General features: G+C 43.0%; 7 protein-coding genes across 14 annotated transcripts; 3 read left to right on the top strand and 4 right to left on the bottom strand.

The window, feature by feature from the left end:
• Positions 1 to 1,146: 1,146 nt before the first annotated feature.
• nipsnap2 (nipsnap homolog 2) lies at positions 1,147 to 36,468 on the bottom strand. Its single transcript, XM_068008141.1, has 10 exons — positions 36,307 to 36,468; positions 32,093 to 32,232; positions 31,957 to 32,002; positions 30,019 to 30,113; positions 29,280 to 29,350; positions 23,720 to 23,860; positions 20,179 to 20,210; positions 15,199 to 15,293; positions 3,597 to 3,680; positions 1,147 to 2,217 (listed from the first exon to the last, which is right to left on the bottom strand). Exons 1-10 carry the CDS (start codon positions 36,423 to 36,425, stop codon positions 2,153 to 2,155), a joined length of 888 nt encoding a protein of 295 aa, XP_067864242.1. The 5' UTR covers positions 36,426 to 36,468; the 3' UTR covers positions 1,147 to 2,152.
• A 5,220-nt stretch (positions 36,469 to 41,688) lies between these two features.
• Positions 41,689 to 46,919, bottom strand: mrps17 (mitochondrial ribosomal protein S17). 4 transcript variants are annotated; one of them, XM_068008138.1, is made up of 3 exons: positions 46,855 to 46,919; positions 43,282 to 43,412; positions 41,689 to 42,212 (listed from the first exon to the last, which is right to left on the bottom strand). In XM_068008138.1, exons 1-3 carry the CDS (start codon positions 46,859 to 46,861, stop codon positions 41,907 to 41,909), a joined length of 444 nt encoding a protein of 147 aa, XP_067864239.1. In that variant the 5' UTR covers positions 46,862 to 46,919; the 3' UTR covers positions 41,689 to 41,906. The 4 variants fall into 4 exon arrangements, with proteins under 4 accessions (XP_067864239.1, XP_067864240.1, XP_067864238.1 ...); XM_068008139.1 differs by lacking the exon at positions 46,855 to 46,919 and adding an exon at positions 46,504 to 46,580; XM_068008137.1 differs by lacking the exon at positions 46,855 to 46,919 and adding an exon at positions 46,439 to 46,542.
• Positions 46,920 to 56,320: 9,401 nt separating this feature from the next.
• Positions 56,321 to 135,477, top strand: LOC137344888 (merlin-like). Of its 3 annotated transcripts, XM_068008144.1 has the most exons (18): positions 56,321 to 56,642; positions 68,387 to 68,515; positions 74,590 to 74,715; positions 77,968 to 78,090; positions 82,136 to 82,219; positions 85,478 to 85,546; positions 89,665 to 89,747; positions 93,838 to 93,913; positions 98,979 to 99,116; positions 100,534 to 100,608; positions 101,957 to 102,070; positions 102,184 to 102,306; positions 104,282 to 104,499; positions 107,095 to 107,197; positions 107,985 to 108,112; positions 111,929 to 112,088; positions 126,117 to 126,157; positions 131,811 to 135,477. In XM_068008144.1, exons 2-17 carry the CDS (start codon positions 68,426 to 68,428, stop codon positions 126,126 to 126,128), a joined length of 1,722 nt encoding a protein of 573 aa, XP_067864245.1. In that variant the 5' UTR covers positions 56,321 to 56,642; positions 68,387 to 68,425; the 3' UTR covers positions 126,129 to 126,157; positions 131,811 to 135,477. The 3 variants fall into 3 exon arrangements, with proteins under 3 accessions (XP_067864245.1, XP_067864243.1, XP_067864244.1); XM_068008142.1 differs by lacking the exon at positions 126,117 to 126,157; XM_068008143.1 differs by lacking the exons at positions 126,117 to 126,157; positions 131,811 to 135,477 and adding an exon at positions 122,940 to 124,392.
• A 2,904-nt stretch (positions 135,478 to 138,381) lies between these two features.
• Positions 138,382 to 148,042, bottom strand: sbds (SBDS ribosome maturation factor). Its single transcript, XM_068008145.1, has 5 exons — positions 147,215 to 148,042; positions 144,782 to 144,911; positions 141,663 to 141,863; positions 140,291 to 140,455; positions 138,382 to 138,778 (listed from the first exon to the last, which is right to left on the bottom strand). Exons 1-5 carry the CDS (start codon positions 147,340 to 147,342, stop codon positions 138,650 to 138,652), a joined length of 753 nt encoding a protein of 250 aa, XP_067864246.1. The 5' UTR covers positions 147,343 to 148,042; the 3' UTR covers positions 138,382 to 138,649.
• Positions 148,043 to 157,660: 9,618 nt separating this feature from the next.
• tyw1 (tRNA-yW synthesizing protein 1 homolog (S. cerevisiae)) lies at positions 157,661 to 318,523 on the top strand. Of its 2 annotated transcripts, none has more exons than XM_068008146.1 (16): positions 157,661 to 157,854; positions 160,666 to 160,805; positions 161,343 to 161,483; positions 161,921 to 162,022; positions 164,992 to 165,186; positions 166,450 to 166,743; positions 170,540 to 170,659; positions 178,436 to 178,562; positions 217,286 to 217,338; positions 220,604 to 220,722; positions 224,667 to 224,776; positions 240,199 to 240,376; positions 242,617 to 242,752; positions 292,555 to 292,665; positions 301,132 to 301,299; positions 317,239 to 318,523. In XM_068008146.1, exons 1-16 carry the CDS (start codon positions 157,785 to 157,787, stop codon positions 317,455 to 317,457), a joined length of 2,283 nt encoding a protein of 760 aa, XP_067864247.1. In that variant the 5' UTR covers positions 157,661 to 157,784; the 3' UTR covers positions 317,458 to 318,523. The 2 variants fall into 2 exon arrangements, with proteins under 2 accessions (XP_067864247.1, XP_067864248.1); XM_068008147.1 differs by having other exon boundaries at positions 161,346 to 161,483.
• A 45,608-nt stretch (positions 318,524 to 364,131) lies between these two features.
• caln1 (calneuron 1) lies at positions 364,132 to 586,147 on the top strand. 2 transcript variants are annotated; one of them, XM_067967919.1, is made up of 7 exons: positions 364,132 to 364,146; positions 365,735 to 365,852; positions 394,127 to 394,270; positions 421,078 to 421,190; positions 575,938 to 576,091; positions 576,507 to 576,509; positions 586,020 to 586,147. In XM_067967919.1, the coding sequence occupies exons 2-7, from the start codon at positions 365,735 to 365,737 to the stop codon at positions 586,145 to 586,147; spliced, it is 660 nt and encodes a 219-aa protein (XP_067824020.1). In that variant the 5' UTR covers positions 364,132 to 364,146. The 2 variants fall into 2 exon arrangements, with proteins under 2 accessions (XP_067824020.1, XP_067824019.1); XM_067967918.1 differs by lacking the exons at positions 364,132 to 364,146; positions 576,507 to 576,509.
• Positions 586,148 to 610,529: 24,382 nt separating this feature from the next.
• On the bottom strand, positions 610,530 to 916,072 carry galnt17 (polypeptide N-acetylgalactosaminyltransferase 17). Its single transcript, XM_068008148.1, has 11 exons — positions 914,901 to 916,072; positions 876,257 to 876,440; positions 843,118 to 843,284; positions 841,835 to 842,009; positions 792,842 to 793,039; positions 726,580 to 726,697; positions 643,715 to 643,900; positions 639,258 to 639,395; positions 636,175 to 636,270; positions 615,732 to 615,899; positions 610,530 to 611,770 (listed from the first exon to the last, which is right to left on the bottom strand). The coding sequence occupies exons 1-11, from the start codon at positions 915,133 to 915,135 to the stop codon at positions 611,627 to 611,629; spliced, it is 1,809 nt and encodes a 602-aa protein (XP_067864249.1). The 5' UTR covers positions 915,136 to 916,072; the 3' UTR covers positions 610,530 to 611,626.
• Between the last annotated feature and the right edge of the window lie 30,259 nt (positions 916,073 to 946,331).

Consider the following 946,331-nt stretch of genomic DNA (forward strand, 5'->3'; position numbering starts at 1 on the left):
GATTCAGTTCTACTCTGTCAAAAGCATTGAACTCCTATTTTGGGCAAATTGACTCCATTTCCCTTCTCTCAGCAAAAACTTAAGTCAGCATCTCACCTAATTACCCGCTTGCAACTCAAGAAGCCTCTGATATCTGGAAGACTACATGTTGTCATAGGGATTCACATGGTTCTCTAAGCCACTCATTCAATTCAAACAGTACAAAGTTAACTTTGCAGTTAATCTGCTAGCAGCAAGGGGTCATCAATTTAAAATAGTCAGTCAGGAGGGTGGTTTTAAATAACTTCTTCACACAAAGTTGTTGGAGAATGGAATACCTTGTCACAACGAGTAGATGAGGTAGAAACCATTGCATCCTTTAAAGTGCAGATTCACATTTGAAACAGGAGAACATACAGAGTCTATGGGGAAAGATCAGGGCAGTAGGATGAGTTTAGAATTTCTCTAACAAAGAGACAGCACATTCATGATGGGCCAAAAGGCCTCCTTCTATGTAAACTTCTATTTTTCATTTAAAAAACAATTCTTACATAGCCACTACCACCAACCTTTTTTGTGTAAATATCTATGGCTCCTCACTTGGTGAGAAAGATGGGCTCAGTAAGGCACTGAGAATGTTCACACAGGCTATGTTCCACCTGCTGTCAGACCACAAACCTAACACCTACTCTACCCCTATCAGCCCATTAAGTGAATACCATTACTTTCAACTTACTAGTTTTGGCAGGCTGCAGGACTTTTTGGAATTCAGACAACAAATTATACAGAACATGGCTCTTTTTTCAGGCAACCTTATTTGAATCATGTTCCTCAGTTAGCTCAGTCTTCCATGTATCAGCTGTTAACATACTTTTTGCACATGGATAGCTATATCTTGAACCTGTTCATTTTAGTTTGTTCCTTCTATTCCACATTTAATCTTTCTGATAAAGTCATCATCTTCCACTTTATATGTAAGTGGATTCACAGATTCAATAATTGAAAAAAAGATAATCTTACTTATCTTGGAAGGATTTGAGTTTCCTACTCCCCCACCTTAAACGATTGTGACTGGTTTACTACCAAATATTAGAGTTCAAACAGATTTGCTAAACTCTACTTTATGTTTCCTTGTCTTACAAAATACACAGGCAATATAAACACAAATGTTGCAAATCAAGTTTATTACAGCCTTCAGACTGTACCGGGTATTATAGCCTGACTGTTGACCAATGACTTAGAAACAGATTTCTTTCATTTATTAGATTTACTGAATTATTGTAAATCCTAGAAACTATACATAACGGTGCCATTTTAAAAATAAGCACACGACAAAACCGGTTTAAAAAAATGACATTGTAAGCGTACAATTTTGTACAGTGATTACACATGCATCACCTACAGCAGTATAAAGCATCCAAAGAAAATCACAAATAACCTATTATTGTATCATACACCGTTGAATCCCTAATATCAGAGAAACAGCACAAGAGTACTATTTGTTTTTCCACAAAAACTAATAATAATATTGTTTTAAAAAGTAATTCCCTGACTAACCACATTAAAAATTGTGACAACTGATGAGTTCCTTATTAAATGGGGATCATCAATGTTTTGGAGGGAATCCTGATTGCTAAGGATTTGAGTTTCCTACTCCCCCACCTTAATGATTGTGACTGGTTTACTATCAAATATTAGCGTTCAAACAGATTTGCAAGTACCAGGCATAAATTGTCATGATGCTGCACAGTGGGACACAAAAAAAAAACTGAATTTATACCTTAAATTTACTGCCTTCAAAAACCATTGCACTGGGTAATATGAGTGGAACAGATGAAGTAAGAAACATGCCACCATTAATGGAACAGTCCAGAGGTGGAGGAGGGGAGTGCAACAGAAATAGGACAATAAAATTGAAGGCAAACATTCAGGATTTTAAACATCTAATATTGTAATTTTAACTTAGGGCTTCAGAAAGAAAATATTGTTATTAGTAATTGACATTTAGCTTCAGAAGTGTTTCTGTAAATTTGATAAAACGTTTTGAAGTTAAAATACTTATTTAAATCATGACAAGGACGGACTCATGTCAGTAACCCGTTAACTTTTTCCTCATGTATTAAGACAAAACACAAGTCATTCACTTTCTTTGAAAGGTGTTCCAAGTTGAGCTCTACTGAAGTGGAGAAATCTTCAGTGGAATCATAATCCTGGAATCCATGCGCTGAATGAGTGGCACTGTACAAAAGAAGACCGTCTGTAACTAATTTATGTAGATACTTGAACACACACACTTGCCTAGATATTGTGCATCCTGTTGTACATCAACAGGTAAATATTGCAGGCTGGTGTTCACTGAAGATTATTTCTCATTAACAATTGATCTAAAGTTATTTTTTTTAAATCAAAACTTGTTTGACTATTTGGAATCCAGATTCAATGGGCAAACATTTAAAATATGTTGACTTCATGTAAAAATGCAACCCTAATCATCAAAGGGTCAAGCAACCAATTCCGATCAAATTTTAACAAATTTCAATTCCAAACTAGTGTTGCACAGGTGCAGCTGCACTCAGTATTGCTATTTTTCAGTACCATTGTGCTTCATTTGAAAGCTTTAAATGAATGCATATTTGAAAATGATTTGAACACCATAAAAGCGTGCTATTCAAGTCATTCCTTTTATCACCAAGGAAAACACATAGATGCTGCATAATGTGGACTTAATAATTTGTTAAGATCAATGCAGAAGTTTCTCTTGCTGAGACAGGAGACTAAATTATACTATTTATTGTTGCTGTGATATAACAGCTCCTAAATCATAAGTAAAATATTCTTCTAATCACTCCGTATATATAGTTCTTTACTGTGCTATCCATAACCATCTATAATTCCTATCCTACTGAATCATAACCACATATTGCTTTGTCTCCAATCAATAAAGTTTTAGGTGCGTTTTCTTCTGGGTGTTAATTTTCACAAAAAAATGGATGCAAGTAAACAGATGAGAAAGAATAATAGAAAGTGTCAAAGTTTTCGGCCATCATTACTACTCTTCTTGAGTCTTCCACACAGCTCAAAGTGTATAATGAAAAACAAATCAGTATTGTGAAGGCCTTGTTAATTGCTTTTCATAATAAAGCAATGGTGTTTATATCCTGAATTTCCATTCAAAATGCGGGCTAACAAAAGGAAGGTCAAGGTCAGTCATTGTTTAAAAATAATCAATGTCAGATTTATGGGGAATGCAGCTGCAGACTCTGACTGGCAGTCATGAGGGACATTAACCACTCAGAAATGCATTCATTTGTCAGAAGTAAGCATCTATAGGGGGATGACGGGGCGGGGGGGGGGGGGGGGGGGAAAGAGTTGCTGAATGACACTGATACATGGGTCTGCAGGAGAGGAAATGAGGGCAGAAAGGATGGCTACATATTCTGAATGCTAATAACAAAAGAATATACACAGGGTGCTGAAGCTAACTGCAGCACTGCGATTGCAGTCCTGGCTTAGATCAGCAGTGTAGGGACTGAACCTAGGATCTTTTTGGCCTATTCTTCTGGTCACTGGTTTAGCTTTAAAGAGTCTGCGGAACATTAATTATGCAATGAAAGTACCTGTGTAATATACGCATTCATCCCAGCCAGGCTTCTGCCATGCTGAATTTCGAGTTTCATCTCTTGACTGCAAGTCCTTGTAAGCTTTAAAAAAAGTTGAAATAAATAGTTACACTTGTAACTAATATTTATTATCCATTTGATATAAATTAGAAGCCATTTGAAGTTTCTACAAATATCAAATTTTACAATACAGAACTATAACATTAGTGATATTACTTTATAAGTTGTCATTGTTATTCATATTTTGCTATCATTTAAGCTTAATATTTCTAAAATATTCCACGTAGTAAATTATTTACAATTCCAACTGCTACCACAGAGGCCCACAATATAAATGAGATACAGCACTGATCTTTCTTGCTTAATCATTTGTCTGTATGTAAACCAGATTACTCTAGCTAGACACATCACTGCCTGTCCAGTAACATGTATACCTTCCTGTGGGTAACCCTTCATTATAACAGGTTCCTATGTTTTAGCTTCCGGAAATTTCAATTAAGAGTTGCCATTTCTTTCCCCCCAAATTAATAACATTGCTCGCCCCTTTTTCTCCCCTCGTGTCCTCCATTTCTGAGGACACTGACTTCTTGCTGGTTCTATGGGAGCAAGTTGTACGCTAGTTCCTTGCACAACTGGCTATTTTTCACATGTGAAGCTACACAAAGAGTGTTGACAATCTATTCAATCTGGAGGGGAAGAGATAGCAGCCAAGCTCATTCCTGTCTTCACCCGACATCGGCATACACATATAGCAAGGGCTGTTGTATAATCATCAGTAGTAATTCTAGTTCATTTTCTCTCCTTAACCAAGGAATACTGAGGCAAATTGTAATAGCAAGACTATCCCCCTGGCTGAGATCAACAAGGTGAGTACAAATCTGTGACCATCTTGGTCTGTATGGCTCAGCTTCTTAATGCATTAGCCATCATTCTTCCCCTCTTTATACATTTCTGTGAATAGGTTTCTGGAGCTTATTCTCAGCACCTCTCTTGACCGCTGACTGCTCAAGGGAAGACACCAGTGAAGGCTAGGATTCTACTTAGCTGTTTGTTTATTCAAAATAAGTTTAAAATTTTTAAAAATCCAGGAAAAAAAAATCAGTGTTATAGTGCAGAAAGAAGCCATTCAGCCCACCAAGTTTGCACCAGTGTTTTTCTCCATGAGTACTCAGTTTGATCCCTTTCTCCCGTTCACACCTTGTAATATTCCTCGTTTTCAAGCAACTATCTAATTCCCTTTTGAAACTACTTATGGACTCTAATTCAATAATGGTTTGTGCCAGCAGAGGATTATACATTCTAACTACCTTCCATGTAAAGAATTTTTTCTAACCTCCATATTAATTCTTTTTGTGATTATCTTTGATATGTGCTCTCTTGTCTTCATCTCACTGGCCAATGGAGACAATCCATCAATATTTATCACATTATAACTCTTCATAATCTTGAAGATCTCTCTCAGGTCACCGTTCAATCTTCTTAACTCCAGTGAAAATGCCCCAATAACTAAGTATTTACAGTCTCTAGATGCTAAGAGCCTGTTATAGATGCTGAGATGCTCCTTCCCCTGGCTGGAGAGTCTAGAACCAGAGGGCACAGTCTTAGGATATGGGGTCAGACATTTAGTCTGAAATAAGGAGAAATTTCTTCACTCAAAGGGTTGTGAATCTTTGGAATTCTCTACCCCAGAGGGCTGTGGATGCTTACTCGTTGAGTATATTCAAGGCTGAGATCGATAGATTTTTGGACTCTATGGGAATCAAGGGATATGGAGATCGTGCAGGAAAGTGGTGTTAAGATTGAAGATCAGCCTTGATCTTATTGACCGGCGGAGCAGGCTCGAGGGGCCGTATGGACTACTTCTGCTCCTATTTCTTATGTTCTAAGTAACCCTTCATTCCTGGTTAAGTCCTATTGAATCTAATTTACCTTTTCCATGACTTAAAAAAAATCCTTCCTACAACGGGGTGCCTAAAACTACACACTCTACATGACTGCAGCCTAATTAAGGTCTTGTAAAAGTTCAACAACATTACTTATTTGCTTTTGTATTGTTTGTCAGGGCAGTGTCCTTGGCCCAACCATCTTCAGCTGCTTCATCAATGACCTTCCCTCCATCATAAGGTCAGAAATGGGGATGTTCGCTGATGATTGCACAGTGCTCAGTTCCATTCGCAACCCCTCAGATAATGAAACAGTCCGTACTCCCGCAAGTAGCAAGACCTGGATAACATCCAGGCTTGAGCTGATAAATGGCAAGTAACATTCGTGCCAGACAAGTGCCAGGCAATGACCATCTCCAACTAGAGAGAGTCTAACCCCCTCCCCTTGACATTCAACGGCATTACCATCGCCGAATCCCCCATCTTCAACATGCTGGAGGTCACCATTGACCGGAAACTTAACTGGACCAGCCACATAAATACAGTGGCTACAAGAGCAGGTCAGAGGCTGGGAATTCTGTGGCAAGTGACTCACCTCCAGACTCCGCAAAGCCTTTCCACCATCTACAAGGCACAGGTCAGAAGTGTGATGGAATACTCTCCACTTGCCTGGATGAGTGCAGCTTCAACAACACTCAAGAAGCTCAACACCATCCAGGACAAAGCAGCCCGCTTGATTGGCACCCTATCCACCATCCTAAACATTCACTCCCTTTACCACCGGCGCACTGTGGCTGCAATGTGTACCATCCACAGGATGCACTGCAGCAACTCGCCAAGGCTTTTTCGACAGCACCTCCCAAACCCGTGACCTCTACCACCTAGAAGGATAAGGGCAGCAGGTATATGGGAACAACACCACCTGCACGTTCCCCTCCAAGTCTCACACCGTTCTGACTTGGAAATATGTCGCCGTTCCTTCATCGTCGCTGGGTCAAAATCCTGGAACTCCCTTCCTAACAGCACTGTGGGAGAACCTTCACCACACGGACTGCAGCGGTTCAAGAAGGCGGCTCACCTCCACCTTCTCAAGGGCAATTAGGGATGGGCAATAAATGCTGGCCTTGCCAGCGACGCCCACATCCCATGAACGAATAAAAAAAAGTCTCAAGATACAAAACCAAGGATACTGTTTGCACTGCCACTTTAAATGACTTGTGTCTCTGCACACCAAGGTCCCTCTACTCCATTAAAATCTTACCATTCAAGATGCTCCTTTATTTTACCACCAAAATGTATTACTTCACATTTGTCTACTTGGAACTGCATCTGCGTATCTCATTAGCCTACCTATCTCCTTCTGCAGTCTTTCATAGTCCTAGTCACAATTTGCCAATAGCCCGATTAAATGTTATCAGCAAATTTTGATTCGGTTCTTTCAATTCCCAAGTCCAAGTTATTTACGTATACAGTAAATAAGAACAACTCCAATGCCCCCGTGGGAAACCACTCACTACATCTTTCCAATCCTATAACTTAACCTTATTCCTTTGTTTTCTATTCTCTAATCATTTCTGTCCGTATGGCTATATTTCCCATAATTCCATGCACTATTATCTTTGCCATATGTCTCTTATGTGGTACTTTATCAAACTACTTCTTCAAAATTCACATAAACCACATCCACGCATTTCTTTTATCTAACTGCTCTCATTTCTTCAAAGATTTCTACAAGGCTGGATCCAATTAAATTATGTCCCTCCAAGTGCTTAGTAATTTCAACTCTTAATATAGATTCTTTTAGTTTACCAACAACTGGCCTATAATTTCCGAACAAGCTTCCCTAAACCCTTTTCTGAAGAGCAGAGTCACACTTTCCACCCTCCATTCCTCTGGTAAAATTTTACTTTCCACGGATTTTAGGAAAATTATCCTATGCTATTTCTTCCTTGAACCAGTAGGCTCCTGTGATCTGCCTACTTAACGTTTGAATAACTTCTTTACTGCAATTTATCTTTAAATAATAACCTCCACTAACAGTTCTACACCCATCCAAGGTGGTTCTATATGAATATCCCCTTCCTCTGTGAAAGCTAAGGCGAAGTATTTACTTACTTTCTCCGTCATTTCCTACAAGTCTGCCTTCTTCAGTGCTTAGCAACCCTATCTTGAGTATCCTCTTACTACTAATGTACCTATAGAAAGCTTCATTAACCATGAGAAAAAATGAAGTATTTTTGTCTAGCTTTAGCTTGGAACCAATTTCTTTCATTTAGTTACAAGAGATTTGAAAACCAGCTGCATTCAAAATTCATGTGGCAGCCAAATTCAGTATAAATGCTCTGTTCGATTGTCAGCTCATTTTGAATTTAGGGGACATTTAATTGAATCAATGATGCCTCATCAATAGCTTTCTGCGGTATTTAATGGGGGGGGGGGGGGGGGGGGGAGGGTGTCGGGTCGAAGAGATGTACTAAAGAATTGATAAAAAAGTTAGAAATACAAATCAGACTTTCTGCGTGGAAGGTCAAACAGACAATGAGAGATAGCACCATCATACTTTTGAACTAAGAAACATATCGTCAACTGTTTGCTAAGTGAAAGTAAAATTCACTCCATCGAGAATAATTTCATTACAAACAATTTGATACCAAATTTGAAAGAGGCAGACAATGTTGCTAAAATTAAAAGAGGAAAAGTACAAATGCTGGAAAAGTAAAATAAGAACAGAAAATGCTGGAAATACACAACAGGCAGCATCTATAAAGAGAAAAGAGGGGTTATGATATTTCAGGTGTGTACACTTCATCAGAACTAAAGACAAATAAATATGGATATTAGTAAAGTTGGACAGAGAGAAAAGGTTGGGGGGGGGGGCGGGAAGGCACCTGATGAGACATAGGTGCAGGGGGGTTGGGACTGGACAAAGGAAAAAAAAAAGAGAATCTAGATAAGAGGAAATTAGTTCCAGAAACCAGTGGTTTGCAGGGACAGTCCTATTTGCATCTGGGGAAGAGGTAGTAAGGTCCCGAATGGGGTTGGAGATCAAGATTGGAAGCTGTGGAAGGAAAATGTCAAGAAGAGATGCGATCAACAGTCTGGGAAACGATAGCTTGGTGTTCAGTAGTAGGATCGTGGTAGTAGTCACAAGAAAGTTGGCGTTCAGTCTCGGCCAGGTAAAAGGACCTTCCACCATACAACAGCACCATCTTTGACAGCAGTATTAATGATGATGTCAGAGTAGGAGCAGGGGACATTGGTTAACAGATCATAAGATACATAAGAAATAGGAACAGGAGTAGGCCATACGGTCCCTTGAGCCTGCCCTGCCATTCAATAAGATCATGGTTGATCTTCTACCTCAACTTCACTTTCCCACTCGATCCCCATATCCCTTGATTCCCTTAGAGTCCAAAAATCTATCAGAACGGTTACACCACGGAAAGAGGCCATTCGGTCCATCAATTCTGTGCCAGCTCTATGCAAGAGCAATCCAGCTAGTCCCATTCCCCTGCCTTATCCCCGTAGCCCTGCAATTCTTTTCCTTTCAAGTACTTATCCAGTTCCCTTTTGAAGGCCATGATTGAATCTGCCTCCACCACCCCCTCAGGCAATCCATTCCAGATCCTAACCACTCATTGTGTAAAAAAGTATTTCCTCATATCACCCTTGGTCTTTTGCCAATCACCTTAAATCTATGTCTTCTGGTTCTTGACCCTTCCGCCAATGGGAACAGTTTCTCTCTATCTAGACCCTCCATGATTTTGAATACCTCAATCAATTCTCCTCTCAACCTTCTCTGATCTAAGGAGAACAACCCCAGCTTCTCCAGTCTATCCACGTAACTAAAGTCGCTCATCCCTGGAATCATTCTAGTAAATCTCTTCTGCACATCTTTCTTCAAGTGCGGTGCCCAGAACTGGACACAATACTCCAGTTGTGGCCGAACCAGTGTTTTATAAAGGTTCATCATGACTTCTTTGCTTTTGTACTCTATGTCTCTATATATAAAGTCCAGGTTCCCGTATGCTTTTTTAACCGCTTTCTCTACCTGCCCTGCCACCTACAATGATTTGTGTACATATACCCCCAGATCTCTCAGTTCCTGTACCCCTTTTAGAGTTGTGCTCTCTAGTTTATATTGCCTCTCCTCATTCTTCCGACCGAAATGTAACACCTCGCATTTTTCTGCGTTAAATTTCATCTGCCACATGTCCATCCATGCCACCAGCCTGTCTATATCCTCTTGAAGTCCATCACTATCCTCCTCACTGTTCACTACACTTTCAAGTTTTGCGTCATACGCAAATTTGGAAATTGTGCCCTGTACACCCAAGTCCAAGTCAAAGTCATTAATGTGTATCAAGAAAAGCAGTGGTCCTAGTACCGACCCCTGGAGAACACCACTGTACACGTCCCTCCAGTCCAAAAAATAACTGTTCACCACTACTCTCTGTTTCCTGTTACTTAGCCAATTCTGTATCCACGCTGCTACTGCCCCCTTCATTCCATTGGCTTCAATCTTGGATGACAAGCCTATTATGCGGCACTTTATCAAATGCCTTTTGAAAGTCCATATACACCAGGTCAAGATGCATTGCCCTCATCTACCCTCTCTGTTACCTCATCAAAAGTCACTATCAAGTCGGTTAAACACAATTTGCCTTTATCAAATCCGTGCTGGCTTTCCCTAATCAATCCACACTTGTCCAAGTAACTGCTAATTCTGTCCCAGATTATCGTTTCTAAAAGTTTCCCCACCACCAAGGTTAAATTGACTGGTCTATAGTTGCTGGGTTTATCCTTACACCCTGTTTTGAACAAGGGCATAACATTTGCAATTCTCCATTCCTCTGGCATCACCTCTGTATCTAAGGATGTTTGGAAGATTATGACCAGTACTTCCTCAATTTCTACCCATAGTTCCCTCAGCAACCTAGGATGCATCCCATCCGGACCAGGTGACTTATCTACTTTAAGTACAGCTAGCCTTTCTAGTACCTCCTCTATCAATTTTTAGCCCATCCAATATCTCAACTACACCTTTCTTTACTGACACTCTAGTAGCATCTTCTTCTTTGGTAAAGACAGATGCAAAGTACTCATTTGGTACCTCGGCCACGCCCTCTGCCTCCATGAGTAGATCTCCTTTTTGGTTCCTACTCAGTCCCACCCCTTACTACCCATTTACATGCCTATAAGGGGAATTTTGGATTCCCTTTTGTGTTAACCGTCAGTCTATTCTCATACTCTCTCTTTGTCCCTCCTATTTCCTTTCCCCTCTGAACTTTCTATATTCTGCCTATTTCTCACTTGTGTTATCAACCAGACATCTGTTATACGCCCCTTTTTTCTGCTTTATCTTATTCTCTATCTCTTTTGTCATCGAGGGAGCTCTGGCTTTAGTTGCCCTATCTTTCTCCCTTGTGGGAATGTACCTAGACTGTACCTGAACCATCTCCTCCTTAAAGGCCGCCCATTGTTCAATTACAGTTCTGCCTGCCTATCTTTGATTCCAATTTACCCGGGCCAGATCTGTTCTCATCCCACTGAAACTGGCCCTCCTCCATTTGAGTATTTTTTTTTTATAAAAGAGTGGTCCATATCCTTTTCCATAGCTATTCTAAACCATTTGATACTATGATCACTGTTCCCTAAACGTTCCCCCACTGACACTTGCTCCACTTGGCCCATCTCATTCCCCAAAACCAAATCCAGCAATGCCTCCTTCCCGTTGGGCTGGAAACGTACTGGTCAAGGTCTCTGAAAATGCTTCAAAAATTCCACCCCCTCTTTGCCCCTTATATTATTAATACCCTAGTCTATGTTAGGTTAGTTGAAGTCCCCCATTATCACTATCCTATGGCTTTTGCACCTCTCTTTAATTTCACTGCAAATTTGTTCCTCTATATCCTGCCCATTAGTTGGTGGCCTATAGAATACACCCAGTAGTGTAATGGCACCTGTACTGTTTCTTAACTCTAACCAAATAGATTCTATCCTTGACCCCTCCAGGACATCCTTTCTCTTCATCACTGCAATATTCTCCTTAATCAATACTGCCAACCCCGCTCCTTTCTTTCCTTCCCTATCTTTCCTGAACACCTTGTATCCAGGAATATTTAGTACTCAATCCTGCCCTTTTTTGAGCCAGGTCTCCATTATCGTCACATCATCATATTCCCATGTGGCTGTTTGCACCTGCAACTCACCAACCTTGTTTACCACACTTTGTGCATGGGCTGTAAACCAATCTTAGACTTTCTGGTACTCTCTCGTAGTCTGATCACACCTAATACCGTACTATTTCTTATTCTGGTGTTATCTTTCTCTCCCAATCCTTCATGTACCTTGTTTCTCCTTTCCAATGCTACATCCTGGTGCCCATGCTCCTGCCGAATTAGTTTTAACCCCCCCACCCCCACCCCACAGCACTATCTATCTCAATCTTGAATATACTCAACGACTGAGCATCCACCGCCCTCTGGGGTAGAGAATTCCAAATATTCATGAACCTCCGAGGGAAGAAATTCCTCCACATCACAGTCCTAAATGTCTGACCCTTTATCCTGAGACTATATCCCCTAGTTCTAGACTCTCCAGCCAGGGAAAACATCCTCTCAGCATCAAACCTGTCAAGCCCTCTTAGAATCTTATATGTTTCAATGAGATCACCTCTCATTCTTCTAATCTCCAGAGGGTATGGGCCCATTCTCCTCAATCTTTTCACATAGGACAACCCTCTCATCCCAGGAATCAATCTAGTGAACCTTCGTTGCACCACCTCTAAAGCAAGTATATTCCTCCTCAGATAAGTAGACCAAAATTGCACACAGTACTCTAGATGTGGCCTCACCAAAGCCCTGTACAATTGCAGCAAGACTTCCTTACTCTTGTACTCACAAACTCCTTGCAATAAAGGCCAACATACCATTTGTCTTCCTAATTGCTTGCTGCACCTGCATGTTAACTTTCTGTGTTTCTTGTACAAGGACAACCAAATTCCTCTGAACACCAACATTTAATAGTTTCTCACCATTTAAAAAAATTCCATATTTCTATTTTTCCTACCAAAGTGAATAACCTCACATTTCCGCACATTATACTCCATCTGCCACCTTCTTGCCCACTCACTTAACCTGTCTATATCCCTTTGTAGACTCTTCGCGTCCTCCTCACAGCTTACTTTCCCACCTAGCTTTCTATCGTCAGCAAACCTGGATATATTACACTCGGTCCCTTCATCTAAGTCATTAATATAGATTGTAAATAGTTGAGGCCCAATCACTGATCCTTGCGGCACCCCACTAGTTACAGCCTGCCGGCCCGAAAATCACCCATTTATTCCTACTCTCTGTGTTCTGTCTGTTAGTCAATCCTCAATCCATGCTAATATATTACCCCCAATCCCATGAGCCCTAATCTTGTGTAACAAACTCTTAAATGGCACCTTATCGAATGCCTTATGAAAGTCCAAATATACTACATCCACTCATTCCCCCTTATCTACCCTGCTAGTTACATCCTCAAAAAACTCTAATAAATTTGTCAAACACAATTTCCCCTTCATAAAACCGTGTTGACTCTATCTAATCATATTATGATTTTCTAAGAGCCCTGTTACCACTTTCTTAATAATGGATTCTAGCAATTTCCCGATGACTGATGTCAGGCTAATTGGTCTGTAGTTCCCTGTTTTCTCTCTCCCTCCTTTCTTGAATAGCGGGGTTACATTTGCTACCTTCCAATTCATGGGGATTATTCTAGAATTTAGTGAATTCTGGAACATCAAAACCAATGCATCTACTATCTCTGCAGCCACCTCTTTTAAAACACTAGGGTGTAGACCATCAGGTCCAGAGGATTTGTCAGCTTTTAGTCCCATTAATTTTTCTAAAACGTTTTCTTTACTAATCCTAATTACTTTAAGTTCTTCCCTCTCATTAGACCCTTGATTCCCCACCATATCCGGTATGTTTTTTGTGTCTACTACTGTGAAGACAGATATGAAATATTTTGTTTAATATCTCTGCCGTTTCCTTATTCCCCATTATAATTTCTCCTGTCTCTGCCTCTAAGGGACCCACGTTTACTTTCACTAATCTCTTTCTTTTTATGTTCCTTTAGAAGCTCTTACAATCTATTTTATATTTCTTGCTAGTTTGCTCTCATATTCAATTTTCTCCCTCTATCAATTTTTTGGTTATCCTTTGCTGATTTCTAAAATCCTCCCAAGCATTGAAATCATCTGCACAGTATGCAGCAACGGTAAATAAGGCTATTGGATCATGAATTTATTGTACATGGAATAGAATACAAATCACAGGACATAACACTGAGGCTATACAGGACATTGGTTCATCCCCATCTGTCTCAGTCTGGTCACCGTATTACAGGAAGATCATGCCACTGGAAGAGTTGCAAGGGCTACCCCCTTTGATACCTGGCATCAGACAGCTGACCTACAAGGACAGACTGTAGAGGCTGAGTTGTACACACTACAAGAGAGAAGTCAGAGGAGATCCTATTGAAGTATTCAAGATCCTTAATGGTATCAATAAGTTGAACCCTGAAAAGCATTCATCATGGACATGAAAACAATGAGAGAGCATGGGTTGCAACTCAGAAGAGGGACAGAGAATGGACAGGTTAGCTATAACTACTTAACACAGACAGTGGTGAACATTTGTAATGGACTACCTAGGGAAGCGATCAAGGGGTTGTTCTCCTTGGAACAGAGAAGGTTGCGAGGAGATTTGATAGAGGTATTCAAAATCATGAAGGGTCTAGACAGAGTGGATAGAGAGAAACTGTTCCCATTGGCAGAAGGGTCAAGAACCAGAGGGCGTAGATTTAAGATAATTGGCAAAAGATCCAAAGGTGACATGAGGAAAAACTTTTTTTTTTTTACACACAGCGAATGGTTAGGATCTGGAATGCACTGCCTGAGGGGGTGGTGGAGGCAGATCCAATCATGGCCTTCTAAAGGGAACTGGATAAGGACTTGAAAGTAGAATATTTGCAGGGCTACGAGGATAGGGCAGGGCAGTGGGACTAGCTGGATTGCTCTTGCGTAGAGCCAGCACGGACTCGATGGGCCGAAAGGCCTCCTTCTGTGCTGTAACCTTTCTATGATTCTAAGGCTGATAACATCAGTAATATTAAGGAATTGGATGGGCATTTGGCAAGAAAATCATAGGCAATTGTATATATTTTTTTTGAATCCTGTGGCTGGCATGATGGAACAAAATGGCCTTTTCTGGTCCCATACATTCCTGTGATATATCGAACGACTATTCTGAAGACACTATAACAATTATTCTGTTTGGTAGAGTTCTTGATCAGAGTGGATTGCATGCGCATTATGAAGTAAGTGTCCATTTTCCAAAGTCTCTTAACTGAAGACTTAACTTGGGGCAATTGCCCAATTTCATAGGTGTTATACAAGGGTTACTTTTACCTTTTTGTAAGCGGCCAATGGTCAGTAAATTTCTCACAAGTCACTTTTATAACATTATATTATGTTATTGCAGTGTAATATTGATGTAATCATTCTTTAATGCTACACATATGAAACAAATCTTTTTCATTTTTAGATTTTTCTTCTTCTTCAGTAAGACTGAATATATTCAACATCCAATTAGGACTAAGCACTACTGGGCAGAAAAAGTGCAAAGAAATATGAAATTGGTAATTGACTGATTAAACTTTTTTACCCCATAGGTGATGCACCATATACAGCTCGCCAATCTGAGAGAAGAAGCCACCAACTGCTTCATTGTTTTCTTGTCGATATCGAATAGCACGAGCCCTGTGAAAAATTAAGTGAATCAAAACTAAATAACATTAAAAAGTCAAAATATGGATAATTCACTGATTGCAAGCAATTATGGGATTAGAACATTCATTTATTGCATGATTCTTTCTTTATTTCAATTTTGTTGAAAATGACCTCTGAAATTTGAAGTTTGATTCACAAAATAAAGATTAATATCTTAAATAGCTTTCCCAAAATTCAAGTGTGAAAACCGATCACATGAAATTTCAAGTTATTCAACACGTAGTTTTCATAATCCAGTTTAGTTCTGCACAAATTAAAATTCAAATCTGATTCCTTTACAGTAACAACACTTTACACAAACACTTACAGTATTTTAAATTCTGAATGGAGACTGGCTCAAAAACCTCAATGATCTTTCACCCAACCAAAATCCTCAAACAAAAAAGCAGCTGTAACATTAAATTTTTAAACAGTTAAAACAGGATTTTCAACTTTGAAGCATATTTCCACTCACGTCCTTGTACACTAAGTTAAATGGGCACAAATATTTAGGGTTTATTTATAAGAGCTGAAGGTATAAGGCATTATGGTCAACTGGAATAAAATTGCACTAGATTACATTTATAGTTATGTCAGTATTTTAACAACTTCTGGTTAGTTAAATGATAGAATTAGTTAGTTTGTTGTTTTTGGTAGCCAATCCTATTGGCTCTCAAAATGTCCATTTTAAACTTTTATACAAAGCAAATAAGAGAGGTACAGTTGTATTGTGTTTATAGAACTGAACCCTAGCAACCCAAAAATCATGAGTTCAAATCCCACCATGGCAAGTCATGAAACTGAATTGAAAAATGACCAGAAAAGCTGCTGGAGTGTCATAAAAACCCAACTGGTCCTTCAGGGCAGAAGTCGGCCTATACATAAATCCAGTACCATACTACATGGTTGTCTCTTCGTGCCATTATGTTGTTCAAACAATTGTTATCAGGGCAACTAGGGATGGGCAATAAATGCACACATTTATTTGAGCTACGTGTACAAAAATGCTACATCTAAGAATTTTAAAAGATCAACGTATATTATTTCCCTCTCTGGACCTTTTTAGCTCACTCCATAACACGCACCACTACCTTAGCCAATGCATAGGAAAATGCAGTAATTAGTTGCCAGCATGAGTGACAGGTCACCCATGTTCTAATTGCATGGTTCAAGAGGCTCAAGGGGCTGAATGGCCTACTCTTGTTTCTATGACACTTATGATTTATCCTCTAAAATGCTTCCTTCCTCTCAGTTGGGAAGTACTTGCCTTGATTGCTGGTTCTACTGAATGACTCAACTATGATTGGGAAATCACTATATGGGGAATCATACATGTGAACTACGGCATTCTGCACAGTACTAGTAAATCCAGCCTCTACACTAGGGTCAGTTTTGTTCAGTGGTAGCACTCTTGCCTCAGAGTCAGAAGGTTGTAGTTTCAAGCCTCAGTCCAGATACTTGAGCACATGATCTAATTTCAGTGCAGTACTGAGGAAGTGCTGTATTGTTGGAGATGCCTGTTCAGGTGGATGTATAGGATCCCACGGCACATTTTCAAAGATGAGCAGGGAGTTCTACGGTATCTTATCAACACCACAAAAACATATTAACTGGTCATCTCAATGCTGTTTGTTGGACCTTGCTATGTGCAAACTGGCTGCTCAGTTTGCCTACATAACAACAGTGACTAAACTGCAAAAGCAACTCACTGACTGTGTTACACTTTGGGATGTTCTCAGAACATGAAAGCCACTATATAAATCCAAGTTTTTGTTTAACATTATTGAGTTGTCATTTAAGAAACAATTTGAGTGTATCTATGCTGGTGCTAAAAACTGTTGTTAATTCAAGATTAGCAAATTCCTGCTGGAGGCAATTTTTCAGTAGTTTTGGGTGTTTTTTCTCAATATAAAAGTGCATACAACAGAAAATTCCTGCCCACAATTATCTAAAATATCTGAACAGGAAATATGGTCTTATCCTAATTTTAAAAGAGAAATGACAATGTCAATACGTAGCTAATGCCACTTAAGAAAAAAAATTGAAATTCAAGAACTATTTAGTATATCACTTGCATTAACCCCAGTTAAGAAAATTGTACCTATAGTCCAATTATTAAATACTTATTATTTTCCTTAGATTATATAAACTGCTTTTATATAAGAGGTTTTCTAGAAAATGGAACATACTTATCAAATGAATAGTTTTGCAGCAAGCTACCCTGTTCACTTTACAGAGGTAGACTGTGCAACTTTACCGTGCATGTGCAATGGATTTCTCCATTAAATTTATTTGTTTTAATAGAATCCCTCCATAAACGCATAACCCAAAAAAGGATTTACAGGAACAACATAGTCTGGATTTTTAAAAAAAATTATCACTTGCATTGTGATCTTGGTGAATTACATCACCTTTAAGTGCTGAATTTGTCAGAATTTAAATTATTTTCTTTTATGCTGTATATGCAAACATATTTTGTTGTACATTTAGAATTAATTATTCCAATAGTCAAATATTAAAATGAACTATTCCAAAGGGGTACTGAGAAATGTATAGAACCAAAGCACATTTTTTTGGGGTAGCAATATTTCTCAATTAACATGTTTATTCATTTTACAATTCCACTACAATTTAAACACATTTAATACACAAAGCATTGTGATATTCCTTTGAATTAAATTTTGTTAGTCTCATAGCTAATACATCACAAACATAATGCCTCAGTGAGGACATTGCCAAGAAACAACTGAATGGAGCATCTGTGCTGAAATTCTCACTAAAACACATTGGACCAGAATTTGCTGGAGTGAGGCATCTCGCGGCGTGTCCCGTTAGTTACTTTTCCCCTCACCCTTCGGCTTGAAAATTTTTGCACCATAGATTGCTGGAAGTGCGAGCTGATAGCGAGGTTAATGGGGTATCTGGGACCTTGGTGAACGAAGGGACCAACGGTCTATCCCCTTAACCAATGAGATTTAAGGATAAAGATAGAAGAAAATAGGGTGAACTAGAGTCAAATTAGATGAAGAGAGAGAAATAAGGAGGGAAAGAGAGATTGGATTGAGAGAGAGAGAGAGAGAAAAAAAAGAGAAAGCTAGGAAAAGTAAGGAAAGACTTTTAAAAATATAAATTTAAAAAGTCTCTAAGAACAAGTTACTACCTGCAGGAATGAGACTCCACAGTTTCAGTTGTTCCCTTTCTGGGCCATAGAGGTTGAGTAGCATTGTGGGAACATAAATCTCATCATTAAAAGGGTCCTTGTGCTGTTAAGTACCAGCACTAACATTCTGCGACGAGTTTAATTCGTATTTACTGTGCAAATGCAGCAATTTCTTGAAACTCACGGAGGATAATGGCGAACTCCCGTTTTTGCGAGGCTAACGATGGAGCAGCACAAATAGTCTTGCAATTTGTGGCGATTCGCAACTCATGGGGTATCTCTTCCTCGCCACAAACTGCTGGGCAATTTACACAATAATAAAGGCGTGCGCATTAAATTCACTGGTATTTTACCAGCAAATTCGGGGCCGTTATCTCTATACTCTCACAAAAATGAAAATGGAACAAACTGTCACACTAACTTCACTACATAATTTATTAAATAAAGAGCTATCCAATTAGTTCCACTCCCCCGCTGTTTTCCCATAGCCCTGCAAAATTTTCCTTTTCAAGTGTATAACCAATTCCTGTTGAAAGTTACTATTGAATCTAAGGGTTTTCAGTAGGGGTGGGGATTGAAGTAAGGGCAGAGTCAGGTAAAACTGCAGAGATGGAAGTAAGCAGCCTTGGTGATAGATGGATAGGATATGGAGTTTGAAACTCATCCCAGGATTGAACAAGTTACTGAGGTTGTGCACGGTTGGTTTTGCCTGAGGCAAGAGCCAGGGGAGGGATTGGAGTCAAAGCCAAGGGTACAGAGTTTTTAATAGCAGTTAAACAGGATAACTTTAGTCTTGACAATGGCTTTACGTCAAATAGGCAGTCCAACAGCAGATAGTCAGCAGCCAGATATAGCAGATGGTCGTGGAGTCACTGGTAGCGACAGAGAAGTAGAGATGCTTGTTGTCAGTATATATGTGGAAGTTGACCACACAACTATAATGTTGCTGACGGGTAAGATATAAACCAGGAAAAGGAGGAGCCAAGGATGGAGCCTCAAGGTGTTCCTGAGTTCACCATGCTGAGGTGGCAGGAGAAGCTACTGCTAGAGATGTGGTAGCTACTTTGGGTGAATTAGGAGTGGAACCAAGAAAGGGCAGCCCCATGGCAGTGGACAATGGATAGGTGGTGGAGCAGAATAGAACGGTTGAAAAGGACATGGATGGAGAGCATACCACAGCTACAGTCTCTTAGGGTGGGAAAGGTGAGCACAGAACTGGCTGATAAGAATGTGTTCATAAACCTTAGAGACAAAAATGAGGATAGACATTGGGCATCAGGTGGAGAAGATGCAGGAGTCGAGGATAGGCTTTTTCAAGAAGAAATTATAATAGTTTTGAAGGTCAGGGGAAATGTAAAGGAACTAGTTAACAGCTTTTCTGCAGGATACGGTAGGTTAGGATATGGGCTCAAAGGGCTGAATGGCCTACACCTGTTCTTATGTTCCATATCCTACAGTGACTGCAAATATCAAAGGATTAAAAGAACCATACTTTCAATCCATCACGATGTTTACAATATACTTCTTATAAAGCCTCGTACGACTGACAGGAGCAGTTAAATCCCTCAAAACCTTAAAGTCCCATTCTATCTCTACAAGGATTGATAAAATATTGCAAAAACACAGTACTGGCAAATAACCTTGCAATGCAAATGTCACATTGTATTTACAGTACAAGACGGGTAAATTGTACAGGAGCATTAGTATGCCACTCACCAGTTATTACCCCATTCAATCATTGTTCCTGGCTGGAAAAATGATACCAATATTAAACAACAATCATATCAAAACAGAATTTATAAATATTATGCAACAGGATCTCAGTATTTCAGTGATGATATAATTTTTTAGACAAGTAAATGTCACAACTTCTGAGGTGGAAACTGCTTATGCACTTATGTAAACCGAAGATTTTTTGTTTAAACATACAAAAAGTATGAATTGCTTTGTTGAGATATAAACTTTTACTTTTCCTAATTTTTCTCATATTTCTGCCCCTTAAAACTCATTTGGCCTATGCATCCTTGCTCTAAGTATGACACTAGGGGTATGCTATCTAGTGGCTTGGTCCAGAACTTCAATTCCTACCCTTAAATGACCACTTTCATGCACATCATTTTAACTTATTTAAAATTAGGAGGCGGATAATATGATCCTTGGTGCTGTAGCACTGAAGTGCATTGGGCGCAAGTGACCTGCACAACTGAGCGTTGAGGCTGGGGGCTCACTGTTATGTGCGCCTCTGCACATAGTATGGGGAAGTACATGTGCATTCAGTACCTAAACAGCATTATTACCGTCCCTTAAGTTGACAAGGTTGGGTGGCACATAAAAATTCTGACAAGGATCTTTACTTGCAAAATTAATCTATCTTCTCTTTCTCCAGATGCTGACAGACCTGCCATGTATTCCCAGCATTTTCTGCTTTTATTTCAAATTTCAAGCATTTGGATATTTTTCCTCTTTTTATGTCTAATAAATCAACTTTCATTTCCTCACAATCAGAAGGTAAAAAAAATAGCTCATCAGATCCACTGTCTCATATTCATTTGATTATTTTCCCACATTGCCATTTCCTTCACGGTGCAGTTTCTGTCACAGCTGTCCTGCTGAACTTGCTGTAAACCATTACAATCAGTGACATAGCCAAATACAAAATAATTTTACATTCCTACTTAAATGTCTTGACCTTGAAACCAGTTACAGAAAATTCCTCTCCTGGCTAAATTCTAATCTTGCATGACTGTGCATGTGTCAGATGGCACTACTTGGTGAAGTTGAAGATAATAACACTTATCCAGAGCTTAACAATTCAGAACTGAGAGCAGTGTATTTGGCAAGGATGGAAAATACCATGTATCAACTTGTCGAGGTGCTGTTTCAAGCTGTGGATAGATGAAAAATCAATGTACCCAACTTTGCTCTGCCTTTTAAAAAAAATCTCAGCCTTGATGCATGTTGCGCAAAGATTACTGTATGAATGCTTATGCATTCATACTAAATTCCTTCGTCCATTATTTAATCAGAAGCATTGACCACAATATTCTGTAATTAATTTCAAAGTCAAAGCATTTGGAAAAGAATATAAAAACACATTCTACTTGGATATGTAGATGATGCCAAAATTGTCAGCTACTCTGCAGGAGTAAGTGGACAACAGTATGCAACAGTTGCCTTAAAAGGATGAAACAGATCAGGAGGAAAGATCCGTCATCAACCTGGCTTTGAAAGGAAATGATAGGTCAGGGATGTCCAAACTACATATAGCCCTCAAACACATGCAATCCGGCCCTTGAGTCCAGCCGACTCGGTCTTATTTGTGTTTATTTCTTATCTCCAGATTTGTCCTGTTTGAATTTCATGGAACTGGAGGTTTAGAAAGAGCTGATTTTAAACTGTTGTCTCAATGATGGATAAATCCTATTATCCTATTTAACTTGAGACGTATTCAAATTAACAGGAACATGGATTTAAACTATATTTGACCCCAAGGCTCCATGGTATGTACCTATGCAGCCCATGAAATTAAAAGTTTGGACCCCCCAGATTAGAATCACAGAATATTACAGTACAGGAACAGGCCATTTGGTCCCTCAAGTTTTTCTCCACATCAGTCACCGAATCTAATCGCATTTTCCTGCTTGCTGCCACACCTTTTAATATTACTCTTTTTCAAGCAATTATCCAATTCCATTTTACAAGAATTTATGGACTCTGCTTCAACAATGGTCTGTGGCAGAGAATTCCACATTCTCTCACACTCCATCTAAAGAAACTTTTTCTAATCTTCCCTTTAATTCTTTTTGCAATATCTTAACTTTGTGCCTTCTTGTCACCATCTCGCCAACCAGTGGAATTATTAGCCTCATCATAATCTTGAAGAGCTCTAGCAGATCCCCCATATTAGGTGTATGTCAGTGATTCCAATAAGGATTTTCTTTTGCCTTCCAGTTTTATGGGTAAGAAAGTTAATTTGTTAAGAGTTAAAAGGAAATTTCAACGCCATCTAATCTTTTGTAACATGTTGCAAATCCTCTCCCCTTCCCCCATTGATGATAAAAGGCACATTTTATTCCTTTTTCCTTTTAAATTTTTCAGTTGATGTTCAACTGTTTTTTCTTGAGTGGAAAATTAACTTAAAACTGCCATTATATTGTGCCTAACAGTTTAAATAAAAAATGTCATTTTGAAAGAATATGCAAGGGCGAATTCTTTTTGAAGTAATGTGGTATGAAGTGTGACCTCTAAGTTTCGTTAACACAGGACGTAATGGTTCAGTTGTAGAGGAAACTGTTTACGATCAACTTAAATATGGTCAACTTTACATGTCACTATAACATTTGGTAAGTACAGTGTACTAAGACTTAATGTTTCCCAGTGGTTTATTAGGTAAATGCTCAATGTAGTACTGAGCCACATAGACAGGGACACAGATTCAATCCCAGGTTTGCCCCTCTTTCTATCCCTGATCTGCTTCATCTTTCCTCATTCCTAATATCAGTCTTTGTCTCTGTACCTAATTTCCCTTTCTTTGTTCTGATCTGTCTCGTGTATGCAATCTCTTCCGCCTACATGTCTACCCCTGATCTGGTGGTCCCATGTCTAGCCCTCTCTGTGCCTCTCTTATAGAATCTTATAGCACAGAAGGAGGCCATTCGACCCATCATGCCTTTGCTGGCTGTTTTTGAAAGAGCTATCCAATTAGTCCCACTCCCCAGCTCTTGCGCCATAGTTCTGCAAATTTTTCCTTTTCAAGCATATGTAGATCTCCTACATAGATAATTAAATTCTATAGTTAGAAATGAATGTAGACCAGCAGCCAGCTCCAAGGAGCAGAGCAGAAGTGGGCATGTGCCCAAGCATGAGGAAAGGAACAGATTTAAGTGCTAGCTTGAAGCAGAGTGGAGGAGGACCTAGGGAGCAGAGCACAGATAACACAAAGTCCACCCAACTTACTATAAGTGGTAGGTTTTGCTTCGTTAGTCATTTAATGGCTGCAATTGGGAAATTATTATTCTATTCTCAAATTAGGCACAAGCCCAAAATACTGGTGTATTTCAGTATGGGTTTATCCACCATTACACCTCAAAATTAATTTGAGTCTATACATACTCTGTCAAAACCAACTAATGCAGAGGGTGCATCTTGCACAATACCAGCCAATTATAATCTTCTTTAATGACTGAGGTTCTATTGCAAGAAGTTATATCAAAAAAGCAAGAAAAATATTTTAAAGTAGGCAGCACATGTTCCTTACCCTGAGCTGGTAGGATCTGAGTTCATAAATATTAGGTCCTGACCTAGGTACCGGCTCATTCCAGAAACTGAACTCCAAAAGCAGTTGGTTTTTTCGAGATAGCAGCATTTTCCCCCTCTCCTGCCTAAACTCCATGAACTCCTGTAAAGTAAAGGTATAAATTTCACTAGCGGGAAAGTCAAATTTTCACACTTGGCTAGCAATGTAATCATTGTCAAGAAAAGTTTCCTGCTATTAATATGATGCAGAATACAGTAGAACCCCACTGCACCCACTTTATTTTCCTACAGTAATACCAGCTGCTCTAATTAATATACAGAAACAAAAGACACTGCTGCTAACAATGCCATAAGCAGCCTTAGAAAAAGTCAGCTCCAATATTCAAGAATTTCCACTCATTAAACAGTTACTGCCAAATCTGACATCTTACGATACTAAAGGATCGTTTGTAAACTAATTTAATGGAGATACTGCCTTCATTTACCTAGATTATTATTTAATGTTTAATTTGTTAATGTAGATTAAAAGCAATTAATTCATCAAGTTACTAGTTCCTGCAGATATTCAGATACGCAAGTTCTAACAGTAAACAACAAAAGCTAATTCTGAGGGTATGAAATCAGTCAGTTTTCTCCCCAGACCACAATGCAAATGCCACAAAAGGGACAAGCAGTGCCCAGGCTTCTGCCTATGCCACTTGCCAATAGAAGATTCAGGACAGTAACCTGACCACTGATTTCCCCCACCAATTTTTTCCTCCCTCCCAGGTACCTGGCTTCCACTTGGCATATCCTCACAGCAGTGTAGCAGAGATTACGAAACCAGTCAAGTAGTTGGGGGGAGAATTGAAAAAAAATAGGAACCCACATAGTTTTATGACATCAAATATTGACATTCCAACAAATTCTTAAGTGAGCAATCATTTATCCAATTTTAAGAACATATAGTGACTCGATGTTATTAGGGTGTATTCATTCCAGTAATGTTAAAGCTTTTTAAACGAGGCTGTGTATATAACTGCGTGTACTATGGCAATAAATCAGCTCAACCAGTCTTAGGCTGCTTAGGATGTAAGCCAAACTACACTCATACTGTTTACTTTACCAGAATCTACTATATACAAACTAAACAATTTACCAGAAATCCAGGGTGGAAAAATTCTTTAAAACTGTCATTTGTTGTCACATACTTTTTGATGCTACATCACTATTGACTTTGCTACCTTAATTATCAACCCTCAAGACTTACATCGAGTTACATCAAATCTATAGCACAGAAACAGGCCATTCGGCCCAACTGGTCTATGCCGGCGTTTATGCTCCACACAAGCCTGCTCCCACCCCTCTTCGTCTAACCCTACCAGCATATCCTTCTATTCCTTTCTCCCTCATGTGCTTATCTAGCTTCCCCTTAAGTGCATCTATGCTATTTGCCTCAACTACTCCTTGTGGTAGCGCATTCCACATTCTTACCACTCTGAGTAAAGACGTTTCTTTTGAATACCCTATTGGATTTATTAGTGACTATCTTGTATTTATGACCTCTAGTTTTAGATTCCCCCACAAGTGGAAACATTTTCTCTACATACCCAACAAACCTTTTCATTATCTTGAAGGCCTCTATCAGTTCACCCTCAGCCTTCCCTTTTCTAGGGCAGTCACAGCCTGTTCAGCCTTTCCTGATAAGTACATCCTCAGTTCTAGTATCGTCCTTGTGAATCTTTTTTGCACCTTCTCCAATGCCTCTATATCCTTTTTATAAATAGACACCAGAACGGTGCACAGTGCTCCAAGTGTGGTCTAACCAAGGTTCTATACAAGTTTAACATAACTGCTCTGCTTTTCAATTCTAACCCTCTAGAAATGAATACCTGTGCTTGGTTTGCTTTTTTTTAAAAATGGCCTTATTAACCTGTGTTGCTACTTTTAGTGATTTGTGAATATGTACCCCTAGATCTCTGAGCTCCTCTACCCCATTTAGACTCTTATTATCCAAGCAGTATGTGGCCTCTTTATTCTTCCCACCAAAATACACCACCTCACACTTATCTATATTGAAATTCATTTGCCAATTAGATTCCCATTCTGCAAGTTTATTAATGTCGTCTTATATTTTGTCGCATTCTTCCTTTGTGTTAGCTACATCCCCAAATTTGGCGTCGTCTGCAAATTTTGAAATTGTACTTCTGATTCCTGCGTCCAAATTGTTAGCGTAAGTTGTGAACAATGGTGGTCCCAGCACCAATCCCTGTGGAACACCACTTCCCACCTTTTACCAGTCTGAGTAGCTACCCTTAACCCCTACTCTGTGCCTTCTGTTTTGTAGCCAGCTTGCTATCCATTCTGCTACCTGTCCCTTGACCCAATATGCTCAGACCTTAGCCATGAGTCTATAATGCGGTACCTTATCGAAGGCCTTTTGGAAATCCAAATATATTACATCTACAGCGTTATCCTGTCTACTCTTTTTGTCAATTCTTCAAAGATTTCAATAAGGTCGGTCAAGCATGCCCGTCCCTTTTGAAATCCATGCTGACTACTCTATTATATTTTTGGTTTCTAGGTTTTTTTCTATTACATCTTTGAGTAAAGATTCCATTATCTTTCCTACCACCGATGTTACACTAACTGGTCAATAGTTCCCTGGACTTGTCCTATCTTGCTTTTTAAATACAGGAATCATGTTAGCTGTCCACCAGTCCTCTGGCACTATTCCCATTTCTAATGATTCTTTTATATATGTAATAATGCCTCTGCCATCTCTTCCCTACCTTCTTTTAATATGCGTGGATGCAATCAGGGGTGTTATCTTCTCTAACTTTAATCAGTTTATCAATTATCTCCCCCCTTTCTATCTTAAATGTCTCTATATCATTTTTGTTCTCTTTTTCTAATGTCATGCCCACCTTGTCAGTCTCCCTTGTAAATACTAAGGCAAAGTAACAATTCAATATTTCTGCCATTTTGTTGTTATTTCCTGTGAGTTTATCTTGTGCATCCCTTAGGGACCTATCCCTAACCTGATTTTTCTTTTGTTATTTGTGTGTCTGTAGAATACTTTACTATTTCTTTTTATATTCCTTGATAATTTAATTTTGTAATTCCTCTTTGCTTTCTTAATTGTTTTTTTGAGCTCTTTCCTAACTTCCTCATATTTCCTTTTACCATCCTCTCCTTTATTGTCTATGTACTTAGAGTGTGCCTTTTTCTTTAGTTTCAATTTTACCCATATCTCTTTATTCATCCATGGTGTTTCATTATTGACTAGTTTGTTCTTGTTTTTTAGTGAGATATATTTCTCCTGAACTCTATTGATCACCGTTTTAAGTATTTCCCACTGCTGTTCTAACTCTGTCTGTCAAAATTTTCTTCCAATTTACCTTCCCTAGTTCCATTCTCAGACCCTCAAAATTAGCTTTTTTCCCAATCTACTACTTTGGTTTTAGTCTTCCTTATGTCTTTCTCAATCATTATTTTAAACCTTATTATGTTATCATCGCTATTGCCTAGATGTTCCCCTACTTACTTCTCTTATCTGCTGTGATTCATTTCCCATTATTAGATCCAGCAGTGATTCCTCTCTGGTTGGGCTCCTTGTGTACTGGGTAAGAAAGGAGTCCTGTACACATTTTTAAAAATCCATTCCCTGTTCCCCACTTCTTCTTGCCAGTTCATCTGGGGGTAGTTGAAATCTCCCATGATTATTATTTGATGTCTTTTACTTATTTCATAGATTGACCCACATATTTCTTCCTCCACTTCCCTTCCACTATTAGGTGGTCTCTAGAATATACCTATTAACATGATCAATCCCTTCTTATCCTTTGTCTCAAATCCATATGGATTCTGTTACTATCTTAACGTTATTTATGGCCCTTTTTTCTACTGCCATTATGATGTCTTTATTTAGTACAGCTACCACCCGCCTGCCCTCTTCCTTCCCTATCCTTACTAAATACGTTATATCCTGCAATATTTAATTGCCAGTCCTGTTCATTATTAAGCCATGTTTCAGTTATCCCTACTACATCTGGCTCCTCGTTACGAATGATTGCCTCCAATTTCCACGTTTTGTTTTGGATGCTGTGCACATTGCTGTACAGGCAATTTAATTTGTTTTTAATAATTGTTCCTCATTTTATTTTTTAACAGTCATTTTATACTTCTGCTCTGTAACTGTATTTGCTCCCTGACCGTCTATGTTACCTTTATTCGTTTCCTTGGTCTGACCTTTAATCTCACCTTCTTTTATCTTCAGACATATTTTCACCAGATCTCTCTCCTCGCTTTACTAGTTTAAAGTCCTATCCACAGCCCTATTCATCCTTTCACTAGGACACTGGTCCCATTCTAGTTTAGGTGGAGCCCATCCAAGCAGTACAGCTCCTTTCTGTCCCAGTACTGGTGCCAGTGTCCCATGAAATGCAGTATTAACAGATTATTCAATTCCACGCTAATGGTTTATAAGAACTCAACCAATTGAACAATTGCCTTGTAAACCACTGCTAGACATATATTATCGCAGAAATAATTTACTAATGATGTCTAGCCTTAGTTGCTGGGCTAAGATCATGAGCACGATTTTTACTCCGAGCAGGTACCCCACATGTCCGCAGATATTCCCACGGGGAACACGGAAGCAAATTGAGTGAGTCACGATCTGTGATCGCAACTCAATTGGAGGTAAATATTTGAGCTTCCAGGTTTTCCACGCGCCAAGCAGCCAGAAGTGAAAGGAGCTGCAAATCAGAGAGGGGGATGGGACGGGGAGAGAGAGATCATCGGGCTTGGAAAAAAAATCGGAGACGAGGACGGGGGTGGGGGGGGGGTCAGCCAGCAACGGGGATCAGGGCAGGGGGGTGTCAGCCATCAATGGAGATCAGGGGGTCAGGCAGCGACGGCATCATGGGCTCCAGCCAGCAACGGGGGTGGGGGGGGGCCTCGGCCAATTGCCGGGTTCATGTCTGCCAGGTGAGCTTGTTGGGCCTGGATGAAGCACTCCTGCTCCTCTGGGCCCACAAGCATCGCAGTAAAGGCACTCACTTCATGGATCCGGTCCTTTCCGCTTGCTTTCACCTGACGTGATTCGGAAAAAATTAACACGGCTACAGGGAAAGAGTAGGGGAGTGGGACTAATTGGATAGCTCTAGCAAAGAGCTAGCACTGGCACGCTAGGCCAAATGGCCTCCTCCTGTGCTGTATCATTCGAAGATTTATAGAAGCCTGGGTAATCTGTTTTAGTCTGGGTACAGTCTGCAGTGTAAGAAACCTTGGACAGCAAATAAATAAAACAAGAGTATTATTCCAGATATATCACCTCCTGGCATTTTACATTTGCCTTTTCAATTTCACTTTAAAACAGGAAGAATCAAGTGCGTAAAAACAGGAAAAATGATTACATAAAAACAAAGCTAAAATCTATAAGCTTTCATTCTAACTATCATTTGTCTATTCCGGTAAATATACTGGTAACTTAAAAAGGTATTATGCAAGTGTTACTATAAAGTGACAGTCTTCCATCACTTTGTTAGAACTAAAATACACCCTTTTAACTGCGTTACCTTATTTTGTCTGAGCTTACTCATCACTTCGGTAAGCGTGGGGTAACCTCCACTATACTTCCAGAGGTGGACTGAAAAAGACAGAAATAGGATAATAGAATAGCAAATCTTCTCTATTTCATGTTGAGAATTACTGTCTGCTATCCCTGTGTCCTGGTGGTGGGCTAATGGAAATACTAGATGGACACTGAATGTGGTTTTTAAGTACTGGTTAGTAGCATAATTGACAGTTATAACTAACTACCTCCTAGACCGGTACCATGTTCAAGAGTCTGATTTTTTATCAAGTTTTTAAAGTTAAGATAGTTGGTGATGTATGTATGTATACCATTTACGGATCTACGATCAAACAAAGTTGGTTCTGAGCACATTGATTTTTTGAAAGAAGTCAGAAGTGGACTTGTTGAATTTCACAAAACACAAGCTGGCATAAAAATTTTGAAAACTGGCTTTAAGTTTCCGTAATGAGCAACAAATGACATCAGAGTGGAATATATTAGTATGTAAAATAAAGGGTTCAAAATCAAAGCTACAGAATGGTTTCTGCATCTAAAATAAAATGCCATTCATATTACAGGTATAAATTTAAATTTAATAGGCTTCAACTATAAGAAAATAAATTCAACCACGTTTTCATTTAAATACAGAAAATGTGCTTTATGCACCATCCATCTATATAAAAAAACTATTTCTAACATCTACAAATAAATTATTATTCAGCTTATAGTAATACACATACCAGCTTGATCCTGCTCTCCGTACCACGTGTTCCATGTCCCCACAAGTTCACATGGGTAGTTTGGGTCTGTGTGAATCTTTGGTAGTATCTCTGTGCTGCAAAGAACAAGCAGATGGTAATTTCAAGCATTTTACATCCTATGCAATTATCTAATTTGTTGTACCTCAGGCCAATGGGCTGATAACAACTTTACATCATACACAAAAAAAATTTAAGGATTAGCGATCAGTTTAGTGAGGGCCATGTGCAGCACTTGGGAGGGTATTTGGGCATTTGAAACACACCAGGTTATACACTTAAATGCAATTAGATTATATCCGCACACTGCTGCACCATTTTGTGTGCTCATCAACTCCTCTGCTTTCCCTGTAAACAGTTCACTTCAATAACTGACTTGGGATAATACCTGTGAGGTGGTTACATTTTGATATACATGTGTTCAGAATGCAACTACTGTTGGGTTACTGATTGTGGGCTCAATTTGTACAAATGTACATCAGAATTTTAGCTAACTGGTACTGCATCCAAGATAACAAGGACTAGGGGGAGGGGGGGAAAAGAGAAGGGGGAGGAAGGAAAATACCAGTGAATTGTTTTGTCAGTGTTCCCATTGTTAAAGGACAATGGCCGTTATTAATTCCAATTTTCAATGTGCTTAACTATACATAAAGTTAAAACAGTAACTTACAGTAAGTTGATGTAGAAGGTTTTGACTGATTTAATGAGTTGCATAATTAATTAATTTCTAATGTAATACTGCAAACATGACCTCAGCTGTTCTGTATAATCAAAGTACAAATATACCATAAATACCCTCAAGTTTCTTGTCTACTTAATGTATCTATTGTCCTGCCTACATCCACACCCCCACATCCATCTCTATTTTCTGCATTTATGTTCAAGCCCACAAACCATACCAGTGAAACTGCTTGACTGACCCATAAAAATGCAGTGTGGAAAGGGGCCAATTTTCTCTTTAAAGAAATCTGACAAAATAGCCCTTCCATGGTATCACGCTTCAGGATTTTTGACTATTTAGCATAGGGGGATTTCAATAGAATCTCAATAGAAATTTATATAGAGGCACCCAGGATGCGCACATATAAAGTACAATTATTTGGACTGTAACCAAACAAACAAGTAAACATAAAAAATAAAATATCGCAGATGCTGCAAATCTGAAACAAAAACAGAAAATACTGGAGACACTCAGCAGGGCAGGCAGCATCATGGAGAAAACACCAGTCAGCTGAAGGGTTCGGAGGAAGGGTTTATACCTGAAATGTCAACAGACTTGTGTTTTCTCAATAGATGTTGCCTGACCTGCTAAGTGCCGTCAGCATTCTATTTTTGAAACAAGTAAATATTCTTGCTGCAGGTAAAAATGTGCGATTGACAAGAAGTAGGTTTCTCAGTTTACTATGTAACAAAGGTACCATTGTATTCTCTTTCTAAAATTAGCATGACTTAAATAATGTATCTTAGGTTAGTACATGGCCATTGCATTACTTTTACCAAAATAAAGTGTAATGTTTATCTAAATTCTAAGTATGGGACTGTTAAACTTAAAACAGATTACACACATGGTCAAGCTTTTCTCATTCAAAAATATCAGTAAAAAGTTACTAGATGTTTTACATGCCATCTGGTACTTATGTGTTTCTCATCTTTATAGCTAATTATAAAACAATTTCAAAATTACTGCTAGAGAGGGAAAAAAATGCTGCAGATTGTCATTTAAGGAGTTTTTTTAAAAAAAAATCTTGTATTATGGGGCTGTATTATGAAACTCATTATACAGTTTAATATGGTATAGGGTGAAGCCAAATCTTTAGATAGGAGAAATCTAAAATGAGTAGTAAGCGTCCAGATAAATCAGTTTAGTTTCCGTTGGCCAAAAGAGCTGAATAAGAGATCAGACTTTTTTCTTAATCTTACCAAAGTTTGTTGTAAGCCTCCAGGGATTCTGGCTTTACGCTGTGAACTGGAAAGAAAATTTTTAAAATTATACTCCGAAATAATTTGAAAATCATACGTATTCCTTAACAGTCTTTAAAATACTGTAGATACTTACATTGAATTTTGTATAGGCTGCTGGTTTCCTTTTTGGATAGCAAGTTTGAATGAGCATCTTTGCGTGGATCCACCTTTCTAACAAACAGCGATTTAAACCAGCTATCCTCCCTGTTGTTGTAAGAAGTAGCAGACAATGCCCTGCACAGAAACATGAATAATTACAATAGTAGAGCAGACCACAGAGCATCGTGGCAACAGTGACCACAATCCTGGTGGCTTTTAAGGTTAGGCTTATGATGGAAAAGAGGATGAATACAATAGAAAAATTCAAGTTTAGCAAGATACACTTTGAGGGGATGAGTGCCCTGAGGACACTGAGCTGGACAAAGCTGTTAGAAGGAAAAACAAGAAAGAATAGCATATCATGTTTAGAAATGCTACAGAGACTCAGAACAGATACTGATAGAGAAAAGGCCGGTATGGGCAATGATGGAAGGAATGCAGAGGATAACAACAAATAAGAGAGGTTATTCCTAAAGTATAAAGCTATGGGCAGCACAATGGTTTGCGATGAATATAAAGATCAGATAAAAGAGGTTAAGAATCTAGTTAGGAGCGCTCAGATAGAAAATTAGGTTAGAAAGAACTGTCAAATAATTCATTATATTAATAAAAATCTGTGCATGTGATCAGTTCCCAACCACAAACCATACTTTCTGCATCAACATTTTATGCAAAAATTTACAATGGAAGAATACCTAAACATGTTGACATTTATAATGTAAAATATATCAACATTTCATCATAGTTTATTGATGAATCAATCAAATCACTCAAAATGCTTTTTGAAAGCAATTTCATGCACTTTTTTCCCTTTAGGAACTCAAATTTCGAATGAGGTCTAGCCAGAGTAACATTGAGTTCCTGAGGGGATCAACTGTAGAGCTGGAGGAGGTTACAGAAATATGGAGGGAATTAAAGGCAAGGACAAGAATTTTAAAATGTTGGTCAAGACACCTGAGGGGGTGTCCTGGCCAACATTTATCACCATAACCAAAATCACAACAGATTACCTAGTCATTTATCTCATTGTTGTTTGTGGGACCTTGTGCGCAAACAGGCTGATGCATTTCACTTCATTACAACAGTAACTACACTTCTAAAGTACCTCAAAGGCTGCAAAGTGCTTTGAGACATCCTGAAGTCATGAAAGGCACTAAATTATTTGCAAATTTGTTCTTTTTGTGGAAGCAGGATTGGAAGGACACGGAGGTGGTAGGTGACAATATGTTCAAGGGCCTTGGAGAGGAAAGGACATTTAGAGATGGGGTGATAGTTAGCGAGGGGTCAAGGATAGGTTTTTGAAGAGAGGGATGATGGTAGTTTTGAAAGAGAGGGGGTTAGCGCATGAAGAGAGAAAACCAGAGAAAACCAGAAAAAAATGTAAGACAGCATGGGGGCCGGGGAGAAATGCTGAGTGGTCAAGATTTTAGCGAGATTGAAGTCAAGGGTGTAAGAGGTAGGTCTCATGGACGAGGTGATCCGAGTGTGGAGGAAACAGAAATCATAGGGAGTGACAGAGTTCAGTGCTAAAGTGGGAAGGGGCTGGGGGCTTAGAAGGCAAGGGAGGTGTGGGATTTGGCTTGGGGAAACAAGAGGCAGGAGGAAAGCAGTAGAGGCAGTTGAAGACTATGTTTGATGATGAAGAAATCAATGTACTCCTCATATCTGTTGTCAGAGATGAGGGTGAATGGGGCAGTGGAGAGGGACTTAACAAGGCAGCCGGTACTACAGAACAAAAGGCTGGGTTATTTTTACACTCCAAGATGGCCCTACTGTAGTTTTGATAGAGGCACAGTCGAGCTACATGTGGTCGAACCAAATTTGGCAATGGATAGCTAAGGCAGCTGTGCACCGGGTAAATTTCTTTTATGAAGAGGGAGTCACTAGCCACAATTTTCCTTTCCATGGGATTTTGGAAAGTTATAGTCAGACCTGTCTTATTGCTTCCCTGAGGACCTCTGAATGTAAACCATTAACTCCCAGTGATTTATTTACCTTATGGCTGAGTAATTTCTTTCGTACCATCTCTCCTTGAAAAATAATTTGTATATACATCGCTGGTTGTTCTACAATCTCAATATTAACCTCTTCTGTGAAAACAGTGACTGATTTACTATCTCTGCAATTCCTTCACTCCAAGCTTGCCGCCTTCATCTCTTAGTGGCACGGCACCTACCGTGACTATCATCTTCTCACTAATATGCCTATAGAAAGCTTTTTTTATTGCCCTTTATGTTTTTTGCTAATTTTCTCTCATATTCCGATAGCCTCTCTAACTTCTGTTTTTGTAGCTTTCTATTTATCCTGGCTTTCTTTGAGTGCTAAATGCTTTTTCTTTTCAAGTTTCAAATGTGATCTTTTCTCCCTATACATCCACAGAAGTCCAGCCATTGACATAATCCTTTTTTTCCTTATTCAAATGTACTTCCATCCCCTGTTTAAATATTTCCCACTGTTGCTCGACCATTCTGTTTTCAATTTGGCTCCTTTTTTAATTTTGCTAGAATTTGCTTTTTCCAGCAAGGCTTCCTTTTCAACTTTTCTTTTCCTAGGCTGGATGTATGTGGATCTGGTTTGGCATGGAAGGGGTAACTAGTGGGGTGCGTCAGGGATTGGTGCTAGGGCCATTGCGATTTACAATGTACATAAATGACTAATAAGGGGGTACAGAAACAAAACTCACCAAGTTTAAAAATGATACTCAACTTGGGGTTGGGGGAAACTGCAAACAACAGGAAATAGGCTGAACAAATACAAAAGGACCTCTATAGACTGGTGAGCTAGGCTAATGAGTAACACATCATTTAATGTGGACAAGTGCAAAGCCATGAGATTGGGAAAGGATCATGAACAGTGGCAATTTAAGCTAAATTGAGGGTACTCGCAGATGGACAATTGAAGCCATTAGCACAATATAGGGCAGCAGTAAAGATAGAAAATAGGATATTGGCATGTTTAGCCAGAGTAATAGAGCATACATTTCTGGAAGTGATTCTGTTTGTATAGAGCACTGATCTGCTGCCACACTTGAGGGCGAGGGCTGTTTGCATCATCAAGTTCAAGAGAGAATTATGTACCCCACAGAAGAAATAATTGAAGAGTAGGAGAGGTATCATGGAATACAATATATCCTAGCCAATGCTAACACCCAGATAGACTACAACGGTCTTTTCTAGTCCTGTGAATTTCTATGTTCCTATTCTCACATGGAGCCTAATTGCATTGTGGTCACTGTTTCCAATGCTCCCCTATTTTAAGATGCTTAATTGCTCTATTTTATTACCAAGAACCAGATACGATTGTGCTTCCTTCTTTGTTGTAACAGCAACACCATTAGTTGAAAAACACACTGCTAAACAAATTTCCCCATTCCTCACCAGTAACATTTTTCCTATCCCATATTTAGAATGTTAACATGACACTGCACAATCCACCTTTACCTGCTGGAACAATCAACAGCTGTCATATAGTCCAGAGCTTTTGTTGTGGTCACAAACTGAACTCCATACAATGATTCAGTTTTGAAAATATACACAATACACCTTTTTTGTTGAAGATTTTGATGTAAGGTTTAATGTTAGTAATTGTCTTACTGCTTCTACCCTGATACCAACATAATAATGCCATTTTGCTCACCATACACTAAAATCAATATCTGTAATGTTTTTTTTCTTACTGGGAGTGAACAAATACATGACATGTTAAAATATTTTAGCCAACCAATGGTACACTTACCCAATTAATAAGTGGGCAATAACACTGAATAATAAGTGGACAAAAACTAATTGTTTTTCTTTAAACAGAATGCCAAAACGAACACAATCCCCTAGCAATACTTTGTGATTATATAAAATATTATATAAAATGATTTTTTTAATTTCCACAGATAATGACCTTGACAAAATACAGATCCACAAGCGCGAGTCTTTTTAAAAAAAAACTTCGAGCTAAGGCTTAAAACAATCATCAGCTAGTTGCCAGCCGTTTAGTTAGTTACCTATTAAACTGAACGTTAAATTAACTTTGTTCTGCTGACAACTTTGTTGGCGAACAGTAGTTTTTAACAAAGAAGCACAGTGACACACCTGACAATTTTGACGGTGAGGGAAGGGCCTGCTGACATAAACTTTACCTCAGTTTGCGAGCTCCTGCAACACTGAACCACGACCGGCAAATCGATGGAAGATGCGGGGTTTTACGCACACTGACCTGGTTATTGTTGTCGTGGTGGTGCCAACAGCAACAGACAAGGCACGGCCCTCGCCCCGAGTCCGGGCTGTGGCCCTCCTCGCACCGGTTATCACGTTCAAAATAACTCTAGCCGCCATCTTGCTGTGGAGGTGACATTCACCCCGGCGATGATTGCATATGCGCATGCGCCGCAGGCCGCTCGGCCCCCTAGCAACAGCGATCGTGCAGCCCGAGGGCACAGAGGTTCGGCAGGTTTAGATGTTCGGTGAAAATACTTTACTCCAGGGATGGGTAAGGTTGTGTATTAGTGACCACACGAAGCCACATATAAAGAGTGTTATAATTAATTTGCATATATCTCAAGTTGCTAATATTTGGTCTTGATGCTCTGATTTAGCATTTATGCTCCAATGAACCAACCAAGTAAGCACTGCCCTTTCCAAAATTCAAACAGAACAAACCAGCTAAGATCACGCAGGCATGAGATGCCTTTGCTTTGCTTTGACAGGCAGATTGCTAAGACTCAGAGATGCAGGTTGGACACCCCTAAACTACAGGACTGTAAAGACATTCATTTTGGTTCAATTTGGCACTTTTTGCCAAATCTAAAACTAGAGAGGGCAAGGGGCAGAGAGGGGATTAAGATCTGCTGTTTCCTTTGCTGCTGATGAAAATCAAAACCTAACTATCGAATGTCATCGCATCATAAGACACAGATGTAAACGGGATACATTGATTTATAGATTTTTTAAAATTAGTGTTTGCTTTACATGTTAAACATTTTCAGTCATCGCATTCCAAAAACAGAGTACTCTGTGCAAAATTGGATAAGAGGGAACCCTATTTTTGTTTGAAAATGCAACCCATATTGATGTGTGGCACATTGAAAAGATGCACGGCTTCACATGTTTGTGTGTTTACAATCTAGCTAATGAAGGATCCTACCCAAAATCTTAATCCATCTTTCTTCAGATGCTGACTGGTTTGCCATGTATTGCCAGAAGTTTCTGTTTCTATTTCAGATTTTCAGCATGTATATTTATTTTTATTTTTACAATCTCTTTTTGATCATAAATCTCAAACCTCGTATATATATATATATATAGCTGATGTTGACAGATCCTATATCCAAGAGTCAAAAACTATTTAAATCCTTTTTGCTATAATTATTAAAGTGACATATATTTCCTTTCCCTGTCATCAAACAAACACATTTTATTCGCACTTAGAGACAGTAGTTCAGGTCTGAGCTGTAAGAACTATGGCAAAACTGACACTAGGGTTAACATCTTTGCATAGGACAAGATGGTACTTAAGCTGAGTTTGAATCCTTCTCTATCAAAAATAACCAATGCCTTGGTGGCTTTTACGGACATGTTTGGGCAGCTTTAACATGAAGATAGAAATTCATAACTTTAACGAAGTATGGTGCGTCTATGCAAGCTTTAATTAAAATCTTATCCCTGAGGAAGCCTGATTGGCTGAAAAATGCAAATATTTTATTTCAGTGAGAAAAAGTACTTGAAGGGAAGGTTTTTGCATAAGATCATCTGAGAAAGAAGTGAGGAGAGCGTTTAACAGTTTATTTGAAAAGTTTGAATAGCGGAGAAGCATGAAGAATGTTTAGATCAAAGTAAAAGTGTGTAATGTAACAGATTTTTAAACTCAGTAGCACAAGTTTATAAAAGTATAAGAGAAAATAGTGTAACAGTTCAAGTAGATGCAACAGGTTAGTTGGAAAAAATGGAAAGAAGATTTGACTGAGTAGATTTAGATCTCAGCTAATTAGTGATTTACCTCTTATTACCCAGAAACCAGTTGCTTCTTTTTAACAATGCAGTTAGAAGAGCTAATTTGTAATTACCAATGTTCTCAAAGATGTATTATTCGCTTTGTTTGTTGGCAAGACAAAGGAACTATTGACAGTTGCAGCAGCCATTGCTTCCACTTTAAACATTCCAATGCCTAGGCCAAGCTACAGATTCATATAAGAAGATAACATGTAAAATTTCAGATGAATTGGAACTTTACATCCACCTGAAAAGGCCTTGAAATTTCATCTGAAGGACAGCATCTCCAGCAATACATCATTCCCTCAGTTCTGCACTAAAGTGTCAGTCTAGATTATGCACTTAAATCCTGGAGTGGGGCTTGAGCCCAAAGCCTTCTGACTCAGATGTGAGAATAGTGATACTGCTGTATGAACTGAAAAGAACTAACTTGGCCAATAGTATACTGTAATCCAAATAGTTGAAACTTATAGTTATCCTATGTTAAATTGAACCCAGCTAAGGCTGTGCTATTGTGATGAAACTGAGTTAAGTCATGTTAAGTTCAACAAAGCTAACTGTTGTTCTGTTTGTAATGGCTATGTTCAGAATTGTATTATCCTTGCCTATAAAGAGGTGGTGAAGTAAAGTAGTTAATATAGCTTTGTGTCCTATAGTCCTTGATAATTCTGAGGTAACCTGAGAGTTAAATGGTGACCGTTGTAATGTTTTCATGTTGAGGCGAGCTATGGCTAAATGAATGTTAATTTAGTCTATTTATGTTGTATGTTTGAATAGCCAAATATTATGTAAATCCTGATACATTTTTTGTGCAGAGCTTTCAAAGGCAACACAAAGGAAGTTTTGTAAAGGAAGGGGAATGGCAGATAAATCAAGTATCTGTTTTCCTGGTGCTTTGTGAAACTTACCATTTATACCACGGAGTGGTTTCACAAGTTAGGAATTAGAAATGGCTAGCCACCTTTCCCAAAATTGGCTTTCCATTCCTCAATTGTGATTTTCCTATGTCTACCTTGTCCACTGAGAAATAAACCCAAAAATCCTCTGCACGAGCACAGCATATGTCTGTATGTACACACAAACTTAAACTCAATACTTGTAAAGAATTTATTGCTTTAGTGGGATGACTAATGGTGGCTTTTTTCCTCTTCACATGGTCATGAAACTTGACCACTGTATAAACAGGAAAGTTTCATAAATTAGAAGGTGGTAATGTGAATCCTGAGGCTAGAGCGCAGCTCCAGATTTTTACTCTCCTCCAATTTTCTTCCCTCCTCCAGAAGGTGCTCTTATTGGAATGTGGTTCCACTTGTGCTGGCCGGTTTGCACTACCCTGTCTTCATATCTGATTGTTAGCAGGCTTTTCAACCATAAAGACTCACCTAATATTTCACTCAGATTTACTTTTAAGCAAAGCAAATTTTAGTGATACTAAAAGTGCTACATAATTCCTCAAACCATGTCAACAATTGAGTTTTGAGGGAGATGCTTCTTTGTTGCTAATTTCCAAGTTATACTGATTATAAAGAGATATATTAGGCAACATCATGATACAGTATTTCAGAGCTCCAAAGTGTGAACAAGGCTTATTTTCACAAATTGTCACTCTTCTGAACTGACAATTTTCAGTGTTGTTGCAGGAGGCCAATCGCTTCCCCATGATGTAGGAAAAATTCAATCAACCCTCTCTCATGTACCTCCTCCCTAGTAGTGAACTCGAGACCTGCATTGATTAAGGCCCAGGAAGATCTTGAAGGGGAAAAATAACCTTTAAAAGTTATGTATACCTTTGCCTACACTTGGTAAATCTGCTTTTATTCAATGAAACTCCTGGTTAGTCAAACATCCCCAACGTCATGATGTTCTGCAGTGATTTAACCATGAACCATGACCTTTGGAGAATACTTCATATTCACAATATCACAGGAGCAAAACATGAGTGGTTTGCTAGTTATCTGAACTCTGAGATTAAATTGCGTGTAATTTTCAGCCGTCCATCCAATTTTATATATGCGATATAATTTTAAAACAATGTTGGATAGACGTGGTTATCCATTTAATTTCCAACCCCAAATAATTAGTGACTTGGAGCTGGTAATATTGCAACTGTAGTCCTATCTAGTTTCTAGGAGGATTTAAAGTCTATAAATGGGCTTTTAAAAATATTTTATGAAAGGTGAATTATACTTCCAAATCTGAAGTGAAATTTTGCTTCATAGGAGTAGGCCATTCAGCCTCTCAAGCCTCTTCCGCCATTCAATTAGATCATGGCTGATCTGTATCATAACTCCATTCAATTGCTTCGATTCCGTATCCCTTAATACCTTTGCCTATCTATCAATCTCATTTTTTTAATTTTCAACTGACCTAGCCTCAATAATTTTTTTTTGGGGGGGGGGTGGTGGGGGAAAGAGTTCCAGATTTCCACTAACCTTTGTAAGAAGGTTTCCTGACATCAGCCCTGAATGGCCTAGTTCTAATTTTAAGGTTACCCTCCTTGTTCTGGACTCCCCACAATGGTTTTTATCTACTCTATCAACTCCTTTAATCATCTTAAACACCTCAATTATATTACCCTTTAATCTTCTATACTCAAGGGAATACAAGCCTAGTCTATGGAACCTGTCCTCCTAATTTAATCCTGATGTGGAGATGCCAGTGATGGACTGGGGTGGACAAATGTAAAGAATCTTACAACACCAGGTTATAGTCCAACAATTTTATTTTAAAATCACAAGCTTTCGGAGATTATCCCCTTCGTCAGGTGACTCACTCACTCACCTGACGAAGGGGATAATCTCCGAAAGCTTGTGATTTTAAAATAAAATTGTTGGACTATAACCTGGTGTTGTAAGATTCCTTACATCTAATTTAATCCATTAGGCCTTGGTATCATTCTGGTGAATCTGCGCTGTATCCCTTCCACGGTCAATATATCTTTCCTGAAGTTCGGTACCTGAAACTGAACGAAGTACTCCAGATGGGGTCTGACCAAGGCTCAGTACAACTGAAGCATCACTTCCTCACTTTTGAATTCCAATGCTCTTGAGGTAAAAGTCAACATTCCATTAGCCTTTTTGATTATTTTTTGTGACTATGTACTAGTTTTTTTGTGATCTGTATATGGACACCTAATTCTCTTTGCTCCTCCACAGCTCCTAGACTTTCATCATTAAGAAAATATTCCAATTTGTCTTCCTCAGATCCAAAGTGGCTGATCTCACACAGCCCCATGTTGCAATAGTTTTGTCCATTCACTTAATCTGTCTATGTCCCGTGTAACTTCCTGCTCCCAAGACTCCCAGACTCATTGTGAGCAGCATCATTTAACATCCAGTAGTTTATTATTAAATGCTGTAAAGGGAGATAGCTGTGTTCATTTGGACATTTTATTACCTTGAAGGCATTCTATAAATGCAAGTTGTTCATTTGGAGTCTTTTGTTATCATGTTCTATGCTGGCATGTTACATGGCATAACAATCGTGTTGCTATATAGCTATGTACCCTTTGACAATCATGAGCAATTCCATGGGAAAAAGCAGACTTTTATCTATTTATATCATATGGGATTGAATGTGGAAATATAAAAAGAAATTAAGAGCTCAGATGTTGAAGATATATGCAACAATCTTTTGCATTTATTTTTACTAAGATTTCAGAAAATCCAAGCTCTCCCAAGTAAGGGAAAGGATGGATACACGATGGGAGAATTATCATTGCACATCTCTTTTCCTTAAAAAAGTTTGCATTGTCTAATGAAGAAAAACATTTGTAGTATGAATATTCATTAGCAAATATATTCAAATTTACAAACATTTATTTATAGTTCAATTTGCATTGGTTTTATGTTCTGAATGACTCTGCACAGCAGTGATTTCTAAATTCTTCAGATGGTCATTCAGAGATCCCACATCCGAATCAGAGTCTGTCAGAGGCTCATGTATTCTGCTTCCACTACAGCGTTTCTTTGTCACAGGATCAATGATATTTCCAACTTTGAATACAATTTCTGCCAGTTCATGTTTAACATGATTGGTCCTTCGTTCAGACAAAGCCTTCAGAAGCACAATATCACCCACAGTGCACTGTTCTTTTGGATCATGAGCAAAATAAGTCTTCCTCTTATTATAAAACTGTGGAAGAAGGAACATTATTTTAAAACACCTTTTTAAAAAAGTACATACAGCATGCATTTACCACTTAACCTCCAACAGCATTCCTGTCTAAGAGCAGACAGTCAACCCTGGTCTTTAGAACCATAGATTAATCTTCTGGCAGGTGTCTGCTTAACATGTTGGATAAATTTTTTTTAAATTCATTCTTGGGATGTGGGCGTTGCTAACAAGGCTGGCAGTTATTGCCCATCCCTAGGTGCCCTAATACAACTGAGTGGCTCACTAGGCCACTTCAGAGGACAGTTAAGAGTCAACCACATAGGTGTGGGACTAGAGTTACATAGAGGCCAGACCGGGTAAGGACGGAAGGGTTTCTTCCTTAAAGGGCATTAGTGAACCAGTTGGATTTTCACTTTATTACTGATACCAGCTATTATCTTATTGCTGTCCAATGGTCGAGACTTGCCATATGTGAAATTGTGGGTGGAAAACTCATAACCTTTTATGACATGACAGCACATAAGTAAAAACATGCTAGAATACCAAACTGAGCATTACTTAAAACATGTGTAGACATTGGCTCTAAACACACATACATAAAATTGAATTGAGAATATGCAAAGAAATTTTTCTATATTTTTATATGAACAATATTTCTACAATTAAAACAATTTGTATAGTTCAAGACAGTGAAAGTAATTAATAGTTCCAAAGGAAAAAAATAAGTAAATATTTAGTGATGTGAAGAATTACTTGTGTGTCACGTCTCCAAATCACTAAAATTATGAAGTATAAATCTTGGACGTACTGCCTGGAGTATTTAATATTGCTCACTGCACAGTAAAGATGATAAACAAAGTTCTGATCGGAAACTAATAAAGCTTTATACACAAAGATTTTAGAAATAATAGAAGCGTTAGAAAAAGTTAATTGAGAAAAAGAATCCTTAAACCATAATCTGATTATTAAAATCGTGAGTTCATTGTGAACAAACAAGATTTTTTTAAAATGGCTTCAGAATGAACAAATGGAGACCCTTTCCTTAATCTGCATAACACTTTATACACCCCAAAATAATCCACCTTACCTTTAACAGATATGGATTCAGGACAAGTCTAGTTACTCTGACTTTAGCAGTCTTCTGCATTTTTGTCCCAATCACTTTTCCTATAATCCACTTGGCATGGACAGAAGCAGTTCTTGCTGACATTTTATTACCTGCATTAAAGTGAATGAGATTTTGTAATATCAAAAAATAGCTCCAAAATATTTGCTCAAATAGAACTTCCATTTATATAGTACCTTTTACATCCCCAAGATGTCCCAAAGCATTTCACAGCCAACAAAATTACTTTGTTGAAGTGTAGTCACTGTTGTTATGTAGGCAAATGGGATAACCAACTTGCAGACAGAAGTTCCCCCAAACAGCAATAAGATAAATGACCAAATGGTGGTGTTGAATGAGGGATGAATGTTCACCAGCACTCAGACAGCACTTTCTTCTCTTCATCAATAAAGTACCATGCAATGCACCTACACGGGGAGACTCAGTTTAACATCTCATCCAAGCACTTCCGGTAATGTAGCACTCCCTCAGTACTTCACTGGAGGTTTATCTTAGGTTATGTCCTCAAATCCTGGAGTGGAACTTGAACCAATAATGTTCTGACTTAAGAGTTGAGAATGAGCCATGCTTGGCACTTAAAAGGCTTATTTCCTGTCAATGCTAGAAAGATTTGGATCAATTCTCATAAAATACATAAGTCCAATGATGCCAAAGATTTTATTTGTAGAATTTTATTTTAATAACTAGATAGTTCATTCCAAAATCCACTTGGGCCCAGCCTGTGACCATGAGGCCAGCTGGAGGAACATGATCTCCCACTGACTTCACGCACCCTTGGAAATATAACACACAACTGTAGTACATTTGACTCACCTGTGTACAATATTGTAGCCGTGGCAAATTAGCAAGAGTGCTAACCCACTTTCATTTTTTGAAAAAGTTATCTTTGGGAAATGGCTGGTAACAGAATCAGATTTAACAATTAGTCTTGACTCTTAGTCCGTAACCTAAGTGTACTCTTTAGGCGCAACGAGGTTAGAGGGTGACTGATAATTGGGCCAGCATGCACACGCACAATTCAATTCCCATTTTAAAGTCACTTATTCTGTTCTTATTTTTATGATATTTTTGATTTGATAATATTAATTATAGTTAAATTGCAAACCTTAAGTAAATTTGGGAAATGGAGCAGTAGAATTGATTGGAGCATGAGTTTCTCTGCAGTACAGGCTGAGGAGCTGGGAGATGCAAACCTGAGGTGTTACCAGTGGCAGGCATGCAATTACTGTGTAACAAGTTTACATAGGTCATTTACATTATAAATGCAGACAAAGGAATTTATAATGAAACAAGTTGACAGGAACTGCACACAATGTAAGCTTTTTCAAACATTATTAATAGATATAGATTTATTGAAGGAAGAGGAATTACAATGGAGGCTACCGAATTAATTCCAGAACTACTGTGACAGAGCTGTGAGGAAAGGTCAGCTACCCGAGACTTTTTTTCTCATGAAAGACTGAGGGGTAATTTGATGAAGTATTTGATATATTGGAGCACGTGCTGAGCTATACTGTTCCCAAGGAGGCTACAGTGGGGATGAGACCATCACCCATCTCCTTCTGGAACGTGCCTTTGCAAAGAAGGTCTGGAGAGAGATGCAGTGGTATCTGTCCAGGTTCGTCCCTGTGCTCTATGGGCTGATCCCGGGGACACACACCGAGACAGACAAAAACTGCTGCTGGAAGACCATCAACTTGGTGAAAGACGCCCTTTGGTCTGCCCGAAACTTGCTGGTCTTCCAGCGCAAGGAGCTGTCCTCATCCGAGTGTTGCAGACTGGCACATTCCAAGGTCCAGGACTAAGTGCTCATGGACGCCACGAAGCTGGGTGCGGCCGCCGCAAAGACTCTATGAGGAAAGGCTATCGATTAGAGCCGTCCCGCCATTGTATACCGAGGGGCTGCAATTGGGGAAATCCCACCTCGGGCAGAATGTAAAATACAAATTGATGTAATGAATCTGTAATCAATAAGCTATCTTGATTGTAATGCAATGAGGCACCCTAGAGTGTCATGAACTGTAATTACATACGAGGTGTAACTGTATTGTTGGAATCATATTTGAACTGTACTTTGTGTCTTGCAAATTGTATACATTTGAAATGTGATGACAATTGTATTGTATGTATTGTTGCAAATTTTATGAATAAAGTATATTTTTTTGTAAAAAAAGTGCTGAGCTATACTGCTAGTTTCACACAGAGTTCTGGTCAGGCCAGCACAGCTATACACATGTGCTTAGCTCACCAGCATAATAAGTGGTGAGTGTGTTAGACACCAGTAAGTGTGCTGTTACTGCCTGAAAAATTAAAAAATTTGACTTTGCACCTGTTGGAGTTTTGCTGCAGGCGGTATGAGGCTGAGGCAACGTGAGCTAATGTCACACCACTTGTTAACGTAATATGCTGAGAATTCATTCCTCCACTCCTGAGCTAATGCAGGTGTCAAACTTGGCTCAGTGGTAGCCATATCACCTGAGTCAGAAAGTTGTGGGTTCAAGTTCCACTCCAGAGACTTCAGCATATAATCTAGGCAGACACTTCAGTGCTGGATGGTCGGAGGTGTCGTCTTTTGGATGGGATGTTAAACCAAAGCCCCGTTGCCCTCTTAAAGATGGACATAAAAGATCCCACGCCACGTTTCGAAGAGCAGGGCAGTTCTCCTAGTGCGGTTGGCCAATATTTATCCTCCAACATCACCAGTCATTTATCTCATTGCTCTTTATGCGACCTTGCTGTGTGCTAATTGGCTGCCAGTTTCCCCTACATTACAACAGTGTACCACACTACCGAAATAATTCATTGCTTTGTTAGGACGTCTTGAGGTCACGAAAGGCACTGTATAAATGCAAGTTCATTCTTTCATCAATAAATTTAAATTAAAGCCAACAGTTCTTTTCAACACCAGTAACTTTGATTAAATCTTCATCATACAATAAAAATACTCCTCTCATTTTCTTCCACTTCGCATGATTTTGCGGACAGATGTGACCTACATTGGTTCACTCGAATAACATGAAAAGACTGGTAGCAAAACCTGGTCATACGAGACACGACAGTAAATGCATTAAAAGGGTCTAGAAACAGAATGGGGGAAATAAGCAAGATTATCTGGTACTTATTTGCTCCTCCCAGCGCAGTTTGTTGCATCTCAGCTCGGCATTCCACGTCCTATAAACACACCTTACAATTCCCTCTTCCCTCTTGCAGATGCCTAGGGGGACTGCTAAGAGCGACGGGCGCATTTCCGATACGCCACCCACGCACGCGCATTACCACTTCTCTCCCGGTGGATTGTTCTTACTGCACATGCGCACAAAAAGCCCGCTCCCAGTTTCAGTGTTAGGTGCTGCGGCCCCAGGATTGGAGGAAGTTGCTGCTGAAAGTTCAGGCGGCCAAATATCACGTGTTCAATGGTGTTCCTAAACAAAAGGTTTTATTTTATAATCTGACCCCGACCCCGCTTTGCATTTAAGGCCTTCATTCCGTGATTGCACCTTTCAATGGGGGATGGAGACTTTTATTACCCGTTACCTGGCATTCAGTGACCATGAGCCTGTGCACCACGTGTTCCAGCCTCATTCGTAACAAAGGACGACGTCACAATGCGACGAGTAACGGAGGGCAGAATAAAACTAAAGAATACCGTCCCTAGTGGGCACCGATGGCATTACAAGCAGTACCATTATTATTTAGATAACTGACACAGCACTTCTGTAGCATATATTTTCTGGGTCAAGTCCTTTAGTTCTACCCAATATACATATATTTTCAGTACTGTACAATTCAAAAGATTTAACGTGATTCAACTAGGAAATAGAGATTATCCATCTGTTATAGAATCTACATCTTCTAAGGAAGCTTCACATAACTGGAGTGAGCTGGCACCAGGTCACATTTTCTGTCGGTCAAGCCAATGGGAAAAAATCCTTGCTGTTCATTGAAAAGGGTACGGGATCTTTAACCTGGACAGACAGATGCGGCCTCAGCTTAATGCCTCATCCAAGAGATGGCAACTGACAATTCATCATTGATTCAGTTGTTCACAGAAGTGTCATCTTAGATTATGTACTCAAGTCCTGTACTGAAGATGGGACCAAAAGCAGGAGGGGGTCAGTCCTGGCCTGTAGCAGCACTTAGCAGCGACAAAAGCATGGGATAAAAAGAGAGAGCTAGTGTTGACCAGGAAGAATCAGGGTAGTAGCAAGAGAGATTTAAACCAGATGTGCTATTGGCACCTGGTCAGTATTGATCAAATTCTTCTTCCTTTTTTGAAAGCAAATCAGCAGCAAGAGTGGAAGAGGTAAAAGTAACATTATGTTTCTTATGCTTTTTTCTATGTCTTTCAGATGAGACGTTAAACTAAGGCAGAGTCTGCCCTCATAGGTGGATGTGAAAGATCCCATGGTACTATTTTGAAGAAGAACGGGGAAGTTCTCCCCGGTGTCCTGGCCAATATCCCTCAACCAACATCTTAAAAAAACAGATTATCGGGTTATTATCTCATTGCTGTTTGTGGGACCTTGCTATGTTCAAATTCACATTTCCTACATTACAACAATGACTTACACTTCAAAAGAATGTCATTGGCTGTAAAGTGTTTTGGGAGGTCCTGAGGTCATGAAAGGTGCTATCTAAATGCAAGGCTTTTTTCTTCTGGGATTTTACAGTGGACAAATCAGTCAAAGAACCTGTGGGTACCGAAGGGAAGCCTTCAAATGTCAGGGAAGAGATGGATGTTCCAAGTTTTTTTTCCCGATTTTGCCAGGCTCAAAGATGATCTTTTTGTGTACTGTGAGAAAGAGAGGCAACGGTAGCATAGTGGTTATGTTACTGAACTAGTTATCGTGAGGACTAGACTAATAATCCAGAGTCATAAGTTCAAATCCTACCATGGCAGCTGGGGAATTTAAATTCAATTAATTAGATTAAAAATCTGGAATTAAAATACTAGTATCGGTAATAGTGGCCATGAACCTACTGGATTGTCATAAAAACCCATCTGGTTCACTAATGCCCTTTAGGGAAGGAAACCTGCTGTCCTTACCCGGTCTAGCCTATATGTGACTCCAAACCCACAGCAATGTGGTTGATTCTGAAATGGCCTAGCAAGCCACTCAGTTGTACAATCTCGCCTTAAAAAAAAGTCATCAGACGGACCACTAGGCACCGGACACGACAAAGGCAAACCAAGCCCAATCAACCCTGCACAGTCCTCCTTACTAACATCTGGGGACTTGTGCCAAAATTGGGAGAGCTGTCCCACAGACTAGTCAAGCAACAGCCTGATGTAGCCATACTAACAGAATCATACCTTTCAACCAACATCCCAGTTTCTTCCATCACCGTTCCTGGGAATGTCCTATCCCACTGGCAGGACAGACTGACCAGAGGTGGCGGTACAGTGATATATAATCAGGAGGGAGTGGCCCTGGGAGTCCTCAACATTGACTCTGGACCTCATGGCACCAGGCCAAACAGTGGCAAGGAAACCTCCTGCTGATCACCACCTACCGCCCTCCCTCAGTTGATGAATCAGTCCTCCTCCATGTTGAACACCACTTGGAGGATGCACTGAGGGTAGCAAGGGCACAGAATATACTCTGGGTGGGGGGACTTCAATGTCCATCACCAAGAGTGGCTCGGTGGCACCACTACTAACCGAGTCCTAAAGGACATAGCTGCGAGACTGGGCCTGCGGCAGGTAGTGAGCGAACCAACACGAGGGAAAAACTTACTTGACCTCGTCTTCACCAATCTATCTGTCCATGACCGTATTGGTAGGAGTGACCACCGCACAGTCCCATCTTCGCACTGAGGATACCATCCAACGTGGTGTGTGGCACTACCACTAACTGGGATAGATCTAGCAGCTCAAAATTGGGCATCCATGAGGTGCTGTGGGCCATCAGCAGCAGAATTGCATTCCAGCACAATCTGTAACCTCATGGCCTGGCAAATTCCTCACTCTACCATTACCAACAAGCCAGGGGATCAACCCTGGTTCAATGAGAACTGTAGAAGAGCATGCCAGGAGCAGCACCAAGGTGTACCTAAAAATGAGGTGCCAACCTGGTGAAGCTACAACTCAGGACTACATGCATGCTAAACAGCGGAAGCAACATGCTATAGACAGAGCTAAGCGATTCCACAATCAACGGATCAGATCCAAGCTCTGCAGTCGTGAATGGTGGTGGACAATTAAACAACTAACGGGAGGAGGTGGCTCTGTAAACATCCCTCATCCTCAATGATGGTGGAGTCCAACACGTGAGTGCAAAAGACAAGGCTGAAGCGTTTGCAACCATCTTCAGCCAGAAGTGCCGAGTGGATGATCCATCTCGGCCTCCTCCCGATATCCCCACCATCACAGAAGCCAGTCTTCAGCCAATTCGATTCACTCCACGTGATACCAAGGAACAGCTGAGTGCACTGGATACAGCAAAGGCTATGGGCCCCGAAAACATCCCGGCTGTAGTGCTGAAGACTTGTGCTCCAGAACTAGCAGCGCCTCTAGCCAAGCTGTTCCAGTACAGTTACTACACTGGCTTCTACCCGACAATGTGGAAAATTGCCCAGGTATGTCCTGTCCACAAAAAGCAGGACAAATCCAATCTGGCCAATTACTACCCCATCAGTCCACTCTCAATATCAGCAAAGCGATGGAAGGTGTTGTCGACAGTGCTATCAAGCGGCACCTGCTCACCGATGCTCAGTTTGGGTTCCGCCAGGACCACTCGGCTCCAGACCTCATTACAGCCTTGGTCCAAACATGGACAAAAGAGCTGAATTCCAGAGGTGAGGTGAGAGTGACTGCCCTTGACATCAAGGCAGCATTTGACCGAGTGTGGCAGCAAGGAGCCCTAGTAAAACTGAAGTCAATGGGAATCAGGGCGAAAACTCTCCAGTGGCTGGAGTCATACCTAGCACAAAGGAAGATGGTGGTGGTTGTTGGAGGCCAATCATCTCAGCCCCAGGACATTGCTGCAGGAGTTCCTCAGGGCAGTGTCCAAGGCCCAACCATCTTCAGCTGCTTCATCAATGACATTCCCTCCATCATAAGGTCAGAAATAGGGATGTTCGCTGATGATTGCACAGTGTTGAGTTCCATTCGCAACCCCTCAAATAATGAAGCAGTCCGAGCCCGCATGCAGCAAGACCTGGATAACATCCAGGCTTGGGCTGATAAGTGGCAAGTAACATTCGCGCTAGACAAGTGCCAGGCAATGACCATCTCCAACAAGAGAGAGTCTAACCACCTCTCCTTGACATTCAACGGCATTGCCATTGCTGAATCCCCCACCATCAACATCCTGGGGTCACCAATGACTAGAAACTTAACTGGATCAGCCATATAAATACTGTGGCTACAAGAGCAAGTCAGAGGCTGGGTATTCTGCAGCGAGTGACTCACCTCCTGACTCCCCAAAGCCTTTCTACCATCTACAAGGCACAAGGCGACCATGTACACGAAGTTTGTCCAGCTGCAGCTACTGGCTAACCGCATTTTGGAGCTGGAGCTGCGGGTGGATTCGCTGTGGAGCATCCGTGGATAGCACGTTCAGTGAGGTGGTCACACCGCAGGTAAAGATTACACAGACAGAAAGGAAATGGGTGACCGCCAGGCAAAGTAAAAGGACTAGGCAGGTAGAGCAGGAGTCCCCTGGGGCCATCTCCCTCTCAAACAGATATACCGCTTTGGATACTGTTGGGGGAGATGGCTTATCAGGGGAAAGCAGCAAGAGCCAAGTTTGTGGCACCACGGGTGGCTCTGCTGCACAGGAGGGGAGGAAGAAGAGTGGCAGGGCTATAGTGATAGGGGATTCAATTGTAAGGGGAACAGATAGGCGTTTCTGTGGCCGCAAACGTGACTCCAGGATGGTATGTTGCCTCCCTGGTGCTAGGGTCAAGGATGTTGCGGAGCGGCTGCAGGACATTCTGGAGGGGGAGGGTGAACAGCCAGTAGTCATGGTCCATTTCGGTACCAACGACATAGGTAAAAAAAAAAGGGATGAGGTCCTGCAAGGTGAATTTAAGGAGTTAGGAGATAAATTAAAAAGCAGGACTTCAAAGGTAGTGATCTCAGGATTACTACCAGTGCCATGAGATAGTGAGTATAGGAACAGGAGAATAGACAGGATGAATGCGTGGCTGCAGGGTTGGTGTAGGAGGGAGTGATTTAGATTCCTGGGACATTGGGACCGGTTCTGGGGAAGGTGGGACCTGTACAAGGGGGACAGGTTAGACCCGAGCAGGACCGGGACCAATGACCTCACGGGGGTATTTGCTAGTGCTGTTGGGAAGGTTTAAACTAGAGTGGCAGGGGGATGGGAACCTGAGTGGGGAGTCAGAAGGGAGTAAAGTTGAGAGCAGCAAGAGAGGGGAAATTTACAATACAAATAGTACAAACAGTTGTTCAAGAACATGTGAAAGGGAACAGCGTAGAGCAGCAGAAAGAAAGTGTACTTTAGACACTACAGATAAAGTGAAAACTAGAAAGCGTAAGGTGATTAACCCAACATCAAAGCTGAAGGTCAGGCTAAGGCGTGTGGCCCAACTAAGAGTTCTATATACAAATGCACGGAGTATAAGGAATAAATTAAATGAACTACAGGTTCAAATTTAAATTGGAGGGTACGACATGATAGCTATTACAGAGACATGGCTGCAGGATTGGGAACTGAATATACCGGGTTATAAGGTCTACAGGAGAGACAGGGAAAATGGAAGAGGGGGAGGAGTAGCCTTAATGATTAGAGATGAAATCACTTCAATGATAAAGGAGGATTTAAAGAGAGGTGAGCAGCCAACAGAGACCTTATAGGTTGAATTGAGAAATAGGAAAGGATCTAAGACTATAGTGGGAATTGTGTATAGGACCCCTGGCAGCAGCTCTGAAGTGCTAGATTGTATAAATGCAGAGATTAGACAAGTGTGTAAGAAAGGCACAGTGGTCTTAATGGGGGACTTTAAACTTCACATAGATTGGGAAAAGCAGACTAGCAACTGTCAGAAAGATAGTGAATTTCTTGAGTGTGTCCGAGATAGTTTTCTACAGCAGTATGTCCTAGAGGCAACAAGGGGGCAAGCCATACTAGATTTAGTAATGAACCAGATTTAGTTAACGGCTTAACTGTACGCAAACATCTATCCAATAGCGATCATAACATGATCGAGTTGAATGTAGTGTTTGAAAGGGAAAAAAGTGAATCAGCTGCTAAGATTCTAGACTTGGGTAAGGCCGACTTCAATGGGATGAGACAGAGACTGTCCACAGTAAACTGGGCAAATCTGTTCATGGGTAAAACGACTGATGATCAGTGGGAACTGTTTAAAGAAACATTTAACGTGATACAGAATCGGTTTATACCCCTGAGGGGCAAGAACTCTACTTGCCAAAAAAAACAGCCATGGACAACTAAAGAGGTAAGGGACAGTATGAGACATAAGGAAAGGGCATACAAAAAGACAAAAAATGGCACAGATCCTGGCGAATGGGAAAGATACAAAGATCAACAAAGGGTCACAAAACAGATAGTAAGAGCTATAAAAAGAGAGTATGAAAAGAAACTTGCAAGGGATATCAAAACCAATACGAAGAACTTTTATAGTTATATTAGGAAAAAGAGGGTGGTCAGGAGCAGTGTTGGCCCTTTAAAAACTGAAAGTGGGGATATTGTCATTGACAATGGGGAAATGGCGGACATGTTGAACGATTACTTTGCGTCAGTATTTACAGTAGAAAAAGAGGATAGCATGCCGGAAATCCCAAGAAAACTAATATTGAATCGGGGACAGGGACTCGATAAAATTAATATAAGTAAAGCAACAGTAATGAAGAAAATAATAGCACTAAAGAGTGACAAATCCCCAGGACCAGATGGTTTCCATCCCAGAGTTTTAAAGGAAGTAGGTGAGCACATTGCAGATACCCTAACTATAATTTTTCAAAGTTCTCTAGATTCAGGAACTGTCCCTCTAGATCGGAAAATTGCACGTCACTCCGCTTTTTAAAAAAGGAGAGAGGGAAATCTGGGAATTATAGACCAGTTAGCCTGACATCTGTTGTGGGGAAAATGCTGGAGTCTATAATGAAGGATAGGGTGACTGAACACCTTGAGAATTTTCAGTTAATCAGAGAGAGCCAGCATAGATTTGTGAAAGGTAGGTCGTGCCTGACAAACCTGATTGAATTTTTTGAAGAGGTGACTAAAGTAGCAGACAGGGGAATGTCATGGATATTATTTATATGGACTTCCAGAAGGCATATGATAAGGTCCCACATAAGAGACTGTTAGCTAAGATAGAAGCCCATGGAATCGAGGGAGAAGTACAGGAAGTTGGCTGAGCGAAAGGCGACAGAGAGTAGGGATAATGGGTAGGTACTCACATTGGCAGGATGTGACTAGTGGAGTCCCGCAGGGATCTGTCTTGGGACCTCAATTATTCACAATATTTATTAACGACTTAGATGAAGGCATAGAAAGTCTCATATCTAAGTTTAGCGATGACACAAAGATTGGCGGCATTGTAAGCAGTGTAGATGAAAACATAAAATTACAAAGCGATATTGATAGATTAGGTGAATGGGCAAAACTGTGGCAAATGGAATTCAATGTAGACAAATATGAGGTCATCCACTTTGGATCAAAAAAGGATAGAACAGGGTACTTTCTAAATGGTAAAAAGTTAAAAACAGCGGATGTCCAAAGGGACTTAGGGGTTCAGGTACATAGATCATTGAAGTGTCATGAACAGGTGCAGAAAATAATCAATAAGGCTAATGGAATGCTGGCCTTTATATCTAGAGGACTACAGTACAAGGGGCAGAAATTATGCTGCAGCTATACAAAACCCTGGTTAGACCGCACCTGGAGTACTGTGAGCAGTTCTGGGCACCGCACCTTCAGAAGGTCATATTGGCCTTGGAGGGAGTGCAGCGTAGGTTTACTAGAATGATACCCAGACTTCAAGGGTTAAGTTACGAGGAGAGATTACACAAATTGCGGTTGTATTCTCTGGAGTTTCGAAGATTAAGGGGTGATCTGATCGAAGTTTATAAGATATTAAGGGGAACGGATAGGGTGGATAGAGAGAAACTATTTCCGCTGGTTGGGGATTTTAGGAATAGGGGGCACAGTCTAAAAAATTAGAGCCAGACCTTTCAGGAGCGAGATTAGAAAATATTTCTACACACAAAGGGTGGTAGAAGTTTGGAACTCTCTTCCGCAAACGGCAATTGATACTAGCTCAATTGCTAAATTTAAATCTAAGATAGATAGCTTTTTGGCAATCAAAGGTATTAAGGGATATGGGCCAAAGGCAGGTATATGGAGTTAGATCACAGATCAGCCATGATCTTATCAAATGGTGGAGCAGGCACGAGAGGCTGAATGGCCTACTCCTGTTCCTATGTAAGTCAGGAGTGTGATGGAATACTCTCCACTTGCCTAGATGAGCGCAGCTCCAACAACACTCAAGAAGCTCAACACCATCCAGGACAAAGCAGCCCGCTTGATTGGCACCCTATCCACCACCCTAAACATTCACTCCCTTCACCACCGGCGCACAGTGGCTGCAGTGTGTACCATCCACAGGATGCACTGCAACAACTTGCCAAGGCTTCTTCAACAGCACCTCCCAAACCCGCGAATTCTACCACCTAGAAGGACAAGAGCAGCAGGCACATGGGAACAACACCACCTGCACGTTCCCCTCCAAGTTACACACCATCCCGACTTGGAAATATATCGCCGTTCCTTCATCGTCGCTGGGTCAAAATCCTGGAACTCCCTTCCTAACAGCACTGTGGGAGAACCTTCACCACACAGACTGCAGCGGTTCAAGAAGGTGGCTCACCACCATCTTCTCAAGGGCAATTAGGGATTGGCAATAAATGCCGGCCTCGCCAGCGATACCCACATCCCATGAACGAATAAAAAATAAGATGCAACATTGCTGGGATTAGAGGATTTGCGGGAGCTGCTTGGCTGGAGTTGGGGACTGTGAAGGAACAGTTCCTGAGAGCATGGGCTATAGATAGCTGCATTTCTGGAATGAAAACTGTGTAGGTAGCTGCTATGCTGGGCGTGTGCAGTAGCTGAATTGTTGGGGTGAGAGCAGTTTGGTTGAGCATGGGTGCTGTGCAAGATCAGTTTAGATGGGAGTGCGGAAGAAGGGTTACCATGTTTGGGGTTATGTTGCTTTTAGTGGGACTAGGCAAGGCTGCATTGCTAGGGCCAAGGGCAGCTGCATTGTTGGGGGGGTGGTTGAGGGCTGTGTGAGAGCAGTTTGGTTGGGGTGAGTGCTGTGCAAGAGCAGTTTAGTTGGGGTGGAGTTTTGTGTTGCTTGTACAGCGACTATGCAGGAGCTGGGTTGCTAGGGTTGAGGGAAGCCGCGTTGTTGCAGGGGGCCTCATTATGGGGAGACTGAGATTCAGAGGGGAGCCGCATTACGGGGGGGGGGGGGGGTTGTGGGGAGCTGCGTTGCGTGAGGGGCGCCGCGTTGCTGGAGGGGGAGGGGGAGGGGAGTCGCCTTGCTGGAGGGGGAGGGGGAGGGGGAGTCGCCTTGCTGGAGGGGGAGGGGGAGTCGCCTTGCTGGAGGGGGAGGGGGAGTCGCCTTGCTGGAGGGGGAGGGGGAGTCGCCTTGCTGGAGGGGGAGTCGCCTTGCTGGAGGGGGAGGGGGAGGGGGTGGGGGGGAGGGGGAGGGGGTGGGGGGGAGGGGAGTCGCGTTGCTGGAGGGGGGGGGGTGAGGGGAGTCGCGTTGCTGGAGGGGGTGGGTGAGGGGAGTCGCGTTGCTGGAGGGGGGGTGAGGGGAGTCGCGTTGCTGAAGGGGGAGGGGTAGCCCCGCTGCTCGGGTGAGGGGTGAGGGGAGAGGGGAGCCGCGCTGCTGGGCTGGGGGGTGAGGGGAGCCCCGCTGCTGGGGTGGGGGGCGCGAGGGGAGCGGCGTTGCGGGGGGGGGGGGGGTGAGGGGAGTTGCGTTGCTGGGGGCAGGGCTGCACATCCCACCCGGTGGGCGTGCTGAGCATCTCCGAGGTTGGCCGTGCTCTGCTGCTGTTTGCCGCTTAGTGGAGCCGTGGGTTTACCGCAGGCCTGGGGAGGGAGCAGCAGAGCCGGAAGGTCGGCAGCAGTGTCGGTGTCTGGGGTGTTGCAGTCGATCACCGCCGCCGGTTTGAATCCACGTTCGCCAGGCCATGGCCGGGCCCCACTGCGGTTCACAGCTGGTCTAAGGCTGGTGTTGGAAAGCGCTCGGGGCTCTTGGTGCTGCCTCAGTCGGGACTCGCTGCAACTCCAACCCGGGGCTCAGGCCATCCTTGGTGTGAGGTGAGTATTTGGGGCACAATTTAAAGTGGCTGAAGCTTGGAGCCAGAGTTTAAAGATTAAATTATTCAAATAAATAACTTTTAAAAATCCATTGCTGGGGAATATTCTGGAAGTTGCTGTGACAGTTTCGGCAATGGGTGTCTTGTACTTGGCAACGTTACTTTTTAGGCCTCCAGAAATGTTCTGACCCTTTATTTGATGGATTTTGGTATTTTCCTTTTTTATATGTGTATTTCTAACGTCAGTATTACTTCATATCAAAGGGTGTATCTCTCCAACCGGGACAGATATTAACCATAATGGTGAATTATGTGTATTGTGGATGTAATCTGCGAGTAACTTTAGTTGCTTCTTGACTCGTCTTTGAGTATGTTTTTGTTGCACTATTATGCTTTTTTGTTTAAAGTGAATGACTGAGCAGATGCTCCCCCCTCCCATCAGACAATAAATCAGGCACAACTGAAATTTTCTTTCCTCCATTTTATCCTCAAATCAGTTCAAAGACAACAAATAACAAACACATCTACAGTACACTATGAGAACCTTGTTCATCTGCTACCAGGACACAGAAACACGGCTTTCAAAAAGAATTATAGCCCCTCATTACTTCCAGAGGACTGTTTCACACTATAGATACGGATTAGGAAGGCCATTAGGTCCACTTTTATTTATCCATCCAGAAAGTTCCTAAAGCCCCCCTGTTACAGCATCCACTTCTTTCTTCAATGATTCCAAGGGGTTTTGCCTCCATTACTTTATCTGGGAGTCTATTCCAAGTGTCTGTGTGTGAAGCTCTTTCTGCTATCAGACCTAAATTTAACCTTTTACTGCTTTGAACCTGTGTCCCCTTGTCTTACTCTCCCAACTTAATTTCAAGTAATTCTGGATTTACCTTTTGCATTGGGTTAACCATCTTGCACACCTCTATAAAATTAATTCTCAGCATCTTCTTTCCAGGCTGAAAAGTCCAAATTTCTCCAGTCATTCCCCATTATTCAGACTTTTGACATAAGGGATCAAGCTTGCAATTCTTCTCTTCACTGCTTCCAGCACTTGAGTGTCTCCCTTGTGTCTTGGTTTCTAGACTGGATACAGTGTTAAAGATGCGGCCTGACCAGAGCAACTAATCAGCTGTTTTGTGGGACTCTGGGGATATTAATCCCTTACTTGCTGAATAGAGCAGCACAGAACTATTCTGTTAAAAGTTCAACGCAGGCAAAAATTCATCTTGTTACACTCACAATCCATTGATGGCCCATGGTGGCAAACCAAACCTAGTTTCTTATCAAGGCGGATGAAAGAGAAGAAAGAACTTAATAGGGATGCAACTTAAGTTGCACCCCTATTAAATTCTTTCTTCCCTTCCATTAAAATCAGTGGGAATCGGGGGGTGGGAAATTCCCATGGCTGGAGTCATAACTAGCATAAAGGAAGATGGTAGTGGTTGTTGGAGGCCAATCATCTCAGCCCCAGGACATTGCTGCAGGAGTTCCTCAGGGCCGTGTCCTAGGCCCAGCCATCTTCAGCTGCTTCATCAATGACCTTCCCTCCATCATAAGGTCAGAAATGGGGATGTTCGCTGATGATTGCACAGTGTTCAGTTCCATTCGCCACCCCTCAGATAATGAAGCAGACCATGCCCGCATGCAGCAAGACCTGGACAACATCCAGGCTTGGGCAGATAAGTGGCAAGTAACATTTGTGCCAGACAAGTGCCAGGCAATGACCATCTCCAACAAGAGAGAATCTAACCACCTCCCCATGACATTCAACGGCATTACCATCGCCGAATCCCCCACCATCAACATTCTGGGGGTCACCATTGACCAGAAACTTAACTGGACCAGCCGCATAAATACCTCCTGACTCCCCAAAGCCTTTCCACCGTCTACAAGGCACAAGTCAGGAGTGTGATGGAATACTCTCCACTTGCCTGGATGAGTGCAGCTCCAACAACACTCAAGAAGCTCGACACCATCCAGGACAAAGCAGCCCGCTTGATTGGCACCCCATCCACCACCAAACATTCACTCCCTCCAACATTGGGGCACAGTGACTGCAATGTGTACCATCCACAGGATGCACTGCAGCAATTTGCCAAGACTTCTTCGACAGCACCTCCCAAACCCACGACCTCTATCACCTGGAAGGACAAGGACAGCAGGCACATGGGAACAACACCACCTGCACGTTCCCCTCCAAGTCACACACCATCCCGACTTGGAAATATGTCGCCGTTCCTTCATCGTCGCTGGGTCAAAATCCTGGAACTCCCTACCTAACAGCACTGTGGGAGAACCTTCACCACACGGACTGCAGCGGTTCAAGAAGGCGGCTCATCACCACCTTCTCAAGGGCAATTAGGGATGGGCAATAAATGCTGGCCTTGCCAGCGACGCCCACATCCCATGAACGAATAAAAAAAAGTACAATAAGAGCAATTACCCACCATTGATGGAACAACCCACTTCTTCTTTACTAGACATCATGGCTCCAAATTTCCTCTATTCAAATTTTGGGGTGAGGGGGTTGTAATTACAGTGTGACAATTTATAATTGAAAAATAAAAAAACGGACAGAATGAACATGATTTTAAAATGGGGACTAATAACATCTGGACCTTGTACCAATTCTCCCCTGCACTCTAACCCTGATTCACCTAAACATTACACTTGGTCTTGTCTTCTCTGTGTGCAGGTGGTCAACTAGTAATAGTCTGACTCCAGCCTAACCAATGGTATGTGGAGGATTGCCATAGCCTCTGCTTTTGTACTCTGCATCACTAATTATAAAACCTAGGAACCTATTTCTTTTTATAACAGCTTTAGAAATGGGAGGAAAGCTGATAAAGATTCAAATATCTAAACCTGCAAGTCTCTGCTCTTTTACTCTTTTTGAAGTTTTATCACTTATTGTGTATTTCCTCTCATTCTTGCCAAAGTGTATCACCCATTAAATTTCAACAGACATCAATCTGCCCAATTTGCTAACCTGTCTAAGTTATACTAACGACATTTACATTCCACATCAGTATCCCTGCTTCCTATTTTTATGTCTGTGAATTTTGATATTGTGCCCCTCTATACCCAAGTATGAAAACAGCGGTCTCATCACTGATCCTTCTGGCACCCAGCCAGTGATTCCTTGCCAGGCCGATGCAGCTCCATTCATTACTAACTTTTGCTTTTTCTGGTTTAGTCAATCCACCTCAGAAGCTTATGTCCTATTTCATAATGTTCTATCTTGTATACCAAAGCCTAGCTGAAATCTAAATGTATCAAATCCACAGAATTTCTGTTGTCATGAGTCCCATAATTTCCTCCAAGAACTTCAGTAAATTTGTTAATACAAGACCTCCCTTCTATGAATCCATTGTGATTCCCTCTTACTATACTATTCCTGCTTCATTGGTTCAATATCCCCTCTTTCAGGATGTCAGCCTTGGCTCAGTGGTAGCACTCTCCCCTCTGGTTTGGAAGGCTGTAGGTTCAAGCTCCGCTCCAGAACTTGAGCACGTAATCGAGGCTTACACTTCAGTGAAGTACTGAGGGAGTGTTGCACTGTCAGAGGTGCTGTCTTTTGGATGAGATGTTAAACCAAGTCTGTTCTCTCAGATGGACTCAAAAGATCCCATGGCACTATTTGAAGGAACATGGGAGTTCTCCTGGTGTCCTGGCCAACATTTATCCCTCAACCAATATTACCAAATTGTAAACAATTTTACAACACCAAGTTATAGTCCAACAAATTTATTTTAAATTCCACAAGCTTTCGGAGGCTTCCTCCTTCGTCAGGTGAATGGTGTGGAAATGAAATTTTCGAATCCTTCGCATTTGAAAATCACAGAACAATGCCTGGTGATTACTGCCCGTTGCCAAGGCAATCACAGTGAGCAGACAGAAAGGTGTCACCTAAAAGGCCACCGAATATACAAACCCCCCAAAAAAAAGAGAGAGAGAGAAGGAAGACAGTCAATGACCCGTTATATTAAAAACAGATAACATTTGTTCGCTGGTGGGGTTACGTGTAGTGTGACATGAACCCAAGATCCCGGTTGAGGCCGTCCTCATGGGTGCGGAACTTGGCTATCAATTTCTGCTCGACGATTTTGCGTTGTGTGTCTCGAAGGCCGCCTTGGAGTATGCTTACCCGAAGGTCGGTGGCTGAATGTCCATGACTGCTGAAGTGTTCCCCGACAGGGAGAGAACCCTCCTGTTTGGCGATTGTTGCAGCGTCTGCATGGTCTCGCCAATGTACCATGCTCTGGGGCATCCTTTCCTGCAACGTATGAGGTAGACAACGTTGGCCGAGTCACAGGAGTATGAACCGTGCACCTGGTGGGTGGTGTCCTCTCGTGTGATGGTGGTATCTGTGTCGATGATCTGGCATGTCTTGCAGAGGTTACTGTGGCAGGGTTGTGTGGTGTCGTGGACGCTGTTCTCCTGAAAGCTGGGTAATTTGCTGCAAACGATGGTTTGTTTGAGGTTGGGTGGCTGTTTAACGGCGAGTAGTGGAGGTGTGGGGATGGCCATAGCGAGGTGTTCGTCATCATTGATGACATGTTGAAGGCTGCGGAGAACATGGCGTAGTTTCTCCGCTCCAGGGAAGTACTGGACGACGAAGGGTACTCTGTTGGTTGCGTCCCGTGTTAGTCTTCTGAGGAGGTCTACGCGATTTTTCGCTGTGGCCCGTCGGAACTGTCGATCGATGAGTCGAGCATCATATCCCGTTCTTACTAGGGCGTCTTTCAGCGTCTGTAGGTGTCCATCGCGTTCCTCCTCGTCTGAGCAGACCCTGTGTATTCGCAGGGCCTGTCCATAGGGGATGGCCTCTTTGACGTGGTTAGGGTGGAAGCTGGAAAAGTGGAGCATCGTGAGGTTGTCCGTGGGCTTGCGGTAGAGTGAGGTGCTGAGGTGCCCGTCTTTGATGGAGATTCGTGTGTCCAAGAAAGAAACTGATTCTGAGGAGTAGTCCATGGTGAGCTTGATGGTGGGATGGAACTTGTTGATGTTATCGTGTAGTCTCTTTAGTGATTCCTCACCGTGGGTCCATAGAAAGAAAATGTCGTCGATGTATCTGGTGTATAGTGTTGGTTGGAGGTCCTGTGCAGTGAAGAAGTCCTGCTCGAACTTGTGCATGAAAATGTTGGCGTATTGGGGTGCGAATTTGGTCCCCATGGCTGTTCCGTGTGTTTGGGTAAAGAACTGGTTATTGAAGGTGAAGACACTGTGATCCAGGATGAAGCGGATGAGTTGTAGGATGGCGTCTGGAGATTGGCTGTTGTTGGTGTTGAGTATTGATGCTGTCGCAGCGATGCCGACATCGTGGGGGATACTGGTGTAGAGTGCCGAGACGTCCATCGTGGTGAGAAGTGTTCCTGGTTCAACAGGTCCGTGGGTACTGAGTTTTTGTAGAAAGTCTGTAGTGTCGCGACAGAAGCTGGGGGTTCCCTGCACGATGGGTTTCAGGATGCCCTCGATGTATCCAGAGAGGTTCTCACACAGGGTTCCGTTGCCTGATACGATAGGACGTCCGGGTGTGTTGGCTTTGTGTATCTTTGGGAGGCAGTAGAAGTCTCCCACGCGGGGAGTACGTGGGATGAGAGTGTGTAGGATGTTTTGAAGGTCTGGATCGAAGGTCTTGATCAGTTTGTTGAGCTGATGGGTGTGTTCTTTGGTCGGGTCTGTAGGTAACCGTCTGTAGTGTTCCTGGTTGTCCAGTTGTCGGTATGCTTCTTTGCAATAGTCCGTTCTGTTCTGTATGACGTTGGCTCCTCCTTTGTCCGCTGGTTTGATGACGATGTTGCGGTTGGTCTTGAGAGCTTTGATGGCGTTGCGTTGTGCTCGGGTGACATTCTGGACTGTCTTCCGAGTGCGGCTGATGAATCTGGCATAGGCGCATTTCCTGACAGCTTGAGCATACATGTCAAGCTGAGGGCAGCGACCCTCTGGAGGAGTCCAGTGAGACTCTTTCCTCTTCGGTTGCTGTACCGTGGATCCCTCTGTCTGCTGTTCCGTGGATCCCTCTGTCTGCTGTTCCGGATCGTTGATTGTCTCATTGGGTTCGCTGCTGAAATCTTGGGGTTTGTGGTAGAATTCCCGGAGCCTCATTCTCCTGATGAATTCCTCTGTGTCTGCCGCGAGACTAGTGGGGTCCGTTTTGGTAGTGGGGCAGAAATTGAGCCCTCGGCTGAGAACTTCGATTTCGTCTGGTTGAAGGGTGTGGTCGGACAAATTGACGATAGACTTCCCTGTGGTTGCAACCGTGGTACCAGGGGAAGCTTGGTCGATGCTGGTGGTGATGCCGAGTTTCTCAAGCTTCCTGCTCTTGGTTTTCATGTAGGCAGCGTAGTTCCGTTGCCTCGTCTGTTTGGCGGTATATCGTAGCTGGTCTGCTGTGTCCTGAGTACAGGTTGAGAGTATGGACTCTATCTTAGTTTCGAGGTTGCGGCGTCTGCTATAGAGTTGGTGTACGAGATGGTTGCGGAGTGTGCGAGAGGTACGACGGCAGAGTCTCTCAGCGTAATCCGAGTTGTATGTGGACTTGAGTGGGTTCGTGATCTGTAGTCCTTTTAGGATCTTGTCTGCTTTCTTGCAGCTCTGTAAAAACTTGATGTCTGTGTCTAAATGCGCGATCTTCTTGGATATCCTTTCAACTGTGAGCCGGCAGTTTGTGGTGTCGATGGTAGCCATGATGTGGAGATGCCGGTGATGGACTGGGGTTGACAATTGTAAACAAGTTATAGTCCAACAAATTTATTTTAAATTCCACAAGCTTTCGGCGGCTTCCTCCTTCGTCAGGTGAATGGTGTGGAAATGAAATTTTCGAAACCTTCGCATTTGAAAATCACAGAACAATGCCTGGTGATTACTGCCCGTTGCCAAGGCAATCACAGTGAGCAGACAGAAAGGTGTCACCTAAAAGGCCACCGAATATACAAATCCCCAAAAAAAAAGAGAGAGAGAGAAGGAAGACAGTCAATGACCCGTTATATTAAAAACAGCTAACATTTGTTCGCTGGTGGGGTTACGTGTCGTGTGACATGAACCCAAGATCCCGGTTGGGGCCGTCCTCATGGGTGCGGAACTTGGCTATCAATTTCTGCTCGACGATTTTGCGTTGTCGTGTGTCTCGAAGGCCGCCTTGCTTACCCGAAGGTCGGTGGCTGAATGTCCATGACTGCTGAAGTGTTCCCCGACAGGGAGAGAACCCTCCTGTTTGGCGATTGTTGCGCGGTGTCCGTTCATCCGTTGTCACAAGTTCGAGCAGGACTTCTTCACTGCACAGGACCTCCAACCAACACTATACACCAGATACATCGACGACATTTTCTTTCTATGGACCCACGGTGAGGAATCACTAAAGAGACTACACGATAACATCAACAAGTTCCATCCCACCATCAAGCTCACCATGGACTACTCCTCGGAATCAGTTTCTTTCTTGGACACACGAATCTCCATCAAAGACGGGCACCTCAGCACCTCACTCTACCGCAAGCCTACGGACAACCTCACGATGCTCCACTTTTCCAGCTTCCACCCTAACCACGTCAAAGAGGCCATCCCCTATGGACAGGCCCTGCGAATACACAGGGTCTGCTCAGACGAGGAGGAACGCGATGGACACCTACAGACGCTGAAAGACGCCCTAGTAAGAACGGGATATGATGCTCGACTCATCGATCGACAGTTCCGACGGGCCACAGCGAAAAATCGCGTAGACCTCCTCAGAAGACTAACACGGGACGCAACCAACAGAGTACCCTTCGTCGACTGCCTCAACCGGGATCTTGGGTTCATGTCACACTACACGTAACCCCACCAGCGAACAATTGTTATCTGTTTTTAATATAACGGGTCATTGACTGTCTTCCTTCTCTCTCTCTCTCTTTTTTTAGGGGTTTGTATATTCGGTGGCCTTTTAGGTGACACCTTTCTGTCTGCTCACTGTGATTGCCTTGGCAACGGGCAGTAATCACCAGGCATTGTTCTGTGATTTTCAAATGCGAAGGATTCGAAAATTTCATTTCCACACCATTCACCTGACGAAGGAGGAAGCCTCCGAAAGCTTGTGGAATTTAAAATAAATTTGTTGGACTATAACTTGGTGTTGTAAAATTGTTTACAATTGTCAACCCCAGTCCATCACCGGCATCTCCACATCAATATTACCAAAAACAGATCACAAAGTAATTTATCTCTTTGCTGTTTGTGGCATCTTACAGTGCACAGCTTGGCTACTGTATTTACCTCCATTACAACAGTGACTACCTTTAAAAGTAATTCATTGGATGTGAAACGCTTTTGGACTCGGTCGTAATAGGCGCTATATAAATGCAAGTTCTTTCTTTATATGTTCTAATACGTTACTCACAACAGCTGTTAGGCTGACTGGCATATCTAAGGTCATCTCTAAGCCCTGTTTTCAAGATTGATGTTATATTAGCTCTTTTCATCTTGGTCCATCTGCTACCCAATTGCTTTATATTTTCTTTGCCCTCGTTCCCGACATTGTACTTAAATTGGTCTTTCCATCTATTACCCATCTTTTTTAGTGGCCTGTATCTCCTCTGTGCTCTGTGTATAATGTTTCTAAAAATGATTCACTTTTCTATCATGATTTTTCCCACTGCTATCCAGTCCAGTTTCCTGAACTCACTCCTCATCCATTCAAAATCTGCTTTTCTAAAGTTGAATTGCCTGGATTTTCTGAGGGGTTCTTCCAATCTCCCACCTTAACTTTAGCAGAAGATCGACAGAAAGGCAGGAGAAATAGCGTAAACAGCAATAAGAATCTGCCCGATAACTCACTCAATAATTCACTGACCCCTCCTAGCCTCTCTCTTAATTCAAATTATACAGTCAACAATTGGGTTAATCAAGGACAGTCAGCATGGATTTGTTAAGGGAAGGTCATGCCTGACTAACTTGATTGAATTTTTTGAGGCGGTAACAAGGAGGGTCAATGAGGGTAACACGTTTCGTGTCATGTGTATAGATTTTAGCAAAGCTTTTGACAAGATCCCACGTGGCAGACTGGTCAAAAAAGTAAAAGCCCATGGGATCCAAGGGAAAGTAGCTAGTTGGATCCAAAATTGGCTCAGTAGCAGGAAGCAAAGGGTAATGGTTTATGGGTGTTTTTGCAACTGGAAGGCTAATTCCAGTGGGGTTCCGCAAGGCTCAGTACTAGGTCCCCTGCTTTTTGTGGTATATATCAATGATTTGGACTTGAATGTTGGGGGTTTGATCAAGAAGTTTGAGGATGATACAAAAATTGGCTGATAGTGAGGAGGAAAAATATCAATGGACTAGTCAGGTGGGCAGAAAAGTGGCAATGAAATTCAAACCAGAGAAATGTGAGGTAATGCATTTGGGGAGGGCAAACAAAGCAAGCAGTACACAATAAATGGAAGGATACTGAGAGTGTAGAGGAACAAAGGGACCTTGGAGTGCATGTCCACAGATCCCTGAAGGTAGCAGGACAGGTAGATAAGGTGGTTAAAAAGCCATACGGGATACTTTCCTTTATTAGCTGAGGCATAGAATATAAGAGCAGGGAGGTTATGCTAGAACTGTATAAAACATTGGTTAGTAGCATAGCTTGAGTACTATGTACAGTTCTGGTCACTACAGGAAAGATGTGGTTGCACTAGAGAGAGTACAGAGGGGATTTACGAGGATGTTGCCAGGGCTGGAGAATTTTAGCTATGAGAAAAGGTTGGATAGGCTGGGGTTATTTTCTTTCGAACAAAGGAGGCTGAGGGGAGATTTAATTGAGGTATATAAAATTATGACGGGACTAGATAGAGTGAAGAGGGAGGTCCTATTTCCCTTAGTGGAGGGGTCAGTGACCAGGGGGCATAGATTTAAAGTAATTGGTAGAAGGATTAGAGGGGAGCTGAGGAGAAATCTTTTCACCCAGAGGGTGGTGGGGGTTTGGAACTCACTGCCTGAAAGGGTAGTAGAGGCAGAAACCCTCAACTCATTTAAAAAGTACTTGTATATGCACTTGAAGTGCCGTAACCTACAGGGCTATGGACCAAGTGCTGGAAAGTGGGATTAAGTTGGATAGCTCTTTTTCGGCTGGCATGGACACGATGGGCCGAATGGCGGCCTCCTGTGCTGTAACTTTCTATGATTCTATGAACCCACAATACTGTATCTTAATTAACTTTGCAAGGTAGGATTGGGCTTGACTGTGATGTCCCACCCCCATGCATTCCAATAGCCTGCCAACACATTGTGTATAGGTGCTCTTTGGTAATGATGGATTCTATCTAGATGCTTTATTTTCCCCTTTTTCAGGATATCTTTAAATATTTAAAGCAAAGCCCCAAAACCATGCCAGTTGGAACAGTCCTGCCCCTTTCCCTCCTTGTTGCTATGATTAATTTCAATGAAGAAAATTTCTTCCCCAGCATTGTGCAGGAGAGTTTATCTGTTATTGGCGAGCCGTAGAAGCAGTCCCACCGTCGGCGTGATGGGATTGCATAATCAGCCCCATTGTTACTAATGTGCTCTTGTTACAAAAAGGCACCGAGTCAGAGAGTGAAAACCTAACTAAACATGTCGACATTTCACTGTCATGGTTTGATGATGAACCAGTTGAATTACTCAAAGTACTATTAGGAAATTTATTAATCTACCGTTTTTTTCTAAGTAATTAGAAGTTCCAATATCCAAAGTAAAATTTTAAACAAAAAAATGACATATTCCACAATAACAATTAAACGTATCATTTGAGGTTTTTTTGTATATTTTAAAACCTTCTTCAAAGTTTTTACTTGGAGGAGATATTTTTGCTGAAAGTGGTGGCTCTTACTAGCTGAAAGTAGGTCCTGCAGTCTGATCATTTGCAGTGTGCACAATTATCCAGGATACATTGGTCGCATTTAAAGTAGCCAAACAAGAGATTGAGAGGGAAGTATTCTAAGGAAATCTATTTGGCTGTTTTTCAAAATTATATGAAGAAAAACTGAAGGACAAATTTCAAACCCAGTTATTCAGCTAAAATTTTGATTACATTTTTTTCTAAACAGAGAGGCTGTATTTGTGCGAATATAAGAACATGAAAGAAAAAAATGAAAATGACTATACTGATTACACATGTTGTAGCTTAAAATTGACCAGTGAAATTGGGTGTACTGTAAAGCTATTGTTTATTGTTACTACAGATTTCTCGTCAGATCAGACAACACAATGTTGCGGTAGCAGCTGATATGCTGCACGTTCACTCTTGCAACACCTTACAGGTTTATTTTTTGGTCAGCTGGGTTTCTGGTTAAAGATCTCTGCTACTGGGAAATCTACACCTGTAGAATTTCCATTCGCCCCTTACGGAGGGCATACTCTCTTCCCATAGGGAAATGCCCAATTTACCTAATCCCTGAGAGCTTAGGCACAGGTTGGTAGAGTCAAGACTTGGGGACCGCCAAGTGTGCGCAGGGCAAGATTTGTTGGAGAGGGACTAGGTAAAAGTGCAATGATGAAAGAGTTGAAACAAAAAGGTGGATGCTCGTGTACCTCCTGGTGGTTAGTTACAGAGCAACATTGGCAAAAGACTTGTGAAGGGAAGCCACTGTATATAAATATGTATTGAGGAGGTGGATTGTCAGAAAAGTCTAGAGGATTTTGCTGTATTATAAATTGCCTTTATTAACTTTACTTTTGTGGTTAATGTAAATGACTATGTTTACACATGTGTTACGATTGTGGCATTAATACTGTGCTTTCAATTGTCAGGTTTAATTATAGGAGACAGTCAAAGGATTTAGAAGCAAAATGTCGATAATGGGCTTAAAGAAGAAACAACCTAAAACCTTCAAAGTTAAGGTTATTACCATGGATGCAGAGATGGAATTCAGCTGTGAGGTAGGAGAGATAGTAGTTTGTTTTGGACTTGTAAAAAAGAAAAAAACTTTAATTTATATAACATCTTGTTGTGTCCTTAGGATGTCTCAATGCTTTGAAGTGTAGTCACTGTTATATAGGCAAATGTGGCAACCAATTTGTGTACAGCAAGATCCTATGGCAAATGAGATGACTGACCAGTTACTCTTTTTTTTGACAGTGGTAATTGTAGAAGGAATGTTGAATGATACACTGGGTGAACTTTTTTTTAAGATAGTGCCAGGGAATCTTTTACGTGCAGCTGAACAGACAGAGCGTCTGTTTAATGTCTCACCTGAAAGATGGCACTTCTGACAATGCAGCACTTTCTCAGTACTGCGTTGAAGTGTCAACCCAGAGTTTGTGCTCAAATTTCTGGAGTGGAACTTGAACCAACAGTCTTCTGACTCAGGTGAGAGTGTTACTAACTAACTTAAATAACATGTTGTAGTTACAAAAATAGGCTGAAATGAAGACAGCTGAGGAAAGTCACTGGTCTCCTAACGTGCAAAAAGCTAAAAAGAATTAAGTTTGAGCAACAATAATGAAACCATACATTATGTCAGAATGCATTAGCCAGTTTCTTGGCTAATACCTGCATTGTCAATGATCCATTGCAAAATTTATTGGTCACGGGTCTAGAAGACTTGGGATATATTTTACTCCATTTGCTAATGTTGGTTTAAAAAAAGTGGACAAATATTAAGCAGAATGGAGGAAAATATACCTTTTGATGTCAGTTCTGAGCCTTAGATGTGATTTTATTAGTAAAAAGAACAGACTCTAAATGCTGGAAGTGTGAAACTAAAACAGAAGGTGTTTGAAATATTCATCTTCTGACAGGGTTACATTTGAAGCATTAACTTGCCTGTCTCTTTACAAATGTGCTCTGTATTTCCATCATTTTCTGTTTTTGTCTGCCTACATAGCAACTGTGACTACACTTCAAAAGTAATTCATTGGCTGTGAAACACTTTGGGACATTTTGGGAATGTGATTGGTGCTATATAAATGCAAGTTCTTTCATTACTTCAATTTAGTCTTATCTTTTATACTTCACCTATTAAATATAGGGCTAAGAGATATCCCATGATGTTGCTCACCGGCACCAGCCAACGTTGGACATGGGGCAGAGCTCCAGGAAACAAATTGAACATTTCAATTAACTTGAACTGGAATGGTGAACTGCAAGGGTGGCATTTTGCTAGTCACTGAGCATGCACAGTGGCCTGAAATGCTTCTATTTCTGTTTAGCAGCGACTTTTTTAAGCATGTTTGTGTCTCTGTCTCTGTCTCTCTCTCTCTGGCATGGGAATCAGCGGAGTGTCATGAAAACAATTTCTTTATTCAGTCTTTAAGATAATTTACTTGAGAGCAGACCAGCAGATAATGGATATTTTCTTAGGAGTTCAAAAATTGCACATAGCTCTAATATATTAAGAATCTTGCATTGCATACTTCCTGTTGACTTTTCCATTATCTATCTATATTATATTTAAAATTTTACATCTGCACTCACTTCCTGTCTGCACCACTTGATTTTTATCACACTTTTTGTGTCTTATCACACTTTTTGTGCCAACTTTATCGATTCATTATAAATTCTTATGTCCACATTTATTATGTAAACTTGTTACTCTGATTGCACAATTTGGCTAGTGGTTGATCTGTATTTTAAAATTCTCATGCTTGTTTTCAAATCTTTCCATGGCCTCTCCCCTCCCTATCTCTCTAACCTCCTCCAGTCCTACAACCCTCCGAGATCTCTGCGCTCCTCCAATTCTGGCCTCTTGTGCATCCCCGATTTTTATCACTCCATCGTTGGCGGCCGTGCCTTCAGCTGCCTAGGCCCTAAGCTCTGGAATTCTCTCCCTAAGCCTCTCCTTTAAGACGCTCCTTAAAACCTACTTCTTTGACCAAGCTTTTGGTCACCTGTCTTAATATCTCCTAATGTGGCTCGGTATCAAATTTTGTTTGATAACACTCTTGTGAAGCGCCTTGGGATATTTTACTACAAAATGCAAGTAGTTGTTATATAAGCTGGCCACCGAGATACCACAATTTTTTGAAAATGCATTCTCATTTTCTTTCATGCCCCATTTTTCCCTCAGTAACTGAAATTTCTATTTTCCAAAATAAGAGTTTAAACAAAATTTAAATATTATTAAAAATATATTTCATAATAACATGATTAAATTGATCACTTGAATTGTCTTTTGTGTTTTTTAATGCTTTCATTAAAGTTGTCACTTGAAGGCGTTCGCCTCTCCCAAAGGCATGGCCGTGAAGTTGTTTTTTTGCCCAGACCTGTGACTCTGTGACTTGAATTTGGGTTGTGCTGTCTGAGCATTTGGGTCATAGGAACAGGAGTGTAGGCTATTCAGTCCCTCGAGCTTGTACCACTATTCAATTAGATCATGGCTGATCTGTAGGCTGATCTGTATCTTAATTCTATTTACCTGCCTTGGTTAACAAAAATCTTATCTATCTCAGTTTTGAAGTTTTCAGTTGACCTAACCTCAACAACTTTTTGGGGGAGGGAGTTCCAGATTTCCAATACCCTTTGTGTGAAGAAGTGCTTCCTGACATCACCCCTGAACGGCCTAGCTCTAATTTTAAAGTTATGCCCCCTTGTTCTGGACTCCCCCACCAGAGGAAATAGTTTCTCTCCATCAACCCTATCAATTCCTTTAATCATCTTAAACACCTCAATTAGATCACCCCTTAATCTTTTATACTCAATGGAATACAATCCTAATTTATGCAACCTGTCCTCATAATTTAATCCTTTTAGCTCCGGTATCATTCTGGTGAATTTGTGCTGCAAGGTAAGGACAATATATCCTTCCTGTGGTGCAGTGCCCAAAACTGAACACAGTACTCTAAATGGGGTCTAACCAGAGCTTTATATAACTAAAGTAACTTCCACCCCTTTGTATACCAGCCCCCTTGAGATAAAGACCAACATTCCATTAGCCTATTAAATTATTTTTTGTACCTGTTCACTAGCTTTTCGTGATTTTTGTATATCGACCTCTAAATCTCTCTGTTCCTCCACAGCTCCTAGCTTCTCCCCGTTTACAAAATACTCTGATCTATCTTTCTTAGGTTCAAAGTGGATGACCTCACACTTTCCCTCATTGAACACTCACTTAATTTATCAACGTCCCTTTGCAACTTTCTGCTCTCAGCTGCACTGTTTAAACTGTGCCACCTAACTTGGTGTCGTCATAGTGAAAAGCTGAGGCCCCAGTACAGATCCCTGGGAGACACCACTAGTCAAGTCCTGCCAATTTGAGTACATACCCTTTATCCTTACTCTCTGTCTCCTACCTCCGAATCAATTCCCTACCCATGTCAAAAGATTTGCCTCCAATCCCATGAGCTCTCATTTTTGTTAACCTTCTCTTGTGTGGAACCTTATCGAATGCCTTCTGGAAGTCCATATAAATAACATCCATAGACAATGCCTTATCTACCACATTATTTACCTCCTCAAATTCAACGAGGTTTGTTAGACATGACTTACCTGTTACAAATCTATGCTGGCTCTCTCCCTGATTAGTTCATGTTTATCCGAGTGCTCAGTCACTCTGTCCCTAACAACAGATTTGACCTGTACCTAATTTCCCAGGATGCATCAGACAGCTGAACAACTGCAATATTCTTCAGCTGCTTCAAATTTCTGCTTAGTAGCTTTTTTCAAATAACTTTGAAAAGCTAGAGGAAAAATTTTAAAAGCTTATTTGGGGTATAATTCCAATTGAGCATTTTTTAAAAAGAGATTGTCTATGTGTGTCTGTGTGACAAAAAATGACAGTGTAATAATTGTAGACCTGTTGCAGCTTTTGTTTTGTGTTCTATAAATTTCAGAACATGAATTAAGCTGAGAGAAATAGCGAGAGAGTGTCTGTTTAAGCCAGCGTTCAACTGTCAAAAAGAACAGTTGAATTTTGAAGCCAACTAATTATCTCCACCTGCTTTTGTTGATAGTTAGAAAAGGTCAATGCTAATAGCTTACACCTATGACACAGAGTTACTTATTTTTAACATCTGTTTGACACGGAGATAAAGGCATACAATTTCTTTCCTCATTCTAATTTGATTTTTTAAAAATTGCATTTTGAAAGCTAACAAAACTTCTTTGAGGGAGGTAGGAAGGAAGGGAGGGGTGGAGGGAAGCTGTTGAGGGTGAGGGTGCATCTGGCCTCTCGCCACCGACCTTTGGGTCGAACAAGTGGGAGTGGATGGAGGGTTAAGGGTGAGCTGCATTACAGTGGGGCAAGGGGAGGGACAAATTTGGGGTTGATTGGGGAGTTTAAATGGGGAGGTAGGGGTAATCATTAGAGTAAGGGGATGGTCACCAGGGGTTGGGGTAGGTGAAGCAATGGGAGTGAGGGATGTTGGGGGAGAGTATGAGAAGGGAGCCACTGAACCATAATTTTCCAGCAACACTCACACCAAATATAGTCTGCAGCTGTTGGTAGTTTCTTTTGTCATCATACCACGCTATACCCCCTGTCACCTCCCACCTAAAAGGAAAGAAGAAAAAGAAAGAGAGACAGAAGCAGGAGAGGAGAAACAGCAAAGCAAAAACATCAGAAACAGGAAAAAGAGTGACCGTATTCTCCAACTTACTGTATGCCACACCACAGGAGATCGACGAGTAAGATATTAAAAATCTTAAGTCTGTGCGCACTTCCTATTAACCTATGTCCACATTTATAATGAAAAATGCCAATATAAACTGTCATGCCATAATTACACCCTCCCTCCAGTGGAGGCACTGTTGGTGTAATTACAGCATGACAAATTTACATAGACAGTTTCCATTATAAATGTGGACGTAGGAATTTGTAATGGAAACATAAAATAAGTACAGATCACAGGTACTCCTTACCTAATATATTAAATAGGCAGACTGTCCCATTTGTTTACAATCTGATTTTTTTTATGATTAATACCAAGAAATATAAAACTTCAGAAGATTAAGTTGATTTGTATTATTTCCTGTTTTCAGAATATATCTGCAACAGTACTAATTGTAACTAAATGGTTCTGTTTAAACATGTTTAAATTTAGCACTATTATTCTGAACATCCTTCCAAAATAACTTAATAGCATGGTTCTTTCAGAATATATGTTCTTTTCTTCCTGGTTACTTTTGAGTTTTCTTTCAGATACTCCTATATAAAAGGGCTGCAGCTGCCCTAGCTGTTTACAGTGCTGTGACAAAAGCCAGTTTGAACCAACTTTGCAACATATGTACGTCAATAGAAGCTTGGTACAGGGATCTGAACTCCAGTCACTTTTTTGAATTGCTTCAAAAGTGCTACATTTTTGGAAAAGTTTCTGCATTTATATATAAACATGTCTCTTTTGAACAAAATCCAGCCAGTTACTATATTGTTAGTCCTATCCATCCCCCCAATTTTCTTATCTTTTTATCCCTCATTTCTGGAGGCACTGAGATTCATGCTGAGATATGGTTTCACAGTGCTGGCAACTCATAGTAATTTATTAATGGCTTCCAATGATGATTGTCAAGGCATTTCGACAGTCGGTGGGGGGGGGGGGGGTCATCATGACCAAGACCGAGCTTGTCCTTATCGAACACCCAAACACTACACATTCCAGCTGGGATTGCTGGATAATGGTAGCCACAGTTGGCTACTGGATAGTGGGAACCCTGATTGGTTAATGTATCAGTGCTTTGTTATTGGATAGTGGTGACTGTGGTTAGGTTCCTTCCCCCCCAATCTCCTTTTACACCCAGGGACAACCGAGGCTGTACATGCTTTTACTGTCGCTCTGGGTGAGATCAGCTAAGTCAACTCAGAACAGGGGACCGCCCTGATTGCTAAAAGTCCAGATCCACACTGGTCAGCACCTTTGTCCACTGAGCTATTGGGGGAGTCTCAGTCATTTCATCTTTATATAGTGTAGCCCAAGACTAGATTGTCTGGGCTAAGAAATTAATGTCTTATTTAGTATCGAGAAGTAAGATAAATTGTTACAAACTTATACTTTTATTATTTTTGTTTTACACTTTTTAGGTGAAATGGAAAGGGAAGGATTTATTTGACTTGGTCTGTCGTACAATTGGATTGAGAGAAACTTGGTTCTTTGGGCTACGATATATTGTGAAAGATACATACGCATGGCTAAAAATGGAGAAAAGGGTTTGTATGAGATTTTCATTTGGTTTTAAAAAAAATAAGTGCTGTTTGCATAAATCAGGAAAAAAGTTTCTTCTCAAATCTGAAAATGCTTTAAGCTTAGAAGTTGTAAGTTTAATAATTTCTAAAACTATAGAATAATGTATCCATAAGTTCCACATTTTTTAAAGTGTTGATTTAAGAAAAAGCTTTCTTGTTTTATGATGGGTTGAATTCAGTGTGAGCAGACTTCAGAGTTTTTTTATACAGATGAATAGGAATTATTAAAAACCACTGTAAAATCTTGTGTACGGCGGAATGAGGCTCGTGTGGAGCATAAACACCGGAATGGACCAATTGGGTTAAATTACCTGTTTCTGTGCTGTAAATTCTGTGTAATTCTATGAAATATTTTGTAGAGAATAAAAAATGGCTTAGTGTTTTCAAAAACTTCAGGAGAGTTGACTGCTTTGGACAGTGCCATAAACTGTGAAGCACGTGTGGTTTATAAATATTGGGCCAGAAATCGCTCTGAGCGACAAGGCAACTTTAAAACTTTAAAAAGTTTTGAACTTCAAAAAAAATTGTGCGCTATCAACCTAGCCACTGAGCAGCGTGAGTTGCTGCTTTGATGGAAAAGTCTGCGAGGAGAAAACGCGCCCACAAAATCTGTCAGGAAGAGAGGTCATGCCCACAGATTCTGGCTGCATTGCTCAAGCAGGCAAGCAGACTTCATTCATTTAAAGTTAGTATTCTGCATGTCATTGTAAATAAAAAATGTTAACTTTTTAAAATAAAATGCCAAAGAAATAATTGAATTAAATTAAAGAGATAGAAGGGAAAAGTAAAATAAAATGTAATTTTTTAATTAAAATTTTTTTTTTAATGACCAAAAATTTAAAATAAGGAGTGAAATGAGACTTCAATTAATTTTTAGTTGTTTGGCAGTCATTAAGACTCACCGCACTGTTAAAATTTAGTTTAGCCTGTATTTTTAAGCGTACCTGTTTGGTGGCGTAGTTAGTTACTTTCCAGCTGGGCAGATAAGCAAGTTGGCACTTTTTCAATGATTTCTCTGATTGCAGAGTGCGATAGCCCTTTAATTCAAAGCTGTCATTTTGCCGGTGAACCACTAGGAGCAAGTTCCAGATTTCCACGTTTCACTGCACATGTTCAAATGCAGGAACTTGCTCCTTCAATTTGCCACTAACAACGGAGAGCGCTGTTGAGCTCCTCCATTATTTTGGGAGCGATTTCTGCCTCAATATCTGAACAATAAGTGTATGTTACAGACTTGAATGAACTCCAGCTTTTTTTATTGCAATAGGCAGAATAGCAACTATTGTAATCAAATGCCACGAGGCTGTGTCGCTTGACTACTGGTGTCCATGATGACATATAGGCAGAATAGCAACTATTGTAATCAAATGCCACGAGGCTGTGTCGCTTGATTACTGGTGTCCATAATGACATATAGGCAGAATAGCAACTATTGTAATCACATGCCATGAGGCTGTGTTGCTTGACTACTGGTGTCCATTATAAAACAATCGGTAGCAGCAATGTAAATTATAAATTTAAATAATAAAACTTAGATGGGAAAGTTGTGAAACTGTAATATAAACAGAAAATTCTAGAAATGCTCAGCAGGTCAGGCCGCATCTGTGGAGAGAGGAAGGTAGGGTTAACGTTTCAGGCCGATGACCTCTAGTCAGATCCCAGTCACAAGCTGCTACTCTAGCTGATTACACCATTTAAAAGCCTGTATAAAAAGTCTTCGAAAACTCATTAAATAAATCCTTTTTTAAAAAAAAATCTTACTAAAAAAGACCTAACGACTTTCAAAAAGTTTTCTTCGCCTGAAATGGAAATGCTGCCAAATCCAATGAAAATACCCAAGCCCAGGTGAAGATGCTGCTCCAGTGCTTTCTCTGCAGTCACCTCTTCACCGTCACTGATTTAACTGGCCTCCCAGTTGAACTGGTGGTGGTGGAGAGGTGACAGCAGAGTAAGTAAGATAAGTATTAGAGCCTTGCTAGTTGGATATTCTATTCTAAGACACGCTGATAGTGAGATGTGCAGACAGAAGAGTTTCAATTGGGAAGTTATGTGTTTTCCAGTGGCTAGAACATAAATCATAGGCCAGGTGATTTGATGACAGGAGAAATGGAACTTTACTTGCTTTAGATGTTGGTACGTGTGATGAAATTGAAAGTAAGTCTGCCTCCTTAAAATACAATTACCAGAGAATGGTAACCAAATTTAAGAACAAGGATGCTCACTCCCTCTTGCCCTTACCCTCACACGTGAAAGGTTTTTGTCTCACCTACTTGGTTGAGTACTCCTCTGTTGGTGAACTAATTTAAACTGAAAATATTGTGAACCTGCATCTGCAGGTGATGTTTCATAAACTTTTGTGCTTGCTTTATTTTCAGTTTTCTGTTAGAAAGCAGTGGATGATACAGGTTAGATAAAACCTACTGAATAAGAGGATGTTTCATTCGCTGAATGATGAGAGCAGCTGGGGTATGAATGGCCATTTGCTTGAACTGCATCAGGAATGTAGACGCCTGTTTATTTATTGCAGTCAGACTCCAAGTTACCCAAGATTTATGTTGGATCTTATTGATCCAGAGCTGACTCTGAAAAGACTTGTTTGGTTTGAAAAAGAAGTTGACTTCTCAGCACATTTAACTATAAAAGGAGTATTTGTGCCATTTCAATAGTGGTGCATGTTAATTCAGCACCATCACAGTACTGCTCATCACACTTGAGGCTCTACAATTTAATCAGCTTATTGTTTAAACAAAATATGTTCCACAAAATCCCAAAAAGAGCATTAAATATTTTGACTTTTCTGTTTATAAATTATTTTTCTCCTCTCCATTGAAGTCCACCAGTACTTCAAGATAGAAGATAGGCTGGAGACCCACTGCCACTTGATATTCAGCTGCTTGGATGCATGTATGAGAGGGGTCCAGAATGATTGCCTATTTCACTTTTTTGTTTCCCTTTCCTGTGAGAGGAATACTTGACTGCAATTTGGCACCTCCACAAGCTGGCATGGTTGAGATATGGAATTCACAGTGTTCCAGATTGCGCTGAATTTCCGTCACAAAGCTATATCATCCAAGCTACAAAGAAATAGTGCCGCTTATTTAGAAAACATAATTTTAATTCTTCATAGTAGTTTGACTTTGAGATGAATATTGATGGTAAGACTTTCTCTTTAAGTGAATAAGGGGAATTTGTTTATTGTTGTATTTCTGTAAACAGGTGTTGGATCAAGAGGTTCCTAAGGAGGATCCAATCACATTTCATTTTCTGGCCAAGTTTTATCCTGAGAAAGTAGAAGAAGAGCTTGTCCAAGAAATCACACAGCATCTTTTCTTCCTACAGGTGTGTGTCCATAAAATCGCACGATATTCTTCTGCAGGTTTGATTTATAAAGATGTTTTAATTGAAAGAGTTTGGATGTGTTTTTGCTGTATGTACCTGTAATGTTCTCACTTAGTCCTTATCAATGAAATGGATGCTGTAAGGTGTTGCAACCTCTGGCATTTACATTTTCAGCTCCTAAGAACCTCCAAATCTGATTTGTATCATACAATTAAAAATTTAGTTGCATGATTGTACTTGTTTTTATGTCCTTTGAATCTAGAGGTGCAACATATATACTGATGAAACATACTTACTTTTTTTCACTCATGTACCACTTAAGACAAGTTACAATTTTTACATAAATGAGGAAGCTGGTTAGTGTATTGTTTTTCTTTCTTTTGCCAGTCCTCTTAAGCGCCACGTTTTTTTGGCAATGAATTAGGTGGCACCATCGATAAAGGTGCTAGACTTAAGTTGCTCTTTACAAAAAATGTTGATTTGAACTCAACCAAGGAAGGGTAGTAAGTATCACAGGTGTGCATGCTGACTGTGCTCTTGTGATAGGATTTAACTAGATTGTACAAGCAAGAGGCAATCATCTTGTGAGAGGCTAGCAGAGTGAGAAGGCAGCAGAGTGAATACAGGAGTTCGGCACTGAAGTGTAGTCGACTTGAAACTGCTTTGTTATTAGAATTTCAGAGTCCTTTCAGCCTGTTTATTATGGCAGGATGGTGACAGTCTGAGTTATGCGGAACTTTTCATGATGTGGGACTTTCTGGAAACCGAGTGTCCAGGACAATCACATGTATAGCAAGTGCCACCAGGTCCGAGGTCAAAGTTACTGAGCTTGAGAAACAATTGGAGGCAAACTGCACTATACTGTAGGAGGAAGTGATTACCCAAAGCAAGAGAGAGGAAAGTGTATGAGCACAGTGGTAGTGGGAGATTCAGTAGTGAGAGCAGTAGACAATTGCATTTGGAACTGAACATGTCTTCGGCATGGTATCAAGTTAAGGAATGTAAAAGAGTAGAAGCATAAGCTCTTGGAGAGGAAGGAGGATCAGCTGGAGATTGTGGTTCATATTGGAAGCAATAATGTAGAGGAGAATAAGCCCTACAAAAAGAGTTCCATTTGTTGGAAGATGTATTAAGAAGCAGGACCTCAAAGATAGTAATCTTGGGTTTACTGCCAGTGCCACACACGAGTAAGTAGAAGAACAACATGATTAGGAAAGTAAATGGGTGGCTAAAGGCCAGGTGTAGGATGGAAAAGTTCAGATTCCTGAGGCATTGAGACCAGTTTTGATATAGAAGTAAGCTATATTGATGGGACAGCTTAGACTGGAACAGAGCTGGGGCAGGTTAACTAGAGCTTTGGCGAAGGGTTTAAACTAATATGTCAGGGGTAAAGGAGAAGAGTAAAGTAGTCTGCTTGGAAAGGAAAGCAAGCTTTAGGTATAGGAATAAGGTAGTAGAAAGGCTAAAAACTGTTAAATAGAATAAGATAATGAAAAAGAAATCAAGATCTGGGAAGGCAAATAAGGAAAAATTGCCAAAGCAGGATAATCCAAAGTGAAATGTCTAATAATACACACTGTGAGAAACAAAATTGGGAATTGGAGTAATTGATTAAAATAGAATATCATGAGACAGTAGCAATAACTGAAAGTGGGTGCAGTTCGGTCAGGATTGGCAATTAAATGTACCTGGGTATAAAACTTTCAGGGGGGATAGAGATGGAACAAAGCGGGGAAAGGTAGCAGTACTAATTATAGAAAATATCATATCACTGAAGTAAAGGATTTGAATAGAAAATTGGTCCAAACAGAGTCCCTTTGGATTGCGCTGAGTAATAGCAATAAATCGATCACACTTTTGGAAGTATGTTATAGACTTAACAATAGAAAGGAATTGAGGATATTTGACAAATTTAATACAGTTTGAAGTGACTGATTTGATAGATAACGGTAATGTAGTAGATGGAGTGTATATAGATTTTCAGAAGGGGTTTGTTAAGGTTTGTTGCACAAATTCAGGTGATGACTTAAGAGAAAATGTACCAGCATGAATTCAAAGTTGGTTGAAAGAAAAGAAGAGCTAGGGTTAATAAACATTGCTTAGATTAAAGAAGGGTTGACAGTGGTGTACCTCAAGGGTCAGTGCTTAGTCCACTTTTGTTCTCTATAGTTAGATGATTTGGCTTTGGACATAGGATATGAAATTTGATGATGACACAAAAGTGGGGTTTTGGCAAACAGTGAGGTAGAGTATAAAAGACTTCAGGTGGATTTAGGTAAGTAGAATGGGCAGACAGGTGGGAAATGCAGTGTAATGCAGAGAATTGTGGGTAATTCACTTTGGGAGGAAAAACAGAAAGTTGCCATAACACTCAATGGAAAGATATAGATGTGGATGAAGAGAAGAGTACTGAAGGATCCAATCCATAATTCCATGAAGGTGTGAGTGCAGGTAGATCAAGCCATAAAGAAAGCCCATTGTGTTTTGTTTTTTTATAAATAAGGGCATAATGGGCAATAGCAGAGTGAACGATAAATATGTGGAAGGTAATGGTTAGGCCACAATTAGAGCATTGTGTGCATTTTTGGGTGCCCCAATGCACAAATTACATTAAAATTATGGAGATTGCACAGCGCAATTTGACCAGGATGAGATACTAGTTCTGAGGAGAGACATGAGATACTGGGAATATTTTCACAAACAGAGAAGGCTAAAAGGCGATTTAATACAGGATTTTAAAATTATGAAGGGTTTTGAATAGGGAAAGACTATTTCTTCTGTTTGGGGAGCCAATGACATAAGGTCATCAATTTAAAATGGTTATTAAGCGATTGAGAAGAGACAGATCAGAAAATGGGTAGGAAGATAGAGAGAAATAACAAGAGGGGAATGAAAGAACCATGCTTCAGAGGAGGGGGTGATAGGGGCTAAGAAAGAGTAGCATGAGTGGGGTAGAACAGGCAGGTTGTTGGAGCGTAAAATATTTTGCCATAAGGAATAGTTGAAACAGAGACAATTAACAACTAAAACAGCATGGGAAGTGGGAGAGAATGTTTCAGCACTTTAAATTTGCCAGGCCTGAGGGATGAACAAAGGCTCCCCTGATTGATCAATATCCACCAACCAGGGAAAAGCCTTTTCCAGCCATCCAAGTCTGTGAACTTTAAACAGCTGTAGTCGGCTTTGCGCAGAAATGCAAAGAAGAAGGAAACTGCAGGGGGCCCCGAGCTGGATCATTGAAATTTGTGGGCCACCTCTTCGACATCATTAGTGTAGGATAACACAGAAAGGAAGGAACAGGAGAATGAATGCTGTAATTTTTTTTTAAACTTTGAAGGAGCAGAAGAATTATGCATGCGCATCAGCAATAATTTAGACAGTGACGTTGTATGCCAATGCTCAGTCCATGGATGATAGAAAGATGCAGATATGTTCAGTTTCCGATCAGGGAGGCTCTAAGCTGGGGCTGTGGTGTCTCCTAGTGAGAGGGACAGTGGTAAGGGAAATAGGAGCAGAGAGTCACAGCTGGCTGAGCAGCTGGTTGCAGGGGCATTGATGGTGGCTGAGAGCAGGTTGTACATCCGTCTCTTAACTGAAAAGGTGCAGGGCCAGGTGGAAGAAGGTAATAAAATTATAGAAAATAAAAGGCAAATAAAGCTTGGCCTTGCCAGAAATCTGAAAATTCAAGGCATGAATATCTACTACAAGTGAAACTTGCTTAAATTAAGTAACTTCAACTGGTTTAAAACTACCTTGAAATAATTACGAGTAATGTTGTTTCAGTGCTAGATGCTGTCAGTGTGCCAATTAAATATGTGAATATGGATTTTTCTAATTGACTTTTGCAAATTGAGCTATAATACCGAATTATACATTGGGTTTAAGTGCCATCTCACACTAGACTCCTTCTTCCAGTATAATAATGAACCATTTTTGTACTAATACATTTGGCTGACTCGTGCAATTAAAAACGCTCATGAGATTGCCAAATACTTTCATTATGGATTCTTAATTTAGAACTAAATTGCTGTTTTCTTTGTTGTAGGTTAAGAAGCAGATTTTAGATGAGGAAATTTACTGTTCCCCTGAGGCTTCGGTTTTGTTGGCCTCCTACGCCGTTCAAGCTAAGGTTTGTGCAAGACAAACAATTTGGAAGGTTCCACTTCAGAATTTGAAAGTACAGCATGAAAATGTATATTTTACACCAGCCTTCGAACTACTTTTGTTTTTCCTCAAAGGATAGAAATGGCATTTTTCTATATAATTTATTTTATAGAAGGCGTTTGCATGCTTTCAGGATGTGGTTTCATACTGAATAGTATACACTTCACAATAACTGCAGGTAAATGCAGTGAGCATCATAAATAGTTCTATACATTATGTTATGGGGCACTCGATGACTGAGCTGGGCCATTCCTGCTCACGGGTTGTTGTGGCCTTGCCGTATTCACTAATTTGGGGGAGGTGGGGAGTCTTCCATCGGGATTTAAGATTTTCAGGATATAATTTTTCTGTATTTCACGGTTTTGCTCCAGAGAGATGTTTTGATGCCATCAAAGGCCTTGTGTGAGTTGTGTTGTGGGCACTGTGAGCATGTTGTTTATTTTTCTGATCTTGGCTGGCAAGCTTGCATAGCTGGGCAGGTATTGCCTGGAGACTCTCCTGGGTCCTGTGGGTATAGTTAATCTTTAGAAAGAAGGCAATCAAGTGACATAGGTTGCTCAGTACTTTTAGTTGGAGACAGCATATCAACCTTTGACTATGTCCTGTCGTGTCCACCATTTTGCATTTGGTGGGATTTCACTAGAAATTCCAGTCTATGGTTGGTGGTTTTCTGTTGTGGGTGCTTTCTATTTAGGATGATGGACTTGCAAGGGGAGGACAGAGGCCTGTAATGCTTGTTGCAGGCGGGAGGTGAGGGAAATAGCCTGAGTGTACAACAGCTTCAGTGGAAGGAGAGCTACTGCTGTGTCACTTTGGACAGGATGGGGAGAAAGGGGATAATTTTTCCTCCAGCGGTGAGTAGAGGGGTTAGAGAACAGAGGGAGGAGTGTGTCTGGGGATAGAAGTGTTGATTCCCACGACAGTGACTGTGAATCCATGAGGCGAGTGCTCCCTGTTGCCACATAGGACCTAATTTTGCGTTCATTTGTCTTTTTGACATTTCTACTGGGGGATCAGCTTAGATAATGCATGCCGATCTTACTGGCTTGATTTTTAAAAAATGTTAGTGTTTTCCCGCTTTGGGATCCTGAGTGGGTATGTGGGCAGCATTTTCTTTTTTTGGGCTGGACCTGATTCCACACTTGGATTTCCATCATGAGTGTCTCAGTGGGGGAAGGGAGACCCGACTTTTGATTGTAGATCTTCTTGTTGAGCCTTCAGCACCCATTTTCTTTAGGTGGTATGTATCTGGTTGATATTTTGCTAGATTTTTCTGGTTCTGGTGCAGATTATGGAGAAACGGCCAGCAACTGGAAAGAACCCTCTTCTCAAGCTGCAGCACTCGTCAGGTCCCCAGAAATAAAATATTTTTAACAATGTTCCCTGTCTGCATTATGGAGTTGAAAATATACCTTGCTTAAGTGACCATTCTCTTAGGGAGTCCAGACAGTGTTAGCAAGCTAATTGGTTTTGTGGGTTTGGGGGGGGGTGGGGGGTGCAAGCCTGTTCTTGTCCTCATCAAATTACACACGTGCACTTTCCAGGAGTCACTGGATCATGATCAGGAGCATGAGGCCAGGCTCTTTTTTGCCCCCTCCATAATCTAGGGTGCAGTGATCAATTGTAGAATCTCTATAAAAATGTAAGTAAGTGGTCAGATTAATGACTATGACATGAAGTCATAGGGACTCACAAGCTTTCTATGATAATGGATTACACAATCAATCATACTTCCCTGATGACTCAGTTACTCAGTGCAATGTTGCTGAATCAAATAAACTAGAAGGACCAAGGTTCAATTCTTGGTTAGTGCTGAATTCGCAGGGATGCCAGAGGAGCTGTTACTATTGGTCTGAGTGTCTTAAACTAAGGAAGTGGATATAACATAGGTTCCCGTTGCTGGTTTCAATTCAGTTACTCCTGCTGGAAGGTGCATGTGTGTGAACATCAAGTGCAGACATGAATGAGTTCGGCTGTTGGGCTGGAATACTCTGCCATGTCTTGCTGTTTAGACTGTGTGAAGAGTGGACACTTAGATAAGATACTGGAGGCTGCTGTTGGTAGAGGAACTATTACCAGCAGTTGATGCAATTTGGAGAGGAAAAAAGACTGGTTACTTCCATGCACGATTTGGTTGCATGCAAGGTAAATTCCTTTATACCATGTAGACATCCTATGATTCATTTTAGTACCACTGGTCTAAAGATCACCCATGAGAGGTGGGGCCTGAAATAAAGACCCTGGGCACATCACCAGTGCAACTGTAGGAGAGGGGGGGGGGGGGCAGTAAAAAGGGAAAAGACCCGGTTCTGCCAAAATTTCACCCCATGGAGAGGAGGCCAGGAAATTCTGTTGGGGGGAGGGGGGAGAGGGTGGATTCCCACCCCTCCCCTGTCAAAGGGGCATGTCTGGGGAAGATCCTGGGCTTTCTTGGGAAATTCCACCTGGTAAGCCACCTAATAGGCCCAATGGAACCCAAACCTGCTGAGTAAGTTCCTTGTGGGCCTCATAAAGACCCCAGAAAACTACAGGAAAAAGATAATTAGCCTTTCCCAGGGATGGTCTTTGGGAGCTGATTAATTGTACTGCAATATTTCTGTGAGGCCCATCCCGGGTCTCCTATGCTGCAGTGGAGTGGCATGGTGCTATTCGACTTTCTGGCCCTTCGTCAAGGTGGGGGCCATTGATGCGTCCACCCCAACCATGCTAATGACCCTGTCCCTGCAATTTTGGATGAGGTTGGCATCCCTTGGAGTCGTGGACTTAGGCCCTCTGCTGTCATACTTCATCTGGTGGAGTGAGGCCATTGGATTTTCGGCCCTATTATTTTTACTCACAATTGGCCGTGTCTAATCAAATCGCAGGTGAGCGTCAGATTCTGCTGAAGTGAATACGTGCTTTAAAAACGCGAGTTTTATTTTATTTAGCAACACAGAAAAACACAGTGAATACTGTAAATATTCAAATTAAACCAGCTATGACAGCAACACTGACACATCAACACAGTTAGGTTATTTAGGTTATTCAGTGATTTGATTTTTAGTACCTGCACACCACTGTCCTATCAAGTCTTAGTTGTGTATGAGAATACCTAAGATACATGTGGTGAAATGACACAGTATGATATTTGTGTACCTACACTGAACATGTGAAATGTTTTTGACTGCTACTTTAACAGAAGTGGTAACACTTTTTTATTGCATCTGTGTTTTCTCCTTTATAGTATGGGGACTATGATCCTAATTTTCATAAACCTGGTTTCTTGGCTCAGGATGAACTACTACCTAAAAGAGTAAGTTCTGCAACTTTCAAGGAAGCTTTTTTTATTTTTGTTGTATATTATTACACAGCAAAAACTTTAAAACATTATTATAAGTCAAAGGTAGAACATTCAGTGTACTTCAGTGAAAAAGGTGGGTTTTAGTAAGAGATGAAACTTGCAACAGAAATGGCCTTGAATGTGAAAGGAAGAATAGAAAACTTCAAATTATTAAGCCACCCCTAACAAATTGAGCCAAAACCACCTCGTATTGCAAAGAAACTGGGGGCGCTAAATTGGGCTGTGTAGCGCCCATTGTTTCGGCGCTGCGCGGCCTCTCAAACATCCAGGATGGCGTCTTGGCTGCGCATGCACGTTTCCTTGGTATAGGAGTTAGCGCATGCGCAAATACCGAACGCCGGAAGCATTTAAAGTAGGGAGAAAATACACCATTTTGGACCTTAACGCTCAACTCAACGCACAGTCTTAACAGTCTGAAATTGTTTGAGTGCCTGGAGGACCGCCCCCAATCACTGCTATTTAAAGGGACCATGCAGGATTTATAGGTTAGTTGCTGGATTATTGCTTCTGGCTGCTGGTGGAATAGGATGTGTTTTTTGAAGCTCCCTATACTTACTGAGAGTTCCTAGAGTGCATTTGAGAGTGGTTTGGCAGGTACTACCTTACGGTTTGGAAAGTTACAACCGCGGTTGAACAACATTTCTGGCATCCATGGGTGGTCTGCTAGGGCTCCCGCTGGGCATTGAGCACAACTGGGAGCATGCAGAAAGGCCATGCACAGCAGGTTAAGCTGCGAGGAGGCACAGGGCACTGAGCAGGAGGCTGTATCCAATGAGGGCCTTCCGGGACCAATTCTCTCTCAACACCATGACTGAAGAGGATTGCATCCGACGCCTGAGGTTCACCAAGGAAGCCGTGACCGAGATCTGTCAACTGGTGTGGCCACAACTACAGCCTCAGAGCAGGGCAAGGACAGCATTGCCTGTGGCTGTGAAGGTCACCGTGGCGCTGAATTTTTACGTTTCAGGATCATTTCAGGCCTCTGCTGGCGACATGTTCAACATCTTGCAGTATGCAGTGCACTGCTGCATAAGGGAGGTCACAGAAGCACAGTACGAGATGAGGAACAGGTTCATCACCTTCCCTCTTGACCGAGACAAGCAGAACGAGCGAGCACAGGGATTCGCACAGATTGCTGGCTTCCCCATGGTGCAGGGTGCCATTGACTGCACACACATTGCCCTGCGTGCCCCGCATATCAACTTAGCCATCTTTGTCAACCGAAAGGGCTTCCGCTCCTTGAATGTGCAGCTGGTGTGCAACCACATGCATCGAATCATGGACTGCTGCATGACGAAGTCGTCAATGTGCCAGCTATCTTTCACCCAGCTCAGCAGGTCAAAGGCTGGCTACTGGGTGACGAGGGCTATCCCCTCACATCATGGCTTATGACTCCGGTCGGGAACCCACGCACACGTGCACAGCAGGCCTATAATGAGAGCCACGCTGCCACATGCAACATCGTGGAGCACACCATAGGCCTCCTCAAACAATGCTTCCGCTGCCTGGACCAGTCTGGGGGAGCCCTGCAGTACTCCGCTGAGCGGTTGCGCAGATTCGTAGTGGTATGCTGCACAACCTCGCCGTTATGAGGGACCAGCCTTTGCCACCAATGATCGGAGAAGACCCTCAGCCAAAGGTGGAGGAGGAGGAGGATGCTGAGGAGGAGCCAAAAGAGGAGGTGGAGGAAGACGCAAGGGTGCAACAGGAACCACACGCCTTGATTACAAGGGCTCTGCGTGCTCGCCTGATTCGTTCCCTCTATCAATAATGTGAACTACATCCCCCAACTCACCAACAGTCCTACATTCCCCACCTTTCCGCTCCCACGAGACAATCAAATCGCCCTCCATCTGATTACACATTGATTTCCCCCTCAGCTCATTGCATAAATAAAAACCACCACCAAATGCAAATTCAAAGTCACATTTATCAATGAATAAACAAGATTATGGAAACAGAACAGAACTATTCACACTTGTGCATTGCCTTAGTGCCTATTGTTTGTGTGCCTTTACTATACTAGTGCTCCTACGAGGTGCTTCCCCAATGGCTGGAGTATGGGTGGTGGGAGGCTGCTGGCCTTCGGTGGAAGAGTGTGCAGATGGCCTTGGAGGTCGACCTCGAGCAGCTCTGGGCCACAAGCGCCCGGCTTCAGACTGCACCATCTCAGCATGAGCTGCAGCAGTCTGGCCTGGCTGGCTGATAGACAACAACAAGGGCACTGATGGAGTGGCAGGGGTGGGAGCAGGAATGTTGTCGTCCTGAGAGAGGTCAGCAGGTCCAACTGTTTTGGCGCCACTGCCACTTTCCCGGGGTGGCGCCTCAGCAATCCTGGTGATCTGCTGGAGAACGGATTGTTGGAATGCTGTGACGCCCTGGAAGCCCCGTTCTACAGTGGTCCCCAGAGCCACAATAGCAGCAGTCTGAGCTTCCATTGCAGCAGTCCGAGCTGCAACTGTAGCTTGCAGACCTTTGATGACATTGGTTTGTGCTGCAATGGAAGCTGCGATATCGGTCATCAGATGCTGCATCATGGTGGGTTCCACAGGTGTGCTGATGGAGGTGACCTCCCGTTCCATGTTGGAAAGGATGGGCTCCAAGCTCTGCGCAAAGCCCTGCACCAAGTTGGAGCTGGATTCCTCCATGCCCTTTGTCATTGTGCGCAGACTTTCCAGTGCCCCAACCATTTGTTGGTGTACGCCCATCAGCCGTCTTCTGTAACCTGGCCCATCGACGTCCTCATCTGACTCCTCTGCAGCAGAACTAGTGAGCGACCTCGCCCTCCGGCAAGCTGGTACCTGCGGTATCTGTTCCCCCCACCCCGGCTCCTGTGCCCGGTGGCCCACGATGTGCAGATCCCTCCTCTAAACTCGCCTCTAAAGAACGCGCATTGTCAGTCTCTGAGTTGGTGGAAGTGAGTGTCGGATGGAGTGACGGTGTGGCTTCAGTGTCCCCCTCCTCCTTCTCCTCGGATGGTGCCGCCACGTCTTCTTGGCTATCTGCAATGATAAAGTGAAACCGGTTGAGTTGTGGAGCGGGGAGAGGAGCAAGTAAGACGTGCGTGCCAACAGCATCTGCAGCACGTGAGTCAAAAAAGATTATGGGGGGACGGAGATGTGGGAAACAAGAAGGAGCATTAGATATGCTGTGATTCCCCTTCATCGGGACCTCCAGCGTGGCATGTTGTTCACGGCTGCTGTGACGGCCTGCCCGATGATCCAAAGCACTGTCTCCTCTTGGTGGGGTGAGGACGTGTAAGCGTCCCCGTCTACCCTAAGGTCTCTCCTGCTGCCGGCTGTTATGCGCCACCTTCTCCTGCAAGACAGAGGACAGTGTGTCAGTGAGTATCCTGCAAGGTGTGTGGGTGATGTGCCTGTCATGGTCGAATAGCTGCCAGTGTGTGTGACCTGTGAGTGGTGGTTGTGTGGCACAATCTGCGGGTCAGTTGCAGCATGCCGAGTGCAGCATTGCATATGGATAGGCTCTGTTTGTCAGTGGGTGGGTGACGGGGAGTTTGATGCGTGGAGCAGTGGTGCAGTTGGTAGGTTGTGCCACTTGACACTTGCATTCACTCACCTTGACCACTTGTCAAATCATTGAATTTCTTTCGGCACTGCACTTGAAAGGTTGCTACAGAATCTTGAGTCAGTGGGTTCTCCTAGTTAACATTTGGAGGTGTATCAGTAATTGGCTGTCGCAGAGGAAGCAGTGGATATTAGTTAGGAGAGTAATGTTGGGCTGGGGAGATTTACTGAGTGGAATGCGCCAGGGACTGGTGCTGGGACCCATACAGTTTCTGACCAAGGAACGTGTGCAAAAGTGCTCTGTGCAAGCTTATCCTGTGCCATTAGCCTAGTCGAAGGGGAAGGGGGACTTATAAAACAAAATTCAGCATGTCTCACTCTCTGAATTACAGGTGCTTACGTGCCTGCAAATTGGGCCGTTTTTGCCAGAATCACAAAATTGGGGCTGACAGTTTACAGTGACTTTTTAAATACTGTGCACGAATGCTAATCTTTCAAAGGATATTGCTTTTTGAATGTTTACTTTTATATTGCATGTTTTAGGTTCTTAAGCAATATCAGATGACAGCAGATATGTGGGAAGAAAAAATAACAGCTTGGTATGCTGAACACAGGGGAATCACCAGGTAAGCATCACTACAACTAACTGAGGATTTTTTTAGGAACATAGGAACAGGAGTAGGCCATTAGACCGTCGAGCCTGTTCTGCCTTTCAGTGAGATCTTGGCTGATCTGTGACCTAACTCTGTCTTAGCCACATATCCCTTAATACCTTTGGTTAACAAAAATCTCAGATTTAAAATTAACACTTGAGCTAGCCTCGACTGCCGTTTGCGGAAGAGAGTTCCAAACTTCTACCACCCTTTGTGTTTGAAGTGTTTCCTAGCTTCACTCCTGAAAGTCATGGCTTTAATTTTTAGGCTATGCCCCCTAGTCCTAGACTTCCCAACCAGCGGAAATAGTTTTTCTCTATCTACCCCATCTCTCTATCTGCCCTTAATATCTTGAACAGTTTGATCAAATCATTCCTTAATCTTCTACATTCCAGGGAATACAACCCTAGTTTGTGTAATCTCTCCTCGTAATTTAACCCTTGGAGTCCAGGTATCAGTCTAGTAAATCTACATTGCACTCCCTCCAAGGCCAATATATCCTTCCTAAGGTGCAGTGCCCAGAACTGAACACAGTACTCCAGGTGTGGTCTAACCAGGGCTTTGTATGGCGGTAGCATAACTTCTACCCCTTGTATTCTAGTCCTCTAGATATAAAGGCCAGCATTCCATTAGCCTTTTTGATTATTTTCGGTACCTGTCCATGACGTTTTGATGATCTATGTACATGCACCCCTAAGTATCTTTGGACCTCCACTGTTTCAAGCTTTTCACCAAATAGAAAGTACTCTGATCTATCCTTTTAAGGTCCAGTGTGGATGACCTCACAATTGCCTACTTTGAAATCCATTTGCCACAGTTTGCCCATTCACTTAAACTGTTAATATCTCTGTAATTTTATGCTTCCATGTACACTGCTTTAATGGATTTTTATGTAATTTATACATTTATTTGGCCTCTGGAATAATAGGATAATATTCAGCATTCAAAAAGCATCCCTACAAGCCCCATTTAGGTGTTTGCTACTCATATCACATTTGCTTCTTCATCACCATTGCCCAAACTGCCACAACATGATGCTCAGCCCTCATTTCCTTCTAATCTTAGCATCATAGAAAGGTTACAGCACAGAAGGAGGCCATTCGGCTTTATGCAAGAGCAATCCAGCTAGTCCGACTCCCCCGCCCTACCCCGGTAGACCTGCAAATTTTTTCCTTTCGAGTACTTATCCAGTTACCTTTTGAAAGCCATGATTGAATCTGCCTCCACCACCCCCTCTGGCAGTCCATTCCAGAGCTTAACCACTCGCTGTGTTTAAAAAAAAAAGTTTTTCCTCATGTCACCTTTGGTTTTTTTGCCAATCATCTTAAATCTATGTCCTCTGGTTCTTGACCCTTCCGCCAATTGGAACAGTTTCTCTATCTACTCTGTCTAGACCTTTCATGATTTTGAATACCTCTATCAAATCTCCTCTCAACCTTCTCTGTTCCAAAGAGAACAACCCCAGCTTCTCCAGTCTATCCATGTAACTAAAGTGTCTCATCCCTGGAATCATTCTAGTAAATCTCTTCTGCACCCTCTCTATGGCCTTCACACCTTTCCTAAAGTGCGTTGGCCAGAACTGGACACAATACTCCAGTTGTGGCAGAACCAGTATTTTATAAAGGTTCATCGTGACTTCCTTGCTTTTGTACTCCATGCCTCTATTTATAAAGCCCAGGATCCCGTATGCTTTTTTAACTGCTTTCTCAACCTGCCCTGCTACTTTCAGTGATTTGTGTACATATACCCCCAGATCTCCCTGTTCCTGTACCACTTTTAGAATTGTGCCCTTGAGTTTATATTGCCTCTCCTCATTCTTCCTACCGATATGTATCACTGCATTTTTCTGCGTTAAATGTCATCTGCCACGTGTCCGCCCATGCCACCAGCCTGTCTATATCCTCTTGAAGTCTATCACTATCCTCCTCACTGTTCACTACACTTCCAAGTTTTGTGTCATCTACAAATTTGGAAATTGTGCCCTGTACACCCAAGTCCAAGTCATTAATATATATTAAGAAAAGCAGTGGTCCGAGTACCGACCCCTGAGGAACATCACTCTACACTTCCCTCCAGTCCGAAAAACAGCCGTTCACCATTACGCTCTGCTTTCTGTTACTTAGCCAATTCTGTATCCATGCTGCTACCGCCCCTTTTATTCTACAGGCTTCAATCTTGATGACAAGCCTATTATCCGGCACTTTATCAAATGCCATTTGAAAGTCCACGTACACCACATCAGCTGCATTGCCCTCATCTACCCTCTTTGTTACCTCATCAAAAAACTATCAAGTTGGTTAAACATGATTTGCCTTTAACAAATCCGTGCTGGCTTTCCCTAATCAATTCACACTTGTCCAAGTGTCTGCTAATTCTGTCCCGGATTATAGTTTCTAAAAGTTTCCCCACTCACCGAGGTTAAACTAACTGGCCTATAGTTGCTGGGTTTAACCGTACACCCTTTTTTGAACAAGGGTGTAACATTTGCCATTCTCCAGTCTTCTAGCACCACCCCTGTATCTAAGGACGTTTGGAAGATTATGGCCAGTACCTCCGCAATTTCCACCCTTACTTCCCTCAGCAACCTAGGATGCATCCCATCCGGACCGGGTGACTTATCTACTTTAAGTACAGCTAGCCTTTCAAGTACCTCCTTTTTATCAATTTTTAGCCCATCCATTATCTCAACTATATCTTCCTTTACTGAGACTCTGGTGGCAGCAGCTTCTTCCTTGGTAAAGACAGGTGCAAAGTACTCATTTAGTACCTTGGCCATGCTATGTCTTGTATATCTGTTGATATTGAAATGCAAGTTTGTTACCACAATTTATTAAAACTTACTTGCTTAGCACTGAAGTGAAAAATAAATGACATAATTGTCGTATGCACAATAACTAGCCTGATCCCGAAGCAAGGAGGGAAAAAGCGATTCCTTTGATAGACTTGTAATCCTGTAATCTGAAAAAAAACCCTTAAAATAATAAATTTCAGGCACTATGTTTATTTTCCAATTTCCAGTTCTAACAAATGAACCTCAGCTAGACCTTTAAGAAAAGCAAACAAATTTGAAAGATAATACCAAACAAAAATACAGTTGGATACCTTGAAAATTTGGACACTCTGGCCATTTTCAATCCTAACAGTTAACCTGTTTTAATATGCAACCACGTTTACAGTGATGAAATTCATTGAACAGTTTATGATCAATTTATAGTCCCATCCAATCAACATGTGCACTTGGGATGTTAACCTAATTAATTAAGCTAGTTTCCCAAGAACTAAAGCAAGCAACCCAAAGAGAAACACAGCTACCTGCTTCGAAACCGGTTTGGAGAATTCTGCTGGCATATATAAGCATATATTTCAGAACAGGTCTTTCTTGACATGTTCCCTCCATGTTGCCAATGTCTCAATGGAAATGACTACTGGTTTTTAACAATGACTGTATCACTTCATTTTCCCTCTCCTCATTCAACACCATTTCTTATGTTTTCAACATAAGCTTTAGCCTGGTCAATGTGCTATACTGATTTGTGACCTCTGCGGAGCGAATAGGCTATGTACTTGCTGTAAAGAAAGGTGATCTCGAGCTCATTTTTCCTCCTTTCAAAGTGGAATACCATTTCAGTTGTTAGCCATGTCTCAATGAAGCGAATCAGACTCTGGCTAGCATTTGATTTATTGATGTTGGAATTTGAGTATCATCAATGTACACAGTTTTACCGCAATGCTAGTTGGTTGCTTTTTATAATTATTTCTATTTCTGTCTGTTTTTGTAGTTACTTACCTGACTTCTTCAGTTAAAAGAGCTCTCCTGGTTCCCTTTTTGGTCTGTAATATTAACACTAGATATATTGATTTGTTATTAGATAGTTCAAATCTAATCCCAAAATAAAATCTGGTATGAAGTAACCTAAAGTAAGCAATCCAATAAATGTGGTGCTCCTCACACTAGTTAATCAAGGTGGAAACAGTATTACTGTAATGCTGTAAAGCAAATACTCTAATTGCCCTACTCTCTTTTATATCATCATTACATTTTTACTATAACCATTTTTGACAGAGATGAAGCGGAAATGGAATACTTAAAGATTGCACAAGACCTAGAAATGTACGGAGTCAACTATTTCCCAATCACAGTAAGTATTTTTTGTAATACTGACATATACATGAGCTGGGGCCAAACCCACTTGAAAAGCACAAAAGGTTAATCCTGATCTCAATGTGGACCTTCCTTTTGTTAAGAAGTTAGATGCTGTGTTTTTAAAGTTTGTTTTTGTCAACCTGTATTTCTATGGAATGTCTTTTGTGCACCAAGTGCTATTATATGCTCAGTGAAGGAAAAATAGCACTGGCCTGAAGAGAGGGTTAAAAACTGTATTAATGCAAAAACAGTCTTTTAAAGATTTCCCTCATAAGAATGTTGTGTTATATAGCAATTGTTACTTTATGATGTACTAAAAGGAAGCCCTTTGCAAATTCCGTTCTTTATGCTGATCGAAGTGTGAATTTTTTTTGATCAGTTTTCATTACGTTTGCTTAACACGATCAATATTTTCCTGCTTTAAAAAAACGTGGATTTGTTGCAGGAGTTACTGTCCATAACCATTGGTCAATCTCTAGTACCTCACCCAAGTGACTATTATTCATACGTCATACTTGACAGTATGTGTCTACTGACTGATTGAGTGGGAGATTTCTATATCACAGCCAAACCTAATCCTATCTTCAAACGATGTCCACATCTGCGTTTCTAGCAGGGCTCACTAGATAGCGATTAGGAGTGAGAACCCGAGTTGTTTTTCTTCCTTTGCCCTAATCCAGAGGTGTTGAGGGCCTGTTGTGCGCCTGCTGCCAAACCATCTGAAATCACTAACTCAGTACAGACTGGAATTAGAACCTGGATCCTTCCTACTCTGTATGGCTCAGCTACTCACTGTATAAGTGCTAAGCCTTTGGAAGAGCCGATTTTCATGTTTTGCCAGCATTTTGTCAAGACCCACATAAGCACTGGATAATATGGTGTTCAGCTCCAAATGGGTATGTATACAGGACAAAGAGTATTCAATAATAACAGGTAACAATAATACAAGTCAGCAATTGCAGCGGCACTTCTTCTCTATTTGTTTATTTCTCCCATCATAGAACCTTCTGGATTTTGCCTTATTTTTTTTTATTCGTTCAGGGATGTGGGCGTCGCTGGCAAAGCCAGCATTTATTGCCCTTGAGAAGGTGGTGGTGAGCCGTCGCCTTGAACCGCTGCAGTCTGTGTGGTGAAGGTACTCCCACAGTGCTGTTAGGTAGGAAGTTCCAGGATTTTGAACCAGCGACGATGAAGGAACGGCGATATATTTCCAAGTCAGGATGGTGTTTGACTTGGAGGGGAACGTGCAGGTGGTGGTGTTCCCATGTGCCTGCTGCCCTTGTCCTTCTAGGTGGTAAACGCAGTGGGTTTGGAAGATGCTGGCGAAGAAGCCTTGGCGAGTTGCTGCAGTGCATCCTGTGGATGGTACACACTGCAGCCACGGTGTTCTGGTGGTGGAGGGAGTGAATGTTTACGGTGGTGGATGAGGTGCCAATCAAGTGGGCTGCATTGTCCTAGATGGTGTTGAACTTCTTGAGTGTTGTTGGAGCTTCACTCATCCAGGCAAGTGGAGAGTATTCCATCACACTCTTGACTTGTGCCTTGTAGATGGTGGGAAGGCAGTGGGGGTTCAGGAGGTGAGTCACTCGCCACAGAATACTCAGCCTCCGACCTGCTCTTGTAGCCACAGTATTTATGTGGCTGGTCCAGTTAAGTTTCTGGTCAATGGTGACCCCCAGGATGTTGATGGTGGGGGATTCGGCGATGGTAATACCGTTGAATGTCAAGGAGAGGTGGTTAGATTCTCTCTTGTTGGGGATGGTCATTGCCTGGCACTTGTCTGGTGCAAATGTTATTTGCCACTTATCAGCCCAAGCCTGAATGTTGTCCAGATCTTGCTGCATGCGGGCACTGAGGGGTTGCGAATGGAACTGAACTCTGTGCAGTCATCAGCGAACATCCCCACTTCTGACCTTATGATAAATCAGCTGAAGGTGGTTGGGCCTAGGACACAGCCCTGAGGAACTCCTGCAGCAATGTCCTGGGGCTGAGATGATTAGCCTCCAACAACCACTATCCCCTATCGTCTTCCTTTGTGCTAGGTATGACTCCAGCCACTGGAGAGTTTTCCCCATGATTCCCATTGACTTCAATTTTACTAGGGCTCCTTGGTGCCACATTCGATCAAATGTTGCCTTGATGTCAAGGGCAGTCACTCTCACCTCACCTCTGGAATTCAACTCTTTTGTCCATGTTTGGACCAAGGCTGTAATGAGGTCCAGAACCGAGTGGTCCTGGTAGAACCTAAACTGAGCATCGGTAAGCAGGTTATTGGTGAGTAAGTGCCTCTTGATAGCACTATCGATGACACCTTCCATCACTTTGCTGATGATTGAGAGTGGACTGATGGGGTGGTAATTGGCCGGATTGGATTTGTCCTGCTTTTTGGTGGACAGGACATACCTTTGCAATTTTCCACTTTGTCGGGTAGATGCCAGTATTGTAGCTGTACTGGAACAGCTTGGCTAGAGGTGCGGCTAGCTCTGAAGCACAAGTCTTCAGCACTGCGGCTGGGATGTTGTCGGGGCCCATTGTCTTTGCTGTATCCAGTGCACTGAGCAAGGTGGATGACAGGTGATGACACTTGATGTCAGGTGGAGTGAATCAAATTAGCTGAAGACTGGCTTCTGTGATGGTGGAGATCTCGGGAGGAGGCTGAGATGGATCATCCTCTCGACACTTCTGGCTGAAGATGGTTGCAGATGCTTCAGCTTTGTCTTTTGCATTCATGTGCTGGGCTCTGCCATCATTGAGGATGGGGATGTTCATGGAGCCTCCTCCTCCTGTTAGTTGTTTAATTGTCCACCACCATTCACGACTGGATGTGGCAGGACTGCAGAGCTTTGATCTGACCCGTTGGTTGTGGGATCGCTTAGCTCTGCCTATAGCATGCTGCTTCTGCTGTTTAATGTGCATGTAGTCCTGTGTTGTAGTTTCACCAGGTTGGCACCTCATTTTTAGGTACGCCTGGTGCTGCTCCTGGCATGCTCTTCTACACTCCCCATTGAACCAGGGTTGATCCCCTGGCTTGTTGGTAATGGTAGAGTGAAGGATATGCTGGGCCATGAGGTTACAGATTATGGTGGAATACAGTTCTGGCCCACAATGCCTCATGGATGCCCAGTTTTGAGCTGCTAGATCTGTTGTGAATCTATCCCATTTAGCACGGTGATAGTGCCACACCACATAATTGGATGGTGTCCTCAGTGTGAAGACGGGACTTCGTCGCCACAAGGACTGTGCGGTGGTCACTCCTACCAATACTGTCATGGACAGATGCATCTGCGACAGGTAGATTGATGAGGACGAGGTCAAGTAGGTTTTTCCTTTGTGCTGGTTCTCTCACCACCTGCCGTAGGCCCAGTCTGGCAGCTATGTCCGTCAGGACTCGGCCAGCTCGGTCAGTAGTGGTGCCACCGAACCACTCTTGGTGATGGACATTGAAGTCCCCTATTCAAAGTATAGTTATATATGCAACCTTCCCCAGGGATGCGAGGAACCAGAACTCTACCTTCCCACAGCTCAGCATCTCGGGATCATTATATTCCCCACTGCTCAGTCTGTGACATCCCGTCAGTATATAACTCACCAGACATCCACATGACAACCGTGTCAAACAAATGAACAGAACACTGGAGAAATACCTATATATAGAACACTACAATTATAACTAAACTGATTGTGTGGCAGTTACATTGAACAGTTTTGCACTTACTCACTCTCCCTTAGTAACTTTAGAGGTTAACCAAGGTTACACCCATCACCTAAGTGCTGGATGGGATGAGCCAATATCTATTTACTGCCTATAGAGATTGAGCTCTCCACCAGTATTTACACTCTAATTGCTATACATGGAGAGCAAGTGGATCATAATAGATTCCCCCTCTATTCAGCAGGCAATTTACAGCAACAGGTTATCAACAAATTTATATCCGATATTAAATGAGAAATTTGGCTTTTAGGGTTATCTGAACCTGAGTGGGAAGAATCTCAACCCCCAGTGACAGATCAATCCCTCCAGATCCCATTAATGTGCCCAAGCCAGCTAGCCTTACACCAAAAATGCTTTGGAGTTCTGAGGACCTGCACTGGGGTGAAAGTTAAGAAAACTAAAACCTTGTTGAGGAGCATTCAGGTGAAAACAGACTTAATTTGGTACGGCACTGCAAGAATTGATGCTATAAGTTAGTTTGGATATGGGAGCATCAAGTCTGCTCAGGTGTAAAGATTTAAAGATGATAAAAGTAAGAAATAGAAGAAATAAAATAAGATGGTGAAATTAAAATGACTTGCAGTATTGAGTAAAATGTTAAACAATATGTGAAAATATAACAAACAAGATAAAATGTGAATGGAATAAATAAATAGAAATAGCATTGTAAAGGAAATAACAAAACTACATTTGTTATTATTTGCTAGCATATGGTTCTGTAGTGTGGGCTACAGGAGCAAGTCAGGCTAATTTTAATAAATAAAATGGATACTGTTAAATTTCAGTTTGATTTGAAAAATGAAAGTGGGGAAAAAAAGTTTATCACTGAATTTACCAGTCAATCTTGGTATGCGGAATACCTCTACAGTCAGATTTTGAATGGTGTGTGCCTTCATCAGTTGACACTGTGACAATGGTTTTGTCGTAGAGTAAGTTGTGATTAGAAGTTTGATTTCAAGTAACATTTCTTTAATGCGTGACTCCTCAATCTGGTTGGGAAGGGGGTGCACCTGCATGACTTTTGCGAGTAGAATTCTGAGCCACTTTCATCAGAATTGCATGAACAAAACAAGAACATTTAGTTTGTTTTGGGAAGTTAGATGTTGATAAGTTCCCTGCATAATAACTAAAAACCAGCACCAATAATGCCCAAATCATGGGGTAGATATTGGTGTCTGAATTAACTTTTCCAGTGGCAATTATTTCTTGATCTGTCTTCAGTGTTTAAATATTTTGAATGTACATTGCATTTTATTTTTAATTTGACTATTATGAAAAATTGGCTGTAATAACATGAAAGTAAATGCACCACTGCTTATAACCATGTGTTGCTGAACATTTGTAACAGCAAAACAAAAAGGATACAGACTTGCTGCTTGGAGTTGATGCACTTGGCCTTCATATCTACATCCCTGACAACAAACTCTCATCTAAGAAGTCATTTGCATGGAGTGGGATCAGAAACATTTCCTACAGTGAGAAAGAGGTAGGTAAAACATTCAAGTCTTTTTGTAGTTTAATAAAGGAAAGCACAAAAAGTTTAAAATCTCATTGAATATACACTCCATCTTTACACATTATGACAATCCTGCTCTATGGGCATTCAAATCGTGTATATTTTCTTACATCTGTTAACTTTAACTAACCATTTGGGGAGTAGCCTTGGGAAAAGCCTGAATCCTTTTGTCAGTCACAATTGGGATTTGAACTTTCTTCTACTGGGGCCAAGGGTTGAGTGCTTGTTTTGTGACTACTTAGGGTTTTATTTTACTTGTGGATCTTGTATTATTGGTAATCTGGAGCACCATTGTGGTATTTAGCTACTAATTGCTTGTTTGTTTAGGGTGACTTCTTTGGGATGTGGGTCAAAAAGTGGGAGATGCTATTTAATGTAAAGAAAGGTAAATTTGTGAAGATGGGGAAGAGAAACAAATGGTTAAAGTGGGAAACAATTGGCAACAGCCTATACGAAGTGACACACAAGGAATCAGAGTTTTAGTGGAAAATGCCAATAAACAGTCAGCACAACGTGCAGTGGTGAAAGAAACAGATACACCTTAGGTTCAATAACTCGAGGGATAGAGCACAAGTTCGAGAAATAATTATTAATTTGTACAGAGTCTTATGTGTATTATGTACAGTTCCTGTGCTGCAAGGGGGGGAAGTCCTAGCCCCGGAGGGAGTACAAAGGGCAATTAAGTTGATGAATAGGATTGGACACCTGTGCTTTGAGGAACAATCAGGTGTACTATGGACATTCACACTAGAAAAAAGGCTATCTGAAGGTGATGGAGCATCGTTCAAACTAATTTGGCACATGGAGTCTTCTGTTACCCTTCATCTGGTCCTCTCTGTCTCTCTTCTGTTTCTCTTTCTTTCTCTTTTTGGCTTCTCTCCATCAGAAATTAAGTGACTATGGCTTGCCACATTTTCCTACTTATAAATGGCAGTTAAAATTTGTTCTTGCAGCTTAATTTGGAAGCTCTAGGCCATGTTTTGAAGGTAGTTAAGTATCAAACCTAACTTCCATTTTCAAACAAGCTGTGAAATAGCTTAAGCAACCACTTGCACATAAATAATGTTAAACAGAATAAAGCGGTACCTTCCTTGAAATCTGATTATAAGTGGGTAAAATGCTATTACATTGGAAAAGTGTTATGCATAAGATTTAACACAGATTTTGGAATACAATTTTACCTCCTTGGTGGCTTCAAGCAAAGACACAATGTTAACCTGGAGCAAAGATTTTCAAATATTGTTAAGCACTTTTGCAATAAACTATACCGAAGTTTTCTAGAGATCAGAAGGAAGCCTATATGTCCTCTTCCCCCTATGCAATAGTTCATTTGAAAATAATAACCAACTTTAAAGCAAACTTACTGCAAATTCTTTTGCTTTTACAGTTTACCATCAAGCCCTTGGACAAAAAGGCCGAGGTTTTCAAGTTCTACTCATCACAGCTCCGAGTAAATAAGTTGGTGAGTTTATTTACGTGTGATAGATTAAATTCACAGCTTTTGCACCAAACTTATTGGTGTTTATGTTGCTTATTTCACATTTTTACTTATGCTCAGTTCCCGTTTATAGTAGCTTGGCTGAGATTAGCAAATCGGTGATGTGGGGATTATGTCTGCTTTCCTACTGTTGCACAATGCATTGGGCACTAGTATGCTCTGCCATTGTAATATGTACGCATTGTGCTTCTAAAGGTTTGGATTACATAATCTTATCAATTTAACATGTATTGTAAACTTACAGTAAGTGTAGGTGAGAGTTGTCTCAATTGGTTGTGGTATGGATGACCAGTCTCCTGAGAAGTTATTTTATATTGCGATATCTGCACGGTAGCTAGTCCGCTGTAATATGATGAAATAAAACATAAAACCAAGTTGAAGTCATGGGATGCAGTCAGAGAAGCCTAATGTCTGTTGCCGTCTGCTAAAGGGATCAAGGGTTATGGGGAAAAAGCGGGAACAGGGTACTGAGTTAGACGATCAGCCATGATTATTTTGAATGGCGGAGCAGGCCCGAAGGGCCGAATGGCCTACTCTTGCTCCTATTTTCTATGTTTCTATGTCTCTGGTGTCTGTTCTTGCTTACCATGGCAACCATCAGTGGCAAAATAAAGCACATTTCAAGGAGTGGTAATTCAGATCTTGTTTGTGCCTTGTATCTTACCTCATTCTGTGTGTTGTCTGCATGTGTGGCTCTCAACAATCAATATTTCAACCGTATGACAATCATTCAGTTGGGCCCAGTTGTGCCTTAAGAGTAGAGCCAACCTGGTTTACCTCTGTACCAGCTGAGGTGGGGGAGATTAAAGGATCTTTAGGCATAATGTTCATTTAAAAATTATTGGTAAGCATAATAGATTTGTAACTTATTTAAATCTTCACAGGGATTGAAAATGCATTTTTAAGATTTGAATTTTAAAGAAATATATTTTAAGATGTGGAATTAAGGTAACCTACAAATTACTGTGTCAACCTTACACTGGTTCTTTTCATGTCATACAGAATGCTGTGGAAATCAAGGTGAGAGGTAGACATTTTTAGATCAGAATTTGCACTGAGCATGGAAACATTTTACCAGATGTTCAATTTACTTTGGTACGGAGTGGCCTGTTTCACCTTGTGTTGACACAAGTAATCAGATTGCTCATCGTGGCTGCCCTGTTATAATTCCTCAATTCCCATAGCACTTTCTGTGAAGTTAAAGGAAAACAGTTTATAGAAAAATAGTCATCTATGTGCACTCCGTATTGCTGGAACGGTAAGTGACTTCATTCCGCTAGGTTAATGTAAATTCACTTGTGCCTATTTTCAGATTTTGCAGTTGTGCATTGGAAATCATGACCTGTTCATGAGGAGAAGAAAAGTGGATTCAATTGAAGTCCAGCAGATGAAAGCTCAAGCCAGAGAAGAAAAGGCTAGAAAAAAGGTTACTCAGTTCTGTCTTAACATACATAAATTATGTACAGAATACTTTATTTAATGCCGATCCATTGGTGTGACAGAATTATTTTTTCTAAAACATGGATTGCTCTGTTTCAGATGGAACGCCAAAGATTGGCCAGAGAGAAAAAGTTGAGGGAGGAGGCTGAAAGAGGAAAAGAAGATCTGGAGAGACGCCTTTATCAGTTACAGGATGAGTCTAGGCTAGCGAATGAAGCACTGGTGGGTTCACTGTTTCAGACTTCTTGTGCTCTGCAATATAGTCTGTATCCATTAAGTTGAAATTTGAAAACTAAGGTGATATTAGTCTGGGATGTGTTCATTGCAGAAAGGTTATGTTGATACTATGAATTGTTGACATTTCTCAAAATCTATTAACTGTACTATATGAACTTAAGCAGCCCAAGTGCAAAATCTTAATGGAATCAACGTAACATAACTGTGGTAATCACCAAATCTGTTGATGTAGTATACTGTCGGAGACAGGATAAATAACTCTAAGAGCAGGTATTTATGGGAGGGAGAGCTTGCCAAAAATTTTGCAGGAGTTCTTTAAGGAAATAATGGACCTTGGACAAAGGAAATTCTGTGGATGTGATATATTTAGACTTCTTCAAAGTTTTTAATACAATGCCACACAAGGTAGGATGGCATGGAACTGGGGGCAAGTTTCTGAGGTGGATTGGAAATTGGCTAAACTGGAGAAAGCAAAGGCTGGTTGCGAATCGAGCTGTATCGACGTGGCAAGGGATCATAGAGGGGTGCCTCAAGGATCAGTGCAGAGCAATTGCTATTTACATCATCTGTAAATCATTTGGAGATGGGAACAGAAACAAAACTTTCTAAATTTGCAGATGATAACAAATTGGGAGGGAGTTAACCAATAAGGAAGAGACAAACCAAATACCAAAGGATCTGGATAGGTTGGGAATTTGGGTTGATAGTGGCAAGAGGCATTTAATGTGGACAAATGCAAGATAATGAGACTAATAAAGGGAAGTAATCAATGGGAATGTAAACTAAATGGCTCTAGGCTGTTAGACACAACATAGGAAATGGATCTGGGGCTATTGGATAGCTCACCGAAACCAACACTGCAGTATGCGGTAGCAATAGGGGAGCAAACTGGATCTTGGAATACATAGCCAGAGGAATGAAGCACAAATCCCAGGAGGTGACATGATGTGTAGAATATGCCCTCATGTGAAATACTGTGTGTAACTCTGGTTGCCATACTACAACAAGGATATCCAGGCATCGAAGGGAGTACAGAACAGTGTAACCAAACTTATACCTAGTTTAAGGAATCTGAGCTATCAGGAGGAGCTGAAGAGCCTGGAATTATTTACTCTGGAGAAGATAAGGCTCAGGGGAGATATACAAGTTTTCAAGGTCTCAAGACAGTCGATACATTGAGCCCTGGTAATATGTCCAAGATTGCTGCAAACTCTGGAACCAAGGAACACGGACGCAAGATGAGAAGAGGGAAAGTGAGACAGTTTAGATTTAATTACTTTATACAGAGTTTGGAGGATGCATGGAACAAACTGCCCAAGGAGTAGGTGCAGGCAGATGATGTGAAAAATGTTCAGGGAGAACTGGATAGATATACAAGGGAATGGGCAATTGAGAGGTATTAGGTCTTGGAACTGGCAAGATGGACTGCAGTCTTTTCCAGTCCTGCACTTTCCTAATTGTTTCTTTTCAAACCCTTTTTTAAAAATTCTCCTCAGAGTAGTTTGGAATAGGTTAAAAAAAATACTAAGTGCAAACAGTAATTACAAATTTTTACTAATCTCCTTAATGTCAAAAATAACAACGATGCTTTTCCTGTGCTAACTCGCAACTTAAGATTGACCCTGACCCACTCAGAAACTTGACTCAAGATACAGCTTTCAGTAAAACCTATCACAATAAAATTCCCAAAATGTCAGCCACATGTGATGTTTGAATTAAATGAAATGGTTAGACCCATTAATCAGTTGTAAACACTAAATGATCTATGAGATGGTTTCCCATCCAAAGACAATGGTGGCATTCAACTAATGCAAAACAAGGCCTTACAGCTAGAAATGACCAGTTTTAATCATGCATGTAGTACGACCAAGAAAAAGAAGAAAATAAAACCTTAAACAAGAAGGTTTAATTTTTGTCACAAGTACTGATACCCATTCAGGAAATTAATGCTTTTTATTAGATCCGATCAGAGGAGACAGCTGATTTACTTGCTGAGAAGGCACAGATTGCAGAGGAAGAAGCCAAGCTGCTTGCTCAGAAAGCCGCAGAGGCAGAGCAGGAGAGACAAAGGTTGGAGGTCACAGCCCTGAAGACTAAAGAGGAGAAGCGTCTAATGGAACAGAAGATGCGAGAAGCTGAGCTGATAGCTGTCAAGCTAGTGGAGGAGTCAGAGAGGAGGTTGGTTAAATTAAATTTCCAAGTAAGTCATTTTGCCTAAAGGATAAACGGCAAATGCAATTTAGATTTTATTAAAGCCAATGTCATCAGATTGGGGGAGTACCATATCTAAAGTTGAACGAGTTAGCGTTAAATGTGATAATTATGTGACACTTCCTATAACTGTCAGTCTTTCTCTTATTCACACTTTTACCATCACTTTTTTATCATCACACTTTGCTGATTAGCTCAATGTAAGACAAATCAGAACCGCAGAGATAGGGAATGTATCAATCAAATATGAAGAAAGTGGCTAGAAAACTACAAAATTTAAAAACTATAAAGGACTTATGAAAACAATCAATCCTGAATGGCCTGTCAGGAGAACCATGGTGACTATGTAGCCACTAAACTGCTGCCTGCACTGTCCCACCAATCTTGGCCTCTCCCACGAGTAGAAATTAGTGCCTCCATGATCTGCCCATCCATGTGTGAGCTTTCTGATGTGGGGAATGCCCCCTCTGGTTCTCTGCCTGTCATGGGTCTTGTATGCAAGTTTCTCCTGCTACAAGATTGGGTGAATTAGGTGAAGGTTAGTAATTGAGGTATGTGTCCCAGGTGGCATCAGACAGCTGATGTAATTGATCTGCTGGTATCAACCTGGTGAAGTGGAGAAAGGGGTTTTAAAGTTGTATGTGCAATTAATTGCTGTCAGGGAGATGGTGACACATACTGTAAGATCCCGAGTTAGTGCCCACCTTAGCTTACAGTGCAGTGCGAAGAGTTACTTGTGCAGCTATTAATTTTAGAAGATACGTTGATGCCCAAGGAAGAAAAGGGAGAGTGGCTGGCCTGTTATCTTGCCAGCACTCGTCATGTCATTAAACTTTTTACGGCACTGGTCTGTAGTTCCGGGGCTGAGAGGTGGCATGTAGTGTCACTGCCACATCCCTCCCCTTGGCATGCGAGACACCTTTTTTGTGGCTTCCTTCTACGGAGATTCAGTAGCTTTTCTCTCCTATAGTGCATCTCATTCACGAGGGTTTGTAGGTCATTCTCATTAAAATTGTGTGCTCTTCTTTTCTGCCTCCTTGCAATGCCCTTCTGCCTTCTTGGGCAGCCTCTGCCAGACCCTCGAGTGGAAGACATGTTTTGAAAGTGGCACAAAATCACATATGAGCCATCCTGTCAAGCTACCTGACAGTCATCTCACTGAGCTAAACACATTCTTTCTTCCCTGCTTCTTCCCCAGCCTGCCATTGCTCTCTTTTGCTAGTCTTGGCTTTTTAAAGGCTGCTCTCTAATTTCCAACCTCCTCCAGTGCATTACTCCCATTTATATGGGATTTGTGCTACTGAACCGCCAGTGGATATTTAGATGAGCTGCCCCTTTCAGCGCTGCGGAGAATTAGCAGGTGCAAGTCCCGACTCAGCAGTACAAAACTGTAGTTGGCCATGTGTTTGGAGCACAGCAGCCAGAAGGCCCTGAGGCTGATGGCTGGTTTTGCAGCTGCAACTATTGTTCTGCTTCTGCCTCCATTTTCTGGCACAAGACCCTGGAAGGTCATGGGCCTGCTCTGGGAGTATAACCAAACCATGCTGATAATCTGGTCCATCAACTTCGGATGCTTTGAGGCCTGGAGAGGTGGAACACACTGTTTGGGTGCACTCCACCTGTCAAACACCCAGACGAGCTCGGGGGAAGGAATATTGATGCCGTTAAGTCATAGACAGCATAGAGTGTGGATTCACCTATATGGAAAACAAGGTGATGAGGAGAGACTTAAGATGCTGGGACTATTTCCAGCAGTGCAGAATGGCCGCCTTCTGTGCTGGAAACTTTTATAATTCTATGGGCCTGCAAAGATCAGAAGCTCGCTGTGTGGGGAATTAAGCGCTGAGCCCACATGCTGCTATTCTGTGACACTACATTAGTATACTAAAGTGCTCTGCTACTAATCTGACAGCAAGTGGATTTAAATTTCCGTCACCAAAATAGCTAAAGGTAATCAAAGAGCATGTAGTTTATTTTTTGCTGGTAACTGTTTTGTTAATTTAAACTGCCTTTCCTGCAAACTAGGGCACTCCAGTGTAACGTTCAGATTCAGTCTGTACATCCCACTAGTTTCAGTTCTGGTTCGAGGCTACAGATTTGCGATCTTAAATATGACATGTTGGAATGTAATCATAAGTATAATTTTAAAAACGGACTATTTTAAACCTATTTTTTCCCCCAGCACCTCTCCCCATATGGGTGCCCTGTGCCACACTATTCCCAACCAAAAGGGCAGGCAGCCGAGATCGGACTTTCCCCAGACCTCTCCTGAATTTGTTCTTCAGCTGTCCTTGCAGGAAGTTCATGAGAGTGGCTTAGACCGACTTGCTTGATGTTTAAATGTTTTTTTTCCTCTTTTGTGGATTTGTCTGAAGTCTGTATAATGCCTTCTTGATGGCATGCCAGCATCAGGAGCTTGCTGCATGGGAAATCGTAGGCATAAGCTCTTGTTCTGTCATTCTCTGAAGCAGCACATTGGTGCTCTTCTGCACTGCCCATCAAATGAAGTTATTGTTTTTATGTGTTTCTTGGATTCTTGGATTTTAAATTTTCTTATTTTAGGTCCAAGGAAGCAGAACAGCTAAAACAGGATCTAAATGAAGCTAGAGAGGCAGAGAGAAGAGCCAAGCACAGACTGTTGGAGATTACAAAACCCAGTTATCCAGTATGTGTCAAAACATTCATATAAACTGTGTAAAATTCTGATAAGATTGGCCAGCTCCAGTTTGTTCTGAATGTCTAGAAAAAAATTGTCACTATTGGAAAAACATGTTCTTAAACACCCTTTCATCATCCCTCGTTGCACTGGATGCAAGAGAATTGAAATGTACTCTCTCTGGGGAGATCATTAGTTAAACTAACAACTGTTTTTTTTCTGAATGCATTAGTGAGGCTCAAATTTTTTCCCCACCCATTGTAATTGGTAACATTTTGTCTACCCAATGCTCATGATTTTAGTATTCAGTTTCCATTCCATTGTCTAGATGATCACTCTCACTTTCAGTCTTATGCAATTTCCCATGGAAAAGAAAATTTGCTCAAGTGAAGAAAAAAATTGAAAGCTTTTAGCTAGTTTTCTGTCAGTAGATTTTTGGAGTACAGTCCAATGACATGGAACTATTTACTTTTGTATGCGTGATTCATAGTGTTCTTTACATACGCGCAAACCTTTTAGCAAAAATACTTTGGTATATATATTATGATTATTTTTATTGAAACTCTGCATAAGCAGTTATAAACAAATATATTCGCACTGAGTGAAGTGACATAGTTTAAAGTTTACCTATGAAGTTAAGATAGTGACGACACTTCAGAAGTAATTCATTGGCCATAAAGCACTCTGGGACACCCTGAGCTCATGAAAGGTGCTATATAAATGTAAGTTCTTCTTCAAGGTCAGTTAATGTGTCAAACTATTTCTGATATCTCAATTTTCAATCTGCTTTACTTAGCTTATCGCTTCATATTCTGCTCATCCCCCTGCTGATGTTGGTGATCTGAACCTAGAATCTGGATCTTTTAAATTTGACTTTAAGGACACGGATATGAAGAGACTCTCCATGGAGATTGAACGAGAACGGTATGTTGGTGTATTTCCTCCTCCCATGTGTCTCGCTCTTGAGAAGTATAGTTACCAGACACAGTGTAGGTGTATTGCATCTCAACTATATATGATCAACTTAATGGTAGCTGATCTTCATGTGTCCTGTTCATGTGGAATGTAGATATGTTCATCTAACTCTATCATTGTAGAAGGATATGCTGATAGGGTTAGATGAAGAGGCTTACATGGAGTATAAACACTGGTATGGACCAGTTGTGCCAAATAACCTGTTTCTGTGCTGTGGACCCTGTGGTGAGAGCCTTGTTGGTTTTACATTCTTTATATTTCCATTTTCAGCATCAACTCCCCAGTGTAGGCACCCCCTGGTACCATCTATCCTGAGTATCATATCATAGAATCATAGAAGTTACAACATGGAAACAGGCCCTTCGGCCCAACATGTCCATGTCGCCCAGTTTATACCACTAAGCTAGTCCCAATTGCCTGCACTTGGCCCATATCCCTCTATACCCATCTTACCCATGTAACTGTCCAAATGCTTTTTAAAAGACAAAATTGTACCCGCCTCTACTACTGCCTCTGGCAGCTCGTTCCAGACACTCACCACCCTTTGAGTGAAAAAATTGCCCCTCTGGACCCTTTTGTATCTCTCCCCTCTCACCTTAAATCTATGCCCCCTCGTTATAGACTCCCCTACCTTTGGGAAAAGATTTTGACTATCTACCTTATCTATGCCTCTCATTATTTTATAGACTTCTATAAGATCAACCCTTAACCTCCTACTCTCCAGGGAAAAAAGTCCCAGTCTGTCTAACCTCTCCCTATAAGTCAAACCATCAAGTCCCGGTAGCATCCTAGTAAATCTTTCCTGCACTCTTTCTAGTTTAATAATATCCTTTCTATAATAGGGTGACCAGAACTGTACACAGTACTCCAAGTGTGGCCTCACCAATGCCCTGTACAACTTCAACAAGACATCCCAACTCCTGCATTCAATGTTCTGACCAATGAAACCAAGCATGCCGAATGCCTTCTTCACCACCCTATCCACCTGTGACTCCACTTTCAAGGAGCTATGAACCTGTACTCCTAGATCTCTTTGTTCTATAACTCTCCCCAACGCCCTACCATTAATGGAGTAGGTCCTGGCCCGATTCGATCTACCAAAATGCATCACCTCACATTTATCTAAATTAAACTCCATCTGCCATTCATCGGCCCACTGGCCCAATTTATCAAGATCCCGTTGCAATCCTAGATAACCTTCTTCACTGTCCACAATGCCACCAATCTTGGTGTCATCTGCAAACTTACTAACCATGCCTCCTAAATTCTCATCCAAATCATTAATATAAATAACAAATAACAGCGGACCCAGCACCGATCCCTGAGGCACACCGCTGGACACAGGCATCCAGTTTGAAAAACAACCCTCTACAACCACCCTCTGTCTTCTGTCGTCAAGCCAATTTTGTATCCAATTGGCTACCTCACCTTGGATCCCATGAGATTTAATGATAGATGCCATAACCTTTTCCCAATGCTTCTGAACACTGATTTCTTCTTCTTCTCTCCCTTCCCCCCCCCCCACCCCAGTGTTCCTGGATCATGGAAACCTACTCCAGTGCTGCCAAATTCCAATACCTTCCACCATGCAACCAAACTGCTCAGTGCTGCTTGACCTGAGACCTCTCGCCAATGCAGGTTGACCCCAGCACCCTCTCATCATATAATAATAATCAAGACAACTCATTTATTATTTAATATTTATTATTTAGTCTTTAAAATTATGAAGTGGTTTGATAGGGTAGGCATAGAGATGATATTTCCGCTTGTGCAGAATCCAAAACCAGGGGTCATAAATATAAGATAGTCACTAATAAATCCAATAAAGAATTCAGGAGAAACTTCTTTACCCAAAGAGTGGTTAGAATGTGGAACTTGCTACCACATAGAGTAGTTGAGGTGAATAGCAAAGATGCATTTAAGGGGAAGCTAGATAAACACACGAGGGAGAAAGGAATGGAAGGATACGCTGATAGGGTTAGATGAAGTCGGGTGGTGGGAGGTTCGTATGGAGCATAAACTCCGGCATAGTCCTTTTGGGCTGAATGGCCTGTTTCTGTGCTGTAAATTCCATGTAATTTATGGTTATCATGAAAAATGCAAAGTGTTGCGGAATTTATTGCCCAAAATATTGTTTAAATCTCATGGTACCATGTAATAAAAATGGAATTAGAGGTATTTTGTCACTGTTGATCAATGGCCTTGATAATGCATCGCACATTACCGGGCAGAACACTACTATTGTTATAAAACAGACAGACAGAGGGCGAGAGACAGAGAGGAAGAAGAGCGAGGGCATGACAAAGAGCGTGTGCAAAAGTGAATGTGTGTGCATGCAACAGAGCCAGAAACAGACATTATGATATGCAGTGACTTACTCAGGAATGTCAGCCCCTATCACCAGTATGTCAGATTTACTGTCAGCAATGACTTAGCAGATCCACGAATAATATTTTTAAAACAGTGCACTAGCAAACCTATTTTGTCTCACAATCCCTGTAACACTTCAGTAGCACACTGGTCATAGTTATGTGTAGCACTTAATCACAGTCAAATTTGTATACGGTTTTTGCAGCTGATTGTTTTCCACCTCAGGCACATTTCTTCTTGTTGATTGATACGCAAATTTGATAATTTGGATTCACTTGTGTATTAATTTGTTGAAAAAATGAAGGAAAGCAATGAATTCGTGCAGAAAAATGAAATATCTTTTTCTTTTTTATGTCCTGGAATGCACTAATTAATGTTTTTTTTCCTCCTAAAACTGTAGTTTTCCCATGAATGGGCTCTTTCAGATTAATTCCTGGGCTTGTAAACCTGAATTTCTTCCTCCCGATTAGCTTTATCTGCTCCCGATTTAGCTTTTCCCCCTCCCGATAGTGTGCATGCAAAACTGTTTGTTCCATGTGTGCTTCCCTCTTCCCCCTCCCCTCATGACTTTTACTGGCCTCCTGCTACTGATCTGACCTGCCTGCCTGCCTGCCAATATCTTGTCCTGCTGAACTCCTACTGGCCCAGCCCATCCACAGCCTGACAAACTTCTCTTTCACCCAGTCTCTAGCGCCATCCCTGAGTTGCTCCCTCCACTTCCTAATCAGAGTGCGGTCCTCCTGGTGAGTTCCCAGCCAGGAGCCAGCTCTAAGTTGCTTCAACTGTTTATTGACTGTACAGTTGGCAAACAGAGTAAAATGTAGTAAGCACTTTGAGTGGCTTAAAGCCAGTTCTTGGATGGTGGCCAAGAACGCAGTGAGAGAGCATCTATTTGAGTTTGGGGAATGGGTGATATGATGGGCTACCTTCTGCAGGGCCATCCTCCCCCTTAATATACCCAGACCCTGTTTAATTAACTGATCTATTCCACCTCCGGCAAATTTCCTCCTGTTTTGGGGAATGTACAAGGTTGTAGGTAGGAACCAGGCATATCGTAGCATTGGGGAGTGTGGGGTTGGCCTTGGGTTTGGTGGAACTGGAATGAAGGTACTGCAACTTGGCAGCATTGTGGTAGGGATGCTGAGATTTTGCAGTGTATTTAAAAATGATTGACTTATTGACATGATTTCAAGACTGTGATTTCAGTGTTTGGCTATAAACCATTTGGAGCTTTGTTCTTTGTATTTATAATGTTATCTGTGGTCATTGATGAGGCTACTAACTTGCAATCAATACAAGATATCAGATATTTTCTGTAATCCAACCAGGCAGTCTTGTAGAGACAAGTGACATTTACACAATGTTCTTAGCTTCCATTGTTTGTGGATTCCTTAGTGTGGAGTACATGGAGAAAAGCAAACACCTGCAAGAACAGCTGAAGGAGCTAAAAACTGAAATTGAAGCTCTGAAACTGGAGGAACGACATGCTAACATGGGCATCCCTACCAGTGAGACTATGGAATTTGCTGAAAATACTTACACGCCACTCAGTAATGTGAGTTTTCTTTAGAGTGAGTGTGTGTGTGTGTGTGTGTGTGTGTGTCTTAATCTTATACATGCATGGCTTCAAATTCAGTTCAGATTGTAATGGGGAATTCAGATCAGTGGAGGAATTTAAGCATGGAGCCGCCAGCCATTGGGGGAGAACAAATACAGCCAGTAAGTGTTCTGGATAGGAAATTAAGTTGGCTAGGAGGTTACTGTAAAAGGGAAATGAAGCAGAGTAAGGGTAGTCTGTGAGGGACAGCTTACAGCCTTTTTTTTTATTCGTTCATGGGATGTGGGTGTCACTGGCAAGGCCGGCATTTATTGCCCATCCCTAATTGCCCATGAGAAGGTGGTGGTGAGCCGCCTTCTTGAACCGCTGCAGTCCATGTGGTGAAGATTCTCCCACAGTGCTGTTAGGAAGGGAGTTCCAGGATTTTGACCCAGCGACGATGAAGGAACGGCGATATATTTCCAAGTCGGGATGCTGTGTGACTTGGAGGGGGACGTGCAGGTGGTGTTCCCATGTACCTGCTGCTCTTGTCCTTCTAGGTGGTAGAGGTCGCGGGTTTGGGAGGTGCTGTCGAGGAAGCCTTGGCGAGTTGCTGCAGTGCATCCTGTGGATGGTACACACTGCAGCCACAGAATACCCAGCCTCTGACCTGCTCTTGTAGCCACGGTTTTTATATGGCTGGTCCAATTAAGTTTCTGGTCAACGGTGACCCCCAGGATGTTGATGGTGGGGGATTCGGCGATGGTAATGCCGTTGAGGATGGGAATGTTTGCAGAGCCTCCTCCTCCCGTTAGTTGTTCAATTGTCCACCACCATTCACGACTGGATGTGGCAGGACTGTAGAGCTTTGATCTGATCCGTTGGTTGTGGAATCGCTTAGCTCTGTCTATAGCATGTTGCTTCCGCTGTTTAGCATGCATGTAGTCCTGAGTTGTAGCTTCACCAGGTTGGCACCTCATTTTTAGGTACGCCTGGTGCTGCTCCTGGCATGCTTTTCTACACTCCTCATTGAACCAGGGTTGATCCCGTGGCTTATTGATAATGGTAGAGTGAGGAATATGCCAGGCCATGAGGTTACAGATTGTGCTGGAATACAATTCTGCTGCTGCTGATGGCCCACAGCGCCTCATGGAATGCCCAGTTTTGAGCTGCTAGATCTGTTCTGAATCTATCCCATTTAGCACGGTGGTAGTGCCACACAACATGTTGGATGGTGTCCTCAGTGCGAAGACGGGACTTTGTCTCCACGAGAACTGTGCAGTGGTCACTCCTACCAATACTGTCATGGACAGATGCATTTGCGACAGGTAGATTGGTGAGGACGAGGTCAAGTAAGTTTTTCCCTCGTGTTGGTTCGCTCGCCACCTGCCGCAGGCCCAGTTTGGCAGCTATGTCCTTCAGGTCTTGGCCAGGTCGGTCAGTAGTGGTGCTACCAAGCTACTCTTGGTGATGGATATTGAAGTCCCCCACCCAGAGTACATTCTGTGCCCTTGCTACCTCCAAGTGGTGTTGAACATGGAGGAGGACTGATCCATCTAGCGGATTGTGGGGTGGTAGTGGGTGGATTTTGCTCTGTGGGGTGTGCAGGGTTCAGAGTTGAACACTTACTCGCTGTTGGTTTATGGTGAAATTCAGCCAAGTATGGAGTGCGGATTAACGGCTGAAATCTTGTTCAGTGCATGGGGATGGGGGGATTTGAGGCTGAACACTTGCCCTGTGGAGAGGGATAGGTTTATATCCTCCAGTTTAAACGTTGTTGTTCCTTTGTACTCGTCTTGTACTGTTGGGTCCAACCGCATTGTACTCAAATGGCTACATGATGATATGCTTGCATCGTCACCTTCAGGTGCACTACCTTTACAATCGTTTATCAGATATTATGTGCTTACTTAGACCATTAGCAACACCACTGAAGGTTCACTCTAATACGTTAAAAGTCTTGTGTATAGCACATACTTCCCATATACATAAATCTTGCCTCTTGTCACACCTCACATTTCAGATGTAATATTTTAAGTAGTATCCTTTAACTATCCATGAGCTACACCACAGGAGATCTGTTTGCATGTGTGTGTATGAATACATGTGTGTGATGTAAATTATTTGATATATGTGATCTATCTACTGTATATTCTTTGTCCGTGCTGTTCTGTTTCTTGCTTTTCCTGCCATCACTTTTTTCTCAGCTGCTATTTGCTTATGTTCCTTTATATATCTGTAGCTGAACCTACCATTTATCAATCTATTTTCCTAATCTTATGCATTCTTCCTAGCAGTTTGCTGTTCCTCCCAACTTGGTATCATCAGAAAACTCTGATATCCACCCCTTTATGTCTAGTGCATATATATCAAAAGTAATCCCGCTAGCCACTGCCTGCCAGACTGAGAAACGTCCATTTACAACAGCTCTTTGTTGTCTACCTTTCAGCTATCTTTCTATATATGCTGCTCGTTTTGTCTTACGCCTTGGGCTATAAACCAATTTCTCATGTGACAATTCATCAAATGCTTTTTAATGTTTTAATTTTCAAATATTTATCCACTTTCCTTTTAAAAGCTATTATGGACTTTACTTTCCACCACTTTTCTGATGGGGCATTCTATATCTGAACAACTCCCTGCGTTAAAAAGAGCTCTCCTAACCTCTCGTCGTTCTGCTGATGATTTTAAACTTATTAAACTAGTTACTGACTCATGGACCAGTTGAAATTGTTTTTCCCAATTTATCTTGTTAAAACTCTTCATAATTTTGAACATAAGATCTCCACTTTCTCCTGTGCCTCCTCATTAAAGTCTCCCATTTCTGCTATCCTCCTAGTGAATGTCTTCTGCACCCTCTCCAAGAATTTGACATCATTCCTAAAGTAAAGTTGCTCAAAACTGTGCACTATATTCTAGTTTCAACCTAACCAGTGATTTGTAAGTCTCTCTGCTCCTCTACTCCTTTTAAAATTTTACCATTCAGTGTGTATGTCCTCTCATTATTCCTTCCAAAATGTAACACCTCACATTTCTCTGGATTAAATTTAATCTCACATCTTTCTACAAATCTATTAACCTGTCTATGACCTCCTAAATTGTTTACAGTCTCTTGAAGATAATTATGCTCTCTTTTTATGGCATCTGCAAATTTTGCAGTGCCCCGTATATCATGTTTACAACCCTCCAGTCTGAAAAACATCCCATAACCACTGCTCTCTTCTGTTCCTTAACCAATTTCCTATTAATGCTGCGACACTCCCTTTAATACCACAAACCTTAATTTTATCAATGAGCCTCCTATGGCATCTTATCAAATGCCTTTTGAAAATCCATCTACAGAACATTCTCTGCATTTCCTTTATCACTACACTATTATTTCCTCAAAGAGCTTGAGCAACAACTTGCGTCACTACAGTGCATCCATGAGGCTGAGAGCTACATGGATAGCACATTTCTGGAGGTGGTCACCCCGCAGCTTAAGAGAGCGCAGGCAGAGAGGGAATGGGTGACCGCCAGACAGACAAGGAGGACTAGGCAGATAGTGCAGGAGTCCCCTGAGGGCATCTCTCCCTCTAACCAGTATTCAGCTCTGAATACTGGCGAGGAACAGCCTGACATAGCCATACTCACAGAATCATATCTTTCAGCCAACGTCCCAGACTCTTCCATCACCATCCCTGGGTATGTCCTGTCCCACCGGCAGGACAGACCCACCAGAGGTGGCGGTACAGTGATATACAGTCAGGAGGGAGTGGCCCTGGGAGTCCTCAACATTGACTCCGGACCCCATGAAATCTCATGGCATCAGGTCAAACATGGGCAAGGAAACCTCCTGCTGATTACCACCTACCGTCCTCCCTCAGCTGATGAATCAGTCCTCCTCCATGTTGAGCACCACTTGGAGGAAGCACTGAGGGTAGCAAGGGCACAAAATGTACTCTGGGTGGGGGACTTCAATGTCCATCACCAAGAGTGGCTCGGTAGCACCACTACTGACCGAGCTGGCCGAGTCCTGAAGGACATAGCTGCTAGATTGGGCCTGCGGCAGGTGGTGCGCGAACCAACACGAGGGAAAAACTTACTTGACCTCGTCCTCACCAATCTACCTGTCGCAAATGCATCTGTCCATGACAGTATTGGTAGGAGTGACCACCACACAGTCCTCGTGGAGATGAAGTCCCGTCTTCGCACTGAGGACACCATCCAACGTGTTGTGTGGCACTATCACCGTGCTAAATGGGATAGATTCAGAACAGATCTAGCAGCTCAAAACTGGGCATCCATGAGGCGCTGTGGGCCATCAGCAGCAGCAGAATTGTATTCCAGTACAATCTGTAACCTCATGGCCCGGCATATTCCTCACTCTACCATTACCAACAAGCCAGGGGATCAACCCTGGTTCAATGAGGAGTGTAGAAGAGCATGCCAGGAGCAGCACCAGGCGTACCTAAAAATGAGGTGCCAACCTGGTGAAGCTACAACTCAGGACTACATGCATGCTAAACAGCGGAAGCAACATGCTATAGACAGAGCTAAGCGATTCCACAACCAACAGATCAGATCAAAGCTCTGCAGTCCTGCCACATCCAGTCGTGAATGGTGGTGGACAATTAAACAACTAACGGGAGGAGGAGGCTCTGCGAACATCCCCATTCTCAATGATGGCGGAGTCCAGCACGTGAGTGCAAAATACAAGGCTGAAGCGTTTGCAACCATCTTCAGCCAGAAGTGCCGAGTGGATGATCCATCTCAGCCTCCTCCCGATATCCCCACCATCACGGAAGCCAGTCTTCGGCCAATTCGATTCACTCCACGTGATGTCAAGAAACGGCTGAGTGCACTGGATACAGCAAAGGCTATGGGCCCCGACAACATCCCAGCTGTAGTGCTGAAGACTTGTGCTCCAGAACTAGCTGCGCCTCTAGCCAAGCTGTTCCAGTACAGCTACAACACTGGCATCTACCCGACAATGTGGAAAATTGCCCAGGTATGTCCTGTCCACAAAAAGCAGGACAAATCCAATCCGGCCAATTACCGCCCCATCAGTCTACTCTCAATCATCAGTCAATCTACTCTCAATCATCAGCAAAGTGATGGAAGGTGTCGTCGACAGTGCTATCAAGCGGCACTTACTCACCAATAACCTGCTCACCGATGCTCAGTTTGGGTTCCGCCAGGACCACTCGGCTCCAGACCTCATTACAGCCTTGGTCCAAACATGGACAAAAGAGCTGAATTCCAGAGGTGAGGTGAGAGTGACTGCCCTTGACATCAAGGCAGCATTTGACCGAGTGTGGCACCAAGGAGCCCTAGTAAAATTGAAGTCAATGGGAATCAGGGGGAAAACTCTCCAGTGGCTGGAGTCATACCTAGCACAAAGGAAGATGGTAGTGGTTGTTGGAGGACAATCATCTCAGCCCCAGGGCATTGCTGCAGGAGTTCCTCAGGGCAGTGTCCTCGGCCCAACCATCTTCAGCTGCTTCATCAATGACCTTCCCTCCATCATAAGGTCAGAAATGGGGATGTTCGCTGATGACTGCACAGTGTTCAGTTCCATTCGCAACCCCTCAGATAATGAAGCAGTCCGAGTCCGCATGCAGCAAGACCTGGACAACATCCAGGCTTGGGCTCATAAGTGGCAAGTAACATTCGCGCCAGATAAGTGCCAGGCAATGACCATCTCCAACAAGAGAGAGTCTAACCACCTCCACCTGACATTCAACGGCTTTACCATCGCCAAATCCCCCACCATCAACATCCTGGGGGTCACCATTGACCAGAAACTTAACTGGACCAGCCACAACTGTGGCTACGAGAGCAGGTCAGAGGCTGGGTATTCTGCGGCGAGTGACTCACCTCCTGACTCCCCAGAGCCTTTCCACCATCTACAAGGCACAAGTCAGGAGTGTGATGGAATACTCTCCACTTGCCTGGATGAGTGCAGCTCCAACAACACTCAAGAAGCTTGACACCATCCAAGATAAAGCAGCCCGCTTGATTGGCACCCCATCCACCACCCTAAACATTCACTCCCTTCACCACCGGCGCACTGTGGCTGTAGTGTGCACCATCCACAGGATGCACTGCAGCAACTCGCCAAGGCTTCTTCAACAGCACCTCCCAAACCCGCGACCTCTACCACCTAGAAGGACAAGAGCAGCAGGCGCATGGGAACAACACCACCTGCACATTCCCCTCCAAGTCACACACCATCCCGACTTGGAAATATATCGCCGTTCCTTTGTCGCTGGGTCAAAATCCTGGAACTCCCTTCCTAACAGCACTGTGGGAGAACCGTCACCACACGGACTGCAGCGGTTCAAGAAGGCGGCTCACCACCACCTTCTTGAGGGCAATTAGGGATGGGCAATAAATGCCGGCCTTGCCAGCGACGCCCACATCCCGTGAACGAATTTAAAAAAAGAGGGTTCCCCTAGGGAGCGCAGCCAGAGCCAAGACCATAGCTTGGCTTAATGGATGGCTCAGCTTTACAGGGGGGGAGGAGAAAGGTCAGGAGAGCAACAATGAATAGGGGATTCTATAGTTAGGGGAACAGACAGGCATTTCTGTGGCTGCAGATGTGATTCCAGGATGGTACGTTGCCTCCCTGGTGCCAGGGTCAAGGATGTCACTGAGCGGCTGCAGAACATTCTGGAGAAGGAGGGTAAACAGCCAGAGGTCCTGGTCCATATCGGTACCAACGACATAGATAGAAAGAGGAATGAGATCCTGCAAGCAGATCTTAAGGAGTTAGGAAAGAGATTAATAAGTAGGACCTCAAAGGTAGTATTCTCCGGATTACTCCTGGCGCCATGTGCTAGCAAGTATAGAAATAGGAGGATAGAGCAAATGAATATGTGGCTGGACTGATGGTGCAGGAGGAAGGGCTTCAGATTCCTGGAGGAGGTGGGACCTATACAGGCTGGATGGGTTACACCTCAACGGAGCTGGGACCAATGTCCTCGTGGAGAGGTTCGCTGGTGCTGTGGTGGGGGGTGGGGTTTAAGCTAATTTGGCAGGGGGATGTAGCATTGGAAAGGAGAAACAAGGTGCACAACGGATTGGGAGAGAAAGATAGCACTAGAATTAAAAATAGTACAGTATTAGGTGGGAATCAGTCCGAGAGTACAAGAAAGTCTAAGATTGTTTTACAGTGCATGTGTGTAAATGCACAAAGCATGGTAAATAAGGTTGGAGAGCTGCAGGCGTAGTTAGCCACATGGGAATATGATGTTGTGGCGATAGAGGAGACCTGGCTCAAAAAAGGGCAGGATTGGGCACTAAATATTCCTGGATACAAGGTGGTCAGGAAAGATAGGGAAGGAAAGAAAGGAAAGGAGGGTGGCAGTATTGATTAAGGAGAATATTGCCGTGCTGGAGAGAAAGGATGTCCTGGAGGGGTCAAGGACAGAATCTATTTGGTAAGAAACAACAGAGGTGTCATTACACTGGATGTATTCTATAGGCCACCAACTAGTGGGAAGGATATAGAGGAGCAAATTTGCAGGGAAATTACAGAGAGGTGCAAAAGCCATTGGGTAGTGATAACGGGGGATTTCAACTATCCTAATATAGACTGGGATAGTAATATAAGGAGCAAAGAGGAGGAGGAATTTTTGAAGTGTGATCAGGAGAACTTTCTTGACCAGTATGTTTCCGACCCAATGGGAAAGGAGTCATTGCTGGATTTGGTTTTGGGGAATTAGGCGGGCCAAGTGGAGCAAGTGTCAGTGGAGGAACATTTAGGGAACAGTGATCATTGTATCATAAAGTTTAGAATAGCTGTGGAAAAGGACATGGACCACTCTAAGGTAAAAATACTCAATTGGAGGGGGGCCAATTTCAGTGGGATGAGAACAGATCTGGACTGGATAAATTGGAACCAAAGATTGGCAGTTAAAACTGTAATTGAACAATGGGCGGCCTTTAAGGAGGAGATGGTTCGGGTACAGTCGAGGTACATTCCCACGAGGGAGAAAGGTAGGGCAACTAAAGCCAGAGCTCCCTGGATGACAAAAGAGATAGAAAGTAAGATGAAGCAGAAAAAAGGGGCGTATGACAGAAGTCAGGTTGATAACACAAGTAAGAACCAGACTGAATATAGAAAGTTCAGAGGGGAAGTAAAAAAGGAAATGAGGGGCAAAGAGAGAGTTTGAGAATATACTGGCAGCTAACATAAAAAGGAATCCAAAAGTCTTCTATAGGCATGTAGACAGTAAATGGGTAGTAAGAGGAGGGGTGGGATTGATTAGGGACCAAAAAGGAGATCTACTCATGGAGGCAGAGGGCATGACCGAGATACTAAATGAGTACTTTGCATCTGTCTTTACTAAGGAAGAAGATGCTGCCAGAGTCGCAGTAAAGGAAGATGTAGTTGAGATACTGGATGGGCTAAGAATTGCTAAGGAGGAGGTACTAGAAAGGCTAGCTGTACTTCAAGTAGATAAGTCACCCGGTCCGGATGGGATGCATCCTAGTTGCTGAGGGAAGTAAGGGTGGAAATTGCGGAGGTACTGGCCATAATCTTCCAAACGTCCTTAGATACAGGGGTGGTGCTAGAAGACTGGAGAATGGCAAATGTTACACCCTTGTTCAAAAAAGGGTGTAAGGTTAAACCCAGCAACTATAGGCCAGTTAGTTTAACCTCGGTGTGTGGGGAAACTTTTAGAAACGATAATCCGGGACAGAATTAGCAGACACTTGGACAAGTGTGAATTGATTAGGGAAAGCCAGCACGGATTTGTTAAAGGTAAATCATGTTTAACCAACTTGATAGTTTTTTGATGAGGTAACAAAGAGGGTAGATGAGGGCAATGCAGCTGATGTGGTGTACGTGGACTTTCAAATGGCATTTGATAAAGTGCCGGATAATAGGCTTGTCATCAAGATTGAAGCCTGTAGAATAAAAGGGGCGGTAGCAGCATGGATACAGAATTGGCTAAGTAACAGAAAGCAGAGCGTAATGGTGAACGGCTGTTTTTCGGACTGGAGGGAAGTGTAGAGTGATGTTCCTCAGGGGTCGGTACTCGGACCACTGCTTTTCTTAATATATATTAATGACTTGGACTTGGGTGTACAGGGCACAATTTCCAAATTTGCAGATGACACAAAACTTGGAAGTGTAGTGAACAGTGAGGAGGATAGTGATAGACTTCAAGAGGATATAGACAGGCTGGTGGCATGGGCGGACACGTGGCAGATGACATTTAACGCAGAAAAATGCAGTGATACATATCGGTAGGAAGAATGAGGAGAGGCAATATAAACTCAAGGGCACAATTCTAAAAGTGGTACAGGAACAGGGAGATCTGGGGGTATATGTACACAAATCACTGAAAGTAGCAGGGCAGGTTGAGAAAGCGGTTAAAAATGCATACGGGATCTTGAGCTTTATAAATAGAGGCATAGGGTACAAAAGCAAGGAAATCATGATGAACCTTTATAAAACACTGGTTTGGTCACAACTGGAGTATTGTGTCTAGTTCTGAGAACTGCATTTTAGGAAAGATGTGAAGGCCATAGAGAGGATGCAGAAAAGATTTACTAGAATGATTGCAGGGATGAGGGACTTTAGTTATGTGGATAGACTGGAGAAGCTGGGGTTGCTCTCCTTGGAACAGAGAAGGTTGAGAGGAGATTTGATAGAGGTATTCAAAATCATGACAGAGTAGATAGAGAGAAACTGTTCCCATTGGCAGAAGGGTCAAGAACCAGAGGACATAGATTTAAGGTGATTGGCAAAAGAACCAAAGGTGACATTAGGAAAAACTTTTTTACGCAGCGAGTAGTTAGGATCTGGAATGCACTGCCCGAGGGGGTGGTGGAGGCAGATTCAATCATGACTTTCAAAAGATAACTGGATAAGTACTTGAAAGGAGAAAATTTGCAGAGCTACGGGGATAGGGCAAGGGAGTGGGACTAGCTGGATTGCTCGTGCGTAGAGCCGGCACAGACTTGATGGGCCGAATGGCCTCCTTCCGTGCTGTAACCTTTCTATAATTCTATAACTGCATTGAATTTGTCAGACTCAGCTTGCCTTTTACAAATCTGGACTGGCTTCCATTAATTAATGCATGTCTATTTCGGTGAGTACTGATTTTATCCTGTATTGTAGTGTCCAGAAGCTTTCCCAACACCAATGTTAGGCTGACTGGTCTACAGTGTCCTGGTTTTTCCCTTTCTCCTTTTTTCGAATGGAAATGTTAAATTGGTAACTCCAGTTCTCTACCACAACTTCTACATCTAAGGATGTTTGAAAGATTGTGGTTAGACTCTCTGCTATTTATTCTCTGCTTTCGTTCAGCATCCTAGGATGCTTGCACGTTGAGTTCCACCATTTTTCCAGTACCACTTCCTTATCTATAGTTATAATATATAATGTTTTATATCCTCCTCTTGCACCCTTTCATTCCCACCACCATAATCTTCTGTGTAAACCAATGCAAAGTATTCATTTCATATCTCCACCGTACCTTCATTCTCCATTAGATCTCAAATTTTGGCAGTTTTCTTTATTTTAAAGAATAAACTGTAGCGTTGAACTTACTATTTGAAATTTGCACCATATGGAACCTCTCCACCACCATCAAGTTTTGTCATATTGTCACTTAGCTGGTGGTAAGATATCATTGTGTGTCTGTGTAATTATTTTGTTAGTTCTCTGATTTTAAAATGTCAAAAGCTACAGCACCGCATTATTTAATAAAATAATACCTTTAGGATAAGGTTGAAGATTTCATCATTTGGGTTGCTGTAGAAAAAACATAGAATATTAAAGCTATTTAAGTTATTTTTAATTTAAATGTATTCATGCAGAGGCTTGCTTCCTGATTGTAGCTGCCATCTTTCCTCTGTTTCATTGACCAGGGAGCTAAAACATGACATCTTGGTGTTTGGCCTGTTCCTACCATCCTGTGCAGCTTATTGCTTTCTGTGGAACAGAAGCGGGTGCAGGGAGCTGAGGCTGAGCACAAAGTCCTGCGGATGGCTGCTGTGCTCGGAGGACAATCACCGCATGAACTTTTGACTTTGAACTTAGCTTTTTATTGGAACAAACTTTTTAGGAACCCCTGTCAAACTAAACCGCAGAGCCAAGATGAAAGTAATTGCCATGGTCCTATAATGCACCTTGTCCCCAGGGTACACAGCCAGGCTAATAAGCTGGTGTACTGTTGTGTTTTCCTGCATGCACTGTGTAATCAAAATGTATAGTGATTGTAAAGAAATTATATTTATTAATGTAAAATTATGAAATTATGTTAATCTATTGTAATGAGTTTTTGTTTTGTGAATACTCAAGGAAAAAGGCACTACTGTACTGAAGAGTTTCCGGGACATAGGTTTACTATGAGAATAATGCCTTAAAACCTGGTTATTGCTTTAAAGTTCCCAAATATTATAGAGTGTAGTTATACTTTGCCTAATGTAATCATTGCAAAATAAGTTTCTTTTAAATTTTGAATTAGTTTTATTCATTTTACAGATCTTTTAGAAAAAGAATATTTTGAAGATGGGCTGCTGGTGAGGAATGGGTTGGGTTCATGCCTCTGATTTCCCCACATAGTGATTTCCAGACTTTAGTTATGCCATTGTTGGAAGGGTCTGAGTGGAGATCAGTTGTTTTCTCCTTGGAGAAGGATAATTAAGGGGAGCAGAGGAGAGAAGTCACCTTGGGCTATGCTTGTGCGCTTTGTAGTAGCCAGTTTTAAAACAATATTGCCAGACACATGAAAGCAGATCTACAATTCATTGCCTTGGTTGGCAAAGATGCATAATATATAGAAATGTAAAGAAGGAAAAGAATATAGGGAAGTACTGGTCCTGAAAAGGCCCTTCACTTACAAAAGAACTTCCCAGCTCATTTTTGGTGTATTTGTTGCTGAATCAATGATTGTCAGGCAATTGCCTGAGGGAAGAGTCAAACCATTCAGTTATAATGCAAACATCTTATGTGATTTGTTCAAATATATTTTTGATTGGCAGCTCCTTTTGAGTTTAGTGCACAAGTTATTTAAATACCGGATCCTGGTTACTGTTTTGAAGGTATTCATCAGCCTACCTTTTTCAAATCAGAGAGTCCATCTGGCATTTTCAAAGAGAGTTAGTCAAACTAGAAAGCTTTCATAGGTGGTCGAAAAAAAGAAAGGAAACAATGACATGAGGAAATTGTAACTTTTGTAGTTTAGCACGGCAGTTGCTAGCTATTTATTACTTTTTACAATATTAGAAACCAGCTATGTTTACCAACTAATATAAAATTATATATTGTGTTATTGCTATTATTCACATGTTCTTTTACTGTTTAATAAATTTGTTTGACAATTACAGCCTAATTCAAGGTGCCTGCTTCAGATATATTTAGAGAAGTGCCTGAAACTTTTTTAATGTTCCCTGCTATCCGGACCTCATTTTATATTTTACATTTCCTGACTAGTTTCTTAATCTTGGTTTTTATATTTGTCTTGATCCACCGTGCCACAGGTAGCGGGAAAAAGTAGCTTAATTTTTTTTTAATGTATTCAAGGCATAATTGAAGTTGTAGTTTTTCTGTCGCCTCCTTCATTCCCGCTTCTTCAAAAATTTCTGTGTGTTGTTTATATTTCTGGGAAGGTAGGCCACCTTCTCCAAACCTGTAGCATTGCTGCTGAGTGACTGGTTGTTATACAGCAGCATTACTACAGGCATGGAGCAAGTGAGAGTAGTCTCAGTTGACATAATCTCTGATTTTTGTTTTATTTTCAAAAAGAAGAAAATAATTTCTCCCTGTGGGAAAACTTCTATTATTTGTTTGATGCCTGAGATGAGATCAGAAACACATCAACAGCCACACTTCTGCAGGATTTTGTGGGATTGTGTGTGAAACCTCACTGGGCTTGTCACACGTTGCCATTTTAATTTTGATGTGGAGATGCCGGTGATGGACTGGGGTGGACAAATGTAAGGAGTCTTACAACACCGGGTTATAGTCCAACAGCTTTATTGGAGTCACAAGCTTTCGGAGCTTTCCTCCTCCATCAGGTGAGTTCACCTGATGAAGGAGGAAAGCTCCGAAAGCTTGTGATTCCAATAAAGCTGTTGGACTATAACCTGGTGTTGTAAGACTCCTTACATTTTAATTTTGCACAGTGAGAATGAAGAGTGCACTTGTGCTGACAAACATAAATCAAAGTGAGAAACCTAAGCACAGCAGATGGAACTATTATGGCATAATAGTGGGCAATGTGGATAGATGCCTGCTGACTTGCCAGCTTGCTGCTGCTTCCATGCTTACCAAGATTAGTTTTGCTTCATTTGCAGCCTAATTCAAGGAGCTGCTTACTTCAGATATATTTAGAGAAGTCCCTGAAACTTAAAGCAAAGAATTAACTTTTGGCATGTCTATAAAATAAAATTACATATTATGAAGAGATGGTATCACTTTTGAAATGTATACATGTATGCCCAAACTAATAAATGAAGGTTGTTACTGTGTTAATATTATAATCTGTTATAACCTTGCAGCCTTTGCAAAAAAGGTTCAAAATACCATCGTTGACTTTAATGAGATACTAGTACTAATAATGAATAATTACTGAAAATTTTGGGCATCATTGCAGCATTGTAATAGGCATATTACATTGTCAGAAAGCCTGAAAATGAATAAAAACAGGATTTTGGATAGTACTATACAAATGCACCAATTCCATTGAGTTAGCACATCAAAGGTTAAAAGTATCCTATTGTATTGATAATTGTAATACTGTGAAACACCTATTTGTCATTTTAACATGAAAATGTAAGTGTCTTTGAGAAATAGAAAAGGCTGCATTATGGTTCAGGAAGTGAAGCACATTTAATGCAGTGTTTGTGGTGAAGTTATTATGTATGAATACCATTATATCTAAGTTACAACAAAGCTTACCATCCATTGAGTCAGTTTTCTTTGTAGATCTTAAATTAGTTTTAGAATCAGAGAAATCCCAGATTGTAAAAGAAACTAGGGGGTACCTTAGATAAATGATAAATTTAACACTGGTATTGTAATCTTTCATTTTTGCATTGCAGATCAGAATTTAAGTAGCTGTTTGGTCACTTCAGATTATTTGGTAAGAGCCACAATATTCTGTTGGTATTGTAGACAGTTTTGTTTAATATACAAGAGAAATTACAAGAAGATATGGGAAAATGGTGATAAATTTGGTAGAAATATATTCTGGGAATTAAAATCCCTGTTAAAGAACAGTTTGTTTTATAAAATACAAAAATAAGAAATTGACAGCAGGAAAAGACGTCAAGTCTGTCCCAAATATGTGGCTGTGTTTTCTGAAGTCCATTAACCTCTTCAAACTGTAATGTATAATAGTAATTGCTAAATGTTCAAATATGATAGAATAGTAGAACTGTTTTACTCCATTGGTTTATTGTAAGATTTTAATACACAGGTAACATAAGAACTGAACAGGAGTGAATTAGAGATGGGCCTGGATTCAGTTTGAACATCACTTGTGCATTTAAAAACCCTTTACCAAGGAGCCCACTGCACTCATTAATTCATGCTTTCATATTTTTCTCATATGCATAAGGTTTACTTTCTCCCTTGACTGGCTCTCTTTGGAAAAAAAAATGGCTAGTGTTCTGTGTCTTGGTGAATTGTTTACAGAGATGTGTAAGCCATTGGCCATGGATAATAATGGGTGAATGATGTCAGAGAAACCATATTCTAACAACAGGATGGACAAGGTGCAAATTAAGTTAATCTGCATATGGATTACAAGGGTATAACTTCCAGGAAATTCAGGGTGATAAATGTTTATTTATTATGCAGATATTGATGGAGTTTTCTGATCATCTTCACTTTGTTATAGTTTTGGAATTATGGGAATGACTCAATGCTTAATACCCGTGGTGCTGATGCACATCTGGCGTAAGCAACTCATCAGACAGCTGAAGTCTGATGTGTTCAATTTTTGCCCCCTAATAGGCTAAATATATATTGGGTTTTTACAGGATAATCCGTTACCAGACCCCTTTAAACAAGCTGGAGAACTAGGAAACACTGAAACATCTGATTAATGTTTTTTTATTCACATTACCCACTACACACAGTGACCATAAGATTACTGGTACCGACAATTACGTGGCGACTCATTCAGGAAAAGTCGCAAGTGCGTAGTTCCAATCTGCTTACGCTGGTTGAAGCTAGACCAGGTCAAGTCCTACTGAGCTTTTGTGTGTTGTACCTTCTACAGTCTTAACGACTTGCTAAAGTTATGATAACATGTCAACACGTTCTGGTTATTTTTAATTAATACGTAACACATTAACCCATTAAGTCATTTTGTAAATTATGTAATTCTCTTTAGTGAGTCTGCACGACGTTATCTATTCTTTGTCCATTGTTCTTTTCACGGTTTGTACCTCACTATCTTATCTTTTTCTGATACCCTCTCTATTAGCCTTTGTATTCAGTTCATCTCCTGACCATTTGGCTTGGTGCCTAGAACATACCATGTCTGTCCTTGCAGATTAATAGTTTATTAATGTTTGTCCATTATGTCCTAATTTTATCCTGAATGTGACTTCTCAGAATTTGCATATACTGCAGATTCTTAGTTTTAATATGTGTAGGTGTCTTTAATATTGAGAAATGTTTAATAAAGTTATTAGAATTATTAGGGTCTTCTCCAACTGGCCTACCTCTGTCTACATGATGTGTGCCCATCGTGCACAATATAATGTGGTGGGGAAATATAATGCACTGAGGGCTTGCACTAGGTTTAATGAGGCCTTTGAACAAATGTTAAACGCATTTGCCCATAATGTGTTCTCAGTAAAACAGGATGGTTGGCCCTTGCAAACATGTTGATTTTTGTTCCTTAAAAGGAAGTCTGCTTGGTAGCCATATCAATCACCTGCATGTTGACCCAACAACTTTATTGTTTATTTCATGGTGTCCCAACTGCAGCTATTCAAAGCTTCTCAAACATTGCACCTGCTATTTGTTAGCTAAGGGAATGGTGATTGAGCTTTGCCTAAATAGGAACTGTGGATATCCCCATAGCCACCCTTTGTTATCTGCTTTTTCTAGAGGTGGAAGGGCAGGATCAGAAGTTGTTTACCCAGCCATGATGTTTCTAAGTTATTGTTGCCTTACTGAATTTTGCCCTGCAAAGGGACCTTGCTATGTGGCACACAGGAGAAGATGGGCAGCAGGGGCCATTGTCAGAGGACAACCAAGAGATACCAGACTTTATGCACAGGGAACTGGTCACACAGCAATAGTCATAAGGAAAGCTGGAATAGATAACAGATATAGTTCAGTGCCTAAAACATCCAAGGCATAACAGTCATCTATGCATGTGCCCAATAACCTTGCCTGATAAAGCTTCACTCCCCTTGGCCCCAGACATACCCCAAACCCATAAATATAACAGAATTTCACCCCAACTACCTCAATTTTCCTCATTCCAAAAGAACTGTCAAAATGCAACTCAGTTTTTATTAAACATTACAGTATCTGGTGCAGGTGTATTCAGTTTTGCCCTGATGTTGCCATTTAGTAAATAAGTATGGTGTGTCTTCAGCTTCCTGTGTGCTCTTTGTAAGTGTTTTCTTCCGTGGGAGGAGGAAGTGAGCTGGATGGCTGATAGGTGATGTTTTCCTGTAGGGATGGAGGTGGTCTATTACCTACATGTGTTGGGTCAGTAGATTGACAGACACCATGGATGTTGATGTGATGACTACCTGAGCCTCTATGCAATGTGAGACATCTGTGGTCATTTGCACAGGGTAGCTGAGTGATACAAGTGCGGCTTTGGAGACAGCAGCTTCATCTACGTCGACTCCTTCCATTCCCCTTCTGTTGGACAGTTCCTGAGCATGGCCAAAGATCTGTGTGAGAGCAGACCACTTGACAGCTGTGAGGTTGTTGAACTCTGCGTTATCTACCTCTCCAGCAGGGTGAATGCAGAGACTGCTGTAAATTGGAGATCCAAGTTTCCTGAGTCCCAGTCACAGCATTCACAGAGACTATAGATACGGGTGGCCTCCCCTGCAGAGGGCATTGGATTGGCCGTTCTTTCCAAGACGGTTCGTAGCTCAGTCTTGCAGCACTGCACAGATATGGGTTGTGAACTGTTCCATAGATCTTCCCAAACTGTACAATCTGATTGGCATGGCTTTAACTGACTGCATTAACTGCTGATGCTGAGCTGCAAAACTGTTTGTAGGCAGGCCCTGTGAGGTCTGAATACCTGTGTAATGCCTGCCACCGTAGGGGTAAGTGAAGCAGGGATGCTATGAAGTGCTTAGTTGAAGGTGCATATTGGGCTCTGCCATCTTTTCCTCTTGGGAACCTGCAGAAGCAGAAGAATAGATTTAAGAATGCTGATATTCCTTGACTATCAGCTTATATGGCAAGACATTGCCATGTGTTCTGCTGCAGTGTATGCCTGCGTGTGAGGGAGTGAATAAGCGAATACAAAGATAAGAAATTTATTAAAAACAAAGGATTGTACTTGTCCATGAGCTTGAGGAAGGCTTCTGTTATAAATTCAGGTCTATCGTGGATACCTTGTCAGGTTCAGTGGTGTCAATCACTCCCTTAAGTGGTCTGAGTATCTTATTTTTATGGGAGCTGACTCACATTGCCCTGTAATCTACTTGTACCAGTACCGAACCTTGCGGGAGTAACAATAAAATTGCCTAGAAATCTGGACTACATGCGCATGTCTTGCACCTGTATTTCTTCAATTCTCCGACAGCAGCTCAAGTTAACATTAAATGAACCGTTGGTTTGATTTGTAAATTGTTTTGCTCCACTTTTTTTAATTCTTGGGATGTGGGCATCGCTGGCAAGGCTGGCATTTATAGCCCATCCATAGTTACCCAGAGAAGGTAGTGGTTGGTCTACTTTTTGAACCACTTGTAGCAGTTTGATACAACTGAGTGGCTTGCTAGGCTACTTCAGAAGGCAGTTAAGAGTCAACCACATACATTGATGTGGGACTGGAGTCATATACAGGCCAGATCAGATAAGGATTGTGGCGTGTTCCACAGATCTCCCCAAACTGTACAGGCTGTTTGGCATAATAATGGACATTAGTGAATCAGTTGGGTTTTTCTGTCAGTCCAACAGCTTCATGGTCACTTTTGCTAATGCCAGTTTTTTTATTTATAGATTTTTTTTTTTCTAACTGAATTCAAATTCTCAAACTACAAAATACAGTGGGATTTGAACTCGTGTCCTCTGGATTATAAGTCCAGGCCTCTGGTAACTAGTCCAGTAACATAACCACTGCACTACCATACCACATTAAGGTAAAATATAGAGAGTAATAGATATGATCAGAGTTTCTCAGTTCAATCAGTACACCTTGTGTTCACATAATGAAAGAAATTAAAGAACACACACTATTGTCTCACTTTGGTGGCACGTATTACTTAGCTGAAACACAATAATCCCTCTGCATCCTGTCCTGTAGCCCAGGGTAGAACCATTCTCCCTCCAGCCTGCTGTCCTTTTTAACCTTGCAACACACTGCTGCCTAACTGACTTTCTCGTGTCTGTGTATCTTTTTTGAAAACCTTACTCTGGTGCCAACTTTTTGTGAAAACTGACTAGCCCCCCCCCCCTCAAAGAGTGGAGATCATCAGCCAAATTTGGCAATGACCCCCACTAAGTTGATAAGAATAGGGTTATTACAACAGCAATGAGTGTGAACAGTTCCTGGAATGTCAAATTATCTTTCACTGTCTCCAGGATGTTAGGTTCAAACACCCCATCTGAAATCTAATACACGCTTACCAGGACTGCTGGCCTGTGAATTTAACCTCTTTAAAGCTGGTTTTAACTTAAAAGCACACTTTAAAATGACTCTTATCTAGATCTTTTCTATGGAAAAATGGTCAAAAATCCAGAAATGTGACTGCCTCCAACTGCTCTTCCCAACTTCCTCAATTGTCTCCATGCCTATGACCCTCTTCTGTTAAGAGGTAGGTCTGTATGTGCTGGTCTCTGTTATGTGCAATCTTCTCCTGAAAGCAGGTAGAAAGGTGACATGTGTTGGAAAGAAGAACCTGAGAGGAGATGTGACTACCCAACTGCCCAGTTCAGCAGCCACCTTCTATGAATCTGTGAGCATGCAGCATGCAGGTGTTAAGTGCCAACTTGGCTCTGTAATAGTACTTGTGCTTCTGAGTCAGAAGGTTGTGGGTTCAAGTCTCATTCCAGGACTCGGCTAACACTTAAGTGTAGTCCTGAGTGGGTGCTGCATTGTCGGAGGCACTGTCTTTAAGACGAGACATTAAACTGAGGCCTCAACTGCCTGTTCAGGTGGATGTAAAAGATCCCATTGCACTAATAGAAGAAGAGCAGGGGATTTTCTTCCAGTGTCCTGGCCAACAATTTCCTCTCAATCAATACCATTAAAACAGATTAACATTTATCACAATGCTGTTTGTTGGACTGTGATGTGCACAAATTGACTGCAAGGACTATATAAGTGCAAGTTCATTCATTCAATTGTTCTGTCTTGTGTTGGCAGTATGCTTGTTATTTGTTACTTGCCATATATACTGGGCCACAGACCAAACACATTGCCGTATAACAATGCACAGTGCTGAGGTAAAACTTGGGCATATGTGCACATTTGGAAAGTATATGAACAGTTGCCAGAGTGCACAAATTTGAACATCAATTTAAAAGTATCTCATTTAATTTTTCAGCAATATTTTTCCTGTTTCCCTTTCATTCTGCAGCTTAACCTACAGAGTGTAACTGCTAAGACACAATTGGCCTTTCTGGAAGAACTCTAACACCTCCAACACTGGACTGTCTGGTCCGAGAAATCAGTTTGATGATGACCTTTCTGCATTCCAGAGCCATCACACAAAAGAAGTTGGATTTAGCAAAGCATTCTTAATGAACTTCAGCTACTAGTTTTGTAAGGGAGATTGATACTGCTTCAGAATATGCAAATATTTACCATTTGAACACTGGCAAAGACTGTCATATTTTAGTCGCTCAATAAACATGACACTAAATGGGAAATTTTGCTGATGATTCCCAGTTATAACTCTAAATGTTAGTCCCTTTGCTGTTTATTTTAAAAACAGCAACTATAGGCTGATGGAACCCCATTAGACTTTGAAATGGGATGATAGTTAGCTGTTCATAAATACTATTGATTGTTATTTATTTATAAATTGTCAAAAATATGTGGACCCATTCACCAATTAAGCAATCCACCCAATTGACACATATCAGTGTCCTATCGTTATTTTCACTGCTCACATGATAATTTGCAGTAGTGAAAATTAAGATATTTCACATTTATTATTTCAGTGTCCAGCATTTTATTTCAAAGATGTTCATCAGTTTACACATTGTTATGGATGGTTGTTCTTTCACACTCCTATGATTGTACTGTATTAATGATATTCATACAATATCTTGACTTACTAATCTATCTGATTCATACAATTTGTTGCAAATATATAATCTTTAAAAATTTAAATCTACATTTTTAGCTACATTAATATTAGTGATAAACAATTAGCAGTCCAATCCTAATGATCACTGCACAAATACATAGACATATAAAAGATATTCATACCCAAGCCATTTTGATTAAATTAAATTCTTTATAGCATGCAGTGAAATATTGAACACGTGACCAAATCTATAAACTTAAGACTATTTGAGAAGTATTGGATTGATGGTTACACAACTGCTTTGGCCTACAATCCAACCTCAAAGTCTCATATAAAATTATAAAATCTGAATCCATCTTTCCTGTACCTGGATTTACTTTGTTTATTGAATTAACTTAATTATGGGGCTGATGGATGTGCAACTATTTTTTAAATCCTTTTTTCCTTCTAAAACACTACATCTTATTCCTATCTAAAGTTCTATTATTGGATAAAGAGGTATATAAGAAGGAATCCTCAAACCGAAATTGTATCACAAAACAGGAAAAGGATTCAAGTTGGACTTTGCATAAATGACATTCATATTTGGGCATCACAAGACAAGAATTCGTTAGTCCCTGTTGGATTGTCTAATGGAAAGAAGAGAAACAGCTTGGGAGGTGGTCCTTTCCCACATTCTGTATGTGCAACTTCTGCATGATCCATTAAGGAATGTGTATCTTTGCAGAGGTTCAGTGGTGGGAATGTCCAACCTTAACCAAGAAGGATCATATTTTTGTGGGGAGGAGAGGGAAATTATAAAATACCCCCAAAAAACTCAAACTATTGAAAATCCAGGATTTTTTTTAGGGGAGGAACCCATATTTAAATAACGAGAAGAAACAAATGACTGCTCATTGATCACATCACAGATAGAGTAGATGTGAATTTTCTTCTGGGGAAGTATGTGGTGCTTTTAGAAAATCCATGCTAATTGCTGCTTTACAATAAACGTTAGCAGTAATAAGCCAGAAATTAATTAAAGGCCTGTTTAAATCTCACCTGAACTTTATTTTTTTGTATATATCAGTATTCTGTTTTGTACAAGTTACAATAAAAAGTTAACTTTCACAGTGACGAAGAAATATGGGAGGACTAAAGTACATGCAGTTTAATTGTAACTTTGGCTCAATTCTTTTGTTGATGAAAGAAAATGTTTGTTTTGAAAATTCTAAGCATGTAAACATGCTGACTGGAGTTCTCTGCGGCATTACTGTGCATTCTTTCAGTGTTGCTTGTTTTTTGATGAATAACATAACTGGGTGAAGGGAGAACAAATGATTGCTTGATCTCTACATTCTATTGAATTGTTCCAAGCAAATTAATGTAATTGAAACTGCCATGAAAGTCACTTTCAACTAGGGAGAATCCATTCCTGTGACAACCCTTCAGCAGCATTTATTTTCCCCAAAGACTCAGAAGTTAAATATCTAACTTTATTTCTAAAGTTATATTTTCCACAACCAATTGATAAGAATGTTGTGCTCCCCTAATGGTTCAGTGAGTAAATGCAATGTATGATGTACTGAGCCATTCAGGAGGTTTCACTCCTGGTTTGTGGTGTTAGCTAATTTCTGCTTGAGTGATGAAGGATGCAACAGTTAGCTTCAGTGCGCCAAGGCTGGAGATTAACCAGGAATCTGCCAATAGCCTAAACAAAACAGACAGTGCTGGAATTATGCAACATCTGTACAATCACATCAACATCTGTAAAGTGAAAAGACAGGTGTGTATGTTAATGTTATGTGAAAACAGGTTTGTGCTTGGCTGTGCTGGATCTCAAACAGGCCACTGGCACATACAGAATTAATTATTTGGATGGGGCACTGGAGGACTGCTGATCTGGGGGAGCTGCAAGGTGTGAAAATTGAGGGAAAATGATAGAAGACACAAAAACAATGGGAGTGCCCAGTTTTTTCCAACATGCCAGTAATATGAAGCCAATGGAATGCTATTCTAGAGCATGCAAGGGATTCCCACAAATGTATTCTCAATACCACTGAATGCCATCGTAAAATTATAGAACACATTGCAGAGATTGTGTTTTGATTTTTTTTGTGGAATGCAGCATCTGTCATATTTTGAACCATATGATCAATTACACTCAAAACTAGTTTGTGGTCCTTCCAGTGCGTTAAGAACTGGACAGTACTTTCAGCATTGTGAATACTATATTCATACTTGAGGAAACAAGGTCAGAAGAGTGATCAGTTTAGAAAGGGGAAAGAACAAAACAGTAAACACTGACCTGTTAAAATATAAAGTAAGAACTGCCACCCCCTTAAATTGTTTACTATTAACCTTTTGATTGATGAAACAGTGATGTCTTGAAAGCACTCTATTAAATAATAATGTAACCTATTATAGCTTGTCATATTGCTCTGGCTGATAATGCCTTAAATTACCAATAACACTAATATTTACATTATTGGATGGATGGTTGGTGCATTTGAGATTCCTTGAATTAAATATTAAAAGCCATTCACTCCTTTTGATAAGCGGTTATTTAAAAAGTGTATATTATTGAATATCACTCCACAACGCATAAATGAATCTTTCAGTTTTTTCCTTACACCTTTGTGAAGCGCCTTGGGACTTTTTAATATTAAAGATGCTTTATAATGTAGGTTGTTTGACAGTTGACTTTCATTTCATAGCCAGATTAACACTTGCTTTATCCTTAAAATCAACTTTATTTTTTGCTTAATTTGCTGCCTTTTTGGCATAGTATTATTGGGAGTATCTGGGTTTATACACATTTATTTATTTGGTGTTTCATTTGGTTAGGAAGCAGTCGCATCTATATTTTTATGCATTTTGTGTTGTTTTGAGGATTTATGCAAACTTCCTTACACCTGTATCAGGAAATAAGGGAGACTGTACTGTAAATTTATAATATGATTTGTATATTCCTAGACTATTAATGCTCAAAATAAACTTCTTATCTCAATTATTTGATTGCATATTAAATATATTATATTTTCTCCCATCTACTGGAATGAAATGCAATGACTTAATTTTTATGTGCCATTTAAATTTCAAATGTGATATTTTATATATGCCCATGGAATTTCCTATTTTAAATGGGTTCACACCTCCCTGTTAAGTTTGTATGTAGTCTTTTTCCTGTAGTACCTGTCAGATTTATAATAGGATTTGCTGGAATAGTTTTTTAAAAAACTGCAGTTGCAGGCACTGGCTATTGGATGACAATGTAGAGCACTTTTCTCTCTTAGTTTTGACTCTACCATGTTGGATTTTCTACTGTGTGAGGTGAGTAGCCAGGTATGTTTAGTATAACTATTATTTAAATGTAATCAAAAGCAAAATACTGTTGATGCTGGAAAATGTTGGAGAAGCTCAGCAAGTGAGGCAGCATCTGTGGAGAAAGAAACAGAATTAACGTTTCAGGTCAAAGACCTTTCTTCAGAACTGGAAGATGTTAAGGTTTTTAAGCAAGTACAGAGCCAGGGAAAAGGAGGTGGGAGAAGGAGGGGAGGAAAGAACAAAAGGGAAGGTCTGTGATAGGGTAGATGACAAAAGGGATGATGGTACAAGGCAAGGAGGGTGGTAATGGGACAGGTTAAGAAACAAAAGATGGGTCTGGAGTAGCTGTGAATGGCAACAGCAGAACCATTACCAGCATTTGCTGTCGAGAAAATGGGAGCAGTGGTTATGGTCTGAAGTTATTGAAGTCAGTGTTGAGTCCGGAGGATTGTAATGTGTTCCAATGGAGCTCGAGGAACAGCATCTCATCTTTAGTTTAGACATTTTACAACCCTCTAGAGTTGTGGATGTGCCTGAAGCTGCCACACAATCCAGTGCAGGGTGCAATGAGGACAAAACATCCCTGATGTTGGCACATAGGATGACAGTGGACTCAACCAGGACTCCTGCAGAGCCTGGAAGATCATCCTCAGTCTCTGAAAATAGGTGTGGTGCTTGCTAACCATGCTTTTCAGAGCAAGATCTGTTCTGCCAAGGGCTGTCATCTCTGTGATAGGCAGACTCCACTTGCACTTCCCACTGATCTGGCTCCCTCATGGTCTGTAACTTATCCAGTACCAAACTGTCATCTTCACCATCTTACTCCAGTGGATGAATCTCTCTAGGTTGGTGACTGGGAGAATAGGAAGAAAGATGGCATGGCTGAAACTGGGCCCATGTCGTAATGCAAAGGGACAAAACAATTTCTTCCTCCTCTAATTCTTGTGATTGATCTTCAGAAGAGAGGTTAGATGGTTAGCACACATCCACAGAAAGGCAGAATTGTAGGAGTAACAAGAAGTTGTGTGATGAAAATTAGCGTGTGCTGCTGCAGCAAGAGATGGAAAAGCAAGAGCGTGAGAAGATGCAGCTATAGCTAGCAGAGGCCCACTGATTTCTTTGTTGCAGATTGCCTCCCCACGAAAACTGAGCAATGCTCCTCATAGTGAGTCAACTGCCTGATGTTAGGGGACTTCCCCACCACCAGTGGCCTGCCTTTCCCAGGCATTGTATGCCATCTCCCCCTACAAGGATAAAACAGACAGTACGGAAGGGTTGTTCTTCAAGACATTCAATCCCTGGTGTCAACAGGATGGAATGTTACAGGGAAGACGAGAGTTGCAAGGGGTTACATGCATGACCTTCATCAGGACCCTGAACTTTTTCTGGCACAGGTGTGCTGATCTGGGGGCAAGGTACCAGTGCGATTAACACCTCCCTCCCCGTGCCACACAAGATACTTTTCTGAGGTTTCCTCCCATGGATATGCAACAGTAGTTCATGAAGTTGGTCTCATTAAAATTTTGTGCTGTGTTTTTCTGCCTCATTCCAACATCCTGCTCCCTTTGGCCATCTCTGCCAGGTGCCCCACATGTGAATGTATTGCTTTAGAAATTCCAAAGAATCTCATGATCTATTACATGTATCCAAGTTTAAACATAAAAATTTACACATAATTAATATTTTCTTGCAACACACTAAGGTAAGCTAAAATTTATAAAACAATAGTTAATGCTGTAAACAATTCCCATTATCTACCACAAAGATGAATTAATTACAATACATGGGTACCCAATATTCATTTTAGCATCCAACTGTTCAAAGTGGCTGATAAGGTTTTGGAAAGATAAGATTTTAATTATTTTTGTGGAGCCAGGAGGGGCTCAGTTGCCAAATAGTTAAAATGAACCCCAAATTGTCTTAGATGCATCTTTGAAGCCTTAACAAAATACAGAGACCCATTAACACCACTTTATGAACAGAAACTTATCCCTTCAAGTCCTGAACGTCATGTATGGCTTGTTTCTGATAGCTTTAATAAAGCCACTTGTTCTGTGTATTTTTCTAATTCTTTAGTCAGCATTAGAAACCCTGGTGGTGGTTGAAGACTTAAAGAAACATAAAAGATAAAGGAATTTCTTAACTTGAGATACTCAAGTTTTAGATATAGCATTGCTATTTTAATACTGTACTCCAGCCCTCAAGAGGGCTGCTATAAAAGGAAGGTAATGATGGCAAATACCTTAATATGGGCAAATACACTTTTAGCTGACTTCCTATTTAACCCCATCACTGGAACAAATCAGAATACAAACATCCCTAAAGGACTATATTATCTTATACAGTGAGTGTTTTATTTAAACATAGGCTTGCTCCATTCTAATTCTTGTACTGCTGCATCCTACCATTACACCTAAAACCTTTTAGTCAAGTTGGACATTCTGATAAATGGTCCTCTGCAATTGACTGACCAAAGATGGGTCTTTGCTGGGTATGAATGGTTTGGCAGCTGTTCCTGGTCTCCCCTCCACACACCAGCACTGCCATATGAATGCAAACTAGTGGAAAAAAGAGTCAGTGCATGAGACTATTTCACAAGGCTTCAATATATATTTTATTTAAATATTTATAAGGGAAAAAAAACTCAGAACAGAACACTCCTTTGTAAAGAATATCAATTAAAGTAGTTAAGGATTAAAAACTAACTGACAATTTATTCATTAATTGTGGGCTTCCATTAAAGACAATATGGTTCCCTTGTACAAGTTAAATGAATACTTAATGGTACAAGTGTGATTTACAACATGCTTGCGTGGCTTAAGTAGTTTATTGTTTCTGCAAGACCAAAGCTCTCAAACTTATTCAAGTTTCTCATCTCCTTCTTCCACCTCCTTTAAGCTGAGAACTTCCAGGGAAGCCTTTCCCTTTGTTTCACGTCGGATTAGTTCATCAATTTCTCTGAAGCAGCCAGGGTCAATCAAACACACCTGAAGTAAAAACAGAAATAAGGTTAACCACCACTACAGAAGTGAGAAATAAGAGCACAGCAAATAGGTATTTGGCCCATCACATCTGGCTCTTCATCTGGAGCTATCTAAAAGCATTAAACTGCTGTTCCCCAAATCCTTATCCAATATCTGTTTTAAATTATGTTGAGTCTGCCTCAATAGCTGCTTGTAAAGCATTCCATATTCTAAAAATCTTCTATGTAAAAATAACTTATTCTAACATCCCCTTGTTTTTCTAGGATAATTTTCAGACCTTGAATCTCACTGACAGATCTCCCCCCACTGATATTTCAATCCAATGCACCCAACCCTGGTGTGCCCAGATTTTCAGTTCTGTCCACAACTGAGTTTTACCCCCCACCCCAGCTGACAGTCTTTCTCCACTCTTTTCCCCATCTCCTCGTGTCTCAAGCATGAGGTGGCCTATCTTCATCGATAAATGGTCCCATCCCTTCTATGATTATAAAATTCCCTATTTCCTTTTGTGTTGACTATCTGTATTTCATATTCCCCTTAGCCTTCCTATTCTTCCTTGCTTCCTTTCTGTATCTTTTATAGCTCCCATAGGTATTATCACCTATCATATGCCTTGTCTTTAAACCTCATTTTGCTTTAACCTTTCATTTTGGAATTGCTGCCTTTGACACCCTCAAAATAAAATTCATGCTAATGGTCCACCTTCAGAGGTTTCATCTCTGCAGGTCTCACATGGATCACAGCTAAAACTATTAAACTCATGTAAGGTTGTTTTGGAAAAATATATTGAAGTTACAAAAGAGAACTTTTAAAAGGTACTGCATTTCTTTCCCATGCCATCCTCTATTTAAGGCACCATCTCTTGCAGAAGTTGGTTTTCACAGGCAATGGCACACCTCTAGTAACGCACCCAAGGGACTATTTCCTATGATCCTATACCCTGAATATTACCAGGCCGGGGAGGGGGAGAACCAAAGCTAAGCCCAACATGTTATCACTAGACATCCACACAGATACATTTCCCAGCAAAAGTCACGAGACAGCAATGCAGCAATCAATCTGACCTTCTCGCCAGCCTCGAGCAGCTTGAGGACCCTGTTTGCTGCCCCAGCTGCAATCTGCTAATTCAGTTCAGACAAGGCATTAAACAGAGACCTTCTGGTCTGTGTGGCTTAAGCTGCAAATAATTTAATTTTTTCCCTCTCCTTTGTAGGCTTTTAGCTCCAGGAATCAGTATTTCCCAAATTTTATCAGGGCCCTTGTTTTATGATGATTGACTAAGTCAAATTTTGTTTTTATTACATGGCGTTAAAGGATTTTGATCAGTAGTTTTAAAATTGTTTTGTGACTCAGCCCATTTATATTTAGGCCCATTGCTTTATGATTTTAATTACATGGAAATACAAGATTATTACCAATGTTTGATGATAAAATTCTGTGATTGTCTGTTTGTCCGTAAAAAACACAAATCAATGGCCTTGATTATGAAACATCAGTAAACTAGGTGGAACTTACAATATCTAAATCTTCAGCAAATTCTTCACTTTCCATCACTTTAATCAGTGGTTTCAACTTTTCCTTAAGCCGCTTTCCATCCTTTACTGGAAGCCTGAGTCGGAGTCTCATGTGGGCACGTTCAATCTGCATACTCTCCTTTAGCAGTCTTATTACTTCTAGAGCCTTTATATATGGAGGAATAAAAATACATTATTTCTAGTCTAAACAGTGGACCATATTACCTGGTAGAATTTATGGCAATATCAATACATCTGCTAGAGGAAGCCATGAAGAAACCAGTTCAAAACAATTAAGTTTTGTTTTGATTACCATATTGACATTTTTGAAAGTTGTAATGTCAATCTAAAAATGTAACTTGTGCATGTTTGACTTCTATCTATTGGATCCCCATCCCCAATAAATGCAGTTGTTACCTTTATAAATACATTTTTTTTTTAAAAAGTAGTTGCATTTATATAGCACATTATGTTCTCAAAATGTCCCAGTGTGCTTTATAATCAGTGGATTACTTTTGAAGTGCATTCAAATACTGTAGTCAAACTTGGCAGCTAATCTGCACATAGCAAAGTCCCACAAACAGCAAATGAATGATTGATCGGATACTCTGTTTTTCATGGTGTTGGATGAGGGAAAAATGTTGCTAGGACACTGGTAAGAACTCCACTTCAAATAGCGCCATGGAATTTTATATGTCCAACTGAGCAGGCAGACTCAGTTTAACATTTCATCTGAAAGACAGCATCTCCAACAATGCAGCACTCCCTCAGCATTGCACTGAGCTGTCAACCTACATTATGTGCTTACACCTGCAGTTCAAGGGCCTACCACGACCTTATCAGGGCAACTAGGGATGGGCAATAAATGCCAGCCTTGCCAGCAACACCCACATCCCAAGAATGATTTTTTTTTTTTTAAATGTCTGTAGTGGGGCCTGAATCTATAACTTTCTGAAGCAAGAGTGCTATCAACTGAGTCAAGCATATACATCTTTCCAAAGTTTAACTAGAAATGTGAGCAACTTATAAAAATTCCTCAATGAACCGTTTCTTACATTTTATATCAAAACCCATCAAAAGCAGTCAAATGGTATAAAATAGCAAGTCAAATAAATAATGTTGTACGGTAAAAAAGTGATTTACAAAACATAGAAACAAACTAGTCTAATCGTGTAAAATAAATGTATTGCTGGATATTGCATGTTATATATAGCTGAAGTGGTTCTGCCTTAACAGGACAACCACTTCAATACCTTTTGGAAGTCTGAGTCTCACTACTGGGAACCGTGAATATCAAAACAGATATACTGGCTTGGTGACAGCTGTTAATTCATGCACCATTCTTCACTAGTCAGTGCCTCATGTTAAACTACCTGCTGTTTTGTGCTTTTGTTGGCTTTCACAGAATAGTGGATGTCCTTCATGGCTCGCTCAATCAGGTTCACAGTGTAAGGTCTCTTAGTTTCAGGGTTAACGCATTTCTCTACTACTATAGTCGCTATGTCTCTGAACATCTGTTCCAGCTGTGCGTGCCGCTCCTTATCAGATACTTGCAATTCACCCTTCGCCAGAATCTGGGAAAGAAAAAATTTAGAACTGTATTTGAAATTTAATTTTGATATATAAAATGGAACTAAGTCCACTAAACTGACACAATCCTGAATGTTATGAAGAAAGGCATCAGAATTTATTCTCAACAGCATCTCTCACCATTACTGCTTATTACACTTTAATATTACTGGTTAGAGGCAGCTTGGGAACCGACATGTCTGGAATATCCCTGATTCAACATTATGAAGTTTTACTCCAGTTCCATTCATTTTGTTACTGCAATATAACCCCACAATATCTCAATATCTGTTCCCCCTGTGGCATCACAGCCAAGGTAAAATCTCTTCTCCATTTTCAGTGTGCTAACTGAAATTAATCTGAATCACTTCCATTCATTTCTCAGTGAACATGCCATCCAGAATAGTACAGTATAGTTCCAATAAGGAAGGAGGGACAAAATAAGACAAAATTATCCAAATGCACCAAACCCAGCCGGTTCAGGACTGTGAGGTAATTATTTTTTTATTTGTGTAATAATCTGATACCAATGATAAACCATTTTGAAATCTGGTTTATAATCCAAGAAAAACAGTACAATGAGACTCATCTCACACAAATAATGTTTGCTGAGGTAATTTATGAAAGTCTAAAGCAAGACTGGCATTCACAGATGTAGGCTAGTGCAAGTCCCACCCCCATTCTCCAAATTTTCCAGAAAGTAAAAATAAATTGTTTTGGAGGGGCACAGACAAAGGAAAATCTGTATTTATGCCGTTTGATTATTTCTTTATCTAAGGAAAACTCTTTTTCTAAGAACCAATCACAAAACAATTTAACGTTTGCAGATATCTCTTAGGTGCTTACAAAACCAGTACTGCTGGACAGAGGGAATCCCAACCCCTTCTTTGACAGATGACAGACCCCAGGAATCCAGTGAGCTAAAACCAACATTTCAACCCTGAGTTTTGCCAAACCCCAGATTTCCCTTCCAGTGTTGCCAAACCCTAGCATCTCTAACCTCAGCGCTACACTCCTGTTCTGCCAAACGTCAGGACCATCCTCCCAGTGCTACCAAACCTCAGGACTGCTACACCCCCACCCCCCCGCAATTCTGCTAAACACTAGTAAATCGTGCATATCATCTTGCTGTATATCCTTGGATTTAAGAAAAATAATGGATATGGATTAAATACAGAAGTAAAAGAATTTTATATTTAACCTTCATCCCTTATCTTTAAGAACCTTCTTTTTCAAGCAACTATTTAATTCCCTTTTAAAATAATTAAGACTCAGCAACGGTTTGTGATAAATAAATGACAACTTCCCCTTCTGGCCAGGTCCAGACTCCCCCTCCACAGTGCTGCCAAACGGCCCATCCCAGTGCCACCAAATCAGAGGACTTTAATGATGCCCAACCAAACAAAACTTACCCCTTGCTGCTACAACCGAGGGACACCCCCCCCAGTGGTGTGTGTGTGTGTGTAAAAAATACACACACACACACACACGAGGTTTAATGCTTTTAGGATAATGTTGTCCTATGATGAGAGATTGAATGAAATAGGTCTATATTCTCTAGAGTTTAGAAGAATGAGAGGTGATCTCATTGAAACATAAGATTCTGAGGGGGCTTGACAGGGTAGATGCCGAGAGGTTGTTTCCCCTGGCTGGAGAGTCTAGAAATAGGAGACATCTCAGTATAAGGGGTCAGCCATTTAAGGCTGAGATGAGGAGGAATTTCTTCACTCAGAAGGTTGTGAATCTTTGGAATTCTCTACCCCAGAGGGTTGTGGCTGCTGAGTCGTTGAGTATATTCAAGGCTGAGATAGATAGATTTTTGGACACTAGGCGAATCAAGGGATATGGGGATCAGGCGGGAAAGTGAAGTTGAGGTCAAAGATCAGCCATGAACTTATTGAATGGCGGAGCAAGCTCGAGGGGCCATATGGCCTACTCCTGCTATTATTTCTTATGTCCATCCCTTACTTGCGAGGTCTTCTCCTGTATGGCTTGCTCCACTGTCAGTTCTCGCAGTAGGACTAATTTACAGGCGAAGATGCAAGTTGACTGCTCCAAAAATTGAAAAGCTGTTTTTTCCAGCTCAATGGGGAAACCAGCAAAGAGCAACCGGGAGGGAACGCTTGGTTGGCAGTCTGATGCAGGTCCAGCCTGGATGGGTAAAAGCGCTAGAGAGGTCTGGGAGCAGGGGTACGACGGATCAAACTGAGCTAGGAAAAACTGGCTTCACTGTTTAAAACACTTAGCCCCATTCTGTGCTGCCAAGTCTCAGGGTTCCCACTCAACGATCAAAACACACTTACACACTCTGCTTTTTGTCTTACCATTTTACCAACAATGCACAAAAAAGTTAAAGTATAAATGCATACGCTGTGTGAATATGAGCATTGAGATCACATGCCCAATGATGATGTCTATTACTCATTTTTAATTTACTAATCAGGAATGAAATTAGCCACATCTGGAATCCCAAAATATATATATATATATATATATATATATATTTACACACACACACACACGAACTATAAAGAAAATATACCGTAGTTATATAAATTTCTCCATTTACAATATAAAATGTTAATTCTATTTTATAATTCTTACATTTAAATACATTTAATCATATTTACCTATACAATTGTGTCAAATTACATTTATACATAATTACACGCATATTTTTCAATACGGGCTAATAAATGAGCCAGCAGAGGCATGATGGGCCAAATGGCCTCCTCCTGTGCTGCACCTACTTTGATACTGCGAGTAACATCACAGGAGATTCATTAGTATAAATCCAATTCATTGTCAATTTAAAAAAAATAATTCTATCAACAAATTCATTCAAAATTTGAGTTTATGCTCAATATTTAAAGTTATATTTTGCAAGGCATTCATTTCTTTTGTACAGTTTCTCAAAACAGACCTGTTTACATATGTCAGTCAAGTCGTCAGTCTGAAATGCTGCAACATAATCCTCTTTCTTTGCCACCTGTCCTTTTGAAACATTTGTAAATACTGTGTGAGTTTGAAGAACCTCATCTAGATCCTTTTCACTGGAAATACATAAAAGTAATGTTGAGAAAGAGAGCTATGTTCGCTAATACATACAGAATTAAACCACACAGATCTTTCCCTTACTAGATAACTTCACTATAATAGAATATCCAACATAATATTACTTAGAAGGTTTTTAATCACCATATACTCTCTTCCTTCCCCAGACGCAGAATGAAAGCCAGACGATTATACTGGACTTTCTCCCCTGTTCCAATTGGAAATCAAACTTTTAGTAAACAAAATCCTACGTAAATTTGAAGCGTTTGATCCACATCTTACAGAACAATGCACCATTAACAGACATGGACCTTTTCCTACATGTGCCTTTCTGAATCAAAGGATTGAACATTGCATTATGCCGAGTTGCATCAACACAAGACTACAGTCGCACTGTTATACATGATAAAATATGCTCCTAATGATTTGACTTAAAACTGCAAAGTAATTCTATTATAAAGTTAAATATAAATTCCCAGTAACTCACTGCATGATTGGTTTTAAAGTGATATTAGAAATGTAACTTTTTTCATTGCAGATGTTACCATTTATTAACTACTACAGCATCCTGGCTGTTACTTGTGGAGAAGGGAAAAACTATTTCCACTAGGAAACAGATCAGACATTAAAAACATGTAAAGCACCCCCCCCCCTACCCCATACAATTCTGTCATTTGTCAGTGAGCAGCTCCTTACGAAATCTCTCAAATCTCCATCTTTTCTGGCGGTGGTGCTGAACACTGCTAAGTATTCCAATTTCTAAGCTTAAATATCTTTCAATATGCATTCCAGCATTGAAGAACTGATGAGGACCTAAACAAAATGTTAGGACTCCTTAAAGAGAGAAAAGAGGGCTTAAATTATTTGTCCAGGCTTGGTTAGATGTTATCTAGGATATTTTGGGGTGGGGGGGGGGGGGGAAACTATTTTAATCATTGCACCCCTGCACACTTTTTTCTTAAATTATAGACTGAAATGTTATGAATATATATATGTAGGAATGATCACGATGAAAAGAGTCTCATTTCAAGATTCAATTGACAATAGATGTTATTTCGACCACTTCAACAATATTTTCGTCTAATCGCTCATACCCAATATTCTGGATAAAGCAAACTGTATGGGGGTGATTTTAAACCCCAAGAACGGGTGGGTTGGGGGCGGGTGGGAGTTGAAAATTGTTGTTTTTTGGGTTGCGACCGCAACCCGGCTTTATTTCTGGGTTTAACGTCGGCGCGGAAAAGTACAGGCTTCCCACTGGGAATACAAAGTCCGAAAATTTTGCGGTTGCGACCCCAAAAAACAACTCATTTCAACTCCCACCCGCCCCAACCCACCTGTTCTCGGGGTTTAAAATCACCCCCTATGTGTGTATATATGCTCTAAGCATGCCCTTCAGCTAATGGAGAGTGTATCTACAGCGTGACAAGTTAACATAGGCTGTTTCCATTATAAATGTGGATATAGGAACTTACCGTGGAAAAATTTGGCAGGAAGTGCACGCAGATGTAAGATTATTAACAATAGTTAAATTTAAATAGTAAAACTCATAGCAATTTGGGAAGCAGAGAAGTGGCGTTGGATGGAGTACTGGAGTTTCTCTGCAGTGCAGGTCTTGGAGCTAGGAGACAAAACTGAAGCGTCAGCACTGGTGAGAATGTGTAATTACAGTATGGCTTGTTTACTTTGGCAGATTCCATTATACTGTGTGTGTAGATATTGGAATTAATAATGGCGGACGTTGACAGCAAGTGCACACAAGACACGATTTTTAAAATATATTATAGATATGAGAAGGGGGGAGAAGAAAGAGATAGATGCGCGAAATAAACTAAATGTATAAGTGAGAATGAATGGGATAATTATATGCCACTCAACAGAAAACTCTTTAAACTTGGTAACACATAGTTGCTTGGCCAGTGGTACTTAGGAATAAACAGCACCAGCCTCCACGGTAGTTGGGAGGTGAAGCAGCTATTTCAATCCGAAACCCAAGCCTAACACCTAGAAAGTACTAATCCTCAATTTTAAATATTTAACAGGCCAGATTTGTGAATGCCCAGTCACGATTCTTCCAGTACAAACCAGAATCAAAAACGACTGCAGACACCTCCTGAGAAATCTGGTGAAAATGGGAAACGCCGGTAACAGCAGCTTCCTTTTTAATGTCAGAATCAGTCCAAAAAAAGCCATCTTGTGACAGGACAGTGATGACCAGGAATATTTATTAAAGCTGTAAGTGGGGGGGGGGGTGTGTGTGGGGGGAGAGTTTAGGGGCTGGATGGATCCCCCGGATACTCACACTCCGCTCCTCCAACTCATCACTTTGTTCTTGTAACAGGCGAGTTCAAAGCGTTTCCCCGCTCTCTTCATGCGGACAATCGCCACGTTGGTCAGGCGGATCTGGTTGGTGGGGGTGAAGATCGACATTGCGGCGTGAACCCCGGCTCAGCCCGCGGTGAACAGGCTCGACACTGACCGGAGCGGCCTCTCACTAACACCGCCGCCCGAGCCTCAAGCCCTTTCACTGGAAGTCGGCGGCTCGCCTGGTTTCTCAATCCCGAGTGGCCTGTATCGGAGTCCCTGCCCCCGGTCTCCTCGCTCCCTCTGCGGCCTGTATCGGAGTCTCTACACCCCGGTCTCCTCTCTCCCTCTGCGGCCTGTATCGGAGTCTCTACCCCCGGTCTCCTCTCTCCCTCTGCGGCCTGTATCGGAGTCTCTACCCCCGGTCTCCTCTCTCCCTCTGCGGCCTGTATCGGAGTCTCTACACCCCGGTCTCCTCTCTCCCTCTGCGGCCTGTATCGGAGTCTCTACACCCCGGTCTCCTCTCTCCCTCTGCGGCCTGTATCGGAGTCTCTACACCCCGGTCTCCTCTCTCCCTCTGCGGCCTGTATCGGAGTCTCTGTTCTCCGCCTCTTCACCTCACGGTTTCTCCTACGCAGTGAGCCCGAACACTCGCTCCAGTCCAACTCCGGTCCGGCTGGAACCGCAGGTCCCGCTCTCACCGTCCACCTCCAAAAATAATCCCTTCCGCAGACCGACAAGCGAGCGACAGCTGCTGTCCCGCTTTTTTTCTATTATTAGGAAATTTATTTTTATTTTTAAAAATTCGGTGAAGTTATATTTATTTTTACTCCGGGGAATCAGGAGTACCGGGCGGATGTTGTTCGGGGGCGATGTTATCCAGGAGCTCATTGTTGCGTAATTTGGGGGCGGGGTTTAAGTGTTCAGGTTAAGGGAAAGGGGGATGGGTGGGTTGTGTCTAGATTAAGGGGTGGTGGGTTAATTGTCCAGGTTGGGTGGTGGGTTAATTGTCTAGGTTAAGGGAGGGTGGGGTGGGGTGGGGTGATGGTTAATGGGTAGGGGAGTTAGGTTAAGGGGAAAGGGGGGTGTGTGGGTTAAATGTCCAGGTTAAGGGGTAGGTGTGGGGTGCGCGGGGGGGCGTGTTATGTGGGAGAACCTTCACCACACGGACTGTAGCGGTTCAACAAGGCAGCTCACCACCACCTTCTCAAGGGCAATTAGGGATGGGCAATAAATGCCGGCCTCGCCAGCGACGTCCATATCCCATGAATGAATAAAAAAAAGTGCCCAGGTTAAGGGGAAGGGGGTGCTGGGTTCAGTGTACAGGTTAGGGGGAAGGGGGCGAGATGGAGCCAGGGAGGGGGGTGGATAAAGGGGAACCAGTGGACGTAGTGTATTTGGACTTCCAGAAGGCATTCGACAAGGAATATAAAAGATTATTGCTCAAGATAAAGAATCACTGGATTGGGGGTAATATTCTGGCATGGGTGGAGGATTGGTTTATCTAACAGGAAGCAGGGAGTTGGGATAAATGGTTCATTCTCGGACTGGCAACCAGTAGCCAGTGGTGTTCCGCAGGGGTCGGTGCTGGGTCCCCAACTCTTTACAATCTATATTAACGATTTGGAGGAGGGGACCGAGTGTAACATATCAAAGTTTGCAGATGATACAAAGATTGGAGGGAAAGTAGAGAGTGAGGAGGACATAAAAAACCTACAAGGGGATATAGACAGGCTGGGTGAGTGGGCAGAGATTTGGCAGATGCAATACAATATTGGAAAATGTGAGGTTATGCACTTTGGCAGGAAAAATCAGAGAGCAAGTTATTATCTTAATTGCGAGAAACTGGAAAGTACTTCAGTACAAAGGGATCTGGGGGTCCTAGTGCAAGAAAATCAAAAAGTTAGTATGCAGGTGCAGCAGGTGATCAAGAAAGCCAACGGAATGTTGGCTTTTATTGCTAGGGGGATAGAATATAAAAACAGGAAGGTATTGCTGCAGTTATATAAGGTATTGGTGAGACCGCACCTGGAATACTGCATACAGTTTTGGTGCCCATACTTAAGAAAAGACATACTTGCTCTTGAGGCAGCACAAAGAAGGTTCACTCGGTTAATCCCGGGGATGAGGGGGTGGACATATGACGAGAGGTTGAGTTGATTGGGACTCTACTCATTGGAGTTCAGAAGAATGAGAGGCGATCTTATTGAAACATATAAGATTGTGAAGGGGCTTGATCGGGTGGATGCGGTAAGGATGTTCCCAAGGATGGGTGAAACTAGAACTAGGGGGCATAATCTTCGAATAAGGGGCTGCTCTTTCAAAACTGAGATGAGGAGAAACTTATACAGTTCATGGCACTCTAGGGTGCCTCATTGCATTACAGTCGTTACAGGTTCAGTGTCTAGGGTGGGTGGGGGGGGGGTGCTGTGGTTTTGAAGAGTTCCCAAATAATGGCTTCTTTGTTAGCAATGTCTAGTCAATCAGGAGACATCTAGCATCTTGATGGTGACAAATTTAATTGAGCTCTGCTAGTCTTTGAAGGGAGGGCTTTTTACAAATCAACACAGACACTTGACAGTCGGAAAAAGACAACAGAAATACTGCTAGAGAGAAAAAATACTCTACTGTCGGCAGGACAGATTGCAGAGCGAATCTATCTTTCTACCTTAAGTAAAAATCCCAAGTGAGCTAGTGCACGCATGTTCTTTATTTTTGTAACAATATGGGAACAGAAGTTGAACTGATTATACCGAGTAACTTTAATCGTACTCAGAGCCCTCTATGTGGAATAAAGCAATATATGAAACAAACCAAAAGACAGCTTGCCGAGTGTTAACTTGGCTCACCTTCGGAGAGATCAAAAGTGTACACAACAACTTGCATTTATATAGTGCCTTTAACGTAGTAAAACATCCCAAGGCATTTCACAGGAGCGTTATCAAACGAAATTTGACTCAGCCACAAAAGGAGATATTAGGACAGGTGACCAAAAGCTTGGTCAAACAGGTAGGTTTTAAGAAATGTCTTAAAGGAGGAGAGAGGTAGAGAGGTGAAGAGGTTCAGGGAGGGAATCCAAAGCTTAGGGCCGAGGTAGTTGAAGGCACAACCACCAATGGCGGATTGTTGAAAATCAGGGATGCACAAGAGGCCAGAATTGGAGGAGCGCAGAGATCTCAGAGGATTGTAGGGTTGGAGGAGGTTACAGAGATAGGGAGGGGGCGAGACCATGGAGGGATTTGAAAACAAAGATCTTAAAATCGAGGCATTGCCAAAGCAGGAACCAATGCAGGTCAGCGAGCACAGGGGCGATGGGTGAACGGGACTTGGCACAAGCTTAAAGACATGGAGATCAGGTCCAGATCACCAAGGGAGTTTAATTGTCACACCCCATGCTAGCAGATACAGAGCATGGGAGTCGACTTCCATAAAAAGCAGGCAACCAGATGGCTTAAAGGAGCGACTGACTCCATTTAACAGTAGATACCTGCAGCAGACCTGAATTCGTAACAATCCTTCATCTTCACTGATGACCCAGCACCCGCTAGGAATAGGTGTTAAATTCCTAGCTGTAGCACTAGAAATGTTTCAACAAATTGCCAGATCCCAGCTCGGTGTTGGGAAACTGGCTTTGGGGTCAGTCTGGTGGAGAGCATATGGGATGACACTGGGCTTGGGCTTGAGCTTGGGGGATGGGGAATGGGGATGGACAGGGAGAAAATGACATGTGAGGAGAATGAATGGGGAAGAGAAGAGAGCATGGGGTGAGGAGAAATGAATTAGGCACTGGTGGAGGGGGATGAGAAAAGATGGGAGGGGAGGGATGAAGGGGTAGGGAAGGAGAGTGGATCTGGTGTAAACAAGCAGGCAAACAAGGTTGCATCTGACTCAATAGCATATTAAGAGAACATTTACAATGCAGAATGTTTGGCTGTATGGATGAATACAATGGCTTAATTAAATCTGCAGTTCCCAAGCTGAGCTATTTTTAAGAGAATCTATCTTAAACCTGAAGATACCATAAAGAAAAGAGAAATAATACACCATGAATAAATTTTTGTCAGATCACTCGTCCCATTCAGATAGGTACTCCGCTGGCAGCTCACTCGTAGGGACCGCGCACACAGCACTTGTCATGGGGAATGGCTGCCAAGTTTCATGGCCTCAGTCTTCCACGGAGTATGTGGAATTCTGCCTAAAAGACATGCCAACCCTGCGCTAACCAGGTCGGCATCTTGTTTATTCCTTGTTGTTGTGCACTGTGCCATGGGCACTACTTGGTTGGCATCAATCAGCCCACATTTGCCCTCCAGATAAACGGCCTTGCCCAACCAGCTCTGTCCGATGACAGTAGCTATGACTGTGATATGTAGCACAGGCATCGCCTCCGGCTGTTCCATCTTATATCACAGCCAAACTGAAGCAAGCATAAAGTTCACTCTGCTCCACTCGAATGCACCAATTATGTGACCCCTCGCATCTTTTCTTTGAGCAGGGTGGACACCTCATCATAGTCGGAGTGTGGTGTTAAACTGTTATTGTGGCATGCCATCTCTGAGGGACCAATAATGTCCCCTGAATAAAATGACTCTTCAAATCTGGACTCTACTTGGAATGCACCCTCTGCATGCCTCTCCATGGTTTCTCATACAGGGTCAGAAAGCTGAATTTGTTTTGAGTTCCGCTTAATTTGCATTACCCTGGTTCCCCTCAACAGCTGGATACTGAGTGATGTCCAGTGAGCGATTTGAAACTCTGCATGTTGGTTCCTTTGTGACCTATCCTGTCACATTAGTCTCTAGCATGATCCTTCTGTGATCTGCTCGACTGCGCCAGCAGAATCTCATGGCCTGGTTATCTGGCTCAGCGAGCTCCTCAATGGATGGAAGGTGTGGGATACCTGGCTTATCACCCACTTGTCAGTTTCACAGAGCTGCAAGGCCACAAAGTAAATGGCATTCTCAACCTATTCATTTGAAGTTTTGTATTTGTGGTCCGGTGATCACATGTAGAAATTGTCATGGACAATCCCTAGAAATTGGTCTCTCAATGCGAACTCACTTATTTGTGCTGCCAACAATGTTTCTTCCTCTTCCAACCGTTGCTTTCACACCACACATCTCTAGAAGTAATTCTTTGTATATATAGTTAGGTTCTGTGTGTGCCATCTTACACCTATGCCTGGTGTGAGATCAGAACAGCCAAGGATACACGGTATTGTAGCCCATACAGATTTGAGGTTCCATGTGTAATAACAACTTGCATTCATATAGCACCTTCAACATAGAAAAATATCCCAAGGCATTTCACAAAGAAGTACTCAGACAAAAATGGACGCCAAGCCACGGAAGGAGAGATTAGGAGGAGTGACAAAAAACTTGGTCAAAGAAGTGGGTTTTAAGGAAGGTTGTAAAGGAGGAGAGGGAGCTGTAGAGGTTTAGGGGAGTGAATTCTAGAATGTGTGATCTAGACAACTGAATGTAAGGAATCTTACAACACCAGGTTATAGTCCAACAGTTTTATTTGAAAATCACAAGCTTTCGGAGGCTTTCTCCTTCGTCAGGTGTGTGTGGGATTCCTTGAAATTTACCGCATATATAGACAGAGAACAATGCCTGGCGATTACAGATAATCTTTCCAACTGCCCGTTATCAAGGCAATCAAAGGAATTGAATAGTGTTCAGACAGAGAGACATTAGATACAAGACTACTGAATATACAAATGGCCAGAACCAAAGAAAGAGAGAGAGAGAGAGAGAAACATTCGAAAGGAAGAGAAAGAGAGAGAATGACCAGTTGTATTAAAAACAGATAACTTTTTTTTCGCTGGTGGGGTTACGTGTAGCGTGACATGAACCCAAGATCCCGGTTGAGGCCGTCCTCATGGGTGCTGAACTTGGCTATCAATTTCTGCTCGACGATTTTGCGTTGTCGTGTGTCTCGAAGGCCGCCTTGGAGAACACTTACCCGAAGATCGGTGGCCGAATGTCCTTGACTGCTGAAGTGTTCCCCGACTGGGAGGGAACCCTCCTGTCTGGCGATTGTTGTGCGGTGTCCGTTCATCCGTTGTCGCAGTGTCTGCATGGTCTCGCCAATGTACCATGCTCCGGGGCATCCTTTCCTGCAACGTATGAGGTAGACAACGTTGGCCGAGTCACAGGAGTATGAACCATGTACCTGGTGGGTGGTGTCCTCTCGTGTGATGGTGGTATCTGTGTCGATGATCTGTCATAGATGACGACGAACACCTCGCTAAGGCCATCCCCACGCTTCCACTACTCGCCTTCAAACAGCCACTCAACCTCAAACAGACCATCGTTCGCAGCAAATTACCCAGCTTTCAGGAGAACAGCGTCCACGGCACCACACAACCCTGCCACGGCAACCTCTGCAAGACATGCCAGATCATCGACACAGATACCACCATCACACGAGAGGACACCACCCACCAGGTACATGGTTCATACTCCTGTGACTTGGCCAACGTTGTCTACCTCATACGTTGCAGGAAAGGATGCCCCGGAGCATGGTACATTGGCGAGACCATGCAGACACTGCGACAACGGATGAACGGACACCGCACAACAATCGCCAGACAGAAGGGTTCCCTCCCAGTCGGGGAACACTTCAGCAGTCAAGGACATTCAGCCACCGATCTTCGGGTAAGCGTTCTCCAAGGCGGCCTTCGAGACACACGACAACGCAAAATCATCGAGCAGAAATTGATAGCCAAGTTCCGCACCCATGAGGATGGCCTCAACCGGGATCTTGGGTTCATGTCACGCTACACGTAACCCCACCAGCGAAAAAAAAAATCTGTTTTTAATACAACTGGTCATTCTCTCTCTTTCTCTTCCTTTCTGATGTTTCTCTTTCTCTCTCTCTCTCTCTGTCTTTGGTTCTGGCCGTTTGTATATTCAGTAGTCTTGTATCTAATGTCTCTCTGTCTGAACACTATTCAATTCCTTTGATTGCCTTGAAAGATTATCTGTAATCACCAGGCATTGTTCTCTGTCTATATATGCGGTAAATTTCAAGGACTCCCACACACACCTGACGAAGGAGAAAGCCTCCGAAAGCTTGTGATTTTCAAATAAAACTGTTGGACTATAACCTGGTGTTGTAAGATTCCTTACATTTGTACACCCCAGTCCATCACCGGCATCTCCACATCATAGACAACTGAAGGCATGGCCACCAATGGTGTGGTGAAGAAGAAGTGGATGCACAAGATGTAAGAGTCAGAAATGCAGAGTTCGGGGTAAGGGCTATAGGACTGGAGGAGGTTACAGAAATAGGGAGAAATGAACCCGTGAAGGGATTTAATCATGAGGATGAGAATTTTAAATTGGAGGTGTTGGGGGACCGAGAGCTAATGTAGGTCAGCGAGGACAGGAGTGGTGGGTAAGTGGGACGAGGTGCTGAATAGGATATGGGCAGAAGAGTTTTGAATGAGCTTCGGTTTACGAAGGGTGGAGAATGGGAGACTGGCCAGAAAAGCATTGGAGGTAACAAAGGCATGTACGAGGGTTTCAGCAGCAGATGGGTGGAGGCAGTGGCAGAGGCAGGTAATGTTATAGAGGTGTATGTAGGTGGTCTTTGTGATGGAGAGAATATGGGGTCGGAAGCTCAGCTTGAAGTCGAGGTTGTAAACACTCTGGTTCAACCTGAGATGGGGGATGGATTCGGTAGTTGAGGTACGGAGTTTGTGGCGGATGCCGGAGGACAATGGCTTCAGTCTTCCCAATGTTTAGCTGGAGGACATTGCGACTCATCTCAGAATGGATGTTGGACAAGTAATCTGACAACAAAGGCAATGGAAGGGTCAAGAGAGGTGGTGGAGAGGTAAAGCCGGGTGTTGTACATGTGGCAGATGACCCCATGTCTTCGCATGATGTCGGCAAGGAGTAGCATGTAGATGAGGAAGAGGAGGAGGCCCAGGATAGATCCTTGGAGGACTCCAGAGGTAATGGTGTGAGAATGGAATGAGAACCCATTGATAGAGATGCTCTGGCTACAATTGGATAGGTAAGTGTGGAACCAAATTAGGACAATCACACTGAGCTGGACAACAGCGGAGAGGCGTTGGTGGAGAATGATGGCCATGTCAAAGGCTGCAGGGAGGACGAGGAGGGATAATACACCATGGTTACAGTCACAGAGGATGTAATTTGTGACTTTGATTATGGCCATTTCGGTGCTGTGGCAGGGGCGGAAACCTGATTGGAGGTTGAAACCTGAAACCTCTGTAACATTGCTCCTCTCCATCCCTACCTATCTTCATCATCCTTATCTATGCTTTTATTACCTTAAGACTCGAATTTTCCAATATTGTTCTTGCTACCATCCCAAACTCCAACTCGTTGAAAGTCCCTGTCACTTGCACTATTCACCCATCACCCCCATCCTTTCCAATCTCCACTGGCTTCATGTCCTCCGTTGCACCAAAATCCTTGTACTTGCTTACAAATCACTCCATGGCCTTGCTCCTTCAACCTGCGGTAGCCCTATACCCCACCAAGTGCCTTAGCACCTGACTCTGATTCTCTGTGCACCTTGTCCTAGTGCTTGGTCCTACCTTCTGGTACTCCCTTTTTATATCTTGCCACTTCTCTCCCAAAAGCAATTCTTCTCAAAACCAATCTTTTGGACTGTGCATTCGAGCAGCTTTCCTAATCGTTCTACTACTACATGACCTCTGCTCTCCTATATGAAGCACTTTGGGACATTTATTATATTAAAGATGCTATAGAAATGCAAATTATTATTGTTTACTTCTCTTTCATATCTTTAATATCACATCATTTTTGTATCATTTTAAAGTACTGCAAAGTACTGTGTTCAATGGATTTTTTTTTAGTTAAGCCCCTTGTAAAGGCGGAGGGTTAGGCACAAATCTGCCCCTCCACTGATGACACTGGGCTTTAAGCCATGTCATCTTGACTAATCAATAATAAATCAAACAAAACCAAATTAAATCATAATTTTATTTTCGGTGTTGATGATGCCCTCCAGTCCCTGCAGTGCCCACCAATCGCGGAAAGCCTCAAGCACACCAGCAGGCGATAGGTTTTTTTTACTTTAAGCTCCTTAAAAAAAAGAGTGGGGGGGGGGGATTAGGTGTGATCGTGTCCCTCCACCTATGACACTGGCCGAACCCATGTCACCTTGACTGATCAAATACTAAAACCAATTAAAAATTGTATTCTCAGTGTCGATGATGCACTCCAGTCCCTGCGGTGCCCACCGGTCGCGGAAAGCCTCGAGCCTACCAGCAGACACCGTGTGCTCCTTCTCCAGGGCCACCTGGGTGTGGAGAATGCCGCAGAAGAGAGTTTTTTTTTGTTTAAGCCCCTTAAGAGAAGGGTGGGGGGGGGGGGAGGGGGTGGTGGGGGTAGGTGTGATCCTGTCCCATTTTTCTTATCACATTGGGCCACCCATGTCATCCCGACTGGTCAATTAAAAGAACCAAATTAAATCATAATTTTATTTTCCTGGTTGATTATGCACTCCAGTCCACGCACTGCCCACCGGTCGCGGAAAATCTCAAGCACACCAGCAGAAAGGTGGTTTTTTTCAGAGTGTCTATTGACACTACTGTGTCAGCCAATAGGGTGGAGGTGGGGTGGGACTTACAGCAGGACTCACAGCAAACAGTCTATTTTACAGCAAAGTCTATTTAAACAGCGCACCGCAGCAAACCGTCTACAGAGTCTATTTAAAAAGTGTCTCTACAAACTACAGCAATGTCTCCTGATAAAAGCAGAGCGATTTCTCCAGCAAAATGCAATGAGTGGAGGATAGTTACATAATACAAATTGATTATTTGCACTTTTCTGGAGAAATAATCAATTTGTATTATGTAACTATCCTCATAGACTGTTTGCTGTGAGTCCTGCTGTAAGTCCTGCCCCACCTCCAACCGATTTTTTTTTGTTTTTTTTTGTGTTTTTAGGCCCCCCCTTTTTTAAGAAGGGGGGGTTAGGGTGTGTTTTAATGTGCAGTAAATGAATAAACCCAAAATAAGTGTCAAATTAAATTTTGATTACATCGATCCAGGATGCACTCCAGTCCCTGCGGTGCCCACCCGTCGCGGAAAGCCTCAAGCTACTGGCAGACACCGCGTGCTCCCTCCCCAGGCGCGGAGAATACCGCGGAAGAGAGGCAGACAGTCGGAGCGACCGCCCCCACGGGCCGCGTCTAACCTGGACCTGTGGATAGCCACTTTGGACAGACCCACGAGGACGTCCACCGACCTGCCCGCCCCCCCCCACCGGGCGGCCAAAGACCTCCAACCCACTGGCTGACACAGTGGTGTCAATAGACACTCTGAATGTTATTATTGGTGTAGATGATGCACTCCAGTCCCTGCTGAGAGTTTGGTCTCCAATGGATCTGTTAATTTCTGGGAGTTTGAATAAAGTTGGTTGACTCCCAGCATGCCCCGCAGAGGTTAATGGCGGCGCTGGGAGACGAGTGAGGATCTGAATCTCGTCTCTTCACCTTGTCTGAAGATTCCTGTTTAAAGCCCGGGCGGGAGATTGTCCGACGCTTCGGGTCGAGCCGCCATGTGGGGATTTATTGTTGTGATTGTGCTGTCAGCCTGTCGGCCCGTGTGTGGGGAGCAGCGCGATGAGGGTGAGGCCCCGGCGTTTATTGATTGTCACTTTTGAGGGAATCGTTTCCATCGCGGTTGATCCGAGGAGCCGCCGGACCGAAGCGCCACGTGTTTAAAATTATTTGTAAAACGTTATATTGTCCCCGTTGAAGTGATGGGTCAATTTCGATCTTTTGCTTTCTGCCTAAACCTTCTCCCTTGCAGTAAACAACTGCATCCAGCGTCTTTCACCTGGACACAGTCTCTGGGGTCCTTGGTTTGATTGTTGAATCAGACAATCATGGAAAGGTTACAGCATGGAAGGAGGCCATTCGGCCCAACGAGTCCGTGCCGGCTCTATGCAAGAGGAATCCAGATAGTCCCACTCCCCCACCCTATACCCGTAGCCCTACAAATTTTTTCCTTTCAATTACTTATCCAGTTCCCTTTTGAAAGCCACGGTTGAATCTGCCTCCACCACCTCCGGCATTGCATTCCAGATCCTAACCACTCGCTGTGTGAAAAAGTTTTTCCTCCTGTCACCTTTGGTTCTTTTGCCATTCACCTTAAATCTATGCCTCTGGTCCTTGACCCTTCTACCAAGGGAACAGTTTCTCTATCTACTCTGTCTAGACTCTTCATGATTTGATTACCTCTATCAAATCTCCTCTCAACTTTCTCTGTTTCTAGGATAACAACCCCAGCTTCTCCAGTCTATCCACGTAGCTAAAGTCCATCATCCCTGCATTCATTCTAGTAAATCTCTTCTGCATCTTCTCTAAGGCCTTCACATCTTTCCTAAAGAGCTCAGAACTGGACATGATACTCCAGTGGCCGAACCAGTGTTTTATAAAGGTTCATCATGACTTCCTTGCTTTTGTACTCTATGCCTCTATTTATAAAGCCCAGGATCCCGTATACTTTTTTAACTGCTTTCTCAACCTGCCTTACCACCTTCAACAATTTGTGTACATGTACTCCCAGATCTCTCTTCATGTACCCCTTTTAGAATTGTGCCCTTGAGTTTACAGTATCTCTCCTCATTCTTCTTACCGAAATGTATCACTTCACATTTTTCTGTGTTAAATTTCATCTGCCACGTGTCCGCCCATGCCACCAGCCTGTCTATAGCCTCTTGAAGTCTATCACTAACCTCTGCACTAATCACTACACTTCCAAGTATTGTCATTTGCAAATTTGGAAATTGTGCCCTGTACACCCAAGTCCAAGTCATTAATATATACCAAGAAAAGCAGTGTTCCTAGTACCGACCCCTGGGGAACACCACTGTACATCTCCCTCCAGTCCGAAAAACAACCGTTCACCGTTACTTTCTGTATCCATGCTGCTACTGCCCCTTTTATTCCATGGGCTTCAATCTTGGATGACAAGCCTATTATGCGGCACTCTAACACCCTTTGAAAGTCCATATACACGATGTGAACTTCATTGCCCTCATTGACCTCCTCTCTTACCTCATCAAAAGACTCTTATCAAATTAGTTAAACACGATTTACCTTTAACAAATCCGTGCTGGCTTTCCCTAATCAATCCACACTTGTCCAAGTGATTGCTAATTCTGTCCCGGGTTATCGTTTCTAAAAGTTTCCCCACCACCAAGGTTAAACTGACGGGCCTGTAGTTGCTGGGTTTATCCTTGCACCCTTTTTTGAACAATTCTGCAGTCCCCTGGCACCACCTCCGTATCTAAGGATGTTTGGAAGATTATGGCCAAGGGGGGGGGGATTAAAAAAATTAGAAGGATTGCAAGATGGATATAGATTTTTAAAAATGTCATTCAGCTCATCCACCCAAACAGAATCTCCCTTCCCCCATCATTCAGTCCAACAAGCTCTTGAATGACTCTTCTCCCTCTGCTCTTCCTGGAAGCTAGTCCAAGTGTTGATTATTCTTTTAGGACTAATGTCAGAAAATTTAGTTCACAATTTGCCCATCACTGGTGTGAAATTATGCCCTTTTTCCTACTGTCATGCTTTACTTTGAGGTAGTTTTCAGAGTTCGTCTTTCCTATACCATTTAATATTTTCTATTGGTCTGTAAGATATTGCCTCACTTGCTACCCTTCGACAACAACTTGCATTTATATAGCACCTTTAATGTAGAGAAACATCCCAAGGCGCTTCACGAGGCATAAGGTCGAACCAGAGAGATTTGGAATGGTGACCAAAAGCTTGGTCAAAGAGGTGGGTTTTAAGAGGGTCTTAAAGGTGGGGAGGGAAGTGGAGAAGCTGGGGGTTCAGGGAGGGAATTCCAGAGAGTGGGACCTAGAAAGCTGAAGGCATGGCCATCAATGATGAGTGAACGAGGCCAGAGTCAGAGGACTGGTGAGTCTGTGGGGTGGGTTGTAAAGAAAGAAAGAACATTATATGGTGCATCAGGATGTTCCAAAGTGCTTCACAGCCAATTAAATACATTTTGAAGTGTTGTCACTGTTGCAATGTAGGGAAACATGACAACCAATATGACCACAGCAAGATCTCAAACAGCAATGAAATAATGACTAGATAATCTGTTTTGTTAGAGGGATACGTGTTGGACAGGACACTGTAGAATTCTCCTGCCATTTGAATAGTGGCATGGGGTTTTTATGTCCACCTGAGAGAGCAGATGGGGCCTTGGTTTAACACCTAATCTGAAAGACAGCACCTCCGACAATGCGGCACTCCCTCAGTACTGCACTAGAGGTGAGATTATAGAGGGATTTTAATTTGAGCCAACATAGGTCAGTGAGGGCAGGGGTGATTGACAATTGGGACTTGGTGCATGGTAGGATTTGGGTATCAGAGTTTTGGATGAGCTGATATTTACAGAGGTTTTTTTTTCCTTTCTAGTTCGCATCTTTGATACCTGGACCTCTTTGCAGAATTACGTGTTATCATTATGGCATATTAGACACTATATCTGCTCTACTATTGTCGTTGCCATAGGAGTTTGGGCAGCTGTTGAGTTCTTAAGCAACAGCCACAACAAGGTAATAAATCAGTACAGAGCCCTGTATCTGCACTACTGGTAATAGAGACAACAAAGTATTGAGACATGAGTTTCTGTCTGTCACTCTGCTGAGGATATCAATCTTAGTTATGTGAGGTGTTGTGTGAAAGTTTGATATTTCCTCATGGGGATGGGGAGCGAGCGAGTTGAGGGAAAATCAGAGTGACGGTCATCTCTTGGTCGCTGTAATGCATGAGACTTGGAAACCATAGTTGATGCATGGAGATCTGAAAAAATAGAAGGGTCAACATTTGAACAGCTTATTGTTACAATAGTAAATCTTTAAAGTGTTGATATTTGTATCTAGAAGTTAAGTCGCTTTGAAAATGGTTGCTTTGTACTGCCACTTCTCTGTATTATAATCGCTGAAGAATACCAAATTGTTTTGACTGTCTACAGAATAAATGCCTGCCCTTGTCTATGTATGTACATATCTACATGAGAAGTGCATTGGTTGTTATCAAAGGTTCGATGATAATATGGAAATTGACTATATACTGAAAAATGTTTTGCACAGCAGAAAGAAGAGGTAAAGGACATCAATGTACCAAAAGTAGCCAAAGAAGTGATTGAAAATGGGCATTTGGTTCAAGAAGAAAAGGAAGTTCATGTTGCTGGGGTGAAGATTTTCTTTGGCTCTCAGACTGGTACTGCGGAGGTATATGCTTGAGCAATGATTGTGCATTTTGTGTTGTCGTATTAAGGATAAAGTTTAATAAAGTTTCACCAATCTGCTTTCAGCTACTCACATGTGGTTGGGTATAACGTGAAGAATTACACATGTTTCCCTTCATATCATGGAAACAACAGTTAACATTCTAACTATTTACTGTTACAGTATATATCCTGCAGGGGGGGATATGGCGGTGAGGGGGTGGGTGGGGTGGGTGGGGTGGGGGCTGAGCGTGTGCGGGGGGGTGAGAATGTAAATTAGAACACCGCTCACACACAATGCTGGAACTTGGATTTGAACTGAGGTTGCTGTGGCTACAATGTATGGAACTAATACTAGTTCCAGACAGAACTTTTGTGCAACACATCTTTAACATTTTCATTTCCTAAGGGTTATTTGTTTTTTTAAATCTTGTACTCTAGAGGTTTGCCAAAACTCTTGCAGATGTCGTACAAAAACTTGGATTACCTGTGGAAGTTGTTGATCTGAAGGAGTATGACCCAGATGACAACCTGGTGGATGAGGTTAGTTATTTTACATTGATTAGTTTCTATGCTGTTATATAAAACCCTGGTAATATTTGAAAGTAGATAACTTACTAATAATATCAGAGCATTGCATACGTTAAGTCAGATGATTTGTTATTTTATAAGTGCAGGAGTGTTTGCTCATCAAGGCGGTGGGTTTCTATGTGTATCAGACACCCATTGTCAGCAGCAAGCCCCAATCTCAGAGACCATTCTATACTTCATTAGTGTGACATTTTTTTCGTTTCCTACACCTGCAATTCTGTGCCCCGTCTGAGTGAATTTGCGAGTTAGTCCTGAATTAAGTGCCATTTTGTGTAATAGAGACAAACCCACCAGGAACTGGATTGAAACTATTCAAACTCATTTCACATAGGACCTTTAGAGCAAGCAGACAGAGTAGACTTTCATCCCATTTGAATCCAGGTCCCAGAGGAGAAAGGTTGATTGAACCCACTGGACCATCCAGCTCCCGTACAGAAATGTTATACTATGAAATGAAAAATGTATTCTGCTAAGGTGTAGTTTTAACCCCTTGGGGCCACACAGTCTAATTGTGAAGTAAACAGAAGTTCACTTAGTGCAGAGTCTAATTGTTGTTTGATTAGAAAAGTTTGCAGGATGGAATGTGCTCATCACTTTCAGGCTGGAGGTTTGAAGTGCAGGTCTGAAGCACCCAGCATTTCTCAGGCTGTAGGGAGTGAGAATTTGCCTAAGGGAGTAGTCTTAGATGCTGAACCTGAGGAAAAATATCTGGAGTAAAATCCCAAAAACATGACAGTCGCATCTTCAAAAAAGTCAAGGTGGTTGGTCAGGCAGGATTGTTGCCCCTCTAAATCCAGTTTGGCTGCTGTTGTTATTGTACAGATATTCCTCAAGTTAACTATTGACTTTTCGTTATTTAACCCAGTATTGAAGTATAATGAATGGATCTGTAGTCACTTGCATCTGCTTTATCACTTTTTTGAAAATAGGCACAGCATTAACCTGCTTTCAATTCACTGGGATCTCATCCACTGTTAACTCCTTCATAATGATCATATAAAATAATGAGGGGCATAGATAAGGTAGATAGTCAAAATCTTTTCCCAAAGGTAGGGGAGTCTATAACGAGGGGGCATAGATTTAAGGTGAGAGGGGAGAGATACAAAAGGGTCCAGAGGGGCAATTTTTTCACTCAAAGGGTGGTGAGTGTCTGGAACGAGCTGCCAGAGGCAGTAGTAGAGGCGGGTACAATTTTGTCTTTTAAAAAGCATTTGGACAGTTACATGGGTAAGATGGGTATAGAGGGATATGGGCCAAGTGCAGGCAATTGGGACTAGCTTAGTGGTATAAACTGGGCGACATGGACATGTTGGGCCGAAGGGCCTGTTTCCATGTTGTAAACTTCTATGATTCTATTATTGCGTCTGAAACCTCCCACTTTGTGTCTCTTAATATTCTGGGATAAATACAATGTAACTATAAAAATAATTATCTGTATATTAAATAACCACTGCACCATTTGTCGAATACTAACTTTTTTTATACAGAATACCTATGCACGTTTTTTTGCATTTCCTGCTTCTATTTCCAACTATTGATAATGTAAGAGCAATTGAACACTTTGTTTTGTACTTGCCAAATACAGTATTCATTTAACAGTTCTTAGGGTGACACTTTAAATTCAATACAATTTAGCTCTGGGTGATTTTTTTATCCTGAGCTCTTAAGGTCTGTTAATGATTTCAATTTCGTTCATGTCAACGTTGTTAATTCTGCCTCGATTATTAAAATTGAGAGACGGCATGTTGATTTTGTTTTTCCTAGTGATTAATTGGAAATAATTATTTTAATATTAACTATATCTTGTGCTCATCTTCAGTTTTGGCCTTGTTTGCATCTTTTAGGGTTTTCACCTCTCTTTTCTGACTTACCTCTTACTATTACAGTATTGAAAAATATTCTAACCTACTTTCTGACCAACATCCCTTAATTACACTCCTGTGCTGTTGCATTAAGTACATTATAGCATTTAAAATGTTTAAGACTATTACTATTCACTAACATCAGATCTGAATTTTGATCACTCCATAACTAGATCATTTGCGTAATTGTTTTTTCTTGCTCCTCAATAATGTTCTGTGCCTTTCAAAGTTAATCAGTTGCAATACACAGACACTTCTTCAGAAGGCACCACAATCATTCTTCCTTATGTACACTATTTATTATTAAGTCAAATGAGAATCTACTTGCTGTTCAGGCACCATTATTGCCCATTTCCCATTGTTAGAATAATCTTAACGAAATCAGGAAAAAGGCACATCAGCTTGTAATTAGTCAATGAAAGCTATGTACAGTTCTGTGAGTGAAAGAAAGGGAGAGAGTCAGACATATGAACATATTTTATAGGGAATCTTTTAAATGTGTATTGTAGAGTAAGCTGTGGTTTAGTGCAAAGAAGGACGTTGAAATTCAAAAGTATTGTGAACATTTGTTATGCAAACTAATAACACCGTGGCTGATTTGCACTTTTTCAAAAGCAGATCCTTAGATTGAATTAGAGAGCTTACCCTCACCCAAAAAAAAATGGAATTCTGTCAGTGTAATAGTTGTACTAATGTAGCTTGTGTTAGTATTGTTAATATTCCTCATACAAGCTATATCAAAACTATAAAAGTACAATCATCAGCACCCTAGTTCCAGAAGCTGTATCTTTAAGGTATTCTTTGCACTTCTAATAAATAAACATATTTGCATGTGAACTTGATCATTGTAAGCTCTTAAAGAAGAACTGATGGTTATTTGTGTAGTTGCCATCTCCACTACTATTTAATTCAGTGGCAAGTTTGTGATTTGATCTTCAGCCTATTTCTTCTGCAGTTACTTTTCATGAGTGAAATAGTGGGCTGAAGGTATACCACAGAAATATGCTTTATGCTCTAATCTGCTTATTTAAAAAAAATACTTTTTTTTTGTTTGTGCAGGTTTTCAGTAAAACTATCTGTGTATTCATAGTTTCCACTTATACTGATGGACAACCGAGTGAGAATGCAGCCTGGTTCTGTAAGTGGTTGGAAGAGGCAACACATGACTTTAGATATGGCAAAACCTACCTCCGAGGCTTGAGATATGCAGTATTTGGCTTGGGCAATTCTGTTTATGTACATCATTACAACACTGTAAGTATCTGGTCTTTGCTTCTGTAGAATTGATTGCTCAGGGTTATACTGTATGGCTACAATCTTTTAAAAATACATTCAAAATATTTTAACTAACGTGATAAGACCCAACTGCCTTCTGCGATTTTATTGCAACTTGACCAATGTCAATGACTGATGGGGTGGGAGGAAGCTCATGTGGAGCATAAACGCCGGCACATACCAGTTGGGCTGAATGGCTTGTTTCTGTGCTGTCGATTCTATGTAACTCGATGTTGTACATTGATCAAAATTCTGATCTAGGTTGCATACTTTGTTAGTCTGTGTGATTTTTATTTTTTAGTTTCTTTTTACTTTGTTAAAACCGATTAGTGCAGGGTACATTACTACAGCACCTACGGGTGGTAAAACGGTGCCAGTAATACGGTCGTATTTTTAAAGATTGCAGCCGTCCTGATGGGTACTTGTTACTACCTTTCTGCTCTAGAGTTATGTATTGCCTATTTACTTGTATATATTACATTTCACCATATTTTAATATCTGTTATATAATAGATGCGGTAGGGTAGTGGTTATGTCACTGAACTAGTAATTCAGCGGCCTGGACTAATAATCCAGAGAATGAGAGTTGAAATCTCACCATGGAAGTTTGAGAATTTGAATTCAGTTTTTTTTTAAAAAACTGGTAATATAAAGCTGGTAAAAGTAAAAGTGACCGTGAAGCTGTCGGATTGTCGTAAAAACCCAACTGGTTCACTAATGTCCTTTAGGGAAGAAAACCTGCCCTCTTTACCCAGTCTGGCCTGTATGTGACTCCAGTCCTACACCAATGTGGTTGACTCTGAAGTGGCCCATTCAGTTGTATCAAACTGCTACAAAGTGGTTCAAGAAGGCAGCCCACCACCATCTTCTTAAGAGCAATTGGGGTTGGGCAATAAATTGCAAACTTTGCCAGTGATGCCCACATCCCAAAAATGAATAAAAAACTCAATGGGTATATCATTTACAATGATCACCGAATGGTGCATGTTACAGGGGCATGGAGGGAAACCTATTCCTTTGGAGTTACAAATACTGCTTTCCTGACCTAAGAATTCTTTCTTTCATGATTGCCCATGTAGAATAAATATTCCATTTTTAAAAAAAAGATTTATTTTTACAAGGATTAAAATATTCTTTCTGCTGATGCTTTTTTTGTATACTCCATTTCATATTCACAACTTTACTGTGAACAGCAAAATAAACGATTGTACTTTTAACATGTACTGTGCACATCCTTTTCAGGTTGGTAAAAATATTGACAAGTGGCTGTGGATGTTGAGTGCCAGTCGTGTTATGACCCGTGGAGAGGGTGACTGCAACGTGGTGAAGAGTAAACATGGCAGCATTGAGGCTGACTTCATTGGATGGCAAGCCAAGTTCTTGAGCAGACTACAGGCACTCTACAGTGGGGAAAAGAAAGAGTGTGATGGTAACTGCAAAAAGGGGAAATGCAAGTCCAAAGAGAAGATGCATAAAGAGGATTCCAGTCATAAGGATGAAGTGCCAGAAGAGACGAAGAATCACAGTAGTGGAGAGGTAGATTTGAGCACATTAGAGATACTCTAGTGGATGTACAGAATTGTAATAAATGCTCACCTCATATCTGTCCTCAATCATCTTAAGTTTGGTGAGGATGGATTCAGCTTGCACCAATAAATGCTGAGTGGTTTTCTCATTTTCACAGTCACTGCTAAATGTCTAATTTGGGTTTGGGTAACTTGAGTTCTAAAGCTAGTTCATCCTTAGCACAGCTTGTGGATGTACAAGACCTCTTTTCCCCCCCCTTCCCTCCCTCCCCCCCACCTCACAAATGTTGGAAAACATGACCTCTCCCAAAATGTCTTGTGATTACGGTACTGTATAAAAGACCGTATAACCACTAGTCACTTGTGCAGTGAGTGTTATATTACAGTGGGAGTTCACTATGCTCCTAAATTTTCTCTGTAATCTGAGGACACTGGGGATAGGGAATAAATATTTCTAGTACAATGTTTTATGACAGCTGTCCCCTGCAACATTGTTCAACCTATTACCATTCCCACTTGTTAGTTAAACAATGATATTGAGTAGTTTTCCAAAAATAATTAGAGGAAGGGAGGGAAGGGGGAGACTCCTGGAATGGATCTCCAATCCACTACCATCTAGTTGCCTAAATTGTTTTTCCACCTTCCTTTCTCACCCATTAAGCTCTGTTTCAGACTCTTTTCCTTCCTGCCAATAGTTGTCAATGGAATCACTTTTAAAGTTAGCTTTATCGTTTGTAAGTGCTGACTTTCTACTTGGCATAATTGAGTGCCTGATTGTGCCACCGTTTAGTGGTGCCATCAAGTGAGGCTCCAGCAATAGTGGAGAACGGGAAACTCTCTTGTCCACTGAAGCACTCCCTTTCATGCGTGTGACTCCGAGAGGACTGACGTTACTCATTGCCGCAGAAACTAGCTAAGGGCAGTCTCTGAACCCTAACCTTCTGTCCGATAGACTATGGGAGTGTCCCAGGCCGTCTGCAGCCAGGCAGCTGTGGCCCACCAACAGCGAGGCAGTGCCAAACCACTATTAACCTAGTAGCTCTGGACCTGGAACTCTCAGCAGTCCCAGACCATAGACACTCTGACAGGCTTGAACCAACGACCTGGCTCAGGGCAGTGCCCAGATTTTGATCACTGGACAGTGCCTTAGTTCTTTTACCACAGCTAACAAGGACTACGGCCATCAGGTAGATCACATCTTCTTTGGCCCCTAAGTGAGCCCAATTCTTCCCATGTTCCCTGACAACTCTGGATTCCTGGCTGAAAGAATGACTTAGCCCCACTCGCTGGGCAGCCACTGCACTTTTTCCTTTGGCCATCAGTTAGACCACAGGACTTTATCTGACTTTTAGCAGTTTTCTTCAAAATGATATTTCCTTCAACTATGTATAGCTTAGGCTTGTACATGTAACTTCAAGTATATCTTCTTTGTCCACTTGCATTAACATATATTGGCTCCTGGTCCCCCCACGCCTCCCATTTAAAATTCTCATCCTCATGTTTAATTTGCTTCATAGCCTCACCCACCCGTCCTTATCTTTGTAACCTCCTCCAGCCCTACACCACCACCCCCCCCCCCCCCCACCCCGTTCTTTTGACCCTGGTCTCTTGCATCCCCCCTCCCGTTGCCCCATACTGGCGGCTGTGCTTCAGCCACCTGGGCTCCTATGCTTTGGAAAGCCTTGCATGTACTCCTCTGCTTCTCCCATGTGTGGACCCAATACAAATGCTTGTGGTATTGACCTTTTCAGTAGGGAAGCAATGCAATAGGCCACAAAGCATGACAAGCAGCAATAATCTCTCTGCCATTGCAACAGCTTGCTTATATGTAGCACCTTATCATGTCCTCAGGAAGTCCGAAAGCACCTTACAATTTTTTGGTTGCAGTCACCATTGCTGTGTTCACAAATGTCCTGCTCACCCATCACTCCTGTCCTTGTTGAGAGTTTGGGGTCCAGGGCTACTAGACTAATAGTGCTTTGACGCTGTCTCGTGTTGTTGATTATTGCTGCATCTCATCCTTTTGTGACTTGTTGCAATTCTTCGCTACCACACTGGTCAATACCACGAGTATTTTCAAATTCCCCTTTGGTAGGGCATTAAAAATGAAACTTAGCCAGCATCACCAACACGCTGAGAATGAATTATAAAAACATTAATTTCAATTTCCAATTCAAGTGGTGGTTTTTTGGGAGTGAAAAGTTATTTAAAGAAAATGTAAGTTGAGCATTTATCAAATCTCTTATTTCTTTTCTTTACCCCAGGACTGATCAGGTCTAATCTCTTTTTTTAAAAAAGGACAAATAAATTCAGGCCATTACTATAGCCAGTGCACTGTAAAAATATAATTAATTGTCTGGAGCACTTTGAGACATTTTAACATGATAACACTTATATTTATATAGTGCTTTATCACTTTTAGCTTAGCTGAATTAAATCTCACTCTTTTGTTTGCTGAATCAATGCACACCATTGACTCCTGTCAGAGACACATTGGATCAGCATATGCATCATTGACCATTGTAAATACACACCATCAATTTAAGACTAGGTGAGTACTTACGGGTTTGTGTTCCTTGTTAGCAAATCTGCTGGTGGTTGAAATAGGCTAACTCGCTGACAAATCTGTCTAACTGAACTCTGGCATTCAACTTTTGTTGTGTGGTGAATATGTTGCATTGCAGTTTGCTGTCTGTGTTCATTGTTCTCTCTGTGTATCTGCTTAGGATTTGTTTCATGCAGATGGCTGCTTCAGGTCTAGTGTTTACAAGCTATCAGTCAAAGCAACAATAAACAATTGGGGTGATTTCTTGATCCGAAATTGTAGGTGCACAGTTTGTGATCTTCTACCTTGTTTATGTTTTTAAAAAAAAATTTGAAGGCACAAATGATGCATTTTGTTGAGATATTTTCATTACATATAAGGCTATACAGAATGGGATCTCGATCAGCGGTATAGAGAGAAGTTCTTAACTGAGAGGTATGTAATCAGTGAGTTAGAACATGTGCTCTTGAAACTGATCTGAACAGGAATGGAGATAAAAAGAGTGGCTTCTCTTTCAGTTTTATTAGAACCCAGTTCACCACACACATATTGAGAGTTCTCTGCCATGTGGGAAAGGGAATGCCGCACTGTTACCAATGAGCAAGACGTAAACTAACCGTGGTCACATCCATGACCATAATGGAAGCAATGATTTTATTTTTGCTGTGAGAAAACATCGCACATCTATGATGTTATTATGTGCCACATCACATAAACCGGTCAAATCCATGCAAATCCTGACTTATTCTAAGCTTAAAATACATTTATTATTGGTTTTAGTTTTGGTAACAACAGAAAACTTGTTAGATGTGATATCTATATACCATGGGTAGATCCTAGATCATAATACATTTGTGACTTGTGTGTGGTGTTATTTAGTCAGGTTCCTCCCTTGGATAAATTCTGTGTCTAGTAAGTGCCCTGATTTATATCTTCTTTGTTTTTTTCTAGGAAGTTACTTCTTCCACATATTTAACAATAGTTTTGAGGGTTGTAAACATTCCTCTGATTTTAATACCAATTCTGTAGCTGATCAATTGCATGTTTTCTGTGGGGTTTTGTGGACAAATTGGAAGTATCATAATTTGGTAAAGTGGAATGCATGAAATGAGATTTTATTGAAAGTTGCTGTAGGTGAGGCGAGTCTTGTGGATGGCAATCACTGCTAGTTTATTTGTTTGTATGTATGGTCCACAGTTAACTTTGGTTGATTTTGGAGTCTCTTATTCTCATGTTTTGATTTGTTCTTATTTTCTTTCAGGAAGAACTGTTTGAGACGACAAGTGAAGAAGAATCTGGAGTGGAAGATGAAACTGGCGCTGCGTCTGTCATTGATGTAGAGGACCTGGGCAATGTTATGAACAATATGAAACGAGCAAAGGTATGGGCTCATTTATCATGGTGATAGGTACTGATACAATCAAGCAAGGTTGTCCTCAATCAATCAGAGCCCTGACATAAAACTAAACTGAAGTTCAGAAAGACTGGATTTAATTAATTGCTTTCGGCACAAGATGTAGATTGCCTTCATTTTTGTGATAACATTTTCTTTTTTTTGTGGTGAAAAATGTCCCTGGCATAATTTTTCATTTATGATTTTTGAAGTCCAGAGATCTGTTTTATTGATTGTTGGATGAGACATATGATAGAAAGCTGTCATTTAAAAAGAATTGTTCCAGTAAAGTGAAAGGAATTTTCAAAAGATAAGCTTCGTAATGACCTTATCCATGAGTTTTTCCTTTGAAAGTCCCAAGTAAAAATCTTCCTGTGGATGTTTCCATTTTAAATGTGTCCACAACCACCTGTTGGGCTTGCCTGTAACCTTTGTCTTTGACGCCATCACTGTAAGAGGAATTCCAACGTTAATCTGAGCCTTGAGGTGTAACACTGGACCTGTCACACACAACTATAGAAAGGCTGCTTAGAGACGTGCAGTTGCAAGCTCTGGCCAGCAGCTGGCATAGAACAGTCTTGTTTATTTTTGAAGTCAGCCTTTCTCTGCTGTGTGAGGTAAGACATTGTGAGGTTGAAGATGGTCTCTAAATTTTAAATATATTCTGCTGGCTTTATTTTTATTACAAGCAGTATATAAGGCGGTGGACATGGGGGGATTCACGCCTCAGGAACTTCAAGGGATATTTATCGCAATCCTTTATTCAAGGATTCAGGTTTCCAATTTAATAAAACTCAGCTGCTTGATTTGTCCTATGAAGTTTCTTGCAGAATTGAGTGAGCTGCTTTCTTCCATGGGAGAAATGTTTAACAACCTTATCATGCAGGCTTTGCCAAAAAATAAAACGATTTTGTGTATCCCTGTTGAGTCTGTTTTCCTTTGTTCCCCTCTTTCCCCCCCCCCCCATATCAATATTTGCTCATCCATTAAGCCCATTTGTTCTTGGGTCTATTTTAATTATTGCCTCTTGGAATTCTATGCCAATCCTCTTTATTTTTCATGTATTGGTTAAGTAACTTTACAGATTGGAATGTGCTTGTCAGTTTGCAGCTCAGATTAGGACTGACCCATGTAGGTGATCTTAGATCGGAGTGCTGAAATAATATGGGATAAGAAATAAAAAGAGGCAAAAATGCAGCACATGGTATAATATGCCTTTTGTTCTAAAACAGTTCATCCTTCGACTCATAGTGACCCATGCCAGGGAGCTCTGCTGGTATGTTTAAATAAATGTCTTGTGCCCATCTTCATACGTCACAGTTCAAAGTGTCACAGGTCAGAGGCTGGGTATTCTGCGGTGAGTGACTCCCCTCCTGACTCCCCAAAGGCTTTCCACCATCTACAAGGCACAAGTCAGGAGTGTGAAGGAATACTCTCCACTTGCCTGGATGAGTGCAGCTCCAACAACACTCAAGAAGCTCGACACCATCCAGGACAAAGCAGCCCGCTTGATTGGCACCCCATCCACCACCCTAAACATTCACTCCCTTCACCACCGGTGCACAGTGGCTGCAGTGTGTACCATCCACAGGATGCACTGCAGCAACTCGCCAAGGCTTCTTCGACAGCACCTCCCAAACCCACAACCTCTACCACCTAGAAGGACAAGAGCAGCAGGTACATGGGAACAACACCACCTGCACGTTCCCCTCCAAGTCACACACCATCCCGACTTGGAAATATGTCGCCGTTCCTTCTTTGTTGCTGGTTCAAAATCCTGGAACTCCCTTCCTAACAGCACTGTGGGAGAACCTTCACCACACGGACTGCAGCGGTTCAAGAAGGCGGCTCACCACCACCTTCTCATGGGCAATAAATGCCGGCCTCGCCAGCGACGCCCACGTCCCATGAATGAATTAAAAAAAAGATTCAAAAGCAATCTTTTTTGGGTGGAAAATAATCACCAGCATTTTATATGATCAGAACTAAATTTGCAGTTTTAGTTTCAAACAAGTTCTGCTCCATATCATTCCACATATTGTAAATAGCAGATGTCCAAGAACAGATTCCGGTTACTGGTTACTTTATGCCCAGATAGTGCATTTTGCACCCTTTTGTCTCAATCTGTCAAAGTAATTTATCAACTATTCCATGAGTCTTACATTTCCTTGTCAAAAAGTCCAGATAACTAGCTTTACTATATTATTCTTGTCCACTTCTTTAGTTATTCCCTGAAATCCAGTAGGCTTGTCGGTATGATCTATTACTTCTAAAACCCACACTTTCGATAGCTGTGCTCTTTAATTGTTCATTTATAGAGTATCGTAGAATACCGTTAAGCATTTCCCCTCTGTTGATGTTAAGCTAACTGGCCTGTGATTACTAGGTTAAAGCCGTATTCCTGTTTTGATCATTGTAACTACATTCGCCATCTTCCAGTCCTCAGATATTTCTCCAGTATTTATTGAACTCCAAAAAATATTCTCCTTTAATTCCTTGAGGATTCTAGGATATCATTTGCCCCAAGAGTTTTGTGGTTATTAATCCTTCCAGTTTCTGCGTGACACAATTTTTATCCACTTCTGTATGTTATGGCTCACTTCGCCCCATTTATCGTGTCTGGAATATGTCCACAGTCGTCTTTTGTGAAAACTGATGTGAAGAATCCATTTGATCATTTAATAGATAAAATCATTGATCTGCCATATCCTGATCGTTTAATGGACCTACCTGTTTTTTTTTATCTTACTTCTACTATTAACATTGCCTTCAGTGATTTGTTTCACTACATCTGTTACTTTTTCTTTAGGTATCCTCAGTTGATTTTTCGAAGAATTGCAACCCTCTGTATTTTTTTGTTTCCATGCACCTTTTAAAGTAAAAGTAAAGTAAACTTGCTGGTGTTGGCTTGAGAGAATGTTTGCTTTTGATCAGTGCAATGAAAACTATGGAAATACTTGAGTATTTTAGGCGTAAGAAAGGTTTTCTGCTTCTTGTATGATTTTTATTCTCCCCTGGTCCCTCCAAAAATGGAAGAAAATATAAATGCAAAACTTGAAGCAGTTCCTGGTGCAAAAATTGTTATATTAAAACTTAGGCAATTGAACAAAGTCAGTAAATAGTGTATTTGCAGTTTCAGAACTAGTAAAATTTGTAGCTTGTTTAATAAATTCCATAAACTTTTTCTGGTGGGTGCTTGATAACCTGTCTGGAAAAAATCCGAATCAAATCCCAGACTGACATTTCTCCATTGATTCATAGTGCTGACAGAGAGGCAGTAAGAGACCCAGATTTGTGTCACGGAGATAGAAGACCATGTCACTTGTCAAATATGGACAGTAGTCTGCTTACCTTGTGTTTTTCTTAGGTGCTTAAATTTAGACCTTCATTGGTAGATCATTGGTCACTTGGTGGCTGTGTTCAGTTGCATCCTGATAACTCTATAAGCGTGCACCTTTTAGTTGCTATGAGCAAAGTTACTGTGCTAATAAACATGTTTACAACAATTTTCTGAGTTCTGTTCTCATCCAACCTGTGTCATGAATTTGTCATACCTGGAGATTTTAACTAAAAAAATCCTTTTCACTGGAGGATGCTTCTAGCTTATAAATTTGGAAATTAGCAAATGTTGGTAAAGTTCTCTATGCAGTTTTACTAAATGGATTGAAGATTGAGATTTGATTTTTGTACCATGTCAAATCAATGCTCTCCCAAGGTACTAGGTGGTGCTGTTACTCCTGCAAACTCCTGTTTCCCAGCTTGATTTCTCCTGAAGCCAGGTGGCGCTGCTGATCCTTTCCCAGGCCTGTTTTTGACTCTCAAGGAATTTTTAAGCAGGATTTAGGAAGAATTAAATGTGGATAAAATGTAAATTTTACTAACTTTTATTTCTTCTTTTGTGTTTTTCCCACCCCTGCTCACCTCGGTTGCCTTTGCAGGTCATGGGCTCCCCTCTTTTTGCTGACATAAGAACATAAGAAATAGGAGCAAGAGTCGGCCCTCTGGCCTCTTGAGGCTGCTCCGCCATTCAATAAGATCATGGCTGATCTTCAACCTCTACTCCACTTTCCCGCCCTATCCCCATATCCCTTTGCAGACTACATGTGTCCTCCTTACAGCTTACTTTCCCACCTAGCTTTGTATCGTCAGCAACCTTGGATACATTACACTTGGTCCCTTCATCTGAGTCATTAATATAGATTGTAAACAGCTGAGGCCCCAGCATTGTTCCTTGTGGCACCCCACTAGTAACAGTTTGCCAATCCTAAAATGACCAGTTCATTCCTACTTTCTGTTTTCTGTCCATTAACCAATCCTCTATTTATGCTAATATATTACCCTCAACCTCATGAGTTCTTAGCTTATGTAACAACCTTTCGTGTGGCACCTTATTGAATGCCTTTTGAAAATCCAAATATACTACATCCACTAGTTCCCCTTTAACTGCCCTGCTAGTTACAGCCCCAAAAAACTCTAATAAATTTATCAAACACGATTTCCCTTTCATAAAACCGTGTTGACTCTGCCTAATCATAGTATGATTTTCTAAGTGTCCTGTTACTACGTCCTTAATAATGGATTCTAGCATTTTCCCGGTGACTGATGTCAGGCTAACTGGCCTGTAATTCCCTGTTTTCTCTCTCCTTCCTTTCTTGAATAGTGGTGTTACATTTGCTACCTTCCAATCCACTGGGGCCATTCTAGATCTAGGGAATTTTGGAAGATCACAACCAATGCATCCACTATCTCTGCAGCTACCTCTTTTAGAACCGTAGGATATAGGCCATCAGGTTCAGGGGATTAGTTGGCTTTTACTCCCAATAATTTCTCCAGTACCTTCTCTTTACTGGTCATAATTACTTTAAGTTCCTCACTTTCATTAGACCCTTGGTTCCCCACTATTTCTGCTATTTTTTATGTCTTCAACTGTGAAGACAGATACAAATATTTGGTTAACGTATCTGCCATTTCCTTATTTCCCGTTATAATTTCTCCTGTCTCAGCCACGTTTACTTTTACTACTCTCTTCCTTTTTACATACTTGTAGAATCTCTTACAAATCCGTTTTTATATTTCTTGCTAGTTTACTATCATATTCTATTTTCTCCCTTTTTATCAATTTTTTGGTCATCCTTTGGTTTCTAAAACTCTCCCAATCCTTAGGCTTACTAGTCTTCTTGGCAACGTTATAGGCCTCTTCTTTTAATCTAATACTATCCTTAACTTCTTTAGTTAGCTACGGATGAATCACTTTTCCCGAGGAGTTTTTATTTCTCAATGGAATGTATATTTGTTGAGAATTATGAAATATTTCTTTAAATGTTCGCCATTGCTTATCTACCTTCATATCCTTTAATCTAGTTTCCCAATCTATCTTGGCTAACTCACCCCTCATATGTAATTGGCTCTGTTTAAGTTTAAGATTCTAGTTTTGGACTTAAGTACGACGCTCTTGAACTCAATGTGAAATTCTATAATATTATGATCACTTTTCCCCAGAGGATCCCTTACTATGAGATTACTAATTAACCCTGCAAGACAAGATCTAAAACAGACTGTTCCCTGGTTGGTTCCATGAGATATTGTTCTAGGAAACTATCTGGAATGCATTCCATGAACTTGTCCTCCAAACTACTTTTGCCAATTTGATTTACCAGTCAATATGAAAATTAAAGTCCCCCACGATTATTGCATTACCTTTGATACAAGCTCCTCTTATTTCTTGATTAATACTCTGTCCAACAGTATAACTACTGTTAGGGGGCCCTTAAACTACTCCCACTAGTGTTTTCTGCCCCTTGTTATTTCTTATCTCCGCCCATACTGATTCTACTTCCTGATCTTCCGAGCCAAGATCCTTTCTGACTACTGGGTGGGTTTTTTTTTTACAACATATTTGAAGAAAAGCTAGAGGACACATTTCAAAATTCAGATAAAGTTTGTGTTGAATTTTTTTTAATAGAGAAGTTATCTGTTGAGAGAGGAGCAGAAGCAGAAAGAGACTCACTTCTAACATGACTGATAATATCAATTGTGTGCCAGTCGTGTTTCATTTTTTTTCTCTATATAATAAGTTTGTGTGTTTTTTGAAAATGATTTGGAATCAAACTGGATGATGATTTTGAGTAGATTTTTATCTAAATTTTTAAACGAACCTGTTAGCTTTATATTTTACTTGTGTTTGGAGCTGAGAGAGAGAGAATATCCTATTGTTTAAATTTACAGTTTGGAAGAAAAAAATCCCTGAGCCAGAATGTCTCCAATCTCACTGATCTTCTCAATAATTTTTTGCTTTAAATTAGGGTTCTGACCTGTAACCTGAAAAGTCATTAAAGTCTGACCTCACCCATTGTTTAACAGCATGTTAAATTTTGTGGCCATAAAGAGACATGGGGGTAATTTTAACCCCCAAGAATGGGTGGGTTGTGGGCGGGTGGGATGTTAAGATATCAGCTTTTTGGAACAGGACCGTATCCTGGCTCCAATGTACCCACTTCTGGGTTTAACCCAGGCATGTTTGTATGCATGTGCATGGCAGACACCAGGAACTCTCACCCCTACTTAAAGCCAGCGGGCTGATACTTAAAGGGTCAATGTACCTGATTGAAATAATTGAGGATATTAATATTTTGTGTATTACAAAAGTAAAATGAATTTAACCTTACCTGTTCTGATTTCCCATCACTTACGATTCATGTCAGGTGAAAGCAGGTGGGAAGGGCCGGATCCAGGAAGTGAGTGCCTTTATTGCACTGCTTGTGAGCCTGGAGGAGCAGGAGTGCTTCATCCAGGCCCAACAAGCTCACTGGTTGACAAGACGCCAGCGATCACCACCGCCCCCCCCCCCCCCGCCCCCGGATAGCGGATATTCCCCCTTGATGCTGGCTGCACTGACCCGATTTCGTCCATGTTTCATCCCCCGATTTTTTTTTTCCAGGGGCACACGATCTCTCCCCTCCCATCCCCCTCTCTGATTCACCATTCCTTTCCCTTCCGACAGGCAGCCAGCCTGTCAATCTGTCTGCTTGGTGCATGGGAAACCTGGAAGCTCAAATACTTATCTTCAATTGAGTTGCAATCGCAGATTGTGACGGCGCAATTCGCTTCCGGGTTCCCCATGCGAATATCTGCAGACGTGTTTAATGCTCGAACTCTTATATAAGAGCATATCAGCTGATTTACTGTGAACAACGCCACAGAAGATCCACCAGTATTTAAAAAAGATTACGATAACATCACAAAATGATTTGTATATTTATACCACTGTAGTATGCCATTGTCTCTTTGTGTTAGGCCTATGCTACCATGTACAGTAGTTAGATCCTTACTTGGTTCCTTGCTATTGAAGCTCCACTTTTAATCAGGGAGGAAAACAGAATGCTACAGTTCGTACGTTGGACTAAATTTTAGTGCTGAAATTATTCTGACTGGCACAGCAGCCAGATAAGAGACTGCTTTGTTTGGAAATAATTTTTAAAGGGACGTCCGACTCACTGGAATTAACCAACGTGAGCAGCATTTGGAGAGAAAAATAAGCAGCTCAGTGACTTTCCCTCATTGTCAGATGTTGGTACTGGTGGAAATCTTTGAGGCTGAGAAATTATTTTTTTAAAATAGCATATAAGACAGTTCATAGATGCTGTAATTTAATTTTAAAAAATAAATATACCCCTTTTCTCAATCTTTAAATTGCGCATCGTTTGTATGACAGAACCGTTGTATAACCTGTGGTAATTGTTACTTCTGTTTCCTGTGTTCTTTTAGAAAGAAAGAGAAGCGGACAAAGAATCAGTGAAACTCAAAACATCAAAACAGACCATTGGAAAAAATGAAATAGCAGAACCAAGAGAAATGATCACTCCAGCACTTAGGGATGCGCTCACAAAGCAAGGTATGATTGTTAAAAATGTTACTCTGGTTGATCAGTTTGTATTTTTGATTTTCCACATTGGGAATTCCCAGTTTGTTTGTTCAAAACCCAAAAAGGAAATACCTTTTTTATACCAAAAAGTAGATCATCTGTGGCATTTGTCATGGTCGGTCCTCTGCTCTCGATTGTGCCTTTCATTTTGATCTCTGTCAGCGCTCTCTCTCTCCGTGCATCGCTCTTGCACGCGTGCTCGCTCTCTCTCTCTCTCTCTCCCTCTCTCCCTCTCTCCATCCCTGTTCCTGTCTCTCTTGGTCTTGCTTTATATCTCGGTCTCTGTTTCCTGTTATCCTAAATGGATCATTATTCATTATTTCTGATGTGTTTAAACTATAGAATAAAGTTGAGAATCCCACAAGACTCGTTGAAGTAATGCCATTTTTGTCTCTAATTATGTAGATAAGTATAAATTAAAGTGTGTAAAGTGTTGTGTCTTATTATGAGAAAGTTCTCAAAGCCTAGGGCAGTGTGGACCTTTAGTATCTAGCTACAAGCCTTCTTGCAGCATTGAGTTTAGGATTGTGTTGAGAATCAAAGTTAGGCTTGTGCTCAACAATGAAAAACAATTTTGCATCATCAAATCACATTTAATCAGTTGACTGGTTGCTAAAATTGAGCTTCCTGTTAAATGTGTTATTCAATACTCATCTGACAGTACAGTATTGGTATTTCTGTTTCTTGAATGATTTAATAGTTTAATAAACCCTTGTATGATTTCATTTAGCCATTAACCTTTTTCACAAAGGTAAGTACAGATGAAGGGGGCCATTCACTCCATTTAGCTCATCCTTCTATTAAAATCTATGAATTCCCTATCACAGCATGTTTCTTGAATTATTCCATAGATGTTACCTACACTACTCTTATTTATCACTCTGTGTGAATATGAGCTTCCTGACATTAGTCCTGACCTTGTCTTTTAGCAGTTTGTACCCATGTTCCTTGTCCTGCAGTTGTGGTTTAACTTGAAAAAATGCTCATGATTTTTTTTCTCTATTAATTATCCTAAATAGCTATATAAGATCCCCTCTTATTCATTTCATTACAAAGGTGAAGAGTCCTAGTTTTTCTAAACTTTCCTGATAGCTCAGTCCTCTGAGACCAGGGAACAGCCTCTGCAGCACTTCTAGGGCCTGGATGTTTCCCTTTGGCCTTGGTAACCAAAGCTGAAGCAGTATTAAAGGTGTGGCCTGACCAGAGCACTGAATAGCTTTAGCCTCTATTATTTTGTCAATGTAGCTTCGCATTCTGTTTGCTTTGTTGATTGCCGCTCTACAGTGACTGGACATAGTCACTCTCAGATCCTTTATCAACCTCTCACCTCACACGATTCATTCGTAAGTATGTTCCCAATTTTTTTTTCAATGTGCAAGACCTTGCGCTTATTTCTGTATTGAATGTCATCTGCCATCATTCTGCCAATTTTCAAATATTGCCTAGGTCACAAGATACTTGGAGATGAGGAAGGCCATCTTAATACATCTATCCAGAACAACCCCACACTTCCTCCCCTCTTCCCCCCTGTTCCTACATCTAGTTGTTTCTTAAATGATTCCACAGTTTTTCCTCCACCACTCTGCCTGGATGTCCATTCCAAGTATTAATCATTCTCTGCGTGAAGAAGAATCTCCTGATGTCAGTCCTAAAGTTACCTTTTTACTGGTTGAATCTGTGTCCCCTTCTTCAACTCTCACTGTTTAAATTGAAGTAATATTCTGATTAACTGTTTCCATACCACTTACTACCCTCTATACCTCTTTAAGATCAATTCTCAGACAACTTTGTTCTAAGCTGTTAAACCTATTTCTCTCCAGTCTTTCCTCATGAATCAGACCCCTGGCACTAGGAATCCGCCTTGTGGCTCTTCTCTATAATACTTCCAGTGCTTCATTAGCTCCCTTGTTTCTTAGCGACCAGAACTGGACACAGTACTCAAGGTGTGGTCTGACCAGAGCATGATACAGCTTGATCACATCTTCCTGCAATTTGTAGTCTACTGTTTCGGCTATTTACTTAAATATTATTTTGACTTTGTAGTTTGCTCCTCTGCATTGGCTGAACATGTTGAGCTTGGAGTCTACTAAGATCCTAGTTTTCTTTCAACTTCAACCGCAGTTATTTCAACATCATATGTAGGTGGTGGATGGGCTGATCCATACCCAAGTATGAATGCATTATTTAAAATGGAATTGAAGTAAGACTAATGGGTCTGTAATTGCCATTGTCTGTTTTGTTGCCATTTTTGAATACAGGCACCACGTTTCCAATGTGCAAGTATCTCCCCAGTGTCCATGGATTCCTTCATAATGATTGTACGTGCCTTGCAAATCTACTTGTTGGCATCTCTCAACACTCTGGGATAGATAACATCTAATCCTGCGGATTTATTTGTTTACTGCTCTTTCATCATGTCTAGGGCTTCCATCTCATTTATATCTAAGCCTTGAATTATGCCTAGGTATGTTTTTTTGAGGGAGGGCTTGGTGTTCATGTCTTCCCTTGTGAATACTTTGAGTAATCATTAAAAATATTTACTATCTCGTGCCCATTGTCAGTTTCAAGGCAATTTGCATCTTTTAATGTGCTCACCTCCTCTCTGACAGTCCTCTTACTATTGCAAAAAATATGGCATTTTTTACTGTTATATTTTGCCTCCGCAGTTATGCTTTTACTAGATTTCTCTTAGCCCATCTGATCACCTTTTTAACTTGTTTCAGTATGATTTTATGTTTGTCCCAGTGAGCCCTTTCTCCTTGTAAGATTTGTAGAGGGAATTTTTCCTCTTTATCTCTCTTTTTAATTTGTTTTGGGTCATACTTGTTTAGTTTGAGCTTGTTGAACTTAGCTTTTTGTACAGCATTATTCTTTTAAAGCTGTTCAGTTTGTCCTCTATTGGAATGTTGGTAAGCATCCACCTCCAAACTGTTTGTTTTGATTCTTCCTTCATCTCTTTGAATTTAGCGTTTTTAAAGTTATAAGCTTACCTCTTGGTTTTTGGTATAATTGGGACTCAATTCAAGTTAGACTTGATCATTCTGTGGTCATGGTCCCCCTAGAGTGCTACAAGTTCCATTTTTTGTACATTATCTGGGTAATTCGCGAAGAATACCAGGTCAAGATGAGCACTGCCTCTCAGGGCTTCCCATGTGCAGAATCATGAAGCAATCTTGCATTATATTTACCAACTCTGACTCCAAACCACTTGAGCTTTCACAACTTATATTGCCTTGATTGAAGTTTCCCATTAAAGTAACTTTCCTGTTCTCAAAGACCCCCTTCTGTAACTATTTGGCTGCTTCAGATTATACTGTTTTTTCCCCATAGCTTGGTTTTGTCTGCAGACTTGACCAACTTATAACTATGTTTCTGAACCTAAGTTGTTTATGTGGATTGAAAACAGTAGAGGCCCCAGCACTGAGCCCCTGGCCTTCCACTCAATACACCTCCACAGCCCAACATCAGTCAACCAGGACTAATGCCGAGAGAATATCAGTTTCACTGCTTAGTAATGGCTAGTATCTAGAGAAATTTGTGCATTTAATGTTGTAATCTAGGATTGGAACCCAGAGGCATCCTCTTTACATCAATTATCCACCTTAATTGAAGAACAAATTTGTTTTAAAAAATATTTTTGCCACCTCTGCCTTTCTACCTCTATACTGTTCTTGTTTTTAAAACTTTCACAGGGCTATTTTGATTGTTCCATATTTTAATTTTGCTGCATGCAGACTTTAAGCTTTCACACTGGCTAGTTGAGATTTTTGTCTGAAAGATGATCGAAGAATTGATTGTTTTTCATCTGTACCCATGCACCAGTTTACAGGAAATCACTGACGCACTTACGGCTACTCTCTACTCTGTATGGACAGTCTATGCCCTGTTTGTGTACGTGAGAAAAAAATCCCAAGGCAATTGAGAAAAAAAGTCCATTTGGAAAAATGGGAGTGGAAAGAGTGTGACAGGTGATAATGCAAATAAGACTTTAGCAGGGAACATCGTGGTGTAGAAAATAGAATTGAGAGACAAAGGCAAACAGACATAAACAGTATGGAAAGGAAATACATGTCAATAGACATACACTTACTTCAATACTTGAGTAACTTAATCAGATTTGTAACAGTGCTACTATATAGTTACTGTGGCATCCTTAGCATTGAAGTTTTCCTTTGAAGTACTAAGAAAATAAACAGCAGGAGAAAAATATTAGGAAGGAGCAGAGAGAGCCCTGAAAAGGATAGAAACAAATCACAAATTAAGTTAGTAGAGTAGGGTTAGCGTCCTATTAATGGGTAAGAGCTGCTTGTATCAGATTGCTGATTCTGACTTAGTTGATTTATAAAACTTGTAAAATTCTTGTTGCTTGAACCTGTTTAATGATGTTACTATAAATGATGTACTAATGGTATTGTATTAAACTACTTTAGTTCTGTAGCTGTTACAACGCAAAGCTGATGCAAACTTTGTATATGAACACACCTTGTATTGCTATCATATATTAGTATATTAACTCCCCTCTGAAATCATAACTTTCCTTCTTGTTTGATATTGGCATCCGAATAGTGTAATTAATTCTGGTGTGAAACTGTAGGGTGCCTTTGATCTAAGGCGCATATATCCAGGTAACAATGCAAGTCTTGAAATTCATCGTTATTTGTTGCTAAACTACTGAACATTTGTACAACTAAGTTTTTAAAAGGTCAGAGTTTCTCAGCTAAGTATCAAGGTTGAGCCCTTTGAAGCTATTCTCTGCTAAGAATGTGTTGCGTTATATATTTCTTGACATGTTTAATATTCCATGTATGTGGCACCATAAAGCGTGCAATTATGTAGTAAAGTAGCTTTGACATGAAATAGAATAAATTCAAGTTCAGTTGCTTCACTCACTGTACAGTTAGAGACTAATTAAATTACACATCAGAGATTATGCTTTACTGAGTCCCATGGCATATACAGCACTATCGTAGCACACCTACAATTAGTCAATCCTTGATTAAATTTTCGACGTTCAGACACACTATAAAGAAACATTAGTATTACGGTGAAACCTGTAAATTACAGACACCTTAGGAACTGGCATCAGCTGTACTTTTTTTATTGTCTTTATTTTCAAAATGGTCATTGTACGTAACAGTTTCGGTAGAATGGGTAGTTCTTTACTCAGCATCCATAGCGGCAGAGAAACCGCACTATCACAGGGATGGAGCAGTGCAAGCATTCAATTCCAGAGACAGAGAGCAGTTTCTTTGCTATTATGGATGCTGGGTAATGATCTCCCCATTCCACAAAAGCCGTTTCACAAAACCCACTGCTGCCTCGCGCTGATCGGCATACACTGATCTCATGAGAATTTGGAGGCAGAAAGGAAGCAAGCTGCAAGGGGAAGCGCTGGTGATCCTGACTCAGTGAAAGTTCCAGATACAGCAGCTTTGCAACAGGCTATGTCCCGTGTTTTATGTTGTAAAAGGGCTTGGTGCATTGAAGGCTATTCGGAATTTGTGAGTGTCTGTGGTTTCAGAGTGCCTCTTGTATATTTTGCCATGTAAAATATTTGGGTCTCTCAATAAGTGTCTGTTTTTTGAAGGTGTCTTTTTTTGGAAGTGTCCATTTGTACAGGTTTCACTGTATGTACATTCTCCAAGATTTATAATTACATTGATTCTGAATTTGTCTTTCAGTAGATTTATATTGCACATGTATGCAAATTCATATATGTTGAGTTTGACTATCCTTCAGTTTTATGAAAGTTGAATTAAACTCTAACTAGAATTATGAGTATGAACAAAAGAAGGTTCTGAATGCTCAACATTGTTGAAAACCCACTGATACACAGTTTGTTGTGTATTGTCCGGAGTAAGAGTCAATGCTCTAAAGCCAGAGTCAGACAACAATGGAGAATAAATTCAGGAATCTTAAAAATGCAATCACTCAGAACCTGATGGTGGAACTGAGATGTGCTTATATTCAGGTTGTAGTGTGCTCTTTATCCCACAATGAGCTCCATTGTACTAGAACTTGCTATAAGTAGCACACCTAAATTGCTGCAAATTGCAAGTGTGGATAACAGGACAACCTGCTGATGCCAGGAAATGCATCCTACCAAAACTGTAAGGGATGCACATGAAAGGGGGTATTAAGTAACTCAATTCCAGGTAAAATATAAATCTATAGCCTTGAAAAAGAAGAAAGACTTGCATTTATGTAGTGCCTTTCATGACCTCAGGACATCCCAAAGTGTTTTAAAGCCAATGAAATACTTTTGAAGTGTAGTCACTGTTGTGCTTCACAGTCCACTGGTCATTACCAGTTGATATGGAGTTTAGCCTCAGCTGGAGTTTGAGCATTTGATGGAGTTACCCTTTGCGGTATAGTTGGCTTAAAATTATATTTGAAGGGTTAAGTCGCTTAAGTGGTTGGTGTTAGATTTTAAATTTTTAAGAGAAAACTGAAGCTCTTGTTGTGCAGGGCCAGCTTGATGTGGGAGGTCCTCAATTCTTTGTGAGAGTCGGAAGTGTCTCTGCTGCTTGAACTTGAGCTCAAAATTTCTCAGCTTGAGAAGCAGAGCGAGTTAATGAGAAAATAAAGTGGGTGATCTTCTATGGTGGTAGGAAGTGGAAGTGCAGGGATCCCCCAAGGTTGTTGAATTGACAGAGATATTCAGTAATCAGTATCTGTGACAATGATGTCTATGCGCATTGCCACTACACTGTGAAGCAAGTGGTTGTATAAAGGGAGGAATGGAAGTGCAGAAACACAGTAGTGATGCAGGATTCTATATTCAGGCAATAGAAGGCACTTTGTAGCCGTAGCCAATGGTCCTGAATGGTGTGTTGTCTCCCAGTTGTCAGGGATGTAATGGGTGGTTGCAAAAGATTTTGGAAAGGGAAAGAAACAGCCAGAAGTCGTGGAACTAAGTAGGATAAAGAGAAAGATTCTGGAGTAGTAATTTCAGGATTATACCATGTACTTGTCAGTATAAGAATAGTAAGATAAAGGAGTTAAATGCGTGGCTGGACAGACGTTATATCGAGTCTACAGCACAGAAACAGGCCATTTGGCCCAACTGGTCTATGCAGGAATATGTGTTCCACATGAGCCTCCACCCCCCTACTTCTTCTAACCCTATTCCTTTCTCTCACATAATTATCTAGCTTCCCTTTAAATTCATCAGTGCTATTTGCCTCAACTACTCCTTGTGGTAGCGCGTTCCACTTTCTTACCACTCTTTGGGTGAAGAAGTTTCTCCTGAATTCCCTATTGGATTTATTAGTGACTATCTTATATTTATGACCTCTAGTTTTGGACTCCCCCATAAGTGGAAACATTTTCTCCATGCCTACCCTATCAAACCCTTTCATTATCTTAAAGACCTCTATCAGGTCACCCCTTACTTTCTCTTTTCTAGAGAAAGGATCCTCAGCCTGTTCAGCCTTTCCTGATAAGTATATCCTCTCAGTTCTGGTATCATCATTGTGAATCTTTTTTGCACTTTCTCCAATGCTTCTATATCCTTTTTATAATATGGAGACCAGAACTGTGCACAGTGCTCCAAGTGTGGTCTAAAAAAGGTTCTATACAAGTTTAACATAACTTCCCTGCTTTACATTTCTATCCCTTTAGCAATGAACCCCAATGATTGGTTTGTCTTTTTTTGGACTTATTAACCTGCATCGCTACTTTTAGTGATTTGTGTGTCTGTACCTCGAGATCCATTTGCTTCTCTACCCCATTTAGACTCTTAATACCCAAGCAGTATGTGGCCTCTTTAGTCTTCCTACCAAAATGCACCACCTCATAATTATCTATATTGAAATTCATTTGCTGATTACACACCCATTCTGCAAGTTTATTAATGTCTTCTTGCATTTTGACGCACTCTTCCTTTGTACTAACTACACCCCCCAATTTGGTGTTGTCCGCAAATTTTGAAATTGTATTTCATTGTAATAGGAGGGAACAGTTCAGATTCCTGGGACATTGGGACTAATCTTGAATTAGGAGTGGCATAAACAGCAAAGTGCAACTATGATACTGGCATCTACCCAACAATGTGGATAATTTTCCAGGTATGTCCTATCTACAAGAAACAGGGATAGTTTCAGTCTGCCAATTACCACCCTATCAGCCAAGTGGTGGAAGGAGTCATCAACGACATCTCCTCACCAAAACCTGCTTACCAATGCTCAATTTAGGTTCTGCTAAAAAATACTTGGCTCCAGACTTCTTCACCACCTTGATCTAGACATGGACACAAGAGGTGAATGTCAGAGGGGAAGTGAAGGTAACTGTCCTAGGCATCAACTAAGTATGGCAAAACTGAGGTTAATGGGAAAACCCTCTTGTGGCTTGATTCATAGCTGAAACACAGATGAAGATGGTTACAGTTCCCAGAGCCAATCATTACAGCTCCAGGACATTGTTATTGGAGTTCCTCATTGCAACTAATCTTTTCTCAAACTCTTTTCTTGCTTGGTGGATTCCTGCTCTATGGGCTTTTACTATTCACTTCGGTTCTTCAATAGGGAAAAAAAAGCTCTTCATCGGAGAAAGGCATGACTCCTGGCAGTTTAATCCTCACCCTGCTAAATAAACATGGAGATGCCCACGAACATAAAACAGCTGGACCATGCATGTTAGAATTTAGGCTGTGTGTACTTCCATGAAAATACGTTGGGTAACAACAGTTAACACTGTACCTGAAGGATTTACAATCTGAATCAATGCTGTAGACCTCCTTCCCCTCCCACACAAATGATTGGAACTATTACTGAAACAGTATTGAAATGATGTTTTGATGGGACTGGGAAGTGTTGTCACTAGGCTCATTCAGTCATTCAGTGTTGTTAATTCATAATCTCACAGATTGTTTCCACCATTGGTTACAGCAGATCTATAACCTTCAGCAATTCACCCTAGTGTTAAACACCTCCTAAGTGTTCTCGCCAGACATCTCCCCATTTTGAAGGGCAGAATCTATCATTGTACTGCTGGGTGTTTCACAGTTCAAGTGGACAGTTTATAATATAAGTCCACTATTACACTTTAATGAAACCCTGCATTAAAGGCACTATGTTGTTGATGACAGAAATTTGAAGAAATTCTGGCTATAGCTTTACCCTGCAATTATGGCTTTAGCCCACATTATTAGTGACTGTTACTGACAGAGCATTGCTCTAAGGGCCAGTGGGATTATTATAATCTTCCTCTCTTGAAGGTGCTGACTCTTTGCTGGGGTACAGTTCTGCAGGTACCAGCAGCCCTCCAGTATTCCACCTAAATGGCCATTCTTCAGGCAACAAGTGCTAGCAGAGTATTCAACCATTCTCTGAACCCGTTGTCACCATTCAGCCACACGTACACTTTCTAGCAGGAGCTGCTGGATAGTAATCAGGAGTGAGAACCCTGGATGATTTTTGCATTCCCTATTCCTGGAATGCTGAGGCCAATTGTAGTGTTCCTGCTGCCGTTCCAGGTGAGTTCAGTTAACTCAGCACAGACTGAGGATGCAACTTGGGACCTTTTGGTCTGTATGGCTCAGCATTTACCCACTGAGCCATCTGAGGTGCTCTTAGCCAAAACGTTTTATCAAAGTCAGTAACTATCCAGTAATCTTATCCCAAATAACTGCACAGACAAACTCTAGGACGTTGTGACATTTCACAACAGTGCACAGTAGTGAACTGCTGTATTAATAAATCTGGAAAAAATACTTAATAATATTCTATAGATTTAACTTTGCTTGTCTCATTTTCCTTTTGCTGCATAGATTGCCTACATAAACATACTATAGTTAATATGTTATATAAGGTTATTCCTTTATATTTTCCCACTTTGAGTTGCACCAATTTTGTTTTTCAGTCCTTATCTACTTATCCTATTTATTGGTTCCACATCCTCCTCTTGCATGCCAACTAGTACTACTCTTCTGTGACAATGGAGGCAAAGTATGCATTTAGTATACCCACCATCCATTTGTCCTCCATAAGAGTTTCTTTTACATCTCTAATTGGCTCTACCCTTTCTGAACTATTTTACTTTTTATGTGTTTGTACATTCCTTGACTATTTCCTTTTGTTAGCTGCCAGTCTTTCTTCATACCCTCTCTTAGCTTTTCAAACCATTTTTGCTTCCCCTCTATTTCCTATATTCTGCTTGATTTTATTTTATATTATTGTATTAGCCCTAGATTTTACATATGGCTCTTGTTAATTTTTCTAGCCAGCTGAGGAACTCCAGCTTCAGCTGCATTATCTCTTTTTCTTGGAATATTCTGAACCCATATCATCTGCTGTATGAACATTTCCCATTCTTTGTTCATTGTCTTATTTTTATTTTCAATTTATCTATGCTAATTACCATTTTATTTAATTGGAATTGACTTCTTTCCAGTCAAGTACTTTTTTGACTGTTCCTCCTTTTCAATTTTCCCACTCCTTTTCAATTTTTGTATGAAGCCTAATGCTGTTTCCTATATATCAACCATACCTGCTGGCCTCATTTAATTTCCTAGAACTAGATTCAACACTATCTCTTTCCATGTTGGACTAAAAACTTAATGATATTACATGCTATTGGTCTTTTTTGTGTCTTTATCTTTCTAGGAATTATATATCGGCACTCATAGGTTTCCCTGTTTCTCCACACACTTCAGCTTCTTCCTGTTGAGTTTATACTTCCATTTGTTATTTCTTGCTTCCATAATCCTTGTCACAATTTGCCATTCTCCCCTTTTTGGTGTCCTCTGCAAATTTCAGTATTACTCTTTCAATTCCTGAGTCTAGATCATTTATATATGGCAAATCTACAAAGGGTCAAAGTAATAAGAAAAAGAAATGAAGAAAAAATGACTTATAAACATTAATTTTATGGCAAGAAAAAAACATTAAAACTAGTGCTGAAGTTTCACACTGCACACATTTTAAATGTTTTGGGGTAAGCATGAAGTTGACTCCATCAGAAATGTGAACAGCAAAGAAATTACTGGAGAGTAAATGTGGTATAATCAGCAATGAGAAGACTAAGAACAGTAAATTGATGCAGTGACAAAATGTTAATTCTCAATGTCTGCATTTGTCATCTGGCTTACTGTATTGCAGTCACCTGATTGGGGTTAGATAATGGTTCTTCTGTGTGTGTGTGTGGTTACTGGTACTGAATTATGTATTGATTCTTCTTTTGTAGAGGGCATGATTGGATTCGTGAGTTGAAATGCTTTGCAGGCTCTCCTGTTTGCTGAGTGAGCCTATCCAATGAGTTACTAAGCTATGCTCTCCCAGGTTTGAGTCCCTCTTTGTGCTAAGTTAGTTCATCTTAGCTGGAACATCTTGCCGTAGATGTAAGATGGAAAAAAATGGCCAGGGTTTCTACTCCAAATCTTTATCTAGCTGGCAGTCTGCACACCTGGATACCCTGTGAGTTGAAGATTTTGTTTGGCTGTAATGCCCCATGTGGTTGAATATCCTGTTGACGGTCACTGTCACGACACACACATGAATGAAGCACTGGGGACTGCTGGGCATCCATGGAACTGTACCCTAGTAAAGAGTCACTGTCGTTACGGGAAGAAGGAAGCAGAGAAAATTGGTTTAAAGAATTCCTGTTGTTTTGGAGGTTGCTTATTAACTGCGTGCCATGTAATCATAGGTTCCGGCATTTCTAGTTGAATGAAGGTCCTTGCATGCATTGAACTGATATAATCACAGATTCCATCAGCCAACGAATCTGTCATCCAGAGCATCCCCAGATTAAATAACTGTATACTGACTGAGTTCTACTGCTTGTTTGCAGACAGCTAAGGTTATCTAAGTGTGCTTATGATATTTCTCTGTATTTCCAGTTCTCAGGACAGAACCCAGTTCTGCTCTGATGTTTTCTGTTGCTGAATTGTCTGCCAACATTTGCTATCAAGGTGAGCATATGAGCAGTGGCCACTTGGGTGAGTTATAGGGATGTGACTGGTATCTTCGGAACTGTTTCTCAACGAGGAGTCAAATGCCTTAAGGAGAGGAAGAGAATGGAGAAAATTGGCAGCAAAATAAAAGAAAGTACTAGACATATTTCCACAAAATATTCAAATATAAGGCAGAAATCTAATTAGTGCTATATAATTTTCAATCTGAGAAGAAGCTTTTTACCTACTGTTAATTAATATATAACAAGAGAAGTTTTATACACTACTTGGGCACTATAACATTACAGTTAATCCTTTCCAGTATTACTGAAGTTCACTTTATTATAGATAATTTTAGCATCTTGGATTGTCAAACTATTGACTACTGATAGACTGATAATCTAAAATGGTGGATTGAAATGGCTTGAAGAAGTATACTTTCAGTACCATAGAAGACAGAAGCAAGCTTGAAATTATATATATCACTAATAATCCAAAATTTTGTTCTGTCCATAAACTTCAACAAAATAAAAATGAGGACCAGTCTGTAAAAATATTAAACTCCCATGTTTGAATAGTGTAATGGCACACTGCATGAAGATTCAGTTTCCCTGCATTCTCTGCATTCCTCATCCAGGATTTGTTTTATGTAGTGATGTGCCTGGTCTCTGTTGGGCATTTCCCATCCTAGTGGTGAAGGGGAAGAAATCTAAAGAGCAGTCATTGGCATCCCCTTGTCATTTAAACCTCTGACCACCCAACTTCACATCCTGGACCCCATGCTACCTGATACTGTAAACAGATCCTTCTCCTCAGGTACTGTCTCCCTCTCCTTCAGCCAGAAATGCCGAGTGGGTGACACATCTCGGCCTCCTCCCGAGATCCCCACCATCACAAGCCAGTCTTCAAACAATTCGATTCACTCCACATGATATCAAGAAATGGCTGAGTGCACCGGATAGCAAAGGCAATGGAGCCCAACAACATCTCGGCTGTCGTGCTGAATATGTCTTCCAGAACCAGCTGTGCCTCTAGCTAAACTGTTCCAATACAGCTATAACATTGGCATCTACCCGACAAAGTGGAAAATTGCCCAGGTAAGTCCTGTCCACAAAAAGGACAAATCCAATCCGGCCAATTTCTGCCCCATCAGTCTACTCTCAATCATCAGCAAAGTGATGGAAGTTGTCGTCGACAATGCTATCAAGCAGCACTTACCAATAACCTGCTGACCGATGCTCAGTTTGGGTTCCGCCAGGACCACTCGACTCCAGACCTCATTACAGCCTTGGTCCAAACATGGACAAAAGAGCTGAATTTCAGAGGTGAGGTGAGAGTGACTGCCCCTGACATCAAGGCAGCATTTGACCGAGTGTGGCATCAAGGAGCCCTAGTAAAATTGAAGTCAATAGGAATCAGCGGGAAAACTCTGCAGTGGCTGGAGTCATACCTAGCACAAAGGAAGATGGTTGTAGTTATTGGAGGCCAATCATCTCAGTCCCAGGTCATTGCTACAGGAGTTCCTCAGGGCAGTGTCCTAGGCCCAACCATCTTTAGCTGCTTCATCAATGACCTTCTCTCCATCATAAGGTCAGAAGTGGGGGTTATTGCAACCGTTGATGATTGCACAGAGTTCAGCTCCATTCGCAACCCCTCTGATAATGAAGCAGTCCGTGCCCGCATGCAGCAAGACCTGGGCAACATCCAGGCTTGGGCTGATAAGTGGCAAGTAACATTCGCGCCAGACAAGTGCCAGGCAATGACCATCTCCAGCAATGGAAGTCTAACCACCTCCCCATGACATTCAACGGCCTCACCATAGCCGAATCCCCCATCATCAACATCCTGGGGGTCACCATTGATCCGAAACTTAACTGGACCAGCCACATAAATACTGTGGCTACGAGAGCAGGTCAGAGGCTGGGTATTCTGTGGCACAAGTCAGGAGTGTGATGGAATACTCTCCACTTCCCTGGATAAGTGCAGCTCCAACAACACTCAAGAAACTCGACACCATCCAGGACTAAGCAGCCCACTTGATTGGCACCCCATCCACCACTCTAAACATTCACTCCCTCCTCCACCGGCGCACCGTAGCTGCAGTGTGTACAATCTACAAGATGCACTGCAGCAACTCGCCAAGGCTTCTTCGCCAGCACCTCCCAAACCCGCGACCTCTACCACCTAGAAGGACAAGGGCGGCAGGCGCATGGAAACACCATGACCTGCATGTTCCCCTCTAAGTCACACACCATCCTGACTTGGAAATGTAACGTCGTTCCTTCATCGTCACTGGGTCAAAATCTTGGAACTCCCTACCTAACAGTACTGTGGGAGAACCTTCACCACACGGATTGCAGTGGTCCAAGGCAGCGGCTCACCACCACCTTCTCAAGGTCAATTAGGGATGGACAATAAATGCTGGCCTTGCCAGCGAGACCCATATCCCATGAACGATTAAAAAAAATCAGCCGCCATCAATCCTCTCCTCAAAAAAAACACCCTTGACCTCTCCGTCTTTCCAAACCACCGCCTCATCTTCAACTTCTCTTTCCTCTCCAAAGTCCTTGTGTTGTCGCCTCCCAAATCCATGTCCATCTTTTTCACAACTCCATTTGAACCTCTCCAATCAGGTTTCTGCCACAGCACTAAAACGGCCCTAATCAAAGTCACAAATGACATTCTATGTGACTGTGACCGTGGTGCACTATCCCACCTCATCCTTCTCGACCTGATTGTAGCCTGTGACATGGTTGACCATACCATTCTCCTCTGCTGTCTAGCTGAGTGAGACTGCACTCCCCTGGTTCCAGTATGAAGGGTGAGATTTCATTCCATCCAGAAGAAAATCCATAAAATATTCTCATTTTTATTAATTCCTGCAGCTCTGTCATTTTTCCTCTAAAGTGTCTGTTAGAGTTGAGAGTATGTGAATGGTCAGAAAAATTGAAAATAATGGTCTATGACCTTGTTAATACCTTTACAAAAATAAATAAACACCAAGTTATGCATCTGCTTCTACCTCACTTTTTCTTGATTTTGGTTCACACAACAATGTACTCACAGTTCTTTTCTCAACTCATAATATCCAAATCAACTTCATTTCCACTGGTAAAATAACAGGTAAGATATATATGGGAGTTTAAAAAGGCATGGGGCTTCTCCCAACAGTTTAGTGCGTAAATACACTGGTTTGAGACTCAACCACACAGACTACGGTAGTCCTCTGCATGACCTCTGATTTATGCTGAGTAATCTGGGAGGTCAGCAGTGGGTGTACTCAATTACCTCCTGCATCCATAAGCTAAGCAGAGGAAAAATTTATCAGGTTTCTCCGCTCCCGATTGCTTTCAAGGAACCTCTTCTAAGTGTGCGAATGTGAGGTGAACTCAGTTTTGGGTTAGGCTCTTATAGTCTCCATAATCAAATCCCCTGCCAACACTCAAATGTCCCAGCACATACGGCAAATTGTCAGAAGACTATATCCATTGCCTGCGCTACTGCCTTCAGGAGAGAAATGGTAAATTGAGGAGAAAAAGTAAATTATACCTTTTTTTAAAAAAAATGGACCGAGAATAACTTTAATACATGATTGCTATCATTAAATAATAATTGACACGTTGTCAGGCCAACATTCATTCTCTTCAGTAATTGGTGCAGCAGTTTATTTGTTGTGCTGCTTTTCATCTACCATCTGAGTAAAATGTTTGATGAGACAATCTGTAGTTTTGTCACACAGAGATTCAGCAAGTTGTGTTATCTTTGAAGGACAAAGTCACTAGGTTAATTGGCCAGAATTTTAAAGCAGCATTATTTCAGATTAAGCCTTTTCATTCACTTTGAATACTATTTCAAGTATTTAGTATATGCTGGTTAATACTATTTCAAGGATTTAATATTAGTTTTAATCTTGTAATCTTGTACAATCCTGTCCTGCTAGGCTGTAAAGGTAAAGCATAATTCTTTTTTATTTGTTTATGGGATGTGGGCGTCGCTGACAAGGCCAGCATTTATTGCCCGTCCCTAATTGCCCTTGAGAAGGTGGTGGTGAGCCGCCTTCTTGAACGCAGTCCGTGTTGTGAAGGTTCCCCCACAGTGCTGTTAGGAAGGGAGTTCCAGGATTTTGACCCAGCGACGATGAAGGAACGGCGATATATTTCCAAGTAGGGATCGTGTGTGACTTGGAGGGGAATGTACAGGTGGTGTTGTTCCCATGTGTCTGCTGCTCTTGTCCTTCTAGGTGGTAGAGGTTGCGAGTTTTGGAGGTGCTGCATTGTATCCTGTGAATGGTACACACTGCAGCCACAGTGCACTGGTGGTGAAGGGAGTGAATATTTAGGGTGGTGGATGGGGTGCCAATCAAGCGGGCTGCTTTGTCCTGGATGGTGTCGAGCTTCTTGAGTGTTGTTGGAGCTGTACTCATCCAGGTGAGTGGAGAGTATTCCATCACACTCCTGACTTGTGCCTTGTAGATGGAGGAAAGGCTTTGGGGAGTCAGGAGGTGAGTCACTCGCCACAGAATACCCAGCCTCTGACCTGCTCTTGTAGCCGCAGTATTTATGTGGCTGGTCCAGTTAAGTTTCTGGTCACTGGTGACCCCCAGGATGTTGATGGGGGGGATTCGGCGATAGTAATGCCGTTGAGTGTCAAGGGGAGGTGGTTAGACTCTCGTTGGAGATGGTCATTGCCTGGCACTTGTCTGGCATGAATGTTACTTGCCACTTAACGGCCCAAGCCTGGATATTGTCCAGGTCTTGCTGCATGCGGGCACGGACTGCTTCATAATCTTCTCCTTTAAACATTTTTTAGCCATCTGTTTCATTGTCTGAAGTTTCCTCATTTTCTTAATTAAAACAAAATGTCTTGAGTTCCCAATAGTTCTGCTATAAGTAGCTGCCTTGTATGGATCAGGAAGATCCAGGGTTTCATCTCTTGTCTGTGCTGATCTCAGCTAGATCGTTAAAATGGAGAATAAGAAAGAAAAACGATTCAAATCCAAATTGTTTAAAACTCTGTTGCGTGTATGTTGTTCTGCCACTCACTCATTATCCATGTCCTTCCTGATATACATTGGCTTCCCTTCTCCCCAGTGCATTAAATTTTAAATCCTCCGCCTCCTCATATCCCTTGCCCCATCCCATTGCTGCAATCTCCTTCTGCCCTGTATCCTCCCCCCCCCCCCGACCCCTCCCCCCCCCCCCCGCCCCACCTCCCCCCAGAATACCCTGGGGGTAATTTTAGCCCGGAGCCTGGAAGGGGGCGGGGGTTCGAATTGCGGACTGGAAACCCGTAAGTACGGATTTCCCGGACGACGCCCTTATGATTTTGGCGTAAGGACGTCTTTTATTTTTTTTTGACAGTTTCCCGCCCAACAGGCCTGCCTGATTGACAGGCTGGTTTCAGTCAGACGGCAGAAGAGCAAGGAAGAGTTAAGTGTTCAGGTAAGTCTTAGATTGGATGGGGGGGGGATGGCGGGGAGGAGGGTGGGCATGAGGTTCACTGGGGTTGGTGGGAATTAGTCATCGGAGGGGTCGGTCATCGGAGGTCAGTCATCGGTGATGGGGGTCAGCCACCCGGAAAGGCGGGGGGGGGGGCAGGATTGTTTGGGTGGGGGGTTTGCGATCGTTTGGTGGGTGGGCGCTCGATCATTGTGGGGTGGCTGCAAGCTGTGCTATAAAGGAACTTACCTGCAATTTCGGGCCTTCTCGCCTCCTCTCACACGACGTGAAGAAGGAGGCCCAGGAATCCCTGCCCGCAGGAGCTAAAATCACAAGACCTGAAAAAATGGAGGCCTACGGCCTCCTTGAAAGGTTTTAGTGCCCACCCCACCTCCTGAGAGCGGGTTAGTTGCCCGACCCTCATCCCGCCCCAGTGAAAACTGGAAATGGGCGAGTTGGGGGCCGGTTTTTAAATTGTTGCAATTTTCATTTTTTACCAAATAAAAGAGGAAGTGTTATGACGGATGATTGTAATAATGACCTGCAGAGGAAGAAAAGTGGGTTATATGGGTAGAACTGAAAAATAAGAAGGGAGAGATCACTTTGATAGGATTGTACTACAGACCCCCAAATAGTCAACGGGAAATTGAGGAGCAAATATGTAAGGAGATTACAGACAGCTGCAAGAAAAATAGGGTGGTAATAGTAGGGGACTTTAACTTTCCCAACATTGACTGGGACAGCCATAGCATTAGGGGCTTGGATGGAGAGAAATTTGTTGAGTGTATTCAGGAGGAATTTCTCATTCAGTATGTGGATGGCCCGACTAGAGAGGGGGCAAAACTTGACCTCCTCTTGGGAAATAAGGAAGGGCAGGTGACAGAAGTGTTAGTGAGGGATCACTTTGGGACCAGTGATCATAATTCCATTAGTTTTAAGATAGCTATGGAGAAGGATAGGTCTGGCCCAAAAGTTAAAATTCTAAATTGGGGAAAGGCCAATTTTGATGGTATTAGACAGGAACTTTCAGAAGTTGATTGGGAGAGTCTGTTGGCAGGCAAAGGGACGTCTGGTAAGTGGGAGGCTTTCAAAAGTGTGTTAACCAGGGTTCAGTGTAAGCACATTCCTTATAAAGTGAAGGGCAAGGCTGGTAGAAGTAGGGAACCTTGGATGACTCGGGAGATTGAGGCACTAGTCAAAAATAAGAAGGAGGCATATGACATGCATAGGCAGCTGGGATCAAGTGGATCCCTTGAAGAGTATAGAGATTGCCGGAGTAGAGTTAAGAGAGAAATCAGGAGGGCAAAAAGGGGATATGAGATTGCTTTGGCAGATCAGGCAAAGGTGAATCCAAAGAGCTTCTACAAATACATAAAGGGCAAAAGGGTAACTAGGGAGAGAGTAGGGCCTCTTAAGGATCAACAAGGTCATCTATGTGCGGAACCACAAGAGATGGGTGAGATCCTGAATGAATATTTCACATCGGTATTTACGGTTGAGAAAGGCATGGATGTTAGGGAACTTGGGGAAATAAATAGTGATGTCTTGAGGAGTGTACATATTACAGAGAGGGAGGTGCTGGAAGTCTTAACGCGCATCAAGGTAGATAAATCTCCGGGACCTGATGAAATGTATCCCAGGACGTTATGGGAGGTTAGGGAGGAAATTGCGGGTCCCCTAGCAGAGATATTTGAATCATCCACCGCTACAGGTGAGGTGCCTGAAGATTGGAGGGTAGCAAATGTTGTGCCTTTGTTTAAGAAGGGCGGCAGGGAAAAGCCTGGGAACTACAGACCAGTGAGCCTGACATCTGTAGTGGGTAAGTTGTTAGAGGGTATTCTGAGGGACAGAATCTACAGGCATTTGGAGAGGCAGGGACTAATTAGGAACAGTCAGCATGGTTTTGTGAGAGGAAAATCATGTCTCACGAATTTGATTGAGTTTTTTGAAGGGGTAACCAAGAAGATAGATGAGGGCTGTGCAGTAGACGTGGTCTACATGGACTTCAGCAAAGCATTTGACAAGGTACCGCATGGTAGGTTGTTACATAAGGTTAAATCTCATGGGATCCAAGGTGAGGTAGCCAATTGGATACAAAATTGGCTTGACGACAGAAGACAGAGGGTGGTTGTCGAGGGTTGTTTTTCAAACTGGATGCCTGTGTCCAGCGGTGTGCCTCAGGGATCGGTGCTGGGTCCGCTGTTATTTGTTATTTATATTAATGATTTGGATGAGAATTTAGGAGGCATGGTTAGTAAGTTTGCAGATGACACCAAGATTGGTGGCATTGTGGACAGTGAAGAAGGTTATCTAGGATTGCAACGGGATCTTGATAAATTGGGCCAGTGGGCCGATGAATGGCAGATGGAGTTTAATTTAGATAAATGTGAGGTGATGCATTTTGGTAGATCGAATCAGGCCAGGACCTACTCCGTTAATGGTAGGGCGTTGGGGAGAGTTATAGAACAAAGAGATCTAGGAGTACAGATTCATAGCTCCTTGAAAGTGGAGTCACAGGTGGATAGGGTGGTGAAGAAGGCATTCAGCATGCTTGGTTTCATTGGTCAGAACATTGAATGCAGGAGTTGGGATGTCTTGTTGAAGTTGTACAGGGCATTGGTGAGGCCACACTTGGAGTACTGTGTACAGTTCTGGTCACCCTATTATAGAAAGGATATTATTAAACTAGAAAGAGTGCAGAAAAGATTTACTAGGATGCTACCGGGACTTGATGGTTTGACTTACAGGGAGAGGTTAGACATACTGGGACTTTATTCCCTGGAGAGTAGGAGGTTAAGGGGTGATCTTATAGAAGTCTATAAAATAATGAGGGGCATAGATAAGGTCGATAGTCAAAATCTTTTCCCAAAGGTAGGGGAGTCTATAACGAGGGGGCACAGATTTAAGGTGAGAGGGGAGAGATACAAAAGGATCCAGAGGGGCAATTTTTTCACTCAAAGGGTGGTGAGTGTCTGGAACGAGCTGCCAGAGGCAGTAGTAGAGGCGGGTACAATTTTGTCTTTTAAAAAGCATTTGGACAGTTACATGGGGAAGATGGGTATCGAGGGATATGGGCCAAGTGCAGGCAATTGGGACTAGCTTAGTGGTATAAACTGGGCGACATGGACATGTTGGGCCGAAGGGCCTGTTTCCATGTTGTAACTTCTATGATTCTATGATTCTATATACTTTTTTTATTCGTTCATGGGACGTGGCCAGCATTTATTGTCCATTCCTAATTGCCCTCGAGAAGGTGGTGGTGAGCCGCCTGCTTGAACTGTTGCAGTCCGTGTGGTGAAGGTTCTCCCACAGTGCTGTTAGGAAGGGAGTTCCAGGATTTTGACCCAGTGACGATGAAGGAACGGCGATACATTTCCAAGTCGGGATGGTGTGTGAATTGGAGGGGAACGTGCAGGTGGTGTTGTTCCCATGTGCCTGCTGCCCTTGTCCTTCTAGGTGGTAGGGGCCGCGGGTTTGGGAGGTGCTGTCAAAGAAACCTTGGCGAGTTGCTGCAGTGCATCCTGTGGATGGTACACACTGCGCCAGTGGTGAAGGGAGTGAATGTTTAGGGTGGTGGATGAGGTGCCAATCAAGCGGGCTGCTTTGTCCTGGATGGTGTCGAGCTTCTCGAGTGTTGTTGGAGCTGCACTCATCCGGGCAAGTGGAGAGTATTCCATCACACTCCTGACTTGTGCCTTGTAGATGGCGGAAAGGCTTTGGAGAGTCAGGAGGTGAGTCACTCACGGCAGAATAACCAGCCTCTGACCTGCTCTTGTAGCCACAGTATTTATGTGGCTGGTCCAGTTAAGTTTCTGGTCAATGGCGACCCCCAGGATGTTGATGGTGGAGGATTCGGCGATGGTAATGCCGTTGAATGTCAAGGGGAGGTGGTTAGACTCTCTCTTGTTGGAGATGGTCATTGCCTGGCACTTGTCTGGCACGAATGTTACTTGCCACTTATGAGCCCAAGCCTGGATGTTGCCCAGGTCTTGCTGCATGCGGGCTCGTACTGCTTCATTATTTGAGGGGTTGCGAATGGAACTGAACACTGTGCAATCATCAGCGAACATCCCCATTTCTGACCTTATGATGGAGGGAAGGTCATTGTTGAAGCAGCTGAAGATGGTTGGGCCGAGGACACTGCCCTGAGGAACTCCTGCAGCAATGCCTAAGACACTGATTATATATGGTATTCTTTTCCTCCTTCTGTGGCTCCTCACTCCTTTACTGAAGATGAATTACTTTTAGTTCTCCCAGGCTTTCTCGCTTCCCACATGAAACATAATCTTGCTACTCCATTGCATTAAAATGATACAAGCTCAACAGTCATGCATTGAAATTCAAAAATTCCATACTATACTTATGAAAACTGTAGTGTATCAATCACCATTTAGTATTCCTTCAGGAGTTCCAAATGCAATGCAAAATTGAGATGAGGAAGGGCATTATTTGAGATGCCAACAAATGCAGCTGGAAAACCCTGAGGCATTTTGCCCACACCTGCGTTAATGGGTCCCTCCGTACATAGCTGGTCCTGTCTTTGCCACCTCTGCCGCTACAGAGTTGTGTCATTTGCATAATGACCTGCTGCAAATAACCATTGCAGCCTGAGATGGATAATGGTATACATCACTTTCTGTCATTAAGTGGAAGAGTCCAGCTTTGTCCACACCTTTTTGCCGCACAATTTGATGGAGGGGGACAGAACTTTGTTTCCTGATATATTGCTTTACACAACAATCTCTTTCCAAATAATGTGATATTTTAGGCAGCTATGTAATAAATTATTCACTTCCCATTTCCCTCAACTTCTCAATGATTTAAAAATATTTGGCAATTCTTATCCAGGAGGTATAAAATTGATATTGTTCAGGTTGTGGCACAGCCGAAAATGCATTTTGTACCTGGGCACGTGCTGTATCTGACATAGTGATTGATGCGTTCCATTTTCTGGCACTAACATCCCTCATGATGATCGCAAAAATTCATCAGTAGTATAAATTTACAGTGAAAATATTTGCACTGACCTCTCAGCCTTCTTAATGATAGAAAAAGGACCTCCGATTGCAAATTGGATAAGTTTTCCAGCATTTGTGGGCTCTTTATCTCTCTCATGATGGTGAATTCAAATGAGCTGAGATTGATATGAGAACAAATGAGTTATGATAGTTGTTTGCATGATTGAAGGCGCACCTGGAACTTATCATTGCTGATCAGATATTCTTTTTTGCTCCTGCGAGAACATTTTGCATGTTTATGCCAACTCTAAAATACCACAAGCTGCTAACAGCTGTTAAGTGTTGTTTTATAATGTATCCCTTTCAAGGCTTGCAATCATGCCTTTAGAATATAGTGTGATGTTTTCTTTTGCATGGTGCAATGATTGATTCTTAAAAGTTTTTTTGTACTTTTGTCATTAATATCATTAGGCTCCATCTTCCAAAGGGTCATAGAGTCATAGAGTTATACAGCACAGATAGAGGCCCTTCGGCCCATCGTGTCCGCGCCGGCCATCAGCCCTGTCTACTCTAATCCCATATTCCAGCATTTGGTCCGTAGCCTTGTATGCTATGGCATTTCAAGTGCTCATCCAAATGCTTCTTGAATGTTGTGAGGGTTCCTGCCTCCACAACCCTTTCAGGCAGTGAGTTCCAGACTCCAACCACCCTCTGGGTGAAAAAGTTCTTTCTCAAATCCCCTCTAAACCTCCCGCCTTTCACCTTGAATCTATGTCCCCTTGTTATAGAACCCTCAACGAAGGGAAAAAGCTCCTTAGTATCCATCCTATCTGTGCCCCTCATAATTTTGTACACCTCAATCATGTCCCCCCTCAGCCTCCTCTGCTCCAAGGAAAACAAACCCAATCTTCCCAGTCTCTCTTCATAGCTGAAGCGCTCCAGCCCTGGTAACATCCTGGTGAATCTCCTCTGCACCCTCTCCAAAGCGATCACATCCTTCCTGTAGTGTGGCGACCAGAACTGCACACAGTACTCCAGCTGTGGCCTAACCAGTGTTTTATACAGCTCCATCATAACCTCCTTGCTCTTATATTCTATGCCTCGGCTAATAAAGGCAAGTATCCCATATGCCTTCTTTACCACCTTATCTACCTGTTCCGCCGCCTTCAGGGATCTGTGAACTTGCACACCAAGATCCCTCTGACCCTCTGTCTTGCCTAGGGTCCTCCCATTCATTGTGTATTCCCTTGCCTTGTTAGTCCCTCCAAAGTGCATCACCTCGCACTTTTCCGGGTTAAATTCCATTTGCCACTGTTCCGCCCATCTGACCAACCCATCTATATCGTCCTGCAGACTGAGGCTATCCTCCTCGCTATTTACCACCCTACCAATTTTTGTATCATCAGCGAACTTACTGATCATACCTTTTACATTCATATCCAAGTCATTAATGTAGACCACAAACAGCAAGGGACCCAGCACCGATCCCTGTGGTACCCCACTGGCCACAGGCTTCCAGTCACAAAAACAACCTTCGACCATCACCCTCTGCCTTCTGCCACTAAGCCAGTTTTGTATCCAAAGTGCCAAGGCACCCTGGATTCCATGGGCTCGTACCTTCTTGACCAGTCTCCTGTGGGGGACTTTATCGAAGGCCTTACTGAAATCCATGTATACCACATCCACTGCGTTACCCTCATCCACACGCCTAGTCACCCCCTCAAAAAATTCAATCAAATTAGTCAGACATGATCTTCCCTTGACAAAGCCATGTTGACTATCCCTGATTAATCCTTGCTTCTCCAAGTGGAGACTAATTTTGTCCTTCAGAATTTTTTCCAATAATTTTCCTACCACTGATGTTAGGCTCACTGGCCTGTAGTTCCCCGGTTTTTCCCTACTCCCCTTCTTGAATAATGGTATTACATTAGCGGTTCTCCAGTCCTCTGGCACATCCCCTGTGGCCAGAGAGGTTCTGAATATATGTGTCAGAGCCCCCGCAATCTCCTCCTTTGCCTCACACAGTAGCCTGGGATACATTTCGTCCGGGCCTGGGGATTTATCCATTTTTAGGTCTGCTAAAACCGCCAATACCTCCTCCCGCTTGATGTTAATATGTTCGAGTATATCACAGTCCCCCTGCCGTATTTCTATGTCTACATCGTCCTTCTCCATAGTGAAAACAGATGCAAAAAATTCATTTAGAACCCCTCCTACATCTGCCGGCTCCACACACAGATTGCCATTTTTGTCCCTAATGGGCCCTATTTTTTCCCTAGTCATCCTCTTACCCTTAATATACTTATAAAACATCTTAGGATTTTCCTTTATTTTGCTCGCCAGTGTTATTTCATGGCCCCTCCTTGATCTCCTAATTTCTTTTTTAAGTATCCCCCTGCACTTTTTGTACTCCTCTAGGGCTTCCTCCGTCTTTAGCCTTTTGTATCTGCCAAAAGCCCTCCTTTTTTTCCTAATCCATTCTCTTATATCCCCTGACATCCAAGGTTCCCTGGAGTTCTTGGAACCATCCTTGACCTTTACGGGAACATGTTGCCATTGTATGGTCTCAATCTCCCTTCTGAAAGACTCCCATTGCTCCGATGCGGATTTTCCTACAAGCAGCTGATCCCAGTCCATTTTGGCCAGATCCTGCCTTATCCTATTAAAATCGGCCTTCCCCCAATTTAGAACCTTTATTTCCGGCCCCTCCCTGTCCTTTTCCATGACCACCTTAAATCTCACCAAATTATGGTCACTGTCACCAAAGTGCTCACCTACTAGCACTTCTTCCACTTGGCCGGCCACATTCCCTAGAATTAGGTCCAGTACCGCCCCCTCTCTTGTACGACTTTCTACATGCTGGCTCAAAAAGCTCTCCTGGATGCACGTTAAGAATTTTGTACCCTCTAAGCCTTTTACACTCTGAGTATCCCAGTTAATATTGGGGAAGTTGAAATCCCCCACTATTATTACCCTATTATTTGCACAATTTTCTGAGATTTGCCTACATATCTGTTCCTCTATCTCCCCCTGACTGTTTGGGGGCCTATAGTACACTCCCATCAAAGTGCTTGCCCCCTTTTTGTTTTTAAGCTCCACCCATATGGCCTCATTAGAGGAACCTGCTAATATATCATCCCTCCTTATGGCAGTAATTGATTCTTTAATTAATATTGCGACCCCCCCTCCTCTTATACCTCCCCCTCTGTCTCGCCTGAAGATTCTGTACCCCGGAATATTGAGCTGCCAGTCTTGCCCCTCCCTCAACCATGTCTCTGTGACAGCAACAATATCATACTCCCATGTGTTTATCAACACCTTCAGTTCATCCACCTTATTCGCAAGACTCCTTGCATTAAAATAGATGCCATCCAGCCTTGCCCTCACATATTTGCCCTGTCTTCCAAGCTGACTTGTTTTTTTCTCTATATTTGGCTGCACATCACCCCCTATTGTAGCTCCACTCTGTATCCCATCCCCCTGCCAAGGTTCACTAATCTCTTGCTTTGTGATAAAAACAGAAAATGCTGGAAAAGCTCAGCAAGTGAGGCAGCATTTGTGGAGAAAGAAAGAGTTAACATTTCAGGTCAAAGACCTTTCGTCAGAACTGGAAGATGTTAAAGAGTTAAAGTTTTTAAGCAAGTATAGAGCCAGAGAAAGAGGGGAGGGGAGGAAAGAACAAAAGGGAAGGTCTGTGATAGGGTAGTCGGCAAGAGTGATTAAATGACAAAAGGGATGATGCGGCCACAGACGTGATTCCAGGATGGTGTGTTGCCTCCCTGGCGCCAGGGTCAAGGATGTCATTGAGCGGCTACACAACATTCTGAGGGGGGATGGTGAACAGCCAGAGGTTGTGGTCCACATCGGTACCAACGACATAGTAGAAAGAGGGATGAGGTCCTGCAGGCAGATTTTAGGGAGCCAGGAAAAAGATCGAAGAACAGGACCTCAAGGGTAGTAATCTCAGGATTACACCTGGTGCCATGTGCTAGTAAGTATAGAAATAGGAGGATAGAGCAGATGAATGTGTGGCTGGAGGGATGGTGTAGGATGGAGGGCTTTAGATTCCTGGGGAGTTGGGATCTGTGCAAGCTGGATGGGTTACACCTCAACAGAGCTGGGACCAGTGTCCTTGCGGGGAGGTTCACTAATGCTGTGTGGGAGGGTTTAAACTAATTTGGCAGGGGGACGGGCACCAGGATGCAGCATTGGAAGGAGAAACAAGGTGCACAAAGGATTGGGAGAGACAGATAGCACTAGAGTAAGAAATAGTATAGTATTAGTGGGGTCAGACTAAGGGAGAATACGAGAAGGTCTAAGATAGGCTTACAGTGCATGGTAAATAAGGTTGATGAGCTGCAGGTGCAAATATTCACATGGGAATATGATCCAGTGGTGATAACAGAGACCTAGCTCAAAAAAGGGCAGGATTGGTACTAAATATCCCTGGATACAAGGTGTTCAGGAAAGATAGGGAAGGAAAGAAAGGAGGGGTGAGGGTGGCAGTATTGATTAAGGAGAATATTACATTGCTGGAGAGAGAAGATGCTCCTGAGCGGTCAAGGACAGAATCTATTTGGTTAGAGTTAAGAAACAGTAGAGGTGTCATTACATTGTTGTGTGTATTCTATAGGCCGCCAACTAGTGGGAAGGATATAGAGGAGCAAATATGTAGGGAAATTAGAGAGGTGCAAGAACCATAGAGTAGTGATAAGGGAGGACTTCAACTACCCTCATATAGATTGGGGACAGTAATAACTTAAACGGCAAAGAGGGGGAGGAATTTGAGAAGTGTGTTCAGGAGAACTTTCTTGATCAGTATGTTTCCGGCCCAACGAAGAAGGAGGCATTGCTGGATCTGGTTCTGGGAGATGAGGTGGGTCAAGTGGAGTAAGTGTCAGTGTTGGAACATTTATAGAACCGTGATCATAGTATCATAAGGTCTAGATTAGCTATGGAAAAGGACACCGAGCAATCTAGAGTAAAAATACTTAATTGGAGGAGAGCCAATTTCAGTGGGTTGAGAATGGATCTGGCCCGAGTAAATTGGACTCAAAGATTGGCAGGCAAAACTGTAATTGAACAATGGGTGTCCTTTAAAGAAGAGATGGTTCGGGTACAGTTTAGAAACATTCCCACGAGGGGGAAAGATAGGACAACCAAACCCAGACCTCCCTGGATGACGAAAGAGATAGTGAATAAGATGAAGCAGAAAAAGGGGGCATATGACAGATATCAGGTTGTTAATACAAGTGAGAACCAGGATGAGTATAGAAAGTTCAGAGGGGAAGTAAAAAAGGAAATAAGAGGGGCAAGAGAGTATGAGAATAGACTGGCAGCTAACATAAAAGGGAATCCAAAAGTCTTCTATAGGCATATAAATAGTAAACGGGTAGTAAGAGGAGGGGTGGGGCCGATTACGGACCAAAAAGTGGATATACGCATGGAGGCCGAGGGCATGGCTGAGGTGCTAAATGAGTACTTTGCAGCTGTCTTTACCAAGAAAGAAGATACAGCCAAAACCACAGTAAAAGAGGAGGTAGTTGAGAAACCGTATGGGATAAAAATTGATAAAGAGGAGGTATTAGAAAGGCTGGCTGTACTTAAAATAGATAAGTCACCAGGTCCGGATGGGATGCTTCCTAGGTTGCTGAGGGAAGTAAGGGTGGCGATTGAGGATGTACTGGCCGTAATCTTCCAATCCTTCTGAGACACGGGTGGTGCCAGAGGACTGGAGAATTGCAAATGTTACACCCTTGTTCAAAAAAGAATGTAAAGATAAACCCAGCAACTACAGGCCAGTCAGTTTAACCTCGGTGGTGGGGAAACAATAACCCGGTACAAAATTAATAGTCACTTGGACAATTGTGGATTAATAAGGGAAAGCCAGCACGGATTTGCTGAAGGCAAATTGTGTTTGACTAACTTGATTGAGTTTTTTGATGAGGTAACAGAGAGGGTTAATGAGGGCAACGCGGTTGATGTGTAAATGGACTTCCAAAAGGCTTTTGATAAAGTGCCACATAATAGGCTTGTCAATAAAATTGAAGCCCACGGAATAAAAGGGGCAGTGGCAACATGGATACGAAATTGGCTAAGTAATAGGAAACAGAGGGTAGTGGTGAATGGTTGTTTTTCAGACTGGAGGAAGGTATGCAGTGGTGTTCCGCAGGGGCAGGTACCAGCACCACTGCTTTTGTTGTTATATATAAATAATTTGGACTCGGGAGTACAGGGCACAATTTCCAAATTTGTAGATGACACAAAACTTGGAAGTGTAGTAAACAGTGAGGAGGATAGTGATAGACTTCAAGAGGACATAGACAGGCTGGTGGAATGGACGGACACGTGGCAGATGACATTTAATGCTGAGAAGTGTGAAATGATACATTTTGGTAGGAAGAACGAGGAGAGGTAGTATAAACTAAAGGGTACAACCCTAAAGAGGGTGCAGGAACAGAGAGACCTGGGGGCATATGTACATAGGTCGTTGAAAGCAGGACTGGTTGAGAAAGCGGTTATCAAAGCATACGGATCCTGGACTTTATAAATAGAGACATAAAGAACAAAAGCGAGGATGTTATGTTGAACCTTTATAAGACAGTGGTTCGGCCACAACTGGAGTATTGTGTCCAATTTTGGGCACCGCACTTTAGGAAGGATGTGAAAGCCTTAGAGAGGGTGCAGAAAAGATTTACTAGAATGGTTCCAGGGATGAGGGACCTCCGTTACGTGTACAGACTGGAAAAGCTGGGATTGTTCTTCTTAGACAGAGACGGTTGAGAGGAGATTTGATAGAGGTATTCAAAATCATGAAGGGTCTAGGCAAAGTAAATAAAGAAAAACTGTTCCCACTGGCGGAAAGTTTGCGAACCAGAGGACATAGGTTTAAGGTGATTGGCGACACGAGAAAAAACGTTTTTACGCAGCGCGTGGTTAAGATCTGGAATGCATGGCCTGAAAGGTGGTGAAGCACGGTCAATTGTGGCTTTTAAAAAGTAATTAGGTACCTGAAGGAGAAAAAATTGCAGGGCTACGGGGAAAGAGCAGGGGAGTAGGACGAGCTGGATTGCTCTTGCAGATACCCCGGGAGGCTCGATGGGCCGAATGGCCTCCCTCTGTGCCATAACCATTCTATGATTCTATGATGGTCCAAGGCAATGAGGGTGGTGATGGGACAAGTTAAGAAACAAAAGATCAGTCTATGGTAGCTGTGACTGTTTTAACATCTTCCAGTTCTGACGAAAGATCTTTGACTTGAAACGTTAACTCTTTCTTTTTCCACAGATGCTGCCTCACTTGCTGAGCTTTTCCAGCATTTTCTGTTTCTATTTCAAATTTCCAGCATTTTTTTTTATTCGTTCATGGGATGTGGGCGTCGTTGGTGAGGCCAGCATTTATTGCCCATCCCTAATTGCCCTTGAGAAGGTGGTGGTGAGCCGCTTTCTTGAACCGCTGCATCTGCAGTATTTTGCCCTTGCTTTGTGATTATTGATCCTTTACTGAGTGTTTCCAGTCAGTGTGAAGCTGTTCACAATAAAGTTGAAGAAATACTGGGTTATATTTCGAGGGCAGTTGGCTATAAATCAAAATAATTTATTCTAACCTTGATAAATTATTAGTGAGACCATGTTGGAGTACCATGTCCAGTTTTGGCACTCTTACCTTCAGAAGAACATTGTGTGTTGAAAGAGTTTAGAGAAGAGCAGCAAGAAAGATTCTGGACATGGGACTCCAAGATCTAAGGAGAGACTTACTGAGCTGAATTTGTGGAAAAGAAGGTTGAGGGGAGATATGATGCAGGTCTTTAAAAGGTTGAGACATGCAGATATTGTATATCTAAGCAAACTTTGTGACAGACTGAACACATAACTAGAGATCACAGATTTAAAATGAACAAACTTTAAGTGTGATTAGAGATTAGGACAACTTTTTTGAGTTTCTACCATTTAACTCATTCAGAAACAAGCTGGATAAATATTTGGTGTGGAATATACAGGGATATATATAGACTGAGATGATCAACTACTCCAAGGACTATGATGGCTCTTGTGCTTAGCAGTTTTAAAGCTGAGAAAGAAAGAACTTTTATTTATATAGCATTTATATATTGTCTTCATTAACTATCTTTGTTTTCTTTTCTAACTGCCAACAAAGAAACCCGTGGCCCAGCATGAGCTTCTCAATGTTAGAGTGCAGATACCCGTCTGGAAACTGTAGACTTAAGCTTAGAAGAGGGAAGTTTTGATTCAACTACGTTATGTAGAAGGTAGTGAATATGTGGAATGGATTGTCCAGGGAAGCAGTGGAGGTGGATAGTGCGGAAAAATTGAAGGAAGAATTGGATAGGTACTTGAGGGAATGGGTGATTGAATGGATATTTTGGGACTGGCCAACTGGACTGCAGAGTCTTTTCCGGTCCTATGCTTTCCAATGTTACTATCGCTTCCTAAAACACCAAATGTCTCTTTGACATTATGCCTGACTGCTGGGTTTCCCCTCTGTCATCTTGACACGTTTGTTCATTGTCTCTTCATCCTCCACCTCTTCCTTGTTGTTAACACCATCTGTCAAAATCTACTAATATGAAGTAGTGTGTGCATGGCTACTTCATCCAACACCAAGCTCTCTTGCTGCTTGCCCCTGTTTTCCTTCCGTCTATAAAATAAATTTGCTAATCTATCTATCTAATTAAAAGTTTTGCATCTGCCAAATAGCCATAGGATATGGGAAATGTCTGTGGTGTGCAAAGCATGCCAATTAGCTCAATTGTCATGTTGACTAAAAATCCGCTAGTCAAAAACGACTGTTTATCAAGTGAAGCATGATGATTGATTTAAAAGTCCGAATCAAAAACCACTAACTGTACAGAGAAAAAGATCACGAAACCTATTTAGAAAATAAAATCATTCAGCAAAGAAACAATCCAAATGAATAACCAGCAATCATCACAGAAGCGTCCTATTAAATATCTGGAAAAAAAATGATGTCTTTTTGAATAGCCATATTGGTACCCTACCACCCTACAATATGCCACTAAAAATAACATTTATAACACAATAAACACAAAAGAAAAGCAGTGATTGTGAAAAAATGAACCAAACTTGCCACTAAACTTACCCAAATAAAAAGAACAACTGCAATGCTGGAAATCTGAAATAAAACCTGAACATGCTGGAAATACTTGGCAGGTCTGTAAAGAGAAACAGTAGGTTATGATGTTTCAATAGTGTACCCGTCATCAAAATAAATAAACTCACCCATCCCATCTTACAGTACCTAAAACAACATTTGCCTGCACAGCCCTTCCCTTACACACAGGCCTGCCCCGGCTTGCCTTCTGCTCGGTTCCTGGGCATTTTGCATTTCTTGCTTCCCATCCTCCTCATCCTCCATGCATGTACTTTGTAGGAACGTTCCCCCCCACCTTTTCTGAAATATGGCTACTTTACCTCAGTGCAGGAAGCTGCAGAAACCATGCTACCATCACTATTAACTGTGCCATAACGCAGTAGACGTAGTATCTGCTGTTTGAGTGTATGTGTGGTTATGGAGTCAGAGCTCCTACCGATGTAATCTGTATTGGTTTAGGGCACTCACTAACATTTGGTTTTGAGATACATATTTTGGTGGCAAGCAACTGCAATTTAGTTTCAAATTGGGTCTCGGTAGGTTCACCAATTTTAGGTTTTCATCCAGCTTTCCTCAGATAGAAATACATAATTTCCATGTTTTTTTTAAAGCAATAATGCCAATCTTGGAGCATAAATATGCATGTTCTGAACCATGTTAACATTAATGTTCAAAGAATGTCATAGTAATGCATTTTTCTAGCTTAATGATTGGATTTTACCCACAACTAGGTACTTATCGTAAAAAGAAACAAGCAGCCATAGTGACTTAGAGCCAAATCCCTTTTAAAATAGACTTGAGTATGTGAGACACAAATGATGCACAGGTAGTTGAACATCAGTAATAGTAAGAATTAGATCTTATATCGAGAATTTTTTTTTTACAGCATCCATTGTTTAAGCCAAGGTTGATGATGGAGAAAATTACACAGAATAAAAACATTGACTGCTTAGTTTTTCCTTCCAGCATGTGTAGTGACATGTTTCCTAGTCTCCTATATCAGTTGATAGCCATTTCAGCGTGGTGAAAATTACGTTTTCTTGTTCGTCTAGTGTACTTATGTTTAACGGTTAAAATTCAATATGCCTAAATGAGCTTCACTAAAATGTCTTACATTTTGGTAGGAAGAATAAGGAGGCCACATACTGCTTGGTTAATAAGAGTCTAAATGGGGTAAAGGAGCAGGGGAATCTGGGAGTACAGATACACAAATCACTAGCGACACAGGTTAATAAGGCCATAGAAAAAACAATCCAAGCATTGGGGTTCATTTCTAGAGGGATAGAATTGAAAAGCAGAGAAGTTATATCAAATGTGTATAGAACCTTGTTTAGATCACACTTGGAGTACTGTGCACAGTTCTGGACTCCATATTATAAAAAGGATATAGAGGCACCAGAAAAGGTGCAAAAAATATTTACTAGGATGATACCAGAACTAAAAGGTTATATCTATCAGGAAAGATTGAGCAGGCTGGGGCTCTTTTCTCTAGAAAAGAGAAGACTGAGGGGTGACCTGATCGAGGTCTTTAAGATTATGAAAGGGTTTGATAGTGTAGATGTAGAGAAGATGTTTCCACTTGCGGGGAAGACCAGAATTAGGGGCCATAACTATAAGATAGTCATGAATAAATCCAATAGGGAATTCAGGAGAAACTTTTTTACCCAGAAAGTGATTACAATGTGGAACTCTCTACCACAAGGAGTCGTTGAGCCAACCAGCATGGATGCATTTAAGGGGAAGCTAGATTAGCACGTCAGGGAGAAAGGAATAGAAGGTGTATAAAATTATGAGAGGCCTAGATAGAGTGGATAGGGAGGACCTATTTCCCTTAGCAGAAGGATCTGTGACTGGGGGCATAGATTTAAAGTAATTGGTAGAAGGATTAGAGGGGAGCTGAGGAGAAATGTTTTCATCCAGAGGGTGGTAGGGGTCTGAAACTCGCTGCCTGAAAGGGTAGAGGCAGAAACCCTCAACTCATTTTAAAAAGTACATGGATGTGCACTTAAAGTGCCATAACCTTCAGAGCCACCGCCCAAGTGCTGGAAATTGGGATTAAGCTGGATAGCTCTTTTTGACCGGCACAGACACGATGGGCGTAACTTTCTATGATTCTATGAAGGATATGCTGATAGGGTTAGATGAAGTAGGGAGGGATGAGGCTTGTGTGGAGCATAAACACTGACATGGACCTGTTGGGCCGAATGGCCTGTTTCTGTGTTATACATTCTATGCAATTCTGTCTTTGTTTGTAAGAAAAATTGCCTTCCATTGAACTGCTATTGTTAATGTTTCTTACAAGAAATATGAGAAATTATTTGAGATTTCCAGCATCTGTAGCTTTTGAGAAATTATTTTGTTACTGTTTTAAACATAATTTTAGTGTTTCTTAAATTTTACTGTTATTGACAGTTATTCTAAATGCCTGCACTGACTGTTATTGAGCCATGCTGTGTCTGTTTGGGATTGTTACCAAACACACTGCTTTCAGCTTCACCTCCATTATCCTGCTGAAGTGAAGTTTGTCCTAAGAGGCAGCACCACATGTTAGCCACTCATTAGCCTGGTTAAGTATTAGTTGGCACCACTATTATGCTCCTTTAAGCGGTCATCATCCATCCTAAACAGATTTGACTAGGTTAATATATTTGGAAGCATTAGTCAGCATAATGTGACAACGATAAATTACTCTCTTGTTTAATTGGCAGGACTATAACAACACAGAATTTTAGTACACTCATGCAATGCTGCTTATGGTGGGCCCACTCACTAGTGTAAACAGTCTCTTAGGAAATGGCTGAATTGCCATTAAATTAACTGTTTGTCACAGGTTGTGTATTGTAGTATAGCCCTGTACTGAACCATCCGTTTACTGTGTTATGTTTTCCTCAAAGCACTATCCTTTGTGCTACTTGATTTGTCAAACTCCTCAACAGCAAATTGTTGCAATAGCTATTTTCTCCCTTTAGAGCATCAAGTGGAGGACGAGTGATTCTACTTACAATTGCTCCAGTTTCTACCCTGTCATTGGCTGGAAAGTGCTTGGTTGCTGTTGTGTTATTTGCCAGAAAATTCCAAAAGTAAGTCTAGATTAAGACTTAACTATACTTATTTTTCAAACTTCAATTTTACTACTCTGGAGCATTTTAGAAGGTATTATTTTGGAGTCATTCAGAATGGAAATTATATCCAGGGTATCTTAAAACCAGGGCCGCTAAATTGGGCCGTGTAGCGCCTGTTGTTTCGGCACTACACGGCCTCTCCGACATCTAAGATGGCGTCTTGGATGTGCATGCATGTTTCCAGTGTGACGTGCACTGGACACCATCTTGATATAGGAGTTAACGCAGGCGCAGATAACGAACGCTGGAATCATGTAAAGTAGAGAGAAAATGGCTTCAATCAGTGTGCAACGCTGATTTAAAGTGATAGACACCATATTGGGACTTAAATCTCAACTCAATGCACAGTCTTGACCCCGACCATCTGACGTGTCTTAGAGTGCCTGGAGGACCCCCATCAGCGCTATTTAAAGGGACCATGCAGGATTTATAGGTTAGTGGTTGGATTATTGCTTCTGGCTGCCGAGACATTTGTAACTGTTTTTGGAGGTCTCCTAGACTTGAATACTAGGATGCGAGGACATATCCTAACAAATAGAGCCAGGAGTGAAGTTAGGAAATGCTTCTACATGCAATGGGTGGGAGTCGTTTGGAACCCTCTTCTGCAGACGGCAGTTGATGCTAGCTCACTGGTGAATGTTAAATCTGAGATTGATAGATTTCTGTGAACCAAGGGTATTAAGGGATATGGGGCTAAGGCGGGTATATGGAGTTAGGTCACAGGTCCACCATGATCTCATTAAATGGTGGAACAGGCTCGAGGGGCTAAATGCCACTGCCACTTGCTGCCTCCTGATATGCGCCACCTTTTCCTGCAAGAAAGCAGGACATGTGTCTGGGTGATGTGCCTGTCATGGTTGAATAGCTTGTGTGTGTGGCCTGTGAGTTGTGGGTTGGTGGCTTGAAACTGTGGTAATGTGTAAGGGTGAGACGAAGCATCTGGTTGGAAGAGTTGAATACTGATGGAAAGAGTTTGTTGGTATGTGGGTGATGAGGAGGGTAGTGGGTGGTGCAGTTGGTATGAGATGCCACTTGACAGTTGACCTCACTCACCTTGACTACTTATGTCAAAGCATTGAACTTCTTCCTGCACTGCATCCATGTTCATGATGCTGTGCGCCTGACATTGACTTTGTCCCCTGCTGCCCCCCACTGCCTTTTGGATATATGTCTGGAGGGCCTCTTGCGCCCCACACCCCCCCCCTTGCGGATATAGGATGTCCCTCCTTCTGTCCATCTCTTGCACCAAGGTCTCTAATGCATCAGCAGAGAACCTTGGTGCACGCACTCTCACAGGCCTGGTACCAACTCAGATCAGCAGATTGGTGAGGTCTGGCATGCAGATTGTTGGATGTGGGATTTAGCAGTGCGCAACCTTTATTCAATGTTTTAACATAACTCATCTGTGTGTAAACATAGGGATGGGACCTGCATCTGTGTTTTACGTGTGCGATGTCTGATCTCCGTTCAGACTCCGTGCAGACAGTAGACTGTGTTATTTTCAGCAAATAACAGGTATCAGCTACCTTTAACAGATTTTTAAGAAACATCCTCCCTTTAAAAGATTGAGCTTCCCTTGCTGGTGGAAAGTGCGAATTCAATTGATTCCACGTGCAAGGCCCGGAATAGAATGCTGATTGCAGGTTAATACTCGGACCAGCCGAAACTTGCGGGGTACTAGCACATTACGCTACCTGCGCCCAAAAATGGCCCTTATCCAATTTTTTTTCTCCCTCTAGGTGTTTTGAGTCTACAATTAGTAAGGAACCATAATCTGCCCTTAGCTTCTACTTTTTCCTCTCTTCTAACTAGTTTTCAATTCAATTTGCCACCCTTCCCCTAATTCCATAATCCCTTAATCTCCTGCGTGATACCTTGTCAAAAGCTTTCTGAATAGTCCATGTACAGCACATCCATTGCTTTTCCCCATCCGTCATATCTCAAAGAACTCTATCCATTGTTTGATGTTAAGACCGTAAGCAGGAGTGAGAGGCCATCAAGAGCATGCCGTGGATAGAAACATAACTGGACCAGCCACATAAATACTGTGGCTACAACAGCAGGTCAGAGGCTGGGTATTCTGTGACGAGTGACTCACCTCCTGACTCAAAAGCCTTTCTACCGTCTACAAGGCACAAGTCAAGAGTGTGATGGAATACTCTCCACTTGCCTGGATGAGTGCAGCTCCAACAACACTCAAGAAGCTCAACACCATCCAGGACAAAGCAGCCCGCTTGATTGGTACCACATCCACCACCCTAAAGATTCACTCCCTTCAACACCGGCGCGCTGTGGCTGCAGTGTGTACCATCTACAGGATGCACTGCAGCAACTTGCCAAGGCTTCTTCGACAGCACGTCCGAAACCCGCGACCTCTATCACCTAGAAGGACAAGGGCAGCAGGCACATGGGAAAAACACCACCTGCACATTCCCCTCCAAGTCACACACCATCCTGACTTGGAAATATATTGCCGTTCCTTCATCGTTGCTGGATAAAAATCCTGGAACTCCCTACCTAACAGCACTGTGGGACAATCTTCACCACACGCACTGCAGCAATTCAAGAAGGCGGCTCACCACCACCTTCTCAAGGGCAATTAGGGATGGGCAATAAATGCTGGCCTTGCCAGCGATGCCCACATCCCATGAACGAATAAAAAAAATAGCAACTTTTACAAAAAGTATAAAATTAGTTGAGGTGAGAGAAGATAAAAGGAGTTTGAGCTAAGAAGGAGGGTAGACCTCAATTTACAACAGTAGTTTCGGTAAGCAACAAATTTGTTCTAGAGTTAGCATTTGTGAGTAGCATTGCAACCGAGAGCATGGAAATGATGGGATCAGGAGCCAGACTTGTGAAATGTGCCCTTCAAGCAAATCTTCTGCCGCGATGGGACAACCCCTCTCGATTGCCGGTCCGAGCCCCCCCATCACACCAATCAACGATGTTTCTCAGCTGCCAGGACCGTTCCCAACGGCTGCGGCCTTTTACTGCTGGCTTTCCTGCCCGGCTGGCTGCCGGTGGGAAACATAGTAAACAGAAAATAATGCGAATGAGATGTTGCCCCCCGCACCCCCACCCCCGTCTACCGCGCTCCTCCTACCCCCGTAAATATTGGGGCCATTGTGTTAGGAATGGTGTGAGAGATAATTAGTATCTCGATCTGGTAGTGACAAGTAGTCCAGATAGCATTTTCGGAAGGGAAGCAGTGGCGATCCTCAGTGACCGGTTGATTTGGAAGTGGTGCTTGAGAAAATTTCAGTTGAAGACAAATATAGTTAAAAGACATATTACTTGGCATGCAAGATAAGTACATACCAAGGACTAGTATAAAGAAATGTGACCCTTTTGCAGTGACCTCAAATAATGTAAGAAGGTGGAGAGGGGGCAAAGAGGGAAGTGGCAATGAGGCAAGCTATTAAAAACCAAATGCAACAGAAAGAAATTCTTGCAATATTATAACAGCAAGAGTTTATTGTAGAAGAAGTGAAATCCTTTCAGGACACATATGGGATTGAAACTGAGGAACAAAAAATTACTAGCATAGTAAATGATTACTTCCTAGGAGTATCCATTAAAAGGACACTACAAGTGTGCCTTTTGTTGTGATTCGGTTTGGAAACCCAGTATGCAGAGCACAGTACAGCTGCAAAACACAGCAGAATTATTTCTCAGTTTTTGTGTGTTAAGTATAATGTTCTTTGGAGATGCAAAATTGTTTATTTTTCAACAAGTTTGTAAAGCTTTCAACTGCAGCTGTTCTAATGCCCTTTAGAAGGTAACAGTAAATGAGGCAACTAAAATATACGCTTCATTTCCTATGCTTTCATGATGTTGATTGCTTGTACAGAAGTGCGTTGCAAGTGAAACGCAAAACATTGTAACCATAAGATTTCAATTATTTTACTCACTTTGATGTATAATTGAAAGATTTCCATAAATTGATGCTATTAGAATTGTGTGTGTGGGGTGAGATGGGGGAGGGGGTTATGCAAGTAGATGATTTTTTCCTCTTGCTTAAATAATGTTTGAGATTTAATTGAACTGAAGAAAGATAAAAATGCCAAGAAAATGGATTGAACCTGTGAACAATTTATTGGAGCCAAGAGCAGATTTGAAAAGTAATGGAGTGAACCATTTTATTTTCCAGGATACCGGCTGATAGGAAGTCATTCAGGTGTGAAGCTCTGCAGATGGACCAAGGTTGCTGATCTTATGATGACAAAAATACATCCCTGAATTTTTGTCCCTCTGATTTCTTCATATAGTCTGTATAAAAATTGGTCAACAGGGATAACTTCTTCTTTTGTTAAAAATAAGTGTAGAAAGAGCATGCAAGACACTGCAGTCAGTCAAGAGTTTTTTTTCACAGGAATAGAAAAACATACTGCGGGTCACTGAACCGAACATCAACATGCACCTCTTTTATTATAGTTACTTCATTTGATAATCAACAAAGTTTGTTGGTGCAATGAATAGTTAATTAGAGTCAGCAATATCTGCATATATCAATTCATGAATGTTGGAATTAAAATTTTGATAATCGTAAAGATAAAAACATTTAAAACTAAAAATCATTCGATCAATAATTGTATCATGAATTACAAGCACCATAATTGGACATATTTTTCATATTACGTTTCCTAATTCATTATTCTGATATGTGCGGAACTCAAGAATATATTGTGCTTCAACACAGCACGGTACTAACACTCGGGCCGGACTTGAGCGTCGTCACGTGCATGCGCGTCATCGGCCTGGCGGCAGTGTCATTGTTCTCTCCGATTCTTTATTCTTATTCTTGTTCATGTTCCCCTCATTTCACTGCAAAGTTGTTGGTCCAGTCCCTTCTTGACTTGGTTTCCTTCCCCTCATGTCTCTCATCTCTATCCACAAGGTTTCCACGTTATTCATATTCAGACCAGATAGGCCCATCTGCATTGCAATCAAGTTCCCTTTGACTTAAAGGCTACATCTCCTAGTTTGTCTTTTCTATTTATATGAAATGATTTGTATCTCTGTAGGTTAACCTAATCAATTGTAAACAATTTTACAACACCAAGTTATAGTCCAGCAATTTTATTTTAAATTCACAAGCTTTCGGAGATTTTCTCCTTCCTCAGGCAAATGTTTCAAGAGCTCCTTGAAGCCTACGCATTTATACATATTGAACAATACATGGTGTTTACAGACTGCCCCTGCAACTGCCCGTTGCCAAGGCAATCACCGTGTTCAGACAGAGAGGTGTTACCTGCAGAACCCCCGAATACACATTCAACAAAAAAACAAACAGGGAAAAAAAACAGAGAAAAAAAAACACAGAGAGAGGCAGAAACATCCGGAAGGCAGAGAGAGCCAGCAAATGACCCATTATATTAAAAACAGATAACATTTGTTCGCTGGTGGGGTAACGTGTAGCGTGACATGAACCCAAGATCCCGGTTGAGGCCGTCCTCATGGGTGCGGAACTTGGCTATCAATTTCTGCTCGACGATTTTGCGTTGTCGTGTGTCTCGAAGGCCGCCTTGGAGTACGCTTACCCGAAGGTCGGTGGATGAATGTCCATGACTGCTGAAGTGTTCCCCGACTGGGAGGGAACCCTCCTGTTTGGCGATTGTTGCGCGGTGTCCGTTCATCCGTTGTCGCAGCGTCTGCATGGTCTCGCCAATGTACCATGCTCTGGGGCATCCTTTCCTGCAACGTATGAGGTAGACAACGTTGGCCGAGTCACAGGAGTATGAACCATGCACCTGGTGGGTGGTGTCATCTCGTGTGATGGTGGTATCTGTGTCGATGATCTGGCATGTCTTGCAGAGGTTACCGTGGCAGGGTTGTGTGGCGTCGTGGACGCTGTTCTCTTGAAAGCTAGGTAGTTTGCTGCGAACGATGGTCTGTTTGAGGTTGGGTGGCTGTTTAAAGGCGAGTAGTGGAGGTGTGGGGATGGCCATAGCGAGGTGTTTGTCCTCATTGATGACATGTTGAAGGCTGCGGAGAACATGGCGTAGTTTCTCCGCTCCGGGGAAGTACTGGACGACAAAGGGTACTCTGTTGGTTGCGTCCCGTGTTAGTCTCCTGAGGAGGTCTATGCGATTTTTTGCTGTGGCCCGTCGGAACTGTCGATCGATGAGTCGAGCGTCATATCCCGTTCTTACTAGGGCGTCTTTCAGCGTCTGTAGGTGTCCATCGCGTTCCTCCTCGTCTGAGCAGACCCTGTGTATTCGCAGGGCCTGTCCATAGGGGATGGCCTCTTTGACGTGGTTAGGGTGGAAGCTGGAAAAGTGGAGCATGGTGAGGTTGTCCGTGGGCTTGCGGTAGAGTGAGGTGCTGAGGTGCCCGTCTTTGATGGAGATTCGTGTGTCCAAGAAAGAAACTGATTCTGAGGAGTAGTCCATGGTGAGCTTGATGGTGGGATGGAACTTGTTGATGTTATCGTGTAGTCTCTTTAGTGATTCCTTGCCGTGGGTCCATAGAAAGAAAATGTCGTCGATGTATCTGGTGTATAGTGTTGGTTGGAGGTCTTGTGCAGTGAAGAAGTCCTGCTCGAACTTGTGCATGAAAATGTTGGCGTATTGGGGTGCGAATTTGGTCCCCATGGCTGTTCCGTGTGTTTGGGTAAAGAACTGGTTATCGAAGGTGAAGACATTGTGATCCAGGATGAAGCGGATGAGTTGTAGGATGGCTTCCGGAGATTGGCTGTTGTTGGTGTTGAGTATTGATGCTGTCGCAGCGATGCCGTCATCGTGGGGGATACTGGTGTATAGTGCCGAGACGTCCATCGTGGTGAGAAGTGTTCCTGGTTCAACTGGTCCGTGGGTACTGAGTTTTTGTAGGAAGTCTGTAGTGTCACGACAGAAGCTGGGGGTTCCCTGTACGATGGGTTTCAGGATGCCCTCGATGTATCCAGAGAGGTTCTCACACAGGGTTCCGTTGCCTGATACGATGGGACGTCCGGGTGTGTTGGCTTTGTGTATCTTTGGGAGGCAGTAGAAGTCTCCCACGCGGGGATTACGTGGGATGAGAATGCGTAGGATGCTTTGAAGGTCTGGATCGAAGGTCTTGATCAGTTTGTTGAGCTGGTGGGTGTGTTCTTTGGTCGGATCTGCGGGTAACCGTCTGTAGTGTTCCTGGTTGTCCAGTTGTCGGTATGCTTCTTTGCAATAGTCTGTCCGTGGGGGATACTGGTGTATAGTGCCGAGACGCTGGGTTTATTTCGTTACTTCCCCATCTGGTCCTATCTTGTACTCCACACACTTACTTGATATATCAGTGTCTGCATTTGAACTATCATCTACCAGCCCCTGTTCTGTATCATAACATCTAGCTTCTGTATCTTTTCTACCTCCATCATATCTATATCTGCCTTGTTTGGTCCTGCTCTTTCTTTGATTTTTAAATATCTGTATAAATAGTCAGGGGCTACATTGATTGACACGTAACATTTGTTGCGTTCATTTCTGTATTTCCACAGTCCATGCTCCGAGGCAGAGGTGGCTGTTACAAACACACATTCTATGGGATTGAAAGCCATCGCTGTATGGAGAGCACCCCTAGTCTAGCTTGTGCCAACAAATGCATCTTTTGCTGGAGGTAAGACACTGATGATTGGGCATAATTAATTTAGTTGATTTTTTAAAGTTTTAGTTGCTTATAAATTTTGTGGATTAAACTAAATGCCATAAATTAACATAGACAGCTCAATGAGAAATTGTCTTATCTAGTTTCTGAGACACAAAAATATCATTGTTAAGGTGTCTAATTTATTAGGAAACCTGTTTGCCCATTATAGTGATGATACTGCAGTATTTGCTGACCCAGAGTATTATGAGAATTCAGTACTTGTATTTCTGTTATGGTGAAGTTCATTTTGTAGGACTTGGTGATCTTTAAAGAATTGATTGGTTCGCATTGAGAAGGATCTAAAAGCTAAGCACGGTCTGGTTAAAGTCATTTAGTCCTGCTAATAATGAATGTTATGTATACCTAAGCTTAAGTTGCAAAGCCCTTGTAGCTACTTGCTTTCACTTGCCATAGGTTTGTACTCTGAGCCATTATTGAGTTGTCCGCTTTTGTGAAGCTGTTAGTCAGCTTTTGCTAGCATGTATGCTAATATCAAAACTGGACAAGAAAACCAGCAGAGGCTGATATTTTAGGGGAAAAAAAACGTATTGTTAAAATGTACGGTAACTGATTACTTTTATCTCCGCTAAACATAAGGGACTAATTTGTACATCAAATCTGGAGATTGTTCAGTGGTGAATTTTAACCATTCAATGACAACACAAATATTCTAAATTGGACTGAAAAGTAATTTTATTGGAAAATTTTGTATGTTTCAAGATTTTAATTAGCTAACCACCCCTAATGCCTCAACCTTATGCAGTAGTATCTTTTGACTTGTGGAAACACCGTCTGTTTTATAGTGAAGGAACAATTTGGGCCAAAATATTAATGGTTTTAAAGTATTGAATGCCATCTTAAAACTAGTGCTGTGTTAGCCAATGGTTAGAATTCTAAATATTAGTAAGGAGGGGACTGAGGCTTAAAGAGGGATTATTGTGGTTGGGTGAGTTTTAGGGAAAGCTCTGTTCCTTGAGCATCCAAAAACATCCAGCTCCAAAAACTTTGTTTCATAACTACTGGAGAAAGTTTATGTTCTGCACTGTTGTGTTACATTATTTGTGTGATGCTAATTTTGAAATATTTAATAACAGAGTAGAATTATAGAATCATAGAAAATTTACGGCACAGAAGGGGCCATTCGGCCCATCGTGTCCGCGCAGGTCGAAAATGAGCCCCCCCCAGCCTAATCCCACTTTCCAGCACTTGGTCTGTAGCCTTGTAGGTCACGACACTTCAGGTGCACATCCAGGGACTTTTTTAATGAGTTGAGGGTTTCTGCCTCTACCACCCTTTCAGGCAGTGAGTTACAGACCCCTACCATCTCCTGGGTGAAATTTTTTTTTTGTCAGCCTCCCTCTAATCCTTCTACCAATCACTTTAAATCTATGCCCCCTGGTTATTGACCTCTTTGCTAAGGGAAATAGGCCCTTCCTATCCATTGTATCTAGGCCTCTCATAATTTTGTACACCTCAATTAAATCACCCCTCAGCCTTCTCTGTTCCAAAGAGAACAACCCCAGCCTATCCAATCTTTCCTCACAACTAAAGTTCTCCAGTCCTGGCAATATCCTTGTAAATCTCCTCTGTACCCTCTCTAATGCAATCACATCCTTGAACTGCACACAGTACTGAAGTTGTGGGCTAACCAGTGTTTTATACCGTTCCAGCATAACTTCCCTGCCCTTATATTCTATGCCTCTGCTAATAAAGGAAAGTATTCCATACACCTTATCTATCTGTCCTGCTACCTTCAGGGATCTGTGACATGCACTCCAAGGTCACTCACTTCCTCTACACCTTTCAGTATCCTCTCATTTATTGTGTACTCCCATGCCTTGTTTGCCCTCCCCAAATGCATTACCTCACACTTCTCTGGATTGAATTCCATTTGCCACTTTTCTGCCCACTTGACCAGTCCATTGATATCTTCCTGCAGTCTACAGCTTTCCTCCTCACTATCAACCACATGGCCAATTTTTGTATCATCTGCAAACTTCATGATCAAGCCCCCCACATTCAAGTTCAAATCATTAATACATACCACAAAAAGCAAGGGTCCTATTACTGAGACCTGTGGAACCTTACTGGAAACATCCTTCCAGTCACAAAAACACCCGTCGACCATTACCCTTTGCTTCTTGCCACTGAGCCAATTTTGGATCCAACTTGCCACTTTCCCTTGGATCCCATGGGCTTGTACTGTTTTGACCAGTCTGCCATGTGAGACCTTGTCGAAAGTCTTGCTAAAATCCATGTAGACTACATCAAATGCACTACCCTCTACTATGAGGGTAGTGTCACCAGTTACATAATTGTACACTTTTAGTTCCAAACCTTGTAAAATGACCTGTCAATCCTTTTACCAGGATAATGCCTCTAATGGAAAAGTTGTGGACTAGATATAATTACTTTCTACTGGTGTGAAATTTTAAGTTGTTTCATTGTGTTTTTTAAGGTTTGTCCGTAGCTAGTTAAAGCGTTATAATTTATATTTATAATTAATTTATAATTATTTTGTAATCCTGCTGTAGACAAAATGGTGACCATGTTTGTCTACATATCAACCACCAGGGCTCTTCAAAGTAATTCATTGTATGTAAAACACTGAGATGTTCTTAAGAAATGCGTAAGATGCTATATCAATGTGAATCTTTTTTTTCTACTGTATTAATCTCCTATATTTGGACAGGAATCAAGCACTCTATTTATCTATTTCTCAAATTCATTTCTCATGACTAACCATTATCTGGAATAAAGTTGGGATCAGAACCCAGAACAAGTCTAAAGGCTAGTTGCCTTCTACTTGACTACAGTCCAGTTGACTGTTCTACCATCCCTGTATAATGAGCGGATGGGAGTGTAACAAAAATGAAGCATATTTGTCTATTAGTTTATCAATTGTTTTCTTTATTGTTGGCCACAGTATGTACCAGGTGAATTTTGGTTTCTGTTGATTATTTCTGCAATACACACTATTGTCAGGCAGGCTGAAAGTCAATGTATATGCATGAGTTCTGATTCCCTTCAGACAATAGAGAGGCTAACATGTTAATTGTTTGAATGGTTGAATGGCCAAACTCTTCGTTTTGAAGGTTCTGAACCATGGGGGAGAAGGGAGGTTTTAGGCTTGTTCGTCAAACATTTTCTGTGTTTGAATACTGCAAAATGGCAGCCTATCTATGTAATTAAAAAAGCCTGTCTACGTAATTAGAAATGTCTTTTACTGTGACATGCCATCACAGCATCTTGAAGCATGTTGGTGAAAGTCTCTGACATAGATCAAAGCAACTGTATCTGAGTCCTGTGAGAAGGGGCAGGGTCAGCAATTGCATGTGGTCCGTTGATGGCCAGCTTTGTGGCCAGAAGGTTCCGATTTGGGGGAAGGAGTGAGCAGCTATTACAGAGACCTAGTTATGTTGAAAGGTAACTTGAGGGAAGTATTTCTATTGTTTTGATATATTGTGAACAATAGTAAGGTCTGTCAGTTACTGTAGATGCACACGTTTACAGAGTACTGTTCGTTTACATATTATTTGTTAACTAAATCATTTGTTGATGTATGGCCTCAGTCTCGATCGGATCAGAGTGTATGTTAAATCCAACTATTGAAGACAAAGAGAATCACATGATGCATTTCAGGAAGCTGGTGTGCAGTGATCGGGATTCTCTGTTCAGTGCATGGACCTGAGTATCATTTATCTAGACTTCGAACAGGTAAAGGCACACTCTGGATTGTAGGGAGATTGCTTACGAAAATGGTCGGTGACGCTGAACCTGAGTAGAATATCTACTTTAAAACCCAAAAACTTAACAAGGAGTATCTCAAAAATAAGGGAATTGAGAAAAAAGAAACAGTACAGATGTTGTAAATAAATATCTGCGGCTTACATTGAATGTGTTTGTTGTGACAGACATCATACCAACCCTGTTGGAACTGAATGGCGATGGAAAATGGATGAAGCAGATATGATCATAAAAGAAGCAATCGAGAACCATCAGAACCTGATCAAACAGTTCAAAGGTAAATAGTTGTCAAACAATATCAGGAAACTTCCAAACAAGATATTGCAAATTATAGGACAAATTTTTTGTTCCACATTGTTAAAGGTGGTGGAGTGGATTGGCAAGTGAGGCTGGGAAAGGAATGGGAACTTTAGGCTTAGAGAGTCCCCAACCCTGGCTCTGCCTTCTTTCCATCATTTACCTTGAATTACAGTTCAGCCCAAGCAGTCTATGGTGTTTATCCTCCACATGAGCAGTAGTCCTAATCCCATGTGCCCAATTTTTTCCATATGCCCTTATTCCCCTTTCCTTCGACCACCTTTCCGCCCTAAGTGTAACATGGTCTATATTTCAGTCACGAAATCTCGTAATGCATTCCACAGCCGTACAGCCCTCTGTATATTAAAAAAAGTTTCTTCTGCCGTTTGTTCTAAATCTCTTGTATTTAATTTCATATCTGTGACCCCTCATTCAGTGGAAACAATCTGCACTATCCCATCCCTTCCTAATTTTAAACACCTCTTTCAGATCACCTCTTAATCTCGTCTGTTCTAACAAAAATAGCCCCAGTTTGTCCAGCCTTTCTTTGTATTTGTATTTCCTCATACCAGGCATGATCCTAGTGAACCTTGAACTATACACTTTCAATTGCCTCAACATCCGTCCTATGGTGCATTTTTTTCTTTATTCATTCTCGGGATGTGTGATGTCACTGGCAAGGCTGGTAATTGTTGCCCTGAGAAGGTGATGATGAGCCTCTTTCTTGAAATCCTGTAGTCTATGTGGTGAAGATGCTCCTATAATGCTGTTAGGTAGGAAGTTCCAAGTCTTTGACTCAGCGGCAATGAAGGTATGCCAATATATGTCCAAGTCGGGATGGTGCGTGACTTGGAGGTCATGGTATTCCCACCGCACCTGCTGCCCTTGTCCTTCTAGGTGGTGGAGGTTGTGAGCCCAAAATTGCACACAGTACTGTGGTCTTCGTAGAATCATAGAATGATACAGCACAGAAGGAGGCCATTGAGCCCATCATACCTGTGCCAGCTCTTTGAAAGAGCTATTAAATTAGTCCCATTACCCTGATCTTTCCCCATAGCCCTGTAAATGTTTCCACTTCAAGTATTTATCTAATTCTCTGCTCTAAGGAGAACAACCCCAGATTATCTAGTCTCTCCATGTAACTGAAGTCTTTCATCGCTGGTACCATTCTATTAAATCTCCTCTGCACCCTCTCCAAGGCCCTGACATCCTTCCTAAAGTGTGGTGCCCAGAATTAGACACAATACTCCAAGCTGGAGCCTAAACAGTGTAATATGAAGGTTTAGAATAGCTTCCTTGCTTTGGTACTTAGTGCCTCTATTTATAAAGCCAAGGATCCCGTATGCCTTTTTAACAGCCTTCTCAACTTGTCCTGCCAACTTCAAAGTCTTGTGTACATACACCTCAGGTCTCTCTGTTTCTGCATCACCTTTAAATTTGTACCGTTTAGTTTATATTGCCTCTCCTCATTCTTCCTATCAAAATGAATCACGTCACACTTCTCTGCATTAAATTTCATCTGCCATGTGTCTGCCCATTTCATCAGTCTGTCTATGTCCTCCTGAAGACTGATACTATCCTCCCCACTGCTTACTACATTTCCGAGTTTTGTGTCATCTGCAAACTTTGAAATTGTGCCCTGTATATCCAAGTCCAGGTCATTAATATATATCAAAAAGAGCAGTGGTCCCAACACCGACCCCTGGAGGATACCACTGTATACTTCCTTCCAATCTTAAAAACAACCATTCACCACTACTCTCTGCTTTCTGTCCCTTAGCCAATTTGGTACCCTTGCTGCAACTACCTCTTTAATCCTATGAGCGTCAATTTTGCTAACAAGGCTATTATGTAGTACTTTATCAAACGCCTTTTGAAAGTTATACACAACATTAACCGCACTACCCTCATCAACCTTCTCCGTTACTTCATCAAAGAACTCAATCAAGTTAGTCAAACACGATTTGCCTTTAACAAATCTGTGCTGGCTTTCATTTATTAACCCATATTTTTCCAAGTTCCAATTAATTTTGTCCTGGATTAATGGGCATGATTTTCACTCTGAGCCGGGTGCCCCGTCGCATCCGCAGATATTCGTGTGGGGACCGCGGAAGCGAATTGAGTGCGTTGCAATCTGCGAACGCAACTCAATTGAAGGTGAGTACTTGAGCTTCTGGGTTTCCCATGCGCCAGGCAGCCAGATTGACCGGCTGGCTGCCTGTCGGCATTGAAAGGAGCTGCAAATCAGAGGGGGGGACGGAAGGGAGAGAGAGATCAGCGATACTTCAAAAAATCGAAGTGGGGAGGTGGGGGGAGGAGGACGACATTGGGGGGGGTCCAGCCAGCATCAGAGATTAGGGGTCCAGCATTGGAGGGGTGGTCTGCCATCGGGAGGGTGAGGTGGGGGTTGGCCGATCATGGGGGTCCTGTCGGCCAGGTGAGCTTGTTCGGCCTGGATGAAGCACTCCTGCTCCTCCGGGCCCAGAGGCAGTGCAATAAAGGCACTCACCTCCTGGATCTGGCCCTTCCCGCCTGCATTCATGTGAAGTGAATCGGAAGCGATGGGAAACCCAAACAGTTAAATTCATTTAAGTTTTCCAATACACAAAATATTAAGTACCTCAAGTATTTGAATCAGGTACATTGTCCCTTTAAATATCAGCCCGCCGGCTTTAAGTAGGGGCGGGACTTCCTGGTGTTTGCTGTGCACATGCATACAAACCTGCCTGGGTTAAACCCAGAAGTGGGTGTGTTGGAGCTGGATGTGGTCCTGCTCCAAATAGTTATTATTTTAACCTCCCACCCAGCCCCAACCAACCCGGTCCCTCTGCTCTTTCACATCACCCAGCTAACCCCCAGTATAATTATTACTTTTTCTTTAAAGCAAAATGTGCCACTGTACACATACTGACATTGAATTCCAATTGTCACTTTTGTAGTTAAATCTAAACTGTCTTTTCACCCGATCTTCTAAGTTTAAATCTGTACTCTCCTTTTAATGTTTTATTGCTGAGTTTTTCTTTCTTTGATGCTGTGATGCATGCACTGGAGTATATGCTTCCAGCTGTGTTCTAACTAAATGCCACTGGCAGAAGGCTTGGCTGTTTTGGATCTTACCTCTAAAGCAACACCACCAAAAACAGATTGGTCATTTACCTCATTGCTGTTTGTGGGGCCTTGCTGTGCACAAATTGGTGCCATGTTTGCCTACATTACAACAGTGACTACATTTCAAAGGAACTTAATTGGCTGTGAAGCACTTTGGGACGTCGTGAGGATGTGAAATATGCTATATGAATGCAAGTCCATCGGTCCGTCCGTCCTTCCTTCCCTCCCTCCCTCACTATATAAACTGCATAAACTGATTTTTCCTAGATATATAAATAATTGCAAATAAATTCTGACTATTAATCAACTGACCATTGAGGGGAGGTGTTGTGAGATTACCAATTCCACATTAAGTTGCTGAAGTATATATTGATAAAAGTTCAATTATTTATTGAAATCAACAGTTGAACTTCTTGACTGTCATCAAACATTTTATAGCATGAGTGAACATCAATAAATAATTGGGTGCTCTGAATAACTAGTTTCAGCAGTCAGGTTTTACTTTAGTTGATCTCCAAATACTCAGTGGTGAAGCAGAATTGATTACATTGAACAGAGTAATTCATTGAGTACTTCACCTGTCCTGAATTCATATTTTGATTATTCTTCCTGGCACAATCTCAACTCCCTTCTCACTACCTGCTGTTCTAAGACCCCACTATTCTTACCCTGCATCTTGACTTTACAAAGTGCACTGTTTACCTCTCAGTCTGGGCATCACCCTTTATAGTCTTCTAATTTACTCTTCTAATCCAGAACTCTCCAGTATTCTCCATCCCCCTCCCCCCACAACAACTGGTAAATAAAATGATACCTGTATTAAAAGGATATGAAGGAAGGAAGAAACAACTTGGAGACCAGAAATATTTCCTCACTGATCTCCCAGGTCATTCTATATTATTGATTGTTAAAGCTTGAGGGAAAATTTTAATTAGAGCAACTTTGTTAATGCAGTTCTTCCTCATTCAGTGAAAGTTTGAAGAACTTTCACGAGATGAAGTTACTTTTTTGCTGTTAGTAGACCTAAAACTTCAATAACTAGTATTTAAAATTGTAGTGGAAGTTCCTAGTTGGGTTCCAGTTTGAGCAGTTGATGAAATAATCTAGCCAATTCTCAAGGTCATGATGTTGTTTGAGTCAGCAGGATATTAATGGAAATTATTGAACATTTAGGACCTTGCTGTCCTCCCGAGCATTGCAATCACTGAATTAGTTCTACTGTTGCTTGAATGTTAAATTTGATAGATGCACTTGTGATGATCCTTACCAGTGGTCTAAGGTGGCAGGATGCTTCGTAACAGGAGAGTGTTGCACCTAAGGGACGGAATAACTGACGTTTATCCCTATAGCAAGATAATTCATGTGGTTGTGCACTGAGCAGCAGAAATGTCCATGTTATTGTGTGCAAATTGCTTATTCTTCTTTCTAGCTAAAAGAGACTGCATCATAACAACACTAAAAGAAAAATTCAGAAAGTCAGATTTCACTTTTACAAACCTATGGGAATTGAACCCTACCCAATTCATGCATCTGCTGGCCACAATGAAGCTTCAGTCAAGATAAGCAAGAGAGAGACTGTTGTAATATACACTTGGCACAGAATTTTGCTGTAATAAGTGCAGATTGTTTTTCTGTAATGCCAACTTCATCATCTCCAGTGCCCTCTGCAACAGGTTGCTTCCTCTTCAAAGGGGTCAATCCTTGAAGATTTGCCACACCAACCCCTGGCACTGTGCACAGTGTTTTCCTGAAAGACAAATGCAGACTGAAGCATAGCAGGCCTCCTGAAATTATGCAAGTTAGCTGACCCTGAAAAATCTGCCTGGTCTTTGCTTTGAATTTGACAGCCATTTCTGGTACCTTCTAGTACTTCTGAGGCTGGGTCTTGAGCTGCTGTTTGGCAGCTGCCATCCCAAGGGTCCAAGCTATGCCTGGGCAAGAGACACCTGATGCTTCCTTGAAAACAGGAATAGGAACAGCAGAAAATTCAGCACGAAGACTGAGAAAGACCTAGAATGGCGACCAGGAAAGCAGTAGGTCTGGTGGGGCTAGGTATAAGGAGAGTTTGGGTAGAGTCCAGAGCCATCTGGGGAGTCCCACAGAGAGGCTGGCTTCAGAGTGGGAGCATGGGATTTGATTGCTGTAACCACATGATTGATAATACTGACAGTCACATGGTTATCAAGAACTGCCAAATTGCTAGAAGAGGACACATTTGCTCACTTGGCCAGTTAGATTAATACAAGAGAATAGCTCACTCAGTTTTTTTTTTGCAATATATGTAGATAACGTGGGTGTTTTATATTGAGGAAAGCATTGAATAAGTCGGGCGTCACTATTCAACTTAGGAGAGAACCAGTTACAAATATTGAAGCACTGCTAGTGTTACATTCAATACTGGAGATTTAGGCGAACAAGATTTACGCACTTTGGTGCGTAATCTTGTTTGCCGTGGTGCAAACCCAGTAGAGTTTCATTGGATGGAAATCATGAAGTCCAAATAAGGGAAATACAGAGTACAGGATAAAATGTCCTGATCGGAAATCGATCAGCCACTGTTATCATTAATACGTGACTATAATTTTGTACCGAATGGCATTCTGCATTTAGTTTTGTGTCTATCAGCACACATGGCTGTTACTTTTTGTGTGTTTTCAAATCAAGTGGAAGGGAGTTGTGTGAAAGTAAAGCAGGAAGCTACTTTGTCCTTTAAAGACAACCTTGTCTCACCCTGTACCATTTAAGAAATGCAGAGTACAGTAATGCATTCATTACAAATGATATAAGGCTGTGCCAGGTAATAAATTCAGTGTTGACATGGAACTTCTTCACGCAAAGTGTGGTGCATTCTGTAGCTACGATGGGGACTGCAAATAAAATAAAGTAGTACTCTAAATATATTGTAGCTGAGACAAGTTGGATGGATTTATTGATAAGGCCCTCTTTTTAGGTATTAAGTGTTAAATATGATTGTCCTTGACAAGAATGTGCATTAATAAGTATGCAGTAATCTGAAACCTGATAATATTTACAGAGGTATTCATGAAATTCAATAAACAGGTTGTTTAATCTGATTGCAATGTTTGATAGAAAATAAGTTCTATCCATATACATTTTACAATATGTACAATTGTACATTGGGTGTCACACTTTATTATCCAATTTGATATTTTTATAAAACAGCAATAAATGAGAATGAAGTAGTTGAGTAATGAACAACTGAAAAGCAGACAAAGTGGTTGTAAATCTACCAATGAGGAGGCACTAAGTATGCGTACAAGCAAAGAGTTAAGGATGAGCAGCCAGGAAAATCTATCATTAAAACAAATTGGAAGTTGAACCAATCAAATCACTCCAAAAAAAAATTGTTAAGTTAGTTTGAACCTCCATGTTGAATTTCCACAGAGAAATTTTACACATAATAACGTAAGGAACCAATTTTAAAAAAAGAGAACACTTCTGAACAAAATTCTTATTCCTACCCCATGGAGTTAGTTGTACAGTGTTGTCAATCCCTGGAAAACATTTTCTTGGAGAGGCATTCTGCTGGGTCTGTAGCTTAAGGCTCAATATCTGTCTGTGGCTGCTTTTTATGCTGCTCACAGCCACTGTCTCTTTATACTGCCTATACGTTGTCTGTTTTCCATGCAACCATAGATGCTTTTTAATCCTGTCTGCTGCCTCAGCCAGTTCTGCTCCCAAGAGCCTGCTTTCGCTACCCCTACAGCGGTGACTTCTACTGCCGACATAGCAGTATTGACCATTGAATACTCTCCCCTCTCCTACCCCCCACGAACTAGCTTTCTCTCCTCATTCCTGGCAAACATCACAACTCTCCTCCTACCGTGCTGTCAAACCCTATGCCCTGCTCAGAAGCAAAATACTGCAGATGCTGGAAATCTGAAATAAAAACAGAAAATGCTGGAAATACTCAGCAAGTCAGGCAGCAACTGTGGCGAAAGAAACAGTTAACGGGCTCGATATTAGCAGGGCAGCGGGGGGTCGACTGGGCGCGTGGGTAACGCGCCCGGTGAAATCAGTGTGCTTCGCACAGAATCGCAGGCTAATTGGAGCCACTTACCTGTGTTTCCGGGTTTCCCGCTGGTAAGCTGCACGGCGGGCTGACTGCGCAGCAAGGTCTGTCAGCTGGAGGCGCCCTATTTAAAGGGGCAGTCCTCCACTGACTGATGCTGCAGAAGTTAGGAAAAATTACAGCATGGAGCAGCCCAGGGGGAAGACTGCTCCCAGGTTTAATGATGCCTCACTGCAGGTATCATTGGATGGGGTGAGGAGGAGGGGGAGGACAGAGATCTTCCCTCCGGCGGGCAGGAGGAAGCAGCCTGTCTCTGCCACCAAGAAGGCCTGGCTCGAGGTGGCAGAGGAGGTCACCAGCACCACCAACATATCGTGCACCTGCATACAGTGCAGGAGGCGCTTCAATGACCTAAGTAGGTCAGCCGAAGTGAGTACACTTACTCATTCCCCTTCCCTCCGTCTGCCACATCACCACCCCCACCCCACACCTCCTTCTGCACTGCCAATGCTACTTTATCATGTCACCCCTCACACCCACTCAAAGCTCATCCTCATCGTACCTGCACTTACTCACCTCGCCGGTACTCATCCCACCACTACCACTCAACCCAATCCTCATACAGTCTCATGGCTCTATCTCATACTCACCTTCTCATGCATCTCTTTCACGGTCAGCCTCACCCAACCTGCCACTACCTGTGCTGCAGCCATAGGGCATGCATGACATGTGCAGTAGGAAGTGTAAGGCAAACGTGTCGTGAGCATGAAGGGGATGCACAAGGGTGTTTGAGGGTTTGTCATGGTGTTTACCTATATTTAATTTCTGATCAACTCACATAACATATTTTATTGTCACCACTACTGCCACGTCTTTGCGAATCTTGTCTGGTTTGTGCAATAATGCCCTTTCCTGAGGATCACTATGAAGACCCACAACTGATGCCACCCATTTTGTCACTGCAGAGTGGGTGTAGGTGTATTTGCAGGGCTCTTTTGTGAAGACGACTGAGAGATGTTGGCAATGTCCCCGGTGGCACCCTGTAAGGATGCGGAGGAGAAGTTGTTGAGGGCAGTGGTGACTTTGACAGCAACAGGTAAGAAGATGGTGCTCGGGCCAGCCGGGAGCAGCTCGGCATGAAGGAGGCTGCATATGTCCACGACTACATGTCGAGTGACTCAGCCTCAGTATGCACTGCTGCTCAGAGAGGTCCAGGAAGCTGAGCCTCGGTCTGTAGACCCTGTGGCGAGGGTAGTGCCTTCTGCGACGCATCTCTCTGTGCGGTTGCCCTCCCTCCTGCTGTGCAGGTGGATGTGTCACAGCACTGTGTTGTGGGGCTCCACATGTCAGAGGTGGACAGCGAGGCTGATGACGCTGTTCGTCCTCCGAGGAGGTCATGACTGCAGCCACGTTGGCCCCCATCCAGAAGATGTACATTTGAAGGGGTCAGCAAGGTAGGTACATGTGTCTGGACACCGGGGTGGAAGTTTGTGAATTTTATTGTTAGGAGGAGGGTGGTGGAGGCCAAACTTTGTCCAAAGTGACAGAGTGGCCTCCTGCAATGAGTGAGGGTCTCCTCTTCCCCCTCCCCCCCCCTGTCAAATGGACCTTTGCAGCTGCCACAGGCTGATGGCTGCAACACGTCCATTTGAACTGGGAGTATTTCCCCCAGTACGGGAAACAGTCTCAGTTCATTTCAAAATCCCAGCCCTCCTAAAGTATCAGGTCTGTAAACGACCTGAAGTACCTGTTTAAGTACTTTAAGTGCCACCCCGCTGGCTTTAATTGCCAGTGGGAGTCCCACATGCAGGGGCTGCGTGCGCATGTGAGCGCGTCACTGGGGAACCCGGAAGTGGGCGGATTTTCGCAACCTCCCCGCCACGAACACACCCGATCGCGGGTGCGAAAATCGAGCCCAATGTTTCAGGTCGATAACCCTTCGTCAGAACTGGGAGAGGTTAAAGATTTAACTGTATTTAAGCAAGTACAGAGCCAGGGAGAGGGGAGGAGAGGAAATAACAAAAGTGAAGGTCTGTGATAGGGTGGAGGACAAGAGTGATTAAATGGCAAAAGGGAAAATGATGTAAGGCAAGAAGGGTGGTAATGGGACAAGTTAAGAAACAAAAGATGGGTCGAGGTAAATGGCAACAGCAGAACCATTACCAGCACCTGCTGTCCACAAAAAAACAATGGGAGCAGTGGTTATGATCTGAAGTTATTGAAATCGATTTTGAGTCCGGAAGGTTGTAAAGTGCCTAATTGAAAGATGAGGTGCTGTTCCTCGAGCTTTCGTTGGGCTTCATTGGAACAGTGTAAAAGGACAGAGAGATCAGGGTGGGATTGGGACGGAAAATTAAAATGACAAGTGACCGGAAGCACAGAGATATGCTTGCTGACTGAACGGAGATGTTCAGCAAAGCGATCACCCAATCTGCATTTGGTCTCCCCGATGTAGGGGAGACCGCATCGTGAGCAGCGAGTACAGTGTACTAAATTGAAAGAAATATAAGTAAATCGCTGTTTCGCTAGGAAGGAGTGTTTGGGGCCCTGGACAGTGGGAAGGGAGGAGATGAAAGGGCAGGGGTTGCATCTCCTGCGCTTGCACGGGAAGGTGCCGTGGGAAGGAGAGCGGATGTTGGGGCTGATAGTGAGAATCCTTAGGCTTAGGGACCCTAAAAGAATGCTGACCTTACCCCTTGCTAAATAGTTCACGACCACTGTATTGCAACATGCTGAGGGTCGAACAATAGCATTCATTATAAAGTATCCTGTTATGTCCTAACAGTGCAGGTGACTTGATAAGACATTGTGCAACTGGAACATTCTGTGGTTTGGAGATGATTGTCTGGTTGAATTGTTTACTGGACATTGTGCAGCTGGAACAGGTTAATGATTACCTTGACCTTTAAGTGTTTTGAACCAGGGCATGACTACCAGAATGTGTACATGTACCACTTATGATTGGCTCCTGATAATCTGCTGTTATGCTAATGTTCTAGCTGTAAATGTATAAGAATGCAACACATTGAATGTAACTTTGCCTTTCTCTACTGGATTCGACGGACTCCGGTAGGAGTCACTGGGGTGCACGAGAGTAAAGCCCCGCGGAAAATAAAGATGTGTTTAATTCTGAAGGTGTGTTCGAGTCAGTGTTTGCTGAACCAGACTGAGGGAAAAGAATCCAGATCAACAATAGAAGAATGGACCAGGGTGTTGGGGGGGGGGGGGAATGGTCCCTGTGGAATGCTGAAAGGGGAGGAGAGGGGAAGATGTGTTTGGTGGTGGCGGAAATAGCGGAGGATGATACGTTGAATGTAGACGCTGGTGGGGTGGAAGGTGATGTCAAGGGGGACGCCATCTTAGTTATGGGAGGGAGGGGAAGGGGTGAAGGCAGATGTGGGGGAAATGGGACGGACATGGTCAAGGGCCCTGTCGAGGGCCTATGCTTTGCTCCTCAATGTTGCCAGATCCAGTGACCCCTTCATAGTAATGCTAGACCTTGTAGCCTACTCTGCCATAGTATGAAACGCTGTGGACCCCTCTCTAATACTGCCTGATCCTGTGGCCCCCTTCATGTTAGTGCCAGATCCTTTACCCACTCCCCAGTGCTGACTAACCTTGTGGCCTCTTTGTAGTGTCAGTGTGGAAAGATTATTATGGTAGATAAAGAAATTACAGAGTTGCTTAATTAATACTTTGCTTCAATATTTACAGTTTAAACAAATATTCAAAGGCTTGTGCATGAGGAAGCAAAAGGGCAATCAATAAATATATGCATTAATAAAAAAACAGTTCTTAAGATGCCAAGTAAACTAAAAATTGTTGTCAGGACCAGAAGATATACACTCCAGAATTCAAAAGGAGGTTAGTGAGGAAATAGCAGAGCTGGTAGCAAAGGATACATCTCTGTTTAAAAACGGGAACAGGGATAAACCAGACAACTATCTTCTGGTTAACAGTAGAAAAATTTCCAGGGACCAAAATTAGAGAAAAAATAAATGTGATCAATAAGGATATGTGAAGGGTGGATCATGTTTGACTAACCTGGCTATTGAGAGAACAATAGAAAGTATTTACAGGTGGGATATAGTAGATCCAGTTTCTTTGGACTTCTAGAAATCATGTAATAAAGTGCCACTTGAGAAATTGGTTGAGTAAATTAGCGCTCATAATATAAAAGGGAAAATGTTGGTGTGGATAGATTGACGGTTAGGGGCATAGGACCAGGAGTAAACCATTCAGCTCCTTGAGCCTGTTCTGCCATTCAGTTAGATCATGGCTGATCTGTATCTTAAGGCAGGAGCAAAGGGTTGTGGTAAATGTGTAATGCTCAGGCTAGCAGAGGGGTATCCCAGAGATTGGTGTTGGGTTTGCTTTTGTTCTCTACCTATCCCTCTCCACCTTCCCTTTCCCTCCCTCTCTCTCCTCCCCACTATCTCTCTCTTTTACCCCACCCTCGCCCTCTCCTTCTCTTCCCTCACCCTTCCTTCCTCATATACATGCATCTTCATGTTAAAAAATCACAGAGCTACTCAGTTTATAAAATACACACTAAATATAATCTTTACTGAAATTTGTTCTCCAGCTTTTGAAAAATCCAAAAATGGTAGAAGCTAAAGAATATCTTGCTGCATTTCAGCTACTAAATGGTACTGATGCATCCTAGGGAATTGGATGCAATGCACATCTCGGACTGCACGTTCTAAATTCAGCTAAAAACATCACCGCTCTGGGCAATAATATCAAGCCCTAGACCAGGTTTTTGGTAAAGTCTGAGGCCTTTAAGTAATGAGCTTCAATGAAGGCATTAAAAGGCACAAAAGACAATTCAGTTCATAAATCATCCATGCAATATGTAATTTTAATTTTTAAAATGTTATTTAAAACCATATTTTGTATCATAGGAATTTCAAAGACTAAAAAATGGTGGGTCATTGTTGACTTTTTTCTTCGGTCTTTCATTTTAACTGCTATGCGATGCTTTTCTCAGTGCATAAATCTTATGCTTATAACACTTTGCACTCTAGACCTTTCTGTATTCAGGAAGGAAAAAAAGGACAGATCAGGCCTAGTCAGAAAAGGTAGAAGAAAGCAAGATTTAACTTTGAAGGCAGTGTTCTTTGCCACCACCTTTATCCTTACATAACCTTTCATCATCAGAGCTTAATTATAACACAATCTCATTTTAAATACCTCAATCTGACATATAAAGTAGCCCACTTTCAAGTGGCTTAACCAATTAAAGGTAATTTAGTTACATATACCCCATGCCAAGGTGCCACTCAAGCACACCAACATTTCTTTGAAAGTTGTAACTGCCAATCGGTGGGAGCTTTGGTAAGATAGCATACTATGCTTTTCCATGTAGGAAGAACAAGGGGGTCACATACTGCTTGGATAATAAGAGTCTAAATGGGGTAGAGGAGCAGAGGGATCTGGAGGTACAGTTAAACAAATCACTAAAAGTAGCGACGCAGATTAATCAGGCCATAGAAAAAGGAAACCAAGCACTGGGGTTCATTTCTAAAGGGATAAAATTGAAAACAGAGAAGTTATGTTAACCTTGTATAGAACCTTGTTTAGATCACACTTGGAGTACTGTGAACAGTTCTGGTCTCCATATTATAGAAAGGATATAAACGTACCAGAGAAGGTGCAAAAAAGATTTACTAGGATGATACCAGAAGTGAGAGGTTATACCTCTCAGGAAAGATTGAGTAGGCTCATTTCTCCAGAAAAGAGAAGACTGAGGGGGTGACCTGATAGAGGTCTTTATGATTATGAAAGGGTTTGATAGAGTAGACGTGGAGAAGATGTTTCCATTTGCGGGAGAGACCAGAACTAGGAGCCTTAAATATAAGATAGTCACTAATAAATCCGATAGCGAATTCAGGAAAAACTTCCTTACCCAGATAGTGTTTAGAATGTGGAGCTCTCTACCACAAGGAGTAGTTGAGGCGACCAGCATGGATGCATTTAAGGGGAAGCTAGATAAACACATCAGGAAGAAAGGAATAGAAGGATATGCTGAAAGGGTTAGATGAAGTAGGAAGTAAAGAGGCTCATGTGGAGCATAAACTCCAGCATGGACTTGTTGGGCCGAATGGCCTGTTTCTGTGCTGTACATTCTACGTAATTCTATGCTGATAACAGAATCACAGTGACATCTAAACAATGTCTTCACTCGCAAACTGTTTTGATAACTTTTATCCAAGGTACAATGCTGTTTGATCAAGGAAAAGAATCTTTGTTGGTGTCATCAATTTCTATAAACGGTGAACGGCCATTTTATATGAATACTGGAATCACATAAGGGAATGAATTAACCTCTTTTTGAACATAGCTATATTACAACCCTTGATAAATATTAGCAGTTACAAAGAAAATTAAAATGTAGACCTAGTTTACTTCTTGTTTTACTGTGTATAACAAGCGTAAGACTTTTTGATTTCAGCTGGTTATTAAAAATTAAGGTGATTATATTTTTACAACTGGAATTTGTAGTGATGAACATCAGAAATAGGAGCAGGAGTAGGCCATCCGGCCCCTCGAGCCTGCTCCACCATTCAACAAGATCACGGCTGATCATCTACCTCAATGCCATATCCCCATATCCCTTGATGCCTTTAATATATAGAAATCTATCGATCTCTGTTTTGGATGTACTCAATGACTGAACCTCCACAGCCCTCTGGGGTAGAGAATTCCAAAGATTCACCACCTGCTGAGTAAAGAAATTTCTCCTAATCTCAGTCCTAAATGGCCGACCCCTTATCCTGAGACTGTGACCCCTGGTTCTAGACTCCCCAGCCAGGGGAAACATCCTCCCTGCATCAACCCTGTCGAGCCCTGTAAGAATTTTGTATATTTCAATGAGATCACCTCTCATTCTTCTAAACTCTAGAGAATACAGGCCTAGTCTACTCAATCTCTCCTCATACGACAATCCCGCCATCCCAGGAATCAGTCTGGTGAACCTTTGTTGCACTCCCTCTATGGTAAGTATATCCTTTCTTAGGTATGGAGACCAAAATCATACACAATACTCCAGATGCGATCTCACCAAGGCCCTATATAATTGCAGTAAGACATCTTTACTCCTGTACTCAAATCCTTTTGTAATAAAGGCCAACATACCATTTGCCTTCCTAATTGCTTGCTGCACCAGCATGTTAGCTTTCAGTGACTCATGTACAAGGACACCCAGGTCCCTTTGAACATCAACATTTCCCAATCTCTCACCATTTAAAAAATACTCTGCATTTCTGTTTTTCCTACCAAAGTGGATAACTTCACATTTTTCCGCATTATATTCCATCTGCCATGTTCTTGCCCACTCATTTAGCGTGTCTGTATCCCCTTGAAGCCTTTTTGCATTCTCCTCACAACTCACATTCCCACCTAGTTTTGCGTCATCAGCAAACTTGGAAATATTACATTTGGTCTCCTCATCCAACTCCTTGATATAGATTGTGAATAGCTGGGGCCCAAGCACCGATCACTGCGGTACTCCACTAGTCACAGTCCGCCAACCTGAAAAAGACTTGTTTATTCCTATTCTCTGTTTTCTGTCTGTTAACCAATTCTCAATCCATGCCAGTATATTACCCTCAATTCCATGTGCTCCAACTTTGTTCACCAACCTCCTGTGTGGGATCTTATCGAAAGCCTTCTGAAAATCCAAATACACCACATCCACTGGTTCCCCCTTATCTATTCTACTAGTTACATCCTCAAAGCACTCCAATAGGTTTGTCAAACATGATTTCCCTTTCATAAATCCATGTTGACTCTGCCAAATCCTATTATTATTTTCTAAGTGTCCTGTTATCACATCCTTTATAATAGATTCTAGCATTTTCCCTACTACTGAAGTCAGGCTAACAGGTCTGTAGTTCCCTGTTTTCTCTCTTCCCTCCTTTCTTAAATAATGGGGTTACATTTGCTACCCTCCAATCTGCAGGAACCATTCCAGAATCTATAGAATTTTGGAAGATGACAAGTAAAGCATCCACTATCACTATAGCCACCTCTTTCAAAACCCTGGGATGTAGATCATCAGGTCCTTGGGATTTATTGACTTTCAGTCCCATTAATTTCTCTAGTACTACTTTTTTACTAATACAAGCAGGAGGTCAAAGAAATTAGTTTGTTTTTAATGTCAAGAAAGTTATCTTAGGCAAAATAATTCCGATCCAAAAGTTCAAACCTACCACAAATGTGTTAAATTAAAGTCTTACAAATATCTGTTGTTTTTGCAGGTGTACCCGGAGTAAAGGCTGAACGCTTTGCGGAGGGCATGGTGGTGAAACACTGTGCATTGTCATTAGTAGGAGAGCCCATCATGTACCCAAAAATCAACCAACTTCTAAAACTTCTGCACCATCAAAAAATTTCCAGTTTCCTAGTAACAAATGCTCAATTCCCTGAAGAAATCAGGTGAGGATGATCTATTAAATTGGCAGCCTTTAATAGATGAAGTTCTGATACATCCAAGAAAATGAACTTGAAAAAGAACTATTTTTATTTTTTAATTACGGAACTTTGTAGGAAAGGGATTGTTAGTTACTGGGTTTTAACTTTTTAGAAAATTGTACAGTGAAGAGGAGAAAAGATCTCTTGCAATGCAAGTTTATTTATCGAGCATTTATTTTGTTTTCAGTTAATTAGATTAGCATATTTAAACAACCTAACACCTCCTTCAGGAAAAAAATGTTAGCAGTTACTAAGAAAATTAAAATGTAGACCCAATTTACCTCTTGTTTTACTGTGTATAAGAAGTGTAAGACATTTTGATTTTTGATTTCAACTGGATATTAGAAATTAAGGTGATTATATTTTTACACCTAATTTTATAGTATTGCCGACCACCTGGTTTTTGTTTTTAATGTTAATACAATTGTGCAGAACTGTTAATTTACAGAAATGTAAACAATATAAGCACAAATGTAAAAGGTAGCTAGTAGATTTACGAGTTTTCTGCTTTGCGTACCCGCTGAGACACTGCCAATTTGGGTACAGAAATCAGGAGGCAAATTTTCATCGCACCCAATATAGTCACACTGATAGCATAAAATGCTAATTTAAAGTGAAAATCAATGAGGAATAGCGTAATAGAAGGAAACTTTGGATTTAGACCAAAAGTATCTCTCTTTAATGTTTATTACAGGCATTGAATAAAATCTGTTCAGATACTATTCTGATCTTTGCTCTTTCGAGGTTAAAAAAATACATTTTTTATTGGTCTTAATATGTAGAATTGGTTAGAATCCAATCATATGGGGCATGATTTTTACTCTGAGCCGGATACCCCACATGACCGCAGATATTAGTGTGGGGAACCGGACGCGAATTGAATGCGTCGCAATCTCTGATCACAACTCAATTGAAGGTGAGTATTTGAACTTCCAGGTTTCCCACGCGCCAGGCAGCCAGATTGACAGGCTGGCTGCCTGTGGGCAGTGAAAGGAGCTACAAATCAGTGATGGGGGCGGGAGGGAGAGAGACATCATCGGTACTGCAAAAAATTGTGGGGGGAGGGGGTGTGAGAGGTCAGCCAGCATTGGAGATTGGGGTGGGGGGAGGGACAGCATCGGAGGGGGCATCGGCTGATTGCGGGGGTCCTGTCAGCAGGATGAGCTTGTTGAGCCTGGATGAAACACTCCTGCTCCTCCGGGCCCACAAGCAGCGCAATAAAAGCGTTCACCTCATGGATCCGGCCCTTCCCGCCTGCTTTCACCTGACATGAATCGGAAGCGATGGGAAACCCGAACAGGTAAGGTTAAATTCATTTAATTTTTGTAATACACAAAATATTAAGTACGTCAACTATTTCAACGAGGTACATTGCCCCTTTAAGTATCAGCCCGCTAGCTTTAAGTGGGGGCGAGACTTCCTGGTGTCTGTGGTACACACACATGCAAACCTGCCTGGGTTAAACCCAGAAGTGGCCGCGTTGGAGCTGGGAAATGGTCCCGCTCCAAATTCTACTATTTTTACTGCCCACCCGTCCCCAACCCACCTGTTCCTGGGGGTTAAAATTACCCCCATGGTCTCTGAGGCTTAGATTCGAATCTAGTTCAGAATCAGTCTTCTCTAAGGACCCTATGTGAAATAATCTTGGACAGTCAACCAACTTTAGAGACAGCTGCGAATTTAATGGTAAAGGCTGGGGTTAAGTGAGTGGCAGGTAGGTGTACCTCTCTGGTTGGTTTCCTGCTCTAAATAGAATGGGAAGTACTAGCCTACCGTTCCTGAGTGGAGAGGAAGAAGAGACACTCTTGTAGCCATGGTGTTGATATGGATGGTTCAGTTAAGTTTCTTGTTCAAGATGGTCATTGCTTGGCACTTGCATGGCATGAATGTTACCTACCTCTTGTTAGCCCAAGCCTAGATGTTGTCCAGGTCCTGCTACAGCGGACATGAACTGCTTCATTATTGGAGGAGTTGTGAATGAACACTGGAATCATCAGTGAACAGTCCCACTCCTGACTTTATAACAGAGAGAGGATCATTGATGAAGCAGCTGAAATGATTGGACGGAGAGTGCTTCCTTGAGGAACTCCAGTGATGCCCTGGGACTGTGATGATTAGCCTCCGACAAGCAAAAAACTCTCCTCTGTTTGAAGAAAAAGCTATGAATGAAATAATTTGCTCAAATTTTATTTTTCTTTATTCAGAAAACTTGATCCAGTTACTCAGCTTTATGTCAGTGTGGATGCAAGTACTAAGGATAGCCTGAAGAAAATTGATCGTCCTCTCTTCAAGGATTTTTGGCCACGGTTTCTTGAGTCCCTGAAGGCCTTGGCAGACAAGGTATAGAGATTATTGATTCAATTTTACAAGTTTGTATTGCAACTTCTGAATATATCAGTGTGTCATCTTGCTATTTAAATACTGGAGAACTGGAAAAATATCTTTGACCTTTTTTGCAAAAGGAACTTGAAATTGATTTTTCAAGGGAGTTGAATACTAAGCCAAAGGGCCCGGTAGTCAGTTTTTATACATTAATGCATTTAGAAGCATTGTTTTTATTGGCATGTTGTAGTGTTCTTCAGACTTTTTTGACCACCTCATTTTCACTGCCACTTTCTCCAAAAAGTCTATATATCCACACAAAATTTAAACCTTCACAGCTCCTGGTCTGTTATCTCAAACCAGTACAAACAATTGATGGTGCTCTGTATGCTAATATCTGCTGATAAATCTAACTGACTAAGAGCTTCAATTGTTTTCATAACTAGTTGGCATCTGCCTGATGGATGGATTATAGTAAGCCAGAAAATAGTTCAGATCTTGCCATCAGTTAGATATACAAATGTTATGTGCCAAAATACAGTCAACAGTCTGTTCTATTAATATTTACTTGCTATGTGTAATCTCACTAGATTATACTCAATATAAATGATTGCAGTGGAGGAAGATTGAGCAGGCAACACGGTTTAATATGAAGCCACAATCCTGTAAACAATCCTGTTCAATAGCCCTGTTCAATATATAGATTGGAAAATAGATCTCAAGGTTTCATGTCAGAAATATTTTTCAACGAGGCTTTTTAGCCTGAACAGTGTGACTGACAGGGTGGTGGTTTCTGCCTATCAAAGATATCAAGAACACCCATTGGACATCTTGCTTTATTCTTGTGCAAAATATTACAGTAAAATGGTAATTGTTAACCCGGCTGTACGCTAACCTATTCACTGCATGCCTTATTGTGTAACTATTGGGAGAAAGCCCGAATTGTAACACTGAGCTTGCTACACGTGCACATGACTCATCTGCCTCAAGTTTATCAAGGAAACACCCTTAGTTTCTTTATGCAAGGCATGAGCTAGTTACATCTAAATTGTCCCCACCTAATCCCTAATTGTGTCCTAAGTTTTGTTCTAACCAGGCTAATGTCTTCCCTTTCCTCAACTGGTAAACTGCTCTTCTAATAGCTTTGGTTTTGGCTACAACGGTGAGTGAAACTCCAGCTTTGGTGACAGACAATACTGTTTTGTCTCAGTTAATGATAGTGTGATCCTTTGGGCCCAAGGTAACATCATGATTACATCATGAGATAGTCACCTCTCTTCCTTATATGGGAGTGAGAACATTATATGGAAGTGAGAACACTACAGTCTGGACCATGCCAGGGATGCTACCTCTTTTAGATGGTTTGTCTTTGAGATTGGACTCCTTTCCTGCCTATAAGAGTCCCCCTTCTAGTCCAACACTCCTTGGCGAGTCTCCAACATGTGGACTTTGCACACTGAAGAAGAACGCAATTGCCTAGCTCCATTACCATTTTCATCTTTTTTCTAAGGGAGTATTCTTGACACACCTTCCCAACCTTACCCTCGGTCCTTGCAAGCCACTGTCTTCGATTTTTCATCTTGCAAAAGTGAACTGAAGTCTCAAAGGTGGAATTTGGAGTATGAGAGTGGGAATTGGTCATATGAGGTACAAATCTGATGACAGTAATGTGATATCACAAACTGCTTAAAAGAGAGGTTATCTCTCGCAACTTTTTTTCCCACCCTCAGGAACATGATCTGATCCTGGTTCACTCCAGCAGTGTGTGTGGAGGTTTCTTCCTTAGAAGAAAGATCAGAGGTAGATATTGTGCTCATTGCTCAACTCTTAACTGCATCTTTAACAGTTAATGTGTACTGCAACCTTTGAGAAGTGTTATCAACATTCAAGAATTACTTGTTTTGGTTTTTGTGCACTGGTGAATAAGTCAGTGTTCTAAAATGATTTATTTTCCCTTGCATTCCATAACCCATTTGCTTTTGATTTGGTTGTAATTATTACTCACAGGTTTGATTGATTTTTTTCTCCAAAATCACTGTTTCTGGGTCTGATAGGTTTGCGATTTCTTTGTTTATTTGATTGTCTTGCTTTAAAATGCAGCTGCTCTGCATATCAAGATGTGAATGATTCAGTGTAGTAATGATATATGGGTTTATTTCCAGCTGTTCTTGAGATTGAATACGTGTTTATGACTGTGACAAATCTTGTGTTGTTTTGCCAGTATCAGCTTAGCATTCAGGTGGGCTATAAATTAATAAATTAGAATCAACAGTAGTGATGTAGTTTATTGTAGTGATCTGCACTCTTCATAATAGTTTATACTGAGTATGATAACAGTGCTTAAGGGAAATTGGAAGGTGGCAATTTTACAAATTAATGGCAAATGACTCACATGGTAAATGAATTTGGACTTAAGTAACTTCAAGCATACCTCCTGCAATAAATGGTCCTTAGTCAAATAATAAAAAAGCAATGTGTTGAAGTTGTTTAATGCTCTTTTCATAAATCTAGCATAAAATAATGAGAAACAGTCTAACACAGGTATATTGGAAAGGAAAGTAATTATTTCTCAGATTCATCATATTTAGTCTCCTGTATTTATGTCTCCATTTTACTTTACTGAGTACATTTATCTAAATAATTTACTGTGTTCTGAAGACGTTTCTAATGAAAGTGCTGTTGAGTTTTAAATCATTTTATATTATTACTTGTATTCACTTTGTTCTGTTACATTTATTAATATTTCCCATAGTTCCTTCAAATACTCTCAAAGGAAACATTTTGATCTGGTGATTAGAAATTAAATATTGTCATTTAATCATTATTCTTGTACTTGTCCATTTAAAACTTTTTTTGTATTGCATAAAAGTTTTCAAAAAATTCTACTAATACAAAAAAATAATAAACTTTTGCAACCCAGTTTTCAAAGTATGTGCATAACTTCTCGCGTGGCATTGACAAAATTGTAATGCAGTAGCTTTTGAATTATGAATTGGAAGAACATGGAACTTTTGAATTATATGTGTCAAATTTGCAGACTAGTTTTATTTGGAGCAAAAACACTGCCCCCAATTTTCTAAAACCTAACGATGCTGTACTCCGTCATTTTCTCAGCCTGAATAGTGTGACTGATAGGGTGGTGGTTTCTGCATATCAAAGATGTCAGGAACACCCAGTGGACATCTCGCATTATTCTTGTGCAAAATATTTCAGTAAAATGGTAATTGTTAACCTGGCAGAAATCACTTAGTAAAATGCACTTAATGCCTAAAATAGAACATAGATAAACTTAAAAGACCAGAAAAATTTATTTTTGCAGTATTATCTCGCTTGCACACTTTGGCTGCCACTCCAACCTGAGTCCCTTATCTCCCCATCCTTTTTCCAGTTATTCTGGGCCCTGCTCTCTCCTCTATTTCCCATCCAGCTATGTCCCCTGTTGTTCTCCATTTATACAGCATCTTCCTTGACTGCCCCTCTCATTTGTCACTATTCCTCAGCCTAACTTCTCTTCTGCTACTATCCTAGGCTTGAATCCCTCCTGGATGAGCCTACAGTTGACCTCTGTGCCTCCTTTGAAGACTTCTACCACACATCCCATGGCACCTGGAAATGCCTCTCTTTGAGCAGCAACCCCAACTGCCTCATCCTCTGCTCACAGCCATTCCCGTTTCTCAGCGATTAATCTTTCTAACCTCCTCCCTATCCCACTTATGACCTCATTCTGCATTTCCTCCAAAAATGTTGACTCTTGCAAATAAGGCCTTTGCCATCTGTCTGTATCAGCATTCTAGCATTAGCAGACATGGTTGACAAGTGGCGATTCTTTTCCCCTCACTGCAGCTTCCCACCTGATTATACTTACCATTATTTGTCCCACCCAAATTGCAGTGGCTGTAGTGTGGCCCTAATCATCAAATCATACCTTGGCCTCATCCTCCACTCCTGAAGCACTTTCTTCTTTGAGCACCTCATCTTGTTCCCTCACTCCCACCTCTTCTCAAAACCCTTGCTGCTTACTGATCTCTCAGGCTTCGTGTTGACTTCTTTACTGGGATATACTTCTTTCTCTTCTCCCTTTGCCTTAACACCAAGCGATTCTTTATCCTTGGTAACTTCAATTTATGCCTCATCTTCTCCCACCCTTCTCTCCTCCAACTTTTTGGCCATTTTAGCCTTGTTAAATCTCCACCTTCACATAAATTCCCCAACCTAAACCCATAGCCATGGTTGTGACCTTGACATCTCTTGTGGACACTCCCTGAATTTCTGATCGCTGATAAAGCTATCCCTTATCACTTACATACCCCTGCCCTGCCCAATCCCAAACCCATGGAAAAAACTTCTCACTAGCTCCTTCACAATTTCTCTCTGTAACTCCCAACTCCCTGTCCTTTGGCCCTCCACCTACTACGACACCTGTGTTGCTGTCAACCTATTAAATTATTCCTTCTCCTACACCTGCGACACTCTTGTTCCCAACAAAACAATTACTGTCTCCAACTCTTGTTGCTTCTCAACGTTCCCCTCATCTTCACTCTCCTAAACTTGAGCATACCTTGTGCTCAACGGGCTTCCTCATCAATCGCCAGATCTCGACCATAGAAAGCTAATGAATCTCACTCTACTCCTACCAAAACCATCTATTATCCTAAAATTATTCCGGCAAGAAGAACCTTGGGGTTCCTCTTCACCGGAAATAATTGTCCTCAAATCCCCTTCTGCCTCCTCCATCCTTGCCTTCACACCCAACTGTGAGGAGTTCATGAAATTTTTCCTGAGATTCTCCATTCTAGAGATCTCTGCCCAGCTTCCAAACATTCCAATCCTGATCACTTTCCAATTCCACCCCCCCCCCCCCCCACCCACCTTGCACTCTCCTAACCCATTTATTCTATCAGACCCACCTCCAGCTCCCTAGGTCCCCTTCGCATCTACCCCTGATCATCGAGCTACCACTCGTAGAAGGTATCTCAGTGAGGAAGTCAATATAGGGCTTGGGAGGGAAGTAAACAGGAAGGATTTTGAATGAGGGATAGAACAGGGTGAGGTGCTCAAAGGAAAAGATGCCAGAGAAGTAGGAGAAGAAACCCAGATGATTAGTGCCACAGTTCCCTTTCCACAGGCACCATCTCTCACCCTTTCAAAACTACTGTCATCACCCACTTGCTCAAAATGCCCATCCATCCTCTCCAGCTATGGTTGCATCTTACCTCATTTTCCTCTTTAAGGCCCTGGAGTGTGCTGTCACCTTCCATGACAGAGCCCATCCCTCCAGAAATTGCTTTGCTTGAATCCCTTCAGCGTATCTTCCGTCCATGCCACAGCATTAAGACCACACTGGCCGAAATCATAAATTAAATCTTCTATGACATTGACAGTTGTGCGCTAATCCACTTTATTTTTCTTGTTCATTTGGCGCTGTTGTCCATCACTGCCTCCCCTTCATTATCCAGCATCTTGCATGGTTCTACTCATACCTAATGGAATACAGCTAATGTATTTCTAGTAATGGCTTCTCATCCCTGTCCTGTACTGGCACCTCAGAGTTCCCCAAAGACCTACCCGTGGTGTCCTTCTTTCCATCATCTATATTTTGCCCCTTCATCTGCAGGGAGGGTGAGCTTCTATCTGTATGTTGATGATACCCACTCTACCACTCCACCACTTCTCTTGACCCCACAGCCATTGCCTTGGATGCGTTACAGTCTCTTTCAGTTAAGATCGGGATGGTTGAAGCCATGTTTTGGGTGCTTACAGAAAATCTGCTCCTTGACACTGACTCCATCGCCCTCCCTGGCCTCATTCACTTTCATTGAGATTGCGGGTTATCTTGGCATCCTGTTCAACCCTGAGTTGTACTTCAAACCCCACATTCTCTCCATCAATAAGGCCACTTATTTCCACCTCTGCTCCTACCGTAGCCCCATCACTACTGAAACCTTTATTTATGCTCGATTATTTGAAAGCTTTCCTCACTAACAATCCATCACCACCATAAATTCCAACACGTCCAAAATGCAGCCGCTTATATCCTGTGTCACAGTAAGTCCCATTAATCTATTAACATAAGAAATAGGAGCAGGAGTAGGCCATAACGACCCTCGGGCCTGCTGCGCCATTCAATCAGATCACGGCTGATCTTCGACCTCATCTCCACACTCCTGCCAGATCCCCATATCCCTTGATTCCCCTAGAGTCCAAAAATCTATCCGTCTCAGCCTTGAATATATTCAATAACTCAGCATCCACAGCCCTCTGGGATAGAGAATTCCAAAGATTTGCAACCCTCTGCATGAAGAAATTCCTCCTCATCTCAGTCTTGAATGGCCGACCCCATATCCTGCGATTATGCCCCTAGTTCTAGACTCTCTAGCCAGGGGAAACAATCTCTCAGCATCGACCCTGTCAAGCCCCCTCATAATCTTATATGTTTCAATGAGATCACCTCTCTTTCTTTTGAACTCCAGAGAGTATAGGCCCATTCTACTCACCCTCTCTTCATAGGACACCCCTCTCATCCCAGGAATTAATCTAGTGAACCTTCATTGCACCGCCTCTAAGGCAAGTATATCCTTCCTTAGAAAAGGAGACCAAAACTGTACACAGTACTCCAGGTGAGATATAACCAAAGCCCTGTACAACTGTAGTAAGACTTCCTTACTCTTGTACTCCAAACCCCTTGGGCCAACATGCCATTTGCCTTCCTAATTGCTTACTGTACCTGCATACTAACTTTTTATGTTTCTTGTACGAGGACACCCAAGTCTCTCTGAACACCAACATTTAATAGTTTCTCACCATTTAGAAAATATTCTGTTTTTTTGTCTTCTACCAAAAGTGAATAACCTTACATTTCCCCACATTATACCCCATCTGCCACCTTCTTCCCTACTCATTTAACCTGCCTATATCCCTTTGCAGACTCTTTGTGTCCTCCTCACAGCCTACTTTCCCACCTAGCTTTGTATCGTCAGCAAACTTGGATACATTACACTTAGTCCCTTCATCTAAGTCATTAATGTTGATTGTAAAGAGCTGAGGCCCAAGCACCGACCCTTGTGGCACCCCACTAGTTACAGCCTGCCAATCTGAAAATGACCCGTTTATCCCTACTCTCTGTTTTCTGTCCTTTAACCAATCCTCTATCCATGTTAATATATTACCCCCCCACCCCAACCCCATGAGCTGTTACCTTGTGTAACAATCTTTTATGTGGCACCTTTTGAAAATCCAAATATACTACATCCACTGGTTCTCCTTTATCTACCCTGCTAGTTACATCCTCAAAAAACTGTCAAACATGATTTCCCTTTCATAAATCCATGTTGACTCTGCCTAATCATATTACGATTTTCTAAGTGCCCTGTATCACTTCCTTAATAATGGATTCCAGCATTTTCCTGATGACCGATGTCAGGTTAACTGGCCTGTAGTTCCCTGTTTTCTCTCTCCCTGCCTTCTTGAATAGTGGGGTAACATTTGCTACCTTCTGGATTATTTTGGAAGATCATAACCAATGCATCCACCTCTTTTAGAACCCTAGGATGTAGGCCATCAGGTCCAGGGGATTTGTCGGCTTTTAGTCCCATTAGTTTGACTAGTACTTCTTCTCTAGTAATATTAATTGTTTTAAATTCCTCACTCTCATTTACCCCTTGGTTCCCCACTATTTTTGGTATGCTTTTTGTGTCTTCTACTGTGAAGACAGGTACAAAATATTTGTTTAATGCATCTGCCATTTCCTGAGTCCCCATTATAATTTCTCCTGTTTCAGCCACTAAGAGACCAACGTTTACTTTTGCTTGCTACATAGTTGTAGAAGCTTTTACACTCCGTCCGTTTTTATATTTCTTGCTAGTTTACTTTCATATTCTATTTTCTTCCTTTTTATCAATTTTTTGGTCATCCTTTGTTGGTTTCTAAAACTCTCCCAATCCCCAGGCTTATTACTCTCCTTGGCAACATTATAGGCCTCTTCTTTCAATTTAATACTCTCTTTAATTTTTTAGTTAGCCAGGGGTGGATCACTGTTCCCGTGGAGTTTTTATTTCTCAATGGAATATATATTTGTTGAGAATATTGAAATATTTCTTTAAATTTTTGCCATTGCTTTTCAACTGTCAAACCCTTTAATTTCATTTCCTAATCTACCTTTGACAACTCGCCCCTCATACCTATGTAATTGGCTTTATTTAAGTTTAAGACTCTAGTTTCTGACTTAAGTACATTACTTTCAAACTCAGTGTGAAATTCTATCATATCATGATTGCTCTTCTCCAGAGGTTCTTTTACACAATACAAGATCTAAAATCGCCTGTTCCCTGGTTGATTCCATGACATATTGCTTTAGGAAGCAGTCTCGAATACATAGGAACAAGAGTAGGCCATTCAGTCCCTCGTGCCTGCTCCGCCATTTGATAAGATCATGGCTGATCTGTGATCTAACTCCATATACCTGCCTTTGGCCCATATCCCTTAATACCTTTGGTTGACAAAAAGCTATCGATCTCAGATTTAAATTTAGCAATTGAGCTAGTATCAATTGCCATTTGCGGAAGAAAGTTCAAAACTTCTACCACCCTTTGTGTGTAGAAATGTTTTCTAATCTCACTCCTGAAAGGTCTGGCCCTAATTTTTAGACTGTGCCCTCTACTCCTAGAATTCCCAACCAGCGGAAATAGTTTCTCTCTATCCACCCTATCTGTTCCCCTTAATATCTTATAAACTTCAATCAGATCACCCCTTAACCTTCTAAACTCCAGAGAATACAACCCCAATTTGTGTAATCTCTCCTCGTAACTTAACCCTTGAAGTCTGGGTATCATTCTAGTAAACCTACGCTGCATTCCCTCCAAGGCCAATATGACCTTCTGAAGGTGCGGTGCCAAGAACTGCTCACAGTACTCCAGGTGCGGTCTAACCAGGGTTTTGTATAGTTGCAGCATAACTTCTGCTCCCTTGTACTCTAGTCCTCTAGATATAAAGGCCAGCATTCCATTAGCGTTATTGATAATTTTCTGCACCTGTTCATGACACTTCAATGATCTATGTACCTGAACCCCTGAGTCCCTTTGGACATCCACTGTTTTTAACTTTTTAACATTTAGAAAGTACCCTGTTCTATCCATTTTTGATCCAAAGTGGATGACCTCACATTTGTCTACATTGAATTCCGTTTGCATTTGAATACATTCCATGAACTCGTCTTCCAAACAACCTTTGCCAATTTGATTTGCCAGTTCTATATGCAGATTAAAGTCCCCCATGATTACTGCATTACCTTTGACACAAGCTCCTATTATTTCATGATTAATACTCTGTCCAATGGTGTAGCTACTATTAGGGGACCTATAAACTACTCCCACCAGTGTTTTCTGCCCCTTGTTATTTCTTATTTCCACCCATACTGATTCTACTTCTTGATCCTCCAAGCCAAGATCCTTTCTCACCACTGTCCTTATGTCATCCTTTATTATTAGAGTTACACTCCTCCTTTTCCATTCTGCCTCTCTTTTCTAAATGTCATGTACCCTGGAATATTTAGTTCCCAATCTTGGTCATTTTGCAACCACGTCTCTGTAATGGCTATTAGGTCAAACCCATTTATCTCTGTGCAATTAATTCATCTACCTTGTTATGAATGCTCTGTGCATTCAGATAAAGAGCCTTTAATTTTGACTTTTTACCATTTTTTTCCTGCTTTGACCTTACCTGTTGTTGCATTATTATTGGTAAACTCTCTGTGGCATAGAGCAGTTGGATCCAACCGCAGATTCCCCCCCCCCCCCAATCCCATTTTCGAGAGCACGTCCGTCATGTACTTGTGGGATACTCTGTTGAAGGCCATCTCCTGGTCAAGGCTGATGAGGCAGGTGTTTACCCCTCTGTCCTGCACGTAGGCGATCGTATCTCTGAGCAATGCAAGGCTATCAGACATCTTCCTGCCGTGTACAGTACTGGTCTGATCTGGGTGGATCACCCGCTCCAGAGCAGACTTGAGCCTGTTGGCGATGACCTTAGACAGAATCTTGTAGTCGACTGGCTTCCTGTCCCCCAGAGCATTAAATTTAAAATCCGCATCTTCAAGTCACTCTATGGCCTTGCTCCATCCTACCCTCAACCTGTACAGCGTGAAATGAAATGCTGTATAAGTACAAATCTGCTTATCAATAATTAATATGAAATCACTCTTTCAGAAAGCTGGGAAATTATGTTACAATTTTGTGACCAGGCTGAAGATTACTTGGTGAAGGCTATTTCTATAGGGGGAACATTTCCAGTCACTTAGAGGGATTTAAAATTAATAAAAAGGGGAGTCTGTGGAAGTTAAATTATGTTAGTAGAATGTAAAGTTGACCTTTTGTGCATTTTTACATAATGCCAGCCATAAATCTGAATCAGGATAAAGAAATAATTTATAAATAGAGGATCCACAGCTTAGCACTGTGAAAGGCGGAATGTACTTCATTAAGCAAAGTCATAACAAAGTCATCAAAGTCTTCCTTCAGAATTGAATAAATGTTTACTTTATATAGTTCCTCATTGATTATTCAGATCAAACAATACACCAAATTGCTTGCCATCCTTGTCTACAAAATAACAGTGATTACAATTCAAAAAAGTATGTCGTCGGTTGTTAAGTATTTGAGGTCGTCATCAAACCATGGAAGGTATAAGAATGCATGTCTTTCTTTATATTTAAATAAATACATTTTTCAAACAGTTCATTATTTTGTATTTATGTGCAAATGATGCCCAGAGTGCCCTTGAGTTATTCTTTGTGCTTCTGAAATAAGTGGATCATTCTGTGGGAGTGAAGAATTAAACTTCAGGCACTATCTGGCCCTGAGGAGCATCTGTTGAAGCATTTAATCCTTAAGCTAAAAGATTTTATTTTTGTGACTCGGTATGAAAATAATGAAATAGAAAATGCTTTTAAATATTTGAGATTGGCCACTATATAGAGTTAAATTGCCAGTACCTTTACGAGTCCATTTATGTTGCAGCTACCAGCCTCAGACAAGTTGTAATTCAAGGTATAGCCAGGCAAATCCCTGTTTATGTTGCTTGGGAGAAATTGAAAGAAGCTTTTTCATGCATAGAATTATTGGATTGTGGAATGCTTTGCCACAAGTAGCATTGATGGTAAATTATTACAGCATTCAGCAATGTACTGAATACATGCTGTTACAAATTTAGGGTATTGCCTTAGATGTTCCCTGTGGTACAGTGGTATTAGCTACTCCAATAAGTGGTCTGAGCATGTTACATTTAAAGATATGTCTATACTGCTAAATATCTACCTATATGATAATGTAATCAAGGGATGTAAAAATAATAGCCGCCTTGCGATCTGAAACAGATATTTGTGTTCTTTGCACATGCCCATGCATTTCACACCAATTTTCTCAAAGGCAAAGTGAGAAAACAGTTGGTGAGACAAGTCTAGATCCAGATCATTAAGCTCCTTTACTTCACTGCAAGCGAACATACAGAGCAACAATTATGATCAGACTCACTTAATTCAATCAGTACAACTTGTCTTCACATAACAATACAAAAATCATGAAAGCACTATGCTTCCTCCATTAGTTGATCATCTTGCTTGACTTAAAATAGCTTCTAACTACCCTCCTGCATTCATCTGAGCCTGGCGAAAGCTTGCCCTCGCAGCATTGTGTTTAAAACCCAGATTGACTTTGCAGCCTTTGCTGGACCTGATATGTCTTTTCAGCTCCCATTGTTCACGCATGAAAGGAGGGCCTATGCCACATAACCCCTGCCAACTGCCTGGTTTTCTAAATAGGGACACAGAGTACAAAAACAAAGAGGTGATGCTAAAGATAGAACTTGCATTTATATAGCAGCTTTTATGATCTCGGGACATCCCAATGTGCTTTACCAATTAATTATTTTTGAAATGTAGTCAAAGTTATTTTGTAGACAACACAGCTGCCATTTTGTGCACAGCAAGGTCCCACAAAGAGCAGTGAGATAAATGACCTGTTGATGTGTTGGTTGAGGGCTAAATGTTGGCTTGGACACCGGGAAAACGCCTGCTCTTCTTCACATATTACTGGGCCTTGGTTTAACATCTGATCTGAATGAGAGCACCTTTGTCAATGCAGCACCCCAATCACCACCGCACTGGAGTGTTAGCCTAGATTATGTGCTCAAGTCCTGCAGTGAGGCTTGAACTCATGATATTCTGACTCCAGGGTTGAGAGTGCTGCCACTGTGCTGCGCTGCCACTGAGAGAAGTTTTTTTGTATGTAGAGGGTTGTTAGAACATGGAATGCCCTGCCGGAAATAAAGGTGGAAGCAGAATCCATAATTGCTTTTAAAAGGGAAGAGGGTAAACATCTGAAAAAAGACATAATTAAAAAGGTATGGGAAAAAGGCAGGGAAATGGTCGAAGTTATGAGGGAAGATGGGAAACTCATGCTTTTCTGCCTAGAAAAGAGGTGACAGAGGATCTTCTAGAGGTAAATTAAACAAGAGTATGGAAAAGGTAATTCCAGAATATTCATTTAAATTAAATTACGAGAATAGGAGAACAAGTAAAAGTTAAATTTAAGACTAATATTAAGAAGCTCTTGATCAAACAAAGAGTGATTAGAATATGGAATGGGCTTCGAGGTATAGTGGAAAGACAAACCCTGGAATCATTTAAGAAACACCTAGAAGCAGCAATGGAGGGGAATATAGGATCTTTCTAAACTTTGCCGAATGACCTTCATCATTCGTAATTATTTTGTGAATGGGACTTAGTGGATGCCTCTTTGAGAGCCAGCACAGGAGTGATGGGTTGAATGGCCTCCTTCTGAGCTGTTAAATTCTATGATATTTGTGGGAGTTGGCTCATGAGAAATGTTAGTTTTTGGGATTGACCAAATTGACTGTACGGTCGTTTTGGGTCCTGTACTTTCCAATGTATAACCAGCCTGTCGTTCACTGGTTTCCAGCTTGAAGGGCGTCCATTACTGATCAGTTCAGAAGCATTCTAGAATGGTGGTTTTGATGACTGCTTCATCAGTATTACTCCTTTCTACGCCATTCTACCTAGATTTACTTGCAGCCGATACATCCAATCGGTGCTCTCTAATGATTGAGAGCTGCTTCAATCTTGATACTTTCCCATACTGTGATTCTCGTTATTGCTTTGGCCTTTAGGAAAGGAAACATTTAAACATCAGTTTGCACAAATAGATGTTCAGTTATGCACTTCATAAAACTATTGCCTGTGTCTGCATCTATATTTCAGTAAGTTTATTTCTGTAGACCATGAAAGCTGGTTGCTAATGAGGAACTGTCAGTATTTAGGGGTGCCACGGAAAGAAGTGTGATCTTTCATTTATCTTGTAAGCAAAATAACAGCTGATGGAGAATTCAAAAGGAAGTGAAAGCAAGAATCTGGTGCTGGTGCTTTCTAAGATTTGGAATCTGTGGAATATTAACAAGTGACAGGTAATAACCCTCTCAAACAACAGAAAGCCCAGTCATCTCCCCTTAACCACCATCGATAAGTCCTTCACCATCAACATCTTGGGATCATGATTGACCAGAAGCTGAACTGGACCAGCCATGTTAACACTGTGGCTACAAGACCAGAGAAGAGGCTGGGTATTCTGTGATATGTGGCTCATCTTCTGACCCCTCAGCCTATCCACCATGTACAAGGCACAAGTCAGGACTGTAATGGAACGCTCATCACTCGCCTATAGCTGCAACAACACTCGAAGCCCGACGCCATCCAGGACTGAACAGTTAGTTTCATTTAGGTCCTTGCTGTGGTTGCAGTACGTACAATGTACAGGATGCACTGCAGCAACTCACCAAGGTTACTTCAACAGCACCTCCTTCACCTGTGACCTCTGCCATTGAAGAGAACAAGAGCAGCAATAATGTGGGAATGCCATCATCTCAAGCCATCCTGACTTAGACATATCTCACCATTCCTTCACTGTTGTTGTGAATATCCTGGAATCCCTTACCATTATGGCAGCATCATAAACACAAAAATTACAGTGATTCAAGGAGAAGGCCCACCACCACCTTCTCAAGGCAGCAATGCTCCCGGGAACAAAAAAAAAGCATTAGCACTAAGCTTAATATCTACAATCATTTGGTACTGTTTGCTTTTATGTACATGGATGAAACCTGACAGCTCAAGAAGCATGATGAGAAAAGTTGAGATCGTTCACATTTTTTGTTTGAGAAGATAAAATGACAAGACTAGATTAGGAATATCAATATTGTGCAGGACAAGGAGAGGGACAATCTACAATTTGAGGAAGATCAAGAAAGATGCAGAGTTAATAGCTACCATCTGGAATAAGTTTACAGGCTTAGTGGGGAACATGAATATCTGGCATGAGTGGATGAACTTGGGTGTTTCTTGATATGAGATTTGAGTTTAAGTAAACCTAAAAGGGAACGTGACAATGGATAGAGAGTTGGCTGAAAGGCACATAGCAAAGGTTTGTGGTATATGATGTTTATCAAACTGGCAAGTAGTGCTTAGTGGGGATCGATTTTGGGATTGAGGTGGATTTGATGGAGATGTTCAAAATAATAAAAAGAAAACAAATATAGATTATTTCTATTGTTGGGTAAATTGAAGACAAGAGCCTATGCTCTCAACTAAGCACTAGATATAAAGAAAAAAGGGGAGATTAGAAGATACTGTTTCATGCAATGTGTTCATATATCCACATCATTATCGATATGAGGTAGGGTTTGATCTGGTAATGCATCAGTGATTATCAATATCAAACTTGATGATTTTAGGGTCCTTGATGCATGCATCTGGAGGAATGATGGATGGTTGAAAACTAGCCATCCACGGTTGTCTTGCTTTCATATTTCCTCTCTTAAAAGGAAGGAAACACATTTCCATTCGTGGCATGGACTGACAATATCTGGGACAGCATCCTGAAGCTCTTGTGTATCAGAACTATATCTGATTTAAGCCATTACTATTGATTGTGCAAGTTGTTCCACAATAGGTTGAGGACCATCACAATCATGATTCCAGAAACCAACTTCCTTTTCTGTAATTATGGAGAGCGACCTAGTCCCATGAACACTGTCTTGAGTTATAACTGTATTCCAGGTGCATGAGGAGGTAGCTGTGAATAGGGTTTTGCAGATTTGCATTTCTTTGTTAGTCACAGGTATCCCTCTTACAAAGCATTTATCTTGAAGATAATTAATAAAAAGAAAAATAGATTACTCCACATTTTTGAATGCAGTTTTCTGTAAATAAAGCTGAATAACTCTTAGCACATTACTAGAGCTGTCAAATGATGCCAAGGCACAGAGATATGATTAAAAAAAAGCTCTGAAAATACATGAAAAATAACTTTTATAAAGAAAAAAAATCACTTTAATTTCATGCTGGAAAAGAGTAATAACTCACAGACAAAACATGGAACAGGTGGTACAAGATGAATTACAGATGTGTATGGAGTTCTTCGTTGATTTTGAGCTACTGGCTCAAAACCATTTCAAGCCCCTGTACACATCTATAATTTATCCCCGACCATCTGTTCTATTTGTTCATTAATGTCCACAAGAAATAGTCATTCATACTTTTATTTGTAAGCTATTGCCGACATACAAATTGGAGTATCTTTAAACATTTGAAAATAAGAAAAACCTGTCTTTTTGGAGTCCTCCAAAAATGAGCTTTCTAGTAAATACATCTTTTGTACCTGTTCCAGCTTATTTTTTTCAGTATGGGATTTCAATGATATAAAATAAATTTAAAAAAATTTACAAAGGAGAGATACTCTATTCCTCTTTAAATGTGCTGTGCAATTTTACACCTCTTGTCACAATGACTCTTCATTTCTGTTTTTATAGTATGGTAGTATGGATCCTCAAACCATTTTCAAGATAAAATTAAGTGGGAGAATGAGTTATGTAATTTTTAATAATACTCGAGCACAGACCTGTCGCCATTGAGTTATACAGGGAAACACATTTTTAGTTACATCAGTTGTCTGTTCAGAAAACAGAACACTCATCAAGCACTATATACTTGGGCATATCTTTCCATTCCAGTGCTGTTTCCATTACTTCAGATTTGTGGGTTTAGAGGGTCTGTAGGTTTCCTAAGAGACTCAAGAAATAAATATAAGATTTCATGGATGACAGGAATTTTAAAAGTTGTGTTTTTACAAGGAGTAAACTTTTGGTCGGATTCCTTAAAAGTGGAAATTTTGTCAAATTTTAGTATAATATAGCGATAACGGTGAGCTGCCTATCAGCGCTGCAAATATGCCGACAGCTCTCCAGGTCAGTTCAAATGAAGCCCGACCATCAAAAAGATCTGGGTCTCTTGCTGACGACTTCGGGCATGTGTTCCAATTGCTCTGCCCAAGCCCGCCTGATATACGCCAAAGTTGAAAATTGACCTCAGAATGTCTTCCTTGTCTTAATTTTAGTTTCTTTCCTTTAAAAAATGTTGAATTTTCAAGCAAACAGAAAGCCTCCAAGTATCTCACCTGTGTTGTTTTGACAGAAAATGTAAATATTTTAACTGCTGACACCTGTGAAATGGAGAGAGAGAGAGGGACAGGCAAATGTTGTCTTTTCTCAGCTTAATTAGATTTTTTTTTTGAAGCAAACAAGTTGGGCGTTGAAAGCAACAAAGTCTTTTTGAAGGAAATGGAGAGAGGGGAGTTAGAGAGGAGGAAAACAGGTGGCGGGCAAAGGGACCTATTCTTGCCACCTGATTTTGGCGGAGTGAGGGCTGAGTGGATGGAAGGTAAGGATGAGGTGAGTGACAGTGAAGCAAGCGGAAGGGGCAGATACATGGGCCGTTGGATAGATTAAAGGGGAAGTGGTAGGAATTGCCATGGGAGTGAGGGGTTGGTAGGCATGGGAGGGGTAGTGAGAAAGCAAAGGGGTACAGGATACGATGGGATCAGGGGTAGGGCAAAGAATGAGTGATGGGCGGGAGAGAAGGGAACCGCTGAGGGCAAAACTTTCCTGGCCATTTCACCAGAAAATACGGTCTTCACCAGAAAATACTTATGTATTAACTATAGCTTCTATTGCTCTAGGTTATATCCCTGGAGAGCTGCTGTCTATGGTCATTGTCTTTCTTCTCTTCGTGATTTTGGCTAATCTCACACAAACTTTTATCTGTTAGCTGTTATATTGTACTTTACTTTCTCTGTGCTTAGGAATGGAAACTATTATTAGAACTCTCTTTACATACTCTACTTCTACTCCTATATTAGCATATAATCTCTTTTGAAACCATCTAAGTAATATCTGGAACTTTTCTTCTTTACACCGTTAAGTCTTTTAACTCTTCAAAACTTTATAACTTAGGTGACTGATGTTTGACTGTAGTAGTTTAAACTGCAATAAAAAGAATCCCATTTGATTTAAAGAAGAGACGTTCTCCTTTGTACAGTGTGTCTGAACACTGAAATCACACAAGGGAATTAACCCTAGAGTTGGACTCTGTGCAATTTTTCCACAGTATATAACATATGGATGTAAAGCCAATAGAACAAAAACAACCAGGATTAAGGTATATTTTAATCAAAAAGTACAGTAAATTCTTTATTTAAGCCATTTATAGTAGCACTGTTTGTTATTGTCTATGATCAATGAAGTTAACGCTCCAGTATTCAGTTAATCATTGTTAATGTGCTTGATATTCAAGCAAAAGAACCTTGACAAATTGACTTGTATTGCCTAGTTTAGACCTGTAATCTTTCATAGAACAGTGACAAGTTAAGAAGATGAATTTTAGAATTGTGTGTTAGATAGGAAAATACATGAAATTCCATTTTCATTGTGCTAGTTCAATGCATTTTATGACTGTGCAGCAGACAGAGCTCATATTTATAATATAACTTGAGTGCATTCAAAGAGGGTTATAAGGAAAGGTTTATAAAACAGTTGAAAGAAACTGATTCTTCACCCTAATTTAGTTTCTCTGCAATATATAATTCATCAACTTGTGAACTATAAAGACAATCAATAATTTTATTTATTATTCCAATGTATATAGATGTTATCAACTCATGTATTAACTGTTGAGTCTATCTTGGAAGGGTAGGACATCAAGTCTCAGATTGTACAGAACTGTGCAGCAATTACATACCCACTTGCATCCTGACCTTACTGGATAAGGTGTTTTTTATTAGGTCAGCTGCTATAGATTAGTTGAGTACCTGATGTAGTGTGTTCTAAGCGTGTAACTGGTTTCCCACAATTGCAAGATTTATCCGAGTCATACACTTGGGATGTTTGCACTCGTACAAAGAATAACAGTTCTTTGCTGGCACTGTGCATTGTGGGGCTCCGGGCCAATCTGATTTGGAAAGCATGGAGTGGGTGGGAGTATGGCCTGCAGAAAGGGACCGCCTATCTCCTTATGTTTCTCCAATTCCACATGCAGTTGTGCATTACCTGCTCCGACTGGCAGATGTCCCACATGTGCTTAGACCACAAGTTTACAAAAGAACATAGAAATAGGAGCAGGAGTAGGCCATACGGTCTCGTGAGCCTGCTCTGCCATTCGGTAAGATCATGGCTGATCTTCTACCTCAACTCCACTTTCCCGTCCTATCCCCATATCCCTTGATTCCCTTAGAGTCCAAATATCCATCGAAATCAGTCTTGAATATAATCAAAGACTGAGCATTCACAGCCCTCTGGGGTAGAGAATTCCAAAGATTCACAACCGTCTGAGTGAAGAAATTTTTCCTCATCTCGGTCGTAAATGGCCGACCCGTTATCTTGAGACTATGGGCCCGATTTTAGCACCCGCTATCGGGTGCGTTCTCGGCGGGGGGGCCTCGAAAATCGGAAAATCCAGGATCCCGAACGGATCCCGCCCACTTCCGGGTTCCCCGCTGATGCGCCGGCTTGCGCGCGCAGCCCCCGCTGGTGGGAATCCCGCAGGCAATTAAAGCCAACGGGATGCCACTTGAGAGTATTTATTTAGCTATTTCAGGTCATTGACTGACCTGATTAAGGGACTGTGTGTGATTTTGGATCAACATGGGACTGTTTCCCACACTGGGGGAAACACTCCCAGATCGAATGGACGTGTTGCAGCTGTCAGCCTGTGGCAGCTGCAAAGGTCCATTTGACAGGTGGGGGGGTGGGGGGGAGACCCTCACCCATTGCAGGAGGCCACTCTGTCACTTGGGACAAAGTTTGGCCTCCACCACCCTCCTCCTGATGGTCAAAGTCACCAACCTGCACACTTACCCCGGGGTCCGGAGACATGTACCTACCTTGTGGACCCCCTCAGATGTACATCTTGCGGATGGGGGCCGCCGTAGCTGCAGTCATGACCTCCTCGGAGGGCGAACAGCATCACCAGCCTCGCCATCCACGCCGTCCACCTCTGACACGTGGTGCTCCACAACACAGTGCTGTGACACATCCACCTGTACACCAGGAGGGAGGGCTACCGCAGAGAGAGATGCGTCGCAGAGGGCACTACCCTCGCCACAGGGTCCACAGACCGAGGCTCAGCCGCCTGGACCTCTCTGAACAGCAGTGCACACGGAGGCTCAGAGTTACTCGACATGTAGCCGTGGACATCTGCAGCCTCTTTCATGCCGAGCTGCTCCTGGCTGGCCCGAGCACCATCTTCCTACCTGTCGCTGTCAAAGTCACCACTGCCCTCCCGAACTTCTCCTCCACAGCCTTCTAGGGTGCAACCGGGGACCTCACCGATGTCTCTCAGTCGTCTGCGCAGAAGAGCCCTGCAAATACACCTACACCCACTCTGCAGTGACACAATGGGTGGCATCAGTGGTGGGTCCTCATAGTGATACCCAGGAGCGGGCATTATTGCACAAACCGGACAGGATTGGCGAAGACATGGCAGTAGTGGTGCCAATATAATGTGTGATGTGAGTTGTTCTGAAATTCAATATAAGTAACAACCATGACAAACCCTCAAACACCCTTGTGCTTCCCCTTCATGCTCACGACACGTTTGCCTTACGCTGCCTACTGCACACATGTGATGCATGCCCTGTGGCTGCAGCACAGGTGGTGGCAGGTTGAGTGAGGCTGGCCGTGAGAGAGATGCACGAGAGGGTGAGTATGGGATAGAGCCATGAGATTGTATGAGGATTGGGTTGCGTGGTAGTGGCGGGGTGAGTACTGGCGAGGTGAGTAGGTGCAGGTAAGATGAGGATGGGCTTTGAGTGGGTATGAGGGGTGATGTGACAGAGTAGTGTTGGCAGTGCCGAAGGAGATGTGGGGTGGGGGCAGTGATGTGGCAGACGGAGTGTAGGGGAAAGACTACGTGTACTCACTGTGGCTGACCTACTGAGGTCATTGGGCCTTCTCCTGCACTGTGTGCAGGTGGGTGATATGTTGGTGGCGCGGGTGACCCCCTCTGCCACCTCGAGCCAGGCCTTCCTGGTGGCGGAGGCGGGCCGCTTCCTCCTGCCCGCCGGGTGGACGATCTCTGTCCTCCCCCTCTTCCTCATCCTATGTATTGATACCTGGGGTGAGGCATCATTAAACTGGGAGCAGCCTTCCCCCTGGGCTGTTCCGTGCAGTCATCTTTGCTATTGGTTGCAGCATCTGTCAGTGGAGGACTGCCCCTTTAAATAGAGCGCCTCCAGCTGACAGATCTTACTGCGCATGCGCAGCCCGCCCGACGCGCAGATCAGCAGCGGGGAACCCAGAGGAGCAGGTAAGTGAATCCAATTAGTGGGTTGCCTGCTGCGATCGCGCGGGAAACCCACTAATTTCACCGGGCGCGTTACCAACGAGCCCGCTTGCCCATCCGCCGGGAACCCGCACCCCTGGTAAAATCGGGCCCTATGACTTCCAGTCCTAGACTCTCAGCATCCACCTCGTCAAGCCCTTTAAGAATTTTATACGTTTCAATGAGATCACCTCTCATTCTTCTAAACTCCAGAGAATATAGGCCCATTCTACTCAATCTCTCCTCAAAAGACAATCCTTTCATTCCAGGAATCAATCTAGTGAACCTTCATTGCACCCCCTGTAAGGCAAGTATATCCTTCCTTAGGTAAGGAGACCAAAACTGTAAACATTACTCCAGGTGTGGTCTCACCAGAGCCCTATATAATTGCAGCAAGAATTCCTTACTCTTATACTCCAACCCCCTTGCAGTAAAAGCTAACATACCTTTTGCCTTCCTAATTGCATGGTGTACCTGCATGTTAACTTTCTGTGATTCATGTGCAAGGACACCCAGGGGGTGCTGGATTGTGCCACAGCAGGAGGATACAACAACTTGTTGCAAGGTGCTAGAGCTTGGGAAGAGTAGGGGGTTCCTTGCCCTGTTGGTAGGCTTGAGTTCGGTGGATGGTCATTGCTTCATTGGCTTCCATCATTTCTGTCATCCGGCTGGAGGCCGAGGTCGGCCTCGAATGTGTGTGGTAGTGCGCTTTTATGGCTACAGTTCCACCAGCATTAGGTTGGGTGCAATTTTCCAAGTTTGTGTAGGATGTGGTATCTGCAGTGGAGAATTATGAGTTGGCCTGTCTCAGGCAGAGGTTGTTGGGGCAATCCCAGCATCTCCTTCCTGAGCAAGGACCAGTCAAGCTGTTCATTTTTGCTTTCAATCATCAGGCAGTCATTGTAGCCAGAGATGCCATTCACTATTACCATTATGGTCTCCCAGCTCCTGCAGCTTGTGTATTTATTGTCATTTTGCCATTCAAATCATCTGTTACACAATTCTGACGCCTCAACTTCGATCTTCTGTGTGAGCTTATTGCCCAGCTGGCACTGGTTCCACTATTTTCCTGGTTTACTAATCTTCAGCTCTGCCTGTCACAATATTCTTGCTGTAACACATACCGTTGCTAAACACAGGCTATTCCTCATTACTTCAGAGTTGGTCACTTTATCCTCCGAGCTGATACTCAAACCCTCCTGTACAGATATTCCAAAAGCATTCAGCCACTATTTCTGAGACTTTGTCGAGGTTCAACTCTCAGCATCGTACATAAGCATCAAAGTGTCATAAACACCAGTTTCATACACTTACCTTTTCATTTGTGTAAGATAATAGTTAGGCTGCGGTTGGAATATTATGTACAATTTTGAGCACTCCAATTACAGGAGGAAACAAAAGCAATGGAAAAAGTGCAGTGCAGATTCACGAGGATGTTACCAAGGACGAGGGTAACAGTTATAAAGAAAAACTTGAGTAGGTGTTTTTTTAAACTAGAGCCGAGAAGTTTAAGGAATGACCTGAAAAAAGATCTTTAAGATTATGGCCCGGAATTTCCTTTGAGTTGTTCCCGTTGCACTGACGTAACAAACAAAAATGAAATAAATGACCAGATATTGTTTTAAGTGGTATAGGTTGAGAGATAAATATTGGCTAGTACACAGCAAAAACTTCCCTGCACTTATCATAGTAGGTACAGCACAGGAGGAAGCCATTCGGCCCATCGTGCCTATGCTGGCTCTTTGAAAGAGCTATCCAATTAGTCCCATTCCCCAGCTCTTTTCCCATAGCCCTTTTTTTCCCTTCAAGTATTTATCCAATACCCTTTTGAAAGTTATTATTAAATCTGTTTCCACCAACCTTTCAGGCAGTGCATTCCAGACCGTTACAACTCGCTACGTTTTTTTTTATTCGTTCATGGGATGTGGGCGTCACTGGCGAGGCCAGTATTTATTGCCCATCCCTAATTGCCCTTGAGAAGGTGGTGGTGATACAATGTTTCCTCATGTCGCCTCTGACTCTTTTGCCGATCGCTTTAAATCTGTGTCCTCTGGTTTCCGGCCCATCTGCCATTGGAAACCGTTTCTCCTTGTTTACTCTGTCAAAACCGTTCAAGATTTGAACACCTCTTTCAAATCTCCCCTTAACCTTCTCTGTTCTAAGGAGAACAACCCCAGCTTCTCCAGTCTCTCCACATAACTGAAGTCCCTCATGCCTGGCACCATTCCAGTAAATGTCTTCTGCACCCTCTCTAAGGCCTTGACATACTTCCTAAAACGTTGGACCCAGAATTGAACACAATACTTCAGCTGAGGCCTAACCAGCGTTTTATAGTGTCATGGAATCTTTTACTTACATCTGAGAGGGTAGATGGGGTCACAGTTTAATATTTCATCTGAAAAGCAGCACCTCTGACAGTGCAGCACCCCTTTAATACTCCACTGAAGTGTCAGCCTAGATTATTTGCTCAAATCTATGGAGAGGGGCTTGAACCCACAACCTTTTGACTTAGAGGCGAGAGTACTACTATTAAGCCAAGGCTGACACCATAACATGAAAATCAGTAGATATTTATACACCATATTTCCATACACAAACATTTATTCCAAACACTGTAGTTATACAGGGTGGTAACACAGGAACAGGAGTAGGCCATTCAGCCCCTCATGCCTGCTCCTCCATTTGATAAGATCATGTCTGATCTGTGATCTAGCTCCGTATACCTGCCTTTGGTCCATATCTCTTAATACCTTTGGTTGCCAAAAAGCTATCCATCTCCTGCTGCAGTCGATGGGGATCGATGTCGGGGAGGAACTCAGAGAGGTGAAGGACCAGCAAGCCTCGCTCTTTGCCTCCGAGGCCTCCAAGATCATCTTCCGGTCCAGAGTCCGCTCCGTGGAGCAGGACGAGACTTGCTCGCGCTTCTTCTTCCAAAAGGTGCACAGAGAGAGCTCTGTGATCAGCAGCCTGAAGGAAGAGAACGGCTCGGTCACGTCCTCGCAGCCCGACATACTGAGGATCTGCAAATCCTTTTATGCCGGACTGTACGACGCGAAGCCCACAGACAGCGCGGCCTCCCATTCCTTCTTGTCGTCTATCACGGAGGTTCTAGACGACAGCAAGCGGGAGAGTCTGGATCACCCGCTAACTCTGGACGAACTGACAAAGGCCGTCCGATCCTTCGAGAAGAGTAAGACTCCCGGAAGCGACGGCTTACCGATGGAGTTGTACTCGGCTCTGTGGGACTGGATAGGCCCAGACCTGCTGGAAGTGTACGGGGGTATGCTTCTGGCAGGCAGCATGTCAGACTCCATGAGGAAAGGCATCATCACCCTCATCTACAAACGGAAGGGGGAGAGGGAAGAAATCAAAAATTGGCGACCCATCTCACTACTTAACGTGGACTACAAAATTCTGTCCAAGGTCATCGCCAATCGGGTCAAGTCAGCCCTGGAGGTGGTGATCCACCCCGATCAGACCTGCACCGTACCCGGCAGGAAGATCTCTGATAGCCTGGCGCTACTCAGGGATACGATTGCCTACGTACAGGACAGGGGGGTGAACACCTGCCTGATCAGCCTGGACCAGGAGAAGGCCTTTGATAGAATATCCCACACGTACATGATGGACGTGCTCTCCAAAATGGGGTTTGGGGAGGGAATCCGCAATTGGATCCAACTGCTCTACACAAACATCAGTAGCGCAGTTTCAATCAACGGGTGGGAATCAGAAAGCTTTCCGATCAAATCTGGAGTCAGGCAGGGCTGTCCTCTCTCCTCCGTCTTGTTCGTGTGTTGCATCGAACCCTTTGCCGAGTCCATCAGGAGGGATGCGGGCATAAGAGGGGTGACGATCCCAGGCAGCGGAGGCACTCAGGTCAAGGCCTCCCTGTACATGGATGACGTCGCCGTCTTTTGCTCGGATCAGCTGTCGGTCCGCAGATTGATGAGCATCTGCGACCGTTTCGAACTGGCCTTGGGGGCCAGGGTAAATCGTAGCAAGAGCGAGGCCATGTTCTTTGGGAACTGGACCGACCGATCCTTTGTCCCCTTCACCGTCAGGTCGGATTACCTGAAGGTGCTGGGGATCTGGTTCGGGGGGGCCGGGGCGTGCACCAAAAACTGGGAGGAGCGTATCTCCAAGGTTAAGCAGAAACTGGGACTGTGGCATCAACGATCCCTCTCGATCGTGGGCAAGAACCTGGTCATCAGGTGCGAGGTGCTCTCGGTGTTGCTGTACGTGGCGCAGGTCTGGCCCATACCTCGCCCAGCATTTAAATGGTGAAAAAAAAATCAGTCTTTTAATGAAATAGAAGACTTCAGCAGTGGGGCATTACTTTCCCCTTAATATTGATTCATTGGTTGCAATGTGCTGTTCACACTTGAAAAAACATTCAGGGACAAAGAATGTCATTCTGAAATGGCAACTATAATTTTTGGATTACGGAGAGGTAGCACATCAACAGCTTTTTATTCAGGTATTTTTATTACACACTACACAAAATAAGAGCTCATGGTGTAGGGGGTAACATATTAGCATGGATAGGGGATTGGTTAGCTAACAGGAAACAGAGAGTAGGCATAAATGGGTCATTTTCAAGTTGGCAAGATGTAACAAATGGAGTGCCACAGGGATCAATGCTTGAGCCTCAACTATTTACAATCTATATCAATGACTTGGATGAAGCGACCAAATGTATGGTTGCTAAATTTGCTGATGCCACAAAGGTAGGTAGGAAAGTAAGTTGTGAAGAGGACATAAGGAGTCTGCCAAGGGATATAGATAGGTTAAGTGAGTGGGCAAAAAATTGGCAGATGCAATATAATCTGGGAAAATGTGAACTTCTCCACTTTGGCAGGAGGAATAGAAAAGCAGTATATTATTTAAATGGAGAGAGATTGCAGAACTCTGAGGTACAGAGGGATCTGGGTATCCTAGTACATGAATCACAAAAAGTTAGTATGCAGGTACAGCAAGTGATTAGGAAGACAAATGGAATGTTGTCATTTTTTTGCAAGGGGAATGTAATATAAAAGTAGAGACGTTTTGCTACAGTTGTACAGGGCATTGGTGAGACCACATCGAGAATACTGTGTGCAGTTTTGGTCTCCTTATTTAAGAAAGGACATAATTGCTTTAGAGGCAGTTCAGAGAAGGTTCACTCAACTGATTCCTGGGATGAGGGTGTTGTCTTATGAGGAAAGATTGGACAAGTTGGGCGTGTATACACTGGAGTTTAGGAGAATGAGAGGTGATCTCATTGAAACATATAAAATCCTGAGGGGACTAGAAGGGGTAGATGCTGAGAGGGTGTTTCTCCTTGTGGGAGAGACTAGAACTGGGGGCCACAGTTTAAAAATAAGAGTTCTCCCATTTAAGACGGAGATGAGGAGAAATTTTTTCTCTGAGGGTCGTGAGTCTGTGGAACCCCCTTCCCCAGAGAACGGTGGAGGCAGGGTCGTTGAATATTTTTAAGGCTGAGTTAGATAGATTCCTGATTAACAAGGGAATCAAAGGTTTTAGTAGGTAGACGGGAAAGTAGGGTTGAGGTCACAATCAGATCAGCCATGATCTTATTACATGGCAGAGCAGGCTCGAGGGGCCGAATGGCTTACTCTTGCTCTTAATTCGTATGTTCGTATTTATCTGTCAAGCTTAAATCTAGTGGAGAAGTAGGTATCTGACCAATGTTTGTGTCTTCAAACAAAAATGTAAAAACTTTATGCTTTGTGATGGATGTGCAGACATATTGCTTAAAGGTGAATTAGAACAGTAAGTATTTTGCTGACAAACACTTGGGACATTTACTTCCCGTGACCCATGTTTGTATATTAATAAATATAGCTTAAAACTGGAAACGTGCGAATGCTTAAAACGGACCAGTTCTCTGTTGTCTGCATATCCCAAAAGGGCAAAAGCAAATTATATTTTAGCTTTTAACTATTCTCAATAGTATGTAGAACTGTTGAGATCAGTGTGTATGAGTTAAGTAGCTGAACAAAATCGTCTCAAATATTCAGTCAGTTTGCTTGAAATGTACTGGAAATTCATGCTGGAATTTATTAATACTGTCACAATACTAGCTGCAAATACTCTCAACCTCACACTCGGTAAATGGAGCTATTACCCTTTTTCAACATTAGAGACATAGGGCTCGATATTACCAGGGCGGCGGGTTCGCGGCGGGGGGGGGGTCTATTGGGTGCGTGGGTAACGCGCCCGGTGAAATCAGTCTGCACTGCGCGCAATCGCAGGCTAATTGGATCCACTTACCCGGTCTTCCGGGTTCCCGGCTGCTGAGCTGCCCGTCGGGCGGACTGCGCATGCTCAGTAAGGTCTGTCAGCTGGAGGAGCTCTATTTAAAGGGGCAGTCCTCCACTGACTGATGCTGCAAGAAATAGGAAAAATTACAGCATGTAGCAGCCCAGGGGGAAGGCTGCTCCCAGGTTTAATGATGCCTCACTCCAGGTATCAATGGATGGGATGAGGAGGAGGGGGAGGACAGAGATCTTCCCCCCAGCGGGCGGGAAGAAGCGGCCTGCCTCTGCCACCAAGAAGGCCTGGCTCAAGGTGGCAGAGGAGGTCACCTGCACCACCAACATATCGCCCACCTGCATACAGTGCAGGAGGCGCTGCAATGACCTAAGTAGGTCAGCCAAAGTGAGTACACTTACTCATTCCCCTACACTCCGTCTGCCACATCACCGCCCCCACCCCACACCACCTTCTGCACTGCCAACACTACTCTGTCACATCACCCCTCATACCCACTCAAAGCTCATCCTCATCTTACCTGCACTTACTCACCTCGCCAGTACTCATCCCGCCACTACCACTCAACCCAATCCTCATACAATCTCATGGCTCTATCTCATACTCACCCTCTCATGCATCTCTTTCACGGTCAGCCTCACTCAACCTGCCACTACCTGTGCTGCAGCCACAGGGCATGCATGACATATGTGCAGTAGGAAGCGTAAGGCAAACGTGTCATGAGCATGAAGGGGAAGCACAAGGGTGTTTGAGGGTTTGTCATGGTTTTTAATTATATTTAATTTCTGAACAACTCACATCATATATTATATTGGCACCACTACTGCCACGTCTTTGCGAATCTTGTCTGGTTTGTGCAATAATGCCCTTTCCTGAGGATCACAATGAAGACCCACACCTGATGCCACCCATTGTGTCACTGCAGAGTGGGTGTAGGTGTATTTGCGGGGCTCTTTTGTGCAGGCGACTGAGAGACGTCAGCGATGTCCCCGGTGGCACCCTGGAAGGATGTGGAGGAGAAGTTGTTAAGGGCAGTGGTGACTTTGACAGCGACAGGTAAGAAGATTGTGCTCGGGCCAGCCGGGAGCAGCTCGGCATGAAAGAGGCTGCGGATGTTCATGACTACATGACGAGTGACTCTGAGCCTCCGTGTGCACTGCTGCTCAGAGAGGTCCAGGAAGCTGAGCCTCGGTCTGTGGACCCTGTGGCGAGGGTAGTGCCCTCTGCGACGCATCTCTCTCTGCCTATGCCCTCCTTCCTGCTGTACAGGTGGATGTGTCACAGCACTGTGTTGTGGAGCTCCATGTGTCAGAGGTGGACGGCGTGGCCGGCGAGGCTGGTGATGCTGTTTGCCCTCCGAGGAGGTCATGACTGCAGCTACGGCGGCCCCCATCCAGAAGATGTACATCTGAGGGGGTCCGCAAGGTAGGTACATGTGTCTGGACACTGGGGTAAGTGTGCAATTTTGTGAATTTTATTGTTAGGGGGAGGTGGTGGAGGCCAAACTTTGTCCAAAGTGACAGAGTGGCCTCCTGCAATGAGTGAGGGTCTCCTCTCCCCCCACACCCCCCACACCTGTCAAATGGACCTTTGCAGCTGCCACAGGCTGATGGCTGCAACACGCCCATTTGAACTGGGAGTGTTTTCCCCAGTATGGGAAACATTCCCAGTTGTTTGCAAAATCCCACCCCATGTAAAATATCTCCTTAATCAGGTCTCTAAATGACCTGAAATACCTAAATAAATAGCTTAAGTGGTACCCCGCCGGCTTTAATTGCCGGCGGGTGTCCCGCATGCGGGGGCTGCGCGTGCACGTCAGCGCGTCAGTGGGAAACCCGGAAGTGGGCGGGTTGGAGCTGGGTTCCAGACCCGCCCCGGGAATCCCCGATTTTCGGAGCCCCCCCGCCAGGAACGCACCCGATAGCGGGTGCTAAAATCGACCCCATAGTTTTTAATCTGTTGAACAGTTACTTAGTAGTTACACTTGCGTATGCCAGTCCGGTCCTTTTTTATAGTCACGACAATGTCTCTTTAAACTGTGTGTGTGTGTGTGTGTGTGTGTGTGTCAACATAAGACATAGGAGAGGAGTAGGCCATCCGGCCCCTCGCCTGCTCTGCCATTCAACAAGATTATGACTGATCTTCCACCTCAACGCCATTTTCCTGCACCATCCCCATATCCCTTGATGCCTTTAATGTTTAGAAATCTTATTGATCTCTGTTTTGAATGTACTCAATGACTGAGCTTCCACAGCCCTCTGGGGTAGAGAATTCTAAAGATTCACGACCCTCTGAGTGAAGAAATTTCTCCTCGTCTCAGTCCTAAATGGCCTACCCTTTATTCTGAGACTGTGACCCCTGGTTCTAGATTCCCCAGCCAGGGGAAACATCCTTCTTGCATCTACCCTATCGAGCCCTGTAAGAATTTTGTATGTTTCAATAAGATCACCTCTCATTCTTCTAAACTCTAGAGAATACAGGCCTAGTCTACTCAGTTTCTCCTCATACGACAATCCTGCCATCCCAGGAATCAGTCTTGTGAACCTTCGTTGCACTCCCTCTATGGCAAGGAGACCAAAATTGTACATAATACTCCAGGTGCGGTCTAACCAAGGCCCTATATAATTGCAGTAAGACATCTTTACTCCTGTACTCAAATCCTCTTTTAATAAAGGCCAACATACCATTTGCCTTCCTAATTGCTTGCTGCACCTGCATGTTAGCTTTCAGTGACTCATGTACAAGGACAGGCAGGTCCCTTTGAATATCAACATTTCCCAATCTCTCACCATTTTAAAAAATACTCTACATTTCTGTTTTTCCTACCAAAGTGGATAACTTCACATTTTTCACATTATATTCCATCTGCCATGTTCTTGCCCACTCACTTAGCGTGTCTATATCCCCATGAAGCCCCTTTGCATTCTCCTCACAGCTCACATTCCCGCCTAGTTTGTGTCATCAGCAAACTTGGAAATAATACATTTGGTCCCCTCATTGATATAGATTGTGAATAGCTGGGGTCCAAGCACCGATCCCTGCAGCACGCAACTAGTCACAGTCTGCCAACCTGAAAAAGACTCGTTTATTCCTACTCTCTGTTTTCTGTCTGTTAACCAATTCTCAATCCATGCCAGTATGTTGCCCCCAATTCCACGTGCTCCAACTTTGTTCACCAACCTCCTGTGTGGGACCTTATCAAAAGCTTTCTGAAAATCCAAATACACCACATCCACTGGTTCCCCTTTATCTATTCTACTAGTTACATCCTCAAAGAACTCCAGTAGGTTTGTCAAACATGATTTCCCTTTCATAAATCCATGTTGACTGTGAAATCCTATTATTATTTTCTAAGTCCTGTTATCACATCCTTTATAATAGATTCTAGCATTTTTCCCTACTACTGATGTCAGGCTGACAGGTCTGTAGTTCCCTGTTTTCTCTCTCCCTCCTTTCTTAAATAGTGGGGTTACATTTGCTACCCTCCAATCCGCAGGAACCATTCCAAAATCTATAGAATTTTGGAAGATGACAACCATGCATCCACTATCTCTATAGCCTCCTCTTTCAAAACCCTTGGATGTAGATCATCAGGTCCTTGGGATTTATTGACTTTCAGTCCCATTAATTTCTCTAGTACTGTTTTTTTACTTAATACTAATTTCCTTCAGTTCCTCTTTCTCGCCAGACCCTTGGTTCTCTAATGTTTCTGGGAGGTTTTTTGTGTTTTCTTCCGTGAAGACAGACACAAAATATTTAATTTCTCTGACATTTCCTTATTTCCCATTATAAATTCTCCTGTCTCTGTCTGTAAGGGACCCACATTTGCCTTCGCCAGTCTTTTCCTTTTTACATACCTATAGAAGCTTTTACAGGTCGTTTTTATGTTTCTCGCTAGTTTACTCTCATGTTCTATTTTCCCTTTCTTTATCAATTTCTTGGTCCTCCTTTGCTGAAATCTAAAATGCTCCCAATCCTCAGGCTTACTGCTTTTTCTGGCAACTTTATATGCCTCTTTCTTTGATTTAATACTATCTTTAATTTCTCTTGGTAGCCACAGTTGGACCACTTTTCCTGTTGGGTTTTTGTGCCTTAAAGGAATATATATTTGTTGCAAATTATGGATTAATTCTTTAAATGCTAGCCATTGCCTGTCTACCATCATACCTTTTAATGTAGTTCCCCAATCAACCATAGCCAACTTGCGCCTTATGCCTTCGTAGTTTTCTTTGTTTAGATTTAAGACCCTAGTTTCGGATTGAACTACATCACTTTCAAACTTAATGAAGAATTCTATCATATTATGGTCACTCTTCTAAGGCTTCTTTACAACAAGATTATTAATTAACCCTTTCTCATTGCACAATACTAGATCTAAAACAGCCTGTTCCCTAGTTGGTTCCTCAACATACTGATCTAGAAAACCATCTTGTATACATTCTAGGATTTCGTCCTCCATTAGCACAGTATTAGTGCTAATTTGGTTTGCCCAGTCTATATGTGGATTAAAGTTCCCCATGATTATTGTATTATCCTTGTTACATGCACTTCTAATTTCCTGCTTTATACCGTACCCTACATTACTACTGCTGTTTGGTGGTGTATAAACAACTCCCACCAATATTTTCTGCCCCTTGCTGTTTCTAAGCTCCACCCAAACTGATTCTACATCTTGATCTTCTGAGCCAAGATCCCTTCTCACTATTGTACTGATCTCATCCTTTATTAACAGAGCTACTCCACCTCCTTTTCCTTTTTGCCTGTCCTTCCTAAATGTCGAATATCCTTGAATATTCAGTTCCCAGTCTTGGTCACCCTGCAGCCATGTCTCAGTAATGGCAATTAGATCTTACCCATTTACTTCTATTTGTGCTGTCATTTCATCTATCTTGTTGCGAATGCTGTGTGCATTCAGATAAAGTGCCTTTAATTTTGTCTTTTTAACATTTTTTCCTATTTTGACCTTATTTGCTGCTGGCCTTCGTTTCCGCTGCCTTGCAATTTCACTTACTACTTTTCTGCCTTCCACTTTCAGCTTTGTTACTCTCCCTTCTGAATCTGCTCTCCGGTTCCCATTCCCCTGCCAAGTTAGTTTAAACCCTCTCCAACAGCACTAGCAAACCTCCCCGCAAGGATATTGGTCCTGGCCCTGTTGAGATGCAACCCGTCTGCTTGTACAGGTCCCACCTCCCCCAGATCCAGCCCCAATGCCCCAGGAATCTAAAGCCCTCCCTTTTGCACCATCTCTCCAGCCACGCATTCATCTGCTCTATCCTCCTATTTCTATACTCACTAGCGCGTGGTGCTGGGCGTAATCCGGAGACTCTGCCTGCAGGACCTCATCCCTCTTTCTACCTATGTCGTTGGTACCAAAACAGACCATGACCTCTGGCTGTTCACCTTCTTCCCCCCCACCCTCAGAATGCTCTGCAGCCGCTCATTGATATCCATGACCCTGGCACCAGGGAGGCAACATACCATCCTGGAATCACGTTTGTGGCTGCAGAAATGCCTGTCTGCTCCCCTAACTATGAAATCCCCTAACACTATTGCTCTCCTGATCTTTCTCCCCCCCCCCCCCCCAATACAGGTGAGCCACCCATGATGCTGTGGACTTGGCTCTAGCTGCACTCCCCAGAGGAACTCTCTCCCCCACCAGTATTCAGAACTGAATACTGGTTGGAGAGTGAAATACTCTCAGGGGACTCCTGCAGTACCTGCCTGGTCCTCCTTGTCTGTCTGGCAGTCACCCAGCCTCTCTCTGCCTGCACTTTCTTAAGCTGCAGGGTGACCACCTCCTGAAATGTGCTATCCACATAGTTCTCAACCTCGCGGTTGCACTGCAATGATACCAGCTGCTGCTTAAGCTCCGAAATCCGGAGCTTGAGCTCCTCCAGCTGACGACACTTCCTGCACGTGTGTATGTGTGTGTGTGTGTGTGTGTGTGTGTGTGTGTCAAAGGATATGCTGTCTTTTCAGCTGGTGTTATGCCATGTAACACACAATGCATTTATTACCTGAGCTACTGATTTTGGACATTTTCCCTACATTGGTTGCAGAATAATCATGCAGAGGGATAAAATAGACAGTGGCATATTAAGCACTCAAAAGGAATATGTGTTAAAATAAGAATGTTTCACAAAAGACAGTTATTTGTGAAATGTAGCCTTGAGTAGTTTATTCAACAGGAGGGCTCTAACTATGTAAAAGCAAGTTCTAATTGTGTTTATAAGAGGGTAATTTAAAGACTAATTAGTTAAGATAAATTTAATATATCTATAACACTATTGGTGCTATGAATATTGAGCCCTGCTCCTTATTATAGTACATTATTTAGTAGCATTTTAACAAGTAACACGTCTCCATGTGGGGACAGCAGATGTTCTTAATTAAATTTAGCTCCTTTAGTGTGCCTATGTTTAATTGTAATTAAAGCAATGGTTCTGTAGGTAGTATTTCCCTTTGCTTTGTGGTTTAAAAAAAATTTTGAGCAAAATTTGATTGTAAGAAAATGTTTATTATATTGTTAGAGCGATGATGCAATTACAGGATGTTATTCTCTTCAACTTAAAAGCCAGCTTACAAAACCTAGTGTAAAGGGACAATAAGAATCTTTGCTTAAATCATTGAAACTTATTCACTACTCCAATGGATACACAAATGTGCTGACCCTGGAAATTCTGCTGTAAATACCTCTCCAGACCATTGGGAGGCATAACTTTTTCTATTGGCATAAATGCAATGCAACTCGCTGAGTGGAAATTCAGGGCAAGTATTTTCTCAGTTCATGAAAATAGAACCCCAGTTGCTCCAGCCTTTCTTCGTGACTTAGACCCTCATCCCTGGAATCATCTTGGCAAATCTGCATCGCACTTTCTGCAGGGCTAGTTCCAGATGTGGCCTAACCATTGATTTGTACTGAGTCATCGTGACCTTTTTGTTTTTGTATACAGTCCTTCTTGATTTAAACCTCAAAATCCAATTTGCCTTCTTAATAGCTTTTTTTAACCCATTCATTAATTTTTATGTACCTGCACAACTAGATACTTTTGCTCCTACTACTTAAAATTATATTTTCATTCTTTATTCTTGTTTCCAAAAAGTATTACCCACCATTTTTCTGCATTTAACTGCATCTGTCTCATACCCCCCACGCCACCCATTCTCCTATCCTGTTTATGCCCTCCTGCATTGTTCCTTATAACATCATAAGATAAATACAGATGAAAACAACCGTTTAGCCCATTTTATTTCATCCATCCAGAAAAACTCTAAAGCCGCCCCCAATTCAGCATCTGATAGTTCTTAAATGAGGTTTTCATCTCTACTACTTTATCCAGGTGTCTGTTCTATATATTGATCAACTTTGTGTGAAGAAGACGACCTGAAGTGAATGCTAAATTTGCCTTTTACATGTTTGAACCTATGTCTCCTTGTCCTACTCTCACAATTTAGTTTAAAATAATTTTCTAGGTTTATCTTTTTCAAACCATTGATTATCTTGTATACCATCTTATCTTTTCACTTAAAGCAATTATATTATATTTTTACACTTTAATTATAGCTTCTAGTTCCCCAAATTTTCTTTCTTGCATTAGAGCACATATATTTCAACTCTTTTCCCTTGTTGCTAATGGTAAACTTTGCTTGTTCAATACTTTTCTTCTTTTTCTTATTGCCGTATTTTTGTATATCCCTCTTTTGTCTTCTCTAAGGTAAGAAGTACCCCTTCCTCCTAATCCCACTGTTACCTGTTCCTGCTATTTTTCCCCTCCCTTTTGTTACTTTTGAAGCCCTTGTAGTTAAATGTTGGGATTCCCAATAGTCATCAATTTTTGATTTATAGTCTGACTTTCTTCCTGCCATACAAGTTTAAATTGCCCGGTCCAGTTAGTCCATTCTGCAAGGACATTGATGCCATTTCAGTTCAGATGAAGATTGTCCTCACTGTACAGCTTCTGCCTCTCCTCCGTGCCCCAGAAATCTGAAACCCTTCCATCTGCACCGTTTCTTAATCTACGTATTGATGCTTGTCTTCTTCTTTTCCCTAAGTAGCCTAGTCTATAGCACTGGGAGTAATCGTGACATTGAGACCTTTGAGGTGTCTTGCTGTTTAGCATAAATCCTCTATTGTACTCTTATGTAAGGAATCTTACAACACCAAGTTATAGTCCAACATTTTTATTTGAAAATCACAAGCTTTCGGAGGCTTTCTCCTTCGCCAGGTGAACATCATCGTACTCTTATGTGTTACTAGTTTGAACATGAACAAGACAACCACTGTTTCAGGTCTATCCTAGCTATTCTCTTGGGTTAGTATCAACAATCTCTCATATAAGTACGTCCTTCACAATCAGTAGTTTACTTTCGCTACTCAATTTCTAAATGTATGTTAGTGTGACCTGTAGAATGTAACAATGAGACCCCCTTGCTACGTGGACAGAATTCTGCACTCTTAAGCATGTGTCCTTCTGCACTACTTCAATCTTCTGATAGATGAACTGATTACCACTTTAGAGACATGCGGCCAGATACGAATTTAAGCTGCTTTATTTTATGTCAGTATGTGATGTACAAAGTAACAATTGTACCAACTCTCACCTTACTTCAGCGTAACTTCAGTTCCTCCGCTTAAATAAGAAAAATAATAGACTCTGCTGTCCTGGTTAGCAGGTTAAATAACACTTGCTTTTCATCAGCCCTGTTACTGAATCAAACCAAGGCCTTGTTTAAAACCATGAAGGGTTTAGATAAAGTAAATAAAGAGAAACTGTTCCCATTGGCGGAAGGGTCGAGAACTGGAGGACACAGAATTAAGGTGATTGGCAAAAGAACCAAAGGCGACATGAGGAAACGCTTTATTACGCAGCGAGTAGTTATGATCTGGAATGCGCTTCCTGAAAGGGTGGTGGAAGCAGATTCAATCGTGGCTTTCAAAAAGGAATTGGATAAATACTTGAAGGGAAAAAATTTGCAGGGCTATGGGGAAAGAGCGGAGAAATGGGACTAACTGGATTGCTCTTGCAAAGGGCCGGCACGGGCTCGATGGGCTGAATGGCCTCCTTCTGTGCTGTAACCATTCTATGATTCTACGCCTTGCTCTAGGTTAGGTTGGCTCTCTTCTTTAGATAGACTGGCCTAGGCCTTACCTGCCTCTTTCAGCAGAACTTATCAACTGATCTTGAACATGTAGGTCTTTGTTCTTTTGTATCCTCTGTGGATAGGAGCTTGGCAGTTTGATTCTCTCCCTGCCCGTGTGTTGGCCTGTAGGGCTTCCAATTAATTTGGCTACTCCCTGCCAAGAATGAATTCCTACAAGACAACTCCATGCTATATACATAGAAACACAGTTTGTCCTGCCATGTCTAATGCAAGTGTCCAAAATGAGGAAATAAAAAACCTTTTGTTCCAGATTGTTATGGATAGCACTTTCAATGGCTGGCTTGTTAATTCCTGGGTGAGCTCATTAACGTACCAATCCCTTTCTTGTATCAATAGCACCTCTTTGTAAAGGTGACAGAATGGATATTGGACCTTTGGGAACTAACCCGTAAAAATACTGAACCTGAGTTCACATCAGGAGCAAATACCATAAACCAAAAATCCCTACTTGGTCAAATAACCAATAATCACTAGTTGTGACACATTTGCTTTCCAAAAGCTTCAGCTAAAGAAACCCACAAATCCTCAAGACAAGGACAGACTTCAACTCATAGGCTCTTACTGATGCCCCTTGAGAAATTCTGCAAACTGTATATACTCAGAACGCATAGATAAACTTGGTAATTCCCTTCGATTGTTTTGGAGAAAAAAATATCCATTGAAAAGCAAGGCTTCTGAGGCAGGCTTGGCCTTGCATTAAAAACTTTAAGGAAGGTATTAAAAGACACGAAAGATAATTCTGTGAGTGAATCTAATCATATTATTGTGAATTTTGAGTTGAAGGATGTGCTGTTTGGACAATGTATTATCTGGACCACTGATTTACAGTGACTGAATAAGTCAAATTCTACTTTTATTGCATGGTATTCTGGGATTTTTATTGGTGTTTTGGGAATCAAATTCCATGATTCTGTCCATTATTCTGTGAAAACCATAAATGACTGATTATTCTTTTCTATAGATTTTTAAAATCTTTATAGCCCTTTCTATTTTTAAAGATTGTGTGCAAGGTGTACCAGCTTATGTGTCTGTTTTTCTGTATCTCTTTTTTTCTCTGTCTCTATTTATTTGCCTCTCTTTTTGCATCATGAATATTGACATAAAAGCATCACTCAATATTTATGACTTAGGAAGCAAGAGTAACATGCACAAGAAATATATGTCATATGCAAGACCTTCAATGTATTATAGATGGATTTAATAATTACTGTTACAACAATGCAGAAAACTAGAGAAATAGCAAATTACATTTGTACTGAAAATGTGCCACCAAGTAAATTTGTTTCCTGTCTAGCAAGATCACCATTACTAATCTGATGAATCTTTTTGGATATAGCTTGAAAATAATAATCTGATTGGAAACCTAAAAGATGCAAAAGAAAACTACAGGGTGCACAGTACAGGATTTAAAAACTGAATTGTCACCGATATTTAGGAAATGATGAACTTTATCAGCCTTACTAAATGATCATAATGCTCAAACAACTTGATCACAACTGTCAGTGTACAAGTATGTGGTCTTACTTTAGTATGTTTCATCGATATGAATACTGATGTTCTATCGTACATTAATGTTTCTATCAAATATCTTGGTAGTCTTGTGTTAAATCGCTAGATCTTATAAAGTCTATTGTCTCCATTTTTAGGGTCAGGTTGGAGCTGAGATTGGCTGAAATATGGGTGCTGAAATGGAGCACTTTGGGCCAATTTATGAGGCCCCAAATTAGTGTTGTCAGTGCAAACAAAACCCATTTTAAGGGTTGGTTCCAAATTGGTGTTGATTGGAAAGTCTGCCAGTATAATGCAGCAGTGGGCTTCAGATCTATTTAGCACCCATTTTTGCAACCACTGAATCCTTCAGTTGCAACTGATACAGCAGTTTCATTTAGTCCAACAACCACAGTTATGCTTAATATATATTTACAAAATAAAACTGTGCATGCAAACATAGGCAATGCAGCCACTTACAAATACATAAAAAGGAGGGGAAAAAAACCTCTTAAGATTATAGAAAGTAACCTGGGCTGCTCAACTCAATTTACCATTGTGAGTTTGAACATGCCTTTGAGTCTTAGTATAACTGTGATGTAAGTCAGTGAAATATGAGAATGCTCGACTATGGTTACATTTTTGTAAATAATTATTTGGAAGCAAAAGCAATCATTGTTGGGCAGATGGCTTTATGAGATGTTTAAAATAGAGATTCATTTATTTTTCTCATTGCTTTGCAATTGATGTTTTTCACAATTTCTAATTATTAAATGGATAGGCTTATTGGTAATTGTAGTAACTCACATCCTTGTTAATGTTTTTTATTCAAATGTGTTTAGAGTTGATTTCTGCAAATTGCATAGTTTGCAGTTCCTGGGAAATAGAGCAGATTTAGATAAAACACATATATATAATATATATAATTATTTGCTTTGTGGCCGTTACAATATAATAATTTGTAGTTATAGCAAGAATACTATATGAGGCTTACAGATGTACATTTCAATTGTTACAATTTGGGCTTCTTCCAACAGTCTTTATTTTTGTTCACAGTAAACAAGGTAGTTTCCCTAAGTAGGCCCCCACTTCCTATATACTGAAACTTATTCACCTTGTTCTTGGAGTGAATGGTTTAGTGTGCTGTACAAATAACAAGTTAGACACCTGAAAATATATAGGACTATAAATTGGGCCCTGTAGCGCCTGTTTTATAGGCACTACACGGTCTCAAAGGATCCAAAATGGCATCCAGAATGCACGCGTGTGCTTCTAGCTTGATGTGCGCCAGACGCCATCCAATGCATCATCATAGAACCTTGGCGCACGTTCTGCCGCAGGCCCCGGTACAATCTCAGATTGGCGGATTGGTGAGGTCTGGTATGCAGATTTAGTAGTGCACAACCGTTATTCAATGTTTTAACATAACTCAACAGTTTGTAAACATAGTGATGGGACCTGCATCTGTGTTTTACGTGTGCGATGTCTGATTTCCGTATGGATCCGTATCTTATATTTAGCAAATAAGAGGCGCAGTCTGCCTTGAAGTGGTGCGAGCCACTCGCACGATATCAGGGCCCCCCTACTGGTGAGCAGCCACTCAGCAGCATAGCTAGGCTTTGTTGCTCGCAGATATCAGGTAAATGACCAGGCAGCACGAATCTGATATGCTGCCTACATCTCAATGACCGGGCGCAGGTTAATCGCGCACCACGACCCCCGCGCCCGGATTCGAGAGTTATCGAATTTAACCTCCACAGGGTCTTACTCATTTCAACAGGCAGATAAAACATCATCCTGACAGATAATATGTTTGAGTCTAAATTATAGATTAAATATATTACAGGATGTAAATTTATACAGAAGCAAAGTACATCAGGTAAAAAGCAATACAGTACTTGACTTTCATTAATACTTTAAATCATTTGCTCTGACTTGGATGACATTAACATGGGCACTTCACTTCACTTTCTCCCACACCACTGCATAGATAGAATATATAACGAAAGACTGCAGTAGTTATGCTGATGCGGGCAGTTCTGACCCCTCAGATCAAAAATCAGACCTTTTACATTAGGCAATTGCCTTAATAATTCTGAAACTCTTTCTCAACAGGCTGGTAATCAGTGTTTGTATCAACTGGGTGGCTGGCAAGTGAAAAATAAAACATCTCTCACCATCTGGTGAATTTATTTATTATATCTGCCATGCCACTCCCTTTATGAAACAAAATGCGTTACCAAGCCATAGAATGCCATCAAATCGCTCACAGATCTAAGAGAAGTACTGTCCCATTAACAAATAATGCCTGGAGATAGAATTCATATTCACTGTACCCGCTAGGCCTTAAGACAAAAGGACAAAACAGTGGCCACTGCTCCCATCTTAAAATTCCAGTTGGTCTAACTAAAATTCGTATGAAAAAACATTACAGAAATATTTTATAACATGATTCAAGGATCCGTCTGTGTACATCACAACTACATCCAGGATAATAAATGGACAGGTCCGTATATAAGATAGTTACACACTGATGGGCTAAATGATATCATAGACTGCAGGAGCAAAGTTTGAGTGGTTCCTCAGAACCCTGAGGTTTTATACACTCTTGAAACTCCAGTCTGTATAATTGTTCCTAATCCAGTGACTGACATTATAGCAAACAGTGATACGTAGGAAGCTTCCATGAACAAATCCTGTGAAGTGCTTCTCTGTTATTGGAACTGAAATAATACCAATTTTTATATTGTCATGTTCTAATGGCGAATTGCATATTCTGTACGAATCATAAAACATTTAAAATTTGCTTTAATTGCTGAAATAGTCCCAGCATTCTGGACTCAACTTTCAGTAGATAAATTCTAAATACCATCTAGTTCACTTACATGCAGTAGTCCTTCTAACTATGTGCTGCTTTAAAACTCCAAATTTTTCTCCCCATCTATTGTTAAAAGAGTCTGTTCTGTTAAATGTACACAATTCCAAAATCTTGCCACTCATAACTCTAACTACTCACATCATTTCAAATGCTGCTGTATCAGCTGTTCATTTCTCTAGTGTAAATGTTATTATATGTTAAGATCTTTAACTCACCCCACAATGTCCTATATTAAATATAAGCCAACATTTTTCATTAATAACTTCCATGCACAGTTCCATGCGACAGACAGAGAGAGAGAATATTGCTATCAGTAACGAGGTGAGCTACATCATTCTTATTGAGTACACTGATGATATGATTGTACATCATTTGACTGTTATATTTGGCAAGCTTCTAATTTCAGTCAGATCTCAGGCCCAGAACACTCATTGAGTCTAGTTTATCCCATCAGTTTGACCCTTCCAATTTACCAGTTTGATCCTAAACAAAATGACAAACTGTATTGATGACAAACTTAATGTGTAGGAGTAGTTGACTTCTTTCAATGTGACTGAACAGTGTGGCGTTTATACTAAGATTAAAATCTTGATTAGAATGGCCTACTTAATGAACATATAATTGGACTCTCAAAATCAGATATTGATGGAGATGGACTGCTGGCAAGGAAGATATCTACGTCCGTGAGCATCGTTGAAGATCCAATATTGATTGAAAGGGATTGTTGCACTGGGAAATGTCTGGGCTTAGACGCAGTGCAGCGAATCATATGTTGATGAGAAAGGACTGCTGGAAGAATCGGTGCTGCTCAAGCACAACAGCAGTCAAACCCTTTATTGAAGTGGACCGTTGGATGACAAGATTCAGCAGCATTAATCAGCATAGTGCTAAGACCTTCTTCACATTTGTGCGCAAAATTTTTGAGTTAGCGTAGAATTTTTTACGCAATGAGTTAATCAGATCTATTTAATAATTTTTCTGAAGAAGTGGAGAATTTGGTCTACGTTACGAATCTGGTACTTCACAGGTTGGATTTGAAAATAATTAAACCACAGGAGTGGCAGCCTTCATTTCATGATTGCTCACTCCTCTCTAAATGCAGTGAATGTTTCTCCGCTCTCTTATTATATAGATTTACGTTGATTATCGGCACATTTTAAAAAATTTCTGGCTAAGAATAAATTATGCTACTGTGTACTTAATTCTTGCATCTTTGTCCTACATCTCCATTTAAAGCAATAAAACTAATGCCTGGAGAAGGCGTCATACTGGAACAGTCTATGCATAACTTTCAGCAAGATAAAAAAGTCATGACAGCTTAGATGGCATAAACAAGTAAGAAACAGCACTGCAATTAAATGGAGACAAAACCAAGTATTGTATTGAAAGAAATAAGATCACTGAGGTTTGGTTTACCCTCTGAAACAAGCCTGTAACCATATTTCTTTCTCTGCAGTTCTGTTGAAAGATCATCGACCTTAAACATTAACTCTGTTTCTCTCTCCACAGATGCTGCTTGACCTGCTGAGTATTTCCAGCATTTTCTGTTTTTATTTCAGATTTCCAGCATCCGCAGTATTTTGTTTCTTTCTCTATCTTGGCTTCCTCAGTTGTTTGATGTACAGTGTGTAAACCAATAAGAAAAGTGGTAATCTCAGCTTCTGCCTTTATGAATTAATTAATTTATTTGAAAAAATACAGCATATTTTTCATGTATTTAGAGCACACAAATTGGGAAATTTTGAATGGTATGTGGAAGAACTTTAGATACTTAATTGTTTGGGTAGGCATACAGGTAATTTAATTTTTACACGGAAACCATGGAGCTAGCTTCTAGATCCACGTTCACCATTAGTGTGCTGTCTGTTCTGCAATAAGGCCAAGCTCATGAATGGATTTATGTCCTCAGATTTTAACTTCTCCACAAACGCTAGATTCTTACGCAACAGTGCGCTGGCCTATTTTATAGCTTTTGATAGGATATTATTAACGAAAGCTAATGTTAGCAAGTCTGAACAATTACCTATTTTAGGACTTTGAAAATCGAACGTGTTGGAGCAGTTAACATGAGCTCCTGCTGAGTCTAGCTGCATTTCTAATGTGTTCACGTTGATCATTGATGATAAGATAGCTATGCTTAAGGAAAGTCATTTGGCTCATCTTAGCTTATCCAACCAGAAGAATATATTTGTCCCATCACAGTTTCTTAAATGATTTGAGACAAGGTTTTTGAGACCATTCCACTTGTTGATCACTCTCACTTCTTGTGTAAAGAACTATTTCCTGGTAGTCCTATATCTGCCTTTTGTTAGTCAAAAACGTGTATCTGCTTGTCCTGCTGTCACAATTGCATTTGATGTAATGCTGTGGATTTATCTTTTCCATACTTATATTTGTTTATCGTCCTTGGGTGGAGTGGTGGGTAAGCAGTCTTTTGGGATTGAATTGGCCACATGATGACACCTGGCAAAGAAAATTTGGAACCAAATGAACTCTCTATGGCAGACTCCATTATGTAATACTTGGGCCAGGCAAGTTTACTTTATTCCACGGCACTGTTGCTGATTGAACAGTCAACCTAACTTATTAATAACACCAGGCTGAGTAGTCTGTGGAGCTGAGATTTCTCCCATTCGGTTCCAGGCAAGCCTGAAACCAATACCCTATCAAGTAGGGTGTTTCTGGCTGGAAAAGCAGCCTGAAGCTCTATGAAGGTAGGCTGTGAGATTTTTACCTAGCTAAAATCCAACACTACTCCTATGCATACATGAGGTTCCTAAACCTTGGTTGAGCCACTTAAACCTAAGCTTTCTTGACTTGGGTAACTAGGGTATGTCCTTAAGGGGGAGCATGCATTCCATATTGGGTAGTCAAAACTCTACCTGGGTGGGTTTCTCAATAGTTTGGTTTGGGGTGTCTTAAAATTCAGAACTGCACTGAATATTCTGTCAGGCTCGTCATCACTGGTCAGCATCTTGTAAGCGGTCCTTATATCCCCCATGTACTAGAGGGAACCTTTACTGCCCATTATTAAATTAAAGGATAGCATGATCCTGGGCCATAAGAATAGGACCCCTTGTTTTGTGTATTGAGTACTGTGATTTTTGCACTTGCTGCCACAAGCATTTCTCCTAATTCTCGGAAGACAGACTGAAAAGCTGTCTTGTAAGATAAGGCCAATTGTAAACCAACATGTAATATATGAATGGACAGAACACAGTTTTCACCAGATTCAATCAATTTCCTATCATTTTTCCTGTCATGAAACACAACTAAATACATTTAAAATTTTCCTTTTTTAAAAAAAATATTTATCCACTTCTCTTTTAAAAGCTGTTATCCACTCTGCTTCTCCCCCCCCCCCCCCCCGATTCTGGTAGGGCACATAATGTCCTAACAACCTGCTGCGTACACAAATTTCTTTTAACCTTATCATTTGTTGTTTTGGTGATGCTCTTAAATTTATGCCCTCTAATTATCAACTCATTTACCAGTGGCAATAGTTTTTCTCAATTTGCCTTATCAAAGCCCCTCATAATTTTGAACACCTCTATTAGAAAACTTGTTGAGCATTGTTGTTCTAATGAAAAGAGCCCAAGTTTTTCTACTGTTCGTTACTAAAACCTCTTAGCCCTGATATCATCTTATCCTCTTCTGCACACTCCATGGCCTTGACGTCCTTCCTAAAATAAGACATCAAAAATTGGACATGATATTCTACCTGCAGCCTAAGCAATAATTTGCGAAGATTTAGCATTAGCTCTTTGTTTTTGCCTCTGTTTATAAAGCCTAGGATCCCATATGCATTTTTAACAGCTTTACCAACTTTTCTTCCCACTTTTAAAGATACATGTATCTGAAACCTTACTTCTGTCGGCTTCTCTACTCGTTTTAAAATTTTACTAGTTAGTGTGTATTTTTCTTCTTCTTCCTCCCAAGATGTGTCAGTTCACATTTCCCACAATTCATTTAATATGACATCAATCTGCTAACGTTCTCCTGAATTCATCTGCAAATTTTGATATTGTGTTTCCTATATTAAAGTCCAGAAAATTTATATTTTTATATATAATTTTTTTTCTGCCCTTTTACCAACCTATCCATGCCGCCCCAGTTCCTTTTTAATAATGTCACATTGGGCTAGAAGATATTGCAGAGGTGGGTAGGACAAGGCTGAGGATGGACTTGAAAATTAAGAAGATTTTGAATTCGATGTGTTGGGGAATAGGGAGCAATGGGAAATCAACGAGAATAGGGGTGTTAGGTGAGCAGGACTTAGTGTAGAATGGAATGAATCAAGTACTACTGGGATAGGAACTTTGGACGAGTTGGAGTTGATGTGGGAAATGAGAAAGTTAGGCCTAAAACTCATCAAATATCTCTAATGGAATACTCTAGTTCTTTAAAAATTTACGACTCTGCTTAATATGGAAATTTCAGCTGTGAGTTATAGCATAGCTTAAGAGCCTGTATGTAAAAATGCTTTTTGTAGTAGCTAATTTGATTACTTGCAAGGGACAATAAAAATCCATCTCAACTCTTGTCAAGCTTTCTGGTCTTTTGAATGAGTGATGTAGTAATCATAACCGAGTATTGATTGCCTGTTGCTTTTTGAACTTATGACATATCCTGAATGTGTGTTACTTAGAAATGTATAGATTTTAGCACAGAAGCCCTTCTTGCTTTCATTGAACGTAGACCCCTCTTGGGACAGATTCACATTGTCCCATTTTCCTGCTTTCTCCCCATAGCCTTTTTAATTTTTCTTCTTTAAGTAATTATCCAGTATCTTTTTGAAGTCTGTGATCACTTTAGCATCAATCACAACTGCAGCAAACATTTCACATTCCAATAACTCTGCATGAAAAAGTTTTTTTTCTGAACTCCCCTTTTCTGTATCTGGTGCCTATGTTCAGACAAGCTATTTGCCTTTGATTTACCTACTGATGAAAATTATTTCTGTTTACCTTGTTTATTCTTTTTATCATTTTGGACACATTTATCAAATCCCCCTCAAGCTTCAGTTTGAGAATATAGCCCTAGTTGCTCTAGCCTTTCCTTGTAACTCAGACCCCCTAATCCCTGATATCATCCTGTTAAATTTGCAATGTACTTTCTCCAGAGCTTTAATATCTCTTGTGTAATGGGAAACCCAAAACTGCACATAATATTTCAGATCTCACTTTCCCATTGTGTGCAAAATCATTATGAGCTATTGGTTCTTGTATTCATTCCCCCTTGATATAATCCCCAAAATCCATTTAGCCCAAATTTAGTCCCTGCATGGCCACCTTGGGGATATCCCAAAGTTTTTTTGGCTATTTCTCCTTTTCTGTTTGCTGACCCTCCGCAACATTATCTACAGGCATGGGATCTGCCTCCGTATGTGTTCTGACAACACCCACTTCTATCTTCTCAGCACCACCCTTGACTTCATAACTGCCACTGTGCTATCTGATGGCTTGTCCAACATCAATTTGTGGATAAGTCAAATATTTCTTCAACTCAATATAAACAAGACCGATGCCATCTCATTCAGCCCCTGCCAAAAGCTCTGCATCCTAGTTCCTGGATTCCATCCCCCTCCTGAAGGCTAGCTCAACTAAATCAACCTTAGATGTGCTAATTGAGTCTGAACTGAGCTACAAACCTCATATCCTATCCATTATCAAGAGCATCTGTTTGCACCACTGCAACATCACCTCCTTCTGCCCTTGCATGACTAACACTGAAACCCTCATCCATACTTTTAATCACCTCCAGGTTTGACTTCTGATGCTCTCCTTTCTGTCCTCCTGAGTTACACCCTACATAAATTCTAACTCATTCAAAACTCTGTTATCCACATCCTATCGCAAACTAAGTCCCACTCACTAACACCCATAATCTTGTCAATCTCCATTGGCATGCTGATCCCAATGCATTGAATTCAAATTTCTAATCATTTACAAATCCCTCCTTGATCTTGTCCCACTTGCTCTGCAACATCTTCCACTTCTATATGCCAGCATGTGCTCTCCGCTCTTCCAACGCTAGCCTCCTATTTATCCCTTCCTCCCTCCACTCCACATTTGGTGGCAAAAGTCTTCAGCCACTTACCCTCAGGACCTTACTTGCCAAACTCTTCCATCTTACTACCTCCTATCTCTTTGACCATGACTTCAACAATGTTTAGTATACGAAAGGTGCTATACATACAAATTGTTGAAATATTCAAGCTCACAGAATAGCCTGTTGCTACTGCTATTCTTGCAATTGCTAGCTTCTAAGTATTCACCATTAGATGTGTGTATCAGACACCAAGGGCTCGATTTTTGCACCCCCGAGCAGGTGCATTTGTGGCGGGGAGGCTGCAAAAATCGGGGATTCCTGGGGCAGGTCCGGAGCCCGGCTCCAACCAGCCCACTTCCGGGTTCCCCAGTGATGCGCTGACATGCGCGCGCAGCCCCCGCATGCGGGACTCCCGCCGGCAATTAAAGCCGGCGGGATGCCACTTGAGGTAATGATTTAGGTACTTCAGGTCGTTTACAGACCTGATTAACATGATATTTTAGGAGGGCTGGGATTTTCAAGTCAACTGGGACTGTTTCCCGTACTGGGGGAAACACTCCCAGTTGAAATGTACGTGTTGCAGCCATCAGCCTGTGGCAGCTGCAAAGGTCCATTTGACAGTTGGGGGTGGGAGACCCTCACTCATTGCAGGAGGCCACTCTGTCACTTTGGACAAAGTTTGGCCTCCACCACCCTCCTCCTAACAATAAAATTCACAAACTTGCACAAATGTCCAGACACATTTACCTACCTTGCGGACCCCCTCAAACGTACATCTTCTGGATGGGGGCAGCCATAGCTGCAGTCATGACCTCCTCGGAGGACGAGCAGCCTCGCCGGCCACGCCGTCCACCTCTGACACGTGGAGCTCCACAACACAGTGCTGTGACACATCCACCTGCACAGCAGGAGGGAGGGCAATGGCAGAGAGAGATGCGTCGCAGAAGGGACTACCCTCGCCACGGTCTACAGACCGAAGCTCAGCTTCCTGGACCTCTCTGAGCAGCAGTGCACACGGAGGCTCAGAGTCACATGACATGTAGTCGTGGATATCTGCAGCCTCCTTCATGCCGAGCTGCTCCCGGCTGGCCCGAGCACCATCTTCTTACCTGTCGCTGTCAAAGTCACCACTGCCCTCAACAACTTCTCCTTTGCATCCTTCCGGGGTGCCACCAGGGACATCGCCAACGTCTCTCAGTCATCTGCACAAAAGAGCCCTGTAAATACACCTACACCCACTCTGCAGTGACACAATGGGTGGCATCAGTTGTGGGTCTTCATAGTGATCCTCAGGAAAGGGCATTATTGCACAAACCAGACAAGATTCGCAAAGACATGGCAGTAGTGGTGACAATATAATATGTAATGTGAGTTGATCAGAAATCAATATAAGTAAAAACCATGACAAACCCTCAAACACCCTTGTGCATCCCTTCATGCTCATGACACGTTTGCCTTACGCTTCCTACTGCACATATGTCATGCATGCCCTGTGGCTGCAGCACAGGTAGTGGCAAGTTGAGTAAGGCTGACTGTGAGAGAGATGCATGAGAGGGTGAGTATGAGATAGAGCCATGAGATTGTATGAGGATTGGGTTGAGTGGTGGTGGGATGAGTACCGGCGAGGTGAGTAAGTGCAAGTAAGATGAGGATGAGCTTTGAGTGGGTGTGAGGAGTGATGTGATAGAGTAGTGTTGGTAGTGCAGAAGGAGATGTGGGGTGGGGGCGGTGATGTGGCAGATGGAGTGTAGGGGAATGAGTAAGTGTACTCTCTTTGGCTGACCTACTTAGGTCATTGAAGCGCCTCCTGCACTGTATGCAGGTGCGCGATATGTTGGTGGTGCTGGTGACCTCCTCTGCCACCTCGAGCCAGGCCTTCTTGGTGGCAGAGGCAGGCCACTTCCTCCCGCCTGCCGGGGAGAAGATCTCTGTCCTCCCCCTCCTCCTCACCCCATCCAATAATACCTGGAGTGAGGCATCATTAAACCTGGGAGCAGCCTTCCCCCTGGGCTGCTCCATGCTGTAATTTTTCCTATTTCCTGCAGCATCAGTCAGTGGAGGACTGCCCCTTTAAATAGGGCTCCTCCAGCTGATAGCCTATGCTGCGCATGCGCAGTCCGCCTGCTGCGCAGCTTTCCAGCGCAAAACCCGGAAGCAAAGGTAAGTGGCTGCAATTAGCCTGCGATTGCATGCCAAACCCACCGATTTCACTGGGCGTGTTACCCACGTGCCCAGTCGACCCCCCGCTGTGAACCTGCTGCCCTCCTAATATCGGGCCCCAAGTCAATATCAATATCTTATTTTGCATTACCTACACAGAAGTAAGTTTTAAATCTAATTGTTATTATAAAAATGATTTGAAAATCATAGATACTGTGACGAAAAAACAAGCAGTTTAATAGTGAGCCCATTCAGGACTCACTGAAAATGCAGGTAATAGAAAGACAATCTGTTTAGCATTATATTCAACTGTAACTCATGAAAGTACTTCAGATTGCTATCTTATTTTCTTCTGACTTCCTGTTAAGGGTTCTTTATTTCTTTGAGGACTGCAGAAGAATTTTATGCAAATACATAAAACTGACCCTTTTTAGATTCTTTGGAAAGTATTGCTGATGTCGCAATACATCTAGTGTATTGTATACACAACCCAAAATTATGATGCTTTTCTGTGCCCTATTTTAATCATCATAAACAGTGATTTTACTATATAACTAAATAAGTAAAATGACATTTATTTTATAGATTGCAGAGATTTATTTACAGGTATTTTGGGCCTCGCTTTCTCTGATTCTGTCCATTTTTCCATGAAATCTGCATTTTTGGTGGTCTTAGTAATGATCAAGCAGTTGAGCACTTGATTCTGATTCTGACGGTCACAGTGCCCAGAACTAAAAGCCCTTTGGCATTTGAACTTGCATGTTTCAGTAAAGCAAGTATTGTGGTTAGTTTGCCAAATGGAACATCTTACAGAACTAAGGAGTTCTGTCACAGAGCATAGAAGTCAGAACGGAGAGACCATCGCTCCGCACTGGCATAGAACATCCTTTTACCAATCACAGATTAGCGTACTAATATAGACACAGATTTATTTGACACATTAGGGCATTACAAAAACAAAAATTATGCAGACTAAACCATAAAATATAGAGACGAAACGCAGGATTCTGGTAGACACGCAGGATTCTGGTAGACGATATAGTGAATTACAGGATGAAAAATTTTAAATTATACTCTTGATCTGTTCTCTTTCAGAAGCAACGCACAGTATACAGACTGACTCTGGTAAAGGCCTGGAATGTGGATGAACTTCGATCTTATGCTGATCTGATTGAGATTGGGAAACCTGACTTCATTGAGGTTAAAGTAAGTCAGAATATTCGTATGGTGACAGCAAAGTATGCCATTGTTGCATGAAGTTTCAATTTTTTAAATTAAAAATATAAAATAAGGGCCTGTTTATAGAATAATGGCCAAAGTACTTCTTCACAATTGGGTGAGTGAGCTCTGTCTGTATCTCTTCAAAGAGCATGAACTTCTTCCTCCTCCTTTGCCAGCATCAGGTTTGATATGGTGACTGCAGAATGTTCAACCTAGGCATGGAGGAATACCTTCTCATTTCTCCAGCTCCTCTGGTTGAGGATTCTTTTTCAGTTCAGGAAAAAAATACTTCCAGGGAAGAGTTTTCTTACTTCAACTCAAATGAATGGTAACAGAACACAATATTTAAAAGGCAGAAAACTGCAGATACTGGAAATATGAAACAAAAACAGAAAATGCTGGAAACATTCAGAGGTTAGGCAGCATCTTCCTATAACATTTTCTCCATCACATTTTGCTGACAACATCCCTATTGTTATAAAACTGTATCTCTGTCTCACCATTACCAATGCCATGGGAGATTCTACTAGTTCTTTACTATTTATATAAAGTCATAGGAAGTGTTCACAGCGCTTGCAGATTGATATCCTTGACATACATTGGCGCCTTGCCTGCACACAGCAACACACTTTTTGCAATCCAAATTTTTTGACTTTTTAACTTTTTTTAAATGTAGTGAAGTCTAAATTAATGAAATGTAGGATAATAGATAAATGTGACAGATTTGGAAACTGATACCTAATGATGTGGTTCAGATTTTCAAGCTGTAACGATAAAAGACTGGTTCAGGTTCACATGGAAGACCGGCCAAAAAAGTAAAAGCCCATGGGATCCAAGGGAAAGTGGCTGGTTGGATCCAAAATTGGCTCAGTGGCAGGAAGCAAACGGTAATGGTTGACGGGTGTTTTTGCGACTGGAAGGCTGTTTCCATTGGGGTCCCACAAGGCTCAGTACTAGGTCCCTTGCTTTTTGCGGTATATATTAATAATTTGGACTTGAATGTGGGGGGCTTGATCAAGAAGTTTGCAGATGATACAAAAATTGTCTGTGTGGTTGATAGTGAGGAGGAAAGCTGTAGACTGCAAGAAGATATCATTGGATTGGTCAGGTGGACAGAAAAGTTGCAAATGGAATTCAATCCAGCGAAGTGTGAGGTAATGCATTTGGGGAGGGCAAACAAGGCAATGGAGCACACAATGGACTGGAGGATATTGAGAGGTGTAGAGGAACAAAGGGACCTTGGAGTGCATGTCCACAGATCCCTGAAGATAGCAGGACAGGTGGATAAGGTGGTTAAAAAGGCATATGGGATACTTTCCTTTATTAGCTGAGGCATAGAGTACAAGAGCAGGGAGGTTATGCTAGAACTGTATAAAACATTAGTTAGGCCACAGCTTGAGTACTGCATACAGTTCTATCTTGGCAAACAGTGTCACTATGAAAGAGTCTATTGTAAATACAAATTTGATTTTTATTGATGTAGGCTTTGAATTCCCAGAGACTTAATGCACTGATTTCTGTGCTGTCTCAATCAAGATTTTCCATGTTGCACACATACAATTGTAAAGTATGGTATTTCATAGAATCACAGAAAGTTACAGAACAGAAGGAGGCCATTTGGCCCATTGTGGCCTTGCCGGCCGACAAAGAGTTATCCAGCTTAACCCACTTACCAGCACTTGGTCCGTAGCCCTGTTGGTTACGGCACTTCAAGTGCACATCCAAGTACTTTTTAAATGAGTTAAGGGTTTCTGCCTCTACCATCCTTTCAGGAAGTGAGTTCCTACTCCTACCAACCTCTGGGTGAAAAAAATTCTTCTCAGCTCCCCTCTAATCCTTTTACCAATTACTTTAAATCTATGCCGCCTGGTCACTGACCCCTCTGCTAAGGGAAATAGGTCCTCCCTATCCACTCTATCTAGTCCCGTGATAATTTTATATACCTCAATTAAATCTCCCCTCAGCATCCTTTGTTCCAAAGAAAACAACCCCAGCCTATCCAATCTTTTCTCATAGCTAAAATTCTCCAGCCCTGGCAACATCCTCGTAAATCTCCTCTGTACCCTGTCTAGTGCAATCACATCTTTCCTGTAAGGTGGTGACCAGAACTGTACGCAGTACTCAAGCTGTGGCCTAACCAATGTTTTATGCAGTTCTAGCATAACCCCCCTCCTCTTGTACTCTATGCCTCGGCTAATAAAGGAAAGTATCCTGTATGCCTTTTTAACCACCTTATCTACCTGTCCTGCTACCTTCAGGGATCAGTGGACATGCACTCCAAGGTCCCCTTGTTCCTCTACACCTCTCAGTATCCTCCCATTTATTGTGTACTCACTTGCCTTGTTGGCCCTCCCCAAATACATTACCTCACACTTCTCTGGATTGAATTCTATTTGCCACTTGTTTGCCCACCTGACCAGTCCATTGATATCTTCCTGCAGCCTACAGCTTTCCTCCTCACTATCCATGATGTGGAGATGCCGGTGATGGACTGGGGTTGACAATTGTAAAGAATCTTACAACACCAGGTTATAGTCCAACAATTGTTGGACTATAACCTGGTGCTGTAAGATTTTTTACAACACTCCTCACTATCAACCACGCGGCCAATTTTTGTATTACCTGCAAACTTCTTGATCAAGCCCCCCAACGTTCAAGTCCAAAATATTAATATCTACCACAAAAAGCAAGGGACCCCACTGGAAACAGCCTTCCAGTCACAAAAACACCCGTCAACCATCAACCTTTGCTTCCTGCCACTGTGCCAACTTTGGATCCAACTAGCCACTTTCCCTTGGATCCCATGAGGATTTACTTTTTTGAGGGTATAAATTCCGATTTGTAAAGTTTACATATACATGCTTAATGTGCTGATAGTTCCTTTGTGCCCTACTTTTATACAAGTCTAAACTCACTGAAAATAAATGAGTTAAAGAATGCTTAAAAATAGTGCGGTACAAGTGCGTTAAACATTTGCATTTTAACTTGCTGATCAGAATTTCAGGTCAACCCACTTTGAAATTTCTGAGCCTTGATTTCAGTTAAAATGAAGAAAATGTTAAAATCTTTAAATTGTTCTTAAAATCTTTTAAAAGTTCTGATTAAAACATTCTTACACTGCCAAATGCCTCTATGTTAAAGAGTCTAAAATAACAGTGTGAAATATAATTTGTAGCCGTAAGTACAAAGAGTGCACATTGAGAAATTTGCCATTTTTCACTGTCACTTTCATGTATTCATTCATTTCAATGGGGGTGGGGAAACAACTGATTCTATAAAATTGAGAGCAGATAGGAAGCAAAGTAATTTAAAAATCACATTACCTGCGATTTGAGCTCGTTCGGTGATGAGACTTTTAAACTTTTGGGAACAGTTCCAAAAGCAACACTGTAACCTTAACGCAATTGCAACCTCTATTTAATTTATTTCCATAAACCTAATATTTAGCTAGCCATTTTAAGAACATAAGAACATAAGAAATTGGAGCAGGAGTAGGCCAATCGGCCCCTCGAGCCTGCTCCGCCATTCAATAAGATCATGGCTGATCTGATCCCAACCACAAATCTAAAGAACACAAGAAGTCGGAGCAGGACCCGGCCACATAGCCCCTGGGCCCTCTCCGCCACCCACAGGGCATTGACCGATCCGAACTCAGCTTCATGTCCAATTTCCTGCCCGCTCCCCATAACCCCTAATTCCCTTTACTTCGAGGAAACTGTCTATTTCTGTTTTAAATTTATCTAATGATGTAGCTTCCACAGCTTCCTGGGGCAGCAAATTCCACAGACCTACCACCCTCTGAGTGAAGAAGTTTCTCCTCATCTCAGTTTTGAAAGAGCAGCCCCTTATTCTAAGATTATGCCCCCTAGTTCTAGTTTCACCCATCTTTGGGAACATCCTCACTGCATCCACCCGATCAAGACCCTTCACAATCTTATATGTTTCAATAAGATCGCCTCTCATTCTTCTGAACTCCAATGAGTAGAGTCCCAATCTACTCAACCTCTCCTCATATGTCCGCCCCCTCATCCCCGGGATTAACCGAGTGAACCTTCTTTGTACTGCCTCGAGAGCAAGTATGTCTTTTCTTAAGTATGGAGACCAAAACTGTATGCAGTATTCCAGGTGCGGTCTCACCAATACCTTATATAACTGCAGCAATACCTCCTTGTTTTTATATTCTATCCCCCTAGCAATAAAAGCCAACATTCCGTTGGCTTTCTTGATCACCTGCTGCACCTGCATACCAACTTTTTGATTTTCTTGCACTAGGACCCCCAGATCCCTTTGTACTGCAGTACTTTCCAGTCTCTCGCCATTAAGAAAATAACTTGCTCTCTGATTTTTCCTGCCAAAGTGCATAACCTCACATTTTCCAATATTATATTGCATCTGCCAAATCTCCGCCCACTCACCCAGCCTGTCTATATCCCCTTGCAGGTTTTTTATGTCCTCCTCACTCTCTACTTTCCCTCCCATCTTTGTATCATCTGCAAATTTTGATATGTTGCACTCGGTCCCCTCCTCCAAATCGTTAATATAGATTGTAAAGAGTTGGGGACCCAGCACCGACCCCTGTGGAACACCACTGGTTACTGGTTGCCAGTCCGAAAATGAACCATTTATCCCAACTCTCTGCTTCCTGTTCGATAACCAATCCTCCACCCATGCCAGAATATTACCCCCAATCCCGTGATTTTTTATCTTAAGTAATAATCTTTTATGTGGCACCTTGTCGAATGCCTTCTGGAAGTCTAAATACACTATGTCCACTGGTTCCCCTTTATCCACCCTGTACGTTATATCCTCGAAGAACTCAAGCAAATTTGTCAGACATGACTTCCCCTTCATAAAGCCATGCTGACTTTGTCCTATTAAATTATGCTTATCTAAATGTTCCGATTTTGGGTCACTTCAGTAATCTGTGGTGTTGTCCCAGTAGCCTCCAAGGCTAAATGTAATAGATTAATGAAACTGATTGTGCTAAGTTGTGAAATTGTAGCCAACTAGAAAAAAATGTGAACATATGTATTTATTTTCTGATCCTCAATTTACTTGGATTTTAATATGAATATTAAGACAGAATAGCAGAATACAAATAATGTTAATTGTCATTATCATGTCTGGTCGTGTTATCCTGGTATCTGATGCAATGTAACTCACACTACTTTTGTTATTGAACATACGCATTAACAAACAATCATTAATCTGCCTTTTGCAGTGCTTCTTTACAATGCTGTTCTGTGATTACTTTCCCGAACTGTTGCGACACAAACGATTTCTGTGATTTATATCATCTTTAGAAGCACGACTCTATTGATCACTATTATTCTTAAACATGTTACAGTTGTGCTGTTTTGCAATTAGGAATCTAATAATCAACTAATATTTTATATATTAATAAATGTAACATGCAGCATTAGTTACCACAGAACTTTTATATGATTCATAGAATCATAGAATTGAGATTGATTTTTAAAGGCTGGCATTTAACTAATCATCGGCCTTATCCACTCCAAACCACAATGATAAGATCTGTAGTAATCTAGATGTTACCAGTATTATCAGCACTTAAAATCAGAGTATCTTTTAAGCAGGCTCATAATAATCTACATATTACTGACCCCTGCATTGTTTCCCCCTTTTCTCTCAGTGAGATTTTTCTGTGGTTGTGAGTGTTATTTCTGTAAATGTTTTCTTTCTGTACTGAATCATTCACAATCTTATTCGCAGCCAGTCTTGTGCTATCTATCAACCACTACAAAATGCAAAATTAACACTAATGTTGCTGCTGTTTCATCTATTTACTGACTAAGGCTGTCAGTAACGAAAACTATTGCTGTGTGCGTGATTCTTTTCTGTTCTGGCTAAAAGCTTTAAAGAACCAAGAGCTAATCTCCTTTTCTAATAATTGAAATTGTACACCCATGTCTGCATTCAAGGGCACTTCATGTTAAATACGTAAAGCAATAAAGATGAATGTTAGCAAAAAAAATTGACACTTAAAACAGTTGAGCATCTGTCATATAATTCACATGCTCAGAAAATAACATATTTTGATCAGTTAGTGAGAATACTATTGCCATCTCAATAAATGTGATTCATCAATTTGGGAGTCTCGCGAGCTACTACCATTCAACTAAAGATACTGGGAAAAGTTATAGGACACAAATTTTATCGAGAGGTTCAGATAATGTCTAGGGACAAATAGATCAGAGAGTTAAATGCGTGGCTCAAAGAGTGGTGTGGGAGTCAGGGGTTTCGATTCATGGGGCACTGGCACCAGTACTGGAGAAAGAGGGAGCTGTTCCGTTGGGACAGGCTCCACTTAAACCGGTCTTGGACCAGTGTCCTGGCGAATCGAATAACTAGGGCTGTCGATAGGGCTTTAAACTAAGAAGGAGGGGGGAGGGGTCAAGTGAGGAGAAATTTAGAAATCTAATGAGAAAAGTCAAGGCAACAGAGCAGTATAGTGATTTGGGTAATGATAAGCAGAGTGTGGCAGGAAGGGACAGTGAGTTTAACGGTAATAGAGCATCAGCAAATAAGGTCAAAGCAGAGAAAAATGGTAAAAAGTTAAAATTAAAGACCCTTTATCTGAATGCACGGAGCATTTGTAATAAGATAGATGAATTAGTTGCACAAATAGAGATAAATGGGTTTGATATAATAGCCATTACAGAGACATGGTTGCAAGGTCACCAAGGTTGGGAACTAAATATTCCAGGGTACTTGACTTTCCGAAAAGACAGGCAGAGTGGAAAAGGAGGGGGTGTAGCCCTGATAATAAAGGATGATGTTCTTATGTCAAACTGCTTGAAACTCAAGTGCCTTTTCTAAACACTAAAACTGGATAACTTGATTTTAGCTCACTAATTGGCACTTTTTATATATTATATAATTCTTATTTGGCCATTTCCCATGTTAGGCAATTTTTTTCGCATCAATTCCAAGTAGTTTTAGACCCCATGAATGCAAATGTGGCAGTGGCCAACATTCTGAGTTTTGAATGTGCAAAACTCAAGTGACGTGAGGTCAGTTCCAGTAAGTATTCTCTCCACGTTTCTTTCACACCAGTTATAGTGTAGCAAAGCCATGTTTTAATAGACTACGATGGAACATTTTAAAACATAGTTTTTGATATAGGGAGAGAATCCACACTCCTGCCAGCTTTCTTCTGACATGAAAATGTGTTTGTCAGAATGCAGTGTTCTGTGTATTACTTTTGTGTGCATGTGGAGAGCTCTAGTGCCGCTAGGCAGTGAGAGACTCTCAGCCAACAGTCTAACTCCAGTCTGCTGGTTGTGCATTGAGCTCCACAGGTACCAGTCTAACACTGTAATACACCTTCAGTGTAATGAGACCCTTAAGATTGTTGTTATGCCATTGGGAGTTAGCACCCTAGTGCAAACTACCTCAACAGGAATGTAATATAGTCGTGCAAATATTTAACCCATCGATTGTCAATGGTGGTAGATATTTATATTCCAAAATCAGAGGTATCCAAGGATGCACCTTTTTACCATAAGAACCAACTATTAAGTATTTTTAAACTCCAGGAAACAGAGATGACAAAGCATTTTCTCTTGTCCATATTCTGGTAGAGAAAATTTCTGTATCTTTATCTCTTTTCGCTCATATCTTCAAAGTTATTATAAAGGGAAAGGGGACTAAGTGGTACAGAGGGTCAGACACTGGCCTTTCACAACTACTAAGCTATTAAGCAAAGGGTGAAGGTACATTTTGAGGTGTACTGCTCTTTTGATTACTCCGGCAGTGCACATTATTTGTGTGCTTAAGCTTTGCCTCCAGCATCCCTATAAAGTCCTTCCTGTGGTCTGTCTCTAGTTCATCTTTTACCTCTTCCCATCCTCTTCTCTCTTGATATACATTGTGCTGTGGATTATTAATCAAAATAGTGGACAAAAGACAGTTAAGCATTTAACAGCAATTGTGCATCTAAGTTTAGTCATTTTCAAATTTATTGGAGAATAATGAATAAATGCAGAAATATCCTTTTTCTCATGAAATCATTCATTTTTGTAGTTTAAATTATTTTCACTTCTTTTGCTTTCTTGACTTATCTTGTGCTACATACCTTCCCTAGCCAGGAGGACAGACAGGAGTGCTGCTTCCAAATCTCTACCATTCCTACTCTATATAGATAGGTATAGGAAGATATACAAGAGGAGCCTGGAATGCTTGGCCCTTCAATCCCCCCCTCCACCCTCACCCCTTTCCTGTAGGGAAGAACTTGGACTTTTCTTGCCACCCCTCATGGCACGGCCTGGAAACTCATTGTTTGGAGAATCAAATCTGCATCCCATTGTACTGTTGGACAAAGTGTTGGAGCTTAAATGAAACCCTGATTAAAACAGATGGCTCTAATGTGCAATATTAGGTCATGTAAGAAGAATGGTATCCTGACCATGGTTTTAATTATTTTTTTAGGGGGTGACGTATTGCGGTGAAAGCCCGGCAAGTAATCTGACAATGGCTAATGTTCCATGGCATGAGGAAGTTGTATACTTCGTCCAGCAGTTGGCTGATCTTTTGACAGACTATGAAATTGCTTGTGAACATGAGCATTCAAACTGCCTCCTCATAGCACACAAAAAGGTGAGTGGCATTTAAGTTTTAATATTTAATTTGCAAACATCCACTATTCTGTTACTTTCCAATCTGGAATTTTGATTATATCTGTAGACCAGTTTTAAATACTTGCACAATAGATGATGATATGATGACTAATGAACCAAGTGCTTTTAAATGAATATTACATTATAATATCAAACATTTTATGGGAGTTTTTTTCTCTTGTGCTTTGGTATTCAGTGTTTGTTAATGTACGCTTCCTAATACAAGTTATTGAACAATGGTGCTAGTTCTGAAAGACTGAGATGCTAAGCAATGTGTAAGCAGTTGCAAATAAATAACATAAAATGCTGATTCAAATTATTGTTTTCTGTTGACACTGTACACCAGGGGCAATCTGAAGCCTGAGAGGGAAAAAAGATTTCCAATTTTGAGGTCCTGGAAAAGAATGAGTTAGTGTAATGTGATCAGTTCAATTTCAAACCATTGTTGCTAATTGTATTTGTGTTTGTGTTGAATTTTTTAACTTGTATTTTTTGTAAGGGGTTGAATCAGTATCACCCAGGGTACTTCTCAAAGGGAAAGATATTAGTTCAGTTTCAGACATACAGATTGCAGTGTTCTTCATGAATGCAAATTGATAATCTGAGAAAATTCATTAACCAGTTCATTAATAGAGATTGGCTTCTTTCAATATTAGTGAACGGCTATTTAGTTTAATTAAATCTCAAGAGATGATTCGCTTGCTGCCTTTGTTTCAAGATATGCAGTCGGTGGTTACAGTTCAACGGTTAGGCCCCAACTGGGGGATTGACTTTGATTGACAACTGTCTCTGAGACCAGTCGGAGAAGTGCTGGGCCTTGACTGGCTGGAGCCCTCTGTTATTGGCAGCTCAGTAGGCAGAGACTTCATCTCACAGATTTATACTACCAGCCCAAGTTCAGGTAGATAGAGCAGTCAGAGTGTTTAAACATGTAGTCATCAGCTTTAAGGCTGAGTGGGTTTCAAGGCAGCCCGATTGGCACCTGCACCTTGCTGCAATTATGATGGTGATTTAGGACGGTGCTTGGGCCTCTTTGTTCTGATGTGCCATAACAGTTTCAGGCGCTAATGAATTTAGGCCCCCATGTTTTGGGAGAAAGCTAGATGCGTCCTTGTTGGTTTGTAAACTGAGGCGCGTACTGCAAAATAGATCTCACTGTTTTAAACTGTGTATTCTTTTATTATATGTAAACAAAACCACTTATTGGTTCAAAGCCTGTACCTCAATTCATTAAGAGGGTTGATCCAGTCCACCGTTCTTTCATATTAAAAAAAAATTACATGACGGCAGGTGATACATTCCAGGAGCTGGTTTACAGAATAAGGGTTTTCTGTTATCCCTGGGTCATGCTATTGTTTATCTAGATATTGAACAGGAAAAGGTGCACTGCAGACAGTAGAATATGCAAGATCTGCTTACGAGAGTGGCTGGTGACCCAAAAATGTGACAACCATACTGAGCTATTTTATTAGTTTCCTTAATTTAGACCTGTAATAAGGCTTCATTAAGGAAAATAGATTACCTTTCTGCAATACAGGCTTTTTTTTATCTGTTTGCAAGTACATAATGTAGTTTGGAATTTATTGATGAGAAGTAAATAAATACAGATCTGAAGGAACACTCATCTCACCAAGAAGCTCAGCATAATTCACCAAATTCTTTGCAAAATTCCACTAACTTATAATTTAAAGAAACATGAGCGGAGACTTTTCATTACTAGCACTATTGAGGATTTGTGCCCATGCCTGGAGTAACGCTAGCCAGCAGTACAGAGAACTGACTGCCCCCAATTTTCCACTATCAGCTAATTTGAATGATTATTCATAGATGGCTATGCAGCTTTGGCTTTTTGCAAAGAGCAAGCCTAATGGAGGAATTGGAAAATCTGGCCAGCAGGTCCAAATTAAAGGAATATCTGCGCTTAAAGATAAATGACTATATGAGGAAAAATTCAATTTCAGCTTTTAATCAAGCTTCAAAATTAATTCTAGATATCTTTCAGCCTTGGCCAGGGAGGGGTGGGTTGGGAGGGGAGAAGGTCAAACATAAATGAAGTGACAGGATCCTTGATGCGGAAGCACAAACCCAATTCTGTGGGCAAGTGACAGACTGGTATAGTATCTACATACCTGTTTGATGGATGGCATGTAGTGAATGAGAAGTTGTTTCTCCACTTGGCATCTCTGTACCCTCTCCAGAGGACAGATGGTAACCAGACTCTGCAATGTGTACTTTAGCATCTGGGAACAGTTGCCTAAGAATGGTGCATACTTAAAGGAATCTGGCACGGTGAGACTACCCAACAGTATCATGTATCTCATAGACGGCCCAAGATTGCATGCTACAAAATATTGCCTGTTATACCGTATAGCTTTTTCAGTGCATTTGGTGCAAACCGTACCCAAGTAGATCACACTTTCAAGATTCAACGTACAGTTGCAAACCTTGCCAGATTCAATTTTCCCAACGCCATAACACCTCATGTCTTTGTGAAACAACCTAGCTGCATTGCATGACGTACAGTCATTTACTGATGCCCCGGGTTGGCGTGCAGGTTGTGCACAAGACTAATTTTATTGTGCCTGTATAACAAGATGGTATCTCAAGGGAATAGTCTGACCCTAAAGAGAGGCCTTCAAGGTCAAAAGTAATTGCAAAGGCATAGGTCCTGTTATATTCCCAAATAGCTCTGGGAGGGTCTGTGAGGCTGCAAATCACAGTAAAACTCCACTGAGAGGTAAGTGGGTAAAGAATGGCCAAATTGAACCAGTAATAGAAAAAATGAGTATCTGAATAAATGAAACAAAAGGAAACCAAAAAAACAAATTTGCCAATCACTCACAAAATCAATGGGCACTCGGCTTTAAGTTAACCAGGAAATCACTATTTTGGCACACAGCAGTAATGTGCCAGTGAAGTAAACCACTGGAAAATATAGAGCAGAGAGGCTCTGCCTTCACGTGCATATTCTGTGAAGGACCAATGAGGCTCGTGCATTCCAGGACCGTAAGAGCCTCTGCAGCGCTGTCAGAAAATACCAGGTAGCGTGCTCCTGCCACCGTCTCAGTGCCAGATTTTCTTCCTGGCACTGTTTGACCCATCAGAATGTGGGAATGGAAAATTTCCCCTATTCTTACGCTACTTTTTAGTCCTACATGGACTGAAGGTTGGAGGTTTCACTTGGCTAGCTGCATGTAAATAAGATCCATAATCATCCTCAATTACTACAATATCACAATGGCATCTAATGTATTTTAAGTACAATTCATCACGATTCCAAATGTTTCATACTTTGTAAAGAAACAGAATGTGAGACATTGAGCCAGTTAAAACCAGACCCTCCATCTGTGGATTCCTGCACCATATTATCTGTTTTTCTTTTCAAAAACATTAAAATGATATTCTCATATGGTTATTGTGAGTTAGATAATTTACATAAATGGATATCAAAGAACAAGTTGATCAATGCTGGACATAATAGCCAGTTGTGGACTGAATTCCGGAAAGGAGAATCTGACATAATTGGGCAGGAAATGGAGCAGAAAATGATTTTCATTCAAGTTCTGCCACGATCTATATAACCTCTGCTGTTGTACCATTCGGCAGTCAGACTCTCAATTAATACGCTCATTAACAGATACGCGTAAACAGATTCACGTGACATAATTGAATCTTAATAGAACATATTTTATTTCTGTTACCAAAAAAACAAAAAGATGTACTTCAGAAATTCATGCTCTACAGAATTCATCCCATTTGGGATAAATAATATATCATTCATCCCAAAATGTTCTATTTATAATTCATTCATGCACCGATGTAACGCATTGGCCCAGATTTTGCTGTCAAAATAACGGTGAGACTAATGGCGCTCGCTGTTATTTATGTGCAAATGGTACAGCAACTTCAGGCGAGGGGCAGAATGCGCGGTTAAACTCAAATATCCAAAAGTTGCTGTCTGAGTTGCGCCGCTCCGCTGTTTGCTTTGCAAGAATCACATCTCGCTATCTGGCTTACCATGAATTGCATTGAATGGCGTGACGTATTCGCGCGGTAGATACGAATTAAACTCACCATAGGAAGTTAAATCTTGTCCCATTCCAGTCTAAGTACCCTTTTAAAGATGTGATAATTGCCAATTACTGCCAAACAACCTCTCTGGTGCTGAAAGTTAACTGTTACAAGTGCGGAGTCTCATTCCTTCAGATTTTAATTGTTGTTGGAGATTTTAAAAATGTCACATTTAAAATTTTAATTTTTTTAAACTTCCTTTCTGTCTCTTTTCTTCTCTCTCTCTCTTAATCCAATCTTTCTTTCCCTCTCTTAATTTCTCTTTCTGTGCCTGAGTTGATTTGACATTGAATTCACCCACTCTAATTTACACTTCCTTCTCAGTCTTTGCACTGTTAATTTCACAATCCTTCAATCTGATTGGTTAAGGAGATCCACAGTCACTTGCCCTGGTCACTCAGGCCCCAGATGCCTGGTGTCCCTCGCTGCGGTATTATCACCTTGCACTTCCAGCAACTTGCCACACAAAAAATTTTAAAACCTAAACGTGCAAGGGCAAGTCTAACTAACGGCAGACGCTGTTAGATGTCCAAATGCAAATAGAAGTTTTGCGCATAATTTTCTGAGGTCACCTCATTATCACAATTTGCAGAGCACCAGATGCAGATTTGGACGTGCACAGGAAGCACACTAGTGGTGGGAGTGGAAGATTGCATATAAGTGAAATTTAAAGGGGTGAGGACAATTGAAAGGAAGTTTCACAATAGGTAACAAAAATTCTGAAACGGCATCTAAATCCATTACCTAAGCTGAAGGCAGAGACCACTGAGAAATGACAGGCAAAAATGAAGGGAAAGGAAGCCCAAGAGTGTAGTTGAGCTGTATACCCACTTCAATTTTTTTTAGAGGCGAATACGTACCTCCACATCGGTTCATAAAAAAATGGCTGGCATAGATTTGGTAAAGTCAGTCATGTTTACCAAATTTAATAGAGCTTTTTGAAGAAGTGGATGGTTGGATAGATAAAGGCAATGCAGTAGATTTATATCAGTTTTCAGAAGGCATTCAAATAGGCGTTGCATGGGATGTTTGTTACAAATATTCAGGCATATGGTATAATTTCAGTTTGTACAATGCACTGTCATTGATTCAGTTTAATTCTGACTGACTGACAAGTTCCTTTTTGAATTGAGTATCTAGTTTTTAAACCACAAAGTCTGGTAATTTCTCTGGGACAAAAAAAAAGAGCAATTCTGGTCAAAAGAGCAGTTAGTAGTTCTAAATTCCCATGTGATGGACAGTTTTGTAATCTCAAGAAATGAAGAGGATGTTTGAAAATCTCGGACGAGACAGATTGATGTTCCTGAAACCTGGTGAAACATGATATTTACAAAGGATTAGTTTACTTCTTGGAGTATTATTTTGTCTACTTGTGTAATTAGATAAAAGATGTTCTACTATAGTTATATACCTTGTATCATTGTTAGATTATCTTTAAAAGTGATAAAGCTGTGTTTTTTAAAAAAGCATATGGGATCCTAGGTTTTATAAGAAGGGCATAGAGTTCAAGAGCAAAGAGGCAATGCTAAATCTATACAAATCATTGGTTAGGCCGCAGTTAGAGTATTGGGGTCGATTTTCATATTTGGTGTATGTTGGGTGGGCAGATCAATTGTAATGCCTGTCGGATGCCGGGCTGTAAGATCAAACTTAATTTCAAGGAAGGGATTCAAACTTATTTTTTACACTTAACTGCGAAATGCTGCACACTGACTATTGTGCTCTCTAATTTCTGCATACAAAGTTATGGCAAGCATTATACTTACCAACATTCTTTGTTCTGCCTGTTACATATATTTTTGCTGTTTCACAAAATAAATCTGTGGTAGAAAAAGCTCTGAATTCAATCCAGCAGATTTTCCACATGCTTAGATGCTAAATGATTGTGATTTGTGCTTGGATATTTGATGATACACTAGTGTCTATCAGATTTGTGAATTCATGACATGCATTGAAAGTGGTTACACACAATCTAGAAAAATCAAGTAACCATGCATTTCAACACATCCCTTCACAACACATTTACTAATCTGTTTAATGCTGCATTTCGTAATGTTTATGAATTATTACCTTATTTATTACCACTGGTTTCTGCTTCATGTTTGATTTCTGCACTAAGATTTCATTATTAGAGGGGACTATAGTGTAGAAATTAATCTTCTATTTAACCTGACAGCGTGCTGCAATGAAAAACGATGATTGTAAATTGAAAATTTCTTAAGGAATTGGAATAAAGTCCTCCAGGTGAAACTAGTACCCACAAAGTTAAGATAACTAGATTGTAGACTTAAATAGGATGCAAGAAGCCGTATTAATGGTGTGTAGTTTGGATTCTAGTGCACCATCCCATATAGTTCACAGCAATGACGTCAATGCAGCAATATCAGATCTTCATATTGACATCCTTGTGCATTTTCTGCAATTAATTGTCCTTCAGGTTGGGGCCTGAGTGACTTATACCTTCAGATTTGGAGTCAAACAAGCAGCAAGAGAAATTAGCGTTAGCTCTTGGGTATACTTGAGTTAGGAAATTATGTATCGTTTTTATGGATCTATTTCTTCTGTATCAGAATTCATTTTGAAGTTAAAAGTGGCACAGAATTGAGGAAATGTTGGTGTGGCATGTTCAAATCTCCATTGTGAGTTATATTTGAATATAAGACAGATTAAAGTCTCCTTCCTTTAATAGCTATGTCTTGTTTAAGGATTATTCCTTGACCATTTTTACACAGAACATCTTGGAAAAGAGTTAAAAAAGAGAAAAATGGTGGGTTTTTAAAGCATAGTGTGTGCACACAAGTTAGAAAAAAGGGCCTAAGATGATAGCTGATTAAAATACAAATAGGTTAAGCTTTGATGTTGCTTCCCCGTACACTATAAATAATAACCAATAGGTTAGACTGTCTTGGCAATTGATAAACACCTCATGCCAATTGTGTTGGGATGTCTCTAGTCCTTTCAGGCTATGAACAGAGGGTGAACACAGAGACAAAGACACAGGCTGTCAGCTGGTATGCAAACAGAAATCTATGAGAGCAAGCTTTGGCCAGGCTCAAAAGGACAATGCAGGAGGTTAGTTAGGAATTAATTTGTTTAAGCCAAGCAAGACAGCTCACTGATGCGGGGAAGCATAGAAAGAAAGAATGACTTGCATTTATATAGCACCTTTCACGACCTTAGGACGTCCCAAAGGGCTTTACTGTCAATGAAGTACTTTTTGAAGTGTAGTCACTGTTGTAATGTAGGAAACGCAGCAGCCAATTTGCACGCAGCAAGCTTCCACGAACAGCAATGTGATAATGACCAGATAATCTGTTTTGGTGATGTTGGTTGAGGGATAAATGTTGGCCAGGCCACCGGGGAGAACTCCCCTGCTCTTCTTCAAAATAGTGGAATGGGATCATTAATATCCACCTGAGAGGGCAGACAGAGCCTCAGTTTAACGGCACATCCAAAAGACGGCACCTCCAACAGTGCAGCATTCCATCAGTACTGCACTGAAATATCAGCCTGGATTTTATGCTCAAGTCGCTGGAGTGGGATTTGAACTCATCTTCTGACTCAGAGGCGAGAGTGCTACCAACTGAGCCAGAGTTCACACGAATAGTGTGTTCATTATTTTATATTATCATGCAATGGCCAACTGTCCTGTTTGCACTAACTGAATCCAATTATAACTGTTGCTCTGTAAGTTTACTCATCGTGAAATAAAGCAGCTTAATGATTTCATTTCTGGCCTCGCTCACTGTTGAAGAGATTGAAGAAGCCCATTTACGAAAGACATGAATATCCAGTTCAGATTACCAGGGTTACTATTGTTACACCCCTGGGTTATACTGTTGTGCAGTTAAAGGTTGGGCAGTATGCCCGCTTGATTGCAGCAAGACCTGGACAACATCCAGGCTTGGGCTCATAAGTGGCAAGTAACATTCGCGCCAGATAAGTGCCAGGCAATGACCATCTCCAACAAGAGAGAGTCTAACCACCTCCCCCTGACATTCAACGGCATTACCATCACCGAATCCCCCACCATCAACATCCTGGGGGTCACCATTGACCAGAAACTTAACTGGACCAGCCATATAAATGGCTACGAGAGCAGGTCAGAGGCTGGGTATTCTGCGGCGAGTGACTCACCTCCTGACTCCCCAAAGCCTTTCCACCATCTACAAGGCACAAGTCAGGAGTGTGATGGAATACTCTCCACTTGCTTGGATGAGTGCAGCTCCAACAACACTCAAGAAGCTCGACACCATCCAAGATAAAGCAGCCCGCTTGATTGGCACCCCATCCACCACACTTAAACATTCACTCCCTTCACCACCGGCGCACTGTGGCTGCAGTGTGTACCATCCACAGGATGCACTGCAGCAACTCGCCAAGGCTTTTTCGACAGCACCTCCCAAACCCGCGACCTCTACCACCTAGCAGGACAAGAGCAGCAGGCACATGGGAACAACACCACCTGCACGTTCCCCTCCAAGTCACACACCATCCCGACTTGGAAATATATCGCCGTTCCTTCATTGTCGCTGGGTCAAAATCCTGGAACTTCCTTCCTAACAGCACTGTGGGAGAACCGTCACCACATGGACTGCAGCGGTTCAAGAAGGTGGCTCACCACCACCTTCTTGAGGGCAATTAGGGATGGGCAATAAATGCTGGCCTCGCCAGCGACGCCAACATCCCGTGAACGAATAAAAAAAAGTATGGGCACACACCTGTGCACCAGAGAGAATATTTAAGACAAGGTCCAAATTTGTAACAAACTATTAATCTCCAAAATCATTTCACTTTAGACCATTATCAACTGATGCTTCATTTGTAGTAATAAACTGGAACAAAATAAAAGTATTATTAAGCTCTTGTTTGCTACAGTCAACATGATTGGAAAAACATTGATTTAAACTAAGTCCATATTTATGCTGTTTTCCACAATGGCAAAAGACTATGGTAAAAGAAAAATAAATGATGGCCAAAAATAAACAAGCCCGATTGCTTTTCATTTATTGCTGTCCTCCATAAGGGTGGCTCCTATGGGAATAGAATCATAAAATTCTACAGCACAGAAGTAGGTCATTCAGCCCATCATTACTACACTAGCTCTGAGCTACCCCGTTCCTTATTGCAACTTCTATATATCTGGACACAATACTCTAAACTGCAGCCTAACCAATGATTTAAATATGTAGTGTCGGCCTTCGCTCAGTGCTAGCACTCTCGCCTTTGAGTCAGAAGGTCATGGGTTCAAGTTCCATTCTAGGACTTGAGCACATGTGCAGTACTGCATTGTCAGAGGTGCTGTCTTTTGGATGAGGCGTTAAGCTGAAGCTCCATCTGCCGATTCAGGTGGATATAAAAAGATCCCATAGCACTATTCGAAGAAATGCAGGGGAATTCTCTTGATGTCCTGGTCAACATTTATGTCTCAACCAGCACCACCAAAAATAGATGCACTTGTTATTTATCTCATTCTTATGGGACCTTGCAGTGGACAAACTAGCTGCTGTATTTGCCTATAGAATAAACGATGACACTTCAAAAAGTAATTAATTGGCTTTGGGATGTCCTTAGAATGTGAAAGGTTCTACATAAATGCATCTTCCTTCTTTCTTGTAGGTTTAGTATATCTGAATTCCTAAGTCTGCCTATTCCTCTTCCTCCCAAAATATATCACCTCACATTTCTCCACATTAAATTTCTTCTGACATCTATCTGTCCAGTTTGTTAACCTGTCTATGTCCTCCTGAAAATGCTTACAATCCTCTTTACAGTTAACTATACTCCCTATTTTTGTGTTGCCTGCAAATTTTGCCATTGGGCTCTCTATTCCCAAGAGCAAAACATTTATCTATGTAGAAAGAAGATCAATGGTCTCAACTCTGACCCCTCGGAGACATTTCTCCAGGCCAAAAAGCATCCATTAATGATTGCTCTTCATTTACTGTCCTATAACCAACTTCCTTTTTAATGATAGAATAAAAATAAGGTCAGAATATATGACTTTTAAAATTGGGATTGAATTATGCCTGTGCAGCCTGGTACAATTATCATCATCCTCTAACCCCACTTCACCTGAAGAACCCCACTGCACTTGGTCTTGACTCACCAGGGGTAATGTTGACCTTGTGCGATAGTGTAAAATGGACGCTGTCGATTCAGCCACCCGTTACACATCTCTCCTGATTTTCATTTACATTGACGTCAATATCGATACTGCTTGTTTTGGACTATCGCCCAAAGTCAAAATTACTCCCACCATGTGCAGTGCTACCCAAGCGATCAACTAATTTTTTAAAAAACGTGTTTCAAAGAATTAGGAGGATGTAGTCCATTGGAATTGTGACAGATGTTTGAACAGCCATTTCACAGCTGTGCCTTGAGGCTGGGACAGCAATAACATTTAATGCAATTAACAAATTCCTTACTGAATAGATGTAATAGCATTGACAATTATGTTTGATAGTCAGAAAGATTTTATTAAGCTGCATACCTCTCATTAAATTGCCTTTTTTAAAGACAATGGGCTCGAATTTAGCAGGCCTGCGGGTTCCCAGCGGGTGGTCCTCCGGGAGCGTCGAAAACGCGAACGGCGAAATTAGTGGGTTGCCCACGCGATCGTAGCAGGCAATCCACTAATAGGATCCAATTACCTGCTCCTCCGGGGTCCACGGCGCTGGCCTGCGCGTCGGGCGGGCTGCGCAAGCGCAGTACGATCTGTCAGCTGGAGGCTCTCTAGTTAAAGGGGCAGTCCTCCACTGACAGATGCTGCAACCAATGGGACAAATTGCAGCATGGAGCAGCCCAGGGGGAAGGCTGCTCCCAGTTTAATGATGACTCACCCCAGGTATCATCAGATGGGGTGAGGAGGAGGGGGAGGACACAGATCTTCCCCCCGGCGGGCGGGAGGAAGCGGCCTGCCTCTGCCACCAAGAAGGCCTGGCTCGAGGTGGCAGAGGGGGTCACCTGCGCCACCAACATATCGCCCACCTGCATACAGTGCAGGAGGCGCTGCAATGACCGCAGTAGGTCAGCCACAGTGAGAACACGAAGTCTTTCCCCTACACTCCGTCTGCCACAACACTGCCCCCACCCCAAATCTCCTTCGGCACCGCCAACACTATTCTGTCACATCACCCTTCATGCCCACTCACACCCCATCCTCATCTTACCTCCACCTACTCACCTCGCCAGTACTCATCCTGCCACTAACACGCGACCCAATCCTCATACAATCTCATGGCTCCATCCCATACTCACCCTCTCGTGCATCTCCCTCACGGCCAGCCTCACTCAACCTGCCACCACCTGTGCTGCAGCCACAGGGCATGCATCACATATGTGCAGTAGGCAGGGTAAGGCAAACGTCTCGTCAGCATGAAGGGGGTGCACAAGGGTGTCTGAGGGTTTGTCATGGGTGTTACCCATATTGAATTTCAGAGCCACAAACAGCACACATTATATTGACACCACCACTGCCATGTCTCCGCGAATCCTGTCCATTGTGTCCAATAATGCCCGCTCCTGGGTATCACTATGAGGACCCACCACTGATGCCACCCATCGTGTTACTGCAGAGTAGGTGCAGGTGTATTTGCAGGGCTCGTCCGCGCAGACAACTGAGAGACATCGGCGGTGTTGCCGGCTGCACCCTGGAAGGATGCGGAGGAGAAGGTGTGGAGGACAGTGGTGACTTTGCCAGCGACAGGTAAGCAGTTGGTGCTGGGGCCAGCCAGGAGCAGCTCGGCATGAAAGAGGCTGCAGATCTCCACGACTACATGTCGAGCGAATCTGCGCCTCCCTGTGCACTGCTGCTCGGAGAGGTCCGGGGAGCTGCGCCTCGGTCTGTGGACCCTGTGGCGAGGGTAGTGCACTCTGCGACGCGTCTCTCTCTGCGGTAGCCCTCCCTCCTGCTGTGCAGGTGGGCATGCAACCACACCGTGTTGGGGGGATCCACGTCTCTGCGGCGGACGGCGTGGACTGCGAGGCTGCTGGTGCTGGTCATGCTCTTCGTCCTCCGAGGGTGTCCACACACCACCCAACTGGCAGGTGTTGATCCAAGGGGTTGTGCAGGGTAGGTGTGTGGGTCCTCGGACTGGGGCTGCGGTTTCGTGTCGGTCTGTCCTCTGGCTTGGCCGGGGGGTGGTGGGGGGCAGGGGTTGCCCTATGTGACGCGGTGGCCTCCTGCGTGGGTGAGGGCGCTCCCCCGTGGAGCGCACCTTGGCACCTGCCACAGGCTGCTGGCTGCAACACGCCTGGTTTGAAGGGTCCTGTTTCCCCCAGTGTGGGAAACTGACTGCTTTGAACGTAAAATCCCACACTTCCTCTTTTGACAGCTGCTTCAGCTCATTAACTGACCACAACGAGCAAGTTAAGTACTCTCAAGTGGAACCCCGCTGGCTTTAATTGCCTGCGGGATTCCCACCAGCGGGGCTTGCGCGCGCAGCCCCGCACGTCAGCGCGGTACCCGGAAGTGGCCGGGATTTCGTCCGAATCCGGTCACGTGATCGGAGATCGGGATTTTCGGGGCCCCCCCGCTGGAAACCCGCAGGTAACCCGACCCTAAAATCGAGCCCAATAAAATTGAATTCCACATTTAATAAGAGCTACTCCCATGATAAGTGTTGATGGATGGCATCTTTTATTTATTGAGGTTGAGAAAAGGCATGAGAAAAGATATATCTTGGGGTTTATGATCTGTAGAATTATATAACTATACAAAATAAAATATGTACTGTACCCAAAACAGTAGTAACATACCTGAACTAACATGTATTCGCATTGGCAGGTGTGTCTGTGCAGACAGCAAAAAAAGACCAGCACACTTTCCCGCTCCATTGATCTCATTCTGATCATGTTTGATGTTGCAGCATTCATAAAATTTGTCCTGAGATGACAATGCAAAATGGAAAGGTGGCTAGATGCAGAGTACTATGGATTTTCTGATGAGGTGACAGTAACAAAACAAGTGGAACCCATATTATTGGCTCAGAATTTGCAGTCAAAATAATGGTGAAACTAACGCGCTCACCGTTATTTATGTGAAAATCGCACAGCAACTTCAGGTGAGGGCAGATGCGCAGTTAAACGCAGAAATCCGGAAGTTGCTGTCCGAGATGTGACGCTCTGCTGTTAGCTTCATGAAAAGGGCATCTTGCTGTCCAGCTCACCTTGCAAATGCATTGAATGGTGTGAAATTTCTATACTTGCACAGCAGATACGAACTAAACTCGCCACAGAAAGTTAGGGATTGACCATTTCAGTCTAAGTACTCTTTTTAACGGTGTGAGTAGTGTTAATTACTGCCAAACAACCTCTCTGGCACTGAAAATGAACTATTACAAGTGTGAAGTCTCATTCCTTCAGGTTTTAATTGTTGTTTGAAATTTTTCTATAAAAAATTAAATCGTTGACCAGCTGCAGCAAATTCTGGGCCATTATGATTGAAACAAGTGAACTCCCGGATAATAATTCAAAGGAGCAAAATTAATAAAAATAAATGAAAATATAGCATGTTGTTCCCCTCTCCCTGATGATTCTGGATGATCTGTATTCAAGTTCTATTTAAAATAAATAAATACGTCTGGCATATGTTTGAAGACAGAAAATCCATTGACACAACCCTTCCACAAATGACAATGATTTGCCAGAACTGCATGTAGGTCTGTTTTTGTTGACCAGTTGTTAAAAATTAGTTGACAGCAAAACTGACATTGAACACCAAACTGGTGAAACTTATTGAAAACAAATTTATTGTTGAACGCCGACATCATGTTTATCTGATTAATAAGTGTAGCAGTACATTAATCGTGATGTCACCACTCAAGCTGTTCCCACTCCTCAACCTTGGCATGTCTGCCATTTTAGATCATCACTATTATTCAACTTTGACAATTCAGCTCAAGAACCATCAGGTTGCAGAGTATTAGATCATTTCTATCTGTTCTCATCCATATAACCTTCAGTCTTGATCCCAATCTTATAATTCTCCAGAGTGTTTTTTTTAAAGGAGTTAATCAATATAGCATAAAGGTAGCCTGTAAACATCTGGTGGATTTTTTTTTCATGTCTGTTCTCATTTGAGGCTTATTACTTATTTTTTGCCTGTGTCCTTTTGGAATGTACTTGAAGATTAAGTCGTCTGCTTGCCTCAAAAAATGCCTCTCACCATTTCAAGATCCTATCCCCTTTTCAATGAATGAAAGTCCATAAGAAAATCTCTCCCTAATTTAGAGCATTCAGTCCTGTAATCATTTTTGGTTTTCAGTGGTCCTGCCTTAATGCATTAGTATCCTTTGGATAGAGAAAATTGCAAATGTGAGTTCACCATTGATCTCTACAAGGTTTAAATACCTTGATGTAATTTAGTCAGATGTCTTTGAGATGCATCCCATTCTTTATTAGCCTTTTTGATTATAGTTTCATATTGACTGGGTACTTCAGTATTGAGTAAATTGTGTGTGTGGCATTGTACTCAAGGAAAGTATTTCATTGTCACCCACATCATTCTCCTTTTTCTCTACTGCACTTCTTTCCAAGTGTTACATAGTTACTTTGTATTGACAACGATGTGTTGCTCAAAGTCTTCCACTTTTCCCCTGTACTTCTCCCTTTAAAAACTTTGGTCCAGTCTACCTCTCTCGGCTGGCCCTTCATTCCCTCTAAATCTACTTTCTGAAAATGAAGAGTTTCTTTAGTATGCCTCTTCTCTAGTGTAGGTCTGATGCTGAACTCCACCAGATTGTGGTCACTATTTCCAAGGTGCTCTCTCACTGTCACCTGCACCAACATCACTTGGGCACTATAACAATATTGATTATAATGTCACCTCTCACCCCCCCCCCCAACTCCTTAATCATTTGGGTCTTGTAACTGACCATTAATATGTCAGCCTTGGCTCAGTGATAGCACTCTTGCCTCTGAGTCAGAAGGTCGTGTGTTCAAGCTCCATTCCAGAGAATTGATCATATAATTTAGGCAGAAGTTCCCAAACTCCTGTGCCCCTCTCTCGGAGATTCATGTGCCATCTCTAAGAAACAATATTTTTTTCTATGCTTTGGAGCTAGGGGGCGCTGACATGGCGTAAGCACATTTGATCATTGATGTTTTGATACTATGCACCAGTAATCCCAGGATTTGAGAGACAAAGCCCAGGTGTCCTTGTGCTCCCCTGATAGTCTTGTCACAGCCCCCCAGTTTGAAAATTTATGCTGTCACTTCAGTACAGTACTACTGGAGATGCTGTCTTTCGGGTGAGACGTTAAACCACGGCCCCAACTGCCATTTCAGGTGGATGTAAAAGATCCATGGCACTATTTGAAGAAGTGCAGGTGAGTTCTCCCTGTGTCCTAGCCAATATTTATCCCTCAACCTACATCATTATAGCAGATTATCTGTCTGTTTATCTCATTGCTGTTTGTGGGACCTTGCTGTTTGCAAATTGGCTGCCACATTTGCCTACATTACAACAGTGACTATACTTCAAAAATACTTCATTGCCTGTCATGCACTTTCGGACATCCTCAGGATATGAAATACATTATATGAATACAAGTTCTTATTTCTTTATCATGTCCAGAAACAGGTTTTCTTTCCTTTGCTCCAATTATTCCTGATAAGTTGAAATCTCCCTGAACAGTGGTGTTTGATCCTCACTTACTTCCTTTATTTGAGACTAAAGTTTTAGGTCTAATATTACTTCTCGGCCTGGTATAACAAATTCCAGTCATTAGTTGACATCATTTAACTCGAGCCACAACACTTCGAAATGGAGTTTTACTGCAGATTTGTACAATCTCTTTTTCATTTGAGTAGTTTTATTAATAGGGTTTTCTGTTATTTATTTTAGTTCAAAGTGAATGGAGAATGGTGGACTTGGATAGACTATGACCACTTTCAGCACCTCATCAAAGATTATGAGGAGAACAACGGCACCAAGATATTCTCTGCAGAAGATTACATGGCCAAGACACCGCCCTGGGCACTCTTTGGAGCTAAGCAGAGGGGTTTTGATCCTGCTGATATTCGCTTCCTAAGGAAAAATAAGAAGGACATCTCGGGTTGCTAAAACTATTCAGTTGGGCTCATGAATGCTACCACAGGAATTTAAAAGACATTGTGTACAGTTCTTACTGTTTTTTAGAGCGGCTGTGTATTAGAGTTGTAATGGATTTTAGTTTTGCAAATTACTAAATACACACATACAGAATAGGAAACTACATACATCACAATCAGGTGATGCATTGCATCCTTACCCCAAAGAGCTGTCAATATATAAAGATACATGAAAATGTAATCTACATAACTGTCTAAACCTTAACTAATGTTACACTCATTGGGTGTCATTTTATTCCGTTTTCCAATTTTTACTCTTTGTGGTCAGTTGCCCACAAAATTATCTTCATCTGGGCGGGCGGGCAGTCCCTGTTGCTTATTTCTTTACAGCCACCTCCAGCGCAGCTTTGTAACCTAACTTCAGTTTTGTAGGATCAGAATCGGAGGGATAGTGTCTGATTTTTCTCTTCACTATTGCGATACAAAGCTGAGGACAGGAGGGTATTCCACATATTTGATGGTGGCAGATTTGCTTGTCAGGCAGTGTTGGACCTTGAATCTGTGGAATACCCGTGGTGGTAAAATGCAACATATTCTTTGATTTCCCCCTCCTCCACAAGCTGCCTTCTTACATCAGCCTGAAGGATGGCAACGTCCGAGCCACAGGATTTTCCACGGCTGCTGTCAGTCCGCTTACATAGCTGTCGACAAGGAGCAAACTTCGCAGGCCAGAATAAGTCTTGTTGCCATTTATTTACTTTTTGTTTTTCTCTTTCACTTGCTACGCTCAACAAACTAACCCACAGAGTTCACATTAAATGGTAATCAAGCCTAGAATTTGAAAACTACTCCAATGCTCTAACCAGAGCTTTTAACATGGCACATGTAAAAGTCTACTTTCATTGTTGGAATTTCATCTTCTCTGTCAATGCAGGGACAGTAAATAATGTTTTGGGTTTTCTCCATCGTTATAACATGACCTGTTACATTTTTTCCTAAACAACATTACATTTTAAACTTTATAATTATGATTGTAATAACTTGTATACAGAATGTGATAATAAATTTTGTTACTCTAATTTCTATGCTTTTCTATATTGCTGATAATGGTAAATCATCGACCAGATGGAATTCATAGAATTATATAGTGCAGAAGGAAGCCATTTGGCTCATGTTCCCGTGCTGGCTCTTCGAAAGAGCTATCCAATTAGTCCCACTCCCCTGCTCTTTCTCCAAAGCCCTGCAAATTTTCCCTTTTTTAGTATATGTACAATTCCCTTGTTATATCTAATGTTCCTTAGTTAATTGTTAGCACAGTGAAACCCATGCAAAACCACCAATAACAACTTTGTGTCTGGTTACCTTGGGCTACCGATATACAGGGTCTTCCACGTCATTGGAGGCGTTCTGTGAACACAGCAGGATGTGGGCTGCGTACACCTCACCTGTTGGTTTATTTAAGTTTATTGCTGCTTTAGATTTTTGCTGCCCCTCAGTATTAGTTAGGGCAAACTTCTGAAAGGTTCTTGTTTTTTGTTCTCCACCCAATCTCACCAGTCATCGATCTGAGGCAAATAGATATTTCACAAAACAGTCCCAAAATTGTTTCAGGTCGATGACCTTTCGTCGATGACCATTTGTCTTCCAGTTCTGACGAAAGGTCATCGACCTAAAACGTTAACTCTTTCTCCACAGATGCTGCCTGACTTGCTGAGTATTTCCAACATTTTCTATTTATGTTTCAGGTTTCCAGCATCCGCTGTATTTTGCTTTTGAATCCTAAAATTGTACCCACTTTGAGAAAACAAAGTTTCATTTTCACATGACTGTAGTCACATAGTGCAACACTTAATTGTTGTTATTTGAATTTAGTGCCCTTTGTATGTGTTGTGATGCAATAACTACATATCTGTGACCTTTGCAAGTACCATGTGGAGTCCAGTGTTGTATTTAGCCCTCTAATGCAATACGAAATGTCTAGAAACCACAACAAAAAATAAACTGCAAATACTGGAAATATGAAATAAAATGAAAAATGCTGGAAGTACAGAGCATCTATAAAAGAGAAAAGAAAGGTTAATGCTCTAGGAGTGGAACCATTGTCAGCATCAGGTTAGTATAGGAATTTAGGCAGCAGCCTACGGTCTAAGCACATATTTACCAGGAAATGCAAGGAACTCCTGCATTCCATATACAATGCTTTTGGTTTCATACTGATTGCCAGAGGATCAGTTCGGTTCAGGACAGTCATATCATTTGTACCCCCGTACAAAATTATAGTTAGTAACAACATATTTCTGTTTCTCTAGTGATTTAAATATATTTTTGTTTGAACAGCAAGAGTGAACAATATCCTTGAGGAAAGTGGCTGGGAGGAGCTATACTACGCCTGGCAGTGTGGAGTGGCTGAATAATTATTCATGATTGAAGCTCATTAACATTTAGCCCTAGGTTAATATAATTAACCATCTCTACTAAATTCAGCATACCTCTTGTAGTTGGACTCTGTAACTCTTCACAGCCAGAGCTCCTAACGATATCATTAACACTCATTGGGCCCGAATTTAGCAGGCCTGCGGGTTCCCAGCGGGTGGTCCTCCGGGAGCGTGGCCAACACGCTCGGCGAAATTAGTGGGTTGCCCGCGCGATCGTAGCAGGCAACCCACTAATAGGAATCAATTACCTGCTCCTCCGGGGTCCACAGCGCTGGCCTGCGCGTCGGTCGGGCTGCGCATGCGCAGTACGATCTGTCAGCTGGAGGCTCTCTAGTTAAAGGGGCAGTCCTCCACTGACAGATGCTGCAACCAATGGGACAAATTGCAGCATGGAGCAGCCCAGGGGGAAGGCTGCTCCCAGTTTAATGATGCCTCACCCCAGGTATCATCAGATGGGGTGAGGAGGAGGGGGAGGACACAGATCTTCCCCCCGGCGGGCGGGAGGAAGCGGTCTGCCGCTGCCACCAAGAAGGCCTGGCTCGAGGTGGCAGAGGGGGTCACCTGCGCCACCAACATATCGCCCACCTGCATACAGTGCAGGCGGCGCTGCAATGACCTAAGTAGGTCAGCCGCAGTGAGAACACGAAGTCTTTCCCCTACACTCCGTCTGCCACAACACTGCCCCCACCCCACATCTCCTTCGGCACCGCCAACACTATTCTGTCACAACACCCTTCATACCCACTCACACCCCATCCTCATCTTACCTCCACCTACTCACCTCGCCAGTACTCACCCTGCCACTAACACGCAACCCAATCCTCATACAATCTCATTGCTCCATCCCATACTCACCCTCTCGTGCATCTCCCTCACGGCCAGCCTCACTCAACCTGCCACCACCTGTGCTGCAGCCACAGGGCATGCATCACATATGTGCAGTAGGCAGCGTAAGGCAAACGTCTCGTCAGCATAAAGGGGGTGCACAAGGGTGTCTGAGGGTTTGTCATGGGTGTTACCCATATTGAATTTCAGAGCAACAAACAGCACACATTATATTGACACCACCACTGCCATGTCTCCGAGAATCCTGTCAGTTGTGTCCAATAATGCCCGCTCCTGGGTATCACTATGAGGACCCACCACTGATGCCACCCAGCGTGTTACTGCAGAGTAGGTGCAGGTGTATTTGCAGGGCTCGTCCGCGCAGACGACTGAGAGACATCGGCGGTGTAGCCGGCTGCACCCTGGAAGGATGCGGAGGAGAAGGTGTGGAGGGCAGTGGTGACTTTGCCAACGACAGGTAAGCAGTTGGTGCTGGGGCCAGCCAGGAGCAGCTCGGCATGAAAGACGCTGCAGATCTCCACGACTACATGTCGAGCGAATCTGCGCCTCCCTGTGCACTGCTGCTCGGAGAGGTCCGGGGAGCTGCGCCTCGGTCTGTGGACCCTGTGGCGAGGGTAGTGCCCTCTGCGATGCGTCTCTCTCTGCGGTAACCCTCCCTCCTGCTGTGCAGGTGGGCGTCCAACAACACCGTGTTGGGGGGATCCACGTCTCTGCGGCGGACGGCGTGGACTGCGAGGCTGCTGGTGCTGGTCATGCTCTTCGTCCTCCGAGGGTCTCCACACACCACCCAACTGGCAGGTGTTGGTCTGAGGGGTTGTGCAGGGTAGGTGTGTGGTTCCTCGGACTGGGGCTGCGGTTTCGTGTCGGTCTGTCCTCTGGCTTGGCGGGGGGTGGTGGAGGGCAGGGCTTGCCCTATGTGACGCGGTGGCCTCCTGCGTGGGTGACGGCTCTCCCCCGTGGAGCGCACCTTGGCACCTGCCACAGGCTGCTGGCTGCAACACGCCTGGTTGGAGGGAGACTGTTTCCCCCAGTGTGGGAAACTCACTGCCTTGAACCGATAATCCCACACTTCCTCTTTTGACAGCTGCTTCAGCTCATTAACTGACCACAACGAGCAAGGTAAGTACTCTCAAGTGGAACCCCGCTGGCTTTAATTGCCTGCGGGATTCCCACCAGCGGGGCTTGCGCGCGCAGCCCCGCACGTCAGCGCGGTACCCGGAAGTGGCCGGGATTTCGGCGCGATCCGGTCACGTGACCGGATATCGGGATTTTTGGGGCCACCCCGCTGGGAACCCGCCGGAAACATGATCCTAAAATCGAGCCCATTGTGTCTGAGTGTTTTTAAGGTGCAAAAAAAATAAATGTTCAGAGCATCAGTAAAGTAAAATATGCAAAATGTTAATTTACTTAGATTGGGAGAGAGATTTTACAACATGCAGTATATGACTACCTAATGACTACAACATGACTACCTGTGGTATTGACAGCTGTAACTTATTTTGTTTTTTCAATAACATGTCTTTGCATTGGGTAGGAACCTAACTAATATAAAAAGATGTGGAGATGCCGGTGATGGACTGGGGTTGACAATTGTAAACAATTTTACAACACCAAGTTATAGTCCAGCAATTTTATTTTAAATTCACAAGCTTTCGGAGACTTCCTCCTTCCTCAGGTAAATGGAAACATTTACCTGAGGAAGGAGGAAGTCTCCGAAAGCTTGTGAATTTAAAATAAAATTGCTGGACTATAACTTGGTGTTGTAAAATTGTTTACAAATATAAAAAGACTCATATTTTCAGGGAAAAAAGAAAAAGAGAGCCTCGAGTTAATTCTGTGTAAGTGAGTATGTGAGGTCTTTTAAGAGATCAAGTAAACACAATCAATATCATAGAATCATACAGCAGAAAAGGACGCTATTCAGCCCATTGAATCTGTGCTGGTTTTTTGAAAGAGATATCCAATTAGTCCCACTCCCCTGCTCTTTGCCCATCACCCGGCAAATTTCTCCTTTTCAGCTTTATATCCAATTCCCTTTTGAAATTATTATTGAATCTGCTTCCATCACCTTTTCAGGCAGTCCATCCCAGATCATAACAACTCACTGCGTTTTAAAAAAAATCTCCTCTCATCCCCCCTGGATTTTTTGCCATTTATCTTAAATTTGTGACCTCTGGTTACCAAGCCTCCTGCTGGTCTGGTCCAGTTTCCTTCCTGATAACCATTTGTCTCAGTTGATAATAAAACCAAAGCATTCTCTGTGGTGTATTCATGAATACAAAGTCAGGAAGCTATTTATTAGATGGCCAATGGTATGAGAATTACTATTTACTCATTTTTAAAGTTTAATCCATAAAAGACTTCAATAAAATGCACGTCTGCTCATTAGTGTGACTAGATTGTGGAAGACACTTGTGTATTAGTGCAGTCACTCTTTTCCTGTAACACATTCAGGTCAGTAGAAAGGCTAGTTCACATCTGTGCATTGGGTTCAATACCATGACTGATAGATTGAAAGTCTGCTCTGCCTGTTTGCATTAAGTATCCTTTGCAAAATCAGTTTGGGCCAATTCTTAGCTTCTGTGGGTCCACAGCTCAACAAATGCCTCTAATTTAGCAGTAACTGGCAGAAGCTTATTAATTTCAGTCAGAACCATTGGGATGGTAGTTGTGAGAAATAGAAAATATCACTGGTGCAGTTGAGGTTGCTTTTCTAAGTTTCTGACTGAGATATTGTTCAGACACAGTAAATTGAGCTGTTTTTGCCACTCTTTTTCTTTCTAATGCCTGTGTGTTATCCAGCACTATTTTACCTTTATACAAAAAATAATTAAAAGGCTATTCATTCCATTAATTGATTTGTGATAGTCAGCATTCAGGACTCTTGACTTTTACCTGTTTCCCCCATTCCCCATTTTGTTTTGTTCAGTCCTGAAAGGGGCTTGTTTATAGTTCAGTTTTCAGTTCTGATAACGGGTCCACAGTCGAACCTCAACCTGTCCTTTCCCTTTGCAGATTCTGGTGAACCTGATGTCTATTTCCAGCATTTCTGTTTTTGTTTGTTTGAATCAGATGATACATAGGAAAGTATAGCGCCAGAAAGGATTCTATAGTCCAACTGGCCAGTCCTAACATACTCTCAAATATCTACTAAGTGTCATCTAGTCCTTCAGTCAGAACGTTGTGGGAACAGACTTTAGTACACAATCTGGGGTGATGCAACACTACTGCGGAAGAGTGCTACATTGTTGGAGGTGCTGTCTTTAAGATGAAACATTGAGACTTCCTGCTCGGGTGGCATTATTCGAAGAAAAGCAGGGAGTTCTCCGGGTGTCCTGGCCAACATTCCTCCCTCAAATAACACCACTAAAATTATCTGACCATTCATTCATTTGATGTTTTTGGGATTTTGAGCTTGCTGTGTGTAAATTGGCTGCTGCATTTGCTTATCAACAGTGACTACACTTCAAAAAGTAATCCACTTGTTCTTTTTTGTACCCAATTCTCCCGTACATTTTTTCGCCCTGTCCTTCACTCTATTCCATATGTTCACTACTTTGTGTAAAGTAGTCAAGCCTAAATTTTGCACCTTTCCTTTTTCAAACTTAAGTCTTTGTACCCTTGCTCTAGAGTTTGTGACAGTCTTGAACATATTAATAGGATTCAATTATCTATACTTTTTAGAATCCTGAGTAATATCTCCCCTGAACCTTAGTGAGTAATCTCAGGCTCTTCAGCGTCTCTTGATAGCTCAGATGCCTTCATTGCCCATTTGTGATTTTGTTGTGATACTGTCCCTACATTTCTAAAATTTTTGTGTAAGTACTTAGATTTTGTGTGCAGATATGAGGACTCCCTAATGGTCCAGCAAGTTTATTCAGTTAGTGCTAAGGTCCCAGATTCAATCTTCAGTCTATGTTGAGTTAGCTAATCTCAGCAGGGGAAGCAGTAAATGCACTACAATTGGCCTCACACCTCTGAATTAGGGAGGGCATATGAGTTAGGCTCGACTATAATGACTACTGTGTTTGAATAGCCTGCCAATACTTATTGATCCAGGCTCAGATGAAGAAATTCTGCTTAAGTGATGTACTGGAGGCAATAGGCTGCCTGTACAATAGAATGACTGTATAGCTCACGAGTGATGAAGTTACGAGTGGGTTGTGGAAAGGCACCCCAGCAAAGAGTCGATGTCTTCAGGAGAGGAAGGAAGAGAGGAAACTTGACAAGTGAAATACATTTTTAAAACAGTACATAGGGGAAAATACCAGCAGACATAAATTCATAAAAGTCTAACAAAAAAGTGGCATCATAAAGCAGTATGAAATGATTCTTTTGGGCTACAACATACTGTTTAAAATTTAAGTATTATAGACTACATCCCAATCAAACATATGATGAATAGTCCCACTTTTGAGATGACTATAACCCACTTGCAACCTCATCACTCATGAGTTATGCAGTCACCTCCTTGTGGAGTTATTCAGCACATGACTTACTACAGTTCATTTCTGTTACATCACTGACTGATCGGTCAATCTACTAAGAGCCTCGTTATAACAGGCGTGACGGTTGTTACCAACCAAGTGACGAGTCACAGCTGTAGCTGTTGGAATTTTGAGATTAAGTGATCTAAAAGAGATCATTGTTAAACCGACCTTCACCAGAGGGATGCTAGAATGTTCTAGCCTCTCTTGTAGAAATACAAGCAATATGCTCAGAGTTGCCTCTGAATATTTTGGTAATTGTGCTAATTGTTGGAATAAAGTTATAGGTGCTTCAATTATTATATTTGGTGTGATAGCCATCTTCTGTCACACTGCTGATCTTCTGCATGGAAAAGGCTGTAAAATTTGTACTAAAGTGATATAAAAACTGGGAAGAAAAAGTGGCCTGAGATGCAATTTTTAAAATATAATCAGTTAAGTCATAAACCATACTGAGTACTGCGTTTGAACAATGTGTTATTTTATGATGGTGTTTGCCTTGCCAGTTAATGTATTGTTCATTTTCATTTAGCCCAGTTATTTGTTGGGTACCACAAGTTTGGAGGGGAGTGGGGGTCAGGAAAGAAACATCAAAATATAGGCTCCGGTATAGTAATGCAGCAACAAAAATATGAAGCCAAATGTTTATTATCCTGCTTTTTGAGGTGATGCGTTCATAGCATTATTGGGGGGGGGGGTGGGGAGAGGAGATGGATCACTCAACATTTTCACCATTTTACACAAGAAAAGTTGATGCAGTCTATTTTCTGTTTTCATCCTGATGAATGAATGTTTATTTCTTGTCAATAAAAGAAAAGAAAGTACTTGCATTTATATAGTGCCTTTCACTGCTTCAGGACACCCCAAAATGCTTTATACCAATAAAGTACTTTTAAAGTCTAGTCACTGTTTTAATGTAGGCAAACATGGCAGCCAATCTGAGCACAGCAAGGTCCCACAAACTTCAGTGAAATAAATTACCACATAATCTATTTTGGTGGTGTTGGTTGAGGGATATATGTTGTCCAGGTCACTGGGAGAACTCACCTAATCTTCTTTGAATAGTGCCATTTTACAGGCCTTGGTTTAATGTCTCATGCAAAAGACGGCACCTCTGGCAGTGCAGCACTGCCTAAGAACTCCACCGAAGTGTCAGCCTAGATTATGTGCTCAAGCCTTGAGCTGGGCTTGAATCCATGACCTTCAGAGGCCAGAGTACTACCACTGAGCTAAGACTGACATAATGATTAACAGAAGCTCATAGGAACTTGGGAAGTGTTTTGGTTTCTTACAACATTTCTGAGTATAGTCAGTGAAAAACTGTTATGTTCAGCAGATGGGACAGATAAAAAGGTTCTTCTATCCAGTCATGCAAGTGACAAAAATTACACTATCAATCCTAAAGCCAAAATAAATTGAGACGTAGTTGAACCATTTTCTAAATCAGATTTGCATACAAATGGGTTTCTTTTTTTAAAAATGATTTCTTGTAACTATCTTGTTTTTATATTTTCTCTAGTGCCGTCTTACTTTTAACCTTTCCTCTCCAAGGTCACTTGTCTCCGTGCATCTTCCTATAACCATTGGATCACTGATAGTAATGCTTCATGCTTTGATAATGGGAGCAGTGCTTGTTGCAGTATGATATGAAGATAGGGATGACTCTGCTTTCACAAGGGGGCCGATGATGCAGTGGCAGGCACTCAAAGTTCTGCAGTCCATACATAGCAGTTTCAATGCTGTGCATATGAATTTTAATATATTATACATATTTCAAAATTATGCAGAGAAAGGTAGAAAAGATATCGGGCTGGAACTTGCTCCGACCGACGTGGCAAGGCTGTCCACACATCCTGCAGACAAAGACTACGCAAATACTTACCTCATGGTCTCCGATGTCCACTTGCTCCCTTTTCAATTTTTTTTTCAGTTCACACTGTGATTTCAGCGCAGTTCCCTTCCTATCGATAGAGACTGTGGGAATGGAAACCACGCCCACAGAATCTGTCAAGAAGTCCCGCCCATAAGCAGGCAAGTAAAACTCATTCATTTAAAGTTAACTTCTGTATGTTAGTTTAAATAAAAAATTAACATATCTTATTAGAAAAAGCCAAGCAAATGATTTAATTTAATGAAACTTACAGAAGTTAAAAGTAAAAAAATTAAATTTTTAATTTAAAAAGAAAATTTTTAATGATCAAAAAAATATTAAAAGAATAATTAGTCCACAATTTTAAAATTTAATTTTTTGTTGTTTCACAGTCATTAAGTAGTGTGTGGCTGGTATTTTCCAGCATACCTTTTGGTGACCCAAGTATTCGTTCCAGCTAGGCGGATGGGTAAGTTTATGAATGTTTAATGATTTCTATGATTTTAGTGTACCATGTCACTTTAATTTGGAACTGTCAAGCCGCCAGCGAACCAATGGGAGCAAGTTTGCGATTTCAGGGTTTCACTGCGCATTCGTAAACTTGCACATTCGATTCGCCGGCGGTCGGAGAGGACGTCATTCAGGGACGGTGTCCCGAGGTGAGTCATTTCTGGGCCATCGTGTCTGTTCACACTTGTGGTTCCAGAGAGGTTGGTTACTCAGCAACAGATTTATATTATTGCACAAGGCCTAATGGTATGTGCATTACAACTACATAGTGTATTAGTTCCTTAGGATTGTGAATGCTTTGGTTTTATTAGAGACTGAGATGAGTGGCCATTTGGAAGGAGGGAGATTGAACCAGACTTGCGTGTTGATCAATATATTTATGTGGTGTAGAGGATCTTTTGAAGACCTGTCATGTACTTTATTCACTGACATGAAATTATCTTGAGGTCTTTTTCTTTTTTTCAATATTCTTGGACTGGGGACCGACTGAAATGTAAAAATAACCTGCATTTTGTGTAAAAATACAAAGCGTTATTAATTGCTTTTGTTCAGGGCAGAAAAAAGAAAGTTACAGTTGAATCCGTAGAATTGGAAAAATATGCTGTTTAAACCCACATCACATGGAAATTATATGTCTAACCCAAGCAGTGTGAACAAATCACTGACGTAAGAGTGGCCGTATAACTGAACCCTTGAACTTCTGCATGTAGTAAGCTTCCAAACTCGGCCCATTGGGGAAGCCCTTTAATACTTGCCGAGTGGGAATTATTGTAGCTGAGCCAACCTAGGCTGCTCTCAGTTACCTCCTGGTGGCTACTTTCAGAACAACACCAGCAGGAGTTTGGAACCACCTTATTTTCCTGCTTTTTCCACCAAGGTAATGTACAGACAGGGACCTAAAGAGGGAGAGCATTTTTAAATAGACTTCGGACTGTTACAAAAAAATCTAATTATGATGTATATGCATTATTTAGTATTTCACTTAATTTTTAAAAGGCAATATATCAATAAAAATGTGCTTCAGAAGTCATAAAAGTAAGGAAAATTTAGATTGGCCGCTAGTAGCATTCTATGAGCTGACATTCCAGTGAGTACCGAATGAAGCTTTTTGTACATTCTTTGCTTACGTTGGACAAGGTGCCCTCTAAGTCCTTACAGTGCCACTACAGGGAATCATATCAAGCCTGAGTGATTGAACAGCTCTTGATTTAAGGCTGCTGTTAACAGATAACTTTAATCATGCAGCTTTAGCCTCTGACCTCAGTGAAATAACTATTTCTGAAAGCAGCAGATGTGTATCACAACCTAAGTTTTTGAGGGCTGAATGATGTTGGCTATTAACCACAATCAAAGCATAAGTGAGCTGAGTGTTAAAATCATGCTCTGCCCATACCCACAAACCAGGCTTGGAAGGCATTATCAACCTTTTTTTACCCTTTATAGTTTCATTTAGGTTTACAGTTTAAATGTAATTTAATATATGGTATCTCTCCATATACTGCCCTGGATTGGTACTAGAATCTTCAAGTGCAAATAATATAATCATTATCCACACTCTTCAGTACTGGGAATCAAGCTGGAAAACATCTCAATAATGCGTTCAAATTATGTTCTAAAAGGTGTTGACTTATCCAGCACAGATATCTGGAAGTAATATCTCATTAGATATAAGATGCTGCGGAAAGGATACAGGGCAGATTCACTAGGATGATGTTGGGGATGACACATTATAATTATAAAGAAAGGCTTGAAAAATTGGTTTTGCTTGAAAGGTCATCGTCCTGAAACGTTAACTCTGTTTCTCTCTCTACAGATGTTGCCAGTCCTGCTGAGTGTTTTTATTTCTTGGAAAATTGGGGCTTTTTTTTACTGGAACAGAGAAGGTTAAGAGGGAATTAATAGAGATTTTCAAAGTCAAGAAAGATTTTGAGAGGAAAAATGGTGAAAGATTGTTTCCACTCATGGATAAGTCAGTAATAAGGGGCATAGACTAAGGATTATCACTGGAAGAATGAAGGGGATGTTAGGAGACATGTTTTTACACAGAGGATTTTTTGGAACATGGAATGCTTTACTAGAAGTAATTGAGCAGAGACTATAGCATCATATAAAATGGAATTGGATAAGTATTTGAGATGGAAGAATATAAAAGGATATGGGCAAAGGGCAGGGAAATTGGACTACAGTAGACAGCTGCACGTGAGGGGCCAGCACCAGCGTAGGCACGGTTAGGCAATTGGCCTCCTTCTATGCTGTGATTTTCTGACACAAAGAACCATACTTGTGCTAATTGTGAAACTTCACTGTTGCACCATTTGTAAAGCAGGGGTTAGTCAACGATAGTTCAGAGCAGTTCTTCCCAAATTAGATCCTAATGATAAGCCTCGTTGATTTGGGAATTAGTCAGCATTATTTATTTTTGTGGAATACCATTTCTGCACAGAGAGTCGAACACTTGCACTGTCTAAACTCTGGGCATAGTGACACTGTAACATTTCAGGATGTTTTGACCACTTTTCCACAGAAATGATTTAAAAAATGAGTTATTTTAAGTGTTTGGTTTTAAAACACAGTGGATTTGCACAACTTTAAAAAGGAAGGCCAAAGGCTGCAGACATTTGCAGAATGTTTATTGAAGCAAGATGTTGATACTGTTAGCCAGGACAATTGGGAACAATTGAGGAGTTGTCATCTCATTCCAGGGCCTTTCAACGAACACTCACACCCACACTATGAGGAGATGGAACGTCCCTTCTGGCTGAGCCTTGCATGAAGCCAATTTCAAAGGGAGGGGCCCTAGGTTACCTAAGAATGCGAGTGGATATAAGGTGGGGCCAGTCAAATCCCATAAAAGTAGGACGCTCAGACCGCTTACGGGAGTGACTAGCGTTACTGAACTCGAGACGGTATCTATGGTGGACCCGAATTTGTATTAGGCAATAAAAGATGAATGGCAGGTGATTGGGAAACCTTGCTTTGTCTATCTTGTTTATATGTCCATGGAATGGTGGATCCCTTTTGACATAAAAACACAGTTATGCAACTGCACATCATCTCTGCAATGTTTATAATGTTGGTTAAGACCAACATTTGCCTAAATTGTCTTGTTCAACCCCCTTTCCCCCGCCCCCCCCCCCCCCGTTAATGAACTGAGGACCAATTGCCCAGTAATTGAATTAACAAATAATCTATGGCTCAGTATATTTATCTAATTCTTCAGTATGATAATAATTTAGATGTTTTTATTATTAAAGTAGCTATTTGGAAGACATCTGTGAGGTGCTCAAGGAATAGGGATGAGCAATAGTTTAGCTTAATTCAGCCCTTAACAGCAATGTGAAAACCTTGGTGTCTTTCTGCCAGCTTATGTTTCTTTTTCACATAATAAGGAGAAACAGATTCCAACTGTAACCCAAAGTGATTGCTTGACATTATTACACTAGCCAAATTCCAGGAGAGATGGGACGAAAACACAAGTCTCTGGCATAATGGGGAGTGAAGCTTATCCCCATTGTGAGGTTCAGCCAGCTTCCCCATTGATTGTCCAACCACCAACCTGCCAAAACCTATCCTTTCTTGAACTACATATTTAATTTAGACCCGCATCCAACATCCATCGTCCACCTCTTGTCTTTTTCCCCAATCTGCTCGGTTTTCACAGTGAGGGGCCTCCATCAGACAGCATGACCTGAAATTCTCAATCAAGTTGCCTTTGGAGCAGGTGCCAATTGTGCCTTTCAGCAAAGCTGTGTGTGGTGTCACATGAATGGAAGATAGATTTTTTTATGTCTTAACTTCCCCAAACACTCTTGCCAAAAAACTAAATATAATGTCACTAAAATGTAATTTTTTCAATGAAGCATAAATGGATGTTTCTTGACAATACAACGCACAACAAAGATGCATGTCCATTTAGGGTTTTAGTACATTGAATTGTTGATTCTCAAAATATATTTAGGTGTGCATAGATTAGTTAATGAAACTGTGGTTTATGGCTTATCAATTATGATCCTCCTGACTTCACGATATAAGTTCCGATATAAGTTGGCATTTGGTCGAATGAAAATCCCCCACCAATGCATAATCTAGAGAATTTTATTACAGACTAAGAAAGCAATTTATGTTTAAAGTGATGTGGGGAGATCAAGCGGTTTGTGCGAAGTGACTGTGAATAGTGTACATAATATTGATTGTATATTATAATGACAGAAATACGCACATATACTTACAATGAAGGTTTCGTGATGCTATATACAAATAAATGAGAGGAAATAGAGATGTAGAAAACTGATATCTACATTTTTATTGACAACTAATCATATACTGTTTCCAGTATATTGCCCTATGATCTCTCCATTTTTTCTACTTTTATACCAGTTCCTTCATTTGTGTTTTCTGATTCATTTTTACTTGCACTTCCCGTTTTCATTTAATTCTCAGTTTTATAGTTTTCAGTTCTTTTAAACTTTCATTTCTCTGCATTCTTCCATTCTTCATCCTCTCTTTCTGTTATGTACATAATTTTCCTCCATTTTTGTCTCTTTTATTTCTTTTGTTGTTGTTATTATTCCCTCCTCACCAATAAGCAACTCAAACTGGCAGTGACAGTCCTGGTACCTTGACCAAGATGCCTGTGGGCGCCTGGGTGGTGTAATTCGACATACAGGTTTATACAGAGTATTTATTGTGTAATTTGTTTGCAGTAACACTCAATTACTTCAGCTGAAACTCAGTTTAAAGATGTGTCTGCCGATTGAAAACCCATTACTTTCACTGAATTGAAAGTCAGAACTACTTTCCAAATGTCCCAACAGGAAACATTATTTGATCACTGATGGAATGTTTACCACAATGCCATGTATAGTTAGCTACACAACCAGCCTTGCCAGTATTTGTAAGGGCAATAGAAAGGACAAGTACACATTAAAAAAAATCTAAATCATGATATAAAAGAAGTGTTAAGGTCGGAAAGTCTAGTAGATACTTCAATTCAAAGATGTTGTCACATCCTCATTACATAGAATGTACAGCACAGAAACAGGCCATTCAGCCCAACAGGTCCATGGCAGTGTTTATGCTCCACACAAGCCTCCTCCCTCCCTACTTCATCTAACCCGATCAGCATATCCTTCTATTCCTTTCTCTCTCGTGTTTATCTAGCTTCCCCTTAAATGCATCTATGCTATTTGCCTCAACTACACCTTGCGATAGCGCGTTCCACATTCTAACCACTCCCTGGATAAAGAAGTTTCTCCTGAATTCTCTATTGGATTTATTAATGACTACCTTATATTTATGGCCCCTAGTTCTGGTCTGCCCTGCAAGTGGAAACATCTTCTCTACATTTACCCTGTCAAACCCTTTCATAATCTTAAAGACCTCTATCAAGTCACCCCTCAGTCTTCTCTTTTCTAGAGAAAAGACTCCCAGCCTGCTCAATCTTTTCTGATAGGTATAAGCCCTCAGATCTGGTATCATTCTAGTAATGCAAAACAATCTGGCAATAAGAGAAAATTATCATTGGATGGAGTGTCACTATAAGACCTTTCTCTTTGTGTAATCTCATGAGCCATGTGATTTTTCTCCTACTCTTGTGCTGTATAAGATCCTCGAACATGAACCACACTGTTCTTTAAGGGCTTTGCATTGACAGAAGGTGAGGGAGTTGCAGTTTATTGCAGTACCACAGCATCTGTCTTAAAATCCTATGGGGCAAGGGGACAGCTGCCCTGTCAGGCTGTATTGAGTACTTTGCTCAGAGTGTTTGCTCTGAACGTGTGCTTCTGATTTGGGACCTTTGGCTGCATAACCAATACCCAATGTTCCAAACATGAACTGCCAGCCAATGTGCCTGCTTCATTTGATATGTGAGCCCAGAAGCATTTATAAAGGCCATAAATATGTTTTCAAATGCTTCTGGCCTGAGGAATTTCCATGTTGAAGCACTGGTTGATACAAAAGCTTCAAGATACTAGAGTTGCAGTCAGCTCTGGGAATTTCCTGGATGAGGTCCCTAGTTATATCCTTTATTATCAAAACACTTGCCTTGACTTCCACACCTACCAAGAGCCCAACTAACCATATAATGTATTGGCATAACCAGTATAAACCTTGGCTTTGGCCTTAGCCTTGATAGGCTCAATGGAGTGTGCTGTAGCTACTGTCATAATGAAATCTTCCACATGGATTGTGGGGATTTGTAAGCAGGATGTTGTATGTTCAAGGGATTCTACAAACAATGCCTGCAGTGGACTGGGAAAAATGTATCCATTAGCAAAGTGCCACAGGATGGTACAGTCTATAGCCAGAAGGTTTCAAGTTCAGTAATAGTCCGATGTCTTGAAATAAGAGTGCAGACTCACAGAATCCTCTGAATTTCAGAGAAGCAGTGCTAATCTTAAAAAGGTTCATGATTTTTATAAAACATTTACACATAGTTTTATTGCACTACTAGCACATCTCCCGTGGCATTGCTCATTGCTTTATTTCCTTTTTAACTATTGTTTTTCATCTGTAATTACCCACCTTGTGTTTGCACTAGAAATGAAAATTGGATGTGTTCTATAACGGGCGAGTGAAGGTGAAAATCTACCTCCCAGACCTTTATATTTCTGCCTCACACTTTATGTAAGTGGCCCCTCCCCTTTATCTCAGAACTGTGGAACGTTACGGCGCAGATATAGGCCACACAGCCCACCAAATCTGCGATGATATTTTTCTCCACGTGAGACACCTCGTCTAATCCCACTTCCTGCAACTATCTAATTCCTTTTTAATAGTTTGTGGCAGAGAATTTCACATTCTAACCACTTTTTGTGTAGAGAATTTATTTTCTCCCCTTTAATTGTTTTTGTGATTAACCTAAATTTATATCTTCTTGTTACTCTATCACTGATCGGTGGAGACAATCTATCACTATTTACTTTATAACCTTCATAATCTTGAAGTCCTATCAGGTCACTGTTTCCAGCTCCAGTGAAAAAAAACCCTAACTTCTCAAGTCTTTCTTCATAACTATAACCCCTCATCCCTTGTTGCATCCTAGTGAATTTACACTGCCATTGTGTTTATGTCCTTCTTATAACGGGGTTCACAAAACTGCACACAATACCCCAACTGCAGCTTAATTAAGGTCTTGCACAAGTTCAATATTACCTCCTTGCCTTTTAGGCAAAACATGACAAGCAGATCCAGGAGACTAACGTAAGTTGAACTATTTTATTTGTGGGGGATTCCATAGTTAATTTACTTATGGGAAACTCTGTAGAAAGAAGGAACTAAATGCTCCTGTTTTATGTTTTACAGGAGCCAAGATAGCTGAATGAGGTTGTAGGATTGAGGGCTGTTCATGTGGAGACAAATAAGCAATAGTTAAGTGCAAGACTGGGTGCAGATAACAGGAGAGTTGAACAATTACTTTGCATCTGTTTTCAGACTAAAAGGTTGGGTCTGCCCTTTGCCTAGCACTTCTGACTAAAAGCCAGCTAGGTTGTTCATTGATCACAAGGAGAAGGGTGATAGCTAAATTAAAAGAGCTCAAGGTAGAAAAAGCACCAGGGCCAAACTTATTTGATCCTAGGGTACTGAAAAAAATGGCAGAAGTCTTGTGTAACTCCCTTGTAGATATTTTCAAAGCTTACTGAGATCTGGGAGTGTGCCAGAGGATTGGAGACCAAGCACATGTGGTCTCTTTATTCAAAAAGGGATGAAAGTCTGATCTAGGTAACTATAGACCAGTGAGTCCAACCTCTGTGATGGGACAGATAATGGAAAGTATTATAAGGGATACTGTATATGAGCATTAAGAACATACAGGTATTATAGGGGATACCCAATCAGCAGCTCATCTGCAGAGCTGAGCTGGCAATTCACCCTTAAAGGAAAGAGCCATGATAATTGGCATGCGGCAGCTGAAGGTCGGGCGATAGCCAGTAGGGTTTTTGTGGAGGCACAGGAAAAGCATTCATGTTTCTCCTGCCTCCCAAAAATCCACCGCAAACCTGTTTTTTTTTGCCTTGTCTGAGTGGCCTCCAGTGATCCCTTTAAGGGAAGCTGGTTTGGCCAAGCTCTGTTCTCTGGGAGTGGGCGGGGCTTTTATAACACGGTCACCACACGTTTGGACATCAAGATTCTGTCAGGATCGTTTGTACATCACGGGGCCCCGATTTAAATGTATTAATGGGCCCCCCACTGCTTTCCTGGGGGAGACCTGGCCACCGATTTTAAGGCCCCCTCCAAAGGGTCATGAAGATGGCAGGAAATTTTTGTTTTGCTATTTTTGTCTCTCTGTTGCCCCATGCCCACCAGAAAATGGGGCAGTAGTGAGCTGAAAATCAGCCCACATATGCCTGCAATACCCCACAAAAAGTTTGATATCATACATCCTTTAGATGAACAAAATAAAAGACATTGGACTTACGGTTCATTCACATTTGCTACTGAGAAGTTTCATGCTAAGTTAATATTGTAAATCACTGCCCATCATTTATCCATGGCTTTTCTATCTTTTGAGATAATAATTTGGATCTCTCCTCATTAATTCATGAAAACATTACTAAATTGTCGTTTAACTGCAGTTAATTTTTTTTGTCCCTTTTTTTAATGTAATTTTTCTCTTGATTTCTTTCATGCCATCCACCATCCTTCAACTGAGGAGGTGACAGATGAGCTGCTCCCAGGCAATTGACAATGCTTCTGTTGAGCCAGCAGCTAGCACCTTGACTCTTGGGACATTCTCGTATGTTAAAGGGGCTATAGAAATGTAAGTTGATGTTTGTTGTTGCACTGCTCATTTATTTGTTGGCTGGGTTGGGAGCAGGATCTGTGTGTGAGAGAATGGTGAAGCAAATCCTGTCACTCTAAGGCACAGCATATTGGAGCACTACTTGGCCACCTGAAACTGGCCTTTGCTCAGGTATCACTTCTCTTTTCAGGTGGCAAAGATCATTGCAGCTCCAAAACACTGTTCCAGAGTGAGAGGATGTAGCTTCTGTTCCAGAATGTTCCACATGGATCTCAACTGTGGTGCCAAGGGAGATGCAGAACCGAACCCAAATGGTACTATAGAAAGGAAGGAGTAAAATGAATATGTGGAAGATTAGTCATTCTCCTGGACCCTCCAGTTACAACCACATAATTGAAGCATTACAAACTTATTTAGAATCATAGAAAGTTATGGCACAGAAGGAGGCCATTCGGCCCATCGTGTCCGTGCCGGCCGAAAAATAGTTATCCAGCTTAATCCCACTTTCCAGCACTTGGTCTGTAGCCCTGTAGGTTACGGCACTTCAAGTGCACATCCAAATACTTTTTAAATGAGTTGAGGGTTTCTGCCTCTACCACCCTTTCAGGCAGTGAGTTCCTGACCCCCACCACCCTCTGGGTGAAAATATTTCTCCTCATCTCCCCTATAATCCTCCTACCAATTACTTTAAATCTATGCTCCCTGGTCACTGACCCCTCTGCTAAGGGAAATAGGTCCTCCCTATCCACTCTATCTAGTCCCGTCATAATTTTATATACCTCAATTAAATCTCCCCTCAGCCTCCTTTGTTCCAAAGAAAACAACCCCAGCCTATCCAATCTTTTCTCATAGCTAAAATTCTCCAGCCCTGGCAACATCCTCGTAAATCTCCTCTGTACCCTCTCTAGTGCAATCACATCTTTCCTGTAAGCTGGTGACCAGAACTGTACGCAGTACTCAAGCTGTGGCCTAACTAATGTTTTATACAGTTCTAGCATAACTTCCCTGCTCTTCTATTGTATGCCTCAGCTAATAAAGGAAAGTATCCCATATGCCTTTTTAACCACCTTATCTACCTGTCCTGCTACCTTCAGGGATCTGTGGACATGCACTCCAAGGTCCCTTCGTTCCTCTACACCTCTCAGTATCCTCCCATTTATTGTGTATTCCCTTGTCTCGTTTGCCCTCCCCAAATGCATTACCTCACACTTCTCTGGATTGAATTCCATTTGCCATTTTTCTGCCCACCTGACCAGTCCATTGATATTTTCCTGCAGTCTACAGCTTTCCTCCTCACTATCAACCACACGGCTAATTTTTGTATCATCTGCAAACTTCATGATGAAGCCCCCCACATTCAAGTCCAAATCATTAATATATACCACAAAAAGCAAGGGACCTAGTACTGAGCCTTGCGGAACCCCACTGGAAACAGCCTTCCAGTCCCAAAAACACCTGTTGACCATTACCGTTTGCTTCCTGCCACTGAGCCAATTTTGGATCCAACTATTTAGTTATAAAATTACACACAATGTACGGGGATAATGGAGTACATCTTACAATAGGAAGTTAAGGACAATTTTAAAATTCATTAACCAAGTAATCCTGTCACTGAAGAGGAAGAATCCATTTTAAGGAATTAAAGCTACCAAAGTTATTAGAGCCTGGCTGTAATATTAATCACTGTGACTACAATTACTCTGATACGGGAATATATTTTGAAGCCAGCATACTCATAATTACAGATCTTTCAGTGAGAAGGAAATCAGAGAACTTGAAGCATCGCAGGCTCGTATAAAAATTCTCAATGAGAGTTTTATTACCCCTGAAACCCAAGCAGCTGTGCTGCATTAAGTTTTTAATTAATCTGCAGCTTCGCTTTAGTTTCGCTGCTAACCTATCACCTTTGTCGCTGACTGTTTCTGTGTTAGCAGATGGCTCTTCCATCAGGAGTGGATCCTACTTAACCATGTTGGAAAATTGTTGGGTTGACTTTCACCTCCCTTTATGCCCCATAAACGGGTGCACATATGGCAAAACAAAGCAGAAAAATGGCTCTTTCATCAGCGCTGATCTCCGTCTATTTTGCATGGCGTATTTTTCCTGGCACTGGTAGTTCCCTCCAGAAACAGGCGGGAACTTTATTATAATATTTTAATGGGGCGGAAGTGACATCATTGATATGGCCACACTTTTTTCAGGCCTTTATACCAGGAAATAGATTCCTTCTTGATTTTGCCATTATAAAATGAATGTTCAGGGTTGCTAAGGTATTTAAAAGAAATTTGAAGGTGTCGCTTTAATTTTTTTCCCATCCTGGCTGATTTTGTTTCTTTCTCTTGTGCGTGAAGGGGGATTGTAGGTGGACACTCACTTTGGAAAGCTGCCTACCCTATTGGAAAATGGGTGGCCCTATGGAAATCCGTCCTTATTTGTCGTACTTGGACAAGTAAGAAAATAAGGAGGAAGAACGCAGGGATGCAAGGCAAACAGCATTACATTATAGGCGGACCTCTCCTAACCTCTATTACCCTCCCAACTGAATATACAGACATGGGTGGATGTAACTGGTTTTGTTAGGGAGCAATGTGTATTGAGGCTATGTTGCGTTGTGAGCTTCAAGATGACCTGCGGCCAAATTCCAGGGTAGGCCCAGCACCGACTGTCACTATAAAGATCACTACAGTCCTGAAATTATTTACCCTCAGGCTTATGCCAGACTGCCCCAGGGTATGTGCTCTTACTCCCTCAGTGGCAGTGGGCTCAGAAGTAGTCTGCTGAAGCACTGTAGCTGGAGCATCCCAGACCTGATCTGACCCTTGTCCCAGGGCAGCTGTGGGCCATAGCAACCAGCTGCTACCTGCGTCTCCTGTGCCGAAAGATGAATTTGGTCCTCACGGATCAGCATCCCTGCTCCTCCTAGCCCCACAAAGGAAAGTTTCTGACTTGCCTTTTGGGCCTCCATCCTTGCCGACAGTTGCCGACCTGGTTTTACCTGGTGCCGGCTTCCCTGCTTAGGCCGGGGTTAAAGTGCAATTGGGATCCTATTGGTGTAAGAAATTCATGAGACCCCCCACCTGCTTTAGGCAGTTATCTCACCTGCCTACTGTACCCTGCAGGTTAAGATTGCAGGCGGCTGGAAAGGGGAGCGTTAAAATGGGTAATGAACTCTGTTTTAGTTTTAACTGCCCACTCACCCAGTTTTACCAGGCGAGCAGGGTTCAAATTGACCCCTAGGACTTTACCCCATTTCTGACTGATGTGCATTTCCAGGGGTGTTCTGTTGTGGCTGGAGAGCTCCTGCCTGGAATGTTAATGATACTGGATCGGTGCCTGGCACCCGTCGTCCAGAGAAATTAGTTGTTAGAGGTTGCCAGCCAGGCCTTTTAGATCCGAGGATCTGAAAAGGAGCTACGAGCAACCTTTGTTGGACCTAGAGTAAGATAAGTGTTCGTTACACGGGGCAGCGAAGAAGATTAGTGGGGCTGATGGTAGCAGCCAAAGCCCAGTGGGAAACAGGCCTGAACCCACCACTTCCCTTCACAGGCGGTAATCCTGCCCAGTGCACAACCAGACAATGCAAATGAACGGATCCTGGACATTGAACCACATACAGGAACACTCAAATCAGGCCATTTTCAAACACAGACCGCCTGATTTATGGCTGGGGTAAGGAGAGAGAGGAAAGTCAGCCGCACTGTGTCACCTGTATGGGATCTCCCCATGACAAAATCATCTACTGAACTCTAAACTCTCTCCCTACCCCAGATGGCGATTTAAAAAATTAGAATCCACGATGTCTATGAAGGTAGAAACACCACTTATGTTTAACAAACTGATTCTAATTTTCAAGTGGAATGGATTTAACTTGGTTCAATTGTTTCACTTTCTGATTTACATTTTTAAAAGCCAATATTTTGTCCATTTGCCGTTTACTCGGAGTGAGAATGAGCTAATGTTATACATGTAGATTCATTAAATGAATTCTACACAGCCTGCACCAGCAATAACACATTTGCTCTTGTTGAAGCTCATTAGCTCTACGTGTCTAGACTCAAAGTTGCACCTGAGTGTTTCAACACAGAATAATCACATATAATAGCCAGATGTTCAATCCTAGGTGATTACAAGCATTGTTCTCTAATGAGACCAAAAGTGTGGCTTTATAAATTTCTTTAAGAAACTTATTTTTGAATGTGAATATTAATTCTAATGAAGTCAAGGCATATTTTTTAAAATATCAAACCTTAAAAACTGAGGCTGTGCAAGGGGTAAGGCATGTCAAATTTTGCAGTAGAAGGCTCTCTCCCTTAGGCTTCCTGCACATGTAAAATGTGTGGAAGGAGCCAGGCCTGCAAGTTGACTGACTGCCAATTGTAAAATTGAGCAAGCTAGCAGCATTTAAAGGGAGAATGTGCCAATTAAAGGAAAGTTCCTTTTTTTTTGCTCTGGGAAGCTTTGTTTCATTTAACCTACAGTGGTGCTGATTGGATAGCTCCTGTACCAGTTTCTTTGGGAAGTTACCGTTTACCAATCATCATTGTTTCATTTATAGTGGCAAAGAGCGGTTGGATTTGCCCTGAAATCTAACCTACTGGAAGCAACCTGAGCTGTGAGTTCCAAATTGCTACTGGTATAAATGAGACCTGCCCCAAGTGTAATGCTGGTACCAATTCAGACACGTGTACACATTGCCAGGGTAAACTGGAAACAAACTTATAACCCACACTCACAATTTCTTTTCTCCACCCCTCATTCATTGAGCCCCTAAAAAAAAAAACACATGCCAATTGGCTCCTTTTGTACCTCTCAATTGTCGATTCTCACTCCAAATGTCGATATAGACCACAGAAAAATAGTATAAAATGTAAAAACTCTGGGCACACGTTGGCTCCAATTTTTGTTTCCCTATGGGTAGTGGACAGTCCGACCAGATCTCTGCTATTTTGTGTCTGACACGCCCTTCCTGAAAGAGGTGGGCATATCACATGCGAATAAGGGAAATGCATCAATCACACCCGAGCAACGTTAGGTTCACGACACGTCTGTGCTTCCCCTGGCACCCAGCATTGCTAAGGCCCACTGGCAGGTGGTTACATTTGAAAAGGCCACTTTCCAGGAAGCAATCAGTCTGTTCTGCTGTAAGCAAACTGGCAAATTGAAACTCGGGGCAACTTAATACATTGTTTAAAATGTTGGGCTGGAACCATGGGCCCCTGTACTCTGGCACTGTGCCACTGGAATTCCCTCCCCCCTCCTCTCCTGAATGGGTGATCCAAGTAGAGCTCGTGCCCTTTAAGGGTATGTAAAGGTCTTGTATTGTACCAAATACTTCTTTGAACACCTCCCACTGTTTGTCTGTAGTTTTAGTTGTTCAGGAGGATGAGGTTGCAGAGGACCCAAGGCCCACCTGGAATATTTAAATGCCCCTGACCCTGGGAAATGGACTGGGGTCAGGTGCAAGTTGCGAGTGGGCGGAAGTCCCTCCTCACCGTACCTGCGATGGTGGAGCAGCACTGGAGGGAATTTGGGGCAAATCTATTGAGGTGAATTTTAGAACACATTTATACTTCACATGTGATAGATTTTTAATCTAGGGAATTTTATTTTGTCAATTTAAGAGGTTGATCACTACTTAACTGAAACCAGCCCTGCAAGGTTGTAAGGACAGAGGGCTTTTATCAATTTGCTAGAAATGGACAGAGACATAATACATTATAATCAGAAACATTCAAAGGCTGCCAGAGTCCATTACTTTTGAATTCAATGATTGTTACACTCACTTTTAGTTAGGGCTATTTCTCTGATATCAAGGAAAACCCGACCACATTATCTGCACTAGTGTGCGCGCAACTGTATTATTTCAAAGGCTTCCCAACCCTGCCGGATTGCACAGGGTTGGATCATTTGATTGCTTTGTAAATGCTCCCAGCACAGCCTGAGCCTTGCGCAGGGAGTGTTGGGAAGGCAGACCTGCAGAATCAGGACTATGCAGCCTTTAAAGGGCTGCTGCTCAAAATTAAAGGGCCGTGGCACTTAAAGGTAAGTGGCTGTATACGTGCAAAAAAAATGCTGCAGTCTTTCTCAAGGCTCAAAAATCGAAGAGGCAGATTTCAGCCTTCGCAAAAGCTGTAGATGGAGGGGAATAAATGGGGGGCAACCTCAGAAGGAAAGACAATTCAACATCGAGGCACAAAACAGAGCCTGTGAGCAAATGGCAGAGTGGTGCTGCCTCCTTACCCCTCCTTCAGGGATGGCAAAATCGACATTCTGCTGCAGGAGATGAATCTGAGAAGGTTTGCTATGACTGGCACTCCACAGTACCCTCCTGGAGGACAGTAGTGCACCATGCGTAGAAGGAGGTGGTGGGTAGACTGAATACTATCTCCAGTTCCGAGAGTACCCAGGAATAGGTGTGGGAAAAGACAGCACACTTTGAGGGATGTGCAAGGTACCAGGCAGGCAGCACATGTCACAAAGTGTAGCTTGTCAACCTGTTCCATGTTTACTTGTTCAAGTCAAGCCTTCATACAACCTTACAGCTCTTTCATTGTATCTCACGCATACTCATACCTCAGCAGGGCACACTGTCACGATGCATCATGCAGTAGAAGCCTTGCTACATTCACATCTTCCAAGGCTTCAAGTTGGACACATGGCAGCAATCAATGACCTCCTGCACTTTGGTGTGTGATATTGGGCATGAGTGTGATGGTTTCCAGTGGAAAAGGAGATAAAAGTGCTGGTCATGATGACCAAGGCATCACTCACCTTTCTGATGCATATGTGACCAGGACTATATCTGATATTGCAGTGCGAGTAGGATCTGAGCCATAGGCATAACAATTGAGGGTAGTGGCATTCTTGCCAACTGCTGTTTGTACCATCCCTACATTGTAAGTTTGCTGCAGATGGCAAAGTTCTGTCCTGCTGACTTTGAGCAAACTGAAGCAGTTGTCCTGTGTAATTGGCAAAGTAGGCGTGACAAGTACTGCAGACTGGTCTGGAGTCTGCTGACCTCACTGGCATGCCTTCTATCATGCCTTGTACCACATCTACTGTGAATTTGAGGTGCTGTAAAATTTAAGGAGTTAGCAAAAATGGCCACTAATTTTTTTCCTCCAAAACAAATTTTCATAAAAATTTCAAAAATATGGAAAAAGTGTTTAACCAAGAACATCTCACTTAGCACTGTAAAAATTACAAAGAACCCTTCCAAAGAGCTTATGCGCACCCGCCATATTCAAAATGGTGTGCACAAAGAAAAAAGAGCAGGCCCAGTACAAATCCGAGGGAGTTGTGAGTGGTATTCATTTAAATATTATTGCATCAAATCTGTGGTATTAATGAGGTTTATGCATGCAATGGGCACAGAGACTTCAGGTGAGCAATAATGGAACAGTGGGAAGCTGCACCCCTGACAGAAATTGTTGCTGGGTCTCCATTCCCAATTCTGCACTCCATCTGCTCCAGTTATGCTCCTGTTCATCTGGTGCACAGGACTGGGGAATTGGCCCTATATTTCATTATTGTTTAATTCAATCAATTTTTACAATCATTTGTAATAAATTTACGGAGAATTCCTCAACATTAAACTGGTTGTTGCCACCTTACGTATAAAAACTCATTCTATATAATTTGGCTAGTAAATTAAATTACTACCTGATAGTGAACCAAGGGCTGCTTGCCACTCCTTTAAAATGTCCTCTTTGTGCCGTTCTCTTCATGCGAAAAAGTACCAAACACACCGTGGCTCGTTTATGCGATTCTGCGACATGATGGTTGCATTTGTGAATTGGCAGTGTATCGGTGTGATCAGCACATCACCGGTTCTGAAACTGAAGGTAAAAGCCAGGTCAAAGAGATAGATGTGTAGAGGCGCAACTGTGCATTGTGATGTTCCTGCGCATTGGTTTGTGTCTTTGACCTGGCTGCTTTCCTCAGTTTCAGAATCGGCGAAATAATGACTGCACCAGCATCCCATGTACACAATTGCATATATCTGACTCCACCCTTGGGTCTTGGCATAAGAAAACACTTTGGGTGATGTAATGGCACAATGGAACGGTTTGTGCCCACAATTCTCCACATTTGAATGCCAAATCTCAACCATGTCACTGGAGAAAATACCATTGAGTGGGAGTGAGGAAAAGGAAAAGTCTGAGAGCCTAGAATGCTCGCTTGTAATTTCTGCAGGATAGTAACAGAGCTGCACTTTTAGAGGCTTGGGAACAGGTGGTGGGTCTGCTCTCTTGGCCAGGAAAATGGAAGGTGATGCAGTGGAAAGAAAGAAAAATATAGGTAAGCAAACCACATTTTTTTTTCCACAAAGCACTTCACACTAAATTAATTCAGGTGGAGTGGTGCTGATTGGGCAATTTTCTTTTGCCAATTTATATAGAGCTGCCATCTGCAAAGCACTTCTCTGAATTTGGGTCAACTGCCACTAATGGATAAAAGGGATTTGCAGTCACTTCTGCTTCAGAACCATCTTTTCATCACATCTGACACATTCGAAGCAAATTGAAAGAGGAAAAGAAGATGCATTCAGAGGTCACCTGAGAACATTCCTCATAATCACATATTAAAGCCGTGATGCTCTACAATTATGTTAATTGAAATCAGTTGCGTTAGTAAAACATGCAGCTCTCATCAAAACTGCTGTTTAAATCCATTTGTGTTTTGCGATACTAAAAAAAAAGAAAATGATCTGAATTGAGTTTAATCAGGATGACTTTTTATTTGTCAGCATATCCTGTCAATCATATTGGACCAAAACCGGCCTCCATTTTTAAAGTGCGTGCAAAGTACATAATGCAAATTTCTTCTGCGAGCAAGTGCTTCAATTTGGGGTAAGGTCTTATTGGAGGGATTTTTTTTAATAAGTGGTGAGTTGAGCTGATTAGTTTTCACCGCTGTTTTAGTACTGATTAAAAACCTTAACAGGGGACTTTACTGTGACTGTATTTCTCAGCTTCATCTTGTTTTGCTCCATATAATGATGTTATAATGCACCTTACCCAGATCACTACTAACGTGAATTGACCGTCACTCGAACAAAGCTGTCATCTTGACTGAACCGCTAGTGAGTTTCCTCAATTTGAAGGAAATATAACCGACACGGTTTAATTCACACCAATGCAAGCACCTGGAATTGTCTAAAATCAGAGCAGCGCTGATATGGTTGGGAGCCTGTGGCTATGTCTGCTGAAGGAGGTCACTGGGAGATGGCAGATGAGAAAAGCACAGTTGCAAGCTGAATGGAGGAAAGTCACTGACTAAGTCAATGCAAACAATTTTACAACACCAAGTTATAGTCCAATGATTTTTATTTGAAATCTACAAGCTTTCGGAGGTTTCCTCCTTCCTCAGGTAAATGTTCAGGAGCTCCTTGAAGCCTACGCATTTATACATCACAGAACAATACATGGTGTTTACAGACTGCCCCTGCAACTGCCCGTTGCCAAGGCAATCACCGTGTTCAGACAGAGAGGTGTTAGCTACAGAACCCCCGAATACACATTCAACAAAAAAACAAACAGGAAAAAAAGAACAGAGAGAGAGAGGCAGAAACATCCGGAAGGCAGAGAAAGCCAGCAAATGACCCATTATATTAAAAACAGATAGCTTTTGTTCGCTGGTGGGGTAACGTGTAGCGTGACATGAACCCAAGATCCCGGTTGAGGCCATCCTCATGGGTGCGGAACTTGGCTATCAATTTCTGCTCGACGATTTTGCGTTGTCGTGTGTCTCGAAGGCCGCCTTGGAGAACGCTTACCCGAAGATCGGTGGCTGAATGTCCCTGACTGCTGAAGTGTTCCCTGACTGGGAGGGAACCCTCCTGTCTGGCGATTGTTGCGCAGTGTCCGTTCATCCGTTGTCGCAGTGTCTGCATGGTCTCGCCAATGTACCGTGCTCCGGGGCATCCTTTCTTGCAGCGTATGAGGTAGACAACGTTGGCCGAGTCACAGGAGTATGAACCATGCACCTGGTGGGTGGTGTCCTCTCGTGTGATGGTGGTATCTGTGTCGATGATCTGGCATGTCTTGCAGAGGTTACCGTGGCAGGGTTGTGTGGTGTCGTGGACGCTGTTCTCCTGAAAGCTGGGTAATTTGCTGCGAACGATAGTCTGTTTGAGGTTGGGTGGCTGTTTAAAGGCGAGTAGTGGAGGTGTGGGGATGGCCATAGCGAGGTGTTCGTCATCATTGATGACACGCTACACGTTACCCCACCAGCGAACAAAAGCTATCTGTTTTTAATATAATGGGTCATTTGCTGGCTTTCTCTGCCTTCCGGATGTTTCTGCCTCTCTCTCTCTGTTTTTTTTCCTGTTTGTTTTTTTGTTGAATGTGTATTCGGGGGCTCTGTAGGTGACACCTCTCTGTCTGAACACGGTGATTGCCTTGGCAACGGGCAGTTGCAGGGGCAGTCTGTAAACACCATGTATTGTTCTGTGATGTATAAATGCGTAGGCTTCAAGGAGCTCCTGAACATTTACCTGAGGAAGGAGGAAGCCTCCGAAAGCTTGTAGATTTCAAATAAAAATCGTTGGACTATAACTTGGTGTTGTAAAATTGTTTACAATTGTCAACCCCAGTCCATCACCGGCATCTCCACATCAAGTCAATGCAGTCACCCAGCTCCCTCATTCTTGTTGCAAATAAGAAGTTTGCTTGAGGAAGGCAGAGGTAAATGGGCTTCTCACTTTTGCAGACATTTTTTTGTGGGCTCGTCTACCATCGCACAAACCTCGGGTGGTACCATTTCAAGCACTGAATACAACCATTGCTCTTTTGCACACACTCTTTCATTGGATGGAGCCTGGACAGTACATTTGTTTTGTAGGTAGAGGTGGAAACTGAGGAACAGCAAACAGATGCTGAGGTGCCCGGCCCGAAGGGCTCCTCTGCTTATTAGGGGGTTTCTCTGGGGTCAGTAGCCATGGATACAGAGGTTAGTCCTTGTCCCTAAGAGCGATTCCCCACTGTTTCTTGTCCTTTCAAAAATACAGGCATTATGGATTGCCACATAATAATTGCATTGCCTCAGCAAATTTGGTGTCATCAGTGATGAGATGGTGGTCAGGTGAAAGTCCCACTGCCTACGTTAGGCATACCCATCGGAGAGGAACATCAAGGCTTTTGTTTCCAGGAACATGGAAAGCTGTAGTTAAGCAGCATCACAATAGTTATTGCTCAATAGTGATGTTACACTTTAATTTAGCATATATGGTAATTAATAATGAAGAAAACAAACAATGATATTATGAATAATGAATGGACTTAATCCTTAACAACATAGGTATGCCAAACCTATTGCTGTCTGATGAACTTTAATTTTGACAAGTAGAATAAAACACATGCTACATTAATTTATTTGGCTTCCAGCGAAGTTATTAGTTAAAACAATTTTTTTGTGTAATTATATTACTGCACTTTATTGCTTGGCATATGTCCCAAATCCTGAGTTGTATTTAATTCCCTCATGCTCACATTGGATCCTCTTGAATCTGAAGTGGGGTATCTCATCATAATTATTAATTTATTATGCAAGTGTGCTAAATAAAGCGGAAGGTGACAATGCTGTTTCCACACAGTGCCCACTGCGCAGGTTTCTGCTTTAAATTCCAAAATATCACTTCAATAGACCAACTGGCTTGAAATGGTCTTTACTGATCCTCACTAAAACTTTGAGGAGAGTTGGAAATGAGAAATGGTTTGAAACTGATTAAACCTATTTTTGTTTATAAAAGCTAAAAGACACCAAAGAGCTCCCCTGATGGTTCAGTTGGTAAATGCATCTTAAGCTGTATAGACTAGAAGATGCCAGATTCAATCCTTGGCACGTGCCAAGTTAGCTTATCTCAGCTGAGGTGGTAGTAGGAATGCTGAAATTGGTCTCCGCGAGCCCCCCTGAGCTATGGAATGGAAGTCAGCCAAGGTTCCTGCTCCTGAAGACTAGACTGAACAAATGAACTGTGGCTACTCGGGCAAAATGTCTCAGAGCAACCAATGCTTGTGGAACCACACCTCAGCCTTGGTTGGGTGGGGTGGAGGGGGGAGAAATCGGCAAAAAAAATTGAACAATTAAAGGGATCAGGCTTGAGCACCATAAGGTCAGTAGAGCGTGAAGTGCTGGGCAGTTGGCCTAAAATGAAATTTGAGAGTTTAAATCACTGTTGTTGTGCTTGAATTTATTGTACATTTAAGAAAAAAACTGTTTAACTTAATATAGTGGAACAACAGAAGTCTGTGACATGCAGTATCTGTGTGATGTGGGAGGTTCTGGATGCTTTATTTGTCCTTTACTAAAGGGCCGATTCCATGGTGGAACATTTGGGGTACATCCCTTCTCCAGCAGTTCGAGTGGCCCACAGAATCGGGAAGGCAGGCCTCACTGCACAGCTCCAAATTCCAAGGAAGAAAAAGTTATGAAGGATTTTGAGGTAACACATTATGTGTGTGCTGGCCTCATTACACACTATAAATGTATTTAAACAAATTTAAATTGGTCCCACGATAAATTCTCCATGTTAATTTGCAGTGCAACTCTTGATTTGCTTTGTGCCTCTTTAAAATGGGCCATTCAGGAAAGATAAGTTTTTGTTTAGGTTTTTGAGAGGGCAGGAGCTTTTCTTTTTACAGTTTTATTAACTTGCCTTCCCACTTTTAAAGATTTGTATATCTGAACCCCTAACTCTCCCTGCTCTTCTACTTTGTTTAAATTTTTATACAATTTAGTGTATATTCTTCCTAAAATGTATTACCTAACATATCTTTGCATTAAGTTTCATTCGTTTTCTGTACGTCCAATCTACTAACGTGTCTACATCCTCCTAAAGTCACTTACAGTCCCCTTCGCAGTTAACCATGCTCCCTATTTTTGTATAATTTGCAAATTTTGATATTGTGCCCTCATATACCCGAGCCCAGAATATTTTTACATACATTGAGAAAAGCAATGATCCTAACACTAAACTTTGGTGGATACTAGGCTTAAAATGTCCATTAACTCTGTTTCAGTCTTTAGTCAACTTCCAGTATATACTGCCACATTCCCTTTAATACAATGTGCTTTATTTTTATCAACAAGCCCCTTTTGTGGTCCCTTAACAAATGCCTTTTGAAAATCCATATACACAACATCCACTGCATTTTCTTTGTTGATAAATTCTGTTATTTCCTCAAAGAAATCTATTAAATTTGTCAGATACAATGTGCCTTTTACAAATCCATGCTGGCTGTTCTTAATTAACTCATGTCTTTCTAAATGACTATGAATTTCATTCCATATTATGGCTTTTAGAAACTTACCCACTACTGATGTTAAGCTGACTGATCTATAATTACCTGGTTTATCCCGCTCTCCCTTCTTGAACAAACATTGGCAATCTTCCAGTCCTTTGGCACCTATTCCAGATCGAAGGATATTTGAAATATTGTGGTAAGTAAGAGCCTCTGCTCTTTCCTCCCTGACTTCTCTCATCGTTCTAGAGCATGCCATCCAGTGCTGGTGCCTTTTCCATTTTGAGTTCCACCAATGTATTCAGTACTACTTCCTTATCTCTAGTTCTCCTGTCTAATTGCTCCACCTCATCCTCTTGTATCCTTTCATTCCCACGATCACACTCTCCTGTGAAACCTGAGGTGAAGAACTCACTTATTGGGCCTGATTTTAGCAGGCCTGCGGGTTTCCGGCGGGTTGGGTTTCGGGTGCGTGGCCTCCGCGCCCGGTGAAATTAGTGGGTTGCCCGCGCGATCGTAGCAGGCAAACCACTAATTGGAATCATTTACCTGCTCCTCCGGGGTCCGCGCTGCTGGTCTGCGCGTCGGGCGGGCTGCGCATGCGCAGTACGATCTGTCAGCTGGAGGCTCTCTAGTTAAAGGGGCAGTCCTCCACTGACAGATGCTGCAACCAATGGAACAAATTACAGCATGGAGCAGCCCAGGGGGAAGGCTGCTCCCAGTTTAATGATGCCTCACCCCAGGTATCATCAGATGGGGTGAGGAGGAGGGGGAGGACAGAGATCTTCCCCCCGGCGGGCGGGAGGAAGCGGCCTGCCTCTGCCACCAAGAAGGCTTGGCTCGAGGTGGCAGAGGGGGTCACCTGCATCACCAACATATCGCCCACCTGCATACAGTGCAGGAGGCGCTCCAATGACTGCAGTAGGTCAGCCACAGTGAGAACACTTACTCTTTCCCCTACACTCCGTCTGCCACAGCACTGCCCCCATCCCACATCTCCTTCGGCACCGCCAACACTACTCTGTCACATCACCCCTCATACCCACTCAAACCCCATCCTCATCTTACCTGCACCTACTCACCTTGCCAGTACTCACCCCGCCACTAACACGCAACCCAATCCTCATACAATCTCTTGGCTCTATCCCATACTCACCCTCTCGTGCATCTCCCTCACGGCCAGCCTCACTCAACCTGCCACCACCTGTGCTGCAGCCACAGGCCATGCATCGCATATGTGCAGTAGGCAGCGTACGGCAAACGTGTCGTGAGCATGAAGGGGATGCACAAGGGTGTCTGAGGGTTTGCCATGGGTGTTACCTATATTGAATTTCAGAGCAACAAGCATCACACATTAGATTGGCACCACCACTGCCATGTCTCTGCGAATCCTGTCTGTTGTGTGCAATAATGTCCGCTCCTGGGTATCACTATGAGGACCCACCACTGATGCCACCCATTGTGTTACTGCAGAGTAGGGGCAGGTGTATTTGCAGGGCTCTTCCGCGCAGACGACTGAGAGACATCGGCGGTGTACCCGGCTGCACCCTGGAAGGATGCGGTGGAGAAGTTGTGGACGGCAGTGGTGACTTTGGCAGCGACAGGTAAGCAGATGGTGCTGGGGCCAGCCAGGAGCAGCTCGGCATGAAAGAGCCTGCAGATCTCCACGACTACATGTCGAGTGAATCTGCGCCTCCGTGTGCACTGCTGCTCGGAGAGGTCCGGGGAGCTGCGCCTCGGTCTGTGGACCCTGTCGCGAGGGTAGTGCCCTCTGCGACGCATCTCTCTCTGCGGTAGCCCTCCCTCCTGCTGTACAGGTGGATGTGTCACAGCACTCTGTTGTGGAGCTCCACGTGTCAGAGGTGGACGGCGTGGATGGTGAGGCTGGTGATGTTGTTCGCCCTCCGAGGGGGTCATGACTGCAGCTACGGCGGCCCCCATCCGCAATATGTACATCTGAGGGGGTCCGCAAGGTAGGCACATGTCTCCGGACCCCGGGGTGAGTGTGCAGGTTGGTCACTTTGACCGTCCGGAGGGGGGTGGTGGAGGCCAAACTTTGTCCCAAGTGACAGAGCGGCCTCCTGCAATGGGTGAGGGTCTCCCACCCCCCCCCCACCTGTCAAATGGACCTTTGCAGCTGCCACAGGCTGACGGCTGCAACACGTCCAGTTCAACTAGGACTGTTTCCCCCAGTGTGTGAAACAGTCCCATGTTTCCCCAAAATCACACACAGTCCCTTAATCAGGTCAGTTAATGACCTGAACAAGCAAAATAAATAACCTCAAGTGGCATCCCGCTGGCTTTAATTGCCTGCGGGATTCCCACCAGCGGGGGCCACACACGCACCCCCGCACGTCATCGGGGAACCCGGAAGTGGGCGGGATCGTGGCGCGATCCGGTCACGTCACTGGATATCGGGATTTTCGGGGCCCCCCCGGCTGGAAACCCACAGGAAACCCGACGGTAAAATCGAGCCCATTATCTTTGCCATTTCTTTATCCCCCATGAAAAAAACAGTCTTACACTTTCTTTAACTATTTTTCTACTATTTATGTGTTTATCAAATCCATTATTATTTCTCAGCCTTTCATACCCTCTTAGCGTTTCTGATCTGTTTTTGCTTTCCCTCTATGTATTCAATAGTGTTGACAAAGGCTGCCAATGGTTAAACATGTCTGTTTAACGGGTACAAGAATTAATGGTGCCCTATTCTGCCACTTTCCCTTAGTTGTCTGCATCCCTTTGAATTTCACCTGGACTTAATTTTCCATTCCATTTCCATGACTGCTCCCCCATTCAAATCTGCACCTGGAGCTGTGAATAATTACATGAATGGACTGACCTCAGAAAATTGAGTGCTATTAGCACATTATGGCAAGATTTGCACCTGATCCTGTCCATTTGAGACTGGTTTGCAAAAATACCTGAAAATCAGCCCCCCAGAATCCATAATACAGGGTGAAATAGTGATACACTTGAAGAAGCAAGATTTAAACATTACCAGTCAGCACAGATTTCTAAAAGGTAAGATATATTTATCCAACCTCAGATTTCTTTGAAAAAAGTAAGAGAGATAGATAGAAGGAAATGCAATATGTATGATTTGTGTTGGTTTTTAAAAAGTTTTTTGAGAAGCTACCAAATAGGAGACTTGTAGCACAGAGAATGGCTTGTGGAATTAAGGTGTGAGTAAAGAGATAGATAGACAAAGGGAAGAGAGCAAAGAGTAGAAGGAAAAGGAAATTTGTCACATTGGAAAGATGTGGTGAGTTATGTTTGACAAGTGTCTGTGGTATGGTTGCTCTTATTTATTATATATGTAAATTATCTGGAATTGAGGGAACAATATTGAAATTGGCTGATGACATTTGCTGATGGCAAATTGTGAAAGGCTGCAGGGGGGCATAGATAGGGTAGCAGGCTGGGCAGATAGGTGGCAGATTGGTGGCAGATGCAACTTTGGTATCTGTCAAACAGATACTTTCTACAGGAAATGCAATGAACATGTTGCCCATTGCAAAATGGCCTCTGTCACTTGATTGATACATCTGTGGACAGCCAACTGATTGGTTTGGCATAAGTTGCTGATGGTGGCTTGGAAGGGTCTGTGATATAAATATTTCATGCGTAGAAACCTTGACGCCTACAGGAAGAGCCCAGTAAGTAGAATCTCGTTCTCTCTGCTCTTTTTCCAAACCTAGAAGCAAACCCTGGAGCTCTCAAAGAATTTTCATCCTGCTCACTTTGGTTGATAGCAATTTAGCAGCTGGAAGCAAGAATGTTGTTAGAAACAGAGTTGGAAATAAAATTCTTGCAATGCAAAAGATCAGGCCTAAACAACAACAATGAATGCACCAGGGAAAATGCAGATAAAGCAATATAATAAAGGCAAAAATTCTAAATTCCCAACCATCAGTAAAGAGTGCTGCTCATCTTTAAGAAACTCCACCACCTAGAAGGACAAGGGCAGCAGGCACATGGGAACAACACCACCTGCACGTTCCCCTCCAAGTCTCACAGCATCCGACTTGGAAATATATCGCCATTCCTTCATCGTTGCTGGGTCAAAATCCTGGAACTCCCTTCCTAACAGCACTGTGGGAGAACCTTCACCACACGGACTGCAGCGGTTCAAGAAGGCAGCTCTCAAGGGCAATTAGGGATGGGCAATAAATGCCAGCCTCGCCAGTGACGCCCACATCCCATGATTGAAAAAAAATCCGACGGGCTAGGCCATCCACACACTACTACACCCATTTCATATGGCAAGCAGTGCTATTGGCATGGCGGGACCAAAAAAGCCTTCAAAAACCTAGCAATTTTCTTTGCCATAAAATGTGGTAGACTGTGAATCGAGTGGACTAGCCTACACACCTGATTTTGAAATCCATTCTTGCCCATAGGCTCAATGCAGCCAACAAAACCTCAGAATCAGGGCTATCATGCAAACACATTATTGCCCTTTATCAATTCTGTTCACCACCATCAATTTCTACTGTATATTGGTTAATTTTTATTCATTTGCAGCACTTCCAATCGTAACATTGCAGAATGATTGTTGGGATGCCATCTGACAATATTGAATGCTGAGACAGTGGAAGAAATCACAGCAAACATCAACACTCAAGATTTATATTTTGTTTGGTCGAGATGTAAATCAAGAATGCTAACATCATTTTAATGACATTTAGGAAAACATCCATTGTATTACAATGGATCTTCAAGATAAACTCTGATAAGATCAAAAACCATTTAAGATCATTTCTAACATTCAAAAACCCAATCCATACAGCGTATTTTATTTTGATTGAAGCACACTTTAAGAGTGAAAGTCACCACCATCAAGTCTTTTCATACAAACCAACAGTTGGAAAAAAATCAGCAGTAGCCTTAATTTTAAATCCCTCTTTGTGTAGATATTTTTTTGTTTAAATACTGAGTGCTGAATACTTCACTAGGGCAACCAGTTTGAATGAGCTATTTAATGTAAGAATGTTGGTTGAGCTATTTAATGTGACAATTTTGCATGAGCTGAATTAATATTAATAGAAATGCAGATTTTGGCATCAATTGTGTTTGTATGTTAATTTTGCTCCTGGCTGGGTGTCTCCTCCAAGCCACGTTTCACAGTCATTTATCAGCATTCGTATTGTTTATACCAAAATACACTTAAAAAGACAGAATTAAGCAAAGAGCTATTATAATTAATGATAGTTCTTTGCAACTTGGAGTTTTTAAAAAGGGACATTGCGGATGGCACACTCTAATTTTTAGGTCATAATTGAAGTCCAGGGTTATTAAGATCAATTATCTGCTTCTTCCTCCATAGGCTGTGGATTGTTAATAGGGCCACATTAGTCATTTGACATTTCAGTCAAGATTTTCTGGTATGGGTGCAGTTTGGTAATGAAGGGCTAGAAATGAGTGCAAAGCTCACCTTAAGTGCAATATGTTGATTGGATGTGTTTTTCTGTGGTCATCTCATTATCATAATTATTCACAGCAGGTATAGAGAGCTAGCCTGGTGGTTCGACCAGATAATTGCAATTTAAATGACATTTAAAGGGGAAGTGGCAGAATAAGGAACCATGGATACTTTCACCTTTTGGAAAGACTCATTTCATCCCACTAACAGCCATAGCCAAGGCTGAAGGGTAAAAAGTGATAGGTAAAAATTAAATGGAAGGGAAACCTAATGTTGGGGCACAAACCAGGCACATGAGGAATTAGCCTCAGAAACCACCCCTTTGTTTGGTTGTTGCTGAAATGAGGGTAATGGTGAATGGTCCATGTCACCATCCTCCTAGATGAACATCGCACCATCCCTGGACACAGAAACACGTTTGAGGCCAAAGCTGACTGGTTCTGTCAATGGCTGTGCCAACCTTATGCCCTGTGGTGTAGGTTAGCTGCAGATGCCCTTAAAGCCAATGCTACAGCTTAGTATCTGGTTCTGTGTCAAGCTGGAGCCTACAAAGACAGTTTTCCATGATCATTGCCAGGTAGGTATGCCAGGGCCTACAGATTTATTTGGCCAGGATTCCAATCAGGTTACGCTGGTGGTTAATTACTCCGGGATGCCTCCTTTCATGAAATACTGTGATCGGTGGGGGGGGGGGGGGGGGGGGCTTTTGTAAACCCACCAGCATTGAGGTTAGTCAGGCAACATATGTCATATTTATACCATCGGGTCCTCTGTCATGACCTCCATTGAGATTGGACCATCCATTATTCCATTATGTACGGTGTGAAGATTACTCAGCGTAATGCATGCTGGAATATTGGGAAATTGGGTACATGTCAAAAACATGCTATTCATTTAAATATTATAATGAAGCTTCCGCTCAATTTTTTTCAATGTTGGAAATAAGTGGATCAGGCAAAGTAACCCGATCTGGTGTTGTGAATCATCACTGAATTTTTTGATGGGGTTTTTCTAATTTAAGCCTATTTATTAGGTGAACCCAATCAGAAAATATACCCTTTCCTTCTGTGAAGGCTCTTATTACTGATAGATTCCTTCGGTATGTATGTTAAATAGTCTACGTTCTAGAAAGGATTGATTTCTCTGGTTGCTATGTGTAGCAATATTCAAAAATACATTCAAAAAAAGTTTATAATTTTCCACAGATAGCAACTAGAGCAATCCTTCCACCCGTGTTTAGCAACCCATTGGCTGCTTCTAATTTCAGAATATTGATTCGGTATAAATCATTTCTTTTTATAAAGAATGATATGTATTTCAAGATCAATGTAGCTTCAAGATCAAGATCAATTATTTTCTCTCTGGCAAACTGAAATTGACCTGATGAGTACTCCACTGTGTATAAATATGCTAAAACTGACATTCAGACCTGGATATCTTCTATAAATGGTAAGGTGTTTCTGAGGGTATGGAATCCCTCCATCTTGTTTTTCTCCCTTCCTTACAGGTTTGGCCAGGTCACATACCTGTGGCCATTAATGCAGGTAGGTAGCCTGCCAATGGTTTTTTAAACTGGCCACTAGGAGGCAGCATAGTACAACAGCAGCCTGGTGTCAAGTCTTCAACTTATCTGTAATCAGGCACTTGAGCAGACCAAATGCCTGCTTACAGAACTGCAGTTTCGATCAAATACTCAATGTAAAGGGGAATACATTTGAACAGCTCTCCCCTTGTAGAATTAGGTTCCAATAGTTTTTAGCTGGGTTGCCAGGTGGAGCTCCTCATCTTGCGGTCAGCGGTAATTCAGTGGTGTGTTTGTTGTTTAGCAAATGTGGCGGCCAATTTGTGCACAGCAAGATCCCACAAATAGCAATCAGATGAATGGCAAGTTAATCTGCTTTTGGTAGAGGAAGGAATGTTGTCAGGAAACATGAAGAACTTTCTGCTCCTCTTGGAATAGTATTGAGGGATTTTTAATGTCCACCTGAACCACCAGAATAGAAAGTCCTTTAGTTTACAGTCATAGCTGAAGGACGGGAATACTCTGACAATATAATTCTCCTTCAGTACTGCATTGGAGTGTCAGTCTAGTTTGTGTGCTCATGTCCTGGAGTGGAACTAGAATGAATGACCTTCTGACTAGTATCACAGAGTCAAGCTGATACAGTTATTAGTGCAAAAAGTGTTCTTAAAAAAAACATTTGTGACCACAGAAGAAACCAGTGGTGCGATATCAGTGCATTCAGTTCTACTTTAGTGAACAGGTAATAAGTAAATATTTTTCTCAAAGGCATGCCTCATTGTTGGGAAGATGTGGATGACTTAAGTTCCTGAAATCACTAGAAATATCCTTCTGCAAAATCGCAGCTGAACATCTTAATATTTTTAAGTAGAAAATCCCACATCTGATCTATGCTGGGGCCTCAACTATTCATTATATTTATTAATAACTTCAATAACACAATAGAGAGCCATACATCCAAGTTTACTGATGACACAAAGATTGGTGACATGGTAAGTCATGTAGATGGGAGCATAAAATTACAGAGACATTGATAAATTAAGTGAGTGGGCAAAACTGTGGCAGATGGATTTCAACGCAGTTAAGTGTGAGGTCATCTATTTTGGACCAAAAAGGATAGATCCGAGTATTTTTTAAATGGTCAAAAGCTAGGAACAGTGGAGGTCCAAAGTGATTTAGGGGTCCATGTACATAGATCACTAAAATGTAGTAGTCAGGTACAAAACATAATCAAAAAGGCTAATGGAATGTTGGCCTTTATAACTAGAGAGCTAGAATATAAAGAGGAGGAAGTTTTGCTACAGCTATACAAAGCCCTGGTTAGGCCACATCTGGAGTACTGTGTACAGTTCTGGGCACCGCACCATTGAAAGGATATATTGGCCTTGGAAGGAGTGCAGCGCAGATTCACCAGAATGTTACGAGGGCTCCAAGGGTTACATTATGAGGAGAGATTACATAACTAGACTTTTATTCCCTGGAATATAGAAGGTTAAGGGGTGATTTGATTGAGGTTTTTAGGATTTTGAATGGAATTGATAGGGTAGATAGAGAGAAACTTATTCCGCTAGTGGGGGAGTTTAGGACAAGGGGACATAACCTTAAAATCAGAGCCAGGCCATTCAGGAGAGAAGTTAGGAAACACTTCTTCACACAAAGGGTGGTGGAACTCTCTCCCACAAAAAAGCAGTAGATGCCAGCTCAATTAATAATTTTAAATCTGAGATCGAGAGATTTTTGCTATGAATGGCGGAACAGGCTCGAGGGGCTGAATGGTCCACTCCAGTTCCTATGTTCTTAACACACAGGTGGACATATAGCCCACTAAATTACCATCATCTCCAGCACTTAAACTTTTCTAATCTTCTTTCACTTTAAGATTCATTTTTAAAATGTTGTGAAGTTAGTGGAGGAAGTAATGAGGAGAGACAGGGAGACTAGCCTTCAGTTAGCACTAGACTAACCACAGCACAGTTCCTGTTACTGGCTGCAGGAAGGTCCATTTGTCCCACTGTGGTATAGTGCAGCCTTCCTCACAACAAACATGGCTGAAGCACTTGTGGGACATGTCCCATTAAATGATGTTCATTCTGGAACTGAGGATGTACCATGCAGTCTGGGGTTCTTGGAGGTTCTTCAGCTCAATGCCCTCTTGAAAATACAATAAAAGCATTTTTTGTAGGGGCAGATGTAATGAAAAATTATAATGTAATATAATTGTACACTCCTGAACAAGGCCCTTGCCAGCCATGATTTGATGAAAATTTGGCTCGATAGTGGTGACACTTTGTCCCTTACTGAAGCCTCCCCACCTGGATATACTTTCCACCACCTACCCCACCCAAACCGTTGTGGTGGGGGTGTGGCACTTATCATCAAATCATCACGTTGGTCTGTAGCCCTACTGCTCTGGACCTTTCTCCTGCTTCAAGCATGACACCTTATTCCATCCCTCTTGCCTCTCTTTTAAAATCCTTGTTCTCTACCGTCCTCCCAAAGCCCCATCGTGAGTTTCTATCCTTTCCTCCCTTAGCCTCTGCACTGAGTAACTCCTCATCCACAGTGATTTTAATCTCCATCTCAATTCACCTTGCCCTCTGCTCTGATATTACTGCCCTCCTGTCCTCCTTTAACCTCTCCCTCCATATAAACTATCCTGCCCATATTCATGGCCAACCCCTTGATCTTGCCATCTCACATGGCCTCTCTCCTCCCATCATATTGATCACAGACAAGGCCATCTCTGATCATTTTGATGTCCATGTCCTCAGTAAAACCCTCACTCTCTCCCACCCTGACTGTTCACCCTGGTATGGCCCCCATCTTCGTTCCCTCAAGTCCAAGGGGCATAGACTGGAACGCATCTGGTACACAACTGGTTTAGCCATCCATTGCCAGATGTGGCTGGACCACATTGAGTGCTAACAGGCCTTGCTCTCCCCTCCCAAAAATGTTCACTACTCCCCCTCTTCCCTGCCCTTTCAGCCCTCACCTCCAACAACAAGTGCAAGGAACTCTTAAACTAAGATTGATGAGACCACCTATTGAGCTTAGAGTTACTATTCCTCCTGGATTGTCCTTAAGTCTCCTGGAATACAAGATTAATCTCCCAGACATTACTGCGAGCAACCTGGGATAAAAGGATGATATAATTTTCTGGTTATAATGTATGCGACTGTGCCGTTTGTAGCTCCAGAGTCGCAAAAATAAATTTTACACAAACTTCGTGGTTTCATGATTCTGGCTGGACTCAACAAAGTTGAACTAACAATAGGGCCACAACACACCCTGGTGCATGTGCACTTTAACTGGTAAATGGATAGAGCACTTTCTGCAGCACGGAGGATTGTGGGTACTGTAGCTATCATTATTGACCGATTGCTGCGAGGATGGACGTGTAGGGTGACAGATGGTAGGAGTTTGGGGTAGGGCAGTTGGAGGCGGGATGTGATGTGACAAAACCACGTAACAGGGATGAGATTAACCTTTAAATTCCATCTACCAGCATGCTACATTTTGTTATATATCAACAATGTACACTCTTAAGTGCTCTTCATTTAAAGGAACCATCTAAGGGCATTTAACAAGGCAGAAAAAGGTGGTCGCTGACCAGAAGAACAGGGACGAAAAAGTAATTTCTTCAGGGGAGAGAGAGAAGACTGAAGTTACAGTTGAAGAGAAGGGTTTTAGGAGACCTTTGACAGCGGTTTGAAAGGCAGAAACATGAAGAGGTTCTGGGATTGAATTCCAGGGGATGGGATGTAGAATCATAGAATCATAGAAGTTTACAACATGGAAACAGGCCCTTCGGCCCAACATGTCCATGTCACCCAGTTTATACCACTAAGCTAGTCCCAATTGCCTGCACTTGTCCCATATCCCTCTATACCCATCTTACCCATGTAACTGTCCAAATGCTTTTTAAAAGACAAAATTGTACCTGCCTCTACTACTGCTTCTGGCAGCTTGTTCCAGACACTCACCACCCTTTGAGTGAAAAAATTGCCCCTCTGGACCCTTTTTTATCTCTCCCCTCTCACCTTAAATCTATGCCCCCTCGTTATAGACTCCCCTACCTTTGGGAAAAGATTTTGACTATCGACCTTATCTATGCCCCTCATTATTTTATAGACTTCTATAAGATCACCCCTAAACCTCCTACTCTCCAGGGGAAAAAGTCTCAGTCTATCCAACCTCTCCCTATAAGTCAAACCATCAAGTCCCGGTAGCATCCTAGTAAATCTTTTCTCCACTCTTTCTAGTTTAATAATATCCTTTCTATAATAGGGTGACCAGAACTGTACACAGTATTCCAAGTGTGGCCTTACTAATGTCTTGTACAACTTCAACAAGACATCCCAACTCCTGTATTCAATGTTCTGACCAATGAAACCAAGCATGCCGAATGCTTTCTTCACCACCCTATCCACCTGTGACTCCACTTTCAAGGAGCTATGAACCTGTATTCCTAGATCTCTTTGTTCTATAACTCTCCCCAACGCCCTACCATTAATGGAGTAGGTCCTGGCCCGATTCAATCTACCAAAATGCATCACCTCACATTTATCTAAATTAAACTCCATCTGCCATTCATCGGCCCACTGGCCCAATTTATCAAGATCCCGTTGCAATCCTAGATAACCTTCTTCACTGTCCACAATGCCACCAATCTTGGTGTTATCTGCAAACTTACTAACCATGCCTCCTAAATTCTCATCCAAATCATTAATATAAATAACAAATAACAGCGGACCCAGCACCGATCCCTGAGGCACACCGCTGGTCACAGGCCTCCAGTCCGAAAAACAACCCTCCACAACCACCCTCTGTCTTCTGTCGTCAATCCAATTTTGTATCCAATTGGCTACCTCACCTTGGATCCTGTGAGATTTAACCTTATGTAACAACCTGCCATGCAGTACCTTGTCAAAGGCTTTGCTAAAGTCCATGTAGACCACGTCTACTGCACAGCCCTCATCTATCTTCTTGGTTACCCCTTCAAAAAACTCAATCAAATTCGTGAGACATGATTTTCCACTCACAAAACCATGCTGACTGTTCTTAATCAGTCCCTGCCTCTCCAAATGCCTGTAGATCCTGTCTCTCAGAATACCCTCTAACAACTTACCCACTACATATGTCAGGCTCACCGGTCTGTAGTTCCCAGGCTTTTCCCTGCCGCCCTTCTTAAACAAAGGCACAACATTTGCTACCCTCCAATCTTCAGGCACCTCACCTGTAGCTGTCGATGATTCAAATATCTCTGCTAGGGGACCCGCAATTTCCTCCCTAACCTCCCATAATGTCCTGGGATACATTTCATCAGGTCCCGGAGATTTATCTAACTTGATGCGCGTTAAGACTTCCAGCACCTCCCTCTCTGTAATATGTACACTCCTCAAGACATCACTATTTATTTCCCCAAGTTCCCTAACATCCATGCCTTTCTCAACCGTAAATACCGATGTGAAATATTCATTTAGGATCTCACCCATCTCTTGTGGTTCCGCACATAGATGACCTTGTTGATCCTTAAGAGGCCCTACTCTCTCCCTAGAAAGACTTGTATTTATATACTTTTTTATATTCATTCATGGGATGTGGGCATCGCTGGCAAGGCCAGCATTTATTGCCCATCCCTAATTGCCCTTGAGAAGGTGGTGGTGAGCCGCCTTCTTGAATCGCTGCAGTCCGTGTGGTGAATGTCCTCCCACAGTGCTGTTAGGAAGGGAGTTCCAGAATTTTGACCCAGCGACGATGAAGGAACAGCGATATATTTCCAAGTCGGGATGGTGTGTGACTTGGAGGGGAACGTGCAGGTGATGTTGTTCCCATATGCCTGCTGCACTTGTCCTTCTAGGTTGTAGAGGTCGCGGGTTTGGGAGATGCTGTTGAAGAAGCCTTGGCGAGTTGCTGCAGTGCATCCTGTGGATGGTATACACTGCAGTCACCGTGCGTCGGTGGTGAAGGGATTGAATGTTTAGGGTGGTGGATGGGGTGCCAATCAAGTGGGCTGCTTTGTCCTGGATGGTGTCGAGCTTCTTGAGTGTTGTTGGAGCTGCACTCATCCAGGCAAGTGGAGAGTATTCCATCACACTCCTGACTTGTGCCTTGTAGATGGTGGAAAGGCTTTGGGGAGTCAGGAGGTGAGTCACTCGCCACACAATACCCAGCTTCTGACCTGCTCTTGTAGCCACAGTATTTATATGGCTGTTCCAGTTAAGTTTCTGGTCAATGGTGACCCCCAGAATGTTGATGGTGGGGGATTCAGCGATGGTAATGTCGTTGAATGTCAAGGGGAGGTGGTTAGACTCTCTCTTGTTGGTGATGATCATTGCCTGGCACTTGTCTGGCGCGAATGTTAATTGCCAGTTATCAGCCCAAGCCTGGATGTGGTCCAGGTCTTGTTGCATGCAAGCATGGACTGCTTCATTATCTGAGCGGTTGCGAATGGAACTGAACACTGTGCAATCATTATCGAACATTCCCATTTCTGACCTTATGATGAAGGGAATGTCATTGATGAAGCAGCTGAAGATGGTTGGGCCAAGGACACTGCCCTGAAGAACTCCTGCAGCAATGTCCTGGGGCTGAGATGATTGGCCTCCAACAACCACTACTATCTTCCTTTGTGCTAGGTATGACTTCAGCCACTGGAGAGTTTTCCCTCTGAGTATCATTGACTTCAATTTTACTAGGGCTCCTTGGTGCCACACTCGGTCAAATGTTGCCTTGATGTCAAGGGCAGTCACTCTCACCTCACCTGTGGAATTCAGCTCTTTTGTCCATGTTTAGACCAAGGCTGTAATGAGGTCTGGAGCCGAGTGGTCCTGGCGGAAACCAAACTGAGCATCGGTGAGCAGGTTATTGGTGAGTAAGTGCCGCTTGATAGCACTGTCGACGACACCTTCCATCACTTTGCTGATGATTAAGAGTAGGCTGATGGGGCGGTAATTGGCCGGATTGAATTTGTCCTGCTTTTTGTGGACAGGACATACCTGGGCAATTTTCCACATATAACGCCTTTCATGACCTCTGGATGTCCCAAAGCACTTTAAAGACATCAATATACTTTTGAAGTATAATCACTAGTCAATCGGAAACGCAACAGCCAATTTCCGCACAGCAAGGTCCCACAAACAGTAATGTGATAACGACCAGATAATCTGTAGTGATGTTGGTTGAGGGTTAGGTATTGGCCAGGTCACTGGGAGAACTCCCCTGATCTTCGAAATAGTGCTGTGGGATCTTTTACATCTACCTAAGAGGGCAGACAGTTTAAAATCTCATCCAAAAGACAACACCTCCACAATACAGCGCTCCCTCAATACTGCACTGAAGTGTCAGTCTCGATCTTGTGCTCATGTCACTGAGTGGGACTTAAACCCTTCTGATTCAAAGGTGAGGGAGTGCTACCACTGAGCCACGGCTGACACCCATGGGTGTAGTGGCCGCTGATGGTGATGTGGGGAAGCAGAGATCGAGGGAGAAGCCACTGTTAGAGCAGCAGGTGCATCGGGAGTGGTACAGCTGGAGATCTCTGAGATAACAACACTTGTTTTATAAAACGCCTTTGAAGTCCCAAGGATAGGGCGGAGCAGGGCTGTGAGAAGATTGAAGGTGATGACGAGGATCACTGGAATATCATGAGTTTTTAAAAAAAAAACCAGACTTTTAACGTGATATCAATATGAAATAAGTTTATTTTTAGAAGTGTGCTGAACTGTAGTTCACAATTTGTACTTCAGAAACAGATTTACCAATATTTTGATGTTGATTTCCATTAAGGGGTAATGTTAATGAGTAGGTATATATAATCCATGGCATATCCTGTAGGATATGCCATGGATTATATGTACCTACTCATTATATATACCTACAGATTATACATTGATTATATATACCTACATGGATTATATATACCTACTCATTATATATTGATTATATATACTTACTCATTATATATTGATTATATATACCGACTCATTATATATACCTACAGATTATCTATTGATTATGTATACCTACATGGATTATATATTCCTACAGAAAAACAAGTACCTGAGATGCTCTCAGGCTTGAAGTGTGAGACCCCTTTAATTGACTCTGTGCAAAGCATGCGCATAACCCAGCGTCGGAAAAAAAACCCCTACAAATAGGACTGTGACAAGATAAAAGTCGTCCCTTTAAAAGATTCAACATTTCTCTGCGGGCAGGTTGCAGCGCAAACCCCGGCATCCGAGAGTCAGAGCAACAAGGTTTCAATTTCAAACCTGCCCCAATGTTTGGCAGCGACGTGCGAGCAGGAACAACTTTGGGAATGGCTCTTCACACAAAATCCAAGGCATCCGTTTGATAAATGGGAGTTTTAAGCGAATGGAAGTCCTACTCCGGCGCTGGGTCCGGATTGGAAATGGGGAAGTGAAGCAGCGCCGAGCTGGGCAGCTCCCGCCTCTGATCTCCCAACCGGCCACCCAAGAGGGCCGCCTGGACCTTCTCCATTTGGGGAACTGGCCAAGGTGCCACCCTGTTCTCTTCCTCCTCGTTCTACCAAAGGTGACCAGCCCGCCCCACGGAGTGAAGTCTCTGCTCGATCCAGTGGTCCGGACACGGGGAAGGTGAAAAGGATCCTGCTCCGGATTACAAATAACCACCCAGAAAACCAGGTAAATCAGACTGGCTTCAGGACTTGACCTTCACACTGAAGAATCTGCTGTCATGGACCTGGGTTTTAGTGGAAGGAAGGAGCCCAGCTAGTAGCAGGGACTGAGATTCCCACAGCTTAATGGTCATGATAGTTGCACCCCCCTCTCTCTCTCTCCCTCTTCTTTATATTTGAAGGATAAACAGCTCTTTCTGCCTCCGTTTCAGTTCTCGAGAATTGACCAAACGGAGCACAGTTTTGCTTCTTTAGAAAGCAGTGTTTAAAGTGGGGGCAGTAATCAGTCGTAACAAGTGGGAGCTGGTAAATTCTTCTCCGAAATAAAGTCCTCATCCCCTCCCCTCTCCTTTAATGGGGTGAGGAGTTAGACCCGGACCTACCCCCCTTTTTATTTTAAAGATGCAGATATCCTGGATCTCGCTCAGCCACATCGAAGAACAGCAGAATGTGGTTGGAGTCTTGAGGTGAGGAGTCAACCTGAAAGTCCAAGAGGAATGCCAACGTGACTCGAGCTAATCGTTGCATTTCTTTCTCTTACACAGGGAGATGCCTTTCCATCCTGTACACGCCGGTCTCCTATACAAAGGGAATTACCTGAGCGGATCACTGTCCGACGGCAGCGAGACTGAGCAGTTGGCCAATATTTCAGAAGAGGAGCTGGATGGTAGGGAGCGTCTCTTCAGCTTCACTTGTTTTAATTATTGCAACAAACGTGAGATTTCCGGGCACAACTGTGATAAAACAATATAACACCGATATCACAATTAGCAGAAAAAAAATGATCTGGCCTGCGTATTACCTAATAATAAAGATTTTACTGTCAATATCGGTGACGGACTACACGAAACTTGTAGGAAATGCAATAGGGAGCAGGTTGACTCATTGATGCTGTTGATGACCAACTTTTGATGCAAAGCAAAAATGACCAAATGCAGAAAATAAATAATTTGAGTTGCCTCCTCTGTGCATTAAAAGATAAATTTACCACAATTCGAGTGCAATCTAATCCAACTAATAAAATGAGCACAGAATATGGGGGATTTAGAAAGATACCACCAATAACCGGAACGGTGTAGAAATACTGAACCTCTAGTCCAATAAATATGTTTATGTTTAATATCTCAGTCAGAACCATCATTTTTTGAAGATGTTAATAAGTTTGTATGTTTGGGTAATTTAGCAACGCTACTTTGATATAGAATAAAATGTTCTAAGTGCACTCTGCAATTCAAAAAAAAGTGCTCCAGGAGAAGCTATTGTGCCGGGTCTGTCCACAAGTGGGTTTCTTTAATAATACTTGAAATACACGGCTCTTGAATATCGGGGACATGATCTAATAGGAGCAGCGTGCATTTAAATTTTGCAATGACTAAATTTGCAGAGCTTTCCTAAGGGTTAACTCTGTACTCTGTATTCTATCTGTGTGGGTCCCAGCAGGCTTTTAACGTGTACCTAGATTCAGATGTAATAAGGTCAGTCTTAATTAAAATCGTATTAGTCACTGCTCATTATTTTTGGCTTTAGGAAATCCCTCGGTGATAAAGGACTGTGTATGAACTTCTGAATAATAATCTTTTTGATTTAGTCTTCAAAGTTCATTTTCCTTCCTGTATTTTTACAAGGGAATAACATTTAAAAAAAAATTCTACTTGTTAAAAAAAACCCTTTGAATTTAGTTTAACTGAGCCCTTTGAAGAATTATAGCCGGAATTTGCACTATAAATTTAACAAGATTACATTTTCTTAATTCTAAGAATGCATTGAGGGAATCATCTGCACAATTCTGATTTTTTTTGTATCTGCTTCAAGCTATGAAACAAAAATATAGACAGTAATAGTAACCCTTTGCAGCTGGGACTAACCTTGCATGTAAGGAGTGAATACACAGTCTATTTTACACAACTACTCATTCAATCAATATATTAAAGGATAAGGGGAGCAAGCACGAGAGTGAGAGTAAACTAGGTGGTTCCTGGAGAAAAACAGCACAGACTTGATGGGCCAAATGGCCTGTTTCTATGCTTAATTCTACAGGTAGACATGTAAACAAACATATAAGCATCAGCTAGACCAAGCAGTGGGTGGAAGGAGAAAGCATAAATGCCCTTTTCTCTTTTCCTATGTTCCTATAATCTCTTAGGAGTAGTTGGTGTGATGGCATTTCCAGTTTAATTAATCTTTCAAAAGCCTTAGAACATTACTTTTTGCAATAGTTGTAGGAGAAAAGTGAATGCTTTAATAGCTGTCAGGTGTTTAATCAAGGTGGTTTGATCATTATAGCTACAATTTTAGGTACTGTACATCTAGAGAAATATTAACTTACTGTTTGGAATGTATTAAGTGTTCATTGCAAGTGAAAATATGGCTTATGCTTGGATTTTAAAAAATGGAATTCCAGGGACCCAACAAGCTGTAAAAGAGCAAGACCATCCAAAATTAAAGTCCCAGCTAATAAATAAAGATAGAGGTAAAAGTATATGTATATATATATATTTAAGTGAATCTTGGGGATATGAAGGTGAGCAATATCAGTGTTGATGAATGAAACATATTTTCATGTCAAGCACTGCCAGGTGAGGTAAAGTATAGCCAAATGCAGAGTAAAGCTCCCTATATCATACACCCTATTAAACTATAGAGGTTTATAGCACAGAAGGAGGCCCTTTGCTGCAGCAACCCAAAACAAATTCCACTGCCCTGCTCTCTCCCCATTGCTCAATATCTTGCTCTGCTTCAAATGTTTATCCACTTTTTCCTTAAAAGATGCAAAGGTCTCTGCCTCAACTACTTTCTATAGTAAAGCATTACATCTACTCTCTCCGTAAAGACATTTCTCCTAACCTCTCTCCTCATTCTTTAAATTGATGACTCCTTTTCACCGACCCCCTAATCAGAAGAACTATTCTTTCACTATTCATCCAATCCTAAGAATTAAAAAAAAACATTCTTAAATCTCCTTTAGCCTTTTCAGCTCCAATGAAAATAATCCCACTACCTCAAATCTCTCCTCATAAGTATAGTTTCTTATCCCTGGTGAATTTACACTGTACACTTTCTGTGGTTTTAATGTCCTTTTTATAATGCAAAGCTTGAAACTGCAAACGGCACTCTTACTGTGGCCAAACCATTGTGACTTGTACAAATGTATCATTAACTCTGTTCTTGTACTCTTTGCCGCATTAGAAAATCCAAAATGCTATTTGCCTTTTTTATGGATCTATTCTCTTGCACTTTCAAGAATTTATATATTTGACTCCTAGGTCTCTTTGTTCCCCCACACCCTTTAGCATCTTTCCATTTGAGTGCATACTCATATCTTGTTTTTCCTCCCAAAAAGTATTCACACTTCTTTGCATAAAATTGCATCTTCCACCTGTCTGCCTGTTCCGCTAATATTTCTATGTCCTGAAGCCTTTTCAAGTGCACCTCTTTTTTGGCAACACCTTACTTTTGTCATCAACAAATTTTGGTATTGTACTCCCTATGATCTGTTCCAAATCATTTATAAATGAAAGTGGAACCAGCACTGACTCCAGGATTACGCCACTTTCAAACCTCTTTTAATTTGAGCAACTCCCCATTAACCCTTTGTTTTTTGTCCATCATCCAATTCATGCTGTTGCATTTCCTTTTAAACCATGTGCCTGAATTTTTGTAACGAACCTCTTATTCAATACTTTCTAAAATTCCACATACACTACACCTGCCGCATTCCCTTTATCTATCCAATCAGTCAATTATTTAAAACAATATCTAAATACTCAATATGGTTTCTATATATCTTTTTTACATTGTTTTTAATTAGAAAATTACAAAATACAACAATATACAGTTCAATGAAAAATTAATAAAAAGCAATATGTTATATGGTATTATCAATTACATTATTAATAAATGGCATTGTCATTTCTTAAAAGCAGGAGAAAGTGAATCTTCCTCCTCTATTAATGAAACAGTAATGCAGCCCTGGCTTTCAAACATGCAATGTGTGACAATGCAATTTCGATATTGGTAATGAAAACATAACCGTGAATCATGACATGGTTGCAATAACGGTCTCCTAACGCTTTGCAAGCAGCTAATGAGCCACTTAACCATTATAAATGTTGACAAGTTTGATAATTCAGCTAGAGAGAGCACACTTGTTAGTGAAACTGTTGGAACACCAACAGAGAAACATGGTATTTAGTGACGAGGTGTGCAAGGGCTGGTAAGCACATTAATGGAGGAAATCTTTGATGGCGGAGCAGCTTTGCATACAAAGGTGGTGGCAAAATGTGGCAATATATCACACGTAGGGTCAACACCATCTCAGCCAGGAGATCCTGAAGGAGTTGCATGACTTAAGTGAGAACACAACTAAAGTAGGAGCATAAGACTTGTGCATAAACTCTAGGCTGACACTCCCAGTGCAGTACTGAGGGAGTGCTGCGCTGTCGGAGGTGCTGTCTTTCGGATAAATCGAGGCCCCGTTTTCCCTCTCAGGTGGGCGTAAAACATCTCAAGGCACTATTTTGAAGACGAGCTGGGGAGTTCTCCTTGGTGTCCTGGCCAATATTTATCCCTTAACCAACATCACTGATCATTAGCACATTGCGGTTTGTGGGACCTTGATGTGCGCAAATTGGCTGCCGTGTTTCCTACATTACAACAGTGACTACACTTCGAAAGTACTTAATTGGCTGTAAGTGCTTTGGGACATCCTGAGGTCGTGAAAGCCGCTATATAAATGCAAGTCTTTCTTTTAAGACATACAAGCACATGGAGGAAAATAGTAAAGAAGGAACTTCCATTTATATGGCACCTGATCACGTCCGTAGGATATCTCAAAATGCTCCACAACCAATGGATTACTTTTCAAAGTACAGTCACTGTTATGTAGGCAAATGTGGCATCCACTTTCACACACAAGGTCCCACAAACAACAAATGAGGTGAATGACCAGATAACCTGTTTCTTGTGGTATTGATTGAGGGAGGAATGTTGACCAGGATCCTGGGTGAACTTCATAATCATTTTCGAATCACACCATGAGATCTTTTACATCCATCTGGACAGACAGATTGGGCCACATTTTAATACCTCAACTGAAAACTGTACATATGATAATGCAGCGCTCCCTCAGTACTGCATTGGATTGTCAGACTAGAGCATGTGCTCAAGTTTTGGAGTGAGATTTGAACTCTCAATTTTTAGACTTGGGTGGGAGTGCTACCAACTGAGACAAGCTGGCACAGTACAGTACAGTTCAATGGAAACTTTTGTTCAATCAGGTTTGCATTATTTTTCGCATACACTTGAATAACCATCATGTTACATGGTGTCATTAAAGATATATGCAAAAAAATGCATAGAAGTAAAAATAGCAGGGTTATGCAAATTACATTCCCACAATCCTAGCATGAAGCTGTGTTTGAAGGATCAGAGATAGGATGACAACACTGTAGCACAACTCGTGCTCCTTTTCAGCAGGGTTCCCTGGTGGGACCATGAGATTAATGAATTTACTCTTTAAATTCTTTAGAGCCTGAAATTCCTTTGTCTGACATTTTAACGAAAATATTATGTTTGAAGAGCTTGGTTTCAAGTCAAAAGTGGCTGGCTGGTGAGATGACCTGTGGAAGATTCTTGTGGCATAAAAGTTGAGGTCAGTGATGACTTTGGTAGTACTTGGCAGCGGGTTGACTGTCCCTGCAAGTCATGTGACACGCCTCAGTCACAGCATCCCTGCCGAGCCTTAGCCACCTTATTCATTGCTCCTTAGCCATGTCTAGGTAGCTGACATATTGCCTGGGGAAGTAGTTGTTGTATGTCTCTTGCTTCCTGCACTTCTTGCACTCCTTGCCAATATCTCCTCCTCCTCATCCTGCTCTGCTGCAATATACTCACCAATGGTGTCTTGGACAGAAGACTCTTCTGTACTATTCACTTCTCTCACTGCTGTAGTGATACAAATTCTTCCTTTTTATTTAACTCAATAACTCCAGGTCTGACCTGAAGTAAAAAAAAAATTTAAAATTTGACTCAATATCTGTAGAAAGCTGAATGAGTTCATCATTAATCATCTTCAACAAGTTAAGTTGGTCTTTTCTTGTTTTTTAGTAGCCTTTCTTACTGCTTTGAAGAGGGGGAAACCATCAGAGCAGTGCTAAAAACCAAGAAATCATCCTGATATTCTACCACTCTTTACTCACATCTACATTTTTTTTTACCAAGAATGGTAAATAAAGGAATATCAGGCCCGATATATTTCTTGCTGTACAACTGCTGCAGAAAGTGGTAGAAAAAAAGTATAAATTATGAAAAGAAATATTGGAAATGCAAGTTGGTCAGCATCTGAAACAGAAAAAGAATTAATGTGCCAGGTGGGACCCAATGAATCTTTCTTTCTCTTTCAGATGCAGACTGACCTGCCATGCATTTCCAGCATTTTTTTTTGACTTTATTCCAGATTTTCACAGGGATTTATGTGAAAACATTGAATTACAAAGCTCTGTATAAGCTGTAGCATTGCTGCGTACAGTTTTGGTCTCCTTATCTAAGGAAGGATATACTTGCCTTAGTGACGGTGCAATGAAGGTTCACTAGATTAATTCCTGGGATGAAAGGGTTATCCTATGAGGAGAGGTTGAGCAGAATGGGCCTATACTCTCTGGAGTTCAGAAGAACGAGAGGTGATTTTTTAATATTCGTTCATGGGATGTGGGCGTTGCTGGCCCATCCCTAATTGCCCTTGAGAAGGTGGTGATGAGCCGCCTTCTTGAACTGCTGCAGTCCGTGTGTTGAAGGTTCTCCCTCAGTGCTGTTAGGAAGGGAGTTCCAGGATTTTGACCCAGAGACGATGAAGGAACGGCGATATATTTCCAAGTCAGGATGATGTGTGACTTGGAGGGGAACGTGCAGGTGGTGGTATTCCCATGTGCCTGCTGCCCTTGTCCTTCTAGGTGGTAGAGGTCGCGGGTTTGGGAGGTGCTGTCGAAGAAACCTTGGCGAATTGCTGCAGTGCATCCTGTGGATGGTACACACTGCAACCACTGTGCGCCGGTGGTGAAGGGAGTGAATGTTTAGGGTGGTGGATGGGATATCAATCAAGCGGGATGCTTTGTCCTGGATGGTGTTGAGCTTCTTGAGTGTTGCTGGAGCTGCACTCATCCAGGCAAGTGGAGAGTATTCCATCACACTCCTGACTTGTGCCTTATAGATGGTGGAAAGGCTTTGGGAAGTCAGGAATTGAGTCACTCGCCACAGAATACCCAGCCTCTGACCTGCTGTTGTAGCCACAGTATTTATGTGGCTGGTCCAGTTAAGATTCGGGTCAATGGTGACCCCCAGGATATTGATGGTGGGGGATTCGGTGATGGTAATGCCATTGAATGTCAAGGGGAGGTGGTTAGACTCTCTCTTGTTGGAGATGGTCATTGCCTGGCACTTGTGTGGCGCAAATGCTCTCATTGAAACATATAAGATTCTGAGGGGGGTTGACAGAGTAGAGGCTCAGAGGTTGTTTCCCCTGGCTGGAGAGTCTAGAACTAGAGGGCATAGTCTCAGGATAAGAGGTCGGCCATTTAAGACAGAGAAGAGGAGGAATTTCTTCACTCAATGGGTTGTGAATCCTTGGAATTCACTGCCCCAGAGGGCTGTGGATGCTGAGTCGTTGAGTATATTCAAGGCTGAGATAGATAAATTTTTGGACTCTTGGGGAATCCAGGGATATGGCAATTGGGTGGGAAAGTGGAGTTGAGGTCGAAGATCAGCCAAGATCTTATTGAATGGCGGAGCAGGCTCGAGGGGCCGTATGGCCTACTCCTGCTCCTATTTCTTATGTTCTTATGTTTGGACTGTTTCTCTGCCCCTTAGTCTGTAATGTGGCTGTTCCAGAGTGGAAGGGTTTTGTGTATTCTTGAATATCGTATAGCCAGAGTTTTAGATATGTGGTCTTCAATGGGATGTCAGCAGGAATGTTTTGTTTGATGATATCTGGGGCAGGTATGTTTTCTCTCTTCTCTGTTTGTAATTACTTGGCTCTTTCAAGAACTGCAGTGAGTTAAAAGGGCAATGTTAAGAAAGCAGATCCCCATTTCCAATGTATCTCATCATTTTACTGGAATCCCTGCACATAGCAAAAATGATTACACGGGTAAATATTGCACTTGTATTTTTGGTCTAATTTCAGTACAGTATCAATATTTTTGTTTTAAACCAGAGGCTGAATTAGAACACAGTGAACAGTTGAAATGTGCAGAAATACAATTACAACCAAAGAACACAGTAATCGCAACACCAGAAACATAAATGGTGAGCATTTTTTGCAAGGGCAAAAGAATAAAACTGGCTGAATGGTTCAGTAGGTAAATGCATTATGGTGTGAGGTACTGGGCCATACGGACCATGAAGATCTCTGGTTAGACTTCTGGTCTGTGCTGAATTAGATAATCATAATTGGAGGAGTGGTGAGGATGCTGCAGTTATCTTCTGTGTCCCTGGGCTAGGGAGGATAAACTTCAATTGCTCCCATTGACCAGCCATTCACTCATGCTGGAAAACATGTGGGTGGCAGGTGAGGACTAGATTGAGCTTGGTGATGATGCTCCTCTGATCAAATAGCCTGCTGATATTCACTGTCCAGATCTGGAATGACCACCTGGAACGACCTTGGCTGCAGATGCCCATGGAACTGTATCCTCACATGAATCACTGCCTTTAGGAGAGAAGAAAATCTGAGGGAAATTGAGAAAAAAATAAAATAGCTTTTTCGCTTTGCTACTGGCACAATCCACTTCATTTAAAGAATGAGCGTGGGAACACAGACCCAGTCAGATTTATGACTAGGTTCTGAAAAATATCTCAGGAAAAATGACACGTGAAGAATCTCAGCATAAACCGTGAGTGGTGAAATAACATGAAAGCTAATTTTCTGTATTGATTCAAGTTTATTAGATGGACTCTATCAACACCCAATGCTAGATCTGACAGACATACTGTAAATACAGACTAATTACATACCTACATAACTGTGAAATGAATGAGGTTTCGATCACCGAGCTCTTCTCAAAATGGTTAAAAGAAATTCAGGTATCTTTTTGTCCTCATGTAAATACGCGCAGTCTTTACCACATTAACCACCAAAGCTATTAATCCTAGTAAATTTGTATGCATCATCCCTGTCAATAATTTGATTATCACTCTTTATATTAGATATTCCATTATGGTATTTAGAAAAGGGCTATAATACTTCCTTTAGCTGCATTATAGAATCATAGAATCATAGAATGGTTATGGCAAAGAAGGAGGCCATTCGGCCCATCGAGTCTGCATTGGCTCTCTTCAAGAGTAATCCAGCCAGCCCCACTCCCCCCGCTCTTTCCCTTTAGCCCTGCAAATTTTTCTCCTTCAGGTACCTATCTAATTCCTTTTTGACCTTCCACCACCCTTTCAGGCAGTGCATTCCAGATCCTAATCACTTGCTGTGTAAAAAAGTTTTTCCTCATGTTGCCTTTGGTTTTTTTGCCAATCACCTTAAACCTATGTCCTCTGGTTCGTGACCCTTTCACCAGTGGGAACAGTTTTTCTTTATTTACTTTGCCTAGACCCTTAATTATTTTGAATACCTCTATCAAATCTCCTCTCAACCTTCTCTGCTCTAAAGAGAACAATCCCAGCTTTTCCAGTCTATCCACGTAACTGAGGTCCCTCATTCCTGGAACCATTCTAGAAAATCTTTTCTGCACCCTCTCTAAGGCCTTCACATCCTTCCTAAAGTGCGGTGCCCAGAATTGGACACAGTACTCCAGTTGTGGCCGAACCTGTGTTTTATGAAGGTTCAACATAACATCCTCGCTTTTGTACTCTATGCCTCTATTTATAAAGCTTTCATAACCGCTTTACCAACCTGTCCTGCTACCTTCAACGACCTATGTACATATACCCCCAGGCCTCTCTGTTCCTGCACCCTCTTTAGAGTTGTACCCTTTAGTTTATACTGCTTCTCTTCATCCTTCCTACCAAAATGTATCACTTCACACTTCTCAGTGTTAAATTTCATCTGCCACGTGTCTGCCCATTCCACCAGCCTGTCTATATCCTTTTGAAGTCTATCACTATCCTCCTCACTGTTTACTACACTTCCAAGTTTTGTGTCAAGTGCAAATTTGGAAATTGTGCTCTGTTCTCCCAAGTCCATGTCATTATAATATATATAAAAAAAACAGTGGTCCCAGTACTGACCCCTGGGGAACACTACTGCATACCTACCTCCAGTCTGAAAAACAGTCGTTCACCACTACCCTCTGTTTCCTATTACTTAGCCAATTTTGTATCCATGTTGCCACTGCCCCTTTTATTCCGTGGGCTTCAATTTTATTGACAAGCCTATTATGCGGCACTTTATCAAATGCCTTTAGAAGTCCATGTACACAACATCAACCGCATTGCTCTCATCAACCCTTTCTGTTACCTCATCAAAAAACTCAATCAAGTTAGTCAAACACAATTTGCCTTTAACAAATCTGTGCTGGCTTTCCCTTATTAATTCACACTTGTCCAAGTGACTATTAATTTTGTCCCGGATTATTGTTTCTAAAAGCTTCCCCACCACTGAGGTTAAACTGACTTGCCTGTAGTTGCTGGGTTTATCTTTACATCCTTTTTTGAATAATTCATGTGCATGTTAATACTAAGTGGCCCATGTCAGGATTTATTATCTTCACTTTGTCATTAATATCTGATCTAGTAAAAGGTATGGAAATTGTTACACCATCAATATTTTTTATACCTGAACATTTGGGAAGCCAACTGTTAATTATTGCCAAAATAATAGGGACCCAACCTGACTTTCTGTGGAAGCTTAGTATTTAATGTAAGCCCTTGTGTCGGTAAGATAACTGAAAATTTGAGCTTAAAAAGGGTACATATTCAATGAACCCTAATACAAGCAATAAGCCTTTTAAATAATTATTTTAGTCAATTAAATCAAAAACCTTATCTGATTGAATGATTGGATTTTGTAAATCAATTCTGGAAATATATATTTGGAACATTTTAATCTACGTAGATGCAAGTTGACATTGGTGCAGGCTCCACTACCTTCTCAAGGGCAATTAGTGATGGGCAATAAATGCTGGCCTTGCCAGCGACGCCCACATCCCATGAACGAATAAAAAAAAATCATGTTTGAGTTTCTCCAAGACAGATACAAATAGAGTAGAGTAGGATTTGATTTAGCATTCTGACAAAGGAGAGAATTAATACGTAAGTTTAATTATTTTCTTGTACATTTTATAATTTTATTATGTCTTTACATCAGAACTTTATTTCCAACTCGAAAGCACCTCCGGCTCAAATGCAAGAAACTCATGAACTTTTGTGTGTTCTACGTCAATGTAGCCGTCTCCTCTGACCGTCCTCGCTGCTTCTTAATCTTTACAGTTTCTCTCTATTTCTCCCAGCACCTGCTTCCTCAAGCTCCTCTCATCCCAGCTCCTGACCACCCAACTTCAGTTCTTCACCCCTTGTTTGCCAACATCATCAACCTCTCTCTCATCCAGCACTGCCCGTACCTCCTTCAAAACGGTCGCTATCACTTCCTTCCTCAAGAAACACACCCTAAACCTTTCTTCAAATTCTGCCCCTTCACAAACATTTGCTTCCTCTTCAAAGTTCTGGAACATATTGTTACCTCACAACTATGCTCCCACATCTCTCACCAGTCCTTATTAAAGTCCTTCCCTCCAATTTGTCTTCCACTAATCCCAAATGGGATCCTGATTGTGCTGATGGGGCTAGTGGGTTAAAACCACTCCCCAGATCCCGTAATCAAATGTGGAACACAATAGACCCTGTGTGCTGAAGGAAACGTCATAAATTTTGCCCCAACAGTGGGCCCAAAATCAGCAATTTGCTTCATGACAACTTGCTGCCTGTCTCTTTAAATGGCTCTTCTGATGAACAATTATACATTGTGGTGATTGTGCAATACATATACAAATGCCTGGACTTCTCTCTTTTGCTTTTATTTCATCCTTTCCTGTAAGTCAATGTTCACTGTGAACTCCCTCTGCAATAATCCCCCAAATCTCAAACCTCAGAACAATAGACCGTATGTTTCATGCCATGCAAATTGCCTAATATAACATCAATCTCTAATAAAAATAAATTTGGGGAATCTTCTGCCAATGCCTTATGAGCTTGTCCCATGAATAAAAACATCTTCTAAGCACCCCCAACACCAACTTTAAGATGGGTGGGATAGAAGAGTCCACATGAATAATTTTTCATGATTCCATTGAACTGAGTCTGGCGCTTGTTTGAAATGTCAAGGCAGATTTTCAAGTGATTGCTTCCTAACTTTGGGTCACCTTTCTTCCTCGTTACCGCAAGGATTTGCAGTTTATCTTGAGACCTGAGCATTGTGAAGATGATTGCATGTGGTGCGCTTGATTAATTTCCAGCTTTGGAGATTCTGGTAATCACAGAAGCCTAGGTCAATATTCCGAAGGTAGACCATTGTACAATTTTCCTCTACCCACTCCAGTGGATTCAGTAGAGATCACCTTGGTGCAATTTTCCAAATCATCTAGTTTATTATTAGCTGCTACCATCTTCACTTTCAGCACATCAGTGTCCTTCAAGGTAGACAGTAATCTGCCTCAGACAGCCTCTCCTCCAACTCTGCAATCCTGGCTCTATTTTCAGTTGATTGCTGTTGAAGTCGGACCATGACTCATTTTGCCTCATTTGTAGTTTGATTTATGCATTGTTAAGCAGTTTGCTAGTTCTCTCAGAACCATCACCAAGTCTAAAGGTTTCTGTTGAGCCATTGCTGCCAGCAGGTGACCGTAGGTTGCTCAGACCATTTTTCCATTATTTTTATGATTGTTTTGCTCGAGTTCTGAAGGTGTAGGGGCATTGGTACGCAGTATTTAACTACCTCAGGCCAACCTATTCTTGGGTTCAGATTCATGAATTCAACAAAGAAGCAGCAGAAATCTCATAAATCTGCTGACTCTTTTTACCAACTGTTACAACTTCCCTTTTATTTCATTGCTGATCTGCTTCTTCTGCCCTTTCTCTCTCTCTTTCCTTTTCTCCTGGTTTCTCATTTTTCTTGCATTTTTTCCACTTTTTACTTTTTTTTATAGGGGGTAAGCTTATGAAAACAGAATACAGAATAAAATTAATACTCACATGGAAAAATATGGGTTAATTAAGGATACCCAGCATGGATCTGTAAAGAACAGATCATGTTTGACAAATTTAATAGAGTTTCTGAGGAAATAATGGAATTTATTGATAAAGGAAATATAGTGGATTTGTGTATATGGATTATCAACAGATATTTGATAAGGCACCACATAGGAAGCTTATTAATACAATGAAGGCACATGGTATTAAAGGGAATGTGGCAACATGGATAGGCAGTTAGTTAAAGGACGGAAAGCAAAGAGTAGTGAGTGAGTGATGGATGTTTTTTGGACTGGAACGTTGTAAACAATGGTGTACCTAGGAGTCAATGTTGGGACCACTCTCAATATATATATATAAATGACCTGGACTTAGATATACAGGAGACAATATCAAAATTTGCAGATGATACAAAAATAACATGGTAACTGTGAAGAGGACAGCAAGTTAGCCGTTTGGACAGATAGTTGTCAGATGAAATTTTACATGGCGAAATATGAGGTGATTCATTTTGGAAGGAAGAATAGGACAAGACACAAATTTAATGGTAAAAGGTCATGAGGAGCAGAGAGACTTATGGGTTCAGATACACATGTCTTTAAAATTGGGATAACCTTAATAAACTGTTAAAAAAACAAATGGGATCCTAAGCTTTATAAGTAGGGGTATGGAGTACAAAAGCAAAGAGGTTAGGCCACAGTTAGAATATTATGTCCAGTTTGACCATCTTACTTTAAAAAGGATATCAAGGCCATGGAGAGGATTAATTAAGACGATACCAAGAATTAGAGACTTTTGTTAAGAGGAGAGATTAAAAAACTGGGGCTCTTTTCATTGGAATAAAGTTAAGAGGAGAATCAATAGAGTTCTTAAATTTATGAGGGGCCTTGATAAAGTAAATTAAAACTGTAACAAGATGGCAATTAATTTTAAGATCAACACCAAAAGGGGAGTGTAGAATTTGTTTTACGCAGAGGGTTGTTAGGACAGGGACATGGTCTTCCAGGAACAGTGGTGGTAGCAAAATCTATTTAAAAGTGAAGTGGAAAAGAAAAATTTGAAGGGCATGAGGAAAAGGCGGAGGAATGGAGCTAAGTGGATAATCCGTGCAGAGAACTGACACAGGTGTGATGGAGCGAATGGTCGCCTCCTGTGCTGTAAAATCCTATCGTCCCAATTTTAACTCAGGGTGAGTTTGGGTCAGGCAGGTTGCAGGACTGGAGGGAAACCCCCATGGATTTCATGGCATGAAGCCTGGACCATTTTAACTCCTGGGCCCCATTTACATTTCTCTACGTTGTCTCACACCAAAAGCCGGTGGGAATGATGTAAGAGCACACGGGCGGGAGCGGGAAATCTGGCAGGAAGCTGACACTGCCAAGGACCCAAGAGAACGGCATCCAACAAGATAAGTGAGGTGGGGGGAGGGGGGAGTCTGGGCTGATCGTTGGGGGAGGGAACGCCCAGGAGAGAAGAGGACCAAGGTTTCCCTGTTGGGCCAGGAGCAGCACTCCTGCACTTCTGCTCCTCCTAGGCCACAAGGAATCGTAAAAAAATGTTTAAAAAAAAGATACCTGGGCCTCTTCTGTCCTGATGCTTATTGCCGCCAACTTTTGCCGACAGGTTCAGCGCTATACGGGGCTCCTGATTGTGGGATTAAATCCGCGTTGTGGCACTGATGATATCATCAGACCATGATTTTCCCATTTTAATTAGGCCGAGGCAGGCAGCCTCCATGGTGCCGGAATCCCAGCAATTAAAATGGCCCCGCCATTTTAACAGCTCACCCGCCCCATTCACGCCAGGCGGGCTGGGTTAAAATTGGGACTTATGGTTCTAGGAAGGTGGTTAAAGGATGGAAAACAGAGAGAGATATGGGTAATGTTCTTTATACTGGAGGCATGTAAACAGTGGTCATTGATGAGACCATTGCTCTTTTCAAAATGTATAAATGATCTGGACTTTGGTATAAGAGGCACAATATTAAAATGTGCAGATGAGACAAAAATAGGGAGCATGGTTATATTCATAGTAGTAATTCAACCTATCTGCTCAATAGGGAAATCAGTAAAAAGACATGGTCTATAAACTATACTGTTCTTAGTAAATAAGTTTTAGATATGCAGTTCTCATATTCTTCACTAACCGTGCAAGCTAGTTAATTTACTTGTCTTTCTGTGAAATTTTCAATCAATTTTATAGATCCTGTTCTTGGAAAGAGCTCTTCTACTTGTCCATGTGATGTGTTACGTATATCAACAATTCTTGTATAACCAATATTCTCAATGCACAGACTGAAGGCCCTTTTTTTCACATTTCCAGAGTTTGTCCTACCCATCACTAGCTAGTTCCACACTTTATGTTTCATTAAAAGTACTGTCATTATGTCTTTGGTCTTTAGTGGGCAAATACATGGCACATGCAGTATAATGTGGATAAATGTGAAGTTATCCACTTCGGAAGGAAAAACAGAAAGGCAGAGTATTATTGAAATGGTGATAGATTGGGGAATGTTGATGTACAAAGGGACCTGGGTGTTCTTGTACACCAGTCACTTAAAGCAAACATGCAGGTGCAGCAAGCAGTTAGGAAGGCAAATGGTATGTTGGCCTCCATTGCAAGAGGATTTGAGTATAGGAGCAAAGATGTCTTACTGCAGTTATACAGGGCCTTGGTGAGAGCACACCTGGAGTATTGTGTGCAGTTTTGGTCTCCTTACCTAAGAAAGGATATACTTGCCATAGAGGGAGTGCAGCGAAGGTTCACCAGACTGATTCCTGGGATGGCAGGACTGTCGTATGTGGAGAGATTGGGACGACTCAGCCTGTATTCACTCGAGTCTAGAAGAATGAGAGGGGATCTCATTGAAACATATAAAATTCTGACAGGGCTAGACAGACTGGATGCAGGGAGGATGTTTCCCCTGGCTGGGGGGTCCAGAACGAGGGGTCACAGTCTCAGGATATGGGGTAGGACATTTAGGACTGAGATGAGGAGAAATTCCTTCACTCAGAGGGTGGTGAACCTGTGGAATTCTCTACCACAGAAGGCTGTGGAGGCCAAGTCACTGAACATATTTAAGAAGGAGCTAGATAGATTTCTAGACACAAAAGGCATCAAGGGGTATGGGGAGAGAGCGAATATGATATTGAGATAGAGGATCAGCCATGATTATATTGAATGGTGGAGCAGGCTCGAAGGGCCGAATGGCCTTCTCCTGCTCCTATTTTCTATGTTTCTATGTTTTTATGTTTTCACATTGTCCTCTCTGTTAACTGCTGTTATCCTGTTTACCTTAAAGACTTGGGTTGATTTTAAGTTCAACTGAACTTGGACCATCTCCTAATTTATTTCTTGTGCTATCGCCTTTACTCTTTCTAGTTGGCTTGTTACCCGAGTGAACTATTAGTTGACCATATCTGTGTTCGACTCCTGTTTACTCCTTTTGATACCATCGTAAGATTGCTGAGGCTTGTTAGAATTTCATAACTTCATTCAAAAAGTAACAGTGTGTCAAAGTTGATGAGATGAGAGGTCTAGTAGGGATGCAGTGGCTGAGCTGTGCCATTTCCTACAACAAGACCCCGGCCAACATCTGTAACCCGGACAGCACTGGTAGTGACAGTCAAGGTCACCATTGCCCTCAAATTTTAAGCTTCTGGGTCGTTCCAGTGTATTGCTGGGGACATCTGCAATGTTCTGTAGTTTGCTGTCTACAGATTCAAAAGAAAGTGACTGATGCCTATTCAGGAGGGACGACGATTGTGTTACATTCGCCACTGACTAGCAGCAGCAACAATGAGAATATGTCAGAATGCCATTGTGCTGTTAGCTTTCCACGAGAATATGCAATGATTCATGACAGCCCCATGGCCATTCTGGCCCTTGTCCATAATGCAGCTGGTTTTATGAACTCCTTGAGTGTTTAGCTGTTTCTTTTTTATGGCAATCAGCTGTGCCACCCATAATTGAAGGGGAAGATAAAGTACAGGGATGGCTCCTCAGGGACGAAGGCTGCTGGGTAATGTGTGGACGCGGGTGGGTTCGTGGCGGGGGGGGGCTCCGAAAATCGGGGATTCCCGGGGCGGGACATTCCTGCACCTACCTGCGACGCTATCTCTGAGATGCCGTCACGTCCCTGTGACAGTGTTCCACTCTTGCAGGAGTTGGACTCCTCCATCCTCTGCGCGATTGTGGAGAGTGGACGTGGCAACTGTTCCAGTACCTCGGCAATGTGCTGCTGCCCCTCGATGACTCTCCTTTTCACGGCTGGCCCCCAGGGTTCAGCGTCTGGGTCCAGCTGAGCATGTGCAGGCAAGGTGAGGATGATAGTTGAGTGGATGTGAGGAGTGATGCGAGAGTGTTGTGGTGGCAGTGCAGAAGGGGTTGTGTGGTGGTGGAGGTGATGTGGAAGACGGAGTGTGAGAGAATGCGTAAGTATACTCACTTTGGCTGACCTGGTTAGGTCATTAAATCACTTCCTGCACTGCACCCAGGTTTGGACACATTGCTGCTTCTGGTGACCTCCTCGGCCACCTCCAGCCAGGCCGCCTTGGTGATGGAGGGAGGACACTTCCTCCCATCTGATGGGAAAAAAATTTCCCTCCTCCTCCTCACCCCATCGAACAGCACCTGGAGTGAGGAGTCAGAGAACCTTGGAGCAGCCTTGTCTCCGGCCTGCTCCACGATCCTAAATTGGTTCTTTGCTGCCGGAGGAGCATTGGAGGACTGCCCCTTTAAATAGGGCTCCTCCTGCTGACGGCCTGTGATGCGGGTGCGCAATGCGCCCACTGCGCAGGTCTAGAACGGGAAACCCGGAAGCCAAGGTAAGTGCCTTCAATTAGGCTGCGATCATGTGTGGACGCGGGTGGGTTCGTGGCGGGGGGGGGCTCCGAAAATCGGGGATTCCCGGGGCGGGACATTCCTGCACCTACCTGCGACGCTATCTCTGAGATGCCGTCACGTCCCTGTGACAGTGTTCCACTCTTGCAGGAGTTGGACTCCTCCATCCTCTGCGCGATTGTGGAGAGTGGACGTGGCAACTGTTCCAGTACCTCGGCAATGTGCTGCTGCCCCTCGATGACTCTCCTTTTCACGGCTGGCCCCCAGGGTTCAGCGTCTGGGTCCAGCTGAGCAGAGCCTGGAGAAGAGTGCTCCCACCGACGCGGACTCTCCACAGCTGCCCCTGCCACCAGGGTCTGCTCGTGCTCACGTGTGTGGTGACTGATCGTGTGCAAGCCCAACTAAGTGAGGACGGGGACCCAACGAGGCGTATGTATCTGAGCTGGTGGATGCATGGCCTCTGAGGAATCGCCCTCCACAGTCACGGCGGTCGCAGATGGTCCTGCAAGAGAACAGAAAGCAATATTAAGCATGTGGACAGATGTTGAGGTGCTGCAGATGCCAAGTGATGCTAAGATCATTCACTATCATGAGTGCTGAGTGTTAGATTTCTGTCACCAGCTGCTTGTGCACTCCCAGTCTCGGCGTCCGCCACGAACAGGCACTCCAGCGTCCGCCACGGACAGGCACTCCAGCGTCCGCCACGGACAGGCACTCCAGCGTCCGCCACGGACAGGCACTCCAGCGTCCGCCACGAACAGGCACTCCAGCGTCCGCCACGGACAGGCACTCCAGCGTCCGCCACGGACAGGCACTCCAGCGTCCGCCACGGACAGGCACTCCAGCGTCCGCCACGGACAGGCACTCCAGCGTCCGCCACGGACAGGCACTCCAGCGTCCGCCACGGACAGGCACTCCAGCGTCCGCCACGGACAGGCACTCCAGCGTCCGCCACGGACAGGCACTCCAGCGTCCGCCACGGACAGGCACTCCAGCGTCCGCCACGGACAGGCACTCCAGCGTCTGGCTTATTTTGAGTGCCTGCTGCTCCGCATCTGTTAAGACCACCTGGTGTGGCGGGCCCCCTCCGGTCCTTGCCCTCTCCCGGGCATTCTGGCATCTCTTCTCCTATCAAGGCAAAACACAGAGGCGTGATTGAGTGATGGTTGCATGGTGACCCGCTGCATTCATTGGTGTGAGTGGGGGTGAGCGTGAGGGAGATGCATGGGAGGGTGCGTGTGCAACATAACCATGAGTATGTATGAGGATTGGGTTACGTGGTAGTGTTCGAATGGGAACTGGGGCGGTGAGTATGTGCAGGCAAGGTGAGGATGATAGTTGAGTGGATGTGAGGAGTGATGCGAGAGTGTTGTGGTGGCAGTGCAGAAGGGGTTGTGTGGTGGTGGAGGTGATGTGGAAGACGGAGTGTGAGAGAATGCGTAAGTATACTCACTTTGGCTGACCTGGTTAGGTCATTAAATCACTTCCTGCACTGCACCCAGGTTTGGACACATTGCTGCTTCTGGTGACCTCCTCGGCCACCTCCAGCCAGGCCGCCTTGGTGATGGAGGGAGGACACTTCCTCCCATCTGATGGGAAAAAAATTTCCCTCCTCCTCCTCACCCCATCGAACAGCACCTGGAGTGAGGAGTCAGAGAACCTTGGAGCAGCCTTGTCTCCGGCCTGCTCCACGATCCTAAATTGGTTCTTTGCTGCCGGAGGAGCATTGGAGGACTGCCCCTTTAAATAGGGCTCCTCCTGCTGACGGCCTGTGATGCGGGTGCGCAATGCGCCCACTGCGCAGGTCTAGAACGGGAAACCCGGAAGCCAAGGTAAGTGCCTTCAATTAGGCTGCGATCATGTGTGGAGCACCCCGAATTCACTGGGCGTGTTACCCACACGCCCAGTCGACCCCCCGCTGCCAACCTGCCTCTCTCCTAATATCGAGCCCCATGTAACCAATAGCATGCCAGTGGAATCTTGAAGTAGCATTTCAGATGTCAGAAGAAATCAGAGGGCAACTTCCAGTAAAGACAGGACTCTAAGATCATTGTCATCTTCTGGATGTCCCACAACAACAACTTGTATTTATGAAGTGCCATTGACATAGAAATAAATAAGAACGTATGAACATAAGAAATAGGAGCTCCTCGAGCCTGCTCCGCCATTCAGTAAGATCATGGCTGATCTTCTACCTCAACACCATTTTCCTGCACCATCCTCATATCCTTTGATGCCTTTAATATCTAGAAATCTATCTATCTCTCTGTTTTGAATGTACTTAATGACTGAGCCTCCACAGCCCTCTGGGGTAGACAGTTCCAAAGATTCATCACCCTCTGAGTGAAGAAATTTCTCCTCATCTCAGTGCTAAGTGGCCTCCCCCTTATTCTGAGACTGTGACCCCTGGTTCTAGACTCCCCACCCAGGGGAGACATCCTCCTTGCATCTACCCTGTCGAGCCCTGTAAGAGTTTTGCATGTTTCAATGAGATCACCTCTCATTCTTCTAAACTCTAGAGAATATAGGCCTAGTCTACTCAATCGCTCCTCATGTGACAATCCCGCCATCCCAGGAATCAGGAATATCCCAAAGCGCTTCACCAAGGTCTAAGGGAAAAAAAAGTGAACGCCGAATCAAGGAGGGAGATATTGGGAAGGGTGACCAAAAGCTTGGTTAGAGAGGTGGGCTTTAAGGAAGGCCTTAAAGGAGGAGAGGGAGGTGGAGAAGTGGAGGCACTTAGGGAGGGAATTCCAGAGCATGGGGTCTAGGTGACTGAAAGCACAGCCGCCAGTGGTGGGGTGAAAGGAGTGAGGGATGCAGAGGAGCACAGAGATCTCAGAGGGTTGTAGAGCTAGAGGAGGTTACAGCCATAGTGAGGTTTGAGGCTATGAGACATGAGGATGCAAATTTTATATTTGAGGCATTGGGAGAGGACAAAGTTGCTACAGGGGTAACTTAGACCAGCAGCTAAGGAAGGCTGATGCTGGGATCTTAAGGGTGAATTGCTCTGTTTCATTTTGCTGTTCGCTAACGTGTAAAAATCCAAGCAGGCGGAGTCTGCAGCGACTGGTGCCTTTGTGGGCCATTCAGAGAAGGCTTATTTAAAGGAGGATTATTCAAAGGAGGATTCAAGCCTGGAATGGTGGTCAATTTTTTGATTATGCCTTTGTCAAGTGCTTTGGGATGTTTTTCTATGTTAAAGATGCTATGTAGTTGCAGTAGTAGGAGAATCGAGACTGCAATGTTATAGTCCAATCTCCAAAGACCGAGTGAACAAAATGGCGAAGCAGACTTGGTGGGGCAAATGGCCTAATCCTCTGACCACCAAGTTTTCTTTGCAATTTTTAAAAATGTGCTTATTTGGGGTATTTTAGCAATCTACCCCACCTCCCCAAGCAGGAAAGCTGACTTCCTATGCTCCTATCTTCCAATAACACAGCTGGGATTGTGTGTCAGTGCTGAGGAATTCAATTCTACTGTCACTTAACAATGGAGAATTTAATTGATGAAAATTCTCACAGTACCAAAATCATTTTGTAACTTGCCTATGAATAAGGAATTCAGAAATCTCAATTCTCAGGAAAATATTTCGTTTTTAATCCAAGCCTTTTAGCTCATTAGAAATGCTTCATCCTGAAACTAAAGAGATCACACACAAATCTGAATCAGCGACGTAACCCCACGGCAACATTCTTGAAATGAAAAAAAAATGCAAGGGTATGAGTTGTCCTTTGGGTCCAAACTCTCTCTGATTCAATGAGTGCTCTCCAGCTGCAGAAACTGACCAAATTCACTTTTGCAGCTGGTGACTTGTAGACAGTGAAGAAGAATTGTCAAGGGGATCAAATGCCTACGAAACCAGAATAACTCGAGCAGATTGCAAATGTCTTCTGAGACGTGAGATTATGTTTATTTCTGTTATAATGCTTAATACACAATGTTTGTTTTTGTGGGTGAACATTGAAATGAATGAGTATTCTGTGTGTACTCCTGCGCAGCCTATAAGCAGTGCGGGTAGTGCTGGCTGCATGCCTGCGTCATTATCAGCAGGCAGCACAATTATTGCTTGCTGCTTGAGTCAACACTAACGGACGTGTGTAGTGTGCACCCCGACCCCCATGCGCCTATTTTTAGGCACAATCGGATTTCTAGGCCCATCTTTCTACTATTATTAATTAATTAATCAATCATTTCAAACATTCCTCTTGACCCATTCACTTTAATTTGAATAAGCCAAGACAAGATAGAGCACAGTGGATTTTAAAAGCCAAAGAAGAATGTATTTGATTGTTGATGGTTAGATCTTTAGTTATTGCCTTCTGTACTGAAGTGAGATGACATGCAAGTTCTTCACACCATTTACAATTAGTCAGCTTTTAATTACGTAAAAAGGCTGACATGCCAAGCATAGATGCTCTGATCATAAAAGCACAGCTACACTGGTCTGTCCATGTGGTGCGAATATCTGATGAACCATCTTTTATGGCGCATTGACAACTGGGAAGTGATCTCGTGGATGACTGCAAAGGAGGTATAAAGACTGCTTAAAATTGACTCACAGTGCAAAAATGGACATCCAATAGTGGGAACAAGTGGCTCAAGATAAGAAATCATGGTGAGAAACCATCTATGAGGCCCGTCTCATTGCTGATGCTGAATGTAAACACCATCTGAGGAAGTCTCGCCTGATAAATGAAGATCCCCAGCACGGTGTTCACGGGATCCACTGTTCACTCTGGACGCTCATTCCAAGTAAAAATTGGTCTCATCAGTCAAAAAAAAACTGATTGCAGAAAATAAGATGATATTTTGTCTGTCTTCTTCGATATTCATTCATCCTTTGACAAACGACAATTAGTATTGTCAAGACAGTCTGAGGCTGCTGACCTTACCTGATTTGCAGGAAATCTATGATTCCGGCTACAGAACAAAAGGGTACAAGGTCATTACTTACCCTATTTACACTACCCAGTTTGGTTTGGAAGGAGTCTGTCAACTTCAGTAATTTGCTGTGAACTTGGCTGTGAAATTCATGCCGTAATCCCCTCTGGACAATTGGTCAAAGCAGCTACACAAGATTCACATTCAAATTGCTTTGAACTCCCTTTCATCTTAAAGTAGTTTCTAAAATGATACCAGCTTGTTACTTGTCTTTGGGGCTTGTTTGGTGTAGACACAGTAATATTTTTAGCTGGAGGAGGACAGGGTCTGATGGTTCAGTAATTTATTTCTCACGCACACATTCCCTCATTGGCATTTATTCAGCAATGAAAGAAAACTGCAGACAGTAAAAATTTATGGCTGTGATCTCCCTGCTCATTCAGGGCAGTGTGAATGGGTACGATCTACATTGCTGGTAGACTTGACAACATTTTAATGTCAGGACCAGAAGTGCCTGTAGTAAAATCAGGATTTAGATAACTAGAGCATATTGCAGCTGAAAAATGAAATGCTAGTTTGTAAATTAGGCAGGCTGAGCTTAATAGTAATTAATAGTACTACTGAAATAAATACGAAAAAATTCAATGTTGGGTTTTGAGTCCAGTTTTTTCTTTAATATCAGACTCGGGCCTAAATATTCTGAGGACAATCCTGTGACTATTGGAAAATCACGGGAATGCCAAATGGATGTACCCATGATTTTCGATAATTTAGGCCTTGGTCTCAAGTTTCAACGTTTCACCAATTTCACCAAATGACTATATTTAATTCTTTAAATATCCAGTCCCCTAGAATTTGTTGTTTCTGTTTTACTTAGGAAAAAAGACTGATTGTCACCTCCTGGGATTTGGGCTGAATCCCTCTGGCTGTACATCCCAAGAAAAGGTTAGCTTCCCTTACTGCTGTCATAAACTGCACTCTCTTATCTCTATTTTCTGCAAATACGTTCAGTTAATTATTCCATATAACATATGTAGGGGCTGATTTGCATTCAGCTGTGCCAGTTGCACAGGTGCAGAACAAGGGGATTGGAAAATTGGGCAAACAGGCCTTAAGCATGTTTGGTGCCCAATTTCTTCCAACTGGCTACATTCTATGCACTATTGTGTTTACAAACTTTTTGTGACAGACATTTAGGCTCCAGAGTGCATGCAAAAATATTTAAATGAATACCTGCCTTAATTTTGATTTTTGAGTTGTGAGGGCTAACAGAGCGAGAGCATGATAGAGCCGAGTAGATTTTCGGAGTCCTCTACTGCGTCAATTGTGCATTAGAATTACGAACATATTGCTTGTGGTTTTATGCTCAGTGGCCTAGAAATTCGTTGGCAACGCTCCCATTTTACGCGAACCTAATTGTCCAATATGGCAGGGTGGTGAGCACGCACTCATTCTGCGCTGGAATTGCTCCACCCACCATATTGGTAGAGGCTCCTGCATAGGTGTCCAGGTCCCACGCCTGAAACAGGCATTAGGATCGTTGCATATACAAATAGGGGGACACACGCCCGTTTGAGGCCCCCTTTGCAAAATTCGTCTGCAACTGACTGCAGCAGGTGTCATGCATGATGCGATCGGTATTATCAGGTGTTTGTCAGTCAAACCAGTGGTCCTTAAAGGGACTGCTGGAGGTACCTCCCGAAGGTTACGTTGCAACTTTTTAAAATTTACCTTATTGAGGAGCCAGGAGTGCTCCTCCCGGCTCCACATTAAATTTGTGGGCTGCTGCCCCCTCCTCCGATTGCCTCCCTCCCCCCCGCACCCCACCCACCCACCCCGGACTCTGTTTACCACCCCCGCTGGGGTCTGAGCTGGACGATCTTTGTGCTTCCCGGGACTGGCGATCTGCCTCTGGGGTGCGATAATAAACAAATGAGGCCGGTGGACCAAATCCCTGTGGTCCTACCAATGGGCCGTGCGACACGAGGCTGCACCGGAATCCCATCCCGATTCGGGCACGATCCAATCCTAGGCCCTTGATTTCAATGGATGGAAAATCGCAGGTAATGTGCACACAATTTTCTGACTTGCTGGTGGGGACAATACTCAAAATCTACCCGAGTGAGTTTTTTTGCTAAGAGAAGACGTGTGAGTGGGTTTCATGTAAATGGTCATTTTGTAATTGTGCTGATGTTAATTGGAGGCTGTGTGAAGATTGTGCTGATGTTTTTAAATTAAATAGATTAACAGTCAAGTTAATGACATTAACTAGATTGTGCTGACGTGCAGTTTGAATTGAAGAAGTGGCTAAGTGAGCTGAATGAATTCCTGAGTGAGTTATCAGGTGAAGTCTTGCAGGTGTATAATAGGTTTGTCCTAGAGAGAGTCTTCCTGAGCTGTGAGACTGACAGGGTATTGGAGGGTGAGAATTGTTGCATCCAGTTTTGAGCCAGGTGGGCAGTGAAGAGTAAGAAATGAGCATTGCTGTAGAAATCAAATACAATAATTAAAAAATGGTTCCATATTATAACAAGAGGGCTATCAAAGCGGAATTGAGATCAATTAAAGTTGTAAATAGTATTGAACAAAAATATAGATAAAATACTAGATGATTATTTCCTGGAAGTATTCACTAGAGAAAATATTAGTGACATGCCACCCATCATTGGATGATCTACAACTAACTTTCTATCACTTGCATGGATGTCTGAGGCAGTGTTCAAGGCTCAAAACTAATAAATCTTCATGGATGGACACTCAAAGGTGCTCAATGAGGCTAGGGAGAAAATTCTATGAAGTACTGGCAATACATCATGAGGAGTCAGTGGAGTTGATAATGAGGTCCTGATGCAGCAGTGCTGGGACTACTGCTCATCAGGTACTGCTGTTCCCAGCAGAGTTTGCCTTTTAAAATTGAGTTCGCACAGATTTCAAGTTCTCTTTTTGTAACCATGCCCTGCAACCGCTGAGACAAAGCGGAGTTTATTTGTTAATGAGCCAGGCATTGTAAACCCCCTGTGAGAGTCATAGTGGGGTGATCACCAGGGTTGACAGTGGGGGGGTGTTAAAGTTAACGACCCCATTTTTAGATGCTTAATGCCTGTTGATGCTGTATTTCCCATGAAAATCAGTCTCTGTGAGTCTTGCCTCCCCTCATCTCGAGAGTATCTTCACTGACTCTAATATCTTGGTAAGTTTTGATAGCATGCACAAGATCACAAAGGAATTTGTGATCTTGGTATTGGTAGTTTTATTTGGGCACTTGGTTAGTTGTAGGGTCGCCAACGCAGGTTGGACGTATTCCGAGGGGCCTCATCAGATGACCTCCAACAGCCCCATCTCCACGCTTCCGCCATTGGTCGCCCAATACATTCATCATTGTGGCGCACCATTTTCCCAGGCCAACTGTAAAGCAGACTCTTCATCACCCAATTGGATAATTCTTAAAAGTTAGTCAAACAAGCCTTACCTCATCACCAACACTTTTATAACTAACAAACGAAGGTATTCAAAGAAAATGAAAAAAAACCACACAATTTATTTAATGCCCCCATGATTTTTCTCCGGGATTGATCATGGCAGTGTCCTGGAAATTAATCTTCAATTCCTAGAGACTCCAAGACAATCCTGGAGGGTTGGCAATCACTGTTAGATGGCCACCACAAGTGGAACGAAGGCACCTTGGCAGGTCATCTCATAATGTCACTAAGCGGAAAGCACTCGTGTTGTTTTCTCGTGTTGGTCCAGCGGATAGTATCAACTATGACGTTACAAAAGTTTACGAAATTATAGAAAAATCCACTTGGTACATACAGGGAATTGAAAATTGAATTAGAAGGCATTTCGGAGCTCTGGTTAGAGATTGAAAATGCAACAGATTACAATTTTAAGAGACAGAATTTTGCAAAAAATTCCAGATGGGTTAAGAATGTAGTTGTTTGATTAACAATGTAAAACTTTAAAGCAGCTAGGCAAATGCGCCAATCATTTTATTGGAGCGTGTATGGATCAGAGCAGCTGAACAGAACACAGAGGATAATGAAATCAGATGGTTTAAGTGTGGTAAACTGGGCCACAAGGCCAACCTCTGCTGGTCTGTTAGAAATCCTGCAACAATCTTGTGAGCTGATAAGGTACAAGATGCCCAGTTATGCAGTAACACAGATGTAGACAGGTGTGTGTCCTTATGTTTACCTGATCACAGGGAATGGATGCAGACAAAAGGCACTAAGGAACATCAAATGTTCCTTCACAATAGTACATCCCTGCCTGGTGCAGGGTTGCCACTACCCGAGGGGAAAAGTTGCTTGGGGACTTTGCAAAACCACATGGTAGTGTTGCCAACTCTGGCAGGATGTAATCCTGGAGGATTCATCACATGTCCTCCTCCTTCCAACTGCCCCACCCCCATTGGTCACCCAACATGTCCATTCTCACGGGGCAACGCCTTCCCACATCAATTGGAACGTGAACAGACTCTTCGTCACCCGAATGGATAATTCTTGACTATCAGTCAAACAGCCTTTTCTTTCCCAACTCCAATGTTTTTATAACTAATAAACAAAAGTGTTGAAAGAAAATGATTATTTTTTAATGCCCCTATGATTTTTCTCCCGGGTTGCTCCCAGCAGTGCCTTGGAGATTAATCTTCAATTCTTGGAGACTTCAGGACAATCCTGGAGGGTTGGCAACCTTACCACATGGGTACCCGTGGCCAGCGTTTGGGTGGAGTATTTCAGGTACACGGGTGACAAGTAGAGGCTATTTTTCCATTCCATTTGGGCCTGTCAGCTGCATGCTGCCGGAAACTCTGTAATTTTCGGGGTGGGGAGGGAAACCACTTACCCAGGGGGCCAATACAAAAGTTTTCAACCCAAAAAAAGTCTCTTCTTTGTGGATCTGAGCCATTTCCTTGGCTTGGACCCCTCTGATAGGGCTCTCTGGAAACTAGTATGCCTTACCCCATGGAGCATACCAGCCTCCAAACATATGCCAGGTCCCTTATGGGCTGGGGAAGTAGGAACTCTCCGCAGAGGTAGACCCCCTCCCCACTCCAGGTTAGATGTAGTCAGAGGCCTCGCCTCTTACAAGAGCAAGTGGGAAATCCTAGTTTACGTCGGAACCCGTCGTGTCTGTGTCCCGGTTATTTCTGAGCCACTCCTCTGCACAACGGGAGTCCAGTGCAACAGCCGAGTAAATTTAATCTACATGTAGAGTAGTCCACTGATGTGGGGCATTTTAGACAAGATTGATGCTGTGTGCACCTGGTGCCTACAGACAACACGCGGTTTCCAGCAGAAGTCACTGGATGGGAATCGCATAGGAACCTGGCTGATTTTTCTCCTCCCTAGCCCAGGGTACTGAGGTCAGTTGCAACACTTCCATTGAGAGCAATGAGACCAGGAATTGAAGTCGGGGCTTTCTGGCCCTGCCTTTATTTCTGGGCACGATGCCTAAGATCTGTTTTTGTCATTCGGATTTATTGATAAAGATGGAATAATCTGGTCTGTTGTATTTTACAGAGTTTATTTATTTGTCAGGGTTGTCAGCAATATTGTTTAATGAAGTTATAAGTGATTTTAATGGGGACCAACTACAAATTGGTTCCATCGGAGAAGTAGAACTTTGCTGCCTTCTGGGAAAACATCTTGTATGTGTTGTAATGAAATCATAAAGCCGTCTATAAAGAACTAGTTTATGATTTTGCTGCCTATAAGAGCACAGAGGATAATTTCCCCATTGTATAGACCCAGCAGTTCCATAAGCAGACCGAGGGGTAATTTCAACCTAACCTGCCCGGTGGGAAACTGCTCAACTGCAAATGGTCATTATCTCATTGCTGTTTGTGGGATCTTGCTGTATGCAATTGGCTGCCGTGTTTCCTACATTCCAGCAGTGATTACACATCAAAAAGTACTTCATTGGCTGTAAAGCACTTTGGGATGTCCTGAGGTAGTGAAAGGCGCTATATAAATGCAAGTTCTTTCTTTACCAGATGGGAACTGTTACTCTTTCTTCCATATATTTTAACAGAAATAAGAGAAGCCTTTCGAGTTTTGGATCGTGATGGCAATGGGTTCATTTCAAAGCAAGAACTGGGCATGGCGATGAGGTCTCTGGGTTATATGCCCAGTGAGGTGGAACTTGCAATCATCATGCAGCGGCTGGATATGGATGGTAAGAACACATTTATCATGTCGCTGTAATGAAGTGTATGTGTGCAGTGTGATTCATGTACCTGGTTTTTCAACCATGATCCTTAATTATTTATTTAAAGGTTATCTAATTGCACCTTACTGGAATACTAAAGGCCGATTGACTGAATAATGTCCAGCTGACTGTAAAGGATAGTTCTGCATGATAGAGGATTATATCTTGTATGGTGAAGCCACACTGGCATTAAAGGGAATTTAAATGAGCCTTGCAACAGCCCCCTCTGCAAGGGCATTCCTTTGGGAATTGCTGTTGCTTCAGGGAGCTAAAGGATGAGGAGTAGTTTTACAGCCACGAGCAGAAACGAGTGCGTCTGCATTGAAGGAGGGCTGAATAAAGCCTGGCTACCCAAAGAGCTGGTGTACAGACTAGGTCAGTTACCTGGACATGTTAGAGGACCAGCACTGGCAATATTACAGAGCTGGAAGTAGGCAGCCTTTGTGATGGATAGGATATAGGGTCAGAAACTCTAGCTCCACCTGAGACAGTGACAGGGGAGGGGGATGAAATCGTTGGCGAGAGAATGGAGTTTGTTGGGGAGACAGATGATGGCTTTGGTCTGCCTAATGTTTAACTGGAGGAAATTGTGGCTCATCCAGGACTGGATGGCGACAAGCAGGCTGACAACATGGAGGCACTGGAGGGGACACGAGATGATGGGGAGGTAGAGCTGGGTCTCATTAGCATATGTGTGGAAGGTGACCCTGGTTCTTTGGATGATGTTGACAAGGGGCAGCATGTAGATGAGGAAAAGGATGGGGCCAAGAATAGATTGTTGGGGGACTCCAGAGGTAACCGTGCAGGGGTGCGAAGAGAAGCCATTGCTGGCGATGCTCTGGCCACGATTGGATAGGTAAGAGTATAACCAAGTGAGGGCAGTGCCACTGAGCTGGACAATGGAGGAGAAACGTTGGAGGAGGATAGTGTGATAAACTGTGTCAAAGATTCCAGGGAGATCAAGAAGAATGTGGAAGGATAGTTCACCATGATCACAGTCACAGAGGCTGTTTCAGTACTGTGGCAGGGGCTGGAGACTTGATTGGAGGGGTTCAAAGATGGAATTATGGGAACAGATTTGGGAGGTGATAAGGATTTTGGAGAGGAAAGGAAGGTTGGAGATGGGGTGGCGGTTTTCAAAGACAGAGGGGTCGACGGTGAGTTTTTTTTGAGGAGGGTGATGACAGTGGTTTTGAAAGGGAGAAGGAACCACTTACAATAGCAGCTAGTATGGGGAGCAGGAAGGGAAGTTAAATGGTCAGCAGATCAGTGGGAATGGGGTCAAGAGAGCAGGAGGTGGGTCTCATGGACAAGATGAGCTCAGAGAAGTAATGAGGGGAGATAGGAGAGAAACAGGGGAAAGACACAGATTTAGTGCTAGGGCATGAGGGAACCTTGGGAGAGTATTGTCTTGGCGAGCTAGGGGAAGAGGGGTGCGGCAGTGGCAGCCGAATGGTTGGTCTCAACCTTAGTGATAAACAAGTCCAGACAGGCAGAAGTACCACAGGACTGTAACTCTGGTGGGAGTGCACAGGAAGGCCACGTATTAGGCCAAGATCCAGACAAGCGGAGTCCTGACCGTACATTATGGATTCCATGGGGCTTTGATGGATCCTCCATCCTCCCCAAACATGACCTGTGGTGTAAGAGGCGGTAAAGCTGGTACTGGCAAGGACCTCCATACAAAGGGAGCCAAGGTGATACCTGTTTTTTCTTTCTGGGGCTGGAACTGGCACACCTTCCCCAGATCCAGCAACCAACACTGCAGTTTGCAGCTAGAGCTAGACATTGGCGGATGGGAGCCCCTGTTTCAGATGCTTGCTACTGCCATGCAAAGGAGGGAACCTTACCCTGGCCCTGAAAAGTCCTTCTGGGTCAGTGGTGAAGGCTCCCAGTTGAAGCATCCTGACACTTATGCAGGAATGCAAATTTCACAGATTTTCAGCACCTACGTTTTTAGGACAGCGATCAAAATTTTCTGCTGAAGTGTCCTTTTTTTTTGCTATCTCAACTTGCTGATAGCTCCAGCATTGCTGCTAGTGCTGAAGAGAGTTTGGGATCTTCTCCAATAGACAATGTATTAGAAGACTGTGCTTCCCTTGTGTGACGATAGAGGGGTTCTGCCACCTCCTTTCCTCAAAACTGGAGTCAATCTCTACTAGAAGCATGGCATTGTCTGTGTCAGTCAGTCACCATGGCACCCAATGTCTATACTCTTTTTGTGGCTGCAGCAGGTGACATGCACATCAGCCAGTTGGCAGTCCACCGCTGTATTAAGCACAGCACAGCTCATCGCCTTCCTATTGGACCTGGCGCATTAACATAAGAGGGTGGTGAACTTTCACCGAATGGCAGCATTTCCTCAGGCATCAGGTGCAATTGACTAAATCCATGTTACTAGTCGTGCTCCGTTTGAGACCTTTTTGAACTTGAAAGGGTTTCACTCACTCAATGTCCAAGTGGTGTGTGAGCCAATCCACTTCATCTTGCATGTCAATGCCCACTGTCCAGGCAACTGGCACGATACCTTAATTTTCTGCTGGTCAAACATACCAGCAGTGTCTGGATGGCTGATCAGAGGGATAGCCCCTGCAGCACTGGCTCACAACCCAGATTGGCTTCCCGACTCCCTCTGTTCAGCATTAATACCACAAGGTTGCTTGTGTTACCAGCATTGTGATTGAGCAGACTATAGGTATTCTGAAGGCCTGAAGTGATTTGACAGATCTGGGGATGTGCTACAGTGCCGTGCAGCCCAGCCAAGGACTCTATGATGATCATTGCTGTAGTTTTGCACTGAAAGGGATTCCACACTGATGTACTGGAGATGGAAGAGGACGGTGAAGAAGGTGCAGGGTGAGTAGGAAGCTAAGGCCAAGCTTCAGAAATGGTTGCCCAGGACAACCTGTGGCAAGCTGCCTGATGTCCCTGCCCCATCATAGAAGCGAGCTTCCAATAGTGGGCACAAATAGCACTGGGAGCCCACTAACATATTAAAATGAAGATGGCCAGGAAAATAGTGCAAAGCATAAAGGTGGGCGGAAGTGCAGTCCTAACATTAAATCCACCACTGACCAAAATCCCCCCTCTTGTGTCCACCCTTGTGTTGTCCAGTCTTTATATTATGGAGTCTAAATAATGGTTTATGTTTATTTTCATAAATAAATTTGTGCAACAGTTCCACGAGTTTTGTTATAAAGGTTACTGTAAATTAAATTATGGTAGTGGCTGTCACAGTTCCAAAATGTGATTGTATTTTACTATATTTTATCCTATCGCACTTTACCTAAATTCACCTTAACAAATATTCGGGGTTGAGAGTCTGTTACAGGTTGGAAACCTCTTGAGCAATACATCAGTCTTTTGTAAAATTGCATTCAATTTAAAGAATTATGTTACACACTGGATCATCAGATAAGATATTAAAGTGCTTTATCTTAACATGGGCTGTTGTTAGTGAAATACTTCAGCTGAATTTCTGGTTGATTACACTATGTGCATGAAATAGACTTCTAGAAGTTGGGAAGGAAATGGAGATTGAGATCTGAAATATTTATCATTTTGTATATTAAAGTCGTTTGTTATACAGCAAAATTTTGACAAATATGGGACAAGTAATTTGGTACAATGCCCTGTTGCTGTGTGTGAAACTGACTTGTCACAATTATTTATGTACCTATCGGGAGTATATATTTGATGGGAGTAGGTCTGAAGTATACTGCACTGCAAAAAAGTAATTTACTTGGAAATATAATTGTTTTGTATATCTATAATATGACAGAGGATGGAGGATTTTTTTTTTTTATTCGTTCACGGGATGTGGGCGTCGCTGGCGAGGCCAGCATTTATTGCCCATCCCTAATTGCCCTCGAGAAGGTGGTGGTGAGCCGCCTTCTTGAACCGCTGCAGTCCGTGTGGTGACGGTTCTCCCACAGTGCTGTTAGGAAGGGAGTTCCAGGATTTTGACCCAGCGACAATGAAGGAACGGCGATATATTTCCAAGTCGGGATGGTGTGTGACTTGGAGGGGAACGTGCAGGTGGTGTTGTTCCCATGCGCCTGCTGCTCTTGTCCTTCTAGGTGGTAGAGGTCGCGGGTTTGGGAGGTGCTGTCGAAGAAGCCTTGGCGAGTTGCTGCAGTGCATCCTGTGGATGGTGCACACTGCAGCCACAGTGCGCCGGTGGTGAAGGGAGTGAATGTTTAGGGTGGTGGATGGGGTGCCAATCAAGCGGGCTGCTTTATCTTGAATGGTGTCGAGCTTCTTGAGTGTTGTTGGAGCTGCACTCATCCAGGCAAGTGGAGAGTATTCCATCACACTCCTGACTTGTGCCTTGTAGATGGTGGAAAGGCTTTGGGGAGTCAGGAGGTGAGTCACTTGCCGCAGAATACCCAGCCTTTGACCTGCTCTCGTAGCCACAGTATTTATATGGCTGGTCCAGTTCAGTTTCTGGTCAATGGTGACCCCCAGGATGTTGATGGTGGGGGATTCGGCGATGGTAATGCCGTTGAATGTCAAGGGTAGGTGGTTAGACTCTCTCTTGTTGGAGATGGTCATTGCCTGGCACTTATCTGGCGCGAATGTTACTTGCCACTTATGAGCCCAAGCCTGGATGTTGTCCAGGTCTTGCTGCATGCGGGCTCGGACTGCTTCATTATCTGAGGGGTTGCGAATGGAACTGAACACTGTGCAGTCATCAGCGAACATCCCCATTTCTGACCTCATGATGGAGGGAAGGTCATTGATGAAGCAGCTGAAGATGGTTGGGCCTAGGACACTGCCCTGAGGAACTCCTGCAGAAATGCCCTGGGGTTGAGATGATTGGCCTCCAACAACCACTACCATCTTCCTTTGTGCTAGGTATGACTCCAGCCACTCGAGAGTTTTCCCCCTGATTCCCATGGACTTCAATTTTACTAGGGCTCCTTGGTGCCACACTCGGTCAAATGCTGCCTTGATGTCAAGGGCAGTCACTCTCACCTCACCTCTGGAATTCAGCTCTTTTGTCCATGTTTGGACCAAGGCTGTAATGAGGTCTGGAGCCGAGTGGTCCTGGCGGAACCCAAACTGAGCATCGGTGAGCAGGTTATTGGTGAGTAAGTGCCGCTTGATAGCACTGTCGACGACACCTTCCATCACTTTGCTGATGATTGAGAGTAGACTGATGGGGCGGTAATTGGCCGGATTGGATTTGTCTTGCTTTTTGATATCACGTGGAGTGAATCGAATTGGCCGAAGACTGGCTTCCGTGATGGTGGGGATATCGGGAGGAGGCTGAGATGGATCATCCACTCGGCACTTCTGGCTGAAGATGGTTGCAAACGCTTCAGCCTTGTATTTTGCACTCACGTGCTGGACTCCGCCATCATTGAGAATGGGGATGTTCGCAGAGCCTCCTCCTCCCGTTAGTTGTTTAATTGTCCACCACCATTCACGACTGGATGTGGCAGGACTGCAGAGCTTTGATCTGATCTGTTGGTTGTGGAATCGCTTAGCTCTGTCTATAGCATGTTGCTTCCGCTGTTTAGCATGCATGTAGTCCTGAGTTGTAGCTTCACCAGGTTGGCACCTCATTTTTAGGTACGCCTGGTGCTGCTCCTGGCATGCTCTTCTACACTCCTCATTGAACCAGGGTTGATCCCCTGGCTTGTTGGTAATGGTAGAGTGAGGAATATGCCGGGCCATGAGGTTACAGATTGTGCTGGAATACAATTCTGCTGCTGCTGATGGCCCACAGCACCTCATGGATGGCCAATTTTGAGCTGCTAGATCCGTTCTGAATCTATCCCATTTAGCACGGTGGTAGTGCCACACAACACGTTGGATGGTGTCCTCAGTGCGAAGACGGGACTTCATCTCCACGTGGACTGTGCGGTGGTCACTCCTACCAATACTGTCATGGACAGATGCATCTGCGACAGGTAGATTGGTGAGGACGAGGTCAAGTAAGTTTTTCCCTCGTGTTGGTTCGCTCACCACCTGCCGCAGGCTCAGTCTAGCAGCTATGTCCTTCAGGACTTGGCCAGCTCGGTCAGTGGTGGTGCTACCGAGCCACTCTTGGTGATGGACATTGAAGTCCCCCACCCAGAGTACATTTTGTGCCCTTGCTACCCTCAGTGCTTCCTCCAAGTGGTGCTCAACATGGAGGAGGACTGATTCATCAGCTGAGGGAGGACGGTACGTGGTAATCATCAGGAGGTTTCCTTGCCCATGGAGCACAATAGGTGGGTTTCTGGTTGGTGGGATCATACGCAGAACAAGTGTGCAAATGTGGCTGGATCCATACCTGACTTGTTCAACTTTTTTGGCTGGCCTTATGACCTCTTACATAATGTGCAAGAATTTAACTGGAATGCTGACTTCGATGTAGATTGCATGGTAATGCCCTCTCCTGCAATTTCCTGCTTTTCACGCCAGGGATACACTGTACATTCAGTCCTTCCAGAATGAAGAGCCCATTAAAATCAGCGATGTGCTGGTCTTTCAGAAAATGATTGCTTAAAGCTGAACTGCTATTTTTCTTGATTGCTGCAATCTCAATGCAGAAAATGTGAATTGCATTAAGTGCTCCTTTCTGAGAAGAGGATGAGAGACGGGATGCAAAGCAGGTTCAGTTGCATCAAAGGCAGACTGCCCACATCCATTCTTACCTGTACAGCCACGTGTACAGACCTGGGCGCACCTACCTGGGAATGTCTGAGGACAACTGCCTTCGCAGTCTCTACTTCATTGGGAAGCAGTGACTGAGCTGTGTCATCTGCTGGAATTTGAACTACAGATAACATTGACCAGTGTGTAGATGCACCAAGCAGGTCACTGATGTGTTTTTTCACAAGTGCAAGGGCCTTTATCATGGAAAGCCGATGCTAGAACAAGAGGGCACTGCAATTCCTCCACATCTCTGGAATCCCCAAAATTCAGGGCATTATTGATAGCACCCATGTGGTCATTTTGGCACACAATGATGTGATAAGCCATTGGAGATTACATTCCATAAATATGCAGTCTCGGATACTGAAGCTACCCTCTTCAGCCCCAGCTCATGGTGCCTTGCAGCTGTACAAGTACCAGATGAACGGAAACATGGCCAATTCTCAGGCAGCCATTAGGATCATTATTGAGCGTATTGTTGGCCAGTTGAAGCAGCACTTCAAATGCCTGGACAGATCAGGGAGGTGCATTGCATTACAGTTCCACCAAGGTCTCCAGGATCATCATTGTCTGCTCTATGCTGCAGAACTTTTCCATCTAGAGAGGCCTTTCCATGGAACAGGTGGAGCAGGAGCACCCCCCAACCCCCTCCCCTCCCCCCACAGCCAAAGGCAGAGTCAAGACACTGACAGTGACCTGGAAGATATCCCTGCTGAAAAAGACTTTGCAGACAGGAAGATTTGTACACCAGCTCCCATAGACGTAAATGCCTGAGCTGCAGAATTCACCAACAGTCCTGTCAGTGAGCTATCCCCATGCTGCTGGGTGCTCACTCAATATATCCAGTGATCTGACTGGGAGCCACACCTCTGGAAAGCAGTGAAGTTTGTGAAGCCGTGTGCAATGGCTATCTCAATCTGATTGCCCAGCAGGTCTGAGTCAGACAAGAGAACATACAGAACTTTAGAGCCTGAGGTCTCCATACCAGCAATGCGAGTGTTCGTGAGAGACTCCCAGTGTGAAAAGCACCTCTGAGCGGCAGAAGTGTCTGCAGTTGCCATGCACTCCCAGAGTGGACTGTAGTTCCGATGAGCCATTGTGCATAACTGCAGCTAGTGTACTCATCCAGAGTTGCTGTCAGGCATAGCAAGCCGTTTTGCACAGTCCCAAATAATTGCAGAAAGAACTTTTTAGAAGCAGGCTTCTGCGATCTGAATCCTCGTATTTTACAGTGAGGAAGGAGACGAGCCAACCCTGTGCCCGACTAGTTCCTGCTCCTCAACCACCATCACCTTCTCACTCGCGCTTTATGATAAACTATGATTGACTGATGGTTGTGGGCACTAGTTTCTTTTCCGCAGTTGGGCTGCACGGCGTTCAGGAATGTTTAAGGAAAACTGGGGAGTTACACACAGTTTTTTGCTCCCACCCATCCCCTTTAGAACAGTGGATATCATATTCAGAATTCCATGTGCTACTTGGAGGAAGAGGAGCTGGAGCACCAGGAATAGCTTTCAGATGATGGAATGGTGTGGTATTATCATAGAAGGAGGATTCCCACTTATCATTCCCCTGCCAACTATATGTATCATCAGTCACAAAGAAGTTAACTGGACCTGACAGAGGAGCAATGCCTCCAGAGGCTCCGGTTCACCAGGGAGGCAGTGACAGAGTTGTGCAACATGCTGCAGGAAGTCCAGTGGTCCAACTCCAGGACGAGGCATAGTACGCAGCAAAGAGCATCCTCTCAATCTGATCTACTTTTACTGCAAAGCACTCGTACAATCTTACAGCTTTCCCTAGCTTCACATATGTACCAATACTGCAGCTGGGCAAACCTAGCTGTAACTGAAAAGTAGAACTATTGTAATGTATATAAACAAATTAAAAGACTTTGAAAGATTAATTAAAAAATCAGATTCCCCCTAATCCTTTTAATTCTTCCCAGCAACCCTTAAAGGTTATGTCCCATTACAATGTGCTTTCAGCATTTTAGGCTCTTGTCACTAGAGGAAGTATGTAGGATTTATTAAAATTTTGATCTCATGGTATAATGTGCGATTAGAACTCAATGAGCAGTGGTCCTGCTGCTGTATAGCTGGCGTCATGTTATTGATCCCTGCAAGTTATTATAGTGTGTTAGGCAGCTGAGATGCAGCAGTCCTAGTAAAATTGAAGTCAATGGGAATCAGGGGGAAAACTCTCCAGTGGCTGGAGTCATACCTAGCACAAAGGAAGATGGTAGTAGTTGTTGGTGGCCAATCATCTCAGCCCCAGGACATTGCTGCAGGAGTTCCTCAGGGCAGTGTCCTAGGCCCAACCATCTTCAGCTGCTTCATCAATGACCTTCCCTCCATCATAAGGTCAGAAATGGGGATGTTCGCTGATGATTGCACAGTGTTCCGTTCCATTTGCAACCCCTCAGATGATGAAGCAGTCTGAACCCGCTTGCAGCAATACCTGGACAACCTCCAGGGGCTGATAAGTGGCAAGTAACATTCACGCCAGACAAGTGCCAGGCAATGACCATCTCCAACAAGAGAGAGTCTAACCACCTCCCCATGACATTCAACGGCATTACCATCGCTGAATCCCCCACCATCAACATCCTGGGGGTCACCATTGACCAGAAACTTAACTGGACCAGCTATATAAAATCTGTGGCTACAAGAGCAGGTCACAGGCTGGGTATTCTGCAGCGAGTGACTCACCTCCTGACTCCCCAAAGCCTTTCCACCATCTACAAGGCACAAGTCAGGAGTGTGATGGAATACTCTCCACTTGCTTGGATGAGTGCAGCTCCAACAACACTCAAGAAGCTCTACATCATCCAGGACAAAGCAGCCCACTTGATTGGCATCCCATCCACCACCCTAAATGTTCACTCCCTTCACCACCGGCGCACAGTGGCTGCAGTGTGTACCATCCACAGGATGCACTGCAGCAACTCACCAAGGCTTCTTCGACAGCACCTCCCAAACCTGCAACCTCTACCACCTAGAAGGACAAGAGCAGCAGGTACATGGGAACAACACCACCTGCACGTTCCCCTCCAAGTCACACACCATCCCGACTTGGAAATATATCGCCGTTCCTTCATCGTCGCTGGGTCAAAATCCTGGAACTCCCTTCCTAACAGCACTGTGGGAGAACCTTCACCACACGGACTGCAGCGGTTCAAGAAGGCGGCTCACCACCACCTTCTCAAGGGCAATTAGGGATGGTCAATAAATGCCGGCCTTGCCAGCGACGCCCACATCCCATGAACGAATAAAAAAAAAGTTTCCAGCAATTAAAGATTAATCTCCTGGACACTGCGGCGAGCAACCCGGGAGAAAAATCAGAGGGACGTTAAAAAATTTGTGTTTTTTAAAAGAAATGTCTTTAAACACTTTCATTTATTAGATATAAAAATATTGAAGATGGGAAAAAAGGCTGTTTGACTGGGTGAGGTGGTTGTAGGTGGGAGGTCATGTGATGAAACCTCCAGGCATACATCTAACTAGAGTTGGCAACCCTATCTCCTCCCCCGTAGTCAAGGTCCGAAGTAGCTTGCAGGCCCCCCCCACTTTCTGCATGCACTGCTTTCCATTATGTGCACCTGGAAGCAGATACAAAATGGCCATCTGTGAGAGAGTGCAATTTGAAAGAAGACGTGTGCCGCCTTATGTGAGTGTGTGAATTTTCAGCAATAATGAACCTTGTGCTGTCATTCTCCTTGATGCTTCATACTTGCCAAGGTTGGCATGGTTTGATGTGTCAGCACTAGGTAGTGTCATGGAAGAAACCTAGCTGGTTGGTGCATTTACAAAGGTCACCAGTTGGCAAACTGTATTGCAATCTCCCTCTGTGATGGTGTACCAAGCTTCCAGTGAAGAGGAATAAAGATGCTTTGTAAGGCAGTCTACTAAAATATAGCTGTGTATTTGCACACTTACCGTGGCAACCTTGTGCAGTTGAGAAGATGTCTTTCTCACTTGCTTCCAAGTTGAGGCCACATGGGACACTACATTTACGTCGTCTATCACTTCCATCCATTCTGCTCTGGCAGATGTCTTTACTGCTGGGTGGACCTCTCTTCCATATAGGGTCATCTTTTGCCCCAAGACCATTTGCAGTCGGACCCCCAACTCCTGAAGAGTTCAGCCCCAGCCATTTATTTAAAAAAATCTGAAGCACAGCTTTAAACGCAACTAGCAGCGATGTAAGAACTGCTGGCATTAGAAATCCCAATCTTTGAGTTCTCCCAGCACAACAAACACGAAAACTCTGGGAACGCTGTCAAAATATTTAAATGAATTGGCCTCATGAGCTCAGCTGCTTGGCCGCAGTGTGCCCGATGTGCTGCTGTGCCAGGACTGTATTATTAATCTATCGTTTCGGAGTAAGATCAATCAATCAAAAATACAAGCCATCTTATTAATTCCTGATGCACACTTCCAGCAAACCATAAAATTGGGTCCAAATATTGAGACAATGACCTTCATCCAGTTGGAGAGAGTGCATCACCCCCTCTGCCTGAACTGTCTTTCAAAGGATGCAAATACGTGCAATTGTGTCAAAGGTTCTGTTTGTCAGATAACAGGAATGCACCTTCATGCCAGAAATAGAAGGGTCCTGAGCCCACCTACCCACACAAATATACAATCCACTCAACAGCTATTTACCCTTACATGGAATGGGCTACACTTAATCAGAATATCAGTAAAATAAGAGTGGGAATGTAAACTGGAGTCTGTACTTGGATTATGCAGTAATTTTTTTCCAGACTGCAAGCTCTCCACTATGTCAAGCTAAAAACTAAAATTCAATAAACGTATTACACCCACCACCCCAGAAGTAGCACATTTGTTAAATGAGACTCGGGTTGAGTGTCAGAATTAATTTCGTCATATTACATGACATAATAATCATTGATTGCACAATTTTTCTTTTTAATATAACCTGAAGAATATGGTGGTTCGTTAAAACTGAAAATTATATGGGGCTGATTTTCCTGGTCCCTCCCCCTGCCCTGTTGCTGGATGGGAGCAATGTGTTCAAAGTGTGCTGAGCCTGTCCAGCCTGAGCAGTGACTGATATTGGTATTCCAGGCCACTAATGTGGCCTAGGGACAAGCCTGGCACAGGCCCAGCTCCTAACAGCACCTAGCACCGGAAAACTGAGTGCAAAAAGCAGGACAGTTGCCAGCCTGAGAGGCCTGCAGCTGTGGTCCTGGTTGTCAGCTTTGGGACCTTCTGTCTGCTACTCTCCAGGCTCGAAGATCCAGTTGGTCACCTTGACTTACCTTCAGGGGCCCTCTTCTGTTTCCTGCCTCCCCACCCCCCATCTCCCACCGCATCTTAGGGCACCCCTGCCTGCGCCTGGACACCTCATTGCCAAAACAGAAAAAAAAAGAGACAGGAGGCTGGGAATGCCCCTCATTAACAAGGAATGATGGGCTGGAGCAAAGTAAAGTAGCTGGAGACCCAGCATAATGGGTCTCCGCCCCCCCTTTTTTTCCTGACCTTTGCACTCAGGGAATGGGTATTCCCCAGCAGTCAAAGGTCAAGAAAATCAAGCCCATTTTTAAAAACATTTTCAGTGTTAAGTTAGATTATGTCACTGTTAACAATTTGAGAACTACATTATATTTGTGCCCCCTAAGTTGCCAATTCCAGGTTCAATGCAAAAGAATTTGAATGCCACAGTGAACAAAATAGCTGAGAGAGGTAATCAGAAGTTTGCCTTGCCTTTTTTTGTTTAGCAGAACAAACAGAGTTCTCCTACTACTGTCCTGACAGACACTTAGCTAGAGCCCTTTTAATGGTCCACAGGCCTTTAAGGCCTTCATGCATGAGTTTTTTCTGTCTTGAAATGGATGTGTGTCCAGAGGCACAACTAATGCCAATTGCATGTGCACCCTATTCAGATTAGTCAGCGTATCAAAGCTGGGACTGATGGGTGCATTTGGAATCAGTGCACTTCTGGTGTGCCCACTCTTGCCTTTGGGCATCTCCAAGAGCAATATCGGAGCGTGCAACTTTTCCAACTTAATATCCTTCTCTTCTGCATCTTTAGTGATGTTACCTCTCCATCTAGGTCAACCTTATTTTCTCTTTTCTGTTGAAACTATTAGGGAGAACTTTCTTGGGAGCTTGTTAACCTCTTTTGCTAAATCCTTACAAGCACCGTTGGTTACTGTGTTCTTTCACTCACAACCGCATTCTTAATCCTCTTTTGCCATTTAGACATGAGCATCCTTCTGAGGCCTACCTGATAAAATACATTAAGCTTTCTTCCTTCACTTCAGTCATGCTCCAAGTCTCAGTTCCACATAGTAATGTGCAGCAGAGAGCACTTAAGTGAAGCATAGAATTTGATTGAGAAGGGGCAAGTGCAGGTGGAATCGGACAAGCGAGGGATTAAGACCTCACGGGGCTTACTTACAAACACATTTTGGCATTGCAGCAACAGCAGTTCATGCAGCCATTTGAGAATGTACCAAGCGGGCAGCATAGTTTGGGGATATCTATGGAAGAGTCTGCAAATTGCATCTTTAACAGTGCTTCATGGCCATAGAATCATAGAAGTTTACAACATGGAAACAGGCCCTTCGGCCCAACATGTTCATGTCGCCCAGTTTATACCACTAAGCTAGTCCCAATTGCCTGCACTTGGCCCATATCCCTCTATACCCATCTTACCCATGTAACTGTCCAAATGCTTTTTAAAAGACAAAATTGTACCCGCCTCTACTACTGCCTCTGGCAGCTCGTTCCAGACACTCACCACCCTTTGAGTGAAAAAATTGCCCCTCTGGACCCTTTTGTATTTCTCCCCTCTCACCTTAAATCTATGCCCCCTCGTTATAGACTCCCCTACCTTTGGGAAAAGATTTTGACTATCTACCTTATCTATGCCCCTCATTATTTTATAGACTTCTATAAGATCACCCCTAAACCTCCTACTCTCCAGGGAAAAAAGTCTCAGTCTATCCAACCTCTCCCTATAAGTCAAACCATCAAGTCCCGGTAGCATCCTAGTAAATCTTTCCTGCACTCTTTCTAGTTTAATAATATCCTTTCTATAATAGGGTGACCAGAACTGTACACAGTATTCCAAGTGTGGCCTTACTAATGTCTTGTACAACTTCAACAAGACATCCCAACTCCTGAATTCAATGTTCTGACCAATGAAACCAAGCATGCTGAATGCCTTCTTCACCACCCTATCCACCTGTGACTCCACTTTCAAGGAGCTATGAACCTGTACTCCTAGGTCTCTTTGTTCTATAACTCTCCCCAACGCCCTACCATTAACGGAGTAGGTCCTGGCCGGATTCGATCTACCAAAATGCATCACCTCACATTTATCTAAATTAAACTCCATCTGCCATTCATCGGCCCACTGGCCCAATTTATCAAGATCCCGTTGCAATCCTAGATAACCTTCTTCACTGTCCACAATGCCACCAATCTTGGTGTCATCTGCAAACTTACTAACCATGCCTCCTAAATTCTCATCCAAATCATTAATATACATAACAAATAACAGCGGACCCAGCACCGATCCCTGAGGCACACCGCTGGTCACAGGCCTCCAGTTTGAAAAACAACCCTCTACAACCACCCTCTGTCTTCTTTGTCAATCCAATTTTGTATCTGACTGAGCTGCAGATCCACCATGGAGTGCATGGTCATTCCGGGTTTTAGTGTGTGGAATCTATTCAGCTGAGATCCCAAATTTGAGCACAGCTTCATTACAAATTTTCTCATTGATCTTGGGCTCCAATCTACAATTGTCTATCTTGTCTTGATTCACCATGTTGGGGAAATCACATTGCGAAAGCCACAACGCAAGGCTTCACCAAACCCATTGTTGTCCAGAGGTCTGCTCTCACACTGATCATGCTGATGGACTGCCGGGCAGCAGAGGAATGGCAGGAGATGTCTTTGAGGATGGAGCCACACCTCTATCACCTAGCCACCCCGCTCAAATGTCTAAGCTGCGTTAGATAGCGTACAGGCCCTGCAGCCACCACTTCACTACTCGTGGCACTTATAGTTGGAAGCTCCTGTACTAATCCAACACTGAATTAACTCCATCCTTAGAGGGTGACACTGCCATCTAGCAGCCATCCGCCTCACTTCCTCCTCCCAATATGGAAACACTTAGAAAGAACATCGGAGAGTAAAAGGCACACAACATATACTTTTATAAAAGAGAAACATCAGAGCAAAATATGTTGAACATGCCTGCACAGCAAACTAGAAAGAAATTAATGAATTCTAGTTTCACTGCTATTCTAATGTGTCATGACATTTCATTTGGGATGAAACAGATTAAGGTAGTTGTGTAGAAATGCTGTTGTATTCATGGGCTTTGATGTGAGGCTATGGGCAATGCTGGTGGGCTTATCTCAGTCAGAGTATTGGCTCCCTTTTACCTGTTGTAAGTTAAATAATAATGCCTTTGGTGTAGAGGGAGCCCATGCTGGCTTCACATGAGCACCCGATGCACCAAAGGTAATTTATTTGTTCAAATGATATTCGAACCATAAGGCACCCAATGTAGCCCAGCCATTCAATCAGGAAGTGACAAACTGCTGAATATCTGATTCCCAATTAGTTCAAAGCCAAGAACAGAGAGAGACACTGGCCCCGATATTTATTGGGAGGTGGGAAGGGAGAAGGAGGTGCATGTTAGCGGCTGGGGAACACGGGAATGCCGAGAAGGCGGAGATCCAGCTGAATTTTTCTACTCTGTTTCCTGCCCGGCAGCCGGCCTAGACTGAGGGGCTGGCCGTTGCCGGGCGAGAAAGCCTGCAGTGGAAGGCCACAGCCGAGGAGCGCTAGGGATGGTCCCCGGCAATCGGAAAACATCGGGGCATGGTGGGGGGGCTCGGAGTGTGGCAGTGAGGAGGGAGGGAGGGAAAGATGGGTCATAGTGGGGGGGGGGGGGGGTAGGCCGATCGTGGGGAGGGAGGTCAATCATGGGGGGATCGGCAGATCAAGGAGAGGGGGTCGGCTGATCATGGGGAGGGAGGTCAATTGCAGGAAGGGAGAGATCACAGGGAGGATCGGCAGATCACGGGGGGCGGGGGGGGGTTGGCTGATCATGGGGAGGGGGGTCAATTGCAGGAAGGGAGAGATCACAGGGAGGGTCGGCAGATCACGGGGGGTGAGGGGGGTTGGCAGATTGTGGGGAGGGAGGCCGATTGCAGGGAGGGGTGGAGATCGTGGGGAAGGAGGCTGATCACGGCAGAAGATTTGCTTGGGGGGCCAGGGGGGAAGCATTCCTGCTCTTCCTAGCCCACAAACAGTGCTCTAAAGAGCACTTACCTGCTGGAGTCGGCAGTTCTCAAATGGCTGCCAAAATCTGAGGAATGGAGCCTCATTTAAATATTATAATTATGAACCCGCCTCTCCAGAGCAGGTTACTCGGCCGCCCCCCTACCTGCCGTGGTTAAACTGAAAATAGGCACATTCGCGATGGGTTGGGTTTGGGTTTCACATATTTACCAATTTAATCCCCTCCCCAATCCTCTCCCGCCCATCGTGGGGGGTTAAAATGATCCCACTGAGTTTGATTAATTTTCAATATTTATTCAATTACACGATTAGTTGCTAACTAACCTTGCTTGCATTCGCTTACCTTTTTAAAAATATTCATTCTGGGGACATGGACGTCGCTGCAAGGCCAGCATTTATTGCCCATCCTTAGTTGCCCTTGAGAAGGTGGTGGTGAGCCGCCTTCTTGAACCGCTGCAGTCCATGTGGTGAAGGTTCTCCCACAGTGCTGTTGGGTAGAGAGTTCCAGGATTTTGACCCAGCAATGAAGCAATGGCAATATGTGACCAAGTCGGGATGGTGTGTGACTTGGAGGGGAACGTGCAGTTAATGGTGTTTGCATGCGCCTGCTGCACTTGTGCTTCTAGGTGGTGGAGGTTGCAGGTTTGGGAGGTGCTGACGAAGAAGCCTTGGTGAGTTGCTGCAGTGCATCCTGTAGATAGTACACACTGCAGCCACGGTGCGCCAGTGGTAGAGGGAGTGGATGATCAAGATATCACATAACATAAACTCAGGCTCACATATACTTATACCCACCCGGGCCAAGAGTTCTTCTCTTCTGAAGATGGTCATCTTTAGGTTTTTATAACCCATTTGTTACGTCCAGCTTGCATGACTTACTTAACGTAGTTGGACCATAATGTCAGACACCCACCTGTGTCTGTTATTCTTCCTTATCTTGTTTTTAACAATAACAACAACAATTTGCATTTATATAGCGCCTTTAATATAAACGTCCCAAGCCGCTTCACAGGAGGGTTAGCAAACAAAATTTGACAACGTGCCACATGAGGAGATATTAAGGCAGGTGACCAAAAGCTTGGTCAAAGAGGTAGGTTTTGAGGAACGTCTTAAAGGAGGAGAGAGAGGTAGAGAGGTGGAGAGGTTTAGGGAGGAATTCCAGAGCTTAGGGCCTAGGCAGCTGAAGGCATGGACTCCAATGGTGGAGAGATGAAAATAGGGAATGCGCAAAAGGCCAGAATTGGAGGAGCGCAGAGATCTCGGAGGGTTGTAGGGCTGGAGAAGGCTATAGAGATAGGGAGGGTCAAGGCCATGGAGGGAATTGAAAACATGGATGAGAATTTTAAAATAGAGGCATTCCCGGACCCGGAGCCAATTTAGGTCAGCGAGTGCAGGGTGAACAGGACTTGGTGCGGTTTCTTAAGGTTTTTTTGCCTGTTAACAGTCCTTTGTTTTCAAGAGTAGATTACCCCCTTTATGAGTGCAGATCTTTATATAAACAACAATTTTCTGCTTTATTCCACTATAAAGTGAAACATATAGAGCAATGGATAGGATCAGGATAGTTTAGTTCATTGGTACAACTTATTTTTACGTAATGATACAAAGCAAAGAACACTACCCCCACTTCAGTGGATCATCTTACTTAAACAGAATAATCTCTCTGCTTCCTGTTCTCAGGGCAGAGCCACCCTTCCTGCAATCTCCTGTCTTTCACAGTCTGTGCAATGTCCCATTTCCACAAGCCTGACTGCCTTTTTTGGTGGCTGCATATAGTGACACCATTATTCTTGGCCAGAATGGAGGTGTTTGGGTAAATCCCCCGTGAATCACACCTGGAGACTGCACTACTGTAAGTGACTGGGATTGATTTTATGCAGAAAGTTTGTACGTATCTTCCTCCACGCATTGCATTTTGATGGAGAAATAATCAATTTATATTATGTAACTATGCTCCACTCACTGCATTCTGCTGGAGAAATAACCCTGCTTTCGTTGGGAGACTTTGCTGTAGTTTCGGTCATGAGTTCTGTTTGCTGTAGTTGGTAGAGACTCTTTTTAAATAGACTCTGTTTGCTGAGTAAATAGACTGTTTGCTATAGTGTGCTGTTTAAATAGACTCTGCTGAATAAATAGACTTTGTTTGCTGTAAAATACACTTGTTTGCTGTAAGTCTGGACGTAAGTCTTGCTCCACCTCCAACTCATTGACTGACACAGTGGAGTCATAAACACTTGTTTTTTGGTGTCTTTGTTCTGCTCTCCCTCTGTGTCAATAAGCCTGACCCTCTCACACACCAACAGAGATCAAAGAGTTTTCTAACACAATGGTGATTTGCCTTTCCAAATACCCAGACAAACAAACAAATCGCTTATTGTGTAGTCTCTGGGAGATGCAATTTGCGATTAGCATATTAACCACCTTTCGTCTAGGTGCCTGTAGTTTTAAAATTTGTGAGAATACAGATTGCTTTTAAAAATACAGAATAAAAATTAATTTTTTCCAGCTCCTTACTATGGAAAAATAGTTAAAAAACCCAGAAAGATGACAGTGATTTACCATTCCAATGGCCTGCTCCAACATGTCACGGGTAGTTGCATGTGTCTCGGTGTATCTTTCTTCCTGTCTTGTACATGGGTGTGCCAAAGAGGACATGATACAAGGCTCCAGTGAATAGCCTTGGTCCCTTAGCAGCCATCTATCCAGTTCTCCAGGTCCTTAAAATAATATCACATCAACTGCTGTAAAGGAATCATGACAGCTGTCAGGGTAGTGGGCATTAATATGCATGCTTCTGTACAGACCAGCTGCTCATTCATGACATAGAATAGAACCCCTTTCTGTTCCAGAGCTGGCTGGCATTGGGCATAGGGGCCGATTTGACCACCTGCATACCATCAATAATACGCCGCATTTTGTGGAGTCCTGCCAGATGGTAAAAGAGCAAGACTGTTGTATGTCGCTGGCTGTTTTTCATGGGGAAATTGATGAGATATGGCCTCTGTCACCTGCCTGAAGCAATAGTGCATTGCAGATTTTGAGACTTGTCCGATATCTCCTGCTGTTACTTGTAAAGGCCAAGGGGCATAAAAGTTCAAGGCATTGGTCACCTTGACAGCCACTGACATAGCAGCCTCTTTCCTGGAAGTGATTCCCAGGAGACTGAGCAGTTCTGTGATGAGGATCCTTGTTGCTGTGCGCAAATGTCCGCAGACATATCCAGATATCATTACATTAACTGCATACACAAGTAGTAGTGTCAAAACAGCTTCTTCTATAGAAATTAAGGTGCAATGGCACCTGTCTTGCAGGTACTCTCAGATGCTCCTCTTCTTTAGATCGAGAGGGATATCTAAGCAGATAGCTATATGTCCTATGTAGGCCGTGAGTAATTAAAATTCCCTTAAAAGTACCGTCAGATGGGAAGTAGGGTGTAGCTTTAAGGTCAGAATAGCTTCAGTACTGATAGCAAAATCATTCAGCAAATTAACAGTCAAATTGCTGAGTCAACATACAGCAAGTTGCTACAATGACCAAGTTGATTCTCTTTTAAGAAAGAGGACTCAATATAGCTGAATGGGCGTACCATGCAGTATTCATTTAAAGTGTCAGCCATGGCTCAGTGATAGCACTCTTACCTCTCAGACAGAAGGTTGTAGGTTCAAGTCTCACCCCAGAGACATGAGCACAAAATTCAGGCTGACACCTCAATGCAGTACTGAGGGAGTGCTGCACTGTCGGCGATGCCGTCTTTTGGATGAGGCATTAAACCAAGGCTCTGTCTGTCTTCTCAGGCGGACGTGAAAGATCCTATGGCACTATTTGAAGAAGAGCAGGGCTCCTGGTGCCCTGGCCATCATTTATCTCTCAATCAACATCACCAAAACAGATTTTCTGGTCATTATCACATTGCTGTTTGTGGAACCTTGCTGTGCACAAATTGGCTGCTGTGTTTCCTACATTACATGGGTGACCATACTTCAAAAGTACTTCATTGGCTGTAAAGTACTTTGGGACATCCCGAGTTCGTGAAAAGTGCTATATAAATGCAAGTTCTTTGTTTTTTTCATTTGATATGGGCTGAGCACCTGCAGTGCTGCTCAGCCATAGATCATTTAAATAATTTCCAGGGCCTTTATGAGCCTTCCTGGTGCACAAGCCCTCGGTGTCACAGTGGACTATGGCTCACTGCACCTTCTAATGTGGGTCAACTCTAACTAATTTGCATCAGCATTATGGACATTGCACTATAGACATTGCGCTATAATCCCCTTAATTCTGGACATAGTGGGAGCTTTGGCTGATCTCTATAATCAAATGAGGATTCAGTTGGGTAGGCGACTGACTCCCTGCAATATTGCCAGTGCCCCTTGGTCTTCTGAAGGTACTACCATCTCTCACAGATATGGACATAAGGTAGGATTTAACCTCATACCAAAATAATCCCTTGTATTCCATAATCCCTAATAAACTCACCAAATTGTTTATCGTTCACAGAAAATATTTTTTTCCAGATGTAGAATCCATTTGTGTATCCATTCATGAAGGATATTTTAACATTAAATTATATATTTTTTGAAATCTTGATTATATCTTTACTGGTCTTAAATGAATTTAGCTCTATGATGTTGGAGATTCATCCTATAGTAAAATATGGAAATAAAAAGAGCTGTGTTTTAGTCTTTCATTAATCTGTGTGTAATAAAAGTGAAACACCAAAGCACACAGCATTGAAAAAATTTGATGTTTTAGATTGCAGATTAATGAATATGCAATATTAGCCAATCAGGTGCAAATGGGAATCAACATTTGCATATAGAATTTAGATTTGTTTTAATTGAAGAGCTGTCCCTGTTAATTTTCTGCAGTCTTTCAATTAATTTGAAAAGATAATTGTCTTTGTTTAGCTGGAATATAACTATAATCTTGTATGGTTAGTGCTAATAATTTAAAAATTCTTAATAATCTTCAGTTCTTCATAAAATACTCCCACATGAATATCCTTCTTTTATTCTTTTATTACTATACTCTACAAATTCACATTTAAAGTCAATAACTTATAGAGTATCAAAGAAGCAGCTGAGTATCTCTGCCTTCCATCAATCACAATGACTGGCTGTCAGCATACATCACCTCATGAATATGTAATTAGGATAGCAACCTCAGGAGTATTCACATCCTCCAACTTCTGCTGTATTCGACTGGATAATGAGTAATACGACTCCTCTGCTCTGTATTCTCTTAGGAAGTAAAACTTATTGGAAAAATATTTGAAAAGTTCTACATCTACAATATATTAAAAATCTTACACCTGCACACATTCCCCATGTACAGAATCCCACTTACTCTTGTCACATTTTTCTCACGCTTTTGTGCCAACTTTTTTTTCAATGTAAATGTCTGTCCACATGTATAGCGGAAAATGCCTCTGCAAATTTGTCACATTGTAATTACATTCTCCCACTGTTGTTCCTCAGGTTTACATTGTCAGCTCCTCAGCCTGTACTGCAGAGAAACCCCTATACTCCAATCAACTCTGCTTCTCTGTTTCCAAATTGCTGTAAATTTTTCTATTTAACTCTAAAAAAATATTAAATCAAAGTATTATCTAAAAGTGAAGGCAGAATATATGATTTTTAAAATTGAGACTGAATTCGATCTGCACACCCAGGTCTAGTTATCCTTTGCTGTCGAACCCCATTTGCCCTGAAAACTACACTTGGTCTTGACTCTCCATGTGCAATGCCACTGGACGTCGACTTGTGCCTGTATATATACTCATATATATCTTTATTTATAGATAAGGGATGTTTGTGTGTGCTTTGTCCATCACACTTTGGCCATTACACTTTTGGCCAAAAAACGCTAACCATTTTGCCATTTCCAGTCAATTATAATGTTGCCGTTTACAGCGTGTTACGCTTTTTTTTATATATCAAAATATACTTTATTTCATAAAATTTAAGGCTACCACAATTCTAAGGCGATACAATTCAAAACAATACAACGTGGATCATACATAATATGATCCAAATATTACAGTTTAAAACACAGTACATATCTTATAATACATGCTGTACAATACAAGGTGGGTTGACCTTACACAGTGGCCTTTCCTCAGCGTGTTAAGCGCTCGATGTGTTCTGGGCGGAAACAGGTGTTTACTCATTACTTCACACCTCATTAAGGTGCAATTGCCTAGTATACTTAATCACCTCTATCTAGTGGCAGGTTAGGCCTGCACTACTCTGCACTGACTGCAATAACAAACCTAGTCAATAAGTAAATAGCAACTGGTTATGGTGACGCCAACTGATGTTCGTTCTGTGGTGCTCACATTGCGGCGTGCTGTGGTGCAGCATTCCAATATAAAACCAGACTTGGAAGCTCTCAGAAAGGTGGACGTAGATTGGCATCCATTCAGACTCGGATTCCAGAGTTCTTTGCCGGAGACGTCTAGGACTGCTATGGTGTAAAATTTCTATTCAATTATATAATTTTTAATGTTGAACTAATTATTTTAATAACTTTTAAAATATTTTTTAACATAAGTATTTGAGTTTTTAGCAGGTGTGGTTTAGATAAAGCTAGTTACATACTTGTTCAATAGTAATAGTACTACCCCTTTAAACCATCCAACACATGTAGCGGGCAAATCGCATTAGTACCAGTGCGCCCACTATAAGCGGTGGGGACTGTATTAGTAATAGAATTAACCTTGTTCGAAAAATACTTACTGGAAGAGGAGCTAACTGGCAGAGAGTGGTCAGCAGTAATTGATAACACTAATTTTCTTTCTAAATTAACTTTATCTCTAGTTTATACCAAATGATACATTATAGAAGACAGGTTTCTTTAAATTCAGAATTTAATAACTTCAGAGTAAAAAATAATGAAAAAACTGGCAGAAGAAATAATAATTATATTTAAGAAAAATACGCAGTGGGAAATATAACTGAACTTCTCACAGATATTTGCTGAAAGCTGTTGAATCATGTCACAAGAGTATTTTCGTCTTTTAGAGGAGAGGGGTTGCCATTCTGGTTTTTAATGGATTATCCGATGTTTGTGCATGAAGCGAGGAATCTCTGAGCTGAGAAGGTAAACTGAAGTATCCCCGACAAACATTTAATAATGAAACAATGCAGGGGGAATGATAGCAGATACAGCTTAACATAACGCGAGGTAGTGCGCTTTGAATGTAAGAACGGCACATGGAAATACAGTGTAAACGGAGAAGCATTTAGTGGGGGGAGTGTTAAATGAACGAAGGGGTTCAGCAGTCTAGGGGCATACGTACTAAATGCTGGCTTGTAGAACAAAAAGCAATCAAAAAAGGCTAATGGGATGCTAGCCTTGATTACGATAGGTATGGAATATATAAACAAGATTATACAGAGTGCTGCACAGACCTCATTTGGAATATTGGGATAGATTTTAAAAATTAGCATTCCCAGCATACAGCTTTGTGTGACTGGAGTGCATGACAATTAATTTTAAAGGACAGAAATCTGGATGGGGCACTGACCTCTGCGCTTACATAACATGAGGCTGTGTGCCAGGAACATTAATTCATAATATCTGCCCCATTTTGGTCAGTTTCAGGCACCCCAACTTAGCAACAATATATAGGTCTCAGAAGGACTTCAGTGACCATTTACCAGGATGATACCTGGGATGAAGGGACTTAGCTGAGACGAGTAAACTTAGGTTACATTCTCTGGAGATGAGAAGCTTGAGGTGTTTAAAATAATGAAGGGTAAATAGAGAAAGACTCTTTCCTCTAGTAGGAGACTTTAGAACATAAAGACAAAGGGGGAAATTTTAAACTCCAAGAACGGGGGGTTGGGGCGGGTGGGAGTTGAAAACAGTTGTTTTTTGGGTCGTGGCCGCAACCCGGCTTTATTTCCGGGTTTAACGTCGGCGCGGCAAAGTTTACACTGGGAATGCCAAGTGCAAAAATTTTGCGGTTGCGACCTGAGAAAACAACCGTTTTCAACTCCCACCCGCCCCCAACCCACCCGTTCTTGGGTTTTAAAATCACCCCCAAAATGTTAGAATTCAGATTAAGCCGGCTACAAGTGAAATCCAGAAAAAATTGTCTTCACACAAAGCGTTGTGAGAATGGACTGTCCCACAAGGCCATTGGTGCAGAATCAATTGAGGTCCTTTGGAGCTACTAGGGCTAACAAAATGGCAGAACAATTTGATGAGCTGAACATCATAATCCTGTTCTGTAAAACATTAACTCAAATGCATAACAATATTTAGGTTAATGAGGCTCAGTACCAGACCCCATAACTCCTGCCATGCTCTATTTGATGGAATGCTGCAAGGTGGTCTTCGGCCCATGATAAATTGCTGACTTGACCATTTTGTCAGTAGAAGACATAAAGTAGAAGAAGATTGGTTTCATATGATGCGTGGGGAGAGCGAAAAATTCAGGAGAGTTGATCTGGGCTGAACTGGTGCACAGCTGAGTGGCCTAGATTACCTACCCACTTTCGGGACAGGGGTGAAGTGAAGTTATGGTGGGAGATTAAAAATAGAGGTTTAAATGGGAGGAGGAAAAATACAGATTCCACATTTTATGTGTGGAAGAGATTTTTGATACTAAGTGTAAGCCTGCCATCAGTTCTATTCTTCCTTGGTCCAAAATTGTAGTTTTGTTGCCCATATTTTTTTGGTAAGGATAAAATTGTTTATAAAGTGATTTCTTCATGGGGAAGACCAACTGCCATTATGAAATGGAGAGAAGGAACAACGACAGGGTGACAAGATACATGGGATAGCAAAGAGGGAGGAAATTAGGGTTAAAATGCCTCATTGCTGAATGGGTGAATGCACCGTGTAGTGTGGCCATTAGCCATTTAAACTGGGAAAGCCCCAGGTTTGATTCTGGCAGTAATGAATTACTTGGAGTGGGGGAGAGTTGGCCTCCGCCATCTCAAGCTAAAGAAGGGGAAACCAGCCAGGTTTCCTGCTCCAAGGACTTACATGGCCTACTTACACTCATTGTCTAGGCTTTACATGTAGAATGGCCTAATCGGGCAAGGCACTAGAGGGCTGCTGCCACTCATAGCTGTACTGCAACGTGAGTCTGCAGTCATGCCACATAAGCTTCAGCTTGGCCAGGGTCAGTAGAGAATGACAATGGGGAAAATAACAGGAAAAATAGAAGGGTTAAAGGACTGAGAGTCTTTGCTGAAACTGTTCAGGGAAGATGAACCATGACAAATAAGTACGCCTATATGGAATAAAAACAGAAAATGCTGGAAATACTCAGCAAGACAGACAGGATCTGTGGAGAGAGAAACAGAGTTAATGGGCCAGAAATCGCTCCAAGCAGTGAGGTGCCGCTCACCGCAGCTCCTGCGAATTTAATTAATGAAAATACTTACTGTGGGCTCTGTGGCGTCGAATTGCTTGAATTTAAACTTTAAACAAAATGTGCGCTATCAACCCAGCCTCTGAGCAGCGTGAGTTACCACACGGCTGGAAAAGTCTGTGAGGGGAAGGAACGCCCACAAAATCTGTCAGGAAGAGAAGTCACGTCCACTGATTCAGGTTGAATTGCTCAAGCAGGCAAGCAGACTTCATTCATTTAAAGTTAGTATTTTGCATGTCATTGTAAATTAAAAATTTTTTTTAAATAAAAGGCCAAAGAAATAATTGAATTAAATTAAAGAGACAGAAGGGAAAAGTGAAAAAACAATTTACAATTTTTAAATTTAAAAAGTCTTTTTTTAATGATCAAAAACTATTAAATAAGGAGTAATATGAGACTTCACATTTTTAAAAGTTCGTTTTTAGTTGTTTGGCAGTCATTAAGACTAGCCGTGCTGTTAAAACTTAGTTTAGACCCGGTATTTTTAAGCTTACTTGTTTGGTGGCATAATTAGTTATTTTCCAGCTGGGCAGATAAGCAAGTTGCAGCTTTTTCAATGATTTCTCTGATTGCAGAGTGCGATGGCCCTTTAATTTGAAGCTGTCATATCGCCGGCGAACCACTAGGGGCCAGTTCACGTTTTCTGCGTTTTACTGCGCATGTGTGAACGCTGGAACTTGCTCCTTCAATTCATCACTAAAAACTGAGAGCGCTGTTGAGCTCCTCCGTTATTTCGGGAGCGATTTCTGGTCCAATGTTTCAGGTCGACGGAGTGTGTTGGTGCAGTAAGCTGGAGATCCTGTGAATTGTGCCAAAGATTGGAAAGTTGCAGATTGTGCCATGATTCCACACTAGCTTGTAAGGTTCCCAATCCAACCTTACAAGCAAAGGACAGAGTTGGGAGGAAAAATATAATGAAGCATTTAATTAGGTCCTGTTTGTATTCCACAGTCTCAAGAAATGTGTCCTCGTCTACTGATACTGTAGTCCAATCTTTTCAATGTCCACCCACTCATACTTCTGCTTGGTGACACCAGTCCTATCCAGATTGTAGATCACCAAATGTTAATAGTTCATTGGATGACCACCAATTGCTAACATATGCACTTAGTAAGAACTCAAAGAATCTGCCAGCAACAAACTGGTCAGCTATATAAATACATTTTATGTACGCTTTGCATTTTCATTTCTTCCCATATTCCCTGCCTCTTCCTAATTACATCGTCCCCCACGTGACGATCTTCAGCTGAGCGGACAGGTGAGTGAGTTGATGAGTTACAACGGGCTCTGATGCAGATGCAGGTGCAGGAGGCTGGAGCAAACATCGCTAAAGGATATCGCACACTATCTTATTTGCTCGCGTCTCCTTCCACCAACATGAAAACAAAAATCTGAAAATAGGAGCTTCAGTAAGAATAATTGTTCACTTTATTTGTGTGTCGCAGGAGATGGACAAGTGGACTTTGACGAATTTATGACAATACTAGGCCCTAAATTGTTGTCATCTGAAGTTCGAGAAGGATTTCATGGCAGCACAATAGACTCCATTTTTTGGCAGGTAAGATATTTATTTAATTGGATAACTTTGTGGTACTAGGCAGCACTGTCCACATATTAAAGTCTTGTCCCGTGTCACATAGCAACAAGGTCTGCTTGATATTTAAATCACATGCAGAAGATCTACAATCACAGAGGTTATCAGCTAAGCATTCTGATTTTAAGATGCAATGATCGATTTACATCAAATGAGGTAAAATTGGATTTGTAAATTTGCATAAAAATGCAAGTATGCTCATTCATAAAAATGTTCGCATATTCTTTGTGATGTCACAATAACTCCAGTGACTTCACAACAGCTTCCCTGTGACAACATTAAGCAGATTCATTCATTTATGATGTCACAAGGAAGCTATTCTGATGTCACAAGATGTTCAACATCAGGGTGTTATTGGTTCTGCACATTCAACCCAGGAACTTATACTTAAAACTAGTTTTGCGGGGAGGATTTGGTCTATGTACTATTTCTAATTGTAAACACGTTTATAAAGAATGCATTTACAATTTCACTACAAATAGCAAAAAGGACATTTTCTCCTTGGGATCTACATATTTGTCTGTAGTATAAAGAGGATGCTCAGTGGGGGGCAGTGGGTTGAGAACTATTTTTGTTTAATAACATTTTATAATTTTGGGGATTTTAAAGTAATGGTTAATATGTGATGATATGATGTGGTATAACCTTAGTGTGGCTGGTGATAATTTGCCAGTCTTGTTTGTGGCAGTTTAAGGTACTGCACTGATTTTTATTCTGTAACGGCTGGTTGATGTCTGGTACTGTTAGTGAAAGGCACTCGATTGTTCCTGCTTCTTGATCCTTCTGCTGCTCAGCTCTGGAAACTGCACTCTCCACGGGGTGACAAGCTTGTAAGATTTGCTGGGGAAACGCAGTTTGTCTTGAATGATATGTGCATTGAAATAATGGTCATGATTTTTATGTAAATGGAGCCAACTCGACTGCAAAATGACTTTGCTCACCCCCTCCTCGCCCCCAAAGATGATCGTTACAAATTAGTCATTAGACAACTGACAAGCACAGGTTTGAATCCTCAGTGGGTGAACAGTAGCAACCAGGAATGACTCATGAGTGGCATGGTGAACAACACCACTTGCCAGTGTCACCCCCGTGGCATAGCACCATACGTGAGTGTCCTAACATGCTGTGCCAATGTGCTGCATTTTAAGGATATTTCTCTTCTCCTCTTCTCAAGGCACTGACGATGCTGGTGTATGATTCCGCAGGCAAAATTCGTCCTCATCGAAGGGATTGCTTTTCATGTATGAGCCCAGACAGTGAAGTCCTGAAATTCCTGGGGCTGGGGAAGGCGGTTCTACAGTATAGTGGCGGGGGAAGGGGGTTTAATATTTGGGCAGAGCTTGGATTCAGCAGGGTTCTGCCGCTTGTCAGTCCCATCGGAAATCCTGGCACATTTAGGGATGGGCCCATAATATGCCTGCTGGTCTATTATAATCCAATTTAAATGAGGGTACAATGCTATACAACTTATCTGCCTCAGATGCACCCTTAGCAGCCTGAATGCCAGGGATACTTGTTGCTTGGGCTGTGGGAAGGGGTGGCGGCGGGGGCGGGCAGTTCGAAAATGTAAAGGTCAGTTTCACAATGGATTTGACCATAGAGTGATCGATTGCATTGCTGAAACCAGCAGAAGAAGCCAGCAGTGCATTTTAAAAATGATTGAAGATTATTACAGAGGTGTGTGGGTTTGCTACCAATGTGATGAGATGTAGTAGCAAAGTTCCTCCTGCCTCGGTCAGGTTGGAAGTCAATGGAAATAAAAATCGAGAGAGATGCAAAATGGGGTGCTGACTTGCCATCACCCGTTTCACACAATCTCACAAAGTCAAGATCTACCCCCTTGACTCTGCGATTCTCGAAGGGTCAGGGACATCAGCAGTGGGAGGGTCGAATTTCTGCTCCCCCTAGACCCCCTCCCCCCATGCCTGCCCAGGAATTTTAGGTCCTGAATATCAGCAGGCTATTCTATCATGGAATGTTACAAAGCCAAATCTAATTCTCTGCTTACTCGATTTCTACAAATGCTCTTTCCAGCAGGGGTCACGGGACAGCAGCCAGGAGAAGGAATGTTGCTGTTTTTTTTCCCTCCCTATCTGAGGGACACTGAGCCCCATTGTAACATCCTTACCCTCTTCCTTGCTGTGATGAGCTGTGGATTGAACCTGACCTGTTCCTGTCTCACCAGCATGCCAGTTATTTTATTTTGCCGCTACGCCATAAGGAGAGCACAGCGATATTTTCATGCAATCGACCCCTTTGTAAGACTCCTGGCTCCTCTCCAATAAAGAACCCATACAAGGCTGTACCTTTATAACATGGGATCAAAATAGCATGAGTATGAATGTAGCATAATAAAGTAGCACTTTGGGATATTTCAGTGCCTAAGTGTTGAGATTCTGTACATTAACTGGTTCAATTCAAGATCCACCATTTTTATCATTCTGGATTTCTGCCCTTGAAGTACTAAGGCACTACTACTGTATTGACAAAAAATGTTGTAACTCACAAAAATGGGATAAATTTTGACTTTGTGTGACAGTGTAAAATGGGCGATAGCGAGACGGCAGCCTGTTTTACATATCTCCCGATTTTTATTTGACTTCATGTAAAATGAGGTGCCGACTCGCTATCATCCGTATTACACGATCGCACAAAGTCAAAATCTACTCCAAGGTGTGAAAGTCAGTTTATATCTGGCAGTTTTATGGAATTTGTTGAATTGCAAAATTGTGATTGTGGATACGTGCTCATGAAGGACCCTAAAGTAACCATTGCATACTCCTGCATGTGTGTGAATGATTAGGAGCTGCTTCTTGAACAGTCACTCATGGAAATTTGCTGTTTCCATGGACACAATGGTATTCATGTATATACTATCATCAGTTCAGCTGGCGAGGGCAGATAGTATAATGTTTCAAGTCAACCGTTAGTCGCCAATTCTTGTGTCTAACAAGACAAAATAATATCGCTGATAATTGATTTCCTTCGGTGAAGGTGCTCAGAACCTCATTGAAAGCCTGTGACTGACTCCTGTATGTTCAGAATGAATTATTCAACTACAGCGATTCAGAAAGCAGAAATAATGCAGGCCGCATTTTAAAAAAAAAATGTAATTATATTTTAAACAAATTAGCTGCTAGGAAGACGTCCAGGCCTAGACTTTCTGATCAGCGTTATCTTAACACTGGTGATACCCCATTTAAAATAACACCAATTAGCAGGAGGGTCGGTAACCAGAGGACACAGATTTGAGATAATTGGCAAAAGAACCAGAGAGGAGAATTGTTTTACGTGGCAAGTTGTTATGATCTGGAATGCATTGCCAGAAAGGGTGGTGGATGCAGATTCACTAGTAACTTTCAAAAGGGAATTGGATAGATACTTGAAAAGGAAAAGTTTGCAGGGTATGAGGAAAGAGTGGGACTAATTGGATTGAACTTTCAAAGAGTCAGAACAGGCATGATGGGCTGAATGGCTCCCATATGTGCTGTATGATTCCATGAATTGGAAAAACTAGTCCCAGGATGCAACAAATTTTGAGGTCCCTGACTGGCTTCATAATTACATTGTTTCTGAGAATTAAACGAGAGTAGCATACAGTTTCAGTAATTCATATGTGCTAACAATCTTGTGTTTGAAGCTGACCGTCAGTGTTTCAATCCATGTGTCAGCTCGTTAGTGTTTCACAAAGAAAGTCAGCTTTCTCCATTGCAATTGGAGGCTGTCACTATTAACCAATAAAATCAAATCAAAGGCAGAACTGGAGGCTGACAGAACGAATCAGGTTGGTTGGATGGTACGATAGGAGCTAATCAGAATCAATCAGATGTTATCTACTCCCAATATTGGGTGTACATGAATTTGAGGAAGAAAAGTGTTAAAATGAGCTGATGGCTTTGGAGAGTCATATTTACAGGGGTGTTTATTTAGTATTTGACCCCAAGGAATTAGATATAATAAAATAAGCTGTAAAAATGCAACTCTTATAAAAACTATTTTCTAGCTGCCTGCTGTTGTCTTGTCTGAAGGTTTATTTTCTTTGCTTTTTTAAGACATGAGGATATTGCCTGGTATGAGTACTTTAACTGGTTTTGTTTGAGCATTCCTGTGACTGCACTTGGAGAATTGCCAGGATTCGGAAATAAATCAGGGAGCAAGTTTAGGAGTGGTAGCTTAATTTAAAAACAATTACACCCAGATTCCTACATTTAAGACTTCACAACATTGTACGACTGCTTTGTGTGATTTGGAAGGTTGGTCTGTTTGCATGTGAGTGCTGTGCTCAATTATGTACTATGACTTTAAAAACTATTTTCAGTTTGTTTACGCACCGGGGTGGAGGTTACTGTGCAATAGCTGGAAAGAGAGCCTGTACTATCTGCATTAGAGTCGGCAACAGTCATAGTGAACTATGAGGAGAGACATCGGTAATCAATGAGAATAAAATGGATTCCAAGCTCCAGACCAGAAGCAGTCAGTAAAATTCACCAGGGAGCACAAATTTCAGCTTCTGTTGCTTGTTCCTGCAAACCACACAATTTTGTACTTCTTTTCTATCACAGTCGCTTGTCTTCAATTTACCTACCGATGAAAATAATCTACCTATGCAAATTGCCAGGAAGAATGCAGGAGACTACAGGAGGACATAAACAGTTGATAAGAATGGATAGTTAAGTGGTTGACAAGTAAAATACAGAAAAACATGAGGTAATACATCTTTGGGAACAAGAATAAAGAATGGAAATATCCTCAAATGGTAAATTTTTCAATCCAGTGGAGAAGCAAAGCATTCTGGGGTACAAATATATAAATTCTTAAAAGTAGCTGGACAAGTTTTTTAAAAAATTCATTAAGAAAGCAAATGGGATTTTCGCATTTATATCGAGAGGGTTTAACGACAAAAGCTAAGAGTTCATGATGACTCTGTAGAAAACAATGGTTCTGTCACATCTGGAATATTGTGTGCCATTTTGGGTTCCTCACTGCAGAAGAGGTACAATAGTCCTGGAGAAAGTGGACAGGTACAAAAAATAATTAAAAAGGCTAATGGAATGCTGGCCTTTATCTCAAGGGGGCTGGAATACAAAGGGGTGGAAATTATGTCACAGCTGTACAGAGCTCTGGTTAGTCCCCATCTGAAGTCCTGCATTCAATTCTGGGCAACACACCTCGGAGGATTTACTGGCCTTGGAAGGGGCACAGTGCAGATTCACCAGAATGATACTGGGGCTAAAAGTGTTAAATTCTGAGGACAGGTTGCATAGACTAGGTTTGTATTCTCTTGAATATAGAAGATTAAGAGGTGATCTAATTGAGATGTTTAAGATAATTAAAGAATTTGATAGGGTAGATAGAGAGAAACTATTTCCTCAGGTATCAGAGTCCAGAACAAGGGGACATGACGTTAAAATTAGAACTAGGCCACTCAGCGGTGATATCAGAAAGCACCTCTTCACACAAAGGGTAGTGAAATGTGAAACTCTCTCACCCAAAAAGCTGTAGATGTTGGGTCAATTGAACATTTCAAAACTGAGATTGATAGATTTTTGTTAGGCAAAGGTATTAAGGGTTACGGAACCAAGGTGGGTAGATGGAGTTATGATACAGATCAGCCATGATCTAATTGAATGGTAGAATAGGCTCGAGGGGCTGAATGGCCTGTTCCTGTTCCTTTGTTCCAATGTACCAATGTACCAGGATGGTACTAAAATTGAAATGCCTGAGTTATGAGAAAAAGCTAGAGTAACTAGGGCTGGTTCACTCAAACTGCGAAAGTTGAGGAAAGATTTGATAGAGATGTTCAAAATGATAAATGGGATAGGTAAGGTTAATATAGATTGTTTTTGTTGGTATGTACATCAAAGCCAAGAGGCCGTGCTTTCAGGACTAGCACTAGTTACTTAGAATGCGTTGCCACAAACGGTGATCGATACTAAATCGATTACAGTTTTCAAACTAGATAATTACTTAAAGAAGAAGAATATTAAAGGGTGTCAGGCAAAAGCAGGAGAATGGGACTATGGAGGAGAAATTCGAATATGGAGGAGCACTCCTGTCCGCAGAAACAAAATGCTAATTTTTTTTAACCTTTTTCTTGTTGGCCTCCAGCGGCCTCTTTAAGGACTACCGGTTAGGCCACTGAATACCCTAAACAACCGGGCAGAGCATGCACCTTAACTAGAGTCCTAACAGAACAAAGAAAAGCGCTAGTACAATAAACTCAACATATCCTCCCTTCATGCATTACATTCACAAAGGATACAGAACATTAAAATGTTAAAGGGAGACATAATTTATAATAATGCCACCATGAGACACATCTTAAATAATCATCTTCTCCAGAGGAACTTATAGCAATTATTTTTTTCCTATTCAGCTTTTAGTATAATTTCTTTAAAAATGCAAACACAGATTTACTTGTAAATTGAAAAGGGCTTACTGCCAAAGCCAAGAAATTTGACTTCAGATTAGCCTGGCCAGCTCTGCACACTCTTAGCTCCCGTTTGTGTTTGACATGTCAGAGGAGGCCTTTAGGTAAATGGATCCTACTCCTCCTCGCCTCCAAAAAGGTCCATCTTTTTTTCCTGGCCTTCCTGATCCTTGGTATCTGCCTATCTGTTCTGGCCCAAGGAATATCCCTCACCTTTTAGGCCAGCCGACAGCCCTTTATTAGCTGCTGGTATCTGAATACTCAGCACCCAACTCCTGTAGTACTCCAGGTGCGAAGTACTAGGAGCGCCCCAAAAATATTTATCAAGCCAACAGCTAGGTGGGGTACATGCAGCTCCTGAGATGCAAAGGTTCCAGCTGTGCTGTGCTAGGACCCCTTTATCAGGGCCCCAGTGAGCAGTTAAGCCTTGCAAACTAGGAAACTCCTTGGTTCAATCTCTAATTTGTGATGTGTTAGCTGATCTCAGTCAATCAATTACAAGGGCACTAAAATTGGTCTCAGCACCTCTGGCTAGGGAAGGGAAAATCGACCAGGAGGGGAAAATCGGTCAGGGTTTCACTCCAAGTTGCTATCTAGTAACCTATGCTGGAGATATGTGTGTATTTGGTTATTGGGTAAGAACAGGGCCAGGCTCGGGAGTGATGCTAGCTGCAGTCGAATTGTCTGGTGACACTCACTATCAAGATTCACACCAATGGACAGTGGCACACTGGCTTCTGCGAGGACCCACGTAATGACCAGAAAATGGGATCTTCAATGTCTTCCAGACAAAACTCCAAATGCATTTAAGTACGTAGAACAGGGCATGCTTAATTCTAACCAGTAATAATGATACAAGCCAACAACTACAACAACATTTACACTTTCTGTCTTTTTCTCTGTCCTTCCATAGAACCTTCTGGTTTGTCCCTTACATACCCAACTCCCCCTATCCATTTCTCCACTGATGGGAAGAGCCATTCTCACCTTCCCATAGCCCATTCCCTGAGGACATTTGTGTTTAAATCCCTCCAAAGATTTTCCCCTCCCTATCTCTGTAATCCCCCACCATAAACTCTCCATTCCTCTGACTCCAGCCTGTTCTACATTCCTCCTGTCTTCACCCCACCATTGACAGTTATACCTTCAGCCGCTTAGGCCCCACACTCTGGAATTCCCTCCCTAAACCTCTCTGCCTCTCCATCTCCCTCTCCTCCATTAAGACCCTCCTTAAAACCCACCTCTTTGACCAAGCTTTTGGTCCATTCCTAATCTCTTCTTCTTTGGCTTGGTGTCCATTTATCCTTACACCTTTGTGAAGCAGCTTGAGGTGCTTTATCTGCATTAAAATCACTATATAAATGCAAGTTGTTGTTGATAATTACACTTTAATTAGATCCAAATAGCATGAGAGATTATTGTACAACTGTGATCAATTTTAATGACCCCTCCAGTATTTCAATTGTTATTTGGCTGCAGTAAGTGTCACTTTCTAATTGATAAGTGTGGAGAACTACTCTCACAAATCAGCTACCTCAGCCAAAATTGTGTGCAGAGGAAATTTACTGGAATGATACCAGGGATGAGGGATTTCAGTTATGTGGAGAGACTAGAGAAGCTGGAATTGTTCTCCTTAGAGCAGAGAAAGTTAAGAGGAGATTTAATAGAGGTGTTCAAAATCATGAAGGGTTTTGACAGAGTAAATAAGAAGAAACTGTTTCCAGTGGCAGAAGGGTCAGTAACCAGAGGACACAGATTTAAGGTAATTGGCAAAAGAGCCAGAGGTGAGATGAGGAGAATTTTTTTTATGCAGCGAGTTATTATGATCTGGAATGGATTGCCTGACAGGGTAGTGGAAACAGATTGTGTAGTAACTTTCAAAAGGGAATTGGATATATACTTGAAGGGGAGAAAATTTCAGAGTTATAGGGAGGAGCAGGTGAGTGGAACTAATTGGATAGCTCGTTCAAAGAGTCGGCACAGGCACGATGGGATGAACCGCCTCCTTCTGTGCTGTATGATTCTATGATTCAATGAACAGATATAGTCTGAGGGCAAATTTAGGAATACCAAATCAATAGTGTCAATGTATTTCCTGTGTAAGGTCTGGGGAGCTGTTGAAGACTCCTAGTTGAATATCCTCTGAATTGGTTTTCATGACAAGAGATTACCAAGTGCAATGTATTTTATGCTGCCAATTGTCATTCTGATTATTTTCTCACCTTACCATACTGGTGGTCCTAAGAGTCCATTTGTACCTTGCCCAAGTGGCCATACTTTATGTGCGAGCCCGGCATTAAGTGTTGGCAGGCTGATTGACTATAGGAGGGGCACCATAGGTGAGATCCAATCTGGTCTTCATCCAGTATTCACACACTTTTTCCCTCATGTATTTATTTAGCTTCCTGTTAAATGCATCTATGTTATTTGCCTCAACTACTCCAGTCTAACCACTCTCTGGGTAAAGAGGTTTCTCCTGGATTCCTTATTGGATTTATTGGTGAACAGACAGACTTCCGAGTATTGATCTCCCCCACAAGTGGAAACATCTTTTCTACGTCTACCCTATCGAACCCTTTCATAATTTTAAAGACCTTAATTAGGTCACCGCTCAGCCTTCTCTTTTCTAGAGAAAAGAGGCTCAGCCTGTTCCAGCTTTCCTGATAACAATAACCACACAATAAATATACTTTTTTATGCTTTTGCATTGGTTTTAATAACACCCCAAGGTAGAATAGTTAATGCAAGCATCATGGGTTCAGTAGAATATTATGGATAAGACAGAGTTAGCTGGAAATCTCACGTACAATCATGCACAGCAGACTTTTCATCACAAGAAGTCACACAATTGAGCAAATGAAATAGAAAAAGAATGAGGGAAAAAGGAACAGAAGGGTGTGCTAATAGGGTTAGATGAAGTAGGGAGGGAGGTGGGTCGTGTGGAGCATAAACACCGGCATGGACCAGTTGGGCCGAATGGCCTGTTTCTGTGCTGTAAATTCTATGTAATATTCTATGTAATACTTAGCAGCCCCAACGTCTGCATGGCTGAGGTTAGCTAACGGGAAAGTTGGACAGAAATTCCCTGAGACTTCTGCACCTGCTCTTGGGTGGATGGGCGCATATTATACTCCCCATATTTTGTTTCTGGGATCGCGCTGCCACACACGTAAAACTTTACAATTTCCCACAACCTGAGCAACGTGCAGGTTCCATGATATACCTGACTCAGAGTGCGATGATTCTGTGTCTTCTATTTGCTGAATATATTTGTTCAATCCGCTGGAGGTTTTGCAATAATATGGAAATGCACAGAATTTACAGCACAGAAACTGGCCATTCGGCCCAACTTGTCTGTGCTGGTGTTTACGCTCCACACAAGCCTCCTCCTACCTGCTTCATCTAAACCTATCAGTGTATCCTTTTAATATAATTCAATCTGTGGGATCAAACGGGTCTCCATTTTCATTGTTCTACATGCATGAAATGAAGGAAAGCCAGCTAATCTTTCTTGTCAGTTTTTGCAGCGCCACAACCCAAGAAAGTTTTCCTTACATGATTGATTTTGCTTAACAAAAGTGACCCCTTAGCTCCTTTTCAGGGTTGTCAAGCAGAGAAAGTGTTGGGATTGAGTTTCTGATCACAAAACCTGGGGCAAATTACAAACTCATTTAAATAAAGGTGTGTGTACTCTTAAAAGTGATAAGCATCAAAGTAATTGAACGTACCCATCCTCAATGATGGCAGAATCCAGCACGTGAGTGTAAAAGACAAGGCTGAAGTGTTGGCAACCATCTTCAGCCAGAAGTGCCGAGTGGATGATCCATCTCAGCCTCCTCCCGATATCCCCACCTTCCAGAAGCCAGTCTTCAGCCAATTCGATTCACTCCACGTGATATCAAGAAACAGCTGAGTGCACTGGATACAGCAAAGGCTATGGGCCCCGACAACATCCCGGCTGTAGTGCTGAAGACTTGTGCTCCAGAACTAGCCGCGCCTCTAGCCAAGCTGTTCCAGTATAGCTACAACACTGGCATCTATCCGACAATGTGGAAAATTGCCCAGGTATGTCCTGTCCACAAAAAGCAGGACAAATCCAATCCAGCCAATTACCGCCCCATCAGTCTACTCTCAATCATAAGCAAAGTGATGGAAGGTGTCGTCGACAGTGCTATCAAGCGGCACTTACTCATCAATAACCTGCTGACCGAAGCTCAGTTTGGGTTCCGCCAGGACCACTCGGCTCCAGAATTCATTACAGCCTTGGTCCAAACACGGACAAAAGAGCTGAATTCCAGAGGTGAGGTGAGAGTGACTGCCCTTGACATCAAGGCAGCATGTGACCGAGTGTGGCACCGAGGAGCCCTAGTAAAATTGAAGTCAATGGGAATTAGGGGGAAAACTCTCCAGTGGCTGGAGTCATACCTAGCACAAAGGAAGATGGTAGTGGTTGTTGGAGGCCAATCATCTCAGCCCCAGGACATCACTGCAGGAGTTCCTCAGGGCAGTGTCCTATGCCCAACCATCTTCAGCTGCTTCATCAATGACCTTCCCTCCATCATAAGGTCAAAAATGGGGATGTTCGCTGATGACTGCACAGTTTTCAGTTCCACTCGTAACCCCTCAGGTAATGAAGCAGTCCGTACCCGTATGCAGCAAGACCTGGACAGCACCCAGGCTTGGACTGATAAGTGGCAAGTAACATTCGCGCCAGACAAGTGCCAGGCAATGACCATCTCCAACAAGAGAGAGTCTAACCACCTCTCCTTGACATTCAACGGCATTACCATCGCCGAATCCCCCACCATCAACATCCTGAGGGTCACCATTGACCAGAAACTTAACTGGACCAGCCACATAAATACTGTGGCTACAAGAGCAGGTCAGAGGTTGGGTATTCTGTGGCGAGTGACTCCCCTCCTGACTCCCCAAAGCCTTTCCACCATCTACAAGGCACAAGTCAGGAGTGTGATGGAATACTCTCCACTTGCTTGGATGAGTGCAGCTCCAACAACACTTAAGAAGCTCAACACCATCCAGGACAAAGCAGCCCGCTTGATTAGTACCCCATCTACCACACTAAACATTCACGTCCTTCACCACCGGCACACTGTGGCTGCAGTGTGTACCATCTACAGGATGCACTGCAGCAACTCGCCAAGGCTTCTTCGACAGCACCTCCCAAACCCGCGACCTCTACCATCTAGAAGGGCAAGGGCAGCAGGCACATGGGAACAACACCACCTGCATGTTCCCCTCCAAGTCACACACCATCCCGACTTGGAAATATATCGCCGTTCCTTCATCGTCGCTGGGTCAAAATCCTGGAACTCCCTTCCTAACAGCACTGTGGGAGAACCTTCACCACACGGACTGCAGCAGTTCAAGAGGCAGCTCACCACCACCTTCTCAAGGGCAATTGGGGATGGGCAATAAATGCTGGCCTTGCCAGCGACGCCCACAACCCATGAACGAATAAAAAAATATATATTTAAACACATTTTTAGCAAGTGTCACTCTTGATGACTCTTGGTAGATTTGCCCCTACTCCCTCTTCAGATGCCTTCCATGTTTTAAAAAAAAATTGATGGCACCTTTCTGCTCAGTCTCCAGCCAAAAGAGACCAGAAAGATCCCAGATTTGCTTTCGGGTCTGTGCTGAGTTCACTCATTTCGTCTGAGGTGACAGAATGGGCACCATGATTCACCACAGCACCCTGAGCTAGGGAGGGTAAATATCAGGCAGGGTTCCTAATCCTGATCACTATCTAGCGGCCCATGTTGAGAAAAAATCCTCAGGCCCAGCTGCGATGTCTTCCACAGTCAGTGGCCTGCTGACAGCCACTGTCTAGGGTCACACATAAAGAATGGCCAACTGTGGGCGGCGGGTGCCCATAGAACTGTGCCCCAGCATGTCTCAGGGCTGTCAGGAGATGAACAAAGAACGAATAAAGTCTGACGGTAAATATCTCTGAGATTTGTATATCCGGGACTTGTCAGTTAACCTTGGTGTGATCAAGAATGACACAAGTGAGGCGCACTCACTGTCAGTGACACATCATTCCTTATTAAGCACTACTCTGAGGAGTAAAAAGTGCACAGGCTGCTTACAATGTTCTGGAAGTGGTATATTGATAAGGCCACATGACAAACACGCAACACAGTGTAGTGGAACTCAAACTAAATTGTGCCATAATGGGAGCTACATAAACTCAAATGTCTGGTTCGTGAGTTAAGCCATTTAGAAAGTGTCAGATTTATGTCAGCTTGCCTCAGTTGGTAAAACTCTCACTTTTAGAATCAGAAGGTTGTAGATTCAAGCCCTACTTTGAGCACATCATCTAGCCTGATACTTTATTACTGAACTCAGGGAGTGCTGCAATGTTACAACTGCTGTCCTTTAAATGAGATTTGCAGGTGGATGTTAAAGATCCTGTGCCATTATTTGAAAACGAGCAGGGAATGAACCCACATTCCTCCCTCATCAAATACAGATTAAATGGTCATTCATCTTATTGCTGTTCACAAAATGTCAGTCACATTTGTCTCCAGAATAATAGTCACTGCGTTCCAGAATAATTCATTGTGTGAAGTGTTTTGAAATGTTCACGATAGATGTGATAAATGCAGGTTTTTTTCAGATTTTAATGCATGGTGATTTGTGCTGGTTAATGGTCATTTTCTAGTTAAAGAGAAATCAACGCTACATAATAATGTAATTACCATTCATCGATTTAGTAAAAGCCACGCTGAAAGGCAAATTAGTTTATAGATTTTATTCATGCCTTGCTTTCAGAATTCTAGAGTTATAACAGTTTCGGTATAAATAGATGGATTATGAAGCTGAGTGGTTCTGGATAGAATATTGCTGTCCAGTTTTCACTAGTGTTGGTGCTGGTGGCCTGCGGACTACCTGCAAGATTTGCTTAATGTATGCCTGTTTCTCTATTTCTTTTGCTGTAATCTATCTGTTTCTCTCTCAGTCTAGGTGTAGTCTCTTTATGTTTCTATTTGTATCTGTATCAGTCTGCCTATGCATCGGAGATACAGCTGGCAGCAGGTCCCTCTCAGGATTCAGCTGCCTTGAGGTGATGGCCACCTAAGTCCCTGAAGGAACACGACAGCGAGCCACCACACACCCTTCTGCCACTGAGGGAACACCAAGGAGAAGCATGAGGTTAGGTTGGAAGGGGCACACAAGTGATGTGCACCAAGGAATGGCACAGTGGAAAAAAAACATAGCGAGACACACAGATTAGTTTTGCATTAAAATTATGCTTGCACTGAAGTTGTGTGTGCAGAGATTTTTTTTTCCTGGTGTGGAAGTGCCTTGAAGTTGTTTGCATGAATAGGATGCATGTAACTTGTAATTGACGGACAAGTATCTAGACATGAATTAATTGTTGGGGTGGGAAGGGGGGAAGATGGTGTTTATGCAGTGGGCATATTTACTACTCAGGAGAAAGTGGCCTGTGTCAGATTGATAAAGATGTCTAAAAACATGTCAGACTGGGGTCAGAAGTTTCAAACCCTACTCCAGAGACTTCAGCACATAATCTAGACTTGCACCTCAGTGCAGTACTGAGGGAGTGCTGCACTGTTGGAGGTGCCTTCTTTCGGATGAGACATTAAACCGAGGCCCGTCTGCCTTCTCAGATGGATGTAAAGAATCTCATGGCATTTTTGGAGGAAGAGCAGGGGGAGTTCTCCCCAGTGTCCTGGCTAACATTCATCCCTCAACCAACACCATCAAAAAAAGATTAGCTGGTCATTATTACATTTTTTTTTATTCGTTCGTAGGATGTGGGTGTCACTGGCAAGGCTAGCATTTATTGCCCATCCCTAATTGCCCTTGCTTACATTGCTGTTGGTGGGACCTTGCTGTGTACAAATTGGCTCCCATGTTTCCCTACATTACAACAGTGACTACACTTCAAATGTATTTCATTGGCTGTGAAGTGCTATGTGACATCCTGAGGTTGTGAAAGGCGCTATATAAACACAAGTTCTTTCTTTCTTTAACAGCTGACAATGTGTTGTCTTCTGCATCCCATTTATTTGGTCTGAAACGGGCATCCAGAGGCAGCTTGCCGAGTTCTGGCTGGCGAATATTGTGCTGCCCAGCCGGCACTCTGGTAAGTCATTGGGGGAGTGGGTGCGGGAGGGTTTCGCGAGCGCAGAAGGTGGGGAGCCCGAGCAGGCAACGGCCCAAATTTTCTTGGTGGGGTCCGGAAGAGCAATCCTGCTCCTTAAGGCCCTGCAAAGATCCATTTTATACTTACCTTTTGGAGCCTCTGTTTCTGCTCCGAATGCTTCTACTGAGTGGAGCTTCTATCATGGACGTTCAGCTCACTGGGCTGTTAAAATGGCCTCAAGGTCAAGTGATAGGACCCTGATTTACATACATTTATGAGGCTCTACCCTGAGTCAGGCGGGCGACTCAACTGCCCAAGAAAACAGCAAAGGTAAAATGGCCATGGGGCAGAAACAGAGCAGTAAGTGTACCGTTTGGATTTTAATTCCCGTTCCGCCCTGGTTTCTGCTGGGCGGAGGCATTAAAATCTCCCCTGTGTGTCGTGTGTAGCACACCACCTTTACATCCTAGCCAAACTATATTGTAGCGTGTCCCCCAACTGATTCAGAAATCTGTAATATGTCTACGGAATGCCAATAGTCTGCTGTATGATGATTGTGGTGGATGAATAGATCTCATTGTATCAATGCTCAGTTGGTATCCGGAAAAGCACACAATAATCATTAGCCATGGTTGTTAAAGGTAACCTTGATCTCCCAGGATCTATTCAGGGACTTGCCTTTCTGGTCAAAAGAATAATGGTATGGTAGACTACCTTAAAATGAAGGTACTGTGACAGCTTCCGGGAAAGTGAGTATTTGCATGCATGGTGTGGTACTGCTGGTCCCAAACAAGCTGGTCAATCATAGAATCTTATAGCACAGAAGAAGGTCATTCAGCCCATTGTGCCTGTGCTGGCTTTTTGAAAGAGCTGTACAATTAGTCCCACTCCCCTGCTCTTTCCCCATAGCCCTGCAAATTATATTCCAGATCATAACAACTTGCTGCGTAAAGAAATTTCTCCTCATCTCCCCTTTGGTTCTTTTGCCAATTATCCTAAAATGAGACAGTAGAATCCTTTACTGTTGACATAGTTGGTGGGACGGTTCCAGGGAGCACATACGGCCATTTAAGTGTAATCTATGACACTTTACTTTGAGGAATTTGGCTACTCTGTAAAACTGTAGTGGTGGGTGTCCTTGGGAAGCCGATGTACTGGATACTTTCAGTAGATTATCTGTTACTGGTTTTATGCATCTGCCCACAGTTAATTGGCTAACACCACTGATGTCCCCTGAGGCAGCCTGAGTGACCCTGTTGCGTAAAAAATTCAGGTCAGTTGTGACCCTCATAGCCATCTCCTCCGTTCCCAAGAGGACTAGCATAAGGCAACGCTCATTAGCTAACATGGGAGCAAGTAACCTGCAGTACATGCACAATGAAGCAGATAGCAAAGGTATGCATCAGAAATGATTGCCTCATCACTCATGAATGTTAAAGAGTAGCCACAGACTTTTAATCCCAACAGTTTAATGAAAGCAAGTAGAACTTGAGATAATGGGTTTAAATGTACTGAAAGAATTCCTGAACAGCACTGAAAGGAGTAATGCAGAAACCTTACAAATTGTACATAATTATTATACACAATAAGATACAAACATTTCCAATTTTATACATACCGCATACCCTTCAAATGCAATGCAAAGTAGCAGATAATTATAACATACCCTTGTTTACTTTGTACAGGGACCTCATTTATTTGAGACAAACAATTAAAAATCCTGCTGGGCTGTAAAGTTTATCATCATTAAAACGGTTGGTAAAGAGATAAAATGTGAAAACATTACAAAATCAATTAAATGAGAAACATAAACAATTACATGAAAATTGCGATCCCTAAAAAAAGGATTGATTTTCTTTCCACCAATTTTCCTCTCCTCCCAGTTGGAGAACCTGGCTTCCACGGGAAACATGGTTTCACGGATGCCAATAACCTTCTGGTACCTCGTTCAAGTGACATTTTCACATGTGAGCCTTGACAGCGAGTGTTAGCAGTCTGTTTGAATTCAGGGACGTACCAAAAGCAAGTGCGATCATGTCCTCACCTGGCGTTCACACACACTCATTCCAGTAGGGGTCGCTAGAGAGCAATCAGAAACACAGCCCTGGTTGGCCTACTCCTCCTAACCCAGGGATACTGAGGCCAATTGCAGCTTCTCTATTACCACCCCAGCCTGGACCAGCTAACTCAAGACAAATTTGGGATCTTGTCTGTTTGTATGACTCTGTTACTCACTGCACACACTCACTAAGCCATTGGAGAACCCCATGAAAAAGGAATTTAAATTGATTTTTGAGTAATTAATGATGATGAATGACAAGTAAATTGCTTCAGAAAATGTTTGACTTATGCTTTAATTAAAATTTGAACTTGGCTCCCTGGTATCTCTGTGGTACTTGCACCTTCTGATATGATACTGAACCACACTAGAGTATATTAGCACGATGCTATAGCACAGAATAACAAGGAAAGGGTTAACCTTTCAGTTCTAATGAATGTCACTTGCATCCAGCACTGTCAGGTGACCATTTCTGTCATATGAATTCGATTGGAAATATAGAACCGTTTCTTATCTCTCACTATTGTGATCAGTCCTGTTAACTGATAGAATTTAGATGTAAATTGCTGTTCAGTGCTTTTGCTGAACATATTTTACCAGATTTCAAGACTTAGTTATACAAAAGGCAAGAGCCAGGAGTGCAGGTCTGAGTGGGGACCCAGGGCCTCCGAGCAGTGCTCTCCACTTTCCATTTTTGCAGTTTGCTGCTGGTGATTGTGGGCCCACAGGAGAGCCAGTGAGAAAGCAATGCTTGTTTTTTAAAAATCTTCTGACCGTTTCTCCCAGAAGAAACACTGGCCTGATCTTCCTGCTTTCATGGAATTGGGACACGTCCAGGGCGTGGCTGGATTTCCACTTGCCATACAGGTGCACGCCGGTCCCTGGCCAATCTTCCAGCCTCAGGGTTATTTAACTCCCCTGCCTCTGCCAAGGGCTCCGCGCCTCCAGGTAAAACTGGTTAAAAAAAAAATGATTTTGTAAATTTTCAATTCTCTTGATTGCATCCCACCATTTAAACATTTAAAAAATCCCCTCCACAACCATAGCAACGCTAGATGCCAGGGACAAACAGGCATCCCTGGTGCTCAGTGTTGCTATGGCCAAATGACAGAAAACACAATGGATGACATATTTCTATCATTTGAGTATGATTTCAATACCTTATCCACATATGGGTGGACTTATTGAACGACACATGTGGGAACTCAGATGAGCCTGAGAATGGGCAGGGATGTAGCAGAGTGCATTTCTGTCCCATTTTCTGCCCCCACCTGGCCCACCCACTGGGGGTCATTTTGACTTCAATGGAAATAAAAATCAGGAGAGATGTAAAACGGACAGTTTTACGCTATCGCTCAAAAGTCAAAAGTATCCCCGCTGTGTGTACTTAAGTCATTTTTAAGAGATTAGATTAGTTCTTAGAGTTGCGACCTTTTGATTATTTTTTCTACTCGAGTTAGATAGAAGGCTTCCTACTGTAAATAAGTAACTATAGTTTATTTGCCTCTTAATTGTTTAATAAATTTGCTTCATATTTCAAACTTTAAACGAGGTCTGATGATCGCTTTCAAAGACTGATGTGAGAATTTATGGAGGTATAAAATAGGCCAGTAGCTTAAAGCAATACCAAACAGGGTTTGCTCTTCGTTTAGCTGGATGTGTTGGCAAATGTTTCCCCAGATCTCAAGGCAAAGCTAGACACTTCCAAAGGTATGGGGAATTGGGACTCACTGTTAGAGTGATCTAAAATATGACAGCCAAAATAATCTAGGGTAAGAAGATTTAAAAGTACCTAAAAATGTTAGCGCAGAGTGCTGTGCTGTGTGAGGTGCCATCTTTTTAATCAGACATTAAACTGAGACCTTGCCTGCTCTCTTAGGTGGACATAAACGATCCCACAGAAATATTTGAAGATCATTGGAGTTCTCCCAGTGTCCTGGCCAACATTTATCGTCAACCAACTTCACTAAAATGGACTATCTGGTCAGCGATGTAATGTAGGAAATGCGGCAGCCAATTTACGCACAGCAGAGTCCCACAAACATAGTCCCATAATGAGATAAGTGATCAGATACTCTGTTTTAGTGATGTTGGCTGAGGGATAAATGTTGGCTAGGACACCAGTAAAACATCTGGCTCTGCTTTGAATAATGCTATGGGATCTTTAGCATCCATCCGAGAGGACAGATGGGACTTTGGTTTAACGTCTCATCCAAAAGATGGCACCTCTGACAGTGCAGCACTCCCTCAGTAATGCACTGAAATATCAGCCTAGATTATGTACACGATTTTAAATTTGCATGTAGCTTTGGATACCTCATTCTAAGAAAGATATAAAAGTAATGGAAAAGTTGCAGCGTAGATTCACTGGGATGTTGCCAGGGTTGAGAGGTTAAGACTTTTTTCATTAGAGCTGAGATACAGATCTTCACTATTATGGATGAAATAAACAGTGATAGATTGTTTCCACTGGTCAGCGAGACATTGGCAAATGAGCATAAAATTAAGATAATGTCAGAGAATTAAAGTGGAGGTTGGAAAAATGTCTTCATACAGAGTGTGAGTGGAATGTGTAATTCTCTGCTGCAAATCGGTATTGAAGCAAAGTCTATAAATTCTTTAAAAAGAAAATGAGTTGCTTGAAAAACAGAAATAAATGGGGAGTGAGCAGGAGAGTGGGATCAGTGACTCATGCTTCTGAACCTTTCTCAGATAGCTTTCTTTCTGATCTAAATATTCTAGGAATTCTTATCATCAGATATTTGGGGCTCGAATTTAGCAGGCCTGCGGGTTCCCAGCGGGTGGTCCTCCGGGAGCGTCGAAAACGCGAACGGCGAAATTAGTGGGTTGCCCACGCGATCGTAGCAGGCAATCCACTAATAGGATCCAATTACCTGCTCCTCCGGGGTCCACGGCGCTGGCCTGCGCGTCGGGCGGGCTGCGCATGCGCAGTACGATCTGTCAGCTGGAGGCTCTCTAGTTAAAGGGGCAGTCCTCCACTGACAGATGCTGCAACCAATGGGACAAATTGCAGCATGGAGCAGCCCAGGGGGAAGGCTGCTCCCAGTTTAATGATGCCTCACCCCAGGTATCATCAGATGGGGTGAGGAGGAGGGGGAGGACACAGATCTTCCCCCCGGCGGGCGGGAGGAAGCGGCCTGCCTCTGCCACCAAGAAGGCCTGGCTCGAGGTGGAAGAGGGGGTCACCTGCGCCACCGACATATCGCCCACCTGCATACAGTGCAGGAGGCGCTGCAATGACCGCAGTAGGTCAGCCACAGTGAGAACACGAAGTCTTTCCCCTACACTCCGTCTGCCACAACACTGCCCCCACCCCAAATCTCCTTCGGCACCGCCAACACTATTCTGTCACATCACCCTTCATGCCCACTCACACCCCATCCTCATCTTACCTCCACCTACTCACCTCGCCAGTACTCATCCTGCCACTAACACGCGACCCAATCCTCATACAATCTCATGGCTCCATCCCATACTCACCCTCTCGTGCATCTCCCTCACGACCAGCCTCACTCAACCTGCCACCACCTGTGCTGCAGCCACAGGGCATGCATCACATATGTGCAGTAGGCAGCGTAAGGCAAACGTGTCGTGAGCATGAAGGGGGTGCACAAGGGTGTTTGAGGGTTTGTCATGGGTGTTACCCATATTGAATTTCAGAGCCACAAACAGCACACATTATATTGACACCACCACTGCCATGTCTCCGCGAATCCTGTCCATTGTGTCCAATAATGCCCGCTCCTGGGTATCACTATGAGGACCCACCACTGATGCCACCTATCGTGTTACTGCAGAGTAGGTGCAGGTGTATTTGCAGGGCTCGTCCGCGCAGACAACTGAGAGACATCGGCGGTGTTGCCGGCTGCACCCTGGAAGGATGCGGAGGAGAAGGTGTGGAGGACAGTGGTGACTTTGCCAGCGACAGGTAAGCAGTTGGTGCTGGGGCCAGCCAGGAGCAGCTCGGCATGAAAGAGGCTGCAGATCTCCACGACTACATGTCGAGCGAATCTGCGCCTCCCTGTGCACTGCTGCTCGGAGAGGTCCGGGGAGCTGCGCCTCGGTCTGTGGACCCTGTGGCGAGGGTAGTGCCCTCTGCGACGCGTCTCTCTCTGCGGTAGCCCTCCCTCCTGCTGTGCAGGTGGGCGTGCAACCACACCGTGTTGGGGGGATCCACGTCTCTGCGGCGGACGGCGTGGACTGCGAGGCTGCTGGTGCTGGTCATGCTCTTCGTCCTCCGAGGGTGTCCACACACCACCCAACTGGCAGGTGTTGGTCTGAGGGGTTGTGCAGGGTAGGTGTGTGGGTCCTCGGACTGGGGCTGCGGTTTCGTGTCGGTCTGTCCTCTGGCTTGGCCGGGGGGTGGTGGGGGGCAGGGGTTGCCCTATGTGACGCGGTGGCCTCCTGCGTGGGTGAGGGCGCTCCCCCGTAGAGCGCACCTTGGCACCTGCCACAGGCTGCTGGCTGCAACACGCCTGGTTTGAAGGGTCCTGTTTCCCCCAGTGTGGGAAACTGACTGCTTTGAACGTAAAATCCCACACTTCCTCTTTTGACAGCTGCTTCAGCTCATTAACTGACCACAACGAGCAAGTTAAGTACTCTCAAGTGGAACCCCGCTGGCTTTAATTGCCTGCGGGATTCCCACCAGCGGGGCTTGCGCGCGCAGCAAGGTACCCGGAAGTGGCCGGGATTTCGTCCGAATCCGGTCACGTGATCGGAGATCGGGATTTTCGGGGCCCCCCCGCTGGAAACCCGCAGGTAACCCGACCCTAAAATCGAGCCCTTGGTTGCTGTAACTAAAATTGCAGCTCCCAAAAAATGGTACGATGGGGAAACCCTTGAAAAAGAATGCAAACATGAAGGACTAAAGAAAAGCAAAATCAAATACCCGTTTTGCACTACTGCCAAAAGACCAATTGTTTGCATGATTTTAACGTTTAATGTCAGATACCAATACCATTGTTTAACAGCACCCACCGATGCAATTTAATTGTTTTTATTTATTAAGAATGGCTGCCCTAACTGAGTTGATAGTTTGAGTGTTCATATATCACCAAGCACCAGAAAATAATTTAATCCTGTTACTACTTGCAAATGATCGTATTGACGCACTGCAGTAGTTTCATAGTTTTCTACTGTAGTCCTGATCAAATCTTGACACTAAATTTTATTCTGAATCCCTGGAGCCTTGAAATGCGTTTAATCTTCTGAGGTCCAGGAGATTATTTTATCCTACTGCTCTACTTCATAAACTTGTGACAGTGGTAATTTTTTCCTGTTGATTCACAGAACATTATTACAAGGGAATTTCTTGAGATCATTGTGTTCTGTAGCTGGGGCTGTTGCAATTTCATTTGTAGACATTTGTAACATACCTAAGGACGTCTGTGTCCATGGGAGTGTAAAGTACACAGCGACTGGGAGGTTGTGTTGGTAAATGGAGTCATATGTTGAGGTCCAAAGCAGATGATCTTAATTCTAATTTTGTGCTGTTATTTTTGGTATACAAGATTCATACAGGATATAGCATTTGGGAAAGGGCTAATCAGGGGAATTTGATCCATCGTAATCCTCCAATAATCACTTAAATTGCGAATGACTTCTTTCAGAGGTGTTCCTGTGTTTTGTCTGTGGGAATTGGTTTCCCTGGGTAACTATATCTCTATCAGTCCAATTGTCTGGGAACATTGTTGCCATGAATTATGTCAGACGCCACAGTGGCGTAATTGTTGTGTGTTAAAAATGGTTGGATTTTGTACCTGAAACCAGCAGGTTGAATGTTCTGACCCATCGTCTTGTCATGTTGTAGTTATAAGTGTAAACTGTTTTCTACTGTATCACTTCAAAGAAAATTAAGTGGATAATAAACAGGCACTTCCTACAGTTCTTCGCTGGAATTATAAAGGATTGATCAGACTCCATATTTCAAATGAAACTCCCTACCTAAAGGATAGACTGTGTGTCCGTCGTGGCTCAGTGATACCATTTCGACTCTGAATCAAATTTCGCAAATAGACTACTGTGACTACACTTCAAAAATACTTCATTGGCTGTAAAGTGCTTTGGGCGTCCTGAGGTTGTGAAAGGCGTTATACCTCTTGAGATATTAATCTGACATTGAAAGCAGCACGAGAAGGCTGATTGATTGCATACAATGTGCCAGCGGTCTGTACAATTCTCAGTATAATATCAAAAGATTCTGCCTGAAAAGTGCTTGTGAGGTCATTTACCATCTGACAGACTTTTCTTGCCACATGGTTATAAATATAGTTTCCTTGTGCTCGGTAGTATTAGCCTAATTTTCTGTGTTTTATAGCTCTACAACATTTTAAATAAATTTGCTTAGTTATTATGACTTGTGTTTAAAATTTTCCTCACCTGAAGTAACGGACTGCTGCAAGTGGGATAGTTGTTAGTCTCCAAGTCCAGGGAACGTGGAAGCACAGCTGGAAATAAACAGTGGTTTGTAGGTGGTGGAGGCAAGGTCAACTCCTGGGAACTGTGGTGAAGACATTCAACAAGAAAATAATGAAAAGATTACCTGAAACTATAACACATACACAGTAGTAAATAACTCCATATATTTCACTGCAAAAAGAAAATGATTGTATAGTCACAATTATTTACTGAGATGTAGTTTGAGATTGAGGATGGACCAAGCTCAATGTGGTTCCAAAATGAGGTATTGGTCAGTATTGTCATTATAACATTCCATTGGATACTTTCCATAGGTAAATGATTTGTGAGTTGGTAGGTGGCCATGATAAAAGAGTATGCAACGTATTTTAGAATGTGTGTGAGAAGTAGGAATGGTTGCATTAATGTAGAATAGAGTTATGGCACCTGTAAGACTTGATGGGCTAGATTATCTTCTCATTTACAACTTATTTTTGTGCGGCTTTGGGGCAGGTGGGAGAAGGAAATTGGGCAGGGAGATGTTCCGCAGGCTCCCCACCAGTCCTCTGCACTTCTGGGATTTTCCTCCGGAAGTGATGCCAATATCCTAGTGTGTAATTTAAGGTGAATTCATTACTGTGAACACATCAGTATCCCTTAGGATAATGTCAGGAGAATTGTTAACTGTTGATACACCAGTATCCCGCAACGTAATGCCCAATCTATACAATTCGTCGGTTAGGCCACAGATAGAATACTGTGTCTAGTTTTGGATTCCTTACTTTAGGAAGGATGTCAAGGCCATTGAGAGGGTGCAGATGAGATTTATGAAGGTAATACCAGGGATGAGAGGCTTTATTTATGAGGAGCGACGAGAGAAACTGGGGCTTTTTTCACCAGGGCGAAGAAGGTTAAGAGAAGTCATAATGGAGATAATGAGACGTTTTGATGAGGTAAATGGGGAAAACCTATTTCCACTAGTTGGTAAGTCAATAACTAGACAACATAAATGTAAGATCATCAGCAAAAGAATGAAGAGAGAGTTTAGGAGGATTCTTTTTTACACAGAGGGTTGTTAGGACTTAGAAAGCCCCACCTGAAAAAGTGGTGGAAACAGAATCCATAATAGCTTTTAAAAGAGAAGTGGATAAATATTTGTAAAAGAAAAAAAATAAAAGGGTAGGGGGATGGAATTAAGTGAATAGGTATTTCATAGTGCTGGCACGGACACAATGGGCCAAATGGCCTCCTTTCTACGATGTAAAATTCTATGACGCTACGGAGAGTAGAAATACCACCCAGTGTAGCACTAAGCCGTTAAGAGAGGAGGTCCCAAGTTGGATCCCTGGTCTGTGCTGAGTTAGCTGATCACAATCAGGGCAGCAGTACCCCTGGGCGAAGGAAGAGGAAATCAATCAGGGTTCCTGCTCTTTCCACTGATTGCTGGAAGGTGCATGCATGTAGACACCAGATAAGAGGAGGATTGGGCTTGACTGTGATACCCTCCACAGTTAAATAGCCCAACGACACTTGCTGACTAGGCTCACGCATGAATTATAGGCAATTGAACAAGATACTGGCGGGCAGCCCGTACCTGTGGAACTTTACCCCAGCAAAGGGTCAATGGGGTTGATTTTGAATGCCCTCGCCTGGCGTTAACGGGACGGTAATGGTCTCAAAATGGGGTCATAAGTCTTATTGCCCCGTTAATATTTGCGATGCAACCAACTCCATTTTAAAAGGGGTCTACCGCCGGCTGTCCAAAGCGACTGCCTGATTCAGGCGATAGGCCACTTTTTATATGGAAATCGGTGTTCCATGACGTTCAGGTAGGAAAATGGAAGAGGGTGATGGAAGAAAAGGGGCCCAGCAAAGGTAAGTGTTCAATTATTTTTGTGGGCCCTGGAGGAGCAAAGTGTACCTCAGGGGGCCACAAAAATAATCTGGGCCGCTGTTGTCCGGGACCACCGCCCTCCGCGACTGTCCCCCCGCAGCTTACCTTGCTGGCGGCAGCTGTGGCCCGATTTTCAGGCTTCAATCCGGTGAGTTGAGTTGGGACACCTGTTTGGCATCCTGAAGCTCACCTGGTGAATTTAAGTAAGGCCTCAGCCTCAAAATCACGGGGGTGGGGGGCCTCTTCGCCACCGGAATGGGTGGCAGACCAGCTCGCTCCGCCAATTGGTTGCCCAAAAGTCAAAATCAACCCCAATGCCTTTAGAATAGGAGGAAGGCAGGGAGAAATACATCGAGTTACACCGAGTCAACAGCACAGAAACAGGCCATTCGGCCCAACTGGTCTATGCCCGCGTTTATGCTTCACACAAGCCTCCTCCCACCCTTCTTCATCTAACCCTATCAGCACACCCTTCTATTCCTTTCTCCTTCATGTGTTTATCGAGCGTCCCCTTAAATGCATCTATGCTATTTGCCTCAACTACTCCTTGTGGTAGCGCATTCCACATTCTTACCACTCTTTGGGTAAAGACGTTTCTTCTGAATACCCTATTGGATTTATTAGCGACTATCGTATATTTATGACCTCTAGTTTTGGACTCCCCCATAAGTGGAAGCATTTTCTCTACTTCCATCCTATCAAACCCCTTCCTAATCTTAAAGGTCTCTATCAGGTCACCCCTCAGCCTTCTCTTTTCTAGAGAAAAGAGCCCCAGCCTAACCAGCCTTTCCTGATAATTATATCCTCCCAGTTCTGGCATTATCCTTGTGAATCTTTTTTTGCGCCTTCTCCAATGCCTCTACATCCTTTCTATAATATGGAGACCAGAACTGTGCACAATACTCCAAGTATGGTCTAATGAAGGTTCTATATAAGTTTAACATAACTTCTTTTCAATTCTATCCCTCTAGAAATGAACCCAGTGCTTGATTTGCCTTTTTTTATGGCCTTATTAACCTGCATCGCTACTTTTAGTGGTTTGTGTATCTGTATCCACTAAACTGACAAAACTGAGGGGGAAAACGTAACAAGGAAAAAATAAATGGCAGAAATCGCTTCATAAAAGATCAATTCTCACAGTGTTCCTGACCAATCGGGAGCATGGCCTCCTGATGTGAGAGGACACTCTCGATGGCCTACCAGATGCCTGGATTGTGCATTCACAGCGAGCTTAAGTTTCGTTGCCATGGCAACTGTCGATGTGTTGAATCTCAATTTATTGGTGTGCATGGGAGGAATGGTTCATAATAAAATGTTACTCCACGGAAGTACTTAATGTTGAGAATGTATATTGTCCGCTCCCTAACATTTGACAAAACTGCTTGACTTCTGCAGAGCCATTCTAGACCATGGCAGGGAGTCTCACAGAGACACTCTAAACATAAAGGCAAGAATCTTCATATACAGTTACAACATTTGTGCAGCTCTTTCAAAACTGAAAGCTATTTTAAAGAAGAAATGAGCCTCATTAAAAAAAATGATAAATGTTAATTTGTACCAAATTCTCAACTCTGAGGCAGCTGTGTTGCAGAAAAATCCAATTTGTAAGTCAGATGCTTTTTCTCACAGGAACGGTAACATGCTGATTTCAGACTGACTTCCTTATGGACAGGTTTCTCAATGCAAGTCGTCTCAAATGGAGCACGAGCATATCATTTAAAGTACTTGGCTGCCAGGTACTTTATGACCCAGTGTTCCAGGTAATTATCCCAGTTGGGACCTTTACTTGGGAAACTTGTCCATAACAAATTCAGACTTCAGGTAAAAAATATAGGCAAATGTATCATTCATCCATATAATGGACAAAAATTCATTGTTACAAGATCCCTCATGACTCCCTCGTTTCCCACCATGACTCTTTACAAGCTCTCGTTCCTCGCAACTTTGTTGAAATAATTGCGCTATTTGTTTCTCACATGAGCTTTTTCACTCAACTATTCAACACTGAAAAGTTTTAGAACCGAGATGAGGAGAAATTTCTTCACTCAGAGGGTGGTGAACCTGTGGAATTCTCTACCACAGAAGGCAGTGGAGGCCAAGTCATTAGATGTATTCAAGAAGGAGATAGATATATTTCTTAATGCTAAAGGGATCAAGGGATATGGGGAAAAAGCGGGAACAGGGTACTGAGTTAGACGATCAGCCATGATCTTTTTGAATGGCGGAGCAGGCCCGAAGGGCCGAATGGCCTACTCTTGCTCCTAGTTTCTATGTTTCTATGTTTAAAAACAATCAGAGAATGGTTCCAATTTATTCAGTTCTCAACCTCAGAATGAGGTGCCCCCACCTTCTGCTTCTTTTGTAAAAAAAAACCTGAGTTTCCCTTTAAGACATTGGCAACTCTCATGGAATCTCCTTCTTCCTCTGCAGTTGAAGCAGCAAGGCTCCATCTTTCAAAATATCAGCTTTTTTTTTGCTTTATATGAGAAACAATAATTTGATTTTGTCGCAAGTAGAAATGTTTGAGAAAATTTCATTTACACTGAGTCTCATGGTGAGATGGTCCTTCCAACTACTTTTCGGGCTGCTTGGGAATCTTAAAGTCAGGATCCTTTCAAACTTCTTTACAGTTAGCTTGGAGGGTTAGGGTTAGGCTCTGATTGAGTAAAGTTTATTGGTTTTGCCAGCTTCCCCTCCCATAAAAACACCTTTTTATTATTTCTGGCAGCAGACTGAGATTGGTGAAGGCTTGCGATAGAAGATGACTCACTGTAGATTGAATAAGTCAAAATTGAATTTGATGTGTTATTATGTTGTAGTGGTGTATTCAATTGTAAAGGAAGGATGTCTGAGCTCCTGGGCCTGAACTACATTTTAAAATGCAATTCCCTTTGTCACTTTGATAGTTTGTTGATTTTTTTTTTCTTTTCTTTTTTTCTTCTCTACATAAGAACATAAGAAATAGGAGCAGGAGTAGGCCATACAGCCCCTCGAGCCTGCTCCACCATTCAATCAGATTATGGCTAATCTTCAACCTCAACTCCATTTTCCTGTCCGATCCCTGTATCCCTTGATTCCCCTAGAGTCCAAAAATCTATCTATCTCAGCCTTGAATATACTCAACGACTGAGCATCCACAGCCCTCTGGGGTAGAGAATTCCATAGATTCACAGCCCTCTGAGTGAAGAAATTCCTCCTCATCTCAGTCTTAAATGGCTGACCCCTTATCCTGCGACTATGCCCCCTAGTTCTAGACTCTCCAGCCAGGGGAAACAACCTCTCAGCATTTAACCTGTCAAGCCCCCTCAGAATCTCATATGTTTCAATGAGATCACCTCTCATTCCTTTAAACTGCAGAGAGTAGAGGCTCATTCTACTCAACCTCTCCTCATAGGACAACCCTCTCATCCCAGGAATTAATCTAGTGAAGGATTTTGGTCTCCTTATCTAAGGCAAGTATATCCTTCCTTAGATAAAGAGACCAAAACTGTACACAGTACTCCAGGTGAGGTCTCACCAAAGCCCTGTCCATTTGTAGTAAGACTTCCTTGCTCTTGTACTCCAATCCCCTTGCAATAAAGGCCACCATACCATTTGACTTCCTAATTGCTTGCTGTACCTGCATGCTAACTTTTTGTGTTTCTTGTACCAGGGCACCCAAGTCTTTCTGGACACCAACATTTAATAGTTTCTCACCATTTAAAAAATATTCTGTTTTTCTATTCTTCCTACCAAAGTGAATAACCTCACATTTCCCCTGTACCTCTCGTACAGGCAGTGGCCAATACTGGGGTACAGTTTCACAGGTAGCAGAAGCCCCCGATACCTTGTCCAAGTGTCTGTTGTTCAAGTGTGAGTAAAGACGGTGGGGCCTAATTTTCTGATTGAGCATAAGCCTGACTGGAAGTGGGGCAAGAACGACATCCAGCCAACCTGTAGTACCCTGATCCCTCATGTATTTCCGGGTCAGCCTAACCAATGCGGGCAAACTGGCAGGCGAGGGAAACATCTGTGATTAGAAGCCTGCTTATTGGTGATGGGAAATCACATACTGCTGCAGCAGCTTAAAGGGGAAGGCCACTTGATTTCTCAAAATTATGGCAAAATACAGTGGCTCCAAAAATTCACCACTGTTATAGGCTGGTACCTGGTTATGACGGGTTGCGGCCTAGTGCTGAAACTACCGGGATGGCCTTGCATTAAATGGAGTTCCCATGCCCTGATATACGATTGGCCTTGGTTTGTCTGGTCTGACAGGGTCCACCTGAAGATTTGCACCCAAAACTTTAAAAAAAAGTTTTACAGTGGTCCCATTGGTATTGAGTCAAGGGGGAGTTTATGTTTTCTTCTTGGGGACAGGGGTAATATCTGCCTTTCCCCAAGCCTGGGAGTCTTCTGCTGAACTTTCTGGCTGCTTTGATGAGGTTGCCACAGATGCATCCCTGGCCTGCCAAAGGAATGTTAATCATGAGACCTCCCCCTAACCCCATCTTTGCTGAGGTCACTAGCAGAGGTCAGGGGCAGATGCATCTCGGTGCTTACGCTGAGATGAACTGCCCTGCGTAAAATAAAAAATCAGGGACAATGTCTGGAAGGGGCGTAGCAGGCCAGGGAGTGAATCGTTTCTTGGATAGGGCTTCCTAGAGGAAGTGAAACAGAGCCCTACAGGTCTGCAGCTGCACTCAGATTTCGTCCTTGATTTTTAGACACAAAGCCCAGCCACGAGATGCCCCTATGCCTGGAGTTCCTCAAGGTTCTTGCTCCTTTATGCAAATGGCCTGACGGGAAGAAAAGCCTAAAATCTATGCACAGCATTTTCCAGTAGGGGCCATTGGCTGGTGATCAGGATCAGGAACCCTGGCTGATTTTTATTGCCTTCCTTATCCTAGTGACATTGATGTCAATTATAAACACCATTGTCCCCTTGGTTAGGATCAGCTAATGCAACACAGAATAGGGTTCAAAGATAGGACTCTCCTGCTCGATATAGTTTAGTACCACTTGGGTGGTCACCTCTGGGTGACTGGTAACTGAAGAGGGAGGAACAGTGCTTGGAAGAATTTTACAAAATCAATTTTTGGGTGTTCCCAATTCAACAACGGATGAGTTCTTTACAAACCTGAATGATTATGACAAATAACCATCAACCATCAACCCTCATGGGGGCACCCAGTGATTAGAGATCTGATTACAATCAGTGAATGAAAAGTCTTTGGTGAGTCAGCAAATTCTTCCCAAATAAATCAAATAACACACAAGCAAATAACCCAGACCTGGTGTCACCTAGCCACTAGTTATTGATTTCTCTTTGTAAGATCTTGGCTGCCTCGTCTGAGTCCACAGTTCTCCCTTCAACTTCGTTTCACTTGTGAAGTTAACTACCTTGCATTCAAACTGCAATTCGAGGTCATTTTATACTAGGAACAGAAAAGGTCCCAGCATGGACCCTGGAGCATTCCACTAAATACCTCCCCACCCCCCCATTGCAATCTAGCTCCATTATGACTAACCTCTGTTCCTTCCTTTTAGGTAATCGCTAACCCATATCCACTTGTTACCAATGTTACCACTAATCCTAGTTTCTTGTGCTGCACTTTAGTCAGCATGCATTAGATCACATGGCTTCCCCAATCCATTCGGGATGTCAGCTCCTCAATAAGTTAATGAGTTTCTTCAGGCAAGGTTTACCTTTATTGACAGTGTGTTGACTTTCATTTTTTGGGTCAGTTCCATGCAGGTACTCGTTCATTTTGACTGCTGATTCCATTAGTTTTCTGAAACATTGCAGTAAGGCTAATGAGGCTCTTGTTGAGGATATAGATGAGGTTGGTTTTTGTCTTATCTTAACTCATCCATCAGAAAGGCCCCACAGTTCCCCCACCCCCCACCCTCGCCTTCATCGCGGCATCCAATTGATTATTAAATTATTACAGGGTTTTTCCCTCCACTACTCCACCGCGGTGGCCGTTCCTTGTTTTGATCACTCTGCTTGAAGAAGAACTTCCTGACAACAGTACCAAGTTGCCTTTTTACCAGTTTGAACCAATGTCCCCATGTCCTCTGTTATGCTATTGTTTTTTTAAAAATCTTTTTCACTCTAGATATTATTGACTTTTGTGTCTCAGGCTACCCTGAGCTCAGCTATCTGCATCGCAGGGAGTGTTTTCACTTACTCTGATATCTCTGTAAAATTCATAGTGCGCTCGAGGGAATAAACAAAGAAACCTTTTCAGATTATATCAGCTACTGGTTCTATCCTGTGCTTTGTCGGGATCCTCCTTATCTTTGGAAGGCAGCAGAATCATCTTTAACTGCAAACAACTTTACGAAACAGTAATTATAACAGTAGCTCGACATATATTGTTTTACAGTAGTTGTTAAGGTTAACTAGCTCCGCCTAGTAATATAAAATAATACATGGTTGACAATTTCTGTCCTAAATTATGTTGGTCCTACGTTCCAGCCTTCACAGCTCTATACTGTAACATTAGTGCACTGTACTGCTAAATAAGAAAACTCTGAAATAAACTAAATATGCAGTAATGAAGCAGGGACAGTGATGCTGCATTACACTACCTCAGTCTTCTGGGAAACCCAAAGCAAAGTACTCATTTATTATGCCTGCCATTTCTTTATCCTCCAAGACATGATTTTCTTTTTCATCTCTAATAGACCTGATTCTTTTCTTTAACTATTCTTTTACTTTTTATGTGTTCATGAAATCCTTATCAATTTCCCTTAATGTTACCTCTCAGCAATGGTTCAGTGGTAGGACCCTTGTCTGAATCAGAAGGTTGTGGGTTCAAACCCCACTCCAGAGATTTGAGCACATAATTTAGGCTGACACTTCTGTGCATTACTGAGGGAGTGTTGCACTGTCGGAGGTGCCGTCTTTCAGATGAGATGTTAAACCAAGGCCCTGTCTGCCCACTCAGGTGGATGTAAAAGATCCTACGACACTATTCGAAGAAGAGCAGGGAAGTTCTCTTGGTGTCCTGGACAATATTTATCCCTCAACCAACACCACTGATGCTGTTTATGGGACCTTGAGGTATGCAAATTGGCTGCTGTATTTGCCTATATAACAATGACTACACTTCAAAAGAAATTCATTGGCTGTGAAACACTTTGAGATGTCCAGTGGCTGTGGCAGGAGCTACGTAAAGGCAAGTTCATGCTTTCTTTCTTTATACACCCCCTTAGCCTTTCTAATCTTTTTATTGTCTATATTTTCTATTTGATTTTCTTTTGCATTATTAGATTGTCATACACCTCTTTTTAAATCTCGTTTTAATTTTACTTTCTTTCCTCGTCCAAGGAACGGAAGCTTTTGCTCCATCCTTTTCTTCTTGTGGAAATATGTTCATCTGTTCCCTGATCATCTCCCGTTTAAAGGTTTCTGACTGATTTCCAGAAGTTTCTCTTGCACAAAGCACGGGATGAACTTCCGGGGTAGGTAACAGAGGCAAGATCCTGGAATCCTTTAAGAAAACTATTGAATACTGTAATGTGGGAACTGCAGGGTTTTTCTGACTGGGTGAGCTCAGATGGGCCTATTGTTTTTTCTCATCTATATCTGCCTTGTGATTAATCATTAATCATGGCACTTCTGTATTGGCACTGGTGTGTTCAATGTTGGCCTCCAGCATAAACTGCTTGCAATAGGAAAGAAACAGATATTCTTCGACAAAATTTTAATGAGAACCATCTGAACTGAAAGAGATAATGTGAGACTCCTGCTGCTTTTGGCTGTGATATGATTGATAATTTATTTGCAAAAACTTCCAGTTCCACTGCAGTGCCCTGGATTAGTGTTCACGCACTAACACACAGCTGAATCTGTGCTCACAGATACCACCTCTGGTTGAACTACAGGATACATGACAGAGAACAGTGGTTTACTGAGGAAGAAATAAATCTGCTTAGTTAGCGTAAGTCATCCAGGGTGGCAATTATACCACCACAAGGCACCTCAGCTCGTAAGCTAAGGACCGGTGAGGTGGGGGGGAATTAATTAAGGATCCAGCTCCTCAATGTTATTCAGTGATTGCTGCGCATGTGTGTGGGTGTCCGGTGAGGACAGGATCAGGTTTGTCTGTGATGCCTTAAGTGGCCGAATAGCCTGCAAGCACTCACTTGCTGAGGCTGACAAATGAAAAACAGCCACTTGCATGAGGGATCAGAGAGCTAGCAGTACCCATGGCACTGCAGCCTTGCAAAAGCTAGGCCTTCACGAGGGAAGAAAGGAGAAGAAAATTAGAGGAGGGGGGTGGGAACCTAAGTGATATTGGACAGGACAATTGATTTAGATGTCAGGAGTGAATTATAAGAGGAGAGTTTCCACTTTGACACTCCTGGCACACTCAGGGAACACATATCAGGGTATTGCACACTCCCAGCCCAAGCTTTTCCATCCGTCAATTTTAAAGGACGGGAAATCAGCGGCTGAGGGTGAGCCACTTCCCAATATTGCACTCCCTGTGTGCATGGGGAACGCTGAAGCAGAAATTCTCCCCCATAATGTTCAGATCACAAGGTGGTTTATCCCAAGAAATGACTGTTCCCTGACTAATATTCTAGCCCGCATTTATATTGGAATTAATTTAGATGAGTTTCATAATCTTCCATGAAAAAAATGTAAAATAGTCTTTTGATGAGGAGACCTAGCTTGGCACTGGTGGGCCTGTTACATGCAAGGGTGAACTCCTACGATTTTTTTTATTCGTTCATGGGATGTGGGCATCGCTGGCGAGGCTGGCATTTAATGCCCATCCCTAATTGCCCTTGAGAAGGTGGTGATGAGCCGCCTTCTTGAACCGCTGCAGTCCGTGTGGTGAAGGTTCTCCCACAGTGCTGTTAGGAAGGGAGTTCCAGGATTTTGACCCAGCGACGATGAAGGAACGGTGATATATTTTCAAGTCGGGATGATGTGTGACTTGGAGGGGGACGTGCAGGTGGTGTTATTCCATGTGCCTGCTGCTCTTGTCCTTCTAGGTGGTAGAGGTCGCGGGTTTGGGAGGTGCTGTTGAAGAAGCCTTGGCGAGTTGCTGCAGTGCATCCTGTGGATGGTGCACACTGCAGCCACTGTGCACCGGTGGTGAAGGGAATGAATGTTTAGGGTGGTGGATGGGGTGCCAATCAAGCGGGCTGCTTTGTCCTGGATGGTGTCGAGCTTCTTGAGTGTTGTTGGAGCTGCACTCATCCAGGCAAGTGGAGAGTATTCCATCACACTTCTGACTTGTGCCTTGTAGATGGTGGAAAGGCTTTGGGGAGTCAGGAGGTGAGTCACTTGCCGCAGAATACCCAGCCTCTGACCTGCTCTTGTAGCTACAGTATTTATATGGCTGGTCCAGTTCAGTTTCTGGTCAATGGTGACCCCCAGGATGTTGATGGTGGGGGATTCGGCGATGGTAATGCCATTGAATGTCAAGGGGAGGTGGTTAGACTCTCTTTTGTTGGAGATGGTCATTGCCTGGCACTTGTCCGGCGTGAATGTTACTTGCCACTTATCAGCCCAAGCCTGGATGTTGTCCAGGTCTTGCTGAATGCGGGCTCGGATTGCTTCATTATCTGAGGGGTTGCGAATGGAACTGAACACTGTGCAATCATCAGCGAACATCCCCATTTCTGACCTTATGATGGAGGGAAGTTCATTGATGAAGCAGCTGAAGATGGTTGGGCCTAGGACACTGCCCTGAGGAACTCCTGCAGCAATGTCCTGGGGTTGAGATGATTGGCCTCCGACAACTACTACCATCTTCCTTTGTGCTAGGTATGACTCCAGCCACTGGAGAGTTTTCCCCTGATTCACATTGACTTCAATTTTACGAGGGCTCCTTGGTGCCACACTCGGTCAAATGCTGCCTTGATGTCAAGGGCAGTCACTCTCACTTCACCTCTGGAATTCAGCTCTTTTGTCCATGTTTGGACCAAGGCTGTAATGAGGTCTGGAGCCGAGTGGCCCTGGCGGAACCCAAACTGAGCATCGGTGAGCAGGTTATTGGTGAGTAAGTGCCGCTTGATAGCACTGTCGACGACACCTTCCATCAGTTTGCTGATGATTGAGAGTAGACTGATAGGGCGGTAATTGGCCGGATTGTATTTGTCCTGCTTTTTGTGGACAGGACATACCTGGGCAATTTTCCACATTGTCGGGTAGATGCCAGTGTTGTAGCTGTACTGGAACAGCTTGGCTAGAGGCGCAGCTAGTTCTGGAGCACAAGTCTTCAACATTACAGCCGAGATGTTGTCGGGGCCCATTGTCTTTTCTGTATCCAGTGCACTGAGCAAGGTGGATGACAGGTGATGACACTTGATGTCAGGTGGAGTGAATCAAATTAGCTGAAGACTGGCTTCTGTGATGGTGGGGATCTTGGGAGGAGGCTGAGATGGATCATCCTCTCGACACTTCTGGCTGAAGATGGTTGCAAATGCTTCAGCTTTGTCTTTTGCATTCATGTGCTGGGCTCTGCCATCATTGAGGATGAGGATGTTCACGGAGCCTCCTCCTCCCGTTAGTTGTTTAATTGTCCACCACCATTCACGACCGGATGTGGCAGGACTGCAGAGCTTGGATATGATCCGTTGGTTGTGGAATCGCTTAGCTCTGTCTATAGCATGTTGCTTCCGCTGTTTAGCATGCATGTAGTCCTGAGTTGTAGCTTCACCAGGTTGGCACCTCATTTTTAGGTGCGCCTGGTGCTGCTCCTGGCATGCTCTTCTACAGTTCTCATTGAACCAGGGTTGATACCCTGGCTTGTTGGTAAAGGTAGAGTGAGGAATATGCCGGGCCATGAGGTTACAGATTGTGCTGGAATACAATTCTGCTGCTGATGGCCCACAGCATCTCATGGATGCCCAGTTTTGAGCTGCTAGATCTAGTCTGAATCTATCCCATTTAGCACGGTAGTAGTGCCACACAACACGTTGGATGGTATCCTCAGTGCGAAGACGGGACTTCATCTCCACAAGGACTGTGCGGTGGTCACTCCTACCAATACTGTCATGGACAGATGCATTTGTGACAGGTAGATTGGTGAGGACGAGGTCAAGTAAATTTTTCCCTCATGTTGGTTCGCTCACCACCTGCCGCAGGCCCAGTCTGGCAGCTATGTCCTTCAGGACTCGGCCAGCTCGATCAGTAGTGGTGCCACCAAGCCACTCTTGGTGATGGACATTGAAGTCCCCCACCCAGAGTACATTCTGTGCCCTTGCTACCCTCAGTGCTTCCTCCAAGTTGTGTTGAACATGGAGGAGGACTGATTCATCAGCTGAGGGAGGACGGTAGGTGGTAATCAGCAGGAGGTTTCCTGATGCAGTTCGCTATTATGTATTGGTGCAGCAGTGCTGCTGAGCCTTCTGAGTTCTTCTCAGAAATATTTCTAAGTATTTCCAGCTGTAACCTTGTGATGTCCATGCATAACAGCAACTTCGGGGAATTCTAATTTCCCTCGGTGAGCCTTATTTTTCCAAAGCTTTCAGCATCCACAATGTGACACTGAAACAAACTGCAACACAGTCAACTCTACATGTTACAAAGACCATCTTGGTACACTAAGCATCTGTACTAAATGGGTCTTTGTTCTATTCAGAGTTGACTGTGTTAAATGCCTGTAACGCTGACACTCCAGTGTTGTACTGAGGGAGTGCTGCATTGTCGGAGTTGCCATCTTTCAGATGAGACATTAAATCGAGGCCCTGTCTGCCCTCCCAGGTGGCCGTAAACGATCCCCTGGCACTATTTTGAAGAAGCAAAGGGGAGTTCTCCCACTGTCCTGGCCAATATTTATCCCTCAACCAACACCTAAAAGCAGGTTATCTGGTCATTATCACATTGCTGCTTGTGGGACCTTGCTGAGAGCTGCATTTACCTAGATTACAACAGTGACTACACTTTATTAAAAAAGGTGCTTCATTGGCTGTAAAGTGTTTGTGACATCCTGAGATCATGAAAGGCGCTATATAAATGTAAGTCTTTCTTTCATAAAAATAGGAGCACGAGTAGGCCATACGGCCCCTCGAGCCTGCTCCACCATTCAATAAGATCATGGCTGATCTTCTACCTCAACTCCACTTTCCTGCCCGATCCCCATTTCCTTTGATTCCCTTAGTGTCCAAAAATCTATCGATCTCAGTCTTGAAAATACTTAACAACGGAACATCCATAGCCCTCTTGGGTAGAGAATTCCAAAGATTCATAACACTCTGAGTGAAGAAAATTTTCCTCATTTTGGTCCTAAATGGCCGACCCCTTATCTTAAGACTATGACCCCTAGTTCTAGACCCTCCAGCCTGGGGAAACAGCCTCTTAGCATCTACCCTGTCAAGCCCCCTAATAATCTGATATGTTTCAATGAGATCACCTCTCATTCTTCTAAACTCCAGAGAATATAGGCCCATTTTACTCGAGATCTCCTCATAGGACAACCCTCTCATCCCAGGAATCAATCTAGTGAACCTTTGTTGCACCCCCTCTAAGGCAAGTTTATCCTTCCTTAGGTAAGGAGACCAAAACTGTAACAGTATTCCAGGTGTGGTCTCACCAGGGTCCTGTATAATTGCACCAAGATCTCCTTACTCTTGCTTTCATCCTGTTTCTAAGTCTGGTTTCTCGTGCAACTTTATAAGCCTAAATTTTCTGAACATGTGCTGGCAGTGAGAAACCTCACCCAACTACACCTGCATGAATATTGGAAAATTGCAGTCAGCGGGCCCACAATTTGTCACCATGCGCTGGCTTCTTGCCACCTGTCAGAAAATGCCCCCCATACATGCTACTTGCAATAGTTTCACCAATCTCCAATCCATCAATGTGTTTCTCATCTGTTGTTGGAACAGAGTTTAAAGGCTATTACTGGGATGCCCATTGGGTGTAAAAAGTCAGATAGCCAGGGGTTGAAGGATAGAATACTAGAGCCTAGTCTTCAGTTGCTTCCAAGCCTTTACTCTCAGATATCCCCCTTACACATTGTGCATCCCCTAGATAAGCTCCCTCCTATAAATGGATACAAGAGAGTCCCAGTTGATACCCACCACCTGGATACAATTAACACTAACTGATATAAATCACATGGATACAATTAACAATGGGTGAATTTTAACACTGGGAGATAGCATAGCGCATATTCTGAATCCTAACGGAACTGTATTTCCGTTTTCTCTCTGTGTGCCTCAGATACATTTACATGCCAGGATTCTACTGCTGATGAATTCATTTTCCAACTGCCACAAGCAACATTAAAAGAAGCTTTTAAAGGTAGGAAAGGTTTCACCTGTAAATAGACTTTTATCACCAGAAGAATTAGGCCCAATTTTTAAAGCACATCCTACAAGCTGCTGATGCTGTTACATTTTTTTAACAAGAAGATTTTTACACTCATAAATACATGAATCATTGTCGTGCTGATGCTGAGCATAGAATATAAGAGCAAGGAGGTTATGATGGAGCTGTATAAAACACTGGTTAGGCCACAGCTGGAGTACTGTGTGCAGTTCTGGTCGCCACACTACAGGAAGGATGTGATCGCTTTGGAGAGGGTGCAGAGGAGATTCACCAGGATGTTACCAGGGCTGGAGCGCTTCAGCTATGAAGAGAGACTGGGAAGATTGGGTTTGTTTTCCTTGGAGCAGAGGAGGCTGAGGGGGGACATGATTGAGGTGTACAAAATTATGAGGGGCACAGATAGGATGGATACTAAGGAGCTTTTTCCCTTCGTTGAGGGTTCTATAACAAGGGGACATAGATTCAAGGTAAAAGGCGGGAGGTTTAGAGGGGATTTGAGAAAGAACTTTTTCACCCAGAGGGTGGTTGGAGTCTGGAACTCACTGCCTGAAAGGGTTGTGGAGGCAGGAACCCTCACAACATTCAAGAAGCATTTGGATGAGCACTTGAAATGCCATAGCGTACAAGGCTACCGACCAAATGCTGGAATATGGGATTAGAGTAGACAGGGCTGATGGCCGGCGCGGACACGATGGGCCGAAGGGCCTCTATCCGTGCTGTATAACTCTATGACTCTATGACTCTATTATAACTAAGTATTATGTCCATTAAATGTGAGCAGTATTTACATACGGTGACATTAACTTAATTTCAGGATATTTTAATGTGTTCAAATGTTCTCTCTGAAAAGAGGAGTGAGACAAGGTTGTCCACTATCATCCATCCTATTCCATGCCTTCATCAATGACACTCTTGGAGTGTCCGTTCCAGCTGTTTCTGCCCCTTTTCGCAGATGACAGTGTGTTGTTGGCGACTCAGCTGGGAACCTGGTGCACTCTACTCACCACTGGGCTAGCCAGTGGGATATGGTGATATCCCACTGGCTAGCCCAGTGGGATATCACCATATCCCACTGGCTAGCCCAGTGGTGAGTAGAGTGCCTCCCAAGTACAGTATCATGGTTTGATGTGGCTCAAGTGGGGAGCTCAGAATATTGATTGATAAATACAAAGACATTACATCACATAGAATTGCCTAGGATTTACAGCACAGAAACTGGCCTTTCGGCCCAACAGGCCTATGCTGATGTTTATGCTCCACACCAGCCTCCTCCCACCCTACTACATCCAACCCTATCAACATATCTTTCTACAAGAATCCTTCCATAGAAACATGAACATTTTAGCAGAGGAGTTGGACTTTCAGCCCCTCGTGTCTGCGCTGAGTTTAGGCCCCTCTCAGTCACATTCCCAATTTCCTGCTTTCTCCTCAAACTATTTCAAATTGCTCTTTGAGTAATTATCCAGTACATTTTTGAATTCTGTGATAGATTTAGCATCAATCATTACTTGTGGCAAAGCATTCCACCTTCTGATGTCTCTTTTTGTGAAGAGGTATGATACATGTTCCCCTTTATCTAGCCCTTACCGTGACATTATGGCCTCTTGTCTTCGATTTGCCTACCAATGGAAATGGTTCATCCCTTCCATTTTATAAATCATTTTGAAGACCTGTTATCAAATTCCCCCTCAATCTTCTCAGTTCAAGATAATACAGCCCTAGTCGTTGTTGTCTCTACCCACAGCCCTGGTATCCCACTAAATTTGTACTGCACTTCCTCTGTCCTATGGTGAGGTGTCCAAAACTGCACACAGTGTTCCAGATGTAGCCTAATCGTAATTTTGTACAATCATTATAACCTCTTCACTTTTGTATTGTACACCAAATTGGGGGGTGTAGTTAACACAAAGGAAGAATGTGTTGAACTGCAAGAGGACATTAATAAACTTGCAGAATAGGCGTGTAATTGGCAAATGAATTTCAATGTGGATATGTGTGAGGTAGTGTATTTCGGTAGGAAGAATAATAGCACATATTGCTTGGATAATAAGAGTCTAAATGGGATAGAGGAGCAAAGGGATCTCGGGTACAAATACACAAATCACTAAAATTAGCGATGCAGGTTAATAAGGCCATAAAAATGGCAAATCAACCACTAGGGTTCATTTCTAGAGGGATAGAATTGAAAAGCAGAGAAGTTATGTTAAACTTATATAGAGCCTTGGTTAGACCACACTTGGAGTATTGTGCACAGTTCTGGTATCCATATTATAGAAAGTATATAGAGGCATTGGAGAAGGTGCAAAAAAGATTCACAAGGATGATACCAGAACTGAGAGGATATCCTTATCAGGAAAGGCTGAACAGGCTGGGGCTCTTTTCTCTAGAAAAGAGAAGGTTGAGGGGTGACTTGATAGAGGTCTTTAAGATAATGATAGGATTTCACAAGGTAGATGTAGATAAAATGTTTTCACTTGTGGGGGAGTCCGAAACTAGAAGTCATAAATATAAAATAGTCACTAATAAATCCAATAGTGAATTCAGGAGAATCTTCTTTACCCAAAGAGTAGTAAGAATGTGGAACGCGCTACCACAAAAGGTAATGGTCGACGGTGTTTTTGTGACTGGAAGGCTGTTTCCAGTGGGGTTCCGCAGGGCTCAGTACTAGGTCCCTTGCTTTTTGTGGTATATATTAATGATTTAGACTTAAATGTAGGGGGCATGATTAAGAAGTTTGCAGATGATACAGAGTTTGACCATGTGGTTGATAGTGAGGAAGATATCAATGGACTGGTCAGGTGGGCAGAAAAGTGGCAAATGAAATTCAATCCGGAGAAGTGTGAGGTAATGCATTTGGGGAGGGCAAACAAGACAAGGGAATACACAATAAATGGTAGGATTCTGAGAAGTGTAGAGGAACAGAGGGACCTTGGAGTACATGTCCACAGATCCCTGAAGGTAGCAGGACAGATAGATAAGGTGGTTAAGAAGGCATACGGTATACTTTCCTTTAATAGCTTAGGCATAGAATATAAGAGCAGGGAGGTTATGCTAGAATTGTATAAAACACTAGTTAGGCCACAACTAGAGTACTGGCTTCAGTTCTGATCGCCACATTACAGGAAAGATGTGATTGCACTAGAGAGGGTACAGAGGAGATTTACGAGGATGTTGCCAGGACTGGAGAATTTTAGCTATGAGGAGCGATTGGATAGACTAGATTGTTTTCTTTAATTGAGGTGTATAAAATTATGAAGGACCTAAATAGAGTGGATAGGAAGGTCATATTTCCCTCAGCAGAGAGGTCAATAACCAGGGGTCATAGATTTAAAGTAATTGGTAGAAGGTTTAGAGGGGAGTTGAGGAGAATTTTTTTCACCCAGAGGATGGAAGGGGTCTGGAACTCACTGCCTGAAAGCGTGATAGAGGCAGAAACCCTCATTGCATTTAAAAAGTACTTGGGTATGCTCTTGAAGTGCCATAACCTACAAAGCTATGGACCAAGAGCTGAAAAGTGGGATTAGGCTGGATAGCTCTTTTTCAGCTGGCACAGACACGATGGGCCGAATGGCCTCCTTCTATGCCGTAAATTTCTATGATTCTATGATTCACAAGGAGCAGTTGAAGCGACTAGCATAGATGCATTTAAGGGGAAGCTAGATAAGCACATGAGGGAGAAAGGAATAGAAGGATATCCTGATAGGGTTAGATGATGTAAGGAGGGAGGAGGCTTGTGTGGAGCATAAACGCTGCCATAGACCAGTTGGGCCGAATGGCCTGTTTCTGTGCTGTAGTTTTGATGTAACTCGATGTATTCAGTCCTTCTCGATATAAATATCAAAATCCATTTCCCATCTTAAAAGGCTTTTTTAACCTGTCCTCCCACTTTTAAAGATTTGTGTTTCTGCCCAGTTAGATTTTTTTTGCTCGCAAGAAGCAAAAAAGCTGGAAATGTTGGAAATGTGAAACAAAAACAGAAAATTCTGGGCACACACAGCAGGTCAGTCAGCATCCTTGGAGAGGATATCGATCAGTCTGGTCTCTCCACCTATGCTAACTGACCTTCTATGTGTTTCTGTTTTTATTTTAGATTCTTTTTTAGCTCCACTGCATTGAGAAATTTACCATTTAGCTTTACTTCCATTCTTTATTGTTCCAAAGATGTATTATCTTACATTTTTCTGTACTATACAGCATCTGCCTTTTATCTGCCCATTCTCTTGGCCTGTTTATGACCTCCTGTCATCTCCTGCATTTTTCTCGGTAATTTATTCCTCCTCCCAGTTTACAAAATCAGTAAACTTTGATATTCATCCCTTTGCTTTTAAGTCCAGATCATTTATATATTCAGAGAACACTAATGGTCCCAACACCAATCCCTGGGACACCCTACAAAGCCACCACCTACCAGACTGAGAAGCACCCATTTACAGCAAACTTTTGTTGTCTGCCTTTCTCTGTATCCATACCACCACATTCCATTTTATGCCTTGGGCCCTAAGTTTCTCAATCAATTTCTTATGCAACACCATATGAAATGTTTTCTGGAAATTTATCTAAATTACATCTACTGCATCACCTCTGTTTATACTTTCTGTTGAATCTCACATCCATGTTGGCGATCTCTGATCAATCCATGCCTTTTTAAGTATTCATTTATTTTATCTCTAATTAATAACTTTTCTACTACTGACGTAAGGCGAATCAATCAACAGTTGCCTGGTTTATCCCTTACCTCTTATTGAACAAAGGTGCAACACCCTTCAGGCACAGGTCCTCCTTCTAATACATTTTGAAATATCCCGCAGCACTATTCAAAGAAGAACAGGGGATTTTTCCTGGTATCCTGGCCAACATTTATCCCTAAACTAACATCACCAACAGATTAACTAGTCATTTATTTAATTGTTGTATGTGGCACCTTCCTGTGTGAAAATTGGCTGCCTCATTTGCCTACAGTAGAGCAGTGACTACATTTGAAAAACAATTCACTGCCTTTGAAATGCTTTGAGACATCCTGAGGATATAAACGGTGTTATATAAATGCAGGTTCTTTCTTCCTTTAAATTGTTAATAGTGTAATGCCTCCAGACAGAGATGTATATTACCTTTTCCTAATAATTTGGTACAGTTATGATTGAAAGTGCATATGATCAGAAGCTTTTCACAGCCACTGGTGGAGTAGGAGCTAGATTGACAGCACAATCCCACTGTCAATGAAAGTAGAACTGATGAAAAATATTCACCACAGCTCATGATGCTGTACATTCTGAGGACTGCAATGTTGCATCAAAACTAAAATGCTCCACTTATAACAAGATTCTAATCTTGGCTTTTAATTGATTAAAAGTTAAAGGTATACTTTAATGTCAGATTGCTCATTTGGCAGCATTCTTGCCTCTGGGGCAGAAAGTTGTAGGTTCAAACGTCACCCCAGGACCTAAGCACATAACCTATGCTGCACAGAACTGATGTGGCGATGCCGGTGATGGACTGGGGTTGACAAATGTAAACAATTTTAAAACACCAAGTTACAGTCCAACAATTTTATTTGAAATTCACAAGCTTTCGGAGGCTTCCTCCTTCCTCAGGTGAATGTGGAAATGAAATCCTCGAACCCTTCGCATTTATAAATCACAGAACAATACCTGGTGATTACAGGTAATCTTTCCAACTGCCCGTTGCCAAGGCAATCACAGTGTGCAGACAGAGAGGTGTTACCTACATGGCCACCGAATATACAAACAACCAAAAAAAAAGAGAGAGAGAGAGGCAGAAACATAGAAACATCCAGAAGGAAGAGAAAGACAGCAAATGACCCGTTATATTAAAAACAGATAACTTTTGTTCGCTGGTGGGGTTACGTGTAGCGTGACATGAACCCAAGATCCGGGTTGAGGCCGTCCTCATGGGTGCGGAACTTGGCTATCAATTTCTGCTCGACGATTTTGCGTTGTCGTGTGTCTCGAAGGCCGCCTTGGAGTACGCTTACCCAAAGGTCGGTGGCTGAATGTCCTTGACTGCTGAAGTGTTCCCCGACTGGGAGGGAACCCTCCTGTCTGGCGATTGTTGCGCGGTGTCCGTTCATCCGTTGTCGCAGCGTCTGCATGGTCTCGCCAATGTACCATGCTCTGGGGCATCCTTTCCTGCAACGTATGAGATAGACAACGTTGGCCGAGTCACAGGAGTATGAACCATGCACCTGGTGGGTGGTGTCCTCTCGTGTGTTGGTGGTATCTGTGTCGATGATCTGGCATGTCGCGCAACAGTCGCCAGACAGGAGGGTTCCCTCCCAGTCGGTGGTATCTGTGTCGATGATCTGGCATGTCGCGCAACTATGTTTCTGCCTCTCTCTCTCTGTTTTTTTTTGGTTGTTTGTATATTCGGTGGCCATGTAGGTAACACCTCTCCGTCTGCACACTGTGATTGCCTTGGCAACGGGCAGTTGGAAAGACTATCTGTAATCACCAGGTATTGTTCTGTGATTTATAAATGCAAAGGGTTCGAGGATTTCATTTTCACATTCACCTGAGGAAGGAGGAAGCCTCCGAAAGCTTGTGAATTTCAAATAAAATTGTTGCACAGAACTGAGGGAGTGCTGTATTGCTGGAGGTGCTGTACTTTGGATGAGATGTCTTCCTGTTCTGTTGGTCAAATCGACATTAAAAATCTACTATTTGAAGAGTGGAAAGTACTGTCTGGTGTCCTGGCAACATTCGTCCCAAAAGCACCATTGCAGAAACAAATTATAACTGGTCACTCATCTCATTGCTGTTCACAATGGCTGTCACATTTACCAACATAGCAATAGTCATTGCATTTCAAAGTAATTTGTGGGGCTCGATTTTGGAATCCAAGTGCGAGTGCGTTGGGGGCGGGGGGGGGCTTCGAAAATTGGGGAAATCCCGAGCGGGTTCGGAACCCGGCTCCAACCTACAGTCTTCCGGGTTCCCCACTGACGCATCTGAGTGTGCGCTCGCCTCCCGAATGCGGAAGTCCCACCGGCAATTAAAGCCGGCGGGATGAGAGTTAAGAGAGTTATTTAGAGGGTTGAAGTACTTGAAGTACTTAATCTTGTCCACATTGAGGCAGGGGTCTGATTATCAAACATCCTCAGTGTGTTTCCCGTGCTGTGGGAAACACTCCATATTCCGCCAGACATGTTTCAGCCAGCAGCCAGTTGGACATTTAATTGCTTGTTTGACAGGGAATAAAAGGTGAATTATTGCAGCAGGGCACTCAGTTCTTTCAGACAAACTTTTGTGTTTTCACTGAAAATTCTTACTTTCCACTCACAATTCTTCTGTTCACACATATTTAACAACTTTTCGGACCCCCTCAAACTGACACCATCAGGATGGGGGGGGGCTGCATTCACCACTACATCCGAGGACGAGCAATATCACCAGTCTCGCCAGGCATGGCGTGCATTTCCGCCACTTGCAGCTCCACAACACAGTGCTGCGCCACAGGCACCTGCACAAGACCACAGAGGGCAACAACAGAGAGAGTGACGTCGCAGGAGGCACTACCCTCGCCACAGGGTCTACAGACCAAGGCTCAGCTTCCTGGACCTCTCTGAGGAGCAGTGCATACGGAGGCTCAGAGTGAGTTCTCAGGTAGTCACAGACATCTGCGGCCTCCTTCGTGCCGAGCTGCTCCCGGCTGGGCCGAGTGGCATCTCACTACCCGTCGTTGTTAAAGTCACCACTGCTGTCAACTTCTTTGCCTTCGGATCATTCCAGGGTGCCACCGGGGACATCGCCGGGGTCTCTCAGTCGTCTGCACACAAGTGCATAAGGCAGGTCACTGGCAGCTTGTTTCGCAGAGTTTTGCAGTACGTCAACTTTCCCATGGATGACCTCAGCCAGACGGAGAGGGCAGTGGGATTCCACTCTGTGACTGGCTTCCCACAGGTGCAGGGTGTAATCGATTGGACCCATATAGCAATACGAGCACCTCCACACGAGCCAGGACTGTTCATCAACAGAAAGGGGTATCACTCCATCAATGCTCAGCTCGTTTGTGACCACCGTAAAAGATTCCTTCATGTGTGCGCCAGATTCTCTGGCAGCTGCCACGATTCCTTCAATCTGAGGGAATCCAGCATTCCGGGCCTCTTCCACGCACCGAACACCCTTAAGGGCTGGCTCCTCGGGGACAAGGGATACCCCCTGCACACGTGGCTCATGACACCTCTGAGGAACCCCATCACCGAGTAACAATGTTGATATAGCAACAGCCACATTACCACCAGGTTTACAATTGAGCATGCTACAGGGCTGCTCAAGATACGATTGAGGAGCCTTGATCATTCTGGGGGAGCGCTTCAATACGCACCAGACAGAGTGGGACTCATTATAGTAGTATGTTGTGCCCTGCACAACGTGGCACAGCAGAGAGGGGTGCCACTTCAGGTGGCCCCATCCATACCTGCCACCCACATTGAGGAGGAGGAGGAACCCATGGGCAAAGCAGCGGCTCACCTGGCTGCCCGTGAGGCCAGGATGTCACTGATATGTGAACGGTTCTCCTAGCATCAGAAAGTGTGAAGAGTCCAGTCCTCAGATCACCTGGAAAGAGCAGTGCCAACACCAGCACCCCCACCTCTCTCTGCACAAAATAGTCCTGCAACCACTGTAAAGTGACCCAATGGGTGGCATCAAGTGTCGCCGTTCATGGTGAACCTCATGAAAGGGCCCGATCACAAAAGCCAGACAAGAATGGGCAAGACGTGGCAGTAGCGGTGATAATCATAACATTTAATGTGAGTTTAACAAAAAACAAATATAAATGAAAAACATGACAGTCTGTCAGACACCCTTTGTGATCACAAAACCTTAGCCTTTCTCTTCCTACTACTTCTACATGGTGGCAGGTTGTTCATGTTCATGCCCTGGCTGTTTAGATGCTTTTGGCCTATGCCCTCTGGGTTTTGGAGCCCGTGAGGGCCCCTCCAAAGACTGCTCCACCTACACCTGTGGAGGGGCAGACTTGGCCACCTGGAGAGGAGGCAGCATCGCAGGTACTGGTTGCGAGGGGGGCAACGGGTGAGAGGTGGGTGCGCTTTGAGTGGTGTCCCCACTTCCATGTCCCCTTTCGCCATCATCCCTCCCCTGGGCCAGGCCCACATCACTCCTACCACCCTGCTGGACAACAGTGTGGTGGACATGTATGATGCATTGGAAGGCCACTTCTAAAGTATCTGTCAGCCTGTTTAAGGCGGCAGAATGTTGTTCATCCTGAGTCCGAACGTCTGTTGTTAGGGCCTGAATGGACTCATTTGTGAGCCGTGCTTGAAGCTCAACGGAGGCTAGCCTTCTCTCCATCGCAGACATTCCCGCACTTACCCATGACAGTATCGCAGACATTTCAGCAGTTACGTGCGACACTATCTCGGACAGATGCTCACATCGCTGCGACAATATCTCAGAGATTCCCTCCCATACCTGTGCCACCATTCCACACGTGCAGGAGTTGGACTCCTCCATCCTCAGTGCTATTGTGGAGAGTGCACGTGGCATTTGTTTCAGTACCTCGCAAATGGGCTACTGTTCCTCGATCATTCTCCTCCTAAAGGATGGCCTCAGGGTTCAGCATCTGCGTCTAGCTGAGCAGAGCCTGGAGAGGAGTGCGCCCACCGATGCAGACTCTTTGCAACTGCCCCTGCCACCAGTGTCTGCTCATGCTCCCTTGTGTGTGGTGACTCACCAGGTGCCAACCCAACTAACTCGCTACTAGAACCCACCGAGGTGTGAGTATCTGCGCTGGTGGATGGCTCGCTAAGATGTGACGGTGCGCCCTCAGAGGCCTGCAGGCGTGTCATGTTGCGATGAACATACTGAGGTGTTCAACATGCCAATCATTGTTAACATCAATTCATATTGTGTGTGACGAATGTTAAAGTTGTGTCACCAGATATTTGTGGGGTCCCAGTCTCAGCGTCCTCGACAAACAGGCACTCGAGGATGCAACTGATCTCCAGTGCCTCCTGCTCCGCGTTTGTGAGGACCACTACTTGTTGTGGTCCCCTCCAGTCTTCATCCTCTTGTGTGAATTTTGCGCTTTCTTCTCCTACAAGGGGAGAAAGAACAGAGGTGAGTGAGTGAGTGATGGTGAAGTGGCCAACCGATGAATGCATTGCTTTGGGCGAGGCTGACCATGAAAGAGATGCATCAGAGGGTGAGTATGAGACAGAGACATCACATTGGATGAGGATTGGGATGAGTGGTAGTGGTGGGGTTCCAAATTGGGAGGTGAGGAAGTGCAGGTAAGTTGAGGATGAGCCTTAAGTGGGTGTGAGGAGTGATGTGATGGAGTAGTCTTGGCAATGCAGAATGACTTGGCGGGGTGGGGTGGGTGCGGTGATGTGGAACACGGAATGCAGGAGAATCGATAAGTGTACTCACTTTGGCTGGTCACTGAATCACTTCCTGCACTGGATCCAGGTGCGGGAGATGTTGCTGCTGCTGGTGACCTCGTCTACCACCTCGAGCCAGGCCTTCTTGGTGGCAGAGACAGGGCACCTCCTCCTGTCCGCGGGGTAAAACACTTCCCTCCTCATCCTCACCCGCCCAGTAGCTTCTGCAGTGAGGCGTCACTGAACCTTGGAGCAGCCTTGCCCCTGTGCTGCTCCACTGTGGTTTCTGGGTCTTTGCTCCAACATAAGTCTTTGGAGCAATGGCCCTTTAAATAGTGCTCCTCCAGCTGACAGCCTGTGATGCGGGTGCGCAGTCCGCCCACTGCGCGGCTTTCAGACGGCAAACCCGGAAGCCACGTTAAGTGGCACCAATTCACTTGTGATCGCGTGGGAAACGGACATATTTTATTGGTCAGATTACCCACGCGCCCATTCACCCCGCCCCCTCTGCTACCATCCCGCCTCCATTCTAAAATCAGGGCCATGGTGTGAAGTGGTTTGAAACTTTCCCGATGAGGTTCTATATAAATATTAGTTTTTCTTTTATGCTCTGGTTGTCTGCTTATTTCACACATCCCTACCTCAGAATACTGACCGTTCAAAATTGATAGTCAATATTAAACTTTTTACAGTTGCAAAGAATGTTTGTTCTTTTTACGGTAATTAGACACACACACTCATGTTAATAGAAAGGCTATACCATTGAGGACCTATCTCATTTAGGCCTTATTATAGGCTTCTCTTGGTGGAGTGGTTGGTGTATCATGTAATAACTTAAAAGGCCTGAGGAGGAGAGAATGATTCAGTCCAGTGCTGGGTGAGCTGGTTAAAGTTATTATTATATCCATCCCACTAGCTCAGAGGTATAGCTTCCATCCATAAAGTTCAGTTCCAGGTTTGTGCCGAGCTAGCTGATCGCAGTTGTGGTATCAGTAAGAGCACTCCAGTTGCCTCAGTGCTCCTTGGTTAGAAAGTGGAAAATTGTTCAAACATTTCCTCCTCCTGAGCAGTATACAGCTAGAAGTGCATTCTGGGTAAGGACAGGATCAAACTCATCTGCAATGCCCTCTACGGTTGAATAGCCTGCCAACTCTGTTGACGCTTACACATGAAAAATGGCTGCTTGGACGAGGTATCAAGAAGTAACTGCTGCCCTGGGGAATTCACCCCCGTTGAAGGAGGCGATGCCTTCAGAAGCAGAGCGGGTGGAAGAATTCATTTTTTTCAAATGTTGTCATTCAGATACATTGGTGTATTCCTAGAACAGCAGCAAGGGCACTAGGATAGCTGCCCTGAAAGTAGTTTGATTTCTATTTTAGATTGGAATAGACATTAGAAACAGCCAGCAGGAAATTGCCATCAGAGCAATTATATTTTCATGACAAGATAGTGCATCACGTCAATCAAAATGGACACTTCAGAGAAGTGTGTGAAAAACTTCAACATTTGGTTTGGCTTTAATGTCACTTGGATCTAGTCCGGTTTCAGCTCCAATTAGGATTTGAAAGCAGCAACTAAATAACGTGAAGTACTTTTGTTTTAATGAATCCAAATGAACTTGTCACCTTTTTCCTTTTACTCAGTGCGGTCACAGTTGAATTCTGGAAATTTATCGACTTCTGTTCATGTAAATAGGTTAATTGAAGTGACCCCAGATTACTGTTCACATATTGTGATGCAATTAAAGCATTTGTAAAGGGTATTTTGTTCTGTAAGGCCAATTGTAGACACAACATAAAAACTAGGGAGGGGAATGTGGTTTTGGTACTGTCCCAATCAGCATTTTTAGAAGGAGTATTCTTTTCTTTTAAATTTAAATGTCACAAAGTGTACTCAAATCTGCCATTTTTATCTGTCACATATAACTTTATGAATTGTATTTGATTAAAAATATTTAAACCTTCAGCGTAGAGATGTGCTCATTGTGACAGTCCTTTCACACACCGACTCTTAGTAAAACCATTGTATTCTGTCGAATGAAATAAGGTCAATATTTATTTCTAAACTAGCAGATGGCTGGGATTGGATTATTCAGTTGTATGTGTAGTATCCAGCTGGTTTTCAGCTTCTGTGTACATCAGCAGCCCAACACCAACCCTACCCAGGCCAGCAGCATACTCAATCGTTGTGCCCCCTGGCTATCCAGGATGATGCATTCAGTTCACACTGAGGATCATGAGTGGAAATTCCACTATAATATCACAGATTTTCCCAATTAGATGTGAATATGGTAATGATTTTACTTGGAAAAAATAAAGTTGCATTCTAAAAACTAGTGATAGTGTTATTGGTAACTTATGATACTGGAATGATTGTGGTACAGTTTAGGTAAAAGCCTATTGGAGTTAAAGGCCTTATGCCCAAAATTTATAACCCTAACTGTTCTGCAGATTCAGCAGTACAGGAATGAATGATGCAGCAAAAGGAAATAGTAGCCTAGTTAATGTTAACATTTAGGTTGTGTTAGTGGCAGTACAGTTAATAGTGAATCACCTGTAAGTGTTTGTTAGAATAGAGGGCAATTACTGTGGGCTGGAAGCTGATTGAGCAGTTGTAACTGCGGCTCTCAAAAGGTGTATAAAGTCAAAGGTATCTGCTGAAGCATAGAGCAAATGGAGTGGATTGTGAATAGAGTGGGAACTTGAGACTTAGGCGTAGAGGGGGCAGGACAGTTAACAGAGAGGAAGAGGTCTGAGAGACGCGGAATTAAAGGGTAGGTTAATTGGGGCAAGTAAACAGTAAGTAAACTAATAATATGTATTTAAAGGGAGTTTAGAAAAAAAGGTTTCTAAACATAATATGGGCAGCTGAGACCTGCAATTCCTGTGCCATGTGGGAGCTTCAGAATGCTTCAAGTGTCCTGGAGGGCCATATGTGCAGGAAATGCCTCCAGTTGCTCGAGCTCAAGCTGAGGGTTTCTGAGCTTGAGGGGTGGCTGGAGTCACTGCAGAGCATAAGGGACGCTGAAGGTTTGATCGTACGTTCCAGGAAGTGGTTGCCCCACAGCCTCAGAGAAGTCAGGATAGTAAGTGGGTGGCCATCTGAAAGGGTAGGAAGAGGCAGGCAGTGCAGGAATCTTCTGGGTATGTGGCACTCTCAAACTGGTATTCCAGTGAGGGTGATGACACCTCGAAGGAGTGCTGTCCTGAGCATGACACAATGGGGCAAAGGACTGCAGGGGGGGACACAATGAAGTGTGGAAATGCAGTAGTCATAGGGGATTTGATAATCAGGGGGACGGACAGGTGTTTCTGTGACAGTCGACATGAGTCCTGTATGGTGTGTTGCATCCCTGGTGCCAGGGTGAAGGACATCATGGAGAGGGTGCAGAACATTCTGCGGGGAGAAGGGGAACAGCTAGAAGTCATGGTCCATGTGGGTACCAACAGCATAGGAAAGGAAAGGGATGAGGTCCTGCAGCTAGCGTTTCAGAAGCTAGGGAGCAAGCTTAAAAAGCAGGACCTCAAAGGTAGTAATCACGTGTTAGTGAGTACAGAAATAAGAAGATAAGGCAGGTTAATGCATGGCTAGAGACATGGTGCAGGAGGGAAGGCTTCAGATTCCTGGAGCATTGGGACCAGTTCCAAGGCAGGAGGGACTGTTCAAGATGGACAGGTTGCACCTCAACAGAGCTGGGACCAATGTTCTCGCAGGGAGGTTCACAAGTACTGTGGCGCGCAGGGGGGTTTAAACTAGTTTGGCAGGGGGATGGGCAGCAGTGAGAAAGAAAGACTCTAGGGCAAGGACGTACCATCCGTGGCTAACTAAGGAAGTTAAAGATAGTATCAAATTAAAAGAAAAAGCATACAATTCCATGAAGATTAGTGGCAGGTCTGAAGATTGGACAGAATATAAAAAACAGCAAAGAATGACTAAAAGAATCATAAGGAGGGAGAAATTAGAATATGAGAGAAAGCTAGCTAGAAATATAAAGCAGATAGTAAGAGTTTCTACAGGTACTTAAAAAGGAAAAGAGTAAGTAAAGTGAGCGTTGGTCCTCTAGAGAGTGAGCCTGGGGAATTAATAATGGAGAATAAGGAAATGGCAGATGAATTGAACAGATATTTTGCGACCGTCTTCACTGTAGAGGATATAAATAACATGTCAGAAATAATTGTGAATCAAGAGGTGAAAGGGAGGGAGGAACTTAAAACATTTACAATCACCAGGGAAAGGGTATTGAAAAATATATTAGAACTAAAAGTTGACAAGTCCCCAGGTCCTGACGGACTTCATCTTAGGGTCTTAAAAGAAGTGGCTGCAGAGATAGTAGATGCATTGGTATTGATTTTCCAAAATTCCCTAGATTCTGGAAGGGTCCCATCAGATTGGAAAATAGCGAATGTAACTCCTCTGTTCAAGAAAGGAGGGAGACAGAAAGCAGAAAACTACAGGCCAGTTAGCTTAACATCTGTCATAGGGAAAATGCTAGAATCTATTATTAAGGAGGTTATAGCAGGGCACTTAGAAAATCTCAATGCAATCAGGCAGAGTCAACGTGGCTTTGTGAAAGGGAAATAGTGTTTGACAAAATTATTAGAGTTCTTTGAGGAAGTAACAAGCAATGCAGATAAAGGGGATCCTGTGGATGTGGTGTACTTGGATTTCCAGAAGGCTTTTGACAAAGTGCCACATCAAAGGCTACTACACAAAATAAGAGCTCATGGTGTAGAGGGTAACGTATTAGCATGGATAAAGGATTGGTTAGCTAACAAGAAACAGAGAGTAGGCATAAATGGGTCATTTTCAGGTTGGCAAGATGTAATGAGTGGAGTGTCACAAGGATCAGTGCTTGGGCCTCAACTATTTACAATCTATATCAATGACTTAGATGAAGGGACCGAATGTATGGTTGCTAAATTTGCTGATGACACAAAGGTAGGTAAGAAAGTAAGTTGTGGAGAGGACATAAGGGGGGATGGGGGGCTGATTCTAAACCTCAAGAACGGGTGGGTGGGGGAGTGTGGGAGTTGAAAATAGTTGTTTTTTTGGGTTGCGACTGCAACCCGGCTTTAATGTTGGTGCGTAAAAGTACAGGCTTCCCACTGGGAATGCAAAGTTCAAAAATTTTGCAGTTGCGACCCAAAAAAACAACTATTTTCAACTTCCACCCGCCCCCAACCCATCTGTTCTTAGGGTTTAAAATCACCCCCAAGGAGTCTGCAAAGGGATATAGATAGATTAAGTGAGTGGGCAAAAATTTGGCAGATGGAGTATAATGTGGGAAAATGTGAACTTGTCCATTTTGGCAGGAGGAATAGAAAAGCAGTATATTATTTAAATGGAGAGCGTTTGCAGAATCCTGAGGTACAGAGGGATCTGGGTATCCTAGTACATGAATAACAAAAAGTTAGTATGCAGGTACAGCAAGTGATTAGGAAGGCAAATGGAATGTTGTCATTTATTGCAAGGGGAATGGAATATAAAAGTAGAGACATTTTGCTACAGTTGTACAGGGCATTGGTGAGACCACATCTGGAATACTGTGCGCAGTTTATTAGTCTCCTTATTTAAGAAAGGACATAATTGCTTTGGACATGGTTCAGAGGAGGTTCACTCGACTGATTCCTGGAATGAGGGGGTTATCTTATGAGGAAAGGTTGGACAAGTTGGGCCCGTATACACTGGAGTTTAGAAGAATGAGAGGTGATCTTATTGAAACATATAAGATCCTGAGGGGACTAGAAGGGGTCGATGCTGAGAGGATGTTTCCCCTTGTGGGAGAGACTTGAACTAGGGGCCACAGTTTAAAAATAAGGGGTCTCCCATTTAAAACAGAGATGAGGAGAATTTTTTTTCTCTGAGGGTCGTGAGTCTGTGAAACTCCCTTCCCCAGAAAACGGTGGAGTCAGAGTCATTGAATATTTTTAAGGCTGAGTTAGATAGATTCCTGATTAGTAGGTTTTAGTAGGTAGATGGGAAAGTAGGGCTGAGGTCGCAATCAGATCAGCCATGATTCTTATCAAATGGCAGAGCAGGCTCGAGGGGCCGAATGGCCTACTCTTGCTCTTAATTCATATGTTCGTATGTTCGTAGGATGTAGTATTAGAAAGGAGAAACAAGGTGCACAGAGGATTGGGAGAGACAGATAGGTGGGATCAAACTAAGAGAATACGAGAAGGTCAAAGATAGGTTTAGAGTGCATGTGTATAAACGCACAAATCATAGTAAATAAGATTGATGAGCTGCAGGCGCGAATAGCCACATGGGAATATGATGTAGTAGCAATAATGGAGACCCCCGGCTCAAAAAAGGGCAGGATTGGGTACTAAATATTCCTGGATAAAGGGTGCTCAGGGAAGAAGGGGGAGGAAAAAAAGGAGGGGGGTTGGTAGAAGTATTGCTTTAAGAAGGATATTGCAGTGCTGGAGAGAAAGAATGTCCTGGAGGGGTCAAGGACAGAATCTATTTGGTTAGAGTTAAGAAACAATAAAGGTGCCATTACACTATTGAATGTATTCTATAGGCCACCAACTAGTGGGAAGGATATAGAAGAGCAAATTTGCAGGGAAATTACAGAGGTGCAAGAGACATAGAGTAGTCATAATGGGGGACCTCAACTATCCTAATGTAGACTGGGTGTATCCTAATGTATCCTAATAGTGTAAAGGGCAAAGAGGGGAAGGAATTTCTGAAGTGTGTTCAGGAGAAGTTCCTTGATCAGTGTGTTTCGGGCCCAACAAGGAAGGAGGCATTGCTGGATCTGGTTCTGGGAAATGGTGGGTCAAGTGGAGCAAGTGTCAGTGGGGGAACATTTAGGGAACAGTGATCATAGTATTATAAGGTTTAGATTAGTTATAGAAAAGGATAAGGAGCTATCTAGAGTAACAATACTTAATTGGAGGAGGGTCAATTTCAGTGGATTGAGAATGGATCTGGTCCAGGTAAATTGGAATCAAAGATGGGCAGGCAAAACTGTAATCGAACAATGGCAGGCCTTTAAAGAGGAGATGGTTTGGGTACAGTCGAAGTACATTCCCACGAGGGGAAAGGTAGGGCAACCAAAGCCAGAGCTCCCTGGATGACGAAAGAGAGAGAGAGAAAAAAGGGGGCATCTGTCAGATGTCAGGATGATAAAAGAAGTGAGAACAAGGCTGAATACAGAAAGCACAGAGGAGAAGTGAAAAAGGAAATAAGAGGGGCAAAGAGAGAGTATGTGAATTGAATGGCGGCTAACATAAAAGGGAATCCAAAAGTCTTCTATAGGCATATAAATAGTAAACAGGTAGTAAGAGGAGGGTTGGGGCCAATTAGGGACCAAAACGCATGGAGGCAGAGGGCATGGCTGAGGTACTAAATGAGTACTTTGAATCTGTCTTTACCAAGGAAGAAGTTGCTGCCAAAAAAAATGTCACAGTAAAAAAGGAGTTAATTGAGCTACTGGATGGGCTAAAAATTGATAAAGAGGAGGTACTAGAAAGGCTGGCTGTACTTAAAGTAGATAAGTCACCCGGTCCGGATGGGATGCATCCTGAGTTGCTGAGGGAAGTAAGGGTGGAAATTGCGGAGGTACTGGCCATAATCTTCCAATCCTCCTTAGATACGGGGGTGGTGCCAGAGGACTGGAGACTTGCAAATGTTACACGCTTGTTCAAAAAAGGGTGTAAGGATAAACCCAGCAACTATAGGCCAGTCAGTTTAACCTCGGTGGTGGGGAAGCTCTTAGAAACAATAATCCGAGACAAAATTAAAAGTCACTTCAACAAGTGTGGATTAATAAAGGAAAGCAAGCACAGATTTGTTAAAGGCAAATCGTGTTTAACTAACTTGATTGAGTTTTTTGATGAGGTAACAGAGAGGGTTGATGAGGACAATACGGTTGATGTGGTGTATATGGAATTTCAAAAGGCGTTTGATAAAGTGTCACATAATAGGCTTGTCAGCAAAATTGAAGCCCATGGAATAAAAGAGGCAGTGGTATCATGGATACGAAATTGGCTTAGTGACAGGAAACAGAGAGTAGTGGTGATCGATTGTTTTTCGGACTGGAGGAAGGTATACAGTGGTGTTCTCCAGGGGTTGGTACTAGGACCACTGCTTTTTGATTTATATTAATGACTTGGACATGGGTGTATGGGGCACAATTTCAAAATTTGCAGATGACACAAAACTTGGGAGTGTAGTAAACAGTGAGGAGGATAGTGATAGACTTCAGGAGGACATAGACAGGCTGGTGGAATGGCATATGAAATTTTTTGCAGAGAAGTGTGAGGTGATACATTTTGGCAGAAAGAACGAGGAGAGGCAATATAAACTAAATGGTACAATTCTAAAGAGGGTGCAGGAACTGAGAGACCTGGGGGTATATGTGCACAAATCTTTGAAGGTGGCAGGACAGGTTGAGAAAGCAGTTAAAAAAGCTTTATAAATAGAGGAAAAAGCAAGGAAGTTTTGTTGAACCTTTATAAAACACTGGTTTGCTCACAACTGGAGTATTGTGTCTAATTCTGGGCACTGCACCTTAGGAAGGATGTGAACGTCTTAGAGAGGGTGCAGAAAAGATTTACTAGAATGGTTCCAGGGATGAGGGACTTCAGTTACGTGGACTGGAGAAGCTGGGCTTATTTTCCTTAGTAAACAATTTTACAACACCAAGTTATAGTCCAGCAATTTTATTTTAAATTCACAAGCTTTCGGAGATTTTCTCCTTCCTCAGGCAAATGTTTCAAGATCTCCTTGAAGCCTACGCATTTATACATATTGAACAATAAAACATGGTGTTTACAGACTGCCCCTGCAATTTTCCTTAGAGCAGAGAAGGTTGAGAGGAGATTTGATAGTGTTCAAAATCATGAAGGGTTTAGATAAAGTAAATAAAGAGAAACTGTTCGCATTGGCGGAAGGGTCAAGAACCAGAGGACGCAGATTTAAGGTGATTGGCAAAGAACTAAAGACGACGTGAGGAAAAAGTTTTTCACACAGCGAGTGGTTATGATCTGGAATGCGCTGCCTGAAAGGGTGGTGGATGCAGATTCAATCGTGGCTTTCAAAAAGGAATTGGATAAATATTTGAAGAGAAAAAATTTGCAGGGCTACGGGGAAAGAGCGGGTGAATGGGACTAACTGGATTGCTCTTACAAAGAACCGGCACAGGCTCGATGGGCCAAATGGCCTCCTTCTGTGCTGTAACAAATCTATGATTCTAGTTCCATTGATAATTCAGTGGGTGAATGCATCTCCCACTGTAGCACTGAGCCCTACAGACCATGAGGAGATAAAAAGAAAGGTGAGAAAAGACCATTAGACCTATCTTTGCTCATCCTAACTATTAGATGGTGCAATGTAGTCCACACCTTCCCTAATAGCCTGAATAATAACTCCTGGAGAAGACAAAACTTTGCCAATTTATCCTTCACTCTCTTTGAAATTTATAATGACTTTCACTTCCATTATCTCCCTGGGTAGGCTAGTCCACATATTTACCACCCTGTGCATGATTCCATGATCCCACTCTCCCAGTGGATGTGCTGTGTTTACAGGGGCTAACTACTGTAGCTCTGATTCCCTGACCCACGTTGCTTGTAAGTGTGAGTTCCCAGTGGGACTGTGGGATCGTGAAATCACTCCTTCGATCTTTACTGTGTATTCACCCATTCTTGCCTAACTTTGTATCCACTTCCACTTGTCCTGGAGCTTGTGTTACTATTGAACACCATTCTGGTATTCAGTTTATCTGCTCCTTGAAGATCTTAAATGCCTCAGTAAAGGACTCCTGTAAGTTGCCTTCCTTTTAATGCAACCATTTCTAGCATTCTTAAGAGCCATTTCCATGGTGGTGCAGCTTGCGCAGCAACCCCTCGCTAACAGCATCTGTGACACACTGAATCAGGATGATGGGCCTCAGCGCATTTGATGTTGAACTTCCAATTCCGCAGGAGGAAAAGAATGTAAATTGGGCATGGTCTCACGGGAAGGGAAGGTTGAAAGGTGATATGATTGCTGTTTTCAGGATTCTAAAGGGACTAGATAATGTAGACCATGCCAAGCTGTTTAACCTTCTCCAGAACAGTAAAACCAGAGAACACGGCCTGCGCTTGAAGGGAGTTAAATTCAAAACTCATCTGCGGAAACAATATTTCAGTGAGGGAGTGGTTGATCTATGGAACAGGCTCCTTAGGGAGACAGTGGAAGTGGTTAGTATTGATTCATTCAAATGCAAATTAGATAGATTTCTTTCAGAAAATAACATTTTGGGATACAGTACATGTGTAATTTGAGGTATGACAATATGGTAAGTGTAGCACCCTTGGGAGGTACAGGTGACTTTGGACCTTTGGTTCCCAAAACTTTGCACTACTGGGGCAGGATTTTAATATGCCAGCGGGAAGAGACCGGGGGGTGGGTGATTTGCAGGTGCGAAACCCGAAAGGGAGGTAGGCGGGTCGCAATCATGAGGCCAATCAAAGCCTCTTATGGATTTTGCACCTGGCAGCCAGCCTTATTGACGGATTGGCTGCCAACAGGAGCTGCACAGGAGCTGAGGGGGTGGGCAGGCGGGAGGGGGGGAGGAAGAGAGAGAGAGAGAGAGAGAGACCTCATCAGCAGTTAGGATAGAGATGGGGGGGTGCGGGGAACAAAGATCAGAGTGGAGACATCCGACATTAGAGATCAGGGTGAGGGGGTTAAGGCAACATCGTTTTTAAGGTACGTTTATTTATTTTTTTTACACTGGGAAATGTAATTTTATTTAATTTATTTTGTCTATTTTTGCCTGATCCGGCTCTTCCTGCCTGGTTTTACCAGGCGTGAATCGGAAGCTGTGGGAAAGCCGCCCAGGTAACGTTAATATCTTTTTAAGAGTCCAATACACAAAAAATAAACTACCTTAAGTACCTCAATGAGGTACATTCGCCCCTTTAATTATCGGCTCGCCGGATTTAAGTGGGGGTGGGACTTCTTGGTGATATGCGCACGCAAACAGATTTGCCTGAGTCTCAATCAAAAATGTGTGGGTTCCAGCCGGGTTGTCTGCCCCCTCCCAAAAACAGTGATTTTTGATTGTCCCCCAGCACCAACCTACCCGTTTTCCCCTTTTAAAATCCTTCCCCTGGTGTTTTTTATCGTGTCATGTCTGGGTCTGTTGTAGACTAATTGATAGAGATTGATTGCTATCATTAGTCAACGGCTCCATATCATTGTATCATGTGTCTACCAGGATGGTAGAAGGTGAACTAGATGGACCTTGATCTTTTCTCGTCTAGCAGTTCCTATATTCCGAGGTAATACTTTATGCTTGTTACAGCCTCATTGCACAGTATAACATTTTGTTAGTTAATGGTAAACTGAGCCCACTCTGGATTCCTTGTATATTTTTGCAGCGTAAATATTGATTCAGTGAGTGTTCATATAAATTGAGCAGCGGGAGGCCTGCAAGCTATTCACCAAGAACTCTACCATTTTAAGCTAGGTTGCCATATTGTTGAGATGTGCACTCTGACTGCTGTTTTTGACTTGACTAACTGAACTTTATATCTTTAGAGCTAGTAATTTTTTGGTTTGCTATTTTCCTTCAATTGATTACTCTTTTGGTGCACTCCTGTCACAGCTGCATTTCTGCTGCCAGCAGTTCACCACTGCAGCTGTAAGCAATGCTGGCTATGATCAATACACTGCGATGTCCTAGATTTGGAGGAGGAGGAGTTACTGTAGAGGAAGAAGAGGTAGGTGCCTCGCACTGACCCGCAAGTGGCCCAGGAGTAAGTCGTGCAGCTCAGGCACAACAACTTAGATATGTCGGAAGAGATCTGCCTTTGTTGTCTATGCTTCAGCAAGGAGGCAGTCACATTGTTGTGCCATATATGGGAACCTGACCTGCAGATGACATCTAGTATAGGGATAGCCCTGCCTGTCATGGTCAAAGTCAACACTGCATTGACCGTTTATGCAACTGGTTTATTTCAAGCCACCACTAGTGACATTTAACAAATATGTGAATCATCCGTACATCGCTGCATCAAGCAGGTCACTGCAGCATTGCTTGCCAGAGGCAACGTCCCTTGAAGCAGATTGTTATACTGTAGCGCCGGCATGAAGCTACCAAACTATCCCTCACCTGCTCTCTCCATGGTCTCCACCCCAGTGATTTGGAGGCCCTATTCCTTATAGAGGCTGAGGCACCGCAGGTTGGCTGTTTCACCAGAAGTAAAGGGAATTAGGGGTTACAGGGAGCGGGCAGGAAATTGGACATGAATTTAGATTTGAGGTTAGGATCAGATCAGCCATGATCTTATTGAATGGCGGAGCAGGCTCGAGGGGCCGATTGGCCTACTCCTGCTCTTATGTTCTTATGTTTACAATGCCGGTTTGAATCTGATGATTATGCACAGCCTTCTCCTTTGAAAGAAAAGAAAGAGACCATTTGAGCATTAGAAGGTAACAGGAGGAACGCCATAGTGAGCAGCCTATGTTGAATTTGGTGTGAACGAATGATGAGAGATCATGCGAAAAACTCCAGAAGCCAAGTAACGAATTGGTTAGAAATCAGGCAGAGTTGTGTGAGTAAAAGGAAGTTGAAAGTGCAGCATCAGACATTTAGAACATTTAAAAGTGAGAATTGGAGCTAGTGGTTTGCACGCTGCATTACAGATGTGGCAGCATTCTGTGGGCAGAGTGTTTGGTGTACGCTTAGTGCAAGCATGCCTTTGGTTTTAGCATTAGTGTTCTTTACCTTGACACACTTCCACAATCTGAAGAACCTGTTTCTCATTTGCTCCACTGGGACGTGCATGGAGAAGACAGCATTCACATGATTGGCCACCTCCTGCCTTGCTTACTATACACTGGCTCTATTTGGAGGATTTCTCTCGGCCCCAAAAATTGCCACTTCTTTTCTCGGGGCCACCTTCTCCAGTAAAAGCCCCAGGCTCCCTTCACTGAAGGAGTTGGTTGGGCAGATCCGGGAGCTCTTCAAATCATTAATTCAGCCACCAATATAAATTCCTGCCTCCCTTTAAGAGTGCAGCAGCCTTTTAAGTGCTGCTGTATTCCCGATTCCGTGCAGTGTGACTCCCTGTGCACAGGAAAAGTGCACGGGGAGAATACTTAAATAAGCTGACCCTGCGGAGACACCTGGGAGCGCCAGAAGCTCATTCACACGAGGTACTCTGTCACTGGGAGGTACTGTGACTGGGAGGTACTCTGTCACTGGGGCTTAGCTGCTGATAGGCTTGGAGTTGCCACATGCTCCTTGCTGGACTCTAGCTCTATTAAATGGTCATGCACGTCTGCACAGATGTAGTTGGTGGACTTTTCCGAAGTCACCTCTAGATCTTGAAGGTTGCTAGTTGCACCCTCTAATAGCGAGAGAAAATGTTGGTGCTTATACAGCATTCTTTTTATATGCAGGCTCCATGAAATCCAAATTCCGGGTTCTGAGGCAGGATATGGGCTGGCTGCCATTCACTCATTCTGAGTCTCATCCATCCGGTGCACCCAGCTCAACCTGCCTACCTAAATCCTCTCAGGCTATTACTTGCTACAGATAGAGCGAACGACATTGCGTGCTGGGTTTATGAGCATTATTAGGGCATGCAACAATTTCTTCGGCGAGGCCTGTAGAACCAGAAAAAGAACATATACCGTGTCCTGGTGGTGTGACTGTAAAACATCCCTGAAACAGTTTGCATAGCTAAAGTGTGTCATGGTGTTAGTGAGCAAGTAAGGGGAGAAATAATAATGGAAAAAAGATGGTAGTAGCCCTAAGCTTCAGGAAGGTGTCCAGGTTCACCATGGTCCAGTTGCTGTATGTTCTCAGATACCATGCGGACTTTTCAATCCAATAGGGAATTCAGGAGAAACTTCTTTACCCAGAGAGTGGTTAGAAAGTGGAACTCGCTACCGCAAGGTGTAGTTGAGGTGACTAGCATAGATGCATTTAAGGGGAAGCTAGATAAACACATGAGGGACAAAGGAATAGAAGGAAATGCTGATAGAGTTAGGTGAAATAGGGAAGGAGGAGGCTTGTGTGGAGCATAAACACCGGCATGGACCTGTTGGGCCGAATGGCCTATTTCTGTGCTGTACATTCTATGCAATTCTATGTAATATTGATGTGGAGATGCCGGTGATGGACTGGGGTTGACAATTGTAAACAATTTTACAACACCAAGTTATAGTCCAGCAATTTTATTTTAAATTCACAAGCTTTCGGAGGCTTCCTCCTTCGTCAGGTTGTTCACCTGACGAAGGAGGAAGCCTCCGAAAGCTTGTGAATTTAAAATAAAATTGCTGGACTATAACTTGGTGTTGTAAAATTGTTTACAAATGTAATATTGACTCAGGGGTCTACAATGAAGGGTAGCTCCTCTGGGCGTGGTTTATTGCCTCTTGTGTACCACTTTGTCCTGCAACCAGAGAAGTTGTGCTGAAATGTTTGATCTTTTAAAAAGCACATAGATGATTGATTGCCAAGTTGCCGCTCTCCTTTCAGCTTTTGTGTGAATAACTGAGCATACAGCATGCAGCTTAGCTGTGGGATAGGCTTGCTGTGTCTTTCCAAATGGTGAGGTGACCATAATTCCAGTTTGAAGTGGTTGTAATAAACTGTTGCAATATGAGCATGGATGTGAACTTGAAAGGAACTGTTTTCTGAGGGCATGCAGGCTCGGGATGTAACAGGATGGGAGGAAAGAGTTACTGTCCTGCACACTTTGCCTGCTGCACTGTCAGAGGTGCCGTCTTTCAGATGAGATGTTAAACCGAGGCCCCGTCTGTTCTCTCAGGTGGATGTAAAAGATCCCATGGCGCTATTTCGAAGAAGAGCAGGAGAGTTTTCCCCAGTGTTCTGGCCAATATTTATCCCTCAACCAACATCACTAAAATGATCTGGTCGTTATCACACATTGCTGTGTGTGGCACCTTACTGTGTGCAAATTGGCTGCTCCGTTTCCTACATTACAGCAGTGATTACACTTCAAACGTATTTCAATGGCTGTAAAGCGCTTTGGGATGTCCTGAGGTCGTGAAAGGCGCTATATAAATGCAAGACTTCCTTTTTCTTGATATAGTGCAGAGGCTGGTTAGTATTAATTTGAGGCTGTTAACTCTTTTCCTCATCTGCTGCCATACCCTCTGGAAGTTTGTCGCTGCATTTGCTCTGGTGGATATCTCTTGCCTGGATTATCTCAGCTGTGAGGAGGAGCTCTGGGAAACCAAAGAAGACAAACCTCGTTTGCTGTAGTTCTTCCACAAGCACCTGCAACCAGGCCTCCAAAAGTGGAGGTAAACTGAGCTTTCTCCAGCAGTACCCCTTTTGAGCCTGTCAATGGAAGCAGTCCCTTGAAATAGCAGCTGTAGCCATTACGAAGTGCAGCCCCACCTGACAGTGAGCTGTCTTGGGCAGGTTCAATCTGGCCTTGAAGCTCATATACATACGAACATATGAATTAAGAGCAGGAGTGGGCCATTCGGCCCCTCGAGCCTGCTCTGCCATTTGATAAGGTTATAGCTGATCTGATTGTGACCTCAACCCTACTTTCCTGTCTACCTACCTTTGACTCCCTCGTTAATCAGGAATCTATCTAACTCAGCCTTAAAAATATTCAATGACCCTGCCTCCACCGCTCTCTGGCGAAGGGAGTTCCACAGACTCACGACCCTCAGAGAAAAAAAACTCACGATGAGTTGCTAATGAAGATAACCTCAGGAAATGCTGTGAGTTGGCTCAGAGCACTTGTGGCAAGTGTTGTATTCGTTGCTTTGGGGTCCTGCTGCTTTAGGCAACATCACTTCACGTCGATAGTCGACGTTGTTAGATTGTGTCCACTTCTCAGTGCTTACTGACAAAAATCATTCCCAGATTTAAACTTCCTGAAGTGCTTCACCACTGTCCCAGAGTCACCTCACGACGCTGCACATAAGTCTTCTCCACATGCTGAAGTTGTGCGCATACTTCGCGATCAGGCAGCTCCCATGCTGGCTCATGACCGAGGCACCTGTTGGCAGGTCACTATTTACACTGTGCACAAAACTATCGGTGACACAAAAAATATATAGTTTTCTTGGGGAGAAAACGACAGGCATGGGAATCTTCCCTCCAGCTTTTACGGGAATTCAGGCTGAAGTGATGAACTATTGCAGGATTACCCATGGAAATGCTGCCCTAAGGGCTTGATGGGAAGGGAGCCTCCGTAGGAGGGAATGCCAATGGATCTGTTATAGAATGATACAGCACAGAGAGAGGCCATTCGGCCCATCGTGCTTGTGCCTGCTCTTTGAAAAAGATATCCAATTAGTCCCACTCCCCTGCTCTTTCCCCATAGCCCTGCATATTTTTCCATTTCAGTTTATATCCAGTTCCCTTTTGAAAGTTACTATTTAATCTCCTTCCAACACCCTTTTTAGGCAGTACATTCCAAAATCATAACAACTCGCCGAGCTTAGAGAAAAAATTCTCCTCAACTCCCCCTGGCTTTTTTGTCAATTATCTTATATAGTTATGTAATAAGCTCAAACTCCTTTAACGAAAGGGTCAGTGGAAAAAAAGGCACGTCTACTTCCAGTGGATGTAATGGATGCTGGATGTTTAGTTGCACAGAAAATATCTGACAACAGGGCCAGTCTACAATTAAATTCAGAGCTTTCACCTTTTAATTACGGGAGCTCTCAAAGATAAGTGCAGTCGAGGGAGGCCATGCGGCCCATCTAGAAAGTACAATCCCTCATCACAGCAGCTAATTCCCTCTTGAAGAGACTTGCGCACCGTTTTGGGCTGAGCATGGAAGGTTGCTCCACTACTGCACCCAGGCAATAATCACCCGTTAGGGCTGATTCCTCAATTGGGCGCTCTCAGCGATGTCTGACACTCACAGGGAGCTCAGGTCAGGAAATCACAGTCCAGCAAAGTGATCTTGCTCACCTTTTTTAACTGAACTGATAAATTATTTACACCACTTCTCAGCAATTAGAGGAAACACTTAATGGCAAAAGGAAATTGTCACAAGTGCAGAGCTGGTTTGTCAGTATCTTTTATATTTACAGGTTGTAGGAGTGTTCTCTGAATGTTCAGAGTGCTGCCTGGAATCTATATTCTTGAGCAGAATGTATTTGACGTATGAGTTACCTTGGAAACAGTCTGCAGCCTATTGTATGAATGAATTCAGTAGAATTTCGTTCTAAATTTTGAACCTCACTAATGGACAAGTCATGGCTTTAAGGTATAACTTTGGAATGAAATAAATGGTAAGTTGTAAACAATGTTGGTCCTGTTTGCTTTTTTGAAGACATGCTATCCTTCAGTGAGGTCATACTCTCTTTCTCTTTTCCCCCTATTTATATCCCTTGCATAACCCCATCCAGGGCTTTACCTGTTTACGGCTGAGAGGACAGGGCAAGTATCCTGCTCCAAGGCCATTGGAAAGCTGCCATCTGGCAAGAAGCACTCCATGTGACTTGCGATTGGGAACTCTAACGTGGCAATTTGAACCCTCATTGCTTCATTTCCAGATGATTCAACGGCATTACCATCGCCAAATCCCCCACCCTCAACATCCTGGGGGTCACCATTGACCAGAAACTTAACTGGACCAGCCATATAAATACTGTGGCTACAAGAGCAGGTCAGAGGCTGGGTATTCTGCGGCGAGTGACTCACCTCCTGACTCCTCAAAGCCTTTCCACCATCTACAAGGCACAAGTCAGGAGTGTGATGGAATACTCTCCACTTGCCTGGATGAGTGCAGCTCCAACCACACTCAAGAAGCTCGACACCATCCAGGACAAAGCAGCCCGCTTGATTGGCACCCTATCCACCACCCTAAACATTCACTCCCTTCACCACCGGCGCATAGTGGCTGCAGTGTGTACAATCCACAGGATGCACTGCAACAACTCGCCAAGGCTTCTTCGACAGCACCCCCCAAACCCGCGACCTCTACCACCTAGGAGGTCAAGAGCAGCAGGCACATGGGACCAACACCACCTGCACGTTCCCCTCCAAGTCACACACCATCCCGACTTGGAAATATATCGCCGTTCCTTCATCGTCGCTGGGTCAAAATCCTGGAACTCCCTTCCTTCCTAACAGCACTGTGGGAGAACCTTCACCACACGGACTGCAGCGATTCAAAAAGGCGGCTCACCACCACCTTCTCAAGGGCAATTAGGGATGGCCAATAAATGCTGGCCTCGCCAGCGACGCCCACATCCCATGAATGAATAAATTGTTGCGTGTTGGTGTTGCAATGTCAGTGGTTAAACAGCTCACAGTTATTTTCAGAACTGTGTAAGAGCTGGTACGAATTAAGAGTTAGCAGCTCATTTGTTGAGTGTTATCATTGGACCACCTTTGTGCCCAACAATAGTACAAACACCAAGCTAGAGCAATCGCGCAGCCCAATCTGTTTGGCTCAGGGTATAGATTTTAATCTCTCACTGAAAATTAACAACCTATGTTTATTAATTAAACTTCTAGTCCACAAGTGATTGCAAATAAAATGACATTAAAAACATTGTACTCCGTCCAGCATGGCTCTGCTGGTTAAGGCAGCAAGTAGCTGAGCCATACTAACCAATAAGGTCACACCTCCAATCTCCGGTCTGAATTAACTATCACTGCCAGGGTGGCAGTAGGGTTGCTATAATTGGCTCAGTGCCCCTGGGTTACAGCGGCATTAAAGTGACCAACACCCCCACTCCTGACTGCCATTCACAAACCCCTGCTGGAAGTGAGCAGCAGGTCAAGTTCGGAACAGTGCTGTGCTCAGCTGTAATGCCCCCTATGGTTGAACAACCTTTCAACACTCACATCGTAGGTTCATGCTTGAAGAATGGTTTTTGGGGTAAGGTACTGAAGGGGTACCTGGTATCGCAATAAGGGGTCAGCACATTCAGGGGAGAAAACTGGTGGAAAAGGAAGTTTTTAAAAAAAAGGTACCTGGGTTTCTGCAGATTACTTATGGAAGCTACATACTGTCACACAGAAGTACCTGACCACCATGTCTAACATGGGGTAGTTTTAGCATGTGAGAGGAATTTTTTTTTTATTCGTTCATGGATGTGGGCGTCGCTGGCGAGGCCGGCATTTATTGCCCATCCCTAATTGCCCTTGAGAAGGTGGTGGTGAGCCGCCTTCTTGAACCGCTGCAGTCTGTGTGGTGAAGGTTCTCCCACAGTGCTGTTAGGAAGGGAGTTCCAGGATTTTGCAGCTCCGCGTGACTGTATAAAGAATAAATCAAATGTGCTACGCTTGCTGCAGGGCAAAAAATGTATTACAAATATTATTGTCTTTGCATGTGGTCACATGCACATTGAATACACAGGCAAATCCTGCTGTGGACAGACATAGTGTAGCCTGCATATGTGTCCAAATTAATTAAACATTTTGTAGCCCGACTACATTATCGTGCCACTGTGGACAGACACAGTTATGTAATATGAATGAGGTGATGATGTGTGTTATATGAATGAAGCTGTGTTCATACCTCCAGAGGCAGGGAATACCAGCTTACAAGGTGACATCCTGCCATCCCTCCAGAGAAAAAGTGCTGCTGCTGTCAAATTCAAATGACCGCCATTTTGTAAACAGGGTAAATTTAGAACACAGCCAACCAACCACTGGAACATGAATAGGGTAAAAAGGAGCTTTTACATTTGAAGAATGCAGCCAACATCAAATGCGCACCTCATCCACCTTATAATAGAGCTGGCCGGCAGAGAGACACCTACTTGTGGCTCTTGTGAGCTGTGATGGGTTCCAGTTTAAAACTAAAAGCATGGGGCCAGATTGCCTTTGCTTCTAGCAACGGGAGTCACAGGTCAGCAGCTTCCAACAGGTCTTCCTTAACCACAGTGGAACCAGCTAAAATAAACATGGCAGGGTGGCACACAAGAGGGCATGGGTCTTTGTTTGAGCACCAATCTCTAGGACCCCAAAGCAAATGTAAAAGCATCTAAAACAAATGGAAAACTAGTGTTGCCACAATAAAATGGGGCAGAACCACTAATCCACAAACATGGATTTGGTTGTTGAGCCTGGATTATTGCACTAGATCTCCACACAGACAACACTCTCAACAGACAAATGTTCATTCTGTTCATTAAGTGGGAATGAGTACTTTTACCTGGCAACCCTATAGATACCATACCCACCTTATTAAATTCTAAACCAAGCAATTGTAAAGCTTAAAAGTTTTGGGTTCTTGAACTAAATAAACGTGGCTCCATCCTACATCTTGTTTTGTTCTCTTTCTCTGTCCTCTCACAGTGAAGTTGAAACAATTAATAAAACTTCATTCTGTGTTGTGCCATCCCTTGCTCAATTGAATCTTTTACATAAAATTACATAGAAATTACAGCACAGAAACAGGCCATTCGGCCCAACAGGTCTATGCCAGTGTTTATGCTCCACACGAGCCTCCTCTTACCTTACTTCATCTCACTCTATCAGTGTCTCCTTCTATTCCTTTTTCCCTCATGTACTTATCTAGCTTCCCCTTAAATGCATCTATGCTAGTCGCCTCAACTATTCCTTGTGGTAGCAAGTTCCACATTCTAACCACTCTCTGGGTAAAGAAGTTTCTCCTTAATCCCTTCTTGGATTTATTCATGACTATCTTATATTTATTGCCCCTAGTTTTGGAGTCCCTCACAAGTGGAAACGTCTACCCGATCAAACCCCTTCATAATTTTAAAGACCTCTATTAGGTCATCCCTCGGCCTTCTCTTTTCTAGAGAAAAGATCCCCAGCCTGCTTAACCGAATCTTCGGTCTTCTGGCAAAAGAAGGAGCCTTGAGAATACACGGAGCAAAGCCTCTTTAACAAATGTTATCAAATGTAAATCCTCATCTTTAATTAGCGTACATGCCAACCTAGGAAACTAGAAAAAGCTGACACAGCCCAAAAAAGCTGACAGCTTAAAAACAGCGTTGAGTATGCACCTCATGATGCATGTAAACAAGGTGTGAGACTGAAAGCTCAGCAGGACAGGAGCTTGTCATACCGAAATTCCTAGTATATCTAAGATTTGATCACTTAAAAGCACATCAGCAGCAATGATGGACTTAGGTCGAAGAAACATAAGAATTATATTCCAGTAAATTCTATGGGCTCACTTCTGCCCCTCCAGAAAAGTAAGCTTTTTGATATCTTGGTGCATTAACCAGCGTTTTGGAACCTACTGTAAGTCTGTCTTTCAAGCCAAATATAATTTATCCTGGAAAGGTTATTACGGGCCAGAATTTACTGTGAGCAACAAACGAACAACACCCGCCAACCCTTCGACGTGCACTTGCCCATAGACTTTCTATGGGGTTTTGCACGGCAAATTGATGTCAGCCGAACATCCAAACAGCGCAGCACCCTCTACAGGGTATCTGGGACCTGTGTGAACCAGGAAGTATAAGTAGGATAGTGAATTCAATGTCAAATCAGATACAAAAAGCGAAATAAAGAGAGGGAAAGAAAGATTGGATTGAGAGAGAGAAAGAAGAGACAGAAAGAAAAAGTTAAAAAAGAATGTTACTTAAATTTAAAAAAAAATCTCCAAATATAAATAAAAGCTGAAGGAATGAGACTCCACAAGTGTAAAAGTTAATTTTCAATGCCGGAGAGGTTTTTGTGGCAGCATTTAAGACTTGCCGTGCTGTTAAAAGAGTACTTAGACTGGAATGGACAAGTAGTAGCTTTTTGTGGCGTATTTGGCCTGTATCTACCATGTATGTACAGGAACTTCATGCCGTTAAATGTATTTGAATGGTGAGCCAGACGGCGATGTGCCCTTTTCATGAAGCTGACAGCGGGTCAGCGCATCTTGGACAGCAATTTCTAGATTTCCGCGTTTAACTGCGCATGTGCGGTCGCCGGAAGTTGCTGTCCGATTTGTGAATAAATAACGGTGAGCGCTGTTAGCCTCTCTGTTATTTTCACAGTAAATGCTGGGCCAATAATTTTGTTGCAAGGACATCATTACAGGATATAGCTCCTTTCATTCGGAATCTAACCCCAGATACCTCGCGCGAACTGAAACTTTGTTTTTTAATTTTTGACTTTCCTTATGGGGCCAGGGGCGCTCCACCGGGCCCCACAGGAAAGTTTAGGCCCGCTCTGCCCCAAGCTTCCCCCCACCCCTCCTCGATCGCACGCCCTCCTGAACTCCCTCCTCGACGCATAACCTGAGAGGCAGGGACCGTTCCTTCGGTCCCCACCCATGGGACTGTCAATCAGAAGGGAATCAGATAAGTATTTGAAAATGAAGAATATAAAAGGAGAGAGGAAAGTGGAATTATAGTAGATAGTTCCAGTTGAAGAGATGGGTTCAATGGCCTCCATTTGTGCCATGAATTTTACGATAAGCAATGAATTTTGATTATGTCATTGAGGTGCTGATTTGGAGAGGTTACTCATTTGACAGTGTGAGGGAGCTGATTAATGTCAGTGGAGAGTCATTAACATGGAGTGCTTGAGTTTTAAGTGTCTTTGTTAATTTATCTCTCTCACACTGCGTGGTTCAACACGTTCAAACCAGTGCCCATGCAGTTATGTTATCAGCAGTATTTGTCTAAACAAAAAATATTTATAGAAAGCAGTTGAAAGGCAGAAGTTAAAAAAAATGACATTTGCTTTAAACGGATTTTTTCCCGATGGGGTAGTCATGGTAATGGTAGCCCACTGTACACATTCGCAGTTCATACATTTAAGATGTATTTAGGCAGCAAATTAATGTCCCTAATTGCCATCCTTTTAGAAATGCTAATCACTCATTGGGCACCGATCGTGTCAGTTTGATGCCTCATTATTCACTAAGTGTCAGATTCTAGTCAGTGTAAAGGTTAGATTTAAATAGCAGTGCTATATAATTTTGAAAGATTTAGGTACACTTCTTTCACTTCAGCACTTTTTAAAGCTTCATGTTAGTGATCCTAAATGCAAATTGAATTTAAAAAAAATGTATTTGCTCCCTGAAATGACAGGACCCATGCCAGCCCGGTTGACTCACTTGGGACCAGGCATTGTGACGAACCTGGCAGCGTCCTATTGCTCTTGTCATTGTGCGCTGAGGATAGGGAGTGTGACTGAACTGTAGGACGCCAGGACCCTGCGGCTGAAGTGTTCAATCATTGAGCTTGTAAGTGGTAGGGGTTCATTGTGCTGCTAGTAGTAGGCTGAGTATGTATTGCTTGAGTCCACAGGTTATAGTTAGGTCTGTCATAGCTTTAGTAGTCTCCAGCACCTCTGGGCTGGGGGATGGAACAGGACCAGAATGTATGCAGGAGCATGTTCTTGTGGCCACAGCTCCACCCACACTCATCTTCCAAGTTCAGGTGGAATTTTCTACTTTTATGTGGGATGAGGTATGTGTGGTGGAAGATTATGAATTGATCCTCTGTCATTCCGCTGTGGGTTAATGAGGGCCAGTCTCATTAACTTCTAGTCTTCCCCCGAAAGTGGATGGCTTCGATCGTGCTTCCAGGAGCCACGTTTCGGTGATGTCTGGTGCAGAGTATTGAGTAGAAGGTTGAGGTATGCCTGTAGGGTGGCTCTGTGTTGTAGAGAACCAACTCTAATGGGGTTGGCTTGCGTTGGATTTTACAGAGCACAGTGGGGCCCTGGATGAAGCGGGGGTCTTGGCACCAGCGGAAATAGTTATGTTGAGTGATGTGAAAGTTCTCTGCCAGCTGCTGGAAGGACATGATCTGACTCTGATGGAGCAATTTGTTTAACCCAGTGATGCCTTCCTCATGTCATGCCTTGAAGGCACTGGCACAGAGTCCTCAAACAGGTTGCTATTTTGCCACAGTCGGGAGAGGGCCGATAGGTACCTTCAGTGCGGTGCAGGCTTGTCTCCAGATTGCCAGGGTCAGGGATGTTGCACTTTATTCTCAATCAGATTCAACACATTCCTTAATCACTTACGGAGAAAGTTATAGCCATGTTCTTTTCGTGAATCTAGAAAAAATGCTACGTAATGCTTGCAAACTGTGTTTAAGATTTCAGTTGTATTTTTATTAAATATTGCTCACGACTGAGTTTTCTCATCAAATGTTATGCGTATCCGCACACAAATAAAAACATTCAAACCACCGGGGCCTGCTCAGCAAACCCTGGCAAATGGAAATGGGACATCTTAGTGGGATTCAGCAGATGTTGTGCGTTGTGTCAAATGGTCAATTAAAAACCACCAAGGAATGGAAATGTGAGTGAACCTATGGTCAGAATAATCTCCAAGACTCTAAAGCTTTGGAAGAATTTATTATTTAGTAATTTTTTTTCTGGTTTCCCTTCTCTTAATCTCTGCATCTCCTAGTACCATCAACTGTAAATTGGAGCCCTCCATCTAATCATATAACACAAAGTGGAACAGAGTCATGGAATTGGGCCAGCATTGAAGCAAAGTGTCTGGATAATTCTAAAATATAACCGGACACAGAAATTTGACTTTTAAAATGCAAGATACTTTTTTTCCACTTCTGTGTCTTATGATGTGGAAGTATTGTGATTCAGGTGTTCAATGATTTTTCATCAACAAACAAGCAAACATTAGAACTCGAGCCCTGATACCTTCCCCTGCCCCCGCCTTTATCTTGGCCTGGATTCAGTTCAGAGACAGCTCTGTAGTATTTTTGTTGAGTGTAGAATTGATTTTCTTCCTTTTATGGGATGAAATTGTGCTGAGTGATATCAGCATATATGCACAAAATTAGCATTTAGACATGTCAGATTAGCATCTAAGCATAACTTTAACATATAAAATGCAAAATTGGCTTATAAAATGATAAATTACTATTTAAATGTAATGTGTACACAAAATGAACAAAGAAACATGCAAAATTAGTATGTAAACAGCTCACTGCGTTTGTTAAAACAACAAATACGTTTATAGAAGCAGAATCTTACAGCAGAGAAGGAGGCCATTCAGCCTGTCGTGCCTGTGCCGGCTCTTTGAAAGAGCTGTTCAATTTAGCCCCAAACCCCAACTTTTTCCCCATAACCCTGCAAGTTAGTCCTCTTCAAGTACATGTCCAATTGCCTTTTGAAAGTTCCTATGGAATCTACTTCCACTACATTTTCAGGTAGTGCGTTCCAGATCTTAACAACCCTCTGTGTGAAAAAAATTCTCATCATTCCCCTTTGGTTCTTTTGCCAATTATTTTAAATCTATGACCTTTGGTTACTGACCCACTTGCCAGAGGAAACTGTTTCTTCCTATTTGCTTTATCAAAACCCCTCATTATTTTGATTACCTCTATTAGGTCTCCCCTAAACCTTCTCTGCTGTAAGGAGAACAATCCCAGCTTCTTCAATCTCTCCACATATCTGAAGTCCTTCATCCCTGGTATCATCCTGGTAAACTTCCTCTGCACCCTCTCTAAGGCCTTGCCATCCTTCCTAAAGTGTGGTGCCCAGAATTGTACACAATACTCCAGCTGAGGCCGAACCTGTGATTTGTAAAGGTTTAGCATGACTTCCTTATTTTTGTATTCAATGCCCCTATTTACAAAGCCAAGTATCCCATATGCTTTCTTAAACGCCTTATCAACTTGTCCTGCCACCTTTAAAGATTTGTAAATATGTACCCCAAGTCCCTCTGCTCTTGCACCCCCCTCAAAATAGTACCATTTAGATTATACTGCCTCTCCATGTTGTTCTTCCCAAAACACATCACTTCACACTTACCCGCATTAAATTACATCTGCCATGTGTCTGCCCATTTCACCAGTCTGCCTATGCCCTTCTGAAGTCTGTTACTATCCTCCTCACTATTTACTATGTTGCCAAGTTTTGTGTCATTTGCAAACTTCGAAATTGTACTCCCTATATCCAAGTTCAAGTTATTTATAAAAACAAGAAAAGCAATGGTCCTAATACTGACCTCTGGGGGACCCCACCTCATACTTCACTCCAGTCAGAAAAACATCTGTTCACCACTCTTCACTGCCTCCTATCCCTTAGCCAATTATGTACCCATGTTACCACCGTCCCTTTAATCTAATGTGCTTCCATCTTCCAAATAAATCTGTTATGTGTTACTTTATCAAATGCCTTTTGAAAGCCCATATATACAACATCTATTGCACTACCTTCATCAACCCGCTAAATGTTTATCACGTTTAAATGCAAATTCCCACAGTGCACCTTCACCCCTTTAGTGTGCTAATTGGGAATTAGTTAGGCGTATGAAAAGGTAATTCTGCACCCCAGCATGTAGAGGCACTCCCATAATATTCTGTCTATTCATTGTAAACAATGGAAAATTGCAGGCTGCAGGTCCACGGTTCACGAGGTGTGCTCCCTGTGGATACCGCTCCCTGCTGGGACTACTAAATCGCAGAATCACCCCTATAGAACATAGAGTAAAGAGAACGTTCCACAAACCCATTGATTTGAAATGCTGGTATTGTATATTTATAATAATAGGATAGTTTTGAACTACTTGAATTTAGAGTAAAATACTTACAATGGCTGATGTCAGCAGATTAAACAAGGAGATCACATCCAGATGCACTGCAAGTTCACATGTTTTTTTCTGGTGATTTTTATGTAGTTATCAAAGTGATGGGTGTCATGCTGGGGAATGGAACATTTAAAAAAAATATCATTTTTATTCATCTAGTATCAATATCAAGCACTCCCAACTCAAGTAAAGTGCAAGTCAGATAGAGAGTCTCTAACCCCCCCAAACAATATACCATATTACTTGTCTGAAAAGACTACCCGCTGCTAAACCCAGGAGGTGTTTTATGTTTCCTACTCTGACATCTTCTGGGAGCTTTGAGTGAGATTGCCAAGTTAAAGCTAATTTGTGGCCAAATTGCGCAATTTTGGGATATGCGGCCATACCCATCAGGAACTGGGGGGGAAAGACAGCCAAAAGTAATTGTATATTGGACAACAGACAGAGAAGATTTTCATCCCACTAGTGGTGGACTGGAACCCAGACTCCAGAGGTGAAAAGGCATTTGAACAGGTCTGTATCTCCCAGTCCCCATGTAGATGCTGCCGTCTGAGATATTAACAGGTTCCAGATTGGCAGAAGTAAAGCTTGATTCTTAATTTTTTTTGAGTCATCCAATTGTAAGATTGAATAGATCTAGATTCAGATTTTTAATACTGTTTGAGGAAGCTGCACTTCCTGTTTAGGAAAGTCAATTCCATTTTATTCTTCTGTACTCCAGGAGCACTGATCATTTATTTAAACGAACTGACTTCACTCTATAGCGAGATCAGCAATATGTGTTACATGTGCGCACAGTGCCCAAGGAACGGCATTCATGGTGCACCTGCACAAGAACTGGGTTATTTGTCCCTATTTATTTGTGATTAATTTGAATACATACATTTATTATCCCACGCCTTGTTCCATCACATTTAAATTGAGTTCTTTGCCCGCAATAAATTGGAGAGAGAGAACCGACAGCTGTGGTGTCAATTGAAAAACCAGGGCCCCTCTCTACTACGGTGTTTAAAAATTTGATGCAGCAAGATGTAAGCACAGGAGGCTTATCGTTTACAGTTCTAATAGCAAGAAATAAACACAATCAAGACATCAGCCTTTGAACTTGTCAGTAGTAAAGACCAAATGTGCACTCAAAACGTCTCAATATTTACGCACCGTGAACAGTTCAAACTACCTTCTAAAAGATTGTGTTGGGGATTTGTAAAATATTATATCTTATCACAGATATTAAATAAACACGAGTCTAGCCAACCATGAGACAATCTGTAAGGTATCATAAGAATAAAAAGTGATGCTTTAAGTAAGGAAAAATAACAAGTCTTTTAAAAAGCATTTGTCAGGAGGTAATAGAAACGGAACTTTTGTACTGAACAATGTACTTTTGGAGTGTTTAGAGGGTACGGCTTTATCCTTTTAGCAAGGAAAATTCAATAACCTCAAAACCTTAGTAATGTCCTGTTAAATGTTTTAAGGGCCTCAATTTTAAAATTCTCATCCTTGTCTTCAAATCCCTCCCATGGCCTCATCCCTCCCTATCTCTGTAACCTCTTCCAGCCCTAAACTCTTTGAGCACTTTGTGCTCCTTCAGTTCCGGCTTCTTGCACATCCCTGATTTTCATCGCCCCACCCTTGGCGGCTGTGGCCCTAAGCTTTGGAATTCCCTCCCTTAACCTCTCCGCCTCTCTGCCTCACCTCCTTTAAGACGCTCCTTAAAATCTACCTCTTTGACCAAGCTTTTGCTCACCTGTCCTAATATCTCCTTATGTGGCTTGGTGTCAAATTTTGTTTGATAATCTCTGGTGTGAAGTGCTTTGGGACCTTTTATTACATTAAAGGTGCTTTATAAATGCAAGTTGTTGTTGTTATTGTTATTTATACAAATTGAATTGGGTCTGCAAACAGTGGCCAACATGTTACTGTTGGTGTAACGTGGCAAATGGTGCAGTTCTTGAGTATTGAAGGCCAGGTCTGTGTTGAGTTGACTGGTCTAAGCCAGAGTAACAGCAGAGTTATCAGAGAAACATCAACCAAGGCTCCTGCTCCTGAACCTATCTGGTAACTCCTGTTGAAACATTACCATTGGATGATAACAGGTTTGGTTTCAGTTGTGAAGCCCTTTATGATTAAAGAGCCTGCCAACACTGACTGTCTGAGTTCAGATATGAAGAATGGCTACAAGAGGGCTGCTGGTGCCTGTGGAAGCATTTCCAAGCCTTCAGAATACAGCAGTAGAATATATTTTTCCAATCCCTACCATCCCATGGACTGGAGGGAGGCTCATATTCAAAAAGGGCAACAAGTCAGAAACCGGAAATTATAGGCCCATTAGCTTGACTTTGGTTGTAGGCAAGTTGCTAGAAGGGATCTTTAGAGATACTTTGTATGGCCACCTGGACAGAGCACAGGTTAATAGAGACTCTAAACATGATTTCTGGAAAAGAATGTCATGTCTTACCAACCTGGTTGAATTCTTTGAGGAAGTTATTAGGTTGGTGGATGTAAGTAGCCCACTTGACATCATACAACTGGATTTTCTAAAAGCTTTTGATAAGGTGCCACACAATAGGCTAGTTTATAAGACAGTCCTGTGAGGCCTGGAAGGCAGATCTTGGGTAGGACAAGCAATTGGCTGCATTCTCATAGGCAGAAGGTTGTAATTGATGGTAGTGGTTCTGCATGGAGACCAGTTACTAATGGAGACCTCAGGTGTTAGGACCATTGCTCTACATTATCTTTATTATTTATTTGGCATTGGGGGAACTGTCTGTAAGTTCATGGATGAAACAAAGATTTGTGTGAGTGTTAGAACCTTGGATGAGAAGATTTGACTACATTCACATCTAGATGTGATGGGGGAATGGGCCTATGTCTGGCAGATGCTGTTTAATATAGATAAATGTAATGCATAGGGCTAATGCCAACCATGTGTATACCATATAGGGTTCTAAACGAAGGCCTGTTGAGCGGGAAAGAGACCTAGGTCTTATAGTACATTGATTTCTTCAAGTTCATGACCAGTACCACGAGGCTATAGCAAAAGCAAATAGGTATTAGGATATATTGCTAGGACGACCCAATATAAAACAAACAGCACTATATGGTCTTGTATAAGACCTTTATTTGGCCTCATCTAGAATACTGTGTTCAGTGCTGCTACCCTTACATGGTGGGTGATATAGAGGCCCTGACTAGGATCGCTAGATTTATACCTAGCTTAAAAGCTCTCAGTTATCACAATAGCTATAGGGAAGCAGGTCTTTTTACTCTAGAAAGGTGTAGACTTCTGGAAGGTATAATTGAGGTCTTTAAAATAATAGTGACTAGACTGTGTTCATGTGGATAGACTATTTGAATTAGATAGGTTTGGGAGAATCAGGGGACATGTGTATAAGTTATGTAAGCATAGAATAAGGTTAGATGTCAGGGGAAGTTTTTCTTTTTGCAAAGGATCTTTGACCTTTGGAACAAATTGCTGGCTCATGCAGAGAGCAGATTCTCTGCGAGCTGGTTAAGTTCCTCGTTGTGGTTGATATCATAACATACAAACGGTAGGTGGGGTATTGGGTGATGTGTCTCATGGTCACTGTGGTCTCATTAAACTCGTTTTGACTGCCTTTTGGGGTTGGAGAGGAATTTCCCAGATCTTTTCCCCCTGAATTGACCAAGGGTTTTTATTTACCATTTTTTTTCCCTCTCTCGGGAGATTACATGGCTGTTGGTGGGTCGTGTTCGAATCATGATGTTCAATTGCACCATGGCCGTATGGGACAGGCTCGATGGGTCAGCTGCTCTTTTCCTGACTACCATGTTCTTATGTTCATATGTTTGTATCAACCGGGGCAGGATATGGCAGCATTTTAAAGAGGATAATAGAATTGATTGCCAAGATATTACCATGTCCACTGCACCATCATTTGGTGAATTTTTCTTTTAACAGGCATCATCCACTTATGGGTGAATCCAAAACAAGAGGACATAAATATAAGATAGCCAGTAACAGATCAAATATAGAACTTAGGAGGAATTTCTTTATGTAGAGAGTGGTGAGAATGTGGAACTTGCTGTCACATGGAGTGGTTGAGGCAGATTTAAGGGGAGGCTTGATGCATACATGAAAGAGAAGGGAACAGAGGGATACAGGGGCAGGGTGGGAAGAGGTAATTTGAATGTGATGAGGCTTGTGTGAAGTATAAACACCAGCATAGATCAGTTGTGTCATAGATCTATGTAATTCTATGTAAAGATTTACTGATGCTTCGCTGATGGCTTAACGGATAAATGCACTCTCCAGTATTGTACTGAGGCATACAGACTAAGAGTGTCCCAGTTTATATCTCCAGTCTGCACTGAGTAAATTGATATCAGGTGGGGTGATAGTTGGAGGTACTACAACTGGTGGCTTTGACCCCAGGCTTGGGAGAGGAAAATTAGCCAGAGTTCCCATTCCGAATTGCTCTCCAGTGACCCCTGCTGGACAGTGCATACATGCGGGCTTTGGGTGAGTACAAGATCAGACTCTGTTATGATCCCCCACACGGACAAGTAATCTGCCTACGAGGAATAGTCAATTGGGTGAGGTACCGGAGAGTTGCTAGCACTCAAGCATGAACTGGGGTACAGAATCTTCAGGCGAGACAGAGGGGGAGGTATAAGAGGAGGGGGGGTCGCAATATTAATTAAAGAATCAATTACTGCCATAAGGAGGGATGATATATTAGCAGGTTCCTCTAATGAGGCCATATGGGTGGAGCTTAAAAACAAAAAGGGGGCAAGCACTTTGATGGGAGTGTACTATAGGCCCCCAAACAGTCAGGGGGAGATAGAGGAACAGATATGCAGGCAAATCTCAGAAAATTGTGCAAATAATAGGGTAATAATAGTGGGGGATTTCAACTTCCCCAATATTAACTGGGATACTCAGAGTGTAAAAGGCTTAGAGGGTACAAAATTCTTAACGTGCATCCAGGAGAGCTTTTTGAGCCAGCATGTAGAAAGTCGTACAAGAGAGGGGGCGGTACTGGACCTAATTCTAGGGAATGTGGCCGGCCAAGTGGAAGAAGTGCTAGTAGGTGAGCACTTTGGTGAGAGTGACCATAATTCGGTGAGATTTAAGGTGGTCATGGAAAAGGACAGGGAGGGGCCGGAAATAAAGGTTCTAAATTGGGGGAAGGCCGATTTTAATAGGATAAGGCAGGATCTGGCCAAAATGGACTGGGATCAGCTGCTTGTAGGAAAATCCGCATCGGAGCAATGGGAGTCTTTCAGAAGGGAGATTGAGACCATACAATGGCAACATGTTCCTGTAAAGGTCAAGGGTGGTTCCAAGAACTCCAGGGAACCTTGGATGTCAGGGGATATACGAGAATGGATTAGGAAAAAAAGGAGGGCTTTTGGCAGATACAAAAGGCTAAAGACGGAGGAAGCCCTAGAGGAGTACAAAAAGTGCAGGGGGATACTTAAAAAAGAAATTAGGAGATCAAGGAGGGGCCATGAAATAACACTGGCGAGCAAAATAAAGGAAAATCCTAAGATGTTTTATAAGTATATTAAGGGTAAGAGGATGACTAGGGAAAAAATAGGGCCCATTAGGGACAAAAATGGCAATCTGTGTGTGGAGCCGGCAGATGTAGGAGGGGTTCTAAATGAATTTTTTGCATCTGTTTTCACTATGGAGAAGGACGATGTAGACATAGAAATACAGCAGGGGCACTGTGATATACTCGAACATATTAACATCGAGCGGGAGGAGGTATTGGCGGTTTTAGCAGGCCTAAAAATGGATAAATCCCCAGGCCCGGACGAAATGTATCCCAGGCTACTGTGTGAGGCAAAGGAGGAGATTGCGGGGGCTCTGACACATATATTCAGAACCTCTCTGGCCACAGGGGATGTGCCAGAGGACTGGAGAACCGCTAATGTAATACCATTATTCAAGAAGGGGAGTAGGGAAAAACCGGGGAACTACAGGCCAGTGAGCCTAACATCAGTGGTAGGAAAATTATTGGAAAAAATTCTGAAGGACAAAATTAGTCTCCACTTGGAGAAGCAAGGATTAATCAGGGATAGTCAACATGGCTTTGTCAAGGGAAGATCATGTCTGACTAATTTGATTGAATTTTTTGAGGGGGTGACTAGGCGTGTGGATGAGGGTAACGCAGTGGATGTGGTATACATGGATTTCAGTAAGGCCTTCGATAAAGTCCCCCACAGGAGACTGGTCAAGAAGGTACGAGCCCATGGAATCCAGGGTGCCTTGGCACTTTGGATACAAAACTGGCTTAGTGGCAGAAGGCAGAGGGTGATGGTCGAAGGTTGTTTTTGTGACTGGAAGCCTGTGGCCAGTGGGGTACCACAGGGATCGGTGCTGGGTCCCTTGCTGTTTGTGGTCTACATTAATGACTTGGATATGAATGTAAAAGGTATGATCAGTAAGTTCGCTGATGATACAAAAATTGGTAGGGTGGTAAATAGCGAGGAGGATAGCCTCAGTCTGCAGGACGATATAGATGGGTTGGTCAGATGGGCGGAACAGTGGCAAATGGAATTTAACCCGGAAAAGTGCGAGGTGATGCACTTTGGAGGGACTAACAAGGCAAGGGAATACACAATGAATGGGAGGACCCTAGGCAAGACAGAGGGTCAGAGGGATCTTGGTGTGCAAGTTCACAGATCCCTGAAGGCGGCGGAACAGGTAGATAAGGTGGTAAAGAAGGCATATGGGATACTTGCCTTTATTAGCCGAGGCATAGAATATAAGGGCAAGGAGGTTATGATGGAGCTGTATAAAACACTGGTTAGGCCACAGCTGGAGTACTGTGTGCAGTTCTGGTCGCCACACTACAGGAAGGATGTGATCGCTTTGGAGAGGGTGCAGAGGAGATTCACCAGGATGTTACCAGGGCTGGAGCGCTTCAGCTATGAAGAGAGACTGGGAAGATTGGGTTTGTTTTCCTTGGAGCAGAGGAGGCTGAGGGGGGACATGATTGAGGTGTACAAAATTATGAGGGGCACAGATAGGATGGATACTAAGGAGCTTTTTCCCTTCGTTGAGGGTTCTATAACAAGGGGACATAGATTCAAGGTAAAAGGCAGGAGGTTTAGAGGGGATTTGAGAAAGAACTTTTTCACCCAGAGGGTGGTTGGAGTCTGGAACTCACTGCCTGAAAGGGTTGTGGAGGCAGGAACCCTCACAACATTCAAGAAGCATTTGGATGAGCACTTGAAATGCCATAGCATACAATGCTACGGACCAAATGCTGGAATATGGGATTAGAGTAGACAAGGCTGATGGCCGGCGCGGACACGATGGGCCGAAGGGCCTCTATCCGTGCTGTATAACTCTATGACTCTATGACTATGGTGCCTTCAGGAGAGAAGAGGAGCTAGTTAGAAAAAAGGACCCACTGATAATTTTCCAGTTTTATGAGAGCAAAAAAGTGACGCTTTTTAAAGATGAAAGAATGGCTGTGCAATACAAAGCATTAATTACTCTCCTAATCCCTTTCTAAACAGATACCGCATCAACCCATGAACCTGTACTAGTTCATGCAGTCTCTGCAAATTAAACATTCAAGTACATTGTTGGTGACAAAAATACCACTTCATGTTTAGAAGTCAAAACAAAATTGTTGGGCCTGTCAGGTGTGTTATATTGAATGAAACCGTTTTTAATTTTTCTGACTTTTTTCTTGGTTATGACACGGAAATGGAAAAGCAGAAATGTAATGCTGCTCTTCATATCGTAGATGCAAATGTTTCTTGATGATTTGCTGAATCATATTTAGTTACTACCGAATACTTCTTGTCAATTTAAGATTGGTGGCAAGAATAATATTAATATCGATATGTTTTTTCTCTGGTTGCTTTATCTTGCAGTGTGTGAAGAACTAAAGCAAAGAGACCCTTTAATTTAAAAACATATAAACTGTACAGCAATCTGTCACAGTACTTGAGTTTCTGATTCATCTCATTCCCTTTCAAAAGATTACTTCTTCAGGTCTATTTTCCTTTCCAAAACGTTTGATGTTTGATCTTTGCTGGAAAAACATAGTCTTGTCATTCTTCTCTTGCCATCCTGTATTTTAAGAAATAGTTTTCAGCCCTCCTTTGCTGAAGGTGCTGAATCCTTTATGAGGCGCAGTTCCAATGCTCACAGCAACCCTTTTGATACCTCACTCACATGACCATTCTTCAGCTGTAAGTCTAGACAGGAGTGTCAGGAGACTATTCAACCATGGGTTGATTACACCTGAGCTCAATCCTTCACTTGCTTGACTTCCATACATGTACACTTTTCAGTATGAATCATTGGACAGTAATCAGGAGTGGATGAATTGGCTGATATTTTCCCCCTCTTAGACCAGGGGCCACGAGGCCAATTGTGGTACCCAAATGGTATCATCCACATTTTGAAACCTTACACAAACATGCTATAAGTCTGATTTTTTAGTAGGTTTCAACACCACGAGAGACTAGTTACTGCAGTCTCCACTGACAGAAGCAATGGGCTTAATTTTAAAATCAAATTGCGGGTGCGTTGGGAGTGGGGTCGGGGGTGGTGGGCTGCGAAAATCCTGAGTGGGTTCGGAAGCTGGCTCCAACCCGCCGACTTCCGGGGTTGCCACAGACGCACCTGTGAGCGCTCACTTCATGAATCGGTAAGTCCTGCCGGCAATTAAAGCAAGCGGCACAATACTTAAAGCACTTATTGACATAGTTGATCTTGTTTAACTCGTTAATTTTGTGGAGATTGAGGCAGGGGTGCGATTTTAATTCAACTTCAGCGTGTTTCCTGTGCTGTGGGAAACACTCCATGTTCAAGGAGACATGTTTCAGGCAGCAGCCAGTTGGACATTTAAATGCCTGTTTGACAGATGGGGATTAAAGGTGAGTTATTGCAGCAGGGCACTCAGGTGTCTCAGACAAACTTTTGGCTGGGAGATCTTTGTGTTTAGACTGAAAATTCTTAGTTTACACTCAGAATTCTTCTGTTTACACATATTTACCAACTTTTTGGACCCCCTCAAACTGACACCATCAGGATGGTGGGGCGCAATGGCTGCATTCACCGCTACATCCGAGGACGAGCAACATCACCATCCTCGCTAGGCACTGCGTGCTCTTCGGCCACTTGGAGCTCCACAACACAGTGCTGCGCCACAGGGACCTGCACAAGAGCACAGAGGGGAACAACAGACGGAGCGACGTCGCTGGAGGCACTACCCTCGCTAGAGGGTCTACAGACCGAGGCTCAGCTTCCTGGACCTCTCTGAGGAGCAGTGCATACAGAGGCTCAGAATGAGTCGCCAGGTGGTGGCAGACATCTGCGGCCTCCTTCATGCCGAGCTGCTCCCAGCTGTGCCGAGCGGCATCTCATTACCCGTCGCAGTTAAAATCACCATTGCCCACAACTTCTTCACCTCCGGATCATTCCAGGTTGCCACCAGGGACATTCCCGGGGTCTCTCCGTCGTCTGCACACAAGTGCATAAGGCAGGTCAGCGACAGCTTGTTTCGCAGAGTTTTGCAGTATGTCAACTTTCACATGGACGACCTCAGCCAGACGGAGAGGGCAGTGGGATTCCACTCTGTGGCTGGCTTCCCACAGGTGCAGGGTGTAATCGATTGCACCCATATAGCAATACGAGCACCTCCACATGAGCCAGGACTGTTCATCAACAGGAAGGGGTATCACTCCATCAACACTCAGCTTGTTTGTGACCACCGCAAAAGATTCCTTCACGTGTGCGCCAGATTCCCTGGCGGCTGTCACGATTCCTTCATTCTGAGGGAATCCAATATCCTGCTCCTCTTCCACGCACCGCACACCCTTAAGGGCTGGCTCCTCGGGGACAAGGGATACCCCCTGCACACATGGCTCATGACACCTCTGAGGAACCCCATCACCGAGCAACAGCAGCCACATCGCCATCAGGTCTACAATTGAGCATGTTATAGGGCTGCTCAAGATATGATTTAGGTGCCTTGATTGTTCTGGGGGAGCGCTTCAATACGCACCAGACAGAGTGGGACACTTTATAGTAGTGTGTTGTGACGTGCACAACATGGCATAATAGAGAGGGGTGCCACTTGAGGAGGCCCCATCCACATCTGCCACCCACATTGAGGAGGAGGAGGACAAACCCATGGCCATAGCAGCGGCTCACCTGGCTGCTTGTGAGGCCAGGGAGTCACTGATATGTGAACGGTTTTCCTAACATCAGAAAGTATGAAAAGTCCAGTTCTCACACCACCTGGAAAGACCATCGCCAACACCAGCCCTCTCCCCCACCCCCCCCCGCACAAAACAGTCCTGCAACTACACATACACCCACTGTAAAGTGACCCAATGGGTGGCATCAAGTGTCGCCGTTCTTGATGAAGCTCATGAAAGGGCGTTATCACAAAAGCCAGTCAAGAATGGGCAAGATGTGGCAGTAGTGGTGAGAATAATAACATTTAATATGAAACACCCTTGTGCATACCCGTCATGATCACAAAACCTTAGCCTTTCTCTTCCTATTACTTCTACGTGGTGCATCCCGTGTAGCTGCGGCAGAGGTAGTGGCAGGTTGCTCATGTTCATGCCCTGACCGCTTAGATGCTTTTGGCCTACGCCCTCTGGGGTTTGGAGCCTGTGAGGGCCCCTCCAAAGACTGCTCTGCTTGCACCTGTGCAGGGGCAGACTCGGCTGCCTGGAGAGGAGGCAGCATTGCTGGTTGAGAGAGGGGCAATGGGTGAGAGGTGGGAGCGCTTTCAGTGGCATCCCCACTTCCATGTCCCCTTTCGCCATCATCCCTCTCCGCCAGGCCCACATCACTCCTACCACCCTGCTGGACAGTAGTTTGGAGGACATGTGTGATGCCTTCGAAGGCCACTTCTAAAGTATCTGTCGGCCTGTTTAAGGTGGCAGAATGTCGTTCACTCTGAGTCGAAACGGTCTTTGTCAGGACCTGAATGGACTCATTGGTGAGCCGTGCTTGAAGCTCAACGGAGTCTAGCCTTCTCTTCATCGCAGACATTCCCGCACCTACCTGCGACACTATCTCAGACATTTCAGCAGTTATTGCAATACTATCTGAGACAGTCCCTCACGTCCCTGCGACACTATTTCAGAGATTCCCTCCCGCGCCTGTGCCACCATTCCACTCATGCAGGAGCTGGACTCCTCTATCCTCAGCACTGGAGTGGAGGGTGCACGTGGCACCTGTTCCAGTACCTCGTAAATGTGCTGCTGTCTCTTGATCATTCTCCTTTTAAAGGATGGCCCCCAGGGTTCAACATCTGCGTCCAGCTGAGCAGAGCCTGGAGAGGAGTACGCCCACCGACGCGGATCTCTGGAGCTCCTCCGAGGAATTATCCTCTGCTGTCACTGAAGGTTGTTGAAGGGCCTGTAAGAGAACAGAAGGCAACATTTATCATCATCACGGATGTGTCATGTTGTGATGAGCACACTGAGGTGTTCAACATGCCAATCATTGTTAAGATCAATTTATGTTGTGTGTGATGAATGTTAAAGTTGTGTCACCAGATGTTTGTGGGGTGCCAGTGCGGCTGATCTGCAGTGCCTCCAGCTCCGGGTCTGTGAGAATCACTTTACTGTGGCCCCCCTCCAGTCCTCACCATCTCACATGCATTTTGAGCCCTCTTCCAGAAGGGGTGAAAGTGCCGATGTGTGAGTGAACTGGCTAATCGATGAATGCATTGCTTTGGGTGAGGCTGACTGTGAAAGAGATGTGTCAGAGGGTGAGTATGAAACAGAGCAATCACATTGGATGAGGATGGGGGTGAGTGGTAGTGGTGGGGTGACTAATGGGGAGGTGAGGAAGTGCTGAGGAAGTGAAGGTAAGTTGAGGATGAGCCTTAAGTGGGTGTGAGGAATGATGTGATGGAGTCGTCTTGGCAGTGCCGAATGACTTTTGGGGTGGGGGTGGGGGTGATGTGAACCACGGAATGCAGGAGAATCAGTAAGTGTACTCACTTTTGCTGACCTAGTTAGGTCATTGAAGCGCTTCCTGCACTGGGCCCAAGTGCGGGAGATGTTGCTGCTGCTGGTGACCTCGTCTGCCACCTCGAGCCAGGCCGCCTTGTTGACGGAGGCAGGGCACTTCCTTCCGTCGGCCGGGTAAAAGACTTCCCTCCTCCTCCTCACCCCGGCCAGTAGCTGCTGCAGAGAGACATCATTGAACCTTGGAGCAGCCTTGCCACTGTGCTACTCCGTATTGTGTGTTCTTGGTGTTTGCTGCAGCAAAAGCCATTGAAGCAATGGCCCTTTAAATAGAGCCACTCCAGTGAACAGCCTGTCATGCGGGTGTGCAGTCCGCCCACTGCGCAGCTTTCAGACGGCAAACCCGGAAGCCACGTAAAGGGCCACCAATTTAGTTGTGATCGTGTGGGAAACGGTAGGATTTTCGTAGTCAGGTTACCCGCATTCCCATTGACCCCCCCCCCCTCACCACAGCTGCCATCCTGCCACTCTTTCAAAATCAAGCCCCATATGTCACACATTAGTGGAATATTGGAATATTGCGATACATAACAAGACTTTATAATTGTGCTCGCAATGATGTGCTGTTCAGATTTGGTATGTGGTCATCCACCTGACTGAAAGTACAGTTAAATAACAACAACTTGCATTTGTATTGTGCGTTTAACTTAGAAAAACATCCCAGGTACTTCATAAAGCCGTAAGGAAAAAAACTGAACACTAAGTCAAAGAAGGAAAGGTTGGGAAAGGGGGCCAAAAGCAAGGTCTAATAGGTAGAGAGCAAATGGAGAGGCAGAGGGGTCTCGGGAGAGAATTGCAGAGAATGGGATTTAGACAGCTGAAGATATGGCTATCAATGGTGGGGCAAAGGGAGGGGGGAAACACAAGAGGCTGGAATCAGTGGAATGCAGAGTTTGGGGGGGGGGAGGGGGGAGTTGTAGTCCTAGAGAAGGTTACAGAGATAGGGTGGAGTAAGACCATGGAGGAAATTAAACAAGGATGAGAATTTTAAACTTGAGGTGTTGGAGGACTGGGAACCAATATAGGTCAGCAAGGTCGGATGTGATGGGCAAACATGACATGGTGTGAGATAAGATACAGGCAGCAGAGTTTTGCATGAGCTGCAATTTATGGAGGGGGGAAGGTGGAAGCCCAGTCGGGAGAGCATTGGAATAGTCAAATCTGGAGATAACTAAAGCGTGAATGAAGGTTTCAGAGACAGAGGTGGAAGTAGCTGGTCTTTGTAATGGAAAAGCTATGGGGTTGGAGGCTCAGCTCAGTGTCGAACAGGATACTGAGGTTGTGAACAGTCTGGTTCAGTGTGAAACCAGTCCAGTGGATGCGAGAATTTCTGTCAGCCTTCATAATGTATGGACTGAAAGCCCTCTCAGTAAAGGCTTCAAGCAGACTTGATTTGAATCACAGCACATGTCTGTCAGAAGAAAACCACAGTATTAGGGAGATTATCATCCAGCCTCTGCATCCTCCTGAATAGTGGAGCAAATCCTTTTCAGTTGGGAGTTCAATACGATGTGCAAGACTTGCGGATCTGAGTACACGTTGACAGTATCAATATTGCATAAATCATAACATCATGGCGTGCAATAAATGTCTCTTCCCTTGTATTGAGTTTATTCAGCAAAGCTCTTTCCCCGAAGGTAAGTACAAGGAACCCACTGAATCCTTATTCTGCAGCTTGCAATCCCTTTGAATAGAAATTGGTGAATTTAGATTTGCTTCTTTCTATGTAGAGCTGCATCTTCAGGCACTGGTCAGTACTCAAGCGTTGATGAGCTGTTGATTGTCATTATGATGGACCATGTTCTTTGTGTTGTGAGTTGTGTTGTTAGTTATTCTTTGGCAGACCTGAACGTTGAAGACATCAGTGGTTCAATTTCATCTGTACCGACTGCAAATAAGGTCATTGACAAAAATATATTATGAGCAACATCTATATGGACAAAGGCTGAGAATTTCCTAAGCGCTGCTCCCACTCTGCTGCTGTAACTTCACTGGAGTGTAGCAGAAACCCCATTTACACTGAACTTCTGGTGAAATTATGGCAGTGGAGCAGGAGCAAGTCCGAGGAAATTCCTGGCCAATAGATTATTTGCCCTGTACCTTAGTTCTCTCCTTCAATTTTTTCCGCCTTATTATCTCTAATCACTTAAGGTAACCTAATCTTGGTGGGGTTCTGCAGTTACTTAAAGCTGCCTAGCCCGAACTACAATTCTTCAGCCAAGGCAGAGAGTGTCAGAAGGCTATTCAACTACAGATGGCATCACAAACTGGCTCCACTAGATGTCCACGCCCATGCATTTTCCATCACTGGATACTGTTTGGGAGCGTGGACTATGGCTGACTTTTTTTGTCCTCCTGAACCCATGGGTAGTGAGATCAATTATAGCATCTCCAGTGCTGCCCAAGTTGAGATCACCTAACTCAGCACAGACTGGGGATCAAACCTGGGACCTTCCTGGCCTGTGTGGCTCAGTACCGCACCACATGGTCGACTTACCTACTGAGTCACAGGGGCACCATGATCATTCTTTATTAGGACACAGAAAATATTAGTATATGCTGATCAAACCAATAACTGGATGGTTAATGATGTTGCACACTATCTGCAAGAAGCATTTATTTTCTGTTCACCTAAAGAGTTGTAGCATAAACATTAAAATGATTAGCAAACCAGTGTTAGAATGCTAATAGATTAGGTTAAGCTGTGCCTCTCTGTGTGTTTTGGTTTCACTCACTCAAACATCTAACAGTACATTATTTACAGGGAGAGCTGATGGCCATGTGTTTCTTGCACATTGCTGTGCAGCCAAGTATGAAGCAACTGGTCAGTAGCAGTTTTTAAACAAACATTCCAGTAAAGGTTACAAAAATGTACTTATGACAATTATTTGATTATCTGTCATTTCCCGGTGGAAACATTTGACTAATTAGTGCCTTAAGTACCTCACTTAATAATCCAACAGTAACCAAATTAGTGAGCATTTAGAGATGCATGGGATAATCAAGGGCAGCCAGCCCAGATTTGTTAAAGACAATTCATGTTTGACAAATTTAATAATATTTTTTGAAGAATGTGATTGATTGGATAGATAAAAGAAATATAGTAGGTGTGGTGTCTATGGATTTTCAGAAGGCGTTCAATAAGATGTCTCACAGATAGAAAAAAAGCGCCTTTCATGATCTTAGGATATCCCAAAGCATTTTGCAACCAATGAAGTACTTTTGAAGTGTAGTCACTGTTATAATGTAGGTAATGTGGCAGCCAGTTTGCGCACAGCAAGGTCCCACAAACAGCAATGAAATAAATGATCAGATCATCTGTTTTAGGTGTTGGTTGAGGACAACTGGGAGGCCTCTTACAAAATCTCAGGCATTTGGTATAAGGGGAAATGTAGCAGCACACATAGAAACTTGCTTGATGGACAGGAGGAAAGACTCAGGGTTAATGGATATTACTTGGGGCTGAAGGCCATCCTACAGGAAAAGCACATGGCCAACTTAGTCAATGCACTCTTCCACCTATCTTGTACCTGGCTACCAATGAGGAAAACGTTTATTGAAAACAGGACAATGGTAAAGGTAAGTGTGATTCTCACTTTAGCATGCATTTCTACTAGACCCATCAAACATGGTACAAACTTAAGTTTATAGCTATCACACTCTTTGGGAGGTATCTTTCCAGGAACTTACATAACCATTTCCCTTTTGCCACACAGTTTCATTGGGTCAAAGCTGGAATGGCACAATTTTCTTGCAGGCGCAGTTTAGACTTCTGAAGTTGTGAATTTCGGAGTGGAACCTGATTTTAGTAATTATAATAACAACAAGCATTTATATAATGCCTTTAACAATGACTCAAGATGCTTCACAGGAGCAATAATCAGACAAAAAAATTGACACCGAGCCAAAGAACATTAGGACAGGTGACCAAAAGCTTGGTCAAAGACCGAGGTTTAAGGAAAGTCTTAAAGAAGGAGAGAGAGGAGGAGAGACATAGAGGTTTAGGGAGGGAATTCCAGAGCTTGGGGCCTAGTCAGCTGAAGGCGTGGCCGTCAGTGGTGGGGCGAAGGAAGTTGTGGATTTAAAAGATCCAGAATTGGAGGAACGTAGACATCTCGGAGAATTGTAGAGCTGGAGGAAGTTTAGAGATTGGGGGGTGGGGGGGTGGGTGGGGTGGGGAAAGGCCATGGAGGGATTTGAACGCAAGGATGAGAATTTTAACTTTGAGGCATTGTTGGACCGGAAGCCAATGTAGGTCAGCAAGCAGAGGGGTGGTGTGAGTGCGAGTTAGGACATGGGCAGCAGAGTTTTGGATGAACTCAAGTGTATGGAGGATGGAAGATGGGAGGCCAGCCAGGAGGGAATTGAAATACTTGAGTCTGGAGGTAACAAAAATATAGATGAGAGTTTCAGTAGCAGATGGGTTGAGGTGCGGAGACGGGCAATGTTACGGAAATGGAAGTAGGCGGTCTTAGTGATGGAGAGGATATGGGATTGAAAGCTCAGCTTTGGGTCAAATAAGATGCCGAGGTTGCGAATGGTCTGGTTCAGCCTGAAATAGTGGCCAGGGAGGGGGATGGAATCGGTGGCTAGGGAATGGAGTTTGTGGCAGGGACTGAAAACCATGGCTCCTGTCTTCTCAATAATTCTTAATTGTAAGGCTCAGTAATCAATAGGAGGGCACCTCATTTACATGGGGCTGGTGGGTGCACGGGCCATTATGGCACACGTCCGACACCTGCCTGCCCCATGCAGCCGGAAAATCCAGTCTCAATGGACCTCCACCATTGAGAGGTGTTGTCCAGGACCTGTTTCCCCCCTCCTCTTCACCCATGATATCCCAGCCAGTTTCCCTCAGCACCCTTTGCAAAGAGGCCAATCCAATAATTAGACAGATAAATCACTTCTGTTTTCTTTGGGATCCAGACCACTCATCTTGCTTGGACCCTCTCCCTTGCCACGTTGGTGCCCACTTGCACCTGTCTGGAGGCTGAAAAGCCTCATCTCCTTTAGTGTGTCAGCCACCAGTCTTGACTGAGCCCCTCACAAGGTTGACTGAAAATTCCTGGAATGAGTGGAGATTCGGCAGCACTGGATTACTGTCGTTTTCTGATGGGTTCCCGGCAACATGATACCTCGTAAATCCTCCCTTACAGCAGGAGAAGGTGGGAGCAGATCAAGGTAACAAAGAGGTTAAGTGACAGAGCAATAGCCAAATTAGTGAGCTTGCTTGAAAATCTGTTACTATGAGGTACTATTTGCCTGCTGCGAATATGCAGTACTGTTATGAAATGTTTCCAAAATGGTCAATGTGAAATGAGTTTGTAAACTGAGCTAGCATTGCATTTTCATTATCAGCACTCTACGGCAAGCACAATATTATTCTGGTGTTGACTGTAGCAGTTAGCAATAAATGCAGAATTTAATGGCAGCTATAACATCAACATTTATTTGCAAGAAAACAGATTGGTCCCCAGACATTTTACACTAAACTTACAACCAAAACACTTTATGCTAATTGTTTGTTGCATATGAAATCACCTTTCCACCATTCTTGGGATTAGAGGCTGATAAATACTTTTTAAAAAATTATTTATTTGCATAATTTATTCAAATATGTAAACTAGGACTAATTTTGTCCCCCACTTGATCCTTGGAGCTATCTCATTTAATACTTTGAAAGTAGAACATATGCCTTAATAATGATCACAGTGCTCGTTATTTAAATTTATTTGATACGCTAGCATTATAAATACCAGCCCCTTTAAAAATTGTCTGTTTGGGAATTAACTGCCACAGGATAGGTTGAAATTGTGCTGTGCGATATTAATAACAAACACTGATACATTTTGCATGAAATTCCCCTTTTCACAATTTTACTGACGGCATCAACTCTTCGTTATATGGGATATTTTAAATAGGTTACCACCTTCATCAAAATAGGGACAGAGAAATTCACTGGATTGCATTACCATGTTCATTACTAATATCACACAATGCAATTTCAACTCACAGGTATCTTGGTCACCTGTCTGGTACTGTTAACATTTATTCATATTCTTCTTAATATTTAGAGTAACAAAAAGCCAGGACGTTGAACCCCAGGCTCCTTTTCTTCACTACCAACCTCTTCCTTTAACCACTCATCCCTACCTCCTCCATCCTCACCTCTAACAACATAGGGATCATCGGTTCAGCTGCCATTGCTGTATCCCCACTTTCCACTTGCCCACTAAAGCAATTTCCTCCCCACTCAAGACCTGAACTCCTGTCTCTTCCCACGCGTCTCCGAGTTAATCTCATCCATGTGGTTGATCCGGTTGTCTCACCTTCTTCTGGGATGTCGGTGCAAAACCCTCCTATTCTCAGAATCTTTGACCCAGTTAATGTTTAATTAAAACCATTAAAAAAGTTGAGAGACAGAGAATTGTCTTGTCCCGTTTTATCACAGAACCTTTAGTCACAAGTTCAGTTACTAGAGCACATTTGCATCTAAAAATTGAAGAACTTATAACTTCCTTGACCATACATGGCAAATCTTCTCATCTGTATCGAGCCTTTCCATATTAATAGTGGCACACTTGTCAGCTGTAAGTTGAGCAAGGAAACAGGTTAGGAGAAATTTCTTTATGCATAGAATTGTTGGAGCATGAAATGTTTTGCCAGGAGTAGTTGAGGCAGAAACCATTGCTTCTTTTAAGGGAAAAGTGGATAAATATTTGATGCAGAGGAAGTTATAGAGCCGTAGGGATAGAGCAGGATTAATTTTCTATTATCGAGCAAGGAGCTGGCACAAACATGATGGACCAAATGGCCTCCTTCTGTACTGTAAAATTCTATTGTTCTATGAAGTGTGTGAGCTGTAACTGGGAGTTGGAACAGGTTAGGAGGGGTGATTTTGGGAGTCCAGTCGGGTGGAAAAATTAACATCAGGATTTGGGTTGAGTCAGAAGGACTGAAATTTGGAGTTGGGTTGCTTCAGGAAAACTCTCAAAGGGAGTGGGTTGTATCTTAAGATAGACTTACACAAGGTTACACGTGTAGTAGCAGAATTTCTTTAATATCTTTCAGTACTTTCCTTGTATACATGTTAAGCTGTGAGCAAAACTGAGCCCAGCAATAACAAGAGAAAGAAGAGTCTTGTTTGTACTTTTTCTCACCAGTTTAATCATATCTATGTTTTCTTTACCATTGATGCAGAGACCTTATTACACCCTGCATGTGTTTTATAGATAGAGTAGTACTGCTGATCAGTGCTTTACAGAGGATAAAGCTCCCTCAGTTTGTGGTTTCTATAATTTATTGCGCAGTCAGTAATGCAGTTACCACCATTTGGTTTTATTTTGGAAAATCACCAGCCTATGATAAGTATTCGCAACCAACACATGTAACATTTTTCTTTACCTTTTCCCTAATATTTTTTCCCTTCCCCCTCTCCCGAAGGTATTTAGTGCCTCACTGCGTTGTGGTTCCATGGGTAATGGTTATCCTCTGACACTTCATTACTATTCATTTGGGAGCACTGACAGCTGATCGACACCGGTAATAATGTTGTGGTTTAAATTGTGAGTTTATTTTAATTTAATTAGGTTTTATGTTTAATTATATTAGTGGTGCCTCCTCAGTTTGAAGGAACGCTTGTGTAATTGCCTTTCTGTTAGTGACACTGTGGCAACCCAATGTCACCCCTATTGGTTTATTTAAAACAGCACAGCGTGTGCCAACAGGCTGTCCAGATCTGGAGGATGTCACGGCCAAGTTGACTTTGCTCTGACCTGGGATTCAGACAGCCGCAGTTCAGTAGGTATCAATCGATAACAATCAAAGTGAGAGCCCTGGCTGATTTTCCCTTTGCGAAACCCAAAGCCACTGAGGCCAATTGTAACTCTGTCCTGGCTACAATCAGCTCACTCAGCAGAGACCACTGATCAAACCAACATGTGATGTGACAATTTTGTTATTTGAGGAGCCGAGGTGAAAGGCCAAACCCAATAATACAGGACATACTGAGGTTGAAAACAACAGGAGAGAAAATTAGATAAATCAATAGGTAGTGGTCAGATGAAGGTTTTAAAATTAAGAGTTTGTCAGCCTTGGCTCAGTGGTTGTGGGTTAAAGATCCACCTCAGAGACTTGAGCACAGATATTCAGTCATACGCTTCAATGCAGTACTGAGGGAGTGCTGCACTGTCAGAGGTGCCTTCTTTCGGATGAGACCTTAAATCACGGACCCGTCCGCCCTCTCAGGTGGACGTAAAAGATGAAATGGCACTATCCAAAGAAGAGCATGGAAATTTTCACTGTGTCCCTCAACCTACATCATTAAAAAACAGATTATCTGGTCATTATCTCATTGCTGTTTGTGGGATCTTGCTGTGCGCAAATTGGCTGCCGCGTTTCCCCACATTACAACAGTGGTTACACTGCAAAAGCGCTTTGGGACCTCCTGAGGTTGTGAAAGGCGCTATATAAATGCAAGTTCCTTCTTTCTTTAAAAGATTGTAAGAGGAAGGGAACTCTGAGAAAGGTAAATAATTGCACAGTTCTGAAGTCCTGGGAAAGAATGAGTCGGAGCAGAAGAAAGTGATTATCACCCAATAGATTTATACTAATTACCTCAGTCATGAATCTTTCTGCATGGATATTATATCAACAGCACAGATAGTGCACAGGTCATTAACTTCTGCCATGGTATTGACTGCCAGTAAAAGAAAGTGAGCCCAGATTTAATTAAAATTCAGTGAACTGTAGGTCTTATAAAAATACCAGATGCAGTGAGAATGATACCATTGCTGGCAGGGGTGAGGGTTTAGTTGACAGTTACAAACCGCTGTGGCATTGTTCTCACTGTTTCTGACATTGTCTAGTCCCTTTGTGAGACTGCTGGCTTCAAATCACTATTTTCCAACTTCGTGCTGCTGGCAGTAGGTGCTTGGCTTTCCGATGCACACTCCCTGCTGACAAGGCTCTCAGCCAGGAGTGCAAAATCCGAAAATGAGTCCCCCTGTGTCTGCGGTGCCCAACCAGCAGCCCGTGGGACAAATCCATTCATCTCACCATTTTATCTGACCTGCTGAACAGCTTTTCATTTAAAACAATTGCTGTACCTGATCTGATCTCTCCTGCTCCCAGACATGAGTGAGATCAACACTATTCATGAAAAGCACTCATTTCTGAAAATCCCGCCGGCAGGATTAGCTGATCTTCTGGTCGGGATTACAATTGACTGTGATGCTGGCTCTCTCAGCTGGAATGTACATAGCTGATATGCATCTCCCGCTTCCACTTCTCCTCCACTTAGGACATATGGGGGTAGATCCTGACTTTGTGCTATAGTGTAAAATGGGCGATCGTGAATCGGCAGCCCGTTTTACATCTCTCCCGTTTTTTATTTCCATTGTAGTCCTTTAAGCCTCTTTCCTCATCCACCTATTTAAAAAGTAACTAGTCTGCTTTAAAATGATTGTGCCATTAGCTAGGAAGCAGACAAGCCTATTGTGTGCTCATTTTCAATGTTACAAAAACTCCACTTATCGCTGCTATTCAGTTCTAATCATTTTCCCATTATTGGGCAGCCATCCACTCAAATTAAGACATCACTGCACAGGATGCAGTGACAGAGTAATTATTCATTTCTTTGTAGCTGTAGTGTTCGCATCAAACAGCTGGAGGCCTGACTGTGGCACTCACTGCAAATACGACACAAACATTTATACAAACATTTTAATAAAAATTGCTCGGCATTATTGCTTTGCTAGAAGTACCTCTTTTGTTCCTCATTGTCAAGTATAAAACAATTTGTTTTTACATTCATTTTACATGGAAAAATACTGACAGAAGTGTTGAGTGTTTAATTTTTGCTTTTATTAATGTGCATGTGTGGAATCTGTTCAAACTGCTGTGCTTGCCCTTGTGGTTTGTGACTATGGGCCAGAATTTGCTGTAGCAGGGAATCTATTGGCGTCTGCCGTTAGTTAGACTTGCTATCAGCTCGCACTTTGCCCACAAAGTGTGAGCTGATAACAGTTCAACGAGGGAAACAGGGCATTTGAGACCTGAATGAACAGGGCAAGCAAAAGGGTACCTACCATGATTGGGAAATAAACACAGGAAGGACTGAGAAGGAGGGTGAATTAAAGAAGGTGAATTCAATATCAAATCAGGTAGAGAAAGAGAAATAAAGAGAAGGAAAGATTGGATTAAGAGAGAGAAAAAAGAAACAGAAAAGAGAAGTAAGGAAAAAAATGTTAAATTTATAATTTTAAATTTTTAAAATCACCCCGAAAAATTCAAAAACTGAAGGAATGAGACTCCACACTTGTAATAGTTAATTTTCGTGCCAGAGAGGTTGATTGGCAGTAATTAACACTTATCATGTCCTTAAAAGGTTACTTACGCTTGTAATGACAAGACTTAACTTTCTGTGGCGAGTTTAATGGGCAATTAATGGGCAAACACAGCAAGTTGCTATAAAAAAATGGGGAGGCTAAGGACGAGATGCCGCTTACGCGAAGCTAACGGCAGAGTGGCGCAACACGGTCAGCAACTTTTGGATTTTCACATTTAACCGCGCATCTGCTCCTCGCCTAAAATGCTGTTCCAATTTTCATCAGTAGGTTGCTGAGGGAAGTAAGGGTGGAAATTGTAGAGGTTCTGGTCATAATCTTCCAATCCTCCTTAGATATGGGGGTGATGCCAGAGTTCTGGAGAATTGCAAATGTTACACCTTTTTTCAAAAAAGTGTGTAAGGATAAACCCAGTAACTACAGGCCAGTCAGTTTAACCTCGGTGGTGAGGAAGCTTTTAGAAACGATATTCTGGGACAAGTGTGGATTAATAAAGAAAAGCCAGCATGGATTTGTTAAAGGCAAATCCTGTTTAACTAACTTGACTGAGTTGTTTGATGAGGTAACAGAAAGGGTTGATGAGGACAATACGTTTGATGTTGTGTATATGGAGTTTCAAAAGGCGTTTGATAAAGTGCCACATAATAGGCTTGTCAGCAAAATTGAAGCTGATGGAATAAAAGGGGCTGTGGCAGCATGGATATGAAATTGGCTAAGTGACAGGAAACAGAGAGTAGTGGTGACCGGGTGTTTTTCGGACTGGAGGAAGGTATACAGTGGTGTTCTCCAGGAGTTGGTACCAGGACCACTGCTTTTTTTTGATATATATTAATGACTTGGATTTGGGTGTATAGGGCACAATTTCCAAATTTGCAGATGACACAAAACTTAGAAGTGTAGTAAACAGTGAGGAGGATAGTAATAGATTTCAAGAGGATATTGACAGGCTGGTGGAATGGGCGGACACATGGCAGATGAAATTTAATGCAGAGAAGTGCAAAGTGATACATTTTGGCAGGAAGAACGAGGAGAGGCAATATAAATTAAAAGATACAATTCTAAAGGGGGTGCAGGAACAGAAAGACCTGTGGGCATATGTACACAAATCTTTGAAGGTGGCAGGACAGGTTGAGAAAGCAGTTAATAAAGCAAAAAGATCCTGGGCTTTATGAATAGTGGCATAGAGTACAAAAGCAAAGTAGTTATGTTGAACCTTTATAAAACAATGGTTCAGCTACAACTGGAGTAATTTGTCCAATTCTGGACACTGCACTTTAGGAAGGATGTGAAGGCCTTAGAGAAAAGCTTTACTAGAATGGTTCCAGAGATGGGGAACTTCAGTGGATAGACTGGAGAAGCTGCGGTTGTTCTCCTTAGAGCAGAGAAGGTTGAGAGGAGATTTGATAGAAGTGTTCAAAATCATGAAGGGTTTAGATAAAGTAAGTAAAGAGAAACTGTTCCCATTGGTGGAAGGGTTGAGAACCAGAGGACACAGATTTAAGGTGATTGGCAAAAGAACCAAAAGCAACATGAGGAAAAACTTGTTTACGCAGCGAGTAGTTATGATCTGGAATGCGCTGCCTGAAAGGATAGTGGAAACAGATTCAATTGTGGCTTTTAAAAAGGAATTGGATAAATATTTGAAGGGAAAAAATTTGCAGGCTACGGGGAAAGAGCGGGTGAATGGGCCTAACTAGATTGCTCTTACAAAGAGCCGGCACAGGCTCGATGGGCCGAATGGCCTTCTTTGTTGTAATCATTCTATGATTCTATGATTCTGAACTTCTCCAGTGGTACAACTCCTTCCCTGAACTCTCTGTTCCACTGATTCCAGCCTCTTTTGAAACCCCTCTCCTTTTGCCATCATTGGTGACTGTATCTTCAGCTACCTAGGCCCCATGCTCCAAATTCCCTCCCTCAAACCCCTTCGCCTCTCCACCTCCCTCTCATTCTTTAAGACCCTCCTTAAAATCCATCTCTTTGACCAAGCCTTCGGCCACCCCTCTGCTCACCCCATCTAATATCTCCTTCTTTGGCTCGGCATCCATTTTTTTCCTCTGTGAAGCACGTTGAGATGTTTTTCTCTGTTAAAGATGCTATATAAATGCAAGTTGTTATTTTTTATAGTTACAAAACCAAAGATTGTAAATAGAAATGTTTATTTTTTTTCTCAGCGGAGAAATCAAATGAGTCTTTGCTTAGTGTTTCAGTTTGTTTTTCCCAGATGGGAGACAAATTGCTGTCTATTTTTTCTTTTGAATCTCTTGCTACCTCCTGATTTAACTACTATCCATGCTAATCACAGCAAGCCATTTCAATTTTCAATCTGGCTTCGAGGCTTTTATTTAAGGCAAGTAATGTTTTCTGAGATAAATTCTGGAAACCTTAGTAATTGACAGAATTTCACTGCAGTAAAGTGAAAATAAATAGCTTTTTATATCAAAGCATTTAAACAATATAAAATGTAATTATTTTGAAATCTTTGGGAGGTTATTTTTACAACAATTTATTCACTAGGGGGCAGAAATTCACTTTGGATGTTAGTGCCAAACAAGTGATTTCGCATCCACCCCCTGTTATACCCCTCGTTTGATATTCGCTTCTATTGAAGTCAATGGGACCAGATATCGAGCGGGGAATATAATGTATGGCAGATACAATACCGGCCGTTTAGCGCTACTGACGAAGGCCAATTTCAATCACTAGGTTTTTAAAGAGTTTAGGCACTAATTTATTAAAAATACCTGTGTGTTTATTTACTGATTGAGAGAGGCAGAGATAGAGAGGTAAAGATACAGACACAGAGAGTGGAATCATTATGTAGCTGGGACCACCCTCATCATGCTGAAGACCTCGGGATCTCCTTCCAGCGTTGTCAAACCCCGGGATCCACTTCCATTGATCCCAGGACTCTTCATTCAATGCTCCCAGATCCTGCCCCGCCCCACCTAATACCCCTTCCAGATTCCACAGATCCTGAGATCTCTCAGTACATCCAAGTTCCAGAATCCCCTCTCACCCATGATCCAAAACTTTGAGATCACTCCCAGTGTTCCCAGACCCTACGATTCCCACATTTGGGGTTCTCAGAGTCCAGTACGCACATGGTCCCGGGATGTGGGGGAGGGGGGAGCACCACAGTGCTCACAGTCTCAGCCATCCAGTATTACCAGATCCCAGGAGCCCGATATTAGTACTAGCAGACCCCAGACCAGTGCATCACCTTAGGAACCCCTGTTTCTGACACAGGAATACAATATACTGGAGCCAGAATTTTTGAAGCCTTTTAATTAACCTCTATATGAACTTAACAACGACAACCTGAATTTATATAGTGCTTGACAGGAACGTTAACAAACAAAATTTGGCATGGAGCCACATAAGGAGAGATTAGGACAGGTGATCAAAAGCTCGGACAAAGAGGTAGGTTTTAAGGAGCATCTTAAAAGTAGGAGAGAGAGATGGAGGGGCTAACAAAGTAGCAGGGAGAGATAGAAGGGCTAATTTTAACCCCCAAGAACGGGTGGGCAGTAAAAATTGTTGATTTAATCAGCGGGACCGCAACCCGGCTCCAATGTGCTCACTTCTAGGTTTAACCCAGGTGCATTTGGATGCGCGCAGTCGAAACCCGGAAGTTGCGTCCCCCATTAATGCCGGTGAACAGATTGTTAAAGGGACAGTGTAGGTAATTTAAACTGTTGAGGTATTTAATTTTTTGTGGATTCTGAACCTGAAACGAATTTTACCTTACCTGCACGGGTTTCCCTTGGCTTCTAAACCTCACCAGTGAAACAGAGGCGAGATTCATGCAGAAGTTGATTTGGCCCTTTAAACCTGTGATTGACACATCGTAAGACAAGCTCAGGGATTGCAGCTGGACTCTCAGCTTTCTCAGGCAAACGTTTTTTGGCCGAGAGTTGTTTGTGTTGGGTCTCTATTTAATCTTCCAGTCATCACTCAATTAAATTAAAAATAAACTGAAAATAATCAATTGTTAACATCCTGAATCAATCTTGAGTGTGTGCACAAATTTATATTTTTAAGAATGATGACAACATCTGAAATATTGGAAGATTCTGCAGTCAAGTTACTTGAAAGAATCAAAACATTTTAAAAAAACTTGGCTGTTTTGCTAATAAAAATTATAGAACTCCAAATGTGTTTCCCATTCTCATCCATTCTTTATATTTGTGTGCTCCATCTCTTCCCTTTTTCTGGATTTCTCTCTCTCCATCTTTGGCAATAGGCTTTCCATAGATTTTTGTTACAAGCTCAGACTCCCACAACTATTTGGATTGTGTTTCTTCGCTCCCCACTTCCAGTAAATACTTCATCCCTTTTTCTAATTTTCTCCTTCTCTTTGATATCTGCTCTAATAAATCTACTTTCCACACCAGAGTTCCTAAAGGACCTGCTTTATCCTCAGCGGAGTCTTCCCTCAGCAGTGGTTGACAGGCCCTTTGATTGAATCCACCACATTTCCCATATGCGGCGGAATATAACTGTCAGGGACATCCATTATGCTTTTCATCTTTTAATGCTAATGCTAGTGCTGATGCTGTTAGGAAGTTCAAAAAATGGATGTTGCTTATATTGTGCTGATCATGAAATCGTGTTTCTCCTCCACCTCACTTCCTTCTCTCCCTCTCCCCTCCTCCTGCTCCCTCTCTATTCTTCCCCTCCACTTTCATTTTCCCTCTCCTTTACCATCCTCCTTTCCCCTCATCTCTCCCTCACCCCACCCCTCCCCTGTCCTCACAGTCTATCTGCCCTCTCTCCCCTCCCCATTCGTTCCCTTCGCTGCCGCCTTTCCCTACTTTTCCTCTCCCCCTCACTCAGCCTGCCTTAACTGTTCTCACCCTCTCCCCTTTCTCTCACCCCACCCCTCCCTATCTTGGTTCAAACATCTCCCTTAGTTGACGTGAAAAGTTGCATTGGTTTTGACTCCCCATGTGCAATGCCACGGGAGATCAAATAGCAAGAACTTCAACCAATGAAAAGAAATCTCTCCCTTGTGGCACCACCATTGCATCACTTTCTTCATCCCCTGGTAGAATAATAAACGTTGCCCCCACTCAACTGAGCAAAAAAATAAAAATCAAAACCCACCCACTGAGCAAAAATTCTGGCAAAGGATCGCAAACTCTCATTCACCCCATCTCAGAAATTGCTGTTTAGGATATTAAACCAGCATTCATGCCGAGTCCCGCCCCCCACAATGGTCGAGACCCCCCCCCCCCCACCCCGCCGATGGCAGTCCCCCGGCATAAAACCAGCCCCCCCCCCCCCACCGACATGTCCACCACGGCCCACGATATCTCCCTCCCTCTCCGATTCCCGGCTGCTTTCCCTCCTGACAGCCGGCCAGCTCAAGTATCTATCCATACCCCTGGCTGGTTGTCGCGCGGGAAATCCATAAGTGAAATCAATTGCCTTCAATTGAGTTGCGATCGCAGAATCCAGCGCGCTCACTTCACTTCCGGGTTTCCCATGCGATTATCCACCCATCCACTCAGTTCCCAGCTCCATGCTAAAATCATGCCCAGAGAGAGAGAGAGAGAGAGGTTTTAGGAGGGAATTCCAGAGCTTAGGGCCTGGGCATCTGAAGGCATGGCCACCAATGGTGGAGCAATGAAAATCGGGAATGCGCAAGAGGCCAGAATTAGAGGAGCACAGAGATCTTGTAGGGTTGTAGGGCTGGAGGAGGTTAGAGAGATAGGGAGGGACGAGGCCTTAGAGGGATTTGAAACAAGGATGAGACTTTTAAAATCAAGTATACTCCCGGTGTTTACTTGGCAGCAAGTAGACTTTGTTCCCTTAAAGAACACAATGTCCCCTTACCAGCAGAATAATACTCTTTGCATTACATGGTATAAAGCTGCTGTCCTTGTAAAGTAGCCATCATTTGATTTATTGTAAAAAACACTAGGAGAAATCGTCTGGTTATATAAGTTGGCATTCCCTGTGCATCACAATTGTCCATCACATTTCAAGTCTCACACCTAAAAGAAGAAACATTAGAATGCAGTCGTTTGGAATGTATAAAGTTCCCCAGTGATTCAAAATGCCTTAATTGACTCAGGAGCCAGCTTGCCTGCAACACCTGACTGACCATACCGATCAGCCTGACCTGCAGTCTGAAAGACAATTAAGGAGAAGCTGTTTCCACTGGCAGGAGGGTCGGTAACCAGAGGGCGCAGATTTAAGATAATTGACAAAAGAACCAGAGGGGAGATGAGAATTTTTTTCTTTGCAGCGAGTTATTATGATCTGGAATACACTGTCTGAAAGGGTGGTGGAAGCAGATTCAAAGGGATATGGATGTATACTTGAAAAGGAAAAATTTATAGGGCTATGGGGAAAGAGCAGGGGAGTGGGACTAAATTGGATAGCTCTTTCAAAGAGCTGGCATAGGCACGATGGGCCGAACGGCCTCCTGTGCTGTATGATTCTATGAACTCTAACCTCACCTAGTGTTTGCTTAGCAGCAATTAGACTTTGTGGTTGAAAAAGAAGGCAGCTTCACTTTAGCAACAGGATAACACACTGTGCACTACGTAATATAATGTTCCTGTTCTGATAAAATTGCATTTAATCCAACGTAACATCAGCAATGCTACATAAATTCACTAGTATATATAAATGTTTTGAGTCCATCACACTTCAAAGTGTCAAAAGTGTTAAAAAAAGACAGAAAGCAATCATTTGATATTTTTTTCTGATCTGAAGCCCAAAATTTACAAGCACCTCCCAATCTGCAAAGCTCCCTCACTAACAACAATTAACCTCTAATTGATGTCAGCATCTCCTATTCACAGCAATTAGTCTTTGTGAATTTAAAGGGAAAAGTCCAGTTAAACATAGTTGAACCGTAGCAGCAGAACAATACATGGTTTAATGCTCCTATCTTGATCAAACGTCACATCATCCGACTTACCGTAGGCAACATCACAAGACATGTACTAAATTTTGGTAGCTTTTCTGCAGTAGTCAGATGATGAATGGGAACATAAATGATGTGACAGTTCTGCTATTAATAAAGTGAAATGAAATGCATTAGCAATATTACTGTCAGCATTACAAAGATTGTGAGCATTGTGGGCTACAGGAAAATAATATCAGGAGTGTGGAACAAAGCACCGTTACCACACACTGCCAGATTGATGTTTGAAGGAAGTAGCTGTGGGCACTACAATACTGATATTGTGTGTTAGGCTAATTGTTGCAAGTTTACCACGTTCCAGGGCTCTCACCTCGCACATGCTATCCTTCATATGAAAACGGTGTTGTTGCTGAGGTTTACCTGCATAGACAGATGAGCTGCTAATAGTTGAGCTGATTAAATTCTGGCCTCTTATGCATCCCTGATTTTCATCATTCCACCATTGGTGGCCGTGCCTTCAGATGCCTAGGCCCAAAGCTCTGGAATTCCCTCCCTAAACCTCTCTGCCTCTCTACCTCTCTCTCCTCCTTTAAGATGCTCCTTAAAACCTACCTCTTTGACCAAGCTTTTGGTCGCCACTCTTAATATCTCCTTATGTGGCTCGGCGTCAAACTTTGTTTGATTATGTTCTGGTGAAGTGCCTTGGGATGTTTTGCTACATTAAATATGCTATATAAATGCAAGTCACTGTTGTTGATTTGTCCAACATGTCAATTGGATTCAGTGCTCCACTAGCACTGCAGTTTGTTGAGAGGGACCATAAAGCAGGAAAGAGCTGCCCATAGTGTTGGTAGCACACAAGGTGCAGTGTTGTGTAACGCAGTGGGCCCACCGTTCCAAGCACAGCTGCCACCTGGAAAAGATAAAAGAACACATCTCAAGAGGCTATGAATAGGGCAACACAATTCTACCGGTCTACTGGCTAGTCATGGATTGGATCAGTTGATTGTTGTCACCGAACTCATGCAGCTTAGCCAAACTGTGCTGCCCATATCCTATCCCACAACAAATCCCATTAACCCATCACCTCTGTGTTAGTTGAACTACATTAGCTCCTGGTTTTCCAAATGCCTTAAATTTAAAATTCTCATCTTTGTGTTCAAATCTCTTCATGACCTCGCCCCTCCCTATTTCTGCAACCTTCTCCAGCCCTACAACCCTCTTAGAACTCTGTGTTCCTCCAACTCTGGCCTCTTGTGCATCCCCCATTCTCTTTGCCCCATCATTGGTGGCCATACCTTCAGCCATCTAGACCCTAAGCTCTGTAATTCCCTCTCTAAACCTCCTCTGCCTCTCCATCTTCCTCTCTTCTTTAAGATCCTCCTTAAAACTCGCCTCTTTGACCAAGTTACACCTCCAAATGTGTCCTCCTTTGGTTCGCCGTTGATTTTTGTCTGCTTATGACTCTGTGACGTAGGGATATTTCTCTATGTTAAAGGCTCTTTTTAAATGTAAGTTGTAGGGACCGAAATCTTGCTTATAAGAGTGGTCTTTGGCACTGAACCTGAGGGAATGCATCTGTGGTAAAAGTCTAAAAACAAAACATTTCCTTTCCCCATTCTTATTTCCAAAAAGTATTACTTTTCATTTTTCTGTATTGGACTGCATCTGCCACCTACCTGTTCAGCTTGATAGCCCATCTAGCTCCTCTTGCAGTTTTTCAAAATCCTCAGCACAACTTGCCATACCCCCAGTTTGGTGTCATCAACAAATTTCAATATTGTTTCTTCATGTTCTAAGTCCCCATCCTGGAACTGTACCTCAGCTCTTCAGAAGAGGAAGCAGGGGAACAGAGAAGAAAATTAGGGGTGGAAGGGGAACAGTAAAGTATTTTAAACTGGAGAATATTTATTTCATCCTTCTAAACTAATTATCTTGAAACGCCAGTGCTTAATATCTTAAAACTGCTTGAGAGATAGTGGGGGTTATATTGGATAAACCCCGAATCCGGGTGCGGGAATCGCGGTGGGTGATTAACTCATGCCCGGTTGTTGAGATGCAGGCAGCACGTAACATTCGTGCTGCCTGGGGATTTACATGATAGCTGCGAGCAGCCAGGCCTACCTGCGCTATTGAGTGGCTGCTCACCAGCAGGGGGAACCCAATATCACGAGTGGCTAGCACGACTAAAAGGCAGCCTGCACCTCTTATTTGCTAAATATAAGATACAGGTCCGCACGGAGTCTGAACGGAGATCAAACATCACACACATAAAAGACAGATGCAATAACTCAACAGTTATTGAGTTGAATAACTCAACTCAAACTGTTGAGTTATTTTAAAACATTGAATAAAGGTTGCATACCACTAAATCCCACATCTTCCAATCTGCACACGAGACCTCACCAATCTGCCGATCTGAGTTTGTACCAGGCCGAGACAGCGTGCACCAAGGTTCTCTGATGATGCACTAGAGGCCTTGGTGCAAGAGGTGGACAGAAGGAGGGGCATCCTATATCCACAGGGGGGCAAGAGGCCCTCCAAACTTAAGCTCCAGGGGCAGAGGGAGGCAGTAGGGGATGAAGTCAATGCCAGGCACATAGCACCACGAACGTGGATGCAGTGCAGGGAGAGGTTCAATGCTTTGACATGAGTGGTCAAGATGAGTGAGGTCAACTGTTAAGTGGTATTTCCTACCAACTGCACCACTAGCTTCATCCACTGCTCCACACACTACACCCCCATCACCCACACACCAACAAACTCTTTCCATCAGTGCTTAACTCTTCCACTCAGATGCTTCCTCTCACCCTCATACATTACCACTGTTGCAAGCTGCACACCCACAACTCACAGGCCATGCACACTGGCAGCTATTCAACCATGACAGGCACATCACCCAAACATCTTGCAGGACACTCACCGACACACGTCCCACCTTCTTGCAGGAGAAGGTGGCGCATAACAAGAGACAGCAAGTGGCAGTGGCTCCATGGAACATGAACCTGCTGTCCTCTCTCAGGAAGACAGCATTCGTGTCCCACTCCTGCCATTTTGCCAGTGCCCCTGCTATTGCTTGTCAGCTAGCCAGCCCACTCCCCGTAGAGTATTGAAACTTTATTATAGGAACATAGGAAGATAGGAACAGGAGTAGGCCATTTAGCCTCTCGAGTCTTTTCTGCCATTCAGTGAGATCATGGTTGATCTGTGACCTAACTCCATATACCCATATCCCTTAAGACTTTTGGTTAACAAAAATCTATCCATCTCAGATTTAAAATTAACAATTGAGCTGGCATCAACTGCTGTTTGCAGAAGAGCATTCCAAACTTCTACCACCCTTTGAGTGTAGAAACGTTTCCTAACTTCATTCCTACAAGTTCTGGCTCTAATTTTTAGGCTATGTTCCCTAGTCCTAGTATTCAAGTATGAGAGACCTCCAAAAACAGGTACAAATGCATCAGCAGCCAGAAGCAATAATCGAGCAAGTAACCTGTAACTCCTGCATGATCCCTTTAAATAGCGCTGGTGGAGGGCCCTCCATGCCATTTATGACCTGTTCAGCTGTGCGAGGTTAAGACAATGCGTTGGCTGGAAAGTTGAGTTCCAAAATTGCATCTGTCCCTTTAAATCAATGTTACACACTGATCTACCATATAATCTCCCTACTTTACATGCTGCCAGCATTCGTTATCTGAGCATGTGCAAACGTTACCAAGATGGCGTCTAGGGCATGTCATGCTAGTAGTGTAGATTCCTGACGCCATTTTGGATCCTTAGGAGGCTGCGTAGCACCTACAAAATGGGCGCTATACGTTCCAATTTATAGCCTAGTTCATCGAAAAAAAAGTGCTGTACTGATCACTGCTGACTGTAAAATCCTGTCTAGGATTTGTAGAAAAACAATCTATACAGTTTGGGAAAGGAGAGTTACTTTCTGAATATTTCAGAGGAGACTGCTACATGCACATGCATAGCAGGAAGTTAAAGTAGATTAGATTGACAGTGAATCAAATCATGTTAAAAAAAGAATTAACATTTTCAATTTAGCACTGCATTTTTGCATCTTCCTGCTATACAGTTAAGACTTAATGTTACTTGGTTTGCGCGGAAACTTGGGCGCAATTTCACCTCAGCCAGACGGGGGCAGTGTCGAGTGCATTTTGGGCGCAATTTCCAGATTGTGCCAATGGAGGCAATTCCAGGTATTTTTGTGTGTGTGGCGCGATGAGGAGGGGAGATGGGGGTAGGGGGTTGCAGAGGTCATGCCTTAGTTTTTCATTCATTTCGTCATGCTGCTGCTGAAGCCTGTCCTCTTAGAGCAAATCTGGTGGGTAACGGCAGGGCTGTGTATTTAATTTTGGAGTCAGAGCAAGTACTGTACCCCCATGGCTGTACTAGTGGTGCTGTTATATGAGGTAGACTGAAAACTGTTCCCCTCCCCCAGCCCTCATGGATTGCTGCTGACGTAAGCTGCTGACCAAATTCATCAGTATTCTGGCTGACAGTCGCAGCGAAAGGCAATACACAGATGTAAACCATTCTCGACAGAGGTCGAGAAACCAGCTTTATGTATTATTTTCTGACACTTGCACAATAAGTTGGGAAGGAGGGAAACAGAAATGTCTCTGTTAAAGATGTTGTACTGAAATATTGACTAAGACAAAATATTTAGTGTCGGTTGAGTGTGTGTCTCCATAATCACCAGGACCAGAGATGCTGATTGTTTTTTTTTTCTTGGACATTTTTCATATTAATCAACAATTTTGTGCAGGATAGGGAGCATAAATAGAAGGGTTGCAAGGGGAACTAGTTAGCAAGGGCTCAGAACATGAGATTGGACAATAGGCTCCGCTAGACTGACATATGAACATAAGAAAAAGTCAAGGACAAGAAAAGGCTATTCAGCTCATCCCTTCAGCATTCCAACTCACCAGCCTAGGACCCAGCTTTCTCTTTAACTCCCTTAACATCTTCAATCTCATCTGGTATATTATGCAAAACTTTTATCATCCATTAAGTAGGAGATGTTCTTTTAAGGGAGATGATTTTGCAAGGGTCAGTGTTGGTGACCAAAACGTGCATCAGATGCAAACAACCAGATTAGCAGATGCTCAGGCCTGCTGTACAGCTTTCTCAGTGGCTGGAAAATATATGCTGCGCTGTGAGCCTGCACACTCACGGGTTATTGAGACCATAAAAATGATTTAAATGAATTGTTGAACGCATGATGTGGTCAGAGCGCCTGAAATGTGCTTCAGTCACTCAGCACCCGTATGGAGCGGGCACCGGCTGGTAGGCTCGTTCTGTCATTTTGGGTCCTTTTCTTAAATGGGTGGGGGGGGTCAAGTTTTACTTCTATCACCTGACGTTAACTAGGCGGTAACGGCTTCTAAATGGGAATGGTAGCCTTACCGTCAACACCGAGGAAGCTGTCGGCAAGAGGGGCAATAAATTCTGGCCTTGCCAGCGATGCCCACATCCCATGAACGAATAAAAAAAACATTTTGAAAGAGGCCAACTGCTGGGTGCCTGAAGCGTTCTCCTGTCTTAGGTGATAGACCCCTATTAATATGCAAATTGGGGCCCAATTTAGGTCAGAAACTGTTGGAGTGTGCGCTGTGCACCCTCCGACCAGTTCCACGGACGATGGAGCTGAAGAGGCCCAGCCAAGGTAAGTTTGGATTTATTTTTGTGGGGCTCGGAGGAGCAGGAGACACTTCGGGACCCCCATTCTCTGCAATCCCACCCTCCCTCTACACTTATCTTGTTGGCGGCCAGGGCAGCCCGATAATGGGAGGCCTCAATCCGGTGAGTCGCATCAGGACACCCGTTTGGCGTCCCGCAGCTCGCTCGCTCGATATTAATGAGGTTGGTGCCTCAAAATCACGGCCGCCTTTTCTACGCGGTCAGCCAAGGGTCAAAATCAACTCCCCGGGGAGTCTGTTTGATTGATGTTAGAATAAAGTTGCTACAAAATAACATAGGGATTTGCCATATTATGTATGTTTTTTTTGTTTTACCACTGATGCAATTATTACATAGAATTACATAGGATGTACAGCACAGAAACTGGCCATTCAGCCCAACAGGTCCATGTTTATGCTCCACACGAGCTTACGCCCACTCCTCCTTATCTAATCCTATCAGCATAACCTTCTATTCTTTGCTCCCTCATGTGTTTGTCTAGCTTCCCCTTAAACGTATCTATGCTATTTGCCTTAACAACTCCTTGTGGTAGTGAGTTCCACATTCTAACCACTCTATGGGTAAAGACATTTCTCCTGAATTCCCTATTGGATTTATTAGTGACTATCTTATATTTATGGCCCCTAGTTTTGGACTCCCCCACAAATGGAAGCACCCATTCTACGTCGACCCTATCAAACTCTTTCATAATCTTAAAGACTTCTATCAGATCGCCCCTCAGCCTTCTCTTTTCTAGAGAAAAGAGCCCAAGTTGGTTTAATCTTTCCTGATATGTATAACCTCTCAGTCCTGGTATCATCCTTGTAAATCTTTTTTGTACCTTCACCAGTGCCTCTATATCTTATTTATAAAATGGAGACCAGAACTGTGCACAGTACTCCAAGTGTGGTCTACATGGCTCTATACAAGTTTAACATAACTTCTCTGCTTTTCAATTCTATCCCTCTAGAAATGAACCCCAGTGCTTTGTTTGCTTTTTTTATAACATTATTAACCTGTGTCACTACTTTTAATGATTTGTGTTACTTACCTCTACTGTACCTTTGCTCCTCTACTCCATTTAGACTCTTATTTTTCAAGGAGTATCTGGCCTCCTTATTCTTCCTACCAAAATGCACCACCTCACACTTATCTATATTGAAATTCATTTGAAAATGACATGCACAATCTATAAGTTTATTAATGTCTTCTTGAATTTTGTTGCAGTCCTCCTCAATATTAACTATACCCTCCATTTTGATGTCATCCGCATATTTTGAAATTGTATTTCCAATTCCCAAGTCCAAATAATTTATGTAAATGGTGAACAATCTTAAAACAGCAACCCATCTCCTGCTGTAGCAAACAGATTTCCCAAAATATTTATTGAATCTCCACCAGGAACAAAGAAAATCAAAAATGTATCTCTCATAATTGAATCAGGCTATCAAACATTCACAGGTTGCTATTCTGGCCTCTAGAACCATTTCAAGTTCAGACCTCAGATGTAGGAAATCAAAAGATCTGTTCAATTCAATAAACTAGTAAGTATTATATAAACTTTTTGTGCATTCCCGACTTCCTTCGCCTCACCATTGTCGGCCGTGCCTTTAGCTGTCTAGGTGCTGAGTTCTGAAATTCCCCTCCCTAACTCTCTCTGGCTGACCACCTCTCTCTCCTCTTTTAAGACGCTCCTTAAAACCTACATCTTTGACCAAGCTGTCCTAATGTCTCCTTCTTTGGCTCGGTGTCAGTTTTTGTCTGATTATGCTCCTGAGAAGTGCCTTGGGATGTTTTACTATGTTAAAGGCGCTGTATAAATGCAAGTTGTTTCTGTTATGTATACAGGAGATATTTCTAAAAGCATCTATTCAAAAACCCAAAACAGGCTCCAGCACACACAATAGTTGATAGTTACAAATCCATTTGCCACCTAGCTGTGGAATCCCTTTGGGCACAAGAACCATTCACGGAAGAAAGTAAGCAGGTAACTAAGGTTGCAATTAAAAATTAGTATATCAAAATTAGCCTTCCTGACTCATAACCAACACTTTGTCACTACTTCTAGTGCTGTTATATATTCCAACAGACTGATTTTTATAGAAAATATAGTATAAAGAGACTTCAAGTTTCCTATACAGAGATATATTGCTCTTGATGGTGCTGATACCCTGTACACTTTCTTTTAAATGCTTTGATACGATTCCATATTCCAACCTAAGGAGCTTATAATTGCAAAGCAGTCATTTCTCGTAGAGCTAGTCTAATCCCTCTTGCTAAATATTGTGTATTTGACCACTGTACGCTGTGTAATTCACTAATTCTCCTACCACTTTTGATATGCAGATGTTATCTTACAGAAAGCCTAGTCTTTCTACTTTAGAACTGCTTTGAGAAACAGTTCTGTAATATTGCTTCAGGATTCCAGTTCTATGGAAAGTGCCCAATTTGTATATTGTAACCTCTGTACTTCATCTAAATAGCTTTTCATGTGTGAACCTACGGTGAATGCCAGCTGGCTGTTTGATCATACATGCCTATCCTTGAAAGCTAGCAAAAAATGTCCCAACAGTTTCAAAACAACTGACACAGACAGCTCAAAAGCAAGCCCTGAATATGGACTTTATGATGCGCGAAGGCAAGGAATTAGACTGAAAGTGCAGCCAGACGGAACATGGCTTGCCATACTCTTTAGCGGCAGGTATACTTGAATTGCAGGGGGAAAAAGCCCACTAATCTATCCAGAAAGTGCACTATGAATGCTAAAGGCATGAGATATATTTTTAGCAAGAACTTTGTGCAAGCAGCCCCCTGAAAATTCAAATTTTTGACACTTTGGCGGTGGTTATCATTTTGTCATCGTTGTTTATGCTCAATAAACAGCGCAATAGTGGAGCCAACAGTAAGCAGCTGTCGGATCCACTCACTTACCACTGCGCTGATTTTTAGTCAGACATGAATCCTGGAGGCCAAAGATCCTGTCTGAAACAGGTGGGAGCCTCACGGATACTTGTACATAGGGGGGCAAGTGATGTCTTTTAGACCCCAATGTCACTTTCGTCACTTGCCGCTTGACTACCACCAGTTACCTCTCCCTTCTACCAACCACAGGTGGTACAAGTTGCCAGGTGGCCATTTGGAGCTATACTCAAAAGGGATCCTCAGCTGCTCCCTTGAGTTTTTGAAGGCATTTTTTTTGCAGTCGCTTGTGGGTTTTTCCACCTTAATGGATTTGAAAGCTTATGTAGATGCTGCTGCAAGCCATGAACTCATGTTATCTATTGTTCTGCAGTGTTGCTTATCTCTGTTCCTGATCAAAACCTCCCCTTTAAGCTGCTGCTGCAGCCCTTGAAAAGCAGCCATGCAGCCCAATTTCCTACCTCCAGATCAGTGAGCTGCCTATAGAGCATGTTTCGCATTGGTTTAAATATGAAAATCAAAGTAGTTGTAGGGACTTCAATACAGCTGTATAGGAATCTATTCCTTTAATTGGGACTCTAACCTCTGATGCATCATGTTAATTTGTAAACTGAAACCTTTCACAACACTTACCTGCAATAATTATAACCGACAGTGCATTCTAAACGTGGGTGACAGAACTGATTATCCCTGTCCCAATCCCCATAACAGCCCTGGGGCAGGTAGGAAATTATTTGAAATGAGGCTATGTTGATTTAACTATTCAAAATGGACAATTTTTAATTTTCAAGCAGTTTCAGGAGAGATAAGTCAATGTCAGCGAGACAAAATTTTAGAATTGAGTTCTGATGAAGGGTCACATCCCCAAACATCGACCCTTTTCCATGTTTAGATGCTGATCAACTTGCTGTGCATTTCAACTATTCTCAGTTTCCAAAAACATTAAAACACATGAGGAGGCCCAGTCTTCTCTCAGATTCAATAGCATGAGATAATGGGCCAGAATTTGCTGGCAAAATAACGGCGCGTTTAATGCGCACACTGTTATTATTGTGTAAATAACCCAATTATTTGTGGCGAGGAAGAGATACTCTGTGAGTTGCGAATCGTCACAAATTGCTGGATGATTTGCCTCACCTTTGCCGTTCGTCTCATGAAAACCGGAGCTTGGCATCAACCTCCCCGTGAATGTCAAGAAATTGCTGGATTTGCGCCATAAATACGAATTAAACTCTCCGCAGAAAGTTAGGGCTGGTATTTCACCATGTAAGGAACCTTATAATGATGTGATTTATGTTACCGCAATGTCATTCAACCACAGAGGCCCAGAAAGGGGACAGTTGAAACTGTGACGTCTCACTCCAACAGGTAGTAAATTATTCCTGGAGGTTTTTAAAATTTAAAATATTAACATTTTTTTCTTACTTTTCCACTCTGTCTCTCTTTTCTCTCCCTCCTAATCCAATTTTTCTTTCCCTCTCTTTATTTCTCTTTCTGTATCTAACTTGACTCTAATTCACCCTATTTCCTTCTCCGTCATTTGCTCTGTTTCATTATACTTAAATCTCATTGGTTAAGGAGATAGACTGTTGGTACCCTCTTTCACCAAAGTCCCAAATGCCCCATTGACAATTTGCATTTTGCGGCACAAAATTAATTGGAGTTGAAGGGTGAGAAAAAAATATCCAATTCACGGTGCTCACCGCAAGATGCCTGCTCCAGCAAATTCTGGGCCATTAGCATCTCCCAAACCCGTGACCTCCACTATTTAGAAGGACAAGGGCAGCAGGTGCATGGGAACACCATCAATTCCAAGTTCCCTCCACAGCACACACCATCCTGACTTGGACATATATCACCATTCCTTCAGTCACTGCATCAAAATCCTGGAACTCCCGACCTAACAGCACCGTGAGAATGCCTTCATCACGTGGACTGTAACAGTTCAAGAAGAAGGCTCACCACCACCTTCTCAAGTCCAACTAGGGATGGGCAATAAATGCCAACCTTGCCAGGGGCACCCCAATCCTGAGAATGAAAAAACATGTAACCATGTACTTGTGTGCCCGAAAGTATCAGCGATGTTTGAAGTCTGCCAACCACATGAAACCAGCTTATTTCAGGTTACTGTTTTAGGGTTCGGACTGGAGTGTGGGGCAACATTCTTGAGATGTATGCTAATCACGGGCAGAGAATGTGCACAAATCTTGTATTGTCTGTAAAGTATTTATTAAATGCTATTCAATGGGCCCGATTTTACCAGGAGTGCGGGTTCTCGGTGGATGGGCAAGCGCGCCCGGTGAAATTAGTGGGTTTCCCGCGCGATCGTAGCAGGCGACGCACTAATTGGATTCACTTACCTGCTCCTTCGGGTTCCCCGCTGCTGATCTGCGCATCGGGCGGGCTGCGCATGCGCAGTAAGATCTGTCAGCTGGAGGCGCTCTATTTAAAGGGGCAGTCCTCCACTGACAGATGCTGCAACAAACAGAAAAAATCACAGCATGGAGCAGCCCAGGGGGAAGGCTGCTCCCAGTTTAATGATGCCTCACTCCAGGTATCAATACATGGGGTGAGGAGGAGGGGGAGGGCAGAGATCTTCCACCCGGCGGGCGGGAGGAAGCGGCCCGCCTCCGCCACCAGGAAGGCCTGGCTCGAGGTGGCAGAGGGGGTCACCTGCGCCACCAACATATCGCCCACCTGCACACAGTGCAGGAGGCGGTCCAATGACCTCAGTAGGTCAGCCAAAGTGAGTACACATAGTCTTTCCCCTACACTCCGTCTGCCACATCACTGCCCCCACCCCACATCTCCTTCGGCACTGCCAACACTACTCTGTCACATCACCCCTCATAACCACTCAAACCCCATCTTCATCTTACCTGCACCTACTCACCTCGCCAGTACTCACCCCGCCACGAACACGCAACCCAATCCTCATACAATCTCATGGCTCTATCCCATACTCACCCTCTCGTGCATCTCTCTCACGGCCAGCCTCACTCAACCTGCCACCACCTGTGCTGCAGCCACAGGGCATGCATCACATATGTACAGTAGGCAGCGTAAGGCAAACATGTCGTGAGCATGAAGGGGATGCACAAGGGTGTTTGAGGGTTTGTCATGGTTGTTACTTATATTGAATTTCAGAACAACTCACATCACACATTATATTGGCACCACTACTGCCATGTCTTCGCCAATCCTGTCCGGTTTGTGCAATAATGCCCGCTCTTGGGTATCACTATGAGGACGCACCACTGATGCCACCCATTGTGTCACTGCAGAGTGGGTGTAGGTGTATTTGCAGGGCTGTTCTGCGCAGACGACTGAGAGACATCGGCGATGTCCCCGGTTGCACCCTGGAAGGCTGTGGAGCAGAAGTCCGGGAGGGCAGTGGTGACTTTGACAGCGACAGGTAGGAAGATGGTGCACGGGCCAGCCAGGAGCAGTTCGGCATGAAAGAGGCTGCAGATGTCCACGGCTACATGTCGACTGACTCTGAGCCTCCGTGTGCACTGCTGCTCAGAGAGGTCCAGGAAGCTGAGCCTCGGTCTGTGGACCCTGTGGCGAGGGTAGTGCCCTCTGCGACGCATCTCTCTCTGCGGTAGCCCTCCCTCCTGCTGTACAGGTGGATGTGTCACAGCACTCTGTTGTGGAGCTCCACGTGTCAGAGGTGGACGGCGTGGATGGCGAGGCTGGTGAGGCTGGTGATGCTGTTCGCCCTCCGAGGAGGTCATGACTGCAGCTACGGCGGTCCCCATCCGCAAGATGTACATCTGAGGGGGTCCGCAAAGTAGGTACATGTCTCCGGACCCCGGGGTAAGTGTGCAGGTTGGTGACTTTGACTGTCAGGAGGAGGGTGGTGGAGGCCAAACTTTGTCCTAATTGACAGAGTGGCCTCCTGCAATGGGTGAGGGTCTCCCCCCACCGACCTGTCAAATGGACCTTTGCAGCTGCCACAGGCTGACAGCTGCAACACGTCCATTCGATCTGGAAGTGTTTCCCCCAGTGTTGGAAACAGTCCCATGTAGATCCAAAATCACACACAGTCCCTTAATCAGGTCAGTCAATGACCTGAAATAGCTAAGTAAATACTCTCAAGTGGCATCCGGCTGGCTTTAATTGCCTGCGGGATTCCCACCAGCGGGGGCTGCGCGTGCACGCCGGCGTGTCAGCGGGGAACCCGGAAGTGGGCGGGATCGAGGCGGGATCCGGTCGGGATCCTGGATTTCGCAATTTTCGAGGCCCCCCCGCCGAGAACGCACCCGATAGCGGGTGCTAAAATCGGGCCCATGGAGTTTGTATTGGTTTAAAGGCAAACAAGGAAAACACATTAGAATTGGCAGTAAGAGCTCACAAACCTGTTTGTATGACATTCTTCGGACCGCTATTTTAATGGAGGTATTAATCCAGTTAAAATAAACAGGTTACTTCCTCGGTTAATGTCAAATAAATACAAAGTGTTTGTTCGCGATGAAGACCAACGGTATGTTGCTCTTTTTTTTCCCTGTTTGAGAGATTTATTATCTTGTACCACGATACTGCAATCATTAAAAAAAGCACTGATGTACATGAACATGTGATTGCGGGAACTGGAAGCTGAATTTGGTGCTCTCAGGTGAACCTGACTGCCTCCAGTCTGGGATTTGCAATCTATTATACTTATATTGATTATTAATGTCACTCCCTGTGGATATTGTCCACTCTAATACAGACAGTTCAGGCTCTGCATGGCAACAAATGGACCTTCACCTTAAGTGTGTAAACCGAAACCAACTTTCAAGGTTACAGAGCATAATCAGACGCTATAACCCACTTACAAACAGGCTAATGTTCTGCATCATGTATCACAGTAGTATCCTGTGGTGAAATCCAAAACATTGGAGTGTATTACTTCAAAATTAAATACAATTCATCATTATTCAAACCGCGCTCCCTACTTTGTTTCCTAACCCTGGCAATTCTGCAATTGCAGTCACAGGAATGTTCAAATAAAGCCAATTAATGCATTCTCACATCTTTCCTATCGTCAAAAAAAGAAGAGGCTGCAACCAATCTTGAAAAAAGTAGATTTTTACATAAAACAATGGCTGGGTGTTACAATCCGACTCTGTCCCAACATTCTACTCGTGACGCTGGCAGAGCCCCATCTCCAATGATCCATAACTTACACTCTTATGCCATGTCTGCCCACCATGCACACCTGTACACTCCAAAAGGTGGAAGAACACCACACTATCAAACTGTATGGTTTAGATAAAACTAATAGTCAAATTTATCTGCAAGGTTTATAATTATGCAGAAGCAACAGAGATCCAGTAGATAAGCAGCAATACAATATTTGACTTGTACAATGTTTTAAACAATCTAAGGAAGCCTAGATTTACCTTCACTATCCCTCCCCAAATCAACCGGTTGAGCAACGAAAAATTTGGGGAAATGAGGTGATGAGGCCTACTGCCAAGTATCCACCCCGACCTCTATTTCCTCTGGCCGCACTTTCCCCACCGACCGCATGTAAACCATGCTGGGGATGCAAAGTCCAGCAAACCAGCCGATTTCCCCTCTTGCCGCTGCTGATACTCCCAACCCCAGAGACAGCCAGGAGAGGAGTGATGGTAGTCCTTAGAGTAGCAGTGGCAACTGCAACATCAGTTGAAGGGAGAGGGCTTAGTAGTGACCTCCTCTTCCTCCATAATAGCCCCAAAACCTCACCCGTTGAAGACCTTGGTCTTCCTGGTATTAAAAGTCTTTGGGGTGTTCTGCCCCTTTAATTATATATTCCATCTCTTCTGGTGCTGCAGGGGGATTACCACCATGTCTTCCTCTTTTGGTGGTGGAAACCTGACCAGGAGTCAGCCCTGCATATTTAATGAGGCCCAAGGAAGAAATTGGGCCGGGACTGGGGTCGGGATGGTGGCCAAAAATCTCTCCCTGACCCTCCTGGGGCAGATTCAGGAAAATCCAGCCGATAATGTCCAAAATCTTAGAGTCTTTTTCTGAATCTTTTAACTGAGATTTTGATGAACCTAACATGGATGGTTCTTCACTCTGTGGAGTCCCATCTCTGCTTTAATTTGTAAACGCACAGTTGAAGCAGTGAACTGCAGAATAGAGAACGCCAGCACTTATACTACTACACACAGGCTTTTGACATCTCAGATCAGAGCAATCCTCTCACACTAGGCAGATAAACGTGTTATTAATCAATTTTACCTGTCACGCAGATGGAATGTGATCTTGCAGACTTCCATCAGTTGATGGGTTTCGATTGCTTTTGACACCTGACTTATATGTCGCAGAGCTTAGCTCTCCTCAAACAGATAACTTGGCATTGACATGACACTGCAGGCTTGCATGCATCAGCATCTCAAATACATGAGAAAATTACCAAGTAAAAGACAGGAGGACTTACATTTACATACAGCCTTTCACATCCTCAGAATATCCCAAAATGCTTCAAATCAAGTATTTTCAAGTTTTTTAAATATAACATGCGCACAGCATAGGGCCCACAAACAACAATGAGATGAATGACCATTATTAATTTTGGTGATGTTGCTTGAAGAATGAGTGTTGGCTGGAACTCCCTGCTCTTCATCATAAAAATGCTACGGAACCTTTCACATCCACCTGAACAGCCAAACTTGGTTTAATGTCTCACCTGAAAGACAACACTTCCAACAATACAGCACTCCTTAAGCACTGCACTGCATCTATAGCTATCATTAGACAGATTTGTGCATTGTCTGGCAAAAGAATCATTTTCATAAATCTCTGCGAGGGAGAGGGATCCATTTAGTTCCATTCCTCTTCCTTTTCCCTCTCATACCTGTTGGACAAGGCCTCAGCCCTTGACTTGTCCAACAGGTACGAGATACTTGCTACCTGGATGGATGAGAGCAAAGACTGCAGGGAGGATCAGCAAACTGACCACAGCACCGTGGTACAGGAGGCCATTCAAGTGGGGGGAGTAAAAAGGAATGTGGTAGTGGTAGGGGATATTATAGTCAGGGGGATAGACACTGTTCTCTGCGACCGCAACCAAGAGTACCGAAGGTTGTGTTGCCTGCCCAGTGGCCAGGGTTAAGGACATCTCCTCGCGGCTGGAAAAGAACTTGGAGCATGAGGGGGAGGATCCACTTTTCGTGGATCACGTAGGAACCAATGACATAGATAGAACCAAGAATGGGGTTCTGCTGAGACAGTTTGAGGAGCTATGTTCTAAATTAATAAGCAGAACCTCAAAGGTAATAATCTCTGGATTACTACCTGAGCCACGTGCACATTTGCATAGGGACAAACAGATCAGAGAGTTAAATGTGTGGTTCAAAGAGTGGTGTGGGAGACAGGGGTTTCGATTCATAGGGCACTGGCACCAGTACTGGGGAAAGAGGGAGCTGTTCCATTGGGACAGGCTCCACTTGAACCGGGCTGGGACCAGCGTCCTGGCGAATTGAACAACTAAGGCTGTAGATAGGGCTTTAAACTAAAAAGGGGTGGAGGAGTCAGGTGAGGGGAAATTTAGAAATCTAATGAGAAAAGTCAAGGCAACAGAGCAGTGTAGTTATTTGGGTAAAGATAAGCAGAGTGTGTCAGGACCGGACAGAATGTTTACCAATAATAGAGCATCAACAAGTAGGGTCAAAGCAGGAAAAAATGATAAAAAGTCAAAATTAAAGGCTCTTTATCTGATTGCACGGAGCATTCTTAACAAGATAGATGAATTAGATGCACAAATAGAGATAAATGGATTTAATCTAATAGCCATTACAGAGACATGGTTGCAAAGTGACCAAGATTAAATATTCCAGGGTACATGACGTTTAGAAAAGACAGGCAGAATGGAAAAGGAAGGGTTGTAGCCCTGATAATAAAGGATGACATAAGGACAGTGGTAAGAAAGGATCTTGGCTCAGAAGATCAGGAAGTAGAATCAGTACGGGTGGAAATAAGAAATAACAAGTGACAGAAAACACTGGTGGGAGTAGTTTATAGGCCCCCTAATAACAGCTATGCCGTTGGACAGAGTATTAATCATGAAATAATAGGAGCTTGGAACAAAGATAATACAGTAATCGTGGGGGATTTTAATCTTCATATAGACTGGGCAAATCAAATGGCAAAGGTTGTTTGGAGGACGAGTTCATGGAATGCATTCAAGACGGTTTCCTAGAGCAATACATCATGGAACTAACCAGAGAACAGGCTATTTTAGCTCTTGTATTGTGAAATGAGATAGGGTTAATTAGTAATCTCATAGTAAAGGATTCTCTGGGGAACAGCGATCATAATATGATAGACTTTCATATTGAGTTTGAGAGTGACATACTTAAGTCCAAAACTAGAAGTCTTAAACTTAAATAAAGCCAATTATATAGGCATAAGGGACGAGTTGGCTAAGGTAGATTGGGAAATTAAATTAAAGAGTATGATGGTTGAAAAGCAATGGCAAACATTTAAAGAAATATTTCGATATTCTCAACAAATATTCCATTGAGAAATAAAAACTCCACAGGAAAAGTGATCCACCTGTGGCAAACTAAAGAAGTTAAGAATAGTATTAGATTAAAAGAAGAGGCCTGTAATGTTGCCAAGAAGAGTAGTAAGCCTGAGGATTGGGAGAGTTTTAGAAATCAGCAAAGCAAGACCAAAAAATTGATGATAAGGGAGAAAATAGAATATGAAAGTAAACTAGCAAGAAATATAAAAACAGATTGTAAGAGTTTCTACATGTATGTAAAAAGGAAGAGAGTAGCAAAAGTAAATGTTGGTCCCCTAGAGGCTGAGACAGGAGAAATTATAATGGGGAATCAGGAAATGGCAGATACGTTAAACAAATATTTTGTATCTGTCTTCACAGGATAAGACACAAAAAGCATACCAGAAATAGTGGGGAACCAAGATGCTAATGAGAGTGAGGAACTTAACGTAATTGTTATCAGTAGAGAAAAAGTACTTGAGAAACTAGTGGGACTAAAAGCCGATAAATCCCCTGGACCCGATGGCCTACAGCCAAGGGTTCTAAAAGAGGTGGCTGCAGAGATAGTGGATGCATTGGTTATGATCTTCCAAAATTCCCTAGATTCTAGAATGGTCCCAACGGATTGGAAGGTAGGAAATGTGACCCCGCTATTCAAGAAAGGAGGGAGAGAGAAAACAGGGAACTACAGGCCAGTTAGCCTGCCATCAGTCATCGGGAAAATGTTGGAATCCGTTATTAAGGAAGTAGTAACAGGGCACTTAGAAAATTATAATATGATTAGGCAGAGTCAACATGGTTTTATGAAAGGGAAATCATGTTTGACAAATTTATTAGAGTTTTTTGAGGATGTAACTAGCAAGGTAGATAAAGGGGAATCAGTGGATGAGGTATATTTGGATTTCCAAAAGGCATTCGATAAGATGCCAGATAAAAGGTTGTTATGCAAGATAAGGGCTCATGGGGTTGTGGGTAACATATTAGCCTGGATAGAGGACTGGTTAATGGACAAAAAACAGATAGTAGGGATAAACGGATCATTTTCAGGTTGGCAGGCTGTAACTAATGGGGTACTGCAAAGATCGGTGCTCGGGCCTCAGCTGTTTACAATCGATATTAATGACTTGGATGAAGGGACCGAGTGTAGTGTATCCAAATTTGCTGACGATACAAAGCTCGGTGAGAAAGTAAGCTGTGAGGAGGACACAAAAAGATTATAGACAGATTAAGTGAGTGGGCAAGAAGATGGCAGATGGAGTATAATGTGGGGAAATGTGAGGTTATTCACTTTGGTAGGAAGAATAAAAAAACAGGATATTTTTAAGTGGTGAGAAACTATTAAATGTTGGTGTTCAGAGGGATTTGGGTGTCCTGGTACAAGAAACACAAAAAGTTAGCATGCAGGTACAGCAAGCAATTAGGAAAGCAAATGGCATGTTGGTCTTTATTGCAAGGGGTTTGGAGTACAAGAGTAAGGAAGTCTTACTACAATTGTACAGGGCTTTGGTGAGATCTCACCTGGAGTACTGCATACAGTTTTGGTCTCCTTATCTAAGGAAGGATATACTTGCCTTAGAGGTGGTGCAACGGAGGTTCACTAGATTGATTCCTGGGATGAGAGAGTTGTCCTATGAGGAGAGGTTTAGCTGAATGGGCCTATACTCTCTGGAGTTTAGAAGAATGAGAGGTGATCTCAAGGAAACATAAGATTCTAAGGAGGCTTGACAGGGTTAAGGCTGAAAGGTTGTTTCCTCTGGAGAGTATAGAACTAGAGGGCATAGTTGCAGGATAAGAAGTCGGCCATTTAAGACTGAGATGAGGAGGAATTTCTTCACGCAGAGGGTTGTGAATCTTTGAAATTCTCTACCCCAGAGGGCTGTGGATGCTGAGTTGTTGAGTATATTCAAGGCTGAGATAGATAAATTTTTGGACTCTAGGGGAATCCAAGGGACATGGGGATCGGGCAGGAAAATGGAGTTGAGGCTGACAATCAGTCATGATCTGATTGAATAGCGGAGCAGGCTCGAGAGGCCGTATCGCCTACTCTACTCCTATTTCTTATGTTCTTATGTCCCTATACCCTTTTAAACATTTCATCCAGCACTATTTATGTCCTGTCAATCTGCTGCTTAAAAAAATTCTCCCAATCTTTCCCTTCATTCTTTTGGTGATTACTTTAAATTTATAAGCTCTACTTACTAGGAGGCCTTTTAGCGCCCTCTGCGGTCGAATTTCTACACCTTAGTATCACTGTTATTCCTTCATCCTCCATAAGAAGGTTTCCTTTTTCATCTCTAATTATTCTTACCCTTTCTTCATCTATCCTTTTATTTTTTATGTGTTTATAAAATCCTTTCTATTTCCTTTTCTTTTACCTGGTAGTCCCTCTTCATACCTTCACTTAACTTTTCTAAACTCTTTTTACTTCCCCTCTGTTTTTTCTACATTGGACTTGATTTTCTTTTGTATTATCACCTCCAGTTTTACCCTTTAACAGAGCTGACAGTTCTGATAGATTTCAGTCCTGCCCTCCAACCAATCTGATTGGTTGAAACAATATTATATATATCAGATTTTCTGTGTAAAAACTGTAATAAGCTGACACATGGGCTGAAACATTGATTGTCAGCTTAAAACACTGATGGTTGGCCCAAGTTTGTTTATGCAGCGAATTGTTATGATCTGCAATGCACTGCCCGAAAGAGTGGTGGAAGCAGATTCAAATGTGAGTTTCAAAAGCGAATTGGATAAATACTCGAAAGGGGAAAATTTGCAGGGCCATGGGGAAAGAACAGGGGAGTGGGACTAATTGGATAGTGCTTTCAAAGAGCCGGCACAGGCAAGATGAGCCGAATGGCCTCCTTCTGTGCTGTATTATTCTATGATTCTATATGCATGTGGGGCACCATAACACAGCTTGATCCTAGATCTCTGAATATGTCCACTTTCCAGTAAGGGTCACTGTACAGCAACTAGGAGAGAGAAATCTGGCTGTTTTTTCCTCCTAACCCATTTCTTCCCCAGCAAGCGGCACTGAGGCCATTTGTGGTGTTCCTCTTTATTGCTGTGGCTGATAACTATTAACATAGCACAAAACATGGGTTGCAACAAGGAACTTCATGGTCCAGGAGAGCTTTGAGCAACCAGTTTCCGAGTAATGAAATACAGTCAAAGCTAATAGAAGTACTTCTTGGCCCATTCTACTCATTGTTCCCATTAGCTGTTGTGGATGCTGGTGGCTCATGCACATATAAACTTATCCCACACATTAGCCATGCCTTGTCATTGCATAACTCTCATCTGCCAATTTGTTGATCTGAACAGGTTACTTGAGTTATCTTCACTTAAAGTGCTGATAATAGAATATATAATATTAAGCTCTTAAACTGTGCCAGAATATTTTCTGGGAAAGCTGGTCCTGTCTTTTAAAAACTATTTTCATGGATTGATTAGTAATGGCATCTCCCTTATAGTGTAATCCCTCAAGAGCCTCTTGCTTGATTCTAATGAATGTAAAGTCTGTGGTCCCACCTCCTCAACTCTCCATAAGTGATGTGTACGGCCTCTCAGCTTTCTATTTTTACCTTCAGCAAACATCCTTATTAATTGCACCCCACTAAAAAATACAAAAATGTTCCTCAAGCTGTATCAGATTATGGTTGATTATATCATGCCAGCTCTTCTATTGATGGTTATTTTATGAATGACGGGCTCGCAAACTGCGAGATCCAGTGGATATCTTAGTTTAAATAGATGGAAGGGTTACTTCCCATTGTTTCTTTACCAAACCTTCACCAAATTGCTTTGCTTAACTTCCAAGAACAGTGACGGCACTTCAAAAGTAATTCATTGTATGTAAAGCATCTCAAGATATCCCGAGGATGCGATAACGTGCTATGTAAATATAATTTAATTGAACCAGATTTTGCTAGAGTGGGGCATGTCCCGTTAGTTTGACTTACAATTGCTTGTATAGGTTTTAAACTTTTTTACCAACAAATTTGCTGGAAGTGGAGCTGATAACAGTGTGGTGAGGGAAACAAGGCATCTGGGTGAGAAATAAATAGAGGAAGGACTGAGAAGGAGGGTGAATTAGAGTGGGTGAATTCAATGTCAAATCAAGTACAGAAAGAGAAATAAAGAGAGGGAAAGAAAGATTAAGAGAGAGAGAAAAAATGTCAGAAAGGAAAAGTAGGAAAAAAAATTAAAATTTAAAATTTGAGATTTTTAAAATCTCCTAAAATAATTCACAACCTGAATGAATGGGACACCGCACTTATAATTGTTTACTTTCCGTGCAAGAGAGGTTGATTGGCAGTCATTAACAATTATCACGCCATTAAAAAGATATTTACACTGATAATTACTGGACTTAACTTTCCGTGGCGAGTTTAATGGGCAATTAATGTGAAATTGCAGCAACTTCATGTTGGGGACGTGATGTGCAAGATGCACTCCAAGTATGCAAATTAACAGACCCACAAATTCTTAACAGCATATATCATCAGCAGGTGGTATTTCAAGCAAGAACAAAATCATCAACATCAATTTTGGGAGGAAAGGAATCCCTGTATTTCTGATTTGAAGAGGAGGATGATGAGGATATGGAAGAGGCAAGAATGTAGGAAATGAACGCCACCAAAAATCTCTGAATCCCACCGATAGATACCCATTCCACATGGTTTACTGACCTAAATCTAGAATCAAAAATCTAGATCAAAAATCTAGATTTTTGAACCATGGAATGCATTAGTAGGCTACGCTTCCCCCCAGAGGTTATCAAGGAAATGCCAACTGGTGGCTGATGGAAATGGTGAGTTTGGAGCTGGAGTTGATGAGTTTGCTGTGCCAGGCTGCTCTTCTGAACGCGCATCATCTTGCTCATGAAATTCCAAAGGAGGTTAAAGAAAGGAAATGGTTAGGCCATCTCCTATTTTCTCACTACCTCGCTTGTGTGTCTCATGTGCGCTGAATAGTTGTTCCTCTCCCCCCATTGCCATTCTTTGGCACTGGTTGTGAGAAATCTTTACCTTTTCAAGGAGGTACCACACTGGTCATTGGCAACTACATCCAGGTGTCTGCATGCATAACACAGTGACATTGCTTTCAAGTGCAGGCTAGCTTTAATCACTTCTCCATTGATACTCACACTACCACCCTTGTGCCAGGCACTGAGAGAATACATTGTGGTATGATGTGAAAGAGGTATATGAGTGGGTCCTGAGGTTTCTTGTGAATATTAAGGTTTTACATGCACCCAGTTGTTTACACTGAGAGGACGTGGTAGATATGGAGGAGAGTTATGTGGCTATCGTTCTTACAGGTGTTGCATGGGAACTTGTGGCTTCATGTCCCGTGGCCGACACCGTGTGGCAATAAGTGGAATGGAATGGTGGAGGTAGCACTGAATGCCGCAGTCACCTCTCCTCTGTAATGTCACCCCTTAGTTCCAAGGAGATTGTCGCTCCTTGACCTCTTTCTATTGGCAGCACATCCGCCAATGCATGAGAAAAACTTCCTTCCTGCTGCCAGCCCCCCCTCCCCTCCCAAGCAAGTGCAGACTGGCCTTATCGGGAGATTTCCCGAGTGCCCCCATGATTGGTTCCATGATGCTGTATTATTGGCACATCCCCCCCCCACCCTTTTTCTGTGAGAACCCTGAAGAATCCTGTGCCCTTTCGGGAGAGCCAGTCTGGCCTTGTCCCCAAGGTTGCTCCTCCTTCGGTCATTCTTGCAGTCTTACTTTCTGTGGTTTGGTTCTAGAATTCTAAAAAATGTGTGACTATTAGCAGTACAAGTTCTGCAGTAAAGAGAAAAGATAGAACTTGCATTTATATAGCGCCTTTCATGACCTCAGGGTATCGCAAAGCGCTTTACAGCCAATGAAGTACTTTAGAAGTGTAGTCATTGTTATAATGCAGAGAAACGCTGCAGCCAATTTGCGCACAGCAAGGCCCCACAAACAGCAATGAGATAAATGACCAGATAATCTGTTTTTTTAGTGATGTTGGTTCAGGGATAAATATTAGCCAGGACACCGGGCAGAGATCCCATGTTCTTCTTTGAATATTACCATGGGATCTTTTACATCCACCTGAGAGGGCAGACGTGGGCCTTGGTTTAACATCTCATCCGAATGACGGCACCTCCAACAGTGCAGCACTCCCTCAGTACTGCACTGAAGTGTCAGCCTAGCCTATGTACTCAAGTCTCTAGAGTGGGACCTGAACCCACAACCTTCTAGCTCAAAGGCGAGAGAGCTATCACTGAGCCTAGGCTGACACCCTCTGGGTCAAAGGAAGGAAAAATTCAGCCTGTGTTTGAATTGTTGACTGGTGTTCATTTATCTGTGCTGGTAAGTACTCATATATGGACTTCAGATGAGATTGGGGTGGTGCTGAGTTGAGATGCTCTGCATAATCTGCTGACACTTGCTTCTAGGCTTAAAAATTAAGAACAATTATTTAGCTGAGGTACCTGAGGACTGAAAGTGACTGTTAGATCATACCGAAGCATTAGCTGGCATCATCATAGGATGAGGAGAGAAATGGAGGAAGGCAAAAAATGAGAAATGTGCTTCACTTTAGCATATTTCTCTATTGTTAGGACTGCTGGTTTTTTATTTATGTTTCTAGGTCAGATTTACAATTTAAAGTAACCTTAAATTTCAGCTCCCACCTCTTACATTTCACATAAACTTTGTTTTGAGGATGGCACAAAATATTGCTGAAAATCAAGTATTTTAAATATTTATTATGCACAAATTAGTGGTGAATGTTCTCACATTGTCAAGAAAAATATACATTATTAATCACTATTATTTTATCTGTGCTAGAGAGCTTTCCACATGGTTAATTTTAGTCAGTAAACTGTTGTATTAAAATTATTGGTTACAGAGCAAGATATGCAGACATAATAGAAATTCTTTTCAAACTTGGATTAAATTGTTGGCCATTAAAAGTTTAGTGGATCATTAGTATTAAGCCATATAGACCAAGAAGGTTTGAGATTCAGTCCCAGGTCTGTACTGAGTTAGCTGGTCTCTGGTAGGTCAGGTATGGGCACAACAATTAGCCTCAGTATTCCTGGGCTGGGGAGGAGAAAAATCAAGCAGATTTCTGATTGCTAGCCACTAACCCCTGGCGGGAAGTGCAAAAGCGCATATGTGCAGATGCTGAACTGGGACTGGGGATCACTGTGATGCTCTTTATGGTTAGATAGTCTGTTCAATTTCCAATGTTAGTAACGCAAATAGAAAGGCAAATTAGACGAGGTGTATCACAGGCGAACGATCTGCTACTGCTCATTATGCACCCGTCAACTTTGAATTTGACCCCCAGCGAATTCTCAATTTTCGCCATAGCTCCTTGGGGCATGGCTCAGTTGATAAGTGCAGTATCTAATTCAAGATGTGGAGATGCCGGTGATGGACTGGGGTTGACAAATGTAAACAATCTTACAACACCAAGTTATAGTCCAACAATTTTATTTGAAAATCACAAGCTTTCGGAGGCTTCCTCCTTCGTCAGGTGAATGTCAGGAAATCCTTGAACCTTTCGCATTTATATTCAGAGAACAATACCTGGTGGTTACAGATAATCTTTCCAACTGCCCGTTGTCAAGGCAATCAAAGTGTTCAGACAGAGTGGTGTTACCTACAGGACCACCGAATATACAAATGGCCAGAACACAAAACAGAGAGAGAGAGGGAGAAACATCCGAAAGGAAGAGAAAGACAGAAAATGACCCGTTGAATTAAAAACATAACTTTTATTCGCTGGTGGGGTTATGTGTAGCGTGACATGAACCCAAGATCCCGGTTGAGGCCGTCCTCATGGGTGCGGAACTTGGCTATCAATTTCTGCTTGACGATTTTGCGTTGTCATGTGTCTCGAAGGCCGCCTTGGAGTACGCTTACTCGTCGATCGACAGTTCCGACGGGCCACAGCGAAAAATCGCATAGACCTCCTCAGAAGACTAACACGGGACGCAACCAACAGAGTACCCTTCGTCGTCCAGTGCTTCCCCGGAGCGGAGAAACTACGCCATGTTCTCCGCAGCCTTCAACATGTCATCGATGACGACGAACCCCTCGCTAAGGCCATCCCCACACCTCCACTACTCGCCTTTAAACAGCCACCCAACCTCAAACAGACCATCGTTCGCAGCAAATTACCCAGCTTTCAGGAGAACAGCGTCCACGACACCATACAACTCTGCCACGGCAACCTCTGCAAGACATGCCAGATCATCGACACAGATACCACCATCACACGAGAGGACACCACCCACCAGGTACATGGTTCATACTCCTGTGACTCGGCCAACGTTGTCTACCTCATACGTTGCAGGAAAGGATGCCCCGGAGCATGGTACATTGGCGAGACCATGCAGACACTGCGACAACGGATGAATGGACATTGCGCAACAATCGCCAGACAGGAGGGTTCCCTCCCAGTCGGGGAACACTTCAGCAGTCAAGGACATTCAGCCACCGATCTTCGGGTAAGCGTACTCCAAGGCGGCCTTCGAGACACACGACAACACAAAATCGTCGAGCAGAAATTGATAGCCAAGTTCCGCACCCATGAGGACGGACTCAACCGGGATCTTGGGTTCATGTCACGCTACACGTAACCCCACCAGCGAATAAAAGTTATCTGTTTTTAATTCAACGGGTCATTTTCTGTCTTTCTCTTCCTTTTGGATGTTTCTCCCTCTCTCTCTCTGTTTTGTGTTCTGGCCGTTTGTATATTCGGTGGTCCTGTAGGTAACACCTCTCTGAACACTTTGATTGCCTTGACAACGGGCAGTTGGAATGATTATCTGTAATCACCAGATCACCAGGTATTGTTCTCTGAATATAAATGCGAAAGGTTCAAGGATTTCCTGACATTCACCTGACGAAGGAGGAAGCCTCCGAAAGCTTGTGATTTTCAAATAAAATTGTTGGACTATAACTTGGTGTTGTAAGATTGTTTACATTTATCTAATTCAAAGCAAATTGACCAGAAAGGGCCCAGGTTTGACTTTGTTGGGATGTATTAGCTCGTTTCAGCCAGGGCAGCAATAGAGGTGCTACAGGTGGTCTTAGTGCCTCTGAATGGTGGGGGTGGGGTTGGGGGTAGGGTGTAAAACAGCCACGGTGTCCAATTTTGATCATTATTCAGTTAATCCTGCTGGAAAGTCATATGTTGACGATGGGTGACGACGCAATCAGGATCTGCTATGATGCCTTCAGTGTCAAATTACCTGCTGATATTCACTTTCCAGGCTCTCACTTAGGGAAGAACCATTTGTGCAAAATACCAGCAGGCTGTAAGTGACCATTGGTCAATGACTTGAGGAAAGCTGAGGGGAGAAAATTGGAATGGAAGAAAGTTTTAAAAAAGCACTGGGATGGGGCCATTAAACAAGGGTAATGTGCTTCACCTAAGGAAGGAATAAAGTACTTTTGAACTGTAATCACTTGTAATGTAGGAGCCAATTTTTGCACAGCAAGGTCCCACAAACAGCAGTGAGATAAATGACCAGATAACTTGTTTTAGTGACGTTGGTTAGGGGATAAATGTTAATCAGGTTCCTGGAAAGACTCCCTTATTCTTCTTGAAATAGTGTAGTGGAATCTTTTATGTCCACCAGAGAGGGCCTCAGTTTAACATCTCATACTGAAACAGTGCAGCACTCCCTCACTGCACAGATGCCAGCCTAGATTATGTGCTCAAGCCTCTGGAGTGAGGCTTGAACCCATGACCTTCTGTCTTAGAGGCAGCAGTGCTACCAACTGAGCCATGGCTGTTGGAAAGGAGAGTCAACTCAAGTTCCTCAAGTACACTGTCTACCAATTGGTTACAGGACAGTACACGTAGGACCAGCCAACAGGACGTTGCCACACTTCTCTGTCGCAGGAGGGAGGACATGCTTTAAAAATAGAACAAAATAAGTTAATTTAATTCTTCCATTGTCTGTATTGGAGCACGACCGTGCGAAGGTCACCTTCAAAACAAAATGTAACAAATTATTATTCATTATCTTGCTCTCACTAGACAGAGATGCACACAGACCTCTGTGTATTTTATATATCTCAGCGGCGATCATAGATAATTTGCTATTTGGCATTCAAAAGGTCAGTGGAAGTATAATCTGCGTCATCATCCTCACATAAACCCTGGATCATACCTGAGGAAAATCAGTACTGGTGCATATACAGTAACTGCCTGAGGCTTGAAGAGTCAGGTTTACATATACGGTGTGAGATATTTCTAAATCAAGAAGAAACTTTATAATGGCTTAATTTATAGATTCAACTATTCTTTCTTCCCCTGTTATTGCTTCCTTCTTGCTCAGGTATGGTCTTTCAGCCCAAAATGGAACAAAGCAAGTTAATTTGATGCTTCTATAGTCAGTATTGGAGCACTTACTTACACTCAAGTGACCACTGAGTTTCACAGTCTATTCAACTGTTGAGGCTGAAACAGGCTTTTTGCAATCTTTGCGTCATATTCAACCCCCGATCTGATTTACGATCCCTTCTATCATAGAGACCACCTACAGCCTATGTACATCGCCCCTACCTCATCCCGTCTGCTGCGAAAACCCTCATAGACCAGGGATCAAACCTGACATCTTCACTTCTGTATGGCTTAGTGTCATACAATAGTGTGAATTTATCAGCTGAGAAATTGGGGAGCCTCTTGAACATATTCTAAATCACTCTCACCAAGGGTGCATTTATTACAACTGTAGTGTTGGTGCAAAATAATTATAGTGTAAACGCAGCTGTCATCAAAACAAAGCGGAATGAGATGCCTTGGAGGAGGAAGTGCCAATCCACTTCAGAGCCAGTTTGGGCCTTTACACTTGTCTTACACTCTACACTTTTAAAGTGGGTGTAAAGCCAGAACTCCTTCACAGAGACACTAAACTTGTAATGTTAGTCCACTGTTAGAACATTTTCATATTTTGCAGATTGCTATGAGAAACTATTTGTTTATATAGTTCCCAGTGTGATGTTATGGAAGGAGATGACAGCCAGCTCCATTATAAACTTTTGGTTTTATAATTCTTACAAGTCTACTGACTCCTTGAAATGAAACATTAAGCAGTGAACAAAGTATTTTTTATTATAAATGTCATTCTCCAAATATTATTTCATTTCCTGTTATTTTTCTCAATTTTTTTTGTTGAATAATCAAAGCAGACAAAGAAATTCATGCGCAAAATTGAGGGATTGCGATGAGCACTACCTTGTCATCTCACTGACTTAAACTACACTAGTTTTTAACTAATCTTCACAAACACCTTTTTCTCTTCACAGATTGTACCATCCATGAAAGTCCATAAGAAGAAAAGTGCCTGCTAAATTACTCAAATGAATTAAACTCTATTTTAACTGTCATAAGAGTTCACCTCTCACCTTGGATAGATCACCAATTGGCTGGACTGGTATTGCTGGCCAGTTTCTCACCCGTTTTATATGCTGTGCGATTTCTAAGTGGAAGAAAAAATAGCTACAGAGCATGTGAAGGTCTCATTAAAGATTGAATTCAATGCAAGTTAATGGAAATGGCTGTCAGTTGTGATTTACTGTGGCTTTACACTGGAAATCCACAAACAGCTTTGCACAACCGTATAAAATGGATCACTGGAGTGAAAGCACATTTGGTCTTTGAGAAGTGGATATTTAAAGGTGAACATTACCATCTCCTGTTGGAGTTTGTTCGTTAGTGTTTTTGGATTTCTTTTGCTCTTTTTTTTACTGTATCATTACTTGTAGCTTTTGTTTCTCCTATCATTTTTGTATGTTTATCTCTTTTCTTCCCCTGGTTTTCCCACCATAGTGTTACTAACAGTTGTAATTTTAATTGCAGCAAGTAAAGGATTGAGGATAGGAATTCTCTAGGTATTCTTCTTGCACTCAGAGATTTGGAGGACAATGAGGAATTTGTGAGGAGAGATTAGAAGGAAATCTGACCATGCCTGAGACACTCTGCCTTACAGACCCAGGCAGAGATACCTGTATACGTCAGAGGAGACCTGCCTTGGTGGGAGGAGGCAGTGACTGAGTGATTCTGTCTCTTCAAGACTGGGTCTTCAGACAACATGAACTACGGGAATGGCTCTGGCAATGTCACTGGTCACTCCAAACCTGCGATCTCTGCCAAGTAAATCAGTCTGCAGCACATTGATGTATAATGTAGATGACAGAAGCATTCTTTATTCAACAGAACTCTCTTGCCACTTTTCCTAGGGAAAGTCAGCAGCAACTCAGATATCTGGTCATCTAGGCCCCTGCCACCAATTCATGCTGTTCATGAACACAATGGGGGTTCCATGGGATTAATGTGGTCTATGGCCATAGCGAATAAACAATGCAAATGAATGCAAGGCACATGGTAGCAGTCAAGATGCTTTCACTTTATGCAATTCATTGTGCCACCATTATTTTAAGAACAAGACATACTTGACTCCTGGGTGACCCAAGTATCTCTCCATCGATGCTGACTGACCTGCCGTGTGTTTCCAGAATTTCCTCTTTTTGTTTCAGTATCCTACAGAGCCTTGTTGATTAGCCCCTTGAGACTGCTATGTACAGGAGCAGAATACTAATGTAGTGAAGCCCATGCCTCCCTCAGAATTCTTGTGCAACAATGATCGATATTATATAGAGGTTCAGATTCTTGGCCAGTTCAGGGCGTGTTGTGCAGTATAGCCTGATGAAGGTCTCCAAAGTCATAGCAGTGTGCACAGCTTCACTGTACAAAGAGGAGCTACCATGTAGCAGGTAATAAGGAGGACCAGACACTACCAATGACAGAGGAGAACAATGAGGATGAGGCTGAAGAAATGGAAGATGAGTTTCAGTCAGGAAGATTAAAGCGCTGGTCTCTCATTAACAGCACATTTCCCTGAATGCCTAAGGTGCCTAATGCACAACCGATCTTGTAAAATTGTGCACAAAGCTGTTGCCAAAAAAAAAATCACCATACCCACAATTACCATCTACCTTACCTCTACCACCATTATTGGCCATTCTTCCATCTGCTTCTACCTTATTCTGCCCTTGATTTTTGTCTCGATATCAGGATTTTCCAGGATGTCTTGGACATGGCCCTGTGTGCTCTTCCCAACAATGATGGAACCTTGATGAATCATAAGGATTTCCACTCCATCAAAGCACAGCTAGTCTGTGAGATGTACATAGGATTATGCGGACAAATGCTCGCTTTCCTGGCAGTGGTCATGATGTCTTCATTTTATGACAATAGCCGATTCCACCATTGTTTGACCCTGGCCAAAAGGCCCACAGTTGGCTCCTTGGAGACTAAGGCTATCCAACTGCAGCCTGATTTATGACACCTGTGCAACATCCACTAACATCTGTTGAACACAGGTATATTGAGGTCCATGACAGCTATCATTACTAATGGTAAAACAGAGATTCTGAAACTTTGACAGGTCTGGGGATTTCCTCCAATACAGGACAGCTGAAGTGTCTAGCATCACTGAGGTTTGCTATATGTTGCACAGCCTTGCTGTACAATGTGAAATAAACATAGAGCCCCTGGGGGACTGAAGGCTCTCAGCCTTCTGTAGAGGAAGACATGTGATATTGAAGATGCTGCCGGTGAAACACAATTGCCAGCTGCCAGTGTGACCATTAGGACCTGATTCAGAAGTCCTTTATATAGCGACACCTTTGATCCCTTGCATGATCAGACCTCCCTACATCTTCACCATTCCCTCAACAAAAATCCTCTCACATCCCCAACCACTAAGAAGACCATTTCTCCCATTAAGAGCAATTCCATTATCAGAACACTCTCTGGACACAATGCAAATGAAGTGCCGTCAAATTTTATTTCTTTACTTGTGATTTTTGTGTCTTTTGACTGTTTGCCTCCCTTTTGTTTCCCTTTGGTGCCTGACTGCTGTGCACTACTCCCTAATCTAGTGCATCTTTGATGTGCCCTCATTGTGGCTGGAGCATGGGAGGTGCCAGTCTCATCTCCTAATACTGTCAACGTTGGCCTTTCATCCAGATTTCTTAATAAAAATGGAATTTTTTGTGAGTGATCTGTTCATTCCTTGATTTTGCAATTGTATCACTTGGTAATTCCAAGTAAAATCATTTTTCCTGATGACACTTACATTCATGGTAACAATATTTTTTGTTTGAAATTGTTTCAGGGTCCTTTGTCATCCAAAACTGCTCAATGAGCTTGTAAACAATATAAGGATAATTTTTTGGAGACTTCACAGCTGGCAGGGAGTCCAGCTCAATAGGTGCATAAATCAAGGAATCAGGTTTCATTGTGTCTTGATTTTCCAGACTGGAAAACACTAATTTCTGCACCAAATCTCCAATCCGTGCTTTTGTTGAGGAGGTTACCCCAAAGTATGCAGCATTTTGTAGTTCTATACCTCAGTTAATAAACTTCATATAGTTCAGTCTCTGTCTGGGGAGGACTGCCTCAAACCATTTGACTATTTGGTACACTGTGAGATATTGATTGTCAAGGGAATGTCTCTAACTTACAAAGTCAAACCGATAGGGTAAGACCCGAATAAGTGAACCAACCTCTTATTTTATGGATGAATAGTACAAGATAAAAGAAGGCATGTCAAAGAGATCAATAGGCTCCAGAGTCAGACTGCTGGCACCCACCATTATGCCACCAATTGTATCCGCAGGTCCTGGCATACCTTCCTGGCAATGGTCGTCAGGAACTGGAGTTGTGAATCTGTGCCAGCTGCTCCATAGAGACCTGTAGCCAACCTGCACAATATGGACAGCACTGACAGTGACAGTCAAGGTCACCTCCTGCCATTCACACTGCACTGCTGTCTTCTGGCGAGGGTCTCTTTGAGTGGCAAGTAAGATAATTCTCCTCATACTCCCTTCATGCAGTATCTCTACTTCACCAGCCTTCAAACAAGGGGTTTGGGTGCTGCACTTCTTCATCACTTGCCCACAGACTCTATTTCTTTTTTCCATGTGTACTGTGCCAGTGATTGGATTTTCTTAGCCACTTTTTTTGCCCCAAACAGCCTTTGAAATGGTGGAAATCTCCTTTTACAATATCACAGCCTTTATAAATGCTAACAATTTTTTTGCTCTCATGTTAAGTGAGTCCATCCCTTTAAATTTCCTTTTAAGGACTGCTGGTGGGTGCAATTTCTTGGGTTTTGCCTCTCCTCCAGCCATTTGGCAGCGTCAGGCCCAAAATAGGCTGGGAATCTCCTCCATACTTCATAAGGGCCAACTCTGGGAAATCCCAAGAGATTAGCCCAGCTGTAAAGTAATGAGTACAAAGCTAGCTGCTCCATTACATGGTGTTTTGTTAACCTGTGTAAAATTTACCTTATTGACACTTACTGAAGTAAATGAAGATAAATGTTGGTATTAAATCATTACATCTTCCTTCAAAACAAAACATTTGCACTTATCCACAATCACATGGCTCCCTTACTTTTTTTTTGTTTCTGTTCATTCTTATTAATCCTGTAGTATAATAGACTCATGCGTCATGAGGCTCATGATGATTTCTACATAGCTGCATTTAGGAACTTTAGCCTTTTAATAAATATAGGGTAAGTTTTCTATTTGCCATTGTTGATAGCGTTGGAGTGGAACAGGTGCTGAGAGATTGGAAAATTAGGCAAAGATCGATTTACTGCTTAAAAAAATGCTGCCTGACCTGCGGAGGGCCTTCAAGCATTTTCTGTTTGTGATATTTAACAGTTGCTCCTTAATCTGTGCATATCTTTTCTGCACATCTGTCGATACATATGCAACAGGCATATGCATTGATTGAAGTGGCGACAAGATATGCGTCATTCTGCAGCAGCATGGTCTCTAATCCTGTTTGTGCCGCAGCAGTAGAAATTTTATTGGACTTTCAAGATTAGAGAGCTTCAAAATTAGTTCTCGCAAAAGTAGTCTTTAAATGTTTTCATATTTCTTCCTTATCATTCAGCACTCCTTTCTAAATGAATTGTAAGAGGCAGTACTTTATCCAAAAGATTGGGTATGAATTGACAATCTCAGGAGTCTTTCTTGCACTGTGGACATGACATATGCCCAATAGATGGGACTTTGATCATGCTGGGCTCAACGCCTTCATTATTGATGATGCCAGCAACAGATGTTAGCTCGGTGACTCCAAAATCCACTTTTGTTTGTATTAAGCTTCAGGTTGACTCTTCTATTAACTTTTGAAATCTGCCATCATACTCCTCTTTGGATGAACTCCACACTATTACGTCATCCATCAATGCGTCAACACATTTAATGTGTTCACATATCATATGATATACCCCCGGAGCTGAAGAATACCACACTGAAGTTGTAAGAATCTATACCTTCCTTCAGGAGTATTAAACGTTCAGAATTTGGAATGTGATTCATCCAGTTTCATTTGCCAGGAAGCTGAGCACACATCTAACTTACTAAAATATTTAGCATTAACATACTGTGCTATAAGGGGTAAAACCATGATCCTGCATTCCCAGTGGGGAGCACACACACAGATTGTGCTACAACATTGATTTTTACCTCAAGCCTGGTTCCCAGATAGGACTAAGGGATCGAGGAACTAGCCCAATGCTTTCTTCATGAGTAGGAACCTTTAAATGTAAAATCTTAAAAGAAAGAAGTGGCATTTATATAGCACCTTGTCATCCTCAGGACATCCCACAGCACTTCACATCCAATGAATTATTTTTGAAGTGCAGTCAATTATTGTTAAATATACAAACATGGCAGCCAATTTGTGCAGAGCGTGATCCCACAAAGAGAAAATGAGATTAATGACCAGGTAATCTGTTTTTGGGGGTGTTGGTTGAGGGAGAATATTGGGCAGAATGACTTGATCTTCTTTGCACTGTACCATGGGATCTTTAGAATTCATTTGAACATGGTGACAGGTTCTCAGTTTAACATCTCATCTGAAAGCTGGCACCTTTAACAATATAGTACTACCTTAGAACTGAACTGAAATTCCAGTCTATCTATCTGTTTAATTTTCTACGGTTTTCAAGCAAATTTACAATTCACCATCCTTTTTGTCACCAATTAATAATAAGCTCATTGATACTATTGGTTCAGCTATTTTGTTTTTATAACTTTTAATCCTGTATTCCATCAAGCTCCATTCTTAATTTTCCCACCATGCAGATAGTACATTCTGCATGAGTAACTTATCAATCCTGATCCAGTGTTCACCTGGCAAATAACTAAGTCCTTGAGATAGTCCCTTGTATTCCAGTAATTTATATCCACAGTGTAATCCCTTGTAATGTTGCTTAGATATGGCATCCACTTGTGCTCCTGTATCCAGTTTAAATCATTTGACAATGTCATTTACTATTAATGTTGGCACCCTTTCTCACTCTGATGTTTGATACTCAACGACTGAACATCCATAGCCCTCTGGGGTAGAGAATTCCAAAGATTCACAACCCTCTGAGTGAAGACATTTTTCCTCATCTCGTTCGTAAATGGCCGACCCCTTATCTTGAGACTATGACCCCTAGTTCTCGACTCTCCAGCTAGGGGAAACAGCCTCTCAGCATCTACCCTGTCAAGCCCTCTCAGAATTTTATACATTTCAATGAGATCACCTCTCATTCTTCTAAACTCCAGAGAATATAGACCCATTCTACTCAATCTCTCCTCATAGGACAACCCTCTTATCCCAGGAATCAACTATTGAAGTTTTGTTGCACCTCCTCTAAGGCAAGTGTTTCCTTCCTTAGGTAAGGATACCAAAGCTGTACACAGTACTCCAGATGTGGTCTCACCACAGCCCTATATAATTGCAACAAGACGTCCTTACTCTTATACTCCAACCTCTTTTCAATAAAGGCTAACATACCATTTGTCTTCCTAATTGCTTGCTGTACCTGGATGGTAATTTTCTGTGATTCGTGTACAAGGACACCCAAATCACTTGGAATACCGACATTTCTTAGTCTCTCACCTTTTAAAAAATATTCTGCTTTTCTATTCTGCCTACAAAAGTGGATAACTGGCCTATGGTTCCCTGGTTTGTCTCTCCCTCCTTTCTTGAATACTGGGGTTACATTTGCTGCCTTCCAATCCATGGGTACAGTTCTAGAATCTATGAAATTCTGGAAGATCAAAACCAATGCATCCACTTTTTCTGCAGCCCTTTCTTTTAAAACTCTAGGATGTAGGCCATTGGGTCCAGGGGATTTGTTGGCTTTTAGTCCCATTAATTTCTCCAGTACTTTTTCTTTACTAATCTTATTTACTTTAAGTACCTCACTCTCATTAGACCCTCAGTTCCCCATTATTTCTGGTATTTTTTTTGTGTCTTCTACTGTGAAGACAGATACAAAATATTTGTTTAACGTCTCTCCCATATCCGTATTCCCCATTATAATTTCTCCTGTCTCTGCCTCTAAGGGATACACATTTACTTTTGCTAATCTCTTCCTTTTTATATACTTGTAGAAGCTCTTACAATCTGTTTTTATATTTCTTGCTAGTTTACTCTCCCATTCAATTTTCTCCCTCTTTATCAATTTCTTGGTCATCCTTTGCTGATGTCTAAAACCCTCCCAATCCTCAGGCTTGCTACTCTACTTGGCAACATTGTAAGCCTCTTCATTGTGTTCTGTCCATTGCTCTGACAAGGGTGTTATTAGCTAAGGCTTCAGATGGTAACCTTGGCCTCTCTTCAAGTCTGCATTTTCCTTTAAATAAATCTTGCACAGAGTGTTGCCTTAAAATAAAATAATTTGTGATAGCTGTCTGGAAAGCTGTCTTTAACCTGCAAGATACTATATTGTTGATCACTAATCATATGGAAATTAAATGGAAGTTCATGAATACTATGGCATTGTGTCTAAGAGCCTGAAAGCCCACATGGATGTCATCAGTAACTTCCTGGATTTTGGGAAATGCTGCAGTATGAGAATGAAGCTCCATGTCATCCTGCTGTTGTATTTTTTTCAGTAGGAACTGATTGAGCTGCTTGTTGGTGAAAAAAGCATTCATTGCATATTGACTTATACGACACATGTCCCTTGCAAGAGCCTGGACGGAGGCATAAATGTTCTGGATGGTGGTGACCTTGACTGCCACTGGCATTTACTATCCTTGTAGCCAAGGTTGTAGGTCAGATGGCAGCTGATGGCACAACTCTGAATTGCCTCCTTCCTCAACCTGAGTCTGCAGAGACAGTTCTGTCAAAACACTGCCAGGTAGCTATACCTAGTTTTTTTAACCATGGCTCCATCGGCGATGGTGGGTGTGGGTAGTTTGTTTTTGGTGCAAACAAAGCTCCCTGTCATCCCTTCTTTCATCTTCTTCTTCCATATCCAAAAAACTCGAGACAAGAGGAGTACTCACTGCAGTACCCATTGTTTTCAATTTTGGTTGCTGCAACCAAAAATACAGCCGTTCACCTTTAAGGAAGCACTTCCTGAAAGGTTAGAACAGGAATGGTCTTTGAAAACTATTAAATATGGACAGACTGAGTGTTATACACAATCCCTGCTTAGAAATGGATTTGTTATAATGCCATTTAAATAAAATTGAACATTTGAATTAAGCGCTCGCATTAACACTGGCGGTCAGCCAAGTTTGGAAAGTAGCATCCTGCGCTCTCAATGAGAACTGTAAAATTTCACTAATACACCATTTCCCAGGCCCCCACATACCATCATGTACCAGTGGAAACTTTCAGAAATTCTGCTCTATATATGCAAATATGAATCTTCTTTCTGTTTTTATGGTTCTCTTTTGTCTGGTATGAATTTGCACTTCTCTCTTTGCTTCCGTGTGTATGTGTTTCTCTCTCTGCTTCTGTGTGTATCTGTGTTTCTCTCTCTGCCTCTGTGTGTATCTGTACGTCTCTCTCTGTCTCTGTGTGTATCTGTACGTCTCTCTCTGCCTCAGTGTGTATCAGTACTTCTCTCTCTGCCTCTGTGTGTATCTGTGTTTCTCTCTCTGCCTCTGTGTGTACCTGTACGTCTCTCTCTGTCTCTGTGTGTACCTGTACTTCTCTCTCTGTCTCTGTGTGTACCTGTACTTCCCTCTCTGCCTCTGTGTGCATCTGTACTTCTCTCTCTGTCTCTGTGTGTACCTGTACGTCTCTCTCTGCCTCTGTGTGTATCTGTGTTTCTCTCTCTGCCTCTGTGTGTGTCTGTGTTTCTCTCTCTGCCTCTGTGTGTATCTGTGTTTCTCTCTCTGTCTCTGTGTGTATCTGTGTTTCTCTCTCTGTCTCTGTGTGTATCTGTGTTTCTCTCTCTGTGTGTGTCTGTGTTTCTCTCTCTGTCTCTGTGTGTATCTGTGTTTCTCTCTCTGTGTGTATCTGTGTTTCTCTCTCTGTGTGTATCTGTGTTTCTCTCTCTCTGTGTATCTGTGTTTCTCTCTCTGCCTCTGTGTGTATGTGTTTCTCTCTCTCTGTGTATCTGTGTTTCTCTCTCTGCCTCTGTGTGTATCTGTGTTTCTCTCTCTGCCTCTGTGTGTATCTGTGTTTCTCTCTCTGTCTCTGTGTGTATCTGTGTTTCTCTCTCTGCCTCTGTGTGTATCTGTGTTTCTCTCTCTGCCTCTGTGTGTATCTGTATTTCTCTCTGTGTGTATATCTGTGTTTCTCTCTCTCTGTGTATCTGTATTTCTCTCTGTCTCTGCGTGTATCTGTGTTTCTCTCTCTGCGTGTATCTGTTTTTCTCTCTCTGTCTCTGCCTGTATCTATACTTCTCTCTCTGTCTCTGCGTGTATCTGTGTTTTTCTCTCTCTCTCTGTGATTCTCCCTTGTCACTGTGATTACGAGACTGGAGTGAATGTGTGAGTGTGTGTGCGTCAGACTGGGAGTACAAGGCACTGGACGAAGGAGAGGGAGGAAAAGGTTGAGAGAGACTGGTAGTGTGAGAGAATGAGAATGCCAGCTAGTTGATAATGGCTATCATTAGTTTTCTTTTTGATTCTATGCTTTGACTTCTTTCTTGGTCTATTATTCAGAGGACCTGATGACCTCTGCACACTGTCTGTGTACAACCATCGATGGTGCAGCAGATCCCAACACTGTTGTGTTCTGTATAAAAACTCGTCATTGAAATCCTGCTACTTTCACACAAAAAGGCATGTGAAAAAGGGCATGATGTACAACATAGGTTTTCAAACTTAGACATTACAGGGTTCCCAAGGGGATTCACAACAGGTCACCAAAGTCATGAATATCTGTCAATCTATCATCAGATTTCTGTTTTTTTTTCTGTATTTATTGATTTATTAATGTTACTCCTGTGGCTGTATGCTAATAAAAGAAGTTTTCTGCGATGATAGTGATATTTTCCTTCAGGTAACTGACATTGTATTTCTGAAGTTAGGGCAGAGAGTCAATATTTGCAGAGATGTTAAACAGAAATATCTGCCTGTTCCAGTGGTTCAGGTCAATGTTAAAGAACCTAGCGTTGATTTTCCTGTGATTTACACTCGGGAGATATTTATTCCCCAAGCACAAACACAAAGCACTCGAAAAAGAGGTGGAGATGTGTAACACCAGGAATTCTATGGCTTCTCCCATTGGGGGGAGTTGGGTGGGGTGGGGTGGGTGAAGTACTTGTACCTGCAATCGGCACAGGCTGAAGGCGGTCATTCAAATGAGGCTGAAGGATGCTCTCCTGGCTCTTTTGCATTATTTTCCCCCAATATCATCATTGAGCCACCCATTTTGAGGTACTGCCCAGAAGAAGTGGGCCTTAGGCCCTGCACTCAGTCGCTCTCAGATCAGATGATTGGAGTAAGGCAGGCTGTCAACACACAGGCCCTGAAGCTAAGTCCCTTTTTTGTTCTTACAGGGATATTGGGCCAGGGATTGGTGCTGGAGGGTATCTGGCTGCTGTTTTTGGGCAGCAACCAGGAGGCTCCAACTGATGGACTTTCCACCCCCATTTCCAGGTGCCAGGCCCTGCCGGAGGTTATGCCTGTGCTGGGGGAGCATCGGAGAAATTTAAATGACCTGTACCTGTAAATACCGACGGGATCAGAACACTGCAGACAGAGTGCACTTTGGGTACACTCTACCTGCCGAGCACCCAGGCACAGGGGCCACAGGGAGATTGATGACCGAGGATGATCAGCGAGTTCTACTGGTGTCCTGGCCAACAGTAACTGGTCAACCATCTCATTGCTGATTGTAGAATCTTGCTGTGCAAAATATGCAAGCAGCATCCGTCCTCACCTTTTCAGAATCTACTTTGCCTGCTGATCCCTGGGTAACGCTGCATATACAGCCACAAACAGGACTTTTACACTTTCTGCTTTGTTGTTTGGTGCAGAGACAGACCACAGAGGGTAGACCAGCAAACACCCGGCCTCTGACCCTCTATGAGGAGGAAGCCCTGGCACTACTGAAGTTGGAGAAGTGGAAACCAGGTACCAGCTGTGGGTTTGGCATCACATTCTGCTGCTTTTCCATCCATTGTCGCTGGAGCATTAATCTTCCTGCTAACGGTCTCAGTGTTACTGCACCTTCTGAAATTGACAATAGAACCCTGCGGCTCCAACACCCATTCTAATCTCTCTTTTCTCTTCTCCTCTAGATGAAACACAGCACCAATGAGTGGAATATGGGGAAGAAAAGGAGCCAGGCCCCTAAGCTTCAGTTCCTGCCCGCATTACATCCCCCACGCCATCATTTACCCTCTACCTTCCAAGCACCAGTAAAGGACCTGGGGGTCTTCGGATAACGTGCATAAGGATGTAGCACAAGTTAATGCACAAGTGGCAGGTTGAGGTGGAGTGGGGGGTGGTGGAGGACTGGAAGATGAAGAGACTGATGTTCCTGAGCGGAGGGTCAAGAGTTATCAACCCATGGCTGAGCAGTCTGTGAACGCCGATCTTATGGGTCCTGCATTTAAAAGAATGATGCGTGAAGAGCATCACATCTCTGTGCAGGTACTGTCGACAGTCTCCCAAACATGTGTAGTACCTGACTAGCCAACTGGAGGTGTCCATGGCTAGCATTTGCTGCACCCTCAGGGATGTCTTCAAAGCACTGCAGACCATCCTGGACCAAGCGGCAGCTCCAAGCAGGCCCATGAAAAAGGACAAGCTTCCTGTCTGGCAACTCGAATAGCTGCCATGTTGGGTGACTGGTTCAAGAGTACTCTTTGTTTCAGTTTGGTCAGAATTGGCGACCAGTTGAAGACATCTGTCAGGCAAGGCTTCACTGGTCAGGCATCCATCCTACAATGAGGGTCATACTAGCTATCACTGCAGTGCTGTTGCCTGGGCAGCCTGGCCTTGCCATCTTCCTGACACATGGGATCTGCAGGTTATGATATCTTTCTATCCAAAGAGATAGCAGAATCATTTGAACACGTTCTGGCTCTTTCCTCTGCTGAGGTCCTGGAGAACCACACAGGTATCATGAGCCAAGGAAAAAGGATGTATCCTTCTTCCCCAGGATCCAGCCGGACAGTTGCGTTTGGTCTCTGAGGATAGGTGGCCCACTGGACTGCCTCAAGATAAAGAAGTCATGGCAGCTCCCCAGAAAACACGCATGAACAGGCATAGGAATAGGAGTAGGCCATTCAGCCCCTCGAGCTTGTTCCGCCGTTCAATTAAATCATGGCTAGTCTGTATCTTAATTCCATTTACCCTCCTTGTATGCACTGTGACAATATGAACTCACTTCCACCTTTACCACAGTGCTGTGGCATCAAAGAATGCCTGTTTAACACAGGTAACCCTTCCAACAGGCGCAAGTTAATGCATAATGATGGATAATGTGGTGTATGAAGTCACTATGTCATTGTGCATTAATTTATACATTTAAATTGGAAAATGGGCAGACATTCCGTGTGGCCAATGTCACTTTTGGTGGAAAATAGAAACAATGCAAAAATGGACCGGGATGCAGTGAAGCAAGTCCTCGAGCCATTTCCCACCATTTCCTGCCCCAGAAGGAGGCCATTCAGCCCTTCATGCCCATGCTGGCTCTTTGAGACAGCTATCCAATTAGTCCCACTCCCCTGCACTTTCCTCATAACCCTGCAATTTTTCCTTTTCAAGTTCCAAATAATTGGCAGAAGGGGTTAGAATTCCTTAGTGTTTCATTTGCATGGTAAGGATTTTGTTAATTTATTGAAATTTATTCTAAACATCTTTGCTACTGACTGTTGCTCTCTCCTAACACTCCTCCTCCCTTTATGACTATGGCAGCCTGTTCCATTAGATGTGCAATATTAAGGGTCATTTTTCTCTACCTGTATAGTTTTATAGCCTGTACAAACAATGAATATTTAAGAGATGTTTAATGATCCCCATTTTGACATCTGCAAATACTAATCTGTTACTGCTCATCTAAATGGGTCACTTTAATGCCTCATTATTCATTAACAATTATAGTCTAGCCAGTATAAATGTCAGACCTCAAAATTCTTGCCTATTTCTGTGGGTAAAAAGCACTTTGCAAAATATTTTTTTTTTTGCAATGCAGCATACTTTATGATCTACTTTTTTTAGATGGCTCCTCGTGTAATAAATAATAAACACCAGGAACTCTTGGTGGACTCCTAGTTAAGCAACTATATATCAGAATATTTGGGTCAAAGAACAGAAATCCCAAATGTCCCTGGATTTCTGGGATGATCCCTAATACTCCATTTATATTACAATTTTGCCCCACAGTACCTCTGCTTTCAGTGGCAAACTCATAATGTAAATTATTGACATAATTACCATCAGAGATGGGACAGACCAGTTGGATAGACCATCACTGACAGTAATGGCCCCTCAGCTGCTGATATAAACCCCGCCATTGGAGGGGAAGGTGACCAAAAACTGTGGGCACTGGCAGGCCTATGGGCTGAAGTACTCCCCTGTCTCTCTGCATACAGGCAGGGAAGGGGTCTCACTACCACCTCATAGACATTTCCCAGCCTCAGTGGAAAGAAGATATCTGTTTTAAAGTGGATCTGTCGAAACTTGGTGCAATACAAGTGGGTGGCTTTCTGCAGTAGCAGGTCTGGGTGTCACAGGAAGCAATTCTTCAATATATATGTAATTTAATGGTCTCGCATTCTCGATGCACAGAAGTTTAGTCCTAGTTTCAGGTAGATTCTCTGAGCAAATTACTGAGGGATTTCTTGACTATGTAATTATGTAGTGTTTCTATTTTTATCCTCTCTTTTCCTCCCCTGAGTGTGTAGACTCCTTACTGGAGTAAGATTTTTTGAAGGGGTGAGAGGTATTGTTATGGTAACTTTAAATTTGCAGTTGAAACTCTGTACCTCCATATATTATATAACAGCGGCAAGTATACTTTTACATCTTTCTGTGAAATGGGTGAATTAAAATTTACCAGAAAAATAAAAATTACTACAAAAATATAATAATGTTAAATTATTGATAGAACAAAGAGTATTGTAGGAGTGCCTGAGTGATATAAAACTACCTGATATGTGGGCTAAATAGTCAGCTCGGATCCCAAATGGTAGTATAGATACTGTCAGTAGAGTATAAAATATTTAGAGTGACATTTTTTGTGTAGAATATTTTTGTGAATTATAAGCATGCAGGCACTTTTTAGCTAGTTTTGTGAAGTGCCTTTGATCTCTGCTCAAAAGGATTTGGCCATCTTCCAAATTTGGAAAGTAAGCATAGAATATAGATAGCAAAGGAAAGAACAGGCCTCAGATCTCAACAGTTTGTCACAAAGCTAGTTTAAGGTTCTCACTTTGCAAATTATTTGCACTGTGAATATTACAGAAATCACAATACATTTTCACACTGCAGCCATACTGTGTAGCACCAATCACAATGATTATACTTCACCTTTCCCTGACATGTTCAATGGGAATTGATAGGGGAGCCCTTCCTTGTTAGCAAGGAGATAATCGTCTTCATATTTTTGTAATATTTGCATTCTAAATATTTTTTTCTCCACTTTTTTTCCTTCTCTCTTGGCTGGGGTGTAGATCCATGGGTGCTGGAATTGACTGTTGGCTGGGGTACAGTCCCATGGGTGCTGGAATTGACTCTTGGCTGGGGGACAGTTCCATGGGTGCTGGGATTGACTCTTGGCTGGGGGACAGTTCGAAGGGTGCGGGGATTGACTCTCAGCTGGGGGACTGTTCCGTGGGTGCTGGGATTGACTCTCAGCTGGGGGACAGTTCGAAGGGAGCTGGGATTGACTCTTGGCTGGGGGTGGTTCCATAGGTGGTGGGATTGAATCTTGGCTGGGTGTACAGATTCATAGGTGCTGGGATTGACTGTTGGCTGGGTTACAGTTCCATTGCATTCTAAATATTTTGTTTTTTTCTCCACTTTTTCCCTTCTCTCTTGGCTGGGGTATAGTTCCATGGGTGCTGGGATTGACTGATGGCTGGGGTACAGTTCGGAGGGTGCTGGGATTGACTCTTGGCTGGGAGAAAGTTCGAAGGGTGCTGGGATTGACTCTTGGCTGTGGTATAGCTCCATGGGTGCTGGGATTGGCTCTTGGCTGGGATATGGTTCCATGGGTGCTGGGATTACTCTTAATGGTGGTACAGCTTCACAGTAACCTATCTTCATGTGGGAACCTAAAGAGATTACTTTATTTCAGAATTAGTTATCATTTAACATCTGCATATGTGCACATTCCAGCAGTAGTCACTGGGTTGCGATCACGACCTGGAGCTCTAGCTGATTTATCCCTCCTAAGGTTGGCACTGAGGTTGGATATAGCATTCTTATAGCCACCCTAGCTGAGATCTGCAAACTCAACATGGCTTTAACATGGCCTCAGCAGGGACTTTCCTGGTTTGTATGACCCAGTTACTCACTGTTAAAACCGGATGAACCATCGAGGAAGTACAAATAAACATTAAAAGTACTCACAGACAGTGAAACAATCCTAATTAATAAAATTAAAAAATGGAAATGGGCAATGAAGACCCCTTTATACTGGCAAAAAACAATATATTGTAGATGGTGGAAATCTGAAAACAAAAGCAGAAAAAGCTGGAAATACTCAGTAGGTCATGCAACATCTGTGGAGAGACATCAGTTGACATTTCCAGTCTAAGACCCTCCCTCAGGATCCCTGTATGCTGAACGTCCTGTAGACACTATATTCTGAAGTTCCCTTGTCTGCTGCTATCCCTATTACATTACTATTCACAGCCAGGACTTGCTGCATACAGATTACAATGGAGAGGGCGGAGGCTTAACGTCTTCCACAAAGCCAGACCAGACCAGGCCAAGTAAGAACACACATCATATCCCAGTCCCACATGCCACTCCTCATTTACTGACTATTTACCCTAGTTCTTACCTCTGTCTCTCCTTTACTATGCAAAGCTCTCCATCCACAACACTTTGGTGTCCACTTCGTACTGTCTACCTCCTGACAACCCATGTGCAATGCCACGCGGCATCAACTAGTAACATTATGAAAATGGTATGTAAGCACACAATTCCTGCCCATCACTCTTTCTCTGTAAAGCCTTGGTCATCAGGCTTTGATATCCAAAGCCAGTGCCACACTTGCATGTGATTGACTCAAATTATGTCTTCAGAAATGAGTGGAAAATCACATGAACGGACAGGCACCTTACCAATTGAATGTGAGAAAAGCAGGTAGCGCAATGAAAAATTGTTAAGTACTTATGAAAACAAACAAATCTCGATGACCAGTCAGTAGAATCTACCAATTAGTGAAAGAAGTCCACACAACCAAATCAGACAAACAATTTTTTGAAAATTTGTACACCTGTAAATTTTTTCTCAGTAACTGAGGAATTTCTAATGTCCAAAATAAAGTTTTTAACATCACAATAGCATGATTAAACCTACCTACAAAGTTATATTTTATGTGTCGTTTATGTTCCACAATGTCAGGTTCCACATGTACACTGACGACACCCAGCTCTATCTCATCACAGCCTCCCTCGACCCCTCCACTGCCTCTGATATGTCACACTGCTTGTCCAACATCCAGTATTGGATGAGCAGAAATTTCCTCCAATTAAATATTGGGAGGACCAAAGCTATTGTCTTCGGTCCACACCACAAACTTCATTCCCTAGCCAGATGCACCATCCCTCTCCCTGGCCACTCTGAGGCTGAACAAGACTGTTTGCAACCTTGGCATCCTATTTGACCCTGAGCTGAGCTTCCAATCCCATATCCTCTCCATCACTAAGGCCACCTACTTCCACCGCCTCTGCCTCAGCTCATCTGCTGCTAAAACCTTCAACCTTGCCTTTGCTACCTCAAGACTGGACTATTCCAATGATCTCCTGGCCGGCCTCCCACCTTGCATCTTCCATAAACTTGAGCTCATCCAAAACTCTGCTGCCCATATTCTAATTCGCATCAAGTCCCATTAACCCATCACCCCTGTTCTCGCTGATCTACACTGACTCCCGGTCCGGCAACACCTCAATTTTAAAATTCTCATCCTTGTTTTCAAATCCCTCCATGGCCTCGCCCCTCCCTATCTCTGTAACCTCCTCTAGCCCTATAACCCTCCAAGATTTCTGCGCACCTCCAATTATGACCTCTTGCGCATCCCTGATTTTCCTTGCTCCACCATTGGCGACTGTGCCTTCAGCTACCTAGACCCTAAGCTCTGGAAATCCCTCTCTAAACCTCTCCGCCTCTCCACCTCTCTCTTCTCCTTCAAGATGCCCCTGAAAACCTGCCTCTTTAACCAAGCTTTTGGTCACCTGTCCTAATATCTCCTTATGTGGCTAGGTTTCAAATTTTGTTTGATAATCACTCTTGTGAATCTCCTTGGGACGAATTATTACGTTAAAGGCGCTATATAAATGCAAGTTGTTGTTGTTGTTGTCTGAGTAGCTTCTTTAATGTTTTCACATGAAGGCCTCAAATTCTCTCTATTTTCACCCAGGGCAATCACTCTGTTAGCTTTGGGGAAATAATGCAGTCTAGGCATGTGCAAAATTTCACATGCATCAGTAACATTCTGTCCGGGTGAGTGCAAGCTAACTCACAACTGAAAGGGTTTTTCACCTGATGATGCAAATGGATTTTTGAGTTTTGCCAAATTATTTGAAAACAATCTTCAGAAGTTTTCAGGTAAAGTTTAATTTTTTTAGCTTAGAATTACAACATAACTAAGAGGCAGCTAGTCTGCCAGCCAGCCAGATAGAGAAAATCATAGAACAGAAGGACTCAATTTGATCAATTATGCCTTTGCTAGTGCTAGCTTTTTATCTGGAATTGTCTGCCCCACTCCCATTTTCTGCCCTTTATCCATATCCTTTTATAATTCTTCCTTTTCAAAAAATTATCCAATTTGTTTTTAAATAATGTTATAATCTCTACCTCACACCTGGCATTTCATGTTCTAAAAGCTCTCTGTGGAAATATTTCTTCTAATTCTCCCTTCATTCTTCCAGTGATAATCCTGAATCTAAGCTCCTAAATACTGACTTGCCAATCAGTGAAAACAGTCTTTTATTATTATCCTCTCAAAACCTTTCCGAATTTTGAATGCTTCTCTTAGACCCCCCCCCCCCACCTACTTATCCTTTTCTGTTCTAGTGAGAAAGGTCCAATTTTTCAAGTCCTTCTTCAGAACCATAAGTTTTCATTCCTGGTATCATTTTAGTCAATCTTCACCGTACATTTACGATAGTTGTAGTATCTTTCCTGTAATGACTGCCCAGAACACCAACCTTGACCTAACCAATGTCTTCTACAAATTCAACATCACTTCTTTGCTTTTATAGTCAATGCCCCTCTGCACACCATTCCCATTTTCCATTTTTATAGCCTTTTCTACACACACCAGGGATGTGAGCACAAAATTTCGGCTGATACTTCAGTACAGTACTGAGGGAGTGTGAAGTTCGAAAATTACCTCTCAGGCCTTTACTTCATCTTTTCTTAATGAGGTTTGGCTCCATTAGCATGTGTTTGTAGCGCATTGTTTTAAAGCCCAGGGTCATCCTGGGTATAATGTAAGATTAATATCCTGGAGTTTTGCCCAGGAGAAATTTCTGCTTGCGAGGTTTAACTGTGATTATTCAGGGAAGTTAATAAACTGGAAAGAGTTCACGAAGGTCCAATTGTGCACTGTATGTTAGATGGCCTTTTCTTGTTCTAAGTACTGCTAAGTCAGTATTTAGGAGCTTAGATTCAGGATTATCACTGGAAGAATGAAGGGAGAATCAGAAGAAATATTTCCACAGAGAGCTTTTAGAACATGAAATGCCAAGTGTTGAGGTAGAGATTATAACATTATTTAAAAACAAATTGGATAATTTTTTGAAAAGGAAGAATTATAAAAGGATATGGATAAAGGGCAGAAAATGGGAGCGGGGCAGACAATTCCAGATAAAAAGCTAGCACTAGCAAAGGCATAATTGATCAAATTGAGTCCTTCTGTTCTATGATTTTCGCTATCTGGCTGGCTGGCAGACTAGCTATTATTGCCCATAACTGAACACTTTCCAATGTCTCTATTGTTGGTTAAATGGAACGCAGTACTCTGTGTGAAGGCTCAACATTGCTTTCTGAGGTACTTTTATGTTACAGCCCATGCAGGCCAGGTTCTCAGTGAGCAACAGCAAAATGATCTCCCTGTGTCGCCTTCCCAATTTACTTTTTAAATCTGCCACTGGCCTCCTGAAGGATGATTGGGCATACAAAGATGTGTTCTTTTGCACATGTTCTGTCTATGAATGTGTGGAGTGTCCAGGACACACAGTGGACCCATTAAATTTTCCAAATGTATTGAATTCTCTCAAAACTTAGAGAAACTCAATAAAATTGGATTTTGCATGCAGTGTTTGTTTTTTCTTTAAAAGCCTCCAATTTCCGATTTTGATGCTGAGCTCATACTGTGCATCAGCATGCTCGCGTCATGATGCTATTTTGTATCACAACACAAGCACACTGATGCTCTGAACTAGCTCTATGCCTTTCCGTGTGGAGGTAGCTGTCCTTTATACTGGAGAATGCTGACAATGCTGTCGCTGTTGTGCATCAACAGTCAGTGATACTCCAATAAGGTAAAGCCTCTTATAGAATGTTATTATTACCTCCCAAGACATAACTTAAACGTTGTGTTTGGTTTGATAGTTTTTGCTAGCCAATGTGCCATTTAGAATTTTTAACAGTCACTATTTCATTTACTAACACACGAATATTGTTTTCCTGATGCCCTCTATTCAGCATAATGTGTCCTGTGTAACCCTGCTGTGCCTTACATTGTTGAGATTAAGACTTAATATTGATCTCACCAATTGCTAAGTGTCTGCATTGCTCTCTGAATAATTCTTCACCTTGGAATATTCTGCTTTCTCCATGTGTATCATCTGTAAAGTTAGATATTGTATTTGTAATATTTTCATCAAGGTCATTAATAAATAAAGGTCATAGGACCATTACCAAGGGCCTAAGCTGTTCACAACTTCTAATTAGAACTATTATCAATGTCTACCTTCTGTTTCCTATTATCTAGCCAGCTAATTATCCAATTTACAATCTTGGATCCTAAGAGCTTTCACTGTAGTCATAAGTCTCCTGTGAGAGGCCTTGTCAAGGGCTTTCTGAAAGTCAAAATATATAATATCCACCATCTTACTCATCTATAAATCTGTTGTATCGTTGAAGAATTCCAGTACATTTATTAGGTATGACCTGCCTTACAGCAGCTGTGTTGTCTGGGATTTATCAATCTTCATTCTCATCGACTACTGTTAAATTTCTTCCTTTTAATGGACTCCTATATTTTTCACACTACAGATGTCGAGCCAAATTCTAATGCGTTTCCTCTTTTTTTAGAAATTCAATTCACCATCTCCTTTTTGGCCTTCTTATCTAACACCATGCCCGTCAAAAGAGTGAGTAGATCTGTCATCTGCTGCCAAGCCTTTACCAATATGGCTCTGAAACTCACACTTGGAGGTGCATGAGTGCAGGCCAGGTGACCATTCCTCTGAATTTCCTTCCCTCGTTGAGGGAAAGTGGTGCCCTGCACTTGGCACCTCCCATGGCTACATGCCTGAGATGGATAATTCAGTGTGTGGAAGATCACAGGCATGACACTGTTTCCTACCAGCTCATGACACAGCATCTTGGCTGTGCCACTATACTGTCCAAAGTTAATGCATTTGAAACATTTCTCCCAGATTGGTAGTTTTGAATGTGATTTCACATTACTTTGCATGAAATAAACCCTCCAGTTTCCTCAGTCCAGTTTTAGTTCTTCTCAGTCCTGTGCACAGTACGTAAGTTTGAAAGTAGCTTTGGAATTTATGTAAAATTCGGGTGATATTTTCCTTCTTTCACTAACGTCAGTGAGCAAGTCTACGCGTACACTCGCACTGAGTTTTTCCACTGGCATTAATGAATGAAAAGAAAGAATGCCATCTTCATGACCAATTCATTATTTTTGAAATACAGTCATTACGCTGTAGAAAACGCAGCAGCCAATTTGCACTCTGCAAGGTCCCATAAACAACAAATGAGATGACTAACTGGTTAATATGATCTTGCTTCTGTTGTTTGAGGAAGGATTGTTTGCAAGGACACCATGAGAACTATCTGCTCTTCCACAAATTGTGCCAGGGGATCTGTTATGTCCAACTGAACAGGTGGGGCATCTCATTTGAAAGAAGGCACCTCCAACAATACAACACTCCCTCAGTACTGCACTGAAGTGTCAGCCTAGATTTTGTGCTCAAGTCCAGGATTGGGACTTGAACATACAACCTTCTGATGTAGAGGTGAGAGTGTTACCAGCTGAGTCACACCGATACAATGGAGGAAAAGATGCTCCTGTAAACTGTACTGCTCTGGGGTAAAGAATCATCACTGAGTTTATAGAATTCAATAAAGAAACAAGGCATAAGAGAATATGAAGCTGGTTTTATAAAAATGGTTACTGATGGGATAACTTTTTTTTAGCCAATAAGGTGTGAGATATACATTTTGTTTTTGCAGTTTGACATCCTTTATTTTTGTACTTAGTTAAATGTGTAAGAGCATGCTGTACACTATAAGATGGAATAGTGCAGTAGAGTAATGAAAAACCTACTTTACCCCTTGGTGGATACATGTTTGGTTTCCTTTTTAATTACTAGCCCCAATTTTAATGAGCAGATCACCAACTTAAGTTGAGCATCTCAACTCATTGCAAGTCAGCATCCTGTTTGTCATTCATGTAAAAACCAGTGACCTGAATCCCTTTCCAAGCTGGTAGAAGGAATCCATATGATTGCAAATGACCTTGTCAAGAAAGATTAATTAAGAATATAATTCAGATTCAAATCTTGATTGGTGATATACCAAACTCTCTCTCCCATTAAAATAACTAAAGATTTTTTCATTCTGGTCACAGATTGATTCTTATTTTTCCATCAGTTTGATATGCAAAGGATTACACTGGAGGAACTGAAGCACATATTATTTCATGCATTTCGGGACCATTTGACAATGAAAGATATTGAGAACATCATCATTACGGAGGAGGAGAGTCTGAATGAAAGTTCAAGTAACTGTCACACCGAATTTGAAGGTAAGCCCACCATAAATACTGAATAGAGGTTGAGTTTGTTGATATTTTTGAAGTTGGCTTGAGTGACTCTCAGCCGAAGAAGAAAATAATAATCTGATTAAGGACACCACAGATTTTATTTGAAAGAGTTAGGTTAACTTTCTATAACATTTAGTTACTGGGCAAAGTCACTAATCTTTCTTTATTATTTTCTTCTGTGTGGACCACAGCTGTCCCTTATTTTGTCAATGCTGGGTAGAGCCTGCATTTCAGATTCTTCTCTTTATTTCAACCAGAACAAAAATAGTTTATTTTTCTCTCCTGCTCTCTTAAAAATAAGACTGAAGCTGGGGAATCACTTTATGGGTATCCATAGCCCTCTGGTATCTCAGCCATGTGTGACAGTCATGGGGGGGAGGATGGGGGCGGGGGGTAGGTGGTGCTATATGGCTTTGAGGCATTAGAGCTGAACCTGATCCTGCCCTGGCTCGTTATACACAGTGATGTGTACTGGGTGAGAACATACAGGGCCACTCGATAGTGGTCAGGACCAGGACCCTCAGTTGATAGTTTCTTCTCCTTAACCTAGAGAATTGAGGCCTATTGTATCCTAACACTGCTCCAGTTGAGATTAATGAACTCAGCACAAACCAGGCCCTTTCTGGGTCTGTATGGCTTAATACTACACCAAGGGTGTGTTTATCTAGTCAGCCATCAAGGTAACATTGCAGTTTGTAATTTCTCTTCTCTATTGAACCTGGATTTGATAGCAGTCCTTTGGATGAAACATTAAACCAAAGAAATGGACATTAAAGATCCCCTGGCACTATTTGAAGAAAATAGATTTTTTTAAATTCATTGTATGTGGGCATCACTGGCAAGGCCAGCATTTATTGCCCATCTCTAACTGCCCCATGAGAAGGTGGTGGTGGTGAGCTACCTTCTTGAACAACTGAGTGGCTTGCTAGGCCATTTCAGAGGGTAATTAAGAATCAACCACATTGCTGTGGGTCTGTAGTAACATATAGGCCATATTGGGTAAAGACAGCAGGTTTCCTTCCCTAAAGGGCATTAGTGAATCAGATGGGTTTTTACAACAATCTAGTAGTTTCATGGCCACCATTACTGATACTAGTTTTTTTTAAATTCCAGATTTTATTTAATTAATTGAATTTAAATTCCCCAGCTGCCATAGTGGGATTTGAACTTATGACTCCAAAAATATTAGTACAAGCTACTAGTCCAGTAACATAACCACTATGCTACCGTACCCAGTTGGTGTATGCCAGTGTCCTGGGTAATATTCCTCCCTCAACCGATACCACTAAAAAGAAAATGAATTTATCCCATTGAATTTCAGGGTCATGATATTTTAACATCCATCCAGCTAAGATAAGACTGTTATTATAAATATTCCAGAAGTCTCTGTGAATAGTTTTTATTAACACTTTTACAAAAACTTGAATAATGAGATTTTTTTTCGCAATTTATTCTCCAATTTTCTTTTATCTCCCTCTTTTGTGACGGGGTATAGTTCCCCAGGCACCAGTCACCTTCCACGACCTCACCCAAGTGACTGATCCTTGAGTGTGTGCCTTGGCAATTAGTACTGGCAAGCTATCTAACACAAGCGAACTCTCTCCTGTCCTCACCCAACATCTAAACATTGACACTTCCAGTACAGTCAAGACCAGTAACTTAGCTGATATTTCTTCTCCTAACCCAGCATTCTGCTGCCAACTCTAGTCCCCTTCAGCCCTGGCTGAGATCAGGTAACTAACTGAAGATCAAACTTGAAATCTTCCTGTTCTGTACAGCTCAGAAACAGAGATGTTACCTCTGGGCCATATGGATGGCTTCAGGATGTTCCAAACTGCTTCACAGCCAATGAAGTACTTTTGAAGTGTAGTCACCGTTGTAATGTAGGCAAGCACAGCAGCCACTTTGTGCATAGCAAGGTCCCACAAACAGCAGTGAGATAAATGGCCAGTTAATCTGTTTTTGGTGGCGATGGTTGAGCGATAAATGATGGCCAGGACATCGGGAGATCCATCTGCGCCTCTAATAGTGCTGTGGGATTTTTCACATTGACCTGAAAGAGCAGATGTACAATATTAACCCATAAAATATTTTACATTATCATTTTTAAAAGTTGTAAGTTGTGAGTACAATTTTTAATGATAATAATATTACTTTGGGTGATTTTTATAGTGTCATAAAATCCAGTAGAAATGATTAACTGGTTATGTGAAAGTAGGGCTGACTTTCCTGACCTTTGCCCCTGGACTATTTCTCAGTTACAAAGATAAGAAACAAGATAGCAGAGGCCTGTTGCTCCGGGTCTATGCCCCTTTACATTGCCTCAAGATTTCCGGGGCTTCCCTGAGAGGATGTCTGCCATAGATGTAGGCCCCATGTTACATAGTAATGAGGTGGGAAAGGATGTCCCTGGCTTCCTGTCTCAACTTCCTGGCATTGTAGCCAGATGGAATGGTGCCTCAAGTGGCACCAAGGACCCCCTCAGAGTGGAAGGGGCACAGCAGCAAGCTAAAGAAGACCCGAAAGGACCAGATAAGAATTTTTCCTGCTAATCCTCAGGATCTTTGGGCCAGGTTACGGTCCCTGCCACAGTACGGAAACGGCCCTACTCAAAGTCACAAATGACATCCTCTGTGACTGTGGCGCACCATCCCCTCTTTATCCTTCTTGACCTGTCTGTAGCTTTTGACACAATTGACCACACTATCCTCAATTTTTGCCTGATTGCGCACCTATGAAGCACTTTGGGATATTTTACCACGTTAAATGCACTATATAAATGGAAATTGTTGTACTTACCATCCTGAATAAGCAGTAGAGTTTTTCCTAGTAGCAAATAAACACATAGCTACGAGCTGGATTTCTCTGTAAACATAGCAGCAACACAGTTCAGAATATTGGTAGAACTTAGTATGCTGTTCAAACAATATTTTTTGTTGTATGGGGTGGACTCCCCTTGAAGAAAACGACTCCAGATTAAACTGTCATTTCATCACCAGCCCGAATCAGAGCTCTTCAATAAGCACATAGGCTGGTGAAGGATCTGATTCAAACTCACATCTCCAAAATGAATGACAAGAGGCATGGACAAAATATATTTAACTAGCGTGTCTTTCTGGTCCAGCTGAATCTTTACGTAACTCACCCCTATATGAAGAAATCCTTGTAAAATAATGATGAGTCACAAAATTAATTAAAATTTCTGTCAGCTTTTGGAGATTAAGAAACAAGATTGCTGAAAACTCCTGAGTTATTAGAAGCTATCTGACGCACATTGCCTCAGGCCATGGGCCAATGTTCATTCATGGCTTTAATACATACTGATATTGCCAGTTATGTAATGCTGAATTTCAACCAGTTCTTTGTATTCTAAACTCAAGTGCTGTCGTTACGTTCAAGTGACTTTGAGATCTTTTACTGTTGACGTCTGAAGGTTGGTAAACCCCACTCTGACCAAGTCGATGTAAAACGTGATCCAGGTGCAGACACTTGGGGCTCAATTTTCAAATAGAAGTCAGTTGGGGGCGGGCGGGCCATGAAAACCGGGAAAATCCGGAGCGGGTAAGGAAGCCGGCTCCAACCCCCCGACTTCTGCGTTTCACACAAACGCATGTGCTTCAAGAATCCGGACGTCCCGCTGGCAATTAAAGCCGGCGGGCTGATATTTAAAGCAGTCATTAAGATAGTTAAAGTTGTTAAAGTTTAACTATCTTAATTTTATGGTGATTGATGTAGGGAAAGGATTTTCATTCTGCCTCAGTGTGCTTCCTGTGCAGTGTGAAACACTCCATGTTGAAGAAGCCGTGTTTCAGCCAGCAGCCATTTGGACATTTAAATCCCTGTTTGACAGATGGGGATAAAAGGTGAGTTATTGGCGCAGGGCTCTCAGTTCTCTCAGACAAACTTTTGGCTGGGAGATCTTTGTGTTTAGACTGTGAATTCTTGGTTTCCACTCAGAATTGTTCTGTTAATACATATTTACCAACATTCCGGATCCCCTCAAACTGACACCATCAGGATGGGGGAGGGGGGGGGGGGCGCGATGGCTCCCGTACTTGTGACACTATCTCAGAGATTCCCTCCCGTACCTGTGCCACCATTCCACTCATGCAGGAGTTGGACTCCTCCATCCTCTGCACTATTGTGGAGAGTGTGCATAGCACCTGTTCCAGTACCTTGCAAACGTGCTGCTGTCCCTCGATCATTCTCCTTTTAAAGGATGGCCCCCGTGGTTCAGCATCTGTGTCCAGCTGAGCAGAGCCTGGAGAGGAGTGCGCCCACCGATGCTCACTCGCCACAGCTGCCCCTGCCACCAGTGTCTGCTCGTGCTCACTTGTGTGTGATGACTCACCAGGTGCCAACCCAACTAACTGTGTACTAGGACCCACTGAGGTGTGAGTATCTGCGCTGGTGGATGGCTCTCTATGATGTGACGGTGCGTCCTCAGAGGCCTGGAGCTCCTCTGTGGAATCATCCTCTGCCGTCACTGCGGTCGTTGAAGGGCCTGTAAGAGAACAGGAGGCAATTTTAAGCATCATCACAGATGTGTCATGTTGCGATGAGCATACTGAGGTGTTCAACATGCCAATCATTGTTAACATCAATTCATGTTGCGTGTGATGGATGTTAAAGTTGTGTCACCAGATGTTTGTGGGGTGCCGGTCTCAGTGTCCCCGACGGACAGGCACTCGAGGGTGCGGCTGATCTCCAGGGCCTCCTCCTCTGCCTCTGTGAGGACCACTATTTGTTGTGGCCCCCCCTCCAGTCCTTGCCCTCTCGCGTGCATTTTGCACTATTTTCTCCAACAAGGAGAGAAAATACAAACGTGTGAGTGAGTGATGGTGAAGTGGCCAATCAATGAATGCATTGCTTTGGGTGAGGCTGACCGTGAAAGAGGTGCATCAGAGGGTGAGTATGAGACAGAGACATCACATTGGATGAGGATTGGGATGAGTGGTAGTGGTGGGTCACAAATGGAGAGGTGAGGAAGTGCTGAGGAAGTGAAGGTAAGTTGAGGATGAGCCTTAAGTGGGTGTGAGGAGTGATGGGATGGAGTAATCTTGGCAGTGCAGAATGAGTTGTGGGGGGGCGGGTTGATGTGCAACATGGAATGCAGGAGAATCAGTAAGTGTACTCACTTTGGCTGACCTAGTTAGGTCATTAAAGCACTTCCTGCACTGGACCCAGGCGCGGCAGATGTTGCTGCTGCTGGTGACCTCCTCTGCCACCTCGAGCCAGGCCTCCTTGGTGGCAGAGGCAGGCCACTTTCTCCCGTCCGCGGGGTAAAAGACTTCCCTCCTCCTCCTCACCCCGGCCAGTAGCACCTGGAGAGGGACATCATTAAATCTTGGAGCAGCCTTGCCCCTGTGCTGCTCCATATTGTGTGTTCTTGGTCTTTGCTCCAGCAAAAGCCATTGGAGCAATGGCCCTTTAAATGTAGACGCTCCAGCTGACAACCTGTCACGTGGGTGCACAATCCCCCCACTGCGCAGCTTTCGGACGGCAAACCTAGAAGCCACGTTAAGGGCCACCAATTGACTTGCGATCGTGTGGGGAAAGGTAAGTTTTTATTATCCGGGTTTGCGGCGTGCCCATTGACCCCGCCCCCAGCTGCCATCCCGCTGCCCTTTAAAAATTGAGCCCTCAGTGAATTTTTTTAAAAGCACAGTAACTACAACACTATTGGTTCCAGTCCTGTTAGGACCATGAGATTATGATCTGCGCAGGATCAAGTGATGTAGATTGGAATGCTAGATGGGTATTCTGGAATTTTCTTTCAAATTGGCGTTAGGCAGCTTTATCTCCTTCCTCCTCTCGCTTGGGGGAAATTTATTATCAATATCCCTGTCTCTGGTTCCATAACTGGAAACCTAAAAATACACGAAGCTGAATCTTGGCTGCCCTCAGAGAGGAACGGAAAAACAGAAAGAAGCTCAGCCAGAGCTAATCAGGTGCATGTATGACCTGGTCAATAGGAGAAATCAATTGATACAGCCTGGGCAACAGGCCAGGGAATTGCACAAGGAGACATAAAGAGAAGGGAGAAAATAAAATAGATAAAAAATGGAGAGAAGAACTTACCAAGAATTGTTTCCTATTTGGATATTGCTATTCATTATATTAGATTCTCAGCTGGGGAGATGGTCACCTTTTTCTCAGGCTGGAGCTGACTCTTGTTGGGGTGAAATCCCAAAGAAGCAACCACTTGCTGATAGCTCACCCAATCAGCCATTCCTAAACAGTGACTATTCAACTATGTAAGGCATCATAACCAAACCAGTGTTGTCTTTGCTCAGTGTCCATAATCTCGTTTGGGCTCGCTCTCTACTCAGGTTCACAGCAAAAGGATAGTTTCCAGAAGCAGGTCCATGTCGCCTCTGATCTAAAACGTACAAATTTATGAAAAAAATTCTCATCTTTTCCCCCCTAGTTCTTTTGCCAATTATTTTAAATCTATGACCTCTGAGTACTGACCCACTTGCCAGTGGAAACAGTGTCTCCTGATTTGCTCTATCAAAACCCCTCATTATATTGAATACCTCTAATTGGTCTCCTTTAACCTTTTGTGCTTTAAGGAGAACAACCCCAGCTTCTCCAGTCTCTCCACGTAACTGAAGTCCCTTAGCCCTGGTACTATTCCAGTAAATCTCTTTTGCACCCTCTCTAAGGCCTTGACAGCCTTCCTAAAGCGTGGTGCCCAGAATTGGATACAATACTCCAGCTGAAGCTTAACCAGTGTTTTATAAAGGTTTAGCATAATTTCTTTGCTTTTGTACTCTATGCCTCTTTTTTAAAGCCAAGCATCCCATATGCTTTTTTAACAACCTTCCCAACTTGCCCTGCCACCTTCAAAGATTTATGTACATACACCCCCAGGTCTCTCTGTTCCTGCACCCCTTTAAAATTGTACCATTTAGTTTATATTGCCTCTCCTCATTATATTTCCCCATGAAGCCAAAGGAATTCTTTAAAAAAAACCTGGAGTTAATTTTGTAACACATTTTGTCCGAAAGGCAATTAATAATTATAATACAGTGATTCGTCATGACGGAGCTTTGCTTCCATCATTTTCATCAGTGATCGTCAGTGGCAACTCTGGCTGACTTTTCTGTTCCTTAGCCTAGTGGCGCTGAAGTGAATTTTAGCGCTCTGACTGCCACTCTATTTACTAAGCACTGTGATCTGTACTACTCAACACCACATCTGGTGGCCCACTTACTCACAAAGCCATCGGTGGAGCTTTGGTACTGATTCTCGACCAGAACAACTTTACTATGTGCTGTGAATCCAGTCCTAACCAGTCCTAACAGTACAGAGCTGATCCATGTGCCATCTCTGCGGTTTCACAGCACCACCTGTGCCAGCCTCTGTAATAAAGGCCCTGAAAAGAAGCTGTGAGATACTTGCATGCGAACACTTAAGGGTCAATTCTCGGTTTAAGTGGACATTGGGGAGGCGGTGGGCGGAGAGTACCCGCTGCTGCCACCTGATAGGCCCGACCAATTTGTGTGGGCGGGCCCTCATTACCATTCTGTCGGCAAGTTGCCAATCAGAGGAGCCCAAAAATCTAGTGGCTCCAATGTGGAGCCCAGGCTGTGCAGGTCGGAGTGGGGGAGGTGGTGGGAATGGGGCATGTCAATCCTGGCAGAAGGCCGCAAAGGGCCGGGCATCGCAGGGGTCTATTTCTGCGGGGCTGGAAGGAGCATTAATACTCCTCCTGACCCGCAAAAAAATTAAATTTGCCTTTTATTGAGCGGCCAGCAGCAGTCCCTTTAACGGCCGATGGTTAGACCGCTCAATGCCAAATACCAAGAACGCTCCGCCCATTGGTACCTGAAAATTGCAATGGGCTCGTATTGACATCATTGGACCCCGATTTGCCTGGGCTAACGAGCCGCCCACCTGTTTCGGCGGGCGCCTGGGCCGTCCATTTCAAGGACCCCAACAAAATGGCAGTGGCCTGGACGTCAGCGGGATTGGGGCGGTAAGTGTTGCGATACGATTTTCATCATGCGACCGACCTGTTCCAAAAATGGGGACGAAAATCAGCTGCTGAGTGCGATCATCTAATATCCAAATGCATTTATGATTTAACGAGCAACAGTAAAGGAGATGTCCCTGCTGTGTTTATAATGTTTCTAACACACAGCAAACAGAGAAATCTCCCCTTTAGGTTTGCCAGACACTTTTTAATCCTTTAAACCCTAACTGGTCCTTTCCCTCATCCCACTGTTTATTTTTCCGTGCACCTTACCCTGCACCCCCCCCCCCCCTTTCTAGCCCTCAAAGCCAGAGCTGCTTAACCATTTCCGCTGTTGTACCCCATTTTTATCCAAGCTGGCAATATATTCATTTAAATCTTTGTTCACCGTTCCTATCTTTCTCTCCATCTTACTGTCTCACTCTTCTTGTCATAATCCTGAACTCTCAGATCCTTTAATGCCGCTTGATTTATAAGCTGGTCTTTCTTCAAGTTATTTATTTTTATTCAGTGTTATTTTGTGAGGAATCCTGGATTAGCAGCATTGCAATGACATCCTTTCCCTAATAACAATAGGACCAGTGCTTTCATGTGTGGCTTTTCACACTGCTGCTGCTCATTTCAATCTTATCATTGGTTAAGAAGGAGGTGGAAACTCAATCTCTTTTGTTTATGAAGACTCTAATTTTAAATAAAAATGGTGCCTGGCTCCCTCTAAGTAATGATAGATGGAATTTAAGGAATTCAGCTCTGTTTTCCTCCTGGAGTAAAATGAAACACTGCTGTATTTATTAGTGCTGTCTTTTTGTAATAAAACAGGATCTGTGCCTATTTTGTCATAAAATGAAACACAATTCCTCCTCCAACAAAAACAGACACTGATTTAATAAAATCAAAGTCTTTTCCTTTCTTAATAAAACTCAGACTTGAGATCGGCTTTTTTTATTTAAACAAAATCAGAAATTGACACTTTCTGAAAACCAAATAAAATGGGCCTCTGTTTACTTTCCATCAAATCTGTCTTTATTTCTTTGGCGTTAAGATTATGTAGTCTGGGCCTGTGGAGTCTCTACCTCACTAGAGTCAAACACAGACTGAATTCTGCATGGTACAAGGGAGGGCTTGGAGTGACTTCCAATGGGAGAAGTGATTCTGGTTTCCTTTCTTTTTCAATGTTTTTCCAACTTTCTCCTCAGGCTGCTGGGCCATGCTGGGCCCAGCCATCTACTGGTACCTCACCCGAGTGATCATTCTTCATGTGTGACCCACTGAGCATTGGCAAGTTATTCAACTACAGGATGATCACAATCAAGCCCAATGCTGTCCTCATCCGACTTTGCCCACAGGAATCATTGGGTAATCATCTCGAGCATCTCAGCTGATTCTTCCCCTTCCGACCTACCGAGCCTGTGGACGATCAGGCCCCTAATGCTGCACTGGCTAAAATCAGCTAATGCAGTACAGAACGGGGATCAAACCTACGACCGTCCTGGTCTCTATGGCTCAGTTCCCCACTACTAGGCAGTGCACTTACAAATGAGTCACTGGGCGAGCAACTCCTTTTTAAAAAAAAACGTTAAAATTATTTGTAATTTCTTCCTTAATGACCACATAAGTACAACAACAAGAGGAGACATTGGCGAGCAACAGATTATCCAGTGTGTTCCACTTGAGACTAATACCATTACCCACTGATGACTTTGATGCTCATGGGTTGTACGACATCCTACATTGGTGGAATAAACTGGGTGTCGCACTGGTGCCCATTCTGCACCCGCAAAGGATTGAATGCAATTGTTTGCGCCTTGTCTGTTTTCGTTAGAATGGTACAAATCTACAGCTTGACTGATGGTGTGTTATGTGGAGAACATGATGTGTACTTGTCTGGCCTGACTCTGTCCTTACAGCTTTCTTCTTTCCTTTTGACAGTGCATTCGCAAAAGCAGAACAGACAGACATGTGTGAGGAAGAGCCTTATCTGTGCGTTTGGAGTGGCTTTCATCATAAGTGTCATGTTGATTGCAGCAAATCAAATTCTGAGGAATGGCATGGAATAGCTTCCTAACCAGCTCCCTGCTGGCATGAACTGGCCGTGCACGACTCTGTCAGTCAGTGGGTAAACTCCAGCGGACTCCTGGATTAGGAACACAGAGTGATGTAAATAGGAGTAGAATATATTTCTACCAGGAACATGGAGCCCAAAATGGAAGTGATTCTTTTTAGGTTCACACACATAGAATCCCGCAGACAGGGATTTTTTTTAAAAAAAGGGCTGAATTATTAAAGGCTGCTTTTTATAATGCAATAAAGTGCAGAAGTTCTGAATTATAGCTATGACTGGTAGTAGAAAATTGTTTGAGGTAGAGTGGATCATGATTTTTAAATACAAAGGAATGGGAATATAATTTTCTCCATGTGCTAATGTTAGTTAAAAAGTTGGAGTGACTGTAAAGCGCCAAAACCTACTTTATACTCATGCCGACTTTCTCTCCAACGTTAGTCAACAAAGGAAAATCAAGCCCCAAGGCGTTCTCCAGTTAACTTCTGTTAAGTCTGGGGTAGCAAGTGAATCATTGTTGGGTGCACGTTTTATACCACAAGAAGCAGTAGTTACATCCCAAGTTTCTGGTGCTGTGGAATCTACCCTGTTTGCGTTGTGGGAGCCGTAGACAAATGACTGCATATGCACCAACTTTCAAGAAGCAATTTGTGATGTCACTCGTATCTGTTGGACCACTGCCGATGGCTGGAATAGAACCATACAAACATTGGCCTCTACTGGTGTAGAATGGTCAACCCAGTGGCGGTTAAAAATAATGGATGTTTCTGACTCACAAAGCAGAGCTTATATGACTACTGCCTGCAGCGGTGCTGGTGGAAACTATTAAATGGACATCGGCATTGCTTGATTTACTTCACAGTGCTGCTGTCAAAATCAGTGCTGTCATTATTGACACAACTGCAAGGAAAAGGGGTGTGAGTGTCCCTGATTCTAACTAATTAAATAAACATGCAAATGGATCTAATATTAATACATTCCTGGTATACTCATTTACTAGTATACTCATTTACTAGTATAGTCATTCAGTGGTATATTCATTGACTGCCATACTCATTCACTGGTATACACATTGCCTTGGCTCTTGTGCATCCCCAATTTTAATCGCTTCACCATTGGTGGCCATGCCTTCAGCTGCCTAGGCGCTAAGCTTTGGAATTCCCTCCCTAAAACTCTCCGCCTCTCTACCTCTCTCCTCCTTTAAGACGCTCCTTAAAACCTACCTCTTTGACCAAGCTTTTGGTCACATGCCCTAATATCTCCTTATATGGCTCGGTGTCAAATTTTGTTGATAACACTCCTGTGCAGCGCCTTGGGATATTTTACTATGTTAAAGGCACTAAATAAATGTAAGTTGTTGTTGTTGTTGCTGCTGTAATTCACTGGTTAAATCATTAACTGGTATACTCATTGGCTGGCACACTCATTTACTAGTATTATTATTCATTGGTATACTCATTGACTGTTAGACTCATTAGTATACTCATTTACTAGTATACTCATTCACTGGTATATTCATCGACTGCCATACTCATTGACTGGTACACTCATTTACTGATATTGTTATTCACTGGTATACTCATTGACTGTTAGAATCATTGGAATATTCACTGACTAGTATACTCATTAGTATACTCATTCACACATATATTCATGTACTGGTATATTCATTGACTGCCATACTGATTTATTGGTTATACTTATTCCTATTGGGGCTGAATTTGCATGGACAGGACTTACCCAGGATTGTGCCAATCAGTGCCCTCAGGGATTGACCCTACCAGTGGGCATCTAATTTGCAGGGGCCTGGTGGGCACCCACACCACTATGGGCAGATCTCGGGCAGCTTCCAGTCAGCAGAAGGATGTCTGTTTCTCTCCCCAAAACTGAAAAAGTGGTCCCCAAGAGCCCCCTTCATAAGGGGAATGGTAACAGAGAAAAACATTACTTACGTCTTCTTCAGGGGTTCAGGCTGTTTGTCTGGCCTCTGGATTGCTAGTCCAGTAGGCTACCATACCTAGACAGGTGGTAAATAATACACACTTCATTAGAATAAATCTCACCTTGTGAAAAGCCGTTGGCAGAAACAACTGGCTTTCACCAGTTCTCCTGCTCCTTCACCAGTTACAATGCTCCCTATCTCACCAACCCCACTCTTCCACATTGCTCTCTTTCACTAGCCCCACTTGTTCCTCACTGCTCTCTCTCTCTCTGTCTCACACGCACCAACCCCACTGCTCCCCAATGTTCTCTCACTTTCACCAATCCCGCTGCCCCTCATTGTTTTCTCTCTCCCTCTCGATTTCTCGTTGATCCCACAGCTGTTCCTCAGCACTCTCCTGGGCATTTGAGGGTGTTTGACAGAGTCTCATAGACCCAGATCGGAGATGAGTGGACTGATCCTGTATTTTTTCTGCCTGTTCCAAGCCATTTGACACTTTGAAGGCTTTTTATTGTTTGCTTTACAATGAACCATCTCTCCCTGTGGGTATGAATGAGGAGGGCAGTAAGTTGCAGTGAGCCTGTGTTGGGTGCTGCTAAGGCGGGAGGTGCTGTTGAACATGTTCCAGTTTTTCATTCGGTTAAAGGGCAGACCTGCTACAGCACCGCCTTAACTTCTTTAAGTTAATTTTGCTAATTTAAAAATCTTGAAGCACAGAACAGGACACAAAAAGCGTATCTGTCGATCGTACCTATCTCAGAATGCACTAGAGAAACGGAACATGGCTTCTTGGTGATTTTACAAACATTTTAAAAATATAGTACCACAAAAATAAAACAACACTCGGATGATTTTGCCATTATATAATTCACAAATTTGATCAACGGGTATTGTTCTCAGACAGGACCCCTCCCCTTACCTTTCTCCTGCACTAACTACATGTCTGTAGAAAGTTTAATAAGGTGCCTTGAGCTATGCTTAAAGTGAACTTGAAAGATGAATGTGGTGGAACATTGGACTCAATTTCATGCTGTGCTCATTAAGGTCAAATCAGTCCTGCACAGCCCATTGAGTAACTGTGAAACATAGATTCAGCCCTCTGCTCCAAAATGTTGCACAGCTGTGTTCTAGCAGGCTCACTGCTGCCATAGAAAGAAAATGGGCTCACTGTGAGGTAAACCAATGCCCTGGTGAAGTGCCCCATCTAGTGACTGGGTGAGCACAGTCAAAACTCATTCCCAACTAATAGACAAGTAGACATGGGACTGAAATATGTGATCAACCTGCTTGGGAGGCAACTGCTTGACTGCATGCATTGCTAAGTCAAGGAAAATGTCAAAAATATCTTCATTCTATACATTACACATATTATTAGCCAAAAGAAGAATTGTGCCGTTGTTTATTGGATGACCTTGTTTCCATTTAAAAAAATATCTACTACTTTTCATTATTTTCTCCCTTTTAAGGGCACCCCCCTCCCCCCATCCCCACAGACATGTCATCCTAGGCCTCTGTAATACTGATTCCTAATAAGCCATTGAAAGAAGAATAAGAATGGCTAACAGGTCACTGTCTCCAGATTGTCAACGCACAATTTACTCACAAGTCCTGTGATTTGTGGATTTATCAACTTCCCGCGTGAAGCATGAGCATTTTAAAAAAACTTCCACAAATGATATACTGGTGAGTAATGGTGACTTAGCAACGCTGCTTCTCTGCTGCAAAGAGATGCAATTGGCCTTCGTGTCTGACACAGCTAAGGTCAGGAAATAGTTGTCGGGGGATCTTCAGCTTGAACCCATGAGTCCATGGGTACCCACCAGTGTTCCCCATCACGCCGCTACTATTTGCATTTGTTTCAGGTTTCCTGATTCCTAAGTACAGTGAAATTTATAGGAGCCTCAGTCACACCAATGGAGAACCTCACTTCTGTTTGGTCCTCCCTTGAATGCCTTTTCAAGGGACAGCTAGATTCAGTAACTGTTACCCATTTGTAAAAGCTACACAACTGTAGAAGGTGCAGTGCAGTCCTCAAGGATGCAGCCCTCAATTGTTCGTATGCAAATGTTGGGAAGACACACAAAATGCAATCTTAAACAGCTAATTCCCCCTTCCCTTCCCTTACCTTCCCCTTTTCTCCTGAAGCAGCCACCTCTATAGTTCTACAGGTGTTGACAGCGGTCTGTTGCCCCCTTTAAGAGGTCTAGATAATAAGTGTCAGCAGGCAATTTGACTATGGGGTCATTCAGTGTCCACAAGTGCACACATTCTAGAAGTGGATAGCAATCAGTAGTAGGAATCTCGCCTGATCATTCTCCTCCTGGAGTCCATCTATGGCAACCCCCCCACCACTCTCCCCCAGCTGTGACCAGCTAACTGAGTACAGATCAGGGACTGAGCCTGGGATCTCTCTGACCTGTATGGCTCAGCAACATACTAAGCAACAGATCCACTGCTGAGTGTTTGGGGAGCTCTAAACATGTCATCTTTAACACATTCCCCACAGGCTACAAAGGATGCATGGTTGGCAATGTATTGACGTGTATAGGAGATGGACTGTGTTTATAATGTACACTGTGCAGAGACTAGAGTTTGATGTTACATTGACCCTTGTACGTAAATCGAGCACGGTGCAGCTTCCCCTTCTCATCTCCACACATTGGAAAGTGATATCTCACGGATAGAATATTTCTTTTACCCCAGTGTGTGCTAATGTGGACCATTGCATTTTCCTACCAACTGTTTAGTAGAAACTGGCATTGCCCACACACTGGACGATATACACTGTAACATTATATTACCGTGGCATCAGATGACGTTATGATAGTTGAAATTTAGCAAAAAAAAACCTCTTTCATCACTGTGAATCGAAGATGGAGTTTCTGTGTGGACCATCAATCTGAGCTCCACAATTCTCCAAAATGACTGTAATTCAGAACTTCTGTGTTTCACAATAGTTACAAAGTACTTCTTTGTTTCAGTAAAAGAAAAATATAGGACAAGCTAGCGTACAATTACTGTAAATATTAAATATATAGTAAATTTTGGCATGCTTTAATAAATGAATAACATGAGAAAATACTATTTATCCATTCTAACTTATATAGATATAAACATTCTCATAGTTACCAAAGTTTAACCCCTCTATTCACATACCTCTTGTAATGTATAATTCCTTCACTCTCAGCAATGAAAACATTAGTCCCTTTCCTTTAGTGTGGCCTGTTTAACCACCTATCACTACATGGTCCTTTCTGGTAAGAAAACACTTAAAGCAACTACATTTATATTCTAATTTTAATGTAAAATTTAAATTATTTTTATATTATTTTGGATATGCTACAGTCTTATGATTGTAAGAGCTATATGTTCTTTACCAATGAATGAAGATGCTCATCTTGTCCACATTATAATCCACGATATTTTTCTTTCCTCTGACCCTTGTGATGTTCAACACAACAGCAAAGCTCTATGAGATAGAATTTCCGTGGCGGTTCTCCTGATCTCCCGCTGTAACTTCGGCAGAAGCTCCGTCGGGAGATTGGGAGAACCAACGTACAGAAACTCGACCCCCTACATTTTCCTTATTTTCTTTCCCTCCGAAGTGTTGTATCAGCCGCTGAAACTTGTGCAGAGTAGTTTCTGTAATGAGGTGAAGGTGGCTTTCAAAGGGCCAAAATAGTTGACAAGAAGCATTCGATGGAAACTGAATCTTAATATAATTTGAGTGGCTCAGTACCGTACTGACAGGAGTTTCACTTCCCACTGCTGTAGTTCAGGTTCAAATCCCAGCAGTGCCTGACACTCAGCCGTTGGTGTACTGAGTTTCATCCTATCTCAGCGAGGCCACCAGATAACATAACTTCTTGGATCATGATTGGCAATTGTAAAAAGAAAAAGGGTCCCTGATTTCACTCCTCCAGATCACAGGTGAATTATCCCAGCAGCTGAAGGGCAGGTTATTGGCCCTCAATTGTTGTGCCACTTTCAGTGCCAGCGCTGGTGCCAAGGTGGGGCCATCTCCAAGTATCGTGCCTCCACACACCTCTTGTGCCAAATCTTCAATATTAAACATTTCAAAACACAGTGGAATGTAAGGCTGCCCATTAGGATTGCCAATCCTCCAGGATTGTCCTGCAGTCTCCAGGAATTAAAGATTAATCTCCTGGACACTGCTGTGAGCAGCCAGGGGGAAAAATCATTGGGGCATTAAAAAAAATTGTGTTTTTTTTCATTTTCTTTGAACACTTTCATTTATTAGCTATAAAATTAATAGAGATAGTTAAAAAGGCTGTTTGGCTGGATGATTGGGGTGATAGGTCATGTGATGAAACCTCCAGGAATAAGTCCCAACTAGAGTTGGCAACCCTACTGCCCATACAGAAAACCTGACTGGATCCACAAGGCAAGAAAGTACAAGCTAAAAGTACTGTTAACTTTACTTAATGAGGCCACCTAGTAGGCTGTTGGAGAAGTGACTGAACACAGCCACACAGTAATTATCAGGTTTAGATGATAGCCTCTGCTGGAGCTGACACCAAATTACTTACCACAGCAGTGTGAAGCAAACCTCTTAACTGTGCTGCTAGGACAGACTAAATCTTCGACAAGTTCAAATATTGAGCCGAGATAATCTAACAGAAGAGTGGTTTGTACCATCAGAACTGGGATGTCCATGTTAATGGTTATGGTCCTGTGATCAAATCGTAATGACATGCCAGGAAAACTCAGACTACTGCTACCAAATAGCTCGAGTAGCCTGAGGCTGATGGGAGCTAGGGAATAATGACAGGAGCATAACCTGCAGAGACAGACTTCCATAAGCATCACTGGGGATCATTTTGACTTTGCGCGATAGTGTAAAACGGGCGATAGCGAATCGGTACCCCTTTTTACATCTCTCTCCTGATTTTAATTTCCATTGAAGTCAGTGGAGTTAAAAATCGGGAGAGATGTAAAACAGGCCGCTGACTGGCTATCACCCGTTTTGCATTACTGCACAAAGTCAAAATTACCCCTACTGTGTGCCACTCGCTACAAGTTTGTATAGCACCCGTTTATAGTGGAGCTGTGAATTTATATAGTAGCTGTGAATTTGCGATTAATGACGGCCCTTAATAAACGACTGGATATTAATGCTGCAGACAGATTTAGTCTGATCAAAGCTGATGGAGTTAAAAACACTTAACATCAATCTCCAGGTTGACTTGGGTTGACGAACAGAGATTCAAACCAGATTGGCGTCAATAGCTGATGTAAAACCAAGTGTGGGCTGTCAGTGTGTCAGGTTAGTGTGTAACCTGAATTGGAGCAATCCTCAGTAATAAACCTTGGGAGATAAGATTCAGGTCAGGCCATGCTGATTCTAACCACATGAGACCTCATTGGTGGCTGCAGTATAAATGGAGCATACAAACAGGTCTTCAGTTCTGCTTATAAAGCTTATTAATCTGAAATTATTCTCACCCCTTAAAAAATAGAAAACTGGTAAACCTATAATGTATGCGTCCGGTTTCACAAGAAAATATAATTTCTCTCCCAACACACTGTGCATGTCTCGCTGCATCACTATCACATATGAGGCTGAGAAAGCACTTGTCGACTGAATTAATTGTCTTTTAGAAAACAAAATGTCTTTCTGTTTGCCATTGTTCTCAAAACATTCTGATAGTCCTAATTGTTGTATAACTATACTGTACAAATCTGTAAAACAAAATTGTTTATGCATTTGTTCATTTTTTCCCCCATTTTTAATAATATTTCTCAGGGTTTTGTCAAATTATTTATGTTAATAAAATGATCAGAAGCTTAATTTGGGTTTAAAATTGTTTGAATTTATTAAATTATTTTTTTCCTTTTGGAGAGTTTTGTAAAGTTTATTCCAACTCTGGGATTATATATATATATATATATATATATATATTTCTCCTTGCCTATTTCTCCCTTCCTTGCTGGGATGTGGTCATTTTTCATGAGACCCTTGTCAACAGTCAACAGGCTATTCAGCTGTGATGGGCATCACAGATAAACCCAATCCTGTCCTCATCTGATGTCCACACACTTAAAGTTTTCAACAGGAGCTCTGGGTCTTTGTGTCTGATGTGCTGACACTATTTGTATCACCCTTACCATTGCTCTGGCCAACATCAGTCAACTCACCACACGCCAGGAAGCGTACCTGGGATTTCCTTGTGCTGTGTGGCTCATCAAATCATTGGACAAACTCATTGAGCCATCAGGGATCTATTTTTGATTTTTTTTCTATTCTGTGTTTTCAAGGTGAACAGCTAGAAGGGGACTATCAGCAGACAGGTAGCGATTGGGTGATCTAAAATATCCCTCACTGTTGGGAGTAAGGATCTACCTACTATATGTTAGAAACATCGTGGGTGACATTTCTGTGTGAAAATGAAGCACTAAAAAGTCTAATGGCATCCAATGCTACTCTGGAGATGGGGCATAATTCCCTCTGCTTTGAACCTGGGGAACAAAGCAGAGGAAAAATGGGCGGAGACCCGTGATGGCAGGTTTCCACCCCTTTTATGTTGCCCAGGCATTTCCTGGGGCTCCCACAAGGGGGAAGTGGAGAGCTGGTGCCTGGAACAGGCGCAGGGATGGAGCAGCTATGAAAATGAGCAGGAGGGCCCTAATGTGACCGTCATCCTCATTTTCCTGGAGGTACGCTGGCCAGGCACCCATTAGGAAGGGTGCTTAAGTAGAAGCAGAAGGTATCACAAAGATGGGTGGGAACCATTTAATATTGGGATTTCCATGTTGAAATCAGGCCACGCATGGTGGTGGCATAGCTTCATTTCTCACCCGCAAATTGCGGATCGCTGAGTTGGGCATCCTGAGAATTGATCATGGGAGATTGGTGCTCGATTTTGCAACCTGTGGCCATTGTCAGCGAGTTTGCTGATGCAGTGGTGTCATCAGCCAGGGAAGTAAAGGGTAGGCCTTGTTGTAGACAAGCCATTCAGACACCTGCATTTCCTGGGCAAAAATAGCTGGCACACTGGACTAATGAAAGAAAAGGGCATCGAGGCAGCAAACTGTTGTTGTTGGCCACATACAAGCTGGACTTTGATTGAATGGCATCCCTTGATTCCTGCTCCTCCTGGCCCACAAAGAAACTAAAATAAATTTTAAAAACTCACGTTGCTGGGCCTCTTCTGGCCCTGGCTCCCATTCCCGGCAGGTTTGGCCTAGCAAGGAAGCCTCCCCTGCTCAGGCCTTAGGCTAAAATCGGAGATCGGGCCCCGATCTGGATATTTAAAGAGGACCCCGCTGGATTCAGGCGGGCGTCCTTGCCGCCTGCAATTTAAAATTGCAGTCAGCCAGACTGGAGTGGGAAAGGAGTGGTTAAGTTTCCCGCTTCATTTTAACTGCCATCTGGCCTGGTTTCTACCAGGCGGGGGGAATTAATATCGACTCCTTAAGATCTGTTGATTGACAGTCACATAACTGTTGGTGGCGAGTCACATTGTGTCACTCTGATGGTGCCATCTACAAGTGCAATGCCATTTGAATGTTATGACCACAAACAGTTTTTAATTTATAATAGTTTGTATGATGTGTATTTCTAGGGGTAATGCTGTAAATTTTAGATACTTACACACCTGGGGAACATCAGGCCAATGCTATTAACCTAAACCTCCAAATCTCGGCAGGTTTAGGCCATGTCAGGTTAATCTGAACACATCTGGAATTTTGGGTTTGAGGAGAGGAATATTGGGGTCATACAATTCATAAATATTTGACCTGCTTTATTAGTGCTTAGAATGGCTTGCATACTGTTTAATACTCAGTATCAAAAGACTAATCGCACTGTCCACAATTCTTCTCATATATAAAACCATATCCCTTTATCTAATTTAAAGAAAATAAATGTTGGGCTGATTTTGTGACATTGGAGGAGCCTTAAATTGTGCTTGCGCAGTTTGTAAGATCGACCATGGGATCTGGGGGAGAAAATTATGCTACGCTACTGGTAATTGTCAGCTTGGCTTTTGTGATAGCACTTTTACCTCTGAGTCAAGAAGGTTGCCGGTTCAAAACACATTTTGAGCACATAAACTAGGCTGACACTTTAGCACAGTACTGAAGGAGTGCAGCACTGTCAAGGGTGCCCTCTTTCAGATGAGATGTTAAACAAAGGACCTGTCTAGCCTTTTCAGGTGGATGTAGAAGAGCGGGGAAGCTTTTCCCAGTATTCTGGAGCAACATTTATCCCTCACTTAACACCTTCAAAAAGCAAATGAACTGGTCATTTATCTCATTGCTGTTTGTGGGAACATACAGTGCACAAATTGGCTGCCGTGTTTCCTTACATAACAGCAGTGACAATTCTTCAAGAGTAATCCATTGGCTGTGAAGTGCTTTGGGTTGTCCTGAGGATGTGAAAGGTGCTACATAAATGCAAGTTCTTCTTTCTTTCAAGCCTATGCCTCAATAAAGGTTAGAAAAGAGGAATCTAAATGCATTCCTTATCCTTCCAACTAGCAGAAAAATAAAAAATGATCTATAACTTAATGCTTAAATACATTTAACATGTTCATATAATATTCTTCTGCTATTTTAATGGAAGCATTGATACTGATAAAGTATACACTCACAATTTGATTTCCCGTAGTGCACAGAGGAATATTTCTGCCCAGAATTATAATAGGCAGAGCAGGCAGAGTTTTACTGGGAAATAATCCAGTTATCTTTACTCCTGTGTATATATTCTAGAGTTTGCAATAAACATGTGTGCCATTGTGTTAACTTTGATTGATGTTGAATGATAAATGTTTGGCTAATAAAATTAAAGGAAAGTATTTCCACATTCATGATATTACTGCAGCTAATTTTTAACACTGTATATGAAGTAAGGACAAGCACAACGGAGTGTAAGACCACAGCATTGTACATTCACCTAAATAACATTGATGTTACAGTTCAATTTATGTTACTGGAGTAACAAGCGTTAAGTTGTATTTATAGATTAATAGCCAATTTATTTGATTAGATTTTTAAAAGAATTAGTCATGGTTCAGTTGAATAGATTGTCTAATCTAATTGTAGTGGCAACCAATTTATTACATATAAATTCCAACGTGTGTAATAAAACACCAACATTTAATTATTATGTGGAGTAGCTCAGTAATCTGTATCCTGAGTAAGTGAACAAGAGTTAGGTGGGTGATCTAAAACTCTAGGCATAATCGACCGATCGTTGCATGGGACAATAAACACAATGATGATCCAGTACTTCGCCTAAGTAGCCATTCTTCATGTGTGAGTCCACACAGGGAGTGTTGGCAAGCTATTCAACAATGGAGGGCATCGTAGCTGAGCCTCACTTCACCTGACGTTGAAAAATAGATATTTTTCAACTGAAACTATACAATAAAGGCCAGGAAAGGAAGCTCTCGGTAATTTCTTCCTTTCTATCCCAGGGGAGAGTCAAGGCAATTTTAGACCCTTAGCTAAGACCTGCCATCTGAACACAGCCCAGACATTGAACCTGGAACCTTCCTGACACGTACGGGTAAATATGCCGCAGCTGCCTCAATGAGACATTGGATGTCGGTTCAGTTGCTCAAAATATTTTTCTTTTTTAAACATAGAACCCAAACATTTCCAGGCAAAATGATTAACTTTGACCTCCATGAGAGTGAAGCACATGTCATGCAATGTTCTTATTTGAAAAAAAAACTGGGCAAGCTACCCTCATCAGAATGGCCTCAAACCACACTTTGTGTACTCTAGATTTTTTGCCTGCAATACCAATCATCATGTTAGCCCTAATTTTCCAGGGCCCCGCTAGTATCGGGGGGTGTTTCACCAATGGCAGGCTCAGACTGGGAACCCTGACCTCACACCACATTCTTACCGGGCTTGATTTTGTATCGGGCAATTTTGAGCAGGAAAAGTAGGCCCGATGCAGCATGCGAAACCCCACTTTACATGTCAAAATTATTTGAATGAAGCCCCAAGCTTAATTTCTCAATGTTAGGCAAAGCTCCACCCACAGCCCAGTCCTCACTTACACCAACTGGGAACCTCTCAGGGAAAACAGGCCTGCCCTCTTTATAAAATTTCTTAAAGCTAGGTTGCATTTGGCTATTGATTGATGAATTTTGGGTAGTTTGGGGGCACTGGGCATTTCTATGTTACTGCATTATACATCTTGCCTATTTATAGAAGGCTCTATTTTTGTTTCTTTTTGCTACAGTTTACATGTTACCAACCATCATTGGCCTCCAACCTTGGCCATCAATGCTGCTGCACAAGGTACATGGAAAATAAGGCGGATGGATGGGAAAATATTTGAATGTGGCCTTGAAAGGTAGAATTGGGCAATGGGGGAAGAGGGTAGCTGCAAATTTATTAAATGAATCATTGTGGCCTTAAATAACTCGTAGTCTCAACTTATTAAATATCTTCCACTCTCCAATACTCACTGTATCACTGATGCCCACTGCCACACCTGATACCCATTGTCCTGGTACCCATTGCCCATCTCCAAACTATTCCCTTCTCCCAACTCTCCACTGATACCCAAATACTCCTTATCCACCAATATCCACTACACATCATCTAAACTTTTCACTCTCACCTCTGCTCCACCAGTTACCCAGTACTCACTACCCGCCTACCTCAACTATTCATTCCACCCATGCCCATTACCATTCCTCGCAATTACTCACTCCCCCCAAATCAATTCTTATTAACCCATAAAGCCCACTTTGAGTGTTCAATCCCCAATCCACCAAATGCTACCCACAGTACTCCTTACCTTCTGAAAGCTCACTACTCCTCTCTATCATTTCACTGTTCAAGACTCTACCTCAACTCCCTTACCCCCTTTCCTCTGCCAATTACTCACTATTCTTCACAGCCTACTCACTAACCCACACTACACCTCATTTCCCAATCCCTTAAACTGCTCTTGCACCACTGCCTGAAGTGTCACAAAATGATTACCCCTTCTCAAAACACATCGGCAGGGCCTCTACGTCTCCGGACTCTCCGGGTACACCTTTGGGGCTCGCTTCATTTCTGCCCCCCTTTTAAAATCGGGGCCAGTATCTTCTTACTTACAGTCGCCAACACCACACTGTGTCTACTTCCTTATAAAACAATGTTTCCTCTGGCTTCCTGTGAGCAACACAACAGCAAATCCATGAGTAGATCATTAAACATCTTTCATGTGTGCACACTTCTGGTCCATAAATCTTACTTCCTGTATCACAATTTTGAGTCACACTTTTTATGTCATTAATGCATTTATAATGACAAAATGGCATGCAAATATTGGTGGGGTGTAAGATTCTGTTGCATTGATGGCAAGAATTAGCAGGGAAAATCCTTAGGATATACAGAATCGGGAAAGAGCATTCAAGTCCATTTGGCCGGTTCCAGTGTATCACAATGTCGACCATTTATTCCAGTTCAAAAGCCTATCTGGATGGATATCATAATGGTGAAGTTTCAGTGTACAAATGCACTGCAGTTGGAGTTGACAAGACCCTAATGTGAATCTGAATAAATGGCGTACAAGTCCCCCCGTAGTGATAGGACTTTATCATTTTCCATGGTGTCCCACCACATGGATCAGAACTTGTGAAGCACAGTGGAATCATGGACCCTAGACACTTTCCATTTATGAATGAATCTGACAAGCATTAAAATTATCTTCTGTCCTAAAGTCACCTTTCAAGCAAAATGATAGAAATCCCTTTGCTAATCAAGGTCCACTCATGGGAGTCTCAGCTAAGTTGTAATCATTTTGCTATCCCCATTTGTCAGAACCTGGCACTAATGATGAGATGATTCTGATTGCTGTTTCTGCCTGACTGCTTTAACTGTAATTGAGATACAACAAGTTAATTAAGTGTTTCATCACCCATGAAAGAAATTTCTGAAATGTCCTGGAGCAACTGCCAAGGAGCTAATCGTTAAGTTTGTGTCATTCCGGAGCGTAAATTGATGCTGGGTTAATGACAAGGAGCCAACAATTGGATTCACATCATTTCAGAAAATCAATTGACACTGGGTTAATCAACAGCATCAATGATTATTCCCAAATACGTTTCAACACCTTAGTTATCCAGCAGAAGTGGAGTACGCTCCCGTGAGTTTCTAATTAAATAGGGGCTGAGATTCCAGGAGTCAGGCTCCAGCAGCGGAAGTGTAGCAGAAATGACCTCCCTTCTGCCCTTGGAATCTGACACCAAACCGTGGGGATGGGGTCTTTTAAAACTTGGGGTGGTGGCACACACCTGTAATGCGGAATGAGGTTCCCGCCCCGACATTTGCCAGGAGAATCGGAGCAGCACCAAGCCGCTCTGATGGCAGATCAGAGGTCCAGGAAAGGCCAAAGAGGAACAGGTCTCAAATGTTAAAAATGCTCCTAAGGGAGCTAAAGCCCACTGATAGAGAGGTAAATTGATCTCTGATTACCTTTGTCTGAATGAATGTTTGAGTTTTTAATCAGGCCCTGAACAGACCTCTCGACAGCTCTCAGCTGCTGAGAGTTCTATCGGGTCTAATTGGGGTTAAAGAATTCCCAGGGTAGTCCATGAACTCCCCTTGACATGTTCCTTGCTATGGGGCGGGGAACAGCCTTTAGACTTGCCTGCTCTTATATGAGTGGTCCTTATAAGAATAAACATTGTCACTTCAAGTTAATATGGCAGTAAAAATATTAGTAATTCTGATTGATGGATCAGTGATTAGTAATAATGTCAGCTGTGGCTCAGCGGTAGATCTCTCACCTCTGAGTCAGGAGGTGTGGATTCAAGACCCACTCTAGAGACTTATGCACAAAATCTAGGCTGGCACTCCAGTGCAGTACTGAGGGAGTGCTGCACTGTCATAGGTGCTGCCTTTCAGATGAGACGTTAAACTGAGACCCCCATCTGCCCTCTCAGGTGGACCAATATCACTAAAACAGATTATCTGGTCATTATCACATTGCCATTTGTGGGACCTTGTTCTGCGCAAATAGGCTGCCATGTTTCCCTGCACTACAACAGTGACTACACTTCAAAAATACTTAATCAAAAGCAAAATACTACGGATGCTGGAAATCTGAAATAAAAACAGAAAATGCTGGAAAAGCTCAGCAAGTGAGGCAGCATCTATGGAGAAAGAAACAGAGTTAACATTTCAGGTCAAGACCTTTTATCAGAACTGGAAGATATTAAAGAGTTAAAGTTTTTAAGCAAGTACAGAGCCAGAGAAAGGGGGTGAGGAAGGGGAGGGGAGGAAAGAACAAATGAGAAGGTCTGTGATAGTGGAGAGGGAAGAGTGATTAAATGATTAAATGACAAAAGGGATGATGGCGCAAGGCAAGGAGAGTGGTAATGGGACAAGTTAAGAAACAAAAGACCGGTCTTGAGGAGCTGTAAATGGCAACAGCAGAACCATTACCAGCACTTGCTGTCCGAGAAAATGGGAGCAGTGGTTATGATCTGAAATTATTGAAATCAATATTGAGTCCGGAAGGTTGTAAAGTGCCTAAATGAAAGATGAGGTGCTGTTCCTCGAGCTTACGTTGAGCTTCATTGGAGCAGTGTAAGAGGCCGAGACAGAGAGGTCAGAGTGGGAGTGGGAAATTAAAAGTGGCAAGCGACCGGCAGGTCAGGGTCACGCTTGCGGACTGAGCGGAGGTGTTTAGCAAAGTGATCACCCAGTCTGTGTTTGGTTTCCCCAATGTAGAGGAGACCGCATTGTGATCTGCGAATACAGTATAGTAAATTGAAAGAGGTACAAGTAAACCGCAGTTTCATCTGGAAGGAGTGTTTACTTGTACTTCTTTCAATTTAGTATACTGTATTCACTGCTCACTGCCACCTCCAGCCCGATCCCAACACCAAACACATCTTCCCTTCCCCTCCCCTTTCCGCGTTCTGAAGGGACCGCTCCCTCCGTGACACCCTGGTCTATTCTTCCACCACCCTCAACACCCACTCTCCTCCCCATGGCACCTTCCCGTGCGAGCGTTCCTGTTCCTTTCGTGAACCGTGTGTTTGTATTTTCACTCATTTATTTCTTGGCACAGTCCCAATTTCTTTCTTTTTTTAATGTTTTTTCCCCTTTTAATTCCATTTCCCCATTTTCTCCTGAAGCCGCTGACTCGAGCTGCCTCGGCCCTAAGCTTTGGAATTCCCTTCCTATCTCTGCCTCTCTATCTCTCTCTCCTCCTTTAAGTCACTCCTTAAAACCTACCTCATTGACCAACCTGTCCTAATATCTGTTTATGTGGCTCGGTGCCAAATTTTGTCTGATTTGACTCCTGTCAAGCACTTTGGGACGTTTTTAATTCGTTAAAGGCACTATATAAATGCAAGATGTTGTTGGGGTACAGCTCCACAGGTACAATTCTTCCTGTGTGACCTGGCAAGCTGAGACTGGGAGTGTTGTAGGACATTCTGGGCACATTTACTGCTCTTTGGTTTGCTGAATTTCTTCACTTTACATTTTCAGTAAGACTAATATTAATTTCTACCCCAGTGATTCTTCCTCTATCAGTATGATCAGTGCAAGCAGATCACCTTTCATAAAACATCTAACACTGATGTGATCTCAAAATATCTAACACAGTACAGACAGTGGCTGCCTTCTGGATGTATTTATAGTAAACATAAAACCAACTGCTGGCATCCATCTTCCCCACAGAACAAACCGACCAAAATATAGCTTTTAAAGCTGTTCTACTCACCTTTTTTCTTTCTAATGCCTTTTTGTGATGTGACAGAAGTGACCATTGTGTTTCATCCAGCACTTTTCATCTCATTTCAGCCTTTAAAATACATCTGTTCTCAAGTTATTGAATCTATTAGCTGCCTTTTTGTAACAATAATTAGCATTTCTGTATTCTTGTCCTTTACCTGCAATACTCCACTCCTCTTTATTTTGATCAGTCCTTTAAAGATCTGTCCCATTTTCTTTATGTGGAACGGTGACAACCCAAAACATGAATCTGTCTTCTCTTTTCAGATCTTGACAGACTTGCTGTGCATTTCTAGCACACTACGTGGAAAGTAACTCCAGTCCTGAAACCTTCTGAGATGTCAAGTGAGTTTTCCTTTGAGTAGAGCTGTGTGAAGAATAAGACACATGGTGTGAAATCCCACAGGGTGCAACACTCAAGTGTTTTAGTTATTGGTGCTGAGTTGAATTGGAGATGTGTCATTCTTGAGCTATCAGTGAAGCTCCTGAACATAAATGACAACAGAGATCCACTTTTGACATCGCATTCCCAGAACCCAAGCTGTAACGGAAAATGGCCTGAACATTTGTCTGATACCATTTTCTTTTTCTGGCTCTGAAAGTTTGGCCACCCCTGCTCTATCTGATTTAACTATAGAGATACTTCAGTAACATTCTCCTTCCCAAATGAATGCTGGAAAATTAACAAATTAATCTGAAAGTGCCAATTTCATTGAAAAATATGTCTTACTGTATTCATTCCCTCCTTTCGTCCAGTGCAATACAATTCAATGTTTTTTATTCTTGTAAAATTAAACTCCAATTCATCTAATTACTTTCACTGATGCCCTAAATCAGTTATCTTCCTTGTTGTTTATTGAGCTCTGAATAGTAAAGATAACCATAGGCTTGAATTATGATAATTGCAGACTTGTCGTCCTTAGCAACGTAGCTTATAAGATGCCTGTAAATGTGGATCTAACCTTTCTAGAAACCACTTGCCTTTGTGACTTCCAGACTCAACTACTCCAACACCAACTTTTGCTGGCCTTTCTCTCTCCTCCCATCATAAACTCCAATTGTCCAAAACTCTGGCACTTGTGTCCATCATCCCAGTCCTCATTCACCTTTTCGTTTAACTTTCTTCCTCCATTGTACTAAATTTAAAATTCTCATTCTTCTCTATAAATCCCTCCATGATCTTACCCCACCCTAGTTCTGCAAGCTCCTCCAGCCTTATAACTCCTACTGAATGCTTTGTTTCACTGATTACAGCACCCTATTCATCCTTCCTTCCTTTCTCCCTTTCTCCCACCATTGGTTGTAAAGCCTTCAGCCATCTCGGTCCTACATTCTGAACCCTCTGCCTGAACCTCTCCATCTCTGCACCTTTCCCTTCATCTTTTCAAAACCTTGGAAAAACCTATCTCTTCAGCCATGCTTCTGTCACATCTGTTAATCTCTCTCGTTCCAGCTTGGCGTCCATTCCATTTCCAACGCCCATATGTGAAGTGCCTTGGGATTTTTTTTTTGGTATGTTAAGGTATTATATAAATTCAAGTTGATGTTGTATGGAAGGTTAACCTATTGATCAAAATGGTCTTGCCCGGCTTGGAACCTGATTGCAGTTACTTAAAAAAATAGTTGGCTGTCTATTTAAACATGTAGCCATTGTGAGCTGAAAAGTTTGCTTGAGAAGCAGTTTTCCTGGTGTCAAGTTCCTTGACTTCCTCAGTTTGTGAGCTGTAGGTTATAGTAATGGATTTCATACTAATCCTAAAACACAAGTGTTTTTAGAAAATAAATGATGTTTCCAGCGTTTTACTGATAGTATAGAAACTTAGATCCTGAGTTAGTGAGAGCAGTTTGCTCACAGCTTTAGACAAAGAATGTTCCCATTGTCTTCAGACCCCGCCACAAATTTCGTACTCTTCTCACTGATTCCACTCCCCTCTCTGACCACTGTCTGAGACTGAACCACACTGTTCGCAACCTCAGTGTCCTATTTGACTTTGAGCTGAGATTCCAACCCCATATCCTGTGTATCACAAAGACCCACCACTTCCACCTCTGTCATATTGCCTGACTCCACCCCTACCTCAAGCCCATCTGCTACCAAAACTCTAATCCATGTCTTTGTCATCTCCAGACTCGACTATTCCAATGCTTTCCTGGCCGGCCTCCTGTCCTTCACCCTCTGTAAATAGCTCGTCCAAAACTGCTGCCCTTATCTTAACCTGCACCAAGGCCCACTCACTTATCACAGCCGTCCTCACTGACCTACATTGGCTTCCGATCCCCCCACAAAATTTAATAACCTCAGCCTTGTATTTAAATTCCTCCACGGTCTCACCCCTTTCTACCTCTTTAACATTCTCCAGCCGTGCGATACCACCACTGCCCCCACACCACCCCACCCCCAAACTCTCCCTTCCTCAGACCTCTTGAGAATTCCCCCTCCCTTTGCCCCTCAAGTGGTGGCCATGCCTTCAGTCCCTTAGGCTTCATGCTCTGGAATTCCCTCCCTAAACCCTTCTGTCTCTCCCCCTCCCTCTCCTCCTCAAAACCCACTGCTTTGACTAAGTTTCTCCTAATATCTCCCTCTTTGGATTGGCATCCAGTTTTTTAATTATGCCTCTGTGAAATGCCATGGGATATTTTTCTACCTTAAAGGCACTATATCAATGCAAATTGTTGCTGTTGTTTAAACAAATTGGGTTAAAATGAAACATTGTGTCACAAAAATGTTATTGTACTGTTTGCAGCTAAGAGGGATACATTTAAGAGTCTGTTCTCCTAATGGGGAGCCTCAGCATCAGGCAGTGCACATTGGAATTTCAGTGCGCTCCCTCTGCTGTGAGGGTTAGTCTGACATTTCAGATGGAGAATAGGCTGCTGCACAGCGCACTCTGTTACTTCAGTTCCCAGTATTTGATGTGGTTGTAGAGCTCCATCTGCTGACAAGTTGCCACCTTGGTCTGTGAGACATTGTTGCCTGGTGTTGTAGTGATGGTTGTCATTTAAACTGCTTGCTGTAACTCTTGTTGATTCTGTTGGTGTAAAGTTTCTTTCTGAAGTGATGGGTAGCATACTGCTCCCAAGATCTGATCTTGCAATGATATCCACCATACTTCAGCAAGAAAAAAATAGTTGACTGCGGTCATCACACTGTTAAATTTCCTTTCTGATTCTGGACTGAATGGTGTACAATGTTGCAGACTTATGATATTAATTTAAAAATCATAGAATCACAGAATGATGCAGCACAGAAAGAGGCCATTCAGCCCATCGTGCCTGTGCCGGCTCTTTGAAAGAGCTCTCCAATTAGTCCTACTCCCCTGCTCTTTCCCCGTAGCCCTGCAAATTTTCCCCTTCTGTGATTTTATTAAAATGGGTCAATACCCTGGCCTTGACCTCCCCCTCCCACAATGGAGCACACGTACACTCTTCAGGAGGTTGGTATTACCTTATTTCATTGGGTGGATCAATGTCCCAACCTATGTTGGGTCTCACTGAGACTGAGGAAGTGGGAAGTCCCAATGTAGTAAATCCCCAGCCACGGCCTCACCCCTTTTGGCGTGAGGAGCAGTCAGTGGTTCCACCCTAGATAAACCCACCAGAAACTACCCACACATGCTGAGACCCAGCGTGTCCAGGTCCCGGTCTATTTCCCTGGCCTCCCACCGGAGTTGTGGCATTTTCGGGATCCCAATGTCGAAAATAAGGGACAAAATAAAAAATTTGAAGAATTTCAGAATAACATGATTAAAGTTAACCAATGAAATGTCTTTTGGCCATTTACTGCCTCCAATAAAGTTTTTATTTGAAGGCCTCAACCTCTTCCAAAAGCCTGGGATTGGAGTAGATAATTTTGCCCAGAGTTATGACGCTGAATGTGAATTGTGCAGTCTGAGCTTATACATTGCACCTGATTTCCCAGGATGCATCAGTACCATTCACTCAGCTGTACCGATGGAGCGTTTTAACTTTCATATTTACCAGTTTGTGCTCAAAACTATTTGAAGAAAAGCTAGAGGGCAAATTTCAAAAACTGTATTCAGGTAAAGTTTATGTTGTGTTTTTTAATACAGAGAAGGGTCTCCTTACTTAAAGATAATTGTAAACAATTTTACAACACCAAGTTATAGTCCAACGATTTTTATTTGAAATCATTTCAAATAAAAATCGTTGGACTATAACTTGGTGTTGTAAAATTGTTTACAATTGTCAACCCCAGTCCATCACCGGCATCTCCACATCATACTTAAAGATAGATATACTTGCCTTAGAGGGGGTGCAACGAAGGTTCACTAGATTAATTCCTGGAATGAGAGGGTTGTCCTATGAGGAGAGATTGAGTAGAATGGCCCTATACTTTTTGGAGTTTAGAAGAATGAGAGGTGATCTTATTGAAACATATAAGATTCTGAGAGGGCTTGACGGTAAATGCTGAGAGGCTATTTCCCCTGGCTGGAGAGTCTAGAACCAGGGGGCATAGTCTCAGGATAAGAGGTCGGCTGTTTATGACTGAGATGAGGAGAAATTTCTTCACTCAGAGGGTTGTGAATCTTTGAAATTCTCTACCCTGGAGGGCTGTGGATGCTTAGTCGTTCAGTATATTCAAGACTGAGATCGATAGATTTTTGGACTCTAAAGGAATCAAGGGATATGGGGATCGGGTGGGAAAGTGGAGTTGAGGTCGAAGATCAGCCTTGATCTTATTGAATGGCGGAGCAGACTTGAGGGGCCGCATGGCCTACTCCTACTCCTATTTCTTATGTCCGTATGTTCTTATGATTTTGAGATCAGGCGGAATTTGGGTGGGGCCAGAAGTCTAGGCGAGAGGCCCAAACCATTTTGATGGTTGGGCCGCATTCCTTTAATGCCTTCAAGCTATGAGTGCTGAACCAGCTCTCACATGCAGCTCGCCAGTTGGGGGTGGGGGGTTGGGGGGGTGTGTTGGGGGAACAGGAAAATCCCCTATGATGTGAAACAAGTGTTTGTTTAGATGTGCGCACAATAACCTTGAAGGAGTGTTAGGGAATTGCAATACCTTGCGAAAGCACATGAAGCTGAGACTATGTATGATGAGCCTTACCCAGCTTTTACCAACCTTCTATTGCCACCTCACCTCATCGTCTCCCACAGCCTTTTCTGTCCATCTGCCTATGATGTCTAAGGCCTCCTCTTCCTGGAGATTCAGAGTTCAGAGTGATGGTGCTCTTTTCCCCAATGGTTTTCAGTGAGCTTTTGCTTTTGAGGAGAAAAAAGAGATGTTAAAGGCAAGAATACTACCCCCATAGCTTTTTTTATATTCTCGGCATGTGGGTGTCGCTGGCAAAGTCAGCATTTGTTCCCCATCCCTAGTCACCCTTGAGAAGCTGATGGCGAGCTGCCTTCTTGAACCGTTGCAGTCCATGTGGTGAAGGTTCTCCCACAGTGCTGTTCGGTAGGGAGTTCCAGGATCTTGACCCAGCGACGATGAAGGAACAGCGATATATTTCCAAGTCGGGTTGGTGTGTGACTTGGAGGGGAACTTGGAGGTGATGATGTTCCCATGCACCTGCTGCCCTTGTCCTTCTAGGTGGTGGAAGTTGCGGGTTTGGGAGGTGCTGTCGAAGAAGCCTTGGCGAGTTGCTGCAGTGCATTCTGTGGATGGTACACACTGCAGCCACGGTGCGCCGGTGGTGAAGTGAGTGAATGTTTTGGACTGCTTTGTCCTCGATGGTGTTGAGCTTCTTGAGTGTTATTGCAGCTGCACTCATCCAGGCAAGTGGAGAGTATTCCACCACATTCCTGACTTGTGCCTTGTAGGTGGTGGAGACACTTTGGGGAGTCAGGAGATGAGCCACTTGCCGCAGAATACCCAGCCTCTGACCTGCTCTAGTAGCCACAGTATTTATGTGGCAGGTCCGGTTGAGTTTCTGGTCAATGGCATCTCCCAGGATGTTGATGGTGGGGGATTCAATGATGGTAATGCCAGTGTCAAGGTGGTTAGACTTTCTCTTGTTGGAGATGGTCATTGCCTGGCATTGAGTGGCATGAATGTTACTTGCCACTTATCAGCCCAAGCCTGGATGTTGTGCAGGTTTCGCTGCATGTGGGCACGGACTGCTTCATTATCTGAGGAATTACGAATGGAGCTGAAATCTGTACAATCATCAGCAAACAGCCCCACTTCTGACCTTATGAGGGAAGGAAGGTCTTTGTTGAAGCAGCTGAAGATAGTTGGGCCTAGGATGTTGCCTTGAGGAACTCCTGCAATAATGACCTGGGACTGAGATGATTGGCCTCCAACAACCACAACTATCTGCTGTTGTGCTATGGTTGTTGGAGGATGAATCATCTCCAAGGTAAGGAGGTGAGTGAAGGATGTAGGAGTGCTAGAAGATGTGTATTAGCATCAATGCCTAGACTCACCTTGGCTTCCCTTGTAAGGTCATTGAACCTTTTTCAATGTGTGGCAGTTCTTGGGGTGCTGAAAGTTGCACTGACTGTCTCTGCCACCCTTTTATGCAAAATGCATCTCCCTTTCTGCTTTATTAAAGGCAATTTAATGTTGAAGATTATTCCAAGTTAAATTATATCAGACAGCCATAAATAAATGAAATAGACACAATGGGCCAATTTTCCTGCCGAGTGCAATTTGGACCAAATACACCCGCTTCTAATGGATCCGAACCCTACCTATTTCCAGGTTTAGGTCATTAACTTACGGTGCCTGTGTGCTGGGTGCACACAGCACCTTGAATTGGGTGCACATCCAATAGGGAGAGGCTGGCTGTAGCTTAAACGTTCATTGTTTGTTTCCAAGGTTTCGCGAGATGGTTATAGGGTCTCTAAGAGTGTGGGGTGAAGAGCATGGCAGGAGGTGGCAGACAGCATTAATGCCAGCAGCACTGTCCAGAGGATGTGGCTGCAGTTCTGGAATAAACTCAATGACCTCACCGTGAGTGGCAAGGGTAGGGTCCCAGTCTGAACTCATAGACTATACTGTACCAACTATTGGTGATCTCTATCTTCTTACCCATGCATTCCTTCAAGTTCTTTTCACCTTCCTATGTGTGCCCATGATACTTTACCTTGCTCTTTCCAGCACCTCCCTCGCCCTGCCCCAGCCAATCTGCTGCGAATTCCTTCCATGACCTTTGTGTTTTCACAGCACCTACAGAGAGCACCTTCATACGTGGGAGTAGGAAGATTCTATACTGTCAAGGTCATATAATTATGCTTGCTTCTGTTTGTTTAAGAGAAGGCAGCACCTATCAGGAGGCAGATGCCCACAACTGGAGGAGGAACAGCAACCTCTGACCCCATTCAAGGAGTGGGCCTTCCAAATCCAGACAGGCAGAAGAAAGAGGCATGGCCTGAACTCAGGGTTTGTTCAATATTTATCCTTCCTTTACACTCCATCCTATTCAATTACACAATCTCCAACACATACATTTGCACACATCAGTAGCACTGTGCTAGCTATTTGGAGAAGGCTGTTTATCAATAGGATGTTATGAGGGTGTTCTACTATCACTTTTCCTCTTTCTAGCTCTGCAGGTATGGCAGAAGAAACTGGGTCAGAGCTCCCACATCCGAACTTTCAAAACACCTCACCTGCCAGCCAGTCACTCAATCCGACTCTGCTCAGTGCCAGCATAGATCCATCCACTCCAGGAGACCTAGACAGTCAGTTTGAGGGCATAGCACATTGGGTTATCTGCAAGGTACAAATGTACAACTGTTTTTTACCTTTTAGTGGCTCTGCCACATCTTTATTTCACTTTTACAACAACACACACGGACAGTAAATGTAATATTGATACAAGCAAATTCCTGACAATGCTATTTGGAAATTTGTACCAAGTCCCAGTTTGCTGCTGACATAGTCAATCCTATTGTATGCAATGTTTCTGTCCCTTTTGGTCTATGACATACAGAGTTCCACTTCATTCAATTCTGTTTTTTTGTTCCATTCTTACCCTTTTTTTCCTTTGCAAAATAACTCTGGTAGTAAGAGGGTCCATGTTATTCAATGATGATGTTTGACAAGTTTTCATCATTTGTGTTTTTTTATCCATATGTGCTTATCATGGTGAGCAACAGTGGTGCTGTAAAACGGTGAGAACTTGGAGAGCAGGTATAACACAGCTAGATACAGCGCAGAACTCTTCACCCCTGCATTGACCCAACAAAGTCTCTTAACGCCAATTGCAGATCACCCTATACTGCATCAATGCAGTATTTCCATTCAATATACCTTATGGCATTTCTAGTTGATGTATATTAGTACTAGTACTTGATGACTAAGTAGCGCTAAATGTAAAGACAGTTTAGCACTTATAAACTCATGCACACCGGGATTGACAATGTCCAAGCTCAGATCATACAACTTTCATAAGGTCAAGTGATAATATGGAACCCAAAATGAAACAAAATACAACAAATGATTGTCGAGAGGTAATAGTAGTACTCATTTCATTTAGCTCCACATAACAATGGTTAGCTTTGACCAAAGCACTTTACAGTGTGTACTATTCAATTTTTAAACACAGAAGATCATTTAATTTATTTAAGAGATATTTCCCAACAACCTTTTTTCATTTGATAATATATAACATTCAATAAAATTGTATTCATTTTTTTAAATCTCAAAATAAAAATAAAATAAAAACCCTGGCCTGAAGACATAATCCAGTTTGGATTTGCGTTTATCACCCGAATGATGTTGGAGACTTGAGACTGCTTCCATGTCCAAGCTTATCAGAGTAATGTTTTAAAGTTTCTAGTCTATTGCAGTACAAAGAAATCCAGCTTCCTTTGGATCGTGCTGGCCCAGCACTAGATTGCTTGTTTCAAGACATTTTTAATTGTCCATTTTTGTCCTGAACAGTGCTGCAAAACCAGCTCCATCCCAAAGTCAGTTTTTTTGCCATTTTCCACCTCCAAGCAACGGCCAGTCTCCAAGTTAAGGATTGATCCATTCTGAGGAGACACAAGATAAGCTCAACTGTTAATGTTGACATTTGCATTAAACCTGAAATTATCTTTTTTATTATTAATAAAAATATTTACTCAACTGACCCCAACCTCAGGAGTGGCTCTCCCCCTCACTGAAAAAGTTTTGAGTTCATTCATTTCTCACCATTTCTGTCCTTATAAACTTCTTTTTATACTGTGGGATTGTGTTGCACTTTAGGAAGGATGTGAAGGTCTTAGAGAGGGTGCAGAAAAGATTGACTAGAATGGTTCCAGGGATAAGGGACTTCAGTTGTGTGGATAGACTGGAGAAGCTGGGTTGGTCTCCTTAGAGCAGAGAATATTGAGAGGAGATTTGATAGAAGTGTTCAAAATCATGAAGGGTTTAGATAAAGTAAATAAAGAGAAACTGTTCCCATTGGCAGAAGGGTCGAGAACCAGAGGACAAAAATTTAAGATGATTGGCAAAAGAACCAAAGGCGACATGAGGAAAAGCTTTTTTATGCAGCGAGTAGGTATGATTTGGAATGTGCTGCCTGAAAGGGCGGTGGAAGCAAATTCAATCATGGCTTTCAAAAAGGAATTGGATAAGCACTTGAAGAGAAAAAATCTGCAGGGCTACGGGGAAAGAGCGGGGTAATGGAACTAACTGGCATGGACTTGATGGGCCGAATGGCCTCCTTCTGTGCTGTAACCATTCTATGATTCTATGCTTTTTATAACATAGATTGAGATTGGCAAAACTCATTTTACTTAGGTCCGGGGAGGATGGACTTTCATTCTGTCAACAGCACTGACAACATTCAAAGGAATTCTGATGCAGCATCCAAGTGAGAATATTAATGTAGCACCTGAGCAGAGCCAAGGAGTCAGAATGGTTCATTTTTTTCTGGCGAGACCTTGACAATTCCTATATTTCGTGAACTGCAACTAACATACTAGGCTGTATTCAATTCCACCACCCCCCTCAGTTTCGGAGGTGAAATCATTAGTGTTCTAACACTATCAATCAGTTCCCATGGTTACCTTTTCAATAAAAGTTGCCAGGAGAGGAAATCATTAAACGTACAACTTTAAAAAAATATTCTATGAGTAACCTTAAAAATGTTTTATATCTAGAATAAAATTGACTTTGAAGTAAAGTAGGTGACTGGGTTCCAAAAATTAAGGGGTAACGTAGGAACATAGGAAAAATGCTCTGCAGTCCGCTTGGCTACTCCCAAAAACAAATATCCCTCATTTTCCCACTTCTTCCAATATCTATCCAATTCTCCCTTAAATTTTTCCACACAATCTGTCTCCACTACTTTCTTGGGCAGACCATTCCACATATTCATTACCTTCTGTGTAAAGTAGTTAAATCAAAACTGTCTGTGTACCTTCCCTTTAAGCTCGGGCCGTGTGCCCTGGTTCTAGAGTTTGTGGCGATCTCAGGCATATTAGGATTTTGAAAACTTGAATAACATTGTTCCCAAGCTTTCTTTTCTCCACAGTAAACAGTCTCAGGTTCCTCAACCTCACCTCATAGCTCAGATGCCTCAATGTAGGAATCAGTTTTGTTGCTCAACCTGTGTCATTGTTGAACCGAGTCCATGTGATATCTATGATGCAGCAACTTTCTCCGGTGTAACATTTGAGGATTTTTACCTATTTCACCTAGAAGGGGATTTTGGTTTAATTTATGTTATGGAGTTAGATTCAGCTTACAATGAGTTAACTCTTTTAGATAGACGAGCCATTCGGAATATTGTTTGGGTCCTGGGTGGAGTACCAATTGTTATAACCATCATACTTTTGCATATTGTGTCAGTATTGAGACAATAGGGACTCATTGAGCACATTCCAGAGCAGCTTGCACCCTGATGGTAAAATGGGGTGTCGTTCACTACGTCTGACTGGGTGGGGAGGGTAATTAGCTGTACAGACAATGCAAATGCTGTGAGCTTCCACATCATTGGGGGCATGTTTCAGTCAAGGTGCTAGTTTTGTTTGGCAACTGGACAGGCCAATCCTTATGACATAGAATTGAGGGAGGGGTCAGAGGATAGCTCTCCTCTCTCTCTTTTTCTCTCTCGCTCTCTCTCTCTCTGGAGAGGGTAGACTGAGTTGGACAGAGCCATAGAGAGAGCTCACTCTCTGGTCAGTCAGGGAAATTGAGAGACTACAGGCCTAGATATAAACATGGTTGACCTGTAACAAAGTTACAGATCAGGTAGTCCAGTGACAGCTAGTTTGTAAGTGGGTTCTGCCTAGAAAGTGACAACGCCGCATATTTTATTGTTTTTACAGGTCACAAGGAGAGGTAGGAAGTAGATGTACTTCACTAGAAAACTTCATTCTGTTCATTCATGCTTTTCATGTAAAATAAATCCGTTTGTTGGTTTACAATTGGTTTCATCTCACTGGAATGCTTTTCAGTCTACCTTTCGAAAAGACACTTGTGGCTGCAAATGTGAGAGATCATAGTATCCAATACATGCAACAGCAATAACAACTTGCATTTGTATAGCGCCTTTAATGTAGTAAAATCTCCCAAGGCACTTCACAGCGGAGATGAGGAGTTATTAGGACAGGTGACCAAATGCTTGGTCAAAGAGGTAGGTTTTAAGAAGTGTCTTAAAGGAGAGAGAGATAGAGAAGCAGAAAGATTTAGGAAGGGAATTCCAGAGCTTAGGGCCTTGGCAGCTGAAGGCACGGCCGCCAATGGTGCAGCGATGAAAATCGGGGATGTGCAAGAGGCCAGAATTGGAGAAGAGCAGAGATCTCGGAGGGTTGTAAGGCTGGAAGAGGTTACAGAGATAGAGAGGGGCAAGGCCACTGAGGGATTCATATTACAGAACCAGGGATTTATATTACTGAGTCTGGGAACTGTGGAATGAGTTACCAAGAAAAGAAGAATGGTAATTTGTTCCTAGGGGTCTATAGGAACATAGGAACAGGTGTAGGCCATTCAGCTCCTCGAGCTTGTTCCGCCATTTAATTAGATCACGGCTGATCTGTATCTGCCCAGAACTGAATGCAGTATTCCAGATGGAGTATAACCAGAGCTCTGTACTGCTGTGACATAACTTCCACCCCTTTGTATTCCAGCCCTCTTGTGATAAAGGCCAACATTCCATTTGCCTTTTAAATTATCTTTTGTACCTATTGTTAGGATTCCTGGGTCACACTATTTAACTAAATATTGGGCAGTGAAGATGCGCTCTAGATTGTAGAGGACTTGAGGCCCACTTAAGTGAGTTGTGATGTTGAACCCAAGAAAATATCTACTGTAGCCTTAGGAAATGAGTAACATCCAGCAAGGACCTCTAAGTTTCAAAGCTTATTTCTAAGACTTCTAGCATTGGTATTTCAAACTGAGAGGCATCCCTTTTCCCAGTCCCTAAGAATGATGTATTCATTTATTTTATCACTAATTCCCCATGTGTCGGCACTTGAATTGTCACCTACCAGCCCCTGCTATCTACCACAACAGTTAGCTTCTATAACTTTTCTGCCTACACAGTTCACATTTTCCTCTCTTTCTAGGTTTGCTATGTTTGCTCGTCCCTCTGTCTTAATAGATTGAAAAGTCAGGGTAGGTCCTAAAAAGCAACAGGGCAATAGCCAGAGGTGTACCAGAATCAATTCTTTTTAACTGGTTAATGTTCAAAGGGGTTCTGATGGGTGAGACTACAGAGCCAATTTTCTAAATGAGCACCTTTGAAGCGCACAAGGAAATCACAGGTGTACGGCCCACATGTGGACAGATGATCGTGGGATTGGGCCCACGATTTCCCAATGCACAATCCCAGGTGCGATTCCACATTCAGAAGCACACATTTAGAAAATTGGCCCATGTAGTTTTAACTCCTCTTCTGGAGGAACATAGATGCTGAGACTGGTTCTGAAGTTCATATTTTTGCAATGCTTCAGTAATTGAGGGAGAAATGCTCAATGCAGGGGGTGATTCAAGCTAACCACTAACCTGCACAAAGCGCCAGGACTTCTGGTAAACATTTTTCACTTTTTCACAATCTAGAAGCTGAGGAAATCGGCTTTTCTTGTTGTCCACTAGGCAGCGTGTATCTGGCAGCAGAACAGTAGACCCCAGGGATCCGAGATACAGGTATCTCTCTTTCGTATACCTCACCAGCTGAAAAAGAAGTGCGTAATAACTGCTTATTCCAGTAGCAAAAGGAGGCTGCTATTGTTTATTAGCAAAGTACATTTAATTTTGCACAGATACCTAAACCACAAAACTCTCCCACTGCTAAGTGAGCTAAATAGAGCAGGAAGGTCTGTAGAGTTAGCTGATCACAGCAGGGCCAGCATGTAGGAGCACTACAACTGACCTCAACATTTGCTGCTAGGAAAGGGAGAGAAAAATTAGCCATGTTCTAACTTTCGATTGCACATGTTTAGATGTTGGTTGAGGAAAGGATCAAGCTCGGTTGTGATACCCCTGTGTTGAAAGGTCTGCCAATGCTACTGTCAAGGTTCTCACATGAATGGTCACCCAGACAAGGTGTTGGAGAGTGCCGAGCACCTGTTCAATGATACTTTAGCAATGGGTCAATGCATTTGGGGGAGAGAGGGAGAAAATGGCCATATGTTTTTTAGGATAAATAAAATTCTCTTTTAGTCCCTACTTTCTGGTTCATAAGATTACAATACCACAAGATAGATATAGATGACAAAGATCATTGATCCAACGTAGCTCATCTATGCCAAAAGAACCTATGGGGGAGAAATGTAATTCACAGCCATCCGTTTTATGCCTGAAAAATGGGTGGTCAGGCGTTGAAAATTGGGTGTGCACCTCAGCCGCCCTATTGACACTCAAGGCCCAACTGATGCCATATTCATGCAGGTCTCTTAAAGGGTGAGCGTCCTGCTGACAAGCATGAAGCATTTTTACAATGGAAGTCAGGATCCTACACTGATTGTCGATCCTCAATGCAGGATTCAGGTACAAACAGGTGGAGCTTGCATCTCTTGGCTTTGCCTCTCCAGGACCTACTGGCGTCGCAGCCAGCAGAAGTTTGTCAGACCCTGACCATCAAGTTGTACTGGGACGATCGTTTGGCACTTGCTGGTTGCTGCTTCCATTCAAATGAGGCTCAATGCAGAATTTGGCTCAGGGCTCAGACCGGCACAGACCAGTGCGCCAAGCAATCTCTTTACAGATGGTGGGACTGGATAAGCATTCCAATACGAACCTAAAATACAATTTTATTTATGAGATAGAAATAAGTACAAAGTTTTATACAGTGAGCTATATTTTTCCCCACACTACCTGATACATAAAACGACAAAACGGTCTCACTTCCTTTCTAAACAAGGGCCCTAAATCAGAAGACCACTTCCTTGCTTTATCTGCCTTTTAAAACACAGATAGCTTATTGTCTGCTGGCTGCGAAATTCACACATACTCCGACTACTGTTTTATCCTACTGAGAACTGCTGATATCAGTCTGTGAGATTGAAAGTCTCTGCCCTCGAGCTGTCCACCACAGAGGCCTCCAGTCAATCAAGAGCCCTGTCCTCTTTTCAAAGTGACTGAGAAATAACTGAATCAAAGTCTACCCCCAGGATGACAGTCCATCCAATAATGTTTGACTAAGGTGCTCCCAGAAATCTGGCCAGTTGCATGCCATTGCTGTATGAATTGAATTGAAAGACATCTTAAACAGCAAAGTGTACTTCTATGGGACAATAGGGCCCATGATAATAGTGTAATATGTTTGGCATTGTAAATAATAGCCCCTAGAGATGATTAATCAATTAAACTTCTAAAAGGACTTGATCTTCTCCCACACAACTGTCTGATCTCTTGTGCTGGCTGTTGCTGACAAGGATACTTTGTGTGCTCTTGGGACCGAACTTGTTACATGTTATTTCTAATTTTACAACACAAGTTAAAAATCCAATACAGAAAAAAAACATTTTGCCACAGTGCTTAACACTGAAACAGCACAATCTGCACTCAGTTGACCTTTCATTATCACACAATCACTTTGAGGATTTAATATTATCAGCTGATCTCTGCAGTGTATATGATTTGGCATTAGAGGGCAGCAATGGAGCACATTACACTGAGGTATCTTAAATTTCTGCCCACTGTACAAAGTTTCATTCTAATGCATTCCTTACCTCAAGAACTGTATCTGGTTACCTGATAATTAAGTTACATTTGGTGTTGTAAAAGTACATCACATTGAGACACATAAAATCCACAATTAATTCTAAAATGTCCAAATAGGGTAAGCAGATTTTCACGTTCACTGCATTTTTTGAGAGTTATACAAAAACATGTTACATTGTATTACAACAAAAAATTGCTGTAAAGGGTTTATGAGGCATTTAAGAATAGTAGCAATGTAAGAAATAAGCCAACACGTCCAATGCATATATTTTATATCAGGCGTCACAGTAAAAGAGGCTCACACTGATGTTATAATGGTACAGATCTGCACAAGAGGCACTCCAAGGAATATTACGGGGGTGAAATTCAACTTTGGTGGGAGGCGCAAAATGGGCAGTAGTTGACTGGCCGCCTGTTATACACCCTACCCGATTTTCCTTCCCATTGACTTCAATAGAAAGGCATGATGTGGAGATGCCGGTGATGGACTGGGGTTGACAAATGTAAGGAATTTTACAACACCAGGTTATAGTCCAACAGTTTTATTTGAAAATCACAAGCTTTCGGAGGCTTTCTCCTTCGTCATCCAATTCCCAAAACTGCAGGTAGGTGACATTTCTACCCTATATCCCATTCAACTGTATACACCAATATTTACCCCTCAACCAACACCACTAAAACAGATTATCTGGTCATTATCACATTGCTGTTTGTGGGATCTTGCCATGTTTACACACATGGAAATTGACATACAATTATGAATACAACATATGAAATTGATGGGCAGGAAAAGACCAGCCGGTCCATTAAGCCTGCCCCACACTCATGATGGTTGGAGCATCATGACCAGACCCTTCCTACTCCCCCCACCCTCACGCCCCCGCAGCAGTCATGTAATCTCTTGAGAGAGGCAATAAAGGAGAAAAAACCCAAGGCCAATGAGGGAAAAAATACTGTGGAAAATTCCTCTCCAACTCCCTCAGTTGATCGAAACCAGTCCAGGAGATCACATGGACCCAATGTTATCTATAAAGACACTTATCTTCTATATGATGCGATTTCCGCCCATCAAAAACCGGTCCAGCTCCCTCTTGAAGGTATACAGAGAGTCAGCACCCACCACACCAGCCGGCAATGTATTCCAGAGACTCACTAATCTCTGGGAAAAGAAGTCCCACTTATCATCCAGTCTATTCCTACTCTTCCATAGTTTAAACTTATGTCCCCTAGTCCTCCCCAATCCATTAAACTGGAATAATCTATCAATAGGGAAGCTATCCAGCCCTTTAATTATTTTATAGACCTCTTTCAGGTCGCCTCCAAGTCTACCCTGCTCTAAAGTAAATAGACTGAGGTTCTTAAGCCTCTCTGAGTAGCTGAGATTCTTTAAGCTAGGATTCATACTTAAAGCTCTCCTCTGGACCTTTTCCAAGGCCACCGTATGGGGAGGGGGGGGGGGGGGGGCGGCGGGGCAAAATTGGGCACAGTGCTCCAGATGCAGTCTGACCAGTGAATTGTGCAGTGACAGAATGGTGTCCTTTGTTTCCTACATTACAACAGGAATTACACTTGAAAAGAACTTCATTGGTTGTAAAGGGCTTTGGGGCATCCTGTGGTCAAGAAAGATGGGTGGATGGAGTTAGGATACAGATCAGCCATGATCTCATTGAATGGCGGGACAGGCTGACTCCTATTCCCATGTTCCTATGTTCCACTGTTGCTGGGGTACAGTTCCAACACTGCTGGCAGCCCTCCAACACAACTCACAGGTGTCCATTCTTCAAGTGTAAACCCAGATAGCGAATGTGGACAGGCTATTCTACTGAAGGGGCATCACAGCCAAACCTGACTCTGTCCTCACCAAACAGCTATACTTTCCATTCAGCACATAATGATTTAGAGCAGTAATCCTGGCTGATTTTCCCCTCTGCATCCCTGGGGCATAGAGATCAATTATAGCACCCCAAATGATACCCCGGCTGAGATGAACTAAGTCAGCAAAGGCCTGGGATTGAATCGAGGCCATTCCCAGTCTAATGGCTTAGTACAGCACAGAGTGCTACATTTCCCCATCTTGCCATTGGGGAAGCTAATAAAGATCCTTTTCTAATAGGTTGATATTCCTAGTGATGGTCCACAATTATCTCCTCACAAACGGCATCTACACAGCCTCAAAGTGAGACAGTATCTGCCGCCTCCTCAATACAGCACAGAGTGTTCACGTGGTGAAGCTAGAGAGGCAATGACTGTTATTCTCTCTCTGAGATAGATCTCTCCGCTATTACCAGACACTTCACCCTGTGGTCTCACTAAAAACTGGTTAAACTCATGCCAGCTTGGGAGGCACATTCAACAACAACAACAACAACAACTCACATTTATATAGCACTTTTAACGTAGTATAACGTCCCAAGGTGCTTCACAGGAGTGATTATCAAACAAAATTTGACACCGAGCCACATAAAGAGATATTAGGACAGATAGGTTTTAAGGAGCGTCTTAAAGAAGGAGAGAGAGGTAGAGAGGCTGAGAGGTTTAGAGAGGGAATTGGCACAGGGGAGTCACGTAACTATTTATAAAGAAGATAGATCAAACTTCTAGGGCCCAACTGTGTTGGGCATGTTTGCAAAGCAGGAATGCAATGCCTTAAGCAGCTATATTATTAATCCATTAAAAAGCTTCATATATAATTTTTTTTTATTCGTTCATGGGACGTGGGCATCGCTGGTGAGGCCGGCATTTATTGCCCTTGAGAAGGTGGTGGTGAGCCGCCTTCTTGAACCGCTGCAGTCCGTGTGGTGAAGGTTCTCCCACAGTGCTGTTAGGAAGGGAGTTCCAGGATTTTGACCCAGCGACGATGAAGGAATGGCGATATATTTTCCAAGTCGGGATGGTGTGTGACTTGGAGGGGAACGTGCAGGTGGTGTTGTTCCCATGTACCTGCTGCTCTTGTCCTTCTAGGTAGTAGAGGTCGCGGGTTTGGGAGGTGCTGTCGAAGAAGCCTTGGCGAGTTGCTGCAGTGCATCCTGTGGATGGTACACATTGGCGCCACTGTGCGCCGGTGGTGAAGGGAGTGAATGTTTATGGTGGTGGATGGGGTGCCAATCAAGCGGGCTGCTTTGTCCTGGATGGTGTTGAGCTTCTTAAGTGTTGTTGGAGCTGCACTCATCCAGGCAAGTGGAGAATATTCCATCACACTCCTGACTTGCGCCTTGTAAATGGTGGAAAGGCTTTGGGGAGTCAGGAGGTGAGTCACTCCTGCTCTTGTAGCCACAGTATTTATATGGCTGGTCCAGTTAAGTTTCTGGTCAATGGTGACCCCCAAGATGTTGATTGTGGGGGATTCGGCGATGGTAATGCCGTTGAATGTCAAGGGGAGGTGGTTAGACTCTCTTGTTGGAGATGGTCATTGCCTGGCACTTGTCTGGCGCGAATGTTACTTGCCACTTATAAGCCCAAGCCTGGATGTTGTCCAGGTCTTGCTGCATGCGGGCTCGGACTGCTTCATTATTTGAGGGGTTGCGAATGGAACTGAACACTGTGCAATCATCAGCGAACATCCCCATTTCTGACCTTATGATGGAGGGAAGGTCATTGATGAAGCAGCTGAAGATGGTTGGGCCGAGGACACTGCCCTGAGGAACTCCTGCAGCAATGCCCTGGGGCTGAGATTATTGGCCTCCAACAACCACCACCATCTTCCTTTATATAAGTGAAATTACTGGTGGAAATGAAGTGTTGGTACTGCTCAGGTCCATTTTGTATTTCACTTGGATATTGAATTGAGATCATCTTTTTGAAAATAAATTACACAGGTTATTAATGCCATTGCACTTCCTGTCTCAAATCCATTTAATTGTTAACTAGTCCCATTAAGTGAACAGTATTTTGTTGTGGAATGCAGTCGCTGAATGCTTTGAGTGTGTGCGGCTACTGATTTATTTTTATTTCTACATCTGGGAATCATCAGTTTTTATAAGTATGAGCTCCAGCTCCACTAAAACCTCCTGCAGCCTCACATGTTCTCAAAGGCTCGAAACTGATAGCTGAAGCCAGCTTCTCATAAGATCTTTTTTATGAATTACCCTCGACTTACAACTTGCGTGCAAGGAAGAAAAGGCTGAAGTATAATGAAGAGATGTTAGGTTTCTATTACATTTACTGCAGAAAGACATCCTGTTACATTGCATTAAATGCCAATCTTAAAAGCTGAAATGATGCTCCTGTGTGCCTGTTTGGCCACATGGTGGATACAGAAAGCCAAGGGCAGGGGACTTGTTCTGGATTTGCTCTTCCCCATGTTTTCCAATGGGTCTGCACCAGGGAGCAGGAGGTTTGTGCTGCTCCATGGAGCAAGCCTCATTGGGGCTAGTAGTTTTAGGAAGGCTGAGCGTCTCTGTACCTACCTCAGGATTCGGCAGCTCCTCTGTTCATTATCTCATCGCTGTTTGTGGGACCTTGTTGTGCGCAAATTGGCTGCCGCATTTCCTACATTACTACAGTGACTAAACTTCAAAAGTACTTCATTGGCTGTAAAGTGCTTTGGGACGTCCTGAGGTCGTGAAAGGCACTATGTAAATGCAAGTCCTTTCTTTCGTTTACTGATGAACAGAACACGTTCTCATTTTGAGCACCCAGTGTCCTCATCAAGCATTCCCAGGTCAGGTAGAGCATGGCTACATGTAGATAAATCTCCCTCTACTCTTCCACAGTAGCGTGATCCCACTATCTTCCCTACAGCACTAGCATGACACTTTTTCCCATTTCTCACAGTAACTATCCGGTGGCCTCTCTGAATTTGTTGCTTAATCGGAGCAGTTTTATGTTATGACCCCGTGCCCCCTAGGATCCCGGCCAATCCACCAACAGTTACTTATCTTTCTGAAAAATTAGAAGCCTCCCAGCACAAGAATTCCTGCACCAAGCTCCCCATGACTGGCACACCAAGCCCACATAACCTCATGCTATACCTCACCGACTATGAATGCACCTCCACTTAAATGCACATATAGAAGGGTCTAATAACACAAAGGGACTCTCTCAAAGTGTAAATGTGACAAATTTATTGATGAAAAATAAAAATAATAGGAAAAATGCTCCTTCTCCTGCTGCTTTCACTTGGTGACAATGTACAGTGAGAGCCTGTTGATCATTATCCTGGTGCTTCCTCTAGGCGCTACTGTAGTGGGAGAGGGCAATGAGGTGGCTGGCTGCTGGATTTCCTTGTGCGTTTCCTGGGATGGGAGTGGCTTGTTATCTTCTTCACTTGGGTCAAAAGATATCCCTGCAATTATAGGGGCCACTTGTGCCGCTGTGGTAGCTGCCTGCAACTGCTCACCCTCTGGCTCTTCGTGAATCCTTTGAGTGGAGCGGCTGGGTGGCCTGGAAGGTGAATCGCCATGACAGACAACTTCCTTATCCCTGCCTCCTCCTGCCATGTGCCCTTGGTCTGCCATGCCACATGGGCAATTGGGCAATTCCTCGGCATGTTTCACCACCTGCATGGGGCGGGCTACGGAGCTGCTGTGACGTGGTGGAAGCCCTGGATCTAGTCCTGCCCAGACGATTCCCCCAACAAAACCAACTCGAGGAGACTGGAGCCTAAGATCACCAATAGCATTAGTTTGATGCTTCTGCGAGGACCCACAACTGTACCTAGAACCGCTTTTAAGGTGCGTGGGTGGGTGGGAAGGGCGCTCCCCTCCAGATTCCCCTGGAGTTGCTGTGCGCTATATGGTGGAATGTAATTCTATGCTGCAATATATGGTGTGGTGAATTTCTCCATGCCAGCTATCTTTGCACATTTTCAAAAGACTCAATGAATTGAGAGAAAAAGGGATCTGCAAATATAGCTGATGTCGGAGTTCCACATTTATTCTAGATGTGGTGCAGCACCAGAAGGAAGTGCTATCACATAGCATATGAGAAATGAAAGAACTTGCATTTTTATAATGTCTTTCATGACCTCAGGATGTCCCAAAGTGCTTTACAGCCAATGAAGCACTTTTGAAATGTAGTCATTGTGTGATGTAGTTAACGTTGTAATGTTGTAATGTAGTTAAGTAGTACTACACTGCAGCTCCTTATTAATTGTATGGCAACTCTCTATTAACTGCCTAGCAGCTCACTACTAACGAGAACTTGCACACAGCAAGCTCCCACACATAGCAATGACATGATAATCTGTTTAAGTGATGCGACAAAATACAAGAAGACTTTAATAAACTTGCAGAACAGGCGTGTAAATGGCAAATGAATTTTAATATAGATAAGTGTGAGGTGGTGCATTTCGGCAGGAGGAATAAGGAGGCCACATACTGCTTGGATAATAAGATTCTAAATGGGGTAGAGGAGCAAAGGGATCTCGGGGTACAGATACACAAATCATTAAAAGTAGCAATACGTGTTAACAAGGCCATAAATAATGCAAAGAAAGTACTGGGAATAGAATTGAAAAGCAGGGAAGTTATGTTAAACATGTATAGAACCTTGGTTAGACCACACTTAGAGTACTTACGTGCAGTTCTGCTCACCATGTTACAAAAAGGATATAGAGGCACTGGAGAAGGTGCAAAGAAGATTTACAAGGATGATACCAGAACTGAGAGGTTATAACTATCAGGAAAGACTGAATAGGCTGGGGCTCTTTTCTCTAGAAAAGAGAAGCTGAAGGGTGACCTAATAGAGGTCTTTAAAATTCTGAAGGGTTTTGATAGGGTAGATGTAGAGAAGATGTTTCCTCTTGTGGGGGGAGTCCAAAACTAGGAGCTATAATTATAAGATAGTCACTAATAAATCCAATAAAGAATTCAGGAGAAACATCTTTACCTAGAGAGTGGTTAGAATGTGGAACTTGCTACCACACAGTGTGGTTGAGGCGAATAGCATAGATGCCTTTAAGGGGAAGCTAGATAAGTACAAGAGGGAGAAAGGAATAGAAGGATATGCAGATACGGTTAGATAAAGTAGGGTGGGAGGAGGTTCATGTGGAGCATAAATACCAGCACAGACCAGTTGGGCTGAATGGCCTGTTTCTGTGCTGTAAATTCTATGTATTTTTATGGTTGAGGGATAAATATTGGCCAGGGAGAAGTCCCTTACTCTATCCAAATAGTGCCATGGGATCTTTTACATCCACCTGAGAGGGCAGACAGTGAATACAATGAATATTCACTCGAATGATACCAGGAGTGAGAGATTGTAGTAATGAAGAAAAGCTCATAAATGTGCGGGTTTTTCACTGGGACAGAGAAAGTTAGCAGAGGATCTAATAGATGTAATCAAGATTATGAAAGGTTAGAAAAGATAAATAAGAGCAGAGTGGAGGGTGAGATTGCTGTAAAATGGAGTTTGCTCCTAAACTGCTGCCAGTAGAGTAAGAACAGGGACAGGGAGCGGGAAGAGGAATTGGATAGCCAGTTGATGAAGAATAGAATACTAGAGCCTGGTCTTCAGTTGCTTCCCATCCTTTATTCACAGGGATCCACATTACCCACTGTGCACCCCCTAGATAAGCTCTCATATAAATGGGTAGAAGAGAGTCCCCTATTGATACGCACCACCTGAATACAATTAACACTAATTGATGTAAATCATATGAATACAATTAATAGGCGAGCGTTCTACCAACTGAGCCCAGGCTGACACCTTGTAAGTGAAGTGCACTGGAGTCATATAGCAGCTACAGTTTTTCTTTAGTAATGAGATCTTCGAATGTGTCCAGATTATGTACAGTCCTGTAGTCTCACTCAGAAGAATGTACTACTTCCTTTTCTAATCAAGCTGTTGAAAGGCTCATGAGAGTCTCAGCTAAGTTGTAATCATTTTGCTATCCCCCTGGCATTAATGATGGGATGATTCTGATTGCTGTTTCTGCCTGGCTGCTTTAACTGTAATTGAGATACAACAAGTTGATTAAGTGTTCCATCACCCATGAAAGAAATTTCTGCAATGTCCCGGCACATCTGCCAGCGAGCAAATCATAAGGGTTGTATCATTCCAGTACATATATTGATGCTGGGTTAATGACAAGGAGCCAACAGTTGGATTCATACCGTTCCAGAGAATCAAAACCATTACTTCAAAATATGTTTCAACTCTTAAATTATTGAGAAAACCGAATGGCTTGATTTGGCCTTAGAAAGCTGGAACTTGAAGGGATAAGCATCATTATTAAATACACGTGTCCCATTCTGCATAGCTATGTGGCAGCCACTTCTAGAATACTTGATCCAAGAGCTAAATCAGTTGCCTTGTGCATTCATAAAGATACTCTATCTAGAAAGCCGATAAGTTCATTCTGTGATAGTTTTGATAGCTAACATGTATAACAGGGATCAAATTCACAGTAGCCCCAAGCAACCAAAGCATGAGTTGATTAACTGCCAATCATGGGAATGGCTACTTTAAAGCTGAAGTCCTGAAACGTTTCTTCAGAACAAAAATACATAATTGGTCTTTAAATGGGCTTTTTGTTCCACAAATCCTCACACATATATAAACTACATGAAAATAATTGCTGATACTCAGAGTAAATGTTGGATGAGGTCTGCAGCAGCACAAACTCCAGACCAAATGTATGCCTGTTGTCTATTGTCAGAAACAGCAGCCCTGCTACACCCAAACATTACAAAGAAAGTTACCTGCTTTGGGAGGGTGTTGCTAGCTGCACATTTGCTGATCCTCTGATCTGAAGGGACAGTCTTGCAACTTCTTAACACTCATTGTGTTTGTATGTTCTTCGGAACAGGCATCTGCCTGGCTGATTCCCAGGAACATTTTGCCAGAGGTATTATGATATTCCTCCATTTACATTTGATTTAAGTGCTCCAGCCTGCTTCAGGTGGGTGCCCACATTGGTGATGCCCCAGGAAATGCGGGCCAAGCACCAACCACTGAAGGGCATAGCACAGAAGGAGGCATTTAGCTCATCCTGTCAGCCTTTGCTCTTTGCTAGAGCAGTCCAAAACTAATCCCACTATCCTGCTCTCTTCTTTACGGTGTCAGTGGGAATGATTTTGCCTCTGAGTCAGAAGGTTGTGGGTTCAAATCCCACTCTAGGGACTTGATCACATAAGCTAGGCTGACGCTCCAGTCTAGTACTGAGGGAGGTGCCGTCTTTTGGATGAGACGTTAGACCGAGATCCTGTCTGTGATCACAGGTGAATGTAATCTCATGGCACAACTTCGTGGAAGGGTGGGGAGTTTCCCCCATGTCCTGGCCAATATTTATCCTCAAGCAACATCACTAAAACAGATTATGGGTCATTATCACATTGCTGTTTGTGGGATCTTGCTGTACACAATTTGGCTGCCGTGTTTCTCTACATTACGACAGTGACTACACTTCAAATGTACTTCATTGGCTGTAAAAGCACTTTGGGAAGTCTCGATTATGTGAAAGGCAATATATAAATGCAAGTCGTTCTTTCTTTCTTTCTTATAGCCCAGCATCTTCCTCTCCACAGAGACCTGTGCCTGGATTTTTACTCCGCGCCATGGAGAGGTTGGAGGGAGGAGGGTTTCTGGACAGGAAACCCGGAAGTATGGGTTTCCTGGAAGTCCTGCGGATTTTGAGGTCAGAGCCTCTTTAAAATTTTTGAAGCAGATTTCCCGCCTGACAGCCGGCCAGATTGCCAGGCTGACTGCCTGTCAGATGGGAAAGCAGCCAGGGAGCGGATGCCTGGTAAGTCGGATATCAGGGAGGCTGGGGCCGGACATCGGGGAGGGGGGTCGGTCATCGGGGGGGTGGGGGGTAGGGTTGGACATCTTGTGGGGGGGGAGGGGGTCGACCATCGGGGGTCGGAGACATCAGGGGTCGGAGAAATCGGGAGGGCGGACATGGGTGGGGGGGTCAGCCGATCACGTGTTTTGGATCATGGAGGTAAGCTTGTTGGGCCTGGAAGAAACACTCCTGCTCCTCCTGGCCTACAAGCAGTGCAATAAAGGCACTTACCAGTTGATCCGGGCCCTCTCGCCTCCTCTTACGCGAGAATCACGAGCCCTGAAAATCCCTGACCCCAGGAGTTAAAAATAAAAAAACTATTAAAATGGAGGCACGCAGCCTTCTTAAAAGATTTTAGTGTCCGGCCCCCGGATTGATCGCACAGGCCCTGTCCCGCCTTCGTTAAAACTGGAAGGGGGGGTGTTGGAGGTGAGTTGGGGTCAGGTTTTACACTTTTACGATTTTTACCTTCCTATCCACCCCCAACCCACCCATCCTTGGGGGTTAAAATTACTCCCCTGGTTTTATAGGTCTCTGCTCTTATTTTCTCTCTCTAAACCCTAAGGAACTGGTGCACAGGGGGAGTTAGGCAGAGGAAAATTGGGCCTTAGTTTCTATAACATGAGTTGACAAGGATGAAGAGCAGGAAAACTCGGAAAATACAAGAGATAGCAGAAGCCTCAAGCCTATAAAAACTAATTGTCTTGTCAAGGACATCTTTGACATCACTTCCCAATTATCTTATGTTTGTTTTATATTGCTCTTGTAAAATGGCAAATTTCTTATCTTGTTCCGAGATCTGAATAAGACTTGATGTCCCTCCTGGGAAACAGAAACAAGATTAAAAAAACAATGACTGCTCCGTTGTGTTACCAGTCAATTCCAACAGTCCCTCAGGTGATTGTATTTGATGCGGAGAAATGTTATTAAATTTCTACAAAAGCAGAAGGTAATATATTTTCTTTAAATTTAACCAAATAGATGTATACTTTGTTTCTATTTAGTTCTTTCAGATCAATCGAGAAATCACTGCATTTTACATAGGGATTTGGTGATATCCTTCTATTCCTTTCTTCCTCATGTGCTTATCTACCTTCCCCTTAAATGCATCTATGCTATTTACCTCAACTACTCCATGTGGCAGCGAGTTCCACATTCTCACCATTCTCTGAGTGAAGAAGTTTCTCCTGAATTCCTTATTGGATTTATTAGTGACTATCTTATATTTGTGGCCCCTGGTTTTGGACTCCCCCACAAATGGAAACATCTTCTCTACGTCTACCCTATCGCACCCCTTCATAATATTATAGACCTCAATAGGTCACCTCTCAGTCTTCTCTTTTCGAGAGAAAAGAGTCCCTACCTGTTTAGTCTTTCATGACAGTTGTACCCTCTTAATTCAAAATTTACATATTTAAGATGGTAAAAATGCAATCAAGACCCTGAAGTGAATCTGGGTAAATGGCGTGCAAGTGCCACCATAGTGCTAGGACTTATACTATTTTCCATGGTGTCCCACCACATGGATCAGAGCTTGTAAAGCACAATGGAACCATGGACTCTAGACACTTTCCTTGTATGAATGAATCTATAAGTACGAAAATTATCTGCTCTCTTAAAGTCTCCCATCAAGAAAAAATATAGAAATCCTTTTCCGAATCAAGGAAATGGCAAAAATCAAACATTTTTGAAGCACAAAGTCTATCCTGTACCCTGCCCAGCAAATCACAAAATGAAACTGTATGGTGGGTGACAGGAATTCTTTGGTGATTTAATTTTTTTGTCAACTTGTACTTATAATTGTGGACATTTCTGATACACATTTAGCTAATCTAAATGTCCTTCTGATGTATTTATCTTGTTTCCTTAAAGTCTCATAACTGCAGTTATAAAATATAACAAACTCTATTATTTTAGTTTAGCTGAAGTGTACATTCACAGACATGAAGCTACTATATATAGTGCATGTGGGAAGTGTTGCATTGATACATCTAGGCATAAGTGTGCTTGCACTAGGAGCAATGCAGGACAGGCGATTGAGGCAGCTTGCTTGGTCTTTGTTTCTAGGGATTAATTAGGCTTGGGATGCGGATGGGGATGGGGGTGAGAGTAGGAGAAGGCCCAGTATACTAGTGCTCATCTCAGTTGGCCATAGGGTGGATTGCGAAACTAGGCTTGGAAATTTGTGCTGAATTACCCTCCAGGAATGGGCCCCAGACTGTTCGATATTTCTCCATTTCCAGGCAGAGGCTTTACATCACTTGTTCTAATTGGGATGAGTCCCACATGTGTTTCAGTCATACGTTTATCGTGGGGAGGGCTTGCACTTCACCACAGAGTGGCCGGCGATGCCTTGCTTGCAGCTAGCCTGTTCAATGTGGGCTAAGACTGGTCATGGTCCTAATGGTCTCCTGAACTGCTATCCAGAATGGCTGGATATGTGGACATTGCCAGAAAATGTGTAGGGGATTGTCCTTCTAGCTACAGACCCTCCAGCAATTGTCTGATATGGAGGGTGCAGTACGATAAGTGTGATGCACGATCTTGAGTTGGCTTCTGTGCATTCATGGAAAGTATATCTGAGGGATGTGACAGCTGTTGTTTCTATGGACTTTCAGTCAATATTTGTTGAAATGCTGCATAAAAAATTGCTTGAGAAAATTAGGGCCCAGGAAAAACAGATAAAGAGGCGGTTGAATTACAGGCGGCAAAGGTTTGTAGCAAATAGGTACTCCCCAGACTGCCAGGCTTAGTGATCAGTGTTTGGAGTACGAGGGGGAGATTTCAACCCTACCTGCCCGGCAAAAACCAGGCGATGTGGGCAGTTAAAATCGTCCAGCTTACTTATCCACCGGAAAGCTGCCAGGATCCTGCTGTCCCCGATTTTAACCTGCTCTCCGTAGCAAGCGGCAAGGACACCCGCCCATGGCTGGCGGGGTCCTTCTTTAGATACGCATGTCGGGTCCTAATGATGTCATCAGGACTCAACTGCAATTTTAACCCAGGCCTGAGTGGGGAAGCCGCTGTGGCTTTTCCACCAGGCTGAACCAGGTCGGACATTGATCAGCCCCAGAAGAGGCCAAAAAGTGTAAGTGTTTTTCTTCTTCTTGTGGAGCCTTCGGGCCCTATAATGAAAGCTTCCCTCCACTGCCCCGGACTCCCGCCGCCTCCCTGAATACGAGAATGGGCGGAAAGTGGATCTGTAGCATGTTAATGAGGCTAGGGAGTTAAAATAGCACGGGCCTCATTTCTGCAGCAGTGGGTGAGTTTCCAACTCGCCCAAAACCCACCTGGAGTTAAAATCGAGGCCCCAATGTTCTGCATAGAGATAAATGATTTAGTCATAGACTTAAAGGGTGAATACCAAAATTTGCTGATGATACCAAACTGGGAGGAATAGCAAACTACCAGGAAGAATGCAGAAGACTACAGGAAGACATAAACAGTAAGGGTCACTAAGTGGCAAATGCAGTTTAATGCTGAAAAATGTATGTTAATATATTTTGGGAATAGGAATTTAAAAATGGAAATATATTTTAAATAGTACATTTCTCAATGCAGTGGAGAAACAAAAGGATCTAGGTGTGTAGAAACATGAATCCTTAAAGTGGCTGGACAAGTTAAAAAAAAAGCCACTAAGAAGGTAAATTAAATTTTGGGATTTAATATAATAGTAATGATGAATTTGTACAAAACAATGGTTAGGCCACATCTGGTTTACTGGGGTAAATTTTCCACTTCTATCAGGAGCACATATCATGAAATTATACACCTGGCCTGTGATTTTCCAGGAGGGCAGCAGCAGAAATTTTACCCAACTGTGTTCAGTTTTGGACTCCTCAGTAGAGGAGGGATGTAATAGCTCTGTAGAAAGAGCAACGTAGATTTACGAGATGATACTTGGATTTTCAAAAGGTCTTCAATAAGGTACCGCCTTATAGACTGATGACTAAGGTCAGAGCATGTGGAGTCAGGGGACAGGTAGCAGAAAGGATAGCAAGCTGGCACAGAAAACAAAAAACAGAGAGTAGGGGTGAAGGGTTGCTACTCAGACTGGCAAAAGGTGGGAAGTGGTGTTCCATAGGGATCAGTGCTGGGACCACTGTGGTTCACAACTAACATTAATGATTTGGGCTTGGGAATCAGAAGTACAATTTTAAAATTTGCAGACCAAATTGGGGGGTGTAGTTAATACAAAGGAAGAATGCGATAAAATACAAGAAGATATTAATAAACTTGCAGAATGGACATGTAATTGGCAAATGAATTTCAATATAGATAAGTGTGACATGGTGCATTTTGGTAGGAAAAATAAGGAGGCCACATACTGCCTGGATAATAAGAGTCTAAATGGGGTAGATAGCAAAGGGATCTAGGGATACAGATACACAAATCACTAAAAGAAGCAATGCAGGTTAATGAGGCCATAAAAAAGGCAAACTGAGCACTGGGGTTCATTGCTAGAGGAATAGAATTGAAAAGCAGAGAAGTTATGTTAAACTTGTATAGAACCTTTTTTAGACACACAGAGTATTGTGCACAGTTCTGGTCTCCATATTATAAAAAGGATATAGAGGCATTGGTGAAGGTGCAAAAAAGATTCACAATGACGACAAAGAGAAGGCTGAGGGGTGACCTGATAGAGGTCTTTAAGATAATGAAAGGGTTTGATAGGATAGGCATAGAGAAAATGTTCCCACTTATGGGGGAGTCCAAAACTAGAGGTCATAAATATAAGATAGTCACTAATAAATTCATTCGGGAATTGAGGAGAAAGTTCTTCACCCAAAGAGTGGTAACAATGTGTAATATGCTACCACAAGGAGTAGTTGAGGCAAATAGCATAGGTCCATATTATGGGAAGCTAGAAAGAAATAGAAGGATATGCTGATAGGGTTAGATGAAGAGGGGTGGAAGGAAGCTCGTGTGGAGCATAAATGTCGGCATAGACCAGTTGAGCTGAATGGCCTGTTTCTGTGCTGTAGACTCGATGGATTTTAAAATTAAAGAATAGGTGGGTTAGGGGCAGAGGGCATTGAAAATTGTAACCATTTCAGACCCGCCTCCAACCCGCCCATTTCCGGTTTTCACCGGGGCGGGACGAGGGGCAGGCGGCCAACCCGCTCCCAGGAGGCGGGTCGGGCCTTAAAACCTTTCAAGGAGGTTTCAGGCCTCCATTTTTAACTAATTCCCGATTTCAACCCCGGGGGGGCTGCGATTCCCGGGCCTTCTGCTTTACATCTCGTGAAAGGAGGCGAGAAGGCCTGAGATTGCAGGTAAGTGCCTAGAGAGGCACAACTTGTGGGCTCGGAGGAGCAGGAGTGCCTCCCCCAGGTCCAACAAATCTACCTGCACTGACCCCCCCCACCCCGATTGTGGACCCCACCCCTGATCATGGACCCCTCTCCCCGATCGCGGACCCCCCCCCCCCCCCGATCGCGGACTCCTGACCCCGACCCAAATCCTCCCCCTCCGACCCGACCCCCAACCCCCAACCCCGATCACCTGACCTCGATCCTCCGACCCTGATCCTCCATGACTCGTGAACCCGTGCCTACCTATGCCCACCTATGCCCCTTGCCCACCTAGGCCAATCTGTGCCCCTTGTCCACTATGGCCCTTGCCCACCTATGCCCCCAGCCCACCATGTAAACCAAGACTTACCTACAGACTTACCTGCAGACCTCGTCTCCCTGGCTGGCCTCCTGTCCGACTGAGACCAGCCTGTCAATCAGCCGGTCGGTCTGACGGGAAAGCAACAAAAAAAAAGACGTCTTTACATCAAAATCGTAAGGACGCCCGGGAAACCCATACTAATGGGTTTCCCGACTCAAATTGACCACCCCCCCACCGCCCTCTTCCCGGCTCCGTTTCAAAATTGAGCCCGATGTAACTCGATGTAAAAAGATATTGGGTAATCGCTCAAAGAGAACGAAAATTAAAAGAGTATAGAGACACAGCAGTAAAATAGAAATGTGTTTAATCAGTCCCCAAGAGGCGCCTAAATTCAGCACAGGCACGAATGGCTGAATGTCCTCCTGTGCGAAACTTTATATTAACAAAAAGTTGGCATAGGAAATTATTTTATCCATAAGAAGAGGAAATAATTAGGGAATCACAAAATGGATTGCAATTCTAAACAACTCTGGTGTATCAATTACAATGCATGTTAATCGATCTTCATTAAATTTCAAATTAACTCACAGAGTATTTACTTCGGAGTTTTAATTGGAATTGGTAACCTTTCTCAGTCCCATTCCAGCAATGGAATTTTAGGTTATTCTTGGTTGCTCACCTCAATAAATAGCCTGGAGATGCAATTTAGGAAGCTGTGAACATCATTAATGCATTCCAAACACATACTTAAAATAATGCCAGCGCTTAATTTGTTTTTTGTACTGGTAACCTTCTATTGAGGACATTGATACACATTATTTACTGTCACAATAAAAGTTATACTTGAGTGGCTAGATTTTTCTCTGTGGAAGTACGTCAGGACTAGACATCTGACCACCGGTGTGATCCTGCCATAACCCTGTCCTATTTTTCTGGGCCAACTTTATTGTAATATTGTCAGCGGCCTCCCAGTGTATTTGCACCTGTATTGGCAACTCGCCTCTGGAGGGTGGGAGGGAGATCAGTGCTGCTTGCAGGGTTCAACTGGCTGCTGAAGCAGCTTAAAGGGGCATGGCAGCCATTTTGAGATTGAGAGTAACAAAATCACAAACTGAGACCAGAAGAAGCATGTCTGAGGTTGCTGCATCAGGCCATGGAGCCAAATTTTAAAGACTCGTCCACTGTGGTTTTATGGGCCCAAGTAAAGGAAAGGAGGGAGCGGTTATTTGGCACTAAGGCAAGGAGGCCAAACAAAGGAAAGGTCCAAGCACTGTGGAAGGAGGTGGCCATGGTAGTCTGTGCCAACTCCACCAACTCCCACATAACTACTCAGTGTTGCAAAATGTTCAATGATGTCACCAGGTTAGCCAAGGTAAGACAAGACAATCACAACTTGAACCAATGCAACTTTGCAATGCAGGTGTCACATTACCACCCACCTTGCCCACCCTGTGTTGAATATCATGTACTACCTCCCTGAAATGTCCACGAGGGTTCCACAAGACCATTCACAAGCTCTTTCTTCACTCACAGCCTAATATGAAGGAAAATGGGGAAAGATTTACATATATTAGCTCTGCACCTTTTATCCCTCCCATTAAAGAAAGCTTGCTAATATCTAATAGGGCTGCACACACTTTTTTCATAAAGGAGAAAATATTCCACAACCAAAGACAAAGAACTGCCACAGGTGGATGGACCCTTAGCCTCTGACCTCTCACCCTTTATGAAGAGTATGCCCTTGGGTAGATAGATAAGGAAATCAGTGGGAAACGGAGATGAAGAAAAGGAAATACCGGCTGCAGATCGATCAGAAAATAACTTCTATTATGATATTTAGTTCCTAGTACTCAAAAGTAATCTGTCACTACAATACATTGTCAAGGCTTAAGCTCATATCTTGTTCTGAAAGTGCACTAGTCATTGTACATACCATCTTCTCACATTTACCTCGCTTCTTTTTCTGCCCTCCTAGCAGAGGGAGACTAGCAAGAGGAACCTGCCCCCCTGCTTCAAGAACACCAAGACCCCATCCACCGACCCCATCATTGCACCACTCCCTTACATACAGCCCAAAGACAATTACCCAGTGGGTCTTGGTTAGTGATACAGAAGAGATTTCAGATGGTGACACACAAAGCACAAGTTGCCAGGAGGAGCTGGGATGGAGGATGATGAAACAGTCATTGCTGGCTGGAGGAACAGGAAATGGTTGTCCTCGGCTCAGGGGCCTCGGGACCCAGATCTTAATGAGTCGAGCATTGAAAAGAATGATGCTTGCAGAGCATCAAACGTGTACTGACATTTAAGGTGGTCTTGCAGAATATGATGGTGTCTCAGTTGAAGGAGTCATTACCCACACCCGCTGCCCCATGATGGATGTATGCATAGCCACATGCAGTCAACCCTATAGTGCAACAGACTAGTCTCTCCTCATAATTGGTAGAAATACCAAAACCATAGGCATTATTGCATCACAAAGTGACCCCTGCTGGAGGTGTTAATGGAAATGCTCAGTGTTCAGCACATTACCCATTCCTTAACTTACTTCCAACTTGCTTTGCATCTTCTAAAGTTGCTAATGCCAGTTCGGAAAGTTTTGCTAGTTAAGATTTCTTTGAAATGAAGGGCAATTCCATGATCCCGTGCTCCCTGTAGGTTAAATGGATGAGAAAATTTGGGCTAATACTGTAGCCCTGTCTCTGCCCACACTTCCCTTGAGTGTGACGTCCCCTGCTGGGAGATGGCAGAATTATCCACATGTTGTTTTGTTTTAACCATCACATGACTACTGTTGGTCACTTTTAATTCTTGCCATTCCTTGATTATCTATATTCCAGTGGCAATATGCCCACTGAGCCTACTGTAAAAGAAACACAAAGTATAAATAATAGCCATCCATTGCCATCGTTAACACTGGATCGATATAATTAACCTGCCTACCTGAGGAGACATTCCATGACATGGATACAGAATGGCTGTGTGGTTCTCTGGTGGACCCTGATCGAGGCAAAAATCTTTTGCCTTGTTGTTATGAACCTATAAGAAGAACAGAATATTCCAATGAGATAGAAACTGGGAAAACAATATTCAGTACTATTGCAAAGTTTGATTTACATGGAGCATACGCAGAAAGGCTTTGCCTGTCGTAAAGGCTATACTACATATTTAAAGCTCTGGCATTTCATGGTGAAAACTTTCTAGAAATGTCTAGGCCTCGATGTTATGGTCCTGGCAAAATTCGCTCACAGCACATTGAGCTGACTGCATGCAACTATCATAAACCCACAGCACAACTTTGCGCCAGCAGCTAACTGGATTGGACTTTTGTAAAACATGGCGAGTAGCTCAAATTTAAAGGGATGTTCCCACTTAAAAGTAAATGGCTACATATGAGGGCGAATACTGTTTCAGCCTTTATAAAGATTCAAATTGGATTTCAAATATTTGTCAGCCTTTGCCATTGATCTGGAGTGGGGGGAGGGGGAGAGGGTAAGGAAGAGCAAGGAGGTTATGATGGAGCTGTATAAAACACTGGTTAGGCCACAGCTGGAGTACTGTGTGCAGTTCTGGTCGCCACACTACAGGAAGGATGTGATCGCTTTGGAGAGGGTGCAAAGGAGATTCACCAGGATGTTACCAGGGCTGGAGCGCTTCAGCTATGAAGAGAGACTGGGAAGATTGGGTTTGTTTTCCTTGGAGCAGAGGAGGCTGAGGGGGGACATGATTGAGGTGTACAAAATTATGAGGGGCACAGATAGGATGGATACTAAGGAGCTTTTTCCCTTCGTTGAGGGTTCTATAACAAGGGGACATAGATTCAAGGTAAAAGGCAGGAGGTTTAGAGGGGATTTGAGAAAGAACTTTTTCACCCAGAGGGTGGTTGGAGTCTGGAACTCATTGCCCGAAAGGGTTGTGGAGGCAGGAACCCTCACAACATTCAAGAAGCATTTGGATGAGCACTTGAAATGCCATAGCATACAAGGCTACGGACCAAATGCTGGAATATGGGATTAGAGTAGACAGGGCTTGATGGCCGGCGCGGACACGATGGGCCGAAGGGCCTCTATCCGTGCTGTATAACTCTATGACTCTATGACTCTAAGAAGTGCCAGGAAAAATTGAAATGAAAGGAAGCCCAATGTCGTGACACAAAATAGAATCTGTGGGAAAGCCCTGATAAGTAGATGAAGCTTCCAACATGTTTTGCTTATGACTTCCTGACCGGCTCTTTTGTAAACTACCTCTTGTTGTTAAATAGGTGACAACCTGTATATTGTAGTTTTATTTAAGGGAAGTACTCTGGAAAATATGTGAGAGAAGCACAAGTGTTCCACATTCTCTGTGAATCAAGATTTAACAATCTGTTGGTCTGATGTAGGAAAACCAATCTTACACATTCCTAACATAGAGACAACCAGATAGACTCTCTGAGGCTGATTTTCACGCAGCTAAATCAGCACTAACGGGGCGCCAATAGCCTCAACATGGGGTTGGTAGACTTACCACCTCATTAACGCCAGTGATCCAGCCATATTTAAAGGGGCCTTCCCTTGGGCAGCTGGAGTTTCCACCTGTTGCAGGTAGTAGGCCTCTTGATTATGCAAATAGGGGTGCTATGACGTAGTTAGGATCCTGATTGCAATTTTCAGGGACACGTGGGTGGAGTTCACACTCTGTCCTTGTTTCCTGGCATTCAGGTTCCACAAGGACGCTGCTCTACCTCACCACCACCTCCCTCGACCCCTCCACTGTCTCTGATTTGTCACACTGCTTGTCCGACATCCAGTACTGGATGAGCAAAACTTTCTTCCATTTAAATATTGGGAAGACCAAAGCCATTGTCTTCGGTCCCTGCCAGAAACTCTGTTCCCTAGCCACTGACTCCATCCCTCTCCCTGGCCACTGTCTGAGGCTGAACCAGACCGTTCACAACCTTGGCGTCCTATTTGACCCTGAGATGAGTTTCCGACCTCATATCTGCTCCATCATCAAGACTGCCTACTTCTACCTCCATTACATTGCCTGTCTCTGCCCCTGCCTCACCTCATCTGCTGCTGAAACCCTCATCCACTAGACTTGACTATTCCAATGCTCTCCTGGCCAGCCTCCCATCTTCCACCCTCCATAAGCTTGAGCTTATTCAAAACTCTGCTGCCCATATCCTAACTTGCAGCAAGTCCCGTTCACCCATCATCCCTGTGCTCACCGACCTACATTGGCTCCCGGTCTGGCATCGCCTCTATTTTAAAATTCTCATCCTTGTTTCCAAATCCCTCCCTATCTCTGTAACTTCCTCCAGCCCTACGACCCTCCGAGATCTCTGTGCTCCTCCAATTCTTGCCTCTTGTGCATCCCTGATTTTAATCGCTTCACTATTGGTGGCCGTGCCTTCAGCTGCATAGCCTCTATGCTCTGGAATTCCTTCCCTAAACCTCTTCGCTGCTGTACCTCTCTCTCCTCCATTAAAAACGCTCCTTAAAACCATCTCTCTGACCGAGCTTTTGGTCATCTGTCCTAATATCTCCTTATGTGGCTCAGTGTCAAATTTTGTTTGATAATTGCTCCTGTTAATCGCCACGGGATATTCTAGTACGTTAAAGGGACTATATAAATGCAAGTTGTTGTTGTTGATAAGCATGCCTTCAAGAAGCAAACATATTAGCCGTACATATAGCCACAATACCATATCCAAACAGCAATCAACCAGCGAGGGAGCATCATAAAAGTAGGTTGGAGTTCAGATCTTCGGCCAGATGAACCTATGGCCCCCCCCACGTGCCCACCTCCCGATGGAGGTGCAAGGTTGCTCTGAAATCCTGCTTGCATTTCCCCATTAGATTGCTGCTGGGGTCACAGTGAGGTCAGATGGGTGGACGGAAGCCCCACTCTTTTTGAAATTTCTATCTATTATGACCTGTTCTAGATGGGAGAATGATGAGAGGATGAACATAGGAAGAAACACCTGTCCCCTAAATAAAACCTCCGATTTCAAGCAAAAATAAATCTTTTTGAAAAGTTATTACCTCACCGTAGGCCACTGTATTGTTATATCTTCTCATCTCTGGATACACATTGTCCAGATACCACTGGAAGTTTTTACACTTAAGATGTTTTCTCAGTGCTACTCTTTCAGAAATATCACCGATGTCGATCCCCGGATTCTGGAAGAAAAGGAAGCTTTAGAAATTGCATTTATTAATTTTTGTTTCATCTGAAAAATAGAACTCATGTTTACAACAAAGAGAATGCACCAGAGGAACAGAGTTCAGAACTCAAAAACCTGCAGCATCCTGATTAGTGTATCTGCAGTAAATGATGCTTATAGAAAACTGTTAGAAACATATCATAGAATCATACAGCACAGAAGGAGGCCATTTGGCCCATCATGCCCATGCCGACTCTTTGAAAGAGCTTTCCAATTAGTCCCACTCTTTTCTCATAGCCCTGCATTTTTTTTTCTTTTCAAGTATATATCCAATTTCCTTTTGAAAGTAACTATTGAATTTGCTTTCACTATCCTTTCACACAGTGCATTCCAGATCAGAACAAATTCCATCCTATCCAGCACCAAGTCCTGCGCACTCTTGCTGACTTACTCAAATTTAAATTGATAATTTTTGTGTTTAAAATATTCAATGAAATACATGCTCGGCCCATTCCTATTTTCTGTTTGATGTGGAGATGCCGGTGATGGACTGGGGTTGACAAATGTAAGGAATCTTACAACACCAGGTTATAGTCCAACAATTTTATTTTAAAATCACAAGCTTTCGGAGATTATCCCCTTCGTCAGGTGAATTTCACCTGATTCCTTACATTTATTTTCTGTTTGTCATTTTACTGTATACCTGTCTGAAGAACTTAGAGACTGACATTTTTTAAAGCTCAGAAGCTTTGAAGATCTCAGAACAATTGATAATAGTCAATGTGATAAGCTGAAAAAGTAACTACAATTTAAAAGGTGAGGAGAATCCTCCCTGAAAGGATTTATTAATTTAAGTAAACAGCTAACTGAACTTCAATGACAAAAAAATGAGACAAAATGTAATCTCAGGAGATTCGCCAATCTGAGGACAATAATTGGTGAGTGTGATAATCCTCAAAATAACCACAATGAAGAGGTGTGATGAAATCGCCTTGAAAGCATCTATTCATCAAGGCTGATGTACAATTAAATTGAGTTGACAAGAAAATGAGGTGACAAAAATTAGGTCCCCACCAATAGAGAATTAACTTCAAAAAACCTATCAGATTTGACGTGCCAATGGCTGTGCCAGCAAGTGTGACTTGCATATTATACTCGCTGGCACAGCTGTTGGCATAACTTGCCCTTTAAACTACCTGCACAAGCCTTGTATGCTCCCCTCCTCCTTGATTCACTGTCACTTATTTCATCCTTAACCTTTCATCTGTCCCCTCTTATTCCCACTCTACCCCCCAAGGACAGATGGTAAGAGGCTGGAGGACTCCTCACCCTCTTCCTCTACACTTCTGAACCACCTGTTTCCCTTTGCGTTCCAATTTCAATGTACTTTTTTTCTTTAAAAAGAAACTCAAATTAGGTTCAGGAAAGAAACTCTTACTGTCTGCCTCTCTCCCTCTCCCTCTGTGTCTGCCTGTGTCTCTCTGGGAGTAATTCGAACCTTCCTTTGAAGTTAATGGAAAGTAAAATTGGGTGGGATGTAAAACAGGTGGCCTATTCAATCCCATCAGTCTCCTGCTGGGCGAGTTAGAATAAAATTATCCTTGTTGTCTTTTTCTCTGTCGCACAGGAATCAGTAATTTGAATGTTAACATTTTTGACCAAATACAGGTAATAATTAGATACATTCAATTTGCTTCTAAATTCAACTTGTACTATATGACTACATTTATGGAACAAGCTTCCTCTGAGACATCTTATTAAAAGCCTGCTATGTGAGCTGAATCCTATTTTCCATCCTCTATTTCTGCCAAACTCCAGACTTCCCATTCACAGTGCTACCAAATTCCAGCACCCTGCACCCCACACCCCTGCTGTGAAACTGTGGGACCCCTACCCCAGTGGTGGCAAATCACAGGATTATCTCTCAGTGCTACCAAAGCACAGGATCTCCCCAAATGCTGCTAGATCTTATGCCCCCTCCCTACATTATTTGTAAACACAATGAGCACAACTTTCTGCACCACTGGTGAGGCCTCACATGCAGCAAGCGGCTTATCAGAAAATTGTGGGCAAAACCAATGTCACCTAATGTGTGTGAGGCCCTGCCAATGGAGCGAAACCTCAGAAACTTCTGCATCAACTGCCTTCCTCCAAACTGGTACATCTTGCATACCATTTTGCTGTCCATCATCAGCTTTAAAAAAAAGGAAAGGAATAACAATTGCATAAATCGGTAGAAGATTTTATATATATATACAAAAAATAAAGACCTCTCATTTATGAATATGAGAATAATCAAGCCGCTGATTCATTTTCACAAGAAAATCAATAGTTGTGGAATTCAGTCTCCAAAACTCCCAGAATACTACGTAATAAAAGCAGATTTAACTTATTCAGCCACCGTACATCAATGGCCTTACATGGCAGAACACCCCTAGTGTTATCAAACAGTATATCCCTCACCTCACCATGAGCAATACTCTGGGAGATCTATTTGTGGCTAAGAAATATGAGTGTGATAAATTGAATATGAGTGATTACTGCATGAAGTCTTCAAACTGTTATTGAAATACCTTCATATGGACAACTTCTCAAACAGATGTCTATTTCTTACCAATAGATTTAATGGTTACGGTGAGGTAGGGAGGGGAGAATCTGTCTATGGCCCAGCCAACAAAAAGCTCTCTGAAGGACAGACAACAAGACAACGTTATTGCTAACATGTGGTTAGGTAATGGATGAGCTCAATATTAGTAAGACAGGGACTGATTTCATTGCGTAAAAAGCTGGAGGCAGGATTTGAGAATCACAAGCAGCAGCAATGTAGAAAATTAAATAATTTAACACCTGCCACAAAATATATTTAAGCTGTTAACTTAGGAACATAGGAACTGGAGTAGGCCATTCAGCCCCTCGAGCCCGTTCCATTATTCAGTTAAATCATGGCTGATCTGTAGCTCAACTCCATTAACTCACGTTTGCTCGATATCTCTTGAGACCCTTACCTAACAAAAATCTATCTACCTCAGTCTTGAAAATTTCAATTGACCCAACATCTAGAGCCTTTTGGGGGAAGAGAGTTCCAGATTTCCACTACCTTTTGTGTGAAAAAAAGTGCTTCCTGATTTTACTCTTGGCCAAGTTCTAATTTTAAGATTATGCCCTTTTGTTCTGAATACCCCAATCAGAGGATATAGCTTCTCTGCACCACCTTATCGAATCGCTTTGTCACTTTAAAGACCTTGATTAGATCACCCCTCAACCTAAACTCAAGGGAATACAAGCCAAGTTCATGCAACTTTTCCTCATAATTTAACGCTTTAAGCCCTGGTATCATTCTGGTGAATCTGCACTGTACCCCCTTCCAAAGCCAATATATTCTTTGTGAGGCTTGGTGCCCAAAACTGAACAGAGAACTCCAGATGGGGATTGACCAAGGTTCCACACAACTGAAACATCACTTCTTCACTTATGTATTTCAATCCCCTCAAGATAAAAGTCAACATTCCATTAGCCTTTTTGATTACTTTTTGTACCTTGTGCACTAACTTTTAGTGATTTGTGTACCTGGACACCAAAATCTCTTTGCTCCTCCACATCTCCTGGTCCCTCATGATTAAAATAATATTCCGATTTGTCTTTCTCGGATCCAAAGAGGGTGACCGCACACTTCCCCATATTGAACTCCAATCTGCCATAGTTTTGCCCACTCACTAAGTCTGTCTATGTTCCATTGCAACTTCCAGCTCCCATCTACACAACTTACTGTGCCTCCTAACATATACAGCTCTCTATTCCTTAATCCAAGTCATTAATATTTATGGTGAAAAGCTGAGGCCCCAGTAGAGATCCCTGGGGAACACCACTTGTCACATCCCCGATCTTCTTCAAATAGTGCCATGGGATCTTTTACATCCACCTTAGAGGGCAGAGTGGGGGCTCAGTTTAACATACATCACACAACATTAATATTTTAGTTTATTAATATATTTGCAGAGACTAATTCATGACTGCATGTCAACATCTAATAAAAACTGCTTGAAACTTTATAATGTGCACACCCTTTAAAAATCACTAACACAAATGAACACTGCATTCTGCCTCTGGTGAAACGAACCCCTTACACTGTACTTCAAAAGAAGGGAACAATTCAGTGTCAGAGTTTTAATCATTTGCAATGACTTTCCTCTTGTGATCAGTGATCAGAATCCTTTAATATGGTGCAGCCTTTCAAAATACACTCAAAGTCAACCATAACTCGGTGTTCTAACATTAAGTAACCCACACTTAACTTTTGTAACTATTCCTGCATCCTATTTTATAGTGTCTACTTACATCCATGGGGATATTCCATGCAATATAAACATGGGATTTGTAATCATCCATCCATACTTCAGCCACCCGGAGTGAATTTCTCTTTGTGTAGAACCCAATGTCATTGTTGTACGGTTTTTTCATGCGTTCTATGTGAGCTACCCTAGAACAAGGGAGCACTTCCATACTTCCTCCACAGAGCCAGACCTAAAACATTACATGAGGAAAAAAGAGGTGAGTCAGAAATACATAATTATTTCTTGTTCTTATTATAAGAATTTTCTGGACAGGAATCATCTAGTCTCATTTAGAAATGTTCTTATGTTTGAAATTATCAAACATAAATTGGATCATTTCAAATTATGTAGATAAGCTCAGCAGCCGTCAAAATGGAGTCATCCTGATGCTTATGTCCAGACAATGGGGAGAAATTTAACTCTTCCCCCACCCACCCCCAAGGTGGGAACAGAGACGGCAAGCAGTTAAAATGGAGCGGCTCCATTTCCCGCTCTGTTCCTGCTGACCTCCGATTTAATGCCGCTGGCTTTAGCAGTGGATGAGGCGCCTGCCGGATTCAGGTGGGAACCTCCTGCATAAATGCCAACGGGGTGCTATGGTGTTTGTACCCCGATGATATTTTAACTGGGGCCTAAGTGGAGAAATCACTGCGGCTTTCCTGCCAGGCTGAAGCAGGTAGGCAGCCGGTGGGAAGGATGAAGAGTGGAAAAAGTGAGTGAAAAAAAATCTTTTGTGGGGCCAGGAGCAGGAGAGCTCTTCCAGGTCCCATGAGGAAAGTCATGGCTTCCCTTGCCCTGAACTCCCCTCTTCTCTCCCACGACCCTTCTGAAACCCCTGCCCTGCCACTCACTTGGAGGCCAGTGGACAGCCAAGGGCCACCTGATCTTCACCTACGTGCAGTCGTTCTGCATCTTTTTCCTGCCCAGATTGGGCAGAAAGTAGTCTGGTGGCATTTAAGTAAGACTTGGGAGTTAAAATAACCTGGGCCTGAAACTTAGGCCAGTGAGTGTACCCCTCCCCTGCCAACTGAAACCCGGCCTGGGTTAAAACCAACCCCAAAGTGTGAGAACTGTTTTCCAATAACATCTGTTCTGCTTTGTTGAATGCAAAGGAAAAATGTAATTGTTAGAGACATCTTAGGGAGAGCGTCATATATTTACTGAGGATAATTAGTGTGTCTATTTACTCCAGAGTTCTCCCTGGTACTCTTTGGGATCGACTCCAACTGTTTTTCGCCAAGTTACCACTCAAGCACTGTTTCAAGGAACTGTTCAGTGCACTTTAGGAACACTAAGAGGAGCATTTGAGGCCAGTTTAAAGGATTACATTATTACTTTTTACAACATATCAAAACATGGCTGCATGGTACCAGTGTGGGAGTATCTATAGAGTCACTGTGCTCCTGAACTCCATCTGTGGCAAAAAGAGCCAATTGCTTCAATTGAGTGGATCACTACGGACTTTTCACTTAAGTGAAAACAGTAGTTCCTATTAAAAACATTGCAAACACTCACTAAAATTCTCATCATGACTTACTTCATTCACAAGTATCATCTGCATCAGCTGTATCACTGTTGATCTATATAGTCATTTATTATCACAGTAGCTACTGGATATTTAGCTACCTTGCCATTCTGCATTACAGCTGGAAAATAAATCTCCTATAGCATATCCATTCCTTTATTGCTGTTGAGTCAAAATTCTGGAGTCCCTTATCTAACAGCTTTGTGAGAGCACCATCATCTCAAGGGCGAAAGCAGTTCAAAGAGAAGGCCCACCACCAGCTTTTCAGGACAGCTGCTGGCGTGGACACGATGGGCCGAATGGCCCCCTTCTGTGCTGTATCTTTTCTATGGGTCTAACTAGGGATGGGCAATAAATGCAGCCTTGACAGCACTGTCTACATCCCCAAAAGTCAGAAACAACCTGAATGGTTTGCACGGCTTTTCACGTAGTGCAGGAACAAGACTTGGGTGTTCTCTGCAGCTTGCCAAACTCAAGGCCACAATGTTCCAACACTGAGCAGATATAGGCTTTGAAGAGCATTGATGTTGCCGATGGTGACTAGCTTTCTTGATGACTTCCAATCATCTATCAACTTTTCCAGCAACTTCACCCAATGCTTGCCCCAACATAAGTCAGGTGTGATTACTGAACCAAGGTGGTGAATGATTGCAGCTGAAGAGATGAGTAACTCAGATGGGGAATTGGCTACCCAATGGAAGGTAGTATCATCAGCAGAAAAGAGGGAACATCACCACCTTTGATGACCTACACCAGGTTGCAGGTGAAGATGAGAAACAGAATGAAGCCAAGCATGGTTCTCTGAGTTATGGGTAGTTGAAAAATTCTGTTGCAGGCAGGGGATGCAGATGTAGAGGGAGCTTTATTTTGCATTGTGCCCATGTTATGCCTAATCTGGAGCTATTGAATACTGACACTGAATGCTCAAAATAGAAAAGCATTCTATTTCCCTCCCCCAGACAAATATCAATGAAATAAGCACAAAAATTCACCAATAAATAAAAATGTTTATAAAACATACTTGCCAAATTAACATGAAAGTCATCAGAGATTGAAGTATATGAAAGATTTCCATTTAGATAGTGCCTCAGGACCTCCTTCACAATGAATTACTATTTGAAGTGTAGTTGCTGCTGTTGTGTAGGTAAACATGACAGCCAACTTATGCACAGCAAGGGCTCGCAAACAGCAATGAGATGAATAACTAGTTAATTTGTTATTGGTTGAGGGATGAATGTTGGCCAGGACATTGGGAGAACTCCCTCTTCTTCAAAAAAGTACCGAGGGATCATCTATGCCCACTGGAGTTTCCAGACAGGGCTTGAATGTAGTGTCGCAATCCAAAAGATGGTACCTCTAACAATGCAGCACTCCTCTGAAGTGTCAGCCCACAACATGTGCTCAAATCTGCAGTGAAGCTTGAACCCACAGTCTTCTGACTTAGAGCCAAGTTGTCGCTTAGACAAGAAATGAACAAGAAATCTTACAAAAATAAATAAACTTGAGTGGATGTCTAGGACTGTAACCAGGAATTCTCCAAGTCAGCTCCAATATATTTTACACTGAGGAACAGGAGGGAGAATCTCTTGAAAGGAATTCATTTTAATAGCAACAGATTTACAGAATTTCAAACATAGCTTCAAAATATCTGGATAAGATAAAACAGACAGAAGAAACACAGCCTGTGGGATACAAAGGAATTAATTGAATTTGCTACAGATCAGTGTTAATTATTCTACTGGATTATAGATTCTCTCATCACAGCAGTAGGCACTGATTCTTCTTTATGAAACCAGACAGCAGGATTCAATATTGCCACAGCTTTCTAATGCCGTTTATGTAAAACAAGCATTGTCTGATCCAGCGATTTTTTTTCAGATCACACTCATGATTCTACAGCAAGATTAAAATGAGTTTCTCCTCCCTTTATGCCCCCTTTATTGGCCCTTACCACTGAGCTTCTTTCCTAGGTGCTGACAGCAGGACAGTGTCTTCCATGAACTTCTCCATGGGCTCTGTCACTTTAATCACACTATTGACAGACAAGGGGTTTACTTTAGGAAGGATGTCGAGGCCTCAGAGAGGGTGCGGAAGAGATTTACTAGAATGGTACCAGGGATGAGGAACTTCAGTTACATGGAGAAACTGGAGAAGCTGGTGTTGTTCTCCTTAGAACAGAGAAGGTTAAGAGGAGATTTGATAGAGGTGTTCAAAATCATGAACGGTTTTGATAGAGTAAATAAGGAGAAATTGTTTCCAGTGGCAGAAGGGTCAGTAACCAGAGGACATAGATTTAAGGTGATTGGCAAAAAAAAAGGAAACATTTTTTTACGCAGTGAGTTGTTACAATCTGGAATGTGCTGCCTGAAAGGGTGGTGGAAACAGATTCAATAGTAACTTTCAAAAGGGAACTGGATAAATATTTTAAGGGAAAGAGCAAAGGAGTGGAGCTAATTGGATAGCTCTTTCAAAGAGCTGGTACAGGCACAATGGGCCAAATGGCCTCTTTCTGTGCTGTACCATGCTACGATACTATGAAGGCTATTGCCTTGTTAATGGAATCCAAACCTGACCTATCAAAAAGAAAACAATTGCAGACAAGCCAACCTGCCGCTATTGATTTCAACATCAATTCTTGCCCTTCATAACTGGTTCCTAATTTGATGTACTTGGGTATGTCTAAATTGCACTTAAATAAACTCATTATCGAAATGCTTTCCACTTGAATCACTCCCATCAGATAATGAGCTTTGGAGAGAACTTAATCCACGACCTTGCAGCAGCCACTTTAGTAACACGAGCTTTCATTAAGGACCAGTGAAATGGTTCAAAGAGGAATGCCCAAAAGTAAGACTCAAAGCAGAATTCTATACAGTGTCCTTGAAAGACATGGCCTGGTTTTTCCACTGCATCGTGCTGTTTGGACACCTGAAGGACCTGTAATGGGGGCCCATTTTTGGATAGCCGAGCGGGTGTGTTGGGTGCGGGGGGGATCTGAAAATGGCGGAATCCCGGAGCGGGTTCGGAGTCCGGCTCCAACCCACTCACTTCCGGGTTCCCCAATGACGTGTTCGGGTGCGCGCGCAGCTCCCGCATGCGGGACTCCCACCGGCAATTAAAGCCGGCGGGATGATAATTTACATTGTTATTTAGCTAGTTGAGGTACTTTACTGACCTCATTGACTGGAGATTTTGGCAGGGGTGCAATTTTGAAGGATCCTCAGCGTGTTTCCCGTGTTGTGGGAAACACTCCCTGTTGGAGCAGACGTGTTTCAGGCAGCAGCCAGTGGGAGATGCAAAGGATTATTTGACAGTTGGGGGGAATACCTCATTTATTGCAGCTGGGCACTCTGTCACTTCAGACAAAGTTTTGGCTGCAACACCTTTGTCTTTCCACTCAAAATTATTAATTTATACCCTAAACTCTGCTGTGCAAACACATTTACCTACTTTGCGGACCCCCTCAAACTCACACCGTCAGGATGGGGGGAGGCCACAGCTGCATTCATTACTTCATCTGAGGACGAGCAACATCACCAGCCTCACCAGGCACGCCGTCCATCTCCGCCACGTGGAGCTCCACAACACAGTGCTGCGCCACAGGCACCTGCACAACAGCAGGGAGGGCAACAACAGAGAATGCGGCGTCGCAGGAGGCACCACCCTCGCCACAGGGTCTACAGAACAAGGTTCAGCTTTCTGGACCTCTCTGAGGAGCTGTGCATATGGAAGATCAGAGTCAGTCGCCAGGTAGTCGCGGACATCTGCAGCCTCCTTCATGCCGAGCTGCTCCCGGCTAACCCAAGCAGCATCTTCTTACCTATCGCTGCCAAAGTCACCACTGCCCTCAACTTCTTCGCCTCCGGATCGTTCCAGGGTGCCAGCGGGGACATCGCCGGGGTCTCTCAGTCGTCTGCACACAAGTGCATAAGGCAGGTCACCGACAGCTTGTTTCGCAGGGCCTCGCACTATATCAACTTCCCCATGGATGACCTCAGCCAGATGGAGAGGGCAGTGGGATTCCACGCTGTGGCTGGCTTCCCACGGGTGCAGGGTGTAATTGATTGCACCCATATAGCAATACGAGCACCTCCACATGAGCCAGGACCGGTCATCAACAGGAAGGGCTATCACTCCATCAACACTCAGCTCATCTGTGACCACCGCAAGAGATTCCTTCACATGTGCGCCAGATACCCTGGCAGCTGCCACGATTCCTTCATCCTCCGGGAGTCCAGCCTCCCGCCCCTCTTCCACGCACCGAACACCCGCAAGGGCTGGCTCCTCGGGGACCATGGATACCCCCTGACACCCCACCACCAAGCTACAGCGTCGATATAACGACAGCCACATCGATACCAGGTGTACAATTGAGCATGCTATAGGACTGCTTAAAATGTGCTTCAAATGCCTTGATCGTTCTGGGGGAGCATTCAATATGCACCAGACAGAGTGGGACGCATTATAGTCGTCTGTTATGCCCTGCACAATATGGCACAACAGAGAGGGGTGCCGCTGGAGGAGGCCCCATTAACATCTGCCACCCATATTGAGGAGGAGGAGGCAGAGGAGGAGGAGCAACCCATGGGCAGAACAGCGGCTCATCTGGCTGCGCATGAGGCCAGCGAGTCACTGATATGTGAACGGTTCTCCTAACATCAGACAGTATCTCAGAGATTCCCTCCTGTACCTGTGCCACCATTCCACTCATGCAGGAGTTGGACTCCTCCATCCTCTGTGCGATTGTGGAGAGTGCGTGTGGCAGCTGTTCCAGCACCTCGCAAATGTGCTGCTGCCCCTCGATCATTCTCCTTTTAAAGGATGGCCCCGGGGGTTCACCATCTGTGTCCAGCTGAGCAGAGCCTGGAGAAGAGCGCTCCCACTGACACGGACTCTCCACAGCTGCCCCTGCCACCAGTGTCTGCTCGTGCTCACATGTGTGTGGTGACTCACCATGTCTGACCCCAACTAACTGAGGACGGGGACCCACCGAGGTGTGTGTATCTGCGCTGGTGGATGGCTCGCTCAGATGTAATGGTGTCCCCTCAGAGGCCAGCAGGTCCTCTGAGGAATCGCCCTCCGCCATCACAGCAGTTGCTGAAGGCCCTGTAAGAGAACAGAAGGCAATATTAAGCATGATGACAGATGTTGAGGTGCTGAAGATGGCAAGGCATGTTAACATCATTTGCTATTGTGAGTGCTGAATGTTGAAGTTCTGTCACCAGCCGTTTGTCGGGTGGCAGTCTCGGCATCCCGACGGACAGGCACTCGAGGGTGCGGCTTAGTTCCAGAGCCTCCTGCTCCGCGTCTGTGAGGACAACCAGATGTTGCGGCCCCCCTCCGGGCTTTGCCCTCTCCCATGCATTCTGGGCTCTCTTCTCCTATTAGGGGAGAAAGGAGAGAGGTGTGAGTGAGGGATGGTGACGTGGCCAACCGCTGAATGCATTGGTTTGGCTTAAACTGACCGTGAAAGAGATGCATCAGAGGGTGTGTATGAGACAGAGCCATGACATTGTATGAGGATTGGGTTGAGTGGTAGTGGTGGGATGAGTACTGGGGAGGTGAGTAAGTGCAGGTAAGTTGAGGATAAGCTTTGAGTGGGTGTGAGGAGTGATGTGATAGAATAGTGTTGACATGTACAGAATGAGTTGGGGGGGTGGGGGCGGTGATGTGGAAGATGGAGTGTAGGAGAATGAGTAAGTGTACTCACTTTGGCTGACCTGGTTAGGTCATTGAAGTGCTTCCTGCATTGTATCCAGGTGCGGGAGACGTTGCTGATGCTGGTGACCTCCTCTGCCACCTCGAGCCAGGCCTTCTTGATGGCAGAGGCAGGCCACTTCCTCCCGTCCACCGGACAGAAAATCTCCCTCCTCCTCCTCATCCCATCCAGTAGGACCTGGAGAGAGGCATCGTTAAATCTGGGAGCAGCCTTTCCCCGGTCTGCTCCATGCTGCAGTTTTGGTTGGTTGCTGCAGGAGCAGCATTGGACGATTGCCCCTTTAAATAGGGCTCCTCCAGCTGACAGCCACGATGCGGGTGTGCAGTCCGCCTGCTGCGCTGGTTGACGACGGTAAGTGCTTTCCGGAAGCCACTGTATGTGCTTTCAATTTACCCGCGATCGCATGGGGAACGGACCGATTTCACTGGGCAGGTACCCACACGCCCAGTCGCCCCCTCCCGCTGCCATCCCGCCTCCCTGGTAATATCGGGGCAATAGTGTGAGAATGAGTAGAACACTCAAATGGTCAACTTTTCAATTGGACAGTCAATGGTATAGCTTTCCAACAGAGCTTATCAACACTTGATGTGGCAATGTAATTGGTGTAACTGTCACTGTGGTGACCTAACCTCTGTCAGAAAGTGTTTGAATGTGAGGTAAAGGGTATAAGGGTGTTCTTGCACTTTTCCTCTCAAAACCAGAGGAGGGTGATTTTCATCTTGCTGCTGCCCTGATTTTTAAAAATACTTATTGCTGAAATTGCGCCTGAGGCCCACTTGACTCGATCTTTGAGCAGACCACGAAATGGGTGGCCAGTGCTCCCATTCAAAACAGGCCGGAGCCTTATTTGAATTGGGGTCCTAGACCAGTTATTGTATGGAACCCTATCAAATGCCGTCTGGAAGTCCATATAGACAACATCCATAGGCACTCCCCTAGCCACCATGCTAGCCACCTCAAAATATTCAACGAGATTAATCAGACATGATCTATCCTTCACAAATCAATGCTGACCTCTTTGATCAGCTCGCACTTGTCCAAAAACTCAGTCACTCTGTCCCTGATGATAGATTCCAGTAGATTCCCCACAATTGATGTTATGTTGCCTGTTTTCTCCCTCCCTCTCCTCCAAAATAATGAAGTGGCATTTACAATTTTCCAATCCAAAGTCACAATTCCTGAACCTAGAGAGCTTTTGGAAAATTATGCATCTGCAATTTCCTCACCTACTTCTTATAGTGCTGTAGGATGGAAACCATCAGATCCTGGAGATTTGTCCGTCATAAATACCATTATTTCCTACATTACCATTTTTAAAAACTTTTAGTAAATCCACTAAATTCTTTCCTTTGACTTATTTTTAGATTCCCTTGTACCACTGGTATTTGTCCGCTTCATCCATTGTGAAAATGGATACAGAGTACTCATTTAACAAGTCTATTTCCTATTGTCCATTATAGTCTCGCCTGCATCTGTCTTTAATAGGGTCTTAGACAGGATGGAAGGATTCTTTGTCACATCCATATTATCACATCTACTCAAGACCTGAGTATTTCTGGTCAAACAGCAGTTGGTTTACTCTGTTTTTTGAGATCCAGTAATAAAATTAATATCAACTCTTTATCTCACCATGAGGTTGAGGGAATGAATCATAAAATAATTGGAAGAAACTGTGTCTGCTTTGCACATTATGGTTCTGTCTGTAAAAGGATTGAACACTAAAATAAATGAAATTCTATCTGTCTGCATTTATGCAAAATTATAATCATCTGACAATAACTTTTGAGGTAATAGCTCCCACGAATGCTTTTCAATACAATAAATTCCATACTTGAACAATAACCAGTGCGAGGGCGGAGAGAGCAGAAAGCAGAGAGTGGGGGTAAAGAGGAGTGGCAGCAGCGAGAGACCCCAGACCAGTGCGAGAGCGGCGGAGAGAGCAGAGAGTGGGATAAAGAGGAGCGGTGGAGAGAGTAGAGAGCGGTGATAAGGAGGAACGGCGGAGAGAGCAGAGAGTGGGGATAAAGAGGAGCGGTGGAGAGAGTAGAGAGCGGGGATAAAGAGGAACGGCGGAGAGAGCAGAGAGTGGGGATAAAGAGGAGCGGCGGAGAGAGTAGAGAGCGGGGATAAAGAGCAGCGGCGGAGAGAGTAGAGAGCGGGGATAAAGAGGAACGGCGGAGAGAGCAGGGAGTGGGGATAAAGAGGAGCGGCGGAGAGAGCAGGGAGTGGGGATAAAGAGGAGAGAGCAGGGAGCGGGATAAAGAGGAACGGCGGAGAGAGCAGGGAGGGGGGATAAAGAGGAACGGCGGAGAGAGCAGGGAGCGGGGATAAAGAGGAGCGGCGGAGAAAGTAGAGAGCGGGGATAAAGAGGAACGGCGGAGAGAGTAGAGAGCGGGGATAAAGAGGAACGGCGGAGAGAGCAGGGAGCGGGGAGAAAGAGGAGCGGCGGAGAAAGTAGAGAGCGGGGATAAAGAGGAACGGCGGAGAGAGCAGGGAGCGGGATAAAGAGGAGTGGCGGAGAGAGTAGAGAGCGGGGATAAAGAGGAACGGCGGAGAGAGCAGGGAGCGGGGATAAAGAGGAGTGGCGGAGAAAGTAGAGAGCGGGGATAAAGAGGAACGGCGGAGAGAGCAGGGAGCGGGATAAAGAGGAACGGCGGAGAGAGTAGGGAGCGGGGATAAAGAGGAGCGGCGGAGAAAGTAGAGAGCGGGGATAAAGAGGAACGGCGGAGAGAGTAGAGAGCGGGGATAAAGAGGAACGGCGGAGAGAGTAGAGAGCGGGGATAAAGAGGAGCGGCGGAGAGAGTAGAGAGCGGGGATAAAGAGGAACGTCTGAGAGAGCAGGGAGCGGGGATAAAGAGGAGCGGCGGAGAAAGTAGAGAGCGGGGATAAAGAGGAGCGGCGGAGAGAGTAGAGAGCGGGGATAAAGAGGAGCGGCGGAGAAAGTAGAGAGCGGGGATAAAGAGGAGCGGCGGAGAAAGTAGAGAGCGGGGATAAAGAGGAACGGCGGAGAGAGTAGAGAGCGGGGATAAAGAGGAGCGGCGGAGAAAGTAGAGAGCGGGGATAAAGAGGAGCGGTGGAGAAAGTATAGAGCGGGGATAAAGAGGAGCGGCGGAGAGAGTAGAGAGCGGGGATAAAGAGGAACGGCGGAGAGAGTAGAGAGCGGGGATAAAGAGGAACGGCGGAGAGAGTAGAGAGCGGGGATAAAGAGGAATGGCGGAGAGAGTAGAGAGCGGGGATAAAGAGGAGCGGCGGAGAGAGTAGAGAGCGGGGATAAAGAGGAACGGCGGAGAGAGTAGAGAGCGGGGATAAAGAGGAACGGCGGAGAGAGTAGAGAGCGGGGATAAAGAGGAACGGCGGAGAGAGTAGAGAGCGGGGATAAAGAGGAACGGCGGAGAGAGTAGAGAGCGGGGATAAAGAGGAACGGCGGAGAGAGTAGAGAGCGGGGATAAAGAGGAATGGCGGAGAGAGTAGAGAGCGGGGATAAAGAGGAGCGGCGGAGAGAGTAGAGAGCGGGGATAAAGAGGAGCGGCGGAGAGAGCAGGGAGCGGGATAAAGAGGAACGGCGGAGAGAGCAGGGAGGGGGGATAAAGAGGAACGGCGGAGAGAGCAGGGAGCGGGGATAAAGAGGAACGGCGGAGAGAGCAGGGAGCGGGGATAAAGAGGAGCGGCGGAGAGAGCAGGGAGCGGGGATAAAGAGGAACGGCGGAGAGAGCAGGGAGCGGGGATAAAGAGGAACGGCGGAGAGAGCAGGGAGCGGGGATAAAGAGGAACGGCGGAGAGAGCAGGGAGCGGGGATAAAGAGGAACGGCGGAGAGAGCAGGGAGCGGGGATAAAGAGGAACGGCGGAGAGAGCAGGGAGCGGGGATAAAGAGGAGCGGCGGAGAGAGTAGAGAGCGGGGATAAAGAGGAACGGCGGAGAGAGCAGGGAGCGGGGATAAAGAGGAGCGGCGGAGAGAGTAGAGAGCGGGGATAAAGAGGAGCGGCGGAGAGAGCAGAGAGTGGGATAAAGAGGAGTGGCGGAGAGAGCAGAGAGCGGGATAAAGAGGAGTGGCGGAGAGAGCAGAGAGCGGGATAAAGAGGAACGGCGGAGAGAGCAGGGAGCGGGATAAAGAGGAGTGGTGGAGAGAGCAGAGAGCGGGATAAAGAGGAGTGGCGGAGAGAGCAGAGAGCGGGATAAAGAGGAGTGGTGGAGAGAGCAGAGAGCGGGATAAAGAGGAGTGGCGGAGAGAGCAGAGAGCGGGATAAAGAGGAGTGGCGGAGAGAGCAGAGAGCGGGATAAAGAGGAGTGGCGGAGAGAGCAGAAAGCGGGATAAAGAGGAGTGGCGGAGAGAGCAGGGAGTGGGATAAAGAGGAACGGCGGAGAGAGCAGGGAGCGGGATAAAGAGGAACGGCGGAGAGAGCAGGGAGTGGGATAAAGAGGAACGGCGGAGAGAGCAGGGAGCGGGATAAAGAGGAACGGCGGAGAGAGCAGGGAGCGGGGATAAAGAGGAACGGCGGAGAGAGCAGGGAGCGGGGATAAAGAGGAACGGCGGAGAGAGCAGGAAGTGGGATAAAGAGGAACGGCGGAGAGAGCAGGGAGCAGGGATAAAGAGGAACGGCGGAGAGAGCAGGGAGCGGGGATAAAGAGGAACGGCGGAGAGAGCAGGAAGTGGGATAAAGAGGAACGGCGGAGAGAGCAGGGAGCGGGATAAAGAGGAACGGCGGAGAGAAGCAGGAAGTGGGGATAAAGAGGAACGGCGGAGAGAGCAGGAAGTGGGATAAAGAGGAACGGCGGAGAGAGCAGGGAGCGGGATAAAGAGGAACGGCGGAGAGAGCAGGGAGTGGGATAAAGAGGAACGGCGGAGAGAGCAGGGAGCGGGATAAAGAGGAACGGCGGAGAGAGCAGGGAGCGGGGATAAAGAGGAACGGCGGAGAGAGCAGGGAGCAGGGATAAAGAGGAACGGCGGAGAGAGCAGGGAGCGGGGATAAAGAGGAACGGCGGAGAGAGCAGGAAGTGGGATAAAGAGGAATGGCGGAGAGAGCAGGGAGCAGGGATAAAGAGGAACGGCGGAGAGAGCAGGGAGCGGGGATAAAGAGGAACGGCGGAGAGAGCAGGAAGTGGGATAAAGAGGAACGGCGGAGAGAGCAGGGAGCGGGATAAAGAGGAACGGCGGAGAGAAGCAGGAAGTGGGGATAAAGAGGAACGGCGGAGAGAGCAGGAAGTGGGATAAAGAGGAACGGCGGAGAGAGCAGGGAGCGGGATAAAGAGGAACGGCGGAGAGAAGCAGGAAGTGGGGATAAAGAGGAACGGCGGAGAGAGCAGGAAGTGGGATAAAGAGGAACGGCGGAGAGAGCAGGAAGTGGGGTAAAGAGGAACGGCGGAGAGAGCAGGAAGTGGGATAAAGAGGAACGGCGGAGAGAAGCAGGACGTGGGATAAAGAGGAACGGCGGAGAGAAGCATACAAAACAAAAACAAAGACAAAAAACACCTGAAGTGACGTCAGCACAAGGGAAGGAACTGATTGGTGAGTAGCGGGCGAGTGTTTTTTTTTAAATCTTTAGTTTATTTTTGGTAAGTTAGTTAGTCTAATAAATCGAGGCATGGCAGGGCACCTCGGTCCCTTCGAATGCACATCTTGTGCCATTTGGGAAGTCCAGGACACTTCCCATGTCCTGTGTGGGAAGTGTCGTCAGCTGGAGGAGCTCGAGCTCGGGTTTTGGAGCTTGAGCAGCAGCTGGCGTCACTGCAGTGTATCCGCGAGGCTGAGAGCCACGTGGATAGCACGTTTCAGGAGGTGGTCACCCCACAGCTTAAGTGAGTGCGGGCAGAGAGGGACTGGGTGACTGCCAGACAGACAAGTAGGACCAGACAGGTAGTGCAGGAGTCCCCTGAGTGCATCTCGCTCTCTAACCAGGATTCTGAATACTGATGAGGGCGATGTTTCCTCTAGGGAGTGTAGCCAAAGCCAAGTCCGCAGCACCATGGGTGGCTCAGCTGTACGCGGGTTGGGGGGGGAGGAGGAGGAAGGACAGGAGAGCGATATTGATGGGGGATTCAATAGTTAGGGGAACAGACAGGCATTTTTGTGGGCGCAGACATGATTCCAAGATGATATGTTGCCTCCCTGGTGCCAGGGTCAAGGATGTCACTGAGCGGCTGCAGAACATTCTGGAGGGGGAGGGTGAGCAGCCACAGGTTGTGGTCCACATTGGTACCAAAGACATAGGTATAAGTTCGTGCAGGCAGAGTTTAAGGAGCTAAGAAAGAAATTAAGGAGCAGGACCTCAAAGGTAGTAATCTCTGGATTACTCCCGGTGTCACGTGCTAGTGAGTATAGAAATAGGAGGATAGTGCAGATGAATGCTTGGCTGGAGAGATGGTGCAGGAGGGAGGGCTTTAGATTCCTGGGGCATTACGACCGATTCTGGGGGACGTGGGACCTGTACAAGCCGGACGGGTTGCACCTCAACAGGGCCGGGACCAATATCCTCATGCTAGTGCTATCGGGGAGGGTTTAAGCTAACTTGGCATGGGGATGGGAACCTGAGCATAGATTCAGAAGGGAGAGAAGCAGAGCTGGAAATAGAAGAGAAAAAATTAGTAAGCGGGTTTGGAAGGCAGAGGAAACAAAGGTTAGAAAACAGACAACAAAAGAGTTTGGCAGTGCTTAATGGCATACACTTCAATGCAAGGAGTCTAGTGAATAAGGCAGATGAGCTAAGGGCACAGATAGACACATGAACGTTTCATATCTTAGCTATTACTAAAACATGGCTTAAAGAGGGGCAGGAATGGCAGCTCAACGTTCCTGGTTACAGGGTTTTCAGATGAGATAGAGAGGGGGATAAAAAAGGAGGGGGGGTGGCAATATTGGTTAAAGAAACAATTATAGCTGTGAGGAGGGATGATGTGTTAGAAGGATCATCAAATGAGGCCATATGGGTTGAGCTAAAGAACAAAAAAGGGGCAATCACACTGCTGGGAGTGTACTATAGACCCCAAACAGTCAGAGGGAGATAGAAGAGCAAATATGTCTGCACATTTCTGAGAAGTGCAAAAACAATAGGGCAGTAATAGTCAGGGATTTCAACAACCCTAATATTAACTGGGATACAATCAGTGTAAAAGGTATAGAAGGTGCTGAATTCTTAAATTGCATTCAGGAGAACTTTTTTAGCCAGTACGTAGCAAGCCCAACAAGAGGGGGGCAGTTCTGGACTTAGTTTTAGGGAATGAAGCTGAGCAGGTGGAAGGAATAGCAGTGGGAGAGCATTTTGCAGGTAGTGATCATAATTCAGTTAAATTTAGCATAGTTATGAAAAAGGACAAAGATGGAACAGGAGTAAAAGTTCTAAATTGGGGAAAGGCCAATTTTACTAAGCTGAGAAGTGATTTAGCAAAAGTGGACTGGAAACAGCTACTTGAAGGTAAATGAGTGTCAGAGCAGTGGGAGGCATTCAAAGGAGAGATTGTGAGGGTTCAGAACAAACATGACTGCCAAATCATGAGCCCCCTGGATGACATGGAGCATACAGGATAGGATACAGCAAAAAAGGGAAGCTTATGTCAGATAATGAGAGCTCAATACTGCAGAAAGCCTTGAGGCGTATAGAAAGTGCAGGGGTGAAAATAAAAAGGAAATTAGGAAAGCATGAGGGCATGAAAAAATACTGGCAAGAAAAATCAAGGAAAATCCAAAGATGTTTTCTAAATATATAAAGAGCAAGAGAATAACTAAGGAAAGAGTAGGGCCTATTAGAAACCAAAGAGGTAACTTATGTGTGGAGGCGGAAGATGTGGGTATGGTTCTAAATGAATACTTTGTGTCTGTCTTCACAAAACAGAGGGACGATGCAGATGTTGTAGTTAAGGAGGAGGAGTGTGAAATATTGGATGGGATAAACATAGTGAGAGAGGAAGTATTAAAGGGTTTGGTATCTTTGAAAGTAGATAAATCACCAGGCCCTGATGAAATGTATCCCAGGCTGTTAAGAGAAACAAGGGAGGAAATAGCAGAGGCTCTGACCATCATTTTCCAATCCTCCCTGGCTACAGGTGTGGTGCTGGAGGATTGGAGGACTGCTAACGTACCGTTGTTTAAAAAGTGAGAAAGAGATAGACGGAGTAGTTATCAAATCTGTCTAACCTCGGTGGTGGGCAAATTATTGGAATCAATTCTGAGGGACAGCATAAATCGTCATTTAGAAATCAAGGACAGTCAGCATGGATTTGTTAAGGGAAGGTCGTGTCTGACTAACTTGCTCGAATTTTTTGAGGAGATAACAAGGAGGGTCGATGAGGGTAACGCGTTTGATGTAGTGTACATGGATTTTAGCAAGGCTTTGGACAAGGTCCACATGGCAGACTGGTCAAAAAAGTAAAAACCCATGGGAAAGTGGCTGGTTGATCCGAAATTGGCTCAGTGGCAGGAAGCAAAGGTTGATGGGTGTTTTTGGGACTGGAAGGCTGATTCCAGTGGAGTTCCACAAGGCTCAGTACTAGGTCCCTTGCTTTTTGTGGTATATATTAACGATTTGGACTTGAATGTGGGGGGGCTTGATCAAGAAGTTTGCAGATGATACAAAAATTGGCCGTGTGGTTGATAGTGAGGAGGAAAGCTGTAGACTGCAGGAAGATATCAATGGACTGGTCAGGTGGGCAGAAAAGTAGCGAATGGAATTCAATCCAGAGAAGTGTGAGGTAATGCATTTGATGGGAGGATACTGAGAGGTGTAGAGGAGGAGAGGGACCTTGGAATACATGTCCACAGATCCTTGAAGGTAGCAGGACAGGTAGATAAGGTGGTTAAAAAGGCATACGGGATACTTTCCTTTATTAGCCGAGGCACAGAATATAAGAGCAGGGAGGCTATGCTAGAACTGTATAAAACATTGGTTAGGCCACAGCTTTGAGTACTGCGTACAGTTCTGGTCACCACATTCCAGGAAAGATGTGATTGCACTAGAGAGGGTACAGAGGAGATTTACGAGGATTTTGGCAGGGCTGGAGAATTTTAGCGATGAGAAAAGATTGAATAGGCTGGGGTTGTTTTCTTTGGAACAAAGGAGGCTGAGGGGAGATTTAATTGAGGTATATAAAATTATGAGGGGACTAGATAGAGTGGATAGGGAGGATCTTTTTTTCCTTAGCAGAGAGGTCAGTGGCTAGGGGTCAGTGATTGTGAAGTAATTGGTAGAAGGATTAGAGGGGAGCTGAGGAGAAATTTTTTCACCCAGAAGGTGGTGGAGGTCTGGAACTCACTGCCTGAAAGGGTGGTCGAGGCAGAAACCCTCAGCTCATTTAAAAAGTACTTGGATATGCACTTGAAGTGCCATAACTGACAGGGCTGTGGACCAAGTGCTGGAAATTGGGATTAAGCTGGATAGGACACGATGGGCCGAATGGCCTCCTTCTGTGCCATAACTTTCTATGATTCTATCTATGATTCTCTGAATAACATATTTAATATTCTGTGAGAAGTATTTGGAACTATAGTCCAACTTTGTTAGTAGCTCCTCAGCACTCCCTTATCTTGATCAGCACTCCCTTTACATAACTGATTGTTTTCCTGTATAGTTTCCTATTTCTAAACTTTTTTTGATCTGTTTGCTTTCATGAGTGTGGAAGAAGATCTTTTAAGGACTTGAAATATTTTATAATTGTATTTCCCTCCTTTTGTCGTTCTCTTTGCATATTGGGGAAAATTCATCTTTGTTTCACCTGTTTTTTTGACTTAAAATGAACGATAGCAGAATGAATTTCCCCCATTATTTTTCTGGCAGTCTCTGTTTTCTCTTCGATTTTCCTGTTGCCACATCTTTGCTTTCTCTCCACTGTTTCTGCTGCCTCTTTCTTTTCCCTCTGCTTTATCTGTTTTCTGTCTGTCGTTCCTTGCCATTTCCCTTTGCTTCTCTTCTATTCCTGTTTCTCTGCCCTTTACTTCCATTCTCTGACTGCAGTCTCTTTGCACCCAACTTCATGATGAGGTGCAGCAAGACGTTTCATAAAAATGCCCTCTGGGATGCTCCATAATGTTCCAAAAAAATACATAAGATTGGGAAGCCATCGTGGTAGTTGGAGGTGTACTAGAAAGTTCATGGAAGCAGGCAGGAATCAGAGTCCCTTCTTGTATCCGTACAAAGCTATGGATTCCCATAAAATAAAGATTCAGTTTGCCTTTGTCAGACGACTGGTGCACTTTAATAGATAGTGTACTGATAAAATCTTGAATATTTAAGAGCTTGAGGATAACAGAACTGTGCATACTGAGGAGCATCTGGAGTAGGTTCTGCACTTCCCCACAGAGAGGGGAGTAAGAGTCAGATGGTGAGTCACCCCCTGGGGGACTTGCACTCTATTAGCCTGAGAATGGTCTGTGGTGGTGGACTAGGGAGAAATCTTAAAGAGGACAAGAAATAAAAGAGCAAAATTAGGTATAAAAAGCTATTAGGAGAAAAAAATACTTCACTGAAACAACTCTCCCATTCAAAATAAAAATCGGTTATACCGACTGTGGAGAGCAGAGTAACAATATTCAGATATTTTGTTGAATATGGACTTATTTTGCTGCTGAAAACCCTACACTGAGTGCGCAAAAGGTACCACCAACAGCAAACTATTCCGTTCTATCCATATTATTCAAATATACAGATGTAGTCACTCATTTAATGTAGTGTGTGAGTGTTTCAATGAGGGTACAGCCGCCCCGTGTGATTCTTCAGAACAATAATTATTACCTGACTTTGATTTAATGATCCAGTGCTGGCACAGTGACTGCAGTAATGGATGAACTCAGCCAGATCTGCATACTGCAGGAGTGAAGCAACAGCTGGCCCACATCATCCGTGAAAGCTATTTTTGTGCTTGTAAGTAAAAACTGCTCTTGTAAAACCACTGACATTTTGAAGGATTAGTTTTTGGGCGTGAAAAGTATTTGTTTAAAACATTTAGAAATTTGCCATTGAATAAAGTCAGGTGAAGTTCTGTAATAATACTAACCCAACCAGGAATAGACATTCAGTTGCCCACTTGGACAACTGAACTATGCTGGCATCTTCTCAGGTAAATGAACAATAAAGTACAGAAATTACAACTGGCGATAGCAGCGATGAACGCTTAACACATTTGGATGCTATTCTGTTGTCCACTATTTCGATGCAGACAAGAACCTATGGATTAACATCTCAGCTAAAATAACAAATAAAGGAATGTCATACGAACAGGTTTAAGCAATCGTCTGCTAATATCACCAACAGTAATTTTTAGGCTGATGTTTGTAACTTTTTTTATAATTATTGTCTTGGTGCAACAACACTGTGCTAGGTCCCAGTTATTCATTCATCAATATCTATCTGTACATCCATCCACCTATCTATCTTCAAATTTCTGTCACACTGTAGATGAATACAAATTTCTGTTTCACACTGACCGAAGTTAGAATCATAGGGCACTAAATTCGGTGCTACACGGCCTCTCCGACATCCAAGATGGCGTCTTGGATGCGCACGCACGTTTCCTGCGTGACATGCGCCAGACACCATCTTGGCATAGGAGTTAGCTCGTGCAAATACCAAACGTCGGAAGCATGTAAAGTAGGGAGAAAATGGCTGCAATCAGTGCGCAACGCTGATTTAAAGTGATACACACAATTTTGGACCTTAACGCTCAACTCAACGCACAGTCTTATCCCCGACCACCTAAACGTTTCTTACAGTGCCTGAAGGACCTCCCCCCCAACCACCAGCGCTATTTAAAGGGCCATGCAAGTTAGTTGCTGGATTATTGCTTCTGGCTGCTGGAGGAGTAGGAAGTGTTTTTTGAACCTCCCTATTCTTATTGAGAGTTCCTACACTACTTTTCAGAGTCCTTTGGCAGGTATTGCCTTACGGGTCGGAAAGTTACAACCCTGGTGGAACAACATTCCTGCCAACCATGGGCGGTCTGCTAGGGCTCCCATTGGGCATTCAGCATGACTGGGAGCATGCAGAGAGGCCACGCCCAGCAGGTCAAGCTGCAAGGAGATGGAGGATGAGGAGGTGCAGGGCACTGAGCAGGAGGCCCTACCCAATGAGGGCCTTCAGGGATTAATTCTCTTACTTCAACATGACTGAGGAGGATTGCATCCGACGTCTGAGATTCACCAAGGAAGCCGTGACCGAGATCTGTCAACTGGTGCGGCCACAACTGCAGCCTCAGAGCAGGGCGAGGACAGCATTGCCTGTGGCTGTGAAAGTCACTGTGGCACTGAATTTCTACGGCTCAGGAGCATTTCAGGCCTCTGCTGGTGACATGTGCAACATCTCGCAGTATGCAGTGACCTGCTGCATAAGGGAGGCCACAGATGCACTGTACCAGATGAGGAACAGGTTCATCACCTTTCCTCTCGACAGAGACAATCAGAACGAGCGAGCACAGGGGTTCGCCCGCATTGCTGGCTTCCCCATGGTGTAGGGTGCCATGGACTGCACACATATTGCCCTATGTGCCCCGCACATCAACTCGGTTCTCTTTGTCAACCGAAAGGGCTTCCACTCCCTCAATGTGCAGCTGGTGTGCGACCACATGCATCGCATCTTGGAGGTCGATGCCCGCTACCCTGGGAGCAGTCACGCCTTTGTCATGCAGCAGTCCAACGTGCCAGCTCTTTCATCCGACTTGGCAAGTCAAAGGCTGGCTACTGGACGACAAGGGCTATCCCCTTATGCCATGGCTCATGACACCGGTCAGGAATCCACGCACATGTGCACAGCAGGCCTATGATGAGAGCCATGCTGCCACACGCAACATTGTGGAGCACAGCATAGACCTCCTCAAACGACACTTCCGCTGCCTAGACCAGTCTGGAGGAGCCCTGCAGTACTCCCCTGAGTGGGTGGGCAGATTCGTGGTGGTATGCTGCATGCTGCACAACCTCGCCATCATGAGGGACCAGCCTTTGCCACCAATGACTGCAGAAGATCCTGAGCCAGAGGTGGAGGAGGAGGAGGCTGAGGAGGAAGAGGCTGAGGAGGAGGAGGAAGAGGCTGAGGAGGAGCAGGAGGAGAAAGAGGCTGAGGAGGAGCAGGAGGAGGGGGTGGAGCCAGAAGAGGAGGTGGAGGAAGACGCAAGGTTGCAGCAGGAACCACACACCTTGTCTGCAAGGGCTCTGCGTGCTCGCCTGATCCGTGCCCGCTATCAATAATTGGAACTACATCCCCCAACTCACCAACAGTCCTACATTCCTCACCTTCCACAAGACAATCAAATTGCCCTCCATCAGATTACACATTGGTGTCCCTCTCAGCTCATTGCATGAATAAAAACCACCACTAAATGCGAAATCAAACTCTCATTTATGGATTAATAAATGAAAATATGCAAACATAACAGAACTATTCACCCATGTGCGTTCCCTTAGTGCCTGTTGTTCGTGTGCCTTTACCGATCCTAGTGCTCCTACGAGGTGCTTCCCCAGTGCCTGGAGCATGGGTGGTGGAAGGCTGCTGGCTTTCAATGAAGGAACGTCTAGATGGCCTTGGAGGACGACCTCGCGCAGCTCTGGGCCTGGAGGGCCCGGCTTCAGACTGCAACATCTCAGCTTGGGCTACAACAGCCTGGCCTGGCTGGCCGAGAGGCAACAACAAGGGCACTGGTGGAGTGGCAGGGGTGGGAGCAGGAATCCTGTCATCCTGAGAGAGGACAGCAGGTCCGACTGCCATGGCGCCACTGCCACTCTCCTGGGGCGGTGCCTCAGCACTCCTGGTGATTGGCTGGAGAACGGATTGCTGGAGTGCTGAGATGCCCTGGGAGCCCCGTTCCACAGTGGTCCCCAGACCCATGATAGCAGCAGTTTGAGCTTCCATTGCAGCAGTCTGAGTTGCAAATGCAGCAGTCAGACCTTGCATGGCAGATGTTTGTGCTGCAATGGATGCTGTGACATCAGTCATCAGACACTGCATCATGGTGGGTTCCACAGGTGTGCTGATGGAGGTGACCACCCGTTCCATGTTGGAAAGGATGGGTCCAAACTCTGCACAAAGCCCTGTGCCAAGTTGGAGCTGGACTCCTCCATGCCCCTTCTCATTGTGCGCAGGCTTTCTGGCAGGCTTTCCAATGCCCCAGGCATTTGTTGGTGTACGGCCATCAGCCGTCTTCTGTAGCCTGGCCCATCGAAGTCCTCATCTGACTCCTCTGCAGCAGAACTAGTGAGTGACCTCACCCTCCGGCGGGTTGGCTTCTGTGGTATCAGTTCCCTCTGCCCTGGCTCCTGAGCACTTGTGCTCGGTGTCTCACTATGTGCAGATCCCTCCTCTAACCTAACCTCTAAAGGACGCGCAGTGTCAGTCTCTGAGCTGGTGGAAGCAAGTGTCAGATCGAGTGATGGTGTGGCTTCAGTGTCCCCCTCCTCCTCCTCCTCGGGTGCCGCCACGTGTTCTTGGGTATCTGCAATGACAAAGGGAAACAGGTTGAGTTGTGGAGTGGGGAGAGGAGCAAGTAAGAGGTGCGTGCTGGCAGCGTGTGCAGCACGTGAGTCAGAAAAGATTATGGGAGGAGGGAGATGTGGAAAAGGAGAAGATCATTAGATATGCAGAGACCCCCTTGACCGGGACCTCCAGCGTGGCATGTTGTAACGGCTGCAGCGACGGCCCGCACAATAATCCGCAGCACCGTCTCCTCTAGGGGGGTGAGGACGTGTAGACGTGCCTGTCCAGCCTCAGGTCCCTCCTGCTGCCAGGTGTTATACGTCACCTTCTCCTGCAAGACCGAGGACATTGTGTCAGTGAGTGTCCTGCAAGGTGTGTAGGTGATGTGCCTATCATGGTTGAATAGCTGCCAGTTTGTGTGACTTGAGTGGTGGTTGTGTGGCCTGCAAGTGTGTGCAATGTGCGGGTGAGGTGCAGCATTGCGTATGGATGGCAGTGTTTGTTGGTGGGTGGGTGGGTGACGGGAGGTGTCGTGCATGGAGTATTGGTGCAGTTGGTAGGATGTGCCACTTGACACTTATATTCATTCACCTTGACCACTCGTGTCACATCATTAAATTTCTTGCGGCAATGCACCCACGTGCGTGGTGCAATGCCCCTCGCATTCACCTCCTGCGCCACAGCTTGCCAATGCCTACGCAGCTGTAGTCTAGACGGTCTCCGGCCACCCTGCGGGTACATGCCTGCCCTCCTCTGGTCCACACCTTCCACCAGGGCCTCCAGAGCATCGTCCGAGAATCTTGGTGCCCGCTCTCTTGCTGGTGCAGCTACTCGTGATGTCATTCTCCCTTCTCCTACTTGGAAATGTGCCTGCATCTTTAAGTGCAGGCTGCTGATGACGTGCGCTGTCCACGCCCCATTTCCAGCTTCCTCATTCTCCGTACAGCCCCTCAGCAGTGAGGGCTGCACTTGCTGCATGGAGATGAACTGTTTTCCATCTGCTATTTTCCTCCCCCTCAGCCTTCTGATTACAGACTTAAAAAAATGCTTGTCGAATAATAAAAATATTAAAAATTATATATTTTTCCCAATTGTAATGCTGAGAGTAACCTATTAAAATAAATAGGTCACCATTGACGTTACAATCAGAAAACCTAGGCCAATGTTTTTGCTAGAAGGCCTCAGCCTCTCTCAGAATTCTGAGTTTGGACTTCATGGGGCAAATTTTAACTTCGAGCCCGGAAGGGAGCGGAGGGGGAAGATTTCCGGCTGCAAAACCCGGAAGGTAAGTGGACAGATTGTGACCTTAATGAGGCCCATCAATTGCATTTCTGGGTTTCGTGCCCGGCAGCTGGCCTGATTGACAGGCTGGCTGGCTTTCGGCCAGGAAGGCCTGCTGCAGCCCGGGACCAGATAGAGGGAGGGAGGGATCATTGGCCAGGGAGAAGATCGGAAGGGGGAGGGGGGGGCGGGGAGAAGATGGAGGGGGGCTGAGGAAGAGATTGAGAGGCTGGGAAGAAGATCAGGGGGCTGGGAAGAAGATCGGTGGGGGTCTGGGAAGAAGATCGGGGGGCTGGGAAGAAGATCGGAGGTTGCTGAAGATTGGGCGAGTAGTCGGAGGTAGGTGGCGTCACCATGGCGGGGGGGGGGGGGGGCATCATAGGGGGGGGAGGGGCGGTGGGGGGGGGGGTTGGTTGGCCGATCGCGGGGGTCCTGTCGGCCAGGTGAGCTTGCTGGGCCTAGATAAAGCACTCCTGCTCCTCCAGGCCCACAAGCAGTGCAATAAAGGCAGTCACCTCATGGATCTGGTCCTTCCTGCCTGCTTTCACCTGACGTGAATCGGAAGCGATGGGAAACCCGAACAGGTAAGGTTAAACTTATTTTATTATTCCAATACACAAAATATTAAGTACCTCAAGTATCTCAATGAGGTACATTGTCCTTTTAAGAATCGGCCTGACGACTTTAAGTGGGGGCGGGATTTCCTGGTGTCTGCTCTTCACACGCAAACAAATCTGCCTGGGTTAAACCCAGAAGCAGACGTGTTGGAATCGGGACGCAGTCCCTCTCAGAAAACGGAGTATTTTTACTCCCCACCCGCCCCCAACCCACCCGTTCATGGGGGTTAAAATTAACCCCCATATTTTTCTCCCATAGTGTTAAGACTCTGTCAGCTGAAGGGAGATCCTGCAGTGTGAGCATGTGCAGTGTGCACAATTTCCCAAGAGGCCTCAGTAGAATTTTGTCAGCCCAATTGGAAGGATTCTTCTGCCTCTTACGGTATCCATTTGCCAAATGAAGCATAATGGAGGACAAATTTCAAAAGCTTTTAGGTGAATCTAATGTCAAGTGTTTATTACCATGGAGAAGCTGTCTCAGGAAGACACAGAAACAGACAGACGCCACTTGAAACATGACAGAGACAGTACTGATTGCAAATTTGGGCTTCCTTCTTTTATCTTTGAATACCAGAAGAATCTTTTATTTTTTTTCTCCGTCAGCGGAAGCTCATAGTTTGTGGGTTTTTGAAGATAATTCGAATACAAACTGGATGACGAATTTGAGAAGGTTTTGAGCTTAAGTTTCACTTTAATGCTATGAACTTATCTTTTCACTTCAGAAAGTGAGTCAATCTGTGAAAGAGAGGGAAAGACATACACAACGCAGACATTGATTTAACACCAGTCCTTTGTCTTGTTTACATTCACAATTCCATACCTCATGATCTTCCCAGCCCTAGTGTGGCCAGACCTCAGGAACCCCCAGTGAGCCAAACTCCACATTTCATCCTCCAGTTCTGTCAAACCCTATTTTACAGTGCTGCCAAACCTAAGCACATCTCCTGGATTCCACAATCCCAGGACCACCCCTTGTGTGCATCAAAACCCCATGAACCCCCCCCAGCCAATGCTGCTAGATTCTGGGACTCCTCCAGTGCTAAAAAAACTCCAGGACCCCTATTCCAGTTCTGCTAAACCCCAGGATCAACCCCCAACCCCACGCTATCAAAACCAAGGATGTCCTGCATGCTCCTAAATTCCAACCCTTCTTCCATGGCGTTCCTGAATCGTAGGCACCTAACTTTAACCTTTTACATGTTGCCTACCGTCTTCCAACTCATGTTTGAACAATGCCACAGGACATCTGAGTATTATAATGTAAATAGTCAGAAATCCCTGGGGAGTCATGTCAGACCCCCTCCTTGGGCAGGATGGTACCCAATTCAAAATCCTGAGGTCAGGGGTACTAGCATATTTTGGGAGGGTACCTATGACACTTTGGCACTACTGGGGTTCCTGCCTCAGGGAAAGGGATATTGCTGCCTCACTTTGCACCACCTAAGTGAGACTGCTGTGCTGGCCAAAGATCATTAAAAAAAAGTTAAAAGCCTCAGAATTTGAATTCACTACTTCCCCGACGGTAATCGATCACTCCGCGATTGACTGTCATAGGCGTTGTGAATTTCACTGCCCCCCAATTCCATCAGGATCAAGTCCTGGCAAGCAAGTATGCCTGCTTCATACATTGGGGGCAAACGAGGCAGAACTGCTGGGAATTCCACCAGGTGACATCATCCCCCCAATCCTACCTGTCCTGTGTCCCTTTTAGTAACATTCAACTGGCATAACTGGAGCCTGTCCAAAATCCCACCCAGATAATGCCAGTGGTATGCTGCAAGGGATGTGGATTTTCAGCCCTGGTTTGTTCAGCACACATTTCTTGTCCATTAAATCACATTTCTGTCACATTTAATCACAGCTAAAAACATTCAAAATCCCAGACAAATATTCTGTGGCACGTTTGCCACTGGTTGACTCAGATACAATTTTTGTTCTGCTTCATTGGCTCATACACACATTTTGCATCCTAATTTTCAAATAGAGAACGCAACCAGCAATGCTCAGAAAGATACTTCTTTAAAATGTATCAAACCAACCCACCCAGAATACCAGAAGCCAAAATTCATATAGGAACCAATGAGTTAGAAAATAGTAAGATGGAGATGTTGCAGAGGGAGTTTGACGAATTAAGTTCTAGGCTAAAGTGCTGTCCTAGAGGGTAGTAATTTTAGGATTACTCCCTGGACCACAAGCTGCCCAGGTTAGAGATGGACAGAATAGATACGACAAGTGCAGCTAGAAAGATGGCGTAGAATGGAGGACAAAACTGGACTGGTATCAAAGTCCTCATAGAGAGCGTGAATAGGGCAGTGGGGAAGGATTTAAATTAATGAGGTGGAGGAAGGGGTAGATAAAGCAAACCAGAAAGAAAGCAAATTAATAACAGCAGAAAGATCAAATAAGAAAAGGAGGGAGAACAGGCAAAAAAAAAATCCTTTTTTTATTCTATCTTTACAGTTATTAATTTCTTTGTTGATAAGAAATGATATAACAACTAAAGAATGAGTGTCTAAAGCAAAAGAAGCAGCAGTTAGATCAGGGATGTCAAACTCAATTCATATAGAGGGCACTTGGTGTGGGCTACATTCAGCAAAAGTTATCTGGACACACTGGGGAAGAATTGGAATGCATTTTGCCTGTTTTTTGGGTGTAAAACGGGTTCAATGTATACCAATTCCTGGGCACGAAGTCCTGCGCCTAAATCTGCACGTGTGGCATGGCTATCGCCATATTAGTCCTCGTTATTTTTAGGCGTCCCTGGCGGCCGCCTGAAATCAGCGTTGGATCAATTGAAATATGCTCCTGTTACTAAAGCCTTCTGCAAAATGCATGAAACAATAGATGGAGCATGCGTTGTGCAAGCTCTGACTTGTTTTTTCCAGTTCTACAGCGGCCTAAACAATGGTCCTTGAAGGGACCGTTGCAGGCTACTAAAGAAATGGTAGGGAAAGTTTTTTTTTAACTTCCCCTTCTGTGCAGCATGGAGGAGCAGGAGTGCTCCTTCCAACTCCACGGCACTAGTATGGGCTGCTGCTGGCCATGCTCAGCCCTCCTGCATCTCCTCCATTTATTGGAGCTTGTGGTGCTCTCAGAGTGCAGTGAGAATCCTCAGTCTCCATCCCAGTCTCTGTCTCCCGACACCCCGAGTTCCAATCTCAGTCTCCCCACACCCGTGCCTTCTCTCTCTCCCTTTCACTTTCTAAGTGAATGCTGGCTCTCTGTGCCTGCAGGGGTTGGGGAGGGGGGAGGTGACATCATGGAGTGAGGGCACCTCTGTGGTGCTAAGTATAAAGGCCGCAGTTCTCCTAGGCCTGTGAGAAGCAGCGCCCGGAGAGATTCGTGTCCCAAATGATAACACTGAGCAGAGGACACAGCAGGTCGGAATAAACTGGATCGCGGGCCGTATGTTTCATATCCCTGCTCTAACTCCACTTCACCTGAAGACAAAACCTAATTTTGACTCCTTTGTATCATAGGATCATAACAGGTACAGCACAGGACGAGAACATTCGGCCCAGCCTGTCTTTGCTGGCTCTTTGAAAGAGCTATCCAATTCGTCCCATTCCCCCGCTCTTTCCCCATAGCCCTGTAAATTTTTTCCCTTCAAGTATTTCTCCAATTCCCTTTTGAAAGTTACTATTGAGTCTGCTTCCAACATCCTTTCAGGGAGTGCATTCCAGATCATTACAACTCGCTGTGTAAAAAAATGTTTCCTCATGTCGCCTCTGGCTCTTTTGCCGGTCACCTTAAATCTGTGTCCTCTGGTTACCGACCCTTATGCAAACAGTTTCTCCTTATTTACTCTGTCAGAACTGTTCATGATTTTGAACACTTCTATCAAATCTTCCCTTAACCTTCTTTGTTCTATGGAGAACAACCCCAGTTTCTCCAGTCTATCCATATAACTGAAGTCCCCCATCCCTGGTACCATTCTAGTAAATCTCTTCTGCATCCTCTCTAAGGCCTTGACATCCTTCCTAAAGTGTGATGGCCAGAATTGAACACAATATTCCAGCCAAGGCCTGTATTTTATAAAGTTTAGCATAACTTCCTTGCTTTTGTACTCTATGCCTCTATGAATAAAACCCAGGATCCCATATGCTTTTTTAACATCCTTCTTAACTTGTCCAGGCCTCTCTGTTCCTGCACCCCCTTTAAAATTGTACTATTTAGTTTATATTGCCTCTCCTCATTCTTCCTATCAAAATATATCACTTCACACTTCTCTGCGTTATATTTCATCTGCCATGTGCTTGCCCATTTCAACATTCTCTCTATGTCCTCCTGAAGTCTTGATGTGGAGATGCCGGTGATGGACTGGGATGGACAAATGTAAGGAATCTTACAACACCAGGTTATAGTCCAACAAATTTATTTTAAAATCACAAGCTTTCGGAGATTATCCCCTTCGCCAGATGAATGAGTGAAAAGGTTCTCAAATCGCATATCTTATACTATGCTGGGACAGCATCACACCAATCAAAAGATGTCGTTGTTATCTTCGGGTAAGCGTTCTCCAAGGCGGCCTTCGAGACACACGACAACGCAAAATCGTCAAGCAGAAGTTGATAGCCAAGTTCCACACCCATGAGGACGGCCTCAACTGGGATCTTGGGTTCATGTCACGCTACACGTAACCCCACCAGCAAAAAGGGGGGGAAAAATTATGTTTTTTAATATTCTCTCTCTCTCTCTCTGCCATTTTGGGTTTCTTTCTGCCTGTCTGTGTAATTGACACAATGTATATCCAGTGTACTGGGACGTGCTGTTCTCCGTGACTGGCCTGTTTGAATAACAACGACACCTTTTGATTGGTGTGATGCTGTCCCAGCATAGTATAAGATATGCGATTTGAGAACCTTTTCACTCATTCATCTGACGAAGGGGATAATCTCCGAAAGCTTGTGATTTTAAAATAAATTTGTTGGACTATAACCTGGTGTTGTAAGATTCCTTACATTTCTCCTGAAGTCTGTTACTATCCTCCACACTGTTTACTGCAAGTTTCATGTCATCTGTAAACTTTGAAATCATACCCTCTATACCCAAGTCTAGGTCATTAATATATATCAAAAAGAGTAGTGGTCCTAATACTGACCCCTGGAGAACACCACTGTATACTTCCTTCCAGTCTGAAAAACAACCATTTGCCACTACTCACTGCTTTCTGTCCCCTAGCCAATTTTGTATCCACGCTGCCACTGTCTCTTTAATCCCATGGGCTTTCATTTTGCTATCCAGTCTATTATGTGGTACTTTATCAAATGCCTTTTGAAAGTCCATATACGCAACATCAACCGCATTACCCTCATCTACCCTCTCCATTACTTCATCAAAGAACTCAATCAAGTTAGTCAAACACGATTTTCCTTTAACAAATCTGTGCTGACTTTCATTTATTAGCCCATACTTTTCCAATTGCCAATTTATTTTGTCTCAGATTATTGCCTCTAAAAGTTTCCCCACTACCGACATTAGGCTGACTGGCCTGTAATTGCTGGGTTTATCCCTCTCCCCTTTTTTGAGCAGGGGTGTAACATTTGCAATCCTCCAGTCTTCCAGCACCATCCCCATATCTAAGGAGGATTGGAAGATTGTGGCCAGAGCCTCCGCAATTTCCACCCTTACTTCCCACAGTAACCTAAGATGTATCCCATCTGGACCGGGTGACTTTTCCACTTTGAGTACTGCCAATCTTTTACGTACCTCCTCTTTATCTATTTTTATCCTATCCAATATCACTACTACCTCCTTGTTTAATACTACAATGGCAGCATCCTCTTCTCCGGTGAAGACGGATCTGAAGTATTCATTTAGTGCCTCCATAAGAAGATCTTTTTTGTCCCTAATCGGTCCCATGCTTCTTTTGATGACCCTTTTACTATTTATATGTTTATAAAATACTTTTGGGTTCCCTTTTATGTTAGCCACTAATCAATTCTCATATTTTCTCTTTGCCCCTCTTATTCCCTTTTTTAGATCAATTCTGTACTTTCTGTATTCAGACTGGTTCTCCACTATATTATGAACCTTACATTCATCATAAGTCTCCTTTTTCTGTTTCATTTTAATCTCTATATCTTTAGTCATCCAGGGAGCTCTAGCTTTGTTTGCCCTTCCTCCCCCCACCCCTCCCGAACCAACACCTCCTTGAAGGCCTCCCATTGTTCAATTACTGTTTTGCCTGCCAATTTTTGATTCCAATCCACTTGGGCAAGATCCAATTTTAATTCACTGAAATTTGCCCTCCTCTAGTAAAGCATTTTCACATTTGATTGTTCCTTGTCCTTTTCCATAACTATTCTAAACCTAAAGATATTGTGATCACTGTTCCCCAAATGCTCCTCCACTGAAACATGCACCACCTGCCCCACTTCATTCCCCAATCTAGATCCAGCACAGTTTCCTTCCTGATTGGGCTGGTAATGCACTGTTCCAGAAAGTTCTCTTGAACATATTTCAGGAATTCCTCCCCCTCTTTGCCCTTTACACTGTTACTCTCCTATAATGGGATAATTGAAGTCCCCCATTATCACTACTCTGTAGTTCTTGCATCTTTCTGTAATTTGCCTGCAAATGTTCTCCCCTATCTCCTTCCCACTATTTGGTGGCCTATAGTATACACGCAGTAGTGTAATAGCTCCTCTACTGTTCCTTAATACTAACCAAAAAGATTCTATCTCTTGTGTGCAACACCAAGGGAGATCGACTAGTTTGTATATAAATGTTTTGAATCTGTCACTTCAGATATCATGAGGCATACTGCAAGGGCTGAAGCAATGTTCCAAAGACATGTTACACACAGGGCAGGCCAAACAAGGCAATCCGAAGCACATAGTATATGATAATGCCAAGTATACGGTACAAACAAGAGCACTGAGATAATGCTTCAAAGCGTACAGCTATACACCAAGATGCTAAAACAACAACCCTAAACATACCCTGCACAGCAGGCAGCAGTTCATCACGGAACCTCAAACGTAACAGAAGCTGGAATACTGCAGCAGCCTTGGCTGCTCTCTGGACCGGTCAACAGTACAACAGCAGAGGGAGCCCTGTAACAATCTACAGCAAACTACACACACTGTCCGTACTGAAAATATAACTGAAACAGGAAATGTAATTCTGCTGCAGTCTCCCATTGGGCTGATTTCAGGGGTTATCCTGTATCGCTGTAATGTTGCCATAATGCGGTCATCGGTATATTTTTGCTGGTGATGGGTATCCAGTCAGAGGCACCATGCCAGTCTAATCGGACAGCGAATGCTGCCACCTTGGATGCTGCACTGGAGCAAAGCAGCTGAGAAACAATTAGGCGAATCAGAGAGCGATTTCACAGAAACTGCTTGGCTATGGAATGGGAAAAATGTAACAACATTTTTTTAGGCAACAGCTCCCTAAATTGTGCAAGACTGGAAACTGTTCATGGTGCAAAATCAATGACAATTCTTAAAGATTACTGACCTTCAGGAAAATTTTTTCTCCAATCTGCCATGTGGCAGTAAGTTTAAAAGTTACAACAGAATGAAACTCTTATATTTGAGCAATTTCTTCGCTATTAAGTATCCTTATCAATATATACTGTCAGATGCAGTGAAGTGAACAGAATTCTGTGTCACTATTTGGTGGCCTATAGTATACACCCAGCAGCGTAATAGTTCCTCTATTGTTCCTTCATTCTAACCAAATAGATTCTGTCCCTTGTGTGAAACACCAAGGGAGATCGACTAGTTTGTATATAAACGTTCATGATGGAAAGATTTCACGACGAGCTCCACAGAGTGGAGAAAAAAATGTATAATGCAAAAATGGAATAAGGGTCAGGAGCGACAAAGTGAGTGAAAAAAATACATTTGAAAGCAGGGAGGGAGGGGGTGAGGCAGAGGGATTTTGGAAGGGACTTCTAGAGAGCAGGGCCATGGTGGCTGAAAGAGTCGCCACCAATGGTGGAGTGAAGAGTTTGGGGAAGGAGGGGTGGACCAGTATCAGAGAAGTGAAGGTTGTAATAGGCAGAGGAGGTCGGAGAGGCAGGGTGAGGAAAAGCCATGAAGATAAGGACAAGGATTTTGAAATTATTTCAAAAGGTGCACAGGTACTCGATCCTTAAAGTCATGGCTAGATAGCAGTTTCCATAAGTTAGTGAGCCCTTTGTAAACCACAATGTCTCATATTCACCGCCATGTATGCCAAGGTTTAGTAATTAATCCCTAATCACAGTAAATTACATACTACTGATGAAGTGAGATGCCCATCACAATCTCCCATCACTTTCAAAAGTGGAAAATAAGAGTTCGCGACAGCAGCCGCTCACTGGCAGAGTGAGCCAGCTGGCTGGCTGAGAGTCCCGATGGGAGGCCTGCTGCATTTTGAGGACTGGGCCTCATCGCCATAGGGTTGAGCGGGCTGCGGACGGAAAATGAGTGCACTGGGACAGCCTGATGGCTTCAGGCTGCTACAATATCGCTCCAGCAGCCAAGCGGTAGGCCCTTCCGAAGTTGCCTTCAGATGGATCGAGAGTGGGAACTGGGCAGTAAGCTCTCCCTCGCCATTTCAGGGGCCACACCACCCTGCTTCCACTCATGCTGCCAGTGAAAACCTATCCCAAAGATACTGAACAGCACAAATATTAAGAAACTAAAGAACTAGAATCAGTCTACAAGGTATCAATATACTTTTTCGGAATGGTGTTTCTTGTAGTCTTTGATAGTGGTGAGAATGTGGAACTCACTAACACATGGAGTGGTTGAGGCAAATAGCAGAGATGCATTTAAGGGGAAGCTCGATAAGTAGAGGAGGGAGAAAGGAATGGAAAGATATAGTGATAGGGTGAGATGAAGTAAGGTGGCTCGTGTGGAGTAAGAGCACTGGCATAGATCTGATGGGCCGAATGGCCTGTTTCTGTGCTGTAAATTCCATGTAATTCTATTTATAAGAAACAGATATTTTAGAAGTCACAGTCAGGGGCTTGGTTTCTTTTGTAGACTTTCAGGATGAGATGCAGCATGAGACAATGTGAGTTCTAGTTTGTTCTTGGAGTTTGGATGTTCTGCCAGAAAAAAAACTGCAGGAGAATCCCACAGTTCTTATTCGTCCAAGAACTTCTAACATCAGTGTTATCAATCACTTGTTATCAAAGGCACAATATGGTGGGCCATGAGTACAGAATGCTAATGAGAAATTGCTTACATTTTGTCTAGGTTCTGCGCAGCATGTTCATGCCCTGACAGTGTACATTTTAATTTACAGCTAGAACAAAGCCCCTTTAACTTTACTAGTTTGCAAATCTTTCAATCTTGCCTGTTTCCTATAGACCAAGGGTATCCAACCTGCAGCCCAGAGGTTACAATGGCCTCTGGACCCTGGAAATCTGGCCCTCAAAGCCCAAGGAATTCAATGCTATTTGCACTTATATGTGTTATTTGCTGGTTTGTCTTGTTTGAATTTCATGGAGATTTGAAAAGGGCTGCTTTTAGCACTGTTGTCTCACTGGTGGAGACATCCTAAACTGATCTGATAATATCAGCAACTTCAGATATATGCAAATTAGCAGGAACATTGATTTAAATTTTATATGTGGCCCTTGAGGCTCCATGGTATGCAACTGTGCAGCCTCCAAAGATGAAAGCTTGCACAGCCTTGCTGTAGACAATCTGTCTTCTGTTTTGAACCTTAGCGAGTTCCATTTCAATTCCAGCTATTTCCGAAAAACTATGAAAGAAAGACAGATGCTGGCAGACTGGGCATTTGTTGTGACCCATTCAATAGTGTGGAATTGAAAACGAGGATAATCTTCAGATGAAAGAGACTACATGAAGTTTGTCCCATCTGCCCATTTTCTCCTGAAACTCTCATCTTTTTCACCTCCGGACTCAAATATTCCGATGCTCTCCTGGCCAGTCACCCATCCTGCACGCTTCATAAACAACAGCTCGTCCAAAACTCCTGCCCATATCCTATCCCACATCTCTTGCCAATTACCCCTGTTTTCACTGTCTTACATTAGATTTTGACCTCCCTCAGCATCTCAAATTTAAGATTCTCATCCTTGTGTTTAAATCCCTTCATCGCGTTGACGCTCCGTGCCTCTGTAACCTCCTCCAACTGTACAATTTCCACCCCACCAAACTCTCCATTTCTCTGAGTCTGGCCTCTTGTACATTCCCCCAACCCTTTGCCCACCATTAGTGGTCATGCCTTCAGTCACTAAGGCCCATGGTCTGGAATTACCTCCCCAAACCCCTCTGCCTCTCCAATTCCCTCTACGCGTTCAAGGCACTCCATAAACTCCACTTCTCTGACCAAGTGACCAAGCTTTTGGCTTGACGCCCAGTTTTTTTTAATTACACTTCCATGACGCCTAGAAGGAATGGTATTGGAATTTGTAGTTGACAATATAGTGGGCTATTAGTACAGAATGCTAATGAGAAATTGCTTACATTTTATCTAGGTTCTGCACAGCCCGGAAGCAATTTCTCATTAGCATTCTCTACTAATGGCCCATCATATTGTCAACTACAAGTTTCAACACCATTCCTTCTAGTTGACAGGGCTGTGCAAGCTTTCATCTTCGTAGGCTGCACAGTTGCATACCATGGAGCCTCAAGGGCCACATATAAAATTTAAATCAATGTTCCTGCTAATTTGCATATATCTGAAGTTGCTGATATTATCAGATCAGTTGAGGATGTCTCCACCAGTGAGACAACAGTGCTAAAAGCAGCCCTTTTCAAATCTCTGTGAAATTAAAAAATAGGAGATATAGCTAACTCTTTAGAAGACCAAAGAAAGCTGCAAAGGGATATTGATAAGATGGAGAAATGGGTTAAAAAGTGGCAGATGGAATTCAGTATCAGTAAGCGTGAGGTTATACATTTTGATAAAAATAAACAGCAGTAATTATACTCTGAATGGCAGGAGGCTCGATGCTATAGAAGAGCAGACGATTTAGGGTACATGTACCTTATAGGCAGCATCTCAGGTTGATAAGGCCTCATAAAAATTGAAGCTTTAGAGAGCTACAATGTAGTTTCTCTAGGAATGCTGCCTGGTTTGAGGAAATACAAATATGAAGAGTTGAAAAATTGCAGCACCACCTTGACTTTAGCACCATCATAGAAGAGGAAGGTGCTGGGCTGGGCTGCCACTTGTCTGCAGATTCATGCATTTCCCCTCATGTTGGCCTGCCACTCCTTAATCTCTTGCACCGTCAACCTTACCAAAGGCTGCTGATAGGTTGAGATGCTTCTCAATACTGTCCAGAAGCTTTTTTGACTTTATCCCTTTAAATACGACTTGCACACAATTTTCCTCCAGCGGTGTCGTCCCTCCCTGAGTTTACATCTGGAGTTGTGAATAAAGTAGGTTCGACTGAAAAAATTGATGCCTTATTTACAGTTGAGATTCAGGCAGCTCTGAAAGTCGTGCAAACCAAAGTAGAACTGATTTGCACCTGAAGATGAAATTCAGTTCCAGCACATGCAACAATGCAGCACACCCTCAGTACTGCACTGAAGTGCCAGCCTAGATTATGTGCTCATGTTCTGGAGCGGGAGTTAAATTCACACCATTCTGACTCAGAAGCAAGAGTGCCACCACTGAGCCAAACTGAAATGTGTCCAAATGAGTAAACAATAGTGTCAACATTATAGAATATTAAATTATCGATTAATAAGTGAAACTTTCTGTGTTTGTTTCACCATGACACAATTTGTATAATACTCACTGCCAAATAGTGATCTTTATTTGCCTAACATATCAGTTTTGATGCTCCAATATGCAATTTTATTTCTTCTACTGGCCTACTTGGTTTCAATTGCACTGCGTCCATCTCCAATGACTGATTAGAGCAACTGGCATAGTGGAACCTACAATAAATAATCTTCATACTGAATTAATTAACTGCTGGAGTTGGTGATTTATGTTATTTAATTAAAGCAATAAAACTTTGTTATATTCACAGGTTCAAAATTATCAATCTCTCTCACTCGATCCACCTAACCTCAATTTTAATATATTACTAGTTAGTGTTCCGTGGTGTTGCACACGGTAAACCAGGGAATATGCCGGTCGATTTTAGCACCCGTGATCGGGTGCATTCCTGGCGGGGGGCTCCGAAAATCGGGGAATCCCGGGGCGGGGAGGGAGCCCGGCTCCAACCTGCCCACTTCCGGGTTTCCCACAGACACGCTGACATGCGCGCGTAGCCCCCGCATGTGGGACTCCCGCTGGCAATTAAAGCTGGCGGGGTGTCACTTAAGCTATTTATTTTGGTATTTCAGGTCGTTTACAGACCTGATTAACGAGATATTTTAGGAGGGTTGGGATTTTACATACAACTGAGACTGTTTCCCGTACTGGGGGAAACACTCCCAGTTCAAATGGACGTGTTGCAGCCATCAGCCTGTGGCAGCTGCAAAGGTCCATTTGACAGGTGGGGGGGAGACCCTCACTCATTGCAGGAGGCCACTCTGTCACTTTAGACAAAGTTTGGCCTCCACCACCCTCCTCCTAACAATAAAATTCACAAACTTGCACACTTACCCCGGGGTCCGGAGACATGTACCTACCTTGCGGACCCCCTCAGATGTACATCTTCCAGATGGGGGCCGCCGTAGCTGCAGTCATGACCTCCTCGGAGGGCGAACAGCATCACCAGCCTCGCCGGCCACGCCATCCACCTCTGACACGTGGAGCTCCACAACACAGTGCTGTGACACATCCACCCGCACGGCAGGAGGGAGGGCATAGGCAGAGAGAGATGCGTCACAGAGGGCACTACCCTCGCCACAGGGTCCACAGACCGAGGCTCAGCTTCCTGGACCTCTCTGAGCAGCAGTGCACACGGAGGCTCAGAGTCACTCGACATGTAGTCGTGGACATCTGCAGCCTCCTTCATGCCGAGCTGCTCCCGGCTGGCCCGAGCACCATCTTCTTACCTGTCGCTGTCAAAGTCACCACTGCCCTCAACAACTTCTCCTCCGCATCCTTCCAGCGTGCCAACTGGGACATCGCCGACGTCTCTCAGTTGTCTGCACAAAAGAGCCCCGCAAATACACCTACACCCACTCTGCAGTGACACAATGGGTGGCATCAGTTGTGGGTCTTCAATGTGATCTTCAGGAAAGGGCATTATTGCACAAACCAGACAAGATTCGCAAAGACGTGGCAGTAGTGGTGCCAATATAATATGTAATGTGAGTTGGTCAGAAATTAAATATAAGTAAAAACCATGACAAACCCTCAAACACCCTTGTGCATCCCCTTCATGCTCACGACACGTTTGCCTTACGCTGCCTACTGCACATATGTGATGCATGCCCTGTGGCTGCAGCACAGGTAGTGGCAGGTTGAGTGAGGCTGACTGTGAGAGAGATGCATGAGAGGGTGAGTATGAGATAGAGCCATGAGATTGTATGAGGATTGGGTTGAGTGGTAGTGGCGGGATGAGTACTGGCGAGGTGAGTAAGTGCAGGTAAGATGAGGATGAGGTTTGAGTGGGTATGAGGGGTGATGTGACAGAGTACTGTTGGCAGTGCAGAAGGAGATGTGGGGTGGGGGCGGTGATGTGGCAGATGGAGTGTAGGGGAATGAGTAAGTATACTCACTTTGGCTGACCTACTTAGTTCATTGAAGCGCCGCCTGCACTGTATGCAGGTGGGCGATATGTTGGTGGTGCAGATGGCCTCTCTGCCACCTCGAGCCAGGCCTTCTTGGTGGCAGAGGCAGGCCGCTTCCTCCCGCCCGCCGGGGGGAAGATCTCTGTCCTCCCCCTCATCCTCACCCCATCCAATGATACCTGGAGTGAGGCATCATTAAACCTGGGAGCAGCCTGGGCTGCTCCATGCTGTACTTTTTCCTATTTCTTGCAGCATCAGTCAGTGGAGGACGGCCCCTTTAAATAGAGCTCCTCCAGCTGACCTTATTGACCTTACTGCACATGCGCAGCCCGCCCGCCGCGCAGCTTAGCAGAGGGGAACCCGGAACAAGAGGTAAGTGGATCCAATTAGCCTGCGATTGCGTGCGGGGCAGACTGATTTCACCGGGCGCGTTACCCACGCGCCCAATCGCCCCCCCCACCCCGCCGCGAACCCGCCGCCCTGGTAATATCGGGCCCATGGTCTCTCTTTTACCTCTTTTTGCTACTTTTATGTCGCTGTTTCTCTCTGTCTCTCCTCTTCTGCTGCTGTCTGTCTCCTCTCTCCCCTTAACTCTCTCTCTTCTCAGGCAGGCAGCTGTCCAGTGGAATGTTAAGGAAGCCCAGCTGTTAAAATAGACCTCCTACTGCAGGTCCCAGGAGTTAAAATTCCCCCTGTCGAGTTATTTTAAGCTTTTTTTGTGGTTTCCTTATGGGCCAGGAAGTGCAGGAGTCCCCCATTAACACCTGGTGCTACTGATTCCTGAGCTGCCATTGTCAAGATGGGTCTTCATTTTTCACTTCTTGAACAAAAAATACTTTTATTGCTTCAGCAGAATGCTGTTAGTATTTTACACTTAGCGACAGTGGTCGTGTTCAGTCCTGTCTCACCACGCCCCACTCCCCACACCCTCCTTTTTGAAATATAGCTTCTGAGGAGACACAAGCACGAGCCCCCTTAACAGCTGCTAAGTTCATTCCCCTGAGCCTGCCCTGAGCCACGAACAACCATTTCCCTCCCACAGAATAGGCAACCCTCCATCACTCCTTGCCCATTCCCCGGCTCCATGCCACCAAACATAAAAGGAAAAGCTTCGCAGTCAAACCAGCGCCATTCTCCTATTCCTGTACCACCTTCCTTAGTGCCCACCCTTGTTTACCCTGTTCCTTCATCTGTTCCTTGGCAGCACCGTGATGCCCTCTGTATCAGCTCCCTCTGAGGACGACTGCACGTGTGCCCGGACTGTTGCTCAGGTTGCTACTGCCATCCAAGCCACGTCACAGCAGCACCAACTCATTCACAAGAGTTGGCACCTTTAACTTCACAGGAAGACCATTGAAAGGGTAGCGGAAATCTGGAACTTTCTCCCCCAAAAAGCTGTTGAGGCTCGGTCAATGCAAAATTTCAAAACTGAGATTGATAGATTTTTGTTAGGCAAGTGTATTAAGGGTCATGTAACCAAGGTGGGTAGATGGAGTTAAGATACAGATCAGCCATGATCTAATTGAATGGCGGAACAGGCTCGAGGGGCTGAATGGCCTATTCCTGTTCCCATGTTCCAATGACATGCAATTTGTAGTTTCTGGCACACATTAAATTTTTAAAAATTGATCACAAGTCCTCTGAAGATGTGTGGATAAAAGTCCTGGCCCATTTCTTGCAAAAAAGCAAAGAACTGCCTTCCCCCATTGGGCCTTAACTTGTATCTACCCCTTTAATGGTGCTGCTGCCTTTAAGGATCTTTCTGTTCCTGTGACCATTAGAGCACCTCCAGCAGCGTTCGATGTCCAATGTCTTCATGATAATGAGGGCCGACGGGAAATTAGTTGTAAAAAGGAAAGAGCTTTCATTTATAAAGCAACGTATGACATCCTCAGGATGTTCCCAAATGCTTTGCCACCGAAGGATTACTTTTTTAATACAATCACTATTGTTATGCAGCCAAATTGCACACATCAAGGTCCCACAAACAGCAAATGAATGAATGACCAGATAATTAGTTTTTTTGGTGTTGGCTGAGGGACATCAGAAGAACTCCCTTGCTCTTCTTCAAATGATGCTATGGGATCTTCCGCGTCCAAAAAATTAGCTTTAAAATTTAATTTTCTGCGGGTTTCTATTCTACTTGAGCACAAAGCCTAGGCTGACACACCAATGCAGTACGGAGAGAATGCTGCACTGTCGGAGGTGCCGTCTTTCCGATAAGACATTAAACTGAAGCCCCGTCTGCCCTCTTCGGTTGACGTAAAATATCCCATGGCATTATTTGAAGAAGAGCAGGAAAGTTCTCCCCGGTGCCCCTCAACCAACATAACTAAAACAGATGACCTGGCCATTTATCTCATTGGTGTTTGTGGGACCTTGCTGTGCACATTTTGGCTGTCTCATCTCCTACATTACAACAGTGACTACACTTCAAAAGTACTTAATTGGCTGTAAAGTGTTGAAGTCGTGAAAGGCGTTATTTCTCTTTTTTTACACAACTTACATTTCCTTTAAAAGACAGGAGACAGTTGATCATTTTTTTTTGCGGGCAAAACTGCCAGAATTTCTGGCTGTATGCCCTTGTTATGTTGAAGAGAATCGAAGAGCCAGTTCTGCACTGTGAATGGGGAGCAGTGCTCACGGAGAGTACATCGAGGGAGAGGGCAGGGGCACAGCCTGTGGCTTTCGCCATTCCTTTGAATGATAGGGTATATGAACACTGGCACATCTATCATTTCACCTATAAAACGAACCAAAATCAATTAGAGGGGAATTTTCACCCCCCAGAACAGGCAGATTAGGGGCGGGAGAGGAATTAAAAATGTGAAAATCTGACACCCGGCTCCAACCTGCCTTCAACGTGCCCACTTCCCGTTTTTACGGAGGCGGGTTGGGGGCAACTAACTTGCTCTCCAGAGGCGGGTCCATCATTTCAATATTTTAATGCTTGCAGGCCAGGTTTCCCAGAGCCCAGGAAACACAGCAGCTAAAAGGAGGTGAAAATGGCTGGATCCAGCAGGTAAGTGCCTTTCCAGCACTGCTTGCGGGCCAGGAGGATCAGGAGTGCTACCCCCTGGCCCCCCCCACAAGCTAACCTGCTTCCCTCCCTGCAATCCGCCAACCCCCACACCCCTGCGATTGGACACCCCCATCCCTGCACTCTGTTGCCCCCCCCCCAATCTTCTTCCCAGCCCGCAATCTTCTCCCCGGCCTCCCTCGATGTCCTCCCTGGCTCATGATCTCTCCCTCCCTCTCTCCCTCCCTCCTCTCCGCTCCCTGGCTGTGACCTGGTGCCACAGACGTTCCCGCCCAACAACCAGTCAGCCTCTCAATCTGGCTGGCTGCCGTCCGGGAAATGGAGACAAAGAATTTAAATGAGGTCCTGCTATTAAATTTGGCAGGACCTCCATGTTACCCACATTTCCAGTTTTCCCGGCCATTACGACATCCCCCACTCCCTCCCCATAAATATTGGGACAGTTTGTCTCTTAATTGTCCAATTCATTTTCTTTTTATCTTTTTTTGGATTCTCTCCTGTTTCACAAGTTCTGTTATTTCAAAATCAGAATAAATTACTGATGAGTGGCATAACTTGCAAGGAGCAGATTGTATCTATCACAAGATAACAAGAGTTTGGTAATTGTTAAAAGTTGCCAATTGCTTTTGCTTGCTAATTACGTATGATAATTGGTGCATAAATAATACACACTAACAAAACATATTATTTGACGCGAACATCATGCCGGTTATAATTTATTTATATGTATTTAGAACATGCTCAGCAGTTCAGGCTGAGATTTTAATAATTGAAAGGTCGACTAAATTATTTATAATCTGTAGACTGGGAATATTTCTGTAGCTGACAAGTTCCGATATTTTTAGATCTGCTTGCTGTTTTATCCATGCAATTTCTTGCCAACAAATTTACATTGATCAGCAGTTTATCGGGAGATCTTACAGTACTGCACCTCTCACCCCACATCCACCCCAGGAATTTCATGGGTTAAGCTGTTTGCCTCCTAGCTCTCACAATATTGCCGTAGCTACTGAAAATGAACCTTCATATGTGCTGATTACAACTTTGTAAATGTGCACCAGGCATTTCACTCACTTACAGAGGCCCCTGAAGTTCGATTCATGCACAATGTTGAAAATATAGAGGTTTCATTATACTACTACGACTACAACTACAACTTGCATTTATATAGTACCTTTAATATGGTAAAATGTCCTAAGACACTCCACAGGAGTGTTATCAAACAAAATTTGACACTGAGCCACACAAAGAAATATTAGGATAGGGAAGAGATAGGTTTTAAGGAGCATCTTAAAGGCGGAGAGAGATTTAGAGAGGCGGAGAGGTTTAGGGAGGGAATTCCAGAGCTTAGGGCCTAGGCAGCTGAAGGCACGGCCGCCAATGGTGAAGCAATTAAAATCGGGGATGCGCAAGAGGCAAGAATTGGAGGAGCGCAGAGATCTCGGAGGGTTGTAGGGCTGGAGGAGGTTACAGAGATAGGGAGGGGTGAGGCCATGGAGGGATTTGAAAATGAGGATGAGAATTTTAAAATTGAAGTGTTCCCGCACTGGGAGCCAATGTAGGTCAGCGAGCACAGGGTGATGGGAGAACAGGATTTGGTGCGAGTTAAGATACGGGCAGTAGAGTTTTGGATGAACTCAAGTTTGTGGAGGATGAAAGACGGGAATAGTCAAGTCTAGAGGTAACAAAGGCATGGATGAGGGTTCCAGCAGCAGATGTGCTCAGGCAGGGGCAGAGATGTGCGATCTTATGGAAGTGGAAGTAGGCGGTCTTGGTCATGGAGCAGATATGTGGTCAGAAGCTCATCTCAGGGTCAAATAGGATGCCAAGGTTGCGAACAGTCTGGTTCAGCCTCAGACAGTGACCAGGGAGAGGGATGGAGGCTAGGGTGACTAGGGAATGGAGTTTGTGGCAGGGACCAAAGACGATGGCTTCGGTCTTCCCAATATTTAGTACTGGATGTTGGACAAGCAGACAAACTTGTAACAAATCAAACAGTGGAGAGGCCGAGGGAGGTGGTGGTGAGGTAGAGCTGGGTGTGGTCAGCGTATAAGTGGAACCTGATGTTGTGTTTTGGGATGATGTTGCCGAGGGGCAGCCTGTAGTTGAGAAATAGGAGGGGGCCGAGGATAGATCCTTGGGGAACTCCAGAGATAACAGTGCGGGAGCAGGAAGAGAAACCATTGCAGGTGATTCTCTGGTTATGACTGGATAGATAAGAATGGAACCAGGAGAGCACAGTCCCACCCAGAGGAGGAGGAGAAGTGTTGGAGGAGGATGGTGTGGTTAACCGTGTCAAAGGCTGCAGACAGATCAAGAAGGATGAGGAGGAATATTTTACCATGGTCACAAGTCACATACAATGTCAGTTGTGACTTTGATAAGGGTCATTTCAGTGCTGTGGCATGGGCAGAAACCTGACTGGAGGGATTCAAACATGGAGTTGTGGGAAAGATGGGCACAGATTTGGGAGGTGACAACACATTCAAGGACTTTGGAGAGGAAAGGGAGGTTGGAGATGGGGCGGGAGAGGGGGGCTGATGACAGCAGATTTGAAGGGGAGGGGGACAGTACCTGAGGAGAGGGAATCATTCACAATATCAGCTAACATGAGGGCCAGGAAGGGAAGTTGGGTGGTCAGCAGTTTGGTGGGAATAGGGTCCAGGGAGCAGGAGGTGGATCTCAGGGTCAAGATGGGCTCGGAGAAGGCATGAGGGGAGATAGGAGAGAAACTAGAGAAAGAAGTTAGTGCAAGGCTAAGGCGTGGGAGAACCTCAGTGGAAACCTTATGGGAACAAATTAGGAAGATCTATACTGACTGGTCCAAAGATCGAAAGTATCTAAGAAATTCATCCATGACAAACAATTCAATTCCCACTCCATGTTCTCCCCTCACAATGGAGTATATAGTTGAACCTATAGTTGGTTGGTGGGCCAATTAACAGCAGGGTTAATCATACACCAGTGCTCAAATTCTGCACCTTCCTGGTCTGTATGACACAGTGCCATACCATCCAGTGCATTTAACAACGAGCCAGCCATGATCTAATTGAATGGTAGAACAGGCTTGAGGGGATGAATAGCCTACTCCTGTTTCTACGTTCCGAAACACCAGCTGTAGCCCCTATGTTTACATACAAGAAACAGCTTTACTTCTATATTTCCAACAGTGAAACTCAGAGGTAGCGACACTTGAATTGGATGCATGAGAGCTTAGAAACTTCAAAAGGACTTCCTGGGGCCTTTCTATATGAAAGATTAACAAACCATAAGATGCACAAAGAGTTCAAAAAAACTGACTTGGTATTTTTCTAAATTAAGTCCCAGGATGCAGCGAGGACAAGTTATGACCTCACACTGCGGCAAATCCAAATTGTCTTTTGTGTTCTGCAGATCAATGGTGCAGCAAGGACTTTATGCCATGGAACAGGACGGATGATCTGTTCTCCACCCTCCCCACAGTGGGACCACCTCACCAAGCAGCTCAATTGAGAACAACATTGACGATCGGTATGAATACAGGGATTGGAACAGTGCTCTGGTAACAGATTGTAACTAGGTCATCAATGTAACCAATGCATTGCTGCCCACAGATCTGCCACTGCTGATCTCACCAATTGTCCACATGGCTCCAACTCAACACTTTCGCTGAAGTTACAAGCAGATTAATGATCCTATAGCATCTGAAATAGGTTGTTTTTAGAAAGGGTACATTGTATGCATATAATTTTTGGCAGCTGTAAATCACATACAAATGAGATATTGGCCTCGATTTTGCACTCACAGCAAAACCTGTGCTGGGAATGGCTAGGTACCAGAGCGAAGCTAACCCACAGCACGCTGAGCTGACTGGGCATAATTTTTGTCGGATTAGGGCATTTGGGTAATTTTTAGCATAACTTTGTCTTTGTGTCATTTAAAGGCAAGTGACTGCATATGGTCTGGGGGGGTGGAATATTCTTTCAGGCTCTGCAAATATTCAAAATGGATGTGAAATATTTGCCAACCTTTTCTGACTACTGATGGAGTGGGACTTGAACGCACAATCTTCTGACTCAGAGGCAAAAGCACTGAGCCACGACTGACACCAAACATGGCACAGCTGTGCGGCGGTCTCCTTTGTGAAGCAAGGGTGCCAACGGAAGCTCTCCTCCGACATGCTTAGGAAGGACCGTCTGGGTGTGTTTGTATCCATCCTTACTCCCAAGACCTGCACTTACTTCCCATCCTGCCCCACTTTGGTTGCTGCAAACAAAATAGCAGCTGGAAGCCAGACGGTTGTAAGAAATGAAGTTCGAAAGGGTAAATTTTTTCAATTGCTCACTCCCAGCATGGGCCCATCCACCAGGAGCGCACATCAGAAAATTGTGCAGACGTAACCTATGATTTACTGTCCACTGGTACGGCTCCACATGCTCCCATGTGTGCCTCTCCATTCTTTTTGAAGGTTAACTGAGTAGGAGAAGGCTGCATATCAATTGTTTAGTTGCTTTATTTCACAGCAGGTGAACATACAGAACAATAGCTATGATTGGACTCACTGGGGGTATTTTTAACTTTTGTTGATCGTGTAAAATGGGTGATATTGGATCGGGCACCCATTCTATACCTCTCTCAATTTTCATTTCTACTGAAGTCAATGGAGCGTAAAGTTGGTGGGGGCTTAAATGGACGTCCGAACCAAACATGCCAGGTGGGTTAAGTTAAAATCAGGGCTGTGAACTTTACACATTCTGGTTGACTGAATCTATAGGTTATTTTTGTCCATTTACCTGTGCAACACCGTCACCAGCCCCAGGGTAATCCATTTAAGGCACATCTAAATGACTGGATCACTCTCCAGTCACCACATGTTGCCACATGTCACCAGTCTCCGACATTTCCAACTCCACATGGTCTCAGCTTTCATGGAACATCGTTAACAGACCCAAGCTGTTCATAATCTCAGCTACAACGACAATAAAATCCCACAATGTGTGCAGCTTAAAGTTAAGAATTTATTGAAGCTTCACCCTGACTTTCTGTCCCTTCTCCTTGCTGAATATACATGTATTCCTTGCCCCTGCCAGTCTGAGCCATAGCAAAACCTCAAAGGAGCCTGGGAACACAAAATATAGAAGTACATAATATTATGTTGCAAACCTTTAGCTCCCAGTATTATTAAATTGAAAAGTCCAAAGAAGCAGTTGAAAAGACTTTTTATGTGCTTATTTCTCTCTCCCCCAGTATTACTTGGTTTATCTCACCCTTCAACCTGCAGGCTATCAGGAGCCAATAGTTAAATATTTTAATTCCCTGGTGTGACCCACAGTTTGTGCTGTATACCACTAAGCAAAATGGATGGATATATGTGTACACATGAAGATGGAGAACAATGCAGGATGTTCATGTACACCTGCAACTATTGAATAATGAATGGGTGTATATCTACACCTGCTACTATTGAGTAATGTTTGAATGTACATCTACACCTACAACCGTTGAATAATGGACAAACATGTATCTACACATGCAGCTGGATAACACTTGCAATAAAAGTCTTAGCACACTTCCTTCTAATTTAATGTTTAAAGAAGAATTCAAGAGTTGAGATAGAAGTGCTGTCAAAAATAATTAGTCTCATGAGTTCAAAGGGCTCACATGAAGTATTATATGGATTGTTCCTTGCTGGAAAAAGAGGATTTAATAAATGTGCAGTCAAGTCTCCTCATCTGAAATATGATTTGATGTCTGGACTTTGGGAAGATTTAATAAAAAATATGTTTGAAAACTTAAAGGACAGAGGTTGATGGATGTCCTTGCCAAAGTAGTGATCAGGCTGATTTTTGCTCCTCTATCCCAGGCACACTGAGGTTAATCAGCTAACTCAGCATAGACTAGGGCCGAAGCCAGGACTTTCCTGCTCTACATGGCTCCATTACACACACTGGCTGACACATTTACCAACCAAACCATTGTAGAAAATATTTTTAAAGTACTATTTACATTCTTACCTCCCTATGTCCTCTCCCTCAGCCTCGATCCCTTCCGGCCTCAATGCATCCTCTTCCTCTCACCCCATGATCACCCCATGAGCCTGACAGCAAAGTCAGCTTCCCAGCACTAAGCTCTATAGCAATACAAAGGTTGAATGCAGGACTGCATTTATTGAAGCTCCACCCTGACTTTCTATCCCTTCTCCTTGCTGAGTATACATGCATTGGGGAGCATTAAAAACATGGAGGGAAGCAGCAAATGAGTGGCCGGAGGTCTGAGCAGAGCACCCCAAGGGTGGCCAGCACCAGCGAGCGAGGGAGGGCATAACACGGGGGGCCTAAGTTGAGAGTCCGTGAGGTCATTCAGGCCCAGGGGAAAAGAAGCAGGCAGGAAAGGGAGAGGGAAAAGGCCCTTCGATGAGGACTTTTTCAATAAAGTAAAACTTACCTGGCAATGGTGGGAAATGTAAAGGAACAAATATTAAAAAATGAAAACTTATTAGCAGGGAACACAAACATAGAGAAGTTAAAATTAAATTTTCAATAAAGCACCATTGAGAGGATCATACCTGGGAGACAAAGCTTGGAGGGGCAGCAGCATCACTTTGTATTGAGAGTATGGAAAGCATATAATACTATATATTCTTATGGCACAGGAAGTAACTGTGATATGCAGGAAGTGCGCTAGATGCAAGACTTTTAATATATTATAGATGGGTTACTTGTTCCATCAGTTTTGTTGCTGATAATGAAAAGGCCAAACTCTTGATACAGGCCGCACTGGCTGTTCTGAAAGGACGAGGGATTCTCACAGGAAAAGGGAGAGCTGATAATATGCAGCTATGGAATCATTCACTAAGGCGCTCAGGAAATCTCCAAATTTTTATGTGGCCAGCCTTCCCCTGCTCTGAGTAAACATGAACACAATCAGCATAAAGCCATTATGCAAATGAGCAGTTTTCACATGCTACGTTAATAGATTACAATTACATGAAAAAAATATTCTTTAGACCATTACGGAGAGGTGCAGTTAAGTGGAAAAAACTGCGCTGTCAACATGGTTGAATCGCCTGTTTGGAATGCAACAATGATGCTTTGCTAATCACTCTTCTTAACAGCTCTCGTTTATTAATTATCTCCAGTTCTGGTTCTTGAAGTAATTGTCTTTGCATCTTTATACTACTCTGTGCATCAGGTTCCATATAGAGAGACATCAGAGTCAATTTTAACCCTACGCTGCTCGGCGGAAACCGGACGAGTGAACGGTTATAAACAAGCTTTCACCCACTTGAAACTGGACCACTTTGCGCTATTTCCCATTTTAACCTGCAGGATTCTGCAGGCGGATTAGGCGCCTGTCTAAAGCAGGTGGAGGCCTGATGTATTTATGCAAATCGAGGTTCCATTACGATAAAAGGACCTCGATTGCATTTTAACTGGGGTCTGAGCGGGCAGGCCACTGAAATTTTCATGCCAGGTTGAAGCTGGCCTGCAGACAGAAGAGACCCTTCAAGTTAAGTATGAAACTTTCCTTTGTGGTCCCAGGAAGGGCAGGAGTGCTCCTCCAAACCCCACAAGATAAGTCGAGGCCTCTCCTGACCCGGACTCCCCACCCTTCGTTTCTGTGAGACCTTCCTGAAACAGCCTCTCCGCGACTTACCTGTTTGTCTGGAGAGCCTTCCCTTCGTGCCAGATGAAGGCCTCTGGCCTCCTGAACATCCTCTCCCATCCTCTGGCCAACTACTGCTTTCTGCCCATTTTGAGTGGGCAGCTGGCTGATGGCATGAGAGACAGAAAACTCAAGAGTCCCAAAACTTAACTTGATCTTGTGACATGCCACATGTCTTAATATTTAACGCAGGCATTAAAGCATTTAAAATGAATGGGTTAAAATAGTGGACAGAGGAATTAAGGATATGAAAAAAATGAAGCATTTATTCAGCTTTGAATTGGCTTCTCTAATTCTGTCACTTTACATAGGGGTTTAAAAACCAGCTTCACTCACAGAATTTCTGTCTAAGTTGTACTTAATACGTTAGAGAGTCCCATGAAGGTACGACATAGAACTGGTATCTGAAATAATGTGAAAAGGGTTCTCTGTTCATTACCTGAGCATGATACTAATTTCAATTAGTTAACAGTGCAGGTGAACACACGTGCTGGGATATAGAGAGCTAGGGCTCGTTTATGAGAGTCTGAAACACAGAAGCTAAAAATATCTGGAGTTAAAAGAAAACATAACAAAGCATTTGTCTGTTAATATTTATTCCTTATTTTTTTGCTAGAAAACCTAGGGAAAATAAGAACATAAGAAATAGGAGCAGGAGTAGGCCATACCGCCCCTCGAGCCTGCTCCGTCATTCAATAAGATCATGGTTGATCTTCAACCTCAACTCCACTTTCCTGCCCGATCCCCACATCCCTGATTCCCTTAGAGTCCAAACATCTATCTATCTCAGCCTTGAATATACTCAATGACTCAGCATCCACCACCCTCTGAGGTAGAAAATTCCAAAGATTCACAACCCACTGAGTGAAGAAATTCCTCCTCATCTCAGTCCTAAATGGCTGACCCCTTATCCTGTGACTATGCCTCCTCGTTCTAGACTCTCCAGCCAGGGAAAACAACCTCTCAGCATCTACACTGTCAAGCCCCCTCAGAATCTTATATGTTTCAATGAGCTCATTCCTCATGCTTCTAAACTCCAGAGAGTATAGGCCCATTCTACTAAATCTGGCCCATCCTGCTCAATCTTAGACTTGGAAAGTGATTGGAATCAATGTCCATATTCAATCAACATTTTCTCAGGAAAGTAATTGATTTTAAGGGGTGGCATTACTGTGCTGTATGCTTGAATGGCAAACAGGGTGGCACACCTTTGTATTGTTTTTCAAAATATGGTTCCGATTAAGAAAGAAAACACAAACGTAGGAGATTTCGAGCCCGAATTTCCTAATCGGTCACACCAGTAAACCGATGTAACCTGAACAGGCGGGCAGGAAAGTTGGGCAGGAAGCCTTACTGTTGTCTCTCCACCCTCCTGACCGGGATCAGGGACACTGGCAAAGGGCGGGTCAGGACTGGAGGTCCGCCCTTCCTGCTGAGGATCAGCCGCCATTGTGGCAAACTGGAAATCCAGCTCCTTAAATATCTGTTCGCAGAGATTCTGACTTACTGGTCTTGACTTCGGCAGATATGCTGGGAGCCAGAAAACAAAATATTCTATGTGTGTGTATCTTAATGTTGATCAAACCTTTCAGTTACTGTCCTTTGGGCTAGCAGCAGTGATGAAATTAAATATATGGAAATTAGACAATTAATGGTTTCCATGGTTCGACCAATTATCAAGACTAATCTCCACAGCTCATAAATTGCTCTATAAGGCCACCCATTCTGTGCAGATTTATTCTTTGAACTGAAGTGACTTCATAATGTTGGGAAAAGTTAATTGATGGACGCCATAGTAACACGCAGCCAATTATGATGGGTATTGAATAAGAACTGCAATAATTGTGTTCATGCATTTTGATAAACTGAGCATGAACTGCATGTTAAGTGGACAAGTGATTTTATGAATTTGCACAGACAAAATTAACTGTTATACGGCCAGGATTCCACAAATTCAATGATTGAAACTCCTATCACTCCTTGTCACAAATTTTGGATCAGCCTCAGGTATTCTTTTGGGTTAAATGGTGTTGGTCACTCTTGTAAGTGGTCCCTGCATTTTACATTCAGGAGTGCACCCTTGCTGTTCAGTGTCGAAACAAACAATAGTGTAACCCTGAGGTGTAACAATAGTACACCCCTTGTGATCTGAACAGGATATCATGGGGCCGATTTTCGGATGGCCAAGCGGGTGCGTTGGGGGTGGGGGCTCCTAAAATGGTGGAATCCCGGAGTGGGTTCGGAGCCCGGCTCCAACCTGCTCACTTCCGGGTTCCCCAATGACTCGCTCGGGTGCGCGCGCAGCTCCCGCATGCGGGACTCCCACCGGCAATTAAAGCCGGCGAGATGATAATTTAGATACTTATTTAGCTAGTTGAGGTACTTGACAGACCTCATTGAGTGGAGATTTTGGCAGGGGTGCAATTTTGAAGGATCCTCAGCGTGTTTCCCGTGCTGTGGGAAACACTCCCTGTTGGAGCAGACGTGTTTCAGGCAGCAGCCAGTGGGAGATGCAAAGGATTATTTGACAGTTGGGGGGAATACCTCATTTATTGCAGCAGGGCACTCTGTCACTTCAGACAAAGTTTTGGCTGCAACACCTTTGTCTTTCCACTCAAAATTATTAATTTATACCCTAAACTCTGCTGTGCAAACACATTTACCTACTTTGCGGACCCCCTCAAACTCACACCGTCAGGATGGGGGGAGGCCACAGCTGCATTCATTACTTCATCTGAGGACGAGCAACATCACCAGCCTCACCAGGCACGCCGTCCATCTCCGCCACGTGGAGCTCCACAACACAGTGCTGCGCAAAATAGTTGTGCAACTACACATACACCCACTGTAGAGTGACCCAATGGGTGGCATTAAGTGTGGGTGTTCATGGTGAACCTCATGAAAGGGACCTATTAAACAGCCAGTCAAGAATGGCCAGGACGTGGCAGTAGTGGTGACAATAATAATATTTAATGTGTCATTAACAAAAATCAAATATAAATAAAAAACATGACAAACCGTCAAACACCATTGTGCATCCCCTTTGTGCTCACAAAAACTTTGCCGTACGCTTACGAGTACTCCTACATGGTACTTCCCCTGTGGCTGCAGCAGAGGTCGTGGCAGGTTACTCTTGGTCATGCCCTGGACGATTAGATACTTTGGCCCTATGCCCTCTGGGTTTCGGTGCCCATGAGGGCCCCTCCAAAGACTGCTCCACCTGCACCTGTGCAGGGGCAGACTCGACCACCTGGAGAGGGGGCAGCATCGCGGGTACTGGTTGAGAAAGGGGGCAACAGGTGAGACGTGAGAGCACTTTAAGTGGCGTCCCCACTTCCATGTCCCCTTTCGCCATCATCCCTCTCCTGGGCCAAGCCCACATCACTCCTACCACCCTGCTGGACAACAGTTTGGAGGACATATGTGAAGCCTTGTAAAACCAGTGCTAGTTTATCTGCCTGCTTGTTTAAGGCGGCAAAATGTTGCTCACCCTGAGTTCGAAGGGCTGTTGTCAGGGCCTCAATGGACTCATTGGTGAGCCGTGCTTGAAGCTCGATGGAGGCTAGCCTTCCCTCCATCGCAGACATTCCCGCCCTTACCTGCGACACTATCTCAGAGATGCCCTCACGTCCATTTGACAGTATCTCAGAGATTCCCTCCTGTACCTGTGCCACCATTCCACTCATGCAGGAGTTGGACTCCTCCATCCTCTGTGTGATTGTGGAGAGTGCGTGTGGCAGCTGTTCCAGCACCTTGCAAATGTGCTGCTGCCCCTCGATCATTCTCCTTTTAAAGGATGGCCCCCAGGGTTCAGCATCTGTGTCCAGCTGAGCAGAGCCTGGAGAAGAGTGCTCCCACTGAGGCGGACTCTCCACAGTTGCCCTGCCATCAGTGTCTGCTCGTGATCACATGTGTGTGGTGACTCACCATGTGAAACCCCAACTAACTGAGGACAGAGACCCACCAAGGTGTGTGTATCTGCGCTGGCGGATGGCTCGCTCAGATGCGACAGTGCCCCCTCAGAGGCTGGCAGGTCATGGCGGTTGCTGAAGGCCCTGTAAGAGAACAGAAGGCAATATTAAGCATGATGACAGATGTTGAGGTGCTGAAGGTGGCAAGGCATGTTAACATCATTTGCTATTGCGAGTGCTGAATGTTAAAGTTCTGTCACCAGCTGTTTATCGGGTGGCAGTCTCGGTGTCACCGACGGACAGGCACTCGAGGGTGCGGCTCACTTCAAGAGCCTCCTGCTCCGCGTCCGTAAGGACGACCTGATGTTGTGGCCCCCCTCCAGTCTTCGCTTTCTCCTGTGCATTCTGGGCTCTCTTCTCCTATAAGGGGAGAAAGTAGAGGCGTGAGTGAGGGATGGTGACGTGGCTAATCGCTGAATGCACTGGTTTGGTTGAGGCTGACCATGAAAGAGATGCATCAGAGGGTGAGTATGAGACAGAGCCATGACATTGTATGAGGATTGGGTTGAGTGGTATTGGTGGGATGAGTACTGGGTGGTGAGTAAGTGCAGGTAAGTTGAGGATGAGCTTTGAGTGGGTGTGAGGAGTGATGCGATAGCTGGGGGTGGGGGCAGTGATGTGGAAGATGGAGTGCAGGAGAATGAGTAAGTGTACTCACTTTGGCTGACCTAGTTAGGTCATTGAAGCGCTTCCTGCACTGGATCCATGTGCAGGAGACGTTGCTGCTGCTGGTGACCTCCTCTGCCACCTCGAGCCACACCTTCTTGGTGCAGAGGCAGGCCACTTCCTCCCGTCCACTGGGTAGAAGATCTCCCTCCTCCTCCTCACCCCATCCAGTAAGACCTGGAGTGAGGCATCAGTAAATCTGGGAGCAGCCTTTCCCCTGCATTGTTCCATTCTATAATTTTGGTTCTTTGCTGCAGGAGCAGCATTGGAGGACTGCCCCTTTAAATAGGGCTCCTCCAGCTGACAGCCTGTGATGCGGGTGCGCAGTTCGCCCGCTGCGCAGGTTGACGACGGGAAACCTGGAAGCCACGTTAAGTGGTTTCAATTTACCCGCGATCGCACGGGGAATGGACTGATTTTACTGGGTGGGTTACCCACGCGGCCAGTCGCCTCCCCGCTGCCATCCCGCCTCCCTGGTAATATCTTTCACAAGGGCTCCCATATGCACGTCTCCAACCTTTCAGTGGGCCTTTGGTGAAATAAAGCCAGATACAAACTGTTTAGCTGCTTTATTTTACAGTCAGGAAGTGAACATACAGAGTGCTGGTTAAAATCAAATCTCAACTTAACTAATTTCAGAACTCTGCTCAAAAACAAGAAAAATAATGGAAATACGTCACACTATCCCTATTTGTGGGCTCACTTAACTATTCCTGGTCAGCTTTTTGGTCCTGACTGGATCTGGGCTTGAGATGAGCAAGATTTCCTTCACTGGGCAAAGCTCCTGTCCCAGATCTAGGGGGCTGTCTTTTCATGTCTCTGCTCTTCTTTTCTCTCCATGCATTCACAGGAGTGAAAGGACGGTGCCTCTGACTCTTTCCCCCTTCAGGGATTTGCCAGCAGGCCTGTTAACCTCTTCTCCCAAGAATATATTCTCAGCAGCCACCTTATGCTGGGCTCACATGACTAGAATCATCTTTACCATCATAGATATGGATGCTTATAGGACCAACTGAGATGAGGTAATGAATTGCTTAATTTTCCCAGTCATTGTGGAAATTTCTATGATACATTAGACCCTCTCTGTCTTAATGGCTGAAGCCTGTGGCCTTTTGAACGTGTGCAAATTCACTTTGTTTTAAAACATAACATTTAAATGTAAGCCATTCCAAATCCTTTCTGTGAAAAAATGGTCATAAAATCCTGAAACATGACACTCCTTAACATCGGCCATGTTTACAAATGATAGAGTTAATTCTCATCTGCATATGTGAAATTAGGTTAATTGCTTTTTCATTTTCAAGGCAGCTGAAAAGCAAAGTATTTAATCTGTACAAAATTAGCAAGCGATCCTAAAGTTGTTATGACAACAAGAAGAAGATTATAAATTGTAATTTTTCTTCTTGGCATTTATGATCTCTTTGCTAGGGTTATTTCATTAATAAGCACATATTCTGGTATAACCCTGTATATTTAAAGTGTAAGGTTTGCAATCTGAATCCCAGTGGAATAATGATGCTAACATCAAAACACCTCCTTAGGCCATCATTCCATTTTTCCTTTCTAACATTCTTTTATTGATTTTTACCCTTTCAAAGAGAGCAAGACTACTCGGGTATGGTTCCACGGGGATGATAATATTCCTGTAGCAGAGTCAAGAGGCCATTCTTTCTGTGTCAGCCTTTCAGTGAGTGTAGACCCACTACCAACACCACCACCACCATAACTTGTATTGATATAGTGCTTTTAATGTACAGAAAGTCCCAAGGCACTTCATAAACAAGTGTGAGGGTAATGGATGCTGAGCCAGAAAGGAAGTAATCAGGAAAGATGACTGAAAGCTAGCTTGAAGAGATGGGGCTTGAGGATGTTTTTTAAACATCGAGAGGTGGAGAGGTTTAGGGAGGAAATTCCAGACAGATTCCAGACAGTAGGACTTAAGACTGTCACCAAAGGTGGGCTAAAAGAGAGGGGATGCATGAAGGCCAGAATCTGAGGAATCAAGCATTCAGAGGGGATATGGGGCTTGAAGAGATTATAGAGATTGGATGGGACAAGGCCATGGAGGGATTTATAGATGTCAAGGATTTTGAATTTAATGTGTTGGAAGATGGGATGCCAGTGTAGGTCAGGGAGGACAGGCATTACAAGTTTCAGATCTATCCTAATTATTCTCTTGTGTTAGCATCACCAGTCTCTTCCATAAGCAGAGCTACATCCCTCCCAATCAGAAGTTTCCTTTCACTACCCAATATTGAGACATATAATAATGTGACCCAGGGTGTAATGAGATTCTCTTGCTGTATGGACTGGCTACCATAATCCTCAAATTGAGCCTTCACATGCAATTCTTCAATCTTCCAAAAGGTGGAACTGATGAATACTCTGGTGAGATGAGGTCAATATGAAATCAAGGAGCTGGTTTATTTTACAGCAGATGCGTGCTTGAACGGTATAGTAATTTCAGGATTTTAATTTCTTCTATAACCCTTCCCATAACATACAAAACAACAAAGAATGCTATGCCAGCCCGAATACTGGTCTAAATACTCATTTTTCTTTCCCTTTTTGGTCAGTCCTCGATGAAATCTGACCAACTCTACCTTAATTTCTGGCCTACATATTGTTCTGCATTTCACATCAGCCTTCATAACTGACCACGAGCATGTGTTTCTCTCTTTTGTTGCCTTGTGTACACAGGAAGTTAAGAGTTTGATGTCCAATTTCTTCCTTGTTCAGGGGTTGGCCAGTAGAGCTGCCAATCAAACTGGCTATTGTCCTATCAGGTTGCCTGGGAATTCTGGGGCATTCCTGGAGGGGGTGGAAGAGTTTAGTCTGTGGCTCCAGTAGGCGCAGCCTATTTTGATGCAAGCAAATGAGGTGAGGGGTGGAAAATTCCCAACGTCCCAGCTCATTTCCCGGTTCATCCACTTGACAAGTGCTCCAGGATGGGGAAATTGAAGAAAATGAAACGATGGCCTGCTCCCAGAGGGTCTGCTGAGGTCCCTGGGCTTCGAAGTAGTTCTATTCTTGATAGCAACATGCAGCGGTCAGATGCATCTGGGAAAACACCCTCTCAAGAGGAGTTTTGGTGCCTCCAATGGCAGTTGCGTTGCCTCAGGTGGCACTGTTGCCATTGAAGTACCCTGTGAATTAGATTCCTGTCTCTTTGTAATGTGAGCAAAGATTTGGACTGACACTGTGCACTTACCTCTAGGGAAAAAAGACACAATAGTGCGGTGACCCGTCTGTGGTTTGCTGTGGTATAAGTGGAGTGGCCCTCAGATCTACATGTTAGTAGTGTTGGCCGTGTTGGTCTGAGCTGTAGCTGTTGGGAGCCTGGCTAGTATTATTGTAAACATCATTTTTAACTAGATTAGGACCCGGACGACAATTTAAAATAATAAATAATTGAATACAGTAGGAGAAATTTGTACAAGCACTCTTGAAAAATTTCGAACTAACTGAATTGACCATTTTGTGAAAAGAAAGAGTCAGGCTTTTGAAGCACATATGCTTAATATATTGTCATTGCTGGAATAAAATTTAAATGTATATTTTCACTACATACAGTACAGAAACAACACCAAATGTTTGAACTTAAATAGTGGCAAGTTTATAAAAAACTGATTGCACCAAGAAAATTTGCATGAAGCAATTCACATAAAATATTGCTTGAGGCAATAAAAACAATCTGTCTGAAAATGAAGCAGCTTCTACATTAAAGGATTTTGCATTGATGTCTTCTAAGTGCTAAGTGTCTCATGGTCTTCTACTTGAGTGAACATACATCCTTAGACATCAACGGTTTCTGTGTTCTATAATGCAAAATGTAATTATGGCAAATTGGAATTAAATCATTTCTAAACTTAAAAAATATTTTAACATAATTTTTCTCCTCTTTTAAGTCACTGTTGATAGGCACCATTTCCCAGCTGAGAAGGCAGGCAAGGTGATTCAACTGGACTTACTCGAGGTTTATGACAAATAATCTTTCTTTGCATGGGAAAAATCCCTCACCTCCACTTGGCCTCTTCCATCCACAGTGGAGATTGAGAACTAGCTGCTGAGGGGAATCATGTCCATGAGCCCGTCTTCTACAACTCTATGAAACTGTATTTATGCACCAATCCTTCCCAATAGTTTAACTATTTCACTGCAATTAAACAACATGAGCTGACTCTAGGCCCTGTTTTCGGGCGGGAACAGGGGGCCGAAGGTTGTGGCACAGAATTTACCACCTCGTTCTCACTGACATCTGGCCCGTCACGACTCTGGAGCAGGCCGGGAAACAGGTGAGCAGTGCTGCTGCCTGAAATCAGTGGGATTACAATATGCAAACCAGGGTCCCATGTTGCATTTAAGACCCTGATATGTTCCTGGTCTTCTGCTGGGTGGAGCACGCACGCTCTGCCCAAGTGGAACTGAGCTTTCAAAGGTCGAACCAGTGGTCCTTAAAGGGATCACTGCAGGCTGCTCAGGAGTACACTAAAGTAAGGTCTGCCAATGGTTTTTGTGGGGCCAGAAGGAGTCCCCCCTCCCCCCAGGATTGCCTCTCTGTCTTTAATGCTCCCCTCTGGCTCCGTTCTTGGAGGAGATGCCGGATTTCCTTTCCTCAAGATCAGCGAGATGTCTGACCATGAAAATGGTTCGGGCCTCATGCTGAGAGCATGGGGTGGGCGTAGCAAGTGCCCTGCCCACCGTTTGCCCGATTTACACACTAATCGAAAATGGCCCCCCCCCCACCATGTTCACAGAATTCTCACTGGTCCACATAGCAGAACATTGGACCTCCATACCACTGTGAGCAAAAAAAAAATTAATGATAAGCAGTTACACAAATGAAGAAAAGACTAATTTACGGAGTGCACAACTTTACTTAATTGACTCACAATAACTTCATAACTTACAAAATGCTAATGTTAATCTATCTAAATTATGTACCGACAACAATTCTTCCTCGTGCCATCTCTGCATCATTAAAACACTTTGAACAGTTTTAGCCTCCATTGTTTGTATTTGAATATATCAGCATCTTTGAACCATGGTGAGGAAAAAAGCACCCAATAATGGAAAAAGACCTGGAGAACTACCATTCGCTGGGCAGTTACCTGGTAAATATAATCAGCACCGATGGAAAGTATTTTTCCAACATATTACCCTGTGGGAATCAAGTCATAAATGCTCAATTTCCTTTTATCAGAGTTCTGTTTTTCTAACCCATGTTCTATGCTCACAAAGGTTAAGAGGTGTCACTGTACTCAATCATCGTGTCGAGCACTCTCCAGTGTTATGGATGAGCTCTAAAATTGTTCAGAATTGCAAAGTAAGGTTAACCTGGATCAAGACAGAGCTTTCATAATAAGCTGAATTTGTCCAATTCATATCAGTTCTGACTTTGGACGCCATCTCTGTCTGCTCCCCATAAATTCATCTCTTTGCTTGTGAAGACAATAGGCACCAAACACTACAGTAAAATGACCACAATGAAAAGGAATTCAAATCTGAAGTTTGCAATAAATTATCCCAAAATATCAGAACCACAGGGGAGGAGACTTTCGGAGGAAGTAAATACTCTTGTAACTGAGAGTTTCTTCCACAATATTACCACGTGTGGTTCGAGAGGGGGAGAAGTGATTTTTTTTCTCATTAGGTCCAACAACATTTAAACACACATTCAACATGATTAATTGCTAAGATTTTTTTTTGCTCAAACATTTGCACTAATAATTTACATTTTGTATCTACTCTATGTACTTGCCAAGGCATCCATGAAGTTGCTGTAGAGATACTTAAAATCTTGCTATTAAAAAATTAAAAATGTGTAAAGGCAATAAAATGCATTGAACTAATTACTCTAATCTAAATATGTGCGTATCACATTTGAGTGAAATTGGCTTATTTGCATATGTAAAAAAAGCAAATCCTTTGTACCGAATAAACATGAACTCTTTTGAAACAGCTGTAGTACACCTGTGTAAGGTTACGTTTTGAAACAGCTGTAGTACACCTGTGTAAGGTTACGTTTTGAAATAGCTGTCGTACACCTGTGTAAGGTTACGTTTTAAAATAGCTGTAGCACATCTGTGTAAGGTTACGTTTTGAAACAGCTGTAAAAACATAGAAACATCGAAAATAGAAGCAAGAATAGGCTATTCGGCCCTTCGGGCCTGCTCCACCATTCAAAATGATCATTGCTGATCATCTAACTCAGTACCCTGTTCCCGCTTTTTCCCCATATCCCTTGATCCCTTTAGCATTAAGAAATATATCTATCTCCTTCTTGAATACATCTAATGACTTGGCCTCCACTGCCTTCTGTGGTAGAGAATTCCACAGGTTCACCACCCTCTGAGTTAAGAAATTTCTCCTCATCTCAGTTCTAAATGGCATACCCCGTATCCTGAGACTGTGACCCCTGCTTCTGGACTCCCCAGCCATCGGGAAAATCCTCCCTGCATCTAGTCTGTATAGTTCTGTAGAATTTTATATGTTTTGATGAGATCACCTCTCATTCTTCTAAACTCTAGTGAATATAGGCCTAGTCGACCCAATCTCTCCTCATACGTCAGTCCTGCCATCCCAGGAATCAGTCTGGTAAACCTTCGTTGCACCCTCTCCATGGCAAGGACATCCTTCCTCAGATATTCCTACTCTCTGTTTCCTGTCTGTCAACCAATTCTCAATCCATGCCAGTATATTCCCCCCAATCCCATGTGCTTTAATTTTGCACATCTAACCTCTTGTGTGGAACCTTATCAAAAGCCTTCTGAAAATCCAAATGCACCACATCCACTGGTTCTCCCCTATCTATTCTACTGGTTACATCCTCAAAAAACTCCAGTAGATTTGTTAAGCATGATTTCCCTTTCATAAACCCATGCTGACTTTGTCCAATCCCGTTAATGTCCTCCAAGTGTTCTGTTATCACATCTTTTACAATAGACTCTAGCATTTTCCCCACTACTGATGTTAGGCTAACTTGTCTATAATTCCCTGTTTTTTCTCTCCCTCCTTTTTTAAATAGTGGGGTTATATTTGCTACCCTCCAATCCGCAGGAACTGTTCCAGAGTCTATAGAATTTTGGAAGATGATCACCAATGCATCCATTATTTCCAGGGCCACTTCCTTTGGTACTCTGGGATGTAGATTATCAGGCCCAGGGGATTTGTCAGCCTTTAGCCCCATTAATTTCCCTAGCACTTTTTTTTTACTAATACTGGTTTCCTTCAGTTCCTCCCTCTCACTAGACCCTTGGTTCCCTAACATTTCTGGCAGGTTATTTGTGTCCTCCTTTGTGAAGACAGAACCAAAGTATGTGTTTCATTGTTCTCCCATTTCTTTGTTCCCCATTATAATTTCCCAATATGGAAAACCATAAAGAAATGCCTGACCAAATTAACTTTCTAATACACCTAAACCATAAAGCTGAAAAGCATGATGGATAAGTTGACCATGTTAGCTGACCAGCTGAATATAATAGAAAGCTTATGTTCTAGTTCCCAGCAAAGACACACAGAAGAGCTATTGTCTGCTTATGAGATAACTGTCTGACTAACAGAAATGAATGACCATATAGCCTTGAGACTAGGTACAGAACCACTGATAAGAAAAACTGTTACTAAGGAAATGAGTTTTCCCAGACTTTGTTTAAGAATCACGAGGCAGTCATGAGGAACCAGAGGGTGGGTTCCCTATTTTTGATTGACTAACCACTTGAACCAATAAAGAATGTACGTGTACACCCATATTCTACGACAGGTGCGCGTAACTGAATTAACTGTATAAAAGTTAACTGTTTCCTCTGTTCAGTGAAGAGGTTATTCTGTCCATTGTGCAGAATATGCTTTCCTTGTATACAAGCTTCTTTTTATAAATTCTTACTTGTCTGAAAATAAGTGTTTGGAGTTAATGCATTGTATATAATAGGTAATTAAGTTTTCGACAGTTTCTTGGAGGTCCCACCGAGATCGCTTGTGATCCCTGGTAAGTACGGACACAATTTGTCTGTACGAACCCAGACACACAGCGATTGACGTGATTAATTCTTCTGTTTGCCTTTAGGAATTGGAAGGCGATCATAGGAAATGTGTTTCATATAGACAAGGAGAAAAAAAAGGGGAAAGAAAAAAAAGAGAGAGACGCGCGACAGATTACTCGATATTGTCAGCTGCGGTGTTGTAGTAACGGGCTGAGAGAAAGCAATAACGGAATAGATCTGTGATACCGGTGATACTAGAGTGAGGTGCCAGGAAAAGAGGAAAAAAGGTAACCAGGTTACAGACTTGTTTAAAAAATTCTTAGTGTGAAGTTGTAATTTGGACTAGATGTTGCGTAATTCGGAAAAGTGTGAAATTATAAGTCTGTAGTGGCGACAAACGCAGACTGGTGTGGATGTCGCCGATTCGGAAAAGTGTGAAATTCTGGTTTACCTAAATTAAGTGTTTGGATAGAAACACTAATCGTGTTCCCCCTTCTCAAAAGGAGAAGCACTTAAAAGAAGCAGTGTTCCCCCTTCTCAAAAGGAGAAGCACTTATAGGAAACAATGTTCCCCCTGCTCAAGGGGAGAAGCACTTTTGAAAAAAAAATCTTGTGTAAGTCAGCTGATTCAACTAAGTGCAGACGTTTCTCTCATGCACCTAGCCTGGGCTGGTTATTGGGGCCAGGACCCTGGAGTGGGTGTAGAGAACACATGACGTCTTGTCCGATCAGCTGAATTATCAAGTATAGAATTGTGATAGTTAAGATAGGTCTTGATTGTTGTGTAATTACAGTGTGGAGGATTGTATAAACTATAAGCCATGGGCGCCAACGCTAGCAAAATCCCTCCAAAGGGAACACCTGCTGCTTACATGTACAGAAACTTTGGGAAAGAAACAACTGACAAGTTGATAGTTTGGTCAAAATGGACCAAAACTAAGAAATATCCCTTTCCCGAAGACGGTACATTTAATATGGATAGAGATAAGTGACTAGAAAAATGTTTAAAAGACAGTGACCTGAAAAAGAAAGGTTCTTTTGTTTTTAGTGTACTGTCTCTTTAAAAAGCCTGTCCTTATTGTGAGTGTTTTCTGTCGGTGTTGTGGGCCACGCCCCCTTCTTACTGTGTCTTACGTGTTTTCTTCTTTTGTGTAATGTATCTGTTTTGTCTTGTGTTTAATTCTGATATTGCTGAATTAAAATTGGAGTTATTGAGGTTAAGTGACCTATTAAATTCTGGTTCTTATAAAATGTGAGCATGTTAAATTCCAGACATGGGATCTTCAAAAAAAAAGAATTGGCATTTTGAATTTTTATCTTATGATTGGCTGTGGTTAATAAAAAAGGTTCAAAAAAAAATTAACGGGACAGATAAAGAGAAAAAGCTATCTGGTATCACCGTGATAGGAAAAGTTGGAAAGCTGGAACAGCTCGGAGAGTTGGTTATAATCATACCCACTAAAAGTATGTGAAAAAAGAAAGTGAATTGGACAGCAAGTTGTGGAGCTTGCGGAGCGGTGTGAGGGTTGGGGGGAGCCTGGACAGGAGTTGGTCACAGCAGTCTGGAGGTGCTGGACTGGCTGTGGGCTGAAGTGTACGATGGGAGATGTTGTTTCCCGGTATGAATTTTTTTTTCAAAAAAGAATTTATGTGAAAATTACGTTGACGTATGCTGAGAACGCTGCGTGAATCTGATATCTGGCTCCGTTGTTTTGTTACTGAAAAAAAAGTTAACCCCTTCCATGGACACCGACATCTGTTTTCAATTCACCAAGACAAAATGAGGTTTAATTGTAAAAGAAAAGAGGAAAAAGGTTTAATTGTAAAAGTGCAGCTTTAAAGAATTACAAGTTACAGTTGCAGGATGATCTCTGGTTATAAATTAATTTGATCTTCGAAGCATTTTGTGCTATTGTGATTGATTCTTCCTCTACCCCTTCAGGTTTTTAACAAAAAAAAAGAGACGGCGATAATGATCATATTGGATTTTAATTGTCGTCTGAAAGATAAGATTAGGGAAAAGGCTGTTTGCAAAGCTAAAGCAGAGACTGAAAAGAAAGTAAAGAAGCTGCAAGCAAACAAGTTGGTTAATAATGAACATTGGAGAAAACACTATGATTAAAATAAATCTCAAAAATAGTGTGCAAAATATATAGTGTAAAGCAATCCACAAATGTGAGAAGTGAAAAAAAATCAGTCAAACCTGTGTGAAGAGAAATTTTGAAGGTGGAATGTGGAAACTTAATCTCAGAGGGAGAAGTATCAAATTACTGCTACCACGAGAGCCAGTTAATATTAACCCCTTCCATCCCAAGAAGCCAGACTGTCATGCCAAGAGCAGTTCAAACAGATAGAAATGACCCAGTCGGTTGAGAACTGTCTGAGGCTTGCCCAGAACACAGGTGAACATGAGGTAACAATTGGTATAGGTTATATTATTAAAATTGACCCAATTACTCGGAAATACCAAAGGCTACAATTGACTGAGATATAAGTTTCCACACAGACAATGCTACAGTGAAAAAAAATTGATAAGAAAGGTGAATGTAAAACAAATCATATGAAGAGAAAGCATAGGTTGGACAATTGGAAGTCCATTACTTGAGCTATGTACTGACACTGGGTACTAAACGCCTATCAGTTTTACCCCGCCACAGTATGATAAGGAAGTTCGACAAGTTCTGGGGCTATTCAATTTTATTTGAAACTATTCACAAATAGTAGCTCCAATACAAGATCTGACCAAAGAGGGGAGACCTTCCCTGACAAATTATATAACTTGCATTGAGAATGCTAAGAAAACTCAACAATTATATCAACACCTCCTAACTCAAGTGTTAAAACAAAGCGCGACATGGAATGGAGGTGGACATCATAAAAGAGATAGACAAATATGGAAACGTAAAGATCTGTGATAAGTGATATAGCAACTGCCTTTAATATGGGTGCCTCAGTTGTTAACACCATTGATTTGGCAACATTAGATCAAAAGGTCAGAGATTTAGGGTCTCGCATTAAAGATATATTTAAAAAATAAATGAAAATACAGATAAGGAATTGTCTGAGGATCAAATGCTGACCATACATTTGCAAAGGATAGCTACAGTGCTAGAAACACATGCCCAAACCATTAATAAATTAATAAAAGAGGAATATAACGTATCTTAGCAGGCGGCTGCTAATGACATCTGCAGTACATATGGTAACTGGATTGTGGAACAGACACGAGAGAACCTAGCCCAGATACAGGCAGGGGAAGTACCCTTATGAATAACAAATCAACAAACTGAGGGTGAACCTGACCTGTGGGCATGATGGAGGTGGTACCTCCAAGCGGCTGTTAGCAAACAAGAACATCACCCCTTGCCAATTCAGGGCAATGGTGCGGGTGTACCCCACTCAAGTGGAGTGTAAACCTGACGGAGGAGGGCTCTTAGTGTTGGTACTAGTAATACTGGTGATGGCACCCGAAACCCAGGGACGAGAGGTGTAACAAGTACAGAATATTGGGGTAGTGAAGGACGGAATGCACATATCCTATCACAATATGTTACCATATGCTGAAAAAAAAATTAAAGGGAATTTGGCTGGAACAAAATTAAAGGGATGTGTTACTAGACATGCTGTCACTGTATGTCCACATAGTGTTGGTCACAGCCCAGAAGCACAGTGTGGGTTTAACAATACCGGTACCAATCAGGATATTAACTGTACCATGGAGGCCCTAGAGGCGGATCTAAAACCTACTCAAGTGGCATATGCCGGAGAGGGCGAATACTGTGTTACAACTAATTTGAAAACGTTTAAATATGCCAATCTAACTTGTGATATTTTAAGTCCAGAGTTCTGCTCCATTCCTGAAGTCCTGGTTCGGATTGGACCCGAGGAACTGGTAGAGATACACCGGCATAACCTCACCACCTTACAAGTTTCTGAGGATATCAAAAAGGACTTAAAAGAATATCAGGACACATTTGGGTATCTGACACCCCTGTTGCCTAAATACTTGAAAGCATTGCGAATGGAGATACGCCTCTCCCAGAAGGTTTATTATAACCTACAACAGGACAATAAAAATATTAAGCATGACATTGACCAAATTAAAGTCACCACTTGGTGAGATGACCTCTGGAATTGGGGACTGAATATACAGATCCATCCTCAGATTAGATCAATTTCACATGTATTAGTCGTAGTGCAGTTTGTTGCAATATGATTCTTGGTTTTCATGGCATGTAATAAATGTAAGCAGAGGATGAAGGGTTTGGCAAAGATAGTAAAACAGAGCCTGGGTGAGAATGTCTCCATTGTCTCTGTGATTTCAACGAAGAACACATCTTAATGGTACCGGAAGTAGCACCCGCTGGGGTAAGGTGCATGTAAAAGGGAAGACAATCATAGTTTGATAGGATTATCAGATGCTCTGCCTCTCTTCCACCCGGACTGGTGGCCAACACGAAGGGAACGTGGTTAAGATGAGGTACAGCATCTAACAGGATATTATAGGGATAAAAATTTGGATTAAGGGAAAAAGGGGTGGGTCCCAATCTCGAGTTCAAAGGTCAGGCGTAGTAGTTGATTAATTAACCCATAAATCCCCATACAAGGACCCTGGCGGTGGCGTACCAGAAAAAAAAAGACTGATTAATTAAGCTGTTATAAGAGACTGTTGCAGCATGGCATGTCCTAAACTTTTAAATCATATGAGAATAATTGGCTCGGCATGCCTGATCGTGTGGGTGGGAACTGGCATAAAACCTGTTACAACCCTTGCTGCAAGTAGACTCAATCGTGTTTCAAGGGAACTGCCTGTTAATACTTCTTTATACATGTCATATATGTATGCAAAGCATCAAGGTATCTCTAGTTGCTGGGTGTGCTCACATATCCCAATTCAATCCAAGGGAGGCATTCCACTCAGACCAGTCCCCCTAACTTCCCAAGAAATAGCAGAGTGGGTAATAAATCAAATTGAAATTAATGGGAACAGAATGCGAGATAGTGGCTGGATGAGTGCGAGAACAAGTAAGACAATGTTTGTGAGAAAACAATGGAAGGAGTATGCAATCACAACAAAATGTGAAACCAAATTTCGGGGGTGGTACCAACCTAATTACGATCGGACCCATAAACCTCCTTTTCTAATCCTAACAAATACACCAAGAACTAATGGAGCAATATGTTTGAGTAAGAATTCAGTAGGGGGTGATGTAATGGGATGGAGTAATTGCACTCAGTATATAAATATGACAGAAACCAGCATCAGTAGTACCATCAGATGGAAGCCTTGCACAGGTGGCCAAATTTACACAGATAGAATAAACGTAAAGAATTCCCCTGCAATTACTGCGTATAATGAAACCTACTTTATTTGTGGCCACAAGGCATACCCATGGTTGCCTCAAAAAAAATGGACAAGATCATGTTACTTGGGATATGTGATCCCATATGTCCGACACTCATCATCCCTGCCTCAATATCCTGCTGGGCAACGAGTAAAGAGGGTAATTACTGAGGCTGACCGATTCTGGGCCATTGCTTTCCCTAGGTGGGGAGTGAGCATGGCCACCAGAGAAATTATTAAATTAGCCAAAATCTGGGAAATAGTTGCTAATGATACGGCAGAAGCCTTAAAGGAAATAAGCGCAGAAATGATAGCCATTCTTACGGTCACCTTACAAAACCGTATGGCCCTTGATTACCTATTGGCAGAGAAAGGAGGAACATGCGCACTAATTGGATCTGAATGTTGTACCTACATACTTGATAGTTCAGAGAATATTACTGATTTGGCCGATCACATTCAAAGGGAAGTTGAGAAATTTAAGCAGCCCCCTTCATTCACTCTTTGGGGCTGGGCAACAGGATGGCTGGGTTCTATTGGGACTTCTCTAGTTCAGGGACTAGTCATATTTGTTGTTATAATTCTTATAGCCTATTGCTTTGTCAAATGCTGCTGTGTTATGATGTCCAATCTGGGTACACATACAGCGCCCACAAATTTGATGGTGCAAGTAGGGGTAACACAGGATGAGGTGCAGGAGGAGTTTGAACGTCTGAGTGGAATAATGCTCTATTAGAATATTGTCCTTTTATATATATATATATAGGACAAAAGGGGGGAATGTGGAAAACCATAAAGAAATGCCTGACCAAATTAACTTTCTAATACACCTAAACTATAAAGCTGAAAAGCATGATGGATAAGTTGACCATGTTAGCTGACCAGCTGAATATAATAGAAAGCTTATGTTCTAGTTCCCAGCAAAGACACATAGAAGAGCTATTGTCTCCTTATGAGATAACTGTCTGACTAACAGAAATGAATGACCATATAGCCTTGAGACTAGGTACAGAACCACTGATAAGAAAAACTCTTACTAAGGAAATGTGTTTTCCCAGACTTTGTTTAAGAATCACAAGGCAGTCATGAGGAACCAGAGGGTGGGTTCCCTATTTTTGATTGACTAACCACTTGAACCAATGAAGAATGTACGTGTATGCCCATATTCTACGACAGGTGCGCGTAACTGAATTAACTGTATAAAAGTTAACTGTTTCCTCTGTTCAGTGAAGAGGTTATTCTGCCCATTGTGCAGAATATGCTTCCCTTGTATACAAGCTTCTTTTAATAAATTCTTACTTGTCTGAAAATAAGTGTTTGGAGTTAATGCATTGTATATAATAGGTAATTAAGTTTTCGACACCCTATTTCTGACTGTAAGGGACCTACATTTGTCTTCACTAATCTTTTTCTCTTGACATATTTATAGAAGCTTTTACAGTCAGTTTTTATCTTCCCTGCTAGTTTACTCTCATACTCTATTTTTCCCCTCTTAATCAATCTCTTTGTACTCCTTTGCTGAATTCTGAACTGCTCCCAATCCTCAGGCTTGCCACTTTTTCTGGCAATTTTATATGTCTCCTCTTTGGATCTAATACTATCTCCAAATTCTTTTGTAAGCCATGGTTGAGCCACCTTTCCTGTTTTATTTTTGCGCCAGACAGGAATTAATAATTATTGTAATTCCTGCACACGTTCTTTAAATATTAGCCATTGCCTATCCACCGTCATCCCTTTTAGTAAAGTTCCCCAATCTATCATACTCATACTTTCGTAATTTCCTTTATTTAGATTCAGGACCCTAGTTTTGGATTCAACTACTTCACTCTCCAACTTAATGAGGAATTCTATCATGTTATGATCGCTCTTCCCTCGGGGACCCCGCACAACAAGATTGTTAATTAATCCTTTCTTGTTGCACAATACCCAATCTAGGGTCGCCTGTTCTCTGGTTGGTTCCTCAACCTATTGGTCTAGAAAACCATCACATACACACTCCAGGAATTCCTCCCCCACAGTATTATTGCTAATTTGGTTTGACCAATCTATATGTAGATTAAAGTCAACTGTGTAGTACACCAGTGTACGGTTACATTTTGAAACAGCTGTAGCACACCTGTGTAAGGTCACGTTTTGAAACAGCTGTATTTTATCTGTAATGTCAAAGAGAAACATAGAGAATTGTATATGGATTGCAGTGGGATGAAAAATGCAACTGAGCCAAGACTAAAATTAACATATCTTTATACTGAGTAATTATGGTCCAGAGGTCGAGTCATGCTGCAAAGATCTTTGCAATGTTCTGGACTCATTCAATCTGTGGTAGATATGTATTCATAGCATATTACCTACATAGCAGTTGACTACATATCAACAGGCAATGCAGTTCAACGTAATTAATTTTATGGTTCCGCTGATCTCCTGCCAGAGTTACAGCAGAATATCGAGACAACCCTTGTGAAAATTCAAGGCCACTTTCTTTATCTATAGAGTAAATAAGGAGAAACTGTTTCCAGTGGCAGAAGGGTCGGTAACCAGAGGACACAGATTTAAGGTGATTGGCAAAAGAGCCAGAGGTGACATGAGGAAACATTTTTTTTAACACAGCGAGTTGTAATGATCTGGAATGCACTGCTTGAAAGGGTGGTGGAAGTAGATTCAATAGTAACTTTCAAAAGGGAAATGGATAAATACTTGAAGGGAAAACATTTACAGGGCTATGGGGAAAGAGCAGGGGAATGGGACTAATTGGATAGCTCTTTCAAACTGCTGGAACAGGCACGATGGGCCGAATGGCCTCCTTCTGTGCTGTAGCTACAATGATACTATGATACTGTGATATATTTGCTATGTGAGACAATTTGCTGGGGCACAGAGAGCCAGTGGAGCTTGGAGAAGGTGGGTTTGATGGGAGTGCAGGACTTGGTGTGGATGAGGATGGGAATTGTAGTATATTGATTGAGTTGTAAGAGGAGGATAGAGGTGGGGAAGCCGGCTAGGAGAGCATTAGAGAAGTTGAGCTTCAAAGTGATGAAGGCATGGATTAACATTTCAGCAGAGACAGGGAAGAGATGGGACAGACAGGGAATGCTTCAGAGATAGAAGAAAGCATTCTTGGTGACAAAATGGATGTGAGGGAGCAAACTGAGCTTGGGGTCAAAAGCATTGACAACAAGGTTCTGGACCTTCTGACTCAGTCTGAGGTGGAGTCAGGAAGGTTAATGAACTCAAGGTTAATGGAGTTGGTGGAAGCAAAAATGGATGGCTTCAGTTTAGTCAACATTAAGTTGGAGGAGGTTTTGATTTTTCCAGGTCCTACTGTCAGACAGGCAATGCTAACTATATTGTCTCTGGGGAGACCTCTTACAAACTTTTTTCCAAATTCCTTCATTGGAGGTGTGCACCCCTCCCCCATTTCCACAACCCAACAGTCCCCCTCCGCCTTGAAATCTCGGACTCACTGTGAGTAATGCCATGGAAAGTCCACTAGTACTCAAAATTAAAGTTGGCTTAAGATGCTAATTTTGCTGAATCTGAATCCAAAGCCCATTTGGAACACCAATGGCAGAAATTTCCTCGGGGCATCTTCCGTTCTGCAGCCGAAAGTCTGGTAGAAACCCCAGGGGTAAGTTTCAACTTCAGTAGGGGTGGAAAACTGGTGGGATCAGATTAACCACTCATCATTTTCCTTTCCATTGACTTCAATAATTTTACAAGACAGCAAGAACTTGGGTGTTTAATTCATATACAAATTCTACCAAATCGGATGTCGGTTTAAACATTGGACAAAGTATAAGTGCCCAAGAAGTGAAATTGGTAAACCATTCTGAACAGCAGCCTTTCATGGGTGACTGAGCTCTTTACGATTGGCTCTATCATATATCAACTGCAGCGGGTTTAGGTGAAATCTTTTCAATCAACAATGTATGGGTCCTGAAGAACCTAATTAACATTCATCACAAGAGGTGACTGTACGCTATTAACGATGCACAAATAAATCTGCCATCGTTTTAATTGCTAATCACATGATAGATAGGTGTCCTTTCAAAACTGCTCATTATACAGTAACTCCAGACTACACAAACCCATAAACGAACAATTAATTGGTGCAACATATGGGAAACTAACCGGATGCATGTAAACACAGAGACAATATGCCAAGGCACATTCCATGGACCTATTTGACCATTGACCCTATCCCAAATCCCAGGGACAGGGTCATTTAATTAATCAGAGTGGGTGCCTACACCTGTAGCAGCATAACAGAGGCAGCCACCCCATGGATACAGTGGAACTTGAAGTCGTACCCTGACACCCCACGGGGGGAATGTGGAAGTCTGGATTGGGCCAAAGACGAAGGCAAGCCATTGGTAATTATTTTTCTTCGGCCAATGTTTGACCCCCATAGCAATGGCGATCAAAATCCTTCTAGGATCTACTGCAGTTTACCTTTGCAGCTGCAGCCTCCTCTTTAGGCCCACAGTACGACCTTTACCTGTTCTTAACAGATGTCGGCCCCACTGGGCCCATAAGAGTGCTTCAAATTAATCTAGTTACGCCCCATGACACTCTCAAATCTCCTCAGGTGTGGGCAGAAAAAGTTTTCTCCCCCTGGAGTGCAATTTCTTCATTTTTTTTTTCATGAATGGGATAGAAATCCAGTGGATTTGAGTTCTACCTAAAATTTGGCCTCCCCCCACTAGAATGGGGCCTCTGGATCATGCGATTATTACCCTATCTTCTTTAAAAGCAAAAGCAAAATTTTATTTTCAACTTGAAACATATTCTTTGTGTTCTTAAATCATTTTGTCCCTGGCTGAAACACATAATCTACATGACAATATTTGCTATTATCCCTGGAGTTTGAAAGAGTCGAACAAAACCATGTTGCTAATCTAATAAAAAGAGTTCAGCATTGATCACACTGTCTTACCTTGTTATCTCTGACTCATTTATTTGAAGTCAGTCACTTATGCTTGCCTTGTCATAGACTGTTAGCCACATAATAGATTCTGACTAAAATCGTTGGCATACAAGGAGTGAAGTGGTATCAGAATGTCTACCCTACTCTGTCTGAAAATAGTCAACTGAGGTTGACATTTTTAGGAATTCTACAAACTCTTCTGGAAACAGAGGTCAATACTTTCATAGGTCTTTCAGGTCTGTATATCGCCCTTGCTAATTGTCAGGAGGCTGCAAGCCTGTCTGTTTTTTTGTTGTATATGAATGGTTCATTGTCGCCTCAAAATCTCTGTTGGCCTGCTCTGCAACCTGAAGTGTGACTTCCATTTGCCAACAGGTACCAGCACTAACCCCATCTCAAATCTCAGGGTCATTGCATTTGCATAATATTGGGCAGAAGGGAATGTAAGCTTGCCACTGGTTGTTCACACCAGGGTGGGCGGGGAGTGGGGGGAGGGGGGCGGGGAGAGAGAGAAAAACTTGGGTGGGGGAGGAGAACTGGTGCAGCTGCAGCATTTAAAATCTTGGAGCAACTTAAAGGGGCAGTTACAAAAATAAATGGGCAGAGATCTGGTGTCACAGATTGGCATCACTTTTTGGATCGATTACACCCACTTTATATATATTTATTATTTGTAATGGATCGGAAAATCTACCATATTGTGGTCATGCTGATTTGGTACAGAGTATGTGTGTATGATAGTGAGTGAGTGAAAGAGAGAATGAGTAGGGGGAAAAGGAATAATCAGAAAAGGATGGTGCTAGCCTTAAGTTTGGGAAAAGCCTCTGACTTCACTCTCCCCCATTCCTTTCATTAGCTGCAGTCCTACGAGTTTGGGAGTGGCCTTTTCACATTTGCTGAAGGGTTTGAGGTTCCAGATCATGTCTCTGGTCCACCTTTGCTCCCACCTGTTATGTGTCACCTTGCCCTGCAAGTCGATAGTGTACAGATGTTGGAAAAGCAAACCATGTGAATCAATGTACATGCATCATTTACCTAGGTTTTGTTGGAAGTTATTTTGAGGGCACAACTTTACAAATTTAAATGCGACAATAGTTGTATGTTTTAGTACCAGTTACAAAATTTGGCTTTCAGAAATAGGGGCAGGCATTTGAATGTATGAAAGCCAAAAGGTTTGTCTGAATGCTTTGTATACAGCCTCAGTCGAGCTGTTATGGGTCTTTGTGGCACCTATACTTTGCCTACATACTCTGTATTGGCAAATGCTGGATAGTCTTGCCTTGGAAGTCTTCCTGAAGCTGCCAGCTTTCTTCCTCATTTTCTCCCAGTGCTGGGAATGTTGGACACCATGTTGACTTCTTTCTGCCACCTTCTGTCATGCAGAGTGTACTGCTCTACCATGAGGAGAGTGCCCTTTTGCCTTAAAGTGGGTAACATTCCTTTTCCAGCACTTGCTCTCCAGTGCTGTATCTGAAAATGGGACAGTTCTACCCTCTTCCTTCCTCTAACTGGGTCTATGACATTGGAAGAGCTGCAAAAATAAATGTGGGCCTGGCCAAGCCACAAGCTACTTCCTTTTAAATAACAGCTGCTGCAGCACAGGAAATCTTACCCTCACAATCAGCACGTACCCAGTACTAGGCCTCGGCACTCAACTCAAAACCTGCAAAGATCATGGGAGGTGAATCTTTCTTAAATTCTGTAAACACAATGCTGCAATCCAGCCCAGTCACCTCAGCACCCGGGCCAGAAAATCAACTTTGAAAAGTTTCTGGAGGGCATCGGAAGTGAAAAACAATACACGACCTGGCTAGAGATAGATTTTAGTTCCAAAGGGAAGTGACCGGCCAAAGGTTTGGTGTTACTGCCTCATCATAAACCATTTAAGGTCACGTTTGTTTGGTTTGTCCCTCACATTTTTGTGATATTAATGGAGACTCATATCAGTCGTTTACAATGATTCCTATTGCAGTCAGGTGTCCCGGACAAAAGACTCAACAGACAGCTAAGAGATTACTGTTCATGCACTATCGACTTGAGTCATAGAAATGTTTAACATTCTGATTGCTTGACTATTGAGAATGGACCTCTCCGATCTTCAGAGAAAACCTGCCTTTTGAAGGTCCAGAAGAATTGTATAAAAGGCATGGGGAAGGGGGCGGCAAATTTCTGTGGGAGTTCTCCTGCTCATCTGTCATAACGTCACGTTTATGCCATTTTCCGGTGTTTCCGTTACTCTTCCATTGAAGTTACGGAGGATGAACAGGAGAATCCTCAGAGAAATTCACTCCGAGGCTTTCCATACCTCTCCAGCTCCGGCTTTGGCTGCTTCTTTCCAAACTGAAGGAAAGGGAGGGGCATTGCAACAGTCCACGTAACAGTGAATCAGAGACTCAGTTCAAAAGTTATTGGAATGGACTGATAAGGGTTCAGCAGGACTTTATTATCTTGAAACTGTTTGTGCAGTAAGCCAAGAATTGTATTCCTGGTCTCTTGCTGTGCAGTTCTGCTTCTGTGTAATTAACTTCTTTGTAAATAAGTTCAAGTATCAGTTAAATACTGAATTAAAAAGTGTGGCAGCGTGGCATTTATCATCTTTCAAAGTGGACGGGGACTGTGCTGGGTTGCCCAGCTAATCTCTGGAGCAGAATACTGTGGTAAAAGTGTCACTGTTAGCCCTTTGGCATTCTATTTCATTCACGCCACGCATAAAGTTGCATATTTAATTCAAAGGAGGTGTGGACCTTTTGGAAACTGTCTTTTGTGTCCTTAGCCACATCCTCTTATTACTCCAGGAATACCTTCACAGCTATTTTTCTCGATGACAAACCACCTCCTCAAATCCCTTTCCTCTGTTTTCTTCACCCTCACTTCCATCACCAAGTGCTTAGAGCTCACTGATTTCTTTATCTTTAAGATTGAGATAATCCATGCCGATGGCTCTGCTGCAACCCTCCTATCTTCCTTGCTTCACCTGTTCCCCCTCAGTTCTCACTCTACAGTTTGTCTCCCATCTCACATTGCTGTATCCAAACTCATCTCTTCAATAAAAGCCATCTCTTGCTCTCTCCATCACTTCTCTTCTGTTGTCCAGCTCTGCCCTTAAGTGGTTCCACTCTTACTGTTCGAATATAGTCGGTGTATCTCCACTAGTTGGCTTTTGTTTCTGCCTTCACACAATCACCTCTAGAACCTATTTTTTTGACCTTCCACTATCAATAACCTTCAACTCATCTAAAACTCAGCCACCCACATCCTACCCCAACTAAGTATTGTTTGTCCATCACTCCATCCTCGCTGACCTACAATGGTTCCCTGTCCTTCGATGCAACAAATTTAAAATCCTTGTCCTCATTTTCATATCTCTCCACAGTAATCCCCACCCTACTTCTGCAATCTCCCCCAAGATTGCATCACCTCTCATATCCTTCTGTCCTCCATTCTGGCCTTTGTGCAACCTCTACTCCATTTGGCTTACCATCAATGACAAAACCTTCAGCCACTTCAGCCCTACTCTCTGGAAGACCTGCCTAAATCCCTCCACCTCTATATATTGCTCTCTAACTTCAAAACCTGCTTAAAACCCAACCTTGCAGGCAAAATTTCAGTTACCTCTCCTGACTCTTCCAATATGGTTTGGTGACCATTTTGTTTAATTTTTCCCTCTGTTAAACACCTGGAAACATTTTTCTATGTTAAAGGTTCTATATAAATGTACCTTCTTGTTGTGAACATGGGTTAAGAGTGTTGAGAAAAGACCTGAATTGCAACAGAATTAATTGTACATCTTTTACTGGGCAAAATACACAATGTTAATCAGAAACCAATTTCAAGGGTCAAATCAATTTCAAACTGTATCATTGAATAAAGTCATCCAACCAGAATTCAATTTAGATAAAGAATGTAATGTTATGACCTTGTTTTAAAAGACCAGCAAATCTGAAATAATTATTGGTCCTTCTTATATTAAATTATATTTAAATTATTATTGAATGTATACATATTCTTTGCTCTCCTAGGTTGTTTGATGTAAACTAAGTAGGGTGCCCACAAAGACTTAAGTTTTACTGGGGGACAAAGATATTTCGCTGTTCAGAGGAAAGAAACATCCTAGATCACTAATGTCACAGATCTACGAGTTGTACTTAATGCAACAACGGTTACATATTAGGCATTTAAAGGCACACTACTGTCTCAAAAATGTTTCTCCTTTTGTGCTGTATACTGCAATTGCTCTCTGGTTTATCAAACATTGTTCCATCATGACAATACCCTGTATATTTTGTAAATTTATAACAATTGCTTTTCTGAAAGTAATTTGTATGGATTATTAGCAATAAAATTGTTACAATAATGACACAGTTGCTGACCGAAATGCAGCTTTTGGTTGAAGCCGTGTATGAAAGAAAATAAACATAAAAATCTTATAATCAAATGCATTTTCTGTCAACCTTATCAAGGTGGCAGGAGAATTCATTCATCATACTGGAATTAATTTTAAGAATAACATTTGTATTGGTTTCATTTAGGTTTGAAATATATTAAGCATTATTCATTTGAAAATATAGAACTGCTATTAAAATAGTTTTAATCAATATCTAGTTACTGAATGTAAATGTGAAAATAAAATTTCAGTGCGTTTACAAATTTTGACTGCCAAATATCAATCTGTGGTGATCTGTGTCCAATCTGCCATTTGGATTCAGCAGTGTTTGGGATGGATGCTCCATGATGTCAAGTCAGTAATACATATTGACAGTCTCCCTGCATTTCAGAGTTTCCCCGGTGGACAGGCTGGCGTTTGTACTAAAAAATATCATTAATTAAAGTCAGCAGAAATGAGATTACAAACAAAAGCGACCCAATTGCTTACCTCTGCCAGCAGCAGAATCTGAGTTGGAGTTGTGTGTGTTAGCAGCGCTGACAGAGGTTTGAAGGCATAATCAAAGGGATTGGGAGCCCCACTTGCCACATTCACTTTGTATCATACAGAAGTGAAGGCACTGAGAGCATTATCTTCATGCAATTAGGGCTGCAGTAGCTTATCAATTAAAAATAAATGTTTTTCAATCGACTGTACTTCAGCTAAGTAAACAGGGGCTAAATGGTCACCTTGGTGCAACGTTTGAAAGACTGTTTGAGATTATTTTAGCCCCTGTTGTTTCAATAATTCACAGCTGGAGACTATTCCATGATTACCATCAATGTCACTCCAGATTTGGTTGTTCTAAGATGCACTTGAAAAAGATTGGATCAAACATGCCTGTTTTCCCCGTTGGAGCTGCACTCACCCAGGCAAGTGGAGAGTATTCCATCACACTCCTGACTTGTGGCCTTGTAGATGGTGAAAAGGCTTTGGGGAGTCAGGAGGTGAGTCACTCGCCACAGAATACCCAGCCTCTGACCTGCTCTTGTAGCCACAGTATTTATATGGCGGGTCCAGTTAAGTTTCTGGTCAATGGTGATCCCCAGAATATTGATGGTGGGGGATTCAGCGATGGTAATGCCATTGAATGTTGAGGGGAGGTGGTTAGACTCTCTCTTGTTGGAGATGGTCATTACCTGGCACTTGTCTAGCGTGAATGTTACTTGCCACTTATCAGCCCAAGCCTGGATGTTGTCCAGGTCTTGCTGCATGCGGGCACAGACTGCATCATTATCTGAGAGGTTGCGAATGGAACTGAAAACTGTGCAATCATCAGCGAACAGCCCCACTTCTGACCTTATGATGGAGGGAAGGTCATTGATGAAGCAGCTGAAGATGGTTGAGCCTAGGATAATGCCCTGAGTAACTCCTGCAGCGATGTCCTGGGGTATGGATGATAGGCCTCCAACAACCACTACCTTCTTCCTTTGTGCGAGGTATGACTCCAGCCACTGGAGCGTATTCCCCCTGATTCCCAATGACTTCAATTTTACGAGGGCTCCTTGGTCCTTTAGCCTAGTAAATGATCCCAAGGAGCTTCACAGGATCATTATCAACCAAAAATTGACACTGAGCCAAAGAAGGCGATATTAGGGCAGGCGACTAAAAGCTTGGTCAAAGAGGTAGGTTTTAAACAGCGTCTTAAAGGAGGAGAGAGAGGTGGAGAGGCGGAGAGGTTTAGGGTGGGAATTCGAGAGCTTAGGGCCTAGTTGGCCTCTAATAGTGGGGCAAAGGAAGTGTGAGATGCACAATAGGCCAGTTTTGGAGGAATGCAGCATTCTCAGAGGGTTGTAGGGCTGAAGGAGTTTACAGAAATAGGGAAAAGCAAGGCCATGGAGGGATTTGAACATAATTGAGGCGTTGGTGGACCAGGAGCCAATGTAGGTCAATGAGCACAGGGGTGATGGGTGAACGGGACCAGGTATAGAGAGTAAAATTCAACTTTGGTGGTAAGTTGGGGGTAGGGGAAAATATGGGCGGTAGTGGATCGGCCGCCTGTTATACACACTGCCCGATTTTCCTTTCGCTACCACCCATTTCTCACCCCCACTGAAGTTGAATTTTATCCTCATACTTTGTATTTTCATTCCTCCATCACCAAAAAAAGGGCAACCAGCCTATGGGAGAACTGGACAAACTTTTTTTCTCAAAACTAGGAGGCAAACAGTCAGGCCTAAGACTGAACCCATGGCTATTTGATTCAGTAGTGTGGATTTAGGTGCTTTACCAGCGATAATATTTGGTTCCACTCAGTTATGGTTATTTTAGATGTAATTGAAAGCGTCGACCATCCATCCTGGAAAGCAGAAACAAGAGGTCACGTCGAATCAATGGATCAGGCAATTTAAAATGAAAAGTGGCAGCACTATGTTATGCATATCATAGACTTTATCAGAGGACTGCAGATCAAAACAGAAAATAAAGGAAGGCTGGGATTTTCTACTTTGTGATTCCCAGCCCACAACTTTCAGCCTATTCATTTCAATGGGTGGAAATTGCAGGCTTAGCAATGCAGAAGTGGAAAATCTCCTTCAAACTGTCATTATAACATCAAAAGGAAAAGGAAACCGAAGGGCATCATTCTATAGTGCTAATAAGAAACAGGGTTAGAGTTTCTCTTTAAGTCTCACTGCATTGGCCCACTGTGTCATTATCAGAGAAGTAAAAAAACCATCTCCAGGTTGTGAAAAATATAATATACAGTCCTGGGTGTTTGGAACATTATTTAAACAACTAAAGTACCTTGGGAACCAGTGCACATCAAGGGGACTGAAAATGGAGGAATTGTGCACTGACTGTGCCTGATAGTTCAAGGTCAGCTCATTTCAATATTTTTGTGGCACTCTTGGTACCTAATACATGTGCTGGGAATGCTGCAGGGCATGGAATATTAGGCAGAGAGACCCATTGGAAGAACTGGAGGCAAGCAAACAAGGGGATAGAAATGCTGGGTGGCCATATCACAAGCAGAGCACCACCCAGAAGAAATATTTAAATATTTACAGCTGGCCTCCAATCGCATTATGCCCCACCATTGGCGGCCGTGCCTTCAGCTGCCTGGGCTCCACGTTCTGGATCTCCCTCCCTGAACACTTCCACATCTCCATTTCTCTCTCTTCCTTTAAGACCTGCCTTTAAATGCACCTCCTTCACTCCTCCTAATATCTCCATCTTTGGCTTGGCATCCATTTTTGGCTGATCAATCCTCTGTGAAGCAACTTGGGATGTTTTTCTGTGTTCAAGGCGCTATACAAATGCAAGTTATTGTTGTTGTTTCCTAATACAAATACAACTTGTGACCGAAATAATCCTTACACATAGTTGGTGCAGAGGCTCCCAGCAAGGCGGCCATTAAACTATGACCAGCTACAGCTATTGGAGGGCTGTCGGAGGCTCCTTGATGCTGATGGACTAAATTAAGAGAACTTCTCTGTGCTCTAGGTGCTTCCCAGCCACACTGCCATGTGCAAAGCTCACTGGGGTGCAGAGTAGGCCTTGCATTATTGGCCCCAGCAAAGCAGACAATTGTTTTCTTAATAAGCAATCTTATGCACTTCTCTTGTCAAGAGAAAAGCACACTAGTAATGATAATAGGAGGGAAATCACTGAAATAATGGAATAATGGAAGAGGAGTTTAAATTAGCTGGACTGATCTGTTAAGAATTGGAACTAACCATTGAGGACATTTTTATTTACCTGGCTTACTGTTGCACACAAATAATTAATTCTGCTCTGAAAGGATTGAGTTGGCTTCAATGTTTTATATGTTGCCTGCATGCACATTGTGCTCAATGTTTAATATGTTTATACAGATCCTGAACTCATTCCAGCTACAATCCTAATGTCGGTATCATTTACACTGATACAGACTTTTAAATGCAATTATGCAGCCACAAAGTGCAGAGCATGCAAGTGTCCTTGAATTAATCCCTTTATTTCTGAGACACATGGGGAATATAAAAGACTTACTGCAATATCAGATCAATCAGGGGTCTAGGTTATCACAATGCTATCACAATAGTTGAAATCTATGGCTTCAAGGGTGGGTTTTAGTTATCACTATTGGGGTACTATACACTGCCAAGTTTGAATGCTCATCCCATGGGGATGTAATTTGAGACACTGGTAGTGCTGCAAACTGACTGGTCCTACATTTCTGTGGTTGTTGTCCCAATCTCCCATCATAACTTCAGCAGGAGATTGGAGGGACCCCAGGAGAAATGGCCTTAATAGCGATTTGCAGCCATTTACACCAGGTCTTCAGGTGTTCCGTCAAACTCCCACCAGAGTAACAGTGGGAGATTGGCACAACCCCCACTGAACTTCAGGGTCACTGAATTCTTCCAGACATCCTCTGTCCACACAAGATGAGTGACAGGCAGGCCAAGTCAAATATGAAAATCTTTCTTGTCTCTTAAATGGGGAAAATCCACTCATCATTACATTCTCTACCACCAGAAAAAAAGAACTTGCATTTATATAGCACTTTTCATGTGCTTAAGATGACCTAAATGCTTCACCACCTACAAATTATTTTTGAAGTGTAGTCACTGTTGATATGTAGGCAAACACAGCAGCCAATTTGTGCACTACAAGGTCTTACTGATGGGTTTACAAAGGTCTTACAAACAGCAAATGAGATAAATAGGCAAATATTTGGTTCGTTGGTGGGGTAAATGTTGGTGTGGATACCACGAGAACTCCCTTGTTCTTCTTCAAATAATACCATGGGATCTTTTACGTCCACATGAATAGGCAAACATGTCCCTGGACTAACACCTAACCCAAAAGACACCACTTCAGCACTCCTACAGTACTGAATTGAAGTGTCAGCCTGGTGCTGGAGTGGGGCGTGAACAAATAACCTTGAGAGGTGTGAGTCAAGCTGATTCCTCAGAAGCCAACTGTGAATCAAAAACCTCGACCCTAAGCTCTGGGATTCCCTCCCTAAACCTCTTACCTCTCTCTCCTCCTTTAAGAGGCTGCTTAAAACCTACCGCTTTGGCCATGCTTTTGGTCACCTGTTCTAATATCTCCTTATGTAGCACGGTGTCAAATTTTGTTTGATAACACTCCTGTGAAGCGCCATGGGACATTTTACTATGTTAAAGGCGCCATATAAAATCAAGTTGTTGTTGTTTTGTAACTTGCTAACCTCCATCAGCAGTATCCAGTTTCTGAATTGTGCATCTATCCAAGAACGTTCCAGATAATGAAGCTGTATAGTCCAGAGTAGCGAGTGTTTGCTGTAGCCATCAGTTGAATTTACTGAGCACTTAGTCCACTTTAACAGAAGATGATCAATAACAAGACTGACGTCTTCGTCAAACATCATTAAAGAGCCTGGGATATGTATAGATGCTGCTTTCTGCCCGCCATCAATGTGGCTTTGATGTTTTAATCAGCAAATTATAGTACTGATAATGAGCTTTGCTCTTTCAAGGAATACTGAAGGCTCTTATTAATGAATACTGATCGCACAAAATGATCCCCTAATCTGAGATGGTTTTTATTGATTTATTTTATCCCAACATCTGAACAGTGAAAACAGTATTGTAGCTTCATGATTTACACTTACAGGCGCTGACAGCCAGCCATCATAAAACATCCAAAGTCTTTTGGATTACCATGTGACTTTATAATCTCAAGTCACTTGCTGCCTAAAGTCATCTGCTACAGTACAGAGATTGCAGTTGAGGGGGAGAATCTGGAAAACATCCAGGGAGGAACAATGAGCGATTGATATCCATTCACATTCAAAATCTGTTTGTCTCCTTTCCTCAGCTGCACCATCAAACCCACAAATCTTCAAATAGTTATGGATAGAATCTTATTTTTTTAGCCATGCATTATAAGGAAAATATACACTAACCTATCATCAATTGTAGGATCGTTCTTATCTAAATTATGCCCTTAGGGAAGATTAAATTGTTGATAGATTATAATGAGTTATAAAGGAGCTCGTCTCATGAATTAAGTTAAAATAGTGCATGCTCCACAAAGAAGTGCACAGTTTGGTTCAGCCTCAGGACCTTTGTATTGTTACAGCTGATACTGCAGTGGATATATTTTTTAAGAACATTTACTTTAAAACTAACAATTGATAAAATTGTTCCACTTATACTGCAGACTGCTCACTATAAACAAAATGAACATTGGCAATATTAGTGGATGAACATTTAACATCTTTCTATGACATTTCTTTGTCTGATATTTTAGTGAAGGTTTTATTCCATTTGTAATATTAGGTTACCACCTAAACTAGAGGAAGTCCGTCTGAAGGCGTTAAGGATTCATCCATTGATATTGCCAAAAGCAATTTTCTCAGTGCTTTCATCTGGTATGTGTAAAGGGCTGACTGCTTATTGTTGTCATCAAATTTTATATTGGTTATAATCTGTTTAGCAATGAAGTTGGTCAGCTAAAGTACTGCACCAATCTGAAGATCAGCGTGGGAATGGCTCCAATTGTTCCTATACACAGGGGAGCCACTGATGGATTATAAAGTTAAATATTTATTATAGGCCAGTTTAAATTTTCCCCCAAAAACAGCTTTATAAATATATGACTGAAGGCTCACAAATATATATTTTTAGATGTAAACTATTGTACAGCAGAAAGGATGACAGCTATATAACATAGGGTGATAGCATAAACAGACAAATATATAATATAAACATTTTCAAGTCATAAATATTTTGTGATCTACTGTTTTTCTGTTTGTTTACACATCATTGAGGAAAATACATTTTGGAAATAAGAACAGAGAGGGGAAAGGTACCTTAAATGGTAAAATTTTAAATGGAGTAGAACAGAGGGATCTTGATGTACAGCTACACAGGTCATCAAAGGTGACAGTGGAAGTAGCAAAAAAAGACAGTCAAAAAGGCAAATTGAGTCTTTGATTTTGTATTTAGAAGCATAAAATGCACAAACAGGGAGGTAATGTTGAACTTATACGTACAAGTTAGGCAACAATTGGAATACTGTGTACAGTTTTGGGCACTCCATTATAGGAAGGATCTAAAATCGATGGAAATGATGTAGTGTAGATCCACAATGATGTTACCAGGGATGAGGAGTTACATTATGAAAAGAGATTTGAAAAGTAAGGGCTCTTTACACTGGAGCAGAAAAGGCAAGGAGTGCCTGAAAGATTCTTCAAGATTATGAAGGATTATGATAAGGTAAACAATGGTAGGTTGTTTTCATTGGTTGGCAAGACAGTAATGAGATGACACAAATTTAAAATAGTCACATAAAGAATTAAAGGGCAGTTATTAGAAAAATTCTTTAAGCACAGAGTGGTTAGAATGTGGGAGTTTCTGCCACAAACCATTGTTGAAGCAGAGTCTATTAATTATTTTAAAAGGGAATTAGATAGTTGAAAAATATTTGAGGAATATTAAAGAGTATGGAGAGTTGGATTAGACTAGGTGGCTCTTATGGAGAAAAACACCAGCACAGACTCGGTAAGCCACATGGCCTGTTTCTGTAGTGCAGCATTCCGTTTTTTTGTGCATGTAACCAACAGACCACTGCAGCATTGTGAATTTCAATAGCAAGATACAATTTCACAGAAGATGGGTAAGTATAGCGCTAATTCATACTTGCCATTGGACAGCAAGTTTTCCAGTAACGCAAGCCCAAGTCAAATTACAGGCTACAAGAAAAATCAGGATGGTAAACAGTTCATAATCAACAATTTCTGAAGAGAATAGTGACTGACCTTAATTCCCAGTTCTATGTTTTCCCCGCCATAAACATCCATTCCAGGGTCCAGCAGGCCAATCTCACCAAAAAACAATCTATTCACCACAAAAGAGCATCCAATCATGGCAGGAGTCCTGAAAAAGAATAAGAGATATATCATTCTTTGAAAAAAAGGCAGAAGGACTGTCCTGGAAATCACAGGCTAACATTTGTCATAAGAGATTAAAGGTTTTCCCGAAGAAGTTCCTTGTGAAACACCTAGAGGAGCATGAAATTATCTGAGCAAGTCAGCAAGGCCTTCTGGGTGGAAGATGATGTTTGACAAACCTTTTTGAGAAGGTATCAGGGTTTTTGGATGAAGAGAAATCTATGGACGCTGCTTAACTTCAGCAAGGTTTTTGATACATTACGGCAAAGGAGACAGAGTGGTCGTGCACGGAACTGCATCGAAGTGACAGAATGTGACTAAAGGTCAGTGCTGAGACTTTGCTTTCAAACTATAAACCAATGATTATAAAGTGGGGAGGATGCAGACAAAACTATCAGTCAAGAGCTGGTTGATCAGATGCAGAGTGATCTGGACAGATTGGGAAGTTGGACTGGGAAATGGCAAATTAAATTCACTGTTGACAACTGCAAAGAAATAAGATTAGGGAAGGAGATGAAACATTGGAACTATAAACTAAATGATGTTCGTCTACAACACAGGAAAAGGATTTGGGGGTATTAGAGGACAATAATTGAAACTATTCAATTATGTTGTGTTAAGTAAGGCCAATAGAATATTGAGTTGTATAGTGCATTGAACGGAACACAAATCATAGGATGTGATACTGAGCCTACACAGGGCAATTGATCATCCCCATCTGGAGTAGCGTGTGCAGCTCTGGTTGCCATATTATAGCAAGATGATCATGGAAACAGAAAAGGTATAGCAAAAAGCTACCCATTTAACACCTGGCATACGACACTTAAGCTGTAAGGAGAGACTACAGAAGCTACTTCTTTATACCAGAGAAGAGGCGACTGAGAAGGAATTCAATGATTGTATTCAAGATCCTTAAGGTTTTTGACAAATTTAATCCTGAGATATTGTTTAACCTGGACCCAAGAAAGGCAACAAATTGGACATAGGATGAAGTTAAGAAGAGGTAAGGTGAATGGACAGATAATATATAACTACTTCACACATAGGATGGTGAATGTTTGGATTGGACTGCCCAGGATGGCAATCAAGGCTGAAAAGTTCAGTAATTTTAAGAAGGAATTAGACAGGCAATTGGTGCCAAAATTAATTGCAGATTTTTGGTCATGAACTGTATATTGAGTTTTTGAACCAGATGGACTGAAATGGTTTTTTCGGGTCCTGTACATTTCTATCAATTAGGACGCTCCATAAAATGACACTTCATCAACTATTTATTCTTACAATCATGATAAAGATGATGATAGAAACCAGCAAAGTTGATATGTTAGTAGTACATCTCCTGTGGTGTTGCACAGTGTTAGTTCAGGATCTGAAATACGATCTCTGATGTTTACCACTGCCCCACTGCAGCCTGGACTCAGTAATGGTTTAGCCATCACTATAACACAGTAAATCTACTGAAGCAATATATCACATGACACAAGGTAAAATATTACACACCTTACCTTACTAATACTATTTTTGATTGGCTCAAATATCCCACTGACTAAATGCAAATGAATCAGCACAGTTAGCCCCACAGATAATGATCACTTCAGCCAATCACCATTTTTGCCCTATGGATACGTGATCCTTATGTAAGGTGTCATGTTACCAGAACATTCGAGATGCAAGACTTTGAATTATACATGAGTAAAGAGGTGTCATTTGCTCAATCCATACAAATATTTCCCTGCATGCCCAAGAATGAACAAGTCTTTTGGTGGCAGCTGAGATTGTGAAAGGTTGACATACATTCTGGCAAACTGGCTCATCTCTATTTAAACCTCCCTCAAAACCATGCACATCTTTGTGGTCTGTATGTTTAAATCTTTTAAGAACCATTAGATTGGTCAATTGAGATCAGGAATTTGCTACATTAAGATCTATAGGCCTGAACTGCATCCAAATCACTAACTATTAGCACAGATGTTGCTCAGGGGCAGCCTGGTCATGCTTTTATTTTGTTAGCTTATCTCTCAGATTATATTCTTTTGTTGGGATACATCCATCTATATATACATATAAAATAGTGGCCTACGTTTTCCAATTGTAATATCAATGGTATTACAGTAGCATGAGGGAGCTGTGCACTATTACAGTGTGGTAGGATTCCCCAGAAGTCCAGGAGTTCATCGCTTACACCATGTGGTCCTACAAGTTTTCTTTCACAATAACACTACCTATATGAATAAGAAGTAATTCCACTCTCCAAATGTACATCTAAGTTGCGACTGACAGCACCGCATTAAATAAGTCAGTGCTTGCTTCCCAGAGAGCTGCCACGAGGCCTTCGTTTTAAGGCAGTCTACTTTCCCACCAATAATTAACCCTGAATGACACGACCTAGTCAAGATTCTGGCCGACAAGGCTATCGTCTGAAACCATAGTTGGTGACACCTCAGTGATATCTCTGGACATGAGTTGAAGTCAGGTTAATGAGATGCATGCATGCACCCAAGTAATCATCAAGCACACCACTGGGATGTTGAAGCAGCACTTCAGGTGCCTGGATAGTTCTGAGATTGCCCTGCAACAGTCCAGCTAAGGCTTCAAGAACTGTTGTTGCGTACTGCATGCTGCACAATCGCATCCTGCAAAGAGGCATTGGCATGGAGGCACTGAGGAGATGGAAGGTCCCGAGGTGCATCAAAGTGACCACAAAAGGGAGCAGAAGATACCTGACGAAATTATAGAGCAGAACCCAATGCCAGCAACGTGGTATTCAGGACACCTTTCCTTAACTTGCAAATGTGCATTAACAGTTTTGTCTACATCTCCCATTCCCTCCACAAATACACTTTCATCTACAGTCTCTTAAATCTCCTGGACAACTCAAAAATATCATATTCATGCAATCTGATGATATATGTTTGCAAACCTTTGCAAGATCACATTGTACACGTGGCTTCAATGCAAATAAAGTTTAATATCATACCATATCATGTTTGCTTCCACAGTGCTTTGCTTGGTGACTGTGTGAATGAATACTTAAACCTAGCTTCGTGCTTCCTCTGGCTGCTAGCTCAATGAACAAAAGAATGAACTTGTATTTTTATACTGCCTTTCTCATCCTCAGGACACCCCAAAGCAGTTCACAGCCAATGAAGTACTTTTTAGGTGCAGTCACTGTTGTAATCTGGGAAATGTGACAGCCAATTTGTGCATGGCAAGGTACCACAAACAGTAATGACATGAATGGTCAGATAATATGTTTTGGTGGTATTGATTTAGGGATAAATTTTGACCGGGTGACTGGAAGAACTACCATGCTCTTCTTTGAATAGTACCATGTGTTCTTTTACATACACCTGAGAGGGCGGATGGGACCTCCATTTTATGTCTCATTCGAAAAGTGGCACCTCCGACAGTGTAGTACTCTCTCAGTATTGCACTGAGTGTCAACCTAGATTATGAGCTCAAGCCTCTGGAGTGTGGCTTGAATCCATGACCTACTAATTCAGAAGCAAGAGTGCTACCAATGAGCCAAGGCTGACATAATGGCAGGAGTGTGTGAAGTGTTTGGCTGCTGTGAGTACATATAAGATAGAGCGAGTAATAGCATATGATATGAAGTGCTGGCATGTCCAATTGTACCTGGGCCTGATTCTGCTTCCTGTGAAACACTTAGAGGAAGAGAAAATAAAGACAGGTTACAATGGTGTCCTACTGAGCGACCATCATGTACACCTTTCAGTAAAATGAATGTTGTGGTAATTGGCTTCAATATATATCTTTCTGACAGTAAGTGAATGTGAGAATAAGATGAGAAGGAGGGGCAGCAAAAGGTTATCACACACCCTGAGCTATGGCAGTGATCCTGCTTCCTCATCTCCAGCACCATCTATGACCTCCTGCGACAAAAATGAAGCATTTTGTCCATGATAGGCAAATTCTTTCTTGCTGATCACAGCGCACAAAGGGTTAAAATTATTGTAACTGGTTTGTGAGATGTAGAGAGTGTACATTACGGCTTGTGTTCTGAAAGCACTAATATAAATGGGTTATTTGCTATCATTGTCCTTGGATAGAGATGGATCATTCAAAGTGTTTGGAACAGATCAATGGGTTTCTGAGGAGAGGGTCAAGCCGTTCAATTACAAGAACCATATAAATGGCTGACTATCTAATGTACTTAAGAGAAATATAAGCCTCGATTTTAACCTAACCCACCCAGATGGGCCGGTGGTCCATTTTACACCCTGCCCGATTTTACTTTGACTTCATATTTTAATTTTTTATAAAATTACCAGTACTGTTGAAATTTTTTAAAAATGACTTTTTGACTGCCCCTTAAACTCACTCAGGAAATGACACATATTTCCAAACAGCCTTCTTGCAATGCTCTAATTACCACAGAGTACATGGCCTGTGATACAGGGAGCAAAGTCGTCTAATGTAATTAGATAGAGTTTCGGACAGAGTCTCACCCTGACTGAAATCTCATTCATTAAAACTTAAGCTACTGGAAGGCAGCAAGCAAAATGTGGCACTTCATTAAGAAATACATAAATCTCTGGGTCAAAACTAATGGGAAATTCAGCCACTTTCCAGCTCCAAGTGAAAAAATGGCTTGCTGAAAATCCCAAAGGTCAAATTTTAAAAGGTGCAGCTTGGTAGCTCGAGATAAATCTTACTCAAACTGCTTTTGTGCTGAAAATTACTTCTCCTTAGGATGTTATGGAACATTAAATACAGGCAGACAGTGGCTAATTTTTTTCCCTCTGTGTATAAATGCTGATGATTTACTATCTGGTGCCTCCAATGTGCCTGTACCACAAAGCAGTAGGATGTTAGATTGTCCCATGCTGAGTTCAATAATTACCAAGGAACCTATAAAAAAAATGAAAAAGATTAAACATGAAGATATGCCAAGTTGCTTTTAGGCATTATGCCATCCCATCTTAGTGCTTTCTTGATATTCCTTCTCTTACTGGTGAAAGCACTTACTATAAGAGTCGTGAAAATATCAGTCTATGAGAAGTTTCCTAGAAGTAAAGGGAATTAGGGGTTACGGGGAGCGGGCAGGAAATTGGACATGAATTTAGATTTGAGGTTAGGATCAGATCAGCCATGATCTTATTAAATGGCGGAGCAGGCTTGAAGGGCCGATTGGCCTACTTCTGCTCCTATTTCTTATGTTCTTATGTTCTAAGTGTTGCTCCACTTTTGTCAAAGGCCACATCAAGGATTAGCCTCAGTAATACTCCAACTTACTGCACTGTAGAATGATAGGAGTCACGGCCACAGGTCTGCAACTGTGATTCCTCCTACAGTGACCTCGAGATTTCAATAACATGACAGTTAGGAGTTGCCAGGTGGGCCTTTTAATTGTGCTATGGATATTAGGATAGCTTCTACTTCCTGGGGATTAAATTAACCTCAACTGGAAAGTCTAGACTTTAGAATGTTATAGCAAAGCAACAGGCCATTAAGTTCATCAAGTCTGTGCCTGTGGTTTTCTCCACATAAGCCATCTAATCTAATTCTACTCTCCTGATCAGTCCTCATATGGTTTAATATTGGTCTTTTTCAAGCAACTATTTAATTCCCTTTTAAAACCAGAGGCTTGGAAAGAAACAGGCAAAACACCTTAATCTCTGAGGCCCTCCAAACCTTCCTAAACCTGGACAGTAGGGTGGACCTGAAACTAGAATGTTTCCATAGCCTTCATGCCCACAGATTAAAATCCCCCTAGGCCTTTGCATTATTAGTCCTCCATTTCCAGAGCAAATAGATAATAATGTCCCAGACCAGAGCTAAGTGTAAGCTACCCATTCAAGGCTGACACACTTCCATCTTTGGAGACCTGTTCTTGAACTCCTACAGAAATGAGAGGTCTTTGACAATATCAATGTTGTACCTCACAACTAAGGTGTTAGGTGCAGGAGACCCATCAGGTTAGACTCAAAATTCTGATGAGGAATTGCCCTCTTCAAGACCTAGAAGGCAACCCACAACTTCTTAGAAGGTAGGAACATGCTGGTACGGCTACTCAAGAAGTCCTTACCCTGCAATGACAACTCTGAAGAATTTCTGCCCCACCACCAAAGTGGACCCCATTGGTCTCGCGGCGGACACAGAGGAATTCATCAGGAGAATGAGGCTCCGGGAATTCTTCAACAAATCCCAAGATTTCAGCAGCGAACCCAATGAGACAATCAATGATCCGGAACAGCAGACAGAGGGATCCGTGGTACAGCAACCGAAGAAGAAAGAGTCAAACTGGACTCCTCCGGAGGGTCGCTGCCCTAAGCTTGACATGTATGCTCAAGCTGTCAGGAAATGCGTCAATGCCAGATTCATCAGCCGCACTCACAAGACAGTCCAGAATGTCACCCGAGCACAACGCAACGCCATCGACGCTATCAAGATCAACCGCAACATCGTCATCAAACCAGCGGACAAAGGAGGAGCCATCGTCACACAGAACAGAACGGACTATTGCAAAGAAGCACACCGACAACTGGACAACCAGGAACACTACAGACGGTTACCCGCAGATCCGACCAAGGAACACACCCACCAGCTCAACAAACTGATCAAGACCTTCGATCCAGACCTTCAAAGCATCCTACGCGCTCTCATCCCATGTACTCCCCGCGTGGGAGACTTCTACTGCCTCCCAAAGATACACAAAGCCAACACACCCGGACGTCCTATCATATCAGGCAACGGAACCCTGTGTGAGAACCTCTCTGGATACGTCAAGGGCATCCTGAAACCCATCGTACAGGGAACCCCCAGCTTCTGTCGCGACACTACAGACTTCCTACAAAAACTCAGCACCCACGGACCAGTTGAACCAGGAACACTTCTCACCACGATGGACGTCTCGGCACTCTACACCAGTATCCCCCACGATGACGGCATCGCTGCAACAGCATCAGTACTCAACACCAACAACAGCCAATCCCCAGACGCCATCCTACAACTCATCCGCTTCATCCTGGATCACAATGTCTTCACCTTCGACAACCAGTTCTTTACCCAAACACACGCAACAGCCATGGGGACCAAATTCGCACCCCAATACGCCAACATTTTCATGCACAAGTTCGAGCAGGACTTCTTCACTGCACAGGACCTCCAACCAACACTATACACCAGATACATCGACGACATTTTCTTCCTATTGACCCATGGCGAAGAATCACTGAAGAGACTACACGATAACATCAACAAGTTCCATCCCACCATCAAGCTCACCATGGACTACTCCTCAGAATCAGTTTCTTTCTTGGACACACGAATCTCCATCAAAGACGGGCACCTCAGCACCTCACTCTACCGCAAGCCCACAGACAACCTCACGATGCTCCACTTTTCCAGCTCCCACCCTAACCACGTCAAACAGGCCATCCCCTATGGACAGGCCCTGCGAATACACAGGATCTGCTCAGACGAGGAGGAACGTGATGGACACCTACAGACGCTGAAAGACACCCTCGTAAGAACGGGATATGACGCTCGACTCGTCGATCGACAGTTCCGACGGGCCACAGCGAAAAATCGCATAGACCTCCTCAGAAGACTAACACGGGACGCAACCAACAGAGTACCCTTCGTTGTCCAGTTCTTCCCCGGAGCGGAGAAACTACGCCATGTTCTCCGCAGCCTTCAACATGTCATCGATGACGACGAACACCTCGCTATGGCCATCCCCACACCTCCACTACTCGCCTTCAAACAGCCACCCAACCTCAAACAGACCATCGTTCGCAGCAAATTACCCAGCTTTCAGGAGAACAGCGTCCACGACACCACACAACCCTGCCACGGCAACCTCTGCAAGACATGCCAGATCATCGACACAGACACCACCATCACACGAGAGGACACCACCCACCAGGTACATGGTTCATACTCCTGTGACTCAGCCAACGTTGTCTACCTCATACGTTGCAGGAAAGGATGCCCCGGAGCATGGTACATTGGCGAGACCATGCAGACACTGTGACAACGGATGAACGGACACCGCGCAACAATCGCCAGACAGGAGGGTTCCCTCCCAGTCGGGGAACACTTCAGTAGTCATGGACATTCAGCCACCGATCTTCGGGTAAGCGTTCTCCAAGGCGGCCTTCGAGACACACGACAACGCAAAATCGTCGAGCAGAAATTGATAGCCAAGTTCTGCACCCATGAGGACGGCCTCAACCGGGATCTTGGGTTCATGTCACGCTACACGTAACCCCACCAGCGAAAGAAAGTTATCTGTTTTTAACACAACGGGTCATTCTCTGTCTTTCTCTTCCTTTCGGATGTTTCTCTCTCTCTGTGTCTGTCTTTTTTGTTCTGGCCGTTTGTGTATTCGGTGGTCCTGTAGGTAACATCACTCTGTCTGAACACTTTGATTGCCTTGACAACGGGCAGTTGGAAAGATTATCTGTAATCACCAGGTATTGTTCTCTGACTATAAATGCAGTAACCTTCCGTGGAATCCCACACTTGCTCACCTGACGAAGGAGAAAGCCTCCGAAAGCTTGTGATTTTCAAATAAAACAGTTGGACTATAACCTGGTGTTGTGAGATTCCTTACATTTGTCAACTCTGAAGAAGGAAGAAGAAACACTCTCAAGACCCCCTCGAGGATTTCACCGTACCTCCACCAGGTTCAGCTTAGTGCTGGTCCAGTAAAACCAACACCCAACTCTCCAGCCAACAGAATGGCACCTCAAGAAATTCCCCACCACAGATAGTTGCCACAATCCAGCAGAAGATAACACCAGACCCACACCCACTGCCCGCCCTGCCCCACCTACCAGGACTGAGCAGACCAACAGAAGATAGTAACAGATGTGCTCACTCAAACCAGGAGTGAGAAGGCAAGTCTAAACACCAGAAGATAAACTACACTGAACCTACAACCTCTCAGAGCAGATCTAACTGTGATGACTTCACTTGGCTAATGCTGAACATCAAACACTGCTTAAACATAGTAACTCTTTGGGAGGTGAATAACTGTTGAATATTTAAAGGTAACATTATAAGCCACAGGCCTCCGAAAGATACAGGAATTGATGGACAAGGTTCACAGACTCTACCAATCACCCAATGATTTCGTTCGCACTGCGACTAGTGAGCGGCACAAGACCAGGCATAGAGGTGGGGAGCAAGTGAAGGCCGATCCTGCCTCACCACCCAGCTTTTGACAAGAAATGGTTGGAATACCTAAGATTCCTTGCTGTGGTATTATGACTTCAGTTGCTTTGCCATATATATGGTAATAGCTCATTATTTCCATGTTGATGATGCATCTGAACTCCACCTGCCAAGATTGTTGAGGGCATATCTGTGCAATTCAGAGACTGACGCAATTAGTTCTGTAGATATTAGTTACCCAGTTTTTGTTGTTTCTTTGCTGACAGATATCTGACTCATGGCTATGTTACATGAATGCTTGTACAGTTATACACTGAGATCCCCAGGAGTGAGAAAGCTGGTTGTGGGCTGGCTGTTTATACAAACTCAAATTGAGTTAGTTAAACCCACATACTTGCAGAAAGAGGGAATCATTTTCAAATTAATGGTCCAAATACTACACAACAAAAACAGAATCAGTGGACAAGGAGAATAGAGCTATGCACATTAAGGATAAAGGATTAATCACATTCTAAGTATGGATTGGCCATGCAGAATATAAGTAATCTAAGATTCTTCCTCATTATTTATTTTCCATGTGCATTAGAATTATGCCAGAGAAATGCCAAATAGATATGGGCATTATTTGATTACACACTGAGAGAGAGGGAGAAAGAAAAATTACATGGTGCCTTATCAAATCTCAGAATTGCTTTGAACTGTCATTACCTAAACAAACACAGCAGTCATTGTGCATACAACAAAATCCCACAAACAGCAGTGAGACAAATGACCAGTAAATTGTTTTTGATGATAGTGGTTGAAAGAGAAATATTGAGCAGGACATCGGGAGAACTCCCTGCTTTACTTTGAATAGTGCCATGGTATCTTTAACATTTATGTGAACCACCAGAACAGGCAGACAAGACCTTGGCTTAACAGCTCATACAAAGAACAGGCCTTTGACAATGCAGCACTCCCTCAGTGCTGCACTGAGTGACAGCTTAGTCTATGAGCTCAACAGCTATATGGGGCTTAAACCTAAAACCTTTTCGATCAGAATTCAAGAGTGCTACTGTCTAAGACAAAACTTAAGGACTGATTTATTAAGGAGTGTGTTTTTCTGAGAAGATTCAATCTAAACAAAAATATTAAATAAAGCTATGGCAGGTATTTCGTATGGCTGCCTTACAGACAGAGTCTAAGATGACTGTTGCTGATTGCCCATGTAGTGAACATAAACTTGGTGGAAACACATTTTGCTGCTGCTCCTGGTCAGCCACTTTATGGCCCAAAGAAGTACATTCCACAACCCATCCAGCAACAAGCCACCTTGAAAAGGGGTGATGTAAAGTTTTATTACAAAAATTGTGCAGTTTAAAATGACAAAAGCTCTGAATATGGCGGTGCCGTGAAAGTTGAGTTAAACCTTGGTGGAATGCAGCAACAGGGCAAAATTGCATGGTACAAAATTCTGAAAAAACAAAGTTTAGGAAGAATTTCAAACAGGGACTAAAAACAGTTCGGATCATTTATCATAAACCTCAAAGTTGGAGGTTGTGGGCTGGCTGTTTATACAAACTCAAATTGAAAACAGAATCAGTGGACAAGGAGAATAGAGCCACGCACACAGAGAATAAAGGATTAATCATATTCTAAGTATCCTGTTCTTACAAACTCAATAGAACAGACAAACTCATACAGTCTAACTAGTATCTCTGTGTCTTCACTTGCTCCTGTGTTATCAAATTGTTAGTCAATGGAATTGCTAGTCAATGGAATTTCTAGTCAGTGGAATGCCTAGTCAGTGGTAGCTGGGAAGCAGTCACTTCTAATGGAATCTCCCTTCTTCAGTGTCACCATAAATTGGGAGTGAGAACAATAGGTTATTGCTCCATTCACTATAGAAGGATTTCGACACACATTTTAATTCTAAGCACTTTCAATGAGTAGCTTGAAATTTTAACATACAGGAATAAGTGCAGAAGTGATAGACATCAATATGTGCACTACTATATTGCTCAAATGTAAACAATTTTACAACACCAAGTTATAGTCCAGCAATTTTATTTGAAATTCACAAGCTTTCGGAGGCTTCCTCCTTCCTCAGGTGAATATTGTGGAAATGAAATCCTCGAACCTTTCGCATTTATAAATCGCAGAACAATACTTGGTGATTACAGATTACAGATTACAGTCTTTTCAACTGCCCGTTGCCAAGGCAATCAGTGTGCAGACAGACAGGTGTTACCTACAAGGTCTCCGAATATACAAACCACCAAAAAAAAAGGAGAGAGAGGCAGAAACATCGAAAAGACAGCAAATGACCCGTTGTATTAAAAACAGATAACATTTGTTCGCTGGTGGGGTAACGTGTAGCGTGACATGAACCCAAGATCCCGGTTGAGGCCGTCCTCATGGGCGCGGAACTTGGCTATCAATTTCTGCTCGACGATTTTGCGTTGTCGTGTGTCTCGAAGGCCGCCTTGGAGTACGCTTACCCGAAGGTCAAAAACAGTCAAAGTTACAATCCCATACCCTTTTAACCATTGTAGTAAATGTAATAATATATATTTCTATATAAACTCCTTAGGGCTGCGTCATGCTTTACATGTACTGCTTTTAGATTTGTATTCTGGAGAAAAGTACATCTTACAAAAAACTGTGACCCACACATGAAAAGAACTCTCTATTTTTATAGGGCTATTTGTATCAGGAATCCTCACAGATATGCTTTAACTTTTAGACAACTTAGAAAAGCTCCTGTAGAAGCTTTTTAATACAGAATAGCTAATCCCTGAGTCTGTGATCACCCTCTACAACAACTGGCAGTGTTTCTTAACCAACCATCATTAATAATTCACCACATAATATCCATTATTATAATTTGCTTCTATTCCTGATTTAATAAAAAGCTCTTCCTAAAATGTAAATTTCAAATTTTATTATTCTTTCATTTTAAAGGTCAACTCCTTTGTAATCTATCAATTGGGAGAAGGGAAAGGAATCTGTCCTCTGTATTTGCCAAAAATTGTTTTAGTGCAGCCTCTACGACTTAGATTTGACCTTAACATTACTTTTCCGAAGACTGCAATATTGAATTACTTCCTCCACAGGTTACCTCACAGTTATTCATGAATTACAAAATTGCTCAATTGATTAGCCCCAAAGGGGCAGTGCATTTAAAGAAAAGTCTAAGGCAACTATAATACTATACAGTAACTACTCCCATGACTCCTGTTATTTAGAATGTAGTGTACTAAATAAAACAATTTCCTACAGAAGGAATTGGAATTGGAACTTTGTGTTCAGAGAGTCTGAATGTTTCACTTTCTGAAGCTCAAATATTAACCAACACCAATAGTAGCCCATTTGAAATGAATGTGTTAGCACTGGCATTATAATCAGAAAAACTAGGCCAGCAAGTCATGGCTTGCCCTGTTAATTGCCAGTTTTAATTTCAAGCATATACATTTCTTTAACTTGTGTGAACATGCTGGAATCTGGCTGAATTCCCACAGCTAACAGTGATAGATCTGGGATTCTGCATGAATTCAAAGCTCAGGCTTCTCACATAGGCACAGGCCTGCAATGGTGGGCCTACAATTGTAGTAACTTAATTCATTCTGGGACAGTGGGTAGGCCCAGTCTTCACATGCATAACTGCCGTGAAATAAAGAACATTATTTTGAAGAGAAGAAAATTAATTTTAATGGGTGTTAGCAGAGGAAGAGGTGCATGGGTTATATGATTAGGGAGCAACGGTGCATTTGGACTGGTTGTAGAGACCAACTAGAGTGATACTGTGAATAAAATACTAATGAATATACTGTAAGGTTCAGAATATTGCATGATATGTCATTTTTAATTGCTTTTTTGTGCAAAGAACTTTACTTTGAGCCTTGGATGTTGGTGAGAATTAAAAATTGCAGACGAAAGATTTTTGAAAAATCAGTGATTTGATTGGATCAGTTTGGGTTTTTTTTCCTAATAGATTTTCCTGAGTCCTGAAAGTTACAAACTTATGTTAATTCTCTGAATCAAACATTAAACAATTCATAACAAATGTGCAACTTATCTGGAAGATAGATTCTGCAGCTTGTTTACAAATCATTTGGAAAAAGGTAGAAAGAAACTCAGAAGTCTTTTTACACCATGAGTCCAAATCCTACGAATGCACCCTGAAAGCTTTACACACTGCACACTCTTAGGTTGCAGCATCTCCCATCAGTAGAATTTTTTCAACTGCTTTTTTTTAACCCAGGATTGCGCCAGAGCACGGCAGCAAAATTTTCAACCTCCAAACCTGTTCTAATACTGAGTTATAAAAATACCTTCATGCGACAGTTGTAACAAATCCAACATACTTTCTGTTGTCAGAAATTAAATAGGTTGAGTTAATTAAAAAAAATAATCTTTATATGGAAAATTGAGGAAGTTCTGGTGCCATGAAAAATTCATCTGACTTTCAAGCTTTACTGAATGAGGCCAGAATGTCGTCCCATAAAAAGAAAATGAAGGTGAAAATGGAACTGCAATCTGCATCTATATAAGCGCCTTCAATGTAGAAAAATGTCCCAAGGCGCTTCACAGAAGCTTTGGGGAAACGGAAGAGTCCATCAGGATGTGGATTGAGTATAATCAGGGTCTCGGTAATTAATTAGGATGTAGAGATTCTAATAAGGACCACAAAAAACTGGAAAGAAAGAGAAGTGAGAAGAAATCCACAGAAGACAAGTTGGTGAAGGTCAGTGAAAGAGTAGGTGTCCTGCTAATAATACCTCAGGTGTTGTAATTGGGAGATATGATTAAGTTGCCATGTAAAAGTAGTAGAAATAGTAGATATATGAGAGAGTTCATTTTGAAAAATAAAGGGGGCAGAGTTTCCCTTCCCTGCACCCGGGACTATTGGATTGCCCCAATTGTGGCCTCTTTTAGTGGCGTGCAGTCTTCCCCATCCGATTTCCCTCTCTTCGCCTTGCCCAGGTGATCCATAACTCAGGTGCGGGAATAGGAAAATCTATCCCATGTTCTGGTATTGGGTTGAATGCCCCAACTGCCTATCAGGATGGTAAGACCTGATGATATCATGCGACAAGAGTAGGACACTGCCCGGTGAAGGGCAGACCATTTACCTCAATTTTGTTCGTGATATTTAACAGATCCTGTGGGCACATTTAGAGTATAAATTAAAAAGTAATTATCAGCACTTAGGTTGATGAAATTCTCTGATATTCACAGATGCATTCCCCGGCCTGCCACTAAAATTTAAAATTTATTTGAAAAAATATTTACATGTTCTCAGTTTTAAAAAACTGAAAGCTGCCTGCCTGAATACATTTGTTTCATAAATCTTTATTCGCTGAAGCCTAATGGTTTTAAGTTGTGTATAAATCTAGTACATGCTTAAATTGGTGCAATAAAATTTAAAGCCGGTTCCATAGAAAGGCAGAGCAGCTGAATCAGCACTATTGTGAGCAACTGAAAGGAAGCCTTTATTTGCATCGGGCTTCTACAGTCAGAAAATCAAGGGCAATGATTCAAAGCTGCCCTTATACTCTTCCTTGGGTCGGGCGAGAGAACCCAAGTGCATCACTCTCCCGCATTTATGTCTTAATTGTGCAGCTGGTCTCCATGTGAACTGGCTGCAAAGCCCAATCTGCAGTGCCTGCCCAGATTGGGCTTGACCGTTTGTCCAGTGTGTGAAATGCTGTCATCATGATGTTAGCAAGAAGTGTCATCATGATGCTCAAAGATCCTCGGCTTTTGTCATATCACTCCTTCTAAACAGGACATCTAGTGGATCAGGCAGAGCAGCAGCAACAATGAGCATCCAATAAAAATGGATTTTCCTGGTCTTAACGAATCCAGTAAGTTTATCTAAAATTTGCTGCATGAGACTCATGTGTCAATATAAAGGCAGCTAAAAGGCTTCCAGAAAAAAACTCAAAAGCAGCAGCATAAAGAGTTAGGAGATCAGTTTTTCATTTATGGGTGATGTTAAAAGCCAATTTAGGCCCTTATTATAGAGAAACAGCTGAAAAATCACAATGCTATTTTATAACCAGCCAGCTCAATGTCCAATTCTTCAATTAGAACAAACATGGTTGTCATTTTTAAAAGTTAAAACTCTATTAAACAGCAGCTATTTTTATATATAAAAAATATATTGGGCCAGAAATCGCCCCCTAATTAACAGAGGAGCTCAACGGCACTCTTCGTTTTTAATGGCGAATTGGAGGAGCAAGTTCCCGCGTTTGCACATGTGCAGTGAAACACGGAAACCCAGAACTTGCACCTAGTGGTTCATTGGCAATATGACAGCTTCGAATTAAAGGGACATCACACACTGCAATCAAAGAAATCATTGAAAAAGTTGCAACTTGCTTACCTGCCCCAGCTGGAAAGTAACTAATTACACCACCAAACAGGTATGTTTAAAAATATCAGGTCTAAACTAAGTTTTAACAGCGCATTGACTATTAATGATTGCCAAACAATTAAAAATTAACTTTTAAAAATGTGGAGTCTCATATTACTTCTTATTTTCATAGTTTTTGGTCATTAAAAAAAAATTTAAATTAAAATGTTTTTTTAAAAAAATTCACTTTTCCCTTCTGTCTCTTTAATTTAATTCAATTATTTCTTTGGCTTTTTAAAAAAAAAATTAATTTTTATTTACAATGACATACAGAATACTAACTTTAAATGAATGAAGTCTGCTTGCCCGCTTGAGCAATGCAGCCGGAATCTGTGGGCGTGACCTCTCTTCCTGACAGATTTTGTGGGCGTGTCTTCCCCTCACAGACTTTTCCAGCCATGCTGTAATTCGCGCTGTTCAGAGGCTGGGTTAATAGCGCAAATTTCTTTTAAGTTCAAATTCAAGCAATTCGACGCCACAGAGCCCACAGTAAGTATTTTCATTGATTTAATTCGCAGGAGCTGCAGTGATCGCTGCCTCTCTCTGCGATTTCTGGCCCATCGTTGTTTGTTCTACCCAGTGGCAGCATCTGGTATTGTTTCCAATAGTAAAATCTGCAGAAACTTTACAATATTCTGACGAAAATTAGAATCATAGAATTACAGAATGATATAGCACAGAAGGAGGCCGTTCGGTCAATCGTGTCTGTGCTGGGTCTTAGAAAGAGCTATCCAATTAGTCCCACTCCCCTGCTCTTTCCCCATAGCCCTGCAAATTTATCCCCTTCAAATATTTATCCAATTCACTGAGTAATTGTATTTCAAAACTATATTAGCAAATATAGAAACATGTCATAATATCACACATACATACATGGCACTCATATAAAGGACACACAAAGGACAAATGCTGAACTTAATTCCAAACCCAAAGTGACGTGAAATTAGTCTGTTTAGGCTAAGTTTTGAATACCTGAACTGATCCAAGATGGAACTTCAATTCAAGTTGATCTACCCCTTTAAATAAAATCAATGTTGCTAATAAAAAAAATGGAAAATAAAACTTCTGTTTTCCACGTCTGGTTGGTGGTGACGAAGTGACTTCATATCTATCTAATTGCTAATAACATGAAAAAAATTTGTGTATGCACACACTTCCTGGCCATCTTTTTGTTAACACAATTGTTGTTCACACTTCTATTTCAACATTTTACATTGATTCTGCTTACGTCAGCATTTAGAACAGAAATCCTATATGTAAACAGTTGCATGTGAAAATATAGTTCCCGGCTCTAGTCAGTAGGTGATATTGTGGAACAAGATTCTAAAGTCTCTCTCTCAACCCCATCACCTGCTATCTAAAAAATGTGTATTCATCAATTGACCATGGGCAATTTCCTCGTAATATATTATATATATCTTGTGTCACACTTATTTCCTGTAACATCTCCCCCATACATTGTTACTATCACACTTTGTGTATTGGCTTAAAGGAAAATAGCAGCAAATCAGAACTGAAGAGATAATGAGGTAGATTTTCCCTCCGTGCGGTTTTCGAACTGATGGGAGGCTGGGTCCACTTTGAGTACAGGACCTCATTCACATAGGGCCGGCGGGCTGCGGGCAGAAATCGGGTGCCCTGGGGCCTGGGCCGTCACAATATCAGGCGGACCAGCCAGCTCTGGGCCCAGAGAATGGTAGGTCGGGGGGGGTGGTGGGGGGTGCAGTGGCAGGGGGTCTGTTCTTGGGGGCGGGGGTCAGATGCAGGATTGGTACAGGTTATTCTTGTGGAGCTTGAGAACTCCTGCTCCTCCTGGCCCCGCAAAAATAAATAAGCTTTTACCTTTGGACTCCTCTTCAGATGGATTGTCAACTGCTACTGGGCAGAGCATACACATCGCACACTCTGCCCAGTTGAATCCTAAAATGTAAAAGTGGATCTCTTGACATCATACGACCCCGATTTAAATACCTAAATTAGTTTAGTGATCCTGGATTTTCACCAGGTTCACAAAGGCCAGTGAAATACCAGAAAAGTCCTGCAATACCCTCATAACTCCAATCATCAGTCTTCCATTTCCAAGCAAGCTGACCTAATTTACTGCATAGGAGCTTTTAAGTATCAAATGCTGACTGTTGCATTTGAAACAAAACTTGAAATTGAATGACCTTTAAGAGCAGTATGTTACATGGGTCTGACATGGATTAATGAGGGTCTATGATGCTTGTCTTTTTTTTAAGGAATACTGAACTGAATATGGATTATCTGTGATCCGCAGCTGTTTTACAAACAAGCTTAAAATGAAATATTGAAGTAAAATTCTGATGATGAAATACATAATTAACTAGACTGGAGCTTACGTGAAGGGCTTGCTTCATAACCTGGAGGTTGCAGTTTTGAATCTCTGTGCTGGCTGATGGGAATAAGCACTGTATCAAATCAAATACCCAAAGTAAAATATCCCTGTACACATGCACAATGTCATTTTGGATGTGCTGCCCATCCTCCCCCTCCCCTTCATCTTTATATACCATAACAACAAAGATACATTACCCCTTTTTTTCATTTACTGAGTTCTGTAACAAAAAGGATGCAGTACAACAGATCAATGCAGAGCTCTAAGTTCTGCAAAGCTTTGAAATCTGATCTCAAGAATTTCCCACCTAAATTATAAAAACTCTGCTTTAAATGTCCTTGAAAACAAAGTCAGCTTTAATTTAGAAATGGATGCTTTGCTGCATGAGCATTTCCAATGACTGCTGATGTATTTCAAACACTGATTGAATAAAGCACATGTTTTGGCTTCAAACCAGTTGCCCTATCTGTGTCTCACCAAACTGCAATCTCACATCAACAGATGGATAATTATTTTCGATGTTACGCCCTCTAACTTCTCACAAACTCTCTGAAATGTTGCTCATACTTTGCCTAAATGCTTGTAGGAATCCTTGGTAATTGATCACAGAAAGATTATGAAAAGTTGAATAAGCTTAAAAAAAACCTACACCATTCCAGCGCCACTAATGCAGCGGAAACAGCAATGCAATTCACCCCCAGAAGCCTTTCACAAGACGCCATGACGACAGTGCAGGCCCTCAGTCTGTAACCGAGTGCCAGCAAGTTGCCTTCTCCGACTGCAGGAGCTGAGTGGCTCCCCACAAACTGCACGGCCTTTTCCTTGAAGTGGGTGAGATTGTTGAAGTTCAGAGTATCTATTAACAATACTGTGTCAGCCAACGTGTTGGAGGCGGGGCTGGACTTCCAGCAGGACTCACAGCAAATAGTCTATTTTGCAGCAAACAAAGTCTATTTACTCAGCAAACAGAGTCTATTTAAACAGCACACCCACAGCAAACAGTCTACAGAATCTATATAAAAAGAGTCTCTATGAATTATAGCAAACAGAACTCATGACTGAAACTAAAGCAACATCTCCTGATAAAAGCTGGGTGATTTCTCCAGCAAAATGCAGTGAGTGGAGGATAGTTACATAATACAAATTGATTATTTCTCCATCAAAATACAGTGAGTGCAGGATAGTTACATACAAATTATTTGCGTAAAATCAATCCCAGTCACTAACAGCAATGTGGTCTCCAGGCATGATTGACGGGGGAATTACCCAATCATCTCCCTTCTGGCCGGGAATAACGGTGTCACTATATGCAGCCCCCTCACTTATATCCACAACCCTAAACCAATTCCTCCACTTTATACACCCTCATAACTCCACTTCTCTTACTTCACCTCCCCCATGCCACTTGTTACACAGTCCTCAACTTGCCCTCAATCATGGTTTTGTCCTAGAGGACAAGTTGGCGCACAATACCCGGCACAGGCAGGCCACCAGAGGGAGCTCCCCCAACTTTAATGGCTGCATATAATTGTGTGCCAACAAGGACAATGTTAAATCGTTAAATTTACAAATTTACCCCATCATTCCCAGGCTGCTCTTGTGCACCTCTTAGGGTCTAATTTGAGAGTGATCCTGTGCAAGTCTGAAAAAAAGGAAGGAACACCCTGGATTGCTGTTAGTGAGTGCAGCATCCAGTGCAGAACTAAGCCATGAGGGCCAGGAAGGCCTAAGGTTCAACCATGGGTCGGTGCTGAGCTATTGGATGTCAGCTGGGGGCAGTGGTCGGGGCCTACAATTGGTCGCATTGTCCTTGGGCCAGAGAGAAAAGAAATCAGCCAAGGTTTCCACTCCTAATGGTTATCCAGTGATGTCTGCTGGAAAGAGCATGGGTTTGAACGTCAGGATTAGGACTGTGGTGTCCTCCACTGTCAAATAGCCCAGTGATACTCATCATCTTGGCTCACACGAAGAATGGATGCTTGGACGTGGTGAATAACGCAGTTAGTTCCTATGGAACCATGAGTCAGCGCTTTGAGAAAGTGAGAAAACGAGAGGAGTGGGCGACATTATGTCGGGACTGTATGAATTTTAATGCGCCCCAGACTCTCCCCCCACTCCACCCACCTCACCCCCACCCCCACTCCTCCCAGGACCTCCCCAGAAATTTCAAGACTTCACTGTCTGGGTTCACACACAAAGTACATCCCTTGGGTGAAGTACCAGAGCGTGCCCAGTGCCCATAGTACTGCGCCCCAAGATAAGTCAACATCCTTGGAGATTAGAGAATTGGAAGAAAAACGTGGAAAAAAAGATGTGTACATATCGAACAAGATTTTAGGGGGTTAATGGCTTCTGAAGTAGCTGTGGCACAAGAGTTAAATGATAATAAATCCAAACATCTGACAGGATATTAGCTGCCAGAATAACAAATTCTAACAGCTCACATCCTGTCAGATGCTCTATGCTGACCCAAAGACCTTTCTTCCAATAAATCTAATGTATGCATGCATATGTGCGGAGACCAGTGAAGGACAGGGGTATAGCAGCACTTATATATTACAAGCACTGACAGCATTGGGATTAAGATGCTATTTATAGGTTTTATGACTTACAACTGAAATTGCCCGTGTGCCAGTGTTGTGCTAAACATCAAACATTAGTGCAGGACATCGCTGCATTTTAAGAGTGACTTGTAACTCCTGGCCAGCGCAGGCTGAGTGTAAATCAGTCCAGCTCTTGCATAGTCAGCAGCACAGTGACAGATACTGCCATGAGTTACTACTGCAGTTACTTTTAGATCCAAATGCCCATGTGTGTTGAGTAATAAGATTTGGATTTACTGTTGTCTCAGCACCGCACCATCTGGTTATTGTTTAGACAGGGCAATCAGAGAAATTGTATCACTGTAGGGGGCAATTCGGCCCATCATACCTGTACTGGTGCTAGTTGTTCAATTGAAGCTATCTACTCGAGTCCCATTTCCCTGCTCTTAATCCATTTAGGGACACATTTCTTTCATTTGCCTTTACTCGTTTTTGGTACGTACTTATTCTGCATTCTTAAAGGCATTTAATCTGTTTAAACTGTTCTCTCATTGCCCTGAACTTGGCCCTGTCAAAGTTGTGTATCTGATTATTGGTTTTGTAGTATAGTTTTATCCCTCATCATGTCAAATTTAATCATGTTGTGGTTATAGTCACCCAAGAGTGTCACTGCTTCCATTTCCAGTACGCTATCTGGGTTGTTTACCATTATCAGGTCGATATACAAGTTACCTCTCATGCCGTCCACAATGCACTGTCACAAAGCATTACACTCACTAGCTCAGTTTCTAAACCACTTGAACATTTCCAATTTATATTAGATTGATTAAAGTTCCCGATTAGTATGACCTTTTTGATTGCACATAACTTTCTTATATCTTCATGGAATAATATGTCTCCCTGATTATTTTGATCTGATGGCTTATAGCAAACCGCTAGAATTATCTTTTCTCCATTAGCTCTACATACTTCCAGCCAGACTATTCCATTAGAAAGCTTATCCTGTACCTTTACGTCCCTTGACATGTACAGTTACCTCATTTCCTTTCCTGTCTGGCCTATTCTTCCTGGCCTATAAACCCTTATCTGTTATACTCGGAGATAAGGAGATGAGGATCACTGTGGGTTAACCATGTTTCTGAGATTCCTATTATATTTCCAATTGTCACAACAATCTTGAGTCCCGTCATCGTCCTGCTAATGCCCATTATGCACCATATCATCCAATTGTTCACAGCATTCTTTTTCTCATTTGATCTTTTGTTAATTTTCTTGCTTTTTGATCTATTTTGTTCATTCTCCCAACTCCCATTTTACGAGCTTAAGTGCTTCCTGGCTGTCCTGTTTGTTTGCACTTCCTTATCTCTTCATGAAATAACCCTTCTCCCTGATTATTTTGACCTGAAGTAATAGGTCTTTAGGAATGGTACTAATCTGGTTAAAGGGAAGCCTTTCCCAGCTAAAATGTTCCCCCTGCCCAGGAACTTGTCCCAATATGCTAGGAATCTAAAGCCTTCCTTTCTACTACCTCTCTCTTGCCAGACATTAATGTATCTAAACTGTTTCTGCCTTTCCTCGCTGCTGTGCTGCTCACAAATATTAATTCTGGAACTGATTTTCTTGCCTGCGTTGGTGTGGTAGATTCAGGTTGGCTTCGTCTTGGTATCAAACTCTTTTCAGTTGAAACTTGCTGTCACCTTTTCAATCCCTCAGCCTTCTGCAGCTGAAGTAGCCATTAGCTTGCACACCAACTTATTTTACACTTTCTTTCTAAAGTTACAGCCAATGATGTGCTCTTGGTGGCATCTCACTGCCTCTTACTAGATTAACACAATTTAAAATGCCTTTTAAATTAATGTACTTTAACTCACTGTTTTAAATAACATTCTTATTTCAATATAATTCTGTCTTTTATACTGTCTGATGTATTTAAATATACTGGGGTGGATTTTTGTTTCTGACCTACAACAGCTCGATGACGTTGGCAAAATGCCTCACGATTTTTGTTGTCGGGCCTTATTTAAATACAGGAGGTGAGCTGCTTGCGCTAATGGCACTGCTTATAGGCAGCTTACTGTTTGAGGGGGCAGAAAATCTGGCAGGGCATAGAATGATGTGGGCCTGCAGCAGCACCTTAAAGGGGAGGGCTGAAGAGATCAGGGGGAACCGCAGATTTAAGTGGCAAGGAAATAAACTTAGAGCAGCAAGGGGTTAAACATCAAGGAGCCTGTCTCCCCTGCACTAGTTCTGCATCTCTCAGTGTTTTGACTTCAACACCCTTGACCTTGTCTACAAAGCGCCTCCATGGGGTGGTGGGGGAGAACAGCCAGGGCTCCTCCATCCCTGATCACTATCATTGTCCATGTGGAGGTGTGGGTCAGAACAAAACAAAATCAAAAATTGGAATTCATCATGCATGCAGTGCACATAAGAAAAGCCAACTGAATTATACCAATCTGTGTTAGGTTGTAATACAGGAAACAGCTTGATCTGAAGTTACTGATCTGTGATATTTTTCAAGTACGCAATGAGGTGACTGTTGTATTTACTCTTCATTGCATCCGCTTCCAAGCGCAATTGAAGGATGGTGTGATGCGACAGAATAGACGTCTGGATGTGCCAATAGCAGCAGTGCCAGTGAAAGCACGTAAGGTACTTACCAACAGTCAAATGTACTGAGCAAATCCTGAGGTCAGGAGTGATACTGGAGAAAAAGGAAGAGGTTGTTTATATCCAGATTTGCACTTAACTCATTGTGTTAGGAACAAACTGGGACTTGGCGGCAAGATTTTTCATTAACGGGTGCACTCAATTTCAGCTCATTTGATGCATCGATTAGTTCGAGACATCCTGCAACACTCAGTACCATTGCATGATATTATCACATCTGTTCAACTAAATCGCTTAGAAAAAATTATTACAAACCAGATTCACTTTCTGAAATGGGTCGCTAAATTAGATGACTTTCCCCAGCAAACTCCTAACAAAACAGGAAGCACTGCACTAGAAATGCTGCCGCTTTGATCTTTTTTGTGAGGAATGCTTCTGTCTTAATGCAGATAGGTAGTCAGATCTACGATGGTGGGCTAAGTGAAGCTGTTCCTGTTTACACTGCCGGTTCTCCAAGGTTTCTTACACTGTTGGTTTGTTCATTCATATATACGCCAGATATCTCTTGTGCTCATGATATCTATATGCTTTTTTGTTTGCATTGGTGGGCAAAGTAGGAAAGGTGCTTAAAGGGATCACAGGGAGTAGTCAGCATAGGTTTTGAAGCAATAGATCTTGACCTACAAAGTACTGGAATTCTTTGAAGAGGTGCTTAATCTAATGGATAAGAGTAATCCAATAGATGTTGTTTACTTGCATTAGCAAAAGGTAGTTGACAAAGTTCTCCATGTTATCAGTGCGTTAAGCAATTTTCGGCCACTACCATCCAGTTTACGCCGGCCAGCGCAAGTTATAAATTCAAGCCAATATGTGCATAGCATGAAAGGATCCTAATTTAAAGTAGACCATTTGCAATTGTGAGATTGAACTAACGCAGCCCAGCACTACCAGAACACATTAAGTGCTTCCCCTTAAAGAGAAGGTTTTTCATGGTCCACCCAAACTAGCTGTAAACAAAAGAAACAAATAAAAAAACAAATGTAACAAAGTTATATTAGAATGGTAAAAATTGGAAGTAATCAAAACAAAAGTTCCACGAAGTGGCCACCAGTAACAATGGGCATCCAATGAGCTGTATGCTGGTGTTTGAAAATAACTCAGGGGTAAACTATGACTTGAAATGTGGGCAAAAAGTGAGAGGAATCCTAGCAACTTATGCTTGCTGAGCCTATGGAACATAGGAACATGAGTAGGCCATTCAGCCCCTCCAGCCTGTTCTTCCATTCAATTAGATCATGACTGATCTATACCTCAACTCCAATTACCCACCATTTTTTCATTTTACTCGATACTCTTACCTAACAAAAATCTATCGATCTCAGTCTTGAAAAGTTCAATTGTCCCAGCATCCACAGCCTTTTTGGGAGAGCGAGTTCCAGATTGTCACTATCCTTTGTATGAAAAAGTACTTCCTGATTTCACTCCTAAATGGCCTAGCTCTAATTGTAACTTTATTATCCCTTGTTCTGGATTCCCCACCAGAGGAAACAGCTTCTCTAACTCTACCCTATCAAATCCCTTTATCATCCCTGTGGATGGCAAATTCAGCCAGACTTAGGACCTGACCCCTGGGTGAATGAAAATAAACACACAACATGAAAGGATCCCATTTTAAAATTGTCTGATTGGAGCTATGGGTTTGAGCTAGGCCTGACCCCACCGAGATACATCAAATACCTCCCCTTGAAAGGAGAACACCAATAAAATTACAAAGTTGGATAGTTTGCCCAAACTAGTTAAACAAAAGCAAATTAAACAAAATAACAAAATCAAATGAAAACAGGACGGTCGTGACTAATGAAACAAAAGTCCCTTGCAGTACTGACGGTAAAGAAGGCAACTTGTGAGCCAGTAGTCACCAAATGCTGGTGCTCAAGGGTTATCTGAGTGCAAACTATAGCTCAAATGGTGCACATGCACTCTGAAGAAGCCTGCACATCTTGGACCAGCGAATGGCAGACTTCACCAGGCCTAGAAACAAACCCATCGGGAGATCCTTCAATCTGCTCGTCCCATGTAGCAGGTGACCAAATACAAGCAGCTAACCTGGCGAAGGGCAAAATGTAAAGAGGATTTGGGGTTGATCATTGGTCATACTCTGAAAACATTGGGTCAGTGTGAGGCAGCTATTAAGGTAAATCAGGTAGTGGGGGCATTGGAATACAAGTCAGTCAAGTCATACTGGCATTGTGCAGAAGAATAGTGAGACCAGTTCTGGAAAATTGTGTGCAGTTTTAGCCACTTTACTTCAAAGAGGATATAGATGCATTAGAAAGGGTTCATGGAAGAGTGACCAGGATGATTCCAGGCCTTAGAGAACCAAGTTATGTAGGAAAGCTCAAGCAACTAAACATATTTTTGCTGGAGAAAATAAAATAAAATAATAGAAGGTAAAGATGAGTTGGAAGTAAACAAACTATTGAACCTCAACATTATGCTATGAGAGAAGAGGACACAAGTATTGAACTCACAAGCATCGAGTAAGGTTGTAGATTAGAAAAAACATTCTTTCCCATCACAGGATAGAATAGTGGCACATGGAACTAAATCCCAGAGAAGATTATTGATTCTGGGTCAATTGGTAAAAAGGAACTGGTCAATATTTGCTGAGGAATGGGATTGCAGCTGATAGAGATATTTAACAACACTACTTGAATTTTTTTTCAGAAGAGGTAGGGGAAGGAAATTAATGTGACTAAAGTAGTGGAGCAGCTTGTGGTGTATATGAGGGGAGGGGAGGGAAGTCCACATTAGAATATACGTGGGCTCTGGGCGACTGGACTTGATGGGCTGAATGGCCTTTTCTCACTCTTAATTTTCTTCTTCTTATTAATTAGCTGCACTTATGGTGATAAATTGCAGTCAGGCTTAGCAAACATAGAATCTCCCCTGATCTGTAATTATCAGCAAAGAAGTGATAGAAACAAATGTTACAAAGACCTTTACCATCAAACTAAAAGGATAGGCTGTCAAACACAATGTACAAGTTTCAGTCACAAGTGCAGATTACGAGATACTCTTGAATGCCCAGAAAACCTTTTCAAATGATAAAATATCACATTCAGATTGTGAAACTACTGCAGCAATCACAATACTTTGTACATATCATTGCATAGCTATTGAGATTGAACAATTTAGCTTTTTCAGAACTACAGCAATAAACATGAACTAAACCAGAAGTCAGTTTCTTAGATGCACTCAGCAACAATAAACAGAGTCAAACTCGAAGAACACTTGGGCCTGTGCTCATTTTTCTCTGCTACCAGATTCTTGATAATGAGGCTACCTCTGAATTATGGCTAGTCACAGTGACCATAACAACAATCAGGTTCCGCTGTGCATGGCAGACTAGCTCATTTTACATGTGCAATGCACAACAAAAGTCTACATCCCATTGTTACAAAACAGGTAATATGAAAAAAACACCAAATCAATTGTCCACACTTCATTTATCTTTTTACTGAAGGTGATTTGAGATCAGATCGTAAAGGACAATCAACAGAATCGTTTCCACAATTTAATCTCAGGTGAAAACAAAATATCACAAGCAAACACATATTAACAGGGTGCAATAAAGACACAGCAACAGTCCAAAACATGGAACACTGAGGAAAAAATAACTCTTTCACAAATTCTCCAACTACAAATTATTTGGATGGAAAGAGTGATGAGCACACAGAAATATTCAAAGTCTCTACAGAGCTTGCAAGAGGTCCACCAGCAACAGCCAAACTCTCAACCAAAATGATCAACAGCATCTACTCCCACACATCAGGACCAGCGTCCAACTGGTGACAACATCACAATTCTGAAGCTTTCAGCAAGTTTAGTTGATTAAGAATGTAAAGTATTCCAAAGGAACAGCTCGTGGAGTTAGAGACAGACATACACCCCAAAAATCTGTGATGTTAAAGGCAGAGTCTGGGGTGGGCGAGGATTCTGGTGTGAGACCCAGTTATTTAAGTTTTTCTGTCTTACAAAGAGTTCTCCGCATGTCTTCCGTTCACTCTGTGGTTAAAATTTAAATCTTTAGACAACATTTACGACAAACCCACGAAGGTTTAAAATGTATCTCTAAGCATTTCCTAAACCCAGTTTGACCACTTACCGGGGTTACACTCCACATGGTACCAAACCCAAGCAGCAAGAGACTTACCTCCTCCTGGGAGTCTCACACTACATCCCTCTGCAGTCAGCTTAGGCCCTGACTCTAGATTTAAACGGAAGCTTTAGTTTACTATGAACTGGAAACTGTCACACTCAGGATGTAATATGAACTCACCCAGATTTTGAGTTTTAATTATAAGCTTTGTCCAACAGTTCTACGCAATAGGAGTAGGGTTGCCAACCCTCCAGGGTTGTCCTGGAATCTCCAGCAATTAAAGATTAATCTCCTGGACACTGCTGCAAGCAACCCGGGAGAAAAATCATAGGGGTTTTAAAAGAAATTGTGCTTCTTTTTCATTTTCTTTGAACACTTTTGTTTATTAGTTATAAAAATATTGAAGTTGGGAAAAAAGGCTGTTTGACCGGACAGGGTGGTTGGAGGCGAGAGGTCATGTGACGAAACCTCCAGGAATATGTCCAACCAGAATTGGCAACCCTATAGATAGTTTCGAACACTTCTTTCTGTGCTTGGATCACATGTAATGTGATGGGCTGGTGTTAGCTTTTTGTACAAAAGTGATTTTACAAGATCTTCTCACGTTCTTTCTCTGCCAAAACATTCAGGTTTTTTTTAGTTAATCATCTCAATCCATTTGTAAAATCCACTGGGTATCCAAAGTGGGCTTTCAAAAGGTAAAATTTAGCAATTTTTCTTACCATTTTTAATATATTAACAGTTGCCCACAGTCGGCAATTTTGGTTTCAAAAAATTGTTTTATTTTAACTTTGTGAAGCTTCAAATTAATATGAACCATAACAAAAGAACCCACACAAAGTGCACATTTTAGCAGAGATTCTCCTTAGAGCATCATTACTTTACAATGTTGATGAAAACTATGTTGGACCGACAGATATTGTAAAATGGAAGTGCAGATAGCACAGGAATCCCCATTTATAAATGTGCATGATAACACCTGGAAATACATATCAGAGTTGGGGGGGGGGGTTCTAACACAACCACCGTTGCATCTTGCTGGTGCGGCTGAATAGGGCTATAACCTTATGCCAAGTTCAAAGCTGCACACAATTCGACCAGGGCTTAGGAGGAGATAAACGCTTAAAGTAAATGGTGCAAAAAGCTAGAGTCTGCTTTTAAAAAAAATCAGCATTTTGGTGCTCAGCTTGGATTTTAGAAATCTTTGGACAGCCTTGTCACAAAATAATTTGTCACGAGCCCAAACTCAACAGGTGGCAACTCCAGTGGTGAAGGTTGCAGGCAGTCATCCTGAATCGATTACCTGTCAGAACCGCACAGAACACAAAAAAGGACTTACTTAGATGATTCATCATTAAATAAGAGGAAAATAACATCTCAAAATTAGTTTCGTTCAAAGTTTTTTCTTATTTATTTCCTATGATTCACAACCTCAGCTCTGTTCACACATCCTCTTGGTAATCTGACACTCTGAATTCACCCTCTGGGAAATCACAGCTGTGAACCCACATTTCAGACTTGCATGTCACAGTATTGGTAAACCACTCACAGTAACTTCTTGCCACTTCTTTTTGAAACTTTCTAATTGTATAGATTAAGAAATTCTAACTAATATATAATTCTGAGACTTTGGAACAACAACTACTTGCATTTATGTAGCACCTTTATTAGAGAAAAAACATCCCTAGGTGTTTCACAGAGGACGGGAGAAGCGGACGATGAGCCTTTTTGGGGGCGTTAAGTGGGGTGACTGAAGAGTTCATCGAAGAGATGGGTTTTCAAGAGACTTTTAAAGGTGGTGGGAAAAGCAGAGGGAACAGGGAAGGAATTCCAAAGAGTGGGGACTAACTGACAGCTCCACCACTGATTATGGAGCAGAGGGATGGGGGACACACAGAAGGCCACAGTCACGGGACTCGAGGACAAGGTTGAAGAAGGATTGTACAGATAAATATGAAGATATCAGCAGGATAGATTTCTGTGTAGTGCTGGATCCTTGTGACTGATTTGCATGTGCTAAACCAAGCTAACTGTACTTAGGTGTTGGTTGGACTGATTTACAGTCAGCAGCCCTAGTCAGTGGACTACAGATGCTGCTCTAGTTTAATGCAGCAACAACTCAGCAGCAATTTCAATTTATAAAACTGATGATCAGAGCCCCAGTGACCCCAAACACCATTATTATTGATGATGCTTGATCTAGCACCTCAATCCTTGGAACAAGAGCATGGATGCACTTGAATGTACTATAAGTAGGTCCATTACAGTGTTCCCTCAAAACAACATACCTTAGTTATAGCTTTTTCTGGGTCTGAGATGTCTGACTTTTTCTTTGTCGAACATTTAGTTGTAGGCAGCTGCCTAGATGAACAGTGTAAGTCATTGCTTGCCTGTGGGATTCTGCTTCTGAATATTTGTTAAATGTTTTAGTCTTCATGGAAGAATAAATAGAATGGAGCCTTAGGCGAAATTGAGCATTTCCCTCCAAACCCTTGTTCAATCAAATAGCATTTGTTTATGCCAAAAGCACTCTCGATGTCATTTTGCATCTGTCAACATCAGCCATGCATTGTACATGAATTTATTTGGATGTTTAGTGTTTAACAAATTTTCAAACCACCGCTCGGCACAACTTATCTGTTATAAGGCAAGAATTGTGCGCTATTTTATTTGTACTGTATATAAAAAATACCAGCAGCACTCTTATAAATTAAAAGGAAAAAGAAAGACTTGCAATTATATAGCACCTTTCACAACCTCAGGAGGTCCCAAAGTGCTTTACAGCCAATTAAGTATTTTTGAAGTGTAGTCAGTGTTGTAATGTAGGAAACGCAGCAGCCAAATTGCCTAAAGCAAGGTCCCACAACAGCAGTGTGATAATGACCAGATAATCTGTTTTATTGGTGTTGGTTGAAATTAAATGAGGGGCAAAAGCAGGTGACTGTGTTTTCTTTACTTCAGTGGTGGCTGCTGACCTTTAGCAAACCAGTGCTAACACTCAGGCTTGATCCCAAAACTTCTTCCCCATTCTCACCTCGAAAGGCAAACTCCACAAGTGAGCCCATGCTGCTTATGATCTCAACCTTATGCAGTCAATATATGAGAACTAGTGTGCAGTTAGGTGAACACCTTCCCGTGTATTGTGCACTAGTTACCAGATTTTATGTAGGATTCTGCTATTTCTTACATCACTTCAAAGGATGGATAATATCAGCCATACCAAACACTCTTTGTAACAGGCTAAACTGTTAAAAAAGGGTTATTCACAAATCGAATTATTTAACAGAAGCAAACAGAATAGGCAACATATTAAACAATACTTTGCAGAACAACAATTCTGGAAACAGTTCACAAGGAGTTAAGTCAATGAAAAAGTCAGACAAATGTTGTGAATTCTTTTTACAGAGTTTGAGATGAAATCTCATTACTCAGTGAAGGCAGAATCCAGTTTTTGTAGGATTAACCCTCAGTGGAAGCTTACGGAGTTCAATTCACTCCTTGCGACAAGTAAGATGAACCGAACTGCTGGCACACAAAATGTATTATTTTTTATACTTATAATCCTTTTGAAGAGCAAGTATTGGCTTTCAAAGTCGGCTGAACAACACCACAGAGTTTACAAGCTATTAACACAAAGGCATGTCGATTGCCATATGGGGCATTTGATAAGAAATGTAAGTATTTATCATCTGGGTTCAGCAATTGTTCCATTCTCATCTCGTACAAGGCAACTTTAATTGAATAGATCTGATCAAGAGCAAGCAGTCTTCTTCTCACAGCCTAACCTAATCAATATATTAACATGTCAACATACCTTTCTAAGGGATCCCGTTCCAGACATCTCATCTACTGTGTGACCTCCATGTTGAGTGTGGTATTTTAAAATTATTTGAAAACTAAGTTAAAACAGGAGGTTAATAAGTTAGTCCAAAGTGGTAAGTTTAAATGCCAGGTCCCTGTGTTTAGCAAATACGATATTCACAGATATTCAATTCAAAATCATGAATAAGAATTTCATAATTTTGTAACATCAGCATCAAATATATTAAAACATCAACATCAAATATATTAAAACTAGAAAACTGGGAGGTGTAAAGTGCCCATGGACTGTTCAAGGGCCATGTATTGTGGGGTAATATCTTTAAAATTGGTCTGTTTCCTCGCTTCAGAGAAATTAAATGGAAAAAAGCCTAACCCTAACACAGTACACAATAACTAGGCCTGCTCCTTTCCCAGCTAACCTATTCCTAATGCAGCTGCGACACTGACATCTACCCAATAATGTGGAAAATTGCCCGGGTATGTCCTATCCACAAAAAGCAGGAAAAAACTAACTGGGCCAATTACCACCCTAACAGTCTCCTCCCAGTCATCAGCAAGGTGATGGAAGCAGTCATCCATAGTGCCATTAAGTAATGCCTACTTACCAATAACCTGCATGCCTATGCTTAATTTGGGTTCTGGCAGAAACACTCAGCTCCAGACCTTATCACAGCCTTGATCTAGGCAAGGATGCAAGAGTAAAATGCCAGAGGAGAGGTGACTGTAACGGCCTTCAACATCAAGGCAGCATTCGACATGAGTATTGAGCCAAGAAGCCCCAGCAAAACTCATGTCAATGGCAGTCAAGAGGAAAACACGAAAATGGCTGGAGTCATATCTGACACAAAGGTGGATAACTGTGGTTGTTGAAGGCTAACCTTCACAACTTCAGGACATCATTGCAGGAGTCCCTCAGGGCAAATGTCCTCAAACCCAACCATCTCCATCAATGAGTTTCCCATCATCATAAGGTAGTGGAAAGCTTTGGAAACCATAGGGCCAAAATTACCTATGCTTCCTAAACTTGCTACACTTATCATATGTCATGCCTTAACTAACTCATATACTGTATTTCAAAAATATTATTTTCTAAAAAAAATCTATCCAATTTGCATTTGATTGAATCAACGCTATCTGCTTCTCTAGGGAGCCTGTTCCATAGATATACCGCTCACTCACTGAAATAATGTTTCTGCAGATTAGTTTTGCATTTACCCACCTTCAAGCACAGGCCATGTCATCTGGTTCTACTATTCTCGACAAGGTGAAACGTCTTGTCATGATCTAGTCCCTTTAGAATCCCAAAAACAGCAATCATATCATCTCTCAACCTTCTCTTTCCAGTGAGAACATTCCCAATTTACATAATAGCTCATCATAATCCAATCCCAAAGTGGAGGGTAGTTTCCATTGTTCCCACACCAAGATTTCTCATTTACGGTGGTAGCTTTGATTGTCAGCTTCATGAGCCAGTTATCGACACAGAGCTGAGGGAGGAGTCAGAGGGCAGCCATCTCTCTCTGGCAAGTCAGTCTATGGAGGTTCAAGTCTGGAATAGCATAAAAGTGAGAGAGATCTTGCGCTTTTGTCAACCAAAGAGAAGCTGTAAAAGACTCCAGCCTGAAATGTGAATATATAAGGCCTATAAGAGGAAAGGTTACTTCCAGTCAATTCAGGGACTGCAAATTTGTGAAGTGAGTTAAGCACATTAATAGGGATACAGGAGCATATTTTGTTATTTTCATTGAGCTATAAGAAATACATATCTTTCACGTAAGATGAACCAGTTTGTTGCTTCACAATTGGTTCTGTCTCAGTAGAGTTCTTTTGGGGAGGGTTCATGTAAGGGTAAATTTATAAGTCTACAGAGAAAAGTCAAGGCTGTAGAGCAGAATAGCAATTGGGTAAAAACAAGCCAAGTGTGTCGGGAAGGGACAAAGAGTTTAACAAAGGTAATAGGGCATTAGTGACTAAGGTCACATTGGGGAAAAATAATAAAAAGTTAAATTAAAGGTGCATGAAGCATTCATAACAGGATAGATGAATTAATGGCACAAATAGAGATAAATGGATGTGATCTAGTAGCCTTTACTGAGACATTGCAGGGTGACCAAGATTGGGAACTAAATATTCTTTTTTTTGTATTCGTTCATGGGATGTGGGCGTCACTGGCGAGGCTGGCATTTATTGCCCATCCCTAATTGCCCTTGAGAAGGTGGTGGTGAGCCGCCTTCTTGAACCGCTGCAGTCCGTGTGGTGAAGGTTCTCCCACAGTGCTGTTAGGAAGGGAGTTCCAGGATTTTGACCCAGCGACAATGAAGGAACGGCGATATATTTCCAAGTCGGGATGGTGTGTGACTTGGAGGGGGACATGCAGTTGGTGTTGTTCCCATGTACCTGCTGCTCTTGTCCTTCTAGGTGGTAGAGGTCGCGGGTTTGGGAGGTGCTGTCGAAGAAGCCTTGGCGAGTTGCTGCAGTGCATCCTGTGGATGGTACACACTGCAGCCACAGTGCGCCGGTGGTGAAGGGAGTGAATGTTTAGGGTGGTGGATGGGGTGCCAATCAAGCGGGCTGCTTTGTCCTGGATGGTGTCGAGCGTCTTGACTGTTATTGGAGCTGCACTCATCCAGGCAAGTGGAGAGTATTCCATCCTGACTTGTGCCTTGTAGATGGTGGAAAGGCTTTGGGGAGTCAGGAGGTGAGTCACTCACCGCAGAATACCCAGCCTCTGACCTGCTCTTGTAGCCACAGTATTTATATGGCTGGTCCAGTTAAGTCCAGACTACTTGACTTTTAGAAAAGACATGCAAAATGGAAAAATGGGGTGGGGGTGGTGGTAGCCCTGATAATAAAGGATGAGATAATGACAGTAGTGAGAAAAGGTCTTAGCTCAGAAAATCAGAATATAGAATCAGTATGGGTGGCTGTAAGAAATAACAAGGGGCAGAAAACACTGGTGGGAGTAGTTTATAGGCCACCTACCAGTAGTTATAGTGTTGGACAGAGTATCAATCAGGAAATTAGAGGAGCATGTAATAAGGGTAATGCAATAGTCATGGGGGACTTTAATCTTCATATAGACTGGGCAAACCAAATTGGCAAAAGTAGTTTGGAGGATGAGTTCATGGAATGCATTCGAGACAGTTTTCCAGAACAAAATGTAGAGGAACCAACTAGGGAACAGGCTACTTTATATCTAGTATTGTGTAATGAGACAGGGTTATTTAGTAATCTTATAGTTAAGGATCGTCTAGGGGAGAGCAATCATGATATGCAGGAATTTCATATTGAGTTAGAGAGTGATGTAGTTAAGTCCGAAACTAGGGTCTTAAGTTTAAACAAAGCCAATTACTTAGGTGTGAGGGGAGAGTTGGCTAAGGTAGATTGGGAAATTAGATTAAAAGATATGACAGTAGATAAGCAATGCTGAACATTTAAACAAATAATTCATAATTCTCAAACAAGATATACATTCCCTTGAGGAATAAAAACTCCACAGGAAAAGTGATCCAACTGTGGCAAACTAGAGAATTTAAGGATAGTATTAGATTAAAAGAAGAGGCTTACAATGTTGCCAAAAAGAATAGAGGGCCTAAAGATTGGGAAGGTTTTAGAAATCAGCAAAGGATGACCAAGAAATTGATAAAGAGGGAGAAAATTGAATATGAGAGTAAACTAGAAAGAAATAGCAAAGCAGATTGTAAGAGCTTCTACGAGTATAGAATCATAGAATCATAGACGTTTACAACATGGAAACAGGCCCTTCGGCCCAACATGTCCATGTCGCCCAGTTTATACCACTAAGCTAGTCCCAATTGCCTGCACATGGCCCATATCCCTCTCTACCCATCTTACCCATGTAACTGTCCAAATGCTTTTTAAAAGACAAAATTGTACCCGCCTCTACTACTGCCTCTGGCAGCTCGTTCCAGACACTCACCACCCTTTGAGTGAAAAAATTGCCCCTCTGGACCCTTTTGTATCTCTCCCCTCTCACCTTAAATCTATGCCCCCTCGTTATAGACTCCCCTACCTTTGGGGAAAGATTTTGACTATCTACCTTATATATGCCCCTCATTATTTTATAGACTTCTATAAGATCACCCCTAAACCTCCTACTCTCCAGGGAAAAAAGTCTCAGTCTAGCCAACCTCTCCCTATAAGTCAAACCATCAAGTCCCGGTAGCATCCTAGTAAATCTTTTCTGCACTCTTTCTAGTTTAATAATATCCTTTCTATAATAGGGTGACCAGAACTGTACACAGTATTCCAAGTGTGGCCTTACTAATGTCTTGTACAACTTCAACAAGACATCACAACTCCTGTATTCAATGTTCTGACCAATGAAACCAAGCATGCTGAATGCCTTCTTCACCACCCTATCCACCTGTGACTCCACTTTCAAGGAGCTATGAACCTGTACTCCTAGATCTCTTTGTTCTATAACTCTCCCCAACGCCCTACCATTAACGGAGTAGGTCCTGGCCCGATTCGATCTACCAAAATGCATCACCTCACATTTATCTAAATTAAACTCCATCTGCCATTCATCGGCCCACTGGCCCAATTTATCAAGATCCCGTTGCAATCCTAGATAACCTTCTTCACTGTCCACAATGCCACCAATCTTGGTGTCATCTGCAAACTTACTAACCATGCCTCCTAAATTCTCATCCAAATCATTAATATAAATAACAAATAACAGCAGACCCAGCACCGATCCCTGAGGCACACCGCTGGTCACAGGCCTCCAGTTTGAAAAACAACCCTCTACAACTACCCTCTGTCTTCTGTCGTCAATCCAATTTTGTATCCAATTGGCTACCTCACCTTGGATCCCGTGAGATTTAACCTTATGTAACAACCTACCATGCGGTACCTTGTCAAAGGCTTTGCTAAAGTCCATGTAGACCACATCTACTGCACAGCCCTCATCTATCTTCTTGGTTACCCCTTCAAAAAACTCAATCAAATGTAAGATGGAAGAGATGAGCGAAAGTAAACATGGGTCCCTTAGAGGCAGAGACAGGAGAAATTATAATGGGGAATAAGGAAATGGCAGAGACGTTAAACAAATATTTTGTATCTGTCTTCACAGTAGAAGACACAAAAAATATATCGGAAATAGTGGGAAACCAAGGGTTAATGAGAGTGAGGAACTTCAAGTAATTAAGATTAGTAAAGAAAAAGTACTGGAGAAATTAATGGGACTAAAAGCCAACAAATCTCCTGGACCTGATAGCGTACATCCTAGGGTTTTGAAAGAGGTGGCCACAGAGATAGTGAATTCCCTAGATTCGAGAATGGTCCCCGTGGATTGGAGGGTAGCAAATGTAACCCTGCTATTCAAGAAAGGAGGGAGATAGAAAACAGGGAACTATAGGCCAGGAAGCCTGACACCAGTAGTAGGGAAAATGCTAGAATCTATTATTAAGGACATAATAACAGAGCACTTAGAAAATCATAATATGATTAGGCAGAGTCAACACGGTTTTATGAAAGGGACATTGTGTTTGACAAATCTATTGGACTTTTTTGAAGGTGTAATGAGCAGGGTAGATAAGGGGGAACTAGTAGATGTAGTATATTTGGATTTTCAAAAGGTATTCGATAAGGTGCTACAAGAGGTTGTTATACAAGATTAGGGCTCATGGGATTAGGGGAAATATATTAGCATGGATTGAGGATTGGTTAACAGACAAAAAACAGAGAGTAGGAATAAATGGGTCATTTTCAGTTTGGTAGGTTGTAACTAGTGGGTTGCCGCAAGGATCAGTGCTTGGGCCTCAGCTGTTTACAAATCATTTCAATGACTTAGATGAGGGGTCTGATTGTAATGTATCCAAGTTTGCTGACAATACAAAGCTAGGTGGGAAAGTAAGCTGTAAGGAAAATGCAAAGAGGCTACAAAGGGATATAGATAGGTTAAATGAATGGGCAAGAAGTTGGCAGATGGAATATAATGTGGGGAAATGTGAAATTATCCACTTTGGTAGGAAGAATAGAAAAGAAGAATAGTTTTTAAAAAGGTGAGAGACTAAGAAATGTTGGTAGTCAGAGGGATTTAGTTATCCTTATACATGAATCACAGAAAGTTAACATGCAGGTACAGCAAGTAATTAGGAAGGCAAATGATATGTTAGCCTTTATTGCAAGGGGGTTGGAGTATAAGAGTAAGGAGGTCTTACTGCAATTGAACAGGGCTTTGGTGAGACCACACCTGGAGTACTGGGTACAGTTTTGGTCTCCTTACCTAAGGAAGGATCTACTTGCCTTAGAGGGGCTGCAACGAAGGTTCACTATATTGATTCCTGGGATGAGAGGGTTGTCCTTTGAGGAGAGATTGAGTAAAATGGGCCTATGTTCTCTGCAGTTTAGAAGAATGAGAGGTGATCTCATTGAAATGTATAAAACTCTTAGAGAGCTTGACAGGGTAGATGCTGAGAGGCTGTTTACCATGGCTGGGGAGTCTAGAACTAGCGGTCATAATCTCAAGATAAAAGGTCGGCCATTTAGCGAGATGAGGAAAAATTTCTTCACTCAGAGGGCTGTGAATCTTTGGAATTCTCTACCCCAGAGGGATGTGGATACTCAGTCGTTGACTATATTCAAGACTGAGATCGATAGATTTTTGGATACTAAGGGAATCAAGGGATCTGTGGATAGGGCGGGAAAGTGGAGGTGAGGTAGAAGATCAGCCACTGAATGGTGGAGTAGGCTCGAGGGGTCGTATGGCCTACTCCTGCTCCTATTTCTTATGTTCTAGCCGGCAAGAGTGGTGAGGTGGCTGGCTGCAGTGGGAGCCTCTTGTGACCGAGATGACCCTCTGCTTCCTTGTGCTGGGCCATGAGATGCTCTTGTAATTGTTTCCACCACATGTGCCATTGTGGTGGCTGCTTGGCCTATTGGGAGGCTTCACAGATTGTAGAACTGACCATATTTAAATACTGGCCCGGAATTTCCTCAGAGCTGCTCCCGCTCCACCACTGTAACTTCACCATAAGTGTGGTGGAACCTTGTTTATGTGTATAAATGGGGTTTCCGCCACACTTCTGGCAAAGTTACGTTGGCTGAGCGGGAACAATTCTGAGGAAATTCTAGGGCCATTGTCTGACAAACTATTCAAAAGCTGAACACAAATACAAAGAGAGAGGAGATTCATAAAAAAGCACCAGGTGTTGAGATACTGAGCTACACCTACCAGAAGTTAGGAATGGGCATAGCCAATGTTGTTGGAACAGTCAATTAGGTACTTTTTGTCAAGAATGTCTGGACATGTTGCTTGAATGAGCTGTAGGTGAAAGTGAACTTACGGAAAGGATATAAAACATTTATACAAAATAAAACATTACTTTGCTCCAGGATTTAGATCCAACAAAATGCTGGTGTTGATTCCTGTTGTTACCATCTATATCCTTGGGAATTTTATTCATTGGTTTGAACAAAGACTCCACTCTAGTCTTTTCCAATCTATGCCACTTAATAATAGAAATGTGACAACCCTAATTTGATTGAAAACAGCAATAATTTCTCATGAGTTATAGATTTTAAAATTTGATTAGATTTGTTGACAGCTGGCTCCTGCATACAGCTTTTTAATTTACTAAACTATAAATGACAGCAGGTCTCCTTGCACATTGGGCTTTCAAGGTTTAACAGGACCTCTGTCACCGAGAGAGACCCAACAGGTGACAGACTTTATAAAACAGGAACATAAGGGGGAGGGGCTGTTATATATCAATAAATAACAAAGCAGGCACTGTGAAATCTCGTTACAAGTAAAAGAAAGAAAGACTTGCATTTATATAGTGCCTTTCACAATCTCAGGACCTTTCAAAGTGCTTTACAGCCAATTATGTATTTTTGAAGTGTAGTCACTGTTGTAATATAGGGAAACGCAGCAGCCAATTTGCACACAGCAAGGTCCCAGAAACACCAATGTGATAATGAACAGATAATCTGTTTTTAATGATGTTGGTTGAGAGATAAATATTGGCCAGGACACTAGGGATAACTCCTCTGCTCTTCTTCGAAACAGTGCCATGGGATCTTTTATGTTCACCTGAGAAGGCAGACAGGGCCTTGGCTTAACAGCACCTCCAGACAGTGCAGCACTCCCTCAGTACTGCACTGGAGTGTTAGCCTGGACGATGTGCTTAAGTCTCTGGAGTGGGACTTGAGCCCACAACCTTCAGATTCAGAGACAAGAGTGCGATAAACTGTGCCACAGCTAACACAATTCTGCTATTACAATTACATTCAGTTAGTCCAGTTCTGACTCTGGGTTATTAGTCACTAATTTGTTTCCCCAGAAAATCTACATGATTTTTTTTTACAAATTATGCAAGTTTGCATTAATCGCACCTCATGCCATTGCTGATGAAAGATTGTTAATTGCTGATGATAAGCATTGAAATAGACACTGCAGCTCAACCTATGAATATTTCTGCAAGTGGCTACTTTGCAGAGATCTGAATGGCAGGAAATCCAAGTTCCTTTCATTTACCCACAGTGTAAATACCACTCCACATTGCGAATGGTTTAATTTCTTACAACTTTTTCTTTAGTATTTTACAGCAGCAAGATAGGAGACACTAAACGTCTCCCCCATCCATAAACACAGCAGCAAGGTCCCACCCTGCTCTTCTTTGAATAGTGCCATGGGATCTTTTGCGTTCACGTGAATGGACAGACTTGGTTTATTATTTCATCCAAAAGAGATGGCCCCTTTAACAAAGCAGCACTCCATCGGTACGGCACTGAAATGCCAGCCTAGGATATGTGCTGAAGTCTTAGAGTGGGGCTTGAGCTCACAACTTTCTGATTCAGAGTGAGGGAGAAAAAGTGTGTTCAAAAAATGCTTCATTGTTTCCCGAGTGGCCCTCCAAGCTGAGAAACCCAAATGATCTGGAGGTAGTGGATCAATAATTAAGCTGAACTTAGCCTCTCTCATGAGATTCTTTTTGGGAGTCTTCAGTACCAGGACCTGTCATTTTCCCAATCTAATCCTGGTTATGGTTAGCCTAGAATAATACGAGATGTTTGATTGTCCACCTGAGATCCGGTGGGATAGCGCATTAAAATGGGGAAAAATTGGGCAGGGAGGCTGTCTATGCATCCCGACTTTAATTTCCCTCTCCCCATCAGAACTGCTGCTGGGTATCCCTTCTCTGCCCACTGCATGCAAATGCTGTTAGGGAGATGGGGCATGGGTTCCCGAGGAATTTTCCTGCCATCCGTTCCTGTCCCCATCATTCCCCAGGACCAAATAAAATAGAATCATAGAATCATACAGCACAGAAGGAGGCTCATCCTGCTCTTTGAACAAGCAATTGTCCCACTCCCCTGCTTTTTCCCCATAGCCCTAACTATTTTTCCTTTTGAAAGTTACTGTTGAATCTGCTTCCACCACCATTTCAGCAGTAGTGTGGAAGTGTTACATTGTTAAAGGTTCGCTCCTTCAAGTGAATGTTAAACCTAGATCTCATCTCGCTGTTCTTGTGACTAAGATGTGCATTATGATCCCATGGTGCTATTTGAAGAAGAGCAGGGAGTTGTTACAGTGTCCCTCACCAACTCCACCGAAAACAGATTAGTTGGTCATTCATCTCATTGCTGATTGTGGGATCATGCAGTGTGTAAAATAACTATCACGTTTCTAACAAAAGTCACTGCATTTCAAAGTAATCCATCATATATGAGGCTTTGAGGCATTTCTCAAAGCGATGAGAAGGCACTAAATCAATTGAAGCCTTTTTTTTTGCTTTATTCTTAGGGTCATTTCAGAATCAGTGAGGAGATTTGCTGCCACATGTCAAATGATGTGCCTCAGGTGGCAAAAGCACCTGAAGTGACCATGTCCTGATATTTGATTCATTGGCACCTGTCCTGGTTCTGTCCTAGAGCCAGAATTTCAGTTCTGAGCAATCAAATGCACCACTGGACTGTGAAACTACTCTTTTTATAACTTGTGGGGCAACTTCATAAACTAGGAGAGAGAAATTCGCTTGACTGCCACCATTCCGATTCCTCCTGGAATCGGTTTGTTCACCAACACAGTAGTTTGCTCCCTCATTTACCTGGGCTGCCTCTTCTACGTCCAACCTTTTCTGCACTACCTCCAATTCCTGGATATCCTTCTACAATATGGCGACCAGAATTGAACACACCAGCTGCGGTTGTACCACTGCCTTGTACAGACTCATTGGGCTAAAGTTCAACTTTGGAGGGGGCGCAAAGGGTACACACCTTGTCCGGTTTCCCCTTCTATTGAAGCCAATAGAAAGAAAAATTGGAAGGGGCATATAATGGGCAGCCGATCCGATATCGTCGCTTTGCGCCCCCGCCGGAGTTGAATTTTACCCCCCAATATCACCTCCTGAAATTTGTGCTTTCTTCCTCTGGCCATACGTCCCAACATCCAGTTAGCTTTCCTTACTGCTGCTGCACACTGCACTGTTGATTTCAGCAAGCTAACCACCGATATTCTCAGATCCCTGTCCTGTGTTTTGCCCTGTAGTCTACTTAGTTTGCTTAGATTCCCACTATTTATTTCTCTTTCCTTGTCTCATTCCCATACATTTGTCCACATTAAATGTCACACGTCACTCAACAGCCCATCTTCCCTGCGAATCCAGCTCACTTTTTAATTGATTTACCTGTCATTTTCCTATTTCCTATCATTTGACATCACTCCCCCTACCCAATTTAGTGTCACCCTTTTAAAATATTAATCGAGTTCCCTTTTAAAAGGTATTATAGAAAGAAAAATCAGGCCGAGTGCATAATGGGTGGCAGATCTGCAAACACAATAGAATGCCGAAGTGAAAATTATCCCCAGTGTCTTTAATGATAGTCATCAAATAGTTCAGGAGCCTGTTCTCAGAATCTGATAATATTGACGTTGGAATCTATACAATTATGAATGTGAAGTAATATTTTTATTATGAATTTTGGTCTTCTGTCAGCTACTTGGCACAGAAAATTGAAAGGTAGCACTCAACAGCTGAAAATTATGTCCACAACAACAACTTGCATTTATATAGCGCCTTTAACATAGTAAAACACCTGAAGGCGCTTCACAGGAGCGTTATTAAACAAAATTTGACACCGAGCCACATAAAGAGATATTAGGACAGGTGACTAAAAACTTGGTCAAAGAGATAGGTTTTAAGGAGCGTCTTAAAGAAGGAGAGAGAGGAGGAGAGGTTTAGGGAGGGAATTCCAGAGCTTAGGACCGAGGCAGCTGAAGGCATGGCCGCCAATGGTGGAGCGATTAAAATCAGGGGTGCTGAAGTGTCAAGGTTTGGAGGAGCACAGAGATCTTGCAGGGTTGTAGAGCTGGAGGAGGTTACAGAGAGAGGGAGGGGCGAGGCCATAGAGGGATTTGAAACAAGGATGAGAATTTTTAAATCGAGGCGTTACCAGACCGGGAGCCAATGTAGGTCAGCGAGCACAGGGGAGATGGGTGAACGGGGCTTGGTGCGAGTTAGGATACGGGCAGTAGAGCTTTGGATGAGCTCAAGTTTATGGAGGGTGGAAGATGGGAGGGCGACCAGGAGAGCATTGGAATAGTCATGTCTGGAGGTAACAAAGGCATGGAAGAGGGTTTCAGCAGCAGATGAGCTGAGGCAGTGGCAGAAATGGACAGTGTTATGGAGATGGAAGTATGCGGTCTTGGTGATAGAGCGGATATGTTGTTGGAAGCTCATCTCAAGGTCAAATAGGGCACCAAGGTTGCGAACGATCTGGTTCAGCCTCAGACAGTGGCCAGGGAGAGGGATGGAGTCGGTGACCAGTGAATGGAGATTGTCGCGGGGACCGTAAACAATGGCTTCGGTCTTCCCGATATTTAGTTGGAGGGAATATGTCGCACAATATTATTGTACCAACAATTAATTCATTTGCATTATATTCCTGTGGCTAATATTTTAATGGAGGCATTAACTCAGCTAAGGATAATATGAAGCATGAGATTAGATGTGTCCTCAGCCAAGAAGGTTAAAAATCTTAATAAAAATAAAGGTGAAAATTTCATCATACATAGAGTATAAAAGGATTGTCCTGTAAGCTGTAGGTGGCGTAATAGTAAAGAAGCTCTCTTCACTCCTATCATTGACCCATGACATTGCACAAACTGAATGAATGGTTCTACTGGGGAAATTTACCATGCTACTATTGTGAGGAATCACTACTTTAGAATCATAGAATCTTACAGCAGAGGGAGGCCATTCGGCCCATCATGCCTGTGCCGGCTCTTTGAAACTGCCATTCAATTAGTCCCACTCCTCCGCTCTTACCCCATAGCCCTGCAGATTGTTTCTTTTCGAATATAAATCCAATTCCCTTTTGAAAGTTGTTATTGAATCTACTTCCACCACCCTTTCAAGCTGTGCATCCCAGATCATAACAACTCACTGCGTAAACAAAAATTCTCCTCATCTCCACTCTGGTTCTTTTGCCTTCATGCTAGCTTCTTTGTGTGAATTTACTAGAGTTGTGCTGTGTATATTAATGAATACATTAAAACAGTTTTATGAAATTCCTCTGTCCACTATTTTAATGAAGGAGTAAACTCAGTGTAAAAGCTAGTGATGGAATCCAATGTGCTTTGAGTATAATTTTCTCTTGTGCATGTATTGGAAAGGAAGTCAAACTTCATATTACATAGGATTACCTAGAATCTACAGTACAGAAACAGGCCTTTCAGCCCAACTGGTTTTTTACACTTCCACCCAGCCCCCTATCCATCCATTCCTTTCTATCTCATGTGTGCATCAATTCTCCTCTTAAACTCTTTTCTACAGTTTTGGTGCCCATACTTAAGAAAAGACATACTTGCTCTCGAGGCAGTACAAAGAAGGTTCACTCGGTTAATCCCGGGGATGAGGGGGCGGACATATGAGGAGAGGTTGAGTAGATTGGGACTCTACTCATTGCAGTTCAGAGGAATGAGAGGCGATCTTATTGAAACATATAAGATTGTGAAGGGGCTTGATCGGGTGGATGCGGTAAGGATGTTCCCAAGGATGGGTGAAACTAGAACTAGGGGGCATAATCTTAGAATAAGGGGCTGCTCTTTCAAAACTGAGATGAGGAGAAACTTCTTCACTCAGAGGGTAGTAGGCCTGTGGAATTTGCTGCCCCAGGAAGCTGTGGAAGCTACATCATTAAATAAATTTAAAACAGAAATCGACAGTTTCCTAGAAGTAAAGGGAATTAGGGGTTACGGGGAGCGGGCAGGAAATTGGACATGAATTTAGATTTGAGGTTAGGATCAGATCAGCCATGATCTTATTGAATGGCGGAGCAGGCTCGAGGGGCCGATTGGCCTACTCCTGCTCCTATTTCTTATGTTCTTATGTTCTTATGCATCAATGCTATCTGCTTCAACCACTCCATGTAGCAGCAAGTTCAACATTCTCGTCACACTCTGTGCAAACAATTCCCTCCTAAATTCGTATATTTATGCCCCCCCCCCACCCCAGACTCACCCACAAGTGGAACCAGTTTCATATCCACCCTATCACACTCCTTCATAATTTTATGCACCTCTATCAGTTCTCCTCTTAGTCTTCACTTTTCCAGAGAAAGGATCCCCAGCTATGTGCAGGAAATCACAATGGACATATTTCCATGGGTGAAAGGAGTAAGAAGGGCAGAGAGAGTCCGAGGTTTTTTCGTTCTTTAAAGAGTCATTCCTCCTGTTGGTTGAAATTTTGGATTGGCCCAATGGATACCTGTAGCATAGTCAAAAAGCTGTATCTTATTGGACTTACACGATATTAAATCTCACACACAATTGGTGAATGTTAGATTATCAATATATATTATGTGAATCCTGGGAACAAATCAACAAAAATAAGTGATGTTACAGATATAAAATGTGTGGACACTTCACTTTGTAAAGCATATGGAGTCTCCACTGAGCCAAATAAAAGTAATGGTATTTAGTCAGAATTGGACAAGAAGTTATGAAAATTAATAGTCAACTAACCAATGAAAATTGATAAGGAACAAATCTTTAAATGTAATCACTGATCCATTTTTGCAAAATGATAAAATCATCTCTACTGTATTTTCATTCCGTTATCCTCAGACCTGAGAAAAATCCTCCTGAAAACAGGAATGTTAACGGGGAGGGGGGGAGGATCATTGGGGAACTAACAGATCAAAACAACACCATAATTCACAATGAATTATTCACTCATCGTGATCGGAATCCACCAGTTCTTGATGGAAAACTAGTTTTTGATATCAAGGCATTTACTAATTTCACAGGAAGATGTGTCAGGGTTTCAGAGTAGCCATTAATTACACATCCTGGAATCATATTTAAAACATCCTCCACGTCCAAGTACATTCAAAGGCAGAACAAATTGGAATATGGGACAATGTGCTAACACTGCACAAAACTTTCATCCTCAATTAGCAACTAACTGAGTCCATCTTCAGGTGTCAAAACATACGTGAGAATTAAGTAAATGTTGAAAAAAGGGACTTTGGTGACAGCAATCAAATGAGAGAGAGAATGAGTACAAGTGCTTTCAGTTCAGCTGTGAGGCTGTACAAGCATTCATTTCATGTCAGCAGGATTTTCCTCCCTTTTTCAGCTCTTTAAAATGTTTATTATTTTTGTCACATTTTCTCACAAACTTTGCAGTGTAAATAAATTATTCATGGCCAGTTTTATCTTACTTGTACAGTGATAATAGACCTGGAAGGATAGATTTATTTTTACTAGCCAATTCAGTTTGGTATCAGAATCCGTATGGTTAACTCCTGCACTATTAGGTCTTGATAGATGTAACCGCTGGAGAGAATAAGGAGCCCATGGCCCTTCAAGTATTTTTGGCAGAGGTTAAGTTACCCTCTCCCCACTCTAAATCTCAGAATTGCATCTTTCTGCACAGCACAGTAACACTCAGCCTGAATGCTCCAAGCAATGGAATCATTGTCTTAACATCACTATACTGTGGTCAACAGTAATCGGCTGGTGGTATGGGCTTAATTATACTTGCACTCTGTTGCTATGTGGAAGTTTCTAATTGGGGTCATGGGGATGCAAAGGGTAGTCCTGGTCTCCCAAGAGGTATCCATTCATTTTCTTGGTACCTTCAAATAATGCAGGCACCGTGAATGGCTGCAGGATAAAGCATCGTAGATACCATACTAGATAATGGGTATTAATGTGAAGGATCAAGTTTGTGTGGTTACAAATCACCTGCATATCTATGGAGTGATATCCCTTCCTGTACATTTATGTACTAGAATTGACATGTCATCAGTTCCAGCTAAAGCACCCTAGACTCTTGGGAAGCATGCCGGCCTATAAAAGATTGTGCCATTTTCGAGCGAGGCTTCATGCTCCCACTGGAGACTCATAATATCAGCCCTCCATCCTTCACTAGGCCTGGATTTCCCCATCTGGCAGGAATTCCACTGGATCAGCGGCAGGGCTAGGCATTGCACCCCCTGTTCACATTTCTCGACCCTGACCTTGATGGATCTTCCAGGGTCAGATTAAGTTTAATAATTGTGGTGGGCTCCCATGCAGTTGCCTACCTCTGGAAGATTGCTGTGATGCTTGCCGCAGCGTAGCATGGCCAGTGTGCCAGTTAAAGGATAATATTTTTTTATATAGTATTTTGCAAGTTCCTGTAGTGCAATCGATCACTGTGCTCATGAAGATGGATTTAATGCATCTTTCTGGTGCCAGGGCACGGGTTGTGAAACCGCACTGAATTTTGTGGGGCCCATTTTGCTGACCCAAATGAGACAGCACCTCAAGCAAGTGAGATCCTCATTTACTTAGAATTACATAGAATGTACAGCACAGAAACAGGCCATTCAGCTTAACTGGTCTAAGCCGGTGTTTATGCTCCACACGAGCCTCCTCCCACCTCTCTTCATCTCACCCTATCAGCATAACCTTCTATTCCTTTCTCCCTCATGTGTTTATCTAGCTTTCCCGAGCTTACAATGAGTAATTATTTAGTCTATAGTTACCTTTAAATTTTAATCCACCTGGCACTCCTTCAGCAACCCTGGATGCCAGAAGGCAATGGCGGTCCTGACGCTCAGCGTTGCTAAGACGTAATTCTACCGTTAAAACTTAATTTGAAAATGACCACGGTGGAGGTGATGGTGGAGGCAGATGGACAGTTTCCCACCACATCTCCCACACCACATTACGATTTTGACGTAAAGACATCTTTTTTTTTGTCCGTTTCCTTTCTGACAGGCCGACCTGATTGACAAGCTGGCCTCAGTCGGACAGGATCAGAGCAAAGGGGAGAACGTAAAAAGGTAAGTCTTCAGGTAAGTCTTTGACTGTATGGATGGGGGGGGGCATGGGTGGGCACGGGGCACCGGTGGGCATGGAGGCACCGTTGGGCATGGGAGTCATCAGAGGAGTCAGTCATGGGGGGAGGGATTGGGGGTCAATCACCGTGTTGGGAGGGGGGGTCAGGATTGGGGGTCATTGCGGGGGTCCGCGATCATTGGGTGGGAGAATCGGTGGTCATCATGGGGGGCCACAATCGTTGGGGGTCAGGATCGGGGGTCATCACAGGGGTCCACGATCATTGGGGAGAGATCTGAAATCGCGATCGTTGGGAGGTCGCTCCTGGTAGGCTTGTTGGGCCTGGGGGAAGCACTCCTGTTCCTCCGGGCCCACAAACTGCACCAGAAAGGCACTTACCTGCAGTTTCAGGCCTTCTCGCCTCTTTTCGCGTGGCGTGAAGGAGAAGGGCTGGGAATCCCGGCCCCCTGGGGTTGAAATTGCAAAGCCTTTCAAAATGGAGGCCCACAGCCTCCTTGAAAGTTTTTAGTGACCAACCCGCCTCCTGGGAGTGGGTTGGTTGCCCGCCCCTCATCCGGCACCAGTGAAAACCGAAAATGGGAGGGTTGGAGGCGGGTTAGGGGCGGATCTGATATTGTTGCGATTTTAAATGCCCCCACCCATACCCCATCCATTTTTCACTGTTAAAATTCTGCCCCACATCTCCCCACACCCAATCACACAAAAACACCCAAAAAAGGCAAAACCAGCTTAGAAAATCCAGTGCACAATCTGAATTTTTTAAGAAACTTTTGTAACTATTAATTTAACGACATCATTTTTAATGTAAATACTGTGTATATAAAATATTAAGAAAATAGTCTGTTCCCTTCTAACAGACTGCGTTAACATGGTAATTGCATCTCTCATATTCTTTGTAGCCTCAAAACTGGGAAGTTTGAAATGGTGTGGAATTTGAGATCAGTTTATTTGTTTTGCAGAGGCAAGTCCGCCAATAACTGTATTGATATTATTCGCACAGAATAAACTTAATTAAACCATAAGCAGATGTCAGAGGGAAAGGAAATCTTTGTCAGAGATGGATTTGAATCCAAATTCCAGAATTCAAAGGATAATTGTTTTAATTCGCAGTCCTACCTAGATACTGTGAAACCGCTTCCCCCAGTCATTACCATAATTTATAAAGTTACCCAGAATCAGTAGGTGTCTAATTTCTTCAGATGGAGCCAATTCTTGGAATAAATTGCGGCAGACATCGGGAGTGGGAGAAGTAATTGGTTTCTATCATATCTCTCGAGAGCAAGTGGGATTTCCATCCAAAATCGCAACCTTAATAGGGGAGATCTTATTTGTCAGTGTTTTTAGCACCTTATAGCTGGGTGATGAAAATATTTTTATTCATAGAGTACAAACTGCATCATCACAAGGCCTCAATGCACTTCCTTCTATATCACTATCTGCAAATCCACCAACTTACGTTTATATTGCATTTCTCAGCGAACGTAACAAGGGGGGGAAGTGATCATCAAACAGGAAAAGAAAAAAATTTGGGAATGGGAATAAAGGTAATGAGGTGAAATGGTTTGGGGAAGAAGCAAGGGATATAGCAAATGAGAGATCAGCCTTGGATATTGAAGCAAAGGAAGCAAGGAAACATAAAAACATGGAAAATAGGAGCAGGAGTAGGCCATTCGGCCCTTCGAGCCTGCTCCGCCATTCAATATGATTATGGCTGATCCTCTAACTCAATACCATATTCCCGTTCTCTCCCCATACCCCGAGATGCCTTTTGTGTCTTTAGTAAATTTAGTTAAAATTTAGTTGAAATTTAGTTAAAATCAAAGGAGCAGAGGATATTATGGGCTGAAATATATGGCTGGATAAGATCACTCAGATAGGGTGGAACAAGTCTTTGCAGGGATTTGAAAATGTGATAGAGGATTGAGAAACCAAATGTCTGGGAACCAAAGAAACTTGACGTGATCAGGGTGACACAAGTACAGGATTTCATACAGAAGAGGACTCAAGCTGCAGAGTTCTGGATTAGCTGGTTTCTGAAGCATGGAAGTGGCTAGGTTGGCGAGGAGAACATGAGATGATTGGGGTTACAGCAGCAATGGATGAGAGGCAGGGGTACATGGAGGCAATATTCCAGAGGTGGAAGAATGCAGCCTGGGTGGTGGACTGGATATGAGGGAGAAATAGAGTGCGGAGCAGCGCACTCCTTGATTCAGCCTGAGCGAATGGTCAGAGAGGTTGATGGAGTCAGATTCAAAGGCACGTTGGTGGTGGGAGGAGCTAAAAAAAATAGCTTCAGTTTTATCGACATTAAGTTGGAGGAGTCTATGTCAGACAGGGAACTAGATAGTAAAAGGACAAACTTCAAGTCAAGACTGGTGGCAAAGGATTGCAATCAATGGAGAGCAAAATCAGGCAGCGTGTACAACCGATTGTTGACCCAATCAAGTCAGTTTCCCACCGGGCGGGTTAGGTTAAAATTACCCCCGCCCCTCATATGTCAGAGGCATAGCAGGCAAGACACTTAATAGGATAAATTGGCATCTCATCCACCACCCTAAACAATCACTCCCTTCACCACCGGTGCACTGTGGCTGCAGTGTGTACCATCCACAGGATGCACTGCAGCAACTCGCCAAGGCTTCTTCGACAGCACCTCCCAAACTCGCGACCTCTACCACCTTGAAGGACAAGAGCAGCAGGCACATGGGAAAAACACCACCTGTACATTCCCCTCCAAGTCACACACCATCCCGACTTGGAAATATATCGCCGTTCCTTTATCGTCGCTGGGTCAAAATCTTGGAACTCCCTTCCTAACAGCACAGTGGGAGAACCGTCACCACGCGGACTGCAGCGGTTCAAGAAGGCGGCTCACCACCACCTTCTCAAGGGCAATTAGGGATGGGCAATAAATGCTGGCCTCGCTTGCGACGCCCACATCCCATGAACGAATAAAAAAAATATTACAAATGAATGGATGGAAAATCCTGTGGGACCAACTGACCTCTGCACCCGAATTTCGATGAAACTCTGTGCCAGGAGTTTAAATTTGTAAAGTTACCCCTAATGCTTATTTTGAAGGGCAATTTAGTACTCAGGGGGTTAATACATCTGCACACTGAAGCTGGGACCAAAATCAATATAAAAAGCATTAGTATATGAGATTGTTAATTTGGCCTGACATCTGGCTACGCTGTGAACATTTATCATTCTTTCTTCATCTTCATTGGCACTGCATTCAAATACTTGGCAACAAAATTACTTCTGATGATAAATCCTTTTGGTTCATGCAAGACTTTACTGTATTTTAAGGCAGTGGCTTGGGATTTTGACCTTGCAAGGATAATTTTGAAAAAATATGTAACAGCATAAAATAAATAATAGCAAAATTCTGAATTTTGTCCAAGAATATTCCTGGCTTAGAGGATCCTGAGTTTGTTGAGGAAGTGAGAGGGAGGTAGGCTGTGCTTTTCGAAGAAAACTGTGAATTTGAGGCGGCCGCAGATGTTATTTGCTTGCTGTTTTACAGGCATCCTGCAACTTTTTGCTGTGAGTGAATACTACGGGGTGGATTCTCTCCCAAAGCGGAATGCGCCGGCCCTCTTGCCTGCTGGTAGTCTCTCCAGAAGGTTAAGACCATTTTGAGGACAAGGCCTCATTCGCATTGGGCTGGTGGGCTTTGGCCGTGAACCAAGAGCCCCGGGCCAGCCTGCCAGCTCCGGGCTGGAGGTAGATAAATTCTTGCAGGGAACCCCGATCTGCAGGAGGGGGGAGGGGGGACGGGGTTGCTGGGGGTGAGAGCTGAAGCAGCAGCCGGCCTGGTTGTGTTTGTGCAGCCTGGGGGAGAACTCCCGCTCCTCCCGGTCACACAAAAATAAAGGGGGAAATCACCTTTGGGATCCTTTTCGGCCTGTCCGCCACCTGACTCTGTTGGGATCGTGCACAGCGCATGCTCCGCCCAGCTCTGTCCAAACGACCCTAATTAGCATTTTAAATGGGCTTGACTCAGGGGGCCGCTCCAGCCTCCCAGCGGTAGGCCCGGGGAAACATTGCCACCGGCCACAACGATGTTGGCAACATGACGGTGAGTCATTGCCCACCATTTTTGGTGTGTTACCGCCCTGTTTCTGCCAGATGGGAGGCCGAGAAGTTCACCCCTATATTTTCAGAGCAGCGATTCATGGGGGGCATACATAACTAAAAGAAGATACAGGACAAATTCCAAAGAAAATTCCTCGGAAAATAGCTTAGTATCAACAATATGCTTCACTGCAGGTGCAATTAGTGTTCCATATTCTGTTGCTATGCATCTTTATATTGATCTGACATGACAACTTTGCTCAGCTAACTTTTCCAACGTGATAGCCGTAAAGCATGTACAATAACACTATTAAATACAGCACACTGTCTCCTTGGCAACCAGCAAGATTGGAGCCTAGCAACATGTCAAAGCAATGCTGATCGCCTGACTGCATCCCTCGGCACTGTTAGCTACTCTGCTCAGTGGAAGCGAGTACCTCAGAGAAAGCCATCACTTTAGTCATCTAAGGAGGCAATCATATAAAAAGACAGAGGGCTAGTTTCACAATATTTCTATGGCCTAAGCAGAATTTTGGGTGATATTATGAAATATTCTGCAATGACCAAACCAACTACATGACCCACATCTGCCTTTTTCAGTCATGGGTCATTTGGCAGCAAGCCAGCATGTGTACGCCATAGTTGCTCACTCCTCTCTAATTGTAACATAATAATAGTGACAGAAAAGTCTATGTAATGCCATCCCTTTCAACACTGACAGTAGCACATCTATACAGTGCATTCATTTTTTGATACATGGTTTTTGAATATATATTCTTTTCAAGATAGATGTAATGGAAAATACTTTGCTTCAAGGAAAACATCTTTCCACACAGGTTAATTATAAAGGTTTACACTCAATGGGGTAGATCTTGATTTTGTGTGAAAGTGTACAGGTAATATCGGATTGGCAGCCCATTTTACATCTCTCCCCCCCGATTCTTATTTCCATCGAAGTCACCTGTTTTACGCTATCGCACAAAGTCAAAATCTATCCCCAAAAACTGAAGGCAGACCTGTGGTGGCCTGGAAGCACAATTTATAAACTTTATATGAAAAAAATTCAGAATAGAGAAAATTATAGTCCTGCAACATAAACCATCAGTCTGCACAAAATAAAGAGTTACAATGGAAAATACATTACAGCCCTCAAAAAAAAGGCTATAATCAATATGTCAGTATCCCACTATCAAGATTTCATGAAGCCAAAGTACAATTAAAATCATTGTAAAATAAGTCTCAGCACATCATCCTTTTTCACTCCATTTGCATTTTAAACCTTTTGAAAACTTTCTCTAGACTTTAATGTCTAGCATTTGACACCTCAAGCTAGGTGCAACCTTACACATTGAACTGAAGTGATTTTTCTTATCTTCACATACAGTACTGAGACAGCCAGCAATCCAGGCACTGAGAGTCTCTTGAAAATGAACTTTGATGATTTCATAGCCCTAACAATAAAAGGGGCTGTACAGCTCTAACACTGGTCATCAGGCCTTAACACTGGTCATCGGGCCTGTACTACTTGTACATCTTATTAGTCACAGATTTAGTGTGGGGGGCACTAAATGTTCTATCATGTTCTATCTTAAAATATTTTAGCTGCACTCACTGTCACCCATTTTTCACTGCTAGAATACAGGATGTAAATCAAACTGCTGACCCCACCCACACTTGAACTGGTAATAGCTTCTCACACATTACAATATAATTGGGATAAACACTTACATGCACAGGAAGGTGGTTTGTGTCCCTTCCTTTTGATGAAAATTGCATGAGGTGCAGTTGCTGACATGAAGAACAGATGATCAATGTAAATATTCTTACACTGTATGACCCCATGAGCTTTGATGTGTCCTGTCCTCTGTACTTCAAGGAAACTGGGAACTAAACTGGCAAGCGCCCAGATATTGCAGTGTGTGATTTTAGCATACAGTTAATGCATTCATATGACATTACTTCACCCCTTTTTAATAAGGGTGTTAACCAATGTAAAATAAATGAGATAGTGCATCCATTAAAATAGCAGATAAATTATAGTCATTCAAACACGTTAAGCAGCTGTATATTAACACTTCACACAACAGAAACAATAAGGGCCTGGATTGGATACAAATGCCATTGCCATATTGTAATGTGGATTTAACTGGTTTCCAAAAGAAAAAAAAGAACTTGCATTTATATAGCGCCTTTCACGACCTCATGACGCCCCAAAGCGTTTTACAATCACTGAAGTACTTTTGAAGTGTAGTCACTGTTGTAATGTAAAAAACGTCCACTTTGCACTGCACACCCGAAACTGCTGGTAATGCTGTACTACCTCTGCGGGTGCAATGTATCCATTATGGAAAAATACTGCTCTTGATTTCACTGTTTAAAAATAGGGTGATGAGAGGAGCAGCAAATGATACTAAACATTGCACCTGATGTGGAAGAATTGTGTCTGACTATTAATCCAACCACATGTTTTCATGGTGTCGGTTTCATATATGTGAAATTCTTTTTCCTCCTCTACTTTAGCCACCAGTGAAAACATTTTATTACATAAAATAATAGGATTGCATCCAAAGATGAAAACCACTGCAATGTGTTTTGTTCTGCCAGTAGACGAGCTATTGCATCCACAGAGCAAAATCTTGACTGTGATGATTTAATTTCACAGCTTTATACCACAAGGCGCCACTTTCTCGTGTGTGTATAAAACGGTAATTATCTACAGGTAGAATTACTGATATACTTGTAGCATGCGCATGTTTCTATAAGAAGCCTCACACCTTTACAGATCTCATTTCACCCTCAATATAACAAGGTTCTCAGGAGACTGGTACTTGAGCATTTTCACATTATAAACAAGCTGCATGACATATAACAAAATGTGATATGAAAAAAATCAGGAGGTAATATTATAACCAAGAACCTCATAATGAAAGTTGGTTTTACTAGTCCAGCAGCACTCTAATTATTGCACTTACAGAGTGGGTGTGGATGCATCTCTGGTACAGTGGGATCAATGGGCTTTCATACAAGGTTATTTTTAGGAAACTGCACCTAATTATAGTGGTAAATTCAGGATATCCACAATACCAGTGGTAACATCTATTCACAAAACACTCTTTCTCAAAGCATGTATCACTAACCTATTCTGTAGATATTTTTTACAACTAAACCTTACAACTTCTATTGTAAAACAGCGACCTTAGTTTTCCATCTAAATGGTTAGTCATTGTTTTGGGAGTTCTACACCTTACCTAAAATTTTACTTTCCACCCCCAAATTATCCAGCTGGTAACCTGCTCTCAGCCCCGTTTACCCTGTGCATTCTTTCTGTGGCCTGAAGAAGATGCACCAAAGCAAACTGGGTTAACCCAGCCTCTGATTTATCATCCCTGGAGAAGACACTAGATCATCACAAACACAAGTTTGTCACCTTCTGTATGATAGGCAAAGCAGGGTAACTCAAAGTAAAGACAATGGCCCTGAATTTCCTCATGAGTACTGTCAGGCTCCTACCATAACTCTGACGAGAGTCCGATGAAATGTTCTATTAACAGGCAGGGCCTCAAACACGCCAGGTCTCCGTCAACTTTGGGAGTTCCCATCGGCTCCTATAAGGCCAATGACACCAGGCAAGCAGGGCTGGGGTCGGGACTACCTACACTGGGAATTCTGACTTCTCTGACTCAAGAGAGACCTGGTGTAAGACTGGAGTCTGTTACTCCAAGAGAGGTGAGGCAGACTGGCCTTCAGAATGGCACATGTCCAGGATAACAAATCGCTTGCTAAACCTTCTACTTTTGTGTCATCAGCAAATTTCAGGATTGTGTTCCTTGTACCCAAGACCTAGACACAACAGAAGGGAGACTGCAAGAACCAGGGTGGGGGTAGTGGGCGGGAAGAGTGGGAGGGGAGGTGTAGCTATACTGCAAACTCTCAACCCAATGGAGGATGCTGCCATCGATATTATTGGCAAAGGGAGGACACATAGCATTGGTGATGGCGAGGCTGGAGGCCGTGCACAGCAGGGTCTAGATCTTTAAACTCCCTGTGTAAGACCTCAAACGCACTTCTATTAACTTAATACTTTTAGCTATTCTCTCTCCCTTTCCAGAAGTTTTTTCACCCGTTCCATGACCTCCTTCACTCTAGCACTAGCGAGGCAACGTCCCATTTGGGACTCCCAGTCATGATTACACAGAAGGTTTCTCTATTCTCCTGACTATAGAATCTCACGCTACTACCTCTTTCCTATTCTTGTAGTCTATCGGTCTATGCCACCACCCCCCCCGCCACCTTGAATAGTCCCTTGGTCCGTGGTGCCACAATGTTACTCAGGCCACCCTTCTCTGAATCGCTGTCACAGTCCACCTCATACTTGATCAACACAAAGTATCTGTTGGGACAGTTCCAGTAATCCTGCATTTGAGAGGACTGTTTCCTCTGCTGCCCCTGTAGTTGGTCACTCACTTCTCTCTTTTTACATGATCCCTGTGTCCTGAGCTATCTCGTACTGCCTCTTGGGTGATCATGTTCTAGAGATTACGATCTGGAAACCCTCCACCTTTCTGATGTTTCAGAATGTGGCCATTTGCTGCTTGAGCAGAGATCTGCTGTTCCAGAGACTCAATTTTCTGACACATGGGGGGGGAATTTTAATCCCCAAGAACAGGTGGGTTGGAGTTGGTGGGAGGTCAAAATTTTCGATTTTGCGATCGCGACCGTAACCTGGCTCCAACACACCCATTTCCAGGTTTAACGTGGGCGCATTTGGATATGCAGCTGAATCGCCTATGTCGCATCCCCAATTACTGCCAGCAGCCGGGTCGTTAGTGGGGCAATTTACCTAGTTGAGATAGTTGAGGTAGGTATTTTTTAATTGATTCTGAAACAATTTCAAATTTAAAATCTCCAGCACAGGTTTCCCAGGGCTTCTGAATCTTGCCAGTGAAACAGAGGTGAGATTCAGCTGTTGTTCATTTGGGTTTTTAAACCTGTGATTGCCCCATCTGAATAAAAGGTCAGTTATTGCAGCTTGGTCTCTCAGTTCTCTCCGGCAAATGCTTGGCTGAGAGTTGTGTTGAGACTGAGAGTTGCTGTGTTGATACAGCTTTAGCAAAACTTTGGAGCCTTTCAAACTGTCACGATCAGGATAGGGAAGCGCAATGGATGTATTCAAGAGGACATCTGAGGAGGAGGAAAATGACCATCCACGGCAGCCACGTTGTGCTGTGTTCGGATCTGCAGGTGCACAAGAGAGAGGCACACAACAGAGATCTGGAGAATAGCAGAGAGAAGAGCTGAGTGGAGAGCAGCAGAGAGGGGAGCAACAGAGGGGCTGAGGTCGCAAGAGGCACTAGCCACGTGAGAGGGTATACTGGCAGAGGCTGAGCTTCTTGGACCTCTCTGAGAAGCAGTGCTTATGCAGGCACAGATTGAGTCGGTAGGTGGTTCCAGACATCTGCAAATTCCATGAGAAAGAGCTACTCCCTGCTGGACCTGGTGCCCGTCCCAGTGAAAGTAACCACTGCCCTCGATTTCTTTGCCTCTGGATCCTTCCAGGGCGCCATCAGTGACATCTCCAGGGTGTGTCAGTCATCTGTACATGAGTGTATAAGGCATGTGACGATTGGGTTGCTTGCCAGGGCGTCCGATTACGTGAACTTCCCCTGCGAAGGCAATAACCAAAACGAGCGGGCAGTCGGTTTCGCCTCTCTGGCTGGCTTCCCACTTGGGGGGGGGGGAATTTGAGTCTCTGGAACAGCAGATCTCTGCTCAAGGAGCAATTGGCCACATTCTGAAACATCAGAAAGGTGCAGGACGCAATCGATTGCACACACGTGACAATCCGAGGACCACCACATAAACCAGGAGTCTTCATAAACTGAAAGGGCTATCACCCCATCGATGCACAGCTGGTGTGCAACCATAAGAAACAATTTATGCAGGTGTGCATCAGATTCCCTGGCAGCGATCGTGATGCTTTTATACTGCGGTAGTCCAACTTTCCAGACCTCTTCTAAACAGGAGACAAACTGAGGGCCCCATCAAGGAATGCCGCACCTGCACCGTTTCGGGTGCTGGTTGAGGTGGGGGGGGGGTGCAACGGGTGAGACATGGGAGCACTTTGAGTGGAGTTCCCACTTCCATGTCCCCTGTTGTCATTATCCCTCTCCTTGGCCAGCGCCACATCACTCCCACCACTCTGCTGGACAGCAGCTTGATGCGTATCCGTGACACGTTGTGAGGCCACGGATAAGGTATCCATCTTCTTGTTGAAGGTGGCAGATATCTCCTGCACAGCTGTGGTCATGGCCTGCATAGACTCATTTGAGAGCCATGCTTGAAGCTCTACGGTGGTGGCCACTCTCTTCATGGCAGATATTCTTGCAATTATCTGGGACAACAATTCACTCATGTTGGAGTTGGACTTCTCCATCCTCTCTGCTATTGTGGATGGCACGTTTTCCAGTACCTTACAAAGGTGCAGCTGTACCTCAATCATTCTCATTTTCAATGGTGGCCCCCAGGGTTTAGCACCTGCGTCCAGCTGAACGGAGCTTGGAGAGGAGTGCGCCCTCCATAGCTGCCCCTGCCACCAGTGTCTGCTCGTGCTCACTTGTGTGTTCCGAATCACCAGGTGACAACCCAACTAACTGGCTAACAGGACCCACCAAAGTGCCAGTATCTGCGCTTGTGCTTGGCTGTATGTCCTGTGATGGTGCACCCTCAGAAGGAATGAGGAATCGCTGTCATCCATCTCCGGAAATTCTTCTTCTACGTGTGAAGGCCCTGGAAGATAACAAAAAGCACAATGAATTAGTCATGGCAAAGTAACAATCTTGCCAATCATGATATTCAGGTTTCGCACAGTTCAGTCATTGATGAAACAAAGTCATCATGTGTGTTTAAATTCTGTCACCAGGCATCTGCGGGTTCCCAGTCTCTCCATCTCTGATGGATAGGGATGCAGATGTTCTGCTTATCTCCAAAACCTCCTCCTCTGCATCTGTCAGCTGGACTATTTGTGGAGGGCCACCTCCAGTCCTCATCCTCTCCCTTGCATTTTGCACTCTCTTCTCCTACAAGGGACGAAAGAACAGACCTATGAGTGACTGCAGGTCACGTGTTCACCCGATGGATGCAGTGCTTTGAGTGAGGGTGACTATGGTGAGAGATGAATCACATTGCATAAGGACTGGGGTGAGTAGCAGTGGTGAATGGATACATGGGGAGGTGAGGAAGTGCATAGAAAGTGAAGAATGATTGCTACTGAGACCTAAGTGGGTGTGAGGAGTGATGTGATGGAATAGGCTTGGCAAGACAGGGTGAGGGGGGGGGGGGTGTTGTACACCACAGGATGTAGGTGAAGCAGCAACTGTACTCACTTCTCCTGACCTCGTTAGTTCAATAAATCGCTTCCTGCACTGCAGCCAAGAGTTGGGCACCGTGCTCCTGCTCATCTCTTCAGCCACCTTTAGCCACGCCATCTTGGTAGCAGAACCAGGTTTCTTCCTCCCATCTTTTAGGTAAATTGTGTCCCTCCTGCTTCTCATTGTACCCAGCAGTACTTCAAGTGAAGCATCCATGAACCTGGGAGCCGCCCTTGCTCTCTTTGAATCTATTGGTGCTTTTCCTCCAAAATCCATTTTTAAATTGGCCCTTTAAATAGTGGACTTCAGATCATGTCATGCAAGTGTGCTTTATGCCCGCTGTGCAGATTGGAGACCCCAAACCCGAAAGCAAAAAATAATTGGCTTCGATCAAGTTGCGATCGCAGATTCCATGGTGCTCACTTCAATTCTGGATTTGCCATGCGAAAATCTACCCACCTGCTCTGTTCCCAGCTCCGGGTTAAAGTCACGCCCTTGCTGTCCTAGAAACACTGAGAATCCACGAGGTCCACATAACACACTCCATGCACAATATAAAGATTCCCTTCACTGCCAAATCTTTGTGTTGAATTTTAGAAAGTATAGAGCCTGAACTCCCACTAGCACCAAACTCTCACAAGAATCAATCTTTTCTTACTTGACACAAGTATTTAACTTTAGGGGAAAATAATTCCTTTCCAAAGGTACCTCAAGGCTGAACTCTCGCTGAAGCCAAACTCCCACACTCTTCACTTTTTACATTCTCCACTGGCCTGTCACAGTCATCTTGGGCAATAGCACCCGCCCACTCATTCCCATTGTACATCAGTGCCCAGACCCTGCAGCATTGTGCTGAGGTTGGATTTGTTTCAGCAATAATCTACACTGACTTCACAAGAAAGGCCACATTAAGGGAATTTTCATTGGCTGCAGTTATTTGGACACTTTTCATGTACTTGAAATTTATTACAGCATATACACGAGTTGGTGAGACAACAATCACTTGCCAAGATCACAGTGTACATTAGTCTTGCAACACTTTCATGTGAAGCAACATAGCTCCTGTAACACCATTTATCTAATTAGTGTGTTCTGTAACCTAACCAACTGCTACTCATCAAAACATCCACACGTACTTAGAAACTTTCCGCGATGTCCTCCAGAATTGTCAGTTACATCGTAGTGTAACAAACTAAAGGAAAATCTATTATACAAGAATCGAGGGTCCCTCACACGCACTGCCAAGCACCAGAATGTTTTAATTTCTTCTAAGTTTTACGTGGAAGTAGGGTGAATGCAAGTTTTGGCCAGATTTTACACTCACAGTTACATAGAATTACACAGAATGTACAGCACAGAAACAGGCCATTCAGCCCAACAGGTCCACGCCGATGTTTATGCTCCACACATGTCTCCTCCCACACTACTTCATCTAACACTATCAGCATAACCTTCCATTCCTTTCTCCCTCATTTACTTATCTATCTTCCCCTTAAATGCATCCATGCTAGTCGCCTCAACTACTCCTTGTGGTAGCGAGTTCCACATTCTAACCACTCTCTGGGTAAAGAAGTTTCTCCTGAATTCCTTACTGGATTCCTTACTGGATTTATTCGTGACTATCTTATATTTATGGCCACCGCCACCCACCCCATCCACCGCCCCACAAATGGAAACATCTTCCCCATGTCTACCCTGTCAAACCCCTTCATAATTTTAAAGACCTCTATTAGTTCTGGTTTAAAAGCTGTGGTCCACAAACTCGTGTAGACCTGAAATATTTCAATACCTCTTCAGTAACTCAGATCTAATTATCCTTTCTGAAGTTGTCATTGTTTAAAGTTTCTCATTTAGTATAATTTTGGAACGGAATCATGTTATAGTTTCAAAAGGAAAACATTCATTGAACTGGTAACTGGGTGAAAAGGAGAATTCCCCATTTCTCCCTGTCTGATGTTTGAAGAGTCTCAATAATGCCTAATCCTTCATTTTTTGGTTGTGAATTAATCACGGAGAAATTTCATTGACTTTTTCATTTACACAGTTAATGTTTTCAAGTTTGGTTCTTGTATAAGATTAAAGACACCACTAGGAGCTGTGAGCCCTTGCACATCACCACAACAACGAATGCTTTTTACAGTGCAAGAGATTATTACGTAATCTGTTTGAAGCCATCAGAGAGAGATAGGCCAGAGAGACTCCATGAATAGTCAGCAACAAACCACCATGTGACATTCAAGGACCTTGGCCTCAATTTTTACAGGGGGGGGCATGGGAAGGGAGCCCGGTAGTGGGCGATGAACACGGCAAGGTTGGGGACATAGAGGCCCTGCTGATCTTAACATCATCGGGCCATAACCATTGAATCTTAAGTCGGCCCTCACCTGCTTTTAGTGGGACCCTCGTCCAGTGCCTGAATCACCGCCGTGAATATTATGGCAGCCGCGAACACAGTGGCTTGGAGGTGGGATCTCGATTTTTTTAAAATTTTAACCCCTCGCCCGACCCTTTCCAGGCCGTTGGGGCCGGTGGGGGGGTGGGGGGTGGTGTGGTGGCTGTGGGGAGAGGGTGTTAAGATCGAGGCCCTTATATCTGGTCCAGTTTACATTACATCTTCATGTGATTTTGACGGTAGGCCATCACTTAAATTTCTTCAACAGGTTTCGCTCCTGACAGCCAGTCAGATTGTCAGGCTGGCTGCCTGTCTGGCGGGAAAGCAGCCAAGGAGAGATCGGCGTCTTTGGGGTTTGGATCCGGAGGGCCGACCCTGGTGGGGTGGGGGAAGTCAGACATCGTGGTGGGGGGGGGAGTCGGAGATTGTGGGGGGGGTGGTGAGCAGTCGGAGATCGCAGCGGGCTGGTGAGCAGTCGGAGATCGCGAGGGGAGAGGGGGAGTCAGACACCACGGGGTCCGATCGCGGGGTGTGTAGAGAGGTTAGCGTGGGGGGGGCCGGGGAAAGCATTCCTCCTCCTCCTGGACCACAAGCAGTGCCGTAAATGCACTTACCTCATGGATCCGGCCCTTCTTTCCTCCTTTGTCCTGCCAGGATTCCCGTGGTCTGGGAAACCCGGACTCCATGGGCTCGATTTTAGCACCCGCTACCGGGTGCGTTCTCGGCGGGGGGGGCCCCGAAAATCCCGAAATCCAGGTGCGGGACCGGATCGCGCCTCGATCCCGCCCACTTCTGGGTTCCCCGATGACGCGCCGGCATGCGCAGCCCCCACTGGTGGGAATCCTGCAGGCAATTAAAGCCAGCGGGATGCCACTTGAGAGTATTTACTTTGCTTGTTCAGGTCATTAACTGACCTGATTTAGGGACTGTGTGTGATTTTGGATAAACATGGGACTGTTTCCCACACTGGGGGAAACAGTCCCAGTTGAAATGGACGTGTTGAAGCTGTCAGCCTGTGGCAGCTGCAAAGGTCCATTTGACAGGTGCGGGGGGAGACCCTCAGCCATTGCAGGAGGCCGCTCTGTCACTTGGGACAAAGTTTGGCCTCCACCACCCTCCTCCTGATGGTCGAAGTCAACAACCTGCACACTTACCCCGGGGTCCGGAGACATGTACCTACCTTGCGGACCCCCTCAGATGTACATCTTGCGGATGGGGACCGCCGTAGCTGCAGTCATGACCTCCTCGGAGGGCAAACAGCATCACCAGCATCACCAGCCTCGCCATCCACGCCGTCCACCTCTGACACGTGGAGCTCCACAAAAGAGTGCTGTGACACATCCACCTGTACAGCAGGAGGGAGGGCTACCACAGAGAGAGATGCGTCGCAGAGGGCACTACCCTCGCCACACGTTCCACAGACCGAGGCTCAGCCTCCTGGACCTCTCTGAGCAGCAGTGCACACGGAGGCTCAGAGTCAGTCGACATGTAGCCGTGAACATCTGCAGCCTCTTTCATGCCGAACTGCTCCTGGCTGGCCCGTGCACCATCTTCCTACCTGTCGCTGTCAAAGTCACCACTGCCCTCCCGAACTTCTGCTCCACAGCCTTCCAGGCTGCAACCGGGGACATCCCTGATGTCTCTCAGTCGTCTGCGCAGAAGAGCCCTGCAAATACACCTACACCCACTCTGCAGTGACACAATGGGTGGCATCAGTGGTGGGTCCTCATAGTGATCCTCAGGAGAGGGCATTATTGCACAAACCGGACAGGATTGGCGAAGACGTGGCAGTAGTGGTGCCAATATAATGTGTGATGTGAGTTATTCTTTAATTCAATAGAAGTAAGAACCATGACAAACCCTCAAACACCCTTGTGCATCCCCTTCATGCTCACGACACGTTTGCCTTACGCTGCCTACTGCACATATGTGATGCATGCCCTGTGGCTGCAGCACAGGTGGTGGCAGGTTGAGTGAGGCTGGTCGTGAGAGAGATGCATGAGAGGGTGAGTATGGGATAGAGCCATGAGATTGTATGAGGATTGGGTTGCGTGGTAGTGGCGGGGTGAGTACTGGCGAGGTGAGTAGGTGCAGGTAAGATGAGGATGAGGTTTGAGTGGGTGTGAGGGGTGATGTGACAGAGTGGTGTTGGCAGTGCCGAAGGAGATGTGGGGTGGGGGCAGTGTTGAGGCAGACGGAGTGTAGGGGAAAGACTACGTGTTCTCACTGTGGCTGACCTACTGAGGTCATTGGAGCGCCTCCTGCACTGTATGCAGGTGGGCGATATGTTGGTGGCGCTGGTGACCTCCTCTGCCACCTCGAGCCAGGCCTTCTTGGTGGCAGAGGCAGGCCGCTTCCTCCCGCCCGCCGGGTGGAAGATCTCTGTCCTCCCCCTCCTCCTCACCCCATCTAATGATACCTGGGGTGAGGCATCATTAAACTGGGAGCAGCCTTCCCCCTGGCCTGCTCCATGCTGTAATTTTTGCTGTTTGTTGCAGCATCTGTCAGTGGAGGACTGCCCCTTTAAATAGAGCGCCTCCAGCTGACAGATCTTACTGCGCATGCGCAGCCCGCCCGACGCGCAGATCAGCAGCGGGGAACCCGGAGGAGCAGGTAAGTGGATCCAATTAGTGTGTTGCCTGCTACGATCGCGCGGGCAACCCACTAATTTCAGGTTTGAGAAATTTAAAATTTTTACCTCCCACCCACCCCCAACCCACCCGTCCTTGGGGGTTAAAACTCCCCCCTAAGTGTGCCTCTTATGCCCTGTATATAAGGGAGCTCTCCTGGTGTCCTGGCCAACATTCCTTCCTCGACCAACACTACCAAAAACAGATTAACTGGTCATTTATCTTATTGCTATTTGTGGGACTTTGCTATGCACAAACCGGCAGCTGTGTTTCCCGACAGAACAAAAATGATGCCACTTCAGGATAATTCATAGGCTATGAAATACTCTGGGAAGCCCTGAGGATATAAAAGATGCTATGGGGTAGATTTTCATCTTCTCCGCCTGGGCGGTTATCTGGTGGGGTGGAAAGCCCGTCCTTTATAGAATCCGCCTGATTTTCATTCCAAGAAGAATAAAAATCGAGTGAAGACAATAATTGACTCCCTATCCGAGAGCAAATTCTTTCTTATCTTATAACCTGTCCAAAGTATTAGTAATCATTTCTCAACTGCATAGATGAAATTTTGCAACAGTGACCCTTCTGTCGAAATACTACTTCAAAATCTTTAATCGGTGTCCTATCAGCCATGCTGCCGAGTGTATAAATTGCCACTTTATTCATTTATATACATACGAGAAGACACTCACCTCAACTTTGCAACTTCCACTAACATGTTGGAAAACAAGACCAAAAATAAATAAATCTTGCTACTTTACAAGACTATGAGGAATTGAACTTATAAAATATGTCGCCAGACTCGAAATCTCAGGAGTTTAAATTAGTCTACCAGTCGTGGATTATCACAACCAGGTTCCATTGACAAATGACTTGCTGGCTTTCAAATTCTCTGGCCTCCGCGAGCCAAGCATTTGTCAGATTATAGGCCTGGAACAACACTGATTGCCTCTGACTTTCCAATCATTCAGGCAGGTCAATTATTGTTAGGATGTTCTGTCTGGAGCACTCCTTCAGTTCACTTATTTACTGTGACCTACATGCCTGAAGTCTTTCCTCCACAGTATTCATCTATACACCTCAAATGCCTATCTGCCCAAGCACATTCGTGAAATCAATAAAAAATGTAGTTGTGATGTATTTGACTGCATTTGATCTAGAAGTCATTCTTCTTGAACATTAACAAACCAGACATTGTTATGAAGCTTTTTAAGAATTCAAAAACACTCTGATTGAAGAGTAAAACCCCAAAATATTAACCTATCTCTCTTCTTCAGCTGATGATCGATCTGCTGAGCTTTGGAAAGGAAGTGGAAAGATGAATTGGGCGGGGTGTGCAATGGGCAGCCAATGCACTCCCATTAGTTTTCCACCCAATGGTAAAAGTTCAAATCTACTCTCTTCAGTCCAAAAAACTCCTGTGAATCACTCATTACTCTTTTTCTGTTTTATAGACAATTTCTTATCCATGTGACTACTTTCCCTTTAATACTGCCTTATTTTATTTTCAAGCCTCCTATGTTTCACCTCACCAAATGCCTTTTGAAGATGCACACACACAATAGCCACTGCATTTCCTTTATTGCTTTATTCCAGACACTCGGTTATTGCCTCAATGAACTGCGTTAAATTTGTCAAACACAATTTGCCTTTTACAAATCCATATTGATTGTCCTTAATTAACTCATGTTTTTCTAATTGAGTATTAAGGTTATGCCTCTTTGAGTATTAATATTATAACCTCTAGAAATGTACTTATTACTGTTGCTAGACTGACTAATCTATGATTCTTGGTTTTTCTCGTTCTCCCTTTGAACAGAGGTGCTACTTTGGCAACCCTCCAGCCTTCCGGCAAAGCTTCCATATCTAAGATCGTTTGAAAGATTGTAGTCAAAGCCTCCAGTATTTCATCTCTGAATTCCCTTGGCATTCTATCATTTATGCCAACAGGATCTGTTGTTTTTTCTACTTTGAGTTCCCATCATTTTTTTCAGTACTAGTTCCTTATCTACAGTTTTTTTAAAAACAGTTAGAGGAAGGAGCTGAGAGTCAATAGAAGTTAATGGGCTAGATTTTCATCTGCATCAACTGCCCTTTATAGAACATGCCTTCCAATGGAATGAAAATCATGCAAGTTCTATAAAGAGCAGACGATATGCTCCCTCAGTTTACCCACCCAGGTGTTGAAGACAAAAATCCAGCCCCAATGTCTTTTTTTGCCTTGCATTCATCCACCATGTTTAATTTATTCATCATAGGTCTGAAAGAGAAATTTTCTAAATGCAACCAGAAGGATAACTGACCTGATTGGCAACGTAGGGTCTGCTCTATCCCACCATTCTTTGGGAGGGCTAATGTACATGCACCAGAGCTCCCAGGTGTAACCATGGGCACAGTTTTCATAACGTTGGACCTCAAACGTTTTGTGCTTGATGTTGTCAATAGATGGAAGGATAATTCGCTTTCTGTCATCTTTAATTCTGGCCAGTACTGGTTCAACCCTAAAAAGAGAAGATGGAAATATATTAAAACACTGTCAGCTTTGTATAAAATGGCAATACTCCAGCACTGAAGCCATGGCCAGTATAATATCAGAGTACATCTAAAAGTTGTTAGTTCCGATGACCTAGTGGAAATACAATTATTCCACTTATTAGATTAGCCCATGATGCCTGAAAGCATATTCCTTACATTAAAAAAAATCATACAAATTCAATTGTTAATACTTAAATCATTTGAGTACCATCACAGGAGGGCCATATAAATAACTGCCCAAGTTTAGTTTGCCTCAAACCTTAACTTCAGCTTTCAGTATTAGGGATTGCTCCCAAAATTTTAGAAACACAAGGGGGGAATGTTCAACTTTCACCCGAAACGGGCACGGAGTCAGTGGAGCGGCCCCCACAACCCCCCACACCAAAGCCACCTCATTTAAGTGACACTGGCGAGCTGCAGGCATCCTACTGCAGCTTACCAGGTGTAGGAGGGTGGGAAATCAGTTTGGGAGCCAGCCGGCAGGTCAGGTACGGGTGGGGGGGGGTGGGGCGGGGAGAGGGAGGCGATCCTGGGGTGACCTCGAAAAGACCAAAGTTTTTTTGTGGGCCTAGGAGGAGCAAACATTAAAATTAAAAACTTTCTAGACTGCTCTCTGAGCAGCCTCCTGCTGTCCCTTTAAGGTACAAAAGGCCAGTGCGTGCACAGTGTATGATACACCTGCTTGTATCTGAAAATATGCAAATTGGGATCCTATAACCGACATTGGGCCCCGATTTGCATCTTTAAGATGTCTTATGCCTATTGCAGTTGGATGGCTGTTTGCCCATGTATAGAGCTGAAAATTGCATCAGGTGGGGTGGAATATCAATGGGGTGGCTGAGGTGCCTCCCAATTTCAGATGCCGGTCACCCATTTTTCAGGCGAGAAGCAGGCGGCCAGCAGTTGAAAATCACCACCGCACGGCCCACAAGAGTTATGTGCATTTCGTGTGTGAATGAGAACTTTAGCTCTATGTGGAGAAGTCCCATGTATGTTCATCGTAGTTTGTTTGAAATAAGTTCTGTGGCACTAAAATCTACCTTGTCTTGTTTTTTCCTCTGTGTTTGGGAATCTCTAATCTAACAGTTCTAAGTTGCTCATGGTAAAAGGATTTCACTTGTAGACCAGCAGGCTCAAGATATAATTCGGAGATCTCTTGATTTTGCACTGCAATTGTCAAAAAAGGATTCCGAGATCTCCAGATTCCATCCAATCATGAGTTTGTTTTATAGTCAGCTGATCAGTTATTTGTAGAGGCTGTGATCACTTTTTAACATCTGCTCAAATTTGTGCCGTACATTACAACGGCAAAATGGCAAATTCCAGAATCTTCTATTATTTTGCAATGTAAACAAAACCCTTCTAGCACAAGTGATAAGTAACTGTACAAGTAATTCTGGAGATTGTCGTTAAACAATGTGGGTTGCAGATTTTTGCAGCCTTTTGCATTATCCCAAAGATATCTGAAGATCTGTTATATGGACCTTGAAATATCCAAACTTAAGCACCCGACTAAGTTCCTACTCCCTACTTAAAAATACATACATCTGTAATATTAAAGAAGGAATTTCTGCTTTATATAGTTTTAGGCTTTACTCAAAAGACTAGTCAGTGGTTATAGTGGATACTACATGAATTCAATGTTTTTTGGATTGGTGGGCTGTGGGTCATGGTGTGCCCCAGGGATTTGTTCTGTGACTTCTTTTCTTTTTCATTTATGTAAGTGATTTGAACACAAGCACGTGAGGAATGTTTGCTAATGATACCGAATTAAGAGGCATGGCAAACTGTGAGGAAGAACACAAGTGATTGCAAAAGATCATGTTGCAGTGGTCAGGTGGGTGGCAGTTGATGTTCAATGCAGAGAATTGTGAAGTAGTACATTTTGGGAAAAACAACAGTCAAAGGAAGTGCACGCGAGGTGGCAAGATTATTAACAGGAGAGAAAGAGGGAGATGTGGGGGCAGTTACATAGACCTTTAAAGCTGGGAGTGGAGTTGGAAAAGGCCATTAAAGGGCAAGCATTCTGGGTTTTATACATACAGGTATTAAATGTAAAAGCAAGGAAGTAATGTTGATTTTGTACAAGACACTGATTAGGTCATAGCTGGAGTACTATCTGCAATTCTGAGCATCTCATTATAGGAAGGATATTAGAGTCATGGAAAGGGGGCTCCCAACATCTGGGAGCAATGGGAGGGTTCCAGCAAGCAGATCTGGAAAAAAAAACTTCCAGGAAGACACTCCCTTGCTGCTCTGCTCTCCCTTGGCATGACCAAAAATCGATGTGCGAGCAGGCTTCTGGGCAGTTATGAGGTTGGTCATAAAGAGGTCCCAATATGGTGAATACAAAGAAGATAGGCGGCTGTAGATTGGAGGCCAAAGTCTCCAATGTTTGCTAAAGACTTTGGGCTGAGCTTAGGAACTCTTCCAAAGGGATCCATTGAAGAGGGCCCTGGAATGACCATCCTTTCCATGGTGGTCTATAGTTACGTCTGTCAATCATGGAGCACTGCACAGTTGTGACTCCTCCAGAGACACCCTCAAACTATACAAGTTGCTCATCACACTCTAAAAAGGAACACATGAACAGCTGAGTGCTGAGCTACTAAATTACATTTGTCGGCAGGCCCTGTGAGCTCCAAATCCGTAGGCCCAGCAGCTGATGGAGCTCTCAAGCTGTCCCTCCAGCCAGTAAAGTTTCAGCTCCTCCAATTTCATCTGCATTTGCTTCTCCCTCACCCTTGCTCTGTGTTCCACTAAGTACTTCCTCATGGACCTCACTAACTGAACCCACTAGAGTGGATTTAGTTGTGATGGTGTTGGCCAGTGTAGGAATCAATAAGGCAGGGCGCTGTGAGGTGTTCAGTTTTAAGGCTGCACTGGAACTCACAGGCGAAGTACAGCATATTTTAGAATGATGCCAAGACATACCAATGTGTTACAGGGCAGTGCTGGAGTGTGTCTGTGTGTGAGAAGGTGAATGAGCAACTGATTAAATTGAAGAATGAAAAACAAAAGATGATATTAGCCATGAACTTCAGGAGGCCTCCTCCCTCACCCTTTCTCACTCCCTCTATTTCCTCCCGGCTCAAAATCTCCAGGGCCCTTTCCTTGTAAGCAATTAATTGTCATGTGTTAAATGACTGCCCTCTTGTCTGCATGAGTTGGTGCTGGTTATGTGCAGCTGAAAGCAGATAGAAAAAGGGACATAGATTTCAAAAGTGGATTCTGAGAGCTGCTTCCCATTCAAGTGCCATGGGCAGCAGTCACCTGTGAACATGCAGCATCCAAATAATCTTGTGTTCACAAAATATTTGCCACATGTAACGGGCCATGGCAGCAATACAGAGTGCTCTGGTGCAACATGAGCATGCCTGTACATTTAGAAAATGCATGAACAGTTGTCAGAGTGCTGTGTATTCTCCCTGTGTGATGCTGCTTTGAACTTAACTTACACTGAAATGCTCTTAATAGTCCTCAAGCCTATGTTCGAAAATTTCTGCTTACATTTAGCTTACTCATTTTTCATGATGTTTATACTTATTTTTCAGTGTTGCTGAAACCAGAACATTTTTTCCCCAGCTGCCCTAGTGCACAGTTTAAGTAGCATTTACTCTGACAGCCACTTCCATCCTGCGAGTGGCTGGACGGTGACCTCCCCGTAATGATACAAAAAAAGTATCGTTAGCATGGCTTCCTCCAGCAGCACCTTCAAAGCTGCTTCAGTAAAAGGTGCTGTTCTTCCATGTGTGCCTGTTATAGCCATTTACCCACCACTTCAGGGAAGATTTAAGGGCCACCAGCAGCTCTTTAAGAGCACTGGAAGGAGCACTGGCATTGGATTTCCTGTCCATCAGCCCTGGGGAGGTTACAGCAAGTCATGTATTCTACCCCAGGACCACCAGCATGGCAAGGAAATCAGCTGCCGTTGCACTATAGGGCGGCACCTGAAAAGCAGTGGTTCTGGCATCAGTGCACATGGACCACGTTATCAGCCTCCCACCCAAAACTCTTAAAACCTTAAGAAAATAACTTGCATTTATATAGCACTTTTCACATCCTCAGGACATCCCAAAGTGCTTCACAGCCAAATAGTTATTTTGAAGTACAGTCATTATTGTGTCGTAGGCAAGTGCAGCAGCCGATCTGTACACAGCAAGGTCCCACATACAGCAAATGAGATAAGTAACCAGTTAATCTCTCTTGGTAACTGGTTGAGGGATGTACGTTGGCTCGGACACAACAGAGATAGAGCCACAAAAGAAGACAGGTGCTAAAGCAAAGACCGCAAAGAGAGAACAGAAATAGACAGGGAGAAACAAAAGAGGAGATAGAGAGAGACACACACAGCCAGTAACAAGAAAACAACACAGACAGGTCAGACATCGTATTCTGCTTACTGGGAGCAACACCACAGGAGCTCCACCAATATTACAGTAAAATATGGGTGTCGCAGTGAGGTGTTGTGGTATTGAAGGCTTATGAGTTCAAATTCCACCCTTACAAGTTGTGAAGCTAAATTCAATAAATCTGGTAATTTGTAGACTGGCACCAGGAAAAATGACCATGGAAACTGCTTACAACAATTGGTTTGATCATTTTTTTTTATTCGTTCATGGGATGTGGACGTCGCTGGCAAGGCCAGCATTTATTGCCCATCCCTAATTGCCCTTGAGAAGGGGGTGGTGAGCCTCCTTCTTGAACCGCTGCAGTCCGTGTGGTGAAGGTTCTCCCACAGTGCTGTTAGGTAGGGCTTTCCAGGATTTTGACCCAGCGACGATGAAGGAACGGCGATATATTTCCAAGTTGGGATGGTGTGTGACTTGGAGGGGAACGTGCAGGTGGTGTTGTTCCCATGTGCCTGCTGCCCTTGTCCTTCTAGGTGGCAGAGGTCATAGGTTTGGGAGGTGCTGTCGAAGAAGCCTAGGCGAGTTGCTGCAGTGCATCCTGTGGATGATACACACTGCAGCCACTGCGCACCTGTGGTGGAGGGAATGAATGTACCTCTGCTCCTTCCTTGCAAGGGTCCCTCTAATCGCAAGAGAGGGATCAGCATATTTCTTCCCCCTCTGCCAGTCTGAGCTAATAGAACAATTCCACTGCCCTGAACCCTGAACCTAGTTAACCTGGAAGTCCTATTTTTGCAAAGGCCAAGGAGGTAGCAAACAGTTACAAGCACCCTCTTATAATTAGGAGAATGCACGAATAAAATACATGCGACTTGTTCAAAAGTAAATATGATTTCCAGATTATAATACTATTTGCCAGTCAGGGCTGAGTATACAATTAATGTCCTGCATTGCCTGCTAGTCCCAGACAGCCTTGAGCAAACTGGCTCATACTCTGAGGTCCCAGACATTTTCCAAAGTCCTAAACATCGTCCACCCTGGATATTCTATGCATCCTGGACCTATATATTGCAGATTTTGCTCGGCCCACAGAAGCTGATCCACCAAGAGGTCCTCAGATCTGCTCACCTTGCACACCATTTGGCCAAAGTTGAATAAGTGGAGTCAAAAGTTGAGGAGCAGTCCCTTCAAATAATAAAAGTGAAGATGCAATCTAAAGCACTGCATGAATATGTGGAATATTGTTTTGCCCTAGCTGCAGAATGGACAACTTGCTAGGACACTAGTGAAGTGAATCAGGCATGAAGGAATTTGGACTTTTTAGTGCCTGCTATTTTAAAGAAGACTAAGTAAGGCCAATGGAGCGGGAACTGTCAGGGTGACGCTCGTCCAGGAACCGTGAGATGGATAACAGACTTAACTTGGTAAAAGACCATGATGGACTTAAAAGTATGAACAGTTCATGAACGATAACTCATGTGCAGTCAATACCATTGAGCTGAAATTACAATTGGACTAATTTGGGATCAATAACCCAGCGAGAACGGATTCATTGTATTCAAAACACCACTGGAGCAAAGAGCCAAGTTAAACTTGGCCAAAATCAGAGTACTGATGGTCCTTGCTTACTGTCCAGGATGTTGAAAGGAAAAGTATCATGGATTTTACTACTGCTTTAAAATACCTTGGGAAGTCCGTCTATTTTGACTGCAGGTAAGGATAAGGGACAGATAAGCCATGAATAACGAGGACTGCTTTGCTGAAATTGTGAGAAAATTGACCTAAACACCAGCCTGTTCCGCCCAGCAACAAACTTGGAAAAGAAGATATAAAAATAGAGGCTTGCAGTGATTTCTAGGTGATCACGAGAGACAGTCAAAGAAGAGGTTGTTGACGAAAATTAACCCCTCATCTCCTGGAACAGATGAATTGATCATTCTGAGTTTTGAGTTGCATTTCCCAGAGAATGTTGTATGGCATCTTTAGCTGAAAAACTGTTGTGTCTTAATGTCAATTAAAATCATTTAGAGTGCTTAAAACCATTCCTGAGCCACCTCGATATATCTGGTAGGCCATAAGTTGTAGTTTTGGGTACCTGGGTGTTATAGGTGGATGGTTTAGTAACTGTGTGCAATTACCTGACAGGAAGGAACTATAAATATCATTTGGCTTCATGACGCAGTTAGTGAGAATTAGTTTGGACCACCCAGCTCTGTGCAATTCTGAAGTGATAGCACAAGTAACAGTGGTTGTATTTGTGCCAACACCACTAGGCCTGCAGGAAATATTCAGGTTCACTCCCACCTCCCAAATAAACATTCCACACTGAGCAACAATAACTTGCATTTATATTGGGCCTTTAATGCAGTAAAATCTCCCAAGGCACTTTACAGGAGCATTATGAAACAAAATTTGACACCGAGCCACATTAGGAGATATTGGGGCAAGTGACCACAAGCTTGGTCAAAGAGGTAGGTTTTAAGGAGAGTCTTAAAGGAGGAGAGAAAGGTTGAGAGGCAGAGAGATTTAGGGAGGGAATTCCAGAACTTAGGGCCTAGGCAGCTGAAGGCGTGGCCACCAAAGGTGCAGCAATGAAAATTGGGGATGTGCAAGAGGCCAAAATTGGAGGAGCGCAGAGATCTCGGAGGGTTTTGCATTATCAGGTGTGCAAGATTATATACAATGATCCAATTCAGTTTTGATCTACATTGTACGATTCCTGCTGTTGACTTGGATGGGCAATATTCTTGCACCTCATTGTTGCTGAATGCAGTTATCTTTTGCTGTGTAAGTGAGATCATTTAACAACATCGGTTTTAATTTAGAAGCACCCCGCTAAAAACTGTCCTCCGAAAGCACTTAGCTAGACTACGAAATTACTATCATTTAGGCAGAGAAGTACATTTCAATTTTACGGAACTATTTTCAACACACTGAGCGAATTATTTTGCATCCTTTCATTACACACTAAATAAACCATAGAGATTAGATTCAAAATGCTCAGAATGAACAAGTATTGTTAGCCCAGCCATGCTGCAATACATTTTGCACTTTGCATTCTGCAGCTACAAAAAAGGTCAAACGATCTTTGATTCAGAACACACAGGGGACATTTGCAACGGTGGGCCAGAATTTACTGTCAAAATAACAGTGAGGCTAATGGCACTCACCGTTCTTTATGTGCATATCGGACAGCAACTTCCGGCGAGGGCACATGCGGAATTAAATGTGGAAATCCGAGATGCGCTGTCCCTCCATCAGCTTCGTGAAAACGACATCTAGCCGTCTGACTCACCATTCAAACACATTGACCGGTGTGAAGTTCTTGTACTTATGTGGTAGATATGAACGAAACTCGCCACGGAAAGTTAGGGCTTGTCTGAAGTGATGCCTTGCCGACATTTAAAATTCGTGCATATTCAATTAAGCCTGGATTCAGATGGAGGGAGTTTTTTTAGCTGTCAGGGACCTATAGAAAATGTCTGTGAGAGCCGACTGTCAGATTTTTTCAAATTTTTTTCACATAAGGAGCTGCCTGAGACACGGCCGGCAGTGCCAAGGATCTGGGTCTTTGACCCTAGTTGGCGGAGTTACAGTAGCAGGCTGTAAGACAGCTTTCTGACTCCTATCTCCATGGTCCTAAGGCCGACTGTGTTCATTCCACAACTGGTGCTAGGGTGGGCGAGGGGCACCGAATGAAACCAGACGAACTCGGTCGGACACTGGCCCCGGAAACCTAGTGAGGTCGGTCAATTTAAAATGCGGGGAATGGTGCTGCCATCTGAGGCTGCACAGCTCAGCCTGCCTGGCTTTGCTATTTCCAATACAACAGTTCCCCACTACTGGTCTGCCCCGGTCAGAGGCTTATATCTCTGGCATGCCTAGTCCGATTTCCTCCGGGCATGGCTTGTTCGAAATAGCTCAGACAGGCGCGTCAAACGCTATGCGGATGGTCCCGAACAAGCAAGGGAAACCTGCTATGCACCGCTGCCATGGACTGGCCAGGGTTCATGGCTCCCGTTTCTTGGGAATAACTTCGGGATGGAACATCGGATTTCCTCGCGGTAAATGGCAGGTAAAAGGACTAGCTGATACTTGTCGAGCAGTATCAATGAGCAGGGGATGTGACTTTGTTCAATGGGGTCATAGTAGGATGACTAAGGACCGCGATCCGTCCTCATCTCGGCGGGCCTGAGGTCGACAGACTTCAGTGCACAACTGAGGCTCGACTGGGTGAAGGAGCACTGACTGATACCAGAACGAACTCTGTCGGACGCCGGGAAGCCGAACGAGGTTGGTCAATTTAAACTGTGGGGAATAGTGCTGTCGTCTGCCGCCATGTAATCAGACTGTTCTTTGGTCGATTCCAGACCCCACTCAGAAGCCCTGTAGAGGATGCTCTCCCGCTGACAGCAACTTGCCGTGCAAAATATCATGGAAAGTCTATGGGCGAGTGCAAGTCTAACAAATGGCGGGCACATTCATTCATCGCTTAAAGTAAATTCTGGCCCGACGTGGTTATTTCAAAAACCAGGCACAGTGTGTTTCAGGTTGAAGTTCAAGGTACATAGAGAAAAACAAAGGGCGGGGAATGTATTACAATCTTGCACAAGCAACAATAAATCTTCCATTAGTTCCTGTGCACCTTGCTACTCAAGCTTTGAGAAGGTGTTATGGTGTAAAATCATGGGGACAGCACCGCCTTTTCCCGGTTGGGAGTGCATGGCTGGCTGGGAGAACCTATTCATATAATCAGCCCTTAACCCACTGGTTTGGATTTACCTATTTTTGGAATAAGTAGCCGCACTTTGTCATTTTTTGCTGTTACCAGCTGTCTGCCAGTTAAGTGCTTCAGCTATTGGGGTGAGATTTTATTCAACTGTGGGGTGAATTTAAGTTAGAATTGCAGGTCAGTGGCATTCAACCCAAGAATTCTGTGAATAGCAAATGATTTTTAGCAGCTGCAGTTCATTTGCAGGATTAAATTCAGCATAAAGACTAAGCTTGCAGGGAGATTTGTGGCGCTTTTGACCAGATGTATTTGTATTGAAGCCATAGCAATTCCATACATGGAACTTCAACCTCAAGTTACAATTTAATGTCAAAAATCCCCAATCGTGACAAGCAAGATTGGCCGCACTAAATGTAATGTGTTATAAGTGAGGTAATGGTACACTGAAGAGCACTCCAGTGAAACCTAGATCTGCTGTGAATCAATGGTTCAGATTTTTCCTGAGTTAATAGCAAACTGAAAGTTTTCAAAAGTAGTAATGTGCATATACTGCACAATCTATTATTTGGTGGTTACAGTATTGGCTGCTTCATCAGAAGGATATAAGGTCTATGTTAGAAAGCTTTTTGAAACTCCAATCTGCCTGTGAGTTGGAATGAATTCTGTCAGTTTTCATCCAGTTTTCCCTTTTTTGAACCCCGTTCTTTAAGAGGAGGAAATACTGACACTGTCCACATTCTCAGATGTGCACCTCTGTTTGAATATCATATCATGGAATTGGTGACGGTTGTGATCTTCCAGATAAAGCAGGTCAAGCAGAGGCCTAATGAAAGGAAAGCCTGAAGGAAGGAAGCAGGGATAAGAATGTTTAAAATTTACTTTTTAAAATTTAGATTTGGATTTTTCTTTTTTTAAAATAAGGTTCCTTCCCCTTTGTGGTACTGACATCCACTCCCCAGAAAGCTCCAGGTTTTATTCCCTGTCTTTGCGAAGTCAACCAGGGGAACAGCTGTGACACTTCAATTGGCCACGATGCTTCAAAGCTACAAAAGGAGGAATAAAGAACAAGCCAAGGATTTATCCCTGCTTGTTGTCATTGCTGTCAGGATGTGGGTTTTTAAGGAATCTTATCTAACAGCCAACATATGAAACTCATTAAGCCTGATGCACACAGAACTCAATAATGTGACCCAAAAGTGCCTCTGGCACTTAGATCCTGTTTACCTCCAATGTTCATACAAATGAGGGGAGACGCCCATAATGCAAGTGGAAGAACTGAACTTAGTGCCCATTTCAAGCGGGTACTCCAAACAAGGTTTGTTCCCTTCAATCGGATCCTTGCTGTTAAAGATATATTTGTGCTTTTGGTGTATCTGTTTGCAAGTCACTGGCCTAGAAATCTGATGGTGCCATGCCCGTTTTTCAGGGCTAAATGGGTGCCTAAGCCTCCAGTATGGTGGACAGGAAGTGCGTGTCCATTACAAGGCATGGAGTGTGCCGCCCACCATATTGGTATAGGCAAAAAATAGGCATCCAGGGGCCATGCCTGAACAGGCATTAGAGCCTTTGCATGTGCAAATACAGGGCGTTACGTCTGTTTGAGGCCCCTTGTACAAAATTGGGTTTCCCAGAAACTAGCTGTTTTCAGGAAAACCAGGTCGACATGCGGCCTGACCGGTTCTTAAAGGGACAGCTGCAGGCCACCACCAAAAAAGTATGTTTATAAAAATACTTAACAGCCACTGCACGCCCTCGTCCCGATTACCGTCTTGACCCCATTCCTGACCACCGCCTCAAGCCCCATCCCGATTGATCCTCTCCCGGTTGCCCCCCCCCGCCTCAATCACATCCCCTAAAACAATCGAGTTGAGAACTGCTGTCGGCAACACAGCAGCCCAAAATTCATGGCCTCTTAGTCAGGGAGCTGCCTCGGGATGCCCAGGTGTCCACAGCTCATTTAAATGAGGCCTAAGGCCCAATATCGGGTGTTCTCCAGGCCTACCTGTTTGAGTGCATGAATCATTCTTCACAGTTAACAATGCTCCCCACTTTTATGTTGTATGCAAATGTTACTATTCTGTCCCCATACCCAAGTATAGATCATTTATATATATTGAGTTGAGTAATGGTACGAACTTTGTTACTCTAGTCCAAAAAATATTCTTAAACCACTATTCTCTGTTTTCTGTCCATTAAGCAACTTCCCATCCATACTGCCACATTTCCATTAATACTATGGGGCGAAAAATTTGGATAACGGCCATTTTTGGGCATGGGTAGAGTGATGTGTTATTACCCCGTGCCCAATGACCCCTGCACAGGCAGTTCGCGAGTTTCGGCTGGCTTGAGTACGAACCTGCAATAAGCGTTCCATTCTGGGCCTTGCAGTGGAATCAGTGCAATTTACACTTTCCACCAGCAGGAGGAGCCCAATCTCTTAAAGGAAGGATGTTTCTTGGAAATCTCTTAAAGGTAGCTGGTACCTGTTATTTGCTGAAAATAACAGTCCACTGTCTGCACGGAGTCTGAACGGAGATCAGACGTCGCGCACCTAAAACACAGATGTAGGTCGTATCCCTATGTTTGCACACGGATGAGTTATGTTAAAACATTGAATAAAGGTTGTTGCACTGCTAAATCCCACGTATTCCAATCTGCATACCAGACCTCACCAATCTGCCGAGCTTAGTTGGTACCAGGCCTGTGAGAGTGCATGCCCTAAGGTTCTCTGCTGATGCACTAGAGACCTTGGTGCAAGAGGATGCCAGAAGGAGGAACATCCTATATCCGCAGTGTGGGGGTGGGCAAGAGGCCCTCCAGAAAAGAGGCAAGCCAAAAGGTGGTGGGAGGCAGCGGGGGACGAAGTCAATGCCAGGTGCACAGCATCATGAACATGGATGCAGTGCAGGAAGAAGTTCAATGCTTTGACATGAGTGGTCAAGGTGAGTGAGGTCAACTGTCAAGTGGCGTCTCCTACCAACTGCACCACGCACTACAGCCCCCATCCCCCACATACCAACAAACTCTTTCCATCAGTACTCAACTCTTCCAACCTGATGTTTCCTCTCACCCTTACACATTACCACTGTTGCAAACCGCCCACATCAACTCACAGGCCACACACACTGGCAGCTATTCAACCATGACAGGCACATCACCCAGACACATGCCCCGCTTTCTTGCAGGAGAGGGTGGCGAATATCAGGAGGCAGCAAGTGGCAGTGGCATTTAGCCCCTCGAGCCTGTTCCATAATTCAATGAGATCATGCTAGACCTGTGACCTAACTCGATATACCCACCTTAGCCCCACCCTTAATACCCTTGGTTCACAGAAATCTATCAATCTCAGATTTAGAATTCACAATTGAGCTGATTACCACCTACCACCCTCCCTCAGCTGATGAATCAGTCCTCCTCCATGTTGAACACCACTTGGAGGAAGCACTGAAGGTAGCAAGGGCACAGAATGTACTCTGGGTGGGGGACTTCAATGTCCACCACCAAGAGTGGCTCGGTAGCACCACTACTGACCGAGCTAGCCGAGTCCTGAAGGAAGTAGCTGCCAGACTGGGCCTGCGGCAGGTGGTGATCGAACCAACACAAGGGAAAAACTTACTTGACCTCGTCCTCACCAATCGACCTGTCGCAAATGCATAAATGCATCTGTGCATGACAGTATTGGTAGGAGTGACCACCGCACAGTCGTTGTGGAGACAAAGTCCCGTCTTTGCACTGAGGACACCATCCAACGTGTTGTGTGGCACTATCACCGTGCTAAATGGGATAGATTCAGAACAGATCTAGCAGCTCAAAACTGGGCATCCATGAGGCGCTGTAGGCCATCAGCAGCAGCAGAATTGTATTCCAGCACAATCTGTAACCTCATGGCCTGGCATATTCCTCACTCTACCATTACCAACAAGCCAGGGGATCAACCCTGGTTCAATGAGGAATGTAGAAGGGCATGCCAGGAGCAGCACCAGGTGTACCTAAAAATGAGGTGCCAACCTGGTGAAGCTACAACTCAAGACTACATGCATGCTAAACAGCGGAAGCAACTTGCTATAGAAAGAGCTAAGCGATTCCACAACCAACGGATCAGATCAAAGCTCTGCAGTCCTGCCACTTCCGGTCGTGAATGGTGGTGGACAGTTAAACAATTAACAGGTGGAGGAGGCTCTGTAAGCATCCCCATCTTCAATGATGGCGGAGTCCAGCACGTGAATGCAAAAGACAAGGCTGAAGCGTTTGCAACCATCTTCAGCCAGGAGTGTCGAGTGGATGATCCATCTCAGCCTCCTCCCAATATCCCCACCATGCAGAAGCCAGTCTTCAGCCAATTCGATTCACTCCACGTGATATCAAGAAACAGCTGAGTGCACTGGATACAGCAAAGGCTATGGACCCCGACAACATCCCGGCTGTAGTGCTGAAGACTTGTGCTCCAGAACTAGCTGTGCCTCCAGCCAAGCTGTTCCAGTACAGCTACAACACTGGCATCTACCCGACAATGTGGAAAATTGCCCAGGTATGTCCTGTCCACAAAAAGCAGGACAAATCCAATCCAGCCAATTACCACCCCATCAGTCTACTCTCAATCATCAGCAAACTGAAGGAAGGTGTTGTCGACAGTGCTATCAAGCGGCACTTACTCACCAATAACCTGCTCACCGATGCTCAGTTTGGGTTCTGCCAGAACCACTCTGCTCCAGACCTCATTACAGCCTTGGTCCAAACGTGGACAAAAGAGCTGAATTCAAAGGTGGGGTGAGAGTGACTGCCCTTGATATCAAGGCAGCATTTGACCGAGTGTGACACCAAGGAGCCCTAGTAAAATTGAAGTCAATGGGAATCAGGGGGAAAACTCTCCAGTGGCTGGCGTCACACCTAGCACAAAGTAAGATGGTAGTGGTTGTTGGAGGCCAATCATCTCAGCCCCAAGACATTGCTGCAGGAGTTCCTTAGGGCAGTGTCCTAGGCCCAACCATCTTCAGCTGCTTCATCAATGACCTTACCTCCATCATAAGGTCAGAAATGGGGATGTTCACTGATGATTGCACAGTGTTCAGTTCCATTCGCAACCCCTCAGATAATGAAGCAGTCCGTGCCCGCATGCAGCAAGACCTGGACAACATCCAGGCTTGGGCTGATAAGTGGCAAGTAACATTCGCACCAGACAAGTGCCAGGCAAAGACTATCTCCAACAAGAGAGTGTCTAACCAACCTCCCCTTGACATTCAACGGCATTACCATCGCCGAATCCCCCACAATCAACATCCTTGGGGTCACCATTGACCAGAAAATTAACTGGACCAGCCATATAAATACTGTGGCTATAAGAGCAGGTCAGAGGCTGGGTATTCTGCGGTGAGTGACTCAACTCCTGACTCCCCAAAGCTTTTCCACCATCGACAAGGCACAAGTCAGGAGTGTGATGGAATACTCTCCACTTGCCTGGATGAGTGCAGCTCCAACAACACTCAAGAAGCTCGACACCATCCAGGACAAAGCAGCCCACTTGATTGGCACCCCATCCACCACCCTAAACATTCACTCCCTTCACCACCGGCGCACTGTGGCTGCAGTGTGTACCATCCACAGGATGCACTGCAGCAACTCACCAAGGCTTCTTCGACAGCACCTCCCAAACCCGCGACCTCTACCACCTAGAAGGACAAGAGCAGCAGGCACATGGGAACAACACCACCTGCACGTTCCCCTCCAAGTCACACACCATCCCGACTTGGAAATATATCGCCGTTCCTTCATCGTCGCTGGGTCAAAATCCTGGAACTCCCTTCCTAACAGCACTGTGGGAGTACCTTCACCACACAGACTGCAGCGGTTCAGGAAGGCAGCTCACCACCACCTTCTCAAGGGCAATTAGGGATGGGCAATAAATGCTGGCCTTGCCAGTGACGCCCACATCCCATGAACAAAAAAAAAAAAAATCAACTGCCTTTTGCAGAAGAGCATTCCAAACTTTCCCCACCCTTTGCGTGTAAGAGCATTTCCTAACTTCACTCCTGCATGTCCTGGCTCTAAATGTTAGGCTATGTCCCCACGTCCTAATATTCAAGTATAGGAGACCTCCAGAAACAGTTACAAATGTCTCAGCAGCCAGAAGCAATAACCCAGCCACTAACCTGTAAATCCTGCATGGTCCCTTTAAATAGGGCTGGTTGGGTCCTCCAGGCAATCTAAGACACGTTCAGATGTTTGGGGTTAAGACTGTGCATTGAGTTGAGCGTTAAGTCCCAAAACATTGTCAATCACTTTAAATCAGCGTTGCACACTGATTGAAGCCATTTTCCCCCTATTTTACATGCTTCCAACGTTCGTTATCTGCGCCTGCGCTAACTCCTATACCAAGATGGCGTCTGGCACATGTCACGCTGGAAACATGCCTGCACAGCTAAGACGCCATCTTGGATGTCGGAGAGGCCGGGTAGCGCCGAAACAACGGGCGCTACACGGCCCAATTTAGTGTCCCATGTGCCTTAATTTTATCAACCAGCCTCCTTCACAGCACCTTATGAAAAAATAAGGGTTTGGTGACCCTCTCCCTTCCTGTTCACATCCATTCTGTCTTGTTGTATGCAGCCTTCTCCAGCAAGGAAATTGGAGGAGGACATAGATTGAATAGAGAAGTGTGAGAGAAGGTATGTGAGACCCAATCGCCCAGGCCATCAGCCAGATTTTGGGGATAAACTTACAGCATCCAAGTTCCTTGTGCTGAAAGCATTCTTGGTGCTTGTTACTTGCCTTATCTAGTGAGCTACACAATCAACACTTCAATGTGGCAAAAATACACAGTGCCCAGGATCAACACGAGCATGCCTGTGCATTTAGAAAGATGAATAGCTATCAAAATGCAGTGCATTCCCCTTCTGTGAGAATGTTTCAACTGCATTTAAGGTAGATTCTGAGCCAACATTTTAAAATAAAGCTGCACCTACCTTGCCAAGCTAGCACAGTCCAGCAAATTTCTCCCGTAACTGCTCCCTGGTTTCAGCCACAGATAAGACAGCATTCACGCATGCTGCTCAGGGGTTGTTCCTTATTACAGGATGGCCCTCCAAAAAGAGTCACCCTTCTCAGTCAGTAATCCCGCAGCAGGAACTCCAAAGCTGTGTCAACGAAGGGGAGAATTCTCCACCCTTCTCAACCTCCAGCCACTTCGCCCTCCACTGCAGCCCTTTAAAAGCTTCTCACACTGAATAATCAGCAAACTGACCCTGCGATGTCCCCAGTGCATCACGTGGTGAGTGGCAGAAGGGCCAAATATTTTTCATAATCAGCTTATCTTGCATTATAATGCAGGATATGTCACAGGTGCATTTTGCACCCGAAGAGCCGCAATCCCAGGCCACTGGAAAATGATTGCATTACTTGCCCCTATAGCCCTAAATATAATCCAGAGAACTTGAGTTCAAATCCCACCATGGCAGTTTGAGAAGTTGATTTCAGTTTAAAGTAATCATGAAGCTGTCAGATTATCATAAAAACCCAATTGGTTCACTAATGACCTTTAGGGAAGGAAGGAAAAGAAAGACTTGCATTTATGTAGCACCTTTCATGACCCCAGGTTTTACAGCCAATTAAATACTTTTGAAGTGTAGTCACTGTTGTAATGTAGGAAATGCAGCAGCCAATTTGCGCACATCAAGGTCCCACAAACAGCAATGAGATAATGATCAGTTAATCTGTTTTAGTGATGTTGGTTGAGGGTTGATGAGGATGCAAGGTATTTTCAAAAGTTTAAAACCAAAATCTCCATACAGTCGGCATCAGCTCATCCACATGTGCGTTGGACCTGCTTTTGGGAAATGGGAACCAATGTGGAAATTATTGCCTTCTCTGGCAGTAAATTTGAAATAAATAAATGTTCAAAACAAAGATCACCCTGTCTGAGCATTTGATGTCGCCTGCACAATTTTCGAAACATTTACCGCTGAGCTTTGGACTGTTGCTCATGATATCACTGGACCTGACAGGCTGACCTTTATTTTCAGCACCGACATTTTTTAAGCCACTGAAGCAAGAACAATCATAATATTGTGGTTTGAAAGAAGCAGGGTCATCGTGGAGATAAATGCAAATGTGGAAAGTATTTGCCCTCCAAGGATTTGTTCTGTTTGTTTCTGAAAAGTTCTCATGTAACTACTTGACTTTTTCCTTCATTTCTGCTGATTGTTTTCTCAATGGGAAGACAGAAATTGGTGGCCTGCACGCAGTCTGAAAATAAATCAATGCATTGGCACCGATGCTGAGAACAGAATATGCTGAAAGTCTTCCCTGACTGATGCCACCAAACACAAGCACTCCACTGATATGGAGAAACATGAAAATGCTCTGGATATGCGAACATTGTTATTAGCACAATTAGTCTGTCACAAAAAGCAATCATCTGGGATACGTACATGGTATATACTCATCTATTACAACATTCATCCAAAGATGAACTTGTTCAGTTTAAAAACAGGTGAAATTTGATGAAAAACCAATTATGGTCACAAAATGACTGCGTCAAAAATGAAGCACTTTACCTAAGATTTGTCTCGGTACTGGCTTTGTTCAATTCTTTCATTCTTACAAAAGGGGCTAAAAATCAGCTTCACCCACAGAAGAAAGTTCCAGTTCATTTTATTACATTTGGCCAGAATTTACTGTCAAAATAATGGTGAAGCTAATGGCGCTCACCGTTATTCATGTGCAAATCGCACGGCAACTTCAGGCGAGGGCAGATGCGCGGTTAAACGCGAAAATCCAGAGGTTGCTGTCTGAGAAACGCTGCTCCGCCGTTAGCTTCCCGCAAACGGTATCTCGCTGTCTGACTCACCATTGCAATGCATTGAACGGCGTAAAGTTCCTGTATTTGCACGGTGGATATGAACTAAACTCACCACAGAAAGTTAGGGCTTGTCCATTTCAGTCTAAGTACCCTTTTTAACGGCGTGATAAGTCTTAATAACTGCCAAACAACCTCTCTGGCACTGAAAATTAACTTTTACAAGTGTGGAGTCTCATTCCTTCAGCTTTTAATTGTTGTTGGAGATTTTTTTTTAAATTAAATTACTTTTTTTACTTTTTCTTTCTGTCTTTTTTTTCTCTCTCTTTCTTTCCTTCTCTTTATTTTGCTTTCTGTACCTGATTTGATATTGAATTCACTATTCTAACTTACACTTCCTGGTTCAGACTCTGCACTGTCCAATCCTCAGTCCTTCAATCTGATTACAATTAACCTTCTACAGTTGATTGCCCAGTTCAGACAGATCCCAGATGCCCTGTAGAGGGCACCAGCCATTTTGATCTCCTACTTACAGCAACTTGCAATGCAAATTAAATGGGCAAGGGCAAGTATTATGAACAACAGGCGCCGCTCGTTCGCTGTGGGGGTGGGCAGAAAGGCGAAGGTTCTACTTTAGAGGCCTCAGCCACCTACCTTGAAGATGAAAGTAGAAGGACTCAATCAGGGGAAAGTATAATGGAAATTGCATGATGGAAAAAGCTATTTCGGGTTGTTCAGAGGTGAAATCCATTAGCAGCACTATGATGAATGGTAATAGGGGGAACTGGCAAATCCTCATAATGTGCCGATTGAAGCATAAATATTTCCACTTCATCTTCAAGACAAATCCGACTGAATCTGACTTCATTCCATCGGAATATGCACATTCAAAGGGGTTAGTATGTTTCTTATCTAAAGTTCCCCTCCAGTTTTTTTCTCTCTCTTGAAGGCATTGACTCACATTGCAGGACAGTTCCACAGGTGCCAGTACTTCGCTCAAGTGACAGTGAGTGCAGTCAGGCTATTCAACCATGGGGGACATTACAGCTAAGTCTGATCCTGTCCTCGTTCGATGTCATTGAACGTCGATCAAAAATGGGAACTCTGGCTGTTTTTCCCCCTCCCTCCTTGGCTTAGATATGTGGAATCTCCAAGTCGCCAAAAGAGTCAAACTCCGGCAAGTAAAGTAAACCCATTTATTGAATCAAGTCTTATTCCATTGAAATGAATATTTAGTAGGACAGTAACATGACCCCCATTCCATGGCCCAATCTGTGTGTGAAATCTTGTCCTGATCTGCCCAAAGATGTAACTTCTGAGATATTAAGCAAGATTTTCACCTGTCTGTACTTTAACAAACTGTCTCAGATGAAAATCCATCAAAACAAATCTATAACAGATTTGGTCTCAATCTTTTACATTATGTGTAGTCACCTCTGTTGTGTCTAAAAATTATGGGTCTCTTACTGTGATAACAGATCACTGACTGCATTATCAACTCACCCAGTATGACAGACAAGCCAAAAATGGAAAAATTTCAGTCAATGGCCATTTCTGATCTAGGAAGAATGATGAATAATCCTGTTTTGAAACATCTTTAAATTATCCATCGACCAGCAGTGCATGCAATGTGAAGACAGCACAAATGATGAAGACTGGAGTATAACAAGAAAAGAAGATTTTTCTGTGTTATTATTACCACATGAAAATGGAAAAATAAGTGATTTTTAACATCCCCGCTGTAGTTTTGCTTGCTGTATGTTCTGTATAATGAACTTCTACAACTCTGCTCGTAATGTATTCAATTAACTAGATAATCTTCTGTGGCATTGTTCACAGGGACTCAAGGCCAAGTGCGGTAATTAGGTCAAGCAGGGTTAGAAGGCAAGGTGGGATAAATGGACCTAGATGGGAGAGGGGAGAGGGGAAAGGGGAGAAGGGAGGAGGCAGAGGGGAGAGGGAGGGGTGGGGGAGAGGAGGTGAGGAAGAGGAGAAAGAGAGGAGGGGAAAGGAAAAGGAGAAGGGTCACAATGGAGCAAGATGGATGGGAGAGGAGGCGATGAGGGGAGAAAAGAGATGGGATGAGGAAAAAAGTTTGGGGAGAGGGAGAGGGATTGGGAGGAGAGAAAGGGAGAGAGGAGAGGGTGAGGAGGATGGAGTGCAGAGGAGGATGAGATAGGGGAAGGCGGGAGATGGAACGGGGGACAACGTCGGGCGGGAGAAGGAAGGTGGAAAGGGGAACAAAGTTTGGATGATTCGTGATGGCGGGGAAACAGTTTCCCAAGGCCCCTTTTGATGCTAGGTGGAGGAGGGGCAGTGGGCAAGGGATGATTATTCTTCTCAGTGGAAGGCTGGGAGTATTAGAATGGGCCAGGGTCGATATATGTGCCAGTGATGTTAGGGCGATGACAGTGGGCCAGCAACAATTTCCATACTCCATGGGGAGGGAGGCAGAAATTAGTGCTTTTTGGAGGGGGGGGTGGGGGCATCAGATACATTTATTCTCAGTGATGCAGGGGAACGGGACGCTGGCTGTGTTGGGGGCACCAAAGGGCTGGTCAATGGAACATTGTTTCCATTTCAGGGAACAGCGCTGAAGCAGTACATGGTAGAACAGGCTATAATTTTCCAGGGTTCGGGGGGGGGGGCGGTAGTTGGGAAGGGGGGTTGGTTGAGCAGATGAGCAGCCAGTCAGATCTGATAAGAAGCTGCAAAATGCTAACAGATGGCCGTAGGAAGAGGGAGTCATCGGGAGGGGTAGAAGGGGGTCATTGCACAGAGAGGGGTGACGTGAGAAGGAATCAAGAGGGACTGCCGGGGCCACAAAAAAGCAGAAAGTTAGAATTTTGCTTATAAACTTTACAGCTTACCTATACCTGCTGACTGAGACGCACGTAGGCTGCTCTAGAGCAACATTTAGTGGCTAGAGCCTGCAACTGCATGCAGACTGGATTTTGTTTAGTATTAATTTTCACTGGGGTAGATTTTCAATTTGCCACCTTGATGTAAAACTGGCATTGCACCCTCGCTGCCCGTTACGGAAATCATCCGATTTTCATTTCCATTGATTTAGATGAAAATAAAAATCGGGCGGTTTCTATAGCAGGAGGCCAATCCATGATCCCTGGTTGGCAAGTTGAAAATCTACCCCAATATACTATGTAGTTGCTGTTATTTTAGCAGCTAACATTTTGTGACACTTAATACTGAAAGACACTATCACAGCCCCACCCACCGGTGTAACAGGTACTGCAGTTAAATGTTTACATTTTGATAAAAGAAAGACTGACTTGCATTTATATAGTGCCTTTCACAATCTCAGGATGTCCTAAAGCACTTTGCAGCTAATGAAGTACTTTTGAAGTATAGTCACGGTTGTAATGTGGGGAAACATGGACAAAGCACATCCCTTTACGACTCTAACTTTCCCACTACAGCAGACAGCTGTATTTTGAATGCCCCTTGTGCTAATGCCCCACCTGGCAGACTGTTCCAAGTGTCTATGAGTGCTTACATGCCAATTCTGCACTCCCAGTGAGAAAAAGCGCTTGCAGGGGCACATCACAGAAAATCACGCGTGCATAGCCTATAATTTTCTGCCATTAAAATAATAGACAATAAATTGTGGGTTGTGCAATCGTGATGCGCTCTTGAGAGTGCCATTCCCTGCAGGAAATGTAGGAGCGAAGACTCGGACTTACTCTCCGTAATATCCTTTTTCAAATTATTTCTCACTAATTTAAATTTATGCCCTCTGACTCTGCTTTTCTGGTCAATTCAAAGTAATATTGTAACGTACTTTATCTATGCCATTTAATATTCTGTACATTTCAATGAGCTTCCCCTTCTTGATCTCCCCCTTTTTTAGTGTACAGAGTTTAAGCTTGTCAAATCTTTCCTCTTGGCTTATGTCCTTTTCACTTGGGATCAGTTTTATTGTTCTCCCTCGCACCCTAGGGGAAAATATTCTGAAGATAAATAGAGAAATGTTTATTGGAATGGATGAGAGAAGGAGAACACTTTGAGGCAGAAAATGAGAATAAAAATTAAACACAAAATCATAGAATCATAACTACATATAACAGGGAAGGAGATTTATGCCAGTGCTAACTCGTCAACTGGAGCCATCTACTTTAATACCTATTCTTTTCCCTTTCGCTAGATCCTATTCTATTCTTAATTCTCAAATACTTATCCAATTCCTTTTTAAATGATGTTTTTGTCTCTGCCTTAATAAGTACTTTGGTAAAGCATTCCATGTTGTAATAGCCCTCTGTGTGAAAAAAAATTGCTTCCAACTTTTCCCTTTGTTCTTCTGTTGATAACCCTCAGTCTACGGCCCCTTATCACTGATTCACCAACCAGCAGAAACAATCTTCCAGCATTTACCCTCTCAAAATGCTTCATCATTTTGAAAACCTCTATTAGATCCCCTTAACTTTGTCTGTTCCAGTGGGGGAAAAAAACAATTTTGCAAGCAAAAAAAGCCCCCAATTATTCAAGCAATATTCTAAAACTAAGCATAAAAGAAACAAATGATAATTAAAGAAACATAAAACAAAGGGCATGTTAGATGTTGAGTTGAGTGGCTGTGTATGAGGGATTTGTCAGAAAATGGTAGAGTTTGGTTGAATTAGGGTCAGTTGTTCCATTCAGATTACTAGCCCTAACAGATGCATTACTTCAAATAGGAAGAAAACCAAGAAGTGAAATAATGACTTTCATTACGTGGTTTAGTTTGTTCACTCTCTAGTTAATTACTATCATCTTTTCTCTGCTGTTTCGTATTCCTGTGTGGAAGGGACCGGAGGTGAGATCTATATATAAAAATCTAATTCCCTGGCTGAGTCTGATTCCACTGTTCCTGCTTTTTTTTTATTCCAACTGCTGGGTCAGACTTATTTGTCTCTCAAGATATAAAAGAGAAGCCAGGATGGGATATCTGGCACCCACCAATGATATGCGCTATGCCAGAAAAAGGCACGTACTGAGCCAATCATAAGAATGGCAGGTTCTTCCAGTTCTGTCGAAAGATCATTGACCTGAAACGTTACCTCTGTTTCTCTCTCCACAGATGCTGCCTGACCTGCTGAATATTTCCAGCATTTTCTGTTTCCCATTTGACATTTAATCACTCCTACCCTATCACAGACCTTCCCTTTTGTTCTTCCCCACCCCCCGCATCTTTTCCCTGGATCTGTACTTGCTTAAGAACTGTTAAATCTCTAACTTCTTCAAGTTCTAATGAAACTTCATCGACCTGAAACGTTAACTCTGTTTTTCTCTCTCCACAGATGCTGCCTGACCTGCTGAGTATTTCCAGCATTTTCTGTTTTTATATAAGAATGGCTGGGTCCACCATTTAAAAGTAGCCTATTAATCAGTGGCTCCACTGACTGATCACTGAATTTAAGGATGAAAATCTCAAGATGCATGCATAGTCACCTGATGCTCTATAAACATATTTCCAGCACAAGAGAAGTAAATCAGTTTGCTACATGCAGGTAAAGCATACAAAATGCATGGAACCACCCTGGATGTGAAACCATATTTGGGTTCCCATCCCCAAACCACAGGACATTTGGAAGAACAAAACTCACCTAATGCTCATCGTTTCAAGTTGCAGACAGAAGTGGCTAAAAAAAAATACATTCTCAATACACCACCTTTTTATTACCTAACCGTCAACAAAGGAATCACAATCACTGCTGCTGATCACAAGTGTCTTTCGTGTTGAGTTCGTAACAGAAATGCTTGATCTTCACAGGCAATGAAGTGCTTTTGAAATAAGAACATAAGAACATAAGAAATAGGAGCAGGAGTAGGCCAATCGGCCCCTCGAGCCTGCTCCGCCATTCATTCAGATCATGGCTGATCTGATCCTAACCTCAAATCTAAATTCATGTCCAATTTCCTGCCCGCTCCCCGTAACCCCTAATTCCCTTTACTTCTAGGAAACTGTCGATTTCTGTTTTAAATTTATTTAATGATGTAGCTTCCACAGCTTCCTGGGGCAGCAAATTCCACAGGCCTACTACCCTCTGAGTGAAGAAGTTTCTCCTCATCTCAGTTTTGAAAGAGCAGCCCCTTATTCTAAGATTATGCCCCCTAGTTCTAGTTTCACCCATCCTTGGGAACATCCTTACCGCATCCACCCGATCAAGCCCCTTCACAATCTTATATGTTTCAATAAGATCGCCTCTCATTCTTCTGAACTCCAATGAGTAGAGTCCCAATCTACTCAACCTCTCCTCATATGTCCACCCCCTCATCCCCAGGATGTAATCCACTGTTGTAAAACAGGGAAATGTGGCAGCCAATTTGCGTATAGGAGAGTCCCACACACAACAATGGGATAAATGACCAGATAATTAGTGATGATGGTTGAGGGGTAAATATTGGCCAGGACATCGAGAGAACTCCCCTGCTCTTCTTCGAATAGTGTCATGGGATCTTTTACATTCACCTGAGAGGGCAGACGGAACCTCTGTTTAACATCTCATCTGAAAGACGGCACTCCCGATAATGCAGCACTCAAGTGTCAGCTTGGATTATTTGCCCAAGTTTCTGGAGTGGGACTTGAACTCACAATGTTCTAACGTGAGTGCTACCACTGAGCCACACCTGACATCTATATGTATATATTTAAATGAAAGTAAGTGCTGCTGGTGATCCGAATTTTCAGGAGTTACAGTCAGAATGCACTAGGAGTAAAAGTAAGAATGGGAAATATTAATCTTGTTGCCAAGATCAGGTGCAATTGGTGGAAATAAGGAGCTTTGAGCCTGAAGATAGCTGAAATTTTGAGTACCGATTAAATGCAGCTGGGAATGAGTTTTTTTAGCAACTTGTTTTGAGCCTAGACAACATTAGACTTGTTCTTGACTGCTTGTGGGGCTATGAGAACACCACAGTTGTTTTCCCCTTCCCTCTCCTGAGGGCTTCTCAGGGGCAGGTATGAGATTCCCAGTGGGCATACTTTTGTATGACATTATCATGAAGGGGGAACAGGAGGAGAGGCTGGAGGAATGAAGTGGGAGATGGCATTTGAAGACGATGTGCCCTTCAAGATATTACCTCCCACTCCCCAAACAATATACAGGCAAGAAGGGCCTGCTGTCCCCCTTCCCCGAGCATGTGACTGCAATCTTCAGTCTAACTTAGATTGTTAAAGGCTGCACTCTGATTTCCAATACTTGAAACACAGTATTCCTGTTTTACATAAGAGAACCACCAATGGATCTTTAAATGAGTTGACCCTGCCAGTTATGGCAAGTTCAAGGCTGCCGAGCATTGGCAGCCGCTAATCCTGGCTCGTTGGTGCAATTAACTGTGTGGAATTTCATGGCCTTAATGTTTTGAGAGTGTGAGAAGGAGCATCCGCTTTCTCAAAACATTAAAAAAGATTCTGCTTAGATTCATAAAGTGCACTGGACATCCAAAACGTCAAGCTCACAAGGTGTGAGACGGTCTCTCCCAAGGGGAGCTCACTCTGCTGTACCCCAGAACCATATTGTCACTTTTGTTGTTGCTGAGATGCTGAATCAGTCTTCAGCAATGTGTATCATCAGCCTGGGAATGTGTCTTCTTGTTTTCACTTCCCTTGTAGGGAGTTGCCTAGCTTTCATTCAATACAGCAGAGCTGTGATCAGGATCAAACCAAACTCTCCTACCACAAGGAATAAGAATTTTAAGTAACATTTTAATCATATCCAACGGGGTAGAGCGAAATGGCCATGTTAACTTTCAGAAAACTCTGTGACCACTAATCCTTGGCAATTTCAGCATGAATAATAACAGCAGTGTACGAGTACTTTGAAGAGTGTGCAAGTAGAAATTTACAGTCATCTGGTGCTGTGCTATGTGCTGAAGGAAATACATTTTTCATGCCATGGTGATCCAGATAACTATTAGCCACACTAGAAGTCCACCTGCTGTCTGAATCTGCACAAATGAAGCAGATACTATATCAGTACTCAGCACAAACAAACAGAGTTATTCCTATGTTCCTACATTAAAGAATATCTTATAATGGGAGCCATCTTTGATGATACGCAAGACTCAAAAACTATCAAACCAGACACCATTTAAAGTCACTCCCAAAGAAAGCTGTTCTAGGGAAGATTTTCTATTCCTCTCTTGAGACTTAATAAATCATCATAATGAATGCAAGGAGAGAGGGCAAAGGACTTGTTTTGTATAATATTTCATTCTGCATCAAATTTGACTTTTGCTTTAAGAGAAAAATAAAATCATCCTTCTTACTATGTCATTTAGATCTGTTCAGAACCCTAATGTGACTCCTCCATCCTCCCTTCATCTGTCTGGAGATGCAGAGTGTGATCAAATTAACAGGAGCTTTTCTAGGCAAAGCTCCAGTTCAATGTATAATAACCAGTACGTTTATATATGTAGAACATGCATTACCTGTTCATCAACCTTACTTCCTGTGTCCAAATTTTGAGTCACACTTTTCATATGAGTCTTTAATGTCAAAATTGCCTAAGTAAACATTTACAATGGAAAAACCCATAGGAACATGCCAACAATTAGAATGGGCAAAACTTTGCATCAACATCGCAACACTTTGCTGTCAATGTTGGTTGATAAATCAAATCACTCAAAATACTTTTTGAAAAATGTTTTATCTGCAGTGTAGTCACTGTTGTAATGTAGAAATTGCGCAGTCAATTTGCGCACAGCAAGGGCCCACAAACAGCAATGTATTTACAGTCGAAAAAGAGGTTAGCATGCCGGAAATCCCAAGAAAACTTATATTGAATCGGGGACAGGGACTTGATAAAATTAACATAGGTAAAGCAACAGTAATGAAGAAAATAATAGCACTGAAGAGTGACAAATCCTCAGGACCAGATGGTTTCCATCCCAGGGTTTTAAAGGAAGTAGGTGAGCAGATTGCAGATGCCCTAACTATAGCCTTTCAAAGTTCTCTAGATTCAGGAACTGTCCCTCTAGATTGGAAAATTGCACATGTCACTCTGCTTTTTAAGAAAGGAGAGAGAGGGAAACAGCGGAATTATAGACCAGTTAGCCTAACATCTGTTGTGGGGAAAATGCTGGAGTCTATAATTAAGGATAGGGTGACTGAACACCTCGAGAATTTTCAGTTAATCAGAGAGAGCCAGCATGGATTTGTGAAAGGTAGGTCGTGCCTGACAAACCTGATTGAATTTTTTGAAGAGGTGACTAAAGTAGTGGTCAGGGGAATGTCAATGGATGTTATTTATATGGACTTCCAGAAGGCATTTGATAAGGTCCCACATAACAGACTGTTAGCTAAGATAGAAGCCCATGGAATCGAGGGAAAAGTACGGACTTGGTTAGGAAGTTGGCTGAGCGAAAGGCGACAGAGAGTAGGGATAATGGGAAGGTACTCACATTGGCAGGATGTGACTGGTGGAGTCCCGCAGGGATCTGTCTTGGGGCCTCAATTATTCACAATATTTATTAATGACTTAGATGAAGGCATAGAAAGTCTCATATCTAAGTTTGCCGATGACACAAAGATTGGTGGCATTGTAAGCAGTGTAGATGAAAACATAAAATTACAAAGTGATATTGATAGATTAGGTGAATGGGCAAAACTGTGGCAAATGGAATTCAATGTAGACAAATGTGAGGTCATCCACTTTGGATGAAAAAAGGATAGAACAGGGTACTTTCTAAATGGTAAAAAGTTAAAAACAGTGGATGTCCAAAGGGACTTAGGGGTTCAGGTACATAGATCATTGAAGTGTCATGAACAGGTGTAGAAAATAATCAAGAAGGCAAATGGAATGTTGGCTTTATATCTAGAGGACTGGAGTACAAGGGGGCAGAAGTTATGCTGCAGTTATACAAAACCCTGGTTAGACCGTACCTGGAGTACTGTCAGCAGTTCTGGGCACCGCACCTTCGGAAGGACATATTGGCCTTGGAGGGAGTGCAGCGTAGGTTTACTAGAATGATACCCGGACTTCAAGGGTTAAGTTATGAGGAGAGATTACACAAATTGGGGTTGTATTCTCTGTAGTTTCGAAGGTTAAGGGATGATCTGATCGAAGTTTATAAGATATTAAGGGGAACGGATAGGGTGGATAGAGAGAAACTATTTCCGCTGGTTGGGGATTTTAGGAATAGGGGGCACAGTCGAAAAATTAGAGCCAGACCTTTCAGGAGCAAGATTAGAAAACATTTCTACACACAAAGGGTTGTAGAAGTTTGGAACTCTCTTCCGCAAACGGCAATTGATACTAGCTCAATTGCTAAATTTAAATCTGAGCTAGATCGCTTTTTGGCAAACAAAGGTATTAAGGGATATGGGCCAAAGGCAGGTATATGGAGTTAGATCACAGATCATCCATGATCTTATCAAATGGCGGAGCAGGCACGAGGGGCTGAATGGCCTACTCCTGTTCCTATGTTCCTATAAATTTGTTTTATTGCTGATATTATTATTTTTGCTTGGAATTATATAGAAAAATTCGTAAACTGAACTGTTTATTGTGAAGTGTACTTCTATGATACTGGAACTCAGTTTGATAGTAGATACAAGTAACTGACTTGCTATCCAATGAACTGTCAGAATTTAAAAAAAATTCTCATTCACAAATCGTTCACTTTTAGTTCTTCACTCCATAATGTTTTTTTTGTTTTCTTTCCTTCCTATACTTCCCGCCACTAGGGATTGGATGGCTGTGAAGCAGTAATGACAAAGGCAGGCACCAGAGGATTCATTGTCAGGTCCAGTCAATTAATTTTATATTTTTAAATTGATAAACACAAGAGGAAGGTTAGGTGGTGTTTGAACACAAAATATTGAACATCGGAGCTCCTTTGTTAAAAACCCAGTGTGATTTCCATAACTTCCACATTAAAAATATTAATTGCCCAAAACAATAATGCATTAATCAAAGAAATTAACTGCAATTAATTGACATCCCTGTATATTTCACAAAAATATGATTAAATTTACCCATTCAATTTTTTTGTGTGTCTTTTAATACAATAATTCAAGTTTTCACTTCAAGGTCTCAGCCTGTATCAAAAGCATGGGCTATTTCTCCTCACAACAATTGAAGAGAGCTTTCAATCACTTGTGTGTATTCTGTGCAAGTGCAGTTTTCGGCATTTCCATGTACATATTATGAAGGAGTTAAAGGGTAGAAGGGTCCCCTCTACTATCTCCCCTCATTCTGTGATGATTTGAGAGCTTCTTTGGTTTACACAAAAGATGTTGGAAGAAACTGGAGATTTATTTCCCAAGGCTTTATTTCAGGCAAGTGAAGAGACAAGTGTCCTCTATTATGAATTGCTTAGATAGACAGCACCTGGGACCAGCATTGCCTACGGTCTAGGTTCCTTTGTTGGTGATTCGAAAATAAAACAATGAAATTGTTTACTAAGAATGGATTTCCTTTTTAGTCACTCATCTCTTTAGTTTGGTTCATATTCAATTAAAACATTTCTTCTGAACTATTTTTTAGCCTTAAGAAATGTCTTTATATAAAAACTTGGAAACTGCATAAATAATTAACTCTTGAGCATTTCAAGAGATAATTATTGTTTACTTATGGAAGTTTATGCTTATTAAAGACTGTTTAAGTTGGCAAACTAGCTAATAGTACACACAAAGGTAACTTATCTGCGTCGGCATTCCTCGAATACTCTGGGAGTACATATTAGGAAACTGTATATTCCCAACCTGTGAATTTCTCTCTATTAAGAAGAAGAAAAAATTACCCTTAAATGCTTTAAAACAGAAATGTAAAGACAGGAGCTAGAGGAAGAGGCTGATGGAGTGGGTGGTTGAAGCCTAATTGTTCAAAAGTGGCCAGGGGCTGTTAGGGTCCCATTCTCCTGTCTCCCAGTACTACAAGATCCCAGCAACCCTCAATAAGCTCTATCCCTCCATCCAAATGCTTTAAAATTCCATCTCCAGTCCTGCTGGATCCTAGAATCCCCCTCCCCACTCATATATACCAGGACCCCTTTGCATTGCTCACAAATCCCTACACCACATTTCCTAGTGCTCCCAGATGTATGGAACACCTTTCCCAGTTAATCCAGATCCCAGGTCTCAATGTTCCAAGAACCTCCCTCTTCAACATTTCCGAGGCTCCAAGATCATGGGGAACTCCCACAAAATGCTATGAGACCCCAGACCCCCATCTCAGTACTGCCAAACTGTGCACTCCCAGACCCCAGGGCTACATGATAAGTTAATATCCCTGGTAATACTACTTCTCTTATCACTGCTGGTCTTATAAAATCTGTGACTTGCTGTAAGCCATGCAACTAGGGATGTAACTAGTACTATAATAAAATAAACATTGTAAGTTGTAGAGTTAAATAGTTATGGAGTAAACATTACATATACCAACTAGCAAATCTGGTTACACAAACTGCAAATGACTTTTCTTCAAATAGTTCAACATTATATCGGCATACTACATGTAACAAAGAATAACTTCATACAAATAAGGTGTATTTATGTATAAACTGTCACCTGTCGATTGCTCTGGTCATTTTGTGACTCTCCAGCCTAGTTTAATCACATCTTTAATCCTTCATCAGTTTAGATTTTTAGCTTCACGATGTGCCTTTGTTCTCAAATGGAACTCACATCGCCATCACTTCTAAAATTGTCTCCAATAAGCCTCATTTCCTTTTTAAGGCCAAGCATTTATTTCCCTTTCAACAACTCTCCCTAAAACTTAAATCCATCCGGGTATGGAATACTGCTTCCATAACTGTGAAGGTTCCTTTAACAAGTTTCTCTCATTTCTGAATGGAATTCAAGGAAAAGCTGCCTAAGCTATCCTCATCTCACCTCTGACCTCCAACTACTTGCTCCATCATAACATCTCTTGTTTCTCTCTTTTATCGATACTACTATGGTCAGTGTTCCTCTGAATTTTGATCGCTCATCTCTCCAAAGCTATAAATACACCATTTTCTATGCACACCCTTCCTCTTTCATGCTCATTGTGTTGAAATCAGGGATCATCGCATCGTTTCCTATACTAATTCTTTGCCGTACCTCAAAACATTGGAATTGCTTATCTCCCTTCTACAATTTATAGACCTTTAAAACCCAAGTTTTTGGTTACCTAGCTACTAATTCTCAATTTTTTTCATCTTCTCTCCTTAGTGTCCTACATTGTGGGTCCTTCCCTTGGGTTTCTCAATTTAAAATATAGATTTTTTTAATAACCAATTTGACTTCAGACAGAAAAAAACTACAGTGGAAAATTCCACAGAATAACAAGGTTTACTGTTTTTCTGTCCATATATATGATACAATTTTCCTATTGAGAATAGGAATGGTTGTGTGTGTGAACATATTCTTTTGCAGTGAATAGTCTATGAATTGTAGTGAATAATGCTCAGTGGAGTAAAGAAGCTTATGCTTGCCTAGCAGGATGGCTATTCTGCTGAACCTTCCCCTAGCCCCACCAAAAAAAACCTCAGTCCCATATAATGGTTCAAAAATTGTAATAGCACCAGACCCCTAACTTTGAACCTTGACCTTGAGTTGTGCTTTTCTAATGAGCATGCTTCACCAGTCCTGAGCAAATAGCTTGCAGAAGGCAAGGAAAACTAACTGATGATAGGGTCATTACGGTGACACTAGAAAAAAAGGCCATCGGTTTTCACAACAGCTTGACCAAGGAGTCGCACTGACCAAGTCTGTGGACTGTCCTGCCCTCCCTACCAAAGACAGTGTGGGTCCTGTGGACTAAAATGGGATGGAGAACCTTAAACGTTATTAGGGAAGCATTTCAAGATCAATATTACAAGTTCACATTCATTAATTTTTCAGAGAATTCGAGCAGATATTTTTAGTGGCACCTTGCTCAATTGATACTGCAGCAATTCCACAAACTACAGTGGTTAGTCAGAAGTTGATAATAGTGATTCTAATAGAAGTTACATGTCAAAGTCCCATTAGATATATTAGGCCCGAAAATCCGCAGGGGTTCTGCTGTTCTCTAGCCATAACTCCAGCAGGATACCAGCAGAACCCCACAGAAAATAGTGGAGACCCAGTTGCACCAATCTCTGCCATTTCTGGGAGTTTCTGACATGCCTTGTAAGGGTGAGACCTTTACCTGTTCTCAAGTAGAGCAAAATCCAAAGAGTCCCTATGCCAGGAGTTCTCACTGGACTGGTTCAGTCAGGACCCGGCACATCTTTGGAGGCCAGTATGCCAAGTGAATTGATGCATACTGGCCTCCAGATGGGCAAAAGTGGGCCAACAGGTGAGGTCCAAGCCAGGGAAGTGGTCTGGACTCCTAAAAGGTTGACCCTGCAAATTTCAGCAGGGGGTCGGCTGGATGGCATTGCCAGGCGTGTTCCTGGGATAACCATCGGGATTGATTTTGGGGCCATTATTTATTCAACAAATATACTTGGTTTGAGTATGTTTTTAGGTAATTATCATTTGAAATGGGGCCCTAATGTGGCTTCTGTTTAAACTAACTGATTTTTGTAAAACAAGTTCTAAAGTGTTTTCAAACATTTCTCAGATGGGAAATGGGCTTATCTTTGTGATGTGAGGACTATGTACCATGAAAGGAGAAAAGGCTTCTGTTACGTTCTAGTGAGGGGCACTGGGATTTGTAAGAAGGAGAAAATGGACTTTGTACCTTTCTAGACTAGTGTGATTCATGGGGACAATCAGCATGTGAGAGTTCATGTTAATTAGCTTTGTGGTCAGGTATAGGATTAAAATAATGTCAGCAAGAATCACAGGCAAAACATCTTATCTAATAGCTTTAAGCAGGCAATATCAGCAACAATCCTGTTGTCCTCTTGAGGAAATGGATGTAATAAATATCTGTACGGGGGAAGAAAACTGAGATACTGTGAAAACAAAATCCTAACACATTCACAAACTTGATACATTGAAAGGCATCAATTATCATGCCATGGTTGGCACATTACTTCGTCAACTGAAAAGCAAAATTGATCAATTTAGATGAGGGTTCTGAAAACCATTCTCCCTGATTGCTCTGAGCAGAAGCCATTAACTTACAAGATGCATCAATCTCCGTAAATGTTTTTTTAAAATCAAGACACAAGTGCCTCCATATAAATTATATCATTTGCTGGAGTATGTGGGCCACTGGCTTATTGTGTTGAAGATATGATTGACAGGTAATTGGTGCGAGGATAAAGAGATAGCAAAGTTTTTTTTTGCCCTGATGTTTGAAGAGTTGCCTGGAACTTTTGTTCTCCTCACATGTTAACTGCCTTCTACATGATTGAAAATTTAAACAAAGGTTTGTAATATTTCATTAGGGATGGCTGGCAAATTGAATTTGCTACTCAACATAGAGCGGAATTTGACTATTGCGAATCGATTTGTGAGCACAGAAATTTGGACCAATTCAGACCAGTTCAACAACATTGTCCCTTTGATGAAAAGGTGGCACACATTTATGGGGGAATAAAATATCCCTCTGCACACTCATCATCTTCAATGCTCTTGTCGATGTTTTCTGCTATAATGACCAATTTAATTTTATGTTAATTTTTGTGCTCATCGAAGTGAGGATGTTGCTGGTATGAAATGCAATATTTTCCATTTCAGCCACCCAGGCCCAGATTTTTGAGTGTGGGTTATATTGTGGCATAAATCAGGCAATACACTGCTAGCAGATCCTGACTGCTTGTATCTTGCCCCCAGGTATACTTGCAAAGTTGGATGAATTAGCATTCTGTGCATGAGCTCCTAGTGTGAATGATACCTCTCAGTGGGAGCCCACCCATTATGATGTGCAATGGCTCACAGCAGTTTAAAGGGTAATTCTGAATCTGGTGAATAATTCTAGCAGCTGACAAAATTGGCTCACCAGCTATATTTTCAACCTCTTCAGTTTCCTATATGTTGTCTCACTGATTATGTTCATTCCCATCTCCTCTGTGTGGCTCATGTTGCTGGCTTATTATGTTGCAAAGTTGTGTAACATGTATAAAACTATGATGATGGGGTGAGACTTTGGCTGGGCATTATATAGGATGCCCTTCAATTTGTCCAGGCACCTGAATCTTTGCTTCACCATGCCTATGGTGTGCTCAGTGATGGCTCTCATAGATACATGCTCGGCAGGTATACATGACTGCCATACAGATGTCATAAGCCTGGGCTGCTGAGTAACCTTGGTGTTCCAGAGCCAATCTTGCACTTTATGGGTCAAATAATGACGCACAGTGGATCGCCTTAAAATAAAGGGGTCATGAATGCAATTGGGGATGATCCTGTGTGGATGGTCACAGATGAATTGCACATTGAAGAAATAGGATGCCTTGTGATTCATGAGCCCAATGAGCTATTTATGTCCCACCCGCAAATGTGAAGCGTATTGGAATGTCTTGGATGTTAAAGGCAACATGTAAATGCAAGTAGTTGTATTTCTAAGAGGCACTGGACTCCTGCTGGACCCCCAACCCGCCCATTTCTGGTTTTCACTGGGGCGGGACGAGGGGCAGGCGACCAACCGGGTACAGTAGCATAGTGGTTATGTTACTGGACTAGTAATCCAGAGGCCTGGACTAATAATCCAGAGTCATGAGTTCAAATCCCCTCCACGGCAGCTGGGGAATTTAAATTCAATTAATTAAATAAAATCTGGAATTAAAAAAACTAGCATCAGTAATGGTAAGCATGGAACTACCGGATTGTCGTAAAAACCCATCTGGTTCACGAATGTCCTTTAGGGAAAGAAATCTGCCGTCCTTACCCGGTCTGGCCTATGTGTGACTCTATACCCAGAGCAATGTGGTTGATTCTTAATTGCCCTCTGAAATGGCCGAGCAAGCCACTCAGTTGTACAATCTCACTACAAAAAGTCATAATAAGAATAAAACCGGACGGACCACCCGGCATCAAACCACTAAGCACCGGACAAAGGCAAACCAAGCCCAGTCGACCCTGCAATGTTCTCCTCACTAACATCTGGGGACTTGTGCAAAAATTGGGAGAGCTATCCCACAGACTAGTCAAGCAACAGCGTGACATAGAAATATTCACAGAATCATACCTTTCAGCCAACGTCCCAGACTCTTCCATCACCATCCCTGGGCATGTCCTGTCCCACCAGGCAGGGCAGACCCACCAGAGATATAGAGTCAGGAGGGAGTGGCCCTGGGAGTCCTTAACACTGACTCCAAACCCCATGAAATCTCATGGCATCAGGTCAAACAGGGGCATAGAAACCTCCTGCTGATTACCACCGACTGCCCTCCCTCAGCTGATGAATCAGTCCTCCTCCATGTTGAGCACCACTTGGAGGAAGCACTGAGGGTAGCAAGGGCACAGAATGTACTCTGGGTGGGGGACTTCAATGTCCAACATCAAGAGTGGCTTGGCAGCACCATTACTGACCGAGCTGACCGAGTCCTGAAGGACATAGCTGCCAGACTGGGCCTGCGGCAGGTGGTGAACGAACCAACATGAGGGAAAAACCGATTTGACCTCATCCTCACCAATCTACCTGTCACAGATGCATCTGTCCATGACAGTATGGGTAGTAGTGACCACCACACAGTCCTTGTGGAGATGAAGTCCCGTCTTCACAGTGAGGACACCATCCAACATGTTGTGTAGCACTACCACTGTGCTAAATGGGATAGATTCAGAACAGATCTACCAGCTCAAAACTGGGCATCCATGAGGCGCTGTGGGCCATTAGCAGTAGCAGAATTGTATTCCAGCACAATCTGTAAACCTCATGGCCCGGCATATCCCTCACTCTACCATTACCAACAAGCCAGGGGATCAACTCTGGTTCAATTAGGAGTGTAGAAGAGCATGCCAGGAGCAGCACCAGGCATACCTAAAAATGAGGTGCCAACCTGGTGAAGCTATAAGTCAGGACTACATGCATGCTAAACAGCGGAAGCAACATGCTATAGACAGAGCTAAGTGATTCCACAATCAACAGACCAGATCAAAGCTCTGCAGTCCTGCCACATCCAGTTCTGAATGGTGCTGGACAATTAAACAACTGACGGGAGGAGGAGGCTCTGTAAACATCCCCATCCTCAATGATGGCAGAGCCCAGCACGTGAGTGCAAAAGACAAGGCTGAAGCGTTTGCAACCATCTTCAGCCAGAAGTGCAGAGTGGATGATCCATCTCGGCCTCCTCCCGATATCCCCACCACGCAGAAGCCAGTCTTCTGCCAATTCGATTCACTCCACGTGATATCAAGAAACGGCTGAGTGCACTGGATACAACAAAGGCTATGGGCCCCGACAGTATCCCAGCTGTAGTGCTAAAGACTTGTGCTTCAGAACTAGCCGAGCCTCTAGCCAAGCTGTTCCAGCACAGCTACAACACTGGCATCCACCTGACAATGTGGAAAATTGCCCAGGTATGTCCTGTCTACAAAAAGCAGGACAAATCCAATCCGGCCAATTACTGCCCATCAGTCCACTCTCAATCATCAGCAAAGTGATGGATGGTGTCGTCGACAGTGCTGTCAAGCAGCACTTTTACTCACCAACAACCCGCTCACCGATGCTCAGTTTGGGTTCCACCAGGACCACTCGGCTCGAGACCTCGTTACAGCCTTGGTCCAAATATGGACAAAAGAGCTGAATTCCAGAGGTGAGGTGAGAGTGACTGCCCTTGACATCAAGGCAGCATTTGACCGAGTTTAGCACCAAGGAGCCCTAGTAAAATTGAAGTCAATGGGAATCAGGGGGAAAACTCTCCAATGGCTGGAGTCATACCTAGCACAAAGGAAGATGGTAGTGGGTGTTGGAGGCCTATCATCTCAGCCCCAGGGCATTGCTGCAGGAGTTCCTCAGTGCAGTGTCCTAGGCCCAACCATCTTCAGCTGCTTCATCAATGACCTTCCCTCCAGTATACGGTGAAAAATGGGGATGTTCGCTGATGATTACAGAGTGTTCAGTTCCATTCGCAGCCCCTCAGATAACGAAGCAGTCTGTGCCCGCATGCAGCAAGACCTGGACAACATCCAGGCTTGGCCTGATAAGTGGCAAGTAACATTCGCGCCAGACAAGTGCCAGGCAATGACTATCTCCAACAAGAGAGAATCTAACCACCTCCCCTTGACATTCAACGGCATTACCATCGCCGAATCCCCCACCATCAACATCCTGGGGGTCACCATTGACCAGAAACTTAACTGGACCAGCCACATAAATACTGTGGCTACAAGAGCAGGTCAGAGGCGGGGTATTCTGTGGCGAGTCACTCACCTCCTGACTCCCCGAAGCTGTTCCACCATCTACAAGTCAGGAGTGTGATGGAATACTCTCCACTTGCCTGGATGAGTGTAGCTCCAACAACGTAGAAACATAGAAAATAGGAGCAAGCGTAGGCCATTCGGCCCTTCGGGCCTGCTCCGCCATTCAAAATGATCATCACTGATCGTCTAACTCAGTACCCTGTTCCCGCTTTTTCCCCATATCCCTTGATCCCTTTAGCATTAAGAAATATATCGATCTCCTTCTTGAATACATCTAATGACTTGGCCTCCACTTCCTTCTTTGGTAGAATTCCACAGGTTCACCACCCTCTGAGTGAAGAAATTTCTCCTCATCTCGGTTCTATATGGCATACCCTGTATCCTGAGACTGTGACCTCTGGTTCTGGACTCCCCAGCCATCGGGAGCATCCTCCCTGCATCTAGTCTGTCTAGTCCTGTTAGAATTTAATATGTTTCGATGAGATCACCTCTCATTCTTCTAAACTCTAGTGAATATAGGCCTAGTTGACCCAATCTCTCCTCATACGGCAGTCCTGCCATCCCAGGAATCAGTCTGGTAAACCTTCGTTGCACTCCCTCCATGGCAAGGACATCCTTCCTCAGATAAGGAGATCAAAACTGCACACAACACTCCAGATGTGGTCTCACCAAGGCCCTGTATAACTGCAGTAAGACTGCACCTGAATGCTCGCTTTCAGCGACTGGTGTACAAGGACACCCAGGTCTCGTTGCACCTCCCCTTTTCGCAATCTATCACCATTCAGATAATAATCTGCCTTTCTGTTTTTACAACCAAAGTGGATAACTTCACATTTATCCACGTTATACTGCATCTGCCCACTCACCCAACTTGTCTAAATCACATTGGAGCCTCTTTGCATCCTCCTCACAGCTCACATTCCACCCCAGCTTTGTGTCGTCTGCAAACTTGGAAATGTTACATTTCGTTCCCTCATCCAAATCATTGCTATATATTGTGAATAGCTGGGGCCCAAGCACTGATCCCTGCGGTACCCCACTAGTCATTGCCTGCCACCCGGAAAAAGACCCGTTTATTCCTACTCTCTGTTTCCTGCCTGTCAACCAATTCTCAATCCATGCCAGTATAATCCCCCCAATCCCATGTGCTTTAATTTTGCACACTAACCTCTTGTGTGGGGCCTTATCAAAAGCCTTCTGAAAATCCAAATACACCACATCCACTGGTTCTCCCCTATCTATTCTACTAGTTACATCCTCAAAAAACTCCAGTAGATTTGTTAAGCATGATTTCCCTTTCATAAACCCATGCTGACTTTGTCCAATCCCGTTAATGCCCTCCAAGTGTTCTGTTATCACATCTTTTATAATAAACTCTAGCATTTTCCCCACTACTGATGTTAGGCTAACTGGTCTATAATTCCCTGTTTTTTCTCTCCCTCCTTTTTTAAATAGTGGGGTTATATTTGCCACCCTCCAATCTGTAAGAACTGTTCCAGAGTCTATAGAATTTTGGAAGATGATCACCAATGCATCCATTATTTCTCGGGCCACTTCCTTTAGTGCTCCGGATGTAGATTATCAGGCCCTGGGGATTTGTCAGCCTTTCGCCCCTTTAATTTCCCTAGCACTATTTTTTTGCTAATACTGGTCTCCTTCAGTTCCTCCCTCTCACGAGACTCTTGGTTCCCTAACATTTCTGGCAGGTTATTTGTGTCCTCCTTTGTGAAGACAGAACCCAAAGTATGTGTTAATTGTTCTCCCATTTCTTTGTTCCCCATTATAATTTCCCTCATTTCTGACTGTAAGGGACCTACATTTGTCTTCACTAATCTTTTTCTCTTGAAATATTTATAGAAGCTTTTACAGTCAGTTTTTAACTTCCCTGCTAGTTTACTCTCATACTCTATTTTTCCCCTCTTAATCAATCTCTTTGTCCTCCTTTGCTGAATTCTGAACTGCTCCCAATCCTCAGGCTTGCCGCTTTTTCTGGCAATTTTATATGTCTTCTCTTTGGATCTAATACTATCCCCAATTTCTTTTGTAAGCCACGGTTGATCCACCGTTCCTGTTTTATTTTTGCACCAGACAGGAATGAATAATTGTTGTAATTCCTGCACACATTCTTTAAATATTAGCCATTGCCTATCCACTATCATCCCTTTTAGTAAAGTTCCCCCATCTATCATAGCCAACTCGCACCTCACATTTTCGTAATTTCCTTTATTTAGATTCGGGACCCTAGTTTTGGATTCAACTACTTCACTCTCCATCTTAATGAGGAATTCTATCATGTTATGGTGGCTCTTCCCTAAGGGACCCCGCACAACAAGATTGTTAATTAATCATTTCTCATTGCACAATACCCAATCTAGGGTCGCCTGTTCTCTGGTTGGTTCCTCAACGTATTGGTCTAGAAAACCATCACGTACACACTCCAGGAATTCCTCCCCCACAGTATTATTGCTAATTTGGTTTGACCAATCTATATGTAGATTAAAGTCACCCATGATTATAGTTGTACCCTTCTTGCATGCATCTCTAATTTCATGTTTAATGCCCTCCCCTACATCTCCACTACTGTTTGGGGGCCTATAGACAACCCCTACCAACGCTTTCTGCCGCTTGGTGTTTCTTAGCTCCAACCATACAGATTCCACATCGTGATTTTCCGAGCCAATATCCTTCCTCACTATTGCATTTGTTTCCTCCTTTACTAACAACGCTACCCCACCTCCTTTCCTTTTTACCTGTCTTTCCTAAATATTGAATACCCCTCGATGTTCAGTTCCCATCCTTGGTCACCCTGCAGCCATGTCTCTGTAATCGCAACTATGTCATAACCTTTAATATCTATCTGCGCTGTTAATTCATCTACCTTATTGCGAATGCTCCACGCATTAAGACACAATGCCTTTAGACTTGTCTTTTTAAGATTGCTAGTCATCTAGTTTTATTTTGCCCTACTTGTTTTACGCCTTTGTTTTCTCTGCCTTCCACTATTGCTTCTTCCCTTTCTGTCCTTTGTTTCCATCTATCCTTGTTTCCCCCTCCTCTGTCTCCCTGCTCAGGTTCCCATCCCTCTGCCACTCTAGTTTAAACCTTCCTCAACAGCACCAGCAAACAATCCCACGAGGACATCGGTCCCGGTCCTGCTCGGGTTTAACCCGTCCCGCTTGTACAGGTCCCACCTTCCCCAGAACTGGTCCCAATGTCCCAGAAATCTAAATCCCTTCCTCCTACACTATCCCTGCAGCCACGCATTCATCCTGTCTATTCTCCTGTTCCTATACTCACTAGGCCGTGGCACTGGTAGTAATCCGGAGATCACTACCTTTGAGGTCCTGCTTTTTAATTTATCTCCTAACTCCTTAAATTCACCTTGCAGGACCTCATCCCTTTTTTTAACCTATGTCGTTGGTACCGATATGGACCACGACTACTGGCTGTTCACCCTCCCCCTCCAGAATTCCCTGTAGCCGCTCTGTGACATCCTTGACCCTAGCACCATGGAGGCAACATACAATCTTAGAGTCACGTTTGCGGCCGCAGAAACGCTTATCTGTTCCCCTTACAATCGAATCCCCTATCAATATAGCCCTGCCACTCTTCTTCCTCCCCTCCTGTGCAGCAGAGCCACGAACTTGGCTCTTGCTGCTTTCCCCTGATAAGCCATCTCCCCCAACAGTATCCAAAGTGGTATATCTGTTTGAGAGGGAGATGGCCCCAGGGGATTCCTGCTCTACCTGCCTAGTCCTTTTACTTTGCCTGGCGGTCACCCATTTCCTTTCTGCCTGCGTAATCTTTACCTGCGGTGTGACCACCTCACTGAATGTGCTATCCACGATAGTCTCAGCATCGCGGATGCTCCACACTGAATCCACCCGCAGCTCCAGCTTCGAAATGCGGTTAGTCAGTAGCTGCAGCTGGACACACTTCCTGCACACATAGTCGTCAGGGACACCTGTAGTGTTCATGACTTCCCACATGGTGCAGGAGGAGCATATAATGGGTGCGAGCTCTGCTGCCATGACTTGCCTTAGAGTTACACTGCGTTCACCTCTCGGATTCTCTTCCCGTACTCGAGACTCTCCTTTTACACTGCGCTCACCTCTCGGACTCTCCTTTTACACTCAAGAAGCTCAACGCCATCAAGGACAAAGAAGCCCGCTTGACTGGCACCCCATCCACCACCTTAAACATTCACTCCCTTCACCACCGGTACACTGTGGCTGCAGTGTGTACCATCCACAGGATGCACTGCAGCAACTCGCCAAGGCTTCTTCGACAGCACCTCCCAAACCTGCGACCTCTACCACCTAGAAGGACAAGGGCAGCAGGCACATGGAAACAACACCACCTGCACGTTCCCCTCCAAGTCACACACCACCCTGACTTGGAAATATATCGCCGTTCCTTCAATGTCGCAGGGTCAAAATCCTGGAACTCCCTTCCTAACAGCACTGTGGGAGAACCTTCACCACATGGACTGCAGCGGTTCAAGAAGGCGGCTCACCACCACCTTCTCAAGGGCAATTAGGGGTGGGCAATATATGCTGGCCTTGCCAGCAACGCCCACATACCATGAACGAATAAAAAAAAACCCGCTCCTAGAAGTCGGGTTGATGACTAAAACCTTTCAAGGAGGCAGAGGGCCTCCATTTTTTCAGAATTTGCAACTTCAACCCCTAGGAGCGGGATTCTCAGGCCTTCTCCTTCACGCCACGTGAAAGGAGGCAAGAAGGCCCGAAACTGCAGGTAAGTGCCTTTCTGGCACAACTTGTGGGCCTATAGGAGCAGGAGACCTTCTCCGGGCTCAACAAGCCTACCTGCAACGACCCCCCCCCCCCCCCCCGATCTCTGACCCCTCCCCCAACAATTGTGGAACCCCGTGATGACCCCCGACCCCCCCAACAATCGCAGACCTCCGTGACTGACCTCCGATCCCTCCCTCAGTGACTGACTCCCCCCCATGACCCCATGCCAACCGGTGCCCTGTGCCCACCTATATCCATCAGTGCCCCATGCCCACCTGTGCACAACCATGCCCCTGTGCCCACCTATGCCCCCCCATGCCACTACCCATCCATACAATCAAAGACTTACCTAAAGACTTACCTGAAGATGTCCTATCCCTGGCTGCTCTCCCGTCCGACTAAGGCCAGCCTGTCTAACAGGCCGGTCAGTCGGACGGCAAACCAACAAAAAAAAAGACGTCCTTACGTCAAAATCGTAAAGTACTTCTGGGTTTCCCGTCCGAAATTTGACCACCCACCCCCCTTCCCGGCTCGGGGTCATAATCATATCTCTTGAATATTCATTAACCTTTCAGTAATTATAACCAATGTATAATGAATACAGATTAAAAACATGTTCAAATCAAATATTTTGTTGCCTGTTTGGGCAAAATTCTCAGCATTATTTAATTTTTCCATTTGTCTGCACAGCACTAAAACAAATTTGAATTTTTTGTGACATCTGGAATATAAAATCCAGAAAGCAATGCCAAATGTGACTTCAAAGCCTGAAGAGCTTTGGATTCCAAAAAGTAATTTTCCATCAGCTGCATTACCAGTGATGTAAAATCAAGATGTAATCATTTTGTCTGCTCCCTGCATAGTATTGAAAACAGGCTTTAAATGATAGGCATAGGACTTTCTTCATGAGAGCAAATGCCAATAAATGTTCCCTTTATCCAACCACGATTAGGTACGCATTGTAGAATATATAGTAGGAAGACCAGATTTTTCTCTTCAGGTACCAAGCATATCAGCTTGGTGGAACGCAAGTGCTTAACATAAATTTAGGCACGAACTGTTCACAATTTTATGAGCAGTTTTTGCCCGGATTTGCAATAAGTATGACAGGCGTATGAAAGGGGCGTATGGCAGATGTCAGGTTGATAAAGTTCTCAAGTGAGAACCAGGCAGAATATAGAAAGCTCAGAGGGGAAGTGAAAAAGGAAATAAGAGGGGCAAAGAGAGAGTTTGAGAATAGACTGGCGGCCAACATAAAAGGGAATCCAAAAGTCTTCTATAGGCATGTTAACAGTAAACGGGTAGTAAGAGGAGGGGTGGGGCCGATTAGGGACCATAAAGGAGATCTACTCATGCAGGCAGAGGGGATGGCCGAGGTACTAAATGAATACTTTGCATCTGTCTTTCCCAAGGAAGAAGATGCTGCCAGAGCCTCAGTAAAGGAAGATATAGTTGAGATATTGGATGGGCTAAAAATTGATAAAGATGAGATACTAGAAAGGCTAGCTGTACTTAAAGTAGATAAGTCACCCGGTCTAGATGGGATGCATCCTAGGTTGCTGAGGGAAGGGTGGAAATTGCGGAGGTACTGGCTCTAATCTTCCAAACATCCGTAGATATGGGGGTGGTGCCAGAGGACTGGAGAATTGCAAATGTTACACCCTTGATCAAAAAAGGGTGTAAGGATAAACCCAGCAACTATAGGCCAGTCAGTTTAACCTCAGTGGTGGGGAAACTTTTAGAAACGATAATCCGGGACAGAATTAACAGTCACTTGGACTAGTGTGGATTGATTAGGGAAAGCCAGTATGGATTTGTTAAAGGCAAATTGTGTTTAACTAAACTGATAGAGTTTTTTGATGAGGTAACAGGGAGTGTAGATGAGGGCAATGCAGTTGATGTGGTGTACATGGACTTTCAAAAGGCGTTTGATAAAGTGCCGCATGGTAGGCTTATCATCAAGATTGCGGCCCATGGAATAAAAGGGGCAGTAGCCATATGGATACAGAATTGGCTAAGTGACAGGAAACTGAGAGTAGTGGTGAACGGTTGTTTTTCGGACTGGAGGGAGGTGTACAGTGGTGTTTCCCAGGGGTCGGCGCTGGGACCATTGCTTTTCTTGATATATATTAATGACTTGGACTTGGGTGTACAAAGCACAATTTCAAAATTTGCACGTGACACAAAACTTGGAAGGGTAATAAACAGTGAGGAGGGTAGTGATAGACTTCAAGAGGATATAGACAGGCTGGTAGCTTGGGCAGACACGTGGCAGACGAAATTTAACACAGAAAAATGCGAAGTGATACATTTCGGTAGGAAGAACTAGGAGAGGCAATATAAACTAGAGGACACAACTCTAAAAGGGGTACAGGAACAGAGAGATTTGGGGGTATTTGTGCACAAATCATTGAAGGTGACAGGGCAGGATGAGAAAGCAGTTTAAAAAGCATTAAGGGTCCTGGGCTTTATAAATAGAGGCATAGAGTACAAAAGTATGGAAGTCACGATGAACCTTTATAAAACACTAGTTCAGCCACAACTGGAGTATTGTGTCCAGTTCTGGGCATCGTACTTTAGGAAAGATGTGAAGGCCTTTGAGTGGGTCCAGAAGACATTTACTAGAATGTTTCCAGGGATGAGGGACTTCAGTTACGTGGATAGACTGGACAAGCTGGGATTGTTCTTCTTGGAACAGAGACAGTTGCGAGGAGATTTGATAGAGGTATTCAAAATCATGAAGGGTCTAGACAGAGTAGATGGAGAGAAACTGTTCCCATTGATGGAAAGGTCAAGACCAGAGGACATGGATTTAAGGTGACTGGCAAAAGAACCAAAGGTGACATGAGGAAAAACTTTTTTACACAGCGAGTGGTTAGGATCTGGAATGCACTGCCTGAGGGGGTGGTGGAGACAGATTCAATCATGGCCTTCAAAAGGGAACTGGATAAGTACTTGAAAGGAAAAAAATTGCAGGGCTATGGGGATATGGTGGAGAGTGGGACTAGCTGGATTGGTCTTGCATAGAGCCGACGTGGACTCGATGGGCCGAATGGCCTCCTTCCGTGCTGTAACCTTTCTATGATTGTATGATTCTAAGTGCTTCCACCCACCAACCAATTTCTTACATCTAGGCACTGAAGATGGGAACAACACCACCTGCACATTCCCCTCCAAGTCACACACCATCCCGACTTGGAAATATATCGCCGTTCCTTCATTGTCGCTGGGTCAAAATCCTGGAACTCCCTTCCTAACAGCACTGTGGGAGAACCTTCACCACACGGACTGCAGCGGTTCAAGAAGGCGGCTCACCACCACCTTCTCGAGGGCAATTAGGGATGGGCAATAAATGCTGGCCTCGCCAGCGACGCCCACATCCCGTGAACGAATAAAAAAAAATAAAATGAAAACCTGGCCTCTCTGTGTACCTATCAAACATTACTTTGCGTTTCTCCTGCTGTTTGAAGACAGAGAATCTGCTACTACAACAAAAATATTAGGGGTCATTTTACAAATTGTAATGGATGGTGAATCCTGCAATGCCCAGTGAGCTCTTCACCCGAATTCCTGATGTGTGCACCTGGTGGGGGAGCTCTGTGGCAGAAAGGTAAATTCTTCAAAATTGGCATATATTTGGAAAGACTCTAGGGCTGCACATTTACTGGTGGAATCTCAGCATTTGGGCATCAGCCCTTAAGTCCTTGGAAGAGACCCATGCAGGCTCATTCTCCAATGAGCATCTTAGCATCCAACCATATTTTGAATAATGCGAATGTACTTTTTTACCTTTACCGCCCTCTCTGGCAGATTATTACAAACATTTAACTCTTTCAGGTAGAGTTACAGCAGAACGAGTGTTAACAGGGAGGAATTTGTGGTGTGTGCTCTTGTGCGTTGCTTGCCATATTTTCTGCTACCCTCATGCTTCAGATGTATTTACAGGTCGTAATGCATCAAGTGGCTCTTTCTGAAGTGAAGTAAGTATTCCTGGAAATCTTCATCTAGAGAAGGCACTAGTAGGATGTCACCCATCAGAGCAAGTTCTGCAGCTAAACTTAATGACTTTTGATGCCATTTGCTCACACCATCTTAGGCAGTCTCAAAAGGCTGAAGACCAATAGATTCTCAGGGACAGTAGATATCCAAAGATACTAAATGAGATTCAGGACAAAATCTATGAAGTACCAAGAGTCACCATCAGGAGTCAATAAATACGTTCCCATTGGATTGGAAACAAACCAATACAGTAGCTGTTTTCAAAAAAAGGCAAAAGAACAAACTTAGGTAACTACAGGCCAATTAACCTTACACCAATAACTGGCAAAATATTGGAATCAATCATTAAGAATGAACTTGAGGTGTACCTATATGAAAGAAAGAGATCAACACAGTGTCAGAAGGGAGAGATTATGCCACATCAACCTTGATTTTTTTGAATAAATTACATTGTATTGGGCATTGGAAAGCCTTGTATATCTATACTCCCAGAAAACCTTTGATAAAGTTTCGCATGAAAAGCAGTTGCACTTTGGAGCATTTTTAATAACTTTCTTCCTGCTACTTATGTACCTTTTGTACATGCCTTACAAAATATTTTTGGAGGATGTCGATTTGTCCTTGAGTAATTTCTCCCTTCCCCAGTCTATGCTACTCAGCTGACTCTTCGCACCCTAAGATTTGCCTATTCGAAGTTGTACAATAAAGTTTCACTATATGCCACTAGGGGTTCCAAGTTATTGTGCTATGGTCATTATTGCCTGCTGGTTTGGCTACTTCTACTCATTGAATAGTGTCTGGATCACTCACGAGTTAAGTCTAGGACAGAACCCGTTCTTGTGGGATTCCTGAGGCACGGAGTTAGGAAGCAGTCATGCACTAAACTGACAAGCTCAGAGACCTCCCACTTACTATCCCCAATTGTGTTATGCTCATATAGTTGTGTTTTATGAAATATTACTTTTATGAAAATATTACTGTTCTCCCACTTTGCCATGCTATCTAGGAAATCGCCAAGCAAGACACAAAGACAAGGATGGTCAGAAGATAAATCATTGGCACTATTTTTATGCACCCTCAGTGACTGGCTCAAAACAGCATGGCTGAGGCACAGGGGCACGTCATCGCCCTACATCTCTCAGCTGAAGAACGGTAGGGACTAAAAGGTGGCTTGAAAGTTTCAGGAGACCTAAAAGATCAAAAACTCGCCATAGGGGTCTCCAACGTACAAACTGATCTCTTAACCATTCCAGGGCAGAGCTGCATTAGCAGAAACCTTTTAAAAGATGATTGTGGCAAGCAACGTGTTCTCTTAATCCAATTTTTTACCATTAATCAAATACCACACAGGGAATTCATTGGTGCTTCAGAAATTAGCCACATTTCCTTTGAATGAACATTCACGTGAAACATTTTCTTCTGTCCAAAATTTCTTCTTAAATCCAATTTTTGGAACAATCCATTGTCTTGAGCATTTAACTACTGTTTCAGTAAAAATATATGAAAAGAAAGGTGATAAAAAAGCATCAGGCCCATCAATGCTCATCCTTTCCATTAAATAGTGCACCTCATGGACCACCACCAAATGCTGGTAATGCGTTCTCCTAGGGGAGGCAAATATGAGGGAAAAAAACACCTTTTGCCAATCTCAGGAAACCTGAGAAATTCCTCCCTGATTCCCTGTGGCAATCAAACCAGTTCAAGGCCACCATGGTTATCAAGGCATAGCACATAGAAATACATAGAAGTTACAACATGGAAACAGGCCATTCGGCCCAATCAGTCTGTGTACGCATTTACCTCCCACACGTACAAATAGTCCTAATCACATTTACTTACCCTGTTCCTGTATCCCTTCATCCTGAAATATACATAAAATAATCCCCCCCACCCCTGCTCCAACATGTCCCAAATTGCTTAGAAACACAGACTATGCTAGACCAGAAATAACCATTTCCATCCATCGAGCTGATCCCAAAGATCCGTCTTCATACCCCACTTTATCTCTGACGCCTCTCAATAGCTTGCCAAAAATGTATTCATCACCCTCTTAAAATTTATAATATTCTCTCCTTCTACTATTTCACATGTTTAGCGCACCTGTGTGAAGTTATATATTAATTGTGTATTCACCTTTTCTCATTTATGTATGAATTCATATCTCTTTTCCTGGAGCTTGTGTTAATAGTGACCATCATTCTGGGATCCAGTTTACCGATTACTCTTGAAGATTTTAAATACCTCAGTAATGTTACCTATAAGCTGCCTCTTGTTTCCCCAATGTCAACATCCCTGGTAGACTTAGTTTTTCCCAAGCTCAGCTGTCCAATCCCATTTATTCAGCTTAGGGCCCTTCTTGGTACTCTCTTCAATGCCAGGATGTCCCACTCTATGGTCCAGTGCCCAGAACTCTATATAATATTCCAGGTGGGACAGACTATGGTTTTTAGAAGCTAACTATCACCACCTGGAATTGTGCTTTATCCTCTGAACCATACATTTTAAATTGTTCTGTATGGAATAATTTCTGTTTGTCTCAAACTCCTGTCCAGTTGTTCAAAATTAGTCATTGCTGTCTCTTTCCACCACCAAATGTGATTCAGGATCATTAACAATGCAGAGCACAGCTCTTTTGTCACTTCTAACAAGATAAAAACTCCCTTGCTGTCAACAAACAGGTCCCTAGTTGTGGTGATGGGATGGCACTGGCAAGTAAAGCAATGGGGAACCCTCAACCCAGTTATTCACCTTTCCCACTGACAGGGGAGTACATGGGTTGAAAATCCCTTAAGAGGACAGGGAAGGTATTGGTTTTAAAAGTAATATATCCGTTTTTGTAAACTAACGAGTGATGCTGTTTCATTAAAAGTCTGTAATGTTCACTGCTCTTTGGACATCTACTTACCAGCCTGCACTAAACTCCACATGGGCATCAAAGAACCCTGTGATTTGTGCTGTTGCAGCTTTCCATCCCTGGACTCGGGCTCGGATCAGGCCTTCACGTTTTTCATTCCGCACCATCTTCACCAGGCCAGGGTATCGCTTGTGAACATATTCTTCCAGCGGGGCCTTTAGTTCTTCTATAGCACGATAAAAACACAGAAAACATAGCCCAAATCAAAGGACACCAATAGATAGAGGATTGTTTTAAAAATCTGAATTTCCATATGCTGTTCACCAGCAGATTTCCTGGGTAAGCTAATTAGCATATGAACTGCTGTAAGTACTGGCAAAATTCACATGTAAAATCAGTGTAAGCAGCTGAACCCCCAGGAAACTTGTGCAATAATAGTGTAAAGTTACTCTGCAGACTCCAGTTTTCAGCATAAACCTGGCAGTATTTCCTTTCTCAGTTCTGCTCAAATCTCCCCACATCTATAACCCACAGCTTTATTCTATGTTGGCAGCAGGATGGCAATGCAGGCGGCATCTGTACCCAATGGACAAGCAGGCAGAAGAGGTGGAAGAAGAAGAACGGTGAACTTCTCGGAGGAGAACTTTGATGCGTTTTAGACAAGGTAGAGGAGAAGAGGCACAGTCTCTTGGGTCACTAAGCCTGGCAGAGCAGTCAGCCATGCCGCCTGGAGGGAGGCACTGGCACTCTCTCCCAACTCCCTCACTCTCAGGACCGTAGAGTAGTACAGGAAAAAATGCAAAAATCTCACCAGATGTGGCAAGGTAAGACACTCACAGTGGTATTTCTTTCTTCCTTGCTCACCCTGGGCATCACCACAGTCTTCACCGTAATAAAGCAATATGCACACTGATTAGCCTTCGCACTGCACTTTGGTTAAGGACACCTACTAACTCCCTAGCCTGCACAATTGCTACACACCTTCCCTAACACATAAAAACTGATTTGCGCAACCCCATAAATACCTTCCTTCCCTCTCACATCTTCACACCCCCACATCTCTCACTTCACCTCTCCCATCATACTTGCCGCACACTCCTCCACTGCAAGCCTTACTCTTATCTACTCATGTTGTTGCAGGAGAAGTTGGCCACAACGCAAGGCACTGGAGAGGGCATCCCAACACTGTGCCCACTCATCTCCCATGAGGAGAAGGCCATGGAACATCCAATGTGTTCCGCAAATGCTTTCACAGACCTCCAGAAGCATACAGATGGACAAAAGGTCAGGCAGGCATGCAGCTTTTCTACTACATGTTTTGAAGCTTACTGTACCATCATCACTATTGTCATCCACAAGGATAATCTCTTTCAGTAGATGGGCTGGCGTGTGATTCACTGCACTGTGCACAGATCGGAGGATGACTGACAGAGCTTCATTCACAAAGATGAAAATGAGGGAAATCTGCGGCAGGTTCTTGGGGTAGCTCAATTCTTTGCATCTGAGGAACAGAAAATTTAAATTAAGCCTCTCGATCTTTTTATAGCATCACCCGCACAGTCACAAGGATGTCAACTATCTATAAATATGATGTTACACAGCAAGCAGAGGAATTTGCATTTCATGAGATACTTAGGTCTTTCTTTTAGAGCCCAATTATCTAAATTGTAATATTCATATTTTGCAAGTTGTGAAAGGCAAGTGAGATATTTCACATTCCTAACATTTCATATGGCTAATCCAATTGCATTATACTGCAGGTAAGCAGAAATTTAACGTGAACAGATTTTAGCAATTCATTACAAATCACCGTAAGGGATGAGTTATATAGATTAAATTATTGGATTAAGATAAAACTGAAAAAAGCATTGTAGAAAAAGACAATTCACCCTTTTAAATGACTTCCGTAAGGGGAAAGAAAGACCGAGCAAGGGAGGGGGAAAGTAGCCAGACTCAGCAAAATGTCAACGAGTGAAGCGTTTCAAAGACTCGGGATGATTCATGAATGAATGACTTTATATTCCATGAGAATTTTGAGGTTTTAATGAGTCAGGGCTTTTCATTTAATCCCGTACATGATTCCAAGTGATGGACAGCTCAAGTACCAGTTTCGCACGATTTGCCATTTATGAAGCACCATCATTGTCTGTATGTCAGAAATGCTGGGTTTACAGGTGAATGGGAGCACATATTGCAGACACAAATATACTGTGCAAATCGAACGTTTCGGTGATAATCTGGGTGATTTTTTTTTATCAAACATTTCCAAAATACTGTGGGTTGCAATATGAAAAATACTTTTCACTGGACAAAAGCCACAGAAAATAGACAGTGAATAAAAATAACCTTTTGCTGAGAAGAATCCACATGAGCCACACATTGAAAGAAACATGTATTAAATGCATTTTAAATTTACAATTTACTGGTGGGTAGATGAATGGATTTGTCTCTATTTTTACCTCAACATGATGCTCAGACATATAAACTATGAGAACATGTCATTTTTAAGATCTTTTACGCTGGTTCAAGATTGAATTCGCCCAGATCAGGCCCCGCCTGCAAAACTGGCCACGCCCCCAGGTCAGCATTGCGAGTTTCTGCCGATTGCTCTGCACTCACTTTCTGAGGCGTGCAGGCACTAGCAGGCAAGTTTTTAAAGTTCTTGCCCATCAAAAAATATTAAATTTATTAAGAAACTGACCAGTGTACACCAATGAAACCAGTAAATGGTTCAATATAGTTTTTTTTAATTCATTTTCAGTGATTTTAAATCAGGTCACTCACAGATGGAAGCCTGGACGCTTTTATTAAAAATGCTTATTTTTTGAGTTAAACCCATTTTTAGGTGTTTAATAGAACTGCACCAGGTTACCACTCCTAAATACAGCAATGAATATTTTTTAATGGAAAGAAAAAAAATAAACAATTATGTTCCATTACACTGCACGATTGTGCTGGTTCATGGAAGATTTTACATTTGTGATTATGCAAATACTTGAACTGTAACGTAACCTGTGCAATTTCGGGCATATTTTGTGTGCTATTTCCCAATTACGCCCAAACTTTACTTAAACATGAATAAAGTTATTCCTTTTCATTCAGTCTTGGATTACAAAGAACCCAGAATAAATTCCAAACAAGAACTTTACTGAAGTAGTTATACTACATGTCATTCCATTTCTCAAATTTCATGGAAATTATGTCTCACATTGAAACAGACAGCACTATGAGGAATAAAAAACATTTAATACATGATAGGTTAAAGTTTCTGATTGAGCCTGTTATGGGGCATCAGCCAGGTGATGTGTCATTAGCATCCAGTCGGCCAGTTATAGTGCTGACCCCACCTGACTGAATATTACCCTGCACATTTACATAACGTGGATGAGCTCCTAGTTCATGTTGGACTTGGCACTGGGAGCCAGGTTAGGACAGCAGGAGATCACATGTAAGCAACCTATTTTTATTATTTTCTATCCTCTTTACTGCAGATTATTCATATCTTAGATCACTCTTGGGTCCCAACTCACTGTATCTTCAAGACAGTTCATCCTAGCCTTGGAGCATCACACCTTCAGATCACGGTTTAAGTTTAAGCCATTAAATACATTTAATGAAAGACAGAAAAGCAAATAAGTAGTCATAAAATATATTTAAATATTCACGTTAGTAATCCTTCCGCCAAATTTCTGGAGTGGAATAACAATAAAAGGAAATATTAAGCCAAACTTTTGTGAAAAAAATGTTGAAATTTTCTTCTTGAATTTCTTACCACTATGGGAGCTTACATTAATATAAACGATTCCTTGCAAATGTCAACCCCATTTTCTGTCCCTCAAAGTGTTTCAATTTGTTCTCTCAGCTCTATTCAAACTGACTCCTCAATTCAAACAGAATGGCTTTGTTTTCATTCTTTCATGGGATGTGGGCATCGCTGGCAAGGCCAGCATTTATTGCCCATTCCCAATTGTCCTTGAGAAGGTGGGGGTGAGCCGCCTTCTTGAACCGCTGCAGTTCATATGGTGAAGGATCTCCCACAGCGCTGTTAGGTAGGGAGTTCCAGGATTTTGACCCAGCAACAAGGAAGGAACAGCAATATATTTCCAAGTCAGGATGGTGTGCGACTTGGAGGGGAACGTGCAGTCGGTGGTGTTCCCATGCGTCTGCTGCCCTTGTCCTTCTAGATGGTAGAGGTCATGAGTTTGGGAGATGCTGTAGAAGAAGCCTTGGCGAGTTGCTGCAGTGCATCCTGTGGATGGTGCACACTGCAGCCACAGTGCGCCGGTGGTGAAGGGAGTGAATGTTTAAGGTGGCGGATGGGGTGCCAATCAAACGGGCTGCTATGTCCTGGATGGTGTCGAGCTTCTTGAGTGTTGTTGGAGCTGCACTCATCCAGGCAAGTGGAGAGTATTCCATCACACTCCTGACTTGTGCCTTGTAGATGGTGGAAAGGCTTTGGGGAGTCAGGAGGTGAGTCACTCACCGCAGAATACCCAGCCTCTGAGCTGCTCTTGTAGCCACTGTATTTATGTGGCTGGTCCAGTTAAGTTTCTGGTCAATGGTGACCTTCAGGATGTTGATGGTGGGGGATTCGGCGATGGTAATGCCATTGAATATCATTTTTTTTTATTCGTTCATGGGATGTGGGCGTCGCTGGCAAGGCTAGCATTTATTGCCCATCCCTAATTGCCCTTGAGAAGGTGGTGGTGAGCTGCCTTCTTGAACCGCTGCAGTCCATTTGGTGAAGGTTCTCCCACAGTGCTGTTAGGTAGGGAGTTCCAGGATTTTGACCCAGCGACGTGGAAGCAACGGCGATATATTTCCAAGACGGGATGGTGTGTGACTTGGAGGGGAACGTGCAGGTGGTGTTGTTCCCATGTGTCTGCTGTCCTTGTCCTTCTAGGTGGTAGAGGTCGTGGGTTTGGGAGGTGCTGTCGAAGAAGCCTTGGCGTGTTGCTGCAGTGCATCCTGTAGATGGTACACACTGCAGCCATGGTGCATCGGTGGTGCAGGGAGTGAATGTTTAGGATGGTGGATGGGGTGCCAATCAAGCGGGCTGCTTTGTCAATGGTGACCCCCAGGATGTTGATGGTGGGGGGTTCGGCGATGGTAATGCCATTGAATATCATGGCGACGTGGTTAGACTCTCTCTTTTCATGTCCCAAAAAGAGCTACCAGGACATCCTGGAATACGACTATCTGGCCACTCAAATTTAGTCACATACAAAATAAACCAATCTCACAGGATTGTTTAAGTTTGACTGCACATTCTGCAGAAACAGGCACGATCCCAGCACAGCTTGCAGATTTTCAGGCTAATGTGTCTCCTGCTTTCATGATGATTATGACAAATTATTGTCACATATTCTGCAACTCCAATCCTTTTGAATTGACTATGAGTCAGTCTGCTTGATCTTACTCAAAGTTTTATATGAAGAGAGATCCAGGAGGTAGTTCCGGTAAGAAGTGCTCAGAGTCGCAGACTGTCATTCGGAAGGTATTTATTTGAGTCCCTGGATGATGGTGCCCTTTCAACCCTGGTTTGGTCCTCAGATTATTTCACTCACTAGCCAGGAAACCATGTGGAAAGTTGCAGTTGCTATGTTTATGAGCCTCTGTATACTTATGGATGTTCTTTATTTGTAATTTGTGAAAAGGTAAATAAAAAACATGAATTAAAAAAGAAATTTAGACGTCTACTCTATAAACATGTGTATCTTGGCTAAAATCCCCATAGCTGAGTATTTTGTTTTGTGTTAGATGTTTTTACACATGTGAACTAACTTATAATTATTCATTGTTACTGTGTACAAATTAATATATAGGCCAAAAATGCACCCCCAGTGCATTGGTAGTGGTACGACTGCTCTTTGGGTGTTGTGCATGTCTGAAGAGCTGTGAGATGAACTTGCACTATAATGTGAGGTCAGCTCACTTATTGTGCTCCCATGCAGTGTATATGATGGGAACTCGAGAGTGTCATGAGGTGGGTTATAAAGAGCCAGCGGTTCTTACAGGTGGTTGGAACTGGTTTCAATCTGTATTATTCACCGTATTTACCGATCAGCAACAGTTCACAGGCTGGCGCACATCTGTATGTAAAATAACATTTTGAGATATATCCTGTCACACATGTCACACACTTAAAAAAAAGAAAAAGCCAGTCACTGTGCCACATTTTAAAAAAAGCCAGGATGGATCTACCACCAATTACTTGCATTTATAAAGTAAACCAAGATGCCTCACAGAGACATAAGGAAAAAATGATGCAGAGCCAAAGAAACAGAGATTAGATGGGGTGACCAAACACTTGGACAAAGAGGTGAGCTTTAAGGAAGGTCATAAAGAAGAAGAGGGAAGTGGAACGCAGAGGGGTTTAGGAAGGGAATTCTAGAACATGAGGCCTAGTTGGATAAATGCACAGCCAACAATGGTGGGGCAAAGGACGGGGATGCACAAGAGGGTACAGTTAGAGAAATGGAATGTGCAGGAAGGGTTATAGGGTGGGAGAAGGTTAGAGAGACTGGGATAAATGAGGCCACAAGCATAAGGATTTTAAAATTGAGACTTGAGGGATGTGGAAGCAATGTCGATTAGTGAAGGAGGCGGTGTGATGGGTGAGCCAGGTGGTGGTGTGGGATATGATACAGGAAGCAGAGCTTAGGGCAGAGTCAGAGCTGAAATTTAGGAGGGGTATCGGCCTTGGTAGGATTGGAATAGGCAAATCTGACAAACGCATCAATGAGGGAATGGGCTGAGGAGAACGAGCCTCCAACTGGCCTCAGAATGCACTGAAATTAAAGGGGCACATCAAGTTTTACACAGCTGTATGTTTGTACTGGAACAATACAAGAACAGAAAATGCCGGAAACACACATCTATGGAGAGAACGGATAACTCACTCTGTCCAGACCTTCCTTCAAAACTCAAGAATAATACGTTGTGCATTACATGATATCATGTCCTTATAAATCAGCATATCTTCTGACTTGACCCCACCATTGGCGGCCATGCCTTCAGCCATCTCGGCCCTAAGCTCTGGAATTCCCTCCGCAGACCTCTTCGCCTCACCTCCTCTCTCTCCTCCTTTAAGACTCTGCTTAAAACCTACCCCTTTGACCAAGCATTTAGTCGCCTGCCCGAATGCCTCCTTCTTTGGCTCGGTGTCATTTTTTGTCTGATTATGGTCCTGTGAGGTGTCTTGAAATGACTTACTACATTAAAGCTGCTATATCAATGCAAGTTGGTTTTGTTGTTAACTTACCAGAAGCAATAATACAGGAGTTACACTTGGATATAAAGGTGTCAATGTAAGCTAGTCTGTAAACTGCTGTTGGAGGGTGAAAACTGAAAAGCTGTGTCACGTTCTGTAGTCCTGCGACAATATTGGACACTATAGGGTAAATATTGCGATGCTCCTTGTGGCCAGCAGGGCCTCGCATAATTACAGGCCAATGCATTGTGATAATGTGACAGGCGCTGGGTATAAGAGCCTGCTGGTAGTGAGTGGCTGCACAAAATTTAGCCTTAAATCTCATTTTGACTCTGTTCTGTCAATGGATCTAAATATTAGCCTGGAAATAATGTGAAGGTCATTCAGCATGGGGCCAAATCAATCCTCAAAAAGCAAAAGTAATTCTAAAATAATATTAGAAAAAGTGCTAGAAACCAAACCAGCACATTAAAGATGTCAAGAACATTATCATCATGAGTTATGAGGTAGCTCAGCTGTGGAATGGACCCACTTCAGACTTCACACTTTGCTAATTGGTTCATAAAAGAGGAGGGGGGAGTAATCAGAACTCTAACCAAGGGCATTGAGGATAATCTACCAATAAAACAAAAAGTCAGAGTTGAAATAATCGAATCAGTCAAAATACATCTTCAAAATTTTTCAGCTGCCGTTTTTTTCTTCAGCCAGCCAACTACACACCGATAAGAAAATGTTACAAGTAATGTTTGTAACATACTCAGCTTGTCACACTCTGAGCTTGTGCACTGTGGGAAATCTCTCAGCAGGCATCAGTATGATTCTCTCGAACAGTCTGCACAACAACTCAAAGCTGGTCTTTTCTTAGGCTACAACAGTAATTATTCATCAACTTGTTTTTCCAAATTTTTGATACAAAACTATTTCAAAGTGCTTAGTTTTACTTCAGAGACAGGCTAGCTTAGAGAGAGGGAAGCTGGACAAGAAACAAAGGAAGACAGAAAGAGACACACATACACACGTGTGAGAACATGTGAAAAGCACGGAAGGTGGGGGGAAGTCAGGTAGAAATGGAAACATGAAAAAGTGGCAAGGGGCAAGAGGCTCCTATATCCCAGCAGCTTGGGAGAAGGAAAAAGCAAGGCGACATGGAGAGTGCAGACCATCTCACTAGCAGTGTTCTGACAGAGGGTCCCCACCCCAAGAACCAACCTGTTCTGTTTCCCCCCTTCACCCTGAATTTTGCAGCAGCATGGGACAGGTGAGTACTGGAGATGTCCTTTAATGGTGCCAGTGCCCACTGGCCCCATGTAAATTAGGTGGCACCAGAATGATCCTATAAAATCTAGCAGAGTCAGTGCTGAGGACATACCAGGCATTACTGCCATGATTGTGGTCCATCGATGTTTATGGCCATTGTTTGAAAACAAATCAATATTGGCAAGAATTACTATTGCGGCCTTAACAGCTCTACACTGTAATGTTAATACAGCACTCTACTAAACTCTAAACAAGAACATTCTAAATAAAAGGAAACAAATTAAATAGGCATTAATACAGCAGGGGGATATAACCCAGCCTTACATTGAGAAAAGCTGTGAATAAATATTATGAGGAAAATAGAGACAGTTTTTGCTCATTAACTAAAATGCACAGGAATCACAAATAGTTGTTCAAAATGCTACGACTAGCTTAGCGTACGAGACCCAATTTACACAATATTAGCTAAGTTCAACATTTACAACCTTGCTTTCCATTGATCTATGCAAGAAAATGATACAAAGACTTTTTCGTTCTTGAAGGCACCTTCAAAGGAAACTGGTAGCAGCAGCACATCATCAACAGCAAACTGCTTAAAACATAAAACATCACCATCCACAGAAAAAATTGCTGGCTCAAAGTCAAAGTGACCTTGGTTTAAATTCATCCTACTCTGTCAATTCTTGCAAATTTCTTGCTATTCTGTCAGAGGTAGACGTTATTTGGATATTTCTGGGTCTTTCCCCCACATAGACACACACATTATTTGCATCAGATCACTGCTAGCGCTAGCCCTCCCCTAAATTCAGTGAAAATCATCATTAAGATTATCTAAATTTAATGTGTCAACTCTAGTGTGCATAATGATGCTTCATAGGCTGGTCTTCTGCATTTGGGTAAGGGCTGGATTTTGTATACTCACCAACTCCTCCATCAAAAGAACAGGACAGTCAGTCCCGCGAGATCTTTCTGGATGGCATCGATGCTGATTCTTGATAGACCAACCAGCAAGCTTTCACTTCTCCCCACACATAACTTGGATAATGGTTAAAATTCTCCTTCTTGGGAAAGTTCTTGAGTGAGATACATCCTGTTCTATCCTAGTTATGATGTGGAGATGCCGGTGATGGACTGGGGTTGACAATTGTAAACAATTTTACAACACCAAGTTATAGTCCAGCAATTTTATTTTAAATTCACAAGCTTTCGGAGGCTTCCCCCTTCGTCATTTTCACATCGTTCACCTGACGAAGGGGGATGCCTCCGAAAGCTTGTGAATTTAAAATAAAATTGCTGGACTATAACTTGGTGTTGTAAAATTGTTTACAACTATCCTAGTTAGGCATCAAAGTGCTTTGTTATCATGAGCATTAACCATAGGTCTTTAGCTAGTTTTAGTATTGACAGCTAATAGACAGCCAATGCCTCCAATGCTTGGGCATTCCCAGCCACGAGGAGGTCAGTTTAACTGGGAACATTTATTTCTCTGTTGTTATTTTAGAGTCTGACACATGATTGACTGATAGAGGATGTTCCTTTGCAGGGCAAGAACGATCCTGACAATTCCTTCTTTTCAGCTCCTGCCTCCCTCCCATTCTGTCACTGAAGCCTCGCTGATCAGCTAGGTCACATTTAACCAGACAGTTCAAAATGAGCACCCACATAACTATTGTCAGTGACTGTCAAAATATAAGGAGTCTTCAGTAAATATTGCCAATACCATTCTGAATGGAAGGGCGGGCAGCACAGCTTGTGGACATTCATCATCAGCTGTATTTATATAGGGCTCCTCACCTAAATGAAAATATCTCCATGTATTTAACAAGATGGAAAGACACAGAACAGAGAAAGGCAGAAAATTTAGTGGAGGAAGACTGAAGGCACTGCCAAAGAGAAAGGTATTTAGGGGGCTTCTGATGGCATAGGGGGAGGTAGCAAGGCAAAGAGGTTTGGAGACATAATTTTAGGGACAAGGGGTAGCAACTGAAAGTGTAGCCTTGGATGGTGGAGCAGGGAACAAGTGGTAATGCAATATCAAAGGAGTGGAGGATGCATGCAGGGATATGTGGCTGGAGAAGGCCTCTAAGATAGATGGAAACCATGGATAGAATTTGAAGACAGAGATAAGATATTGAAATCAATTTGCTGTTTACATGGAGTAAGTGTACAATACTCCAGAGATGGATGAAATTGGCCAAAATGGGGGTTCAAAGCTCAGTTCAGGGTAGAATGGGATGCTGAGTTGCTCACCTCAGTGAGCCTGATAGTGTAACCAGGGAGGTTGGTAGAGTCGAGGCCAGAGAAATATAATTGCTGGCAGGAGCAAAAAAGGATGGCTCCAGTTTTACCAATATAGAGCCAACAGAAACAATAATGCATCCAGTAATTAATATCAGAGAGGCAGTCGGATTAGTCAGTTCAGAATTAACGGTGAGAAGCATACATTTCAAATGGCACAAAACTGGGCCACTAAACCCGTTTATTACCCTGTACAAACTCAAATGAGCTCAGACAATTATTGCAAATTTGCATGTTGTCCCAGTTTACACTAGGGACATAGCAGCAAAAGAACTTTAGCAGCTAAACATATACCAAAATACAGATGATGATGAAAAGTATGGCATCTTATCAAGAGCAAATACACAATGGAATAAGTTTTGCAGTGAATATGGGGCTCAAGTCTTATAAAACAGGAGACACTGAGGTAATCTAATTGAAGTTAAGATTATGAAGGAAAACGACAAGATTCAGCCAAGCAAATTGTTTACTGTGAGGAAGGGTTCAAATACCAGAGAACACGAGTTAAAATTAAGTTAAGAGCAAGAAGGGAAGTCGGAGAACTTTATCCACCCACAGGGAAATAGACTTGGGAAATAAAATGAATTGGAAAGGCTATTGGAAGCATACTGCATAAATGGGTTCAAGAGACGGTTGGATGCATTTCTAGCAGGATAGGGGATTGAGCAGGGTGAACAAAAGTGGGCCATGGTGTGAGCTCATTGCCACAACACATTGCTCTGGCAATGTAGGCCAAAAAGTCAGGGAAGTTAGCCACATTCGTGCTTCTACTTTCTATCTCCTGGCTTGTTGTTTACATTTTGTGGCCCTGATAGTTTGTTAAGGGCGCCATTGCCCTGTTGGTGGATATATCCTAAATCTATTAGAAGCAGCAACTTGAGATATCTGCAAATTAATGGATCTAAATTTTATAGGTGAGTTGCAAGGCTCCATGGTATGCACCTAAGCAGTCAAAGGTTTGGGCATTCTTGGGGCTGGGATGAGAAGATGGTAGGTCAGGTTTATTCCTAATAAAAGAATTGGCTTGTTACTCAGAAACAGGGCATTTAGAAAATCATAATATGATTAAGCAGAGTCAACACGATTTTATGAAAGGGAAATCGTGTTTGACAAATCTATTAGAGTTTTTTGAGGGTGCAACTAGTAGGGTAGACAAGAGGGAACCAGTGGATGTAGTATATTTGGATTTTCAAAAGGTATTCGATAAGGTGCCACACAAGAGGTTGTTGCACAAGATTAGGGCTCATGGGATTGGGGGTAATATAGTAGCATGGATTGAGGATTGGTTAACGGACAGAAAACAGAGAGTAGGAATAAACAGGTCATTTTCAGGTTGGCAGGTTGTAACTAGTGGGATGCCACAAGGATCGGTGTTTGGGCCTCAGCTGTTGAAGATAGAGTATAACTTTAGGAAATGTGAAATTATCCACTTTGGTAGGAAGAATAGAAAAGAAGAATATTTTTTAAAAGATGAGAGACTAAGAAATGTTGGTATTTAGAGGGATTTGGGTGTCCTTGTACACGAATCACAGAAAGTTAACATGCAGGTACAGCAAGCAATTAGGAAGGCAAATGGTATGTTAGCCTTTATTGCAAGGGGGTTGGATTATAAGAGTAAGGAGGTCTTGCTGCAATTATATAGGGCTCTAGTTAGACCACACCTGGAGTACTGTGTACAGTTTTGGTCTCCTTACCTAAGGAAGGATATACTTGCCTTAGAGGGGGTGCAATGAAGGTTCACTAGATTGATTCCTGGGATGAGAGGGTTGTCCTATGAGGACAGATTGAGTAAAATGGGCCTATATTCTCAGGAGTTTAGAAGAATGAGAGGTGACCTCATTGAAACATATAAGGTTTTGAGAGGGCTTGACAGGATAGATGCTGAGAGGTTGTTTCCCCTGACTGGAGAGTCTAGAACCAGGGGTCGTAGTCTCAAGATAAGAAATCGGCCTTTAGGACCAAGATGAGGAAAAATTTCTTCACTCAGAGGGTTGTGAATCTTTGGAATTCACTACCCCAGAGGGCTGTGGGTGCTCACTCGTTGAGTGTATTCAAGATTGAGATCGATAGATTTGTGGACACCAAGGGATTCAAGGGATATGGGGATAGGACAGGAAAGTGGAGTTGAGGTAGAAGATCAGTCATGATCTTATTGAATAGCGGAGCAGGCTCGAGGGGCCGTATGGCCTACTCCTGCTCCTATTTCTTATGTTCTTATGTTACGCCCATGTACTTTTCTTGTTTCTAAAAGTTCTTATCTTAAATCAGTTCATTTTCCCTTTTCCAAGCTGGTCTATTTAGCCCATTTATGATTTTATATGCATGTGCTGCCCTTTTTTTCCATTTAGTTCTCATTCTGGAAGCCTGAATCGTTGCATCTGATAGAGAAAATGACTACCTGGTACCCAGTCAATAATAACAGACCACCACGTCTACATAAAACCATAGATATGCTTAGCGTGCAGCATTCCAAATCTGGATTCCAAAGTAGAGTTCCATTAAAATTTTACAATCCATTTGCCTAAACCTATAATGAAAACAGTTGGATTTACATTACTTACAGTGTGTAAAGGTTTCAGAGTAAAAGTGCAGATAAATGCAGGTTAAATCCAAACTAAAATTCTGAACCAACTACAAACTTTAATCTAGGAATCAATTCCTGAGTCTTGCTGCATAAAATTTCTTATCCAAATGAAACACTCAAATGCATAATCCTGGTCCAAACAAAAACAGTTTTACCAATTATTCATGTTTTCTTTCTTTCATTTTCTGAATATCATCAACGCTGCATAGAGACCAGAGCATACCCCAAGTCTAAATCTTTTACACAATATTTTTGTTTAATATTTCTATGAAAAAAAGTATTTCCAATTTCCAGAAAGAATAAGTTGCAGCCTGAATGGGCTGACATTCTGCAATCAGTGGGTCCCTTCAGTATGTGGACTGATAAACAGGGATGTAATCATGCTGGGTAAATAGGAGAGCAGCATCCAACCCGTGTACCCCTGTAGTTCCTAATGGATCATACGCTGGTGGAATCTATTAATGGAGCATCCCCACCCCAGCTCATGATCGCAGCCCAATATAGGCACCAACCCGACAGGAATGCAGTATGCTCAGGGCAGAAATTTTCTTACAAGTAATTTGCAGCAGCAATTGGATCCAACTTTCCAATCTGAACATGTAGATGTGGTGCCAATATAATGGGATTCACTGGTTTGCCAAGAGAGGTCCAGAAGAATCTCAAGAAGAACAGCCAAAAGTTAGTGATGGGCTCCAAATCAGTCTCAAATTAAACGGTCTTCACCTCTGCTTGAACTTCAGCTCATAAGGAATGCATTTATTTTAAACAAACCCATTTTAAACAAACTTTTTCTGTGATTTATTATCAGAAAGTTGCTGAATTGAATTCGTTTCATATGCAATTTATGAATTTATCCAACATGCAATCTTGACAAATGAGGCACAATCTTGATATTAAGCAAGAACAATCATTTAATTTATGGTAGCAAGATAGTGAGGAGTTTTTTATTCAAAGAACTTCAACAGATCATTAATAATGATAGGAACAATTCTATTCCTGGGTATATTTTCAAAGGGGAATGCAATCCATGAACCTTGAAATCCCAAATTACTTTCATTTTTTTATTAATTGCATTCAATGTTTGTTAGTCAAGTAATTTGTAAATACCATCTGTTCTACTTGAGTGTAAATGAAAGAGCTATTTTTCTGGTTCCAGTGCTGAAGGGAGTGTAGAGCTCACTGACGCAAAACTGGGCCAACCTCGTAGGATTTCCTAAGATTCGGCCATTATGTGTTCACAACAAGCTGGACCTAAATTAGGCCTGCTGGTGGGAGTTCACTGTTAATGCGCAATGGGAAATAACGCTCAGTTGTAACTCTACAAGGCAGCAGCAACTTTTTAAAAGGACTGCTTACTTGTTGCTAGGCGAAAAACTGGAAATGAATGGCTAATAATGCAGACTTCCATTTACAGATGTTACTTTGGAGGCGTTTCTGCAAGAAGGGAGATTGCTCTGTTTGGGACCCCAAGGCACCTTCCCCATAGGACAACTATACACTTTGCTTGGCTGATGGTGATGAACAGCGTAAACACTTGTCAAATGGTAAAGGATGTGGAAAGTTTCACTATACCAAGTAGATGGGCAGACATTGCATGTAACAAAACATTTCACCCACTCTACTGAACCATGGATGAGAGTGCATGCTAGGCCCACAGAGAGCAGGTCTTCCCATAGTTTTGCCTGCCCTGTTACACTGCAACAAGGCACAATTCATTAATGCCACTTCAAAATGTAGCCACTGTGGACTGCTACTTACTGATGGCATCATGGTTACTTCCTGGATAATGGTCAATAGTACCTCTGTGGCACTTGAACATTGAATGAGTGCAAACCCTTGTTGTGCATGTAAGCCATAAGGTTGATAGGAGAAACCCTAAAGCTCTCATGGGATCCCTAAAGAAGCCGACCACCTTCCGAAAATTCGGCATCCTGCCCAGCTGATGCCTCCTTTCCACAGAGAAAGTGGTGAAGGCATTGCCCCTTGCAAATATAAAATCTAATCACTTGCTTGGTGTAGGTGTGCATTGTCCCATGGGGTGACTTTGAAGCATGATCGCTTCATCCTGAGGTAACCTTCATTTCTATCGGAAGTTGTCCAGATTGCTACCGGAAGAGATTCCAGATTTTGTTTGAAGCAGATGGCACAGCTGCCTGACAGCCTGTCTTGTGAAGCAGAGGTGGTGAAGACTGGTCTCTTCTGTTATGTGGAAAGATCTATCAACGTGTAACTGATGAGTGTAGACATAATGCCTCGGGTGTCTTTGCACCTGTATTTGTTTGCCCCTCACGGACTCCACTTCCTCACATTCATTCCTCACGGCTGAGTGCACTGGATACAACAAAGGCTATGGGCTCCAACAACATCCCGGCTGCATCCCACCCCATCAGCCAACTCTTAATTATCAGCAAAGTGATGGATGGTGTCGTCGACAGTGCTATCAAGCGGCACTTACTCACCAATAACCTGCTCACCCATGCTCAGTTTGGGTTCCACCAGGAACACTTGGCTCCAGACCTCATTACAGCCTTGGTCCAAACATGGACAAAAGAGCTGAATTCCAGAGGCGAGGTGAGAGTCACTGCCCTTGACATCAAGGCAGCATTTGACCGAGTGTGGCACCAAGGAGCCCGAGTAAAATTGAAGTCAATGGGAATCAGGGGGAAAACTCTGCAGTGGCTGGAGTCATACCTAGCACAAAGGAAGATGGTAGTGGTTGTTGGAGGCCAATCATCTTAGCCCCAGGACATTGCTGCAGGAGTTCCGCAGGGCAGTGTCCTTGGCCCAACCATCTTCAGTTGCCTCATCAATGACCTTCCCTCCATCACAAGGTCAGAAATGGGGATGTTCGGTGATGATTGCAAGGTGTTCAGTTCCATTCGCAACCCCTCAGATAATGAATCAGTCCATGTCTGCATGCAGCAAGACCTGGACAACATCCAGGCTTGGGCTGATAAGTGGCAAGTAACATTCGCGCCAGACAAGTGCCAGGCAAAGACCATCTCCAACAAGAGAGAGTCTAACCACCTCCCCTTGACATTCAACTGCAATACCATCGCCGAATCCCCCACCATCAACATTCTGGGGGACATCATTGACCAGAAACTTAATCGGACCAGCCACATAAATACTGTGGCTACAAGAGCAGGTCAGAGGCTGGGTATTCTGTGGCGAGTGACTCACCTCCTGACTCCCCAAAGCCTTTCCACCATCTACAAAGCACAAGTCAGGAGTGTAATAGAATACTCTCCACTTGCCTGGATGAGTACAGCTCCAACAACGCTCAAGAAGCTCGACACCATCCAGGACAAAGCAGCCCGCTTGATTGGCACCCCATCCACCACCCTAAACATTCACTCCCTTCACCACCGGCGCACAGTGGCTGCAGTGTGTACCATTCACAGGATGCACTGCAGCAACTCACCAAGGCTTCTTCAACAGCACCTCCCAAACCCGCGACCTCTACCACCTAGAAGGACAAAAGCAGCAGGCACATGGGAACAAGACCACCTGCACGTTCCCCTCCAAGTCACACACCATCTTGTCTTGGAAATATAGCACCGTTCCTTCATCATTGCTGAGTCAAAATCCTGGAACTCCCTTCCTAACAGCACTGTGGGAGAACCTTCACCACAAAGACTGCAGCGGTTCAAGAAGGCGGCTCACCACCACCTTCTCAAGGGCAATTAGGGATGGACAATAAATGCTGGTCTTGCCAGCGACGCCCACATCCTATGAATGATTTTTTAAAAAGAACACAATAAGGAATGCCTATGCTCAGCACTTTGATAGGCCATTTAAATGTCTGCAGCAAGCAACAGAACTAAAATAAAGCCAGTCGAAGGGCAATACAGCTTTAAGAGGTGCAGGAAGGCATGTCTGGTGACTGTGTGCCAGCAGGCCTGCCCTCTGCTCCAACTATTTATTAAGAAAACAATTGAATTTGCACCCCAAATACATCAAATCATGAACCCAGGACATCTCTCAAATTGCCCCAAATGCATAAAATAATGAAACTTGTGCTACAGGCTAGCACAAGTCACTTCTGCCCCCACACAATCTCAGCGGAAAACCTGGGCCTGACCAAAACCAGCACAAGGACAAAATTCCAAATGTTCTACTCCTCTGCAGTGTCAGCATAAGGGGGTGGAATTTCAACATAGAATCATAGAATAATAGAAAGGTTACAGCACGGAAGGAGGTCATTCAGCCCATCGAGTCCGTGCCAGCTCAATGCAAGAGCAATCCAGCTAGTTCCACTCCCCGCCCTATCCCCGCAGCCCTGCAAATTTTTGCCTTTCAAGTACTTATCCAGTTCCCTTTTGAAGGCCATGATTGAATCTGCCTCCACCACTCCCTCAGGCATTAGGATTTCCAGATTCTAACCACTCGCTATGTAAAAAAGCTTTTCCTCATATCACCTTTGGTTCTTTTCCAATCACCTTAAATCTATGTCCTCTGGTTCTTGGCCCTTCCGCCAATGGGAATAGTTTCTCTATATCTACTCTGTCTAGACCCTTCATGATTTTGAATACCTCTATCAAATCTCCTCGCAACCTTCTCTGTTCCAAGGAGAACAACCCCAGCTTGTCCAGTCTATCCACTAAAGTCCCTCGTCCCTGGAATCATTCTAGTAAATCTCTTCTGCACCCTCTCAAAGGCCTTCACATCTTTCCTAAAGTGCGGTGCCCAGAACTGGACACAATACTCCAGTTGTGGCTAAACCAGTGTTTTATAAAGGTTCATCATGACTTCCATTCTTTTGTACTCTATGCCTCTATTTATAATGCCCAGGATCCCTTATGCTTTTTTAACCGCTTTCTCAACCTGCCCTGCCAACTTCAATGAATTGTGCACATATATCCCCAGATCTCTCTGTTCCTGTACCCCTTTTAGAGTTGTGCCCTCTAGTTTATATTGCCTCTCCTCGTTCTTCCTACTGAAATGTATCAATTTGCATTTTTCTGCGTTAAATTTAATCTAATACGTGTCCGCCCATGCCACCAGCCTGTCTATATCCTCTTGAAGTCTATCACTACCCTTCTCACTGTTTACTACCATTCCAAGTTTTGTGTCATTTGCAAATTTTGAAATTGTGCCCTCTACACCCAAGCCCAAGTCATTAATATATATCAAGAAAAGCAGTGGTCCCAGCACAGACCCCTGGGGAACACCACTGTACACCTCTCTTCAGTATGAAAAACAACCGTTCACCACTACTCTGTTTCCTGTCACTTAGCCAATTCTGTATCCATGTGGCTACTGCCCCCTTTATTCCATAGGCCGCAATCTTGGATGACAAGCCTATTATGCGGCACTTTATCTAACACCTTTTGAAAGTCCATATACACCACATGAACTGCATTGCCCTCATCGACCTTCTCTGTTACCTCATCAAAAAACTCTATCAGGTTAGTTAAACACGATTTGCCTTTAACAAATCTGTGCTGGCTTTCCCTAATCAATCCACACTCATCCAAGTGACTGTTAATTCTGTCCCGGATTATCGTTTCTATAAGTTTCCCCACCACTGAGGTTAAACTGACTGGCCTATAGTTGCTGGGTTTATCCTTACACCATTTTTTGATCAAGGGTGTAACATTTGCAATTCTCCAGTCCTCTGGCACCACCTACGGATGTTTGGAAGATTATGACCAGTGCCTCCACAATTTCCACCCTCGCTTCCCTCAGCAACCTAGGATGCATCCCATCCAGACTGCTTGACTTATCTACTTTAAGTACAGCTAGCCTTTCTAGTACCTCTTCTTTATCAATTTTTAGCCCATCCAGTATCTCAACTATATCTTCCTTTACTGAGACTGTGGCAGCATCTTCTTCCTTGGGAAAGACAGATGCAAAGTACTCATTTAGTACCTCGGCCATCTCCTCTGCCTCCATGAGTTGATCTCCTTTATGGTCCCTAATCAGTCCCACCCCTCCTCTTACTACCCGTTTACTGTTTACATGCCTGTAGAAGACTTCTGGATTCCCTTTTTTGTTGGCCGCCATTCTATTCTCATACTCTCTCTTTGCCTCTCTTATTTCCTTTTTCACTTCCCCTCTGAACTTTCTATATTCTGCCTGGTTCTTACTTGTATTATCAACCTGACACCTGTCATACACCCCTCTTTTCCGTTTCATCTTACTCACTATCTCTTTTGTCATCCACGGAGCTCTGGCTTTAATTGCCCTACCTTTCTGCCGCTTAGGAATGTGCCTAGACTGTTCCTGAACCATCTCCTCTTTAAAGGCCGCCCACTGTTCAATTACAGTTTTGCCTGCCAATCTTTGATTCCAATTTACCCTGGCCAGATCCGTTCTCATCCCATTGAAATTGGCCCTCCTCCAGTTGAGTATTTTTACTTTAGAGTGGTCCATGTCCTTTTCCATAGCTATTCTAAACTTTATGACACTATGATCACTGCTCCCTAAGTGCTCCCCAACTGACACTTGCTCCACTTGACCCACCTCATTCCCTAGAACCAAGTCCAGCAATATCTCCTTCCTCGTTGGGCCGGAAACATACTGGTTAAGAAAGTTATCCTGAACACATTTCAAAAATTTCCCCCTCTCTATTATTATTGTTATCTCACTCTATATTTGGATAGTTGAAATACCCAGCTATTAATTGCACCTCTCTGTAATTTCCTTGCAAATTTGCTCCTCAACATCCTTCCTAGTGGTTGATAGCCTATAGAATACATCCAGTAGTTTAATGGCACCTCTTTTATTTCTTAATTCTAACCAAATAGATTCTGTCCTGGACCCCTCCAGGACATCCTCTCTCCAGTACTGCAATATTCTCCTTAATCAAAACTGCCACCCCCCCCCCACCTCCTTTCTTTCCTTCCTTATCTTTCCTGAACACCTTGGATCCAGGAATATTTAATACCCAATCCTGCCCTTTGTAGAGCCAGTAACAGTAAACAAAAAAGCATTATTTTATGTGCAACTCTGTTGTATAACACAATTCATAGGCTCAATTCAGGATGCTCATAAAGGGGCCGAAGGGGTACTAGGTTTACAATGAACGGTTTAAGTAATTAATCTCAGAGCTCCTGATTGGGACCCCAAAATCTCTGCGGCTGGGGAGGACAGCAAACTGGCAGTGGGGGAGCTGAAATTTGGAGCGGACCCCACATCTGCCAGGGTTCCACCCTTTTTTCCCCATTGGAAATCCCAGCAATTGTAGAGAAGGCCCGTAATATGCCTGCCTACAAATTAATGGGCATATTATAAATGTACTCATCATATGATGGAATTTCCTTATTTATACCCTTGCTGACATTAAGTACATGTGGAAGATTCTGTCACCAGGGTTATTAGGCTAGAGGGGAGGAATTGAAAAATTGGCAGGACAGTTTCCATTATGCGATCTATTCCTCTCATTGCATTGCTGAAATTAGCAAATGAAACCGGACACTTTGAACACTTTTTCCCTCCTTCCCAGAACCCACAAGGCGCCTCAGCAAAACTTCTCCCTCCCTTCTAGTCACGCAGATGCTCCAGTTGCACCAGAAATGCTGCAAGTGCACACCCTTAACGTTTCAATGACCCTAACCCGAGTATTTTGAATGTGGGCAGGGATCTCAGCAGTGGACAGGCAGATTTCACGCTCCCCCCCCCACCACCTCCCCCCACCTCGCTGCTCCAGATCACACACGCACCACCCCCCCTCAAAAGCCGTTATTTCTCTTCTTCTTAACTGCTATCAATTGCTCTCTACTCAAAAAGCTTGGTCAACTCCAGGCTCAGTTTCTCTAATGCATTTCTCATTGGCCTCCTGAGGTCCAGCCAACCCAACTTCCAACTCATCGGAAACTCCATTATTCTTCATCCTATCTTCTTAATTTCTGCTCACCTAACGCTCCTGTCCTCACCAACCCCCGCTGGTTCCCCATTCCCCCAGTGCATCCATTTCAAAATCTTGATACAAATCCTTCCTCACCTTATTTTGCATCTGCAACCTCCTCCAGCCCCACATCTAAACTGACAATTACTAGCTTTGCTGACTCTTCAAAAACTTCCCTGGTCACCATCCCTATCTCCTTCTGTTCAGTGTCCATTCACCTGTGAAGAGCACTGGGACATTTTGTTTTTTTACAATACAAGTGCGAGTTGTTATATTTCTCTACTTTATTGATGCTGCAGTGGAATCAAATAATAGTGACAGATTTGGAGAGATGGGTGGAGCAAATGGATAAGTGCTTTCAAGGAGTCACTTATCTTCCGCAATCATCCACTGTGTACTGCACATTGGAACGAGAATGTGGCAAAGAAGTTAAGCGCTGTAGTGACTTTGAGAGCCACTGGCAAAGCATGGCCCCCTGGCCCAGCCGGCAGCAGGTCCTATTGCGGGCGGCTGCAGAAGTCTGTAATGGCTTACTCGGAGAAGCACAGCTTCCTTCTGCATAGCTCATTCGATAGATCCTAGAAAGTGACTCCTGGCCTATACACCCTGAGTGCAGGGTGTGGCATCCTACAAGAATCCCTCCTCATCTCCTGTCTGCTAATAAGCTCAGCTGCTGCTGGTTGCTGAGGTTGCTGCTGCTGCTCCTCTTCCTCCAACTGTTCCTCCATTTAATGAAAACTGGTAATAATAGTACCCATGATAAGTAGATAAATCTTACTGAGGGTAAGTAAAGCAAAAATAATTGAGAAAGAAGTGATCTGGAAACTGCAAACGCTCCTGAAAATCCAAATAGCACAAAGATCCTGTGATCCAATTACCCACAGTTGAATACCCCTTTAAGAACAGCTTTATGTGGCTCTGAGAGACCAATCCCGCTATATTTTATTGACAGGTTGGGCAGTGGGTGGGATATCGGTGATTTTGGGTCCTGATTGGATCAGAAGACCCCGATTTACATGTATTCTTGAGGCCCCCGCCTGTCTCTGGCGAACGCCTTGGCTGACTCAGTAAAGTGGCAGCAGGCAAGAATGCGTCAGGACCACAGCTCTGCTGCTAATTTAACCAACCGACTGTCCTGTTCCTGTCGGGAGGCACAGGCAGAGTTAAAAATTGGGCTTATACAGCATGTTTACTTCAGCACTTTGAAATGTGCCTAGAAAGTTGGCTTGAAGACAAATTTGGTTGAAGGTAGGGGCCATCATTTTAGGCAATGCCTATGGCCAAAAAGGTTGCAAATAATCTATTAATCTGGTCCGACTGTTGATTTTGCTCCATCTCCTGGTATGATTGGAATTACAAAAGAGACTCAGTTTCCCCTTCCTCCCACATTCTACAGCCTTTTAAAACCCTTTGCTGACCTCATCTAACCATTGCTGCTTCGTTCGCCTTGTCTTCCATCGAAATCTTTTGAATCTTGGTGGTGTTCATGCAATATGGTCGTTGGCCATTGACCCAAGCTCTCGGTGGCTCACCACATTAACTCCCCCTCCCATCCTACTCTGACCTGTCAGTGGCTTCATACACTGTTTCAACAAAGCTCAACGTAAGTTTCATCTTTCTCCTAGGCACCCTCTAGTCTGAACACTGACTTCAGCTATATGCTCATTTTCAAACCAGTTTTAATAACACCATCTCCTGGTGTGAATTCCAATCACACCAGAAGATGGTCTAATTAAAACTGGTTTGAAAAGTTTTAATTTCATACCTATCCCCCCAGGTTTTACAGCTCTCCCATATCTCCAGGTCTCCCACTTAGCTGTTCAAAACACGCTTTGTTTCATTAATGTCTTAATACTTGACAGACGAAAACTTGTTTGCTCCTCCCACAGATGCTGACTGACTTACTGTGTGTTTACAGCATTTTCTGTTTTTGTTGGGGATGTAACAGTGATTCTCTTTGTCTTACCAAACAATGCGCTCTAACTCCTACTCTCAATCTTCCCATTTTATTTTCTTCTCCACTCACTGTCATTTTCAAAACATCCTGGTAAGCTTTATACAGTTTCTGATAATAGCAATTTTAATCAGACACAAAGAAGAAAAAAATACACAGCAATGGTAACTTATCAGCATGTTCAGTTTTAATTAGACTGCAATTGTCTTTTAACTTCTTTCATTTCAAGACTTTTTCTCCACAAAAAAAAATCTTAATTTAATGAAAGCTTTTGTCTCCTGATGTGGGCAGCGGTTGTTCACACTATACAAAGGAATAGTCGTGCACAAGAAGAAAGAAAAATGAAAAGGAATGAAAAGAGAAACATCCACTAACATTGCTAAAACATATTATCTGGTCATTGGAGGGAGGAGGCTTATGTGGGGCATAAATGTTGGCATAGACCAGCTGGGCCGAATGGCCTTTTTCTGTGCTGTAGTTTTGATTATCTCACTGCTGTTTGTGGGACCTTGCGTGAGCAAATGGGCAACTGCATTTCTCTACAATACAATAGCCCACAATTCAAAAGTACTTAATTGGCTGTAAAGAGCTTTGGGACATCCTGAGGTCGTGAAGGTGCTATATAAATGCAATTCTTTCTTTCTTTCTTTCTTAGGCAGAGGAAAATCAGCCCCAGAAACTCCACGATTTTGCCTCTCAATTACAAACAGCCTCTTCTGAAACATAATTAAGGAAAACTTAATGTACCTGGTAAGCAGCTTGCTAATTACGAACAGCTGCCACTAACTAATCATATTAATGTAAGGAAAGTAATACAAGTAGTAACATCAAAATGCATCCAGGCCAGATCTGAATGATAGACCAGGATGAATTTTTTGGGGCAGAATACAAAAAAATTCGAAAGAACTCGACTGGATTGGATCCAACCCCCCCCTTTAATAACACCAATCCGAGAGGAATGCTAAATTCCTCAGCTTCAACTGCTCAATTGCAAGGCTGTGCTACTAACTGTGAAATGTGGTAGCTTAGGAGGAATCAAAGGCTCATCCAGGTCCAAGGCCAGTTTCAAAGCAAATAAGTCTTGGGAGTCAAGAATCAAAAACATTAAAGCACAACTAGCTGCAAAGATGGCAAGTGAAGCCATGGCTCAAATATTGAATGTTACAAAAGGGACAGTTCCAGAGGGAAACAGTACAGCAAGTCACAAGTCACAACCAATGTAAATGAATGAACAAATACTGACTACTCACCAAAGCTATAGATGGTGAGTGCAATTATTTCAAACAATCTTGAAGATTAATGGTAAACTAGAAAGGACCTGCCTGAATAGGAAGCTCCAGTAATACACAAAGAAAATTGTGATGAGCCTCAGTATCCTTTGACAAGGATCAGTTAGGGTTTTAACGCTTGACTACTTCCGTTAAAGGTTCTTGGACTTGACACCAATTTGGTTGCAAATAATCTCTATTGAGTTCAACCAAGTCTTGACATACTGTGGAGGAAAAATTGGATAGGGGCCATTTTTGGGCATAGGTAGCGTGATGTGCTATTATCCCGTGCCCAATGACCCCTGCACAGGCAGGACGCAAGTTTTGGCCCACCCGAGGACTTACCTGCAATCAGCATTCCATTCCAGGCCTTGCACATGGAATCAGTGCAATTTGCACTTTCCACCACCAGGGGACCACAATCTCTTAAAGGGAGGATGTTTCTTAGAAATCTCTTAAAGGTAGCTGGTACCTGTTATTTGCTGAAAATAACAGTCTACTGTCTGCACAGAGTCTGAATGGAGATCAGACATCGCACATGTAAAACACAGATGCAGGTCCCATCCCTATGTTTACACACTGATGAGTTATGTTAAAACATTGAATAAAGGTTGCGCACTACTAAATCCCACATCCTCCAATCTGCATGCCAGACCTCACCAATCTGCCGATCTGAGTTGGTACCAGGCCTGCGAGAGTGCATGCACCAAGGTTCTCTGCTGATGCATTAGAGACCTTGGTGCAAGAGATGGACAGAAGGAGGGACATCCTATATCCGCAGGGGGGGCAAGAGGCCCTCCAGACATATACTCAAAAGGTAGAGGGAGGCAGCGGAGAATGAAGTCAATGTCAGGCGCACAGAATCATGAACATGGATGCAGTGCAGGAAGAAGTTCAATGATTTGACATGAGTGGTCAAGGTGAGTGAGGTCAACTGTCAGGTGGCATCTCCTACCAACTGCACCACGCACTACACCCCCCATCACCCACAATCCAACAAACTCACTCTTTCCATCAGTACTCAACTCTTCCAACCAGGTGCTTCCTCTCACCCTTACACATTACCACTGTTTCAAGCCGCCCACCCACAACTCACAGGCCACACACACTGGCAGCTATTCAACCATGACAGGCACATCACCCAGACACATGCGCCGCTTTCTTGCAGGGGAAGGTGGCGCATACCAGGAGGCAGCAAGTGGCAGTGGCATTTAACCGCTCGAGCCTGTTCCGTCATTCAATGAGATCATGGTGGACCTGTGACCTAACTCTATATAGCCGCCATAGCCCGATATCCCTTAATACCCTTGATTCACAGAAATCTATCAATCTCAGATTTAACATTCACAAGTCAGCTCGCATCAACTGCCATCTGCAGAAGAGGGTTCCAAACGTTTCCCACCCTTTGTGTGTAGAAGCATTTCCTAACTTCACTCCTGCACGTCCTGGCTCTAAATGTTAGGCTATGTCCCCGCGTCCTAGTATTGAAGTCTGGGAAACCTCCAAAAACAGTTACAAATGTCTCGGCAGCCAGAAGCAATAATCCAGCCACTAACCTATAAATTCCACATTGTCCCTTTGAATAGCACTGGTGGGGAGGTCCTCCAGGCACTCTAAGACACGTTCAGATGGTCGGGGATTAAGACTGTGCGTTGAGTTGAGCGTTAGACACTATTTTGGGATTCATCACTTTAAATCAGCATTGCACACTGATTGAAGCCATTTTATCCCTACTTTACATGATTCCAGCATTCGTTATCCACTCCTGCAGATGTCGGAGAGGCCGTGTAGCGCCGAAATAACAGGCGCTACATGGCCCAAGTTAGCGCCCTCAATGTCTTAAGCAATAGTGTTCAACCAAGTCTTGACACACTCGACGTCTTAAGCAATAGTCATACAGAGAAATAAACAATATTACCCACTGTCGTTCTGTATAGAGAACGTAACGTTCATTGATTCTTTCGTTCTTGTCTCTCTCTACAAATTGTGGAGGAAAACTTACGATCTTTACAACCATCCCTTAAAAGGAGTTGTTTTTCAATTTCCTAACTGATCTGTTGATCACTGTCTTGTTTGTTTGTGATATAGGCTACCCTCTTATCTGGGAGACCTCGGACCCCTTATACAGCATTCCTTGCAAATAAAAGGCCTCACCTTGCTGACAAAGCTTTCTCTTACTAAATGTCATCCATACCCTGAAGAATTCTGGGAATGAGCAACTTGACCATTTTATTATTTCTAGCTGCAGTACCAGTCTACAAGTTGTTTATAAGTGAAAAGAAAGCAAAAACCTTAATCATGTGAGATTAAACCAAATCCTAATCCTGCATATATACGTATATAAGAATAGGATATCTTACACCAGCAACCACGGCTGGAAATTACACAAATGCAGACAGGATTGGGTCCACCTATGATGTTGCCACATTTTAATAGCCAATGAGTTTGATCATCTTGGCTTGCACATGCATGATAATCACAGAAGCAAAGTACTGGAGGTCAGCCCGCACCCATGGAACTGTACCACAGCATGAATGGTCTCCTTCAGGAGAGGAATATACCAGGCCTCAAAGGGTTAAATTATGAGGACAGGTTGCATAAACTTGGCTTGTATTCCCTTGTGTATAGAAGATTGAGGGGTGATCGGATTGAGGTGTTAAAAGAATTCGATAAGATAGATACAGAGAAGCTATTATCTCTGATGGAGGAAATCAAGAACGAGGCGACATAATCTTAAAATTAAAGCTAGACCATTTCGGAGTGAAATCAGAAAACACTTTTTCACACAAAGGGTAGCAGAAATCTGGAATTCTCTCCCCAAAAGGCTGTGGATGCTGGGTCAATTGGAGCTTTCAAGACTGAGATGGCTGGATTCTTGTTGGGTAAGCATATCAAGAGACACAAAACTAAGGTGGGTAAATGGAGTTAAGGTCCAGATCAGGCATGATTTAATTGAATGGCGGAACAGGCTCAAGGGGATAAATGGCCGATTCCTGTTCTTATGTTCCTAATGGGGTCAGGAACTGGAGAATCTGTATTGGTTTGTTTATTTAAAGTATATTTTAAAAATCAGCAATGGTCAAAGATCAAGTTAAGAGAAGTTCTTTGGTCTGGGTTCTCATTGAAGTTGCTTTTATACTATACAAGACCCGTGATACACGGGTCTCACGCAGCCGGCTGAAACTCAAAAGGTAATCCTACCAGGTTCACTAAGACCCGATGGAAAAATTGGTTTTCCAGCCGCTGACTTACGCAGGTCCTGGAAGGTTTACCTTCTGATAATAGCCACCGGTACGAGACCCACACTTCAGGAACTGGCGGTGATCGTATGTGTCTCGCATACTAGAAAAGCAAATATACTGTAGCGTTGTATACTTCAGAAAGAGACTCAAAGACCTTGGGGATAATTTTAACCTAATCTGGCGGGTGGGAAACCCACAGGATCGGGTGGACGGCCAGTTTTACAGCCCGCCCAATATTACTCTCCATTGGCCTCAATAGGGAGTAAAATCAGGTGAGGTGTAAAACTAACATTGCACCAAAACCCGTCAGTTTCCCGAAGGTCGGGTTAGGTTACTCCCCTCCCCCACCCCCTCATCTTAGTGAATATAATTAATTTTCTTCAAAGCTAATGAATTGTCCTCAGCAGTGTAACAGCCAACAAATTTGTGTCTGGAATTGCTTCTACATGAAGTTTTTTTATCGGATTGATGTCAGACAGGAAGGATGAAATTATTACATATCTAGATAAAGAGAAAATAATTAGAAGTAACCAGCATGGATTGTGCTAAACAAACTCCATAGAATTCTTTTGAGGAGGTAACAGACATGGTAGATGGGGGAAATGTAGTGGATGCAGTGTACATGGACTTTAGACAAGCCTTTGACAAGGTACAACATGGGAGATTACTAGAGAAGATCAATGAGTACGGAACTAGGGGGAGGATAGAAAACTGGATTAAAAATTGTTTAGAAGGGAGAGAACAGAAAGTAAGAGTTAAGGGCAGTTTTTCAGCAGTTCAAAGTGGGTAGTGATGTCCCACAGGGTTTAGTTCTGAGGCCACTTCTGTTCACTGCAGTTATCAATGATTTGAATATAGGCCTGGAGGGAGTGGTATCGAAATTTGCAGATAATACCAAAATAGGAGGTGTAGTTAATTCCTTAGAAGACTCCAGGAAGCTGTAAAGAGATTGATAAGATTAGGGAATGGGTTAAAAAGTGGCAGATGAAATTCAATGTCAGTAAGTATGAGGTGATGCATTTTGGTACAAAAATTAACAGCAGTAACTATAGTCTGAATGGAAGTAGACTCGGTGCTGTGGAAGAACTGAGAGATTTAGAGATACAGGTTCACTGGACATTCAAGGCATCACCTCAAGTTGATGAGGTTGTAAAAAAAACTAATGGAATTCTTGGTTTTATCACAAGAGGTGTAGAATATTAAAGCCAATAGGTAATTGTGGGCCTCTTTAAAACTTTAATAAGACCTCAGTTAGATTGCTGTGTGCAATATTGGGCTCCACATTATAGGAAGGATTTTGAGGCTTTAAAAAAGGTTCAGTGCAGATTCACAAGGATGGCGATCTCAAGCCTGCAAACACTGGAGTGTGAAGCCAGCTAGGATTCCAGACAATGTGTGTTTACCTTCCTATTAGTATTCCATGGGGTCTTCATGATAGTGTGCTCTGACCTTAACAAAATATAAAGAGAATCTGTGCTCTTAGCAGATGTCAAAATAGCACTGTTGCATTGACCGTGATTGATTGAATACCTCTGCTTAAAGGAATTAAGGGTTTAAAGCAAATGCATCTTTCTGTGTTCTTTGGTGTTTATTGTATTTCTGAAGGCTACTTCAGATGAAAAAACTCAGTGAGCACTTGGCTTACACATTACCTTAAATACTTTACATAAGAGCTACAGCAATAGCCTATGTCATCAGAAGAGACAATAATGAGACCTTGAATGAGCAATGGACCTTTCAAAGAAAGAATGAATTTGATTTTATAAATACAAGTTCTTTCTTTTAAATAGTGCCTTTCATACCCTCTCAATAACCCAAAGCGCTTCACAGCCAATGAATGACTTTTGATTTGTAGTCACTATGATGTTCTGAATGTATATATTGTATACTGCTACTTGTATTATACAGTTTGTGCTTAATAATGTTGCTGCTGTAAATTATTCAAGTGTAAATAAATTTGAATGGGTGTTTGAAATTGTATGAATCTGGTTTCGTGTGTGATATTTTGTAGCATCTGATAGACTGAAGATATAATGGGATTCCTACGCAAATTGCAGTAAACAAGTTACAGCAGTCAAGCCAACCATGCAGTTATTGCTGCAAGGCAGAAAAATGAAATACGTCAATTCAGATCGCAAGGTATACGTTTCACTTATGGAAACTCACCAGGGTATTTGAATGAAAATATAGCATTGTAAATGATGCATTCCAAATTATGAGAGACTTTGAGAAGGTAAATAGTGAAAGATTGTTTCACTGGTTCATGAATCAGTAACAAGGGGGCATCGACTAAGGATTATCACTAGAAGAGTGAAGGGGGAAATTAGAAGAATTGTTTTCACATAGAGGGCTATCAGTGCACAGAATACTGTACCACAAGGAGCTACTGAAGCAGAGTCTATAACATAATTGAAAAGGGAATCAGAGAAGTAGTTGGAAATGAAGAATAAGAAGGGATAAAGGGCAGTGAAATGGGATTAGATTAGATAGCTCCAGTTTGGGAGCTAGCACTGACACAGGCAGAATTGGCTGCATGACCTCTTACAGTGCTATAATTTCAATGATTCTACGAAGGGAAGAAAAGGGAGTAATGTAATTTTAAATTTCAATTAAAACAAGAATCTGAGTTCTAAAATTGAATTTGGATGTTCAGCCCTAGCCCTGAACTGCAATGAATTTCTTAATTACAGTGGAGCACCAGGATCAGGATCCATGATCGAATAGTATGCCTGTTCAACATAATGAAAGCCAGCCAAAGTCAGGCCCACAGCATTAGCAAGCTAAGTGGTTATGGTACTGGATTAGCAACCCAAAAGTTGTGAGCTTAAATCCCACATATTGCAAAACTGAATTCAATAAAAATGTTAATTTATGGCAAGGACCATAAAAATTTACCATGAAAGCTGCTGGATTGTTGTAAAAACCCAACTGGTTCACTAATGTCCTTCAGGGGAGGGAATCTGCCACCGCTACTTGGTCTGACCCATATGTGACTTCAATCCAACACTATATAGGAGCATAGGAATTGCAAGACAAAAAATGACCAAGGTCCATCTAGTTCGCCTTCTACCATCCTGGTAGTTGGGTGATACAATGATAATGGAGTTGTTGACTAATCATAGGAATCAATCTCTCTTAATTAGGGAATGGAAATTGCCAGTGTTGCCCACATCCCAAGAACAAATAAAAATATACCAAGCAGATGTTTTCAGGTTTGGAAACCGAACATGGCAGGTCTCCAGCAAGCTGTGTTCTTACGACGAAAGCTAGAATTTCTCAAATTTGATAAAAATAAACCGATTTTTAAAGAGTGTTTATTGGGAGGGGCTACTTTGTATTGAATGAGCAGTCTCCACCACCATAAATATTACTCTATTTTAATTGAATGAACTGAAAAGATATTAAAATCATCCCAGAAATTTCCGACATCTCTATTTGTTTTAAATCCAGAAGGAACATCATGAGTAAGGGAATCTGTGCTGCTCAATACACAGTGCATTCAAATTGATATCAGTCTGACTCAGCTATAGCAACATAGGGACTGAAATTCCATTCCTGTATACCAGCAGTGCAGGGATGTGCTGGGCACAAAGGGAGCTGAAATCCGGGATCAGAGATCAATGTGCCTGGTTTGTGCTTGCTTAGGGTTTTCCAATGGGCATGCGCTGGGTGTGCAGGAGGTTTGCACTGCTCTGTGGTGCAAGCCTCATTACAGCATTCATACGGGGAGTGTTGAGTGTGTGTTCTTGCTGCCCCAGGAATTCTGAAACATTGCACCCTTGGTGCGAGACCAGCACTGTTTGCCTTTAAAGGTTGGAGCAAAGCAAATTCCTGCAGGCGCAGAGCAACTGAAAGTAGTTTTAAAATTGTCCAGCCTCAAGTTTTGATAAGATCAGTTTTATTTGCAGTTTTTGCTTTGTTGGTATTGCACCATGGCTTGTTTACATAGAATTATATAGAATTTACAGCACAGAAATAGGCCATTCGGCCCAACTGATCTATGCCAGTGTTTATGCTGCACACGAACCTCCTCCCACCATACTTAATCTGACCCTAACTGCACATCCTTCTAATCCTTTCTCCCTCATGTACTTATCTAGCTGCCCCTTAAATACATCAATGCTATTCACCTCAATTACTCCATGTGGTAGCAAGTTCTTCATTCTAACTATTCTCTCGGTAAAGAAGCTTCTCCTGAATTCCTTATTGAATTTATTAGTGACTATCTTATATCTGTGTCCTGTAGCTTTGGACTCCTCTACAAGTGAAAACATCTTTCCTACACCTACCCTACCAAACCCCTTCATAATTTTAAAAACCTCTATCAGGTCACCTCTCAGTCTTCTCTTTTCTAAAGAAAAGAGCCCCAACCTGTTCAGTCTTTCCAGATAATTATAACCTCTCAGATCTGGTTTCATCCTTGTAAATCCTTTGCACCTTCTCCAGTTCCTCTATATCCTTTTTGTAACATGGAGACTAGAACTGTGCACAGTACTCTAAGTGTGGTCTAACCAAGGTTCTATACAAGTTTAACATAACGTCTCTGCTTTTCAATTCTATTCCTCTAGAAATGAACCTTAGTATTTCTTTGGATTGGATGTTTATTTGTTCCCTTTTGTTTGCTTTCAACTTTGCGTTTGGACCCCCACCATTCAAAATGCTTTGCCTAGCTTAGGCTGCCCTGTCTGATTACTGTCTGAACATTAGCAGTCTGGTATCTCAGCTCAGTACAAAAGACAGAACAAAATGTTCAGTTTCAAACATCGCTGCTAACAAGAAGTGCAGAAACTGCTCCTGCCCAAGAACTCCCAACCTCTGTGTTCCAAGTGCGTGACGCAAACTGCGTTAGAAATGCACCGGTTATATGTACATGAAGGGATAGTGGAAAACCTGAGGAAGTCCCTCCTGTGCATTGGCCGCATGAAATGCACCAGGCAAAATGTATCAGTGGTGCCGGTGTGTCCATAGCAGAATTTGACCCCCGTAATTCCTGGCAGAATCTGTACATGAGGGCATTTCTGTTCCAAGTAACTTTTTATATGCCTTAACCTAATTGAATATTAATAACATAAAGCACTATGGTAAATTTCACAAACTGACACTCCCAGCAGAGAGCTTCACCCGCCAGGAGTGCCTATTTGGAATTTGAGAACAATAGTCTTGCAGGACTTTTTGTACAAAATGGAGACCTCTGCACCTGAATTCCTGACATGTGCTCCAAGCATGTAAATGTTCATACTTGGACTGCATACATGAAATGACGGACAGGAAAAGACCCACTCGTCCATGTAGCCTGTCCCACACTGCCTTGTGCATCATAATACATACACTCCCCATACCACCCTAAAGCCAAGTGATCTCCTGGGAGAAGCGAAAAACCAGATTAAAAAACCCAGGCCAATTAGGGGGAAAAAATATGGAAAATTCCTCTCTGGCCCCATTAGGCATATTTGTAAAATTACCCATACTGTTTTAAAGAACAGAAGTTGCATATGATGGATATTTAAAATGGATGTAAATGAAAAATATTAAGAAAACATTGCCTCATGCTTTGAACTATATACATAATCTGATGCACAATGAAGTGAAAATCAACTTATTCACTTGTATGCAAGCCTTTTTTCTGCCAATTTCTTCTCTTTCACTCTTATCCTGATGACATTGAGTCCTTACTAGAGTATGGTTCCACATGCACATGTCAGCTTGTAGCTCCTTGCCCAATTGGTTATCACTCATTTTTGAGTGTTAACAGTGAGTGCCAACATACCATTTAACTGAGTGGGGCATCACAGTTGAGATCAATCCTATCTTCACCCATGTACTTCTAGCAAGAGAAATTCTATGGCAATCAGGAGCATGACTTTGGCCAATATTCTCTTCCCCAACCAAATGGTGCTAAGGCAAATTGTGGCACATTATCACCATGGCCGAGATCAGCAAACTCAGCACAGATTGGGGAATGAAACCAGAACTCTTCTGGTGTATATGGCACAGCCACTCACTGATTCATTGGGGTGCCTTGATCATTTCCTTAAATAGTTTTGGAATCTTTTTTTCCAACTTACTGACAGTTTGCTTCGACTGTCCTATGCACTCCCAGGCATAGCAAGGTTCAGGTTAATGAGGAGTTCTCTTTAACCTGCCCCACAATCTCCCTTAACTCTAACTCCAGAATAGCCCAGATTACTTGACCATTGAGATTTCCAATTTCATGCTGAGTTATGGGCAGCTAGTTCTGTGGGACCACACGTCTTTAAGAACCAAATAGAAATGCCTTAAATTTATTTTCAATTGGGACTCTTAAAGCCCATGGAGAGAGGAGACATTCATTTGACTTTGATATTTAGGGATCCTCATGAGATGAGTTCAGGCAATTCCAATCCTGTTTGAACTGAATGGGAGTTGATAACATGCAAGTGCTCTTTCATTGCAAATGAATAGAATTTAATTTGGCATTTGTATTTACAAAGGCCACAACAAAATAAAATATCAGAATTAAAGTAGATCTCCAAATGGAATACTTTTGTGAGTCTGCAGTTGAGGTACTTCATCAGGTCAATAAAGGGACTAGAAGCCTGCCAAGACGCCCGAGTCAAATAAGCTTTACCAGAGAGTGCACAATGCCTTCACTGAGTACTTCCAAGCAATGCCATCCTTCATGTTGATAGGCTGCATTCTACTTCCATTTGATAAACTCAATTGTTAAACAATGTATCAAATATTGTCACAAATCAACCAAAAGGGGAAAACAAAACTGAAGATGATGATATTGCCATTAGCACATGGAGCATGTGTTGTCACTTACCTATTTGGTCGATAGTCTGGGATGGATCGATCCAGTGAAATCCTGTTACTCAGATATGTATTGTATCCATATTTTTCATATGCTCCTGTAGCTTCTCTTTCTTCTTCAGTAGTGAGTGTAGCAGGCAATCCTCCCTGTCCTCGTCCACCAAACCCTTCAATGAGCCCAAGTGATTTTGACAAGCCTAAAGTGGGAGTCAACATAACATAGACCATTATGAAAATGGTATACTATAAGCAAATAATTTACAAGTTTTATGTCCTATATTTCAGAATCTACTTATTCCTCAGGAAAGAAAAACAATCATAAACATACGGATATGGTGCATGAGAGCTTAATGCAGATCCAAGCCAAAAAAAATAAAATAAAATCCTATCCAAGTTCTGTAGTTCAGGGGAGGCCCACCCCTTACATCAGCATGGTTTGACAAGAATGAAAAAATCAAAAGAAGCAGAGTCCAGATTTCGCCTGTAGTACAGACTCCAGGGGGAAAAATTGAGCCTCGCTGTGCCCGTTTTTTGGACACAGAGCAGAGGGCAAAAAGCAACGATTTCTCAGTGCTGTCTCCCACATCCTAAGGGCGCCTGAAATACAGTCCGATGTCATATTGGGCTGGTGGTTATTCAGGCATCACTTGTGGATGTTTAAAACATTCATTAGGCCCCTTGCATATGTAAATCAAAGGCCTAACACCTGTTTCAAGACCTTACCCAGAAATTCATTAGGACTGAGCAGAGCAGGCGCCAGGTTTTTGGGTGCTTTAGTGGCCGAATTAGCAGTCCTTAAAGGGACTGCAGCAGGCCGCCGTCAAAAAGGTAGTTTCTTTTAAACTTACCTTCATGTGGAGCCAGGAGGATCAGGAGTGCTCCCCCCAGCTCCACAGCATTACTGCAGGCCAATATCGGCTCGCACTAGCCCCCCTCCCGTTCTCCCCACTCCCCCAAGGGCTGCTTACCTGAAGGCCACTGCCAGTGAGGCAGCCGGCCCAAATTGGTCAACTTCAAACTGGCTAGCTGCCTCTGGATGCCCGATTGGCATCTACTGCTCGCTGAAAATGTGCTGATGAGGTCCGAGGCTCGAGACCTAATTTTGGTCGAGCCTCGGGCCTTTGGCTTTTCATGCCTTTGTTACTTCTATTGACTATTCCAATGCTGTCCTGGCTGGCCTCCCATCTTCCACCCTCCATCAACTTGATCCAAAACTCTGCTGCCCGTATCCTAACTCGCACCGAGTCCCATTCTCCCATCACTCCTGGTCCAGGAACACCTGGATTTTAAAATCCTCATCCTTGTTTTCAAATCCCTCCATGGCCTCGCCCCTCCCTATCTCTGAAACCTTCTCCAGCCCTACAACCCTCCGAGATCTCTGCACTCCTTCAATTCTGGCCTCTTGCGCATTCCCGATTTTAATCACCCCACCAATGGCGGCAGTGCCTTCAGCTTCCTAGGCCCTAAGCTCTGGAATTCCCTCCCTAAACCTCTCTGCCACTCTACCTCTCTCTGCTCCTTTAAGATGCTCCTTAAAACCTACCTCTTTGACCAAGCTTTTGGTTAGCTGTCCTAATATCGCCTTATGTGACTCTGTCAAATTTTTTTTCATAACGTTCCTTTACTATGTTAAAGGCCCTATTTAAATGCAAGTTGTTGTTGTTTTAATAGTGCTTCTGGTGCACTGACTATTCTGCCCCCAAAAACGGGCTGAATCGAATTTCCAGCCCCAGGGCTTCAATTTTAATACTTTGAGTTATGGGTGTTAAAAAACAGTTTAGTCATTTTACCTGTAAATCCTTCCCCTAGAATTCAACCCTTAGTCCAGATAAGTCTGACAAGAGGACATTTGTTCCATGTACTATTTTATTCTCTCTTTTATTCCTAGTACACTGAACATTTTCTCATTAAACCAGGAACTCAGTCCCAACAGTGATTGAATCAGACCTGTAGGGCATGATTTTATCAAGGATCTGGGAAGGGCTTGGAGGGTGGAATTCCTGATGGGAAACCCAGAAGGATGGATTTCCAGGACATCCTTTTGATTTTGACTTTTTTTTGATGATGGTTTCCCGCCTGACAGGCCAGCCTGATTTACAGGCTGGCATCGGTCGGACAGGAGAAGAGGAAGGAAGGGGATAGGATCAGGTGAGTGTTTGATGGGGGGAGGGGGCATGGAGGGGCGTCGGGGGTCACCGGAGGGGTCAGTCATCAGGGAGCTCAGTCATCAAGGGGGTCGGGGGTCACGTTGGGGCTCAGTCATCGGGGGGTCAGTCATCGGGGGGCTCAGTCATCGGGGGGCTCAGTCATCGGGGGGTCAGTCATCAGGGAGCTCAGTCATCGGGGGGTCAGGGGTCATGTTGGGGGTCAGTCATCGGGGGGCTCAGTCATTGGGGGGGGTCAGTCATCGGAGGGGGTCAGTTATCAGGGGTAATCGGAGGGGCTCAGTCATGGGGATCATGGGGGGGTCAGTCATCGGGGGTCATTGGGGGGTCATGTGTCACCGGGTGGGTCTGTAATCGGGGGGGGATCATTGGGTGAGGGGTCAGTCATCGGGAGTCATCAGGGGGTCTGGGGTCACCGGGCGGTCAGTCATTAGGGGGCTCAGTCATCGGGGACAGGGCGGGTTCAGGGGTCGGGGGTCATCAAGGGGGCTGGAAATCATGAGGGGGTCAGAGATCGTGGGGGTGGGGGGATCGAAGATCATGGGGTGGGGGGCGTGGAGATCATGGGGAGGGTCGCTGCAGGTAGGCTTGTTGGGTCTAGGGGAAGCACTCCTGCTCCTCTGGGCCCACAAACTGTGCTCTAAAGTTACTTACCTGCTGTTTCGGGCCTTCTCGCCTCCTCTCAGGTGGCGTGAAGTAGAAGGCCCAGGAATCCTGGCCCCCCGGGGTTAGAAACAAAAAACCTGTTAAAATGGAGGCCCGCAGCCTCCTTGAAAACTTTAAGTGACTGACCCGCCTCCTGAGAGCAGGATGGTCACCCGCCCCTCGTCCCACCTCCGTTGAAACCGGAAATGGGTGGGTTGGAGGTGGGTTTTAGATTTTTAAAATTTTTACTGCCTCCACCCCCCCAACCCACCCATTTTTCCGAGTTAAAATCATGCCCGTAGTCTCCATCATCGATTAGAGGCTGGCCATTTAGGACCAAGATGAGGAAAAATTTCTTCACTCAGAAGGCTGTGAATCTTTGGAATTCTCCATTCCAAAGTGCTGTGGATGTTCAGTCGTTGAGTATATTCAAGATTGAGAGTGATAGATTTTTGGACACTAAGGGAATCAAGGGATATGGGGATAGGGCAGGAAAGTGGAGTTGAGATAGAAGATCAGCCATGATCTGATTGAATGGCGGAGCAGGCTCGAGAGACCAAATGGCCTACTCCTGCTCCTATTTCTTATGTTCTTATGTTCTTTACCAATATGACCTAAAGCCCTTTCAAATGTTTTCGAATGCATTATTAGCCTTCTTATAAAAGTTGAGATTTATATCATGTGTCATATCACTTGATTAATTATTGTGCCCAGAATTTTTCTTTGTTAAGTGTTTCAAGCACGTTTGGCTTCACAAAAACAACTTAACTTTGCTTTACAGATTAGACTTAAAGCCCCTACAGTAAAACAGTGACTACATTTCAAAAAGTAACTCATTGGCTGTAAAGCGCTTCGGGACGTCTTGAGGTCGTGAAAGTCGCTATATAAATGGAAATCTTTCTTTTTAAATTGTCAGAAATTTATTTTGTCGAGGATAACTTCCTGTTAGTGGGCATCAGAATTGATTGAAAGTACTCAAGATGAGAGTCTGTCATATTTTTGCAAAAATGGTTGTTGAACTTTAAAAAAATCGTGTCCTGTGTTTTGCCCTTTCCCTCTCCTTCTTACACTTTTTCTATCTTATCCTCATAAAACGAGGCAGTCAGTCACGTGGACATGTTTACAAATGCCAACACCACGTTTTGCTCAAGCAGCCAGGAGGAATGTTTTTTCAGCACTGAAGGAAGAGATCCCCATTTGGCAGTTTTCTATCGCTTGCTCACCTTGATATTCTGGCCGAGTCTAATGAAATTATAAGACGCGTGAACGTGACCAATGACTGGCGTTTGAATCAAGATCATTCATTCAGAAGTCCAATACTCCAGTGTTGTAGATACTATGCCGTTTTGGAGAGGTTTTCAAGTGTAGTTTTAACATATAAAAGTTTTAATACGTGAATCATGCTTTTAAACCACAAAATAATTGTTATTGTGTTCTAGAGTAGACATGAATCTGTACAACCAATGTGTAAACTGTACAAATTACGTGTACTCACTATAAGTTTAGGATCGATGCAATCAACACTGAATTTATGGAATGTAAATCAGGTGTCAAAGCTAAGGCTGTACTTATAATGTGAATATACCCTTGATATTTAACAGAAAAGCATTACCTTACCTCTTCTCAATGTGATAACAAAAAAGCTCTAAAAGTAAATGAATTTAACGTGAGTTAATTTGTAACAAAATCTGGAACAAATGGAAAGACAAATTCCTAATAACAGCAACATTTCTGCTGGTAAAGTTAGCTCGTTTTTCAAAACTTTGATTCTCTATTTATTCCATCACTTCCAAGACTTGCTATATGCTGTTCATCAGTAAACACACAAAGTATTAGTCAGCTTCAATTGTCATGTATTATAGGATGTATTTATGTAATCAAAAGTCTTCCATCTAGTGAGAGTTTGTCTCATCACACCTTTCAAAAGCATCACTCCTGAAAGCATGGCCTCAGTCACATCATTAAGAGGTTGTGTAAAAGAATTCCATTTTCAGATGCAAGGGCCATTCACAAGATCTTATACAAGAGGTTTTCACCCAGAAGTCCTGTCTACATTTCCCCCATAACCTCCATTAATTAGCCTTCACCTGCAGTACTTTAACTAGCCCACTGAACTCCTAAAACTCTCATTCCTGCTAGCTGCTAAAAAATGAATCAAAACCTTAGAAAGAACATTCTGTGCAACCAGCTTTTTACTATCCTACATACGATCTGTCTGAGCATTTGCTGTTTTGTTCTCTGGTGTTTCTCCTCAGTGTCTGTGTGTGTGACGCACCAGCAGTTCTTAAAAGGCTGCTGGTCACTCTTAAAGCTGTTCCTCAACAGAGGGGGAAAAACATCCAGAGGAAAACCAGGGGTCAGAAGTGCCCAATTTAGAGACACAGCTTTGGAGGTTCTACTCATGGAGGCCTGACAGAGAAAGGTGACTCTTTTTGGAGGTGAGGACCATCATGCAATAAAGAGCAGCACTAGAGTAACATGGATGAAGGTGAAAGAGTGAGTGAGCAATGTCTCATCTGTGACCCAAACCCAGAAGCAGGTCCAGAAGAAATTTGCTGAGCTACGCAAGGTTGCCAAGGCAAATGTACTAATATGTAGCTTAATTTTGTAATGTTGTCTTTCAATGCATCTTAGCTGCACTAGGTCACAGAGGGAGAATGCACTATGCTTTATACACTATACTATCAATGTATAAATTGTCAACGGGCTTTCTAGGTGAAATTGTTTTTAATGAAGGTTACCTTATGCAAATGTCTTTTCACAGTAAAAACATGCAAGATATAAATTCTTAAAACAACGGGGTAGAGCATTTACATTGCCTGGGCGAAACACAGAGAGGAAAAATCTAATGTTGATGATCGCATGCCCCTTACAGAATCTGTCAGATTTTCCTTCTATTAATTTCAATGTAAGGAAAATGAGGAGGATTCTTTTACCAGCAATTAAGTAGCTGCTGCAGCCTAAAAGGGACCAGGGAATCCAGTTTGTTTGAGCAGCAAATTGGAAGACTGCTATAATGACTGTGACACAGAGACTCCAAATTCTCTGACTCTTCATTTGATTTGTTACTGTCAGAAATAAGGAAAAGGAGACAGAACATTTTTGTGACCAAGGAAAGAGGCCAACAAAGAGATTAGTGCAGTCCCAGTGGAAGAAGGTAGCCTTGGTAATGAGTGACATCCTAAGCAACCTCTTAGATGCTAACTCATTGCTAGAAGACATTTAATGATGTCACCAGGTTAGCCAAGGTAAGAAAAGACAATCACGGCTTCAACTAAAACAATGTTAAAAGCGTGTTTTCTATTTCCACGCTCATTGCCCTCCCTGTATTCCACATCAGGGAATATTTCACTGAAATGTTCATGAGGAAGCATGAGACTCTTCACACCCTTTTCCTTCCCCTTCAATTGCTCTTTCATTCACAGCCTAACATTTAGCATAGGTGTGAAAGCCTCACCCATGTATTTGCTAATTCCCTGCACCTGTTCTCATCTCCATTATGGAATGCGTACTTATATCTGGGTTGCATTCTATATGACGGGAAGCAAAGTGCGTTCATATTTTCTACTTTTGTTTTAAAGGAGAAAATTACACACTCCCTAAGGCGGTGAAGTGCCGCCAGAGAGAGTACCATCCCCCCATTCTATGGTCTTCTTCCCCTTATGAGGACAATGTCATGGAACTGTTGGGCAGGCTCAAAGGAAAGAAGTGGGAGACCAAGAAGTAGATGGGGAGTTGCCAGCTTCAAGTTGGTCAGGAATCTCATATCATGTATCTTCGGTTCCTGCTGCTTAAAAGCAATATCTCATCACAGCACATTGCCAATGCTGAAGCGCATAAGTTATTCTGAAATTGTACTGGCCATTGTGCAGCTCTGCTACCACTGCTAACCTCTTCTCTTTTTCTATACTCCTAGGGGAACCCCAGCAAGAACAACCAAGGCCCTCAGCTTCACCTCCACCAGCCATTCCATCACTGCATCTCAGCTTCACAAGCACCTGTCAGAAGCCCGTAGAATGTTTGGTGGCCAATAGGCCAGTGAAAGGAGGTGTACCAACCTGAGCAATGGCAGTTGTGGGGCCCACCTTGGTGATCCAGGTTTGGGATATGGCGTAGGCCCCTAATAATTGGTAAGAGGGGAGTGATCATTTAGGCCCTCTTATAAAGGGAGCCAATGATTATAATGACCCCTGCCCCCCCACCCCCCCATGGAGTGGTCAGCAAATGCCGGGATTCCCAGCCACCCCAGTCGAGCAGGTTCCCAAGATACACCACCAGTAGCACAGGCACCCACCAGTGCCTTGCAACTGAAGGGCCCTCCCCCTGATTCCATGATCTTTGGCGGGGTCAATGGCAGAAGATCTCAGGTGGGTGTGATCCTGGTGTAATTGTTAGGGTTACTGACCTGTGCATTTTCGGGGCCATTATTGCAGCAAGTACACCAGAGGAGGAAGGTCCTCTTTCCTGCAGTTGGTTATTGTGTGGTAAGACAAGTGGCTCAGGGTGTCTAGAAAGACCCTGCAACATATATTAAAGGCAACTGCACTATTCAATGGACCTGGCTGCAGTGCTGCAAAATACTTAATAACATCACCAGGTGTGCCAAGATAAAACCCCCCACCATAACCTTATATTAATACAATATGTTAAGTATGCATGACATGTACAGTTACCTTCCACCAAGTCTTACAATATTTTGAAAGATTCCATGATCCCATCGCAACCCTTATGTAGCAAGATACACTTCAGAGCAGCTACCTTTCCCACTACCTCTTCCACTTCAATTGCTTTTCCCTCCAACATCTACTCTACTTACTGTTCATGTAGTTACACCCATTATAGGCTCCAGGCTGATGTTTGGGTAGCCCTCAATGTCTTCCTGGCCATTTAAATTTGTCAAACCCCCTCTACTCTGCTTGCAGGAGAAAGCTGTACATAACAAGAGGGAGAGATCCCACACTGGAGGAGGACTCCCCAACCACCTTTGAGGAGGTGAACCAGGAGATCCAGGCCAGAGGAAGCAAGGAATGGGTAAGTAGGAGGCTTGGCTCCAACTGAAAAAGGTATTGAGACTGTGTAAAATGGACAATAAGTTAGGAGAGGGGTCACTTGGCAAACTTTAATACTGTGACCCAAACATTTCTCAACCAAAACGGGGCATGGTTACTTTGGGTGTTGGTTCAAATAACGGAAGCTAATTTTGCCTCAGCACCTGGGAAGTTGTAAAATGAATGATTTTTTTTTGTTTTAGGTGAAGATTATCCATATTTATTTATTAAATATCAAGCTGAACTCATATTTCTCATTTTCTGAGTAGTCAGAATCCTTTGGCAACAAATCTTTCCCAACCGGATAACAGTGGATTTAGGATTTTTTAAATCGGGTAATCTTTTGTAAGCTGCAATGCAAACCCATTAAAGAACAGCTGATCTTACTTTCTTCCCAATTTGATCAGTAGAGAGCAAGACTACTTAGTCTTCAGACATCGGTACCATAATTCCGAAAATAAATGTTTAGAGTTGCTGGTAAATACAAAATCTTTGAAAGATGGCGTTTTCCCCCCAACTTAATGATCCATCTTGAAGAAGTAACATTGTTATAGAAAATATACTCCTCTTATCTACATACTCCCAGTTTCTTCCCAAGGTGCTAAACTGCACATTTAAAAAAAATAATAGAAATGAAACAAAGAGGGTAGACACCACCATGATAGAAAAGGGGGGCTTCTTCAATTTAGCAAAACATTTTCCTGTTACAGGACCTCCACTGTCCCACAATATTGGAGAGTATTCTATCACTGGAGCTTTTCAGACATGCCTTGGTTACTCATTCGCAAAGGCTCATTTCATTCCAGCTCTTTTCAGTCATTATAAAATCAAATTAGCTGCAATAATAATTGGATCAGCCTCTCCCAACTTGTCGCATATTTGACACATTAGTAACTCGCACGACAGCAGGGCTGCCGTGAAGCCCAAATACCTGTATGAAAACCTGGTGAAAAGATAGGACTCATTCTTCAATGCCCACTGCTTTAAAGGAGATACGAAAACCTTGAAATTACTTATAGCATGTGAAAAATGTGCCATCTCTGTTAATAAGTGAAACTGTTGGTTGTAATTATTAAATTGTATATGCTTCTAACTCAAACATTTCCAATACTAATGCCAAAAATGTTAACAACTAGTCTGAATGTGGCTGCAATGAGGCCTCATAACTAACTCTCCTACATCCACCTAAGAGGGCAGACAGGGCTTCGGTTTAACTTCTCATCCAAAAGACAGCACCTCTGACAGTGCAGCACTCCCTCAGTACTGCACTGGAGTGTCAGCACAGATTATGTGCTCCAGTCTCTGGAGTGAGACTTTAACCCACACCCTTGTGACTCAGAGGTGAGAGTGCTACCACTGAGCCAAGGCTGACACTGAAGGAAGACATATCAGAACACAAGACAGTAACATACTGAGTTCTTTCACTTGGCTACCATTCTTAAGTTAATTACATGGAACATTTGGGATTTGAATGAGATAGCTTAGGCCATTTAAATAGTGAACGTATTATTTCCCCAGGAACTCTTAATAAGTTGTGGCCATGGTGTTTGTTCAAGATTTGGCTGAAATTGGAAGAACTGGTAAAACAATTGGAACAGTTTCTGAGGAAATAAGAACAAAACCCTAAAATGACCCAAACGAATACAATAATGAGGCTTGCACCATGGAATAGAACAAGCACCTTACGCCCTCAGTGCAGCCTTATTGGTAAACGTGGGGCAAACGCAAATCAGGTACCCGGATAAGGATGCTGATTTTCTATTCCTTCTGCAGCTGGCACATGCCTGCGCCACCGTCACCCACCAGTAGAATTTCAGCCCCTTACTGTGGGTCAGGTGCACCTGCTCCAGGGGTGTGTGCAGCTACAAAGTTCGGAACCTTTATAAAAACCATTCCCCTCTCAAGGATGTAGTTTTGATTAAAATTTGGTTTGTGATTTTATCTGGTTATCATTTTAGTTGACAGGCAAGTTTTTGTTAACTATAACAATAATCAAAATCATTGTTAACAAAAAAACACATGCAGGTTTAATTGCATAAAGCTTTAATTATTCATCTTCAAATGCAATTTTAATTCAGTTGTGATGGTGAAATTATTTCATTTTAAAATTACTTATTGATGAATTATTTAATGTTATACTTAAGAAAAATCACAAACCCCCTGACTTCACAGACATTTATTTCTTCTTTTTGTGCAATACATTTCTACACACAAAGGGTGGTAGAAGTTTGGAACTCTCTTCCGCAAACGGCAATTGATAGTAGCTCAATTGCTAAATTTAAATCTGAGATAGATAGCTTTTTGGCAACCAAAGGTATTAAGGGATATGGGCCAAAAGCAGGTATATGGAGTTAGATCACAGATCAGCCACGATCTTATCAAATGGCAGAGCAGGCACGAGGGGCTGAATGGCCTACTCCTGTTCCTATGTTCCTAATATCACACTGCTTATGGGGAAGGAAGCAAAATAAAATTGTCCATTCCCGATTCCTTCATATCCTGAACTGTTCCAAAAGATTTGTTTCTTCTCAGAATAATATAATTTAGCTTCTAAAAAGAAATGCTGGATATCTGAAATAAAAACACAAAATGGCTGGAAACACATAGCAGAGCAGCCAGCATCTACTGATAAGAGTTACAGATATGCTGGTAGGGTTAGATGAAGTAGAGTGGGAAGAGGCTCGTGTGGAGCATAAACACCGGCATAGACCAGTTGGGCCGAATGGCCTGTTTGTGTACTGAAAATTCTATGTAGGAATATAGGAACAGGAGTAGGCCATTCAGCCCCTCGTGCCTGCTCCGCCATTTGATAAGATTATGGCTGATCTGTGATCTAGTTCCATATACCTGCCTTTGGCCCATATCCCTTAATACCTTTGGTTGCCAAAAAGCTATCTATCTCAGATTTAAATTTAGCAATTGAGCTACTATCAATTGCCATTTGCGGAAGAGAGTTCCAAACTTCTACCACCCTTTATGTGTAGAAATGTTTTTTAATCTCACTCCTGAAAGGTCTGGCTCTAATTTTTAGACTGTGCCCCCTACTCCTAGAATCTCCAACCAGTGGAAATAGTTTCTCTCTATCCACCCTATCCGTTCCCCTTAATATCTTATAAACTTCGATCAGATCACCCCTTAATCTTCTAAACTCTGGAGAATACAACCCCAATTTGTGTAATCTCTCCTCGTAACTTAATCCTTGAAGTTCGGGTATCATTCTAGTAAACCTACGCTGCACTCCCTCCAAGGCCAATATGTCCTTTTGAAGGTGCGGTGCCCAGAACTGCTCACAGTACTCCAGGTGCGGTCTAACCAGGGTTTTGTATAGCTGCAGCATAACTTCTGCCCCCTTGTACTCCAGTCCTCCAGATATAAAGGCCAGCATTCCATTAGCCTTATTGTTTATTTTCTGCACCTGTTCATGACACTTCAATGATCTATGTACCTGAACCCCTAGGTCCCTTTGGACATCCACTGTTCTTAACTTTTTACCATTTAGAAAGTACCCTGTTCTATCCTTTTTTCATCCAAAGTGGATGACCTCACATTTGCCTACATTGAATTCCATCTGCCACAGTTTTGCCCATTCACCTAATCTATCAATATCCCTTTGTAATTTTATGTTTCCATCTACACTGCTTACAATGCCACCAATCTCTGTGTCATCGGCAAACTTAGATATGAGACTTTCTATGCCTTCATCTAAGTCGTTAATAAATATTGTGAATAATTGAGGCCCCAAGACAGATCCCTGCGGGACTCCACTAGTCACATCCTGCCAATGTGAATACTTACCCATTATCCCTACTCTCTGTCGCCTTTCGCTCAGCCAATTTCCTAACCAAGTCCGTACTTTTCCCTCGATTCCATGGGCTTCTATCTTAGCTAACAGTCTCTTATGTGGGACCTTATCAAATGCCTTCTGGAAGTCCATATAAATAACATCCATTGACATTCACCTGTCCACAACTTTAGTCACCTCTTCAAAAAATTCAATCAGGTTTGTCAGGCACGACCTACCTTTCACAAATCCATGCTGGCTCACTCTGATTAACTGAAACTTCTCGAGGTGTTCAGTCACCCTATCCTTAATTATAGACTCCAGCATTTTCCTCACAACAGATGTTAGGTGAGCTAGTCTATAATTCCCCGGTTTCCCTCTCTCTGTCCCTTACCTCTTTAGTTGTCCATGGCTGTTTTTTTTGGCAAGTAGAGTTCTTGCCCCTCAGGGGTATAAACCGATTCTGTATCTCGTTAAATGTTTCTTTAAACATTTCCCACTGATCATCAGTCATTTTGCCCATTAACAGATTTGCCCAGTTTACTGTGGACAGTCTCTGTCTCATCCCATTGAAGTCGGCCTTACCCAAGTCTAGAATCTTAGCAGCTGATTCACTTTTTTCCCTTTCAAACACTACATTGAACTCGATCATGTTATGATCGCTATTGGATGGATGTTCATGCACAGTTAAGCTGTTAACTAAATCTGATTCATTACTCATTACTAAATCTAGTATGGCTTGCCCCCTTGTTGCCTCTAGGACATACTGCTGTAGAAAACTATCCCGGACACACTCAAGAAATTCACTACCTTTCTGACAGTTGCTAGTCTGCTTTTCCCAATCTATATGAAGGTTCAAGTCCCCCATTAAGACCACTATGCCTTTGTTACACACTTGTCTAATCTCTGCATTTATACAATCTAGCACTTCAGAGCTGCTGCCAGGGGTCCTATACACAACTCCCACTATAGTCTTAGATCCTTTCCTATTTCTCAATTCAACCCATAAGGTCTCTGTTGGCTGCTTACCTCTCGTTATATCTTCCTTTATCATTGAATTGATTTAATCTCTAATCACTAAGGCTACTCCTCCCCCTCTTCCATTTTCCCTGTCTCTCCTGTAGACCTTATAACCCGGTACATTTAGTTCCCAATCCTGACCATCCTGTAGCCATGTCTCAGTAATAGCTATCATGTCATATCCTCCAATTTGAATTTGAACCTGTAGTTCATTTATTTTATTCCTTATACTCCGTGAATTTGTATATAGAACTCTTAGTTGGGCCACACACCCTAGCCTGACCCTCGCCTTATGCCTTCTAGTTTTCACTTTATCTGTAGTGTCTAAAGTACACTTTCTTTCTGCTGCTCTACGCTTTTCCCTTTCACTTGTTCTTGAACAACTGTTTGTACTATTTGTATTGTAAATTTCCGCTGGGTCTTCCCCACTCTTGCTGCTCTCAACTTTACTCCCTTCTGACTCCCTGCTAAGGTTCCCATCCCCCTGCCACTCTAGATTAAACCTTCCCCAACAGCACTAGCAAACACCCCCGCGAGGACATTGGTCCCGGTCCTGCTCGGGTGTAACCCATCTCCCTTGTACAGGTCCCACCTTCTCCAGAACCGGTCCTAATGTCCCAGGAATCTAAATCCCTCCCTCCTACACCATCCTGTCTATTCTCCTGTTCCTATACTCACTAGCACTTGGCACTGGTAGTAATCCTGAGATCATTACCTTTGAGGTTCTGCTTTTTAATTTATCTCCTAACTCCTCGAATTCACCTTGCAGGACCTCGTCCCTTTTTTTACCTATGTCGTTTGTACTGATATGGACCATGACTACTGGCTGTTCACCCTCCCCCTCCAGAATGCCCTGCAGCCGTTCTGTGACATCCTTGACCCTAGCACCAGGGAGGCAACATACAATCCTGGAGTCATGTTTACGGCTGCAGAAAGGCCTATCTGTTCCCCTTACAATTGAATCCCCTATCACTATAGCCCTGCCACTCTTCTTCCTCCCCTCCTGTGCAGCAGAGCCACCCGTCGTGCCACGAACTTGGCTCTTGCTGCTTTCCCCTGATAAGCCATCTCCCCCAACAGCATCCAAAGCAGACTATCTGTTTGAGAGGGAGATGGCCCCAGGGGACTCCTGCTCTACCTGCCTAGTCCTTTTACTCTGCATGGCGGTCACCCATTTCCTTTCTGCCTGCGGTGTGACCACCTCACTGAACGTGCTATCCACGATAGTCTCAGCATCGCGGATGCTCCACAGTGAATCCACCCGCAGCTCCAGCTCCGAAATGCGGTTTGCCAGTAGCTGCAGCTGGACACACTTCCTGCACACATGGTCACCAGGGACACTGGTAGTGTCCATGACTTCCCACATAGTGCAGGAGGAGCATATCACAGGTGCGAGCTCTGCTGCCATGACTTGCCTTAGAGTTACCCTGCGTTCTGTGTAATTCTACATAAAAGAGCAAAGATCTGTTTTTGATGTTCCAGGTGTGTAACCCTTCATCAGAAATAAGGGTCAATAATGCCAAGAACCTGCCTTTTCTCTTTACAGATGCTGTCTGACCTGCTGTGGGAGCCAAAGATGTTAAAAGGAAACTCTAAATTTTCTGTAATTCAGGCCATATTGGACAACACCCTTTTGAATTACTTAATTTCATATGCTGGAGGATGGCGTAATTGGTAGGATATTTTTATTTGCAGACTATATAAAATTGAGAAGCACGTATCCTTTTGTGAGAAACAGAATGGAACACAGAAGCCACTATGTTCCTCAGCAGGTATGCAGCACTATATTTTTGTGCCTCCAAAGGTTATTGCACCTTGAAGTGTTGCCACTAGTAACAAATGATACAAATCAGTAATGTAATACATGTGGCCAGCGTTATGTTTATGAGTGATAACAGACAGAAAAATGCATTTTGCATTTTGGCACATACTGTTCCAAATGCTTAACACCTCCTCCAATATCAGCCAAATCTCGAACAAGTATCAAGGCGCTATAGATGGTGAGGGTCTGGTCTTGGGCATGACTATAAAAAACAGTAGGAATTAATTTAGTTGTGATAGTTTTATTGTGCCTGACACCTAGTATTCTGGTCTGTTGGGAGGGTGGGGAGAAATGTGTCTGATTCCTAGTGGTTGAGTAAAGGGGAACAGGATGTCCCAGGTCCAAGCTACATGCATATAAATTTCCTGGTTAGTAAAAGTAATAATTCATTCACACACCAACTTCATTATTGAACTTTGGATTCAGAGGATTTCAATTTTAAAAGCTGCAGAATATGACCGTCAAATTCTTCTTCAAGTTGGAATAGGTGATATTGCTGGAGAGCAATAAACTTACGAAATGTGAAGTGGTGAAAGGATTTGGAAGAATAAATAAGTAATTGGAACTGTCACAACAGTGTATTCCTCAAAGGAGATGAGTTTTTAAAAAAAAATAGGGCATGTAGCAAGAGTGGGAGTCAAAGATGGAAACTGTAAAATGCATTTGTTAGATCACACTTAAGGAACATGTGACATGATTAACCAGAACTCAAATAGTATTAGGATAAAATTAAGATGGGAAATGCCAAAAAATAAATCTATGACAATGGTCCAATCTGTTGGACTTGAGAGGAAAAATCTTCCGGCCCTCTCTGACCCATTCTTGCCCCCCACCCCCGACAGGTCCTACCACCGGCCATCTCAGAGCAGGTCAGCCAATGTTCTGCGGCACCAAACCAGCAACCTGCAGCAGAATGCCCATTTGGCGCCCACAGCTCGCCAGTAAAATTTAAATGAGGCCCGAACCTGAAAATGTTTTGGGCCTTTTGATTGTAGCCTTGGGTAGGCGCTGCCGGTTTTGGGCATGAACCGAAAATCTCCTCTCGTGTTCATTAACTGGAAGGAAGATCAAAAACTGAAGTATAGAATTAGAAACCAAGTCTATAATTTCTAAAAGATTAAATCTAACTTGCGCTGGACTCTTCCCAATTTAGTGAACACCCCAAGTGTGCTGAACAACCACAAGAGAAAATGCCAAGGGCATTATACTTTTGCAGTACTATTATTTGCAACTTGGCGAGTGGCCTTTTAAAGAATTCAGCTGTAGCATGATTTATAAAGTTTATCTGATGTACCAGGGTTATTTTTCTGACAGGCATATTTACTTTTTTCCTCCCCTGATATTTTCTCACTTCCTCTTCTGAAGATGGTGCCTTACGGTGGGGTATGGTTCCATGTGCACTGTCTCATGTACCTCATCCAAGTAGATATTCTTCATCAATGAAGCTAGCCAGTGAGTGTTAGTCGGTTATTTGGCTGTGGGGATATCTCAACCAAGCTTATTCCAGTCCTCACTCAATGTCCATACATGATCAAGACTGGGGGAAACTTGGCTGATTCCCTCCCCCTCCCCCATCCCCTCTCCCTCAACTCTCCTCCACCTCCTCTCCCTCCCCTCTCCCTCTCTTCCCTCCCTCTCTCTCTCCCCCATCCTTCTCCCTCCCTCTCTCTCTCCCCCATCCTCCCCCCTCATCGCTCCCTGTCCCTCCCTTCCCCCGTTCTCCCCTCCCTCCCCGTTCCTCCCACTCCCCCCCATCCTTCCCCCTCTCCCCCCATCCCTCTGCATTCCGCAAACTGAGCCTGCCTTTCAGACAGATGCAGATTCCCAGTCAAGATGATTACTATTGAGAAGACATTAAACAACCATGATACCTCCCAACAGCTAAACATTGCAGTAATTAGTTACAACAAGTTCTCCTGGTGTCTGTAGATAACTGCATTTAAACCAAGATATTTATTGCGATAAGCTTTGCATAATACGTGTGGCACAGTACACCAGGATGTCCCAACCAGGTGATGATATTCAATATTTTTATACTAAACCTGTAAGGAGATAAATATGTTATTCAATATCTTTGGCCTTACATTTACACACCTCACATTTACAAGCTCCATTATTCCTTTTATTGATGATGGCCGCAGCACACTTTAAATATTGTGCGAAGATATTACTTTTCTTAGTTGATGCAGTGCAGTTCATCCATAACTGTAGTCATACCGAGCAGGCTGAGCGCCAGCTCCCATCACATTCACTTCCGCAGCAGCAGTGCCACTGAATCCTTAATTTACCTTTCAGTTTCAGAGGGTTTTAATCAATCCTGATGAATTATTTTCCCCAACAAATTCCCAGTACATTCTAACAGTATGCACTAATTTCTGGCTTTTTTAGTGAATTTTATGCTCAAACTACAGGATGTTGATATTGAAGAATGGAACACTTTCCATTTTAGGCACCCAAGGTCAGCAGCAAGCCCTCCCAGATTAGACAGCAGTAAATGCACAGGGTAGCTCCCTCTTCCCTGCCCCTACATCGGCCCCAATCTCAGAAGAGAGACTCCCGACCGCACCAATGGGACAATTTCCTATTTCTCAGCCATCCTGTGGCCTTTCTGAGTAATATTGACAATTTAGGGCTAAATTAGGGGCAGTTTTGTGCCATGGGCCTGTGCCAATTAAGAGGTGGACTGAGACGACCCACACCAGTTTTACACTGCACCTTCACAATCAGCATACCCCCCACCTGCAAACTAGGAAATCGGGGAGACTTTATTTATTATGTGTAACTCCATGAATATTCAAATAGCCTAACATTTTAATTTTTTAAGCTATTTTTTGTGCTTCTACTGAATTTATTATATTATGATTTCCATAAATCAAAATATAAAATAAAGGAGTTTCAGTCTGATATGTGCTTAATTTGCTTTATTCACAGTTCCTAATCAGAGGATTAACACTTTCTTGTATTTTGATGATACTTCAATAAGGTGTTAATCCTCTAGTGTAGAACTGTGGATGTTATGAGACTTTCAGTGTGAACATACCACATTCTTTACTCTTGAGTTAGCAGACATTAGCTTCTAAATAGGCTGTTTTGAATTAAAGATACTGCTCCAATGATACTATGTAAGAATTTGGTAAGAATACAAAATCTATAGAAGTTAGTTCTTGAAATAAAAGAAAATGGAGTAGACCACAGAATGGATTGCTTCCAAATGTCTGCCTGTAACATTAAGTGATTCACTGGTGCTCTCCTTAGACAGAGCAATGTAATCTACAGGCACAACCAGCCACAGCAAGAATAGTTGACTCAACGCAAGTGATATACAACCATTTACAAAATTCATCCATTTTAATTGTTTCTAAACCTACTACAATAATAGTTTAGAAGCAACACACAAGGCACAATTTCAACCCTGCCCACCTGGCAGAAACCGGAGGGGCGGACAGTTAAATTTGGCTGGGTGACTTACCCGCCAACATCCCGCACCGTTCCCACTGTTGTGAATTTTAACCCGCTCTTCTGAGCAGGCAACAAGGATGCCTGCCTGAAGCGGGCATGGTCTGTCTTTAAATAGCGGGGTCTGAGAATATCATCGGGCCCCAACTGCAGTTCTAACTGGTGCCCTAAACAGGGAAGCCACTGTGGCTTTCCTACCAGGTGAAGATAGCAGGAAAAGAATCCAGGGCCTATTTTAATGGACCAATAGGGATGGCACTGAGTTGCCACAATGTCTGCTGACAGGAATCAGCACTACAATGACATTAACTGGAAATGAATATTAGCATATCAGCCTGGCAATAAACATTACTTTGAAGATGGTCCAATTTGTTGGTCGGCTTAAAAACGGCGACTAACAGTCAGTTCCAGATGCAACTTTTACAATTTTGTCACTTGGAAGATTCTGGCAGAGGATACAGAAAAATCGTTACCAAATCTTAAATAAAATCAGAAAAAGTACAGCAGATCAATTAACTTCTAAGCAAGAAGCGAGGTTAATATTTCAGATGTGACCTTTCACTAAACTGACACAGTCAGGTCAGAGAAGCACCTTTGCGAGAGCCAGGAAAGCAGGTGGCGATCAGGAGCTCAGATGTGCTCACGGCTTTCACTAGAGGCAGCTAATGGGTATAATGGCCAGTGAACAGATTTAAAAATGCTAGAAAGAGGTGTGAAGGGATGCATGCTGTAGAAATGTTGGGCATGGTTTTAGTCTGGTGGCGGGAACTCAGCGGATGGATAAATAGTCGTGTGGGAAACCCAGAAATAATTTTAGTGCGTTGGATTGAAGGATCGCAACTCAATTGAAGGCACTTAACTTTATTTCCGGGTCTTGTGTCTCCACTGCGTACTGCGCAACCACACGACGTGATATGAACTTGACTATTTAAAGGGCCAATAAAAAATTGGATTTTGAAGGAAAAAGGAGCAAAAAGATAAATGGAAGGGCACAGAGCAAAGGCAGCACCCAGGTTCACTGACGCATCCCTTGAGGTTCTACTGACTGGTGTGCGAAGCAGGAAGGAGGTGCTGTACCTAACTGATAGGAGGAAGAGACCTACTTCTGCCACCAAGAAGGCATGGCTGGAGATGGCAGAGGAGGTGAGCAGCAGGAGCACGGTGCCCAGGTCTTGGCTGCAGTGCAGGAAGTGTTTTAATGACCTAATCAGGTGAGGAAAAGTGAGCACATTTCTGATTCACCCACGTCCTGTGTTGTTCAACACCACCCCTCCCCCCGCCATGCTGTGTTGGCACACTTACTCCATCACATTACTCCTCAGACCCATTTAAGTTTCAGCAACACCCATCCTTCACTTTCTATTCACTTCCTCAACTGCCCATTTGTTCACCCACCTCTGCCACTCACCCCAATACTGATGCAAGGTGATGTATCTGTCTGATAGTCACCCTCTGATGCATCTCTTTTACGGTCAGCCTGACCCAAATCAATTAATTCATAGGCTGAATACCTCACCTTCAGTTACTCACGGGTCTGTTGTTTGTCCCCTTGTAGAAGAGAGCGCAAAATGCAAAGGAGAGGACCAGAACTGGAGGTGGTCCACCACATATAGTGGAGCTGACAGATGCGGAGGAGGCGGCAATGGAAATCAGTCGGACCGTTGCTTGCTTATCCATCAGAGATGGAGAGACTGGTAACCCGCAGATGGCTGGTGACAGAACTTTAACACCTTTCACATACATGATTAATTGCTTTTATCAACAATTGAACCGTTCCAGACCTCAGTATAGTCATTGGAAAGATTGTCACTTTTCCGATAAATAATTAATATTGGCTTCAGTTGTCTTCCAGGGCCTTCACGCCTTCAACAACAATCAGACAAAATGGAAGAAGGCGGTTCCTCAGAGGAGCTTCCTTCTGAGGGTGCACTGTCACAGGACATACAGCCATGCACCAGCGCTGATACTCACACTTCGGTGGGTCATGTTAGCCAGTTAGTTGGGTTGTCACCTGGTGATTCACCACTCACAAGTGAGCACAAGCAGACACTGGTGGCTGAGGCAGCTGTGGAGAGTCCACGTCGGTGGGCGCACTCCTCTCCAAGCTCTGCTCAGCTGGACACAGATGCTGAACCCCGGGGGCCATTGTTGAGAAAGAGAATGTTTGAGGTACAGCTGCACCCTTGCGAGGTACTGGAAATCATGCCAGGCACACCCTCCATGATAGTGGAGAGGATGGAGGAGTCCAACTTCATCGCTAGTGGACTGGTGGCGCAGGGAAGCATGGGAATATCTGCGATGGAGAGAATGGTAGCCTCCATTGAGCTTCAAGCATGGCTCTCAAATAAGTCCATGCAGGCCATGGCAACAGCCTTAAACAGGCAGACAGATACTTTAGCTGTGGCCTTACAATGCAACACATCTGCTCACCAACCTGATGGCCAGCAGAGTGGTGGGAGTGATGTTGTACTGGCCTGGGAGAGGGATGATGGTGAAAGGGGACATGGAAGTGGGGACTCCATTCAAAAAGCTCCCATGTCTCACCCATTGCACCCCCCACAACCAGTACACGCAATGCTGCCTCCTCTCCAGATGGCCGAGTCTGCCCCTCACTGGCTCCAAAACCCAGAGGTCATTGGCCGAGAGCATCTAAGTAGTCAGGGCATGAATCTGAGCAACCTGCAACTACCTCTGCTGAAGCCACAGAGGATGCACCACGTAGAAGCGGAAGGAAGAGAACGCTAAGCAATTGTGATTCACCAAGGGTATGCACAAGGGTATTTGACAAAATGTTATGTTGTTAATTTATATATTTTTTTTGGTTATATCACCATAATATTTATCACCACCACTGCCATGTCTTGGCCATTTTGTGATTTCGTCCTTTCATGTGCTTCATCATGAATGCCAAGACAATATGCCACCCATCGGGCAGATGTGCAATATATGTATATGTGATTGAAGGACTCTTTTGTACAAACGGAGTGGGGGGGTGGTAGTGGTTGTTCCAAGTGGCCTGAGTGTTTCAAAGTCTTCAATTTGCAGATCTTATTATGAGAACCTGTTAGAGATGAGTGACTCCCTGGCATCACAGGCAGCCATGTGTACCGCTGCTCTGCTGATGGGTTGCCCACCATCATCCTCCTCCTCCTCATCGTCTTCTTCAATGTTCCCGCAGATGCGGATGCTTCATGAGCGCATTCGAGCTTCCTCCACCTGTAACCCTCTCTGCTGAGCGATGTTGTGAAGGACGCAACACACCACTATTATCCTGCACACCCTCGCTGGTGAGTACTGAAGGGCACCCCCAGATCGATCCAGGCACCTGAAGCACATCTTCAACATTCCTATGGCTTGTTCAATGACAGACCTGGTGGTGATGTGACTGTCGTTGTACCGTTGCTGTGCCTCATTGGTGGGGTTTCTTACAGGTGTCATGAGCCATGTTTCAAGGGGTATCCTGTGTCTCCAAAGGGCCAGCCCTTAAGTCTATCTTCTGTGTGGAAGAGAGCCAGGATGTTGGACTCGCACAAAATGAATGAATCATGACAGCTGCCAGGGAATCTGGCACAAACCTGCAGAAATCTCTTCTGGTGGTCACACACCAGCTGTGCATTGATGGAGTGATGTCCCTTTCAGTTTATGAACAGTCCTGGTTCATGTGGAGGTCCTCGGTCTGCCACATGTATGCAATCGATTGTTCCCTGCACCTGTGGGATGCCAGCCAGAGAGTTAAAACCCAATGTCCTCTCGGTCTGGCTGATGTTGTAGCGGGGGAAGAAAACATAGAAACATAGAAAAAGGAGCAGAAATAGGCCATTCGGCCCTTCGAGCCTGCTCTGCCATTCAATATGATCATTGCTGATCCTCTATCTCAATATCATATTCCCGCTCTCTCCCCAGACCCCTTGATGCCTTTTGTGTCTAGTAATCTATCTAGCTCCTTCTTAAATATATTCAGTGACTTGGCCTCCACAGCCTTCTGTGGTAGAGAATTCCACAGGTTCACCACCCTCTGAATGAAGAAATTTCTCCTCATCTCAGTCCTAAATGTCCTACCCCGTATCCTGAGACTGTGACCCCTCGTTCTGGACCCCCAGCCAGGGGAAACATCCTCCCTGCATCCAGTCTGTCTTGCCCTGTCAGAATTTTATATGTTTCAATGAGATCCCTTCTCATTCTTCTAAACTCGAGTGAATACAAGCCTTGTCGACCCAATCTCTCCTCATACGACAGTCCTGCCATCCCAGGAATCAGTCTGGTGAACCTACGCTGCACTCCCTCTAAGGCAAGTATATCCTTTCTTAGGTAAGGAGGCCAAAACTGCACACACTACTCCAGGTGTGGTCTCACCAAGGCCCTGTATAACTGAGGTAAGAAGTAGACATAATCGGATGTCCTGGCAAACAAGCCAAATTCCTGTCGTATTCACTTATATGCAGATGACTGAGGCACCCTGGAGATGTCACCGGTGGCGCCCTGGAAAGATCCAAAGGCGAAGCAATAGAGGGCAGTGGTGACTTTTACTGCGATGGATAATGCGTGACCACCAGGTCCAGCCGGGAGCATCAGAACATAAGAACATAAGAAATAGGAGCAGGAGTAGGCCAATCGGCCCCTCGAGCCTGCTCCGCCATTCAATAAGATCATGGCTGATCTGATCCTAACTCAAATCTAAATTCATGTCCAATTTCCTGCCCGCTCCCCGTAACCCCTAATTCCCTTTACTTCTAGGAAACTGTCTATTTCTGTTTTAAATTTATTTAATGAGCAGCTCTTCATGAAGGAGCGTGAAGATGTCTGCGACCACCTGTCGACTCAATCTCAGCCTGTATAGGCACTGCTCCTCAGAGAGAAGGAGGGAAGCTCAGCCTCTTCCTGCGACCTCGGCCCCTCAGTTGGTCTCCTCTCTGCTCTTCTCCAGGTCTTTGTTGGGCACCTCTGTCTTGTACACCTGCAGGTCCCAGAACTGCACAACATGCCTGCCGTGGATGGTGATGTGTCTCCTCCTCCGACGTACTGTGGAATAAATCCATTGCGCCCCTCCCCCCCCACCCCCATCCTGATCTTGTCAGTTTGAGGGGCTCCAAAATGTAGGTAAATTTGTCTGAACACAAGAATTCTCAGTCTCAACAAAGAAATCTCAGTCTGAACACAAAGAACTCCTTGCCAAAGGTTTATCTGTGAGAACTGAGTGGCCAGCTGCAATACCTCACCTTTTATTGAGTTGTGTCAATCACTGGTTTAAAGGGCCAAATAAGCTTAGGCTGCAACTCGCCTCCATTTCTATGGCATGTTTCAGAAGCCATTGGAGATACATTGAGGAGAAGTTAAATCTGTTTCTGTTGCAGAATCCACAAAAAGTTAAGTAGCTAAAGTGTTTCAACTACCTGAATTGGCCCTTTAATTATCAGCCCGCCGATTTTAAGTGGCGGCAGGATTTCCGGGTGTCTGCTGCATGCACATCTAAATGCGCCTGGGTTAAACCCAGAAGTGGGCGCATTGGAGCTGGGATGCAGTCCCGCTTCAAAAATTAACTATTTTTACTGCCCATGCGCCCCCAACCCACCCGTTCTTGGGAGTTAAAATTACCCTCATTGCCACAGTCATGCATTTGAAAGGCAAAGGATGAGTCAGACCCAGCTCCAAAATGGTGTACAGTTCCAATATTTTCTACTTTTATTTGACTTCCATCATTTGCATTTTTCTTTTTATCATTACCAAATCTCAGTTTTATATCCATACATAATATGTAATAATACAGCTGTTCTGTAATGTACAAGATATTTTTAATGAAATTTTTGCCATTTGTGACCTATTGAATGTTAAATGCTGTGTGGAATTAATTTCAATCATTTGTGGGGAGGAATGGCATCAGAGGTTACTTTAATCTCCTTATTCGTAAAGGATGTGAAATTTGACCAATAAAGTATGATAACTGTTACATAATAACAGTGGCTAATTCTTAATTTGTGCATATAATCTCGGCAGATAGATAATGGGAAAGGAATAGATTCTTCATTCAATAAGAAAGGGATATAATAAGCTTTCCTTGAACATCTCCTGAAACATTGTGAGTGATGTTTGACATTTCCAATACTGCACATCAACAAGAATCACTTCACTGTATCAGCATCTTCAGCTGTCACATTTTCTCCAGGGCATTATAAAAATCATTCTGAGCCAAAAAATAATTTAGTTTATTACAAAAGCAATGGGCTTTTTGTCAAGAAGTATACTTGTAAGCTTGTATCTGGATATAGATTTATTTTTAACGATATTATTATGAAGCAGGGCAGAAAAATGACACTATATATTTAGAAACAAAATGAATGGATGAGTTTAAAAAATAAATGATCTTTCGGTGAATGCACTGAATATTTAACGTTACTAATGCTTCATTCCTTTTAATAACTTGGAAAGTACAGAGTCCTTAGTTATTCCTTAAGTCTCCAAATAGCTTGGATGTTTTATCCGTCAAAGGAAGGGCAAGATAAGGATGGAAGTCTTACCTTCATTTTTTTTTTCCTTTTGGTGTTGGCGACAATAGAGCAGTCGGCCATGGTGCAGTGCTGGATGGTGTCTGATTGTCCTTACTAACTGGCAATGTAATCATGCTCACAGCTCAAAACTTTACAAACCCATTTCCTGAACTGATACACCCCATCGATCATCGCAGCAACCGTTGCAATTTACATTTGTTGTAATGTTGCTAAAGGAATGGATACTGATGTCATGTGAAGCCTGTGTGAAAATTAGGTAATTAAAAAGTAGCTTGAATTACTTCTGAAATGATACTTCAGTTTAAAGCTGAATAAATTGAATTGTTTTACAAAGTGATAATTTAATTTTAAGTAATGTTAAAGCATAATAGTCCTCTTTATAACTCTCTCTATTTATAGTCCACTTAATATAAAGATGTAAAAATGTTCTGTGTAATAGATTTTCATCATCACCACCTGGGCAGTAAACTGGCACAGTGGATTGTCCGCCCAATACTGAATCGCTCCAATTTTCATTCCATTAGTCCCACTACAGAGCTCAGTGATGTCGACATATGAAAACTTCAAATACTTTTTTCAGTTCCCTCGTGAGTCTTTCCATTTCTGAGTCAGTAGGTTGTTGGTTCAAATCCCACTCCATGTATTCGATCACATAACCTAGGCTCACACTTCAGTTCAGTATTGTGGGAGGGGGCAAGAGGACTGTCTTACAGGGGTGATGTTAAACCAAAGACCTGACCGCCTGGCCCACAAAAACAACAAACTTCAAAAAGTAATTAACTGTGAAGCATTTTTAGACATCTTAAGGATGCACTATCCTAATGCAATTCTTTCTCCTTCGGCTTCTGATCAATATGATGTTATCCTCCAGTGATGAAATCCAAGTTGTACCAAGAATTGTTAGAATTCTACATTGTTAAATGGTAGGCTATTATAAGAGCTACCATCTTCCAGAATGCCTTGTTTACAACACATAGGTCCGTACATAATCAGACATCACCAGGATCTCTAGGATTTGGCCGCCAGCATCTTTAATTGGATCCTTTTCCACTAGTTTGTTTAGCCTGTTCTCAATTTTGATTCTGAGTGGGAATTGAGATTTCCTATTTCATTATGCGATAAGCTGCATGGATTCATCGATGTGAAACTTCACCTCAGTGTCTTCAGGTGCTTTGAAGACACAATAGCTAGGAATTACTGCCCTCCCTCCACCTACGTTTCAAGGCGTCTGAGGCAGGCAGGGTTGGGAAATGGGTCGGTGACAGGCTACGCCAGATCCCCACCCATTTTTACGATCCCCCAATTTCCCACAGGTAGGGACAACGTACAATACACCCATTTATTGCAAAAGCAAAATACTGCGGATACTGGAAATCTGAAATAAAAACAGAAAAAGCTGGAAACACTGAGCAGGTCAGGCAGCATCCGTGGAAAGAGAAACAGAGTTAACGTTTCAGCTCGGTGACCTTTCGTCAGAAAGTTCTGACGAAAGGTCATTGTCCTGAAATAATAACACTGTTTCTCTCTCCACAGGTGCTGCCTGACCTGCTGAGTATTTCCAGCATTTTCCGTTTTTATTACACCCATTGATTGGTTAGGTTCAATGTTTATGAATATTTTAACAATGATTTTTCAGCGGTTCAGCCATTTTCTGCTCACACTCCAGACAGGACTCACTGGCAGAAGACAGGGAGCCCATCAAAATTATACAAATAACCTCGAGACCAGAAAATCAGCTCAGGTCAGGGGCACATCTTTGTGGTGGACTTAAGTCCTGGCATGCCAGAGATGTACCCTAATGCCACAGAAATGTGAAATCTGGGCCAATGTTTCTTGGACACCCAGAATCAGCCAGCACTTCCATTAGTATAACTACAATCTGCAGTATAGTTATCACATCTTTCCTTTACACACAGTTGCCATCAACTCCAGGTTTGTCTTGTAGTACGACAGATTTTTTTTTCGATTTCTAAACTACAACCGGCTCTGTCCTGTGATATATTTTTTATGTGACGAGTTTTGCATATTGTTTCACTGTGCTGATTCCATAGTTTCATCTGGGCTGTCTGATTCTTTTCCTACTTTTCCTTTCTGAATGCCAGCAGCATAATAAATTATTCATTTTCACACTGAACTGATGTGACTTTCCTTTCTCAGGTGATTCTCTTTCACGGACATGCAATGCCACAGACGTAACACTCCTTGCCTTGTGCTTTGTGACCTTTTTGTTTGGCTACATTGCTTAATATGGAAAGAGAAGGCAGGGTTGGTGGGGGGGGTGATCTGATAGAGGTCTTTAAGATTATGAAAGGGTTTCATAGGGTAGACGTAGAGAAGATGTTTCCACTTGTCGGGGAGAGTGCTAAGAATGTGGAACTCACCACCACAAGAAGTAGTTGAGGCAAATAACATAGATGCATTTAACTGGACCAGCCATATAAATACTGTGGCTACGAGAGCAGGTCAGAGGCTGGGTATTCTGCGGCGAGTGACTCACCTCCTGACTCCCAAAAGCCTTTCCACCATCTACAAGGCACAAGTCAGGAGTGTGATGGAATACTCACCACTTGCCTGGATGAGTGCAGCTCCAACAACACTCAAGAAGCTCGACACCATCCAAGATAAAGCAGCCCGCTTGATTGGCACCACATCCACCACCCTAAACATTCACTCCCTTCATCACCAGCGCACAGTGGCTGCAGTGTGTACCATCTACAGGATGCACTGCAGCAACTCGCCAAGGCTTCTTCAACAGCACCTCCCAAACCCGCAACCTCTACCACCTAGAAGGACAAGAGCAGCAGGTACATGGGAACAACACCACCTGCTCGTTCCCCTCCAAGTCGCACACCATCCAGACTTGGAAATATATCGCCGTTCCTTCATCGTCGCTGGGTCAAAATCTTGGAACTCCCTTCCTAACAGCACTGTGGGAGAACCGTCACCACATGGACTGCAGCGGTTCAAGAAGGCGGCTCACCACCACCTTCTCAAGGGCCAATTAGGGATGGGCATTAAATGCCGGTCTCGCCAGCGATGCCCACATCCCATGAACGAATAAAAAAAGATGCATTTAAGGGGAAGCTGAATAAACATGAGGGAGAAAGGAATAGAAGGTTATGCTGATAGGGTTAGATGAAAAGGGGTGGGAGGAGCTCATGTGGAGCATAAACGCTGGCATGGACCAGTTGGGCCGAATTTTCTATGCTGTACATTCTATGAAATACCTAATTTCTCGACTGTGACCTTTGTCTTATTTCCCACATCTTCTGCTCTGCCTTCTCAAGTGCTGTTCTCTGCTGCGATTTTGGGCGAACAATGACTGCCATTGCTGCCAAGCCCAGTGGCCATAAGTGCAATTTGACCTAGTGGCTACATATAGGTGTCGGAGTTCTCTGCTGGCTCGAAATTGGAAGAAATCAAACAGGAGGTTTTTTTTTTGCTGCAGCAGACTCATTCAGGGTAATCAAATCCAATGGTTGCAGAATCACTTCCATTGATGTTGCTGTCCGCCTATCTTTACTAAAATTGTCCGGTCGTTCCTGCCCTCAGTTTCAACATGTGTTGAAATAACGGCAGAAATGCTGTAGTTTCCAGGATGAGCAGCAAATCTAGGCCCAGAGTTTCTGCACGCAATCCGGCGCAAAACATAGAGGGATTTCCAATTACGCCAGGTGTAATTTGCGCTGTTTTGCGCTAGTTAATAAAAATTATCTCTGAAACTAGCCCTGCCCACAAAACTGGCCACCCGCCCCCCACCCCGGTCGAAATAATGAGAATGGTGAGCCGATTGTGCCAGTCTGCGGCTGTTCGAGGAGGGTTTTAAAATTACGTTAGCTTTCTTGCAAAGGCACTAGTAGGTACTGTTCAAACGTTTTTAAATATTAAAAATATTATCTTACTCAGAAACTGACTAAATTAGTAGTAAAAGTAGGAAATGCTTCAGTATAGTTTTTTTGAGTCATTTTCAGTGTTTTTAAGTTACTGGAGACCTTTATTAAAAATGCTCAGTCATCAGCCTATTGTCAGCTGTTTTAATAAAACTGCACTAGGTTACCACTTTTAAATGCATCAGTTAATCTATTTCTTGCAAAATAAAGATTATGCGATGTTAAATTGCCAAATTGCACTGATTCATGGCAGATTTTATGTTTGTGATTATGTTCATGTGTTTTAGCGGAAACTCGACCTAACTCGGCGTAATTTGCGCCAGCTCAACATTTGGGCACTCAATGTGAAAACTCCAGGTCCAACTGTTTACTGAAACTTTATACGTAGCTGCAGATTCCATAGAATCCTGACAGAGCCTGGCATCAGATAGCCATGGGACTGCCTCACAACCAACTACCTGAATTTGACTACAGAGCACAGCAGGCAATGTGTGTGACTACCAGGTAGATGGATCTGAGCGGCAGCGGCAAATTGCTTCGAGCAAAGCTATGCCTGTGATCACTATCCTGAATGCTTCAATTCTGTCCAAAGGAAGTACGACCAGAGTGAGGCATTCCTCAGTATAGCACTGGAAACCTGCCCAGAGTGAGGCATTCCTCAGTATAGCACTGGAAACCTGCCCAGAGTGAGGCATTCCTCAGTATAGCACTGGAAACCTGCCCAGAATGAGGCATTCCTCAGTATGGCACTGGAAACCTGACCAGAGTGAGGCATTCCTCAGAATAGCACTGGAAACCTGCCCAGAGTGAGGCATTCCTCAGTACAGTAATGGAAACCTGCCCAGAGTGAGGCATTCCTCAGTACAGTAATGGAAACCTGACCAGAGTGAGGCATTCCTCAGTATGGCACTGGAAACCTGCCCAGAGTGAGGCATTCCTCAGTACAGTAATGGAAACCTGACCAGAGTGAGGCATTCCTCAGTATGGCACTGGAAACCTGACCAGAGTGAGGCATTCCTCAGTACAGCACTAGAAACCTGACCAGAGTGAGGCATTCTTCAGTACAGCACTGGAAACCTGCCGAGAGTGAGGCATTCCTCAGTACAGCACTGAGGACGTGATCAGGGTGAACTGTGTAAACACTTACATGACTCCTTGAAGAAACTGCAGTTGAGAATATGGCCATTGCTATACTTTGACAATCCACATGAAGCCAAGACTACCTGTGCTCCCCCTTGTCCTGCCTTTACCAACCTGAACTTAGCACCTCACCTCCTCTTTCGCCAGCTCCTACAGCCTCTTCTGTTTGTCTTTCTGCAAGGTGCAAAACTTCCTCCTCACGTGCACTCAAAATTTTCAGGATTGGTGTTTCTCCTCCTGGTTATGCGCTAACATTCCCTTTGCAAATATATAGCACAGTGTTAGAGGAATCTAATTACCACTCACTTTCTTTTCAATGGTGTGTCCATTCATCCTGTGGTTGTAATGCTCACAAGTGCTGGGTCTTAGATATTACTCCTTCCAGAGTAGCATTACCATCTCATGGAGGGCAACTTGAGTTCAGACAGTGATACAGAGTTAACAAGGTGATTGATTTGGCAGAGGCTCTCTGTGAATAATGCAGGTTTCCCTTCTAGGAATTTCTTCTTCCAGGCCATTTATAAATAGTACAAACAAAAGAGGACACACTACATACTCCTGCAGAACTCCAAAAGCTATTACCCACTAGGCAGAATCTTGCCTCGTTTCCTGTTTTCGAATACAAAGACAATTCTCAATCAGTTGACGAATTCGCCCTTAAAACCTTATCCCTTTAGAAGCCTTAGATGTAGAACCTTGAAAATGGCTTCTCAACATCCAATTATGTTACATCAACGGGATATCCCTCACTCAATAATTTAGTCACCTTTTCAAAGAATTTAGCAAATTTTCAGAGCATGTCTAATTGCTTCTAAAACCATATTGACTTCCTCTCAGATAATAAAAAAGAAAGCCAGGACAGCTACAAAAAGAGAGATTAAAATGACTAAGAGGAAACATGAGAGAGAATTACGGAAAAAACATGAAGGGCAAGAAAAAGGCTTTTGAAAAACACATTAGTAGTAAGAGGGCAGCCAAGGTTAGGATAGAAACAAAGAAGAAAGATCTTTTATGCAGTGCCTTTCACAACCTCAGGCCATCCCAAAGTACTTCACAGCCAATTAAGTACTTTTGAAGGGTAGTCACTATTGTAACGTATAGAAACATGGTAGCCAATTGGCACAGAGGTGAAAGGGCATGTGTGTAGTGGAGGGCGAGGGAAGGACACTTTAGTGAGGGGAAGCTTTCCTCTGTTTGGTATCACTAGTCAAATTATAAACACATGTTCTAGAACATATTTACGATTTTGCTCATTGCACTTTAGAAGTAGCTGATTAAATATGCCACCTACATGACCCAAAAGATTACCTGACAGAGAGCAGGGGATCGAACCCAACATCGTAGATTTAAACATCATTCGTCCATCTCTGGAGGCTGGATTCAAATCCAGCTCAGACTGATGAGATAAGTGGGGTGACTTTAAACCTCAAGAATGGGTGGGTTGGGGGCGGGAGGGAGTTGAAAATAGTTGTTTTTTTGGGTCGCAACCGCAAAATTTTCGGACTTTGCCTTCCCAGTGGGAAGCCTGTACTTTTCCGCGCCGACATTAAAGCCGGGTTTTTCAACTCCAACCTTCCCCCAACCCATGCGTTCTTGGGGTTTAAAATCACCCCCAAGATCTTCTCTATCTGTTGGTTCCAATGGTCCTGTATGAAATAAGTTTGGCTAATTCATGTTGCCATTACTAAACTGCCCATGATTTGACGCAAATTGGTACTACATCATCAGAACCACTCACAACACCGATGAAGTGGTGTGGGTAATAGAAAGCTTTACATTGATACCCCTATGACATTTGGGTTAAGGCACATGGGGGTAAGAATTCCTCTGATCTTTCTGTATTCTTCTTTTGAGTATTTCTAGAGAAATCACAAATGCATTCCAAAAGAATGTGTTTATAATTTGGCACTTAACACTCAACTCAACGCACAGTCTTAACCCCGACCATCTGAACATGTCTTAGAGTGCTTGGAAGACCCTCACCAGCGCTATTTAAAGGGACCATGTAGGATTTACAGGCTAATGGCTGGATTATTGCTTCTGGCTGCCAAGGCATTTGTAACTGTTTTTGGAGGTCTCCTTTACTTGAATACTAGGACTAGGGGACATAGCCTAACATTTAGAGCCAGGACGAGCAGGAATGAAGTTAGGAAATGCTTCTACACACAAAGGATGGGAGAAGTTAGGATCGCTCTTCCGCAAACGGCACTTGATGCTAGCTCAATTGTTAATTTTAAATCTGAGATTGATAGATTTTTGTGAACCAAGGGTATTAAAGGAAATGGGGCTAAGGTGGGTATATGGAGTTTGGTCACAGGTCCACCATAATCTCACTGAATGGCGGAACAGGCTCCAGGGGCTAAATGCCACTGCCACCTTCTCCTGCAAGAAAGGGGGACGTGTGTCTGGATAATGTGCCTGTCATGGTTGAATAGCTGCCAGTTTGTGTGGCCTGTGAGTTGTGGGTGGGCGGCATGCAACAGGGGGTAATGTGTAATGGTGAGAGGAAGCATCTGATTACAAGAATTGAGTACTGATGGAAAGAGTTGTTGGTATTTGGGTGATGGGGGGTTGTAGTGTGTGGAGCAGTGGATGCGGCTAATGGTGCAGTTGGTAGGAGATGCCACTTGACAGTTGACCTCACTTACCTTGACCACTCATGTCAAAGCATTGAACCTCTCCCTGCACTGCATCCATGTTTATGATGCTGTGCACCTGGCATTGACTTCATCCCCCGCTGCCTCCCACTGCCTTTTGGGTGTATGTCTGGAGGGCCTCTTGTCCCCCTGTGGATATAGGATGTCCCTCCTGCTGTCCACCTCTTGCACCAAGGTCTCTGGTGCAACAGAGAACCTTGATGCATGCACTCTCGCAGGCCTGGTACCAACTCAGATTGGCAGATTGGTGAGGTCTGGCATGCAGATTGAAGGATGTGGGATTTAGTGGTGCACAACCTTTATTCAATGTTTTAACATAACTCATCAGTTTGTAAACATAGGAACATGTGTTTTGCATGTGTGATGTCTGATCTCCGTTTAGACTCCATGCAGACTGCAGACTGTTATTTTCAGCAAAAATAGGTACCAGCTACCTTTAAGAGATTTCTAACAGACAGCCTGCCTTTAAGAGATTGGAGCACCACCTGCTGGTGGAAAGTGCAAATTGGATGGAATCCTCATTCAACGCTGATTTCCAATGCAGATTGTAGGTAAATCCTCAGGCCTGACGAAAGTCTCGTCCTGCCTGCGCAGCGGCCATCGGGTACAGGGTACTAGCGGATCACGCTACCCCCGCCCAATAACGGCCTTTATCCAATTTTTCTCCCAGCATGTTTAAGAAACTACAGTCAGGGAAGCTTTTCAATTTTTAATGTGACTTATACTTATTCCATAAAATGCATTGAAAGAAACAGCAAACAGAGCAGATCTCAGTGAGGATAAATTTTTAAAAACACCCCAAAAATTGCAAATAAAATACCAGAAAAATGACTGTTTCCTGCTGCGCCTAAAAATCTGGGCGCAATGTTGAGAAACCGCCGAACAAGCACAATTAGAGGTTTCTTGAGTTTGACAGATGGGGGTTTTGCCAGTTTTGTGGGCAGAAGAAGGCAGGTTTGACGGACAGACGTCAAAGATTGAGGAGACTTGGGTGTACTTTACTTACATGCGTAATTCACTTACGCCCAAAATTCCGCAATCTTTTAAGCCATGCAATTTGTTTGCGTCCAGATTGCGGGTGTATCTGAGCGCAAATGCAGAGGAAACTCCAGGCCATCCTCTTTATCTTGTCTGGTTGCAAATACAAGTTCCAGAACTTTAAAGGACAATTTTAAAGGACACTGCCACCCAGAGACAGCAGAGTGTTCTAACTTAAAAAGCTTGGGAGGCTTTCCAGCTCAATCAGAGACAACAACACAAAGGTCTGATTTGGTGTAGCACCCAGAGATGACAACAGATTGTTCTAACATACAATGCAATAAGGAATAAGTGAATCAAATTCCAAACTCAAAATAACAGGTCAGTTCCTGAATTTAGTCTAATGATACCGCTTTGGGTTTGAATTGTCTTGTCTTTTTAATCCGTTAGACCACAGTTATCAAACTCTGATTGAAATCATGTAACATTGAGTATTAAGTAATAAACACTAATAATGTGTTGATTGAAAAAAATTCCAATAATCATTATTTCAAATTCTAGGGATTGTTAAAGAGTGACCTAATCCCATGAGAGTGTTCAAAATTGAGGATTGCAAGTGCTCTTGACTCTCCAGAATTTTACAAGTCAGATGCTCATTAACACTCTCTGATCGATAGGGTTTAAAATATGATCCTGACTGTGTGAAGAGGCTGGTAAGTCAGGAATTTCCTAGTTTATAGATACAAATATACAAATGAAGCTGCTGTGATTGAATATTTGAATTTTTTTCATGTTCCAAACCCATCTGAGAATCCATTCATTATTCCAGGCAGCAGGCATTCCAGGTGTAAAAGGATAAGCAGGCAACATGTTCTTAGGTTTTATGCTGCTCCTGAGCCAGTTAGTGGGATGTGTGTGTGTGTGTGTGTGTGTTTTGTACAGTTTAATTTGCCCAATGACTTTCCCCTCCTCCTGGTGGGAATGAAGCATGTCTATTGAGATCCATAAATCATCATGTGGGAATCAGAGGTGAAAGCCCATAATACTACCAAACCTTGAAAATAAAGTTGCTACATCACCGCACCATATCATTGAATATTTTACAAAACCAATTAAAGCATAGATAACTGTATGCTGTTAGATTAAGAGAGGTCGATAAGATCCTGTGAGTAACTCATATGATTTGAAGTAAAATTATAATATCCCATGTGGATTGAACTGGATTGAATTGAATTGAGGCACTTGATATGAGCAACTGTACCATTTAGTGTAACCACTGAGATTCCATAACGGCTCTGTTTACATTGGACAACTCAAAGTGCCATCATTATGACCAGTGTGGTAAAAAATAAAACCATTAATAATCAACTGCTGGAGAGTACTCCCATACAGACTCTTTCATTCAATGCCATTCCATTTATACACCACTCTGGGAGGAATTGGAGTAATCAATCTTGGACTTGTCTCAGGAAGTTGGTATGTTTCTTACAATCCAATTGGTTTCTCACTTCAACCTGATTCATAACACAAAGCAAACGCCTGCATGACAAAAATGAATTTCTGTCATTTACCATTACTGCATAATCTCAAGAGCCCTAAAAATTTACTTTCAAACACGAACAAAATTGAGCACTTTTAACTGACATTAACAAGCCTTTTCATTTATGATGGTGGTTAATGGGGAGAATCATCTGAGCCCCTCAGTTAAACCAGAAGACATTGGTCTATTAAAGAAAATCAGGTACTTCAAAAAACCAAAATAAACAAAAATTGATGTTCCTTCACTGCAGGGGCATGGTGATGGTGCTGATTGAAGCTCCAGCACATGGCATGGCAAAGCAGTGAGACCCACGTTCAATCCAACCACTCTGCTGAATTCCTGGTGTCTGCTATGGGGAGGCACTGAACAGAAGCCAAGTGTCTCCCTGTAGAGGAAAGAAAAGTCAAAAGAGGAGTCTCCAGTGGTTTTGGCCGTGCTTACCTGCTTGTGATTAGCCAGGAGTGATGTTATTGACGGTGTGGGAGCTTGTCAGGTATCCCACCCTCTCCACAGGTGGAAGACAGAGCCCAGAAAAACAAAAAATTGGAATAATGAGAGTGTGTGCTCCTGTCGTAAGGTACTTACCTTCAGTAAAGCTTCTTAACTTCCGTTAAGCTCTAAAATTGCGAGACCTCTCCTGGTATGGGTGCAAGTGCTGATTGAAGAATTGGACATAGAGATCAGCCTGATTTGTGCCGCTATTGATTTTGCCGCCATTAAAATGAATGGTCTGAACGTCCGGAGCACCGTGAATCGTGTTTCAGGAGAGGAGTCATGCAATTTTGACACCATGCAGTTGAATTCTGATACATGGAACATGTAATTCCTTTGCGAGGAATTGTTATGCTTGGATCTGATTTATATAAACTGCAGAGAAGAATGATGAATTTGCAAAGCTGTGTACCACTGCCTATTTTCTGGTTCATTCACTAATTGAATCTTAACAAAATCAATGCATCCATTTGGATGAGTGCAGAATATTTCATGTTTGTATCAGGGTTTTGAATTTAAGTATAATAATTGGATCATCCTACGTATAAAGCGTGAGTGGAAACCTCACAGACAGAATATTTTATTGTGAATTATTCCAGTTCAAACATTTTTTTTACTCATTCTCGGAATGTGGGCATCGCTGGCATGGCCATCATTTACTGCCCATCCATAGTTGCTCTTCAGAAAGTGACGGTGGGCTATCTTCTTGAATCACTGCAGTCCTTGCTCGCACAATACTGTTATGTATAGAGTTCCAGGATTTTGACCTGGTAACGATGAAGGAATGGCGATATAGGTCCAAGTCAGGATAGTGTGTGACTTGGAGGTGATGGTGTTCCAGTGCACCTCATGCCCGTGTCCTTCTTGATGGTGGAGGTCACAGGTTTAGGGGGTACAGACGAAGAAGCCTTGGCGAGTTGCTGCAGTGCATGCTGTAAATAGGATGCACTGCAACCACAGTATGCTGGTGGTGGAGGGGTGGATGTTTAGGTTGGTGGGTGAAGTGCTGATCAAGTGCACTGCTTTGTCCTGGGTGGTTTCAAGCTTCGTGAGTGTTGTTGCAGCTGCATCCATCCAGGCAAGTGAAAAGTATTCCATCACACTCCAGGCTTGTGCCTTGTAGGTGGTGGAGAGGCTTTAAGGAGTCAGAAGGTGAGGTACTTGATGCAGAATCCAGCCTCTGACCTGCTCTAGTAGCCATGGCATTTATATGGCTTGAGTTTCTGGTCAATCGTGACCGTCAGGATGATGATGGGGGAATTCAGCAATTATAATGCTATTGAATGTCAAGGGGAGATGGTTAGGCTCCTTCTTATTCTTAGTCATTGCCTGGCATTTGTGTGATATGAATGCTACTTGCCACTTATCAGCCCAAGCCTGAATGTTGTCCAGATCTTGTTGCATGCGGGCATGGGCTGCTTCATTATCTGAGGAATTGCGAATGGATCTGAACACTGTGCAATCGTCTGCGAACAGTCCCACTTCTGACCTTATGATGGAGGGAAGCTCATTGATGAAGCAGCTGAAGATAGTTGGGTCTATGATGCTGCCCTGAGAAACTCATGCAGTGATGTCCTGGGGCTGAGATGATTGCCCTCCAATAACCACAACCATCTTCCTTTGTGCTAGGTATGACTCCAGTCACTGGAGAGTTCTCCCTCAGATCCCCATTGATTTACTAGGGCTCCTTGGCACCATGCTCGATCGAATAATTTCTGCCTAGCCGTACATGATGAGATGAGGAAAGTGGCATTTTTTTTAAAAGCAGGATGCAGCTCTATTTTCATTTTAATGTCAATGCCAAGCAATTTTGGGTAAAGGAAGAAAGAACCTGCATTTATACAGACCCTTTTAGACCTCAGGGCCTCACAAAGTGCTTTACAGCCAATAAAATACTTTTATAGTGTAGTCACTGTTGTAATGTAGGAAAGGTGGCAGCCTATTTGCGCACAGCAAGCTCCCGCAAACAGCAATGAAATAACTGACAAGATAATCTGTTTTTGGTGTTGGTTGAGGGAAAAAATATTCAGTACTGCACTGACGTGCCAGCATAGATCATGTGCTCAAGTCTCTGGAGTGGGGCTGAACCCACAATCTTCTGACTCAGAGACGAGGGAGCTACCACTGAGCCAAGGCTGACACCTGTAAGTAGAAATGCAAAAGTGACAGTATAACCCAAGAGTGTGTGAGTGCACTGAATCCATGAGGTGCAAATCCCTTCTCCGAGACTGTCTCACACTCACTGCAGTATGACTCCAGCTTTACTCCTTTGGGCACAGAACAACTATGGATATGTCCTCTACTGAAAACAATGTTGATCTCTTCTTGGCCAGGCTATTCAATAGTAACGTACTAAGCGTGTTTTATGAATGATATATTATATTGAAGTAGCTGATACAGTATATTCCTCTTAATTCAAAGTCACTTAATTCAAATTATCTCATAACTCATTTTTAAGCACTAAATTCCCTCTTTGCTGTGTTATTTCCATTACTTAATTCAAATTATTGGCTAATTTAGTTGTTTAAGTGCTAAGAAATGATTTTGAATTATCAGGAGCAGACTGCATATGACTTCAGTAAATATTGGTCTTCAAACCTAGACTGATTGCTTCTTCAGAGCTCTCTTCTCTTTCTCCTGTCCCTGTCTCAATTATTTATGTCCCTGGGATTTAATATCTCTGAAAAATAAGTTCATGTTAAAACTCAACTTCAAATTGTAATTTATTGGGGTTCTCCCTGTGAAAAGCTGTTTGTTTAATATGACCTGGAGAATGAGCCATCAGCAGAAAAACAAACAGGGCAATGATTGGAGTCAAGGATTCAAGATCAGGGGCAGACAAAAGATCTGTGAGCAGGAAATAATTCTTGGTGAGTTATACCCTGTACAGCATGTTACTCTGATCCAGATTATTACAACTTTAGATTACATCTCCCTCCCCATTTAGTGAAGCTGAGGGGCACTTGGGACTTCAATCCAGATTTTTTAAAAGTACCGTCCGCATTGGTTGGGTTAGGTTTCAGTAAAAGAAGAAACTTGCATTTATATAGCAACTTTAACAACCTCAGGACATCCCTAAGCACTTTACAGCCAATGAAGTACTTTTGAAGTGTAGTCACTGTTGTAATATAGGAAACAACACAGCCAATTTTGCGCATAGCAAGGTCCCACAAACAGTACTGTGATAATGACCAGATCATCTGTTCAGGTGATGTTGGTTGAGGGATAAACATTGGCCAGGACATGGAATCTTTTACCTCCACCTGAGAGGGCAGAGGGGGCCTCAGTTTAACATCTCATCTGAGAGAAGGCACCTGGGACAGTGCAGCACTCCCTCGGTACTGCACTGTCAAGATTGTGTAGTTAAGTCTCTGGACCCACAACCTTCTGATTCGCAGCACTGAGCCACGGCTTCCACCTAAGTACACCTGCGCGTTTACAAAACGACAAAACAGTGCGTGATATTGAAGAAGCGATTCGGTCCTCGCTCTGGAATGAGTTTCCCGGGTGTATTTCTTACCATTGAGCTGGCGGTAGACGATGTCCTCCAGCAGCGAGAGCCTCTTCAGCACTGCCTGTTGGATAGGAGGCGCTCCTCGGGCTGTCAGGTTGTTGGACTCGGATCTGCTCTGCGCCGCGTGTACCGACTCCCGTCCCTTGAGAGGAACCCTGCACCGAGCCAGGAACAGCAAAAAGCCGACGACAGCCACAAGATTGAGAATCAGCAGCCCCTTCACCCTGCGAAGAGAAGCCATCAAATCCGTAGCACGGGGACAGGAGATAAACCCCGCGTTCTCCTGGCAGTAAATCGATCAGTTTGTGCAGTTACTAAAATGCAGAGTTTCAAGAAGGGATGTACTCCAATTGATGAAAATCGTTCAATCGCAGGTCTGTTACGTCTCAGGGGTTTGTGGCACATTCAGTCCTCAATTTGGAAATCCCTCCATCCGGCTGATTTTGGTGCCCATAAACCAAAAAAAAAAAATCGCAGCCAACCAACTCAAAATCAGCAATTTCAACCGGTGACTTTATATACAGGTCACAGGTGGTAAAATCCGAAATCTCAGCCTGGATTTGTGTCTCGTACAACACTACCGCCGGCAAAATGAGATTGTTTTAACCAGTGAGGGGGAAAAAAACAAAAACAAAAAAAAAATAACAAACAATCCGCTGACAGCGAAACGAGGAGTCCAGAAATGCACACGTTGCTGTTAGTTAATGTTCCAGGAATCTCGGCGAGGGAAATATTACACCGCTTCCATTGAGAACATTTCACAAGTTAACCTGTCGATATTGAAATTGACAAGTCGAAGGGAATGAAACTGACACACGCACGCTGGTGAAACTGACGAGATGCCGGCCGTACTGCAGCAGAAAACTGGCTGCTACCGTGCCTGGGCACTCTCGACTTTCAAATACCCTGACATTCAGTTTCCCCGAAAATAAATCCACGGGCATGTGTGTCTCCTGTGCTCCATCAGTCTCGGGTGAATGAGGGCTCCGATCCAAGATGTGCGGCAAAGCACTTTTTCCTCTCGGCGGTCTCAGCTCTCAGAGTAAGGAAAGGAGGAGGAGGAGGAGGAGGTCATGGTGCTCGCAAGCTGATCTCTCTCTCTCTCTCTCTCTCGTTTTTCACCTACAGTGGAGAGAGGCAGTTCTACAGGAAAGGATGGATGCAGCTGGGTTGGAGCTCCGTCCTCAGCCTAGCGGAGTCTGCTGCGATGTGGGAGGGTATGGAATAATAGACGGAACGGATTACGAACGGGCTGTGAAATAAAATCCGGAATGGATGTAGAGGGAAAGAACTCGCCTTTATATCGCGCCTTTCACGGCCTCAGGACGTCCCAAGGGGCTTTACAGCCAATTAAGTACTTCTGAAATGCAGTCACTGTTGTAATGTAGGGAAACGAGGCAGACAATTTACGCACAGCAAGCTCCCACAAACAGCAATGAAATAATGACCAGATAATCTGTTTTAGTGATGTTGGTTGAAGGATAGATATTGGCCAGAACACTGGGGGAGAACTCCCCTGCTCTTCTTCGAAATAGTGCCATGGGATCTTCTACCTCCACCTGAGAGGGCAGACGGGGCCTCGGGTTAATTAGATCAAAATACATTTTGAATTAATACACACGCGTTCTGCTTAAATTACACACTATTATCTCAAATCTGTTTCAAACCATTCGGGTTGCAGTAATCAATTTACTGGCGACCCAGGTTCTCCTCGGGCTAATTAAAAGCCATGAGAGTTCAACGTGTATCAGGGGTGCACAGCCGGAAAAGAGATAGTGAGTCTCTTTTTTTTTAATATGTGTGTTAGCCCCAAGTTAGGAATGGTGAGCCAGTGGGTACCCTGACAATTTGTAGGGCAGAGGCCTTCCTGAAGGTACTGCCACCTGAATAAATAGTTATGCAAGCTCCTGCCCGCAGTCAATTGCAGGTGAGATTTGGACACACACACACATATCAGGAAATTTAAATGCACTGCTGCAGCTGCTTAAAGATATAAGATTATAAAAATTGTGGAATTTCCAGCTCAGAAGGAGCCTGTTCAGCTCACGGTGTCAGTGCTACAGCCACTATTCTAATCCCAAGTCCCTGAATCTTTTCAAGTACTTCTTCAGTTCCATTTTAAATACAACTATAGGTTATAGCAGTAAAATGAGGACTCGTCGTTTATTGCTGGCAGGATTTGTATTTATTCTTTGGAGAATGAAACGTATAGAAATTCAAGACAGCAAATGCTCTGAAGAGAAGGGGGTTGAAGGTTCACACTATTTCTCACCAGTGAACGGTTCCTGAAAATGCAGGGACCAATCTGTGGACGCTGGCTCTTCGTGAGGCCTGGTTGGCACTTGGGGTACCGTCCACAGAGAAGAGTCATCCAAAACACCTTGCAGGAAATAACTGACAGTGTGATACATCTCCGCAGCACCCAGGGGACCTGGCTGCAAATGTGGAAGAAGGTGGCAGACCTGCGAAAAGATGCCAAGGTAACACTACCCAACAGTGTCTGCCCCGAGTGCACGTGCCACAAGATGTCTCCTCAGAACTTGTCAGTCTTGTATTGCTCAGCCTCCAAAGCTGTCAGTCAACCTTGCAGCTCTTTCAATGATGGCCATAGACAACATGGCACACATCTCGGCTGCAACTTATATCTAAAACTGTTGTCACACTGAAATCTTAAAAGGGATTCACACAACAAATCTTTCCAACACACCCTCGCTGCATGATGAACCTTTATCTATAGACACAGTTTGGTACCTGTCATTGTATATGCTTCCTAAATTTACACACCTCAAGATACATAAGAAAAGAAAACATATCTGAACTGGAGGAGGGTTCAGAAATTATAAGCACTTGACACCCTTTAAAAAGGCCACCCCGGACATCCTTGCCTAAAAAAGCGAGTAGTAGTGGGAGATGAAGCCAGAGGAAATGGCCTTGCATGTCAATATAGAGTCCAATGTTCAGAGGAGCTGGCAGCAAGTCAAGAAGTTTATCACCAGGTCAGCTAAAATAGCATGGCCCACCATTATATTAATTAGCTGTCTAAAGTGTGCAGGGCACATGATTGTTGGAAAATTGTGGGCAGCATGTGCCCAGGTCTCTGATATGTGTTGCTAGTGGGCAAAACACCCCGCTGGCAGTCCGAACCTGTAAAATTACCCCTGTAGTGTTTCCTCCAACTCACACTATCTTTCAGTACTTTGAAGGCTGCACATAAGATGAGGGAGTGCACCCACAAGGAGGAAGAGCCCTGTGACTTGCGGTCCTCGAGGGACCTTGAGGAGCCCACCCTCCAGATCATTGACTGAAAGAAGATAAAGGGAATAGTGGATGGTGAAGTGGGAGGCCACTCACCAGCTCAGTATAAGTAATATCTTTCACAATTACTACGTTAATCGGGAATCATGCCCACCAGTGCACTCCAGTGTCGACCCAAGCAGTTTGCATGGGGTTGACCTATGTAACTACAGGCGCATCTCAGATGGTGCCAGGCACCCCCCACCCCCACCCAGACCTTGATTAGCACCCTGTTGTTTCTCTTTGGTGTCACTGTATGACATATATGATCTAGACCCTAACCTACTGGCATTTGAGGTGCGCCTCTCTTCGTAGGAGCCAGTGAGGTTGCTGGATGCTGTCCAATGGGAGCTTCTTGGGAGTAAGGTAATGCTCCATCTCTTTGAGCTGGATAATGGCTGCTGGTGCCTGGTCCTTCACATTTTTTTGGCACATTTATTTGAGTGGGGTGGCATGAGGATTGTCATTCTGAGAGTCAGCCCTATCATCCATGCAAATACCAGCCATGCCCCAACTACAAGGCACTGCCTCACCACGCCTCAGTGTGCCTCAACAAACCTGATAGCACCAGTGAGATTTATGAACTCCATTCAAATGGGTGGCAAATGGCATTTAGTGAGGACAAATGCAATGAAAAATGAAAATGCAATAGACTAGGGAAGGGAAATAAACAGCGGGTAGGCCGAATTCTCTGGGCAATTCTGCTGGATTCCTGCTGTAACTCCAGCAGGAGTCCAGCAGAATGACATGGAAAAAGGTTGGGCGGGGCAGACTGGCCATGTTTGAAATCAAGAGATTTCCTAAGTGCCCCTGTGAATGGTTCCACAGCAGTGTATTATCGGCGCACCCTATTTCCATGCAAATCTTGAAGAATCCCATGTCCTTTTGGGGGAGACAGTCCGCCCATAGCTAGGACCTGTGTAGGCCAGGTTTCGATCTTTGTTGCAAGGGCACTTTTGTGGAGGGGTTGGGACCAGGGCAGATTCTCCCTGTATCGAGAGTTCCTGCTTCAACATCGTCGGGGTCTCTCAGTCCTCTGCCCACAAGTGCATAAGGCAGGTCACTGATGTTTTGTTTTGCAGGGCCTTGCAATACGTCAACTTCCCCATGGACAACCTCAGCCAGATGGAGAGGGCAGTGGGATTCCATTCTGTGGCTGGCTTCCCACGGGTACAGGGTGCAATCGATTGCACCTATACAGCAATCAGAGCACCTCCACACAAGCCAGGACTGTTCATCAACTGAAAGGGATATCACTCAATCAACACTCAGATCATTTGTGACCACCGCAAAAGATTTCTTCACGTGTGCGCCAGATTCTGAGGGGATCCAACATCCCGGACCTCTTCCATGCACCAAACACCCTTAAGGGCTGGCTCCTCGGGGACAAGGGATACCCCCTGCGCACGTGGCTCATGACACCTCTGAGGAACCCCATCAGCGAGGAACAGCACTGATGCAATGACAGTCACATCACCACCAGGTCTATAATTGAACATGCTATTGGGCTGCTGAAAATACGATTTTGGTGCCTCAATCGTTCTGGGGGAGCGCTTCATTACGCACCAGCGAGAGTGGGTCTCATTATAGTAGTGCATTGTGTCCTGCACAACATGGCGCAACAGAGAGGGGTACCGGTTGATGAGGCCCCATGCCCTCATCCAGCATCCACATCTGCCATCGCCATTGAGGAGGAGCTGCAGCAGCAGCAGCAGGAGGAGGAGAAGGAGGAGGAGGACAACGATGAACCCCTGGGCAGAGCAGCGGCTCACCTGGCTGCTCCTGAGGCCAAGGAATCACTCATATGTGAGCGGTTCTCATAAGATCACAAAGTGAGAATAGTCCAGTCCTCACACCACCTGGAAAGAGTAGCGCCAACACCAGCAACCCCCTCCCCCACCTCTGGCACAAAACAGTCCTGCAACTACACAAACACCCACTGTAAAATCACCCACTGGGTGGCATCAAGTGTCGCCTTTCATGATGAAGCACATGAAAGGGTACAATCACAAAAGGCAGTCAAGAATAGGCAAGATGTGGCAGTAGTGGTGAGAATGATAACATTTAATGTGACTTTAACAAAAAACAAAAATAAATGAAAAACATGACAGTCTGTCAGGCACCTTCATGATCACAAATCCTTAGCCTTTCTCTTCCTACTACTTCTACGTGGTGCATCCCCTGTGGCTGCAGCAGAGATAGTGCCAGGTTGCTGGAGGACAGTTTGGGGGACATATATGATGCCTTGGAAGCCCAGTTGTAAAGTTTCTGTCTGCCTATTTAAGACGGCAGAATATTGTTCACCATGAGCCCAAACGGCAGTTGTCAGGGTCTGAATGGACTAAATTGTGAGCCGTGCTTGAAGCTCAATGGAGGCTAGCCTTCTCTCCATTGCAGACATTCCCACAATACTATCTCAGACATATCTGCAGTTATCTGCGATGCTATCTCAGACATTTCCGCAGTTACGTGCGACACTATCTCAGACAGTTCCTCACGTCACTGTGACAGTTTCTCAGAAATTCCCTCACGTACCTGTGGCACCATTCCACTAATGCAGGAGTTGGACTCCTCCATCATCTGCACTATTGTGGAGAGTGTGCATAGCACCTGTTCCAGTACCTCGCAAATGTGCTGCTTCCCTCGATCATTCTCCTTTTAAAGGATGGCCCCCGGGGTTCAGCATCTGTGTCCAGCTGAGCAGAGCCTGGAGAGGAGTCCACCCACCGACGCGGACTCTCCACAGCTGCCCCTGCCACCAGTGTCTGCTCGTGCTCACTTGTGTGTGATGACTCACCAGGTGCCAACCCAACTAACTGAGTACTAGGACCCACCGAGGTGTGAGTATCTGCGCTGGTGGATGGCTCTCTATGATGTGACGGTGCGCCCTCAGAGGCCTGGAGCTCCTCTGTGGAATCATCCTCTGCCATCACTGCGGTCGTTGAAGGGCCTGTAAGAGAACAGAAGGCAATATTAAGCATCATCACAGATGTGTCATGTTGCAATGAGCATACTGAGGTGTTCAACATGCCAATCAAAACATGCCAATCATTGTTAACATCAATTCATGTTGTGTGTGATAATCTGTGTCACCAGATGTTTGTGGGGTGCCGGTCTCAGCGTCCCCGACGGACAGGCACTCGAGGGTGCGGCTGATCTCCAGTGCCTCTTCTTCCATCTCTATGAGGACCACTATTTGTTGAGGCCCCCCTCCAGTCCTCGTCCTCTCAGGTGCATTCTGAGCTCTTTTCTCCTAGAAGGGGGGAAGGTATAGACGTCTGAGTGAGTGATGGTAAAGTAGCCAGCCGATGAATGCATTACTTCGGGTGAGGCTGACCTTGAAAGAGGTGCATCAGAGGGTGAGTATGAGACAGGGACATCACATTGGATCAGGATTGGGGTGAGTGGTAGTGGTGGGGTCACAAATGGGGAAGTGAGGAAGTGCTCAGGAAGTGAAGGTAAGTTGAGGATGAGTCTTAAGTGAGTGTGAGGAATAATGTGATGGAGTAGTGTTGGCAGTGCAGGATGAGTTGGGGGCTGGGGGCAGGGGGGTTGATGTGCAACACGGAATGCAGGAGAATCAGTAAGTGTACTCACTTTTGCTGACCTGGTTAGGTCATTGAAATGCTTCCTGCACTTGGCCCAAGTGCGCGATATGTTGCTCCTGCTCGTGACCTCCTCTGCCATCTCGAGCCAGGCCTTCTTGGTGGCAGAGGGTCCTTCCTCCTGTCGGCCAGGTAAAATAGTTCCCTCCTCCTCCTCACCCCGGCCAGCAACACCTCAAGTGAGGCATCGCTGAATCTTGGAGCAGCCTTGCCCCTGTGCTGCTCCATTGTGTCTTCTTGCTCCAGCAAAATCCACTGGAGCAATGGCCTTTTACATCTAGATGCTGTAGCTGACAGCCTGTTACGCAGGTGCGCAGTCCACCCACTGCCCAGCTTTCGGACGGCAAACCCGGAAACAAGATTAATGGCCACCAATTAAGTTGCGATTGCGTGGGGAAAGGTAAGTTTTTATTATTCGAATTGCCACACACCCAATAACCTCCCCCCCAACCGTCCACCGCTGCCATCCCACCGCCTTATTAAAATCGTGCCCAAAGAGTCTGCAAAGGGATATAGATAGGTTAAGTGAATGGGCAAGAAGGTGACAGGTGGAGTATAATGTGGGGAAATGTGAAGTTATTCACATTGGTAGGAAGAATAGAAAAACAGGATTTTTTTAAATGGTGAGAAACTATTAAATGTTGGTGTCCAGAGAGACTTGGGTGTCCTCGTGCAAGAAACACAAAAGGTTAGCATGCAGGCACAGCAAGCAATTAGGAAGGCAAATGGCATGTTGGCCTTTATTGCAAGGGGATTGGAGTACAAGAGTCAGGAAGTCTTACTACAATAGTACAGGGCTTTGGTGAGACCTCACCTGGAGTACTGTGAACAGTTTTGGTCTCCTTATCTGCCTTAGAGGTGGTGCAATGAAGGTTCACTAGATTAATTCCTGGGATGAGAGAGTTGTCCTATGAGGAGGGTTTGAGAAGAATGGGCCTATAATCTCTGGAGTTTAGAAGAATGAGAGGTGTGACTTCATTGAAATATATAAGACTCTGAGGGGACTTGACAGGGTAGAGGCTGAGAGGTTGTTTCCCCTGGCTGGAGAGTCTAGAACTAGAGGGCATAATCGCAGGATAGGGAGTCGGCCATTTAAGACTGAGATGAGGAGGTATTTCTTCACTCAGAGGGTTGTGAATCTATGGAATTCCCTACCCCAGAGGGCTATGATGCTGAGTCGTTCAGTATATTCAAGGCTGAGATAGATAAATTTTTGGACTGTAGGGGAATCAAGGGATATGGGGATCGGGCAGGAAAGTGGAGTTGAGGTTGAAGATCAGCCATGATCTGATTGAATGGCAGAGCAGGCTCGCGAGGCCATATGGCCTACTCCTGCTCCTATTTCCTATGTTCTTATGTTCTCATCAATATTTCAACCACCAGCACAGCTACACACATCCAGGTGGATGCAGAGAGTGAGGGTGAGGAGGTGGCATCTGGTGAGTCACAGTGAAATGGGGCAGCTATGTCACACTCCTGTCACTATTCAATGGGAAAGGAAATGAAAGTACTGGCCCTGCTTAACAATGCATCAGTCACTTGTTTGATACAACGGCGGGCAACTAATTAGCTGATAGTACAGATGATGTCTTTGCTAGCCTGGAAGAAAGTGGAAAAGTGACCTTGACTGCTGCTCCATCTAAATACTGCTGCTTTCAGCCCTCCCCTTTAAGGTATTGCTGCAGGCGCATGATGAGCGTCTGCCCTGTCATATTTCTCGCACCCCCATTTGGAAAGCTGCCTACAAGCAGTGTGATTAGCGCTGGCAGCTCACCTCACCTTTTATTTAAATGAGAACCAACCACCACAACCGATCAGGCCTCCTACTGATGACATGAGGCAGGTGGAGCAGATGCCCGCCCATTCCCCACTGCTCGTTCAATCTGAGCTCCACATTAAAATTGGCCCCATCGCATCCAGAGGTGACAAAAGTGCAGATGAGGGCTTTAGTGGCAGTGAAGCTGAGACGGGGCAGAGGCTAGCAATGTTGCAGAAGTAGAAATCAGTGGTCTTGGTAACAGATAGAATGTGGGGTATGAAACAATGGCAAGAAACAGGGTGAAAAAGATCCACAGTGTGTGAATTGGACATAAGTTTTCATATCTCTGGCCTTTGATCGCCCGGTTCCTGATGCTGAGAATGTTTTTGTCGGCCGCAATACTGGAGTAATTCCACAATCTTGTACTTTTGGGGGGGGGCTGCCCTCACAAGAAGTTCAGATTGATGACAAGCATATAACACTGTAGCCCCAATCCTCTGATCTGTATTCCCTGTGAGTGCGGCTCCTCACTGGCAACAAAGGAATTACCTGCACTCTGTCTCTGCTCAGTGACATCGTGGTCTGTTTGCAGAACTGCAAAAAACTTTCATTATCACATCACTGGATTTAGTTGCTGTGATTACATAGCTCAGTTAATGAATTGGTGACCATTAAATGTATATTTAATCTCAACAGTTTATTTTCTTTTAAATTTCGTTTCATGCAGGTGCTGTAATTTGTGTCTTACGCTCATCAATTCATTTTGAGCTCTAGCAATTAGCGCTGGTGATTAACTCTGATTCATTACTCAAACATTCCAATGGGAATAAACAGCTTAAGGTGCAGCTACTATTCTCCAGGCATGAATTTTAGCCAGCCCTGCAATGGACCCATTACTAGATTAGCAGTCATAAGTATTTATGTCCAGTAGTTAAGAGTTTCATTTGTATGTATTTAAACAGATAGTGTAATCTCTTGAAAGGACTGCTGTTTAGAGTTTTCATATACAAATGGAATATATCTGCCTACATAACAACAGTGACTGCACTTCAAATGAAATTCATGGTTGCAAAGCACTTTGAGATGTCCTGGGAAAGTGATAAGGTGCTATATAAATGCAAGTTATTTCTTTACCTGTTGATTTGGACTATGTATAACCTCCTGCTATTGCAATAGAACAGGCCCCGTCACAAGGAACTCAGCTGATTTGTTTTTGTAAATGTTGCAGTTTTAGATTTCAGTGCCTTGAAACATCCAGTATGCAGGAGTAAAGCTATTTTGGAACTAACTATGCACTAATCACACAAGAGTACTGTTTTCTGTATTGTCATGTGATTCCTTACTCTCCATGGGAAAACTTAACGGAACCATGTCAATTAAATAGTTCAAAAATTAGAAATGACTGACTTGACTTTGCTATCAAACAACAACAACTTGCATTTATTTAGCGTCTTTAACATAGTAAAAGATCCCAAGGCACTTCACAGGAGCGTTATCAAACGAAATTTGACACCGAGCTACATAAGGAGATATTAGGACAGGTGACCGAAAGTTTGGTCAAAGAGGTAGGTTTTAAGGAGCAGTTTAATGGAAGAGAGAGAGGTTGAGCGGCAGAGAGGTTTAAGGAAGGAATTCCAGAGCTTAGTGCCTAGGCAGCTGAAGGCACGGCCGCCAACGGTGGAGCGATTAAAATCGGGGATGCGCAAGAGGTCAGAATTGGAGGAGTACAGAGATCTCGGAGGGTTGTTGGGCTGGAGGATGTTACCGAGATAGGGAGGGGCACGGCCATGGAGATATTTGAAAACAAGGATGAGAATTTTAAAATCGAGGCATTGCCGGACTGGGAGCCAATGCAGGTCAGTGAGCACAGAGGTGATAGATGAATGGGACTTGATGCGAGTTAGGATACAGGCAGCAGAATTTTGGGTGAGCTCAAGATTATGGAGGGTGGAAGATGGGAGATCACAAATGTGACAAATGTTGCATTTAGTATTACTAAAGACATCAGTTTGGACACCGATTGCTAAATCAGAATTACAATGTAGCAGGAAAATCAGAAACATGGTAAACTCCAGATGATAATAAATATAACATACAGGGGTATAGCATGTTCAGAAAAGATAGAGTAGACAGAAATGGAAGTAGATTGGCCTTATATATCAAGGACATGTGGGATGTACTCCCCGCGTGGGAGACTTCTACTGCCTCCCGAAGATACACAAAGCCAACACACCCAGACGTTCTATCGTATCAGGCAACGGAACCCTGTGTGAGAACCTCTCTGGATACGTCGAGGGCATCCTGAAACCCATCGTACAGGGAACCCCCAGCTTCTGTTGTGACACTACAGACTTCCTACAAAAACTCAGCACCCACGGACCAGTTGAACCAGGAACACTTCTCAACACGATGGAGGTCTCGGCACTCTACACCAGTATCCCCCACGATGACGGCATCGCTGCAACAGCATCAGTACTCAACACCAACAACAGCCAATCCCCAGACGCCATCCTACAACTCATCTGCTTCATCCTGGATCACAATGTCTTCACCTTCGACAACCAGTTCTTTACCCAAACACAAGGAACAGCCATGGGGACCAAATTCACACCCCAATACGCCAACATTTTCATGCACAAGTTCGAGCACAACTTCTTCACTGCACAGGACCTCCAACCAACGCTATACACCAGATACATCGACGACATTTTCTTCCTATGGACCCATGGCGAAGAATCACTGAAGAGACTACACGATAACATCAACAAGTTCCAACCCACCATCAAGCTCACCATGGACTACTCCTCAGAATTGGTTTCTTTCTTGGACACACGAATCTCCATCAAAGACAGGCACCTCAGCACCTCACTCTACCGCAAGCCCACGGACAACCTCACGATGCTCCACTTTTCCAGCTCCCACCCTAACCACGTCAAAGAGGCCATCCCCTATGGACAGGCCCTGCGAATACACAGGATCTGCTCAGACGAGGAGGAACGCGATGGACACCTACAGACGCTGAAAGACGCCCTCGTAAGAACGGGATATGACGCTCGACTCGTTGATCGACAGTTCCGACGGGCCACAGCGAAAAATCGCATAGACCTCCTCAGAAGACTAACGCGGGACGCAACCAACAGAGTACCCTTCGTCGTCCAGTACTTCCCCGGAGCGGAGAAACTACGCCATGTTCTCCGCAGCCTTCAACATGTCATCGATGACGACGAAGACCTCGCTAAGGCCATCCCCACACCTCCACTACTCGCCTTCAAACAGCCACCCAACCTCAAACAGACCATCGTTCACAGCAAATTACCCAGCTTTCAGGAGAACAGTGTCCACGACACCACACAACCCTGCCACGGCAACCTCTGCAAGACATGCCAGATCATCGACACAGATACCACCATCACACGAGAGGACACCACCCACCAGGTACATGGTTCATACTCCTGTGACTCGGCCAACGTTGTCTACCTCATACGTTGCAGGAAAGGATGCCCCGGAGCATGGTACATTGGCGAGACCATGCAGACACTGCGACAACGGATGAACGGACACCGCGCAACAATCGCCAGACAGGAGGGTTCCCTCCCAGTCAGGGAACACTTCAGCAGTCAAGGACATTCAGCCACCGATCTTCGGGTAAGCGTTCTCCAAGGTGGCCTTCGAGACACACGACAACGCAAAATCGTCGAGCAGAAATTGATAGCCAAGTTCCGCACCCATGAGGACGGCCTCAACCGGGATCTTGGGTTCATGTCACGCTACATGTAACCCCACCAGCGAAAAAAAGTTATCTGTTTTTAATACAACGGGTCATTCTCTGTCTTTCTCTTCCTTTCGGATGTTTCTCTCTCTCTCTCTATCTTTTGTTCTGGCCGTTTGTGTATTCGGTGGTCCTGTAGGTAACATCTCTCTGTCTGAACACTTTGATTGCCTTGACAACGGGCAGTTGGAAAGATTATCTGTAATCACCAGGTATTGTTCTCCGACTATATATGCGGTAACCTTCCATGGAATCCGAATCCCACACTCACCTGACGAAGGAGAAAGCCTCCGAAAGCTTGTGATTTTCAAATAAAACAATTGGACTATAACTTGGTGTTGTAAGATTCCTTACGGATGTAAAGAAGAAATTGCTTATGTGGAAGTTGGAAATTTAAACAATGTACTATACTGATTAGACATGTCTAATGTGAAAAAACCCAAGTAGCACTTGGGGTATGGTCAACACAAAGGAGAAGACATTTTGCTTTATGAAGAGACAGGAAGGGTTTGTAAGAAGAGGAAAGTTAATGGATGATTTCAATCAACCAAATATAAATTGGAAAATTCTACTGCTTAAAAGTCAGAATTGGTAAAAGTAATTCATGACTGCTTCATCTCCCAGTGCATCAGTGATACCATGAGAGGCAGTGCTCATCTTAAGCTGGTAATCATAAATGATCCAGGCAATGTACAGGAAATGGAAGTCATGGCAACCTTGGGGAATAGCAATCACAAATGATCAAGTTCAACATGATCTGAGATTCAGTAATATCAAAGACCAGGAGCCAGGTGTGTAACTTTAAAAGAAATGAGGGAACAACTGAAGCAAATTGATTGAGGGGAGAAGTTCAACAATACTTCCGTCAAAGACAAGTGGAACTCCATAAAAGGAACAATGTTAAGCATGAAGAATAAATACACACCGAGAATCAGAAAGTTCAGACAAAACAAACAGGACCTTAAATGGATTAACAAACAAATCAAAAGTGAAATTAAAAAGAGAAAAAAAAACATGGGATGAATATAAGAAAATACAGATGCATGTTAAAAGGGTGATCCGGGGGGAGGGGGCAAAAAAAGAGCTCAAAAAAAGCATAGCTGCAGAGGTAAAATATCACAGGAAGAAATTATTTCAGTGCTTCAATGATAACAGGATAGTCAGAAAAGAGGTGGCAACCAAAAAACATACAGACGAGCTTGAAACTGATAATGAGCACAAGATAGTAAATATTCTGGATGATTACTTCCTCCAAATATTCACAAGGAAAGACATGAACAACATGCTCTTCCAAACAGAGAGATCTAGGCAAAATTAATGACTTCAATATAAATGAGATGGAAGTCCAAGACAAGCTAAAAGGGCACACAAGAAACAAATGGGCCTGGAAATTTCACTAGAGCCATACTGTTGATGCAAATGCATTTATGTACACTTAGTAGTCATTTCTACCTTGCAACATTTAAGTGTCGGCTTGACTCATTTGGTAACGCTCTTGCCTCTAAGTCAGAAGGTTGTTCAGTTCCAAGCTCCATTGCAGTGTCATGCTGAAAAAGTGCTCACACATGTACATCAATTATTTTTAATCTTGATTTCCTTCAGCTGATCCCCATGTAGTGGCAAAGGCTACGTAGGGATGAAGAAAACCAAAGCATGAAGGGAACCGCAAACATGCCACAGAAAGGAAGGGAACAAGCATGGATTGGACTGGCGTGGATTGAAAATTGGTTAACAGACAGGAAACAGAGAGTAGGAATAAATGGGTCTTTCTCAGGGTGGCAGGCGGTGATTAGTGGGGTACTGCAGGGATCAGTGCTTGGGCCCCAGCTATTCACAATATATATCAATGATTTGGATGAGGGAACCAAATGTAATATTTCCAAGTTTGCTGACGACACAAAACTAGGTGGGATCGTGAGTTGTGAGGAGGATGCAGAGGCTTCAAGGCGATTTAGACAAGTTGAGTGAGTGGGCAAATACATGGCAGATGCAGCATAATGTGGATAAATGTGAAGTTATCCACTTCGGAAGGAAAAATAGAAAGGCAGAGTATTATTTAAATGGTGATTGATTGGGGAATGTTGATGTACAAAGGGACCTGGGTGTTCTTGTACACCAGTCACTGAAAGCAAACATGCAGGTGCAGCAAGCAGTTAGGAAGGCAAATGGTATGTTGGCCTTCATTGCAAGAGGATTTGAGTATAGGAGCAAGGATGTCTTACTGCAGTTATACAGGGCCTTGGTGAGACCACACCTGGAGTAGTGTGTGCAGTTTTGGTCTCCTTACCTAAGAAAGGATATACTTGCTTTAGAGGGAGTGCAGCGAAGGTTCTCTAGACTGATGCCTGGGATGGCAGGACTGTCATATGAGGAGAGATTGGGTCGCCTCGGCCTGTATTCACTCAAGTTTAAAAGAATGAGAGGGGATCTCATTGAAACATAAAATTCTGACAGGGCTAGACAGACTGGATGCAGGGAAGATGTTTCCCCTGGCTGGGGAGTCCAGAACGAGGGGTCACAGTCTCAGGATATGGGGTAGGACATTTAGGACTGAGATGAGGAGAAATTTCTTCACTCAGAGGGTGGTGAACCTGTGGAATTCTCTAGCACAGAAGGCTGTGGAGGCCAAGTCACTGAATATATTTAAGAAGGAGCTAGATAGATTTCTAGACACAAAAGGCATCAAGGGGTATGGGGAGAGAGCGGGAATATGGTATTGAGATAGAGGATCAGCCGTGATCATATTGAATGGTGGTGCAGGCTCGAAGGGCCGAATGGCCTACTCCTGTTCCTATTTTCTATGTTTCTTTGTTTCTATGACAGATTGGATAGGCTGGGGTTGTTTTCCTTGGAACAGAGGAGGCAGGGGGGTGATTTGATTGAGGTGTACAAAATTATGAGGGGCCTAGATAGAGTGGATAAGAAGGACATTTTTTCCCTTAGCGGAGGGGTCAATAACCAGGGGGCATAGATTTAAAGTGATTGGTAGAAGGATTAGAGCAGAAATTAGGAATTTTTTTTTCACCCAGAGAGTGGTGGGGGTCTGGAATTCACTGCCTGAGAGGGTGGTAGAGGCAGAAACCCTCAACTCATTTAAAAAATACCTGGATGTGCACCTGAAGAGCCGTGACTTGCAGGGCTACAGACTAAATGTGGGAAAGTGGGATTCGGTTGGGTGGCTCGTTTCTCAGCTGGCACGGACACGATGGGCCGAATGGCCTCCTTCTGCGCCGTAAATTTAAAAAAAAATTTCTAAGCTCTGGCAATGTTTCCTCTACCTGTCAGCTCTCCGACCCAATAGACAGTAGGTTTTCTGAGCCCTCAGATGTTAAGATGTCGGATTCAAAAGTGAATCCAATTTCCTTTAATATTGAAGGTACACATTGCATGCAAAACCAAACACGAGGACTGCATTTGAACTTGACCTCAGAGCCCTTTTCACATCACCTCTCAGGATTCGTCATCTATGAAACAAGGTGCTAGTTCCCTATTTTCAGTCAATCTGATCAATAAATAAAGAACATCCAGCTCACACCACTGTCCGTTTAATCAATTTTTCAACAACGCTTTGAAAAGGAAAGAAGCATGTTAAACCATTCTAGATTGTTGATGCAAGATGAACAGCCCCAAGCAGTAATATGTGCATTGTGCAATTAGGCTTGGTACTAAAAGCATCAAAATTGTGCACTTGCTTCAGGGAAATGATATATATATATAATTTAAAACCTTTACATCACTTCCATCAAATGACCAGACATTTTAAAAATAAAATGATCTTAAGATTCTTTTTAAAATTTGCATGCACAACAAAATTCTAAATAAATTGTAACAATGTATGCATCCACACAAGTTGTAAAAAAAAGTGGACAGCAACTTGAGTCCTGATCTTTCACAGTGTAGGGTTAATTTTTGTACATAGCATTAATCTGGTTGGCAGCGGGCGGGTGGATGAGTGGACATGGGGCCTGAACCATTTTCATGGTCCGGCCTCATTTTAATGAATCCAGCAAGGTGCCAGTGCAAAATGCACTCTTTAATGGCAGCTCGCCAATCTGTAGGTGGACCAGCAGATTTTGATGAGCCTGCAGCAGCACCTTAAAAGGGGAGGGGTCGAAGTGTCGGGTGTGAAAGGGAATAGCAGTATATCGTGGCAGGGAACATTTTTGCCGCTCCTACAGAAGCAAGGAGGTCAAATGTAGGAAACCTTTAAGGCTCAAAGCACACAAGTAACTATAGTAAAAATGAACGCCAAACCTGCTTCCACCTTTCCCTGCATGCAGCTGAGGATCCCTTTAAATTACACTCAAAATGGCCGCCTCCTGACTTCTATCGCCCATATATGGTGGACAGGATCAGAGACAGGTGGCAGCAACGTGGGCAGACACAAAAATGGAGTCGGGGTTGTAGCTACGTCATCTGACCCCAGTTTGCATTTATTCATGAGGCTTCCACCTGTTTCCGACAGGAGCTCTGTCTGCCAGGGTTGAGGTCCTCCTAAAAATCGAAACAGGTGGGTAACAATGGGTAAGTTGGCACTTCAATTTCCCAGGTGATTTTGGCCCTGCTACCAGCCCCATTTTTAGGTGCAAACGGAACAGTAAGGACATGAAAATTGCCCCCTGTATTTCTTTTTAAACTAAATGATGAAATATTCTCTACAGTTGACAACTCATGCATTCAAAATCTTTGGCTCCAACAGACCACGTGATAATAAGAGAAGTAAATGTAAAGAGTAGCTGTAACCAAGTAGTTTATACTTTAAAACAAAAAGCAAAACATTGCAGATGCTGGAAATCTGAAATAAAAACAGAAAATGCCATTAATACTCGGCCGTTCAGGCAGCACCTGTGGAGAGAGGAAGGTAGGGTTAATACATTAAGTCTTATGACCCATCTCCACAGATTAAGGCCAGTATCAGGTTTTTTGCTAAAACAAGAAGCTTTAGGAAAAGGATAGTGCAAACTGTAGTAGAGATGGCAAGGTCTTTTTTTAGTTACGCTAGAAGTCGGAAAATAACTCGTTGGTGCCCTGAAGTGATTTATCAGGGCTGGTTGGGTATAAGGATAAAGATGCAGCTGATGAACTAAATAGATACTGGCATAGGTTTTCAATTCTGGGGATGACTCAGTGGTCCTGGTAATCGAGGTTTGATGTGCAGCTAAAATTGCTACACAGGAAGTTACCGCAGAAACGGTCTTAAAACTATAGACATTTACAGGACATAAGGTGGCTACTTTACTCATCATGGCTGCGTCAGCTCTTAGCTAGATCAATCCAAACTAATCCCACTGTCCTTGTCTCGCCCTCTGTAACTTCCCCTGCTTCAAAGATTTACCTTATCTTCCCTTAAAGATGCAATGGTCTCCGTGTCAACTGCAAACCTGACTCAGTATTCCATGCTGCAACAAATCTCTGGGTAAAGATATTTCTTCTCAACACTTTCTCAGTGACAATTTTAAACTGCCCTTGACGTTAATCCCCCCATGACAGGCAGGTGAGGGTCAAGTTGGGGGGGGTAAAAAATGAAATGTGCAGAACGCGACCCCAACCCACGCATGCCACCATTTTTACGGCGGCGGATATCGGGCCGTCCGAGTGTCCCGCCATGGAGAGATGGGGTGTGTAATTAGCATTTTTAAATTGGGCTCCTACAGTGCAATTGGGAGCTCGATTTGAAATTAACTGCTGCAAGGGGTCAGAAACTCAGCAGTGAAACGGAGGCGGAAGCTGCCGGCTCTCCGAGGTAAGTGGCTGTTTCAGCACTCCTTGTGGGCCAGGAGGAGCAGGAATGTTCCCTCCAGGCCCCTCAAGGAAGCCTTCAGCACAACCCCCCCCCCCACCCCAAAATCCAACCTCCCCACAGCCCTCCCGATCGCAGGCCTCTCCCCACTTCCGATTGCCAACCTCCCCCATCCCAATTGCCCTGGACTGTCCCCAAGGGTCCCTGGCTGCGCCCTCTTGCTGTCAGTGTTCCCTCCCGTCCAACGGCAAGGCTGTCCATTTGGTTGGCTGCCGGGCGGGAGACGGACTCACCCACACCCTCTTCGCCTCCCCATAAATATCGGGGCCCTTGTTACTGACTTCACAACTACAGGAAATAGTCTTTCCCTATTCATCCTATGAAAATTCTTTATAATTTTAAAATCCTCTATTGTGGGGACTTGAAATTTGTATCTCAGGAGAAAGTTTCATTTATTGATGTTAGGCAAATGGATCTAGAAACTTACTGCTGCTGGTCTCTTTTGACCCCCTGCAAGCTCTTTGGATCTCTCCTCCTCCCCTTTCTGTCTTGAAACATTTTATACTGCTGATCCTCCAGGTTCATGCCTCAGTCAATTGCCAGGTTGTGCAGCATACAACACAATAATCCTGGATACTTTCACTGGTTACAGAGCAGAATGCTCTCTAACTTCATCATGCATCAGAACCGCTGTTTGAGCATACATATTATGTGCTCTGTGATAGATCTGGCGGAGGGGCGTGTTTCATTGTACTTGCTCTGTCTGAGAGTTTGAGGATGGTGCAGAGGGGTTATGACCCAATGCAACAGTGGGTGCTGCTGGTCTCTCAGAAGCCAATCCTTCACTTGGCTACAAACAACGTGAGCACTGTTGACTGCCTGAGAATGAAGCCATTGTGCATGCTGCTAGAGAATCTTGAACTCACATGCATAATCTTAAAGTGGTGGTCAAATATATGCTGTACATTGACAGAATAGAACCCCTTTCTATTTATATAGGTTACACTCCTTTGCAGAGGAGCTTTAATGCCTATGTGCATGCCAACAATGGCTCCTTGGTGGACCTTTGGGAAACCCAATAATTTTGCAGAAAGCTAACACGGATTCATGCTGATCCCTGGGCTCCATGGAGAAGGTGATAAATTCCTCAGCTCCGGCAAATAATGTATTTGTCACTTGGTGAATGCACCTATGGACTGCAGAATGGATAATGTTCCAGATACTATCCATGGTCCCATGGAACCCCTGAGGCAAAGTCATTCAAGGTGGTGGTCACCTTCACTTTGATAGGGTTTGTCATGCACTACATATGGCTCCCATTCAGCACATAGCATGTCACATAGATCTCTCATGATCTCCCTGATGAACTGAAGCCTCCAGACATATAAAAGCCTCCAGGCATACTGCTTCTGTCTAAGGTCTTGAAAGCTTCTGTGGGGAGAAGGGCTTAGACACGACAATGCCCCCTTCTCTGGTTTCTCTGCTCACTGACATCAAGAATAGCTTCCTCATGTTCACATCGTTTTTCTCCTCATAGGCCAAAATATAGTGGTATGCCCAACAACACGCCCATTCTGGTGTCAAGGATAGAGTTGTTCATCATTCTCCAGCACCTAAAGCAAAAAGCCCATTATCAGTAATACTGCGATTGAACTCAGTAATGCTGCTCTCAGAAAGTTTCAGTCAGAAACCCACTTGAAAAATATTTGCTGCTTGCCCCTTTCAAAAGAGTAGCCTCAAAAACTCTCTCTGCTCCATGCCCAGTTTTATAGGGGGAATCTGCACCTGATGTACGCATGACCTGTGACCCCCCCCCCTGGAAGTAGTGGAAAACTGGTCGCAAGTGCTGCTAACATCATTAAATCGTGGTTTTAATAACTTTTAAATAGAAACACCTGATTCAGGCACAGCACAATTTGGAGGCCACAAGAAATATCGGGCTAATGCAGAGCACCGTGGCTCTGCAATCTTCTTTCAACCCAATTGGACCTCACAACTGGGCGTAAAACAAGCTTTATTTGGAGGATTATTGGGTGTGTATGGATTTGCTACAGACTTTTAAAAGGTTGCTGAGTGAAGAGGATGTTCCCACTTATAGAGGGCAAGTTGCTAATTAGTTATGACTGTGAGAAATAATGAGCTCCCACAGCCTCCTGGAGCTTGGCTTGATTGCTTTAGACAACCAGCCAGGACTTTCCCAGAGGTTGTTCTGAATTGGTCACATGATCTTTTTCCCTCTGGTCTCTTGCCTTTCCCAGGAGACTGCATGGTTAGAGAGGGTGTGTGTGTGTGGTTGCACTATGTCTGAATGGGGTAAGCTTGATGGGCCTTGCCTAGTCGATCCCTTCCCATTCAATGGATGATTGTGATTATATATAATGGAATAAGTTTTTAAAAAGTCAAACCACCATAGTTTTGCCCTGAAAATATTATGATATTCCCAGGTGTTGATATATTTAAAAATGTGCCAGTTCAAGATCAGTTGTGTTTTCTTGTTTCACATACAGAATTTTTTTGAAAAATATTAACATTTTACCAATTCCAATATATTTTTTAAAGGGAAAAGTAACTTTTGACATCCCACTTTTGTTTGTTTCACTTCCCTCTCTTTGGGGGTGATTTTAAACCCCAAGAAGGGGTGGGTTGGGCGCGGGTGGGAGTTGAAAATAGTTGTTTTTTGGGTCACGACCGCAACCCGGCTTTATTTCCGGGTTTAATGTCGGCACGGAATAGTACAGGCTTCCCACTGGGAATGCAAAGTCTGAAAATTTTGCGATTGTGACCCAAAAAAAAAACTATTTTCAACTCCCACCCGCCCACAACCCACCCGTTCTTGGGGTTTAAAATCACCCCCTTTGTGTCTCCCCAAACTATTCCTCACAACAAGTGGTGGCAAGTCTAGGAAATATGCAAGATTGTCCTGAGATAAGTGTACCCTAATATTAAATCCCCTTCAGGAGATTTCAAGATGTCTACCAGGCATGTCCAAAGAGGTGAAAAGCAGCTCATGATGTATCAAGAAGTTTTATCAAGTGCCTGCTGTGTAAATTTAAACAGACTTGTCAAGCATCACACACCCAAGTGTGAGTCACTCATTTTCAGTGCAAAATGGAACCTATTTCAATGCGTCACTCTGTAAAAATAAACATAGCTCCACACGTATCCAAGTGGTTGTTAACTTGTCATTCTTACTGACCATTTCACTCCATTATTGACAGCTGTGCATAAAAAAGAACTGGGCAAGATCACGTTGCACTCTACTACAAATAGCAGAAGTGACACATTCTTAGCACTGATGTTATTTGGTGGAGTGCAAACCATGTGCTGAGCTGTTGTGTGCGTTCATAAATGGTTGAGCTGAATTAATTTAACAGGCATGGCCAAAGTAATAGCACAATGTCATTTAATAAATCTTAAACAGCATTCATTTTTCAAATGGACCTTCCTTAAATGAGTAATCGCACAGTCTTTGTTGAACAACCAATTCTTAAATAAAATCTATTAAATATTTATTTGAAAAATGTTTTCTAGTTAAACGACTGAAAATAAATAACATGAATACTTGTATTATAAATTAACTTGACATGAAAGTATTTTGTACCAAATGCAGACTAGGGTAGACTCTAACATAAATTTCTTTCAAAAGACACAACCACAAATATTTTGAAAACAAACAATCTTTTTTGCTTTAGATTTTGATTTGTAATGTTTTTTGTTTTCTTGAAAAGACTCCCAATCTCAGCAGGTGTATTCAAATGATACATTCACTACGGGTGCAAGTGTCCCACAGAGCATTTCTAATCCTCATCTTCTATCAATTTCAAGAGTCTGCTATGTATTCCTTATTGCGACAACAGTTCAGATTAAGTCTTGATTAATGATACAAGCGTGTATTTTAAGTTATATATTGCTCCACATTGTTGATTTTTACTATTTTCATTGTAAAGTTCCCATTTTTTGTACCATGACGCATTTGTTCTTTGCTGATTTTTTCATTGCCATTTTATTTCAATCAGGATTTGAACTAGAAATTGTTGTTTCTGCCTCTCCAACATCCTGTGCTTTCTTTTCCTGCCCTGAATTCTGATTCCTGCACAGTCAATTCTGCTTTTCATGGAACGCCATGGGAAGAAAGAATGAATAATAATGCATGCTCACTTTTTTTCCAATTATAATTTTTTCTCTGACTTCCACAGAACTTTTACCATTTATATATCTTTTAATTTTTCAACATCTTTGAAAAGTCAAAATAACCTCATCCTCAAAAAAACATTCCAATTAAATCTTTTCAGAAATAAAAAAAGAAAATGCAGGTCTATGTTTATTCTGCCATTGGAACTTTCTTTGCATGTAATGTAGAGTGGTTTATTCCTCTCAGTCATTGCTACCATCAATCGCAATGCAGTAACGTTGGTTGTCTGGAAACAGCAAATCTTGGATGAGTTATTGAGCAACAATATTAATAGATGAACATGTAGATGCAATTGTGTAGGGAAATGAAACCAACTGCAACAAATGCAATTCATATCAAATAATCCATAAACATAAATTCTTGTCTTATAAGCTTGCTGACATTTTTAAAGCCGCAGGAACTAGCATATCAATGACAAGATATATAGTTTTTGTCAACCTGTGCCTGCTTATATACAGCTTTGGAGCTCGGAAGAGCCTTTGCATAAAACATTTTCCTGGATGATCACTGCCATATCATATGTCAGCAAAAGTCGCACTAAATAGGTAGAGACAAGAGAAGCTGGGATTGTTCTCCTTGGAGCAGAGAAGGTTAAGGGGAGATTTGATAGAGGTGTTCAAAATTATGAGGGGTTTTGATAGAGTAAATAGAGAGAAACTGTTTCTGCTGCAGGAGGGTCAGCAACCAGAGGACACAAACTTAAGGTAATTGGCAAAAGAACCAGGGGAGAGATGAGAAATATTTTTAGGCAGCGAGCTGTTATGATCTGGAATGGCACAGCCTGAAAGGGGAGTGGAAGCAGATTCAATTGTAACTTTCAAAAGAGAATTGGATAAATACTTGAAGGGGATAAAATTGCAAGGCAATGGGGAAAAAGCAGGGGAGTGGGACTAATTGGATAGCTCTTTCTAAGAGCCGGCACAGGCACGATGGGCCGAATGACCTCCTTTTGTGCTGTATGATTCCATTTCAACATGGGATCTCCAATGTCTACCTGAACAGGCCATTAGGGCTTTGGATTAAGGTTTTATCCAAGCGATGAGACTGCCATCATCGCTCTCTTAGAACTGCACTAAAATGCCAAACTAGCTTATGTGTTCGAGCGCTGGAATGCGACCTGAACCCACAGTCTTCTGACTCAGGGATGACTATGCTACCCATTCAGGCAGCCAAGCTTGGTTTGGTTGGCTCCATGGAAAGAAAACCATAAAACAATTCACTTACTTATGATAAGTAAGCTTTGGCAAGATGCTTTTTTCCAATATATTTCTTTTGATAAATGAAAGAAAGAAAGATTTGCATTTCTATAACGCCTGTCACGACCTCACCACCAAAGCATTTTATAGTCAATGAAGTACTTTTTGAAGTGTAATCACTATTATAATGTAGGAAACGCGACAGCCAATTTGTGCACTGCAAGGTCCCACAAACAGCAATAGAAACTATAAGCCGTGGTACCCCTCTCCACAGCACTTGTACAGCTGGTCCTATTCCAGCTGTGGAGACCTGTATACTTTGGGCTGTCATGGCATCAAGCAAGTGATTTGACTGTTCCCCAAAAGGCCCAGAAATCTTCTGTGGGGAATTTATGTGTGGCCAGGAGTGATCAGGCCAGGATCCGCCTGGCCTGATCACTCCTGGCCCGTGTTCACTCCCGGCCCACCCCCTCCCTTTCCAGGATCAACTACCCCACGCCCCCATGCCCCCCCCCCCCCGCCCCCACCCAGGCCCGACCTTCCAGCCGGCTCAGATTGATAGACATTTGCTAGGCAAGAGTATTAAGGGTTACAGAATGAAGTTGGGTAGGTGGAGTTGAGGTACAGATCAGCCATGACCTAATTGAATGGCAGAACAGGCTCGAGGGACTGAATGGCCTACTCTTCCCATGCCTCCTACATTTTATGCCAGAGTATAAACACTGGTAGTGAGTGTATGTGATTTTCACTGCACAAGCCAAAAGTGTTGTTGACTTGACAAACCTCAGTGTCCTTCATGTCCTGTACAGCTTCTGAGCCTACAAGCTCTGAGTTGGCCTTCTAGTATCTGATAAGGGCCTTTATTTGCTCTCATTGCACCACCAGTCCCAGAATGATAGCACCTGTTGAAGGCTGGGTTTTTTTTTGCAAAAGAAATATGCATTGCTTGAATAAAATTTTGCAGAAAGAAGCAAAGTCTGCACAATCGTGTATAATAGAATCAAATGTAAAATACCTTGCTATCTGAAGATAGAAAAGCAAAGTAAGTACTTTTTACAGTGAGTTTAAATTGTACATGAGGTTCATTAGAACTCTTTTTTTCCTCTCAGCTGCTGGTCAGCAGGTCTGCCTTTTCTAGTCTATTGTAGTAATTCTAAAATATTTTCATTACCTTACTCTACTGCTACATTTTCAATGTTAGCTAAATTCAGATTAAACGTAGTGAGATTTTTTAGGCCAACGATTCTAAATCCTGTAGCCTTCTTGGACAAACATTTCTACTGATGTAGGATAATTGGTATTCATACTCACATACTGCAATATAATGTCATTGACTGTCATACCTATATATTGAAGTGTAACATAAGTGACAGTAATCCTCATTGCTTACCACGGCACTTTTCTTCAAATCAGACACTTTGTTCTCCAGGCACGTGAAGATCTCCCATATGATTGCTTCCCATTCCTGCTGGATTTTCCGATTAAGGATGGGTTACCCTAGCCAATCCATAGAGGGTATTTCTTCATTTCCTTACACCATCCAGAATAATCTGAAGGGCAGCATCAGGACTGTAGCCTCTCTACACCTCACTCCTTCCATCAACACTCCAGTTTGTGCACTGTAAAGATGGATTGACACACTGAGCATTATTTATAGTACTAATGGGGGTAATTTTAACCCCAAGATCAGGTGGGCTGGAGCCAGGTGGGCAGTAAAAATTATTGAAATCTTCAGCGGGACCGCGTCCTGGCTGCAACACGCCCATTTCCGGGTTTAACCCAGATGCGTTAGGATGTACGCATGCAACAGAAACTCAGAAGTCCGGTCCCCACTTAAAGCCGGCGGGCTGATACTTAAAGGGGCAATGTGCCTCATTGCGATAGTTGAGGCACTTAATTTTTTGTGTATTAGAAATGAAAAATGAATTTAACCTTACCTATTCAGGTTTCCCATCACTTCTGATTCACGTCAGGTGAAAGCAGGCGGGAAAGGCTGGATCCATGAGGCAGGGGCCTTTATTGTGCTGCTTGTGGGCCAGCATGAGTAGGAGTGCTTCATCCAGGCCCAACAAGCTCACCTGGATGACAGAACTCCAGCATCGGCCGACCCTCCCCCGCCCCCCACTCCCCCGATAGTGGACCCCCTCCCCAATGGTGGACCACCCCCCCTCCGATAGTGGACCCCTCCCCCAATGGTGGACCAGAAACCCACCCACCTCCCCCCACCCCCCCACCAGATGGTGGACCACCCACCTCCCACCCCACCGATGGTGGACCAGCCACCCACCCCACGATCCTCTCCAAGGCCCGCCCGATGTCGTCCACAACCCCCCACCCAACCCCCTCCCAACTCAATTTCTTCCACAGCCCACAATCTCTCTCTCCCTCCCTCTTCTCCGATTTGCGGCTCCTTTCCCTCATTACAGGCAGCCAGCCTGTCAATCTGTCTGCATGGCACGTGGGAAACCCAGAAGCACAAATACTTACTTTGAATTGAGTTGCGATCGCAGAATGCGATGCGCTCACTTGACTTCCAGGTTCCCCGTGCGAATATCTACCCATGCGCTGGGTTCCCGGCTTCGAGCTAAAATCATGCTCATACCTATTGAGAGGATAACACATCAATCAGGACCATTATTGCATGTTTTATCTGAATAGTTGCTCATTTGTGTATTAGTTGTACACATCTGAGTTCCTACGAGTGCAGTAATAACCATGGTAGATAATATTAACTCTTATTTTTACCACACAATCAGTGAGCTTCGAGCAAATTAACCTCTGAGAGGTTAATTATTGTAAATAATCTGCTGGCTATATCTGAGCAAGAAGTACAAATATAAGAAATGCTTTCAAGAGTAATACTGTCTCTTTTGAGCGATGGATGCTATTAATGGTCTCTTTTGAACGATGGATGCTATTAATGGTCTCTTTTGAACGATGGATGCTATTAATGGTCTCTTTTGAACGATGGATGCTATTAATGGTCTCTTTTGAGTGATGGATGCTAATAAAGGTACTTAATGTACAAATGGACAGACTAGAATACACTTTGATCAATCACAAACAATGAGTTACTGTTTTAATGAAAGTACCAATTGATCAGTTGTTTTCTGTAAACTGGATTATTAATGCCTTTGCCAATTATTTTTTCCTAGTTCTTTTTCTTACATCATTCTTTTTTCCATTTCAGCATCTGGAATGTCAACTACCAGACTCTTGGCTCAGTAACTGATAACTTGGTACTTTGCCTCGTATTTTTTTTTTGGATGTCTGCCTCCTAAAACTTGGACTTGGATTTTTTTGTCAATATTAAGTGAATAAATAATCCAAAATTTCCAGAAGGCCATTCCAGGATCCTTAATTGGTTTGGTGTTCTGAGCTGAAACTGGAGACATTAACATGTCCTTTGCAGCCCTGGTTAATGAAGCCTTTTCCTGAAAGATTCCTTCTTCCTTCATGTAGTCAGCGGGGATCATGGTCATCACCTTTGGTTGACTGGTGACCTGACGGTGAACCCTTCTGAAAAGCCTTGGAATCAAACACTCATTTATTTCCCAAGTGTTGACTGCAGCTGTGGTGTTCTCTAAGTTTGCGAGCAACAGAGGGGCTTCTTTTTCCCAGAATGTATAGCAGCAATTCAGGAGTGTGAAGGCACAAGTAGGCAGCAAATCTCAGATAGGCTTTAATCTCTGCATTCTGAACCCTCTGCTCTACTTAAGCCAAACATTTGCTTAGTAAATAAAAATAAATGTATTTCTACCATTGTTGCTGATATGTTTGAGACCAATACAGTGTAGGTTATTTCTAGGCAAGTCTGACAAAGGAAAATTTGTATGCTAATCATTTTTTGGTGCCCAATTCCTCTTATGAGCAAATTACTCCTCAATTGGATAAATGTGGATATGTAACTTATGTACTCATTCTTTCCTGCTATCTAATCAACTATTTTTCAAAAGAAATGACTCCATTTTTAATGTTCTTTTTCCTCGATTGAGTGGATGAAATCTCAATACCTCCCCTTAACCACCTCCCCTTGACATTCAACAGCATTACCATCGCCGAATCCCCCACCATCAACAACCTGGGGGTCACCATTGACCAGAAACTTAACTGGACCAGCCATATAAATACTGTGGCTACAAGAGCAGGTCAGAGGCTGGGTATTCTGCGGCGAGTGACTCACCTCCTGACTCACCAAAGCCTTTCCGCCATCTACAAAGCACAAGTCAGGAGTGTGATGGAATACTCTCCAGTTGCCTGGATGAGTGCAGCTCCAACAACACTCAAGAAGCTCGACACCATCCAGCACAAAGCAGCCCGCTTGATTAACACCCCATCCACCACCCTAAACATTCACTCCCTTCACTGCCGGCGCACTGTGGCTGCAGTGTGTACAATCCACAGGATGCACTGCAGCAACTCACCAAGGCTTCTTCGACAGCACCTCCCAAACCCGCGACCTCTACCACCTAGAAGGACAAGAGCAGCAGGAACATGGGAACAACACCACCTGCACGTTCCCCTCCAAGTGACATACCATCCCGACTTGGAAATATATTGCCATTCCTTCATCGCCGCTGGGTCAAAATCCTGGAACTCCCTTCCTAACAGCACTGTGGGAGAACCTTCACAACACGGACTGTAGCGGTTCAAGAAGGCGGCTCACCACCACCTTCTCAGGGGCAATTACGAATGGGCAATAAATGCTGGCCTCGCCAGCGATGCCCACATCCCATGAACGAATTTTTAAAAATTCCCACATTCCCTTTCTATCTGAGAAACCAATGTATATGTGCTTTCTCCAGTTGAATATACTCTACTTGCTGTTCAGAGAGTGATCTCTTTATTAAGTAACTAAACACAATTGAGTGACTACTTTGCCAAACATCTTTATTCTGTCCATCTCCTTCCAACTTACCACTTTATCTTCCCCTCCCATTCTCACTTTGATCCTTCTATCTCTGGTCTTCTCTAATGATCCAACGAACCTTAACGTAAACTTGTGGAGCAGTATCTCATCTTTCACCTGGACACTTTTCAGCTCCTTGGTCTGAACATAGACTTTAACAACTTCAATGGTCTCTCTATTTTCCTCCTGGATTCTCCCAGTAGATAGTATTTAAATGATGCTGTTGTCCCTTCCATTTTGAAGCCACATCCAACCCTATCTTGGCTTTTTTGCTATTTTCTCTCAATCATGTACTTATCTAACCTGTGCCTGAGATGCAGCTCTTTACATCTCCTTCCAGGCTTCTAAAATCTGTTAGCAGGCAATTAAATCAATTAGGCCTCTGTGAAGGTTGTTAGTAGATTTTTAAGTCTTCCCTGTTGTCCTTCATTTTTCTGTCGCCACTACAAATCTCCCTTTACTGGTGAGTTGCAGCCCAGCAACAGCTGCTGCAATGCCGGATTTTACATTCCCCAGTCCCGTGTGCTACATTCGAAGCTCCCTGAGCAAGTTTTCCACGTGCCAGAAAAAGGTTGGAGCACATTCCCAGGGCAAACCTTTGCAGGCGAGGCTCCACGCCCATTCATAAGATTTATTTTTAAAACTTAATTCAGCAACAGTCATCCTGTAAATGATTAAAAATCAATGCCACAACCCTCTGACGGCTACAGAGTGCTACCACGGCTGAAAACGAGCTATAATGAAGTGAGAGCACTGGAAGCAGACCTCATGCTCCCTGGCATCAAAGCTGATCTGAGTGTTGACCTCCGATGCTTTGTCATTATAAAACTGCCCTTCCAGCGAGTGTACCTTTTTGAGGCTTTGCGAGATGAAAAGTTTAAGCATTGGTCTGGTCATCAACAAGGTTTAATAATACTTTATTTGCAATCAGAGCTCAGCTGATACTGAAGCTGTCGAGAGCTGTGCTTTGCATCCATTGCCTCTGTGTCACTTGAGTGCCATTGCCTGATGAAACTGAGCTCAGGAGGAATGAAGTGGGTGCAATCATTGGTAGGATTATTATTGAGGAATTAAGAGATAAAAGGACAGATTTTACGGTGTAACTGCTGTAGGCAGGAGAGGAAAATTGGTGGGAGTCATTCCACCAGCCCCCTGATACTACTTCCATGATTTCCCACCAGAAGTGATGTGGGGCATATAATACACTCACCCAAATATGGGCATATGTCTTGTAATGAGACACAAATGACATGCTGTGCAGCAGATTTACCATCAATTGAGCCATAGCAATGCTGGGCACCAGGAACAGCAGTACATTTCTGACATCCAGGATTTCTAAGTCTATAAGGGGAGGTGGGTGGAGAGTTGTTAACTTTACTCTTGACAAAGCAGAAGACTTTAAAATAATTTTCTTATAGTTCATTCTTTTTTCTGCCAGGGCTACTGGCCGCACTACACTGTGGTAGGCGCTGCAGCCATTTTCTTGAGTCAGGTGACCAAGTGATAATCAGAAAAACCTCAGAAGCCTGGCAACATTATGTTAATGACCCTGACCCTAAGATGGGGGGTGGGGAGGGGTAAATTGGAAGTCCTTATAAAGTTTCACTTCTATAAAGGCCCCAAGGGGAAAAGCTGCCCTCAATATTTTCCCGTCAACTTTTTTAATTTAAGGCACTCCCAGCACACGACCAAGGCTAGCATGTATAATGTTTACCAGAGATCACTGAAATATTCAGTACAGAAGGTAGCTGATAGTCCTGACCCCCCTCCCCCAACAAAAAAGGCCTTAAATTTGGAACAATTGCTGAGTTTGAGATTCTGCAAATGATATTTATCTGAGAGACTATTTTCCAGTTTTCTGGATAACTTTTCAATATTGTTACTGTCTTCTTGAACAACGTACTTGAGCCCCAGAGTGACATTACTTAACTACAGTATCATAGAAAATTTATGGCACGGAAGGAGGCCATTTGGCCCATTGTGTCTGTGCCGGCTGAGAAATGAGCCACTCAGCCGAATCCCACTTTCCTGCATTTGGTCCGTAGCCTTTCAGGTCACAGCTCTTCAGGTGCACATCCAGGTATTTTTTTTAAATGAGTTGAGGGTTTCTGCCTCTACCACCCTCTCAGGCAGTGAGCTCCAGAACCCCATCACTCTCTGGGTGAAAAAATGTTTCCTCATTTCTGCTCTAATCCTTCTATCAATCACTTTAAATCTATGCCCCCTGGTTATTGACCCCTCCGCTATGGGAAATCGGTCCTTCCTGTCCACTCTATCTAGGCCCCTCATAATTTTGTACAGCGCAATCAAATCACCCCTCAGCCTCCTCTGTTCCAAGGAAAAGAACCCCAGCCGATCCAATCTGTCATCATAGCTAAAATTCTCCAGTCCTGGCAACATCCTCGTAAATCTCCTCTGCACCCTCTCTAGTGCAATTACATCCTTCTTGTAATGTGGTGACCAGAACTGTGCGCAGTACTCAAGCTGTGGCCTAACTAGTGTTGCATACAGTTCCAGCATAACATCCCTGCTTTTATATTCTATATTGGCCTCGGCTAATAAAGGAAAGCATTTCATATGCCTTCATAACCACCTTATCTACTTGTCCTGCTACCTTCAGCGATCTGTGGACATGCACTCCAAGGTCCCTCACTTCCTCTACACTTTCAGTATCTTCCCATTTATTGTTCAAATATAGTTGCCATTACTATCTCCCTCCCTGCCTCCCCGTAAATATCGGGGCCAATAGGTCTGACGTCAGTCATGAGCTTGCTTTCTGCTCCCGGTTGGTGTAACGTGGTCCAGACAAATTGTCGTCATGATCTATTCGAAACTGATCAAGAGCTCTAAGAACTGTTAGTAATTTGTTGACAGCCAGTTTGATTTCTTTAGGTAGTTCTTTTAAAGGACTATATTCCGTTCCAGTGGCTCACATTGCTGTCTGTGATCAGGCTTTGTCTCCACAAAATGTGG

Source organism: Heptranchias perlo, chromosome 28, assembly GCF_035084215.1.
Source record: "Heptranchias perlo isolate sHepPer1 chromosome 28, sHepPer1.hap1, whole genome shotgun sequence".
Taxonomy (NCBI): domain Eukaryota; kingdom Metazoa; phylum Chordata; class Chondrichthyes; order Hexanchiformes; family Hexanchidae; genus Heptranchias; species Heptranchias perlo.

What these genes read in the sequence shown, in the direction of transcription:
- tyw1 (XM_068008146.1), top strand. Translation starts at nt 157,785, where the DNA reads ATGTGGGGATTTATTGTTGTGATTGTGCTGTCAGCCTGTCGGCCCGTG. An exon ending in ACAATATGAAACGAGCAAAG is followed by an intron (nt 170,660 to 178,435) that starts GTATGGGCTCAT and finishes GTGTTCTTTTAG; the next exon opens with AAAGAAAGAGAAGCGGACAA. An exon ending in CTGACTTCATTGAGGTTAAA is followed by an intron (nt 292,666 to 301,131) that starts GTAAGTCAGAAT and finishes TTATTTTTTTAG; the next exon opens with GGGGTGACGTATTGCGGTGA.
- nipsnap2 (XM_068008141.1), bottom strand. Translation starts at nt 36,425, where the DNA reads ATGGCGGCTAGAGTTATTTTGAACGTGATAACCGGTGCGAGGAGGGCC. An exon ending in CAGCCTATACAAAATTCAAT is followed by an intron (nt 32,003 to 32,092) that starts GTAAGTATCTAC and finishes TTTTCTTTCCAG; the next exon opens with TTCACAGCGTAAAGCCAGAA. An exon ending in TCAGATCCTACCAGCTCAGG is followed by an intron (nt 20,211 to 23,719) that starts GTAAGGAACATG and finishes TCATTTTTCCAG; the next exon opens with CCAGGAACAATGATTGAATG.
- caln1 (XM_067967919.1), top strand. Translation starts at nt 365,735, where the DNA reads ATGCCTTTCCATCCTGTACACGCCGGTCTCCTATACAAAGGGAATTAC. An exon ending in TTCAGAAGAGGAGCTGGATG is followed by an intron (nt 365,853 to 394,126) that starts GTAGGGAGCGTC and finishes ATATTTTAACAG; the next exon opens with AAATAAGAGAAGCCTTTCGA. An exon ending in GCAGCGGCTGGATATGGATG is followed by an intron (nt 394,271 to 421,077) that starts GTAAGAACACAT and finishes TGTGTGTCGCAG; the next exon opens with GAGATGGACAAGTGGACTTT.
- mrps17 (XM_068008138.1), bottom strand. An exon ending in TGAATCCATATCTGTTAAAG is followed by an intron (nt 42,213 to 43,281) that starts GTAAGGTGGATT and finishes CTTCTTCCACAG; the next exon opens with TTTTATAATAAGAGGAAGAC.
- LOC137344888 (XM_068008142.1), top strand. Translation starts at nt 68,426, where the DNA reads ATGTCGATAATGGGCTTAAAGAAGAAACAACCTAAAACCTTCAAAGTT. An exon ending in GTGGAGGAGTCAGAGAGGAG is followed by an intron (nt 104,500 to 107,094) that starts GTTGGTTAAATT and finishes TTCTTATTTTAG; the next exon opens with GTCCAAGGAAGCAGAACAGC. An exon ending in TTACAAAACCCAGTTATCCA is followed by an intron (nt 107,198 to 107,984) that starts GTATGTGTCAAA and finishes TGCTTTACTTAG; the next exon opens with CTTATCGCTTCATATTCTGC.
- sbds (XM_068008145.1), bottom strand. Translation starts at nt 147,342, where the DNA reads ATGTCGATCTTCACCCCCACCAACCAGATCCGCCTGACCAACGTGGCG. An exon ending in ATGAGTTGGAGGAGCGGAGT is followed by an intron (nt 144,912 to 147,214) that starts GTGAGTATCCGG and finishes ATGTATTTCCAG; the next exon opens with TGAAAAGGATCTAGATGAGG. An exon ending in TTGCTGAAGATTTAGATATT is followed by an intron (nt 138,779 to 140,290) that starts GTAAGTTCCACC and finishes TTTTTACTTCAG; the next exon opens with GTGTGTTTGATTGACCCTGG.
- galnt17 (XM_068008148.1), bottom strand. Translation starts at nt 915,135, where the DNA reads ATGGCTTCTCTTCGCAGGGTGAAGGGGCTGCTGATTCTCAATCTTGTG. An exon ending in GGATGACAATAGTGATGATG is followed by an intron (nt 842,010 to 843,117) that starts GTACAGTAAGCT and finishes ATCGTGCTATAG; the next exon opens with AAGAACTAAAGGCCCCGCTG. An exon ending in GTGGAGTTTAGTGCAGGCTG is followed by an intron (nt 793,040 to 841,834) that starts GTAAGTAGATGT and finishes TTCTCTTTTTAG; the next exon opens with GGTTGAACCAGTACTGGCCA.